General features: G+C 40.5%; 2 protein-coding genes and 1 long non-coding RNA gene across 4 annotated transcripts; all 3 read right to left on the reverse strand.

Annotated features, from left to right (window-relative positions):
- Positions 1 to 152,241: 152,241 nt before the first annotated feature.
- Positions 152,242 to 194,949, reverse strand: UBE2E3 (ubiquitin conjugating enzyme E2 E3). Its single transcript, XM_072121584.1, has 6 exons — positions 194,811 to 194,949; positions 193,426 to 193,651; positions 188,669 to 188,719; positions 157,205 to 157,337; positions 155,430 to 155,577; positions 152,242 to 152,857 (listed from the first exon to the last, which is right to left on the reverse strand). The coding sequence occupies exons 2-6, from the start codon at positions 193,617 to 193,619 to the stop codon at positions 152,760 to 152,762; spliced, it is 624 nt and encodes a 207-aa protein (XP_071977685.1). The 5' UTR covers positions 193,620 to 193,651; positions 194,811 to 194,949; the 3' UTR covers positions 152,242 to 152,759.
- Positions 194,950 to 313,143: 118,194 nt separating this feature from the next.
- Positions 313,144 to 821,512, reverse strand: LOC140074727 (uncharacterized). 2 transcript variants are annotated; one of them, XR_011849259.1, is made up of 4 exons: positions 821,317 to 821,512; positions 352,929 to 353,038; positions 351,425 to 351,548; positions 313,144 to 313,560 (listed from the first exon to the last, which is right to left on the reverse strand). It is a non-coding gene; the product is annotated as an uncharacterized lncRNA (long non-coding RNA). The 2 variants fall into 2 exon arrangements; XR_011849260.1 differs by lacking the exon at positions 351,425 to 351,548.
- Positions 821,513 to 1,006,975: 185,463 nt separating this feature from the next.
- LOC140076157 (uncharacterized) lies at positions 1,006,976 to 1,009,888 on the reverse strand. The gene is made up of 2 exons (XM_072122666.1): positions 1,007,733 to 1,009,888; positions 1,006,976 to 1,007,483 (listed from the first exon to the last, which is right to left on the reverse strand). The coding sequence occupies exons 1-2, from the start codon at positions 1,008,977 to 1,008,979 to the stop codon at positions 1,006,976 to 1,006,978; spliced, it is 1,755 nt and encodes a 584-aa protein (XP_071978767.1). The 5' UTR covers positions 1,008,980 to 1,009,888.
- Positions 1,009,889 to 1,153,433: the final 143,545 nt, after the last annotated feature.

Here is a 1,153,433-nt window from a genome sequence, read left to right on the forward strand (position 1 = left end):
TCTTATTGTCATACAGAGATCAGTTAATGCTAATATATATATTAGTCATAGACTGTTCAGTAAATGCTTTGATATAATGCTCAGTTAATGATGTCCTACAATGTTAAGTAAGTACAAAAGATATTGAACAAAAGATTCAGGGGCTATGATAGTAATGCATATATTATATTCTTTCTTTGAATTAATCGGCCCCTATAATGATTATGCCAAAGAAAGGTTTTTAGTTCTTGGGTTAAATATATCACCTATCTTGCACCAAAATTTGAAACGTGAAACCAAATAACTAAAACATCAATGCTATGTATTAAAACATAAGGAATCTTTATTTATTTGTAATTAGTCAACCAGTTAAAAAGATACCAGCCACCAAAAGTGCAACACAAGGGACTAACCCGGGAACACACAGATACGTAATGGGGCACATTTACTTATCCATCCGGAGTTATTCACCGAGAGTGCATTATCCGATGAGAATGCACTGTGTCGCGATTCTTTAAGATTGTGCGCCCGATATCCTTAATGTGTTCCTTCCCCGCTCAGGTCCACCGGAGTTCATCTTCTTCTTCCTGGTGCGTGTAAGTGCATTGGATTGAATGTTGAATGATTTGAATGTTAAATCCTGCGCTCAGTCCGAATCAGTAGGATTGTCCGACTGACCACCTCCCCTCCGATTTCTGTTGCATGACACAATCCCCTACTAAATACCTGTCACGGCCGTGCAATTCCTGAAAATGTCGGAGAATCCGACTAAATTGCGGCCATGGACCCTTAGTAAATAAGCCCCAATATATTATATATGCACAGGACACAATCATTAGCACTACAGCCTTGCAGTACTGGGGACCTGGGTTCAAGTCCCAGGGTCAACATCTGCAAAGAGTTTGTATGTTCTCTCCATTTCCATGGGCTTCCTTTGGGTTATCAGGTTTCCTCCCACACTCCAAAACATACTGGTAGGTTGATTAGATTGTGAGCCCCATTGGGAACAGGGAGCGATTTGGCAAGCTCTGTGAGCGCTATATAAATAAAGGTATTATTATTATCACATTGTCAGATAAAATGCTAGCCCCAAATTTCTGAGCAAAATAGTTGATATGATGCTGAGTAAGAGCTGTCATACAGTTTTCATTAAATGCTGTAGAATCCTTAGTTAAAAGTTTTCCATTTCAAGCTACATGCGCTTCATCTAGTTGGCTTGATGAAGCGCATGGAGAGCGAAACAGCCTTTTGCCATTATAGGACATCTTCGTGCTATACCTTCGTTGTAACTGTATCGGGCAGAGCACCGCTGCAAACAATGTTTATTTGCATGGGAATTATTACTAACCATCTAAGTTGATATTTAATGGGGAAGAAGGTTAGTGCCGACCAGAGGCTATTGTTAGCCTTTCACTTCTACTACTTGGATACTGTTTACTTAATGCTGCCATACAGTTTCCAGTAAATGCTGGGAAAATATGCAAAGTTTTCCAGGATGGGATAAGGAAAACCACTCCTCTTTAGCTACCTTGTATGGCAGCTCCCTTGACATCAAGCATGACCTTTAGGAAGCCTTATGACATTATGCCGGATTAAAACCAAACCAGTATATCTCTTCCAGAAGGAACAGACTGAGTGTGATGCTTGTGACTAAGGTCGGGAAGCAGTTGGGAGTCTGTTCCTTCTGGAATAGATATAGCTCCCTTTTTTTAAATCGGTCCATGGGCCCCTCACAAGCCTTGGACCCCAGACAGCCACGGCCATTCCCTATTCAATCCTATAAGAGCAATAAAATATCTGAGACTATATACACTACACCTCCATAAAGTTGAATGGAGAGTGTCCATGGATGCGTGTCACTCTCTTCAATCAGCTCGGATGTGGGGATGGTGTCTGTGGACCCTTGTTCCTAGAGATAAGAACAGCATTTATCATCTATACGTGACATATGTTGTAGGAAAACCCCTTTAAGTGTCCTCCAGCTCAGTACTGTACGTATCAATAAAATATTTCTTCCTTTACAAGTTTTCCTTACACAGATGAAGTGTTTTATGATGACTGGTCCTCAGTGTCCCACAGCCACAAATTTCCCATAGGCCTCATAAATGAGGTGTTTGTGCTAGACGCATCCTTTATAGTGTCAGATTGGAGGCAGGAATGCCATGTATACCATAAGACAAGGATTATATCATGCAACAAGTATATTATAACACCGTATGAATAGTAATACAACATATACAAAACAAGAAATACTACAAGGTTCTCTGCCAACATCATGATGTATCAGTCAGTCACATAGGCTCCGGGAGTTTATGAAGGCATTTCGTAGATAATCATTGATGACATTTTTGGTGTCAGTGTCTGTAACAAGGGATATCCTTCTGTACATTACATCTAAGTAATAATAGTTACATGAAAACACACTAAAAGCTGTTTTAGTGTCCTTTGTAGGAGATTTAGAATAACTGTTGACAATCGGGATCATATGGAATCTAGTGAATGACTCAGATCTTTCCTCTGCCCTTCCTTCCTACCCCCTCTTTCCCTTATCCCTCTTTGGGTCTTTGACCTACTGGTTATGTTGTAAACCCTATGTTAGGGTCTAATCTTTTTCTTAAAGGAAATCTACCACTGGACCCAGGGTGAATTGACCTGCGCACACTGCCCTCTGGGCTCTGTACTACCGATGCTGGGACATAGTTTGGTTAGGTACAAAAACCTATAGTTTAGTAAAAAAAAAAAGAATTTTCAAATAAGGCTCGGGCTCTCCACTTACGTCACCGGGCCGATTCTGCGCATCTCTGATATGTAATTATACATGCCTCCTTGTTTTTTCTGTGCCTCCTCCTGTTGCTGAGAGCCTGTGACGTCACTCGGCTCTGGGCACTTCTTGCATAGCCACAGAGTGAAGCCGCAGTGTGGAGCTGCCGACTGCGTGAGATTATGTTAAGGCACATGCATGAGAAGAGCCGAATGACGGCTAATTCTCTCCGCAGCCAAAGGAGGAACAGAAGGAACAAGAAGCATTGCATAATTACATTTCGGAGGACTGCGGAATCGGCCCGGTGACCTAGGTGGAGCGCCAGAGCCTCATTTGAACATATAATAAAATCCTTCTTTTGATTAAACTATAGGTTTTTGTCCCTAACCAAACTATGCCAGCATCAGTAGTACAGAGCCCAGAGGGAGGTGTGCTTGGGTCAATTCATCCTGGGTCCACTCTCAGATTTCCTTAAATTCAATAAATACAGTTTTTTAAAAAAATATATGTTTTACCATCCTTTATGATTGCAGGCAGATCATTCAATTTCCTTGTGTTGCCTACTTGTCCAATCCCCACCAATCCCTGACCATCTTTTCAAAAGTCAACACAGGCAATTATTTTAAAGATATATTATTGTATAGTAGCAGTTTTTTCATGTTGTTACATACATTATGGGTGTTATTAATCATACATCGGCACACAAACGCGATTATGACAGCCCCACCGCTGCTGCTGCAGCGCGGCTAAATATGTCAAGAGGCTCAAGCAGAGGAACAAGACTGCCCCACACACTCCCGCCGGCCACGCCCACCATCTGGCCGGTCGTAAGCCCCCATTGCACCCCTCCACGCCCCCCTGATGTGGAGGTGCTATAAAGGGGGAAATAATTGCAAGTGCTAGCAAAAAGATATAATTTGCGATTAGTTCACTGGCATGGCACATAAATCCCCCCCCCCATGTTTTTACTTTCATGCCACTATGATTTTTGTAGGATGTTTTTTTCCTATATCTATGTGTTTTTAAAGTATCTTTTGGGACCTGATTAGACAAACAATGAGTTAACAAAATGTGTTTTTACCTATGCCACTTGTACCTATGCCACTGATAAACCTTTAATGTTGCCTGAGCAGAGTGTCAATTATCAGGCTTAAATTAATTTTTAAGTTCTTGATCTTTCTTGTATATATGTAATTTTTTTATTTTTTGTTTTTAACTAGATGTATGTTCTATAGTTTTAGAAACTGGTATGATGGCTATTTGGGGTACATGTGATCTATATCCATAATTTTATTATTATTAATTTTGAATCTAGTATAAGTACACCTTAACACACTACACTGGTGTTGCAACTCCTATAATCCTATTTTTCCCTACTTTTTTATATATATATATCCCCTACTATATTATCACTATGATTGTAATCTTTTGTACTTCTAATTGTAATTTGAATTTTACTTAATTATGTTATTTATTATGATTAGCATTTCTTTAGTTTGGTCTGGAGAAGGGTACTATACCCGAAAGGTGTTTTTTTTGTTTATAAATAAATAAATATCGGTTGATCTATTTCACCGCATCAGTCTTCTGTCTAACAAGTTGGTTACTAGCACACCCATTAAGCACCATGTCTTTTACTTTAATAGACATTTGCTTGGGACATAATCCTGTTGATATTGATCTGAGGGCACTGATCTATTTACATCAACAGGGTTTTCTTAATTCATTTTTTGCATGTCTCGGCATGTTAATGTATTATTTTTTTCCATACTTCCATATTATATCTATTTTGGTGACATACTATGAATACTATTACTCCGTACCCCAGTGAGAAGTGTATTATTCTACATCAGAGCTCTAACATTTGGCTAAGAATGATTTAGGAGAGGAAGACTGACACATTGACTCTCGGGAGGGTTAAGCTTTATAGGTTATGAAGCATTTGTCTCTAATAATAACCCTCAAGGCAATGCGGTTTGAAAGAATTGTACATGAACTTTCCTGACCTATCATAACTCTATTAGATTCTCTATGGAGTAGGTGATATTGTCAGCTACAATCTAGAGGAGATGTTCCTATGATGGATGGATACTTATAGTCATGAATGCTCAGGTCGGGCATGAAGTGAAGTCATAGGGCAATGAAATTATAATCCATAGAGAAGTACATAAATGTAGATCTTTTCTTAGTCCATAAATGTCAGGAGATTAAATAAATGGGTATTCGGGGTATTTTTTCTCATAAATTTTCTACACTGTGGTAAAATGTGCCCTGATTCATTCTTCAGGACTTCTGGAGCCAGTATAAGGGGGGCAGAAGGTGTTCTTATCCTCTGGATCCAGTACTTCTAATCATTGGTGCTTGTGGAGGGCCATGAAACCCACCTGAACCGCTTTGGACCACAGGACCTCACCTTGGTCCCAAGAGACGCTGGAGACTTGAAGTACTGGAGCAATGCGATGAGATTTCAATTGACTTCAAATTCAATTGGAAGAAATTATAACATGCATGGCAATGAGAGTTTAAAGGGAACCCGTCACCAGGAGACCCATTTTTAGCACTCCCCCAGTCCCCACAGAGCATAGTACATACACTGCCAAAGTGTTTTTGTATAAAAAAAATAGGTTTTACAGAATAAAAGATATGTTGTATTGTACCTTTCATTAGCATCTGCTGTGTGACTAGGCAGTTGCCAATTGGGAGGGTCTGGAAAGGAGCAGTTCCCCCCCACCCTTGGGAAACATGTGACATTTTCAAATATATGAATAACTCCTCACACTCGGGATTGGCTGTAGAGGAGCAGGGGGCTTTGCTAATCCCAGTGATGGGTGTTTTCATATATTTGAAAAGGACACATGGAGTAGCTGTTCCCCAGCTGTTCCCCAGTCCCTCCCATTAGGCAACTGCCTAGTCACACAGCAGATGCTAATGAAAGGTACAATATAACATATCTTTTATTCTGTAAAACCTATTTTCAATACAAAAAACACTTTGGCAGTGTATGTACTATGCTCTGTGGGGACTGGGGAAGTGCTAAAAATGGGTCTCCTGGTGACGACAGGTTCCCTTTAAGAAAACCTCCTGGGGTCTAGGACGTATGTCATTGGTATAACTATTCCAGGTTCTATGTTTTACAAAGACTAGGGTTCAATCAACATATATCTAGGATATGGCTTAAAGGGGTCTTCCTGATTAACCAGCTAAATTCCCAGATTTCCCTGTGTACACTACCAGTTGAGCTGGAAATATCAATATTTGCATTCAATTTTTGTTACTTTTGGCTACAATATACATAGTAGTAAAAAGTGATGATGGAATTAATCCTCTTATCAGGAAGTGAAATAGATGAGGAAAAATATAAAGTAAATAAATAAATAAATAAATAAACTAATAATATGCCACAAGAATGGATGTTAAACGATGAAACCTATGGCTGTGTTCACATTAAGTTTTTCACATTGTAAGGACACTGTTATACAGTGGGAAAAGTCACTTGATGACTCCTCCTACCCCCTGGATGTGGAGGGGAGGAGTGAACAAGGTACGGGGTATTTCCTCAGTGAAGTCACTGCCCTTAAATGGACAATGACATCACCGTTGTCCTCCCTGCTGCTTAGTATCATATCTGCTCAGCAGAGGCCACCGCTGATTGTATTATGTCGCTCAGCAGGAGGGAACAGGATGAAAAGACATAGCTTTCTACGTCTTTCCATCCTGTCTTTTTCACAGTATGCATTGTATCCTGGTCAGAAGGAGGCAAGAACTATACCTCTGTTTGCCAGTGTTTGTCATTGGGTACACACAGCGTATGCGTCGGGAGCTTTCACATTATTGGCTGGGAGCAAACTACAAGATTAGAGTTTCCATAAGGGCTATTGCACCCTTAAAACGGAGTAACCTGGAGCACAGTGCTCTGGACATGGAAAGCCGTGCTCTCCTTGTTTGGGCTGTTGGTTTAGGTGCAGACAATATACTGGTAGGTAAGCAGTTGAGCCATACTTATTTTTTAACATTCATCCCTGCAATACACTTTGCTACTTTATCCCTACGCTGTCTGATTATTCATTGGTTTTCATGATGCTGTTTGTTCACTAATGTTCTCTAACAAACCTCTGTGGCCTTCACGAAACAGCTTTAGTTATACTAAGATTAAATTGTGAATATATGTAATAATCAGGTGACGACTCACTGAATTTTATATAGGGGTATCAGAGTATAGTTGGCTGAATAAATTTGCACATGATGCTATTCGGCTTTCTGAATTAGCAAAAAATTTGCTAAATCACATATCATATTCTTAACACAAAAATGTGATACCTTTTCTTGTTCTATCACATAAAACAATAAAATACTGTTCAATAAAATACTGTATATTTATATTTGTGACTGTAATGTTTACCCCTTGAGGAAAAGTTCAAGAGGTATAACTACTTTTGAAACCGATTGTACATCAGTAAATAAAATACCCAATTGGGAAATTCAGTAAAGTATAAAATTGAGAAGTAATGTATATGTGGGAAACATGGAACTGGTTTACAAGCAATATATTGTGCCGAGATAAGATAAAGGGAAGAGAGAAATGAAACCTTAACATGTTCTCACTTAGCGAAATTAAGTTACCACAACTATGTGAAATATTTACAGCTTTTAACGTCATAGGGTATAATTGGAACATATAAACATAGAGATTAATAATTCTATTTCAAGAAAAAGAGGAATATAAATTTGCAGGCACACACATCTAAAATTCATAGTGCTAAAAGAGCTGCTTAAAGGCTTAACAGGGTTTTATCAGGTTTGCCTGACAATCCTGGTCTAGAAGTGTAGATGGTCACATACAGTAACTGCTAGGAACATTTTAACCACAGGGTAAAAGCTACAGCTGCAGCAGGCTCTGAGGCACCACCAGGTCACATCATATCTCACATCTCCTATTTGCATGCCTAGAATACTCTGTAGACCTCAATGAGTCAGCTCCTATTGTTACTTAGGACCTTGCTGCAACTGTACATTCTACATTCAGGAGACCATTGGGGGACATATGTATGAAATGTCCTACCTTACCCCGTAATACGACGCCATGTGCCATGTACCTCTATGGAAAGGGATGGAGATGAGCAGGACTCACTCCCTTCTCCTCTCCCGTGTGCCGATGTGTGCTGTAGTGCCGCAGGTACACGTTCGTGTGAATTCGCCCTAAGGGATATCAAAAGATGGTGTTAAAAACTCAGGCAAGATGGCAGCCCCCACATGCATTGACATAGTTGAGTACAGTTGTAATAATAGTACAATCTGTGTATATGTTTTGGGTGTGTCTGTCTCCTCCTACCCTGCATTTGCGGCCACATCGCTGCACTAGTGCTCTTACGAGTTAGTATTTATGGACACAGCACAGTACTTTTCCTCCTATACTCCATATACCACACCACAGGTATCTTCCCCTGCCCTCACCACCCCCTTGTTTTTTTAATGGAAAAAAGGGAAAACCCCTAATTTAATATTCTATTTCTATTCCAAAAACATTATGGAGTTGACTCCCACCCCCTTCCCATGCAGCTAAAAGAATTCCCCTGTTGTGGAAATGCTTTCTATGAGATTCTGGAGCATGTCTGTTGGAATCTTCTTTTTTTTTGTACACTGGCGTGCATTTTCACCCCTCCATCCTTATCCGGAGGAAGTGAGTATCGGTGGTTTATTGATTTTACAGATATATATATATAATTTTTTTTTTTTTTACTCCAACACAAACCCTTTAATATGCGCTGCCATACCGGGCCGGTTTTAGACAAAGTGGGATCCTGGGCAAAAATAAGAGTAGGCCCCCAAAATAAAACTATTTTATGAACAGTCACAGTCAGTAAGAGGCTTCTTTAGCCCTGCACAATAATAACACTTTTGGTTTACATACAGTAGTATAGTAAGACAATCTGAAATATGAGACTGTAGGAGAATTTTATAGGAGATATACAGATGATAGGTAGATTGATGCAGAAATATAAATGACATTGTATATAGAAAGCTAGATAGATGATAGAAGATAGATATGAGATATATAAGATAGATTACTAGAAGGATAGAAAAAAAGCTAGATAGATGAAAGGTTAGACAGATATATAGATAGGAAATAGACAAATTATAAGGCATAGATAACTAGACACAGAGATGATAGATATATAGACACAAGATAGATTATAAGCATCCAACCAATGGGTATTAAAAGAACAATACATCTTCTGCACAAAAAAATCCACATGCAGGGGGCCCCTTTTGGACAGGGGCCCTCGTAAAATGCCCTCTTTGCCTAAAGTTAGGCCCTGCTTTCAAATTCTATTTAAAAATTAGAGACTTTCTCCTGCAAACCCTTCCAAGCAAGCAATACTTACTCAGTCTTATTCTTACTGTCATGAACTGGAACATTTAACATGCTAACTGAGTCCTGTACAGTCTCATTTGTAGATTTTCTTATATTTGCACTTATTTCCTGAAACTTAATCTTTCTTACCTTGAAGTTAATCTTCTGGGACAATGACTCCTGTGAAGATTATTGACTGTCTTGAATGGTCACTTGTAGATAAACCTTTTTACTGTTAAATTCTAAAATGCTGATTTTTTTTTTCCTTAGAATTATGCCCCCACATGCTCTAATGCTGCAGGCCAGTAGAAAGCAAAAAACATCTGCTAAATTTGTCATGTGTTTGTCTGAGTTTTTTTTAATTTATCTGTAAGACCCTCTAAAGACCAGATGTTTGTTATTATGTTCTGTTACACAAAGCCCTAACCAAAACTATATGTATACGTAGCCCTAATTTATTTTACCTTTCAGCCCAAACCACAAGATCAGATTCCAGTCTAGATAAGATAAAAATATTCAGATATCAGATCAAACCCCCATAAATTAGACTCAGAAACAGGTATAATTGCCTGCCATTAATTGCCTTAACCAGAGAACGTATAGGTCTTAGCCTTCCATTGCCAGCACACATGGAGAATACTCCTAACATATATTTATACTGGATTGAATCAAATGAGATGTGAATCTAGCCTAACTCCCAGAAGTTACTGCTCTACATTCTGCTCTCTTTTATAAATTGTCTTTCCTTTAACATCTACATTTTTTCACTTATTTTACAGGCTTTATTCTTGTTCTTTTTTAAACTTTTGAACAAAATACTATCCATCTAACACATGACCACAGGTGTGGAACATATCAAATATGAGTTACAGAGAGTGGACATCATAGAAATCACAGGGTTATCTACAACAAAGAAGACATTTCAGTAAAGAAATTGAATGAACCTTCTCCTTTGGGTCAAGACTAGATAACACATACACACACATCTACAGTCATAATTAGAACTAAGCCGCCTCCAAATCCGAGGCTGTCTGTGCAGAGATCCATAGGTCCCAGACCGGAAAAAAACAATCCGGGATGTCCCTAGCTGCGTAGGCTAGCTAATATACTGGGAGATCAGCATTTATTAATTGAATCCATCGGGCTAGGGTGGGAGTCTTAGGTCGTGTCCTATTGAGCATTGTCGCCTCCCTGCTATAGAACATCAGCAAATGGAAAATAATTTTCTCATATTTAGTTCTAAGGATATAATTCACCAAGCCAAGAAGAGTCTCCTGAGGGGAGCAGATCCCAGGGAGACCCAATTGCTCAATAATCCTGAATGAAAGGACATCCCCAGGTCATGTGAAGAAAGTCCCTTCAGCAAACTGAGTACATACTGTATATCCGATAGGGAGTCTACGCCTCTGGCCTCGTCTCAGGGGGGTAAAATAAACTTGATGGAGCCAACTTGGACAGTTTTGGGCACTTATTAGAGTATGATGCAAATTGTGAATATCTCTCTGCCACACCTTAAAGCTCTTTTCCGAGGAGGGGGTAGGGTGTACCTCAGTCAACTGTTTACAGATGGTGGAGGTGGGTTGAGTGAGATCTCTAGCATACATCGAAGATTCAAGAGGACCATGTCCCAAAGCATGGCACCCTTCCCCAAAATTGCACCGCCAGGGTATGACGGAACTGGAGATATCTCATTTTCTTCACTTTCAATAACCTTCTATTTTGTATCTGAGATTATTGCATAAAAAAGTTATGACTTATACATATCAAATACAAGTCTCAGAGAGTGCACACCATAGATATAACAGGGTTATCTACAACTAAGAAGACAGTTCAGTAAAGGTAATACAAATGAACTGTCACCATCGGGTCAAGACTGCATAACACATACACACACAAATAGCTACAGTCATAGATAGGCCGGGAGCTGGAGGTATCTCATTTTCTTCACTTTCAATAACCTTCTATTTTATATCTGAGATTATAGTACAAAAAGACTTATGCCCAACAATTCCCTCTAATGGATTAGTCAAGCTACATACACATGGAGGCAGCTACTTTTAAATTAGTACATTTCCTTAAAAATAAATATTTTTTTTTCTTTTCATGTCTTTTGAAAGGAAATGTCTGTTCTTGTTTTTTTTTTGTAAGATGAAGGGGTATTTGTAAGCACTTCCTTTTTTAAAAAAGATACATTCTAAAAAAGATGAAAGACCAAACACTAGTGTAAGTGCAAAGAAGGTCTTCTTCTGGAGAGGTAACAACAAAGTATTGGAATCTGAAACCGAACCGAATTTCACAATTTTTTGCCTCTACTTTTGCCTTTATGTTTTCTTCAATGTTTTTGCTTCAATATGTAGCTTCCACTACATCTTTGTACCCTTGACAATGGTGTAGTATCATCAGCCATAACATCACCCATGCTGACCAATGTTACCAAAACAGTTCTTGCTTCAAGGTATAGACTTTACAAAACCCAATTCTGAAGGAGAAGCCTACATGGATCAAACTTTTTAAGCAGCGGATCCTTATTTGATGTTGCACCGAGCACATAGTTTTTCTTTTCCCACCCTGGAAAATGTATTTTCATATTCTTTACCCAGAATTCCAAGAAAAACATGCATGGCCTTTAAAGGGCTAGTGTCATTAATATGTTTATAATATTTATCCACAGGATAGAGAATAAATATATGATTGCATGGGGTTTTCAGCTGTTGAATAGGGGATAAATATTATTAAAGTGGTATACCCACAAAACTACTTATCTTGCTGATCGGTGGGGATCTCAGTGATGAGATCAGGACAATGGGGGGACTGATGTACCCCATCTGACCCCTTGTCTCTCCTCGAGTTAAGCCAAGCAGCCGGTCACGCACGGGCTGCTCCGTTCATCTCTATGGAGCCGACGGAGATTGCCAAGTGTGGATAGAGCCTAACTTGTTTTGTGGGAAAACCTCTTTAATGAAACAATCCCTTTGGGAATCTGGACACCAAGTCAACAACTGTTTTCCAAAAACTATTCCTGAACAATTTGTTGCAATGAAGCATAGCATTTCACTCCTAGAGAAGCCACAGCTATTGGAGAATATTGTTGCCACAATGGGGTATATTAGACCAAGTAAAAATTTTTGTGACATTTGCATTATTGCCAGGACACAAGATTACCCAGGAGAATGCTGCTCAGAGTAATCCTATAGAGCAGTGGTGGCGAACCTATGGCACGGGTGCCAGAAGCGGCACTCAGAGTCCTTACTGTGGGCAACCGGGCCATCGCCCCAGCGCACCAGACAGGACTCAAAGAAACTTCCTGCAGTTCCAAGCAACTTAAAATATGCTGCTTCCAGTAATATTCTAAAGTGATACTTACTTCGCTACTTGGGACTGTAGGAAGAAGGAGAATGAGTAGACAGGGCTGAATTATCTTTGGAGGACCTTCTGCTGGTACCACGATTCTCTGTGTACAGAGGGACACTGGAAAGAAGCTAAAATGATGAACATTTTCCATCTTTCCTTCTACTGTGCTGCTGTCCTCAGGAGGCCAATATGGTTACAAGTTGTTGGATAGGGAGCAATAAGTTACTATTTAGTTTTTGGTTGGCACTTCGCGATAAATAAGGGGGGTTTTGGGTTGCAGTTTGGGCACTCGGCCGTTAAAAGGTTCGCCATCACTGCTATAGAGCATTCCGATTCTGTAGGAGAACTACTGTTAAGAAAAAAAAATGACCTGGGGAAGGAAGAAGTCAAAAGAAAATGTAAAACTACAGGAAAAAAACATTCTTATCTTTAAGAGTAAACAAAAGGCTTCTTTGTTGTGAACAATATGTAAAATTTTCTGTGGAACCACTTTTCACAGTGTCACAAGATATTTTTCAGGAATACATAATTGTGGGACTGAGACCATAGAACAGTTTATACCTTACATTTTCACAAGTAGCATGTAAAGTAATCGATGCAGGAGAAGTGTCATAAACAAAAGTGACATTAATGAATCCCCTCCACTAATATAAATCTCAGCAGAATCCCCTCACTAATTAAATACACAGGAGACTCCCCATCACTAATGAACTTCCCAACAGACTCCCCTCACTAATAGAATGTCCAACAGCCTTCCCTCCAATAATAAAATGCCAAACATCCCCCATCACCAATGAAATGTCCAGCAGCCTCCCCTATCCAATAAAATGCTCAGCAGCCTCTCCTCACTAATGAAAGACCCAGTAGTCTCCCTCCACTAATGAAATGCCCAGCAGCAACCCCTCACTAATGTCATCACCGGAAGACTCCCTTCAATAATAAAACTCCCAACAGCCTCCCCTCCATTAATGAAATGACCAGCAGCATCACCTCAGTAATGAAATGCCCAACAGACTCCCCACCAATGAAATGCCTAGCAGCCTCCCCTCTCTAATGAAATGTCTTGCAACCTCTCATCACTAAATAAATGCCCAGCAGCCTCCTCTGACTAATGAAATGTCCAGCAGCCTCCATCACCAATGAAATGTCCAGCAGCCTTTCCACACTAATGAAATGTCCAGCAGCCTTCCCTCAGTAATAAAATGTCCAGCAGCCTTCCCTCAGTAATGAAATGTCCAGCAGCCTCCTCTTACTACTGAAATGCCCAACAAGGCAACAAGAGTGCTTGTTGCAGCTCCTATTTTCTTTCGGTTTCCTGTGTAACAGTGTAGATAGAGATGGATTCATGCCCTCTGCCTGCACACACACTACAATGTCATCAGTGTGTGCATGGACAGAATGCATGGAGCTGTCTCTACCTGCACTGTTACACAGGAAACCGAGAGGGAAGAGCAGCAGCTGGGAGTGCTGGAAGTAAATATTTCCCACAAAGACAAGTTTCTTCCATGTATTCAGGAAAACAAAATAACACATTCTCTAATTCACTGTTAATAACAAAAATACAGTATTTCACAGATATAAGTCCTGATATAAGTCTTTATCAGTCCTGGTGTACACAATTTCAGTTGCCCCTAGACACGACACTGTAACTTCTAACGTAGGGTCGGGCAGCCATCTTGGATTTTTGTGTGATGGCCATGGAGCTGAGTTTCTCTCTCTCTGCTCCCTGCACTGTAGCCCTGCCCCCCGCACTCTAGCCCTGCCCCCTGCATTTCAGGACCGAGCTCTCTGATAAAGATACAATGGGGCTCAGATACTAAGGGACCGTGGAGCCTTTTTTTGTTGGGTTTCCTGACGATTTCCGTTTTGCGCCGAATTGCCCTGGGATTTTGGTGCACGCGATTGGATTTTGGCACATCGCCACCGGCTTGCATGCAACAAAAATCGGGGGCTGGCCGTCGGACAACCCGATGGATCTGGACAACACGCAGGATTTAACATTTAGAAACGTGTTGCAAGAGACATGCACTTACAAGCACCGGGAAGAAGCAGGTGAACTCGGACACACGATCTTAGTGAATCGCGGCAGACCCGAATCCTCGACGGACAACGCACCGTGGGATCGCAACAGGACCTGGTAAGTAAATCTACCCCAATGAGTTCATACTGGCAGCACCATAGGAGAACTACAAACTACAGACAGATATGTTCTTTATCTGGGGAGGCACAGGGGGAAGGCACAGCTGATCTAGTGTGTTGTGGAATAGGAGATGTTGGAGAGGGTGTGTATTGTGTCATTGTGTGCAATGTGCATTTCATGGATGTCAGTTACTATTACCGTATATACCGGAGTATAAGACGACTTTTGAAGACAGAAAAATCTTCTGTCTTCTCTGGGGTCGTCTTATACGCCGGTAATCGTCTTATACGGCGGGTCCCGGTGCATGGAGAGGGCTCCCGGGCTGAGCCCTCTCAATAGCCGGTAAGTCTTTGCTGCATATTGCAGCAAAGGCTTACCGGTAACACCCGCGATCGGTGCTAGCACCGATCGCGGGTGTTTGCACAGCGATGGCTGCCGGCAGCCTCAAAAAGCTGCCGACAGCCTCAAAAAGACATCGGGGTGCATACTCACCCTCCGTTGGCCCCGATGTCCGCGCGGATCATCTTCCGCGCAGTCTTCTTTCTTCTGCTGGGCGCCGCCATACTTTTCCCCGGGGCTGCGCCTAGTATGACGTCAGCAGCGGCGCGTTATACTAGGCGCCGTCCAGGGGAGAACAATGGCGGCACCCGGCACGAAGTTAGTGAAGACAGAAGACGGGCGCCGAAGCCAGAAGAGGACCCACGCGGACATCGCTGCAGGTCGGGGCCGCCGGAGGGTGAGTATATAAGTTTATTATTTTCTATTAATGCTGGGCTGGCTGGATATTACTGGGGGCAGTGCTGTATACTACTGGGCGCAGGCTGTATACTACTGGGGGCTGTGCTGTATACTACTGGGGGCAGTGCTGTATACTACTGGGCGCAGGCTGTATACTACTGGGGGCTGTGCTGTATACTACTGGGGGCAGTGCTGTATACCACTGGGGGCTGTGCTGTATACTACTGGGGGCTGTGCTGTATACTACTGGGGGCAGTGCTGTATACTACTGGGGGCAGTGCTGTATACTACTGGGGGCAGTGCTGTATACTACTGGGGGCAGTGCTGTATACTACTGGGGGCTGTGCTGTATACTACTGGGGGCTGTGCTGTAATGGTAATGTTGTTGTTGTATGCCTTATGTTTATGAGCGACAGTTTTCCTGCTATATACCTGCATGTCATAAGAATTTACATTAAAAAAAGGACCATGTTAAATTCAAATGTTTTTTTTTTTTATTTTTACCGGTGTTTTGTATGCGTTGGAAAAGGGGTAGTCTTATACGGCGAATATATCTTAAACTCTATATTTTAAACAGGAAAGTAGGGGGGTCGTCTTATACACCAGGTCGTCTTATATGCCGGAATATACGGTACAATGTTCAGAAGATAAATGAAAGTGTATGAAAACCTGAACCCTGATAATCTAACCTGGGGCCATTTAAAAGATATTTAAATGGTTGTACAACTCAAAGTCAATGCTTCTTTGGTGCACCTATGGTGATTAAACAGGACGGAGACAGTGCCCCCTTGTCTTTTGATGTAATTTAACTTGGAACACAATCCCACCATATCTTTTGTATGGGGACTGTTTATAAATTAATCTTGTCCCCTCTTATTTGTCTCTTTTTGAACCTAAATAAATTGAATTATTTTAATCTTTCCTCATAACTGAGACCTCCATACCCCTTATCATTTTTGTGGCTCTTCGTTGAACCCTCTCTAGCTCCATGGCCTCCTTTTTATGGACCGGTGCCCAAAACTGGACAGCATATTCCAGGTGAGGCCAAACCAATGCCTTGTACAGTGGTAATATTGCATCCTTATCCCGAGAGTCCATACCACTTTTGATACATGAGAAGATCCTGGTGGCTTTAGAAGCAGCTGATTGACATTGCATGCTGTTATTCAACTTATGATATGCTAGTACCCCCAGGTCCTTCTTAACAAGGGACTCCCCCAAGGACATATGTTGCATGTGGATTATTTGCCCCCGGGTTCAAAACCTTACATTTATCCATATTGAACCTCATTTGCCAAGTGGATGACCAAACAATAACCAAACTAGTGCAAACTGTACTATGTGGAAGGTTCTGGGTTTTTCACTTGTTTAATTTATCTAAGAGATATATTTGTCATTTAATATATGATATATTGAAATGATATTTGATATATTTGCCATGTCACTGATGTTTTTTTTGCGATAAAAAAACCAAAAAGTTGCACAATAGTTGCACAGTCTTAATTTCATTTTATTGCCTACATCTGCTTTGGACTAAAGTTTTTTTTGTGCTAAAAAAGCAACTTTATACAGAACATGAGCAAAAATGTGGAATTTTTCACACATCTGCATATGGGTTTCAAAGATTTATTAGGTACAACACTGAAAACAGTTATAAATTTTTGTGAGAAAATTCAAATGCGCCCAAAAAAAGGCCCAATTATAAGAGAATAAAAGAGGATAAAACTAAGATAAATTCTATTTAATATTTTATGTTGTTTCAGTGTTTCTTTTATTTTTGTATTATTGTATGAATTACCATAAAAAATACAAAAAACAAACAAACAAATAAACCATAAAGTAATAAGAGTGGCAAAGCTATGGATTGGTGACCATATGTGGCACGTTGTGGGTCTGCTCCGTCCTGTTCTTCTCCATCGGCTCCAGCTGAGTATCATATGCAACAGAGTTAAAAGCAATTTTGAGAACTATCGTCACACTTCTGCTGTTATTCCTAACATGATGTAATCTTCCCATGGGATTATAATCATATGTTGCATTAGTAACGTTTTGCGTAAAGTCTGGTTTTCTGAAAAATATTAGCACTTTATACATCAGATTTTTCATCTTTCTCCATAAAACATGTCGCTCCAGAATTATATGTTTTCTTATGTCGCCCCAATGTTATAATAAATAACAATCAATCTCTATTTATACAGCACCATCATATTCTGCAGTGCCTTACAGATCATGGAGTGCAAATATAGACATAACAACGTGATCACATGGGGGCAGCACGGTGGCTTATTGGTTAGCATTACAGCCCTGCATCGCTGGGGACCTAGGTTCAAGTCCCAGGGTCAACATCATGCAAAGAATTTGTATGCTCTCTCCGTGTTTGCGTGGGTTTCCTCCAGGTCCTCTGCTTTCCTCTGCTCCCACACTTGAAAATATAGTGGCCGGTTGATTAGATTTTGGGCCCCATTGGGGACAGGGAGCGATTTGGCAAGCTCTGTGTGCGCTTTATAAATAAAGGTATTATTATTATCACATGTCAGATGAAATAATAGGAAAAATGTCCCTGCTCACAAGAGCTTACACATTGTGAGGGGGAAGTGGTGACACAGCAGGTGACTGTAGTTGTACAACATTCCATCCATTCTTGCTCTGAATGCACGTGCAGAAATAAATCCCCATCCACATGCATTAAAAATAATTTTCAGTACAATATTGTAACAAAGTGTCTCCCTGCTAGAACCTCCAGCTGTAATATGTGGGAGGATCTGGCAGACAAATGTAATTTTCCTGTAATTTTCACCATCAAACTAAAAGTGTAAACCCTAAGGGCCCCTCCATTGGATTGTGCCCGTCCTCTGACCTGTCTCCTCCTAGTGGCCTCAGGTTGCTATTGCACACAGTGCCAAGCAATGTTATTACTGGCTTTCCATTTACATAGGGTTGTCCCTCTCTGAAATGCCACCTTGTTTCAGAATTATCAAACTATAGATTTGTTTGCTTGTTAACCTTTGGATCACTACTAAAGCCTAGATCAGTGTTGGCGAACCTATGGCACGGGTGCCAGAGGTGGCACTCAGAGCCATTTCTGTGGGCACTCAGGTTCTAACCCCAGGACAGAGTTCACCAGAAAGCAACAAATCCACCAAATCTCCCTGTAGTCCCAGGAAACTTAGGAGATGCTGCTCTCAGCGCTATTTTAAAGCAACACTCCATTGGCTGTTTGGATATGCGGGAAAAGTAAGAAGGTGTGGAAGGGGCTGCATTATCTTTGAAGGTCATCCTGCTGGACCCTTCATTCTTCCTCTGGAGAGAAGCTACAATGAATTTTCCATCCTTCTTTCAATTGTATTGGTGGCCTCAGGGGCTGATACAATTTAAATATGTGGAAGAACAGTCTGCAATAAGTTACTGCTTAAAATTCCACGTTGGCACTTCACAGTAAATAAGTGGATTTTAGTTGTAGTTTGGGCACTCGGTCTCTAAAAGGTTGGCCATCACTGCCCTAGATCATAACTCAACCACTCTACTGCATGTTCCTCTCAGACTCTTCTCTGCACCTGTTTAAGCTTAGCTCAGCTAAACCACATTATTAACCCCTTCCAACTAAACCGTGCTTCTTCTACTCTGCTCTTCTCTGGTCCAAGTTGTGACTACTATACAACATCCACAGGTCATTCCTTTACAGGTAAACTATTTTCACTGAGGTTGTAATTAAGTGACCTGTATCAAATTCCACAATTATTAATAATCTGTTCATTAGAGACAAGTGGATCTACTGGTGGATATGAATCTGCCATTTTGCAGACGCCAAAGCGAATCAGAGTCTTTTCTCCTTCTCTTCTGACGAATCTTTCAAAATAGCGACTAGCTACTGTCATCATTCCCAGAGTTATGGGAGGAGGTACAGGTGAGGGAAAGTGCAAATGTTTATTAGAAAATTAACAAAACGCAATAGGATTATAGGGGGTTAAATATCAATGTCCAAGAGGGGGGTGCCCCTTTCAGTGCAGAATTATGTGTTGCGTCGGATATACACAAATGTGCTGCGGATACTTAATAAATACCTGTGCCAGCAAATTGCACTGAAAAAAAAGTGCTAAGTCAGACAAAATACTGGTGTAAGTGCTTTAATAAATGTGGGCCATATATATATGTATATAGTTACACATACAGTATATACACACCATGTATACACACATACAGCATATAACCACATTCATACCGTACCATACACAAACATATAGCATATACAAACATACAGTATATACACCATACACAATATATATACACACACATACATTACCATATACAGATATACAACATTTTCACAAACACAGTACATACACACCATAAACCATATACACACCAATGCAGCATATATAGACTATAAACACACATAAAGCATATACACATCACAAAGACACACACATATATAGTATATACACATAAACACAGTATCATACACAGACATACAGTATATAGATACACACATACATTATATACACCATATACACAAACATACACATCACATAAACACATATGTACATACTTACTGTCAGGTATACCTATCCTCCCCTCCCCCGCCCTTTTCTTATCTGAGCTGCCAGCTGAGCTGTGTATTGTCCATGATGTGCACTGTAAAATACATATGTTGTAGTATGATATGTATATAATAGAGTGGGTGGTATGTCCCCTTACACTGTGGGTCCATTAGCAGCTGTTATGGCTGTAGTTACACCCCTGGTTCGAGCTAGATAGATTCAGGCCTGGACTGAATCTTTTGAAAAATTCTGTGTAGTTTCTACAAATTGAATCTTTGACGGAATTTTCATAAATGAATAAATCTATAAGACATGATGCTGAGTATGATTCTATCCAACCGGGTCTTCTCAAGTGAAGAGCTTCCCATGACCTATCCAACTAATGGAAACAAAGGCTAAATAGCTAAGTAAGATATATAAACAATCTGAGTTTAGGATGTGCAAGATCCAATGACACACTCGGGGACATAGCTGATAATATTCAGGACTTTGACTTAAAAGCATAAATTTGTGTACAACTTCATACAAATATTCCTCCAATATAGTGATGTAACATAAATGGAAAATGTTATCAGGTTGTAAAGTTTGGGATTAATAAACATCTTACATTTCTAGTTTTTACCCCCTACCAGATCTTGATGTTCACTTAAAAACTGGGCTAGTGGGCATTATCAGCAGCATATATATCTTTTACTGTTTAGCTTGTTGTAGTTTTTAAGCAAAAAAAGTGATCACAATATTTGAGGCTTAGGCAAGATGCACTCAATGCAGTAGCTTTTAATGAAAATGTTATTTTCACTTACCCTGTGACCAATCTGTTAAAAGTAAAGTGTCCTAATTAAAGCGGTTAACAGACTGATGCAAATCGGTTATGAAAAAAAATGGAAGAAATTTTGCTTTTTCATGGCCACGAATCGGCACTCTTGTATGTGCAGGAATCCTTAAAGGGAACCTACCACCACAAATCTACCTATAAAGGTAGATTGGGTGGTAGGTGGATCAATGGGACGTGAGGATAGCCCTTTTAAGGGCTAATCCTCACGTCCCCACACTTTTTTGATAACTTTTATTATCCCTATATTCAAATTTACATATGCGGCTACTGGGGCGTGGAGTAGCCGCATCTGAGGTTACACGAGGCGGCTACTCCACTCCCCGGTAGCCACTTTACCCCTCCTACTCACCCATCTTCGGCGCGTAGCTGCGCGCCCTCGTCCGGCGATCCTGCCGTCTGCGCATGCGCAGAAGAGCAGGCCCGCGCCTGCGCGCTCACTGCTCCGAAACAGGCGCGGGCCTGCTCTTCTGCGCATGCGCAGACGGCAGGATCGCCGGACGAGGACGCGCAGCTACGCGGAGCTGTGCGCCGAAGATGGGTGAGTAGGAGGGGTAAAGTGGCTACCGGGGCGTGGAGTAGCCGCCTCGTGTAACCTCAGATGCGGCTACTCCACGCCCCAGTAGCCGCATAAGTAAATTTTGAATACAGGGATAATAAAAGTTATCAAAAAAGTGTGGGGACGTGAGGATTAGCCCTTAAAAGGGCTATCTTCACGTCCCATTGATCCACCTACCACCCAATCTACCTTTATAGGTAGATTTGTGGTGGTAGGTGCCCTTTAATGTACACACTATAAATATATCATTTACACTGGGTATTTTGTTTTCCTTTTAGTAACTGGAGCCCCTTTAAATCACCAGACTCATCTATTTTCCATTGTTTGGTTCCTATGACAGAGCACGACAGTATTCTCTATAACAGTCAGGAGTGCTGACAGGTCCTCACAGATGTTACACAACCACCACTGATGATAACATCATGGCACCCATTTATCTTTACGCTGGGAGAACAGACACAACTTTGTCTTTATCTTTGCAGAGGATTTTAATGAGAAGGACATTCCACTTATGAGCTGTCCCTTTCTCTCTCTGATACATCCCCCTTACATCCTCACATGGTAAGATAATGATACTATAAAGGTGACTGTATGAGGGGCTATCATAGGAATATGTTATATAGACTTTCATGAACTGTTATATCCATATATTGCATCATTATAAATATATAAAGTGATAATAGAATATTCAGTATAAGGCTACATGCACAATGCCGTACCGTAGCATGGCGGGCACACAGCAGTGCCAGGGTAGTGGAGGAGGGGGAGAGCGCCGCTCACCCTCTCCCCTCTCCATAGGAATATATGGTGCACGGCGCTGTATTCCAGAGAAAGATAGGACGTGTCCTATCTTTCTACGGGGTACAGAGCGGTACGGTGCCGCACATGAGTCCAAAGCGATGTATGGGGGACGTATATCGGCCGTGTATACGTCTGCCGTATATACGTCCCCCATACGTTCCTTTCCTGTGAATATGGCCTAGTACTATATATTCCAAAGCCTAGTCCAAAAGGAATAGACACCCATCTGTGGACAGCACCGTTTCAGAATTACTGCTGACGTTCGTACAGTACAAGGAACTGGTTTGGCCATTTGAGAGGCCATAAACATGGGTAAGGAAGTCAATCATTTTTCTTATGGATACTGCCATTGCGGACCAGCTTTACAGGCCATGCATGCTTTGTTGAGGATTCTGGTTAAGGAATTTGCAAGTAAGTTTTTATGGTGGGAAAAAGATAAAATTGTGCCTCCAGTACTGCATTAAAGGAAAAGGAAACACAAAGCTGATTCATTGATGTATTCCTTGTGCAGGGCCTGAAGGTTCTAGCCATACAATGAAAGTGGGTCAAGCTCCTCCATTCCGGAAAGTTCCTATATACAAGGGAGTTCCCAGTAAGCCAGACTTTTAGGCATTTTTCTGACATAACATGTGGAAAATAGCCAAACCCAGGGCTGGCTCCAGTTTTAAGTATGCCCCTGGACCACAGTGTGCTCCTTTGCCATACCTCCTAACAGAAGAAGAGTGACGATGCAATTGATATTGCTCGCTGCAGACAGTTTTTGGTCTCTAAATCCCACCTTTTTGGATGCTGATAGAGTTGAAGTTACTGGACATACCTCCTTCGTTCCTGAGTGGTTTCACTAGCAGCTGTGTGCCCCAGCACTTACCCACCTGCCCTGACCACAACTATAGACAATGCTGCTTCAGAATTATTGTTCCTTGCTAGTATAGTGTAGGGTATTGATGTAAAGGTTACCTGCTGGTGGATGTTTACCACTCACCTCCCTTTCCCATGCCCATTTCCAGCTATCTTCTTTTGTTATATTTTAGAACGGCCTATTTTCTTCAAAATTTGAGTTATGTTAATAAAATATGCTAATCAGCTCAAGGTGGTCTGCCGCAAATTAAATTATGCACATTTCTGTGCCTCCTTACTCCACCTACAGACCAATACAAGAGCTGGTGACATCACTGACTCTGGAAATGTTGCACTTCTCCTCTGTTGGCAGTGCAAGGAAAGGTATTCTGGCGCATGCGCAAGATTTCTAGAATGACGATACCAGCTCTCATATCGGTCTGATGGTGTATATCCTTTAATGCAGCAATTGATGCATCATTTTTCGTTTTTTTTCCCACCATAGAAAGCTTCCTTCCCGTATATTCCTTACCGAGAAAGCATGTATTGCTCTGTATGGCTCTGGATGCTCATACATGTGGCCTGCAAAGGTAATCTCCATTAAACAAGTCATTAGTTTTTCCTAACCCATAACTATGCAGAGTTTGGATTGTCCTGCTTAATCTTCTGCTGTTTGTATATAGACTTCTGGTTTCTGCTGCACTTTTGACTCTTCCACATCCCTGGAAGCCCCAGGGTTCATATCAAACGTGTAATAACTAATACAATTAAAATTAAGATTAAGATAATGGAAGGAAAAAAGCATTTTCACTGGTAACTTTGAGTCTGATGTGGTCATTTGTGAAATGTTGATGAGATGTATGTATGAATTCATATTCATTAAGACCAGGAGGAAACCAAATTGGGGTGTCCTATCAGGGTGGGAATGTGAGAGTTTTATGTGATCCTATTGGGTTGTTTCAGTTAGTTCTCTTCTCAAGGGGGACCGGTCAGTATATTGGAGAGGAGCCAAATTCAGGAAGTTACGAGCTTGTGAGCAAATTAGAGACACAGGGTTGTTCTCAGGGTATGAGATTGTCCTCCCTGCGTGTAGGATGTTATAAAGTGGGGATGTAAAGTGAGTTCTGTGATATGTACGTTTATATGATTCGGAGCAGGAGTTCTAGAAGTCAAATTGACTTCTAGGGCAAGATTTCTCAATAAATACTGATAGGACTCCACAGAGAGACAGTATGAGTCCTGATTACCCCACCCACACACAGTGATTGACTGTGAGAGTCCTGATCACCCCACCCACACACAGTGATTGACAGTGAGAGTCCTGATTAACCCACCCACACATAGTGAATTACAGTAAGAGTCCTGATCACCCTACCTCCACACAGTGAATGACAGTAAGAGTCCTGATTACCCCACCCGCACACAGTGATTGACAGCCTCTATGTACACACCGATAGAAGGAGAGCTGTCAATCATCCTATGAGGGTGATCAGGACTGTTAATTACTGTGTGTGGGTGCAGTAATTAGAACTTATTCTGTCTCTACTACAAATCCTGTAATGATTTACTGAGAAATCCTACTCAACCATATTACAAAATATACAAGTCTCTCTACTATATAATTCTGCTTATAGATTGAGTGGTCAAATGTTCACTTGAAAGAATAGTTGGGAAAAGACATGGCAAATAAAGAATGAGGAGAGGATGCCAGCATCTACCCATTTGTCTAATATGTGTTGCCTAGTCCACCAGCACACTACTGGTGGACAGAGTAAGTCACCCAATGATTACATGGGGACCCTAAGATAGGTGACATCATGAATACAAAATTTTACCATATCTATCTATCCATCTATCTATCTCATATCTATCTATCTATCTATCTATCTATCTATCTATCTATCTATCTATATATCTCATATCTATCTATCTATCTATCTATCTATCTATCTATCTATCTATCTATCTATCTATCTATCTGTCTCATATCTATCTATCTCATATCTCTCTATTTATCTCATATCTATCTATCTCATATCTATCTCATATCTATCCATCTATCTATCTATCTCATATCTATTTCATATCTATCTATTTCATATCTATCTATCTGATATCTCTCTATTTATCTCATATCTATCTATCTCATATCTATCTCATATCTATCCATCTATCTATCTATCTATCTATCTATCTATCTATCTATCTATCTATCTCCTATCTATCTCCTATCTATCTCATATCTATCTATCTCCTATCTATCTCCTATCTATCTCCTATCTATCTCCTATCTATCTCCTATCTATCTCATATCTATCTATCTATCTATCTATCTATCTATCTATCTATCTATCTATCTATCTGTCTGTCTGTCTGTCTGTCTGTCTGTCTGTCTATCTATCTATCTATCTATCTATCTATCTATCTATCTATCTATCTATCTAATCTATCTATAATCTAACTATCATCTAACCATCACATATCTATCAATCTCTCACCTTACTATCATCTGTCTGTCCATCTATCTATCTATCTATCTATCTATCTATCTATCTATCTATCTATCTATCCATGTATGTAATTTGTATATAAAACAGAGCAAATTAATTGTCATTGTCATGTCAGTGACATACAACATATGCAAAAATCACATGTATTTTGTTGATAAAATAAATCAGTAAAATGTATTAATAAGTAATAAAATGTGGTTTTTAATTTGTAGTTGAGAAAATTAGAATTCGATAAATAAGGAAATTCAGAAGTATTCGGTGAACTAGGTCACAATGAAGAGGGTGGATAATATGATGGATATTAAAGGGATATATTAGAATTTCCCTGCACCCATAATGAACGCACGAATGGTGCGGCGAGGCTTAATTTTACAGTGTGAAACGAAAATGGTTCTCTAAGTCCCGAGAGCAGCGAGCAGTAGCCTGAACCATCCAGTGATCTGACTTGGCACAACATTTATTCATTAGTGACATCTTACACTTTTCTAATTTTCCCAATTTATAATGCATGTATAATTCCTTCATGGCAGTAAATCTATGCTGCTTTGCCAGTAATATATTTTACACCAGAAATCTCAAAACTCCCTGGCATATGTGCTCCATAGTACGTCTCCCTAATTAATTGCTAGTCGAAAATGCTGAAAGCAAAAAAACGAGACCTATTTCTTCCACCAGAAAAGAGAGGGAAGGAGTAACGACAGATGCCAATATGCTGCCTTCCCCCAAGGTTCTCAATAGCTCCCACAGCTGTGATCCTCCAGGCAGAGCCAGCTAAGAAACTTTCCTAGAGTGCCACATACTCCAGCGTCTGCGTTCGCTGAATAAATCCATTTTAAAGATGGGTATTTTCTTTAGTAGCCTGGCAGGAACATCTGTGTGTCACTGCAATGAGGAGTCACCTTGAGAATGCAATGACTGGTCTTTGTAGTTTCTGCCCTGGAATGTGGCGTTGCATTGATTTGTATTGTAATCACAAACAGACGCCCACTCAGGAAGTCAGGCACACGCTGAAACTATTTTTACAGCTGACCCGTGTTTACATCCCCGCTTTATAGAGTCCTTTGTGTCACCCAATGCTTTCCGACCGCACAGGTACAAATGGTGAAGGTCCAGACATCAATCAACCTACAGAAGTAAAATACCCCCCCAAAAAACTGAGTGATGGTTTGTTCGCTAACCTCATTAACTTACGCAATTCTGGAATAAAGCTTTGAAGCTTCATTCCAGTGAGTGTCACCCCGCCACAGCGCGGGGAGGAGTTGTATGCAGTTTCATTCACTTAGTGCAGGAGGAAATGTATTTTACAGTGGAAGTCACTAATTTCCTAATCTCATGTAGGCACAATTTAACCAGTTTTATAGGAAGCCAATTAACCAATTAGGATGCAATTTGTAGTGTGGGAGGAAAGTGGAGTATTCAGAGGATAATCAACTAAGAAAAATTCGTAAATTCATAATGGTTGAATTCAGGAGCCCAGCTGTAGAAGGCAGCGGTGTAACTACCGAGGTAGCACCCATAGCAGCTTCTATGGGGCCCATAGTGTCAGGGGGCTATGACATCTGGGGTATTGGATGTGAATATGCTTTATGGCTCATTAACATAATTATAAGACTTGATTTTTAGAAAGAAGGAGGCCATGGATAACAAATATAAGAAGATTCCCACAGTCACAGTGCCTGGATCTATGAGTAAGTGTTGCTGGTTTATCATGCTTGATTTTGACGTTAGATCCAAACACAATAAAAAATAGGAACTGATAAAAATAATAATTTAAAACGAATGATAGCCAAATGCTGTGCTCAGCTATTTTTGATGCTACCATTCATGTAGCACATGTGTACACGTGTAATAAATGGAGAGCCAATGATTTTTTCCTGATCCCTATCTATTCCCCAATATCTGCAAATGAGGGAGGGTCGGAAGGGTTGTCAAAATGATCCAACTGTTCAATTCCAACTTCTCTGATCCTTAACTCCCTCCATATCTTCCTTCAGGGAGAAGTATGAGGGGGACGGGAGCATCCAGAACTCATCAACTCAAGTTGGTAGAATGGCAACAGTTGCACAAAGACCATGGTTACTGCAGAGGTCTGAGGGCCCCTTTAGTAGTAGTAGAAGTAAACCCTATAGAAGTAATCCCCTATACTGGGAATGTCATCCACGTTGAATGCTGCAATGTAAATAATGGTAAATAACATAGCAACTGGTTCCCTAACACTGCTCCTTACAGGCAGTCCCCGAGTTACGTACAGGATAGGTTCTATAGGTTGATTGTTAAGTTGAAAATTTATGTAAGATGGAACTGGTATATTTATAAGTGTAACTCCAGACAACGATTATTTTTTCGCCTTTAAGTTCTAACTCTCAGGGAAAACACAGCAATTACATCATTCTCCGATGCAGTGCATAACTAATGTGAGAGGAAACAATATTAATATATAACAACGGGAATGGACTAGGCAAGCTCCAAAGAAATAGTAAGGAAAAATGTGATCCAAAAAAATAGTGGTGGAACAAACACACAATACTAATTGGAAAATATACACATGTCGTAATCAAGTGATAGCATAATATTATAAGTGGAAATACCGTTATATATAATAATTCTCAATAGTCCATCTGGGAGATGGGAAGAGGAACCCCACGCATTCCGCCTGGTAAACAGGCTTCCTCAGGGGATACCTTATATATAGCTTTTCATAGCTTTTTATATGATTTTGATGCTTGTATTATCTAATAAAGTTTATTTATCCATATACACATCTTCATTTGTTCTTTTTCTATTTTGATGTAACTTCTCAGATGTGTGGATTGCTTGCCATATATAAACTAAGTCCTTCTTTTGAGTAATGTGAGAGGAAAAGCGCGGAGCCAGGCAAAGGAGTGAGAGAGCTTCATTATCATAATTTTACAATAGTTTTTTTTCAGCAAAACCACTCAGCACAGGGATTAAACAAGATATGTGCCTGCATCAGTGTAGCTACAGCATTCTCAAGGTATGTTTGCTATATAATGCATCAAATCAAATGGTAGATATTCTTTAAGTCAAGAACTTCTAGTATAACTCATTGGCAGGGGCAGATTAAGACTGCCATGGCTCTAGGAATATTATAACCCCTACAAAGTCTGGGAGTCCTCCATAGGGAACTAGAACAAAGCTTTTTGGGCAATGCTGGATGTGTCCCTTCTGCTGCTTTCTATCTGCAGTATCGGGACCTTTGGAAGGTTTTCAGCAGCAGAAGGACTTTCACCCTCATACATCTGAGTATAAAATTTGGTTGCTGGTTTGGGTAACCCAGGGCCCCCTAGAAGACTTTGGCCCTGGATTACTTCCCAAACCGCTTATATTATAATCCACTACTGCTCATTGGACACCATATTTTTGCTGTGCACAGGATGTACGATCTATAAGACTATCCGCCTGTGGCCGTGCATGGAGTCATGGTGTATGAATTAATACGTAATATTAAAGCTTGTCTGCAAACATTTAGCGGCGTAACAAGAGGCTTGTGAATTACTGTGAATAATTAAAGGGAATGTTTACTAACAGGGTAATAAATAATTAATGATCAAAGCATTCAGTGATAACTACCGGATCAAAGTGAACGAGGAAGAGCTTCAATTACCAGTCTGTTCTGCCTTTAAGTTCGGAAATGACTGTGATCTATGGAAATGTGGATAGAAATGACCTCATTTTATGTCTTTAGGCAAATTTATAGTGAACTATTAAATCTGTGACATGTACTCAAATTCGGTACAAACGAACCTATTAGCTGTATGTGACATGCACCCGACAATAGTGATATGACAGAACAATACAGATCAGTGATAACCTGCAGACAGATGAGATACAGTAAATGTTCCAGGAAACATGACAGATACAAGATTGCAGCAAACATGACAGCGAGAGACCGGCACATGGTATACACACACAGGGCATAACCAAGGAAATGCTGGATCTCACAGAGAAGAGCGTAACATTTTACCTGACCATTTTTAGGAAATTACAAGAAATTGTTGCCCTGGAGAAATCAAAGAAAAAAGTGATTGGCTAGAAATATATATGACATTTCTAAAACTCTGTCTGCTCCAATTATTAGTGCTACACCGTTGTATGCTTCTTTTTATATTGTAATATTTTTTTCATGATGAGATGAATGTTTAATGCATATACAATGAAAAACAAAGCAACAATGTAGAAGAGATATTAAAGGGAACCAACCTGTCACCAGCTTTTACCACACTAAACTAAAAGACTACGAAAAATCACTTGCAACGCAACAGCTGAAAAGAGTCATCTTTTTTGCTTGAGATGAGTCATCAACTGCCATTTTATATACAGAGTCAAAGGTTAATGGGACTTCAGAGAACCCTACTAGCTTGCCCTACTATGATCATTGTAAATGATTCCTTACAGGCTGTGACATTAATAATATTAAATAATAATAATTCCTTTATTTATATAGGACACACAGATTACGCAGCGCTGCACAGAGCTTGCCCTGTCCGCAATGGGGTTCACAATGTAACCAACCTAACAGTATGTTTTGGAGTGTGGGAGGAAACCAGAGGACCCGGAGGAAACACACCCAAACACAGAGAGAACATACAAACTCTTTGCAGATGTTGACCCTGGGACTTGAACCCAGGTCCCAATGTAAAGTGCTGTATAAATCTCTTACATATTATGGAGAAAGGGCCACAAGACATTAGGAAACATCCTCCAATGTTTATGAGAAGGGCCAGATGCAGTAGTCACAGCAGCTGCCGGCAGCGATCCGCTTGGTATTCCTAAATTAAACATTTCCCTATTAAAGCAAAGAGTGTTATGACACCCATCACATAAATGGGGCGATGCTGTATTGTCACTGCTAGCTAAGATCAAAGCCACCTGTTTTTCTATGGGAAACAAAAAGCTGAATAATATTAGACAAAATATAGATGAGAATTATTTTTTGCTGCTGTGGGAAAGAGCATGGTTAGCCGAATTTATTGTTGTTACTATTTAGGTTATGTCTGTATGGTCAATAACATAGTTACACAATGTCATACTCTAGCTAAACATTGTAATGTCTGATTCCATATTAGGGATCATGAATTGTCATTCCATTCGTGTTGGAAAACTGCTCGGAAGCGGAGAGTCACCTTACCTCATGCTATGACTGCTGAAGCCAACGATTTGAAGTCTTCAATCTGCTGTTTTCATTGGTTGACAGACATTAAAGCCGTCACTTTCAGATGTTTGACCTTTCCCGTGCTGCATTTCAGTCCACACAAACTACAGTTCTGTTATATATCGGGGAAGAAGTGTAAATATCCAGTGGTGATTAATGTTCTACATAAAAGAAGCAAATCTGGGAACAAAGGCTGAATATGGGAAACGCTATTTTTTGTAGTTCTTTACATACTTATTTAAGACCATTTTTAAACTGTTTCAAAACGAAATGGTGGGGCCGGGGCAGAGGTGGCAAAACAAAAAGAAAGTGTACTTACCCTGCTCCAGCTGGCGGTGTCTGTGCTGCTTCAATTCCTTCTAAACTTGACCCCCGTCCCCCCCCCCCCCCGCCCGCCCGCTGTATCTGCACCCATTCACAAGTTGTGTCAGGTCGTGGGACCCTTTGACCACCACTTGTGATGAGGATGAAGTGGGTTATTTTTCCTATGGATATACTAGAGCCGTGTAGGGATAAGGAGCCGGAATTAAGTAAATAGGGTTTTTTTTGGCACCCCTGTCCCAGCCCCTGGCGGCTTTTCCAGAATTCCTGTCAATGTCCTGCTCCAGAATCTATTTTTGAAAACATTCTTACTTTGCAGAAACTTTAGTACAACTTCCTATAACATTTGAGATATCCATCTATATATATATATATATATATATATATGTGTGTGTATATACAGGCGGTCCCCTACTTAAGAACACCCGACTTACAGTCGACCCCTAGTTACAAACGGACCTCTGGACTTTGGTAATTTACTGTACTTTAGTCTACAACAGCTACAATAAATAGCTAAAACAGTTATCAGTGGTGTCTGCAATTAATATTTATTGTTAATTCTGGTTCTTATAACAGCCCAACATTTTTAAAACTCAATAGTCACAGAGACCAAAAAAATTTTTGCCTGTGGTTACAATTATAAAGTATACAGTTCCCACTTGCATACAAATTCAACTTAAGAACAAGTCTACAGAACCTATGTTATACGTAACCCGGGGACTGCATGTGTATATATATATATATATATATACTCACCGGCCACTTTATTAGGTACACCTGTCCAACTGCTCGTTAACACTTAATTTCTAATCAGCCAATCACATGGCGGCAACTCAGTGCATTTAGGCATGTAGACATGGTCAAGACAATCTCCTGCAGTTCAAACCGAGCATCAGTATGGGGAAGAAAGGGGATTTGAGTGCCTTTGAACGTGGCATGGTTGTTGGTGCCAGAAGGGCTGGTCTGAGTATTTCAGAAACTGCTGATCTACTGGGATTTTCACGCACAACCATCTCTAGGGTTTACAGAGAATGGTCCGAAAAAGAAAAAACATCCAGTGAGCGGCAGTTCTGTGGGTGGAAATGCCTTGTTGGTGCCAGAGGTCAGAGGAGAATGGGCAGACTGGTTCGAGCTGATAGAAAGGCAACAGTGACTCGCCACCCGTTACAACCAAGGTAGGCAGAAGAGCATCTCTGAAAGCACAGTACGTCGAACTTTGAGGCAGATGGGCTACAGCAGCAGTAGACCACACCAGGTGCCACTCCTTTCAGCTAAGAACAGGAAACTGAGGCTACAATTTGCACAAGATCATCGAAATTGTACAGTAGAAGATTGGAAAAACGTTGCCTGGTCTGATGAGTCTCGATTTCTGCTGCGACATTCGGATGGTAGGGTCAGAATTTGGCGTCAACAACATGAAAGCATGGATCCATCCTGCCTTGTATCAACGGTTCAGGCTGGTGGTGGTGGTCATGGTGTGGGGAATATTTTCTTGGCACTCTTTGGGCCCCTTGGTACCAATTGAGCATCGTTGCAACGCCACAGCCTACCTGAGTATTGTTGCTGACCATGTCCATCCCTTTATGAGCACAATGTACCCTGTAACATCTGATGGCTACATTCAGCAGGATAATGCGCCATGTCATAAAGCTGGAATCATCTCAGACTGGTTTCTTGAACATGACAATGAGGTCACTGTACTCAAATGGCCTCCACAGTCACCAGATCTCAATCCAATAGAGCATCTTTGGGATGTGGTGCAACGGGAGATTCGCATCATGGATGTGCAGCCGACAAATCTGCGGCAACTGTGTGATGCCATCATGTCAATATGGACCAAAATCTCTGAGGAATGCTTCCAGCACCTTGTTGTATCTATGCCACGAAGAATTGAGGCAGTTCTGAAGGCAAAAGGGGGTCCAACCCGTTACTAGCATGGTGTACCTAATAAAGTGGCCGGTGAGTGTATATTATACATATATTTTTCAAGAGTTTTATAAGTTTCTCAGAGTATAAATTAAGTCACTATACAGCCACCGGTGCAGAATTTGTATTTGGTTTGAGTTATATTGTTTACAGGCCTCTTTTTATCTTTTTATCTAAATCTTGATTGTTTGTATTTTAGGATACATATGTTTCCCATATGTGTTGGGTAAAGGAATAAATTTCATTCCTATAGGCCTCACAGATGATTTCAGGTCAAATGAGGATATTCTACTTATCTGCACATAATGTTAGCTATAAGGGAGACGTAGACGTTGGGTTAGCACTTCAGGTTTGGTGCTGTTTTGGAATCTAAGTGGATCAAACGTAAGTACCATATATACTCGAGTATAAGCCGACTCGAGTATAAGCCGAGACCCCTAATTTGGGGTGGGAATACAGCAAGCCCCTAGTAGTATAAAGCAAGCCCCTAGTAGTCTACAGCAAGCCCCTAGTAGTCTACAGCAAGCCCCTAGTAGTCTACAGCAGCCCCTAGTAGTATACAGCAAGCCCCTAGTAGTATACAGCAAGCCCCTAGTAGTAAACAGCAAGCCCCTAGTAGTAAACAGCAAGCCCCTAGTAGTAAACAGCAAGCCCCTAGTAGTATACAGCCTGCCCCTAGTAGTAAACAGCAAGCCCCTAGTAGTATACAGCAGCCTGCCCCCACGGCCCTTAAAAAAATAAACTTAAATACTCACCCTCCGATGTCAGTGCGGCTCCCCGATGTCAGCGCGACTTACCGATGTCAGCGCGTCCCGTCTTCTTTCTTCTCCGCGGCTCCTCTTCTTTCTTCCGGCATGGATGCGGCCATGTTTTCTTCCAGCAGGCGCATACTATGACTCGGCCGCTGCTGACGTCATAGTATGCGCAGCCACAAAGAAAACATGGCCGCGTCCATGCCGGAAGAAAGAAGAGGAGCCGCGGAGAAGAAAGAAGACGGGACGCGCTGACATCGGAGGGTGAGTATTTAAGTTTATTTTTTTTAAGCCGGTAATTTTTTTTTGTAATAGACTCGTGTATAAGCCAAGGGGACGTTTTTCAGCACATTTTTTGTGCTGAAAAACTCGGCTTATACATGAGTATATACGGTAAGCAGTATATGTGTTCCCATTTCACAAAATTTATTTTGAAACCATGATTCCTTTTTTTTTTTTTTTCTTAAGGGGGTTTTTCCATGAAGAAAAGTTAGTCTCTATCCACGGCATAGGGCCTAACTTGCTGATCAGTGGGGGTCTCAGTGCTGAGACCCGTGCAGATCGCAAAAATAAGGGGTCCGTCCGACCCCTCATCACTCCGTCAGATTAATGGAGGAGACGGCGCATGACCGCTCTGCTCCATTTATCTCTATGGAGCTGATGGAAATTGGGGGTTGCCGTCTGCTCCATTAATCTGACGGACACCTCGTTTTCACGATTTTTGGGGGTCTCAACTGGGAGACCCCCACTGATCAGCAAGTTAGGCCCTATCCTTTTCTTCGTGGGAAAACCCCTTTAAAGATGCTGTACATGAAATTACATTGAAAGTGTTAATACAAAACCCTAGTGTTAGCTTAATAGGTGGCACATACTTTACTATACTATAGTGTTACTATACTGAATATATTGCACATATGCAGAGGAATGCTGTGTAACATGCTGGGGCCCCAACATTTACAGCTGTCCTCCACATCCATTGTTTCATGCTTCCTCTCTCAGCTCCATTCTCTGCAATAACCTACGTCTGTTCATCATTCATCTGCTCAAAATTATTGAGAAAGGAAACAATTAACTTACACTGTAACAAAACATCTACTGATAGTGTCAGCAATCCTGCTCAGCCACGAAAACACACAGGGAGATTGGATAAAGCTGCAAAAAGAGCTTTGTGGGTGTGATGCGTCTTGGTAAATTGTGCAGAATGGCGCCTTTGAGACCTCACAGGCTTGATATTAATGCTCCATTCTAATGATTTCCATGGGTCCAATCTGTTAGATTCCTAGTGATTAGACATGTATCCATTACCTCCAATGGACTTGTGTTGGACAAAAAAGAAATGCGGTCCTATCCCTTCCTGAGTTTGTGACTCGGGAAATATATGATTATTGTCATCGGTGTGTGAGCCGTTCTCATTTGCCTCTGACACATGAGGCACAAACAAGGGTCCATGGGTCATTTGTTTGCATTTCTGGTTCCTCACTCATTGGGAGGCATTCATTATTGACTTTCGGACTTTTTGGTGTATTTTTTCCTTCTTGCGTCTGCTGTGCCTTATTTATAAAGTGTCGCATATCTCAATATTTGGCCTTTTCCGAAACCCTCACCTTTTTTTTTTTGAGTGCACAATTTGGGCGCAAATGAAATTATGACACTTTTCCTGTTTCCTGTTTTTCTAGTTTCCCAACACTTTTTTGGGTGCAATTTTTGGCACACACTTAGAGCTGTAAAAAGCTTGTCTATGGAGTTCTATTTACCCTTTATGACCACAATCATTAACCCTTTGCATTTGATAAATGCCCCCCATTTTGTGCAGGGGCTCTTGCCAAGTGGAAGTGTGTTTTTAGTTGGAGGATCCTTTTAAGGGACTATGCAATTTTTACATGTAAATCTATGTGCCAAAACTAACCACAGTTTTCTGTGGGCGGCGATGGATCTGCTGGAAACACAGATGATCCTCTGTGGCAAAGAAGATCTCATCTGTAAATAATTCTGGCACATCGATGCAGGTTCAATGTACTAGAAATAACAAGGCACTGGCAGATAATTCAGCTATGACCTGCACCAGTTTTCTAAAGAACTGCACCATCCCTGCCCTCACTAACTTTCATCCCTATCCCCTGTATTGTCATAGTGGCAAATGCCAAAACGGTTCAATATTGTGTGTAAAAATGGCAAACCCCAAAATGTAGAACTTTTCATGTTCTATGAGCCAGAAGACTATAATAAAAGGCATGGTAACTGAGGCAAATTGTATAAGCTACAATATAATGGGGCACATTTATTAAGAGTCAGAACTGTGCACTTTCGTCGGGTTTCCTGAATATTACCGTTTTGCGCCAAATTGCCCCGGGTTTTTGGCGCACGCGATTGGATTGTGGCGCATTGCCGCCGGCTTGCATTAGCAGAAACCGGGGGGCGGGCCATCAGACAACCCGATGGATTTGGAAAAACCGCGGAATTTAAAAAAAGATTTGTGTCGCAAGATCAAGCACTCACATGCACCAGGAAGAAGAAGGTGAACTCCGGCAGACCTTGGGGCAGAAGCAATAGATGCAGGAACTCGGGCGCACTTCATGAATCGTGCCGGACCCGAATCCTCATCGGACAGGACCGTGTAAGTAAATGTGCCCCAATGTGTCAAAAATGCTACAGAATGTAAATAAATATTATATATTATTTTACTAGAAAAAGGCTTAAAGTGAATTTCTAATGTAAAAAAAACTATTGTGTTTTTCTGATAAATATCTGCTTACCCGATAACATATGATATCACACAAATGTTGCAATCAGAAGATACATTATCTGGCCTGCTCATCAGCTATGGCTATGTGTTGGAACTGAGGCCGGAAACTTTCAGGATGTAGGCCAATAAAGCCGCTTCTGTGGTTTGCTTCCACTTCTCTTCTATTATACGGGTGTATTTTTTGTTGACATTGTGTGTCTGTTTCCTGCATCACTTATGTATGCCAAGTCACCATAACTAAGATACATAGGTTGCCTATACAGCCTGATACTCATGTCTTGGTGAGCTTGTATAGTTATGCTGCCATTTGCTACTCATGGCTTGGTGAGCTTGTATAGCCACACTACCATCTGCTACTCACTGCATGGTGAGCTTGTATAGCCACATTGCCATCTGCTACTCACGTCTCAGTGAACTTGTTTATCCACACTGCCATCTGCTACTCACGTCTCGGTGAACTTGTATAGCCACACTGCCAACTGATACTCACGTCTTGGTGAGCTTGTATAGCCACACTGCCATCTGCTACTCACTGCATGGTGAGCTTGTATAGCCATATTGTCATCTATTACACACATCTTGGTGAGTTTGTATGGCCACACTGCCATCTGCTACTCACGTCTTGGTGAGCTTGTATAGCCAAGCTGTCAACTGCTACTCACATCTTGGTGATCTTGTATAGCCACACAACCATCTATTACTCATGTCTTGGTGAGCTTGTATAGCCACACTGCCATCTGCTACTTACAGCTTGATGAGCTTGCGCAGGCGCAGTAAGTAGCAGATAGAGGAGACCACGAGGTGAGAGTACATGGCAGATTTCCTTTAAACCACTGGGCATGGCCATGGCAACAAATCTTTTTCTGGGAATTCGCATTCTAATATTTCCAGAATGTGGACTAACTATTTCTTATCTAGTTTGCTTGTAAATTCCTAAAGTGAAGAATGTTTATTAGATGAAAATATTGTGCATATTTCTTCTCTCTGAACACGCAAATGTTCTGCTGCACCGTTCTATATTTGGATAGATCTCTTTGTGGGATGATAAGGGATTTTAATGTATAGAACATATGTAGTTTCTGTAGAATTTTTTATGAGCAGAAGTGAATTCAAAAAGAAGTCAAAGTGTGATAATAGGCTACATTCACATGACAAGCTTGCAGTGGTACATACGTCCCCCATAGAAGGCAATGGGTGCACGGAGTGATACGGTACTGCACTTGTGCGGCACCATAGACGGGAAAAAGATAGGACATGTCCTATCTTTCCCCATGTTACGGCACCACGTGCCATGCATCCTAACGGAGAGGGGAGGGGTCACCGCTTCTCCTCTTCATCGCGGTAAACGTATCTCCGCCACATACGTTCGTGTGAATATAGCCTAATTCTTCGTCACCTCTTCATCAAAAACTTCCAAAAAAACCTTAACATGAGGTGCACGTGTTTTCCTAGTTTCTAATCTACTTTGACACCATCATTATACAGCAGGACAGAGTTGAAAAACATCAATTGTAGGTGGATAGTTCGACATTGTATCTCATATCTAAACATAGACTGTGCAATACCTAGCCGCCCCTTTTATATTGAGACATATGTACATGCGTAGGAGGTGAAAGAAATCCATAGTGAAAAGATGAAGTCATAGGAATTTGTGATAAGTTTGTCCTGGGGGAACAACTTATAGGATGAGTAACTGTATTACTTCACAGAGCAATCATACAAGTATATCTGCCTTCCCTGTCATCTCCAGGGATCGCTACCTCTGACAGCGAACAGGGAAATCCTTTACAGATGTTTAGTGTAAAACATAATTCGCCTGCCCACAGGAACCGTATGACAGGGCGCAAAAGCCGGGGCTCATAGAGGAGGTGATTTAGGATCTACAGAAAGGATGTCCTAGCTAAGATGTCGAATTTATCAGACATGTGCATGTCATCAGCTGTGAGTTCAGCTCCAAGCTAGCCTATGCCAGAGTTAATAAAACGCACATGAAAAATGAATAACCTTCCCCTAATCCGCACTTCAAACACAGGAAGAAAGCCCTAATGCCAAATCCGTCCATAATCACATTGTTGTGATATTATCTCATATGAATAGCTAAAGGGAATGTCCACTATAAAGTCTATAATTATATATGGATTCGTTTTCTAAAATATCTTTAGTTCTCCTTTACGTTATACTTGGGCTTTTTCATAGGAGGACACCTGTCAGCTGAAAAAAAGTATTAGCTGCACATACTAATAAAGGTCTCTCCTTAGCCATCTACCAATTATCTCATTATGGGCAGCATGGTGGCTCAGTGGTTAGCACTACAGCTTTGCAGCGCTAGGGTCCTTGTTCAAGTCCCATCCAGGTCAACATCTGCAAAGAGTTTGTATGTTCTCTCCGTGTTTGCGTGGGTTCACTCCGGGTTTTCCAGTTTCCTCCCACACTCCAAAATGTACTGGTAGGTTGATTAGATTGTGAGCCACATTGGGGACATCGACTGATTTGGAAAACTCTGTGAAGCACTGAGTAATCTGTGTGCGCTATATAAATGAAGGAATTATTATTACCTCACTGTCAAAATCGAGGCTTTTGCGGAACATACCGAAAAGCTGTGGCACTTTGTGGTCTGATTGTTGGACCTATCTTCCGGCAGTGCATCGTATTCATAGGGGGGCAGTGAATGCAGCAACAAGCCTGACGGACGCTACAGTCACCGCCACGAGAAGCAGAAGAGAGGGGGTGTCTGTACCACCCCTTCATTAATACACTCAACCGCCGGAAGATAGGTCTGTCAATCGGAGCGTTAAGTGCCACAGTGTGGCACAGCATTTCAATGTGTTCTGCTAAAGCTAGGATGTCGACAGTGTGACCGTGCTCAATCCGCTTGTGTACTGGCCAAATTTCATGGACCAATCACACTGCTGGGGGGTAACTCCATGCAACATAGTGATATATAATGGAAAGAGACTCTGCTTGCCTGAAGAATAGCAGAATGATTCAGGGACTCCCTGTGTCACATATCACTATGATGCATAAAGACCCTTCCTCTGCACTGTGGTCAGGCTGTGAAATCCAGCAAGCGCATGGTCCGTTTTCCCAGACAGGGCACAGCCATGTGGTGTTAGACACTGATGTGATGTAAAAGATTAGATTCTTATCTTTAATTTTATACTACAGCATGTTTCTAGGTATTTCATAAGTGAATAGGGAGCTGTCTGAAGTGACACCCCCTAAAAATGACTGCCCCCTCTAAAAGTGAGTCATGTCAGGCAAATATGACTCTACTCAGATCATCTGACTCAAATATATTCAGATCATTTTCATGTGACATTGATGGAAATTTCACATAAAAGAGTGAATGCTACAAAGGACATTGCACACCCCAACTGAGAGGGCTAGTAGTTTAGTGGTGTAAAATCTGGTGATGGTTACCCTTTAAGTGACCTACCTTTTGTGTCTTTTGAAGAAGACCCATGCAAACTTGCCAAATGCAGATTTCTCCTCGGTAAGATTTGAATTTAGGACCCCAATGCTGGAACTGAGCCAACATGCTCCTTCCATGCAAATATTAACTCATTGGGGCTTATTTACTAAGATCCCGCGGCCGCAATTCCGTTTGACTTTCCGACATTTTCAGGGATCACACCGGAGATTGCATCGCTCGCGATCTGATTGTTTCGCAATCACGTCGGCTTTCACGCGACAAGAATCAGGGGGCGGGCCGACGGACGCAACCAATGCACTTACATACACCGGGAGGAAGATGGTGAACTGACCTGATTGGAGAAGCGACACATGCAGGAAATCGGGCGCACGATCTTCATGAATTGGCATTCCGGCGGACAACACACTTCGGGAATCATGCGTGAGGGACCAGGTGAGTAAATCTGCCACATTATATTATAAAAAAAATGTCATATCCTTCTAACATGGAAGAAATCTCAGAAACTATAGAAACTGCAATGGGGATCACCAAATTTATTATTTTTATCGCTTCTTGTCATCGAGTGGGATTTGGGGAGTGGGATTATGTGTGACTAAATACAATTTTTGGACATTTGTATGATGATATTGTTTGTTTATATAAATTGTTTGTTAAAAGAAAATCTTGATTGTTGAAGTGAAACGTTATCCTAACGGGTAAATGGAAGGATCTTAGCGGAAAGATCTTTGTAACCAGGAAGAATGACAATAATTTGACCATGTGAGAAACCTGGAGGCAGATCCAATGCTGATAGTGCAACTGCCCGAGTATCTTGCCAAGCAGCCAGATGTTGTGGTCTAATTTCCTAAGTCTTGACATCTGTGTCTGGCAACGGCAAAATTAGCCCTCAGAACATCCAGAGGCAACGCAGTTAGCACAAATAATTCTTCGGAATTCTGCTTCCATCTTCAAATTAATAACAAAAAGCTCCACAATTTTTTTTTGCATTGTGTTTATTTTCATGAACTTTTGAAACTGACAATCACATGACATTCCCTTGTATCAGAATTCCTATTATTTAAAGAGAATGAATCAAGCCCCTCCCTACAGAATCCTGGTGGGAAAAGTCACAAAATAGGATATGGAAGTTTTTAGTATTTTTGTGCAAAAGGTTTTGCATTTGTTTGCAAAATTATTATCCAGCTTTGTACATAAATGAATTGCCCTTCCAAAGGGTCCCCTCTTTCAACGTAAAGGGATTGTCCTACCAAAAATGGCCCCTCCTTTGAACGTAAATGGATTGTCCTAATTCTTTCCTTTTAATTTATATAGAGCACGTAGATTACACAGCGCTTCACAGAGTTTGCCAAATCAGTCAATGTCCGCAAAAGGGCTCGCAATCTAATCAACCTAGCAGTATGTTTTGGAGTGTGGGAGAAAACCGGAGGACCCGGAGGAAACCCACACAAACATGGAGAGAACACACAAACTCTTTGCAGATGTTGACCCTGGGACATGAACCCAGGTCCCCAGCGCTGCAAGGCTGCAATGCTAACAACTGAGCCACTGTGCTGCACTATTGTCCGACCAAAGACACTTGTATATGAATAGGTAATAAATATGAGAAAATTGGGAGTAAACTATTAACCAACACCCTCAGAGAAATGAACGGAGCGCTGGCCACTATTACTTCCAGGTTGAACACATCCCAGCTAATCACATGCACAGCCCTCAATACTTCGCTCCAATAACTCATTTTGACTCAACAAATGGAACCAAACTGTGGACTCCCCAATTAACATGAAATGACCCATAATTTATCTGTAGCTGGCACCAGACAGTTCTGGCTTAGCTTGACCAACATACACTGTAACCATCTCTAGTCACTGATGCTATAGAGCAGTGGTGGCAAACCTACGGCACGGGTACCAGAGGTGGCACTTTGAGCACTCTTTGTGGGCACCCAGGCAATCACCCCAGCACAGAGTTTCCATACAGGACTCAAAGTAGTCCTGTAGTCCCTGGCTACCCAGGATGTGCTGTGATCAGTGCTATTTTGAAGGCACACATCCTTAGCTGCCTGGGACTACAGGAGGAGCATGGAGGTGCAGAAAAAGCTGCGTTATTATTGAGCTCCTGCTCTGGGCCCCACAATTCTTACTGTTCAGGCGCTCCTGGAAAGAAGCTACAATGATAATCTGAATTTCTCCTCTCTCTTTAAACTGTATTGGTGGACTAAGATGCAAATAAAAGCCGTGAGAAAACAGGTAACAACATGTTTATATTGTCATGTTGGCACTTTGCATTTAAAGTGGGTTTGGTCGTAGTTTAGTCACTCGGTCTATAAATGGTTGGCCATCACTTCTATAGAGGTTTTAATAATTTGCTTGCTGTCGTGTTCAGCTTAACTGCATCTTTGACAGATTGATTTGACTTTGTTTCCATGATAGATTAGTGGTTAATCTAAATGTGTTATCTACCCAATTTCACTTCCGTTTCAGTTATTTAGAAATTCTGAAATATGGACCGGACATGATGACACAAGGTATCACGATCTGCTCAGTCAGTGGCCACGTCTGTTAGCCAAGGTGGGATGGGTAGAATTATCACAAGTACATGCTGAATCTCAGCCATGAAAAACTGATGTTTTCTTCCATTTTTCCCACCCAATTTGCAATCGTCTGGAAAAAGTTGAGTGAATTTTACAAAATGGCCTAACCTCTTTCTGCACTTTATAGGAGAAGTCTTGCATTGAGGTGAACCCTCTAATCACCCTCTTAGGAACCTACATCTCCCTCTGGTCCCAGCTACTAGAGGATTGTATTGTAATTTCACGGGTGTATTCGTCAAATGAAATTTCTCTGTGTTAAATGAGCACATGGCACATCCACAACTATGGTGGTAGACTATGTCTAAATGTTTAAATTTGGAAGATAAACTGGTGCTTCTTAGACGGACAGTAACAGTACTGATTCTGGATGGGGATGTAGCAGAATCTAAAACATAAAGCCTATTTTCTCACACTCCCACAAGTGATGATGCTAAATGCTGTTGCTGAGTTATGTATGGGATACCCAGGGACCCGGAGGAAACCCACGCAAACATGGAGAGAACATACAAACTCTTTGCAGATGTTGACCTGGGTGGGACTTGAACCCAGGACCCCAGTGCTGCAAGCTTGTAGTGCTAACCACTGAACCACCATGCAGCCTTACAATCTGGTCGTTAACACTTGTGATCTCTGTTGGAACCCATTCCGGGTGTTATCCCTTACATACCCCGGGCAAAGACATAATTATGCCTGGATTTGGTTTCTCACCTTGACATAAGGGATAACACTCACGATAGGTGATAGGTGCCAGGGTATTAACAAGCAGACCCATCAGCGTTCTGCCAAATGTCAAACTTCAATACAGACTTCTTTCTGAAGTCCGTGTTCCACTCCAGAAACTCGAACCCGCAATATTCAGCTCAGACCCGAAAATTGTGGTCCGGGTTTGCTTATCACTAATCCAAACCTAATCCAATCCAAACCTCTTAAACTTATACTTGTAATACATTGAAGCCGAAAACATTCACTTAACATGAATATGTACAATATAATTTAAAATGGTATCTGTGCATGTAAGAGCAGGGACGTAACTACAGCGGTAGCAGCCATAGCCGCTGCTATAGGGCATGCAGTGTCAGGGGGCCCCGACATCTGACCTGATACACTAAAGAATAGCGAATATGCATTATATACACATTATGCTTCACATTCTACATTATAATATACATTATAATATGTATATAACAGTGAAATCTTCTACAGTACACACCTTAGTTGGGAACTCAGATGAAAAAAGTCGGGGAGAAGACGGCAGGAATAGGAATGTCTCCTCTTTAGCTTCCTGCCATCTACTTTCCCCCATGTGGTCTGCAGGTACTGGGACAGATATCTGGCCTTAACCCCCCTGGGATAAGAAGACCGCCTGGCTAAACTATGGGGCCAAGCCTCTCCTAGTTACGCCCCTGTGTAAGAGGAACAGTCTGCGATTATTCTGATGTAATCGGGTTGATTTGATTTGCACACTGTAAAGACGTTCGCCACAAACTGGAACAAATCTGGATCCTGACATCTTCATTGGAATTCCGCAGGAGTAATAGCCAATTCTCTACATTGTCAGTTATCCTGCAGCTTGTATTACAATAATTCCTATCCTTTAAGGTTATTACATCCATGGTAATTTATTTGACTGTGATATGTCTTTTATCTTGAGCTTTAGTGAAGCAGAAAAGCTCAGCTGTAATGCAGGCTGGCACCATCCGCTCACCATATACATGCACCATCCTGCCCGTGGTTTAATTGGCATTCAGTGTGTTAATAAATGAATTGGTTTAATTGGACAATATCTCTGACATATGCAGGAGTCTCCTGAGGAATACAATTCATTTTTGCATTTCACGGCGATACCGACACACATATCCACTTTTAACAGCTGTGCCAAAACCCATGAACTGTGCCAAGCGTACAACATGACCGTCACACATAGTAAAAGTGTTATTGCCTGCTCTTTCATTTTAATGCATACAAATTTACAATCTGTTACCATGATTATAGTTTGTCTGATTATTAGTTATTTATTTTCTACATTTAGTTTAATTTACTTTTAAAAATGTATATTTATTAATATTAGTTATTTGGCAAGCTCTGTGCAGCGCTGTGTTATCTGTGTGTGCTATATAAATAATATAATAATATAAATATATAATATAAATATACAATATAATAATATATAATATAAATTTATAATATTTGAAAACAGGCAGAAATAACACTTCCGGTATAACTTATATGTTGTTTGTGATGTTCCTATGTTATTCCTCCGAAAACATAAAAAGTATAAAGTATAAAAAAAATTAGGTATTACCATCCAGATCCTGATGCGGCCATATCTGAATGCAGTAAAACTGTGAAGGTCATACCTTCTCCCTAGAGATGACTGGCCACAGCAAGATATTTGTCCATAACATTTATGCTGCTATTTGTAGCCCCCACAAGTAAGGTATGAAATGTCCTTTCTAGAATTCTCTTTTTTACATTACAACACACCCATTAACGTATTAAAGTCATATGCATTTGAGATGAGAAGAATCACTTGTTGTCTGAGAAAAGTCACTTTTAGAGGCTGGAAGGGAGTGTCACTTCAGATACCCCTCTATGGCATCTAGAACTATGGTTCTGGTGTCATCATGAAGATGAGAATCTCATCTTTAAAAACACATGAAAATCATTGCGGTTCTGTGTGCTATAGAATCAAAGATAAGGGCAATTGAAGACTTAGTCAGGAATCAGATATTTATCTGCAACATTTGCAGCTATGTCTTTAACCACTGTAGGAAACATACCCACGATTCTACTGTGATTTGAAAGATGAGATTCTCATTTTTACAATAAAACACAAGGTTTTTAGCTACTAAACTAGCCGAAATAGAGATTTTCTGATAGATGCTTCCCTGCAGCCTCAAACAGTGACTAATCTCAGGCAAAAAGTGAGTATTTTCAGTTCATTAGCAAATTAATTTGGAGGTTATTTTATATATACATAGATATTATGCAAGTTTTAAGATAGATAAATTAGGGAATACTAGAAAGGATATTTTATAACCTACCGGGGCAGGGAGTGGGTGGTGTCGGACCATACAGAGTGCAAGCGCTGTGCGTTCCTGCCCCGCACAGGCTATGGCTCAATTCTACACCAGGTCAGACCGGTGGCACACTTAGCGCCAGCTTATGATAAATGTGCCCCATAATGGCCATGTGAATCATGTATCTTGCTATGAAAATCTATATTTTGAACACTTTAACTTCGCTTTTACTATAACCCATTACTTTGAATACAAAAAGCATATATGAATATAATATTCAAAAAGAGAAGATAAAATGTCTGCTTTGTATCTCTCCCAGCACAAAAGATATGGTAAGTATCGTGTATTATTGACAGACTCCATTGCTTTTTAAGGTAATCAGTGGCTCCTTGATGTGTCTCTTCTTGGATATGTCAGGAGGTCACACGATGCTGCTGTCAGGACGTCCATCTAACCAGTCTTGAGAAGAAAGCAAAAAACACTTTGTACATGTAAGTTTGTGGCAAGTGTCATAAAAGGTCATTCACTGTGCCTTGAAGTTTAAAGGGGAATGATTTGTGTGAAGCTTAGCAAAACACATCCTAATAATGACACCCTTTTCTGGTGTCTCTTTACAGCAGCGGCAAGATGCGATAGTGCAGGTTTCTTTGTTCACATCTTAATACTCTAGAATTTATAATTGCAAGTTTCAGGGATTAGGACAAGCTTATGTTTACAAGAGAATTAAAGGGAACCTATCAGCATGAAAATGCAATTCATAATTTCGCCATCATGTTATGGAGCAGAAGGAGATGAGCAGCTATATGTATATATAACTTTGTTTATAAAGATTCAATAGAAGTTGTACCTATTCTAATTATAGGTAACATTCCTTGCTTAGCTCTATAACATGCTGCCTACACATAGGAGACTATGTACAGTCTGCTCAGCTCCTCCTGCTCTATAGCATGCTGCCTGCAGATATGATACGCTGTATAATCTGCTCAGCTCCTCCTGCTCTATAACATGTTGCCTGCAGATATGAGACTGTGTACAATCTGCTTAGCTCCTCCTGCTCCATAACATGGTTCATTACCTGCAAATGAGACACTGGGGCACATTTACTTACCCGGTCCGTCGAGTTCACCAAAGTGCCTTGTCGGACGATAATGCACTGCGCAACGATTCACTAAGATCATGCGCCCGATATCCTGCATGTGTCGCTTCCCTGTTCAGGTCCACAGGAGTTCATCTTCTTCTTCCTGGTACATGTAAGTGCATTGTCTTGCAACACAATTTGAAAGTTAAATCCCCCACTCTCTGTCCGAATCAGTCGGATCGTCTGATAGCCCTTCACCCGATTTCTGTTGCATGAAAGCCAATGCAGCTGCGCCAAAATTCTATCACGTGTGACACAATCCCCAGTTAAAAACTTGTCACAGCGGTGCAAATCCCGTAAATGTCGGAAAATCCAACAAAAGTGCGTCCGGGACCCTTAGTAAGACAAGACACTGTGCAATCAGCTTAGTTCCTCTTGCTATATACCATTCTGCCTGCCGATAAAAAACTATTCATGATCTGCTCAGTTTCTCCTTCTTTGTAATGTTCTTCCTGCAGATAGAACACTATATACAATCTGAACAGTTACTTTTGCTCTATAATATGCTGCTTGAAGAAAAGATACCATGTTCAATCTGATCAGCTCTCCCTGCTCTATAACATGCTTTATTATTTGCAGATGTTATGTATCATCTACTCATGTCCTCCTTCTCTATAACATGCTACAAATTGGACATAAAGAAAAATCTGCTTTGTTCATCGTTCTTTATAACATGCTGCCTGCAGTTAGGACACTGTACAATCTATAAAACTCCCCCTGTTCTATAACATGCTGCAGAAAGGACAATGGGCCAGATTTATAAAAACTAGTGCAGTGTGTAGTATGTGCAGTTCACCTGTGGAGTGTGCAGAATGTGCCAGATTCATTAGAACTGCTGCCTGGTCTTCATGAAGTGTGCGCCATTTCTTCATTACTAAATGTGGCGCCAACTCTGACTAATCACTAACAAGCCCCGTTATGTGCTCATTTATTTCTGCCATGTTGGACACTGCGCAGATGATGAGACAAAAAACTGGCGCAGACACTTTATAAATACATTTGCAAGTAATTTGCATGTCAGGGCGTTCTCCTTATGGAGACTTCTAGCAATTGATGCTCCACTAGGGGATTCTGGGAAATAAGCAAATAAGTTTACAAGTTTTCACCTATTTTGCTACCTGGTAAGGCAGTAGGGGAGTAACTTGAGGGGGTGCAGAGGGTTGCAAAAGGCTTAGGTGGCCCATAAGATGTCACTTTCCCACATGACAATACTATTACTATAAACCCTACATTATAGTCGGGGGCCTGGCACATACTTTGCACTGGGGCCCATCAGCTTCAAGTTACGCCACTGTAAGGCAGCTCCCTTACCATCAAGCATGACTTTCAAGAAGCCTAATGACATGATGTGGGGCTGCATTACAAGGAAGCATGCTTTTCCTTGTCCCATACTTTACATGCATTTACTTATGTGCAAATTTTCTAGTATCTTGCAGCAGTGTTGAAAAAAATGAGCGTCTAAAAATGGTGAAAATTCCTTCTTAAGCAAAACTGAAACAAAAATCTGTTTCTAAATAGTTGAGAATTAAATAAAACCATAAAAGACGCAATATACGTCTCTCCCCAATATACAGAAAACACCCGCACTTACATACTCCTATGGGGTTAAACCTGCAAACTGATATTGGCGTGAGTTCATTATTAGCTTAAGTATTTATTTTTCTATATTTTGCATATTTTTATGTGTTCTTGTTTTTGTTGAGTCATTTTTACTTAACTTTTATTATTTTTTCATCCTATGAATTCCACAAAGCTGCAGTAAACCCGGCCAGAGGATATTAACGTGCACATATTATTTTAGTTACACTTTTGTTTATTTCTGAAATGTGTCTTTGCTTATTTTTGCTGTATGTGCTGTTACATCTCTAAGCGACGCTATACTATTGCAGTTAGAGAAAATAATAAATGATGGCATGTACAATGTGGCGCAGGGCTGTTGGGTTAAGGAAATGAAGCATCAATCAGGACTCCAGTTTTCTCAGAGCGAATGCCTTTCAGCTTCCCTTATCACCCCCTCTGGTCATAGAAGCAGTCAGCTAATGAATCAGAAAAAAAGCTGGTTACCAGATGTCCTGGCCTATTAACACACGCTGGATTCTGCATTGGCATTCACGCGGCAATTGATGTGTTGCATATACTGGTAAACATGGATTGTTTTCATCAAGATATGGAAAAAATTCCTTTGTCCTCTCTAATGGAAATGATTTACACAGACTCCAATGTTCCAAAGAAACTTCATTTTGCATTTTATCTAAAGAACATTTCACCTAAGACTTCCCAAGATGTTGTCTGGGATGAAGCCATCTGGGGCAACTTAAAGAGGACCTGTCACCTCTCACCTTTATTTTATTAAGTTATTGTATTCCTCATGAGATAAGAATTCTTTCCCCATAATAGTTTAAGGTTAAATTCACACTAATGTGTGGCCGCCATAACGTAGCATGGCGGGCGCATGGCGGGCGCATGGCGGGCACACGTCGGCACTGGGGAGAGGAGGAAGGGGTGAGCGCCGCTCACCCCCAACCCTCTCCATAGAGAAACATGGGCCATGGTGCCGTATTCCGGGGAAAGATAGGACACGTCTTATCTTTCTCCAGTCTACGGAACTGTACTGTGCCACATGTGTGCAGCACCGTACCATTCCATACGGTGCCGTGTGCCCATTGCCGGGCCTATGGGGGGCATATATTCATCGTATATACGCCGGCCATATATACGTACCCCAACGGCCGTGTAGATGAGGCCTTAGGGTTTGTCAAGGAATAAGGATGGGAAAGTATTTCACTACTAGAGCCTGGTGATGTAACAATAGGAAAATACTTATCTTGGTCCACCGCATCTCCACTAGTCACCACCACCGTCTGTTGGTATACAGACAGGATTGGTTCTGACCCACCTGAGTACCACATAATTATCTGGTAGGCCCAGGATCTAACACTTCATTATGGGCAACAGAAGATAAACCATTCAGAAGTGAATAGAGCAAGAACTTTATGGTCTATTTTTTATGGAATGATTCATAAGCAACAATGAGCGGAACTGAAGAGGTCCATGCTGGTCTTCATTCAGAAACTGTGGTTTGGAATTTGGGCTCAGAACCACCAGTAACGCCTGTAACTGGTACTGGTGCTGGATGTTAACCCTTTAAATGCTGCCATCAAAGCCATTCGTGGTGTGTCCGCAATGCCATTTTCCATAGAACTGTTACACCACAATGAAAATAATAGTAAAGTAATAGGGAAAATAATAAGTAGATAATAGTGAAAAGTTGGGCACACATTTAAAGGGTTAACACCTGCGATCAGTGCCAGCCCTGATTGCAGGTGTTACATACTGATGAGAGGTTACCTGTACCTTCAAATGTCACCAGCATTCGTGTCAACACCAATTATGGGTGTTGCCAACAGGGGTGGATTAAGCCTGCCATGGGGCCTGGGCTGTATGACTATTATAGCCCCTACAATTCTAGAATCCCTTCCTATATATGGTACTAGAATCAGCTTCTCGGACAATGGAGGATGAGCCCCTTCTGTGGTTTCAGGACCTTTAGAACATGTGTATTGAGAGCAGTAACAGATGAACATTTTATGAGTGAAGGCTCCTCTCGGTATAAAATTTGGTGGGTGGTTTGTGTGGGCTTGGCCCCCGTAGAAGGCTTGGGCCCCGGGCTACCGCACAAACTGCCTATATTATAATCCACTACTGGTTACCAGCAGGTGTTCAGGAACCCTAACCAAACTTTTGTTGGAGGTTCAGCAACTGCTACCTTGTGCACTGATCACTGCACAAATGCTGAGGGAGCACAGCGAGGGTGAGACATTGTAACAGTCTGTAAAGCCAAATCACAAAGGGGCTACGGTAGCCTTTCAGGCTCTTTAGCATAATTTAAAAAGTTGATTTAAAAGGAAGGAGGTAATGGATACCAAATATGTGTAGTCACAGTCTATGAGTAAGTGCCCCTGGTTTATCGTGCTTGATTGTGATGGTAGATTTCCTTAAAGGAATAGGTAACTTGTAATTGTAGGTTTTCCTAAGGTCAATCCACATTTTAAGGACAAGGTACAATGTACTATAGAATCAGGCTATCCCTTTATAGGCCATTAGTGCATTTACCGACCTGGAAAATATGTGGGTTATTTTTTTTTAGAGAAGACTTTTTTTTTAGAAAACTTTTTTTTCATTGCTTCAGTACAAGTCGCTTTGAACTCTTGGTGTAGCTGTTTGCTGTGACTCTCTGAGGATTCGTGATATGAAAACCTTCTAAAGTTTTCTATATTTTACACGTCTCAGCCCTTGCCGGATGCACAGAGTGGTCTCCCTTCATGATAAATGACTTCTATTTTTTTTTGCTGTTCATGTTAGGAAGACGGCATTTTGTGGTTTATTACAATGTAGCGAGGAAAGGGGAAAGACATTCGCACATCTCTAGCTGTTACTCTTTGCAGGTGTGTTTTATGTTAATTTCCAAAAGTTGTCAAGTGTTGGCAAATTTCATGAATAAATTACACAGTAAGTAGAAGATACTGCCGGAACAAATTATTATTTCACAGGTGGAAAAAATAATAACTGCAACGGTTAGCCAAGCTCATTATGGACCGATAAGCGATAACCCCAGATCCCTGGTCAACGCTCAGTGGCATCTGTGAAAGTTTTACAATTAATATTTTATTGCTGAATATGGTGTCAGCTGCACAATAACGCACAAGTGCCTGATGATGTTCAGCCTGGCTTCACCGCAGGTTCGATCTAATGTTCACTAGGCAAACACATCCTGACATCTGAAAAGAAAATTCTGTTCTGATTTTTGGTACCATGCTACCATCTTGGTGCAGTGACACATTGATCAAAGAGTTTTGAGTTACGTTCAAAATCTGTCAACTCTTGATGCATCACTGTAAATAATTAGATTCCCCATGATGTAACAATGCTGAGAAATATTTTCTATTATACTGTATTATAAAGTTCCTTTAAATTGATATTAGTAGTTATTATAGTAAATAAGGTGTCAATCAAGTCCAACCTATTAATTCTATAATTTAATTTCTATATAATTCCCTTGTATAGCGCACACAGATAACGCAGCGCTACAGAGAGCTTGCCAAATTAATCAGTTTCCCTATGGGACTAAGAATATAATCAACCTACCAGTATTTTTTGGATTTGGGAGAAAACCAGAGGGCCCGGAGGAAACCCACACAAACACAGAGAACATACATGTAACGGTTCACAGACACAGGAAGGTACCTGGGAGTACCAAGGGAGGAAAGTCTCTGTGGGAAGAGTCCAGAAGAAGGAGTCTGTGGACCAGTGTTCCCTCTAGACCACCACGGGTGACCCGGGACCGGAGTCTACGCCAGAGCCCACCGCAAAGCGGGATGGTCTTGCTGCGGTGGGGTTCCACCAGGTCCTTCCACGGGTGCGACTAGTCCCACGGTGGCGGCCAAGGCAAAATGCAGGATACCGTAGCGTAGGGATGCTGGAGACACCACTGGACAGGAACCCTGGAAGGTTCAGCAGGAAGCACAGAGGCAGACTGAAGACGTGACACAGGATGGCGGGAGCACACAGAGGTACACTGGTAACGCTGGAGACAGGAACACGGAGGAACCCTGGTAACGCTGGAGACAAGAACATGGAGGCGTCTGGGAACACTGGAGACACACAGGGAACCCAGAGGCATGTAGGAACGCTGGAAACACATAGGGAACACAGTGGCATCTGGGAACACTGGAGACAGGAAAACACAGGAGCGTATGGGAATGCTGGATGACTTTCTCTTCCTCAGGAACGGCTTAGGGAAGCCTTGTATGGAAACCATAGGAGATCCTAGGAGAAGATCCGGCGAGGAATAAAGGGAGGTGCACGGTCTGGAAGAAAGGAGGGGTGCGGCCTACACGCTGGGACCCGCGCAGAGCCAGGAGCCTGGAGAGGTGAGTACGGGCCAGGGGGACACCACGCCATGTAGGAGGGCACGGGTGTACCTGTGATCTGTACCGAGTATTTTGGGTACGGCCGTGACAATACAAACTCTTTGCAGATGTTGACCTGGATGAGACTTGACCTCAGGACTCCAGCGCTGCAGGGCTATAGTGCTAACCACTGTGCCACCGTGCTGTCCTTCAATACTATACCATATTGATTCAGAGGAAGTCAAGAAAACCATGAAAGGCTGATGTCAATTGGCCCAAAGCAGGGAGAAATTCCTTTCCAACCCCTAGTATGGCAGTCAGAATAACTCCCTGGATCAATAGAAACTGCTTACAAAAAGTTTTATGCCCATAAAATGTAACATTCTTATTTTATTCTTTAATGTCTAGGAAAGGCGCAACAAGGAACAGGGATTAATGAAACTCATTGATGAAGAATTCTAATTGCTCAATTTTTGTGACTTGTTTGGTTTATTTGCCTAGATAATTAGCAACTTTTTACATTGTTGTGCCACGCTCTATAGTTTTGAACAGTCAGATGAGCAGCCTGGTCATCCAGATGAACACATGACTATTATTGTGGCCACTCCACAATAGAGGTCTAAGGCACTGAATCACAGTGCTGTGAGCACACTGTCTTAGCACAAAGCAACCTGGCTGGGGTGGCAAAGCTACAAAATAAAGAGCAGGTCCCATCTTTTGCTGAATTGCGGCCATGCCTGCTCTGCAGAGGGGAGGGGTGAGGAGCTCTCCCCTTTTCTGCACTTGTTGTATGCATGTAGCCTAGAAGTCAAATTACAGTAACAAAAAAAGTAAAAAAACCCCTGCATAATGAATCGCCCCGTTAAATTTAGGAAAAGGTTACTCAGATGACTTATATCATAGGGAGGACAATAATTTCCAAGGTCAGACATGCCGTTCCCTTTGCCAGTGGAATAATTGTGACATTTTGTAGAGGCAGTTTTTTATAGATTCAGGGTCTGGTCCACATTCATAATACTTTCCCTGACAGCCAACTGTTCATGTCCTTCACATAATTCTATAGATTCTTTTATGCCACATTTTTTCTGGGGAACCTCTCTTGAGTTTCCCTTTTTAGTCTATTCTTCCTGTAAGTACCTGTTGTTCCTGAGGTTATGTTGTACTCATTGGATGTAGTACTCAGTGGCATAACTAGAAGCTGATGGGCCCCAGTGCAAAGTCTGAGCCAGGCCACCGACTATATTGTAGGGTTTATCTCATATGGGAAAGTGACACCATAAGAGCCCCTTAAACCTCTTGGGCCCAGGTGCGGCCGCAACCTCTGCACCCCCTAAAGTTACGCCCCTGGTAGTACTACCAAATGATGCTGATGAAGCTGTGACTCTTGTCTGTATGTCATTTGGAGCAGGAAGGAGCCAGCAATAGTTTTGAGGCACCATATGTATATGTTTATGAGTAAACTCCCAAAGATTAAGGTCTCATGGACGTGACCATGTGTGTTTTGGCTGTGAGCTTGCAGCCAACTCACTCAGTAACCCTCTTCCCCCCACCTGGGTACTAAACTTTTTTCCACTGGTTGTCTTAAGTTATATTTCCACTGTAAGACTGTGGGACTGTAAGCATAGATAGTAAATAGTATAGCATGTTATCGACATATATGTAGTAGGCAATTATAATATTAGTGGTTTTGTTGGTAACCTGGGACCCAAGCCTTCTAGGGGGCCCAAATTTTACTGTACACTGAGAAGGACCTTCACCCTGAAATCCTTGTACACCCGTTCCTGCTCTCTATACACATGTAGACATGAGCCATTTCAGAAGCTTTGAAGGTCCTCCCAAGGTCTGTAAACCACATATTGAAAGCCAACAGGAGGGACATATCCTCCATTCCCCAAGAAGCTGATTCTAGTAACAGATATAGGAAGTGATTCCAGACTTGTAGGGGCTATAATATTCATACAGCCCAGAGCCTGAGGCAGTGTTGATCTGCCCCGGCGTCATAGTGAATGACAAGTTTATAGTTGATACACGTCACTCTTTGTTTTGTTGTCTTGTCCGGGTGCTCAAGTAGGTTACAAAACCATCAATAGATATTTAAGACTTGGCACTCCTATTGGTTGCGTTTGAAAATTAGTGAGTTTTATTTCACAAGTGTATAAGCGTGGCAATCCAAAAACTTTTTATACAACGTTTCGGTCTACATACGGACCTTTGTCAGGCACGGATTGCATGGTAAGCGCTTTCCTCCACAGCGGACCTCTGCTACCTCCTCTCCAGCGCTGCAGCGGCCACAGTGCCGCAAGCCTAGCCTATCTACTTTCTTCCTAAACGTATACCATGCAATCCGTGCCTGACGAAGGTCCGTATGTAGACCGAAACGTTGTATAAAAAGTTTTTGGATTGCCACGCTTATACACTTGTGAAATAAAACTCACTAATTTTCAAACGCAACCAATAGGAGTGCCATAGTGAATGACAAGGACATGTACAGGTTGTGTTTCGTTGAGGTCAAGTAGGATGTACTCTTCAAGGTTGTGCTGAACATTGACTCCATTTTAAGAAAATCGAGTCATATCCATATATGACAATGCCTTGTGCATTGACTGTAGATGTCACGGGCCTATGGACCCTAAAGTGTTAGTGTTGTATTGTATTTTTAAGAATTTCTAAGGATGAGCAATAAGTATAGACTTGCTGACAATATTTGCGGAGTTGTCAGAGGTGATGAACACGTATGAATATTCTCCCATGTAATCGTGGCGTAATATTATGTAGACTATGGGGGTTTAAGCTTTGTTGCCATCAATCTACAAAAATGATGTCTGATTCCAGAAGACTCTTTAATCTGACGAGCATTTTATGATTTATTCAACGATGATGCACAAATCTGCAGAGACATAATTCATCTGAGAGTTCATTAATTATGCAAATGAGTTGCAATTAACAAATGTGCTTGGTGGATGGTATTTGCATGATAATAAACTTCACATTTAATAAGATACCTTATTACATTTTAAAACTAAAAGCTCCTGTAAATAATATGAAGCACATTGTGGGCAATTTGCTTTGACATTAAATTTAATGACTTTGATGTCCCCAATCTGTTATTAAAATAAAATTAGATTAATTTGCAGACACTGTTCTTTTGACACATATTCGCATAGAAAGAAAAAATCAATGACACGTTTGGATATGAAATATGGTTCAGACCCCATGGCGTTATGGATTTGGGGGAGGGGCATGTCTTTTTTTAAAGTTTCACTGATGGCTGATGTCCAGCACATATCAGCCCGTTTCTTTATGCACTAAAAGGAACTGTTTTTAGAAGCGATATGCTTGCAGGAAAATTCCTTTTTACAAAATATGTACATGAGCAGGAGACGCTCAGGTGGAGGTTTCCTGACCACCTCTTGGCATCAACAGATTTTAATTTATTCCGCCCCCACCCCCACTATAATTATACCCACCGCTCGGCCGAGGAGCTAGAAGAGGGCACACACCCCGCTCTCTCCATGGCCCGGCTCTCTGATGTCACCGGCCGACTCCTTGGTCCTTGGAGTACACTGGGGGTGAAGTAAATCAAAATCCAACTATACCTCAGTCAGGGCACCCCCTACTCATTTTAATATTTTTAAGTCATTTTCTTAGCAAACATGTTGTTTCTTTATGCACTTAAAACAGTTCAGATAGAATATGGTATAAAATCTCTGTTTATTTTTATAAAGGTTTACCCATGATGAAAAAGTCAAAATATTTGTGTACCGTATTTTTCGGCCTATAAGGCGCACCAAAAATCCGTTAATTTTCTCAGAAATCAAAGGTGCGCCTTATAGGCCGGTGCGCCTTATATATGAACTTCTACAGAAATGTACTACAGACAAGATGTACTGTACATTTACCAGTGTTTAATAGCTCCATCCCCAGAAATTTCCTGCACCTTCCCACACAGTATACAGGGTCCCTAGCTCCTGAAGTGCCCCCATCCTGCCCTCCCCTAGCACGGAGAGACCGGAGCTGCCATAGTGCCGACCACGAGGCAATCATCATCATCAGTAAACAATCCCCCATACCTGCCAGCCTTGTAACAGGGGAAAGAGAAGGAGCCACAGGGAACCCCACAGGAATAACACCCAGGCTGAGGAGGGAAGGAGAAGGGGCAGCAGGAGACCGCTTAACCCCTGCTGCATCACCCTGCATTAACCCCCAGCAGCCATACCTCTGAGATCGGAGCTCTCTGACATGCTGAAGACAAGTTTCCCGGGAAGTGTAGCTGGCTTGAACTGCACAGGTCTGCCCCTGCTGGTCATTTTTAGGTACTACATTTGATCCTGCACCTTATACTCCAGTGCGCCTTATATATGAACCTAGATGTCTTGGCAGGCATTTATTAGAGGTGCGCCTTATAGTCCGGTGCGCCTTATAGGCCGGAAAATACGGTATGTAACAATTTTGTTTGGAGGAAACAATCATGTAAATGATTATTTTTCCAGTGTTTTTATAATTTTTCATAAAATCAGTTAATGTTATGTGTCATTTATAAAACTGGTATATTTTCATATGGCACAGAAGCTATTGCTCCCCCTCTACCCTGGAAAATAGGTTTTGTCTGCACATAACACTTTCCCTATAGCTATGCCCCTGAATGTGGAGCTTCTTCCACTCAATGTTAAAGCATAACTAAACTTCAGACAAAAAGTTATAAATCAATAGTGAAGATGATAATAGTAAACCTATTTCTTAAATAAAGTATATTACAAAGTTATGTCCTTATTTTTCATCTGCCTTTTTTCCTCATTTAAGCAGTTTGTGTAAATCAGATTTCTGTCCTGTATCCACTGACAGCTGAGAGATAAAGGTGACTGATAAAATGTCTAATGACTTCTTTACAGACAGTCTAATCTCCTCACAGAGCTGAATCAGGAAGGAAAATGTTCTCTAGGTATGGAGAGAGTTAATGATTAGCCTACTTATCTGTCTGAGGTGGAGGGACCTCAGGAGGCGTTCAGATACATCACTCACTACAGGAGCAGAAACAGGGCACAGAAAATTTGTTTTACTTAGTGAAGTGTATTACAAAGTTTACTACATCTTCTCAGGGCCAGCACTGGGCATACCTAGGCAAGTGCCGGGGCCCACTTAAGGCTGTACATAAGGAATTCATGGGGGTGAGGCGGACAGTATCTTATGAATCCATAGGGGGTGAGGCGGGCTTTATATAAAATAACCACTGTTTGGTATGATAAACTAGGGAATATTTTAGGGAAAAGGAGACTGTTTTAGTTTCTGAAGTTTTAATGCTGCCACATGAGTTCACTGCAACAGGGCCCACTGAGGCTCTGTCGCCCAGTGGCCTACTGAAACCTGGAGCTGACCCTGTTGATTCTTATAACTATTATGAAAGGTTTTGTTACTCTTTAATTGTTTAATCCCTGTTGCCTGGTGGTGCTATGTGTTCCTTAGGGCACGTCGATTTATACAGCTCCCCAAGTAAAGGAAGCAGAGGAATTGCAGTTTAATGTGTGCACACTAAAATTAAAGGGGTATTCTAATAATTTCAGGTTGTCTCCTAGAGAATAAGTATAGTATGGGTTTGTCTGCTGGGACTGCCATAATCATGAGAACATGTGTCCTTGTACCTCTGAATGAAGACTTTGTCTGGTTGTACTTCCATGGCCCCTCCATTCTTCCTCTATAGTACTGCCAGTGATAGTCTAGTATAGTGCATAGCTATATCCGGCAAGCCCTTCAAAGTGGATGAAATGGCCATGTATGAGCAACTACATAACAAGTAAGAGTGCAAGCAAACCTATTCTTGTGATAAATGGGTGCGTTGTATATAGGAAATTCCCCAAATACCCCATTAAAACCCATTATAAAGATAAATTACTTATTATCATGCAGGTTTGCTAAAGTGATGGTAGTTTTGATCAGTTCAGGTCAGTTATGTCATCTAAAGGATGACTCTGAATATTATCACTTAATTTCCTTTAGTGTTCCGGACATTTGTTATGTAATAATAGTTTGTGTCTGCCAAATACAAATACCCCTGACTATCCCATATTTATAGCGACCAGTTCCTCTTCCAAGGTATAATTCCCTCACATCCCACCAGTCATTTAACTTCTTTCCATTCATTGTTTCCTGTTAATGAAGTCTGATGCAGAAAGTCAGGGAGATCATTGTCAGGAAGACTCATCAATGAAGTGGTTAAATGAATATAGACTAAAAATGTCCTAAACTATTTTACAAATTATATGTATGGTCCATACAAAGAGGAAGCTTTGTAATATTTATATTGTGCATTGTCTTGTTCTCTGGATTCAGCCAGCAGTGCAAATAATGGATGCATTTAGTTGCTGTGGTTGTGTCCAGGAAAATGTAAAGATATTTATAGTAATTGTGCTCTGGAAAAATCCACCATAATACATTAAGTTTTTATATAGTGTATGTGTATATCTATTTGTACAGTATATGGAAATCAACATACTTTACTGTACATTGCTGGCTGATCATGGAGCTCTCTTATCCAAAAGGTGGCAAAATAGTTAGTTGGCTAATAGGCACAATTTATTACAAGGGGCCCAGTATTACTGTTTATGTTAATTCATAATATTGGCTCTATAAATATGTAAAGTAATTTCGGATACTATCCATATGTATGTATGGACCATGGATTTTTCTCTTTATGGAGCTTAGTTCTGGTGGTCTGGTGTTAGTTTCAGACATAGCTTGGTTCTGGTGATGCATTTATATGCTGAGCTTGGTGCTGTATCTATGTACTAAGCTTGCTTCTGGTACTTTATTTATGTATTGAGCATGTTTATGATACTGTATTTATGTACTGCACTAAAGGAAGTGGGGGGAAGGTAAGGAAAGTGTATGCTCATATATACACTGGACTCAAAGACTAAGTATCAGGTATATTATTTTATAGCTCCAATAAGCCAAACAGCATACGGTAATACCTTTTTACCAAAAAAAGGTAGTTCCACCTATGGTTTGAAAATGTCCATCCGCTTACAGGCATGTAGCTCTGTATGGTATATATTATGGTCCATCCACATCACGGAAAAGAGAACAGAACACATTTCTGAATCGTGATCCTAATTCTATTAGGAAACGCTTTATAAACTGTTTCCAAATTTACTGTAAGGGGAAAACTCACCATGGAAAAAAACTAAGTACAATAAAAGATAGAAAATAAGAGACTGAGCTAAGGTTTTTATTTACATTGCACTTTGATATTTTAATAATTTTTGAGGTTCAGGCAGAGTGGAAAATATTATTTTTATTAAAATCCTCCTTCACTAAATGAAAATATGTGAGCGCATTAGAAGAACTTCGAAAGTTACAAGACCCTGGGCTCTTATGATGAATGGTAATAGATCCACGAGCAATGAACTTGACAGTAAATGTGTCTCCCCCACTGCTAGAAGACATATATCTAAGCGGTAATGTGCGCTTAATCCAAGAGGACTTTAGACATACTTTGAACTTTCCTGATGATTTTTACAACGCACTTTATATGTATGAATGTACATATATTATGAGACAGTGGTTGGGGCTCACTGTATATCTTCAAGATTCCTATCCTATGTATACAAGCCTCTAGGTTTATATCTCATCCCTCTTGTCAGGGGAAGCGCACACTCGGCTCCTTTATAGGCACCACCTTAAAACTCCAGACTTCTCCTATACATGAAGTGTATGGCAGCCATTGTCTATGGGTTAAAGATGACCTGTCACCCATAATTTTGGCACCAGGAGCTGCTTACTAAAGTACTATGTAACACTGCAGCGGAGTACAATGTAAAGGTCGGACTGCTCACAAAGCGGTCCGATGTATTCATGAGGGGGCGGGGTGTTGTTGGGGGCGGGGACTGTCGCATGATGCGCGGCAGTCACCGCCGGCTTATGGAGCGAGCGGGGGGGGGGGGGGGGTCTGGGGAAGAGGCAACGTTTACATTGTACTCCGCCGCAGTGTTAGATAGTGTTACCGGACGTTTCCGGTAACGCTATTCTTCTAACACTGCAGTGTTTGTTTAAGCACTTTAGTAAGCAGCTCCTAGTGCCGGAATTATGGGTGACAGGTCCTATTTAAGTAGGGGGTCCACAGTGATAATGCCATCTATGCAGTACACTTTGAATTTCCACATTTCACATCTAATCCACAGACCTTTCTGAGCACTTGTGATTTCCTTTTCCCTGGATTGAACGCCATGTCTGTGCTATCTCCCTATAATTACATTGGTTTTGCTCAGCAGACATGATGTTCCCTCCTAGAAAACTCTCATTTGCCTTTACAACCTTCTCTCCTTTTTTGCTAAGAGAAAGGAGATTGAGAACACAGAGAAAGGGTTGACACAAGCAGAAATAGTTTGCTATTGGATCTATGTCAGCAGAACAGTCCGTGATGTGAAGCTGTTACACAGACTTAATTGCCAGTAAAATGGTAGAAAACTTTTAGTGACGGCTAAAAAGTAGTAGTATTTATCAATTATAAGGCAAAACAATTAATATTTGGCTATAGCTTATAAAATCAAATTGGACATAATAGGGCACATTTACTTACCCGTTCCTGTCGCGATCCCCGTTGTGCGTTGTCCGATGATGATGCTTTCTGCCGCGATTCACAAAGATCGTGCGTCAGATATCCTGTATGTGTCGCTTGCCCGCTCAGGTCCGTCGGAGTTCACCTTCTTCTTCCCGGTGCATGTAAGTGCATTGTCTTGCGACACAATTTTAAAGTAAAATCCTGCGCTCAGTCCGAATCCATCGGATCATCCGACGGCCCTACCCCTGATTTCTGCTGCATTAAAGTCAGTGCGATTGCACCAAAATCCGATCATGTGCGACACAATCCCCTTCTAAATAACTGTCACAGCGGCACCAATCCCGAAAAAATTTCTAAAAGCTGGCAAAAGTATGATCCCCAGGACCCTTAGTAAATAAACCCCGATATGGATCAGTAATATATATTGAAGTTGACTAAACTCACGTTCAGATATATGTCACCGGTAGTGATGAGTGTAACTGAAGCACAATGTTTGGGTTTGTGCCGGGCATTGCCGGTTTGGGGCTTCAAACCAAAACCTTGGCTAGAAATGCCGGCGGCAAAGCCTCTGGAAACCTTTGATTGCTGACGATACATGCGCAGCTCCTTTTACTCTGGGATCCTTGCGCCAAGATGAGGCCACAGGGAGCAACAATCCTTGGGAAAATGGCAGCACTCGTTTAGATTTAACCGCTTTGCCGCACCGATCAGGGGAGGGAAAGCACTTGGGCTCAGTAAATATGAACTGTTCTGCTCACTCCAAGTCATCTCATTTTTAGAAACTGTACTGACATTTACATATGTAATATAATAAGACATACAGAGAATCATTTTCTTAGCACAATTCTTCACGGTGGTTGGATGTTTCTATGAATAGATGGAAGTATTTTATTTAAATAAAATAAAAGTAATTTCCGCAATGCATCCTGAAATTAGCTAAGAAAAGACTGTCTAAAGAAGTAAGTATAGTTCCAGAACGCTTTAAATATCTTACAAAGTAGTGACTCTCTCTAACTACAGCCTTGGACAATTCACATTCCATCTGAATGATTTGATTTACTTTCATCCCAATTTAAGTCTGGGTTTCAGCTAAGTTCAACAAGACTTAGTGACAGTGAGAATGGCAAGCTGAACTGAAAACTGACAGTGTCATAGGATTCGTAGGAAATGTACAATTTATACCCCCACAGTGCTATAGTACAGAATTTGTCAATTGAGATCATATTTTGGTGCCGCTCTACAATTCTACATTGTGTTTGCAGTCTTCTAAAACGTGAATCATAGATAGTGAGCATTTAAGTTATTAAAAATAAATGAAACTGTAAGGGCGCTGATCTGTAGATGTTCTTGTGCCATCAGCGCCAGGTGTGGACTGTAACATTCCATAACATATATTCTCCTAATCTCGAGCCCCAAAACAATCTACCCCCTACATGGGTGTTGAACAGGACTGGATTGAGATAAGTAGAGGCCCCTGGATGCAAAATCTGGTGAGAGCGTGCAATGAATGTATCCCAAACAGTTTTACACATTAGTATTCTAAAATATTGTTAAAGGGGTTGGCTGACTATTTTAAAAATTTGGCAGCCAGGCCGTGGAGGGCTTATTTTAAAAAAATTAAGCTCCCGATGTCTAGCGCTGTGGGTCCTCATAAGCATACCCAGTTTTTTTTTAAAGTGGCACATAGAATCTTCACTCCAACAACTTCTGGGTGGGCGTACCATGTCGCCCAGATGTTGTCGGAGCAAAGCTTACGTTCCACTGCAAACAAACTCGGGCACCACTTTAAAAACTTTTATAATTTTTATAATAGTCAGGCAATCCTTTTACATGTTAACCTAGCTGCTGGCCTACTGGAACAGTGGCAGTAATACTGACTGCTAATCCTAGTCACCACACCAATCACACCCGCCACAGCTTCCCTGAGAGTTCTCACTCCTCCGAGTGATCTGTGAGGAAGTAAACCTAATACAAATTGGCTAGGACAACCAGTTCAAAAAACCAGTGTTAGGTTGCATGCAGTGCATCTCTTGGAAAGCATACTGCATGCAGAATGTGATGGAGTATGGCTAGCCAGTGGGTTACTGTCACAGTTTGGAGGCAGGTGCGTGCGATGGAGTGGCACTGCCCCTGTGCATCACTCCAGGAGACAGTCATCTTACAGCTGTGACCTGACTGTTGGAAATTCCTGGTGGGGGCCCCGGAGCACACACCTGCAACCCATGGAGCCCTCCTTTTAATCCGGTCCTGGTGCTGATGCATTCTAATCAGTTCTTAATTATTGTTCTCTTATAAGGAAATAGTCTATACATACATTGCAATAAAATTGTATTGCAGTGTATTATATCAGTGGTCAGTTAATCAAATGACAAGTGTATATTATCAATTTTCAAATGTGCACATGGTCAGACAGAATAGTATTTTTACAAACATTTTTAAACCTCAAATAATTCAGAATTGCTGTATATAACTATGTAAAACAATAACAATATATCTTCACATTGATGATCACTGCCTTGAGAAAGGGTCAAAGGCGCGAAACGGCCTGTTGGCTTGACAGCTCTACGTGCCTCCCTGTGTACACTGTGTATGAATAAAGGAAGCTTGTTCACTGAGATTGGTGAGTACCACTTCATTCTTCGTTCTTCTGGATTTACTATGTTTTGCTATAAAATTGTGCACAACACATGTGATCCCTAAAGTCTCCAAAATCCCCCCCCACCTCACCTGCTGCATGACGCTGTTTGACCTGTTTGGCTGACTGCGCCATTCTGTGCCACTCTTCCATTTTTTCCATATATTCACATATATGTTATATACATGCTTTGCTGTACAATGTGCAGCATAATATGTATATAATGGTGCACATCCTCCACTCTTTAGTGTGTCAGGTGGATGCCAGGGCCCCCTGACACTGCGGGCGGCTGCTATGGCTGCTACCACTGTAGTTATGCCCCAGACATATTGTTCTCCTGTCTTGACACTGCACTTAGTTGCTCTCTGCCTCCAGCCCCACCCGAGCTCACACAGAGACTTCCTGCCCGAAACAGTGTGAGGAGAGTAAAGCTACAGGCTACAGACAGATAGGGTTTTATCCAGGGGAGGGGGGAGGCATATAGCAGAGTTATGTGTATATTATGGCTGAAATATCAGGTGTAATATTTTACTCTTATCATCTTATCTCATCATCTCTTGTCTCTGATCTGTCTCATCTCTTTTTCTATGTGTCAGATACTAGTGAATGTTCAGAGGCTAAATGAAAGTGATAATCTAACCACATTGTCAGCTCACAGCATATCATAGCACTGGAGGGATCATGAAGTGTCTGCTTAGAGAGTCTCCACCCACACTCTGGATTTTTACACTGAACATCACAGAGTGATAGGAGCAGGTGGATGATCAGAGTATCAAATTCCTCGATGTATTAGTCCCGGTTTCAGATAATTCACTGGAAACCAAAATGCTAATCAACAGCGACAAATAGCCTTTTGAGGTTTGATAGTTATCATCCAGAAAGCGTAAAAAGAGCCATACCTTCTGGACAATTTGTGAAACTAAAGTGAATCAATACTGATGAATCGACTTTTTTGTCACAGTCTGGTGAATTAAAGGAGAGACTGTATCAGAGAAGTTACCCCCGACTATAAGTGGAACAGGCATTCATAAAGGCCTCAAATAGAAACCGATCAGAATTACTTCAAGGTAGTAAAAAGAATAATAGAATAACAAAAAGATCTTCACCTGATACAACTTTTGCTTTTGACTATAATCCCATGGCAACATATGTTAAAGCAGTTGTTAAAAAAAATTGCATATGCTTAAAGAGGACCCGATCCTAAAAGATATGGTAAAAAAGACTCCTATTATCACATTCAGATGTACTAAATCTATTTTTAAAAAAATTGTATGCTTTGGATGCTTTGGTTCCTCTTTGGGTCCTTTGGCTCCTCTTCCGCTTATTGCCGTAACAATAGAGTACTTCTAGTAAGTCGGACCTGATTAGTCCGACCTCCTATGAGGTCTTTCATCTCCTGAGTTATGGCGCCAACATCCCTGATTTATTACATTTGAGAAAGCCAGGGCCTTTTAGCGGCGCTCGGCAATTTCTGTCAGCTCCATAGAGATCCACAGCCATCTGCTCCATTACTCTGACTCTGAGCAATGAGGGGTCCGACGGAGGTACGTGGGACCCCATCGCACCCCTCATTTTCGTGATCTGTAGGGGTCTCATTACTGTGGATAAGACCTAACGTGTTCGTGGGAAAACCCCTTTAAGGCCATTGCTTGCCCAACTCTGTATGCACCACGTTTAACTTTAAAAACAAGAATTTTTTTGTATGAATTTCGCTCCATGCTCCTGGAACCATTTACAACGCTATATATCACTTTATGTTAGTTAATAATGAATGATATACAATTACTCTGTGGAATGACTTGCAAAAGTACAGAAACATTGCAAGCTAAATTATTAAAAGAAGAAACAAAACATAATTCAGGCTAGTGAGTGTTGTCGGAGCCATTTCACCATGTTATGGACTGGAAAGGAAAGGCATTCCTTCTATAAATAATGAAATGTTACAATCCCGCTTATTGCCTGCTTAATGAAAGGAATGTGTACAGGGGCCAAGATACAAATGCTTTGTTTATAGTGCAAATTACATTGTGGCAAAACATTATTGGAAGATATATATATATACGGAGAGAGAGCGTCATTTACTAACCAAAGGTTGGTTAAAAAAGGAAAGCGAAATAAACAGTGGAAAAATCAGAGCAATCATGCGGTCGATGACAATCTACATGGCCACACTGGCGACAGTTCTAAGGTTTAGTATAGACCAGTGATGGCGAACCTTTTAGAGATCGAATGCCCAAAATGAGACCCAAAACACACTAGCTTTTCCCAAAGTGCCAACACAGCAATTTAGGCAGTAACAAACTTATGGCTACCAGAATTTTGGAGCTCCAATCCGACCCTGTCCGCAACTTTTCACTCTTCGGACAAGACCAATCAGCACAGGATGGGTCACTTTAAAATAGCAGGGCACTACTTGGACTGCCTGACACTGCAGGAAGATGCCATGTCTGCCAAACTCTGTGCCTGGGAGACAGCCCGTGTGCCCACAGAGAGGCCTCTGAGTGCCATTTATGGCACCAGTGCCATAGGTTCGCCACCATTGGTATAGACTATAGGAAAAGCTTTTGGTGTATATACCCCAGTCTTCTGGAGTATAACTGCCCCACATCAGGAGGCCAGAGCCTCTAGATATATCTGGTCTTGTGGGAGTGGGGGGCATTTGGTGTGTCCCTTTTAAGATAACCATCAGGATGCATCAAGAGGTGGTCTTCATGGCATACAACCTCTCTTGTCTGTTGGGCCATGAGTGCAGTGAATAGGAAAAGGGAGTTAAGTGACAGCATAGAGTTATAGGGGCTTATTTATCAGGGTAATAATTATTTTCCCCTACATGCCAGATCCACACAAGTGAAGGGGAGCACGGCCAGCGCGGTAGTGGTCCGGTGCAAGGCATTCCTGTCCCTGAACCAGCAACTTTTCACATGGCCTAGGCCCATTGATGTATAAGTCTGCGCCAGAGGGGCGATAAGACTATCACGTATGATAAAAAATCCCCATAGATCCTAAACTCCTCTTGCTTTCTAATTAGAAAATGTCATCATTTCTATTATAATACGGGAATATGCAATTCAGATTAGTGGCCTTTTAAAGATGAACAGCTAGCCAAAAAACAGTAAAAACACCCCCAGCCACAGTAGGATATATTTTTTTAATGATGTCCATGCATAAAAAGAAAAATGACTGCTTTATCGAAGTATAATTTATAAGTGTTGAAAACATGAAGTTTCGGAACAGAGATTAATAGAACGCTTGCCCTTACCCAAGAAAGCATGAAGCCAAAGCATAAAATAGCACAATGCCTTAAGTGGTGCCAGATAATGGAAAGGTTACATGCATAATTCCTTTTGATTGAACATAATAGGATCCGCTCCTATTTTACCCCTTTGCTAATGTTATGTCCTTATTTCTATATAATAGCCTATTTTGCAGTGTAACGTGTCACTATGTTATTTTTAGATATGTTTTATTTCATGGGATTAGTCATATAAAAATTGAATAAAGGATGTTCTAATATTTCTGGATATCGGAGAACTGAGATTCTCATACTTCATTGTTAATTCTTTACTGATTCATTCCATAAGGGACGACCACAAACAGGAAGTTCTCAGGCTTCACAAAAAGTTCATGTTTGTGTCAGCTGCCACGCTCTTGGTATTATATACATTCTTAGCATAAACCATATACTTTAAATATTGCTTCTTTATGTCAACATACTAAATAATTAGAACTGTATCACATTTTTTGCATAGCATTTTTAAAGTTTACATAGTTTCTTTTGTGTCCCTATAGGTCAGGGTTAAAGCTTGCTCAGATGTTTTTCAATCATTTCATTAGCCAGATATGAGGCATCCTGGAGGCTGGATTTCTCTGCTAGTTATCGGTTTGCCTCATTGTATGTTTATTCTGTCTGATCTAAGTTTCAGTTTCTGCTTTGTTTTCTGGGTATCTCTTTGCCTTTTAGTTTGTACAGTGCTGCCACCTTAGAACTTTGACTTTTCTGTGGACTAAGATTTTGACTGTGATGTATTCTCTCAGTTTGACTCAACTTGCTGATCTTGTTTTTGACTTTTCCCTAACCAAAACATAAATTAATGTTCGGGAGGTCACCCAGTTGGGGGATTTTATCTAGATTGGTTGTTAAGTAGGCAGGGACAGTGAGGGGACTGTCTCACTGCACCCCTCCATAACAGACACCAATATTTTATCATTGAAGGTCTGAAATCAAACTATCCACTGTGCAGCAATTCTAGATGTCTATGCTCATTGAAATCCATGCTTCCAAAAAGAAGAATACTCCCTTATAGTAGTTATGTCAGGGTACTCAATATCAGCTCCAATTCAAGGAAAAATTATGGCTGCTTTATTGTGAATGGTGCATCCCCCTTCCCCCTTGTACATCTCCAGCACTAATTGCCCAGCCTACACTAAGTGGTAGGTGATGACCGGTAAACATTCCCTTCCTGTGCCAAAGTGCAAAAGTGCCAAAGAGACAAAGACTGGACAAAGACTGGACAATACAAACATGGAAGAGTAGTTGACAGATACAGATCAAAACCAAGAGGAAATGCAGTACAGAATGGATAGGCAAAATGGATGGTCAGACAATAAGCAAAAAGTCAATAAATACAGAAGTCAAAATAATTGTGAGATCTCCAAATAATACACAGGGGAAATGGAAGGCAAACCTTATATGAAATGTCAGCGTCCCAAGCCACAAGTTGATTGGATCAGTTCCCTGACATCCAGAGAAGGCAGACCAGCAGGGGAGAAGTGGGAGTGGGGGAAGATTCTGTCCATCTCGGAATCCCACATAATTTGGGTAGATTTCTAATTCCTAATGATGTCCAACAATGTAAAATCAGCAGCCGACTCAATCCATGTAGACATTGGAATAATAAACTTGACCATTCACGTAAATAATTAATCTCTAACTTAAGTATATTGAAGCTTGGTACATCTTACTGAACCCATTGAGTCCTAACATTGATAACAAGACAGCTGTAATGATTTCATTAACTTAAAATGCAGGGCTATTAGACTTTTTTGCAAATCATAAAGTGGCCTATTCACGAACACTGTACGTATTGTGAAATGTCAGTGAAATGAATAATTTATATAACTTATTACTGAGATTTCTTTAGCGCATTGAGACTAGCAAGCTGGCCCTTCTTATGTGAAAAAAACTCAGAAACTACAGAAGAATGCAATGACTATCCATTGATTTAAATTTAAAGCCCCTGAATTGCAAATTTGGTGCGCCCCCCCCACTTTCCCGTCTTGTACTACACAACATCAAATACTTAAATTTAAGACTATCAAGGGCCCTTGGCTGTAAAGAGATTGCGGCCTACCCCCGACGATCTTGAGTTTTTGAATGATTGGCATTGAGTGCATAGAAGCAGTAATAAAAAAATTGTAACATAGAAACTATAACATAGCTAAACAAATTACAAAACCAATATTACTACAATGATACAGCAGCTGAACCATTCTACTATATGGATACAGTACTAGGACCATTCTTAATGCATTAATGGCACACAGTTAGAGACTCTAAAATCTGGTCTACCAAGTTCTGCATCACCTTCATTAATATGGAGTTTATTTAGACCCTTTCCAGTTGTGCGCCAATCCATTAAGCTCTTGTGCCACAATTTAACATCTCAGTGTAAATTAAAGCATGATTTGTGCACCAAAAACATGGATCCTGTGACACTATTAAAGGAAACCTGTTACAACATTTTTCACAAATACACCTAGTGTCTGGTTCCCAGCGCCCTATTAACTGACACCCTTCATTTAGAGAAAAAATGTTTCCCTCAGACCCCCATGTAATCAACTTTATAATTTTAGCTGGTATCCAGGAATATCTATAGGCGACCACCTTCTTTCTGAGTGGATTTGTTATTGCTATTTATGCCTCAATAAAGAATCTTTTTGGACTGAGGATCTTGGCTGGACCGTCAATTGTTTGCTATAGTTCTCTTATACCTCAGCAGAGGGTTGGCCCGTGCCGCGTCCGGTCGCTCAAACGAAGGTGAGCTGGCATTTTTCCGCTATATAATATCTATAGTGTGCCAGGAGGGGGGGGGGGGGGGCGTGGCCTCCTCAGGTTGACACCACCACAGGCCCTTTAGCCTATTAACTGTACCCCATGCACATATCTTATCAATGAAATCACAGCATGTCTGCATGGACTTCTACTTCTCTCCATGCCTCCTTGCAGGCATGCTGTGATTTCACTGACCAGGTATGTACATGTGGTACAGATTGCTAATTTTAAGAGGCTAAGGGACCTGCGATAATGTCATCCTGGTCACATGACATTATTGCTGAATGCTGAGAAAGGCATGAGCTTCTGGATTAAGTTTAAGGGGGCTAAAGGACCTGTGATGTCAGCCCGAGGAGGCCAAGTCCACTTATAATTACTACAGATATCCCTGGATAATAGGTAAAATTAAAAAGTTTATTATTTGGGGATTTGAGGGAAACAATTTTTTACCTAAAAGAAGGGTGTCAGTTAATTACTAGGGCTCTATGGGAACCTGCCACTAGCTGTATTTGTTAAAAATGTGATGACAGGTCCCCTTTAATGAATGCCCCCAATGGGTTAGGAGAACTGATTAGGCTTGGGGTATGGAAATGTTTATTTCATAACAGCAGCCCACTATCTCCTGTATTCTGCTAACCCTAGAAGACGGCAATGGGACATATGCAGTAGATCCAGTTTTTGTTCTGAAGAGTGGGAATACTGTGACTCTGTGGCCGGGCCCGTGACTAGAGTCTGAGTATCCCCCCGTGATGGCAGCTCTGTCTACATGGATACATATCTACACACATTGTAAGAGAAATGCTGATGTGTTACTTAATTCACAGCGGTCTAAAAATCTCTTAGTTCTGTTTTCCTGTTAGGAAAAGAACTACTTATAAAGATATACATAATTTTATTAGCAAAAATGTTTGTTTTAGGTGGAGGCTTTTGTAAAATTTGCCACACAATCAAAAATGTATTTTATAAAAAGCACAAAATAATCCTAAGTATTCCTCAGAGAACTTTGTGTCCCTAATGACCCAAATCATAAATTACTGGCGCAATCTTCATGAAGAACATGCTGAACTTATTTTTCAGTAATGACAATAGAAAATACAGCTCTTACATCTCTACTAAGAAGTATTCATCATCCACATACAGAAATAAGGCAATGATAATAAAATACTTAAAAATACAGTGGTTACTCATAGTTTTCTTTCATCAAAATAATGTTTCTCTGGTGTTTTTTGTGACCATTATGAACAACCAAAGGGTTCACTTAATGTCCTATGCTGGTGGGTCACAGAAACTGTATAAGGGGTTTTACAGGTTTAAATTTTTTGTGACTTATTCATAGGAAAGTTCAATATTAGATGATTGTTACCCAAAACCAGGACAACCCAACAAATAGTTGTCTCAAAATATGGACAGAATTGGAGACAGCTTGTTGTAGGTGCTACTCTGTTGCACTTCTTGCTGCTACACTGCTGAAGGAGCTGTCTGCTCCCTGCTGCTTCTGTTGTATACCAGCACTGCTCCAATCAGGGGTTGTCCTAACTTAGGAAGTTATCTCCAAAACACAACATAGGGTAAAATTTCCTAATCAGTGAAGGTCCAACATCTGGCTCCCCCACCAATCATGAGAATAGACCGCCCAGCAATTAGGGGAATGGGGATCCTGTTATCACTAATGGGTGGATCATCAAGCCAGACATGGGTCATGCAGTCACTGTCATGATTAGTGGGATCCTAACTGTTGGACCCTCACCGAATAGGAAGCTATACCCTGTCCTTGAATTGGGGATAACTTCCTAAGTTGGAACAACCAAAATAGCAACAAAACTTTTATAGGAATGAGACTGATGAGGCTCCTGATGCCTGCATGATAATAATAATTATTCTTTATATAGCGCACACAGATTACGCAGCGCTGCACAGAGCATGCCAAAATCGGTCCCTGTCCACAATGGGGCTCACAATCTAATCAAGCCACCAGTATGTTTTGGAGGAAACTGGAGGACGCAGAGGAAACCCACGCAAACACAGAGAGAACATACAAACTCTTTGCAGGTGTTGACCCCTAGGACTTGAACTCAGGTCCCCAGCGCTGCAAGGCAAGGCAAGTGCTAACCACTAAGCCACCGTGTGATGCTACTTTGAAGCCAGCATAGGAGATCTTGACTACAATGTGCTTAAGTTGAACCTATAGCACGTACGTAGTATAGCAAGGATGTTCCACGTTGGCTTAACTGAATGACTGTGCAGATTCCGAGAGCTCTGGAATGGACTGAGGTAAGTGTGTGTGTATATATATATATATATATATATATATGTATATGCATATTTTTTTATTGTGACCATTGACAGAAAAAATTATGGGCCAGTGGTTCCCTTTAAGACCAGCAATGGCCTTAATCATCTGGGACATAATGGTGTGCGTCAGGTTATTAAGAGGCTCCGGACTAAACTATATAAACATCAGTCAAACTGTGATTCTCCAAATGTTCCAGACTTTGGATTTATCATCCTATCTTCTTCGTGAGAAATTGAAAATCTTCTTAATAATAATTAAATACGGAAGCAGTATTTTCCTGTCTCAGCAAATTATTGAATAATGTGAATAACATCTGCAGTATATGTGAAGCTGTACGAATAAATTAGACATATGGAACATAATGGGGGCTGAGAAGATTCTCCTAACTGTGAATTGTTCCCAGCAAGAGATAAATCCCGATTTCAAGTGCTTCCTGTATAACATGCCGTGCAGACTAGTCACAGAGCAAATATAGGGGCGAGCAATAGAGAGACGAGCTTGGAGTAAATTTTAGAGAAATGCCATAAATTAAGTAGCGAATCGCAGGTAATAATTAAATATTTAACGAGTAGATATGAGCTAGAGATGAGCGAGCACTAAAATGCTCGAGTGCTCGTTATTCGAGACGAACTTTTCCAGATGCTCGAGTGCTCGTCTCGAATAACGAGCCCCATTGAAGTCAATGGGAGACTCGAGCATTTTTCAAAGGGACCATGGTTCGGGAATAAAATGTGTTAACTTATCAGAAGACATTCTTTTTCAATTAATTATCAGATGTATACAAACATCTGCAATCTATTCTTCACTGTTCCGCGCGTATATTATCTCCCGACAAGTTAGCAGATGTGAAGAACAGTGAAGAATAGAATAAAAACAGTGACCACAGGATCATTTAAGTGAAAAACACAGTGAAGAATAGATTGCAGATGTTCGGCACATCTGCTTACTTGTCGGGAGATACGATGTCCCGGGATCCGCTGCTCTTCTTTCACTGAAGTCTCCCCGATCTCTCCGTGCTGCCCCATGTCTCCGTGCTGCCCCATGTCTCCCTGCTGCCCGATGTCTCCCTGCTGCCCGATGTCTCCCTGCTGCCCGATGTCTCCCTGCTGCCCCATGTCTCCGTGCTGCCCCATGTCTCCGTGCTGCCCCATGTCTCCGTGCTGCCGCCCCACGTCTCCGTTCTGCTGCTCCCCTATGTCTCTGTTCTGCTGCTCCCCTATGTCTCTGTTCTGCTGCCCCATGTCTCCGTTCTGCTGCTCCCCTATGTCTCCGTTCTGCTGCTCCCCTATGTCTCCATTCTGCTGCTCCCCGATGTCTCCATGCTGCCGCCCCATGTCTCCGTTCTGCTGCTCCCCTATGTCTCCGTTCTGCTGCTCCCCTATGTCTCCGTTCTGCTGCTCCCCGATGTCTCCGTTCTGCTGCTCCCCTATGTCTCCGTTCTGCTGCTCCCCGATGTCTCCGTGCTGCCACCCCATGTCTCCGTTCTGCTGCTCCCCTATGTCTCCGTTCTGCTGCTCCCCTATGTCTCCGTTCTGCTGCTCCCCTATGTCTCCGTTCTGCTGCTCCCCTATGTCTCCGTTCTGCTGCTCCCCGATGTCTCCGTTCTGCTGCTACCCTATGTCTCCGTTCTGCTGCTCCCCTATGTCTCCGTTCTGCTGCCCCATGTCTCCGTTCTGCTGCTCCCCTATGTCTCCGTTCTGCTGCTCCCCTATGTCTCAGTTCTGCTGCTCCCCTATGTCTCCGTTCTGCTGCTCCCCTATGTCTCCGTTCTGCTGCTCCCCTATGTCTCCGTTCTGCTGCTCCCCTATGTCTCCGTTCTGCTGCTCCCCTATGTCTCCGTTCTGCTGCCCCATGTCTCCGTTCTGCTGCTCCCCTATGTCTCCGTTCTGCTGCTCCCCTATGTCTCCGTTCTGCTGCTCCCCGATGTCTCCATGCTGCCGCCCCATGTCTCCGTTCTGCTGCTCCCCTATGTCTCCGTTCTGCTGCTCCCCGATGTCTCCGTTCTGCCGCCCCATGTCTCCGTTCTGCTGCTCCCCGATGTCTCCGTTCTGCTGCTCCCCGATGTCTCCGTTCTGCTGCTCCCCGATGTCTCCGTTCTGCTGCTCCCCGATGTCTCCGTTCTGCTGCTCCCCGATGTCTCAGTTCTGCTGCTCCCCGATGTCTCAGTTCTGCTGCTCCCCGATGTCTCCGTTCTGCTGCTCCCCGATGTCTCTGTTCTGCTGCTCCCCGATGTCTCCGTTCTGCTGCTCCCTGATGTCTCCGTGCTGCTCACCGTGTTCTTGTGTTCTTCACATGCTATTTTGTTCGCACTGTTCCGCGCGTATCTCCCGACAAGTAAGCAGATGTGCCGCACATCTGTAATCTATTCTTCACTCTGTTTTTCACTGTGTTTTTCACTTAAATGATCCTGTGTTCACTGTGTTCAATGTTTTTATTCTATTCTTCATTGTTCTTCACTGTGTTTTTTTAATTAAATGCTCGATCTCGAGCAGGAGAAATACTCGTCCGAGCAACGAGCCGTTTCGAGTACCTTAATACTCGAACGAGCATCAAGCTCGGACGAGTATACTCGCTCATCTCTAATATGAGCAAATCTATTTGATGAATCAGCATGAATTCGATTTTCCAGCTCTGACTAAAATCCAATTTTTCTGAAGCATTTGTTCAGTTGTCGTGGGAAATGGTATACACCTCGCTGTTAATTCTATCTCGCATTGCTTATTTTCTAGAATTTTTTTTATTGGGGTTCATGCTAACTCTAATGATAAACATCTTAGAAAATAATTGAAACAAATAGGACCTTTTACGAAAAAATAATCAACTTCCATAACAGTTGGAGCAACTTCTATGGACCCAATTTGGACCCAAACCTATAGAAAAATTCGGTCAAGCCTCTGGGAAACGGTCAGTGGCTACCAGATGTTATGGGGGAGATTTATCATCAGGTTTCTGTAGTAAAACTGTTCTAGTTGCCCATGGAAACCAATTACATCTCACCTTTAATTTTATGGGAAAATAAAAGCTGAGCTCTGACTGGAAACATTTCTGCTCTAAGAGATCTATGATAAATCTCCCCGTATGTGTTTTATTGGCTAAATAAAGTTTTATGATTCACATTGGCGTGTCCTCTGAGCGCCAGTTGCGTGTTGTCTCAGTTTTGTCTCCGTTTTGCTTACATATTGTTGCCGAATCCGCAAAGAAAAACTGAAGGTTTAACACTAATTAGAAAACATGACACCCGGCATCCGTTTTTTTTTGCACTTCTATTGCCTTACATTATACAAATCTGTGAAAAAAATAGGACAGGTTTCACAATTTTTTCAATGGACAACAGAAAGCCAATGTGAAAATATCCATTGAAAACAATGGCTCATTGAGACATCCGTGAAAATCACTGAACCACGGATGTGAAAACAATTCCAGTGTGAAAGAGCCCAAAGTCAGCAGAGAAGAGATGAGATGATTTACATCATTTAGTGATTAGGGCTCATTCAGGCAGCCATTTTTGAGGTCCATATTCTATCGTTTTATTTTGCGGATGACATACGGACCCATTAATTTCTATGGGTCTGTTCAAACTTATTAATTTTTTTTTTCACTGATGTGCACAATTTTTTTTCTCACATTTATTCCATGGACTTCCATAGAAGTCAATGGATCTCAAACTTTGCTTAGCAACCAACTAGGCAGGGCATAAAGTGGATTAGAAACCAGTCTGTTTTTTGGTGGATGTGAAAAAATGAAGACTGGTCGTACTAACGTTAATGTACCCAGCTTTCCCACCCGGCTTGAAATAAAGTCACAAACAAGTAAGTTGGGAGAAAAGTGGGGGGTCGGCCACAGCTTTAATCTTTAACAAAGTAAAAACTATGTGGTCCAATGGGGAACCTAAGACCCTACCTACTTTCGCCTTGCAGGCCAGGCCCCGCCTCCGCAGGGGCATGTCCTAGTTGATCCGTCAGGTGAGCTTGTGCTAACTCCAGAGAGGGTCAAGGATTCCGCCATAGGCTAAAGCTGTGACTACCAACAGCATTAATATTATAACAATCAAAAAATGTAGCTAACAATAAATTAATAAAAAAACATAATTAACAAAAAACATAAAAATCGGGGGTACGGGCGGGATCTTTCCTGGAACACGGAACCGTCCTGAAAGAGGACAAGAAGCTCCGCGCCCGGGTATAAATATCCTCGTACACTGCCCCCCCGTGTGGCCAGCGGAAGGCGCTGGCAAAGTAGTATCGGGTGGGAGGGTGTGCCGGGCGGGCCATGCTCCTCTTAAAGCTGTAGAGCACTTCCAGTCCTGCAACTTCCCGGCTTAAACAGCGCGCGGGTTGGGCATGACATCCGGACATGGATACAGTATGGACTGAACACAAACATCACACGTCCTTATTGTTTTGCGGATGTGTTGCTGACACATCCGTCTAAACGAGTTTTTAGTGGATCTATGTCACAGTACAGAACTCTTTTTACAAGAAGATTGTATAGAAATGGAACTATTAATAGTTTATTTTCAGATTTTCATTGTTTATGAGCATCCGCTTCTCATACCATTTATATACATATAGGAAATGAGGCCACAGTATTCCTTAAATCAGCAAAAAACATCATATATATATATATATATATATATATATATACATATATACGGTATATATATATGTATAAATTGCTATGATGCTAATTAACGCAGATTAACAGAGAAGAGCTAATTTTGCGAACTTCCTGCACATACTGTCAGGCGGATAATTAAGGCCAGATCAGAGAGATCTAGTTACACATCCTGTAAGGAGTCATCTCCCTCCATGGGTTACAGATCACAGTAGGCCATCCTGTTCAGCAGAATCTCTCATATAACATTTAATAGAGTCATTATCTCCAGTAAATTCTTTACGTCCTTTATTTTGCAGTTCATTGTTAAAAAAGTTTTTTTTTTAAAAAAGTCTCCGGAGTCTGAAAAAGAGATATTTTTAGCTCAGCTTGTATTGTGACTCTAACAACAATTCTCAGCACCAGCGTGAATTTACATCGCAACTCGGGATATGTTCTGCAGAACATCATGCTGACTCATCAAAGCTGTTTCCCATGGATCGGCTTTTGACTGTGATTTATTAAAATCCACAATTTTCTTCAGACTGTTAACTTTGGGGTATAATTTAGGAGTGAATATGTTAATTCTGTTAAGTAGGTTAAAGCCGTATAGACAGTTAAAGGGAGCAGTAGAACAGTGAAAATTGCATTTATACACTGGGATTGTAGCTGGACTTGGAGTACTGTGATGCACGGATGTTAGAGATCTTTTCACTGTACATCTGCACTTTCCCTCCTCCCTGAGTAACTGCTGTAGTACTCAACATCTGCAAAGCGTTTGTATGTTCTCTCTGTGTTTGCGTGTGTTTCCTCCAGTTCCTCAAGTTTTTTCCCACACTCCAAAACATGGAGGTTAATTAGATTTTGTGCCCCATTCGGGACAGGGATAATACAAGCTCTGTGCAGCGCTGCGTAATCTGTGGGCGCTATATAAATAAAGGAATTATTATCATTAATTTTTAGTATTTAAACAGTGTTCTCGGAAAAAAATATCACGCACAGTAGCGTGCCAGCATCCTCCAAGTACAGCTGCAATCCTGGAATATAAATGTCTTGTCACTGTAGACTTTTCACAGTCTTGGCGCTGTAGGTTAGCCCTCACTGATTGTTACCAAAGAATGTATGTAGCATGATATGGTCAAGACTGCTGACAGATACATTTTAATTTAAAGTAGTTCTAAATAAATAAATTTAGATGAAATATATACAGGCGGTCCCCTACTTCAACTCCAATTGTTACTGGGGTAAAAAAAAATTGTCTGGATCTACAATTACATATACCACAATATACAGTTTCGACTTACATACAAATTCAACCTGAGAACCTATGGAACCTATCATGTATGTAACTGGGGACTGCGTATAATGTGCATGACACCTTCTGAAATGGACACTACATGGTGATCTTTGAATGTTAATCTCTACTTGCATGGAGCAATGTCAATAATGCTGTTTGGCAAACCACTAGTAGATATGCTCTTTCCTAATGTCCAAATTGTAGTTGAAAGCTAGCCACGAATTAACCAGCCACAAAGATTCTAGTTCTGGAAGATGAATAAAGAGAGCTCTCATCTGTCTCATCAATGTCCTGACACTTTGGTTTCTAACCCACTGGAGTCTCGTGACATACAGGAGATGCGACTATGGGGGAGATTTATCAGTGCAAGAATTCGAGATTAAAAAAGCGAATAGCATGTAAGGGGGCTTAGAGGGTCACGGTGGCCGGTGGAGGGGGCACCTTGTACCGGCTTCAGAGCAATGACTGCACAGACGCAGGCCTGCTGTTCTGTGCATGCGAAGACAGCAGGTTTGTTTGACGAGGGTGCGCAGCTACGAGGAGCTGCGCGCCGAAGATTTCGGGTAGGAGGAACAAAGAAGCTACTGGGGCGTGGAGTAGCCGCGCCGTGTAGCCTCAGTTCCGGCTACTCCACACCCCAGTAGCCGCTTTAGAAAATTTACATATTCTGATAATAAAAGTTATCAAAAAGTGCGGGGACGTGAGGATTAGCCCTTAAAAGGGCTATCTTCATGTCCTATAGATCCTATAGATTCCCAGGAAAAACCCTTTAAATGATTCAGAATGCTGACGAAGGCATTTTTAAAATCAGGCTATTGGAACCTATCAGCAGCTAAAAATCACATTCCTGGTGACAGGTTCCCTTTAAGTTCAAATTTGGACTCATTCCAGTAGCAGCTTGGACTTTTGCCTTTTGCAGTGCGGAGAAAGTTGGCGATTGCTTTAAAACTGATTGTAGGAGTTGATATAAATACTAGACTGCTCCGGGCTATTTATTCTGTGGTTTAGAGATTCCCACAGTGAATGTAATTTTATCTTTTCCGCTGCACTGTTTGATATGGTTACAAATATATGTTCATCTCTATAGCAGACATATATTTAATATTTAGGATAAATTTATATTTATCGTTATTTTCACTTAATAATCTGTGACAGCTTATCCATCAGATGCAGCAGAAACAGTGACATCTACAGGTGACAGAGTCAAACACCAGACAGAAAGTCCTTCAGCTTTGTCAGATTGTGGAACTAAGGATTTGTGTTAATGCTATGATATGTGGTGTGCCCATTGAGCGAGGTGAGGGGGACACACCATATACTGGTGGAGGATAAAAAAACTGATGGTAAATGTTTGCAATTAATATATATATATATATATATATATATATATATATATATATATATATATTAATTGCAAACATTTACCATCAGTTTTTTTATCCTCCACCAGTATATGGTGTGTATATATGTGTGTGTGTAAAGTGCATAGGGAAACAGTAACAGATCACTGTAGATGCAACCAATGAGACCCCAGCAAGAAGAAGAAACCGGAAGCCTATAAATGGTGCAATACTCAACTTTCCCCCTTACCCCACAGCAGTCTTCTCCTATCCCAAGGCTATTCAGGTAATAGTGTATAGGATAGTTTTGTTATTAATACAAAGAAGGATGGGTGATAGGCATCAAAGAATGAAAAAAATATAATAGACAAAGTTAATTGCAAGGTGCATCAACCATTTTACCTAAGATGAAGATGCCCAGGTGGCTGACACCGCGGCGCACGTTTTGCCACGCAACTCTCCATCATCCAGTACATGTAACCACCTAAAAAGTGGGTTATACACTGTATATCACTTATTGTACATGCATCCAGTACACAAACATTTGGTCATATCTTTTAGATATAAATTAGAGTACCTTACTCACATCGTGTGTGCCCCTACCCAGAGAATCCTCACATGGCACTCAATAACTCCCCAACTAGAATCTCTCCATTCATCGTATGTACCTCCACCCAAATATCCATTCATAATACCTATATATCATACATGTCTCAATGTATAGGAATGATGTCAACTTTTACATGGCACCTAAATAGCTCAGAAATTTATCAGTATCTCTCTAATCATTGTGTGTACCTCCAGCCAAGAATTTACCCATAAAACCTATGGATCATATATGTCCCATCCTACTGTATAGGAATGACGTGAATTTAAAAAATGTATTTCAATTTTAGACATCTTGCACCCCCACAACATTGTACATCATCAGCACATTTTAATCATAGCGGATATACCACATTCTCTATACCAGTGGTCCCCAAACTACGGCCCGCGGCCCCGTTTTCATCCAGCCCCCGCCGCATCCAACTCTCAGGAAGCTCCTGCCCGTCACTGAATAGTGCTCGATGCGACCGATGTGGCCGCTCGAGCACTATTATTACAGGTGGAGCGATGTGGCCAGACAATCCCGGCGCACATCGCTCCGTGAACCTGGGTGCGCGGCCTCGTGATAACGTCATCACGCGGCCGCGCACCCCTTCCTGGCTGACAGCAGCCCGAAGAAAGACGACACGGGAGCCGCTGCCAGAGGTGAGTATAGGTTTTTTTTTTTTTGTTAACCAGCAGCAAATAGATTTTGGCTGTCGGGGGCCCCAATATAAAAAAATAATTTAATTATGGGGGCATTATATAAAATGATTAATGGTGGAGGGGCCTCAGAAAATAATTAATGTTGGAGGAGCAGTATAGGGAATAATCAATGATGGAGGGGCAGTATGGGAAATAATTAATGATGGAGGGGCAGTATGGGAAATAATTAATGATGGAGGGGCAGTATGGGATATATTTAATGATGGAGGGGCAGCATAGGAAATAATTAATGATGGAGGGGCAGTATGGGAAATAATTAATGATGGAGGGGCAGTATGGGAAATAATTAATGATGGAGGGGCAGCATAGGAAATAATGATGGAGGGGCAGCATAGAAAATAATTAATGATGGAGGGGCAGCATAGGAAATAATTCATGGGGGGAGCAGTATAGAAAATAATTCATGGAGAGGGGTCCCAGTATATTTAATAATTAATAGTTCACAAGGGGGTGCAGTATATTAATTAATTGAGGGGTGTCCCAGTTTATACAGATGCGGTCACATGTACCGTTATTTATTTTTAAACTTTAGTCCGGCCCTCCAATGGTCTGAGATGGACATCCAATTACAATGCCGCAGTCGAACGTGGTAAGCCGTGTACCCCGCACCAACACATCAGCCACACTTCAGGTAAGCCACAATGGTACTGTCCAGCGCTACTCCTGTATACGGCATACTTGTCTTATACGCATATATTGGGAATGTATCAATATATATCAGGAACGTTTCAACATATATTATTCATATGTGTTTGTTTTAGATATTTATTTTAAATGCATATATTTTTTCTTTCTCTCTGACAATTGTCAGGATCAGTGGATCCTCTGGACCACAGCGGGAGGTGGTACTAGCCGACACCTGGGACCGGAGTCTAAGTGGCCCCTGGTTTTCACCAGAGCCCGCCACAAAGCGGGATGGACTTGCTGCGGCAGGATACCACCAGGTCGCTCCACAGGTGTGACTAGCTCTCAGTGGCAGCAGAGGTCGAGGTACCTTAGCGGAAGACAGTCTCGTGGTCAGGTCCAAGTAGAAGGTCAGGGCAGGCGGCAGAGATGCAAGATCACGTCTAAATCCGGAGTCAGCAACAGGAGGTCCAGGCAGGTGGGAATGGGAGGACAGGCATACGGGACACAGGAACTCAGCAACACGGAGGGACTCTGGTTAACGCAGGAACAGACAGGAACACAGGAATATCGCAGGGAAGTGACCAGTGCCAATCATCTGTGCCCTGGCCCTTTAAATCTGGAGGCACTGCCGCACGCGCACCCTCGGGATCGGGGCCGCGTGCAGGACCTAGTCCGGACGGGAGCGGGAGCCAGGAGAGGTGAGTGCAAGGGAGCGGGGCAGCGGAGAGAGGGACGGGTGCACCCGCGATCCGAGGTATGGATCACTGGGGTGCCCGTGCAATTCCCACATATCCATTTACTTGTATTGTTCATTAATTTGGAAACATATGATCTGTTTAACAATATGTGTTTGATCTAATATGAATATATTTTTTATATATTTTTTTTATTTACATATTGTTTCTATTTACCTGGCAACTCCCACATATCAATTTACTTTTATTGGTGACTAACTCAGAAACCTATGAATTCCTCTTAGATTACCACTGCTTTTCAGTCAGCAATATACCTCCTCCAACTAGATCAAGGTAAGGACAAAAACCGACTTAATACAAATAGTAGACATGTACACCACACAAGCAATGTCATATCTGGGGAATTCCATGTATGTGATATGTACACATCAAACGGACAAGTATCAGTTTCCTGCATGTATGCAGCGTGTATAGACACACCCCACCTCATGCATTAGAGTACAGTGATACACAACAAGACATTGACATTTTTACTGCAAGTTTCCTATATATAGGTGTGTCTACATGTGTTTATATGTTCTCTTCAACAATATTGTCTACTTAGTTCCTAGACACACCGCTACCTTATTCCCACTCATTTTTATCAGTTTTTATTGCCATTTTCTTATTATGTATTTGTAGAATATTTAAGAACCTGATAAAGGGAGCGGTCCGCCCCCGAAACGTGTTGTTCAATATTCGATACTTTGTGAATAAAATTGGTTGAGCCTGAAATCGATTTAGCAGCGCACTGAGGAAGCTCCACTTTTTTCCTTTTAATCCACTGCCACATACATAATAAATATGACACACATGTCGCAAACAACAAAAGAACTCCGACAAAAAATGGCATAAAGCCAATAATGAATGCCCCCCCATTGTATTGTTGAATATAGATTTGCAGCATTTGCAACATTCCTGGTCCTTTTGCTACATAAACACCATAAATATAGGAGACCCAGTAGGACTTGGCACATGGCTGTTTTTCCAGGCCACTATAGTGTCTACTCCAAATATCCGCCATCTGTACTTAGGTCTCTTTGGAAAAGTATATTCACAAGGATTTATGTGTGTGTCAGCATGAATGGGGTTAAAGGAAGACTTCTCTGTATTCACGGCCAGATTTATGAAGTTCTTTGTGGATCATTTCAAGAACAATATTGGTGAATGTATTCCAGAGACCCATGATGTCATGTCTGTAACTTGCAGATAAAAAAAATATTTCTAAATCCTTGCAAAAAGTTAAACGTGTACTGTTTTTGTTCCGGATCCCAGGTCCAGCATTGTGTCTTACCCCCTTTGCAGCACTTTTTAAGCATTTTAGACTAATTTTAGACAATTTTTGCAACTAATAAGAACAGGCGGGCAGTTTATTGGGAATTTATGTGCACCAAAAATAACATAAAAAATGTATATAAGGATAAAATCTTATGGGAGATTTTTATGAATTGTACTGTTTTATAAAAAAATAAAACAGCCCCTATGGGTGTGCAAGGTCAAAGAGAGAGAGAGAGAGAGAGAGATATCATGGTACAAGTAGGTTGACAAATGAACAAAGGAAAGGTAGTTGCCATTTGCTGCCTCCCTGGGCAATGATTGGGTAGGGAAATCTATAGGTTCTTTCTGTGTGAGATGGTTGGCATGAATCTCCCCTCCAGAAAGTAACACCAACCCAAATGGCTTCAGGTGTTAAGGTGTTCAACATACCTCTCCTGCCCCTAGGAGGGACCCCTCCCACCTGGGTCCAGTGTTCGTAATGATAGAACCCAAGAGTCAGAAGATCTTAATGGAAGATCATAGAGAAAATGTACTGGTACCATCAGATCTGGTAAGGCCTACAGTTCATTTGGAGACCTAATATCTACCATGTATCCATTGAGAGTTCCATGTATATCCTCATCTGAGGGCTCTAGAAAAGATAAAGAATCAAGAGAGCATTTGTCCCTCTCCCAAGATTCCAGAAATGTACCTGGTATCTGGCTAGGAGACTCCATAACCTCATAACTCCCTTATGAAGTATGTCCCTTTGAAGCTTCGGTGATGTGTGTCTTGTTCCCAGATAGTCTGGCCAAATCTTCACCCTTGCTGTTAAACAGCTTCAAGAGGATAATACTGGAGCAAGTGGTTGCTCTGCATGTGATACACATAAAAACTAACATGTGACCCTCCTTCATTGCCATGCTATATTCTCCACGGATAGAGACTTTGTCATCTTAGCATTTTTCTCATAAGAGTCACTTTTAGAGGCTGAAGAAGGAGCATCACTTCAGATGTCCCTGTCTTGCGTCGGGAAGTAAGAGTTTTCCTTACGCAGACTGCCAACTGAGGCTGCCTTGAAGGCATGTGGTGTCCTGTAGCCATTGATGCTCCACCTGGGGATTCTGGGAAAATATGCAAAGCTTTCCTGGATGGGATAAGGAAAACCACGCCTCTTTTAGCTACCTTGCTTGACATCAAGCATGACCTACAAGAGGCCTTATGACATGATGCACGATTAAAACCAAACCAGTATATCTATTCCAGAAGCAACAGACTCTCAACTGTAGACAGTACTGTTTTGACCTGATTGGGTCTCCTCAGTACAGCTTAGGGAACTGGTTTGGCTGGGTGAGAGGCTTGTGACTAGGGTCAGGAAGTAAGAGTTTTCCTTAAGGAGACTGCCAATTAAGGCCCTATGTAGGCGTGGGTTCTGACTTAATTGCAAACAAGTAGGTATAGGTATAGATGAGTTGAGAATGGTAGAAAGAATATTTAATTCCCAAATTGGGGGTTTGGTAGAAAAAGCCGGTGCAACATCCCCCACCGGGGCCTAGCTTTTTCTTGGGGCCTGGAGGCAGCCAGGGCCCGGAATGCCGGAGTGGCTGGTGGTTGCGGCCTGGGCATGCTTGTGTCACGCTGCTTGGTATGGGGACCAGAGGGCTGTCCTACAGCCTGGCAGGTCTCCAGCAGGTGGTGTTGGCAAGAAATGATATAGAGGGAGAGGCTGTGGTACTGGATCTCCCTGGAGCAGCCCTTAGAGTCTGTAATATGTGTCCCTGGTGGATGGATGGGGCGCTCTTGAGGGTGATACAGCCGTAACAGGGACCAGACGGAGGCAATGTTGTGCATAAAAGTAACTTACAGTTCTTTATTCGAACCAACAGCAGCCAAACGATTCTGTACAAGTGTAGTACTGGAGTGATCTTGGAGAGGAACCTCAGGAGTTGGGTCACCAGCCTGGAAGCAGGGGCAGGCTGGGGTGTAGCTTTGTCCAATGCTGGAAGCTGCAGCTTTGTCCTGTTTGTCCTGTGTCACTCTGTGTGTAGTTATTGAGCTGAGGCCTAGGAGGCATGTGATCAGAGCTTGTGCTCTGAGGTGTCTCTTCTAAGAGAGCTGGATTCCAAGAGAGGTCTCACTAGCAGAGCTGGACCTGAAGACCTCTGTCTTCTCTGAAGTTTCTGGAACTCTCTCCCCCTGTGTGGAGAGCTGGGTCTAAGAACTAACTCCTCCCCTGACTAAGGGTTTAGTTAATCTCTGGTCAGGTGGTCTCCTTCTCCAATCACACTCCAGTTCACAATTAAGTGCATTGAGGCATATTATTGGATGACAACATTAAGAAACATTAACCCTTGCCTATCCAGGCAGTATCTACCGCTGCACAATTACCTATGTATATGTATAGTGTCCTGCAGAGAAGCTGATCAGACTCTCTACTAGGGGAACACACATATTAGGGGCTTATTCGCAACAACTCCTCTGCCCTTGCATTGGAAGGGGTGTTGCACTGGTGACATCTGGAGTCCCTTTCTAAATGTGGTGTGGAGAGTGTGATTGCTGTAGTTTTCTAACAGGCCTCAAAATGATGCATTTTTGTGGGTGTTCCATATTTTGGTGCAGGTGGTGGGAAAAAGGAAAGTGTTTAGCAGCAATTACAAGTAACAAGGATTGTTCTGGTTAGTAGTCCCACTGCCTGACAGTCTGATAAATTAAGGAAAGCTGTTTTTGTTGGCCGGTCATATGTGCTTGTTTTCAGAGTCTACGCATAACATGATTCTGATGGAAGTTAAGAAGTGCACTTCAGATAAGCACCAAAACATTGAATTACAGTTTGCTTAGTCTTGGCAATGACACTAAATCAGAAGCAAAAAAATAAATTGCCAGCAGTAGACATAGGACTGTGTGTCACATACTATATACAGCTAAGATTAGTGGGAGACATTTAAAGGGGTATGAGGGTAACAGAATTTATTCTCCATAAATTGAACATATTTGTTTTTTACATGAAGTTCACTTGGTTGTTAAGATTCAGAAGAAACCTTTTTTGTTTACTCGTGGTGGTAACATTTTGTCAGGCTGATAAATCGTTATGTTACCTAGCAACTGATCCATATACTGTATATCAATGACACACGGGTGACACCTATTTTTAATATTTCCATATTCTTCACATAATCTTCTTGAGCACAACATCAGCATTCTTATACAATACATGGGTCTTTTGATGGATATTTTTTTTTTATAAATCTACCTCTCCTCCCAGTGTTGTAGACTGGGTCTAAAAAGCTAACCATCTCAGATGCATGAAGAAGTTGACGGCTGAAGAGTCTGGAACCGTAGACAGTTTCTTTCTCTCCTGGCAACCTTGGCTGATTATCCAGGTCTCTCTAGATTTCAGAGATTTCCTCAGGTAAGTGGTATGTGAAATGTAGAACATTGCACATGCAACATCTCCCACCGCAGCCTGGCCCTTTCTTGGGGGCCTGGAGGCAACCGAGGCCCAGAATACTGGAGTGGCTGGCTAGTGAGGCCTTGGGCATGCTGTGGTCACGGTGCTTGGTATGGGGACCGGAGGGCTGACCTACAGCCTGGCAGGTCTCCAGCAGGTGGTGTGTGCAAGAAATATGGAGGAAGAGGCTGATGCAGTGGTTTCTCCCTGGGGTACCCCTGAGGTGTCTGTAGGATGAGTCCCTGGGTGATGGATGGGAAGCCTGTGGTGGTAAACATCCGTATTCAGGAATCAGACAGAGGCAACATTGTGCAAATCAACTTACAGTTCTTTATTGAACGGCAGGCAAGGACCAGAACGAAGAACAGCAGATTCTTTATGCTGGAAAGGTCATGGAGAGCTGGTCCATAGGAAAGGTCACACACAGCCTGATAGTAGGTGCAAGCTGGGCTGGTTCAGATGGAACTGTGTCTGGATGGTGGAAGCTGCAGTTCTGGGCTTAAGTCTTTGGCTGTGGCAGCACTGAAGGTGTGCTGCTCACTCTTAGGCTCTGCACAGAGAGCTACGACAGACCATGTGCTTCCGCCCAGCGGGGGTATATATATACTCCCCTGGTCAGGTGGTAGCACCTCTCCAATCACCTTCCAGCTTGTGCTACGGAAACACCATTGGATAATAACATATCACAATGAACTGTTGCCTTGCCAGGAAAAAGCTACAGCTGCAATTACACAATACTCTAGATTCTAGAATCTTCTTAAAGAGGTGATCAGTCTTCCTATGAGCTCCTGGCCTGGAGAGGGCACTATTCGCAACAATCAGCCTTCCTATGCATCGGCAGGGTTGTTGCACATGCCGATTCTCTGGCACACAAGCCCTCAAATAATGGCAATTACTCATAACCTCCAGGAATTATGATTCAGTGCCCACTTGTAAGCAGAAAGGGTGTGTTCCGGTGAGTGGGCTGGTAAGGGATGTTCCCTCCCCATGCCTGAGCACTTTCTATAACCTGTGACCATTCAGGCCTGAAGAGCCGCTAGTAATATTGTACACAGTTGTACACCAATAAGGCCGGCACCTCCAGACTTTTCTGATGCAATGAAGGGGTAGGGCTTACATCATACACTGTCCAACAATGGGGCAGATTTATCAAGCAGTCTGAAAGTCAGAATATTTCCAGATGCCCATGGCAACCAATCACAGCTCAGCTTTCATTTCACCAGTGCTCATGAATATTTTAAAGGGGAGCTGTGATTGGTTGCCATGGGCAACTGGAAATATTCTGACTTTCAGACTGCTTGATAAATCTGCCCCAATGTGTCAGTATATGATGAATGTCACCCATTGTCTCTCCTCTCTGTCTCTCTGCCCCCCACCTTTCTTTATTCCCTGTATTATTTTCCTTCTTCTTATCCTAGAGTAGGTAGCCTGGGGCATTTGCCTCCCTGACTTGTTTAGGTGTAGAAAGTTATTTCTTGTCCTGGATTATTTTAGCTCGTACACTCATGTTTTTCCCCTAACCCTCTTATATCCTTTCTTTTCCCTTACTTAAAATTATTTCAATAAAGACATATTAAACATGGAGGGGCACATTTATCATATGGTGGTGCTAATTGCGCCAGCGTTTAATGCTGGCCCCAGCCCCGATCAAGAGGCTTTTAGCTGCAGCGAAGCAATGCACTGCACTGTCTGAGCTCTTCCCGGCCAGGCCTAACCTGGTGTAGAATAGCGCCAAACCTGTGCCTGAATAGGCGCAGGTTATAGGCAGTGGGCAGTCGCGGGACAGCAGCACCCTATGCCGGCCCACTGCAAGGCACTGCCCTACCACGCCCTCCTGAAGGGGGTAGAGGTCAAAAACCACATCCTGTACAGTGTAGAAGCTGTGATAAATGTGCCCCAGAATGGTCGCAGATCTCAGGTCTGTCCTAAAGATTACTATGTGAGATGGTCTTTGGATGACCAATTTACTCAAAACTCATCTTGATGAATCTCTATCTCTACTTTATTATCAGTAGTGTAAAAGTTCTGCAAGTGTGGCTTTGTGAAGATAAGATTACAAAATTAGGAACCAATTTGGGGAACTGTGGTGAGGAAATGATTAATAGTAGGTTAATATCTTCACTTTTTGAAAAATGAGCTAGAGACTTCAAAAGGAGAAGTATGGCCTCTGAAAATATGTGCACTATGAGATAGACCAGCACTGAAATCTACTGAGATCACCGTTACTTTCTATTGACCCTTTTTGTTGTTTTTCCATTCTCTCCTTCTAAAAGCCGTAAATGTTTCATAAAATTTTCCCTCATCCCTGCAGAATGAGGATTTGTTTTTTGCAGACTTTTATATTTTTTTAAGAGCAGCTTTCAGGGGTACATAGAATTTATTGAAATCATTTATTAACCCTTTTTGAAAGCAATTTGAAGGTCATAAATGCATCTGTCATGGTTTGTTATTTGTAACCTGCGTGTTATCAATGTGTAAAGCCCACTCATGCTCCATGACAGTGGAGAAGGATTGCCGCAAACAGGAATAGGTTCTGTTCCATAATTTGCAGGCCTGTCCGCTCACACTAGGCTTTAGAAACCACAGCCATGTGTACAAGCCCTTTGAAGTTTATGGGGGCAATGTTCTAGCTATTGAAATATCGGCCAGCACATGGCCAAAATGTATGTTCATGTGCATGTAGCCTAATGGACATGTGTTGGGCATTTATTAAGCACCAGATTTGTTTGTCCTTCCAGGAAGCTCATGATTTCAGCATCTGAGTTGGAGTCGGTGGCATAACTGGAAGCGGATTGGCCCAAGTGCAAAGTCTGTGCCAGTGCCCCGACTATAATGTATGGTTAATACTACTAGTCTTCTCATACGAGAGAGTGACACCTTATGGACCCCCTAAGCTTCTTGGGCCTGGTTGCAACCGCACCCTCTGCACCCCCTCAAGTTACGCCCCTGGTTGGAGTTAACTGTCGGTTCTGTTGGCCTACTCGGCTCTCTGCATGTGACTTACAAAGTACTAGCAACGGGTAGGGAGCCAGGTGTGAGAGGATTCCTCCTAGGATTGCCATCCTGGGGAGAATCCTGCATTGCCTTTTCATACCCTGTTTAGTTTATAAACTATTTATATACTAATAGATAGTTGAGAAAATCCCTCTCTGTTGGGGACACAGCGGTCAGTTCTGCTGTAGGACTTCCATAGTAGATATTCTGCTGTAGGCCTAGTTCTGTTGCGGGTTAGAACTATGATTTCATGCTGCTGATTCAACGTTTTAGGCTGGATTCACACCTCGTTTTTACCTTACATTGTAAGGATAAGTGGGATGGATTCTCGACATGTCCTTACAACGTATTCCACTGTATTCTTATACAGTGAAATACAACACTGTGCTCCACAATTCATGAATCTGGCGCCCCCTGCACACTACACAGGCAAACTGCACATAGTACAGACTGCACTGTTTTTAGTAAATGTGCCCTAATATGTTGCATCCGTTCCGCAAAGTCTTCTATTGCCTCCGCTGAGCGGATATATCACTCTGCAGGAGGGAGAGGATGGAAAGAAGTAGCTTGCTAGGTCTTTTTACAGAATACGTCATATACTGGTCAGCTGGAGGCAAAAACGATGTGTTCTTCTGCCAGAAATATGTCAATGGGTGCACTGAGCGTATACGTTGGAAGCTTTCCCGACATATACACTGAACATATACCAAAAACGAGATGTGAACTCAATCTAACCTTTTTATTGTACTGACTATTGATTGATCTCGGCAGACACAGTAAGTCACCTCTCCAGCCTGTAAGTGACCATGGAAACAGCGGGAGGCGAATACTGTATGTATAGTTTTGCTTTTTAGATGTATACTCCTTCTACACAGCTGTTAAAAAACAACTTTATAATGTTTTTAGTGTCACTTCTATGCCTTGTATGAGGAATGTGGACGTTATGGCAGTGTATTAATATTTAATTGCATCATGTTTTTTACAAAGCAATCAGTAAGTAGACGGGATGATACACATGTCTGAGTACATACAGGCAGTGGGAGGACTGGCAAGTAACATTTGGCAAGTGGATGTACTGCTCATAATACAGGGCTGACGAGAGGGTGTCCTCTGCCAAAGGTACTCTCCGCTCTAGTCCAATCTGTCCATCCTTGTGTATTCCAAGCACTTTCCTATTTGGAACATGTTTTTAGTTTAAAAACTGTTTATAGTGGAAAAAAAAAGCATAAACTCAGTGAAGGCAAATGAGAAACACAGAGAACTAAAAACTACAAAGCCAATAAAATGCTAAAATCCAGATCCAGTTTTGGAGAGGCTACAAAGAATTTCTTAGGAAAATGCATAACTAGCTAATTTTAGAGCAATACTTTTAGAATTGTTTCATTGTTTTCTTCAGACATCACATGCAAGGCAGAGTGGACAGATTAATAGTCTACAGTGGATGCAGAAATGATCATATGTTTAAAAAATGATTATTTATTTGATAAACACACAATAAAAAGCTGCATTATTGGTCATGGAGTAGTGGGGTATCATACTTTTGTGTATGTTGTTAGTAGCAGCAGGAATGTGAAATACGTATTAATATTCCTGGATTGTAGCTGGACATATAGAACTCTTGTGCACGTCTTGAATAAGGCATTATTAACCTAACATATGTTTAGACAGGTGTAAGACAGCTGAGGTAGGTTCAGGTCTTGTATAGTCAGGGGACCAAGTATTTTGTGCAAAAAAACATTTTAAAACTATGCTAACAAGCCTCAGCGCTCCTGTGCTCGTGGCTCAGTGCTTGGCTTTTATCCTAATTATGCACGCCCAGAGCGTGCTCGAGTTAGCACTGCCCGCCCTACTGTGCTAGCACATGAAGTGTATTGTGTATCACTGGAGGCTTCCAGGTTGGTTAGTTCGCACTACCACACAGCAAAGCAGTTAACTAGTGCTAGCGTGCATGCTCTGCAGCTCCCGAGAAGGAAAAAAAGATGGCAGGCAGTGCTTACTCAAGCGGTGGGCGTGCATAATTAGGAAAACACCCTGTGCAACAAACACAGGAACGCCGAGGCTCATTCGCATCATTTTAAAATAGTTTTTATGCACAAACTGCTCAGTCCCCAGACTATACAAGACCTGAGCCTGCCTCAGCATTTTTACAGATGTTTAAAGGCATGTTTGGTTAATAAAGGGAAATTACGAGGAGCACCTACTTTTAGGTAACCACTTACAAGACCCAGTGTAGATTGAGAAGCAAAAGCAGTCAAAACTTTTTTCGGAGTAAAAAGGCGCTTCATGTCCTAAAAAGAAACAATCATAGTATCATAGTATATAAGGCTGGAAAAAGACGCAAGTCCATCAAGTCCAACCTTTAAGAATTAAATAAATGTTTTATCCCCATAACCTGTGATATTTTTCCTCTCCAGAAAGGTATCCAGGCCTCTCTTGAACATGTACATAGAGTCTCTCCTGCGGCAGAGAGTTCCACAGTCTCACTGCTCTTACAGTAAAGAACCTTTGTCTATGGTGATGGTAAAATCGCCTCTCCTCTAGGCGTAGAGGATGCCCCCTTGTCCTGGTCACAGGCCTAGGTATAAAAAGATCTTTGGAGAGATCCTTGTACTGTCCGTTCAGGTATTTGTACATTGTAATGAGGTCTCCCCTCAGTCGTCTGAATAATCCCAAATTTTGTAATCTGTCAGTGTATTCTAATCCCTCCATTTCCCTAATAATCCAGGTTGCTCTCCTCTGCACCCATTCCAGCTCTACTATATCCTTTTTATACACTGATGCCCAAAACTGTACACAATATTCCATGTGTGGTCTGACCAGGGATTTGTATAAGGGCAAAACTATGTCTTTATCATGAGAATCTATTCCTCTCTTGATACATCCCATAATTTTATTTGCTTTAGCAGCAGCCTCCTGGCTCTGGTCACTAAAATTAAGTTTACCATCCACCAATACCCCCAAGTCCTTTTCAGCTCCAGTTTTACTAAGTAATTGACCGTTTAGAACATAATTATACTTTTTGTTTCCATGGCCCAAGTGCATAACTTTACATTTATCTACATTAAACCTCATCAACCATTTCTCTGCCCACTCCTCAAGCTTCCACAAATCCCTCTGTAATGTTAAACTATCAACCTCAGTATTTATTACTTTACCCAGCTTAGTATCATCTGCAAATATTGAAACTTGACTGTGTAAACCCACTACAAGGTCATTAATAAAAATATTAAAAAGATGGGGCACATTTACTTACCTGTCCACGTCGCGTTCCCTGATCCGGAATGTCCGACGATCATGCGCCGGATATCCTGCATGTGTCCCGCTCAGGGGCGCCGGAGTTCATCTTCTTATTCCCGGTGCAAGTGCTTGGGCTTGCGACACAATTTAAACGTTAAATCCCGTGCTTAGTCCGAATCAGTCGGATTATCTGACGGCCCCCCCTCCCCCTGATTTCTGTTGCATGAAAGCTGGCGCCAATGCGCCAAATTCCGATCGCATGGGCCAGAAAAACCCTGCTTAATGCGGCGCAAAACGGAATATCCGATGATAGTGCGGTCCGCAGACCCTTAGTAAATAAGCCCCAATATCTTTATTATTAAAAAAAGAACCTGGATCTTCTGCAGGTATAAGACATATCATAGACCCAGTGTTATAATATAAGTGTCTCCAACCCTGAACTCCTTTTACATGTGTTGCTGCGCTCAAAGCAACTGTAAACAATGCAAATGTAAACCGGTCCCAAAGAAACTTGATTCTAGTATACACATGTGTAATTGTCAAACCTTTACAAAAATTTTACTTGAAAGTTCACCCATTTTCATAGTTGTGTTTTTGTACTATAAATAGACTGGTATGAACTTTTACCCTAACTTTTATATAGGTGGGGTAAATGCTGGGAGTGGGCATTAAAATAATCTATGGGAGACAGCACTCCCTACTGATGCACCAGGCTGTAGTAAGTACAAAAATAACGTTCTTCACAAATGTCCTCTAAAGATCAGTTTTTATAGGTAACTTTTCTTTCTATAGATACAACATGTATCTCAAATGTTTATTTCGGAAGCAGAACTTTACCGATATATTTACTTGTGGCCATTTCTGTTGCTTATAAAAGCAGTCCACGCCCTACCGGCAGATAGTTTCATGTCTTATTTCCCAGGGTTAAAGGAACCAACACTTACTGTGATAAACCACATTGTTTTTCCACAATTTCCTCTGCAAACGTGCAAAATACAATAGTGTTAATGACTTTGTTCTACAGTAGAAGATCAACTATAGGACCATAGACATTGTCGGACTGGGGACGTAGGAACCACCAATGAAATTAATTCTGGGAGCCCACCTAATGCCACGTAGAAATATTATATGTATATTTTTATCAAAAACCGTGCATGAGGTGCAGTTTGCCTGTGTAGTGTGCTGGGGGCGCTCATTCATTAAGTGCACCAACTTTTGTCAGACTCTGCATAATAAATGTGGCGCATTGTCCGACTGTGTAATGAAACGCCCCTTTAAGTGCAGATATGTATAGCGCATCTGGACTCAATGCTCCGGGAACGCAGATGGGAATAGACCCAAACGATTGCTTCTGGTAGCATCAAGTGTTTTTTTTTTTTTTTTAACATGGCTTAACAGATATCTCTACTTACTGAACATAAGTGTTTAGGTCTGAACACAAGTGCATTCAGGAAGTTTCAAAACACCAATTGCATATTGTGATCTGGGAGCCCACCTTATGTTGCATGGCAAGAGCTCTTATTAAAAGCAACATGTGCCACCCTATGTCCCCCTCATTGTGGACGCCTTCCTCTCACCCTCATATTTTGGTCCCTTATTTCCCATTGTATTGTGCCTCCCCTCATATTGTGGCCCCCATCTCTCCCTTCATTAGTGTGGGTCCCCTCTCATTTCCCCCTCTTATTTTGAACCCTGCTCATCTCCCCGCTGTTATAGTGGACACCCCCTCATCCAACCCTCTTATTATGGTCCATTTTCATCTTGTGGCTTCTCACAAATCACCCTAAACTTGTCACATATCACCTTCTCATCTACCCCTCATTTGTGGCCCCTCTCTTTTACCCCCCCCCCATTTGTGGATTCCTCTTCTCTCTCCTCTTTTCGATTATGCCCCTCTCACCTCCTCCTCATATTGTGGCCCCTCTAATCTACCCTTGCTTATTGTGGGTCTATTGTATCTAATTTCCTCATAGTGTGGCCCATCTTGCCCCCTCATTTTGGGTGGCCCCCTCATATGTGGCTCCTCCCATCTCCCTTCTCTTGTAGTTGCCCACCCTCCTCATTGCAGTGTAATAAAAAATAATAAACATCTGATACTCACCTCTCCACATTCCCCAGCTCTCCTCTACTTTCTCCGCTGCTGTGTACAACAGGCCGGCAGGCGATGACGTCATCATATTGCGCCTGCTGCCCACAGCATGATGTTATGAGGCACAAGTAAGCAGGGGGGAAACCAGATGTGGTAGGGGCAGAGTCAGCGTTGATAGGGACGGAGTCAATGGTTGTCGGGGTTCAGCGGTGGGCAAATCAGACCCTGACTCTAGAAGTAGAGGAGTTGTATGAAAAGTGATAAAGTGGACACTTCTTAGCAGAAAAATTTCAAATGTATTGCTTGCCAGTTGTCCCTCTGATTAGCCCTTAGAGAATATAGCAGATCAATGGGGAACAAAGTTCTGCGATCTCAACCAGGCAGCGGTTTTTTAATAGACCCTGCTAACAAATAGCCAGAGATGACGACCCCATAAATATCCATATTATACTGTATGACTTTTGCCTGAAGTTCATGAACTGAATGTTGAAACGGATCTTGGGAAATGTTCTCATCGTTTTCTTTAATTGAAGTAACTATTTAATTAGACTTAGTCAAAGGAAATAATTAGTTCTCATCTAGTTTTAATTAAGGCAGTTAATTAATCACTTTTAATTAAGAAGGACCCGCTGAAGTGGAAATTGTACAAAAAGTAGTATTTATTGTATTTTCATATAACAATTCATACATAAATATCAGTATTTTTATGAAAATATTTAGAACTTTAAATCGTATAATAAATGATTGTGCTTTTGTTTTATCCTTAGAATTAGTCTAGGATAATAGTCTAATACAGAAATGTTTTTTTAATGATGTCAAAGAGAGGCACGCAGAACATAGACTTTCTCTAAAGATGTTTTTTCTAGGATTATAATTGAATTAATATTGTTGACTTCCAGTGTATCCAGATGTAAGAATTTGATTCCACTCCCCTTGGTTGTATAGTGCAAGTGACAGAGGGACAGCTGTGATAAAGAACAGCTGATCGGTGGGAGTGGTGGCTGTTGAGCCTCAACTTGGCTTGACCGATTTGCCATTTAGGAGCGGTAAGCATAATTTGAGGTACCACTAATGCAAAAATCTGCTGGAGTCTTTTTTTCACCCGACAGTGGCCTCACAATACAGTTTCAAATAATCACCCTTATCCACAAAAAGCATTGCGTAAGCTGCACCCCCTACTTCTCCTATATTATCTCAGTCTATCGCCCAACCCATGATTCTTCATCTGCCAGTGATCTTAGATTAATTTCTACTTCAATTCTAACCTCTCTCGCACGTCTCCAATACATTTACCAAGCTGCACCTTCACTTTCCTGGACTATCAGACTAATACCCAACCTCCAAAGTTTCAAATGTGCTCTTAAAACCCATCTCTTTATCACACTCAACTAACCAATCCACCAATCCTCCTGTCTGCTAACTGGTAGGCACCAAGCTCCAGGCTTCTCTGCAGTCCCATTGACCTTGAACTCTGTATACAAGATGGTGGCTGATGACTGGTTCAAACAACAGAATCTTTATTTATTAAATTATTTTACTCAGTTCCCCTTATAAAGAATGGCCGGATCATTATACAGCTCTTATACCTCATAGACTGTAAGCGCATGTGTCACCCCTTCATCCTCATAGACTGTAAGCTCTTGTGTCACCCCTTCATCCTCATAGACTGTAAGCTCATGTGTCACCCCCCATCCTCATAGACTGTAAGCTCTTGGGTCACCCCCTTCTTCCTCATAGAATGTAAGCTCTTGTGAGCAGAGTCCTTACTCTCATTGTTCCATATGACTTTTTGTACTGTTTAATTTTATTTGTATACGTCGTTATGATTTGTACAGTATTACAGAATATGATGGTGCTATATAAATTAATATTATTAATTATTATTATAGCATTAAATTGTGTGCTGAGGCTGGTGGTTTAATTGAAAGCAAACATTCAAATCCAAGTCTAGCATCCCCCTGCGTCCTGTGTTAGGTTGATTTCCAAACAAACAGACACTGGTTAACATGGAGGATCCAAAGACAAGAGATTAATATCCACGCAACCACAGTTTTGGAATAACAAATATGGAAATGTAGCCGGCTTGTATGCTTCTTATGCTCTTTGTAAAAGTGGGATCACCATTATTGATGCAAGCTTCAGAAAAGCCATATTTCCCAAGTCTGGAATGTTGGCCCAAGTACAGAAGAAGAAGAAGCTTCAACTTCATTGTCGTTATAAGAAGCATTTGCTCAAGTTTGCAAAATAGTAAGAAAAGTGGACAGTAGAAGAATGGAAATGGGGAATTTGGAGTGATCAGTACATGAGCATCTGACTTTTTGGATCTGGAAGAATAAAGGGAAAAGGGTGGTAACAGATCCAGGAATTGCCAAGTTTGGTGGAGGAAGACAGATAATATGGAGTTGTTTACAGGCAAATCTGTTGGATACTTGACCAAGATGAATTCTTAATGCTGATCTGTATTTGAGCATCCCGCAAGATTAGTTTCTTTGTACACTCTAGTATCATGGGTATGAAAATAATTATATTGTGTTCCAGCAGGACCCAAACCATATGTCAATGAGTTGGTGTATTGGCCCTCAGAATCCCCAGATCACAGTCCCCAGATCTAAATCCAATTCAACACTTGTGGGCACAGTTGTTGAAAAAAAATTGTATTCACACCCATGTGAGTTGAGCAGTATGCACCGGAATGTTTTGAAGCGACCTTGGGTCAGTTTTTTGACGTGCATAAATGCGATTTATAGCATGCCCAGAATGATTCAAGCCACGTTAAAAGCCAAAGGTTGATTTACAAAATAATAACAAAATATTAAATATTAATTTAGATTTTTAGTGGTAAAGGTGTGTGTGTGTGTGTGGGGGGGGGGGGGGGGTAGTTTCATGACTGGTGGTATCCCCCCTGCTGATAGGATTCCAAGTGGTCCTGTCTGGTGTAGCCTGCACCAGGATCTTAAATAGCAATTCTGGCGTAGAAGCCCTCAATTATTCACAATTGCTAGCAAACCACGAGCAATCATTATATGCTCTGCGCCATCTCCACGCCAAGGGGTTGTAGTGGGACGCTGAAGGGGGAGGCGGCTGAAGGTGGAGTGAACAGGCTGTTTCTGCCCCTCGCCTGAACACTCGCTGCAGTCACGATCTTGATCGTTAAACTTTGCATACTGTGCATATTTATACACCAGGGCCCACCAAATACATGCCGCACAGCCACCCTATCAGATACGTCAGGAGTCCTAAGCGGGAATTTCATCATACACCGGTGCACCAGTTCCCCTAATGAGTATCAGGTCAAGCGGCAATTTCAGATTCAATTTTTGACCAAAATGCAACATGTTACAATATAATGTAATACAATAAAGCTTTATTGATCCCTTAGGAAAGTGTGGTGTACATGACTCCAGAAAAACCATAGACATAATCAGGAACACAGATGTAACACAGGAAATAGTGATACAAAATGTCTTGGGGGGGGGGGGACTTTCGTTGGAGCGGTAAGTGGGGGTTATTAAGTTGGTTTGGCTGCTCCTTGAGTCCATTTATTGTAGAAATTGATGGCTTTTGGTATTAACCCAGGGTTAACGCAGGGTTTTTCGGCTTATTTCTCGCTCTCCAACTTCAAAAATCCATAACTTTTTCATTTTTACGTGTACAGACCTGCATGAGGGCTTATTTTGTGCGTAACAAATTTTACTTTCCCGTAATGTTATTTATTTTAACATGCCGTGTACTGCGAAGCTGAAAAAAAATTCCAAATGTGGAAAAATTGAAAAAAAAAACGCACGTCACGTACTTGTGGGCTCAGTTTTTACGACTTTCCCTCTTCGCTCCAAATAACATGCCTACTTTATTCTTTGGTTTGGTGCGATCGCGGTGATACCAAATTTATACAGGTTTTATTGTGTTTTAATACATTTTCAAAAATTAAACGAATGTGTACAAAAAAGAAAAAAAAATGTTGCCATCTTCTGACGCTAATAACTCTTTCATACTTTGGCGCACGGAGATGTGTCATTTTTTGCGAAATGAGGCGACGTTTTCATTGCTACCATTTTGAGGTCTGTGCGACATTTTGATAATTTTTTATTTCATTTTTTATGTTATGTAAAAAGGTGTAAAAGTCGCATTTCGGACATTTGGGTGCCATTTCCCGCCTCGGAGGTCACCGCCGCCCATAACCGTTTTTATATTTTGATAGATCGGGCATTTTGGGACGCGGCGATACCTAATATGTTAGTGATTTTTACTGTTTATTATGTTTTATATTCGTTCTAGGGAAAGGGGGGTGATTTGAACTTTTAATATTTTATTAATTTTTTTTATTTTTTTTTTCACTATTTTTTAGACCATCTAGGGTACATTAACCCTAGATAGTCAGATCGCTCCTACCATATACTGCAATACTTCTGTATTGCAATATATGGCATTTTTGCAGCACATTCATTACAATGAGCCACTGGCTCATTGTAACGAATCTGCAGATGCCAAATAGTCTCGGGTCAATCGAAGACCCGAGGTTACCATGGAAACCGATCGCCGCCCCCCGATGACGTTTGGGGGTGCGGCGATCGTAAAAAAGATGGCAGGGCTCGCGCGCCGCCGTCTTTTAAACGCCGCCGTCGAATTTGCTGGCGGCGTTGAAAGGGTTAATAGCCGCGATTGGTGCAAGCACCGACCGCGGTTATTAGCGGTGAGGGTTTGCTGCAATATGCAACAACCCCCACCTCTGTATGAAGAGGACTCAGCCCGTGAGCCCTCTTCACACATCCCTTATACCTCTGCGCCGTAGAGCTACGGCGCAGAGCGTTAAGGGGTTAAAGAGTTTTGAAACCTTGTTGTTTGGTAGCTGATCTGCCTATACCTATATATATACTTCTCGTGCTCCGTTGTATGAGTTGTACTTGGTGCAATGGCTCTACCTTTGATTAAGATAGGATCATGGGCTGTTTTCTTCCTCCGTAGGTCTATGACCATTTCTTTTTTTTTTCTACATTTAGTAGGAGGTTATTATCACTCCATTCCACAAATTTCTTTATGACTTCCCTATAGGTTGTTGCCTGCATCTGGGAGGGTGACGAAAAAATGACTGAATCATTGGAAAATTTTTGAAGGTGACAGGTGTCAGAGTGATACCGGAAGTCAGAAGTGTATAAAGTAAACAGGAATGGAGATAGTACTGTGCCCTGTGGTGTTCCTCGGTTATTGACCAAAGTTTTTGATTGTTCTTTGCCCATTAGGATGTATTGAGGTCTTTCAGTTAGATAGTCGTATATATCCAGCTAGTGGTAGCCTTGTCAGTGTTCAGATTGGACAGTTTATCCCTCATTAGAACTGGGTCGATGGTGTGAACTCGCTTGAGAAGTCGAAATAGGTTATAGTTACAGTAGTACTACTATTCTCTTGGTATGAGTATGTTTTGTTTAGCAGGAAAAGAATGGCACCATCCGCACTCATCTAGTTGTTGTAAGCAAACTGTAGTGGATCAACACTTTCACTTACAGCCTCCTTCAAGTGAGGTAGAAGGACCTTCATTATGTGTGATGTTAAGGTGATGGGTCTAAAATCATCATAGTTATTTGCTCTTTTGGTTTTTAGTACAGGACATATACATGAGACTTTCGAGATGTTTGGTACAGTTTGACCGTCCAGGCTGAAGTTAAACAGATCAGCAAGTGGATTGCATAACTCTTTAGTATCATAGTATATAAGGCTGGAAGGAGACGCAAGTCCATCAAGTCCAACCTTTAAGAATTAAATAAATGTTTTATCCCCATAACCCATGATATTTTTTCTCTCCAGAAAGGCATCCAGGCCTCTCTTGAACATGTACATAGAGTCCGCCATAACAACCTCCTGCGGCAGAGAGTTCCATAGTCTCACTGCTCTTACAGTAAAGAACCTTTGTCTATGGCAATGGTAGTATCGCCTCTCCTCTAGGCATAGAGGATACCCCCTTGTCCTGGTCACAGGCTGAGGTATAAAAAGATCTTTGGAGAGATCCTTGTACTGTCCGTTCAGGTATTTTTACATTGTAATGAGGTCTCTCTTCAGTCGTCTTTTTTCTAAACTGAATAATCCCAAATTTTTTAATCTGTCATTGTATTCTAGTCCCCCCATTCCCCTAATAATCCTGGTTGCTCTCCTCTGCACCCATTCCAGCTCTACTATATCCTTTTTATACACTGGTGCCCAAAACTGTACACAATATTCCATGTGTGGTCTGACCAGGGATTTGTATAAGGGCAAAACTATGTCTTTATCATGAGAATCTATTCCTCTCTTGATACATCCCATAATTTTATTTGCTTTAGCAGCAGCCGCCTGGCTCTGGTCACTAAAATTAAGTTTACCATCCACCAATACCCCCAAGTCCTTTTCAGCTTCACAAGTGAAGGTTTTAAGTAGCCGTGGGCATATCATCGGGCCCACTAGCTTTGTTAGGGTTCATGGCCACTAATACACCTTCCACTTCATCAGCAGACACCTTCACCCCACTTTTTGTTGGGTTGTTGGTGGTTTCGTGGTTTGTTACATGCTCTGGGGAGTACCCATCCGAGAATCTATTAAAGAACTCCATCTCTGAGTGCTGAAAATTCGGCTTATACTCTGTTATATAAAAAAAAAATAATAATAAACTGAGCACTCACCTTTCCGACACCCTGGGCAGGTCCTCTTCTTATGTCAGTGGTTGACATCATAATTTGTGCACTGGCCGGGCCATGCGCATGGACCTGTCGCTGACATGAAACTGGCACCAGTGCACACAAAGTAAGAAGAGGACCTGCCCGGGGCATCAGAAAGGTGAGTACTCAGTTTATTTTTTATGTGCTGGGCATACTGGGGGTTGGCAGGCTATATACTACATGGGGCTAGCTGGCTAAATACAAAAGAGGGCTGGTTGGCTATATACTAAAGGGAACTGGCAGGCTGTATACTAGAGAGGACTGGCTATATACTAAAGGGTAATGGCTGGCTATATACCAAAGGGGGCTGGTTTGATATATACTAAAGGAGGCTGGTTTGATATATACCAAAGGGGACTGGTTAACTATATACTAAAGGGGGCTGGATATATACTACAGGGGGCTGGCTATATACTACAGGGGACTGGCTATATACTACCGGGGGTTCGCTGGCTATGTACTACTGGGGGCTGACTGGCTGGCTATATATTACTGGGGGCTGACTGGCTAGTTACCACTGAGGGCTTGCTGGCTATTTACTATGGAAGCAGTGACCAATACCTTTCCCACCCTAGGCAGGGGTGTAACTACAGCGGTTGTAGCCATATCAGCTGCTATGGGGCCCGCAGTGTCAGGGGGCTCCAACATCCTACCTGACACACTAAATAATGGAAGATGTGAGAGGATAGGGGGCCCTATTCAAAAGTCTGCTATGGGGCCCTGCTCTACTAGTTACGCCCCTGACCCTAGGCTTATACTTTTCAATACATTTTCCCAGTTTTGTGTCTGAGACAGTTATGTGTCACGGCTGCACTATGTTCGACATGACAGAAAAAATGAGAACCTAAAGGGTCTGTTATGGTTTAATTGGAGTTTGCGCCACATTTATTACTTATGTGTGCCACAATTCACTAACAAAGTGCTCCAAAAAACATGGTGCAGGCTTCCTGAGCTGTGCAGGGGGCACCAGATTCTTGAAGCCCGTGCACCAGTTTTCATGAATCTGGCGCATTCTGCACACTCCACACACCCACCGCACATACTACGGACTGCACTAGTACTGACAAATATTGGCCAATGAGTATCCAAGATTGTGCTCTGTAAAATTGACATAATTTTGTATGCCACGACATTGTCCTTTCATAGCCTTCAGTCGCATACACTTATAACAACATGGTAAGATATGTAAATGCTGGAGAGCGCGGATGAATGTCACATTGTTTACTGACATCAATCGGCTTCAAAGGAGACTTTTTGTTTCTAGTTACAATAACAAGCTGAAGTATGAATGTAAAAATGATGGAAAATATGAAGCGGTGCATGGCCTAGGATGACTGCATCAAGGATGCTGCTTGAAATGGAAATGTTCTGAGCTTTGTTTAATGGGAAAAGCTTGTTCTTCTTCCACATGTCATCATTGGACTCCAGTCAGCACAGCGCTTTGTCGATCTGGGCCCTTTCAGGTTTTTGTCATGTTCCCAACATTCCAGAACAAGGAGATCTTCACACCTCGGCAAAGCCTTGTTGATTTTTCTGTTGAATTAAAGTCTATGCTAATAGTATCATTTTAAAAAAGGTTATATAGCAGTTTGGCTCATTTGCACCTTAAACAAGTCTTTTTATTGCTTCCAATTTTCACCTCTTTTGAAAGCCTCACAGATAATTTGCTAGATGAGCCCTCGTGTTAAATGGAGGTGTTATTAAGTATGAACCTGAGAAAGAAGTTACTATTTTATGCTTCTTTAGAAAAGAACATATGTCATATTTACATTTCTGAAGGTTGGATATTGTTCTGTATTGTTATTATACTTACACCATACGCTCGGTTTTTCTATATGTTTTTCATGCGGATGTGTCTATTTAGTGCTGCATGCAAAAATCTGTAAGAATGCACAAGAAAAGTAAAACTCAAATTTTTTTTATTTTTCACACTGAGCAGCTATTTCCTTGCGAAAAAAAAAACACATTGGGGCACATTTACTAAGGGTCCGAACAGCACATTTTCGTTGGGTTTCCCGGCTTTTTACCGTTTTGCCCTGAATTGCACAGGGTTATTGGCGCACGCGATCGGATTGCATGCGACACAAATTGGGGGACGTGGACGTCGGACAACCCGACTGATTCGGACAAACAGCGAAATTTAAAAACAAAATTGTGTCGCAAGATCAGCACTCACATACACCAGGAAGAAGAAGGTGAACTCCGGCGGACCTCAGCGGGGGAAGTGACGGATACAGGAAATTGGGCGCACAAGCTATATAAATCGTGGAAGATCTGAATCCTCGTCGGACAACACACAGCGGGGATCACAAAGGGACGGGTAAGTAAATGTGCCCCATTGTTTACAAGGCTTTTTCCAAATCACATGCACTTTGATGCTACTGTATTAAGCTACGCACTTTCCTCACCAAAATCCACATGTAAAATCCACACAGAATCCTCAATGTGTGCAAATAGTAAGTAATTCACACCACACCGGACCATAATATACCCTCACATGCAATGCTGATTTTAAGCCCGAGGCCCGTAATTTTACCTCAAATAACTGGAAAAACGTATTGACTCGAGTATAAGCCTGGGGTGGGAAATGCATTAGTTACAACCTCCTCCAGTAATATAATGCCCCATGCAGCAGCCTCCCCAAGTAATGTAATGTCCCAGGCAGCAGCCTCCCCCAGTAATGTAATGCACCAGGCAGCAGCCTCCCCCAGTAATGTAATGCCCCAGGCAGCAGCCTCCCCCAGTAATGTAATGCCCCAGGCAGCAGCCTCCCCCAGTAATGTAATGCACCAGGCAGCAGCCTCCCCCAGTAATGTAATGCCCCAGGAAGCAGCCTCCCCCAGTAATATAATGCCCCAGGCAGCAGCCTCCCCCAGTAATGTAATGTCCCAGGCAGCAGCCCCCCCAGTAAGGAAAGGAACTTCTTTGGCTGCAATGAAACAAAGATTGAAAAATTGAAAGAAATATGAATGCTTTCCGTACCCACTGTAAAGTGTCATCCACCATGTCTTATGCTCCTCTTAGGTATATAGGGGGGTGCAGTCTATACACAGACAATGATATAATCTAAGGGGTTAGGCATTTCTAACTTAGGGCGGCTTCACACTAATAGTCGGTGAACGGAAATGATTCTGCCAGCTTTGCCTTTTATGTAGCGTAGTAATCTCATTAGTAATCTGCAAAACTGCCACTTGACCCTTATCTGCAGCAATGAAAGTCAATACAAATAATCCTTCTGCTGTTATTAACAATTTTCATGGACAAGATGATATAATGAAGCTTCATATCTTAGAGGCTTTATTTGTGGAGGCAGAAAAGGAATAATCTGCTCCACATTCCATTGCACAGGTGAGGATAGGTGTTCACCTTATGATGCTACTCCTGCAATTTTAAAGCACTTAAATTAAGTGATGATTTTGTCACAGACAGGGCTTTTCAATATAGGAGTAATTGGTTGAGCGCTAATCACTACTTTTTGGGCCAATTTTGCTGGCAAGATTTCTTAACACCTTAAGGATTCTGACTTGCGTCTCTTTATATGGTTATAACTTTTGAACACTGTTACTTATCTAAATGATTCTGAGATTGTTTTTCCCCACATGTTTTACTTCATTTTAGTGGTTAATTTTGGCTGATAAGTTTTGTATTTATTTACAAAAAAAGAAAAATGTAGAATTTTTTGAAAAATTTGCCATTTTCGAAATTAGAAATCATTGCGTTTTCAGGCAGATAGATTTACCACCTAAATAAGTTGCTGAATAACATTTCCCATTTGTCTACTTTACATTTTCATCATTTTTGAAATGTCTGGATAATTTATTTGGGGGATTGGGGTGATCGAAAGACCCCCGGAAGGCATGTTAAGTGCCCCAGTCGCGATGACCGTGGCATTTAACGGTCAGAGCCCACATCATGTGTATGCGCATTCACTGGCCTCCCATTTTTCTCCATCATCTTTGAGGCCTGAGACATACATAACATTTCTGTGTGCATTTTTGATTCATATCAATGAACATTGGTTTTGCTTCTTTGATTTTCAAATAGGATTCTTGATTAAGTGTCTTTAGTTGGCATTTTCTCCATTGCTTTTTTTGAATGTCTGCGTTTCAGAGGTGCATTTTCAATTGTGCTTTACAAAGTGGTTGCGTTTTTGTTCTTAAAACGAATGCGATCACAAGCATAAACAGCATTTGGCTGATTTGAGGGCCCCACGTTGCGTTTTAGCTGCGTTTGCAAACGCAGACCAAACTGCACCCACCGGGACGGGCCTCTGTCCGATCGCATTTCTATGGATCGGGAATGAGCCGCCGGTGTTTTGCATTACTTTAAGCCAAAACGCAACATGGCTTAAAGTAATGTGCCCTGAACTTGTTTATCTATGAAGATAAATAGGTCAAAGCAGCCAAATACATGATAAAAACAAAAAAGCGCATCCATTTTTGACCGTTTTTCCCAATTATCTTAATTATATTAGTTTACCGGACTGAAAACGCATGCTTAAAAACGCTAACATAAGCCATCTCCCAGCGTTTAAAAACACATGGGTTTTTGAAAATGCATAATTTTTTTCCCTTTTTGTCAAAAACTAAAAAAAGGATGGGTTTTAAAAAACGGATTCAAAACGCCACATGTTCCGCCGGCCTTTGGGTGATGCCACGCATGGCGTTTTGAACCCGTTTTTGGTACTTTTTTTAACCAGTCCATCCAAAAAATAATTGGTAAAACCTGTCAAAAACGCATGCATTTACGGACTGCTTAAAAACAGTAGGTCCGTTTTAAGCAGTCCGTCCAAAAACGCATGCATTAAAAAGCGCATGCATTTTTGAAAAACGCATCCGTTTTTGACCAGTTTTAATTAAGATAATTGGTAAAACCTGTCAAAAACACATGCGTTTTCAATGGACTGCTTAAAAACGGATTAAAAATGCTTTCAAAACGCCATGTATGGCATCACCCTTAGGGTGGTGACACACATGGCGTTTTTAGGCCGTTTTTGGGCTATTTTTAGTAGTGCATTTTCAGATTGGAAAAAAACGCATGCGTTTTTGACCAATTTGAATTAAGATAATTGGTCAAACATGTCAAAAACGAATGGGTTTTTAAGATCTAAAAATGCACTAACTAAAAAACGGCCCAAAAACGCCACATGTTTCACCACCCTAAGGCCGGTGGCACACGTGGCGTTTTGAACTTGTTTTGGGGCTGTTTTTAAGCAGTTCGTTAAAAAACGCATGCGTTTTTGACCCCTTTTAATTAAGATAATTGGTTAACTCGGTCAAAAACAGATGCGTTTTAAAAAAAATGCATGTGCTTAAAACTGGCCCAGACATGCCGTTTTTCCATAGAAACACCGATGCGATCGGGCCGCGGGCCCGGTGGGTGTGGCTTTGTCTGTGTTTGCGTTTTCAAACTCAGACAAAGCGGTACGTGTGGCACCAGCCTAAGGGTAATGGCACACATGGCGTTTTTGGCCCATTTTTAAGCAGGTTTGACCAATTATCTTAATTGAAACTGATCAAAATTTTTAACGGACTGCTCAAAAACGGCCCACGTGGGTGATGTCACACATGGCGATTTTAACGCGTTTTTGGACTCTTTTTAAGCAGTCCATCAAGAACTGCATGCAGTTTGAATTTAGATAATTGGTCAAATGGATGCGTTTTCAAAAATCGCATGTGTTTTTTGAAGGACTGCTTAAAAATGGGTGGCACACGTAGCGTTTTGAACCCAATTTTGTGCTGTTTTTTATCAGTCCGTTAAAAATGCACGTTGCCGTTTTCCTCACGTTTTTAAAAGCATCCAAAACTAAAGTGGGAGGGGGCTTGGCCAAAACACACATGTGTTTGCAATGCATTTCAGGCAGACCCCCTCCCCCTTGCATTTTGGATGCATTTAAAAACATGACAAAAACGGCACGTGTGAACGTGCCCTCAGGGTGATGCCACACGTTCAGTTTTTCAGATGCAGTCTTTGAATTCAAAAGCAGGTGTGGATGATAAATGGTGAGACAAATATTTGAATGGTGCTGCTCCTCCTCCTACTTTTTCTCCATTCCTGGTTTGGGCATCAAAAACTGCATCTGAAATTCCAAGAAAAAAATATATAAGAGCATGCATTTTAATGCGTTCAAAATCCCAGCAGATACGCTACAAAAACGCAATGTGTGTCCCTGGCTTGAGATATTCCCACTCCTGGAATGGAGTCCACCTGTGGTAAATGCGGTTGATTGAACATGATTTGGAAAGACACACCTCTTCCTTGCTGACAATGCAGATCAGAACAAAAGAAAAAAGGACATGAGGAGGAGAGGACTCACAGACAGGGTCATGTAGAGCCACATATTTTGAAAGATGCAAAAAAAAGTTCCTAAATAAACTGTGGGCTCCATAATTATTACATAGAAGATGCTTGGCACAACTAGGACATTTCCTCGAGTTACGTAAATCTTAGAACATCCTGGAAAAAACAAGTAAGCATATATATGTTTAAACATGTGAGTCACTGACTGACTTAAATGCTCTCGTTACAATAGAGCTGCGTACTATAAGGGTGCTTCACACATGGCGTTTTTAGTTAGTGCGTTTTCAGATTCTAAAAAACGAATGCGTTTTTGTCTGTTTTTAATTTGCCAAATTTGGAAAACCAGACAAAAACGCATGTTTTTTAAAAAAACGGATGCGTTTTTTAACGCATTTTAAAAACGTCCCAAAACAGCCTAAAAACGCCATGTGTGACATGACCCCAAGGGCGTGTTCGCACATTGGTTGCGTTTTCATTGCATTTGAAAACGCATTAGAACAGCTGAGGAGAGGTGATTTGTCTAACTACATTATTGTAAACATTTGCATTTACAAAACGCATTGTAAATGTGATGTTGACACTTTCGTTAACATCACATTAACAAACGTAAACCATAATGTAATTAGGCAAATCGCCTCCTCAGCTGTTGTAATGCATTTTTAAACGCAATGAAAACACAACCAAAACACAATGTGTAAATGTTACATGAGTTACATGTTAATTGTTTATTGCACTTGGAACTCTATCGTATTACGGCCTTCACATCTGTATCATTGCCATCAGTCAATACTCCTAAAGTTAAGGTTCATCTACACTACTCAACTTCAGGTATTATTCATCTTCTATAAATAAGTGCGTTGAGAAAACCACATTTCCCGTTGGTGAGTAACCTGATAAGTTTCCGTTCTGCTTCTCTCTGCACAGAAGTCATGAATGTGACCTGTAAATGGACATTCTAGATGAGTGGTCCCCAACTTGTTTTGGCCAAGACCAAGGACCTGTAGAGTACATGTTGGTGTTGTAAGCGGAGAGATTTGCAGTGCCCTGTACTTTCAGGATGGTAAGTTGATGATTAAAGTTGTGGAGGCTTGGGCTTTACACCTCTCATTGCCCAGAGCGGCAGTGCGGTTGGACATGTTAGGGGCAGAGGAGCAGAGCCCAGGAGCCTCCACACCTTCAGTCAGTGGCGACCTTTTGCCAACATTAGCTGACTCCTGTTGCTTGGGGAACACTGCTTAAGATCATGGATACTCAACTGCCAGTTAGGTAGACCCCCAGCCGCCTGGAACAGGACGGGTGCAGTGTTCTTGTCTAGTTGCATGGACATTATGGTGGTTCAGCACATTCAGCAGTGAGAAAAGATCTCTCAGATATTGCAGCAGCGCCTGATCATGAGGTTCCCTGCTTTCTACTCAAGCCCAGAACAACTTACCTGACAGTATGGAGTTGAATTAGGGAATGATGAGGCCGAGAGCGCTACTGACTGCTAGGGAATGATGGGCTGAGAGCAGTACTGACTGCTAGGGAATGATGGGGGCGCGAGAGAAGGCAAAGAGTTGGAGCTGGTGAAGGTGGTGAGAGGTCTTCTTTAAGCAATAGCTAATTGGTATTTGCATTTATTGTTGTCTTGTGAAACAAAGAGCTCCATTTATCATAATGAGATTTGTGCCGCGGATGCTAAAATATTGCACTTGGCATCATTTTCCTTTGTGCTTTGCTATTTCTTCCGGTACATTTGCATCAGATAATTATAAGGTCTGCACAAAAATAATACAATTCAGGAAAGTTAAAGAGCAAAAAAACCTAAAGGGCAGATGGTTCTTTTCCTATTACACAGCACTTAGCCATCGGCCCTCAGAAATGTATCTACCGGCCCAGATTTTATTAGTAACACTGTGCAGGGATACACATGGTTCTCCTCATGCTTTGGAAACCATGCAGAATTTCTATTTGATTTGTGTTATGATTATTATTATGTTTTTATTTCATTAGATCTGTGATGCTGAACAGGGTCCTGGAGCATCAGTCTATATTTGGATTATGTGGTTCTGTCCATTGCAATCATTTTTCCTAATGCCAAATAACATAAGAGTGTGAAAACAAGTTATGGTACAGTGGAAAATGGGAACTTGAAAAGAAGAGGTTCCTGTTTAACTAAGCGATTTAAAGGTTATCCTTAAAGGAAATCTGCCATCAGAATCCATCATGATAAACCAGGGACACTTACTCATAGATCCAGACACCGAGACCGTGGTTATCTTGTTATTTTTGTTATCCATTGCCTCTTTTGTTCTAAAATCAACCTTTAATATTTATGCTAATGATTCATAAGAGCTATGGGGGGCATTACCAGAGCCCCTTTGTGCTGTAGCTTCACTGTGCAGGAGCACCCACCCATCTCACCATCCCTTCTATTCCTTCGTCACTTCCCCCTCTTCCTGCTGTAAGCTAAATGCAGCTGAGAGTTTCAGCACACAGTAGGAGGGGGGGGGGGAGCTCAAGCACAGTGTAACAGCCTCTAAAGCTGCATCATGGAGGGGCTCTGGTAACACTCCCCATAGCACTTTTATCTCATTAGCATAATTTCTAAAGTAGATTTTAGAAGGAAGGAGGCCATAAATAATATAAGAAGATTGCTACAATCACAGTGCCTGAATCTTTGAGTAAGATTGATTTTGATGGTAGATTTCCTTTAACCATAATCTATAGTGTCCCAAGCAAAATGTGATCTTCTGAATGGAGAATTTATTGGTCCATGCTATACCATTGGAGTCCAGTATCTGCATGAAGAGGATAGTAGGGCTTGCTTATAGACGTTCCTATCCAACTTGCCACTTGTAGGGGTCTTGTTGTTGTGCTTTGAGACAGCTGACAAGGAGGGTCCTTGAAGTTTGTGGCTGATTGCGGGGATCTGGAGGGTGTTACCCCCAGGATGGTTTATATCATAGGACATTCTGCAAGTGGTCTTTGTACCTTGGAGACAGATTTTTGTCTGGTGGGTGAGTTTTGTTTGGACAGAATCTCCATTAGATTTTGTTCCTTCGAGGATGTCACTTCATTATATGTTTTGTCTTTGTGAATAAGTGGAGGTATGAATCCTTGTATTTTGGGATTTTAAAAAGGCAAACCTGTCACCAGCAACATACCCACCCACACACACAGTACTTGTCAAATGTATTTATAACTGTTCCTCTGATGCTTCTAACTAGGGCTGGCTCCAAGTTTCATTAGGCCCCTGGGCGACAGAGCCTCAGTGGGCCCCTTTGCAGAAACTAAAACTGTTCCCTAAAATTCTCTCCCTCAAGGTCATTTTATATACAGCCCCCTTGTGGTTATATTATATACAGCCCCACATTGTTTTATTGTATATAGCTCCCTTATAGTTTAATGACTGTATAAACAACCCCTTCATAGTTTAATTATATACAGCCCCTCCTGGTTTTATTATATACTGAGATTTGGCCGTGTGGACCCCTCGAGCAGCTCTGAGCCCCGGCATCTGCCCAGGTATGCCTGGTTCTAACAATGGGATAAGTGCCACCATTCTTCCTATGGCCATGGCCATGAAATTCGTCCCTCTGAGTGGTCTTTCACAAGAAAATGGGGGGGTGGGGGGTGGGAGGGGGAGGTGGGTTAATGAAGTGCAATGGAATTTGACCAATTTGTGTGGATTCTATTGCAGTTTAGAGAATGTGAACTGGTATTTTTCTGGGTTGGGGGGAAAGGCCTGTATCCAACGGCTGTCGTCCTCTTCCTCTCCGGGGTCCCAAGCCGTTATGTGAAGTATTACATACTTATTAGCATTACATATTATAAGTTAAATAGAGGCAAATTTGGAAGCAGGACGTGTGACGTGAAGCAGGAATAGACGCATCACATACAGCATGAGATGATGATCTTCACATTTTAGTCATTTTTAATTGTTGTCCTCGTTACTTCCATAGCTGTGATGTTCTAGGAGCTGAAAGATAATTGAAATGTGTTGATGTTATTTTATCATCACAGGTAAGAAGGGAATAATGAAGTGCAGTGAATTATAACAATCATATCTTCAATACACGCAAAGCTAATTGAATAAATGAAATGCCTTGTTCTTCCCTCAAACAAGTGTAAGGTAATTAAATCTCACAATCCTGAAAGCTGAAAACAGAACATTACTGCGTGTGAATGGAGCTCATGGTTATTTACCTGTTGGAGATGATGTCTGCCCACATTGCTACCTATAGTCAAGGTGGAGATAATAAACTGGAAATATGTCTTGTATTGTATATTCCTGTATAATTCAAAATCTACACAATCACCGAAAAACTATTATTTGCAATTGAAAGAGTTTTTTGTTAAAGGATTGTGTGACACACGAGTCTGAGAGAGATTGGAGGGGCTTGTGCCTCTAAGTGTGGGGTCACATCACATTTTGTGTCATAAGTTGTAAGGACATGTCAGGAGGATTTAGCCGCTTCCTTGCAACGTATGGCATCCAGTGGGAAAACAGTGGGATACGGGAGTCTCCTCCCTGACTGTGGGGGGGAGGAGTGTACATCGGTAGCAGCCGGCGATTGGTTGCTGACGACAAACGGGGCGTTCCCCAAGTGATGTCACTGTCCTAATATAGACAGTGACGTATGTGCTCTGTGGGGAGAGATGCAATGCGCTGCATCTGCTCCCCATCGCCGTGCATTGCCTCCGCTACGCGCATACATCTCCCAGACAGAGGCTGCAGGATGAAAAGACTTAACGTGGACAGAATGTTTATTGGTGAGAACAACTATGTCTCTGTCTGCCACTATCTGTCAATCTATACTTTAAATGGGGGGAAAAAATATGTAAAATATCTCTCAAGTCAGACCTTATTTCCATAACGTCCCCCATGACGGCCCACTTGGAGGATGACCCTTGACCTCTGTAGGGACAGGAAGCAGAGAGGTTAAAAGCCTCCCCCCCTCATCCTCCCGCCAGTGTCTTCCTGGGGTCAGGTCAAGAGAGGGTCTCTCTCCTCCTAGTGGGGGGGGGACGTTATCTAAAAAAAAATAATAATTTAATTTTAAAAACCTCCCTCCTAATAGCTGTGACTTCAGCTAGGAGGTTAGGTGGTTATATGTGCATTCTTCCCGATAGGATAGTTCTGACTCTAGATCCGAGTTTCGTCCCCAAGGTGGTGTTGGATTTTCACAGGAATCCGGAAATAATCCTTCGATCCTTTTGCGGGAATCCCTCTTCAAGCAAGGAAATGGCGTGGCACTCCTTGGATGTAAGACGCTCGGTTTTAGCTTATTTACAAGCCACAGAGTCCTGGCACAAGGATCACAATCTCTTTGTTCAGTTTCAGGGGAAGAACAAAGGGGTAAAGGCATCTAATACTACGATTGCCAGATGGTTAAAAATGGCCATAGCCAAGTGTTACACTGAGCAAGGTAAAGAGGTTCCTCCTAACCTGAAAGCCCACTCCACCAGAGCCATATCTGCCTCCTGGGCGGAAAGAAGGGGCGCCTCACTCGAGCAAATTTGCAAAGCTGCCACGTGGTCTTCTTCATCCACCTTCGTTAAACACTACCGGCTGGACTTGCCTAACTCACAGGATCTCGCCTTCGGTCGGAAGGTGCTCCAGGCAGTGGTCCCGCCCTGATTCTACTTATTTGGTAGATCTCCAAGTGGGCCGTTATGGGGGACGTTATGGAAATGGTGAATTAGGACTCACCGGTAATTCGGTTTCCATCTAGTCCTCCATGACGGGCTATATACTTTTCCCTCCCAAGGTTTTTTTCTCTAATTTGGTTGATATTCTTTGTATGTGAATACAAAACATGCAGAATAAAATTATGTTGTATCTTCCACCGGTGTAGTTATTTGGTAGACACTGGCGGGAGGATGAGGGGGGGGAGGCTTTTAACCTCTCTGCTTCCTGTCCCTACAGAGGTCAAGGGTCATCCTCCAAGTGGGCCGTCATGGAGGACTAGATGGAAACCGAATTACCGGTGAGTCCTAATTCACCATTTTATTGGAAGGGAACCTGTTATTAGCAACTGGCCTAATAAACCCCTACAAGTATATTGTCAAGCAGCATAACACCTTGTAGTTTTTGGTTTTTCATGGCCCGGTGATAGTGGCATCATCCAAAAAAATCAACTTTGAAGTGAGATGTAAATTGGATGTAAATGTCAAGGAGGCAGAGAGTTTAAAGGGGTATTCCGGGAATATGAACGTCTGACACAAAAACCCATGATGATATAAATAAATGAATACAACAAAACTCAATGTCATTAGTCACAATACGGAGCTTAAATAGTTTGATTTTATGATTTACAAAATTTATGGCCTCTCTAAACTAGGTGGAGTTATCACTAAGATGGCCGCCACTGGAAACTACATGTCCCATGATCCTTTAGTTCTCAGTAACTCCTCCTATCTCTTATGCTCTGCTCCCAGTGATGATGTAACAGACCATGCTGCTCTGTTACCATAGTAATGATGTGTAACTGCCATCACTGGCCATACTGGATGCACTGCAACCAACCGACTACAGCTAAACATAGTAGTGGTGATCACATGACCTTCCCAGGCAGGTGCAGGACATGTGATGTGAACATGTGACCAGCGGCCATCTTCTGTCCTGTGTCTGCTCTGCAACGGACCACGCGTAGGAAATTAACAGACTGATTAAAGGACCAGTAGCATTTTAATTCTTCATTACAGTCAATGTCACCAGCATTTTTCTGCTAAGGGGAGCAAAATTTTAAATAACAACTAATGACAGAAGAAGCCATACAGGGTGAAACCCAGGGTTGGGCGAGAACGTGTAGCTGGCGTCCCATTTTGGAGTTTTACATGCCCATTTTTATCGCTCTTTTGTGAGTATGTTTTTAATCTAAATAAATCCTGAGTGTTGAACTGTACTACGCTATCTGCGGGTAAATTTCTTCCAGCGATCCACCGCAACATATGTTGCAAAATGAGGAGGTCACAGGAGAAACGCAGGAGTGTTGGTATATTCTTATCGGAGGATTCAGGAATTTGTGCTGGAGGAGTGTGAACCACTCTATTTTGTGAGTGACCTATTGGAAGAAGAAGGTTACACGGAAGCAAGAGAATCGGGAGCTCCGGTCAGAACTTATTTTCTATGTTTTACAAGTTGGGTTTACTGGATCAACCCTTGACTGTTTGTAGCTCCACAAGGTAGATGATCAGCATATAGCTGTTATTGCTGTATTTTTTTTGCTAATTACCCATTAGCTTATATTTTGAGTACCCATTTGTATATGAATTATGCTGATTCCTGGAATACCCCTTTAACAAGATGGGGGGCTCGTAACGCCTCCTCCTCTGTGATTGACATCATGCATTGGACTTCAGGAGATCTGGTTAGTGATTTCTTTGGATGCAGCAGGACCATCAATTACAGTGAAGGGGGCTTTCTGAGGAAGAGAGCTTGACTTCAGTGTTAAAATCTCCACCTCCTTTACTTTATAAAACCAATTTTCATCTCACTTAAAAGTTGGTTTCCTGGATGATGCCACCACACTAGGTCATGAAAGAAATATGATTTGGAAGGATTTCAGCTGCTTGGCAACATAATGGTAGTTGTTTATTAGGTCAATTTCTGATGACCGGTTTCTTTAACCAAATGTAGTAGCAAAAATGACAACTCTACAGTTATGATTTCGGATCTGTTTTTACCGTTGAAGCTCAATTTCACTTTATATTGAGTCTTACTATGAGGATAAAGGTATCTGCAAGGAGTGACACGATCAAATGATAAAGGAGGAAAGCGGAAAAAAAAGTTGTGAAAAAACATTTAAATGAGTGCTACTGAACCACAATTTAACCACAATTCTCTTAAACCCTCAATTTATATGGAACCTTGATAGAAGTGTCAGTCTGGGCAAACTCAGCAAAAACGGATTTTCAAGTTTCAAGCCAGGGTTAGAATAAACTCAAACCAACTATAAATGCATAAAAAAATAAACCGAATAAACCGCTAAACTATGTATAGAGCCCAGACCAGATACTCAAAGGCCACACCTAAAAAAACCCCGTCCCCCAGCCCAAAGGTCATTAAGACACGGTATAAATTGAAACACATGCCTCTACAAAATATCTAGCGCCCTCCCCCCAAGAAAAAAAACAAAGCATCGACCCACAGATTTCCATAGATTTTATTGGAACATATAACTGTAAAAACTACCTTCTTCTAGTCCTTTTTACAGGGTTTACCTCATGATTAATCTTTTATCAAACTATCATATATAAGGCTGAAAAAAGTCCAACTAGGTGTAGAGGATGTCCCCTGTCTATGGTGATGGTAGAGCTGCCTCTCCTCTAGGTGTAGAGGATGTCCCCTGTCTATGGTGATGGTAGAGCTGCCTCTCCTCTAGGTGTAGAGGATGTCCCCTGTCTATGGTGATGGTAGAGCTGCCTCTCCTCTAGGTGTAGAGGATGTCCCCTGTCTATGGTGATGGTAGAGCTGCCTCTCCTCTAGGTGTAGAGGATGTCCCCTGTCTATGGTGATGGTAGAGCTGCCTCTCCTCTAGGTGTAGAGGATGTCCCCTGTCTATGGTGATGGTAAAACCGCCTCTCCTGTAGGTGTAGAGGATGTCCCCTGTATATGGTGATGGTAGAACCTCCTCTCCTCTAGGTGTAGAGGATGCCCCCTGTCTATGGTGATGGTAGAGCCTCCTCTCCTCTAGGTGTAGAGGATGCCCCTGTCTATGGTGATGGTAGAACCGCCTCTCCTCTAGGTGTAGAGGATGTCCCCTGTATATGGTGATGGTAGAACCTCCTCTCCTCTAGGTGTAGAGGATGCCCCCTGTCTATGGTGATGGTATTACCTCCTCTCCTCTAGGTGTAGAGGATGCACCCTGTCCATGGTGATGGTAGAACCGCCTCTCCTCTAGGAGTAGAGGATGCACCCTGTCTATGGTGATGGTAGAACCACCTCTCCTCTAGGTGTAGAGGATGCCCCCTGTCTATGGTGATGGTAGAACCTCCTCTCCTCTAGGTGTAGAGGATGCTCCCTGTCTATGGAGATGGTAGATCTACCTCTCCTCTAGGTGTAGAGGATGTCCCCTGTCTATGGGGATGGTAGAACCGCCTCTCCTGTAGGTGTAGAGGATGGCCCCTGTCTATGGGGGTGGTAGAACCTCCTCTCCTCTAGGTGTAGAGGATGACCCCAGTCTATGGTGGTGGTAGAACTGCCTCTCCTCTAGGTGTAGAGGATACCCCTTGTCTATTGGGATAGCAGAACCGCCTCTCCTCTAGGTGTAGAGGATGCCCCCTGTCTATGGTGATGGTATAACTGCCTCTTCTCTAGGTGTAGAGGATGCCCCCTGTCTGTGGTGATGGTATAACCACCTCTCCTCTAGGTGTAAAGGATGCCTTCTGTCTATGGTGATGGTATAACCACCTCTCCTCTAGGTGTAGAGGATGCCCCCTGTCTATGGTGATGGTAGAACCCCTCGCCTCTAGGTGTAGAGGATGCCCCCTTGTCCTGATCACAGGTCTAGGTATGAAAAGATCTTTGGAGAGATCCTTGTACTGCCTGCTCAGGTATTTGTACATTGTAATGAGGTCTCCCCTCATCCGCCCTTTTCTGTAATTTTGTAATCTGTTCTTGCATACTACTCCACCCCCCCCCTTCCCCTAATTATCTTGGTTGCTCCCCTCTGCACCTGTTCCAATTCTACTATGTTCTTTTTATACACTGGTGTCCAAAACTGGACCCAATAAAGCCCAGCAGTGCCCCCCCTTGTTGGCTCCAGGACTAATTGCGACAGGTAATTATTTGTTGTTGACAACAACCTGCTACCTTCTGAAGGACCTGCAGGTTTCTGCCCCCCCCCCATCTATATTGGGGTAGTTAAAATCCCACATGTTATGTACTTCACCATGCTTTGAAGCCGCATCTGTTTGACTTACCAGCATTTCCTCTGCTGCCTCCATTATATTTGGAGCGTTATACCAAACCCCTAGTAATACTTTATTATTCCTTTTCCCTCCCCTTATCTCCATCAATAGGGACTCCACATTTTCATTAGCGTCACCGATGTCATCTCGCAGGACGGGCTTGAGGCAAGAATTCACATATAAACAATATAAACCTTTTTTATTTATACAATAATTTCTAAAAAGACTATAACCATCTATAGTAACAGCCCAGTCGTAGCTACTGTCCAGCCATATCTCGCTGATACCCACTATATCATATTTTTGCTCCAACATCAAGAGTTCCAGTTCCTCCATTTTGTTTGTGAGGCTTCTGGCATTTGTGTACATACACTTTATATGGTTTTCCCTGTCCGTATTCCTTTTGTCCTTATTCCCCAATCTCATTCCAGCCCCCCTTCCTCCCCCATGGACTATGACTCTTCCCAGCTCTCTATGTACACTGTCTATTTGCCCTGCACAAGTGTAGTTGCCCTCCCCCCAGGTCTCTAGTTTAAACACTCCTCCAACCTTCTAGCCATTTTGTCCCCCAACACAGCTGCACCCTGCCCATTGAGGTGCAGCCCATCCCTACTGTAGAGCTTGTAGCCGACAGAAAAGTCAGCCCAGTTCTCCATGAACCCAAAACCCTCCTTCCTACACCAACTTTTGAGCCACTTATTTACCTCCCTAATCTCCTGCCGCCTTTATGCTGTGGTACAGGTAGTATTTCAGAGAAAATAACCTTGGAGGTCCTTGACCTGAGCTGAATTATTTTTAAGAACCTTCCACCTACCTCTTAATCATTGGTGCCAATGTGGACCATGACCGCTGGATCCTCACCAGCCCCTCCCAATAATCGGTCAACCCAACACCCAGCAAACACACTGTTCTGTATGCACGGTCTTTGTGACAGTTTGCCCTGTCTGTTCCCCTAATAATGGAATCACCCACTCTTCCCCCAAACTTCGCTCCATATTGTGAATTGTCTGCAGCCTTGAAGCCAGAATCTGGGCTTCCAGATGACCAATTTTCACACATCCCACACGGCAGTATTCCCCCTCATACAAAATTGTGTATCCAACATAAACAATTCAAGTGTATGTTCACTCATAAAATACCATTTGGCATTTAATAAGAATTCAAATATAGATATCAATTTTTCGAATCTCTATCAGAAAGATGGCAGCTGCTCACTAGGCGCCAGGTCCTCCAATTGATTAAAAAAAGCCTTATGCCACCTTATCCCACCGTTGAGCACTGAATGACTGAATAGTGAATCTACACTTGAATCGTCTATGTTGGATACATGAAGATACCCACCGGATTTCGGTAAATAGGGTCACCAGCGGCTTCCCTGTGGATAATCTAACAAAGCGAAAGTAATTGGTTGTGGCTAACAAAACCGCAGCAGGTGAGCACCCACCTATAACTATCTATTAAATATAATTATAACAATACTACACTTTATCTGCGCTCTACATACATTTTTTTTTCTTCTATGACTCTATCCATGAAAAGAAAATGACGAGAGAAATTGCTGAACATCCGTAACATGAGATCATTATAATGAATAGTTACACACAGCAGATCCAGGAAATGAGGAGCTACTATGGAAATCTGCAATGTGTCACTACCACCATCTAGTGGCCAATGTGCCTTCAACGCTTGCATTGATAGAGATGCAAAGACCTCTGATTTATTGAGCCGCTATAAAGGAAAACACACATGTAGAAATCTTTGTACAAGCAAAATCATGTGCAAACTAAAACCATGCTAATAAAGGTTTATTGAATCACAGTTTTGCCACACATTTAAAATTTTGTATTTTTCAGTTTTAGCTAGTTGTATTACTACATCTTAGTTGTCCTTAAAAGTTGAGGGTTGTGGGGCACTCTGTAGAAGGAGTGTGAATCTTAGAGATATTGATATGATACAGCGATATTGATTAAATATGGACATCTTCCCTAGTATGCGGAAGGAATGAGAGAGAGAGATGTGTGTATATCTCAGTAACCAGGAATAAATACACCTGTAATTGTAAGGTACATAGTAATTGTTTAAACTAACTGCCAGCATCCACCACTTGGGGGAGCTTTTTGCATAGAAATGAATACAGCCATCTAGAACTGAGGAAATGGTAAAACTCTTTCCTATTGGTGATTGCAGAAAAATGTTATGTCAGGAACTAGTGGGTTCCTGGTCAGGCAACATCCGTGGCGGACACATACATTAGAGGGTCCCTACGCTGTGATAGTGTACAGGCCATTTGCTATCTTATATCTCATCATAGAGCATTTCCCTCATGTCTTTCCAACAATCTATTAGAATGCTTTCATCACCTTCTACCCTGGCAATGATGGTTACCCCGGGCCCCCTTGGCAGTGCCCTCCTCGTAGGTGCTGTATTATCTCTGGTTGTAGGATTTTAAGGGTTATAAGGTCTGTACGGTTTTTATTTCCTTACAGTAAGAAGATCTCTTGTGTATCAGGAGAAACAGACAGAATTTTAGTAATGTGCATAATTTTTATACTGCAATGATTAAGTTGTAAGACCCTTTAATAGCACATGAATACAGAGCAGAGGTGACGCTAATGAGTCGCCGTTCCTTTGGTGACATTGCGATGAGCTATAGGCAGCTCGCTGGTAATTGGACTCCTTATAGTATATGACATTACACTGCAGACTGCTTTATTATTCCAAATGGGTACTTAGACACTACAATGGCGAGATCATAATCCCCGAGCTTCTACTCTTACGCTATATGTATCTTTTAAGTAATAATAGAATTAGCCATGCTTACTAAAGCATGAAATGTGAAGTCAAACACAAAAGTGATAAAGGCTAGATGGGAAATTCAGGTAAGCAAATTACCGCACATTTAGAACGCTATAATTTACAGATCATTGGATTATGTTTATATTGTAGCAGTAAGAACATTGCCGGTGTGTGCAGTCACATCGCTGCTCCCCCACCTGTCTCATGAGAGGTGCACTAGACCGCTCCTGCCCTGGAAAGGCTTGTACTATTCTAGCTTTACCATAGAGTAGAGGTAGGAGGGTCACAACGGCCCTTAATACCAGGGGGCTCAATGTCACCCTAGACAAAATGTTTATGGGGGTGGTCTAATTGAATAACGCACTCAGAGGTGAAGGCTAAAATATTTTTTTATTATTATAGAATAATGGGTCTTCGAATCAAAATTGTGATTCGAAGATCATTATTCTATAATAATGAAAATCTTTTAGCCTTCACCTCTGAGTGCGCCATTCAATTAGACCACCCCCATAAACATTACACATATATCCTGTATAGTGTGGCGACCTTGCACAGAAGATTTCTATTTGGAGGCAGCACCTAAAAACATCTATCTGAAGTTCAAAAATAGTGTTGTGCCTATCCTAAGCAAACCAGAGAGCACAACTCTACCTTCACATCTCAATTTACTCTCGAAGATGTCACACTATTAGCGCTTTCTCACTGTCCTCTTGCCACTTTCTACTACCCTAGACAAAATGGGCCACATTTACTTAGGATCCAAACACTGCATTTTGTCGGGTTTGGTGATTTTTTTTTTTAGATTTTTTTCAGATTTTCCCTGAAAAGAATACAGGGGAGTGTAACTGTAGATGCTCATATCTTGGTTTTATAGCACCTAAAACATGATTTTGGTGTCTTATTAAAGATACAAATCTTCTTTTAGTCCATCACCTATATTTGCACTTGGGGAGGTGGGGGGACAATTCAGGGGGGGGGAGGGGCTGCTAGTGCTACAGGGTTATGCATGCATTAAAATAGTAGGCTCCCTGAGGCACTCAAGTGCCGTAGTCTAAACTCCCCAGGCTAATTTGCATAACTTTTATAACTCTATATTTCCGATTCAGATTCAGTGTGGTGCTTGAAAAATGCTCTATTGGTACCAAATCTCTATAGGAGACTAATCAAAATATTAATATTAAGCTATTTCATATCAATTTATTAACCCACAGCAGAGCACAACCACGATGGGCAGGGCCAGGACAAGGCAATTGGGAGCCCTAGGCAAAGAAGAAAAATTGTGCAGCCCCCTCCCCCAATAAAAAAAAAAACAATTCTTAATAGCATCATTCATAAAGAAAAGGTTGAGGAAAGATTGGCAGTAGATTCATTGGGCTGCAGCCATGGTTGTACTGTAATGGGGGTCGGCTTATAACTATGTGCAAGGCAGATGCACACAAACGTATTTGTTATCAGATCCAATGAACCAAGCAAAGTCCACAGGATGGGAATTCCTTGCAGCATACAGTAATAAGTTGTAAGGACAAAGGAGACTGACCTGCTGCAAATCGCAGCAAAAATTCCATGAACGGGGGCGTGACCGGCGGTTTATGCAGTAGGACGCCTGTCTTTCTGCTCCGCAGTAACTGACCCTGACAGCGACACATAGAGACGATCTAATCTGAATGAAATTTCCAGCATATGATTTGCACCCTCCAATTACCTTAAGACACGAATGGGGAAGCCCAAAAAGAAGGCACTGGGCACACTAACAGAATGCTTACCAGACGCCCTCTTTAAATACAGTGAGCATGGGCATTCATGTGTGGGAAATGTTGTCCGATGTCCCCTGTTTGCTATGTATATTTGGGACCTACCTTGTGCATGGTTGCCTTCATTTATGGTAGATTTAGATATGACTAACCCCCTTGACGATATTCCTGACTGAGGCAATTGCAGTGCATTCATGGAACTACGGGAGCGATTTGGGATGCTAATGCATGAATTTTACAAATATTTAAGGATAGGGCATTTTGTCGCATCTAGTCCCAAAACTAATGTTGGTGTGAAATCCCCCTTCAAAATGGATTTCTTTAATCAACTATATAAAAGGCCCGTAGTGACAGGAAACTTACAAAAGAGGTGACCTGTTTGAAACATTGGGAAGAAGATGTAGGATGGTGATAGACGCACACTCATGGGAAATGGTTTTTAGTAGTCACTTAAGCTTGTCTCAAAATGCAGAGCGCTCTTTGATAAGACACAAAATGTATATAGATGGCACCTGCTACCAAGGCACGTTACTGCATGTATTTTGGGAGTGTCCCACACCGAAGGCAATTTAGAAACTAGAAACCCTGTTGAGTAAACTGGTGTCCAGAAACTCAAATTTCACGCCCGGCCTCTCTCTTTTAAATTTTAGGCTTAAATGAGTTCAATATTATATAGTGATCATTTTTCATAGAACCATTATGGCTGTAACTCTCATCGCCTCTCTATGTAAATCTACAAATATTCTGTCATTCATAGAACGGAATAGGAAACTTCATTATTTACTCCTTAGAAAAATCTTTAGCGTAAAATTGAGGCAACCAAATCAAGTTCAATAAGCATTGGAAATTATGGAAATGGCTTTATAGTAAATGGACTGAGTTTAAGAACATCCTATAAAACCCCTAAGGGATAGCCCCAAGAGCAAGGTCCCCTCTTTTGCCTTCTCCCCTTACCTATCAAACCCTGTAATATAGGTGTTTGGAACGTATACCCTGTGTCTTGCCTTATTTTGGGTACAGCACGTATATCGCTATTTGATGTTGGATATCGCTATCACATTAAGTTCTAGGTTTAGGGTCATTACTCAGATATGTATAAGTATAGAGGTGTCTCGGTTACCCTATTGTGATTTATTGTAACCATACTTTGTATCTGGATTATTGTAACTTCATCGGCGCCAATAAAAAATTTTTCAAAAAAACAATACGCCCCCATCTTCAGATGCAGGGTGGTGCTCTAGGCCATCACTTACTCTCACCTACCTCTCGTCCCATCCCTGACGATGGGGGGCATTTAGCTTATAGAAATTTGTGCTTTTGTTTTTTGGGGGAGTAGATATGAGCAGACCGATGTTTCCGTTTTGGGTTCAAGCATACAACGCTTTGCTGTATTGGTATCCAAACAAATTAATGCCCCCAACTACGATTGACCAGGGGGACACCTTACAGATAGCAATGGCTGTGATTTGACAAGGGGGACACCAAGGGATATCACTTTGCTGGATTGGCTGTTCATCTATATTGGTGAGGGTTGGAGCTTGTATGATTTATCTTGGTGGATGATCAATCTGGCATCCTTGGCCTGATGGAAGTTGCCCTTTTTTTTAGGGGTGGGGGGAGATTTGCTTGAATCTCGATTCACTGCTCTGGTAGACAAAGTAGGATAGCAGCTGACCATGTCCCTGTGATTCTGACCCACAAATCCAGATTCAATTGAAGAATTTTTAATGCACCTTTTCATGCATAAAAAAAAAGTTTCTCTATCCATAAATTAAAAATAAACCTCAATAAATAGTCAGAATCTGTATAATACATCCTGCTTAATCGAGGAACAGGTACAGAAAGCTATCGGTGTTTTCCTGTAATGGTATATAGCAGAAGCATAAAATCTTTCCTCCGTGAGTACAATACTGCTGCTTTGGCTGGTTGAGCAGAGAATTGCTGACAAGATAGAAATGAATCAATGATGTCGAGCACATTTTGTTCAAGGGGAGAAAAAAAAAGAGCACTGGATAAAAGCCAAATGTGAGCAAGATTGGTGATGGGCAAAGTAATAAAGGGATAAGATAAAATAAAATGTAGGTCAAATCTGACAAACATCACAGCTAAAAAAGAATAAAAATGTTGACATAAGGAAATTACCTATAGGGGAGCCGGGGGAAGCATAAAGCAGATAAATGATTCCATTCCTTTTAAAGATGCCAAGATAAAAGCCCTTTCTCCAGGTTCCCCTTTGATATATAATATTTTCCTACACCGGGTTTACAAAGCCGGGAATGTCTCTAGTATGAATAGAGCCATAAAGTGTAAAGTAATAGCAGGGCCGGGCAGAGGGCTGTTGTTTCTCATTTTCTTTCCGCGTTACAGTATTAGGTGAATTATTGATGTTTGTCACTTTTCTTTTACTTTACGTTGTATGGGCTTGTTTTATGGAGCTGCTAATGTATTTTTCTGACAGATGTTTTGCACACATCCATTTCTTATGACTTGTTATGGCGGATACATGACATAAAAATGTCTTTTAAATATATCTTCTGTGTGTAACAGTGTAAACTATAGATCTAAGGGGGTGTCTGATTTGGATATTCCCTTTTTGGTAAGTGACCCACTAAAAATAATCCCATTACAACATATGGCACTGCTGGGGCCTATAGTGATCCGGTGTAATTTGTGACTGAGGCTGGTAATAAGGGATTCCATCTCCTGCAGTGCCTCAGGGGGTTAAATGAAGCATTAGGTAGTTGCTATTGAAGGCAAGGATAAAATGGATTATTTGGTATATTGAGAAAATTGCTTAAAAGGCAAGGTTAAAATTCCATACAATGTGCAGGCAGCATGTTATAGAGCAGGAGGAGCTGGTTAGTTTGTGGATTGTGTCCAATCTGCAGGCAGCAGGTTATCGAGCAAAAGGAGCTGAGCAGATTGTACAAATTGTCTTATCTGTATGGAGTATGTTATAGAGAAACTGATTGTAGGCTACCCCCCATACAGCGCGGGCACACTCCCTCCATACAGCGCAGGCACACTCCCCTCATACATCGCAGTCACACTCCCTCCATACAGCGCTGGCACACTCCCCTCCATACAGCGCTGGCACACTCCCCCTCCATACAGTGCTGGCACACTCCCCTCCATACAGTGCTGGCACACTCCCCTCCATACAGTGCTGGCACACTCCCCTCCATACAGCGCTGGCACACTCCCCCCATACAGTGTGGGCACACGCCCCCCATACAGCGCGGGCACACTCCCCCCCATACAGCGTGGGCACACTCCCCCCATACAGCGCGGGCACACTCCCCCCATACAGCGCGGGCACACTCCCCCCATACAGCGCGGGCACACTCCCCTCATACAGCGCGGGCACACTCCCCCCATACAGCGCGGGCACACTCCCTCCATACAGCGCTGGCACACTCCCCTCCATACAGTGCTGGCACACTCCCCTCCATACAGCGCTGGCACACTCCCCCCATACAGTGCGGGCACACGCCCCCCATACAGCGCGGGCACACGCCCCCCATACAGCGCGGGCACACTCCCCCCCCATACAGCGCGGTCACACTCCCCCCATACAGCGCGGGCACACTCCCCCCATACAGCGCGGGCACACTCCCCCCATACAGCGCGGGCACACTCCCCCCATACAGCGCGGGCACACTCCCCCCATACAGCGCGGGCACACTCCCTCCATACAGCGCGGGCACACTCCCCCCATACAGCGCGGGCACACTCCCCCCATACAGCGCGGGCACACTCCCCCCATACAGCGCGGGCACACTCCCCCCATACAGCGCGGGCACACTCCCCCCATACAGCGCGGGCACACTCCCTCCATACAGCGCGGGCACACTCCCTCCATACAGCGCGGGCACACTCCCTCCATACAGCGCGGGACGCTACTGCCATGTTCCTTTCTTCTTCCCAGAGTTTTCTGCCCCATGTAACACGTTGTGCTCACGGCCATTTTTCTAATAAAGGGGGGGATTACAAATTCGTTCCCACGAATCACCATAAACTTCACATTTGTGATGAATCAAAGTTTTCCTGAAATTCTAAATGAATTTAGAATCATTAGAATCGATTTGCCCATCTCTAATTGCGACCCATCTCCCATCCATACGCTATTTACCCTCAGACTGATTTCCATGCCAGTGTTTATACTGTACAAATACAGTGGGAAAACCACCCAAAATTGCCTATAAAATTGTCTTCTAGGACACAATGCATAATTTATGGTTAATACTTGGTAAAACTGAAAAACTGTTCTGGATGTGGATGTGAAGGTGGACTTCCATGCTTTGGTTCTAGTAGATTATCAGTCTAGTGTTCAGGGTAACAGTACATGGACATAGATGTAAGAGCTAGAAAACAATCCTTTATAAATAGTCAAATACAGAAAACTTTCATTAGAAGATAATGAGAATTGGAACTATTTACATTAATAAGCTGTTACCTGAATACAATATCATAGAATCGTGTGTTTCCAATTACTGGTGTATATTGCAGGCAGTCATTAGCAGAAAGACTCATTTATCTCACACCCGGCTAAGGAAGGAAAAAACTTTTTTTATATTCCTATATATGCAAAACATGCAACGACATGTAGCAACACCATAAAGGTAGAAATTGGTGGGAATCCATAATTTAGAGGAAGATGCATGGAAATAGATTGTAATTAATATATGAGATGGTGTGTGGGTGGATAGAAGTGTAGATTATGTTCTCACTGAAAGGAAAAGCTCTTTATAATATTATTGAAAATGCAAAACAAACAGCACACCACTTTAGGAGAAAAAATATCCTTATTCCATGTGTATGAGAAACGTTACGGCTCCAAACAGTGAGCCTTTCTCAAGCTGAATAACCGTGATCAAGTGCAGATACATATACAATGTTAGGAAGGTCACGTGTCCACAGGTGACCAATAGAGACAAAGTGCAATAGTATACATTGGTTACATAATATTATTTGATACAAAACTTCACTAAATTATTCAAAATTAATTTTGTGATGTTTTGTATCAAATAATATTATGTAATCATTGTATACCATTGCACTTTGGGGCACATTACCCGTCCGGAGGAGTTCACAGAAAGCGGATTGCCCGACGATCTGCCGCGATTCACCAAGTTCGTGCGCCCGAGATCCTGCATGTGTCGGCACCCAGCTTAGGTCTTGCGACACAATTTGAAAGTTAAATCCAGCGCTCAGTCCAAATCAGTTGGATCGTCCGAAGTTCCGACCCCACGATTTCTGTTGCATGAAAGCCAGCTGCGCCAAAATCTGATTGTCTGCGACACAATCCCCAGTTAAATATCTGTCACAGCCATGCTAAACCCTGAAAACGTTGGGAAGTCCGATGAGAGTGCTTCTGTGGACCCTTATTAAATAAACCACTTTGTCTATATTGGTCACCTTTTGGACATGTGATCTTCCTAAGGCTGCATTCACACTGCTGTATGGGGGACGTATATACGGCTGACGTATATACAGCCTATATACGTCCCCCATAGACGGCAAGTGCGGCACCGTACCCTTCTGTACCCCGTGAAAAGATCGGATATGTCCTATCTTTTATTGGCATACAGCGCTGTGCGCCATATTCCTTTATGTGACCTCCTCTCCCCAGCTCCGACATGTGCCCGCCATGCTACAGTACAGCGGGCACACTTTAATGTGAATGCAGCCCAACATTGTATATATATCTGCACTTGATCACTGTTATTCAGCATGAGAAAAGCTCACTGTTTGGAGCCAAAACGTTGCTCATAAACATGGAATAAATCTACAAAACTATTCTTACTTCGAAAGTGGTGTGCTGTCTTTCATTTTTGATATTTTTGTTGCCTGGTCTTCGTCAAGTGAGCAGCCTGGTTTCATTCTTTTTTTTTGTTTGTTTGTTCTGCATAGTGAATGCTGCTGAAGATTTTCTATTTGTCTTTATTATATTAGATGGACAATTGATAGAAGACACTGACTGATATCTGATGGATAGGGACATTTATGAAGACTTGTACAGCAGTTTTCTGTATAGATGGATAATAAATGAATGGATAGGTAGATAATAGATTATAGCTATATAGAAGAGAATGCTTGATACATGATGGATATGGGGGACACCTATTAGTATTATGGAATACAAGCCTAGTATTTGCAATTCTTATTGAACCTCCAGGAATTGCAATTATTTTCCCATTAATGCCATGTAAAGGTGGCCATGCCGGGCAGCCGTGTGGGGTGTTTCTGCCAAGCACCTGCTATAAACTGTGCCAGTTCTGGTGAAAGCTGTAGCACAATTAGTCCACTAGCGCAGTCATCCGCACAATACAAACGAGGGCCGAAGCCTCCTGATGTATCCATATGGCGGAGGTGCCGGGTTTACATCATATGATGCGCCAATGTATGATAAATCCACTCCTTTGGATGGATGACAGATGGATTAAAGGTTGGATCCTGACGGTTTACATTATGTCACAAAGCGCTAGCATGAGATGAGACTATACCTATAATCCATACTAGTCATAGCAGTGGGAGCAGTGACCTGGGGCTAAATTACATGGTAGGGTCAACCTGCTGAAATCCTCATTAAGTGTCTTTCTCTAGTCCCAGAGGTGAATTCTATCTGGAAGAAGAAAAGACAGTGACAGTGGAATATTGAGGACATGCTCCTCTGCTGTGGTGTCCATTGCTGCTTCCAAAACCCGGATGAGTAAGATGTGTATCTACGGCATTAGGAATGTGTTGTTTAGGTTGTTGAGTCTTCTTAAAGCTAAAAAAAATGTAATAACACTAATACCTCTACAAGTGCAAATTTGTGTATAATATTTATTAGAGATCTCGCCGACCTTAGAATGACCTGACTAGGGATATCCTCATGTCCACATGCTGCTGCTACAGAACATAGCAATTACTACGAGTAGCTACTTCAGAAGAAATTGCAGAACTCTAACCTTCAAATTATAAAAGGAAATTTTGGTCTGTAACAAATAGGACGCTGTACGTGAATCCTGATTTCAGTATTTTAGACACTGAAGGTCAAGTGGAATTTGTAGAGAACACCGCCATCTGCTGGTGGATCCATTGTAATATCACTTTGTACCAGGCAGCTGCCGGTAATTATATGGATCTCTTTATTACTTCAACATTTCTGAGCAATGTTAAGGACATAAATATCATGTGCAGCAATCACGTGTCATCATGTTGTAAAAATTGTCCACACACCAAAGATATTACGTATCATAATGTAAACCTGTACAAATGGCCCAAATTTATGTGCAGTTTGCCTCACAAATGTGCAGAGTGCGCTAGATTATTGAATACTGGTGCACAGTCTTTATTAATCCCCCTGCACTGCTCCAGAAGAGTGCACCAACTTTTTTTTTTTTTTTTTTGGTGCACCTTCAATCCCTTCCTGTACTATTATGGTGCACGTGGGGTCCCGGTGCATGGAGAGGGCACACTGGTTGAGCCCTCTCCATAGCCAGAAAGTCTTTGCTGCATATTGCAGCAAAGACTTACCGGTAAAACCCACGATCGGTGCTAGCACCAATAGCAGTTGTTATCCCTTTGATCGGCATCGGCAGCTTCAAAATGATGACGTCATCGGGGATTGGTGATCGGTCATCATGACAGACTCGGGTCTTTCGAAAACTCGGCTGTCTCGTTTTAACCTATTAATAAATGAGGTGGACAATCCCCATACACCGTTTTTCACCATTTTGACTTCATTTGGAATTGTTTTCCCACTTCCCAGTACATGGCATGGAATATTAAGTGCAGAATTTTGTGGCGTGGCAGACCTGCCGCAACACAATACTGGTGCAAACATATTATAAATACATGTCCAAGCAGTGTGCACGTTCTTTTCAATACAAATTTAGAAAACTGGCGCAAACACTTTAGTAAATGTGGGCCTTATGTTTCCATTTAGAAAGATGAAGGTGCTGGGAGACCAGACATGTCAAACCCTCGATCTCACATTTTTTCATCCAAATGGGGGGGTTGTAAAGGCATTAAAGGCCAACAAAACAATTATTTACCATGTGCAATCCTACAGGACTCAAATGGATAAGGAGTTTTTAAAGGGAACATGTGAAGTCTATCTCCGGAACGAAACCAGGTCCTTATAGAAACGTGGTTTAGTGTCCCAAATAGACCTCTGTGAGTTCTATTTATAATAACTTTTTTCAGCTCAGCGTCTGCACATTTTGGCAAGTGAAGCTGGTGAAGTGCACCCCGGCTTCACTGTGTAAGGTGACTGCTGCAAAGTGAACCTCAACGGAATCGGCAATTATAGGCAGCATGAAAATTGCAAGATATTATCCTTTTTATTAAATATAGATAAGGACATCCGCATATCTTTAAAATAATTATTTTAAAAAGTATGTTTAACATAAAATTTGAGGGAATTTTTTGTAAAACATTCCCTTCATTACCAAAAGTATAACATTGGTAGTTAAAAACATCTTTAATCTGAGCGGAGTTCAAAAATCCCGCACAAGGACATGAAAGTAGGCAATTCTCTAACGCCACTTGGGAGGATAAATCAAGAATGGGCACTTGGACATCCAGAACCAGTTTACATCAAAAATTTAAATATATCTTTTAAATAAAGTACTCATAGATTTTCATATGGATTCATAACGATTGGATCAATCACCCTCTTCAGCACCATGGACAACACATCACATAGCTGTGCATCAATAGTAATGTTTGCGATTGGCGTTGCAACTTTGTGTTAACTTTTGAACCTCAAGTGATTGGAAATCTAATTGTGATTTCTCAGACAATTTCTTTGGTCTTTTGGCTACATGACCTCATTGGATAAACAGGCCTTTGATCCAATATGGGGTCCATGCTCTGGACATTGCCTTTAATATATGCAACGATGCATAAGATGGGAAGTTGTTGCAAATAGCATGCATTCCATGTTAGCTGCCTAGGTAGACTGATCAACTCGATAGGAGGTCTTCAAAAGTGGGTAACTTTGTAATTTCAGCAGGTATCACTGCCTGGGAGGGAAACAGCTAACATATCTATTGTTTATAACCAATGATATGCTGTGTTCTTATTGTAAAGCAAGCTGGAAGCTGATTGGACAGTGCTACCACCTCACTAGGGGTGTATAAAAACCCCTTGTGGGTTGGAGCACATGGTCTTGATCAGTATATTCCAGATTCAGAGGAGAGTGCAAGCACCTGCCTGTGCCGCAGAAGTCCGCTTTTCACACCAGTAGGCAGAGGTGTCTAAGGCCTGCTGCCTGACACCTTGGGGCAGTCAGGAGAATAAGGCCCAGAGCAGAGGTCCACTGTCTGGACTCGGCTCCATCTTTACCAGCCCAGCCTGAAGTTACTACCAGACTGTGAGCAACCCTTCCTGTGGAGCAGCTATCTCCTGCCAGCTTTCCAGCCTGCTTAACCTGCTGCTGATGTTAGGCTGTTACCTGCTGTTGAAGTTAAAATAAAGAACTGTGAGTTGATTTGCACAACATGTCTCCATGTGATCCCTGGATCAGGCTGTTTACCATCACAGACTTCCCATCATTCATCACATCTCTATATAGACTTCAGGGGTTGCCCCAGGGAGAAAATTCAAGGATTCAATCAGCATCTCCCTCCACTTTTCTTGCACACACCATCTGCTAGATACCTGCCAGGCTGTAGGCCCATCCTCCAGCCCCACTACCAAGCACCATGACCATAGCATGCCCAAGGGCGCACTAGCCAGCCACTCTGGTATTTTGGGCCCCGGCTGTCTACAACCAACAAAGAAAGGCTAGGCCCTGTTGGGGATCTTGCAGATAGTCTGTCCCCCCACACTCAATACTTGCTGGGGTATTCAGATATGTTATCTTCCCTTTTGCTTCTGAAATCAAATCTTGAGATTTTTCACTTATCTGATACATATCTACAAAAATACAGGATAAGACATAACTAAAAATGAGAGGTTCAGACTTGTCTCACAGCCAAAGATTGAGAAGTAAATAATCCGCAGGAACTAGCTGCTCATTTTAGCCTCTTTTTTGGCACATGGCATGAAATGGTGCACAGTAGAGCAGATCAGTAGCATATCTTACTGAGTGATGGACATATGGAGCATGGTTCTGTTTGTATACCTCCGATAAATCACAGAAGCTGGTGAAATTCTAATTCTTATCAATTAGAGTAATATAATTTTTTGGAAACGACAATGTTTGGTAGAACAAGCTGTTGAGCTGAACCTCATCGCCCACAAGCTCAAAATGCGGGTATATGGAGAACAGGATTACACAACAGATGGCTCTAATCCAGTGCATGTCAAATCATATATTTGGAATATGGTTAAAGGAAATTCACCATCAAAATCATGATAAACTTACTCGTAGATCCATCAAAATCATGATAAACTTACTCGTAGATCCAGGCAATTACTGTAATAAACTTATATTCTGTTATCCATGGCCTCCTTCCTTCTAAAAATCAACTTCTAAAATTGTACTAAAGAGCCAGAGAAGCTCTGGGGAACCCCTCAATCCCTGCTTTATCATAGCTCCTCCATGCTTCCGTTTCGCAGGCTGTTACATTGTGTAGGAGCACTTCCAGAAAATCTTATTCCTCATAGCCTGGGAGTCCTTCATGTGTTTTTTTGCAAACTGTATGCGACTTTCATATGTCTTGCACTGAGAGGCTTCCGTCTGCAGACTCTGCCATAAAGCCCTGACTGCTGGAGGGTTGCAGTGATAGCTGACTTTGGCGTAATGCTAAGCAAGCAGATTAAATTATGCAACTGACGACATTTTAAAGAGAACCTGTCAGGAAAATTATCCCCCAAAACTAAATATATTTTCATAAACTGCCGGTAGAAAGCATTTCCCCTATCCCTTCATTCTCTCCTGTAAACTTAAACGGGTACTATAGCTGTATTCAAATGACCTAAGAGAGGTCCAATGAATGTACAGAGATGAATGTAGCTGAAGAAAATGTATGAGGCACACAGAGCCTTTATACTTGTGATCAGTAGAGGTTGGTAGTGATCAATGATCAGGTACCTTCAGATATCTGGAAATTGCACCCAAGGATGAACCAACTTGTGCAAGTTCACAATTCTTCTTTAGACTTCCCCCATGTTACACAAAAAAGTGTTGTGTTTCAGGTGTGCCTTAAATACATCCAGGGGTGTCACTAACTCAGATGTTGCCAATAAACCAGAAAATAAATCAGAAGCTTCCAAAGATATGGCATCATTTTTAGTTGTCCTTTAATTGTTTAAAGGCATAGTAATCTAGGTATGTGTACACTTTTGACTTTGCAGAAAGTAAGTCTCTGTGTGTCTCATATTATTCTGGCATTTGGCAAATACAGATAATTTTGGTAGCCCTAATTGACTACCAATTACATTACTGTCTGATCTCAATAATGAGATCAAAGCTTTCCAGTCTTATTTATAGAAGACAAATTTATATTCGATATGTGTGAAGCTTTGGCACGTAATGTTAATCAATGTCTCCTAAAAATGTCTTTTGTATCCAAGGACCCATTATCTTCCACAGATACAAGTAAATGAGAAGTTTTCTCACAACAATTTAGAGAATGTCTTGAGAGTTTGAGAATTTATGTCCGTTAAACTAAAATAAATATACATAGAAATTGTATCCAATAATAACGGGGAAAACTCCTCCTCTAAATCACATTTTACTGCTGAGTGCCATGTAATGGTTAACTATTTTGTATTTACATTTTGTCTGCAACTTGCTAAGATTTTTAAGGCGGTCATTGGCTGGTCCCCTAGAATCGTAACCACTGACCGAGTCTATAAACATAAGCCCTGCTTGCATTTCTGTGGGTTGTCTTTTACTGGTCTTTTTCTGATTACCTGTCCTGAGACAGGTTAACTTAGTTTGCTCTCCATCTGTTAGGAGACAGATTGGAGGTCCAGTTTTAGGAGCTTGTATGGTGTTCAAACATCTAGATATTGCACCAAATCATGCTGACCATGCAGCCGAGCCAGTCTGGCTCCTCTATAAAATGGACCTTAATTTCTGCTGCAAAGTCCTGGGCAAAGATTTTCTACTACTACAGCTGACAGACCTGCTCTCAAGGACTTTATTGCCAGTGTGTTACTCTGCTGCTTGCAAACTCTCCTTTTTCTTGCTTCCACTTCTAGCCCATGACAGTGGTGGACGAGACCTACCCTAGGTCTTAATGCTGCAGTGACATGTGCTCTAGGCCACAATTAAGCCAACCACTCCAATCCTAGCCTACAAGCTGCCTTCCATCTGCACACATCTCCATACATGATCTGTCAGCTCCTGAGTTGGTTATTTCACACCTAGTATGAAGTTTGAATTAAAGAAGTGGTGAAAGGTTCTCTTTGAGAATTAGAGACATATTTGTTGTAGAAGGAATCAGAGAAAAAATAACTGATGCTGTTTTTACAAGTCTATTTCAAGAACCCCCATATTTGGTCTTACTCTGCTTGCCCCAGGACCTACATGCATGTGTTTTACTCAATAATGACTTTCAGGGTAGGGATGAGGGAAGCCCTACGTTATTTCATACCAATGCGAGTAGCATGAACATAATGGTGTCTACTGCTTTACTGTGTAATAAAGAATCTAGAAATAAAGGTGAATTATGTTCCACTGGAGATTCTCGGTAAGGAATAAGCAAATAAGTACTCCAATGTGAGAAAAGTAAATCTGTGGCACATTTACTAAGACTCTTGTCCCACGTTTCTGTCGCGCCACATTTGTCATATGTGACCCTTTTGTGTATCGGCTGCACTATTCTTCATGCAACACAAATTTCGTCATTGAAATTGGTGATCCAGCGCACAGATGGACATTGCGCCACGTTTATCATGCAAAGTCTGACAAATGTGTGGAACGCCCCATGTTTAAGTTGGTACACTCTGTCAAGGCAGTGCAAGGGGAGGGGGCACAATGCATGAATCTGGCGCCCTCACTTCACTTCACTGACTCTATTAACAAAACGTCCTCCCCCCACCCCCAGTATTGCCGAGCAATTACTGTTTTGGGGAACAGTGACAACACAAGAAGGTATTAGCAGTGTTCACCATCTCTGATCTCTTCTTCTAGTGGTGGCTACAGGGTGAGGTTTTGGCAGCGGCATTAAGATAATGGATTGACGTGTCATTGGTTATCAATTATTTGCTTAGTGACGTGGCATAATAGCCAAATGGTAAGTCTTTCCAAAAAGAATACACTCTATTGTAGACAGCTTGGTTTCAATGTTATTTCATCCCTTCAGTATTGGATAAGAAAATGGGGTGGCTAGTTGAGATGTCCTTATGGAGATTGCCTCTGCAGGACATACTTCTTATCCTGTGCTTTAGATAAATGTAAGTATTTGTGGTGCTCGCAAACCAGAGATTCCGCCATTGCTCATCTAAAATTAGGCCTTAAACCAGTGGATACTAAGAGCTAGCCATATCCTTAAGGGCTTTGTTCTGCTGACTACATATGGTCCATTCTCAGTATTTTGCTTCTTTAACGAGCCCTACACAGTTATGGCAAACATGAGCTTTTCAATCTTCTAAATTTCTTGTCTGATAACATGGAGAACATTTTTAGTAACTATAATCACATTCCTAAATACGTTTCTAGTAATAAAATGTCAGACCTTTTTGATTCCAGCAGATACAAGTGACTTTCTTCTAAAATATTAAGAGACTGTGGAAAGTGGCGAAGATTAGAAAGGTCAATAAGTATTTCATGATTCTCCTCAGAAATCCAACATCCCAAGAGTGATTCTGAAATTACAGGAATTGCAAGAGGTCATTTATTTTCTGTCTCTGTTCCTTGGAGGCCGAGAACATCTGGGGCAGTCGGATATTACAGCAATAAGTGAGACCTGAAAATGATTCTCTGGAGTACTTTTGTGATCATCACTTGTGGTACAGGCTCTGTGAGAATGGATGTTAGGTCAGCTGTCAGTTTTGTTTGCCGTGCTACGTAAATGAGTCTACTGAAGAATAAAAAAATCATTGCATTATGTACCTCTCTCAAATGACTAATTCTACAAGGGCAAGACTACCATCCTTATATTTCAGATGGAACCCATGTTCCCGTGACAACCCCATACTATACATTTGTTTCACCCCTATCTAGCACGTGACATACTAATATAGAAAAGTGGCGGGAAGCAGTTAAGGAGAGGGTTAGAGTTTGCTGAATAATACAGCAAACACCAATGGTAATTTTTTTTTTCCCTAAATATTAAACCTAAAAGTTAAAACCCTGCTAGGGTTTTTTTTTCCATACAAAAGGTTTTATATATTTTTAAATCTATTAAAACATAACAATACCTATATAAACTTGGTCTTCCAGTGATTGTTCCAACCCGGATTAAGATTGGTGGGGGCTTCTGGGCGCAAAATCTGGTGTTGGCCCCCATTGAATGTAGTCTAGACAGGGAACAGAAATTGTTATACACAGGCCCCCATCAATTACTATATACAGCCCCCTATAATAATATACAGTTCCTAGTATTCACTATATACAGCTCACAGTAATTACTATATGCAACCCTCCAGCAATCACTGTATGCAGCCCCCAGTAATCACTATATACAGCCGCAGCAATAAATATATACAGCCCCCAGTAATCGCTGTATAAAGCTCCCGTAGCAATCACTATATATAGCTCCCCAGTAACCACTAATATACAGCTCCCCCAGCAAGAATTATATACAGCCCCCAGCAACCACTGTATACAGACCCCTAACAATAACACTACATAGCCCCCCCAGTATTCAAGGCATACTGCCCCCCAGCAATCAGTATATAAAGCTCCCCCAGTAATCAGTATATACAGCCTCCTAACTATAACATATACAACTTAACATATAAAGTCCCCCTATAACTATATGCACCCCCCAATAATAACTATATACAGTTCTCCTATTATGATTATATACACAACACCTTCTATAATAATTAACTATGAACAGTCAAAGGTACAATAATAAAATTGTACTCGCCTTCCTCCGTCCCCGTCGTCCTCTTCTTCCCTCAGGGTTATGGCGGCACCCTGGTGGCAGGCGGTGCAGTGACGTCACACACACTGCGCCGTCAACAGGGCACCGCCATCTTGGTTAATCACCGACCGTCAAATGTCAGAGCAGGAAACTTATTGTTCCCTGCCTATGCCATAGGCTTAAGTCGGGGCATGACCATGTCTTCCAGTTACAGTCCGGTTTGCCTGGATCCAGGTACACAGTGGGCGAATCGGGGCACTCAAATTGCCCACATTTAGTCCTATAATCCTGTAATCCGGCCCTGTATAAGGCTATCCCTCCCAGCAGTGCTTGTTTTTGAGATGCAAGGAAAATCCAAAGAAGCATGATATACGTACAGCTTGCTGATTTAATTTTGGATTCATTACCAGAGTTTAGAGATATTAGATAATTGTTAATGCAATTTTATCATATGCAAGTATTATACAGTTTACATTATGGTCTACTGGTTGAATACTCTGGAATAATGGCCATTTATTTATAGCCAGGATATAAATATCGGGTTTAGAATCTGTGTATAACCTTAGTACTTGGTGCACATACAACAGGACAATGAAAGAGGAAGTTCTTTGCAGCAGATATGAAAGAGCATATAGACAGATAATAGAAGATTAGATACATCAAGGTTAAATATTCACCGAGGCTTCTGATCTGCTGTAATGAATACAAGCTCGTTTTCTACCTCATTCTTTGTGCTGCACAGAAATGGTATGAAATGGAATATAGTAAATGTTTGAGAAAGTAGCAATGCCCAATTATATCTATCATACTCTTTCGTAGTATTAAATATTATTTAGCATTTTATATAGTTCATGGTATCCATAAATTATACCAAAAATTGGATATTATTTGAATTATGTTTGTTTTTTTAATTACCGTATTTTTTGGACTATAAAGCACACCGGATTATAAGGCGCACCATCAATAAATGCCTGCTTAAATGACTATGTTCATATATAAGGCGCACTGCATTATAAGGCGCATCTGATTATGAGGATGAATGACCAGCAGGTGGCAGACCAGTGCACAGTTCAAGGCAGCTATTGTCTGTAAGTACGGTTCATATTTAAGGCGCACTGGACTATAAGATGCACCTTTGATTTCTGAGAAAATCAAAGGATTTTTTGTGCACCTTTATAGTCCAAAAATATGGTAATAAAAAGAGATCAAGGAAGATAGGAGGAATATATTAAAGTTACAATGAGAAATCATTTTTTATGTTTCTTACATAAATTGTGACTTACTTGCTACTGTTCTGAAGCAGAGGTAAGTTCACCATTTACCTTTGTTGGCACCCCACAACGTAATCACAGGGTCCTGTCTGTATTGCAAGGCAAGAAACAGCCAGTTCTACCAGAAGCTGGGTCCAATAGGCCGTCAATGCCTTCTACTAGCTCTAACGTTTTTATTTTTCGGTCACCATAGCTGTACGGGGTCTCATTGTTTTGGGGGACAAACTGTTTTGAATAGCACAATTTTAGGTTTGTGTTATTGTAGACTTTTATTAATCCTTTGTTTAAAATGCTAATATATAATTGTTTTTTTCTAACATTTTCTGCATTTATTGTGAAACCTAAATAACAAATACTTTTCCTCTGGGTCAATACACATAATCCAAATTTATAGTGGTGTTTTTTTATGACCATGAGAGATGAGATCTTTTTGGATGTAAAAAACCTCTTCCATCATTGCCTTCCAAGTGCCATAGCTTTTAGGTTTTTTTGAAGTGGTGGTGTTTTTTCTTTACATAAACTTTATTACATTACATTATTACTGGATCTCCTTTATAATGCAATTCACTACCTATGTCTACCTTTCTGAAGGATACTGTAGGCAGCCCAGGGACCCTTCAGCAGACCCCTGGGCTGCATGTGATGTCATTTCTGCTACAGCAAAGGTGATGATGGGGGAGAAGGGTGGCAGAAGGTGCCCATTCCCTCTGCACCAGTCCATGTTTGGCCTATGAGTCTAAGGGCACTTATAATCCCAAGTGTTAGTACCGACTAAGGCTTGTTCACAAACAATATCAATTATTTGCTGAAAATGGAAAACCCTTTTAATGTTCTAAAGGCAATGTTTTTATTGTGGGAATAAGTTCTGTGTGTACTGTATCATGAACACCCTAAATTTCATACTCAAACATGTGAGATTCCATATTGGGGTTAATTGTGTTTCATTTATAATAGGAACTCTAACACAGAAGGGAACAGAGGCTTTAAATATGGTTAAAAGCTTATTCTGAAACTTCTAACACTGGTGTATGAAAAGTTCATTACATCTGTAATCGTGTACAGGTCATGACACCGGTCTTCGTAGGGTCACGTTTCTACTGTTTAGCTTTGATTTACATTGAAGAGATTCACAAAATGAACATGCGCCAGCAAGGTACAGTAATAGGGTAATAAAAATTTAAGCAAGCAGATGCCGATCTTGCCAACTGAGTACAATTATCCAAACCTGTTAGATTTTCTATAAATGAATGTTAAAAGACTGAGAAAAGACAAATCTGACAGGTTTTTAATAGAAATTGTTGTTTTACTTATTACTTTGAGTAAAGACAAAGTACTGGAGAGAAAAATACATATTAGATGAGCTCATGAGCTTAATCACAACAGATGATGTTATTATTTTCCTGGTCAAAGTAAGTTTTACTAACCAAGCAATCATAAAAATGTCTAGTAATCAAGAGCCGTGAATAACATAGAGCAGGGGTGCACAACCTTTATAGGTCTGATAGCCGATTTGTCATGTTGCCCTTCCTTAAGAAGCACCCAGGAAGCACTGAACACAATGCCACCCCAGAAATGTTAAATAACACAATAGAGCACTAAGTACCACGTACTGCAGATGAGATAGGGACTCCAGAGCAGTCAAATAATGTTAATGGAGACCCCACAGAATACAATAATACTGGATATGCTTCAGAGCTGACAATAACAATGGAGAGAGCCAAGTGCAGACAATAACAATGGAGCTCCCAAGAACAAACAAAAATGGTGTGAACCAAGAGCAGAAAGTAATAGTGTAGACCACAAAACAGATAATAAATATAGCTCCTTGCACTACACTCCACACTCTTCCTTGCTCTGTGGGATGCTCCAAGTTTTGGTGCTGATGCATACAACCAGCATGAGAGTAGAGTTCGAGGCAGGAGTAAACTAAAGATCAGTGAGTACATCGGACAAGCTCCCAGTGCTGACTGGCTCTGGTTCCTGGCACCCGCACATACTTCCAGCACTAGAACCCACAGCAGAGAAGCAGGTGAAGACCCAGAGATGCAGGCTGCCCCCAACTTTGCTGCTATGGAAATGCTTGAGACAGGATCCTAATCTTAAAAGGTTATTAACCTGGACATCTGCCACAAATAATAATAATCTTTACATGGTGACATCAAATTCCATAGCGCTTTACAGATTATGGGGAACATATACAAATGAAATAGGACTTTAGAGAGTAACACTAGGACTGAGGGCTCTGGTTGCAAGAGCTTACGGTCTAGGAGGATGAAAGGGCGACAAAAGAGGTATAAGAGCTTATATAACGGTCCAGCCATTCTTTATAAGGGAATGGAATAAAAATAATTAAAAAAAAATAAAAATGCTGCTGTTTGAACCAGCCATCAGCCTCCATCTTCTTGTATACAAAGTCAGTGGAACGGCAGAGAATCATTTTCCAAATAACAGACAGAGGGAGTACCCAGAATTGGTTAATAAAAAGTAAAAGTTGCATGCAGTTAGCGAGTGTGATTGGCCTGCCTAAAGAAATTGGTTTTAAGAAAACGCTTGAAGCATTGGGGGTTGGGTATCAGTCTGATAGACCGGGGTAGTGCATTCCAGGGAAATGGTGCAGCTCTGGAGAAGTCTTAGGGACTTGCGTGTGAAGTTCGAATTAAGGAAGAGAATAATCCTAAAATCACTGATCAATCAAAGAGCACAGGTTGGACGATAGAGTGAGATAAGAGAGGAGAGGCAGGGAGTTGCAGCAAATGTGTGACAGATGTTCTTCTGACTTCTTCACCAACATCTAAATATGGGTGTTTGTATGCCCCAATTTTAATGCCGTAAATGGGGGAGGTTTACTCCTATGGGGGTTCTGAAATGAAAAAGATTTACTCCCCAATGTAGAGAGCCACACACCTCAACATTGAAAAGCCTCCGTTACAGCGTAAGTTTGCGTACTGACAGTGATCCCATGCAATCCGTGTTTTAAAAACTACTCATCCCTATGTCCGGTGTGCCATGATGACGCACTGAGGGAGTTTTGATCGTGTGGGTGGCTGATGCTACAGGTTGCATAGCTTATCAGAGGTCAAGCCAATTGCAGAGCACTGTGATTTAGCAGGCTGGCTGCCTATCCACTCACAGACCACCAGTTCAAAAGCAGTGATTTCAATATATACGGTTATATCTAAAATGGACAGTGGTCCCTATCTATATAGCACTTATCCTTAAAGACAACAAACATATGACGTTTCGGATCATAGTTAGTGACCCTAGTGTGACCTCCCGGTATTACTAGACATACATCACAAAAATCGGACATTCCTGCTGTTCATTAAGGTCACCAGGTGCCACAGTGCCCAGCCTGTGGATCCATCTGGCCTCCATTTGTAGCACAGTCTGAAGGGGGGGGTGACGTGTGTGGACATTTTCCTACATATGGTCTCTAGGGAACTGGAAGGCATAACCAGTGTTGACATCCTGTATAACCTCACAAAAAAGGAGATGGCAGTGCTACGTAGTCTAGAACAGGATACAAGCCTGGTAATCAAGCCATCGGATAAAGGGGGGGGGGGGGGGATGTCCATTTGTAGCACAATCCAAAGGGGTAGGTGTCATGTGTGCATCTGCCTTGTGTGCCCCTCTGATGAATCCTGGGATAGGAGGAAACACAGGGGGGATGCAGGATTTAATGTGTAGGGTGTTCAGTACAAGGTACTGCCCTTGTAAGGGTGGGAGTTTATATTATGAGTCGTTAGCGATAGCCAACAGGGAGGTGCTGCCCGGAACTATCTGCCAGCGGATGAGATTGGAATTCTACATTAGTAAAAGATACCCGGTAAGGTGCAATTTTTTTATACATTTGCTGGTATTTTCTTCAAGCTTAAATCTTGGTTCGTGTGCACTAATGTTCTGGTGGTTTGGTACCTTTTTAAAGGAGATCTAATAAAGTTTGGGTTTTTTTTGTTGTTTTTTTACACTTTTTGACTGGTCTCATCATTTCAAGCACCAAAGCACCAAAGAACATGGTGGTGAACCCATAACCTCCAGACAATGGTCATATGATGTACAGTTTATGGTTTTTTATTTTACGTGAATACTAACAACATAACTACAAATCTGCATCTCCTCCATAGTCAGGATTATACTAGGAATGCAGTGTAAGCTGTTTACTAAAAATAAATATATCACATTCTGGATCTGTCATGGAGAATAATAAGAATGCTCCATAGATATTAACATAATGACATGTGATTTATTGCCCTAAGCACTTTTATAGGGAAACATTTTTGGCAGGAGGAATTAGTGTAATTGTAAAAGCCAAGAATGTGAGAAATCATTTTTTAACCAACTTCAATCATGTCGGATAATGATGTGTAGAGAGTATAAAAATCAAATGGAGAGACAATGAGTTAAACGTGTTCTGGCAGAAATTGATTCTAGGCCAATATGATTATTTTGTCTTTCAGGAAGTTGGATTTTTTTTTCTTTTTAATCCGTCGTTAATTAACACTTTTATAGTTTAAAAAGACTCCGAGCAGAAATGATACTTCTTATGCCTGGTGCTGGTCCTAAGTGACAGTGATACATCAGTCTTTTAATATTCATGTGATGAGCACTACATATCATACATGAGGTAGATTTATTAATTAATTATAATAATTACATTCATGTATTTGATGTGGACTGTTTGGGCTGCCAACTGGAATCCTTTGCCATTCTCTAGAAAGACATGAATCCACTTGAGGACCTTACAATGAGGTTACATAACCTCTACTAATGTCCTTATGCCTCAGCAAGAATCCAATAGGACAGGTAGACAGGACTGTCATAGAACATGTGAAATACTTTACCTACCCTGTATACAAGAGCCTCTCCTGCTTCTGTGTCCTGACTCCGAATACTAGGTGCTGGAGCAGAGTAGAGTGGCCCCCAAAGCAGGAGAAGACCCAGAAGCTGTAAGTACTTGTACTTGTCTTACTTTTCCCGGGTTCTCTGCTGCTCTGAGTGCAACTTTACTGTGAATCTTAACACTTGCATATAAAACCAGCATCAGTAGCAAAGCGATGAAGCAGCACTCCAAATTGTAGAAAGAAAGTGATTTATTCTACAATGGTGGAATGACGAGCTATGCCATGGTGGAATAAATCACTCTCTTTCTACAATTTGGAGTGCTTCTTCATCGCTTTGCTATAGGTTTGTGAGGTTCACGTCGGAGCCTATAAGAGGACCTGCACCCGACCCTTTATGTTCTGCGTCCTGGCTATTGATGCTGGTTTTAGAGTCAAAAAGTGGAGAGCAGCACTGTATAAAATAGAATGTAGAAGAATGTTCAGTTTATGTCAAAGAACAGAGGAGCATGGAGAGGTAAAAATGTTATATATATTTTTGTTGTCTGTTCTGCAGTCTCAATTATTATTTGCCTGCTCTAGAGTCTTAATTATTGTCTGGTTTGGGGGCTGTAAAATTGCTAATTGCCTGGATTGGGGTCTGGAATTGTTATTGTCTGAATGCGTTGGTGGCATTTTGTGCTGTGATTGATGGTTTATCCAGGGCCGGCGCTATGGGTAGGCAAAGTGGGCAATTACCCTGAAAGGCGAGAATCTCTTCTTTCAAATGAATCTTGAATTTTGTTTCTAGGTGCCAGGGATCCAGAGATATTCAGGTTTAAAGGGAGAATATCAGGTGCCATTTTTATTTATAAAAATCACTCCCGACGGCAGTTTAACAGTTAGTATCTCCGTTTTCCTGACACTCAGAAAAACATGAAAAATGAATTTAGATTCATATAAAAGAGGAGACTCTCTTCTTTCATAGGAAAAAAGAAGTGATGTTCTATGTGTCACAGAGCCAGAGATACAGCCCCCTGAAGTGTCCACCCTCCAGATTCTTAGCCATCAGGCTACAGGGAGAATTTGCTGCACACAGGAGCTTCTGCACCTCACAGATAATGGAGATATTCACTTTATATGTTACTACATTGTGATAAGGGATGCTAACAACTAATATTTATGTTTTTAACCCTCTCTTATCCAGAACTATCTAAGAACACACTTTCTCTCTTATTGCCTTTTATTTCATGATAGTTTTTTAAATATTTTCTGGCTGTAGTGCTAACCACTGAGCCACTGTGCTGCCCATCAATCTCCTATAAAATTCTACCACATTATCGTTCGTTTTACCATACTAAATGGAGCCTCTTACTGACTGTGACTGGTCATAAAATAGTTTTATTTTATTTTGCCCAGGGCCCCACTTTGTCTAGAACCGGCCTGGGTTTATCTAGAGTCCTGGTAACTAGTGCAGTCTCTTGAAGTTGAGCTTTATGACCATGTGGCCCTGATAAAGGTTGTGCGCCCCTTAAGTATGGTGAAAATGAAAGTTCAGGCTCTAAGGAGTGCAATCATCTTACTGGCCAAGGCTTGTGGTTAACCAATGTTAGGCAACTTTCACACAACCTGGCCGTAGCCCGGGTGAGCACACGGCACTGTGTTGGAGAGGAGGATGGATGAGCGCTGCTCCCCTCTCTCTCCATAGTGATGCACGGTACCCAGCAGTACATACAGGAAAAGATGTAGCCACACGTGTGTGTGGTCACTGTATCTCCGCCAGGCAGTGTTAAAGGGGCCTTAGGCCAAGTTTACATGTTTGTTTAGTCTCACTAAACTTCCACTATTACTGCTCTATTGAAGGAAGTAAAAAGATGTATTAAAATGTCCATTGATTTAAATGGCCTTTTAAAGGCTATTAGTGTCCATTTGCACCACTTCCTTACACTTGTAATTGGATGATTTATGCTGCAGTAAAATGAATTTGTTATCATTTTAGTGATACAAGTTATTAGTGGAGGTCTGACTTGCCCTTATCTTAGATCGGGCAGTATAAAGGTGTGCTAGATTAATTTCAATGGCTGCTTCTGGGTGATACATGCATCATAAGCCACACTGTACCCCTTGTTGAAAGAGGTGCAAAACGCATATCTAAAAGGCATGACGCTCTTAAAATGCAATGGAGAAGTCATACTTTGATCTATAACCCAAGGTGTAACTCCAATTTTGGACTTCGCCTCCTGAACACATGTGCAAATTGTGGGCTGCAAACAATGGGCAGCATGTCAGGCGTATAAGTCAGAATTCCATGCATGCACCATGCACAATAAGTCAACAGGGGCTATGATTGGCTATGTGGTCATATGTAAGAGGCCTTACCATTTAAGGTGGATTCACATTGACTTGTGTCCATTACACATCTGTTATGCATTGTTTCTGTTTTACTTCAATTTTTTTTTTAGTCTGTCTGCAAAAATAAATCTGAAGGTTTAACATTGGTTAGAAAACCTAACACCTGGTTTTCCAGCCTCATCAGCACACTACCGTTGCGATCCGTATCCATAAAAAAATAGGACATCTCAAAATATTTTTCCTGTTCATCGGATCAGTAGAAAAATAAAATGTGAATGGCTTAGTAAGGCATCTATGAAAATCGCTGAACAATGGTTGTGAGAAACACCCCAAGTGTGAAAGAGCTCTTGGGGAGGACCTAGCCTTTTAAATGTGCATTAAAAAAAAATTCAATTTACATATTGTGTAGTAGTTGAGGTGTGTTTTGGATATTAAAGACAATTTTGTATAAAAGCAAAAAAAATCTAGCACATCCCCCCCCCCCCCCCAAGATCTAATGGCTCCCAATACATATATTGTTTCTCTTTGTTTGATATGTACAAAGCAAATGCAGCAGATGTATTTATTGGCCCCAATATCCAATCCACATCTGTTGACCTCTCACTTTAGTTTTCTGAGTGGGTCAATACTTGGGTTTAGCTTTCCTCTTGTTTAACTCTTGTTTATTACTTTTTTATATGTAGACCTCTTTTAGACAAAGCCTCAATTTACAGATTTTTAATTAAAATTGAGTAATTTTTTGTTCAATTCGATAGTTAATACAAAAAAGGAAAAATACCAAGAAAATCAACCTTTTCCATATCCAATGAACTTCTCATCAATCCAGTCTTTTTTGGATCTCTTTGATGTTCCGTTAAACCTTCATAGTTATAATTTTTCTATAATCTTTGCGAAGTCTGGTAGAAAACAGCTGAAGACATATTAGAGAATACATGATATTTTCTTTAACACTAGACATGTTGAAGAGAAGCCTATTTATCGGTCTATTTATCGAAAACCCTCCAGCCATTCTCCACCCTCTGTCAATTCTTTAGACGTGTTCCTGGCATCAATCACTTTTAACCCAATGTAAACGCACAAGCCAATTTGCTATGTTGAATGCTTCATAGCAGACGTCTAGAAGTGAAGTCATGACATCTGTGTTTTGGAATTACTTTAATGATTATTGACCAGGAAAAGTTATGTTAAGATTATTGACTACAGGGACATTACCAAAGGAACCTGTCATGTCACTGCTGGAAGTAAACCAGTCAAACATTCCAACCTAGATGAAGAGGAAACGCTAATCTTATTGTAAAGTGTAAGATAATGATACACAGAGACATGTTACATCTATTCTTTACAACCTTTTGGAGGCGAAAATCAAAAGCTTTACAATAGGAAACCACATTTAAGAAATAGATGGACAGAATAACGCTGGGTGTAAGCTATTGACCTCCTTTCCTATTAGTCAATGTCTAAAGCAAAGTTCTTATGGGAGTTGTCCAACACAAAACAAAAAAGTGGCATATTTTACAACAAATTTTCCCTTTAAATACTACAATATTACAATTTCATACCAATTTCTTTCCAGAATTTCCTAGAGAAGGCCACAAGTGCTTCAGCTCCTCAATACTGGTCGTGATTAATATTTTCAGTCAAAAAATGTATAATTTCTCCATTGCTTCTTTGTGTTATGGTCACAAAAGTATGTTTCTATCCTTGGGATATACTCTACCACACAATACTATCATTGAGCCTGAAACGCTCTCTAAGATCTTCACATTAACTCCTTAAGGACCAGGCCCTTTTTTATTTGTGCATTTCCATTTTTCACTCTCCACCTATTTTTCTAGGTAAAGAGCTGGCTTGTTTTCTTAATAATAAATGATACTACTGAGACGTGGGAAAAAAATTCCAAATGCAGTGAAATTAGTGAAAAAACGCATTTGCGCCATTTCCTTGAGGGCTTGGATTTTAACGTTTTCGTTGTGCACCCCAAATAACAAGTCTCCTTTTATTCTTTAGGTCGGTTCTATCATGGGAATAGTACATTTATATAGGATTTATGTTTTCATACATTTACAAAATTAAAACCTTGTGTACAAAAAAAAAATCTTCATTTTGCCATCTTCTGGCGCTAATAATTTTTTTCATGCTTCAGTGTATGTTGCTGTGTATGGTGTAATTTTTTGCAAAATGAGATTGCGTTTTCAGTGCTACTATTTTGAGGACTGTATGGCCTTTTTGATTACATTTTGCAAAATGGGGAAAAGTGGCATTTTAAACTTTGGGTGCTATTTTCCGTCAGAGGATCCCATGTTGGGGTGCAGCAATGTCTAACATGTTTTAGGATTTTTTTATTTATTTAGCTTATTTTTATATAACTTTTTTAGTGACCTGAAAGGACTACTCCCCAGCAAACTTGTCTGTTTGAATTGACAATACCAGGGTTGGATTCCAAGCTATGCCTTTCCCCAGATTGAGTCCATTAGGCCTCCATGATATTTTTACTTCTCGAGGAATCACTATCCTGAAGTCTAGCTGATCCGGACATTTGTTCCAGGAGTCTAGAACCCATTTCTAAAATACTCTTGTAAGGTTTTGTAACAATTCTTCACATGTGATACTGGACGTTAGGTGACCGAATATCTTCATGGCCTGCCTGATGCCATGATCTCTTCCTCTGAAACTGACAGATGAAAGCGATAAGGAGACGTTTCTTGTCCTGAGGAAAGAAGGTAGTTTGGAGTACAGAATCGAGTTCTATCCCAAATGGGATACCAAATGGATGGATACATGGTAATTTGCGTTCTTCAGATCTCTTTTTTGAACATCTTGTAAATTATCTACTTGTTTAGCCCTCTCAGGTTTATTATCAACTGATGAGAACTGTTTGGCTTTTTCACAAGAAATAACCCCAGGCCCTGAATATTCTTTCACAAGAGCTCATAAAAAAATTTGTATCCCCCTCAGCGGTCTCCAAAAATTTAAGGGAGAGAGAGCCTTGTCGTGCTGCATTATACTGCGGATCCAGGGATTCTGAATAAGGGCCAGTCACTGTTGATGAAATGACAGAAGGTGGGGGTCCACCTTGATATCGCTACTTTTTATTTTGTGGCATTGTATAGGAGGGACCCCCCACCCTATACCTTCTTTGGGGTAGCTGCACCTCCCCGGTTTGCCTCTGAACTTCTCTCTAGAATCTTTGGGATTACAAAAAAAACCCCTAGGTCTCTGGGAGATCTTATTAAAAAAAGGATTCTCTGAGACTCTGCAGCTTTTTCCAGTAAGGTATCAAGCGTCAGCCCAAATTTGAAATCTCCTCAAAACGAAATGCTACATAGTCTTGTCTTCAATCTCACATCACCACCCCACTGTTTGGGCCACAAGGCTCTATGGGAAGAGTTTTCTAGAGCTCCTTCTTTGTTGATGGCCTGACACACTCCTCTGAGGAACCTGCAAGGAAATTGTTTGCCTGTTGAATTGACAAAATAGACTAAAGTTTTAACCCTCTACGTTGTCTTTGAGATCTTCCAATTCATTTAGCAAAGTGGCCGCTATATTAGCCTTCATATTAAACATGGACGTATCCCAGATCTTCCTTAACAGACCATGATTCATGGGGTGACTTAATTGAGGGGAATCTTCAAACAGTAGATCCGTCTTCTTTACCTCTTTAGATATTTGTACATCAACCTTTGGGACCTGAGCCCATAACTGTTTCATTTTCATAAAAACCCTTTTTCCATCATTACAGAATTCTCTGGAGAAATTGACAGTTTTCTGTGGGTCCCGCCATTCCTATCAATCAGTCCCTAAACGATATGATTATAGAGGAATGACCCTTTTGTTTTCAATCCACTGAACAGATCGTACTGGATGGACCTCCTCAATTTTAAGAGTATTGCGTATAGCCCAGAGAAGGTTACCTGGCTTATCTTTAGAAAAAAAGTATCTAGAGGAATGAGGTAACAGAGGTGGAAACTTCATCCAATGAGCCCCTCTTAGAACAGGAGGGAGCCACAGAATCTCTCTCATAGCTTGATAAGGAATCTGTAGGTCTGAATCTCTTCGCAGGAGAAACTCGGTAAACTGAGAGCAAAGTTCCACTGTGAGAGCAGATTTTAACTCTTCAAAAATAGACATTTTTGGACGCCACTTACAGTCTTGGGAACGCATGAGGAGCGTAGCCACTTCTGGACGCTGGGCCGGTGATTGAACCTGCCCTACTCTGGATCCTACAGATATCCTTCGGTGAGGTCCTTGGAGGCCCCCCCCCCAGCTTTGTAAGACCTGCGGGAGGAGGGGCGAGAGCTGCGTGTGGCACTTTGGGTGCTCGGCGTTTCTGCTGACAAGGGAGGATTGTGCTCCGAGCGAGGTAAGGTCAGTACTGTGGGTATGCGGAAAACATGTATCTCCTCCCCCCCCCCTCCTTGGAGTGAGGCTCAGTCTTACAAAACCTGCCACAGGAAGGGACAGACCGACACTAGGGGAAGGAGAGGTGGAGTGGCGCTTATGTGATTTGACAACTTCCCATCCCTGTCTGAGGTCAAGGTACATCCTACCAGTGGGCTGTCATGAAAAAGTATATTCTTAATCTAGGTTTGCATCTCCTGCAATTGATCTGAGTGGGTCTTTTTTGCCTGAAGAGCTTTCTGCACTTGGCAGAGGGTAGGGGCTATGGAGCAGCTTTTTGCAGTGAGTGACTGATGTAAGCAGGCTGCCATATGGAAATTTGTGCCCACGCATATTAGTTTCCTTACTTATTCCACTACACCATATTGCAAAGAAATGTTTAAGACTAATCAAGGGATCTAGGCTTTAAGGGGCTTCAATCACCAGGATGAAGGACTGTATGCAAAATGAGCCTGAAGGGCTCCAAGCTCCATAGGTGTTAATGGAGCCTGGAGCTCCTGAGGCTCATTTGCATACAGTCTTTTTATTCTGGTGGTTGATGGTCCTTTAAAAGTGATGTTTAGTGCATAAAAACGGTAATATGTTGAAATGCAGCATAAAAATTGATTTTTATGCTGTATATGCAGGGATGATGTCTCATTTGCTGCAGAGGAAAAATCCACAGTAATAAGACCTTTCTGGAGCAGATTTTATTTTTCCCCTGTGTGTATGGTATTATCATATATCCCCACACTACACTGCTACTAGGTTTTTGTTGTGGATTTGCTGCATGTAAATGCTTTGTGGAAAAAAACGCTCCTAATACACAACTTGACACATTCCTTTCAGGAAGTTTGCATTCTTTGTGAGGTGAAGTATAAATGTATGACAGTTTATTATATTTGTTTTGTAAAGGTTGTCCTGGTAATATTATAAAATGTATTGTTTATTTTTTTAATATTTTTTTTACTTTAATTGCATTAAATATATACTTTAAAAAATGGGGAAAAAAGGATAACCTACTAATACATAGAGATCCTTAAACGATCCATCTTTATATACCAGGGCATTGAGCTTGTGTGACTCTATAGAAACTCTAGTGAAGATCTTAGATAAAAACCTTCCATTGACAGTAGGTAGAAGTGTATAGGGTAGATCTTTAAGATCAGTGTAATATTGCCTGAAAGTTGAGCTTACAGGTTCAAATCCTGAACAAAAGCAAACTAAATTGTATAACATTAAATATCGCATATACTCGAGTATAAGCCAACCCAAGAATAAGCCGAGGCCCCTAATTTTTAAAGTGGTTTGTCATGTCTAGACTTTGCAAAAGTCTGTCTTAGAGGATGTCTTAGAGAACACACAGCTATCCTTCAGGTGGTATGGTACACTGCAGTTTAGCACTTTACTCCAGGGGACCCAGGCTACAACCAGCCTGTAGGTCGGTCTGGTGGTCTTTTCTAGACACTAGCCATGTTTTGCAAAAAAAAAAAATGGGACAACCCCTTTTAATATGATCACATTTAAGAGCAAAGCACGCTTACAGGTCAGAATAGGCTTTGTGGTCATTGACCTTCTGGCATAGATGCATGTACCTACTATTATCAGACTATTGAAGGAAAGTCCTATATGAGTAACCCAGCTCCAAGCTCAGGCAGTAAATGTTATTTCTACTATAGTCACAATGATAATCAGCACAAGGCATCACTGATCTATAGTACAGCATGTACTTTATCATCACTATAGGTATCAGGGATTTCCTCCACCCCCACCCCATATATGTTAAATACGCCTCAGATGCATTAACACTAAATATTTACGTGCCGTCACCTTGTTTTTTCCCTAGTGATCATGCACGGAGCTTTAGCAGAGCTCTAGAGTTAGTCACTAGTGTGCTGACGAATGGTCATGACCATGAGTGGTCGTAGCAGACTCCTATTTTGATGCATTTGGGGCTTTTTTTTCCTTTTTTTTTTTTTTAACAATCTCTTTAACACATCAGAAAGAAAAATAAGTAACGCTTCTATAAACACAAGTGTAATGAGATAATCAGAAAGTATACTGAAAGATCAATGGCTGGAATATTATAGTAACTCATCACTGGGCCACTCAATAGTCCATGGATTTCCGCATGTGGAAGCAAAGAAACGACACCTTAGGGAACATGTTTATTGTGTTTGGGGGGGTAATACATTGGGTGCTCTCTGAGCTACAAAGGGATAAAGGAAATCCTTTCAGTACAAACTGACAAAGGTAAAACAGTATTCACAACAGCGTGTACCACATAATTGGAAAGATTTCTGGGTTTAATACAAATGACATTTTCTAGTAATCTACAGCTAAACTTTAATAACGTCGTCATACAGATAATGAATTAGGCTAAAATGCACTATAATAATATTTGGTTTGGAACGGTATCCTTAGTACATCACAAAATACATTTTGATATCCCAAAGAAGCAAGACTTGCAAGTAGGCATTTTAACATGACTAATCTACAGCTACAAAGTTCTACTCTGGATAGCATTTACCTTCTGGGGCAGTAATAACCATATAGGATAAAAGCAGAGAGAGTAGAATCGGTTTAACATATACACAGAAGTCCGTATTGTAAAGGCTAGAAAGATTCCTTGCACATTGTACAGATGCCTTGTGCTTCTTCACGCTGTACACTTTATGTAGCGTATCTCTTGGTCCACTGCCTGGCTATCCTGTCATGCTCTGCTCTGTTGGTCAAATACTGAGTGGCTATGCTTCCAACCAGGGGATCAGCTACAGGGAAAGAAAAAGAGGTTATTCCGGCATGAAACAGTTTACAAAAATCCTAGTGCAAACAGAAACCCCCAGAAGGTGGATGCAGCGTCGTAAAACAGAACATAAAATGGATGTACATTTTAGAGGACATAAAATAAACTATAATATATGTGAATTCTTACATCAAATTTTTATTTAATTTAGTTTAAACTACTGCATAAAAATCCACTAAAATTCTTTGAGAGATTCCCATTTATAATGACCCACAGTAAGCACAGAGGATTTATGCTGGGCTAACAACAGGAATCAAGACAACCCCCCTCCCCTTCGCACCCAGCAGACAGTTCACCCTGTACTTCCACGTTACAGCGATATAGATTTATGCGCGCGCTCCATTGTACGACTGAAAAAAAATTATGTTAACAAAAATGCTATTTATTTCTCTCTTAAAAAGTCAGACTAAAGCTACATTCACACGATGTATGCCCACCTTCCATAGTACGGCGGGCATACATCGGCACCGAGGAGAGGAGCAGGGGATGAGCGCACGGCGCCGTATTCCGTAGAAAGAGAGGACATGTCCTCTCTTTCTACGGGCTACGAAACTGTACGGTGCTGCAACGTACTGCTCCCGTAAGGCACCTTGAGGCCATAGAAGTGTATAGGGCCCGTATATATGCCCCCCCCCCCCCCCATACGTTCATGTGAATGTAGCCCAAGAAACTATAAAAATCCATCCCATAACCTGCTGGGGTTGAGTCATGTATAGATATGCCATGAATATTGCTGCAGATGTTATTTCACCCTAAAGCCCATTAGCCACAAGAAAGTTTGGTAGAACAAAGCTGCTCCATGTGCTTATGGCATGTAACGAAACACTGAATCTGCAACTACTGAACTAAACTCAGCAGGTCCGTTCAGTTTAGTGATTCTCGCTCTCCACGAGCGCATGGAGCAAGTTTGTTGGACTAAACCCACTCATAGGTAACAGTTAATTAAATACTTGTGACAACCACTTCACCCCTATCTACAGAATAGTGAGTGAGAAGCTAATTGGGGAGGGTCCAACTGTTGAGATCTCCACCAATCACAAGCAGGACCCCCAGCTCTCCAGAGAACAGGGATTCAGTTCTACTGCAGCTGGGTGTAGCTTGCTTGACCTGCAGCTCCATTCAATTTTATGGGAATGATGAAAAGGCAAGCACTGTGCTCTGCTACATCTTCGACTTTCCCTGGTGCATGCTTGGGGTGCTGCTCCACCCAACAGCAAGGATGCGATCCCATGATCTGATCGGGTCCTGGATTACTATAATAAATACTTAGGACCCCTCTTTAACAGAAGGTGTGCCAGTAAGTAGCTTTCAATCAATCCAAACTGTAAAACACAGTCCAGTCTGTCCATAAAATAACAGACTCCAAAAAAAAGGGTTGAAATAAGTTTTCGCGGGCCAATATCCATCCTTGTGATGTGTGGAGCACCGGGCTCCTGGCTATACATAAATACTAATAATTATTCTACAGAATTTCTCTCCTGAACAAAGGTCATTTTTGATGAAGCAAAGCATTGGAGAAGTTGTCCTCCACGTGCACTTGGCAGCATAATCATTTCAATAGAAACATTACTTTACATTAAACCTTTGCCATCTGTTCTTACATTTGTAATTTCAGGGCAGAACATAATTTACCACAGATGGGACAATATGCAATTCAAATGTGGAAGAGGACACAAAGCAAAGTAGCTGCTACAGAAGCCATCTTGGCTGATACCTTCCTTTCTGATGTAACGTTTTCCAGTACTAATACTCCAGTTATAGATATTATCAATAGTTCAATATTTGTTTCTCAAAGTAAATCTAATGTTTACATGTCAAATCGACAATCAAAAAAAAAAAAAAAAAAAAGCTCATGAGAGTAGTCTCTTGCATAATGCATCTAGTTCCTAGTCTTGGATTTGGCCAATTGCACCGTTTATTGATGGGCCTACGGATGTCCCATTTCTGCTCAGTAACAGTCACTGTATGTGGCAAAACTAGTCACTTACGAATCCCCAAAAGTAAACTCTTATTTATTGATATCCCATGATCTGAGGATAAAGCAAGTTGATTCTTAGGATCTGACACATGGGACCCCATCCAAATTACGAGAACAGAATCCCCTACTTATGTAGGAATGAAGCTACAGACGGTCCCCGACTTAAGAAAAAAAATGACTTACTAATGACCCCTAGTTACAGACCGACATCTCTGCCCCCCTGTGACCTCTGGTGAAGCTCTCTGGATGCTTTACTATAGTGCCAGGCTGCAATGGTCAGCTGTAAAGTGTCTATAATGATGCTTATTGATAATCCTTGTTCCTATGACAGCACACAACATTGAACATCCAATTGCCAGAGGGACAACAACATTTTTTTCTTCTGGAGTTACAATTCTAATACAATACAGTTCCGACTTGCATAAGAATTCAACTTAGGTTCTTTAGGTTTTGTTCTTATGTTGTATGTGACTTGGGACCCCTGTATATGTTTGCCTTAAATTCACCTTCAGAGTAATGCAAGACTAAAGTTATTTGCCCCTGCCCAATATTGACTTACCAGGGTTGCAGTCTGTCAAGAGGGAACAAATAGATAGCAAAACTTTTGATATAGTCAAGGCTGGACTCCAGTTGTCTTTCAGAATATCCAAGCAGATTACTCCTTGGCTGTTGATATTACAGTGATAGATTCTGGTTCTGAAAGTGACCTAAAATCAAGCACAACAAAGATCTGTTAGAGTGCTAGCAACATGGCAAAAGTGTACAGAAGGCAAGAAAACAGCCACAAATCACTATTTGTGTAATCCTCTCTGAACTAGAACGGAGCAGTTATACAAGTTTACTGGCCTCAAAAAGTTACCAAAGAGAGCAGAACCTACTTTTCTACAAGCGAGGGCTGAGAGACGCTTTCCATCAATGGCTCCTTAAAGGGAACCAGTCGTTAGAAATTGAGCTAAAGCTACTAGCAGTATGTTGTCAAGCATCTGTCCAGCCTCTTGATGTTTCTTTCATGGCCTCTTGTGGTGGTATCATCCAGAAAATCAATTTTTTATAGTGGACTGTAAATTGGTTTTATTAAGTCAAGGAGGCGGAGAGTTTAACACTGAAGGCAGCTTTCCCTGCCTTAGAATGTACCCTTCACTGTAATTGATGACCCTGTGTCCAGGGAGATCACTGATCAGATTGCGTTTTTTCTGGATGATGACACCAAGCATGGTCATGAAAAAACATGATCTAGAAGCTGTTCAACTGCTATCAAAACCGATAGTAATTGCAAGTATTTGCCCCTCTATTCCATCTCCACATTATAGCTTGTGAATAATCACAACTGATCTGTCGCAGATTAAAGCGCAATTCAGGTCATAGTGTTGAATTTTATGCCAGAGCAAGCTGCCGCCAGATAGAGCAAGGGGTTAGCACCTCCTGATGTACCCGAAGCGACAGGGAGGTGAGGCCTTCAGCAAAAATCTAGATAGAGACACTTCTATCTAGATAACCGTTATATCCGTATCCACCAAGACAAAAAAAACCCCAAAACCAACGCTTCTCTTACTGAACTGCCGCAAAAATCCTCTGCCAACACATCACAGAAAAATATTCCAGGCAAAATAAACTTTTGGATAAAATGCCAAATTTTTTTATTTAATAAAATATTAACAATACTTTTTAGAATAGAAAACTGGGGATTTGGTCATGTTCACATCAGCTTTCCTAAAACACAAAAGGTAGAATTGAATAGACTGACTGCCCTCTGTTCATCATACCATTTACAGAAGTAATAAAACTTTTCTGTGAATGGCGTTTTATTCCTGGCTGTGCCAGATTTACACCGTCTGCTCGTGTCCTGCAGTTTTATATTAGTCTCCTCTCAGTCAGATTTAGTATTGCTGTCAATGGTCACATTACAGTCTCACGCCTCTCAGTTACTGATCCGAGAGAATGTGCACAAGTCTGTACTATGATAGCTCTGGCCAGTTCTCATAGATACGTAGACTCCAACCAGGACAATGAAGGGATGTGGTATCCAAAACTACGACAGAGCAGGAGTTTCTAGACACAACACGATTTGCGAGAACCTGAGCACAACCTCCATGAATACCAGATCAGGTCTCACCAATCCTCTGCCATCATTTCTCAGGTTAAAGCCTGGAAATCACAGGTCACCAGTGTATAATGTCCCCCCACAGACACCAAGCACCTGGGTGAGAGCTCACATCTTACATGAGATGAGGAGTCCCGCTAAGTGCCAGAAACGCAGCAGAAGGGGATCAGCGAGACAAGTAACAAATTAAGTTTTTGCTCTGATAAGTATTTTTAAATGGAATTTTAATTTACCTTTGGTGGCTTGAATGGATAATCGGATGAAAAAGTGATATCCAAAAAAAATACTCCTCCTTCATATACTGATCCTGGTGGTCCCAGAATAGTCGACCTCCATTCATATATGTTGTCTCCCTTTGGGCCAGCACTAAAAGCAGGAAAAAAAAAAAATTACAAAATAAATACCTTTAACCTTTTTTTTTAAGGGAATTAAAGCAATATACAGCAATATCAACGTATGGACCATAATATCAACAGGTGGAACAGTACAAGTTTAAAGTAGACAAAAACATCGTGAAATAGAGGAAGAACAGGAGATTCAGGAGATTTATCAGGGCAAGTCCTTCAGTTTTCTGGCGTAATATAATTGCGGTTACTAGTGCACTGCCAAGTATTACAACTTATTTTCCTCTTTACACCATCTTCTCACTGAGAAGGGGGCCAGTGAGCAAGCTATAGCCTGAGCGCCTTCATCTGCAGGTTTTAGAGAAATTCTATGACGGCTAATGATAAAATCCCTCCCCTACCAAAACATATTAATTTATCACAGCAGCTGGATAAACATTGTGGTTATAAAGGTATATAAATATCAACATTCCATGCATAACAGTATCCCTAAGGGTGGGTGCAATGGCCTATGGGTTTTTATGGAAACACGTGTGATCGGTAACGGGCTTGTGTTTAAATACATCAGGTGCTTACCGATCACATGTGTTTGCATAAAAACTCATAGGCCATTGCAACCTTGCGCTTTCATTCTGTTTCTAAACGGCGTCAGAGATATATGTGTGACCATACCCTTTGTCCCTAGTCTCCTAACTTGACTAAGAAAATCACCTCAGATGAACCAGACCCCTATCGTAAAGCCTGAAGATAAAGCTAGGGGGTCCTACAAAAATCCTTTACAAAGCAATAAATGAGGTCAGAAAAAGGCTAGTGCATTCCCCAGCCAAGGGCACATCATCGCCCCCCCACCACCACCACGCCGAAACAAATCAAAGAAAAATGCAGCATAATTAAAATTTTGGCAAAGTACTTCAGGTATCTGCTGTTACTGAAACAAAGACAAAGTAATCTCTACTTCCTCCACGTTTGGTCGGTAGGTGTGCAGAACATTATGACAACGTTTCTAGTTTGCCCACAACAAAAGTCATCTTTATACAAAGATTTTGAGGCATAAGAAGTCATAAACAGGGTCTCCAAAGACATTATCACACACCAAACCTTCCTCTCATCATCACAGGCAGCGGGCGAGGAGGGATCCTGCAAGCCTTCTTAGGCGATAGTGCCACTGTAGCAAGACATCAGTCTTTGCAGAGTGGATATTTCGGCTTCCCCAGCCACCAGACTAAAATAGTTATGTTGTGCAGAATAGGCCAATATGTTTTTTCTTATCCCATCCTGGAAAATGTGTCTCTTTTGCTACCTTGTAAGGCAGCTCTCTCAACATCAAGCATGTCTTTTAGGAAGCCTAATGACATACTGGTTTGCCTTTAGTCCCACATATCTATTCTAGAAGGAACAGATTCCCAACTGTTGAGAGCACAGTTTCGGTGTGGATGAATCCCTTCAGTATAGCGTAGGGAACAGGTTTCACTGAAAGGCTTTTGCCTAGTATCAGGGAGCAAGAGCTCTGAGTAAGGAGATTCTGTCAATTAAGGCGCCTAGCAGGCATGTGAAGGCTTCTAGACATTGACGTTATGTTGAGCATTCATGTTTTTATTTTAACAAACTGTTATTTTGCGTTGCATGTTCATGTCTTATAGAAAAGTGTAACAAAAATAAATGAGACTCATTGTTTGTTCACAATGCAGGAAATGTAGAGACTGGTAGATGGTCAGCGATGCTCTTCGGCCGGAAGATAGAGTTCCCAGAATCGTATATATCACTATGATGCAAGGACTTCTGTCCTATGATTGGCCCGTGAGGCCTGGGTAATTCAAAGTCAATTGCTGTAAAAGTTACCCATGTGTACAACTTTGTTTTATATTCTGTATTAAGTCTGCTAGACAGCACTGTCCCCAGCAGCATTTAGTCCATGTGATCCCATCAGCGACTAACGGAACAACCGGGATCGTGACAATACAAAGTTGTAAACATATTTTGTTCCGTTCGGTCAGTGAGATTGGGCCATGGACTGCTGTTCTGGTTCCTATGGTTTTACCCGCACCTATTACACTTGTGTGAATATGTGATAAGAGAGATGGGCATAGTTTCTTCTCCATAGCCAATTGTTTTTTCTATGCATATACGCTACAATATGCCAGCATTTGATGAGGTGACACTTTGTAAGACTATTTTAGATTAGGGGGAAGACCAATTTTACTTCCACTTTCCACACAGATGAGCCGCCAAGTAAAAACTGTGTGTAGAGAGAAGAAGTTTTATTTAGAAAGAGATAAACCATCTATTATCTATTATTTCGGAGCCCTACTGAATCACATTATATATACAAATGATTAAAGTTCCAGCGTATCATATTCACAATCCCTCAGACTCCACACTGAGAATCCGAGGCGCAACGAGAAAAAAAAAAAAAAAAAAAAAAACCAACACACTACAAAAGAACGCGAGTCCTTAAAATCTTTATTTAAATGAAACGTGGAAACCCCTTTTAGTCTAAAGCCGACTGCTTGTACTTGTAATTTTCTTATTTTATGTGCCTCAGCCTACTAAAATGCAATAGAAAGCAGATGGAGTGACCTTAGGAGGTGAACTACCTGCTATGTAAACCTACAACGTGGGCTTACGTTGTATCACAATAATGATTTGAGAAAAACTTTTTAAATTCCAGGACATAGAAGATATGACAAAGGGTTCAAGTACATAAAATAAGTGCAATGAACAGGCTACTAGGCGAATGGTACAGGGCCACATAGGACATGAGTAGGGGAGGCTAGGTTGGGGTGGCACAGGACAAATCACACAGCAATTAGGGAGCCGAGGAGGCCTGGTGTAGATATGTGGGGATGGATTATACAAGGCAATGGGTTTCCAAATAAAGGGACGGTCACTATAAAAAGAAGCAGACAGAGGTAGAAGGGGTTAATACTGGATTTGGCCAGAGACATGGGGTGGGGGGGGGGGATTTACTGAGATTTGCACAGTTCACTTTTTTATCATAGAAGAGTGTATAAAATGCTAAAAGTTATTTAAAGTTTCATAGCTGTTAATTTGAAGTAATGAAGGGATAAAATCTACACTAGATATAAGAGAAAGAATGTGTGTAATATGCAGCTAGTGGCAATAAAATGTTGAGAGGAGGGAGGAATTTATTAATCCACTAGTGACCATCTTCTGGCCGGAGAGGAAAATAGTTTGTGCGCCAAGTAAGACTGAGCGATATTCTGGTGCTACTAAAAGTAGGTCTAAGGGCCAATTCACACGGCCGTGATCTGGTCTCAGGATTTGGGGCCAAATCACAGCCACATGTTCCTCATGGAGGGAGGAGGGGTGAGGAGTGCTCACCCTTCCTCCACCCAGACCGGTTGAGTTTTACTTTGATGGTTCATTCAGACGTCCATGTGCTTATCCAGAACGGATCTCGGTTGAGTACACAGACATCTGAATGAACGCTAAAGTTGAACAGTTTTTTGTTTCAGCAGATTTATCACTGTAATGATAAATTCTGGGGTAGTGCAAGACTAGCGTCTTCTAGCTGTATACTGGCGGACCATAAGACATATTGATAAATCCCCCCCATAGATGTTGGTTACACCACCTCATCAGTAAATCCTGCATTTTTCCCCCCATTTTCTCATGCAGCACAGGACCCGTAATATCTAAGCAGTTTTTTATGGGGCTCCATTTCTACAAAAATTGGCCAAACTGATATAAAAAATAGGGACTATGGTTTCCTTATTATTATTATTTTTTTTTAAATCTTGGTTCTTCTCCCAGGTGTTAAAATACGGCCAATGTGTCTGGTAAATCAGGCGTCAGATGAAGGTTGGATATATCTGCGGTTCTCACCATTAGAGGCCGGAGCAGAGTCCTTCTTATACAGAGAGCACCCATTTACCATCAATGATTCCAGAATCCTTCTGCTGCAATCTAAGGATTGTTGGAACCCGCACAGAGCAACCACAGAAATCATTGTTATCTTCGGATGGTCAAATATAGTAGTAATGTTACAGCCAAGTGTTCCAGGAAATCAAAGAATATCCATCCTCTGCTTCACTGGAGAGTCATTCAGCATTTAACTATTTCTCTGCACTGCACAAGGATGTCTATGGCTACAACACACATGGGTAATGTGCTGCATCCGCTGCTATATGTTTAGCAAACATGAATAAAATACAGCCTCCATACATACAATGGCAGGACGGATCAGCGGGCCAGTCATTGAATATATAACAGGCTGTCACGGTCTTCCTCAATTTACGTAAATCTGCTGCGAATAACCACACATCATTTACAAGATATTATGTCCCGTAATGTGTTTATTTTTACAGCTGGAGCTGCATTATGTCTAATAAATCACAGTAAGGGCTTCCAGTGCACGCTGCACTGATGACATTTACCCAAGCTTAGATTTACAAATGGCTGACACGTGACATTAATCTAACGCAAAGATTGGAAGTCATTTGTAATGCAGTTATAATATCTACGTGAAGGTCGTACTGCAGTGATTACCATGGATTGGATACGGAAACTAACAGATCTGTTGTTGTAAATTATGCTTAAAATACGGAAATGTTAAAAAAATAAAATAAAATGTATCCATATTGACAAACACCAACCTCTATGGATCAATTAAACTTCAAGGGAACCTGCCACCAGATTTACCCATTAATTTACTAAGCCTCTTATGTAGCGTATGAAGTGTGTAAATTGAAGTGTTCCCTCTTTTATGTGAAATCTCACCCATTTACCTACAAAGAATGGCCGCCAAAGTAAATGAAAGAAAATGATCAGTGAACTATATTTTGGCCTAGATGAGTCAAGTTTACAGGCTGCTGGGGGTGGGAGTCAATTCAGATGTCCTCATCTTCAGTTCTATAGGACCTAGAAACATGGTGTCCTCAGATATCATAGTTAAAGACATAGGGGGGAGATTTATCATGCACAGGCGCTTGTGCTTAGGCCTCCTGAAGTGGGTGGCAAATATTTCTACACCAGTCCTAACTGCGCAGCAAGTGCAGGAACGCCGCAAGAACTGACCGCTCCCCCCCCCCCTTCCTGCACGCCCCTTTATGTGGAAATACTGTATTTGGCCAGCAATGCCATTGTTTCAAGGCTTTTACACCAGCTCTGATAAAGATCCAGTTCCCAACTATGTGGGACATTTATCTGCATTGCACATTTCTTACTATGTGTGTTTAACTGCCTGTATCTGCAGTTCTGTAAGTCACAGTACCACAAGCCTGATGTGATATGAATGAGGAGATTTTTATTTTTAAAATTACACCAAAAGTTTCTAGGTACTATAGAACCAGAGTGACACTACCCCTGTAGCCTGTAAACTTGACTCCTCTCTGAAATAATAAGACTTGATGTGAGATTCTAGAAAGGGCATTTCATACCCTAAACTTTATCTTGGACGAAGCTGGACACGGAATCTTTTTTCCTCATTTGCTAAATTGATGCGACCCGTGCAGTAGGGAAGTCCGTGCCTCGTTGGATTTCCTCAAACGGTTTGAGGTGAGCAGGACTTTCTGTTGTTTATCCATTTCATACCCTACCTGGTGGGGGCTGACAGTGCCATGAGGTAAAATCTTGGTCTGGCGTCCCTTTAGATTTCCCATACTCAAGATCTGTTCTTTCCTTGGTCTGACTGGAAAGATTTCAGTACCACATTACAATGAATGCACACGGACCCATGGACTTTTACAGAATTCAGCAATCCAAGCTGTAAGCAGGCGATGAAGACGTAATACAAGGTCTACTATGTGCTACCACGAATACAGACAGAGAACCAATGTATAATCGGTTAGTGTTCTAATGCTTATGAGGGCATATAGCTGGAGTGATTGGGCGATTAAGTCATGTGACAATGCTATGTGACCAATGGGGGCTCCATCAACTGGCAATGCATATTTTATAACGGTTTGTGTACGGTCTCATAGAAGGGACATGCTACATACCGAAAAGAAATAGAGAACATGACAATCCCTTTCAAAACGTACCGCAAGGAATGTAGCCAACATGGATTTATTATCAGAGCCGTAAAGGGATATTTTTATTACAGCTCAGTAAACACTGGTGTTGTTCCAGGAATTAGAGCCACAGCACAAGATCATAGCATAGCATGATTATTCTTCACTGAAGTCAATGTGTAATATAATCACTACAAAAACCGTACACAACACGTACTACAGCATCTAGAAAAAAAGTAAATAAAAAACACACAGACTTATAAGACGGAAAAATTTGGCTATATACACGAATGAGTCAATTCGCGTCCATGAAAACCAGACAGACATTTTCGGAGTAATCTGTGAATAGTTCTGACTAGGGCACACAATACTTTTTGATAAGCTACAGCACAAAGGGGTTCCGTTAATGTCCCCCAAAGCCCTTCTCGCTCATTAGCATAGTTTTAAATTAGCTGTGGTAGGCATCTTTGAAATCACTCTGGAATTCCTCTACGGCCCCATGCACACAACCTTTTTAAATTGGCCCCATGCATTCCAATGGGAAATACAGCCATCCATGCAAGGGGGCCGGATGCAGCCTTTGGGCGTGCCTAATTATGCAGCTGAGCTCCCCTTGTTCCAAACTCAATAGCATCATTTGTAAAACGTATTTTTACACCAAAACGGCTCTCTTCCTGACCTTCACAACACTTGAGATGTAGGCTCAAAGAAAATCTAGCTTGTATGTTCAAGGTCCAAGATCCTTGGATATGGACAGACACCAGAAAAAGGGGGCACTATCAGGAGGAGCTGCAGGAAAGGAGACAGGTTAGACCTGGGGATGCTGGAAATAGAAAAAGGGATATTACAAATGTTCCCTTGTCTTATGCACTGTATTTCTTTTCATCATAGTGAAAAGGCCTGTACCCAAATTTAAGCCAAGGTACCACAAAGAAAATAAAATAAAACACCACCTGAGAGCCCCCTTAAAGATGATAAATAAATACTCAATACATACTTTTGGCTTCTTCTGCCCTACGGCTGTGTGGAGAAGATGGAGGTAAGTGTAGAGTTTATTTAAAGTTTAAACTCTTTTGCCGCGGCCCGAGAACGGGTGTTCCAGAACTCAGCCCTGGGCCACAGTCGGGTGGTTGGGAACCACTACCTCACACTACAAGGTTTCCATATTACGCTGTGCATTTGCAACGCTGCAAGTATAGAGCTAATCTGTAATGTGTGAAGTCACTAGAAAAAAGTATTCCAAAATTTTTAATTGCACAGATAAAATTTGTGATGCTGGATGATAAATCTTGGGTAGCAATGTGATGAAATCTGGTGTAGTCCAAGCCTGTCTAGTCATACACTGAACCTCATATTTCTTATGAGGATGCAATGGATGAACTTGATGCATTATGTGATCCTACCCAAAGACTTTACAAATCTTACTTGAATATGTGTAATATGTAAATGAAGAAAATAGTTTTTGCAGTGGGAATTTACTATTTACTTAGGATTTACATCCACAGCCGTGATTGTAGGCGCCCATAACACACACATTCCTACGTTGCGATGGCGTGATGATGTCTGCCGTTCACCAGGATTCCTATTAATGTGCATCATGTAGAGAGGACCAAAAAAAAAAAAAACACAACACACGAATGAAATCTTGTGGCATGTCAGAGGATATGGGAAAATCCCTATCAATGCTTCGGGCTGATCCTGGCAGCAGGTTTCAGTAATGACATCTCCTTAAAGTGAGCAGAGACAGGAGATAAATCTCATCGCTGTGCAGGAAGGTGATAATCCCGCATTGCACAAAGCAATTTTAAATAGGCGTAGTGTGCGAGTATATTAAAAAAGAAAAATTAAAGCCATGTCGCTAGCAGATGAATCCAGACAAACCTTCAATACAGAGTAAATTATAAATTGTAAAGTGCACGATATTTGCTACCCATTAGTGACCTCGGAGGTCTAACATGTGAAAAAAAAAAAAAAAAAAACACGAACACACACACAAATTTGGAGGAAGAAGTGTTTGGCTGGTTTTCTAATGTTTTTCTTCTGCTGTTCTTAATGTGCAGGGAACCTGTCACCAGGGACATCATTTTCACTAAAGACAGGTTACAGAAGCCCATTACAGCTGCTTTGCAAATCTGCCTTTCTGCTTTCTCTATGCACTTACATTACAATATAAATTGTGTATATTGGGTTGGATGAATTTAAAAAAAGCACCACATCACATGTCTGTGCTGCTCACTCCTTAGCTCTCAGCACAAACAATTCACATGTTTTTTTTTTAAATGCACCCAAACCAAAGCCCAACCACTGGGACTACACAGAGGATTCTGTCAGGGTGCAAGTTATAAACACACAATTATATTGTAATCTAAAGTTCTTAAAAGAAAGCAGAAAGGCAGATTTAATGGGCTTCTGTAACCTGTCTTTAGTGAAAATGAGGTCCCTGGTGACAGGTTCCCTTTAATGTGACATTTGAGTGAGTGCATTCAAACACGTCTAGACTAATAAGTCATCGATATTACTGGGTTTTGCCGTTGATAGGTTGCAATAAAAAACATAATTTTACATTGATAGGCTGTTTAGATTCTGCAGGTTTTGCAGGAACCTTTTGTGGAAAAAGTCACAATTAACACTCGGGATGTAGGACTTTTTAACCACCAATAAAATCAGATGCAAAAGAAGGCCACCAGCTAGGAATAAAGAATGCTCTTGACAAGCCAGGAGTAGTGATAAATTCCCCCCCCCCCTCCAATTATTCTTTGTGGTGAAACGGAAACTCAATATTACTCTTAAGGTAAATAGCGTCTGGAATGGATCCCGAACTGGTGGTTCAAAGTCTGTATTTTTTCTACCTGTGAATTCTTAGCAAAGAAATCCAAAATAAAACAAAAAAAACCCCAAATAATCTGAGACCTGCTCTGAGAAAGACCCTCATCAGCTTTGCTGGACCTTGGAAACTCATTTTTGTGGCTGATCTCTGCCCCACAAATCCCAGATCACTCTCCGTTATGCACAAACTAGGATGTGATTCAGTTAGCGGTAAATCTGGCCAATTTGTAAGACGTTCGGGCAGAGGACTGCTCTCACTACAAACTACAAATCCACATTATATTCATTTTATTGTTGTAGTTAGTAGGTTGTAAAATCTCTTTGCAGCAAGCAACATGCTTTGGCAACCCCTCGGATGCAAAATGTGGTAATGATCTAAAACTAAACTCTTGTTCAAGGACCATATCGGTTTATTACCACAATATAATACAATATCATTCCATCCACAAAGTAACATTTTCCAATGGAGAGAAGAGGTTACATTTCAGCACGTAAGCGACATGAGTTTCCACGACAAATTTGCTTAAAGGTTGAATGAGGTTTAGTATTTATTTCCTCCTCACCACAAACGCAACAAAAACCCCATCACATATCTTCACGGCAGGAGGAGGCTGCATCCGATGGCACAGGCGAGGCGGTATACAGAACTACGAGACAAGAATCTAACTCATTATGCCGGGCTCAAGGACACGGACCCCCATTATAACTCATTGTCAGCAGCGCTAATGATATTCAGATGAATTATGGCTGGAGAGGTCACTAGAGCTATGACAAAAGATGCATTTGAGAGGGTTTGGATTACACTAAACCTTAAAGGGAATGAGAACCATAGCTGTCCTCACAGTCTGCAGGATTTTTATTAGACTGCTTTGCTTTGGTAGCATGCACAAAATGCTGCAGATTTAGAGGGGTTGTCCAGAGGTTTTAAAAACAGCGCCACATTTGACCATGGCTTCAACTCTATAGAGTAGGATGAAGATCAACTACAATTCTGCACACTACCCGCGGTCAAGAGAGCAGACATGTTTTACCCTCCAGAAATCCCTTTTAGCTGCATGATTTGTCCCATCTTGGACTAAAAGCTGGAATGAGGGCACAATACATAACAAAGGAAGCATCTTTTCTTAGTACAGACAAGACAAAATGTTACTGTTCCAACCAATTGACTTGCAGCTGCTCACAGAAGAAGGAGCACAAAGAGAAAAGAGGAGGAGGAGCAAAAATGAGGAAGAAGTGCAAAAGGAAGGCATGGAGAAGAAGCTGTTGAAAGGAAGAACAGGAGGATGGAGGAGGAAAAAGAGAAAGTCCCCTCCAGGACCAGAATACTAGCATGTCCATTCATAATGTAATGATGGTTGTTATGTAATTAAGCTAAAAACTATTAAACGAACCCTGGCATTAAGGTGCAGTCACATGTTGCAGTTACAACTGCATTGCAATCAGTTTTGAGGTGGTTTTAGGTGAAGTTTTGTTATTTTAACAGCTCAAAGACATGAACTGAATGGGTGAATCTGATTTTGAATGGGGAAACCTGTTCAAAAATGTATTTCACTTATTAAATTAAAGCGGTTTTCCCACGAAAGAACATTCTCGCAATTCAATCCCCTAGTGATGTTAACACAATAAAGATCATTTTAACCCCTTCCTTTATAAAGTTACCCAATTTATTGCCATTTTAGCTCCTATCACTTCCTAGGCTGCTCACAGCAAAATACCAGGGTGTGAGCAGACACGTTATGCTCTATTTAGTTCTGTGGGGTGACAATGTGGTTAGATTATCAGGGTACAGGTGTATATACACTTTCATCTGGCTTCTGACATTGTACTGATACATAGAGAGAGATGAGAAAGATCAGAGATGAGAGAAGCATGGTGCCTATTACACAGAGACTGACAGACTTTTACATTGCCAGCACTGCAACATCCCACAGATATCTGCCTGGCTCCACCTTCCCCCGGATCACTTATCTCCTTGTAGGTTAGCTCCCCACATGATGTATTTTTGCTTGCAGGGAGTAAGTATCTATGTCTGGATCTGTGAAATGCTGTTGTTTTTTGTTAACAGTGAATTAGAGAATGTGTTATTTTGTTATCCTAAGTACATACAAGAAACTTGTCTTGGGAATACCCCTTTAACAAAACTCAACCTAAAACCACCTAAAAACTGATTGAGATTCAGTTTTAACTGCAAAATGTGACTGCACCCTCAATGTGTGTAAAATATCTTGTTAACCAAAAATGTTCTCAGCTGAGAAAATAACTTGTTGTAGAAGGGAACTAAATTGGGGCCACTAAACCACCAGCATGCTCTATTGCAGCTGGGGTTTACCCAAACCTGGGAACACCTGTCCTACAGTTTCTAGGTTATATAATATCACTTGATAGGACTGAGGATGCCAGTATAGGAACTATAAACCCCTGCTGCTGGTTCCATTACCACAAGCCTGTAGTTGCACGTCTCTTTGAAGTAATATTCTTGGTTTTATAAAACACAGATTTGATGTGATCCCTGGTGTCCATCACTTTCGATTAATTACGCTTCACTCTTGGATGATGGCAATCTGCCATCTGCATTGCCCACAAAGGGATGCCAAGCCAACATCTGGAGGAAGAATGCTAAGAGCAAACAATGCTGTAACCTACACAGAAGCAATGCTCAGAAGCAAACGCAAACCAATACACTCACAACACCAAAACCCCTTCACATTGCAGTGCCATATGCATTTGAAGACTTCCCATCACAAGTGTAATATGCATCTGTCGACCACTTCTTACCAAAAGTAGAGCAAACAAAATACGCCCCTGGGACAAGAGTGAGTATATTCTATTCCTGCACTGATCACAATGCAGAAGTCGCGGAATCCACGTTAAAGCAGAAAATATAGTCCACTATGGATTTGGTTGCTGGTTGTAACTGGGCTTACCTGCACACGGTAAGTCAATTCTCAGCTGTGGACAGTATTGTTGGTTTTTCACAGCCGGTTTGCATTATTACAGCATCAGTTATTCAAGATCCCTCAAACTATAGTCTATGAGTGATCCGTGAGAAAAAAAAAAAGGGGTTGTAAGTCACTCATTAACGGATCGGTCACACGGTCCATGAATATAACAAAGTATGGACTTAAAATGCAGAAAAGTGCCGTCTATTCCTAAAAAAAAAAAAAAAAAAAACACACACTGCAACACACAAGGTCATGTATGTCGACCCTTTCAGCTCCCTTGGGTTGGGCCACAGACAGATAAAAAAAAAAGTATATATACACTCCTAAAAACATCCAGTTTCCAACATTTTGCCTCATTATGAAGAGCTACATGTCTAGGTTTTGCAGTAGCTGGACTATCTATAATGCTGACCAATGGTTCACCCTGTATGGATCGATAAAGATCTATGACCAGCAAAGAACATACAGGTGCCCTCCAACAAAACTTAATAGTTTTGGAAAGTAATATTTAAATAGCCAGGCATTTTCATAAAATGTGCATCAACAGCCTAGATATATCTCATGCAAATTATTACGTGCTAAAAATGGTAAAATTGGGGAAAAAAAGTAACTTGACTCCTGTAATTTCGCACTTATAAAATTTACTCACTCCATTAAAACTGTGCTTATTGAATTGTCTATTTGCATTTTGTTCCAAAGCGCCGCTTCCCTCTAATTAGACGACGTTCTGTTTCCTATTATTTGATTTTCCAAATCCGAAGAAAGTTGCCATATCACAGCGGGACTTCTCTTGTAATAAAATAATAAAAGGCTCTTAGGGCATCAAACTGCTCGAAGGATTAAAAAGTGTATAGCAAGTATAGAAAATTAGAAGAAAAAAAAATTTCATAAAGTCATCAATTTCCATAGCGGGCGTTTACATTTTACTATTAGTATTCGGTTTAAAAATAATCGGAGATAATACTACCGCTGAGAAAAAATGATTCCTAATGACCTTGACATAGTGCTTCTGTGAAGTGATTAAGTAACTCATTAAGATGAATGATACAGACATTATGGATATTACGGAGCGGCATATTACCATGTAAAATATGGCCTCGTTCCTCCGATGGAATAATCCACAAACCATTCCAGATAAAACAAGTTATTTAAAGCAAGAAAAAGAAACTGTGTATTTCTATTACACTAAAGAAAAAAAAAAAAAATCACAAAGGATTAGCCACGTTAATGCTTCGCTGCCTACTTTAAGCAATTTCTCTAAAATAAAATATATCAATCATTCCCCCGCTATTCACTAAAGAGTTTTATAGCCTCCATATCTGAAACACTCAAAGTTAATCCTCATTATTATGACAAAGCTTCTATCTTGAGAAATCCTCTAATTAAAATTAACCAGGCGGCTGCCTCCAATGATCTGCACTCCTGATGTAATGCGCGTGTTACGGCAAGACACCATCAGAAGGGCTTAGGCCGATGGCCACCAGAAGAAGGGGTTTTGGGGCATTACAAAGTGATGGAAACACCATTAGTTTTATATACAAGATTTGCACAATGAGTTTATTATTGCAAAATTAACTTCAGAAATTTATAGAGCACGTTTGGCATTTAAAAGTTCTGGAAAATATGAAGAAGAGGAAACAGCGGCCAAATATATTTACTGGTAAACCTGCGATTGTGGGAGAAAGTAGACACTAGAGGGTTTCTCCTACAATGTAAAAAACGGCCCTCTTAAAGGCTTCTGTTCCAGTGCAAGTCCGACAAATAGCACAGAGACATTCTTTCCATGGTTCCATGTGTGAGACAACTACACGGGCTGCAAAACTCTGAGCAGATCCTATACTTCCTGTATTTGTGGCTCAGGTAGTCTCTACTTCCACCGGGAACTAAGTGGACCTCAGATGCCGTGGATACACAAGCTATGTTAATGAGGTCTTACAATGTAACCATCACCCTACCACTGCCAGTGAAATGGCTAATGCCAAGTCATATAGAGTCCCAAGAGTGAACAGTACCATTACTTGTTATGGAGATTATACACTATTACAGCCAATATACACTCACCGGCCACTTTATTAGGTACACCATGCTAGTAACGGGTTGGACACCCTTTTGCCTTCAGAACTGCCTCAATTCTTCGTGGCATAGATTCAATAAGGTGCTGGAAGCATTCCTCAGAGATTTTGGTCCATATTGACGTGATGGCATCACACAGTTGCCGCAGATTTGTCGGCTGCACATCCATGATGCGAATCTCCCGTTCCACCATATCCCAAAGATGCTCTATTGGATTGAGATCTGGTGACTGTGGAGGCCATTTGAGTACAGTGAACTCATTGTCATGTTCAAGAAACCAGTCTGAGATGATTCCAGCTTTATGACATGGCGCATTATCCTGCTGAAAGTAGCCATCAGATGTTGGGTACATTGTGCTCATAAAGGGATGGACATGGTCAGCAACAATACTCAGGTAGGCTGTGGCATTGCAACGATGCTCAATTGGTACCAAGGGGCCCAAAGAGTGCCAAGAGAATATTCTCCACACCATGACACCACCACCAGCCGGAACCATTGATACAAGGCAGGATGGATCCATGCTTTCCTGTTGTTGACGCCAAATTCTAACCCTACCATCCGAATGTCGCAGCAGAAATTGAGACTCATCAGACCAGGCAACGTTCTTCCAATCTTCTACTGTCCAATTTCGATGAGCTTGTGCACATTGTAGCCTCAGTTTCCTGTTCTTAGCTGAAAGGAGTGGCACCCGGTGTGGTCTTCTGCTGCTGTAGCCCATCTGCCTCAAAGTTCAACGTACTGTGCATTTAGAGATGCTCTTCTGTCTACCTTGGTTGTAACGGGTGGCGATTTGAGTCACTGTTGCATTTCTATCAGCTCGAACCAGTCTGCCCATTCTCCTCTGACCTCTGGCATCAACAAGGCATTTCCGCCCACAGACTGCCGCTCACTGGATGTTTTTTCTTTTTTGGACCATTCTCTGTAAACCCTAGAGATGGTTGTGCGTGAAAATCCCAGTAGATCAGCAGTTTCTGAAATACTCAGACCAGCCCTTCTGGCACCAACAACCATGCCACATTCAAAGGCACTCAAATCACCTTTCTTCCCCATACTGATGCTCGGTTTGAACTGCAGGAGATTGTCTTAACCATGTCTACATGCCTAAATGCACTGAGTTGCCGCCATGTAATTGGCTGATTAGAAATTAAGTGTTAACGAGCAGTTGGACAGGTGTACCTAATAAAGTGGCCGGTGAGTGTATGTGAAGAGCAGAAGATGATAGGTAGGTCCAGAATGACACATCATATATATAACTATTATAGATGCCTGACACAATATCTGCCCTAGTGTCTTCCTCATGACATATGTACATGTAACATCCCCTTACGCAGACTTCAGAAAGATTATCCAATGTTGAAATGGTTTGGCCATTCCTGATGTACAGCTCACAGCATGTATAGATCTGATCCTGGTTGTGCATGAAAATTGCCCACATCCTAGTGCAGTCAGAGTTCCAGGAGGCTTGTTATTCCTTGTGCAGAAGAAGCCGCGAGGGTATGAAAAACAACTACATGTGCTCTGGTTGAGGCCCCCTTGAGCACTTGCAAGTAGATTTTCAGTACCACCACAGATTTAGATTATATAGTTCAATATACATAGACTAATTACCATATATACTCAAGTATAAGCTTTTTCAGCAAAATTGTGCTGAAAAAGTCCCATTAGGCTTATACTAGAGTATATAAAAACAAATGAAACATTGTACTCTGTGGTGCAGACAACCAGCATCCTCTTCTCCCTGCAGCACCTCTTTGGGTTCTCGGCCGCGCCAGCAGATGCATGCGTCATCTGAAACTGACGCAGCAGTGCCGCAGCCTACTGAAGTCATAGGTTCTGTGCCAGCAGATTGCATTAGACATGCATCTGCTGATGTGGCCGGGAACCCAAAGAGGTGCTGCAGGGAGGAAGAGGATGCGGAAGTCAGCCCCGGAGAGTGATTACCAAGTTTTTTTTTTAAGAGGGCACTCTGCTGGACAATCTTCTTATGGGGGCACTCTGCTGGACATTTTATTAATTAGAGACTACTGGATATTTTATTAGACAGCAGCAGCTTTGTTTTCCACCCTCGGCTTATATTCCAGTCATATTCCAGTTTCCCCATTTCCCAGTTTTTTTGTGGTAAAATTCAGGTACCTCGGCTTATACACGAGTATATACAGATCCATATATCCCCATGTCACCTGCATAATACAATTCACTGAGTATCATCACTGAGTATGCAGGACCCCAGCAGTAGTGTAAAGCATATGAGACACATTTATTAGACTCGCCCTTAGGTATTAAGACTAGTAATACTCTTGTGTTTTAATTATTTCATCTCTCTTAGAAAAATGGCTGCATGTTGTTAGTCCCTTCTGTAAACTCTTCCCTTCCTTCGGTGTGAGTGACATGCAGAAAACACTACTTCAATTAAAGAGCTGGTAAAGTGCCAGGGGGTGCGGGGGGGAGACAGGTCTTCCATGTCGCACCGCTAGACGCTATACACAGCTATTTTGGCAGCCAAGTCTGAGGCCGATAATGGAGTGATGTTAATTTAAAGAGAACCTGGCGTATATAATATCTGATTCACAATGTAATAAAGCTTTAGCCTTTAACATACAAAAGGCAAAAGATTAAAAGCTGTCAAATTATATTGACAAGTTACTTATCAAAACACATTACGGAGATGGCGGGTGTCTATTTCTCCGCTTTTCCACTAGCAGTCAGACAAGGAGAGCACAACGCAGGGTTATCAGCACATGTGTGTAGAGCAAGGGGACCAGATCACACCATTTTACTGTACGGAAAAGCTAAAGACTCTGGAGACAAGCCTGCCACTCACCCCAGACAGAAGATATCTCATTACCTAGTATGTATACAGCAATGATATAACACAGGGATCCCTGGTGGCTGCACAATTATCTGACATCCCAGAGTCAGACATGTATGTACATAGACTTCAATCTGACAGGACAAAGATACAAGAGGCAGACTACAGCGCCTCCATGCCTTATGTGTAGTCAAGTGTACTGTGTATTCTCATCCGGGACTCCAGGAATCAGCTGCTGCCTGTACGGTCATATATTGGATGGATATTTTACATAGAAACAGTCGCGGTTACAAGCAGTCTGTCCACATCTGGATCCAGAGTCAGTGAGGATTAACCTCCAGCACTTCCATAGACTGCCCCTCCACAAGGGAGAGACATAGACTCTGCTCACAATCATTTTAAATTCTATTAATCTCCATAATTTAGAATGTTTCTTTAGAATCCTACATTGTTCTTACTGCTCCTAGAAACGCATGAATAAACTTCTGAAATAGAGTTGGTTAGCTACCATTTTTTCAACACCAGGCGCTATATTATACCTTGTCCATAATTTTACAATCTCTGGCCTCATGCACACGAATCTAGTGGGGGCCGCGATTCGGCCATACAATTTGTGGCCGGAACGCTGTCCCCATACACATCTATGGTACCCGGTCACACCGCACCATGACCATGCCCCGTTGGATGCTCGCGATAAGGCCTGGGCAAGCATCCATTCTTATACATGAGGCCTTAGAAATTGGGAGAGATTTATCAATCTGTCTCCACCTGAATTCTGAAGTAATTTATACCTGAAATGCTGTATGCGGAATTTGAGGGCTTTAGGCAATTTTTAGGTAGAGTTTGAAACTTGGCACTGCCTAGGCCGGGCACTGGAAATTTAAGGCAAACCAGACCAACTAATAGCTATAATATGAATAGCATGAATATGACCATTTATTCTAACTCTGTACTGGTCTATCCACTGGCAATCAAATATCTCCCAATAATAATTAAATATCCCCAATAAGACTTGGTATATAAAGGAAGTGGTTACTTCCCAAGAAAACTTTATTCACACAGCGAGGACCAATTCGTCAGGTATAAAATCCCTATATAATTATGAGACCCTTACCATTCTGGGTATGAGGGAGCTGTGGTATGGATTTAAACCCTCAGAAAAATGTTTTACATATTGAAAAACAAAGCAAAACCGATGATATTTTAGAGCCATTTTATATATGTATAATATCTAACAGCAAAATGGGGAAATGAACAATGATATTGATTGTTCAGTATCTGCCTGAGGGAAGGAAGGAAGGAAGGAAGCAGGAAATAACAAATGTGGCCCTGACCAGAAGAGGTTTACTATGAAAAATGGAGGAGCCGGCGTCTGCTGGTGCCGCTGCTATATGAAATCATATTTCTCAGATGTCGGATAAAAAAAGGTCTTGTGTTAAGCAGAAGGATTTTTTTGTGCGGTCTTGAAATTTATACGATTTTTAAATTCTAAGTTCAACAGAAATAAATAAGCCGAAAACGTAATTAACAAAAAAAGTCCCCCTCCCCCCCAAAGGCCAATGCTATATAAAACCGATGGGCGCACACAAAGTCATGTAGGGATGTTGTGTTCCAGACGGAAATCACAGGATAGCGGTCAATATCAATACATATTATGCCATTACATCAGAGACTTTTGTATAATTTAATAAGTATATGCACAATTACACATCATACTAGCCATAGTAGTACTGTCCCACAAAGCATTACTGCCAAATCTTGTAGCCTTACTCAACGTTATCTGATAAACTTGTGTAATCTTTACAAAATAAACAGCAGACGACGGGGCCAAAATTGGAGTTAAATCATATTAAAAGTGTGCTTTTATTGCAATAAAATATATGGCTATAACCAAGACCCTAAAAAAATCCTAAGAAATGTATTTGACTTGCAACAACAGCAATAAAAATATTTGTTGCATGTCCTCTGTTCCAGTCATGGAGGTGGGAGTTCTAGTAGTCAAGCTACCCCACCTCCTCACTGCTCTTACGGGAAGGGGTCAGGAACAAGAATCGTGGTCGCACACAACCACTGTCTGTCTCATTCAATGTTCCAGCCAGGCATTGTGTAGCATTTCCTACCACTGATAATAAGAAAACAGAGCTGTAATACTATACAAAGGGTGAACCATGCACAACCATAAAGGCAAGGTATAAGTCAGCACACAAAACAAGCAATGGAATATTTGAAAAGAAGAAGGAGTGTGCCAAAAGACAAATATATAAAATGCAATAAAATCTTTATTTGAACACTATTAAAGAAACTAAATCAAGACATGAAGTTAAAAACAATTAAAAAACATGTATTAATCAAGTGTTTGACGCAACCAGGTATGGTTCACCAAACAAACACCTCCTCCATGAAATATAACCTAGCCCTTAGTAATATGTAAGTACAGTACAGAAATAAAGCCCAATCTAGCACCCCAAAGGGATGACGAATAATCTGCCAAGACAATGAAGGCAAGACTATGAAGTGGATAGATAAATATACATTACAAAAGGTGGTCAAAAGGCAGAGTTACACAGGTCGGCGTCGGTACAATAAATCGTCAGGGCGGTTTGGTAATAGTGGAGGACGTGGAGAACTCCCCACGCGTTCCGTCTCCAAATGGAGACTTCCTCAGGGGTAAGTGTGCCATGCTCCCTTAAATACACCTGTTGATAGGTACGATGGGGGGTATCAATCAGTATGCTCGGCGCGAGAGACGGATGTGACGTTCATGCCGGATGTGACGTTCATGCCGGATGTGACGTTCATGCCGGATGTGACGTCAGACTCTACTAATAAAGATCGTGATATTAGGTTGCTAGGTATCAGATAAACAGAACGTTTCTGGTTTGGACTACTCGGGAGAAAGATACACGACAGAAACTCTGTTACTCAAAAAGAAAACAGAGCTGTATATTTCTGTAGGTGAATATTGGCAGATGGTCCCTAAGTAATAGTACCATATCAGTAGCATGCCCGAGCAGTGAGACCTATCAATTACGAACATAGATAAAGGGATGATGAATATGCAGGACTCTCTTAGTAGGATTGGATTCACGTCAGCAATGGCTGCATATAAGTTTACAAAAGGAATTTTTTACTTTGCAGACATAGAAAGGAACCATTTGGGGACATGGGCAATATTTTTAGAAATAGTTTTTTATGAAGTATTTATTCTGTGTGGGTTCATTTGAATGACAAGCTCCCTTTAAATTGGATATGTAGAACCTGTCCATTTCCATTAACTAGCCTTTGCTGTATCCTCTTTTTTGGAGTGGTCAAAGCAGCCCACTCAAAAAGAAAAGTTCACATTTTTGCGGTGGGCTCCCATTGTTTTGCTCCATTTTGAGAGCAGAACAGGTCGCCTTTGTGTATGTTAATAGACAACAATGGGGTCCTTCTCGGCTATTGATGGAGCATCCATATTTTACTAAACAAAATCTAAAACACGAAAGTGAAGTTAGACTAAACTGCAGTGAAAAAAAAAATGGCCGCAGGTCAATAGCAATCTGCTTTTCCTTTACAAGTCCTATCTTTTGATTTTGTCAGAGCAAAAAGTCACATTTTTTCCAGATGTCGTCTTTCTTCACATTACAGGAAAAAAAAAAAATTAAAACCAGAACCGTATGCACAGAAGATCTATAAACTAGAGCAGGAAGCTCAACACAGAAAATGTGTTCCCAGAGATGTCCAGACTATAAATGGTATTAGCATTGTTTACATGCGAGCAAATGATGCAATTCCTAATGGGATTCAGTCTGTGAGGAGCTCCACTCAATGACAACAATGTGTTTTCCATGTAACACTTACATATCAGCCATTAAGCCCTTCTCACTCATTCATGCATCATGTGCTGCCAATATACAGCTACTGGTACAAGGTCTGGGAAAGGTAGACTCCTGGGTAAGGGACAGCGGAGGGTGGACATCTTTTATACTAGGAGTCTACATAGATAACATGAGATATACCGTATATATAAATCACATCATAAAGATGGTCATAGACAGGAGGACTTCTTTTTATTATCTCCATAGGGTGGTTTGGGTGGCCACAGCCAGACTAGCAGCCTCTGGTTTTTGAAGCAGTTTTAAAGCTGAAACCAGGTAAGGTTTACAAAACGAGAAAAAAGTAAGAAGGTCCATGATCCAACTCAATTCAAAATAGTACGAGGCACGTCCCTGGGGGCAGCAATCAGTCTACAAAGCATGGACAGCACACGGTCCAGAAGGTTGTATCAGGTTCGATTGTTATCCTCTAGCCCAGTGATGGCGAACCTTTTAGAGGCCGAGTGCCCAAACTACAACAAAGACCCGATAATTTATCACAAAGTGCCAACACAGAAATGTAATTTGTGATTTATACTCCTTTCTCTGTCACAGTTTTCATTGATACCAGCACCCTGAGGACAGCTGTCACTTTAAAATAGCTCTGTGCACAGCAAGTCCTGGGCTGTCTGGGACTGCAGGCAGATACCGGGAGTCATCTCTGGTGATGACCTGAGTGCCCACAGAAAGGGCTCTAAGTGCCACCTCTGGCACCATAGGTTAGCCATCACTGCTCTAGCCACATGGTTCCCAATACGATCAATGGTGGGGCGACTGCTGGAACCCCAACTATAAAACACTGTTCTGTGACTGCTAGGACCCCAACGTATCATGGAAGATGGGGGTTTTGATCTCACTTACCGAATAAAGCAGCAGCTAAAGCACGCCTCCATTCATAATATGCAAGTATTAGAAAACATGTAGCACAGTGCTCTATTCCCTCTAAAACCCCATAGATATTAAATATTATTCCCGTGATTGTTGGGCTTCTGTGATTGGCGAGTACCAGTAGTCGGATGCCCATGGATTAGATTACTACCCATCAACAGGATATAAGGTAATAAACTCAAAACTGGCACACAGCCACGTCCATCCCCCCCTTCACTCCAGTATTCTATTTAGCCAACAGCAATACTCTGTCACCACCAATATGTAAATAAAGGAATGAGGAGCCTACAGGTCCCCCACCAATTTGATTCCGGTGGCTAAGCCATTAAAATTGTTAAAAAAGTACCATCTACAAAGATGGATTTCTAACCTTCAAATTTAAAGCAATAATAATAATAATAATAAATATTTCTAATGCTGCTAATATTTCTACACACATCAACATAATACCTGTCAAAAAGCTGCAAAAATGTAAAATCTGTGCAAACGTATCCCTAGTATAACGCTTTTAAATAAATAATATTTCACAAATAGTAATCGAAATTATCAAAATAGAAAACCTATAATAAGCGAAATATAATCGGCCGTACAATTGAGATTAATGGACATTTTATGTCAATTTAGTCATTTATTTCAAGTTAACCAACAGTCAGTCATTGTTAGTGAGAAGACGGCTCAGTAATATCCATCATCAGTGACAATGACAAAGGATGAAAGGACTCGGTGAGAGCGATCACTGAGGTTAACAGTCAAATGTGCTCCGTTATCGCCGGCCTGTCATTAGTTCATTAACTACTGGCTACGCAGAAAGTCTATTGTCCATTCTCTCTATTGGCAGCAGAAATTTCACTTTACCCAATAAGCAATTCTAGACAAATGTCTCTGAATGTTAGGAGTCAGGGCCAAAGTCTAAAAGCCAACTGGAAATTCTAGAACGTGTCTATGAGCTGTAGGAACATTGTACAGATGGAGCTTCCTCACGTTAAACTTCCAGCCAAAAAGTCTAATACACAATGCTTTACCATCCCAGGGCGTTCATGGAGGGCGTGCTGATGGGATGCTACAGCAGCAGGGCCCTAACAATGGCTCTCACCATGGTATCTAATACTTTAAGACAAGTTACTGCTGTGCATCAAAAACTCTGCAGTACATATTTGCCAAGTTTGATGGTACTGATGAATTCTACTAGTTGTAGAGGGGACTGGAAAGAAAACAAAAAAAAAAAATGCAACATTAAAAAGGGGTTTTCCAGAAATTCTGGGAAAACCTTTGCTCCGGCTCTAGCTCCCAACCATAAGGCAAATCTGTAGTCTCCTGGGACTAAGAGAAAGTGATGTCCTGTGGTCTGAGGAGACAACTAATTAGTTGAAGAGAGTCCCGTGGAACCCCCTACCCAAGAAGTTTTCCAATCAAGGCAGGTTAGGCCCTATCCACGTTATAGGGCCTAACTTGCTGATCAGTAGGGGTCTCAGTTCGAGGGATCCGACTGACCCCTCGAAGCACCAGCACAACACATATACCTCTGCAGAGCAAATATGGTTATTTTTTTTTTCTTTTTACACAGGTACACCCCTATAAAATTCCTATAAAATCCCTATGAAACATAATCCTTTTTACCTGCATACATATACAAATATGTATCCATATGTGAGTGGCTAAGGAGTCTGTACTTAAGTGAATGAGTTCCCCTATAGCAGTGGTGGCGAACCTATAGTGCGGGTGCCAGAGGTGGCACTCAGAGCCCTTTTTGTGGGCACCCGGGCCATCGCCCCAACACATCAGACAGGACTCAAAGAATCTTCCTGCAGTTCCAAGCAACTTCAAAGATGCTGCTTTTCAGTCATATATTAAAGTGATACTTACTTGGCTACTTGGGACTGTAGGAAGAGGGAGAATGAGTAGACAGGGCTGAATTATCTTTGGAGGACCTCCTGCTGGCCCAACAATGCTCTGTGTACAGAGGGACACTGGAAAGAAGCTAAAACGTAGCAAATTTTCCATCTTGTCCTGAGGAGGCCAATATAATTGAACGTTGTTGAGGAACAGGGAGCAATACGTTACTGCTCTAATTTTTGGTTGGCACCTCGCAATAAATAAGGGGTGCTTTGTGTTGCAGTTTGGGCATTCGGCTGCTAAAAGGTTCGCCATCACTGCCCTATAGTTATAGCTTTCCACAATCTCACACAGAGTCGGGCAGAGTCTGCAGAGAATGAGAAATGATGGCTTTATGATAATAACCACTATCCCCATTAAAAGTGTTTGACGCTTAATGACTTGTTTTATAAAAACTCAAACACACCAGCGGAGCAGCGAGCGCTTGTGAACAATCATCTAAACCTGCTGCAGCACAATGGTGGTGGGAAGAGACGCCAGCATCTGGGAATTCAGGGCTTTTCAGTACAAAATCTAGTCTCTTAACATCCTGCATTGTGTATAACCAAGTGCCTGCCGCTCTATGATCAATCATGTAATAAGAGGAATTAATTGATTTATAAGAGCAGTTTAGAAACAGGATCATAAAAACTACCAAAAGTGTCACACAAAGGCGCATCTCCTCATCCATCCGTCTATCGAGATAAATGCATAAAGTTCCGGTGGTTAAACTCCTGGAAATAAAATATATGCTACAGAAAAACTGTCCCGCTGATGTGGCATTTACATACAGCCTAGATCCAGAGGTAGCGCCATCTTCCTACAGCTTACCATTATAAATAGAAAGGTCTCTCCCATAATATAAAAAGTAAAAAATCAAATATTAAAATCCCGCCATGATGGGATTTGGAAAAAGATACTTATGTACAATATGGTTCCAGGTCCAGGTAGGGGCATGCAGGGTGCTAGAAGTTTTGCTTCATTGTAGTCAACGCTGTACAAGAATTTGGAGGTAATTGGAAACAGACATCCAGTCTCCTCAGTGGTTCAGGTTTTTGTTATATCCTGCTTCCATGCTTTACACGGTGTCCCCAATATGTTGTGAAGAAGATATCCCGTAAAGCAAGTATAGATCATGTCAGATTGGAAGCGACAGGTTACACTAGAAAAATAGCTTATAAGGGCATTTACAAAATTGCAGAAAATATCCTTAAAAATTAAGAAAACAGGGCTCTGCAGGTTTTCTCCATTAAAAAGGTTGTTGCCAAGGGAAAAGAAGATCTCCATAAAGGGGTGGGGCAGGGTCCACGCCACACGGTACGAGTCCTTACAACTCTTCTTTCGTTGATGAAATCAGATATCATTTGTTTTAAAAGAAAAAAAACAATAGTGAAACAAAGTAAACAAAGCCCTGGTCATGGCAACTGGGTGCAATATATGCGGCATAAACATGTGACCAATCATGAGGACAATACCAAAAGACCATAATATTCTACAACATTTTCTCTCTTCTCAAGGTATAAGGACTTGCACTCTTTGTAGCGCATCTACAAGTGCTCCTCAAAAAGTCTTTGTTTTTCAGTAATTCAATTATAAAAGTGAAACTCATATCACAACAGAGTGAACGTTTTCAAGTGTTTATGTTAATGATTATGGCTTACAGCCAAGGAAAACCCATAAGTCATTATCTTAGAAAATTAGATTTACCCAAAACACCTGCAAAGGCTTCCTAAAAGGTCCCCTAGTCTGGTTCAGTAGGTGACAAAATCATGGGGGAAAAAACTGCTGACTTGACAGATGTCCAAAAGGCAGTCATTGACACACTCCACAAGGAGGACAAGCCACAAAAGGTCATTGCCAAAGAAGATGCTGTTCAGGAGCGCAGTATAAAAAATTATATTAAATCTAAAGTTGAGTGGAAGGAAAAAGTGTGGTAGATAAAGGTGGACAAGAAATCAGGATAACTGCAGCCTTGATAGGATTGTTAAGAAAGGACCATTAAAAAATTTGGGGGAGATTCACAAGGTGCAGGACACTGCTGTGTTCAGAGGTTCAAGAGCCACCAAACACAGACGTACCCAGGACATGGCTACAAGTGTCACAAACCAAGTGTCAAGTCCTTCCAGACCAATAGATGCCAGAAGCGTCTTACCTGCTGGGCCAAGGAGAAAAAAAAAAACTGGACTGTACAGTGTCACGAAGCATTGTTTTCAGATTTAGTTTAGAAATCAATGTCCTAAGGTCTGGAGGAAGAGTGGAGAGGCCAAATCCAAGTTGCCTGAGGTCTAGTGTGACGTTTCCACAATCAGTGATGGTTTGGGGAGCCATGTCACCTGCTGGAGTAGGGCCACTGGGTTTTATCAACACCAAATCCAGAGCAGCCGTCTACAGGGAAATTTTAGATCACTTCGGTGCTTCTCATTTGCATAATTTTTAAAACGTTTTTTGTAAAAACAAGGGCATAAAAAGTAAAAAAGCTGAATCTGCCAGAGGGGGCACATAGCAGTATGTCAGTGTCCTCCATCCTGATGGCAGATGTCCTTTTACAGAAATAAACAATTGCAAAGGTTTGCTCTGTTTAAAAAAACCTTTTTACTGATAGTCTAAATTTATTAAAAGAAGCATGTGTATTGTTATAGCTGTCTGAGGGTAAAACAGACTACACTACAACAATCATAACTTCTGCCAGATGGAGAGGGAGGAAAAAAAAAGTCATCTTATCAGAAGCGGTTAATGAGAAACCGCGGAAATAAACACTGCAATCACAAAGCTGCTGAATCTATTCCAGAATTAAAACCTGAGCCTAGTTGTATTATTCCCCCACCCCATTTTGAACCAGCTTTATTATGAAAATACAACAGAAACCTTAAATTGTCCCCTAAAGTGTTCCAAAACATGTCATACACCAGAAAAAATTAAACAAAGGCATTAAAAAAAAATTGACAAGTGAATGCTTGCAGTTGCTAACAAATCAAGTGATTGAAATCGTTCATTTTTGGTCAGCAAAAGAACATCCGATTTCAATCAGACTTCATCCTTAGTGCTATCCAACCATCCAAATTTGTTGTCTCAGGGGCACATGTACCATTGTTTTGGCTTTTTCTATTATGGCGCTCAAGACAGCACCTATGGGTGAGTTTTCTGCAGGGTTCTTTGAGTCATCACCCAATGTGGAAGTTGTAAATTTGTTGCAAATCCATACCTCCTCTTGGCAAGTGTCGGAAAAACAGAGTGGAGAACGACTTTTTTTGTTCAAAATGTTGCAAATTCACTAAAGACCTAAACTCGGATAAATTGAAAAAAGAAAAACTCCTAAAACACATCTGACCAGCAGAAAAAAAAAAATGCTAGCAGCACAAAGGTACATGTCCCCTTAGCGTCATCTGAATTAGGTCAGATTTTTACATTGATTTTTCCAGCTTTGGCCTACAACCTTGAGACCGAACACAATATGATATAATCTAAATGCATCCTATCCTTTTCACACACCAATTTATCAGAAGTGTCTGATGTAAAACGGTTGCATATGGAAACCTGCTTTAATTTTATAAATAGCTGTGGGAAAATGAATCCTGAGCTCTGATTGGCTGCCATGGGTAACTAGAATAGTTCTGCTCTCAGACACTTCTGATAAATCTCCCCCATTGACTTCAATGACAGACCTGATCACCACCCAATGGCTGGTGTACAGTTATGTAATAAAGTTAGACTAGTCTAGTTAACCTGCCCAGATGTGACAATAAAACATTTTTTTGGTTACAAAGTTCTTTTCACACAGCCTGGCAAGCCCCAAGACACGTAGGCAGGTGCCAACCCCACCCGTCATACTACACCCTCCATGTTTGCACAACACTTAAGATAAAAAAAAATTATAAATGGGAAAAAAAAAAACCTAACGAATTCTGCAGCAACATTTAGGTGGCGACATCCCTGCCTGCACAGAAGCAGAGCTACTAGGGGTTTCTTGGTTGTAGTTCATGGATAGAAGGTCCGAAGTAGAGACCCTTCCTTCATTCTGTGTATATGCCCTGTATAAGAGACTGGTTTTAAAAAACACTTCTAAATCCAAAATTCTTAATGAGAACCTGTCACTAGTTTTTACCCCACTAAACTACTACCGAACTACTAATCTTTTAGTTTCATTCTTTCAGGTTTACCTATATAAAAAAAAAACTCCCCCAAAGTCAGGCAAATATGACTTTTCTGACCTTATTTTCACAAAGGAAGATTCAAGTTGTTAGTAGCAGGGGTAGTGTCACTTCAGAAGCCCCAACCTTCCGCTCGACAGTACAGAAACATACATTTTGTGTCATGTTAAAAAGAGAAGGATCTTTCCAATCACATCAGGCTCATGTCTTTGTGGCCTAAGGAACTGAAGATAGACAGCTAAACGCTAAGTTGGAAATTTAAGCTACAGATATAGATCCAATTCCCACCAATTTTTAACTGCTTGTATGTCCAGTCGTGTAGCTCACAGAACCACAAGCCTGATGGGATCTGAAAGATGAAAGTCTTATCTTTAATATGACACAAAAAGCTTGTTTAAGGTATTATATAAGATAGGGGCTTCTGTAGAGACCACTAAATTTGACTTGGGTAAAGATTATTATTCGTCAACCAATTTTCTCATTTTTTAATAGGGAAAGGTGAGATTTCACAGAAAAGAGGGAATTCTAGAAAGGACATGTCACACCTCTACCTGAGGGGACCAGACGTTTACTGGTGTAATACCTTGTGACAGGTTCCCTTAGAAGATATGTATACTAGAACTTAAACACCAAAACTGGTTATTTACCATTAAGAAATGGTAGTACAAACATCCTTCACAACCACGTATGGGGTGGGCATACGCGTTAGAGAGGAGGAGGGATGACCACTCCCCTCTCCATAGAAAAATGCTGTATGGCCGGAGATAGAGCTTTCTGTATCCTTTTTGTGGCCATGGTTCAGAACAACGAGTTCTCACCATACCAAACCTAGGCACCATAGAGGCCAATGGGGGAGAAAAGGGGATGTATATTTGTAAGAGGTATATACAAAGACCAGCTCACCTCCCGTTATGGCATGCCGATCGAGGCACGGGCCTCCCCTCTGCTGGGGTAGAGTATCCAAAATAATGCATTAATGTTGCACGAATAAAGGATTTCAAATGCATTGCCTGGAGCTTGGCTGAGCCGTCTTTTCGTCTATTTTGGATGTATATTTGTAGCCGGTTATACGTTGCCCTAACGGTTGCGGGAATGAACCATAAGGATGGATTTTGTGAGTCACACGTTTTGATAAGCTTACACGTATTATACACTTTCTAAGGCTAAAACCTCATATCACACACCTATTGAGTGCAAACACACGATGACAACATACAAGCAGCAGGACGGTGAGACTACAGCACGAGCTTCCGAAAAGAGCTAAATGTGCCTGTAAAGCCGCTGACAAAATCAATTCACAAAATATTGCATCCAGCCAAGAGCATGATTCATGGGATATAATGCCTTTAATACAGCGTGCAGCCATTATGGTAAAACATACGGCCACACAGTAATAAAGAGCACAAGTTCAGCGCTCAACGATATAAATCCATGTTGCATTAAAACAAAAATAGAAGAAAAAAAAAAAAAAAAAAAAAAAAGGGAAGAATTTAACTTTTTGGAATAATAATAATAAAACAAACAGCAAACACAAAGCATGTAATGTAGATAGACAAAAAAAAAACATTTTTTTTTTATATACGCCAACTCTCCCCCCTGCTTTACCTTCCATCAATCACTCCCTTAAGCATTACAGTGCTATATAATAAAATCAGCAGCACAACACATGCACACACTAGAAGACGCCATATAGTATACACAGTCCGAGACGTCCTTTTAAAGTTTAACAACCGCTAGTAAGAATTCAATTAACAATAAAGACATACAAATAAAACAAGTCACATCCAGCTGGATTGCAATAAAGCTAAATGCAAGAAAGTGAAAAGACAAACTCCTCAGAAAAGAGATCTTACCAAATAACCTGTGGCCATTCCACAGGAAAAACTACTATCAACGTGCCAGTAACTGGCAGGGCATGCTGGGAGTTGTAGTTACAGCTGCAGCTGGAAAGTTACAGTTCGGAAACCCGTAAATAACTACAATATAATTTGGGTTCTGGAGTATTTAAAGCTTTTTATTTAAACAAAATGTTATAAATGAATAGAGCAGATGATAATATTAAACTATGTAATATACTTTATTAAATGTGTCTATGTGTCCTTTTACCTCGGCCTTTCTTCCGTTAAGCAGTTTGTGCAAAGCTTTCTGTCCGGCATCCACTGACAGCTGAGAGTTAAAGAAACCAATGACTTAAAGGGTTTGGGGGCGGCTATAAAAACAAACACTTTATACTTACCTCCTCCTCACATTCTTGTGCAGTAGCACCCTTACTGCTGCCCCCGACCACTTCCACACAGCTGCTATAGCATTCATTTCAGTGTGCAGCAGGCACATGGCATTAGTCAGGAGTGCTGCCCTCTGTAGACAAACGGAAGCGACGGGCACCCCCGGACAACACCTTTAAGCCTTGGATATTGTAATCTCCTCAGAGAGCTGAATTATCAAGAGAAATATTTTCTGGGTATGGAAAGAGTTAATCATTAACCTGATTTTCTATCTGAGGTGGACCAACCTCAGAAGACCTTCAGATCCACTGCTCACTACAGGAGGAAGAGCAGGAAAAAAAAAAAAAAAAAAGGCCAGTGTGGCTGTTTAACAAGTACATTACTAATATCACCTGCTTTATTCATTTCTGAAATGCTTCACGACTCACTTTTCACCTATAGAACTTTGTCTTGCTGCATAGTGTATTTCCCCTTCTATGTTTTAGGAGATTTTCTTTTATTAATTCAGGGATCCAAATAAATTTTCAGTCCAAGGCAGTACCATTAAAAAATAAAAACATCAAAACCAAGAAGTCACGTCACCTATGCGTGTAATAATCTGTAACTCGTACTAAAAGGGGTTGTCCACTGGGTTCTCTTTTTTTTTTTTAACAAAGGGCTCAGAGTGGAGTTATACTCCTAAAAATCCCATAGATCTCTCATTCGAGTCCTGGATCTCTCCATTATCTCATTTTAGTGAACACTCAACACACAGGTCACTTGATTACTGGCCAGAGTAGTGATATGCCACTGTCAGTGCTTGTATAAGTGGGTAGTGTGTGGAAAAGGAAGGGGGGGTTGTAAGGACTAGCAGAGACCCCAGCAAACTCTGAACAAGAGTCTATGGTAGGGAAGGAAATCTGCAAGGACTGCTTCATCTGTTCTCATTTTTAACCCACTTCCATCCTTTTTACTTTGTAATGGATTTAATGAAAAAATCATCAGCTTTTATGCTGCAATTATAAAAAAATAAAATATATAATACAAATTCATCCTGAGCTCTTTGAAATAAAATGTTCCCTACTGGAAAATCTTCCTCCCCCCCCCCAATTAATTTATTTAAGAAGTTATTTTGAAAAACGAATTTGATATAAAATTTCAGTGAGATATAATAATACTTTTTGTATTGAATGGGCAGGTGAACGACCCAGCTCCTATTGTCTTACACATCATATCCACAAAGAAACCCGGCATCACAATATTTACATGTTCCTATTACATTGTAACCATTTTATTACGTTACTTCTGTAAACATGACGTAACCACAGCAAACCAAAGCTACGCATAATAAAACTATACATTCACATAATCACAGTGCAGCCATGGAAGACAAATACATTACATTACAAGGATTTCAGAACTTTTTAAAGTACTGAAATTCTCTTTGCAGGTGGGACGGAACATGACCTTGCAAAGTGACTGCAAAAAAAGGTAAACAAGTGCAAGCGTTCTGCCGAAAATGACCAAATTAAAATGCTCTAATTCCCTCCAAATTCACAAAATAAGAGACAACTTTAGGGAGTTGGAAGATAAAGCGTGCACTGTGTGATTCATTGCTGTACCTTTTTCTTCTTAAATGATTCCCCTGCACATCAAAGCGGTTTTTAGAGCCCAAACATCTCCTTTTACTGCTCAGCTAAGAGCCCATTAGATTGCTAATTTCTTGTGGAAACAAAGCAATTACAGAACGTGAATGGTTACATACCTGCAGTTTGGTGGAGGATCGAGGGTTATTTCGGCTAACTCCTTCTGAATCCTGGAAGTGAAATGAGAAGCGTTTCAGACACCGTGCAGAATGAATCCGGGAATTACACTGCCCTCTACCATCATGTTGTTAAATGCAACATTGGCTTTGCCTTCAGTAACGCTAACATGGCTGCTTCCTCTTTGTTCTCAGAGGCATAACCCAAATCCTACAACGCAGGAACTTAGCAGCTCAATTCCAGGGGCATCTGAGCAGAAATATAGCATGCAGACCCTGGAGGAGGAAAGAAGACCCCTCTGTGTCCTCAGAAAAGTGAAAAGGTTTCTGTGCCAAGCACTTTTAACTGGGGAGAATTCCTTTTCTAGCTAATATGCAAATGAGGCAGAGAGGGAGGGGGGCGAACTCCAGCGTTTTGACAATGACTTTAAACCCCAGGTCTGACCGAGCCACTATTAACACTGTAACGCAGGCTGCAGCGAGCAGTCATTTTACACAGCATTCAGACATAAACATGAAAAAACAAGAAAACTTCCAGCTCCGACAGCTCAGAGCAGCAGGTACAGGTCTGCCGAAAAGTTCCTGAACTATTTATAGAGCCTCTGACATAGAAACTTAGTGGCAGCTTTTGCTATACACATATTCGGTATAGTTTACTATAGGGAGATCATAAACATAAACTCTGCTACCCTGGAGATAATATTATGTTCCGGAGAGCAGAAGTACAAATAAATGTCAACAAGGCACATAAATTCAAGGGAAATTAATTGGACACACATTTTCAGCAGAATTCACTCTACTCTTCAAATTTGAGCTGTAACGTAAATGGTGGATTTCATGTCCGTTCCCCGGGTCAATTTTCAATCTAGTTGAAAAGATCAGCAGCTTATAGGGGAGATTTGGTAAAATGACATCCACTTTGCAGCTACAGTGGATCTTGTGCCCATGCTATTGCATGTAGCCACCCTATCCGGACATACAGTTACAGGATAAGAAAAAACAAAACTGATCCTTTCCAGAAAAAAATAGCACCACTTCTGTCTCCAGGTTGTGTCTGGTATTGCAGCACAGTTCTAATGAAGCAAACAAGGCAGAACTGTAATACCAGGCACAACCTGTGGGCATGTGTGGTGCTGTTTTTAGACAAAATTAGGCCAACGGCACACGTGGTGCTTTGAACCCGTTTTTGGGCAGTTTTTAAGCAGTCCGTTAAAAACCGCATTCATTTTCGACCCGTTTTAATTAAGATAATTGGTAAAACCGGTCAAAAATTGATGCTTTTTCAAAAACCGCATTTGTTTTTTAACGCATGCGTTTAACGGACTGCTTACAAACAGACCAAAATTGGGTTCAAAACGCCACGTGTGCCGCTAGCCTTAGAAAGTTTTCTAATTCTCCTTGAATCAAATCAATCAGAAGATTAATCTTTATTTAAGGGGGCAGAATCCTCACACTGGACAGGGGGACCATAAAAGATTTACTAGGACCAACAAATCTGCACCTCCATAATCCAGAGCTCTGTAGACCCCCCACCCCCATGAGTCCATGCAAACCCTGACAATGCAGAGGTGACTGCGGGAACATCATTATTCAGGATCCAAGCTCTAAACACGTCCCTAGTTCACACGTCTAAACTCCACAAATCATTACTGCATTCACAGCAGCGACGTGCAGACCATAATGAATCTCACTCCAAGCATCATGGAGTACTCGCTCCTAACCTCAGATGACATCCTCCTGACCGGGCTCCTGGAAAATGCAGCTCAAGCCTCCAATACGGGGGATATTGTATCTTCTCAAGGAAGGTGTAGAATATTCTTCATGGACCCATTTCATCAAATCAAAAACAGGGGCAAGTGTTGGAGAGAAAAACATAAAACCACCCACACTACACAGATGTAGAGAAATATTATCTGCTGGCATTGGATATCATTGGAATCACACATGGATTATTATTGCGCACCACTGACATGGATACGGGAGCAACGTAGTTTATCACCTGCCGGCACAACGTCATTGCTGGAGGCCCGACTATAGAGACATGTAAGGGAGCCTAGAAGTGATTGTGAATCAGTGTTATTCTACAGCAACATTCAGCAGAAATCTATCATTATAAACCAGGGACACTTACTCATAGGCACCATGACTGTGGTAATCTTCTTATACATGATATCCATGGCCTCCTTCCTTGTAATTGCAACTTTTAAAAGCATGCTAATGAGATAGAAGGGCTCCCCAGGGGGATGTTAAGAGAGACCCTCTTATGTAGCTTCATTGGCTGCTACACTGTGTAAGAACACTCAGAGCAACATCCTGTGAATCTACAGCATGCAGGGGCTCTGGTAACACCCACAGGAGCCCATTAGAGCCTCTGAGCGCTGTAGATTCACAGGATGTTGCTCTGAGTGTTCTTGCACAGTGTAGCAGCCTATGAAGCTACATAACAGAGGGGCTCTCGTAACATCCCCTGGGGAGCTTTTAAAAGTTAATTTTACAAGGAAGAAGGACATGTATAACAAATATAAGAAACTGCTTTCATTGCCTACTCTGGCTTCAGACCACACATGGTGATTTATTTTTCTTTTTAAACTTTTTCCCTAGCAACAAAAATTACTTTGGTATTTATTCAGTCAATCGAACCAGCCAAAAGCCAACATAAATATAGTCATAGAAAATGATGCAGTCCAGACATGTGCGAGGCCGGCACATGATCCAAGGAAGTATACTCGTGTGCTCAGCGACATGCACCGGCCCCATGTGCTCTGAGGCTGATGAAGGAGACATCAGCAAATCTCTGCAACAGTATCTTAAGTATCAGCCAATTCTAGAAAATTCTGATATTTCATAATTCCTCCACCTTCTAAAGCAACGCCTGGATTTAAAGACAAACTATAGTCAAGGCCTTAAGCAAATGACTATCATTGGTGGAATTTTTATCATTTTTATATCCTTCCAAGACACAAAGGGTTCCTACCCATGTGACATTACTTTAAGGACAGCAGAACACATGTGACCCGGTGGATGATACAACCACAATACAACAAAAAGAGGAAAAAGCCCCTAACTTTCCCAAAAGTCATCTGCCTCATAGCATGTCAGTAAGGCAACTGACTGTGTGCAAACAAGAGCCCCACAGTGACTTATATTGCTTATTATTACAATCCATATCCCTGGGCTCATCAATAGGGGAAGGAAGGCTTCCCACTGGATGCACCCACATGGATTGCTTTGTAAATACTTATTGGGGGGAGGGGGAATTCACCAAAATTATGTATCACATCACTCTAGCATTCATCAGAAGAAATTTTTTAGAAAATAGAAGCCGCCACCAACTGTACACTATAAAGCTAAACCTGTTTTGTCAGTAATGAGGAAAAGTTAGTGAATCATACAGGAAGCTACTCATCTGCATGTGTGATACAACCACAATTATACTGGGGGAGTAAGAAGGATGTCTAGGATTAGGAAAACTGGTCTTCCTCCCCTCCCCATCGATACTGCCATTTCCATCAATTGTGGATGAAATGGAAAACAATCCTAGAGAACCCCCTTTTAGAAGAGATCCTGCCAAATCTACAGCCAGCGTGTTACATGAGATCAGAGCAGATTGATCTATGGTCTTGATGGATAAGGCTTAATAATACAAGTCTCTACTTATATTATTACTTACTGGATTTATGGGTTCAGTGTGTGACGCTACTAAGTGATTGATAGTTATCTCTGAAACCACACTATTTCACAAAAGGCTGATAGTTTCTGAACATTCACCAGACTCCCAAGGAAGAGTCAGAGATTTATAAATATAAAATATGTGAAAGAGCGCTACTAACTCTACCATCAATCTCCTCAGCTCCTCCTGCTCTATGACATGCTGCCTGCAGACAGGACACCATGTACATTCTGCTAAGCTCATGCTGCTCTATAACATGCCAACTGCAGAAAAGATACTATCTACGACCCACACTGCTACTCTTGTTCCAGAACACGCGGTCTGCAGAATGGATACTACGTATAATCTGTATACCTTATACTGCTCTATAACATGCTGCCTACAGATAGGACACTATATACATTCTGCTCAATTCTCCTGCTCTATAACATGCCAACTGCAGAGTAAACACTATGTATAATCCATTCACTTCCTCCTGCTCTATAAAATGCTGCCTACAGATAGGACACTATGTGCATTCTTCTCAGCTCTTTCTGCTCTATAACATGCCAACTGCAGAAATGAAACTCTGTATAACGCACTCTGCTCCTCTTGCTCCGTCACATGCTGCCTGCAGAAAGGATTCTATGTGCAGTATGCTCAGCTCCTGCTCTTTAACAGAGAGGATATTATGTATAATCCACTGCTCTATAACATGCTGCCTGCAGAAAGGACACTATGTACACACTGCTCTGCCCCTCATGCCTTGTAACATGCTGAGTTTATACATCATTAGTCTTATTTGCTGCAAGGTCCTGGCAGTTCTATATGATTTATTATCTTGGTAGATATTTAGAGGTATTGCATAAGAAAGTTGGCTGACTTCAATCTCCAATCATTCAGCAATTAGAGAACACGTGTGTGACCACCGTTCCCATAATCAATGGCGGTCCCAGTTATTCCCAGTCCGGTAGATATGCATTTCCTTAACAAGCAGCCAGGACTGGTAAATACGTAATAACATTAGAGCAGTCCCAGATGGAGAGGTGCCATTTTGTAATTGAGGAGTCGGGCCCTCCCCCAGCGCTCCCCTGAGATTTGGTAGGATTACCTTTTCGCACTAGTAGATAGCTTTGCAGTGGTTTTACTGGATAATTTGGTATTTTTCTTCTGTTGTACAGCTGATGGTTTCCTCTCCTCTTGCTCCTCGGGTTCAGGGGCCGGTGGGTCCCTTTGATCAGCATCTGAACTTCCACTGCTGGTACTAGGACTTTCATCATCTGACCTCTGCCGATCACTGGACATCTTTGTAGGTTTCCTTATTCCTTATTGATAACCTAAGAATATAGATGGGAGAGGAATTTAGATTAAACATTTGTAGATATTCAGTGTACAGCACTAATATATATAACCTTGCATTATGACCACAAAACGTGACGGATGCAGGGGATAGAAAAATTCAGCATTTTTGGTAGTAGGTTAAATTTATACCCACAGATAGAACTTAAATAAATCATAATTTACAGACAAATCATGAACATTTTTGGATCACACGTTACTGGTTAACCAATGCCTAGGGGTAAGTTTCACGTGGGGTAAAATAGACCAAGTCTTGTACCTAACAAACATCAGATATATTCTGGCGCTACATGGTGACTGCAGAGTAGTGCTAAATACATAAGTTGCCACAATTGTAAATAAATTGATAAATTTTTGGCAGTCACGTTGTGATAATATAATAAGATATTTCTTGTCCAATCTTGATCTGACACAAGAATCCACATAGGACGTAAAAAATACGAACAGATAGAGAGTGGGTACCGTGACGTCTCATACAGGTCCTGAAACCGACCATTTTACCCCCCAAAACTATTCCGGATGCACCCCGTAAGACGGATAATACCGAAAACTAGGAAAATCCGGCGCCATGTGCTATGTAAAGGTATGGGGGAACTCCGGCCCCCCGATGAATAACTTTTGACATGTCGTGTAAATAAGACAAGTCGCTGACGCTCTGTAAATATTTACACACCAGCGCGCGCTCCTCCTCGGCCGCATTCATTGGAATGTATTAGGGTTTAACCCCTGCAGGGGTGCCATGATCTGGGGGGGGGGGTCTCTATATATACACAGAGGATTGGGATAGGGTTATTGACATTGCTGGGGGCCACAATGATGTATCTGGCCGGAGGGGGGTGAGACATGGAGGCTCCAGGAGACTGGACACAGGCTGAGTGTGACCAGCAGGGATTCCCCTGTGTGCAGGAGGAGGGTGGGGGGCTGCTGAGGACAGGGGGGGGGCTGCTGCTGTGAGGACAGGCTTGGGGTGAACCATAATGACTGGCGGGGGGGCACTGCTCCGTCTATGTACCAAGTGATGCGTGAAGTCCGTCCTGGCCCCCCCTGCCCCCCCACCACCTCGTCGCTTTCTCCGGGGCTAAAAACAAGAACAAAGCTCCGGCTCTGCCCCGGATCCCTCCCCCGCTCCTCGTTTACCTCAGCAGCTCTGCCCTTCCCTGCTCTCACGCCCGCTGGATGCCGTGCCGGGGAAGGGGGGATCCTGGAGACACCGAGCCCGGGGGGGGAAAACGAGCAGGCTCCGGCCGGCTGCCGAACATTGAGAGTCGGAAGAAAGAAGAAGGAGGAGGAGGGGGAGGAGGGAATGGGGAGCTGCCTGTAGTACGCCTCGACGCTCTGCTGGTGGCGCTGGCGAGTCTCAAAGTAGGCGGGGAAAAAAGGCGGGAGGGGAGATTGCTATGAAGGGAGCCAGAGCTATAAACCACGCCCACTCTCGTTTACCCCTCTCCGAGTCCCCGCCCTTTCTACTTTTCTCCCGGTGACCAAAACCCCGCCCCCCCCCCCCTCTACACCGCAAGACGGTGAAGTCAGCGAGTCCCGGCGCGTGCACGGCGCGCGCGCCCTGTCTGAGTGTGATCGGCGCATTAACCCCCTCACAGAGAGAGAGTGAATATAGATATATATATATTAATACACACCAGCCATAGTCTGCGCGGTTTTTTAAGCCCCTCAATAATTGATGAGCCGCAGTCTAGTTGGTCCCTGACACAATGACCGGACTGACTGAACTGTTACATTGTTCCGAAAATATGCTGGGAAAGAACATAACCCCTATATCAGCTGTACAATACCCTAGGGCTATGTTCACACATGGTAGAAATGTCCACGACTGTCGCCCTCTTCCCTGTGCTCACGGATGGAAGTGATTATCACATGGGAAAATATTTGCGACCAATCTGCCTCGTGTGAATTCTCCCTGATATGGACATGTTCACACTGCAGACAAATCTGTGTACCTGCACTTGTGACCTGGCAGAGGTTGGCACCATGGCTGACCCTGGTCACTGGAGCTGATGGATGTGCAGAGGTATCTGCTGCGGTTTTGGCGTTGAAACACAATCCGTTTTTTTTTCTGTGCTTGATGCTGTATACACTATAGAAGTTTTTTTTGAGAATGTGACCTGTTTAGTTAGTGTCAGACAGAAAAAACGTATCCAGCAAATTACTGGGACATTAGGGATTTATTCAGACAAATATTCAGTTCATAAAATACGTATTTCATGGAGCGAACGCGGCCTGAGCATTATAGTTATAGATGATGCAAGGAGTCCCTGCATCCCTACAGGATGACGGCTCCTGATGTAATAAGGTTTTCATCATGGAGACTCGTCACATCCTAGATAACGGCAAGGTGTGGAAGCACATGACATTGAAAATCGACCACTTTCCGTCCGCTCTTAGAACAGCACGCGGCTGCGCTAAAGTGAATACTTTAAATGGGTCAGTGCCCACACCCGTTATATTTACAGACTGTGCCACCAGTCCATTAAAAAGCTGCACTTGTCTAAGTCCGAAGTGTTTTTCACGGATCACCCATAGACTATAGTTTATGAGGAGCTGTGAAAATGGCGGACTGACGCAAATCTACAAATCCGATTCAGCTTGTTTGTGTGCTGAATTTGTGTGCCGGAGTTCAGCTCTCCCCTTACCTCCCTGCTATACAGACCCTATACAATAGTCCCTTTAAAAATAAAATTAAAAAAACAAACTTTCCTGCAATTGATCTCACACCACTGCCCAATTGTCACATAGTGAGGCCAGACGTGGAAGGTTTTTCTGCTGTGCCGGTCTCACCAATCAATGGCTTCTGTGTCTTAAAAACACAGATACCATTGATTCTCTTTGTTGCCATTAGCTTTTGGAGGTCCATACTGTTTGCTGGGTCATTATCTATAGTAGTCATTGGAGGCACAGCACTGTGTTCGCATGGATAAGATTAAGTTCACACTTGCGTTCAGAAGGTTCCATTACACATTCTGTTACTAAAAGTGGAAAAAATTGGCCAGCAGCCTGCATCTTTTTTCCACTATTAGTAACAGATGTTTAATGGAAGATAACAGAAAGTCAATTAAAGTATATGAAGAATGAAAGATGAACAGAAGACCTTTCCGCTTACCTTCTTAGAGGAAATCTACTATAAAAATCCATCATGATAAACCACGGACACCTATACTTATAGATCCAGGCTCTTCCTTTTACAACTATGCCAATGAACCAGAAGGGCTCTGTGGGTGTTACCAGAGCCTCTCTGTTCTGTAGCTACACAGGCTGTGACACTACCCCCCTTCCCCCCCCAGGCACTTCCCACTCCCTCTGCCTGATGTAATCTTGTACCGTGATAGGGGAAGTACTCCTTACACACTGTAACAGCATGTGAAGCTGCAGCACGGAGGAGCTCTGGTAAAGGGCCCCCCAGAGCCTTCTGGCTCTTTAGCATAAATTTTAAAGTTGGTTTTAGAAGCAAGGAAGCCATGGATAACCAATATAAGAGGGTTTCAACAGTCACAGTGCCTGGATCTATCATACTTCATTTTGATGATAAATGCGAACTGCACCTTAGCTCTAAGAGTTTGGACCTTCAGTGATAAAGAGATTTGGAGCTCACATTTATGGACTGTTGCTGTGCATGTCTTGCCAGTGTCCCATCCATTTCTATTGGATTTCAAGGATGGCCATCTCATAGAAGGAGGGCACCAGTAAATTCCTTCTTATGGAGCACTAGGGGACGCTAAGCAATCAGACACTTATGCCTTATACACAGGATAGGAGATAAGTGATAAAATTCCTTTAAATGGGACTGCTTGGTTACAGATATTTTATATTATCTTCGTTTTTGTGCTTATCACATGTTCATGACATACAGGATGTATTAGTCACACACTCTAATGAGTCACTCATCTCTGCAGCATTCAGGTAAACAGTGTTATAAAGTAAGTTGAACTACTTGTGAAGAGTCCTGTGGGCGGTCTCAGTCTCCTCAGAGTCACCCAGACCCAGTTGTATCTTAAATGAGATGCGTTACCGGCAGCAGCATCTGCACATTGTGGACACTGGATCCTGTTGGAGCTGCCTTTTCATGATGAATCCGGAACTGCATATGACTCCTTAAGAAACTGGGACCACCCACAGGACTCTTTACAAGTTGGTTGTACAAGTAGATACTCAATAACTTCAATCCGTTTTGTTGCAAAGAACATTTCTGGAAATGAGCGCCGGCGTATGATAATTCCCCTCTTGCATGTGTGATGAAGGTTCCCTTTAAATCATAGAGTCATTCTCACTCAGGCTTGTTACAAGGAAATTGCTCTTTGATTTCTTCTTAGCAACTGAATACAAACTTCTGAATGGGATAGTTTGCCGTTCGTTGCTAAGAACGATATGATTTGACAAATTTCAGCAAGACTGATCCTGAACTTTATCAACAATTCCCCAGGAAAATCTCGCTAGTGAAATGTCATTACTATGAATGTTGTAATAGAAATGTATCAGTGCAGGATAAATATCGGATCAGCCAGCAGCCTGCCCTTCAGTCTACAGCTGCTTCTACTGGTGTAAGTGTTATCTCACTTCTCTGTTCATATCTGGCTTATCTATCACTCAAGGAGTTTTCAAGGATGTCCCTGACCTCTGACCTCATTGATCCTTTAAGTGCGGTACCCCAGGCAAAAATATTTTCTAACAAAAGGTGACAATGTTGCTTTATTATCAGGTTCATTCTGAAAATTAAAATACAGCAGCTGATAAGTTATCTTAACCCTGATACATTAACCCCTTAAGGACGGAGGGTTTTCCGGCTCATTTCTCGCTCTCCAACTTCAAAAATCCATAACTTTTTCATTTTTCCGTGTACAGACCTGTGTGAGGGCTTATTTTGTGCGTAACAAATTTTACTTTCCCGTAATGTTATTTATTTTAACATGCCGTGTACTGCGAAGCTGAAAAAAAATTCCAAATGTGGAAAAATTGAAAAAAAACCGCACGTGCGTCACGTTCTTGTGGGCTCAGTTTTTACGACTTTCACTCTTCGCTCCAAATAACACGCCTACTTTATTCTTTGGTTCGGTGCGATCGCGGTGATACCAAATTTATATAGGTTTTATTGTGTTTTAATACATTTTCAAAAATTAAACGAATGTGTACAAAAAAGAAAAAAAATTTTTTGCCATCTTCTGACGCTAATAACTTTTTCATACTTTGGCGCACGGAAATGTGTGAGGGGTCATTTTTTGCAAAATGAGGCGACGTTTTCATTGCTACCATTTTGAGGTCTGTGCGACATTTTGATCATTTTTTATTTCATTTTTTATGTTATGTAAAAAGGTGTAAAAGTCGCATTTCGGACATTTGGGCGCCATTTCCCGCCTCGGAGGTCACCGCCGGCCGTAACCGTTTTTATATTTTGATAGATCGGGCATTTTGGGACGCGGCGATACCTAATATGTCTGTGATTTTTACTGTTTGTTATGTTTTATATCCGTTCTAGGGAAAGGGGGGTGATTTGAACTTTTAATATTTTATTAATTTTTTTTATTTTTTAAACTTTTTTTTTCTTTTTTTTTTCACTATTTTTTAGACCATCTAGGGTACAATAACCCTAGATGATCAGATCGCTCCTACCATATACTGCAATACTACAGTATTGCAATATATGGCGTTTTTGCAGGTCTTACATTACAATGAGCCACTGGCTCATTGTAACGAACCTGCATAAACCATGTAGCCTCGTGTCAAGAGAAGACCCGAGGCTACCATGGTAACCGATCGCCGCCCCCCGATGACGTTCGGGGGCGTGGCGATCGAAAAAAAGATGGCGGCGCCCGCGCGCCGCCGTCTTTTAAACGCCGCCCGCGACTTTGCGGGCGGCGTTTAGAGGGTTAATAGCCGCGATCGGTGCAAGCACCGACCGCGGTTATTAGCGGTGGGGGTTTTGTGCAAAATGCAAAAACCCCCACCTCTGTATGAAGAGGACTCAGCCCGTGAGCCCTCTTCATACTTCCCTTATACCTCTGCGCCGTAGAGCTACGGCGCAGAGCGTTAAGGGGTTAAACACTGTGACATATCTGCAGGCAGTGTGTTATAGATCAGGAACAACCGACCAGATTATTATATAGTTTGGTTCTATGTGAAAAAAGTGTCAATCACTGAAGTTATAGGAACGAAAGAGCAGAATCTAATATATACATATGTGTATCTGTGATACTAATGGAATCAACTTGTCCTGGAGGTCTTATGTAATACTGGACAGATTACAGGAATTTGTGGTCTGACAGGGGGTTCTTCCAGTTTGATTTTAAATTCCTCTTCACAGGATGAGGATAACAATCTGATTGTGGGGGTCCAACTTTTGGGGGGTCCCATTCTCACTGATTTCTGAAGCAGCAGGTAGAAGATACACCCTGCCGCTCTATTCAATATTATTGGAGCATCAGAAATCGCTCAGCTATCTCCAGCACTCTCAAGGACAGTGAAAAGGAGTGCTGAAGATAACCCAGCGCTGTTCTCAGCAATATCAGATACTCCAATAGAATTGAATAGAGTGGCAGGATGCATCCTCCACCTGCCTCTTCATCAAGCAGTGAGTTCAGCATCCCTGTTCTTGTGATTAGTGAAGGTCCTAGAAGTCAGACTCCAAAAGATCAGATTATTGTTTCCTAGCCTGTGTATAGCAATGAAACTTTATACAGCCCCTATTAGAATCTAATTTTAATTTTCATACTCTATGGCACTTGTGGTTCCCAGTTTTGAAGTTTGAGGGGTCTCAGCCATCTGACCATCACCCTTGATCAGACATGAATCCACTATCCTGTGCATAGGGAATAAGTGTTTGATAATTAAAGGGATTTTATTTTGATAAAACGCCTGACTGTTACCAAAGCCAAATATTTATATCCATTTGCCAAGAGTCTAATAATATTTCTATTAGTGATGCCTATAACTTCATGTCTTACTTATTCCCAAAGCTGAGAGACTGGTTGTCGCCCCCACCCCTGCCCCCCCGCCTCCTCACACACAGACACAGCCCAGTGCCTGGGGCAGCCTAACATGTGTTTACTTTACTTCCTGAGAAATACTGTCTGCATGCCCCGCTGGCAGCCAATGGCCTTCATCTCCATAACCTCACAGTAATAAATGTACAACACAATTTTCAGCAAGGACAGGAGTCATAGACGGTAATACCTGAGCTTATAGAAGGTCAATACAACATCAGTCACATGGCAGCCTGTATAACACCAGGTTCACACAGGGACAAGTGCGTCGAATAGCTAGGAAGTTGCTTGTAGAAAGTTTTTATCCCTATAGAAACACATGATGGGTAGGATGTGCTCTGATTTAAAATATGATACAAAAAGATACAAAGCTACACAGCTCGCAGATACATTGTATAAATGTCAATCTGTAATCCATTGTTTACACAATAGAAGAGTGCAAATGTGCAAGAGATCTACAACGTTCCAGTAGGCACATGAATCCTAACCAGGGGCATAACCACAGCGGTAGAAGCCATTGCAGTTACTATGGTGCCCGCAGTGTCATGGGGAGGTACCAGGATAAAGGGTGTGTATATGCAGTAAGTTGAGTGCTGTGTATGTACTATATGTGAGTGTATATGCTGGATGTCTGTATATGGTATTGTATGTATGTGTGTATACACACATGGGGTAGAAATGGCAAATTTTAGGGGGAAAATGACCTCCTGCATATGTGTATGTATATGTAATGTGTATATGCTCTATATGTGTGTGCATATGTGATGTGTATATGCTTTATGTCTGTGTATAAGATGTATGGATGGTACTGTATGTATGTATATACGGTATGTTGTGTTTATACTGGAGCTCATTCACTAAGGGTCGTGCGCTGCACTTTCGTAAAAATTTTTTCAGTTTTTCAAGGATTGCATGGCTCAGACAGGTATTTAACAGGTGTCTGCACTGGGATTGTGTCACACAGTTTTTGGCGCAGCTGCGCTGGCTTCCATGCAACGCCAATCCGACTGATTCGGACTGAGCGCGGGATTTAACTTTCAAATTGTGTTGCGAGCCCTAGCACTTACATGCACCACTTAAAAGAAGGTGAACTCCATCAGACCTGAGAGGGGAAGGGACACATGCAGGATCTTAGTGAATCGTTGCACAGTGCATTGTCATCGGACAATTCACTTTCAGTGAACTCTGTTGGACAGGTAAGTTAAATGTGCCCATGTGTATTTAATTCTGTATTAATTGAGTATACAAATATTTTTTTTTTTCAGGGGAAAGGGGCCCCATTCAGAAGTTTGCTTTGGGGCCCTGTCTCTCCTAGTTACGCCCCTGATCATAACCATGTCAGATGATGGGGGTCTGACTGGAGGCACTCCGGTGGGGAGTGTGCATGTGCATTCCCTCTCTATTGTGGTCTATGGAATTGCTGGAGATGGCATTCTGCTTCTCTTCAAATAGTCCCATGCAGAGGAACCAAGGAGAGAAGAAAGTATTAGGCTATCAGCAAACATCTGATCTGTGAATCCTGGACCGTGTGCTGACTGGATTTCACAGACCAACATTCATAGACTTTGTGCATCATAGTGATATATCATACAATGATATATAATGCTAGCCTTCTGTTTTTCAGCATCTATAAAATTGTCACTTGCATCTTGCAAAACTGCTTGCATACAAATTGTCCTCAATATGTCCAGACTTCTCCTCTTCCTGTAGTAGAGCCTATAAAGACAAGCGTCCACGTCTTCCTATAGTATAGAATTGCTGCACAGCAGGTTCCTCACAGCCTCTGGACATCAATTCCTACAGTATTCAGCCTCCACAACTCTTTGTTCCATGACACCTACAAACTATCAGTAACCAGTAATGTGTTAATAGTAAATTAAATAATTATATTTCAAGGGGTTTTCCAGGAATCCTGGTGACGTAGAACAGCCTACTCCTGGAAAATCCCTTAAAGTTTTTTTTTTTTAATAGCAAATAGCTGATATTATTTGTGTAATGAAAACTTATACAATTTTCCAATATCCTTTCTATATCAATTCCTGACACTTTTATAGATTTCTGCCTTTTTCATTCAATAGGAAGCTTCATAGTTTACTTCCTGGATAAATACCAGACCCTGGTCATGTGATGTCACACAGGTGCATGGCTTTTATATCATAGAGTAATCATAGAGCATTGGCTGCTGTTTTGTGCATTTCCTCTATAAACTATTTAACCCCTTTAAGCTATTACAGAGCGTTTCCTTCGTTACCGATGTGGCTTAAACTATTATGGTAAGTGCTAGCATGCAGTAACACTCATGCCACTGTGCCGAAAAACAAGAAAGGAAGCTTGTCAGCAGTCAAAGAGCCTCATTTCTACTTCAGCTGGCATTTAATAGGCTGTTTTAAGGTTGCACCCTGCAGGGTCCTACAGATCCAAACTTGGAACACTATAGAATCCTGCCGTGATCTAAGTTAGGCTTATTAGAATGGACAGGATGGATATTGCCGCTATAAAACAAGCTGGAGAAAGCTAATTTTGCACTCTTAAAAAAATTGTCTGGATATGTCTGCTCCAGTCTACTTTACATCTTTTCTCTAACAGATATTATTCTTTGTCGAGACTTTTAGATCTCTCGCTGCTCAGAGGAATCTTTCTGTAGATTTTTATGGGAATACAGCTGTATATATTCTTTTCATGCCATTAATAAAATGGAACAGAAAACAGTGGGTAATATTTACAAACTTTGGTTTAGACATTGCTTATGAATTGATGTCAAGAAGAAAAAAGTCCCATATTTATAATGTTTCCATCATTTTTTCTTCTCATTTCTGACAGTTTTCAGGTTTTGGATGAAGCCCAAAAAATATAGAAAATATGTGGCTTATTTATTCAATATTTCTATTTCTAGTTTGAAGGCCTGCTTTAAGAGAATGTATAAAGGAAATAATTACCGATACCTATTGTGTAAATACAGTTTGTGTTAAAGAAATGTTGGCAATGTTTTTGTTAATTAATTTTAATATCTACATTAAAAACAATTATAAATCCTGCAGTTCTAGCTAGGCCAATAAGCCTAAAAATTTTGAAGATGGGCCATAGCACTGGCGGAACCACGTTCATTGCAGCTATAATGGCTGCTTTGGGATCGATGCAGTGAGGGCCCAGCCTGGCCTCTCAAGGACAGCCAATTGTTTACTCAGCCTCAGGACACAGATATTATTGGTTTTAATCAGTGGCGTAACTAGAAGCTGATGGGCCTCAATACAAAGTCTGTGCCAGGCCCCCGACTATAATGTACGGTTTATAGTATTAGTCTTCTCATATGGGGAAGTGACACCATAAGCGCCCCCTAAACCTCTTGGGCCCAGGTGCGATCACAACCTCTGCACCCCCTAAAGTTACGTCCCTGGTTTTAATGGTGGAGAAAGATGCCACTGTCTCCATCATTGAGTCACTGTCGCTGCAGTATGATGTGATGACATCATCATCCATTCCGGCATCGGAGCTGTATACAGTCATGGAAGAACAGGAAGCAAACGGCTGCAGGGAACAAGGAGATGTGAGTATTATCTTATTACATAAAGCAAGAAGTGGTGGGTGGAGGAGCTTAGGGAGTACAGGAAAGTGAGGGAGCTACCTAAATGGGTATATAAGGTGGGAGGCCACCTAAAGGGGGGGGCGACATAATGTAGGTGGTATAGAAAGGAGGTTATTGAGAGAGGGATATAAATTCGGGAGCAGGGCTACAAAAAGAACACCATAAGTTTGGGGAAAGGGGTTCCAGAAAGATGAACATAAATTGCGGGAAATGCAGTAAAGGCAGCATAAGCTGGGTGGTTGAAAAGAGATCATAGGTTTGGGGAGATAAAAAAAAAGAAGAAAGTTTGGAGATACAGAAAAAGAGCATAAGTTGGGAGGCTACAGAAAATATGTCATAAGTTTAGGCCTACAGAAAGGGGGCATTGTAAGTGGGTGTCGAACAGAGAGAGGGCATTTTTAGTGAGAAGGGCTTCATCACTTTTCTGTGATAAGTTTTATTACAATCTTTTTATAATGACTTTTATTGATTTATATATGTTTGAAAAACTTCAAGTAATAATAATTAGTAACTGCTGATCAGAATATATTACTTTCTCCTAGAGGTCTACATTCATTTTCTACAATAGATGTCGGAATTCACACACAGGAGAAACACTGTTGTTTTTATGTTAGCTTTTCATGCAGTTTTTTAAAACTTTTTGAGCCTGAAGTTGAAACAGAACGAATAAGAACTATAACGAAAGGACTTCACTTTCCAGCTGGATCCACTTTTGGCTTTTGCTCAAAAACAGCTTCAAAAGTGCAGTGGAGTGAAACCACCATAGAGGAAAAGCAACACAACCACATCTAGTAAAATCTAGTATTTCCCTCCTTTTGTGACTGGTGGTGGTGTACCATTATTTAGAACATTTATCACAGTCCCATAGGTCCCAATACCAGTCACGGACACTTTAAATTAAAGGGGTTTTCCACTTTAAGGAAATAATTGATGTTGTTTGTGTAATGCAAAGCTGTTTTCCAATTACTTCAATTCTTCACAGTTTTTTTTACATCTCTGCTTGCTGTCACTCAACTGAAAGCTTCTATATTTACTTCCTGTGGATGGCAAACTGTCCTATGTCATGTGGTATCACACAGGTGTGCGGCTCGCTAGAATCAGAGAGAGTAATCAGAGCCGTGTGATATAACGAGCCGTGCACCTGTGTGACATCACATGACCAGGGACTGGAAGTAAACAATTAAGCTTCCTATAGAATGACAGCAAGCAGAGATGTAGACCACCTTGAGGAATTGATACAGAAAGTATTTTGAATAATTGGATACGTTTTAATTACACAAACAAAGGGGTTGTCTTCTTTCAGTAAATAATTGATATTAAGATTTGAAGGGACACTATTGAGTTATTCCTAATTTTGTGAACGTGAGCCAGTCTGCCGTGCCATCTAGTTTAAGCAAGTCTATAATTATCAGAGCATTTTAATTTGGTAGCCAAGCACTCAGAAGCACAGAAGTACACTGTAATAATACTCCTGCGTCACAGTGTTAAAGCATTACCTGATTTTACAACATCTAAATAAATTAATGGCATGTGATTGCTTTGCAATTCTACGGAAGCTACAATTATAATCAGGCTTGGTCTTTTTATTTTCTTTCTATGAATCACACAGCTATAAACTCATTGATTAATTAGAGAGAGCAAATACCATTAAGTGAAGGCATTTTATTGTGCTATATTCTAATTCTTATTCTCTGTATTAAAACAACAAAGAGAAAAGTCAACACATTGGGTGGCATTGTACATTTTGGAGTCTAGTTTTGCCTTAATATGTCAAAAAACGTAAACTTTTTTTGTTTTTCACAAATCAATAGCTCTTGGGATGTAGAAAAACTTTGACTATTATATTTTTTTACCTACATCCAGCAGTTTCTTTGCTATGCCTCCAGATTAGCTCAGTGCTGCAGTAGCTCCTTCCTCTGCCTGTGCTGAGAAGCCCTGGAGTCCGTCTGATAAACAAATCTATGGTCTCACATTAACCCCTTCACGCTCCGCGGCGGATATATCCGCCACGGAGCGCAGTGACTTAGCGCTCAGTGGCGGATATATCCGCCACGGCGCCTATGCCGGCTCGGCTCTGGATCAGAGCCGAACCGGCATCGGGAAACACGGGGTGCCGGCTGTAACTAATAGCCGGCACCCCAGTGTAACACCCGCGATCGGAGTTGTCTCCGATCGCGGGTGCTTAACCCTTTAGATGCCGCGGTCAGCGCGACCGCGGCATCTAACAAGCATCTGGGGTGTCTTTCCCCCACGATCGGCCCCCCCGAACCGTTTTCGGGGGGCGCCGATCGTTGCTATAGTAACTCTGGGGTCCGATCTGGACCCCAGAGTTACTAGCAAGAATTGCCAGTAAGATGGCGTCTGTGACGTCATCTTACTGGCACAGTGCCAGCCTATGCAAGTGTATAGGCTGACACTGATAATACTCTGCAATACATCAGTATTGCAGAATATTATCATGAACAAGCAATCAGAGGATTGCTTGTTCATATCCCATGGTATAAAAGTAAAAAAGTAAAAAAAAAAGTTATTCAATAAAAAAATAAAGTCATAAATCACTAAAAATGCCCAAAACCCCCAAAACATATAAAGAGACATATAACTCAAAAAAAAAGTCTAAATCATAACACAAACCCCACATATATAGTATCACCGCGTCCGTAACAACCCGTAGAATAAAAGTAAATCATTATTGAACCCCCACGATAAACGCCGTAAAAAAAAACTGTTATAAACCCTCCAAAAATTATGATTTTTACCTTTTCAATCCCACAAAAAATGCTATAAAATGCGACCAAAAAACCATATGTACTTAGACATGATACTGGTGCAAAGTACAACATGTCCCGCAAAAAACAAGCCATCAACCAGCTCCGTAGCCAAAAACGTAACAAAGTTATGCCACTTGGAAGATGGCAATACAAAAATTATAGATTTTTCCCCACATTAGGGTTTTGTTTGACAAATTTAGTAAAACGTAAGAAAATATATTCATGTCTGGTATCCCCGTAATCGTATCAACCCATAGAATAAAGATAACAGGATTATTAGTCTATACGGTGAACACCAAAAAAAAAAAAGTCAAAAATCCAGTACAGAATTGATGCTTTTCTACTCCTGCCCTCAAAAAAAGTTCCTAAATTTTCAACAATAGGTGATACCAACCCCAAAATGGTAACAATGGAAAAAGCATCTCATCCCGCAAAAAAAATGCCGTCACATGGCCCCAATAACGGAAAAGCGAAAATTTTATAGCCTTCAAAAGGGGCCAATGAGGAAACTAAAATCCTGGCAGCTGCAGGGCGCTCCTTCCCTTCTGCGTCTCGCTGTGCGCCCATAAAACAAGTCACAGCCACATGTGGGGGGTCTTTGTACTCAGGAGAAATTGCAGAACAAATTGTATGGTGGGTTTTCTCTTTTTATATTTTGGAAATGTGTAAATTTTAGTGCTAAATGAACGTATAAGGGAACAGTATGACCATTCTAAATTTCACCTCCATTTTGATTCAATTACTATGAAGATCTCAAGGGGTTAACAATCTTCGTAAAAGCTGTTTCTGATAGTTTGAGGGGTGCAGATTTGAAAATGGGTAGATTATATAGGGGGTTTTGATGCTAAATATGTAAAATTTCATTCAAAACTGTATTTATCCCCAAAATAGTCAATTCTGAAAATCCGGAAAAGCGATATTCTATTTGTAAGCCGCGTGACATCAAAATAAATTATCCAAACATTTCAGAAATTATGAAAATGTAAAGTAGACAAATGGGAAATGTTATTCAGCAACTTATTTAGGTGGTAAATCTATCTGCCTGAAAACGCAATGATTTAGAATTTCGAAAATGGCAAATTTTTCAAAAAATTTATCATATTTTCTTTTTTTTGTAAATAAACGCAAAACTTATCTGCCAAAATTTACCACTAAAATGAAGTACAACATGTGGGGAAAAAACAATCTCAGAATCGTTTTGATAAGTAACAGTGTTCAAAAGTTATAACCATATAAAGCGAAGCAAGTCAGAATCCAAAAAATTGGGCTGAGCCTTAAGCTGTAAAATGGCTGCGTCCTTAAGGGGTTAAGGAAGGGGCTGCTGCTCCCTGCTCACAGAAGAGGAGGCCATGTGACTGTGTCGGCAAACTGGGCATTTGTCCCAGGGCCCCTATCCTAAAGGGGCACCTTTATCTATCTAGATTATTGTCTATCTAATATATAAAACTGAATGTATGTGCGTATGCATGTCTGCTAAAGGAATCTGTACCATCACGTTTACAATCACAAAATTTTGCACAGTTGTTGCCTGAGACTCAGGGAACATCATAGACCAGGTTTTAAGCCTAAATTTTCTCCCCACGCTTTCCAAAATCCACTTATTAACCACGATATACAGAAGCCATGGTCTCCTGCTGCTGTGGCAGTTGGATGCTGAGCCGTAATTGGCTGCTGCTCTGCCACAGGTCATTAATATGAGCTATGAACTGTGATTGGTTACTATAGGCAATGAGTAGAAGACACTTATGTATGTGGTAAGAAGGACAGAGATACAGAGATAGGGGGTGATTTATCAGAAATGTCTGAGGTAAAACTGTTCCAGTTGCCCATGGAAACCAATCAGAGATCAGCTGTCATTTTATAAACAGCTGTGCAAAAATGAAACTTGGGCTCACTGAAAGAGACTGCCGGTGACAGACAGTCATTGAAAGAGACTGCCAGCGACAAGCAGACAGTCACTGAAAGAGACTGCCAGCAGCAGGTAGATAGTCACTGAAAGAGACTGACAGCGACAGACAGTCATTGAAAGAAACTGCCGCCGACGGGCAAACAGTCACTGAAAGAAACAGTCTGAGACAGTCTATAGATACATATAAAAAATAATTTCGGATATCCCATTCTATTTTGTTGTAGCTAAGAGCAGTTATTTACTACCCCCTTTTTTCTGAATCTATAAATCTATATAATTTTTCATCTTTATCTTCTTTCATCAATCTACCTATCATCTGTCTGTCTCCTTTCCATACTTACATACTACAAAGGGTTATTATTGTGCAGGGCTAAAGGGGCTTCTTACTAAATGTGACTGTTCATGAAGTAGTTTTATTTTGGGGCCCCACTTTGTCTACAACCGGCCCTGGGTCCAGCCAATCTTTTTGCAGCTCGCTGACTATTAATAGGATCTTTGTTCACTTCTTTCCGTAGAAACAAGTGGCCTCTCAATTTTAGACTCAGATCAATGTTGTAAATGAATAGTATATATCCTATTGAACAGTGTCTGAAAGTTAGCATGCTGTATACAATCAATGACAATTAAAATATTTATATTGCAAATATATTTTTTCCAAAATAGTAATATGTGTAACCATCCTTTGGATTAAAAACCTTTTTGTACAATTCTGCCCATTTAGACCTGTATTTCACCATCAAAGTCACCCACATTAGGCATAAATAAAACATTACTATTTAGTGTGAATGAAAGATCAAGCTAAATCAATAAATCTATCACTTTCCACCAACTAATGGCACATTAACCGATTCTACTGTCCATCATATTTGGCTAAAAGGAAAATTACAAAGTGTGAAGGTTTCACATTCTCAATAGATCTAAGATCTCTCATCTACTTGGTTAAACCTCGATTGAACTGTCTACACACAACAAATCTGGATCCAGGGACATACAATATAGAATTTTCTCAGAAAAATACATATATATTTAACAGGTAATTTGTAAAAACAAGATTTTCTATGTAATCTGGAATGTGTGTAGTTTTATGTTTTTTTATGTTTTTTTTTTTTTAGTAAAGTATGAATAAAGTAATTTATTACATTTTATAATTTCTAGGACATAATCGGTATTTAGTAACGTATGCCAAATAAATAAGAGTAGAAACAGAGATGATAAAATGACATTTCTAACACATATCTCTCTATAGGGGAGATTTATTAGAGGAGTCTGAGAGCGGAACTGTTGCCCATTGCAACCAATCAGAGCTCAGAATTCATTTTCTCACAGCTGTTAATAAAATGAAAGCTGGGCTCTGATTGGTTAAGGGCAACTGGAACAGTTCTGCCTCCCTGGAGGTAAATATAAGGGAATATATGGATCGGACGGGTTACATATTTAATACACACAAAATAAGGAAAGGACACAGCATCCGATGCAGTTTAAAGTACGCCTTCTTTCACATAGGCATGAAAAAAGCAGCAACGTTTCGATTCACCATGAATCTTTGGCAAGTGCAACACCCCTGCCGTTGGGGGATGTTGCACAAGCATCTTTGTCAAGCAATCATTGTGCATTGAAACGTTGCTGCTTTTTTCATGCCCATGTGAATAAAGTTGTACAGCCCGGATGCTGTGGTCTTTCCTTATTTTGTGAGTATTTGGATCCCATGCACCAGGATCTACAGCTGCGTGCATCATCCACATCAGAGTCCAGAAGCTATTTCGGTTCTCTTCGGTTCTTTTTTCTAATATTTAATACACATGCACTTATGAAGGAGACAATCAGGCATGTGCATCAGAAAGGCTGGACAAACATTGAGTCATCGGTTACCGGTATGTCAAATGCATGTGAGGGTTAAAGTGGTTGTGCCAAGTTGTTGTTAACCTCTATCCGTAGGTAAGAGTATAACAATCATCATGGCATTTCTGGGATCCACACTGATCACATTGTTATCTCTTATCCTAACCTAGAACAAGTTGTCCCCTTAGCATCCCGTTTTAGGAAATGGTAAAGACCTTGACGAAAGAGCTATTGGGCTCCATAGTCCAGTCAGAACCTTTAGTATATCTCCTTAATGCTCCTACAATGAATATCCGAAAACATGTAACCAAACTGTTTTTGAGCCTCTGTGTGGCAGGTAAGTGTCTGAGATACCAAGAGCCTGGAAACCGACAGCTCTCCCATCCTAATTGGACGTTTTCACTCAAATGAAAGAAATTTGCTCCTTGGATAATATGACCTCCTCCCTCAATAATACATTGGATGCTTTTGGTAAAGATTGGGAGCCATGGGACTCTTTTTGTACCCAAAGTGGTGTGTAGTTGCCTGATGTTTCTTGACATATAGATGTGACCTCCCAGGACTGTTTGAGCTTGTTGCCTCTAGCTATGTGGATCTACTGTAGTCCAAAGACATATCCCTGATCTCCTATTACCCCAATGTGTCCTGTATATTGTTAGTCTGGCCTTGTATAGGGTTTTGTGTTAATTTCATTTGACTTTTATCTGTTACTGACCGGTAGGTCTTTTTTCAGCAGCTCATTGTTTTCTGCAATAGGTATCACTGCCTCACTGTTACTAAGTAATATGTGAGACATGACCGATCGCCATTTCCTAGCAGCTCACTATCCTTGTCTATGCTTTGAGTCCATCTAATCCATTTCCTCATGGCAGTTTTACAGTAATATTTTGTTCTCTGGTTTTAGGGTGTACTTTCATCTTAATCTTTTAAAAGTTATAAATTTGTACTGCGAGAAAAATAAAATGCTTTCTACATTGCCTTTGAATCTTTTTGTTTGTTTACTCAGTTTATTCAGACACAGTTTATGAAATGTATACAGAATAAATTATGGTATTTTACTAATTCCCTTCAGTTTTAGGTATTCTATACTTAGAAACTCTATTCAATATTTGCAGTTTGCTCATTGCCTGTTACATATACTCAATGGACAAACATACATGCACTACAGAATATTGTAGAATAAAAGATGAAAATTGTGGTTATCTAAATTAGACAGAAGTGAAATAGAAATCCAATTGAAAAATTCGACATCAGGTCCAGCTTGATGTTAAATCATGAAAATGTGATTTTTAAATTAATAAATTTGCTAATTGTTTTATTTGATCAAATTGACTTAAAATGATGAAACTGAACTGATCACAAATCTGCTGTGGATTTCGGCTTGCTCGAATAATTTTTGCCTCTTCTTGTAATCCCTGACAGACTCATTACGGGGAATTCATTACGACTAGCGTTAAGAATGCCAGTCTTAGAATTCCCGTTCCGTTGGCGATCATATTCACTAAGAGGCTCCGGCAAATATGGCTGCAAACTCCACCAGTTCCAACTTGTAGACCAGATTGGAACTGTCAGAGTTTTTGCTTTAGTCTCTGCCGCACAGTCTATAGTAAATGTGCCCGACCCGCTCTCCGCCCAGATACACCACACCCATAGTGGCGTGTGGGTTGGAAATGGCATAAACTGCGGGATACGGGGAAATTGAAGCCATAACTAATCATTTCCATTAATTCTTAGATCACGGCACTGTGGGAGCCATAGTATAACATGACAGGGGCTATATGTTCAGTTCAGGGTTCCACTTCTTTTGCAAAAAATATTTAACACTTCCATGTACACTATTTTTTGTTTTATGCAGCGTCTTTTCCACACTTGCAAAGGATTCTGTACAGTTCCATGTATAAAATAAGCACTACAAGCTTCAGATGAAAACTCTGGGGCACATTTACTAAGAACAGGGCAAACTGCACTAAATGCAGTTTGTGTGTAGTGCAGGGTGCACCAGATTCAGGATTTCTGGCGCCCGTTCTTCATGAATTTGAGGCCCCCTGCACTGCCTCGACAGAGGAACGTGTCAACATTTGACATAAACAACGTTTAACATGGAACGTGCGACACATTTCTGTTGGACTTTGCACAATAAATCTGGCGCTCAGCCCGACTGAGCACTGGAATGCCCCATAATTTGTGTCGCAAGATACCTAGTCCAGCTGTGCCACAAAAGGGTCGCGTGTGACACATATATGGCGCAGACACTTCTTAAATACCTGTGCAAGCAGTTTGCACCTAAAAGAATGTACAAAGTTCGACAGAGAACTGGCACAAAGCCCTTAGTAAATGTGCCCCTGTGTGTACTGCTTTATTCACAGGTGAACGTCACAACGATGTTGAGGGATTTTATCCACATTCTTGGCCTTAGACCTGAGTACCTCCTTAGCACTGTGCTACGTTTTCCTCTTGTATATATTTGCTTGTTTTTTTGGACTTCATATGACTATTAAATGATTTTCCATGTGTGAACAATACTGTATTCCTCGAGAATAATTTCCTTTATAAGCTACAATCTTATCCTTTCTGAATGTTTTATGTGAATAGGAATGGAGAGAAAACAGATGTTAATACCTCTTAAAATGCTTTAATATTATGTCCTGAATGTTAGATATTGGCTACTGTAGTGTTCGCATAGTGAGCCAATGGGCAAACCTTTGGTATAAACTGTCTCTGATAGGAAAAACTAGACTGACACAAAATATACATAAAAACATGTGTCTACGCCATTCTGTCGAATAATGTACCATACTGTTATCTGAAAGTACAATTCCAATTTGTCATCATATCACTGCTTTAGAGAAGTGGATGCAATAGCCAATAATATTACAGCACTCAATTACTTTGAGGAGAAAACCAAGAAACTGCTGTAAGATTTGGCTGAGGAATCAAATATTGCACATTGGAAAACTGGAAACACATGATGTCTGGTCGATTCTGCTTCTCACTGTGAAAGAAAATGTGAGTCCAGTCATCCATCATGAGATGTGCCAGGCTTATTCTCTGATCATGTTGGCATGAAGTGTGTGCTTATTTATTGAGAATTATCTGTTTATTAGTAACAAAAGTGTCTGTAAAGTTCTTTCATGCAAACATTCATGCTCTGTACTCGACTTTAAAATCATAAAATTCTAAACCATGTTCTTCTCTCCTCCAGTGTAAAGCTTGTCATACCTTTATAATACATGTTATTGATATGGTTGTTCAATAAACACCTATCATTTCTGACCACTTATGCTAATGCACTCTTTATTCGGAAGAGGGAGCGGATTCGTTCCTTACAAGCTTTGCAATCATTAGTTATCCTGGCATTTGTCAGAGGAGAGTCAGGACACCACCCTTACACTCATTAGAGACAATGGGGCTCATTTACTAAGGGTCGCGGCGCGCTCTTTCGTCTCAGTGTGCGCCTTTTTTGGGGATTGCACGGCTTGGACAGGTATTTAACAAGTGTCTGCGCTGGGATTTTGCCGCGCGCAATCGTTTTTTGGCGTAGCTGAGCTGGCTTCCATGCAACACTAATTGGGGGGAGTGCCGTTGGATGTAGCATTCAAATTTTGTCGCAAGCCCAAGCACTTACAAGCACCACTAAAAAGATGGTGAACTCTGTCGGACCTGAGCGGGAAAGGGACACATTCACGATATCAGGCGCACAATCTTAGTGAATTGCGGCAGAGTGCATTATCGTCGGACAATGCACTTTCGGTGAACTCCAGCGGACGGCTAAGTAAATGTGCCCCAATGACACTCACATATGGATTGCTGGTATCCTCATAATAGAGAGCTAGTATGGGGTCCACCTACCATTTATTTTTGTTTCCCTAACCAATGAAATACTGGCTTTGCAGGACCTCTTTGAAAGAGTAGGCTTAAAATGAACCTGTCACCAGCCTTATGGCTGGTAAACCCAGAAACATGCCTTATAGGGGCTATTCATTGTTGTCCAGGCATGTCCTTATAATGCTTCAAAGCTGGCTCTATGCTGAAATATATATAGGTATCCCAGGCCACTGCATCATGAAAACTCCACCTCTTTCCCTCCGTTGAGTGGATACGTGCCTTGCCTACTGTATCTTCCATGCATCCCCGTCCACTGGTGAAATCTTGTGCAAGCGCAGTGCGCATTTCTCCCTCCGTGTATGCCCAGGGCCGAAGAGGAGATAAGAATCGCACTAATCATGTGTGACATTTCAAATGAGAGTGCCGAAGGACGGAGAGGCACCGGAGATACAGGAGGTGGGGCAGGTATCGGCTTGACGGAGGGAAGGAGGTGGGATTTGTATGACGCAGCGGCCTGGAGGGTGAGTGAGCACTTTACTCCTCTATCCCATACCCCACCCCCTTGACTGGTACCTGTCCGTGAATATAAGTTTATATTTCAGAGTAAAGCCAGCTTTGAAGTATTATAAGGATATGCCTGGACAACACTTAATAGTCCCTATGAGGTATGTTTCTTGGTTTACCATATGTGTGTCTGGTGACAGGTTCCCTTTAAAGGGGTTGTACCAGTTTATGTTGTTATCTCTTATTCAAAGAATAGGGGATAAGAACCTGATTGAAGAGGTTGCAACCGCTGGGAGCACCACCATTGATGATATTGGTGGACCTGACTTTTGAATGGAGCAGCAGGACACATGCTAAACCTGCAACTTCATCAATAAGTTGAGAGAATTAGAGAATGGGAACGCTTTTCTCGCGATCGGTTGAAAGTGATCAGCAAAGAATATAGATACAGCTCTCCCCATTTTAATATTTCATATATACAGTGTAATTTAATTTATATATAATCAGTGTGCCCCCCTTAATGAATTTACATCAGCACAGGGACCAATCCCTAACCTCTATATGGAATTTGCATACATACAATTACCTCTCGGTAAAATAATATCCTCCTCCTGTCTGACCCCTGCTGTGGAGGTAATCACTGTAAAAGTAATAGAGGGAGGTTTGTAAAGGTCCTGTGCAGCACTTTCATGATCATTAATACACACATCTTAAATACACATACACTGTTGATTCAAGTACAAGGACAATACTTTGCATCTAGAGCTCTAGCAATATCTAGTGTTAGCAAGGTGGTTCAGTAGTGTGGAAAAGTGCTCCCGAACTGCAATGTTTGTACGGGTCTGCGCTGAACTTCAGATAAAAGTCAGGGTTCAGTATTCCAGTTAACCCTCCCAACAGTAACACCATTGATTGGTGCCAGCACTGATTACGGGCTTTAACCCTTTATTTGCCACCGGTGTCTCCTTATTGGCGTTTTCCCTAGAATCTTCACTCCAGATGAGGTCATAGGGAGAAACGATTGTAGGGAAAATAGCATTGAAGTACCAGCAGCGTGTATTACCCCCTAGGATTGTTGCTCCCGCTGGGATTTTCCCGAGGATTGTAGAAGATGATAGGGAATATGGCAGTTCTCACATCAAGACTATGGGGCACGTTTACTTACCTGTCCCATTGCGACCCCCAAGGTGCGTTGTCTGACGAGGATTTGGAGCTGCCGCGATTCACTAAGATCGCGTGTCCAATTTCCTGCATGTGTCGCTTCCCTGCTCAGGTCCGCCGGAGTTCACCTTCTTCTTCCTGGTGCATGTAAGTGCATGGCTTGAGACACAATTTTGAATGTTAAATCCTGCGTTTAGTCCAAATCCGTCGGGTTGTCCGACGGCCACGTCCCCCGATTTGTGTTGCATGAATGCGATTGTGTGCACCAAAAACCAAAAACAAACGGAAAAAGTTGGGAAACCCAATGAAAATGCGGTCCGCGGAGCCTTAGTAAATGTGCCCCATTGTGGCTGTTGCTGGTGGGGATGTGCAACACTTTAAGGTCAGGTTCAGCCCAACTCGCTGAGCCAGAACCTGAACAGGTCCACTCATCCCTACACAGTAGTTATCATTGTTGCCTTGCAGCTCTGGAGAACTCCCTATAGGTTTATCAGATTTTTCCCACATTTTGGGGCACATTTACTTACCCGGCCCATTCGCGATCCAGCGGCGCGTTCTCTGCACAGGATTCGGGTCCGGCTGGGATTTAAGATGGTAGTTCCTCCGCCGTCCACCAGGTGGCGCTGCAGCGCCGAAAATAATCTTAACGCCCCGGAATGCACCATCCCATAGAAGGTGAAGGTGAGCGCTCCCCAAGCGACACTTTTTCGGTTTTTAAATGCGGCGGTTTTTCCGAATACGTCGGGTTTTCGTTCGGCCACGCCCCCCGATTTCTGTCGCCCGCATGCCGGCCCCGATGCGCCACAATCCGATCGCGTGCGCCAAAAACCCGGGGCAATTCATGTACAAGCGGCGCAAATCGGAAATATTCGGGTAACACGTCGGGAAAACGCGAATCGGGCCCTTAGTAAATGACCCCCTTTGTGTTAAAAAGGAAATTATTTTGTGACTCTCATGGGACAAGAAGTGAAGTGAATGAATCTTCTGTATTTTTTTATACTGCAGAATATCCTGGTACTATAGAAACAACAGCAAAAAGGGATGAAGAGAAAGGTTACAAAGGCCAAGAGAAGAGTTTGCAATTGTGGTTATAGCGCTGTATTATTTAGGTATGATAACAAAAGATTTCATTTCAGAACAAATATGCTATGTCCTTTTTCAGACAGCTGTGTCATGTAATGATGTGATTGTTGCAAATCATTTATATGCAGTGAAAGCTCTGGCTGTATGACAACCTTGAGTTATACAAATAGCCACAAGCAATATATTGTAGTGCCACCTGGCCTCAGATGCTCAGATGGCGCCCACTTCAGGCCACAGGCCCTCTATCGCTGTCTACTATATTGCTTTTGCTGGCCATGGGTGCTCCATTTCATCCCATGCATCTATGATTTTCTGTACCTTTAAGAGACTTTAAGCCCTGCAATCTATTGGACTATTTTCACCAAGAAAAGTGGCTGAGCAAAAAGGTTCCCAGCTTGTGAAGATGTTTTTTTTTCATCTGTCTTTTTGTATTTTTTGTTTTTCTGCTTATCCTACCTTCACCAAACACATCAAGGCCCACTGCACACGAACGTGCTCGATCTATGAAAAGGGACCCATGTGCTGGTCAGATCCCAGTGCTCGAGCACAGTGTAGAGGATGTGAGTTCTTGCATCATAGGGAATTATGATGCAAGGAGTCAGTGTCTGCTGAACAGCAGCGCTGCCAAAGTGACAGTTGTAACAGCAGATACTCCTTGCATCATATTTCTATATGATGTGAATATTCCAATCCACTGCAATGTGCTTGGTCTGTTGGATCTGACTAGCACAATGGTCTGTTTCCATGGACCAGACACGCTAGTGTGCAGACAGGGCTGGATTAAAGGAGGGGCTCCTGGGGCTCTAGACCCAGGGCCCCCACCACTTTCACTTTTTAAGGGGCCCCCACCAGTTTCCGACAGTCAGCGACACAGTGTCTCTGACAGTCTCTGTGTGCGATGCGCAGCGGCCTGCCCACATCGCACATAGGGGTCTAGGATGTCAGATGTGTCAGTGAGACACAGCTGCCATTGCTGGGGGAGTTGCAGTGCATCTGCAATCTCCCCCAGCGATGGCAGCTGTGTCTTCAGTGGCCGGTGGCTGCCTGAAGAGCTAGGAAGAGCCTGCAGTTTTGTGGGATCACTGGAAGGGAAGGTGAGGTAAGTATGAAGTTTATTATTTTGTGGCCATTTTCTACAGGGGACTGGCGGCTAAATTCACACCGAGCTGGGGGCTGGCAGGCTACATACTACAGGGGGCTGGCAGGCTATATACTACAGGGGGCTGGCAGGCTATATACTACAGGGGGCTGGCACGCTATATACTACAGGGGGCTGGCAGGCTATATACTTCCAAAAACATTGTTGGAAGGGCCTCCACCAGTTTGCGCCCAGGGGCCCCCACCACCCTTTATCCGGCCCTGTGTGCAGAGGTCCTAACTCTGACTTCCCTAACCTCGGATTGTCCACTGACTATTTTAGTATCTTTTGCCCTTCCTGGGTCAGCCGTCGCCGACACCATGACTATTTCTAGAGCTAATGACCTGGTGACATTTCTGCAGTGACATCCAGATCCTTGTACTGGGGTTAAAGGATAAAAAACACTAAACTGATTACAAATATAAGAGGTCCCGCTGAGCTTGAAAGTGGAAAAAACTAATTTAAATCTACCATCAAAATGCATCATGATAAACTAGGGACACTTACTCGTAGATATGGGCACTGTGACTGTGATAATCTTCTTATATTTGTTATCCATGGCCTCCTTCCTTCTAAAATCAACTTATGGTAATGAGCCAGAAGAGCTATGGGAGGTGTTATTAGAGCCCCTCTGTGCTGTAGCTTCACAGACTGTTACATTGGGGCTTATTTACTAAGGGTTTGCGGCTGTGATTTCAATGGCTTTTACGCCATTTTTGGGATTTGCGCCACTGGGACAGGTGTTTAACTGTGAATTTTGGCGCATGCGACTGGATTGTGGCGCGACTGTACTGTATTTCATGCAACAAAAATCAGAGGGAGGGCCATCGGATGATCTGACTCAGCGCAGGATTTAGCTTTCAAATTGTGTCGCAAGACAATGCACTTACATACACCAGGAAGAAGAAGGTGAACTCCAGCGAACCTGAGCGGGGAAGCGACACATGTAGGATATCGGGCGCACAATCTTAGGGTACATTCACACAGCGGTATGCCCGCCGTGTGCTGGAGAGGAGGAGGAGGCAGCCCCTCCTCCCTCCATAAAGAATAGCGGCGCACGGCCGCACACACGCCAAAAGATAGAGCATGCTCTATCTTTTTGCGGTGTGCGGGCCGGATTGGTGCCACACATGTGTGGCACCGCATCTGCGCCGCGCCGCTATTGCCGTCTATGGGGACGTACATGCGGCTGCAAATTTGCGGCCGCATGTACGTCCCCGCAGACGGCCATGTGAATGTGCCCTTAGTGAATCGCGGCACAGTGCATGATTGTTGGACAATACAGTTTCTTGAAATCCGCAGGACCGGGTAAGTAAATGTGCCCCATTATCTCCCCATCCGCCCTGCTCTCCAGCACTCACCATCCCTCCTCCTTCTGTAATCTTGGCAGCAGAGGAAGTTTCAGCACACAGTGGGAGGGAGCAATGCTCCTGAACAGTGTAATGGAGAGATGGAGGGGCTGTGGAAGAGCGCTTTTGGCTCATTAATATAATTTTAAAAGTTGCTTTTAGAAGGAAGAATCTAAATCTGTGCATAAGTATCCCTGATTTATCATGCTTGATTTTGATGATAGATTTCTTTAAATGCAAAATTATGCTGAATGTTGAGCATTTTGCTAAGCCTAACACTGAAAACATGGTGTTTTTTTCAATAGTCAGTGTTCACGAATGTTCCCTTTACTGTATTGCGGTAGTGGCAGGGATGTTACAAGATTTAAATACCTTGGCCCCTGCTAATGGCACATTTATAGAAAAGTATTAACATTTATCCATAGGACACGGCTTAAGCCTCAGAGTGCTGCTATGATGTAAACCAGACAGACTGTGAAATAAAACTGCAACAGATCAATGTGGGAGCCGACGTGTGAGTCTCACAAGAGCAGACGAGTCGCAGAATGAGCCGGGGAAGCCAAGGAAGTGATTCCAGCCTCCTAAAATGATGAGTAATCTGCTTCCACAAAGACATATTTTTCTTTTAATGCTGATCTATTAGACAGCGCTGCTTGTCGTGGAAACAAACATTGACTGGAAATTAATGACAAGCCCCGTTCATAGAGAGGGACTTGTAAGGAACCAAGTGCATGGATTTGATACTGTAGAACTATCTTTAGTTATAAACTTACTACAAATAAAATACTTGGAGCATCTTCACCTTATGTGACCCAAGACACAAACAAGGAATCAACGATCAGAGGAATACTTTCCAAAAAAAATCAATATAACAGCTCTCTGCAGTCAGTCTCCAGCCAAAAACCAAAACATCACGTCACATTCCCCTAAATCTTTCACTAAAGTTACTTAAAGGGACTTTTCCACTAGAGAAAATCCTCAAATCTCAATCCCCTAGTGAGGTTTACACAATAAAGATCATTTAACCCCCTTACTTTACAAGTTTTATTGCTGTTTTAGCACCTATCACACCCTAGGCTGGTCAGTGTAAGAAACCAGGGTGTGGGCGGGGACTCTCTAAGCAGACATATTATGATCCATCAAGTTCTGTGTGCTGACAGTGTGGTTAAATTATCTGAGTACAATGTTTATATACACTTTCATCTGACTTCTGAACATTGTACTAGTAACTGACACATATAAAGAAAGATGCGACAGATCGGAGAGGAGATGATATTCGTGAGATGCCTATTACACACTGTCAGCCCTGCTACATATCTGCTCTTACGTCTTACGTGTGGGGTCCTACTTATTGGTATGGTATTGGTCTCTGGTTTGCTCACTTTGCATTTTTGTACAGCAGCATTTAGCTGCATATTTGTTGTTTACATTGTTTGCACCTTATTTGACCATATAACCTGCCGGAAGCCCATAAGGGCGTTACCTGGTGACCTACATGTTTTTTATTCCTCTGTGTGGTCTATACATTTCACCAATTGTTAAATATGTTTGTCTTTACACTGTTTTATTCATCTTTTTAATGTTGTTGTGAAATAAAATTGATATTTTGCGATAGCCACGCATCATCTTTCTTGGCCTTCTCAAATATTTTGTGTCATTGACTTTGACGGATGGCGAGCTGGCCTACGCTTATTTGTCATACTTTCTTTTTTGGTAATTTGACACATATAAAGAAAGATGCGACAGATAGGAGAGGAGATGATATTCGTGAGATGCCTATTACACACTGTCAGCCCTGCTACATATCTGCTCTTACACATATGTGTCTACCTCTCCTTTCCTCCAGATAACTTATCTGCCTATAGCTTGCAGCTTCTCTCTCCTCACAATGTGTTGTTTGCTGGCAGGATGTTCGTCCTGGATTGCAGAGGGGGCATGGATAAAGTACAGGGGGCATAGCTAGAGTGCAGGGGGACATAGCTACAGTGCAGAGAGGGAGAATCTTAGCTCACACAAAAACCCAAGATGGCTTCCCTGACCCTAAGTCAGAAGTTACAGGGTTGTGTCTTGGGGCAAATGAAATTGTGTACCGCAGGAGTGATGGAGACAGGATGGACTTATATCTGTGAAATGCTGTATTTTTTTTAATAACGTTGAATAAGAGAATTTGTTATTTTGTACATTTAAGAAACTTGTCTTTGTGGGAATACCCCTTTAAGATTAAAGGAGTAAAAGTTTCAGTTGAAGAAAGAGGAACATATTGTAAAGGATTGCACAAAAGTATTTGACAGGTGTGTGAATTTGCTACAAAGTAAAGATGCTTTTAAAAACAAGTGTTCTATGAGTGTTAATAGAAGTTGTAAAGTGTATTCAGCAGCAGAACAAGGATGTCAGACATAAAGCTAATGCCTGTAATATCTATATTTGGCATAAAGCAGAACAAGAAGTCCTAGAAGTAATAACATGGCCCCATCTAGTCTGTCTGTCTACAAGAAGATACTGAAGAATTCGAGCAAGCCAACATCCACAGAAGTCCTTGGGTTGTTTTTTATACAAATTTTGCTAATTCCTCCCTGTCTACATCCTTCACAAACTTTTTACAAGTGTACCTAGAAGAAGTGATGCTAGTTTAAAGCAAAGGAATTTGGATTTCTCACTTTTTTTAAGGGAACCTGTCATCATAAAGGGCATTTTTCAGTGATGACAGGTTTTAAAATGGCATGTAATGCTCAATATGAATCATGTTTTGGTTAGTCCTAAATCATTTTACTTTTTTACTAGTTTATCTCACCTGGTTCCCTGTCAGACTCCTGTGATGAGTCCTGTGGGTGGGTTATTTCATATCTGAAAGTGAAGATGTCTGTAGGGAGAGGAAAGAGTATATAAAGTATCTGGGGCTGGTTTGAGGAAGAGTTACACTGAAGGAAGGAGAGTTGCAATTGAGCAGATGACCATTTAGAGTTGAAAATTCCCCCTTTCCCAGCACAAGATTCTGGCAGGGAGACAGATAAGATAACCTAAAGGACTGTAAAGTAAAACAATTCAAGGACTAACCAAACAATGATTTATATTGATCATTATATACCCTTTTGAAAACGGTCATCACTGACATTTAGAATGACAGGTTCACTTTAACACACCTGCATTAAATGTTTCACCATTTTAGTATATATTCTTTGCCACATTTTCAGTAAATAACAGTATAAACTCAGTAGTAACGGCATGCATAAATTTTGGTTCCACCATTCATCCGGGGACCCTGTGACACGTGGGTCCTGTAGCAGCCGCTACAGGTGTTGTTATGCCCCTGCCTATATATTTGTGCAGCCTAGCTTTAAAGTTGTGTCACAGGTGGCCTTATCCAGGTGAGCAGTATTTCATCCACACCTGTCAAGGCAAGTGATGGGATGCAAGAAGATGGAGAGGCTGCAATGTAGTGGAATGGTTCCCCCTGGTGTACACTCCTGGTGTACATGTAGGATCCCCAGGTAGATTATGAAAGGGAGGCCCGTGATGTTAGCTGCAGCAGCCAGGCATCACTCATGGAGATTGGGATGATTAACAAATAACAAATTAACAATGCAGCAATGGGTAACAGCCTGAGGTAGGAGGTCCTTCCTGCAGGGTTCCACAAGGCAGCTGTTGGTTGGGTTTGCAGTATAGGTATCGATCATAGCCCTGGTCCTATGGCTTGAGGCTGGAAAATAGCTTACGCTGCTCAGTCAGTGATTTGGTGCAGGTTCTGTTGAGGGGAGCTGGTCTGGCCTTTGATTTAGATTTGCGATAGTAGGTTTCTTTAACCCCTTGCCACTCTGTGTCCGATATATGACGTCAAAATAAATTATCCAGACATTTCAAAAATGATGAAAATGTAAAGTAGACATATGGGAAATGTTATTCAGCAACTTATTTAGGTGGTAAATCTATCTGCCTGAAAATGCAATGATTTTGAATTTCGAAAATGGCAAATTTTTCAAAAAATTCATCATTTTTTTCTTTTTTTTTTGTAGATAAACGCAAAACTTATCAGCCAAAATTTACCACTAAAATGAAGTACAACATGTGGGGAAAAACAATTTCAGAATCGCTTTGATAAGTAACAGTGTTCAAAAGTTATAACCATATAAAGCGACGCCTGTCAGAATAAAAAAAAAAAATCGGGCTGAGCCTTAAACTACAATGGCTGCGTCCTTAAGCCGTTAAGGTACGATTACATAGTCATGGTGCAGTCCTGATGAGGTCATGGTGTGGTCAAGACATTGACAATTAAAGTATTTCAGTAATTCTTAACAAAACAAAATGTTTATCATTAATAAATGTTGTGCAAAAATTACCTTTTTTTGTATATCCCAAGTTAAAAATGAATGGAATATTGTGGTAATTGTCAATTTTTGCCTGCATCATAGCCACATTTAAACCGCATAGTGTAATCACATTTGCTTATTGGAGCGAATTCTATTAATTGCTTTGGATAGGAGTTAGAAAAAAAGCTTTCCACAGAAAAATCAGTGGAGTGACACCTATTAAAGGATGCAAAGAGTTGCAGTTGATGGCGCTGGCACAAGGTCCTCTTTCATGATTTCAATAATTTTTCTGAAAGGTCCTCTTTAATGTTTCTATGGAAGATTTATAATGGATATGTGCAGATAATACAAGTATAATACAGTGTTAAACACAGGAGATCATTGTACATTCTATCTTATTCAGATTATTACTGATTACATGATTTTTTACTGTAACTCTGGAGAATGTGGAATAGCTGCGAACCCATCTGTACTCCCAGAGGCTTCTTTGATAAAATAATCAAAGTCAGGAAGTCCATGAAGAAGATAAAGCAGGGATTTCTAAAACTTTAACATGTTTGAAGTATCTTATATTCTTCATTGTCCTAAGGGAAAATATCTGTGCCTCTTAAAGGGATACTGCAGTCAGAAAGCTAAAAACAGAGAGATAATTAATTGCAGAAATTTGGCAGTCAGAGATCTTTCACCTCTGCTTTTCTCCATGTTTGACTAGACACTTAGGGGGGCCACAGTGTAGTTAAATGTTAGGAAACTCTTCGCTGTTTGGCTGCCATTGCATACAAAACAGGTTTGGAAAGATTTAGCTAAAAGAAGCTTCTGCGGAGTCACATACAAAGTGTATACCACAATAAATAGAAAATGTACCAGGGAGACAATTTTGGAAGAAGGGGGCTGTCTCATGGAATTATCAATCTGTCATACTGTTGTGGAAAGATAATGGCACAGTGCAGACTGGTGGAGGATGTATGTAATACCAATTCACCAACTTGGCACCAAGACAATATTTTATTGTTTTCCAAATGAAATGCATATGTGTAGCCAGCTTTGTGGTCAGGTTCACGTCTAAACTTCCTACATTGAAAACAACACAAGGAGAAACTGCCAAAAAGAAACCGTCACACTACATCATCATATAAATGTGTATATAAAACAATCAAAACACAAAATAGGAAAGCAAGGCATAAACAATTCACAGGGATAATACACACAGTAATGTCACAGTACAGGGATAATACACACAGTAATGTCACAGTACAGTGATAATATACACAGTGATGTCACAGTACAAGGATAATACACACTGTGATGTCACAGTACAGGGATAATACACACAGTGATGTCACAGTACAGGGATAAAACACACAGTGATAATATACACAGTGATGTCACAGTACAAGGATAATACACACAGTGATGTCACAGTACAGGGATAATACACACAGTGATGTCACAGTACAGGGATAATACACACAGTGATGTCACAGTACAGGGATAATACACACAGTGATGTCACAGTACAGGGATAATACACACAGTGATGTCACAGTACAGGGATAATACACACAGTGATGTCACAGTACAGGGATAATTCACACAGTGATCTCACCGTGCAGGGATAATACACACAGTGATGTCACAGTACAGGGATAATACACACAGTGATGTCACAGTACAGGGATAATACACACAGTAATGTCACAGTACAAGATAATATGCACACTGATGTCACAGTACAAGGATAATACACACAGTGATGTCACAGTTTAGAGATAATACGCACAGTGATGTCACAGTACAGGGGAAATACACACAGTGATGTCACAGTACAGGGACAATACACATTTATCACACACATGTGTCATGCACTGTCTTACAGAAGTGTGTCAGACGTTCAAATCCAAGGATAAGACGGCACTCGCTGATACGATCCACAAACTTTATTTAGCATACAGGCAAGCAGACATGTGAGGACGCCGAGGTCCAAAATGTAACAGGCTGTTTCACGCTACTAGCTCTTTGTCAAACCTCACCGTGTTTCTTTTTCGAGGGTTAACCAGCGAGAAGCAGCGGGGGTTGTGCCTGTTCTACCACGATTCTCGCGATTTTCTCCCTTGCTGGAAGTGTGTCAGACGTCCCATGTTAAAGGTGCACCAACAAAAGTTGGTGCACCCTGTCAGAGCACAATTCATGAATCTGGCGCCCTCTGCACACTACACAGGCAAACTGCACATAGTGCAGTTTGAACAGTTTTTATTAAATGTGCCCCACAGTTATGTCACAGTAATAATAATAATAATAAACAATAATTCTTTATTTATATAGTGTACACAGATTTCACAGAGCTGCACAGAGTTTGCCAAATCTGTCCCTGTCCCCATGGGGCTCACAATCTAATCAACCTACCAGTATGTTTTGGAGTGTGGCAGGAAACCGGTGGACCTGGAGGAAACCCACGCAAACACGGAGAGAACATACAAACCCTTTGCAAATGTTGACCCTGGCGCTGCAAAGCTATAATGTTAACCGCTAAGCCACCTTGGTGCCCATAATAGTATAGGGATAATACACACAGTGATGTCACAGTACAGGAATAATACACACAGGGATATCACAGTACAGGAATAATACACACAGTGATATCACAGTACAGGAATAATACAAACAGTGATGTCACAGTACAGGGATAATACACACAGTGATGTCACAGTACAGGAATAATACACACAGTGATGTCACAGTACAGGAATAATACACACAGTGATATCACAGTACAGGAATAATACACACAGTGATATCACAGTACAGGAATAATACACACAGTGATGTCACAGTACAGGAATAATACACACAGTGATATCACAGTACAGGAATAATACACACAGTAATGTCACAGTACAGAGAAAGTAAACAGAGTTTACTACATAGAAGAAGAATAGTGCACTCAAATATGTCTTAGTACAAAGATTATAAATGGTAAGATTACAGTACAGTAATAATACACACAGTGATACCATACAAAATGTCATAGTACAGGGATAATGGATGGTGCAGTAAGGGGATAATTGGTACACACTGCTCTGTGGAGCTAAGTAAACCTTCACCTGCATCTTTATCAAGAACTGCTCCCTATGTCTGAGTTGATATGGGCCCCTTGGTTGGCGGGCTCCGTACTGGCTGCCTGCTACGCTTATTACACCCATGCTCCTTGTAATTTACTGTGGAATGATGAGCATTTAGCTGTCTCCATGTTCTTCTATTTGCAGTTTCAGTCATTTTCTAATCTATTATGGCTTAGTTTATTCACATTGTGTCAGTGGCTGTAAAAAAATTCTAAAAATCTTAGCACATGGTGTCATTGATCTGTGGTGTATCATACATTACTGTGAAATTATCTAGACGCTGGAGATATAGTTTTACATTTTGCAGCGAGGCACCGGAGTGTGAATGTACCTTTCTCAGATAAAACGTGTAAGCAAGTGAAAAATCAATTAGGCTTAGTAACTAATCTATTAGTAGGCTGGAGTGTTATCCTTACAATCAGAGAAGGTCAACTTGTCAAACAAATAGGCAGATCTGTGATATTCTATAGTCATTTAATTGTTAAAGAAACACGAAACAAGTTGAGAATATTTTTTCCTTCTGATCAGAAATAGTAGTGTCATTTAAATATGTGTTTTACAGCCCAAATGCCTTAAGATAACATAGAAAAATGTATTTACCTTATTCGTTTCTGGGGATTCAGCAATGCAGCTGATCCCCAATGATCTGTGCCCACAGGAATGGTGGTTTCCATTTTTGAAGCATTTTGCCAGTAGTATAATAATCTATATATTATTTAAAGGGATCCTTTACAAAACTGTATAAAAAGTTTGGTATTAACCCTGGAGATCTGTGTAAACATGTGTTCTTAGTAGCAGCAGGACTGGAAAGAATGCTTTTATATTCCAGGATTGTAGCTGAACTTGGAGCACTGCAGGAGTTTTCTCACACTGGGGCAGATTTACTTACCCGGCCCATTCGCGATCCAGCGGCGCGTTCTCTGCACAGGATTCGGGTCCGGACGGGATTTATGAAGGTAGTTCCTCCGCCGTCCACCAGGTGGCGCTGCTGCGCTGAAAAGCATCTGAACGCGCCGGAATACACCAGCTCGGACCAAGTGAAGGTAAGCGCTTCCCAAGCGACACATTTTCGTTTTTTAAATGCGGCGTTTTTTCCGAATACGTCGGGTTTTCGTTCGGCCACACCCCCCCGATTACAGGGAATCCAGGGAAAATAGGCGCATAGCGGAAATATTCGGGTAACACGTCGGGAAAACGCGAATCGGGCCCTTAGTAAATGACTCCCACTGTGTCTGTTCTGTCATCTCTGCATTCAAACTGCTTTCCAGCCCATCCCTTGTGCTGTAATATCTAACCAAAAGCGATCACCTGCTCTCACTGTGAGCAGAGAGGAAGGGCTGTGTTGTGTTCAGTAACAATTCTGGAATATAACTACATTTCTTCCAGTCCTGGTTCTACTAACAACACGCAAAAAAGTTTTTTTAAACAGATCTCTAAGGCAAATACCTAACATGGTCTGTAGTTTTTTTGTAATGCAGTGAGGGAATGGCTAGGATGGACTGAAGGGACTGGTAGAGACAGTAATTTCTAAGGCTAAATCCCCTTCCTAGCTGCCACTACCTAATTACCCAGTCTAGTCTAATTGGTAGGTGACAACTGCAGGACACTTCCTTCCTGCACCAAAGTGCAAACACTGAGACAAAGTGTGGACAGTTCAAACATAGAAGAGTAGTCAACAGACTCAGGCTAGAACCAAGAGGACAATGCAGTACCAAATATACAAAAAAAGAACCTCATAATACACACCTCAGCTGCTGCGGAATCTCATAATACACACCTTAGGTGCTGCGGAACCTCATAATACACATCACTGCTGCTGCGGAACCTCATAATACACACCTCAGCTGCTGCAGAACCTTATAATACACACCTCAGCTGCTGCAGAACCTCATAATACATACCTGTACTGCTGCAGAACCTCATAATACATACATCAGCTGCTCCGGAACCTCATAATACACACCTGAGCTGCTGCGGAACCTCATAATACACATCTGAGCTGCTGCGAAACCTCATAATACACATCACTGCTGCTGAACCTCATAATGCACAACTTTGCTGCTGCAGAACCTCATAATGCACACATGAGCTGCTGCTGAACCTCATAATGCACAACTTTGCTGCTGCAGAACCTCATAATGCACAACTTTGCTGCTGCAGAACCTCATAATACACACCTCATCTGCTGTGTAACCTCATAATACACATCACTGTTGACACAGAACCCTCTCTGCTTCTCATGTACATTTGAGATGATTAATATCATTCACACATCCACACATGCAGCAAGACATATATACAGGCAGACACACATGCAGCAAGACATATATACAGGCAGACACACATGCAGCAAGACATATATGCAGGCAGACAGCTACAGATACATGCATAAAGACAGACAAGCATGGAGGCAAACACACACATGCAAACAGATACACATGAAGGCAAACACATCATCACACATACCATATACTCACTATATGGAGCAGTAATACATCCATACGTGTCACACACCATCACACACCCTGTGGTGTCTGCAGCAGCCCTGGCATCACACAGAGCAGTCTTCAGGCTTCTCCTCCTCCACCTCTTCGTCCCTATTTCTGAGCTGCCAGATTTCTGCTTTACTGCAGCTCCGTGTGAAGAGGAGGTGGGTGTATGGGTGTGTGTGTGTGGGTGTGTGTGGGGGTGTTGTAATGTGCTGTATCAAACAGGCAGCTCTGTAGCCTCTGCCTGTGCTGTGCCGAGTGGGGAGGAACAGTGCAGGACACAGCTCGTCATCACAGGAAGTAAAGATTGAAGATGTGCACAGCATGTGTGGGCCCCCAGCAGCTCTCTGGGCCCCAGCACTTGCCAAGGTACTGGAGCCGGCCCTGGTGGGGATCTAGGTAGTAAAGGAACAGGGAAGCTAGCAGTTAGTATAGTAGTGATGAGGTCTCAGGCAACCAGACGCATGCACATTGTATACTGGTGGTGTCTAGATGCGCTGGAGTTTATAAAGAGAAAAAAAAAATAAAGAAAAAATGTGCTGAAATCACCCAATACTCTCACTCCATTAGCTAGGAGATGCTTCTTTCCTATCTGCAGTTATAAATATAGATAGGGCTTCTAAAAGTAACACCCAAACAGAAGTAGGCAGTTCTATTACCTCCATATCTTTTGACTCTGCAAGCTCGAAGTCTTTTTTAGAGTTTCCATCCAATCTCAAGGAACCCCCTTTACTCTTGACAGATATCCTGATCCCATTACTACCAGACCCGAAAACTAACATAGTAATTTTCACAAAAACAAGACCAAAAAGAAATGAAGGATCAGAGGAAACAGGGGGGGAACTAACACAAGCAAAAATCATAAAAATAAAGTCCTGATTGTGAACGATACAAATATAAACAATAAAGTCAAATCTTTCCAAACACGCTTTGCCTTTTGCCCCACTACAAAATCATGAGAGTTTAATCTTTTTCTTGACCTTAACCATTTTGTCCGAAAATTTACCTCAAAGAGGTTCACCCACGAAATTCTCAAATTTCAATCCCCTAGTGATGCTAAAACAACAAAGATCATGTTTAACAATTACAATTTTACTCAGTTTTATTGCCGTTTTAGTTTCTATCACTCCATAGACAGGTCAGTGCAAAATTCCAGAGTGTGGGCAGGGAATCTGTAAGCAGACATATCATGATTCCTCTAGTGCTATGAGATGCTGTGTTCTGGAAATGTGGTTAGATTATCAGGGTAAAAGGTTTATATAAACTTTCATTTATCTTCTGAACACTGTACTAGTATCTGACACATAGAAATAGAGATGAGACAGATCAGAGATGAGATCCAGGAGATGCATATTACATGCTTAGCTCTGCTACTTCTTTGCTCTGCCACAACATACAGTCCAATCTGCTCTGGCTCCCTCCCTGGATAAAAAAAAATATATCTTTTTGTAGTTTGCAGATTTTCTCTCATTATGATGTGACGTGTTGTTTGCTAGCAGGAAGTCAGTAATTCATTCTCACCAATCCAAGAACAACCTTCTTCTATTACTTGCCCCAAATACCTAAGAACACAGTTAAACCACCAGGTCGACCAATCATACCGGACATAAATTCAGTTGCCAGTAATTTATCAGAATAAGTTGACACATGTGGACTCCACCCAACTTATAGAGGAATAATCCAATCCATCCAGTGGCAACTCCAGTTCCTTTTAATAACAATGGTCTCTATACACGAAAATTTCCGATGATCTGGGTATGGACGCAGTCTCACAAACTCTCCTGTCAGTCCAACACTACCCCCACAACAGATAAAATTTGTCTTAAAAGCAATGAGGTTCAATTTAGAACATAATACCTTTATGTTTCAAACAACTGTATACCAGCAACAAAAAGGCACAGCTATGGGGACCTGCTTTGCCCCAAGCTATGGCAACAATTTTATGGGGGCACTCAAATAGAAACATATCTCAAATAATCCCAATCACCAATATAGACTGAAGCTATTCAAACGATACATAGATGATTTATTCATCATTTGGGAAGGCACAGAGGAACAAGCCCATGAATACATTGAAAAGATTAACAACAATTAATGGGGCTATACATTAGCTATCAAAAAATCAGCCATACAGATCGAATTCCTGGATCTCTTTATCCATGTTAATTCCTAATAGACAAGTCTGGCCTCCAAGACATACTTCAAACAAGTAGATGGGAATAGTTTCCCTGAATTTAGCTGTTCCCATTACAAGAAATGGCTCTTCAATATTCTGTACAGTCAGTACATATGCATACACATAATGCATACAGAGCACCATATATTCAAAACCCAATCCAAGATTGTTCAAGAGCGCTTTATCCAGAAAGGTTATCCCCTAAGACTACTAAAAGATGCATTTCAAAAATCCGACAGGCTGATGCGGAACGAGTGCCTTGTGCCCACCCAGTCCTCACATCAGGAAATTAATAAAAGAGAGCTCAACCAGTGATCATAGAATCATCAGGCAGATTCTGGCGACCCCATGGAACATCTTTCTAAAGGATCCACATATAGCAAGGACCCTCCTGCCAAGACCCCAACAAATGTTCAGAAGGGTCCCTACTCTGAAAAAACGTACTAGCCCCCCTCGAAACTCCACAATAAAAGAAGTCACAAGCCCAAACTTTCCCTGCTTCCTAAATTCAATGGGGAGCATGTAGGTTTTATGGAAATAAATGTAAAACTTGTAAAATACTGCAACACAGGACGAAGGAATTTACAGTGAACACTAAGGGCGAGAAATTTCAGATGACCTCATTCATCAACTGCAACTCTGATTTTTTTCATCTACCTTTTAGAGCGCCCCTGCTCTCTACAATACATAGACTCTCAGGGAAAAAATGAATAGGCATAAAAGTAAAATCGAGGTGGACTCTTAGTTACACAGCGTATGCAGACATTGGTCATTAATGGCACATTCTCAGATTGGGTCAAGGTTTCCAGTGGAGTGCCACAGGGGTCAGTATTGGGACCACTTCTTTTTAATATTTTTATTAATGACCTTGTAGTGGATTTACACAGTCAAGTTTCAATATTTGCAGATGATACTAAGCTGTGTAAAGTAATAAATACTGAGGTCGATAGTTTAGCATTACAGAGGGATTTGTGGAAGCTTGAGGAGTGGGCAGAGAAATGGTTGATGAGGTTTAATGTAGATAAATGTAAAGTTATGCACTTGGGCCATTGAAACAAAAAGTATAATTATGTTCTAAACGGTCAATTACTTGGTAAAACTGGAGCTGAAAAGGACTTGGGGGTGTTGGTGGATGGTAAACTTAATTTTAGTGACCAGAGACAGACGGCTGCTGCTAAAGCAAATAAAATTATGGGATGTATCAAGAGAGGAATAGATTCTCATGATAAAGACATAGTTTTGCCTTTATACAAATCCCTGGTCAGACCACACATGGAATATTGTGTACAGTTTTGGACACCAGTGTATAAAAAGGATATAGTAGAGCAACCAGGATTATCAAGGGAATGGAGGGATTAGAATACAATGACAGATTACAAAATTTGGGATTATTCAGTTTAGAAAATAGACGACTGAGGGGAGACCTCTTTACAATGTACAAATACCTGAACGGACAGTACAAGGATCTCTCCAAAGATCTTTTTATCCTGTGACCAGGACAAGGGGGCATCCTCTACGCCTAGAGCAGAGGCGATTTTACCATCAACATAGACAAAGGTTCTTTACTGTGAGAGCAGTGAGACTATGAAACGCTCTGCCGCAGGAGGTTGTTATGGCGGACTCTATGTACATGTTCAAGAGAGGCCTGGATGCCTTTCTGGAGAGAAAAAATATCACGGGTTATGGGGATAAAACATTTATTTAATTCTTAAAGGTTGGACTTGATGGACTTTTTCCAGCCTTATAAACTATGATGATAGTATGATGATCTCATTACAACTGAGATATGATCTACCACACAGTGATCCCCATTGAACATATCCCGCCATCCCACCCGGGCCGTTTGATCCAGCTAATCCGCAGAGAGACCTTTTGGCTCTTTAAATTAAATACCCTTTGTCCAAACAGTCTAAATGAATCGCTGGAAAAAGTTTGAAGATATTCCCAATTAAATTGTTGGAACGAGCCCAAAAGAGATGTTCCCAAATACTTTTTTCCTTTGTATTTATGCATCAGTTATATAAGGCTTATAATCGTATGTGTATATAGATCCACATGCCCATTTTAGGTGTACAGTTTACTATCTATTTATTTATTTTTTACCTGCTTCAGTGTTATTTTAAATGAAGTATTTTTTAGATATAGATCTATGTTTAGACATGTACACTTGTTTATTTACCTCTATTGATGTTCCCTCATCTCTCCTATCTGCATCATATTGGACCCATCACTCTGCCCATCACACCAAGACCCCCCCTTTTTTTTTAATAAAGTCCAGAGCATCTAGACACCGCCAGTTTACACCGTGTGTGTGTCTGGTTACCCAAGACTATAAGAAGCCCTGGCTTCCCTGTTCCCTTACAGGGGTAAATTCCCCCAGTGGGCATAACTCCTGGTACTATGGCAGGGGCCTCCTTTCGGATTCTTGGGAGGCCCCTGCCAGTGGCTGCAATAGTACTTGATGCGGCCGGAAAGACCTCTCGAGTACTATCACTGCAGCCAGAGATATTAGTGTGACGGCTGAGTGCTTTCAAGCGCACATTGCACTGTTGACATCATCACGCGGCCGCGCATCTCTCCGTCCCACAGCACCAGCGGTAGCAACAGGATGCGATGAGGTGAGTACATTTTTTTTTGTATTAGAAAAAGAGGGTTGGGGGGAGGTGATAATGTGTATGGAGGGGCTAACTAGAATATGAGGGGGGGGGGTAATGTGTATGGGGGGCCCAAATAGAATATGAAGGGGGGGGCCTAACTGGAATATGAAGGGAGGGGGGTATGTTAGGGGTGCCCAATTAGAATATGAAAGGGGGAATGTGTATGGGGGGACTAACTAGAATATGAAGGGGGGGATGTGTATGAGGTGGGCCTAACTAGAATATGCATAGGGGGGTGGGAGAATGTGTTTGGGGGGCGTAACTAGAATATGAAGGGGGGGTGTTTGAGGGGGCTAACTAGAATATGAAGCGGGGGATTTGTATGGGGGGGGCGTAACTAGAATATGAAGGTATGGGGGGGGGGATTTGTATGGGGGGGCCTAACTAGCCTAACTAGAATATGAAGGTATGGGGGGGGATTTGTATGGGGGGGCCTAACTAGCCTAACTAGAATATGAAGGGGGGGGGAGATGTGTATGATATATGCTGGGGGCACAGAGGGGTTTCTTATGTAGATTCTTTGGAAGTACAGTGTGGGACATTATTTTATCCAGTTGACATTATACTGTAAGTAATTGTGGCATTTTTAGGGGCGCAATGAAGGGGATCTGTTTCCCAGAGCTGAACACATCTGCTAGAAAATTATGCGAAGATTCTGGGCGTGAAGGAGAAGACATGTCACCTGTGAAGTACTAGATCCTACTTCTTCCTGAGTCAGATCAGTATTGAAGTCACTGACTTACCTTCTAGTGTGACACAGCTTTTTACTGTTATATCTATAGGGTCAGAGAGACAGGTGTGACTTGTCTATGTGGTGGGGGACGCCAGAGAAGGGTTATTGTCATCAGTTCTTGTAAAGGTTTTCAGCGTTTCCTTATTGGAAGGTTGGTGAACAGTGCAAACACTTACATCCCTAATCACAGCCCAGCCAGAGGCAGAAAACCCCGGAAACCAGGGGTAACTCTTATACTATCCCTAACCAGAGCCTAGCCAGCAGCAGAAGCCCGGGAAACCAGGGGTAACTCTTATACTATCCCTAACCACAGCCCAGCCAGCAGCAGAAAGCCCGGGAAACCAGGGGTAACTCTTATACTATCCCTAACCAGAGCCTAGCCAGCAGCAGAAGCCCGGGAAACCAGGGGTAACTCTTATACTATCCCTAACCACAGCCCAGCCAGCAGCAGAAAGCCCGGGAAACCAGGGGTAACTCTTATACTATCCCTAACATTAATGCCATAATATAACGTCACCACTACAGCCCCTGTACACAAACCAAGAGCCGAGCACTAACAGAGAGGGAGGGAGAGAGGGATTAGCGTATCCTTTATTTCATTGGCCCCGCTAGTGCTTAGAAATTCCCTTATCCCAGAATATTTCTATGTAGTAGTAGGTGGACCCCCAAAATCAATTTCACTGGTGGGCCCCAGGTACCACAGTCCAACCCTGAGTAAAGCTTCTAGAGAGCTTCACCAGAGGTCACAATGGGCAGAGGGGTCCGTCTGTAACTAGGGGTCGTCTATAAGTTGCGTGTCCTTAAGTAGGGGACCGGCTGTATTTGTTTTATAATTGATCAGCCAGCAGACACTCAGTTCTTTTTGGGCCAAAGTAACCATTCAACACTGTGTTGTATATTATGACCTCTTAATCCATTGAGTATTAAGACTATCCTCAATCTAAAAAATCTTTTTTAAACCATTAATTCTGACTGTATAGTATTTTATTATGTTGTTCCAGAGTATTTTTGTTATGCATCTGAGGAAGGGGCTAATCTGCCCCCCCCCCCGAAACGCGTAGTCCTATTGTTACCAATTCACTAAACAAATGTAATATTATTTACCAATACCTCCCCTCCTGTCTATACGGAGCAGCGCGTTTAAGATAAAACTGCAGTTTTTTAGAAAAACAAATACCCCATTCTCTTTTATACTGCACCAGCCAATGTCAGCCCACGCAATTTTATTCAAGTACTAACACTTCCAAGCAGGGGCGCCATACGTGTATCCATACACCCACAGGAATGAAATAAAGGATTGTTTAAATTAGGGACAGAATGTAACCTAAGAATAAAATCCCACTCATCAGTGCATCCTCGGCTCTACTTTACGGACAGAGGATGGCTTTGAAAACCGAATAGAAACTTGTGGTGAGGAAGAAATTGACACCCCGGAGGACTTCTGACAGACAGCTAGCTGCATTTTATTACTTTGCCGTTTACAATGCCTCTAATGACAGATCAATTAACTCCTTCATGCTTCAGGATATCACCGTTGATAAAGTGGAGCTCTGGAAAGCAGTGAATTGCGTACGGTCCTGAAATCAATGAGGTCTAATTTCTGCTTTGATATCCATTCTTTCCTAATCCGTCACATTCTGAATGTTTTGTGAACTCCATTTTTTTTTTAACATTTAGGTTAGTTCTACATAATCAGACATGTATTCTCGTTCACATTATGCTTGTTCGCGAAAAAAAGCAGTTTTCACAATTTGCAAAGGGACAATCTTTTTCTTGTTTAAGGCAGAAATAACAGGTAAAATCATTATTTTATGGTGAATGTCAGTGACATTTACAAAAAGAATATTGGTAACCATGGAGTACGGTTTTAATGTGGATAATATATGCTAGAAAATGTGAATATATTTAGCGCTCTAAAAGTTCAGAAGTAAAAGACTTGGCTCATATTGAAATAGAGTTTAATGAATTTGAATGGTGACATTACATATTTGCAAAGACTTTCAGAAATGTTGATGTTTATTCACTATTGTTGCTAAAAAACCTATGGGGGGGGGGTTTGTTATCAGGGCTTGTACGACAGTCTTCTAGTGTACAAGTCCTTAAATAGTCACAATTTCTGGCATACATTCAGGAATTGCAACTTATTTCCCCCATAAGCCACCTCTATGACAAGTGGGTGTGGATGGACATGAGCCCAGTGGTGGAGTAGTGCAGGAACTGGTACAAGCATCGCACCATTTCAGACCTGGCAAAGATGTGCCAACCATGCCCACATGTGTCTCCAACATTATCCTTATATCTTCACTAACTTTCTAGCTCACTAATACCTTATTATCAATTTCTTTTAGTTCTTTGTTTACATCCCATAAACCAAGTTTTTGTATGTAAAAATAAAGTCCATTAAAGGAAACCTACCACTGCTGATGGTAGGTATTAGATGTAGGGTGAGCTGGTATTAGATGCAGGGTGAGCTGGTGCTGGAGCTTACCTTTTCTAGTGTTTTAAACCGCTATATTGCGGTTTAAACACATTTTGATGAACAGCCTCGAGGTAGTTTCGGCGCTGCGCGGACCAGGGGGCGGAACAATAGCAACACCCAGAGCACGTCACGTGGTCCGGATGATGCGGTGACCGACCTACCCAGAAGCGCTGGCGCCCAGAGGTCATCGGGCATGCGCACACTCGTCCAACACTTCGGAACGCCATATTGGATAAGGTAACAATCAAATACAAAGGTAACATGCCAGTAAATGAAGAATGGACATGGTGAAGTGTAAATAAACTGAAATTAGACGTGAGGAGTGGGGAACTGAGTCTGTGCATAGAGGTGTGTGTGAGTGACACAAGTGTATGAGTACTGCAAAGGAAAAATACTTGAAGTGGGTGAATGGGTGGAAATGGGAAATATGAGGTGACTGAATAGTGTAATGTGATATATGGGGAATGAAGCCAGTGGTGGCTGGACAAGTGAAGAAATATCACAAATGACAAGTGCAGTATATGAACGGGGTGCTACGTGGATATGGGATGCAGCGTGAGCATGTGTAATCGAGTGCTGGGATAAGCGACAAACAGGACAATAGAAGATAAACACTGCAAAAACAAAAAAATGTCAAAAAAGTGAAAAACTGTAAAAGTGTCAAAGGAGACTGAGGGGAATGTGAAAGGCGTAAAGGTGATGGTCCAGTTGCGTGAGAAGACATCAGATGAGAGCACAATCTGCAGAAGAAAGGCACGGTCAGGCTATCCAACAGCTACCAGCTGACAAAGAACAAAAAGACAGAATATTAAAATAGATAGCAGATATTAAAAACAACAAAAAGGCACCACGGGGCGGCCAAAGAGATCGGCAGAAAGAACCACTGTTGACACAATTTACAAAAAGGCTGAAAACCCGAAATTTTCATTGAGGCCCTGGGGGGACACTGTCTGTAGTGTCCAGATCCATTTGGACTCTAGTTGGAGCAACCTACTTCTTAAAGCACCCCCCCGGAGGTCCAGATTTACATGGTCAATGCCAATTACCTGAAGTCCAGTTGGGTCAGATTGATGGAACTGTCTGAAGTGTCGAGATATAGGCTTCAGCTTGAAGATATCCTCCGCTAGGGACACAGATGCAGCAGCCAGGATTCCTGTGACATGTTCACAGACACTTAGTTTCAGCTCTCTGGTTGTCATGCCTACATAGATCTACTTGCAGGGGCATATGGCGTAGTAGATCACGCCCTTTGTGATGCAATTAATAGGCCAGGTAATCTTAAATTGTTGTGACCCATCAGAAGAGAGGAAATATTGTGATTTTTCTATATTTGGGCAAGCAATGCATTTCCCGCAAGGGGTACTCCCCCACCTTCGTGGTGGTGCCCCAAAGATTCTTTTCGGCGGATCAGGGACTAAATACCTGTGTACAAGAGTGTCCCTTAAGTTGCGTGCTCTCCGGGAGACCAATGAGGGATAAGGAGTTAATACCTTTTCCAGAACAGGATCAGAAGTAAGTAGCAGCCAATATTTATGGAAGATACTTTGCATGTCCTTCCAGTTGTTGTGATAAGTGGTTATAAACCGTGGAGGTTGGATTGTGTGTGTGGCCTTCTTGGGGTACAATAAAGAGGTACGGTCGGTAATGCAGGCACGTTTGTATGCCTTTGAGATGCATCTCTTACTATATCCTCGTTCAAGGAATCTCTCAGATAGGTCAGCCGCTTGTTTTTCAAACTCTTCAGAGGAAGAACAGATACGTTTCATTCGTAGGAATTGTCCTACTGGGACTGCATTGATAGTTTGAATTGGATGAGCAGATGTAGCATGTAATAAGGTGTTTGTTGATGTCGATTTTCGAAAAACGTCTGTTTGCAGGTAACCCAACGAATCCTTGGAGACACGAATGTCAAGAAAATCTATAAAGTTGGAATTGGAAGACCAAGTCAGCTTGATGTTATATTGGTTATCATTTAGCTGTTCAAAAAAGGTTTTGAGCTGACTGTCATCTTGCCAGACGATGAAGATGTCATCGATGTACCGCGCCCAAAATAGGACGCGGCACATCGCATCTGCATCGTCTGACAGAAACAGGTCCCTTTCCCACAGCCCCAGGAACAAATTGGCATACGAGGGGGCACAAGCCGCCCCCATAGCAGTGCCCTGGAGCTGCAGGAAAACGGACCCGTTACAAGTAAAAAAGTTGTGTGTGAGTGCAAACTCAAGAAGAGACAGAATAAAAAAGATTTCTGATTCATCATATTGGGAGAGATGCAAAAAATGTGATACTGCCCTTAATCTGTCTGCATGTTTGATGGAGGTATATAGTGACTCCACGTCACATGTCACAAGAAGCTGGCCGGGATCAAGATGGATCCCCTCCAATTTTTGTACTTTTACTATAATTCTTGCTCATTCTTTTCTTTTTGGTACTATAGGTATTAAACAGTGGTCTGCGCTGGGATTGTGTTGTACACGATTGTCTTTTGGTGCAGCTGTGCTGGTTTCCTTGCGACAGAAACCGGAGGCGTGCTGTCGGACGGTCCGAATAATTTGGACTGAGCTCGGGATTTAACTTTAAAATTGTGCCGCAAGACAATGCACTTACATGCACCAGGAAGAAGAAGGTGAACTCCAGCGGACCTGAGTGGGGAAGCGACAAGATATCAGGTGCACGATCTTTTTGTATAGCGGCACAGTGCATTATCGTCGGACAATGCACTTTCTGGGAACTCCTCAGACCAGGTAGGAAAATGTGGGTGACAGGTTATAAGTTGTGTTCTATGTAAATAGTAAATATTGGGATAAAAGTAAAACTGGCCATAAACATGTGAGGATGCGTTTACATAAAGGGACTTTATATGGTCGTATATGTGTTTCAAGAGAAACACATGCAATCGGTAATGAGCACCCAGTATTTTTATGGTTTACAGTCAATCAAAACAACACATGTTGGGTAAGAGAAGAGAATCAATCTCTTTAGTGGATCCAAGGATATCCATTTCAACACTGTTGCTACTTAGCGGTACTGAAGCAGAAGCTGTGCAGGTTACTAAAGCCCTTTCAAAAAATGTAATACCCTGAGGCTGAAGGAGAAGCATAAGGAAATACTTATACACATTCACCAGTAGATGTATAATGTGGAAAGCACACAATGAACAGATTTATGACACAGTCTCTACAAATACAGTGATTAAAGGGAACCTGTTACCACAACCCCCATTTTTTACCATGCACGTGTTCAAAAAATCCCATAACATGTCAATTGCGTAGCTGCTTTTGTCATGTCTGTGACATGGTTCTTAGCTGATGCTCATCTATGACATCAGAGGGAGGGTCTGGAGTGAGTGGGCTGAGGAAAGATCCAGGAGCAGACGTCCTTTTGATTTTTAATTTCTCCCCCCCTGAACTCGGGGTGGGAGATTGGCAGGGGGCCGCTGGTAAAGGGTACTCCCTATGTCATATGAAATTAGGTGTAAGTGAAGAATAATTACAGCTGTTTTTCTTATATGCAAATTTGCATACTTGACTCTTTTATTCTAACTACGACGCTTATTCTCTCAGTGTCTATCAGTGTCTCTTCAAAACTTGTGCACTGCCCTGCTTCCTAGACAGGTCTCACTGCTAGGACATGCAGCTGTATGCACAGGGTACTTAGGAAACCTCTGCTAATATTCACCTACAGATATATAAAGCATTATTTACTTATAGGAAATATTGTGTACATTTTTTAACATGGTGCTTTGTATTACAATCATGTCATGTGACCAGGGTGATGTCCCCTAAGATGTCACCCTTTAGATTTGCAAAAGGTTCTGCAATGTTATCACATGAATAACTGTTATAATATAATGATAGACAAGACAATTTGGGACGCGACGATACCCAACATGTTCATGATTGTTGTTTATTTATTTTTATGGGGTAATGGGGATGATTTAAACCCTATTTTAACACAAGGTTGTCTTATTGATTCTACCATATACTGCCATACTACAGATGAGGTCACGGGGAGCGACTATCAAAACAAAGATGGTGGGCCCACGCGTTGACATATTTAAAATGCTGCTGGTAGCTTTGCTGGCAGCAATCAAATGGTTAACACCCAAGATTAGTCCCAGCACCAATCATGGGTGTTAGCGGTGGGTGTTTGCTGTAATATGCAGCAAACCCTTGTATCTTTGAAGACAGATCAAAGAGTGAGCTCCATGATACTCATATATGTCAAGGAGCATTAAGAGGTTATATGTATATTAATAAAGGAGTTTCAAAATATGCAGCAAACTCATAAAATGGATTAGATGGTCTATGAGTTAAGACTTTTGTCTTATGAGTTAGAAACTTTTTGTTGTCATTTAGCTTATCTGCACAAAAAAATTACTACACCAGGGTCAAGGCTCCAGTTCACACCGTGCATCAAAATCGGCCTATAATTGATCTGGATGGGAGGTTGGCCCTTTTTTTTTTTTGGCCCGTCTGGCAGGGTGGAGTGCTGCTCTCTCCCTCCATCTCCATAGGCTGCTAGCAGCGCTGCAACTTGTTCAGGAACAGGACCTACTTTGGCCTCATTGCACAGTGACCGTGCAGAATATAAGTCAATGGCGGAAATTACGGAAAATTCCCAGCAGCTATATATGGGTGTGTGCATGAAACCTTAGGGTGATGCGACACGTGGCGTTTTTAGTCCGATTTTAAGCATGCATTTTCGTCCCGTTTTTCCCAATTATCTTAATTTAGACAATTGGGGAAAAAAGGACAAAAACGAATGTGTTTTTAAAAAAATGGACTAAAAATGGAATCAAAACTCTGACGAGTGGCATCATCTTTAGACTGGCGGCACACGTCAGGGTTTTGGTTCAGTTTCGTAACTGAATCAAAGCGCACATAGAAACGCATATGCGATCGGCTGCGAGCCGCCCCAGTGCGATTTGAATCAGTTTTGTGTGACCTCACCCTGAGGCTGGTGCCACATGTAACACTTTGCCTGCGTTTGCAAACGCAGACAATGCCGCACCCACCGGGGCGGGCCGCTGCCCGATCGCATCGGCATTTCTATGGAAACGCCTGCAATCGGGAACGAGACGCCGGTGTTTTGCGTTAACTTAATGCAATGATGCATCTATGATGCATCTCCCAGGTACATTACTGTGACATCACTATGGTATATCTCAGGTATATTACTGTGACATCACTATGGGGCATCTCCCAGGTACATTACTGTGACATCACTATGGTGCATCTCCCAGGTACATTACTGTGACATCACTATGGGGCATCTCCCAGGTACATTACTGTGACATCACTATGGTATATCTCAGGTATATTACTGTGACATCACTATGGAGCATCTCCCAGGGACATAACTGTGACATCACTATGGTGCATCTCTCAGGTACTTTACTGTGACATCACTATGGGGCATCTCCCAGGTACATTACTGTGACATCACTATGGTGCATCTCTCAGGTACATTACTGTGTCATTACTATGGTGCATCTCCCAGGTACATTACTGTGACATCACTATGCTGCATCTCTCAGGTACATAACTGTGACATCACTATGGTGCATCTCCCAGGTACATTACTGTGACATCACTATGGTGTATCTCTCAGGTACATTACTGTGACATCACTATGGTGCATCTCCCAGGTACATTACTGTGACATCACTATGGTGTATCTCTCAGGTACATTACTGTGACATCACTATGGTGCATCTCTCAGGTACATTACTGTGACATCACTATGGTGCATCTCTCAGGTAAATTACTGTGACATCAATATGGTGCATCAACCAGGTACATTACTGTGACATCACTATGGTATATCTCAGGTACATTACTGTGACATAACTATGGTGCATCTCCCAGGTACATTACTGTGACATCACTATGGTGCATCTCCCAGGCTTATTACTGTGACATCTCAGTGATGCATCTCCCAGGTACATTAAAGTGACATCACTATGGAGCATCTCTCAGGTACATTACTGTGACATCACTGTATTCTATCTCCCAGGGACACTACTGTGACATCACTATGGTGCATCTCCCAGGTACATTACTGTGACATCACTATGGTGCATCTCCCAGGCACATTACTGTGACATCTCTGTGATGGATCTCTCAGGTACATTACTGTGACATCACTATGGTGTATATCTCAGGTACATTACTGTGACATCACTGTATTCTATCTCCCAGGGACAGTACTGTGACATCACTATGGTGCATCGCTCAGGTACATTACTGTGACATCACTAGGGTGTATCGGTCAGGTACATTACTGTGACATCACTATGGTGCATCTCCCAGGTACATTACTGTGACATCACTATGGTGCATCGCTCAGGTACATTACTGTGACATCACTATGTTGCATCGCTCAGGTACATTACTGTGATATCACTATGGTGCATCTCCCAGGTACATTACTGTGACATCACTATGGAGAATCTCTCAGGTACATTACTGTGACATCACTATGGAGCATCTTTCAGGATCATTACTGTGACATCTTTATGGTGCATTGCTCAGGCACATTACTGTGACATCACTATGGTGCATCTCCCAGGTACATTACTGTGACATCACTATGGTATATCTCAGGTATATTACTTTGACATCACTATGGAGCATCTCCCAGGGACATTACTGTGACATCACTATGGTGCATCTCTCAGGTACTTTACTGTGACATCACTATGGGGCATCTCCCAGGTACATTACTGTGACATCACTATGGTGCATCTCTCAGGTACATTACTGTGTTATTACTATGGTGCATATCCCAGGTACATTACTGTGACATCACTATGCTGCATCTCTCAGGTACATTACTGTGACATCACTATGGTGCATCTCCCAGGTACATTACTGTGACATCACTATGGTGTATCTCTCAGGTACATTACTGTGACATCACTATGGTGCATCTCTCAGGTACTTTACTGTGACATCACTATGGTGCATCTCTCAGGTACATTACTGTGACATCAATATGGTGCATTTCCCAGGTACATTACTGTGACATCACTATGGTATATCTCAGGTACATTACTGTGACATCACTATGGTGCATCTCTGAGGTACATTACTGTGACATCACTATGGTGCATCTCCCAGGTACATTACTGTGACATCACTATGGTGCATCTCTCAGGTACATTACTGTGACATCACTATGGTGCATCTCCCAGGTACATTACTGTGACATAACTATGGTGCATCTCCCAGGTACATTACTGTGACATAACGATGATGCCTCTCCCAGGTACATTACTGTGACATCACTATGCTGCATCTCCCAGGCTTATTACTGTGACATCTCTATGATGCATCTCCCAGGTACATTAAAGTGACATCACTATGGAGCATCTCTCAGGTACATTACTGTGACATCACTGTATTCTATCTCCCAGGGACAGTACTGTGACATAACTATGGTGCATCTCCCAGGTACATTACTGTGACATCACTATGGTGCATCTCCCAGGCACATTACTGTGACATCTCTGTGATGCATCTCTCAGGTACATTACTGTGACATCACTATGGTGTATATCTCAGGTACATTACTGTGACATCACTATGGAGCATCTCTCAGGTACATTACTGTGACATCACTGTATTCTATCTCCCAGGGACAGTACTGTGACATCACTATGGTGCATCGCTCAGGTACATTACTGTGACATCACTAGGGTGTATCGGTCAGGTACATTACTGTGACATCACTATGGTGCATCTCCCAGGTACATTACTGTGACATCACTATGGTGCATCGCTCAGGTACATTACTGTGACATCACTATGTTGCATCGCTCAGGTACATTACTGTGATATCACTATGGTGCATCTCCCAGGTACATTACTGTGACATCACTATGATGCATCTCCCAGGTACATTACTGTGACATCACTATGGTATACCTCAGGTATATTACTGTGACATCACTATGGAGCATCTCTCAGGTACTTTACTGTGACATTACTATGGTGCATCTCTCAGGTACTTTACTGTGACATCACTATGGGGCATCTCCCAGGTACATTACTGTGACATCACTATGGTGCATCTCTCAGGTACATTACTGTGTCATTACTATGGTGCATCTCCCAGGTACATTACTGTGACATCACTATGCTGCATCTCTCAGGTACATTACTGTGACATCACTATGGTGCATCTCCCAGGTACATTACTGTGACATCACTATGGTGCATCTCTTTTAGGTACATTACTGTGACATCACTATGGTGCATCTCTCAGGTACATTACTGTGACATCACTATGGTGCATCTCTCAGGTACATTACTGTGACATCACTATGGTGCATCTCTCAGGTAAATTACTGTGACATCACTATGGTGCATCTCCCAGGTACATTACTGTGACATCACTATGGTATATCTCAGGTACATTACTGTGACATCACTATGGTGCATCTCTCAGGTACATTACTGTTACATCACTATGGTGCATCTCCCAGGTACATTACTGTGACATCACTATGGTGCATCTCCCAGGTACATTACTGTGACATAACTATGGTGCATCTCCCAGGTACATTACTGTGACATCTCTATGATGCATCTCCCAGGTACATTAAAGTGACATCACTATGGAGCATCTCTCAGGTACATTACTGTGACATAACTGTATTCTATCTCCCAGGGACAGTACTGTGACATCACTATGGTGCATCTCCCAGGTACATTACTGTGACATCACTATGAGGTATCTCCCAGGCACATTACTGTGACATCACTATGGTGCCTTTCTCAGGTACATTACTGTGACATCACTATGGTGCAACTCTCAGGTACATTACTGTGACATCACTGTATTCTAGCTCCCAGGGACAGTACTGTGACATCACTATGGTGCATCGCTCAGGTACATTACTGTGACATCACTAGAGTGTATTGGTCAGGTACATTACTGTGACATCACTATGGTGCATCTCCCAGGTACATTACTGTGACATCACTATGGTGCATCGCTCAGGTACATTACTGTGACATCACTATGTTGCATCGCTCAGGTACATTACTGTGATATCACTATGGTGAATCTCCCAGGTACATTACTGTGACATCACTATGGAGCATCTTTCAGGAACATTACTGTGACATCACTATGGTGCATCTCTCAGGTACATTAAAGTGACATCACTATGGAGCATCTCTCAGGTACATTACTGTGACATCACTGTATTCTATCTCCCAGGGACAGTACTGTGACATCACTATGGTGCATCTCCCAGGTACATTACTGTGACATCACTATGGTGCATCTCCCAGTCACATTACTGTGACATCTCTGTGATGCATCTCTCAGGTACATTACTGTGACATCACTATTGTGTATATCTCAGGTACATTACTGTGACATCACTATGGAGCATCTCTCAGGTACATTACTGTGACATCACTGTATTCTATCTCCCAGGGACAGTACTGTGACATCACTATGGTGCATCGCTCAGGTACATTACTGTGACATCACTAGGGTGTATCGGTCAGGTACATTACTGTGACATCACTATGGTGCATCTCCCAGGTACATTACTGTGACATCACTATGGTGCATCGCTCAGGTACATTACTGTGACATCACTATGTTGCATCGCTCAGGTACCTTACTGTGATATCACTATGGTGCATCTCCCAGGTACATTACTGTGACATCACTATGGTGCATCTTTCAGGAACATTACTGTGACATCACTATGGAGCATCTTTCAGGAACATTACTATGACATCACTATGGTGCATCTCTCAGGTACATTACTGTGACATCACTATGGGGCATCTCCCAGGTACATTACTGTGACATCACTATGGTGCATCTCTCAGGTACATTACTGTGTCATTACTATGGGGCATCTCCCAGGTACATTACTGTGACATCACTATGGTGCATCTCTCAGGTACATTACTGTGTCATTACTATGGTGCATCTCCCAGGTACATTACTGTGACATCACTATGCTGCATCTCTCAGGTACATAACTGTGACATCACTATGGTGCATCTCCCAGGTACATTACTGTGACATCACTATGGTGTATCTCTCAGGTACATTACTGTGACATCACTATGGTGCATCTCCCAGGTACATTACTGTGACATCACTATGGTGTATCTCTCAGGTACATTACTGTGACATCACTATGGTGCATCTCTCAGGTACATTACTGTGACATCACTATGGTGCATCTCTCAGGTAAATTACTGTGACATCAATATGGTGCATCAACCAGGTACATTACTGTGACATCACTATGGTATATCTCAGGTACATTACTGTGACATAACTATGGTGCATCTCCCAGGTACATTACTGTGACATCACTATGGTGCATCTCCCAGGCTTATTACTGTGACATCTCAGTGATGCATCTCCCAGGTACATTAAAGTGACATCACTATGGAGCATCTCTCAGGTACATTACTGTGACATCACTGTATTCTATCTCCCAGGGACACTACTGTGACATCACTATGGTGCATCTCCCAGGTACATTACTGTGACATCACTATGGTGCATCTCCCAGGCACATTACTGTGACATCTCTGTGATGGATCTCTCAGGTACATTACTGTGACATCACTATGGTGTATATCTCAGGTACATTACTGTGACATCACTGTATTCTATCTCCCAGGGACAGTACTGTGACATCACTATGGTGCATCGCTCAGGTACATTACTGTGACATCACTAGGGTGTATCGGTCAGGTACATTACTGTGACATCACTATGGTGCATCTCCCAGGTACATTACTGTGACATCACTATGGTGCATCGCTCAGGTACATTACTGTGACATCACTATGTTGCATCGTTCAGGTACATTACTGTGATATCACTATGGTGCATCTCCCAGGTACATTACTGTGACATCACTATGGAGAATCTCTCAGGTACATTACTGTGACATCACTATGGAGCATCTTTCAGGATCATTACTGTGACATCTTTATGGTGCATTGCTCAGGCACATTACTGTGACATCACTATGGTGCATCTCCCAGGTACATTACTGTGACATCACTATGGTATATCTCAGGTATATTACTTTGACATCACTATGGAGCATCTCCCAGGGACATTACTGTGACATCACTATGGTGCATCTCTCAGGTACTTTACTGTGACATCACTATGGGGCATCTCCCAGGTACATTACTGTGACATCACTATGGTGCATCTCTCAGGTACATTACTGTGTTATTACTATGGTGCATATCCCAGGTACATTACTGTGACATCACTATGCTGCATCTCTCAGGTACATTACTGTGACATCACTATGGTGCATCTCCCAGGTACATTACTGTGACATCACTATGGTGTATCTCTCAGGTACATTACTGTGACATCACTATGGTGCATCTCTCAGGTACTTTACTGTGACATCACTATGGTGCATCTCTCAGGTACATTACTGTGACATCAATATGGTGCATTTCCCAGGTACATTACTGTGACATCACTATGGTATATCTCAGGTACATTACTGTGACATCACTATGGTGCATCTCTGAGGTACATTACTGTGACATCACTATGGTGCATCTCCCAGGTACATTACTGTGACATCACTATGGTGCATCTCTCAGGTACATTACTGTGACATCACTATGGTGCATCTCCCAGGTACATTACTGTGACATAACTATGGTGCATCTCCCAGGTACATTACTGTGACATAACGATGATGCCTCTCCCAGGTACATTACTGTGACATCACTATGGTGCATCTCCCAGGCTTATTACTGTGACATCTCTATGATGCATCTCCCAGGTACATTAAAGTGACATCACTATGGAGCATCTCTCAGGTACATTACTGTGACATCACTGTATTCTATCTCCCAGGGACAGTACTGTGACATAACTATGGTGCATCTCCCAGGTACATTACTGTGACATCACTATGGTGCATCTCCCAGGCACATTACTGTGACATCTCTGTGATGCATCTCTCAGGTACATTACTGTGACATCACTATGGTGTATATCTCAGGTACATTACTGTGACATCACTATGGAGCATCTCTCAGGTACATTACTGTGACATCACTGTATTCTATCTCCCAGGGACAGTACTGTGACATCACTATGGTGCATCGCTCAGGTACATTACTGTGACATCACTAGGGTGTATCGGTCAGGTACATTACTGTGACATCACTATGGTGCATCTCCCTGGTACATTACTGTGACATCACTATGGTGCATCGCTCAGGTACATTACTGTGACATCACTATGTTGCATCGCTCAGGTACATTACTGTGACATCACTATGATGCATCTCCCAGGTACATTACTGTGACATCACTATGATGCATCTCCCAGGTACATTACTGTGACATCACTATGGTATACCTCAGGTATATTACTGTGACATCACTATGGAGCATCTCTCAGGTACTTTACTGTGACATCACTATGGTGCATCTCTCAGGTACTTTACTGTGACATCACTATGGGGCATCTCCCAGGTACATTACTGTGACATCACTATGGTGCATCTCTCAGGTACATTACTGTGTCATTACTATGGTGCATCTCCCAGGTACATTACTGTGACATCACTATGCTGCATCTCTCAGGTACATTACTGTGACATCACTATGGTGCATCTCCCAGGTACATTACTGTGACATCACTATGGTGCATCTCTTTTAGGTACATTACTGTGACATCACTATGGTGCATCTCTCAGGTACATTACTGTGACATCACTATGGTGCATCTCTCAGGTACATTACTGTGACATCACTATGGTGCATCTCTCAGGTAAATTACTGTGACATCACTATGGTGCATCTCCCAGGTACATTACTGTGACATCACTATGGTATATCTCAGGTACATTACTGTGACATCACTATGGTGCATCTCTCAGGTACATTACTGTGACATCACTATGGTGCATCTCCCAGGTACATTACTGTGACATCACTATGGTGCATCTCCCAGGTACATTACTGTGACATAACTATGGTGCATCTCCCAGGTACATTACTGTGACATCTCTATGATGCATCTCCCAGGTACATTAAAGTGACATCACTATGGAGCATCTCTCAGGTACATTACTGTGACATAACTGTATTCTATCTCCCAGGGACAGTACTGTGACATCACTATGGTGCATCTCCCAGGTACATTACTGTGACATCACTATGAGGTATCTCCCAGGCACATTACTGTGACATCACTATGGTGCCTTTCTCAGGTACATTACTGTGACATCACTATGGTGCAACTCTCAGGTACATTACTGTGACATCACTGTATTCTATCTCCCAGGGACAGTACTGTGACATCACTATGGTGCATCGCTCAGGTACATTACTGTGACATCACTAGAGTGTATTGGTCAGGTACATTACTGTGACATCACTATGGTGCATCTCCCAGGTACATTACTGTGACATCACTATGGTGCATCGCTCAGGTACATTACTGTGACATCACTATGTTGCATCGCTCAGGTACATTACTGTGATATCACTATGGTGAATCTCCCAGGTACATTACTGTGACATCACTATGGTGCATCTCTCAGGTACATTAAAGTGACATCACTATGGAGCATCTCTCAGGTACATTACTGTGACATCACTGTATTCTATCTCCCAGGGACAGTACTGTGACATCACTATGGTGCATCTCCCAGGTACATTACTGTGACATCACTATGGTGCATCTCCCAGGCACATTACTGTGACATCTCTGTGATGCATCTCTCAGGTACATTACTGTGACATCACTATTGTGTATATCTCAGGTACATTACTGTGACATCACTATGGAGCATCTCTCAGGTACATTACTGTGACATCACTGTATTCTATCTCCCAGGGACAGTACTGTGACATCACTATGGTGCATAGCTCAGGTACATTACTGTGACATCACTAGGGTGTATCGGTCAGGTACATTACTGTGACATCACTATGGTGCATCTCCCAGGTACATTACTGTGACATCACTATGGTGCATCGCTCAGGTACATTACTGTGACATCACTATGTTGCATCGCTCAGGTACCTTACTGTGATATCACTATGGTGCATCTCCCAGGTACATTACTGTGACATCACTATGGTGCATCTTTCAGGAACATTACTGTGACATCACTATGGAGCATCTTTCAGGAACATTACTATGACATCACTATGGTGCATCTCTCAGGTACATTACTGTGACATCACTATGGGGCATCTCCCAGGTACATTACTGTGACATCACTATGGTGCATCTCTCAGGTACATTACTGTGTCATTACTATGGTGCATCTCCCAGGTACATTACTGTGACATCACTATGGTGCATCTCTCAGGTACATTACTGTGACATCACTATGGTGCATCTCTCAGGTACATTACTGTGACATCACTATGGTGCATCTCTCAGGTAAATTACTGTGACATCACTATGGTGCATCTCCCAGGTACATTACTGTGACATCACTATGGTATATCTCAGGTACATTACTGTGACATCACTATGGTGCATCTCTCAGCTACATTACTGTGACATCACTATGGTGCATCTCCCAGGTACATTACTGTGACATCACTATGGTGCATCTCTCAGGTACATTACTGTGACATCACTATGGTGCATCTCCCAGGTACATTACTGTGACATAACTATGGTGCATCTCCCAGGTACATTACTGTGACATCACTATGGTGCATCTCCCAGGTACATTACTGTGACATCTCTATGATGCATCTCCCAGGTACATTAAAGTGACATCACTATGGAGCATCTCTCAGGTACATTACTGTGACATAACTGTATTCTATCTCCCAGGGACAGTACTGTGACATCACTATGGTGCATCTCCCAGGTACATTACTGTGACATCACTATGAGGTATCTCCCAGGCACATTACTGTGACATCACTATGGTGCCTTTCTCAGGTACATTACTGTGACATCACTATGGTGCATCTCTCAGGTACATTACTGTGACATCACTGTATTCTATCTCCCAGGGACAGTACTGTGACATCACTATGGTGCATCGCTCAGGTACATTACTGTGACATCACTAGAGTGTATCGGTCAGGTACATTACTGTGACATCACTATGGTGCATCTCCCAGGTACATTACTGTGACATCACTATGGTGCATCGCTCAGGTACATTACTGTGACATCACTATGTTGCATCGCTCAGGTACATTACTGTGATATCACTATGGTGAATCTCCCAGGTACATTACTGTGACATCACTATGGAGCATCTTTCAGGAACATTACTGTGACATCACTATGGTGCATCTCTCAGGTACATTAAAGTGACATCACTATGGAGCATCTCTCAGGTACATTACTGTGACATCACTGTATTCTATCTCCCAGGGACAGTACTGTGACATCACTATGGTGCATCTCCCAGGCACATTACTGTGACATCTCTGTGATGCATCTCTCAGGTACATTACTGTGACATCACTACTGTGTATATCTCAGGTACATTACTGTGACATCACTATGGAGCATCTCTCAGGTACATTACTGTGACATCACTGTATTCTATCTCCCAGGGACAGTACTGTGACATCACTAGGGTGTATCGGTCAGGTACATTACTGTGACATCACTATGGTGCATCTCCCAGGTACATTACTGTGACATCACTATGGTGCATCGCTCAGGTACATTACTGTGACATCACTATGTTGCATCGCTCAGGTACCTTACTGTGATATTACTATGGTGCATCTCCCAGGTACATTACTGTGACATCACTATGGTGCATCTTTCAGGAACATTACTGTGACATCACTATGGAGCATCTTTCAGGAACATTACTATGACATCACTATGGTGCATCTCTCAGGTACATTACTGTGACATCACTATGGTGCATCTCTCAGGTACATTACTGTGACATCACTATGGTGCATCTCCCAGGTACATTACTGTGACATCACTATGGAGCATCTCTCAGGTACATTACTGTGACATCACTATGGTGCATCTCCCAGGTACATTACTGTGACATCACTATGGAGCAGCTCTCAGGTACATTACTGTGACATCTCTATGGTGCATCTCCCAGGTACATTACTGTGACATCAGTATGCGGCATCTCTCAGGTACATTAATGTAACATCACTATAGTATATCTCAGGTACATTACTGTGATATCACTATGGTGCATCTCTCAGGTACATTACTGTGATATCACTATGGTGCATCTCCCTGGTACATTACTGTGACATCACTATGGTGCATCTCCCAGGTACATTACTGTGACATCACTATGGAGCATCTTTCAGGAACATTACTGTGACATCACTATGGTGCATCGCTCAGGTACATTACTGTGACATCACTATGGAGCATCTCTCAGGTACATTACTGTGACATCACTATGGTATATCTCAGGCACATTACTGTGACATCACTATGGAGTATCTCTCATGTACATTACTGTGACATCACTATGGTGCATCTCCAAGGGACATTACTGTGACATCACTATGGTGCCTCTCCCAGGTACATTACTGTGACATCACTATGGAGCATTTCTCATGTACATTACTGTGACATTACTATGTTCTATCTCTCATGTACATTGTTGTGACATTACTATGGTGTATCTCTCAGGTACATTACTGTGACACCACTATGGTGCATTGCTCAGGTACATTACTGTGACATCACTATGGTGCATCTCCCAGGTACATTACTGTGACATTACTATGTTCTATCTCTCAGGTACATTTCTATGACATCACTATGTTCTATCTCTCATGTACTTTGTTTTGACATTACTATGGTGTATCTCTCAGGTAAATTACTGTGACATCACTATAAGGTATCTCCCAGGTACATTACTGTGACATCACTATGGTGCCTTTCTCAGGTACATTACTGTGACATCACTATGGTGCATCTCTCAGGTACATTACTGTGACATCACTATGGTGTATATCTCAGGTACATTACTGTGACATCACTATGGAGCATCTCTCAGGTACATTACTGTGACATCACTGTATTCTATCTCCCAGGGACAGTACTGTGACATCACTATGGTGCATCGCTCAGGTACATTACTGTGACATCACTAGGGTGCATCGGTCAGGTACATTATTGTGACATCACTATGGTGCATCTCCCAGGTACATTACTGTGACATCACTATGGTGCATCGCTCAGGTACATTACTGTGACATCACTATGTTGCATCGCTCAGGTACATTACTGTGATATCACTATGGTGCATCTCCCAGGTACATTACTGTGACATCACTATGATGCATCTCCCAGGTACATTACTGTGTGACATCACTATGGTATACCTCAGGTATATTACTGTGACATCACTATGGTGCATCTCTCAGGTACATTACTGTGTTATTACTATGGTGCATCTCCCAGGTACATTACTGTGACATCACTATGCTGCATCTCTCAGGTACATTACTGTGACATCACTATGGTGTATCTCTCAGGTACATTACTGTGACATCACTATGGTGCATCTCTCAGGTACATTACTGTGACATCACTATGGCGCATCTCTCAGGTACATTACTGTGACATCAATATGGTGCATTTCCCAGGTACATTACTGTGACATCACTATGGTATATCTCAGGTACATTACTGTGACATCACTATGGTGCATCTCTGAGGTACATTACTGTGACATCACTATGGTGCATCTACCAGGTACATTACTGTGACATCACTATGGTGCATCTCTCAGGTACATTACTGTGACATCACTATGGTGCATCTCTCAGGTACATTACTGTGACATCACTATGGTGCATCTCCCAGGTACATTACTGTGACATAACTATGGTGCATCTCCCAGGTACATTACTGTGACATAACTATGATGCCTCTCCCAGGTACATTACTGTGACATCACTATGGTGCATCTCCCAGGCTTATTACTGTGACATCTCTATGATGCATCTCCCAGGTACATTAAAGTGACATCACTATGGAGCATCTCTCAGGTACATTACTGTGACATCACTGTATTCTATCTCCCAGGGACAGTACTGTGACATCACTATGGTGCATCTCCCAGGTACATTACTGTGACATCACTATGGTGCATCTCCCAGGCACATTACTGTGACATCTCTGTGATGCATCTCTCAGGTACATTACTGTGACATCACTATGGTGTATATCTCAGGTACATTACTGTGACATCACTATGGAGCATCTCTCAGGTACATTACTGTGACATCACTGTATTCTATCTGCCAGGGACAGTACTGTGACATCACTATGGTGCATCGCTCAGGTACATTACTGTGACATCACTAGGGTGTATCGCTCAGGTACATTACTGTGACATCACTATGGTGCATCTCCCAGGTACATTACTGTGACATCACTATGGTGCATCGCTCAGGTACATTACTGTGACATCACTATGTTGCATCGCTCAGGTACATTACTGTGATATCACTATGGTGCATCTCCCAGGTACATTACTGTGACATCACTATGATGCATCTCCCAGGTACATTACTGTGACATCACTATGGTATACCTCAGGTATATTACTGTGACATCACTATGGAGCATCTCCCAGGGACATTACTGTGACATCACTATGGTGCATCTCTCAGGTACTTTACTGTGACATCACTATGGGGCATCTCCCAGGTACATTACTGTGACATCACTATGGTGCATCTCTCAGGTACATTACTGTGTCATTACTATGGTGCATCTCTCAGGTACATTACTGTGACATCACTATGCTGCATCTCTCAGGTACATTACTGTGACATCACTATGGTGCATCTCCCAGGTACATTACTGTGACATCACTATGGTGCATCTCTCAGGCACATTACTGTGACATCACTATGGTGCATCTCTCAGGTACATTACTGTGACATCACTATGGTGCATCTCTCAGGTACATTACTGTGACATCACTATGGTGCATCTCCCAGGTACATTACTGTGACATCACTATGGTATATCTCAGGTACATTACTGTGACATCACTATGGTGCATCTCTCAGGTACATTACTGTGACATCACTATGGTGCATCTCCCAGGTACATTACTGTGACATCACTATGGTGCATCTCCCAGGTACATTACTGTGACATAACTATGGTGCATCTCCCAGGTACATTACTGTGACATCACTATGGTGCATCTCCCAGGTACATTACTGTGACATCTCTATGATGCATCTCCCAGGTACATTAAAGTGACATCACTATGGAGCATCTCTCAGGTACATTACTGTGACATAACTGTATTCTATCTCTCAGGTACATTACTGTGACATCACTATGGTGCATCTCCCAGGTACATTACTGTGACATCACTATGGTATATCTCAGGTACATTACTGTGACATCACTATGGTGCATCTCTCAGGTACATTACTGTGACATCACTATGGTGCATCTCCCAGGTACATTACTGTGACATCACTATGGTGCATCTCCCAGGTACATTACTGTGACATAACTATGGTGCATCTCCCAGGTACATTACTGTGACATCACTATGGTGCATCTCCCAGGTACATTACTGTGACATCTCTATGATGCATCTCCCAGGTACATTAAAGTGACATCACTATGGTGCATCTCTCAGGTACATTACTGTGACATCACTATGGTGCATCTCTCAGGTACATTACTGTGACATCACTATGGTGCATCTCCCAGGTACATTACTGTGACATCACTATGGTATATCTCAGGTACATTACTGTGACATCACTATGGTGCATCTCTCAGGTACATTACTGTGACATCACTATGGTGCATCTCTCAGGTACATTACTGTGACATCACTATGGTGCATCTCCCAGGTACATTACTGTGACATAACTATGGTGCATCTCCCAGGTACATTACTGTGACATCACTATGGTGCATCTCCCAGGTACATTACTGTGACATCTCTATGATGCATCTCCCAGGTACATTAAAGTGACATCACTATGGAGCATCTCTCAGGTACATTACTGTGACATAACTGTATTCTATCTCCCAGGGACAGTACTGTGACATCACTATGGTGCATCTCCCAGGTACATTACTGTGACATCACTATGAGGTATCTCCCAGGCACATTACTGTGACATCACTATGGTGCCTTTCTCAGGTACATTACTGTGACATCACTATGGTGCAACTCTCAGGTACATTACTGTGACATCACTGTATTCTATCTCCCAGGGACAGTACTGTGACATCACTATGGTGCATCGCTCAGGTACATTACTGTGACATCACTAGAGTGTATCGGTCAGGTACAATACTGTGACATCACTATGGTGCATCTCCCAGGTACATTACTGTGACATCACTATGGTGCATCGCTCAGGTACATTACTGTGACATCACTATGTTGCATCGCTCAGGTACATTACTGTGATATCACTATGGTGAATCTCCCAGGTACATTACTGTGACATCACTATGGAGCATCTTTCAGGAACATTACTGTGACATCACTATGGTGCATCTCTCAGGTACATTAAAGTGACATCACTATGGAGCATCTCTCAGGTACATTACTGTGACATCACTGTATTCTATCTCCCAGGGACAGTACTGTGACATCACTATGGTGCATCTCCCAGGTACATTACTGTGACATCACTATGGTGCATCTCCCAGGCACATTACTGTGACATCTCTGTGATGCATCTCTCAGGTACATTACTGTGACATCTCTATTGTGTATATCTCAGGTACATTACTGTGACATCACTATGGAGCATCTCTCAGGTACATTACTGTGACATCACTGTATTCTATCTCCCAGGGACAGTACTGTGACATCACTATGGTGCATCGCTCAGGTACATTACTGTGACATCACTAGGGTGTATCGGTCAGGTACAATTACTGTGACATCACTATGGTGCATCTCCCAGGTACATTACTGTGACATCACTATGGTGCATCGCTCAGGTACATTACTGTGACATCACTATGTTGCATCGCTCAGGTACCTTACTGTGATATCACTATGGTGCATCTCCCAGGTACATTACTGTGACATCACTATGGTGCATCTTTCAGGAACATTACTGTGACATCACTATGGAGCATCTTTCAGGAACATTACTATGACATCACTATGGTGCATCTCTCAGGTACATTACTGTGACATCACTATGGGGCATCTCCCAGGTACATTACTGTGACATCACTATGGTGCATCTCTCAGGTACATTACTGTGTCATTACTATGGTGCATCTCCCAGGTACATTACTGTGACATCACTATGCTGCATCTCTCAGGTACATTACTGTGACATCACTATGGTGCATCTCCCAGGTACATTACTGTGACATCACTATGGTGCATCTCTCAGGTACATTACTGTGACATCACTATGGTGCATCTCTCAGGTACATTACTGTGACATCACTATGGTGCATCTCTCAGGTAAATTACTGTGACATCACTATGGTGCATCTCCCAGGTACATTACTGTGACATCACTATGGTATATCTCAGGTACATTACTGTGACATCACTATGGTGCATCTCTCAGCTACATTACTGTGACATCACTATGGTGCATCTCCCAGGTACATTACTGTGACATCACTATGGTGCATCTCTCAGGTACATTACTGTGACATCACTATGGTGCATCTCCCAGGTACATTACTGTGACATAACTATGGTGCATCTCCCAGGTACATTACTGTGACATCACTATGGTGCATCTCCCAGGTACATTACTGTGACATCTCTATGATGCATCTCCCAGGTACATTAAAGTGACATCACTATGGAGCATCTCTCAGGTACATTACTGTGACATAACTGTATTCTATCTCCCAGGGACAGTCCTGTGACATCACTATGGTGCATCTCCCAGGTACATTACTGTGACATCACTATGAGGTATCTCCCAGGCACATTACTGTGACATCACTATGGTGCCTTTCTCAGGTACATTACTGTGACATCACTATGGTGCATCTCTCAGGTACATTACTGTGACATCACTGTATTCTATCTCCCAGGGACAGTACTGTGACATCACTATGGTGCATCGCTCAGGTACATTACTGTGACATCACTAGAGTGTATCGGTCAGGTTCATTACTGTGACATCACTATGGTGCATCTCCCAAGTACATTACTGTGACATCACTATGGTGCATTGCACAGGTACATTACTGTGACATCACTATGTTGCATCGCTCAGGTACATTACTGCGATATCACTATGGTGAATCTCCCAGGTACATTACTGTGACATCACTATGGAGCATCTTTCAGGAACATTACTGTGACATCACTATGGTGCATCTCTCAGGTACATTACTGTGATATCACTATGGTGAATCTCCCAGGTACATTACTGTGACATCACTATGGTGCATCTCCCAGGTACATTACTGTGACATCACTATGGTGCATCTCCCAGGCACATTACTGTGACATCTCTGTGATGCATCTCTCAGGTACATTACTGTGACATCACTATTGTGTATATCTCAGGTACATTACTGTGACATCACTATGGAGCATCTCTCAGGTACATTACTGTGACATCACTGTATTCTATCTCCCAGGGACAGTACTGTGACATCACTAGGGTGTATCGGTCAGGTACATAACTGTGACATCCCTATGGTGCATCTCCCAGGTACATTACTGTGACATCACTATGGTGCATCGTTCAGGTACATTACTGTGACATCACTATGTTGCATCGCTCAGGTACCTTACTGTGATATTACTATGGTGCATCTCCGAGGTACATTACTGTGACATCACTATGGTGCATCTCTGAGGTACATTACTGTGATATCACTGTGGTGCATCTCCCTGGTACATTACTGTGACATCACTATGGTGCATCTCCCAGGTACATTACTGTGACATCACTATGGAGCATCTTTCAGGAACATTACTGTGACATCTTTATGGTGCATTGCTCAGGCACATTACTGTGACATCACTATGGTGCATCTCCCAGGTACATTACTGTGACATCACTATGGAGCATCTTTCAGGAACATTACTGTGACATCACTATGGTGCACTGCTCAGGTACATTACTGTGACATCACCATGGAGCATCTCTCAGGTACATTACTGTGACATCACTATGGTATATCTCAGGCACATTACTGTGACATCACTATGGAGCATCTCTCATGTACATTACTGTGACATCACTATGGTGCATCTCCCAGGTACATTACTGTGACATCACTATGGTGCATCTCCCAGGCACATTACTGTGACATCTCTGTGATGCATCTCTCAGGTACATTACTGTGACATCACTATTGTGTATATCTCAGGTACATTACTGTGACATCACTATGGAGCATCTCTCAGGTACATTACTGTGACATCACTGTATTCTATCTCCCAGGGACAGTACTGTGACATCACTAGGGTGTATCGGTCAGGTACATTACTGTGACATCACTATGGTGCATCTCCCAGGTACATTACTGTGACATCTCTATGATGCATCTCCCAGGTACATTAAAGTGACATCACTATGGAGCATCTCTCAGGTACATTACTGTGACATAACTGTATTCTATCTCCCAGGGACAGTACTGTGACATCACTATGGTGCATCTCCCAGGTACATTACTGTGACATCACTATGAGGTATCTCCCAGGCACATTACTGTGACATCACTATGGTGCCTTTCTCAGGTACATTACTGTGACATCACTATGGTGCAACTCTCAGGTACATTACTGTGACATCACTGTATTCTATCTCCCAGGGACAGTACTGTGACATCACTATGGTGCATCGCTCAGGTACATTACTGTGACATCACTAGAGTGTATCGGTCAGGTACATTACTGTGACATCACTATGGTGCATCTCCCAGGTACATTACTGTGACATCACTATGGTGCATCGCTCAGGTACATTACTGTGACATCACTATGTTGCATCGCTCAGGTACATTACTGTGATATCACTATGGTGAATCTCCCAGGTACATTACTGTGACATCACTATGGAGCATCTTTCAGGAACATTACTGTGACATCACTATGGTGCATCTCTCAGGTACATTAAAGTGACATCACTATGGAGCATCTCTCAGGTACATTACTGTGACATCACTGTATTCTATCTCCCAGGGACAGTACTGTGACATCACTATGGTGCATCTCCCAGGTACATTACTGTGACATCACTATGGTGCATCTCTCAGGTACATTAAAGTGACATCACTATGGAGCATCTCTCAGGTACATTACTGTGACATCACTGTATTCTATCTCCCAGGGACAGTACTGTGACATCACTATGGTGCATCTCCCAGGTACATTACTGTGACATCACTATGGTGCATCTCCCAGGCACATTACTGTGACATCTCTGTGATGCATCTCTCAGGTACATTACTGTGACATCTCTATTGTGTATATCTCAGGTACATTACTGTGGCATCACTATGGAGCATCTCTCAGGTACATTACTGTGACATCACTGTATTCTATCTCCCAGGGACAGTACTGTGACATCACTATGGTGCATCGCTCAGGTACATTACTGTGACATCACTAGGGTGTATCGGTCAGGTACATTACTGTGACATCACTATGGTGCATCTCCCAGGTACATTACTGTGACATCACTATGGTGCATCGCTCAGGTACATTACTGTGACATCACTATGTTGCATCGCTCAGGTACCTTACTGTGATATCACTATGGTGCATCTCCCAGGTACATTACTGTGACATCACTATGGTGCATCTTTCAGGAACATTACTGTGACATCACTATGGAGCATCTTTCAGGAACATTACTATGACATCACTATGGTGCATCTCTCAGGTACATTACTGTGACATCACTATGGGGCATCTCCCAGGTACATTACTGTGACATCACTATGGTGCATCTCTCAGGTACATTACTGTGTCATTACTATGGTGCATCTCCCAGGTACATTACTGTGACATCACTATGCTGCATCTCTCAGGTACATTACTGTGACATCACTATGGTGCATCTCCCAGGTACATTACTGTGACATCACTATGGTGCATCTCTCAGGTACATTACTGTGACATCACTATGGTGCATCTCTCAGGTACATTACTGTGACATCACTATGGTGCATCTCTCAGGTAAATTACTGTGACATCACTATGGTGCATCTCCCAGGTACATTACTGTGACATCACTATGGTATATCTCAGGTACATTACTGTGACATCACTATGGTGCATCTCTCAGCTACATTACTGTGACATCACTATGGTGCATCTCCCAGGTACATTACTGTGACATCACTATGGTGCATCTCTCAGGTACATTACTGTGACATCACTATGGTGCATCTCCCAGGTACATTACTGTGACATAACTATGGTGCATCTCCCAGGTACATTACTGTGACATCACTATGGTGCATCTCCCAGGTACATTACTGTGACATCTCTATGATGCATCTCCCAGGTACATTAAAGTGACATCACTATGGAGCATCTCTCAGGTACATTACTGTGACATAACTGTATTCTATCTCCCAGGGACAGTCCTGTGACATCACTATGGTGCATCTCCCAGGTACATTACTGTGACATCACTATGAGGTATCTCCCAGGCACATTACTGTGACATCACTATGGTGCCTTTCTCAGGTACATTACTGTGACATCACTATGGTGCATCTCTCAGGTACATTACTGTGACATCACTGTATTCTATCTCCCAGGGACAGTACTGTGACATCACTATGGTGCATCGCTCAGGTACATTACTGTGACATCACTAGAGTGTATCGGTCAGGTTCATTACTGTGACATCACTATGGTGCATCTCCCAAGTACATTACTGTGACATCACTATGGTGCATCGCTCAGGTACATTACTGTGACATCACTATGTTGCATCGCTCAGGTACATTACTGCGATATCACTATGGTGAATCTCCCAGGTACATTACTGTGACATCACTATGGAGCATCTTTCAGGAACATTACTGTGACATCACTATGGTGCATCTCTCAGGTACATTACTGTGATATCACTATGGTGAATCTCCCAGGTACATTACTGTGACATCACTATGGTGCATCTCCCAGGTACATTACTGTGACATCACTATGGTGCATCTCCCAGGCACATTACTGTGACATCACTATGGTGCCTTTCTCAGGTACATTACTGTGACATCACTATGGTGCATCTCTCAGGTACATTACTGTGACATCACTGTATTCTATCTCCCAGGGACAGTACTGTGACATCACTATGGTGCATCTCCCAGGTACATTACTGTGACATCACTATGGTGCATCTCCCAGTCACATTACTGTGACATCTCTGTGATGCATCTCTCAGGTACATTACTGTGACATCACTATTGTGTATATCTCAGGTACATTACTGTGACATCACTATGGAGCATCTCTCAGGTACATTACTGTGACATCACTGTATTCTATCTCCCAGGGACAGTACTGTGACATCACTAGGGTGTATCGGTCAGGTACATTACTGTGACATCACTATGGTGCATCTCCCAGGTACATTACTGTGACATCACTATGGTGCATCGTCCAGGTACATTACTGTGACATCACTATGTTGCATCGCTCAGGTACCTTACTGTGATATTACTATGGTGCATCTCCGAGGTACATTACTGTGACATCACTATGGTGCATCTTTCAGGAACATTACTGTGACATCACTATGGAGCATCTTTCAGGAACATTACTATGACATCACTATGGTGCATCTCTCAGGTACATTACTGTGACATCACTATGGTGCATCTCTCAGGTACATTACTGTGACATCACTATGGTGCATCTCCCAGGTACATTACTGTGACATCACTATGGAGCATCTCTCAGGTACATTACTGTGACATCACTATGGTGCATCTCCCAGGTACATTACTGTGACATCACTATGGAGCAGCTCTCAGGTACATTACTGTGACATCTCTATGGTGCATCTCCCAGGTACATTACTGTGACATCAGTATGGGGCATCTCTCAGGTACATTAATGTAACATCACTATGGTATATCTCAGGTACATTACTGTGATATCACTATGGTGCATCTCTCAGGTACATTACTGTGACATCACTATGGTGCATCTCTCAGGTACATTACTGTGATATCACTGTGGTGCATCTCCCTGGTACATTACTGTGACATCACTATGGTGCATCTCCCAGGTACATTACTGTGACATCACTATGGAGCATCTTTCAGGAACATTACTGTGACATCTTTATGGTGCATTGCTCAGGCACATTACTGTGACATCACTATGGTGCATCTCCCAGGTACATTACTGTGACATCACTATGGAGCATCTTTCAGGAACATTACTGTGACATCACTATGGTGCACTGCTCAGGTACATTACTGTGACATCACCATGGAGCATCTCTCAGGTACATTACTGTGACATCACTATGGTATATCTCAGGCACATTACTGTGACATCACTATGGAGCATCTCTCATGTACATTACGGTGACATCACTATGGTGCATCTCCCAGGTACATTACTGTGACATCACTATGGTGCATCTCCCAGGCACATTACTGTGACATCTCTGTGATGCATCTCTCAGGTACATTACTGTGACATCACTATTGTGTATATCTCAGGTACATTACTGTGACATCACTATGGAGCATCTCTCAGGTACATTACTGTGACATCACTGTATTCTATCTCCCAGGGAAAGTACTGTGACATCACTAGGGTGTATCGGTCAGGTACATTACTGTGACATCACTATGGTGCATCTCCCAGGTACATTACTGTGACATCACTATGGTGCATCGCTCAGGTACATTACTGTGACATCACTATGTTGCATCGCTCAGGTACCTTACTGTGATATTACTATGGTGCATCTCCCAGGTATTACTGTGACATCTCTATGGTGCATCTTTCAGGAACATTACTGTGACATCACTATGGAGCATCTTTCAGGAACATTACTATGACATCACTATGGTGCATCTCTCAGGTACATTACTGTGACATCACTATGGTGCATCTCTCAGGTACATTACTGTGACATCTCTATGGTGCATCTCCCAGGTACATTACTGTGACATCACTATGGAGCATCTCTCAGGTACATTACTGTGACATCACTATGGTGCATCTCCCAGGTACATTACTGTGACATCACTATGGAGCAGCTCTCAGGTACATTACTGTGACATCTCTATGGTGCATCTCCCAGGTACATTACTGTGACATCAGTATGGGGCATCTCTCAGGTACATTAATGTAACATCACTATGGTATATCTCAGGTACATTACTGTGATATCACTATGGTGCATCTCTCAGGTACATTACTGTGACATCACTATGGTGCATCTCTCAGTTACATTACTGTGATATCACTATGGTGCATCTCCCTGGTACATTACTGTGACATCACTATGGAGCATCTTTCAGGAACATTACTGTGACATCTTTATGGTGCATTGCTCAGGCACATTACCGTGACATCACTATGGTGCATCTCCCAGGTACATTACTGTGACAACACTATGGTGCATCTCCCAGGTACATTACTGTGACATCACTATGGAGCATCTTTCAGGAACATTACTGTGACATCACTATGGTGCATCGCTCAGGTACATTACTGTGACATCACTATGGTATATCTCAGGCACATTACTGTGACATCACTATGGAGCATCTCGCATGTACATTACTGTGACATCACTATGGTGCATCTCCAAGGGACATTACTGTGACATCACTATGGTGCCTCTCCCAGGTACATTACTGTGACATCACTATGGAGCATTTCTCATGTACATTACTGTGACATTACTATGTTCTATCTCTCATGTACATTGTTGTGACATTACTATGGTGTATCTCTCAGGTAAATTACTGTGACATCACTATGGTGTATCTCTCAGGTACATTACTGTGACACCACTATGGTGCATTGCTCAGGTACATTACTGTGACATTACTATGGTGCATCTCCCAGGTACATTACTGTGACATTACTATGTTCTATCTCTCAGGTACATTACTGTGACATCACTATGTTCTATCTCTCATGTACATTGTTTTAACATTACTATGGTGTATCTCTCAGGTAAATTACTGTGACATCACTATAAGGTATCTCCCAGGTACATTACTGTGACATCACTATGGTGCCTTTCTCAGGTACATTACTGTGACATCACTATGGTGCATCTCTCAGGTACATTACTGTGACATCACTATGGTGCATCTCCCAGGTACATTACTGTGACATCACTATGGTGCATCTCTCAGGTACATTACTGTGACATCACTATGGTGCATCTCCCAGGTACATTACTGTGACATCACTATGGAGCATCTCTCAGGTACATTACTGTGACGTCTCTATGGAGAATCTCCCAGGGACATTACTGTGACATCACTATGGGGCATCTCTCAGGTACATTAATGTAACATCACTATGGTGCATCTCTCAGGTACATTACTGTGACATCACTATGGTGCATCTCCCAGGTACATTACTGTGACATCACTATGGTGCATCTCCCAGGTACATTACTGTGACATCACTATGGAGCATCTTTCAGGAACATTACTATGACATCTTTATGGTGCATTGCTCAGGCACATTACTGTGACATCACTATGGTGCATCTCCCAGGTACATTACTGTGACATCACTATGGAGAATCTCCCAGGGACATTACCGTGACATCACTATGGAGCAGCTCTCAGGTACATTACTGTGACATCACTATGGTGCATCTCCCAGGTACATTACTGTGACATCACTATGGAGCATCTCTCAGGTACATTACTGTGACATCTCTATGGAGAATCTCCCAGGGACATTACTGTGACATCACTATGGTGCATCTCTCAGGTACATTAATGTAACATCACTATGGTATATCTCAGGTACATTACTGTGACATAACTATGGTGCATCTCCCAGGTACATTAAAGTGACATCACTATGGAGCATCTCTCAGGTACATTACTGTGACATCACTATGGAGCATCTTTCGGGATCATTACTGTGACATCTTTATGGTGCATTGCTCAGGCACATTACTGTGACATCACTATGGTGCATCTCCCAGGTACATTACTGTGACATCACTATGGTATATCTCAGGTACATTACTGTGATATCACTATGGTGCATCTCTCAGGTACATTACTGTGACATCACTATGGTATATCTCAGGTACATTACTGTGATATCACTATGGTGCATCTCTCAGGTACATTACTGTGACATCACTATGGAGCATCTCCCAGGGACATTACCGTGACATCACTATGGAGCATCTCTCAGGTACATTACTGTGACATCACTATGGTGCATCTCCCAGGTACATTACTGTGACATCACTATGGTGCATCTCCCAGGTACATTAAAGTGACATCACTATGGTGCATCTCCCAGATACATTACTGTGACATCACTATGGAGCATCTTTCAGGAACATTACTGTGACATCTTTATGGTGCATTGCTCACGCACATTACTGTGACATCACTATGGTGCATCTCTCAGGTACATTACTGTGACATCACTATGGAGCAGCTCTCAGGTACATTACTGTGACATCACTATGGTGCATCTCCCAGGTACATTACTGTGACATCACTATGGAGCAGCTCTCAGGTACATTACTGTGACGTCTCTATGGAGAATCTCCCAGGGACATTACTGTGACATCAGTATGGGGCATCTCTCAGGTACATTAATGTAACATCACTATGGTATATCTCAGGTACATTACTGTGACATCACTATGGTCCATCTCCCAGGCTCATTACTGTGACATCTCTATAATGCATCTCCCAGGTACATTAAAGTGACATCACTATGGAGCATCTCTCAGGTACATTACTGTGACATCACTATGGAGCATCTTTCAGGATCATTACTGTGAAATCTTTATGGTGCATTGCTCAGGAACATTACTGTGACATCACTATGGAGCATCTTTCAGGATCATTACTGTGACATCTTTATGGTGCATTGCTCAGGCACATTACTGTGACATCACTATGGTGCATCTCCCAGGTACATTACTGTGACATCACTATGGTATATCTCAGGTATATTACTGTGACATCACTATGGAGCATCTCCCAGGGACATTACTGTGACATCACTATGGTGCATCTCAGGTACTTTACTGTGACATCACTATGGGGCATCTCCCAGGTACATTACTGTGACATCACTATGCTGCATCTCTCAGGTACATTACTGTGACATCACTATGGTACATCTCCCAGGTACATTACTGTGACATCACTATGGTGTATCTCTCAGGTACATTACTGTGACATCACTATGGTGCATCTCTCAGGTACATTACTGTGACATCACTATGGTGCATCTCTCAGGTACATTACTGTGACATCAATATGGTGCATTTCCCAAGTACATTACTGTGACATCACTATGGTATATCTCAGGTACATTACTGTGACATCACTATGGTGCATCTCTCAGGTACATTACTGTGACATCACTATGGTGCATCTCCCAGGTACATTAATGTGACATCACTATGGTGCATCTCTCAGGTACATTACTGTGACATCACTATGGTGCATCTCCCAGGTACATTACTGTGACATAACTATGGTGCATCTCCCAGGTACATTACTGTGACATAACTATGGTGCCTCTCCCAGGTACATTACTGTGACATCACTATGGTGCATCTCCCAGGCTTAATACTGTGACATCTCTATGATGCATCTCCCAGGTACATTAAAGTGACATCACTATGGAGCATCTCCCAGGTACATTACTGTGACATCACAGTATTCTATCTCCCAGGGACAGTACTGTGACATCACTATGGTGCATCTCCCAGGTACATTACTGTGACATCACTATGGTGCATCTCCCAGGCACATTACTGTGACATCTCTGTGATGCATCTCTCAGGTACATTACTGTGACATTACTATGGTGTATATCTCAGGTACATTACTGTGACATCACTATGGAGCATCTCTCAGGTACATTACTGTGACATAACTGTGTTCTATCTCCCAGGGACAGTACTGTGACATCACTATGGTGCATCGCTCAGGTACATTACTGTGACATCACTAGGGTGTATCGGTCAGGTACATTACTGTGACATCACTATGGTGTATCTCCCAGGTACATTACTGTGACATCACTATGGTGCATCGCTCAGGTACATTACTGTGACATCACTATGGTATATCTCAGGTATATTACTGTGACATCACTATGGTATATCTCCCAGGGACATTACTGTGACATCACTTTGGTGCATCTCTCAGGTACTTTACTGTGACATCACTATGGGGCATCTCTCAGGTACATTACTGTATCATTACTATGGTGCATCTCCCAGGTACATTACTGTGACATCACTATGCTGCATCTCTCAGGCACATTACTGTGACATCACTATGGTGCATCTCCCAGGTACATTACTGTGACATCACTATGTTGCATCGCTCAGGTACATTACTGTGACATCACTATGTTGCATCGCTCAGATACATGACTGTGATATCACTATGGTGCATCTCCCAGGTACATTACTGTGACATCACTATGGTGCATCTCCCAGGTACATTACTGTGACATCACTATGGAGCATCTTTCAGGAACATTACTGTGACATCACTATGGTGCATCTCTCAGGTACATTAAAGTGACATCACTATGGAGCATCTCTCAGGTACATTACTGTGACATCACTATGGTGCATCTCCCAGGTACATTACTGTGACATCACTATGGTGCATCTCCCAGGCACATTACTGTGACATCTCTGTGATGCATCTCTCAGGTACATTACTGTGACATTACTATGGTGTATATCTCAGGTACATTACTGTGACATCACTATGGAGCATCTCTCAGGTACATTACTGTGACATAACTGTGTTCTATCTCCCAGGGACAGTACTGTGACATCACTATGGTGCATCGCTCAGGTACATTACTGTGACATCACTAGGGTGTATCGGTCAGGTACATTACTGTGACATCACTATGGTGTATCTCCCAGGTACATTACTGTGACATCACTATGGTGCATCGCTCAGGTACATTACTGTGACATCACTATGGTATATCTCAGGTATATTACTGTGACATCACTATGGAGCATCTCCCAGGGACATTACTGTGACATCACTTTGGTGCATCTCTCAGGTACTTTACTGTGACATCACTATGGGGCATCTCTCAGGTACATTACTGTATCATTACTATGGTGCATCTCCCAGGTACATTACTGTGACATCACTATGCTGCATCTCTCAGGCACATTACTGTGACATCACTATGGTGCATCTCCCAGGTACATTACTGTGACATCACTATGTTGCATCGCTCAGGTACATTACTGTGACATCACTATGTTGCATCGCTCAGATACATGACTGTGATATCACTATGGTGCATCTCCCAGGTACATTACTGTGACATCACTATGGTGCATCTCCCAGGTACATTACTGTGACATCACTATGGAGCATCTTTCAGGAACATTACTGTGACATCACTATGGTGCATCTCTCAGGTACATTAAAGTGACATCACTATGGAGCATCTCTCAGGTACATTACTGTGACATCACTGTATTCTATCTCCCAGGGACAGTACTGTGACATCTCTGTGATGCATCTCTCAGGTACATTACTGTGACATCACTATGGTGTATATCTCAGGTACATTACTGTGACATCACTATGGAGCATCTCTCAGGTACATTACTGTGACATCACTATGGTGCATCGCTCAGGTACATTACTGTGACATCACTAGGGTGTATCGGTCAGGTACATTACTGTGACATCACTATGGTGCATCTCCCAGGTACATTACTGTGACATCACTATGGTGCATTGCTCAGGTACATTACTGTGATATCACTATGGTGCATCTCCCAGGTACATTACTGTGACATCTCTATGGTGCATCTCCCAGGCTCATTACTGTGACATCTCTATGATGCATCTCCCAGGTACATTAAAGTGACATCACTATGGAGCATCTCTCATGTACATTACTGTGACATCACTATGGAGCATCTTTCAGGATCATTACTGTGACATCTTTATGGTGCATTGCTCAGGCACATTACTGTGACATCACTATGTTGCATCGCTCAGGTATATTACTGTGATATCACTATGGTGCATCTCCCAGGTACATTACTGTGACATCACTATGGTGCATCTTTCAGGAACATTACTGTGACATCACTATGGGGCATCTCTCAGGTACATTACTGTGACATCACTATGGAGCATCTTTCAGGAACATTACTATGACATCACTATGGTGGATCTCTCAGGTCCATTACTGTGACATCACTATGGTGCATCTCCCAGATACATTACTGTGACATCACTATGGAGCATCTCTCAGGTACATTACTGTGACATCACTATGGTGCATCTCCCAGGTACATTACTGTGACATCACTATGGAGCAGCTCTCAGGTACATTACTGTGACATCTCTATGGAGAATCTCCCAGGTACATTACTGTGACATCAGTATGGGGCATCTCTCAGGTACATTAATGTAACATCACTATGGTATATCTCAGGTACATTACTGTGATATCACTATGGTGCATCTCTCAGGTACATTACTGTGACATCACTATGGTGCATCTCTCAGGTACATTACTGTGACACCACTATGGTGCATCTCCCAGGTACATTACTGTGACATCACTATGGTGCATCTCCCAGGTACATTACTGTGACATCACTATGGAGCATCTTTCAGGAACATTACTGTGACATCTTTATGGTGCATTGCTCAGGCACATTACTGTGACATCACTATGGTGCATCTCCCAGGTACATTACTGTGACATCACTATGGAGCATCTTTCAGGAACATTACTGTGACATCACTATGGTGCATCGCTCAGGTACATTACTGTGACATCACTATGGAGCATCTCTCAGGTACATTACTGTGACATCACTATGGTATATCTCAGGCACATTACTGTGACATCACTATGGAGCATCTCTCATGTACATTACTGTGACATCACTATGGTGCATCTCCAAGGGACATTACTGTGACATCACTATGGTGCCTCTCCCAGGTACATTAATGTGACATCACTATGGAGCATTTCTCATGTACATTACTGTGATATTACTATGTTCCATCTCTCATGTACATTGTTGTGACATTATTATGGTGTATCTCTCAGGTACATTACTGTGACATCACTATGGTGTATCTCTCAGGTACATTACTGTGACACCACTATGGTGCATTGCTCAGGTACATTACTGTGACATCACTATGGTGCATCTCCCAGGTACATTACTGTGACATTACTATGTTCTATCTCTCAGGTACATTTCTATGACATCACTATGTTCTATCTCTCATGTACATTGTTGTGACATTACTATGGTGTATCTCTCAGGTAAATTACTGTGACATCACTTTGAGGTATCTCCCAGGTACATTACTGTGACATCACTATGGTGCCATTCTCAGGTACATTACTGTGACATCACTATGGTGCATCTCTCAGGTACATTACTGTGACATCACTATGGTGCATCTCCCAGGTACATTACTGTGACATCACTATGGTGCATCTCTCAGGTACATTACTGTGACATCACTATGGTGCATCTCCCAGGTACATTACTGTGACATCACTATGGAGCATCTCTCAGAAACATTACTGTGACATCACTATGGAGCATCTCTCAGGTACATTACTGTGACATCACTATGGTGCATCTCTCAGGTACATTACTGTGACATCACTATGGTGCCTTTCTCAGGTACATTACTGTGACATCACTATGGTGCATCTCTCAGGTACATTACTGTGACATCACTATGGTGCATCTCCCAGGTACATTACTGTGACATCACTATGGTGCATCTCTCAGGTACATTACTGTGACATCACTATGGAGCATCTTTCAGGATCATTACTGTGACATCACTATGGTGCATCTCTCAGGTACATTACTGTGACATCACTATGGTGCATCTCCCAGGTACATTACTGTGACATCACTATGGTGTATCTCTCAGGTACATTACTGTGACACCACTATGGTGCATTGCTCAGGTACATTACTGTGACATCACTATGGTGCATCTCCCAGGTACATTACTGTGACATTACTATGTTCTATCTCTCAGGTACATTTCTATGACATCACTATGTTCTATCTCTCATGTACATTGTTGTGACATTACTATGGTGTATCTCTCAAGTAAATTACTGTGACATCACTATGAGGTATCTCCCAGGTACATTACTGTGACATCACTATGGTGCCTTTCTCAGGTACATTACTGTGACATCACTATGGTGCATCTCTCAGGTACATTACTGTGACATCACTATGGTGCATCTCCCAGGTACATTACTGTGACATCACTATGGTGCATCTCTCAGGTACAGTACTGTGACATCACTATGGTGCATCTCCTAGGTACATTACTGTGACATCACTATGGAGCATCTTTCAGGAACATTACTATGACATCACTATGGAGCATCTCTCAGGTACATTACTGTGACACCACTATGGTGCATCTCTCAGGTACATTACTGTGACATCACTATGGTGCCTTTCTCAGGTACATTACTGTGACATCACTATGGTGCATCTCTCAGGTACATTACTGTGACATCACTATGGTGCATCTCCCAGGTACATTACTGTGACATCACTATGGTGCATCTCTCAGGTACATTACTGTGACATCACTATGGTGCATCTCCCAGGTACATTACTGTGACATCACTATGGGGCATCTCTCAGGTACATTAATGTAACATCACTATGGTATATCTCAGGTACATTACTGTGACATCACTATGGTGCATCTCTCAGGTACATTACTGTGACATCACTATGGTGCATCTCCCAGGTACATTACTGTGACATCACTATGGTGCATTTCCCAGGTACATTACTGTGACATCACTATGGTATATCTCAGGTAGATTACTGTGACATCACTATGGTGCATCTCTGAGGTACATTACTGTGACATCACTATGGAGCATCTTTCAGGTACATTACTGTGACATCACTATGGTGCATCTCTCAGGTACATTACTGTGACATCACTATGGTGCATCTCCCAGGTACATTACTGTGACATAACTATGGTGCATCTCCCAGGTACATTACTGTGACATAACTATGGTGCCTCTCCCAGGTACATTACTGTGACATCACTATGGTGCCTCTCCCAGGTACATTACTGTGACATCACTATGGTGCATCTCCCAGGCTTATTACTGTGACATCTCTATGATGCATCTCCCAGGTACATTAAAGTGACATCACTGTATTCTATCTCCCAGGGACAGTACTGTGACATCACTATGGTGCATCTCCCAGGTACATTACTGTGACATCACTATGGTGCATCTCCCAGGCACATTAATGTGACATCTCTGTGATGCATCTCTCAGGTACATTACTGTGACATCACTATGGTGTATATCTCAGGTACATCACTGTGACATCACTATGGAGCATCTCTCAGGTACATTACTGGGACATCACTGTATTCTATCTCCCAGGGACAGTACTGTGACATCACTATGGTGCATCGCTCAGGTACATTACTGTGACATCAGTAGGGTGTATCGGTCAGGTACATTACTGTGACATCACTATGGTGCATCTCCCAGGTACATTACTGTGACATCACTATGGTGCATCGCTCAGGTATATTACTGTGACATCACTATGTTGCATCGCTCAGGTACATTACTGTGATATCACTACGGTGCATTTTCCAGGTACATTACTGTGACATCACTATGGTGCATCTTTCAGGAACATTACTGTGACATCACTATGGGGCATCTCTCAGGTACATTACTGTGACATCACTATGGAGCATCTTTCAGGAACATTACTATGACATCACTATGGTGCATCTCTCAGGTACATTACTGTGACATCACTATGGTGCATCTCCCAGGTACATTACTGTGACATCACTATGGAGCATCTCTCAGGTACATTACTGTGACATCACTATGGAGCAGCTCTCAGGTACATTACTGTGACATCTCTATGGAGAATCTCCCAGGTACATTACTGTGACATCAGTATGGGGCATCTCTCAGGTACATTAATGTAACATCACTATGGTATATCTCAGGTACATTACTGTGATATCACTATGGTGCATCTCTCAGGTACATTAATGTGACATCACTATGGTGCATCTCCCAGGTACATTACTGTGACATCACTATGGAGCATCTTTCAGGAACATTACTGTGACATCTTTATGGTGCATTGCTCAGGCACATTACTGTGACATCACTATGGTGCATCTCCCAGGTACATTACTGTGACATCACTATGGAGCATCTTTCAGGAACATTACTGTGACATCTTTATGGTGCATTGCTCAGGCACATTACTGTGACATCACTATGGTGCATCTCCCAGGTACATTACTGTGACATCACTATGGAGCATCTTTCAGGAACATTACTGTGACATCACTATGGTGCATTGCTCAGGCACATTACTGTGACATCACTATGGTGCATCTCCCAGGTACATTACTGTGACATCACTATGGAGCATCTTTCAGGAACATTACTGTGACATCACTATGGTATATCTCAGGCACATTACTGTGACATCACTATGGAGCATCTCTCATGTACATTACTGTGACATCACTATGGTGCATCTCCAAGGGACATTACTGTGACATCACTATGGAGCATCTCTCATGTACATTACTGTGACATCACTATGGTGCATCTCCAAGGGACATTACTGTGACATCACTATGGTGCCTCTCCCAGGTACATTACTGTGACATCACTATGGAGCATTTCTCATGTACATTACTGTGACATTACTATGTTCTATCTCTCATGTACATTGTTGTGACATTACTATGGTGTATCTCTCAGGTAAATTACTGTGACATCACTATGGTGTATCTCTCAGGTACATTACTGTGACACCACTATGGTGCATTGCTCAGGTACATTACTGTGACATCACTATGGTGCATCTCCCAGGTACATTACTGTGACATTACTATGTTCTATCTCTCAGGTACATTACTATGACATCACTATGTTCTATCTCTCATGTACATTGTTGTGACATTACTATGGTGTATCTCTCAGGTAAATTACTGTGACATCACTATGAGGTATCTCCCAGGTACATTACTGTGGCATCACTATGGTGCCTTTCTCAGGTACATTACTGTGACATCACTATGGTGCATCTCTCAGGTACATTACTGTGACATCACTATGGTGCATCTCCCAGGTTCATTACTGTGACATCACTATGGAGCATCTCTCAGGTACATTACTGTGACATCACTATGGTATATCTCAGGCACATTACTGTGACATCACTATGGAGCATCTCTCATGTACATTACTGTGACATCACTATGGTGCATCTCCAAGGGACATTACTGTGACATCACTATGGTGCCTCTCCCAGGTACATTACTGTGACATCACTATGGAGCATTTCTCATGTACATTACTGTGACATTACTATGTTCTATCTCTCATGTACATTGTTGTGACATTACTATGGTGTATCTCTCAGGTAAATTACTGTGACATCACTATGGTGTATCTCTCAGGTACATTACTGTGACACCACTATGGTGCATTGCTCAGGTACATTACTGTGACATCACTATGGTGCATCTCCCAGGTACATTACTGTGACATTACTATGTTCTATCTCTCAGGTACATTACTGTGACATCACTATGTTCTATCTCTCATGTACATTGTTGTGACATTACTATGGTGTATCTCTCAAGTAAATTACTGTGACATCACTATGAGGTATGTCCCAGGTACATTACTGTGACATCACTATGGTGCCTTTCTCAGGTACATTACTGTGACATCACTATGGTGCATCTCTCAGGTACATTACTGTGACATCACTATGGTGCATCTCCCAGGTACATTACTGTGACATCACTATGGTGCATCTCTCAGGTACATTACTGTGACATCACTATGGAGCAGCTCTCAGGTACATTACTGTGACATCACTATGGTGCATCTCCCAGGTACATTACTGTGACATCACTATGGAGCAGCTCTCAGGTACATTACTGTGACGTCTCTATGGAGAATCTCCCAGGGACATTACTGTGACATCAGTATGGGGCATCTCTCAGGAACATTAATGTAACATCACTATGGTATATCTCAGGTACATTACTGTGATATCACTATGGTGCATCTCTCAGGTACATTACTGTGACATCACTATGGAGCATCTTTCAGGATCATTACTGTGACATCTTTATGGTGCATTGCTCAGGCACATTACTGTGACATCACTATGGTGCATCTCCCAGGTACATTACTGTGACATCACTATGGTATATCTCAGGTATATTACTGTGACATCACTATGGAGCATCTACCAGGGACATTACTGTGACATCACTATGGTGCATCTCTCAGGTACTTTACTGTGACATCACTATGGGGCATCTCCCAGGTACATTACTGTGACATCACTATGGTGTATCTCTCAGGTACATTACTGTGACATCACTATGGTGCATCTCTCAGGTACATTACTGTGACATCAATATGGTGCATTTCCCAGGTACATTACTGTGACATCACTATGGTATATCTCAGGTAGATTACTGTGACATCACTATGGTGCATCTCTGAGGTACATTACTGTGACATCACTATGGAGCATCTTTCAGGTACATTACTGTGACATCACTATGGTGCATCTCTCAGGTACATTACTGTGACATCACTATGGTGCATCTCCCAGGTACATTACTGTGACATCACTATGGTGCATCTCCCAGGTACATTACTGTGACATAACTATGGTGCCTCTCCCAGGTACATTACTGTGACATCACTATGGTGCATCTCCCAGGCTTATTACTGTGACATCTCTATGATGCATCTCCCAGGTACATTAAAGTGACATCACTATGGAGCATCTCTCAGGTAAATTACTGTGACATCACTGTATTCTATCTCCCAAGGACAGTACTGTGACATCACTATGGTGCATCTCCCAGGTACATTACTGTGACATCACTATGGTGCATCTCCCAGGCACATTACTGTGACATCTCTGTGATGCATCTCTCAGGTAAATTACTGTGACATCACTATGGAGCATCTCCCAGGTACATTACTGGGACATCACTGTATTCTATCTCCCAGGGACAGTACTGTGACATCACTATGGTGCATCGCTCAGGTACATTACTGTGACATCACTAGGGTGTATCGGTCAGGTACATTACTGTGACATCACTATGGTGCATCTCCCAGGTACATTACTGTGACATCACTATGGTGCATCGCTCAGGTATATTACTGTGACATCACTATGTTGCATCGCTCAGGTACATTACTGTGATATCACTACGGTGCATCTTCCAGGTACATTACTGTGACATCACTATGGTGCATCTTTTAGGAACATTACTGTGACATCACTATGGGGCATCTCTCAGGTACATTACTGTGACATCACTATGGAGCATCTTTCAGGAACATTACTATGACATCACTATGGTGCATCTCTCAGGTACATTACTGTGACATCACTATGGTGCATCTCCCAGGTACATTACTGTGACATCACTATGGAGCATCTCTCAGGTACATTACTGTGACATCACTATGGAGCAGCTCTCAGGTACATTACTGTGACATCTCTATGGAGAATCTCCCAGGTACATTACTGTGACATCAGTATGGGGCATCTCTCAGGTACATTAATGTAACATCACTATGGTATATCTCAGGTACATTACTGTGATATCACTATGGTGCATCTCTCAGGTACATTACTGTGACATCACTATGGTGCATCTCTCAGGTACATTAATGTGACATCACTATGGTGCATCTCCCAGGTACATTACTGTGACATCACTATGGAGCATCTTTCAGGAACATTACTGTGACATCTTTATGGTGCATTGCTCAGGCACATTACTGTGACATCACTATGGTGCATCTCCCAGGTACATTACTGTGACATCACTATGGAGCATCTTTCAGGAACATTACTGTGACATCACTATGGTATATCTCAGGCACATTACTGTGACATCACTATGGAGCATCTCTCATGTACATTACTGTGACATCACTATGGTGCATCTCCAAGGGACATTACTGTGACATCACTATGGAGCATCTCTCATGTACATTACTGTGACATCACTATGGTGCATCTCCAAGGGACATTACTGTGACATCACTATGGAGCATCTCTCATGTACATTACTGTGACATCACTATGGTGCATCTCTCAGGTACATTAATGTGACATCACTATGGTGCATCTCCCAGGTACATTACTGTGACATCACTATGGAGCATCTTTCAGGAACATTACTGTGACATCTTTATGGTGCATTGCTCAGGCACATTACTGTGACATCACTATGGTGCATCTCCCAGGTACATTACTGTGACATCACTATAGAGCATCTTTCAGGAACATTACTGTGACATCACTATGGTATATCTCAGGCACATTACTGTGACATCACTATGGAGCATCTCTCATGTACATTACTGTGACATCACTATGGTGCATCTCCAAGGGACATTACTGTGACATCACTATGGAGCATCTCTCATGTACATTACTGTGACATCACTATGGTGCATCTCCAAGGGACATTACTGTGACATCACTATGGTGCCTCTCCCACGTACATTACTGTGACATCACTATGGAGCATTTCTCATGTACATTACTGTGACATTACTATGTTCTATCTCTCATGTACATTGTTGTGACATTACTATGGTGTATCTCTCAGGTAAATTACTGTGACATCACTATGGTGTATCTCTCAGGTACATTACTGTGACACCACTATGGTGGATTGCTCAGGTACATTACTGTGACATCACTATGGTGCATCTCCCAGGTACATTACTGTGACATTACTATGTTCTATCTCTCAGGTACATTACTATGACATCACTATGTTCTATCTCTCATGTACATTGTTGTGACATTACTATGGTGTATCTCTCAGGTAAATTACTGTGACATCACTATGAGGTATCTCCCAGGTACATTACTGTGGCATCACTATGGTGCCTTTCTCAGGTACATTACTGTGACATCACTATGGTGCATCTCTCAGGTACATTACTGTGACATCACTATGGTGCATCTCCCAGGTACATTACTGTGACATCACTATGGAGCATCTCTCAGGTACATTACTGTGACATCACTATGGTATATCTCAGGCACATTACTGTGACATCACTATGGAGCATCTCTCATGTACATTACTGTGACATCACTATGGTGCATCTCCAAGGGACATTACTGTGACATCACTATGGTGCCTCTCCCAGGTACATTACTGTGACATCACTATGGAGCATTTCTCATGTACATTACTGTGACATTACTATGTTCTATCTCTCATGTACATTGTTGTGACATTACTATGGTGTATCTCTCAGGTAAATTACTGTGACTTCACTATGGTGTATCTCTCAGGTACATTACTGTGACACCACTATGGTGCATTGCTCAGGTACATTACTGTGACATCACTATGGTGCATCTCCCAGGTACATTACTGTGACATTACTATGTTCTATCTCTCAGGTACATTACTATGACATCACTATGTTCTATCTCTCATGTACATTGTTGTGACATTACTATGGTGTATCTCTCAAGTAAATTACTGTGACATCACTATGAGGTATCTCCCAGGTACATTACTGTGACATTACTATGGTGCCTTTCTCAGGTACATTACTGTGACATCACTATGGTGCATCTCTCAGGTACATTACTGTGACATCACTATGGTGCATCTCCCAGGTACATTACTGTGACATCACTATGGTGCATCTCTCAGGTACATTACTGTGACATCACTATGGTGCATCTCCCAGGTACATTACTGTGACATCACTATGGAGCACCTCTCAGGTACATTACTGTGACGTCTCTATGGAGAAACTCCCAGGGACATTACTGTGACATCACTATGGGGCATCTCTCAGGTACATTAATGTAACATCACTATGGTATATCTCAGGTACATTACTGTGACATCACTATGGTGCATCTCTCAGGTACATTACTGTGACATCACTATGGTGCATCTCCCAGGTACATTACTGTGACATCACTATGGTGCATCTCCCAGGTACATTACTGTGACATCACTATGGAGCATCTTTCAGGAACATTACTGTGACATCTTTATGGTGCATTGTTTAGGCACATTACTGTGACATCACTATGGTACATCTCCCAGGTACATTACTGTGACATCACTATGGAGCATCTCCCAGGGACATTACCGTGACATCACTATGGAGCAGCTCTCAGGTACATTACTGTGACATCACTATGGTGCATCTCCCAGGTACATTACTGTGACATCACTATGGTGCATCTCCCAGGTACATTACTGTGACATCACTATGGAGCATCTCTCAGGTACATTACTGTGACGTCTCTATGGAGAATCTCCCAGGGACATTACTGTGACATCAGTATGGGGCATCTCTCAGGTACATTAATGTAACATCACTATGGTATATTTCAGGTACATTACTGTGACATAACTATGGTGCATCTCCCAGGTACATTAAAGTGACATCACTATGGAGCATCTCTCAGGTACATTACTGTGACATCACTATGGAGCATCTTTCGGGATCATTACTGTGACATCTTTATGGTGCATTGCTCAGGCACATTACTGTGACATCACTATGGTATATCTCAGGTACATTACTGTGATATCACTATGGTGCATCTCTCAGGTACATTACTGTGACATCACTATGGTATATCTCAGGTACATTACTGTGATATCACTATGGTGCATCTCTCAGGTACATTACTGTGACATCACTATGGAGCATCTCCCAGGGACATTACCGTGACATCACTATGGAGCAGCTCTCAGGTACATTACTGTGACATCACTATGGTGCATCTCTCAGGTACATTACTGTGACATCACTATGGTGCATCTCTCAGGTACATTACTGTGACATCACTATGGTGCATCTCCCAGCCTCATTACTGTGACATCACTATGGTGCATCTCCCAGGTACATTACTGTGACATTACTATGGAGCATCTCTCAGGTACATTACTGTGACGTCTCTATGGAGAATCTCCCAGGGACATTACTGTGACAACAGTATGGGGCATCTCTCAGGTACATTAATGTAACATCACTATGGTATATCTCAGGTATATTACTGTGATATCACTGTGGTGCATCTCCCAGGTACATTACTGTGACATCACTATGGTGCATCTCCCAGGTACATTACTGTGACATCACTATGGTGCATCTCCCAGGTACATTAAAGTGACATCACTATGGTGCATCTCCCAGGTATATTACTGTGACATCACTATGGAGCATCTTTCAGGAACATTACTGTGACATCTTTATGGTGCATTGCTCACGCACATTACTGTGACATCACTATGGTGCATCTCTCAGGTACATTACTATGACATCACTATGGAGCATCTCTCAGGTACATTACTGTGACATCACTATGGTGCATCTCCCAGGTACATTACTGTGACATCACTATGGTGCATCTCTCAGGTACATTAATGTAACATCACTATGGTATATCTCAGGTACATTACTGTGACATAAATATGGTGCATCTCCCAGGTACATTACTGTGACATCACTAAGGTGCATCTCCCAGGTACATTACTGTGACATCACTATGGTATATCTCAGGTACATTACTGTGACATCACTATGGTGCATCTCCCATGCTCATCACTGTGACATCTCTATTATGCATCTCCCAGGTACATTAAACTGACATCACTATGGAGCATCTTTCAGGATCATTACTGTGACATCTTTATGGTGCATTGCTCAGGCACATTACTGTGACATCACTATGGTGCTTCTCCCAGGTACATTACTGTGACATCACTATGGAGCATCTCCCAGGGACATTACCGTGACATCACTATGGAGCAGCTCTCAGGTACATTACTGTGACATCACTATGGTGCCTCTCTCAGGTACATTACTGTTACATCACTATGGGGCATCTCTCAGGTACATTAATGTAACATCACTATGGTGCATCTCTCAGGTACATTACTGTGACATCACTATGATGCATCTCCCAGGTACATTACTGTTACATCACTATGGTGCATCTCCCAGGTACATTACTGTGACATCACTATGGTATATCTCAGGTACATTACTGTGACATCACTATGGTGCATCTCCCAGGTACATTACTGTGACATTACTATGGAGCATCTCTCAGGTACATTACTGTGACGTCTCTATGGAGAATCTCCCAGGGACATTACTGTGACAACAGTATGGTGCATCTCTCAGGTACATTAATGTAACATCACTATGGTATATCTCAGGTACATTACTGTGATATCACTATGGTGCATCTCCCAGGTACATTACTGTGACATCACTATGGAGCATCTCCCAGGGACATTACTGTGACATCACTATGGTGCATCTCTCAGGTACATTACTGTGATATCACTATGGTGCATCTCTCAGGTACATTACTGTGACATCACTATGGTGCATCTCCCAGGTACATTACTGTGACATCACTATGGTGCATCTCCCAGGAACATTACTGTGACATCACTATGGAGCAGCTCTCAGGTACATTAATGTAACATCACTATGGTGTATCTCTCAGGTATATTACTGTGACATCACTATGGTGCATCTCTCAGGTACATTACTGTGATATCACTATGGTGCATCTCCCAGGTACATTACTGTGACATTACTATGGAGCATCTTTCAGGAACATTACTGTGACATCTTTGTGGTGCATTGCTCAGGCACATTACTGTGACATCACTATGGAGCAGCTCTCAGGTACATTACTGTGACATCACTATGGTGCATTGCTCAGGCACATTACTGTGACATCACTATGGAGCATCTCCCAGGGACATTACCGTGACATCACTATGGAGCAGCTCTCAGGTACCATACTGTGACATAACTATGGTGCATCTCCCAGGTACATTACTGTGACATCACTATGGTGCATCTCCCAGGCTCATTACTGTGACATCTCTATGATGCATCTCCCAGGTACATTAAAGTGACATCACTATGGAGCATCTCTCAGGTACATTACTGTGACATCCTATGGAGCATCTTTCAGGATCATTACTGTGACATCTTTATGGTGCATCTCTCAGGTACATTACTGTGACATCACTATGGTGCATCGCTCAGGCACATTACTGTGACATCACTATGGTGCATCTCCCAGGTACATTACTGTGACATCACTAGGGTGTATCGGTCAGGTACATTACTGTGACATCACTATGGTGCATCTCCCAGGTACATTACTGTGACATCACTATGGAGCATCTCCCAGGGACATTACCGTGACATCACTATGGAGCAGCTCTCAGGTACATTACTGTGACATCACTATGGTGCATCTCTCAGGTACATTACTGTGACATCACTATGGTGCATCTCCCAGGTACATTTCTGTGACATCACTATGGTGCATCTCCCAGATACATTACTGTGACATTACTATGGTGCATCTCTCAGGTACATTACTGTGACGTCTCTATGGAGAATCTCCCAGGGACATTACTGTGACAACAGTATGGGGCATCTCTCAGGTACATTAATGTAACATCAATATGGTATATCTCAGGTACATTACTGTGACATCACTATGGTGCATCTCCCAGGTACATTACTGTGACATCACTAGGGTGTATCGGTCAGGTACATTACTATGACATTACTATGGTGCATCTCTCAGGTACATTACTGTGATATCACTATGGTGCATCTCTCAGGTACATTACTGTGACATCACTATGGTGCATCTCTCAGGTACATTACTGTGACATCACTATGGAGCATCTCCCAGGGACATTACTGTGACATCACTATGGTGCATCTCCCAGGTACATTACTGTGACATCACTATGGAGCATCTCTCAGGTACATTACTGTGACATCACTATGGTGCATCTCCTAGGTACATTACTGTGACATCACTATGGTGCATCTCTCACCATTATTGTGACATCACTATGGAGCATCTCTCAGGTACATTACTGTGGAAGTAAGTGGAACACAAAAAAGTCAAAAACACAGGTCGGTAAGTGCGAGCAGCCCCTATATCTAAAATGGAGAGGTAGACCCCAAGGTAGACCCCCATATGAAAGTTATTATATTACTTTCAAAAACGGATGATGCTTTTTAAGGATACAATCCTAACACTGCATCTAGGTAAGCCTTCATAGCAACCTATGATCCATTGACCCATATCATCCTACTATCATACTTTGATTTATCATACAAAACCCACATAGATTCTGGTGTTATAAGGCCTAAAATAAAATACTATATATGGTATAAAATGAGGGGAGATATAAAACATCAGGGGAGGAGAAGTAACAAGTAGACTATTACAAAAAGAATCACGCTGGATCTACGAACTACAATCGATGAAACCACAAGGCCTGAACGAGGAACTTTTATTCACGGGATTTTACTACTATTTTAATGATTCACATCACCACTAACCCACAATTTCACCACAATGGTAGAACCACTCTATTGCACGACAGGTATTCACCTCTTAATTCAAAATTCACTCTGCATGTTGCACAGCACCGCACTCACATGTAAAATTTCACTGGCACTTAATTTGTCTCCAGGACACAACCCACTTTTTATCTCTTCACTGTTCACTCTACGCACCACAATCTGGCATTTACTTCCCTAGTTTTACTTACAAGGCCCGCAGATTTGCATATAATGTACATGTACTTACATTATTGCCGTCTCCCCCTTCAGAGAACCATTCGATGTTTGATATATGGATACCACTTGATGCATAGCACAGGGGGCGGAGCCTGATCTCGCCAACCACTAGATGGAAAAAGAGAGAGAGGGGAAAAAAAAAAAAGAACATGCTTTCTACATGCCTTCTACGTATAGTCGACTATAAACCAACTGATGCCAAAATTGCTCCAAGGACATTGAAATACTTCAAAACTACAACACTGTGGAGATCCAACCAGGATTCAGCATAATGTGCAAGCATATTAGAGACATAAAAGGTTACCCAATTGTAATTAAGTGTATCTCCATGGAGATCCGGAGGCGCCGACGTCTCCCCGCACATGCGCAGTGCTCACACAAGGAGGAAGGAGGAGTGGGGCACAGCACGTGCGCGGCGATGACGTGATGCCTGGGATCTCGCGATATTTCGCACACCAATGGTAGGGAATATCCGACATAACCAGTTGGTATTTAACCCCGCTAATTGATATGCCATTTACCCCTGACGAAACCATAGCGAGGTGGCGATACGCGTGGGGCAGTGCCCCCCCCCCTTCCCCTGATCTGACAACACTTGGTAAAGTTACATGGCTTTATTTCTGTACTTAATGTTACCCATGCATTTTTGACTTATTGACTGTGGGTCATCCTAGTTGTCTTTATCTGGACTGCAGGGGGGTGAGAATACCAGCTAGCCTGTATTGGAGGTGTCTGGTCGCTTCCATCTTTGTGATGGGCGTTTGTTGTTTTTTAATTGTTTTTAACGCATATCAATAAAATACTCATTTTATACCATATATAGTATTTTATTTTAGGCCCTATAACGCCAGAATCTATATGGGTTTTGTATGGTTATTCACTCTGTTCTACTGGTGTGGGGGCCGCATAAATTAGGGCAGATACGCAACTGATACAGTTACAATCGTATATACTTTGATTTATCCATACAAATACAAATGTACATACATCTTCAGCATTACCTTTACTTTTAATATTGTTATTTTTATAGAATAACAATGGTAAAATATACTGATATATTCATATTGATGTTTTTAATATGTACTTTTGGCCTGAGTAACTGGAATTCTCCATAACACTTTTTTCACAAGAACAAAGTCACAGGGGATTAAATAATAGCAAAGTAAAGTTAGTTTTTTTTATATCAGTAAAGTATCATGAATAGTAGTAGTATATCAGGGCGTCATGACCAAAAGCACTGACGATGATTAAAAACGCCATGCTACATCTGAAATGCGTACACTGAATATCCCGGCTGGTGGGATGACTTGAAATCATTATGGAATAAAAGCTTGAAGTATTTCTGGTGCTAACTGGTACTGTATTATCTTGGCATCATGGGGAGCACTCTCCTCCCAAAAAGGGTGACACACAACTGGTACATTAGACCTGCATCGATTTAACACCCGCCAGCTGGGGATGTGGTTCGGATCTCCCTGGGTACTGAACCCAGACTTTGGATCAGCCAAACCCAAACTAGAATGAGAACTCTCAACACTAGTCATTAGTGGTAAAGGATCCTGGAAGAGAGGATGGCGGTTGTAATCCACTAGTTTAATGAAAAAGTTGCTCCAAAATTATTAAAATACAAGTAAACTGCTCCAAAATCATTAAAATATAAGTAAATACTAAACAAGTAAATAGCAAAATAGATATTTCAGGGTTTGAGTTATTCATTAGTGAGGCCCATTGTCTTTTAATGGAAACCTATCATCTCGGATCTACCTATCTACCTATTCATCAACTGAATGAATGAATGACATAGGAGCCCTTTTTAGGGCTAATCCTTGAGTGGCCTGTAACTTTATAAATCTTTTATCACCTAATATGCAAATATCTGAAAGAGATTACTGGGGCGTGGAGTAGCCAGAGCTGTAGCTACACGGCGGGGCTACTCCACACCCTCGTAGCCTCTTTGGATCCTCCTATTCCGAGATCTTCAGCGTGCAGCTCCTGGTAGCTGTGCGCACTCGTCCGCGCTCTGCATAGACTATCTATGCAGAGCTGGTGGCTGCGTGTACTTGGCTGCGAAGCCGGAGTTACTGCGCATGAATCTTATATCTGCGCATGCTTAATAGCTCTTCAGAGCCAAGTATATGCAGCCGCAGAGCGCGAATGAGTGTGCACAACTACCAGGAGCTGTGCGCTGAAGATCTGAGGATCCAAAGAGGCTACGAGGGTGTGGAGTAGCCACGTTGTGTAGCTTCAGCTCCGGCTACTCCATGTCCCCAGTAGCCTCTTTCAGATATTTGCGTATTAGGTGATAAAAGATTTATAAAGTTACAGGCCACTCAGGGATTAGCCCTAAAAAGGGCACCCATGTCATTCATTAGTTGAACCTACCACTGGATCTACCTTAATAGGTAGATCTGAGATGGTAGGTTTCCTTATATACAGTAGTTTGAGCTCTTTTTCTATTTGCCATATGTTCGGAGGTGAAGATATCAATATACATTACAACTCTGGCATCCACAGAAATCAGTGAATAACTAATGATTCTATCTAATAATGGAGATCAATTCCTAATTTTTTATGTATGCAAGATTTTGGGAACATGGCTAGTTACACAGCACCCCTCTATTTTTTGTAATAAAAACAAACTATATATAGCTGGTAATAAACCATGTATAACAGATTTTAAATCAAGATGGAAATTGGAGGAATTCTAAGATCAATAACTGGATTCTAGGAAGCATTTTATCAAGGTCTTACCTACATGTGAGTTACTGCACTATAGCCAGGATAGTGCTGCGTATGACTGTGTGCACAGAGTATTTAATTGATCCTCTCCTCCATTATTCATACTAGGAAAACAGTATGGATGATCACAGCGGAAGGGGAAGAGAAAAGCCAATTAACCCAAATGTGCAGAAAGCCAACAGAGCAATTTATGTGCAATGTGCATTATTTTCCTCTAGTGAACCTTTCATTGGTAAAACGTTTTCCTGTGTTTAATGCAACAATTAGCAATTACAAAAAAACATCCCACTTTTGTTGTCACCAAAATATTCATAGTGTATTAGAGGTCTGAAACCTAAATAAACCAGACCTGCTCTCTTCTGATCTGAATTACAGGCGATTATCATAAGAAAAAAAATCATGGAAAAAAGGAAGATTGAAAAGGAAATAGGGAAAAAAAGCAAAATTATTATTTCCTTAACTGAAATTTAACTGAAAAGAATAGGAATCACCTATTCTCTACAACATGTAAGGATTAGAGATGAGCGAACATGCTCGTCCGAGCTTGATGCTCGTTTGAGCATTAGGGTACTCGAAACTGCTCGTTACTCGGACGAATACTTCGCCCGCTCGAGAAAATGGCAGCTCCCGCCGTTTTGCTTTTTGGCGGCCAGAAACAGAGCCAATCACAAGCCAGGAGACTCTGCACTCCACCCAGCATGACGTGGTACCCTTACACGTCGATAGCAGTGGTTGGCTGGCCAGATCAGGTGACCCTGGGATAGACTAGCCGCTGGCCGCGCTGCTCGGATCATTCTGTCTCTGGATGCCGCTAGGGAGAGAGCTGCTGCTGGTCAGGGAAAGCGTTAGGGTGTTCTATTAGCTTACTGTTAGGCAGGAGTGATTCTCAAAGAACCCAACAGCCCTTCTTAGGGCTACAATAACGTTCTACTTTTTTTATTTTAATTTGCATCTTTTACCATTTTGTGAGGAATTAGCAGGGGGACTTGCTACCGTTGTGTTTAGCTCTTAGTGGCACACATATCCATAGCAAAGACCGGAGTGGGAAAATTCAGTAGGGGTTGGATTTCTATTAGGCAATAACTCAGTGTCATCTCATCTGGCATAGTAGTGTGCTTCCTTTGATACTTGGCTAGAAAATAGCCATAGGAGAATACAAACAGCTTCTTGAAGCCTACAGTAGCGTTCTATATATTTGATTTCTGGTTGATCTGCTGGTGGCTGTAGTTTCTGCAGTGCATGTACTTGCCAATTCTGAGCAATTTGTAGTGAGACTTGCGACCGCTGTGTTCTGCGCTTAGTGGCGCACATATCCATAGCAAAGGCTGAAGTGGCAAAATTCAGTAGGGGTTGGATTTCTATTAGGCAATAACTCAGTGTCATCTCATCTGGCATAGTACTGTGCTTCCTTTGATACTTGGCTAGAAAATAGCCATAGGAGAATACAAACAGCTTCTTGAAGCCTACAGTAGCGTTCTATATATTTGATTTCTGGTTGATCTGCTGGTGGCTGTAGTTTCTGCAGTGCATGTACTTGCCAATTCTGAGCAATTTGTAGTGAGACTTGCGACCGCTGTGTTCTGCGCTTAGTGGCGCACATATCCATAGCAAAGGCTGAAGTGGCAAAATTAAGTAGGGGTTGGATTTCTATTAGGCAATAACTCAGTGTCATCTCATCTGGCATAGTACTGTGCTTCCTTTGATACTTGGCTAGAAAATAGCCATAGGAGAATACAAACAGCTTCTTGAAGCCTACAGTAGCGTTCTATATATTTGATTTCTGGTTGATCTGCTGGTGGCTGTAGTTTCTGCAGTGCATGTACTTGCCAATTCTGAGCAATTTGTAGTGAGACTTGCGACCGCTGTGTTCTGCGCTTAGTGGCGCACATATCCATAGCAAAGGCCGAAGTGGCAAAATTCAGTAGGGGTTGGATTTCTATTAGGCAATAACTCAGTGTCATCTCATCTGGCATAGTACTGTGCTTCCTTTGATACTTGGCTAGAAAATAGCCATAGGAGAATACAAACAGCTTCTTGAAGCCTACAGTAGCGTTCTATATATTTGATTTCTGGTTGATCTGCTGGTGGCTGTAGTTTCTGCAGTGCATGTACTTGCCAATTCTGAGCAATTTGTAGTGAGACTTGCGACCGCTGTGTTCTGCGCTTAGTGGCGCACATATCCATAGCAAAGGCTGAAGTGGCAAAATTAAGTAGGGGTTGGATTTCTATTAGGCAATAACTCAGTGTCATCTCATCTGGCATAGTACTGTGCTTCCTTTGATACTTGGCTAGAAAATAGCCATAGGAGAATACAAACAGCTTCTTGAAGCCTACAGTAGCGTTCTATATATTTGATTTCTGGTTGATCTGCTGGTGGCTGTAGTTTCTGCAGTGCATGTACTTGCCAATTCTGAGCAATTTGTAGTGAGACTTGCGACCGCTGTGTTCTGCGCTTAGTGGCGCACATATCCATAGCAAAGGCCGAAGTGGCAAAATTCAGTAGGGGTTGGATTTCTATTAGGCAATAACTCAGTGTCATCTCATCTGGCATAGTACTGTGCTTCCTTTGATACTTGGCTAGAAAATAGCCATAGGAGAATACAAACAGCTTCTTGAAGCCTACAGTAGCGTTCTATATATTTGATTTCTGGTTGATCTGCTGGTGGCTGTAGTTTCTGCAGTGCATGTACTTGCCAATTCTGAGCAATTTGTAGTGAGACTTGCGACCGCTGTGTTCTGCGCTTAGTGGCGCACATATCCATAGCAAAGGCTGAAGTGGCAAAATTAAGTAGGGGTTGGATTTCTATTAGGCAATAACTCAGTGTCATCTCATCTGGCATAGTACTGTGCTTCCTTTGATACTTGGCTAGAAAATAGCCATAGGAGAATACAAACAGCTTCTTGAAGCCTACAGTAGCGTTCTATATATTTGATTTCTGGTTGATCTGCTGGTGGCTGTAGTTTCTGCAGTGCATGTACTTGCCAATTCTGAGCAATTTGTAGTGAGACTTGCGACCGCTGTGTTCTGCGCTTAGTGGCGCACATATCCATAGCAAAGGCCGAAGTGGCAAAATTCAGTAGGGGTTGGATTTCTATTAGGCAATAACTCAGTGTCATCTCATCTGGCATAGTACTGTGCTTCCTTTGATACTTGGCTAGAAAATAGCCATAGGAGAATACAAACAGCTTCTTGAAGCCTACAGTAGCGTTCTATATATTTGATTTCTGGTTGATCTGCTGGTGGCTGTAGTTTCTGCAGTGCATGTACTTGCCAATTCTGAGCAATTTGTAGTGAGACTTGCGACCGCTGTGTTCTGCGCTTAGTGGCGCACATATCCATAGCAAAGGCTGAAGTGGCAAAATTAAGTAGGGGTTGGATTTCTATTAGGCAATAACTCAGTGTCATCTCATCTGGCATAGTACTGTGCTTCCTTTGATACTTGGCTAGAAAATAGCCATAGGAGAATACAAACAGCTTCTTGAAGCCTACAGTAGCGTTCTATATATTTGATTTCTGGTTGATCTGCTGGTGGCTGTAGTTTCTGCAGTGCATGTACTTGCCAATTCTGAGCAATTTGTAGTGAGACTTGCGACCGCTGTGTTCTGCGCTTAGTGGCGCACATATCCATAGCAAAGGCCGAAGTGGCAAAATTCAGTAGGGGTTGGATTTCTATTAGGCAATAACTCAGTGTCATCTCATCCGGCATAGTACTGTGCTTCCTTTGATACTTGGCTAGAAAATAGCCATAGGAGAATACAAACAGCTTCTTGATCTTGAAGCCTACAGTAGCGTTCTATATATTTGATTTCTGGTTGATCTGCTGGTGGCTGTAGTTTCTGCAGTGCATGTACTTGCCAATTCTGAGCAATTTGTAGTGGGACTTGCGACCGCTGTGTTCTGCGCTTAGTGGCGCACATATCCATAGCAAAGGCCGAAGTGGCAAAATTCAGTAGGGGTTGGATTTCTATTAGGCAATAACTCAGTGTCATCTCATCTGGCATAGTACTGTGCTTCCTTTGATACTTGGCTAGAAAATAGCCATAGCAATAGGATAGCATTGTTTGGTTTTAAAAACTCAAAAAAAAACAAAAAACACAAAAAAAAAAAAAAAAACACAAAAAAAAACAAAAAAAAGTAAAAAAAAAAATAAAGTTATAACTCTCATTTTAAAAATGTTTAACCCGAGGGCTAGGGGTAGAGGACGAGGGCGGGGACGTGGGCGTCCAACTACTGCAGGGGTCAGAGGCCGTGGTCCTGGGCGGGGTGAGACACCACCTGCTGATGAGGGAGCAGGGGAACGCCGCAGAGCTACACTCCCTAGGTTCATGTCTGAAGTTACTGGGACTCGTGGTAGAGCACTGTTGAGGCCAGAACAGTGCGAACAGGTGATGTCGTGGATTGCTGACAATGCTTCGAGCAATTTGTCCACCACCAGTCAGTCTTCCACGCAGTCCACCCATGTCACCGAAATCGCCACTCCTCCAGCTCCTGCACCTCAGCCTCCTCCCCCCCAGTCTGCCCCCTCCCAGGAAAATTTGGCATTTGAACCGGCATACTCTGAGGAACTGTTTTCTGGACCCTTCCCACAGTCACAAACCACTTGTCCGGTTGCTGCTGAGCAATTTTCCGATGCCCAGGTTTTCCACCAGTCACAGTCTGTGGGTGATGATGACCTTCTTGACGTAGTGGAAGTGTGTAAAGAGGTGTCCGACGATGAGGAGACACGGTTGTCAGACAGTGGGGAAGTTGTTGTCAGGGCAGGAAGTCCGAGGGGGGAGCAGACTGAGGGATCGGAGGATGATGAGGTGACAGACCCAAGCTGGGTTGAGAGGCCGGGTGAACACAGTGCTTCTGAGACGGAGGAGAGTCCTCGACCTGAACAGGTTGGAAGAGGCAGTGGTGGGGCCAGACGGAGAGGCAGGGCCAGAGCTGGTGCATCAGCGCCACTGTCAACTAGTGAAGCTCCCGTGGTGAGGGCTCTTGCGGCGAGGGCTAGATCTTCAGAAGTGTGGAGGTTCTTTAAGGAAACACCGGATGACCGACGGACTGTGGTGTGCAACATTTGCCAAACCAGGCTCAGCAGGGGTTCCACCACTACTAGCTTAACTACCACCAGTATGCGCAGGCATATGAATGCTAAGCACCCCACTCAGTGGCAACAAGCCCGTTCACCTCCGGCCGTGCACACCACTGCTCCTTCCCCTGTGTCAGCTGCTAGTCAGCCCCCTGCCCAGGACCCTGCCACAAAAACCCCATCGTCGCCTCCACGATCCTCCACAGCATCCACCAGCGTTCAGCTCTCCATACCCCAGACGCTGGAGCGGAAACGCAAATATAGTGCAACCCACCCGCACGCCCAAGCCCTTAATGTGCACATCTCCAGATTGCTTAGCCTGGAGATGCTGCCCTATAGGCTAGTAGAGACCGAGGCCTTTCGCAACCTCATGGCGGCGGCCGCCCCTCGGTATTCGGTCCCCAGCCGCCACTACTTTTCCCGATGTGCCGTCCCAGCCCTGCACCAGCACGTGTCAGACAACATCATCCGTGCCCTGACCAACGCCGTTTCTGACAAGGTCCACCTGACCACGGACACGTGGACGAGTGCTGCCGGGCAGGGCCACTATATATCGCTGACGGCACATTGGGTTAACTTGGTGGAGGCTGGGACCGAGTCTGACCCTGGGGCTGCTCATATACTGCCGACGCCGAGGATTGCGGGGCCTACCTCGGTCCAGGTGTTTCAGGCCTACTATGCCTCCTCCTCCTCCCACCCCTCCTCCACCTCCTCCTCCGAACTACCATCCGTGGGCACGGCGCCATCAGTCGGTAGCTCTAGGCACAGCAGCAGTGCCGTCGCTAAGCGACAGCAGGCGGTGCTCAAACTGCTGAGCCTAGGCGACAAAAGGCACACCGCCCAAGAGCTATTACAGGGCATCACGGCGCAGACTGATCTGTGGCTGGCACCGCTGAACCTCAAGCCGGGAATGGTTGTGTGTGACAACGGCCGTAACCTGGTGGCGGCTCTGCAACTCGGCAGACTGACACATGTGCCATGCCTGGCCCATGTGTTACAAGAGACGGGGGAAGAATATTCCCTTGTTGATAGCCAAAGCACCCTGAGGTCTGTTTCTCAGCGCATATCGGAGGAGGTGGAGGTGGAGGAGGATGAGGAGGAAGAGGAGGAGAATGTTGGCGAGACACAAGAGGGGACCATTGTTGAGTCCTTCACTGTTCAGCGTGTATGGGCAAAAGAAGAGGATTTGGAGGAGTTGGAGGAGGAGGAAATGGACAGTCAGGCCAGTGAGGGGAGTGAATTCTTACGCGTTGGTACTCTGGCGCATATGGAAGATTTCATGCTAGGCTGCCTATCCCGTGACCCTCGCGTTCAAAGAATTTATTCCAGCACCGATTACTGGGTGTTCACTCTCCTGGACCCACGGTACAAGCAAAATCTTCCCACTCTCATCCCTGGAGAGGAAAGGAGTGTGAGAATGCATGAATACCAGCAGGCCCTGGTGCACAAGCTGAAACAGTATTTCCCTTCTGACAGCGCTAGCGGCAGAGTGCGTAGTTCTGCGGGACAAGTAGCGAGGGAGAGTAGGCGAGCAGGCAGCTTGTCCAGCACTGGCAAGGGTACGCTTTACAAGGCTTTTGCCAGCTTTATGTCACCCCAGCAAGACACTGTCACCTGTCCCCAGTCTCGGCAGAGTAGGGCTGATCTTTACAGAAAGATGGTGAGGGAGTACGTAGCTGACCATACCATCGTCCTAAATGATCACACAGCTCCCTACAACTACTGGGTTTCAAAGCTGGACATGTGGCACGAACTGGCGCTGTACGCCTTGGAGGTTCTTGCCTGCCCTGCCGCTAGCGTCTTGTCCGAGCGGGTTTTCAGTGCAGCTGGTGGCATCATCACCGATAAGCGTACACGCCTGTCGACTGACAGCGCTGACAGGCTGACGCTTATTAAAATGAATAAAGGCTGGATTTCTCAGAATTTCCAATCTCCACCAGGTGAAGGAAGCTCAACCTGAATAATTGATCCACTCCTCCTCCTCCTCCTCATTTTCCTCCTTCTCCTCCTCTTTGTACAGTAAAGCAGAGGAAACTGGCTATTTTTTGACAGGGCCCACTGGCTCTTGCTATAGTACTTCATGCATTTAATTTTTCTGGAGGGCCACCTACCCGGTCCTCTGTTTGAAACAATTTTTGTGAGTGCCACATACAGGCACTCAATCTATTCCATTTTACTGCAGGGCCACCTACCTGCTCCTCTGGTTTGAACAATTTTTGGGACTGCCACATACAGGCACTCAATCTATTCCATTTTACTGGAGGGCCACCTACCTGCTCCTCTGGTTTGAAACATTTTTGGGACTGCCACATACAGGCACTCAATCTATCCCATTTTACTGGAGGGCCACCTACCTGCTCCTCTGGTTTGAAACATTTTTGGGATTGCCACATACAGGCACTCAATCTATTCCATTTTACTGCAGGGCCACCTACCTGCACCTCTGGTTTGAACAATTTTTGGGACTGCCACATACAGGCACTCAATCTATTCCATTTTACTGCAGGGCCACCTACCTGCTCCTCTGGTTTGAACAATTTTTGGGACTGCCACATACAGGCACTCAATCTATTCCATTTTACTGGAGGGCCACCTACCTGCTCCTCTGGTTTGAAACATTTTTGGGACTGCCACATACAGGCACTCAATCTATCCCATTTTACTGGAGGGCCACCTACCTGCTCCTCTGGTTTGAAAAATGTTTGGGACTGCCACATACAGGCACTATCCAAATTAAATTGTCTCCATAGCAGCCTCCACACGTTGTCTCCATTGCTACCTCCAAAAGTCGTCCATATAGCTGCCTCCATACATCGTCCCTTTATCAAACGAGGTGTGTCAGGCAGAAATTTGGGTTGTTTTCATGGATTCCACATCAAAGTTGTTAACTTTGTCGCCACCCTGCTGTGTTATCCACAAAATATACTGGCAAACTTTTACCATTTAGGGATATTATTTCAGCGCTTCTTGCGCATCTGTTTACATTCCCCTCACCCGGCATATCCTAAACTTATAAGAACGCTACTACACTTGATCTTATACAAAAGGTTCTTAGAAGTGCTGTTTGGGGAGTAGCCTAGAGACAGGGGCTTGGATTGGCGAAAGCTCGCCTGGCAGCGGAACGCCAGCTCCATGCGCATCATGCGCTTCTTGCGCATCTGTTTACATTCCCCTCACCCGCCATATCCCAAACTTATGAGAACGCTACTACACTTAACTTGGTGCAGGCTGGGACCGAGTCTGACCCTGGGGCTGGTCATATACTGCCGACGCAGAGAATTGCGGGGCCTACCTCGGTCCAGGTCTCAAAGGCCTACTATACCTCCTCCCACCCCTCCTCCACCTCCTCCTCCTCCGAATTACCATCCGTGGGCATGGCGCCATCAGTCGGTAGCTCTAGGCACAGCAGCAGTGCCGTCGCTAAGCGACAGCAGGCGGTGCTGAAACTGCTGAGCCTAGGCGATAAAAGGCACACCGCCCAAGAGCTATTACAGGGCATTCCACATCAAAGTTGTTAACTTTGTCGCCACCCTGCTGTGTAATCCCCAAAATATACTTGCAAACTTTTACCATTTAGGGATATTATTTCAGCGCTTCTTGCGCATCTGTTTACATTCCCCTCACCCGGCATATCCTAAACTTATAAGAACGCTACTACACTTGATCTTATACAAAAGGTTCTTAGAAGTGCTGTTTGGGGAGTAGCCTAGAGACAGGGGCTTGGATTGGCGAAAGCTCGCCTGGCAGCGGAACGCCAGCTCCATGCGCATCATGCGCTTCTTGCGCATCTGTTTACATTCCCCTCACCCGCCATATCCCAAACTTATAAGAACGCTACTACACTTAACTTGGTGCAGGCTGGGACCGAGTCTGACCCTGGGGCTGGTCATATACTGCCGACGCAGAGAATTGCGGGGCCTACCTCGGTCCAGGTCTCAAAGGCCTACTATACCTCCTCCCACCCCTCCTCCACCTCCTCCTCCTCCGAATTACCATCCGTGGGCATGGCGCCATCAGTCGGTAGCTCTAGGCACAGCAGCAGTGCCGTCGCTAAGCGACAGCAGGCGGTGCTGAAACTGCTGAGCCTAGGCGATAAAAGGCACACCGCCCAAGAGCTATTACAGGGCATTCCACATCAAAGTTGTTAACTTTGTCGCCACCCTGCTGTGTAATCCCCAAAATATACTTGCAAACTTTTACCATTTAGGGATATTATTTCAGCGCTTCTTGCGCATCTGTTTACATTCCCCTCACCCGGCATATCCTAAACTTATAAGAACGCTACTACACTTGATCTTATACAAAAGGTTCTTAGAAGTGCTGTTTGGGGAGTAGCCTAGAGACAGGGGCTTGGATTGGCGAAAGCTCGCCTGGCAGCGGAGCGCCAGCTCCATGCCAAGATCCAACTAACATAGTTTTAACTGCAGCACCTTTAATCTACTACTAGTTCACTGCCTCCATACATCGTCCCCTTATCAAACGAGCTGTGTCAGGCAGAATTTTGGGTTGTTTTCATGGCTTCCATGTTAACTTTGTCGCCACCCTGCTGTGTAATCCACAAAATATACTGGCAAACTTTTATCATGTACCGATATTATTTGAGCGCTTCTTGCTCACCTCCTTTGGTTCCTCTCTGCCACCCATTGGTTTGAAGCCTGAGTCCATTTAGGGTATGTCGCCATGACACTCTCTAGCCTGCTGCCGCTGCCTCTGCATGCCGTCCCCTATAGTGTCAGGGTCAATTATTGGATGTTTTAGATGCTATCTAGCTTCATTCTGTCACTCTGTCATGGCCATGCTGTTGCCCATAATTTTGGCATAATGGTGCGATTATGCAGCCTCAGAGGCATCCATGCATGCTGCCCCTGCTGTTTCCTGTCCATTTCCGTGGTGTTTCCATCCTTTTCTGAGGTTCCCAGGTGTTTGGCCAAGCTTCCCTGTGCAGAGCCTTGGTCCCCTTGAAAAATGCTCGAGTCTCCCATTGACTTCAATGGGGTTCGTTATTCGAGACGAGCACTCGAGCATCGGGAAAAGTTCGTCTCGAATAACGAGTACCCGAGCATTTTAGTGTTCGCTCATCTCTAGTAAGGATCAATCATGATGATTCAGGCACCGTGACTGAGGTAATCTTCTTATATTCATGGCCTCCTTTCTTCTAAAAATCAACTCTTACACTTACGCTAATGGACCTAGGGAGCTACCCTATATGATCTGGCTTTACAGGCTGTTACACTGTCTCACTTTGTTCCGTGCTCACTTCACAAGTGCTGAGGAAGCGGGGGGGGGGGGGGGGGGGATGAAACATTGTCTAACAACCTGTAAAGCCATATCACAGAGGCATTAGCATAATTAGAATAATTTTAAAAGTTGATTTTAGAAGGAAGGATGCTATGGATAACAAATATAAGAAGATTACCATAGTCACAGTACCTGGATCTATGAATAAATGTCCCTGGTTTATTCTGCTGAATTCTGATGGTAGATTTCCTTTAAAGCCCTGCATCAGAGTTTACCTTATGCTCTTCCATTTTGAAAGTATAAAGTATTCTGTAGCTTCTGTCATGCCCCTATTATTTAAAGCCGAAAAAGTGATAAGGGCTGCAGTGCTGTTTTTCATATTTCTGGCTTCCTTTGTCTGGCTAAGATATTAAAGAGGTATTCCAGGAATCAGCAGAATTCAAATACAAATGGGTACTTAAAATATAAGCTAATATGTAATTAGTTGTTATTTAAAAATCCCCCCCCCCAGGCAGAAAATGCTGATACATAGAATGTAATGAAGAATTAAAACGCTACTTGCCCTTTAATCAGTCCTGTGATTTCCTCCGCATGGAGACAGACCAGGACAAAAGATGGCCACTGGTCACATGTCCTGCATCTGCCTGTGCAGGTCATGTGATCAGCACTATGTCTGGCTGTAGGCAGTTGGTTGCAGTGCACCCAGTATGGCCAGTGTTGTGGTGACACCCATCTCAGTGAGGTAATACACAGTAAAGATATACTCAGAAATAAATAAACCTAACCAACTGCAAAAGAAGATTTACAGGATCCAATACAAGAGAAAACAAAAAGCTGAAGAGACGGCGCTGGGGAAAAAAAATGGAGAAAGACCAAAAACACCACAGTCAAAATACAAACAAAAGTTTTTTCACCGTATCAACGTCTTTTCAAACTATACTTAAGAAACGCAACAAAGTGTAGCGGAAAATTCTTCCCGATCACTCAAATACCTCTCTCCTTATGTTTTACAGCATGCAGGTGAGGGTAAAAAGACTCCTTGTCTGCTTGTCCACTTGTCTTCCCAGGTCAGCGTTTTTCAATTGCGGCGTGGAAGAAGGCTGACCTGGGAAGACCAGTGGACAAGCAGACAAGGAGTCTTTTTACCCTCACCTGCATGCTGTAAAACATAAGGAGAGAGGTATTTGAGTGATCAGGTAACGCACAGTGATGGCAGTTACATATCACTACTATGGTAACAGAGCAGGACAGTCTGTTATATCAGGGGTTAGTGAGAACTAAAGGATCATTTAAAATAACATTTTCATAAGGATTTAGGCCCCTGAACCACCATCATCCTGTTATACAGGACAGTGATTGAATCTCAATGATGTCCTTCTATATTTTGATAAACTATATGACTTTTGAGGATTCACAGGATTGGAGGAGAGCCTTCATCAGCTTTAAAATATCAAAACCAGCATCATCCCAAACAGCCCAAACAAGTAGTTTTACTATTTATTAAACAGACAAAAGAATATATGAAAACACAATGCTTCTGTGGACCTTTCTTGCCTAAACATCAGTGATATTAGTTACTGGGGTCATTGTTACTATTGGCTACTATTTGGGTTCTGTGACTTTTGGCTAATCAGGGCACTGTTACTATTGGATTTTTATAGGGGTCCAGTTAATATTGACTACTGGGGGACACTGTTATTGTTGGCTACTATGGGGTCTTGTGACCATTTGCTACTTGAGTCACTGTTGTTATTGGCTTCTATTGGCATTGTTTCGGTAGTAGTTACCTACTGTGGGTGCACTGTTACTATATTTGATACACTAGGTGTGAACTTTCTACTATATTAGATAAAATGGGGACACTTACTATGCTGGCTACTGTAGGGGCTCTGTAAGTATTTTGGCTACTCTGTCTGCATTGTTGCTATATTGGCTACAGTAGGTGGGCACTGCTACTATATTGACTGTTTTAGGTGCTCTGTTACTGTATTGACTAATTTGGGGCACTGTTAGTGTATCACCTACAGTAAAAGGGCACTATTGTTCTATTATATTGGTATATTGGTTATATTATGGTAGCATCCTTACCATATTGGCTATTGTAGGCACACCATTAAATTGCCTACTGTGTTGGCTCTGTGACCATATTGGCTACAGTGGGGGGCACTGTTACTTTATTGGCTACTGCAGTGGCATAATGGTGATTTTAAGGAGAGCAATATAACAGTATTATATTTGTGATAAGAAGTTATAGAAGATTAAGACAAAGTGAGGAACCTTTTATTTTTGTGTTGCTAAGTCTGCAGAAACAATTCGTGGCTGGAAGAAGCTGACATGTCAACCAGTTAGAAGAAGAAAATTAATTCCTCCGAACAAAGACATCACCAGATTTACAGTAAGTGCTGGGATCACACATTAACTCAAAATTCTGTATCGTCTCCTTTTAGAGTCATCAGCTTTATCGTCCAGCCTCAGGTAAATTGGATAAGTCTGAAATAAGGCTTTATGACTGACTCTGCTTGGTCCTTGCTTAAATTTGTTTTGGTAAATTATTTATGCACTAATCTTGGTTTCAGACCTGCATCTGCATAGTAATCTTGGTTATGGTGTTGTTTTTATGTAGTAGACTTGTTTCTGGTAATTTATCTATGTAGTATTCTTGTTTTTTTTGTTTTTTTGCTGTATCTATGTAGTAAGATTTTGTTGTAGTTTCTATGTAATAAGATTTGTTAATACTGTATCTATGCAGTAAATGTCAGGTCATTTAAATATTATAGACCATTGGGGTGGCTACAATTTTCTTGCAGTGCAAGACCCATCATAGTCTTATGTCTGTGATGTGACTTGCCAGTCAGGGACCCCCGAAATGCCTAGTGGCTGCTATGTTCTTGTTCAAGACACTCAAACTTTAGTTTTGAGCCATAAAGTGACTGTTTCATGTTCTAAATTACAAAGCGACTTAATAGATTTGCTGACTCTTCAGAGACTCCAGCTTGACTCTTTTTCACTCCCTACGACTACTATCTCAATACAACATTCAAAGTTATCTCACAGAATATAGAAGGACATTATTTGGAACATATCACTGTCCTTGATAACTGGTTGTTAATAGCTGTGTATTTGGACGTTAATATAATGTTGATCAAGTTGTATTTGTATTTCTATATTACAGAGTAGTAAGTAGTAGTAAGTTTGTACCGTTTGTCATACCAATATATAGGTGTGAGTTCTGCATCTCTCCGAGACACTGCTTAGCTATCGAGAATTTGCTTCCAGCACAGCAGGTGAGGCAATAACAGGTATGGATGTTGAATATGCTGATACAGCAAATGTGTCATTACCTAAGGTTATAGTAGAAGTCAGGCCAGACAACATTCACTATAAGTGGTGCACAGGAACAGCAGGAACTCTGCAACAGTAGAACAGTAATTTAAGGACAGCAACATCTGTATTTGACAAAGTGTAGACCTTGCTGCTCCCTACTGGGGGAAAGTGCTGTTCTTTCAGCTAACTGTTAAGGTAATGCCATAGCTAACCAAAGTACGCAAACTACACTTATTTCATAAACCTTGCGCTGCTGCAAACCTTTAACCCCTTAAGGACGCAGCCATTTTGCAGGTTAAGGCTCAGCCCGATTTTTTGGATTCTGACCTGCGTCGCTTTATATGGTTATAACTTTTGAACACTGTTACTTATCAAAACGATTCTGAGATTGTTTTTTCCCCACATGTTGTACTTCATTTTAGTGGCAAATTTTGGCTGATAAGTTTTGCGTTTATTTACAAAAAAAAAGAAAATATGATAAATTTTTTGAAAAATTTGCCATTTTCGAAATTCAAAATCATTGCGTTTCCAGGCAGATAGATTTACCACCTAAATAAGTTGCTGAATAACATTTCCCATTTGTCTACTTTACATTTTCATAATTTTTGATATGTCTGGATAATTTATTTTGATGTCACGCGGCTTACAAAAAGAATATCGCTTTTCCGGATTTTCAGAATTGACTATTTTGGGGATAAATACAGTTTTGAATGAAATTTTACATATTTAGCATCAAAACCCCTATATAACCAACCCATTTTCAAATCTGCACCCCTCAAGCTATCAGAAACCGCTTTTACGAAGATTGTTAACCCCTTGAGATCTTCATAGTAATTGAATCAAAATGGAGGTGAAATTTAGAATGGTCAAATTGTTCCCTTATACGTTCATTTAGCACTAAAATTTACACATTTCCAAAATATAAAAAGAGAAAACTCACCATACAATTTGTTCTGCAATTTCTCCTGAGTACAAAGACCCCCCACATGTGGCCGTTACTTGTTTTATGGGCGCACAGCGAGACGCAGAAGGGAAGGAGCACCCTGCAGCTGCCAGGATTTTAGTTTCCTCATTGGCCCCTTTTGAAGGCTATAAAATTTTCGCTTTTGCGTTATTGGGGCCATGTGATGCCATTTTTTTTGCGCAATGAGATGCTTTTTCCATTGTTACCATTTTGGGGTTGGTATCACCTATTGTTGAAAATTTAGGAACTTTTTTTGAGGGCAGGAGTAGAAAAGCATCAATTCTGTACTGGATTTTTTACTCTTTTTTTTTTTGGTGTTCACCGTATAGACTAATAATCATGTTATCTTTATTCTATGGGTCGATACGATTACGGGGATACCAGACTTGAATATATTTTCTTACGTTTTACTAAATTTGTCAAACAAAACCCTAATGTGGGGAAAAATCTATCATTTATGTATTGCCGTCTTCCAAGTGGCATAACATTGTTACTTTTTTGGCTACGGAGCTGGTTGATGGCTTATTTTTTGCGGGACATGTTGTGCTTTGCACCAGTATCATGTCGGAGTACACATGGTTTTTTGATCGCATTTTATAGCATTTTTTGTGGGATTGAATAGCTAAAAATCATAATTTTTGGAAGGTTTATAGCAGTTTTTTTTTACGGCGTTTATCGTGGGGGTTCAATAATGATTTACTTTTATTCTACGGGTTGTTACGGACGCGGTGATACTATATATGTGGGGTTTGTGTTATGATTTAGACTTTTTTTTTAGTTATATGTCTCTTTATATGTTTTGGGGGTTTTGGGCATTTTTAGTGATTTATTACTTTATTTTTTTATTGAATAACATTTTTTTTTTTACTTTTTCACTTTTATACCATGGGACATGAACAAGCAATATTCTGATTGCTTCTTCATGATAATATTCTGCAATACTGATGTATTGCAGAGTATTATCAGTGTCAGCCTATACACTTGCATAGGCTGGCACTGTGCCAGTAAGATGACGTCACAGACGCCATCTTACCGGCAATTCTTGCAGGTAACTCTGGGGTCCAGATCGGACCCCAGAGTTGCTATAGCAACGATCGGCGCCCCCCGAAAACGGTTCGGGGGGGCCGATCGTGGGGGAAAGACCCCCCAGAGGCATGTTAGATGCCGCGGTCGCGCTGACCGCGGCATTTAACGGGTTAAGCACCCGCGATCGGAGTCAACTCTGATCGCGGGTGTTACACTGGGGTGCCGGCTATCAGTCACAGCCGGCACCCCGTGTTTCCCGATGCCGTTTCGGCTCAGATCTTGAGCTGAACCGGCATGGGCTCAGCGTCCGATATATTGGACGCTGAGCGCTAAGTCATTGAGCTCAGCGTCCGATATATCGGACGCTGAGCGTTAACGGGTTAATAGTAATAAAAAATAATTTTGTGATAATATATCAAAGTTAAAGGGGTATTCTCATTTCAGCCAATTATTTTTATTATGATGAAAAATTATACATTTTTCCAATGTACTTTCTGTATCAATTCCTTGCGGTTTCCTAGATGTCTAGATTGCTGTGATTCTATAGAAAGCTTCTATGTTTACTTCCAGTGGACAGAAATCTGACCGTGGTCACACAGGTGCACGGCTCGTTAGTATTATAGAGAGTAATCAGAGCTGTGTGTTATAACGAGCCGTGCACCTGTGTGACCATGGTCAGATTTCTGTCCACTAAAAATAAAGAACAAAGCTTCCTATAGAATGACAGCAAGCAGAGATCTAGAAAACCGTGAGGAATTGATAGAGAAAGTATATTGGAAAATTGTATAACTTTGCATTATACAAACAATAACATTTATTTGCTGAAGCAGGAATACCCCTTTAAGGTAGTTTAGGTCTACAGGCAGGAATGTGAATGCAACAACAATAGAGTAATAAATATAAATTTATTGACATTTATAAAGTGGAGGTAAAAACGTTGCTGGAGGTTCAAAAAGAAGTCTTGTGCGTGCCTTTTATTATTACACATTTTATTTAACACATGTAAGTGAGACAACCAGTGAAAATTACAATCTACAGCCGAGAAGAAAAAAATCTGGATTGTTATTTTTGGTTGCTTGTAGGAGTATTTCTGTATGACTTAACAGATTGCAACATTGCTAATTATCCATGGCTGCTGTAAACAAGTGTGGTAATGCAGAATGTTTTTGCGCTGTACCATGTAGATGGATTTTACATCACTGAATATAAAAAGACTGGGAAGTAAGGAGGACGTGGGCTACTACTCATTTAAGGATCTACTTCAGACACTTACATTAAAGGGGTTGGCCACTTTACATCATGTTTTTTGTAATGTGTGTAACTGTGGGGGGCAGGATATTAGGTAGTTTACCCATATACATCTATTAATTGTTCTGCTCTGCTTTCTTGATATGTAAAGAGAAGCCTCCTGTCTTTTACCTCATCAGCCAGACATTACTGTCCATAAAATGGCTGCAGATGGAGGGTCATTTGATCACTGTCTATGAACAATCACCCTGTGAGAGACTGTCTATAAACAATCACCCTGCCATTAATACTATCATCAGTTAGGATCACATGACCCTTCATCTGCAGCCATTTAATGGACAGGACTGATGAGGTAAAAGACAGGTGCAATGTCCACCCACTGGGGAGCAGCTAGATTTCCGGTTACCTGAATGGCTGACTTGTAGTTTGGCCTAGCTCCAGGTCACTGGTGGGTTGATCCAGGAGAACAGGCCTCATCCACAGCCATCAGAGCCAGCAGGGGGATGCAAGAAGAAGGGAGGTCACAGTCTAGTGAAGTGTTCCCCTTGGAGTATGGTGTATGCGTGCTAGTAGATCTTCTGACCTATGGTGAACGGGAGGCCCATGGTGTTAGCAGCAGCAAGCCAGGGATTACACAAAGACACAGGGATCTTGAACAAAAACGCAGTCTTTAATGGCACACAGTCCAACGAAGCAGCAGGTAACAGGCTGTAAAGGTTCCTCTGCTGTAGTGTACCCAAGGCCGGGGATTGGTTGGTTGTGTATCATGAGTTTGGAGTGTACTTCAGCCATGGTCCAGTGGTTAGGGGCTGGCTAGTAGTAGCCAAGAAGGACTTTGCAGCTCGGGAAACAATCTGGATGCAGTCTCTACAGTAGCGTTACACAGAGCTGCTGGTGTCCCTCAGAAGGAAGTCCGGAACAAGTTGTGTGACTGCCTCAGAAGACTGGCTAATACTCCACACCGAGCCGAGCCTTGCAATGAGCTTCCTTTTATAAACTCCAGCATGAGCTCACCGCAATGTAGTCTGGGTTTACATTTAGTATCAACATAAAACACCTAGAATTAGCATACAGAGCTGACCACACTCTGTCAACTAGCAAGGAGGCGCACGGGAACCAGCTTTTCATAAAGACCCCTCCAGTGGGCTATTACACAGGAGACTTCACTTTACATATCAAGACAGTGGTGCAGCACTTTTTATAGGTGAATATTGATACGTGACCTAAAATCCTGCACCCCACAGTCACTTATAAAACACATGAAGTAAAGTTACAAACCTCTTTAAGTGGTATTGTCTATTGTAGTGGCTGAACTTCATACCTGTGTGCAGCTGTCATTCCAGTTCTTTAATGTATTTACTCCAGGAGGCTTAATACATATGCATGCCTCATGATAATGGCGCAATCCAACCAGAATCGCTTGGCCTGTGTAAACAATATAAAACATGCCAGGGCAGGCTGGAAGGATAGCTGGCAGGATAGTTGGTGCTCCAGGGCAGGCTGGCAGCAGGGCCGATTTTAGACAAAGTGGGGCCCTGGGCAAAACTAAAAGTGGGGCCCCAAAATAAAACTTTTATGAACAGTCACATTAGTACAGTATATCAGGAGGGGCCCTGGACAGGACAGGGGGCCCTGGGCAAATGCCCAGTTTGCCGCCCCTTAGCGCCGGCCCTGGCTGGCAGGACAGCTGGCGTTGCAGGGCAGGCTGGCAGAATGTTAAGTTCCAGCATCACTGGAAGGAAGGCAGGCTTACGGGTTCCAAGTTCGCTGGCAAAATACTCAGAATTCCAGTCCAGTACAGTCCTGTCCAGTCCAGCAACAGGTACAAGCCCAAAACAAGAATAGTCAATAATTATCAGCCCCAGGTCACGTCCAAAGCATCTGAAATCTCATCAAATCAGCAGCAACCAAGCCAGTAGATGGAAAGCTGGGTGTTCACAATCCTGCCACCAGGAGAGTGGTTCTATCCACTCAGCAGCAAATAAATGTATGGCACCTTACATGATGGAGCTACAGTATAAGATGCACAATCTACTTCTATTTTGTGCTGTTATAAAATTCTATGTGCACTTTTGTCTTTTATGCTTGTTCTGAGATTGTACATTATGTAATTTGTCAATTTAGAAGAACATGACTCAAAAGCTGAGATTTCATGTCTATTTTGGCACAGTGGATATATTTGAAAATTGGAACTGAAAGCAAACACATCGCCTTCTATACAAATGGGCAGCATAAATGTGCCAAGAAATAGGCTGGGAGTAAGATGTTCTCAGTTCATGTTTAATGGTCAATTAAATGGTCAAAAATGTTTCATAATTAATCATTAACAATTAAGTGTTTAGGAGTGCTTGAGATCTGTCCTCAACACTTCTGTCATCAACACTTATAGAGGACCTGTCACCTTTCCTTACATGTCTATTTTGTTAATTACTTGTAATCCCCAGGAATTCTAAATCATCATTTCTAAGAACTGCTTGTTGTGTTGGCTAAATTCACAACTAGGTTTTTTTCTCAATGTCTGCACACCCACAAACAAAAAACAGAGTTTTCCCACAGACAAAAGTTAGGCCCTATCCACGGGATAGGGCCTAACTGGCTGATCAGTGGGGGTCTCAGTGCTGAGACCCCTACATATCACAAAAACAAGAGGTCCATCGGACCCCTCATCGCTCTGCAGACTAATGGAGAAGACAGCTGTGTATGACCGTTCTGCTCCATTAATCACTATGGAGCTGATGGAGATAGGTGAGCGCTGCTTTTGGCAATTTCCGTCAGCTCCATAGAGATTAATGGAGCAAAGCGGTCATGCGTGGCCTTCTAAGCCATTTGTCTGTCGGGGCATGGGTACGTGGGACCCCATGGGACCCCTCGTTTTTGTGATCTGTGGGGGTCTCAGCACTGAGACCCCCACTGATCAGCCAGTTAGGCCCTATCCCGTGGGACTAGCTTTTGTTCATAGGAAAAGCCCTTTAAATATATGTTATTGATGATTCATGAGAGTAACACAAAGAAATTTTAAGAAAAAACGTTTGCATGTAAAAAAAACGGTAAAGTACCGTGTGCATATGGGTCACTGCTGGGAATACCTTTAGATGGCAGCTGTAAGCCTACCCTCACATGGCCGTTGTTTTTTTACTGCCCATAATTTCATAAATCTCTTTTATATGGGCCATTTTTTTGTGTGTGTCATCTTTTTTTGTGGATCTGCAGAAAAAAATAGGCTACTAAATAATTGTGTTACCTAGCAACTTATCCACAAATACGGATGGCACACAATGACACCAATGTTGCATTAGCATTTTTACAGCCCTATATACTTCTATAGAAGGGCAGAGCTGCAAATACGCCTTAGAATAGGACCTGCTTTTTTTTTTTTCTCAAGGGCACTAGACACGGACATGGGTGTTTGAAAAATACTCAATTGTGTGTGTGAGCCCATAAAAAGCCATGAGGACGTGAGCAAGGCGCAAAAACTACAGCTACAACACATATGTTAAATATATTTGTGACTCCAGTCCTTTAAAGTATGGACTCTAGGGGTATAAAGAGGACCTGTTAAGTCGATTTGAAGTCTTAAACCAACTACAGGTCCACATAGACCTGTGGTTTAGGGTCCCAAATCGACCTGTATATATATCAACTTTGCATTGCCTTAATTAAAAAAAAAAATTATACTTACCTGGATGTGAGTCCGATGAGGTGCATTGGATTGGTTGTGGGAAGTAAAGCTAGGACAATATCCAGTCTGCCATGACAGCCAGGAGTTTGTGGTAAACTCCCAGGTCTGTCATTAGGCAGCATCTGCAATGGTCTGTGAGTAAAATGACACCTTACACAGCTCTGTTCGCTAAGGTAAGAAAAAGTTATTAGGGTCAGAATACAGGAAAAAAATCAAGATTTTATTTTCTATAAAAGGTTTTAATTTTTTTTAAATCTATTAAAACATAATAAAACCTATATAAATGTGGTATCTCTGTGATCATACTGGTAAAAAAAAAATCAATATGAGGTGTTTTTTGGAGCGCACAGTGAAAGTCGGACAAACAGAGCCCACAAGACAATGATACAAGTGTGTTTTTTCACCAATTTCACCACATTTGGAATTTTTTTCCAGCTTCCCAGTACAAGAGGTATTAAATACTGTCACTAAGAAGGACAATTTGCTGAAAAAAAGAAAGCCTTCATACCGCTTTGTACACAGAAAAAATTAAAAAAGTAATGGATTTTTGAGGATGGGGAGCAAAAAATGGAAACAGAAAAATGATAAAGGGCAGTGGTGCTATGGGATTAAACTAATCACCTTCATCCACAAATCTCTGCACAGTGCAGGACATCCCCAATTCTCTTTCCACATCTCCGTCAACCTGTGCTCTTCGATCTGCCAATGATATTAGATTTTCTTCATCAATCCATATCTCCCATGTACAACCCCAAGTCTTCTCCCAAGCTGCACAATTCTCAGGAATACCCTGACCCGTACTATCAAACTAAGGCTCATGCTCCCCACATTTATGGTGGTTGTGACAAGGACGCAAAATTTGTGGCCAGATCACGTCCCCCATAGAGGTCTATGGTACCTGACCACGGTGTGGTAAGCTTACTGTGTCTCACCATACTGTGATCTGGCTGCTTGGCTTTCAGTGGAGAGGGGAGGGTTGAGGAGCGCTCAGCACCGAGACCCCAACTGATCAGCACTGACCACGGGATAGGGCCTAACTTTATTTTGTTAGAAAACCCCATTAAATTAAAATAGCGCCCAAATGTCCAAAACGCTACTTTTACAACATTTTACATCACATAAAAAATGTAATAAAAAGTGATCAAAAGGTGGCACTTGGGTGTAATGAAAACAACAGCTCAGCTGGCAAATAATGACACCTGACACAGCTCTGTACACGAAGTATGAAAAACGTATTAGCGTCAGAAGATGGCAAAACAATTTTATTTTCGTACACATTGGGGCTTATTTAATAAGGGTCCGCGGATTGCATTCCCGATGGACTTCCTGACATTTTCGGGATTTGCACTGCTGTGATAGCTATTTAGCAGGTGATTTTTCTTTTTTTAAAGATATTTATTGGGTAGAAGAAATGCTATACAGTCAAAATTGGAAATACAACGTTCAGTAAGCACATATTTTACATATCGAGCAGATATATTGTGGTGAGATATTACTTCTTTCTACCCGGTATAATCCTGTGACTTCTATATTACATATCAATAGACAACAGAGACACAATGTGCGTCTCTTAGGAACTTTCAAATGGCCTCTAGCAGGTGATTGTGTCGCACGCGATCGGATCTTGGCGCAGCGGCGCCAGCTTTCATGCGACAGAAATCGGGGGTGGGACATCAGATGATCCGACTGTTTCGGACTGAGCGCAGGATGTAACATTCAATTTGTGTCACAAGACAATGCACTTAAATACACCAGGAAGAAGAAGGTGAACTCCGGCTGACATCATGGTGCCTGCGAGGGACACTGCGGGGACATGGAGCCGAAGCCGGAGCATTGCTGTATAGAAGAGGACCTGCCAGGGTGGCGTTGGAAGGGGAGTACACTGTATGTTTTTTCCTATAGGCATTATATTGGGGCAGGGGCTGCAGGCTAGATACCACAGGGGGCTGGCAGGCTAGATACCACAGGGGGCTGGCAGGCTAGATACCACAGGGGGCTGGCAGGCTAGATACTACTGGGGGTTTGCTGGCTATATACTGGGAGGCTGTGACCAATGTGTTTCCCACCCTCGGCTCATACAGTCAACAGATTTTACCAGTTTTTTGTTAGGGGTCTAAGCTTATACTCAGGTCGGCTTATATATGGTAATTATTCTGATTTCTTATAAATTGAATGTCTGGCCCAGTGTTAAAGCACTTATAGCTCTTGTCTTACTCCTTCTTTCTCGTAGATTGTAAGCTCTTGTGAATAGCACCCTTACTCCTATTGTCTCATATGACCATGTTATTACTCTGTAATGTCTTATTTTTTTTGTATACTGAATGTACCCCATGATCTGTAAAGCGCTGCAGAATAAGATGGTGCTATATAAATAGAGCTTTATCACTATTATTATTATAATTACTATTCCTCTAAGCTTAGGTTTGTGAACATACACCGTTGGAATAGGGTAGAGATTAAGGGAATATCTCGGTAAGGCAAACATCAAAGTGCATTACTATCACTCGCAAAGAGAAATGATCTGATAGCTTTTTGTTTAACCTAATTCAGATAAAAGTATAGATTAGTCAGAATATACACTGCTCTATGAAACGATGAGCAAAGCTGTAGAATTTATAGTACGGCTCATGGATGCAGGATTAGGATGTAAGAGGCGATCACTCCTGTAATTTCAGGTGTGAATCCATGCCACTCTTTACAGGCCACACCCATTTTGTTCTACTAAAGTCGTTAAAGTATCTGAAAACTGTCTAAAACCCTTGATAGATGCGGTGCACAAAGATTTGGTGCAAATTATGACAGATTAAAAATGTGCCCCGTTATTTCAGAATCAATGTACTTTCTGACCCCATGACTGTTTCTCCATTGTACATTTGTAATAAATTTTGTAGAAATATGGCTCTTTGTACTCTTTCTTGTCTTAGGCCATTTCCATTGACCATACTTGCCACTTTCACTATTCAGGTAATGGTGCATGAATCATGTTAAGGAATTGTATGGGGCCACTATGCCCATTGTGTTTAAACAATGACCCATTGTGCCCCACTCCACAAGCTGGTGACACCACTCTTTTGGCTACATGACAGGCACAAATATCCTTGCAGAAAGCATCAGCAAATTCAGAGGAAGTTTGCTATAATTTTAATACTGTATGTTTGTTAGTATTGTAATTACACATGTTAACCACAAAATTAAGTTAGACCTCCAGAGTAATATATCATCACTTTACTTGGCATCTAACAGTAGAAAGGAAATTCTATGTAATGCCTGTTTAGCCAAGAACTGGCCACAGTGGTGCCCTACCGCACACAATCACACGTAAATATATACCAGCAATAAATGTACTGCACACCTGGGCTGCCATAAGATGGGCACATACATCACTTCCTGTTGCAGCTGTTTCCTTGTTCTTCTGTGCTGGCCTCGTCTGTCCTAGTCTTCGTCTACTCTTTATTGGCAGTCCTTCTCCATCAGGTGTAGAACGTCATGACAGCTTCTCCTCCCATGCCTTTGTTCACTGCAGAATTTGTTGCCTGCTGACTTTGGCCTCTGGAGAATATCTCCACACTGCATCCCTAAAAAATTTCAGTCAACATAATATTTTTGAAAAAGACCACCATCTATGTTATTTAATCTATGATTTAGTGCAGCCAGGTCCTTCTCACCAAAAGATTCCCCCCTAGGACAAATGTTGCAAGTGGATTATTAGACCCCAGGTGCATGACCTTACATTTGGATGCCCAAACACTCAGTGTGGGTCATTTATCTTTAGTCAGAAGAAAAATGAAGAAATCAGGCGATACCTTTTTGAGGCTGAGTACCATATATTTGATGGTGAGCTTTCAAGAATACTAGTTCTCTACGTCAGACATGATGTTATGTATGAAACATAAAATTCACAGTATTCAATACACTCTATGCAGTGATCATCAAAGGATATAAAAAAAAAACCCTGATTGATAAATAAATCTTATTATGACAAGATGGCAATAAAAAAAACTTAAAAAATTGTGATAAATCACAAGAGAGCCCTGGCTCTTATCTGCTTGTGGCCTCCAGGTTAGAGATAGCGGGTCATGAAGCTGGCATGAAAGTTAAGACCCCTTTCTAACTTATGCTTGGCGGTGAGGCAATGGGAATATATTATACCTTAATGGTTTCCCATGTAGTATAATGCTCCCTTCTTGTGGCCAACCCCCCTATGGACACATATAACACCCCTCTTCATTTTATCCCCTATTTATTTGGCCTCACACACTTTTAGTGCCCTAACTTCTGGACTCCTAGCCCCCCCCCCTTTACATTGTCCTCCATCCCCCTCATATTGTGGATCCTGTACTCAATCTCCCTCATATTGATGCTGCAGTCCTCCATAACCCTCATATTGTGGCCCCCTGGCCCCCATCCTCCTCATATCATTGCCTTCTTCCTGCATCCAACTAATATTGTGGCTCCCGACATCCATCCCTCTCATATTGCGGCCCTCTGTCCTCCATCCTCCTCTTATTGTAGCCCCTGTCATCCTACTGTAACTGTATTAAAATGGGACTTTCCCACCAAATCCAGAACAGTTGAGAGCCATGTCATGGCATGCATGTTCAAGCACTGCTTTGGTTTGAGAAACATTAAGGGGTATTCCTACGGAGACAAGATTCTTAAATATACTCAGGACAACAAAATAATATACTTCCCTGATAATATTATACTTTCACAGATAAAATTCCAGCCTGTCTTTCAGTCCTGGAGTATACACTTTTGGTTGATCTGGTATCCGTAAATCTTTTAGATATGGTCGGGCAGGGCAGATTGTTCTCATGAATGGCTTCTCTTGTCTTCACACTGCAGTGCTCTTTGCCTCCTGCTCTTCCCCCTTGCATTACAAGGCAAGCTCAGGCACAGACACTTCCTGCTGGAAACCAGTTTGCAAAGGCTGACTCTACAAGCTACAGGTAAGATAAGATCTTTATAACTGAAGCAGCGGTTTGGTAGAGCTGATAATGGGTGTTACAGCTGAGATATAGCAGGCTGAAGTGTGTCATGTTGTATATCTATCTAATGGATCTCATCCATCATCTCTCGTCTTTTATTTGTCTCATCTCTCTTTTTCTGTGTGCCAGATACTAGCAAATATTCAAAAGCTAAATGAAAGTGTAGATTAACCTGTACCCTAATAATCTAAGCACATTGTCAGCACACAGCATCTCACAGCACAGAGGGATCATAAGTCCCCGCCCACATTCTGAAATATTGTACTGACCATCACTGAGTGATAGGAGCTAAAACAGCAATAAAACTGAGTAAAATTTTTAAGTAAGGGGTTAAAAATGATCTTTATTGTGTAAACATCACTAGGGCATTAAAATTTGAGAACTTTCTTTCATGGACAACCCCCTTTAACCTCCTGTCCTGTGGATCTGTGTGTCCCAGCGCTAAGACTATGAACAATCAGCCATTTTGCACATATCCTTTGAAAGAAAACGACTACTATTTTCCTACCAGTGCTCTTTGTACTTCTGACTTGAGTTTGATTTGTCAGCAGTCTTGTCGCATATTCCCTGCTGCTCAGTTACCATTTTTTCGGATCTTTTTCTCAAACTGTGTGACTGTTTCCATTTGTAGATCACTATATCTCCCTGTGTCCTAGGTAGTAAAATCATACAGCAGGCTCTTGTGGCTGGTGTGCATTATGCGTGTGGTATTCAGTTATGTGCAGCCAAGCATGCACTGACATCTACAAATAAAGATGAACAAGACTGAATTATGTATTATTTATAGCTTTGAATTTCATGTATTTCCAGCCCTTCAGTTCTTACTTGTATAGAAAAATCTGCTTATATTCTCTCCAGTGTTTACATATTCAAAGCACTTGGCTTGTGAAATGAAATAAGCCAAGCGTTAGGGAGCAGTGGGAAGAACCCTGATGCCGGTGTACACGAGCAGCAAATCAGGAGCAGAAAATACCCTGTGTATTCATGAAGGTGTCACCAAGTGAATCAGATGAAATCATCAGCTCTGATGTAACATACATGAAGGTCATCTGTCAACAATATACAAGCAAAATAGAAGACAAAATAAAGTCATACACATTAGATTGATGTAGGCAGCACCCAGGGGCGTAACTAGGAGACACGGGGCCCCAAAGCAGACTTTTGAATGGGTGCAAAGACATGGAAACAGTGCTTTCTACATTTGGGAATCTGTTTCTAATGGAATAGATATACTGGTTTTGCTTTTATCATGCATCATGACTAGAGATGGGTGAATTAGTGAAAATTCGATTCAACCCGGTTCAAATCGGATCGAAACGAATCACGGCATGTGACTTAATGGTACGTCACATGCCGTGTGCAGATGCATGGAGAGTGCTCACGGGCTGATCCCTCTCCATAGCCGGTAAGTCTTTTGTAGCACCAATCGCCAAAAAGATGGTGGCGCATTGGCAATCCGTCACCATTACAGCCTCGGGTCTTCCAAAGACAGTTTAACCCCTTCATTACAATGTGTGATGAGCATATTGTAACGAATGAGGGAAATCCCCATATACTGCCATATTGTAGTATGGCAGTATATGATATAATAATAATAATAATAATAATAATAATAATAATAATAATAATAATAATAATAATTCTTTTATTTATATAGCGCACACATATTACACAGCGCTGCACAAAGCATGTCAAATTGGTCCCTGTCCCCATAGGGCTCACAATCTAAACAGCCTACCAGTATGTTTTGGAGTCGATCAGACAACCTAAGGTTAAAGTACCCTAGGGAGTCTGATAAATAGTAAAAATAAAAAAGTTTAAATTTAAAAAAAAAAAAACCCTAAAAATTTAAATCCCTAGAACTGATATAAAAATAAATAAACAGTAAAAATCATAAACATATTAGCTATTGCCACGTCCTAAAATGCCCGATCTATAAAAATATAATAACGGTTTTTCACTGTGTTTAACTCCCTAGGTCGAAAATGGCACTTTTTTGTCATTTCGAAAAATATACAAAATTCAATAAAAAGTGATCAAAAGGCCGAACAGTCTTTAAAATGATAGCAATGAAAACGTCATCAAAAGTCACAAAAAATGACACCTCCCACAGCTCTGTAGACCAAAGTATAAAATAGTTATTAGCACCAGAAGATGGCAAAAAAAAAAATTTGTACAGGTTTTAATTTTTGTAAATGTATGAAAACATTATAAAACCTATACAAATTTGGTATCCACCATACAGTGAGGATCACTACCGCCATACAGTGAGACATACTACCGTCATATAGTGAGGGACACTACTGCCATACAGTGCGGAACACTACACCCATACAGTGAGGAACACTACCCCCATACAGTGAGGAACACTACCGTCATACAGTGAGAAACACTACCCCCATACAGTGAGGAACACTACCCCCATACAGTGAGGAACACTACCCCCATACAGTGAGGAACACTACCGTCATACAGTGAGAAACACTACCCCCATACAGTGAGGAACAATACCGCCATAGAGTGAGGGACACTACCGCCACACAGTGAGGAACACTACCACCATACAGTGAGGAACACTACTGCCATACAGTGAGGAACACTACCGCCATACAGTGAGCAACATTACCCCCATACAGTGAGGACTACAGCCATGCAGTGAGGAACACTACCCCCACACAGTGAGGGACACTACCCCCATACAGTGAGGAATATTACCACCATACAGTGAGGGACGCTACCACCATACAGTGAGGGACACTACCCCCATACAGAGAGGGACACTACCCCCATACAGAGAGGGACACTACCCTCATACAGTGAGGGACACTACCGCCACACAGTGAGGAACACTACCCCATACAGTAAGGAACACTACCACCATACAGTGAGGAACACTACCCCCATACAGTGAGGATCACTACCGCCATACAGTGAGACATACTACCGTCATATAGTGAGGGACACTACTGCCATACAGTGCGGAACACTACCGCCATACAGTGAGGAACACTACCGTCATACAGTGAGGAACACTACCCTGATACAGTGAGGAACGCTACCCCCATACAGTGAGGAACACTACCCCCAGACAGTGAGGAACACTACCCCCATACAGTGAGGTATACAGCCATACAGTGAGGGACGCTACTGCCATACAGGGAGGAATGCTACTCCCATACAGTGAGGAACACTACCGCCATACAGTGAGGGACACTACCCCCATACAGTGAGGACTACAGCCATGCAGTGAGGAACACTACCCCCACACAGTGAGGGACACTACCCCCATACAGTGAGGAATATTACCACCATACAGTGAGGAACACTACCCCCATACAGAGAGGGACACTACCCCCATACAGTGAGGGACACTACCCCCATACAGTGAGGGACACTACCCCCATACAGTGAGGGACACTACCCCCATACAGAGAGGGACACTACCCCCATACAGAGAGGGACACTACCCCCATACAGAGAGGGACACTACCCTCATACAGTGAGGGACACTACCGCCACACAGTGAGGAACACTACCCCCATACAGTGAGGAACATTACCCCCATACAGTGAGGAATACAGCCATACAGTGAGGGACGCTACCGCCATACAGTGTGGGACACTACTGCCATACAGTGAGGAACGCTACCCCCATACAGTGAGGAACACTACCCCCATACAGTGAGGAACACTACCCCCATACAGTGAGGAACACTACCTCCATACAGTGAGGACTACAGCCATGCAGTGAGGAACACTACCCCCCACACAGTGAGGAATACTACCCCCCATACAGTGAGGAATATTACCACCATACAGAGAGGGACCCTACCCTGATACAGTGAGGGACACTACCGCCACACAGTGAGGAACACTACCGCCACACAGTGAGGAATACAGCCATACAGTGAGGAACACTACCGCCATACTGTGTGGGACACTACTGCCATACAGTGAGGAACGCTACCCCCATACAATGAGCAACACTACCCCCATACAGTGAGGAACACTACCCCCATACAGTGAGGAACACTACCCCCATACAGTGAGGAACACTACCCCCATACAGTGAGGAACACTACCCCCATACAGTGAGGAACACTACCGCCATACAGTGAGGAACACCACCCCCATACAGTGAGGACTACAGCCATGCAGTGAGGAACACTACCCCCATACAGTGAGGAACACTACCCCCATACAGTGAGGAATATTAACCCCATACAGTGAGGAATATTAACCCCATACAGTTAGGGACGCTACCGCCATACAGTGAGGAACATTACCCCCATACAGTGAGGAACACTACTGCCACGCAGTGAAGAACACTAACGCCATACAGTGAGGAATATTACCCCCATACAGTGAGAAACACTCTCACTGTATGGAGGTAGTGTTTCTCACTGTATGGCGGTAGTGTTTCTCACTGGATGGGGGTAGTGTTCCTCACTGTATGGGGGTAGTATTCCTCACTGAATGGCGGTAGTGTTCCTCACTGCGTGGCAGTAGTGTTCCTCATTGTATAGGGGTAGTGTTCCTCACTGTGTGGAGGTAGTGTTCCTCATTGTATGGGGGTAGTGTTCCTCACTGTGTGGAGGTAGTGTTTCTCACTGTATGGCGGTAAACACTACAGTGAGGAACAGTACCACCATGTTCCTTTCTTCTTCCCAGAGTTCCCTGCCCCATATAACAAATTGTGCTCGTGGCCATTTTGCTAATATATGGAGTAAAAAAAATATATATATATTTTTTTAAAATTCAAAATTCGTTCCCTCGAATCACTGTAAACTTCGGATTCGTGACGAATCAAAGTTTTCCTGAAATTCTAAACGAATTTAGAATTCGCCCATCTCTAATCATGACGTTAGACTTCATGAATATCATACTTGATGTTGAGGGGGCTGCCTTATAACGTAACTAAGAGGCAATGGTTTCCTTATGCTGGAAAACATATTTGCATGTACGAATAAAAACTTTCTGCGTAAATATATAGATAGGTGGTATAGAAAATGTATTGCGGATAACCACTGTGGTTTGTTTTCCTCCTGCTTCAAGTCCCAGTTCTACATTTCAGATCCTTCTAGTATAAATCATAAGCAGTTTCTTGATTAATGCGAGTGTAATTAGTACAACGATACATGATGATGTCGAATTGAGATTCTCTATCCCCAAAATGTTGATTGAAGCATGCAAAGCGTGCTGAGCTGTGCGAGCCCAGGGGATCCAGGCATAAAAGGGAAAAGTCCAAATTCAATTTCTTCATTTAAATAATAGTGTCTCTGTTTGTTCCCATTCTCCTGGATGAGTATTTATTATAGATGCTATGTAAAATGTTCCAAATTCATAATGCATGATTTGTATTATAAGAGGATCAAAGCTTTGAAGCATCTATTTGTTCTGTCACAATAAGTGCATCTTGAAGAAACGCGTTTCCCACAACACAACATTTTATATGACAGCTTTCATAACTGTGTTGTAAATATCATGCAAAGCAAAGATGCTGCTGGCATTACCCAGGGCCCTGGGATATTAGAACAAAGTCACACAGGATTTCATCTAAATACAAACAGTAAAGCAAATAATGCGCCAAATATTTCATCATGGCAAATAAACATTTACACTGTCATTTTTTAGGATTATATTTGTACATTTCTTTGAGGATTGTTTGAAACAAGAAATCATTAGATAATGGGAAAGTGAACTGTCCTTGTTTTTCATGAGTGCTTTTAAACATATATTTAAAGGGAACCTGTAGTCTGATCTGAGGACAGCATGTTATAGAGCAGGAATAGATGAACATATTGTACACAGTGTCCTATCTGCAGGCAGCATGTTATAGACCAGGAGGAGATGAACATATTGTACGTAGTGTCCTATCTGCAGACAGTATGTTATAGAGCAGGAGGAGCAGAGCAGATTGTCCACAGTGTCCTATGTGCAGGCATTATGTTACAGTGCAGGAGGAGATGTGCAGATTGTACGTATTGGGGCACATTTATTTACCCATCCCGTCGTGATCCCCAAGTTGCGTTGTCCGGCGAAGATTCGGAGCTGCGGTAATTCACTAAGATCGTGCGTCAAATTTCCTGCATGTGTCGATTCCCCCGCTTAGGTCCGCCGGAGTTCATCTTCTTCTTCTTGGTGCATGTAAGTGCTTTGCTTGCAACACAATTTTGAATGTTCAATCCCAAACGGAAGAGCCTGATACAGAGACGGAGTAACAGAGCACACTGTACATAGTGTAGCATATTACAGAGCAGGATTAGCTGAGCAGATCAGCATAATGCATGTTATAGAGAAAGAGGAGCAAAGCAGATGAACATGTTCCTGGCAGATAGAAAACAGATATGCACATAGAGGAAGCACTGAGCAGATTGCAGATAATGGGGCTTATTTACTAAGGGTCGGTGAATCGCATTTCCATCAGACTTCCCAACATTTTCGGGGATTGCACGGCTGTGACAGCTATTTAGCAGGGGATTTTGTCACACACAATCAGATTTGGTTGGTTGCCATGGGCAACTAGAAATATTCTGACTTTCAGACAGCTTGATGAATCTGGCCCGATGTGTCCATATGGCTTGAACAAAGCCTTAGAAAGACCCTAAGTCGTGCCCTCATAATATCCCTTCAGGATGCAGGTTTACCCCCCTTATACACAAAGATATTTAGACATTCTAGTCCCTTTAGTACTTATGCTATAGGCATAAACGCTTCCCATTCAACTTATAGTATATTCATTCTACAACTAATTTTTGCAAGTCACAAATCAAATTTATATATCGTCCCAATTTATCATTGAGACTTTATTCATCTTATAACCATCAATTTACCCACATCCCTATTGTTGGATTATACTACCTTCAATCTGCTATGTTTGATTACTTACTTCAATATTCACTAATTTTTACCTTACCCCTTTTAAGCCAAATAACTTTCTATACTTCCCTTTACAGTCCCTGGCAATGTACCTAGGTTTAGTCAAACTTCCCATTCCCATACCTCTCCTCGCTCCAGTGCGAACCCCCGATACCACACGCCGATGTGCACATGACCGCATCTATTGTCTTTCTGATACCATTTAAAACCCTGGTGACCGGGTAAGATGATATATACAGCGCTTCTATCATCACCCGTGGGATTACTTAAATGGTAAATGTCACCACCCCATAGAATTAATAGGAACAAGTATTTATATACCCACCTCCATTAAAGAACCTGTTAAACCTTCGGGCTGCTTAAACCCGGGGGTTGCAGGACTGGCCGTGCTCTATTGCTTGAGCATGGCCCCCTCTCGATCCCTCCCACCCGGCAGCTCTGCTGGCCACATGGGGGTGCAGGTCCAGGATATTTATTCCCTGGTGTGGAGCATCCCGTCCTCTTTCAGGACAGCTCCGCACCTGGAAAGATATCCCGGACCTGCAAGTATGGCAGACCCCGCTCTCATGGCCTTGTTGGAGGAGAAGCTGCGGAGGGAGGGCTCCGGCTGGCTGGCTCCTCCGCTGCTGGCCAGCCCCGTGCCCGCTCCCCCCCTCCGGCATCGGACCCCCCCACTGCCTGTCCTGCACGGCGCGGTAGAGCGCCGTGCAGACTTAGCCCATCCCCTATTAAAACAAGGAGCCGTGCTCGGGCTCCCCCGACAGCAGGGCGCGCCTCGCGCACTGCTCCTGCTTCCCGCCGCACCTCTTCTGCAGCACGCGGGAGGTTAGCGGCGGGATCAGTTCCGGCCACGCGCGGGGAGGAAGGGGGGAGCCTGATCGCTCCCTCACTTCCTCCCGCGGACAACCTGGCTGCGCGATCGGATGCAGCGCAGGTTGCGAAGGCCAGCCCAATAATGCCCCTTCCAAAACAGCCGGGCCGGCTGGCCAGGTGGTTCGGGCTGGGAGCTTGCGCTAGTGCTGCGCCAGCCCCAGTGTCACTTCTCCCCCACCTCCTTCAACCCAAGTGTCAATGGCTGCTCAGCAGCCTGTAGTTGCACCCAACAGCACACATTCTACACTTCAGCCCCTGCTTCCCCAGGCGGGGATAGGGATTCCTCCGATAGTGATGAGCCCGCGAATTGGCGGCACGCTGATTCAGTGGCCGTCGATTTGCGGGACCGCAGTTACCGGGGTCACAGCAGGTCCAGTGTGGCCTGCAGCTGCGTGGATATTCCGCGCTACAGGCACCACTCGAGCGCCCGGTCTGCGAGGTCTAGTCCCCCAGAGGAAGGCTTGACGGCTGTCAAGCGCGTGGTTCTGTCCATAGGTAAGGAAATGTATACCAACTAAAAAATTTATATCATATCCCAGGTACATGTGGGTATTGATTCCAGCACCCACAAAAATGTGTAACTTGATGGACATCTGTCCGGATCCTTTCATGTATATATAGTATTTTATGAATGTTTGTTCACTTGACAGACATATAGTAATTATTTGTATCTTAACCCACGCCGCTTCTAGCCAGGAATACTGTCCCCTAGCAGATGTCTAATTGTAATATGGTATATATTTTATGATGTATTTACAATAAAATTGATTCTTTTTAACCTCTATATGACTAATGTGTAGTGGAATCTCTGTCTTTTGGTGTAATCCAGTGGGGAGGTGTAGACACCGATCCCGTTCTGCCCGATCCCCTTCCCGTTCCACATATTGCGGACGTAGGCGGTCACGGTCTCCCGGTCGGGACAGTAGGGGTTCTGTTAGATCCAGCTGGGGCCGGACATATTCCCGGCGCTCTTCATCATCATCCAGTGGTGGACACGGCCACCGCAGTGAGAGTCGGTCGAGAAGACGGCATTGAGCTTCTTCGCAATGTGGTGTTAACGAAGCAAGGGTGCCCCCGACAGATCCTCCTGCGGTAACCCCCAGTGCACCTCAAGCCCCTGCAACGCCAGCAGTGACGCTTCCAGCGGCGACATCTGTTGGTGAGTTATCTTGTGAAAATGGAAAAAAAATGCTGTACAAGGTGATGATGTAGTTGGTGCCTTGAGGGCGGTGTTAGCGAAGATGGAGGCTGTTGCCTCGGTGGTAGCTCCAGGGGCGTCAGCATTGCTGCCTGTGCAGGTTTCAGGTTCAGCAGGGATGTTATTCAGAGATACACATTTTTGTGGCGTTGCCCCTTTGGGTATGCGTTTAGCAGCTGACCTGAAGGAAAAGATAATAAGGTTTGAATTTGTTGATATTTGGGCGTTGTTGCCACTGGACCAATTAACAGTGGATAAAGAAAAGCGCTTTGAAAAAGGGGAAGAGAAGAAGCCGAAGGTGGCAAAGACCTTTGGTAACTGGTTGCAGGCGTTTGCCATTTTGTCAAGCGTTATTGTGCAGCAGAAGCCAGATTGTGCTCAGGATTTGTTTGTTTATTTAGACACTATCTATACCGCGCATAAGTTACACGGTGGTTCGGCATGGTGGCGGTATGATGAGGAGTTCAGGCGCCGCCTAGCGGTGACTCCTAAGGTTGGTTGGGCGTTTAAGGCGACAGATGTTTGGATACAGTTCATGATGTCACAGAAACCGCAGGCTCCCTTTCTTTCAGGAGCCGCCTCGGGTTCAGCTAACGGGGCGGCCTCCAAGAGACCTGGGTCCTGTTGGCTGTTCAATGAAGGCCACTGCCGTTTTTTTGCCTCCTGTAGATTCAAGCATGAATGCTCCATCTGCGGCGGGGCCCATTCTGCCCTCCGCTGCTTTAAGAGGCAAAAACCCATGTCCAGATCTGCTGCTAGTGGCAGGGGAGAGGACGCCGGTGCAGGTACAAAAGATGTGCCGGTGGCTTGGCAGCTACCATCTGACACAGGAGGCAAAAATGCTGCTTGATGGTTTTACTTCAGGTTTTTGTATCCCATTTGTCCCACAGTCTGGTTTGGTTTTATCTGAAAACTTAAAGTCAGTGAGGGATAATCCTGAGATCGTAGCTGAGAAGCTGTTGAAGGAAGTTGAGCTGGGCACGATGACGGGCCCCTTTTGTTGAACCATCCTTCGAAAATTTACGAGTGTCTCCGTTGGGTTTAGTGCCAAAGAAGGAATCGGGCAAGTTTAGGTTGATTCATCATCTGTCTTTCCCACCAGGGGACTCAGTTAATGATGGCATCCCTCGGGAGCAAGTGGCTGTCTCCTACACGTCCTTTGACAAGGCGATACTGCTGGTGAACAGGGCCGGTCCTGGTGCTCTTATGGCAAAATCGGACATTGAGTCGGCCTTCCGCTTGCTCCCGGTGCATCCATCTTGTTTTCACCTGTTGGGTTGTAAACTTGGTGATTCTTCCTTTGTCGATATGTGCATGCCGATGGGTTGTTCAATTTCGTGTAGATATTTCGAGATGTTTTTGGAATGGGTCGTCAGCTTGGAGTCTGGTTCCAACTGGGTGATCCATTACCTGGACGATTTTTTGTTTGTTGGTAAAAGGGAGTCAGGAGAATGTGAGAGGTTGTTAAATGTTTTTCGCTATTTTGCTAGTTATTTTGGGATTCCTTTGTCTGCTGGGCCCGGCCCAGCGCCTGTCGTTCCTGGGTATTTTCATTGACTCAGCCAGTATGACCTTCAGCCTTCCAGCGGACAAATTGTCTCGCCTAATCGACGATAATGACCTTTGCCTGTTGTCGGAAAAAGTGACTTTACAGCGCTTACAGTCGTTTTTGGGTCAGCTGACCTTTGCATGCCGAATATTCCCCATGGGTAGGGTGTTTTCTAGGAGGTTATCCCTTGCTACGGCTGGCACATCTAAGCCGTATCATCATATTCGTCTGACAGCAGTGCTGAAGGAGGATTTGAAGGTGCGGAGGTCCTTCTTGACAGATTACAGTGGGGTTACGGCTTTCCTGGAGACTGAAATTGATAATTCTGACTTGCAGTTGTACACCGACGCGGCTGGGTCGGTGGGTTATGGTGCCATATTTGGCAAACAGTGGTCAGCGGAACACTGGCCATCGGGTTGGATGTTAGACGGGCTGAATAAAAACTTGACTTTGCTGGAGTTATTCCCCATTGTGGTTGTCGTTGAGCTGTGGGGTCCTTCCATGCAGAATAAGAGGATACGTATTTGGTCAGACAATGAGAGCACGGTTCATGCCCTGAATAGCCTTACATCCAGTTCTTTACAGGTATTGGCGTTGCTTGCAGCTCAACATAGTTTTCAGGGCCAGGCACGTGCCGGGTGAACTTAACTCTGTGGCTGATGTGTTGTCTCGTTTTCAGCTCCAGTGTTTAAGGGATTTCCACCCCCTGGTGGACCCGGAGGGGTGCCCTTGCCCCCCCCTTCCTGTGGGACCTGGTGACATGCAGCTAGCACCATTGATGCAGTTTTCATTGGCCGCAACCACGTGGAGCAGTCATGGTAAGGCGTGGTGCGAGTGGTATAGCTTGCTGGTGCCGGATCGTGGGGACAAAATAATGACGGCGAAAGATACCACGCTACGGTACCTTGCTCTATTGCGCGCGCAGGGCATTTCGTTAGCTGCAGCAAAAAAGCAGCTGTCGGTGGTGGCCTTCGTTTTGAAGTTATAGGGGTTTCAGGATGTGACAAAAGATTTTCATATTTGGTTATTGTTAAGGGGTTGGGGCAAAGAGCGAATGGTCAGAGACACCCGGCTGCCAGTGTCTTTTTCGTTATTGCAGCGTCTGTGCATGGCGTCGGTCGACGTTTGCTCTTCTCCTTTCGAGGCACTTCTGCTTCAGTGTAGCTTCGCGCTGGCTTTCTTTTGCGCTTGCGTACAAGCCCCCTCCTTTTTGTGCCAAATCGATGGGTCGCCTTTTACGAGGTTTCAGTTAGTTTCATTGTATAAACGGGCTTTGGCCTCGGTGGAGGTTCCACCATCGGATTTTGGTACCCATTCTTTCTGTATCGGTGCAGCCACAGCAGCGGATGCCGCGGGACTCTCGGACTCCGACATCATTGTTTACTTTTGTTAATGTTGTTGGTTTTGTAAGTGTTTGTTAATATGTTTTGTTTTCTTTCATTGTTTATTATGTATTGGAAGTCACAGCTTGGCCTCTGGTGGAATCCTTGACCCTCTTGGGAATGAGATCAATCACCTGACGAATCAATGAGGACATGCCCACACGGAGGCGGGGCCTGGCATGCGAGGTGGTAAGAGGAGGGTCTCGGGTTCCCCATTTTGACCAACAGTTAATTTGTTTAAAGATTAAAGCTGTGGCCGACCCACCCATTTTTTATCCCAATTACGAGTCTGTGTTTTTGTCCGCTTGCCGGGTGGAAAGTTGGGGTACAGTGACGTTAGTACGGCCAGTCTTGATTCCCTCCATAACCCATTTTTTTCCCTTGCAGCTTGTTGATACAAACTTCCTTCCAAGCTTTTTGAGATTAGGACCCACGGTGAATGTCTATTTTATGTAACTTTTTTAAAATATGTCTAGGAAGTACCCACTTTGTTTTATACACATTCATTGTTTGATAGGATATGCTTTATAGAATGTTCCCTATGAGCTTTTGACTGATAGATAAAATGATGGATTAGATTAGAATTGGTTCATATACCTATATGTATTTATTTATGCTATATGTATATACCAAAAAGTATTGTTTATTTATTATTACCTACAGTGTACCCACTTTTTAATCTACACTTGGACCTGATGACAGGAGCAGTGGGCTCCCAAAATCCGTAGTCCACAGCCCACAAAATAAAGAATTTGACACCAAGTCACCTGTGACTGTATCTATTAGAGGCAGCGCATCAACACACCTGGTTTTTACCCTCCACTTCCACAATCAGTATTTTAAGACACTTAGAGAATTTCTTTGTCATCACCATTTATTTTATGAAATAGCTGGTTGTCTCTTCTTTTGTATTCCAAAAATAATAGGTTTAAACCCCATAGTAGTATGAATGTAGACAATGTTGTATAAGTACTATGCAAATTATTTACTTGTTTTAGGTATATGTCTATTTTGTATTTTCTATAAAAAAAAAAAATGATATAGTTCTATATTAAATAATAGACATATTATGCATGATAACTTTTAAATATTAATTGTATTAAATGTATTTATTATTTTTTAATATATATGAATCATTGAGTGTATAAGAATATATGTATGAAAGACCATTAGAAAATACTTTATAATAATTTGCTTAGTTTTGGATCACCGCCAAGGTCACCTTGGCACCCTTTAAAACTAGAAGACGTGCGCCTGTTTCTAACTACGATAAGAATTTTCTTGTAGGTATAATTATGACTCTTAGGAATGTACTCCCACTGGAGTTGATATTGGCAGAGTCTGTGGATAAATGTAGGAAAAAGTTGGGTATTTTCCAATGCAAACATAATATAAACCATAATATGCAGAGCTACCAGTAATAAGAGAATATTACAGGAGATTCAGAGATATTTTCAAAATGTTCTACTGTTTTTCTGACTCTAGACAAAGTTATTTTAACAGAAAATATACAATATAGTATATAGGGAGATCTCCCTTTAAATATATGTCAGAACTGTCTTTGTGACCCACAGCAACCAATTACAGGGCAGGTTTAATTTTTAATAGTGCATTTGTAAAATAAAAGCCTATTTGTTTTTGGTTGCTATGAGCAATAATTTGACTTTGTAGTAATTATGTAATAGACTTGTGTTGTACAAGCAGCCAATCTGAGCAGCAGGGCCGGAGTAGCAGCTTCAACCAATGATGAGGCAGGAGAAGTCCGGGAACTCAAAACCCAAACAGTTCCGACTACGGTTAACTACGATGGGCTGCCATTTTTTTTAGGATCGTTGCACATGCCATTGGCATTTAAATTACTTCGCCAGCAGCATTCAAAGGGTTAACATCGATGATCAGTGCCAGCATCAATCATGGGCGTTACTGGTTGGGGTTGAGACCGAACGCCAAACTTCTTGCTGAAGTCCAAAATATAATCACTTATGGAAAGTTGGTTACAGAGGTGTCATGGAGCAACATATGTGAGCATCTCAAAAAGGTGCAAGAAGAAATTTGTATCTCAAAGCAGTGGGGGGGGGGGAGCGGTTTAAAGGAAGGAATCATAGTTCTCATTTTGAATTGATATCTGCTAAGATCTTTTACAAAGTCTCCTGTATTCAGTACTAATCTCTCAACTATTAATTAGACAGAGCATTGTCTCTACTATTATTGGGGAAATGTTCTCTTTAACCCCTTAATGACCACCGTAAAAAGTTGTTATGGTGGTTATTAAGGGGTAAAGTTCCTCCATTAATAGAGAAAGTGCTCCCAGAAGTGATAAATTAGTACCCCAGTGATAGTGCACCCCTATAATAGTCAAATAAGGGCTACTCAGTTAATATTATAAGTTGTGGAGCCCCACATTCATATTAAAAACATAGCCCCAATATTTTGTGTTCCCCGTTGTGGCCGGGAATAATAAAATTAAATAAAATCACTTGCACTGGCGTTTCCACGGCCACCTCATCCTTCCTTTGGTGCAAACTCCAATAAGGCTACACGACTGCGTTTCAGCCACATGGCACAAAGACTTTAGGTCCCTTCGCTCCTCTCTGCTACACAGGCCTCAGCGCAATGACGTCATCATTATGTGGAGAGTAATACCCGGACACAAAAGCAGCTGTGCTTCGCTGTGTCTGTTTATTGATTAATTTTACTGGTAGAATTGATTATTGGTGAGACAGGCGGCCCCCAGATCAGGCGTCCCATCAGGAACCTTCTTGGTCGGTTACATGGTTAGTTCTCCCCTGGTTGTGGAAGAGAATGAACAAAAGAGAAAAAACTGCAAAGCTGTTACATCGTATTGGTTCAAACTATATATGGCATCTCCTTCAACGGGAAGCTAAAAGAGCATGGGTGGGGATCAGGGTGGGCTGCAGGCAGGCAGCGGCGTGAATGCTGGTCCCGCCACATTTGCTATAATCTCTGTTAGAAAACAGGCTGAGACTATAAATGAAATCTTGCCCGGTCTTGCCATTGGAGATTGTGTCCAGGTCTACTAAGAGACCGGAGCCTCTTAATAGGTTTGGTTGGTGGCGCACTGGAGAAATTTTAAGACTGGTATTCAAAATGGCAGTCTTATTAAACCCCCCTCAATTTACCTTATATAATTAGTTTTAAATTAAAGAGGGAATGATAAAGGAATTGTTATAAATACAATTTCTTGGTTTTAGTTTAATCCATACCAATGTTTTTAATAAGCATGTAAGTCATTACATTTTCAGTAGATAAAGATCATCTCAACTAAAGAAATTGTATTTTAATGTCAGACATTGCAAAATTTCATCGATAAATGAGCGCCTCAAACTACACATGGAGACGACCATTAGTTTCAGGAATCTCATCATTATCTGGTATGTACCTGAATATGATACATTCTTGTAAATTATACGTGAAAGACATGTCATTGTGTCACAGGTGTTCTGGAGATAATAAGGATTATCCTACAAGAGTGCAATTTGCAAACACGGTAAGTATGTGATCATATCTTATGTGGATTGTCCTCATCGTAGTTCAAGAAGTGGAAGTTACAACATTCATTGTGAAGGATCATTTACCTTTTAGAAGATATCTGGTTATTAAAAGACATAGAGGATCATCAGATCAAAACATAACCTTTAATAAATAAATCTAATGGAAAGCACAAACTCCATTAGATGTAATCTGTGACTACCTACCGGATGTATTATCATTTATTTTCCTAGTTCGTCCACTGCTTAGATATGACTATTTACATATTATGTCAAATATAATGGAAACAAAGTATCATTATAATTTAATAATTCCCTTGCAAAATAGATAGACATAGGAGAGATGAACAGAAAGAGAGAATGATAACTTGTTCAATTATATTCTGGCTGCCAACCCTGCTTATTCAACACTTTCGAGTTAACATTCTTCATATATTGACTCATTAAGGACATACAACTTACAATTTATACATTAGAAATTTCTGAAAAGGAGTACTGTGTACCTTTTTCATTCATGACCACAATAGGTTGGGCCAATGAAAATAATGGTCTTCAAGCATAACAATATCCTTTATTGTCTGCACTTCCCAATATAGAAAATATTTAAGGTTATGTTTTATCTGTGAAAAATACGCTTGTTGAACGTACTTAATAGTTGAGATATGAGGATGCAGTGGACAAAAGCTGGCCACTGTGTGTCAAAAGGTTCAAAGTCTTTGAAAAGTCTATGAAACTGTAGCACTCAAACACAATACTGATCTGCTGCTCCCGGAGAGATCACTGTTATGCCCCCACAGTAGCCAGTATAATAACCATACCCCAACAGTAGCCAATACAGTAACAGTTCCCACCTACTGCAACCAATATATTTACAGTACTCCCACAGTAGCCAATATAGTTACAGTGCCCCCACAGTATCCAAAATAGTCACATAGCCTCCACAGTACACATTTTATTCAAAAGGACCTCACAATATCCTATACAATAACAGTGCTTCACAGTGGCCATTAAAGTTACATGGCCACTCTAGGACTCCTGTCCAGTTGGGAGCTATCAGTTAGGGGGCTTTCCAACGTTTACCCCCCATGTTACAAGACAACATGTATCCAATAATTTCTACAAATAATGGCTACTCTTTACTCATCAGAACTTCTATTTAGCTTATGTGATGTATTGAAAAATGTATATATTCATTAAAGGGATTGTCTCATTTCAGGAAATTATTGTTATTGTTTGCAAGATAAAGAATGATACATTTTGTCAATATACTTTCTGTATCAATTCCTCATAGTTTTCTAGATCTCTGCTTGCTGTCCTGCTGTAGAAAACTTCTGTGCTTACTTCCAGTGGACAGAAATCTGACCATGGTCACACAGGTGCATGGCTCGTTAGTATCATAGAGAGTAATCAGAGCTGTGGGCTATAACGAGCCGTGCACCTGTGTGACCGTGGTCAGATTTCTATCCACTGGAAATAAACAATGAAACTTTCTATAGAATGACAGCAAGCAGAGATCAAGAAAACCATGAGGTATTGATTCACAGGGTGTATTGCAAAAATGTATAACTTTTTATTGTACAAACAATAACATTTATTTGCTAAAATGGGAATATCACTTTAAGAATGCTCAGGTGTACCTACAATAAAACACTACTTTCCATAAATGAATATTGCAGGTAGATATAAGAAATTTTGTAGCAGAACTAAAATAAAAGATATTTTCTTTGTTATATCACACTATACACTTATGCAAAGTATAAAGTTATGCAAATTTGTCACTAATACATCAGCAGGATAATCAGACACAGGTTATAAATTATTGCTGGCTGGAAGTAGCCTTCTCGCCTTCCCCCTCCCCATTATAAAGACTTCCTTGTCTGATGCTGGATACAGGCACAAATGCTTGTAGAGATAAGAAGTTGTGTGAAAGGAGAGAGGAGAGAAGTCTGAGAAGTGGACGAAGCATAGTTCTTCAATAAAAAATTATGACAAGGTTTTCTACATTGATTTAAAGAGAATCACAAGAGGACACTAAAGAGAATCACAAGAGGACACTACGAGATGCAACACAACGAAGAACTGCAATGGGAATCAGTCATGGATTGTCGGTGGTGGTTGTAGAAGCTCAAGCATAAGTGCAAGTTTAGCAAGATTTTTGCTAAGAAAAAATGTAAATTATGCTATTGCCTAGTTTGCACCAAATAAAGATCCAACAAAGTTGCTTTAGACTTGTGGGTGTCTAAACTGGCCCCCATGTTAGCCTGGACGTATAGCATTATCCACAGCTTTCACTGTTCAATAATTAAGATAAAATATATATTTTTTAATGATATTCACAGTTTTCTATGAATTTGTGCATTCATGTATTTTATGTAGTTAAATGCTGACATAGTTGAAAATGAGCTCTGGACTACAAAAGGGCATGCTTTAACTACAAACTGATGTTACTTATCTCTCTCTATTTTCGGATTCATTTCCTAGATACAAAACAGATATTCGGAGTCTGCTTTTCTTAGCTGTACATAAAGCTTGGACTTCTGCCACATTTTTTTGCTTAAATCTTAAACTCAAACAGCTGTAATCTATGGATTACCGAAAATACACAGAAGTATTCTAAATCCTCCCCACAGACCGATTGTGGTTGGTAAAAAATTATATTTCTCAACCTGGACTTGACTATCATTTACAGCCAATTGTAAACAATTTCCCGGCTTACGGTTTATGCAACATCAAATTCTCTCGTATGCTGCAAGAGTCAGGAAGAGCTGGATAGATTATTTAGTATATTAACATTGAACTTAACCCATGCAATGATTACTGCTGGTTATTTGTTTTTCTATTTACTTTTTGTATTACTATATTATATTATTATGTAAAAATATTTCCAATGTCACACCCATTACAGTTCTATCAATGTAGGGGTATACACTCAGGTCCTGTGGATAAAATGTTATCATGCATTTAGTAAAACAAGAAATTAGTTAGTTAACAAGAAATGGATTTGGCACCCACTTATATAAATAAAGTCCATGTCTTGTGGGTGTTAAAGATGTCTAGTTTAAAATAACCACAAACATCACAGTGCTAACGAAAGAAGAGGTACAGGATGTCTCATCCCCTTACATTTCCCCCCTGCTAGTCTGGTTTGTCTTGGTGTCAGGGGACTGATGCAATAACCTTTTGGAACGGGACTTATCTCATAAGAGAATTGTCTGCCCACTCCCCAGTGCTTGTTATAAGTCTCCTTTAGAGATTGCTGGCATTTTCTGAACTTCTCTAGTCTTTGATCTCTTGAACCTTGTACGTCTTCTGACTATCCATTTGTCACTTGATTCTGTACAGACAGTCCCCGGGTTACGTTCTGTAAGTTTGTTCTTAAGTTCAATTTGTATGCATGTCGGAACTGTAGCTTTAAGCTTCACTGCAGACACCTTTGATAACTGTTACAGTTGATCATTGTAGCCTAGGGCTAAAGTACAGTAAATTACCAACATCCATAGGTCTGTTTGCAACTAGGGGTCGTATGTAAGGGGGTGTTCATGAAATTCAGCCAAATTTTAAATTTTAGCTAACATCAGTTAGTAGATGGTGTAAAAACAAGAAGTTCAGATTTTGAAAGAGTTAGGTCCCTTGCACCACACTCGCAGCATGTGCTGGCTGGAACCTCTGGCCCCAACACTGTAGACCAGAACTGAACTCCAACATGTCAGTTCAGTTCTTGAGTCTTTGGGATGGAGGTTCTATCAATCACATGCTGCAAGTGTGATGCGAGTTCGACGTATTACACTGATAAGTAACGGGCCTACGTTTTAGTGACCAAGCTATCAGTTTTAAAGGCAGTCCCAGACTGTACAATTACAGACGGTCCCCGACTTAAGGACACCGGACTTACGGACGACTCCTAGTTACTCCTAGAGTGAAGCTCTCTGGATGTTACTATAGTCCCAGGCTGCAATGATCAGCTGTAAGGTGTCTGTAATGAAGCTTTATTGATAATACTTGTTCCCATTACAGAACTAAATTTTGAAAATCTAATTGTCACAGGGACACAAAAAAAACCTTGTCTGGAGTTGCAATTATAAAATTTACGTGTTTTGACTTACATACAAATTCAACTTAAGTAAAAACCTAAAGAACTTACCATGTATATAACCCGGGGACTTCCTGTATTGGAAACATTACAACAGTTAAGTCACTGTAATAAATATGGTGGAATGTTTTTATTATTAAACAGAATTAAATCTGATCCAGTATAAACTGGTATATAGATACTTTTCTTTTAAACAACTGGCTATTATCTGCCCCACTCTCATGATTGAATGTCATAGAAAGCGCAATCTCTGCATGAAACTCAATAGAACAAACCTGAAACATTTCATATACTGTATATCCAAAATATAATATTTGTGTACACCTCATAGTATACTATTGTTTTTTTTCAGTTATTCTCTAGATGGCTATTTTGTCTAGTTTTTTACGTTGTGAAGAAACACTAATAGCTGTAACATTGAACCATGGATGTAATAATTTAGTATGTGATGCTGTGATATGAAAACATTACTTCCAAATACCCCATGGAATTATATTTGTCAGGTTTGTGATAATGTGCTATACTGATATTTGACATGAAAATATCGCAGCCAATGCATAGTTATAAAGGTAAAACAAAGATGTGAATGACAAATAAAAGGTGTAATTGTCATTAATATAATGTGTAACACGGTGAGGTAAATGGAGCGTATAAGTGAGAGGTTAGTTGTGGTTAATAGACTGAAAAAGCCATGTTGGTGACCTCTTCTTAAACGAAATCTACCAATCTTTTTTATGAAAAGAAAAAAGATTTTTCTCAGCTCACCCTTTAGCCACGAGTTGTAGGCGCCGGTGCACGGATATACTGAGCCGGATCAGGAATGGATGCAGCAAGGAGGGAACAATTGAATCCAGCAACCAGGCAGGCAAAAGTTTAGGCATAAGTAGAATAAAACTTCACGTTTATTTCATCTTGATAAAAATTTAAAAAAGGTACCAGAATAGGAAAAACTGACGCGTTTCGAGCTATAACATGCTCTTAATCATAGTCTAAATTTCAAAATGACAATGGAAAGCATATAAAGAAAATGGAAGCGGGAGGTTTACACGTCATAGATTACATCCGATCGTAATTGGTCAAAGGGAGGAAAGCACAAACACGATAAGGACTGAGTATATCAAATAAATAATGTTAATACAAGTACATTAAATCATTTTTCAGATTCAAACCATGGGGACTTCTGGTTTTCATTGTAAGTATCCAGTAAGCCTCCCTGTTGCGGAGGGCTTTAACCCAATCACTGCCTCTTTTGGGGCGGATAACTCTCTCCACAGGTGTAACTATTAAGCACGAAGTGTCACCGTTGTGAATATCCTTACAATGTCTTGAGACGGAGGATATATTACGTGTATAAAACATGTTTTGCGAGGATACAGGTGTTTTGTGTGCTCCTGATATGTGTTCCGCAATCCTGTGTTTAAGAGCACGTTTGGTGCTACCTATGTATTGTAATGAGCAACTAGTGCATACGATAGAATATACCACATAGGTAGTATTGCAGTTAATGAATGACTTTATTTTATAATCAGTGTGGGTGGATACAGAAGAAACTGTATTTGTTTTTGTATATATTTGCATATAGTGCACCATGCAGAAGCACATTTGTAACTGCCCTTACTAGTAAGCCAGGTATGAGGTGTCTGCGCTGAGGTGAACAAGTTTGGGGAGAGCATGTCACCTAAAGTAGCTGAGTTTCTAGCAGAGAAACGACAGCCAGTTCTCAATATGTCAAACAGGATTGGATCCTGAAATAAAATAGGAAGATGTTTTTTTATAATTTGTGTTACTTGATTATATTGGCATGTAAAGTCTGTGGTGAAGGTGACTTGGCTAGTGGTTTTGTCAATTTGATTATTTTTAGTAATGGTGGTGGAGGAGCGATCTTTATATAATAAATGGGCTCTGGTTTTTTGTTGTATTTGATTACTGGTACGCTTTATGTGAGTTTTGTTATAACCTCTGTCAGCCAGGCGTTGCGATATTGAAGCAGATGTGAGTTTGTATTGGTCATCTTGTGTACAGATGCATTTGGCTCGAATGAATTCCCCTTTAGGTAAGTTCCTAAGTACATGAGGGGGGTGACAACTTGTGGCATATAAAAGGGTATTCCCTGAGGTTGGTTTACGGTATAAATCGCAACTGACTTTGTGTTTCTGCATGTCAGCTGTTAAATATAAATCCAGAAAAGAAATGGTGGTGGAGGAGACAGTATGAGTGAAATGTATGTTATATTGGTTTGTGTTCAGATATTCCATAAAGGAAGATATGTTGTTTCTTTCACCTGACCAATTTATAAGGCAGTCGTCTATAAAACGGCCATAATATTCAATTGAATGGGCAAATGGATTATTGTCTGTAAACACAAAAATTTCTTCAAACCATGACATAAATAAATTGGCTAAAGATGGAGAAAACCTTGAGCCCATAGGGCAGCCTTGTTTCTGTAAGATAAATTGTTGATTAAAGGAAAAATAATTATTTGTTAACAGAAATGACAATACATCTAGAATATAACCAATTTGGGATGCTGGAAACAAACTATATTTAACCAGGTGGTACTGTATGGCTTGGATGGCTAAATGATGGGGTATACAGGTATATAGTGAAACTACATCGCAGGTTAGCCAATAATAATTTTTGTTCCAGGTAATGGAGTCCATTATTTTAAGGACTTCAAAGGAGTCCTTAACAAAAGCTGGTGTCCTGGTCACAAAAGGTTGAAGTATAGTGTCCAGCCATGTGGAAGTCGATTCTAGAAGAGAGCCTAGAAGTGAGCCGTGCTTCTGCACGGTGCACCATATGCAAATATATACAAAAAACAAATACAGTTTCTTCTGTATCCACCCACACTGATTATAAAATAAAGTCATTCATTAACTGCAATACTACCTATGTGGTATATTCTATCGTATGCACTAGTTGCTCATTACAATACATAGGTAGCACCAAACGTGCTCTTAAACACAGGATTGCGGAACACATATCAGGAGCGCGCAAAACACCTGTATCCCCTCAAAACATGTTTTATACACGTAATATATCCTCCGTCTCAAGACATTGTAAGGATATTCACAACGGTGACACTTCGTGCTTAATAGTTACACCTGTGGAGAGAGTTACCCTCCCCAAAAGAGGCGGTGATTGGGTTAAAGCCCTCCGCAACAGGGAGGCTTACTGGATACTTACAATGAAAACCAGAAGTCCCCATGGTTTGAATCTGAAAAATGATTTAATGTACTTGTATTAACATTATTTATGTGATATACTCAGTCCTTATCGTGTTTGTGCTTTTCCTCCCTTTGACCAATTACGATCGGATGTAATCTATGACGTGTAAACCTCCCACTTCCGTTTTCTTTATATGCTTTCCATTGTCATTTTGAAATTTAGACTATGATTAAGAGCATGTTATAGCTCGAAACGCGTCAGTTTTTCCTATTCTGGTACCTTTTTTAAATTTTTATCAAGATGAAATAAACGTGAAGTTTTATTCTACTTATGCCTAAACTTTTGCCTGGCTGGTTGCTGGATTCAATTGTTCCCTCCTTGCTGCAATCTTTTTTATGCTTTATAAAACAAACATACCTTGAGAATGATGTTGCAACACTGATGCAGAAACATATCTTGTTTAACCCCTTAGAGACCAAACCCCAAGATTACCAAGTCCGATTTTTCAAAACCAGCATACTTATGTCACTTTATCTGGTTATAACTTTAGAAGGCTTTCATTTACCCAATTCTTTTTGAGTTTGTTTTTCTGTGACATTTTGTACTTCAAGTTAGTGGGAAATTTTGGTTCATATATTTTGAATTTATTTATGAAAAAAGTGACATGCATAACCATGTATTGCAGTGCATTAGAAGTGTCAGCCTATACATCTGCATAGGCTAACAGGCAGCTACACTGGATGGAGTAGGCACAAGCCGATGATAGCATACCCGGCATACAGAGCTGCGTGGCTGAGAAGAAGGCACTCCACAATCGCATTTCAGGTTGCCAGGAGGAGAGGGAGCCCCTTCCCTCTGAAGGTACGTAGATCCTGTGATCGATGTTGTGGCTGTTAATCCAACAGGTTAATAGTTCCGATCCAGACTGTTAGAGCATAAGACAGCCGTGGCACTGCTCTTCCCTGCAGCCCTAAAGTTAGACCGACAGAGAAACCCATCGGCTGAGCCTAAGGCCCCTTAGTGACCAACGGAGAAATCCGTATGTTCGGTCAATAAGGGTTTAACACATGAACTGAGTGGTTTTGCTGAAAAAACATAGAATGCTATTTTCAGGCGTTGTCCCTGACAGGCAGAAGTAATCAGTTGTTGCACCATCCCCCACCTGCTGTGTATGAGTCATCCAGCTCTGGTTGATTAGTCTTGTCTGGACAGTTTAGGAAGCTCTGTGTAATGTGTTTATGTAGGCCGCCTGCATGCAAACCAGCTTTCCCAAGGTCCTGAATTTTATAATTGGTTTTTGAGAAAAACCACTCGGATCAGGGATTAAACAAGATATGTTTCTGCATCGGTGTAGCTACAGCATTCTCAAGGTATGTTTGATTCACAATGCATAAAAACTAATGGCAGATTTCCTTTAAAAGGGATCAACTCTGATTATAATTCATGTGTGCCTAGAGGTTAAACCCTTATTTGTGGTTGAAATCAAGATCAGATGAAATCGATATAGTGGATCACTAGATTAAAGAATCACTACAGTACTTATTTGATTTTCATGGATTGCTGCTATAAAGGGGTTTTCCCACGAAAGAAAATTCTCAAATCTCAATCCCCTAGTGATGTTTACACAATAAAGATAATTTTAACCCCTTACTTTACAATTTTACTTACTTTTTCGCTGTTTTAGCTCCTATCACTCTCTAAGCAGACACATTATGGTCCATATAGTTCTGTGGGATCACGATGTGGCTAGATTATCAGGGTACAGTGGTATACACACTTTTATCTGGCTTCAGACATTGTACTAACACACTGACACATAGAAGGAGAGAGATGAGACAGATCAGAGATGCATGAGATTCCTATTACACAGAGGTTGACAGACTTTTATACTGTTAGTTCTGCTACATCTCTGTTCTCACAGATATGTGCCTGCTTCCCCCTTCACCAGGATCACTTACTTCCTTGTAGTTTGCAGCTTCTCTCTGCTCACGATGTGGTGGCAGGAAGAAGTGTTGTGTTGTTTGCGCAAGAGCCGGATCTTGTTCATGAATGACGTAAGCTGGCTCCCCTCAGTGAGCTGATGACTCACTCAACCCCGACCCTAACTGGCTCACCACGCTCCTTTAACCAGATACAATCGGATTACAAGAGGTGGGGAATGGAGTGAATGACTGGCCTGAGGCTCCCTATTATATATTTAATAGGGAGCCGTTCAGAAGCCAGAAGAGCCAGCTCTTCTTAGTGAGAGGAACCTAATGAGCCAGCTCACTTAGTAGAGCCTTAATTCCCATCACTACCAGGAAGTGAGTGTCTATGAACTCCGTGCTAGGACTGCAGGGGGTGGAGCTACAGGCACAGAGCAGAAAGAGATGGCCGCTCATCCCAATTTATAAGTAAGTTTTCGAACTATTTCAAGCCCATTATTCTACAGTGAGAAAGATTATTAACTAGCAGAAATGTGAGACCGTAAAGAAAGTATACAGCAATGGACAACCCAGAAAACTGACAGACCTTGAAATGCTCAGAAAAACTGCAGATAAAAATTAAGAAGCTAAAGAGCCTCAAGAAACTTTATATTCAATGCAGGGTTATACAAGACTGTTTTAGGAACTTGCTGAAGACCAAAGTGAGACTTTCATTGTAATAAAGACCCTCTGGATAAAATGGTCCCATATGGATCATTCTAACACAAAGTCCTATGTAGTAGGGAAGCTAATATCCAGATTTAGAATATGAGAATATATTTTTCTTTCTACCCCTAATGTTGATATATTACTAAATCTTTATTACTAAATCTATTTTAAAGGAGCTACTATATAAGAATGAGCTCTGACTTTTAATCATATACTTTATTCAGTTAAGAGAAGTTTTATATTTTAACAGATTGTATTTGATATCTCACTTCAAGTGTTCCGCATCTATAACTTTTATCTGCATTTTTACATGCTGTTTATTTCTGTACTTGCCCGCCTCAAGACATACTGAATCAGTTTGCACTGAATTTTATTGCAGCATATGACTCAGATGGCAAAGCAGTCAGCTTAAAATGACACATTAGTTCTGTAGGATTTACAGATAAAGTTATTCTAATCTTCTGCAGATTAACTAAACGTCTGAAAAATAACATCCCAATCTGTAGTTGTAATTAGTACAATCTTACAATAAATGTGTGGAAATGTGTGAAACGCTGAGATAATTTGCTGTTTGACGCCCACAGTATAAGACCACAACATATCATATCAGAAATTGCTAATTTTATCACATTCTGTTTAAGCATTTTAAAGGTCTTGTTAATGCCAAATAGTCAGTAGCTCCAGTTTAGACAATCCCTCTCTATGAGAAAGCTGTATTGACCTTTTGTTTATCAAAAAATGTCCCGACACAGGGACCCCTAGCCATCATCTGTAATTTGTAGGGAGTACAGCCAGCATGGCGTAAATTTTCTTGCAGGGTATGTGGAACATTACTCTTTGTCTATTTCAGTAGTGGAGGAACAGTGGTTCTGGTATCCGAAGTGGCACTTCGAGTCTTCTCAGTGGGCATGTGGACCACCACTGCAGCAGAGAGTTCACCAGTCAGTACTCAAGGGATCCACCTGGACATCTCAGGACATATAGCTCAGTCCTATTATAAAGCAGTTCATTTTGAGCTTCCTGAGACAGCAAGAAGAGTGAGAAGGTGCAGAGAGGATTGGATTATCATTGGAGCTTCTAATAGGGGCCCCAGGATTCTTTAGTTCAGGGGGTTACGGAGAGAAGTTAAAATGAGAAGGTGAATGTCTCCACCTTATTTCAATGTGACTTGTGACTTGAGGATAAAGATATCATTGAAAGCCACGGTCGGTGGTTTTCCTCCACTGGTCTTTGTAATACAGGACATTACACCAGTTAGGACCTGGTGAAGAAATGGCACCTGTCATGGGCAGCTAGAACAGTCCTGCTTTTTAAGACTCTTCTGATAAATCCCCCCCCCCCAATGTTTAAATATAGAGATATACTAATTAGAGATGAGCGAGCACTAAAATGCTCGGGTACTCGTTATTCGAGACGAACTTTTCCCGATGCTCGAGTGCTCGTTTCGAGTAACGAGCCCCATTGAAGTCAATGGGAGACTCGAGCATTTTTCAAGGGGACCAAGGCTCTGCACAGGGAAGCTTGGCCAAACACCTGGGAACCTCAGAAAAGGATGGAAACACCACGGAAATGGACAGGAAACAGCAGGGGCAGCATGCATGGATGCCTCTGAGGCTGCTTAATCGCACCATTATGCCAAAATTATGGGCAACAGCATGGCCATGACAGAGTGACCGAATGAGGCTAGATAGCATCTAAAACATCCAATAATTGACCCTGACACTATAGGGGATGGCATGCAGAGGCAGCGGCAGCAGCGGCAGGCTAGAGAGTGTCATGGCAACATACCCTAAATGGACTCAGGCTTCAAACCAATGGGTGGCAGAGAGGAACCAAAGGAGGTGAGCAAGAAGCGCTCAAATAATATCGGTACATGATAAAAGTTTGCCAGTATATTTTGTGGATTACACAGCAGGGTGGCGACAAAGTTAACATGGAAGCCATGAAAACAACCCAAAATTCTGCCTGACACAGCTCGTTTGATAAGGGGACCGTGTATGGAGGCAGTGAACTAGTAGTAGATTAAAGGTGCTGCAGTTAAAACTATGTTAGTTGGACCTTGGCATGGAGCTGGCGCTCCGCTGCCAGGCAAGCTTTCGCCAATCCAAGCCCCTGTCTCTAGGCTACTCCCCAAACAGCACTTCTAAGAACCTTTTGTATAAGATCAAGTGTAGTAGCGTTCTTATAAGTTTGGGATATGGCGGGTGAGGGGAATGTAAACAGATGCGCAAGAAGCGCTGAAATAATATCGGTAAATGATAAAAGTTTGCCAGTATATTTTGTGGATTACACAGCAGGGTGGCGACAAAGTTTGATGTGGAATGCCCTGTAATAGCTCTTGGGCGGTGTGCCTTTTATCGCCTAGGCTCAGCAGTTTGAGCACCGCCTGCTGTCGCTTAGCGACGGCACTGCTGCTGTGCCTAGAGCTACCGACTGATGGCGCCATGCCCACGGATGGTAATTCGGAGGAGGAGGAGGAGGTGGAGGAGGGGTGGGAGGAGGAAGAGGTATAGTAGGCCTTTTTTAGACCTGGACCGAGGTAGGCCCCGCAATCCTCTGCGTCGGCAGTATATGACCAGCCCCAGGGTCAGACTCGGTCCCAGCCTGCACCAAGTTAAGTGTAGTAGCGTTCTTATAAGTTTGGGATATGGCGGGTGAAGGGAATGTAAACAGATGCGCAAGAAGCGCATGATGCGCATGGAGCTGGCGCTCCGCTGCCAGGCGAGCTTTCGCCAATCCAAGCCCCTGTCTCTAGGCTACTCCCCAAACAGCACTTCTAAGAACCTTTTGTATAAGATCAAGTGTAGTAGCGTTCTTATAAGTTTGGGATATGGCGGGTGAGGGGAATGTAAACAGATGCGCAAGAAGCGCATGATGCGCATGGAGCTGGCGCTCCGCTGCCAGGCGAGCTTTCGCCAATCCAAGCCCCTGTCTCTAGGCCACTCCCCAAACAGCACTTCTAAGAACCTTTTGTATAAGATCAAGTGTAGTAGCGTTCTTATAAGTTTGGGATATGGCGGGTGAGGGGAATGTAAACAGATGCGCAAGAAGCGCATGATGCGCATGGAGCTGGCGCTCCGCTGCCAGGCGAGCTTTCGCCAATCCAAGCCCCTGTCTCTAGGCTACTCCCCAAACAGCACTTCTAAGAACCTTTTGTATAAGATCAAGTGTAGTAGCGTTCTTATAAGTTTAGGATATGGCGGGTGAGGGGAATGTAAACAGATGCGCAAGAAGCGCATGATGCGCATGGAGCTGGCGCTCCGCTGCCAGGCGAGCTTTCGCCAATCCAAGCCCCTGTCTCTAGGCTACTCCCCAAACAGCACTTCTAAGAACCTTTTGTATAAGATCAAGTGTAGTAGCGTTCTTATAAGTTTAGGATATGGCGGGTGAGGGGAATGTAAACAGATGCGCAAGAAGCGCTGAAATAATATCCGTAAATGGTAAAAGTTTGCCAGTGTATTTTGTGGATAACACAGCAGGGTGGCGACAAGGTTAACAACTTTGATGTGGAATCCATGAAAACAACCCAAATTTCGGCCTGACACACCTCGTTTGATAAAGGGACGATGTATGGAGGCAGCTATATAAACGACTTTTGGAGGTAGCAATGGAGACAACGTGTGGAGGCTGCTATGGAGACAATTCAATTTGGATAGTGCCTGTATGTGGCAGTCCAAAAAAGTTTTCAAACCAGAGGAGCAGGTAGGTGGCCCTCCAGAAAAATGGAATAGATTGAGTGCCTGTATGTGGCAGTCCAAAAAAGTTTTCAAACCAGAGGAGCAGGTAGGTGGCCCTCCAGAAAAATGGAATAGATTGAGTGCCTGTATGTGGCAGTCCAAAAAAGTTTTCAAACCAGAGGAGCAGGTAGGTGGCCCTCCAGAAAAATGGAATAGATTGAGTGCCTGTATGTGGCAGTCCAAAAAAGTTTTCAAACCAGAGGAGCAGGTAGGTGGCCCTCCAGAAAAATGGAATAGATTGAGTGCCTGTATGTGGCAGTCCAAAAAATTGTTTAAAACAGAGGACCGGGTCGGTGGCCCTCCAGAAAAATTAAATGCATAAAGTACTATAGGTAGAGCCAGTGGGCCCTGTCAAAAAATAGCCAGTTTCCTCTGCTTTACTGTACAAAGAGCAGGAGAAGGAGGAAAATGAGGAGGAGGAGGAGGAGTGGATAAATTATTCAGGTTGAGCTTCCTTCACCTGCTGGAGATTGGAAATTAGGAGAAATCCATGCTTTATTCATCTTGATAAGCGTCAGCCTGTCAGCGCTGTCAGTCGACAGGCGTGTACGCTTATCGGTGATGATGCCACCAGCTGCACTGAAAACCCGCTCGGACAAGACGCTAGCGGCAGGGCAGGCAAGAACCTCCAAGGCGTACAGCGCCAGTTCGTGCCACATGTCCAGCTTTGAAACCCAGTAGTTGTAGGGAGCTGTGTGATCATTTAGGACGATGGTATGGTCAGCTACGTACTCCCTCACCATCTTTCTGTAAAGATCAGCCCTACTCTGCCGAGACTGGGGACAGGTGACAGTGTCTTGCTGGGGTGACATAAAGCTGGCAAAAGCCTTGTAAAGCGTACCCTTGCCAGTGCTGGACAAGCTGCCTGCTCGCCTACTCTCCCTCGCTACTTGTCCCGCAGCACTACGCACTCTGCCGCTAGCGCTGTCAGAAGGGAAATACTGTTTCCGCTTGTGCACCAGGGCCTGCTGGTATTCATGCATTCTCACACTCCTTTCCTCTCCAGGGATGAGAGTGGAAAGATTTTGCTTGTACCGTGGGTCCAGGAGAGTGAACACCCAGTAATCGGTGCTGGAATAAATTCTTTGAACGCGAGGGTCACGGGATAGGCAGCCTAACATGAAATCTGCCATATGCGCCAGAGTACCAACGCGTAAGAATTCGCTCCCCTCACTGGCCTGACTGTCCATTTCCTCCAACTCCTCCAATTCCTCTTCTTCTGCCCATACACGCTCAACAGTGAAGGACTCAACAATGGTCCCCTCTTGTGTCTCGCCAACATTCTCCTCCTCTTCCTCCTCCACCTCCACCTCCTCCGATATGCGCTGAGAAACAGACCTAAGGGTGCTTTGGCTATCAACAAGGGAATCTTCTTCCCCCGTCTCTTGTGAGGAGCGCAAAGCTTCCGACTTCATGCTGACCAGAGAGTTTTTCAACAGGCCAAGCAGCGGGATGGTGAGGCTGATGATGGCGGCATCGCCACTGACCATCTGTGTTGACTCCTCAAAGTTACTCAGCACCTGACAGATATCAGACATCCACATCCACTCCTCATTGTAGACTTGAGAAAGCTGACTGACCTGACTACCAGTGGTGGAAGTTGACATCTGGCAGTCTACAATCGCTCGGCGCTGCTGGTAAACTCTGGATAACATGGTCAGTGTTGAATTCCACCTCGTGGGCACGTCGCACAACAGTCGGTGAGCGGGCAGTTGGAGGCGGCGCTGCGCTGCCCTGAGAGTGGCAGCATCTGTGCTGGACTTCCTGAAATGCGCACAGATGCGGCGCACCTTCGTGAGCAAATCAGACAGATTGGGGTATGTCTTGAGGAAACGCTGAACTATCAGATTTAACACATGGGCCAGGCATGGCACATGTGTCAGTCTGCCGAGTTGCAGAGCCGCCACCAGGTTACGGCCGTTGTCACACACAACCATGCCTGGCTTCAGGTTCAGCGGTGCCAGCCACAGATCAGTCTGCGCCGTGATGCCCTGTAATAGTTCTTGGGCGGTGTGCCTTTTATCGCCTAGGCTCAGCAGTTTGAGCACCGCCTGCTGTCGCTTAGCGACGGCACTGCTGCTGTGCCTAGAGCTACCGACTGATGGCGCCAATCCCACGGATGGTCGTTCGGAGGAGGAAGTGGAGGAGGGGTGGGAGGAGGAGGAGGCATAGTAGGCCTCAAACACCTGGACCGAGGTAGGCCCCGCAATCCTCGGCGTCGGCAGTATATGACCAGCCGCAGGGTCACACTCGGTCCCAGCCTCCACCAAGTTAACCCAATGTGCCGTCAGAGATATATAGTGGCCCTGCCCGGCAGCACTCGTCCACGTGTCCGTGGTCAGGTGGACCTTGTCAGAAACGGCGTTGGTCAGGGCACGGATTATGTTGTCTGACACGTGCTGGTGCAGGGCTGGGACGGCACATCGGGAAAAGTAGTGGCGGCTGGGGACCGAATACCGAGGGGCGGCCGCCGCCATGAGGCTGCGAAAGGCCTCGGTCTCTACTAGCCTATAGGGCAGCATCTCCAGGCTTAGCAATCTGGAGATGTGCACATTAAGGGCTTGGGCGTGCGGGTGGGTTGCACTATATTTGCGTTTCCGCTCCAGCGTCTGGGGTATGGAGAGCTGAACGCTGGTGGATGCTGTGGATGATCGTGGAGGCGACGATGGGGTTTTTGTGGCAGGGTCCTGGGCAGGGGGCTGACTATCAGCTGACACAGGGGAAGGAGCAGTGGTGTGCACGGCCGGAGGTGAACGCGCTTGTTGCCACTGAGTGGGGTGTTTAGCATTCATATGCCTGCGCATACTGGTGGTAGTTAAGCTAGTAGTGGTGGAACCCCTGCTGATCCTGGTTTGGCAAATGTGGCACACCACAGTCCGTCGGTCATCCGGTGTTTCCTTAAAGAACCTCCAGACTTCTGAAAATCTAGCCCTCGCCGCAGGAGCCCTTGCCACGGGAGCTTCACTAGTTGACACATTTGGCGCTGATGCACCAGCTCTGGCCCTGCCTCTCAGTCTGGCCCCACCACTGCCTATTCCAACCTGTTCTGGTCGAGGACTCTCCTCCGTCTCAGAAGCACTGTGTTCACCCGGCCTCTCAACCCAGCTCGGGTCTGTCACCTCATCATCCTCCGATCCCTCAGTCTGCTCCCCCCTCGGACTTCCTGCCCTGACAACAACTTCCCCACTGTCTGACAACCGTGTCTCCTCATCGTCGGACACCTCTTTACACACTTCTTCCAGTATGTCAACAAGGTCATCATCACCCACAGACTGCGACTGGTGGAAAACCTGGGCATCGGAAAATTGCTCAGCAGCAACCGGACAAGTGGTTTGTGACTGTGGGAATGGTCCAGAAAACAGTTCCTCAGAGTATGCCGGTTCAAATGGCAAATTTTGCTGGGAGGGGGCAGACTGGGGGGGAGGAGGCTGAGGTGCAGGAGCTGGAGGAGTGCCGATTTCGGTGACATGGGTGGACTGCGTGGAAGACTGACTGGTGGACAAATTGCTCGAAGCATTGTCGGCAATCCACGACATCACCTGTTCGCACTGTTCTGGCCTCAACAGTGCTCTACCACGATTCCCAGTAACTTCAGACATGAACCTAGGGAGTGTAGCTCTGCGGCGTTCCCCTGCTCCCTCATAAGCAGGTGGTGTCTCACCCCGCCCAGGACCACGGCCTCTGACCCCTGCAGTAGTTGGACGCCCACGTCCCCGCCCTCGTCCTCTACCCCTAGTCCTCGGGTTAAACATTTTGAAAATGAGAGTTATAACTTGAATTTTTTTTTTTACTTTTTTTTTTTGTTTGTTTTTTTTTGTGTTTTTTAGTTTTTAAAACCAAACGATGCTATCCTATTGCTATGGCTATTTTATAGCCAAGTATGAAAGCACACTGCTATGCCAGATGAGATGACGCTGAGTTATGAAAAAAATAAACGTAAAATAAAAAAGGAAATGGCAGACTGTGCCTAATTGAAATACAACCCCGGGCCCTAATAAATTTTCCCACTTCGGTCTTTGCGATGGATATGTGCGTCACTAAAACACAGTGGTCGCAAGTCTGACTCCAAATTGCTCACAATTTACTAGTAGATGCACTGCAACAACTACAGCCACCAGCAGATCAACCAGAAATCAAATATATATAACGCTACTGTAGGCGTAATTAAGCCGTTTGTATTCTCCTATGGCTATTTTCTAGCCAAGTATTACAGCACACTACTATGCCAGATGAGATGACGCTGAGTTATGAAAAAAATAAACGTAAAATAAAAAAGGAAATGGCAGACTGTGCCTAATTGAAATACAACCCCGGGCCCTAATAAATTTTCCCACTTCGGTCTTTGCGATGGATATGTGCGTCACTAAAACACAGTGGTCGCAAGTCTGACTCCAAATTGCTCACAATTTACTAGTAGATGCACTGCAACAACTACAGCCACCAGCAGATCAACCAGAAATCAAATATATATAACGCTACTGTAGGCGTAATTAAGCCGTTTGTATTCTCCTATGGCTATTTTCTAGCCAAGTATTACAGCACACTACTATGCCAGATGAGATGACGCTGAGTTATGAAAAAAATAAACGTAAAATAAAAAAGGAAATGGCAGACTGTGCCTAATTGAAATACAACCCCGGGCCCTAATAAATTTTCCCACTTCGGTCTTTGCGATGGATATGTGCGTCACTAAAACACAGTGGTCGCAAGTCTGACTCCAAATTGCTCACAATTTACTAGTAGATGCACTGCAACAACTACAGCCACCAGCAGATCAACCAGAAATCAAATATATATAACGCTACTGTAGGCGTAATTAAGCCGTTTGTATTCTCCTATGGCTATTTTCTAGCCAAGTATTACAGCACACTACTATGCCAGATGAGATGACGCTGAGTTATGAAAAAAATAAACGTAAAATAAAAAAGGAAATGGCAGACTGTGCCTAATTGAAATACAACCCCGGGCCCTAATAAATTTTCCCACTTCGGTCTTTGCGATGGATATGTGCGTCACTAAAACACAGTGGTCGCAAGTCTGACTCCAAATTGCTCACAATTTACTAGTAGATGCACTGCAACAACTACAGCCACCAGCAGATCAACCAGAAAACAAATATATATAACGCTACTGTAGGCGTAATTAAGCCGTTTGTATTTTCCTATGGCTATTTTCTAGCCAAGTATTACAGCACACTACTATGCCAGATGAGATGACACTGAGTTATTAAAACAATAAACGTAAAATAAAAAGAAACTGGCAGACTGTGCCTAATTCTACTCAAACCCCTAATAAATTTTCCCACTTTGGTGTTTGAGGTGGATATGTGTGTCACTAAGAGCTAAACACAACGGTAGCAAGTCCCCCTGCTAATTCCTCACAATATGGTACTAGCTGCAAATAAAAAAAAAAAAAAATTATAACGTTATTGTAGCCCTAAGAAGGGCTGTTGGGTTCTTTTAGAATCACTCCTGCCTAACAGTAAGCTAATAGAACACCCTAACGCTTTCCCTGACCAGCAGCAGCTCTCTCCCTAGCGGCATCCAGACAGAGAATGATCCGAGCAGCGCGGGCAGCGGCTAGTCTATCCCAGGGTCACCTGATCTGGCCAGCCAACCACTGCTATCTACGTGTAAGGGTACCACGTCATGCTGGGTGGAGTGCAGAGTCTCCTGGCTTATGATTGGCTCTGTTTCTGGCCGCCAAAAAGCAAAACGGCGGGAGCTGCCATTTTCTCGAGCGGGCGAAATACTCGTCCGAGCAACGAGCAGTTACGAGTACACTAATGCTCGATCGAGCATCAAGCTCGGACGAGTATGTTCGCTCATCTCTAATACTAATTCAACACCCATCACTAAATTTATAACAGATGAACAAAGAATTTATTATCCACCATCTCTAGTGTAAGGTTTGAGTTGTGAGTTTCAGACACAAAATATCGACGTAGTCTCTGTCCCTTAACTCCTTACCGACATGTCAGAAAAAAGCACTGATAAATTTACCTGGTCAGAAGCAATGTCTCCTCTGGTTCACTCGACTTACAAACGTAACTACCAGCATAGCCATAAACATAAAAACATTATATTATTTTTAGATATGCCTTAAAATAATAAATGTATAAAACCATCAATCCAAAATCTTGATGCTAACTCTATAACCAATACCATAACCAATAATGGCTGTGGCAACAACAGTGGGGATAAGCACGTATCCTCTGGCCACCCCAGCAACAAGCACCAGGCCCAATGCTGTACAGCTGCAAAAAGACAGAGTACTCTTACCACTTCTGTCATGCGATACTGGTTGACCAATGGTGCCCGTCTGTCAGCTGGGCTGCCTTGATGCCGGATACGTAAAAGGACGGAAGCACGTATGGTGACGGGAGAGATGTACCTGCATACGGTGATAAAGAATGTGAAGACTCACTAAAACCTAATGCTGACCCTATCACCCACGATGAATGTAGCTCCCGCCCTTACAAGGGCAGTACCAGATGTTTGCCCTATTTCAAGAAAACACCCTGCATCCCCTCCCTGATGCATTTTCTCCTCCTAAGGATTCTTCAGAGGAATCGCGGTGGAAATGCTCTAAAGTAAAAGATGGGACCTCCCAACCCTGGATGCCCTGTACAGACACTGATCCCTATCAGGTCAAGTAGGGATAATTGCCCCAGTCAGTTGCCGGATTAAATGCGCTTAATGATAATTTATATATTTTTTATTTTAAGGCATATCTAATAAAATATGATTTTTATGTTCACGGCTATGCTGGTAGTTACCTTACCAACATGTAATAGTAATAGTACGTCACATGCTGGATGCGGGTGGATGGAGAGGTCTCGCGGGCTGAGCCCTCTCCATAGGAAAATCCCCATATCCTGCCATACTGTAGTATAGCAGTATAAGATAGGATTGATCAGACAACCTAATGTTAAAGTTAAAAAAAAAAACAGTCAAAATAAAAAAAAGTTTAAAAAAATTATAATAAAAAAAAATTAAAAACTAAAATCACTCCCCTTTCCCTAGAACTGATATAAATATAAATAAACAATAAAAATCATAAACACATTAGGTATCGTCACCTCCAAAAATGCCTGATCTATTAAAATATAATAACAGTTTTTACTTGTATGTAACCCCGTAACAGAAAATAGCGCCCAAAGTTGCAAATGGCACTTTTTTGCCATTTTAAAAAATCTAAAAAATTCTATAAAAAGTGATCAGAAGGTCGTGCTGTCCTAAAAATGTTATCATTGAAAAAGTCATCAAAACTCACAAAAAATGACACCACCCACAGCTCCGTACAGCAAAGTATGAAAAAGTTATTAGCACCAGAACATGGCAAAATTTTTTTTAAAAATGTGTACAATTTTTGTAAATGTATGAAAACATTATAAAACTTATACAAATTTGGCATCCTCATAATCGTACTCACCCAAAAAATGAAGTAAACATGTCACTTGGGGTGTACAGTGAAATCCAGAAAATCCAATCCCACAAGAAAACGTCGCAAATGCGTTTCTTCACCAATTTCACTGCATTTGGAATTTTTTTTCCAGCTTCCCAGTACACGTCATGGAATATTAAATACCACAATTTAGGAGTGCAGTTTGTTACGCAGAAAACAAGCCATCTTACAGCTATTTACATGGAAAAATAAAAAAGTTAGGGAGTGAAAAATTAAAATGAAAAAGGGTTGCACCGGAAAGAGGTTAAAACCATCCTTGTAGTACAGCTATGAGCCTGTAAATATGAGTTCCTGTCAGAGCCTCATGTGTGGATTTGTCATGACGTCATCCATTAAAAAGAGCCCGGCTACACCCATTGACGGAAAACAATTTGTGGTTGTCTGAATTTCTTGATTAGAGCAGTAATCGCTTGACATCTCCGAAGGCCACCATATGCTAAGCATAGGATGCAAATGTGAATGTTGATATCCAGGTTGTACAGTTAAGAAAAGTTTTGTCTCACTCCAACTGTTGTTAGTATATGTGGAAGCCTCCCCTGGTAGCTAGCCCCACCAAATATAAATTTAGGGAAGTGGCAGCTATAAGCTTGTATATCCTTGGAACTTAGATACATGGACAACATGTGTAGAAGGTACAGAAATACCCAAGAAGAAGAGGGTAAAACTAATTAATGCTGTCCGACATTGAATTATACAATAATTTCCTGCGGGGGGGTACAAGGGCATCCTGGAGGCACAAGAAAAAAAAGCTGTATATCATCTGCAAGGGCTGTTTTTTTTTTTACTAAGCTCAAGATAATGCAAGAAGTGTCATAAGGACATATTGAGAAGTGGCCAGGAAGGTAGAAGAACATGAGGATGGAAAAGCCTGAACAATGTACTTGAGCCATCGCTACTATTATGGTGCGCACTGCCTTGGTAGAGTAACAGCCTATAAGTAACACCAGCTGCCTTCCTGCAAATAAAATTAGGACAAAACGTCATCATGTGTCAAGACCCATCTGATTTTTATAGGGGAGGCATGCCGGGTTTATAAAAATATTTCTGGGCCAAGTTCTTATTGTAATATACAGGCAGTCCCCGGGTTAAGTACAAGATAGGTTTCATAAGTTTGTTCTTAAGTTGAATTTGTATGTAATGTCGACACTGTATATTTTATAACTAACTACAGACAAATTTTTTTTTCCCAGTGACAATTGTAGTTTCAAAATTTTTTGCTGTAATGAGACATTATTGATAAAGCTTCATTACAGACACGTTACAGCTGATTATTACAGTCTGGGACTAAAGTAAAGCATCCAGAGACCCTAACCAGAGGTCCCAGTGGGCAGAGGGGTCAGTCTGTAACTTTGGGTTGTCTGTAAGTTGGTTGTCCTTAAGTAGGGGACTGCCTGTAGTTCTTTGATTAGCATAAGAGATGGAGATGATAAGTCTCTTCTCTAAATGAGTAATGACAACCACTGGGACGTACCATGAGAGAGCTGGTCCGCAGGACCCTTTCTTCGAGTATAACTTGTAGACAAGCCTCAGGAGGGCAGCAGCACCAAGTAAATTTGATTTCAAAACTCATCGTCGAGAATACTATGAAAAAGAACAAAATCATCATTAAAACAAACTAGACTTCATTAAGTCTGCAAATGTGGATTTTTCAACACCATATGGTATAAAGGACACCCAAAAAAAAATCATTATTTTAATATATGCAAATATAATGATGTTCAGTCTCAGCTCGAGTTATCTAATCTTTCGGAGTTCTTTTCCTGCTTATATTATTCACAAAATATAACTTGTGTTTTAAGTTACATGAAAAGCAAACGTTCAAAGGAAAAGGTACACGGCTACTTAGGGGGTCCTAATCTGTATTCATTAGAAGGCACATTCATTTAGAGTACATACAAGCAGTACCTGTCAGGCAGTCGGATTTATCAGACTAAAATACTGTCATATATTGAAAAGATCACTTTTTTATGGCTTTGCTTTATGGTTAGATTGAAGCACATTGCATATGATTTTAATAAAAGATTCCCAGCTGATTTTAATCTACTTATGACAATAACTTTAAGCTGTTCTTGATAATCATCCAAAGTAATAATAATGGTGGAACTGCTGCTTGCTCCGGAACGCCTGCCAAAGTCAGCAACAACATCAGCAGCAACAAAATAACAGGGACCTTTTCCAAGGTATAATCATTACATCAGCATAGCTCTCCGTCTGATGAATAACAAGTTGTTGCTTTATCTTTATCTTTTTGTAAAAGGAGACTGAGATTCTCTGAATGTAAAGTAATTTAGATGTATACAACAGATTATAAGGATTTACTAATTGTTACTTTGTATCTACAGTAAATACCCACTATCTACATTCACACAGGGCGCAGACCCAGCACAGACGCTTTGGCGTAGCTTGAATATCAAAATATCTGATGATAAATCTGGCAGAGAACAATATTGTCTAGTCTAATTTTGCACCTCCTCGCAGTCTTATTTTAGTCTGTATTCTGGAGAAAGAGAAGAAATGTCCTATCTTTCTAACGACTATGGGATGGTATGGTGCCGCACGTGTGCGGCACTGTACCGCTCTCATACTGCACCATGTACCCATTGCCGTCTATTGGGGGACGTATATATGGCGTATTTCCATTGGCTGTGTATACGTTCCCCATACGGTCCTGTGAATATTGCCATCTAGATCCATCTAGCTCTGTGAGCTGACAATGTGGTTAGATTATCAGGGTACAGGTTTTTATACACTTTCATTTACCTTCTGAACATTGTACTAGTATCTGACACATAGAAATATGAGACAGATCAGAGATGAGAGATGATGAGATCCATATTACACAAAATGGCACTCTCCAGCTCTGCTGCACCTTAGCTACACACACACTATTAGATCTGATGTGCCTGTCTTCCCCTTTCAGTATCTGTGAGACCTCCATCCTGGAATACATGAGGAAGCTGCCGCTGCAGAGAAAGCAGAGGGAGGTAGAGACAAGCTCTGTGAAGATTCAGGAAAGATGGCTGTCGACCCTAAAGTCAGAAGATCCAGGGGCAACTGAAATTGTGTACACCAGGACTGATAGAGACGGGTTGGGGTTATATCTGTGAAATGCTGCATTTTTGTTAATAACAGTGAATTAGAGAATGTGTTATTTTGTTATCCTGAGTACATTTAAGAAACTTGTCTTCATGGGAATATCCCTTAACTCTGACAAACGCGAAAGCAATATATTTTTCGGTGATCAATTTCTATAGGAAACATAGACCAGCTTCATCTTTAAAAAAATGCATTAATAACTCATTAAAAAAACCTGCATTAAACTGCAGGAAAGGCAGTGTAAATAGACAGGCTACAGACAAGTGGGGCAAGAGACAGGAGGTTTTATAATGCCCCATTTTCATTTTCAATGCATTTATAATGCCCTCCTTATAAGGATGGGCCACAAAAAAAGGGGCATTATAAGGCGGCAGCTGTAGGAAAAACAGCTCCACCCATTGTAAGAGGGCAGAGCTGCAAAAAAGGGGGAATTCACAAAAGGAGTGAATGCAAAAGAGATATAAAATATAAAGGAAAGATGTTATGCCTCTTTATTCTGAACACAATCTAGCATTAAATTGATTGAAATCTGATGGAAAATAGTCAGTTTTTCACTGATCAAACTCTAAAAAAGCTTTTGTCAAACAATATAGTGAACAATATCATGACGTCACTAAAATTATTAACAGATACTTACCTAGATTGAGTTGTGACAATACGCTCAATCTTACAAATATTACAACATGGCATTTCTTTTGTGTCTACTCATTCTTTCCCTTTGGCCCATTGTTTAGTGAATACATTGGAAGACAATGTAACATCCCACCCAGTGAACCTTAGGTAGTAGGGCCCACTAATCCGGTAATCTGTATAGGTTCCATAGGACAACACCTTTAAGAAAGAGTATTTCTTCTCTTAAAGGACATCTACCAATAGAATCAAGAATTGGAAACCAAGCACACAAACATACTGATTTGTGTAGGCAGCAGGGAACAAAAGGCTTTACAAATTATGCAAATTATGCAAATGAGCCTGATGGGCTCCAGTCTCCATTAATACCTATGTAACCTGGAGCCCCTCAGGCCTATAATTTTAAAAACCTTTAAAAAAAAAACAGGGCATAAGACGTAAGTGTTCTTCATTTTCAATCCTTCATCCTGGTGGTAGACTTCCTATAATGTGGTATGTCCTTCACTTAGCAACACCTCCATCTAATGACCCTATTTGGTACTGCAGCTGCTCAATATCTGCAGGTGAAGGAATGTTACTGAAGATGACCAATCAGATGCAATGTTATGATTGTAATGCAAGGAGAGAGCTGGTTGGACAACAAGCTTGCCACCTCACAAAGTGAGTTGATAAAACCCCTTGTGGCTGGAAAGTTCCAGACTTGGAAAGTCCTTCCAGAGGGAGAGAGTTCTAGAGGCAGAGTTTCAAGAAAGCACAGATGCTGCCCTGATACATTTGGCCTGTGTGGAGGCCAGGCCCAAGCAGGCTCCATCCTTAGGAGTCAGTCTTACACTACTGCTGAAGCAGTCATCAATTGTCTCCAGTATGAAGCTACCTGTACAAGGCAGAGAGCATCCAGCCAACTCTATCCAGTTGAACTTTCTTCTGTTGTGGCCGTTGCCAAGTTCCAGTAAAAGGACTACGATTCCACCTATCAGAGACCTGCCAGGCTGTGGACGAGGCCTTTGTTTCCTGTTACCAAGTACCATGACCACCAACGAGCGCTAAGCCACACTCAGCCAGCCACTCAGGTACCTAGGGCTTTGGCTCCTCCCAAGCCACCAAAAAGGCTAGGCCCCTGTGGGGAATGTTGCATCAATACTCCATCAGCAAAGTAGTTTCTGCTCTAGAGGGTCCCTGTGTAACATATGCCACTATGTGTATAAGAATACTAGCTTTGGATTCCAAGTTACTAAACAGAGTTTTAGCATCAAGACGCATATGAATTGTAAGTCCTACTTGGTATTTAATACAATGCAAGCTGCAATACATGGGCTATACTACCCGTAGGCTAAAAACAAGAATTGCAGAACATATTACTAGGGTAAGTTCCCATTCCCTATACAGTGGTAATACACCTCTGATGTCTCTAAACATTTTAGAGATAACCATTTGGGATCAGTACAATTTATGTCACAGCTATTGAATAGAGACGCAAGGCTTTGCTTACTTGCAAAGCTGACTGGATCTTAATTCTTGAAACTAGATTTTCAAAGGGACTAAATTACAAATATGATTTAATGTACTTTTATTAATTATTTACCTTTGTCAAAATTGGTGTTTATATATCACTTCTATGCGTGTTCTCCCTGGATTTTTACACTTTGTCTCATGCCATTCGATCCCTGTAGATAATTTCTTCAGGGATGGAGTGCAATGTTTTTTTGTGGTGACGTATCATGGGGTTTCCCCATGAGGCATGACGTGTTGCAGTTTCTAGTTTACACCCACTGAGGCATCTACATGATATATTTTTTTTGTAACCGTCATTGTCTTTTAAGTATGACCATTAGTGGATTATAATATAGGTGGTTCGGGTGGTAGCCCGGGGCTCATGCCTTCTAGGGGTCTCTAGTCACCCAAACCACCCACCAAATGGGTCCTTGAAAGCAGGCAGAAGCAGGAATGCATTCAAGAAGCTTGATTCAAGTGAGAAGTGAATTCCAGACTTGTAGGGGCTATAATATTCATACAGCTGAGGGCACATGGCAGTCTTAATCCTCCTCTGGGTATGACTAAGGACTTACTGACATACTCAGAAATGCCTCCCATTTTTCCCCTTTGTTTCTTGGGAAGTATTTCACAAGCATCAGAAACTACAAGCCACATTCACCTTATTTCTGATACATATGCTGGTGACTCTGTTGCGACCGGGGCACAGTGCACCGTCTTATCAATCTGTTCAGAGAAAAGAAAAAAATAATGTAGCAAAGTTTTCCTGTGGCTGTACCCCCAAGCTAGTTTCACAGGCATTGTTTACCTGTTTTTTTGGAGTATTTTTTGCAGCCTTCATGAAAGTGGAGCTGGATGTTACATAAAAGGTCAATTTTTCCAGACTTCTCATGTACTTTGCGTCAGAAAATGCTTTCTGCCAAATTTATCAAGGCTTTAAGACCTCTTTTCAACATCTTTCTGTATTGTCAGATTAACCCGTTAACGCTCAGCGTCCGAAATATCGGACGCTGAGCTCAATGACTTAGCGCTCAGCGTCCGATATATCGGACGCTGAGCCCATGCCGATTCAGCTCAAGATCTGAGCCGAACCGGCATCGGGAAACACGGGGTGCCGGCTGTGACTGATAGCCGGCACCCCAGTGTAACACCCGCGACCGCGGCATCTAACATGCATATGGGGTGTCTTTCCCCCACGATCGGCCCCCCAGAACCGTTTTCGGGGGGCGCCGATCGTTGCTATGGCAACTCTGGGGTCCGATCTGGACCCCAGAGTTACCTGCAAGAATTGCCGGTAACTCTGGGGTCCGATCTGGACCCCAGAGTTACCTGCAAGAATTGCCGGTAAGATGGCGTCTGTGACGTCATCTTACTGGCACAGTGCCAGCCTATGCAAGTCCATAGGCTGACACTGATAATACTCTGCAATACATGAGTATTGCAGAATATTATCATGAAGAAGCAATCAGAAGATTGCTTCTTCATGTCCCATGGTATAAAAGTGAAAAAGTAAAAAAAAAAATGTTATTCAATAAAAAAATAAAGTAATAAATCACTAAAAATGCCCAAAACTCCGAAAACATATAAAGAGACATATAACTAAAAAAAAAGTCTAAATCATAACACAAACCCCACATATATAGTATCACCGCGTCCGTAACAACCCGTAGAATAAAAGTAAATCATTATTGAACCCCCACGATAAACGCTGTAAAAAAAAACTGCTATAAACCTTCCAAAAATTATGATTTTTAGCTATTCAATCCCACAAAAAATGCTATAAAATGCGATCAAAAAACCATGTGTACTCCGACATGATAGTGGTGCAAAGCACAACATGTCCCGCAAAAAACAAGCCATCAACCAGCTCCGTAGCCAAAAAAGTAACAATGTTATGCCACTTGGAAGACGGCAATACATAAATGATAGATTTTTCCCCACATTAGGGTTTTGTTTGACAAATTTAGTAAAACGTAAGAAAATATATTCAAGTCTGGTATCCCCGTAATCGTATCGACCCATAGAATAAAGATAACAGGATTATTAGGCTATACGGTGAACACCAAAAAAAAAAAAGAGTAAAAAATCCAGTACAGAATTGATGCTTTTCTACTCCTGCCCTCAAAAAAAGTTCCTAAATTTTCAACAATAGGTGATACCAACCCCAAAATGGTAACAATGGAAAAAGCATCTCATCGCGCAAAAAAAATGGCATCACATGGCCCCAATAACGCAAAAGCGAAAATTTTATAGCCTTCAAAAGGGGCCAATGAGGAAACTAAAATCCTGGCAGCTGCAGCGCCCTCCTTCCCTTCTGCGCCTCGCTGTGCCCCCATAAAACAAGTAACGGCCACATGTGGGGGGTCTCTGTACTCAGGAGAAATTGCAGAACAAATTGTATGGTGGGTTTTCTCTTTTTATATTTTGGAAATGTGTAAATTTTAGGGCTAAATGAACGTATAAGGGAACAATTTGACCATTCTAAATTTCACCTCCATTTTGATTCAATTACTATGAAGATCTCAAGGGGTTAACAATCTTCGTAAAAGCGGTTTCTGATAGCTTGAGGGGTGCAGATTTGAAAATGGGTTGGTTATATAGGGGTTTTGATGCTAAATATGTAAAATTTCATTCAAAACTGTATTTATCCCCAAAATAGTCAATTCTGAAAATCCGGAAAAGCGATATTCTTTTTGTAAGCCGCGTGACATCAAAATAAATTATCCAGACATATCAAAAATTATGAAAATGTAAAGTAGACAAATGGGAAATGTTATTCAGCAACTTATTTAGGTGGTAAATCTATCTGCCTGGAAACGCAATGATTTTGAATTTCGAAAATGGCAAATTTTTCAAAAAATTTATCATATTTTCTTTTTTTTTGTAAATAAACGCAAAACTTATCAGCCAAAATTTACCACTAAAATGAAGTACAACATGTGGGGAAAAAACTATCTCAGAATCGTTTTGATAAGTAACAGTGTTCAAAAGTTAGAACCATATAAAGCGACGCAGGTCAGAATCCAAAAAATTGGGCTGAGCCTTAACCTGCAAAATGGCTGCGTCCTTAAGGGGTTAAAGGCGCATGGTCTATGAAAAGGTGGTGGGTTCTCTGGAAAAGGGGCATTACTGGGTGGAACATAAACTGTGTGCCAAATAAATTTAGACTTTGTGCCATTCAGACTTTGTGACAATGCCATTGTTTGAGGGTTGTGTGTATCTCTTTTATTGATGAAAGTGTTACAAGCTTTTGAATATATGTGTAATTAGGAATTAATAAAATTGTCAATTTCTATGTGTCCACTGTGTCTGTTATTGTATGTAAGGCCCCTTAATGCTAATGTGTCTAAATATGGTATTTTGGGAAATTATAAGGCATACAGTTAATAATGGAGATGAAAAAACCATATCTGCACAGCGATCTTCGCTTTCATCAAGCCTACGTTACAATCATTTATAATTGTCCTTTCAGTGCGTGGTAAGTTCTGTGAAGTCTTTTTGTAAAAAGAAAAATTTGCAGTTCTCGTTAAAATTCACGGGAAAGGAAACTTTCTCTTTTTGTAAGTCACCAAAGTGTTACTTTTGTCTTGAGGATTTATAAATCCAAATACGAAAGGAGGATAAGCTTAACGAGATTAATCTTATGATGATAAAAAGAAGATTCTGAAAAAAAGAGCTCCAGGAGAATAGGCCACGTAAAGAACTGCAGGCGGCATGTCTTACATTCTTATAGGGAAACAAAGGCTACACGGAGATGATAGGGTAACTGGTGATAAGGTGATGACAGTGACTGAACAGTAATTACATATATTCACAGTGTTTCTGTAGCAAAGGGAGAGAGAAAGCGGAAAAGCTGCCATCCCATCAATTCTCCTGCAGTACATCCCGACAGCCACAATCAGTGAGATTATCTCCTCCGACATTAGGGCTGGAAAATGAAACGGAAGACGAATGTATCTAAGATGACAAGAATAAAGTGCCTGATTATATAAAGGTGGCAACAAGCAAAATGCAGTAATTGAGTTGGTACAATAATGGTTACATGTTCCGAAATAACAGACAACGTAAAGGTGTCAATAAACATTCCCGACAAATGATACCCAGAAAAATGATACTTTCATGTTGTAGCATAGCGAGAAAATAATATAGATAGCTGAAATGTTACAGTTGTTTGTTTTCCAGGTCAAAAAGGCTTATACTACATCCACACCAAATGAGCCGGCTGAAATATTAGATCTCAAGAAACCCGGAGTGCATAGGTCTGTCCGGGGTAATTTATGTATGTGTTACAAAACACAGTTCTTGAGAAAGTAATTCCAGCTACACAGAACATCTCTGTAATGTATCAGCTGTTTTGTGCAGTAAATGGCTAAATGAGGACAGCCTCAGCCTGGATTCACTGCCGTTCTGGAGCAAGAACACAAATATATGGGAATGAATAAAATAACAGATGGTTCCTGAAGGGATCGTAGCAAAAATAACTGGATCATAACGTGAATAATTTTTTGTCACTTGTTCAAAATAGACGGAGGGATAATGATATCATTCCGGGCACATTTAAGGCTCGATGTATGCGCTTGGTGATATTCAGAGAGATTCTTTATATCATGCATTAAATATGGGAAGGAAAATTTATGTTACTGGGATTGTGGCCTGAAAGAAATTGTTGACACATTTACAGTAGCAATTATACACTAGAGGTTGGGAAGTGATATATATGAGAAGTACATTTTAGTGTAGAATGTAGTTGACAGAGTGTGCACGGCAAATATTTATGGAGCTGTTCAAATTCATGTTATCAGATTTTTAATGGATAATGTGGAATATATGAGTGGAGCGCTGTGGAAATAAAATGAACTGAAAAAGGGAAGAGGAAATAGAAATGAAAATTTAATTTTGGCTTTTTATTCATGGGCTCTGTCTATTAGACAAATTAAAGGGAACCTGCCATTTAAACTAACCTACCCAAAAGAAATATTTAATTAAAAAAAAACTATGAATAAAAGCATTGCTCTGATCCCTAAATGGTTCCTTTCAATTGCTGCAATGTTAGCAAATCAGTTTGTAAACTCATATGCAACTCGCTTGACGTGAGTCAAATGATATTAATGGAGTCCTGCATATTAAATTCTACTTGCATTGCCCTGCCTCCTTGTTCCAGATTGACATGTCTCACTACTAGGACTTGCTGCTGTATGGAACTAATACTGAGGGACTGTCTGCCAATATTCAACTCCAGACATAAATCTATATTTACTTATTAGGGGTAGAAAAAGTTGTTTCAAATGTTGTACATGGTGCCTTGCTTGAGAGAGAGCTCTGTTACCTCATGTCATGTGACCAGGGTAATATAATCTATGGTCCTTTACCCAGCAACATTTGCTTTACCCAGTAATATTAACATTTACCTCAAGTATGTATCTGATCACATGAAATCACAGCATGTCTTTATAGAGGTATGGGGAGGAGTAGCATGCCATGGAGGCATACTGTGATTTCATGTATGGGCGGCATGGTGGATGAGTGGGTAGCACTTCTGCCTTGCAGCACTGGTGTCCTGGGTTCAAATCCCACCCAGTTCAACATCTGCAAAGAGTTTGTATGTTCTCTCCGTGTCTGCATGGGTTTCCTCCAGGTCCTCGGGTTTCCTCCCACACTCTCAAACATACTGTTAGGTTGTTAGATTATGAGCCCAATTGGTGTAATTTGTAGGCGCTATATAAATAAAGAATGCATGAAGAAGCCAGGAATGGCTGACCATGTCTCATTCATTACAGGGAACCTGTCACCAGAGACATCATTTTCACTAGACAGTCGCAAAAGCCCATTACAACTGCATTGCAAATATACCTTTTGCTCTCTCTAAGCTTTTTTATAACTTACCTTGCACCCTGACAGAATCCTCTGTGTAGTCACAGGGGTTGGGCTTTGGTTTGGATGCATTTCAAAAAACAACACATGACTTGTCTGTGCTGCTCAGCTCTTGTTTGTGCTCCTGAACAGCTCCTCCTTCTCCCACTGATGTCAGTTGTGGCTGTATTATGCTATGAGAGGTATTTTCAAACATAAAGCTAAAAGTGAATAGGTTAATCCTCTCTTCGTAGAGCTTTTGAACCAAACATAGGGAGATTAGACGTGAGGTAATACAGCCTCCATAGACATACATTGTACTTTACAGGCTGAAATACAGATTTCTAAGGGAGGGAGAATCTTTTTCATTTTATTTTTTACTAACTAAGAATTTGTTTATGAAGAATATTCAAAAAATGTTCAAACAATATAAAAATTGATCTTAAACTGACAAGTTACTTATTTGCTGCAAATGAAAAATCTGCATTGTCAACAATCCCATATACTGTACTTTATTGCACGACAAATCCACAATTTATACATTGGTTTCCAGATACCTTTAAGCAGTGGCCTTCTTACTATAGTCCCATACTGCGTTGTTTTTGTGAAAGCTTAGGCAAAATAGGAGCCCAGTTCAAAATGGAACAATATATTGCAGTCACTACAAGTAGCGGACAGTTGAAATCAAAGTTTTAGAACAGATGATATAGTTGAAATACAAGTCTGCGCAGTGTAAATGCTCCTCAGAAGGATGGGGAACATCCACAGCTCCTGGCTTAGAGTCCTTTCTGCATTTTGTGTATTAACTTTTGGAAGGCCCAAGGTTCCAAACATTCAAAGGAGGTGAATTCTAATGAAGCTGTGGCAACGTTTTGCTGTCAATCACCTTTCTCAAGCTATATATGTGAAAGGTTATAAAGATCATGGTTGCATTGGGTGTTGGACCAACCATGATTGAGCCCAAAACAGTATTGTAAGGTTTTATCCAGTGCACATCTGACAGAACAAGATCACCTTGCATCCCTCTTGCATTCAGAAGTAGGCAGTGCTGTTGTGTACAGCGAGTTTGGGATAAGGGCGATGCTTCATTTCTTCATAAAAATGGTGAACGGTTGGGGAAAAGAAGTCCTCCAATCCAAACTTCAGCACCATGCATAGAGGCATCTGTATGGGCAGCTGTATGGGTCTTCTGGCTGTTTCAGTGAGAACTACATCATATGAGTTGGGTGCTGGCTAACTGAATTTTGCAGGAATGGAGCACAAATAAGTGGGGCTTTGTTAGAAAGCATGCCTTCTCTAGGTCTCCTGAATGTATGCTGCCGGAATGGGAGAGGTGAAAGTTCAAAGTTTGCTCTGGGACCCAACAAACACGAGGTGCACCACGGTGAAGATATTCTTTGATGTTTTTATCTAGGGGGTGGATGCAACTCCTTGAAAAAAAGCCATATTTTCAGGTTTATAGAGACTTTTAGGCAATTGCTACATGGAGATTTCTAAGGATATTTTTGCAGGTTATTACATATTAATTCAGATTTAGGGTTAATACACGAATGGAAGCTTTCGCAGGTTTTAGCCCTGGTGAGCACAACCCTTCCATCCCCAACCCTTCCCTCTCCATAGAAAGACTAGCAGCTGGTGCCATAATACGCCAAAATATTGGACATGTTCTATATTTTTTGTGCTTGTCATGTTTTGCGAGAGAGCGTATGCGCACTGCACCATGTCCAGATGTCATAGACGTCTATGGGAGCTGTGACCCAGCTGCACAATTTGCGCCCCCCCCCCCCCTAACATGTGCATGAGGCCTTAGTGCAATATTCCTGAATCAGCCAACCAATATTTATGGAGAGTGGATTTTAACATTTACCTAATTCTATTACTGCTTTATAACTTTGTAAATAATTAGTGAATGTGTCTGGGCTTACGCTAGGATGTATCAATCTTACTTTTCTATGTGGTCCTATGATTTCTGAGCTTTTATTCAGGCTTCAGTTGATCTCCAATTTTAGTAGATGCTGGCAGTGAGAATATTCCAATTATTCCTGTGTGATCTATGACCTACAACTAGGAATTTGTCCAGTTTTTTCCTGATAGACGAGTGTTTAATTATGAATTCAGAATGATCTTGTAATCTGTCTGCACTATCCTAAAGCATTTAGCAAAATGTTTCATCCTCTTTTCTTTCAAGCACTTATGAAATATTTTTTTCTTTTTTTTTCTACAATTAGCAGTTGAATATTGGATAAGGAAAGCCGGCAGACGATCCATCTTATTCGAAAAAATGATACCAGTGATATTATAACTTCCACTATTTTATTTTGCACATTAACATTTATTGCAAATCTTGAATTTTCAACATTCTTGTATGCACCACAGTTCTATCTCCAGTACAACAGCGTCGCCTTTTGATTGTACCATTATGCTCCTCACTATTTATGTTCATGGTTAAAATCCGAACCATAAAACAAATGGATTCGAAAAACATTGTGTGGTAATTGCAAATTTTTTTTTTACCCTGAGGAAAAGATAAAAAGCAATTTAGAACAATGACTGAGCATTATACCAAACAAAATTACATGCTTAAATCTCGCTCTTCTTACTTCCTGCACTGGGCTTGAGCCTGAAGTATATCTGTGTTAAGCCGTTCTTGATATATTGTTGTGTTCTAAACCATGAATGAAAGGGCAGGCTATGTGCCTACATTGATAAATGAATTGTATTCTATTATTCCTTATGGTCCTGCCTGAGAAAATAGCAGTGGGAAAACCTGAGATTTATCTGGTTCATAAAAGCAATTTAACTAAAAACTGGATTATTAATAACAAAACTAATAAAAAAAGATATTGTGAATAGTTAATATTGACCTTTTCTATAACCTATTACTGTGGTCAGCCAGGGGCAAAGAGGGCGGGGTGGCTGCAGAAGGATCATCTGCCGAATACCCTTAAAGGGGTTTTCTCACAAATTCAACTTGCTGATCGGTGGGGGTCTCAGTGATGAGACCTCCATAGGTCACAAAAATAAGGGTTCCGATGGGGTCCCATGTACTTCAATCGGACCCCTCCCCTCGTCACTCCATGAAAGTAATGGAGCAGATGGCGCTTGGCAGCAGTTTCCGTCGGCTCAATTGAGATATATGGAGCATAACGGTCATGCACGGACATCTTCATAGTTTTCATAGTTTCTACGGTTGAAAAAAGACACTTGTCCATCAAGTTCAACCAAGGAAGGGAAGGGATTGGATGAGGAAGGGATTTAGGGGAAACAATTCTATATAACATAACCATCAATGTTATTTAGGTGTAAAAAGGCATCTAGACCCTTCTTGAAGCTCTCTGCTGTCCCTGCTGTGACCAGCGCCTTAGGCAGGCTATTCCACAGAGTGACAGTTCTCACAGTAAAAAAGCCCTGTCGCCTCCGGTGATTAAACCTTGATTTCTCCAAACGGAGACAGTGCCCCCTCGTCTTTTGATTTGATCTAATCTGAAACAACTTACCACCATATTTTTTGTATGGACCATTCATATATTTAAATAAATTAATCATGTCCCCTCGTAGTCGTCTCTTTTCCAGACTAAATAAATCTAGTTGTTTTAATCTTTCCTCATAACTGAGACCCTCCATACCCCTTATCATTTTTGTGGCTCTACGTTGAACCCTCTCCAGCTCCAGGGCATCCTTTTTATGGACCGGTGCCCAGAACTGGACAGCATATTCCAGGTGTGGCCGAACCAGTGCCTTGTATAGTGGTAATATTACATCCCTATCACGAGAGTCCATACCACTTTTGATACATGACAAGATCCTACTGGCTTTAGAGGCAGCTGATTGACATTGCATGCTGTTATTCAATTTATGATCTACTAGTACCCCCAGGTCCTTCTCAACAAGGGACTCTCCCAGATTTACTCCCCCAAGGACATATTTTGCCTTTGGATTATTGGCCCCCAGGTGCATAACCTTACATTTATCCACATTAAACCTCATTTGCCAAGTGGATGACCAAACATTCAGTTTGTCCAAGTCACCCTGCAGCCTATGAACATCCTCCATAGACTGTATTACACTACACAGTTTGGTGTCATCTGCAAAAATAGACACAGTGCTATTAATTCCTACCTCTATATCATTAATAAATATATTAAATAGTAGTGGGCCAAGCACAGAACCCTGAGGTACACCACTCATAACTGGTGACCATTCAGAGTATGAATCATTGACCACAACTCTCTGGATACGATCCTTCAGCCAGTTTTCAATCCAATTGCAAATGATTTCTGCCAAACCAATAGCCCTAATTTTACCCATCAGGCGTCTATGAGGGACAGTGTCAAATGCCTTTGCAAAGTCCAAGAACACAATATCCACAGCTGCTCCTCCATCCAGGCATCTGCTCACCTCTTCATAAAAGCAGATAAGGTTAGTTTGACAACTTCTATTCTTAGTAAACCCATGCTGGCTGTCACTTATTATACTATTTGATGTCACATACTCCAGTATGTAGTCTTTTACAAACCCTTCCAATACTTTCCCCACAATGGAAGTTAAGCTTACAGGCCTGTAATTGCCAGGCGAAGTTCTAGAGCCCTTTTTATATATTGGCACCACATTTGCCTTGCGCCAGTCACTTGGCACCACACCAGACATTACGGAATCCCTAAAGATTTTAGACAGCGGTACAGCAATAACAGAACTGAGTTCTTTAAGAACTCTGGGGTGTAACCCATCTGGTCCAGGAGCTTTGTACACATTGGTTTTATTGAGCTTAGATTGGATAATGTCTACATTTAGCCAGTCTAGTATATTACAGGGTGCATGACCCGCACTGGCACCACCCAAGTCAGAAGTTCTCTCTTCTATTGTATAAACGGAGCTAAAAAACCTATTAAGTAACTCCGCCTTCTCTTGGTCTCCAGTCACCGATGCCCCATTTTCAGAATAAAGGGGTCCAACCTGTTCTGACCCATTTTTTTTGCATTGATATACCTAAAAAATTTCTTGGGATTTGTTTTGCTAATTTGATTTCTTTTTTACAGATTTTGGTAAGTTTTTTGTAAGTATTGAAAGCCTCAGGTGACCCGTCAGATTTATATTTTTTAAATGCCCTCTTTTTCTCATTAATTGCCCTTTTAACTGTAGCTGTAAGCCACGCGGGGTGTAATCTAGCCCGTCTATACTTGTTACCTATTGGAATAAATTTAGAAGTATAAAAACCCAGGATAGATTTGAATTTCTCCCATTTAACATTAGTATCACCATGTGACAGTATCTGATCCCAGTCTATATCCTGTATTGCAGCCCTGAATTTTTGGAAATTAGCCCTCTTAAAATTCAAAGTTTTCGATTTTCCCACCTGTTTCTGCTTTTTAAAGTTTAAGAGGAAAATAATTATATTATGATCGCTGTTCCCAAGGGGTTCCCTGATACTGACATTTTGGACAATCTCCTCATTGTTAGAAATCACAAGGTCCAACAATGCGTCACCTCTTGTGGGATCTTCTACAATCTGCACCATAAAATTATCTGCTTCATTAGTTTCCGGGAGAGAAAAGGGGTCTGACTGTGGTACCTGGGACCCCACTTTCCATTCCCCATTGAGGGAGGGGGAGGAGAGTTGTGAGAGCAGAGAGGAGATAATGATCATGATACAGGGTCTCAGAAACCCCAAACCCTTGACAGTTTGCTGGTTGGCAGGTATATTTTTATCTACTTTTAAAAGGGAGTAGAACCATTAAAGTAATTATAAAAGCAGATTGGGAATCAGAATTAAAAAGGCTATAAGAACCTGTCATCAGTTGAAAATGGGAAATCCCGATGACAGGCTCCCTTTAATTGTCAATGTTCAAACACTAATCTTCATAGTTGCTATAGAGATACTGCCTGTTATTCCATACACAGTACAAAAGGTATGGAAAGGGAGGTGCTGCTTTTTTTATTTCTGTAGCACACCCTTATGATCAGCAGGAGGATATTACACAGCATTCCTGAGAAGTTTAGCTGTGAATCCAGCATCGGGATGCGACACCAGAACCCTTCCTGAAACTATCAACCAATCACTCTCAGGTAGCATGTGGTTGCTCTTCCGCTGCAGATAGCACCTGCTTCTCTCTCTGGTGATATAGCTAGTTCTAACCAATCAGTACTGAGCAATTTGGACATGTGACAAAAACACACTGCTGGTATTAATGGCTCTAAATGATATAGTAGAAAAGCGCCTCCACCATTCCTTGGGTGGAAATTGTAATGAGTTATTAAGCGAATCTTTGGCTTATTGATGTGGCTCACGATCCTTAATACTATTCTGATCAACCTGACCTACTGTATACGCTAATATGTCTAGGCCTTAGGCTCTCCACCAACAGTGCATTAAATATATGGGGCACACGCCGCATTGGTGAGAAATCTCTCTGATGTATATTATAGAACACAGTGTTTGATGACAGTGTTTGATGCGCCAGCACTGGGCATACTTGGGCAAGTAGGGGCTGCTGGGGGGGCCCACATAAGGCTGTACATAAGGAAACCATGGACTGATTGGGGCTGTATCTAATAAATCAATGGGGTTGTGGAGAGTTTTATTTAAAATAACACTAAGGGGGCTGTTTGATATGCTAAACTATATTTTAGGGAACATGTGACAATTTTAGTTTCTGAATTTTTAATGCTGCCATGTGAGTTCACTGCAAAGGGGCCCACTGAGGCTCTGTCACCCAGGGGCCTGCTGAAACCTGGAGCCGAACCTGGACTTTGGGATACTCTGATATAAGAAGGTAGTCATAGAGGAATTCCTATAAGTAGATATTAATAATATATAACCTTCTGTATCATATCGTGGTGGGGCCAAGATATAATATTTCATTTGCATCCAATGAAACATGAAAATGGAAAAGAAAGAAGGGGGATACATATAGGTGAAGTCAACAAAATAAATCTTTTATTGTAAGATATATACATAGACACAATTAAAAACCATTAAAAAAAGCCCTAAGACGGACATGTTCAATAGATCAATCAGACAATGGTAAAGGTTTTATATATAAGGGTGTAAAAATACACATGTGCACACAATATAATATGTAGCTATATATGTAAGGAGGCCAAAGGCAATATTTGTAATAAGGTCCCTATAGGGGTAGCAGGTAATCAATATGAATATAAATCTATTACATTGGTCTCCATAAGGTTTATAAGACAAACCATAGAAATGCTAGTTAGTGAGCATATTAGACATAATTTGTGCACATAGTAAGTACATAAAAGAGTTTCCCAAACCCAACCTGTGTCTGAGAAGGAGGACCTGACGCGTGTCGCCTATCAGGTAGGCTTCATCAGGAGTCACATCACTCCTGATGAAGCCTACCTGATAGGCGACACGCGTCGGGTCCTCCGCCTCAGACACAGGTTGGGTTTGGGAAACTCTTTTATGTACTTACTATGTGCACAAATTATGTCTAATATGCTCACTAACTAGCATTTCTATGGTTTGTCTTATAAACCTTATGGAGACCAATGTAATAGATTTATATTCATATTGATTACCTGCTACCCCTATTGGGACCTTATTACAAACATTGCCTTTGGCCTCCTTACATATATAGCTACATATTATATTGTGTGCACATGTGTATTTTTACACCCTTATATATAAACCCTTTACCATTGTCTGATTGATCTATTGAACATGTCCGTCTTAGGACTTTTTTTTATGGTTTTTAATTGTGTCTATGTATATGTCTTACAATAAAAGATTTATTTTGTTGACTTCACCTATATGCATCCCCCTTCTTTCTTTTCCATTTTCAATATATAACCTTCTGCAATTCCTAAATGTAGCAAAAGGCAAAAATGTACTGGTGCTTCCTCTTTCTTAGCTTAAACCCCTGCAGATCCACAGGTGTTTCTGCAATTCCTAAACACTTTAAAAACAAGGGGAACTGAACAATGTATATTGATTAAAAGAAATTGTATCTACTTGTTGGTTTAAAGGGTTTGGCCACATTATCTCATGTTTTTTGTAATGTGTAAAAGTGTGTGTGTGGGGTGGGGGCAAGATATTAGGTAATTTACCAATATACACCTATTAATATATTACCTAATATACTTTGCTTTACACTTACACATGCATTACAAAAACATGAGGAAAAGAAACCAACCCCTTTAAAAATTTGCTGATTTCCTTTTGGCTGGACTTTTGACATTATATTGGCATATGTCTCCTGTATGCTCTTTCTAGTTCACCACAGCTGACACCTCAGATTCATATGATGGATTGCCTAGTTCTACAAGAACAGAAATGTTTGCTAAATCTTGGCTTTAGGAAAATTAGTTTTTTACCTATAAATTACGGAGTAATACATTTACTGTTGCAGCAGGTGACAAACTATTCATTTGAGATTTCTTGCTTGGATGTTCCTAGCATTCAGCTTTTATCTGCGGTTTATGTGTAAATGTGGATATATGTTCTGAGAATAATCTATATTCAAACATTACAGAAAGAATGAAAAGCTTGAATAAGTTGAGATTACTCAAAGGTTGCAGTTGATCTCTGGTGACTAGAGATGAGCGAGCACTAAAATGCTCGGGTACTCGTTATTCGAGACGAACTTTTCCCGATGCTCGAGTGCTCGTCTCGAATAACGAGCCCCATTGAAGTCAATGGGAGACTCGAGCATTTTTCAAGGGGACCAAGGCTCTGCACAGGGAAGCTTGGCCAAACACCTGGGAACCTCAGAAAAGGATGGAAACACCACGGAAATGGACAGGAAACAGCAGGGGCAGCATGCATGGATGCCTCTGAGGCTGCTTAATCGCACCATTATGCCAAAATTATGGGCAACAGCATGGCCATGACAGAGTGACAGAATGAAGCTAGATAGCATGTAAAACATCCAATAATTGACCCTGACACTAACGGGGACGGCATGCAGAGGCAGCAGCAGCAGCGGCAGGCTAGAGAGTGGCATGGCGACATACCCTAAATGGACTCAGGCTTCAAACCAATGGGTGGCAGAGAGGAACCAAAGGAGGTGAGCAAGAAGCGCTCAAATAATATCGGTACATGATAAAAGTTTGCCAGTATATTTTGTGGATTACACAGCAGGGTGGCGACAAAGTTAACATGGAAGCCATGAAAACAACCTAAAATTCTGCCTGACACAGCTCGTTTGATAAGGGGACCATGTATGGAGGCAGTGAACTAGTAGTAGATTAAAGGTGCTGCAGTTAAAACTATGTTAGTTGGATCTTGGCATGGAGCTGACGCTCCGCTGCCAGGCGAGCTTTCGCCAATCCAAGCCCCTGTCTCTAGGCTACTCCCCAAACAGCACTTCTAAGAACCTTTTGTATAAGATCAAGTGTAGTAGCGTTCTTATAAGTTTAGGATATGGCGGGTGAGGGGAATGTAAACAGATGCACAAGAAGCGCTGAAATAATATTGGTAAATGATAAAAGTTTGCCAGTATATTTTGTGGATAACACAGCAGGGTGGCGACAAAGTTAACAACTTTGATGTGGAATCCATGAAAACAACCCAAATTTCTGCCTGACACACCTCGTTTGATAAGGGGACGATGTATGGAGGCAGCTATATGGACGACTTTTGGAGGTAGCAGTGGAGACAACGTGTGGAGGCTGCTATGGAGACAATTTAATTTGGATAGTGCCTGTATGTGGCAGTCCAAAAAAGTTTTCAAACCAGAGGAGCAGGTAGGTGGCCCTCCAGAAAAATGAAATAGATTGAGTGCCTGTATGTGGCAGTCCAAAAAAGTTTTCAAACCAGAGGAGCAGGTAGGTGGCCCTCCAGAAAAATGAAATAGATTGAGTGCCTGTATGTGGCAGTCCAAAAAAGTTTTCAAACCAGAGGAGCAGGTAGGTGGCCCTCCAGAAAAATGAAATAGATTGAGTGCCTGTATGTGGCAGTCCAAAAAAGTTTTCAAACCAGAGGAGCAGGTAGGTGGCCCTCCAGAAAAATTGAATAGATTGAGTGCCTGTATGTGGCACTCCCAAAATTTGTTTAAAACAGAGGACCGGGTAGGTGGCCCTCCAGAAAAATTAAATGCATAAAGTACTATAGCTAGAGCCAGTGGGCCCTGTCAAAAAATAGCCAGTTTCCTCTGCTTTAGTGTACAAAGAGGAGGAGAAGGAGGAAAATGAGGAGGAGGAGGAGTGCATAAATTATTCAGGTTGAGCTTCCTTCACCTGGTGGAGATTGGAAATTATGAGAAATCCAGGCTTTATTCATCTTAATAAGCGTCAGCCTGTCAGCGCTGTCAGTCGACAGGCGTGTACGCTTATCGGTGATGATGCCACCAGCTGCACTGAAAACCTGCTCGGACAACACGCTAGCGGCAGGGCAGGCAAGAACCTCCAAGGCGTACAGCGCCAGTTCGTGCCACATGTCCAGCTTTGAAACCCAGTAGTTGTAGGGAGCTGTGTGATCATTTAGTACGATGGTATGGTCAGCTACGTACTCCCTCACCATCTTTCTGTAAAGATCAGCCCTACTCTGCCGAGACTGGGGACAGGTGACAGTGTCTTGCTGGGGTGACATAAAGCTGGCAAAAGCCTTGTAAAGCGTACCCTTGCCAGTGCTGGACAAGCTGCCTGCTCGCCTACTCTCCCTCGCTACTTGTCCCGCAGAACTACGCACTCTGCCGCTAGCGCTGTCAGAAGGGAAATAGTGTTTCAGCTTGTGCACCAGGGCCTGCTGGTATTCATGCATTCTCACACTCCTTTCCTCTCCAGGGATGAGAGCGGAAAGATTTTGCTTGTACCGTGGGTCCAGGAGAGTGAATACCCAGTAATCGGTGCTGGAATAAATTCTTTGAACGCGAGGGTCACGGGATAGGCAGCCTAGCATGAAATCTGCCATATGCGCCAGAGTACCAACGCGTAAGAATTCACTCCCCTCACTGGCCTGACTGTCCATTTCCTCCTCCTCCAACTCCTCTTCTTCTGCCCATACACGCTGAACAGTGAAGGACTCAAAAATGGTCCCCTCTTGTGTCTCGCCAACATTCTCCTCCTCTTCCTCCTCACCCTCCTCCACCTCCACCTCCTCCGATATGCGCTGAGAAACAGACCTAAGGGTGCTTTTGCTATCAACAAGGGAATCTTCTTCCCCCATCTCTTGTGACGAGCGCAAAGCTTCCGACTTCATGCTGATCAGAGAGTTTTTCAACAGGCCAAGCAGCGGGATGGTGAGGCTGATGATGGCGGCATCGCCACTGACCATCTGTGTTGACTCCTCAAAGTTACTCAGCACCTGACAGATATCAGACATCCACGTCCACGTCCACTCCTCATTGTAGACTTGAGGAAGCTGACTGACCTGACTACCAGTTCTGGTGGAAGTTGACATCTGGCAGTCTACAATCGCTCTGCGCTGCTGGTAAACTCTGGATAACATGGTTAATGTTGAATTCCACCTCGTGGGCACGTCGCACAACAGTCGGTGAGCGGGCAGTTGGAGGCGGCGCTGCGCTGCCCTGAGAGTGGCAGCATCTGTGCTGGACTTCCTGAAATGCGCACAGATGCGGCGCACCTTCGTGAGCAAATCAGACAGATTGGGGTATGTCTTGAGGAAACGCTGAACTATCAGATTTAACACATGGGCCAGGCATGGCACATGTGTCAGTCTGCCGAGTTGCAGAGCCGCCACCAGGTTACGGCCATTGTCACACACAACCATGCCTGGCTTCAGGTTCAGCGGTGCCAGCCACAGATCAGTCTGCGCCGTGATGCCCTGTAATAGTTCTTGGGCGGTGTGCCTTTTATCGCCTAGGCTCAGCAGTTTGAGCACCGCCTGCTGTCGCTTAGCGACGGCACTGCTGCTGTGCCTAGAGCTAGCGACTGATGGCGCCATGCCCACGGATGGTAGTTCGGAGGAGGAGGTGGAGGAGGGGTGGGAGGAGGAGGCATAGTAGGCCTGAAAGACCTGGACCGAGGTAGGCCCCGCAATCCTCGGCGTAGGCAGTATATGACCAGCCGCAGGGTCAGACTCGGTCCCAGCCTCCACCAAGTTAACCCAATGTGCCGTCAGCGATATATAGTGGCCCTGCCCGGCAGCACTCGTCCCCGTGTCCGTGGTCAGGTGGACCTTGTCAGAAACGGCGTTGGTCAGGGCACGGATGATGTTGTCTGACACGTGCTGGTGCAGGGCTGGGACGGCACATCGGGAAAAGTAGTGGCGGCTGGGGACCGAATACCGAGGGGCGGCCGCCGCCATGAGGTTGCGAAAGGCCTTGGTCTCTACTAGCCTATAGGGCAGCATCTCCAGGCTAAGCAATCTGGAGATGTGGACATTAAGGGCTTGGGCGTGCGGGTGGGTTGCACTATATTTCCGTTTCCGCTCCAGCGTCTGGGGTATGGAGAGCTGAACGCTGGTGGATGCTGTGGAGGATCGTGGAGGCGACGATGGGATTTTTGTGCCAGGGTCCTGGGCAGGGGGCTGACTATCAGCTGACACAGGGGAAGGAGCAGTGGTGTGCACGGCTGGAGGTGAACGGGCTTGGTGCCACTGAGTGGGGTGTTTAGCATTCATATGCCTGCGCATACTGGTGGTAGTTAAGCTAGTAGTGGTGGAACCCCTGCTGATCCTGGTTTGGCAAAGGTTGCACACCACAGTCCGTCGGTCATCCGGTGTTTCCTTAAAGAACCTCCAGACTTCTGAAAATCTAGCCCTCGCCGCGGGAGCCCTCGCCACGGGAGCTTCACTACGTGACACATTTGGCGCTGATGCACCTGCTCTGGCCCTGCCTCTCTGTCTGGCCCCACCACTGCCTCTTCCAACCTGTTCTGGTCGAGGACTCTCCTCCGTCTCAGAAGCACTGTGTTCACCCGGCCTCTCAACCCAGCTTGGGTCTGTCACCTCATCATCCTCCGATCCTTCAGTCTGCTCCCCCCTCGGACTTCCTGCCCTGACAACAACTTCACCACTGTCTGACAACCGTGTCTCCTCATCGTCGGACACCTCTTTACACACTTCTTCCACTACGTCAAGAAGGTCATCATCACCCACAGACTGCGACTGGTGGAAAACCTGGGCATCGGAAAATTGCTCAGCAGCAACCGGACAAGTGGTTTGTGACTGTGGGAAGGGTCCAGAAAACAGTTCCTCAGAGTATGCCGGTTCAAATGCCAAATTTTCATGGGAGGGGGCAGACTGGGGGGGAGGAGGCTGAGGTGCAGGAGCTGGAGGAGTGCCGATTTCGGTGACATGGGTGGACTGCGTGGAAGACTGACTGGTGGACAAATTGCTCGAAGCATTGTGGGCAATCCACGACATCGCCTGTTCGCACTGTTCTGGCCTCAACAGTGCTCTACCACGAGTCCCAGTAACTTCAGACATGAACCTAGGGAGTGTAGCTCTGCGGCGTTCCCCTGCTCCCTCATCAGCAGGTGGTGTCTCACCCCGCCCAGGACCACGGCCTCTGACCCCTGCAGTAGTTGGACGCCCACGTCCCCGCCCTCGTCCTCTACCCCTAGCCCTCGGGTTAAACATTTTGAAAATGAGAGTTATAACTTTAATTTTTTTTTTACTTTTTTTTGTGTTTTTTTGTGTTTTTTTGTTTTTTTTTTGTGTTTTTTAGTTTTTAAAACCAAACGATGCTATCCTATTGCTATGGCTATTTTCTAGCCAAGTATGAAAGCACACTGCTATGCCAGATGAGATGACGCTGAGTTATGAAAAAATAAACGTAAAATAAAAAGGAAATGGCAGACTGTGCCTAATTGAAATCCAACCCCTAATAAATTTTCCCACTTCGGTCTTTGCGATGGATATGTGCGTCACTAAGCGCTAAACACAGCGGTCGCAAGTCTCACTCCAAATTCCTCACAATTGGCTAGTAGATGCACTGCAGCAAGGACAGCCACCAGCAGATCAACCAGAAATAAAATATATATAACGCTATTGTAGGCGTAAGTAAGCCGTTTGGATTCTCCTATGGCTATTTTCTAGCCAAGTATGAAAGCACACTGCTATGCCAGATGAGATGACGCTAAGTTATGAAAAAATAAACGTAAAATAAAAAGTTAATGGCAGACTGTGCCTAATTGAAATCAAACCCCTAATAAATTTTCCCACTTTGGTGTTTGAGGTGGATATGTGTGTCACTAAGAGCTAAACACAACGGTAGCAAGTCCCCCTGCAAATTCCTCACAATATGGTACTAGCTGCACTACTAGTGCCAGCAAGCCCAGCCACAAGCAAACAAAAAAAAAAAAAGTATAGCGTTATTGTAGCCCTAAGAAGGGCTGTTGGGTTCTTGTTGAATCACTCCTGCCTAACACTATTCTAATAGAACACCCTAACGCTTTCCCTAACCAGCAGCAGCTCTCTCCCTAGCGGCATCCAGACACAGAATGATCCGAGCAGCGCGGGCAGCGGCTAGTCTATCCCAGGGTCACCTGATCTGGCCAGCCAACCACTGCTATCGACGTGTAAGGGTACCACGTCATGCTGGGTAGAGTGCAGAGTCTCCTGGCTTGTGATTGGCTCTGTTTCTGGCCGCCAAAAAGCAAAACGGCGGGAGCTGCCATTTTCTCGAGCGGGCGAAGTATTCGTCCGAGCAACGAGCAGTTTCGAGTACGCTAATGCTCGAACGAGCATCAAGCTCGGACGAGTATGTTCGCTCATCTCTACTGGTGACCTAACAGTGTCAGAAGATCTTTTGGATACAGAGTTTGCCCAAAGCAGGCACCATTATTATTGTAAACATATACAAAACATACATTTTGTAGGGAGTTTTGAGATTTTATTTCTTCATGTAACTATCTATATTTGGTCATTTTCACTCTGACTTCAAAGCCTATAAAAGCCCCCATAAACATGGACAGAAAATGTCATGAAATAATCACAAAACCATCACAAAATGCCTTTCTGTTTCAATGCTTCACATCCACTAAGATCCACTGAAAATCAATATCTTAAGCTCAATTTAAGAAAATTTACCACCAAAATCCACCAAGATAAACAAAGAACACTTCCTCATAGATCCAGGCACAGTGACTGTGGTAATATTCACATATTTGTTCTCCATGGCCTCATTCCTTCCAGAATCACCTTTTATAATTATGCTAATGAGCCTAACAGCTATTGGGGGCATTTCCAGAGACCCTCTGTGCTGCAGCTCCACAGGCGATTATAGTGTCTGACCCTCCCCTTCTGCTCCCTCAGCACTCCCCCATCTCTCTGCCTGATGTAATCTAATACAGAAGAGAAAGTTTCAGCACAAAGTGGTAGGGGTTAATTATTCCTGCACACTGGAACAGCATGTGAATCTGAAGCATGGAAAGGCTGTGGTAACACCCCAGGAGCCCTTCAGTTTCTTTACCATAATTTTATAAGTTGATTTTAAAAGGAAGGAGACCATGAAGAAGAAGTTTACCACAGTCACAGTGCCTGGGTCTATGAATAAATGTCCCTGGTTTGTCATGATGGATTTTGATGGATTTTCTTTATGTTCGGATGAACCTAATAAGACCTAATCACAATATCATTCGACCATATGATAATGATGTTCATTTTCCTCCAATAATATTATCACACATAATATACTGCATATATACTTGCCTGGGGAATTACCACAGGACCTGCATAATCAAGTGCTATTACTTCTCATACAGCCTATACCCACATTGCCATTCCGATTCACAAAGCCTGCCCCATGTCCAGCTCAGACCAGCTACCGGCTATATGCTTGTCTCAAAGATTAAGCCAATTATGTCCAATTATAAACTACATGTTACGGCAAATGTGTATGGCTTATTAAGTCAGTTATGGTCTTTCCACCTTCTTGCACATCCTACACCCACATGTCCCCTTATTCATGTTCCTCTACTTTTCACATCGCCAGCACCCCAATGGTCTTTGCTTTTAACACAGCCTGCAGTCAGCATCTCCAATATCTGCTCCTGTTCATACATCTCATCCTCAACCACCATCCCACATCCATATTTTTTACCCTCTTCCTTTACAGTCTGCATCCCCTTGCTTCTCTCATTTTCAGGAAGACTCCATTGTTTCCTCCTTCTCATACAGCTTTACCTCATGTCTCCTATTTCTTACACAGCATCCATCCTCATGTCCTCTACCTTCTTATAATATAGTCCACATCCCAATGTCTGTCTCCTTTGTACATAGCATGCTTAGGTGCACCCCACCTTTTTCACACAGCTTGTATCCCTATCCCCGCCCCCTTTACATAGTTTGTGGCTCCATTTTTCCTCTCTCACATAGCCTGCACCCTTTCCCTCCCTGCTCAATTGGCCTGCATCTCCTTTCTCTTCCAGCAGCTTTCACCCCTCCATCCCCATTCTTCCCATACATCTTACATTCTTCTTTCCTCTAATGGTTTATGAAGCCTGCATCTCCCCTGTTTCCTTGGGAAACAATCAGCAGTTCCAGATTCTGGATCCTTCTAACAAAGCTTGTCCTCCCATTTATCCTTCCTCACAAATTCTGTACCCGTCAGCTTCTTTATCACACAGCTACCATCCCCATAGCTACACCTTTAACTCATAAAACCTGCACCCTTGAAGCGGTTTTTATCACAAAGCAAGTTAAGCCCTATCTAGCCCTCATTGCACCCCAAGACGACCAGAGCAATCTTTCTCTATACAAAAAGACTTGGATCCGGGACAACAGAAAAGATCATCCACGAGTGTTCTTTGTCAAAAACGAACTTCCGGTATTTCATGAAAGACATCTTAAAACATGAGGAGACAGTCTGGTTTACGCCTTTCAACGCAATAGCGTCTTAATCATAACCTCTATAGAGCTGACAGAGTTTGACAAGTACGACATTCTACAATCTCCATCAGCTCCATAGAGATAGTCATCTCAGGGCGTGACAAGAAGTGTGACAGGGGTACATCGGACATCACTGAGACTCTGTGTATTTATAGTCTTATATTTTTTTATAATTTGGAAATACTAATGACCATACTATAGAAAAATTTGCACTGCCAAACTTTCCCCAGAGGATTAAGTAATCAGACTTTGATTTCTCTCAGCGATTTCCGAGATAATTTGAGCATTTCCTGTGCTCTTCTACTGTACGAAATGGCATAGTACAATTTCACACATTATTAAATCGCATAAGAATCCTTATTCTTTCATTTATTTTCCAGATTTGTGGTTTTTTTTAATTGTTTTAACTGCTTTTTATAGTGTGGTAAATTAAAGGAAAACCGAAGCAAAAACAAAAGGTACATTAAAGCTGAATCTTGTGCATTTTTGTAAAAGTACGGTATATACTCGTGCATAAGCTGAGTTTTTCAGCACAAAAAAATGTGCAGAAAAATCCCACCTCGGCTTATACACGAGTCAATAAAAACAGTAAACTTACATACTCACCTTCCGGTGCCCCCGATGTTCGCCTTGCGTCCTCTTCTGTCTTCTTTCAGCTGAAACAGCCGGCGTAGCCATGCGATCTCCCAGCCGGCGCATTTTATGATGTGGCCGCTGGTGACGTCATAGTATGCGCTGGTTGGCATATCGCATGTACGCATCTCTGTCGTCTGTTAAAGCAGAAAGAAGACAGAAGAGGACATGTGACAAGTATCCGGGACACAGAAGGTGAGTATGTAAGTTTATTTTTTTATGCGGGCTGGCTATATAGTGAAGGGGGCTGGCTGGCTGTAGAGTAAAGGGGGCTGGCTGGCTATACACTTAAGGGGGCTCACTGGCTATATACTACTAGGGGCTGGCTGGCTATATACTACAGGGTCTGGCAGGCTATATACTACTGGGGGCTGGAAGGCTATATACTACAGGGGACTTGCTGGCTATATACTGGGAAGCTTGACCAATGCATTTCCAAACCCTCGGCTTATACTCGAGTCAATAGAGGGGGTGGAAGAGAGTGGCCCACAATATGTGGGGTAGATGAGAGGGGGTCCGCAAGATGAGGGGAAGATGAGAGGGGAGGACACTAGTTTAAAGAGAGATGGGGGACATGAATCAAGGGGGAGAATAGGGGGAGCCACAAAATGAAAGGGGAGCAGAAGGGTGTCACAAAAAAGTGATTGCTTCTTATCGAATGCTAGTGCTTAGGTCAGGGTCTAAAAACTCCAGATGCACTTGATATGTGTTTCAAAATGTAATTCAGTTGTATCTTGCCCTCATACAATATAAAGACATATTGGGAAAACGCAACTCAAAACACATATGCGTTTTTAACATAATCAAAATTGAGGCATTTTGGAATGTGTTCACATTTCATTTCAAAATATAATGCAAACAAATTGTGTAAACATGGACTAAAAATGTAGCTGCAAAATGATATAGCAGTAGGTGGGCCCTCAGAATAAATTTCATTGTTGGGCTCAAGGCCCCCTATTTTAAAACTGCTGGATTTCATAGAAAAAGCGTAGTGCAGAGAACAGGACTTGTGCATTGTAGTGAGATATAATGCAAGGAGTCTGTTTGTTACTCATAATAGCAGAGCAGAAGTGTTTAGTATGATTATAATTCAGCGGTACAGTTCTTCAGGAATGTAGGGACTCCTTGCATCATATTTCATTATGATGCATTATGTGTCCTGTAACTAAATATGAGTACCGTTCACCTTTCTCCTACAACAATTTCACCCTTTGTTCTCATATCTTGTTTTATCCCCACAACACATACACAAAAGCTCAATCTTTTCTATGAAAACAGCTTGAATTTACTGTATTTAGGGAAATAATTCATTTGTAGACAATGCACATGAATGTCAAACATGTTGGAGGCATAAACGCAATTACACCAATAAAGAGGTGAGGCATTTTGCTGTCAAATCTTCTAAAGTTGCAGTCCCTGGACGCAAACTGGTGGGGACCCCCTCACGATTTTTTGTAAATGTTGCTAGTAATGTATGCAACCCCGTAATGAATGTATACAGCTCTCCAGTATACAGCGCCACCCCCAGTAACACATATACCAGTATACACAGCACCACACCCCTTAATACACAGACACATTATATTTCGCCAAGTAAAATACATACAGCATGCCAACATAGAGTATATAATACATACAGTGTGCTGCCATAGAGTATATAATATATGCAGCGCGCTGTCATAGAGTATATAATATATACAGCGTGCTGTTATAGAGTATATAATACATACAGCGTATGTATATAATACATACCGGGGCACATTTACTAAGAATGGTACAAACTGCACTCAGTGTGGCTGCTTGTGTATAATGCAGATGGCGCTAAATTAATGATGTCTGGCACACGTTTTTCATGAATCTGGCGCTCCCTGAAATGGCCTGACAGACTGCACCAACTCTCTTTCTGGTCCATCTTTAATATAGGGCTTCGAACTTGCATGTTTAATCCGGCAAACATTCCAACTGAGCACCAGAACGCCCCCTAATTTGTGTCGCAAACATATTTGTGGTTGACACTTCTTAAATACCTGTGCAAGCAGTTTACACTAGAAAGAACATGCAAGTCTACCAAGAAACTGGTGCAAAGCCCTTAGTAAATGTGCCCCACAGCGCAAACGCCATATAGCTTATAATACATACAGCGTGGCGCCATATGGTATATAATACATAGAGCATGCCACAATATAGTATATAATACAGCGTGACGCCATATAGTATATAATACAGCGTAATGCCATATAGTATATAATGCATACAGCGTAATGCCATATAGTATATAATGCATACAGCGTGCTGCCATATAGTATATAATGCATACAGCATGTCGCCATATAGTATATAATACATACAGCGTGCCGCCATATAGTATATAATACATACAGCATGCCGCCATATAGTTTATAACACATACAGCGTGCCGCCATATACTATATAACACATACAGAGTGCCGCCATATAGTAAATAACACATACAGCGTGCCGCTATATAGCATATAACACACACAGCGTGCCGCTATATAGTATATAATACATACAGCGTGCTGCCATATAGTATATAATACATACAGCGTGCCGCGATATAGTTTATGGCGTAAGCAAGCCGTATAAAAATATAGAGCATGATGTGGAATTAAGCCAAACCTTGATATCTATTCCAGTAGGAACAGACTTTCAACTTTAGACAGTGCTGGTTGGGTCTACTTAGCACAGTGTAGGGAAACGTGTGAATGCATCTTAAGGCTACATTCACATGGTGTATGGCGGCCAAACATCGGCGTTGAGGAGAGGAGCAGGGGATGAGCGCTGCTTACTCCCGCCCCTCTCCATAGAGTAACATAGGGCCCGGCGCCTTGTTCCGTCAAAAGATAGGACATGTCCTATCTTTCTACGGGCTACGGTGCGGTATGGTGCCACACGTGTGCTGCACCGTATGGCTCCCGTACAGTGTGTGAGGCCATTGAAGTGTATGGGGGACATATATACGCCATATATACGCCGTATATATACGTCCCCCATACGTTCGTATGAATGTAGCCTAAGGCTACACGATGTTTTTCATCCGTATGCAGCACGTATTTAACTCCTATTTATACGTCCCCATAGACTTCTAAGGGCATACGGAACGGAAATATGGGAGAAAATAGGACATGATCTATATTTTTAAATGTACAAATATTACATTTAGCGGGCGATACACCAGGGGCACCTCTCAAGTCAGCATTAGGAACATTTTTGTCATTACATCTGTATTTTTCTATGTATTGCTATATTTTTATATGGCTAATATACCGTATGGTATAGTACAGTGTTAATAGCAGCAATATAAATGGTTGGATCTATTGCAACCCGTAAAAAAATTCATACGGTTGTATGAAAGCAGCAATAGATTAACTAAACATGGCTCGCAAGAAATACCTCAAAATGGCAGATAATGATGGAACGTGAGATTGTCAAATTCTGGAGTACAAGAATTTTATCCTGTAATTTTGCATTAAATGAATTTGAAGGGAACCGGTCACTGCATTTCCATATATGCAGCCAGTGACAGTTTCCTATAGAGCTTCCTAACTGACTGACCCCCTTCTTTACGCTAAAAATTGTTTCGCTAACATCCACATAAATCACTTTTTATCATATGCTACCTGGAATCAAAGGGGGCGTGTCCTGCTCATCCGGCCTCTCCATCTAATACTCCGCATCCCTTATGCCTCTTTACTGGTCACAGTTCATGTCATGGGACCAGTGTGACATCATCTCAGATCCCTTAGCCTCTTAATAATAGCAAACTGTACCACATACATGTAGCTGTCCACATAAAGTCACTGCAGCGTCCATGGATTTTTACTCCTCTCCATCTTCCATGGAGGCTGCTGTGATTTCATGTAATCACATACAAGGTGTACAGTTTGCTATTATTAGAAGGCTAAAGGACCTGCAATGATATCACCATGCTCACATGTCATGAATGTAACACAAGGCACTGTGTAAAACAATGTACAAAATATTTCCCATCTGTACATAGAGCTTTATATGTCTGTAGTTGAATATTAGCAGACAGTCCCAAAGTACAAGGAGGCAGGGCAGTAATTTGAAGAGACACAGAGCTGTTAGTCACAATAATGGGGCATTGTTCACTCCCAACCTGAAAGAGAGAAGAGTTACAGATACCAGGCATGAGTTACTAAAGTTAATTTCATATCAGACGTCTGTAGTTAAGGTACAGTGCCCCACTGGCAGCTAATTCTAGATGATATGGGGAGAACTTGTAACCCTTTATCAGCAAGCATTGTTAGTCAGGGTAATTAAAATCTGGTGAAAGTTGCTCTTTTAATTGTCAAATTCCACAGTACCTAAATTCAAACTTGAATTAGGCAAATAATGCAGTAGCTGTATTTTAACCACAGTGAGAGGAAGGGTTTGTGGTTTTCCCATTGATTCTTTAATGCTCTATGTAAATACCTCGGTCTCAACACCCAGAGTGCCTTTAACTACTATGACATTACCAGTATTTTATTATTAATGTGTTTAGTATTATTTCTTTGTGTTGTAATTTATTTATATTATGTTATTATTTTAAGTACTTGCCCTAGCCTTGTACAGGACTATAACTACTATAATACTGCCCCCTATGTACAAGAATATAACTACTATAATACTGCCCCCTATGTACAAGAATATAACTACTATAATACTGCTCCTATGTACAAAAATATAACTACTATAATACTGCTCCCTATGTACAAGAATATAATTACTATAATACTGCCCCTTATGTACAAGAATATAACTATCTATAATACTGCCCTTATGTACAAAAATATAACTACTATAATACAGCCTCTTATGTACAAGAATATAACTACTATAATACTGCCCTTATGTACAAAAAGATAACTACTACAATACTGCTCCCTATGTATAAGAATATAATTACTGTAATACTGCCCCCTATGTACAAGAGTATAACTACTATAATACTACCCCCTATTACAAGAATATAACTACTTTAATACTGACCCCTATGTACAAGAATGTAATTACTATAATACTGCCCCCAATATACAAGAATACAACCACTATAATACTGCTCCCTATGTACAGGAATATAACTACTATAATACTGCCCCTATGTACAAAAATATAACTATTATAATGCTGCTCTCTATGTACAAGAATATAACTACTATAATACTGCTCCCTATGTACAAGAATATAACTACTATAATGTCCTGCAACGGGCAGGCAATTTTTTAGAAGATGGATCAATAAAGAAGTTTTTTTTACCTTTTACCAATCATATCTGAGTTTGGGAGGAAATTCATGCATCAGTACTACATGTTCTGCATTATTTTATATGGAAAATATGCAGGGCTAGTTCCTGATCAGTAGTAACTCCTTTCTAGTGCTTTTAAATTGAATTGCGTTTTAATATGCAAACTGCCCAATAATACCAAAATAAATAATTAGAAAATATGCAGCAGTCCTATGTTAGTAATAAATAAAAAAAATAGATAAATACATACATAGGGAGCACTGGGATTGCTGCCTGTTCCATAAGTATATATTGAGGCTCTGAATTTTCCATTTCTCTACATACATAAGGAGCCACTGGGTTTAACAGTCCAATGTTAAGTTTACACAGAACTGCTAGGAAACCATACCGTATATATTACACAGGACTGCTGCAGTCTGCCTGCTTTCTTTCTTTTCATAGGACTGCTACTTTTTTCAACATGTCAAGCAGTCTTATGTAACGAAAGAAAGCGGTCTAGCAACAGAAGTCCTGTGTAACTTATGGAGCAATAAGATGCAGCAGTCATACTCCAGTATTTTACACAGGACTGCTACAGCCTATTGTTCCATAGTTTACTTAGGACTGCTGAATTTCCCTCAATGTGACACAAACAGTACAGTGTAAAATGTTTTTAGATTTTTTACAAGACTGCCTGAGGGAGGGTGAGGCAGCAGTCCTATGTATGTAACTTACAAAGGACTGCTGCATTTCCCTCCATGTCAAGGAGACAGTCCCGTGTAAGTACAATAGTGCAGTTCTATACACAGGAGTGTCTGATAGAGATTGGGATCCTGCAGTCCTATGTACAGTGAGTGAATAAGTATCAGGGCTGTTTGTGGGATCAGGTGACACAGGAAGCTAAATGTAAGTGGAATGAGCAGAACTGAGAGCTCACCCAGCTGCCATCACCCATTACCCAGCATCCATCATCCAGCCAGGACTCCTGTGCTGCATCTTTATCTCCTCTTCAGTTCTTTCTGATGACAGATGGGAAGAAAGCAGGGGGATAGACAGGAGAAGCAGTGTGAGTGTCCAGCATCAGTGACTCCGCCCACATGCAACCTTTGACCTCTGGCCGGCTCTGTGGTGCTGCCTGCTGAAGCATGTGTAAGCTGTGAGCAAACAGCAGCACTGGCACACAGGAAACTCCATAGATACCTGACACCTTCACAGCTGGAACATCGACTCAGCAGGGTCAGTTTCAGTAAGCCTGAGGCAGTGGTTCAGGCATTGTGCGCGCACCCACAGAGAGGGCTCTGCCTGTCCTCTCTGGCACGTGTGCCATAGGTCGCCACCACTGCCCTAGGGGCATGATCACAGTTTTGGATCTGCTAAATATTGGGAAAGCAGGAACTCATATACATTACATCAATATAATACACAGAGTTCTGTTGCCAGCAATGTGGTCAGCCCGAAACACAGAACTTCCCATGATCCATAATCACAGTTTAAGGACTAAAATCCACTGGCTGTGATCATTCTCATCATCTTAGACTGCTGGTTTGTCAAAACCTCAGTGGACATGCGATTTTCGCCAATTTCCCCACATTTGGAATTTTTTTCCTAGTATACGGCATGGAATAATACATTTGTGAAAATATGCAGAAAATATGCTTTAAATTCAGTAAAAAAAAAAAACTATTAAAATTAAGTAAAAGATAGAAAAAATGAAAATATTAGATGAGAAACTAATGAATACTCTTAAACCTTTTGCTTTCACACCATAATTTAATCAAGAATAAAGTACTATCATTCTACATGTCCATATAGACCAATCAAGCAATGTCTTTGGTTCTAAACAAAGGAGGAGCTACACACAATCTGCATTTGACCAGTAAAGAAAGGGAGGGGGTGTGTCATCTACCATATAAGAGCCCACCATACACTTGTCTTCTTACTACTCTCATCTTACATCTTATCATATCTTACATGGAAATGGTGATGGCATAGACTTCAGAAATATTTTCTTGTGCCCTGCCTGTTGGAGTAAAATCAGTACTATATTGACCAGATGGAGATCCTGCAGCGATCAATTTCAGTGCTACTTTGTTCCGAAGAAAAATGGTTTGGGGGGGGGGGGGGCAAACAAAATATGTCTCCCTCCAGCAACTCATGTTTTTGAAAGATATTATGGAGCCTGTCACTTATGCAAAGTTTTTTCCTTGAAACACTCTTTTATAACTTTGTTAATGGTAATGCTTGCCACATTTTGAATTTTGATTTCCCTTTACAGCACTACAGATAACTTAACGGACTTGTTGGTCCATCTTCCGATGCTGTGCTAAGTCCTGTTCAAGAAGACACTCACTCCTCTTGAACAAACTTCCCAACTTCAAGAGACCGCACTAGAGTTTCTGCAGCTGCAAAATACCACCAGGGTCTAGTCTTTTTGGGCTTGGAGGCCCCTGGATTCCCTTTGGAACCTGAGTGGCTGTCTGAGTGCAGTATGGTGCTTGTCGGGGTCATGGTAACTGGGTAGATTTGCAAATAAAGATAATGATGTTGTGGATGGACAATAGTTCTCCCAGGGAAAAAGTGTAAGGATCCCTAGGTGATGGTAAATGGGTTGTCCTTGATGTCAACCGCAACTTACAGTTCCTTTATTCCAGAACAATGCAACAGCCACAACTGCAGATAACAGTTCAACTGGCTCAAGGTAGCTTGTTGAATGATGTCCGGCAAAGGTTGCTCACATTCTGGGTTAGGTAGCTTTAGGCTGGAGATAAGTGACTGTTTTTGCAGCAGGGTTTTAGGCAGGCTCTTAAAGGCAGAGACCTACAGGCCTGGTATTTCTGCAGGTCATGTTTCTGGGCAGCAGGCCTTAGACACATTTTCTTCATCTGAAACTCAGGAGAACTTTCAGGCCACATGGGGTTTTAAAAACTCACCTTGTGAGGTGACAAGCTCATCCAACCAGAACCTTTCTAACAGAGTTGATTAACAATACACTTAATTTGTCAGAATAAATAACAGGCAGATATTAACTAGCTGCATTACTGTTTATAGACACTAGATGGCTCGCTGAGGAAATCAGTTTCAATGATTCCCATTATATCTATTAGGAGTTGTATTTCACAACTTACTGCATTGACAGGGGTGTTGCATACCTCCTTGGTAATTGAATGAGCTTCCCACAGCTCAGCTATGGACCTGTTGGGAGTTAAAGTGGGGCTGGAAAACAGAGGCACAGCCTCAACGAGGTCAAGGAATGCAACAAACCTGGAAGGGTAAAATAAAGTGCACTTTTGTAAAGTGACTAGGCAATAAACTTGGTATAGTATACCCAAGTGTGAAAGACAAATCGCCAACGGTCCAGGTTATTTGCACCAGGGAAGTATCGGACTAGGTACAGTACATATAGCACAAGTACAGTTGGAAGCTACTTTCCATTAAACCAACAGTTTTTTCGGGTAAGGTGTGGTGTAATTTCCTGAAATCCACTCCGTGCACCAAAGCCTGAAAATTAGTTTTAAGACACTTCACCTAGGTGACAATCATATACACATGAAATACACATCTGTCACCTGTCATCGTGTGGTGTTACCCTAGCATGCAACATTTAAGTGTCACTGCTTAGACACCCTAGTCCCCTACATGAATGCTGAGCTCAGGATTGCTATATATTTTCCATACATTAGAGACAGAGACAGTCCAATACAGTCCATTCCACAAAGCTGAAAAGCCTGGTAAAAAGGTGAGTGCAATATGTAGTAAAGTAAACTTTACTATATGTGCAAAACACCTATTAGCATTAAATGGCACAATGAGTACATGGCTTTTGTAAGACATTGTTTAATGTTACATAGCAATATTACTTTTGACAGTAATGATAATTAGAGTCATTTTTCTGGAAAAGAAAGGCAAATACTCATAATGGCAATAATTATACCAATATTTTGAGTCATTTTTCCATAGAGAAGTAATGACTATAATTCTTTTAGAGTGCTCTGATACATTAGAGTCCATTCACTGGTAGTTAGTTACGCTCTGCTTTCAGCCAAGAGGGGTGCTTTAAAGCACAACGCGGGAGGAGTCCAGCAATGTCTCTGGCTTTCAGTACAAAATATAAGAGTCTCAGGACAGTTTCGGGCTTTGGATACAATTAGGGAATTATGGGCTCAACCCAACCTGGAAGAAAGCAATGTCATAGTTACACAGTAATAAAGTACATGATAAGGCCTCATCAGCATCTGGTGCTTGAAATGGAAGCTGCAGGCATAGGAGCAGGAACTGCAGCATGGACATCATCAGCCCGGGTGCAGACAGCAGTGGCTGGATCTGTCCTCTGTTCACCCGGTCACAGCTAGTGGTATAAACTCAAACAGCAGCAATAGGTGCAAGAGCAGCCAGGATGTCATCTGACATAGCTGTGGCTGTAGCAGGACCTCAGATGGTGGGAACATATACTATAGGGGTATGATGCTGGAACACATACTGATACAGCTGGAGGGTAAACCTGTGAAACAAGCTCTCACTGCCTGAAGTGTCATTTGCTGGAATCATCTCAGCAGGAACATCAAAAACACTGGTGGGCTTTGGAACTGCTGACAAGGGACTTCCAAAAGCTGGAGTTGGAAGAGCGGTAAGGTTATCTGCGACAGTAGGCAGCTCAGCGAAAAAGGGAGGCAGGCTCTTTTGTGACCGAACTTCGGTAGCTGGGGGCACTGTAGAGCACATGATAGTAGCTTTAGATTCTTCTCCATTGCTGACAGAAGGAGGAGGGTTATTCCCGGACTAACCTGCAGCTGTTGGGTGCGCTGTGGAGTTTGCAGTGGTGACCTGTTTAGCTAGCAGGCCATTCACACCCATCAGCACCGGCTTCTTGGCAGGTGTTCCTGGGTACTTTTCAGACTGGTCAGGGTCTGCCAAGGGAGTTTTGAGCTTTTTTATTGCAGCTCCACTGGTGGATAGATCCAGGGAGTAGAAGGGTCCTCCGGCTCCTGAGTCCCTGAAGCAGAAACAGAAGAACTCCAGGGCAAATGGAGGGAGGAGCCCCATTGAAGAAGAGGCTCTGTAAGGAGGGGGAATAGCAGTCTCAATTGAAGCAGATGGCTGTTGCTGGAAATTCGTCATTTTAGGTTTAATGCAGGAAATGGTGGCAAGAGGTGCACCAGACAGAGGGGCCTGATGCTACTGGGCAGGCCATGTGACACATGGTCCCTGACTCTGGCCGATGTTCGTCTAACTGGTAGTGCAGGAGACAGCATGTGGAGGAATCCAAGATGGACAATACACCCTTTTCCTTGCCGGATAGCTACAGCGCTTATCTTCTCCTCTGAGGCACTTCATGCCAGTAGGGCGGGGCCGGTGTATTTCCCGGCAGGAGCTTTGGAGGGCTGAATTTTCTTTTCTCTCCCACCAGTAACTTTTGGCAGGATAAGCATGTACAGACTGGTTTTCCTGCCAGTAACTTTTGTAGGACTACAACTTGTTGCATTGCTTTGCAAGGATTTACACGTTCAGTGCCGGAGCAGCATTTAACGGAACAACAGAGTTACACAGACTGATAGCAAAGTTCAAATCACAATAGTGGCCTTAACCCATTGTATTAGCAGGTAGATTTGAAAGAAAAGAGGGAGATGCTGCAGATGGCTGATAGTTCTCCCTGGGGCATTCTCAAAGACAGGGGTAAGGATCCCTGGGTGATGGTAAATTTGGTGCCCCTGATATTATCAGCTTGCAGCAGGGATATCACAGAGATAGGAGATGTCAATAATAAACTTATAGTTCCTTATTCCAGAAAACGGCAACGGCCACAACAGCAGATAACCAATTGGTTCAAGATAGCTGATTGGATGGTGTCTGGCAACTGGTGTCCGTTTACTCACAGCCTGGAGATGAGTGACTACTTCCAAGAGCCTGCCTTAAATCCTGCTGCTGAAGCAAACCTACAAGTAGAGATGGGTGAATTTTTCAAAAATTTGATTCGCCGAGTTTGATTAATTTTCTGACAGAATTCGATTTGACGTGAATTAAATAATGGCAAATCACATTAAAAAACAGGTATTTCCTGGTTGCAGAGAGCCTGTAGGGTGTTGTAGAATGTTGTACCATGCTCAAATATGCATAGGGAGCATGGTTTGGTCTTCACAAAATGCTGTGTTTTAGTATGACACGCACATGACAGCTGCCGCTCTTAGAATCGCTTCACTCTTCAATTTCATGGGCACTTACAGGGGCCTACTTGACCAAATAAGTGAAGTGGGAACACAGCCTGACAAGGTAACGTCTGTGCCAGCTCGACAGGAATGAGTTGAGGGCCAAGATCCCACTATAACATCAAAGAGTGCACTCTTTTTACACGGAAATCAGATGATTCCATAGATAACAAGAGAACCTGTTCTGTTAAATGCTGATACATGTAGAAACCCCCCTAAAGAGTGGAGAGGGTGTCGGCAGTAATTTTTCATTGACGTCACTGATCATTTTGCCCTTCTTTTCATCCGTCAGTGTCCGCTTTCAATCGGTCAATAATCCATCAGCATTGCTAAAAGCCAAAAACAAACAGGAGTTGATCCAAAACAGAGATGACCAGTAAATGGGATATTTGCATGTCATCTGTGTTCTATATCCACTCCTACTTTTTGCTATCAATCCTAAAGCTTTTCATTCCTTCTGACAGATGAAATGCAGGGGAAAACCAAACACAGTTGCAACGTCATAGAGTTGTGGAGGCTGGAAACAGCATTATGGAAATCACAGGGTGTTCCAGGGAGACAGCGGTCAGTTGGCAGCAGCATGAGTAGGCCGCAGAGTGGCACAGTGACAAATTATAGAGGTGGCAGCAACATCGTAGGCCACAGAGTGGCAGAATGACAGTGTGGAAGTGGCGGCAGCAGCAGAAAGAATTGAAATTTGGGGAATACAGAACCCCAAAATCTGACACCCTGGACTTTGAGAAAAAAATCACTCCACCAACTATGTGGATTTGACACTGATTTATTGATATCTACTTTAGCAACAAAAACAAATTGAAATTTGGGGAATACAGAACCCCAAAAACTGACACTCTGGACTTTGAGCAAATATCACTCTATCAGCTACTGAGTACAAGCAGCTAGATGCTTGAGACAGCACATGCAGTGTGAAATTGGGATTGCAATTGGCCGTCTGTTTTTATAGGGCTGTGACATCACAGAAGCCTGCCGGTCGCTGATTGGCTTACATGTCTGCACAGGTGATCGAGGGTGTTCCTTTCTCCTTCCCAGAGTTATCTGCCCCATGTAACACGTTGCTCTCACTGCCATTTTGCTAATTAAAACACCTTGCCGACCGAGGACGAACTATATCGTCCTCGCGCGGCAAGGGGTGTATGGAGAGAGCTCACGAGCTGAGCTCTCTTCATACCCAGCGGGTAACGGCTGTATAATACAGCCAACACCCTCCTGTCACTGCCACGGTTGGTGCTGGCACCGATCCCGGCAGTTAACCTGTTAAGTGCCACGGTCGAACCCGACCGCGGCACCTAACTTACAGTTAAATGGCTGCCGCCATTTGGATTCCCGATCGCCGCCCCCTGGAACGTCATCGGAGGGCGGCGATCGGTTGCTATGGCAGCCTAGAGTCTCATTGAGACTTGTAGGCTTGCCAGGTGCAATGATTTCTAATAGCCACCAGAGGGCAGGCTATTAAAAATCATTGCAAAATAGCTATATACTGCAATACAGTAGTATTGCAGTATATAGTATTAGCAATCGGACCCTGCAGGGTTAAATTACCCTGGAGGATCTAAAATAATGGTAAAAATTTTTTAAAAAATTGTAAAAAAAAATATGAAAAAATAGCAAAAAAAGGAAAAGTTTAAATCACCCCCTTTTCCCTAGAACTGATATAAATATAAATAAACAGTAAAAATAATAAACACATTAGGTATCATTGCGTCCCAAAATGTCCGATCCATCAAAATATATTAGCGATTTTTCCCAGCGTTTAACCCCGTAACAGAAATTGGCGCCCAAAGTCAAAAATGCCACTTTTTTCAATTTTGAAAAATATTAAAAATTTGATAAAAAGTCCTAAAAACCTAAAAATGAAAGCGTTAAAAACATCATCAAAAGTAGCCAAAAATGACACCACCCACAGCTCCGTACACTGAAGTCTGAAAAAGTTATTAGTGCCAGAACATGGCAAAATGAAGAATTTTTTTTTTTGTACAGAAGGCTTTAATTTTTTTAAATGTATGAAAACATTATAAAACCTGTACAAATTTGGTATCCTTGTGATCATACCAAACCAAAGAATAAAATAGACATGTGATTTGGGGTGCTCAGTGAAAGCTATAAAATCCAAGCCTACAAGAAAACTGCGCAAATGCGTTTCTTCATCATTTTCACTGCATTCTGAATTTTTTTCCCGCTTCCCAGTATACGGCATGGAATAATAAATACCATCACTATGAAGTTCAATTTGTTACGCAGAAAATAAGCCCAAACAGAGCTCTTTACATGGAAACATAAAAAAGTTACAGATTTTTGAAGGTGAGGAGTGAAAAATTAAAATGCAAAAACAAAAAAGGGCCATGTCCCTAAGGGGTTAAGGGGGGGGGATTTGTCCCCACGAATCACCAGTAACTTTGGATTTGTGCCAAAATGAAGTTTTCCTGAAATTCTAAATGAATTCCACTTCGTTAGAATCGACACATGTGCTTCAGACACATGTGTTTCATTTAAAGCTCAGGAAAGAACTGAGAAGAAAAGCCACAAATGGCCAAATGTTCTACATGGAAACCAAGTCAGCAAAACTCAACCTATTTACAATCAATTAGAATGCACTCCCAAAACAGTAACTGAACAACCATTTGCTCTCTCCTGGAATCATAGTGGCTATAGACATGTTCTCTTTACACTCTAAGCACTTATTTACCATATTATTTAGCACTTATAAATCTAATTGTCTAGTACTTTAATTATATTCAATGGGTAAATTTTCCAGTAGACCAAGTGGAGTAACTACACATTGTAAAGCCTGAGCCATAATTAGTAGATTAGTCAAATATTCTATCTGAATTTCCATACAAGCTCTGGCTACTTGTGACTCTTAAACAAAATATGGTTTATCGGCGCAAAAGACCTTAAAAAATAGAGTGTGAGTACCTTCGCCAGTTTCTCTAGAGGAGTAACCCACTTAATTCCCCCCAAAACTGTATAAAACACATGTATAAAGAAGATCAAAACCAGCGGTGGAAAAGGGCAAATAAAAGCAGTAAATAGCTTTCTCAAAATAAAGGTTGTGAATAATAATCTACCTGTACGATGTAGCCGAGATGGAGTTTGAAGGTGAAATGAAGGTGTACAGGAGTCTTTAATTGTGGAGTTCTCCAGTACTTCTGTATCACTTAGTTTCTCTAGTTTCTCACTGATTTTTTAAGATGTCCAAGGTCTCAGAATACCAGATAATAAACAAAAAACAATAGGAAGATAATCCAAATTTAAAATCCACATGAACTTCCACAAAGAACTTGCTCTGAAAGTGTCACGCACGAGGGATTGCCCCGGCCAGTGGCTAATCATTGCTTACAGTTCTGGAAGAGTGATGTCACTCGTTTTAAATTTTCAAAGAAAGCAAAAAATAATATTGATAATGACTTAATACTATTAAGCCATGACCTTATTAAAACACTTGAAAAATATTTAAACATTGAAATGAAAATCTTATGGGAAATTTCATCTCTGTAAAAGTACCTAGAATATGATATTATTCCAAAAGGTCTTGTGCACATGATATGGGGGAGTAAATGGTCATTTGAGAATGGGACTATTTGTGCCATAATTTCTCCAAACAAACAGTGCTATTTACTATTGATAATGGTTTTATAAACAGCTATTTAAAGTGAATGAACAAATTCTACACTTGTTTGAAATAATAATACCATATAAAGAACATCCTGAAATTGTACATCTGGCAAAAAAAAAATTATTGAGGCAAAAAAAAAGTTCTAAATTCCAACGAGACTTAGTCCCACATGAACGTTCCAATATTTTGAGCCATAATGAATTAATGTCCAATTGTTCCAATACTTTTAGCACTACATGTACCTCTAAATCCCCAAATTTCAATTGTCACAAACCACTAGAAAGATATCTCTATACTAATAGAAAATAGGTGTGATGCATTGGTAAAACAAAAGTTATAAAAAGTACCGATATTGAGAATCATGACAAAGAAGACGGGGACAGTGTTCATGAAATCCGAAGAGAGTCAAATGAAGATAATAATACGATTAGGAGTAATCCCAACACGAATAAGAATGAGCAACAAAAATTAAAAAAAAATCTGAATGCTACTAAAATTAATAACAATAGAACAAACAAAAAAGGCAATCAAGAATACAAATACAAGAAAATTAAGAATTTTTTCCTGCAACCGAAAGAAGGGGAAACGGGGATGTAGAGGAGAGAAACTAACCCAAAAGAAGAAGAAACACTAGTTAAATAAAAACCATGAATAAAATGTATCAACAGAACAGAAAATTTATGATCCGAGTCGTTATTTTTTAACCGCAGAAGAAGAATGCTTCTTACAAAAAGGCTTGAAATTTGCCCCTACAAATACTTTCAATAAATTCAATGCATCTATTTGTTTAAAACAATTCATGGGAAAATGAACCATTAAAAAATATTAAAAAAAAACAAAACAAATCAAGTAACAAACAAATACACAACCATCAGCCAATACCGTTAAGCATACATCGTTGAGTCGGAAGTCATCCCCTTAACAAATATTCAGAAGCTATTAACACATTCCAATTTCTTAAACAGTAGGAAAGTTACCAGTCCAAACAGACCTAAGGAGAAAATCTCACTAGGAAAGAAAAGAATGCTATTTATCTTTAGAGAAAAATAAAGTAATTATTATCCATTCAGCAGCGAAGGGTGGAGTATTGCAGTCCTAAATTATAAAAATAGAAAATTGAAAAAGGATTCCACCATGATATTTAAAAAAGATCTAGATTTGTTGGTAAAAAGGGAAAATAATTGGAATATTAAATAAGGAAGAATCTCTTTATATTAATTGTCAATCACTGAGAATTTCAGTTACATATTATAAGATTAATAATTCTTGTACATAACCCCGGGTAGTGATTATTTTGGGGATTGGATACCAAACCTTTCTGAATACCGTATATTCCGGCGTATAAGACGACCTGGTGTATAAGACGACCCCCCTACTTTCCTCTTTAAAATATAGAGTTTAAAGGGCACCTACCACCACAAATCTACCTATAAAGTAGATCGGGTGGTAGGTGAATCAATGGGACGTGAGGATAGCCCTTTTAAGGGCATGCGCAGACGGCAGGATCGGCGGACGAGGGCGCGCAGCTACGAGCAGCTGCGCGCCGAACATGGTGAGTAGGAGGGGTAATGTGGCTACCGGGGCGTGGAGTAGCTGCCTCGTGTAACCTCAGATGCGGCTACTCCACGCCCCGGTAGCCGCATAAGTAAATTAACATATATAAGTAATAAAAGTTTATAAAACAGTGCGGGGACGTGAGGATTAGCCCTTAAAAGGGCTATCCTCACGTCCCATTGATTCACCTACCACCCGATCTACCTTTATAGGTAGATTTGTGGTGGTAGGTTTCCTTTAAGATATATTCGCCGTATAAGACTACCCCTTTTCCAACGCATACAAAACACCGGTAAAAATAAAAAAAAAAACAGATTTGAATTTAACATGGTCCTTTTTTTAATGTAAATTCTTATGACATGCAGGTATATAGCAGGAAAACTGTCGCTCATAAACATAAGGCATACAACAACAACATTACCATTACAGCACAGCCCCCAGTAGTATACAGCACAGCCCCCAGTAGTATACAGCACAGCCCCCAGTAGTATACAGCACTGCCCCCAGTAGTATACAGCACTGCCCCCAGTAGTATACAGCACAGCCCCCACTGGTATACAGCACAGCCCCCACTAGTATACAGCACAGCCCCCACTAGTATACAGCCAGCCCAGCATTAATAGAAAATAATAAACTTATATACTCACCCTCCGGTGGCCCCGACCTGCAGCGCTGCTCCCCCAATGTCCGCGTGTGTCCTCTTCTGGCTTCGTGCCGGGCGCCGCCATTGTTCTCCCCTGGACAGCGCCTAGTATGACGCGCCGCTGCTGACGTCATACTAGGCGCCGCCCCGGGGTAAGGAATGGCGGCGCCCAGCAGAAGAAAGAAGACTGCGCGGAAGACGATCCGCGCAGACATCGGGGCCAACGGAGGGTGAGTATGCTAGCACCGATCGCGGGTGTTACCGGTAAGCCTTTGCTGCAATATGCAGCAAAGACTTACCGGCTATGGAGAGGGCTCAGCCCGTGAGCCCTCTTCATGTACCGGGACCCGCCGTATAAGACGATTACCGGCGTATAAGACGACCTCAGAGAAGACAGAAGATTTTTCTGTCTTCAAAAGTCGTCTTATACGCCGGTATATACGGTATTTAGATCATCAATTGCAGAAGTATGTGCAAATTCTCCCTGCTTACTTATGTGATGCTAAACACATTCTACAGATTCTTAACGAGTTGAAATGGAAAAGACATTGTATGATAGGACATTAGACACAACTTCACTTTATGTTGTTATAGAGCATAATAAAGGTTGTCAATAAGTTCAATATTTTTTTTAGAAAAGAGTTGTGACTTCCATGATATGCAGGTATATTATGTTTTTTGGAATGTATACAGTTCACACTTGAACAATTATTTTTTTTACGCAGAAAATCAGCCGTCACACAGCTCTGTACACGGAAAAATCAAAAAGAGCAAAAAAACCTTGCGTCCTTAAAAGGGGTTAAAAGGATAGTTCAGAAACACTGGAACATATTGACACAGGATAAATGGATATGATAATTAATACCAAAACATCATAGATTTATATTTAGAAATGCAGGAAATTTGGGAAGTAGTTGCCCCCACTACACAAAAAAGACAAATAAAAAGAGAACCTATGGAAAACAACAATAATATTTTTTGCATAAACAAGGGTTCTATCCTTGTAAGCATTGTTTAATGTAAGATTAATATAAGTTCAAAAACCACAATATTGCCATACAAGAGGTATTATTTATTGCATTCAATGCCCTTGCTGGAAGTTATATATAGGGAGGACTAAATGCTCTTTAGAGAGAGGATGGCCAGCAAAACTATTTTTAATGTTCTGCATATGTTTCTTTACTCTTGTTGTTAAACATTTCAAGAATAAACACATTGTATTTGGCATATAAAAAATACGACAAAATTGGAGGTTAGGGGACTAAATCCAACAGAGGTCCAGGATGTAAAGTCAATGGATATTTGATTAAGATACATTAGCCCCTAATGGTCTCAATCAGGAAATTGAACTATTTGATTTTCAATAATAATATTTTTATAGCTTTTTATAACTTAAAATATTTATTTTAAGCGGTTAAGGACCGGGCCCTTTCCTGTTTTTTCATTTCCATTTTTCACTCCCCACATTCAAAAATCTATAACTTTTTTATTTTTACACGTAAAGAGCTGTTTGATGGCTTGTAAGAAATTGCACTTCATAGTGATGGTATTGAATATTCCATGGCGTGTACTGGGAAGCGGGAAAAAAATTCCAAATGCAGTAAAAATGGTGAAAAAACACCATTTGCGCCATTTTCTTGTGGGCTTGGATATTAAAGCTTTCACTGAGCACCCCAAATGAAATGTCTACTTTATTCTTTGGGTTGGTATGATTACGTGGATACCAAATTTGTATAGGTTTTATAATGTTTTCATGCATTTACAAAAATTAAAACCTCCTGTACAATTTTTTTTTTATTTTGCCATCTTCTGGGGCTGGCGGTGGTGTCATTTTCTGTGACATTTGAAAATATTTTCAATTATATCATTTTTAGGACTGTACGACCTTTTGATCACTTTTTACAGATTTTTTTTATATTTTTCAAAATGGCAAAAAAAATGCCATTTTCGACATTGGGCGCTATGCGCCGCTATCTTTTTGAGGCTGCTGGCAGCCATTGCTGTGATAACACCCACGATCGGTGCTAGCAATATGCAGCAAAGACTTACCGGCTATGGAGAGGGCTCAGCCCGGCGGGCGGTCGCGAACCAGTTAACAAGGAGTTATGATTTTTCCTCTTTTATGAATACATATACACTCACCGGCCACTTTATTAGGTACACCATGCTAGTAACGGGTTGGACCCCCTTTTGCCTTCAGAACTGCCTCAATTCTTCGTGGCATAGATTCAACAAGGTGCTGGAAGCATTCCTCAGAGATTTTGGTCCATATTGACATGATGGCATCACACAGTTGCTGCAGATTTGTCGGCTGCACATCCATGATGCGAATCTCCCGTTCCACTACATCCCAAAGATGCTCTATTGGATCTGGTGACTGTGGAGGCCATTTGAGTACAGTGAACTCATTGTCATGTTCAAGAAACCAGTCTGAGATGATTCCAGCTTTATGACATGGCGCATTATCCTGCTGAAAGTAGCCATCAGATGTTGGGTACATTGTGGTCATAAAGGGATGGACATGGTCAGCAACAATACTCAGGTAGGCTGTGGCATTGCAACGATGCTCAATTGGTACCAAGGGGCCCAAAGAGTGCCAAGAAAGTATTCCCCACACCATGACACCACCACCACCAGCCTGAACCATTGATACAAGGCAGGATGGATCCATGCTTTCATGTTGTTGACGTCAAATTCTGACCCTACCATCCGAATGTCGCAGCAGAAATCGAGACTCATCAGACCAGGCAACGTTTTTCCAATCTTCTACTGTCCAATTTCGATGAGCTTGTGCAAATTGTAGCCTCAGTTTCCTGTTCTTAGCTGAAAGGAGTGGCACCCGGTGTGGTCTTCTGCTGCTGTAGCCCATCAGCCTCAAAGTTCGATGTACTGTGCATTCAGAGATGCTCTTCTGCCTACCTCGGTTGTAACGGGTGGCAATTTGAGTCACTGTTGCCTTTCTATCAGCTCGAACCAGTCTGCCCATTCTCCTCTGACCTCTGGCATCAACAAGGCATTTCCGCCCACAGAACTGCCGCTCACTGGATGTTTTTTCTTTTTCGGACCATTCTCTGTAAACCCTAGAGATGGTTGTGCGTGAAAATCCCAGTAGATCAGCAGTTTCTGAAATACTCAGACCAGCCCTTCTGGCACCAACAACCATGCCACGTTCAAAGGCACTCAAATCACCTTTCTTCCCATGCTGATGCTCGGTCACTGATCACTGCAGGAGATTGTCTTGACCATGTCTACATGCCTAAATGCACTGAGTTGCCGACATGTGATTGGCTGATTAGAAATTAAGTGTTAACGAGCAGTTGGACAGGTGTACCTAATAAAGTGGCCGGTGAGTGTATATTTGTATATTAAATAGAAAATAAAATTAAAATGTAGTTGTTTTTAAAATATAAAATATATCACTATGAATTTTTATGAAAACGAGAGCTAAATTCTAAACCCTGATACAAATTAAACTAATATTACATGGAGTTAAGTATAGATGATGTAAAACTAGTGAAATGATAGTAAGGCAAGTAGAACTATAGCTCACAGCAATGTTAGCAGTTGCAATGAACCTCTAAATAAGGAAGTACTTGTGATTCCATCAACCTTATATTTTCTGACAAAGAAAGAAGTGTTCTTTTGAAATGCGTTGAGATAAGAAGAATCTTCTTGGACGGCCCATAGTATGTGTGACATGACTCTTCTGGTGACTCGCCATTCGGAAGTCCTGCGTGTGGGAGAAATTCAGAGCAAGTTCCTTGTGGAAGTTAATGTGGATTTTAAACCTTTGGATTATCTACCTATGTTTTTTTTCTGGTATTCTGAGATCTTGGACATCTTGAAAAAATCAGTCAAATGGAAACGGAAGTACTGGAGAATTCCACAAATAGAGAGTCCTGTGCACCTTTATTTTCACCTTGAAGCTCCATATCAGCTTCATTATACAGATAGCTTTCTCCAAACAAAGGTTGTGAATAATAATCTACCTACTGCTTGTGACTTTTGCTCATTTTGAGTCAATTCCAATGTACGGTCTTAGAAATGTGATTCCAATACTATTACAGAATTTGAAATCATATTTCTAGAAGTTGATTAAGACTTTTTTTAACTTACCGTATTTTTCGGCCTATAAGGCGCACCTCTAATAAATGCCTGCTAAGCCATCTAGGTTCATATATAAGGAGCACTGGAGTATAAGGCGCAGGATTAAATGCAGTACCTAAAAATGACCAGCAGGTGGCAGACCTGTGCACAGTTCAAGCCAGCTACACTTTCCGGGAAACTTGTCTTCAGCGTGTCAGAGAGCTCCGATCTCAGAGGTATGGGCTGCTGGGGGTTAATGCAGGGTGATGCAGCAGGGGTTAAGCGGTCTCCCTCTGCCCCTCCTCAGCCAGGGTGTTATTCCTGTGGGGTTCCCTGTGGCTCCTTCTCTTTCCCCTGTTACAGGGCTGGCAGGTATGGGGGATTGTTTACTGATGATGATTGCCTCGTGGTCGGCACTATGGCGGCTCCGGTCTCTCCCTGCTAGGGGAGGCAGGATGGGGGCACTTCAGGAGCTAGGGACCCTGTATACTGTGTGGGAAGGTGCAGGAAATTTCTGGGGTTGGAGCTTTTAAACACTGGTAAATGTACAGTACATCTTGTCTGTAGTACATTTCTGTATAAGTTCATATATATATAAGGTGCACTGGCCTATGAGGTGCACCTTTGATTTCAGAGAAAATTAAAGGAAACCTACCACTTGAAGTGGCAGGTTTAAGATGGAAATACCGAGCACCAGCTCAGGGTGAGCTGGTGCCGGAGCTTATTTTTGTTAGTGTTTTAAACGACGGTATCGCGGTTTAAAACACTTTTTAAACTTTATAGCCGGCGCAGGGAGGTACGCGCTCGGCGCTTACCATGCGCGCGGCTACATAGGAACTGAAGGAGAGCCGCGCATAAGCGCCGAGCGCGTACCTTCCTGCATCGGCTATAAAGTTTAAAAAGTGTTTTAAACCGCGATACCGCGGTTTAAAACACTAACAAAAATAAGCTCTGGCACCAGCTCACCCTGAGCTGGTGCTCGGTATTTCCATCTGAAACCTGCCACTTCAAGTGGTAGGTTTCCTTTAAAGGATTTTTGGTGCGCCTTATAGGCCGAAAAATACGGTAATTGCCTTTTTACCAAGATAACCTATGGTGTTTAAATCTGATTGCAATGAATTAATGTTCATTGTTTTAATCAAAGATCCAAAAGTTTCTATTCCTCCTTAAATATCCTGTGTTATTCCTCTCTTAGTTCTTGATTTGGTTGCAATACTTTTCCTAAACCACCGTTCTAAACCTTCTTCCATGTTGACAAGATGTTTTCCACACTCAGGATACAAAGAGGATATTTTCCCATCCGAAATATTATATTTCCACATTATTGTGGGAAATTATCATCACTTAAAGGAGGCCAAGACTTATGGTGGTTAATCTGGAAAAGATTAGATGGTTTCAATTTAACCCTGTACAAGCCCTATTTGTAGATGACCACACAGTGACTTTAACAGATTCACATTGCATGTAATAGTTCATAATTAATATGCAACACTGATATATCCTTAAATCATGAGGAGATGGTTGATCTTAATAAAAAAAAAAATTATGAAGCCATTTAATATTCCCAACAAGACCTTTTTGGATCACATATTGGACTGTTAGAGAAACTACCCAAAATTATGTTTCCTTTAGTACAAGTTCAAATTGATTCAGAAGGTATTTACAACCTTGTGTTGCATTTTAAAAATAGTATATCAGTTTTTTTCCTGCATATTAACCACTCTAAGGACAATTAATATAGTCCATTATAAAATGTTCCCATGTACCTGTACTATTGTTATTTATAAATGTTCCCTGCAATTGTGTAAACACTATTTTGGGACCTGCTTGTGCATTTAATTCTACGCGTGTGTCATGTACAAAATGTATTTCAGTACAAAATTTTGTCCCATAGCCCATACAAAGACTTCCTGAAACGTCTCCAGACTGTATCCTCTTCTTTCTCTTGTAATAATTGAAGTGTTTTGATTGCAATCAACAATACTGTTCTTGAAAAGTTCCGTAGGGACAATAACCAAAACCATCAACAAAAGCAATGCTCCAATTCCAAAACAACTCATTTCCGAACCCATCTTATGTTGTTGCAGATCTTTGGTTCCTTGAAGAGTTTTATTTCCTTGCAAAAACAAGCAGTATCACTATTTTGGTACATACAATTTACATTGATCAACATCTACTCACAATTTCTGCTGCCTGGGAGCTCTTTGTACAAGAATTATTACATGTCCCAAAGTGTCAATAATTTCAAAGGGACCTTAACAATTGCTTTCCCAAAGTCCACTCTCCCTGAAGTTCTAATCATTAGTGAGTGATGTGGCACCATGCGTTGCATTTTGTATGTGGAAGAATTGTGTTTAAATTGTCCAACAATAACGGTAATCACTTGGACCTGGAATTGCATTCTTTTGAAGAGTTGACAAGAATAGTTCATTTGGAAAAATTAATGTCATATATCTCCCAGTCATTAATTGAAATAGGGTGTATTGGGTTGTTGAGGAAATAGATCCTCTTATACTCATCAAAACAAAGGGTACTCCATCAAACCAAGTATTCCCATACTTTCCACAATTCCGGGGGATTTATAGATGATAGAGTAAATGAAGCTGATGTTGTACCTCTAGAATAGAACAAACGATTTGAAAAATCTTCTTCTGTAAAATGATTTCCCCTGTCCGAAGTAATGTTTTTTGGGATCCCAACTAGAGATGAGCGAGCACTAAAATGTTCGGGTGCTCGGTACTCGAGCCGAACATTTCCCGATGCTCGAGTGCTCGTTTCGAGTAACGAGCCCCATTGAAATCAATGGGAGACCCGAGCATTTTTCAGTAAAATTACAAACTGAACGAGCACAGTGAAAGAACACAGTGCAGAACAGATTGCAGATGTTTGGGAACATCTGCGATCTGTTCCGAAGACACGCGTGCAGAACAGTGTTCTCCACAATAGTATTTGAAGAACAATATGTGTTAAGAACAACTTGCAGATGTTTGGAAACATCTGCAAGTTGTTCTTCACACATATTGTTCTTCAAATACTATTGCGGAGAACACCGTTCTGCACGCGTGTCTCCGGAACAGATCGCAGATGTTCCCGAACATCTGCAATCTATTCTGCACTGTGTTCTTTCACTGTTTTCTTCAATTAAATGATTAAATTAAATGTTTTAATTGTATTTTTTTACTGTTCTTCACTTCTTTTTTTTTAATTAAATGCTCGTTATCGAGCAGGGCAAATACTCGTCCGAGCAACGAGCCGGTCCGAGTATGGTAATACTCGACCGAGCATCAAGCTCGGACGAGTATACTCGCTCATCACTAATCCCAACACATCTTTCGTTAGAAGCAAAATCTACACCCATTTGGTGGTAGTAGATATATTTATCAATACATATGTTAATCCATGTCCATATTAGCACAATATCTTGGACAGTCTTTTCCATTTTCTACCAGTAAAATTTCTCTTTCAGAATGTCCAACAACTTTTGAACCCAAATTGCCTAAACTTTTATGATTGTATTTGGAGAAATCCCTTTGTTAGTAGTTTGTTACAACAGGAAGCAAATCCCCAATAGAGCAATGTCAAAATCCCCATTTTGACAAACAAAGGAAGGTTTTAACTCAACCTGAGAAGCAGCAAGGAATAAATTCTATACATGTTCTTCTGAAAAAGAAAGCTGTATCTGTTTTCCTCATTTGTAATGCCTGCAAAGATTCAGTGCCTTCTAGCAATTCACCTGTTGTAGCTACTTCTTTAGCTAGCTCATCTGCTTTGTTGTTTCCTATGGTTAACTAATGTGGGCCACATTTGTAAGAAGTCTGAGAGATCTCACAACACATGAGATGTCACTATAAATGGCCAAAGTGCTTTTGTTTTCTTTCTCATAAATTATCGGAACAGTCTAAACAGCTTCGAGCTCGGCCCTCTGAGCTTAGTAATGTCATGGTAATCTATGCTAAACTGCATATCCCTATTTATCCCTCTATACATATTTGAAAGGGCATCATAAACAACTAAGCTTAAATGAGGCGACAAATCATTGAAACGTAGGCCAAAACAAGTGACAAACCAACCATTTAATGTAACACATATACTGCTTCTAGCTCCATGCTATATAGTTGGAATCTATAAAGTGGTTTTTATTGTGCATGTGGTTGCATGTACGTCTTATTGTTTTTGCCTTCTGTTGTACTGTGTATTTTGCAGATGTGACACTAAGTTCCCTTTGGGATAATAAAGTTATTATTATTATTATTATAAGAACTTTTAACCCCTTGTAGGGGATCAACTCAAATGGCAACTTCAGTAACAGTCCAGGTAGCTGTTTTATTTCTTTCCAAAACAGTTTAACGAAACAGAATAGCTTGCTTCAGCATATAACAGAAAATACAGTCCATATAAACAGGCTTGACTCACAGTCCTTTGTAGGTTGTGTCTCCATCCAGCAGCATAACCAAACAATGTCACTATTGCTGATCCTTGGCTGTGTAACACCTCCAGCTCTGCATGCAGTATAGCACACATCCCCCCAGCTCACCTGAGCTTCCTGGCTTTATCTCTCAGCCAAAACCTGGCCTGGATATGTGGGAGTAGTCCCCCACCCTGCTCTTGACTACTCCAATGAAAGCCGGCCCGGATCAACTGCATTAAGCAGCTTTGCTACATTAATATTGTCAGAAACCTAAGGTTCCTGACCAAACATTAACCGGCTCACTTCACTGAGGCCAGGCACCTCGGTGACACATATCTGCCATCAATAATGGCCCCTTGTACCTTCTCACATACCCCCCTCCTCTGACAAAAGCCGGGGGTTTTGGCACCTTTAGCCACCAGACTATGCACCCTTGACAGGGCGTCTGCATTTCCTTGCATTTTTCCTGGCCTGTGCTCCACTGTGAAAGAAAAATCTTGTAGGGCCAGGAACCAGCGGGTGACCCGGGCATTTTTTCCCTTCTTCTCCCGCATCCATCTTAGTGGGGCATGGTCTGACACTAGTTTGAACCTCCTTCCCAATAAGTAGTACCTGAGGGAGTCTAGTGCCCACTTTATGGCCAGACATTCTTTCTCAATGATGGCATAATTTTTCTCCGCTGGGGACAGTTTCCTGCTAAGATAAATTACTGGGTGCTCTTCCCCATTGACTACTTGAGACATAACTGCACCCAGACCTACATCAGACGCATCTGTCTGGACCACAAACTCGCGGGAGAAGTCAGGAGCTATCAACACTGGTTGACTACACAAGGCTTCCTTTAACTCTTTAAAAGCCCCCTCTGCTTCTGGAGACCACTGCACCATTGCCGACTTTGTACCCTTTGTGAGGTCAGTCAAAGGAACTGCTATCTCTGCAAACCTGGGGACAAATCGCCTGTAGTATCCCACAATTCCTAGAAATGCCCGGACCTGTTTCTTGTTAAGTGGGCGGGGCCAATTCTGAATAGCTTCCACTTTATTCAGTTGGGGTTTAATTTCTCCTCTTCCCACTATGTAACCCAGGTACCTGGTTTCATCCATTCCTAGGGCACATTTATTTGGATTAATCGTAAATCCAGCCCTTCTTAGAGAATTCAGGACAGCCTGAAGCTTAATGAGGTGACTTTCCCAGTCATGACTGAAAATGACAATATCATCCAAGTACGCTGCTGCATACTTCCTGTGAGGACGTAGAACCTGGTCCATGGCTCTCTGGAAAGTGGCAGGGGCCCCCTGCAACCCAAATGGCATTCGAACGTACTGGAAACTCCCCTCAGGTGTGGAAAAAGCTGTTTTTTCCTTAGCCTCTTTAGACAATGGAATCTGCCAATTTCCCTTAGTAAGGTCTAGGGTGCTGATGTACCTGGCTGGCCCTAATTGCTCTATTAGCTCATCCACCCTGGGCATGGGGTAAGCATCCACTGTGGATACCTCATTGAGTCTGCGGTAGTCATTGCAGAATCTCCATTCACCATTTGGCTTTGGCACTAACACTATGGGGCTGGACCACCCACTTTTGGACCTCTCAATCACTCCCAGTTCTAACATCCTGTGGACTTCTTTGGAGATGACCTCCCTATGGGCCTCAGGGATCCTGTATGGCTTTAAATTTACCCTGACATGAGGCTCTGTGAGGATTTCATGTTCTATCACATTAGTACAACCAGGGCTTTCTGTGAAGAGATCCTTGTTCCTCTGCAGCATTTCCCTACAATGTTGTTTTTGGGAAGGGGATAAGGTCTCTGAAATTTTTATGGCTTCGATGGCTGACTCCGATTGAGTCACTAGGCAAGAAGCCTCAGGGGGGTCTCTCTCTTTCCAGGGTTTGATCAGATTGACATGATAGATCTGGAAGGGCTTCCGCTTCCCTGGCTGATGGACCCTATAGTTGACCTCCCCAACCTTTTCCACTATCTCATAGGGCCCTTGCCATTTTGCTAGGAACTTGCTCTCCACAGTAGGGACTAACACCAGTATGCGATCTCCTGGATGGAACTGTCTCACACGAGCAGATCTATCATAGACCCTGGCCTGTGACTCTTGGGCCTGGAGAAGATGCTCCTTTACAATTGGCATCACCCTGGACATCCTTTCCTGCATCTGAGCTACATGCTCAACCACACTTTTATATGGTGTAACCTCACTTTCCCAAGTTTGTTTTGCCACATCTAAGAGACCTCTGGGGTGCCTGCCATAAAGTAATTCAAAGGGTGAAAACCCAGTGGAGGATTGGGGCACTTCTCTAATTGAAAACAAAAGATATGGTAAAAGACAGTCCCAGTCTCGCCCATCCTTCTCTACCACCTTTTTCAGCATGGCTTTCAGGGTCTTATTAAATCGCTCCACGAGACCATCTGTCTGGGGGTGGTACACTGATGTGCGCAACTGGGTGACTTTTAACACCTTACAAAGTTCCCTCATCACCTTTGACATGAACGGGGTTCCCTGGTCCGTTAAGATCTCCTTGGGAATCCCTGTACGGGAAAAAACATAGAACAACTCCCTGGCAAAATTTCTGGAGGAGGGGTTCCTTAGGGGGACAGCCTCGGGGTAACGTGTTGCATAATCCACAATGACCAGGATGTACTGATGCCCCCGAGCTGACTTCACTAAGGGTCCTACCAGGTCCATTGCTATTCTTTCAAATGGGACCAGAGGGCTGCGGAAATGTGCCACTGGGGATGTGATCTGGCAGATAGGGCAGGATTGACAGTAATCTCTGATTTCCCGGTAACAACCTGGCCAATAGAATCGTTGTAGTACCCTCTCAAGTGTTTTGTCCACCCCTAGGTGACCTCCCAACACATGTGAATGGGCCATATCCATAACCATACGTCTATATGGCCCTGGGACTAGTAGCTGCTCCACTATCTCATCCCTTATTTTAGTCACCCGATATAAAAGGTCCTGATTCAGGGCAAAATGTGGGTACCGGTTGTCTGCCCCAGGTTCTTGAGCAGCCCCATTTAACACTGTAACATTCTCTAGCGCCCCTTTTAAGGTCATGTCCCGGAGTTGGGCTGTACCAAAATTTTCCTTGGATACATTTAAGTCAGTTACAGCTGCCTCCTCTGAAGTTGAATCTTCCTCATAGGACATTCAGAGGGAACCCTGGTGTTTCCTCAGGATTTCCATCAACAGAGTTGACTGGGTTCTCTGGGGAACTTTGCAAAGCTGCCTTGGCCCATAGGTCCCAGAACAGAGGGCAATCACGTCCAACAATTACCTCATACATCAGTTGTTTAACAACCCCCACATTGTGCAACACAGTACCCTGGTCTGTCCCAAGCATAACCTGAGCCACTGGGTAAACTTTGGTGTCCCCATGGATGCATGTGACACCCAGAGTTTTCCCAGGGGCCATAATGTGAGGGAGAGTGGCCGAGATGAGAGTGACCAAACTCCCTGAGTCCAACAGTCCTGAAACAAGAGTCCCATTAACCATCAGGGTACACATCTGTGGTCCCTCCCCCTTGGCTGGTATGGCACTACATGCAGGCTGGGCAAAAAGGGAACTGCGGCGACCCACATAGCAATCCATGGGCTCTGTGGTGAGGGGACACTGGGCCGCCATATGACCCGCAGCATGACATCTCCAACAAATTACCTCCCGGGGTATCCCTTTGGTCACTGGTTTGTACCTCCCTTTGTCCTTGGTGCGACCATAATGAGAGGTTTTAGGCCCCAGTCTCTGACGGTTCCAATTTATTTGGGGCTCCCAGTATACAGATTTCATATCCCCTGGCCCTCCCAGGGATTTCTCCATAGTGTGGAACCTCTCCACCAGTCCCACTAGATCATCTGCATTCTGGGGGTCACCCTGTGCAACCCAGCACTGTATGGCACGGGGAAGCGAGTGCATAAATCGGTCTACAACCACTCGTTCGACAATCTGGGCTGGAGAGCAGGTGTCTGGTTGCAACCACTTCTGGACTAGATGCAAAAGGTCAAACAGCTGTGATCTTGGCGGCTTGTCCAGGCTATAGGCCCAGTGGTGCACCCTCTGTGCTCGGACTGCTAAGGTGGCACCAAGCCGTGCCAGTATTTCCGCTTTTAATTTGGGATACTCCTTGGCATCCTGCAGGGCCAGGTCATATTATGCCTTTTGGGGCTCGCCAGTTAAATATGGAGCCAGTACTTCAGCCCACTGACCTGGCGGCAGCTTCTCCCGGTCAGCCACTCGCTCAAATACTGTGAGGAACGCCTCAACGTCATCCTCCGGGGTCATCTTCTGCAATGCTTCCCTTACAGTCTTTCTGACAAGGTGACCATCATCTTGGTTTGGCAGAGCTGGTCTCTCCTGCATGCGGACGGCGTCTGTCAGTACTGCCATCTGCTGGACAAGGAGCTTGTTGGTCTCCTGTTGGGCTTGCAAAGCTTCAGCATGTGCTCTCTGTTGCTGCAAGTTTGACTGCACAAGGTGCTTGATCACCTCCTCCATGGCAGCTGCTGTGTGCTGGCTCTGAGCTGAAACCTTTGCTCTAAACAAACAATATATCCAGGGGATTATGCCCACATCCAAAGCACCAATTGTAGGGGATCAACTCAAATGGCAACTTCAGTAACAGTCCAGGTAGCTGTTTTATTTCTTTCCAAAACAGTTTAACGAAACAGAATACCTTGCTTCAGCATATAACAGAAAATACAGTCCATATAAACAGGCTTGACTCACAGTCCTTTGTAGGTTGTGTCTCCATCCAGCAGCATAACCAAACAATGTCACTATTGCTGATCCTTGGCTGTGTAACACCTCCAGCTCTGCATGCAGTATAGCAGAGACTTCCAGACTGCAAACACACATCCCCCCAGCTCACCTGAGCTTCCTAGCTTTATCTCTCAGCCAAAACCTGGCCTGGATATGTGGGAGTAGTCCCCCACCCTACTCCAATGAAAGCCGGCCCGGATCAACTGCATTAAGCAGCTTTGCTACATTAATATTGTCAGAAACCTAAGGTTCCTGACCAAACATTAACCGGCTCACTTCACTGAGGCCAGGCACCTCGGTGACACATATCTGCCATCAATAATGGCCCCTTGTACCTTCTCACACCCTTCATGGAGGGTTGAAGGGTGTATGAAGAGGGCTCACAGGGTGTTGTTTGCCGCCGGCAAAGTCGGGCAAGGGCCCGGCATCTTACCTCCGATTGTTGCTCCCCCGAATGATATCGGGGGACAGCGATCGGTTGCCATGGTAGCCTCGGGTCTTCGTGAGACCCGAGGCTGAATGTCTTCTGAGGATTCATTACGATGAGCCAACAGCTCATTGTAATGAATCGTGTGCAAAGATGCCATATACTGCAATACAGTAGTATTGCAGTATATAGTAGGAACAATCGGACCATCTAGGGTTAATGTACCAAAGTTCAAATCACACACCTTTCCCTAGAACTGATATAAAACATAATAAACAGTAAAAATCACAGACACATTAGGTATCACTGCATCCCAAAATGCTAGATCTATCAAAATATAAAAACGGTTACGGGCGGCGGTGACCTCCAGAACGGCAAATGGCACCCAAATGTCCGAAACACGACATTTACACCATTTTACATGACATAAAAAATGTAATAAAAATGATTAAAATGTCACACTGTCCTCAAAATGGTAGCAATGAAAACATCAGCTCATTTAGCAAAAAATTACATATCAAACAGCTCTGTGTGCCAAAGTATGAAAAAGTTATTAGCGTCAGAATATGGCAAAAAAAAATTTTTCTTTTTTGTACACATTCGTTTAATTTTTGAAAATGTACCGTATATACTCGAGTATAAGCCGACCCGAGTATAAGCCGAGACCCCTAATTTTAGCACCAAAAACTGGGAAAACCTATTGACTCGAGTATAAGCCGAGGGTGGGAAATGGATTGGTCACAGACCCCCCCCCACCAGTATATAGCAAGCCAGCCCCCTATAGTATACAGCCTGCCCCCAGTAGTATACAGCCATCCCAGCCTGCCCCCAGTAGTATACAGCCACCCCAGCCAGCCCCCAGTAGTATACAGCACTGCCCAGCTTGCCCCCAGTAGTATACAGCACTGCCCAGCCTGCCCCCAGTAGTATAATTTTCTCAGGCGGCCTGCAGAATATTAGCACCTGCCGCTGGATGATGCAAACGATATACCACTGTCTCCTCTTGTCCTCTTATAAAAATTATTAAGAGGACGTGACATTGGATTACAGGAGGACTGTTCAAACTAAGGGGACCTACTCCTGTATTACTGTCCCAGGCTTACAGTATATAGCCACAGTGACATTGATTAAGTGTGGTTTGCATTACCACACTGGAACCTCATGGTGTATGTAGACGCACACGAGTCTTGGTTATTTTAATACAAGAACAAATAAAAGTTACATTTTAAAGTGATACACTCACAACTTTTCCCTCTTCTCCAAAAACCCCCCTTCATATATACTTGAAAATGTATTAAAACGCAATAAAAACTGTATAAATTTAGTATCACTGCGATCATACCGAACCAAAGAATAAAGTAGAGGTAAAAGTGAAAGTCGTAAAAAACTGAGTCCACAAGAACATGATGCACAAGCGTTTTTTTTTTCCACATATTTTCCAGCTTCCCACTACATGGCAGGGAATAATAAATAACATCAGGGGAAAGCAAAATTTATCATCACACACAAAATAAGCCCTCACACAGCTCTGTACATGGAAAAATGAAAAAGTTCTGGATTTTTGAAGATGGAGAGCGAGAAATGAGCGAAAATACACCGCGACCTTAAGGGGTTAAACAATTAGCTTTTAGACCCATGAGCCAATGTCAGATAGATTACTTGCGATCAGATGAACAATCCATTACAATTACAGATTTTTTTTTTAAAAAAACATACATAAAGAGGGTCATTTAGTAAGGGGCCGGTTCGCGTTTTTTGCGACGGGTTAACCAAATTTTTCCGTTTTGCGACGATTTTCCCTGTATTGCCCTAGGATTTCAGTGCACGTGATCGGATTGTTGCGCATCGACGCGATGGAAATTGGGGGGCGTGGCCGTAAAAAAAAAACGACGGATTCGGGAAACCCGCTGCATTTAAAAAAAAATAAAGTGGGTTCAGGACATGTGTTTACATAATGTTTACACATGTGTTAACATTATGTTTACACACTGTGGCTAGACGGCTTGCGGGGGACTATCGATTGGCTACACTGTTTTTTGTACACTTGACACTGTGTTATGATCATATGATGTAATAATATCATATGATATATACCTTTTATATATGTGTTTTGAGCATGATGTAACAACTCATTATCACACCACCTGTTTTTTGTAATCATGATGTCACATCCTGCAGGGGATTTAAACCCGCCCTGTATCACTGTTTCACTATGCTTGAGAATGGCTGCATAGAGTCACCCGAAACGTAGCACTTACCACTGGTGGAATAAACATTCACTACTTATCTTGGAGTGCTGCTTCCTTCCTTGGAGTTTGTATGCATATGGGATCTTGAGTCAGTTCCTTGAAGCCTGCACCCACATTGGATTTAATCCGGTTATCCACAGTGCTGCTCCTTCTACCTATCTATCAGACACAGTGGACTGCGGAGCCGTGCACGTGAGTGAAGATTTATATGTTTTACGGACTGAATCACCCCCACCCATGGTCTTTTCCTACACTGTTGATGATGTGAATTGTATACTTGGGGGACCTCTGGGAAATAGATCTTTTCTAAGTATGCCGTCTAAGGTTGATATTAAAAGAATGTATGAAGCCGGTTCCAGGAGATTAATCACATTGCAATTGCATCTCTCATTACTGGGCGAATACTATAGAAATAAGATGATCCCTCGTGGTCTGTGCCCACACCTGAGACCAAACCCTTTTCCCAATAATGGAGATTTTTGTTGTATTTTTGAAGGACTCTCCAACAAGTATGCACTTGATATCATTCAATTAAATATTGACGTTTTACAAAAAGAAGTTATCACTATCACCAATAAAGTAACCACACATGAGACACAGCTGCAACAGTTGATGGAACCAGCGGAATTTACATCATATAAAGAAAAATCATCACAGATTCTCCTGAAATTCAAACACGAGCAGGAGGAGACTAAAAGACATAAATGGCACAGGGATTCAGAGGACTACAAGACAGGCAAGATTTATAACTGGCAAATGGATGAGAAACTGGAATCAAGAACACAGAGCCAGAGAAACCGTGGAAAAGGAGGCAAGACACAAGCAGCCCAGCAAAGTCAACAAAAATGCGCTACCAGACAGGGTCCCTCTTCCACTTCCTCTTCTTTTTTAGAGACTGGCGAAGCTCGCCTGAAAGGAGGAGGAGAAATACCCGGCGTGGCGGTAAACGTCATAGAAAACAGCCCCATGACGAGGAGTGTAAAGGCATCGAAAACAGCGACATTGAAGAAATGAGCACAATGCACAGCGACTTAGTGGTAAATATCTCTTCTTACACACTATCTGATACACAAATGGAACTGTTAAATAAGGGACTGTCATTTTGCCCTACCAGTGATACTGATTAGCTGAGATTTGAGGCGGATTTAGCCCGTTTTTTCAGATCAATCAAGCTTAAAATTTGGTTTGCACAACAGGTTCCAACTGATATCAGGAGGCAGGCAAGCCCAGATTTATGTTTGAAGGACCTGGGTCTCTACAACAAAAGTGATTTTTCCATTACGTCCCCCATGACGGCCCACTTGGAGGATGACCCTTGACCTCTGTAGGGACAGGAAGCAGAGCGGTTAAAAGCCTCCCCCCCCCCTCATCCTCCCGCCAGTGTCTTCCTGTCCCTACAGGGGTCAGCTCAAGAGAGGGTCTCTCTCCTCCTAGTGGGGGGGGGGACGTTATCTAAAAAAAAAAAAAAAAAAATGATACATGTCTTACCTGGGGTTACGCTGACTGCGGTCTAAGTTCCCCTCCGGACGGTCCTCGGTTGGCTCGGCGGTGCGGGCCCTCCCTGGATTTGGCATCGGTCCGGTCTTCGTCCTCTCCGGTGGCCTGGCATGTCGGGGCCCTCGCGCGGACGCGAAGAACTACATTTCCCATAATCCCTCGTGGCCGATGACTACTTCCGGTCGCGACCGGAAGTCACCGCGCGTCGTTCCGGATACACTTGGACAGTGCGGATCATGGAGGAGGCCACCTGCAAGGGGGATGGGCTCCCCATAAAGGTATTTAAATCCTCTAAAGCGGGTAGTCAGTTGATCAGAGGTCTATGACATCGATTCGAGGTGTTGGCCGTCCCAGACATAAAATGGCTGATGAGGCAGACTTGGGCCTACTCCACCCCCCGGTTTACGTGAGTGGTGCTGTACGGCAGATTATATCTTTTTTATGTTTGATAAAGAACACCAAGTCATTTTTTCCTTTGCCTTCCTCCCCTAGGAGCAAGGGTCTAAGGGGAAAGGCAAAGAAGATAAATCGGTCAAATCCGAGAAATCTAGTAGAGAGAAGCCTGAGAAAAGTAAAATCCCTGTTAAAAAATGTAATATGTGCCTCCACACTCTATCTGAAGGTTATAAGAAACCTATTTGCAGAACCTGTATTGAGGACTTCATGCGGGAAGAAAAAACGTCCTTTATGGATGAACTAAAAACCTTTATAGAAGAGAAAGTGGGTTCTTCGGTTGCAGCTGCCACTCAGGGAGCCCCCCTGCAAAAAAGGGCAAGACCCGTATCAGTCTCCTCATCCGAGGAGGAAGAGGGTTGCATCTCAGATTCTCCATCCTGCTCTATGGTTGAAGATCAGGAACACCAGGATCACGAACAGGCAACAAGTTCCCGTTACTTATTTCAGAACGACGATCTGGACGATCTCTTAAAAGCCATGCGTGATACACTGAACCTTGAAGACGAGGTACCTCCCTTATCTCGTGAGGATGAACTATTCGGTGGGCTTAAAGCTAAGAAACATCGTGTCTTCCCACTTAACGATACGCTGAGAGGATTAATCAGTGAAGAATGGAAAGATCCTGAGAGAAAGATCGCAGTTTCCAAGAACTTCAGGAAACGTTTAGTCTTTGATCAAGAAGAGTCAAAAGATTGGGACTCATTTCCTAAAGTAGACGTGCAAGTATCCAAATTCTCAAAGAAAATGGATCTTCCCTTCGAAGATTCTGCACAACTCAGGGACCCAATGGATAGAAAATCAGAAGCCCTGCTGAAGAAGGCGAGGAAACCTCTATGTTAAGTCTAACAATTTAGCTGCCACCTCAGTGGCAAGAACACTCTTTTTTTGGCTGGGGAAATTGGAATCCCATATGCGGGAGGGCACTCCCAGAGACGCCTTACTAGAGAGTATACCACTATTAAGATCCGCTACAGCCTTTCTGGCAGATGCATCAGCAGAAGGGATACGCTTCGCTGCTAAAGAGGGAGCCCTGACCAATGCCACTAGAAGGGCCCTGTGGCTAAAGCAATGGAGTGGAGACATACGTTCAAAATCAAAGTTGTGCAGTATTCCTTTCTTAGGTGCCTTTGTCTTTGGGCCTGAACTGGACACCATATTAAAGAAAGCGTCGGACAGGAAAAGGGGATTTCCGGAGAGTAAAACAATCCCCAAAAAGACTCCTTTTCGTCCTTTTAGAGACACCAGAGAGGCTTACCGTGGGAAAGGTAAGCAGGGGCGATGGAGTTACCCTAAAGGAGGAAGGGGAAGGGGTTTCCTGTTCTCCAACCCCCCCGGATGGCTCAGGAAACAAGAAGCAATGACGCCAAGGTGGGGGGGCGTCTTATGGGGTTCTTATCCCAATGGGCAAAGATTACTACGAATCCTTGGGTGCTGACCATTATGGAATCTGGTTACAGGATAGAATTTATGTTACCCCCTCCTCAAGATTCATCCCTCCTTTACCCTCTGTTTCTCTCTCTACACATTCCTTCATTTGGCAGGAAGTATCTCACCTCGTCCACATGGGAGTTGTGGTACCAGTTCCTCGGGAGCAAGAAAGACGAGGATTCTACTCCCCGTTGTTCCTTGTAAAAAAGCCGAACAGGTCAAACCGCCTGATCATCAATCTAAAGGAGTTAAACCGCTTCATTGTTTACAGAAGATTTCGCATGGAGTCGGTAAGAACTGCTACCCAGCTTATTCACGGAAACTCCCACATGTGCACATTAGATCTACAAGATGCATACTACCATGTACCTATTCACCCTGCATCTCAGAAATTTCTCAGGTTCTCAGTCCTCTCTCCTGAGGGTTCTGTCTTACATTTTCAATTCCGTGCACTCCCATTCGGTATCTCATCTGCCCCGAGGGTTTTCACCAAGATTATGGTGGAGGTGGTAGCCTTCTTAAGGCTACAAAACATATCTATTATACCCTACCTAGACGACTTGCTAATAATAGGGAAAGACAAACAAAGCCTGTTAGCGGCAAGAGAGTCTTCCCTAAAAATTTTATCAGAGTTGGGATGGTTAATGAATCTGAAAAAATCGAGTTTAACACCTTCCACTCAAAAGACTTTTTTGGGAGTTATATTAAATTCAACTCACCAGATGTCTATTCTTCCCCAGGAAAAGATAATCAACATAAAGGACCAAATTCATTCTTTCAGAAGGAAGGACTCTCTATCAGTCAGACAGACGATGAAGACCCTGGGGCTCCTTACAGCATGTCTACCTGCAGTCGCATGGAGTCAGAGTCATACTCGGATCCTTCAGAACTGGATCTTAAGCTTCTGGAACAGGAGATGCTCGGGACTAGACAAAAAGATCCGGATCCCATCTTTTGTAAAGAGGGACCTACTGTGGTGGACAGAATCGACAAACCTGAAAAAAGGGGTTCATTGGCACCTCCTCCCAAACATTACCATTGTAACAGATGCAAGCAGCTCGGGTTGGGGAGCAGTCTTTCCTTCCCACTACGAGCAGGGGTCTTGGATCCCATCCCAGGCAAGAAAGAGCTTAAACTACAGGGAGCTAAGAGCAGTGTGGGAAGCCTTAAAGTCAAACACAGCCTGCCTGAGAAACCATCATATACACATACTCTCGGACAATGTCACGACAGCATACTACCTAAGGAGACAAGGGGGTACAAGATCCCCGGTACTATCAAGCCTGGCTCACACCATCTTCTTATGGGCGGAAGAAAACACCCTTTCCATCTCGGCCACTCATCTGAAAGGGACCCTAAACAGAGAGGCGGATTATCTCAGCAGGAGGGAAATCCGACCCAACGAATGGTGTCTCAACCAAGAAGTTTTTCAACATCTAACCAGCATCTGGGGTATTCCCCAAATCGACTTGTTCGCCACAAGGGGAAATACAAAGTGCCAGCAATTCTATTCTCTGGAGGTCAGCGAGTCCAGGGATTACATGGATGCGTTCAGCCATCGCTGGAACGGAAGTCTCGTGTATGCCTTTCCCCCTATTCCCTTAGTCGCAAAAGTCCTGAGGAAGATCTTGCTCGACAGGGCGAGGGTGATCTTGATCTGCCCAAATTGGCCAAAAAGAAGCTGGTACCCGTTGCTGAGATCTCTATCCATCCAACAACCTCTAATCCTACCGGTTCGGAAAGACCTCCTGAACCAAGGCCCGATACTTCATCCAGATCCGGGAAGACTCCAACTGGCAGCTTGGATCCTGAGTCTGAGTTCTTAAGATCCCAAGGTCTCTCCCGAGCTGTGATAGCCACATTGAAGGCAAGTAGGAAGAAGGTTACCTTCGCCATATACTATAAAATATGGAAAAAGTTTGTAACCTTTTGTGGGGCTAATCCCCGCGTTCTAGCTAACCCAAATATTTTGCAGGTCCTAGACTTCCTACAAAGGGGCCTAGAAATCGGTCTTTCTACAAGCACCTTGAAAGTCCAGATCTCGACTCTCAGCGCATTCTTCGACCATCCTTTGTCAGATCACAGGTGGGTCAAAAGAGGTTAGGTGAACTCCAAGCCATTTCCATTAGAGAGCCTTATATGTGCATTCTTCTCGACAGGATAGTTCGGGAATCCTTCTTCAAGCAAGGAAATGGCGTGGCACTCCTTGGATGTAAGACGCTCGGTTTTAGCTTACTTACAAGCCACAGAGTCCTGGCGCAAGGATTACAATCTCTTTGTTCAGTTTCAGGGGAAGAACAAAGGGGTAAAGGCATCTAAGACTACGATTGCCAGATGGTTAAAAATGGCCATAGCCAAGTGTTACACTGAGCAAGGTAAAGAGGTTCCTCCTAACCTGAAAGCCCACTCCACCAGAGCTATATCTGCCTCCTGGGCGGAAAGAAGGGGCGCCTCACTCGAGCAAATTTGCAAAGCTGCCACGTGGTCTTCTTCATCCACCTTCGTTAAACACTACCGGCTGGACTTGCCTAACTCACAGGATCTCTCCTTCGGTCGGAAGGTGCTCCAGGCAGTGGTCCCGCCCTGATTCTACTTATTTGGTAGATCTCCAAGTGGGCTGTCATGGGGGACGTTATGGAAATAGTGAATTAGGACTCACCGGTAATTCGGTTTCCATCTAGTCCTCCATGACGGCCTATATTTTTTCCCTCCCAAGGTTTTTTCTCTAATTTGTTGATATTCTTTGTATGTGCATACAAAACAAGCAGAATAAAATTATGTTGTATCTTCCACCGGTGTAGTTATTTGGTAGACACTGGCGGGAGGATGAGGGGGGGAGGCTTTTAACCTTTCTGCTTCCTGTCCCTACAGAGGTCAAGGGTCATCCTCCAAGTGGGCCGTCATGGAGGACTAGATGGAAACCGAATTACCGGTGAGTCCTAATTCACTATTTTTCACCGTTTGTGAATTCATGTGCTGTGAAAACATTTATCTCATTAGTGAAAAAAGATGTCTTGTTATTACGTCAACAATGGGGCCAGTCATTATTACCAAAAATATGCAACAACCTTTCCGGTTCTGCTAGAGTGGCGCTCTCCAATCTCATCCATGATGACAGGTTGACCATAAAACCGGCCGACAAAGGTGGTGTAATTGTTATCATGGATCGAGATAGTTACCTGAAGGAAGTAATGCGCCAATTGTCTGACACAGAGGTAATAGCCTTTGTAAATTATCTGAGAATCCTCTCCCATGGATCTCTAAAAGGCTCAGATTACTTATTGATAATGCATATGCAAACAATGTTATTGACAAAGCTACGCATTCATTCTTGATCCCTGTAAAACCAGTCACTCCGGTATTATATTGTCTACCTAAAATCCACAAACGGTTAGTGGATCCACCTGGCAGACCTATCGTATCCGGGAGAAACTCGGTATTATCCCCTGCAGCCATTTTTGTAGAGAAGATGTTACATGAGTATGCCACGACAGCTAAGTCATATATTCGGGATACCTCAGATTTTCTCATTAGAATACAGGATATAGAGGTTCCCCCACAGGCCATCTTAGCTTCTCTTGATGTTTGCAGTTTATATACCAGCATTAACCCCTCAAGGACGCAGCCATTTTACAGCTTAAATGACACCTGTCATCAGGTCTCTGTCACTAGTCCTGTCACCACTACCTGTTGGAGCAGCTCACAAGGATCCCATCACAGCCTTTATCTAGTTATTTCATACATTATTCATTGTAAAATCATCTATTCTTTATCATGTAAATGGTCATATGGTCAGAGGCAGTGATGTCACCCCTGTTACCCCTCCCCTCTCCTCCCCATGCTCATGTCTGTGTGTAATGTATAGTAAAGCATGGCTAGTGTGTGTGCTGCATCTGCTGACATGCTGCATCCTCCTAATATACAGGTGAGAGACACAGACATCAGCTACACATGAATCTGACATGTTCTGCTATAACATGGCTGCCTGGAGCTGCTGTATCTCTCCTATACACACACACACATGCACACACAGGCTACAGGGGTTGTGGCCACCAGCACCAGGAAGCACATCATTATACAGCCTCACTCCATTATACAGGCTGAAAGTCATGCACTGGGGGTGTGGCAGCTTGAATATGCTAATGCTTCATTGGACATTTCACAGGTCATTTGCATACAGCTTTAGTACCTCATTGCTTAGGTTTACAGGCATGTAGAGGGACAATGAAGGGATAGAAGCAATGCTCTCTAATGGCAGTTTATGAAAATATATTTAGATTAGGGGGGTTATTTTGCATGACGGGTTCTCTTTAAGGCTCAGTCCCAATTTTTGGATTCTGACCTGCGTCTCTTTATATGGTTATAACTTTTGAACACTGTTACTTATCAAAGCGATTCTAAGATTATTTTTTCCCCACATGTTGTACTTCATTTTAGTGGTAAATTTTGGCTGATAAGTTTTGCGTTTATTTACAAAAAAAAAGAAAAAAAATGATGAATTTTAAGAAAAAATCACCGCATTTTCAGGCAGATAGATTTACCACCTAAATAACTTGCCGAATAACATTTCCCATTTGTCTACTTTACATTTTCATAATTTTTGAAATGTTTGGATAATTTATTTTGACGTCACGCGGCCTACAAATCGAATAGCGATTTTCCGTATTTTCGGAATTGACTATTTTGGGGATAAATACTGTTTGAAATCAAATTTTATATATTTAGCAACAAAACCCCCTATATAACCAACCCATTTTCAAATCTGCACCCCTCAAACTATCAGAAACAGCATTTACAAAGATTGTTGACCCCTTGAGATCTTCATAGTAATTGAATCAAAATGGCGGTGAAATTTAGAATGGTCAAATTTTGTCGGTTATACGTTCATTTAGCCCTAAAATTTACACATTTCCAAAGATAAAAAGAGAAAACTCACCATAAAATTTGTTCTACAATTTCTCCTGAGTGCAGCGACCCCCCCCACATGTGGACATTACTTGTGTTATGGGGGCACAGCGAGGCGCAGAAGGGAAGGAGCACCCTGCAGCTGCCAGGATTTTAGTTTTCTCGTTGCCCCCTTTTGAAGGCTATAAAACTTTCGCTTTTCCGTTATTTGGGCCATGTGATGGCATTTTTTTTGCGTGATGAGATGCTTTTTCCAGTGTTACCATTTTGGGGATGGTATCACCTATTGTTGAAAATTTAGGAACTTTTTTTGAGGTCATGTGTAGAAAAGCATCAATTCTGTACTGGATTTTTTACTTTTTTTTTTTTTTTTCGTGTTCACCGTATATCCTAATAATCCTGTTATCTTTATTCTATGGGTCGATACGATTACGGGGATACCGGACATGAATATTTTTTCTTATGTTTTACTAAATTTGCCAAATAAAACCCTAATGTGGGAAAAATCTATCATTTTTGCATTGCCGCCTTCCAAGCGGCATAACCATTGTTACGTTTTTGGCTACAGAGCTGGTTGATGGCTTGTTTTTTGCAGGACATGTTGTTCTTTGCAACAGTATCATTCTGGAGTACATATGTTTTGTAGATCACTTTTTATTGCATTTTTAGTGGGATATAATAAGTAAAAATCATAATTTTTGGCGGGTTTTTAACGTTCATCATATGGGTTCAATAGTTATTTAGTTTTATTCTATGGATTGTTACGGACGCGGTGATACTATATATGTGGGGTTTGTGTTATGATTTAGACTTTTTTGAGCGTTATATGTCTCTTTATATGTTTTGGGGCTTATGGGCATTTTTAGTAATTTGTAAAGTAATTTTTTATTGAAAACATTTTTTTTTTACATTTTTTTTTTTTTTTTACTTGATCCACCATGGGATATGAACAAACAATCATCTGATTGCTTGTTCATGATAATACTCTGCAATACTGATGTATTGCAGGGTATTAGCAGTGCCAGCCTATGCAGATGCATAGGCTGACACTTTACCTTTAAGATGACGTCACAGATGCCATCTTAAAGGCACTGCCTACAGGCTTTTCTGGGGTCCCGATCGGACCCCAGAGGTGCCAAAACAGCGATCGCCCCCCTTCCCCGAAAACGGTGCGGGGGGGGGGGGCGATCGTGGGGTAAAGACCCCTGGAAGGCATGTTAAATTCCGCGGTCGCGTTGACCGCGGCATTTAATGGGTTAAACGCCTGCGATCGGAGCCCACTCCGACTGCGGCTGTTAGCCGGGGATGTCATTGGTAAATTACCGCTGAAATCCCGCGGCTAACGATGCCAGTTCGGCTGCTGTGCAGCGCTGAACCGGCATCGTCTCTGCGCAGTACAGCTACGGCGCAGAGTGGTAAGGGGTTAATCATGAACGGGGTATGTCTTGTGTGAGAAATTTTGTCCACTTCAACTCATTCAAAGGAATGTCAGGGTTTTGTTCCAGATCTTTTGGACATTATTTTATCATGCAACAATTTTTTTGTTTGGTGACAGTTACTTCTTGCAATTACGTGGGACGGCGATGGGGGCCAATATGGCCCCCACTTACGCCAATATTTTCATGGCGGACTTGGAGGAGGCGTCGATATACACGTCACCACTCTTTACACACGTTTTGGGGTGGTGGCGGTATATCGACGATGTCTTGGACATGATCTGGACAGGTGACGCTGAGACTTTTTTGACTTTGTGAATTCGGTGGATCCAGATATTAAATTCACCAAATCTGTTTCTTAATCACAAATTCAATTTTTGGACACCAATGTATACATTGAGGGGAAAAAGCTGAAGACTGATCTTTTTGTCAAAGAGACTGACCGAAATAATTTACTGAGATATAACAGCGCACATCCTAGATGCACAGTGAATTCTCTCCCACTCAGCCAGCTTATGAGGGTTCAGAGAATTGTGGATGACCCTAACCGGGTGGACACTAGACTTAATGAAATGTCAAAAAAATTTCTAGCTAGAGGCTACCCTACTCAGCTGATTAATAGACACAAGGAAAGGGTAAGGAGACTTGTTAAAACTGACCTGTTGACACCAAACACGAGGGACACTAAAGCACCAGATAGGATACCTTTCGTGTCCACTTTTGGCCCCCATAGCCAGCTTGCATCAAATATGATTCACAAACATTGGACAACCCTTTCCTGTTACCATAGTGACATTAAAGAATTCCAGGTACCTCCAATTTTCTCTTACAGAAGACCCAGAAATCTAAGGGACAATCTTGTGAAAGGTGACTTTGGCCCTATCGACAGAAAAGAGAACCTGGCCTCTAGTCTTAAGCCGGGATCCTATCCATGCATGTGCTGTGAGAACTGCAGTCACATGATTAAGGGAGATTCATTCACTGACCCACTTACTGGTAAAAAATATAGGATCCTCCAGCATTTGACATGCAGGTCAGATCATGTAATTTATGTCTTGGTTTGCCCCTGCCCCAAATTGTATGTTGGTGAGACCACCACTGAATGTAGATTGAGACTACATAACCACAGGTCATCTATCAACACATCTAAGCACGACTTACCTGTACCTCGACATTTTTTCAGATCATGGACATAGTGTTCAGCAGCTCAGATTTTGCATTGTAGACCACAAACCACCGCCTAGGAGAGGGGGTGATCGTCAGAAACTATTGCTAAAATGAGAGATCGAATGGATTCACAAGCTTAATTCTTTACAACCACGCGGTTTGAATGTTGATTTTAATGGACAAATTCTGGATTAGATTTACCGTTTATACCTCATTTAACGATCACACAATGAATGTTGTAAGGAAGTACAAAAAAATCCTTTTTTTACTGACATATGTTTTTTGCATTAAATAATACTACTTTTCTTCTGTTTTTGATCTAGATCACTATTCACATGATGCCTATTGATAATCAACCCAGAGCGCCAACCGTCAGCCACTATCTTTTATTTATATTTTTTTTCTCTTCTCCTCTCATGGGATCTCCCGTGTCCGCCTGACAGTACGCGGTTAAGGAGTCCCACATTGTGTATTCTATCAACATTAACATCATGCATCTGACCTGACAGCTTCCTCCAGGGTGCTGCCTGACCACATGATGTTGGGCTGAATTCGCCTAGAATCACAACTTTTTGTTCATGATACCCTTGGGAATACACCTAAAGTTATTACTTACCTGTCGTAGCGCAGTCATAGCATAGTTTGTGTGACGGCTCTATTGCTCATTAGCTAAGTGTGGGCTTGCCCACTTGAAAGAGGTCTGCCGTCCCATCTGGTAGTTCTCGCAATAGCGGGTCCGATCCCTGAGAGTTTGACAAAGCCATGTGACATGGTGGATCACAGCTGAGCAGGTCACAGCCCTGCGTAGCGATCACACCGCCTTGGCCTGTCACCTCAGGATCTCCTCCACCTTGGTAAGGGTGAGCCTCCGTTTGTTGTTGGCGCAGTAAGTCGTACTCCGGCACTGAGCACGCTTCTCTTTATTTACTTTTTTAAATTGTATTCGCTGTGCGTGTTGCTTAGTAACGGGTTCAGGACATGCGTTAACATGATGTTTACACACTGTGGCTAGACGGCGTGCGGGGGACTATCGATTGGCTACACTGTTTTTTGTACACTTGACACGGTGTTATGATCATATGATGTAATAATATTGCACATTGATATGCTGTATATACCTTTTATATATGTGTTTTGAGCATGATGTAACAACTCATTATCACACCACCTGTTTATCCCCAGTTACATGTCCGGTAATATGTTTTTGTGAATAAATTAAAATTGCAGGTCTTACAGATAGTATTTCTACTGATAAGCCAACATGAATGTTATACAAAATATCCATTCCATATTGCACTTTGAAATACACCTCTTGTGAATGAAGCCATTAAGGGGGTTGTCTAGCTATTCCAATTTAAGTAAGGGATCTGAACTATACTTACAATTTTCTCATCCAAATGCTCTTTTCTTTTTCCAGATTGCATGCAGTGGGCCACAATACCCATTAATTTTGCCGACTGATCCAAACCATTTAACGGACCGTAATGTGACTGAGGAGGCGGCTGATGGGGAGCGGAGAAGTTCTGGACAACCTTCAGACCCACAAAGAGAAGGCAGGTGGATCTGTACAACTGACCTTCTTCGAGTGGGAGCAGGGAGGAGAAGGCCAAGACTTCTGCCACCTCATATCAGGATGTACGTATTTATTACCAAAGGTCTGGACATTCCGATGCACCCCAAAAAGAGATTCCTCCACCGTTATCTGAAGCAGACATGATTCTCTATAGATTTTTCAATGTAAATATATGTATTTTTATGTATTATTGTATAGTTTTTTTATGGTATTTTTTTGCATTAAAATGGATTGAAAAACATAGCTTTTCTTGTGTTACTGGTTTTAAGTTAATTTAAAGACTTTCTAACCTTGCCAACAGCATTGCATACATCAATATAATACAGTGTGTGTCATCTAGCTAAGGGAGGAGTCATGAGCTGTGGTGCTTGGTTTGGGTGATACTCTAGACAAATTTCAAAGAGTATCATAAAAAAGGAAGCTTAAGTGAGCCAACAAATCAAGGAATCGTTGGCCATGACAAGTGACAAACCAACCATTTAATGTAACACATATACTGCTTCTAGCTCCATGCTATATGGATTAAACCTATAAAGTAGGTAATAAAGCCCATAAAATGATAATGTTCACAATGCAAGTACTTCTAAACCGTTGGCTTTTAGACCCAAGAGCCGACGCCAGCTAGATTGCCCGCGATCAGGTGAAAGATCCAGTAAAAATACAGATTTTAAAAGAAGGAAAAGAAAGTAAACATGCATAATGTGTGGAAAATCCAAACATAAAGCTCATGAGGGGTGGGATTTATAAACAAATATACCATTTCATTTAAACTATACCGAATAAAATTGACCAATTTATCAAAAGTTATCTGAAAAAAATGAATTGCTGTTCCTGTCACCTAATTATTTTCATGGTCCTGATTCAAGTGTACCTTTAAGTTAATATAGGAAAAAAGGAACAAAAAACCCCAGATAAATGTTTCTATTATCTTTTCCCTTATACATAAATGGTTGCCATGTTTAAATTTACTTTAAATTATAAAAATCAAAATCACAGATAGTTTCATCCCTCAAAAGATTGCAGAATTACAGTTAGTTGACTGCAGTTTCTCTTCTCTTTAGTTATTGGGATGCTAATAGGCAAATTAACTAATCAATAAAAGTTGACACTGCTCCAGACATCCTATTTGTTTTTCTAGAAGATGAACAATACCGTGAAGTCCAGATTAAAATAGGTTTCTCTGCCAGTATGTTAACTTGGGGGTCTGTAAAGAAAAGTTCCCACCAGGTGGCCTTTTCCAGGCGACACCCTAAACAATACAATCAACATCTTTCCCAGGTGATTTGTAGTGAATTCCAAATGTGACCCAAGCACATTTCAAAGAATAAGCCAACTACCTATTTGACCGGAGTGTAGACAGTTTTTTTATGATTACAATCTTGTCTATTTGCTTATACAGAGGCAAAGATTTGCCAATCAGGTACAGATTGGTGCTCACAATGGGTCCCTCTGGGTGATGGATGAAACTACATGGTGTCTGCTAGAGGCATTTATTTCATATAAATAAATGTATTTTAGAAAATAGGTAAAACCCCATTGAAAACTTGCATTGTGTCTTATAGGGGGAACGGGGAATTCTTGGTAGCCCCAAAAAGATAGTCATATAGTTCCTCTAAATCAACTGGCAACAATGTTCCATATCCATTACACATTTAACATATTTATAATTCATGATATTTATTGTTGACCCTTTCGTAATAGTGGCCACTGTTTTTGAAGCACTTATTAAATGTAGCCATTCATTGCAATATTTTACTACTCTTGAAGCTTTTCTATCCCCTATCCACAGGAAAGCAGAAAGGGTCTGAGATTTGGTAGACCTCAGTTACCACGGTAACAATAAGAAAGTGAGGGGGTCCTGGGTTTAAATTGGGGTAGAGGAGGGGGGCACTGACCTTGATTACCTATACCATAAGTTGATATATGAAATCAAGTCCAGAGTCCCCAACCCCCCTCCCAGTTCTACATAAGTAAATGAATTGGCAGTGTATATGTAATATGTAAATGGAAAGATTGGCATAAACCACTGATCACAGTCATTTAATCCCTTAGCTTCAAATATGGATGAAATTATCATGAATATTGATTTAAGTTTTTCAACACTTTAGCTCTTCTTCAACACGATTTGTGCTATTATTAATACTGGTGAAAAAGTCATGCACATCATTTAAAAAATATATAAATATTTCTTTTTGTAAATGACTGAGATAACTTCAAAGAAAAATATTGTGTTTGCTCCTTACAATTTCTTGTATATAGATTACTTACAGCTCTCTCTTTTTAAAAGCTGCTTTCTATTTTACATCTATCTATTCCACAGGGAAAAAAAAAATCTAAAGCACTGTACATTTTCAAATATGTAAAACATTCAATAAGTTACTAGAATGTTTTCAAGACAGTTTGCACCAATCTAGACAAAAATCACTCTGATAAGTTATTTAAAATGTATGTTCAAAAAAACTCAAATTCTACAAATCTAGCAGAAGACACAAAATATTTTATTTAAAAAAAAACTTAGCAGACAGATAGAAAAAATGAAAAATGTTAGATGAGAAACTAATGGATACTCTTTAACCTTTTGCTTTCCTGGGTTTAAATTGTTGTAGGGGAGTCGGGGCACTGACCTAGATTACCTATATCATAAATTCATATATGAAATCATGGCCAGTGTCCCCTACCCCCCCCTCCAAGTTCTACATAAGTAAATGAATTGGCAGTGTATGTATGATCTAAATGGAAAGAAAGGCATAAGCCAGCAATCACATTTATTTAATCCATTAAATCACTAACCACCATAGTCTCAACAATATTTGAAATTTTGTTTTTCAACACTTCAGCGCCCCTTCAACATGATTTTAGCTATTATTAATGCTGGTGAAAAGTCATGCATGTAAAAAAAAATGTAAAAAATGTCTTTTTGTAAATGACTGGGATAACTAGAAAGAAAAATATTGTGTTTGCTCCTCACAATTTTTTCTACATAGACTACTAACCGTTTTCTCATTTTATAACCTGCTTCCTATTTTACATTTATCAATTCCACGTGGAAAAAATCTAAGCACTGTAAATTTTCAAATATGTAAAACATTCAATGAGTTAATAGAATATTTTCAAGACCGTTTGCACCAATCTAGACAAAAATCACTGTGATAAGTTATTTAAAAATCTGATGTTTAAAAAAAAACTCAAATTCTACAAATCTAGCATGATAAACTTTAAATTTTGTAAAAACAAAACCTAGCAGAAAGATAGAAAAAATTAAAATGTTAGATGAGAAACTAATGGATACTGTTAAACTTTTTGCTTTCACACCATAATTTAATCAAGAATAAAGTACAATCACTCTACATGTCTATTCAGACCAATCAAGCAATGTCTTTGGTTCTAAACAAAGGAGGAGCTACACACAATCTGCATTTGACTGGTAAAGAAAGGGAGGGGTTGTGCCATCTGCAATATAAGAGCCCACCATACACTTGTCTTCTTACTACTCTGTCACATTTTGTTCTTACATGGCAATGGTGATGGCATCTACTTCACAAACAACCATGGATCAGGTAAGTGAAAACATTCACTTTATTGTTACTCATTACATGTTTTACTCTGCTTCTTTCCTCCCAAGCCTAGATAGATTTGGGTGGATTTCAAATAGTTTGAAGTTTTGCACTAATTTTAGCTGTTGTATTCTAATGTATACTACTATAGCCATTTCCATTCCTTACAGTCCCTTTTTTTTACTCCTTAGTATTGTTTTTTTTAAATTCTTCAAATTACAGCTAAATTGTGATTTTAAAAAATGAATATGTCTAGTTTTTCCCCAGTTACATGTCCAGTAATATGTTTTTGTGAATAAATTAAAATGGCCTAATCAGGTCTTACAGATAGTATTTCTACAGATAAGCCAACATGAATGTTATACAAAATATCCATTTCCATATTGCACTTTGAAATACACCTCTTGTGAATAAAGCCATTAAGGGGGTTGTCTAGCTATTCCAATTTAAGTAAGGGATCTGAACTATACGTACAATTTTCTCATCCAAATGCGCTTTTCTTTTTCCAGATTGCATGCAATGGGCCACAGTACCCATTAATTCTGCCAACTGATCCAAACCACTTAACGGACCGTAACATGACTGAGGAGGTGGCTGACGGGGAGAGGAGAAGTTCTAGGCAACCTTCAGACCCACAAAGAGAAGGGCGGTGGATCTGCACAACTGACCTTCTTCGAATGGGAGCAGGAAGGAGAAGGCCAAGACTTCTACCACCTAATATCAAGATGTACCTATTTATAACAGAAGATCTGGACATTCCAATGCACCCCAAAAAGCAATTCCTTCGCCGTTTCCTGAAGCAGACATAATTGTGTATTTTTTAAAATGTAAATATATGTATTTTAACGTGTTGGTATAAAGTTTATTATGATATATTTTTGTATTAAAATGGATTGTAAAACCTATCTTTTCTTGTGTTACTGGTTTTCAGTTAATTTAAAGTATTTCTAACCTTGCCAACAGCATTGCATACATCAATATAATAATATGGTGTGTGTCATCTAGCTATGGGAGGAGTGATGAGCTGTGGTGCTTTGTTTGGGTGATACTCTACGCAAATTTAAAATGGCATCATAAAAAAAAACTAAGCTTAAGTGAGCCGACAAATCAGAGAAACGTTGGCCGTGACAAACCACCCATTTAATATAACACATGCTCCATGCTACATAGATTTCAAGTAATAAAGCCCATAAAATGATAGTGTTCACAATTCAAGTATTTTTAAACAGTTGGCTTTTAGACCCAAGAGCCAATGCCTGCTATATTAGCAGTGCAAGATCCAAACATAAAGCTCACGAGGGGTATGATTTATAAACAAATATATCATTTTATTTAAAATATATATAATAATATTGACTAATTTATCAAAAGCTATCTTAAAAAAAATGAATTACAGTCCCTGTCACCTAATTATTTTCATGGTCCTGATTCAAGCGTACCTTTAAGTTAATATATGAAAAAAAGAACAAGAAAAAATACCAGGTGAATGTTTCTATTATCTTCTGCTTTATATAAAAAGGGTTGCCATGTTTAAATTTATTTAAATCATAAAAATCTAAATACAGATAGTTTCATCCCTCAAAAGATTGCAGAGTCAGAGTTAGTTGACTGCAGTTTCTCTTCTCCTTAGTCATTGAGATGCTAATAGGTGAATTAACGTATCAATAAAAGTTGACACTACTCCAGACATCCTGTTTGTTTTTCTAGAAGATGAACAATACAGTGAAGTCCAGATTAAAATTTGTTCCCCTGTCAGTATGTAAAGTTGGGGGTCTGTAAAGAAAATTTCTCCCCAGGTGGCCTTTCCCAGGCGACACCCTAAACAATACAATCAACATCTTTCCATGGTGCTTTGTAGTGAATTTCAAATAATAAGACAACTACCTATTCCATTGTCATGTAGACCGGTTTCTATGATTAACCCCTTAGCGCTCTGCGCCGTAGCTGTACTGCTCTGAGTCCCGCGATTAGCGCTCAGAGCAGTACAGCTACTGCGCAGAGCTGATGCCAGTTCAGCGCTGCATAGCAGCCGAACCGGCATCATTAGCCGCGGGATTTCAGCGTTAATTTACCGCTGACATCCCCGGCTAACACCCGCGGTCGGAGTGGGCTCCGATTGCGGGTGTTTAACATGCCTTCTGGGGGTCTTTACCCCACGATCGCCCCCCCCCCCCCGCACCGTTTTCGGGGGGGACGATCGCTGTTTTGGCTCCTCTGGGGTCCGATCGGGACCCCAGAGAAGCCTGGAGGGTTTACCTTTAAGATGGCGTCTGTGACGTCATCTTAAAGGCAAAGTGTCAGCCTATGCATCTGCATAGGCTGGCACTGATAATACCCTGCAATACATTATTATTGCAGAGTATTATCAAGAACAAGCAATCACATGATTGCTTGTTCATATCCCATGGTGGATCATATAAAAAAAATGTAAAAAAAAATGTTTTTTCAATAAAAAATTACTTTATAAATCACTAAAAATGCCCATAAGCCCCAAAACATATAAAGAGACATATAACGCTCAAAAAAGTCTAAATCATAACACAAACCCCACATATATAGTATCACCGCGTCCGTAACAATCCATAGAATAAAACTAAATAACTATTGAACCCATATGATGAACGCCGTAAAAAAAAACGTCAAAAACCCGCCAAAAATTATGATTTTTACCTATTATATCCCACTAAAAATGCAATAAAAAGTGATCAACAAAACATATGTACTCCAGAATGATATTGTTGCAAAGAAAAACATGTCCCGCAAAAAACAAGCCATCAAACAGCTCTGTAGCCAAAAACATAACAATGTTATGCCACTTGGAAGACAGCAATGCAAAAATGATAGATTTTTCCCCACATTAGGGTTTTATTTGGCAAATTTAGTAAAACATAAGAAAAAATATTCATGTCTGGTATCCTTTTAATCGTATCGACCCATAGAATAAAGATAACATGATTATTAGTCTATACGGTGAACATGAAAAAAAAAAAAAGGTAAAAAATCCAGTACAGAATTGATGCTTTTCTACTCATGACCTCAAAAAAAGTTCCAAAATTTTCAACAATAGGTGATACCAACCCCAAAATGGTAACACTGGAAAAAGCATCTCGTCCCGAAAAAAAAATGCCGTCACATGGCCCAAATAACGGAAAAGCGAAAATTTTATAGCCTTCAAAAGGGGGCAACCAGAAAACTAAAATCCTGGCAGCTGCAGGGTGCTCCTTCCCTTCTGCGCCTCGCTGTGCCCCCATAACACAAGTAATGTCCACATGTGGGGGGTCGCTGCACTCAGGAGAAATTGTAGAACAAATTTTATGGTGAGTTTTCTCTTTTTATCTTTTGGAAATGTGTAAATTTTAGGGCTAAATGAACGTATAACCGACAAAATTTGACCATTCTAAATTTCACCGCCATTTTGATTCAATTACTATGAAGATCTCAAGGGGTCAACAATCTTTGTAAATGCTGTTTCTGATAGTTTGAGGGGTGCAGATTTGAAAATGGGTTGGTTATATAGGGGGTTTTGTTGCTAAATATATAAAATTTGATTTCAAACAGTATTTATCCCCAAAATAGTCAATTCCGAAAATACGGAAAATCGCTATTCGATTTGTAGGCCGCGTGACGTCAAAATAAATTATCCAAACATTTCAAAAATTATGAAAATGTAAAGTAGACAAATGGGAAATGTTATTCTGCAAGTTATTTAGGTGGTAAATCTATCTGCCTGAAAACGCGGTGATTTTGAATTTCGAAAATGGCAATTTTTTCTTAAAATTCATCATTTTTTTCTTTTTTTTGTAAATAAACGCAAAACTTATCAGCCAAAATTTACCACTAAAATGAAGTACAACATGTTGGGAAAAAACAATCTCAGAATCGCTTTGATAAGTAACAGTGTTCAAAAGTTATTACCACAGGAAGAGACACTGGTCAAATTTCAAAAAAAAGTTGCGAGCCTTAACCTGCAAACAGGCTGCGTCCTTAAGGGGTTAAAATCATGTCTATTTGCTTATAAAGAGGCAAAGATTTGAAAATCAGGCACAGATTAGTGCTTACAATGGGTTCCTCTAGGTGATGGATGAAACTTCATGTTGTCTGCTAGAGGCATCTATTTCACATAAATATGTCATAAAAGAAAGTTTAAAACCCCACTGAAAACTTGTATTGTGTCTTATAGGGGGGGGGGGATTCTTGGTAGCCCCAAAAATATAGTCAAAGTTCCTCTGAATCAAGTGGCAACAACGTTCCATATCCATTACAAACATAACATATTCATAATTCATTATATTTATTATCAAACCTATCATAAAAGTGGCCACTGTTTTTACAACACCTATAAAATTTATTCATTCATTGCAATATTTTACTACTCTTGATGATTTTCTATCCCCTATCCACAGAATTGCAGAAAGGGTATGAGATTTGGCAGACCTCTGGTACCACAGTAATATCAAGAAAGGGTGGGGGTCCTGGGTTTAAATTGGTGTAGGGGAGGGGGGGCACTGACCTAGATTACCTATACCATAAATTCATATATGAAATCATGGCCAGTGTCCCCTACCCCCCCTCCAAGTTCTACATAAGTAAATGAATTGGCAGTGTGTGTTATGATCTAAATGGAAAGAAAGGCATAAGCCAGCAATCACATTTATTTAATCTATTAACCCCTTCCTGACATTTGATGTAATAGTACTGCATGGCGGGAGGTGAGTTCCCGCAAAATGCAGTACTATTACGTCATGGCTTGTAATGATCACTGTGTCTACAGACACAGTGATCAAGGGGAGATTGTTGCTGTCCCTGACAGCAGGGCATCTCCCCTCAAGGACTAGAGGGGTCACTCCCCCCCCCCCCCCCATGCCCACGATCGCTGCAATCAGCTGGTCAATTCAGACCAGCCGATTGCAGCAATGTAATAGTTAAAAGACGCTGTGTCAGCGTCTTCACAGCAAAGAAGGAGGGGATCGATGCTGTTTGTGGAAGCTCCGATCCCCTCCTTCTGTCAGGCGGCATAGGTGGCATCGTGCCATCCCCCAGAGCGATCCGATCTGTCTGTTTGTTAAGACCGACATGTCGGATCGCGATCGCTGCCGCCGAGGTGCAGTACTGGGAAGATGGCGACATCACACCATCTTCCCTGAGTCTTCCGGGGGTGGTGCCGAGTGGTGCCACCTCCAACTCCGCCCCCCCACCAGCCGCATGTCGGAAGGGACAGGCAGCATGGAGAGACAGGAAGTGTGGAGGGACAGGTAGCGAGGGACAGTATGTGGAATGGTGGTGATCGGTGCTGTGCTACACAGCACCCGATCACCACCTTGTGTCACAGAATAGAGGTGGCATCCTGCTGACAGCCATCTTACCTCGTGGGTACCCCCCCCCCCTTCTTCATCCTCCTCCCCCCACTTCTTCTTCCCCCCCCCCCCCACTTCTTCTTCCACCCCCCCCCCTCATCCCCCTCCCCTTCTTGATGACGAGGTGGCATGATGCCACCTTCCTGATTGATTTGATTGGTTAGTCTGTACTGACCAACCAATCAGATCTGTGGGGGGAGATTCAAAGTACTGCACACTGATCTGCACGTTGCATTCTAGTCCTGAACAGCGTACAGATCAGTGTGTGATACCCGTCTGTGCTTTGTCTTGCTAGATATTGCTCCAGTTGGCACATTTGGTGGCATCTGTCACATTTCCGAGTGTTGCGAGTAATTGCTGAGCTATTGTCGCTGCTGCTGTTTGTCTTTTTTTTGCATACAGCAGTCGCAGCGTCCTGATCCCTGTCCCTATCCCTGTTCCAGACCCTTCCCTCACCTCCCTTTGTGTGTGTGGTGACTTTGAGCCTCTGTGCTCTTTTTTTTGTCGCTTTTTTTCTTTTTTTGTCACTTTTGTAGCAGTTGCACCCCCTGTGTGCGTTCTGCAAACCGCCAGCCGCTGATCAGTGCCAAAGTTGACTGGTCAGTGCCTGTGCTCTTTTTTTTTTGGTGTGTGGATCCTGTGACCGCTGAGCAGTTGATTGTATCTCTGTTCATTTTTTGGTACAGGCGCAGTTTTTTTAAAAATTCTTTTGTCAGTTTTGTAGCAGTCGCATACCACTGTGTGCGTTCTGCAAACCATCAGCCGCTGATCAGTGCCAAAGTTAACTGGTCAGTGCCTGTGCTCTTTTTGTTGCGCAGTTTTTTTTTTGGTGTGTGGATCCTGTGACCGCTGAGCAGTTGATTGTATCTCTGTTCATTTTTTGGTACAGGCGCAGTTTTTTTTTTAATTCTTTTGTCAGTTTTGTAGCAGTCGCATACCCCTGTGTGTGTTCTGCATCAGTGCCGAATAGTCTGTGCTCTTTTTTTGTGCAGATTTTTTTTCTTTTGTGTGCTGTGACAACTGAGCGCTGATCAGTGACATTTTGCTGATCAGCTTTGTGCTCATTTTTTTGTCATAGTATCTTTTTGTCTTTTTGGCATTGGAGGATAAAAGTTACTTTTTACTGTAGTAACTTTTTCTACTACAGTTGTTTTGAAAATACACAGGTCGTCTTTCTTTTTTTTTCTTTTTTTTTATACTAGTGTTATTGGTTCCCATACACGTGTTGAATCACAACATACACACCCCCTTGAATAAAGTATTTACACGTGTTGAAGCACTACATTTACACACCCCCTCCCAATAAAAAATTTCCATTCATCCCAAAGAACTTTTTCAGCAGATGAGACATATGCCTTTCTTGCCTCCGATACTGATTCAGAAGGGGAGGATGTCACAATCCTCTATTTTTCATCCTCCTCTTCCTCCTCATCCGGTGATGAGGGGCCCTCCAGAAGCCGCCCCAGGGCATCGGTTGAAGTTGTTCCCCAGCCCCCAAGTGACCCTGAATGGATCCCACCCCCTGATAATTATGAGCCTCAAATTCGTGAATTTGTGGGAAGTTCAGGAATTAATTTTGAGACAGAAGGCTTCACAGAAATTGACTTTTTCAAAGTCTTTTTCTCTGAGGATCTTGTGGATTTGATGGTGGTACAAACAAATTTGTATGCCCAACAGTTTTTGGCACAAAACCCAACTTCATCATTTTCTAGGTGGACCCCTGTAGATGCAGTAGAAATGATGAAGTTTTGGGGTCTTGTGCTACATATGTGCATTGTCAAGAAACCAGAGATATGGCAGTATTGGAGTACTGATATTTTCTACAGTACTCCTATTTATCGCTCAGTAATGAATCGCACACGCTTTGAGGCAATTCTAAAATTTTTACATTACAATGACAATTCGCAGTGCCCACCTCAAAGCGACCCGTCATTTGACCGTCTATACAAAATTAGGCCAATCCTTGATCACTTTAACACCAAGTTTTTTGAGGCCTACACCCCTGAAAAATTCATTTGTGTAGACGAGTCACTTGTACATTTTAAAGGAAGACTACGGATACGCCAGTACCTGCCCAGCAAGAGGGCAAGGTATGGAATTAAAATGTACAAGCTGTGCGAGAGTACCACAGGGTACACCCACAGATTTAGGGTTTATGAGGGAAAAGATAAACAAATTATCCCCCCAGAATGCCCCCCTGTCCTAGGAGTTACTGGAAAGCTTGTCTGGGATCTGATACACCCGCTGCTGGATAAGGGTTACCACCTGTATGTGGATAACTTTTATACCAGCATTCCACTCTTCAAGTCCCTCATTTCCAGGGGTACTGTAGCATGCGGCACTGTACGAAGAAACCAGAGAGGCCTCCCTAGGACCCTGATAACTCAACCATTAAGAAAGGGAGACATCAAGGCCCTCTGTTGTGAGAACTTGCTGTTGGTCAAATATAAGGACAAGAGGGATGTCCTTATTTTGACCACAATTCACAAAGACACCAGCACCCCCACTCATGTACGAGGTACCACTACCACTGCCCCCAAGCCAGACTGCATCCTGGCTTATAATAAGTACATGGGTGGGGTAGATCTTTCAGATCAGGTGCTGAAGCCGTACAGTGCTCTACGGAAAACAAAGATCTGGTACAAAAAGCTGGCCGTGCACATTGTACAGATGGCACTGTATAATTCCTATGTGCTATACGAATGTGCAGGTCATGTTGGATCATTTATTTGCTTTCAAGAGGCAGTGATCAAGGCCCTCTTATTTGGTCATCAAGAAGGACCCAGTACTTCTGATGTCCCCCGTATTGTACCAGGGCAACATTTCCCTGGCGAGGTACCCAAAACTGGAGGACGAGGAAGGACACAAAAAAGATGCAAAGTATGTTAAAAAATGGGGAAAAGAAAGGACACAATTTATCAATGTGACACCTGTCCTGAAAAACCTGGCCTCTGCATGAAAGAATGCTTTAGAATCTACCATTCACCTGCATTTCAGTTATAATTTCTTTACCCTGGTTAACACCTTCTTATACCCATCTGCCCTGGTACCTTCCACCACCAAAAACCCATCCTCACACTGTTTGTTCCCTTCCACGTCCTGCTGCGAGTCCCTACAGAAGTTTATATCCACATGTGGGGCATTTCCTTGTTCAAGAAAAATTTTTAAACAATTTCTGAGGAGCAATTTCTCTTTCTGCCCCTTGTGGATGTCAAAATTTTAAGGAAAAAGTGAAATTTTAATGGAAAAATATTCATTTTTTCATGTTTCAGCCCAAATTTTTGAACTCCTGTGGGGTCCAAATACTCATTATACACCTTGATAAAATCTCTGAAGGGTGTAGTTTCCAAATAGGGGTCTTTTAAGAGGGGTTTTTCACTGTAATAGTACTTCAAGAGTCACTGAAAACTATTTTGGTCCAAATTGCCTTCTAACAGTCAAACGGCGCTTCTTCCCTTCCACGTCCTGCTGTGTGTCCCTACAGAAGTTTATATCCACATATGGGGTATTTCCGTGTTCAGGAGAGATTGTTGAACAATTTCTGTGAAGCAATTTCTCATTTTGCCCCTTGTGGATGCCAAAAAACTGGGATAAAAATGAATTTTTGATGGAAAAATATTCATTTTTTCATATTTCAGCCCAAATTTTTGAGCTCCTGTGGGGTCCAAATACTCATTACACACCTTGATAAAATCTCTGAAGGGTGTAGTTTCCAAATAGGGGTCTTTTAGGAGGGGTTTTTCACTGTAATAGTACTTCAGGAGTCACTGAAAAGTATTTTGGACCAAATTGCCTTCAAAAAGCCACAGGGTGCTTCTTCCCTTCCACGTCCTGCAGTGTGTCCCTACAGAAGTTTATATCCACATGTGGGGTATTTCTGTGTTCAGGAGAAATTGTTGAACAATTTATATGGAGCAATTTTTCCTTTTGCCCCTTGTGGATGCCAAAAAATTGGGGAAAAAAGTGAAATTTTGATGGAAAAATATTCATTTTTTCATGTTTCAGCCCAAATTTTTAAACTCCTGTGGGGTCCAAATACTCATTATACACCTTAATAAAATCTCTGAAGGGTGTAGTTTTCAAAATGGGGTTCTTTGGGGTGATTTTCACTGTTATGGTACTTCAGGGGCTCTCTAAATGCATCATTGCCACTGAAAACTATTTTGGTCCAAACTGCCTTCAAAAAGCCACAGGGTGCTTCTTCCCTTCCACGTCCTGCTGTGTGTCCCTACAGAAGTTTATATTCACATGTGGGGTATTTCTGTGTTCAGGAGAAATTGTTGAACAATTTATGTGGAGCAATATCTCCTTTTGCCCCTTGTGGATGCCAAAAAATTGGGGAAAAAGTGAAATTTTGATGGAAAAATATTCATTTTTTTATGTTTCAGCCCAAATGTTTGAACTCCTGTGGGGTCCAAATACTCATTATACACCTTAATAAAATCTCTGAAGGGTGTAGTTTCCAAAATGGGGTAATTTTGGGGGGATTTTCACTGTAATGGTACTTCAGGGGCTCTCCAAATGTATCATGGTAACATAAAAGTATTCCAGCTAAATCTACTATGCAAAAAACCTGGTCGTGCTCCTTCCTTTCTATGCCCTGCTGTGTGCCAGTACAACAGTATACCACCACATATTGGGTGTAGGCATATTCAGAAGAAATTGGGTATTAATTTCTGTGGAGCATTTTGGTATTTTAACCACTGAGGATGTGTAGATTTTTTGAAAAATACATTCATTTAGCTATAAAAAAATAAAATTTGAAAATTGTACCTGATTTTGTTTTAACTCCTGTGAAACCATTAAAGGGTTAACAACTTTCATAAAAGTTGTTTTACATTCTTTGAGGGGTACAGTTTCTAAAATGGGGTCATTAAAGGGGGTTTTCTCTCATTTAGGCCTCTCATCGTCACATCAAACTTATCTAGTCCTGTAAAACATAGATTTTGTCGATTTTCACAAAAATCTGAAAAATCACTTGTATAGTTATAAGCCTCCTATCTTCCAAAAAAAAGTATAATATGCTTAAAAAATCGAGCTAACGTAAAGAAGACTTTAGGTTAATGCTAGTTAGTAAGTTATTTGGGGGATATGACAATCTGCTTGAAAAGTAAAAATTTCCAAAGTTTGAAAATAGCATTTTTTTCAAAATTTTCACCAAATTTCCCTTTTTTTCATAACCAAACGCAAAAGTTAGCACCCAAATTTTTCAACTAACATAAAGTACAATGTGTCACGAAAAAACAGTCTCAAAATCAGCGGGTTATGTTAAAGCGTTCCGAAGTTATAGCCATTTATAATGACACAGGGCAGATTTGAAAAAAATGGGCCATGTCAGGAAGGTGAAAAGTGGCTTCAGCGTTAAGGGGTTAAACCACTAACCACCATAGTCGCAACAATATTTGAAATTTTGTTTTTCAACACTTCAGCGCCCCTTCAACATGATTTTAGCTATTATTAATGCTGGTGAAAAGTCATGCATGTAAAAAAAAAATGTACAAAAAATGTCTTTTTGTAAATGACTGGGATAACTAGAAAGAAAAATATTGTGTTTGCTCCTCACAATTTTTTCTACATAGACTACTAACAGTTTTCTCATTTTAAAACCTGCTTCCTATTTTATATTTATCAATTCCACGTGGAAAAAATCTAAGCACTGTACATTTTCAAATATGTAAAACATTCAATGAGTTAATAGAATATTTTCAAGACAGTTTGCACAAATCTAGACAAAAATCACTGTGATAAGTTATTTAAAAATCTGATGTTTAAAAAAAACCTCAAATTCTACAAATCTAGCATGATAAACTTAAAATTTTGTAAAAACAAAACCTAGCAGAAAGATAGAAAAAAATAAAATGTTAGATGAGAAACTAATGGATACTGTTAAACTTTTTGTTTCACACCATAATTTAATCAAGAATAAAGTACAATCACTCTACATGTCTATTCAGACCAATCAAGCAATGTGTTTGGTTCTAAACAAAGGAGGAGCTACACACAATCTGCATTTGACCAGTAAAGAAAGGGAGGGGTTGTGCCATCTGCAATATAAGAGCCCACCATACACTTGTCTTCTTACTACTCTGTCACATTTTGTTCTTACATGGCAATGGTGATGGCATCTACTTCACAAACAACCATGGATCAGGTAAGTGAAAACATTCACTTTATTGTTACTCATTACATGTTTTACTCTGCTTCTTTCCTCCCAAGCCTAGATACATTTGGGTGGATTTCAAATAGTTTGCAGTTTTGCACTAATTTTAGCTGTTGTATTCTAATGTATACTACTATAGCCATTTCCATTTCTTACAGTCCCTTTTTTTAACTCCATAGTATTGTTTTTTTTTCAATTCTTCAAATTACAGCTAAATTGTGATTTTAAAAAATGAATACGTCTAGTTTTTCCCCAGTTACATGTCCAGTAATATGTTTTTGTGAATAAATTTAAATGGCCTAATCAGGTCTTACAGATAGTATTTCTACTGATAAGCCAACATGAATGTTATACAAAATATCCATTCCATATTGCACTTTGAAATACACCTCTTGTGAATGAAGCCATTAAGGGTGTTGTTTGGCTATTCCAATTTAAGTAAGGGATCTGAACTATACTTACAATTTTCTCATCCAAATGCTCTTTTCTTTTTCCAGATTGCATGCAATGGGCCACAGTACCCATTAATTCTGCCAACTGATCCAAACCACTTAACGGACCGTAACATGACTGAGGAGGTGGCTGACGGGGAGAGGAGAAGTTCTAGGCAACCTTCAGACCCACAAAGAGAAGGGCGGTGGATCTGCACAACTGACCTTCTTCGAATGGGAGCAGGAAGGAGAAGGCCAAGACTTCTACCACCTAATATCAAGATGTACCTATTTATAACAGAAGATCTGGACATTCCAATGCACCCCAAAAAGCAATTCCTTCGCCGTTTCCTGAAGCAGACATAATTGTGTATTTTTTAAAATGTAAATATATGTATTTTACCGTGTTTATATAAAGTTTATTATGATATATTTTTGTATTAAAATGGATTGTAAAACCTATCTTTTCTTGTGTTACTGGTTTTCAGTTAATTTAAAGTCTTTCTAACCTTGCCAATAGCATTGCATACATCAATATAATAATATGGTGTGTGTCATCTAGCTATGGGAGGAGTGATGAGCTGTGGTGCTTTGTTTGGGTGATACTCTACGCAAATTTAAAATGGCATCATAAAAAAAAATGAAGCTTAAGTGAGCCGACAAATCAGAGAAACGTTGGCCGTGACAAACCACCCATTTAATATGACACATGCTCCATGCTACATAGATTTTAAGTAATAAAGCCTATAAAATGATAGTGTTCACAATTCAAGTATTTTTAAACAGTTGGCTTTTAGACTCAAGAGCCATTGCCTGCTATATTAGCAGTGCAAGATCCAAACATAAAGCTCACGAGGGGTATGATTTATAAACAAATATATCATTTTATTTAAAATATATACAATAATATTGACTAATTTATCAAAAGCTATCTTAAAAAAAATAAATTACAGTCCCTGTCACCTAATTATTTTCATGGTCCTGATTCAAGCGTACCTTTAAGTTAATATATGAAAAAAAGAACAAGAAGAAATTCCAGGTGAATGTTTCTATTATCTTCTGCTTTATATAAAAAGGGCTATCATGTTTAAATTTATTTAACTCATAAAAATCTAAATACAGATAGTTTCATCCCTCAAAAGATTGCAGAGTCAGAGTTAGTTGACTGCAGTTTCTCTTCTCCTTAGTCATTGAGATGCTTATAGGTGAATTAACGTATCAATAAAAGTTGACACTACTCCAGACATCCTGTTTGTTTTTCTAGAAGATGAACAATACAGTGAAGTCCAGATTAAAATGTGTTCCCCTGTCAGTACGTAAAGTTGGGGGTCTGTAAAGAAAATTTCTCCCCAGGTGGCCTTTCCCAGGCGACACCCTAAACAATACAATCAACATCTTTCCATGGTGCTTTGTAGTGAATTTCAAATAATAAGACAACTACCTATTCCATTGTCATGTAGACCGGTTTCTATGATTAAAATCATGTCTATTTGCGTATAAAGAGGCAAAGATTTGAAAATCAGGCACAGATTAGTGCTTACAATGGGTTCCTCTGGGTGATGGATGAAACTTCATGTTGTCTGCTAGAGGCATCAATTTCACATAAATATATCATAAAAGAAAGTTTAAAACCCCACTGAAAACTTGTATTGTGTCTTATAGGGGGGGGGGGGATTCTTAGTAGCCCCAAAAATATAGTCAAAGTTCCTCTGAATCAAGTGGCAACAACGTTCCATATCCATTACAAACATAACATATTCATAATTCATTATATTTATTATCAAACCTATCATAAAAGTGGCCACTGTTTTTACAACACCTATAAAATTTATTCATTCATTGCAATATTTTACTACTCTTGATGATTTTCTATTCCCTATCCACAGAATTGCAGAAAGGGTATGAGATTTGGCAGACCTCTGATACCACAGTAATATCAAGAAAGGGTGGGGGTCCTGGGTTTAAATTGGTGCAGGGGAGGGGGGGGGCACTGACCTAGATTACCTATACCATAAATTCATATATGAAATCATGGCCAGTGTCCCCTACCCCCCCTCCAAGTTCTACATAAGTAAATGAATTGGCAGTGTGTGTTATGATCTAAATGGAAAGAAAGGCATAAGCCAGCAATCACATTTATTTAATCTATTAAATCACTAAGCACCATAGTCGCAACAATATTTGAAATTTTGTTTTTCAACACTTCAGTGCCCCTTCAACATGATTTTAGCTATTATTAATGCTGGTGAAAAGTCATGCATGTAAAAAAAAAATGTAAAAAATGTCTTTTTGTAAACGACTGGGATAACTAGAAAGAAAAAAATTGTGTTTGCTCCTCACAATTTTTTCTACATAGACTACTAACAGTTTTCTCATTTTAAAACCTGCTTCCTATTTTTCATTTATCAATTCCACGTGGAAAAAATCTAAGCACTGTAAATTTTCAAATATGTAAAACATTCAATGAGTTAATAGAATATTTTCAAGACCGTTTGCACCAATCTAGACAAAAATCACTGTGATAAATTATTTAAAAATCTGATGTTTAAAAAAACCCTCAAATTCTACAAATCTAGCATGATAAACTTTAAATTTTGTAAAAACAAAACCTAGCAGAAAGATAGAAAAAATTAAAATGTTAGATGAGAAACTAATGGATACTGTTAAACTTTTTGCTTTCACACCATAATTTAATCAAGAATAAAGTACAATCACTCTACATGTCTATTCAGACCAATCAAGCAATGTCTTTGGTTCTAAACAAAGGAGGAGCTACACACAATCTGCATTTGACTGGTAAAGAAAGGGAGGGGTTGTGCCATCTGCAATATAAGAGCCCACCATACACTTGTCTTCCTACTACTCTGTCACATTTTGTTCTTACATGACAATGGTGATGGCATCTACTTCACAAACAACCATGGATCAGGTAAGTGAAAACATTCACTTTATTGTTACTCATTACATGTTTTACTCTGCTTCTTTCCTCCCAAGCCTAGATACATTTGTGTGGATTTCAAATAGTTTGAAGTTTTGCACTAATTTTAGCTGTTGTATTCTAATGTATACTACTATAGCCATTTCCATTCCTTACAGTCCCTTTTTTTTTTACTCCTTAGTATTGTTTTTTTTCAATTCTTCAAATTACAGCTAAATTGTGATTTTAAAAAATGAATACGTCTAGTTTTTCCCCAGTTACATGTCCAGTAATATGTTTTTGTGAATAAATTAAAATGGCCTAATCAGGTCTTACAGATAGTATTTCTACTGATAAGCCAACATGAATGTTATACAAAATATCCATTCCATATTGCACTTTGAAATACACCTCTTGTGAATGAAGCCATTAAGGGGGTTGTCTAGCTATTCCAATTTAAGTAAGGGATCTGAACTATACTTACAATTTTCTCATCCAAATGCTCTTTTCTTTTTCCAGATTGCATGCAATGGGCCACAGTACCCATTAATTCTGCCAACTGATCCAAACCACTTAACGGACCGTAACATGACTGAGGAGGTGGCTGACGGGGGGAGGAGAAGTTCTAGGCAACCTTCAGACCCACAAAGAGAAGGGCGGTGGATCTGCACAACTGACCTTCTTCGAATGGGAGCAGGAAGGAGAAGGCCAAGACTTCTACCACCTAATATCAAGATGTACCTATTTATAACAGAAGATCTGGACATTCCAATGCACCCCAAAAAGCAATTCCTTCGCCGTTTCCTGAAGCAGACATAATTGTGTATTTTTTAAAATGTAAAATATGTATTTTAACGTGTTGGTATAAAGTTTATTATGATATATTTTTGTATTAAAATGGATTGTAAAACCTATCTTTTCTTGTGTTACTGGTTTTCAGTTAATTTAAAGTCTTTCTAACCTTGCCAACAGCATTGCATACATCAATATAATAATATGGTATGTGTCATCTAGCTATGGGAGGAGTGATGAGCTGTGGTGCTTTGTTTGGGTGATACTCTACGCAAATTTAAAATGGCATCATTAAAAAAAACTAAGCTTAAGTGAGCCGACAAATCAGAGAAACGTTGGCCGTGACAAACCACCCATTTAATATAACACATGCTCCATGCTACATAGATTTCAAGTAATAAAGCCCATAAAATGATAGTGTTCACAATTCAAGTATTTTTAAACAGTTGGCTTTTAGACCCAAGAGCCAATGCCTGCTATATTAGCAGTGCAAGATCCAAACATAAAGCTCACGAGGGGTATGATTTATAAACAAATATATCATTTTATTTAAAATATATATAATAATATTGACTAATTTATCAAAAGCTATCTTAAAAAAAATGAATTACAGTCCCTGTCACCTAATTATTTTCATGGTCCTGATTCAAGCGTACCTTTAAGTTAATATATGAAAAAAAGAACAAGAAAAAATACCAGGTGAATGTTTCTATTATCTTCTGCTTTATATAAAAAGGGCTGTCATATTTAAATTTATTTAAATCATAAAAATCTAAATACAGATAGTTTCATCCCTCAAAAGATTGCAGAGTCAAAGTTAGTTGACTGCAGTTTCTCTTCTCCTTAGTCATTGAGAAGCTAATAGGTGAATTAACGTATCAATAAAAGTTGACACTGCTCCAGACATCCTGTTTGTTTTTCTAGAAGATGAACAATACAGTGAAGTCCAGATTAAAATGTGTTCCCCTGTCAGTACGTAAAGTTGGGGGTCTGTAAAGAAAATTTCTCCCCAGGTGGCCTTTCCCAGGCGACACTCTAAACAATACAATCAACATCTTTCCATGGTGCTTTGTAGTGAATTTCAAATAAAAAGACAACTACCTATTCCATTGTCATGTAGACCGGTTTCTATGATTAAAATCATGTCTCTTTGCTTATAAAGAGGCAAAGATTTGAAAATCAGGCACAGATTAGTGCTTACAAAGGGTTCCTCTTGGTGATGGATGAAACTTCATGTTGTCTGCTAGAGGCATCTATTTCACATAAATATATCATAAAAGAAAGTTTTAAACCCCACTGAAAACTTGTATTGTGTCTTATAGGGGGGGAAATTCTTGGTAGCCCCAAAAATATAGTCAAAGTTCCTCTGAATCAAGTGGCAACAACATTCCATATCCATTACAAACATAACATATTCATAATTCATTATATTTATCATCAAACCTATCATAAAAGTGGCCACTGTTTTTACAACACCTATAAAATGTATTCATTCATTGGAATATTTTACTACTCTTGATGATTTTCTATCCCCTATCCACAGAATTGCAGAAAGGGTATGAGATTTGGCAGACCTCTGGTACCACAGTAATATCAAGAAAGGGTGGGGGTCCTGGGTTTAAATTGGTGTAGGGGAGGGGGGGCACTGACCTAGATTACCTATACCATAAATTCATATATGAAATCATGGCCAGTGTCCCCTACCCCCCCCTCCAAGTTCTACATAAGTAAATGAATTGGCAGTGTGTGTTATGATCTAAATGGAAAGAAAGGCATAAGCCAGCAATCACATTTATTTAATCTATTAAATCACTAACCACCATAGTCGCAACAATATTTGAAATTTTTTTTTTTCAACACTTCAGAGCCCCTTCAACATGATTTTAGCTATTATTAATGCTGGTGAAAAGTCATGCATGTAAAAAAAAAAATGTAAAAAATGTCTTTTTGTAAATGACTGGGATAACTAGAAAGAAAAATATTGCGTTTGCTCCTCACAATTTTTTCTACACACAAAAAGCGAGAACCCACACCAATCTCACAGGACCGGAAAAAATAGCCCTTAAAGATCTAGACAAAAATGCCAATATCATCATCAGAGCGGCAGGGGGGATGGTAATCCAGAATTGGGCTGATTACCACAAAGAAGCACTAAACATCCTATCAGACCCAGATTATTATGAAATAATCACAACAGATCCCTTTCCCACTATCAACAAAGACTTTACTAATCTAATAAAAACCGCATACCAAAAGGGTTTTTTGAATAAGAAAGAAAAGAAATATGTTTCCATTGCACAACCAAATAGACCATACTTCTACCACCTTCCGAAAATACACAAGAACCCTACTGTACCCCCCGGTCGCCCCATAGTGTCCAATGTCCAAAGCCTCACAAGTAATCTATCACACTATATAGATTTATTTCTCCAACCTTCCGTAATCAACCTGCCCAGCTTTATTAAAGACTCAGGGGATCTTATTCAAAAACTACAGAAATTAACATGGCATAATAATTACTGGTTTGTCACCATGGATGTCACAGCCTTATATAGTAATATTGATCATTTTATTGGATTGACATGTGTAGAATTAACCCTGGAAAAGGACACATGCATAAAAGAAGAACAGAGAAGATTCCTATTAGAATGTCTACAGTTCATACTTCAAAATAATTATTTTGAATATGGTGACTCAGTCTACCATCAGACCAAAGGTACTGCTATGGCCCCCTCATATGCAAATATCTTTATGGGGATCTTCGAGGAACTCTACATCACCCCTGAAGAGCTCCACAAAGGACATTTGGTCACCTACTACAGATTCATAGACGATTTGTTTATGATCTGGAAAGGAGACAAAAGAACCCTAGAAAACTACTTCGATGAAATTAACAAAAATGAATGGGGTATAAAACTTACCCTCAATGTCCAAAAAGAGGAAATTGAATTTCTAGACTTGATCATTAAACATAACGAAAACAAACTCATCACTGAAACTTATTTTAAAACGGTAGACACTAATAGCTACCTTAATTTTAAAAGCAATCACCACAAGAAATGGTTAAATAATATACCTTATAGCCAATTTCTAAGAATAAGGAAAAATTGCTCTAAGGATACCACTTTTAAGAAACAGGCAGAAATTATAAAAATGAGATTCATCGAAAAAGGTTATCCGAAAGAACTAATAAAGGACGCCCTAAACCGAGCCAGTCAATATTCACAAGCAGAATGCCTAAAACCTCTTGGAAAAGACAAAAAGAATGAAAACAGTAAGAAGAAAAATAGTGACTCAGCGATCCGTTTTATCACAACATATACTAAAAATCACAAAGAGATAGAAGCAGTTTTTAAAAAACATTGGCATATTTTACACAATGATCCATATCTACAAAAGAGTATCTCGGAGAAACCAATATTTACATACAGGAGAGCCATAACATTAAAGCAAAAACTGGCTCCCAGTATACCAAAACAATTGAAAAAACAAACCTCTACGGACGATACAGTGAAAAAAGTCATGAAATGCAATAGTAAGAACTGCCAATGTTGTAAGGTCATTAATCACGGCACTTCCACGTTCGGCTCCAGCAATTCTGAAGAAAAATTCCACATCAAAACTAGTATGACTTGCCAATCCCGCTATGTAATTTACTTAATTGAGTGCCAGTGTGGATTACAGTATGTGGGAAGAACCATTCAACCCCTTCATTGCCATCTTAATCAACACAGGTTTAATATCCAACACAAAAATAATAAGCATAGCCTATCTAGACATATGGAAATCCAACATAAAGATGACATTAAATACAACATCACCCCAATTGATCACATCAATAAAGAAACTTCAAATAGATTTGAAGTTCTGAAACGCAAGGAAATCTACTGGATATTTAAACTAAAGACACTAAAGCCACTAGGCTTAAATGAGGTTTCCGAAACTATCTTGACATAAAAACACCCATACATCCACTAAAGCAAAGGTTATACTTACCTGCTAAATTAAGTAACTCATTCATAAGCTCCGAATAAAAATTCCACCTCCAAATCATGGGGCTGACATCAATACTCACTGATCCGCTGCACACAACAGTATTTTGGCCACTTTAGGCTTCCGTAGATGTAGTTCCAAGATCATTCAGCGTCCATTTTAGTAGTTTTTCAACATCAGCCATCGGAGTACAAACGAAACATTTTGACACATTTCCAAAAACCTCTACGCTAGCAGCATAATCTCTATAATATAGTAGAAGGTATTCAATTTTAATTATTTTACTTCATTATACTTGATTATTTTATTATTGTGTGTGTATACATATTCAGGATTAACTATCTTGTATTGCTCATTTTAATTGTCTCATTTGTTTACATATTGATTAGATCTGTCTGATCAATTTTCGAGTAGATCTGTCATCCACTAACTATCCTGCATGACGCTTCCCGGTCTCGTTACCGGGAACGCGCCAAAAAAGTTATGTATATATAGAACTCCCGACATGTACATATCCAATGCAACTGAAGAAGGGTCCAATCCGGACCCGAAACGCGTCTTGCTTTTTAATATAACTGAGATATTTTAAGTTTTATACTGGATAAAATAAAATCTCCTTTTATTGGAACGATCTTGCGCCGGGGTTTTTCCTCCAAGACTGACCAGGAGTCAAAAGGGCCTCGAACAAGAGAGACCATCCCGCACTATTTCTACGATCGGCATCCTGACCGAAGTGACTCCTGCATCCAGTTCCATATCTACATCCAAAACGTGACATATGAGTTGTGCCATTAGAGCAACACTAAAAGGTGAGTGCACATCTAGCATTTACACCTACTTACGAATAATCGAGAAATCCTACACATCGAGCGCCCCCGCTCTCTCTCTCTTTCTTTTGTGTCCTTAAAAAATATATAAATATTTCTTTTTGTAAATGACTGAGATAACTTCAAAGAAAAATATTGTGTTTGCTCCTTACAATTTCTTGTATATAGATTACTTACAGCTCTCTCTTTTTAAAAGCTGCTTTCTATTTTACATCTATCTATTCCACAGGAAAAAAAAAATCTAAAGCACTGTACATTTTCAAATATGTAAAACATTCAATAAGTTGCTAGAATGTTTTCAAGACAGTTTGCACCAATCTAGACAAAAATCACTTTGATAAGTTATTTAAAATGTATGTTCAAAAAAACTCAAATTCTACAAATCTAGCAGAAGACACAAAATATTTTATTAAAAAAACAAAACAAAACTTAGCAGAAAGATAGAAAAAATTAAAAATGTTAGATGAGAAACTAATGGATACTCTTAAACCTTTTGCTTTCACACCATAATTTAATCAAGAAAAAGTACTATCATTCTACATGTCCATATAGACCAATCAAGCAATGTCTTTGGTTCCAAACAAAGGAGGAGCTACCCACAATCTGCATTTCACCAGTAAAGAAAGGGAGGGGGTGTGTCATCTACCATATAAGAGCCCACAATATCTTTGTCTTCTTACTACTCTATCACATCTTACATCTTACATGGAAATGGTGATGGCATCTTCTTCAGAAACTACTATGGATCAGGTAAGTGAAAAGATTCACTTTATTGCTACTCATTACATGTTTTACTCTGCTTCTTTCCTCACAAGCCTGGATACATTTGGGTATATTTCAAATAGTTTGAAGTTTTGCATTTTGGCTGTTATATTCCAATGTATACCACTATAGCCATTTCCATTCCTTACAGTCCTTTTATCACTCCTTAGTATTGTTTTTTTTTCAATTCCTCAAATTACAGCTAAATTGTGATTAAAAAAAAAAAAATGAATGAGTCTAGTTTAACCCCAGTTACATGTCCAGTAATAGGTTTTTATTTGTGAATAAATTAAAATTGCCTAATAAGGTCTTACAGATACTATTTCTACTGATAAACCAATATGAATGTTATCCAAAATATCCATTCCATATTGCACTTTGAAATACACCTCTTGTGAATGAAGCCATCAACAGGGTTGTCTAACTATTAAAATGAAAGTAAGGGATCTGAACTATACGTACAATTTTCTCATCCAAATGTGCTTTTCTTTTTCCAGATTGCATGCAGTGGGCCACAATACCCATTAATTTTGCCGACTGATCCAAACCATTTAACGGACCGTAATGTGACTGAGGAGGCGGCTGATGGGGAGCGGAGAAGTTCTGGACAACCTTCAGACCCACAAAGAGAAGGCAGGTGGATCTGTACAACTGACCTTCTTCGAGTGGGAGCAGGGAGGAGAAGGCCAAGACTTCTGCCACCTCATATCAGGATGTACGTATTTATTACCAAAGATCTGGACATTCCGATGCACCCCAAAAAGAGATTCCTCCACCGTTATCTGAAGCAGACATGATTCTCTATAGATTTTTCAATGTAAATATATGTATTTTTATGTATTATTGTATAGTTTTTTTATGGTATTTTTTTGCATTAAAATGGATTGAAAAACATAGCTTTTCTTGTGTTACTGGTTTTAAGTTAATTTAAAGTCTTTCTAACCTTGCCAACAGCATTGCATACATCAATATAATACAGTGTGTGTCATCTAGCTAAGGGAGGAGTCATGAGCTGTGGTGCTTGGTTTGGGTGATACTCTAGACAAATTTCAAAGAGTATCATAAAAAAGGAAGCTTAAGTGAGCCAACAAATCAAGGAATCGTTGGCCATGACAAGTGACAAACCAACCATTTAATGTAACACATATACTGCTTTTAGCTCCATGCTATATGGATTAAACCTATAAAGTAAGTAATAAAGCCCATAAAATGATAATGTTCACAATGCAAGTACTTCTAAACCGTTGGCTTTTAGACCCAAGAGCCGACGCCAGCTAGATTGCCTGCGATCAGGTGAAAGATCCAGTAAAAATAGAGATTTTAAAAGAAGGAAAAGAAAGTAAACATACATAATGTGTGGAAAATGCAAACATAAAGCTCATGAGGGGTGGGATTTATAAACAAATATACCATTTCATTTAAACTATACCGAATAAAATTGACCAATTTATCAAAAGTTATCTGAAAAAAATGAATTGCTGTTCCTGTCACCTAATTATTTTCATGGTCCTGATTCAAGTGTACCTTTAAGTTAATATAGGAAAAAAGGAACAAAAAACCCCAGATAAATGTTTCTATTATCTTTTCCCTTATACATAAATGGTTGCCATTAGAGATGAGCGAACACTAAAATGCTCGGGTACTCGTTATTCGAGACGAACTTTTCCCGATGCTCGAGTGCTCGTCTCGAATAACGAACCCCATTGAAGTCAATGGGAGACTCGAGCATTTTTCAAGGGGACCAAGGCTCTGCACAGGGAAGCTTGGCCAAACACCTGGGAACCTCAGAAAAGGATGGAAACACCACGGAAATGGACAGGAAACAGCAGGGGCAGCATGCATGGATGCCTCTGAGGCTGCATAATCGCACCATTATGCCAAAATTATGGGCAACAGCATGGCCATGACAGAGTGACAGAATGAAGCTAGATAGCATCTAAAACATCCAATAATTGACCCTGACACTATAGGGGACGGCATGCAGAGGCAGCGGCAGCAGGCTAGAGAGTGTCATGGCGACATACCCTAAATGGACTCAGGCTTCAAACCAATGGGTGGCAGAGAGGAACCAAAGGAGGTGAGCAAGAAGCGCTCAAATAATATCGGTACATGATAAAAGTTTGCCAGTATATTTTGTGGATTACACAGCAGGGTGGCGACAAAGTTAACATGGAAGCCATGAAAACAACCCAAAATTCTGCCTGACACAGCTCGTTTGATAAGGGGACGATGTATGGAGGCAGTGAACTAGTAGTAGATTAAAGGTGCTGCAGTTAAAACTATGTTAGTTGGATCTTGGCATGGAGCTGGCGCTCCGCTGCCAGGCGAGCTTTCGCCAATCCAAGCCCCTGTCTCTAGGCTACTCCCCAAACAGCACTTCTAAGAACCTTTTGTATAAGATCAAGTGTAGTAGCGTTCTTATAAGTTTAGGATATGCCGGATGAGGGGAATGTAAACAGATGCGCAAGAAGCGCTGAAATAATATCCCTAAATGGTAAAAGTTTGCAAGTATATTTTGGGGATTACACAGCAGGGTGGCGACAAAGTTAACAACTTTGATGTGGAATGCCCTGTAATAGCTCTTGGGCGGTGTGCCTTTTATCGCCTAGGCTCAGCAGTTTCAGCACCGCCTGCTGTCGCTTAGCGACGGCACTGCTGCTGTGCCTAGAGCTACCGACTGATGGCGCCATGCCCACGGATGGTAATTCGGAGGAGGAGGAGGTGGAGGAGGGGTGGGAGGAGGTATAGTAGGCCTTTGAGACCTGGACCGAGGTAGGCCCCGCAATTCTCTGCGTCGGCAGTATATGACCAGCCCCAGGGTCAGACTCGGTCCCAGCCTGCACCAAGTTAAGTGTAGTAGCGTTCTTATAAGTTTGGGATATGGCGGGTGAGGGGAATGTAAACAGATGCGCAAGAAGCGCATGATGCGCATGGAGCTGGCGTTCCGCTGCCAGGCGAGCTTTCGCCAATCCAAGCCCCTGTCTCTAGGCTACTCCCCAAACAGCACTTCTAAGAACCTTTTGTATAAGATCAAGTGTAGTAGCGTTCTTATAAGTTTAGGATATGCCGGGTGAGGGGAATGTAAACAGATGCGCAAGAAGCGCTGAAATAATATCCCTAAATGGTAAAAGTTTGCAAGTATATTTTGGGGATTACACAGCAGGGTGGCGACAAAGTTAACAACTTTGATGTGGAATGCCCTGTAATAGCTCTTGGGCGGTGTGCCTTTTATCGCCTAGGCTCAGCAGTTTCAGCACCGCCTGCTGTCGCTTAGCGACGGCACTGCTGCTGTGCCTAGAGCTACCGACTGATGGCGCCATGCCCACGGATGGTAATTCGGAGGAGGAGGAGGTGGAGGAGGGGTGGGAGGAGGTATAGTAGGCCTTTGAGACCTGGACCGAGGTAGGCCCCGCAATTCTCTGCGTCGGCAGTATATGACCAGCCCCAGGGTCAGACTCGGTCCCAGCCTGCACCAAGTTAAGTGTAGTAGCGTTCTTATAAGTTTGGGATATGGCGGGTGAGGGGAATGTAAACAGATGCGCAAGAAGCGCATGATGCGCATGGAGCTGGCGTTCCGCTGCCAGGCGAGCTTTCGCCAATCCAAGCCCCTGTCTCTAGGCTACTCCCCAAACAGCACTTCTAAGAACCTTTTGTATAAGATCAAGTGTAGTAGCGTTCTTATAAGTTTAGGATATGCCGGGTGAGGGGAATGTAAACAGATGCGCAAGAAGCGCTGAAATAATATCCCTAAATGGTAAAAGTTTGCAAGTATATTTTGGGGATTACACAGCAGGGTGGCGACAAAGTTAACAACTTTGATGTGGAATGCCCTGTAATAGCTCTTGGGCGGTGTGCCTTTTATCGCCTAGGCTCAGCAGTTTCAGCACCGCCTGCTGTCGCTTAGCGACGGCACTGCTGCTGTGCCTAGAGCTACCGACTGATGGCGCCATGCCCACGGATGGTAATTCGGAGGAGGAGGAGGTGGAGGAGGGGTGGGAGGAGGTATAGTAGGCCTTTGAGACCTGGACCGAGGTAGGCCCCGCAATTCTCTGCTTCGGCAGTATATGACCAGCCCCAGGGTCAGACTCGGTCCCAGCCTGCACCAAGTTAAGTGTAGTAGCGTTCTCATAAGTTTGGGATATGGCGGGTGAGGGGAATGTAAACAGATGCGCAAGAAGCGCATGATGCGCATGGAGCTGGCGTTCCGCTGCCAGGCGAGCTTTCGCCAATCCAAGCCCCTGTCTCTAGGCTACTCCCCAAACAGCACTTCTAAGAACCTTTTGTATAAGATCAAGTGTAGTAGCGTTCTTATAAGTTTAGGATATGCCGGGTGAGGGGAATGTAAACAGATGCGCAAGAAGCGCTGAAATAATATCCCTAAATGGTAAAAGTTTGCCAGTATATTTTGTGGATAACACAGCAGGGTGGCGACAAAGTTAACAACTTTGATGTGGAATCCATGAAAACAACCCAAATTTCTGCCTGACACACCTCGTTTGATAAAGGGACGATGTATGGAGGCAGCTATATGGACGACTTTTGGAGGTAGCAATGGAGACAACGTGTGGAGGCTGCTATGGAGACAATTTAATTTGGATAGTGCCTGTATGTGGCAGTCCCAAACATTTTTCAAACCAGAGGAGCAGGTAGGTGGCCCTCCAGTAAAATGGGATAGATTGAGTGCCTGTATGTGGCAGTCCCAAAAATGTTTCAAACCAGAGGAGCAGGTAGGTGGCCCTCCAGTAAAATGGAATAGATTGAGTGCCTGTATGTGGCAGTCCCAAAAATTGTTCAAACCAGAGGAGCAGGTAGGTGGCCCTGCAGTAAAATGGAATAGATTGAGTGCCTGTATGTGGCAGTCCCAAAAATTGTTCAAACCAGAGGTGCAGGTAGGTGGCCCTCCAGTAAAATGGAATAGATTGAGTGCCTGTATGTGGCAGTCCCAAAAATTGTTCAAACCAGAGGAGCAGGTAGGTGGCCCTGCAGTAAAATGGAATAGATTGAGTGCCTGTATGTGGCAGTCCCAAAAATTTTTTAAAACAGAGGACCGGGTAGGTGGCCCTCCAGAAAAATGGAATAGATTGAGTGCCTGTATGTGGCACTCACAAAAATTGTTTCAAACAGAGGACCGGGTAGGTGGCCCTCCAGAAAAATTAAATGCATGAAGTACTATAGCAAGAGCCAGTGGGCCCTGTCAAAAAATAGCCAGTTTCCTCTGCTTTACTGTACAAAGAGGAGGAGAAGGAGGAAAATGAGGAGGAGGAGGAGGAGTGGATCAATTATTCAGGTTGAGCTTCCTTCACCTGGTGGAGATTGGAAATTCTGAGAAATCCAGCCTTTATTCATTTTAATAAGCGTCAGCCTGTCAGCGCTGTCAGTCGACAGGCGTGTACGCTTATCGGTGATGATGCCACCAGCTGCACTGAAAACCCGCTCGGACAAGACGCTAGCGGCAGGGCAGGCAAGAACCTCCAAGGCGTACAGCGCCAGTTCGTGCCACATGTCCAGCTTTGAAACCCAGTAGTTGTAGGGAGCTGTGTGATCATTTAGGACGATGGTATGGTCAGCTACGTACTCCCTCACCATCTTTCTGTAAAGATCAGCCCTACTCTGCCGAGACTGGGGACAGGTGACAGTGTCTTGCTGGGGTGACATAAAGCTGGCAAAAGCCTTGTAAAGCGTACCCTTGCCAGTGCTGGACAAGCTGCCTGCTCGCCTACTCTCCCTCGCTACTTGTCCCGCAGAACTACGCACTCTGCCGCTAGCGCTGTCAGAAGGGAAATACTGTTTCAGCTTGTGCACCAGGGCCTGCTGGTATTCATGCATTCTCACACTCCTTTCCTCTCCAGGGATGAGAGTGGGAAGATTTTGCTTGTACCGTGGGTCCAGGAGAGTGAACACCCAGTAATCGGTGCTGGAATAAATTCTTTGAACGCGAGGGTCACGGGATAGGCAGCCTAGCATGAAATCTGCCATATGCGCCAGAGTACCAACGCGTAAGAATTCACTCCCCTCACTGGCCTGACTGTCCATTTCCTCCTCCTCCAACTCCTCCAACTCCTCTTCTTCTGCCCATACACGCTGAACAGTGAAGGACTCAACAATGGTCCCCTCTTGTGTCTCGCCAACATTCTCCTCCTCTTCCTCCTCATCCTCCTCCACCTCCACCTCCTCCGATATGCGCTGAGAAACAGACCTCAGGGTGCTTTGGCTATCAACAAGGGAATATTCTTCCCCCGTCTCTTGTGACGAGCGCAAAGCTTCCGACTTCATGCTGACCAGAGAGTTTTTCAACAGGCCAAGCAGCGGGATGGTGAGGCTGATGATGGCGGCATCGCCACTGACCATCTGTGTTGACTCCTCAAAGTTACTCAGCACCTGACAGATATCAGACATCCACGTCCACTCCTCATTGTAGACTTGAGGAAGCTGACTGACCTGACTACCAGTTCTGGTGGAAGTTGACATCTGGCAGTCTACAATCGCTCTGCGCTGCTGGTAAACTCTGGATAACATGGTCAGTGTTGAATTCCACCTCGTGGGCACGTCGCACAACAGTCGGTGAGCGGGCAGTTGGAGGCGGCGCTGCGCTGCCCTGAGAGTGGCAGCATCTGGGCTGGACTTCCTGAAATGCGCACAGATGCGGCGCACCTTCGTGAGCAAATCAGACAGATTGGGGTATGTCTTGAGGAAACGCTGCACTATCAGATTTAACACATGGGCCAGGCATGGCACATGTGTCAGTCTGCCGAGTTGCAGAGCCGCCACCAGGTTACGGCCGTTGTCACACACAACCATTCCCGGCTTGAGGTTCAGCGGTGCCAGCCACAGATCAGTCTGCGCCGTGATGCCCTGTAATAGCTCTTGGGCGGTGTGCCTTTTGTCGCCTAGGCTCAGCAGTTTGAGCACCGCCTGCTGTCGCTTAGCGACGGCACTGCTGCTGTGCCTAGAGCTACCGACTGATGGCGCCGTGCCCACGGATGGTAGTTCGGAGGAGGAGGTGGAGGAGGGGTGGGAGGAGGAGGAGGCATAGTAGGCCTGAAACACCTGGACCGAGGTAGGCCCCGCAATCCTCGGCGTCGGCAGTATATGAGCAGCCCCAGGGTCAGACTCGGTCCCAGCCTCCACCAAGTTAACCCAATGTGCCGTCAGCGATATATAGTGGCCCTGCCCGGCAGCACTCGTCCACGTGTCCGTGGTCAGGTGGACCTTGTCAGAAACGGCGTTGGTCAGGGCACGGATGATGTTGTCTGACACGTGCTGGTGCAGGGCTGGGACGGCACATCGGGAAAAGTAGTGGCGGCTGGGGACCGAATACCGAGGGGCGGCCGCCGCCATGAGGTTGCGAAAGGCCTCGGTCTCTACTAGCCTATAGGGCAGCATCTCCAGGCTAAGCAATCTGGAGATGTGCACATTAAGGGCTTGGGCGTGCGGGTGGGTTGCACTATATTTGCGTTTCCGCTCCAGCGTCTGGGGTATGGAGAGCTGAACGCTGGTGGATGCTGTGGAGGATCGTGGAGGCGACGATGGGGTTTTTGTGGCAGGGTCCTGGGCAGGGGGCTGACTAGCAGCTGACACAGGGGAAGGAGCAGTGGTGTGCACGGCCGGAGGTGAACGGGCTTGTTGCCACTGAGTGGGGTGCTTAGCATTCATATGCCTGCGCATACTGGTGGTAGTTAAGCTAGTAGTGGTGGAACCCCTGCTGAGCCTGGTTTGGCAAATGTTGCACACCACAGTCCGTCGGTCATCCGGTGTTTCCTTAAAGAACCTCCACACTTCTGAAGATCTAGCCCTCGCCGCAAGAGCCCTCACCACGGGAGCTTCACTAGTTGACAGTGGCGCTGATGCACCAGCTCTGGCCCTGCCTCTCCGTCTGGCCCCACCACTGCCTCTTCCAACCTGTTCAGGTCGAGGACTCTCCTCCGTCTCAGAAGCACTGTGTTCACCCGGCCTCTCAACCCAGCTTGGGTCTGTCACCTCATCATCCTCCGATCCCTCAGTCTGCTCCCCCCTCGGACTTCCTGCCCTGACAACAACTTCCCCACTGTCTGACAACCGTGTCTCCTCATCGTCGGACACCTCTTTACACACTTCCACTACGTCAAGAAGGTCATCATCACCCACAGACTGTGACTGGTGGAAAACCTGGGCATCGGAAAATTGCTCAGCAGCAACCGGACAAGTGGTTTGTGACTGTGGGAAGGGTCCAGAAAACAGTTCCTCAGAGTATGCCGGTTCAAATGCCAAATTTTCCTGGGAGGGGGCAGACTGGGGGGGAGGAGGCTGAGGTGCAGGAGCTGGAGGAGTGGCGATTTCGGTGACATGGGTGGACTGCGTGGAAGACTGACTGGTGGTGGACAAATTGCTCGAAGCATTGTCAGCAATCCACGACATCACCTGTTCGCACTGTTCTGGCCTCAACAGTGCTCTACCACGAGTCCCAGTAACTTCAGACATGAACCTAGGGAGTGTAGCTCTGCGGCGTTCCCCTGCTCCCTCATCAGCAGGTGGTGTCTCACCCCGCCCAGGACCACGGCCTCTGACCCCTGCAGTAGTTGGACGCCCACGTCCCCGCCCTCGTCCTCTACCCCTAGCCCTCGGGTTATACATTTTTAAAATGAGAGTTATAACTTTATTTTTTTTTTTGTGTTTTTTTTTTTTTTTGTGTTTTTTTTTTTTTTTTGTGTTTTTTGTTTTTTTTTGAGTTTTTAAAACCAAACAATGCTATCCTATTGCTATGGCTATTTTCTAGCCAAGTATCAAAGGAAGCACAGTACTATGCCAGATGAGATGACACTGAGTTATTGCCTAATAGAAATCCAACCCCTACTGAATTTTGCCACTTCGGCCTTTGCTATGGATATGTGCGCCACTAAGCGCAGAACACAGCGGTCGCAAGTCCCACTACAAATTGCTCAGAATTGGCAAGTACATGCACTGCAGAAACTACAGCCACCAGCAGATCAACCAGAAATCAAATATATAGAACGCTACTGTAGGCTTCAAGATCAAGAAGCTGTTTGTATTCTCCTATGGCTATTTTCTAGCCAAGTATCAAAGGAAGCACAGTACTATGCCGGATGAGATGACACTGAGTTATTGCCTAATAGAAATCCAACCCCTACTGAATTTTGCCACTTCGGCCTTTGCTATGGATATGTGCGCCACTAAGCGCAGAACACAGCGGTCGCAAGTCCCACTACAAATTGCTCAGAATTGGCAAGTACATGCACTGCAGAAACTACAGCCACCAGCAGATCAACCAGAAATCAAATATATAGAACGCTACTGTAGGCTTCAAGATCAAGAAGCTGTTTGTATTCTCCTATGGCTATTTTCTAGCCAAGTATCAAAGGAAGCACAGTACTATGCCGGATGAGATGACACTGAGTTATTGCCTAATAGAAATCCAACCCCTACTGAATTTTGCCACTTCGGCCTTTGCTATGGATATGTGCGCCACTAAGCGCAGAACACAGCGGTCGCAAGTCCCACTACAAATTGCTCAGAATTGGCAAGTACATGCACTGCAGAAACTACAGCCACCAGCAGATCAACCAGAAATCAAATATATAGAACGCTACTGTAGGCTTCAAGATCAAGAAGCTGTTTGTATTCTCCTATGGCTATTTTCTAGCCAAGTATCAAAGGAAGCACAGTACTATGCCGGATGAGATGACACTGAGTTATTGCCTAATAGAAATCCAACCCCTACTGAATTTTGCCACTTCGGCCTTTGCTATGGATATGTGCGCCACTAAGCGCAGAACACAGCGGTCGCAAGTCTCACTACAAATTGCTCAGAATTGGCAAGTACATGCACTGCAGAAACTACAGCCACCAGCAGATCAACCAGAAATCAAATATATAGAACGCTACTGTAGGCTTCAAGATCAAGAAGCTGTTTGTATTCTCCTATGGCTATTTTCTAGCCAAGTATCAAAGGAAGCACAGTACTATGCCGGATGAGATGACACTGAGTTATTGCCTAATAGAAATCCAACCCCTACTGAATTTTGCCACTTCGGCCTTTGCTATGGATATGTGCGCCACTAAGCGCAGAACACAGCGGTCGCAAGTCCCACTACAAATTGCTCAGAATTGGCAAGTACATGCACTGCAGAAACTACAGCCACCAGCAGATCAACCAGAAATCAAATATATAGAACGCTACTGTAGGCTTCAAGATCAAGAAGCTGTTTGTATTCTCCTATGGCTATTTTCTAGCCAAGTATCAAAGGAAGCACAGTACTATGCCGGATGAGATGACACTGAGTTATTGCCTAATAGAAATCCAACCCCTACTGAATTTTGCCACTTCGGCCTTTGCTATGGATATGTGCGCCACTAAGCGCAGAACACAGCGGTCGCAAGTCTCACTACAAATTGCTCAGAATTGGCAAGTACATGCACTGCAGAAACTACAGCCACCAGCAGATCAACCAGAAATCAAATATATAGAACGCTACTGTAGGCTTCAAGATCAAGAAGCTGTTTGTATTCTCCTATGGCTATTTTCTAGCCAAGTATCAAAGGAAGCACAGTACTATGCCGGATGAGATGACACTGAGTTATTGCCTAATAGAAATCCAACCCCTACTGAATTTTGCCACTTCGGCCTTTGCTATGGATATGTGCGCCACTAAGCGCAGAACACAGCGGTCGCAAGTCCCACTACAAATTGCTCAGAATTGGCAATTACATGCACTGCAGAAACTACAGCCACCAGCAGATCAACCAGAAATCAAATATATAGAACGCTACTGTAGGCTTCAAGAAGCTGTTTGTATTCTCCTATGGCTATTTTCTAGCCAAGTATCAAAGGAAGCACAGTACTATGCCAGATGAGATGACACTGAGTTATTGCCTAATAGAAATCCAACCCCTACTGAATTTTGCCACTTCGGCCTTTGCTATGGATATGTGCGCCACTAAGCGCAGAACACAGCGGTCGCAAGTCTCACTACAAATTGCTCAGAATTGGCAAGTACATGCACTGCAGAAACTACAGCCACCAGCAGATCAACCAGAAATCAAATATATAGAACGCTACTGTAGGCTTCAAGAAGCTGTTTGTATTCTCCTATGGCTATTTTCTAGCCAAGTATCAAAGGAAGCACAGTACTATGCCAGATGAGATGACACTGAGTTATTGCCTAATAGAAATCCAACCCCTACTTAATTTTGCCACTTCAGCCTTTGCTATGGATATGTGCGCCACTAAGCGCAGAACACAGCGGTCGCAAGTCTCACTACAAATTGCTCAGAATTGGCAAGTACATGCACTGCAGAAACTACAGCCACCAGCAGATCAACCAGAAATCAAATATATAGAACGCTACTGTAGGCTTCAAGAAGCTGTTTGTATTCTCCTATGGCTATTTTCTAGCCAAGTATCAAAGGAAGCACAGTACTATGCCAGATGAGATGACACTGAGTTATTGCCTAATAGAAATCCAACCCCTACTGAATTTTGCCACTTCAGCCTTTGCTATGGATATGTGCGCCACTAAGCGCAGAACACAGCGGTCGCAAGTCTCACTACAAATTGCTCAGAATTGGCAAGTACATGCACTGCAGAAACTACAGCCACCAGCAGATCAACCAGAAATCAAATATATAGAACGCTACTGTAGGCTTCAAGAAGCTGTTTGTATTCTCCTATGGCTATTTTCTAGCCAAGTATCAAAGGAAGCACACTACTATGCCAGATGAGATGACACTGAGTTATTGCCTAATAGAAATCCAACCCCTACTGAATTTTCCCACTTCGGTCTTTGCTATGGATATGTGTGCCACTAAGAGCTAAACACAACGGTAGCAAGTCCCCCTGCTAATTCCTCACAAAATGGTAAAAGATGCAAATTAAAATAAAAAAAGTAGAACGTTATTGTAGCCCTAAGAAGGGCTGTTGGGTTCTTTGAGAATCACTCCTGCCTAACAGTAAGCTAATAGAACACCCTAACGCTTTCCCTGAGCAGCAGCAGCTCTCTCCCTAGCGGCATCCAGAGACAGAATGATCCGAGCAGCGCGGCCAGCGGCTAGTCTATCCCAGGGTCACCTGATCTGGCCAGCCAACCACTGCTATCGACGTGTAAGGGTACCACGTCATGCTGGGTGGAGTGCAGAGTCTCCTGGCTTGTGATTGGCTCTGTTTCTGGCCGCCAAAAAGCAAAACGGCGGGAGCTGCCATTTTCTCGAGCGGCCGAAGTATTCGTCCGAGTAACGAGCAGTTTCGAGTACCCTAATGCTCGACCGAGCATCAAGCTCGGACGAGCATGTTCGCTCATCTCTAGTTGCCATGTTTAAATTTACTTTAAATTATAAAAATCTAAATCACAGATAGTTTCATCCCTCAAAAGATTGCAGAATTACAGTTAGTTGACTGCAGTTTCTCTTCTCTTTAGTTATTGGGATGCTAATAGGCAAATTAACTAATCAATAAAAGTTGACACTGCTCCAGACATCCTGTTTGTTTTTCTAGAAGATGAACAATACCGTGAAGTCCAGATTAAAATAGGTTTCTCTGCCAGTATGTTAACTTGGGGGTCTGTAAAGAAAAGTTCCCACCAGGTGGCCTTTTCCAGGCGACACCCTAAACAATACAATCAACATCTTTCCCAGGTGATTTGTAGTGAATTCCAAATGTGACCCAAGCACATTTCAAAGAATAAGCCAACTACCTATTTGACCGGAGTGTAGACAGTTTTTATATGATTACAATCTTGTCTATTTGCTTATACAGAGGCAAAGATTTGCCAATCAGGTACAGATTGGTGCTCACAATGGGTCCCTCTGGGTGATGGATGAAACTACATGGTGTCTGCTAGAGGCATTTATTTCATATAAATAAATGTATTTTAGAAAATAGGTAAAACCCCATTGAAAACTTGCATTGTGTCTTATAGGGGGAACGGGGAATTCTTGGTAGCCCCAAAAAGATAGTCATATAGTTCCTCTAAATCAACTGGCAACAATGTTCCATATCCATTACACATTTAACATATTTATAATTCATGATATTTATTGTTGACCCTTTCATAATAGTGGCCACTGTTTTTAAAGCACTTATTAAATGTAGCCATTCATTGCAATATTTTACTACTCTTGAAGCTTTTCTATCCCCTATCCACAGGAAAGCAGAAAGGGTCTGAGATTTGGTAGACCTCAGTTACCACAGTAACAATAAGAAAGTGAGGGGGTCCTGGGTTTAAATTGGGGTAGAGGAGGGGGGCACTGACCTTGATTACCTATACCATAAGTTGATATATGAAATCAAGTCCAGAGTCCCCAACCCCCCTCCCAGTTCTACATAAGTAAATGAATTGGCAGTGTATATGTAATATGTAAGTGGAAAGATTGGCATAAACCACTGATCACAGTCATTTAACCCCTTAGCTTCAAATGTGGATGAAATTATCATGAATATTGATTTAAGTTTTTCAACACTTTAGCTCTTCTTCAACACGATTTGTGCTATTATTAATACTGGTGAAAAAGTCATGCACATCATTTAAAAAATATATAAATATTTCTTTTTGTAAATGACTGAGATAACTTCAAAGAAAAATATTGTGTTTGCTCCTTACAATTTCTTGTATATAGATTACTTACAGCTCTCTCTTTTTAAAAGCTGCTTTCTATTTTACATCTATCTATTCCACAGGAAAAAAAAATCTAAAGCACTGTACATTTTCAAATATGTAAAACATTCAATAAGTTGCTAGAATGTTTTCAAGACAGTTTGCACCAATCTAGACAAAAATCACTTTGATAAGTTATTTAAAATGTATGTTCAAAAAAACTCAAATTCTACAAATCTAGCAGAAGACACAAAATATTTTATTAAAAAAACAAAACTTAGCAGAAAGATAGAAAAAATTAAAAATGTTAGATGAGAAACTAATGGATACTCTTAAACCTTTTGCTTTCCTACCATAATTTAATCAAGAAAAAGTACTATCATTCTACATGTCCATATAGACCAATCAAGCAATGTCTTTGGTTCCAAACAAAGGAGGAGCTATACACAATCTGCATTTGACCAGTAAAGAAAGGGAGGGGGTATGTCATCTACCATATAAGAGCCCACAATATCTTTGTCTTCTTACTACTCTATCACATCTTACATGGAAATGCTGATGGCATCTTCTTCAGAAACTACTATGGATCAGGTAAGTGAAAAGATTCACTTTATTGCTACTCATTACATGTTTTACTCTGCTTCTTTCCTCACAAGTCTGGATACATTTGGGTATATTACAAATAGTTTGAAGTTTTGCATTTTGGCTGTTATATTCCAATGTATACCACTATAGCCATTTCCATTCCTTACAGTCCTTTTATCACTCCTTAGTATTGTTTTTTTTTTCAATTCCTCAAATTACAGCTAAATTGTGATAAAAAAAAAAAAAATGAATGAGTCTAGTTTAACCCCAGTTACATGTCCAGTATTAGGTTTTTATTTGTGAATAAATTAAAATTGCCTAATAAGGTCTTACAGATACTATTTCTACTGATAAACCAATATGAATGTTATCCAAAATATCCATTCCATATTGCACTTTGAAATACACCTCTTGTGAATGAAGCCATCAAGAGGGTTGTCTAACTATTAAAATGAAAGTAAGGGATCTGAACTATACGTACAATTTTCTCATCCAAATGCGCTTTTCTTTTTCCAGATTGCATGCAGTGGGCCACAATACCCATTAATTTTGCCGACTGATCCAAACCATTTAACGGACCGTAATGTGACTGAGGAGGCGGCTGATGGGGAGCGGAGAAGTTCTGGACAACCTTCAGACCCACAAAGAGAAGGCAGGTGGATCTGTACAACTGACCTTCTTCGAGTGGGAGCAGGGAGGAGAAGGCCAAGACTTCTGCCACCTCATATCAGGATGTACGTATTTATTACCAAAGATCTGGACATTCCGATGCACCCCAAAAAGAGATTCCTCCACCGTTATCTGAAGCAGACATGATTCTCTATAGATTTTTCAATGTAAATATATGTATTTTTATGTATTATTGTATAGTTTTTTTATGGTATTTTTTTGCATTAAAATGGATTGAAAAACATAGCTTTTCTTGTGTTACTGGTTTTAAGTTAATTTAAAGTCTTTCTAACCTTGCCAACAGCATTGCATACATCAATATAATACAGTGTGTGTCATCTAGCTAAGGGAGGAGTCATGAGCTGTGGTGCTTGGTTTGGGTGATACTCTAGACAAATTTCAAAGAGTATCATAAAAAAGGAAGCTTAAGTGAGCCAACAAATCAAGGAATCGTTGGCCATGACAAGTGACAAACCAACCATTTAATGTAACACATATACTGCTTCTAGCTCCATGCTATATGGATTAAACCTATAAAGTAAGTAATAAAGCCCATAAAATGATAATGTTCACAATGCAAGTACTTCTAAACCGTTGGCTTTTAGACCCAAGAGCCGACGCCAGCTAGATTGCCTGCGATCAGGTGAAAGATCCAGTAAAAATAGAGATTTTAAAAGAAGGAAAAGAAAGTAAACATACATAATGTGTGGAAAATGCAAACATAAAGCTCATGAGGGGTGGGATTTATAAACAAATATACCATTTCATTTAAACTATACCGAATAAAATTGACCAATTTATCAAAAGTTATCTTAAAAAAATGAATTGCTGTTCCTGTCACCTAATTATTTTCATGGTCCTGATTCAAGTGTACCTTTAAGTTAATATAGGAAAAAAGGAACAAAAAACCCCAGATAAATGTTTCTATTATCTTTTCCCTTATACATAAATGGTTGCCATGTTTAAATTTACTTTAAATTATAAAAATCAAAATCACAGATAGTTTCATCCCTCAAAAGATTGCAGAATTACAGTTAGTTGACTGCAGTTTCTCTTCTCTTTAGTTATTGGGATGCTAATAGGCAAATTAACTAATCAATAAAAGTTGACACTGCTCCAGACATCCTGTTTGTTTTTCTAGAAGATGAACAATACCGTGAAGTCCAGATTAAAATAGGTTTCTCTGCCAGTATGTTAACTTGGGGGTCTGTAAAGAAAAGTTCCCACCAGGTGGCCTTTTCCAGGCGACACCCTAAACAATACAATCAACATCTTTCCCAGGTGATTTGTAGTGAATTCCAAATGTGACCCAAGCACATTTCAAAGAATAAGCCAACTACCTATTTGACCGGAGTGTAGACAGTTTTTTTATGATTACAATCTTGTCTATTTGCTTATACAGAGGCAAAGATTTGCCAATCAGGTACAGATTGGTGCTCACAATGGGTCCCTCTGGGTGATGGATGAAACTACATGGTGTCTGCTAGAGGCATTTATTTCATATAAATAAATGTATTTTAGAAAATAGGTAAAACCCCATTGAAAACTTGCATTGTGTCTTATAGGGGGAACGGGGAATTCTTGGTAGCCCCAAAAAGATAGTCATATAGTTCCTCTAAATCAACTGGCAACAATGTTCCATATCCATTACACATTTAACATATTTATAATTCATTATATTTATTGTTGACCCTTTCATAATAGTGGCCACTGTTTTTAACCCCTTAACGCTGAAGCCACTTTTCACCTTCCTGACACGGACCATTTTTTAAAATCTGACATGTGTCTATTTAAGTGGTTATAACTTTGGAACGCTTTAACATATCCAGTTGATTTTGAGATAGTTTTTTCGTGACACATTGTACATCATGTTGGTCGAGAAATTTAATCAATATGTTTAGTATTTATTTATGAAATAAATGGAAATTTGCCAAAAATTTTGAAAAAAACAATGTTTTCAAAATTCAAAATTTTCTACTTTTTGGAAAGTTAGTCATATCACTAAAATAACTTGATAACTAACATTTTCCATATGTCTGCTTTAACTTGGCAACATTTTTCAAACATCTTTTCGTTTTTTTAGGATGCTAGGAGGCTTATAACTTTAGGTGCAATTTTTCAGATTTTCACGAAAATCATCAAAACCTGCTTTTGGAGGGTCAGTTTAGTTAGAAGTGACTTTATAAGGCCTACATGATAGAAAACCCCCACAAATGACACCATTTTAGAAACTACACCCCTCAAAATATTCAAAATAACCTTTGGGAATTTTGTTAACCCTTTGAGCGTTTCATGAGGGTGAAAGATAAATGAAAGTGAAATTACAGAAATGTAATTTTATCTTACAATAGATTCATTGAACACTAAAATTTGCAACTTCACAATGGGTTAAAAAGGAAAATGCATTTTACCATGTTTAGGGTAATTCCTCCTGAGCATGCCAATACCCATTTTGTCACTGTACCCTGCTGTACGGGCACAGGGGGGCACTTGGAATGGAAAGAGCGTTGTTTCGTTTTTGCAGGGCAAATATGGCTGAAAAAGTTTTCATGTGTCAGGATGCATTTGGAGAGCCATAATGGTACCAAAACAGATGAAAGCCCCAACAAGAGACACCATTTTAGAAAGTACACCCCTTGGAGAGTTTAGCAAGGTGTAATTTGTGTATTTGCCCAAACAGGTGTTTGATTCAATTAGGCCCCAAAAGGGAAAAAAGGTGAAAATATTCTCAAAAAAGTCACTTTTACCCCAAATTTTTGTAAGCCACAAGGGATAAAAGATGAAACAACCCCCATAAATGTGTAAAACTATTTCTCCTAAGCACAGAACTGCACCACTTTTGCATATAAAGTGTTGTATGGGTACACAGTAGGGCTCAGAAGGGAAGGAGGGGCTTTGGCCTTTTAGAAGCCAGATTTGACAATCATCCTTTACATGTGTCAGGATGCATTTGGAGAGCCCTAGTGGTACCAAAACAGAGGGGAACCCCAACAAATGTCACCATGATGGTAAGTGCACCCTTTGGAGAATTTAGCAAGGTGTAATATGTGTATTTTCCCCCACAGGTGTTTGCTTCAATTAGGTCCCTAAAAGGAAAAAGATGAACATTTTCGCAAAAAAGTCACTTTTACGGCTAATTTTTGTATCCCATAAGGCATTAAAGATGAAACAACCCCAAAAAATGTGTACTAGCATTTCTCCCGAGTATAAAATTGCCCCACACATGCAAATAAAATGTTGTATGAGTACGCAGTGAAGCTCAGAAGGGAAAGAGGGGCGTTGGCCTTTTAGAAGCCAAATTTGACAAACATCCTTTACATGTGTCAGGATGCATTTAGAGAGCCGTAGTGGTACCAAAACAGAGGGGAACCCCAACAAGTGTCACCATTTTGGAAAGCACACCCCTTAGAGAATTTAGTAAGGTGTAATATGAGTATTTGTCCATGTAGGTGTTTGATTTAATTAGGGCTTAAATAGGACAAAGGTGAACATTTTCTTATAAAGGTCATTTTACTCCTAATTTTTTATAGCCACAAGGGATAAAAAAAATGTAATAACCCCCCAAAATGTGTAAACCTATTTCTCTTGAGTGTAGAAGTACCCCACATGTGTATATAAAATGTTGTATGGGCGCACAGTAAAAGGAAAGGGGGATGTTTGCCTTTTAGAAGCCAAATTTGACAGAAATGTTTGACATGCATTTGGAGAACCCTAGTGGTATAAAACAGATAAGAATCCAAAAAGTGACCCTAATTTTTGAACGCACACCCCTTAGAGAATTTTGCAATGTGTAATATATGTATTTGCCCCTACAGGTGAATGATCCAATTAGGCCCTAAACATTAAAAAGGTGAAAATTTTCCTATAAATGTCACTTTACTCCTAATTTTTGTAAGCCACAAGGGATAATATATTAAATAACCCCGTAAAAGGTGTAAAACTATTTCTCCTGAGTGTAGAAGTACCCCACATGTGCATATAAAATTTTTTATGGGCGCACAGTAGAGGAAAAGAGGGATGTTTGTCTTTTAGAGGCCAAATTTGTAAGAAATCCTTCACATGTGTCAGGATACATTTGGAGAGCCGTAGTGGTACCAAAGCGCAGGAAAACCCGAAAAGTGACCCTAATTGTTGAATGTACACCCCTTGGGGAATATAGCAAGTGTATTATGTGGTGTAGTGTAATACACGTGGTGAAATGATCATTTTGAACATATAGGTGGTTTCCAAATACGATGTGCAACGGAGTCCAAGATGGAAATTGCAATTATTTCTGGAACGTTCAGTGCCCGTTATGTGGCGCCCCTTATGAAATAATGGAGGGGTATAGGTAGCAATGTGACCTACCAGTTGTTACAATTATTCATTTTACTGAATTCACAACAGGTTGGGTGTGAATTGTGAATGCGTTGCGTATAAGGAGGTAGAATAGACCAGGGAACCAACTAAACTTTTGTCACACTTGGAGTTGTCGCAGGTCTCTTAGTAGTATATAGGGTCCATCCTTAGTATATAGTGTCCATCCTAACTCCTCTTTTGGAACGGACTCTTTAGTGAGTCCTACCTTTAGAAGCAGCAGAATTTACCGGGAAAATGCTGCCCTGACAAAATACAGGAACATCTAAACCAGAGATACTGGGGCCCCGTCCTTCTTGTCCCAATATTAGTTTCCTAATATCTTCCTCTTGAAAACGGAGAAATGATACGGCAGGACCTGCACATTGGAACAGCCCGTAAGAGTTGTACAGCGTAATCTGTACAATGTGCACGGCCAGCACTTTTGTACCAAATCTTCGTTTTAGTAGGGAAATTATCGCCAAGTGTTGCTCTTATTCACCCTAGCGATGCCCATTGTGACGAATATTGCTGCTTTTGGCTGGACCAAATCGACCAGCCAATAGCGGCAAACATGGACAGAGGGGGGCAAAACAAAACCCCTCTGAACCACAAGGCACAATTGGTGGCTGTCAGGAACAGCCGCCACTCTGCCCCGATCACCGTGTCTACAGACATAGTGACCGGTATTACTGACGTCATAAGTAAATTCGCTGCTATTGGCTCGTCTGAATTGATGAGCCAATAGCAGCGATAATAAACTGGGGGTGTGTGTGGGGGGGATGTAACCCTTCTGGTCCATGGGGCAGGATGGATGGCTGTCAGAATCAGCTGCCATCATGCCCCGATCACTGTGTCTGAACAGTGTTGGCAAGTCACTACCCGCCGCACCGTTCTATTACAACGCGCGTTGGGAATAGGCTATACAATCTTTATTTTTTAAGCAATTTAGACAAATAAGGGCTTATTTTTTTTTGCGAGACGAGATGCACTGTAAAAAAACCTTTATTTTAGAGGGTGTTTAGCTTATTGAAGCAATTTTATTAACTTTTTTCGTGTGGAGGAAAATAAAATCATCAATTCTTGTTTTGGATTTTTAGCATTTTTTTGGGGGGGGTGTTCACTGTAGCATAACAATAATATATTATCTTTATTCTACGGATCACTACGATTACGGTGATACCTCATTTATATAGTTTTATTTATATTTGTCCAATTTTATTGAAGGAAAACTAGAATAGAAAAAATTGCATTTGTTTTAGTATTGCCATCTTTATAGCAGCATAACTATAGTATTTTTTGGTTGACGGAGCTGGTTGTGAGCTTATTTTTTGCGTGATAAGTTGTTCTTTTCAGTGGTATCATTTTGGCGCTTGTAACTTTTTCGGATCACTTTTTAGAACATTTTTTGCAAAGCAATTTGATAAAAAGTTTTAATTTTTGGCAAGTTTTTGGGTTTTTTTTTTTTACCACGTTCACCTAGAGGGTCCAATTATGATTCGGATTTATTGTACAGATTGTTACGGATGCGGCGATACCAAATAAGTGGGTTTTTTTTGTGATTTAGTGTATTTTATACTTTGTTACTTGTGTACAGGGAAATGTGGTGTTTGGGGGGACTTTCACTTTCTTTTATTATTTATTTTTATTTTAAAAAACCTTTATTTATTGTTTTAACTTTTTTTTACAGTTAATGAAATCTAAGCTTGAACAAGTGATCTTCTGATCACTTGTTCAAGCTATTTTACAGGTTACACAGTGCAATACAGATGTGTTGCACTGTGTAATGTAAGACACTGAGCATGCTGCGCATGCCCAGTGTCTTACAGCCGGGTCCTGCCAGAAGGCACGGACCCGGCTTCCGGATGAAGATCGCACAGCCCCGGGCACCGGCAGTCCCGGGGCTGCGATCGGAGCAGCGGACCCCCCCGGTAAGCGCCGCGGGGGGGTCCGATTCCCTTCAGGTTAGATTTAAATGCCTCTGACACGCCGCGGTCAGCGCGACCGCGGCGTGTTAGGGGTTAACACCCGCGATCGGAGAAATCTCCGATCGCGGGTGTTAGAGGCAGGTGTCGGCTATAATATATAGCTGACACCTGCAGCTTCTGGCGCCGGCTCCGTTCAGGAGCCGGCGCCAGAAGCTTGACGTAATAATACTGCATTTTGCGGGAACGCACCTCCCGCGATGCAGTACTATTACGTCAAATGTCGGGAAGGGGTTAAAGCACTTATTAAATGTAGCCATTCATTGCAATATGTTACTACTCTTGAAGCTTTTCTATCCCCTATCCACAGGAAAGCAGAAAGGGTCTGAGATTTGGTAGACCTCAGTTACCACGGTAACAATAAGAAAGTGAGGGGGTCCTGGGTTTAAATTGGGGTAAAGGAGGGGGGCACTGACCTTGATTACCTATACCATAAGTTGATATATGAAATCAAGTCCAGAGTCCCCAACCCCCCTCCCAGTTCTACATAAGTAAATGAATTGGCAGTGTATATGTAATATGTAAGTGGAAAGATTGGCATAAACCACTGATCACAGTCATTTAACCCCTTAGCTTCAAATATGGATGAAATTATCATGAATATTGATTTAAGTTTTTCAACACTTTAGCTCTTCTTCAACACGATTTGTGCTATTATTAATACTGGTGAAAAAGTCATGCACATCATTTAAAAAATATATAAATATTTCTTTTTGTAAATGACTGAGATAACTTCAAAGAAAAATATTGTGTTTGCTCCTTACAATTTCTTGTATATAGATTACTTACAGCTCTCTCTTTTTAAAAGCTGCTTTCTATTTTACATCTATCTATTCCACAGGAAAAAAAAAAATCTAAAGCACTGTACATTTTCAAATATGTAAAACATTCAATAAGTTGCTAGAATGTTTTCAAGACAGTTTGCACCAATCTAGACAGAAATCACTTTGATAAGTTATTTAAAATGTATGTTCAAAAAAACTCAAATTCTACAAATCTAGCAGAAGACACAAAATATTTTATTAAAAAAACAAAACAAAACTTAGCAGAAAGATAGAAAAAATTAAAAATGTTAGATGAGAAACTAATGGAAACTCTTAAACCTTTTGCTTTCACACCATAATTTAATCAAGAAAAAGTACTATCATTCTACATGTCCATATAGACCAATCAAGCAATGTCTTTGGTTCCAAACAAAGGAGGAGCTACACACAATCTGCATTTGACCAGTAAAGAAAGGGAGGGGGTGTGTCATCTACCATATAAGAGCCCACAATATCTTTGTCTTCTTACTACTCTATCACATCTTACATGGAAATGGTGATGGCATCTTCTTCAGAAACTACTATGGATCAGGTAAGTGAAAAGATTCACTTTATTGCTACTCATTACATGTTTTACTCTGCTTCTTTCCTCACAAGCCTGGATACATTTGGGTATATTTCAAATAGTTTGAAGTTTTGCATTTTGGCTGTTATATTCCAATGTATACCACTATAGCCATTTCCATTCCTTACAGTCCTTTTATCACTCCTTAGTATTGTTTTTTTTTCAATTCCTCAAATTACAGCTAAATTGTGATTAAAAAAAAAAAAAATGAATAAGTCTAGTTTAACCCCAGTTACATGTCCAGTAATAGGTTTTTATTTGTGAATAAATTAAAATTGCCTAATAAGGTCTTACAGATACTATTTCTACTGATAAACCAATATGAATGTTATCCAAAATATCCATTCCATATTGCACTTTGAAATACACCTCTTGTGAATGAAGCCATCAACAGGGTTGTCTAACTATTAAAATGAAAGTAAGGGATCTGAACTATACGTACAATTTTCTCATCCAAATGCGCTTTTCTTTTTCCAGATTGCATGCAGTGGGCCACAATACCCATTAATTTTGCCGACTGATCCAAACCATTTAACGGACCGTAATGTGACTGAGGAGGCGGCTGATGGGGAGCGGAGAAGTTCTGGACAACCTTCAGACCCACAAAGAGAAGGCAGGTGGATCTGTACAACTGACCTTCTTCGAGTGGGAGCAGGGAGGAGAAGGCCAAGACTTCTGCCACCTCATATCAGGATGTACGTATTTATTACCAAAGATCTGGACATTCCGATGCACCCCAAAAAGAGATTCCTCCACCGTTATCTGAAGCAGACATGATTCTCTATAGATTTTTCAATGTAAATATATGTATTTTTATGTATTATTGTATAGTTTTTTTATGGTATTTTTTTGCATTAAAATGGATTGAAAAACATAGCTTTTCTTGTGTTACTGGTTTTAAGTTAATTTAAAGTCTTTCTAACCTTGCCAACAGCATTGCATACATCAATATAATACAGTGTGTGTCATCTAGCTAAGGGAGGAGTCATGAGCTGTGGTGCTTGGTTTGGGTGATACTCTAGACAAATTTCAAAGAGTATCATAAAAAAGGAAGCTTAAGTGAGCCAACAAATCAAGGAATCGTTGGCCATGACAAGTGACAAACCAACCATTTAATGTAACACATATACTGCTTCTAGCTCCATGCTATATGGATTAAACCTATAAAGTAAGTAATAAAGCCCATAAAATGATAATGTTCACAATGCAAGTACTTCTAAACCGTTGGCTTTTAGACCCAAGAGCCGACGCCAGCTAGATTGCCTGCGATCAGGTGAAAGATCCAGTAAAAATAGAGATTTTAAAAGAAGGAAAAGAAAGTAAACATACATAATGTGTGGAAAATGCAAACATAAAGCTCATGAGGGGTGGGATTTATAAACAAATATACCATTTCATTTAAACTATACCGAATAAAATTGACCAATTTATCAAAAGTTATCTTAAAAAAATGAATTGCTGTTCCTGTCACCTAATTATTTTCATGGTCCTGATTCAAGTGTACCTTTAAGTTAATATAGGAAAAAAGGAACAAAAAACCTCAGATAAATGTTTCTATTATCTTTTCCCTTATACATAAATGGTTGCCATGTTTAAATTTACTTTAAATTATAAAAATCAAAATCACAGATAGTTTCATCCCTCAAAAGATTGCAGAATTACAGTTCGTTGACTGCAGTTTCTCTTCTCTTTAGTTATTGGGATGCTAATAGGCAAATTAACTAATCAATAAAAGTTGACACTGCTCCAGACATCCTGTTTGTTTTTCTAGAAGATGAACAATACCGTGAAGTCCAGATTAAAATAGGTTTCTCTGCCAGTATGTTAACTTGGGGGTCTGTAAAGAAAAGTTCCCACCAGGTGGCCTTTTCCAGGCGACACCCTAAACAATACAATCAACATCTTTCCCAGGTGATTTGTAGTGAATTCCAAATGTGACCCAAGCACATTTCAAAGAATAAGCCAACTACCTATTTGACCGGAGTGTAGACAGTTTTTTTATGATTACAATCTTGTCTATTTGCTTATACAGAGGCAAAGATTTGCCAATCAGGTACAGATTGGTGCTCACAATGGGTCCCTCTGGGTGATGGATGAAACTACATGGTGTCTGCTAGAGGCATTTATTTCATATAAATAAATGTATTTTAGAAAATAGGTAAAACCCCATTGAAAACTTGCATTGTGTCTTATAGGGGGAACGGGGAATTCTTGGTAGCCCCAAAAAGATAGTCATATAGTTCCTCTAAATCAACTGGCAACAATGTTCCATATCCATTACACATTTAACATATTTATAATTCATTATATTTATTGTTGACCCTTTCATAATAGTGGCCACTATTTTTAAAGCACTTATTAAATGTAGCCATTCATTGCAATATTTTACTACTCTTGAAGCTTTTCTATTCCCTATCCACAGGAAAGCAGAAAGGGTCTGAGATTTGGTAGACCTCAGTTACCACGGTAACAATAAGAAAGTGAGGGGGTCCTGGGTTTAAATTGGGGTAAAGGAGGGGGGCACTGACCTTGATTACCTATACCATAAGTTGATATATGAAATCAAGTCCAGAGTCCCCAACCCCCCTCCCAGTTCTACATAAGTAAATGAATTGGCAGTGTATATGTAATATGTAAGTGGAAAGATTGGCATAAACCACTGATCACAGTCATTTAACCCCTTAGCTTCAAATATGGATGAAATTATCATGAATATTGATTTAAGTTTTTCAACACTTTAGCTCTTCTTCAACACGATTTGTGCTATTATTAATACTGGTGAAAAAGTCATGCACATCATTTAAAAAATATATAAATATTTCTTTTTGTAAATGACTGAGATAACTTCAAAGAAAAATATTGTGTTTGCTCCTTACAATTTCTTGTATATAGATTACTTACAGCTCTCTCTTTTTAAAAGCTGCTTTCTACTTTACATCTATCTATTCCACAGGAAAAAAAAAATCTAAAGCACTGTACATTTTCAAATATGTAAAACATTCAATAAGTTGCTAGAATGTTTTCAAGACAGTTTGCACCAATCTAGACAAAAATCACTTTGATAAGTTATTTAAAATGTATGTTCAAAAAAACTCAAATTCTACAAATCTAGCAGAAGACACAAAATATTTTATTAAAAAAACAAAACAAAACTTAGCAGAAAGATAGAAAAAATTAAAAATGTTAGATGAGAAACTAATGGATACTCTTAAACCTTTTGCTTTCACACCATAATTTAATCAAGAAAAAGTACTATCATTCTACATGTCCATATAGACCAATCAAGCAATGTCTTTGGTTCCAAACAAAGGAGGAGCTACACACAATCTGCATTTGACCAGTAAAGAAAGGGAGGGGGTGTGTCATCTACCATATAAGAGCCCACAATATCTTTGTCTTCTTACTACTCTATCACATCTTACATGGAAATGGTGATGGCATCTTCTTCAGAAACTACTATGGATCAGGTAAGTGAAAAGATTCACTTTATTGCTACTCATTACATGTTTTACTCTGCTTCTTTCCTCACAAGCCTGGATACATTTGGGTATATTTCAAATAGTTTGAAGTTTTGCATTTTGGCTGTTATATTCCAATGTATACCACTATAGCCATTTCCATTCCTTACAGTCCTTTTATCACTCCTTAGTATTGTTTTTTTATCAATTCCTCAAATTACAGCTAAATTGTGATTAAAAAAAAAAAAAATGAATGAGTCTAGTTTAACCCCAGTTACATGTCCAGTAATAGGTTTTTATTTGTGAATAAATTAAAATTGCCTAATAAGGTCTTACAGATACTATTTCTACTGATAAACCAATATGAATGTTATCCAAAATATCCATTCCATATTGCACTTTGAAATACACCTCTTGTGAATGAAGCCATCAACAGGGTTGTCTAACTATTAAAATGAAAGTAAGGGATCTGAACTATACGTACAATTTTCTCATCCAAATGCGCTTTTCTTTTTCCAGATTGCATGCAGTGGGCCACAATACTCATTAATTTTGCCGACTGATCCAAACCATTTAACGGACCGTAATGTGACTGAGGAGGCGGCTGATGGGGAGCGGAGAAGTTCTGGACAACCTTCAGACCCACAAAGAGAAGGCAGGTGGATCTGTACAACTGACCTTCTTCGAGTGGGAGCAGGGAGGAGAAGGCCAAGACTTCTGCCACCTCATATCAGGATGTACGTATTTATTACCAAAGATCTGGACATTCCGATGCACCCCAAAAAGAGATTCCTCCACCATTATCTGAAGCAGACATGATTCTCTATAGATTTTTCAATGTAAATATATGTATTTTTATGTATTATTGTATAGTTTTTTTATGGTATTTTTTTGCATTAAAATGGATTGAAAAACATAGCTTTTCTTGTGTTACTGGTTTTAAGTTAATTTAAAGTCTTTCTAACCTTGCCAACAGCATTGCATACATCAATATAATACAGTGTGTGTCATCTAGCTAAGGGAGGAGTCATGAGCTGTGGTGCTTGGTTTGGGTGATACTCTAGACAAATTTCAAAGAGTATCATAAAAAAGGAAGCTTAAGTGAGCCAACAAATCAAGGAATCGTTGGCCATGACAAGTGACAAACCAACCATTTAATGTAACACATATACTGCTTCTAGCTCCATGCTATATGGATTAAACCTATAAAGTAAGTAATAAAGCCCATAAAATGATAATGTTCACAATGCAAGTACTTCTAAACCGTTGGCTTTTAGACCCAAGAGCCGACGCCAGCTAGATTGCCTGCGATCAGGTGAAAGATCCAGTAAAAATAGAGATTTTAAAAGAAGGAAAAGAAAGTAAACATACATAATGTGTGGAAAATGCAAACATAAAGCTCATGAGGGGTGGGATTTATAAACAAATATACCATTTCATTTAAACTATACCGAATAAAATTGACCAATTTATCAAAAGTTATCTTAAAAAAATGAATTGCTGTTCCTGTCACCTAATTATTTTCATGGTCCTGATTCAAGTGTACCTTTAAGTTAATATAGGAAAAAAGGAACAAAAAACCCCAGATAAATGTTTCTATTATCTTTTCCCTTATACATAAATGGTTGCCATGTTTAAATTTACTTTAAATTATAAAAATCTAAATCACAGATAGTTTCATCCCTCAAAAGATTGCAGAATTATAGTTAGTTGACTGCAGTTTCTCTTCTCTTTAGTTATTGGGATGCTAATAGGCAAATTAACTAATCAATAAAAGTTGACACTGCTCCAGACATCCTGTTTGTTTTTCTAGAAGATGAACAATACCGTGAAGTCCAGATTAAAATAGGTTTCTCTGCCAGTATGTTAACTTGGGGGTCTGTAAAGAAAAGTTCCCACCAGGTGGCCTTTTCCAGGCGACACCCTAAACAATACAATCAACATCTTTCCCAGGTGATTTGTAGTGAATTCCAAATGTGACCCAAGCACATTTCAAAGAATAAGCCAACTACCTATTTGACCGGAGTGTAGACAGTTTTTTTATGATTACAATCTTGTCTATTTGCTTATACAGAGGCAAAGATTTGCCAATCAGGTACAGATTGGTGCTCACAATGGGTCCCTCTGGGTGATGGATGAAACTACATGGTGTCTGCTAGAGGCATTTATTTCATATAAATAAATGTATTTTAGAAAATAGGTAAAACCCCATTGAAAACTTGCATTGTGTCTTATAGGGGGAACGGGGAATTCTTGGTAGCCCCAAAAAGATAGTCATATAGTTCCTCTAAATCAACTGGCAACAATGTTCCATATCCATTACACATTTAACATATTTATAATTCATGATATTTATTGTTGACCCTTTTGTAATAGTGGCCACTGTTTTTAAAGCACTTATTAAATGTAGCCATTCATTGCAATATTTTACTACTCTTGAAGCTTTTCTATCCCCTATCCACAGGAAAGCAGAAAGGGTCTGAGATTTGGTAGACCTCAGTTACCACGGTAACAATAAGAAAGTGAGGGGGTCCTGGGTTTAAATTGGGGTAGAGAAGGGGGGCACTGACCTTGATTACCTATACCATAAGTTGATATATGAAATCAAGTCCAGAGTCCCCAACCCCCCTCCCAGTTCTACATAAGTAAATGAATTGGCAGTGTATATGTAATATGTAAGTGGAAAGATTGGCATAAACCACTGATCACAGTCATTTAACCCCTTAGCTTCAAATATGGATGAAATTATCATGAATATTGATTTAAGTTTTTCAACACTTTAGCTCTTCTTCAACACGATTTGTGCTATTATTAATACTGGTGAAAAAGTCATGCACATCATTTAAAAAATATATAAATATTTCTTTTTGTAAATGACTGAGATAACTTCAAAGAAAAATATTGTGTTTGCTCCTTACAATTTCTTGTATATAGATTACTTACAGCTCTCTCTTTTTAAAAGCTGCTTTCTATTTTACATCTATCTATTCCACAGGAAAAAAAAAAATCTAAAGCACTGTACATTTTCAAATATGTAAAACATTCAATAAGTTGCTAGAATGTTTTCAAGACAGTTTGCACCAATCTAGACAGAAATCACTTTGATAAGTTATTTAAAATGTATGTTCAAAAAAACTCAAATTCTACAAATCTAGCAGAAGACACAAAATATTTTATTAAAAAAACAAAACAAAACTTAGCAGAAAGATAGAAAAAATTAAAAATGTTAGATGAGAAACTAATGGATACTCTTAAACCTTTTGCTTTCACACCATAATTTAATCAAGAAAAAGTACTATCATTCTACATGTCCATATAGACCAATCAAGCAATGTCTTTGGTTCCAAACAAAGGAGGAGCTACACACAATCTGCATTTGACCAGTAAAGAAAGGGAGGGGGTGTGTCATCTACCATATAAGAGCCCACAATATCTTTGTCTTCTTACTACTCTATCACATCTTACATCTTACATGGAAATGGTGATGGCATCTTCTTCAGAAACTACTATGGATCAGGTAAGTGAAAAGATTCACTTTATTGCTACTCATTACATGTTTTACTCTGCTTCTTTCCTCACAAGCCTGGATACATTTGGGTATATTTCAAATAGTTTGAAGTTTTGCATTTTGGCTGTTATATTCCAATGTATACCACTATAGCCATTTCCATTCCTTACAGTCCTTTTATCACTCCTTAGTATTGTTTTTTTTTCAATTCCTCAAATTACAGCTAAATTGTGATTAAAAAAAAAAAATGAATGAGTCTAGTTTAACCCCAGTTACATGTCCAGTAATAGGTTTTTATTTGTGAATAAATTAAAATTGCCTAATAAGGTCTTACAGATACTATTTCTACTGATAAACCAATATGAATGTTATCCAAAATATCCATTCCATATTGCACTTTGAAATACACCTCTTGTGAATGAAGCCATCAACAGGGTTGTCTAACTATTAAAATGAAAGTAAGGGATCTGAACTATACGTACAATTTTCTCATCCAAATGCGCTTTTCTTTTTCCAGATTGCATGCAGTGGGCCACAATACCCATTAATTTTGCCGACTGATCCAAACCATTTAACGGACCGTAATGTGACTGAGGAGGCGGCTGATGGGGAGCGGAGAAGTTCTGGACAACCTTCAGACCCACAAAGAGAAGGCAGGTGGATCTGTACAACTGACCTTCTTCGAGTGGGAGCAGGGAGGTGAAGGCCAAGACTTCTGCCACCTCATATCAGGATGTACGTATTTATTACCAAAGATCTGGACATTCCGATGCACCCCAAAAAGAGATTCCTCCACCGTTATCTGAAGCAGACATGATTCTCTATAGATTTTTCAATGTAAATATATGTATTTTTATGTATTATTGTATAGTTTTTTTATGGTATTTTTTTGGATTGAAAAACATAGCTTTTCTTGTGTTACTGGTTTTAAGTTAATTTAAAGTCTTTCTAACCTTGCCAACAGCATTGCATACATCAATATAATACAGTGTGTGTCATCTAGCTAAGGGAGGAGTCATGAGCTGTGGTGCTTGGTTTGGGTGATACTCTAGACAAATTTCAAAGAGTATCATAAAAAAGGAAGCTTAAGTGAGCCAACAAATCAAGGAATCGTTGGCCATGACAAGTGACAAACCAACTATTTAATGTAACACATATACTGCTTCTAGCTCCATGCTATATGGATTAAACCTATAAAGTAAGTAATAAAGCCCATAAAATGATAATGTTCACAATGCAAGTACTTCTAAACCGTTGGCTTTTAGACCCAAGAGCCGACGCCAGCTAGATTGCCTGCGATCAGGTGAAAGATCCAGTAAAAATAGAGATTTTAAAAGAAGGAAAAGAAAGTAAACATACATAATGTGTGGAAAATGCAAACATAAAGCTCATGAGGGGTGGGATTTATAAACAAATATACCATTTCATTTAAACTATACCGAATAAAATTGACCAATTTATCAAAAGTTATCTTAAAAAAATGAATTGCTGTTCCTGTCACCTAATTATTTCCATGGTCCTGATTCAAGTGTACCTTTAAGTTAATATAGGAAAAAAGGAACAAAAAACCCCAGATAAATGTTTCTATTATCTTTTCCCTTATACATATATGGTTGCCATGTTTAAATTTACTTTAAATTATAAAAATCAAAATCACAGATAGTTTCATCCCTCAAAAGATTGCAGAATTACAGTTAGTTGACTGCAGTTTCTCTTCTCTTTAGTTATTGGGATGCTAATAGGCAAATTAACTAATCAATAAAAGTTGACACTGCTCTAGACATCCTGTTTGTTTTTCTAGAAGATGAACAATACCGTGAAGTCCAGATTAAAATAGGTTTCTCTGCCAGTATGTTAACTTGGGGGTCTGTAAAGAAAAGTTCCCACCAGGTGGCCTTTTCCAGGCGACACCCTAAACAATACAATCAACATCTTTCCCAGGTGATTTGTAGTGAATTCCAAATGTGACCCAAGCACATTTCAAAGAATAAGCCAACTACCTATTTGACCGGAGTGTAGACAGTTTTTTTATGATTACAATCTTGTCTATTTGCTTATACAGAGGCAAAGATTTGCCAATCAGGTACAGATTGGTGCTCACAATGGGTTCCTCTGGGTGATGGATGAAACTACATGGTGTCTGCTAGAGGCATTTATTTCATATAAATAAATGTATTTTAGAAAATAGGTAAAACCCCATTGAAAACTTGCATTGTGTCTTATAGGGGGAACGGGGAATTCTTGGTAGCCCCAAAAAGATAGTCATATAGTTCCTCTAAATCAACTGGCAACAATGTTCCATATCCATTACACATTTAACATATTTATAATTCATTATATTTATTGTTGACCCTTTCATAATAGTGGCCACTGTTTTTAAAGAACTTATTAAATGTAGCCATTCATTGCAATATTTTACTACTCTTGAAGCTTTTCTATCCCCTATCCACAGGAAAGCAGAAAGGGTCTGAGATTTGGTAGACCTCAGTTACCACAGTAACAATAAGAAAGTGAGGGGGTCCTGGGTTTAAATTGGGGTAGAGGAGGGGGGCACTGACCTTGATTACCTATACCATAAGTTGATATATGAAATCAAGTCCAGAGTCCCCAACCCCCCTCCCAGTTCTACATAAGTAAATGAATTGGCAGTGTATATGTAATATGTAAGTGGAAAGATTGGCATAAACCACTGATCACAGTCATTTAACCCCTTAGCTTCAAATATGGATGAAATTATCATGAATATTGATTTAAGTTTTTCAACACTTTAGCTCTTCTTCAACACGATTTGTGCTATTATTAATACTGGTGAAAAAGTCATGCACATCATTTAAAAAATATATAAATATTTCTTTTTGTAAATGACTAAGATAACTTCAAAGAAAAATATTGTGTTTGCTCCTTACAATTTCTTGTATATAGATTACTTACAGCTCTCTCTTTTTAAAAGCTGCTTTCTATTTTACATCTATCTATTCCACAGGAAAAAAAAAATCTAAAGCACTGTACATTTTCAAATATGTAAAACATTCAATAAGTTGCTAGAATGTTTTCAAGACAGTTTACACCAATCTAGACAGAAATCACTTTGATAAGTTATTTAAAATGTATGTTCAAAAAAACTCAAATTCTACAAATCTAGCAGAAGACAAAATATTTTATTAAAAAAACAAAACAAAACTTAGCAGAAAGATAGAAAAAATTAAAAATGTTAGATGAGAAACTAATGGATACTCTTAAACCTTTTGCTTTCACACCATAATTTAATCAAGAAAAAGTACTATCATTCTACATGTCCATATAGACCAATCAAGCAATGTCTTTGGTTCCAAACAAAGGAGGAGCTACACACAATCTGCATTTGACCAGTAAAGAATGGGAGGGGGTGTGTCATCTACCATATAAGAGCCCACAATATCTTTGTCTTCTTACTACTCTATCACATCTTACATCTTACATGGAAATGGTGATGGCATCTTCTTCAGAAACTACTATGGATCAGGTAAGTGAAAAGATTCACTTTATTGCTACTCATTACATGTTTTACTCTGCTTCTTTCCTCACAAGCCTGGATACATTTGGGTATATTTCAAATAGTTTGAAGTTTTGCATTTTGGCTGTTATATTCCAATGTATACCACTATAGCCATTTCCATTCCTTACAGTCCTTTTATCACTCCTTAGTATTGTTTTTTTTCAATTCCTCAAATTACAGCTAAATTGTGATTAAAAAAAAAATGAATGAGTCTAGTTTAACCCCAGTTACATGTCCAGTAATAGGTTTTTATTTGTGAATAAATTAAAATTGCCTAATAAGGTCTTACAGATACTATTTCTACTGATAAACCAATATGAATGTTATCCAAAATATCCATTCCATATTGCACTTTGAAATACACCTCTTGTGAATGAAGCCATCAACAGGGTTGTCTAACTATTAAAATGAAAGTAAGGGATCTGAACTATACGTACAATTTTCTCATCCAAATGCGCTTTTCTTTTTCCAGATTGCATGCAGTGGGCCACAATACCCATTAATTTTGCCGACTGATCCAAACCATTTAACGGACCGTAATGTGACTGAGGAGGCGGCTGATGGGGAGCGGAGAAGTTCTGGACAACCTTCAGACCCACAAAGAGAAGGCAGGTGGATCTGTACAACTGACCTTCTTCGAGTGGGAGCAGGGAGGAGAAGGCCAAGACTTCTGCCACCTCATATCAGGATGTACGTATTTATTACCAAAGATCTGGACATTCCGATGCACCCCAAAAAGAGATTCCTCCACCGTTATCTGAAGCAGACATGATTCTCTATAGATTTTTCAATGTAAATATATGTATTTTTATGTATTATTGTATAGTTTTTTTATGGTATTTTTTTGCATTAAAATGGATTGAAAAACATAGCTTTTCTTGTGTTACTGGTTTTAAGTTAATTTAAAGTCTTTTTAACCTTGCCAACAGCATTGCATACATCAATATAATACAGTGTGTGTCATCTAGCTAAGGGAGGAGTCATGAGCTGTGGTGCTTGGTTTGGGTGATACTCTAGACAAATTTCAAAGAGTATCATAAAAAAGGAAGCTTAAGTGAGCCAACAAATCAAGGAATCGTTGGCCATGACAAGTGACAAACCAACCATTTAATGTAACACATATACTGCTTCTAGCTCCATGCTATATGGATTAAACCTATAAAGTAAGTAATAAAGCCCATAAAATGATAATGTTCACAATGCAAGTTCTTCTAAACCGTTGGCTTTTAGACCCAAGAGCCGACGCCAGCTAGATTGCCTGCGATCAGGTGAAAGATCCAGTAAAAATAGAGATTTTAAAAGAAGGAAAAGAAAGTAAACATACATAATGTGTGGAAAATGCAAACATAAAGCTCATGAGGGGTGGGATTTATAAACAAATATACCATTTCATTTAAACTATACCGAATAAAATTGACCAATTTATCAAAAGTTATCTTAAAAAAATGAATTGCTGTTCCTGTCACCTAATTATTTTCATGGTCCTGATTCAAGTGTACCTTTAAGTTAATATAGGAAAAAAGGAACAAAAAACCCCAGATAAATGTTTCTATTATCTTTTCCCTTATACATAAATGGTTGCCATGTTTAAATTTACTTTAAATTATAAAAATCAAAATCACAGATAGTTTCATCCCTCAAAAGATTGCAGAATTACAGTTAGTTGACTGCAGTTTCTCTTCTCTTTAGTTATTGGGATGCTAATAGGCAAATTAACTAATCAATAAAAGTTGACACTGCTCCAGACATCCTGTTTGTTTTTCTAGAAGATGAACAATACCGTGAAGTCCAGATTAAAATAGGTTTCTCTGCCAGTATGTTAACTTGGGGGTCTGTAAAGAAAAGTTCCCACCAGGTGGCCTTTTCCAGGCGACACCCTAAACAATACAATCAACATCTTTCCCAGGTGATTTGTAGTGAATTCCAAATGTGACCCAAGCACATTTCAAAGAATAAGCCAACTACCTATTTGACCGGAGTGTAGACAGTTTTTTTATGATTACAATCTTGTCTATTTGCTTATACAGAGGCAAAGATTTGCCAATCAGGTACAGATTGGTGCTCACAATGGGTCCCTCTGGGTGATGGATGAAACTACATGGTGTCTGCTAGAGGCATTTATTTCATATAAATAAATGTATTTTAGAAAATAGGTAAAACCCCATTGAAAACTTGCATTGTGTCTTATAGGGGGAACGGGGAATTCTTGGTAGCCCCAAAAAGATAGTCATATAGTTCCTCTAAATCAACTGGCAACAATGTTCCATATCCATTACACATTTAACATATTTATAATTCATTATATTTATTGTTGACCCTTTCATAATAGTGGCCACTGTTTTTAAAGCACTTATTAAATGTAGCCATTCATTGCAATATTTTACTACTCTTGAAGCTTTTCTATCCCCTATCCACAGGAAAGCAGAAAGGGTCTGAGATTTGGTAGACCTCAGTTACCACAGTAACAATAAGAAAGTGAGGGGGTCCTGGGTTTAAATTGGGGTAGAGGAGGGGGGCACTGACCTTGATTACCTATACCATAAGTTGATATATGAAATCAAGTCCAGAGTCCCCAACCCCCCTCCCAGTTCTACATAAGTAAATGAATTGGCAGTGTATATGTAATATGTAAGTGGAAAGATTGGCATAAACCACTGATCACAGTCATTTAACCCCTTAGCTTCAAATATGGATGAAATTATCATGAATATTGATTTAAGTTTTTCAACACTTTAGCTCTTCTTCAACACGATTTGTGCTATTATTAATACTGGTGAAAAAGTCATGCACATCATTTAAAAAATATATAAATATTTCTTTTTGTAAATGACTGAGATAACTTCAAAGAAAAATATTGTGTTTGCTCCTTACAATTTCTTGTATATAGATTACTTACAGCTCTCTCTTTTTAAAAGCTGCTTTCTATTTTACATCTATCTATTCCACAGGAAAAAAAAAAATCTAAAGCACTGTACATTTTCAAATATGTAAAACATTCAATAAGTTGCTAGAATGTTTTCAAGACAGTTTGCACCAATCTAGACAGAAATCACTTTGATAAGTTATTTAAAATGTATGTTCAAAAAAACTCAAATTCTACAAATCTAGCAGAAGACACAAAATATTTTATTAAAAAAACAAAACAAAACTTAGCAGAAAGATAGAAAAAATTAAAAATGTTAGATGAGAAACTAATGGATACTCTTAAACCTTTTGCTTTCACACCATAATTTAATCAAGAAAAAGTACTATCATTCTACATGTCCATATAGACCAATCAAGCAATGTCTTTGGTTCCAAACAAAGGAGGAGCTACACACAATCTGCATTTGACCAGTAAAGAAAGGGAGGGGGGGTGTCATCTACCATATAAGAGCCAACAATATCTTTGTCTTCTTACTACTCTATCACATCTTACATCTTACATGGAAATGGTGATGGCATCTTCTTCAGAAACTACTATGGATCAGGTAAGTGAAAAGATTCACTTTATTGCTACTCATTACATGTTTTACTCTGCTTCTTTCCTCACAAGCCTGGATACATTTGGGTATATTTCAAATAGTTTGAAGTTTTGCATTTTGGCTGTTATATTCCAATGTATACCACTATAGCCATTTCCATTCCTTACAGTCCTTTTATCACTCCTTAGTATTGTTTTTTTTCAATTCCTCAAATTACAGCTAAATTGTGATAAAAAAAAAATGAATGAGTCTAGTTTAACCCCAGTTACATGTCCAGTAATAGGTTTTTATTTGTGAATAAATTAAAATTGCCTAATAAGGTCTTACAGATACTATTTCTACTGATAAACCAATATGAATGTTATCCAAAATATCCATTCCATATTGCACTTTGAAATACACCTCTTGTGAATGAAGCCATCAACAGGGTTGTCTAACTATTAAAATGAAAGTAAGGGATCTGAACTATACGTACAATTTTCTCATCCAAATGCGCTTTTCTTTTTCCAGATTGCATGCAGTGGGCCACAATACCCATTAATTTTGCCGACTGATCCAAACCATTTAACGGACCGTAATGTGACTGAGGAGGCGGCTGATGGGGAGCGGAGAAGTTCTGGACAACCTTCAGACCCACAAAGAGAAGGCAGGTGGATCTGTACAACTGACCTTCTTCGAGTGGGAGCAGGGAGGAGAAGGCCAAGACTTCTGCCACCTCATATCAGGATGTACGTATTTAGTACCAAAGATCTGGACATTCCGATGCACCCCAAAAAGAGATTCCTCCACCGTTATCTGAAGCAGACATGATTCTCTATAGATTTTTCAATGTAAATATATGTATTTTTATGTATTATTGTATAGTTTTTTTATGGTATTTTTTTGCATTAAAATGGATTGAAAAACATAGCTTTTCTTGTGTTACTGGTTTTAAGTTAATTTAAAGTCTTTCTAACCTTGCCAACAGCATTGCATACATCAATATAATACAGTGTGTGTCATCTAGCTAAGGGAGGAGTCATGAGCTGTGGTGCTTGGTTTGGGTGATACTCTAGACAAATTTCAAAGAGTATCATAAAAAAGGAAGCTTAAGTGAGCCAACAAATCAAGGAATCGTTGGCCATGACAAGTGACAAACCAACCATTTAATGTAACACATATACTGCTTCTAGCTCCATGCTATATGGATTAAACCTATAAAGTAAGTAATAAAGCCCATAAAATGATAATGTTCACAATGCAAGTACTTCTAAACCGTTGGCTTTTAGACCCAAGAGCCGACGCCAGCTAGATTGCCTGCGATCAGGTGAAAGATCCAGTAAAAATAGAGATTTTAAAAGAAGGAAAAGAAAGTAAACATACATAATGTGTGGAAAATGCAAACATAAAGCTCATGAGGGGTGGGATTTATAAACAAATATACCATTTCATTTAAACTATACCGAATAAAATTGACCAATTTATCAAAAGTTATCTTAAAAAAATGAATTGCTGTTCCTGTCACCTAATTATTTTCATGGTCCTGATTCAAGTGTACCTTTAAGTTAATATAGGAAAAAAGGAACAAAAAACCCCAGATAAATGTTTCTATTATCTTTTCCCTTATACATAAATGGTTGCCATGTTTAAATTTACTTTAAATTATAAAAATCAAAATCACAGATAGTTTCATCCCTCAAAAGATTGCAGAATTACAGTTAGTTGACTGCAGTTTCTCTTCTCTTTAGTTATTGGGATGCTAATAGGCAAATTAACTAATCAATAAAAGTTGACACTGCTCCAGACATCCTGTTTGTTTTTCTAGAAGATGAACAATACCGTGAAGTCCAGATTAAAATAGGTTTCTCTGCCAGTATGTTAACTTGGGGGTCTGTAAAGAAAAGTTCCCACCAGGTGGCCTTTTCCAGGCGACACCCTAAACAATAAAATCAACATCTTTCCCAGGTGATTTGTAGTGAATTCCAAATGTGACCCAAGCACATTTCAAAGAATAAGCCAACTACCTATTTGACCGGAGTGTAGACAGTTTTTTTATGATTACAATCTTGTCTATTTGCTTATACAGAGGCAAAGATTTGCCAATCAGGTACAGATTGGTGCTCACAATGGGTCCCTCTGGGTGATGGATGAAACTGCATGGTGTCTGCTAGAGGCATTTATTTCATATAAATAAATGTATTTTAGAAAATAGGTAAAACCCCATTGAAAACTTGCATTGTGTCTTATAGGGGGAACGGGGAATTCTTGGTAGCCCCAAAAAGCCCCATATAGTTCCTCTAAATTAACTGGTAACAATGTTCCATATCCATTACACATTTAACATATTTATAATTCATTATATTTATTGTTGACCCTTTCATAATAGTGGCCACTGTTTTTAAAGCACTTATTAAATGTAGCCATTCATTGCAATATTTTACTACTCTTGAAGCTTTTCTATCCCCTATCCACAGGAAAGCAGAAAGGGTCTGAGATTTGGTAGACCTCAGTTACCACAGTAACAATAAGAAAGTGAGGGGGTCCTGGGTTTAAATTGGGGTAGAGGAGGGGGGCACTGACCTTGATTACCTATACCATAAGTTGATATATGAAATCAAGTCCAGAGTCCCCAACCCCCCTCCCAGTTCTACATAAGTAAATGAATTGGCAGTGTATATGTAATATGTAAGTGGAAAGATTGGCATAAACCACTGATCACAGTCATTTAACCCCTTAGCTTCAAATATGGATGAAATTATCATGAATATTGATTTAGGTTTTTCAACACTTTAGCTCTTCTTCAACACGATTTGTGCTATTATTAATACTGGTGAAAAAGTCATGCACATCATTTAAAAAATATATAAATATTTCTTTTTGTAAATGACTGAGATAACTTCAAAGAAAAATATTGTGTTTGCTCCTTACAATTTCTTGTATATAGATTACTTACAGCTCTCTCTTTTTAAAAGCTGCTTTCTATTTTACATCTATCTATTCCACAGGAAAAAAAAAATCTAAAGCACTGTACATTTTCAAATATGTAAAACATTCAATAAGTTGCTAGAATGTTTTCAAGACAGTTTGCACCAATCTAGACAGAAATCACTTTGATAAGTTATTTAAAATGTATGTTCAAAAAAACTCAAATTCTACAAATCTAGCAGAAGACACAAAATATTTTATTAAAAAAACAAAACAAAACTTAGCAGAAAGATAGAAAAAATTAAAAATGTTAGATGAGAAACTAATGGATACTCTTAAACCTTTTGCTTTCACACCATAATTTAATCAAGAAAAAGTACTATCATTCTACATGTCCATATAGACCAATCAAGCAATGTCTTTGGTTCCAAACAAAGGAGGAGCTACACACAATCTGCATTTGACCAGTAAAGAATGGGAGGGGGTGTGTCATCTACCATATAAGAGCCCACAATATCTTTGTCTTCTTACTACTCTATCACATCTTACATCTTACATGGAAATGGTGATGGCATCTTCTTCAGAAACTACTATGGATCAGGTAAGTGAAAAGATTCACTTTATTGCTACTCATTACATGTTTTACTCTGCTTCTTTCCTCACAAGCCTGGATACATTTGGGTATATTTCAAATAGTTTGAAGTTTTGCATTTTGGCTGTTATATTCCAATGTATACCACTATAGCCATTTCCATTCCTTACAGTCCTTTTATCACTCCTTAGTATGGTTTTTTTTCAATTCCTCAAATTACAGCTAAATTGTGATTAAAAAAAAAAATGAATGAGTCTAGTTTAACCCCAGTTACATGTCCAGTAATAGGTTTTTATTTGTGAATAAATTAAAATTGCCTAATTAGGTCTTACAGATACTATTTCTACTGATAAACCAATATGAATGTTATCCAAAATATCCATTCCATATTGCACTTTGAAATACACCTCTTGTGAATGAAGCCATCAACAGGGTTGTCTAACTATTAAAATGAAAGTAAGGGATCTGAACTATACGTACAATTTTCTCATCCAAATGCGCTTTTCTTTTTCCAGATTGCATGCAGTGGGCCACAATACCCATTAATTTTGCCGACTGATCCAAACCATTTAACGGACCGTAATGTGACTGAGGAGGCGGCTGATGGGGAGCGGAGAAGTTCTGGACAACCTTCAGACCCACAAAGAGAAGGCAGGTGGATCTGTACAACTGACCTTCTTCGAGTGGGAGCAGGGAGGAGAAGGCCAAGACTTCTGCCACCTCATATCAGGATGTACGTATTTATTACCAAAGATCTGGACATTCCGATGCACCCCAAAAAGAGATTCCTCCACCGTTATCTGAAGCAGACATGATTCTCTATAGATTTTTCAATGTAAATATATGTATTTTTATGTATTATTGTATAGTTTTTTTATGGTATTTTTTTGCATTAAAATGGATTGAAAAACATAGCTTTTCTTGTGTTACTGGTTTTAAGTTAATTTAAAGTCTTTCTAACCTTGCCAACAGCATTGCATACATCAATATAATACAGTGTGTGTCATCTAGCTAAGGGAGGAGTCATGAGCTGTGGTGCTTGGTTTGGGTGATACTCTAGACAAATTTCAAAGAGTATCATAAAAAAGGAAGCTTAAGTGAGCCAACAAATCAAGGAATCGTTGGCCATGACAAGTGACAAACCAACCATTTAATGTAACACATATACTGCTTCTAGCTCCATGCTATATGGATTAAACCTATAAAGTAAGTAATAAAGCCCATAAAATGATAATGTTCACAATGCAAGTACTTCTAAACCGTTGGCTTTTAGACCCAAGAGCCGACGCCAGCTAGATTGCCTGCGATCAGGTGAAAGATCCAGTAAAAATAGAGATTTTAAAAGAAGGAAAAGAAAGTAAACATACATAATGTGTGGAAAATGCAAACATAAAGCTCATGAGGGGTGGGATTTATAAACAAATATACCATTTCATTTAAACTATACCGAATAAAATTGACCAATTTATCAAAAGTTATCTTAAAAAAATGAATTGCTGTTCCTGTCACCTAATTATTTTCATGGTCCTGATTCAAGTGTACCTTTAAGTTAATATAGGAAAAAAGGAACAAAAAACCCCAGATAAATGTTTCTATTATCTTTTCCCTTATACATAAATGGTTGCCATGTTTAAATTTACTTTAAATTATAAAAATCAAAATCACAGATAGTTTCATCCCTCAAAAGATTGCAGAATTACAGTTAGTTGACTGCAGTTTCTCTTCTCTTTAGTTATTGGGATGCTAATAGGCAAATTAACTAATCAATAAAAGTTGACACTGCTCCAGACATCCTGTTTGTTTTTCTAGAAGATGAACAATACCGTGAAGTCCAGATTAAAATAGGTTTCTCTGCCAGTATGTTAACTTGGGGGTCTGTAAAGAAAAGTTCCCACCAGGTGGCCTTTTCCAGGCGACACCCTAAACAATACAATCAACATCTTTCCCAGGTGATTTGTAGTGAATTCCAAATGTGACCCAAGCACATTTCAAAGAATAAGCCAACTACCTATTTGACCGGAGTGTAGACAGTTTTTTTATGATTTCAATCTTGTCTATTTGCTTATACAGAGGCAAAGATTTGCCAATCAGGTACAGATTGGTGCTCACAATGGGTCCCTCTGGGTGATGGATGAAACTACAGGGTGTCTGCTACAGGCATTTATTTCATATAAATAAATGTATTTTAGAAAATAGGTAAAACCCCATTGAAAACTTGCATTGTGTCTTATAGGGGGAACGGGGAATTCTTGGTAGCCCCAAAAAGATAGTCATATAGTTCCTCTAAATCAACTGGCAACAATGTTCCATATCCATTACACATTTAACATATTTATAATTCATTATATTTATTGTTGACCCTTTCATAATAGTGGCCACTGTTTTTAAAGCATTTATTAAATGTAGCCATTCATTGCAATATTTTACTACTCTTGAAGCTTTTCTATCCCCTATCCACAGGAAAGCAGAAAGGGTCTGAGATTTGGTAGACCTCAGTTACCACGGTAACAATAAGAAAGTGAAAGGGTCCTGGGTTTAAATTGGGGTAGAGGAGGGGGGCACTGACCTTGATTACCTATACCATAAGTTGATATATGAAATCAAGTCCAGAGTCCCCAACCCCCCTCCCAGTTCTACATAAGTAAATGAATTGGCAGTGTATATGTAATATGTAAGTGGAAAGATTGGCATAAACCACTGATCATAGTCATTTAACCCCTTAGCTTCAAATATGGATGAAATTATCATGAATATTGATTTAGGTTTTTCAACACTTTAGCTCTTCTTCAACACGATTTGTGCTATTATTAATACTGGTGAAAAAGTCATGCACATCATTTAAAAAATATATAAATATTTCTTTTTGTAAATGACTGAGATAACTTCAAAGAAAAATATTGTGTTTGCTCCTTACAATTTCTTGTATATAGATTACTTACAGCTCTCTCTTTTTAAAAGCTGCTTTCTATTTTACATCTATCTATTCCACAGGGAAAAAAAAATCTAAAGCACTGTACATTTTCAAATATGTAAAACATTCAATAAGTTGCTAGAATGTTTTCAAGACAGTTTGCACCAATCTAGACAGAAATCACTTTGATAAGTTATTTAAAATGTATGTTCAAAAAAACTCAAATTCTACAAATCTAGCAGAAGACACAAAATATTTTATTAAAAAAACAAAACAAAACTTAGCAGAAAGATAGAAAAAATTAAAAATGTTAGATGAGAAACTAATGGATACTCTTAAACCTTTTGCTTTCACACCATAATTTAATCAAGAAACCGGTAATTACTCACCGGTAATTGTGTTTCCTTGAACCACGACAGCACCCAACCAGAGAGAGGGATCCGCCTCCAGGGACAGGAAACCCAGACTTCAAATTCTGCGGTACGCCCCACCTCCTTCAGTGGATTACAGAGACTGTATGGGACTTAATGTTCTCGATTAATTCTGACCACCGTGTCATTCAGTATCACTTTCAATGAGAGAATCTCACACCTCTGTGACACACACATAACACTGAACACCCAAGTGTGAAAAAGAATTTACAAGGGAGGGAATACCCAGGGTGCTGTCGTGGTTCAAGGAAACACAATTACCGGTGAGTAATTACCGGTTTCCCCCTCTCACCACGACAGCACCCAACCAGAGAGAATAACATAGATGAAATCCTTAGGGAGGGATAACCGAAGAAAGAACCCTTCGCCCAAAGGAAAGTTCCTGTGCACCTGCTACATTTAGCCTATAGTGCCTATAGAAAGTATGTGGAGAAGACCAGGTGGCAGCCTGACAAATCTGATTAACCGACACCTCTCTAAATTCTGCCCATGAGGAAGAAACTGCTCTAGTGGAATGGGCTTTTAGACCTTCTGGTATCGGCTGACCGGCTGCTACATAAGCGGAGCTAATGGCTTGCCTAATCCATCTAGCTATAACTACCGCTGAGGCCTTCTGCCCCCTATTCTTGCCACCAAACAGAACAAAAAGACTATCAGATTTTCTCCAATCTTTAGTCCTATCCAAATATAGCTCAATGGCCCTTTTAACATCTAATTTGTTAAACTCCCTTTCCCTATCCGTAGAAGGGTTGCTACAGAAGGATGGGAGCCTGATCTCCTGGGATCTATGGAATCTAGAGACTACCTTTGGTAAAAAGGCCGGGTCCCTCACCAGAACTACCCTGTCATCCAAGATCTTGAGAAAAGGCGCTCTACATGATAGAGAAGATATCTCTCCAACCCTACGGGCTGAAGTGATTGCTACCAAAAATACAACTTTAATGGTCAACCACTTTAGTGAACAAGACTCCAGGGGCTCAAAGGGATCTCTTATCAGATAATTTAATACCAGAGTGAGGTCCCAGGGGGGCACCGTACATCTCCTAAAGGGGGTCATACGAGATGCCGCCTTTATGAACCGAGATATCCAGGGATGAGAGGCTAAAGGGGACTCAAACAGGGAGCTAAGGGCAGAGATCTGAACTTTAAGGGTGGCAGGTTTTAGGCCCTTATCTAATCCTGCTTGCAGGAAATCTAATATCTTAGCTATATTTGGATGAGCTAAGTCTATCTTATCTGGAGAACAAAAATCTGAGAATACTCTCCAGACCCTAAAATAGATCCTAGAGGTAACTACCTTTCTGCTCTTCTGCAGGGTTGTAATTACCTTGTCCGAGAGGCCTTTTTCCCTCAAGATACGCCTCTCAAATTCCAGGCCGTCAGATGGAGGTTCGCAATCTGCGGGTGGAATACTGGGCCCTGGGAGAGGAGATCGTGACTCTCTGGGAGGATCCAAGGGTCTGATATCGATAGATCTCTCAGTACCGAGAACCATGCCCTCCTGGGCCAGAAGGGGGCTATAAGAATAACTCTGGCCTGGTCTTGTCGTATCTTCTTCAGAACCCTCGGGAGAATAGACAGGGGTGGAAATGCATAGGCTAGGCTGAAGTTCCACTTGATTGAGAAGGCATCCAAACTTAAGGATTGGTCTCTCGGGTCTAGGGAGCAGAAGAGCCTGACCTGTCTGTTCTTTCTTGTGGCGAATAAATCCACCTCTGGTTGACCCCAGAGTCTGGTTATCTTGGAGAACACCCTCCGATTCAGGGACCACTCTCCCTGACGTAAGAGATGACGGCTTAGGAAGTCTGCCTGCAGATTGTCCTTGCCCCTTATGTGTACCGCCGATATTGATCTTAGATTGGCTTCCGCCAGGTCCAGAATTTGATGCGAGAGGTTCATTAAGGACCCGCTTCGGGTACCCCCCTGGCGATTCACGAACGCCACTGCTGTGACATTGTCCGAGGCAACCTTCAGGTCTGACCCCCGAATCATCGGCAGAGCCCGTCTGATTGCCTGCAGGATGGCTTCTAGTTCTCTGTAATTTGAGGACTTTTTTCTGGATTCCTCGTTCCATGCGCCCTGTAACAAGAGTCCCTTGACCTGAGCTCCCCAACCCGTAGAGCTCGCATCCGTAATCATGGATAGGGGATTCTCCTCTCTCCAAGGCCTGCCTGCCTGGAGGTTCTCTTCTCTTAGCCACCACCTCAGGGAATCCAGGATCTGTTGGGGAAGTGTAATCCTCTGGTCCAAGGAGGACTGGTCCCCCCTCCAGTTTTCCAACATGAAGAGCTGCAAGGGCCTTGCGTGATACATCGCCCAGAGCACCGCTGGAATTGCCGCTGTAAAGAGACCTAGAGTCCTCATAATGTCCCTTATGGTAGGGGATGGCTGTCTGTACAGCTTTTCCACTGAGGCTACAATCTTCACCACCTTGTCCTGAGGAAGGAAAGATTTCTGCTGAGTGGAATCTAATGTGATGCCGAGAAATATCTTTGATCTGGCCGGAGTAAGGGAGGACTTCTTCAAATTTATCATCCAGCCCAGGCGATGTAGGATCCTCATCACCATCCTTATGAAGGTCTGCAACTTCTCTGCTGAACCTGCGATCAACAGGAAGTCGTCTAGATATGGCACAAAGGTGCCCTGATATCTTCGTATGTAGGCTCCCACTTCTGATATTAGTTTTGTGAAAACTCTCGGTGCTATCGCCACTCCAAAGGGTAGAGCCCTGAATTGGAGGTGCTCTATCTTGCCCTCCATCATCACCGCCACTCTCAGGAATCTCTGACTGTCCGGATGAATAGGGACGTGGTAATATGCATCCGCTAAGTCTATGGAAGCCATAAAACAATCCTGAAAGAGCAGGTTTACGGTTGACTTTATCGATTCCATCTTGAATTTTTCCACCTGTAGGTAGCAGTTTAGTGGTCTTAAATTTATAATGGTCCGGAATGTGCCATCCGGTTTCTTTATAAGGAACAGGGTTGAATAAAATCCTGTCCCTCGATCCTGCAGTGGCACCCGCCGTAGCACCTCCTTTCTCAGTAAGGATCTTACTTCGGTCTCCAGAGCCTGTCTTTCTGCTCTTCCGGCCACTGAGGTTATCTTGAAACGCTGTGGGGGAGGGGATAGAAAAGGTAATTTTAGGCCATCTTGTATGATCCCCAAAATCCACTTGCTCCCTGAAATCTTGCTCCACTCCTCCTTGAACAGGGAGAGCCTTCCCCCCACAGGACCCCTGGCGTCATTGCTGACCGGGACGTTTACTGGAATCCTGAGGCCGGGAAAACATGAATCCCTTAGACCTCCTAGAGGGTCGCCACCCCTCTTTCTTGTCCCCGGATCTCTGAGGAGATCTAAATCGCCTTGAGGGGCGAAAAAACTTCCTCTCTTGAGGCCTTGTACTAGGAAAACCTCTCTTCCTGTCAGCTGCCTTTTCCAAGATGTTGTCTAGTGCAGACCCGAACAAGAATTCCCCCTCACAGGGAATACTACACAGATGACTTTTAGATGGAAGGTCACCTGTCCAGTTTTTCAGCCATAAGGCCCTTCTGGCAGAATTAGATAAGGCTACCGATCTTGCTGATAACCTTAAGGCGTCCACCGAGGCATCGGCTAAGAAGGCAGAGGCTTTTTGTGCAGTGGTAACCTCCGAGATAAGATGTGACCTGGATGCACCAGCCTTAATCTTCTCCTCCAGCTGGGAAAGCCAAACAAAAAGAGACCTAGACACACATGTAGCCGCGACGTTGGGTTTGAATGCGCCTGCTGCTGCCTCCCAGGAACGCCTTAAGAAGCCATCCGCCTTTTTATCCATAGGGTCTTTAAGCACACCTGAATCCTCAACTGGAAGCGCACTCTTTCTAGACACTTTAGAAACGGCAACATCTACCTTCGGCGCCTTGTCCCAAATCTCTGTCTCCTTCTCAGGAAAGGGGTACTTCCGCTTCATAGCTCTGGGGATAAAAACCTTTTTGTCCGCCTTGCGCCATTCCGCCTGGATAAGGGAGGAAATATTCTCATGGATAGGAAAAACCTTTCTCTTCTTTTCTCCTAGACCCTGGAACATAACGTCTGTTACAGAGCGTTCTTCCTTTTCATCTTCTAACTCCATAGTTGATCTTACCAATTTCACCAGATGATCAATATCCTCTTTAGGAAACAGGGGTCTGCCTGACCTGTCCTCCTCTTCTGACTCAGATGATTCTCCCGAACTAGGGCCAGAATCTTCAAGCTGCCTGGAAGTGCCTGGGGAATTCTCTGACCTGAGGGATCTCCTTATTTCTTGCACAGAACTACGTACTTCCTGCTGGATTAGCATACGCATGGATTCAAACAAGGTCGACTGCTCTTGTGCTAACAGGCGCTGAACACACTGGTCACAGTTAGGTTTTAAATAAGAGTCAGGCAGATTATCTCCACAGATTCTACATGCATGATGCTTAGACTTTACAGTGGCTTTCCCCTTACGAGATTCTTCCCTCTAAAATAAGAATCACATAAGACATCATCAGAACCAGTTTAAAGGCATGGTAAGGCCACACTCACCAATCAGCGGACTATCCCCCTACTCAAACTTTACCGTAGCGGTGTCCACCGACTCTCTACCACCTTCATTAGAACTCATCTTATTCAGTGGTGAGGATACAGCTCCTGTTTCATCCACGACTGGAGCAACTCCTGTGGCTGGCTGTGGGTGCTAGAAACAACACACAGGACTCCTGTGTGGGATCTCCTTTTTAAAATTCCCGCCTCTGACGTCATCTCCCATGTGGCGCTGGGCGGCGCGTCACTTCCGGTCACCACCGGAAGTGGAGTCGGCGCCATTTTGGAGAAGACCACCGCGGGGAGGAAGTAGCAAGCGCTCAGCCGCCCTTCCACACACACGCCTCCACTCCGGATCGGAGGCGTGCCGGAGTCCGCCCGCACCCACAGACTGCGCTGCACCTCGCAGCATTCACCTCTCCACCACCGCCGAGTGACCACCCTCCGGTAAGCCTCGGCGGGGCACCTGTGCAGCCACCTGGGGGTACCTGGGACTCCCATTCCCCCCTTTCACCGCGACTCCTGAGCCTCACCGAGACTCACTGGATCCCCCGTCAGGGACAGGAAACCACTGAAGGAGGTGGGGCGTACCGCAGAATTTGAAGTCTGGGTTTCCTGTCCCTGGAGGCGGATCCCTCTCTCTGGTTGGGTGCTGTCGTGGTGAGAGGGGGAAAAAGTACTATCATTCTACATGTCCATATAGACCAATCAAGCAATGTCTTTGGTTCCAAACAAAGGAGGAGCTACACACAATCTGCATTTGACCAGTAAAGAAAGGGAGGGGGTGTGTCATCTACCATATAAGAGCCCACAATATCTTTGTCTTCTTACTACTCTATCACATCTTACATCTTACATGGAAATGGTGATGGCATCTTCTTCAGAAACTACTATGGATCAGGTAAGTGAAAAGATTCACTTTATTGCTACTCATTACATGTTTTACTCTGCTTCTTTCCTCACAAGCCTGGATACAATTTGGCTATATTTCAAATAGTTTGAAGTTTTGCATTTTGGCTGTTATATTCCAATGTATACCACTATAGCCATTTCCATTCCTTACAGTCCTTTTATCACTCCTTAGTATTGTTTTTTTTCAATTCCTCAAATTACAGCTAAATTGTGATTAAAAAAAAAAAAAATGAATGAGTCTAGTTTAACCCCAGTTACATGTCCAGTAATAGGTTTTTATTTGTGAATAAATTAAAATTGCCTAATAAGGTCTTACAGATACTATTTCTACTGATAAACCAATATGAATGTTATCCAAAATATCCATTCCATATTGCACTTTGAAATACACCTCTTGTGAATGAAGCCATCAACAGGATTGTCTAACTATTAAAATGAAAGTAAGGGATCTGAACTATACGTACAATTTTCTCATCCAAATGCGCTTTTCTTTTTCCAGATTGCATGCAGTGGGCCACAATACCCATTAATTTTGCCGACTGATCCAAACCATTTAACGGACCGTAATGTGACTGAGGAGGCGGCTGATGGGGAGCGGAGAAGTTCTGGACAACCTTCAGACCCACAAAGAGAAGGCAGGTGGATCTGTACAACTGACCTTCTTCGAGTGGGAGCAGGGAGGAGAAGGCCAAGACTTCTGCCACCTCATATCAGGATGTACGTATTTATTACCAAAGATCTGGACATTCCGATACACCCCAAAAAGAGATTCCTCCACCGTTATCTGAAGCAGACATGATTCTCTATAGATTTTTCAATGTAAATATATGTATTTTTATGTATTATTGTATAGTTTTTTTATGGTATTTTTTTGCATTAAAATGGATTGAAAAACATAGCTTTTCTTGTGTTACTGGTTTTAAGTTAATTTAAAGTCTTTCTAACCTTGCCAACAGCTTTGCATACATCAATATAATACAGTGTGTGTCATCTAGCTAAGGGAGGAGTCATGAGCTGTGGTGCTTGGTTTGGGTGATACTCTAGACAAATTTCAAAGAGTATCATAAAAAAGGAAGCTTAAGTGAGCCAACAAATCAAGGAATCGTTGGCCATGACAAGTGACAAACCAACCATTTAATGTAACACATATACTGCTTCTAGCTCCATGCTATATGGATTAAACCTATAAAGTAAGTAATAAAGCCCATAAAATGATAATGTTCACAATGCAAGTACTTCTAAACCGTTGGCTTTTAGACCCAAGAGCCGACGCCAGCTAGATTGCCTGCGATCAGGTGAAAGATCCAGTAAAAATAGAGATTTTAAAAGAAGGAAAAGAAAGTAAACATACATAATGTGTGGAAAATGCAAACATAAAGCTCATGAGGGGTGGGATTTATAAACAAATATACCATTTCATTTAAACTATACCGAATAAAATTGACCAATTTATCAAAAGTTATCTTAAAAAAATGAATTGCTGTTCCTGTCACCTAATTATTTTCATGGTCCTGATTCAAGTGTACCTTTAAGTTAATATAGGAAAAAAGGAACAAAAAACCCCAGATAAATGTTTCTATTATCTTTTCCCTTATATATAAATGGTTGCCATGTTTAAATTTACTTTAAATTATAAAAATCAAAATCACAGATAGTTTCATCCCTCAAAAGATTGCAGAATTACAGTTAGTTGACTGCAGTTTCTCTTCTCTTTAGTTATTGGGATGCTAATAGGCAAATTAACTAATCAATAAAAGTTGACACTGCTCCAGACATCCTGTTTGTTTTTCTAGAAGATGAACAATACCGTGAAGTCCAGATTAAAATAGGTTTCTCTGCCAGTATGTTAACTTGGGGGTCTGTAAAGAAAAGTTCCCACCAGGTGGCCTTTTCCAGGCGACACCCTAAACAATACAATCAACATCTTTCCAAGGTGATTTGTAGTGAATTCCAAATGTGACCCAAGCACATTTCAAAGAATAAGCCAACTACCTATTTGACCGGAGTGTAGACAGTTTTTTTATGATTTCAATCTTGTCTATTTGCTTATACAGAGGCAAAGATTTGCCAATCAGGTACAGATTGGTGCTCACAATGGGTCCCTCTGGGTGATGGATGAAACTACAGGGTGTCTGCTACAGGCATTTATTTCATATAAATAAATGTATTTTAGAAAATAGGTAAAACCCCATTGAAAACTTGCATTGTGTCTTATAGGGGGAACGGGGAATTCTTGGTAGCCCCAAAAAGATAGTCATATAGTTCCTCTAAATCAACTGGCAACAATGTTCCATATCCATTACACATTTAACATATTTATAATTCATTATATTTATTGTTGACCCTTTCATAATAGTGGCCACTGTTTTTAAAGCACTTATTAAATGTAGCCATTCATTGCAATATTTTACTACTCTTGAAGCTTTTCTATCCCCTATCCACAGGAAAGCAGAAAGGGTCTGAGATTTGGTAGACCTCAGTTACCACGGTAACAATAAGAAAGTGAAAGGGTCCTGGGTTTAAATTGGGGTAGAGGAGGGGGGCACTGACCTTGATTACCTATACCATAAGTTGATATATGAAATCAAGTCCAGAGTCCCCAACCCCCCTCCCAGTTCTACATAAGTAAATGAATTGGCAGTGTATATGTAATATGTAAGTGGAAAGATTGGCATAAACCACTGATCATAGTCATATAACCCCTTAGCTTCAAATATGGATGAAATTATCATGAATATTGATTTAGGTTTTTCAACACTTTAGCTCTTCTTCAACACGATTTGTGCTATTATTAATACTGGTGAAAAAGTCATGCACATCATTTAAAAAATATATAAATATTTCTTTTTGTAAATGACTGAGATAACTTCAAAGAAAAATATTGTGTTTGCTCCTTACAATTTCTTGTATATAGATTACTTACAGCTCTCTCTTTTTAAAAGCTGCTTTCTATTTTACATCTATCTATTCCACAGGGGAAAAAAATCTAAAGCACTGTACATTTTCAAATATGTAAAACATTCAATAAGTTGCTAGAATGTTTTCAAGACAGTTTGCACCAATCTAGACAGAAATCACTTTGATAAGTTATTTAAAATGTATGTTCAAAAAAACTCAAATTCTACAAATCTAGCAGAAGACACAAAATATTTTATTAAAAAAACAAAACAAAACTTAGCAGAAAGATAGAAAAAATTAAAAATGTTAGATGAGAAACTAATGGATACTCTTAAACCTTTTGCTTTCACACCATAATTTAATCAAGAAAAAGTACTATCATTCTACATGTCCATATAGACCAATCAAGCAATGTCTTTGGTTCCAAACAAAGGAGGAGCTACACACAATCTGCATTTGACCAGTAAAGAAAGGGAGGGGGTGTGTCATCTACCATATAAGAGCCCACAATATCTTTGTCTTCTTACTACTCTATCACATCTTACATCTTACATGGAAATGGTGATGGCATCTTCTTCAGAAACTACTATGGATCAGGTAAGTGAAAAGATTCACTTTATTGCTACTCATTACATGTTTTACTCTGCTTCTTTCCTCACAAGCCTGGATACAATTTGGGTATATTTCAAATAGTTTGAAGTTTTGCATTTTGGCTGTTATATTCCAATGTATACCACTATAGCCATTTCCATTCCTTACAGTCCTTTTATCACTCCTTAGTATTGTTTTTTTTCAATTCCTCAAATTACAGCTAAATTGTGATTAAAAAAAAAAAATGAATGAGTCTAGTTTAACCCCAGTTACATGTCCAGTAATAGGTTTTTATTTGTGAATAAATTAAAATTGCCTAATAAGGTCTTACAGATACTATTTCTACTGATAAACCAATATGAATGTTATCCAAAATATCCATTCCATATTGCACTTTGAAATACACCTCTTGTGAATGAAGCCATCAACAGGGTTGTCTAACTATTAAAATGAAAGTAAGGGATCTGAACTATACGTACAATTTTCTCATCCAAATGCGCTTTTCTTTTTCCAGATTGCATGCAGTGGGCCACAATACCCATTAATTTTGCCGACTGATCCAAACCATTTAACGGACCGTAATGTGACTGAGGAGGCGGCTGATGGGGAGCGGAGAAGTTCTGGACAACCTTCAGACCCACAAAGAGAAGGCAGGTGGATCTGTACAACTGACCTTCTTCGAGTGGGAGCAGGGAGGAGAAGGCCAAGACTTCTGCCACCTCATATCAGGATGTACGTATTTATTACCAAAGATCTGGACATTCCGATGCACCCCAAAAAGAGATTCCTCCACCGTTATCTGAAGCAGACATGATTCTCTATAGATTTTTCAATGTAAATATATGTATTTTTATGTATTATTGTATAGTTTTTTTATGGTATTTTTTTGCATTAAAATGGATTGAAAAACATAGCTTTTCTTGTGTTACTGGTTTTAAGTTAATTTAAAGTCTTTCTAACCTTGCCAACAGCATTGCATACATCAATATAATACAGTGTGTGTCATCTAGCTAAGGGAGGAGTCATGAGCTGTGGTGCTTGGTTTGGGTGATACTCTAGACAAATTTCAAAGAGTATCATAAAAAAGGAAGCTTAAGTGAGCCAACAAATCAAGGAATCGTTGGCCATGACAAGTGACAAACCAACCATTTAATGTAACACATATACTGCTTCTAGCTCCATGCTATATGGATTAAACCTATAAAGTAAGTAATAAAGCCCATAAAATGATAATGTTCACAATGCAAGTACTTCTAAACCGTTGGCTTTTAGACCCAAGAGCCGACGCCAGCTAGATTGCCTGCGATCAGGTGAAAGATCCAGTAAAAATAGAGATTTTAAAAGAAGGAAAAGAAAGTAAACATACATAATGTGTGGAAAATGCAAACATAAAGCTCATGAGGGGTGGGATTTATAAACAAATATGCCATTTCATTTAAACTATACCGAATAAAATTGACCAATTTATCAAAAGTTATCTTAAAAAAATGAATTGCTGTTCCTGTCACCTAATTATTTTCATGGTCCTGATTCAAGTGTACCTTTAAGTTAATATAGGAAAAAAGGAACAAAAAACCCCAGATAAATGTTTCTATTATCTTTTCCCTTATACATAAATGGTTGCCATGTTTAAATTTACTTTAAATTATAAAAATCAAAATCACAGATAGTTTCATCCCTCAAAAGATTGCAGAATTACAGTTAGTTGACTGCAGTTTCTCTTCTCTTTAGTTATTGGGATGCTAATAGGCAAATTAACTAATCAATAAAAGTTGACACTGCTCCAGACATCCTGTTTGTTTTTCTAGAAGATGAACAATACCGTGAAGTCCAGATTAAAATAGGTTTCTCTGCCAGTATGTTAACTTGGGGGTCTGTAAAGAAAAGTTCCCACCAGGTGGCCTTTTCCAGGCGACACCCTAAACAATACAATCAACATCTTTCCCAGGTGATTTGTAGTGAATTCCAAATGTGACCCAAGCACATTTCAAAGAATAAGCCAACTACCTATTTGACCGGAGTGTAGACAGTTTTTTTATGATTTCAATCTTGTCTATTTGCTTATACAGAGGCAAAGATTTGCCAATCAGGTACAGATTGGTGCTCACAATGGGTCCCTCTGGGTGATGGATGAAACTACAGGGTGTCTGCTACAGGCATTTATTTCATATAAATAAATGTATTTTAGAAAATAGGTAAAACCCCATTGAAAACTTGCATTGTGTCTTATAGGGGGAACGGGGAATTCTTGGTAGCCCCAAAAAGATAGTCATATAGTTCCTCTAAATCAACTGGCAACAATGTTCCATATCCATTACACATTTAACATATTTATAATTCATTATATTTATTGTTGACCCTTTCATAATAGTGGCCACTGTTTTTAAAGCACTTATTAAATGTAGCCATTCATTGCAATATTTTACTACTCTTGAAGCTTTTCTATCCCCTATCCACAGGAAAGCAGAAAGGGTCTGAGATTTGGTAGACCTCAGTTACCACAGTAACAATAAGAAAGTGAGGGGGTCCTGGGTTTAAATTGGGGTAGAGGAGGGGGGCACTGACCTTGATTACCTATACCATAAGTTGATATATGAAATCAAGTCCAGAGTCCCCAACCCCCCTCCCAGTTCTACATAAGTAAATGAATTGGCAGTGTATATGTAATATGTAAGTGGAAAGATTGGCATAAACCACTGATCACAGTCATTTAACCCCTTAGCTTCAAAAATGGATGAAATTATCATGAATATTGATTTAAGTTTTTCAACACTTTAGCTCTTCTTCAACACGATTTGTGCTATCATTAATACTGGTGAAAAAGTCATGCACATCATTTAAAAAATATATAAATATTTCTTTTTGTAAATGACTGAGATAACTTCAAAGAAAAATATTGTGTTTGCTCCTTACAATTTCTTGTATATAGATTACTTACAGCTCTCTCTTTTTAAAAGCTGCTTTCTATTTTACATCTATCTATTCCACAGGAAAAAAAAAATCTAAAGCACTGTACATTTTCAAATATGTAAAACATTCAATAAGTTGCTAGAATGTTTTCAAGACAGTTTGCACCAATCTAGACAGAAATCACTTTGATAAGTTATTTAAAATGTATGTTCAAAAAAACTCAAATTCTACAAATCTAGCAGAAGACACAAAATATTTTATTAAAAAAACAAAACAAAACTTAGCAGAAAGATAGAAAAAATTAAAAATGTTAGATGAGAAACTAATGGATACTCTTAAACCTTTTGCTTTCACACCATAATTTAATCAAGAAAAAGTACTATCATTCTACATGTCCATATAGACCAATCAAGCAATGTCTTTGGTTCCAAACAAAGGAGGAGCTACACACAATCTGCATTTGACCAGTAAAGAAAGGGAGGGGGTGTGTCATCTACCATATAAGAGCCCACAATATCTTTGTCTTCTTACTACTCTATCACATCTTACATCTTACATGGAAATGGTGATGGCATCTTCTTCAGAAACTACTATGGATCAGGTAAGTGAAAAGATTCACTTTATTGCTACTCATTACATGTTTTACTCTGCTTCTTTCCTCACAAGCCTGGATACAATTTGGCTATATTTCAAATAGTTTGAAGTTTTGCATTTTGGCTGTTATATTCCAATGTATACCACTATAGCCATTTCCATTCCTTACAGTCCTTTTATCACTCCTTAGAATTGTTTTTTTTCAATTCCTCAAATTACAGCTAAATTGTGATTAAAAAAAAAAAATGAATGAGTCTAGTTTAACCCCAGTTACATGTCCAGTAATAGGTTTTTATTTGTGAATAAATTAAAATTGCCTAATAAGGTCTTACAGATACTATTTCTACTGATAAACCAATATGAATGTTATCCAAAATATCCATTCCATATTGCACTTTGAAATACACCTCTTGTGAATGAAGCCATCAACAGGGTTGTCTAACTATTAAAATGAAAGTAAGGGATCTGAACTATACGTACAATTTTCTCATCCAAATGCGCTTTTCTTTTTCCAGATTGCATGCAGTGGGCCACAATACCCATTAATTTTGCCGACTGATCCAAACCATTTAACGGACCGTAATGTGACTGAGGAGGCGGCTGATGGGGAGCGGAGAAGTTCTGGACAACCTTCAGACCCACAAAGAGAAGGCAGGTGGATCTGTACAACTGACCTTCTTCGAGTGGGAGCAGGGAGGAGAAGGCCAAGACTTCTGCCACCTCATATCAGGATGTACGTATTTATTACCAAAGATCTGGACATTCCGATGCACCCCAAAAAGAGATTCCTCCACCGTTATCTGAAGCAGATATGATTCTCTATAGATTTTTCAATGTAAATATATGTATTTTTATGTATTATTGTATAGTTTTTTTATGGTATTTTTTTGCATTAAAATGGATTGAAAAACATAGCTTTTCTTGTGTTACTGGTTTTAAGTTAATTTAAAGTCTTTCTAACCTTGCCAACAGCATTGCATACATCAATATAATACAGTGTGTGTCATCTAGCTAAGGGAGGAGTCATGAGCTGTGGTGCTTGGTTTGGGTGATACTCTAGACAAATTTCAAAGAGTATCATAAAAAAGGAAGCTTAAGTGAGCCAACAAATCAAGGAATCGTTGGCCATGACAAGTGACAAACCAACCATTTAATGTAACACATATACTGCTTCTAGCTCCATGCTATATGGATTAAACCTATAAAGTAAGTAATAAAGCCCATAAAATGATAATGTTCACAATGCAAGTACTTCTAAACCGTTGGCTTTTAGACCCAAGAGCCGACGCCAGCTAGATTGCCTGCGATCAGGTGAAAGATCCAGTAAAAATAGAGATTTTAAAATAAGGAAAAGAAAGTAAACATACATAATGTGTGGAAAATGCAAACATAAAGCTCATGAGGGGTGGGATTTATAAACAAATATACCATTTCATTTAAACTATACCGAATAAAATTGACCAATTTATCAAAAGTTATCTTAAAAAAATGAATTGCTGTTCCTGTCACCTAATTATTTCCATGGTCCTGATTCAAGTGTACCTTTAAGTTAATATAGGAAAAAAGGAACAAAAAACCCCAGATAAATGTTTCTATTATCTTTTCGCTTATACATATATGGTTGCCATGTTTAAATTTACTTTAAATTATAAAAATCAAAATCACAGATAGTTTCATCCCTCAAAAGATTGCAGAATTACAGTTAGTTGACTGCAGTTTCTCTTCTCTTTAGTTATTGGGATGCTAATAGGCAAATTAACTAATCAATAAAAGTTGACACTGCTCCAGACATCCTGTTTGTTTTTCTAGAAGATGAACAATACCGTGAAGTCCAGATTAAAATAGGTTTCTCTGCCAGTATGTTAACTTGGGGGTCTGTAAAGAAAAGTTCCCACCAGGTGGCCTTTTCCAGGCGACACCCTAAACAATACAATCAACATCTTTCCCAGGTGATTTGTAGTGAATTCCAAATGTGACCCAAGCACATTTCAAAGAATAAGCCAACTACCTATTTGACCGGAGTGTAGACAGTTTTTTTATGATTACAATCTTGTCTATTTGCTTATACAGAGGCAAAGATTTGCCAATCAGGTACAGATTGGTGCTCACAATGGGTTCCTCTGTGTGATGGATGAAACTACAGGGTGTCTGCTACAGGCATTTATTTCATATAAATAAATGTATTTTAGAAAATAGGTAAAACCCCATTGAAAACTTGCATTGTGTCTTATAGGGGGAATGGGGAATTCTTGGTAGCCCCAAAAAGATAGTCATATAGTTCCTCTAAATCAACTGGCAACAATGTTCCATATCCATTACACATTTAACATATTTATAATTCATGATATTTATTGTTGACCCTTTCGTAATAGTGGCCACTGTTTTTAAAGCACTTATTAAATGTAGCCATTCATTGCAATATTTTACTACTCTTGAAGCTTTTCTATCCCCTATCCACAGGAAAGCAGAAAGGGTCTGAGATTTGGTAGACCTCAGTTACCACGGTAACAATAAGAAAGTGAGGGGGTCCTGGGTTTAAATTGGGGTAGAGGAGGGGGGCACTGACCTTGATTACCTATACCATAAGTTGATATATGAAATCAAGTCCAGAGTCCCCAACCCCCCTCCCAGTTCTACATAAGTAAATGAATTGGCAGTGTATATGTAATATGTAAGTGGAAAGATTGGCATAAACCACTGATCACAGTCATTTAACCCCCTTAGCTTCAAATATGGATGAAATTATCATGTATATTGATTTAAGTTTTTCAACACTTTAGCTCTTCTTCAACACGATTTGTGCTATTATTAATACTGGTGAAAAAGTCATGCACATCATTTAAAAAATATATAAATATTTCTTTTTGTAAATGACTGAGATAACTTCAAAGAAAAATATTGTGTTTGCTCCTTACAATTTCTTGTATATAGATTACTTACAGCTCTCTCTTTTTAAAAGCTGCTTTCTATTTTACATCTATCTATTCCACAGGAAAAAAAAAAATCTAAAGCACTGTACATTTTCAAATATGTAAAACATTCAATAAGTTGCTAGAATGTTTTCAAGACAGTTTGCACCAATCTAGACAGAAATCACTTTGATAAGTTATTTAAAATGTATGTTCAAAAAAACTCAAATTCTACAAATCTAGCAGAAGACACAAAATATTTTATTAAAAAAACAAAACAAAACTTAGCAGAAAGATAGAAAAAATTAAAAATGTTAGATGAGAAACTAATGGATACTCTTAAACCTTTTGCTTTCACACCATAATTTAATCAAGAAAAAGTACTATCATTCTACATGTCCATATAGACCAATCAAGCAATGTCTTTGGTTCCAAACAAAGGAGGAGCTACACACAATCTGCATTTGACCAGTAAAGAAAGGGAGGGGGTGTGTCATCTACCATATAAGAGCCAACAATATCTTTGTCTTCTTACTACTCTATCACATCTTACATGGAAATGGTGATGGCATCTTCTTCAGAAACTACTATGGATCAGGTAAGTGAAAAGATTCACTTTATTGCTACTCATTACATATTTTACTCTGCTTCTTTCCTCAGAAGCCTGGATACATTTGGGTATATTTCAAATAGTTTGAAGTTTTGCATTTTGTTTGTTATATTCCAATGTATACCACTATAGCCATTTCCATTCCTTACAGTCCTTTTATCACTCCTTAGTATTGTTTTTTTTCAATTCCTCAAATTACAGCTAAATTGTGATTAAAAAAAAAAAATAGGAATGAGTCTAGTTTAACCCCAGTTACATGTCCAGTAATAGGTTTTTATTTGTGAATAAATTAAAATTGCCTAATAAGGTCTTACAGATACTATTTCTACTGATAAACCAATATGAATGTTATACAAAATATCCATTTCCATATTGCACTTTGAAATACACCTCTTGTGAATGAAGCCATTAAGGGGGTTGTCTAGCTATTCCAATTTAAGTAAGGGATCTGAACTATACTTACAATTTTCTCATCCAAATGCTGTTTTCTTTTTCCAGATTGCATGCAATGGGCCACAGTACCCATTAATTCTGCCAACTGATCCAAACCACTTAACGGACCGTAACATGACTGAGGAGGTGGCTGACAGGGAGAGGAGAAGTTCTAGGCAACCTTCAGACCCACAAAGAGAAGGGCGGTGGATCTGCACAACTGACCTTCTTCGAATGGGAGCAGGAAGGAGAAGGCCAAGACTTCTACCACCTAATATCAAGATGTACCTATTTATAACAGAAGATCTGGACATTCCAATGCACCCCAAAAAGCAATTCCTTCGCCGTTTCCTGAAGCAGACATAATTGTGTATTTTTTAAAATGTAAATATATGTATTTTAACGTGTTGGTATAAAGTTTATTATGATATATTTTTGTATTAAAATGGATTGTAAAACCTATCTTTTCTTGTGTTACTGGTTTTCAGTTAATTTAAAGTCTTTCTAACCTTGCCAACAGCATTGCATACATCAATATAATAATATGGTGTGTGTCATCTAGCTATGGGAGGAGTGATGAGCTGTGGTGCTTTGTTTGGGTGATACTCTACGCAAATTTAAAATGGCATCATAAAAAAAAACTAAGCTTAAGTGAGCCGACAAATCAGAGAAACGTTGGCCGTGACAAACCACCCATTTAATATAACACATGCTCCATGCTACATAGATTTCAAGTAATAAAGCCCATAAAATGATAGTGTTCACAATTCAAGTATTTTTAAACAGTTGGCTTTTAGACCCAAGAGCCAATGCCTGCTATATTAGCAGTGCAAGATCCAAACATAAAGCTCACGAGGGGTATGATTTATAAACAAATATATCATTTTATTTCAAATATATATAATAATATTGACTAATTTATCAAAAGCTATCTTAAAAAAAATGAATTACAGTCCCTGTCACCTAATTATTTTCATGGTCCTTATTCAAGCGTACCTTTAAGTTAATATATGAAAAAAAGAACAAGAAAAAATACCAGGTGAATGTTTCTATTATCTTCTGCTTTATATAAAAAGGGCTGTCATGTTTAAATTTATTTAAATCATAAAAATCTAAATACAGATAGTTTCATCCCTCAAAAGATTGCAGAGTCAGAGTTAGTTGACTGCAGTTTCTCTTCTCCTTAGTCATTGAGATGCTAATAGGTGAATTAACGTATCAATAAAAGTTGACACTACTCCAGACATCCTGTTTGTTTTTCTAGAAGATGAACAATACAGTGAAGTCCAGATTAAAATTTGTTCCCCTGTCAGTACGTAAAGTTGGGGGTCTGTAAAGAAAATTTCTCCCCAGGTGGCCTTTCCCAGGCGACACCCTAAACAATACAATCAACATCTTTCCATGGTGCTTTGTAGTGAATTTCAAATAATAAGACAACTACCTATTCCATTGTCATGTAGACCGGTTTCTATGATTAAAATCATGTCTATTTGCTTATAAAGAGGCAAAGATTTGAAAATCAGGCACAGATTAGTGCTTACAATGGGTTCCTCTGGGTGATGGATGAAACTTCATGTTGTCTGCTAGAGGCATCTATTTCACATAAATATATCATAAAAGAAAGTTAAAACCCCACTGAAAACTTGTATTGTGTCTTATAGGGGGGGAAATTCTTGGTAGCCCCAAAAATATAGTCAAAGTTCCTCTGAATCAAGTGGCAACAACGTTCCATATCCATTACAAACATAACATATTCATAATTCATTATATTTATTATCAAACCTATCATAAAAGTGACCACTGTTTTTACAACACCTATAAAATTTATTCATTCATTGCAATATTTTACTACTCTTGATGATTTTCTATCCCCTATCCACAGAATTGCAGAAAGGGTATGAGATTTGGCAGACCTCTGGTACCACAGTAATATCAAGAAAGGGTGGGGGTCCTGGATTTAAATTGGTGTAGGGGAGGGGGGGCACTGACCTAGATTACCTATACCATAAATTCATATATGAAATCATGGCCAGTGTCCCCTACCCCCCCTCCAAGTTCTACATAAGTAAATGAATTGGCAGTGTGTGTTATGATCTAAATGGAAAGAAAGGCATAAGCCAGCAATCACATTTATTTAATCCATTAAATCACTAACCACCATAGTCGCAACAATATTTGAAATTTTGTTTTTCAACACTTCAGCGCCCCTTCAACATGATTTTAGCTATTATTAATGCTGGTGAAAAGTCATGCATGTAAAAAAAAAATGTACAAAAAATGTCTTTTTGTAAATGACTGGGATAACTAGAAAGAAAAATATTGTGTTTGCTCCTCACAATTTTTTCTACATAGACTACTAACAGTTTTCTCATTTTAAAACCTGCTTCCTATTTTATATTTATCAATTCCACGTGGAAAAAATCTAAGCACTGTACATTTTCAAATATGTAAAACATTCAATGAGTTAATAGAATATTTTCAAGACAGTTTGCACCAATCTAGACAAAAATCACTGTGATAAGTTATTTAAAAATCTGATGTTTAAAAAAAACCTCAAATTCTACAAATCTAGCATGATAAACTTTAAATTTTGTAAAAACAAAACCTAGCAGAAAGATAGAAAAAATTAAAATGTTAGATGAGAAACTAATGGATACTGTTAAACTTTTTGCTTTCACACCATAATTTAATCAAGAATAAAGTACAATCACTCTACATGTCTATTCAGACCAATCAAGCAATGTCTTTGGTTCTAAACAAAGGAGGAGCTACACACAATCTGCATTTGACTGGTAAAGAAAGGGAGGGGTTGTGCCATCTGCAATATAAGAGCCCACCATACACTTGTCTTCTTACTACTCTGTCACATTTTGTTCTTACATGGCAATGGTGATGGCATCTACTTCACAAACAACCATGGATCAGGTAAGTGAAAACATTCACTTTATTGTTACTCATTACATGTTTTACTCTGCTTCTTTCCTCCCAAGCCTAGATACATTTGGGTGGATTTCAAATAGTTTGAAGTTTTGCACTAATTTTAGCTGTTGTATTCTAATGTATACTACTATAGCCATTTCCATTTCTTACAGTCCCTTTTTTTTTACTCCTTAGTATTGTTTTTTTTTCAATTCTTCAAATTACAGCTAAATTGTGATTTTAAAAAATGAATACGTCTAGTTTTTCCCCAGTTACATGTCCAGTAATATGTTTTTGTGAATAAATTAAAATGGCCTAATCAGGTCTTACAGATAGTATTTCTACTGATAAGCCAACATGAATGTTATACAAAATATCCATTCCATATTGCACTTTGAAATACACCTCTTGTGAATGAAGCCATTAAGGGGGTTGTCTAGCTATTCCAATTTAAGTAAGGGATCTGAACTATACTTACAATTTTCTCATCCAAATGCTGTTTTCTTTTTCCAGATTGCATGCAATGGGCCACAGTACCCATTAATTCTGCCAACTGATCCAAACCACTTAACGGACCGTAACATGACTGAGGAGGTGGCTGACAGGGAGAGAAGAAGTTCTAGGCAACCTTCAGACCCACAAAGAGAAGGGCGGTGGATCTGCACAACTGACCTTCTTCGAATGGGAGCAGGAAGGAGAAGGCCAAGACTTCTACCACCTAATATCAAGATGTACCTATTTATAACAGAAGATCTGGACATTCCAATGCACCCCAAAAAGCAATTCCTTCGCCGTTTCCTGAAGCAGACATAATTGTGTATTTTTTAAAATGTAAATATATGTATTTTAACGTGTTGGTATAAAGTTTATTATGATATATTTTTGTATTAAAATGGATTGTAAAACCTATCTTTTCTTGTGTTACTGGTTTTCAGTTAATTTAAAGTCTTTCTAACCTTGCCAACAGCATTGCATACATCAATATAATAATATGGTGTGTGTCATCTAGCTATGGGAGGAGTGATGAGCTGTGGTGCTTTGTTTGGGTGATACTCTACGCAAATTTAAAATGGCATCATAAAAAAAAACTAAGCTTAAGTGAGCCGACAAATCAGAGAAACGTTGGCCGTGACAAACCACCCATTTAATATAACACATGCTCCATGCTACATAGATTTCAAGTAATAAAGCCCATAAAATGATAGTGTTCACAATTCAAGTATTTTTAAACAGTTGGCTTTTAGACCCAAGAGCCAATGCCTGCTATATTAGCAGTGCAAGATCCAAACATAAAGCTCACGAGGGGTATGATTTATAAACAAATATATCATTTTATTTCAAATATATATAATAATATTGACTAATTTATCAAAAGCTATCTTAAAAAAAATGAATTACAGTCCCTGTCACCTAATTATTTTCATGGTCCTGATTCAAGCGTACCTTTAAGTTAATATATGAAAAAAAGAACAAGAAAAAATACCAGGTGAATGTTTCTATTATCTTCTGCTTTATATAAAAAGGGCTGTCATGTTTAAATTTATTTAAATCATAAAAATCTAAATACAGATAGTTTCATCCCTCAAAAGATTGCAGAGTCAGAGTTAGTTGACTGCAGTTTCTCTTCTCCTTAGTCATTGAGATGCTAATAGGTGAATTAACGTATCAATAAAAGTTGACACTACTCCAGACATCCTGTTTGTTTTTCTAGAAGATGAACAATACAGTGAAGTCCAGATTAAAATTTGTTCCCCTGTCAGTACGTAAAGTTGGGGGTCTGTAAAGAAAATTTCTCCCCAGGTGGCCTTTCCCAGGCGACACCCTAAACAATACAATCAACATCTTTCCATGGTGCTTTGTAGTGAATTTCAAATAATAAGACAACTACCTATTCCATTGTCATGTAGACCGGTTTCTATGATTAAAATCATGTCTATTTGCTTATAAAGAGGCAAAGATTTGAAAATCAGGCACAGATTAGTGCTTACAATGGGTACCTCTGGGTGATGGATGAAACTTCATGTTGTCTGCTAGAGGCATCTATTTCACATAAATATATCATAAAGGAAAGTTTAAAACCCCACTGAAAACTTGTATTGTGTCTTATAGGGGGGGAAATTCTTGGTAGCCCCAAAAATATAGTCAAAGTTCCTCTGAATCAAGTGGCAACAACGTTCCATATTCATTACAAACATAACATATTCATAATTCATTATATTTATTATCAAACCTATCATAAAAGTGGCCACTGTTTTTACAACACCTATAAAATTTATTCATTCATTGCAATATTTTACTACTCTTGATGATTTTCTATCCCCTATCCACAGAATTGCAGAAAGGGTATGAGATTTGGCAGACCTCTGGTACCACAGTAATATCAAGAAAGGGTGGGGGTCCTGGGTTTAAATTGGTGTAGGGGAGGGGGGCACTGACCTAGATTACCTATACCATAAATTCATATATGAAATCATGGCCAGTGTCCCCTACCCCCCCTCCAAGTTCTACATAAGTAAATGAATTGGCAGTGTGTGTTATGATCTAAATGGAAAGAAAGGCATAAGCCAGCAATCACATTTATTTAATCCATTAAATCACTAACCACCATAGTCGCAACAATATTTGAAATTTTGTTTTTCAACACTTCAGCGCCCCTTCAACATGATTTTAGCTATTATTAATGCTGGTGAAAAGTCATGCATGTAAAAAAAAAATGTACAAAAAAATGTCTTTTTGTAAATGACTGGGATAACTAGAAAGAAAAATATTGTGTTTGCTCCTCACAATTTTTTCTACATAGACTACTAACAGTTTTCTCATTTTAAAACCTGCTTCCTATTTTATATTTATCAATTCCACGTGGAAAAAATCTAAGCACTGTACATTTTCAAATATGTAAAACATTCAATGAGTTAATAGAATATTTTCAAGACAGTTTGCACCAATCTAGACAAAAATCACTGTGATAAGTTATTTAAAAATCTGATGTTTAAAAAAAACCTCAAATTCTACAAATCTAGCATGATAAACTTTAAATTTTGTAAAAACAAAACCTAGCAGAAAGATAGAAAAAATTAAAATGTTAGATGAGAAACTAATGGATACTGTTAAACTTTTTGCTTTCACACCATAATTTAATCAAGAATAAAGTACAATCACTCTACATGTCTATTCAGACCAATCAAGCAATGTCTTTGGTTCTAAACAAAGGAGGAGCTACACACAATCTGCATTTGACTGGTAAAGAAAGGGAGGGGTTGTGCCATCTGCAATATAAGAGCCCACCATACACTTGTCTTCTTACTACTCTGTCACATTTTGTTCTTACATGGCAATGGTGATGGCATCTACTTCACAAACAACCATGGATCAGGTAAGTGAAAACATTCACTTTATTGTTACTCATTACATGTTTTACTCTGCTTCTTTCCTCCCAAGCCTAGATACATTTGGGTGGATTTCAAATAGTTTGAAGTTTTGCACTAATTTTAGCTGTTGTATTCTAATGTATACTACTATAGCCATTTCCATTTCTTACAGTCCCTTTTTTTTTACTCCTTAGTATTGTTTTTTTTTCAATTCTTCAAATTACAGCTAAATTGTGATTTTAAAAAATGAATACGTCTAGTTTTTCCCCAGTTACATGTCCAGTAATATGTTTTTGTGAATAAATTAAAATGGCCTAATCAGGTCTTACAGATAGTATTTCTACTGATAAGCCAACATGAATGTTATACAAAATATCCATTCCATATTGCACTTTGAAATACACCTCTTGTGAATGAAGCCATTAAGGGGGTTGTCTAGCTATTCCAATTTAAGTAAGGGATCTGAACTATACTTACAATTTTCTCATCCAAATGCTGTTTTCTTTTTCCAGATTGCATGCAATGGGCCACAGTACCCATTAATTCTGCCAACTGATCCAAACCACTTAACGGACCGTAACATGACTGAGGAGGTGGCTGACAGGGAGAGAAGAAGTTCTAGGCAACCTTCAGACCCACAAAGAGAAGGGCGGTGGATCTGCACAACTGACCTTCTTCGAATGGGAGCAGGAAGGAGAAGGCCAAGACTTCTACCACCTAATATCAAGATGTACCTATTTATAACAGAAGATCTGGACATTCCAATGCACCCCAAAAAGCAATTCCTTCGCCGTTTCCTGAAGCAGACATAATTGTGTATTTTTTAAAATGTAAATATATGTATTTTAACGTGTTGGTATAAAGTTTATTATGATATATTTTTGTATTAAAATGGATTGTAAAACCTATCTTTTCTTGTGTTACTGGTTTTCAGTTAATTTAAAGTCTTTCTAACCTTGCCAACAGCATTGCATACATCAATATAATAATATGGTGTGTGTCATCTAGCTATGGGAGGAGTGATGAGCTGTGGTGCTTTGTTTGGGTGATACTCTACGCAAATTTAAAATGGCATCATAAAAAAAAACTAAGCTTAAGTGAGCCGACAAATCAGAGAAACGTTGGCCGTGACAAACCATCCATTTAATATAACACATGCTCCATGCTACATAGATTTCAAGTAATAAAGCCCATAAAATGATAGTGTTCACAATTCAAGTATTTTTAAACAGTTGGCTTTTAGACCCAAGAGCCAATGCCTGCTATATTAGCAGTGCAAGATCCAAACATAAAGCTCACGAGGGGTATGATTTATAAACAAATATATCATTTTATTTCAAATATATATAATAATATTGACTAATTTATCAAAAGCTATCTTAAAAAAAATGAATTACAGTCCCTGTCACCTAATTATTTTCATGGTCCTGATTCAAGCGTACCTTTAAGTTAATATATGAAAAAAAGAACAAGAAAAAATACCAGGTGAATGTTTCTATTATCTTCTGCTTTATATAAAAAGGGCTGTCATGTTTAAATTTATTTAAATCATAAAAATCTAAATACAGATAGTTTCATCCCTCAAAAGATTGCAGAGTCAGAGTTAGTTGACTGCAGTTTCTCTTCTCCTTAGTCATTGAGATGCTAATAGGTGAATTAACGTATCAATAAAAGTTGACACTACTCCAGACATCCTGTTTGTTTTTCTAGAAGATGAACAATACAGTGAAGTCCAGATTAAAATTTGTTCCCCTGTCAGTACGTAAAGTTGGGGGTCTGTAAAGAAAATTTCTCCCCAGGTGGCCTTTCCCAGGCGACACCCTAAACAATACAATCAACATCTTTCCATGGTGCTTTGTAGTGAATTTCAAATAATAAGACAACTACCTATTCCATTGTCATGTAGACCGGTTTCTATGATTAAAATCATGTCTATTTGCTTATAAAGAGGCAAAGATTTGAAAATCAGGCACAGATTAGTGCTTACAATGGGTACCTCTGGGTGATGGATGAAACTTCATGTTGTCTGCTAGAGGCATCTATTTCACATAAATATATCATAAAGGAAAGTTTAAAACCCCACTGAAAACTTGTATTGTGTCTTATAGGGGGGGAAATTCTTGGTAGCCCCAAAAATATAGTCAAAGTTCCTCTGAATCAAGTGGCAACAACGTTCCATATTCATTACAAACATAACATATTCATAATTCATTATATTTATTATCAAACCTATCATAAAAGTGGCCACTGTTTTTACAACACCTATAAAATTTATTCATTCATTGCAATATTTTACTACTCTTGATGATTTTCTATCCCCTATCCACAGAATTGCAGAAAGGGTATGAGATTTGGCAGACCTCTGGTACCACAGTAATATCAAGAAAGGGTGGGGGTCCTGGGTTTAAATTGGTGTAGGGGAGGGGGGCACTGACCTAGATTACCTATACCATAAATTCATATATGAAATCATGGCCAGTGTCCCCTACCCCCCCTCCAAGTTCTACATAAGTAAATGAATTGGCAGTGTGTGTTATGATCTAAATGGAAAGAAAGGCATAAGCCAGCAATCACATTTATTTAATCCATTAAATCACTAACCACCATAGTCGCAACAATATTTGAAATTTTGTTTTTCAACACTTCAGCGCCCCTTCAACATGATTTTAGCTATTATTAATGCTGGTGAAAAGTCATGCATGTAAAAAAAAAATGTACAAAAAATGTCTTTTTGTAAATGACTGGGATAACTAGAAAGAAAAATATTGTGTTTGCTCCTCACAATTTTTTCTACATAGACTACTAACAGTTTTCTCATTTTAAAACCTGCTTCCTATTTTATATTTATCAATTCCACGTGGAAAAAATCTAAGCACTGTACATTTTCAAATATGTAAAACATTCAATGAGTTAATAGAATATTTTCAAGACAGTTTGCACCAATCTAGACAAAAATCACTGTGATAAGTTATTTAAAAATCTGATGTTTAAAAAAAACCTCAAATTCTACAAATCTAGCATGATAAACTTTAAATTTTGTAAAAACAAAACCTAGCAGAAAGATAGAAAAAATTAAAATGTTAGATGAGAAACTAATGGATACTGTTAAACTTTTTGCTTTCACACCATAATTTAATCAAGAATAAAGTACAATCACTCTACATGTCTATTCAGACCAATCAAGCAATGTCTTTGGCTCTAAACAAAGGAGGAGCTACACACAATCTGCATTTGACTGGTAAAGAAAGGGAGGGGTTGTGCCATCTGCAATATAAGAGCCCACCATACACTTGTCTTCTTACTACTCTGTCACATTTTGTTCTTACATGGCAATGGTGATGGCATCTACTTCACAAACAACCATGGATCAGGTAAGTGAAAACATTCACTTTATTGTTACTCATTACATGTTTTACTCTGCTTCTTTCCTCCCAAGCCTAGATACATTTGGGTGGATTTCAAATAGTTTGAAGTTTTGCACTAATTTTAGCTGTTGTATTCTAATGTATACTACTATAGCCATTTCCATTTCTTACAGTCCCTTTTTTTTTACTCCTTAGTATTGTTTTTTTTTCAATTCTTCAAATTACAGCTAAATTGTGATTTTAAAAAATGAATACGTCTAGTTTTTCCCCAGTTACATGTCCAGTAATATGTTTTTGTGAATAAATTAAAATGGCCTAATCAGGTCTTACAGATAGTATTTCTACTGATAAGCCAACATGAATGTTATACAAAATATCCATTCCATATTGCACTTTGAAATACACCTCTTGTGAATGAAGCCATTAAGGGGGTTGTCTAGCTATTCCAATTTAAGTAAGGGATCTGAACTATACTTACAATTTTCTCATCCAAATGCTGTTTTCTTTTTCCAGATTGCATGCAATGGGCCACAGTACCCATTAATTCTGCCAACTGATCCAAACCACTTAACGGACCGTAACATGACTGAGGAGGTGGCTGACAGGGAGAGGAGAAGTTCTAGGCAACCTTCAGACCCACAAAGAGAAGGGCGGTGGATCTGCACAACTGACCTTCTTCGAATGGGAGCAGGAAGGAGAAGGCCAAGACTTCTACCACCTAATATCAAGATGTACCTATTTATAACAGAAGATCTGGACATTCCAATGCACCCCAAAAAGCAATTCCTTCGCCGTTTCCTGAAGCAGACATAATTGTGTATTTTTTAAAATGTAAATATATGTATTTTAACGTGTTGGTATAAAGTTTATTATGATATATTTTTGTATTAAAATGGATTGTAAAACCTATCTTTTCTTTTGTTACTGGTTTTCAGTTAATTTAAAGTCTTTCTAACCTTGCCAACAGCATTGCATACATCAATATAATAATATGGTGTGTGTCATCTAGCTATGGGAGGAGTGATGAGCTGTGGGGCTTTGTTTGGGTGATACTCTACGCAAATTTAAAATGGCATTATAAAAAAAAACTAAGCTTAAGTGAGCCGACAAATCAGAGAAACGTTGGCCGTGACAAACCACCCATTTAATATAACACATGCTCCATGCTACATAGATTTCAAGTAATAAAGCCCATAAAATGATAGTGTTCACAATTCAAGTATTTTTAAACAGTTGGCTTTTAGACCCAAGAGCCAATGCCTGCTATATTAGCAGTGCAAGATCCAAACATAAAGCTCACGAGGGGTATGATTTATAAAGAAATATATCTTTTTATTTCAAATATATATAATAATATTGACTAATTTATCAAAAGCTATCTTAAAAAAAATGAATTACAGTCCCTGTCACCTAATTATTTTCATGGTCCTTATTCAAGCGTACCTTTAAGTTAATATATGAAAAAAAGAACAAGAAAAAATACCAGGTGAATGTTTCTATTATCTTCTGCTTTATATAAAAAGGGCTGTCATGTTTAAATTTATTTAAATCATAAAAATCTAAATACAGATAGTTTCATCCCTCAAAAGATTGCAGAGTCACAGTTAGTTGACTGCAGTTTCTCTTCTCCTTAGTCATTGAGATGCTAATAGGTGAATTAACGTATCAATAAAAGTTGACACTACTCCAGACATCCTGTTTGTTTTTCTAGAAGATGAACAATACAGTGAAGTCCAGATTAAAATTTGTTCCCCTGTCAGTACGTAAAGTTGGGGGTCTGTAAAGAAAATTTCTCCCCAGGTGGCCTTTCCCAGGCGACACCCTAAACAATACAATCAACATCTTTCCATGGTGCTTTGTAGTGAATTTCAAATAATAAGACAACTACCTATTCCATTGTCATGTAGACCGGTTTCTATGATTAAAATCATATCTATTTGCTTATAAAGAGGCAAAGATTTGAAAATCAGGCACAGATTAGTGCTTACAATGGGTTCCTCTGGGTGATGGATGAAACTTCATGTTGTCTGCTAGAGGCATCTATTTCACATAAATATATCATAAAAGAAAGTTTAAAACCCCACTGAAAACTTGTATTGTGTCTTATAGGGGGGGAAATTCTTGGTAGCCCCAAAAATATAGTCAAAGTTCCTCTGAATCAAGTGGCAACAACGTTCCATATCCATTACAAACATAACATATTCATAATTCATTATATTTATTATCAAACCTATCATAAAAGTGGCCACTGTTTTTACAACACCTATAAAATTTATTCATTCATTGCAATATTTTACTACTCTTGATGATTTTCTATCCCCTTTCCACAGAATTGCAGAAAGGGTATGAGATTTGGCAGACATCTGGTACCACAGTAATATCAAGAAAGGGTGGGGGTCCTGGGTTTAAATTGGTGTAGGGGAGGGGGGCACTGACCTAGATTACCTATACCATAAATTCATATATGAAATCATGGCCAGTGTCCCCTACCCCCCCTCCAAGTTCTACATAAGTAAATGAATTGGCAGTGTGTGTTATGATCTAAATGGAAAGAAAGGCATAAGCCAGCAATCACATTTATTTAATCCATTAAATCACTAACCACCATAGTCGCAACAATATTTGAAATTTTGTTTTTCAACACTTCAGCGCCCCTTCAACATGATTTTAGCTATTATTAATGCTGGTGAAAAGTCATGCATGTAAAAAAAAAATGTACAAAAAATGTCTTTTTGTAAATGACTGGGATAACTAGAAAGAAAAATATTGTGTTTGCTCCTCACAATTTTTTCTACATAGACTACTAACAGTTTTCTCATTTTAAAACCTGCTTCCTATTTTATATTTATCAATTCCACGTGGAAAAAATCTAAGCACTGTACATTTTCAAATATGTAAAACATTCAATGAGTTAATAGAATATTTTCAAGACAGTTTGCACCAATCTAGACAAAAATCACTGTGATAAGTTATTTAAAAATCTGATGTTTAAAAAAAACCTCAAATTCTACAAATCTAGCATGATAAACTTTAAATTTTGTAAAAACAAAACCTAGCAGAAAGATAGAAAAAATTAAAATGTTAGATGAGAAACTAATGGATACTGTTAAACTTTTTGCTTTCACACCATAATTTAATCAAGAATAAAGTACAATCACTCTACATGTCTATTCAGACCAATCAAGCAATGTCTTTGGCTCTAAACAAAGGAGGAGCTACACACAATCTGCATTTGACTGGTAAAGAAAGGGAGGGGTTGTGCCATCTGCAATATAAGAGCCCACCATACACTTGTCTTCTTACTACTCTGTCACATTTTGTTCTTACATGGCAATGGTGATGGCATCTACTTCACAAACAACCATGGATCAGGTAAGTGAAAACATTCACTTTATTGTTACTCATTACATGTTTTACTCTGCTTCTTTCCTCCCAAGCCTAGATACATTTGGGTGGATTTCAAATAGTTTGAAGTTTTGCACTAATTTTAGCTGTTGTATTCTAATGTATACTACTATAGCCATTTCCATTTCTTACAGTCCCTTTTTTTTTACTCCTTAGTATTGTTTTTTTTTCAATTCTTCAAATTACAGCTAAATTGTGATTTTAAAAAATGAATACGTCTAGTTTTTCCCCAGTTACATGTCCAGTAATATGTTTTTGTGAATAAATTAAAATGGCCTAATCAGGTCTTACAGATAGTATTTCTACTGATAAGCCAACATGAATGTTATACAAAATATCCATTCCATATTGCACTTTGAAATACACCTCTTGTGAATGAAGCCATTAAGGGGGTTGTCTAGCTATTCCAATTTAAGTAAGGGATCTGAACTATACTTACAATTTTCTCATCCAAATGCTGTTTTCTTTTTCCAGATTGCATGCAATGGGCCACAGTACCCATTAATTCTGCCAACTGATCCAAACCACTTAACGGACCGTAACATGACTGAGGAGGTGGCTGACAGGGAGAGGAGAAGTTCTAGGCAACCTTCAGACCCACAAAGAGAAGGGCGGTGGATCTGCACAACTGACCTTCTTCGAATGGGAGCAGGAAGGAGAAGGCCAAGACTTCTACCACCTAATATCAAGATGTACCTATTTATAACAGAAGATCTGGACATTCCAATGCACCCCAAAAAGCAATTCCTTCGCCGTTTCCTGAAGCAGACATAATTGTGTATTTTTTAAAATGTAAATATATGTATTTTAACGTGTTGGTATAAAGTTTATTATGATATATTTTTGTATTAAAATGGATTGTAAAACCTATCTTTTCTTTTGTTACTGGTTTTCAGTTAATTTAAAGTCTTTCTAACCTTGCCAACAGCATTGCATACATCAATATAATAATATGGTGTGTGTCATCTAGCTATGGGAGGAGTGATGAGCTGTGGGGCTTTGTTTGGGTGATACTCTACGCAAATTTAAAATGGCATTATAAAAAAAAACTAAGCTTAAGTGAGCCGACAAATCAGAGAAACGTTGGCCGTGACAAACCACCCATTTAATATAACACATGCTCCATGCTACATAGATTTCAAGTAATAAAGCCCATAAAATGATAGTGTTCACAATTCAAGTATTTTTAAACAGTTGGCTTTTAGACCCAAGAGCCAATGCCTGCTATATTAGCAGTGCAAGATCCAAACATAAAGCTCACGAGGGGTATGATTTATAAAGAAATATATCTTTTTATTTCAAATATATATAATAATATTGACTAATTTATCAAAAGCTATCTTAAAAAAAATGAATTACAGTCCCTGTCACCTAATTATTTTCATGGTCCTTATTCAAGCGTACCTTTAAGTTAATATATGAAAAAAAGAACAAGAAAAAATACCAGGTGAATGTTTCTATTATCTTCTGCTTTATATAAAAAGGGCTGTCATGTTTAAATTTATTTAAATCATAAAAATCTAAATACAGATAGTTTCATCCCTCAAAAGATTGCAGAGTCACAGTTAGTTGACTGCAGTTTCTCTTCTCCTTAGTCATTGAGATGCTAATAGGTGAATTAACGTATCAATAAAAGTTGACACTACTCCAGACATCCTGTTTGTTTTTCTAGAAGATGAACAATACAGTGAAGTCCAGATTAAAATTTGTTCCCCTGTCAGTACGTAAAGTTGGGGGTCTGTAAAGAAAATTTCTCCCCAGGTGGCCTTTCCCAGGCGACACCCTAAACAATACAATCAACATCTTTCCATGGTGCTTTGTAGTGAATTTCAAATAATAAGACAACTACCTATTCCATTGTCATGTAGACCGGTTTCTATGATTAAAATCATATCTATTTGCTTATAAAGAGGCAAAGATTTGAAAATCAGGCACAGATTAGTGCTTACAATGGGTTCCTCTGGGTGATGGATGAAACTTCATGTTGTCTGCTAGAGGCATCTATTTCACATAAATATATCATAAAAGAAAGTTTAAAACCCCACTGAAAACTTGTATTGTGTCTTATAGGGGGGGAAATTCTTGGTAGCCCCAAAAATATAGTCAAAGTTCCTCTGAATCAAGTGGCAACAACGTTCCATATCCATTACAAACATAACATATTCATAATTCATTATATTTATTATCAAACCTATCATAAAAGTGGCCACTGTTTTTACAACACCTATAAAATTTATTCATTCATTGCAATATTTTACTACTCTTGATGATTTTCTATCCCCTTTCCACAGAATTGCAGAAAGGGTATGAGATTTGGCAGACATCTGGTACCACAGTAATATCAAGAAAGGGTGGGGGTCCTGGGTTTAAATTGGTGTAGGGGAGGGGGGCACTGACCTAGATTACCTATACCATAAATTCATATATGAAATCATGGCCAGTGTCCCCTACCCCCCCTCCAAGTTCTACATAAGTAAATGAATTGGCAGTGTGTGTTATGATCTAAATGGAAAGAAAGGCATAAGCCAGCAATCACATTTATTTAATCCATTAAATCACTAACCACCATAGTCGCAACAATATTTGAAATTTTGTTTTTCAACACTTCAGCGCCCCTTCAACATGATTTTAGCTATTATTAATGCTGGTGAAAAGTCATGCATGTAAAAAAAAAATGTACAAAAAATGTCTTTTTGTAAATGACTGGGATAACTAGAAAGAAAAATATTGTGTTTGCTCCTCACAATTTTTTCTACATAGACTACTAACAGTTTTCTCATTTTAAAACCTGCTTCCTATTTTATATTTATCAATTCCACGTGGAAAAAATCTAAGCACTGTACATTTTCAAATATGTAAAACATTCAATGAGTTAATAGAATATTTTCAAGACAGTTTGCACCAATCTAGACAAAAATCACTGTGATAAGTTATTTAAAAATCTGATGTTTAAAAAAAACCTCAAATTCTACAAATCTAGCATGATAAACTTTAAATTTTGTAAAAACAAAACCTAGCAGAAAGATAGAAAAAATTAAAATGTTAGATGAGAAACTAATGGATACTGTTAAACTTTTTGCTTTCACACCATAATTTAATCAAGAATAAAGTACAATCACTCTACATGTCTATTCAGACCAATCAAGCAATGTCTTTGGCTCTAAACAAAGGAGGAGCTACACACAATCTGCATTTGACTGGTAAAGAAAGGGAGGGGTTGTGCCATCTGCAATATAAGAGCCCACCATACACTTGTCTTCTTACTACTCTGTCACATTTTGTTCTTACATGGCAATGGTGATGGCATCTACTTCACAAACAACCATGGATCAGGTAAGTGAAAACATTCACTTTATTGTTACTCATTACATGTTTTACTCTGCTTCTTTCCTCCCAAGCCTAGATACATTTGGGTGGATTTCAAATAGTTTGAAGTTTTGCACTAATTTTAGCTGTTGTATTCTAATGTATACTACTATAGCCATTTCCATTTCTTACAGTCCCTTTTTTTTTACTCCTTAGTATTGTTTTTTTTTCAATTCTTCAAATTACAGCTAAATTGTGATTTTAAAAAATGAATACGTCTAGTTTTTCCCCAGTTACATGTCCAGTAATATGTTTTTGTGAATAAATTAAAATGGCCTAATCAGGTCTTACAGATAGTATTTCTACTGATAAGCCAACATGAATGTTATACAAAATATCCATTCCATATTGCACTTTGAAATACACCTCTTGTGAATGAAGCCATTAAGGGGGTTGTCTAGCTATTCCAATTTAAGTAAGGGATCTGAACTATACTTACAATTTTCTCATCCAAATGCTGTTTTCTTTTTCCAGATTGCATGCAATGGGCCACAGTACCCATTAATTCTGCCAACTGATCCAAACCACTTAACGGACCGTAACATGACTGAGGAGGTGGCTGACAGGGAGAGGAGAAGTTCTAGGCAACCTTCAGACCCACAAAGAGAAGGGCGGTGGATCTGCACAACTGACCTTCTTCGAATGGGAGCAGGAAGGAGAAGGCCAAGACTTCTACCACCTAATATCAAGATGTACCTATTTATAACAGAAGATCTGGACATTCCAATGCACCCCAAAAAGCAATTCCTTCGCCGTTTCCTGAAGCAGACATAATTGTGTATTTTTTAAAATGTAAATATATGTATTTTAACGTGTTGGTATAAAGTTTATTATGATATATTTTTGTATTAAAATGGATTGTAAAACCTATCTTTTCTTTTGTTACTGGTTTTCAGTTAATTTAAAGTCTTTCTAACCTTGCCAACAGCATTGCATACATCAATATAATAATATGGTGTGTGTCATCTAGCTATGGGAGGAGTGATGAGCTGTGGGGCTTTGTTTGGGTGATACTCTACGCAAATTTAAAATGGCATCATAAAAAAAAACTAAGCTTAAGTGAGCCGACAAATCAGAGAAACGTTGGCCGTGACAAACCACCCATTTAATATAACACATGCTCCATGCTACATAGATTTCAAGTAATAAAGCCCATAAAATGATAGTGTTCACAATTCAAGTATTTTTAAACAGTTGGCTTTTAGACCCAAGAGCCAATGCCTGCTATATTAGCAGTGCAAGATCCAAACATAAAGCTCACGAGGGGTATGATTTATAAACAAATATATCTTTTTATTTCAAATATATATAATAATATTGACTAATTTATCAAAAGCTATCTTAAAAAAAATGAATTACAGTCCCTGTCACCTAATTATTTTCATGGTCCTTATTCAAGCGTACCTTTAAGTTAATATATGAAAAAAAGAACAAGAAAAAATACCAGGTGAATGTTTCTATTATCTTCTGCTTTATATAAAAAGGGCTGTCATGTTTAAATTTATTTAAATCATAAAAATCTAAATACAGATAGTTTCATCCCTCAAAAGATTGCAGAGTCACAGTTAGTTGACTGCAGTTTCTCTTCTCCTTAGTCATTGAGATGCTAATAGGTGAATTAACGTATCAATAAAAGTTGACACTACTCCAGACATCCTGTTTGTTTTTCTAGAAGATGAACAATACAGTGAAGTCCAGATTAAAATTTGTTCCCCTGTCAGTACGTAAAGTTGGGGGTCTGTAAAGAAAATTTCTCCCCAGGTGGCCTTTCCCAGGCGACACCCTAAACAATACAATCAACATCTTTCCATGGTGCTTTGTAGTGAATTTCAAATAATAAGACAACTACCTATTCCATTGTCATGTAGACCGGTTTCTATGATTAAAATGATGTCTATTTGCTTATAAAGAGGCAAAGATTTGAAAATCAGGCACAGATTAGTGCTTACAATGGGTTCCTCTGGGTGATGGATGAAACTTCATGTTGTCTGCTAGAGGCATCTATTTCACATAAATATATCATAAAAGAAAGTTTAAAACCCCACTGAAAACTTGTATTGTGTCTTATAGGGGGGGAAATTCTTGGTAGCCCCAAAAATATAGTCAAAGTTCCTCTGAATCAAGTGGCAACAACGTTCCATATCCATTACAAACATAACATATTCATAATTCATTATATTTATTATCAAACCTATCATAAAAGTGGCCACTGTTTTTACAACACCTATAAAATTTATTCATTCATTGCAATATTTTACTACTCTTGATGATTTTCTATCCCCTATCCACAGAATTGCAGAAAGGGTATGAGATTTGGCAGACCTCTGGTACCACAGTAATATCAAGAAAGGGTGGGGGTCCTGGGTTTAAATTGGTGTAGGGGAGGGGGGGCACTGACCTAGATTACCTATACCATAAATTCATATATGAAATCATGGCCAGTGTCCCCTACCCCCCCTCCAAGTTCTACATAAGTAAATGAATTGGCAGTGTGTGTTATGATCTAAATGGAAAGAAAGGCATAAGCCAGCAATCACATTTATTTAATCCATTAAATCACTAACCACCATAGTCGCAACAATATTTGAAATTTTGTTTTTCAACACTTCAGCGCCCCTTCAACATGATTTTAGCTATTATTAATGCTGGTGAAAAGTCATGCATGTAAAAAAAAAATGTACAAAAAATGTCTTTTTGTAAATGACTGGGATAACTAGAAAGAAAAATATTGTGTTTGCTCCTCACAATTTTTTCTACATAGACTACTAACAGTTTTCTCATTTTAAAACCTGCTTCCTATTTTATATTTATCAATTCCACGTGGAAAAAATCTAAGCACTGTACATTTTCAAATATGTAAAACATTCAATGAGTTAATAGAATATTTTCAAGACAGTTTGCACCAATCTAGACAAAAATCACTGTGGTAAGTTATTTAAAAATCTGATGTTTAAAAAAAACCTCAAATTCTACAAATCTAGCATGATAAACTTTAAATTTTGTAAAAACAAAACCTAGCAGAAAGATAGAAAAAATTAAAATGTTAGATGAGAAACTAATGGATACTGTTAAACTTTTTGCTTTCACACCATAATTTAATCAAGAATAAAGTACAATCACTCTACATGTCTATTCAGACCAATCAAGCAATGTCTTTGGTTCTAAACAAAGGAGGAGCTACACACAATCTGCATTTGACTGGTAAAGAAAGGGAGGGGTTGTGCCATCTGCAATATAAGAGCCCACCATACACTTGTCTTCTTACTACTCTGTCACATTTTGTTCTTACATGGCAATGGTGATGGCATCTACTTCACAAACAACCATGGATCAGGTAAGTGAAAACATTCACTTTATTGTTACTCATTACATGTTTTACTCTGCTTCTTTCCTCCCAAGCCTAGATACATTTGGGTGGATTTCAAATAGTTTGAAGTTTTGCACTAATTTTAGCTGTTGTATTCTAATGTATACTACTATAGCCATTTCCATTTCTTACAGTCCCTTTTTTTTTACTCCTTAGTATTGTTTTTTTTTCAATTCTTCAAATTACAGCTAAATTGTGATTTTAAAAAATGAATACGTCTAGTTTTTCCCCAGTTACATGTCCAGTAATATGTTTTTGTGAATAAATTAAAATGGCCTAATCAGGTCTTACAGATAGTATTTTTACTGATAAGCCAACATGAATGTTATACAAAATATCCATTCCATATTGCACTTTGAAATACACCTCTTGTGAATGAAGCCATTAAGGGGGTTGTCTAGCTATTCCAATTTAAGTAAGGGATCTGAACTATACTTACAATTTTCTCATCCAAATGCTGTTTTCTTTTTCCAGATTGCATGCAATGGGCCACAGTACCCATTAATTCTGCCAACTGATCCAAACCACTTAACGGACCGTAACATGACTGAGGAGGTGGCTGACAGGGAGAGAAGAAGTTCTAGGCAACCTTCAGACCCACAAAGAGAAGGGCGGTGGATCTGCACAACTGACCTTCTTCGAATGGGAGCAGGAAGGAGAAGGCCAAGACTTCTACCACCTAATATCAAGATGTACCTATTTATAACAGAAGATCTGGACATTCCAATGCACCCCAAAAAGCAATTCCTTCGCCGTTTCCTGAAGCAGACATAATTGTGTATTTTTTAAAATGTAAATATATGTATTTTAACGTGTTGGTATAAAGTTTATTATGATATATTTTTGTATTAAAATGGATTGTAAAACCTATCTTTTCTTTTGTTACTGGTTTTCAGTTAATTTAAAGTCTTTCTAACCTTGCCAACAGCATTGCATACATCAATATAATAATATGGTGTGTGTCATCTAGCTATGGGAGGAGTGATGAGCTGTGGTGCTTTGTTTGGGTGATACTCTACACAAAATTAAAATGGCATCATAAAAAAAACTAAGCTTAAGTGAGCCGACAAATCAGAGAAACGTTGGCCGTGACAAACCACCCATTTAATATAACACATGCTCCATGCTACATAGATTTCAAGTAATAAAGCCCATAAAATGATAGTGTTCACAATTCAAGTATTTTTAAACAGTTGGCTTTTAGACCCAAGAGCCAATGCCTGCTATATTAGCAGTGCAAGATCCAAACATAAAGCTCACGAGGGGTATGATTTATAAACAAATATATCATTTTATTTCAAATATATATAATAATATTGACTAATTTATCAAAAGCTATCTTAAAAAAAATGAATTACAGTCCCTGTCACCTAATTATTTTCATGGTCCTTATTCAAGCGTACCTTTAAGTTAATATATGAAAAAAAGAACAAGAAAAAATACCAGGTGAATGTTTCTATTATCTTCTGCTTTATATAAAAAGGGCTGTCATGTTTAAATTTATTTAAATCATAAAAATCTAAATACAGATAGTTTCATCCCTCAAAAGATTGCAGAGTCAGAGTTAGTTGACTGCAGTTTCTCTTCTCCTTAGTCATTGAGATGCTAATAGGTGAATTAACGTATCAATAAAAGTTGACACTACTCCAGACATCCTGTTTGTTTTTCTAGAAGATGAACAATACAGTGAAGTCCAGATTAAAATTTGTTCCCCTGTCAGTACGTAAAGTTGGGGGTCTGTAAAGAAAATTTCTCCCCAGGTGGCCTTTCCCAGGCGACACCCTAAACAATACAATCAACATCTTTCCATGGTGCTTTGTAGTGAATTTCAAATAATAAGACAACTACCTATTCCATTGTCATGTAGACCGGTTTCTATGATTAAAATCATGTCTATTTGCTTATAAAGAGGCAAAGATTTGAAAATCAGGCACAGATTAGTGCTTACAATGGGTTCCTCTGGGTGATGGATGAAACTTCATGTTGTCTGCTAGAGGCATCTATTTCACATAAATATATCATAAAAGAAAGTTTAAAACCCCACTGAAAACTTGTATTGTGTCTTATAGGGGGGGAAATTCTTGGTAGCCCCAAAAATATAGTCAAAGTTCCTCTGAATCAAGTGGCAACAACGTTCCATATCCATTACAAACATAACATATTCATAATTCATTATATTTATTATCAAACCTATCATAAAAGTGGCCACTGTTTTTACAACACCTATAAAATTTATTCATTCATTGCAATATTTTACTACTCTTGATGATTTTCTATCCCCTATCCACAGAATTGCAGAAAGGGTATGAGATTTGGCAGACCTCTGGTACCACAGTAATATCAAGAAAGGGTGGGGGTCCTGGGTTTAAATTGGTGTAGGGGAGGGGGGGCACTGACCTAGATTACCTATACCATAAATTCATATATGAAATCATGGCCAGTGTCCCCTACCCCCCCTCCAAGTTCTACATAAGTAAATGAATTGGCAGTGTGTGTTATGATCTAAATGGAAAGAAAGGCATAAGCCAGCAATCACATTTATTTAATCCATTAAATCACTAACCACCATAGTCGCAACAATATTTGAAATTTTGTTTTTCAACACTTCAGCGCCCCTTCAACATGATTTTAGCTATTATTAATGCTGGTGAAAAGTCATGCATGTAAAAAAAAAATGTACAAAAAATGTCTTTTTGTAAATGACTGGGATAACTAGAAAGAAAAATATTGTGTTTGCTCCTCACAATTTTTTCTACATAGACTACTAACAGTTTTCTCATTTTAAAACCTGCTTCCTATTTTATATTTATCAATTCCACGTGGAAAAAATCTAAGCACTGTACATTTTCAAATATGTAAAACATTCAATGAGTTAATAGAATATTTTCAAGACAGTTTGCACCAATCTAGACAAAAATCACTGTGATAAGTTATTTAAAAATCTGATGTTTAAAAAAAACCTCAAATTCTACAAATCTAGCATGATAAACTTTAAATTTTGTAAAAACAAAACCTAGCAGAAAGATAGAAAAAATTAAAATGTTAGATGAGAAACTAATGGATACTGTTAAACTTTTTGCTTTCACACCATAATTTAATCAAGAATAAAGTACAATCACTCTACATGTCTATTCAGACCAATCAAGCAATGTCTTTGGCTCTAAACAAAGGAGGAGCTACACACAATCTGCATTTGACTGGTAAAGAAAGGGAGGGGTTGTGCCATCTGCAATATAAGAGCCCACCATACACTTGTCTTCTTACTACTCTGTCACATTTTGTTCTTACATGGCAATGGTGATGGCATCTACTTCACAAACAACCATGGATCAGGTAAGTGAAAACATTCACTTTATTGTTACTCATTACATGTTTTACTCTGCTTCTTTCCTCCCAAGCCTAGATACATTTGGGTGGATTTCAAATAGTTTGAAGTTTTGCACTAATTTTAGCTGTTGTATTCTAATGTATACTACTATAGCCATTTCCATTTCTTACAGTCCCTTTTTTTTTACTCCTTAGTATTGTTTTTTTTTCAATTCTTCAAATTACAGCTAAATTGTGATTTTAAAAAATGAATACGTCTAGTTTTTCCCCAGTTACATGTCCAGTAATATGTTTTTGTGAATAAATTAAAATGGCCTAATCAGGTCTTACAGATAGTATTTCTACTGATAAGCCAACATGAATGTTATACAAAATATCCATTCCATATTGCACTTTGAAATACACCTCTTGTGAATGAAGCCATTAAGGGGGTTGTCTAGCTATTCCAATTTAAGTAAGGGATCTGAACTATACTTACAATTTTCTCATCCAAATGCTGTTTTCTTTTTCCAGATTGCATGCAATGGGCCACAGTACCCATTAATTCTGCCAACTGATCCAAACCACTTAACGGACCGTAACATGACTGAGGAGGTGGCTGACAGGGAGAGGAGAAGTTCTAGGCAACCTTCAGACCCACAAAGAGAAGGGCGGTGGATCTGCACAACTGACCTTCTTCGAATGGGAGCAGGAAGGAGAAGGCCAAGACTTCTACCACCTAATATCAAGATGTACCTATTTATAACAGAAGATCTGGACATTCCAATGCACCCCAAAAAGCAATTCCTTCGCCGTTTCCTGAAGCAGACATAATTGTGTATTTTTTAAAATGTAAATATATGTATTTTAACGTGTTGGTATAAAGTTTATTATGATATATTTTTGTATTAAAATGGATTGTAAAACCTATCTTTTCTTTTGTTACTGGTTTTCAGTTAATTTAAAGTCTTTCTAACCTTGCCAACAGCATTGCATACATCAATATAATAATATGGTGTGTGTCATCTAGCTATGGGAGGAGTGATGAGCTGTGGTGCTTTGTTTGGGTGATACTCTACACAAAATTAAAATGGCATCATAAAAAAAACTAAGCTTAAGTGAGCCGACAAATCAGAGAAACGTTGGCCGTGACAAACCACCCATTTAATATAACACATGCTCCATGCTACATAGATTTCAAGTAATAAAGCCCATAAAATGATAGTGTTCACAATTCAAGTATTTTTAAACAGTTGGCTTTTAGACCCAAGAGCCAATGCCTGCTATATTAGCAGTGCAAGATCCAAACATAAAGCTCACGAGGGGTATGATTTATAAACAAATATATCATTTTATTTCAAATATATATAATAATATTGACTAATTTATCAAAAGCTATCTTAAAAAAAATGAATTACAGTCCCTGTCACCTAATTATTTTCATGGTCCTTATTCAAGCGTACCTTTAAGTTAATATATGAAAAAAAGAACAAGAAAAAATACCAGGTGAATGTTTCTATTATCTTCTGCTTTATATAAAAAGGGCTGTCATGTTTAAATTTATTTAAATCATAAAAATCTAAATACAGATAGTTTCATCCCTCAAAAGATTGCAGAGTCAGAGTTAGTTGACTGCAGTTTCTCTTCTCCTTAGTCATTGAGATGCTAATAGGTGAATTAACGTATCAATAAAAGTTGACACTACTCCAGACATCCTGTTTGTTTTTCTAGAAGATGAACAATACAGTGAAGTCCAGATTAAAATTTGTTCCCCTGTCAGTACGTAAAGTTGGGGGTCTGTAAAGAAAATTTCTCCCCAGGTGGCCTTTCCCAGGCGACACCCTAAACAATACAATCAACATCTTTCCATGGTGCTTTGTAGTGAATTTCAAATAATAAGACAACTACCTATTCCATTGTCATGTAGACCGGTTTCTATGATTAAAATCATGTCTATTTGCTTATAAAGAGGCAAAGATTTGAAAATCAGGCACAGATTAGTGCTTACAATGGGTTCCTCTGGGTGATGGATGAAACTTCATGTTGTCTGCTAGAGGCATCTATTTCACATAAATATATCATAAAAGAAAGTTTAAAACCCCACTGAAAACTTGTATTGTGTTTTATAGGGGGGGAAATTCTTGGTAGCCCCAAAAATATAGTCAAAGTTCCTCTGAATCAAGTGGCAACAACGTTCCATATCCATTACAAACATAACATATTCATAATTCATTATATTTATTATCAAACCTATCATAAAAGTGGCCACTGTTTTTACAACACCTATAAAATTTATTCATTCATTGCAATATTTTACTACTCTTGATGATTTTCTATCCCCTATCCACAGAATTGCAGAAAGGGTATGAGATTTGGCAGACCTCTGGTACCACAGTAATATCAAGAAAGGGTGGGGGTCCTGGGTTTAAATTGGTGTAGGGGAGGGGGGGCACTGACCTAGATTACCTATACCATAAATTCATATATGAAATCATGGCCAGTGTCCCCTACCCCCCCTCCAAGTTCTACATAAGTAAATGAATTGGCAGTGTGTGTTATGATCTAAATGGAAAGAAAGGCATAAGCCAGCAATCACATTTATTTAATCCATTAAATCACTAACCACCATAGTCGCAACAATATTTGAAATTTTGTTTTTCAACACTTCAGCGCCCCTTCAACATGATTTTAGCTATTATTAATGCTGGTGAAAAGTCATGCATGTAAAAAAAAAATGTACAAAAAATGTCTTTTTGTAAATGACTGGGATAACTAGAAAGAAAAATATTGTGTTTGCTCCTCACAATTTTTTCTACATAGACTACTAACAGTTTTCTCATTTTAAAACCTGCTTCCTATTTTATATTTATCAATTCCACGTGGAAAAAATCTAAGCACTGTACATTTTCAAATATGTAAAACATTCAATGAGTTAATAGAATATTTTCAAGACAGTTTGCACCAATCTAGACAAAAATCACTGTGGTAAGTTATTTAAAAATCTGATGTTTAAAAAAAACCTCAAATTCTACAAATCTAGCATGATAAACTTTAAATTTTGTAAAAACAAAACCTAGCAGAAAGATAGAAAAAATTAAAATGTTAGATGAGAAACTAATGGATACTGTTAAACTTTTTGCTTTCACACCATAATTTAATCAAGAATAAAGTACAATCACTCTACATGTCTATTCAGACCAATCAAGCAATGTCTTTGGTTCTAAACAAAGGAGGAGCTACACACAATCTGCATTTGACTGGTAAAGAAAGGGAGGGGTTGTGCCATCTGCAATATAAGAGCCCACCATACACTTGTCTTCTTACTACTCTGTCACATTTTGTTCTTACATGGCAATGGTGATGGCATCTACTTCACAAACAACCATGGATCAGGTAAGTGAAAACATTCACTTTATTGTTACTCATTACATGTTTTACTCTGCTTCTTTCCTCCCAAGCCTAGATACATTTGGGTGGATTTCAAATAGTTTGAAGTTTTGCACTAATTTTAGCTGTTGTATTCTAATGTATACTACTATAGCCATTTCCATTTCTTACAGTCCCTTTTTTTTTACTCCTTAGTATTGTTTTTTTTTCAATTCTTCAAATTACAGCTAAATTGTGATTTTAAAAAATGAATACGTCTAGTTTTTCCCCAGTTACATGTCCAGTAATATGTTTTTGTGAATAAATTTAAATGGCCTAATCAGGTCTTACAGATAGTATTTCTACTGATAAGCCAACATGAATGTTATACAAAATATCCATTCCATATTGCACTTTGAAATACACCTCTTGTGAATGAAGCCATTAAGGGGGTTGTCTAGCTATTCCAATTTAAGTAAGGGATCTGAACTATACTTACAATTTTCTCATCCAAATGCTGTTTTCTTTTTCCAGATTGCATGCAATGGGCCACAGTACCCATTAATTCTGCCAACTGATCCAAACCACTTAACGGACCGTAACATGACTGAGGAGGTGGCTGACAGGGAGAGGAGAAGTTCTAGGCAACCTTCAGACCCACAAAGAGAAGGGCGGTGGATCTGCACAACTGACCTTCTTCGAATGGGAGCAGGAAGGAGAAGGCCAAGACTTCTACCACCTAATATCAAGATGTACCTATTTATAACAGAAGATCTGGACATTCCAATGCACCCCAAAAAGCAATTCCTTCGCCGTTTCCTGAAGCAGACATAATTGTGTATTTTTTAAAATGTAAATATATGTATTTTAACGTGTTGGTATAAAGTTTATTATGATATATTTTTGTATTAAAATGGATTGTAAAACCTATCTTTTCTTGTGTTACTGGTTTTCAGTTAATTTAAAGTCTTTCTAACCTTGCCAACAGCATTGCATACATCAATATAATAATATGGTGTGTGTCATCTAGCTATGGGAGGAGTGATGAGCTGTGGTGCTTTGTTTGGGTGATACTCTACGCAAATTTAAAATGGCATCATAAAAAAAAACTAAGCTTAAGTGAGCCGACAAATCAGAGAAACGTTGGCCGTGACAAACCACCCATTTAATATAACACATGCTCCATGCTACATAGATTTCAAGTAATAAAGCCCATAAAATGATAGTGTTCACAATTCAAGTATTTTTAAACAGTTGGCTTTTAGACCCAAGAGCCAATGCCTGCTATATTAGCAGTGCAAGATCCAAACATAAAGCTCACGAGGGGTATGATTTATAAACAAATATATCATTTTATTTCAAATATATATAATAATATTGACTAATTTATCAAAAGCTATCTTAAAAAAAATGAATTACAGTCCCTGTCACCTAATTATTTTCATGGTCCTGATTCAAGCGTACCTTTAAGTTAATATATGAAAAAAAGAACAAGAAAAAATACCAGGTGAATGTTTCTATTATCTTCTGCTTTATATAAAAAGGGCTGTCATGTTTAAATTTATTTAAATCATAAAAATCTAAATACAGATAGTTTCATCCCTCAAAAGATTGCAGAGTCAGAGTTAGTTGACTGCAGTTTCTCTTCTCCTTAGTCATTGAGATGCTAATAGGTGAATTAACGTATCAATAAAAGTTGACACTACTCCAGACATCCTGTTTGTTTTTCTAGAAGATGAACAATACAGTGAAGTCCAGATTAAAATTTGTTCCCCTGTCAGTACGTAAAGTTGGGGGTCTGTAAAGAAAATTTCTCCCCAGGTGGCCTTTCCCAGGCGACACCCTAAACAATAAAATCAACATCTTTCCATGGTGCTTTGTAGTGAATTTCAAATAATAAGACAACTACCTATTCCATTGTCATGTAGACCGGTTTCTATGATTAAAATCATGTCTCTTTGATTATAAAGAGGCAAAGATTTGAAAATCAGGCACAGATTAGTGCTTACAATGGGTTCCTCTGGGTGATGGATGAAACTTCATGTTGTCTGCTAGAGGCATCTATTTCACATAAATATATCATAAAAGAAAGTTTAAAACCCCACTGAAAACTTGTATTGTGTCTTATAGGGGGGGAAATTCTTGGTAGCCCCAAAAATATAGTCAAAGTTCCTCTGAATCAAGTGGCAACAACGTTCCATATCCATTACAAACATAACATATTCATAATTCATTATATTTATTATCAAACCTATCATAAAAGTGGCCACTGTTTTTACAACACCTATAAAATTTATTCATTCATTGCAATATTTTACTACTCTTGATGATTTTCTATCCCCTATCCACAGAATTGCAGAAAGGGTATGAGATTTGGCAGACCTCTGGTACCACAGTAATATCAAGAAAGGGTGGGGGTCCTGGGTTTAAATTGGTGTAGGGGAGGGGGGGCACTGACCTAGATTACCTATACCATAAATTCATATATGAAATCATGGCCAGTGTCCCCTACCCCCCCTCCAAGTTCTACATAAGTAAATGAATTGGCAGTGTGTGTTATGATCTAAATGGAAAGAAAGGCATAAGCCAGCAATCACATTTATTTAATCCATTAAATCACTAACCACCATAGTCGCAACAATATTTGAAATTTTGTTTTTCAACACTTCAGCGCCCCTTCAACATGATTTTAGCTATTATTAATGCTGGTGAAAAGTCATGCATGTAAAAAAAAAATGTACAAAAAATGTCTTTTTGTAAATGACTGGGATAACTAGAAAGAAAAATATTGTGTTTGCTCCTCACAATTTTTTCTACATAGACTACTAACAGTTTTCTCATTTTAAAACCTGCTTCCTATTTTATATTTATCAATTCCACGTGGAAAAAATCTAAGCACTGTACATTTTCAAATATGTAAAACATTCAATGAGTTAATAGAATATTTTCAAGACAGTTTGCACCAATCTAGACAAAAATCACTGTGATAAGTTATTTAAAAATCTGATGTTTAAAAAAACCCTCAAATTCTACAAATCTAGCATGATAAACTTTAAATTTTGTAAAAACAAAACCTAGCAGAAAGATAGAAAAAATTAAAATGTTAGATGAGAAACTAATGGATACTGTTAAACATTTTGCTTTCACACCATAATTTAATCAAGAATAAAGTACAATCACTCTACATGTCTATTCAGACCAATCAAGCAATGTCTTTGGTTCTAAACAAAGGAGGAGCTACACACAATCTGCATTTGACTGGTAAAGAAAGGGAGGGGTTGTGCCATCTGCAATATAAGAGCCCACCATACACTTGTCTTCTTACTACTCTGTCACATTTTGTTCTTACATGGCAATGGTGATGGCATCTACTTCACAAACAACCATGGATCAGGTAAGTGAAAACATTCACTTTATTGTTACTCATTACATGTTTTACTCTGCTTCTTTCCTCCCAAGCCTAGATACATTTGGGTGGATTTCAAATAGTTTGAAGTTTTGCACTAATTTTAGCTGTTGTATTCTAATGTATACTACTATAGCCATTTCCATTTCTTACAGTCCCTTTTTTTTACTCCTTAGTATTGTTTTTTTTTCAATTCTTCAAATTACAGCTAAATTGTGATTTTAAAAAATGAATACGTCTAGTTTTTCCCCAGTTACATGTCCAGTAATATGTTTTTGTGAATAAATTTAAACGGCCTAATCAGGTCTTACAGATAGTATTTCTACTGATAAGCCAACATGAATGTTATACAAAATATCCATTCCATATTGCACTTTGAAATACACCTCTTGTGAATGAAGCCATTAAGGGGGTTGTCTAGCTATTCCAATTTAAGTAAGGGATCTGAACTATACTTACAATTTTCTCATCCAAATGCTCTTTTCTTTTTCCAGATTGCATGCAATGGGCCACAGTACCCATTAATTCTGCCAACTGATCCAAACCACTTAACGGACCGTAACATGACTGAGGAGGTGGCTGACAGGGAGAGGAGAAGTTCTAGGCAACCTTCAGACCCACAAAGAGAAGGGCGGTGGATCTGCACAACTGACCTTCTTCGAATGGGAGCAGGAAGGAGAAGGCCAAGACTTCTACCACCTAATATCAAGATGTACCTATTTATAACAGAAGATCTGGACATTCCAATGCACCCCAAAAAGCAATTCCTTCGCCGTTTCCTGAAGCAGACATAATTGTGTATTTTTAAAAATGTAAATATATGTATTTTAACGTATTGGTATGAAGTTTATTATGATATATTTTTGTATTAAAATGGATTGTAAAACCTATCTTTTCTTGTGTTACTGGTTTTCAGTTAATTTAAAGTCTTTCTAACCTTGCCAACAGCATTGCATACATCAATATAATAATATGGTGTGTGTCATCTAGCTATGGGAGGAGTGATGAGCTGTGGTGCTTTGTTTGGGTGATACTCTACGCAAATTTAAAATGGCATCATAAAAAAAAACTAAGCTTAAGTGAGCCGACAAATCAGAGAAACGTTGGCCGTGACAAACCACCCATTTAATATAACACATGCTCCATGCTACATAGATTTCAAGTAATAAAGCCCATAAAATGATAGTGTTCACAATTCAAGTATTTTTAAACAGTTGGCTTTTAGACCCAAGAGCCAATGCCTGCTATATTAGCAGTGCAAGATCCAAACATAAAGCTCACGAGGGGTATGATTTATAAACAAATATATCATTTTATTTCAAATATATATAATAATATTGACTAATTTATCAAAAGCTATCTTAAAAAAAATGAATTACAGTCCCTGTCACCTAATTATTTTCATGGTCCTGATTCAAGCGTACCTTTAAGTTAATATATGAAAAAAAGAACAAGAAAAAATACCAGGTGAATGTTTCTATTATCTTCTGCTTTATATAAAAAGGGCTGTCATGTTTAAATTTATTTATATCATAAAAATCTAAATACAGATAGTTTCATCCCTCAAAAGATTGCAGAGTTAGAGTTAGTTGACTGCAGTTTCTCTTCTCCTTAGTCATTGAGATGCTAATAGGTGAATTAACGTATTAATAAAAGTTGACACTACTCCAGACATCCTGTTTGTTTTTCTAGAAGATGAACAATACAGTGAAGTCCAGATTAAAATTTGTTCCCCTGTCAGTACGTAAAGTTGGGGGTCTGTAAAGAAAATTTCTCCCCAGGTGGCCTTTCCCAGGCGACACCCTAAACAATACAATCAACATCTTTCCATGGTGCTTTGTAGTGAATTTCAAATAATAAGACAACTACCTATTCCATTGTCATGTAGACCGGTTTCTATGATTAAAATCATGTCTATTTGCTTATAAAGAGGCAAAGATTTGAAAATCAGGCACAGATTAGTGCTTACAATGGGTTCCTCTGGGTGAGGGATGAAACTTCATGTTGTCTGCTAGAGGCATCTATTTCACATAAATATATCATAAAAGAAAGTTTAAAACCCCACTGAAAACTTGTATTGTGTCTTATAGGGGGGGAAATTCTTGGTAGCCCCAAAAATATAGTCAAAGTTCCTCTGAATCAAGTGGCAACAACGTTCCATATCCATTACAAACATAACATATTCATAATTCATTATATTTATTATCAAACCTATCATAAAAGTGGCCACTGTTTTTACAACACCTATAAAATTTATTCATTCATTGCAATATTTTACTACTCTTGATGATTTTCTATCCCCTATCCACAGAATTGCAGAAAGGGTATGAGATTTGGCAGACCTCTGGTACCACAGTAATATCAAGAAAGGGTGGGGGTCCTGGGTTTAAATTGGTGTAGGGGAGGGGGGGCACTGACCTAGATTACCTATACCATAAATTCATATATGAAATCATGGCCAGTGTCCCCTACCCCCCCTCCAAGTTCTACATAAGTAAATGAATTGGCAGTGTGTGTTATGATCTAAATGGAAAGAAAGGCATAAGCCAGCAATCACATTTATTTAATCCATTAAATCACTAACCACCATAGTCGCAACAATATTTGAAATTTAGTTTTTCAACACTTCAGCGCCCCTTCAACATGATTTTAGCTATTATTAATGCTGGTGAAAAGTCATGCATGTAAAAAAAAAATGTACAAAAAATGTCTTTTTGTAAATGACTGGGATAACTAGAAAGAAAAATATTGTGTTTGCTCCTCACAATTTTTTCTACATAGACTACTAACAGTTTTCTCATTTTAAAACCTGCTTCCTATTTTATATTTATCAATTCCACGTGGAAAAAATCTAAGCACTGTACATTTTCAAATATGTAAAACATTCAATAAGTTGCTAGAATGTTTTCAAGACAGTTTGCACGAATCTAGACAAAAATCACTTTGATAAGTTATTTAAAATGTATGTTCAAAAAAACTCAAATTCTACAAATCTAGCAGAAGACACAAAATATTTTATTAAAAAAACAAAACAAAACTTAGCAGAGAGATAGAAAAAATTAAAAATGTTAGATGAGAAACTAATGGATACTCTTAAACCTTTTGCTTTCACACCATAATTTAATCAAGAAAAAGCACTATCATTCTACATGTCCATATAGACCAATCAAGCAATGTCTTTGGTTCCAAACAAAGGAGGAGCTACACACAATCTGCATTTGACCAGTAAAGAAAGGGAGGGGGTGTGTCATCTACCATATAAGAGCCCACAATATCTTTGTCTTCTTACTACTCTATCACATCTTACATCTTACATCTTACATGGAAATGGTGATGGCATCTTCTTCAGAAACTACTATGGATCAGGTAAGTGAAAAGATTCACTTTATTGTTACTCATTACATGTTTTACTCTGCTTCTTTCCTCCCAAGCCTAGATACATTTGGGTATATTTCAAATAGTTTGAAGTTTTGCATTTTGGCTGTTATATTCCAATGTATACCACTATAGCCATTTCCATTCCTTGCAGTCCTTTTATCACTCCTTAGTATTGTTTTTATTCAATTCCTCAAATTACAGCTAAATTGTGATTAAAAAAAAAAATGAATGAGTCTAGTTTAACCCCAGTTACATGTCCAGTAATAGGTTTTTATTTGTGAATGAATTAAAATTGCCTAATAAGGTCTTACAGATACTATTTGTACTGATAAACCAATATGAATGTTATCCAAAATATCCATTCCATATTGCACTTTGAAATACACCTCTTGTGAATGAAGCCATCAACAGGGTTGTCTAACTATTAAAATGAAAGTAAGGGATCTGAACTATACGTACAATTTTCTCATCCAAATGCGCTTTTCTTTTTCCAGATTGCATGCAGTGGGCCACAATACCCATTAATTTTGCCGACTGATCCAAACCACTTAACGGACCGTAATGTGACTGAGGAGGCGGCTGATGGGGAGCGGAGAAGTTCTGGACAACCTTCAGACCCACAAAGAGAAGGCAGGTGGATCTGTACAACTGACCTTCTTCGAGTGGGAGCAGGGAGGAGAAGGCCAAGACTTCTGCCACCTCATATCAGGATGTACGTATTTATTACCAAAGATCTGGACATTCCGATGCACCCCAAAAAGACATTTCTCCACCGTTATCTGAAGCAGACATGATTCTCTATAGATTTTTCAATGTAAATATATGTATTTTTATGTATTATTGTATAGTTTTTTTATGGTATTTTTTTGCATTAAAATGGATTGAAAAACATAGCTTTTCTTGTGTTACTGGTTTTAAGTTAATTTAAAGTCTTTCTAACCTTGCCAACAGCATTGCATACATAAATATAATACAGTGTGTGTCATCTAGCTAAGGGAGGAGTCATGAGCTGTGGTGCTTGGTTTGGGTGATACTCTAGACAAATTTCAAAGAGTATCATAAAAAAGGAAGCTTAAGTGAGCCAACAAATTAAGGAATCGTTGGCCATGACAAGTGACAAACCAACCATTTAATGTAACACATATACTGCTTCTAGCTCCATGCTATATGGATTAAACCTATAAAGTAAGTAATAAAGCCCATAAAATGATAATGTTCACAATGCAAGTACTTCTAAACCGTTGGCTTTTAGACCCAAGAGCCGACGCCAGCTAGATTGCCTGCGATCAGGTGAAAGATCCAGTAAAAATAGAGATTTTAAAAGAAGGAAAAGAAAGTAAACATACATAATGTGTGGAAAATGCAAATATAAAGCTCATGAGGGGTGGGATTTATAAACAAATATACCATTTCATTTAAACTATACCGAATAAAATTGACCAATTTATCAAAAGTTATCTTAAAAAAATGAATTGCTGTTCCTGTCACCTAATTATTTTCATGGTCCTGATTCAAGTGTACCTTTAAGTTAATATAGGAAAAAAGGAATAAAAAACCCCAGATAAATGTTTCTATTATCTTTTCCCTTATACATAAATGGTTGCCATGTTTAAATGTACTTTAAATTATAAAAATCTAAATCACAGATAGTTTCATCCCTCAAAAGATTGCAGAATTACAGTTAGTTGACTGCAGTTTCTCTTCTCTTTAGTTATTGGGATGCTAATAGGCAAATTAACTAATCAATAAAAGTTGACACTGCTCCAGACATCCTGTTTGTTTTTCTAGAAGATGAACAATACCGTGAAGTCCAGATTAAAATAGGTTTCTCTGCCAGTATGTTAACTTGGGGGTCTGTAAAGAAAAGTTCCCACCAGGTGGCCTTTTCCAGGCGACACCCTAAACAATACAATCAACATCTTTCCCAGGTGATTTGTAGTGAATTCCAAATGTGACCCAAGCACATTTCAAAGAATAAGCCAACTACCTATTTGACCGGAGTGTAGACAGTTTTTTGATGATTACAATCTTGTCTATTTGCTTATACAGAGGCAAAGATTTGCCAATCAGGTACAGATTGGTGCTCACAATGGGTCCCTCTGGGTGATGGATGAAACTACATGGTGTCTGCTAGAGGCATTTATTTCATATAAATAAATGTATTTTAGAAAATAGGTAAAACCCCATTGAAAACTTGCATTGTGTCTTATAGGGGGAACGGGGAATTCTTGGTAGCCCCAAAAAGATAGTCATATAGTTCCTCTAAATCAACTGGCAACAATGTTCCATATCCATTACACATTTAACATATTTATAATTCATTATATTTATTGTTGACCCTTTCATAATAGTGGCCACTATTTTTAAAGCACTTATTAAATGTAGCCATTCATTGCAATATTTTACTACTCTTGAAGCTTTTCTATTCCCTATCCACAGGAAAGCAGAAAGGGTCTGAGATTTGGTAGACCTCAGTTACCACGGTAACAATAAGAAAGTGAGGGGGTCCTGGGTTTAAATTGGGGTAAAGGAGGGGGGCACTGACCTTGATTACCTATACCATAAGTTGATATATGAAATCAAGTCCAGAGTCCCCAACCCCCCTCCCAGTTCTACATAAGTAAATGAATTGGCAGTGTATATGTAATATGTAAGTGGAAAGATTGGCATAAACCACTGATCACAGTCATTTAACCCCTTAGCTTCAAATATGGATGAAATTATCATGAATATTGATTTAAGTTTTTCAACACTTTAGCTCTTCTTCAACACGATTTGTGCTATTATTAATACTGGTGAAAAAGTCATGCACATCATTTAAAAAATATATAAATATTTCTTTTTGTAAATGACTGAGATAACTTCAAAGAAAAATATTGTGTTTGCTCCTTACAATTTCTTGTATATAGATTACTTACAGCTCTCTCTTTTTAAAAGCTGCTTTCTACTTTACATCTATCTATTCCACAGGAAAAAAAAAAATCTAAAGCACTGTACATTTTCAAATATGTAAAACATTCAATAAGTTGCTAGAATGTTTTCAAGACAGTTTGCACCAATCTAGACAAAAATCACTTTGATAAGTTATTTAAAATGTATGTTCAAAAAAACTCAAATTCTACAAATCTAGCAGAAGACACAAAATATTTTATTAAAAAAACAAAACAAAACTTAGCAGAAAGATAGAAAAAATTAAAAATGTTAGATGAGAAACTAATGGATACTCTTAAACCTTTTGCTTTCACACCATAATTTAATCAAGAAAAAGTACTATCATTCTACATGTCCATATAGACCAATCAAGCAATGTCTTTGGTTCCAAACAAAGGAGGAGCTACACACAATCTGCATTTGACCAGTAAAGAAAGGGAGGGGGTGTGTCATCTACCATATAAGAGCCCACAATATCTTTGTCTTCTTACTACTCTATCACATCTTACATGGAAATGGTGATGGCATCTTCTTCAGAAACTACTATGGATCAGGTAAGTGAAAAGATTCACTTTATTGCTACTCATTACATGTTTTACTCTGCTTCTTTCCTCACAAGCCTGGATACATTTGGGTATATTTCAAATAGTTTGAAGTTTTGCATTTTGGCTGTTATATTCCAATGTATACCACTATAGCCATTTCCATTCCTTACAGTCCTTTTATCACTCCTTAGTATTGTTTTTTTTTCAATTCCTCAAATTACAGCTAAATTGTGATTAAAAAAAAAAATGAATGAGTCTAGTTTAACCCCAGTTACATGTCCAGTAATAGGTTTTTATTTGTGAATAAATTAAAATTGCCTAATAAGGTCTTACAGATACTATTTCTACTGATAAACCAATATGAATGTTATCCAAAATATCCATTCCATATTGCACTTTGAAATACACCTCTTGTGAATGAAGCCATCAACAGGGTTGTCTAACTATTAAAATGAAAGTAAGGGATCTGAACTATACGTACAATTTTCTCATCCAAATGCGCTTTTCTTTTTCCAGATTGCATGCAGTGGGCCACAATACCCATTAATTTTGCCGACTGATCCAAACCATTTAACGGACCGTAATGTGACTGAGGAGGCGGCTGATGGGGAGCGGAGAAGTTCTGGACAACCTTCAGACCCACAAAGAGAAGGCAGGTGGATCTGTACAACTGACCTTCTTCGAGTGGGAGCAGGGAGGTGAAGGCCAAGACTTCTGCCACCTCATATCAGGATGTACGTATTTATTACCAAAGATCTGGACATTCCGATGCACCCCAAAAAGAGATTCCTCCACCGTTATCTGAAGCAGACATGATTCTCTATAGATTTTTCAATGTAAATATATGTATTTTTATGTATTATTGTATAGTTTTTTTATGGTATTTTTTTGCATTAAAATGGATTGAAAAACATAGCTTTTCTTGTGTTACTGGTTTTAAGTTAATTTAAAGTCTTTCTAACCTTGCCAACAGCATTGCATACATCAATATAATACAGTGTGTGTCATCTAGCTAAGGGAGGAGTCATGAGCTGTGGTGCTTGGTTTGGGTGATACTCTAGACAAATTTCAAAGAGTATCATAAAAAAGGAAGCTTAAGTGAGCCAACAAATCAAGGAATCGTTGGCCATGACAAGTGACAAACCAACCATTTAATGTAACACATATACTGCTTCTAGCTCCATGCTATATGGATTAAACCTATAAAGTAAGTAATAAAGCCCATAAAATGATAATGTTCACAATGCAAGTACTTCTAAACCGTTGGCTTTTAGACCCAAGAGCCGACGCCAGCTAGATTGCCTGCGATCAGGTGAAAGATCCAGTAAAAATAGAGATTTTAAAAGAAGGAAAAGAAAGTAAACATACATAATGTGTGGAAAATGCAAACATAAAGCTCATGAGGGGTGGGATTTATAAACAAATATACCATTTCATTTAAACTATACCGAATAAAATTGACCAATTTATCAAAAGTTATCTTAAAAAATGAATTGCTGTTCCTGTCACCTAATTATTTTCATGGTCCTGATTCAAGTGTACCTTTAAGTTAATATAGGAAAAAAGGAACAAAAACCCCCAGATAAATGTTTCTATTATCTTTCCCTTATACATAAATGGTTGCCATGTTTAAATTTACTTTAAATTATAAAAATCAAAATCACAGATAGTTTCATCCCTCAAAAGATTGCAGAATTACAGTTAGTTGACTGCATTTTCTATTCTCTTTAGTTATTGGGATGCTAATAGGCAAATTAACTAATCAATAAAAGTTGACACTGCTCCAGACATCCTGTTTGTTTTTCTAGAAGATGAACAATACCGTGAAGTCCAGATTAAAATAGGTTTCTCTGCCAGTATGTTAACTTGGGGGTCTGTAAAGAAAAGTTCCCACCAGGTGGCCTTTTCCAGGCGACACCCTAAACAATACAATCAACATCTTTCCCAGGTGATTTGTAGTGAATTCCAAATGTGACCCAAGCACATTTCAAAGAATAAGCCAACTACCTATTTGACCGGAGTGTAGACAATTTTTTTATGATTACAATCTTGTCTATTTGCTTATACAGAGGCAAAGATTTGCCAATCAGGTACAGATTGGTGCTCACAATGGGTCCCTCTGGGTGATGGATGAAACTACATGGTGTCTGCTAGAGGCATTTATTTCATATAAATAAATGTATTTTAGAAAATAGGTAAAACCCCTTTAAAAACTTGCATTGTGTCTTATAGGGGGAACGGGGAATTCTTGGTAGCCCCAAAAAGATAGTCATATAGTTCCTCTAAATCAACTGGCAACAATGTTCCATATCCATTACACATTTAACATATTTATAATTCATGATATTTATTGTTGACCCTTTCATAATAGTGGCCACTGTTTTTAAAGCACTTATTAAATGTAGCCATTCATTGCAATATTTTACTACTCTTGAAGCTTTTCTATCCCCTATCCACAGGAAAGCAGAAAGGGTCTGAGATTTGGTAGACCTCAGTTACCACGGTAACAATAAGAAAGTGAGGGGGTCCTGGGTTTAAATTGGGGTAGAGGAGTGGGGCACTGACCTTGATTACCTATACCATAAGTTGATATATGAAATCAAGTCCAGAGTCCCCAACCCCCCTCCCAGTTCTACATAAGTAAATGAATTGGCAGTGTATATGTAATATGTAAGTGGAAAGATTGGCATAAACCACTGATCACAGTCATTTAACCCCTTAGCTTCAAATATGGATGAAATTATCATGAATATTAATTTAAGTTTTTCAACACTTTAGCTCTTCTTCAACACGATTTGTGCTATTATTAATACTGGTGAAAAAGTCATGCACATCATTTAAAAAATATATAAATATTTCTTTTTGTAAATGACTGAGATAACTTCAAAGAAAAATATTGTGTTTGCTCCTTACAATTTCTTGTATATAGATTACTTACAGCTCTCTCTTTTTAAAAGCTGCTTTCTACTTTACATCTATCTATTCCACAGGAAAAAAAAAAAATCTAAAGCACTGTACATTTTCAAATATGTAAAACATTCAATAAGTTGCTAGAATGTTTTCAAGACAGTTTGCACCAATCTAGACAGAAATCACTTTGATAAGTTATTTAAAATGTATGTTCAAAAAAACTCAAATTCTACAAATCTAGCAGAAGACACAAAATATTTTATTAAAAAAACAAAACAAAACTTAGCAGAAAGATAGAAAAAATTAAAAATGTTAGATGAGAAACTAATGGATACTCTTAAACCTTTTGCTTTCACACCATAATTTAATCAAGAAAAAGTACTATCATTCTACATGTCCATATAGACCAATCAAGCAATGTCTTTGGTTCCAAACAAAGGAGGAGCTACACACAATCTGCATTTGACCAGTAAAGAATGGGAGGGGGTGTGTCATCTACCATATAAGAGCCCACAATATCTTTGTCTTCTTACTACTCTATCACATCTTACATCTTACATGGAAATGGTGATGGCATCTTCTTCAGAAACTACTATGGATCAGGTAAGTGAAAAGATTCACTTTATTGCTACTCATTACATGTTTTACTCTGCTTCTTTCCTCACAAGCCTGGATACATTTGGGTATATTTCAAATAGTTTGAAGTTTTGCATTTTGGCTGTTATATTCCAATGTATACCACTATAGCCATTTCCATTCCTTACAGTCCTTTTATCACTCCTTAGTATTGTTTTTTTTCAATTCCTCAAATTACAGCTAAATTGTGATTAAAAAAAAAATGAATGAGTCTAGTTTAACCCCAGTTACATGTCCAGTAATAGGCTTTTATTTGTGAATAAATTAAAATTGCCTAATAAGGTCTTACAGATACTATTTCTACTGATAAACCAATATGAATGTTATCCAAAATATCCATTCCATATTGCACTTTGAAATACACCTCTTGTGAATGAAGCCATCAACAGGGTTGTCTAACTATTAAAATGAAAGTAAGGGATCTGAACTATACGTACAATTTTCTCATCCAAATGCGCTTTTCTTTTTCCAGATTGCATGCAGTGGGCCACAATACCCATTAATTTTGCCGACTGATCCAAACCATTTAACGGACCGTAATGTGACTGAGGAGGCGGCTGATGGGGAGCGGAGAAGTTCTGGACAACCTTCAGACCCACAAAGAGAAGGCAGGTGGATCTGTACAACTGACCTTCTTCGAGTGGGAGCAGGGAGGAGAAGGCCAAGACTTCTGCCACCTCATATCAGGATGTACGTATTTAGTACCAAAGATCTGGACATTCCGATGCACCCCAAAAAGAGATTCCTCCACCGTTATCTGAAGCAGACATGATTCTCTATAGATTTTTCAATGTAAATATATGTATTTTTATGTATTATTGTATAGTTTTTTTATGGTATTTTTTTGCATTAAAATGGATTGAAAAACATAGCTTTTCTTGTGTTACTGGTTTTAAGTTAATTTAAAGTCTTTCTAACCTTGCCAACAGCATTGCATACATCAATATAATACAGTGTGTGTCATCTAGCTAAGGGAGGAGTCATGAGCTGTGGTGCTTGGTTTGGGTGATACTCTAGACAAATTTCAAAGAGTATCATAAAAAAGGAAGCTTAAGTGAGCCAACAAATCAAGGAATCGTTGGCCATGACAAGTGACAAACCAACCATTTAATGTAACACATATACTGCTTCTAGCTCCATGCTATATGGATTAAACCTATAAAGTAAGTAATAAAGCCCATAAAATGATAATGTTCACAATGCAAGTACTTCTAAACCGTTGGCTTTTAGACCCAAGAGCCGACGCCAGCTAGATTGCCTGCGATCAGGTGAAAGATCCAGTAAAAATAGAGATTTTAAAAGAAGGAAAAGAAAGTAAACATACATAATGTGTGGAAAATGCAAACATAAAGCTCATGAGGGGTGGGATTTATAAACAAATATACCATTTCATTTAAACTATACCGAATAAAATTGACCAATTTATCAAAAGTTATCTTAAAAAAATGAATTGCTGTTCCTGTCACCTAATTATTTTCATGGTCCTGATTCAAGTGTACCTTTAAGTTAATATAGGAAAAAAGGAACAAAAAACCCCAGATAAATGTTTCTATTATCTTTTCCCTTATACATAAATGGTTGCCATGTTTAAATTTACTTTAAATTATAAAAATCAAAATCACAGATAGTTTCATCCCTCAAAAGATTGCAGAATTACAGTTAGTTGACTGCAGTTTCTCTTCTCTTTAGTTATTGGGATGCTAATAGGCAAATTAACTAATCAATAAAAGTTGACACTGCTCCAGACATTCTGTTTGTTTTTCTAGAAGATGAACAATACCGTGAAGTCCAGATTAAAATAGGTTTCTCTGCCAGTATGTTAACTTGGGGGTCTGTAAAGAAAAGTTCCCACCAGGTGGCCTTTTCCAGGCGACACCCTAAACAATACAATCAACATCTTTCCCAGGTGATTTGTAGTGAATTCCAAATGTGACCCAAGCACATTTCAAAGAATAAGCCAACTACCTATTTGACCGGAGTGTAGACAGTTTTTTTATGATTACAATCTTGTCTATTTGCTTATACAGAGGCAAAGATTTGCCAATCAGGTACAGATTGGTGCTCACAATGGGTCCCTCTGGGTGATGGATGAAACTACATGGTGTCTGCTAGAGGCATTTATTTCATATAAATAAATGTATTTTAGAAAATAGGTAAAACCCCATTGAAAACTTGCATTGTGTCTTATAGGGGGAACGGGGAATTCTTGGTAGCCCCAAAAAGATAGTCATATAGTTCCTCTAAATCAACTGGCAACAATGTTCCATATCCATTACACATTTAACATATTTATAATTCATTATATTTATTGTTGACCCTTTCATAATAGTGGCCACTGTTTTTAAAGCACTTATTAAATGTAGCCATTCATTGCAATATTTTACTACTCTTGAAGCTTTTCTATCCCCTATCCACAGGAAAGCAGAAAGGGTCTGAGATTTGGTAGACCTCAGTTACCACAGTAACAATAAGAAAGTGAGGGGGTCCTGGGTTTAAATTGGGGTAGAGGAGGGGGGCACTGACCTTGATTACCTATACCATAAGTTGATATATGAAATCAAGTCCAGAGTCCCCAACCCCCCTCCCAGTTCTACATAAGTAAATGAATTGGCAGTGTATATGTAATATGTAAGTGGAAAGATTGGCATAAACCACTGATCACAGTCATTTAACCCCTTAGCTTCAAATATGGATGAAATTATCATGAATATTGATTTAAGTTTTTCAACACTTTAGCTCTTCTTCAACACGATTTGTGCTATTATTAATACTGGTGAAAAAGTCATGCACATCATTTAAAAAATATATAAATATTTCTTTTTGTAAATGACTGAGATAACTTCAAAGAAAAATATTGTGTTTGCTCCTTACAATTTCTTGTATATAGATTACTTACAGCTCTCTCTTTTTAAAAGCTGCTTTCTATTTTACATCTATCTATTCCACAGGAAAAAAAAAAATCTAAAGCACTGTACATTTTCAAATATGTAAAACATTCAATAAGTTGCTAGAATGTTTTCAAGACAGTTTGCACCAATCTAGACAGAAATCACTTTGATAAGTTATTTAAAATGTATGTTCAAAAAAACTCAAATTCTACAAATCTAGCAGAAGACACAAAATATTTTATTAAAAAAACAAAACAAAACTTAGCAGAAAGATAGAAAAAATTAAAAATGTTAGATGAGAAACTAATGGATACTCTTAAACCTTTTGCTTTCACACCATAATTTAATCAAGAAAAAGTACTATCATTCTACATGTCCATATAGACCAATCAAGCAATGTCTTTGGTTCCAAACAAAGGAGGAGCTACACACAATCTGCATTTGACCAGTAAAGAAAGGGAGGGGGGGTGTCATCTACCATATAAGAGCCAACAATATCTTTGTCTTCTTACTACTCTATCACATCTTACATCTTACATGGAAATGGTGATGGCATCTTCTTCAGAAACTACTATGGATCAGGTAAGTGAAAAGATTCACTTTATTGCTACTCATTACATGTTTTACTCTGCTTCTTTCCTCACAAGCCTGGATACATTTGGGTATATTTCAAATAGTTTGAAGTTTTGCATTTTGGCTGTTATATTCCAATGTATACCACTATAGCCATTTCCATTCCTTACAGTCCTTTTATCACTCCTTAGTATTGTTTTTTTTCAATTCCTCAAATTACAGCTAAATTGTGATAAAAAAAAAAATGAATGAGTCTAGTTTAACCCCAGTTACATGTCCAGTAATAGGTTTTTATTTGTGAATAAATTAAAATTGCCTAATAAGGTCTTACAGATACTATTTCTACTGATAAACCAATATGAATGTTATCCAAAATATCCATTCCATATTGCACTTTGAAATACACCTCTTGTGAATGAAGCCATCAACAGGGTTGTCTAACTATTAAAATGAAAGTAAGGGATCTGAACTATACGTACAATTTTCTCATCCAAATGCGCTTTTCTTTTTCCAGATTGCATGCAGTGGGCCACAATACCCATTAATTTTGCCGACTGATCCAAACCATTTAACGGACCGTAATGTGACTGAGGAGGCAGCTGATGGGGAGCGGAGAAGTTCTGGACAACCTTCAGACCCACAAAGAGAAGGCAGGTGGATCTGTACAACTGACCTTCTTCGAGTGGGAGCAGGGAGGAGAAGGCCAAGACTTCTGCCACCTCATATCAGGATGTACGTATTTATTACCAAAGATCTGGACATTCCGATGCACCCCAAAAAGAGATTCCTCCACCGTTATCTGAAGCAGACATGATTCTCTATAGATTTTTCAATGTAAATATATGTATTTTTATGTATTATTGTATAGTTTTTTTATGGTATTTTTTTGGATTGAAAAACATAGCTTTTCTTGTGTTACTGGTTTTAAGTTAATTTAAAGTCTTTCTAACCTTGCCAACAGCATTGCATACATCAATATAATACAGTGTGTGTCATCTAGCTAAGGGAGGAGTCATGAGCTGTGGTGCTTGGTTTGGGTGATACTCTAGACAAATTTCAAAGAGTATCATAAAAAAGGAAGCTTAAGTGAGCCAACAAATCAAGGAATCGTTGGCCATGACAAGTGACAAACCAACCATTTAATGTAACACATATACTGCTTCTAGCTCCATGCTATATGGATTAAACCTATAAAGTAAGTAATAAAGCCCATAAAATGATAATGTTCACAATGCAAGTACTTCTAAACCGTTGGCTTTTAGACCCAAGAGCCGACGCCAGCTAGATTGCCTGCGATCAGGTGAAAGATCCAGTAAAAATAGAAATTTTAAAAGAAGGAAAAGAAAGTAAACATACATAATGTGTGGAAAATGCAAACATAAAGCTCATGAGGGGTGGGATTTATAAACAAATATACCATTTCATTTAAACTATACCGAATAAAATTGACCAATTTATCAAAAGTTATCTTAAAAAAATGAATTGCTGTTCCTGTCACCTAATTATTTTCATGGTCCTGATTCAAGTGTACCTTTAAGTTAATATAGGAAAAAAGGAACAAAAAACCCCAGATAAATGTTTCTATTATCTTTTCCCTTATACATAAATGGTTGCCATGTTTAAATTTACTTTAAATTATAAAAATCAAAATCACAGATAGTTTCATCCCTCAAAAGATTGCAGAATTACAGTTAGTTGACTGCAGTTTCTCTTCTCTTTAGTTATTGGGATGCTAATAGGCAAATTAATCAATAAAAGTTGACACTGCTCCAGACATCCTGTTTGTTTTTCTAGAAGATGAACAATACCGTGAAGTCCAGATTAAAATAGGTTTCTCTGCCAGTATGTTAACTTGGGGGTCTGTAAAGAAAAGTTCCCACCAGGTGGCCTTTTCCAGGCGACACCCTAAACAATACAATCAACATCTTTCCCAGGTGATTTGTAGTGAATTCCAAATGTGACCCAAGCACATTTCAAAGAATAAGCCAACTACCTATTTGACCGGAGTGTAGACAGTTTTTTTATGATTTCAATCTTGTCTATTTGCTTATACAGAGGCAAAGATTTGCCAATCAGGTACAGATTGGTGCTCACAATGGGTCCCTCTGGGTGATGGATGAAACTACAGGGTGTCTGCTACAGGCATTTATTTCATATAAATAAATGTATTTTAGAAAATAGGTAAAACCCCATTGAAAACTTGCATTGTGTCTTATAGGGGGAACGGGGAATTCTTGGTAGCCCCAAAAAGATAGTCATATAGTTCCTCTAAATCAACTGGCAACAATGTTCCATATCCATTACACATTTAAAATATTTATAATTCATTATATTTATTGTTGACCCTTTCATAATAGTGGCCACTGTTTTTAAAGCACTTATTAAATGTAGCCATTCATTGCAATATTTTACTACTCTTGAAGCTTTTCTATCCCCTATCCACAGGAAAGCAGAAAGGGTCTGAGATTTGGTAGACCTCAGTTACCACGGTAACAATAAGAAAGTGAAAGGGTCCTGGGTTTAAATTGGGGTAGAGGAGGGGGGCACTGACCTTGATTACCTATACCATAAGTTGATATATGAAATCAAGTCCAGAGTCCCCAACCCCCCTCCCAGTTCTACATAAGTAAATGAATTGGCAGTGTATATGTAATATGTAAGTGGAAAGATTGGCATAAACCACTGATCATAGTCATTTAACCCCTTAGCTTCAAATATGGATGAAATTATCATAAATATTGATTTAGGTTTTTCAACACTTTAGCTCTTCTTCAACACGATTTGTGCTATTATTAATACTGGTGAAAAAGTCATGCACATCATTTAAAAAATATATAAATATTTCTTTTTGTAATTGACTGAGATAACTTCAAAGAAAAATATTGTGTTTGCTCCTTACAATTTCTTGTATATAGATTACTTACAGCTCTCTCTTTTTAAAAGCTGCTTTCTATTTTACATCTATCTATTCCACAGGAAAAAAAAAAAATCTAAAGCACTGTACATTTTCAAATATGTAAAACATTCAATAAGTTGCTAGAATGTTTTCAAGACAGTTTGCACCAATCTAGACAGAAATCACTTTGATAAGTTATTTAAAATGTATGTTCAAAAAAACTCAAATTCTACAAATCTAGCAGAAGACACAAAATATTTTATTAAAAAAACAAAACAAAACTTAGCAGAAAGATAGAAAAAATTAAAAATGTTAGATGAGAAACTAATGGATACTCTTAAACCTTTTGCTTTCACACCATAATTTAATCAAGAAAAAGTACTATCATTCTACATGTCCATATAGACCAATCAAGCAATGTCTTTGGTTCCAAACAAAGGAGGAGCTACACACAATCTGCATTTGACCAGTAAATAAAGGGAGGGGGTGTGTCATCTACCATATAAGAGCCCACAATATCTTTGTCTTCTTACTACTCTATCACATCTTACATCTTACATGAAATGGTGATGGCATCTTCTTCAGAAACTACTATGGATCAGGTAAGTGAAAAGATTCACTTTATTGCTACTCATTACATGTTTTACTCTGCTTCTTTCCTCACAAGCCTGGATACATTTGGGTATATTTCAAATAGTTTGAAGTTTTGCATTTTGGCTGTTATATTCCAATGTATACCACTATAGCCATTTCCATTCCTTACAGTCCTTTTATCACTCCTTAGTATTGTTTTTTTTCAATTCCTCAAATTACAGCTAAATTGTGATAAAAAAAAAAAATGAATGAGTCTAGTTTAACCCCAGTTACATGTCCAGTAATAGGTTTTTATTTGTGAATAAATTAAAATTGCCTAATAAGGTCTTACAGATACTATTTCTACTGATAAACCAATATGAATGTTATCCAAAATATCCATTCCATATTGCACTTTGAAATACACCTCTTGTGAATGAAGCCATCAACAGGGTTGTCTCACTATTAAAATGAAAGTAAGGGATCTGAACTATACGTACAATTTTCTCATCCAAATGCGCTTTTCTTTTTCCAGATTGCATGCAGTGGGCCACAATACCCATTAATTTTGCCGACTGATCCAAACCATTTAACGGACCGTAATGTGACTGAGGAGGCGGCTGATGGGGAGCGGAGAAGTTCTGGACAACCTTCAGACCCACAAAGAGAAGGCAGGTGGATCTGTACAACTGACCTTCTTCGAGTGGGAGCAGGGAGGAGAAGGCCAAGACTTCTGCCACCTCATATCAGGATGTACGTATTTATTACCAAAGATCTGGACATTCCGATGCACCCCAAAAAGAGATTCCTCCACCGTTATCTGAAGCAGACATGATTCTCTATAGATTTTTCAATGTAAATATATGTATTTTTATGTATTATTGTATAGTTTTTTTATGGTATTTTTTTGCATTAAAATGGATTGAAAAACATAGCTTTTCTTGTGTTACTGGTTTTAAGTTAATTTAAAGTCTTTCTAACCTTGCCAACAGCATTGCATACATCAATATAATACAGTGTGTGTCATCTAGCTAAGGGAGGAGTCATGAGCTGTGGTGCTTGGTTTGGGTGATACTCTAGACAAATTTCAAAGAGTATCATAAAAAAGGAAGCTTAAGTGAGCCAACAAATCAAGGAATCGTTGGCCATGACAAGTGACAAACCAACCATTTAATGTAACACATATACTGCTTCTAGCTCCATGCTATATGGATTAAACCTATAAAGTAAGTAATAAAGCCCATAAAATGATAATGTTCACAATGCAAGTACTTCTAAACCGTTGGCTTTTAGACCCAAGAGCCGACGCCAGCTAGATTGCCTGCGATCAGGTGAAAGATCCAGTAAAAATAGAGATTTTAAAAGAAGGAAAAGAAAGTAAACATACATAATGTGTGGAAAATGCAAACATAAAGCTCATGAGGGGTGGGATTTATAAACAAATATACCATTTCATTTAAACTATACCGAATAAAATTGACCAATTTATCAAAAGTTATCTTAAAAAAATGAATTGCTGTTCCTGTCACCTAATTATTTTCATGGTCCTGATTCAAGTGTACCTTTAAGTTAATATAGAAAAAAAGGAACAAAAAACCCCAGATAAATGTTTCTATTATCTTTTCCCTTATACATAAATGGTTGCCATGTTTAAATTTACTTTAAATTATAAAAATCAAAATCACAGATAGTTTCATCCCTCAAAAGATTGCAGAATTACAGTTAGTTGACTGCAGTTTCTCTTCTCTTTAGTTATTGGGATGCTAATAGGCAAATTAACTAATCAATAAAAGTTGACACTGCTCCAGACATTCTGTTTGTTTTTCTAGAAGATGAACAATACCGTGAAGTCCAGATTAAAATAGGTTTCTCTGCCAGTATGTTAACTTGGGGGTCTGTAAAGAAAAGTTCCCACCAGGTGGCCTTTTCCAGGCGACACCCTAAACAATACAATCAACATCTTTCCCAGGTGATTTGTAGTGAATTCCAAATGTGACCCAAGCACATTTCAAAGAATAAGCCAACTACCTATTTGACCGGAGTGTAGACAGTTTTTTTATGATTACAATCTTGTCTATTTGCTTATACAGAGGCAAAGATTTGCCAATCAGGTACAGATTGGTGCTCACAATGGGTCCCTCTGGGTGATGGATGAAACTACATGGTGTCTGCTAGAGGCATTTATTTCATATAAATAAATGTATTTTAGAAAATAGGTAAAACCCCATTGAAAACTTGCATTGTGTCTTATAGGGGGAACGGGGAATTCTTGGTAGCCCCAAAAAGATAGTCATATAGTTCCTCTAAATCAACTGGCAACAATGTTCCATATCCATTACACATTTAACATATTTATAATTCATTATATTTATTGTTGACCCTTTCATAATAGTGGCCACTGTTTTTAAAGCACTTATTAAATGTAGCCATTCATTGCAATATTTTACTACTCTTGAAGCTTTTCTATCCCCTATCCACAGGAAAGCAGAAAGGGTCTGAGATTTGGTAGACCTCAGTTACCACAGTAACAATAAGAAAGTGAGGGGGTCCTGGGTTTAAATTGGGGTAGAGGAGGGGGGCACTGACCTTGATTACCTATACCATAAGTTGATATATGAAATCAAGTCCAGAGTCCCCAACCCCCCTCCCAGTTCTACATAAGTAAATGAATTGGCAGTGTATATGTAATATGTAAGTGGAAAGATTGGCATAAACCACTGATCACAGTCATTTAACCCCTTAGCTTCAAATATGGATGAAATTATCATGAATATTGATTTAAGTTTTTCAACACTTTAGCTCTTCTTCAACACGATTTGTGCTATTATTAATACTGGTGAAAAAGTCATGCACATCATTTAAAAAATATATAAATATTTCTTTTTGTAAATGACTGAGATAACTTCAAAGAAAAATATTGTGTTTGCTCCTTACAATTTCTTGTATATAGATTACTTACAGCTCTCTCTTTTTAAAAGCTGCTTTCTATTTTACATCTATCTATTCCACAGGAAAAAAAAAAATCTAAAGCACTGTACATTTTCAAATATGTAAAACATTCAATAAGTTGCTAGAATGTTTTCAAGACAGTTTGCACCAATCTAGACAGAAATCACTTTGATAAGTTATTTAAAATGTATGTTCAAAAAAACTCAAATTCTACAAATCTAGCAGAAGACACAAAATATTTTATTAAAAAAACAAAACAAAACTTAGCAGAAAGATAGAAAAAATAAAAAATGTTAGATGAGAAACTAATGGATACTCTTAAACCTTTTGCTTTCACACCATAATTTAATCAAGAAAAAGTACTATCATTCTACATGTCCATATAGACCAATCAAGCAATGTCTTTGGTTCCAAACAAAGGAGGAGCTACACACAATCTGCATTTGACCAGTAAAGAATGGGAGGGGGTGTGTCATCTACCATATAAGAGCCCACAATATCTTTGTCTTCTTACTACTCTATCACATCTTACATCTTACATGGAAATGGTGATGGCATCTTCTTCAGAAACTACTATGCATCAGGTAAGTGAAAAGATTCACTTTATTGCTACTCATTACATGTTTTACTCTGCTTCTTTCCTCACAAGCCTGGACACATTTGGGTATATTTCAAATAGTTTGAAGTTTTGCATTTTGGCTGTTATATTCCAATGTATACCACTATAGCCATTTCCATTCCTTACAGTCCTTTTATCACTCCTTAGTATTGTTTTTTTTCAATTCCTCAAATTACAGCTAAATTGTGATAAAAAAAAAAAAATGAATGAGTCTAGTTTAACCCCAGTTACATGTCCAGTAATAGGTTTTTATTTGTGAATAAATTAAAATTGCCTAATAAGGTCTTACAGATACTATTTCTACTGATAAACCAATATGAATGTTATCCAAAATATCCATTCCATATTGCACTTTGAAATACACCTCTTGTGAATGAAGCCATCAACAGGGTTGTCTAACTATTAAAATGAAAGTAAGGGATCTGAACTATACGTACAATTTTCTCATCCAAATGCGCTTTTCTTTTTCCAGATTGCATGCAGTGGGCCACAATACCCATTAATTTTGCCGACTGATCCAAACCATTTAACGGACCGTAATGTGACTGAGGAGGCGGCTGATGGGGAGCGGAGAAGTTCTGGATAACCTTCAGACCCACAAAGAGAAGGCAGGTGGATCTGTACAACTGACCTTCTTCGAGTGGGAGCAGGGAGGAGAAGGCCAAGACTTCTGCCACCTCATATCAGGATGTACGTATTTATTACCAAAGATCTGGACATTCCGATGCACCCCAAAAAGAGATTCCTCCACCGTTATCTGAAGCAGACATGATTCTCTATAGATTTTTCAATGTAAATATATGTATTTTTATGTATTATTGTATAGTTTTTTTATGGTATTTTTTTGCATTAAAATGGATTGAAAAACATAGCTTTTCTTGTGTTACTGGTTTTAAGTTAATTTAAAGTCTTTCTAACCTTGCCAACAGCATTGCATACATCAATATAATACAGTGTGTGTCATCTAGCTAAGGGAGGAGTCATGAGCTGTGGTGCTTGGTTTGGGTGATACTCTAGACAAATTTCAAAGAGTATCATAAAAAAGGAAGCTTAAGTGAGCCAACAAATCAAGGAATCGTTGGCCATGACAAGTGACAAACCAACCATTTAATGTAACACATATACTGCTTCTAGCTCCATGCTATATGGATTAAACCTATAAAGTAAGTAATAAAGCCCATAAAATGATAATGTTCACAATGCAAGTACTTCTAAACCGTTGGCTTTTAGACCCAAGAGCCGACGCCAGCTAGATTGCCTGCGATCAGGTGAAAGATCCAGTAAAAATAGAGATTTTAAAAGAAGGAAAAGAAAGTAAACATACATAATGTGTGGAAAATGCAAATATAAAGCTCATGAGGGGTGGGATTTATAAACAAATATACCATTTCATTTAAACTATACCGAATAAAATTGACCAATTTATCAAAAGTTATCTTAAAAAAATGAATTGCTGTTCCTGTCACCGAATTATTTTCATGGTCCTGATTCAAGTGTACCTTTAAGTTAATATAGAAAAAAAGGAACAAAAAACCCCAGATAAATGTTTCTATTATCTTTTCCCTTATACATAAATGGTTGCCATGTTTAAATTTACTTTAAATTATAAAAATCAAAATCACAGATAGTTTCATCCCTCAAAAGATTGCAGAATTACAGTTAGTTGACTGCAGTTTCTCTTCTCTTTAGTTATTGGGATGCTAATAGGCAAATTAACTAATCAATAAAAGTTGACACTGCTCCAGACATCCTGTTTGTTTTTCTAGAAGATGAACAATACCGTGAAGTCCAGATTAAAATAGGTTTCTCTGCCAGTATGTTAACTTGGGGGTCTGTAAAGAAAAGTTCCCACCAGGTGGCCTTTTCCAGGCGACACCCTAAACAATACAATCAACATCTTTCCCAGGTGATTTGTAGTGAAATCCAAATGTGACCCAAGCACATTTCAAAGAATAAGCCAACTACCTATTTGACCGGAGTGTAGACAGTTTTTTTATGATTACAATCTTGTCTATTTGCTTATACAGAGGCAAAGATTTGCCAATCAGGTACAGATTGGTGCTCACAATGGGTCCCTCTGGGTGATGGATGAAACTACATAGTGTCTGCTAGAGGCATTTATTTCATATAAATAAATGTATTTTAGAAAATAGGTAAAACCCCATTGAAAACTTGCATTGTGTCTTATAGGGGGAACGGGGAATTCTTGGTAGCCCCAAAAAGATAGTCATATAGTTCCTCTAAATCAACTGGCAACAATGTTCCATATCCATTACACATTTAACATATTTATAATTCATGATATTTATTGTTGACCCTTTCATAATAGTGGCCACTATTTTTAAAGCACTTATTAAATGTAGCCATTCATTGCAATATGTTACTACTCTTGAAGCTTTTCTATCCCCTATCCACAGGAAAGCAGAAAGGGTCTGAGATTTGGTAGACCTCAGTTACCACGGTAACAATAAGAAAGTGAGGGGGTCCTGGTTTTAAATTGGGGTAGAGGAGGGGGGCACTGACCTTGATTACCTATACCATAAGTTGATATATGAAATCAAGTCCAGAGTCCCCAACCCCCCTCCCAGTTCTACATAAGTAAATGAATTGGCAGTGTATATGTAATATGTAAGTGGAAAGATTGGCATAAACCACTGATCACAGTCATTTAACCCCTTAGCTTCAAATATGGATGAAATTATCATGAATATTGATTTAAGTTTTTCAACACTTTAGCTCTTCTTCAACACGATTTGTGCTATTATTAATACTGGTGAAAAAGTCATGCACATCATTTAAAAAATATATAAATATTTCTTTTTGTAAATGACTGAGATAACTTCAAAGAAAAATATTGTGTTTGCTCCTTACAATTTCTTGTATATAGATTACTTACAGCTCTCTCTTTTTAAAAGCTGCTTTCTATTTTACATCTATCTATTCCACAGGAAAAAAAAAAATCTAAAGCACTGTACATTTTCAAATATGTAAAACATTCAATAAGTTGCTAGAATGTTTTCAAGACAGTTTGCACCAATCTAGACAGAAATCACTTTGATAAGTTATTTAAAATGTATGTTCAAAAAAACTCAAATTCTACAAATCTAGCAGAAGACACAAAATATTTTATTAAAAAAACAAAACAAAACTTAGCAGAAAGATAGAAAAAATTAAAAATGTTAGATGAGAAACTAATGGATACTCTTAAACCTTTTGCTTTCACACCATAATTTAATCAAGAAAAAGTACTATCATTCTACATGTCCATATAGACCAATCAAGCAATGTCTTTGGTTCCAAACAAAGGAGGAGCTACACACAATCTGCATTTGACCAGTAAAGAAAGGGAGGGGGTGTGTCATCTACCATATAAGAGCCCACAATATCTTTGTCTTCTTACTACTCTATCACATCTTACATCTTACATGGAAATGGTGATGGCATCTTCTTCAGAAACTACTATGGATCAGGTAAGTGAAAAGATTCACTTTATTGTTACTCATTACATGTTTTACTCTGCTTCTTTCCTCACAAGCCTGGATACATTTGGGTATATTTCAAATAGTTTGAAGTTTTGCATTTTGGTTGTTATATTCCAATGTATACCACTATAGCCATTTCCATTCCTTACAGTCCTTTTATCACTCCTTAGTATTGTTTTTTTTCAATTCCTCAAATTACAGCTAAATTGTGATTAAAAAAAAAAAATATGAATGAGTCTAGTTTAACCCCAGTTACATGTCCAGTAATAGGTTTTTATTTGTGAATAAATTAAAATTGCCTAATAAGGTCTTACAGATACTATTTCTACTGATAAACCAATATGAATGTTATCCAAAATATCCATTCCATATTGCACTTTGAAATACACCTCTTGTGAATGAAGCCATTAAGGGGGTTGTCTAGCTATTCCAATTTAAGTAAGGGATCTGAACTATACTTACAATTTTTTCATCCAAATGCTGTTTTCTTTTTCCAGATTGCATGCAATGGGCCACAGTACCCATTAATTCTGCCAACTGATCCAAACCACTTAACGGACCGTAACATGACTGAGGAGGTGGCTGACAGGGAGAGGAGAAGTTCTAGGCAACCTTCAGACCCACAAAGAGAAGGGCGGTGGATCTGCACAACTGACCTTCTTCGAATGGGAGCAGGAAGGAGAAGGCCAAGACTTCTACCACCTAATATCAAGATGTACCTATTTATAACAGAAGATCTGGACATTCCAATGCACCCCAAAAAGCAATTCCTTCGCCGTTTCCTGAAGCAGACATAATTGTGTATTTTTTAAAATGTAAATATATGTATTTTAACGTGTTGGTATAAAGTTTATTATGATATATTTTTGTATTAAAATGGATTGTAAAACCTATCTTTTCTTGTGTTACTGGTTTTCAGTTAATTTAAAGTCTTTCTAACCTTGCCAACAGCATTGCATACATCAATATAATAATATGGTGTGTGTCATCTAGCTATGGGAGGAGTGATGAGCTGTGGTGCTTTGTTTGGGTGATACTCTACGCAAATTTAAAATGGCATCATAAAAAAAAACTAAGCTTAAGTGAGCCGACAAATCAGAGAAACGTTGGCCGTGACAAACCACCCATTTAATATAACACATGCTCCATGCTACATAGATTTCAAGTAATAAAGCCCATAAAATGATAGTGTTCACAATTCAAGTATTTTTAAACAGTTGGCTTTTAGACCCAAGAGCCAATGCCTGCTATATTAGCAGTGCAAGATCCAAACATAAAGCTCACGAGGGGTATGATTTATAAACAAATATATCATTTTATTTCAAATATATATAATAATATTGACTAATTTATCAAAAGCTATCTTAAAAAAAATGAATTACAGTCCCTGTCACCTAATTATTTTCATGGTCCTGATTCAAGCGTACCTTTAAGTTAATATATGAAAAAAAGAACAAGAAAAAATACCAGGTGAATGTTTCTATTATCTTCTGCTTTATATAAAAAGGGCTGTCATGTTTAAATTTATTTAAATCATAAAAATCTAAATACAGATAGTTTCATCCCTCAAAAGATTGCAGAGTCAGAGTTAGTTGACTGCAGTTTCTCTTCTCCTTAGTCATTGAGATGCTAATAGGTGAATTAACGTATCAATAAAAGTTGACACTACTCCAGACATCCTGTTTGTTTTTCTAGAAGATGAACAATACAGTGAAGTCCAGATTAAAATTTGTTCCCCTGTCAGTACGTAAAGTTGGGGGTCTGTAAAGAAAATTTCTCCCCAGGTGGCCTTTCCCAGGCGACACCCTAAACAATACAATCAACATCTTTCCATGGTGCTTTGTAGTGAATTTCAAATAATAAGACAACTACCTATTCCATTGTCATGTAGACCGGTTTCTATGATTAAAATCATGTCTCTTTGCTTATAAAGAGGCAAAGATTTGAAAATCAGGCACAGATTAGTGCTTACAATGGGTTCCTCTGAGTGATGGATGAAACTTCATGTTGTCTGCTAGAGGCATCTATTTCACATAAATATATCATAAAAGAAAGTTTAAAACCCCACTGAAAACTTGTATTGTGTCTTATAGGGGGGGAAATTCTTGGTAGCCCCAAAAATATAGTCAAAGTTCCTCTGAATCAAGTGGCAACAACGTTCCATATCCATTACAAACATAACAAATTCATAATTCATTATATTTATTATCAAACCTATCATAAAAGTGGCCACTGTTTTTACAACACCTATAAAATTTATTCATTCATTGCAATATTTTACTACTCTTGATGATTTTCTATCCCCTATCCACAGAATTGCAGAAAGGGTATGAGATTTGGCAGACCTCTGGTACCACAGTAATATCAAGAAAGGGTGGGGGTCCTGGGTTTAAATTGGTGTAGGGGAGGGGGGGCACTGACCTAGATTACCTATACCATAAATTCATATATGAAATCATGGCCAGTGTCCCCTACCCCCCCTCCAAGTTCTACATAAGTAAATGAATTGGCAGTGTGTGTTATGATCTAAATGGAAAGAAAGGCATAAGCCAGCAATCACATTTATTTAATCCATTAAATCACTAACCACCATAGTCGCAACCATATTTGAAATTTTGTTTTTCAACACTTCAGCGCCCCTTCAACATGATTTTAGCTATTATTAATGCTGGTGAAAAGTCATGCATGTAAACAAAAATGTAAAAAATGTCTTTTTGTAAATGACTGGGATAACTAGAAAGAAAAATATTGTGTTTGCTCCTCACAATTTTTTCTACATAGACTACTAACAGTTTTCTCATTTTAAAACCTGCTTCATATTTTATATTTATCAATTCCACGTGGAAAAAATCTAAGCACTGTACATTTTCAAATATGTAAAACATTCAATGAGTTAATAGAATATTTTCAAGACCGTTTGCACCAATCTAGACAAAAATCACTGTGATAAGTTATTTAAAAATCTGATGTTTAAAAAAAACCTCAAATTCTACAAATCTAGCATGATAAACTTTAAATTTTGTAAAAACAAAACATAGCAGAAAGATAGAAAAAATTAAAATGTTAGATGAGAAACTAATGGATACTGTTAAACTTTTTGCTTTCACACCATAATTTAATCAAGAATAAAGTACAATCACTCTACATGTCTATTCAGACCAATCAAGCAATGTCTTTGGTTCTAAACAAAGGAGGAGCTACACACAATCTGCATTTGACTGGTAAAGAAAGGGAGGGGTTGTGCCATCTGCAATATAAGAGCCCACCATACACTTGTCTTCTTACTACTCTGTCACATTTTGTTCTTACATGGCAATGGTGATGGCATCTACTTCACAAACAACCATGGATCAGGTAAGTGAAAACATTCACTTTATTGTTACTCATTACATGTTTTACTCTGCTTCTTTCCTCCCAAGCCTAGATACATTTGGGTGGATTTCAAATAGTTTGAAGTTTTGCACTAATTTTAGCTGTTGTATTCTAATGTATACTACTATAGCCATTTCCATTCCTTACAGTCCCTTTTTTTTACTCCTTAGTATTGTTTTTTTTTCAATTCTTCAAATTACAGCTAAATTGTGATTTTAAAAAATGAATATGCCTAGTTTTTCCCCAGTTACATGTCCAGTAATATGTTTTTGTGAATAAATTAAAATGGCCTAATCAGGTCTTACAGATAGTATTTCTACTGATAAGCCAACATGAATGTTATACAAAATATCCATTCCATATTGCACTTTGAAATACACCTCTTGTGAATGAAGCCATTAAGGGGGTTGTCTAACTATTAAAATGAAAGTAAGGGATCTGAACTATACGTACAATTTTCTCATCCAAATGCGCTTTTCTTTTTCCAGATTGCATGCAGTGGGCCACAATACCCATTAATTTTGCCGACTGATCCAAACCATTTAACGGACCGTAATGTGACTGAGGAGGCGGCTGATGGGGAGCGGAGAAGTTCTGGACAACCTTCAGACCCACAAATAGAAGGCAGGTGGATGTGTACAACTGACCTTTTTCGAGTGGGAGCAGGGAGGAGAAGGCCAAGACTTCTGCCACCTCATATCAGGATGTACGTATTTATTACCAAAGATCTGGACATTCCGATGCACCCCAAAAAGAGATTCCTCCACCGTTATCTGAAGCAGACATGATTCTCTATAGATTTTTCAATGTAAATATATGTATTTTTATGTATTATTGTATAGTTTTTTTATGGTATTTTTTTGCATTAAAATGGATTGAAAAACATAGCTTTTCTTGTGTTACTGGTTTTAAGTTAATTTAAAGTCTTTCTAACCTTGCCAACAGCATTGCATACATCAATATAATACAGTGTGTGTCATCTAGCTAAGGGAGGAGTCATGAGCTGTGGTGCTTGGTTTGGGTGATACTCTAGACAAATCTCAAAGGGTATCATAAAAAAGGAAGCTTAAGTGAGTCAACAAATCAAGGAATCGTTGGCCATGACAAGTGACAAACCAACCATTTAATGTAACACATATACTGCTTCTAGCTCCATTGCTATATGGATTAAACCTATAAAGTAAGTAATAAAGCCCATAAAATGATAATGTTCACAATGCAAGTACTTCTAAACAGTTGGCTTTTAGACCCAAGAGCCGACGCCAGCTAGATTGCCTGCGATCAGGTGAAAGATCCAGTAAAAATACAGATTTTAAAAGAAGGAAAAGAAAGTAAACATACATAATGTGTGGAAAATCCAAACATAAAGCTCATGAGGGGTGGGATTTATAAAGAAATATACCATTTCATTTAAACTATACCTAATAAAATTGACCAATTTATCAAAAGTTATCTTAAAAAAATGAATTGCTGTTCCTGTCACCTAATTATTTTCATGGTCCTGATTCAAGTGTACCTTTAAGTTAATATAGAAAAAAAGGAACAAAAAACCCCAGATAAATGTTTCTATTATCTTTTCCCTTATACATAAATGGTTGCCATGTTTAAATTTACTTTAAATTATAACAATCAAAATCACAGATAGTTTCATCCCTCAAAAGATTGCAGAATTACAGTTAGTTGACTGCAGTTTCTCTTCTCTTTAGTTATTGGGATGCTAATAGGCAAATTAACTAATCAATAAAAGTTGACACTGCTCCAGACATCCTGTTTGTTTTTCTAGAAGATGAACAATACCGTGAAGTCCAGATTAAAATAGGTTTCTCTGCCAGTATGTTAACTTGGGGGTCTGTAAAGAAAAGTTCCCACCAGGTGGCCTTTTCCAGGCGACACCCTAAACAATACAATCAACATCTTTCCCAGGTGATTTGTAGTGAATTCCAAATGTGACCCAAGCACATTTCAAAGAATAAGCCAACTACCTATTTGACCGGAGTGTAGACAGTTTTTTTATGATTACAATCTTGTCTATTTGCTTATACAGAGGCGAAGATTTGCCAATCAGTTACAGATATATAAATCATATAAATAAATGTGTTTTAGAAAATAGGTAAAACCCCATTGAAAACTTGCATTGTGTCTTATAGGGGGAACGGGGAATTCTTGGTAGCCCCAAAAAGATAGTCATATAGTTCCTCTAAATCAACTGGCAACAATGTTCCATATCCATTACACATTTAACATATTTATGATTCATGATATTTATTGTTGACCCTTTCATAATAGTGGCCACTGTTTTTAAAGCACTTTTTAAATGTAGCCATTCATTGCAATATTTTACTACTCTTGAAGCTTTTCTATCCCCTATCCACAGGAAAGCAGAAAGGGTCTGAGATTTGGTAGACCTCAGTTACCACGGTAACAATAAGAAAGTGAGGGGGTCCTGGGTTTAAATTGGGGTAGAGGAGGGGGGCACTGACCTTGATTACCTATACCATAAGTTGATATATGAAATCAAGTCCAGAGTCCCCAACCCCCCTCCCAGTTCTACATAAGTAAATGAATTGGCAGTGTATATGTAATATGTAAATGGAAAGATTGGCATAAACCACTGATCACAGTCATTTAACCCCTTAGCTTCAAATATCGATGAAATTATCATGAATATTGATTTAAGTTTTTCAACACTTTAGCTCTTCTTCAACACGATTTGTGCTATTATTAATACTGGTGAAAAAGTCATGCACATCATTTAAAAAATATATAAATATTTCTTTTTGTAAATGACTGAGATAACTTCAAAGAAAAATATTGTGTTTGCTCCTTACAATTTCTTGTATATAGATTACTTACAGCTCTCTATTTTTAAAAGCTGCTTTCTATTTTACATCTATCTATTGCACATGAAAAAAAAATATGTAAAACATTCAATAAGTTACTAGAATGTTTTCAAGACAGTTTGCACCAATCTAGACAAAAATCACTCTGATAAGTTATTTAAAATGTATGTTCAAAAAAACTCAAATTCTACAAATCTAGCAGAAGACACAAAATATTTTATTTAAAAAAAAAAAACTTAGCAGAAAGATAGAAAAAATGAAAAATGTTAGATGAGAAACTAATGGATACTCTTAAACCTTTTGCTTTCACACCATAATTTAATCAAGAAAAAGTACTATCATTCTACATGTCCATATAGACCAATCAAGCAATGTCTTTGGTTCCAAACAAAGGAGGAGCTACACACAATCTGCATTTGACCAGTAAAGAAAGGGAGGGGGTGTGTCATCTACCATATAAGAGCCCACAATATCTTTGTCTTCTTACTACTCTATCACATCTTACATCTTACATGGAAATGGTGATGGCATCTTCTTCAGAAACTACTATGGATCAGGTAAGTGAAAAGATTCACTTTATTGTTACTCATTACATGTTTTACTCTGCTTCTTTCCTCACAAGCCTAGATACATTTGGGTATATTTCAAATAGTTTGAAGTTTTGCATTTTGGCTGTTATATTCCAATGTATACCAGTATAGCCATTTCCATTTCTTACAGTCCTTTTATCACTCCTTAGTAGAGATGAGCGAACATACTCGTCCGAGCTTGATGCTCGTTCGAGCATTAGCGTACTCGAAACTGCTCGTTGCTCGGACGAATACTTCGCCCGCTCGAGAAAATGGCAGCTCCCGCCGTTTTGCTTTTTGGCGGCCAGAAACAGAGCCAATCACAAGCCAGGAGACTCTGCACTCTACCCAGCATGACGTGGTACCCTTACACGTCGATAGCAGTGGTTGGCTGGACAGATCAGGTGACCCTGGGATAGACTAGCCGCTGCCCGCGCTGCTCGGATCATTCTGTGTCTGGATGCCGCTAGGGAGAGAGCTGCTGCTGGTCAGGGAAAGCGTTAGGGTGTTCTATTAGAATAGTGTTAGGCAGGAGTGATTCAACAAGAACCCAACACCCCTTCTTAGGGCTACAATAACGTTATACTTTTTTTTTTTTTGTTTGCTTGTGGCTGGGCTTGCTGGCACTAGTAGTGCAGCTAGTACCATATTGTGAGGAATTTGCACGGGGACTTGCTACCGTTGTGTTTAGCTCTTAGTGACACACATATCCACCTCAAACACCAAAGTGGGAAAATTTACTAGGGGTTTGATTTCAATTAGGCACAGTCTGGCAGTTTCTTTTTATTTTACATTTATTTTTTCATAACTCAGCGTCATCTCATCAGTGTGCTTTCATACTTGGCTAGAAAATAGCCAAAGGAGAATCCAAACGGCTTACTTACGCCTACAATAGCGTTATATATATTTTATTTCTGGTTGATCTGCTGGTGGCTGTCCTTGCTGCAGTGCATATACTAGCCAATTGTGAGGAATTTGGAGTGAGACTTGCGACCGCTGTGTTTAGCGCTTAGTGACGCACATATCCATCGCAAAGACCGAAGTGGGAAAATTTATTAGGGGTTGGATTTCAATTAGGCACAGTCTGCCATTTCCTTTTTATTTTACGTTTATTTTTTCATAACTCAGCGTCATCTCATCTGGCATAGCAGTGTGCTTTCATACTTGGCTAGAAAATAGCCATAGCAATAGGATAGCATTGTTTGGTTTTAAAAACTAAAAAACACAAAAAAACACAAAAAAAAGTAAAAAAAAAATTAAAGTTATAACTTTCATTTTCAAAATGTTTAACCCGAGGGCTAGGGGTAGAGGACGAGGACGAGGGCGGGGACGTCCAACTACTGCAGGGGTCAGAGGCCGTGGTCCTGGGTGGGGTGAGACACCACCTGCTGATGAGGGAGCAGGGGAACGCCGCAGAGCTACACTCCCTAGGTTCATGTCTGAAGTTACTGGGACTCGTGGTAGAGCACTGTTGAGGCCAGAACAGTGCGAACAGGTGATGTAGTGGATTGCCGACAATGCTTCGAGCAATTTGTCCACCAGTCAGTCTTCCACGCAGTCCACCCATGTCACCGAAATCGGCACTCCTCCAGCTCCTGCACCTCAGCCTCCTCCCCCCCAGTCTGCCCCCTCCCAGCAAAATTTGCCATTTGAACCGGCATACTCTGAGGAACTGTATTCTGGACCCTTCCCACAGTCACAAACCACTTGTCCGGTTGCTGCTGAGCAATTTTCCGATGCCCAGGTTTTCCACCAGTCGCAGTCTGTGGGTGATGATGACCTTCTTGACGTAGTGGAAGAAGTGTGTAAAGAGGTGTCCGACGATGAGGAGACACGGTTGTCAGACAGTGGTGAAGTTGTTGTCAGGGCAGGAAGTCCGAGGGGGGAGCAGACTGAGGGATCGGAGGATGATGAGGTGACAGACCCAAGCTGGGTTGAGAGGCCGGGTGAACACAGTGCTTCTGAGACGGAGGAGAGTCCTCGACCAGAACAGGTTGGAAGAGGCAGTGGTGGGGCCAGACGGAGAGGCAGGGCCAGAGCAGGTGAATCAGCGCCAAATGTGTCACGTAGTGAAGCTCCCGTGGCGAGGGCTCCTGCGGCGAGGGCCAGATTTTCAGAAGTCTGGAGGTTCTTTAAGGAAACACCGGATGACCGACGGACTGTGGTGTGCAACCTTTGCCAAACCAGGATCAGCAGGGGTTCCACCACTACTAGCTTAACTACCACCAGTATGCGCAGGCATATGAATGCTAAACACCCCACTCAGTGGCACCAAGCCCGTTCACCTCCGGCCGTGCACAACACTGCTCCTTCCCCTGTGTCAGCTGATAGTCAGCCCCCTGCCCAGGACCCTGGCACAAAAACCCCATCGTCGCCTCCACGATCCTCCACAGCATCCACCAGCGTTCAGCTTTCCATACCCCAGACGCTGGAGCGGAAACGCAAATATAGTGCAACCCACCCGCACGCCCAAGCCCTTAATGTCCACATCTCCAGATTGCTTAGCCTGGAGATGCTGCCCTATAGGCTAGTAGAGACCGAGGCCTTTCGCAACCTCATGGCGGCGGCCGCCCCTCGGTATTCGGTCCCCAGCCGCCACTACTTTTCCCGATGTGCCGTCCCAGCCCTGCACCAGCACGTGTCAGACAACATCATCCGTGCCCTGACCAACGCCGTTTCTGACAAGGTCCACCTGACCACGGACACGTGGACGAGTGCTGCCGGGCAGGGCCACTATATGTCGCTGACGGCACATTGGGTTAACTTGGTGGAGGCTGGGACCGAGTCTGACCCTGCGGTTGGTCATATACTGCCGACGCCGAGGATTGCGGGGCCTACCTCGGTCCAGGTCTTTCAGGCCTACTATGCCTCCTCCACCTCCTCCTCCGAACTACCATCCGTGGGCATAGCGCCATCAGTCGGTAGCTCTAGGCACAGCAGCAGTGCCGTCGCTAAGCGACAGTAGGCGGTGCTTAAACTGCTGAGCCTAGGCGATAAAAGGCACACCGCCCAAGAGCTATTACAGGGCATCACGGCGCAGACTGATCTGTGGCTGGCACCCCTGAACCTGAAGCCAGGCATGGTTGTGTGTGACAACGGCCGTAACCTGGTGGCGGCTCTGCAACTCGGCAGACTGACACATGTGCCATGCCTGGCCCATGTGTTAAATCTGATAGTTCAGCGTTTCCTCAAGACATACCCCAATCTGTCTGATTTGCTCACGAAGGTGCGCCGCATCTGTGCGCATTTCAGGAAGTCCAGCACAGATGCTGCCACTCTCAGGGCAGCGCAGCGCCGCCTCCAACTGCACGCTCACCGACTGTTGTGCGACGTGCCCACGAGGTGGAATTCAACACTGACCATGTTATCCAGAGTTTACCAGCAGCGCCGAGCGATTGTAGACTGCCAGATGTCAACTTCCACCAGAACTGGTAGTCAGGTCAGTCAGCTTCCTCAAGTCTACAATGAGGAGTGGACGTGGATGTCTGATATCTGTCAGGTGCTGAGTAACTTTGAGGAGTCAACACAGATGGTCAGTGGCGATGTCGCCATCATCAGCCTCACCATCCCGCTGCTTGGCCTGTAGAAAAACTCTCTGATCAGCATGAAGTCGGAAGCTTTGCGCTCGTCACAAGAGACGGGGGAAGAAGATTCCCTTGTTGATAGCCAAAGCACCCTTAGGTCTGTTTCTCAGCGCATATCGGAGGAGGTGGAGGTGGAGGAGGATGAGGAGGAAGAGGAGGAGAATGTTGGCGAGACACAAGAGGGGACCATTGTTGAGTCCTTCACTGTTCAGCGTGTATGGGCAGAAGAAGAGGAGTTGGAGGAGGAGGAAATGGACAGTCAGGCCAGTGAGGGGAGTGAATTCTTACGCGTTGGTACTCTGGCGCATATGGCAGATTTCATGCTAGCCTGCCTATCCCGTGACCCTCGCGTTCAAAGAATTTATTCCAGCACCGATTACTGGGTATTCACTCTCCTGGACCCACGGTACAAGCAAAATCTTTCCACTCTCATCCCTGGAGAGGAAAGGAGTGTGAGAATGCATGAATACCAGCAGGCCCTGGTGCACAAGCTGAAACACTATTTCCCTTCTGACAGCGCTAGCGGCAGAGTGCGTAGTTCTGCGGGACAAGTAGCGAGGGAGAGTAGGCGAGCAGGCAGCTTGTCCAGCACTGGCAAGGGTACGCTTCACAAGGCTTTTGCCAGCTTTATGTCAGCCCAGCAAGACACTGTCACCTGTCCCCAGTCTCGGCAGAGTAGGGCTGATCTTTACAGAAAGATGGTGAGGGAGTACGTAGCTGACCATACCATCGTCCTAAATGATCACACAGCTCCCTACAACTACTGGGTTTCAAAGCTGGACATGTGGCACGAACTGGCGCTGTACGCCTTGGAGGTTCTTGCCTGCCCTGCCGCTAGCGTGTTGTCCGAGCGGGTTTTCAGTGCAGCTGGTGGCATCATCACCGATAAGCGTACACGCCTGTCGACTGACAGCGCTGACAGGCTGACGCTTATTAAGATGAATAAAGCCTGGATTTCTCATAATTTCCAATCTCCACCAGGTGAAGGAAGCTCAACCTGAATAATTTATCCACTCCTCCTCCTCCTCTTTGTACACTAAAGCAGAGGAAACTGGCTATTTTTTGACAGGGCCCACTGGCTCTAGCTATAGTACTTTATGCATTTAATTTTTCTGGAGGGCCACCTACCCGGTCCTCTGTTTTAAACAATTTTTGGGAGTGCCACATACAGGCACTCAATCTATTCAATTTTTCTTGAGGGCCACCTACCTGCTCCTCTGGTTTGAAAACTTTTTTGGACTGCCACATACAGGCACTCAATCTATTAAATTTTTCTGGAGGGCCACCTACCTGCTCCTCTGGTTTGAAAACTTTTTTGGACTGCCACATACAGGCACTCAATCTATTTCATTTTTCTGGAGGGCCACCTACCTGCTCCTCTGGTTTGAAAACTTTTTTGGACTGCCACATACAGGCACTCAATCTATTTCATTTTTCTGGAGGGCCACCTACCTGCTCCTCTGGTTTGAAAACTTTTTTGGACTGCCACATACAGGCACTCAATCTATTTCATTTTTCTGGAGGGCCACCTACCTGCTCCTCTGGTTTGAAAACTTTTTTGGACTGCCACATACAGGCACTATCCAAATTAAATTGTCTCCATAGCAGCCTCCACACGTTGTCTCCATTGCTACCTCCAAAAGTCGTCCATATAGCTGCCTCCATACATCGTCCCCTTATCAAACGAGGTGTGTCAGGCAGAAATTTGGGTTGTTTTCATGGATTCCACATCAAAGTTGTTAACTTTGTCGCCACCCTGCTGTGTTATCCACAAAATATACTGGCAAACTTTTACCATTTACGGATATTATTTCAGCGCTTCTTGCGCATCTGTTTACATTGCCCTCACCCGCCATATCCCAAACTTATAAGAACGCTACTACACTTAACTTGGTGCAGGCTGGGACCGAGTCTGACCCTGGGGCTGGTCATATACTGCCGACGCAGAGGATTGCGGGGCCTACCTCGGTCCAGGTCTCAAAGGCCTACTATACCTCCTCCTCCTCCCACCCCTCCTCCACCTCCTCCTCCTCCGAATTACCATCCGTGGCCATGGCGCCATGAGTCGTAAGCTCTAGGCACAGCAGCAGTGCCATCGCTAAGCGACAGCAGGCGGTGCTCAAACTGCTGAGCCTAGGCGATAAAAGGCACACCGCCCAAGAGCTATTACAGGCCATTCCACATCAAACTTGTTAACTTTGTCGCCACCCTGCTGTGTAATCCACAAAATATACTGGCAAACTTTTATCATTTACCGATATTATTTCAGCGCTTCTTGCGCATCTGTTTACATTCCCCTCAAACGCCATATCCCAAACTTATAAGAACGCTACTACACTTGATCTTATACAAAAGGTTCTTAGAAGTGCTGTTTGGGGAGTAGCCTAGAGACAGGGGCTTGGATTGGTGAAAGCTCGCCTGGAAGCGGAGCGCCAGCTCCATGCCAAGATCCAACTAACATAGTTTTAACTGCAGCACCTTTAATCTACTACTAGTTCACTGCCTCCATACATGGTCCCCTTATCAAACGAGCTGTGTCAGGCAGAATTTTGGGTTGTTTTCATGGCTTCCACAACAAACTTGTTAACTTTGTCGCCACCCTGCTGTGTAATCCACAAAATATACTGGCAAACTTTTATCATTTACCAATATTATTTCAGCGCTTCTTGCGCATCTGTTTACATTCCCCTCACCCGCCATATCCTAAACTTATAAGAACGCTACTACACTTGATCTTATACAAAAGGTTCTTAGAAGTGCTGTTTGGGGAGTAGCATAGAGACAGGGGCTTGGATTGGCGGAAGCTCGCCTGGAAGCGGAGCGCCAGCTCCATGCCAAGATCCAACTAACATAGTTTTAACTGCAGCACCTTTAATCTACTACTAGTTCACTGCCTCCATACATGGTCCCCTTATCAAACGAGCTGTGTCAGGCAGAATTTTGGTTTGTTTTCATGGCTTCCATGTTAACTTTGTCGCCACCCTGCTGTGTAATCCACAAAATATACTGGCAAACTTTTATCATGTACCGATATTATTTGAGCGCTTCTTGCTCACCTCCTTTGGTTCCTCTCTGCCACCCATTGGTTTGAAGCCTGAGTCCATTTAGGGTATGTCGCCATGCCACTCTCTAGCCTGCCGCTGCTGCCGCTGCCTCTGCATGCCGTCCCCTATAGTGTCAGGGTCAATTATTGGATGTTTTAGATGCTATCTAGCTTCATTCTGTCACTCTGTCATGGCCATGCTGTTGCCCATAATTTTGGCATAATGGTGCATTTAAGCAGCCTCAGAGGCATCCATGCATGCTGCCCCTGCTGTTTACTGTCCATTTCCGTGGTGTTTCCATCCTTTTCTGAGGTTCCCAGGTGTTTGGCCAAGCTTCCCTGTGCAGAGCCTTGGTCCCCTTGAAAAATGCTCGAGACTCCCATTGACTTCAATGGGGCTCGTTATTCGAGACGAGCACTCGAGCATCGGGAAAAGTTTGTCTCGAATAACGAGTACCCGAGCATTTTAGTGCTCGCTCATCTCTACTCCTTAGTATTGTTTTTTTTCAATTCCTCAAATTACAGCTAAATTGTGATTTAAAAAAAAAAAATTAATGAGTCTAGTTTAACCCCAGTTACATGTCCAGTAATAGGTTTTTATTTGTGAATAAATTAAAATTGCCTAATAAGGTCTTACAGATACTATTTCTACTGATAAACCAATATGAATGTTATCCAAAATATACATTCCATATTGCACTTTGAAATACACCTCTTGTGAATGAAGCCATTAAGGGGGGTTGTCTAACTATTAAAATGAAAGTAAGGGATCTGAACTATACGTACAATTTTCTCATCCAAATGCGCTTTTCTTTTTCCAGATTGCATGCAGTGGGCCACAATACCCATTAATTTTGCCGACTGATCCAAACCATTTAACGGACCGTAATGTGACTGAGGAGGCGGCTGATGGGGAGCGGAGAAGTTCTGGACAACCTTCAGACCCACAAAGAGAAGGCAGGTGGATCTGTACAACTGACCTTCTTCGAGTGGGAGCAGGGAGGAGAAGGCCAAGACTTCTGCCACCTCATATCAGGATGTACGTATTTATTACCAAAGATCTGGACATTCCGATGCACCCCAAAAAGATTCCTCCACCAGTATCTGAAGCAGACATGATTCTCTATAGATTTTTCAATGTAAATATATGTATTTTTATGTATTATTGTATAGTTTTTTTATGGTATTTTTTTGCATTAAAATGGATTGAAAAACATAGCTTTTCTTATGTTACTGGTTTTAAGTTAATTTAAAGTCTTTTTAACCTTGCCAACAGCATTGCATACATCAATATATTATAGTGTGTGTCATCTAGCTAAGGGAGGAGTCATGAGCTGTGGTGCTTGGTTTGGGTGATACTCTAGACAAATTTCAAAGGGTATCATAAAAAAGGAAGCTTAAGTGATCCAACAAATCAAGGAATCGTTGGCCATGACAAGTGACAAACCAACCATTTAATGTAACACATATACTGCTTCTAGCTCCATGCTATATGGATTAAACCTACAAAGTAAGTAATAAAGCCCATAAAATGATAATGTTCACAATGCAAGTACTTCTAAACCGTTGGCTTTTAGACCCAAGAGCCGACGCCAGCTAGATTGCCTGCGATCAGGTGAAAGATCCAGTAAAAATACAGATTTTAAAAGAAAGAAAAGAAAGTAAACATACATAATGTGTGGAAAATCCAAACATAAAGCTCATGAGGGGTGGGATTTATAAACAAATATACCATTTCATTTAAACTATACTAGAGATAAGCGAGCACTAAAATGCTCGGGTGCTCGTTACTCGAGACGAACTTTTCCAGATGCTCGAGTGCTCGTCTCGAATAACGAGCCCCATTGAAGTCAATGGGAGACTCGAGCATTTTTCAAAGGGACCATGGTTCGGGAATAAAATGTGTTAATTAACTGAAAAAGAATGTCTTCTGATAAGTTATCAGCGGTATACAAACATCTGCAATCTCTTCTTCACTGTTCCGCGTGTATATTATCTCCCGACAAGTTAGCAGATGTGAAGAACAGTGAATAATAGAATAAAAACAGTGACCACAGGATCATTTAAGTGAAAAACACAGTGAAGAATAGATTACAGATGTTTGGCACATCTGCTTACTTGTCGGGAGATACGCTGTCCCGGGATCCGCTGCTCTTCTTCCACTGAAGTCTCCCCGATCTCTCCGTGCTGCCACTGCCCCATGTCTCCGTGACTCCGCTGCCCCATGTCCCCGTGCCGCCGCTGCCACATGTCCCCGTGCCACCGCTGCCCCATGTCACCGTGACTCCGCTGCCAAATGTCTCCGTGCCTTTGCTGCCCCATGTCTCCGTGCCGCTGCTACTCCATGTCTCCGTGCCTTTGCTGCCCCATGTCTCTGTGCCGCTGTTACCCCATGTCTCCGTGCCTTTGCTGCCCCATGTCACCGTGACTCCGCTGCCCCATGTCTCCGTGCCTCCGCTGCCCCATGTCCACGTGCCGCCGCTACCACATGTCTCTGTGCCGCCGCTACCACATGTCTCCGTGCCGCCGCTAACCCATGTCTCCGTGCCTTTGCTGCCCCATGTCACCGTGACTCCGCTGCCCCATGTCCCCGTGCCGCCGCTGCCACATGTCTCCATGCCGCCGCTGCCACATGTCCCCGTGCCACCGCTGCCCCATGTCACCGTGACTCCGCTGCCAAATGTCTCCGTGCCTTTGCTGCCCCATGTCTCCATGCCGCCGCTGCCCCATGTCTCCGTGCCGCTGCTACCCCATGTCTCCGTGCCTTTGCTGCCCCATGTCCCCGTGCCGCCGCTGCCACATGTCTCCGTGCCGCCGCTACCCCATGTCTCCGTGCCTTTGCTGCCCCATGTCTCCGTGCCACTGCTAGCCCATGTCTCCGTGGCGCCGCTGCCCCATGTCTCCGTGGCGCCGCTGCCCCATGTCTCCGTGGCGCCGCTGCCCCATGTCTCCGTGCTGCCGCTGCCCCATGTCTCCGTGCTGCTCCCCGGTGTCTCTGTGCTGCTCCCCGGTGTCTCTGTGCTGCTCCCTGTGTTCTTCAATGTGTTCTTCACACATATATATTGTTCTTCACATACTATTTTGTCCGCACCGTTCCGCGCGTATCTTCCGACAAGTAAGCAGATGTGCCGAACATCTGTAATCTATTCTTCACTGTGTTTTTCACTGTGTTTTTCACTTAAATGATCCTGTGCTCAATGTGTTCACTGTTTTTATTCTATTCTTCATTGTTCTTCACTGTGTTTTTTTAATTAAATGATCGATCTCGAGCAGGGGAAATACTCGTCCGAGCAACGAGCCGTTTCGAGTACCTTAATACTCGAACGAGCATCAAGCTCGGACGAGTATACTCGCTCATCTCTAAACTATACCTAATAAAATTGACCAATTTATCAAAAGTTATCTTAAAAAAATGAATTGCTGTTCCTGTCACCTAATTATTTTCATGGTCCTGATTCAAGTGTACCTTTAAGTTAATATAGGAAAGAAGGAACAAAAAACCCCAGATAAATGTTTCTATTATCTTTTTCCTTATACATAAATGGTTGCCATGTTTAAATTTACTTTAAATTATAAAAATCAAAATCACAGATAGTTTCATCCCTCAAAAGATTGCAGAATTACAGTTAGTTGACTGCAGTTTCTCTTCTCTTTAGTTATTGGGATGCTAATATGCAAATTAACTAATCAATAAAAGTTGACACTGCTCCAGACATCCTGTTTGTTTTTCTAGAAGATGAACAATACCGTGAAGTCCAGATTAAAATAGGTTTCTCTGCCAGTATGTTAACTTGGGGGTCTGTAAAGAAAAGTTCCCACCAGGTGGCCTTTTCCAGGCGACACCCTAAACAATACAATCAACATCTTTCCCAGGTGATTTGTAGTGAATTCCAAATGTGACCCAAGCACATTTCAAAGAATAAGCCAACTACCTATTTGACCGGAGTGTAGACAGTTTTTTTATGATTACAATCTTGTCTATTTGCTTATACAGAGGCAAAGATTTGTCAATCAGGTACAGATTGGTGCTCACAATGGGTCCCTCTGGGTGATGGATGAAACTACATGGTGTCTGCTAGAGGCATTTATTTCATATAAATAAATGTATTTTAGAAAATAGATAAAACCCCATTGAAAACTTGCATTGTGTCTTATAGGGGGAACGGGGAATTCTTGGTAGCCCCAAAAAGATAGTCATATAGTTCCTCTAAATCAACTGGCAACAATGTTCCATATCCATTACACATTTAACATATTTATAATTCATGATATTTATTGTTGACCCTTTCATAATAGTGGCCACTGTTTTTAAAGCACTTATTAAATGTAGCCATTCATTGCAATATTTTACTACTCTTGAAGCTTTTCTATCCCCTATCCACAGGAAAGCAGAAAGGGTCTGAGATTTGGTAGACCTCAGTTACCACGGTAACAATAAGAAAGTGAGGGGGGCCTGGGTTTAAATTGGGGTAGAGGAGGGGGGCACTGACCTTGATTACCTATACCATAAGTTGATATATGAAATCAAGTCCAGAGTCCCCAACCCCCCTCCCAGTTCTACATAAGTAAATGAATTGGCAGTGTATATGTAATATGTAAATGGAAAGATTGGCATAAACCACTGATCACAGTCATTTAACCCCTTAGCTTCAAATATCGATGAAATTATCATGAATATTGATTTAAGTTTTTCAACACTTTAGCTCTTCTTCAACACGATTTGTGCTATTATTAATACTGGTGAAAAAGTCATGCACATCATTTAAAAAATATATAAATATTTCTTTTTGTAAATGACTGAGATAACTTCAAAGAAAAATATTGTGTTTGCTCCTTACAATTTCTTGTATATAGATTACTTACAGCTCTCTCTTTTTAAAAGCTGCTTTCTATTTTACATCATCTATTCCACATGAAAAAAAAAAATCCAAAGCACTGTACATTTTCAAATATGTAAAACATTCAATAAGTTACTAGAATGTTTTCAAGACAGTTTGCACCAATCTAGACAAAAATCACTCTGATAAGTTATTTAAAATGTATGTTCAAAAAAACTCATATTCTACAAATCTAGCAGAAGACACAAAATATTTTATTTAAAAAACAAAACAAAACTTAGCAGAAAGATAGAAATAAAGAAAAATGTAAGGTGAGAAACTAATGGATACTCTTAAACCTTTTGCTTTCACACCGTAATTTAATCAAGAAAAAGTACTATCATTCTACATGTCCATATAGACCAATCAAGCAATGTCTTTGGTTCCAAACAAAGGAGGAGCTACACACAATCTGCATTTGACCAGTAAAGAAAGGGAGGGTGTGTGTCATCTACCATATAAGAGCCCACAATATCTTTGTCTTCTTACTACTCTATCACATCTTACATCTTACATGGAAATGGTGATGGCATCTTCTTCAGAAACTACTATGGATCAGGTAAGTGAAAAGATTCACTTTATTGTTACTCATTACATGTTTTACTGCACCAACTCTCTTTCTGGTCCATCTTTAATATAGGGCTTCGAACTTGCATGTTTAATCCGGCAAACATTCCAACTGAGCACCAGAACGCCCCCTAATTTGTGTCGCAAACATATTTGTGGTTGACACTTCTTAAATACCTGTGCAAGCAGTTTACACTAGAAAGAACATGCAAGTCTACCAAAAAACTGGTGCAAAGCCCTTAGTAAATGTGCCCCACAGCGTAACGCCATATAGTTTATAATACATACAGCGTGGCGCCATATGGTATATAATACATACAGCATGCCACAATATAGTATATAATACATACAGCGTGCCACCATATAGTATATAATACATACAGCGTGCCGCCATATAATATATAATACATACAGCGTAACGCCATATAGTATATAATACATACAGCGTAACGCCATATAGTACATAATGCATACAGCGTGCTGCCATATAGTATATAATGCATACAGCGTGTCGCCATATAGTATATAATACATACAGCATAACGCCATATAGTATATAATACATACAGCATGCCGCGATATAGTTTATAACACATACAGCGTGCCGCCATATACTATATAACACATACAGCGTGCCGCCATATAGTATATAACACATACAGCGTGCTGCCATATAGTATATAACACATACAGCGTGCCGCGATATAGTTTATGGCGTAAGCGAGAAGTATAAAAATATAGAGCATGTCCTATTTTCCACCGTATTTCCATTCTGTACGGCCCATAGAAGTCAATGGGAACATATAAAATGTAAACTATATGGCGACACGCTGTAGGTATTATATTTTATATGGCGGCACGCTGTAGGTGTTATACACTCACCGGCCACTTTATTAGGTACACCATGCTAGTAACGGGTTGGACCCCCTTTTGCCTTCAGAAGTGCCTCAATTCTTCGTGGCATAGATTCAACACGGTGCTGGAAGCATTCCTCAGAGATTTTGGTCCATATTGACATGATGGCATCACACAGTTGCCGCAGATTTGTCGGCTGCACATCCATGATGTGAATCTCCCGTTCCACCACATCTCAAAGATGCTCTATTGGATTGAGATCTGGGGACTGTGGAGGCCATCTGAGTACAGTGACCTCATTGTCATGTTCAAGAAACCAGTCTGAGATGATTCCAGCTTTATGACATGGCGCATTATCCTGCTGAAAGTAGCCATCAGGTGTTGGGTACATTGTGGTCATTGTGGGATGGACATGGTCAGCAACAATACTCAGGTAGGCTATGGCTTTGCAACGGTGCTCAATTGGTACCAAGGGGCCCAAAGAGTGCCAAGAAAATATTCCCCACACCATGACACCACCACCACCAGCCTTAACCGTTGATACAAGGCAGGATGGATCCATGCTTTCATGTTGTTGACGCCAAATTCTGACCCTACCATCCGAATGTCGCAGCAGAAATCGAGACTCATCAGACCAGGCAACGTTTTTCCAAACTTCTACTATCCAATTTCGATGAGCTTGTGCAAATTGTAGCCTCAGTTTCCTGTGCTTAGCTGAAAGGAGTGTCACCCGGTGTGGTCTTCTGCTGCTGTAGCCCATCTTCCTCAAAGTTTGACGTACTGTGCGTTCAGAGATGCTCTTCTGCCTACCTTGGTTGTAACGGGTGGTGATTTGAGTCACTGTTGCCTTTCTATCAGCTCGAACCAGTCTACCCATTCTCCTTTGACCTCTGGCATCAACAAGGCATTTCCCCCCACAGAACTGCCGCTCACTGGATGTTTTTTCTTTTTCGGACCATTCTCTGTAAACCCTAGAGATGGTTGTGCATGAAAATCCCAGTAGATCAGCAGTTTCTGAAATACTCAGACCAGCCCTTCTGGCACCAACAACCATGCCACGTTCAAAGGCACTCAAATCACCATTCTTCCCCATACTGATGCTCGGTTTGAACTGCAGGAGATTGTCTTGACCATGTCTACATGCCTAAATGCACTGAGTTGCCGCCATGTGATTGGCTGATTAGAAATTAAGTGTTAACGAGCAGTTGGACAGGTGTACCTAATAAAGTGGCCGGTGAGTGTATTTTATATGGCGGCACGCTGTATGTGTTATATAGTATGTAATACATACAGCGTGCCGCCATATAGTATATGATACATATAGCGTGCTGCGATATAGTTTATAATACATACAGCGTGCCACTATATAAAATATAATAAATACAGCGTGTCGCCATGTAGTTTATACATTAAAGACAGAGACAGTCTATTCCACAAAGCTGAAAAGCCTGGTAAAAAGGTGAGTGCAATATGTAGTATAGTAAACTTTACTATATGTGCAAAACACCCATTAGCATTAGATGGCACAATGAGTACATGGCTTTTGTAAGACATTGTTTAATGTTACTTAGCAATATTACTTTTGACAGTAATGATAATAAGAGTAATTTTTCTGGAAAAGAAAGGCAAATACTCATAATGGCAATATATTCATCATTATACCAATATTTGGAGTCATTTTTCCATAGAGAAGTAATGAATATAATTCTTTTAGAGTGCTCTGATACATTAGAGTCCATCCACTGGTCAAAATCCTTGAGGGGAAAAGGTTGCCACCTGGATTCACAGCATAGGGAAAAAGGGGCGAAGAATCTCCTTTGTGATGAGGATCACAGTCCTTACTAGAAGATGTAGTTAGTTACGCTCTGCTTTCAGCCGAGAGGGGTGCTTTAAAGCACAACGGGGGAGGAGTCCAGCAATGTCTCTGGCTTTCAGTACAAAATATAAGAGTCTCAGGACAGTTTCGGGCTTTGGATACAATTAGGGAATTATGGGTTCAACCTAACCCGGAAGAAAGCAATGTCATAGTTACACAGTAATAAAGTACATGATAAGGCCTCATCAGCATCTGGTGCTGAAATGGAAGCTGCAGGCATAGGAGCAGGAACTGCAGCATGGACATCATCAGCCCGGGTGCAGACAGCAGTGGCTGGATATGTCATCTGTTCAAGCTCTCACTGCCTGAAGGTCATTTGCTGGAATCATCTCAGCAGGAACATCAAAAACACTGGTGGGCTTTGAAACTGCTGACAAGGGGCTTCCAAAAGCTGGAGTTGGAAGAGCGGGAAGGTTATCTGCGGCAGCTCAGCGAAAAAGGGAGGCAGGCTCTTTTGTGACCGACCTTCGGTAGCTGGGGGCACTGTAGAGCACAAGATAGTAGCTTTAGATTCTTCTCCATTGCTGACAGAAGGAGGAGGGTTATTCCCGGACTAACCTGCAGCTGTTGGGTGCGCTGTGGAGTTTGCAGTGGTGACCTGTTTAGCTAGCAAAACCACGGTATCGCGGTCTAAAACACTTTTTAAACTTTATAGCCGGCGCAGGGAGGTACGCGCTCGGCGCTTACCATGCGCGCGGCTACATAGGAACTGAAGGAGAGCCGCGCGTAAGCGCCAAGCGCGTACCTTCCTGCGTCGGCTATAAAGTTTAAAAAGTGTTTTAAACCGCGATACCATGGTTTAAAACACTAACAAAAATAAGCTTTGGCACTAGCTCACCCTGAGCTGGTGCTCGGTATTTCCATCTGAAACCTGCCACTTCAAGTGGTAGGTTTCCTTTAAAGGATTTTTGGTGCGCCTTATAGGCCGAATAATACGGTAATTGCCTTTTTACCAAGATAACCTATGGTGTTTAAATCTGATTGCAATGAATTAATGTTCATTGTTTTAATCAAAGATCCAAAAGTTTCTATTCTTCCTTAAATATCCTGTGTTATTCCTCTCTTAGTTCTTGATTTGGTTGCAATACTTTTCCTAAACCACCGTTCTAAACCTTCTTCCATGTTGACAAGATGTTTTCCACACTCAGGATACAAAGAGGATATTTTCCCATCCGAAATATTATATTTCCACATTATTGTGGGAAATTATCATCACTTAAAGGAGGCCAAGACTTATGGTGGTTAATCTGGAAAAGATTAGATGGTTTCAATTTAACCCTGTACAAGCCCTATTTGTAGATGACCACACAGTGACTTTAACAGATTCACATTGCATGTAATAGTTCATAATTAATATGCAACACTGATATATCCTTAAATCATTAGGAGATGGTTGATCTTAATAAAAAAAAAATTATGAAGCCATTTAATATTCCCAATAAGACCTTTTTGGATCACATATTGGACTGTTAGAGAAACTACCCAAAATTATGTTTCCTTTAGTACAAGTTCAAATTGATTGAGAAGGTATTTACAACCTTGTGTTGCATTTTAAAAATAGTGTATCAATTTTTTCCTGCATATTAACAACTCTAAGGACATTCCCCCTTATAAATATACTCCTGCCTGGGAGCTCTTTGTACAAGAATTATTACATGTCCCAAAGTGTCAATAATTTTAAAGGGACCTTACCAATTGCTTTCCCAAAGTCCACTCTCCCTGAAGTTCTAATCATTAGTGAGTGATGTGGCACCATGCGTTGCATTTTGTATGTGGAAGAATTGTGTTTAAATTGTCCAACAATAACGGTAATCACTTGGACCTGGAATTGCATTTTTTTGAAGAGTTGACAAGAATAGTTCATTTGGAAAAATTAATGTCATATCTCCCAGTCATTAATTGAAATAGGGTGTATTGGGTTGTTGAGCAAATAGATCCTCTTATACTCATCAAAACAAAGGGTACTCCATCAAACCAAGTATTCCCATACTTTCCACAATTCTGGGGATTTTATAGATGATAGAGTAAATGAAGCTGATGTTGTACCCCTAGAATAGAACAAACGATTTGAAAAATCTTCTTCTGTAAAATGATTTCCCCTGTCCGAAGTAATGTTTTTTGGGATCCCAACTAGAGATTCGAGTAACGAGCCCCATTGAAATCAATTGGAGACCCAAGCATTTTTCAGTAAAATTACAAACTGAACGAGCACAGTGAAAGAACACAGTGCAGAACAGATTGCAGATGTTCGGGAACATCTGCGATCTGTTCCGGAGACACGCGCGCAGAACGGTGTTCTCCGCAATAGTATTTGAAGAACAATATGTGTAGAGAACAACTTGCAGATGTTGCCAAACATCTGCAATGTGTTCTTCACACATATTGTTCTTCAAATACTATTGAGGAGAACACCGTTCTGCACGCGTGTCTCCGGAACAGATCGCAGATGTTCCCGAACATCTGCAATCTATTCTGCACTGTGTTCTTTCACTGTTTTCTTCAATTAAATGATTAAATTAAATGTTTTAATTGTATTTTTTTACTGTTCTTCACTTCTTTTTTTCTAATTAAATGCTCGTTATGGAGCAGGGCAAATACTCGTCTGAGCAACGAGCCGGTCCGAGTATGCTAATACTCGACCGAGCATCAAGCTCGGACGAGTATACTCGCTCATCACTAATCCCAACACATCTTTCGTTAGAAGCAAAATCTACACCCATTTGGTGGTAGTAGATATATTTATCAATACATATGTTAATCCATGTCCATATTAGCACAACATCTTGGACAGTCTTTTCCATTTTCTACCAGTAAAATTTCTCTTTCAGAATGTCCAGCAACTTTTGAACCCAAATTGCCTAAACTTTTATGATTGTATTTGGAGAAATCCCTTTGTTAGTAGTTTGTTACAACAGGAAGCAAATCCCCAATAGAGCAATGTCAAAATCCCCATTTTGACAAACAAAGGAAGGTTTTAACTCAACCTGAGAAGCAGCAAGGAATAAATTCTATACATGTTCTTCTGAAAAAGAAAGCTGTATCTGTTTTCCTCATTTGTAATGCCTGCAAAGATTCAGTGCCTTCTACCCTGTTTCCCCCGAAAATAAGACAGTGTCTTATATTAATTTTTGCTCCTAAACAGGCACTAGGTCTTATTTTCAGGGGATGTCTTATATTTCCATGAAAAATAATTCACATTTATTGTTGGACAAAAAAAACTTCTCTAACATCCTTATAACTCTCCAAACTCATTTCATGTAGAATTTCTTGTGACTCCATTTCTAATGGAATGATTGCCCCCAATATCTCACATTTAGCAATAGCACTTTCCTTAAATGATACCCTTCTTGTCCGGGTAGCTGCTTGTATCACATTTGCAGCGCAACAGTCAGAGATTTTATCTCATGATTTCTTCCCACATGTCACAACCTCTTGTGGTATCTAAATGATCTACTAATAGCAATGTATGGCATGGGGGGAGCTGTAGCAATGGCTGCCACTAGGTCTTATTTTCAGGGGAGGCCTTATATTTCTAAGTTTGAACTAAATTCTACTAGGTCTTATTTTCGGAGGATGTCCTATTTTAGGGGAAACAGGGTAGCAATTCACCTGTTGTAGCTACTTCTTTAGCTAGCTCATCTGCTTTGTTGTTTCCTATGGTTAACTAATGTGGGCCACATTTGTAAGAAGTCTGAGAGATCTCACAACATATCAGATGTCACTATAAATGGCCAAAGTGCTTTTGTTTTCTTTCTCATAAATTATCGGAACAGTCTAAACAGCTTCGAGCTCGGCCCTCTGAGCTTAGTAATGTCATGGTAATCTATGCTAAACTGCATATTCCTATTTATCCCTTTATACATATTTGAAAGGGCATCATAAACAACTAAGCTTAAGTGAGGCGACAAATCATTGAAACGTAGGCCAAAACAAGTGACAAACCAACCATTTAATGTAACACATATACTGCTTCTAGCTCCATGCTATATAGTTGGAATCTATAAAGTGGTTTTTATTGTGCATGTGGTTGTATGTACGTCTTATTGTTTTTGCCTTCTGTTGTACTGTGTATTTTGCGGATGTGACACTAAGTTCCCTTTGGGATAATAAAGAACTTTTAACCCCTTCATGGAGGGTTGAAGGGTGTATGAAGAGGGCTCACAGGGTGTTGTTTGCCGCCGGCAAAGTTGGGCAAGGGCCCGCCATCTTACCTCCGATTGTTGCTCCCCTGAATGATATCGGGGGACAGCGATCGGTTGCCATGAATGTCTTCTGAGCCAACAGCTCATTGTAATGAATCGTGTGCAAAGATGCCATATACTGCAATACAGTAGTATTGCAGTATATAGTAGGAACAATCGGACCATCTAGGGTTAATGTACCAAAGTTCAAATCACACACCTTTCCCTAGAACTGATATAAAACATAATAAACAGTAAAAATCACAGACACATTAGGTATCACTGCATCCCAAAATGCTAGATCTATCAAAATATAAAAACGGTTATGGGCGGCGGTGACCTCCAGAACGGCAAATGGCACCCAAATGTCCGAAACACTACATTTACACCATTTTACATGACATAAAAAATGTAATAAAAATGATCAAAATGTCACACTGTCCTCAAAATGGTAGCAATGAAAACATCAGCTCATTTAGCAAAAAATTACATATCAAACAGCTCTGTGTGCCAAAGTATGAAAAAGTTATTAGCGTCAGAATATGGCAAAATTTTTTTTTTCTTTTTTGTACACATTCGTAATTTTTGAAAATGTACCGTATATACTTGAGTATAAGCCGACCCGAGTATAAGCCGAGACCCCTAATTTTACCACCAAAAACTGGGAAAACCTATTGACTCGAGTATAAGCTGAGGGTGGGAAATGGATTGGTCACAGACCCCCCCCCCCCACCAGTATATAGCAAGCCAGCCCCCTATAGTATACAGCCTGCCCCCAGTAGTATACAGCCATCCCAGCCTGCCCCCAGTAGTATACAGCCACCCCAGCCTGCCCCCAGTAGTATACAGCACTGCCCAGCTTGCCCCCAGTAGTATACAGCACTGCCCAGCCTGCCCCCAGTAGTATAATTTTCTCAGGCGGCCTGCAGAATATTAGCACCTGCCGCTGGATGATGCAAACGATATACCACTGTCTCCTCTTGTCCTCTTATAAAAATTATTAAGAGGACGTGACATTGGATTACAGGAGGACTGTTCAAACTAAGGGGACCTACTCCTGTATTACTGTCCCAGGCTTACAGTATATAGCCACAGTGACATTGATTAAGTGTGGTTTGCATTACCACACTGGAACCTCATGGTGTATGTAGACGCACACGAGTCTTGGTTATTTTAATACAAGAACAAATAAAAGTTACATTTTAAAGTGATACACTCACAACTTTTCCCTCTTCTCCAAAAACCCCCCTTCATATATACTTGAAAATGTATTAAAACGCAATAAAAACTGTATAAATTTAGTATCACTGCGATCATACCGAACCAAAGAATAAAGTAGAGGTAAAAGTGAAAGTCTTAAAAAACTGAGCCCACAAGAACATGATGCACAAGCGTTTTTTTTTTTTTTTTCCACATATTTTCCAGCTTCCCACTACATGGCAGGGAATAATAAATAACATCAGGGGAAAGCAAAATTTATCATCACACACAAAATAAGCCCTCACACAGCTCTGTACATGGAAAAATGAAAAAGTTCTGGATTTTTGAAGATGGAGAGCGAGAAATGAGTGAAAATACACTGCGACCTTAAGGGGTTAAACAATTAGCTTTTAGACCCATGAGCCAATGCCAGATAGATTACTTGCGATCAGATGAACAATCCATTACAATTACAGATTTTTTTTAAAAAAAACATACATAAAGAGGGTCATTTACTAAGGGGCCGGTTCGCGTTTTTTGCGACGGGTTAACCAAATTTTTCCGTTTTGCGACGATTTTCCCTGTATTGCCCTAGGATTTCAGCGCACGGATCGGATTGTTGCGCATCAACGCCGCATGCACGCGATGGAAATCGGGGGGCGTGGCCGTAAAAAAAAACGACGGATTCGGGAAACCCGCTGCATTTAAAAAAAAATAAAGTGGGTTCAGGACATGTGTTAACATAATGTTTACACATGTGTTGACATTATGTTTACACACTGTGGCTAGACGGCTTGCGGGGGACTATCGATTGGCTACACTGTTTTTTGTACACTTGACACTGTGTTATGATCATATGATGTAATAATATCATATGATATATACCTTTTATATATGTGTTTTGAGCATGATGTAACAACTCATTATCACACCACCTGTTTTTTGTAATCATGATGTCACATCCTGCAGGGGATTTAAACCCGCCCTGTATCACTGTTTCACTATGCTTGAGAATGGCTGCATAGAGTCAGCCGAAACGTAGCACTTACCACTGGTGGAATAAACATTCACTACTTATCTTGGAGTGCTGCTTCCTTCCTTGGAGTTTGTCTGCACATGGGATCTTGAGTCAGTTCCTTGAAGCCTGCACCCACATTGGATTTAATCCGGTTATCCACAGTGCTGCTCCTTCTACCTATCTATCTGACACAATGGACTGCGGAGCCGTGCACGTGAGTGAAGATTTATATGTTTTACAGACTGAATCACCCCCACCCATGGTCTTTTCCTACACTGTTGATGATGTGAATTGTATACTTGGGGGACCTCTGGGAGATACATCTTTTCTAAGTATGCCGTCTAAGGTTGATATTAAAAGAATGTATGAAGCCGGTTCCAGGAGATTAATCACATTGCAATTGCATCTCTCATTACTGGGGGAATACTAAAGAAATAAGATGATCCCTTGTGGTCTGTGCCCACACCTGAGACCAAACCCTTTTCCCAATAATGGAGATTTTTGTCGTATTTTTGAAGGACTCTCCAACAAGTATGCACTTGATATCATTCAATTAAATATTGACGTTTTACAAAAAGAAGTTATCACTATCACCAATAAAGTAACCACACATGAGACACAGCTGCAACAGTTGATGGAACCAGTGGAATTTACATCATATAAAGAAAAATCATCACAGATTCTCCTGAAATTCAAACACGAGCAGGAGGAGACTAAAAGACATAAATGGCACAGGGATTCAGAGGACTACAAGACAGGCAAGATTTATAACTGGCAAATGGATGAGAAACTGGAATCAAGAACACAGAGCCAGAGAAACCGTGGAAAAGGAGGCAAGACACAAGCAGCCCAGCAAAGTCAACAAAAATGCGCTACCAGACAGGGTCCCTCTTCCACTTCCTCTTCTTTTTTAGAGACTGGCGAAGCTCGTCTGAAAGGAGGAGGAGAAATACCCGGCGTGGCGGTAAACGTCATAGAAAACAGCCCCATGACGAGGAGTGTAAAGGCATCGAAAACAGCGACATTGAAGAAATGAGCACAATGCACAGCGACTTAGTGGTAAATATCTCTTCTTACACACTGAAACACAAATGGAACTGTTAAATAAGGGACTGTCATTTTGCCCTACCAGTGACACTGATTAGCTGAGATTTGAGGCAGATTTAGCCCATTTTTTCAGATCAAACAAGCTTAAAATTTGGTTTGCACAACAGGTTCCAACTGATATCAGGAGGCAGGCAAGCCCAGAGTTATGTTTGAAGGACCTGGGTCTCTACAACAAAAGTGATTTTTCCATAACGTCCCCCATGACGGCCCACTTGGAGGATGACCCTTGACCTCTGTAGGGACAGGAAGCAGAGCGGTTAAAAGCCTCCCCCCCCTCATCCTCCCGCCAGTGTCTTCCTGTCCCTACAGGGGTCAGTTCAAGAGAGGGTCTCCCTCCTCCTAGTGGGGGGGGGGACGTTATCTAAAAAAAAAAAAAAAAAATGATACATTTCTTACCTGGGGTTACGCTGACTGCGGTCTAAGTTCCCCTCCGGACGGTCCTCGGTTGGCTCGGCGGTGCGGGCCCTCCCTGGATTCGGCATCGGTCCGGTCTTCGTCCTCTCCGGTGGCCTGGCATGTCGGGGCCCTCGCGTGGACGCGAGGAACTACATTTCCCATAATCCCTCGTGGCCGATGACGACTTCCGGTCGCGACCGGAAGTCACCGCGCGTCGTTCCGGATACACTCGGACAGTGCGGATCATGGAGGAGGCCACCTGCAAGGGGGATGGGCTCCCCATAAAGGTATTTAAATCCTCTAAAGCGGGTAGTCAGTTGATCGGAGGTCTATGACATCGATTCGAGGTGTTGGCCGTCCCAGACATAAAATGGCTGACGAGGCAGATTTGGGCCTACTCCACCCCCCGGTTTACATGAGTGGTGCTGTACGGCAGATTATATCTTTTTTATGTTTGATAAAGAACACCAAGTCATTTTTTCCTTTGCCTTCCTCCCCTAGGAGCAAGGGTCTAAGGGGAAAGGCAAAGAAGATAAATCGGTCAAATCCGAGAAATCTAGTAGAGAGAAGCCTGAGAAAAGTAAAATCCCTGTTAAAAAATGTAATATGTGCCTCCACACTCTATCTGAAGGTTATAATAAACCTATTTGCAGAACCTGTATTGAGGACTTCATGCGGGAAGAAAAAACATCCTTTATGGATGAACTAAAAACCTTTATAGAAGAGAAAGTGGGTTCTTCAGTTGCAGCTGCCACTCAGGGAGCCCCCCACCCCCCGCAAAAAAGGGCAAGACCCGTATCAGTCTCCTCATCCGAGGAGGAAGAGGGTTGCATCTCAGATTCTCCATCCTGCTCTATGGTTGAAGATCAGGAACACCAGGATCACGAACAGGCAACAAGTTCCCGTTACTTATTTCAGAACGACGATCTGGACGATCTCTTAAAAGCCATGCGTGATACACTGAACCTTGAAGACGAGGTACCTCCCTTATCTCGTGAGGATGAACTATTCGGTGGGCTTAAAGCTAAGAAACATCGTGTCTTCCAACTTAACGATACGCTGAGATGATTAATCAGTGAAGAATGGAAAGATCCTGAGAGACAGATCGCAGTTTCCAAGAACTTCAGGAAACGTTTAGTCTTTGATCAAGAAGAGTCAAAAGATTGGGACTCATTACCTAAAGTAGACGTGCAAGTATCCAAAGTCTCAAAGAAAATGGATCTTCCCTTCGAAGATTCTGCACAACTCAGGGACCCAATGGATAGAAAATCAGAAGCCCTGCTGAAGAAGGCGAGGAAACCTCTATGTTAAGTCTCAAGTCGAATTTAGCTGCCACCTCAGTGGCAAGAACACTCTTTTTTTGGCTGGGGAAATTGGAATCCCATATGCGGGAGGGCACTCCCAGAGACGCCTTACTAGAGAGTATACCACTATTAAGATCCGCTACAGCCTTTCTGGCAGATGCATCAGCAGAAGGGATACGCTTCGCTGCTAAAGAGGGAGCCCTGACCAATGCCACTAGAAGGGCCCTGTGGCTAAAGCAATGGAGTGGAGACATACGTTCAAAATCAAAGTTGTGCAGTATTCCTTTCTTAGGTGCCTTTGTCTTTGGGCCTGAACTGGACACCATATTAGAGAAAGCGTCGGACAGGAAAAGGGGATTTCCGAAGAGTAAAACAATCCCCAAAAAGACTCCTTTTCGTCCTTTTAGAGACACCAGAGAGGCTTACCGTGGGAAAGGTAAGCAGGGGCGATGGAGTTACCTTAAAGGAGGAAGGGGAAGGGGTTTCCTGTTCTCCAACCCCCCCCCGGATGGCTCAGGAAACAAGAAGCAATGACGCCAAGGTGGGGGGGCGTCTTATGGGGTTCTTATCCCAATGGACAAAGATTACTACGAATCCTTGGGTGCTGACCATTATGGAATCTGGTTACAGGATAGAATTTATGTTACCCCCCCCCCCCCTCCTCAAGATTCATCCCTCCTTTACCCTCTGTTTCTCTCTCTACACATTCCTTCATTTGGCAGGAAGTATCTCACCTCTTCCACATGGGAGTTGTGGTACCAGTTCCTCGGGAGCAAGAAAGACGAGGATTCTACTCCCCGTTGTTCCTTGTAAAAAAAAGCCGAACGGGTCAAACCGCCTGATCATCAATCTAAAGGAGTTAAACCGCTTCATTGTTTACAGAAGATTTCGCATGGAGTCGGTAAGAACTGCTACCCAGCTTATTCACGTAAACTCCCACATGTGCACATTAGATCTACAAGATGCATACTACCATATACCTATTCACCCTGCATCTCAGAAATTTCTCAGGTTCTCAGTCCTCTCTCCCGAGGGTTCTGTCTTACATTTTCAATTTCGTGCACTCCCATTCGGTATCTCATCTGCCCCGAGGGTTTTCACCAAGATTATGGTGGAGGTGGTAGCCTTCTTAAGGCTACAAAACATATCTATTATACCCTACCTAGACGACTTGCTAATAATAGGGAAAGACAAACAAAGCCTGTTAGCAGCAAGAGAGTCTTCCCTAAAAATTTTATCAGAGTTGGGATGGTTAATCAATCTGAAAAAATCGAGTTTAACACCTTCCACTCAAAAGACTTTTTTGGGGGTTATATTAAATTCAACTCACCAGATGTCTTTTCTTCCCCAGGAAAAGATAATCAACATAAAGGACCAAATTCATTCTTTCAGAAGGAAGGACTCTGTATCAGTCAGACAGACGATGAAGACCCTGGGGCTCCTTACAGCATGTCTACCTGCAGTCGCATGGAGTCAGAGTCATACTCGGATCCTTCAGAACTGGATCTTAAGCTTCTGGAACAGGAGATCCTCGGGACTAGACAAAAAGATCTGGATCCCATCTTTTGTAAAGAGGGACCTACTGTGGTGGACAGAATCGACAAACCTGAAAAAAGGGGTTCATTGGCACCTCCTCCCAAACATTACCATTGTAACAGATGCAAGCAGCTTGGGTTGGGGAGCAGTCTTTCCTTCCCACTACGAGCAGGGGTCTTGGACCCCATCCCAGGCAAGAAAGAGCTTAAACTACAGGGAGCTAAGAGCAGTGTGGGAAGCCTTAAAGTCAAACACAGCCTGCCTGAGAAACCATCATATACACATACTCTCGGACAATGTCACGACAGTATCCTACCTAAGGAGACAAGGGGGTACAAGATCCCCGGTACTATCAAGCCTGGCTCACACCATCTTCTTATGGGCGGAAGAAAACACCCTTTCCATCTCGGCCACTCATCTGAAAGGGACCCTAAACAGAGAGGTGGATTATCTCAGTAGGAGGGAAATCCGACCCAACGAATGGTGTCTCAACCAAGAAGTTTTTCAACATCTAACCAGCATCTGGGGTATTCCCCAAATCGACTTGTTCGCCACAAGGGGAAATACAAAGTGCCAGCAATTCTATTCTCTGGAGGTCAGCGAGTCCAGGGATTACATGGATGCGTTCAGCCATCGCTGGAACGGAAGTCTCGTGTATGCCTTTCCCCCTATTCCCTTAGTCGCAAAAGTCCTGAGGAAGATCTTGCTCGACAGGGCGAGGGTGATCTTGATCTGCCCAAATTGGCCAAAAAGAAGCTGGTACCCGTTGCTGAGATCTCTATCCATCCAACAACCTCTAATCCTACCGGTTCGGAAAGACCTCCTGAACCAAGGCCCGATACTTCATCCAGATCCGGGAAGACTCCAACTGGCAGCTTGGATCCTGAGTCCGAGTTCTTAAGATCCCAAGGTCTCTCCCGGGCTGTGATAGCCACATTGAAGGCAAGTAGGAAGAAGGTTACCTTCGCCATATACTATAAAATATGGAAAAAGTTTGTAACCTTTTGTGGGGCTAATCCCCCCGTTCTAGCTAACCCAAATATTTTGCAGGTCCTAGACTTCCTACAAAGGGGCCTAGAAATCGGTCTTTCTACAAGCACCTTGAAAGTCCAGATCTCGGCTCTCAGCGCATTCTTCGACCATCCTTTGGCAGATCACAGGTGGGTCAAAAGAGGTTAGGTGAACTCCAAGCCATTTCCATTAGAGAGCCTTATATGTGCATTCTTCCCGACAGGATAGTTCGGGAATCCTTCTTCAAGCAAGGAAATGGCGTGGCACTCCTTGGATGTAAGACGCTCGGTTTTAGCTTACTTACAAGCCACAGAGTCCTGGCGCAAGGATTACAATCTCTTTGTTCAGTTTCAGGGGAAGAACAAAGGGGTAAAGGCATCTAAGACTACGATTGCCAGATGGTTAAAAATGGCCATAGCCAAGTGTTACACTGAGCAAGGTAAAGAGGTTCCTCCTAACCTGAAAGCCCACTCCACCAGAGCCATATCTGCCTCCTGGGCGGAAAGAAGGGGCGCCTCACTCGAGCAAATTTGCAAAGCTGCCACGTGGTCTTCTTCATCCACCTTTGTTAAACACTACAGGCTGGACTTGCCTAACTCACAGGATCTCGCCTTCGGTCGGAAGGTGCTCCAGGCAGTGGTCCCGCCCTGATTCTACTTATTTGGTAGATCTCCAAGTGGGCCGTCATGGGGGACGTTATGGAAATAGTGAATTAGGACTCACCGGTAATTCGGTTTCCATCTAGTCCTCCATGACGGCCTATATTTTTTTCCCTCCCAAGTTTTTCTCTAATTTGTTGATATTCTTTGTATGTGCATACAAAACAAGCAGAATAAAATTATGTTGTATCTTCCACCGGTGTAGTTATTTGGTAGACACTGGCGGGAGGATGAGGGGGGGAGGCTTTTAACCTTTCTGCTTCCTGTCCCTACAGAGGTCAAGGGTCATCCTCCAAGTGGGCCGTCATGGAGGACTAGATGGAAACCGAATTACCGGTGAGTCCTAATTCACTATTTTTCACCCTTTGTGAATTCATGTGCTGTGAAAACATTTATCTCATTAGTGAAAAAAGATGTCTTGTTATTACGTCAACAATGGGGCCAGTCATTATTACCAAAAATACGCAACAACCTTTCCGGTTCTGCTAGAGTGGCGCTCTCCAATTTCATCCATGATGACAGGTTGACCATAAAACCGGCCGACAAAGGTGGTGTAATTGTTATCATGGATCGAGATAGTTACCTGAAGGAAGTAATGCGCCAATTGTCTGACACAGAGGTGTATTGTAAATTGTCTGAGAATCCTCTCCCATGGATCTCTAAAAGGCTCAGATTACTTATTGATAATGCATATGCAAACAATGTTATTGACAAAGCTACGCATTCATTCTTGATCCCTGTAAAACCAGTCACTCCGGTATTATATTGTCTACCTAAAATCCACAAACGGTTAGTGGATCCACCTGGCAGACCTATCGTATCCGGGAAAAACTCGGTATTATCCCCTGCAGCCATTTTTGTAGAGAAGATGTTACATGAGTATGCCACGACAGCTAAGTCATATATTCGGGATACCTCAGATTTTCTCATTAGAATACAGGATATAGAGGTTCCCCCACAGGCCATCTTAGCTTCTCTTGATGTTTGCAGTTTATATACCAGCATTAACCCCTTAAGGACGCAGCCATTTTACAGCTTAAAGGACACCTGTCATCAGGTCTCTGTCACTAGTCCTGTCACCACTACCTGTTGGAGCAGCTCACAAGGATCCCATCACAGCCTTTATCTAGTTATTTCATACATTATTCATTGTAAAATCATCTATTCTTTATCATGTAAATGAGGCTGGTCACATGGTCAGAAGCAGTGATGTCACCCCTGTTACCCCTCCCCTCTCCTCCCCATGCTCATGTCTGTGTGTAATGTATAGTAAAGCATGGCTAGTGTGTGTGATGCATCTGCTGACATGAGGCATCCTCCTAATATACAGGTGAGAGACACAGACATCAGCTACACATGAATCTGACATGTTCTGCTATAACATGGCTGCCTGGAGCTGCTGTATCTCTCCTATACACACACACATGCACACACAGGCTACAGGGGTTGTGGCCACCAGCACCAGGAAGCACATCATTATAGAGCCTCACTCCATTATACAGGCTGTAAGTCATGCACTGGGGGTGTGGCTGTGCCTCCCACTCATGAATAGAGTGGACAGCTTGAATATGCTAATGCTTCATTGGAAATTTCACAGGTCATTTGCATACAGCTTTAGTACCTCATTGCTTAGGTTTACAGGCATGTAGAGGGACAATGAAGGGATAGAAGCAATGCTCTCTAATGGCAGTTTATGAAAATATATTTAGATTAGGGGGGTTATTTTGCATGACGGGTTCTCTTTAAGGCTCAGTCCCAATTTTTGGATTCTGACCTGCGTCTCTTTATATGTGTCACAATCTCAGGGGAATAGTCCCTTAGGACTAAGTGAGTGGACTCCCTGGACCACCGCGGGAGATAACAACCTTAGCCGCACCCTGGAGCGGAGTCTAAGTGAACTCCTGGTCTTCGCCAGAGCCCGCCGCAAAGCGGGATGGTCTTGCTGCGGCGGGGAGTCACCAGGTCGCTCCGCGGGTGCGACTAGGCCCACGGTGGCAGCCAAGGTAGGGACACGGGGACCACGGGAAGGCAGGCAGGACCACGGGAAGGCAGGCAGGACCACGGGAAGGCAGGCAGGCAGGCAGGACCATGGGAAGGCAGGCAGGCAGGACCACGGGAAGGCAGGCAGGCAGGACCACGGGAAGGCAGGCAGGCAGGCAGGACCACGGGAAGGCAGGCAGGCAGGCAGGACCACGGGAAGGCAGGCAGGCAGGCAGGACCACGGGAAGGCAGGCAGGACCACGGGAAGGCAGGCAGGCAGGCAGGACCACGGGAAGGCAGGCAGGCAGGACCACGGGAAGGCAGGCAGGCAGGACCACGGGAAGGCAGGCAGGACCGCCACAGGAACCACAGAACAGAGGAACAACACGTAACACTGCAAACCGGGAACACTGAAACTCAGAGGCGTCTGGAAACGCTCAAGAAGGCTTTCTCCTCAGAAGAGTGAACTGAAGATCCGGCAGGGGATACTGGAAGTCGCCAGGCTATATAGCCGAGCCTGGAATGCCACAGCCAATAAGGAGGACGCTGACCCTTTAAGGCTGGGAGAAGTCCGCGCGCGCTCCCTCTAGTGGCAGGAGCACACGACTGCATGGAAGCAGCATGCGGCCTACACGCTGGGAGCAAGAGTGCAGGCCGGAGCCTGGAGAGGTAAGTGAGAGCTGGGGGAGCGGGGACCGCGGCAGCAGGCACGGGTACACCCTCAATCCGTACCGAGGATCGCGGGTGTAACCGTGACAATATGGTTATAGCTTTTGAACACTGTTACTTATCAAAGCGATTCTGAGATTATTTTTTCCCCACGTGTTGTACTTCATTTTAGTGGTAAATTTTGGCTGATAAGTTTTGCGTTTATTTACAAAAAAAAAGAAAAAAAATGATGAATTTTAAGAAAAATTTGCCATTTTCGAAATTCAAAATCACCGCCTTTTCAGGCAGATAGAATTACCACCTAAATAACTTGCCGAATAACATTTCCCATTTGTCTACTTTACATTTTCATAATTTTTGAAATGTTTGGATAATTTATTTTGACGTCACGTGGCCTACAAATCGAATAGCGATTTTCCGTGTTTTCAGAATTGACTATTTTGGGGATAAATACTGTTTGAAATTAAATTTTACATATTTAGCATCAAAAACCCCCTATATAACCAACCCATTTTCAAATCTGCACCCCTCAAACTATCAGAAACAGCATTTACAAAGATTGTTAACCCCTTGAGATCTTCATAGTAATTGAATCAAAATGGCGGTGAAATTTAAAATGGTCAAATTTTGTCGGTTATACGTTCATTTAGCCCTAAAATTTACACATTTCCAAAAGATAAAAAGAGAAAACTCACCATAAAATTTGTTCGACAATTTCTCCTGAGTGCAGAGACCCCCCACATGTGGACATTACTTGTGTTATGGGGGCACAGCGAGGCGCAGAAGGGAAGGAGCACCCTGCAGCTGCCAGGATTTTAGTTTTCTCGTTGCCCCCTTTTGAAGGCTATAAAATTTTCGCTTTTCCGTTATTTGGGCCATGTGATGGCATTTTTTTTGCGTGATGAGATGCTTTTTCCAGTGTTACCATTTTGGGGATGGTATCACCTATTGTTGAAAATTTAGGAACCTTTTTTGAGGTCCTGTGTAGAAAAGCATCAATTCTGTACTGAATTTTTTACTTTTTTTTTTTTATTTTTTTCGTGTTCACCGTATATCCTAATAATCCTGTTATCTTTATTCTATGGGTCGATACGATTATGGGGATACTGGACATGAATATTTTTTCTTATGTTTTACTAAATATGCCAAATAAAACCCTAAGGTGGGAAAAATCTATCATTTTTGCATTGCCGTCTTCCAAGCGGCATAACCATTGTTACGTTTTTGGCTACAGAGCTGGTTGATGGCTTGTTTTTTGCAGGACATGTTGTTCTTTGCAACAGTATCATTCTGGAGTACATATGTTTTGTAGATCACTTTTTATTGCATTTTTAGTGGGATATAATAGGTAAAAATCATAATTTTTGTCGGGTTTTTAACGTTCATCATATGGGTTCAATAGTTATTTAGTTTTATTCTATGGATTGTTACGGACGCGGTGATACTATATATGTGGGGTTTGTGTTATGATTTAGACTTTTTTGAGCGTTATATGTCTCTTTATATGTTTTGGGGCTTATGGGCATTTTTAGTAATTTGTAAAGTAATTTTTTATTGAAAACATTTTTTTTTTTTACATTTTTTTTTTTTTTTTTACTTGATCCTCCATGGGATATGAACAAGCAATCATCTGATTGCTTGTTCATGATAATACTCTGCAATGCTGATGTATTGCAGGGTATTAGCAGTGCCAGCCTATGCAGATGCATAGGCTGACACTTTACCTTTAAGATGACGTCACAGACGCCATCTTAAAGGCACTGCCTTCAGGCTTCTCTGGGGTCCCGATCGGACCCCAGAGGTTCCAAAACAGCGATCGCCCCCCCCGAAAACGGTGCGGGGGGGGGGGGGGGGCGATTGTGGGGTAAAGACCCCTGGAAGGCATGTTAAATTCCGCGGTCGCGTTGACCGCTGCATTTAACGGGTTAAACGCCTGCGATCGGAGCCCACTCCGACTGCGGCTGTTAGCCGGGGATGTCAGCGGTAAATTACCACTGAAATCCCGCGGCTAACGATGCCAGTTCGGCTGCTGTGCAGCGCTGAACCGGCATAGTCTCTGCGCAGTAGCTGTACTGCGCTGAGCGCTGTTTGCGGGACTCAGCGCAGTACAGCTACGGCGCAGAGCAGTAAGGGGTTAATCATGAACGGGGTATGTCTTGTGTGAAAATTTTTTTGTCCACTTCAACTCATTCAAAGGAATGTCAGGGTTTTGTTCCAGATCTTTTGGACATTATTTTATCATGCAACTATTTTTTGTTTGGTGACAGTTACTTCTTGCAATTACGTGGGACGGCGATGGGGGCCAATATGGCCCCCACTTACGCCAATATTTTCATGGCGAACTTGGAGGAGGCGTCGATATACACGTCACCACTCTTTACACACGTTTTGGGGTGGTGGCGGTATATCGACGATGTCTTGGACATGATCTGGACAGGTGACGCTGAGACTTTTTTGACTTTGTGAATTCGGTGGATCCAGATATTAAATTCACCAAATCTGTTTCTCAATCACAAATTCAATTTTTGGACACCAATGTATACATTGAGGGGAAAAAGCTGAAGACTGATCTTTGTGTCAAAGAGACTGACCGAAATAATTTACTGAGATATAACAGCGCACATCCTAGATGCACAGTGAATTCTCTCCCACTCAGCCAGCTTATGAGGGTTCGGAGAATTGTGGATGACCCTAACCGGGTGGACACTAGACTTAATGAAATGTCAAAAAAATTTCTAGCTAGAGGTTACCCTACTCAGCTGACTAATAGACACAAGGAAAGGGTAAGGAGACTTGTTAAAACTGACCTGTTGACACCAAACACGAGGGACACTAAAGCACCAGATAGGATACCTTTCGTGTCCACTTTTGGCCCCCATAGCCAGCTTGCATCAAATTTGATTCACAAACATTGGACAACCCTTTCCTGTTACCATAGTGACATTAAAGAATTCCAGGTACCTCCAATTTTCTCTTACAGAAGACCCAGAAATCTAAGGGACAATCTTGTTAAAGGTGACTTTGGCCCTATCGACAGAAAAGAGAACCTGGCCTCTAGTCTTAAGCCGGGATCCTATCCATGCATGTGCTGTGAGAACTGCAGTCACATGATTAAGGGAGATTCATTCACTGACCCACTTACTGGTAAAAAAATATAGGATCCTCCAGCATTTGACATGCAGGTCAGATCATGTAATTTATGTCTTGGTTTGCCCCTGCCCCAAATTGTATGTTGGTGAGACCACCACTGAGTGTAGATTGAGACTACATAACCACAGGTCATCTATCAACACATCTAAGCACGACTTACCTGTACCTCGACATTTTTCAGATCATGGACATAGTGTTCAGCAGCTCAGATTTTGCATTGTAGACCACAAACCACCGCCTAGGAGAGGGGGTGATCGTCAGAAACTATTGCTAAAAAGAGAGATCGAATGGATTCACAAGCTTAATTCTTTACAACCAAGCGGTTTGAATGTTGATTTTAAGGGACAAATTCTGGATTAGATTTACCAGTTTATACCTCATTTAACGATCACACAATGAATGTTGTAAGGAAGTACAAAAAAATCCTTTTTTACTGACATGTGTTTTTTGCATTAAATAATACTACTTTTCTTATGTTTTTGATCTAGATCACTATTAACATGATGCCTGTTGATAATCAACCCAGAGCGCCGACCGTCAGCCACTATCTTTATTTATATATTTTTTTCTCTTCTCCTCTCATGGGATCTCCCGTGTCCGCCTGACAGTACGCGGTTAAGGAGTCCCACATTGTGTATTCTATCAACATTAACATCATGCATCTGACCTGACAGCTTCCTCCAGGGTGCTGCCTGACCACATGATGTTGGGCTGAATTCGCCTGGAATCACAACTTTTTGTTCATGATACCCTTGGGAATACACCTAAAGTTATTACTTACCTGTCGTAGCGCAGTCATAGCATAGTTTGTGTGACGGCTCTATTGCTCATTAGCTAAATGTGGGCTTGCCCACTTGAAAGATGTCTGCCGTCCCATCTGGTAGTTCTCGCAATAGCGGGTCCGATCCCTGAGAGTTTGACAAAGCCATGTGACATGGTGGATCACAGCTGAGCTGATCACAGCCCTGCGTAGCGATCACACCGCCTTGGCCTGTCACCTCAGGATCTCCTCCACCTTGGTAAGGGTGAGCCTCCGTTTGTTGTTGGCGCAGTAAGTCGTACTCCGGCACTGAGCACGCTTCTCTTTATTTACTTTTTTAAATTGTATTCGCTGTGCAGTGTCATATTGCTTAGCAACGGGTTCAGGACATGGGTTAACATGATGTTTACACACTGTGGCTAGACGGCATGCGGGGGACTATCGATTGGCTACACTGTTTTTTGTACACTTGACACGGTGTTATGATCATATGATGTAATAATATTGCACATTGATATGCTGTATATACCTTTTATATATGTGTTTTGAGCATGATGTAACAACTCATTATCACACCACCTGTTTATCGCCAGTTACATGTCCGGTAATATGTTTTTGTGAATAAATTAAAATTGCAGGTCCTACAGATAGTATTTCTACTGATAAGCCACCATGAATGTTATACAAAATATCCATTCCATATTGCACTTTGAAATACACCTCTTGTGAATGAAGCCATTAAGGGGGTTGTCTAGCTATTCCAATTTAAGTAAGGGATCTGAACTATACTTACAATTTTCTCATCCAAATGCTCTTTTCTTTTTCCAGATTGCATGCAGTGGGCCACAATACCCATTAATTTTGCCGACTGATCCAAAATATTTAACGGACCGTAATGTGACTGAGGAGGCGGCTGATGGGGAGCGGAGAAGTTCTGGACAACCTTCAGACCCACAAAGAGAAGGCAGGTGGATCTGTACAACTGACCTTCTTCGAGTGGGAGCAGGGAGGAGAAGGCCAAGACTTCTGCCACCTCATATCAGGATGTACGTATTTATTACCAAAGGTCTGGACATTCCGATGCACCCCCAAAAAGAGATTCCTCCACCGTTATCTGAAGCAGACATGATTCTCTATAGATTTTTCAATGTAAATATATGTATTTTTATGTATTATTGTATAGTTTTTTTATGGTATTTTTTTGCATTAAAATGGATTGAAAAACATAGCTTTTCTTGTGTTACTGGTTTTAAGTTAATTTAAAGTCTTTCTAACCTTGCCAACAGCATTGCATACATCAATATAATACAGTGTGTGTCATCTAGCTAACCATTTAATGTAACACATATACTGCTTCTAGCTCCATGCTATATGGATTAAACCTATAAAGTAAGTAATAAAGCCCATAAAATGATAATGTTCACAATGCAAGTACTTCTAAACAGTTGGCTTTTAGACCCAAGAGCCGACGCCAGCTAGATTGCCCGCGATCAGGTGAAAGATCCAGTAAAAATACAGATTTTAAAAGAAGGTAAAGAAAGTAAACATACATAATGTGTGGAAAATCCAAACATAAAGCTCATGAGGGGTGGGATTTATAAACAAATATACCATTTCATTTAAACTATACCGAATAAAATTGACCAATTTATCAAAAGTTATCTTAAAAAAATGAATTGCTGTTCCTGTCACCTAATTATTTTCATGGTCCTGATTCAAGTGTACCTTTAAGTTAATATAGGAAAAAAGGAACAAAAAACAACAGATAAATGTTTCTATTATCTTTTCCCTTATACATAAATGGTTGCCATGTTTAAATTTACTTTAAATTCTAAAAAATCAAAATCACAGATAGTTTCATCCCTCAAAAGATTGCAGAATTACAGTTAGTTGACTGCAGTTTCTCTTCTCTTTAGTTATTGGGATGCTAATAGGCAAATTAACTAATCAATAAAAGTTGACACTGCTCCAGACATCCTGTTTGTTTTTCTAGAAGATGAACAATACCGTGAAGTCCAGATTAAAATAGGTTTCTCTGCCAGTATGTTAACTTGGGGAACTGTAAAGAAAAGTTCCCACCAGGTGGCCTTTTCCAGGCGACACCCTAAACAATACAATCAACATCTTTCCCAGGTGATTTGTAGTGAATTCCAAATGTGACCCAAGCACATTTCAAAGAATAAGCCAACTACCTATTTGACCGGAGTGTAGACAGTTTTTTTATGATTACAATCTTGTCTATTTGCTTATACAGAGGCAAAGATTTGCCAATCAGGTACAGATTGGTGCTCACAATGGGTCCCTCTGGGTGATGGATGAAACTACATGGTGTCTGCTAGAGGCATTTATTTCATATAAATAAATGTATTTTAGAAAATAGGTAAAACCCCATTGAAAACTTGCATTGTGTCTTATAGGGGGAACGGGGAATTCTTGGTAGCCACAAAAAGATAGTCATATAGTTCCTCTAAATCAACTGGCAACAATGTTCCATATCCAGTACACATTTAACATATTTATAATTCATTATATTTATTGTTGACCCTTTCATAATAGTGGCCACTGTTTTTAAAGCACTTATTAAATGTAGCCATTCATTGCAATATTTTACTACTCTTGAAGCTTTTCTATCCCCTATCCACAGGAAAGCAGAAAGGGTCTGAGATTTGGTAGACCTCAGTTACCACGGTAACAATAAGAAAGTGAGGGGGTCCTGGGTTTAAATTGGGGTAGAGGAGGGGGGCACTGACCTTGATTACCTATACCATAAGTTGATATATGAAATCAAGTCCAGAGTCCCCAACCCCCCTCCCAGTTCTACATAAGTAAATGAATTGGCAGTGTATATGTAATATGTAAGTGGAAAGATTGGCATAAACCACTGATCACAGTCATTTAACCCCTTAGCTTCAAATATGGATGAAATTATCATGAATATTGATTTAAGTTTTTCAACACTTTAGCTCTTCTTCAACACGATTTGTGCTATTATTAATACTGGTGAAAAAGTCATGCACATCATTTAAAAAATATATAAATATTTCTTTTTGTAAATGACTGAGATAACTTCAAAGAAAAATATTGTGTTTGCTCCTTACAATTTCTTGTATATAGATTACTTACAGCTCTCTCTTTTTAAAAGCTGCTTTCTATTTTACATCTATCTATTCCACAGGAAAAAAAAATCTAAAGCACTGTACATTTTCAAATATGTAAAACATTCAATAAGTTACTAGAATGTTTTCAAGACAGTTTGCACCAATCTAGACAAAAATCACTCTGATAAGTTATTTAAAATGTATGTTCAAAAAAACTCAAATTCTACAAATCTAGCAGAAGACACAAAATATTTTATTTAAAAAAAAACTTAGCAGAAAGATAGAAAAAATGAAAAATGTTAGATGAGAAACTAATGGATACTCTTTAACCTTTTGCTTTCCTGGGTTTAAATTGTTGTAGGGGAGTCGGGGCACTGACCTAGATTACCTATATCATAAATTCATATATGAAATCATGGCCAGTGCCCCCCCCCCCTCCAAGTTCTACATAAGTAAATGAATTGGCAGTGTGTATGTATGATCTAAATGGAAAGAAAGGCATAAGCTAGCAATCACATTTATTTATTCCATTAAATCACTAACCACCATAGTCTCAACAATATTTGAAATTTTGTTTTTCAACACTTCAGCGCCCCTTCAATATGATTTTAGCTATCATTAATGCTGGTGAAAAGTCATGCATGTAAAAAAAAATGTAAAAAATCTACTACCAGTTTTCTCATTTTAAAACCTGCTTCCTATTTTACATTTATCAATTCCACGTGGAAAAAATCTAAGCACTGTAAATTTTCAAATATGTAAAACATTCAATGAGTTAATAGAATATTTTCAAGACCGTTTGCACCAATCTAGACAAAAATCACTTTGATTAGTTATAAACTCAAATTCTACAAATCTAGCATGATAAACTTTAAATTTTGTAAAGACAAAACCTAGCAGAAAGATAGAAAAAATTAAAATGTTAGTTGAGAAACTAATGGATACTGTTAAACTTTTTGCTTTCACACCATAATTTAATCAAGAATAAAGTACAATCACTCTACATGTCTATTCAGACCAATCAAGCAATGTCTTTGGTTCTAAACAAAGGAGGAGCTACACACAATCTGCATTTGACTGGTAAAGAAAGGGAGGGGTTGTGCCATCTGCAATATAAGAGCCCACCATACACTTGTCTTCTTACTACTCTGTCACATTTTGTTCTTACATGGCAATGGTGATGGCATCTACTTCACAAACAACCATGGATCAGGTAAGTGAAAACATTCACTTTATTGTTACTCATTACATGTTTTACTCTGCTTCTTTCCTCCCAAGCCTAGATACATTTGGGTGGATTTCAAATAGTTTGAAGTTTTGCACTAATTTTAGCTGTTGTATTCTAATGTATACTACTATAGCCATTTCCATTCCTTACAGTCCCTTTTTTCAATTCTTCAAATAACAGCTAAATTGTGATTTTAAAAAATGAATACGTCTAGTTTTTCCCCAGTTACATGTCCAGTAATATGTTTTTGTGAATAAATGAAAATGGCCTAATCAGGTCTTACAGATAGTATTTCTACTGATAAGCCAACATGAATGTTATACAAAATATCCATTCCATATTGCACTTTGAAATACACCTCTTGTGAATGAAGCCATTAAGGGGGTTGTCTAGCTATTCCAATTTAAGTAAGGGATCTGTACTATACGTACAATTTTCTCATCCAAATGCTCTTTTCTTTTTCCAGATTGCATGCAATGGGCCACAGTACCCATTAATTCTGCCAACTGATCCAAACCACTTAACGGACCGTAACATGACTGAGGAGGTGGCTGACAGGGAGAGAAGAAGTTCTAGGCAACCTTCAGACCCACAAAGAGAAGGGCGGTGGATCTGCACAACTGACCTTCTTCGAATGGGAGCAGGAAGGAGAAGGCCAAGACTTCTACCACCTAATATCAAGATGTACCTATTTATAACAGAAGATCTAGACATTCCAATGCACCCCAAAAAGCAATTCCTTCGCCGTTTCCTGAAGCAGACATAATTGTGTATTTTTTAAAATGTAAATATATGTATTTTAACGTGTTGGTATAAAGTTTATTATGATATATTTTTGTATTAAAATGGATTGTAAAACCTATCTTTTCTTGTGTTACTGGTTTTCAGTTAATTTAAAGTCTTTCTAACCTTGCCAACAGCATTGCATACATCAATATAATAATATGGTGTGTGTCATCTAGCTATGGGAGGAGCAATGAGCTGTGGTGCTTTGTTTGGGTGATACTCTACGCAAATTTAAAATGGCATCATAAAAAAAACTAAGCTTAAGTGAGCCGACAAATCAGAGAAACGTTGGCCGTGACAAACCACCCATTTAATATAACACATGCTCCATGCTACATAGATTTCAAGTAATAAAGCCCATAAAATGATAGTGTTCACAATTCAAGTATTTTTAAACAGTTGGCTTTTAGACCCAAGAGCCAATGCCTGCTATATTAGCAGTGCAAGATCCAGACATAAAGCTCACGAGGGGTATGATTTATAAACAAATATATCATTTTATTTCAAATATATATAATAATATTGACTAATTTATCAAAAGCTATCTTAAAAAAAATGAATTACAGTCCCTGTCACCTAATTATTTTCATGGTCCTGATTCAAGCGTACCTTTAAGTTAATATATGAAAAAAAGAACAAGAAAAAATACCAGGTGAATGTTTCTATTATCTTCTGCTTTATATAAAAAGGGCTGTCATGTTTAAATTTATTTAAATCATAAAAATCTAAATACAGATAGTTTCATCCCTCAAAAGATTGCAGAGTCAGAGTTAGTTGACTGCAGTTTCTCTTCTCCTTAGTCATTGAGATGCTAATAGGTGAATTAACGTATCAATAAAAGTTGACACTACTCCAGACATCCTGTTTGTTTTTCTAGAAGATGAACAATACAGTGAAGTCCAGATTAAAATTTGTTCCCCTGTCAGTACGTAAAGTTGGGGGTCTGTAAAGAAAATTTCTCCCCAGGTGGCCTTTCCCAGGCGACACCCTAAACAATACAATCAACATCTTTCCATGGTGCTTTGTAGTGAATTTCAAATAATAAGACAACTACCTATTCCATTGTCATGTAGACCGGTTTCTATGATTAACCCCTTAGCGCTCTGCGCCGTAGCTGTACTGCTCTGAGTCCCGCGATTAGCGCTCAGCGCAGTACAGCTACTGCGCAGAGCTGATGCCAGTTCAGCGCTGCATAGCAGCCGAACCGGCATCATTAGCCGCGGGATTTCAGCGGTATTTTACCGCTGACATACCCGGCTAACACCCGCGGTCGGAGTGGGCTCCGATCGCGCGTGTTTAACATGCCTTCTGGGGGTCTTTAACCCACGATCGCCCCCCCCCCCCGCACCGTTTTCGGGGGGGACGATCGCTGTTTTGGCTCCTCTGGGGTCCGATCGGGACCCCAGAGAAGCCTGGAGAATTTACCTTTAAGATGGCGTCTGTGACGTCATCTTAAAGGCAAAGTGTCAGCCTATGCATCTGCATAGGCTGGCACTGATAATACCCTGCAATACATTAGTATTGCAGAGTATTATCAAGAACAAGCAATCACATGATTGCTTGTTCATATCCCATGGTGGATCATATAAAAAAATTTAAAAAAAAATGTTTTTCAATAAAAAATTACTTTATAAATCACTAAAAATGCCCATAAGCCCCAAAACATATAAAGAGACATATAACGCTCAAAAAAGTCTAAATCATAACACAAACCCCACATATATAGTATCACCGCGTCCGTAACAATCCATAGAATAAAACTAAATAACTATTGAACCCATATGATGAACGCCGTAAAAAAAACGTCAAAAACCCGACAAAAATTATGATTTTTACCTATTATATCCCACTAAAAATGCAATAAAAAGTGATCAACAAAACATATGTACTCCAGAATGATATTGTTGCAAAGAACAACATGTCCTGCAAAAAACAAGCCATCAATCATCTCTGTAGCCAAAAACGTAACAATGTTATGCTACTTGGAAAACAGCGTTGCAAAAATGATAGATTTTTCCCCACATTAGGGTTTTATTTGGCAAATTTAGTAAAACATAAGAAAAAATATTCATGTCTGGTATCCCCGTAATCGTATCGACCCATAGAATAAAGATAACATGATTATTAGTCTATACGGTGAACATGAAAAAAAAAAAAAGGTAAAAAGTCCAGTACAGAATTGATGCTTTTCTACTCATGACCTCAAAAAAAGTTCCAAAATTTTCAACAATAGGTGATACCAACCCCAAAATGGTAACACTGGAAAAAGCATCTCATCCCGAAAAAAAAATGCCGTCACATGGCCCAAATAACGGAAAATCGAAAATTTTATAGCCTTCAAAAGGGGGCAACCAGAAAACTAAAATCCTGGCAGCTGCAGGGTGCTCCTTCCCTTCTGCGCCTCGCTGTGCCCCCATAACACAAGTAATGTCCACATGTGGGGGGTCGCTGCACTCAGGAGAAATTGTCGAACAAATTTTATGGTGAGTTTTCTCTTTTTATCTTTTGGAAATGTGTAAATTTTAGGGCTAAATGAACGTATAACCGACAAAATTTGACCATTCTAAATTTCACCGCCATTTTGATTCAATTACTATGAAGATCTCAAGGGGTTAACAATCTTTGTAAATGCTGTTTCTGATAGTTTGAGGGGTGCAGATTTGAAAATGGGTTGGTTATATAGGGGGTTTTTGTTGCTAAATATATAAAATTTGATTTCAAACAGTATTTATCCCCAAAATAGTAAATTCCGAAAATACGGAAAATCGCTATTCGATTTGTAGGCCGCGTGACGACAAAATAAATTATCCAAACATTTCAAAAATTATGAAAATGTAAAGTAGACAAATGGGAAATGTTATTCTGCAAGTTATTTAGGTGGTAAATCTATCTGCCTGAAAACGCGGTGATTTTGAATTTCGAAAATGGCAATTTTTTCTTAAAATTCATCATTTTTTTCTTTTTTTTGTAAATAAACGCAAAACTTATCAGCCAAAATTTACGACTAAAATGAAGTACAACATGTTGGGAAAAAACAATCTCAGAATCGCTTTGATAAGTGACAGTGTTCAAAAGTTATTACCACAGGAAGAGACACTGGTCAAATTTCAAAAAAAAGTTGCGAGCCTTAACCTGCAAACAGGCTGCGTCCTTAAGGGGTTAAAATCATGTCTATTTGCTTATAAAGAGGCAAAGATTTGAAAATCAGGCACAGATTAGTGCTTACAATGGGTTCCTCTAGGTGATGGATGAAACTTCATGTTGTCTGCTAGAGGCATCTATTTCACATAAATATGTCATAAAAGAAAGTTTAAAACCCCACTGAAAACTTGTATTGTGTCTTATAGGGGGGGAAATTCTTGGTAGCCCCAAAAATATAGTCAAAGTTCCTCTGAATCAAGTGGCAACAACATTCCATATACATTACAAACATAACATATTCATAATTCATTATATTTATTATCAAACCTATCATAAAAGTGGCCACTGTTTTTACAACACCTATAAAATTTATTCATTCATTGCAATATTTTACTACTCTTGATGATTTTCTATCCCCTATCCACAGAATTGCAGAAAGGGTATGAGATTTGGCAGACCTCTGGTACCACAGTAATATCAAGAAAGGGTGGGGGTCCTGGGTTTAAATTGGTGTAGGGGAGGGGGGGCACTGACCTAGATTACCTATACCATAAATTCATAGATGAAATCATGGCCAGTGTCCCCTACCCCCCCTCCAAGTTCTACATAAGTAAATGAATTGGCAGTGTGTGTTATGATCTAAATGGAAAGAAAGGCATAAGCCAGCAATCACATTTATTTAATCTATTAACCCCTTCCTGACATTTGATGTAATAGTACTGCATGGCGGGAGGTGAGTTCCCGCAAAATGCAGTACTATTACGTCATGGCTTGTAATGATCACTGTGTCTACAGACACAGTGATCAAGGGGAGATCGTTGCTGTCCCTGACAGCAGGGCATCTCCCCTCAAGGACTAGAGGGGTCACTCCCCCCCCCCCCCCATGCCCACGATCGCTGCAATCAGCTGGTCAATTCAGACCAGCCGATTGCAGCAATATAATAGTTAAAAGACGCTGTGTCAGCGTCTTCACAGCAAAGAAGGAGGGGATCGATGCTGTTTGTGGAAGCTCCGATCCCCTCCTTCTGTCAGGCGGCATAGGTGGCATCGTGCCATCCCCCAGAGCGATCCGATCTGTCTGTTTGTAAAGACCGACATGTCGGATCGCGATCGCTGCCGCCGAGGTGCAGTACTGGGAAGATGGCGACATCACACCATCTTCCCTGAGTCTTCCGGGGGTGGTGCCGAGTGGTGCCACCTCCAACCCCGCCCCCCCACCAGCCGCATGTCGGAAGGGACAGGCAGCATGGAGAGACAGGAAGTGTGGAGGGACAGGTAGCGAGGGACAGTATGTGGAATGGTGGTGATCGGTGCTGTGCTACACAGCACCCGATCACCACCTTGTGTCACAGAATAGAGGTGGCATCCTGCCACCTCTCAGATCGATCCGATCAGTCGGTCAGTAGTGACCGACCGATCGGATCAATATAAAGTTTTAAATGTGTAAAGATGGCTGACAGCCATCTTACCTCGTGGGTACCCCCCCCCCTTCTTCATCCTCCTCCCCCCACTTCTTCTTCCCCCCCCCCCCACTTCTTCTTCCACCCCCCCCTCATCCCCCTCCCCTTCTTGATGACGAGGTGGCATGATGCCACCTTCCTGATTGATTTGATTGGTTAGTCTGTACTGACCAACCAATCAGATCTGTGGGGGAGATTCAAAGTACTGCACACTGATCTGCACGTTGCATTCTAGTCCTGAACAGCGTACAGATCAGTGTGTGATACCCGTCTGTGCTTTGTCTTGCTAGATATTGCTCCAGTTGGCACATTTGGTGGCATCTGTCACATTTCCGAGTGTTGCGAGTAATTGCTGAGCTATTGTCGCTGCTGCTGTTTGTCTTTTTTTTGCATACAGCAGTCGCAGCGTCCTGATCCCTGTCCCTATCCCTGTTCCAGACCCTTCCCTCACCTCCCTTTGTGTGTGTGGTGACTTTGAGCCTCTGTGCTCTTTTTTTGTCGCTTTTTTTCTTTTTTTGTCACTTTTGTAGCAGTTGCACCCCCTGTGTGCGTTCTGCAAACCGCCAGCCGCTGATCAGTGCCAAAGTTGACTGGTCAGTGCCTGTGCTCTTTTTTTTTTGGTGTGTGGATCCTGTGACCGCTGAGCAGTTGATTGTATCTCTGTTCATTTTTTGGTACAGGCGCAGTTTTTTTTTAAATTCTTTTGTCAGTTTTGTAGCAGTCGCATACCACTGTGTGCGTTCTGCAAACCATCAGCCGCTGATCAGTGCCAAAGTTAACTGGTCAGTGCCTGTGCTCTTTTTGTTGCGCAGTTTTTTTTTTGGTGTGTGGATCCTGTGACCGCTGAGCAGTTGATTGTATCTCTGTTCATTTTTTGGTACAGGCGCAGTTTTTTTTTAATTCTTTTGTCAGTTTTGTAGCAGTCGCATACCCCTGTGTGTGTTCTGCATCAGTGCCGAATAGTCTGTGCTCTTTTTTTGTGCAGATTTTTTTTCTTTTGTGTGCTGTGACAACTGAGCGCTGATCAGTGACATTTTGCTGATCAGCTTTGTGCTCATTTTTTTGTCATAGTATCTTTTTGTCTTTTTGGCATTGGAGGATAAAAGTTACTTTTTACTGTAGTAACTTTTTCTACTACAGTTGTTTTGAAAATACACAGGTCGTCTTTCTTTTTTTTTCTTTTTTTTTTTTTTATACTAGTGTTATTGGTTCCCATACACGTGTTGAATCACAACATACACACCCCCTTGAATAAAGTATTTACACGTGTTGAAGCACTACATTTACACACCCCCTCCCAATAAAAAATTTCCATTCATCCCAAAGAACTTTTTCAGCAGATGAGACATATGCCTTTCTTGCCTCCGATACTGATTCAGAAGGGGAGGATGTCACAATCCTCTATTTTTCATCCTCCTCTTCCTCCTCATCCGGTGATGAGGGGCCCTCCAGAAGCCGCCCCAGGGCATCGGTTGAAGTTGTTCCCCAGCCCCCAAGTGACCCTGAATGGATCCCACCCCCTGATAATTATGAGCCTCAAATTCGTGAATTTGTGGGAAGTTCAGGAATTAATTTTGAGACAGAAGGCTTCACAGAAATTGACTTTTTCAAAGTCTTTTTCTCTGAGGATCTTGTGGATTTGATGGTGGTACAAACAAATTTGTATGCCCAACAGTTTTTGGCACAAAACCCAACTTCATCATTTTCTAGGTGGACCCCTGTAGATGCAGTAGAAATGATGAAGTTTTGGGGTCTTGTGCTACATATGTGCATTGTCAAGAAACCAGAGATATGGCAGTATTGGAGTACTGATATTTTCTACAGTACTCCTATTTATCGCTCAGTAATGAATCGCACACGCTTTGAGGCAATTCTAAAATTTTTACATTACAATGACAATTCGCAGTGCCCACCTCAAAGCGACCCGTCATTTGACCGTCTATACAAAATTAGGCCAATCCTTGATCACTTTAACACCAAGTTTTTTGAGGCCTACACCCCTGAAAAATTCATTTGTGTAGACGAGTCACTTGTACATTTTAAAGGAAGACTACGGATACGCCAGTACCTGCCCAGCAAGAGGGCAAGGTATGGAATTAAAATGTACAAGCTGTGCGAGAGTACCACAGGGTACACCCACAGATTTAGGGTTTATGAGGGAAAAGATAAACAAATTATCCCCCCAGAATGCCCCCCTGTCCTAGGAGTTACTGGAAAGCTTGTCTGGGATCTGATACACCAGCTGCTGGATAAGGGTTACCACCTGTATGTGGATAACTTTTATACCAGCATTCCACTCTTCAAGTCCCTCATTTCCAGGGGTACTGTAGCATGCGGCACTGTACGAAGAAACCAGAGAGGCCTCCCTAGGACCCTGATAACCCAACCATTAAGAAAGGGAGACATCATGGCCCTCTGTTGTGAGAACTTGCTGTTGGTCAAATATAAGGACAAGAGGGATGTCCTTATTTTGACCACAATTCACAAAGACACCAGCACCCCCACTCATGTACGAGGTACCACTACCACTGCCCCCAAGCCAGACTGCATCCTGGCTTATAATAAGTACATGGGTGGGGTAGATCTTTCAGATCAGGTGCTGAAGCCGTACAGTGCTCTACGGAAAACAAAGATCTGGTACAAAAAGCTGGCCGTGCACATTGTACAGATGGCACTGTATAATTCCTATGTGCTATACGAATGTGCAGGTCATGTTGGATCATTTATTTGCTTTCAAGAGGCAGTGATCAAGGCCCTCTTATTTGGTCATCAAGAAGGACCCAGTACTTCTGATGTCCCCCGTATTGTACCAGGGCAACATTTCCCTGGCGAGGTACCCAAAACTGGAGGACGAGGAAGGACACAAAAAAGATGCAAAGTATGTTAAAAAATGGGGAAAAGAAAGGACACAATTTATCAATGTGACACCTGTCCTGAAAAACCTGGCCTCTGCATGAAAGAATGCTTTAGAATCTACCATTCACCTGCATTTCAGTTATAATTTCTTTACCCTGGTTAACACCTTCTTATACCCATCTGCCCTGGTACCTTCCACCACCAAAAACCCATCCTCACACTGTTTGTTCCCTTCCACGTCCTGCTGTGAGTCCCTACAGAAGTTTATATCCACATGTGGGGCATTTCCTTGTTCAAGAAAAATTGTTAAACAATTTCTGAGGAGCAATTTCTCTTTCTGCCCCTTGTGGATGTCAAAATTTTAAGGAAAAAGTGAAATTTTAATGGAAAAATATTCATTTTTTCATGTTTCAGCCCAAATTTTTGAACTCCTGTGGGGTCCAAATACTCATTATACACCTTGATAAAATCTCTGAAGGGTGTAGTTTCCAAATAGGGGTCTTTTAAGAGGGGTTTTTCACTGTAATAGTACTTCAAGAGTCACTGAAAACTATTTTGGTCCAAATTGCCTTCTAACAGTCAAACGGCGCTTCTTCCCTTCCACGTCCTGCTGTGTGTCCCTACAGAAGTTTATATCCACATATGGGGTATTTCCGTGTTCAGGAGAGATTGTTGAACAATTTCTGTGAAGCAATTTCTCATTTTGCCCCTTGTGGATGCCAAAAAACTGGGATAAAAATGAATTTTTGATGGAAAAATATTCATTTTTTCATATTTCAGCCCAAATTTTTGAGCTCCTGTGGGGTCCAAATACTCATTACACACCTTGATAAAATCTCTGAAGGGTGTAGTTTCCAAATAGGGGTCTTTTAGGAGGGGTTTTTCACTGTAATAGTACTTCAGGAGTCACTGAAAAGTATTTTGGACCAAACTGCCTTCAAAAAGCCACAGGGTGCTTCTTCCCTTCCACGTCCTGCAGTGTGTCCCTACAGAAGTTTATATCCACATGTGGGGTATTTCTGTGTTCAGGAGAAATTGTTGAACAATTTATGTGGAGCAATTTTTCCTTTTGCCCCTTGTGGATGCCAAAAAATTGGGGGAAAAAGTGAAATTTTGATGGAAAAATATTCATTTTTTCATGTTTCAGCCCAAATTTTTGAACTCCTGTGGGGTCCAAATACTCATTGTACACCTTAATAAAATCTCTGAAGGGTGTAGTTTTCAAAATGGGGTTCTTTGGGGTGATTTTCACTGTTATGGTACTTCAGGGGCTCTCTAAATGCATCATTGCCACTGAAAACTATTTTGGTCCAAACTGCCTTCAAAAAGCCACAGGGTGCTTCTTCCCTTCCACGTCCTGCTGTGTGTCCCTACAGAAGTTTATATCCACATGTGGGGTATTTCTGTGTTCAGGAGAAATTGTTGAACAATTTATGTGGAGCAATATCTCCTTTTGCCCCTTGTGGATGCCAAAAAATTGGGGAAAAAGTGAAATTTTGATGGAAAAATATTCATTTTTTCATGTTTCAGCCCAAATGTTTGAACTCCTGTGGGGTCCAAATACTCATTATACACCTTAATAAAATCTCTGAAGGGTGTAGTTTCCAAAATGGGGTAATTTTGGGGGGATTTGCACTGTAATGGTACTTCAGGGGCTCTCCAAATGTATCATGGTAACATAAAAGTATTCCAGCTAAATCTACTATGCAAAAAACCTGGTCGTGCTCCTTCCTTTCTATGCCCTGCTGTGTGCCAGTACAACAGTATACCACCACATATTGGGTGTAGGCATATTCAGAAGAAATTGGGTATTAATTTCTGTGGAGCATTTTGGTATTTTAACCACTGAGGATGTGTAGATTTTTTGAAAAATACATTCATTTAGCTATAAAAAAATAAAATTTGAAAATTGTACCTGATTTTGTTTTAACTCCTGTGAAACCATTAAAGGGTTAACAACTTTCATAAAAAATGTTTTACATTCTTTGAGGGGTACAGTTTCTAAAATGGGGTCATTAAAGGGGGTTTTCTCTCATTTAGGCCTCTCATCGTCACATCAAACTTATCTAGTCCTGTAAAACATAGATTTTGTCGATTTTCACAAAAATCTGAAAAATCACTTGTATAGTTATAAGCCTCCTATCTTCCAAAAAAAAGTATAATATGCTTAAAAAATCGAGCTAACGTAAAGAAGACTTTAGGTTAATGCTAGTTAGTAAGTTATTTGGGGGATATGACAATCTGCTTGAAAAGTAAAAATTTCCAAAGTTTGAAAATAGCATTTTTTTCAAAATTTTCACCAAATTTCCCTTTTTTTCATAACCAAACGCAAAAGTTAGCACCCAAATTTTTCAACTAACATAAAGTACAATGTGTCACGAAAAAACAGTCTCAAAATCAGCGGGTTATGTTAAAGCGTTCCGAAGTTATAGCCATTTATAATGACACAGGGCAGATTTGAAAAAAATGGGCCATGTCAGGAAGGTGAAAAGTGGCTTCAGCGTTAAGGGGTTAAACCACTAACCACCATAGTCGCAACAATATTTGAAATTTTGTTTTTCAACACTTCAGCGCCCCTTCAACATGATTTTAGCTATTATTAATGCTGGTGAAAAGTCATGCATGTAAAAAAAAAATGTAAAAAATGTCTTTTTGTAAATGACTGGGATAACTAGAAAGAAAAATATTGTGTTTGCTCCTCACAATTTTTTCTACATAGACTACTAACAGTTTTCTCATTTTAAAACCTGCTTCCTATTTTACATTTATCAATTCCACGTGGAAAAAATCTAAGCACTATAAATTTTCAAATATGTAAAACATTCAATGAGTTAATAGAATATTTTCAAGCCAGTTTGCACAAATCTAGACAAAAATCACTGTGATAAGTTATTTAAAAATCTGATGTTTAAAAAAAACCTCAAATTCTACAAATCTAGCATGATAAACTTAAAATTTTGTAAAAACAAAACCTAGCAGAAAGATAGAAAAAAATAAAATGTTAGATGAGAAACTAATGGTTACTGTTAAACTTTTTGTTTCACACCATAATTTAATCAAGAATAAAGTACAATCACTCTACATGTCTATTCAGACCAATCAAGCAATGTGTTTGGTTCTAAACAAAGGAGGAGCTACACACAATCTGCATTTGACCAGTAAAGAAAGGGAGGGGTTGTGCCATCTGCAATATAAGAGCCCACCATACACTTGTCTTCTTACTACTCTGTCACATTTTGTTCTTACATGGCAATGGTGATGGCATCTACTTCACAAACAACCATGGATCAGGTAAGTGAAAACATTCACTTTATTGTTACTCATTACATGTTTTACTCTGCTTCTTTCCTCCCAAGCCTAGATACATTTGGGTGGATTTCAAATAGTTTGAAGTTTTGCACTAATTTTAGCTGTTGTATTCTAATGTATACTACTATAGCCATTTCCATTCCTTACAGTCCCTTTTTTTAACTCCTTAGTATTGTTTTTTTTTCAATTCTTCAAATTACAGCTAAATTGTGATTTTAAAAAATGAATACGTCTAGTTTTTCCCCAGTTACATGTCCAGTAATATGTTTTTGTGAATAAATTTAAATGGCCTAATCAGGTCTTACAAATAGTATTTCTACTGATAAGCCAACATGAATGTTATACAAAATATCCATTCCATATTGCACTTTGAAATACACCTCTTGTGAATGAAGCCATTAAGGGTGTTGTTTGGCTATTCCAATTTAAGTAAGGGATCTGGACTATACTTACAATTTTCTCATCCAAATGCTCTTTTCTTTTTCCAGATTGCATGCAATGGGCCACAGTACCCATTAATTCTGCCAACTGATCCAAACCACTTCACGGACCGTAACATGACTGGGGAGGTGGCTGACGGGGAGAGGAGAAGTTCTAGGCAACCTTCAGACCCACAAAGAGAAGGGCGGTGGATCTGCACAACTGACCTTCTTCGAATGGGAGCAGGAAGGAGAAGGCCAAGACTTCTACCACCTAATATCAAGATGTACCTATTTATAACAGAAGATCTGGACATTCCAATGCACCCCAAAAAGCAATTCCTTCGCCGTTTCCTGAAGCAGACATAATTGTGTATTTTTTAAAATGTAAATATATGTATTTTACCGTGTTTGTATAAAGTTTATTATGATATATTTTTGTATTAAAATGGATTGTAAAACCTATCTTTTCTTGTGTTACTGGTTTTCAGTTAATTTAAAGTCTTTCTAACCTTGCCAATAGCATTGCATACATCAATATAATAATATGGTGTGTGTCATCTAGCTTTGGGAGGAGTGATGAGCTGTGGTGCTTTGTTTGGGTGATACTCTACGCAAATTTAAAATGGCATCATAAAAAAAAACTAAGCTTAAGTGAGCCGACAAATCAGAGAAACGTTGGCCGTGACAAACCACCCATTTAATATAACACATGCTCCATGCTACATAGATTTTAAGTAATAAAGCCCATAAAATGATAGTGTTCACAATTCAAGTATTTTTAAACAGTTGGCTTTTAGACTCAAGAGCCATTGCCTGCTATATTAGCAGTGCAAGATCCAAACATAAAGCTCACGAGGGGTATGATTTATAAACAAATATATCATTTTATTTAAAATATATACAATAATTTTGACTAATTTATCAAAAGCTATCTTAAAAAAAATAAATTACAGTCCCTGTCACCTAATTATTTTCATGGTCCTGATTCAAGCGTACCTTTAAGTTAATATATGAAAAAAAGAACAAGAAGAAATTCCAGGTGAATGTTTCTATTATCTTCTGCTTTATATAAAAAGGGCTATCATGTTTAAATTTATTTAACTCATAAAAATCTAAATACAGATAGTTTCATCCCTCAAAAGATTGCAGAGTCAGAGTTAGTTGACTGCAGTTTCTCTTCTCCTTAGTCATTGAGATGCTTATAGGTGAATTAACGTATCAATAAAAGTTGACACTACTCCAGACATCCTGTTTGTTTTTCTAGAAGATGAACAATACAGTGAAGTCCAGATTAAAATTTGTTCCCCTGTCAGTACGTAAAGTTGGGGGTCTGTAAAGAAAATTTCTCCCCAGGTGGCCTTTCCCAGGCGACACCCTAAACAATACAATCAACATCTTTCCATGGTGCTTTGTAGTGAATTTCAAATAATAATACAACTACCTATTCCATTGTCATGTAGACCGGTTTCTATGATTAAAATCATGTCTATTTGCGTATAAAGAGGCAAAGATTTGAAAATCAGGCACAGATTAGTGCTTACAATGGGTTCCTCTGGGTGATGGATGAAACTTCATGTTGTCTGCTAGAGGCATCTATTTCACATAAATATATCATAAAAGAAAGTTTAAAACCCCACTGAAAACTTGTATTGTGTCTTATAGGGGGGGAAATTCTTGGTAGCCCCAAAAATATAGTCAAAGTTCCTCTGAATCAAGTGGCAACAACATTCCATATCCATTACAAACATAACATATTCATAATTCATTATATTTATCATCAAACCTATCATAAAAGTGGCCACTGTTTTTACAACACCTATAAAATGTATTCATTCATTGGAATATTTTACTACTCTTGATGATTTTCTATCCCCTATCCACAGAATTGCAGAAAGGGTATGAGATTTGGCAGACCTCTGGTACCACAGTAATATCAAGAAAGGGTGGGGGTCCTGGGTTTAAATTGGTGTAGGGGAGGGGGGGCACTGACCTAGATTACCTATACCATAAATTCATATATGAAATCATGGCCAGTGTCCCCTACCCCCCCTCCAAGTTCTACATAAGTAAATGAATTGGCAGTGTGTGTTATGATCTAAATGGAAAGAAAGGCATAAGCCAGCAATCACATTTATTTAATCTATTAAATCACTAACCACCATAGTCGCAACAATATTTGAAATTTTTTTTTTCAACACTTCAGAGCCCCTTCAACATGATTTTAGCTATTATTAATGCTGGTGAAAAGTCATGCATGTAAAAAAAAAAAATGTAAAAAATGTCTTTTTGTAAATGACTGGGATAACTAGAAAGAAAAATATTGCGTTTGCTCCTCACAATTTTTTCTACACACAAAAAGCGAGAACCCACACCAATCTCACAGGACCGGAAAAAATAGCCCTTAAAGATCTAGACAAAAATGCCAATATCATCATCAGAGCGGCAGGGGGGATGGTAATCCAGAATTGGGCTGATTACCACAAAGAAGCACTAAACATCCTATCAGACCCAGATTATTATGAAATAATCACAACAGATCCCTTTCCCACTATCAACAAAGACTTTACTAATCTAATAAAAACCGCATACCAAAAGGGTTTTTTGAATAAGAAAGAAAAGAAATATGTTTCCATTGCACAACCAAATAGACCATGCTTCTACCACCTTCCGAAAATACACAAGAACCCTACTGTACCCCCCGGTCGCCCCATAGTGTCCAATGTCCAAAGCCTCACAAGTTATCTATCACACTATATAGATTTATTTCTCCAACCTTCCGTAATCAACCTGCCCAGCTTTATTAAAGACTCAGGGGATCTTATTCAAAAACTACAGAAATTAACATGGCATAATAATTACTGGTTTGTCACCATGGATGTCACAGCCTTATATAGTAATATTGATCATTTTATTGGATTGACATGTGTAGAATTAACCCTGGAAAAGGACACATGCATAAAAGAAGAACAGAGAAGATTCCTATTAGAATGTCTACAGTTCATACTTCAAAATAATTATTTTGAATATGGTGACTCAGTCTACCATCAGACCAAAGGTACTGCTATGGGGACCAGAGTGGCCCCCTCATATGCAAATATCTTTATAAAGGAGACAAAAGAACCCTGGAAAACTACTTCGATGAAATTAACAAAAATGAATGGGGTATAAAACTTACCCTCAATGTCCAAAAAGAGGAAATTGAATTTCTAGACTTGATCATTAAACATAACGAAAACAAACTCATCACTGAAACTTATTTTAAAACGGTAGACACTAATAGCTACCTTAATTTTAAAAGCAATCACCACAAGAAATGGTTAAATAATATACCTTATAGCCAATTTCTAAGAATAAGGAAAAATTGCTCTAAGGATACCACTTTTAAGAAACAGGCAGAAATTATAAAAATGAGATTCATCGAAAAAGGTTATCCGAAAGAACTAATAAAGGACGCCCTAAACCGAGCCAGTCAATATTCACAAGCAGAATGCCTAAAACCTCTTGGAAAAGACAAAAAGAATGAAAACAGTAAGAAGAAAAATAGTGACTCAGCGATCCGTTTTATCACAACATATACTAAAAATCACAAAGAGATAGAAGCAGTTTTTAAAAAACATTGGCATATTTTACACAATGATCCATATCTACAAAAGAGTATCTCGGAGAAACCAATATTTACATACAGGAGAGCCATAACATTAAAGCAAAAACTGGCTCCCAGTATACCAAAACAATTGAAAAAACAAACCTCTACGGACGATACAGTGAAAAAAGTCATGAAATGCAATAGTAAGAACTGCCAATGTTGTAAGGTCATTAATCACGGCACTTCCACGTTCGGCTCCAGCAATTCTGAAGAAAAATTCCACATCAAAACTAGTATGACTTGCCAATCCCGCTATGTAATTTACTTAATTGAGTGCCAGTGTGGATTACAGTATGTGGGAAGAACCATTCAACCCCTTCATTGCCATCTTAATCAACACAGGTTTAATATCCAACACAAAAATAATAAGCATAGCCTATCTAGACATATGGAAATCCAACATAAAGATGACATTAAATACAACATCACCCCAATTGATCACATCAATAAAGAAACTTCAAATAGATTTGAAGTTCTGAAACGCAAGGAAATCTACTGGATATTTAAACTAAAGACACTAAAGCCACTAGGCTTAAATGAGGTTTCCGAAACTATCTTGACATAAAAACACCCATACATCCACTAAAGCAAAGGTTATACTTACCTGCTAAATTAAGTAACTCATTCATAAGCTCCGAATAAAAATTCCACCTCCAAATCATGGGGCTGACATCAATACTCACTGATCCGCTGCACACAACAGTATTTTGGCCACTTTAGGCTTCCGTAGATGTAGTTCCAAGATCATTCAGCGTCCATTTTAGTAGTTTTTCAACATCAGCCATCGGAGTACAAACGAAACATTTTGACACATTTCCAAAAACCTCTACGCTAGCAGCATAATCTCTATAATATAGTAGAAGGTATTCAATTTTACTTATTTTACTTCATTATACTTGATTATTTTATTATTGTGTGTGTATACATATTCAGGATTAACTATCTTGTATTGCTCATTTTAATTGTCTCATTTGTTTACATATTGATTAGATCTGTCTGATCAATTTTCGAGTAGATCTGTCATCCACTAACTATCCTGCATGACGCTTCCCGGTCTCGTTACCGGGAACGCGCCAAAAAAGTTATGTATATATAGAACTCCCGACATGTACATATCCAATGCAACTGAAGAAGGGTCCAATCCGGACCCGAAACGCGTCTTGCTTTTTAATATAACTGAGATATTTTAAGTTTTATACTGGATAAAATAAAATCTCCTTTTATTGGAACGATCTTGCGCCGGGGTTTTTCCTCCAAGACTGACCAGGAGTCAAAAGGGCCTCGAACAAGAGAGACCATCCCGCACTATTTCTACGATCGGCATCCTGACCGAAGTGACTCCTGCATCCAGTTCCATATCTACATCCAAAACGTGACATATGAGTTGTGCCATTAGAGCAACACTAAAAGGTGAGTGCACATCTAGCATTTACACCTACTTACGAATAATCGAGAAATCCTACACATCGAGCGCCCCCGCTCTCTCTCTCTTTCTTTTGTGTCCTTAAAAAATATATAAATATTTCTTTTTGTAAATGACTGAGATAACTTCAAAGAAAAATATTGTGTTTGCTCCTTACAATTTCTTGTATATAGATTACTTACAGCTCTCTCTTTTTAAAAGCTGCTTTCTATTTTACATCTATCTATTCCACAGGAAAAAAAAAAATCTAAAGCACTGTACATTTTCAAATATGTAAAACATTCAATAAGTTGCTAGAATGTTTTCAAGACAGTTTGCACCAATCTAGACAAAAATCACTTTGATAAGTTATTTAAAATGTATGTTCAAAAAAACTCAAATTCTACAAATCTAGCAGAAGACACAAAATATTTTATTAAAAAAACAAAACAAAACTTAGCAGAAAGATAGAAAAAATTAAAAATGTTAGATGAGAAACTAATGGATACTCTTAAACCTTTTGCTTTCACACCATAATTTAATCAAGAAAAAGTACTATCATTCTACATGTCCATATAGACCAATCAAGCAATGTCTTTGGTTCCAAACAAAGGAGGAGCTACACACAATCTGCATTTGACCAGTAAAGAAAGGGAGGGGGTGTGTCATCTACCATATAAGAGCCCACAATATCTTTGTCTTCTTACTACTCTATCACATCTTACATCTTACATGGAAATGGTGATGGCATCTTCTTCAGAAACTACTATGGATCAGGTAAGTGAAAAGATTCACTTTATTGCTACTCATTACATGTTTTACTCTGCTTCTTTCCTCACAAGCCTGGATACATTTGGGTATATTTCAAATAGTTTGAAGTTTTGCATTTTGGCTGTTATATTCCAATGTATACCACTATAGCCATTTCCATTCCTTACAGTCCTTTTATCACTCCTTAGTATTGTTTTTTTTCAAGTCCTCAAATTACAGCTAAATTGTGATTAAAAAAAAAAAAATATGAATGAGTCTAGTTTAACCCCAGTTACATGTCCAGTAATAGGTTTTTATTTGTGAATAAATTAAAATTGCCTAATAAGGTCTTACAGATACTATTTCTACTGATAAACCAATATGAATGTTATCCAAAATATCCATTCCATATTGCACTTTGAAATACACCTCTTGTGAATGAAGCCATCAACAGGGTTGTCTAACTATTAAAATGAAAGTAAGGGATCTGAACTATACGTACAATTTTCTCATCCAAATGTGCTTTTCTTTTTCCAGATTGCATGCAGTGGGCCACAATACCCATTAATTTTGCCGACTGATCCAAACCATTTAACGGACCGTAATGTGACTGAGGAGGCGGCTGATGGGGAGCGGAGAAGTTCTGGACAACCTTCAGACCCACAAAGAGAAGGCAGGTGGATCTGTACAACTGACCTTCTTCGAGTGGGAGCAGGGAGGAGAAGGCCAAGACTTCTGCCACCTCATATCAGGATGTACGTATTTATTACCAAAGATCTGGACATTCCGATGCACCCCAAAAAGAGATTCCTCCACCGTTATCTGAAGCAGACATGATTCTCTATAGATTTTTCAATGTAAATATATGTATTTTTATGTATTATTGTATAGTTTTTTTATGGTATTTTTTTGCATTAAAATGGATTGAAAAACATAGCTTTTCTTGTGTTACTGGTTTTAAGTTAATTTAAAGTCTTTCTAACCTTGCCAACAGCATTGCATACATCAATATAATACAGTGTGTGTCATCTAGCTAAGGGAGGAGTCATGAGCTGTGGTGCTTGGTTTGGGTGATACTCTAGACAAATTTCAAAGAGTATCATAAAAAAGGAAGCTTAAGTGAGCCAACAAATCAAGGAATCGTTCGCCATGACAAGTGACAAACCAACCATTTAATGTAACACATATACTGCTTCTAGCTCCATGCTATATGGATTAAACCTATAAAGTAAGTAATAAAGCCCATAAAATGATAATGTTCACAATGCAAGTACTTCTAAACCGTTGGCTTTTAGACCCAAGAGCCGACGCCAGCTAGATTGCCTGCGATCAGGTGAAAGATCCAGTAAAAATAGAGATTTTAAAAGAAGGAAAAGAAAGTAAACATACATAATGTGTGGAAAATGCAAACATAAAGCTCATGAGGGGTGGGATTTATAAACAAATATACCATTTCATTTAAACTATACCGAATAAAATTGACCAATTTATCAAAAGTTATCTTAAAAAAATGAATTGCTGTTCCTGTCACCTAATTATTTCCATGGTCCTGATTCAAGTGTACCTTTAAGTTAATATAGGAAAAAAGGAACAAAAAACCCCAGATAAATGTTTCTATTATCTTTTCCCTTATACATAAATGGTTGCCATGTTTAAATTTACTTTAAATTATAAAAATCAAAATCACAGATAGTTTCATCCCTCAAAAGATTGCAGAATTACAGTTAGTTGACTGCAGTTTCTCTTCTCTTTAGTTATTGGGATGCTAATAGGCAAATTAACTAATCAATAAAAGTTGACACTGCTCCAGACATCCTGTTTGTTTTTCTAGAAGATGAACAATACCGTGAAGTCCAGATTAAAATAGGTTTCTCTGCCAGTATGTTAACTTGGGGGTCTGTAATGAAAAGTTCCCACCAGGTGGCCTTTTCCAGGCGACACCCTAAACAATACAATCAACATCTTTCCCAGGTGATTTGTAGTGAATTCCAAATGTGACCCAAGCACATTTCAAAGAATAAGCCAACTACCTATTTGACCGGAGTGTAGACAGTTTTTTTATGATTACAATCTTGTCTATTTGCTTATACAGAGGCAAAGATTTGCCAATCAGGTACAGATTGGTGCTCACAATGGGTCCCTCTGGGTGATGGATGAAACTACATGGTGTCTGCTAGAGGCATTTATTTCATATAAATAAATGTATTTTAGAAAATAGGTAAAACCCCATTGAAAACTTGCATTGTGTCTTATAGGGGGAACGGGGAATTCTTGGTAGCCCCAAAAAGATAGTCATATAGTTCCTCTAAATCAACTGGCAACAATGTTCCATATCCATTACACATTTAACATATTTATAATTCATTATATTTATTGTTGACCCTTTCATAATAGTGGCCACTGTTTTTAAAGCACTTATTAAATGTAGCCATTCATTGCAATATTTTACTACTCTTGAAGCTTTTCTATCCCCTATCCACAGGAAAGCAGAAAGGGTCTGAGATTTGGTAGACCTCAGTTACCACGGTAACAATAAGAAAGTGAGGGGGTCCTGGGTTTAAATTGGGGTAGAGGAGGGGGGCACTGACCTTGATTACCTATACCATAAGTTGATATATGAAATCAAGTCCAGAGTCCCCAACCCCCCTCCCAGTTCTACATAAGTAAATGAATTGGCAGTGTATATGTAATATGTAAGTGGAAAGATTGGCATAAACCACTGATCACAGTCATTTAACCCCTTAGCTTCAAATATGGATGAAATTATCATGAATATTGATTTAAGTTTTTCAACACTTTAGCTCTTCTTCAACACGATTTGTGCTATTATTAATACTGGTGAAAAAGTCATGCACATCATTTAAAAAATATATAAATATTTCTTTTTGTAAATGACTGAGATAACTTCAAAGAAAAATATTGTGTTTGCTCCTTACAATTTCTTGTATATAGATTACTTACAGCTCTCTCTCTTTTTAAAAGCTGCTTTCTATTTTACATCTATCTATTCCACAGGAAAAAAAAAATCTAAAGCACTGTACATTTTCAAATATGTAAAACATTCAATAAGTTGCTAGAATGTTTTCAAGACAGTTTGCACCAATCTAGACAAAAATCACTTTGATAAGTTATTTAAAATGTATGTTCAAAAAAACTCAAATTCTACAAATCTAGCAGAAGACACAAAATATTTTATTAAAAAAACAAAACAAAACTTAGCAGAAAGATAGAAAAAATTAAAAATGTTAGATGAGAAACTAATGGATACTCTTAAACCTTTTGCTTTCACACCATAATTTAATCAAGAAAAAGTACTATCATTCTACATGTCCATATAGACCAATCAAGCAATGTCTTTGGTTCCAAACAAAGGAGGAGCTACACACAATCTGCATTTGACCAGTAAAGAAAGGGAGGGGGTGTGTCATCTACCATATAAGAGCCCACAATATCTTTGTCTTCTTACTACTCTATCACATCTTACATCTTACATGGAAATGGTGATGGCATCTTCTTCAGAAACTACTATGGATCAGGTAAGTGAAAAGATTCACTTTATTGCTACTCATTACATGTTTTACTCTGCTTCTTTCCTCACAAGCCTGGATACATTTGGGTATATTTCAAATAGTTTGAAGTTTTGCATTTTGGCTGTTATATTCCAATGTATACCACTATAGCCATTTCCATTCCTTACAGTCCTTTTATCACTCCTTAGTATTGTTTTTTTTCAAGTCCTCAAATTACAGCTAAATTGTGATTAAAAAAAAAAAAATATGAATGAGTCTAGTTTAACCCCAGTTACATGTCCAGTAATAGGTTTTTATTTGTGAATAAATTAAAATTGCCTAATAAGGTCTTACAGATACTATTTCTACTGATAAACCAATATGAATGTTATCCAAAATATCCATTCCATATTGCACTTTGAAATACACCTCTTGTGAATGAAGCCATCAACAGGGTTGTCTAACTATTAAAATGAAAGTAAGGGATCTGAACTATACGTACAATTTTCTCATCCAAATGTGCTTTTCTTTTTCCAGATTGCATGCAGTGGGCCACAATACCCATTAATTTTGCCGACTGATCCAAACCATTTAACGGACCGTAATGTGACTGAGGAGGCGGCTGATGGGGAGCGGAGAAGTTCTGGACAACCTTCAGACCCACAAAGAGAAGGCAGGTGGATCTGTACAACTGACCTTCTTCGAGTGGGAGCAGGGAGGAGAAGGCCAAGACTTCTGCCACCTCATATCAGGATGTACGTATTTATTACCAAAGATCTGGACATTCCGATGCACCCCAAAAAGAGATTCCTCCACCGTTATCTGAAGCAGACATGATTCTCTATAGATTTTTCAATGTAAATATATGTATTTTTATGTATTATTGTATAGTTTTTTTATGGTATTTTTTTGCATTAAAATGGATTGAAAAACATAGCTTTTCTTGTGTTACTGGTTTTAAGTTAATTTAAAGTCTTTCTAACCTTGCCAACAGCATTGCATACATCAATATAATACAGTGTGTGTCATCTAGCTAAGGGAGGAGTCATGAGCTGTGGTGCTTGGTTTGGGTGATACTCTAGACAAATTTCAAAGAGTATCATAAAAAAGGAAGCTTAAGTGAGCCAACAAATCAAGGAATCGTTCGCCATGACAAGTGACAAACCAACCATTTAATGTAACACATATACTGCTTCTAGCTCCATGCTATATGGATTAAACCTATAAAGTAAGTAATAAAGCCCATAAAATGATAATGTTCACAATGCAAGTACTTCTAAACCGTTGGCTTTTAGACCCAAGAGCCGACGCCAGCTAGATTGCCTGCGATCAGGTGAAAGATCCAGTAAAAATAGAGATTTTAAAAGAAGGAAAAGAAAGTAAACATACATAATGTGTGGAAAATGCAAACATAAAGCTCATGAGGGGTGGGATTTATAAACAAATATACCATTTCATTTAAACTATACCGAATAAAATTGACCAATTTATCAAAAGTTATCTTAAAAAAATGAATTGCTGTTCCTGTCACCTAATTATTTCCATGGTCCTGATTCAAGTGTACCTTTAAGTTAATATAGGAAAAAAGGAACAAAAAACCCCAGATAAATGTTTCTATTATCTTTTCCCTTATACATAAATGGTTGCCATGTTTAAATTTACTTTAAATTATAAAAATCAAAATCACAGATAGTTTCATCCCTCAAAAGATTGCAGAATTACAGTTAGTTGACTGCAGTTTCTCTTCTCTTTAGTTATTGGGATGCTAATAGGCAAATTAACTAATCAATAAAAGTTGACACTGCTCCAGACATCCTGTTTGTTTTTCTAGAAGATGAACAATACCGTGAAGTCCAGATTAAAATAGGTTTCTCTGCCAGTATGTTAACTTGGGGGTCTGTAATGAAAAGTTCCCACCAGGTGGCCTTTTCCAGGCGACACCCTAAACAATACAATCAACATCTTTCCCAGGTGATTTGTAGTGAATTCCAAATGTGACCCAAGCACATTTCAAAGAATAAGCCAACTACCTATTTGACCGGAGTGTAGACAGTTTTTTTATGATTACAATCTTGTCTATTTGCTTATACAGAGGCAAAGATTTGCCAATCAGGTACAGATTGGTGCTCACAATGGGTCCCTCTGGGTGATGGATGAAACTACATGGTGTCTGCTAGAGGCATTTATTTCATATAAATAAATGTATTTTAGAAAATAGGTAAAACCCCATTGAAAACTTGCATTGTGTCTTATAGGGGGAACGGGGAATTCTTGGTAGCCCCAAAAAGATAGTCATATAGTTCCTCTAAATCAACTGGCAACAATGTTCCATATCCATTACACATTTAACATATTTATAATTCATTATATTTATTGTTGACCCTTTCATAATAGTGGCCACTGTTTTTAAAGCACTTATTAAATGTAGCCATTCATTGCAATATTTTACTACTCTTGAAGCTTTTCTATCCCCTATCCACAGGAAAGCAGAAAGGGTCTGAGATTTGGTAGACCTCAGTTACCACGGTAACAATAAGAAAGTGAGGGGGTCCTGGGTTTAAATTGGGGTAGAGGAGGGGGGCACTGACCTTGATTACCTATACCATAAGTTGATATATGAAATCAAGTCCAGAGTCCCCAACCCCCCTCCCAGTTCTACATAAGTAAATGAATTGGCAGTGTATATGTAATATGTAAGTGGAAAGATTGGCATAAACCACTGATCACAGTCATTTAACCCCTTAGCTTCAAATATGGATGAAATTATCATGAATATTGATTTAAGTTTTTCAACACTTTAGCTCTTCTTCAACACGATTTGTGCTATTATTAATACTGGTGAAAAAGTCATGCACATCATTTAAAAAATATATAAATATTTCTTTTTGTAAATGACTGAGATAACTTCAAAGAAAAATATTGTGTTTGCTCCTTACAATTTCTTGTATATAGATTACTTACAGCTCTCTCTCTTTTTAAAAGCTGCTTTCTATTTTACATCTATCTATTCCACAGGAAAAAAAAAATCTAAAGCACTGTACATTTTCAAATATGTAAAACATTCAATAAGTTGCTAGAATGTTTTCAAGACAGTTTGCACCAATCTAGACAAAAATCACTTTGATAAGTTATTTAAAATGTATGTTCAAAAAAACTCAAATTCTACAAATCTAGCAGAAGACACAAAATATTTTATTAAAAAAACAAAACAAAACTTAGCAGAAAGATAGAAAAAATTAAAAATGTTAGATGAGAAACTAATGGATACTCTTAAACCTTTTGCTTTCACACCATAATTTAATCAAGAAAAAGTACTATCATTCTACATGTCCATATAGACCAATCAAGCAATGTCTTTGGTTCCAAACAAAGGAGGAGCTACACACAATCTGCATTTGACCAGTAAAGAAAGGGAGGGGGTGTGTCATCTACCATATAAGAGCCCACAATATCTTTGTCTTCTTACTACTCTATCACATCTTACATCTTACATGGAAATGGTGATGGCATCTTCTTCAGAAACTACTATGGATCAGGTAAGTGAAAAGATTCACTTTATTGCTACTCATTACATGTTTTACTCTGCTTCTTTCCTCACAAGCCTGGATACATTTGGGTATATTTCAAATAGTTTGAAGTTTTGCATTTTGGCTGTTATATTCCAATGTATACCACTATAGCCATTTCCATTCCTTACAGTCCTTTTATCACTCCTTAGTATTGTTTTTTTTAAATTCCTCAAATTAGAGCTAAATTGTGATTAAAAAAAAAAAATATGAATGAGTCTAGTTTAACCCCAGTTACATGTCCAGTAATAGGTTTTTATTTGTGAATAAATTAAAATTGCCTAATAAGGTCTTACAGATACTATTTCTACTGATAAACCAATATGAATGTTATCCAAAATATCCATTCCATATTGCACTTTGAAATACACCTCTTGTGAATGAAGCCATCAACAGGGTTGTCTAACTATTAAAATGAAAGTAAGGGATCTGAACTATACGTACAATTTTCTCATCCAAATGCGCTTTTCTTTTTCCAGATTGCATGCAGTGGGCCACAATACCCATTAATTTTGCCGACTGATCCAAACCATTTAACGGACCGTAATGTGACTGAGGAGGCGGCTGATGGGGAGCGGAGAAGTTCTGGACAACCTTCAGACCCACAAAGAGAAGGCAGGTGGATCTGTACAACTGACCTTCTTCGAGTGGGAGCAGGGAGGAGAAGGCCAAGACTTCTGCCACCTCATATCAGGATGTACGTATTTATTACCAAAGATCTGGACATTCCGATGCACCCCAAAAAGAGATTCCTCCACCGTTATCTGAAGCAGACATGATTCTCTATAGATTTTTCAATGTAAATATATGTATTTTTATGTATTATTGTATAGTTTTTTTATGGTATTTTTTTGCATTAAAATGGATTGAAAAACATAGCTTTTCTTGTGTTACTGGTTTTAAGTTAATTTAAAGTCTTTCTAACCTTGCCAACAGCATTGCATACATCAATATAATACAGTGTGTGTCATCTAGCTAAGGGAGGAGTCATGAGCTGTGGTGCTTGGTTTGGGTGATACTCTAGACAAATTTCAAAGAGTATCATAAAAAAGGAAGCTTAAGTGAGCCAACAAATCAAGGAATCGTTGGCCATGACAAGTGACAAACCAACCATTTAATGTAACACATATACTGCTTCTAGCTCCATGCTATATGGATTAAACCTATAAAGTAAGTAATAAAGCCCATAAAATGATAATGTTCACAATGCAAGTACTTCTAAACCGTTGGCTTTTAGACCCAAGAGCCGACGCCAGCTAGATTGCCTGCGATCAGGTGAAAGATCCAGTAAAAATAGAGATTTTAAAAGAAGGAAAAGAAAGTAAACATACATAATGTGTGGAAAATGCAAACATAAAGCTCATGAGGGGTGGGATTTATAAACAAATATACCATTTCATTTAAACTATACCGAATAAAATTGACCAATTTATCAAAAGTTATCTTAAAAAAATGAATTGCTGTTCCTGTCACCTAATTATTTTCATGGTCCTGATTCAAGTGTACCTTTAAGTTAATATAGGAAAAAAGGAACAAAAAACCCCAGATAAATGTTTCTATTATCTTTTCCCTTATACATAAATGGTTGCCATGTTTAAATTTACTTTAAATTATAAAAATCAAAATCACAGATAGTTTCATCCCTCAAAAGATTGCAGAATTACAGTTAGTTGACTGCAGTTTCTCTTCTCTTTAGTTATTGGGATGCTAATAGGCAAATTAACTAATCAATAAAAGTTGACACTGCTCCAGACATCCTGTTTGTTTTTCTAGAAGATGAACAATACCGTGAAGTCCAGATTAAAATAGGTTTCTCTGGCAGTATGTTAACTTGGGGGTCTGTAAAGAAAAGTTCCCACCAGGTGGCCTTTTCCAGGCGACACCCTAAACAATACAATCAACATCTTTCCCAGGTGATTTGTAGTGAATTCCAAATGTGACCCAAGCACATTTCAAAGAATAAGCCAACTACCTATTTGACCGGAGTGTAGACAGTTTTTTTATGATTACAATCTTGTCTATTTGCTTATACAGAGGCAAAGATTTGCCAATCAGGTACAGATTGGTGCTCACAATGGGTCCCTCTGGGTGATGGATGAAACTACATGGTGTCTGCTAGAGGCATTTATTTCATATAAATAAATGTATTTTAGAAAATAGGTAAAACCCCATTGAAAACTTGCATTGTGTCTTATAGGGGGAACGGGGAATTCTTGGTAGCCCCAAAAAGATAGTCATATAGTTCCTCTAAATCAACTGGCAACAATGTTCCATATCCATTACACATTTAACATATTTATAATTCATTATATTTATTGTTGACCCTTTCATAATAGTGGCCACTGTTTTTAAAGCACTTATTAAATGTAGCCATTCATTGCAATATTTTACTACTCTTGAAGCTTTTCTATCCCCTATCCACAGGAAAGCAGAAAGGGTCTGAGATTTGGTAGACCTCAGTTACCACGGTAACAATAAGAAAGTGAGGGGGTCCTGGGTTTAAATTGGGGTAGAGGAGGGGGGCACTGACCTTGATTACCTATACCATAAGTTGATATATGAAATCAAGTCCAGAGTCCCCAACCCCCCTCCCAGTTCTACATAAGTAAATGAATTGGCAGTGTATATGTAATATGTAAGTGGAAAGATTGGCATAAACCACTGATCACAGTCATTTAACCCCTTAGCTTCAAATATGGATGAAATTATCATGAATATTGATTTAAGTTTTTCAACACTTTAGCTCTTCTTCAACACGATTTGTGCTATTATTAATACTGGTTAAAAAGTCATGCACATCATTTAAAAAATATATAAATATTTCTTTTTGTAAATGACTGAGATAACTTCAAAGAAAAATATTGTGTTTGCTCCTTACAATTTCTTGTATATAGATTACTTACAGCTCTCTCTCTTTTTAAAAGCTGCTTTCTATTTTACATCTATCTATTCCACAGGAAAAAAAAAAATCTAAAGCACTGTACATTTTCAAATATGTAAAACATTCAATAAGTTGCTAGAATGTTTTCAAGACAGTTTGCACCAATCTAGACAAAAATCACTTTGATAAGTTATTTAAAATGTATGTTCAAAAAAACTCAAATTCTACAAATCTAGCAGAAGACACAAAATATTTTATTAAAAAAACAAAACAAAACTTAGCAGAAAGATAGAAAAAATTAAAAATGTTAGATGAGAAACTAATGGATACTCTTAAACCTTTTGCTTTCACACCATAATTTAATCAAGAAAAAGTACTATCATTCTACATGTCCATATAGACCAATCAAGCAATGTCTTTGGTTCCAAACAAAGGAGGAGCTACACACAATCTGCATTTGACCAGTAAAGAAAGGGAGGGGGTGTGTCATCTACCATATAAGAGCCCACAATATCTTTGTCTTCTTACTACTCTATCACATCTTACATCTTACATGGAAATGGTGATGGCATCTTCTTCAGAAACTACTATGGATCAGGTAAGTGAAAAGATTCACTTTATTGCTACTCATTACATGTTTTACTCTGCTTCTTTCCTCACAAGCCTGGATACATTTGGGTATATTTCAAATAGTTTGAAGTTTTGCATTTTGGCTGTTATATTCCAATGTATACCACTATAGCCATTTCCATTCCTTACAGTCCTTTTATCACTCCTTAGTATTGTTTTTTTTCAATTCCTCAAATTACAGCTAAATTGTGATTAAAAAAAAAATGAATGAGTCTAGTTTAACCCCAGTTACATGTCCAGTAATAGGTTTTTATTTGTGAATAAATTAAAATTGCCTAATAAGGTCTTATAGATACTATTTCTACTGATAAACCAACATGAATGTTATCCAAAATATCCATTCCATATTGCACTTTGAAATACACCTCTTGTGAATGAAGCCATCAACAGGGTTGTCTAACTATTAAAATGAAAGTAAGGGATCTGAACTATACGTACAATTTTCTCATCCAAATGCGCTTTTCTTTTTCCAGATTGCATGCAATGGGCCACAGTACCCATTAATTCTGCCAACTGATCCAAACCACTTAACAGACCGTAACATGACTGAGGAGGTGGCTGACGGGGAGAGGAGAAGTTCTAGGCAACCTTCAGACCCACAAAGAGAAGGGCGGTGGATCTGCACAACTGACCTTCTTCGAATGGGAGCAGGAAGGAGAAGGCCAAGACTTCTACCACCTAATATCAAGATGTACCTATTTATAACAGAAGATCTGGACATTCCAATGCACCCCAAAAAGCAATTCCTTCGCCGTTTCCTGAAGCAGACATAATTGTGTATTTTTTAAAATGTAAATATATGTATTTTAACGTGTTGGTATAAAGTTTATTATGATATATTTTTGTATTAAAATGGATTGTAAAACCTATCTTTTCTTGTGTTACTGGTTTTCAGTTAATTTAAAGTCTTTCTAACCTTGCCAACAGCATTGCATACATCAATATAATAATATGGTGTGTGCAGGGCCAGACTAAGGGTCCCAGTGGTATGGAGCACCTCATTTAGGATGGGGCCCCCCAGCTCGTTAGCCAATGCGGGGCCCCCTCCCACAACAATATAAGTAAAAAGATATCACATAGTTACAGTTCCAAAGCTCTAGAGATATTAGAAACAATGGTATCTTTAGTTTTAGATAAATTCCTACCTTTACTAAACCATTTCCAATTTTGGTCCATGACAAACTAAAAAATATGCCCGCCATATTATTACCGAATAATGATACCACAATACTGTTACCAAATAAAAGTACCATAAGACCAAAATTCCAAACAATAGCGCTACTATTTGCAAAGGATACCTCGAAACTGACCCACAGGATTACCACAACATGACCGGTATTACCAATAATTTACCAACTATAAACTCCATTTACTGATGATCTTTACCGCCATATTGTTATAATACAAACACCACCGAGCACAGGGCAATAACACTAGTGACACCTCTGTACAAGCCCAAATAATAACATCACATCCTGATTATCACCACTACATAATGACTGGATAATACTGCAATACTACATAATAACCTACACACGCAGACCAGTATCTACCAGCATATAGTAGTAGTATCCCTCACACCACAACTGACCACACTGTGCCCCCACATATATCATATATATCCCTCACACCACAACTGACCACACTGTGCCCCCACATATATCATATATATCCCTCACACCACAACTGACCACACTGTGCCCCCACATATATCATATATATCCCTCACACCACAACTGACCACACTGTGCCCCCACATATATCATATATACCCCTCACACCACAACTGACCACACTGCGCCCCCACATATATCATATATAACCCTCACACCACAACTGACCACACTGTGCCCCCACATATATCATATATACCACTCACACCACAACTGACCACACTGTGCCCCCACATATATCATATGTACCCCTCACACCACAACTGACCACACTGTGCCCCACATATACCATATATACCCCTCACACCACAACTGACCACACTGTGCCCCACATATATCATATATACCCCTCACACCACAACTGTCCACACTGTACCCCCACATATGTCATATATACCCCTCACATCACAACTGACCACACTGTGCCCCCACATATATCATATATACCCTCACACCACAACTGACTACACTGTACCCCCACATATATCATATATATTCCTCACACCACAATTGACCACACTGTACCCCCACATATGTCATATATACCGCTCACACCACAACTGATCACACTGTGCCCCCACATATATCATATATACCCCTCACACCATAACTGACCACACTGTGCCCCCACATATATCATATATACTCCTCACACCACAACTGTCCACACTGTACCCCCACATATATCATATATATTCCTCACACCACAATTGACCACACTGTAAGCCCACATATGTCATATATACCGCTCACACCACAACTGATCACACTGTGCCCCCACATATATCATATATACCCCTCACACCATAACTGACCACACTGTGCCCCCACATATATCATATATACTCCTCACACCACAACTGTCCACACTGTACCCCCACATATATCATATATATTCCTCACACCACAATTGACCACACTGTACCCCCACATATGTCATATATACCGCTCACACCACAACTGATCACACTGTGCCCCCACATATATCATATATACCCCTCACACCATAACTGACCACACTGTGCCCCCACATATATCATATATACCACTCACACCACAATTGACCACACTGTGCCCCCACATATATCATATGTACCCCTCACACCACAACTGACCACACTGTGCCCCCACATATGTCATATATACCCCTCACATCACAACTGACCACACTGTGCCCCCACATATATCATATATACCCCTCATACCACAACTGACCACACTGTGCCCCCACATATATCATATATACCCCTCACACCACAACTGTCCACACTGTACCCCCACATATATCATATATATTCCTCACACCACAATTGACCACACTGTACCCCCACATATGTCATATATACCGCTCACACCACAACTGATCACACTGTGCCCCCACATATATCATATATACCCCTCACACCATAACTGACCACACTGTGCCCCCACATATATCATATATACTCCTCACACCACAACTGTCCACACTGTACCCCCACATATATCATATATATTCCTCACACCACAATTGACCACACTGTACCCCCACATATGTCATATATACCGCTCACACCACAACTGATCACACTGTGCCCCCACATATATCATATATACCCCTCACACCATAACTGACCACACTGTGCCCCCACATATATCATATATACCACTCACACCACAACTGACCACACTGTGCCCCCACATATATCATATGTACCCCTCACACCACAACTGACCACACTGTGCCCCCACATATGTCATATATACCCCTCACATCACAACTGACCACACTGTGCCCCCACATATATCATATATACCCCTCATACCACAACTGACCACACTGTGCCCCCACATATATCATATATACCCCTCACACCACAACTGTCCACACTGTACCCCCACATATATCATATATATTCCTCACACCACAATTGACCACACTGTGCCCCCACATATATCATATATACCCCTCACATCCACTCCAAAATATCCAATGTAAGGTGAAACAAGTAGTCTTCTTTATTCCATGTTTAAGCAAGAGTACAATAAAGTAGAGCGATGTTTTGGCTCACAGGGAGCCTTTATCAAGCTTGATAAATAAGAAAACGCTGAAAACCATAACAATAACTGATGACAATAACCCCACACCACAATGCTGGCTCACTATAGACACTAGGAATATAACAGGACATGTACAGTACAAGCTCAGAGATGTCTCACACTAGAAGGTTAGTCAGTTAATACATTACCGGCACTGCAGAAGTGGCGTCTAGTACCTCACAGGTGACTTCTACTTCAGGGCCAGAATCGACGTAACCTATGGCTGAAGAATCTTCCACCAGATGTCTTTTGCTCCTGGCAGCGCATACCCCACACTGTTCACCTAAAAATACCACAGTTACTCACAGTATAATGTCACCTGGATAACAGAAATATGCCCCCCCCAAATATATCCCACAATAAAACCTCTGTGTTCCCTGCATATATTACTATACTACAGACCCTGAGTAATACTGTACCCCTAATTATATGTCACCCCCCAATTACACAATATATGGTTCCCCCATGACTTCATTTATATATTGCCCCCTTTAATGAATTAATTTACCGATTTATGGCCCTTTCTAATATACTGGGGTGCCACATGAATTTTAGAGACTGGACCTTCTCATTTAATTATTTAATATACTGCCCCCCTATTTAGTTATTTAATATACTGCCCCCTCACCCCACCCTGTGAACTATTTTACATACTGGGCCTCACCCCCAATAAATTTCATACACTGGCTTCCTCTAAACTATTTTATATTCTGCCCCCTCCAATAAATATGCAGTATACTGGGCCCCCAAATGAATTTTGTACACTTTACTCTTTGGTTCAGTAAGATCACAGGGAAACTACATTTATACAGGTTTTATTGAGTTTTAATACATCTTAAAAAATTAAAACCTCATCACGAGTATAAGCCAAGTTTTTCAGCACAAAAAATGTGCTAAAACCTCAAACCTCAAACTCAGCTTATACTCAAGTCAATAAAAAAAAAAGAAAGTCAAAACCCACCTTTCCTGCGGCAGGTCCGTAGACGCTGCTGACGGAACACGAGAAGCACAGGAAAGGTGCGTTTTGACTTTCTTTTTTTGAGTGCTACAAGGGGCAGGAGCTGGCTATATTCGGGGGCAGGAGCTGGCTATATTCGGGGGCAGGAGGAAGGCTATATACGGGGGCGGGAGGAAGGATATATACAGGGGCAGGAGGAAGGCTATATACGGGGGCAGGAGGAAGGCTATATACGGGGGCAGGAGGAAGGCTATATACGGGGGCAGGAGGAAGGCTATATACGGGGGCAGGAGGAAGGCTATATACGGGGGCAGGAGGAAGGCTATATAGGGGGGCAGGAGGAAGGCTATATACGGGGCCAGGAGCCGGCTATATGCGGGGGCAGGAGCTGGCTATATACGGGGGGCAGGAGGAAGGCTATATACGGGGGCAGGAGCTGGCTATATTCGGGGGCAGGAGCTGGCTATATACGGGGGGGCAGGAGGAAGGCTATATACGGGGGCAGGAGCTGGCTATATACGGGGGCAGGAGGAAGGCTATATAGGGGGGCAGGAGGAAGGCTATATACGGGGCCAGGAGCTGGCTATATACGGGGGGGCAGGAGGAAGGCTATATACGGGGGCAGGAGCTGGCTATATTCGGGGGCAGGAGGAAGGCTATATAGGGGCAGGAGCTGGCTATATACGGGGGCAGGAGGAAGGCTATATACGGGGCCAGGAGCTGGCTATATACGGGGGCAGGAGCTGGCTATATACGGGGAGGCAGGAGGAAGGCTATATACGGGGGCAGGAGCTGGCTATATTCGGGGGCAGGAGGAAGGCTATATAGGGGCAGGAGCTGGCTATATACGGGGGCAGGAGGAAGGCTATATAGGGTCAGGAGCAGGCTATATACGGGGCAGGAGCAGGCTATATACGGGGCAGGAGCTGGCTATATACTGGGGCAGGAGCAAGGCTTTATAGGGGCAGGAGGAAGGCTAAACGGGGGAAGGATCTGGTTATATGTACAGGCAGGAGGAAGGCTATACAAGGGCAGGATCTGGTTATATATACGGGGCAGGAGGAAGGCTATACAATGGCAGGAGCTGGCTATATACGGAGGCAGGGGCAGGCTATATCGGGGGCAGGTGCTGGGTATATATGGGGGCTGGCTGGCTGTATACGGGGCAGGAGGAAGGCTATATCAGGTTCAGTTGCTGGCTATATAAGGGTTGGCTTATACTTGAGTGTATAAGGTACTGAGATGTGTGAGGAGTCATGAGCTGACGTTTTCATTGCTACCATTTTGAGGGCTGTGCGACATTTTGATCAGTTTTTATTACATTTTTTATGTGATGTAAAATTGTGTAAAAGTTGCGTTTCGGATATTTGGGCGCTATTTTCAGTAATGTGGTTCAACACCAGCAATAAACGTTTTTAACCCCTTCCCGACATTTGACGTAATAGTACTGCATGGCGGGAGGTGCGTTCCCGCAAAATGCAGTACTATTACGTCAAGCTTCTGGCCCCGGCTCCTGAACGGAGCTGGGGCCAGAAGCTGCGGGTGTCGGCTATATATTATAGCTGACACCCGCCTCTAACACCCGTGATCAGAGATTTCTCCGATCGCGGGTGTTAACCCCTAACACGCCGCGGTCAGCAAGGGGCATTTCAGAAGAATCAGACACACCCCCCCCCCCCCCGCGGCGCTTACCGGGGGGGGTCCGCTGCTCCGATCGCAGCCCCGGGACTTATTTTTTATACTTTTTTTTTTACTACTTTTTAGAGTACTTTAACCCTAGATGGTGTTATCATTCCTACCATATACTACAATACTACTGTATATATATTGCAGTTTATGGCATTTTTATAAAGTATTCATTACAATGAGCCACTGGTACATTGTAACGAAACTGCAGATGCCATGCAGCCTTGGGTCTGATGAAGACCCAAGGCTATTATGGCAACCGATGATAGGAATAAAGATGGTGGCGCCGCACCTCTGTGCCATACATGTAAACCTCAGAGCATGAGGGAGTTAATATTCTAACCCCCCCCACACACACACACACACACACACACAATTAACTATTTAATATGCTGCCCCTCCCAGAATTAACTACTTAATGCCCCCATAATAAACTATTTAATATGCTGCCCCCATAATAAAATATTTAATATGCTGCCCCCCATAATAAAATATTTTATATGCTGGCCCCCCCACAATTAACTATTTTATATGCTGCCCCCCCCCACAATTAACTATTTTATATGCTGCCCCCCCCCACAATTAACTATTTTATATGCTGTCCCCCCCACAATTAACTATTTTATATGCTGCCCCCCACCATTAATTATTTAATATGCTGCCCCCCACCATTAACTATTTAATATGCAGCCCCCCACCATTAACTATTTAATATGCTGCCCCCCCATAATAAACTATTTAATATGCTGCTGCCCCCACACACATAATTAACTATTTAATGTGCTGCCCACGACAAATTAATTATTTTAGATATTTCTGCCCCCACCATCTTTTAATACTATTTTATAAAAAATAAAAAAAATTTTTACTCACCTCAGGTCCCTTGTCCGGGAAGGAAGGGGTGCACGGCCGCGTGGTGACGTCATCACGCGGCCGCGCATCCCAGTTCATGGAGCGATATGCGCCGGGGTTGTCTTCCGGCCACATCGCTCCAGTAATAGTGCTCGAGCGGCCGGAAATGGCCGCATCGAGCACTACATAGTGACGGGCAGGAGCTTCCGGTCCGGACGGAGGCCCCTGCCCGACTGCCGATGGTCGAGGCCTGCCGGGGGCCACAGCAGGAGCCGGATCATTGGAGCGCCAGCCCGGGGGCCCCCAATCAATAAATTTGCATCCGGGGGCCCGGCGCTGGCGCTCCAAGAGCGCCAATGATGATCCGGTTCTGGGTGTGTGTCATCTAGCTATGGGAGGAGTGATGAGCTGTGGCGCTTTGTTTGGGTGATACTCTACTCAAATTTAAAATGGCATCATAAAAAAAAACTAAGCTTAAGTGAGCCAACAAATCAGAGAAACGTTGGCCGTGACAAACCACCCATTTAATATAACACATGCTCCATGCTACATAGATTTCAAGTAATAAAGCCCATAAAATGATAGTGTTCACAATTCAAGTATTTTTAAACAGTTGGCTTTTAGACCCAAGAGCCAATGCCTGCTATATTAGCAGTGCAAGATCCAAACATAAAGCTCACGAGGGGTATGATTTATAAACAAATATATCATTTTATTTCAAATATATATAATAATATTGACTAATTTATCAAAAGCTATCTTAAAAAAGATGAATTACAGTCCCTGTCACTTAATTATTTTCATGGTCCTGATTCAAGCGTACCTTTAAGTTAATATATGAAAAAAAGAACAAGAAAAAATACCAGGTGAATGTTTCTATTATCTTCTGCTTTATATAAAAAGGGCTGTCATGTTTAAATTTATTTAAATCATAAAAATCTAAATACAGATAGTTTCATCCCTCAAAAGATTGCAGAGTCAGAGTTAGTTGACTGCAGTTTCTCTTCTCCTTAGTCATTGAGATGCTAATAGGTGAATTAACGTATCAATAAAAGTTGACACTACTCCAGACATCCTGTTTGTTTTTCTAGAAGATGAACAATACAGTGAAGTCCAGATTAAAATTTGTTCCCCTGTCAGTACGTAAAGTTGGGGGTCTGTAAAGAAAATTTCTCCCCAGGTGGCCTTTCCCAGGCGACACCCTAAACAATACAATCAACATCTTTCCATGGTGCTTTGTAGTGAATTTCAAATAATAAGACAACTACCTATTCCATTGTCATGTAGACCGGTTTCTATGATTAAAATCATGTCTCTTTGCTTATAAAGAGGCATAGATTTGAAAATCAGGCACAGATTAGTGCTTACAATGGGTTCCTCTGGGTGATGGATGAAACTTCATGTTGTCTGCTAGAGGCATCTATTTCACATAAATATATCATAAAAGAAAGTTTAAAACCCCACTGAAAACTTGTATTGTGTCTTATAGGGGGGGAAATTCTTGGTAGCCCCAAAAATATAGTCAAAGTTCCTCTGAATCAAGTGGCAACAACGTTCCATATCCATTACAAACATAACATATTCATAATTCATTATATTTATTATCAAACCTATCATAAAAGTGGCCACTGTTTTAACAACACCTATAAAATTTATTCATTCATTGCAATATTTTACTACTCTTGATGATTTTCTATCCCCTATCCACAGAATTGCAGAAAGGGTATGAGATTTGGCAGACCTCTGGTACCACAGTAATATCAAGAAAGGGTGGGGGTCCTGGGTTTAAATTGGTGTAGGGGAGGGGGGGCACTGACCTAGATTACCTATACCATAAATTCATATATGAAATCATGGCCAGTGTCCCCTACCCCCCCTCCAAGTTCTACATAAGTAAATGAATTGGCAGTGTGTGTTATGATCTAAATGGAAAGAAAGGCATAAGCCAGCAATCACATTTATTTAATCCATTAAATCACTAACCACCATAGTCGCAACAATATTTGAAATTTTGTTTTTCAACACTTCAGCGCCCCTTCAACATGATTTTAGCTATTATTAATGCTGGTGAAAAGTCATGCATGTAAAAAAAAAATGTACAAAAAATGTCTTTTTGTAAATGACTGGGATAACTAGAAAGAAAAATATTGTGTTTGCTCCTCACAATTTTTTCTACATAGACTACTAACAGTTTTCTCATTTTAAAACCTGCTTCCTATTTTATATTTATCAATTCCACGTGGAAAAAATCTAAGCACTGTACATTTTCAAATATGTAAAACATTCAATGAGTTAATAGAATATTTTCAAGACAGTTTGCACCAATCTAGACAAAAATCACTGTGATAAGTTATTTAAAAATCTGATGTTTAAAAAAAACCTCAAATTCTACAAATCTAGCATGATAAACTTTAAATTTTGTAAAAACAAAACCTAGCAGAAAGATAGAAAAAATTAAAATGTTAGATGAGAAACTAATGGATACTGTTAAACTTTTTGCTTTCACACCATAATTTAATCAAGAATAAAGTACAATCACTCTACATGTCTATTCAGACCAATCAAGCAATGTCTTTGGTTCTAAACAAAGGAGGAGCTACACACAATCTGCATTTGACTGGTAAAGAAAGGGAGGGGTTGTGCCATCTGCAATATAAGAGCCCACCATACACTTGTCTTCTTACTACTCTGTCACATTTTGTTCTTACATGGCAATGGTGATGGCATCTACTTCACAAACAACCATGGATCAGGTAAGTGAAAACATTCACTTTATTGTTACTCATTACATGTTTTACTCTGCTTCTTTCCTCCCAAGCCTAGATACATTTGGGTGGATTTCAAATAGTTTGAAGTTTTGCACTAATTTTAGCTGTTGTATTCTAATGTATACTACTATAGCCATTTCCATTTCTTACAGTCCCTTTTTTTTTACTCCTTAGTATTGTTTTTTTTTCAATTCTTCAAATTACAGCTAAATTGTGATTTTAAAAAATGAATACGTCTAGTTTTTCCCCAGTTACATGTCCAGTAATATGTTTTTGTGAATAAATTTAAATGGCCTAATCAGGTCTTACAGATAGTATTTCTACTGATAAGCCAACATGAATGTTATACAAAATATCCATTCCATATTGCACTTTGAAATACACCTCTTGTGAATGAAGCCATTAAGGGGGTTGTCTAGCTATTCCAATTTAAGTAAGGGATCTGAACTATACTTACAATTTTCTCATCCAAATGCTGTTTTCTTTTTCCAGATTGCATGCAATGGGCCACAGTACCCATTAATTCTGCCAACTGATCCAAACCACTTAACGGACCGTAACATGACTGAGGAGGTGGCTGACAGGGAGAGGAGAAGTTCTAGGCAACCTTCAGACCCACAATGAGAAGGGCGGTGGATCTGCACAACTGACCTTCTTCGAATGGGAGCAGGAAGGAGAAGGCCAAGACATCTACCACCTAATATCAAGATGTACCTATTTATAACAGAAGATCTGGACATTCCAATGCACCCCAAAAAGCAATTCCTTCGCCGTTTCCTGAAGCAGACATAATTGTGTATTTTTTAAAATGTAAATATATGTATTTTAACGTGTTGGTATAAAGTTTATTATGATATATTTTTGTATTAAAATGGATTGTAAAACCTATCTTTTCTTGTGTTACTGGTTTTCAGTTAATTTAAAGTCTTTCTAACCTTGCCAACAGCATTGCATACATCAATATAATAATATGGTGTGTGTCATCTAGCTATGGGAGGAGTGATGAGCTGTGGTGCTTTGTTTGGGTGATACTCTACGCAAATTTAAAATGGCATCATAAAAAAAAACTAAGCTTAAGTGAGCCGACAAATCAGAGAAACGTTGGCCGTGACAAACCACCCATTTAATATAACACATGCTCCATGCTACATAGATTTCAAGTAATAAAGCCCATAAAATGATAGTGTTCACAATTCAAGTATTTTTAAACAGTTGGCTTTTAGACCCAAGAGCCAATGCCTGCTATATTAGCAGTGCAAGATCCAAACATAAAGCTCACGAGGGGTATGATTTATAAACAAATATATCATTGTATTTAAAATATATATAATAATATTGACTAATTTATCAAAAGCTATCTTAAAAAAAATGAATTACAGTCCCTGTCACCTAATTATTTTCATGGTCCTGATTCAAGCGTACCTTTAAGTTAATATATGAAAAAAAGAACAAGAAAAAATACCAGGTGAAAGTTTCTATTATCTTCTGCTTTATATAAAAAGGGCTGTCATGTTTAAATTTATTTAAATCATAAAAATCTAAATACAGATAGTTTCATCCCTCAAAAGATTGCAGAGTCAGAGTTAGTTGACTGCAGTTTCTCTTCTCCTTAGTCATTGAGATGCTAATAGGTGAATTAACGTATCAATAAAAGTTGACACTACTCCAGACATCCTGTTTGTTTTTCTAGAAGATGAACAATACAGTGAAGTCCAGATTAAAATTTGTTCCCCTGTCAGTACGTAAAGTTGGGGGTCTGTAAAGAAAATTTCTCCCCAGGTGGCCTTTCCCAGGCGACACCCTAAACAATACAATCAACATCTTTCCATGGTGCTTTGTAGTGAATTTCAAATAATAAGACAACTACCTATTCCATTGTCATGTAGACCGGTTTCTATGATTAAAATCATGTCTATTTGCTTATAAAGAGGCAAAGATTTGAAAATCAGGCACAGATTAGTGCTTACAATGGGTTCCTCTGGGTGAGGGATGAAACTTCATGTTGTCTGCTAGAGGCATCTATTTCACATAAATATATCATAAAAGAAAGTTTAAAACCCCACTGAAAACTTGTATTGTGTCTTATAGGGGGGAGGAATTCTTGGTAGCCCCAAAAATATAGTCAAAGTTCCTCTGAATCAAGTGGCAACAACGTTCCATATCCATTACAAACATAACATATTCATAATTCATTATATTTATTATCAAACCTATCATAAAAGTGGCCACTGTTTTTACAACACCTATAAAATTTATTCATTCATTGCAATATTTTACTACTCTTGATGATTTTCTATCCCCTATCCACAGAATTGCAGAAAGGGTATGAGATTTGGCAGACCTCTGGTACCACAGTAATATCAAGAAAGGGTGGGGGTCCTGGGTTTAAATTGGTGTAGGGGAGGGGGGGCACTGACCTAGATTACCTATACCATAAATTCATATATGAAATCATGGCCAGTGTCCCCTACCCGCCCTCCAAGTTCTACATAAGTAAATGAATTGGCAGTGTGTGTTATGATCTAAATGGAAAGAAAGGCATAAGCCAGCAATCACATTTATTTAATCCATTTAATCACTAACCACCATAGTCGCAACAATATTTGAAATTTTGTTTTTCAACACTTCAGCGCCCCTTCAACATGATTTTAGCTATTATTAATGCTGGTGAAAAGTCATGCATGTAAAAAAAAAATGTACAAAAAATGTCTTTTTGTAAATGACTGGGATAACTAGAAAGAAAAATATTGTGTTTGCTCCTCACAATTTTTTCTACATAGACTACTAACAGTTTTCTCATTTTAAAACCTGCTTCCTATTTTATATTTATCAATTCCACGTGGAAAAAATCTAAGCACTGTACATTTTCAAATATGTAAAACATTCAATGAGTTAATAGAATATTTTCAAGACAGTTTGCACCAATCTAGACAAAAATCACTGTGATAAGTTATTTAAAAATCTGATGTTTAAAAAAAACCTCAAATTCTACAAATCTAGCATGATAAACTTTAAATTTTGTAAAAACAAAACCTAGCAGAAAGATAGAAAAAATTAAAATGTTAGATGAGAAACTAATGGATACTGTTAAACTTTTTGCTTTCACACCATAATTTAATCAAGAATAAAGTACAATCACTCTACATGTCTATTCAGACCAATCAAGCAATGTCTTTGGTTCTAAACAAAGGAGGAGCTACACACAATCTGCATTTGACTGGTAAAGAAAGGGAGGGGTTGTGCCATCTGCAATATAAGAGCCCACCATACACTTGTCTTCTTACTACTCTGTCACATTTTGTTCTTACATGGCAATGGTGATGGCATCTACTTCACAAACAACCATGGATCAGGTAAGTGAAAACATTCACTTTATTGTTACTCATTACATGTTTTACTCTGCTTCTTTCCTCCCAAGCCTAGATACATTTGGGTGGATTTCAAATAGTTTGAAGTTTTGCACTAATTTTAGCTGTTGTTTTCTAATGTATACTACTATAGCCATTTCCATTTCTTACAGTCCCTTTTTTTTTTACTCCTTAGTATTGTTTTTTTTTCAATTCTTCAAATTACAGCTAAATTGTGATTTTAAAAAATGAATACGTCTAGTTTTTCCCCAGTTACATGTCCAGTAATATGTTTTTGTGAATAAATTTAAATGGCCTAATCAGGTCTTACAGATAGTATTTCTACTGATAAGCCAACATGAATGTTATACAAAATATCCATTCCATATTGCACTTTGAAATACACCTCTTGTGAATGAAGCCATTAAGGGGGTTGTCTAGCTATTCCAATTTAAGTAAGGGATCTGAACTATACTTACAATTTTCTCATCCAAATGCTGTTTTCTTTTTCCAGATTGCATGCAATGGGCCACAGTACCCATTAATTCTGCCAACTGATCCAAACCACTTAACGGACCGTAACATGACTGAGGAGGTGGCTGACAGGGAGAGGAGAAGTTCTAGGCAACCTTCAGACCCACAAAGAGAAGGGCGGTGGATCTGCACAACTGACCTTCTTCGAATGGGAGCAGGAAGGAGAAGGCCAAAACTTCTACCACCTAATATCAAGATGTACCTATTTATAACAGAAGATCTGGACATTCCAATGCACCCCAAAAAGCAATTCCTTCGCCGTTTCCTGAAGCAGACATAATTGTGTATTTTTTAAAATGTAAATATATGTATTTTAACGTGTTGGTATAAAGTTTATTATGATATATTTTTGTATTAAAATGGATATTAAAACCTATCTTTTCTTGTGTTACTGGTTTTCAGTTAATTTAAAGTCTTTCTAACCTTGCCAACAGCATTGCATACATCAATATAATAATATGGTGTGTGTCATCTAGCTATGGGAGGAGTGATGAGCTGTGGTGCTTTGTTTGGGTGATACTCTACGCAAATTTAAAATGGCATCATAAAAAAAAACTAAGCTTAAGTGAGCCGACAAATCAGAGAAACGTTGGCCGTGACAAACCACCCATTTAATATAACACATGCTCCATGCTACATAGATTTCAAGTAATAAAGCCCATAAAATGATAGTGTTCACAATTCAAGTATTTTTAAACAGTTGGCTTTTAGACCCAAGAGCCAATGCCTGCTATATTAGCAGTGCAAGATCCAAACATAAAGCTCACGAGGGGTATGATTTATAAACAAATATATCATTTTATTTCAAATATATATAATAATATTGACTAATTTATCAAAAGCTATCTTAAAAAAATGAATTACAGTCCCTGTCACCTAATTATTTTCATGGTCCTGATTCAAGCGTACCTTTAAGTTAATATATGAAAAAAAGAACAAGAAAAAATACCAGGTGAATGTTTCTATTATCTTCTGCTTTATATAAAAAGGGCTGTCATGTTTAAATTTATTTAAATCATAAAAATCTAAATACAGATAGTTTCATCCCTCAAAAGATTGCAGAGTCAGAGTTAGTTGACTGCAGTTTCTCTTCTCCTTAGTCATTGAGATGCTAATAGGTGAATTAACGTATCAATAAAAGTTGACACTACTCCAGACATCCTGTTTGTTTTTCTAGAAGATGAACAATACAGTGAAGTCCAGATTAAAATTTGTTCCCCTGTCAGTACGTAAAGTTGGGGGTCTGTAAAGAAAATTTCTCCCAAGGTGGCCTTTCCCAGGCGACACCCTAAACAATACAATCAACATCTTTCCATGGTGCTTTGTAGTGAATTTCAAATAATAAGACAACTACCTATTCCATTGTCATGTAGACCGGTTTCTATGATTAAAATCATGTCTATTTGCTTATAAAGAGGCAAAGATTTGAAAATCAGGCACATATTAGTGCTTACAATGGGTTCCTCTGGGTGATGGATGAAACTTCATGTTGTCTGCTAGAGGCATCTATTTCACATAAATATATCATAAAAGAAAGTTTAAAACCCCACTGAAAACTTGTATTGTGTCTTATAGGGGGGGGGGAATTCTTGGTACCCCAAAAATATAGTCAAAGTTCCTCTGAATCAAGTGGCAACAGCGTTCCATATCCATTACAAACATAACATATTCATAATTCATTATATTTATTATCAAACCTATCATAAAAGTGGCCACTGTTTTTACAACACCTATAAAATTTATTCATTCATTGCAATATTTTACTACTCTTGATGATTTTCTATCCCCTATCCACAGAATTGCAGAAAGGGTATGAGATTTGGCAGACCTCTGGTACCACAGTAATATCAAGAAAGGGTGGGGGTCCTGGGTTTAAATTGGTGTAGGGGAGGGGGGGCACTGACCTAGATTACCTATACCATAAATTCATATATGAAATCATGGCCAGTGTCCCCTACCCCCCCTCCAAGTTCTACATAAGTAAATGAATTGGCAGTGTGTGTTATGATCTAAATGGAAAGAAAGGCATAAGCCAGCAATCACATTTATTTAATCCATTAAATCACTAACCACCATAGTCGCAACAATATTTGAAATTTTGTTTTTCAACACTTCAGCGCCCCTTCAACATGATTTTAGCTATTATTAATGCTGGTGAAAAGTCATGCATGTAAAAAAAAAATGTACAAAAAATGTCTTTTTGTAAATGACTGGGATAACTAGAAAGAAAAATATTGTGTTTGTTCCTCACAATTTTTTCTACATAGACTACTAACAGTTTTCTCATTTTAAAACCTGCTTCCTATTTTATATTTATCAATTCCACGTGGAAAAAATCTAAGCACTGTACATTTTCAAATATGTAAAACATTCAATGAGTTAATAGAATATTTTCAAGACAGTTTGCACCAATCTAGACAAAAATCACTGTGATAAGTTATTTAAAAATCTGATGTTTAAAAAAAACCTCAAATTCTACAAATCTAGCATGATAAACTTTAAATTTTGTAAAAACAAAACCTAGCAGAAAGATAGAAAAAATTAAAATGTTAGATGAGAAACTAATGGATACTGTTAAACTTTTTGCTTTCACACCATAATTTAATCAAGAATAAAGTACAATCACTCTACATGTCTATTCAGACCAATCAAGCAATGTCTTTGGTTCTAAGCAAAGGAGGAGCTACACACAATCTGCATTTGACTGGTAAAGAAAGGGAGGGGTTGTGCCATCTGCAATATAAGAGCCCACCATACACTTGTCTTCTTACTACTCTGTCACACTTTGTTCTTACATGGCAATGGTGATGGCATCTACTTCACAAACAACCATGGATCAGGTAAGTGAAAACATTCACTTTATTGTTACTCATTACATGTTTTACTCTGCTTCTTTCCTCCCAAGCCTAGATACATTTGGGTGGATTTCAAATAGTTTGAAGTTTTGCACTAATTTTAGCTGTTGTATTCTAATGTATACTACTATAGCCATTTCCATTTCTTACAGTCCCTTTTTTTTTACTCCTTAGTATTGTTTTTTTTTCAATTCTTCAAATTACAGCTAAATTGTGATTTTAAAAAATGAATACGTCTAGTTTTTCCCCAGTTACATGTCCAGTAATATGTTTTTGTGAATAAATTTAAATGGCCTAATCAGGTCTTACAGATAGTATTTCTACTGATAAGCCAACATGAATGTTATACAAAATATCCATTCCATATTGCACTTTGAAATACACCTCTTGTGAATGAAGCCATTAAGGGGGTTGTCTAGCTATTCCAATTTAAGTAAGGGATCTGAACTATACTTACAATTTTCTCATCCAAATGCTGTTTTCTTTTTCCAGATTGCATGCAATGGGCCACAGTACCCATTAATTCTGCCAACTGATCCAAACCACTTAACGGACCGTAACATGACTGAGGAGGTGGCTGACAGGGAGAGAAGAAGTTCTAGGCAACCTTCAGACCCACAAAGAGAAGGGCGGTGGATCTGCACAACTGACCTTCTTCGAATGGGAGCAGGAAGGAGAAGGCCAAGACTTCTACCACCTAATATCAAGATGTACCTATTTATAACAGAAGATCTGGACATTCCAATGCACCCCAAAAAGCAATTCCTTCGCCGTTTCCTGAAGCAGACATAATTGTGTATTTTTTAAAATGTAAATATATGTATTTTAACGTGTTGGTATAAAGTTTATTATGATATATTTTTGTATTAAAATGGATTGTAAAACCTATCTTTTCTTGTGTTACTGGTTTTCAGTTAATTTAAAGTCTTTCTAACCTTGCCAACAGCATTGCATACATCAATATAATAATATGGTGTGTGTCATCTAGCTATGGGAGGAGTGATGAGCTGTGGTGCTTTGTTTGGGTGATACTCTACGCAAATTTAAAATGGCATCATAAAAAAAAACTAAGCTTAAGTGAGCCGACAAATCAGAGAAACGTTGGCCGTGACAAACCACCCATTTAATATAACACATGCTCCATGCTACATAGATTTCAAGTAATAAAGCCCATAAAATGATAGTGTTCACAATTCAAGTATTTTTAAACAGTTGGCTTTTAGACCCAAGAGCCAATGCCTGCTATATTAGCAGTGCAAGATCCAAACATAAAGCTCACGAGGGGTATGATTTATAAACAAATATATCATTTTATTTCAAATATATATAATAATATTGACTAATTTATCAAAAGCTATCTTAAAAAAAATGAATTACAGTCCCTGTCACCTAATTATTTTCATGGTCCTGATTCAAGCGTACCTTTAAGTTAATATATGAAAAAAAGAACAAGAAAAAATACCAGGTGAATGTTTCTATTATCTTCTGCTTTATATAAAAAGGGCTGTCATGTTTAAATTTATTTAAATCATAAAAATCTAAATACAGATAGTTTCATCCCTCAAAAGATTGCAGAGTCAGAGTTAGTTGACTGCAGTTTCTCTTCTCCTTAGTCATTGAGATGCTAATAGGTGAATTAACGTATCAATAAAAGTTGACACTACTCCAGACATCCTGTTTGTTTTTCTAGAAGATGAACAATACAGTGAAGTCCAGATTAAAATTTGTTCCCCTGTCAGTACGTAAAGTTGGGGGTCTGTAAAGAAAATTTCTCCCCAGGTGGCCTTTCCCAGGCGACACCCTAAACAATACAATCAACATCTTTCCATGGTGCTTTGTAGTGAATTTCAAATAATAAGACAACTACCTATTCCATTGTCATGTAGACCGGTTTCTATGATTAAAATCATGTCTATTTGCTTATAAAGAGGCAAAGATTTGAAAATCAGGCACAGATTAGTGCTTACAATGGGTTCCTCTGGGTGATGGATGAAACTTCATGTTGTCTGCTAGAGGCATCTATTTCACATAAATATATCATAAAGGAAAGTTTAAAACCCCACTGAAAACTTGTATTGTGTCTTATAGGGGGGGAAATTCTTGGTAGCCCCAAAAATATAGTCAAAGTTCCTCTGAATCAAGTGGCAACAACGTTCCATATCCATTACAAACATAACATATTCATAATTCATTATATTTATTATCAAACCTATCATAAAAGTGGCCACTGTTTTTACAACACCTATAAAATTTATTCATTCATTGCAATATTTTACTACTCTTGATGATTTTCTATCCCCTATCCACAGAATTGCAGAAAGGGTATGAGATTTGGCAGACCTCTGGTACCACAGTAATATCAAGAAAGGGTGGGGGTCCTGGGTTTAAATTGGTGTAGGGGAGGGGGGGCACTGACCTAGATTACCTATACCATAAATTCATATATGAAATCATGGCCAGTGTCCCCTACCCCCCCTCCAAGTTCTACATAAGTAAATGAATTGGCAGTGTGTGTTATGATCTAAATGGAAAGAAAGGCATAAGCCAGCAATCACATTTATTTAATCCATTAAATCACTAACCACCATAGTCGCAACAATATTTGAAATTTTGTTTTTCAACACTTCAGCGCCCCTTCAACATGATTTTAGCTATTATTAATGCTGGTGAAAAGTCATGCATGTAAAAAAAAAATGTACAAAAAATGTCTTTTTGTAAATGACTGGGATAACTAGAAAGATAAATATTGTGTTTGCTCCTCACAATTTTTTCTACATAGACTACTAACAGTTTTCTCATTTTAAAACCTGCTTCCTATTTTATATTTATCAATTCCACGTGGAAAAAATCTAAGCACTGTACATTTTCAAATATGTAAAACATTCAATGAGTTAATAGAATATTTTCAAGACAGTTTGCACCAATCTAGACAAAAATCACTGTGATAAGTTATTTAAAAATCTGATGTTTAAAAAAACCCTCAAATTCTACAAATCTAGCATGATAAACTTTAAATTTTGTAAAAACAAAACCTAGCAGAAAGATAGAAAAAATTAAAATGTTAGATGAGAAACTAATGGATACTGTTAAACTTTTTGCTTTCACACCATAATTTAATCAAGAATAAAGTACAATCACTCTACATGTCTATTCAGACCAATCAAGCAATGTCTTTGGCTCTAAACAAAGGAGGAGCTACACACAATCTGCATTTGACTGGTAAAGAAAGGGAGGGGTTGTGCCATCTGCAATATAAGAGCCCACCATACACTTGTCTTCTTACTACTCTGTCACATTTTGTTCTTACATGGCAATGGTGATGGCATCTACTTCACAAACAACCATGGATCAGGTAAGTGAAAACATTCACTTTATTGTTACTCATTACATGTTTTACTCTGCTTCTTTCCTCCCAAGCCTAGATACATTTGGGTGGATTTCAAATAGTTTGAAGTTTTGCACTAATTTTAGCTGTTGTATTCTAATGTATACTACTATAGCCATTTCCATTTCTTACAGTCCCTTTTTTTTTACTCCTTAGTATTGTTTTTTTTTCAATTCTTCAAATTACAGCTAAATTGTGATTTTAAAAAATGAATACGTCTAGTTTTTCCCCAGTTACATGTCCAGTAATATGTTTTTGTGAATAAATTAAAATGGCCTAATCAGGTCTTACAGATAGTATTTCTACTGATAAGCCAACATGAATGTTATACAAAATATCCATTCCATATTGCACTTTGAAATACACCTCTTGTGAATGAAGCCATTAAGGGGGTTGTCTAGCTATTCCAATTTAAGTAAGGGATCTGAACTATACTTACAATTTTCTCATCCAAATGCTGTTTTCTTTTTCCAGATTGCATGCAATGGGCCACAGTACCCATTAATTCTGCCAACTGATCCAAACCACTTAACGGACCGTAACATGACTGAGGAGGTGGCTGACAGGGAGAGAAGAAGTTCTAGGCAACCTTCAGACCCACAAAGAGAAGGGCGGTGGATCTGCACAACTGACCTTCTTCGAATGGGAGCAGGAAGGAGAAGGCCAAGACTTCTACCACCTAATATCAAGATGTACCTATTTATAACAGAAGATCTGGACATTCCAATGCACCCCAAAAAGCAATTCCTTCGCCGTTTCCTGAAGCAGACATAATTGTGTATTTTTTAAAATGTAAATATATGTATTTTAACGTGTTGGTATAAAGTTTATTATGATATATTTTTGTATTAAAATGGATTGTAAAACCTATCTTTTCTTGTGTTACTGGTTTTCAGTTAATTTAAAGTCTTTCTAACCTTGCCAACAGCATTGCATACATCAATATAATAATATGGTGTGTGTCATCTAGCTATGGGAGGAGTGATGAGCTGTGGTGCTTTGTTTGGGTGATACTCTACGCAAATTTAAAATGGCATCATAAAAAAAAACTAAGCTTAAGTGAGCCGACAAATCAGAGAAACGTTGGCCGTGACAAACCACCCATTTAATATAACACATGCTCCATGCTACATAGATTTCAAGTAATAAAGCCCATAAAATGATAGTGTTCACAATTCAAGTATTTTTAAACAGTTGGCTTTTAGACCCAAGAGCCAATGCCTGCTATATAAGAAGTGCAAGATCCAAACATAAAGCTCACGAGGGGTATGATTTATAAACAAATATATCATTTTATTTCAAATATATATAATAATATTGACTAATTTATCAAAAGCTATCTTAAAAAAAATGAATTACAGTCCCTGTCACCTAATTATTTTCATGGTCCTTATTCAAGCGTACCTTTAAGTTAATATATGAAAAAAAGAACAAGAAAAAATACCAGGTGAATGTTTCTATTATCTTCTGCTTTATATAAAAAGGGCTGTCATGTTTAAATTTATTTAAATCATAAAAATCTAAATACAGATAGTTTCATCCCTCAAAAGATTGCAGAGTCAGAGTTAGTTGACTGCAGTTTCTCTTCTCCTTAGTCATTGAGATGCTAATAGGTGAATTAACGTATCAATAAAAGTTGACACTACTCCAGACATCCTGTTTGTTTTTCTAGAAGATGAACAATACAGTGAAGTCCAGATTAAAATTTGTTCCCCTGTCAGTACGTAAAGTTGGGGGTCTGTAAAGAAAATTTCTCCCCAGGTGGCCTTTCCCAGGCGACACCCTAAACAATACAATCAACATCTTTCCATGGTGCTTTGTAGTGAATTTCAAATAATAAGACAACTACCTATTCCATTGTCATGTAGACCGGTTTCTATGATTAAAATCATGTCTATTTGCTTATAAAGAGGCAAAGATTTGAAAATCAGGCACAGATTAGTGCTTACAATGGGTTCCTCTGGGTGATGGATGAAACTTCATGTTGTCTGCTAGAGGCATCTATTTCACATAAATATATCATAAAAGAAAGTTAAAACCCCACTGAAAACTTGTATTGTGTCTTATAGGGGGGGAAATTCTTGGTAGCCCCAAAAATATAGTCAAAGTTCCTCTGAATCAAGTGGCAACAACGTTCCATATCCATTACAAACATAACATATTCATAATTCATTATATTTATTATCAAACCTATCATAAAAGTGACCACTGTTTTTACAACACCTATAAAATTTATTCATTCATTGCAATATTTTACTACTCTTGATGATTTTCTATCCCCTATCCACAGAATTGCAGAAAGGGTATGAGATTTGGCAGACCTCTGGTACCACAGTAATATCAAGAAAGGGTGGGGGTCCTGGATTTAAATTGGTGTAGGGGAGGGGGGGCACTGACCTAGATTACCTATACCATAAATTCATATATGAAATCATGGCCAGTGTCCCCTACCCCCCCTCCAAGTTCTACATAAGTAAATGAATTGGCAGTGTGTGTTATGATCTAAATGGAAAGAAAGGCATAAGCCAGCAATCACATTTATTTAATCCATTAAATCACTAACCACCATAGTCGCAACAATATTTGAAATTTTGTTTTTCAACACTTCAGCGCCCCTTCAACATGATTTTAGCTATTATTAATGCTGGTGAAAAGTCATGCATGTAAAAAAAAAATGTACAAAAAATGTCTTTTTGTAAATGACTGGGATAACTAGAAAGAAAAATATTGTGTTTGCTCCTCACAATTTTTTCTACATAGACTACTAACAGTTTTCTCATTTTAAAACCTGGTTCCTATTTTATATTTATCAATTCCACGTGGAAAAAATCTAAGCACTGTACATTTTCAAATATGTAAAACATTCAATGAGTTAATAGAATATTTTCAAGACAGTTTGCACCAATCTAGACAAAAATCACTGTGATAAGTTATTTAAAAATCTGATGTTTAAAAAAAACCTCAAATTCTACAAATCTAGCATGATAAACTTTAAATTTTGTAAAAACAAAACCTAGCAGAAAGATAGAAAAAATTAAAATGTTAGATGAGAAACTAATGGATACTGTTAAACTTTTTGCTTTCACACCATAATTTAATCAAGAATAAAGTACAATCACTCTACATGTCTATTCAGACCAATCAAGCAATGTCTTTGGTTCTAAACAAAGGAGGAGCTACACACAATCTGCATTTGACTGGTAAAGAAAGGGAGGGGTTGTGCCATCTGCAATATAAGAGCCCACCATACACTTGTCTTCTTACTACTCTGTCACATTTTGTTCTTACATGGCAATGGTGATGGCATCTACTTCACAAACAACCATGGATCAGGTAAGTGAAAACATTCACTTTATTGTTACTCATTACATGTTTTACTCTGCTTCTTTCCTCCCAAGCCTAGATACATTTGGGTGGATTTCAAATAGTTTGAAGTTTTGCACTAATTTTAGCTGTTGTATTCTAATGTATACTACTATAGCCATTTCCATTTCTTACAGTCCCTTTTTTTTTACTCCTTAGTATTGTTTTTTTTTCAATTCTTCAAATTACAGCTAAATTGTGATTTTAAAAAATGAATACGTCTAGTTTTTCCCCAGTTACATGTCCAGTAATATGTTTTTGTGAATAAATTAAAATGGCCTAATCAGGTCTTACAGATAGTATTTCTACTGATAAGCCAACATGAATGTTATACAAAATATCCATTCCATATTGCACTTTGAAATACACCTCTTGTGAATGAAGCCATTAAGGGGGTTGTCTAGCTATTCCAATTTAAGTAAGGGATCTGAACTATACTTACAATTTTCTCATCCAAATGCTATTTTCTTTTTCCAGATTGCATGCAATGGGCCACAGTACCCATTAATTCTGCCAACTGATCCAAACCACTTAACGGACCGTAACATGACTGAGGAGGTGGCTGACAGGGAGAGAAGAAGTTCTAGGCAACCTTCAGACCCACAAAGAGAAGGGCGGTGGATCTGCACAACTGACCTTCTTCGAATGGGAGCAGGAAGGAGAAGGCCAAGACTTCTACCACCTAATATCAAGATGTACCTATTTATAACAGAAGATCTGGACATTCCAATGCACCCCAAAAAGCAATTCCTTCGCCGTTTCCTGAAGCAGACATAATTGTGTATTTTTTAAAATGTAAATATATGTATTTTAACGTGTTGGTATAAAGTTTATTATGATATATTTTTGTATTAAAATGGATTGTAAAACCTATCTTTTCTTGTGTTACTGGTTTTCAGTTAATTTAAAGTCTTTCTAACCTTGCCAACAGCATTGCATACATCAATATAATAATATGGTGTGTGTCATCTAGCTATGGGAGGAGTGATGAGCTGTGGTGCTTTGTTTGGGTGATACTCTACGCAAATTTAAAATGGCATCATAAAAAAAAACTAAGCTTAAGTGAGCCGACAAATCAGAGAAACGTTGGCCGTGACAAACCACCCATTTAATATAACACATGCTCCATGCTACATAGATTTCAAGTAATAAAGCCCATAAAATGATAGTGTTCACAATTCAAGTATTTTTAAACAGTTGGCTTTTAGACCCAAGAGCCAATGCCTGCTATATTAGCAGTGCAAGATCCAAACATAAAGCTCACGAGGGGTATGATTTATAAACAAATATATCATTTTATTTCAAATATATATAATAATATTGACTAATTTATCAAAAGCTATCTTAAAAAAAATGAATTACAGTCCCTGTCACCTAATTATTTTCATGGTCCTGATTCAAGCGTACCTTTAAGTTAATATATGAAAAAAAGAACAAGAAAAAATACCAGGTGAATGTTTCTATTATCTTCTGCTTTATATAAAAAGGGCTGTCATGTTTAAATTTATTTAAATCATAAAAATCTAAATACAGATAGTTTCATCCCTCAAAAGATTGCAGAGTCAGAGTTAGTTGACTGCAGTTTCTCTTCTCCTTAGTCATTGAGATGCTAATAGGTGAATTAACGTATCAATAAAAGTTGACACTACTCCAGACATCCTGTTTGTTTTTCTAGAAGATGAACAATACAATGAAGTCCAGATTAAAATTTGTTCCCCTGTCAGTACGTAAAGTTGGGGGTCTGTAAAGAAAATTTCTCCCCAGGTGGCCTTTCCCAGGCGACACCCTAAACAATAAAATCAACATCTTTCCATGGTGCTTTGTAGTGAATTTCAAATAATAAGACAACTACCTATTCCATTGTCATGTAGACCGGTTTCTATGATTAAAATCATGTCTATTTGCTTATAAAGAGGCAAAGATTTGAAAATCAGGCACAGATTAGTGCTTACAATGGGTTCCTCTGGGTGATGGATGAAACTTCATGTTGTCTGCTAGAGGCATCTATTTCACATAAATATATCATAAAAGAAAGTTTAAAACCCCACTGAAAACTTGTATTGTGTCTTATAGGGGGGGAAATTCTTGGTAGCCCCAAAAATATAGTCAAAGTTCCTCTGAATCAAGTGGCAACAACGTTCCATATCCATTACAAACATAACATATTCATAATTCATTATATTTATTATCAAACCTATCATAAAAGTGGCCACTGTTTTTACAACACCTATAAAATTTATTCATTCATTGCAATATTTTACTACTCTTGATGATTTTCTATCCCCTTTCCACAGAATTGCAGAAAGGGTATGAGATTTGGCAGACATCTGGTACCACAGTAATATCAAGAAAGGGTGGGGGTCCTGGGTTTAAATTGGTGTAGGGGAGGGGGGCACTGACCTAGATTACCTATACCATAAATTCATATATGAAATCATGGCCAGTGTCCCCTACCCCCCCTCCAAGTTCTACATAAGTAAATGAATTGGCAGTGTGTGTTATGATCTAAATGGAAAGAAAGGCATAAGCCAGCAATCACATTTATTTAATCCATTAAATCACTAACCACCATAGTCGCAACAATATTTGAAATTTTGTTTTTCAACACTTCAGCGCCCCTTCAACATGATTTTAGCTATTATTAATGCTGGTGAAAAGTCATGCATGTAAAAAAAAAATGTACAAAAAATGTCTTTTTGTAAATGACTGGGATAACTAGAAAGAAAAATATTGTGTTTGCTCCTCACAATTTTTTCTACATAGACTACTAACAGTTTTCTCATTTTAAAACCTGCTTCCTATTTTATATTTATCAATTCCACGTGGAAAAAATCTAAGCACTGTACATTTTCAAATATGTAAAACATTCAATGAGTTAATAGAATATTTTCAAGACAGTTTGCACCAATCTAGACAAAAATCACTGTGATAAGTTATTTAAAAATCTGATGTTTAAAAAAAACCTCAAATTCTACAAATCTAGCATGATAAACTTTAAATTTTGTAAAAACAAAACCTAGCAGAAAGATAGAAAAAATTAAAATGTTAGATGAGAAACTAATGGATACTGTTAAACTTTTTGCTTTCACACCATAATTTAATCAAGAATAAAGTACAATCACTCTACATGTCTATTCAGACCAATCAAGCAATGTCTTTGGTTCTAAACAAAGGAGGAGCTACACACAATCTGCATTTGACTGGTAAAGAAAGGGAGGGGTTGTGCCATCTGCAATATAAGAGCCCACCATACACTTGTCTTCTTACTACTCTGTCACATTTTGTTCTTACATGGCAATGGTGATGGCATCTACTTCACAAACAACCATGGATCAGGTAAGTGAAAACATTCACTTTATTGTTACTCATTACATGTTTTACTCTGCTTCTTTCCTCCCAAGCCTAGATACATTTGGGTGGATTTCAAATAGTTTGAAGTTTTGCACTAATTTTAGCTGTTGTATTCTAATGTATACTACTATAGCCATTTCCATTTCTTACAGTCCCTTTTTTTTACTCCTTAGTATTGTTTTTTTTTCAATTCTTCAAATTACAGCTAAATTGTGATTTTAAAAAATGAATACGTCTAGTTTTTCCCCAGTTACATGTCCAGTAATATGTTTTTGTGAATAAATTTAAATGGCCTAATCAGGTCTTACAGATAGTATTTCTACTGATAAGCCAACATGAATGTTATACAAAATATCCATTCCATATTGCACTTTGAAATACACCTCTTGTGAATGAAGCCATTAAGGGGGTTGTCTAGCTATTCCAATTTAAGTAAGGGATCTGAACTATACTTACAATTTTCTCATCCAAATGCTGTTTTCTTTTTCCAGATTGCATGCAATGGGCCACAGTACCCATTAATTCTGCCAACTGATCCAAACCACTTAACGGACCGTAACATGACTGAGGAGGTGGCTGACAGGGAGAGGAGAAGTTCTAGGCAACCTTCAGACCCACAAAGAGAAGGGCGGTGGATCTGCACAACTGACCTTCTTCGAATGGGAGCAGGAAGGAGAAGGCCAAGACTTCTACCACCTAATATCAAGATGTACCTATTTATAACAGAAGATCTGGACATTCCAATGCACCCCAAAAAGCAATTCCTTCGCCGTTTCCTGAAGCAGACATAATTGTGTATTTTTTAAAATGTAAATATATGTATTTTAACGTGTTGGTATAAAGTTTATTATGATATATTTTTGTATTAAAATGGATTGTAAAACCTATCTTTTCTTTTGTTACTGGTTTTCAGTTAATTTAAAGTCTTTCTAACCTTGCCAACAGCATTGCATACATCAATATAATAATATGGTGTGTGTCATCTAGCTATGGGAGGAGTGATGAGCTGTGGTGCTTTGTTTGGGTGATACTCTACACAAATTTAAAATGGCATCATAAAAAAAAACTAAGCTTAAGTGAGCCGACAAATCAGAGAAACGTTGGCCGTGACAAACCACCCATTTAATATAACACATGCTCCATGCTACATAGATTTCAAGTAATAAAGCCCATAAAATGATAGTGTTCACAATTCAAGTATTTTTAAACAGTTGGCTTTTAGACCCAAGAGCCAATGCCTGCTATATTAGCAGTGCAAGATCCAAACATAAAGCTCACGAGGGGTATGATTTATAAACAAATATATCATTTTATTTCAAATATATATAATAATATTGACTAATTTATCAAAAGCTATCTTAAAAAAAATGAATTACAGTCCCTGTCACCTAATTATTTTCATGGTCCTTATTCAAGCGTACCTTTAAGTTAATATATGAAAAAAAGAACAAGAAAAAATACCAGGTGAATGTTTCTATTATCTTCTGCTTTATATAAAAAGGGCTGTCATGTTTAAATTTATTTAAATCATAAAAATCTAAATACAGATAGTTTCATCCCTCAAAAGATTGCAGAGTCAGAGTTAGTTGACTGCAGTTTCTCTTCTCCTTAGTCATTGAGATGCTAATAGGTGAATTAACGTATCAATAAAAGTTGACACTACTCCAGACATCCTGTTTGTTTTTCTAGAAGATGAACAATACAGTGAAGTCCAGATTAAAATTTGTTCCCCTGTCAGTACGTAAAGTTGGGGGTCTGTAAAGAAAATTTCTCCCCAGGTGGCCTTTCCCAGGCGACACCCTAAACAATACAATCAACATCTTTCCATGGTGCTTTGTAGTGAATTTCAAATAATAAGACAACTACCTATTCCATTGTCATGTAGACCGGTTTCTATGATTAAAATCATGTCTATTTGCTTATAAAGAGGCAAAGATTTGAAAATCAGGCACAGATTAGTGCTTACAATGGGTTCCTCTGGGTGATGGATGAAACTTCATGTTGTCTGCTAGAGGCATCTATTTCACATAAATATATCATAAAAGAAAGTTTAAAACCCCACTGAAAACTTGTATTGTGTCTTATAGGGGGGGAAATTCTTGGTAGCCCCAAAAATATAGTCAAAGTTCCTCTGAATCAAGTGGCAACAACGTTCCATATCCATTACAAACATAACATATTCATAATTCATTATATTTATTATCAAACCTATCATAAAAGTGGCCACTGTTTTTACAACACCTATAAAATTTATTCATTCATTGCAATATTTTACTACTCTTGATGATTTTCTATCCCCTATCCACAGAATTGCAGAAAGGGTATGAGATTTGGCAGACCTCTGGTACCACAGTAATATCAAGAAAGGGTGGGGGTCCTGGGTTTAAATTGGTGTAGGGGAGGGGGGGCACTGACCTAGATTACCTATACCATAAATTCATATATGAAATCATGGCCAGTGTCCCCTACCCCCCCTCCAAGTTCTACATAAGTAAATGAATTGGCAGTGTGTGTTATGATCTAAATGGAAAGAAAGGCATAAGCCAGCAATCACATTTATTTAATCCATTAAATCACTATTAAATCACTAACCACCATAGTCGCAACAATATTTGAAATTTTGTTTTTCAACACTTCAGCGCCCCTTCAACATGATTTTAGCTATTATTAATGCTGGTGAAAAGTCATGCATGTAAAAAAAAAATGTACAAAAAATGTCTTTTTGTAAATGACTGGGATAACTAGAAAGAAAAATATTGTGTTTGCTCCTCACAATTTTTTCTACATAGACTACTAACAGTTTTCTCATTTTAAAACCTGCTTCCTATTTTATATTTATCAATTCCACGTGGAAAAAATCTAAGCACTGTACATTTTCAAATATGTAAAACATTCAATGAGTTAATAGAATATTTTCAAGACAGTTTGCACCAATCTAGACAAAAATCACTGTGATAAGTTATTTAAAAATCTGATGTTTAAAAAAACCCTCAAATTCTACAAATCTAGCATGATAAACTTTAAATTTTGTAAAAACAAAACCTAGCAGAAAGATAGAAAAAATTAAAATGTTAGATGAGAAACTAATGGATACTGTTAAACTTTTTGCTTTCACACCATAATTTAATCAAGAATAAAGTACAATCACTCTACATGTCTACATGTCTATTCAGACCAATCAAGCAATGTCTTTGGTTCTAAACAAAGGAGGAGCTACACACAATCTGCATTTGACTGGTAAAGAAAGGGAGGGGTTGTGCCATCTGCAATATAAGAGCCCACCAAACACTTGTCTTCTTACTACTCTGTCACATTTTGTTCTTACATGGCAATGGTGATGGCATCTACTTCACAAACAACCATGGATCAGGTAAGTGAAAACATTCACTTTATTGTTACTCATTACATGTTTTACTCTGCTTCTTTCCTCCCAAGCCTAGATACATTTGGGTGGATTTCAAATAGTTTGAAGTTTTGCACTAATTTTAGCTGTTGTATTCTAATGTATACTACTATAGCCATTTCCATTTCTTACAGTCCCTTTTTTTTTACTCCTTAGTATTGTTTTTTTTTCAATTCTTCAAATTACAGCTAAATTGTGATTTTAAAAAATGAATACGTCTAGTTTTTCCCCAGTTACATGTCCAGTAATATGTTTTTGTGAATAAATTTAAATGGCCTAATCAGGTCTTACAGATAGTATTTCTACTGATAAGCCAACATGAATGTTATACAAAATATCCATTCCATATTGCACTTTGAAATACACCTCTTGTGAATGAAGCCATTAAGGGGGTTGTCTAGCTATTCCAATTTAAGTAAGGGATCTGAACTATACTTACAATTTTCTCATCCAAATGCTGTTTTCTTTTTCCAGATTGCATGCAATGGGCCACAGTACCCATTAATTCTGCCAACTGATCCAAACCACTTAACGGACCGTAACATGACTGAGGAGGTGGCTGACAGGGAGAGGAGAAGTTCTAGGCAACCTTCAGACCCACAAAGAGAAGGGCGGTGGATCTGCACAACTGACCTTCTTCGAATGGGAGCAGGAAGGAGAAGGCCAAGACTTCTACCACCTAATATCAAGATGTACCTATTTATAACAGAAGATCTGGACATTCCAATGCACCCCAAAAAGCAATTCCTTCGCCGTTTCCTGAAGCAGACATAATTGTGTATTTTTTAAAATGTAAATATATGTATTTTAACGTGTTGGTATAAAGTTTATTATGATATATTTTTGTATTAAAATGGATTGTAAAACCTATCTTTTCTTGTGTTACTGGTTTTCAGTTAATTTAAAGTCTTTCTAACCTTGCCAACAGCATTGCATACATCAATATAATAATATGGTGTGTGTCATCTAGCTATGGGAGGAGTGATGAGCTGTGGTGCTTTGTTTGGGTGATACTCTACGCAAATTTAAAATGGCATCATAAAAAAAAACTAAGCTTAAGTGAGCCGACAAATCAGAGAAACGTTGGCCGTGACAAACCACCCATTTAATATAACACATGCTCCATGCTACATAGATTTCAAGTAATAAAGCCCATAAAATGATAGTGTTCACAATTCAAGTATTTTTAAACAGTTGGCTTTTAGACCCAAGAGCCAATGCCTGCTATATTAGCAGTGCAAGATCCAAACATAAAGCTCACGAGGGGTATGATTTATAAACAAATATATCATTTTATTTCAAATATATATAATAATATTGACTAATTTATCAAAAGCTATCTTAAAAAAAATGAATTACAGTCCCTGTCACCTAATTATTTTCATGGTCCTGATTCAAGCGTACCTTTAAGTTAATATATGAAAAAAAGAACAAGAAAAAATACCAGGTGAATGTTTCTATTATCTTCTGCTTTATATAAAAAGGGCTGTCATGTTTAAATTTATTTAAATCATAAAAATCTAAATACAGATAGTTTCATCCCTCAAAAGATTGCAGAGTCAGAGTTAGTTGACTGCAGTTTCTCTTCTCCTTAGTCATTGAGATGCTAATAGGTGAATTAACGTATCAATAAAAGTTGACACTACTCCAGACATCCTGTTTGTTTTTCTAGAAGATGAACAATACAGTGAAGTCCAGATTAAAATTTGTTCCCCTGTCAGTACGTAAAGTTGGGGGTCTGTAAAGAAAATTTCTCCCCAGGTGGCCTTTCCCAGGCGACACCCTAAACAATAAAATCAACATCTTTCCATGGTGCTTTGTAGTGAATTTCAAATAATAAGACAACTACCTATTCCATTGTCATGTAGACCGGTTTCTATGATTAAAATCATGTCTCTTTGATTATAAAGAGGCAAAGATTTGAAAATCAGGCACAGATTAGTGCTTACAATGGGTTCCTCTGGGTGATGGATGAAACTTCATGTTGTCTGCTAGAGGCATCTATTTCACATAAATATATCATAAAAGAAAGTTTAAAACCCCACTGAAAACTTGTATTGTGTCTTATAGGGGGGGAAATTCTTGGTAGCCCCAAAAATATAGTCAAAGTTCCTCTGAATCAAGTGGCAACAACGTTCCATATCCATTACAAACATAACATATTCATAATTCATTATATTTATTATCAAACCTATCATAAAAGTGGCCACTGTTTTTACAACACCTATAAAATTTATTCATTCATTGCAATATTTTACTACTCTTGATGATTTTCTATCCCCTATCCACAGAATTGCAGAAAGGGTATGAGATTTGGCAGACCTCTGGTACCACAGTAATATCAAGAAAGGGTGGGGGTCCTGGGTTTAAATTGGTGTAGGGGAGGGGGGGCACTGACCTAGATTACCTATACCATAAATTCATATATGAAATCATGGCCAGTGTCCCCTACCCCCCCTCCAAGTTCTACATAAGTAAATGAATTGGCAGTGTGTGTTATGATCTAAATGGAAAGAAAGGCATAAGCCAGCAATCACATTTATTTAATCCATTAAATCACTAACCACCATAGTCGCAACAATATTTGAAATTTTGTTTTTCAACACTTCAGCGCCCCTTCAACATGATTTTAGCTATTATTAATGCTGGTGAAAAGTCATGCATGTAAAAAAAAATGTACAAAAAATGTCTTTTTGTAAATGACTGGGATAACTAGAAAGAAAAATATTGTGTTTGCTCCTCACAATTTTTTCTACATAGACTACTAACAGTTTTCTCATTTTAAAACCTGCTTCCTATTTTATATTTATCAATTCCACGTGGAAAAAATCTAAGCACTGTACATTTTCAAATCTATAAAACATTCAATAAGTTGCTAGAATGTTTTCAAGACAGTTTGCACGAATCTAGACAAAAATCACTTTGATAAGTTATTTAAAATGTATGTTCAAAAAAACTCAAATTCTACAAATCTAGCAGAAGACACAAAATATTTTATTAAAAAAACAAAACAAAACTTAGCAGAGAGATAGAAAAAATTAAAAATGTTAGATGAGAAACTAATGGATACTCTTAAACCTTTTGCTTTCACACCATAATTTAATCAAGAAAAAGCACTATCATTCTACATGTCCATATAGACCAATCAAGCAATGTCTTTGGTTCCAAACAAAGGAGGAGCTACACACAATCTGCATTTGACCAGTAAAGAAAGGGAGGGGGTGTGTCATCTACCATATAAGAGCCCACAATATCTTTGTCTTCTTACTACTCTATCACATCTTACATCTTACATCTTACATGGAAATGGTGATGGCATCTTCTTCAGAAACTACTATGGATCAGGTAAGTGAAAAGATTCACTTTATTGTTACTCATTACATGTTTTACTCTGCTTCTTTCCTCCCAAGCCTAGATACATTTGGGTATATTTCAAATAGTTTGAAGTTTTGCATTTTGGCTGTTATATTCCAATGTATACCACTATAGCCATTTCCATTCCTTGCAGTCCTTTTATCACTCCTTAGTATTGTTTTTATTCAATTCCTCAAATTACAGCTAAATTGTGATTAAAAAAAAAAAATGAATGAGTCTAGTTTAACCCCAGTTACATGTCCAGTAATAGGTTTTTATTTGTGAATGAATTAAAATTGCCTAATAAGGTCTTACAGATACTATTTCTACTGATAAACCAATATGAATGTTATCCAAAATATCCATTCCATATTGCACTTTGAAATACACCTCTTGTGAATGAAGCCATCAACAGGGTTGTCTAACTATTAAAATGAAAGTAAGGGATCTGAACTATACGTACAATTTTCTCATCCAAATGCGCTTTTCTTTTTCCAGATTGCATGCAGTGGGCCACAATACCCATTAATTTTGCCGACTGATCCAAACCACTTAACGGACCGTAATGTGACTGAGGAGGCGGCTGATGGGGAGCGGAGAAGTTCTGGACAACCTTCAGACCCACAAAGAGAAGGCAGGTGGATCTGTACAACTGACCTTCTTCGAGTGGGAGCAGGGAGGAGAAGGCCAAGACTTCTGCCACCTCATATCAGGATGTACGTATTTATTACCAAAGATCTGGACATTCCGATGCACCCCAAAAAGACATTTCTCCACCGTTATCTGAAGCAGACATGATTCTCTATAGATTTTTCAATGTAAATATATGTATTTTTATGTATTATTGTATAGTTTTTTTATGGTATTTTTTTGCATTAAAATGGATTGAAAAACATAGCTTTTCTTGTGTTACTGGTTTTAAGTTAATTTAAAGTCTTTCTAACCTTGCCAACAGCATTGCATACATAAATATAATACAGTGTGTGTCATCTAGCTAAGGGAGGAGTCATGAGCTGTGGTGCTTGGTTTGGGTGATACTCTAGACAAATTTCAAAGAGTATCATAAAAAAGGAAGCTTAAGTGAGCCAACAAATTAAGGAATCGTTGGCCATGACAAGTGACAAACCAACCATTTAATGTAACACATATACTGCTTCTAGCTCCATGCTATATGGATTAAACCTATAAAGTAAGTAATAAAGCCCATAAAATGATAATGTTCACAATGCAAGTACTTCTAAACCGTTGGCTTTTAGACCCAAGAGCCGACGCCAGCTAGATTGCCTGCGATCAGGTGAAAGATCCAGTAAAAATAGAGATTTTAAAAGAAGGAAAAGAAAGTAAACATACATAATGTGTGGAAAATGCAAATATAAAGCTCATGAGGGGTGGGATTTATAAACAAATATACCATTTCATTTAAACTATACCGAATAAAATTGACCAATTTATCAAAAGTTATCTTAAAAAAATGAATTGCTGTTCCTGTCACCTAATTATTTTCATGGTCCTGATTCAAGTGTACCTTTAAGTTAATATAGGAAAAAAGGAATAAAAAACCCCAGATAAATGTTTCTATTATCTTTTCCCTTATACATAAATGGTTGCCATGTTTAAATGTACTTTAAATTATAAAAATCTAAATCACAGATAGTTTCATCCCTCAAAAGATTGCAGAATTACAGTTAGTTGACTGCAGTTTCTCTTCTCTTTAGTTATTGGGATGCTAATAGGCAAATTAACTAATCAATAAAAGTTGACACTGCTCCAGACATCCTGTTTGTTTTTCTAGAAGATGAACAATACCGTGAAGTCCAGATTAAAATAGGTTTCTCTGCCAGTATGTTAACTTGGGGGTCTGTAAAGAAAAGTTCCCACCAGGTGGCCTTTTCCAGGCGACACCCTAAACAATACAATCAACATCTTTCCCAGGTGATTTGTAGTGAATTCCAAATGTGACCCAAGCACATTTCAAAGAATAAGCCAACTACCTATTTGACCAGAGTGTAGACAGTTTTTTTATGATTACAATCTTGTCTATTTGCTTATACAGAGGCAAAGATTTGCCAATCAGGTACAGATTGGTGCTCACAATGGGTCCCTCTGGGTGATGGATGAAACTACATGGTGTCTGCTAGAGGCATTTATTTCATATAAATAAATGTATTTTAGAAAATAGGTAAAACCCCATTGAAAACTTGCATTGTGTCTTATAGGGGGAACGGGGAATTCTTGGTAGCCCAAAAAAGATAGTCATATAGTTCCTCTAAATCAACTGGCAACAATGTTCCATATCCATTACACATTTAATATATTTATAATTCATGATATTTATTGTTGACCCTTTCGTAATAGTGGCCACTGTTTTTAAAGCACTTATTAAATGTAGCCATTCATTGCAATATTTTACTACTCTTGAAGCTTTTCTATCCCCTATCCACAAGAAAGCAGAAAGGGTCTGAGATTTGGTAGACCTCAGTTACCACGGTAACAATAAGAAAGTGAGGGGGTCCTGGGTTTAAATTGGGGTAGAGGAGGGGGGCACTGACCTTGATTACCTATACCATAAGTTGATATATGAAATCAAGTCCAGAGTCCCCAACCCCCCTCCCAGTTCTACATAAGTAAATGAATTGGCAGTGTATATGTAATATGTAAGTGGAAAGATTGGCATAAACCACTGATCACAGTCATTTAACCCCTTAGCTTCAAATATGGATGAAATTATCATGAATATTGATTTAAGTTTTTCAACACTTTAGCTCTTCTTCAACACGATTTGTGCTATTATTAATACTGGTGAAAAAGTCATGCACATCATTTAAAAAATATATAAATATTTCTTTTTGTAAATGACTGAGATAACTTCAAAGAAAAATATTGTGTTTGCTCCTTACAATTTCTTGTATATAGATTACTTACAGCTCTCTCTTTTTAAAAGCTGCTTTCTACTTTACATCTATCTATTCCACAGGAAAAAAAAAAATCTAAAGCACTGTACATTTTCAAATATGTAAAACATTCAATAAGTTGCTAGAATGTTTTCAAGACAGTTTGCACCAATCTAGACAAAAATCACTTTGATAAGTTATTTAAAATGTATGTTCAAAAAAACTCAAATTCTACAAATCTAGCAGAAGACACAAAATATTTTATTAAAAAAACAAAACAAAACTTAGCAGAAAGATAGAAAAAATTAAAAATGTTAGATGAGAAACTAATGGATACTCTTAAACCTTTTGCTTTCACACCATAATTTAATCAAGAAAAAGTACTATCATTCTACATGTCCATATAGACCAATCAAGCAATGTCTTTGGTTCCAAACAAAGGAGGAGCTACACGCAATCTGCATTTGACCAGTAAAGAAAGGGAGGGGGGGTGTCATCTACCATATAAGAGCCCACAATATCTTTGTCTTCTTACTACTCTATCACATCTTACATGGAAATGGTGATGGCATCTTCTTCAGAAACTACTATGGATCAGGTAAGTGAAAAGATTCACTTTATTGCTACTCATTACATGTTTTACTCTGCTTCTTTCCTCACAAGCCTGGATACATTTGGGTATATTTCAAATAGTTTGAAGTTTTGCATTTTGGCTGTTATATTCCAATGTATACCACTATAGCCATTTCCATTCCTTACAGTCCTTTTATCACTCCTTAGTATTGTTTTTTTTTCAATTCCTCAAATTACAGCTAAATTGTGATTAAAAAAAAAAAAATGAATGAGTCTAGTTTAACCCCAGTTACATGTCCAGTAATAGGTTTTTATTTGTGAATAAATTAAAATTGCCTAATAACGTCTTACAGATACTATTTCTACTGATAAACCAATATGAATGTTATCCAAAATATCCATTCCATATTGCACTTTGAAATACACCTCTTGTGAATGAAGCCATCAACAGGGTTGTCTAACTATTAAAATGAAAGTAAGGGATCTGAACTATACGTACAATTTTCTCATCCAAATGCGCTTTTCTTTTTCCAGATTGCATGCAGTGGGCCACAATACCCATTCATTTTGCCGACTGATCCAAACCATTTAACGGACCGTAATGTGACTGAGGAGGCGGCTGATGGGGAGCGGAGAAGTTCTGGACAACCTTCAGACCCACAAAGATAAGGCAGGTGGATCTGTACAACTGACCTTCTTCGAGTGGGAGCAGGGAGGAGAAGGCCAAGACTTCTGCCACCTCATATCAGGATGTATGTATTTATTACCAAAGATCTGGACATTCCGATGCACCCCAAAAAGAGATTCCTCCACCGTTATCTGAAGCAGACATGATTCTCTATAGATTTTTCAATGTAAATATATGTATTTTTATGTATTATTGTATAGTTTTTTATGGTATTTTTTTGCATTAAAATGGATTGAAAAACATAGCTTTTCTTGTGTTACTGGTTTTAGGTTAATTTAAAGTCTTTCTAACCTTGCCAACAGCATTGCATACATCAATATAATACAGTGTGTGTCATCTAGCTAAGGGAGGAGTCATGAGCTGTGGTGCTTGGTTTGGGTGATACTCTAGACAAATTTCAAAGAGTATCATAAAAAAGGAAGCTTAAGTGAGCCAACAAATCAAGGAATCGTTGGCCATGACAAGTGACAAACCAACCATTTAATGTAACACATATACTGCTTCTAGCTCCATGCTATATGGATTAAACCTATAAAGTAAGTAATAAAGCCCATAAAATGATAATGTTCACAATGCAAGTACTTCTAAACCGTTGGCTTTTAGACCCAAGAGCCGACGCCAGCTAGATTGCCTGCGATCAGGTGAAAGATCCAGTAAAAATAGAGATTTTAAAAGAAGGAAAAGAAAGTAAACATACATAATGTGTGGAAAATGCAAACATAAAGCTCATGAGGGGTGGGATTTATAAACAAATATACCATTTCATTTAAACTATACCGAATAAAATTGACCAATTTATCAAAAGTTATCTTAAAAAAATGAATTGCTGTTCCTGTCACCTAATTATTTTCATGGTCCTGATTCAAGTGTACCTTTAAGTTAATATAGGAAAAAAGGAACAAAAACTCCCAGATAAATGTTTCTATTATCTTTTCCCTTATACATAAATGGTTGCCATGTTTAAATTTACTTTAAATTATAACAATCAAAATCACAGATAGTTTCATCCCTCAAAAGATTGCAGAATTATAGTTAGTTGACTGCAGTTTCTCTTCTCTTTAGTTATTGGGATGCTAATAGGCAAATTAACTAATCAATAAAAGTTGACACTGCTCCAGACATCCTGTTTGTTTTTCTAGAAGATGAACAATACCGTGAAGTCCAGATTAAAATAGGTTTCTCTGCCAGTATGTTAACTTGGGGGTCTGTAAAGAAAAGTTCCCACCAGGTGGCCTTTTCCAGGCGACACCCTAAACAATACAATCAACATCTTTCCCAGGTGATTTGTAGTGAATTCCAAATGTGACCCAAGCACATTTCAAAGAATAAGCCAACTACCTATTTGACCGGAGTGTAGACAGTTTTTTGATGATTACAATCTTGTCTATTTGCTTATACAGAGGCAAAGATTTGCCAATCAGGTACAGATTGGTGCTCACAATGGGTCCCTCTGGGTGATGGATGAAACTACATGGTGTCTGCTAGAGGCATTTATTTCATATAAATAAATGTATTTTAGAAAATAGGTAAAACCCCATTGAAAACTTGCATTGTGTCTTATAGGGGGAACGGGGAATTCTTGGTAGCCCCAAAAAGATAGTCATATAGTTCCTCTAAATCAACTGGCAACAATGTTCCATATCCATTACACATTTAACATATTTATAATTCATTATATTTATTGTTGACCCTTTCATAATAGTGGCCACTATTTTTAAAGCACTTATTAAATGTAGCCATTCATTGCAATATTTTACTACTCTTGAAGCTTTTCTATTCCCTATCCACAGGAAAGCAGAAAGGGTCTGAGATTTGGTAGACCTCAGTTACCACGGTAACAATAAGAAAGTGAGGGGGTCCTGGGTTTAAATTGGGGTAAAGGAGGGGGGCACTGACCTTGATTACCTATACCATAAGTTGATATATGAAATCAAGTCCAGAGTCCCCAACCCCCCTCCCAGTTCTACATAAGTAAATGAATTGGCAGTGTATATGTAATATGTAAGTGGAAAGATTGGCATAAACCACTGATCACAGTCATTTAACCCCTTAGCTTCAAATATGGATGAAATTATCATGAATATTGATTTAAGTTTTTCAACACTTTAGCTCTTCTTCAACACGATTTGTGCTATTATTAATACTGGTGAAAAAGTCATGCACATCATTTAAAAAATTTATAAATATTTCTTTTTGTAAATGACTGAGATAACTTCAAAGAAAAATATTGTGTTTGCTCCTTACAATTTCTTGTATATAGATTACTTACAGCTCTCTCTTTTTAAAAGCTGCTTTCTACTTTACATCTATCTATTCCACAGGAAAAAAAAAATCTAAAGCACTGTACATTTTCAAATATGTAAAACATTCAATAAGTTGCTAGAATGTTTTCAAGACAGTTTGCACCAATCTAGACAAAAATCACTTTGATAAGTTATTTAAAATGTATGTTCAAAAAAACTCAAATTCTACAAATCTAGCAGAAGACACAAAATATTTTATTAAAAAAACAAAACAAAACTTAGCAGAAAGATAGAAAAAATTAAAAATGTTAGATGAGAAACTAATGGATACTCTTAAACCTTTTGCTTTCACACCATAATTTAATCAAGAAAAAGTACTATCATTCTACATGTCCATATAGACCAATCAAGCAATGTCTTTGGTTCCAAACAAAGGAGGAGCTACACACAATCTGCATTTGACCAGTAAAGAAAGGGAGGGGGTGTGTCATCTACCATATAAGAGCCCACAATATCTTTGTCTTCTTACTACTCTATCACATCTTACATCTTACATGGAAATGGTGATGGCATCTTCTTCAGAAACTACTATGGATCAGGTAAGTGAAAAGATTCACTTTATTGCTACTCATTACATGTTTTACTCTGCTTCTTTCCTCACAAGCCTGGATACATTTGGGTATATTTCAAATAGTTTGAAGTTTTGCATTTTGGCTGTTATATTCCAATGTATACCACTATAGCCATTTCCATTCCTTACAGTCCTTTTATCACTCCTTAGTATTGTTTTTTTTATCAATTCCTCAAATTACAGCTAAATTGTGATTAAAAAAAAAAAAAATGAATGAGTCTAGTTTAACCCCAGTTACATGTCCAGTAATAGGTTTTTATTTGTGAATAAATTAAAATTGCCTAATAAGGTCTTACAGATACTATTTCTACTGATAAACCAATATGAATGTTATCCAAAATATCCATTCCATATTGCACTTTGAAATACACCTCTTGTGAATGAAGCCATCAACAGGGTTGTCTAACTATTAAAATGAAAGTAAGGGATCTGAACTATACGTACAATTTTCTCATCCAAATGCGCTTTTCTTTTTCCAGATTGCATGCAGTGGGCCACAATACCCATTAATTTTGCCGACTGATCCAAACCATTTAACGGACCGTAATGTGACTGAGGAGGCGGCTGATGGGGAGCGGAGAAGTTCTGGACAACCTTCAGACCCACAAAGAGAAGGCAGGTGGATCTGTACAACTGACCTTCTTCGAGTGGGAGCAGGGAGGAGAAGGCCAAGACTTCTGCCACCTCATATCAGGATGTACGTATTTATTACCAAAGATCTGGACATTCCGATGCACCCCAAAAAGAGATTCCTCCACCGTTATCTGAAGCAGACATGATTCTCTATAGATTTTTCAATGTAAATATATGTATTTTTATGTATTATTGTATAGTTTTTTTATGGTATTTTTTTGCATTAAAATGGATTGAAAAACATAGCTTTTCTTGTGTTACTGGTTTTAAGTTAATTTAAAGTCTTTCTAACCTTGCCAACAGCATTGCATACATCAATATAATACAGTGTGTGTCATCTAGCTAAGGGAGGAGTCATGAGCTGTGGTGCTTGGTTTGGGTGATACTCTAGACAAATTTCAAAGAGTATCATAAAAAAGGAAGCTTAAGTGAGCCAACAAATCAAGGAATCGTTGGCCATGACAAGTGACAAACCAACCATTTAATGTAACACATATACTGCTTCTAGCTCCATGCTATATGGATTAAACCTATAAAGTAAGTAATAAAGCCCATAAAATGATAATGTTCACAATGCAAGTACTTCTAAACCGTTGGCTTTTAGACCCAAGAGCCGACGCCAGCTAGATTGCCTGCGATCAGGTGAAAGATCCAGTAAAAATAGAGATTTTAAAAGAAGGAAAAGAAAGTAAACATACATAATGTGTGGAAAATGCAAACATAAAGCTCATGAGGGGTGGGATTTATAAACAAATATACCATTTCATTTAAACTATACCGAATAAAATTGACCAATTTATCAAAAGTTATCTTAAAAAAATGAATTGCTGTTCCTGTCACCTAATTATTTTCATGGTCCTGATTCAAGTGTACCTTTAAGTTAATATAGGAAAAAAGGAACAAAAACTCCCAGATAAATGTTTCTATTATCTTTTCCCTTATACATAAATGGTTGCCATGTTTAAATTTACTTTAAATTATAACAATCAAAATCACAGATAGTTTCATCCCTCAAAAGATTGCAGAATTACAGTTAGTTGACTGCAGTTTCTCTTCTCTTTAGTTATTGGGATGCTAATAGGCAAATTAACTAATCAATAAAAGTTGACACTGCTCCAGACATCCTGTTTGTTTTTCTAGAAGATGAACAATACCGTGAAGTCCAGATTAAAATAGGTTTCTCTGCCAGTATGTTAACTTGGGGGTCTGTAAAGAAAAGTTCCCACCAGGTGGCCTTTTCCAGGCGACACCCTAAACAATACAATCAACATCTTTCTCAGGTGATTTGTAGTGAATTCCAAATGTGACCCAAGCACATTTCAAAGAATAAGCCAACTACCTATTTGACCGGAGTGTAGACAGTTTTTTTATGATTACAATCTTGTCTATTTGCTTATACAGAGGCAAAGATTTGCCAATCAGGTACAGATTGGTGCTCACAATGGGTCCCTCTGGGTGATGGATGAAACTACATGGTGTCTGCTAGAGGCATTTATTTCATATAAATAAATGTATTTTAGAAAATAGGTAAAACCCCATTGAAAACTTGCATTGTGTCTTATAGGGGGAACGGGGAATTCTTGGTAGCCCCAAAAAGATAGTCATATAGTTCCTCTAAATCAACTGGCAACAATGTTCCATATCCATTACACATTTAACATATTTATAATTCATTATATTTATTGTTGACCCTTTCATAATAGTGGCCACTATTTTTAAAGCACTTATTAAATGTAGCCATTCATTGCAATATTTTACTACTCTTGAAGCTTTTCTATTCCCTATCCACAGGAAAGCAGAAAGGGTCTGAGATTTGGTAGACCTCAGTTACCACGGTAACAATAAGAAAGTGAGGGGGTCCTGGGTTTAAATTGGGGTAAAGGAGGGGGGCACTGACCTTGATTACCTATACCATAAGTTGATATATGAAATCAAGTCCAGAGTCCCCAACCCCCCTCCCAGTTCTACATAAGTAAATGAATTGGCAGTGTATATGTAATATGTAAGTGGAAAGATTGGCATAAACCACTGATCACAGTCATTTAACCCCTTAGCTTCAAATATGGATGAAATTATCATGAATATTGATTTAAGTTTTTCAACACTTTAGCTCTTCTTCAACACGATTTGTGCTATTATTAATACTGGTGAAAAAGTCATGCACATCATTTAAAAAATATATAAATATTTCTTTTTGTAAATGACTGAGATAACTTCAAAGAAAAATATTGTGTTTGCTCCTTACAATTTCTTGTATATAGATTACTTACAGCTCTCTCTTTTTAAAAGCTGCTTTCTACTTTACATCTATCTATTCCACAGGAAAAAAAAAATCTAAAGCACTGTACATTTTCAAATATGTAAAACATTCAATAAGTTGCTAGAATGTTTTCAAGACAGTTTGCACCAATCTAGACAAAAATCACTTTGATAAGTTATTTAAAATGTATGTTCAAAAAAACTCAAATTCTACAAATCTAGCAGAAGACACAAAATATTTTATTAAAAAAACAAAACAAAACTTAGCAGAAAGATAGAAAAAATTAAAAATGTTAGATGAGAAACTAATGGATACTCTTAAACCTTTTGCTTTCACACCATAATTTAATCAAGAAAAAGTACTATCATTCTACATGTCCATATAGACCAATCAAGCAATGTCTTTGGTTCCAAACAAAGGAGGAGCTACACACAATCTGCATTTGACCAGTAAAGAAAGGGAGGGGGTGTGTCATCTACCATATAAGAGCCCACAATATCTTTGTCTTCTTACTACTCTATCACATCTTACATCTTACATGGAAATGGTGATGGCATCTTCTTCAGAAACTACTATGGATCAGGTAAGTGAAAAGATTCACTTTATTGCTACTCATTACATGTTTTACTCTGCTTCTTTCCTCACAAGCCTGGATACATTTGGGTATATTTCAAATAGTTTGAAGTTTTGCATTTTGGCTGTTATATTCCAATGTATACCACTATAGCCATTTCCATTCCTTACAGTCCTTTTATCACTCCTTAGTATTGTTTTTTTTATCAATTCCTCAAATTACAGCTAAATTGTGATTAAAAAAAAAAAAAATGAATGAGTCTAGTTTAACCCCAGTTACATGTCCAGTAATAGGTTTTTATTTGTGAATAAATTAAAATTGCCTAATAAGGTCTTACAGATACTATTTCTACTGATAAACCAATATGAATGTTATCCAAAATATCCATTCCATATTGCACTTTGAAATACACCTCTTGTGAATGAAGCCATCAACAGGGTTGTCTAACTATTAAAATGAAAGTAAGGGATCTGAACTATACGTACAATTTTCTCATCCAAATGCGCTTTTCTTTTTCCAGATTGCATGCAGTGGGCCACAATACCCATTAATTTTGCCGACTGATCCAAACCATTTAACGGACCGTAATGTGACTGAGGAGGCGGCTGATGGGGAGCGGAGAAGTTCTGGACAACCTTCAGACCCACAAAGAGAAGGCAGGTGGATCTGTACAACTGACCTTCTTCGAGTGGGAGCAGGGAGGAGAAGGCCAAGACTTCTGCCACCTCATATCAGGATGTACGTATTTATTACCAAAGATCTGGACATTCCGATGCACCCCAAAAAGAGATTCCTCCACCGTTATCTGAAGCAGACATGATTCTCTATAGATTTTTCAATGTAAATATATGTATTTTTATGTATTATTGTATAGTTTTTTTATGGTATTTTTTTGCATTAAAATGGATTGAAAAACATAGCTTTTCTTGTGTTACTGGTTTTAAGTTAATTTAAAGTCTTTCTAACCTTGCCAACAGCATTGCATACATCAATATAATACAGTGTGTGTCATCTAGCTAAGGGAGGAGTCATGAGCTGTGGTGCTTGGTTTGGGTGATACTCTAGACAAATTTCAAAGAGTATCATAAAAAAGGAAGCTTAAGTGAGCCAACAAATCAAGGAATCGTTGGCCATGACAAGTGACAAACCAACCATTTAATGTAACACATATACTGCTTCTAGCTCCATGCTATATGGATTAAACCTATAAAGTAAGTAATAAAGCCCATAAAATGATAATGTTCACAATGCAAGTACTTCTAAACCGTTGGCTTTTAGACCCAAGAGCCGACGCCAGCTAGATTGCCTGCGATCAGGTGAAAGATCCAGTAAAAATAGAGATTTTAAAAGAAGGAAAAGAAAGTAAACATACATAATGTGTGGAAAATGCAAACATAAAGCTCATGAGGGGTGGGATTTATAAACAAATATACCATTTCATTTAAACTATACCGAATAAAATTGACCAATTTATCAAAAGTTATCTTAAAAAAATGAATTGCTGTTCCTGTCACCTAATTATTTTCATGGTCCTGATTCAAGTGTACCTTTAAGTTAATATAGGAAAAAAGGAACAAAAAACCCCAGATAAATGTTTCTATTATCTTTTCCCTTATACATAAATGGTTGCCATGTTTAAATTTACTTTAAATTATAAAAATCTAAATCACAGATAGTTTCATCCCTCAAAAGATTGCAGAATTATAGTTAGTTGACTGCAGTTTCTCTTCTCTTTAGTTATTGGGATGCTAATAGGCAAATTAACTAATCAATAAAAGTTGACACTGCTCCAGACATCCTGTTTGTTTTTCTAGAAGATGAACAATACCGTGAAGTCCAGATTAAAATAGGTTTCTCTGCCAGTATGTTAACTTGGGGGTCTGTAAAGAAAAGTTCCCACCAGGTGGCCTTTTCCAGGCGACACCCTAAACAATACAATCAACATCTTTCCCAGGTGATTTGTAGTGAATTCCAAATGTGACCCAAGCACATTTCAAAGAGTAAGCCAACTACCTATTTGACCGGAGTGTAGACAGTTTTTTTATGATTACAATCTTGTCTATTTGCTTATACAGAGGCAAAGATTTGCCAATCAGGTACAGATTGGTGCTCACAATGGGTCCCTCTGGGTGATGGATGAAACTACATGGTGTCTGCTAGAGGCATTTATTTCATATAAATAAATGTATTTTAGAAAATAGGTAAAACCCCATTAAAAACTTGCATTGTGTCTTATAGGGGGAACGGGGAATTCTTGGTAGCCCCAAAAAGATAGTCATATAGTTCCTCTAAATCAACTGGCAACAATGTTCCATATCCATTACACATTTAACATATTTATAATTCATGATATTTATTGTTGACCCTTTTGTAATAGTGGCCACTGTTTTTAAAGCACTTATTAAATGTAGCCATTCATTGCAATATTTTACTACTCTTGAAGCTTTTCTATCCCCTATCCACAGGAAAGCAGAAAGGGTCTGAGATTTGGTAGACCTCAGTTACCACGGTAACAATAAGAAAGTGAGGGGGTCCTGGGTTTAAATTGGGGTAGAGGAGGGGGGCACTGACCTTGATTACCTATACCATAAGTTGATATATGAAATCAAGTCCAGAGTCCCCAACCCCCCTCCCAGTTCTACATAAGTAAATGAATTGGCAGTGTATATGTAATATGTAAGTGGAAAGATTGGCATAAACCACTGATCACAGTCATTTAACCCCTTAGCTTCAAATATGGATGAAATTATCATGAATATTGATTTAAGTTTTTCAACACTTTAGCTCTTCTTCAACACGATTTGTGCTATTATTAATACTGGTGAAAAAGTCATGCACATCATTTAAAAAATATATAAATATTTCTTTTTGTAAATGACTGAGATAACTTCAAAGAAAAATATTGTGTTTGCTCCTTACAATTTCTTGTATATAGATTACTTACAGCTCTCTCTTTTTAAAAGCTGCTTTCTACTTTACATCTATCTATTCCACAGGAAAAAAAAAAATCTAAAGCACTGTACATTTTCAAATATGTAAAACATTCAATAAGTTGCTAGAATGTTTTCAAGACAGTTTGCACCAATCTAGACAAAAATCACTTTGATAAGTTATTTAAAATGTATGTTCAAAAAAACTCAAATTCTACAAATCTAGCAGAAGACACAAAATATTTTATTAAAAAAACAAAACAAAACTTAGCAGAAAGATAGAAAAAATTAAAAATGTTAGATGAGAAACTAATGGATACTCTTAAACCTTTTGCTTTCACACCATAATTTAATCAAGAAAAAGTACTATCATTCTACATGTCCATATAGACCAATCAAGCAATGTCTTTGGTTCCAAACAAAGGAGGAGCTACACACAATCTGCATTTGACCAGTAAAGAAAGGGAGGGGGTGTGTCATCTACCATATAAGAGCCCACAATATCTTTGTCTTCTTACTACTCTATCACATCTTACATCTTACATGGAAATGGTGATGGCATCTTCTTCAGAAACTACTATGGATCAGGTAAGTGAAAAGATTCACTTTATTGCTACTCATTACATGTTTTACTCTGCTTCTTTCCTCACAAGCCTGGATACATTTGGGTATATTTCAAATAGTTTGAAGTTTTGCATTTTGGCTGTTATATTCCAATGTATACCACTATAGCCATTTCCATTCCTTACAGTCCTTTTATCACTCCTTAGTATTGTTTTTTTTTCAATTCCTCAAATTACAGCTAAATTGTGATTAAAAAAAAAAAATGAATGAGTCTAGTTTAACCCCAGTTACATGTCCAGTAATAGGTTTTTATTTGTGAATAAATTAAAATTGCCTAATAAGGTCTTACAGATACTATTTCTACTGATAAACCAATATGAATGTTATCCAAAATATCCATTCCATATTGCACTTTGAAATACACCTCTTGTGAATGAAGCCATCAACAGGGTTGTCTAACTATTAAAATGAAAGTAAGGGATCTGAACTATACGTACAATTTTCTCATCCAAATGCGCTTTTCTTTTTCCAGATTGCATGCAGTGGGCCACAATACCCATTAATTTTGCCGACTGATCCAAACCATTTAACGGACCGTAATGTGACTGAGGAGGCGGCTGATGGGGAGCGGAGAAGTTCTGGACAACCTTCAGACCCACAAAGAGAAGGCAGGTGATTCTGTACAACTGACCTTCTTCGAGTGGGAGCAGGGAGGAGAAGGCCAAGACTTCTGCCACCTCATATCAGGATGTACGTATTTATTACCAAAGATCTGGACATTCCGATGCACCCCAAAAAGAGATTCCTCCACCGTTATCTGAAGCAGACATGATTCTCTATAGATTTTTCAATGTAAATATATGTATTTTTATGTATTATTGTATAGTTTTTTTATGGTATTTTTTTGTAATTAAAATGGATTGAAATACATAGCTTTTCTTGTGTTACTGGTTTTAAGTTAATTTAAAGTCTTTCTAACCTTGCCAACAGCATTGCATACATCAATATAATACAGTGTGTGTCATCTAGCTAAGGGAGGAGTCATGAGCTGTGGTGCTTGGTTTGGGTGATACTCTAGACAAATTTCAAAGAGTATCATAAAAAAGGAAGCTTAAGTGAGCCAACAAATCAAGGAATCGTTGGCCATGACAAGTGACAAACCAACCATTTAATGTAACACATATACTGCTTCTAGCTCCATGCTATATGGATTAAACCTATAAAGTAAGTAATAAAGCCCATAAAATGATAATGTTCACAATGCAAGTACTTCTAAACCGTTGGCTTTTAGACCCAAGAGCCGACGCCAGCTAGATTGCCTGCGATCAGGTGAAAGATCCAGTAAAAATAGAGATTTTAAAAGAAGGAAAAGAAAGTAAACATACATAATGTGTGGAAAATGCAAACATAAAGCTCATGAGGGGTGGGATTTATAAACAAATATACCATTTCATTTAAACTATACCGAATAAAATTGACCAATTTATCAAAAGTTATCTTAAAAAAATGAATTGCTGTTCCTGTCACCTAATTATTTTCATGGTCCTGATTCAAGTGTACCTTTAAGTTAATATAGGAAAAAAGGAACAAAAAACCCCAGATAAATGTTTCTATTATCTTTTCCCTTATACATAAATGGTTGCCATGTTTAAATTTACTTTAAATTATAAAAATCTAAATCACAGATAGTTTCATCCCTCAAAAGATTGCAGAATTACAGTTAGTTGACTGCAGTTTCTCTTCTCTTTAGTTATTGGGATGCTAATAGGCAAATTAACTAATCAATAAAAGTTGACACTGCTCCAGACATCCTGTTTGTTTTTCTAGAAGATGAACAATACCGTGAAGTCCAGATTAAAATAGGTTTCTCTGCCAGTATGTTAACTTGGGGGTCTGTAAAGAAAAGTTCCCACCAGGTGGCCTTTTCCAGGCGACACCCTAAACAATACAATCAACATCTTTCCCAGGTGATTTGTAGTGAATTCCAAATGTGACCCAAGCACATTTCAAAGAATAAGCCAACTACCTATTTGACCGGAGTGTAGACAGTTTTTTTATGATTACAATCTTGTCTATTTGCTTATACAGAGGCAAAGATTTGCCAATCAGGTACAGATTGGTGCTCACAATGGGTCCCTCTGGGTGATGGATGAAACTACATGGTGTCTGCTAGAGGCATTTATTTCATATAAATAAATGTATTTTAGAAAATAGGTAAAACCCCATTGAAAACTTGCATTGTGTCTTATAGGGGGAACGGGGAATTCTTGGTAGCCCCAAAAAGATAGTCATATAGTTCCTCTAAATCAACTGGCAACAATGTTCCATATCCATTACACATTTAACATATTTATAATTCATTATATTTATTGTTGACCCTTTCATAATAGTGGCCACTGTTTTTAAAGCACTTATTAAATGTAGCCATTCATTGCAATATTTTACTACTCTTGAAGCTTTTCTATCCCCTATCCACAGGAAAGCAGAAAGGGTCTGAGATTTGGTAGACCTCAGTTACCACAGTAACAATAAGAAAGTGAGGGGGTCCTGGGTTTAAATTGGGGTAGAGGAGGGGGGCACTGACCTTGATTACCTATACCATAAGTTGATATATGAAATCAAGTCCAGAGTCCCCAACCCCCCTCCCAGTTCTACATAAGTAAATGAATTGGCAGTGTATATGTAATATGTAAGTGGAAAGATTGGCATAAACCACTGATCACAGTCATTTAACCCCTTAGCTTCAAATATGGATGAAATTATCATGAATATTGATTTAAGTTTTTCAACACTTTAGCTCTTCTTCAACACGATTTGTGCTATTATTAATACTGGTGAAAAAGTCATGCACATCATTTAAAAAATATATAAATATTTCTTTTTGTAAATGACTGAGATAACTTCAAAGAAAAATATTGTGTTTGCTCCTTACAATTTCTTGTATATAGATTACTTACAGCTCTCTCTTTTTAAAAGCTGCTTTCTATTTTACATCTATCTATTCCACAGGAAAAAAAAAATCTAAAGCACTGTACATTTTCAAATATGTAAAACATTCAATAAGTTGCTAGAATGTTTTCAAGACAGTTTGCACCAATCTAGACAGAAATCACTTTGATAAGTTATTTAAAATGTATGTTCAAAAAAACTCAAATTCTACAAATCTAGCAGAAGACACAAAATATTTTATTAAAAAAACAAAACAAAACTTAGCAGAAAGATAGAAAAAATTAAAAATGTTAGATGAGAAACTAATGGATACTCTTAAACCTTTTGCTTTCACACCATAATTTAATCAAGAAAAAGTACTATCATTCTACATGTCCATATAGACCAATCAAGCAATGTCTTTGGTTCCAAACAAAGGAGGAGCTACACACAATCTGCATTTGACCAGTAAAGAATGGGAGGGGGTGTGTCATCTACCATATAAGAGCCCACAATATCTTTGTCTTCTTACTACTCTATCACATCTTACATCTTACATGGAAATGGTGATGGCATCTTCTTCAGAAACTACTATGGATCAGGTAAGTGAAAAGATTCACTTTATTGCTACTCATTACATGTTTTACTCTGCTTCTTTCCTCACAAGCCTGGATACATTTGGGTATATTTCAAATAGTTTGAAGTTTTGCATTTTGGCTGTTATATTCCAATGTATACCACTATAGCCATTTCCATTCCTTACAGTCCTTTTATCACTCCTTAGTATTGTTTTTTTTCAATTCCTCAAATTACAGCTAAATTGTGATTAAAAAAAAAATGAATGAGTCTAGTTTAACCCCAGTTACATGTCCAGTAATAGGTTTTTATTTGTGAATAAATTAAAATTGCCTAATAAGGTCTTACAGATACTATTTCTACTGATAAACCAATATGAATGTTATCCAAAATATCCATTCCATATTGCACTTTGAAATACACCTCTTGTGAATGAAGCCATCAACAGGGTTGTCTAACTATTAAAATGAAAGTAAGGGATCTGAACTATACGTACAATTTTCTCATCCAAATGCGCTTTTCTTTTTCCAGATTGCATGCAGTGGGCCACAATACCCATTAATTTTGCCGACTGATCCAAACCATTTAACGGACCGTAATGTGACTGAGGAGGCGGCTGATGGGGAGCGGAGAAGTTCTGGACAACCTTCAGACCCACAAAGAGAAGGCAGGTGGATCTGTACAACTGACCTTCTTCGAGTGGGAGCAGGGAGGAGAAGGCCAAGACTTCTGCCACCTCATATCAGGATGTACGTATTTATTACCAAAGATCTGGACATTCCGATGCACCCCAAAAAGAGATTCCTCCACCGTTATCTGAAGCAGACATGATTCTCTATAGATTTTTCAATGTAAATATATGTATTTTTATGTATTATTGTATAGTTTTTTTATGGTATTTTTTTGCATTAAAATGGATTGAAAAACATAGCTTTTCTTGTGTTACTGGTTTTAAGTTAATTTAAAGTCTTTTTAACCTTGCCAACAGCATTGCATACATCAATATAATACAGTGTGTGTCATCTAGCTAAGGGAGGAGTCATGAGCTGTGGTGCTTGGTTTGGGTGATACTCTAGACAAATTTCAAAGAGTATCATAAAAAAGGAAGCTTAAGTGAGCCAACAAATCAAGGAATCGTTGGCCATGACAAGTGACAAACCAACCATTTAATGTAACACATATACTGCTTCTAGCTCCATGCTATATGGATTAAACCTATAAAGTAAGTAATAAAGCCCATAAAATGATAATGTTCACAATGCAAGTACTTCTAAACCGTTGGCTTTTAGACCCAAGAGCCGACGCCAGCTAGATTGCCTGCGATCAGGTGAAAGATCCAGTAAAAATAGAGATTTTAAAAGAAGGAAAAGAAAGTAAACATACATAATGTGTGGAAAATGCAAACATAAAGCTCATGAGGGGTGGGATTTATAAACAAATATACCATTTCATTTAAACTATACCGAATAAAATTGACCAATTTATCAAAAGTTATCTTAAAAAAATGAATTGCTGTTCCTGTCACCTAATTATTTCCATGGTCCTGATTCAAGTGTACCTTTAAGTTAATATAGGAAAAAAGGAACAAAAAACCCCAGATAAATGTTTCTATTATCTTTTCCCTTATACATAAATGGTTGCCATGTTTAAATTTACTTTAAATTATAAAAATCAAAATCACAGATAGTTTCATCCCTCAAAAGATTGCAGAATTACAGTTAGTTGACTGCAGTTTCTCTTCTCTTTAGTTATTGGGATGCTAATAGGCAAATTAACTAATCAATAAAAGTTGACACTGCTCCAGACATCCTGTTTGTTTTTCTAGAAGATGAACAATACCGTGAAGTCCAGATTAAAATAGGTTTCTCTGCCAGTATGTTAACTTGGGGGTCTGTAAAGAAAAGTTCCCACCAGGTGGCCTTTTCCAGGCGACACCCTAAACAATAAAATCAACATCTTTCCCAGGTGATTTGTAGTGAATTCCAAATGTGACCCAAGCACATTTCAAAGAATAAGCCAACTACCTATTTGACCGGAGTGTAGACAGTTTTTTTATGATTACAATCTTGTCTATTTGCTTATACAGAGGCAAAGATTTGCCAATCAGGTACAGATTGGTGCTCACAATGGGTCCCTCTGGGTGATGGATGAAACTACATGGTGTCTGCTAGAGGCATTTATTTCATATAAATAAATGTATTTTAGAAAATAGGTAAAACCCCATTGAAAACTTGCATTGTGTCTTATAGGGGGAACGGGGAATTCTTGGTAGCCCCAAAAAGCCCCATATAGTTCCTCTAAATCAACTGGCAACAATGTTCCATATCCATTACACATTTAACATATTTATAATTCATTATATTTATTGTTGACCCTTTCATAATAGTGGCCACTGTTTTTAAAGCACTTATTAAATGTAGCCATTCATTGCAATATTTTACTACTCTTGAAGCTTTTCTATCCCCTATCCACAGGAAAGCAGAAAGGGTCTGAGATTTGGTAGACCTCAGTTACCACAGTAACAATAAGAAAGTGAGGGGGTCCTGGGTTTAAATTGGGGTAGAGGAGGGGGGCACTGACCTTGATTACCTATACCATAAGTTGATATATGAAATCAAGTCCAGAGTCCCCAACCCCCCTCCCAGTTCTACATAAGTAAATGAATTGGCAGTGTATATGTAATATGTAAGTGGAAAGATTGGCATAAACCACTGATCACAGTCATTTAACCCCTTAGCTTCAAATATGGATGAAATTATCATGAATATTGATTTAGGTTTTTCAACACTTTAGCTCTTCTTCAACACGATTTGTGCTATTATTAATACTGGTGAAAAAGTCATGCACATCATTTAAAAAATATATAAATATTTCTTTTTGTAAATGACTGAGATAACTTCAAAGAAAAATATTGTGTTTGCTCCTTACAATTTCTTGTATATAGATTACTTACAGCTCTCTCTTTTTAAAAGCTGCTTTCTATTTTACATCTATCTATTCCACAGGAAAAAAAAATCTAAAGCACTGTACATTTTCAAATATGTAAAACATTCAATAAGTTGCTAGAATGTTTTCAAGACAGTTTGCACCAATCTAGACAGAAATCACTTTGATAAGTTATTTAAAATGTATGTTCAAAAAAACTCAAATTCTACAAATCTAGCAGAAGACACAAAATATTTTATTAAAAAAACAAAACAAAACTTAGCAGAAAGATAGAAAAAATTAAAAATGTTAGATGAGAAACTAATGGATACTCTTAAACCTTTTGCTTTCACACCATAATTTAATCAAGAAAAAGTACTATCATTCTACATGTCCATATAGACCAATCAAGCAATGTCTTTGGTTCCAAACAAAGGAGGAGCTACACACAATCTGCATTTGACCAGTAAAGAATGGGAGGGGGTGTGTCATCTACCATATAAGAGCCCACAATATCTTTGTCTTCTTACTACTCTATCACATCTTACATCTTACATGGAAATGGTGATGGCATCTTCTTCAGAAACTACTATGGATCAGGTAAGTGAAAAGATTCACTTTATTGCTACTCATTACATGTTTTACTCTGCTTCTTTCCTCACAAGCCTGGATACATTTGGGTGTATTTCAAATAGTTTGAAGTTTTGCATTTTGGCTGTTATATTCCAATGTATACCACTATAGCCATTTCCATTCCTTACAGTCCTTTTATCACTCCTTAGTATTGTTTTTTTTCAATTCCTCAAATTACAGCTAAATTGTGATTAAAAAAAAAAATGAATGAGTCTAGTTTAACCCCAGTTACATGTCCAGTAATAGGTTTTTATTTGTGAATAAATTAAAATTGCCTAATAAGGTCTTACAGATACTATTTCTACTGATAAACCAATATGAATGTTATCCAAAATATCCATTCCATATTGCACTTTGAAATACACCTCTTGTGAATGAAGCCATCAACAGGGTTGTCTAACTATTAAAATGAAAGTAAGGGATCTGAACTATACGTACAATTTTCTCATCCAAATGCGCTTTTCTTTTTCCAGATTGCATGCAGTGGGCCACAATACCCATTAATTTTGCCGACTGATCCAAACCATTTAACGGACCGTAATGTGACTGAGGAGGCGGCTGATGGGGAGCGGAGAAGTTCTGGACAACCTTCAGACCCACAAAGAGAAGGCAGGTGGATCTGTACAACTGACCTTCTTCGAGTGGGAGCAGGGAGGAGAAGGCCAAGACTTCTGCCACCTCATATCAGGATGTACGTATTTATTACCAAAGATCTGGACATTCCGATGCACCCCAAAAAGAGATTCCTCCACCGTTATCTGAAGCAGACATGATTCTCTATAGATTTTTCAATGTAAATATATGTATTTTTATGTATTATTGTATAGTTTTTTTATGGTATTTTTTTGCATTAAAATGGATTGAAAAACATAGCTTTTCTTGTGTTACTGGTTTTAAGTTAATTTAAAGTCTTTCTAACCTTGCCAACAGCATTGCATACATCAATATAATACAGTGTGTGTCATCTAGCTAAGGGAGGAGTCATGAGCTGTGGTGCTTGGTTTGGGTGATACTCTAGACAAATTTCAAAGAGTATCATAAAAAAGGAAGCTTAAGTGAGCCAACAAATCAAGGAATCGTTGGCCATGACAAGTGACAAACCAACCATTTAATGTAACACATATACTGCTTCTAGCTCCATGCTATATGGATTAAACCTATAAAGTAAGTAATAAAGCCCATAAAATGATAATGTTCACAATGCAAGTACTTCTAAACCGTTGGCTTTTAGACCCAAGAGCCGACGCCAGCTAGATTGCCTGCGATCAGGTGAAAGATCCAGTAAAAATAGAGATTTTAAAAGAAGGAAAAGAAAGTAAACATACATAATGTGTGGAAAATGCAAACATAAAGCTCATGAGGGGTGGGATTTATAAACAAATATACCATTTCATTTAAACTATACCGAATAAAATTGACCAATTTATCAAAAGTTATCTTAAAAAAATGAATTGCTGTTCCTGTCACCTAATTATTTTCATGGTCCTGATTCAAGTGTACCTTTAAGTTAATATAGGAAAAAAGGAACAAAAAACCCCAGATAAATGTTTCTATTATCTTTTCCCTTATACATAAATGGTTGCCATGTTTAAATTTACTTTAAATTATAAAAATCAAAATCACAGATAGTTTCATCCCTCAAAAGATTGCAGAATTACAGTTAGTTGACTGCAGTTTCTCTTCTCTTTAGTTATTGGGATGCTAATAGGCAAATTAATCAATAAAAGTTGACACTGCTCCAGACATCCTGTTTGTTTTTCTAGAAGATGAACAATACCGTGAAGTCCAGATTAAAATAGGTTTCTCTGCCAGTATGTTAACTTGGGGGTCTGTAAAGAAAAGTTCCCACCAGGTGGCCTTTTCCAGGCGACACCCTAAACAATACAATCAACATCTTTCCCAGGTGATTTGTAGTGAATTCCAAATGTGACCCAAGCACATTTCAAAGAATAAGCCAACTACCTATTTGACCGGAGTGTAGACAGTTTTTTTATGATTTCAATCTTGTCTATTTGCTTATACAGAGGCAAAGATTTGCCAATCAGGTACAGATTGGTGCTCACAATGGGTCCCTCTGGGTGATGGATGAAACTACAGGGTGTCTGCTACAGGCATTTATTTCATATAAATAAATGTATTTTAGAAAATAGGTAAAACCCCATTGAAAACTTGCATTGTGTCTTATAGGGGGAACGGGGAATTCTTGGTAGCCCCAAAAAGATAGTCATATAGTTCCTCTAAATCAACTGGCAACAATGTTCCATATCCATTACACATTTAACATATTTATAATTCATTATATTTATTGTTGACCCTTTCATAATAGTGGCCACTGTTTTTAAAGCACTTATTAAATGTAGCCATTCATTGCAATATTTTACTACTCTTGAAGCTTTTCTATCCCCTATCCACAGGAAAGCAGAAAGGGTCTGAGATTTGGTAGACCTCAGTTACCACGGTAACAATAAGAAAGTGAAAGGGTCCTGGGTTTAAATTGGGGTAGAGGAGGGGGGCACTGACCTTGATTACCTATACCATAAGTTGATATATGAAATCAAGTCCAGAGTCCCCAACCCCCCTCCCAGTTCTACATAAGTAAATGAATTGGCAGTGTATATGTAATATGTAAGTGGAAAGATTGGCATAAACCACTGATCATAGTCATTTAACCCCTTAGCTTCAAATATGGATGAAATTATCATAAATATTGATTTAGGTTTTTCAACACTTTAGCTCTTCTTCAACACGATTTGTGCTATTATTAATACTGGTGAAAAAGTCATGCACATCATTTAAAAAATATATAAATATTTCTTTTTGTAAATGACTGAGATAACTTCAAAGAAAAATATTGTGTTTGCTCCTTACAATTTCTTGTATATAGATTACTTACAGCTCTCTCTTTTTAAAAGCTGCTTTCTATTTTACATCTATCTATTCCACAGGGAAAAAAAAATCTAAAGCACTGTACATTTTCAAATATGTAAAACATTCAATAAGTTGCTAGAATGTTTTCAAGACAGTTTGCACCAATCTAGACAGAAATCACTTTGATAAGTTATTTAAAATGTATGTTCAAAAAAACTCAAATTCTACAAATCTAGCAGAAGACACAAAATATTTTATTAAAAAAACAAAACAAAACTTAGCAGAAAGATAGAAAAAATTAAAAATGTTAGATGAGAAACTAATGGATACTCTTAAACCTTTTGCTTTCACACCATAATTTAATCAAGAAAAAGTACTATCATTCTACATGTCCATATAGACCAATCAAGCAATGTCTTTGGTTCCAAACAAAGGAGGAGCTACACACAATCTGCATTTGACCAGTAAAGAAAGGGAGGGGGTGTGTCATCTACCATATAAGAGCCCACAATATCTTTGTCTTCTTACTACTCTATCACATCTTACATCTTACATGGAAATGGTGATGGCATCTTCTTCAGAAACTACTATGGATCAGGTAAGTGAAAAGATTCCCTTTATTGCTACTCATTACATGTTTTACTCTGCTTCTTTCCTCACAAGCCTGGATACAATTTGGCTATATTTCAAATAGTTTGAAGTTTTGCATTTTGGCTGTTATATTCCAATGTATACCACTATAGCCATTTCCATTCCTTACAGTCCTTTTATCACTCCTTAGTATTGTTTTTTTTCAATTCCTCAAATTACAGCTAAATTGTGATTAAAAAAAAAAAAATGAATGAGTCTAGTTTAACCCCAGTTACATGTCCAGTAATAGGTTTTTATTTGTGAATAAATTAAAATTGCCTAATAAGGTCTTACAGATACTATTTCTACTGATAAACCAATATGAATGTTATCCAAAATATCCATTCCATATTGCACTTTGAAATACACCTCTTGTGAATGAAGCCATCAACAGGGTTGTCTAACTATTAAAATGAAAGTAAGGGATCTGAACTATACGTACAATTTTCTCATCCAAATGCGCTTTTCTTTTTCCAGATTGCATGCAGTGGGCCACAATACCCATTAATTTTGCCGACTGATCCAAACCATTTAACGGACCGTAATGTGACTGAGGAGGCGGCTGATGGGGAGCGGAGAAGTTCTGGACAACCTTCAGACCCACAAAGAGAAGGCAGGTGGATCTGTACAACTGACCTTCTTCGAGTGGGAGCAGGGAGGAGAAGGCCAAGACTTCTGCCACCTCATATCAGGATGTACGTATTTATTACCAAAGATCTGGACATTCCGATGCACCCCAAAAAGAGATTCCTCCACCGTTATCTGAAGCAGACATGATTCTCTATAGATTTTTCAATGTAAATATATGTATTTTTATGTATTATTGTATAGTTTTTTTATGGTATTTTTTTGCATTAAAATGGATTGAAAAACATAGCTTTTCTTGTGTTACTGGTTTTAAGTTAATTTAAAGTCTTTCTAACCTTGCCAACAGCATTGCATACATCAATATAATACAGTGTGTGTCATCTAGCTAAGGGAGGAGTCATGAGCTGTGGTGCTTGGTTTGGGTGATACTCTAGACAAATTTCAAAGAGTATCATAAAAAAGGAAGCTTAAGTGAGCCAACAAATCAAGGAATCGTTGGCCATGACAAGTGACAAACCAACCATTTAATGTAACACATATACTGCTTCTAGCTCCATGCTATATGGATTAAACCTATAAAGTAAGTAATAAAGCCCATAAAATGATAATGTTCACAATGCAAGTACTTCTAAACCGTTGGCTTTTAGACCCAAGAGCCGACGCCAGCTAGATTGCCTGCGATCAGGTGAAAGATCCAGTAAAAATAGAGATTTTAAAAGAAGGAAAAGAAAGTAAACATACATAATGTGTGGAAAATGCAAACATAAAGCTCATGAGGGGTGGGATTTATAAACAAATATACCATTTCATTTAAACTATACCGAATAAAATTGACCAATTTATCAAAAGTTATCTTAAAAAAATGAATTGCTGTTCCTGTCACCTAATTATTTTCATGGTCCTGATTCAAGTGTACCTTTAAGTTAATATAGGAAAAAAGGAACAAAAAACCCCAGATAAATGTTTCTATTATCTTTTCCCTTATACATAAATGGTTGCCATGTTTAAATTTACTTTAAATTATAAAAATCAAAATCACAGATAGTTTCATCCCTCAAAAGATTGCAGAATTACAGTTAGTTGACTGCAGTTTCTCTTCTCTTTAGTTATTGGGATGCTAATAGGCAAATTAACTAATCAATAAAAGTTGACACTGCTCCAGACATCCTGTTTGTTTTTCTAGAAGATGAACAATACCGTGAAGTCCAGATTAAAATAGGTTTCTCTGCCAGTATGTTAACTTGGGGGTCTGTAAAGAAAAGTTCCCACCAGGTGGCCTTTTCCAGGCGACACCCTAAACAATACAATCAACATCTTTCCCAGGTGATTTGTAGTGAATTCCAAATGTGACCCAAGCACATTTCAAAGAATAAGCCAACTACCTATTTGACCGGAGTGTAGACAGTTTTTTTATGATTACAATCTTGTCTATTTGCTTATACAGAGGCAAAGATTTGCCAATCAGGTACAGATTGGTGCTCACAATGGGTCCCTCTGGGTGATGGATGAAACTACATGGTGTCTGCTAGAGGCATTTATTTCATATAAATAAATGTATTTTAGAAAATAGGTAAAACCCCATTGAAAACTTGCATTGTGTCTTATAGGGGGAACGGGGAATTCTTGGTAGCCCCAAAAAGATAGTCATATAGTTCCTCTAAATCAACTGGCAACAATGTTCCATATCCATTACACATTTAACATATTTATAATTCATTATATTTATTGTTGACCCTTTCATAATAGTGGCCACTGTTTTTAAAGCACTTATTAAATGTAGCCATTCATTGCAATATTTTACTACTCTTGAAGCTTTTCTATCCCCTATCCACAGGAAAGCAGAAAGGGTCTGAGATTTGGTCGACCTCAGTTACCACGGTAACAATAAGAGAGTGAGGGGGTCCTGGGTTAAAATTGGAGTAGAGGAGGGGGGCACTGACCTTGATTACCTATACCATAAGTTGATATATGAAATCAAGTCCAGAGTCCCCAACCCCCCTCCCAGTTCTACATAAGTAAATGAATTGGCAGTGTATATGTAATATGTAAGTGGAAAGATTGGCATAAACCACTGATCACAGTCATTTAACCCCTTAGCTTCAAATATGGATGAAATTATCATGAATATTGATTTAAGTTTTTCAACACTTTAGCTCTTCTTCAACACGATTTGTGCTATTATTAATACTGGTGAAAAAGTCATGCACATCATTTAAAAAATATATAAATGTTTCTTTTTGTAAATGACTGAGATAACTTCAAAGAAAAATATTGTGTTTGCTCCTTACAATTTCTTGTATATAGATTACTTACAGCTCTCTCTTTTTAAAAGCTGCTTTCTATTTTACATCTATCTATTCCACAGGAAAAAAAAAAATCTAAAGCACTGTACATTTTCAAATATGTAAAACATTCAATAAGTTGCTAGAATGTTTTCAAGACAGTTTGCACCAATCTAGACAGAAATCACTTTGATAAGTTATTTAAAATGTATGTTCAAAAAAACTCAAATTCTACAAATCTAGCAGAAGACACAAAATATTTTATTAAAAAAACAAAACAAAACTTAGCAGAAAGATAGAAAAAATTAAAAATGTTAGATGAGAAACTAATGGATACTCTTAAACCTTTTGCTTTCACACCATAATTTAATCAAGAAAAAGTACTATCATTCTACATGTCCATATAGACCAATCAAGCAATGTCTTTGGTTCCAAACAAAGGAGGAGCTACACACAATCTGCATTTGACCAGTAAAGAAAGGGAGGGGGTGTGTCATCTACCATATAAGAGCCCACAATATCTTTGTCTTCTTACTACTCTATCACATCTTACATCTTACATGGAAATGGTGATGGCATCTTCTTCAGAAACTACTATGGATCAGGTAAGTGAAAAGATTCACTTTATTGCTACTCATTACATGTTTTACTCTGCTTCTTTCCTCACAAGCCTGGATACATTTGGGTATATTTCAAATAGTTTGAAGTTTTGCATTTTGGCTGTTATATTCCAATGTATACCACTATAGCCATTTCCATTCCTTACAGTCCTTTTATCACTCCTTAGTATTGTTTTTTTTCAATTCCTCAAATTACAGCTAAATTGTGATAAAAAAAAAAAATGAATGAGTCTAGTTTAACCCCAGTTACATGTCCAGTAATAGGTTTTTATTTGTGAATAAATTAAAATTGCCTAATAAGGTCTTACAGATACTATTTCTACTGATAAACCAATATGAATGTTATCCAAAATATCCATTCCATATTGCACTTTGAAATACAGCTCTTGTGAATGAAGCCATCAACAGGGTTGTCTAACTATTAAAATGAAAGTAAGGGATCTGAACTATACGTACAATTTTCTCATCCAAATTCGCTTTTCTTTTTCCAGATTGCATGCAGTGGGCCACAATACCCATTAATTTTGCCGACTGATCCAAACCATTTAACGGACCGTAATGTGACTGAGGAGGCGGCTGATGGGGAGCGGAGAAGTTCTGGACAACCTTCAGACCCACAAAGAGAAGGCAGGTGGATCTGTACAACTGACCTTCTTCGAGTGGGAGCAGGGAGGAGAAGGCCAAGACTTCTGCCACCTCATATCAGGATGTACGTATTTATTACCAAAGATCTGGACATTCCGATGCACCCCAAAAAGAGATTTCTCCACCGTTATCTGAAGCAGACATGATTCTCTATAGATTTTTCAATGTAAATATATGTATTTTTATGTATTATTGTATAGTTTTTTTATGGTATTTCTTTGCATTAAAATGGATTGAAAAACATAGCTTTTCTTGTGTTACTGGTTTTAAGTTAATTTAAAGTCTTTCTAACCTTGCCAACAGCATTGCATACATCAATATAATACAGTGTGTGTCATCTAGCTAAGGGAGGAGTCATGAGCTGTGGTGCTTGGTTTGGGTGATACTCTAGACAAATTTCAAAGAGTATCATAAAAAAGGAAGCTTAAGTGAGCCAACAAATCAAGGAATCGTTGGCCATGACAAGTGACAAACCAACCATTTAATGTAACACATATACTGCTTCTAGCTCCATGCTATATGGATTAAACCTATAAAGTAAGTAATAAAGCCCATAAAATGATAATGTTCACAATGCAAGTACTTCTAAACCGTTGGCTTTTAGACCCAAGAGCCGACGCCAGCTAGATTGCCTGCGATCAGGTGAAAGATCCAGTAAAAATAGAGATTTTAAAAGAAGGAAAAGAAAGTAAACATACATAATGTGTGGAAAATGCAAACATAAAGCTCATGAGGGGTGGGATTTATAAACAAATATATCATTTCATTTAAACTATACCGAATAAAATTGACCAATTTATCAAAAGTTATCTTAAAAAAATGAATTGCTGTTCCTGTCACCTAATTATTTTCATGGTCCTGATTCAAGTGTACCTTTAAGTTAATATAGGAAAAAAGGAACAAAAAACCCCAGATAAATGTTTCTATTATCTTTTCCCTTATACATAATTGGTTGCCATGTTTAAATTTACTTTAAATTATAAAAATCAAAATCACAGATAGTTTCATCCCTCAAAAGATTGCAGAATTACAGTTAGTTGACTGCAGTTTCTCTTCTCTTTAGTTATTGGGATGCTAATAGGCAAATTAACTAATCAATAAAAGTTGACACTGCTCCAGACATCCTGTTTGTTTTTCTAGAAGATGAACAATACCGTGAAGTCCAGATTAAAATAGGTTTCTCTGCCAGTATGTTAACTTGGGGGTCTGTAAAGAAAAGTTCCCACCAGGTGGCCTTTTCCAGGCGACACCCTAAACAATACAATCAACATCTTTCCCAGGTGATTTGTAGTGAATTCCAAATGTGACCCAAGCACATTTCAAAGAATAAGCCAACTACCTATTTGACCGGAGTGTAGACAGTTTTTTTATGATTACAATCTTGTCTATTTGCTTATACAGAGGCAAAGATTTGCCAATCAGGTACAGATTGGTGCTCACAATGGGTCCCTCTGGGTGATGGATGAAACTACATGGTGTCTGCTAGAGGCATTTATTTCATATAAATAAATGTATTTTAGAAAATAGGTAAAACCCCATTGAAAACTTGCATTGTGTCTTATAGGGGGAACGGGGAATTCTTGGTAGCCCCAAAAAGATAGTCATATAGTTCCTCTAAATCAACTGGCAACAATGTTCCATATCCATTACACATTTAACATATTTATAATTCATGATATTTATTGTTGACCCTTTCGTAATAGTGGCCACTGTTTTTAAAGCACTTATTAAATGTAGCCATTCATTGCAATATTTTACTACTCTTGAAGCTTTTCTATCCCCTATCCACAGGAAAGCAGAAAGGGTCTGAGATTTGGTAGACCTCAGTTACCACGGTAACAATAAGAAAGTGAGGGGGTCCTGGGTTTAAATTGGGGTAGAGGAGGGGGGCACTGACCTTGATTACCTATACCATAAGTTGATATATGAAATCAAGTCCAGAGTCCCCAACCCCCCTCCCAGTTCTACATAAGTAAATGAATTGGCAGTGTATATGTAATATGTAAGTGGAAAGATTGGCATAAACCACTGATCACAGTCATTTAACCCCTTAGCTTCAAATATGGATGAAATTATCATGAATATTGATTTAAGTTTTTCAACACTTTAGCTCTTCTTCAACACGATTTGTGCTATTATTAATACTGGTGAAAAAGTCATGCACATCATTTAAAAAATATATAAATATTTCTTTTTGTAAATGACTGAGATAACTTCAAAGAAAAATATTGTGTTTGCTCCTTACAATTTCTTGTATATAGATTACTTACAGCTCTCTCTTTTTAAAAGCTGCTTTCTATTTTACATCTATCTATTCCACAGGAAAAAAAAAAATCTAAAGCACTGTACATTTTCAAATATGTAAAACATTCAATAAGTTGCTAGAATGTTTTCAAGACAGTTTGCACCAATCTAGACAGAAATCACTTTGATAAGTTATTTAAAATGTATGTTCAAAAAAACTCAAATTCTACAAATCTAGCAGAAGACACAAAATATTTTATTAAAAAAACAAAACAAAACTTAGCAGAAAGATAGAAAAAATTAAAAATGTTAGATGAGAAACTAATGGATACTCTTAAACCTTTTGCTTTCACACCATAATTTAATCAAGAAAAAGTACTATCATTCTACATGTCCATATAGACCAATCAAGCAATGTCTTTGGTTCCAAACAAAGGAGGAGCTACACACAATCTGCATTTGACCAGTAAAGAAAGGGAGGGGGTGTGTCATCTACCATATAAGAGCCCACAATATCTTTGTCTTCTTACTACTCTATCACATCTTACATCTTACATGGAAATGGTGATGGCATCTTCTTCAGAAACTACTATGGATCAGGTAAGTGAAAAGATTCACTTTATTGCTACTCATTACATGTTTTACTCTGCTTCTTTCCTCACAAGCCTGGATACATTTGGGTATATTTCAAATAGTTTGAAGTTTTGCATTTTGGTTGTTATATTCCAATGTATACCACTATAGCCATTTCCATTCCTTACAGTCCTTTTATCACTCCTTAGTATTGTTTTTTTTCAATTCCTCAAATTACAGCTAAATTGTGATTAAAAAAAAAAAATAGGAATGAGTCTAGTTTAACCCCAGTTACATGTCCAGTAATAGGTTTTTATTTGTGAATAAATTAAAATTGCCTAATAAGGTCTTACAGATACTATTTCTACTGATAAACCAATATGAATGTTATCCAAAATATCCATTCCATATTGCACTTTGAAATACACCTCTTGTGAATGAAGCAATTAAGGGGGTTGTCTAGCTATTCCAATTTAAGTAAGGGATCTGAACTATACTTACAATTTTCTCATCCAAATGCTGTTTTCTTTTTCCAGATTGCATGCAATGGGCCACAGTACCCATTAATTCTGCCAACTGATCCAAACCACTTAACGGACCGTAACATGACTGAGGAGGTGGCTGACAGGGAGAGGAGAAGTTCTAGGCAACCTTCAGACCCACAAAGAGAAGGGCGGTGGATCTGCACAACTGACCTTCTTCGAATGGGAGCAGGAAGGAGAAGGCCAAGACTTCTACCACCTAATATCAAGATGTACCTATTTATAACAGAAGATCTGGACATTCCAATGCACCCCAAAAAGCAATTCCTTCGCCGTTTCCTGAAGCAGACATAATTGTGTATTTTTTAAAATGTAAATATATGTATTTTAACGTGTTGGTATAAAGTTTATTATGATATATTTTTGTATTAAAATGGATTGTAAAACCTATCTTTTCTTGTGTTACTGGTTTTCAGTTAATTTAAAGTCTTTCTAACCTTGCCAACAGCATTGCATACATCAATATAATAATATGGTGTGTGTCATCTAGCTATGGGAGGAGTGATGAGCTGTGGTGCTTTGTTTGGGTGATACTCTACGCAAATTTAAAATGGCATCATAAAAAAAAACTAAGCTTAAGTGAGCCGACAAATCAGAGAAACGTTGGCCGTGACAAACCACCCATTTAATATAACACATGCTCCATGCTACATAGATTTCAAGTAATAAAGCCCATAAAATGATAGTGTTCACAATTCAAGTATTTTTAAACAGTTGGCTTTTAGACCCAAGAGCCAATGCCTGCTATATTAGCAGTGCAAGATCCAAACATAAAGCTCACGAGGGGTATGATTTATAAACAAATATATCATTTTATTTCAAATATATATAATAATATTGACTAATTTATCAAAAGCTATCTTAAAAAAAATGAATTACAGTCCCTGTCACCTAATTATTTTCATGGTCCTGATTCAAGCGTACCTTTAAGTTAATATATGAAAAAAAGAACAAGAAAAAATACCAGGTGAATGTTTCTATTATCTTCTGCTTTATATAAAAAGGGCTGTCATGTTTAAATTTATTTAAATCATAAAAATCTAAATACAGATAGTTTCATCCCTCAAAAGATTGCAGAGTCAGAGTTAGTTGACTGCAGTTTCTCTTCTCCTTAGTCATTGAGATGCTAATAGGTGAATTAACGTATCACTAAAAGTTGACACTACTCCAGACATCCTGTTTGTTTTTCTAGAAGATGAACAATACAGTGAAGTCCAGATTAAAATTTGTTCCCCTGTCAGTACGTAAAGTTGGGGGTCTGTAAAGAAAATTTCTCCCCAGGTGGCCTTTCCCAGGCGACACCCTAAACAATACAATCAACATCTTTCCATGGTGCTTTGTAGTGAATTTCAAATAATAAGACAACTACCTATTCCATTGTCATGTAGACCGGTTTCTATGATTAAAATCATGTCTATTTGCTTATAAAGAGGCAAAGATTTGAAAATCAGGCACAGATTAGTGCTTACAATGGGTTCCTCTGGGTGATGGATGAAACTTCATGTTGTCTGCTAGAGGCATCTATTTCACATAAATATATCATAAAAGAAAGTTTAAAACCCCACTGAAAACTTGTATTGTGTCTTATAGGGGGGGAAATTCTTGGTAGCCCCAAAAATATAGTCAAAGTTCCTCTGAATCAAGTGGCAACAACGTTCCATATCCATTACAAACATAACATATTCATAATTCATTATATTTATTATCAAACCTATCATAAAAGTGGCCACTGTTTTTACAACACCTATAAAATTTATTCATTCATTGCAATATTTTACTACTCTTGATGATTTTCTATCCCCTATCCACAGGAAAGCAGAAAGGGTCTGAGATTTGGTAGACCTCAGTTACCACGGTAACAATAAGAAAGTGAGGGGGTCCTGGTTTTAAATTGGGGTAGAGGAGGGGGGCACTGACCTTGATTACCTATACCATAAGTTGATATATGAAATCAAGTCCAGAGTCCCCAACCCCCCTCCCAGTTCTACATAAGTAAATGAATTGGCAGTGTATATGTAATATGTAAGTGGAAAGATTGGCATAAACCACTGATCACAGTCATTTAACCCCTTAGCTTCAAATATGGATGAAATTATCATGAATATTGATTTAAGTTTTTCAACACTTTAGCTCTTCTTCAACACGATTTGTGCTATTATTAATACTGGTGAAAAAGTCATGCACATCATTTAAAAAATATATAAATATTTCTTTTTGTAAATGACTGAGATAACTTCGAAGAAAAATATTGTGTTTGCTCCTTACAATTTCTTGTATATAGATTACTTACAGCTCTCTCTTTTTAAAAGCTGCTTTCTATTTTACATCTATCTATTCCACAGGAAAAAAAAAAATCTAAAGCACTGTACATTTTCAAATATGTAAAACATTCAATAAGTTGCTAGAATGTTTTCAAGACAGTTTGCACCAATCTAGACAGAAATCACTTTGATAAGTTATTTAAAATGTATGTTCAAAAAAACTCAAATTCTACAAATCTAGCAGAAGACACAAAATATTTTATTAAAAAAACAAAACAAAACTTAGCAGAAAGATAGAAAAAATTAAAAATGTTAGATGAGAAACTAATGGATACTCTTAAACCTTTTGCTTTCACACCATAATTTAATCAAGAAAAAGTACTATCATTCTACATGTCCATATAGACCAATCAAGCAATGTCTTTGGTTCCAAACAAAGGAGGAGCTACACACAATCTGCATTTGACCAGTAAAGAAAGGGAGGGGGTGTGTCATCTACCATATAAGAGCCCACAATATCTTTGTCTTCTTACTACTCTATTACATCTTACAACTTACATGGAAATGGTGATGGCATCTTCTTCAGAAACTACTATGCATCAGGTAAGTGAAAAGATTCACTTTATTGCTACTCATTACATGTTTTACTCTGCTTCTTTCCTCACAAGCCTGGATACATTTGGGTATATTTCAAATAGTTTGAAGTTTTGCATTTTGGCTGTTATATTCCAATGTATACCACTATAGCCATTTCCATTCCTTACAGTCCTTTTATCACTCCTTAGTATTGTTTTTTTTTCAATTCCTCAAATTACAGCTAAATTGTAATTAAAAAAAAAAAATGAATGAGTCTAGTTTAACCCCAGTTACATGTCCAGTAATAGGTTTTTATTTGTGAATAAATTAAAATTGCCTAATAAGGTCTTACAGATACTATTTCTACTGATAAACCAATATGAATGTTATCCAAAATATCCATTCCATATTGCACTTTGAAATACAGCTCTTGTGAATGAAGCCATCAACAGGGTTGTCTAACTATTAAAATGAAAGTAAGGGATCTGAACTATACTTACAATTTTCTCATCCAAATGCTCTTTTCTTTTTCCAGATTGCATGCAATGGGCCACAGTACCCATTAATTCTGCCAACTGATCCAAACCACTTAACGGACCGTAACATGACTGAGGAGGTGGCTGACAGGGAGAGGAGAAGTTCTAGGCAACCTTCAGACCCACAAAGAGAAGGGCGGTGGATCTGCACAACTGACCTTCTTCGAATGGGAGCAGGAAGGAGAAGGCCAAGACTTCTACCACCTAATATCAAGATGTACCTATTTATAACAGAAGATCTGGACATTCCAATGCACCCCAAAAAGCAATTCCTTCGCCGTTTCCTGAAGCAGACATAATTGTGTATTTTTTAAAATGTAAATATATGTATTTTAACGTGTTGGTATAAAGTTTATTATGATATATTTTTGTATTAAAATGGATTGTAAAACCTATCTTTTCTTGTGTTACTGGTTTTCAGTTAATTTAAAGTCTTTCTAACCTTGCCAACAGCATTGCATACATCAATATAATAATATGGTGTGTGTCATCTAGCTATGGGAGGAGTGATGAGCTGTGGTGCTTTGTTTGGGTGATACTCTACGCAAATTTAAAATGGCATCATAAAAAAAAACTAAGCTTAAGTGAGCTGACAAATCAGAGAAACGTTGGCCGTGACAAACCACCCATTTAATATAACACATGCTCCATGCTACATAGATTTCAAGTAATAAAGCCCATAAAATGATAGTGTTCACAATTCAAGTATTTTTAAACAGTTGGCTTTTAGACCCAAGAGCCAATGCCTGCTATATTAGCAGTGCAAGATCCAAACATAAAGCTCACGAGGGGTATGATTTATAAACAAATATATCATTTTATTTCAAATATATATAATAATATTGACTAATTTATCAAAAGCTATCTTAAAAAAAATGAATTACAGTCCCTGTCACCTAATTATTTTCATGGTCCTGATTCAAGCGTACCTTTAAGTTAACCCCTTCCCGCACCCTGACGTGATTCTACGTCATAGGATGCGGGTAGTTCCCGCACCTTGACGTAGAATCACGTCATGGCGATCGCCCGAGCTCAGAAGCTGAGCCCTTGCGATCGCCGCGGGATCCCAGCGGTACGCGGTAGCTGGGATCCCGCAGTAACAGCCGGGATCGCGACTATCGCGATCCCGACTGTTTAACCCTATAGACGCCACGGTCATAGTGACCGCGGCATCTATGGTGTATTGGCGCGACGATCGGCACCCTCCGTGCAGAGCACGGAGGTGCCGATCGTTGCCATGGCAACCTAGAGGCACGATCAGGTCCCCTGGGCTGCCTATGGCAGCTGCCTGCTAGGATCGTGCACTGTGCACGATCTAACAGTGCAGCTGTCAGCCTATGCAGAATGCATAGGCTGACTATGTCATATGCTGCAATACATTAGTATTGCAGCATATTACAATGAACAAGTGATCAAATGATCACTTGTTCATGTCCCACCCTGGGACAAAATAAAACAGTAAAAAAATTGTTTTAAAAAAAGGTGCAACTAAAAAAAAATTATTTAAAAAGAATAAAAGTCCCCTTAAGTCCCATCCCATGCAGTAATCATATAAAACATAAAAAAAGTGAAAATCACCAAAAAAACCACAACATATTGGGTATCACAATGTCCGTAACAACCCGTCAAATAAAATAAAATGGTCACTGAACCCGTACGGTGAACGCCGTAAAAAAAAAACACAAAAAAACCTCACAAAAATTATTAAATTTTCACATCTGACCGCATAAAAAGTGCATAAAAAGTGATCAAAAAGTAAAATGTACCCCAACATGATACCAAGAATAAGTACAGCTTGTCCCGCAAAAAATAAGCTCTAAACCAGCGCTGTAAACAAAAAAATATAAATGTTCTGCCCATTGTTACATGGCAATACAAAAACAAGTAAATGTCTCACAAAATGAGTTCTATATTCTGCAAAACAAATTCACCATAAAAAAGCCATGTAAATGGGGTATCGCCGTAATCGTGATGACCCATAGAATAAAGATAACACATTATTTTTATGGTATTGTGAACGTCCGGCGAAAAAAATGCTAAAAACCATAAACAAGAATTAATGATTTTTTTAACCATCACCAAGAAAGAGTTAATAAAATCTGATTATTGGCTATTGAGCCCCCTGTAAATAATGTACCTGAAAAGTGGATCTCATCCACAAAAAAATAATCCCCCATATGTCCAAATTACAAAAAAATAAACATTTTATAGCCTGTAAGATGTGACGTTGCAGATCTGCTCTGAATGGCGCCTCCTTCCGTTCTATGCCCGGCCGTGCGCCCATACAGCAGTCACCACCACATATGGGGCATCCTCTGACTCGGGAGACGTTGGGTATCAAACTTTGTGGAGTTTTTTGTAATTTAATACATTGTGACGGTTTAATTTTTGGCCAAAATTAATATATTGTCTAAAAAAAATGACAGCTTGTAAATTAGACCTCCATTTTGTTTTAATCACTGTGAAGCATCTAAAGGGTTATCATACTTCTTAAAGTTGATTTTTTACACATTGAGGGGTGTAGTTTCTAAAATGGCATGATTTATGGGGGTTTACTGCTGTTTAGGCCTCTCAGAGTCAGTTAAAACTGAGCAGGTGCCTCTAAATAAGGGTTTTGGCATTTTTCATAAAAATGAGAAAAATTGCTCCCAAAATTCTGAACCTCCTAACAACCTAGAAAAGAGAGAAGATGCATAAAACCCTATGCCGATATAAAGCAGACATTCGGGAAATGTTAGTTATAAAGTTACTTGGGTGCTATGACTATCTGCCTGAAAAGCAGAACATTTTGAACTATGAAAATGAAGAATTTTTAGAAATTTTTGCCAAATTTAAGTTTTTTTCATAACTTAACACAAAAGATATCATCAAAATTTGAATATTACTTTGAAGTACAATGTGTGACGGTAAAACAATCTCAAAATCCCCTGGATATGTTAAAGTGTCAAAAAGTTATAACCTCCTATAATGACACAGGGCAAATTTTAAAAATCAGGCCTGGTCCTAAAGGTCTAAAATGGCATAGACACGAAGGGGTTAATATATGAAAAAAAGAACAAGAAAAAATACCAGGTGAATGTTTCTATTATCTTCTGCTTTATATAAAAAGGGCTGTCATGTTTAAATTTATTTAAATCATAAAAATCTAAATACAGATAGTTTCATCCCTCAAAAGATTGCAGAGTCAGAGTTAGTTGACTGCAGTTTCTCTTCTCCTTAGTCATTGAGATGCTAATAGGTGAATTAACGTATCACTAAAAGTTGACACTACTCCAGACATCCTGTTTGTTTTTCTAGAAGATGAACAATACAGTGAAGTCCAGATTAAAATTTGTTCCCCTGTCAGTACGTAAAGTTGGGGGTCTGTAAAGAAAATTTCTCCCCAGGTGGCCTTTCCCAGGCGACACCCTAAACAATACAATCAACATCTTTCCATGGTGCTTTGTAGTGAATTTCAAATAATAAGACAACTACCTATTCCATTGTCATGTAGACCGGTTTCTATGATTAAAATCATGTCTCTTTGCTTATAAAGAGGCAAAGATTTGAAAATCAGGCACAGATTAGTGCTTACAATGGGTTCCTCTGGGTGATGGATGAAACTTCATGTTGTCTGCTAGAGGCATCTATTTCACATAAATATATCATAAAAGAAAGTTTAAAACCCCACTGAAAACTTGTATTGTGTCTTATAGGGGGGGAAATTCTTGGTAGCCCCAAAAATATAGTCAAAGTTCCTCTGAATCAAGTGGCAACAACGTTCCATATCCATTACAAACATAACATATTCATAATTCATTATATTTATTATCAAACCTATCATAAAAGTGGCCACTGTTTTTACAACACCTATAAAATTTATTCATTCATTGCAATATTTTACTACTCTTGATGATTTTCTATCCCCTATCCACAGAATTGCAGAAAGGGTATGAGATTTGGCAGACCTCTGGTACCACAGTAATATCAAGAAAGGGTGGGGGTCCTGGGTTTAAATTGGTGTAGGGGAGGGGGGGCACTGACCTAGATTACCTATACCATAAATTCATATATGAAATCATGGCCAGTGTCCCCTACCCCCCCTCCAAGCTCTACATAAGTAAATGAATTGGCAGTGTGTGTTATGATCTAAATGGAAAGAAAGGCATAAGCCAGCAATCACATTTATTTAATCCATTAAATCACTAACCACCATAGTCGCAACAATATTTGAAATTTTGTTTTTCAACACTTCAGCGCCCCTTCAACATGATTTTAGCTATTATTAATTCTGGTGAAAAGTCATGCATGTAAAAAAAAATGTACAAAAAATGTCTTTTTGTAAATGACTGGGATAACTAGAAAGAAAAATATTGTGTTTGCTCCTCACAATTTTTTCTACATAGACTACTAACAGTTTTCTCATTTTAAAACCTGCTTCCTATTTTATATTTATCAATTCCACGTGGAAAAAATCTAAGCACTGTACATTTTCAAATATGTAAAACATTCAATGAGTTAATAGAATATTTTCAAGACAGTTTGCACCAATCTAGACAAAAATCACTGTGATAAGTTATTTAAAAATCTGATGTTTAAAAAAAACCTCAAATTCTACAAATCTAGCATGATAAACTTTAAATTTTGTAAAAACAAAACCTAGCAGAAAGATAGAAAAAATTAAAATGTTAGATGAGAAACTAATGGATACTGTTAAACTTTTTGCTTTCACACCATAATTTAATCAAGAATAAAGTACAATCACTCTACATGTCTATTCAGACCAATCAAGCAATGTCTTTGGTTCTAAACAAAGGAGGAGCTACACACAATCTGCATTTGACTGGTAAAGAAAGGGAGGGGTTGTGCCATCTGCAATATAAGAGCCCACCATACACTTCTTACTACTCTGTCACATTTTGTTCTTACATGGCAATGGTGATGGCATCTACTTCACAAACAACCATGGATCAGGTAAGTGAAAACATTCACTTTATTGTTACTCATTACATGTTTTACTCTGCTTCTTTCCTCCCAAGCCTAGATACATTTGGGTGGATTTCAAATAGTTTGAAGTTTTGCACTAATTTTAGCTGTTGTATTCTAATGTATACTACTATAGCCATTTCCATTTCTTACAGTCCCTTTTTTTTTACTCCTTAGTATTGTTTTTTTTTCAATTCTTCAAATTACAGCTAAATTGTGATTTTAAAAAATGAATACGTCTAGTTTTTCCCCAGTTACATGTCCAGTAATATGTTTTTGTGAATAAATTTAAATGGCCTAATCAGGTCTTACAGATAGTATTTCTACTGATAAGCCAACATGAATGTTATACAAAATATCCATTCCATATTGCACTTTGAAATACACCTCTTGTGAATGAAGCCATTAAGGGGGTTGTCTAGCTATTCCAATTTAAGTAAGGGATCTGAACTATACTTACAATTTTCTCATCCAAATGCTGTTTTCTTTTTCCAGATTGCATGCAATGGGCCACAGTACCCATTAATTCTGCCAACTGATCCAAACCACTTAACGGACCGTAACATGACTGAGGAGGTGGCTGACAGGGAGAGGAGAAGTTCTAGGCAACCTTCAGACCCACAAAGAGAAGGGCGGTGGATCTGCACAACTGACCTTCTTCGAATGGGTGCAGGAAGGAGAAGGCCAAGACTTCTACCACCTAATATCAAGATGTACCTATTTATAACAGAAGATCTGGACATTCCAATGCACCCCAAAAAGCAATTCCTTCGCCGTTTCCTGAAGCAGACATAATTGTGTATTTTTTAAAATGTAAATATATGTATTTTAACGTGTTGGTATAAAGTTTATTATGATATATTTTTGTATTAAAATGGATTGTAAAACCTATCTTTTCTTGTGTTACTGGTTTTCAGTTAATTTAAAGTCTTTCTAACCTTGCCAACAGCATTGCATACATCAATATAATAATATGGTGTGTGTCATCTAGCTATGGGAGGAGTGATGAGCTGTGGTGCTTTGTTTGGGTGATACTCTACGCAAATTTAAAATGGCATCATAAAAAAAAACTAAGCTTAAGTGAGCCGACAAATCAGAGAAACGTTGGCCGTGACAAACCACCCATTTAATATAACACATGCTCCATGCTACATAGATTTCAAGTAATAAAGCCCATAAAATGATAGTGTTCACAATTCAAGTATTTTTAAACAGTTGGCTTTTAGACCCAAGAGCCAATGCCTGCTATATTAGCAGTGCAAGATCCAAACATAAAGCTCACGAGGGGTATGATTTATAAACAAATATATCATTTTATTTCAAATATATATAATAATATTGACTAATTTATCAAAAGCTATCTTAAAAAAAATGAATTACAGTCCCTGTCACCTAATTATTTTCATGGTCCTGATTCAAGCGTACCTTTAAGTTAATATATGAAAAAAAGAACAAGAAAAAATACCAGGTGAATGTTTCTATTATCTTCTGCTTTATATAAAAAGGGCTGTCATGTTTAAATTTATTTAAATCATAAAAATCTAAATACAGATAGTTTCATCCCTCAAAAGATTGCAGAGTCAGAGTTAGTTGACTGCAGTTTCTCTTCTCCTTAGTCATTGAGATGCTAATAGGTGAATTAACGTATCACTAAAAGTTGACACTACTCCAGACATCCTGTTTGTTTTTCTAGAAGATGAACAATACAGTGAAGTCCAGATTAAAATTTGTTCCCCTGTCAGTACGTAAAGTTGGGGGTCTGTAAAGAAAATTTCTCCCCAGGTGGCCTTTCCCAGGCGACACCCTAAACAATACAATCAACATCTTTCCATGGTGCTTTGTAGTGAATTTCAAATAATAAGACAACTACCTATTCCATTGTCATGTAGACCGGTTTCTATGATTAAAATCATGTCTCTTTGCTTATAAAGAGGCAAAGATTTGAAAATCAGGCACAGATTAGTGCTTACAATGGGTTCCTCTGGGTGATGGATGAAACTTCATGTTGTCTGCTAGAGGCATCTATTTCACATAAATATATCATAAAAGAAAGTTTAAAACCCCACTGAAAACTTGTATTGTGTCTTATAGGGGGGGAAATTCTTGGTAGCCCCAAAAATATAGTCAAAGTTCCTCTGAATCAAGTGGCAACAACGTTCCATATCCATTACAAACATAACATATTCATAATTCATTATATTTATTATCAAACTTATCATAAAAGTGGCCACTGTTTTTACAACACCTATAAAATTTATTCATTCATTGCAATATTTTACTACTCTTGATGATTTTCTATCCCCTATCCACAGAATTGCAGAAAGGGTATGAGATTTGGCAGACCTCTGGTACCACAGTAATATCAAGAAAGGGTGGGGGTCCTGGGTTTAAATTGGTGTAGGGGAGGGGGGGCACTGACCTAGATTACCTATACCATAAATTCATATATGAAATCATGGCCAGTGTCCCCTACCCCCCCTCCAAGCTCTACATAAGTAAATGAATTGGCAGTGTGTGTTATGATCTAAATGGAAAGAAAGGCATAAGCCAGCAATCACATTTATTTAATCCATTAAATCACTAACCACCATAGTCGCAACAATATTTGAAATTTTGTTTTTCAACACTTCAGCGCCCCTTCAACATGATTTTAGCTATTATTAATTCTGGTGAAAAGTCATGCATGTAAAAAAAAATGTACAAAAAATGTCTTTTTGTAAATGACTGGGATAACTAGAAAGAAAAATATTGTGTTTGCTCCTCACAATTTTTTCTACATAGACTACTAACAGTTTTCTCATTTTAAAACCTGCTTCCTATTTTATATTTATCAATTCCACGTGGAAAAAATCTAAGCACTGTACATTTTCAAATATGTAAAACATTCAATGAGTTAATAGAATATTTTCAAGACAGTTTGCACCAATCTAGACAAAAATCACTGTGATAAGTTATTTAAAAATCTGATGTTTAAAAAAAACCTCAAATTCTACAAATCTAGCATGATAAACTTTAAATTTTGTAAAAACAAAACCTAGCAGAAAGATAGAAAAAATTAAAATGTTAGATGAGAAACTAATGGATACTGTTAAACTTTTTGCTTTCACACCATAATTTAATCAAGAATAAAGTACAATCACTCTACATGTCTATTCAGACCAATCAAGCAATGTCTTTGGTTCTAAACAAAGGAGGAGCTACACACAATCTGCATTTGACTGGTAAAGAAAGGGAGGGGTTGTGCCATCTGCAATATAAGAGCCCACCATACACTTCTTACTACTCTGTCACATTTTGTTCTTACATGGCAATGGTGATGGCATCTACTTCACAAACAACCATGGATCAGGTAAGTGAAAACATTCACTTTATTGTTACTCATTACATGTTTTACTCTGCTTCTTTCCTCCCAAGCCTAGATACATTTGGGTGGATTTCAAATAGTTTGAAGTTTTGCACTAATTTTAGCTGTTGTATTCTAATGTATACTACTATAGCCATTTCCATTTCTTACAGTCCCTTTTTTTTTACTCCTTAGTATTGTTTTTTTTTCAATTCTTCAAATTACAGCTAAATTGTGATTTTAAAAAATGAATACGTCTAGTTTTTCCCCAGTTACATGTCCAGTAATATGTTTTTGTGAATAAATTTAAATGGCCTAATCAGGTCTTACAGATAGTATTTCTACTGATAAGCCAACATGAATGTTATACAAAATATCCATTCCATATTGCACTTTGAAATACACCTCTTGTGAATGAAGCCATTAAGGGGGTTGTCTAGCTATTCCAATTTAAGTAAGGGATCTGAACTATACTTACAATTTTCTCATCCAAATGCTGTTTTCTTTTTCCAGATTGCATGCAATGGGCCACAGTACCCATTAATTCTGCCAACTGATCCAAACCACTTAACGGACCGTAACATGACTGAGGAGGTGGCTGACAGGGAGAGGAGAAGTTCTAGGCAACCTTCAGACCCACAAAGAGAAGGGCGGTGGATCTGCACAACTGACCTTCTTCGAATGGGTGCAGGAAGGAGAAGGCCAAGACTTCTACCACCTAATATCAAGATGTACCTATTTATAACAGAAGATCTGGACATTCCAATGCACCCCAAAAAGCAATTCCTTCGCCGTTTCCTGAAGCAGACATAATTGTGTATTTTTTAAAATGTAAATATATGTATTTTAACGTGTTGGTATAAAGTTTATTATGATATATTTTTGTATTAAAATGGATTGTAAAACCTATCTTTTCTTGTGTTACTGGTTTTCAGTTAATTTAAAGTCTTTCTAACCTTGCCAACAGCATTGCATACATCAATATAATAATATGGTGTGTGTCATCTAGCTATGGGAGGAGTGATGAGCTGTGGTGCTTTGTTTGGGTGATACTCTACGCAAATTTAAAATGGCATCATAAAAAAAAACTAAGCTTAAGTGAGCCGACAAATCAGAGAAACGTTGGCCGTGACAAACCACCCATTTAATATAACACATGCTCCATGCTACATAGATTTCAAGTAATAAAGCCCATAAAATGATAGTGTTCACAATTCAAGTATTTTTAAACAGTTGGCTTTTAGACCCAAGAGCCAATGCCTGCTATATTAGCAGTGCAAGATCCAAACATAAAGCTCACGAGGGGTATGATTTATAAACAAATATATCATTTTATTTCAAATATATATAATAATATTGACTAATTTATCAAAAGCTATCTTAAAAAAAATGAATTACAGTCCCTGTCACCTAATTATTTTCATGGTCCTGATTCAAGCGTACCTTTAAGTTAATATATGAAAAAAAGAACAAGAAAAAATACCAGGTGAATGTTTCTATTATCTTCTGCTTTATATAAAAAGGGCTGTCATGTTTAAATTTATTTAAATCATAAAAATCTAAATACAGATAGTTTCATCCCTCAAAAGATTGCAGAGTCAGAGTTAGTTGACTGCAGTTTCTCTTCTCCTTAGTCATTGAGATGCTAATAGGTGAATTAACGTATCAATAAAAGTTGACACTACTCCAGACATCCTGTTTGTTTTTCTAGAAGATGAACAATACAGTGAAGTCCAGATTAAAATTTGTTCCCCTGTCAGTACGTAAAGTTGGGGGTCTGTAAAGAAAATTTCTCCCCAGGTGGCCTTTCCTAGGCGACACCCTAAACAATACAATCAACATCTTTCCATGGTGCTTTGTAGTGAATTTCAAATAATAAGACAACTACCTATTCCATTGTCATGTAGACCGGTTTCTATGATTAAAATCATGTCTCTTTGCTTATAAAGAGGCAAAGATTTGAAAATCAGGCACAGATTAGTGCTTACAATGGGTTCCTCTGGGTGATGGATGAAACTTCATGTTGTCTGCTAGAGGCATCTATTTCACATAAATATATCATAAAAGAAAGTTTAAAACCCCACTGAAAACTTGTATTGTGTCTTATAGGGGGGGAAATTCTTGGTAGCCCCAAAAATATAGTCAAAGTTCCTCTGAATCAAGTGGCAACAACGTTCCATATCCATTACAAACATAACATATTCATAATTCATTATATTTATTATCAAACCTATCATAAAAGTGGCCACTGTTTTTACAACACCTATAAAATGTATTCATTCATTGCAATATTTTACTACTCTTGATGATTTTCTATCCCCTATCCACAGAATTGCAGAAAGGGTATGAGATTTGGCAGACCTCTGGTACCACAGTAATATCAAGAAAGGGTGGGGGTCCTGGGTTTAAATTGGTGTAGGGGAGGGGGGGCACTGACCTAGATTACCTATACCATAAATTCATATATGAAATCATGGCCAGTGTCCCCTACCCCCCCTCCAAGTTCTACATAAGTAAATGAATTGGCAGTGTGTGTTATGATCTAAATGGAAAGAAAGGCATAAGCCAGCAATCACATTTATTTAATCCATTAAATCACTAACCACCATAGTCGCAACAATATTTGAAATTTTGTTTTTCAACACTTCAGCGCCCCTTCAACATGATTTTAGCTATTATTAATGCTGGTGAAAAGTCATGCATGTAAAAAAAAAATGTACAAAAAATGTCTTTTTGTAAATGACTGGGATAACTAGAAAGAAAAATATTGTGTTTGCTCCTCACAATTTTTTCTACATAGACTACTAACAGTTTTCTCATTTTAAAACCTGCTTCCTATTTTATATTTATCAATTCCACGTGGAAAAAATCTAAGCACTGTACATTTTCAAATATGTAAAACATTCAATGAGTTAATAGAATATTTTCAAGACAGTTTGCACCAATCTAAACAAAAATCACTGTGATAAGTTATTTAAAAATCTGATGTTTAAAAAAAACCTCAAATTCTACAAATCTAGCATGATAAACTTTAAATTTTGTAAAAACAAAACCTAGCAGAAAGATAGAAAAAATTACAATGTTAGATGAGAAACTAATGGATACTGTTAAACTTTTTGCTTTCACACCATAATTTAATCAAGAATAAAGTACAATCACTCTACATGTCTATTCAGACCAATCAAGCAATGTCTTTGGTTCTAAACAAAGGAGGAGCTACACACAATCTGCATTTGACTGGTAAAGAAAGGGAGGGGTTGTGCCATCTGCAATATAAGAGCCCACCATACACTTGTCTTCTTACTACTCTGTCACATTTTGTTCTTACATGGCAATGGTGATGGCATCTACTTCACAAACAACCATGGATCAGGTAAGTGAAAACATTCACTTTATTGTTACTCATTACATGTTTTACTCTGCTTCTTTCCTCCCAAGCCTAGATACATTTGGGTGGATTTCAAATAGTTTGAAGTTTTGCACTAATTTTAGCTGTTGTATTCTAATGTATACTACTATAGCCATTTCCATTTCTTACAGTCCCTTTTTTTTTACTCCTTAGTATTGTTTTTTTTTCAATTCTTCAAATTACAGCTAAATTGTGATTTTAAAAAATGAATACGTCTAGTTTTTCCCCAGTTACATGTCCAGTAATATGTTTTTGTGAATAAATTAAAATGGCCTAATCAGGTCTTACAGATAGTATTTCTACTGATAAGCCAACATGAATGTTATACAAAATATCCATTCCATATTGCACTTTGAAATACACCTCTTGTGAATGAAGCCATTAAGGGGGTTGTCTAGCTATTCCAATTTAAGTAAGGGATCTGAACTATACTTACAATTTTCTCATCCAAATGCTGTTTTCTTTTTCCAGATTGCATGCAATGGGCCACAGTACCCATTAATTCTGCCAACTGATCCAAACCACTTAACGGACCGTAACATGACTGAGGAGGTGGCTGACAGGGAGAGGAGAAGTTCTAGGCAACCTTCAGACCCACAAAGAGAAGGGCGGTGGATCTGCACAACTGACCTTCTTCGAATGGGAGCAGGAAGGAGAAGGCCAAGACTTCTACCACCTAATATCAAGATGTACCTATTTATAACAGAAGATCTGGACATTCCAATGCACCCCAAAAAGCAATTCCTTCGCCGTTTCCTGAAGCAGACATAATTGTGTATTTTTTAAAATGTAAATATATGTATTTTAACGTGTTGGTATAAAGTTTATTATGATATATTTTTGTATTAAAATGGATTGTAAAACCTATCTTTTCTTGTGTTACTGGTTTTCAGTTAATTTAAAGTCTTTCTAACCTTGCCAACAGCATTGCATACATCAATATAATAATATGGTGTGTGTCATCTAGCTATGGGAGGAGTGATGAGCTGTGGTGCTTTGTTTGGGTGATACTCTACACAAATTTAAAATGGCATCATAAAAAAAAACTAAGCTTAAGTGAGCCGACAAATCAGAGAAACGTTGGCCGTGACAAACCACCCATTTAATATAACACATGCTCCATGCTACATAGATTTCAAGTAATAAAGCCCATAAAATGATAGTGTTCACAATTCAAGTATTTTTAAACAGTTGGCTTTTAGACCCAAGAGCCAATGCCTGCTATATTAGCAGTGCAAGATACAAACATAAAGCTCACGAGGGGTATGATTTATAAACAAATATATCATTTTATTTCAAATATATATAATAATATTGACTAATTTATCAAAAGCTATCTTAAAAAAAATGAATTACAGTCCCTGTCACCTAATTATTTTCATGGTCCTGATTCAAGCGTACCTTTAAGTTAATATATGAAAAAAAGAACAAGAAAAAATACCAGGTGAATGTTTCTATTATCTTCTGCTTTATATAAAAAGGGCTGTCATGTTTAAATTTATTTAAATCATAAAAATCTAAATACAGATAGTTTCATCCCTCAAAAGATTGCAGAGTCAGAGTTAGTTGACTGCAGTTTCTCTTCTCCTTAGTCATTGAGATGCTAATAGGTGAATTAACGTATCAATAAAAGTTGACACTACTCCAGACACCCTGTTTGTTTTTCTAGAAGATGAACAATACAGTGAAGTCCAGATTAAAATTTGTTCCCCTGTCAGTATGTAAAGTTGGGGGTCTGTAAAGAAAATTTCTCCCCAGGTGGCCTTTCCCAGGCGACACCCTAAACAATACAATCAACATCTTTCCATGGTGCTTTGTAGTGAATTTCAAATAATAAGACAACTACCTATTCCATTGTCATGTAGACCGGTTTCTATGATTAAAATCATGTCTATTTGCTTATAAAGAGGCAAAGATTTGAAAATCAGGCACAGATTAGTACTTACAATGGGTTCCTCTGGGTGATGGATGAAACTTCATGTTGTCTGCTAGAGGCATCTATTTCACATAAATATATCATAAAAGAAAGTTTAAAACCCCACTGAAAACTTGTATTGTGTCTTATAGGGGGGGAAATTCTTGGTAGCCCCAAAAATATAGTCAAAGTTCCTCTGAATCAAGTGGCAACAACGTTCCATATCCATTACAAACATAACATATTCATAATTCATTATATTTATTATCAAACCTATCATAAAAGTGGCCACTGTTTTTACAACACCTATAAAATTTATTCATTCATTGCAATATTTTACTACTCTTGATGATTTTCTATCCCCTATCCACAGAATTGCAGAAAGGGTATGAGATTTGGCAGACCTCTGGTACCACAGTAATATCAAGAAAGGGTGGGGGTCCTGGGTTTAAATTGGTGTAGGGGAGGGGGGGCACTGACCTAGATTACCTATACCATAAATTCATATATGAAATCATGGCCAGTGTCCCCTACCCCCCCTCCAAGTTCTACATAAGTAAATGAATTGGCAGTGTGTGTTATGATCTAAATGGAAAGAAAGGCATAAGCCAGCAATCACATTTATTTAATCCATTAAATCACTAACCACCATAGTCGCAACAATATTTGAAATTTTGTTTTTCAACACTTCAGCGCCCCTTCAACATGATTTTAGCTATTAATAATGCTGGTGAAAAGTCATGCATGTAAAAAAAAAAATGTACAAAAAATGTCTTTTTGTAAATGACTGGAATAACTAGAAAGAAAAATATTGTGTTTGCTCCTCACAATTTTTTCTACATAGACTACTAACAGTTTTCTCATTTTAAAACCTGCTTCCTATTTTATATTTATCAATTCCACATGGAAAAAATCTAAGCACTGTACATTTTCAAATATGTAAAACATTCAATGAGTTAATAGAATATTTTCAAGACAGTTTGCACCAATCTAGACAAAAATCACTGTGATAAGTTATTTAAAAATCTGATGTTTAAAAAAAACCTCAAATTCTACAAATCTAGTATGATAAACTTTAAATTTTGTAAAAACAAAACCTAGCAGAAAGATAGAAAAAATTAAAATGTTAGATGAGAAACTAATGGATACTGTTAAACTTTTTGCTTTCACACCATAATTTAATCAAGAATAAAGTACAATCACTCTACATGTCTATTCAGACCAATCAAGCAATGTCTTTGGTTCTAAACAAAGGAGGAGCTACACACAATCTGCATTTGACTGGTAAAGAAAGGGAGGGGTTGTGCCATCTGCAATATAAGAGCCCACTATACACTTGTCTTCTTACTACTCTGTCACATTTTGTTCTTACATGGCAATGGTGATGGCATCTACTTCACAAACAACCATGGATCAGGTAAGTGAAAACATTCACTTTATTGTTACTCATTACATGTTTTACTCTGCTTCTTTCCTCCCAAGCCTAGATACATTTGGGTGGATTTCAAATAGTTTGAAGTTTTGCACTAATTTTAGCTGTTGTATTCTAATGTATACTACTATAGCCATTTCCATTTCTTACAGTCCCTTTTTTTTTACTCCTTAGTATTGTTTTTGTTTTCAATTCTTCAAATTACAGCTAAATTGTGATTTTAAAAAATGAATACGTCTAGTTTTTCCCCAGTTACATGTCCAGTAATATGTTTTTGTGAATAAATTTAAATGGCCTAATCAGGTCTTACAGATAGTATTTCTACTGATAGGCCAACATGAATGTTATACAAAATATCCATTCCATATTGCACTTTGAAATACACCTCTTGTGAATGAAGCCATTAAGGGGGTTGTCTAGCTATTCCAATTTAAGTAAGGGATCTGAACTATACTTACAATTTTCTCATCCAAATGCTCTTTTCTTTTTCCAGATTGCATGCAATGGGCCACAGTACCCATTAATTCTGCCAACTGATCCAAACCACTTAACGGACCGTAACATGACTGAGGAGGTGGCTGACAGGGAGAGGAGAAGTTCTAGGCAACCTTCAGACCCACAAAGAGAAGGGCGGTGGATCTGCACAACTGACCTACTTCGAATGGGAGCAGGAAGGAGAAGGCCAAGACTTCTACCACCTAATATCAAGATGTACCTATTTATAACAGAAGATCTGGACATTCCAATGCACCCCAAAAAGCAATTCCTTCGCCGTTTCCTGAAGCAGACATAATTGTGTATTTTTTAAAATGTAAATATATGTATTTTAACGTGTTGGTATAAAGTTTATTATGATATATTTTTGTATTAAAATGGATTGTAAAACCTATCTTTTCTTGTGTTACTGGTTTTCAGTTAATTTAAAGTCTTTCTAACCTTGCCAACACCATTGCATACATCAATATAATAATATGGTGTGTGTCATCTAGCTATGGGAGGAGTGATGAGCTGTGGTGCTTTGTTTGGGTGATACTCTACGCAAATTTAAAATGGCATCATAAAAAAAAACTAAACTTAAGTGAGCCGACAAATCAGAGAAACGTTGGCCGTGACAAACCACCCATTTAATATAACACATGCTCCATGCTACATAGATTTCAAGTAATAAAGCCCATAAAATGATAGTGTTCACAATTCAAGTATTTTTAAACAGTTGGCTTTTAGACCCAAGAGCCAATGCCTGCTATATTAGCAGTGCAAGATCCAAACATAAAGCTCACGAGGGGTATGATTTATAAACAAATATATCATTTTATTTCAAATATATATAATAATATTGACTAATTTATCAAAAGCTATCTTAAAAAAATGAATTACAGTCCCTGTCACCTAATTATTTTCATGGTCCTGATTCAAGCGTACCTTTAAGTTAATATATGAAAAAAAGAACAAGAAAAAATACCAGGTGAATGTTTCTATTATCTTCTGCTTTATATAAAAAGGGCTGTCATGTTTAAATTTATTTAAATCATAAAAATCTAAATACAGATAGTTTCATCCCTCAAAAGATTGCAGAGTCAGAGTTAGTTGACTGCAGTTTCTCTTCTCCTTAGTCATTGAGATGCTAGATGATCCAAGGGGAAGAAGATTGGGATTCCACTCTCTCCAGACCGTTGGATGTAGAAAAAAACGGACTTTCTTCTGGCGCAACCCAATTTAGGTTTAAAGCATCTGTGATGCCGTTTATTATACAAAAGGTCGATGTTTAAAACATTAGAATAAAAAGGGGATAAAAGACAACGCGTTTCGCGTCCTCACTGGACGCTTCTTCAGGTCTAAATGATGTTTTAAGGGTTATGAGTTCTTATAAGTATGTCTAAGAGGAAGTGATGTCATAGGACTAAATGACATAACCAATCAATTGATGCGTCTCTCAACAGTAAACCATGTCAATAAATGCATATTTAAAAACAATAATTCATCATATAATACAAGTAAATAAACAAATAACACATCGTATGCATACAACCACAATATTATGTATCTTAAATGTATCGAATTTGCGAGTGTATCAAGTGGAGACAGAGATATAGGTGGACCCGGAAGTGCCGGATCATGAAAGGAGAAGATGGGTGGAATGCAAAATACCGGGATATAATGAGCACAGTGACACGCAAGGTAGCGATCAAAGATTTGCGTTCTTCAATTATGAGAGATTCGATGGCCGTAATAGAATAGGAAGATTCTGTTTAGATGGGACGTCCCGTAGATAGTGGGGGACCTCAATTATAGGACGATCATGTTAAAGGGAAAGATGTTTTTATATAACAGCCTCATTCATTTCATTGAGGCCATCTGGACTTAGGGTATGCATTTTGTATATCCAGTAAATTTCTCTTCTACAGAGAGTCTGATATCGATTATGAATATTGTCTGGAACAAAATCAATGGGACTGATTTTCATTAATTTCTCATTTTTTTGATGTTTACATAAAAAATGTTTTGATAGGCCATGTTTAAGAAAACCTTTTTTAATATTACCTCGATGCCCAGTTATACGATCATGAAGTTTTTGTGTTGTCCTGCCTATATATTGTAAACCACAAGGGCATTCAATCATATAGATTACATAACTTGTTTGACATGTCATATCTGTTTTAACCTGAAAAATCTCTTGGGTGGTATTGGATATAAAATAGGTAGCACCATGATTGATATTTGGGCAGCATAGACATAGTTTTCATCAAATAGGGACCTAGTATTCCGCCCTGCGGACAAAGGGGGCGGTCTAGTAATCCTCTCATATTCATATAATGAGGAAGAATCTCTTCATATCTTATCGGGCCAGGACTATTATACAATAATGAGAGGCGATCCGATTCCCCCACTTAAGAAAAATATAAAAACGATATTAGATCACGCCGAAAAATCCGGCATCATTTCTAAAAACGAAGCAAACTTTCTTTTTATACCATTTCCATCTATGTCTCATTTTTATTTTCTCCCCAAGATCCATAAAAATGAGAAAAAACCACCCGGACGCCCAATTATATCGGGGATTGGGTCCATCACCAGTAATATTTCCCATTTTGTCGACCTCTATCTCCAGCCGTATGTAACCCAACTCCCGAGCTTCCTTAACCCCTTAACGCTGAAGCCACTTTTCACCTTCCTGACACGGCCCATTTTTTCAAATCTGCCCTGTGTCACTATAAGTGGTTATAACTTCGGAAAGCTTTAACATATCCAAGTGATTTTAAAATTGTTTTCTCGTGACACATCGTACTTCAGGTTATTTGAAAAATTTTGGTGGTATGTTTTGCATTTATTTATGAGAAAATCAGATATTTGGTGGAAATTTGGAAAAATTTTTGATTTTTGAACTTCAAAATGTTCTACTTTTTCCATACATAGTCATAACCGCAAAAAAACGTAATAACTAACATTCACTAAATGTCTACTTTATGTGGACATGGTTTTTTATGCATACTCTTATTTTTGTAGGATGTTATGGGCCTTTGAACGTTAGGTGCGATTTTTCACATTTTCATAAAAAAACGCAAAATCCTGCTATTGAGGGACCTGCTCAGGTTTCAAATCACTTTGAGAGGCCTAAATAAAAGTAAAACCCCATAAATTACCCCATTATAGAAACTACGCCCCTCAACGTACGTGAAACAACTTTTATGAAGTTTGTTAACCCTTTAATTGTTTTACAGGGGTTAAAACAAAATCGGATGCAATTTTGAAAGTAAAATTTTTTTGGCTAAATTAATATGTTTTTCAAAAAATGTACAAATTCTCAGTGGATAAAATACCAAAACGCTCCACAAAATTTGATACCCAATCTCTTCCGTATATAATAATACCCCATATGTGGTGGTAACCTGCTGTATGGGCACATGCCAGGGCATCGAAGGGAGCTGCGCCATTCAGAGCAGATTATGCATTGTCACTTTTTATTGGCTATACAATCTTTATTTTTTTGACAATTTGGACAGATAAGGGCTTATTTTCTGCGACATGAGATGCAATTTACAAATACTTCATTTTAGTGGGTCATTGGCTTATTGATGAGATTTTATTAACTCTTGAATGTATGGGTGAAAAGAAAATTGTCAATTTTTGTTTACTTTCTTTTCATATTTTTTGGGGGTTGTACACCGTACACTAAAAATATTATATTATCTTCATTCTATAGGTCACTACGATTACGGTGATACCTCATTTATATAGTTTTTCATTTATTTTTACAATTTTACTGGATAAAAACTAATATAGAGGAAATCTCATTTGTTTTTGCATCGCCATCTTTTCGGAGACGTAACTTTAATATTTTTTTGGTTGACAGAGCTAGTTTAGGGCTTATTTTTTACGTGTTGAGTTGTTCTTTTCAGTGGTACCATTTTTGCGCACATAACTTTTTTTGATCACTTTTTAGAACATTTTTGTGTAGAGATTTTATGAAAAATGTACATTTTTGGCGTGTTTTTCGGGTTTTGTTTTTACGGCGTTCACCGAGCGGGTCCAATAATGTTTCCGAGTTATTGTACGGATTGTTACGGACGCGGCGATACCAAATACGTGGGGTTTTTGGCGATTTTGTGTTTTTTTCACTTTATTGCATGTGTATAGGGAATATTTGTGTTTAGGGGACTCTAACTTTATTTAATTAATTATGTTTATTAAAAAATTATTTTATGTAGTGTTTTTAACATTTTTATTAACTTTTACAGGTTAGCTTGAACAAGTGATCCACTGATCACTTGTTCAAGCTCTTCTTCACATTACACAGTGTAATACAGATGTATTACACTGTGTAATGTAACACACTGAGCATGCTGCGCATGCTCAGTGTGTTACAGCCGGGTCCTGTCAGAAGGCAGGACCCGGCTACAGGAAGGAGGATCGCGCAGCCCCGGGCACCGGCAGTCCCTGGGCTGCGATCGGAGCAGCGGACCCCCCCGGTAAGCGCCGCGGGGGGGTCCGATTCTTCTGCAATGCCCCTTGCACGCCGCGGTCAGCGCGACCGCGGCGTGTCAGGGGTTAACACCCGCGATCGGAGAAATCTCCGATCGCGGGTGTTAGAGGCAGGTGTCGGCTATAATATATAGCTGACACCTGCAGCTTCTGGCGCCGGCTCCGTTCAGGAGCCGGTGCCAGAAGCATGACGTAATAGTACTGCATTTTGCGGGAACGCACCTCCCGCGATGCAGTACTATTACGTCAAATGTCGGGAAGGGGTTAAAGACTCCGATCAGCTCATAAATGAGATAAGCAAACTACATCTGCCAAATAGTTTTTCTTTTGTCACATTAGATGTGACTTCACTGTATTCGAATATACAACACGAGAAAGGGATTCATAGTGTAAAACATTTTTTAAATAACGATAAATCCCTCCCAGAGGATTTTAGAAATTTTCTTATCTTATTGCTATCATTAGTGCTAGAAAACAATTACTTTATGTATAACACCACCCTGTACCATCAGAAGTGCGGAACCGCAATGGGGACGAAACTAGCACCTGCATATGCCAATTTATTTATGGGCAATTTTGAAACCCAATATCTTCGGATCACCCCTTCAAACAGTATATTTATTATTACCGGCGTTACATTGACGATCTGTTTATAATTTGGACAGGTACTTCAGATGATGTAAAATCATTCACTGAATATCTTAATTCTAACAGTTGGGGAATATCTTTCTCCGCAGAACATCAAGAAACCTCGATTACCTTTTTGGACCTCACACTACATAACAAGAATAATTCGATTTCCACCTCCACTTTCTTTAAAAAGGTAGATACAAATAGCTATCTGAATTATGAAAGTGCCCACTATGAGAAGTGGAAAAATAATATTCCTTATAATCAGTATAAGAGAATCAGAAAAAATTGCACAGATCCTGATGTTTTCAGAGAGCAAGCCGCTATCTTGCAAAAAAGATTTATAGAGAAAGGCTACCCACTAAGAATTTTAAAACAAGCTTACCAGAGAACAAGTGGGCTAACCCAACAAGAATGCTTATCAAAAAATCCCTTAGCTGCGACAGTGCCTACCCCTAATGCCAAAAAGGACAGTAGGAAAAAGGAATACTCATTAAATTTCATAACCAGATACAATGACAATTTCAGAGAAATATCTAATATATTGAAGAAACATTGGCATATCCTACAAAAAGACCAGATTCTTAGAACCATTATTCCCACCCAGCCAATAATGACATACCGACGAGCCTCCACTCTAAAAAACATTTTGGCCCCCAGCCAGATCAAACAACACAAAAATAAAAAGTTAAAAAACACCACAAGCACTGTGCCGGTGATAAGAAGATGCGGCCACAAACTATGTCTATGCTGCCCAAATATCAATCATGGTGCTACCTATTTTATATCCAATACCACCCAAGAGATTTTTCAGGTTAAAACAGATATGACATGTCAAACAAGTTATGTAATCTATATGATTGAATGCCCTTGTGGTTTACAATATATAGGCAGGACAACACAAAAACTTCATGATCGTATAACTGGGCATCGAGGTAATATTAAAAAAGGTTTTCTTAAACATGGCCTATCAAAACATTTTTTATGTAAACATCAAAAAAATGAGAAATTAATGAAAATCAGTCCCATTGATTTTGTTCCAGACAATATTCATAATCGATATCAGACTCTCTGTAGAAGAGAAATTTACTGGATATACAAAATGCATACCCTAAGTCCAGATGGCCTCAATGAAATGAATGAGGCTGTTATATAAAAACATCTTTCCCTTTAACATGATCGTCCTATAATTGAGGTCCCCCACTATCTACGGGACGTCCCATCTAAACAGAATCTTCCTATTCTATTACGGCCATCGAATCTCTCATAATTGAAGAACGCAAATCTTTGATCGCTACCTTGCGTGTCACTGTGCTCATTATATCCCGGTATTTTGCGTTCCACCCATCTTCTCCTTTCATGATCCGGCACTTCCGGGTCCACCTATATCTCTGTCTCCACTTGATACACTCGCAAATTCGATACATTTAAGATACATAATATTGTGGTTGTATGCATACGATGTGTTATTTGTTTATTTACTTGTATTATATGATGAATTATTGTTTTTAAATATGCATTTATTGACATGGTTTACTGTTGAGAGACGCATCAATTGATTGGTTATGTCATTTAGTCCTATGACATCACTTCCTCTTAGACATACTTATAAGAACTCATAACCCTTACAACATCATTTAGACCTGAAGAAGCGTCCAGTGAGGACGCGAAACGCGTTGTCTTTTATCCCCTTTTTATTCTAATGTTTTAAACATCGACCTTTTGTATAATAAACGGCATCACAGATGCTTTAAACCTAAATTGGGTTGCGCCAGAAGAAAGTCCGTTTTTTTCTACATCCAACGGTCTGGAGAGAGTGGAATCCCAATCTTCTTCCCCTTGGATCATCTATATCTTTCAAAGTACCGGAGACCCTTACTGCCGGTGAGGACTAGGCAGCACCCTATATACTCTGACACAGTGTTGTGCCTGCACGCACAACCCATCAAGGTGAGCACACTACTGTATTTAAAAGGAACATCTCCTTAAGTTTTACCTGCACCAGGAAGCGCCTGTTTTTTTCTCTTCTTCTACATCATTGAGATGCTAATAGGTGAATTAACGTATCAATAAAAGTTGACACTACTCCAGACATCCTGTTTGTTTTTCTAGAAGATGAACAATACAGTGAAGTCCAGATTAAAATTTGTTCCCCTGTCAGTACGTAAAGTTGGGGGTCTGTAAAGAAAATTTCTCCCCAGGTGGCCTTTCCCAGGCGACACCCTAAACAATACAATCAACATCTTTCCATGGTGCTTTGTAGTGAATTTCAAATAATAAGACAACTACCTATTCCATTGTCATGTAGACCGGTTTCTATGATTAAAATCATGTCTATTTGCTTATAAAGAGGCAAAGATTTGAAAATCAGGCACAGATTAGGGCTTACAATGGGTTCCTCTGGGTGATGGATGAAACTTCATGTTGTCTGCTAGAGGCATCTATTTCACATAAATATATCATAAAAGAAAGTTTAAAACCCCACTGAAAACTTGTATTGTGTCTTATAGGGGGGGAAATTCTTGGTAGCCCCAAAAATATAGTCAAAGTTCCTCTGAATCAAGTGGCAACAACGTTCCATATCCATTACAAACATAACATATTCATAATTCATTATATTTATTATCAAACCTATCATAAAAGTGGCCACTGTTTTTACAACACCTATAAAATGTATTCATTCATTGCAATATTTTACTACTCTTGATGATTTTCTATCCCCTATCCACAGAATTGCAGAAAGGGTATGAGATTTGGCAGACCTCTGGTACCACAGTAATATCAAGAAAGGGTGGGGGTCCTGGGTTTAAATTGGTGTAGGGGAGGGGGGGCACTGACCTAGATTACCTATACCATAAATTCATATATGAAATCATGGCCAGTGTCCCCTACCCCCCCTCCAAGTTCTACATAAGTAAATGAATTGGCAGTGTGTGTTATGATCTAAATGGAAAGAAAGGCATAAGCCAGCAATCACATTTATTTAATCCATTAAATCACTAACCACCATAGTCGCAACCATATTTGAAATTTTGTTTTTCAACACTTCAGCGCCCCTTCAACATGATTTTAGCTATTATTAATGCTGGTGAAAAGTCATGCATGTAAACAAAAATGTAAAAAATGTCTTTTTGTAAATGACTGGGATAACTAGAAAGAAAAATATTGTGTTTGCTCCTCACAATTTTTTCTACATAGACTACTAACAGTTTTCTCATTTTAAAACCTGCTTCATATTTTATATTTATCAATTCCACGTGGAAAAAATCTAAGCACTGTACATTTTCAAATATGTAAAACATTCAATGAGTTAATAGAATATTTTCAAGACCGTTTGCACCAATCTAGACAAAAATCACTGTGATAAGTTATTTAAAAATCTGATGTTTAAAAAAAACCTCAAATTCTACAAATCTAGCATGATAAACTTTAAATTTTGTAAAAACAAAACATAGCAGAAAGATAGAAAAAATTAAAATGTTAGATGAGAAACTAATGGATACTGTTAAACTTTTTGCTTTCACACCATAATTTAATCAAGAATAAAGTACAATCACTCTACATGTCTATTCAGACCAATCAAGCAATGTCTTTGGTTCTAAACAAAGGAGGAGCTACACACAATCTGCATTTGACTGGTAAAGAAAGGGAGGGGTTGTGCCATCTGCAATATAAGAGCCCACCATACACTTGTCTTCTTACTACTCTGTCACATTTTGTTCTTACATGGCAATGGTGATGGCATCTACTTCACAAACAACCATGGATCAGGTAAGTGAAAACATTCACTTTATTGTTACTCATTACATGTTTTACTCTGCTTCTTTCCTCCCAAGCCTAGATACATTTGGGTGGATTTCAAATAGTTTGAAGTTTTGCACTAATTTTAGCTGTTGTATTCTAATGTATACTACTATAGCCATTTCCATTCCTTACAGTCCCTTTTTTTTACTCCTTAGTATTGTTTTTTTTTCAATTCTTCAAATTACAGCTAAATTGTGATTTTAAAAAATGAATATGCCTAGTTTTTCCCCAGTTACATGTCCAGTAATATGTTTTTGTGAATAAATTAAAATGGCCTAATCAGGTCTTACAGATAGTATTTCTACTGATAAGCCAACATGAATGTTATACAAAATATCCATTCCATATTGCACTTTGAAATACACCTCTTGTGAATGAAGCCATTAAGGGGGTTGTCTAACTATTAAAATGAAAGTAAGGGATCTGAACTATACGTACAATTTTCTCATCCAAATGCGCTTTTCTTTTTCCAGATTGCATGCAGTGGGCCACAATACTCATTAATTTTGCCGACTGATCCAAACCATTTAACGGACCGTAATGTGACTGAGGAGGCGGCTGATGGGGAGCGGAGAAGTTCTGGACAACCTTCAGACCCACAAATAGAAGGCAGGTGGATGTGTACAACTGACCTTTTTCGAGTGGGAGCAGGGAGGAGAAGGCCAAGACTTCTGCCACCTCATATCAGGATGTACGTATTTATTACCAAAGATCTGGACATTCCGATGCACCCCAAAAAGAGATTCCTCCACCGTTATCTGAAGCAGACATGATTCTCTATAGATTTTTCAATGTAAATATATGTATTTTTATGTATTATTGTATAGTTTTTTTATGGTATTTTTTTGCATTAAAATGGATTGAAAAACATAGCTTTTCTTGTGTTACTGGTTTTAAGTTAATTTAAAGTCTTTTTAACCTTGCCAACAGCATTGCATACATCAATATAATACAGTGTGTGTCATCTAGCTAAGGGAGGAGTCATGAGCTGTGGTGCTTGGTTTGGGTGATACTCTAGACAAATCTCAAAGGGTATCATAAAAAAGGAAGCTTAAGTGAGTCAACAAATCAAGGAATCGTTGGCCATGACAAGTGACAAACCAACCATTTAATGTAACACATATACTGCTTCTAGCTCCATTGCTATATGGATTAAACCTATAAAGTAAGTAATAAAGCCCATAAAATGATAATGTTCACAATGCAAGTACTTCTAAACAGTTGGCTTTTAGACCCAAGAGCCGACGCCAGCTAGATTGCCTGCGATCAGGTGAAAGATCCAGTAAAAATACAGATTTTAAAAGAAGGAAAAGAAAGTAAACATACATAATGTGTGGAAAATCCAAACATAAAGCTCATGAGGGGTGGGATTTATAAAGAAATATACCATTTCATTTAAACTATACCTAATAAAATTGACCAATTTATCAAAAGTTATCTTAAAAAAATGAATTGCTGTTCCTGTCACCTAATTATTTTCATGGTCCTGATTCAAGTGTACCTTTAAGTTAATATAGGAAAAAAGGAACAAAAAACCCCAGATAAATGTTTCTATTATCTTTTCCCTTATACATAAATGGTTGCCATGTTTAAATTTACTTTAAATTATAAAAATCAAAATCACAGATAGTTTCATCCCTCAAAAGATTGCAGAATTACAGTTAGTTGACTGCAGTTTCTCTTCTCTTTAGTTATTGGGATGCTAATAGGCAAATTAACTAATCAATAAAAGTTGACACTGCTCCAGACATCCTGTTTGTTTTTCTAGAAGATGAACAATACCGTGAAGTCCAGATTAAAATAGGTTTCTCTGCCAGTATGTTAACTTGGGGGTCTGTAAAGAAAAGTTCCCACCAGGTGGCCTTTTCCAGGCGACACCCTAAACAATACAATCAACATCTTTCCCAGGTGATTTGTAGTGAATTCCAAATGTGACCCAAGCACATTTCAAAGAATAAGCCAACTACCTATTTGACCGGAGTGTAGACAGTTTTTTTATGATTACAATCTTGTCTATTTGCTTATACAGAGGCGAAGATTTGCCAATCAGTTACAGATATATAAATCATATAAATAAATGTGTTTTAGAAAATAGGTAAAACCCCATTGAAAACTTGCATTGTGTCTTATAGGGGGAACGGGGAATTCTTGGTAGCCCCAAAAAGATAGTCATATAGTTCCTCTAAATCAACTGGCAACAATGTTCCATATCCATTACACATTTAACATATTTATGATTCATGATATTTATTGTTGACCCTTTCATAATAGTGGCCACTGTTTTTAAAGCACTTTTTAAATGTAGCCATTCATTGCAATATTTTACTACTCTTGAAGCTTTTCTATCCCCTATCCACAGGAAAGCAGAAAGGGTCTGAGATTTGGTAGACCTCAGTTACCACGGTAACAATAAGAAAGTGAGGGGGTCCTGGGTTTAAATTGGGGTAGAGGAGGGGGGCACTGACCTTGATTACCTATACCATAAGTTGATATATGAAATCAAGTCCAGAGTCCCCAACCCCCCTCCCAGTTCTACATAAGTAAATGAATTGGCAGTGTATATGTAATATGTAAATGGAAAGATTGGCATAAACCACTGATCACAGTCATTTAACCCCTTAGCTTCAAATATCGATGAAATTATCATGAATATTGATTTAAGTTTTTCAACACTTTAGCTCTTCTTCAACACGATTTGTGCTATTATTAATACTGGTGAAAAAGTCATGCACATCATTTAAAAAATATATAAATATTTCTTTTTGTAAATGACTGAGATAACTTCAAAGAAAAATATTGTGTTTGCTCCTTACAATTTCTTGTATATAGATTACTTACAGCTCTCTATTTTTAAAAGCTGCTTTCTATTTTACATCTATCTATTGCACATGAAAAAAAAATATGTAAAACATTCAATAAGTTACTAGAATGTTTTCAAGACAGTTTGCACCAATCTAGACAAAAATCACTCTGATAAGTTATTTAAAATGTATGTTCAAAAAAACTCAAATTCTACAAATCTAGCAGAAGACACAAAATATTTTATTTAAAAAAAAAAAACTTAGCAGAAAGATAGAAAAAATGAAAAATGTTAGATGAGAAACTAATGGATACTCTTAAACCTTTTGCTTTCACACCATAATTTAATCAAGAAAAAGTACTATCATTCTACATGTCCATATAGACCAATCAAGCAATGTCTTTGGTTCCAAACAAAGGAGGAGCTACACACAATCTGCATTTGACCAGTAAAGAAAGGGAGGGGGTGTGTCATCTACCATATAAGAGCCCACAATATCTTTGTCTTCTTACTACTCTATCACATCTTACATCTTACATGGAAATGGTGATGGCATCTTCTTCAGAAACTACTATGGATCAGGTAAGTGAAAAGATTCACTTTATTGTTACTCATTACATGTTTTACTCTGCTTCTTTCCTCACAAGCCTAGATACATTTGGGTATATTTCAAATAGTTTGAAGTTTTGCATTTTGGCTGTTATATTCCAATGTATACCAGTATAGCCATTTCCATTTCTTACAGTCCTTTTATCACTCCTTAGTAGAGATGAGCGAACATACTCGTCCGAGCTTGATGCTCGTTCGAGCATTAGCGTACTCGAAACTGCTCGTTGCTCGGACGAATACTTCGCCCGCTCGAGAAAATGGCAGCTCCCGCCGTTTTGCTTTTTGGCGGCCAGAAACAGAGCCAATCACAAGCCAGGAGACTCTGCACTCTACCCAGCATGACGTGGTACCCTTACACGTCGATAGCAGTGGTTGGCTGGACAGATCAGGTGACCCTGGGATAGACTAGCCGCTGCCCGCGCTGCTCGGATCATTCTGTGTCTGGATGCCGCTAGGGAGAGAGCTGCTGCTGGTCAGGGAAAGCGTTAGGGTGTTCTATTAGAATAGTGTTAGGCAGGAGTGATTCAACAAGAACCCAACACCCCTTCTTAGGGCTACAATAACGTTATACTTTTTTTTTTTTTGTTTGCTTGTGGCTGGGCTTGCTGGCACTAGTAGTGCAGCTAGTACCATATTGTGAGGAATTTGCACGGGGACTTGCTACCGTTGTGTTTAGCTCTTAGTGACACACATATCCACCTCAAACACCAAAGTGGGAAAATTTACTAGGGGTTTGATTTCAATTAGGCACAGTCTGGCAGTTTCTTTTTATTTTACATTTATTTTTTCATAACTCAGCGTCATCTCATCAGTGTGCTTTCATACTTGGCTAGAAAATAGCCAAAGGAGAATCCAAACGGCTTACTTACGCCTACAATAGCGTTATATATATTTTATTTCTGGTTGATCTGCTGGTGGCTGTCCTTGCTGCAGTGCATATACTAGCCAATTGTGAGGAATTTGGAGTGAGACTTGCGACCGCTGTGTTTAGCGCTTAGTGACGCACATATCCATCGCAAAGACCGAAGTGGGAAAATTTATTAGGGGTTGGATTTCAATTAGGCACAGTCTGCCATTTCCTTTTTATTTTACGTTTATTTTTATCTCATCTGGCATAGCAGTGTGCTTTCATACTTGGCTAGAAAATAGCCATAGCAATAGGATAGCATTGTTTGGTTTTAAAAACTAAAAAACACAAAAAAACACAAAAAAAAGTAAAAAAAAAATTAAAGTTATAACTTTCATTTTCAAAATGTTTAACCCGAGGGCTAGGGGTAGAGGACGAGGACGAGGGCGGGGACGTGGGCGTCCAACTACTGCAGGGGTCAGAGGCCGTGGTCCTGGGTGGGGTGAGACACCACCTGCTGATGAGGGAGCAGGGGAACGCCGCAGAGCTACACTCCCTAGGTTCATGTCTGAAGTTACTGGGACTCGTGGTAGAGCACTGTTGAGGCCAGAACAGTGCGAACAGGTGATGTAGTGGATTGCCGACAATGCTTCGAGCAATTTGTCCACCAGTCAGTCTTCCACGCAGTCCACCCATGTCACCGAAATCGGCACTCCTCCAGCTCCTGCACCTCAGCCTCCTCCCCCCCAGTCTGCCCCCTCCCAGCAAAATTTGCCATTTGAACCGGCATACTCTGAGGAACTGTATTCTGGACCCTTCCCACAGTCACAAACCACTTGTCCGGTTGCTGCTGAGCAATTTTCCGATGCCCAGGTTTTCCACCAGTCGCAGTCTGTGGGTGATGATGACCTTCTTGACGTAGTGGAAGAAGTGTGTAAAGAGGTGTCCGACGATGAGGAGACACGGTTGTCAGACAGTGGTGAAGTTGTTGTCAGGGCAGGAAGTCCGAGGGGGGAGCAGACTGAGGGATCGGAGGATGATGAGGTGACAGACCCAAGCTGGGTTGAGAGGCCGGGTGAACACAGTGCTTCTGAGACGGAGGAGAGTCCTCGACCAGAACAGGTTGGAAGAGGCAGTGGTGGGGCCAGACGGAGAGGCAGGGCCAGAGCAGGTGCATCAGCGCCAAATGTGTCACGTAGTGAAGCTCCCGTGGCGAGGGCTCCTGCGGCGAGGGCCAGATTTTCAGAAGTCTGGAGGTTCTTTAAGGAAACACCGGATGACCGACGGACTGTGGTGTGCAACCTTTGCCAAACCAGGATCAGCAGGGGTTCCACCACTACTAGCTTAACTACCACCAGTATGCGCAGGCATATGAATGCTAAACACCCCACTCAGTGGCACCAAGCCCGTTCACCTCCGGCCGTGCACAACACTGCTCCTTCCCCTGTGTCAGCTGATAGTCAGCCCCCTGCCCAGGACCCTGGCACAAAAACCCCATCGTCGCCTCCACGATCCTCCACAGCATCCACCAGCGTTCAGCTTTCCATACCCCAGACGCTGGAGCGGAAACGCAAATATAGTGCAACCCACCCGCACGCCCAAGCCCTTAATGTCCACATCTCCAGATTGCTTAGCCTGGAGATGCTGCCCTATAGGCTAGTAGAGACCGAGGCCTTTCGCAACCTCATGGCGGCGGCCGCCCCTCGGTATTCGGTCCCCAGCCGCCACTACTTTTCCCGATGTGCCGTCCCAGCCCTGCACCAGCACGTGTCAGACAACATCATCCGTGCCCTGACCAACGCCGTTTCTGACAAGGTCCACCTGACCACGGACACGTGGACGAGTGCTGCCGGGCAGGGCCACTATATGTCGCTGACGGCACATTGGGTTAACTTGGTGGAGGCTGGGACCGAGTCTGACCCTGCGGTTGGTCATATACTGCCGACGCCGAGGATTGCGGGGCCTACCTCGGTCCAGGTCTTTCAGGCCTACTATGCCTCCTCCACCTCCTCCTCCGAACTACCATCCGTGGGCATGGCGCCATCAGTCGGTAGCTCTAGGCACAGCAGCAGTGCCGTCGCTAAGCGACAGTAGGCGGTGCTTAAACTGCTGAGCCTAGGCGATAAAAGGCACACCGCCCAAGAGCTATTACAGGGCATCACGGCGCAGACTGATCTGTGGCTGGCACCCCTGAACCTGAAGCCAGGCATGGTTGTGTGTGACAACGGCCGTAACCTGGTGGCGGCTCTGCAACTCGGCAGACTGACACATGTGCCATGCCTGGCCCATGTGTTAAATCTGATAGTTCAGCGTTTCCTCAAGACATACCCCAATCTGTCTGATTTGCTCACGAAGGTGCGCCGCATCTGTGCGCATTTCAGGAAGTCCAGCACAGATGCTGCCACTCTCAGGGCAGCGCAGCGCCGCCTCCAACTGCACGCTCACCGACTGTTGTGCGACGTGCCCACGAGGTGGAATTCAACACTGACCATGTTATCCAGAGTTTACCAGCAGCGCCGAGCGATTGTAGACTGCCAGATGTCAACTTCCACCAGAACTGGTAGTCAGGTCAGTCAGCTTCCTCAAGTCTACAATGAGGAGTGGACGTGGATGTCTGATATCTGTCAGGTGCTGAGTAACTTTGAGGAGTCAACACAGATGGTCAGTGGCGATGTCGCCATCATCAGCCTCACCATCCCGCTGCTTGGCCTGTAGAAAAACTCTCTGATCAGCATGAAGTCGGAAGCTTTGCGCTCGTCACAAGAGACGGGGGAAGAAGATTCCCTTGTTGATAGCCAAAGCACCCTTAGGTCTGTTTCTCAGCGCATATCGGAGGAGGTGGAGGTGGAGGAGGATGAGGAGGAAGAGGAGGAGAATGTTGGCGAGACACAAGAGGGGACCATTGTTGAGTCCTTCACTGTTCAGCGTGTATGGGCAGAAGAAGAGGAGTTGGAGGAGGAGGAAATGGACAGTCAGGCCAGTGAGGGGAGTGAATTCTTACGCGTTGGTACTCTGGCGCATATGGCAGATTTCATGCTAGCCTGCCTATCCCGTGACCCTCGCGTTCAAAGAATTTATTCCAGCACCGATTACTGGGTATTCACTCTCCTGGACCCACGGTACAAGCAAAATCTTTCCACTCTCATCCCTGGAGAGGAAAGGAGTGTGAGAATGCATGAATACCAGCAGGCCCTGGTGCACAAGCTGAAACACTATTTCCCTTCTGACAGCGCTAGCGGCAGAGTGCGTAGTTCTGCGGGACAAGTAGCGAGGGAGAGTAGGCGAGCAGGCAGCTTGTCCAGCACTGGCAAGGGTACGCTTCACAAGGCTTTTGCCAGCTTTATGTCAGCCCAGCAAGACACTGTCACCTGTCCCCAGTCTCGGCAGAGTAGGGCTGATCTTTACAGAAAGATGGTGAGGGAGTACGTAGCTGACCATACCATCGTCCTAAATGATCACACAGCTCCCTACAACTACTGGGTTTCAAAGCTGGACATGTGGCACGAACTGGCGCTGTACGCCTTGGAGGTTCTTGCCTGCCCTGCCGCTAGCGTGTTGTCCGAGCGGGTTTTCAGTGCAGCTGGTGGCATCATCACCGATAAGCGTACACGCCTGTCGACTGACAGCGCTGACAGGCTGACGCTTATTAAGATGAATAAAGCCTGGATTTCTCATAATTTCCAATCTCCACCAGGTGAAGGAAGCTCAACCTGAATAATTTATCCACTCCTCCTCCTCCTCATTTTCCTCCTTCTCCTCCTCTTTGTACACTAAAGCAGAGGAAACTGGCTATTTTTTGACAGGGCCCACTGGCTCTAGCTATAGTACTTTATGCATTTAATTTTTCTGGAGGGCCACCTACCCGGTCCTCTGTTTTAAACAATTTTTGGGAGTGCCACATACAGGCACTCAATCTATTCAATTTTTCTTGAGGGCCACCTACCTGCTCCTCTGGTTTGAAAACTTTTTTGGACTGCCACATACAGGCACTCAATCTATTAAATTTTTCTGGAGGGCCACCTACCTGCTCCTCTGGTTTGAAAACTTTTTTGGACTGCCACATACAGGCACTCAATCTATTTCATTTTTCTGGAGGGCCACCTACCTGCTCCTCTGGTTTGAAAACTTTTTTGGACTGCCACATACAGGCACTCAATCTATTTCATTTTTCTGGAGGGCCACCTACCTGCTCCTCTGGTTTGAAAACTTTTTTGGACTGCCACATACAGGCACTCAATCTATTTCATTTTTCTGGAGGGCCACCTACCTGCTCCTCTGGTTTGAAAACTTTTTTGGACTGCCACATACAGGCACTATCCAAATTAAATTGTCTCCATAGCAGCCTCCACACGTTGTCTCCATTGCTACCTCCAAAAGTCGTCCATATAGCTGCCTCCATACATCGTCCCCTTATCAAACGAGGTGTGTCAGGCAGAAATTTGGGTTGTTTTCATGGATTCCACATCAAAGTTGTTAACTTTGTCGCCACCCTGCTGTGTTATCCACAAAATATACTGGCAAACTTTTACCATTTACGGATATTATTTCAGCGCTTCTTGCGCATCTGTTTACATTGCCCTCACCCGCCATATCCCAAACTTATAAGAACGCTACTACACTTAACTTGGTGCAGGCTGGGACCGAGTCTGACCCTGGGGCTGGTCATATACTGCCGACGCAGAGGATTGCGGGGCCTACCTCGGTCCAGGTCTCAAAGGCCTACTATACCTCCTCCTCCTCCCACCCCTCCTCCACCTCCTCCTCCTCCGAATTACCATCCGTGGCCATGGCGCCATGAGTCGTAAGCTCTAGGCACAGCAGCAGTGCCATCGCTAAGCGACAGCAGGCGGTGCTCAAACTGCTGAGCCTAGGCGATAAAAGGCACACCGCCCAAGAGCTATTACAGGCCATTCCACATCAAACTTGTTAACTTTGTCGCCACCCTGCTGTGTAATCCACAAAATATACTGGCAAACTTTTATCATTTACCGATATTATTTCAGCGCTTCTTGCGCATCTGTTTACATTCCCCTCAAACGCCATATCCCAAACTTATAAGAACGCTACTACACTTGATCTTATACAAAAGGTTCTTAGAAGTGCTGTTTGGGGAGTAGCCTAGAGACAGGGGCTTGGATTGGCGAAAGCTCGCCTGGAAGCGGAGCGCCAGCTCCATGCCAAGATCCAACTAACATAGTTTTAACTGCAGCACCTTTAATCTACTACTAGTTCACTGCCTCCATACATGGTCCCCTTATCAAACGAGCTGTGTCAGGCAGAATTTTGGGTTGTTTTCATGGCTTCCACAACAAACTTGTTAACTTTGTCGCCACCCTGCTGTGTAATCCACAAAATATACTGGCAAACTTTTATCATTTACCAATATTATTTCAGCGCTTCTTGCGCATCTGTTTACATTCCCCTCACCCGCCATATCCTAAACTTATAAGAACACTACTACACTTGATCTTATACAAAAGGTTCTTAGAAGTGCTGTTTGGGGAGTAGCATAGAGACAGGGGCTTGGATTGGCGGAAGCTCGCCTGGAAGCGGAGCGCCAGCTCCATGCCAAGATCCAACTAACATAGTTTTAACTGCAGCACCTTTAATCTACTACTAGTTCACTGCCTCCATACATGGTCCCCTTATCAAACGAGCTGTGTCAGGCAGAATTTTGGTTTGTTTTCATGGCTTCCATGTTAACTTTGTCGCCACCCTGCTGTGTAATCCACAAAATATACTGGCAAACTTTTATCATGTACCGATATTATTTGAGCGCTTCTTGCTCACCTCCTTTGGTTCCTCTCTGCCACCCATTGGTTTGAAGCCTGAGTCCATTTAGGGTATGTCGCCATGCCACTCTCTAGCCTGCCGCTGCTGCCGCTGCCTCTGCATGCCGTCCCCTATAGTGTCAGGGTCAATTATTGGATGTTTTAGATGCTATCTAGCTTCATTCTGTCACTCTGTCATGGCCATGCTGTTGCCCATAATTTTGGCATAATGGTGCATTTAAGCAGCCTCAGAGGCATCCATGCATGCTGCCTCTGCTGTTTACTGTCCATTTCCGTGGTGTTTCCATCCTTTTCTGAGGTTCCCAGGTGTTTGGCCAAGCTTCCCTGTGCAGAGCCTTGGTCCCCTTGAAAAATGCTCGAGTCTCCCATTGACTTCAATGGGGCTCGTTATTCGAGACGAGCACTCGAGCATCGGGAAAAGTTTGTCTCGAATAACGAGTACCCGAGCATTTTAGTGCTCGCTCATCTCTACTCCTTAGTATTGTTTTTTTTCAATTCCTCAAATTACAGCTAAATTGTGATTTAAAAAAAAAAAAATTAATGAGTCTAGTTTAACCCCAGTTACATGTCCAGTAATAGGTTTTTATTTGTGAATAAATTAAAATTGCCTAATAAGGTCTTACAGATACTATTTCTACTGATAAACCAATATGAATGTTATCCAAAATATACATTCCATATTGCACTTTCAAATACACCTCTTGTGAATGAAGCCATTAAGGGGGGTTGTCTAACTATTAAAATGAAAGTAAGGGATCTGAATAGAGATGAGCGAACATGCTCGTCCGAGCTTGATGCTCGGTCGAGCATTAGGGTACTCGAAACTGCTCGTTACTCGGACGAATACTTCGCCCGCTCGAGAAAATGGCAGCTCCCGCCGTTTTGCTTTTTGGCGGCCAGAAACAGAGCCAATCACAAGCCAGGAGACTCTGCACTCCACCCAGCATGACGTGGTACCCTTACACGTCGATAGCAGTGGTTGGCTGGCCAGATCAGGTGACCCTGGGATAGACTAGCCGCTGGCCGCGCTGCTCGGATCATTCTGTCTCTGGATGCCGCTAGGGAGAGAGCTGCTGCTGCTCAGGGAAAGCGTTAGGGTGTTCTATTAGCTTACTGTTAGGCAGGAGTGATTCTCAAAGAACCCAACAGCCCTTCTTAGGGCTACAATAACGTTCTACTTTTTTTATTTTAATTTGCATCTTTTACCATTTTGTGAGGAATTAGCAGGGGGACTTGCTACCGTTGTGTTTAGCTCTTAGTGGCACACATATCCATAGCAAAGACCGAAGTGGGAAAATTCAGTAGGGGTTGGATTTCTATTAGGCAATAACTCAGTGTCATCTCATCTGGCATAGTAGTGTGCTTCCTTTGATACTTGGCTAGAAAATAGCCATAGGAGAATACAAACAGCTTCTTGAAGCCTACAGTAGCGTTCTATATATTTGATTTCTGGTTGATCTGCTGGTGGCTGTAGTTTCTGCAGTGCATGTACTTGCCAATTCTGAGCAATTTGTAGTGAGACTTGCGACCGCTGTGTTCTGCGCTTAGTGGCGCACATATCCATAGCAAAGGCTGAAGTGGCAAAATTCAGTAGGGGTTGGATTTCTATTAGGCAATAACTCAGTGTCATCTCATCTGGCATAGTACTGTGCTTCCTTTGATACTTGGCTAGAAAATAGCCATAGGAGAATACAAACAGCTTCTTGAAGCCTACAGTAGCGTTCTATATATTTGATTTCTGGTTGATCTGCTGGTGGCTGTAGTTTCTGCAGTGCATGTACTTGCCAATTCTGAGCAATTTGTAGTGGGACTTGCGACCGCTGTGTTCTGCGCTTAGTGGCGCACATATCCATAGCAAAGGCCGAAGTGGCAAAATTCAGTAGGGGTTGGATTTCTATTAGGCAATAACTCAGTGTCATCTCATCTGGCATAGTACTGTGCTTCCTTTGATACTTGGCTAGAAAATAGCCATAGCAATAGGATAGCATTGTTTGGTTTTAAAAACTCAAAAAAAAACAAAAAACACACAAAAAAAAAAAAAACACAAAAAAAAACAAAAAAAGTAAAAAAAAAAATAAAGTTATAACTCTCATTTTAAAAATGTTTAACCCGAGGGCTAGGGGTAGAGGACGAGGGCGGGGACGTGGGCGTCCAACTACTGCAGGGGTCAGAGGCCGTGGTCCTGGGCGGGGTGAGACACCACCTGCTGATGAGGGAGCAGGGGAACGCCGCAGAGCTACACTCCCTAGGTTCATGTCTGAAGTTACTGGGACTCGTGGTAGAGCACTGTTGAGGCCAGAACAGTGCGAACAGGTGATGTCGTGGATTGCTGACAATGCTTCGAGCAATTTGTCCACCACCAGTCAGTCTTCCACGCAGTCCACCCATGTCACCGAAATCGCCACTCCTCCAGCTCCTGCACCTCAGCCTCCTCCCCCCCAGTCTGCCCCCTCCCAGGAAAATTTGGCATTTGAACCGGCATACTCTGAGGAACTGTTTTCTGGACCCTTCCCACAGTCACAAACCACTTGTCCGGTTGCTGCTGAGCAATTTTCCGATGCCCAGGTTTTCCACCAGTCACAGTCTGTGGGTGATGATGACCTTCTTGACGTAGTGGAAGTGTGTAAAGAGGTGTCCGACGATGAGGAGACACGGTTGTCAGACAGTGGGGAAGTTGTTGTCAGGGCAGGAAGTCCGAGGGGGGAGCAGACTGAGGGATCGGAGGATGATGAGGTGACAGACCCAAGCTGGGTTGAGAGGCCGGGTGAACACAGTGCTTCTGAGACGGAGGAGAGTCCTCGACCTGAACAGGTTGGAAGAGGCAGTGGTGGGGCCAGACGGAGAGGCAGGGCCAGAGCTGGTGCATCAGCGCCACTGTCAACTAGTGAAGCTCCCGTGGTGAGGGCTCTTGCGGCGAGGGCTAGATCTTCAGAAGTGTGGAGGTTCTTTAAGGAAACACCGGATGACCGACGGACTGTGGTGTGCAACATTTGCCAAACCAGGCTCAGCAGGGGTTCCACCACTACTAGCTTAACTACCACCAGTATGCGCAGGCATATGAATGCTAAGCACCCCACTCAGTGGCAACAAGCCCGTTCACCTCCGGCCGTGCACACCACTGCTCCTTCCCCTGTGTCAGCTGCTAGTCAGCCCCCTGCCCAGGACCCTGCCACAAAAACCCCATCGTCGCCTCCACGATCCTCCACAGCATCCACCAGCGTTCAGCTCTCCATACCCCAGACGCTGGAGCGGAAACGCAAATATAGTGCAACCCACCCGCACGCCCAAGCCCTTAATGTGCACATCTCCAGATTGCTTAGCCTGGAGATGCTGCCCTATAGGCTAGTAGAGACCGAGGCCTTTCGCAACCTCATGGCGGCGGCCGCCCCTCGGTATTCGGTCCCCAGCCGCCACTACTTTTCCCGATGTGCCGTCCCAGCCCTGCACCAGCACGTGTCAGACAACATCATCCGTGCCCTGACCAACGCCGTTTCTGACAAGGTCCACCTGACCACGGACACGTGGACGAGTGCTGCCGGGCAGGGCCACTATATATCGCTGACGGCACATTGGGTTAACTTGGTGGAGGCTGGGACCGAGTCTGACCCTGGGGCTGCTCATATACTGCCGACGCCGAGGATTGCGGGGCCTACCTCGGTCCAGGTGTTTCAGGCCTACTATGCCTCCTCCTCCTCCCACCCCTCCTCCACCTCCTCCTCCGAACTACCATCCGTGGGCACGGCGCCATCAGTCGGTAGCTCTAGGCACAGCAGCAGTGCCGTCGCTAAGCGACAGCAGGCGGTGCTCAAACTGCTGAGCCTAGGCGACAAAAGGCACACCGCCCAAGAGCTATTACAGGGCATCACGGCGCAGACTGATCTGTGGCTGGCACCGCTGAACCTCAAGCCGGGAATGGTTGTGTGTGACAACGGCCGTAACCTGGTGGCGGCTCTGCAACTCGGCAGACTGACACATGTGCCATGCCTGGCCCATGTGTTAAATCTGATAGTGCAGCGTTTCCTCAAGACATACCCCAATCTGTCTGATTTGCTCACGAAGGTGCGCCGCATCTGTGCGCATTTCAGGAAGTCCAGCCCAGATGCTGCCACTCTCAGGGCAGCGCAGCGCCGCCTCCAACTGCCCGCTCACCGACTGTTGTGCGACGTGCCCACGAGGTGGAATTCAACACTGACCATGTTATCCAGAGTTTACCAGCAGCGCAGAGCGATTGTAGACTGCCAGATGTCAACTTCCACCAGAACTGGTAGTCAGGTCAGTCAGCTTCCTCAAGTCTACAATGAGGAGTGGACGTGGATGTCTGATATCTGTCAGGTGCTGAGTAACTTTGAGGAGTCAACACAGATGGTCAGTGGCGATGCCGCCATCATCAGCCTCACCATCCCACTGCTTGGCCTGTTGAAAAACTCTCTGGTCAGCATGAAGTCGGAAGCTTTGCGCTCGTCACAAGAGACGGGGGAAGAATATTCCCTTGTTGATAGCCAAAGCACCCTGAGGTCTGTTTCTCAGCGCATATCGGAGGAGGTGGAGGTGGAGGAGGATGAGGAGGAAGAGGAGGAGAATGTTGGCGAGACACAAGAGGGGACCATTGTTGAGTCCTTCACTGTTCAGCGTGTATGGGCAGAAGAAGAGGAGTTGGAGGAGTTGGAGGAGGAGGAAATGGACAGTCAGGCCAGTGAGGGGAGTGAATTCTTACGCGTTGGTACTCTGGCGCATATGGCAGATTTCATGCTAGGCTGCCTATCCCGTGACCCTCGCGTTCAAAGAATTTATTCCAGCACCGATTACTGGGTGTTCACTCTCCTGGACCCACGGTACAAGCAAAATCTTCCCACTCTCATCCCTGGAGAGGAAAGGAGTGTGAGAATGCATGAATACCAGCAGGCCCTGGTGCACAAGCTGAAACAGTATTTCCCTTCTGACAGCGCTAGCGGCAGAGTGCGTAGTTCTGCGGGACAAGTAGCGAGGGAGAGTAGGCGAGCAGGCAGCTTGTCCAGCACTGGCAAGGGTACGCTTTACAAGGCTTTTGCCAGCTTTATGTCACCCCAGCAAGACACTGTCACCTGTCCCCAGTCTCGGCAGAGTAGGGCTGATCTTTACAGAAAGATGGTGAGGGAGTACGTAGCTGACCATACCATCGTCCTAAATGATCACACAGCTCCCTACAACTACTGGGTTTCAAAGCTGGACATGTGGCACGAACTGGCGCTGTACGCCTTGGAGGTTCTTGCCTGCCCTGCCGCTAGCGTCTTGTCCGAGCGGGTTTTCAGTGCAGCTGGTGGCATCATCACCGATAAGCGTACACGCCTGTCGACTGACAGCGCTGACAGGCTGACGCTTATTAAAATGAATAAAGGCTGGATTTCTCAGAATTTCCAATCTCCACCAGGTGAAGGAAGCTCAACCTGAATAATTGATCCACTCCTCCTCCTCCTCCTCATTTTCCTCCTTCTCCTCCTCTTTGTACAGTAAAGCAGAGGAAACTGGCTATTTTTTGACAGGGCCCACTGGCTCTTGCTATAGTACTTCATGCATTTAATTTTTCTGGAGGGCCACCTACCCGGTCCTCTGTTTGAAACAATTTTTGTGAGTGCCACATACAGGCACTCAATCTATTCCATTTTACTGCAGGGCCACCTACCTGCTCCTCTGGTTTGAACAATTTTTGGGACTGCCACATACAGGCACTCAATCTATTCCATTTTACTGGAGGGCCACCTACCTGCTCCTCTGGTTTGAAACATTTTTGGGACTGCCACATACAGGCACTCAATCTATTCCATTTTACTGCAGGGCCACCTACCTGCTCCTCTGGTTTGAACAATTTTTGGGACTGCCACATACAGGCACTCAATCTATTCCATTTTACTGCAGGGCCACCTACCTGCTCCTCTGGTTTGAAACATTTTTGGGACTGCCACATACAGGCACTCAATCTATTCCATTTTACTGCAGGGCCACCTACCTGCTCCTCTGGTTTGAACAATTTTTGGGACTGCCACATACAGGCACTCAATCTATTCCATTTTACTGCAGGGCCACCTACCTGCTCCTCTGGTTTGAACAATTTTTGGGACTGCCACATACAGGCACTCAATCTATTCCATTTTACTGGAGGGCCACCTACCTGCTCCTCTGGTTTGAAACATTTTTGGGACTGCCACATACAGGCACTCAATCTATCCCATTTTACTGGAGGGCCACCTACCTGCTCCTCTGGTTTGAAAAATGTTTGGGACTGCCACATACAGGCACTATCCAAATTAAATTGTCTCCATAGCAGCCTCCACACGTTGTCTCCATTGCTACCTCCAAAAGTCGTCCATATAGCTGCCTCCATACATCGTCCCTTTATCAAACGAGGTGTGTCAGGCAGAAATTTGGGTTGTTTTCATGGATTCCACATCAAAGTTGTTAACTTTGTCGCCACCCTGCTGTGTTATCCACAAAATATACTGGCAAACTTTTACCATTTAGGGATATTATTTCAGCGCTTCTTGCGCATCTGTTTACATTCCCCTCACCCGGCATATCCTAAACTTATAAGAACGCTACTACACTTGATCTTATACAAAAGGTTCTTAGAAGTGCTGTTTGGGGAGTAGCCTAGAGACAGGGGCTTGGATTGGCGAAAGCTCGCCTGGCAGCGGAACGCCAGCTCCATGCGCATCATGCGCTTCTTGCGCATCTGTTTACATTCCCCTCACCCGCCATATCCCAAACTTATGAGAACGCTACTACACTTAACTTGGTGCAGGCTGGGACCGAGTCTGACCCTGGGGCTGGTCATATACTGCCGACGCAGAGAATTGCGGGGCCTACCTCGGTCCAGGTCTCAAAGGCCTACTATACCTCCTCCCACCCCTCCTCCACCTCCTCCTCCTCCGAATTACCATCCGTGGGCATGGCGCCATCAGTCGGTAGCTCTAGGCACAGCAGCAGTGCCGTCGCTAAGCGACAGCAGGCGGTGCTGAAACTGCTGAGCCTAGGCGATAAAAGGCACACCGCCCAAGAGCTATTACAGGGCATTCCACATCAAAGTTGTTAACTTTGTCGCCACCCTGCTGTGTAATCCCCAAAATATACTTGCAAACTTTTACCATTTAGGGATATTATTTCAGCGCTTCTTGCGCATCTGTTTACATTCCCCTCACCCGGCATATCCTAAACTTATAAGAACGCTACTACACTTGATCTTATACAAAAGGTTCTTAGAAGTGCTGTTTGGGGAGTAGCCTAGAGACAGGGGCTTGGATTGGCGAAAGCTCGCCTGGCAGCGGAGCGCCAGCTCCATGCCAAGATCCAACTAACATAGTTTTAACTGCAGCACCTTTAATCTACTACTAGTTCACTGCCTCCATACATGGTCCCCTTATCAAACGAGCTGTGTCAGGCAGAATTTTGGGTTGTTTTCATGGCTTCCATGTTAACTTTGTCGCCACCCTGCTGTGTAATCCACAAAATATACTGGCAAACTTTTATCATGTACCGATATTATTTGAGCGCTTCTTGCTCACCTCCTTTGGTTCCTCTCTGCCACCCATTGGTTTGAAGCCTGAGTCCATTTAGGGTATGTCGCCATGACACTCTCTAGCCTGCTGCCGCTGCCTCTGCATGCCGTCCCCTATAGTGTCAGGGTCAATTATTGGATGTTTTAGATGCTATCTAGCTTCATTCTGTCACTCTGTCATGGCCATGCTGTTGCCCATAATTTTGGCATAATGGTGCGATTAGGCAGCCTCAGAGGCATCCATGCATGCTGCCCCTGCTGTTTCCTGTCCATTTCCGTGGTGTTTCCATCCTTTTCTGAGGTTCCCAGGTGTTTGGCCAAGCTTCCCTGTGCAGAGCCTTGGTCCCCTTGAAAAATGCTCGAGTCTCCCATTGACTTCAATGGGGTTCGTTATTCGAGACGAGCACTCGAGCATCGGGAAAAGTTCGTCTCGAATAACGAGTACCCGAGCATTTTAGTGTTCGCTCATCTCTAGATCTGAACTATACGTACAATTTTCTCATCCAAATGCGCTTTTCTTTTTCCAGATTGCATGCAGTGGGCCACAATACCCATTAATTTTGCCGACTGATCCAAACCATTTAACGGACCGTAATGTGACTGAGAAGGCGGCTGATGGGGAGCGGAGAAGTTCTGGACAACCTTCAGACCCACAAAGAGAAGGCAGGTGGATCTGTACAACTGACCTTCTTCGAGTGGGAGCAGGGAGGAGAAGGCCAAGACTTCTGCCACCTCATATCAGGATGTACGTATTTATTACCAAAGATCTGGACATTCCGATGCACCCCAAAAAGATTCCTCCACCAGTATCTGAAGCAGACATGATTCTCTATAGATTTTTCAATGTAAATATATGTATTTTTATGTATTATTGTATAGTTTTTTTATGGTATTTTTTTGCATTAAAATGGATTGAAAAACATAGCTTTTCTTATGTTACTGGTTTTAAGTTAATTTAAAGTCTTTTTAACCTTGCCAACAGCATTGCATACATCAATATATTATAGTGTGTGTCATCTAGCTAAGGGAGGAGTCATGAGCTGTGGTGCTTGGTTTGGGTGATACTCTAGACAAATTTCAAAGGGTATCATAAAAAAGGAAGCTTAAGTGATCCAACAAATCAAGGAATCGTTGGCCATGACAAGTGACAAACCAACCATTTAATGTAACACATATACTGCTTCTAGCTCCATGCTATATGGATTAAACCTATAAAGTAAGTAATAAAGCCCATAAAATGATAATGTTCACAATGCAAGTACTTCTAAACCGTTGGCTTTTAGACCCAAGAGCCGACGCCAGCTAGATTGCCTGCGATCAGGTGAAAGATCCAGTAAAAATACAGATTTTAAAAGAAAGAAAAGAAAGTAAACATACATAATGTGTGGAAAATCCAAACATAAAGCTCATGAGGGGTGGGATTTATAAACAAATATACCATTTCATTTAAACTATACTAGAGATAAGCGAGCACTAAAATGCTCGGGTGCTCGTTACTCGAGACGAACTTTTCCAGATGCTCGAGTGCTCGTCTCGAATAACGAGCCCCATTGAAGTCAATGGGAGACTCGAGCATTTTTCAAAGGGACCATGGTTCGGGAATAAAATGTGTTAATTAACTGAAAAAGAATGTCTTCTGATAAGTTATCAGCGGTATACAAACATCTGCAATCTATTCTTCACTGTTCCGTGTGTATATTATCTCCCGACAAGTTAGCAGATGTGAAGAACAGTGAATAATAGAATAAAAACAGTGACCACAGGATCATTTAAGTGAAAAACACAGTGAAGAATAGATTACAGATGTTTGGCACATCTGCTTACTTGTCGGGAGATACGCTGTCCCGGGATCCGCTGCTCTTCTTCCACTGAAGTCTCCCCGATCTCTCCGTGCTGCCACTGCCCCATGTCTCCGTGACTCCGCTGCCCCATGTCCCCGTGCCGCCGCTGCCACATGTCCCCGTGCCACCGCTGCCCCATGTCACCGTGACTCCGCTGCCAAATGTCTCCGTGCCTTTGCTGCCCCATGTCTCCGTGCCGCTGCTACTCCATGTCTCCGTGCCTTTGCTGCCCCATGTCTCTGTGCCGCTGTTACCCCATGTCTCCGTGCCTTTGCTGCCCCATGTCACCGTGACTCCGCTGCCCCATGTCTCCGTGCCTCCGCTGCCCCATGTCCACGTGCCGCCGCTACCACATGTCTCTGTGCCGCCGCTACCACATGTCTCCGTGCCGCCGCTAACCCATGTCTCCGTGCCTTTGCTGCCCCATGTCACCGTGACTCCGCTGCCCCATGTCCCCGTGCCGCCGCTGCCACATGTCTCCATGCCGCCGCTGCCACATGTCCCCGTGCCACCGCTGCCCCATGTCACCGTGACTCCGCTACCCCATGTCTCCGTGCCTTTGCTGCCCCATGTCTCCGTGCCACTGCTAGCCCATGTCTCCGTGGCGCCGCTGCCCCATGTCTCCGTGGCGCCGCTGCCCCATGTCTCCGTGCTGCCGCTGCCCCATGTCTCCGTGCTGCTCCCCGGTGTCTCTGTGCTGCTCCCCGGTGTCTCTGTGCTGCTCCCTGTGTTCTTCAATGTGTTCTTCACACATATATATTGTTCTTCACATACTATTTTGTCCGCACCGTTCCGCGCGTATCTTCCGACAAGTAAGCAGATGTGCCGAACATCTGTAATCTATTCTTCACTGTGTTTTTCACTGTGTTTTTCACTTAAATGATCCTGTGCTCAATGTGTTCACTGTTTTTATTCTATTCTTCATTGTTCTTCACTGTGTTTTTTTAATTAAATGATCGATCTCGAGCAGGGGAAATACTCGTCCGAGCAACGAGCCGTTTCGAGTACCTTAATACTCGAACGAGCATCAAGCTCGGACGAGTATACTCGCTCATCTCTAAACTATACCTAATAAAATTGACCAATTTATCAAAAGTTATCTTAAAAAAATGAATTGCTGTTCCTGTCACCTAATTATTTTCATGGTCCTGATTCAAGTGTACCTTTAAGTTAATATAGGAAAGAAGGAACAAAAAACCCCAGATAAATGTTTCTATTATCTTTTTCCTTATACATAAATGGTTGCCATGTTTAAATGTACTTTAAATTATAAAAATCAAAATCACAGATAGTTTCATCCCTCAAAAGATTGCAGAATTACAGTTAGTTGACTGCAGTTTCTCTTCTCTTTAGTTATTGGGATGCTAATATGCAAATTAACTAATCAATAAAAGTTGACACTGCTCCAGACATCCTGTTTGTTTTTCTAGAAGATGAACAATACCGTGAAGTCCAGATTAAAATAGGTTTCTCTGCCAGTATGTTAACTTGGGGGTCTGTAAAGAAAAGTTCCCACCAGGTGGCCTTTTCCAGGCGACACCCTAAACAATACAATCAACATCTTTCCCAGGTGATTTGTAGTGAATTCCAAATGTGACCCAAGCACATTTCAAAGAATAAGCCAACTACCTATTTGACCGGAGTGTAGACAGTTTTTTTATGATTACAATCTTGTCTATTTGCTTATACAGAGGCAAAGATTTGCCAATCAGGTACAGATTGGTGCTCACAATGGGTCCCTCTGGGTGATGGATGAAACTACATGGTGTCTGCTAGAGGCATTTATTTCATATAAATAAATGTATTTTAGAAAATAGAAAAAACCCCATTGAAAACTTGCATTGTGTCTTATAGGGGGAACGGGGAATTCTTGGTAGCCCCAAAAAGATAGTCATATAGTTCCTCTAAATCAACTGGCAACAATGTTCCATATCCATTACACATTTAACATATTTATAATTCATGATATTTATTGTTGACCCTTTCATAATAGTGGCCACTGTTTTTAAAGCACTTATTAAATGTAGCCATTCATTGCAATATTTTACTACTCTTGAAGCTTTTCTATCCCCTATCCACAGGAAAGCAGAAAGGGTCTGAGATTTGGTAGACCTCAGTTACCACGGTAACAATAAGAAAGTGAGGGGGTCCTGGGTTTAAATTGGGGTAGAGGAGGGGGGCACTGACCTTGATTACCTATACCATAAGTTGATATATGAAATCAAGTCCAGAGTCCCCAACCCCCCTCCCAGTTCTACATAAGTAAATGAATTGGCAGTGTATATGTAATATGTAAATGGAAAGATTGGCATAAACCACTGATCACAGTCATTTAACCCCTTAGCTTCAAATATCGATGAAATTATCATGAATATTGATTTAAGTTTTTCAACACTTTAGCTCTTCTTCAACACGATTTGTGCTATTATTAATACTGGTGAAAAAGTCATGCACATCATTTAAAAAATATATAAATATTTCTTTTTGTAAATGACTGAGATAACTTCAAAGAAAAATATTGTGTTTGCTCCTTACAATTTCTTGTATATAGATTACTTACAGCTCTCTCTTTTTAAAAGCTGCTTTCTATTTTACATCATCTATTCCACATGAAAAAAAAAAATCCAAAGCACTGTACATTTTCAAATATGTAAAACATTCAATAAGTTACTAGAATGTTTTCAAGACAGTTTGCACCAATCTAGACAAAAATCACTCTGATAAGTTATTTAAAATGTATGTTCAAAAAAACTCATATTCTACAAATCTAGCAGAAGACACAAAATATTTTATTTAAAAAACAAAACAAAACTTAGCAGAAAGATAGAAATAAAGAAAAATGTAAGGTGAGAAACTAATGGATACTCTTAAACCTTTTGCTTTCACACCATAATTTAATCAAGAAAAAGTACTATCATTCTACATGTCCATATAGACCAATCAAGCAATGTCTTTGGTTCCAAACAAAGGAGGAGCTACACACAATCTGCATTTGACCAGTAAAGAAAGGGAGGGTGTGTGTCATCTACCATATAAGAGCCCACAATATCTTTGTCTTCTTACTACTCTATCACATCTTACATCTTACATGGAAATGGTGATGGCATCTTCTTCAGAAACTACTATGGATCAGGTAAGTGAAAAGATTCACTTTATTGTTACTCATTACATGTTTTACTGCACCAACTCTCTTTCTGGTCCATCTTTAATATAGGGCTTCGAACTTGCATGTTTAATCCGGCAAACATTCCAACTGAGCACCAGAACGCCCCCTAATTTGTGTCGCAAACATATTTGTGGTTGACACTTCTTAAATACCTGTGCAAGCAGTTTACACTAGAAAGAACATGCAAGTCTACCAAAAAACTGGTGCAAAGCCCTTAGTAAATGTGCCCCACAGCGTAACGCCATATAGTTTATAATACATACAGCGTGGCGCCATATGGTATATAATACATACAGCATGCCACAATATAGTATATAATACATACAGCGTGCCACCATATAGTATATAATACATACAGCGTGCCGCCATATAATATATAATACATACAGCGTAACGCCATATAGTATATAATACATACAGCGTAACGCCATATAGTACATAATGCATACAGCGTGCTGCCATATAGTATATAATGCATACAGCGTGTCGCCATATAGTATATAATACATACAGCATAACGCCATATAGTATATAATACATACAGCATGCCGCGATATAGTTTATAACACATACAGCGTGCCGCCATATACTATATAACACATACAGCGTGCCGCCATATAGTATATAACACATACAGCGTGCTGCCATATAGTATATAACACATACAGCGTGCCGCGATATAGTTTATGGCGTAAGCGAGAAGTATAAAAATATAGAGCATGTCCTATTTTCCACCGTATTTCCATTCTGTACGGCCCATAGAAGTCAATGGGAACATATAAAATGTAAACTATATGGCGACACGCTGTAGGTATTATATTTTATATGGCGGCACGCTGTAGGTGTTATATTTTATATGGCGGCACGCTGTATGTGTTATATAGTATGTAATACATACAGCGTGCCGCCATATAGTATATGATACATATAGCGTGCTGCGATATAGTTTATAATACATACAGCGTGCCACTATATAAAATATAATAAATACAGCGTGTCGCCATGTAGTTTATACATTAAAGACAGAGACAGTCTATTCCACAAAGCTGAAAAGCCTGGTAAAAAGGTGAGTGCAATATGTAGTATAGTAAACTTTACTATATGTGCAAAACACCCATTAGCATTAGATGGCACAATGAGTACATGGCTTTTGTAAGACATTGTTTAATGTTACTTAGCAATATTACTTTTGACAGTAATGATAATAAGAGTAATTTTTCTGGAAAAGAAAGGCAAATACTCATAATGGCAATATATTCATCATTATACCAATATTTGGAGTCATTTTTCCATAGAGAAGTAATGAATATAATTCTTTTAGAGTGCTCTGATACATTAGAGTCCATCCACTGGTCAAAATCCTTGAGGGGAAAAGGTTGCCACCTGGATTCACAGCATAGGGAAAAAGGGGCGAAGAATCTCCTTTGTGATGAGGATCACAGTCCTTACTAGAAGATGTAGTTAGTTACGCTCTGCTTTCAGCCGAGAGGGGTGCTTTAAAGCACAACGGGGGAGGAGTCCAGCAATGTCTCTGGCTTTCAGTACAAAATATAAGAGTCTCAGGACAGTTTCGGGCTTTGGATACAATTAGGGAATTATGGGTTCAACCTAACCCGGAAGAAAGCAATGTCATAGTTACACAGTAATAAAGTACATGATAAGGCCTCATCAGCATCTGGTGCTGAAATGGAAGCTGCAGGCATAGGAGCAGGAACTGCAGCATGGACATCATCAGCCCGGGTGCAGACAGCAGTGGCTGGATATGTCATCTGTTCAAGCTCTCACTGCCTGAAGGTCATTTGCTGGAATCATCTCAGCAGGAACATCAAAAACACTGGTGGGCTTTGAAACTGCTGACAAGGGGCTTCCAAAAGCTGGAGTTGGAAGAGCGGGAAGGTTATCTGCGGCAGCTCAGCGAAAAAGGGAGGCAGGCTCTTTTGTGACCGACCTTCGGTAGCTGGGGGCACTGTAGAGCACAAGATAGTAGCTTTAGATTCTTCTCCATTGCTGACAGAAGGAGGAGGGTTATTCCCGGACTAACCTGCAGCTGTTGGGTGCGCTGTGGAGTTTGCAGTGGTGACCTGTTTAGCTAGCAAAACCACGGTATCGCGGTTTAAAACACTTTTTAAACTTTATAGCCGGCGCAGGGAGGTACGCGCTCGGCGCTTACCATGCGCGCGGCTACATAGGAACTGAAGGAGAGCCGCGCGTAAGCGCCAAGCGCGTACCTTCCTGCGTCGGCTATAAAGTTTAAAAAGTGTTTTAAACCGCGATACCATGGTTTAAAACACTAACAAAAATAAGCTTTGGCACTAGCTCACCCTGAGCTGGTGCTCGGTATTTCCATCTGAAACCTGCCACTTCAAGTGGTAGGTTTCCTTTAAAGGATTTTTGGTGCGCCTTATAGGCCGAATAATACGGTAATTGCCTTTTTACCAAGATAACCTATGGTGTTTAAATCTGATTGCAATGAATTAATGTTCATTGTTTTAATCAAAGATCCAAAAGTTTCTATTCTTCCTTAAATATCCTGTGTTATTCCTCTCTTAGTTCTTGATTTGGTTGCAATACTTTTCCTAAACCACCGTTCTAAACCTTCTTCCATGTTGACAAGATGTTTTCCACACTCAGGATACAAAGAGGATATTTTCCCATCCGAAATATTATATTTCCACATTATTGTGGGAAATTATCATCACTTAAAGGAGGCCAAGACTTATGGTGGTTAATCTGGAAAAGATTAGATGGTTTCAATTTAACCCTGTACAAGCCCTATTTGTAGATGACCACACAGTGACTTTAACAGATTCACATTGCATGTAATAGTTCATAATTAATATGCAACACTGATATATCCTTAAATCATTAGGAGATGGTTGATCTTAATAAAAAAAAAAATTATGAAGCCATTTAATATTCCCAATAAGACCTTTTTGGATCACATATTGGACTGTTAGAGAAACTACCCAAAATTATGTTTCCTTTAGTACAAGTTCAAATTGATTGAGAAGGTATTTACAACCTTGTGTTGCATTTTAAAAATAGTGTATCAATTTTTTCCTGCATATTAACAACTCTAAGGACATTCCCCCTTATAAATATACTCCTGCCTGGGAGCTCTTTGTACAAGAATTATTACATGTCCCAAAGTGTCAATAATTTTAAAGGGACCTTACCAATTGCTTTCCCAAAGTCCACTCTCCCTGAAGTTCTAATCATTAGTGAGTGATGTGGCACCATGCGTTGCATTTTGTATGTGGAAGAATTGTGTTTAAATTGTCCAACAATAACGGTAATCACTTGGACCTGGAATTGCATTTTTTTGAAGAGTTGACAAGAATAGTTCATTTGGAAAAATTAATGTCATATCTCCCAGTCATTAATTGAAATAGGGTGTATTGGGTTGTTGAGCAAATAGATCCTCTTATACTCATCAAAACAAAGGGTACTCCATCAAACCAAGTATTCCCATACTTTCCACAATTCTGGGGATTTTATAGATGATAGAGTAAATGAAGCTGATGTTGTACCCCTAGAATAGAACAAACGATTTGAAAAATCTTCTTCTGTAAAATGATTTCCCCTGTCCGAAGTAATGTTTTTTGGGATCCCAACTAGAGATTCGAGTAACGAGCCCCATTGAAATCAATTGGAGACCCAAGCATTTTTCAGTAAAATTACAAACTGAACGAGCACAGTGAAAGAACACAGTGCAGAACAGATTGCAGATGTTCGGGAACATCTGCGATCTGTTCCGGAGACACGCGCGCAGAACGGTGTTCTCCGCAATAGTATTTGAAGAACAATATGTGTAGAGAACAACTTGCAGATGTTGCCAAACATCTGCAATGTGTTCTTCACACATATTGTTCTTCAAATACTATTGAGGAGAACACCGTTCTGCACGCGTGTCTCCGGAACAGATCGCAGATGTTCCCGAACATCTGCAATCTATTCTGCACTGTGTTCTTTCACTGTTTTCTTCAATTAAATGATTAAATTAAATGTTTTAATTGTATTTTTTTTACTGTTCTTCACTTCTTTTTTTCTAATTAAATGCTCGTTATGGAGCAGGGCAAATACTCGTCTGAGCAACGAGCCGGTCCGAGTATGCTAATACTCGACCGAGCATCAAGCTCGGACGAGTATACTCGCTCATCACTAATCCCAACACATCTTTCGTTAGAAGCAAAATCTACACCCATTTGGTGGTAGTAGATATATTTATCAATACATATGTTAATCCATGTCCATATTAGCACAACATCTTGGACAGTCTTTTCCATTTTCTACCAGTAAAATTTCTCTTTCAGAATGTCCAGCAACTTTTGAACCCAAATTGCCTAAACTTTTATGATTGTATTTGGAGAAATCCCTTTGTTAGTAGTTTGTTACAACAGGAAGCAAATCCCCAATAGAGCAATGTCAAAATCCCCATTTTGACAAACAAAGGAAGGTTTTAACTCAACCTGAGAAGCAGCAAGGAATAAATTCTATACATGTTCTTCTGAAAAAGAAAGCTGTATCTGTTTTCCTCATTTGTAATGCCTGCAAAGATTCAGTGCCTTCTACCCTGTTTCCCCCGAAAATAAGACAGTGTCTTATATTAATTTTTGCTCCTAAACAGGCACTAGGTCTTATTTTCAGGGGATGTCTTATATTTCCATGAAAAATAATTCACATTTATTGTTGGACAAAAAAAACTTCTCTAACATCCTTATAACTCTCCAAACTCATTTCATGTAGAATTTCTTGTGACTCCATTTCTAATGGAATGATTGCCCCCAATATCTCACATTTAGCAATAGCACTTTCCTTAAATGATACCCTTCTTGTCCGGGTAGCTGCTTGTATCACATTTGCAGCGCAACAGTCAGAGATTTTATCTCATGATTTCTTCCCACATGTCACAACCTCTTGTGGTATCTAAATGATCTACTAATAGCAATGTATGGCATGGGGGGAGCTGTAGCAATGGCTGCCACTAGGTCTTATTTTCAGGGGAGGCCTTATATTTCTAAGTTTGAACTAAATTCTACTAGGTCTTATTTTCGGAGGATGTCCTATTTTAGGGGAAACAGGGTAGCAATTCACCTGTTGTAGCTACTTCTTTAGCTAGCTCATCTGCTTTGTTGTTTCCTATGGTTAACTAATGTGGGCCACATTTGTAAGAAGTCTGAGAGATCTCACAACATATCAGATGTCACTATAAATGGCCAAAGTGCTTTTGTTTTCTTTCTCATAAATTATCGGAACAGTCTAAACAGCTTCGAGCTCGGCCCTCTGAGCTTAGTAATGTCATGGTAATCTATGCTAAACTGCATATTCCTATTTATCCCTTTATACATATTTGAAAGGGCATCATAAACAACTAAGCTTAAGTGAGGCGACAAATCATTGAAACGTAGGCCAAAACAAGTGACAAACCAACCATTTAATGTAACACATATACTGCTTCTAGCTCCATGCTATATAGTTGGAATCTATAAAGTGGTTTTTATTGTGCATGTGGTTGTATGTACGTCTTATTGTTTTTGCCTTCTGTTGTACTGTGTATTTTGCGGATGTGACACTAAGTTCCCTTTGGGATAATAAAGAACTTTTAACCCCTTCATGGAGGGTTGAAGGGTGTATGAAGAGGGCTCACAGGGTGTTGTTTGCCGCCGGCAAAGTTGGGCAAGGGCCCGCCATCTTACCTCCGATTGTTGCTCCCCTGAATGATATCGGGGGACAGCGATCGGTTGCCATGAATGTCTTCTGAGCCAACAGCTCATTGTAATGAATCGTGTGCAAAGATGTATATAATACAGTAGTATTGCAGTATATAGTAGGAACAATCGGACCATCTAGGGTTAATGTACCAAAGTTCAAATCACACACCTTTCCCTAGAACTGATTTAAAACATAATAAACAGTAAAAATCACAGACACATTAGGTATCACTGCATCCCAAAATGCTAGATCTATCAAAATATAAAAACGGTTACGGGCGGCGGTGACCTCCAGAACGGCAAATGGCACCCAAATGTCCGAAACACGACATTTACACCATTTTACATGACATAAAAAATGTAATAAAAATGATCAAAATGTCACACTGTCCTCAAAATGGTAGCAATGAAAACATCAGCTCATTTAGCAAAAAATTACATATCAAACAGCTCTGTGTGCCAAAGTATGAAAAAGTTATTAGCGTCAGAATATGGCAAAAATTTTTTTTTCTTTTTTGTACACATTCGTAATTTTTGAAAATGTACCGTATATACTCGAGTATAAGCCGACCCGAGTATAAGCCGAGACCCCTAATTTTACCACCAAAAACTGGGAAAACCTATTGACTCGAGTATAAGCTGAGGGTGGGAAATGGATTGGTCACAGACCCCCCCCCCCCACCAGTATATAGCAAGCCAGCCCCCTATAGTATACAGCCTGCCCCCAGTAGTATACAGCCACCCCAGCCTGCCCCCAGTAGTATACAGCCACCCCAGCCTGCCCCCAGTAGTATACAGCACTGCCCAGCTTGCCCCCAGTAGTATACAGCACTGCCCAGCTTGCCCCCAGTAGTATACAGCACTGCCCAGCCTGCCCCCAGTAGTATAATTTTCTCAGGCGGCCTGCAGAATATTAGCACCTGCCGCTGGATGATGCAAACGATATACCACTGTCTCCTCTTGTCCTCTTATAAAAATTATTAAGAGGACGTGACATTGGATTACAGGAGGACTGTTCAAACTAAGGGGACCTACTCCTGTATTACTGTCCCAGGCTTACAGTATATAGCCACAGTGACATTGATTAAGTGTGGTTTGCATTACCACACTGGAACCTCATGGTGTATGTAGACGCACACGAGTCTTGGTTATTTTAATACAAGAACAAAAAAAATTTACATTTTAAAGTGATACACTCACAACTTTTCCCTCTTCTCCAAAAACCCCCCTTCATATATACTTGAAAATGTATTAAAACACAATAAAAACTGTATAAATTTAGTATCACTGCGATCATACCGAACCAAAGAATAAAGTAGAGGTAAAAGTGAAAGTCTTAAAAAACTGAGCCCACAAGAACATGATGCACAAGCGTTTTTTTTTTTTTTTTTTCCACATATTTTCCAGCTTCCCACTACATGGCAGGGAATAATAAATAACATCACGGGAAAGCAAAATTTATCATCACACACAAAATAAGCCCTCACACAGCTCTGTACATGGAAAAATGAAAAAGTTCTGGATTTTTGAAGATGGAGAGCGAGAAATGAGCGAAAATACACTGCGACCTTAAGGGGTTAAACAATTAGCTTTTAGACCCATGAGCCAATGCCAGATAGATTACTTGCGATCAGATGAACAATCCATTACAATTACAGATTTTTTTTAAAAAAAACATACATAAAGAGGGTCATTTACTAAGGGGCCGGTTCGCGTTTTTTGCGACGGGTTAACCAAATTTTTCCATTTTGCGATGATTTTCCCTGTATTGCCCTAGGATTTCAGCGCACGGCGATCAGATTGTTGCGCATCAACGCCGCATGCACGCGATGGAAATCGGGGGGCGTGGCCGTAAAAAAAAAAAAAAGACGGATTCGGGAAACCCGCTGCATTAAAAAAAAAATAAAGTGGGTTCAGGACATGTGTTAACATTATGTTTACACACTGTGGCTAGACGGCTTGCGGGGGACTATCGATTGGCTACACTGTTTTTTGTACACTTGACACTGTGTTATGATCATATGATGTAATAATATCATATGATATATGATATATACCTTTTATATATGTGTTTTGAGCATGATGTAACAACTCATTATCACACCACCTGTTTTTTGTAATCATGATGTCACATCCTGCAGGGGATTTAAACCCGCCCTGTATCACTGTTTCACTATGCTTGAGAATGGCTGCATAGAGTCAGCCGAAACGTAGCACTTACCACTGGTGGAATAAACATTCACTACTTATCTTGGAGTGCTGCTTCCTTCCTTGGAGTTTGTATGCATATGGGATCTTGAGTCAGTTCCTTGAAGCCTGCACCCACATTGGATTTAATCCGGTTATCCACAGTGCTGCTCCTTCTACCTATCTATCTGACACAATGGACTGCGGAGCCGTCCACGTGAGTGAAGATTTATATGTTTTACGGACTGAATCACCCCCACCCATGGTCTTTTCCTATACTGTTGATGATGTGAATTGTATACTTGGGGGACCTCTGGGAGATACATCTTTTCTAAGTATGCCGTCTAAGGTTGATATTAAAAGAATGTATGAAGCCGGTTCCAGGAGATTAATCACATTGCAATTGCATCTCTCATTACTGGGCGAATACTAAAGAAATAAGATGATCCCTCGTGGTCTGTGCCCACACCTGAGACCAAACCCTTTTCCCAATAATGGAGATTTTTGTCGTATTTTTGAAGGACTCTCCAACAAGTATGCACTTGATATCATTCAATTAAATATTGATGTTTTACAAAAAGAAGTTATCACTATCACCAATTAAGTAACCACACATGAGACACAGCTGCAACAGTTGATGGAACCAGCGGAATTTACATCATATAAAGAAAAATCATCACAGATTCTCCTGAAATTCAAACACGAGCAGGAGGAGACTAAAAGACATAAATGGCACAGGGATTCAGAGGACTACAAGACAGGCAAGATTTATAACTGGCAAATGGATGAGAAACTGGAATCAAGAACACAGAGCCAGAGAAACCGTGGAAAAGGAGGCAAGACACAAGCAGCCCAGCAAAGTCAACAAAAATGCGCTACCAGACAGGGTCCCTCTTCCACTTCCTCTTCTTTTTTAGAGACTGGCGAAGCTCGCCTGAAAAGGAGGAGGAGAAATACCCGGCGTGGCGGTAAACGTCATAGAAAACAGCCCCATGACGAGGAGTGTAAAGGCATCGAAAACAGCGACATTGAAGAAATGAGCACAATGCACAGCGACTTAGTGGTAAATATCTCTTCTTACACACTATCTGATACACAAATGGAACTGTTAAATAAGGGACTGTCATTTTGCCCTACCAGTGACACTAATTAGCTGAGATTTGAGGCGGATTTAGCCCGTTTTTTCAGATCAATCAAGCTTAAAATTTGGTTTGCACAACAGGTTCCAAATGATATCAGGAGGCAGGCAAGCCCAGAGTTATGTTTGAAGGACCTGGGTCTCTACAACAAAAGTGATTTTTCCATAACGTCCCCCATGACAGCCCACTTGGAGGATGACCCTTGACCTCTGTAGGGACAGGAAGCAGAGCGGTTAAAAGACTCCCCCCCCCCCCTCATCCTCCCGCCAGTGTTATCTAAAAAAAAAAAAATGATACATTTCTTACCTGGGGTTATGCTGACTGCGGTCTAAGTTCCCCTCCGGACGGTCCTCGGTTGGCTCGGCGGTGCGGGCCCTCACTGGATTCGGCATCGGTCCGGTCTTCGTCCTCTCCGGTGGCCTGGCATGTCGGGGCCCTCGCGCGGACGCGAGGAACTACATTTCCCATAATCCCTCGGAAGTCACCGCACGTCGTTCCGGATACACTCGGACAGTGCGGATCATGGAGGAGGCCACCTGCAAGGGGGATGGGCTCCCCATAAAGGTATTTAAATCCTCTAAAGCGGGTAGTCAGTTGATCAGAGGTCTATGACATCGATTCGAGGTGTTGGCCGTCCCAGACATAAAATGGCTGTTGAGGCAGACTTGGGCCTACTCCACCCCCCGGTTTACGTGAGTGGTGCTGTACGGCAGATTATATCTTTTTTATGTTTGATAAAGAACACCAAGTCATTTTTTCCTTTGCCTTCCTCCCCTAGGAGCAAGGGTCTAAGGGGAAAGGCAAAGAAGATAAATTGGTCAAATCCAAGAAATCTAGTAGAGAGAAGCCTGAGAAAAGTAAAATCCCTGTTAAAAAATGTAATATGTGCCTCCACACTCTATCTGAAGGTTATAAGAAACCTATTTGCAGAACCTGTATTGAGGACTTCATGCGGGAAGAAAAAACGTCCTTTATGGATGAACTAAAAACCTTTATAGAAGAGAAAGTGGGTTCTTCAGTTGCAGCTGCCACTCGGGGAGCCCCCCCGCAAAAAAGGGCAAGACCCGTATCAGTCTCCTCATCCGAGGAGGAAGAGGGTTGCATCTCAGATTCTCCATCCTGCTCTATGGTTGAAGATCAGGAACACCAGGATCATGAACAGGCAACAAGTTCCCGTTACTTATTTCAGAACGACGATCTGAACGATCTCTTAAAAGCCATGCGTGATACACTGAACCTTGAAGACGAGGTACCTCCCTTATCTCGTGAGGATGAACTATTCGGTGGGCTTAAAGCTAAGAAACATCGTGTCTTCCCACTTAACGATACGCTGAGAGGATTAATCAGTGAAGAATGGAAAGATCCTGAGAGAAAGATCGCAGTTTCCAAGAACTTCAGGAAACGTTTAGTCTTTGATCAAGAAGAGTCAAAAGATTGGGACTCATTTCCTAAAGTAGACGTGCAAGTATCCAAAATCTCAAAGAAAATGGATCTTCCCTTCGAAGATTCTGCAAAACTCAGGGACCCAATGGATAGAAAATCAGAAGCCCTGCTGAAGAAGGCGAGGAAACCTCTATGTTAAGTCTCAAGTCGAATTTAGCTGCCACCTCAGTGGCAAGAACACTCTTTTTTTGGCTGGGGAAATTGGAATCCCATATGCGGGAGGGCACTCCCAGAGACGCCTTACTAGAGAGTTTACCACTATTAAGATCCGCTACAGCCTTTCTGGCAGATGCATCAGCAGAAGGGATACGCTTCGCTGCTAAAGAGGGAGCCCTGACCAATGCCACTAGAAGGGCCCTGTGGCTAAAGCAATGGAGTGGAGACATACGTTCAAAATCAAAGTTGTGCAGTATTCCTTTCTTAGGTGCCTTTGTCTTTGGGCCTGAACTGGACACCATATTAGAGAAAGCGTCGGACAGGAAAAGGGGATTTCGGAAGAGTAAAACAATCCCCAAAAAGACTCCTTTTTCGTCCTTTTAGAGACACCAGAGAGGCTTACCATGGGAAAGGTAAGCAGGGGCGATGGAGTTACCCTAAAGGAGGAAGGGGAAGGGGTTTCCTGTTCTCCAACCCCCCGGATGGCTCAGGAAACAAGAAGCAATGACGCCAAGGTGGAGGGGCGTCTTTTGGGGTTCTTATCCCAATGGACAAAGATTACTATGAATCCTTGGGTGCTGACCATTATGGAATCTGGAAAGGAGTTAAACCGCTTCATTGTTTACAGAAGATTTCGCATGGAGTCGGTAAGAACTGCTACCCAGCTTATTCACGGAAACTCCCACATGTGCACATTAGATCTACAAGATGCATACTACCATGTACCTATTCACCCTGCATCTCAGAAATTTCTCAGGTTCTCAGTCCTCTCTCCCGAGGGTTCTGTCTTACATTTTCAATTTCGAGCACTCCCATTTGGTATCTCATCTGCCCCGGGGGTTTTCACCAAGATTATGGTGGAGGTGGTAGCCTTCTTAAGGCTACAAAACATATCTATTATACCCTACCTAGACGACTTGCTAATAATAGGGAAAGACAAACAAAGCCTGTTAGCGGCAAGAGAGTCTTCCCTAAAAATTTTATCAGAGTTGGGATGGTTAATCAATCTGAAAAAATCGAGTTTAACACCTTCCACTCAAAAGACTTTTTTGGGGGTTATATTAAATTCAACTCACCAGATGTCTTTTCTTCCCCAGGAATATACAATAGAAGAGAGAACTTCTGACGTGGGTGGTGCCAGTGCAGGTCATGCACCCTGTAATATACTAGACTGGCTAAATGTAGACATTATCCACTCTAAGCTCAATAAAATCAATGTGTACAAAGCTCCTGGACCAGATGGGTTACACCCCAGAGTTCTTAAAGAACTCAGTTCTGTTATTGCTGTACCACTGTCTAAAATCTTCAGGGACTCCATAATGTCTGGTGTGGTGCCAAGTGACTGGCGCAAGGCAAATGTGGTGCCAATATATAAAAAGGGCTCTAGAACTTCGCCTGGCAATTACAGGCCTGTAAGCTTAACTTCCATTGTGGGGAAAGTATTGGAAGGGTTAGTAAAAGTTTATATACTGGAGTATGTGACATCAAATAGAATAATAAGTTATAGCCAGCATGGGTTTACTAAGAATAGAAGTTGTCAAACTAACCTTATCTGCTTCTATGAAGAGGTGAGCAGGTGCCTGGATGGAGGAGCAGCTGTGGATATTGTGTTCTTGGACTTTGCAAAGGCATTTGACACTGTCCCTCATAGACGTCTGATGGGTAAAATTAGGGCTATTGGTTTGGCAGAAATCATTTGCAATTGGATTGAAAACTGGCTGAAGGATCGTATCCAGAGAGTTGTGGTCAATGATTCATACTCGGAATGGTCACCAGTTATGAGTGGTGTACCCCAGGGTTCTGTGCTTGGCCCACTACTATTTAATATATTTATTAATGATATAGAGGTAGGAATTAATAGCACTGTGTCTATTTTTGCAGATGACACCAAACTGTGTAGTGTAATACAGTCTATGGAGGATGTTCATAGGCTGCAGGGTGACTTGGACAAACTGAATGTTTGGTCATCCACTTGGCAAATGAGGTTTAATGTGGATAAATGTAAGGTTATGCACCTGGGGGCCAATAATCCAAAGGCAAAATATGTCCTTGGGGGAGTAAATCTGGGAGAGTCCCTTGTTGAGAAGGACCTGGGGGTACTAGTAGATCATAAATTGAATAACAGCATGCAATGTCAATCAGCTGCCTCTAAAGCTAGTAGGATCTTGTCATGTATCAAAAGTGGTATGGACTCTCGTGATAGGGATGTAATATTACCACTATACAAGGCATTGGTTCGGCCTCATCTGGAATATGCTGTCCAGTTCTGGGCACCGGTCCATAAAAAGGATGCCCTGGAGCTGGAGAGGGTTCAACGTAGAGCCACAAAAATGATAAGGGGTATGGAGGGTCTTGGTTATGAGGAAAGATTAAAACAACTAGATTTATTTAGTCTGGAAAAGAGACGACTACGAGGAGACATGATTAATTTATATAAATATATGAATGGTCCATACAAAAAATATGGTGGTAAGTTGTTTCAGATTAGATCAAATCAAAAGACGAGGGGGCACTGTCTCCGTTTGGAGAAATCAAGGTTTAATCACCGGAGGCGACAGGGCTTTTTTACTATGAGAACGGTCAATCTGTGGAATAGCCTGCCTCAGGCGCTGGTCACAGCAGGGACAGCAGAGAGCTTTAAGAAGGGTCTAGATGCCTTTTTACACCTAAATACCATTGATGGTTATGTTATATAGAATTGTTTCCCCTAAATCCCTTCCTCATCCAATCCCTACCCTTCCTTGGTTGAACTTGATGGACAAGTGTCTTTTTTCAACCGTATAAACTATGAAAAGATAATCAACATAAAGGACCAAATTCATTCTTTCAGGAGGAAGGACTCTGTATCAGTCAGACAGACGATGAAGACCCTGGGGCTCCTTACAGCATGTCTACCTGCAGTCGCATGGAGTCAGAGTCATACTCGGATCCTTCAGAACTGGATCTTAAGCTTCTGGAACAGGAGATCCTCGGGACTAGACAAAAAGATACGGATCCCATCTTTTGTAAAGAGGGACCTACTGTGGTGGACAGAATCGACAAACCTGAAAAAAGGGGTTCATTGGCACCTCCTCCCAAACATTACCATTGTAACAGATGCAAGCAGCTTGGGTTGGGGAGCAGTCTTTCCTTCCCACTACGAGCAGGGGTCTTGGATCCCATCCCAGGCAAGAAAGAGCTTAAACTACAGGGAGCTAAGAGCAGTGTGGGAAGCCTTAAAGTCAAACACAGCCTGCCTGAGAAACCATCATATACACATACTCTCGGACAATGTCACGACAGCATACTACCTAAGGAGACAAAGGGGTACAAGATCCCCGGTACTATCAAGCCTGGCTCACACCATCTTCTTATGGGCGGAAGAAAACACCCTTTCCATCTCGGCCACTCATCTGAAAGGGACCCTAAACAGAGAGGCGGATTATCTCAGCAGGAGGGAAATCCGACCCAACGAATGGTGTCTCAACCAAGAAGTTTTTCAACATCTAACCAGCATCTGGGGTATTCCCCAAATCGACTTGTTCGCCACAAGGGGAAATACAAAGTGCCAGCAATTCTATTCTCTGGAGGTCAGCGAGTCCAGGGATTACATGGATGTGTTCAGCCATCGCTGGAACGGAAGTCTCGTGTATGCCTTTCCCCCTATTCCCTTAGTCGGAAAAGTCCTGAGGAAGATCTTGCTCGACAGGGCGAGGGTGATCTTGATCTGCCCAAATTGGCCAAAAAGAAGCTGGTACCCGTTGCTGAGATCTCTATCCATCCAACAACCTCTAATCCTACCGGTTCGGAAAGACCTCCTGAACCAAGGCCCGATACTTCATCCAGATCTAGGAAGACTCCAACTGGCAGCTTGGATCCTGAGTCCGAGTTCTTAAGATCCCAAGGTCTCTCCCGAGCTGTGATAGCTACATTGAAGGCAAATAGGAAGAAGGTTACCTTCGCCATATACTATAAAATATGGAAAAAGTTTGTAACCTTTTGTGGGGCTAATCCCCCCGTTCTAGCTAACCCAAATATTTTGCAGGTCCTAGACTTCCTACAAAGGGGCCTAGAAATCGGTCTTTCTACAAGCACCTTGAAAGTCCAGATCTCGGCTCTCAGCGCATTCTTCGACCATCCTTTGGCAGATCACAGGTGGGTCAAAAGAGGTTAGGTGAACTCCAAGCCATTTCCATTATAGAGCCTTATATGTGCATTCTTCCCGACAGGATAGTTCAGGAATCCTTCTTCAAGCAAGGAAATGGCGTGGCACTCCTTGGATGTAAGACGCTCGGTTTTAGCTTACTTACAAGCCACAGAGTCCTGGCGCAAGGATTACAATCTCTTTGTTCAGTTTCAGGGGAAGAACAAAGGGGTAAAGGCATCTAAGACTACGATTGCCAGATGGTTAAAAATGGCCATAGCCAAGTGTTACACTGAGCAAGGTAAAGAGGTTCCTCCTAACCTGAAAGCCCACTCCACCAGAGCCATATCTGCCTCCTGGGCGGAAAGAAGGGACGCCTCACTCGAGCAAATTTGCAAAGCTGCCACGTGGTCTTCTTCATCCACCTTCGTTAAACACTACCAGCTGGACTTGCCTAACTCACAGGATCTCGCCTTCGGTCGGAAGGTGCTCCAGGCAGTGGTCCCGCCCTGATTCTACTTATTTGGTAGATCTCCAAGTGGGCCGTCATGGGGGACGTTACGGAAATAGTGAATTAGGACTCACCGGTAATTCGGTTTCCATCTAGTCCTCCATGACGGCCTATATTTTTTCCCTCCCAAGTTTTTCTGTAATTTGTTGATATTCTTTGTATGTGCATACAAAACAAGCAGAATAAAATTATGTTGTATCTTCCACCGGTGTAGTTATTTGGTAGACACTGGCGTGAGATGAGGGGGGGAGGCTTTTAACCTTTCTGCTTCCTGTCCCTACAGAGGTCAAGGGTCATCCTCCAAGTGGGCCGTCATGGAGGACTAGATGGAAACCGAATTACCGGTGAGTCCTAATTCACTATTTTTCACCCTTTGTGAATTCATGTGCTGTGAAAACATTTATCTCATTAGTGAAAAAAGATGTCTTGTTATTACGTCAACAATGGGGCCAGTCATTATTACCAAAAATACGCAACAACCTTTCCGGTTCTGCTAGAGTGGCGCTCTCCAATCTCATCCATGATGACAGGTTGACCATAAAACCGGCCGACAAAGGTGGTGTAATTGTTATCATGGATCGAGATAGTTACCTGAAGGAAGTAATGCGCCAATTGTCTGACACAGAGGTAATAGCCTTTGTAAATTATCTGAGAATCCTCTCCCATGGATCTCTAAAAGGCTCAGATTACTTATTGATAATGCATATGCAAACAATGTTATTGACAAAGCTACGCATTCATTCTTGATCCCTGTAAAACCAGTCACTCCGGTATTATATTGTCTACCTAAAATCCACAAACGGTTAGTGGATCCACCTGGCAGACCTATCGTATCCGGGAGAAACTCGGTATTATCCCCTGCAGCCATTTTTGTAGAGAAGATGTTACATGAGTATGCCACGACAGCTAAGTCATATATTCGGGATACCTCAGATTTTCTCATTAGAATACAGGATATAGAGGTTCCCCCACAGGCCATCTTAGCTTCTCTTGATGTTTGCAGTTTATATACCAGCATTAACCCCTCAAGGACGCAGCCATTTTACAGCTTAGAGGACACCTGTCATCAGGTCTCTGTCACTAGTCCTGTCACCACTACCTGTTGGAGCAGCTCACAAGGATCCCATCACAGCCTTTATCTAGTTATTTCATACATTATTCATTGTAAAATCATCTATTCTTTATCATGTAAATGAGGCTGGTCACATGGTCAGAGGCAGTGATGTCACCCCTGTTACCCCTCCCCTCTCCTCCCCATGCTCATGTCTGTGTGTAATGTATAGTAAAGCATGGCTAGTGTGTGTGCTGCATCTGCTGACATGCTGAATCCTCCTAATATACAGGTGAGAGACACAGACATCAGCTACACATGAATCTGACATTTTCTGCTATAACATGGCTGCCTGGAGCTGCTGTATCTCTCCTATACACACACACATGCACACACAGGCTACAGGGGTTGTGGCCACCAGCACCAGGAAGCACATCATTATACAGCCTCACTCCATTATACAGGCTGTAAGTCATGCACTGGGGGTGTGGCTGTGCCTCCCACTCATGAATAGAGTGGACAGCTTGAATATGCTAATGCTTCATTGGACATTTCACAGGTCATTTGCATACAGCTTTAGTACCTCATTGCTTAGGTTTACAGGCATGTAGAGGGACAATGAAGGGATAGAAGCAATGCTCTCTAATGGCAGTTTATGAAAATATATTTAGATTAGGGGGGTTATTTTGCATGACGGGTTCTCTTTAAGGCTCAGTCCCAATTTTTGGATTCTGACCTGCGTCTCTTTATATGGTTATAACTTTTGAACACTGTTACTTATCAAAGCGATTCTGAGATTATTTTTTCCCCACATGTTGTACTTCATTTTAGTGGTAAATTTTGGCTGATAAGTTTTGCGTTTATTTACAAAAAAAAAGAAAAAAAATGATGAATTTTAAGAAAAAATCACCGCATTTTCAGGCAGATAGATTTACCACCTAAATAACTTGCCGAATAACATTTCCCATTTGTCTACTTTACATTTTCATAATTTTTGAAATGTTTGGATAATTTATTTTGACGTCACGTGGCCTACAAATCGAATAGCGATTTTCCGAATTGACTATTTTGGGGATAAATACTGTTTGAAATTAAATTTTACATATTTAGCATCAAAAACCCCCTATATAACCAACCCATTTTCAAATCTGCACCCCTCAAACTATCAGAAACAGCATTTACAAAGATTGTTAACCTCTTGAGATCTTCATAGTAATTGAATCAAAATTGCAGTGAAATTTAGAATGGTCAAATTTTGTCGGTTATATGTTCATTTAACCCTAAAATTTACACATTTCCAAAAGATAAAAAGAGAAAACCCACCATAAAATTTGTTCTACAATTTCTCCTGAGTGCAGAGACCCCCCACATGTGGACATTACTTGTGTTATGGGGGCACAGCGAGGCGCAGAAGGGAAGGAGCACCCTGCAGCTGCCAGGATTTTAGTTTTCTCGTTGCCCCCTTTTGAAGGCTATAAAATTTTCGCTTTTCCGTTATTTGGGCCATGTGATGGCATTTTTTTTGCGTGATGAGATGCTTTTTCCAGTGTTACCATTTTGGGGATGGTATCACCTATTGCTGAAAATTTAGGAACCTTTTTTGAGGTCATGTGTAGAAAAGCATCAATTCTGTACTGGATTTTTTACTTTTTTTTTTTTTTTCGTGTTCACCGTATATCCTAATAATCCTGTTATCTTTATTCTATGGGTCGATACGATTACGGGGATACCGGACATGAATATTTTTTCTTATGTTTTACTAAATTTGCCAAATAAAACCCTAATGTGGGAAAAATCTATCATTTTTGCATTGCCGTCTTCCAAGCGGCATAACCATTGTTACGTTTTTGGCTACAGAGCTGGTTGATGGCTTGTTTTTTGCAGGACATGTTGTTCTTTGCAACAGTATCATTCTGGAGTACATATGTTTTGTAGATCACTTTTTATTGCATTTTTAGTGGAATATAATAGGTAAAAATCATAATTTTTGGCGGGTTTTTAACGTTCATCATATGGGTTCAATAGTTATTTAGTTTTATTCTATGGATTGTTACGGACGCGGTGATACTATATATGTGGGGTTTGTGTTATGATTTAGACTTTTTTGAGCGTTATATGTCTCTTTATATGTTTTGGGGCTTATGGGCATTTTTAGTAATTTGTAAAGTAATTTTTTATTGAAAACATTTTTTTTTTTTTACTTGATCCACCATGGGATATGAACAAGCAATCATCTGATTGCTTGTTCATGATAATACTCTGCAATACTGATGTATTGCAGGGTATTAGCAGTGCCAGCCTATGCAGATGCATAGGCTGACATTTTACCTTTAAGATGACGTCACAGACGCTATCTTAAAGGCTTCTCTGGGGTCCCGATCAGACCCCAGAGGTTCCAAAACAGCGATCGCCCCCCGAAAACGGTGCGGGGGGGCGATCGTGGGGTAAAGACCCCTGGAAGGCATGTTAAATTCCGCGGTCGCGTTGACCGCGGCATTTAACGGGTTAAACGCCTGCGATCGGAGCCCACTCCGACTGCGGCTGTTAGCCGGGGATGTCAGCGGTAAATTACCGCTGAAATCCCGCGGCTAACGATGCCAGTTCGGCTGCTGTGCAGCGCTGAACCGGCATCGTCTCTGCGCAGTAGCTGTACTGCGCTGAGCGCTGTTTGCGGGACTCAGCGCAGTACAGCTACGGCGCAGAGCAGTAAGGGGTTAATCATGAACGGGGTATGTCTTGTGTGAAAAATTTTTTGTCCACTTCAACTCATTCAAAGGAATGTCAGGGTTTTGTTCCAGATCTTTTGGACATTATTTTATCATGCAACTATTTTTTGTTTGGTGACAGTTACTTCTTGCAATTACGTGGGACGGCGATGGGGGCCAATATGGCCCCCACTTACGCCAATATTTTCATGGCGGACTTGGAGGAGGCGTCGATATACACGTCACCACTCTTTACACACGTTTTGGGGTGGTGGTGATGTCTTGGACATGATCTGGACAGGTGACGCTGAGACTTTTTTGACTTTGTGAATTCGGTGGATCCAGATATTAAATTCACCAAATCTGTTTCTCAATCACAAATTCAATTTTTGGACACCAATGTATACATTGAGGGGAAAAAGCTGAAGACTGATCTTTTTGTCAAAGTGACTGACCGAAATAATTTACTGAGATATAACAGCGCACATCCTAGATGCACAGTGAATTCTCTCCCACTCAGCCAGCTTATGAGGGTTCGGAGAATTGTGGATGACCCTAACCGGGTGGACACTAGACTTAATGAAATGTGAAAAAAATTTCTAGCTAGAGGTTACCCTACTCAGCTGATTAATAGACACAAGGACACTTGTTAAAACTGACCTGTTGACACCAAACACGAGGGACACTAAAGCACCAGATAGGATACCTTTCGTGTCCACTTTTGGCCCCCATAGCCAGCTTGCATCAAATTTGATTCACAAACATTGGACAACCCTTTCCTGTTACCATAGTGACATTAAAGAATTCCAGGTACCTCCAATTTTCTCTTACAGAAGACCCAGAAATCTAAGGGACAATCTTGTGAAAGGTGACTTTGGCCCTATCGACAGAAAAGAGAACCTGGCCTCTAGTCTTAAGCCGGGATCCTATCCATGCATGTGCTGTGAGAACTGCAGTCACATGATTAAGGGAGATTCATTCACTGACCCACTTACTGGTAAAAAATATAGGATCCTCCAGCATTTGACATGCAGGTCAGATCATGTAATTTATGTCTTGGTTTGCCCCTGCCCCAAATTGTATGTTGGTGAGACCACCACTGAATGTAGATTGAGACTACATAACCACAGGTCATCTATCAACACATCTAAGCACGACTTACCTGTACCTCGACATTTTTCAGATCATGGACATAGTGTTTAGCAGCTCAGATTTTGCATTGTGGACCACAAACCACCGCCTAGGAGAGGGGGTGATCGTCAGAAACTATTGCTAAAAAGAGAGATCAAATGGATTCACAAGCTTAATTCTTTACAACCACGCGGTTTGAATGTTGATTTTAATGGACAAATTCTGGATTAGATTTACCAGTTTATACCTCATTTAACGATCACACAATGAATGTTGTAAGAAAGTACAAAAAAATCCTTTTTTTACTGACATATGTTTTTTGCATTAAATAATACTACTTTTCTTCTGTTTTTGATCTAGATCACTATTCACATAATGCCTGTTGATAATCAACCCAGAGCGCCGACCGTCAGCCACTATCTTTATTTATATTTTTTTTTCTCTTCTCCTCTCATGGGATCTCCCGTGTTCGCCTGACAGTACGCGGTTAAGGAGTCCCACATTGTGTATTCTATCAACATTAACATCATGCATCTGACCTGACAGCTTCCTCCAGGGTGCTGCCTGACCACATGATGTTGGGCTGAATTCGCCTGGAATCACAACTTTTTGTTCATGATACCCTTGGGAATACACCTAAAGTTATTACTTACCTGTCGTAGCGCAGTCATAGCATAGTTTGTGTGACAGCTCTATTGCTCATTAGCTAAATGTGGGCTTGCCCACTTGAAAGATGTCTGCCGTCCCATCTGGTAGTTCTCGCAATAGCGGGTCCGATCCCTGAGAGTTTGACAAAGCCATGTGACATGGTGGATCACAGCTGAGCAGGTCACAGCCCTGCGTAGCGATCACACCGCCTTGGCCTGTCACCTCAGGATCTCCTCCACCTTGGTAAGGGTGAGCCTCCGTTTGTTGTTGGCGCAGTAAGTCATACTCCGGCACTGAGCACGCTTCTCTTTATTTACTTTTTAAAATTGTATTCGCTGTGCAGTGTCATGTTGCTTAGCAACGGGTTCAGGACATGCGTTAACATGATGTTTACACACTGTGGCTAGACGGCATGCGGGGGACTATCGATTGGCTACACTGTTTTTTGTACACTTGACACGGTGTTATGATCATATGATGTAATAATATTGCACATTGATATGCTGTATATACCTTTTATATATGTGTTTTGAGCATGATGTAACAACTCATTATCACACCACCTGTTTATCCCCAGTTACATGTCCGGTAATATGTTTTTGTGAATAAATTAAAATTGCAGGTCCTACAGATAGTATTTCTACTGATAAGCCAACATGAATGTTATACAAAATATCCATTCCATATTGCACTTTGAAATACACCTCTTGTGAATGAAGCCATTAAGGGGGTTGTCTAGCTATTCCAATTTAAGTAAGGGATCTGAACTATACTTACAATTTTCTCATCCAAATGCTCTTTTCTTTTTCCAGATTGCATGCAATGGGCCACAGTACCCATTAATTCTGCCAACTGATCCAAACCACTTAACGGACCGTAACATGACTGAGGAGGTGGCTGACAGGGAGAGGAGAAGTTCTAGGCAACCTTCAGACCCACAAAGAGAAGGCAAGTGGATCTGTACAACTGACCTTCTTCTAGTGGGAGCAGGGAGGAGAAGGCCAAGACTTCTACCACCTCATATCAGGATGTACGTATTTATTACCAAAGATCTGGACATTCCAATGCACCCCAAAAAGAGATTCCTCCACTGTTATCTGAAGCAGACATGATTCTCTATAGATTTTTCAATGTAAATATATGTATTTTTCTGTATTATTGTATAGTATTTTTATGGTATTTTTTGCATTAAAATGGATTGAAAAACATAGCTTTTCTTGTGTTACTGGTTTTAAGTTAATTTAAAGACTTTCTAACCTTGCCAACAGCATTGCATACATCAATATAATATAGTGTGTGTCATCTAGCTAAGGGAGGAGTCATGAGCTGTGGTGCTTGGTTTGGGTGATACTCCAGACAAATCTCAAAGGATATCATAAAAAAGGAAGCTTAAGTGAGCCAACAAATCAAGGAATCGTTGGCCATGACAAGTGACAAACCAACCATTTAATGTAACACATATACTGCTTCTAGCTCCATGCTATATGGATTAAACCTATAAAGTAAGTAATAAAGCCCATAAAATGATAATGTTCACAATGCAAGTACTTCTAAACCGTTGGCTTTTAGACCCAAGAGCCGACGCCAGCTAGATTGCCTGCGATCAGGTGAAAGATCCAGTAAAAATACAGATTTTAAAAGAAGGAAAAGAAAGTAAATAGAGATGAGCGAGCACTAAAATGCTCGAATGCTCGTCTCGAATAACGAGCCCCATTGAAGTCAATGGGAGACTCGAGCATTTTTCAAAGGGACCATGGTTCGGGAATAAAATGTGTTAATTAATTGAAAAAGAATGTCTTCTGATAAGTTAGCAGATGTATACAAACATCTGCAATCTATTCTTCACTGTTCCGCGTGTATATTATCTCCCGACAAGTTAGCAGATGTGAAGAACAGTGAAGAATAGAATAAAAACAGTGAACACAGTGAACACAGGATCATTTAAGTGAAAAACACAGTGAAGAATAGATTGCAGATGTTCGGCACATCTGCTTACTTGTCGGGAGATACGCTGTCCCGGGATCCGCTGCTCTTCTTCCACTGAAGTCTCCCCGATGTCTCCGTGCCCCTATGTCTCCGTGCCGCTCCGTGCCGCTGCCCGATGTCTACGTGCCCCAATGTCTCCGTGCCCCTATGTCTCCGTGCCCCTATGTCTCCGTGCCCCTATGTCTCCGTGCCGCTCCGTGCCGCTGCCCGATGTCTCCGTGCCGCTGCCCGATGTCTCCGTGCCGCTCCCCGGTGTCTCCGTGCCGCTCCCCGGTGTCTCTGTGCCGCTCCCCGGTGTCTCTGTGCTGCTCCCCGGTGTCTCTGTGCTGCTCCCCGGTGTCTCTGTCCTGCTCACCGTGTTCTTCAATGTGTTCTTCACACATATATATTGTTCTTCACATACTATTTTGTTCGCACCGTTCCGCGCGTATCTACCGACAAGTTAGCAGATGTGCCGAACAGTGAAGAATAGAATAAAAACAGTGAACACCGTGAACACAGGATCATTTAAGTGAAAAACACAATAAAGAACACAATGAAGAATAGATTACAGATGTTCAGCACATCTGCTTACTTGTCGGGAGATACGCGCGGAACGGTGCGTACAAAATAGCATGTGAAGAACAATATATATGTGTGAAGACATTGCAGATGTATGTAAACATCTGCAATGTGTTCTTTACACACATATATATTGTTCTTCACATACTATTTTGTTCGCAGCGTTCCGCGCGTATCTCCCGACAAGTAAGCAGATGTGCCGAACATCTGTAATCTATTCTGCACTGTGTTCTGCACTGTGTTTTTCACTTAAATGATCCTGTGTTCACTGTTTTTATTCTATTCTTCATTGTTCTTCACTGTGTTTTTTTAATTAAATGCTCGATCTTGAGCAGGGGAAATACTCGTCCGAGCAACGAGCCGTTTCGAGTACCTTAATACTCGAACGAGCATCAAGCTCGGACGAGTATACTCGCTCATCTCTAAAAGTAAACATACATAATGTGTGGAAAATCCAAACATAAAGCTCATGAGGGGTGGGATTTATAAACAAATACACCATTTCATTTAAACTATACCGAATAAAATTGACCAATTTATCAAAAGTTATCTTAAAAAAATGAATTGCTGTTCCTGTCACCTAATTATTTTCATGGTCCTGATTCAAGTGTACCTTTAAGTTAATATAGGAAAAAATGAACAAAAAACCCCAGATAAATGTTTCTATTATCTTTTCCCTTATACATAAATGGTTGCCATGTTTAAATTCACTTTAAATTATAAAAATCAAAATCACAGATAGTTTCATCCCTCAAAAGATTGCAGAATTAGAGTTAGTTGACTGCAGTTTCTCTTCTCTTTAGTTATTGAGATGCTAATAGGCAAATTAACTAATCAATAAAAGTTGACACTGCTCCAGACATCCTGTTTGTTTTTCTAGAAGATGAACAATACCGTGAAGTCCAGATTAAAATAGGTTTCTCTGCCAGTATGTTAACTTGGGGGTCTGTAAAGAAAAGTTCCCACCAGGTGGCCTTTTCCAGGCGACACCCTAAACAATACAATCAACATCTTTCCCAGGTGATTTGTAGTGAATTCCAAATGTGACCCAAGCACATTTCAAAGAATAAGCCAACTACCTATTTGACCGGAGTGTAGACAGTTTTTTTATGATTATAATCTTGTCTATTTGCTTATACAGAGGCAAAGATTTGCCAATCAGGTACAGATTGGTGCTCACAATGGGTCCCTCTGGGTGATGGATGAAACTACATGGTGTCTGCTAGAGGCATTTATTTCATATAAATAAATGTATTTTAGAAAATAGGTAAAACCCCTTTGAAAACTTGAATTGTGTCTTATAGGGGGAACGGGGAATTCTTGGTAGCCCCAAAAAGATAGTCATATAGTTCCTCTAAATCAACTGGCAACAATGTTCCATATCCATTACACATTTAACATATTTAGAATTCATGATATTTATTGTTGACCCTTTCATAATAGTGGCCACTGTTTTTAAAGCACTTATTAAATGTAGCCATTCATTGCAATATTTTACTACTCTTGAAGCTTTTCTATCCCCTATCCACAGGAAAGCAGAAAGGGTCTGAGATTTGGTAGACCTCAGTTACCACGGTAACAATAAGAAAGTGAGGGGGTCCTGGGTTTAAATTGGGGTAGAGGAGGGGGGCACTGACCTTGATTACCTATACCATAAGTTGATATATGAAATCAAGTCCAGAGTCCCCAACCCCCCTCCCAGTTCTACATAAGTAAATGAATTGGCAGTGTATATGTAATATGTAAGTGGAAAGATTGGCATAAACCACTGATCACAGTCATTTAACCCCTTAGCTTCAAATATGGATGAAATTATCATGAATATTGATTTAAGTTTTTCAACACTTTAGCTCTTCTTCAACACGATTTGTGCTATTATTAATACTGGTGAAAAAGTCATGCACATCATTTAAAAAATATATAAATATTTCTTTTTGTAAATGACTGAGATAACTTCAAAGAAAAATATTGTGTTTGCTCCTTACAATTTCTTGTATATAGATTACTTACAGCTCTCTCTTTTTAAAAGCTGCTTTCTATTTTACATCTATCTATTCCACAGGAAAAAAAAAAATCTAAAGCACTGTACATTTTCAAATATGTAAAACATTCAATAAGTTGCTAGAATGTTTTCAAGACAGTTTGCACCAATCTAGACAAAAATCACTTTGATAAGTTATTTAAAATGTATGTTCAAAAAAAATCAAATTCTACAAATCTAGCAGAAGACACAAAATATTTTATTAAAAAAACAAAACAAAACTTAGCAGAAAGATAGAAAAAATTAAAAATGTTAGATGAGAAACTAATGGATACTCTTAAACCTTTTGCTTTCACACCATAATTTAATCAAGAAAAAGTACTATCATTCTACATGTCCATATTGACCAATCAAGCAATGTCTTTGGTTCCAAACAAAGGAGGAGCTACACACAATCTGCATTTGACCAGTAAAGAAAGGGAGGGGGTGTGTCATCTACTATATAAGAGCCCACAATATCTTTGTCTTCTTACTACTCTGTCACATCTTACATGGAAATGGTGATGGCATCTTCTTCAGAAACTACTATGGATCAGGTAAGTGAAAAGATTCACTTTATTGCTACTCATTACATGTTTTACTCTGCTTCTTTCCTCACAAGCCTGGATACATTTGGGTATATTTCAAATAGTTTGAAGTTTTGCATTTTGGCTGTTATATTCCAATGTATACCACTATAGCCATTTCCATTCCTTACAGTCCTTTTATCACTCCTTAGTATTGTTTTTTTTCAATTCCTCAAATTACAGCTAAATTGTGATTAAAAAAAAAAAAAATGAATGAGTCTAGTTTAACCCCAGTTACATGTCCAGTAATAGGTTTTTATTTGTGAATAAATTAAAATTGCCTAATAAGGTCTTACAGATACTATTTCTACTGATAAACCAATATGAATGTTATCCAAAATATCCATTCCATATTGCACTTTGAAATACACCTCTTGTGAATGAAGCCATCAACAGGGTTGTCTAACTATTAAAATGAAAGTAAGGGATCTGAACTATACGTACAATTTTCTCATCCAAATGCGCTTTTCTTTTTCCAGATTGCATGCAGTGGGCCACAATACCCATTAATTTTGCCGACTGATCCAAACCATTTAACGGACCGTAATGTGACTGAGGAGGCGGCTGATGGGGAGCGGAGAAGTTCTGGACAACCTTCAGACCCACAAAGAGAAGGCAGGTGGATCTGTACAACTGACCTTCTTCGAGTGGGAGCAGGGAGGAGAAGGCCAAGACTTCTGCCACCTCATATCAGGATGTACGTATTTATTACCAAAGATCTGGACATTCCGATGCACCCCAAAAAGAGATTCCTCCACCGTTATCTGAAGCAGACATGATTCTCTATAGATTTTTCAATGTAAATATATGTATTTTTATGTATTATTGTATAGTTTTTTTATGGTATTTTTTTGCATTAAAATGGATTGAAAAACATAGCTTTTCTTGTGTTACTGGTTTTAAGTTAATTTAAAGTCTTTCTAACCTTGCCAACAGCATTGCATACATCAATATAATACAGTGTGTGTCATCTAGCTAAGGGAGGAGTCATGAGCTGTGGTGCTTGGTTTGGGTGATACTCTAGACAAATTTCAAAGAGTATCATAAAAAAGGAAGCTTAAGTGAGCCAACAAATCAAGGAATCGTTGGCCATGACAAGTGACAAACCAACCATTTAATGTAACACATATACTGCTTCTAGCTCCATGCTATATGGATTAAACCTATAAAGTAAGTAATAAAGCCCATAAAATGATAATGTTCACAATGCAAGTACTTCTAAACCGTTGGCTTTTAGACCCAAGAGCCGACGCCAGCTAGATTGCCTGCGATCAGGTGAAAGATCCAGTAAAAATAGAGATTTTAAAAGAAGGAAAAGAAAGTAAACATACATAATGTGTGGAAAATGCAAATATAAAGCTCATGAGGGGTGGGATTTATAAACAAATATACCATTTCATTTAAACTATACCGAATAAAATTGACCAATTTATCAAAAGTTATCTTAAAAAAATGAATTGCTGTTCCTGTCACCTAATTATTTTCATGGTCCTGATTCAAGTGTACCTTTAAGTTAATATAGGAAAAAAGGAACAAAAAACCCCAGATAAATGTTTCTATTATCTTTTCCCTTATACATAAATGGTTGCCATGTTTAAATTTACTTTAAATTATAAAAATCAAAATCACAGATAGTTTCATCCCTCAAAAGATTGCAGAATTACAGTTAGTTGACTGCAGTTTCTCTTCTCTTTAGTTATTGGGATGCTAATAGGCAAATTAACTAATCAATAAAAGTTGACACTGCTCCAGACATCCTGTTTGTTTTTCTAGAAGATGAACAATACCGTGAAGTCCAGATTAAAATAGGTTTCTCTGCCAGTATGTTAACTTGGGGGTCTGTAAAGAAAAGTTCCCACCAGGTGGCCTTTTCCAGGCGACACCCTAAACAATACAATCAACATCTTTCCCAGGTGATTTGTAGTGAATTCCAAATGTGACCCAAGCACATTTCAAAGAATAAGCCAACTACCTATTTGACCGGAGTGTAGACAGTTTTTTTATGATTATAATCTTGTCTATTTGCTTATACAGAGGCAAAGATTTGCCAATCAGGTACAGATTGGTGCTCACAATGGGTCCCTCTGGGTGATGGATGAAACTACATGGTGTCTGCTAGAGGCATTTATTTCATATAAATAAATGTATTTTAGAAAATAGGTAAAACCCCTTTGAAAACTTGAATTGTGTCTTATAGGGGGAACGGGGAATTCTTGGTAGCCCCAAAAAGATAGTCATATAGTTCCTCTAAATCAACTGGCAACAATGTTCCATATCCATTACACATTTAACATATTTAGAATTCATGATATTTATTGTTGACCCTTTCATAATAGTGGCCACTGTTTTTAAAGCACTTATTAAATGTAGCCATTCATTGCAATATTTTACTACTCTTGAAGCTTTTCTATCCCCTATCCACAGGAAAGCAGAAAGGGTCTGAGATTTGGTAGACCTCAGTTACCACGGTAACAATAAGAAAGTGAGGGGGTCCTGGGTTTAAATTGGGGTAGAGGAGGGGGGCACTGACCTTGATTACCTATACCATAAGTTGATATATGAAATCAAGTCCAGAGTCCCCAACCCCCCTCCCAGTTCTACATAAGTAAATGAATTGGCAGTGTATATGTAATATGTAAGTGGAAAGATTGGCATAAACCACTGATCACAGTCATTTAACCCCTTAGCTTCAAATATGGATGAAATTATCATGAATATTGATTTAAGTTTTTCAACACTTTAGCTCTTCTTCAACACGATTTGTGCTATTATTAATACTGGTGAAAAAGTCATGCACATCATTTAAAAAATATATAAATATTTCTTTTTGTAAATGACTGAGATAACTTCAAAGAAAAATATTGTGTTTGCTCCTTACAATTTCTTGTATATAGATTACTTACAGCTCTCTCTTTTTAAAAGCTGCTTTCTATTTTACATCTATCTATTCCACAGGAAAAAAAAAAATCTAAAGCACTGTACATTTTCAAATATGTAAAACATTCAATAAGTTGCTAGAATGTTTTCAAGACAGTTTGCACCAATCTAGACAAAAATCACTTTGATAAGTTATTTAAAATGTATGTTCAAAAAAAATCAAATTCTACAAATCTAGCAGAAGACACAAAATATTTTATTAAAAAAACAAAACAAAACTTAGCAGAAAGATAGAAAAAATTAAAAATGTTAGATGAGAAACTAATGGATACTCTTAAACCTTTTGCTTTCACACCATAATTTAATCAAGAAAAAGTACTATCATTCTACATGTCCATATTGACCAATCAAGCAATGTCTTTGGTTCCAAACAAAGGAGGAGCTACACACAATCTGCATTTGACCAGTAAAGAAAGGGAGGGGGTGTGTCATCTACTATATAAGAGCCCACAATATCTTTGTCTTCTTACTACTCTGTCACATCTTACATGGAAATGGTGATGGCATCTTCTTCAGAAACTACTATGGATCAGGTAAGTGAAAAGATTCACTTTATTGCTACTCATTACATGTTTTACTCTGCTTCTTTCCTCACAAGCCTGGATACATTTGGGTATATTTCAAATAGTTTGAAGTTTTGCATTTTGGCTGTTATATTCCAATGTATACCACTATAGCCATTTCCATTCCTTACAGTCCTTTTATCACTCCTTAGTATTGTTTTTTTTCAATTCCTCAAATTACAGCTAAATTGTGATTAAAAAAAAAAAAATGAATGAGTCTAGTTTAACCCCAGTTACATGTCCAGTAATAGGTTTTTATTTGTGAATAAATTAAAATTGCCTAATAAGGTCTTACAGATACTATTTCTACTGATAAACCAATATGAATGTTATCCAAAATATCCATTCCATATTGCACTTTGAAATACACCTCTTGTGAATGAAGCCATCAACAGGGTTGTCTAACTATTAAAATGAAAGTAAGGGATCTGAACTATACGTACAATTTTCTCATCCAAATGCGCTTTTCTTTTTCCAGATTGCATGCAGTGGGCCACAATACCCATTAATTTTGCCGACTGATCCAAACCATTTAACGGACCGTAATGTGACTGAGGAGGCGGCTGATGGGGAGCGGAGAAGTTCTGGACAACCTTCAGACCCACAAAGAGAAGGCAGGTGGATCTGTACAACTGACCTTCTTCGAGTGGGAGCAGGGAGGAGAAGGCCAAGACTTCTGCCACCTCATATCAGGATGTACGTATTTATTACCAAAGATCTGGACATTCCGATGCACCCCAAAAAGAGATTCCTCCACCGTTATCTGAAGCAGACATGATTCTCTATAGATTTTTCAATGTAAATATATGTATTTTTATGTATTATTGTATAGTTTTTTTATGGTATTTTTTTGCATTAAAATGGATTGAAAAACATAGCTTTTCTTGTGTTACTGGTTTTAAGTTAATTTAAAGTCTTTCTAACCTTGCCAACAGCATTGCATACATCAATATAATACAGTGTGTGTCATCTAGCTAAGGGAGGAGTCATGAGCTGTGGTGCTTGGTTTGGGTGATACTCTAGACAAATTTCAAAGAGTATCATAAAAAAGGAAGCTTAAGTGAGCCAACAAATCAAGGAATCGTTGGCCATGACAAGTGACAAACCAACCATTTAATGTAACACATATACTGCTTCTAGCTCCATGCTATATGGATTAAACCTATAAAGTAAGTAATAAAGCCCATAAAATGATAATGTTCACAATGCAAGTACTTCTAAACCGTTGGCTTTTAGACCCAAGAGCCGACGCCAGCTAGATTGCCTGCGATCAGGTGAAAGATCCAGTAAAAATAGAGATTTTAAAAGAAGGAAAAGAAAGTAAACATGCATAATGTGTGGAAAATGCAAACATAAAGCTCATGAGGGGTGGGATTTATAAACAAATATACCATTTCATTTAAACTATACCGAATAAAATTGACCAATTTATCAAAAGTTATCTTAAAAAAATGAATTGCTGTTCCTGTCACCTAATTATTTTCATGGTCCTGATTCAAGTGTACCTTTAAGTTAATATAGGAAAAAAGGAACAAAAACCCCCAGATAAATGTTTCTATTATCCTTTCCCTTATACATAAATGGTTGCCATGTTTAAATTTACTTTAAATTATAAAAATCAAAATCACAGATAGTTTCATCCCTCAAAAGATTGCAGAATTACAGTTAGTTGACTGCAGTTTCTCTTCTCTTTAGTTATTGGGATGCTAATAGGCAAATTAACTAATCAATAAAAGTTGACACTGCTCCAGACATCCTGTTTGTTTTTCTAGAAGATGAACAATACCGTGAAGTCCAGATTAAAATAGGTTTCTCTGCCAGTATGTTAACTTGGGGGTCTGTAAAGAAAAGTTCCCACCAGGTGGCCTTTTCCAGGCGACACCCTAAACAATACAATCAACATCTTTCCCAGGTGATTTGTAGTGAATTCCAAATGTGACCCAAGCACATTTCAAAGAATAAGCCAACTACCTATTTGACCGGAGTGTAGACAGTTTTTTTATGATTATAATCTTGTCTATTTGCTTATACAGAGGCAAAGATTTGCCAATCAGGTACAGATTGGTGCTCACAATGGGTCCCTCTGGGTGATGGATGAAACTACATGGTGTCTGCTAGAGGCATTTATTTCATATAAATAAATGTATTTTAGAAAATAGGTAAAACCCCTTTGAAAACTTGAATTGTGTCTTATAGGGGGAACGGGGAATTCTTGGTAGCCCCAAAAAGATAGTCATATAGTTCCTCTAAATCAACTGGCAACAATGTTCCATATCCATTACACATTTAACATATTTATAATTCATGATATTTATTGTTGACCCTTTCATAATAGTGGCCACTGTTTTTAAAGCACTTATTAAATGTAGCCATTCATTGCAATATTTTACTACTCTTGAAGCTTTTCTATCCCCTATCCACAGGAAAGCAGAAAGGGTCTGAGATTTGGTAGACCTCAGTTACCACGGTAACAATAAGAAAGTGAGGGGGTCCTGGGTTTAAATTGGGGTAGAGGAGGGGGGCACTGACCTTGATTACCTATACCATAAGTTGATATATGAAATCAAGTCCAGAGTCCCCAACCCCCCTCCCAGTTCTACATAAGTAAATGAATTGGCAGTGTATATGTAATATGTAAGTGGAAAGATTGGCATAAACCACTGATCACAGTCATTTAACCCCTTAGCTTCAAATATGGATGAAATTATCATGAATATTGATTTAAGTTTTTCAACACTTTAGCTCTTCTTCAACACGATTTGTGCTATTATTAATACTGGTGAAAAAGTCATGCACATCATTTAAAAAATATATAAATATTTCTTTTTGTAAATGACTGAGATAACTTCAAAGAAAAATATTGTGTTTGCTCCTTACAATTTCTTGTATATAGATTACTTACAGCTCTCTCTTTTTAAAAGCTGCTTTCTATTTTACATCTATCTATTCCACAGGAAAAAAAAAAATTTAAAGCACTGTACATTTTCAAATATGTAAAACATTCAATAAGTTGCTAGAATGTTTTCAAGACAGTTTGCACCAATCTAAACAAAAATCACTCTGATAAGTTATTTAAAAATCTGATGTTTAAAAAAAACCTCAAATTCTACAAATCTAGCATGATAAACTTTAAATTTTCTAAAAACAAAACCTAGCAGAAAGATAGAAAAAATTAAAATGTTAGATGAGAAACTAATGGATACTGTTAAACTTTTTGCTTTCACACCATAATTTAATCAAGAATAAAGTACAATCACTCTACATGTCTATTCAGACCAATCAAGCAATGTCTTTGGTTCTAAACAAAGGAGGAGCTACACACAATCTGCATTTGACTGGTAAAGAAAGGGAGGGGTTGTGCCATCTGCAATATAAGAGCCCACCATACACTTGTCTTCTTACTACTCTGTCACATTTTGTTCTTACATGGCAATGGTGATGGCATCTACTTCACAAACAACCATGGATCAGGTAAGTGAAAACATTCACTTTATTGTTACTCATTACATGTTTTACTCTGCTTCTTTCCTCCCAAGCCTAGATACATTTGGGTGGATTTCAAATAGTTTGAAGTTTTGCACTAATTTTAGCTGTTGTATTCTAATGTATACTACTATAGCCATTTCCATTCCTTACAGTCCCTTTTTTTTACTCCTTATTATTGTTTTTTTTTCAATTCTTCAAATTACAGCTAAATTGTGATTTTAAAAAATGAATACGTCTAGTTTTTCCCCAGTTACATGTCCAGTAATATGTTTTTGTGAATAAATTTAAATGGCCTAATCAGGTCTTACAGATAGTATTTCTACTGATAAGCCAACATGAATGTTATACAAAATATCCATTCCATATTGCACTTTGAAATACACCTCTTGTGAATGAAGCCATTAAGGGGGTTGTCTATCTTTTCCAATTTAAGTAAGGGATCTGAACTATACTTACAATTTTCTCATCCAAATGCTCTTTTCTTTTTCCAGATTGCATGCAATGGGCCACAGTACCCATTAATTCTGCCAACTGATCCAAACCACTTAACGGACCGTAACATGACTGAGGAGGTGGCTGAAGGGGAGAGGAGAAGTTCTAGGCAACCTTCAGACCCACAAAGAGAAGGGCGGTGGATCTGCACAACTGACCTTCTTCGAATGGGAGCAGGGAGGAGAAGGCCAAGACTTCTACCACCTAATATCAAGATGTACCTATTTATAACAGAAGATCTGGACATTCCAATGCACCCCAATAAGCCATTCCTTCGCCGTTTCCTGAAGCAGACATAATTGTGTATTTTTTAAAATGTAAATGTACGTATTTTAATGTATTTTTTTGTATTAAAATGGATTGTAAAACATATCTTTTCTTGTGTTAGTGGTTTTCAGTTAATTTAAAGTCATTCTAACCTTGCCAACAGCATTGCATACATCAATATAATAGTATGGTGTGTCTCATCTAGCTATGGGAGGAGTGATGAGCTGTGGTGCTTAGTTTGGGTGATACTCTACACAAATTTAAAATGGCATCACAAAAAAACTAAGCTTAAGTGAGCCGAAAAATCAGAGAAACGTTGGCCGTTACAAACCACCATTTACTATAACAAATGCGCCATGCTACATAGATTTCAAGTACCGTATATACTCGAGTATAAGCTGACCCAAGTATAAGCCGAGGCCCCTAATTTTACCACAAAACCTGGTAAAACCTATATTTTGTTTACTCAAGTATAAGCCGAGTTTGGGTTTTCAGCACATATTTTTGTGCTGAAAAACTAGGCTTATACTCGAGTATATAAGGTAATAAAGCCCATAAAATCATAGTGTTCACAATTCAAGTATTTTTAAACAGTTGGCTTTTAGACCCAAGAGCCGATATGCCTGCTATATTAGCAGTGCAAGATCCAAACATAAAGCTCACGAGGGGTATGATTTATAAACAAATATATCATTTCTTTTAAAATATATATAATAAAATTGACAAATTTATCAAAAGTCATCTTAAAAAAATGAATTACAGTCCTTGTCACCTAATTATTTTCATGGTCCTGATTCAAGCGTACCTTTAAGTTAATATATAAAAAAAAAACAATAAAAAATACCAGGTGAATGTTTCTATTATCTTCTGCTTTATGTAAAAAGGGCTGTCATGTTTAAATTTATTTAAATCATAAAAATCTAAATACAGATAGTTTCATCCCTCAAAAGACTGCAGAGTCAGAATTAGTTGACTGCAGTTTCTCTTCTCCTTAGTTATTGAGATGCTAATAGGTAAATTAAATATTTTTCAATAAAAATTGACACTACTCCAGACATCCTGCTTGTTTTTCTAGAAGATGAACAATACAGCGAATTGAAATACTTGAAAATATTACTAAGTACTTTAATTAGGTTCACACACTTTTTTAGAACTTTATTATTCACTATTTTAGAGTTAGTAGCATCCCTTGTTTAAAATTTTTCGAATATCTTGCAAAAATTTGGTTGTTGACAAATATGTTAACAAATGTGTTAACAAATGACTGTAAAGTTTACAAATAGGACTGTTAGAAATTTCATCTGTTAAAATAAGACTTTGTCATTGATACGAACATTATTGAAAGAATTGCATGAAAACAGTTTATTTTATTTAGAGAAAAAAATTGTGAGAAATGTTTTGCATATGAATTGAATTTGCATATAAAAGACACGTAGCTCAACACGTTGGTAAGCCCCGGAAGAAGCCATATCAGGCGAAACTCTGAGTCGGGCGGTATACCGAGCGTGTTTGTTTTATCCATAAGGCCTTTTTAATCTTTACTCTTGTGAGTATTTCCATTAAAACAATTTTTACGATCAAAAAAGTACTGCACCATCGCTTTTTTCCTTTCTTTTCCCAAATCTAATAGTTATTAGAAGAAGGAACGAAGAAAGTGAAATGAGTAGTGGAGGAACAAGTTCCCGGGTGGGAACAATTAGGAGTAGCACAGAAGCTACGAGCTACCTTGAGAATCCCCAGGAGAGACGCCGTGCCGAGCTACCTTACCCTGTATGAGGATTTTTCATGCCCTAGGCATGCAACACTGAGGACATTGGGTATGGACTAAGGACTGTCCCCGTGAGTACCAAAAATCTCTGGTTGGAAATGTACTGCACCTTTTTTCCTAAATGTGGAGTGGATGAACGTAGAGGCGGAGGATTAATCAATTTTGTACTAACATTTACTGGTTATTTTTTTGGATCTTTTTTAACCTGTATCCTCCTTGCGCCGTTTTTTTTCCATTCTTTTTTGCGAGTAAGGGTAAACTGAATGTCATTCTTCTACAGATTAAAATTTGTTCCTTTGTCAGTACGTAAATTTGGGGGTCTGTAAAGAAAAATTCTCCCCAGGTTCTCACCAGATTAACATTTGTCCATGGTGCAATGTAGTGAATTTCAAATAATAAGACAACTACTAGAGATGAGCGAACACACTCGTCCGAGCTTGATGCTCGTTCAAGCATTAGCGTACTCGAAACTGCTCTTTGCTCGGACGAATATTTTGCCAGCTCGAGAAAATGGCATTTCCCGCCGTTGAGATTTTTGGCGGCCAGAAACAGAGCCAATCACAAGCCAGGAGACTCTTCACTCCACCCAGCATCACGTGGTACACTTACACGTCGATAGCAGTGGTTGGCTGGCCTGATCAGGTGACCCTGATCATTCTCTATCTGGATGCCGTTAGGGAGAGAGCTGCTGCTGCAGAGGTAGCGTTAGGGTGTTTTATTAGCTTACTGTTAGGAAGGAGTGAGTCTACCAGAACCCAACAGCCCTTGTTAGAGCTAGAATATTTTTTTTTTCTTTGCTTGTGGCTGGGCTTGCTGGCACCAGTAGTGCAGCTAGTACCATATTGTGACGAATTTGCCGGCAGACTTGCGAACGTTCCATTTAGCTCTTAGTGACACACATATCCATCTCAAACACCTAAGTGGGACTATGTATTATGGGTTTGATTGAATTAGGCACAGTCTGCTGTTTTTTTTTTTACTTTTTTTTTCAAAACTAAAAGTCATCACAGGCACAGCACAAAATCCAGTTGTGTGCTGTCAGTGTAGGTTAGAAACTAGCCATACAAGAACCCAACAGGCCTTCTTAGGGCTACAATAGCGTTATATATATTTTTTTTTATTTGCTTGTGGCTGGCCTTGCTGGCACTAGTAGTGCAGCTAGTACCATAATGTGACGAATTTGCAGGGAGACTTGCGAACGTTCTATTTGGATATGTGTGTCACTAAGAGCTATCTTAAACGCTTAAGTGGGACAATTTATTAGGATTATATTAAATAATTTCTTGAGGTGACCAGCATCTAAAATGCATGGGGCACCCCAGTATATTAGAGAGGGCTATAAATAGGTACATTAATTCATTAAAGGGGGCCATATAAATTAAGTCATTAATTGGGGGGGCAACATATATAATTAGTGGTACAGTATTATTTATTCAAGGGCTGTAGTATAGTAATATATTGGGGGTCGCAATGTGTTCTTTGATATATGCAGAGTGGCTTTATTATGGGGTATATTTGGGGGGGGGCATTATTCTGTTATCCAGGTGACATTATACTGTGAGTAACTGTGGTATTTTTAGGTGCACAGTGTGGGGCAGGTGCTGCCGGGAGCTGAAGACATCTGCTGCAAAATTCTTCAGCCAAAAGTTACGTCGATTCTGGACCTGGCGGAGACAAGTCACCTGTGAGGTACTAGAAGCCACTTCTGCAGTATTGTACTCACTGATTAACCTTCTAGTGTTAGACAGCTCTCAGCTTGTACTGTACATGTACTGTTCTATACATAGTGTCCATAGAGAGCCAGCAATGGGGTGTGGGGTTATTATCAGTAATTGTTATGCATTCTCTTATTGATAACGTTGGTGCTGTGAACTCACTTTGTGTATTTGCCCCCTGTGCTTTGACATCACTGTGTGTGTATTAACCCTGTGCCTAATAAATTCCTAAGGGGGGCTTACCTAATGATTTATTAAAGGAGAGCCCTGCCTAATAAATTTCTAAGGGAGAGACCTACCTAATGAAGCTCTATGGGGAACCCTTTGTCTAGCCTTATAGGTGCACAGTGTGGTCAGTTGTGGTGTGAGCAGTATATATGTAAGGGGTACAGTGTGGACAGTTGTGGTGTGAGGGGTATATAGGTGAGGGCACAGTGTGGTCAGTTGTGGTGTGAGCAGTATATATGTGGGGAGTACAGTGTGGACAGTTGTGGTGTGAGGGGTATATATGATATGTGGATGGCACAGTGTGGTCAGTTGTGGTGTGTGGGGTATGTATGATATATGTGGGTGCATAGTGTGGTCAGTTGTGGTATGAGCGGTATATATAATATATGTGGGGGCACAGTGTGGTCAGTTGTGTGAGAGTTGTATATGACATATGTGGACGGCACATAGTGGTCAGTTGTGGTGTGTGGGGTGTATATGATATATGTGGGGATACAGTATGGTCAGTTGTGGTGTGAGGGGTATATATGATATATGTGGGGGTACAGTATGATCAGTTGTGGTGTGAGGGGTATATATGATATATGTGGGGGCCCATAGTGGTCAGTTGTGTTGTGAGGGCTATGTATAATATATGTGAGGGCACAGTGTGGTCAGTTCTGGTGTGAGGGGTATATATGATAAATGTAGGGGCACAGTGTGGTCAGTTGTGGTATGAGGGGTATATATGATAAATGTGGGGGCACAATGTGGTCAGTTGTGATATGAGGGGTATATATGATAAATGTGGGGGCACAATGTGGTCAGTTGTGGTGTGAGGGTCAGATGTGAGGAGTATATAGGATGATGTCAACCATGTTTGTTTTATAAACCTGCACAGATGAGTGATGGATGGAATAAGTCTCCAGGAAGATCAGAAAGAAGGGAAGAGACAGCATCAGGGACGTCAACTGTAAGTCATTGGATGACACTGCTGCCTCTGTGCAGGACTGGTATATACTACTATATGGTCACTATATGGTGGTACATACTGGTCTGTGTGTAGGTTATTATATATTATTGCAGTATTATTCAGTCATTATGTAGTGGTAATAATCATGATGTAGTGTTATTATTTGGGCCTTGTACACAGGTGCTATTAATGATCTTGCCCTTTGCTGGGTGGTGTTTGTATAATAACAATATGGCGGTAAAGATCATCCAAGTAAATGGAGTTTATATGTGGTAAATTATTGGTAATACTGGTCTGTGTATAGAGTCTTGTGCTCAGTATCAGGATGTTGGTATTATCTTTATTTTGTGGTGATGCTGCATTTTGGAGGGATCATTTATAAATAGTTGCGCTATTGTTTGGAATATTGGTCTTAAGGTAGTTTTAAATTGGTAACAGTATTGTGGTATCATTTTAAAATAGTATGGCGGGAGTATTTTCTGGTTTCTACTATCTCTAGAGCTTTTAAACAGTATAACTATGAGGAACCTTTTTACTTATATTGTTGTGGGAGGGGGCCCCGCATTGGCGGCAGAGCTGGGGGGGGCCCCATCCTAAAGGAGGTGCTCCACACCACTGGGACCCTTAATCTGGCCCTGGCCGTCACTGTAGGTGAGATACTAGCAATAGCAATCATCATCATCTTCTGTGGTTACTGTGTGATTTCTTCTGATCGTTTTGTTAAAAAAAAAAACACACACACAAAAGAACAAAAAAAAATGGAAAAAAAAAAATTACAGTTTACACTTTAAGTTTGAAAATGTTGAACCCAAGGGCTAGGGGTAGAGGACGAGGGCGTGGGGGTCCAACTACTGCAGGGGTCAGAGGCCGTGGTCCTGGGCGGGGTGAGACACCACCTGCTAATGAGGGAGCAGGGGAACGCCGCAGAGCTACACTCTCTGGGTTTATGTCTCAAGTTACTGGGACTCGTGGTAGAGCCCTGTTGAGGCCAGAACGGTGCAAACAGGTGATGTCGTGGATTGCGGACAATGCTTCTAGCCATTTGTCCACCAGTCAGTCTTCCATGCAGTCCAACCATGTCACCGAATTCAGCACTCCTCCAGCTCCTCCACCTCAGCCTCATTCCCCCAAGTCTGCCCCCTCCCAGAAAAATTTGCCATTTGAACCGGCATACTCTGAGGAACTGTTTTCTGGACCCTTCCCAGAGTCACAAACCACTTGTCCGGTTGCTGCTGAGCTCTTTCCCGATGCACAGGTTTTCCACCGGTCGCAGTCTGATGACATTGTTGATGACATTGTTGACATAGTGGAAGAAGTGTATAAAGAGGTGACCATGAGGAGACACGGTTTTCAGACAGTGGTGAAGTTGTTGTCAGGGCAGGATGTCCGAGGGGGGAGCAGACTGAGGGATAGGAGGATGATGAGGTGACAGACCCAAGCTGGGTTGATAGGCCGGGTGAACACAGTGCTTCTGAGACGGAGGCGAGTCCTATAGCAGAACAGGTTGGAAGAGGCAGTGGTGGGGCCAGACGGAGAGGCAGGGCCAGAGCTGGTGCATCAGCGCCAAATGTTTCCACCACTACCAGCTTAACCACCACCAGTATGCGCAGGCATATGAATGCTAAACACCCCACTCAATGGAACCAAGGCCGTTCACCTCCGGCCGGGCACACCACTGCTCCTTCCCCTGTGTCATCTGCTGCCTCTGCTAGTCAGCCCCCTGCCCAGGACCCCGGCCCAAACATCTCACGTGCAAAAACTACACCTTCACCTCCACGATCCTCCACAGCATCCACCAATGTCTCCTTGCGCAACTTTCAACTGTCTATACCCCAGACGCTGGAGCGCGAGAGGAAATACAACACATCATTCCCTTATCAAATGAGCTGGGTCAGGAAGAATTTTCAGGTGTTTTACCATATACATAATGGAACTCGGCGCATCGGTCGCCGTCATGCTGGAGACCTGAATCATAGCAGCGAAATATGGATGCCCCATACTGTCTCTCTTCATCATGGAACCATTTCCGAAAAAACTATTAAAAATAGAACCGCTATGCTATTCCATTATTCCTAGATGAAATATTCAAACGACCCCGCCTTCTTTAAAAATTATAATTTTTTCAAAGTAAACGCTTCTTGCCCCCAGGCCCATTTTGGGTGGGGAGGAGCCGAGAGACAGGGGCTTGGACAGGTGAAAGCTCGCCTGGCAGTGGGCCGCCAGCTCCATTCCATGGTTAGGCAGCCTCAGAGGCATCCATGCATACCTGCCCCTCCTTTTTCCTGTCCATTCAACCTCCACGATCCTTTACAATGTCCACCCATGTCTCCATGCGCAACTTTCAACTGTCTATACCCCAGACGCTGGAGCGCGAGAGGAAATACGGCACATCATCCCCTTATCAAACAAGCTGTGTCAGGCAGAATTTTCAGGTGTTTCACCGGATACATAATGGAACTCGGCGCATCTGTCGCCGCCATGCTGGAGACCTGAAGTTTCAATCATAGCAGCGCAACATGAATGCCCCATACTGTCGCTCTTAATCATGGAAGTCATCTCCATGGCTGCCTCCTCATGTCGTCCCTTTATCAAAAGAGCTGTGTCAGGCTCATTTTTCGGGTGTTTCACCATATACGTTATGGAACTTGGTCACTATGTCACCACCATGTTGTGTTATCGACTAAATATACCGTCAACCTTTTGTTCACATAGGAAATCATTTCAGCGCTTCTTGCTCACCTCCTTTGGTTCCTCTCTGCCGCCTTAACCAGGCAAAATAATGATACATACAGTGCTACACGTTATCCTCGCCAAAAGGAATTTTTTTAATTGGTTTGAAGCCTGAGTCCATTTGGGGTATGTCGCCATGCCACTCTCTAGCCTGCCGCTGCCTCTGCATGCCGTCTTCTATAGTGTCAGGGTCAATTATTGGATGTTTCAGATGCTATCTAGCCTCATTCGGTCACTCTGTCATGGCCATGCTGTTGCCCATAATTTTGGCATAATGGTGCAATTAAGCAGCCTCAGAGGCATCCATGCATGCTGCCCCTGCTGTTTCTTGTCCATTTCAGTGGTGTTTCCATCATTTTCTGAGGTTTCCAGGTGTTTGGCCAAGCTTCCCTGTGCAGAGCGTTGCTCCCCTTGAAAAATGCTCGAGTCTCCCATTGACTTCAATGGGCCTCGTTATTCGGGACGAGCACTCGAGCATCAGGAAAAGTTTGTCTCGGATAACGAGCACCCGAGCATTTTAGTGCTCGCTCATCTCTAACAACTACCTATTCGATTGTCATGTAGACAGTTTCTTATGATTGCAATTTTGTCTATTTGCTTATGTTAAAAATCACCATAAGGGTCTTTGGATACACGAGGCTTTAACACTCCCTGTCAGTGTTCTAAGGGGATTTTCTAATTATAGTCTGTTTCTTGTGCTGGAATGGATTGAGTAAGGCCCTTTCCACACTTGCGAGTGTGATGCGATGAACTCGCATCACACTCGCAACGCATGCTGCCGGGAACGCACGGCCCGAACGCTGCACCGCGGGAGTTAACTGACATGCTGAGTTTACTCCCGCGGTGCAGCATTCGGGCCGTGCGTTCCCGGCAGCATGCGTTGCGAGTGTGATTAGAGTTCATCGCATCACACTCGCAAGTGTGGAACGGGCCTAACACAGAAAAGACACACTATTGTTACCAAAGTTTAGCTCAAGACTATTTATTTGAGGTACTCAAACACTTATGTAGAAAATCATAAGTCATTTTGCATAGGGTGTGCAAGTGCACAAGCGGGCAATACTATTGGGTGGTTTGACCCTGATAATGCAACACTATTGGATGCAAGCACACAATGGAATGTAGAACCATTGGCTGTCTTCACACAAATAAAATGCACAGGTTCTCCACCTTCCCCTGGGTGATGCTAGCGAGCTACGTCTTTTTGTTTTCTATTTATCTTTGCTCGAATAGAAAATCCACCCAAACGTTAGTTTTCACTAAACAAGTTAGGTGAAATGAATGCTGAGTCTTTAAAATGGCTAACAGTACGCAACATGGCATCTGAGACCAGTGCAATATCCTTAACATTTCCCCCTTTTGAGTCCTGCATGGCCTATAACTCTGTCCTTAGTGACCTTCTCAAACTCCAGATACCTTCAGGTAGGCTAGCCCCTTTGCCTGCTGGACTTGTTAACTCTTCACCAGATTCTCTGGAGGCCAGTCACTCAGGGGTTACAGGTCTGCATACTCAAATCACATAACTGAGTTTCCATAGTTCACAGGTTTATTAACATGCTGGTTCTTCAACAAGGCGGAATCCTCCACTTCGGGCACTTCTCCTGTCATGGTTTTTACCACCCAGACGGCCATCTGGGACATGGTGGAGTTGATGAGGAGGACTACACAGCGTGCAATAAATGACAGGATTAAAATCACAATCCTTAATATCACCCCTACTCAAGAAACCCTTCCAATCCCCCAACTACGAAGTGAAGGAAGAATTGTCCACTTTAGAGTTTCTCTTGAGTTCACTGGACAGTCCTTCAATCTTTTCAAGGGCGTAGGTAATGGATCCATAGGGGGTTGTGTCATTCACGATGTATATGCAACAAGCTGCTCCCACTATCTTACAGACTCCTTCCTTTTAATAAAAGGATCGTGTCCAAAGCCATGCGGTTCTGGAACGCCATGATAGAGGTTGCTTTAAGCCACTTAGCGACACCTCCAAAAGCATCTTGGATATAATTCACAAATCTCTGTTGGTTACAATAAACACAGTTAACCCAATTAACATTTTATTTCATAGTTATCTGGGAAATCATGGACTCTAGAACTGCCGATATCTGATTGTCAGCCTTGAACTCAACTGGGACCCCCACTTGGTACTCTCAATGTATCTAGAACGCTGTCATCCAGGTGCTTCTCTCTATCCCCACAAATCAAGTACATATCATAAACAGCTAATACATGTTTACCTTTGCTTTCAATTTTACAGAAGGTCATTGTCTTGTTTCACCAACTGTAGTTAAAGTCTCCTACCATGGGGACATTTTGATCACCCCTATAGATACATAGATGTTCATGATTGCAGTGTCCCTGAGCATACAGTCAATCAGAAGAGGCCAGCTAGCAAGAAGAGTAAGTAATTTTGCAATAGAAAGCGTGGCAGCATTCTGGCTTCCAGACTCGCTCTCTGGTTTGTTTCTTTACCTCCCAGTCTCCAGGCTTCAGGATATGTGTCCTGAGGTCTCTGTCTGGATCTGAAAAGGAATCAGAAACACTTTTGTGCCTTTTCCAAGGCCTGGCTCAACTGTATGACATCTTCCACCTAGTTTCCTGCCATCAGTTATAGGGTCTGTGGGAAGTTAAACACCCCCCCCCCTTCTGAATTCTGAAAAATTGGCAACAGAATGACAGGATTAAGAGATGTGTACCTTGTGAGTTTGAGGTTCTGGGGCATCAGGAGTGCACACTGGAGTCTGAGCTGTCTGGTTATTGCTCGGATGATTGGGCTGTACTTGGGTGAGGACACTCTGCATGCCATGTGGGGTTTGCACAGTAATTGAGTGATCTAGGATCAACTAACTGACCTTGCTGAGAAGATGCTGGCTGCAGCTACTGACACATGAGGGGCTCCCCTCATGATTCAGTCTTACTGGGCTTAATATTGGGCCACTGGGGATGCCACCATGTTCCTTGGCTAGGACATCTGTGGGATGGCCTTGATACAAAACCAACAGTTTGGTGCAGAGGGGTGTGCCAGCTGTGCTACATGATTTGCCAGCTTAAGGCTGTGGAATTCATCAATTGCATTGGGGAAGGGCAAATGGGAAAGAGGCAATGCAGTCATAAAGGGGCAGCATCATTCTGGAGGCAGCAGACCTTATCCCCGGCCTACAGGAGCTGGCCAGTTCTAGAAACATGTGAAGAGGCTCAGTGCCTCAGGACAAGGGCATATTCTGGACTGCCAGCTTTCCTCTGTCAGGTATCTGCCTGTGGCTAAAAATCAGTGGTCTAGGAAGAACACCTTCTCCTGGCAGTGCTGGAGTTTTTCTCTGGAGACTTTGCAACCCTTCTGGAACAGAAAACACATATTGTCAATAGATGCATCCTGGCAAACCTGCAAAATGGAGGCACAATACAGTGGGTCATCCACATACTATAAAAGGACAACATCCAGTAAGGGGCAAGTCTGCCAGTCTACTCCCTGTGGGGCCAAGTAGTACTGGCTGGGTAAGTTTTACCCCCTTGTGGGAGTCTGCACCACGCATACTGGAAGACTAAGGTGGTAGAGGCAAATAGGTATTGGCAGTCTTTATGGAGGTATACAGAGAAGAAAACATTTGACAAATCAATAAAAGCGAATTCTCTGGGACTGCTACCAGTGAGGTGTGTTGGTTAGGGACCACTGAGTACACCACTCAGTACACGCATTGACTGCTTGGAAGTCATGGACCATCCTACATTTATCCAGCTGTCCTTTCTGGGTCTTTTTCTTGACCCAGAAAAGGTTAATTATCACTGGGCTAAAAAAAGGAGTTCCACATCAGTTCTACAACAAAAGGAGCTAACTCTGTCTTGGGGAGGGTGTGCCTGCCAACATCCTCATCCGTTAACACCCCCTTGTTGTGGGCGTCTCCACTTCCTAGAGTGTGGACAGTAACATGTCTCTCCTCCCTGCAAGTTGAAACACGCCCCCTTGAGCAGGGCTCTCATGGGACCAGAACTTCCCTCAGTCTCACTTTGGCAGTGGTCTGTAAAACTGCCCAACCTGGTCTCGGTTCCCCCTGGCTTTCTGTAACAGTCTCATTGGTTCCTCTGTATGCCAGTCTGGCAGAGAAGTCTCAAGTTAACAAAACAGCTGGGAAAGTGAGGTTAACACATTCTACTCAAAATCTCAAAGTCTTGCCAGGTACACTTAGACAAAGTGTTGGTGTTTGTCAAAAAGGAGAAAAAAGTCAAAGGCTCTGTCATAGGGCTGGGGGCTTGTCCTTGCTTAGTCTGTTCATGGAGTATACAGAGAAATCTGAATCTCAAGCAGAATTTTTTCCAAGGTCACACACTGCCTGTGCTCTGAGCATAACACAGACACAGGATTCCAATCGAAAGCAGCCCAGATTTGTAGCCCCCGCGATCTCCATTTTCCACGTATAGGACAGTGGTGGCGAACCTATGGCACCGGTGCCAGAGCTGGCACTCAGAGCCCTTTCTGTGGGCACCCGGGCCATCACCCCAGCGCACCAGACAGGACTCAAAGAATCTTCCTGCAGTTCCAAGCAACTTAAAAGATACTGCTGTCAGTCATATTTTGATACTGACTTTGCTACTTGGGACTGTAGGAGGAGGGAGAATTAGACAGGGTTGAATTATTTTTGGAGGATCTCTTACTGGCCCCACAATTCTCTGTGTACAGAGGGAAATTGGAAAGAAGCTGAAATGATGAAAATTTTCCATCTTTCTACTGTGTTGCTGTCCTCAGGAGGCCAATATGATTGAAAGTTGTTGAACAGGGAGCAATAAGTTACTGCTTTAATTTTTGGTTGGCACCTCGCGATAAATAAGCAGGGTTTTGCGTTGCAGTTTGGGCACTCGGCCTCTAAAAGGTTCGCCATCACTGGTATAGGAGATGCTGTAAAAATCACTTCTAAGCCACAGGATCTTTTGTAATCATCAGAATTGAATAAGCTTTAACTGGACCTTAAGCAAAAGAAACAAACTTTCCAACTCCAAGAATTCTGTCAACAGAAATCTGGAATCAGTGAAAATATTCACCTTTCCCAGCTTTTATTCCAGACATCTATCAAGAATTTTCAAGGCGTTCAACTACTACAAAAACCAGTTGTTTTCTACAACTATTATCCTCAACCAGCCTTTATGGCTGCCAATAGAGTATAGTCTTAGGCAATTAACTTCAGGGACTTGAGAAAATAAACTGTTCTTAGATGGCTGCTGCTAAAGATGTCCCATATCGCCTGTCTCTTTCTTCAGCGGCCACTCTGAAGGATTCCTATTACTCAGTCCTGGTCCATCCGTCAAAGCCAGAGACAAAGTCTCCAGTAATCAACCCCATCCACTTTCCTTTCTGTCATAGTATACTTTCTTATCCAACTTGAACACAACTTTCACAACCAACTGTCTATGTGCATCAAGCCAACCTACTGTCTGGGTGTGTCACTTCTTGTCTTTGAGCCAACCACTATTTTTATCAAGTGCTGTCTCTCACCTGTGCACACTCAGGGGATCATCTAACATACCCAAAACCTTCAATACCTCATGACTTCCTTTTACCCACTCTTTATCTTTCTTGTGTGACACGATGTGAGTTGCTTTTTTAGGTCTGCAATGCCCAGCTACCGTCTTCCTTTGCTCACTACCCATATTGGGACCTGTGAAATACTTGTTTTGTTCAAGGACTATAGAAATCCTCCATAAATACAGCTCCAGGCTACCCCGCTTCCTATCAGTAAGGACAAATTAGAGACCTTCACACAATTTTTCAGAAATCAAGGAGTTAACGCTCAACTGTAAAATCTCTGGTGGGGGGGCCGAGCTTGACCGCGAGGTGTGATGGTCGCATAGATCTGCACTCCTCACCACAACTCATCTGGGACCTTTACTAGCAGCAGAGAGACACGTAAATGGGCAAATCTATCAAAGAAAAGCACAGAGAAACACCCGGGACCGCTAAGGGCGGAAAGAACCAAGCTGATTTGGAGAGATTCCTGCAGAAAAAGATGTGCGACTCTCCCGCGCGGCTCTCCAAGATGACGCCTGCAGCGTTAACAGGCACAGAAGAGGAGTCAGAAGTTGAAAGCATGGGAGACCTCTCAGACGCAGGCGGGGGAACATATGGGGCAAGTGCTGACCCAGCATCATAGTATCATAGTATATAAGGCTGGAAGGAGAAGCAAGTCACTCAAGTGCAACCTTCAAGAATTAAATAAATATTTTTTCTCTCCAGAAAGTCATCCAGGCCTCTCTTGAACATGTACATAGAGTCCGCCATAACAACCTCCTGCGGCAGAGAGTTCCACAGTCTCACTGCTCTTACAGTAAAGAACCTTTGTCTATGGTGATGGTAAAATCGCCTCTCCTCTAGGCGTAGAGGATGACCCCTTGTCCTGGTCACAGGCCGAGGTATAAAAAGATCTTTGGAGAGATCCTTGTACTGTCCGTTCAGGTATTTGTACATTGTAATGAGGTCTCCCCTCAGTCCAGAGGCTTCATACGGCGCACGCTGCTACAAGCTCTGAGCCCGCTGGCCAAAGATCTTACGGCCACCGCATTGAGCAGGCAGAGTCAATCCAATTTGACATCCTATCCTTTGACACCAAGGTTAAAGACTCTCTGCAGATCCACTATAATCTAATCAATGAGGCACTATCGAGAGCTGAAAATTTAGAGAACCAGAGCATTAGGCAAAATGTGCACATCTGGGGGGTCCCAGAGTCTTATGCTCATGAGGCCTTACGTACTATAGTTAAAGAACTTTTTACCAGCCTCCTAGGTCAAGAAAGTTAGATGAGTCTAACTAGAGATAGAGGATATGCCTTGGTGACCACAGAATATGCATTGGTGACCACGAGAATCACACACACTTATGAACGGATGTAATTTTATTTCATACAACGTGCGTGGTATGGGTACTCTGCAGAAGCGTAGCCAGGTACTGCGTATAGCCACTGGCCTTAAAGCTGATGTTTTGATGTTACAGGAAACCCACTTTAAGAAAAACAAAATTCCTACCCTATCTAACAAGACATTCTATTGGTGGTACCATAGTCCATACTCTAAAGCCTCAAGGGGAGTAAGCCTAGCTATCAACAAAAATGTACCTTTTATATTCCTGTCAGAATTGGCAAACCCATAAGGCAGGTACCTATTTATTAAAGGGTCCATTGGAGGTTCTGTATTAAATATGGCTAATCTTTATGCGCCCAACTCTGGCCAGGCTAAGTGGATTACCAAGACCATATCTAAACTATAAGTTTTTGCAGAAGGGATTATCATCCTGGGAGGGGACCTAAACATAACCTTGCAACCCTCACTGGACTCCACAAGCACTCAACCACCACCAAATAGGAAAATAGCAACAATTCAAAGGGCTTTGGGAGAATTAGGGCTGGTCGACGTGTGGAGACTCCTCAATCCTACAGTTAAGAACTACACCTTTTACTCTTCCTCACACACTACCTATCACAGACAGGACTATTTAATTGTTTACAGAAGACAGCTAATACAGGTCAAGTCTGCGGAAATAGGTGTGCTACACATATCAGATCACGCTCCTATTGGGCTTATGATCTGTCTAGGTGACTCTCAAAAGGGAGAATGGAGCTGGAGGCTGAACAAATCTATACTAGCTGACCCACCACACAAGGAGAGAATAGAGACACTCATTATCAAATGCTTTCTAGAAAATAGAGACAATGGCTTACCTCTCCCGGTCCTGTGGGATGCCCACAAGATGCAGATTAGAGGTGAAATGATCTCAATAGGCTCTTATGTTAAGAAAACACATAACAAGAAACTCAATGACCTATTCTCCCGTATACCAGCCCTAGAGTCCTCACACAAAAAAGGCGGCAGCCCTGAAGCCTTAAAGTACCTAACAAAGTTATGTAATGAGGTCAAAAACTTACTAAACGCAGCAGCGCTTAAAGCCTTACTATCCATGAGATTTAAGCAATATGCCCATGGTGACAAGGGCAATAAGATGATGTCCGTCCTAGTCCATAAGCAAAGGGAAAAATCGAGAATCAAAGCTATTAAGAAAGACACAGGGGAAATGGTCACTGACACAGGAGCAGTAGCAGATGCTTTCCATGACTTCTACGAGAAACTATATAATATCCCTGACCCAGCACAGATGTTTTCGGAGACAGAATGGCAAAATAAACTAAAGGGGTTTCTGGGCTCGTGTGGCCTGCCTAGACTAAAGAGAGAACAAGCACTTAACCAGACAGTTCATAGAGGACGAACTACGCAAAGTATTTAACTCTATCACTTTGGGTAAAAGCCCTGGCCCGGATGGGCTACCTATTTCTGATTAGAAAATGTTCCAAACTATTCTCCAACCGCGCTTTACTCGACTATGCAATGCTCTTATGGAATGGGCGCATCTAACTAGACAAGCACAAGAAGCCCATATCACAATTATACACAAAGAGGGGAAAGGCCCCAAACAATGTGACAGTTACCGCCCTATCTCGCTTCTCAACACTGATTTGAAGTGGTGGGCCAAAGCAATGGCAGAGCGACTAAAAACCATCCTACCAGAGCTTATAGACCAAGACCAAACTGGCTTTGTAGCAGGGAGACAAGGAAGGGACAATACCTGTAGGGGGATATGCATCATAGAACTAGCCACCCTGTCCTCTTTTGGTATACCAGACCAATTCAGTCAGGCAATAATGTCACTTTATAAAGCACCCTCAGCCCGTATAAAAGTTAATGGCACCTTGTCTCACCGATTCAGCATCAAAAACGGGACCAGACAGGGATGTCCCCTTACCCCTTCAGTATTTATCCTAGTAATGAAGACACTGATTAGGAAAATAAAATCTACATCCTTAATTAAAGGATTCCAAATAGGAGAATTCTCACACAAGACAGCTGCCTTCGCAGACGATCTGCTAATAATAACAACAAACCCTACCACCTCCCTCCCTATCATTACTGATTAATTTACTGAATTTGGGGAAGTTTCCAACTTCAAAATCAACTTCTAAAAATCAGAGATCTTGAACATCACTCTCCCCGAACGGGAAGCCCTAGTCCTACAAAGCAATTCTCCATATAAATGGCAAAAACATACTATTAAATACCTGGGAGTCCAGATCTCCCCGGAAGTGGGCAGGTTACGCGAACTCAATTACACACCCATACTCTCCCACATAGAGGAACAACTAGCCCAACTAAAAGTCCCATATATGTCGTAGTGGGGCAGAAAAAATTAAAGACATACATTCTACCTAAACTTTTGTACTTATATCAGACAATACCCATCAAACTCCCAAGATCCTTTTTTACAAAAATGATGAGAATTTTCAAAAACTTTCTCTGGCAGGGCAAGAGAGCCAGGCTCCCTCTAAAACTCCTATAGCAATGAGCTAGGTTTGGAGGAATAGGATATCCAGACATGCTCAGATATTACCAGGCTACGCAAATAGCCAGAGTGATCTCCATTACACAATCACTAGACTCGACACTATACAACTCACTTGAAACCCACACAATGACGGAAGGAGAAAAAGTTAGGCTTTGGGGATTCGCACCAGCAAATTGCCACAGTCACCTGTTGAGCCCCCTTCATGTAGTTATGTTCCAAACCATGCGTGACATAAGAGATAAGCTACCCAGGAGGACCGATACCATACGAAATATTGCCCATGAGCTTGCTCCCCTTTGTGGTATACCCAGAAAGAGGACATACAGACTCTTTCTGGAAACACTTACACCAATACACAATATCCTCCTCCTTCCTGCAGGGAGAAAAAGTAGATGAACATTATCTATTTAGGAAAACAGGGTTACTCCTCAAAAACTTCATACATATACAGTACATAGTTTTTTTAGAAAATTTCAGAATATGCCTCAAAAGACAGAGCAAGCGGCTGAATGGTTAGTTGCACTAACAAATAAGAGACCCATATACAAACAACTTTTATCAAGCTGCTATGAGGCAGTTTTGAAGCTGAATACACCTGGAACACCTTCATATATACGACAATGGGAAAGGGAGCTTCAGACTACATTCTCCACGGATTAGATAGATGCTCTAATGGTGAATTCCAATGGATTCTCTAGGTGTACAAGAATCAAAGAGAATCACTATAAAGTCGCAACGAGATGGTATAAAACGCCTTCGTGGTTGCATAGAATTTACCCGGACATCCCAAGCAATTGTTGGAGATGTGGCTTAGACACTGGAAATACGACACACATTTGGTGGTCCTGCCCAGTTATAACTGATTTCTGGGATGCAGTCCTAGAAGCTACCGGGAAAATATGTAAAATGGTAGTCCCTAAATCACTAAAAACAATCCTCCTAGGCATACCTGATCAAAACTTTATAATTAAAGATGAGCGAAAACACTCGTCCGAGCTTGATGCTCGTTCGAGCTTTAACGTACTCGAAACTGCTCGTTGCTCGGACGAGTATTTCGCCAGCTCGAGAAAATGGGATCTCCCGCCGTTGTGATTTTTGGAGGCCAGAAACAGAACCAAGCACAAGCCAGGAGACTCTGCACTCCACCCAGCATGGCATGGTACCCTTACACGTCGATAGCAGTGGTTGGCTGGCCAGATCAGGTGACCCTGGAATAGACTAGCCCCTGCCCGCGCTGCTCGTATCATTCTCTGTCTGGATGCCGTTAGGGAGAGAGCTGCTGCTGGTCAGGGAAAGCGTTAGGGTGTTCTATTAGAATAGTGTTAGGCAGGAGTGATTCTACAAGAACCCAACAGCCCTTCTTAGGGCTACAATAACGTTATATATTTACTTTTTTTTGGTTTGCTTGTGGCTGGGCTTGCTGCCACTAGTAGTGCAGTTAGTACCATATTGTGAGGAATTTGCAGGGAGACTTGCCACTGTTGTGTTTAGCTCTTAGTGACACACATATCCACCTCAAACACTGAAGTGGGACAATTTATTAGGGGTTTGATTTGAATTAGGTACAGTCTGCTGATTTTTTTTTTTTTTACGTTTATTTACTTTTATAACTCAAAGTCATTAGACACAGCAAAAAATCCAGTTGTGTGCTGTCAGTGTAGGTTAGAAACTAGCCATAGCAATAGGATATAGCATCATTTTGTTTAAAAAAACAAAAAAAACAAAACACACACAAAAAAAAAAATTTTAAGTTTACACTAATTTTGAAAATGTTTAACCCGAGGGCTAGGGGTAGAGGACGAGGGCATGGACATGGGCGTCCAACTACTGCAGGGGTCAGAGGCCGTGGTCCTGGGCGGGGTGAGACACCACCTGCTGATGAGGGAGCAGGGGAACGCCGCAGAGCTACACTCCCTAGGTTCATGTCTGAAGTTACTGGGACTCATGGTAGAGCACTGTTGAGGGCAGGACAGTGCGAACAGGTGATGTCGTGGATTGCGGACAATGCTTCTAGCCATTTGTCCACCAGTCAGTCTTCCACGCAGTCCACCCATGTCACCGAAATCAGCACTCCTCCACCTCAGCTTCCTTCCCCCCAGTCTGCCCCCTCCCAGGAAAATTTGGCATTTGAACCGGCATACTCTGAGGAACTGTTTTCTGGACCCTTCCCACAGTCACAAACCACTTGTCCGGTTGCTGCTGAGCTATTTTCCGATGCCCAGGTTTTCCACCGGTCGCAGTCTGTGGGTGATGATGACATTATTGACGTAGTGGAAGAAGTGTGTAAAGAGGTGTCGGACGATGAGGAGACACAATTGTCAGACAGTGGTGAAGTTGCTGTCAGGGCAGGAAGTCCGAGGGGGGAGCAGACTGAGGGATTGGAGGATGATGAGGTGACAGACCGAATCTGGGTTGATAGGCCCGAGTGAACACAGTGCTTCTGAGATGGAGGCAAGTCCTATACCAGAACAGGTAGGAAGAGGCAGCGATGGGGCCCGACGGAGAGGCAGAGCCAGAGCTGGTGCATCAAATGTAATACAAACCAAATGTTTCACGTAGTTAAGCTCCCGTGGCGAGGAATAGATTTTCAGAAGTCTGGAGGTTCTTTAAAGAAACACTGGATGACCGACGGACTGTGGTGTGCAACCTGTGCCAAACCAGGATGAGCAGGGGTTCCACCACTACTAGCTTAACTACCACCAGTATGCGCAGGCATATGAATGCTAAGCACCCCACTCAATGGCACCAAGCCCGTTAACCTCCGGCCGGGCACACCACTGCTCCTTCCCCTGTGTCATCTGCTAGTCAGCCCCCTGCCCAGGACCCCGGCCCAAACATCTCCCGTGTGAAAACCCCATCTTCGCCTCCACGATCCTCCACAGCATCCACCAGCATTCAGCTCTCCATACCCCAGACGCTGGAGCGCAAAAGGAAGTATAGTGCAACCCACCCACACGCCCAAGCCCTCAACGTCCACATCTCCAAACTGCTTAGCCTGGAGATGCTGCCCCATAGGCTGGTAGAGACTGAGGCCTTTCGAAACCTCATGACGGCGGCCGCCCCTCGGTATTCGGTCCCCAGCCGCCACTACTTTTCCCGATGTGCCGTCCCAGCCCTGCACAAGCACGTGTCAGACAACATCATCCGTGCCCTGAACAACGCCGTTTCTGACAAGGTCCCCTTGACCACGGACAAGTGGACGAGTGCTGCCAGGCAGGGCCACTATATATCGCTGACGGCACATTGGGTTAACTTGGTGGAGGCTGGGACCGAGTCTGACCCTGGTGCTGGTCATATACTGCCGATGCCGAAAATTGCGGGGCCTACCTCGGTCCAGGTCTCAAAGGCCTACTATGCCTCCTCCTCCTCCCACCCCTCCTCCGAATTACCATCCGTGGGCATGGCACCATCAGTCGGTAGCTCTAGGCACACCAGTAGTGCCATCGCTAAGTGACAGCAGGCGGTGTTCAAACTGCTGAGCCTAGGCAATAAAAGGCACACCGCCCAAGAGCTAAATCAGGGCATCATGGCGCAGACTGATCTGTGGCTGGCACCGCTGAACCTGAAGCCAGGCATGGTTGTGTGTGACAACGGCCGTAACCTGGTGGCGGCTCTGCAACTCGGCAGACTGACACATGTGCCATGCCTGGCCCATGTGTTAAATCTCATAGATTAGCTTTTCCTCAAGACATACCCCAATCTGTCTGATTTGCTTACGAAGGCGCGCCGCATCTGTGCACCTTTCCGGAAGTCCAGCACAGATGCTGCCACTCTCAGGGCAGCGTAGCGCCGCCTCCAACTGCCCGCTCACCGACTGTTTTGCGACGTGCCCACAAGGTGGAATTTAACTTTAACCATGTTATCCAGAGTTTACCAGCAGCGCAGAGCGATTGTAGACTGCCAGATGTCAACTTCCACCAGAACTGGTAGTCAGGTCAGTCAGCTTCCTCAAGTCTACAATGAGGAGTGGACGTGGATGTCTGATATCTATCAGGTGCTGAGTAACTTTGAGGAGTCAAAACAGATGGTCAGCGGCGATGCCGCCATCATCAGCCTCACCATCCCGCTGCTTGGCCTGTAGAAAAACTCTCTGGTCAGCATGAATTCGGAAGCTTTGCGCTCGTCACAAGAGACGGGGGAAGAAGATTCCCTTGTTGATAGTCAAAGCACCCTCAGGTCTGTTTCTCAGCGCATATCAGAGGAGGTGGAGGAGGAGAATGTTGGCGAGACAGAAGAGGGGACCATTGTTCAGTCCTTCACTGTTCAGCGTGTATGGGCAGAAGAAGAGGAGTTGGAGGAGGAAATCTAGAGTCAGGCCAGTGAGGGGAGTGAATTCTTGCGCGTTGGTACTCTGGCGCATATGGCAGATTTCATGCTAGGCTGCCTATCCCGTGACCCTCGCGTTCAAAGAATTTATTCCAGCACCGATTACTGGGTATTCACTCTACAAGCAAAATCTTTCCACTCTCATCCCTGGAGAGGAAAGGAGTGTGAGAATGCATGAATACCAGCAGGCCCTGGTGCACAAGCTGAAATAGTATTTCCCTTCTGACAGCGCTAGCGGCAGAGGGCCTACTTGTGCAGGACAAGTAGTGAGGGAGAGTAGGTGAGCAGGCAGCTTGTCCAGCACTGGCAGGGGTACGCTTTACAAGGCCTTTGCCAGTTTTATGTCACCCCAGCAAGACACTGTCACCTGTCCCCAGTCTCGGCAGATTAGGGCTGATCTTTACAGAAAGATGGTGAGGGAGTACGTAGCTGACCATACCATCGTCCTAAATTATCACACAGCTCCCTACAACTACTGGGTTTCAAAGCTGGACATGTGGCACGAACTGGCGCTGTACGCCTTGGAGGTTCTTGCCTGCCCTGCCGCTAGCGTGTTGTCCGAGTGGTTTCTCAGTACAGCTGGTGGCATCATCACCGATAAGCGTACACACCTGTCGACTGACAGCGCTGACAGGCTGACGCTTTTCAAGATGAATAAAGCCTGGATTTCTAAGGATTTCTATTCTCCACCAGGTGAAAGAAGCTCAACCTGAATAATGTATGCATTCCTCCTCCTCATTGTCCTCCTTCTCCTCCTCTTTGTACACTAAACAGAGGAAACTGGCTAATTTTGCCAGGGCCAACTGGCTCTAGCTATAGTACTCTATGTATTTAATTTTGCTGGAGGGCCACCTACCCGGTCCTCTGTTTTAAAAAATTTTTGGGAGTGCCACATACAGGCACTCAATCTATTTAATTTTTCTGGAGGACCACCTACCTGCTCCTCTGGTTTGAAAACTTTTTTTGGACTGCCACATACAGGCACTATCCAAATTAAATTGTCTCCATAGCAGCCTCCACACGTCGTCTTTTTAGCTGCCTCCACATGTCGTCTCCATTGCTACCCCCACACGTCATCACCATAGCTGCCTCCAAAAGTCGTCCATATAGCTGCCTCCATACATCGTCCCCTTAGCAAACGAGCTGTGTCAGGCAGAATTTTGGGTTGTTTTCATTGCTTCCACATCAAACTGCTGTGTTATCCACAAAATATACTGGCAAACTTTTATCATTTACTGATATTATTTCAGCGCTTCTTGCGCATCTGTTTACATTCCCCTCACCCGCCATAACCCAAACTTATAAGAACACTACTACACTTGATCTTATACAAAAGGTTCTTAGAAGTGCTGTTTGGGGAGTAGCCGAGAGACAGGGGCTTGGATAGGCGAAAACTCGCCTGGCAGCGGAGCGCCAGCTCCATCCCAAGATCCAACTAACATAGTTTTAACTGCAGCACCTTTAATCTACTACTACATCACTGCCTCCTTATCAAACGAGCTGTGTCAGGCAGAATCAGGTGTTTCACCAGATACATAGTGGAACTCGGCCCATCTGTTGCCACCATGCTGGAGACCTGAAGTTGCAATCATAGCAGCGCCATATGGATGCCCCATACTGTCCCTCTTAATCATGGCTGCCTCCACATGTAGTCCCCTTATCACAAGAGCTGTGTCAGGCTCATTTTTTGGGTGTTTTACCAGATACGTTATGGAACTTGGTCACTATGTCGCCACCATGCTGTGTTATCGACTAAATATACCGTCAACCTTTTGTTCACATAGGAAATCATTTCATCGCTTCTTTCTCACCTCCTTTGGTGAAGCCTGAGTCCATTTAGGGTATGTCGCCATGACACTCTCTAGCCTGCCGCTGCCTCTGCAGCCTATAGTGTTAGGGTCAATTATTGCATGTTTTAGATGTCTAGCCTCATTCGGTCACTCTGTCATGGCCATGCTGTTGCCCATAATTTTGGCATAATGGTACGATTAAGCAGCCTCAGAGGCATCCATGCATGCTGCCCTTGCTGTTTCCTGTCCATTTCAGTGGTGTTTCCATCCTTTTCTGAGGTTCCCAGGTGTTTGGCCAAGCTTCCCTGTGCAGAGCCTTGGTCCCCTCGAAAAATGCTCGAGTCTCCCATTGACTTCAATGGTGCTCGTTATTCGAGACAAGCACTCGAGCATCGGGAAAAGTTCGTCTCGAATAACGAGCACCCGAGCATTTTAGTACTCGCTCATCTCTAATTGTGAATATTATTAAAATACCTTTTTAATTTTTTTATTCAATAAAAAGTGAATTTTATGAAATCATTCTCCAAGCCTGGATGCTGGAGTTGCTATTAGACTTTTTTTTCCTTTGGCGTATACATGTGCCACAGGTACCCTGCAGCCATATGCCACACTTCAATTTCCTGCAAGCCACAAAAGTGAATTAAAGGGGTTTTCCTGAGGTTGAAAAATACAGCTGCTTTCTTTCGAAAACAGCCCAACACCTGACCATGGCACTGTTTTTGGAAGAAAGCAGCCGGGAGAACCACTTTATGACAACTATAGGTCCTGGGCTATATAAAAGTTGTTGGTCCCCATGAGACACCGGCCACATTAACATAACCATAAATGGCTGCATAAACAGCAGCTAGTGCACAGCCACTGTAAAGGTGTACTATACATGCTCAAGGTGAAGACAACATTGCATCGTGCCCCAACCGTGTGTTGGTGCACCATAAACTATAATGCAAGACCTCTTTCTGCCTATTTCTGATCCTATTACTGCCTACAGCTGCTCAGGCGCCTACCCATATCGCCCTAATTAAGATCCACCATTGTGCAGCAGTCATGTCCCTTGCAGCCATTTGCAGCACCCATGTACCTCATTCTTTTCATAGTCAAACCCATCTCTAAAAGATGGGTCTCCGTGCAAGATCAATGTAAAAGAGAGAAAAGTGAGAAAGAAACGCACGAAAGTGGCAAAAATCAGAAAAGGCAAGACTTATATTTGAAATATCTTCAATTTCTAGACCCTATGGGGGAACGCAAGTATTGTGATTAATAATTTTTTCTAGCATATCTGTATATACATTGAATACCCCTTCTGCAAGGTACAAGTGAATGCCTTTCAACCTTGCAGAATACCATTCATGCATGCACAACATGAATGACCTTTTGTAAAGGGAAAGGGAGTTCCTTTCTACCTTGCAGAATGCCATCCCTGTATGGCTTGTGTATTCTTTTCAAAAGGTAGGGAGTAATTCTATCCCAGGTCAGACCTTGGGTACTAAGCCCCTGAGGGACAGTGTGTCATTGCGCTGTGCTACCAGCCACCAGGATATATTAGGAGGCTACAGACTTCAAATAGATGAAGAAGGTGCCAAGAAATGGACAGAATATCATATTCTGGTGAAATTAGCACCTGTGAGTGAAAAATGTCCCACATGGTATGTTACTAGACAAAATGGTGGGAATTAAGACAGACTTTCTAAATGCCAGTATTAAAATTCCCCCTGCTGGCCATCCAGCACCTGTTGTTTCACTAACAGGCTCCGTCCTCTTAGAGAATATGGCTGCAAACTCTGCAAGTGCCAACGTTTTGCATTCCCCGCTCTCTGCCTCCACTTGCCCATAGTGGCAAGAGGGTGTGAGGGTGGCCAAAAATTAATGGGAGAAGGAGATTCATGTGATTTTTCAGAAAACTGGCAGGGAAGCCATAATGAGTCTCCCCCTAAATGCAGTAAAATGTGCAACTAAACAACACCCCCATAGTTTACCCCCCCCCCCCCAAAAAAAAAAAATCATTCATTCATTTTATTTATTTGGGGAAAATAACCCACAATCCAAATATGGGTCAAAAAAGTGTTACGCTCGCAACCCATGGGGCCTCATCTCTTGGGAGCCCCTACACTAATTAGCCAAAATAACAATTTCAAAAATAAAAAACTAAAACAGCAAGTCCAAAGCCTTAACCTCTCATAACAGCATCCATCTGCTGGGGAATTACACCCTCTGAAGACACTAAATAGGAGGCAAACTGTTCACGCACAAACAGTCCTGTTGTTCCCGGTTATCCCTGGAGAGTGTTGTCTAGGGGGATAGACACTGTTGGATGTTGTCCCTCGAGGTCATCATCTGAAGCAACATTGTAGATCCAAAGGAAGTTTTGAAGAATAATGCAGGTTTGAATTACAACCTTCATGTTGTCTGGGTCCTTCTAAATCAAGTTAAGGAGCACCTGCTACTTGCTGCTCAGAATCCCAAAGACAAAGTCCACATACCGTCTTGCATTGGAGGACAGGCACTTGAAAACGTGCCCCAGTTCATCCAAACTATGCCAAGGAAATGGTCACAAAATATGACAGGAAAGTCCAAAGCCTTCATCAGTGATAACTAGAGATGAGCGAACATACTCGTCCGAGCTTGATGCTCGTTCGAGCATTAGCGTACTCGAAACTGCTCGTTGCTCGGACGAATACTTCGCCCGCTCGAGAAAATGGCAGCTCCCGCCGTTTTGCTTTTTGGCGGCCAGAAACAGAGCCAATCACAAGCCAGGAGACTCTGCACTCCACCCAGCATGACGTGGTACCCTTACACGTCGATAGCAGTGGTTGGCTGGCCAGATCAGGTGACCCTGGAAAAGACTAGCCCCTGCCTGCGCTGCTCGGATCATTCTGTGTCTGGATGCCGCTAGGGAGAGAGCTGCTGCTGGTCAGGGAAAGCGTTAGGGTGTTCTATTAGAATAGTGTTAGGCAGGAGTGATTCAACAAGAACCCAACAGCCCTTCTTAGGGCTACAATAACGTTATACTTTTTTTTTTTTGTTTGCTTGTGGCTGGGCTTGCTGGCACTAGTAGTGCAGCTAGTACCATATTGTGAGGAATTTGCAGGGGGACTTGCTACCGTTGTGTTTAGCTCTTAGTGACACACATATCCACCTCAAACACCAAAGTGGGAAAATTTATTAGGGGTTTGATTTCAATTAGGCACAGTCTGCCATTTACTTTTTATTTTATGTTTATTTTTTCATAACTCAGCGTCATCTCATCAGTGTGCTTTCATACTTGGCTAGAAAATAGCCATAGGAGAATCCAAACGGCTTACTTACGCCTACAGTAGCGTTATATATATTTGATTTCTGGTTGATCTGCTGGTGGCTGTCCTTGCTGCAGTGCATCTACTAGCAAATTGTGAGCAATTTGTAGTGAGAGTTGCGACCGCTGTGTTTTGCGCTTAGTGACGCACATATCCATCGCAAAGACCGAAGTGGGAAAATTTATTAGGGGTTGGATTTCAATTAGGCACAGTCTGCCATTTACTTTTTATTTTACGTTTATTTTTTCATAACTCAGCGTCATCTCATCTGGCATAGCAGTGTGCTTTCATACTTGGCCAGAAAATAGCCATAGCAATAGGATAGCATTGTTTGGTTTTAAAAACTAAAAAACAAAAAAAAAACTAAAAAACACAAAAAAACACAAAAAAAAGTAAAAAAAAAATTAAAGTTATAACTTTCATTTTCAAAATGTTTAACCCGAGGGCTAGGGGTAGAGGACGAGGGCGGGGACGTGGGCGTCCAACTACTGCAGGAATCAGAGGCCGTGGTCCTGGGCGGGGTGAGACACCACCTGCTGATGAGGGAGCAGGGGAACGCCGCAGAGCTACACTCCCTAGGTTCATGTCTGAAGTTACTGGGACTCGTGGTAGAGCACTGTTGAGGCCAAAACAGTGCGAACAGGTGATGTCGTGGATTGCCGACAATGCTTCGAGCAATTTGTCCACCAGTCAGTCTTCCACGCAGTCCACCCATGTCACCGAAATCGGCACTCCTCCAGCTCCTGCACCTCAGCCTCCTCCCCCCCAGTCTGCCCCCTCCCAGCAAAATTTGCCATTTGAACCGGCATACTCAGAGGAACTGTTTTCTGGACCCTTCCCACAGTCACAAACCACTTGTCCGGTTCAGGTGTTTCAGGCATACTATGCCTCCTCCTCCTCCCACCCCTCCTCCTCCGAACTACCATCCGTGGGCATGGCGCCATCAGTCGGTAGCTCTAGGCACAGCAGCAGTGCCGTCGCTAAGCGACAGCAGGCGGTGCTCAAACTGCTGAGCCTAGGCGATAAAAGGCACACCGCCCAAGAACTATTACAGGGCATCACCGCGCAGACTGATCTGTGGCTGGCACCGCTGAACCTGAAGCCAGGCATGGTTGTGTGTGACAACGGCCGTAACCTGGTGGCGGCTCTGCAACTCGGCAGACTGACACATGTGCCATGCCTGGCCCATGTGTTAAATCTGATAGTTCAGCGTTTCCTCAAGACATACCCCAATCTGTCTGATTTGCTCACGAAGGTGCGCCGCATCTGTGCGCATTTCAGGAAGTCCAGCACAGATGCTGCCACTCTCAGGGCAGCGCAGCGCCGCCTCCAACTGCCCGCTCACCGACTGTTGTGCGACGTGCCCACGAGGTGGAATTCAACACTGACCATGTTATCCAGAGTTTACCAGCAGCGCAGAGCGATTGTAGACTGCCAGATGTCAACTTCCACCAGAACTGGTAGTCAGGTCAGTCAGCTTCCTCAAGTCTACAATGAGGAGTGGACGTGGATGTCTGATATCTGTCAGGTGCTGAGTAACTTTGAGGAGTCAACACAGATGGTCAGTGGCGATGCCGCCATCATCAGCCTCACCATCCCGCTGCTTGGCCTGTTGAAAAAATCTCTGATCAGCATGAAGTCGGAAGCTTTGCGCTCGTCACAAGAGACGGGGGAAGAAGATTCCCTTGTTGATAGCCAAAGCACCCTTAGGTCTGTTTCTCAGCGCATATCGGAGGAGGTGGAGGAGGATGAGGAGGAAGAGGAGGAGAATGTTGGCGAGACACAAGAGGGGACCATTGTTGAGTCCTTCACTGTTCAGCGTGTATGGGCAGAAGAAGAGGAGTTGGAGGAGTTGGAGGAGGAGGAAATGGACAGTCAGGCCAGTGAGGGGAGTGAATTCTTACGCATATGGCAGATTTCATGCTAGGCTGCCTATCCCGTGACCCTCGCGTTCAAAGAATTTATTCCAGCACCGATTACTGGGTGTTCACTCTCCTGGACCCACGGTACAAGCAAAATCTTTCCACTCTCATCCCTGGAGAGGAAAGGAGTGTGAGAATGCATGAATACCAGCAGGCCCTGGTGCACAAGCTGAAACAGTATTTCCCTTCTGACAGCGCTAGCGGCAGAGTGCGTAGTTCTGCGGGACAAGTAGCGAGGGAGAGTAGGCGAGCAGGCAGCTTGTCCAGCACTGGCAAGGGTACGCTTTACAAGGCTTTTGCCAGCTTTATGTCACCCCAGCAAGACACTGTCACCTGTCCCCAGTCTCGGCAGAGTAGGGCTGATCTTTACAGAAAGATGGTGAGGGAGTACGTAGCTGACCATACCATCGTCCTAAATGATCACACAGCTCCCTACAACTACTGGGTTTCAAAGCTGGACATGTGGCACGAACTGGCGCTCTACGCCTTGGAGGTTCTTGCCTGCCCTGCCGCTAGCGTCTTGTCCGAGCGGGTTTTCAGTGCAGCTGGTGGCATCATCACCGATAAGCGTACACGCCTGTCGACTGACAGTGCTGACAGGCTGACGCTTATTAAGATGAATAAAGCCTGGATTTCTCATAATTTCCAATCTCCACCAGAAGCTCAACCTGAATAATTTATCCACTCCTCCTCCTCCTCATTTTCCTCCTTCTCCTCCTCTTTGTACAGTAAAGCAGAGGAAACTGGCTATTTTTTGACAGGGCCCACTGGCTCTAGCTATAGTACTTTATGCATTTAATTTTTCTGGAGGGCCACCGACCCGGTCCTCTGTTTTAAACAATTTTTGTGAGTGCCACATACAGGCACTCAATCTATTCCATTTTTCTGGAGGGCCACCTACCTGCTCCTTTGGTTTGAAAACTTTTTGGGACTGCCACATACAGGCACTCAATCTATTCCATTTTTCTGGAGGGCCACCTACCTGCTCCTCTGGTTTGAAAACTTTTTTGGACTGCCACATACAGGCACTCAATCTATTCCATTTTTCTGGAGGGCCACCTACCTGCTCCTCTGGTTTGAAAACTTTTTTGGACTGCCACATACAGGCACTCAATCTATTCCATTTTTCTGGAGGGCCACCTACCTGCTCCTCTGGTTTGAAAACTTTTTTGGACTGCCACATACAGGCACTATCCAAATTAAATTGTCTCCATAGCAGCCTCCACACGTTGTCTCCATTGCTACCTCCAAAAGTCGTCCATATAGCTGCCTCCATACATCGTCCCTTTATCAAACGAGGTGTGTCAGGCAGAAATTTGGGTTGTTTTCATGGATTCCACATCAAAGTTGTTAACTTTGTCGCCACCCAGCTGTGTTATCCAAAAAATATACTGGCAAACTTTTATCATTTACCAATATTATTTCAGCGCTACTGTTTACATTCCCCTCACCCGCCATATCCTAAACTTATAAGAACGCTACTACACTTGATCTTATACAAAAGGTTCTTAGAAGTGCTGTTTGGGGAGTAGCCTAGAGACACAGGCTTGGATTGGCGAAAGCTCGCCTGGCAGCGGAGCGCCAGCTCCATGCCAAGATCCAACTAACATAGTTTTAACTGCAGCACCTTTAATCTACTACTAGTTCACTGCCTCCATACATGGTCCCCTTATCAAACGAGCTGAGTCAGGCAGAATTTTGGGTTGTTTTCATGGCTTCCATGTTAACTTTGTCGCCACCCTGCTGTGTAATCCACAAAATATACTGGCAAACTTTTATCATGTACCGATATTATTTGAGCGCTTCTTGCTCACCTCCTTTGGTTCCTCTCTGCCACCCATTGGTTTGAAGCCTGAGTCCATTTAGGGTATGTCGCCATGCCACTCTCTAGCCTGCCGCTGCTGCCGCTGCCTCTGCATGCCGTCCCCTATAGTGTCAGGGTCAATTATTGGATGTTTTAGATGCTATCTAGCTTCATTCTGTCACTCTGTCATGGCCATGCTGTTGCCCATAATTTTGGCATAATGGTGCGATTAAGCAGCCTCAGAGGCATCCATGCATGCTGCCCCTGCTGTTTCCTGTCCATTTTCGTGGTGTTTCCATCCTTTTCTGAGGTTCCCAGGTGTTTGGCCAAGCTTCCCTGTGCAGAGCCTTGGTCCCCTTGAAAAATGCTCGAGTCTCCCATTGACTTCAATGGGGCTCGTTATTCGAGACGAGCACTCGAGCATCGGGAAAAGTTCGTCTCGAATAACGAGTACCCGAGCATTTTAGTGCTCGCTCATCTCTAGTGATAACATATGGTGCAGGAGGTCCAGTAAATCCGGCAAACATTTTGGCTCTGGCACGGCGAGCTGGTTGGAGAAAAGCCAGCCACCCATTCTGGAAGCCTTGAAGACTGCTTCTTCAGCAGAGCACCCATAGGCCCCAATTTCCACAATTACAAACTTGAATTCACTGTCAGCCAAAGCAAATAAGACCACTGAAAAGTACTGCTGATAATTGAAAAATTGGGACCCAGTTTGAGCCAGCTTCTTCACATGAATGTGTTTCCCTTCCAGCACCCCAGTGTCATAGAGAAATCGTGTTGGCTTCTGTAAACCATCAGACTTCCAGATCTAGTCATTACCAGTCTTTGCCGGCTCAGACATCACTGCAGTTCTCAGTCGCTCCAAATTCACTTCACAGGTTGCTCCCACAATCAGCAGAATGGTGGAAACACGCAGAAGGAACAGCGGTGCAGTGAAAAAAATGATTTCCCCATGGCAAGAAACCTAGAAAATGATAAAGATAATCATTAATGATTAAAAAGATTAAAAAATAAATATATATATATATATATATATATAAAACTTACCCCAGTGCCCTGATGAGGCTCTCCTCATTAGTGATGAATTGTCTAATGTTGGTATAGTAGACAGTCAAAAGATGGACTGGACATCCAAACGTAGTTATGAAACTTGTCCAGATGCTTCCATCAGTCAACATATATATATGGATTCATACAGCAAGTAAATACAGGACTGACTAAATCATACGTTTGTGTGAAAGCAGCCTAACTTCACAGCAAATTTAGTTTTTGGATTTAGTCATACAAGTGAATAATTCTGAAACATTCCTTACTACTGGCACATACTTTAAGAGTGTGGTTGTTAGTTTTCTCAAATAAACTAGTGCCTACTCCAAAACGTAGAATCTCCCATCCTCCCATACATAACATATACAGCTACTGACAGTTTTCCATAGGACCCTATTAACTGACTCCCTCTTAGCTAAAAATTGATTCCCTTACATCCACATAAACCAACTTTATGTATTATATTCCCTGGCATCAGAAAAGGGTTATCCTGCTTGGCCAATCCCTTCCATCTACTCCTCCCCATGTCCCATTGTCTATTCTCAACATGCTGTGTGACCAGTGTGACATCAAACTGTACACTATGAATATATCGGATCACATGAAATAACAACAGCCTCAATGGACTTATACACCTCCCCACCGTGATTTCATGTGATCAGATATGTGGTAGACATTTGAAACCAACAAGAAGGAACAGGGCACAAGGGGAGGAAAAGGGGAGAAGACAGCAAATAACATCCATATCATGCTAGATCCCCAACTTTATGCCTAAGTGACACCCCTCACATGACATACGCATCCAGTCTGATACCTCAGAAAGTTAATGAAACCAATGGTATCCCCCAACAATTGGTAGAAAGAGAGGAAAGACTAATTTGTAGTGAATGTATAAAAAGTTGAAGCTTTATTTATACAGCATAAAAAACATATAGTACAACAAACACATAACAAAGAGTCACAGAAGAATTACAGTCAAGAACCGGGACAGTAAGGGAACATAATAGTATAGAATTCTTACAAAAGACTGGATCAGTATATATAAAAGAGAGAACCTCTTAGATAAATGCTGATAAGTCAATGTATACACTTTGATGCTTATTAATTTTTTAATGTTTTGTTTAGACCCTATATATAGGTATATATACTTGTATATATTTTATGTTTTATTAGTATCATGCACAAATGTATTTTTACACCAATATAAATTTTTGTCAATAATGTTATATATTAACAATGAGGTTTATTCGGGTCAGATCGTGCAAAATAACCATATATGGGCGGACGACAATGTGCTATCTATATTAATTATTCCTGTGCACCATGCACTTTAATTTTTGTATATAGGAGGTATACTATTGCAGAGGTATTTTATATTCCAACTAATTAAATTAAGAAAAGCCTATGGTACCCCTCAAAAAGAGGGGAAAAGATATGAGGCAAAAAAGGGTACTGGCATGGTTAAAAAAGACAAAATTTTATTAGATGTATAGTTAAAATACATAGCCATATTTAAACATATTAGGTAGAGAAGTTACAAGATAACAGGGTTATAAGGTGACAATACAGCAGAAAAAGCAGTCATACCCGGACACAGCACTTAAACCAAAGGTAAGCCAAATTGAATGGAATCATGTTTAGAGACTGAGGGTAAGCAAAATGAAAAAGATGCAAGTGCATTGGTAATGGCATAGCAACGCTAATGCCTTGTATAGACTACGTAGAGTGGAACAGCAACATCAGTCCTTACCGTGTGGGTAATTGGTAGTGCGAAGTGTCCGGGGATGACCGCCGCGGAGGGGGCGGAGGTCATCCCCGGACACTTCGCACTACCAATTACCCACACAGGGGCCTACCATTGCAATAGCAATCTATGCCTAACATTGCACATATCCGTTAGTTAGTTTTATTAATTGTGCCTTGGACCTCATGAATTCCCATGCACCCTCCAATAGGTGGGACACACATGCCAAACACGTAAGGAACGTATAAATACCCACATCATGGCAGGATATTGACCAGTATAGTGTTTTCAAATCTCATCATGACTGTAATTCCAACGTTCTCACACTCATTCCTATTGAAAAGATACCCTAATCGCATCCCAATCATCTAAACCAATAAATATGCAGGGGAAATTTTGGCCATATACTTAGGCCCCTTTCACACTTTCCTTGTGGGAACGTAGAACTGTTGTTTTGTTAACATTGCATTAACAAAACAACAGCTGTGGAGAGACGATTTGCTCAATTACAATGCTGTTAAGATTAGTATTTTCAAAACACAACCATTAACGAGATGTTAACATTTCATTAACAAAATTTGTTAACACAATTCTAATGCAATCATAAGCAACCCATTTACATTGCATTTTGTAAAAGCAAATGTTAATTTAACATCAATTAAATTCGGAAATTCTTCTCTCCTCACCTGTTTCATCGTGGTTCAAAATTCAATGTAAACACTGCACTTGAACATGCCCTTAAAGAGGGCTTTTATTTCACATCAGTGATTTTTCTCCAATTTTGTCAGTTTACAAAAATGTAAGTAAAACGCTTTGAGGTAAAGCGGCTAACCCTTTCAAGCTATAACTTTCTAAGGGATTCTGTTTTATGGATAGATAGATAGATAGATAGATAGATAGATAGATAGATAGATAGATAGATATTACACATACATTCACATGTCATGGTGTCATATTACAGAAAAATACACACGGATATATATTTTTCTGCACCATTATATAGCACTGTTGATACAATCAGCAATGGAAGCACATAAAGTATGATCAAACTTGCACAAATAACAGTATTCCATGTACAAACATATAATAAACGTCTATGTATACCTTTTTGAATATAGACTTATTAAGACACTCATATATTATTGAGAACAACCAAATGTGTACTATCATTCACACAGAAAACTCGAAACACACTCCTACATGCATAAACACTATCCTACCTGAAGCAAGTTGTCAGTCTTCTCCATAGCATGACAGTATGTGATGGGCACAGTCACTATAAGCACCTGACAGCTTGAAAATCTGCACCCAGGAGCGGGAAGTAGTGAACATACAGGAATGTAAAAGACGTTTCCTCTTTCAATGACCTTTGACTTTCTGTGTTGAAACCCCTATACTCACTTGCTCGACGGCATCCTTTGCTGAAAAATCAAAAAAAGATAGAGCTCAGCAAAACCTGTGCTTGGAAGTAGTCACTCAAAACATACCCGCTTGTCCATGCAGGATGCAATGCAAATAATATAATGGGGCATGCAGACCAACTGCACCTTCAACCAGGACCTGACACACAAGCTCTGTCTAGTTCCTTTGTGCTATGGTCTGCAGAGCCATGGGACCTAAATGAAAACTAGGTCAACAAACTTACAGCAAGAGGACAAGCAGGCAGAGCTTACCGGCTGGTGTCTGCTATTCCCTGTGCTTCAAAGTCGGGGGCGGAGCCTAAGTTGTAGAAAAAACCTTGCAGTGTTCTCAACTACAGGAAGTGGCTCCATCCCAGTTCCAAGGCTTAGGCCGCGGTCACACGATCCGCTAGGCGTCCGTTCATAATGCGACGCTAGCGCACAGGGGGCGTTCCTCGGCCCCGACCGCACATGCGTTAACAGCGAAACACATGCGATTGATAAGCCGATCGCATGCGTTTCCCTGTTAACGCATGTGCGTTCGGGCCGAGGACCGCCCCCTGTGCACTAGCGTCGCGTTATGAACGGACGCCTAGCGGATCGTGTGACCGCGCCTTAGATTTGCATCCCTGAATTGGGGAGAACAGTAGGGTCACCTCCCTGGCTGCAATCATATCTATTTTAAGATTGGTTAAGATTTTAACAATTTCCATCATGAACCTGGAATCTGCCGCCTGGCAGATCCTGGTACACTCCTCTTCTGGGCCTGGCAGTTAGGCCGCGGTCACACGTACCGCTAGGCGTCCGTCATAACGCGACGCTAGCACACAGGGGGAGGTCCTCGGCCTGAACGCACATGCGTTTCCAGGGAAACGCATGCGATTGTTAAGCCGATCGCATGCGTTTCTCTGGAAACGCATGTGCGTTTGGGCCGAGGACCTCCCCCTGTGCGCTAGTGTCGCGCTATGAACGGACGTCTAACGGTACGTGTGACCGCGGCCTTACATTCCTGCGTTTACACAATGCATTGTGATGCTTTTTTGGTGTGGTTTTGACAAATTCCAAAGTCTTCAGACTTGATCACATGCTAAAGTTACATTGCTTTCCACTGCATTTGCTAAATTGCAATGTAACCTTAGCATGTGATCACGATTCAAGCCATTGAAATGCGCCTAAAACGCAGCAAAACACATGATGCAGTGCATTGTGTGAACATGGCCTACGGGCCCACTCATACGGTGCGATAGCATTACATTTACAAACAACACTAGTGTCTATGGGTGGCCTGATCGAATAAGCATTTACATGGAAAAGCATGCCAGTTGTAACCAGCACCCATTGCATCGCATTACATTGGGTTCTGATTACTGATGGCATGCATTTACATCAAAACATAAATGCGATTAGGCCGTTGCCCTCCCCTGCCGCACTGCTTAAACTCAACACTAGCGCAACATATGAATGCCCTTGAAGGCCTTGTCTCGTGGGAAGGAAAGGTGTTAAAAATCACTTTTTCCATTTAGGAATTGAATATTCTTTTCAGATTTGACATTCAAAACACTTTAAAGACAATGGTTAGAACCAGTTCTATATACACAATATCTGTTCACTTCTAAAATATTTTGTGCCATAGCATAGTACCATCGTCTGCTTCAACCATATTTTAATGTTTTCAACTTTGCCAGGAAAAATCATGTGTTATGATTCCTTGCTTTGACTCGGGCAATTCATCATAGGCCGGCAATTCTTTACATCGCAATTCATCATGCAGGCTGGCATTTCTGTTGAAGTAGTCGCACATACAGATGTCTCTTCATCACACTTCTCAGAGGTAGCAGTGACCACAGGGAAATTGCTCATGTGCCGACACATGATAAAGGTCATGCCCACTTCCGTCCCGGCAAATAAATCAAGAGGACACTAGGGTGCGCACAGGGGGTGGTTTCCAGGCAAAATGCATGGGATTGATAAACCAATTGCATGTGTATCCCTGGAAACGCATGTGCGTTCGGGCCAAGGGACGACCTGTGTGTGCTAGCGTGGTGTTATGAACGGACGCCTTGCAGAACGTGTGACCGCTGCCTAAGGGTGCGATCGGGGTGCGGTTTGGTCTGCATTTGCAAATGCAGCCAGAAAATCCCATGTGATAGCGCCCTAACGGCACATTCACATTTTCAGCTAGTGTTGCATTCATAATGCGATGCTAGCGCACAGGGGGTGGGGCTCGGGACGATTGCATATGCGTTTCCCGGGTAATGCATGCGATTGGCAACATCTGAATGCGCTTTAGGCCGCGGTCACACATACCGCTAGGCGTCCATTCATAACGCGACGCTAGCACACAGGTGGAGGTCCTCGGCCCGAACGCACATGTGTTTCCAGAGAAACGCAAGCGATCGGCTTAACAATCGCATGCGTTTCCCTGGAAATGCATGTGCGTTCGGGCCGAGGACCTCCCCCTGTGCGCTTGCGTCGCGTTATGACGGACGCCTAGCGGTACGTGTGACCGTGGCCTTAGGAATAACACAGGCATGAAGAGATATATGCTCATATCTAGTTCCTTTCATTTTTTCGAAGCAAAAACAGCTGACTACTGGCATCTTTCAGGGCTGTTTTTAGGTTGTAACTAAAAAGTTATTAAAAAGATTACTAAAAGCCATTTTTTGGCTTTCCTAAAGGGCACAGTGACATGGTACCTTTTGGCCTGTGTTTTCATTTCATTTTGATTGTGTTTTCAACGCATTTTGAAGTGCATTAGAACAGCTGAGGAGAGGTGATTTGCTTTATTACATTACTGTCAACATATAGGCCGCGGTCACATGTACCGCTAGACGTCCGTTCATAACGCAACGCTAGCGCACAGGGGGAGGTCCTCGGGCCTAACGCACATGCGTTTCCAGAGAAACGCATGCGATTGGATTAACAATCGCATGCGTTTCCCTGGAAACGCATGTGCCTTCGGGCCGAGGACCTACCCCTGTGTGCTAGAGTCGTGTTATGACAGACGCTTAGCGGTACGTGTGACCGCGGCCATACATTTACAAAACACAATGTAAATGCATGGTTAACACATGTGTTAACAATGCATTTATGTTAGCGATTTGTTAAAATATTGTTAACATATGTGTAAGCTATGCATTTTGTAACAGCAAATGTTAACAATAATGTAATTAGGCAAATGACCACTCGTCAACTGTAATGCGTTTAAAAATGCAATTAAAATGCAACCAAAATGCACTGTGTGACTGCCCCCTTGGCCAATGCCACACGCACTGATTTGTCTGTGTTTGAAAACGCAAACACAGACAAAGTCGCGCCTAACAGGGCGGGCCGCAGCCCAATCGCATCAGCGTTTCTGAAATTAACGCAAAACATCGGCGGCTCGTTCCTGATCACAGGCGTTTCCATAGAAACGCCGATGTGATCGGGCCGCGGCCCACCCCAGTAGGCGCGGCTTTGTCTGCATTTGCATTTTTTAACGCAGACAAAGCGGTGCGTGTGAAAAACATGACGCAATACATTGTGTGAACATGCCTTTAACCTTTTGTTTTCACACCATTATTGAGGGCGCTGTCTCACGTAGCGTTTTGACTGCGTTTGCAAACACAGACCAAACCGCACCCACCGGGGCTAGCCACGGCCTGATCGCATCAGCGTTTCTATAGAAACGACTGCGATCGGGTACAAGCTGCCGGTGTTTTGCATTAAAGTAACGTGGCGCGGCTTGGTCTGCATTTGCAAACGCAGCCAAAACACAATGTGGGACAGCCCCCTGAATCAAGAATTAAGTACAATCATTCTACATGTCTATTCAGACCAATCAAGCAATGCCTTTGGTTCTAAACAAAGGAGGAGCTACACACAATCGGCATTTGACTGGTAAAGAAAGGGAGGGGCTGTGTCATCTGCAATATAAGAGCCCACCATACACTTGTCTTCCTACTATTACCTCTTGTTCTTCCATTGCAATGGTGATGGCATCTACTTCAGAAACAGCCGTGGATCAGGTAAGTGAAAAGATTCACTTTATTGTTACTCATTACATGTTTTACTCTGCTTCTTTCCTCCCAAGCCTAGATACATTTGGGTGGATTTCAAATAGTTTGAAGTTTTGCACTAATTTTGGTTGTTATATTCTAATGTATACCACTATAGCCATTTCCATTCCTTACAGTTCCTTTTTCAATCCTATGGGTGCTTTCACATGTTCCGCTGGGGAAACGCATATGCGAGCGGGCCCCTGTACTCTAGCGTCGTTATGAATGCGACGCAAGCGGAACATGTGACCGCGGTCTATGGGTCCACAAAAAAAACAGATAAAACAATTTCTCTTTACTAATGAGGCTGAAAAAACTAGGGGTGATCTTTTCAATTGTAAACAAAGAGAATGTCCAGCAGAGTTGTTTCATTAAGAAATGTAGGCTTCTTTATTTAGTCCACATAAGGAAGAGCAGTTTAAGCGCAGAAATCAAAACAAAGTTGGAGATATTCAAGGCCGTGGTCACACGTTGCATTTTTATTACTTTTGAAACAAGCGGCGCAAATCGGAAATATTCGGGTAACACGTCGGGAAAACGCGAATCGGGCCCTTAGTAAATGACCCCCATTGTGTCCAAAAGCTTTAAGAGGAGACTTGTATTTGAGCCAGAGGAGTCCAAGGTGTGGGACACTTGCCCAAAAATGGATGTGCAAGTCACAAAGATCGTAAAGAAGACTGATCTTCCGTTTGAGGACGCGGCACAATTAAAGGACCCGATGGATAGGAAGTCGGACTCTCTTTAAAGGAAGGCCTGGGAGACATCCATGCTCAATCTGAAGAGAAATCTAGCTTCTACTTCAGTAGCAAGGAACTTGCTGTACTGGTTAAACGAACTGGAATCCCACATCAAGGAGGGAACTCCAAGGTCAACAATCTTGGAGGACTTTCCTTTGCTGAAATCAGCAACAGCTTTCCTAGCAGATTCCGCGGCTGAGGGAATCCGTTTTGCCTCCAAGGAGGGGGCACTGTGGATGAAACAGTAAAGCGAAGTTGTGCAGCCTCCCCTTCTCAGTGGAATTCATATTTGGGCCAGAACTGGATGCTATACTCGAGAGAGCATCAGATAAGAAGGGCTTTCCTGAGAGATCGATACCCAAGAAACAGCCCTTTCGGGACTTCAAAAAGGATTCATACAAGGATAAAGGGTAAAAAGGGACGCTGGAGCTACCCGAAAGGAGGTAAAGGGAGAGGGTTTCTGTTCTCCACCCCCAACAGACCCTAATAGAAACAAAAAACATTAATGCCATGGTAGGGGGAAGATTGCTAAGGTTCAGAGGAGAATGGACAAAGATCACTTTAAATCCCTGGGTCTTAGATATATTACTGCACGGTTACAATATCGAATTCTACAAACTTCCCCATAAAAAATACATGCCACCTTCGTCATCTGTCACTTACATCCCACAACTTAATATGGCAAGAAGTAGCTTCCATTTTGTCTTCTGGAGTTGTTGTACCTGTCCCACAAGATCAGGAAAAATCTGGGTTTTACTCTTCTCTTTTTTTTGGTGAAGAAACCGAATGGCACAAACCGGCTGATTATCAACCTGAGAGGTCTCAACGAATTTATTGTCTACTGAAAATTCAGGATGGAATCGGTAAGATCAGCCACACACATTATTCACAGAGATGCATTATTGTGCACTATAGACTTAAAAGATGCATACTATCACATCCCTATACACCCTTTCTCAGAGATTTCTAAGGTTTTCTGTCCTGTCTCCAGAGGGTACTACACTTTCAATTTTGTGCACTTCCCTTTGGAATATCATCTGCACCAAGAACCTTTACAAAGGTGATGGCAGAGGTGGTGGCGTCCCTCAGACTACAGGATGTACTGATTGTCCCGTACCTAGATGACCTGCTTATTATTGGCCAAGACAGAGAGAGTTTACTCTTTTCAAGAGATCTCACCCTAAAAACCTTAGAGAAACTGGGATGGATAGTAAATTATCAGAAATCCGAACTTTCTCCAGCTACTGTGAGAAAATTCTTGGGAGTAAACTTGAACTCAGTTTACCAAATGTCGTTCCTTCCACAGGACAAGGGAGACCACATCAAGGATCAGATAACGAAGTTCAGGAAAAAATCGGTGATCTCCATCAGAGGCAATGAAGATCCTGGGTTCTCTAACAGCCTGCATGTCCTCGGTAGCCTGGTGCCAGGCTCACTCCAGAACTCTCCAGGGATGGATCTTAAGATCCTGGAACAGAAGACAGAAGGACCTGGACAGGAAAATTCCAATTCCTCCTGCTGTCAAGGAAGACCTGTTATGGTGGTTGGAAGACGGAAATCTGAGGAAGGGAATATTTTGGTCAAACAGCCCTTACATTCCGATTCAAACAGACGCGAGTCAGACGGGCTGGGGGGCAGTGATGCCTCAGCATTTTTCTCAGGGTACCTGGACAGAGGAAATTACAAGAAGGTCCTCAAATTTACGGGAGCTGCAAGCAGTATGGGAAACCCTCAGCGCAAACACTCCTCTTCTTGCTCACCACCACCTTCTCATCTTGTCGGACAATACGACTACGGTCTCCTATATAAAAAGGCAAGGGGGAACCAGGTCTCTTCTCCTGAGTGCCCTAGCTCAAAACATTTTCATGGGCAGAACGCACCCTGTCAATATCTGCCACCCATCTAAAGGGCACAGAGAACTCAAGGGCAGACTTTCTAAGCAGAAGGAAAATCCTCCCAAACGAATGGAGTCTCAAGGAAGAGATCTTCCAGGAGCTAACATCCTTGTGGGGCCATCCTCTAGTGGACTTGTTCGCAACAAGGGAGAATACCAAATGCCCTTGTTACTTTTCTCTAGAAAAAGGGGAGAACAGGGAACAGCTGGACGCTTTCTCTCACTCCTGGGACATTCCACTAGCCTACGCCTACGCCAGGTGGGTCAAGAGGTATATTAAAGCAGCTTCTAGGTTAAAGCCCCAGACTGTTAAAAAGTCGTCAGCATGGGACTTAACTCTAGTCTTGAATGCCTTAATGAAGGAACCATTTGAACCTATTGACTCCTGCAGTATAAAGAACTTAAGACGGTTTTCCTGATAGCCATCACTTCTGCTAGAAGGTTAGGTGAACATCAGGCTATATCGATTAGGGAACCCTACATGAAAATTCTAGATGATAGAATTGTACTGATGTTGGATCCAAATTTTGTTCCCAAGGTGGTTTCTGATTTCCACAGGAATCAGGAGATTATCCTGCCTTCCTTCTTCAGCAAGAGAACAAGAATGGAATTCTTGGGATGTAAGACGTTCTGTCATAAAATACTTACAGATCACTGAAACCTGGTGTATTGACTCTAATCTTTTCATCCAATTTCAGGGGAAAAACAAGGGGAGGAAGGCGTCGAAGGCGACTATCGCAAGATGGCTGAGACTGGCGAATGCTTCATGCTACGATCTACAGAAAATACCAATACCATCAGGAATCCGAGCTCATTCGACCAGGGCCATGTCCACATCCTGGGTGGAAAGAAGAGGAGCGTCACTGGATCAGATTTGAAGGGCCGCAACCTGGTCTTCATCCACTACGTTCTCTAAGCTTTAGAGACTGGACTTGCACTTATCAAAAGACTTATCATTTAGACGCAAGATGTTACAGGCAGTAATCCCTCCCTAAAGCTTACTAATTTTGTAAGTCTCCAGGTTGGGCCGTCATGGGGGACGAAGCAGAAATTGTGAATTAGACTACTCACCGGTAATTCTATTTCCGTTAGTCCACCATGACGGCCTATATATTTTCCCTCCCAGTTGGAAATTCCTTATTTCTGTATTTTTGCTTTTCAGATGAGTTTTGTATGTGGAGCAAACCTACTAATAAATCTGGTTGCATCTTCCTCAGCATGGTTATTTTGTAATCACTGGCGGGAGGATGCGGGGGGGGGGAGCATTTAACCTCTCTTCTTCCTGTCCCTGCCGAGGTCAAGGGGTATCCTCCAGGTTTGGTGGACTAACGGAAATAGAATTACCGGTGAGTAATCTAATTCACAATTTTATAATTGTAGATCCAGGCAGCGGCGCCTAAGGGAGGGCGGAGGTGCTCCGTGCGCCTTAAATCGATCCCGGTGTGTCGCGCGGAGGCATATGGCGACTTCCGGCGCGATCGGAAGTAACGCTCCGATGCCGGGTCTCGGAGCATGAACGCCGGCTGCAGCCTTCAACAGGGGGATGGGCTCCCCTAGAAGGTATTAAGTCATTTTATTGCGGGTACACATTGATCTGAGGTCTAAGTTCAAAGTTTTTTCTGGACTCTCGTGCAGCCGTGTGTTTTTGTCTCCCTGCCATCACAGCCATGTCTGAAGAGGCAGATGCAGGCTCTCTCCACCCGCTGGTACCCGTAAGTGCCCTGGAGGAGTCCTCCACATGGTATATGTGTTTATTAAGGTCTCTTGCAATGAATCCTCCTCCTTCCCTTCCAGGAGGAATCTGGGGGAAAGGCAAGGAGGAGAAGCAGGAGAAAGGGGGCAAAGTGGCGAGATCAAAATCATCTGATGTTCAGAGCAGAAGATGTAATATGTGCATTAGCAAGTTACCCGATACGCATAAGAAGCCGATATGTAAATCTTGCATAGATTGAGACGAAAAAACCTCCTTTATGGATGAGATTAAGGAGTTTATTGAAGAAAAATTTGTATCCCTTGCTTCAACCTCTCAGGTTCTTCAGGGTCCCTTCCCTTAAAAGAGGCCGAATGGATCTAGATTTAGCCACTCCTCCATCAGATTCAGATGTCTCAGAATCTCCATCCTGTTCTTCTAAAGATTCAGAAGTAACGCATTCTGATTTACGAGACTCTGAAGCCAGGTATTCGTTCCCTATTGAGGAAATGGAAAGGCTGCTCAAAGGAGTAAGGCATACACTAAATATCGAAGACATAATCCCTCCTAGATCAGTCGAAGAGGATCTTTTTGGAGGATTGAGGAATAAAAAGCGAAGTGTCCTACCCGTCAATGATGCCTTAAAACATCATCTGATTACGGCAGAATGGCAAGAATCTGAAAAGAAGATAAGGGTCTTTCAGGAAGCGACTTCTGTTCGAGCCTAACGATTCAAAAATTTGGGACGCCTGTCCTAAAGTGGACGTACAAGTCTCCAAGGTATCTAAAAAGATGGATTTACCATTTGAAGATGGAGGACAGTTTTGGGATCCTATGGATTGGAAATCCGAAGCACTACTCAAGAAAGGCATGGGATACATCTATGCTAAATCTTAAGACTAACCTGACGGCTACCTCTGTAGCCAGGACACTACTCTTCTGGCTGAAGGAGCTGGAAAATCACAATAAGGACCATACTCCCAGAGAAGTTATCCTAGAGAATATTCCTCTCCTTAAATTAGTGGCAGCCTTTTTAGCTGATGCCTCAGCAGAGTCCATCAGATTTTCCGCTAAAGAAGGGGCCCTATCCAACGCATCCAGGAGAGTGCTTTGGCTAAAGAAATGGAGGAGACATCCGTTCCATAACAAAATTGTGTGGAGTCCCCTTTTCCGGCGAGTTCGTCTTCGGCCCGGACCTCAATGCCATTCTTGAGAAAGCCGCCGACAAGAAGATGGGATTTCCGGAAAATCGACCCGACAACAAAAGGAAATTTTTTTTTTTTTTGTGGCCCCAAGGACCAAAGGGAGAGCTACAGAGGAAAGGGAAAAACAAGGCCGCTGGAGCTATCCCAAGGGAGGCAGAGGTCGTGGCTTCTTGTTCTCCTCAAATAGTGACCCATCAAAAAGTAAGAAGCAGTGATGCCAGGGTTGGGGGAAGACTCACATTTTATACTTCTCAGTGGGAGAAGATAACATCAAATCTCTGGGCAAGAGACATTGTAAAAAATGGTTACAGAATAGAATTCTCCCATCTCCGCCCCCCCCCCCCCTCCCAAAGATACTTCTATCCATCTTCGACATCTCCTTTTACACAGGTCACCATCTGGCAGGAGGTCCAGAACCTGCTACAACTGGGGGCCATCCTGAGAGTTCCGCTCAATCAAGAGGAACAAGGGTTCTACTCCCCTCTCTTCACAGTGAAAAAACCCAACGGATCGAACCGCCTCATAATAAATTTGAGCGGATTAAATCGCTTCATAATATACAGACGCTTCAAGATGGAGTCGGTAAGATCTGATATACCCCCTCATCCACCAAAACTCCTTTATGTGCACCATAGACCTAAAGGACGATTATTATCATGTTTTTATCCACCCTTCCCCTCAGAAATATTTAAGATTCTCTGTTCTTTCCTTGGAAGGGGTAACTCACAACTTTCAATTTTGTGCACTACCTTTCGGAATCTCTTCCGCTCCCAAGGTATTTTCCAAACTGATGATAGAGGTGGTTGCTTTCTTAAGAAATCAGACTCCTTATAGCCAATACCAGATTAGACCTAGTCATGTCTCAGGATTTCACTATTTCTGCACTCAAGTCTGGGGTGGATGGTCAACTTTCAAAAGTCAAATCTTTCCCCTCCTTACCCAGATAAAATTCTTGGGGGGTAATCTTGGATTCATGTTTTCAAATCTCTTTTCTTCCGCAGTACAATATCAGACACCTCATAGTATAATTCAGGAAGAAGCCAAGAGTCTCAATCCGGACGGCTATGAAGCTCTTAGGACAGATGACAGCCAGTATCCCAGCGGTATCATGGTGCCAAAACCATTCCAGGTCACTCCAGAGCTGGATCCTTTCATCCTGGGACAGGTCACCAAGAGGTTTAGAGAAAAAGGTCCAGATCCCGCTGAGTGTGAAACGAGATCTTTTGTGGTGGCTAAGTACAAATAACCTAGGAAGGGGCATCCCATGGATCCAACAGCCCTTGATTACCATCCAGACGGATGCAAGTCAGGTTGGCGCGCTTATTTCCAGGATCAGCTGGTACAGGGTCAATGGACTCAGGAAATCAGTGCCAGATCCTCCAACTTCAGAGTTATATGCGGTTTGGGAGACTCTGAGATCCAACAGGTCTCACCTAAGGAATTCACACCTCCTAATATTATCCGACAACATCACCACTGTATCATATCTGAGGAGTCAAGGAGGAACCAGGTCTCCAGATTTACTGGCCCTATCGCAGAAGATCTTCAAATGGGCAGAAGCCAATTGCCTATATCTGAGCAGAAAAACACTCTCACTGAACGAATGGTGCCTAAAGCAGGAGATTTACGACCAACTGATCACCCTATGGGGGCAGCCACTCATGGATCTGTTTTCCTCAAGAGAGAATACAAAGTGCAACCATTTTAGTTCTCTTGTGTCTAGAGAATAATTCTCTATTCTGGACGCATTCAGCCATACTTGGGACCAGCCACTAGCATATGCCTTTCCCCCAATTCCCCTGATTTCAAAGGTGCTAAGCAAGATCTACCTGGACAGGGCCAGGGTAATACTAATCTGCCCGAATCGGAAGAAGAAGAGTTGGTACCCTCTTCTGAGATCCATGGCTCTTCAGGAACCCATCCTACTTCCTCCGGAGAACGACCTTCTATTTCAGGGCCCAGTCCTTCATCCAAGACTGAGCTATTTCGACCTATCGGCATGGATCCTGAAAGGGAACTCCTGTTAAGGAAAGGTCTTTCCTCTAAGGTGGTGAACACTCTACAGGCGAGTAGAAAACCAATGACATTTGCCATATATCATAAAATATGGAAAAAATTTGTATCCTTTTGTGTGGATAAACCTCCATCACAAGATAACCCTAATGTCTTTCAGGTGTTGGAGTTCCTGCAAGCTGGACTAGAAAAGGATCTATCCACAAGCACTTTAAAAGTGCAGGTGCCTGCCCTGGGTGCCTTTCATGACTGCTACCTTATGGACAATAGGTGGGTAAAAAGATTCATAACCGCCTCTTCTAGGATCCGTCCTTACTAAAATCCCTACCTGGGATCTTACTTTGGTTCTCAATGCCTTAACTAAAGGTCCACTCGAAACAATAGAAAGTTCTGATATCAGAAACCTGACTTTAAAAACCGTTTTTCTGATAGCTATAACCTCAGGCCGAAGACTAGGATAACTCCAAGCCTTTTCTATACAAGAGTCTTACTTAAAAATTTTAGATGACAGAATTATAATAACTATTGACTCTGCTTTTGTTCCTAACGTCTTGGATTTCCACAGAAATCAGGAAATTATCCTGCCCTCATTTTGCAATAATCTGACATCCTCCAAGGAGGCCGAATGGCATACGCTTGATGTAAGGCGCATGATATTAAAATACCTTCAATCCACCGAGGAATGGCAAGTAGATAATAACCTCTTCATTCAATTCCAGGGGCCCAACAAGGGAAAAAAGGCATCTAAGGTCACTATCGCTAGATGGCTCAAGATGGCAATTTCAAAGTGTTACAGCCTACAGAACAAGCCAGTACCATCGAACATAAGGGCTCACTCCACGAGAGCCATGTCTACATCGTGGGCAGAAAGAAGGGGAGCTACGCTAGACCAGATCTGCAGGGCAGCAACTTGGGCTTCCCAAAATACATTCCTAAAACACTACAGATTGGACATGCCAAAGAATCCCAACCCAACTTATCTCATTTGATAAGTCTCCAGGTGGCCGTCATGGGGGACGTGGTGGAAATTAAGATTTAGAATCTACCGTTAAATCAGTTTCTACTAGTCCACCATGACGGCCTATTTATTCCCTCCCTAATATTGATTGTTTTGTTGTATTCTTGTGTGTGACTTAACATACTAAATAAATACATTTGCATCCATTCCAGGTATATATTATAGCCGACACCCTCCTCTAACCCTGACCGCGGTGTGCTAGGGGCATTTAACTGGATTCGGACCCCCCGCGGCGCTTACCGGGGGGTCCCGCTGCTCTGATCGCAGCCCCGGGACTGCCGGTGACCGGGGCTGCGCGATCTTCTTCCGGGTGCCGGGTCCGTGCCTTCTGGCAGGACCCGGCTGTGACACACTGAGTGTCACAGCTGAGTGCCATGCTCAGTGTGTCACATAATACAGTGTTATATATCTGTATTACACTGTATTAGGTGAAGAATAGCTTGAACAAGTGATCAGTGGATCACTTGTTCAAGCTAACCTGTAAAAGTAAAGTTAAAAACACTGAATAAACACAATTTTTAATAAAAATAATTAATTAGAGTTAAAGTCCCCTAAACACAAACATTCCCTATACACATCTAATAAAGTAAAAATACCTGAAAATCACCAAAACCCCCCACATATTTGGTATCGCCGCATCCGTAACAATCTGTACAATAAGTCAGAAACATTATTGGACCCGTACGATGAACGCTGTAAAAACAAAACCCGAAACTCGCCAAAAATATACATTTTCATAAAATCCCTTCACAAAAAATGTTCTAAAAAGTGATCAAAAAAAGTTGTGCCCCAAAATGGTACCAATTGAAAGAACAACTCAACACCTTAAAAAATAAGCCCTAAACTAGCTCTGTCAACCAAAAAATATTAAGGTCAAGTTCCCGAAAAGATGGCGATGCAGAAACAAATGAGATTTACTCTATATTAGTTTTTCTCCAGTAAAATTGTAAAAATAAATGAAAAACTATATAAATGAGGTATCACCGTAATCGTAGTGACCTATAGAATGAAAATATTATAGTATTTTTAGTGTATGGTGTACGACCCCCAAAATATACAAAAAAACCCAAATTGACAATTTTCTTTTCCTCCATACATTAAAGATTTATTAAAATCTCATCAATAAGCTAATGACCCACTTAAATGAAGTATTTGTAAAGTGCATCTCATGTCGCAAAAAATAAGCCCTTATGTCCAAATTGCCAAAAAAATTAAGATTGTATAGCCAATAAAAAGTGACAATGCATAATCTGCTCTGAATGGCGCAGCTTCCCTTCGATGCCCTGGCGTGTGCCTATACAGCAGGTTACCACCACATATGGGGTATTATTATACGCGGGAGAGATTGGGGATCAAATTTTGAGGAGCGTTTTAGAATTTTATCCACTGACAATTTGTACATTTTATGAAAAACATTCATTTAGCCAAATAAAATGTAATTTCAAAATTGCATCCGATTTTGTTTTAACCCCTGTAAACCAATTAAAGGGTTAACGAACTTCATAAAAGTTGTTTTACGTACGTTGAGGGGTGTAGTTTCTATAATGGAGTAATTTATGGGGTTTTACTTTATTTAGGCCTCTCAAAGTGACTTGAAACCTGAGCAGGTCCCCCAATAGCAGGATTTTGCTTTTTTTATGAAAATGTGAAAAATTGCACGTGACGTTCAAAGCCCCATAACATCCTACAAAAATAAGAGTATGCATAAAAAACCACGGAGGTATAAAGTAGACATTCGGTGAATGTTAGTTATTACGTTTTTTTGGTGTTATGACTCATGTGTAGAAAAAGTAGAACATTTCAAAAATTGCAAATTTTTCCAAATTTTCACCAAATATCTGATTTTCTCATAAATAAATGCAAAACATACCACCAAAATTTTTTAACGAACATCAAGTACAAAGTGTCACGAGAAAACAATTTTCAAAATCACTTGGATATGTTAAAGCGTTCCAAAGTTATAACCAATTATAGTGTCAGAGGGCAGATTTGAAAAAATGGGCCGTGTCAGGAAGGTGAAAAGTGGCTTCAGTGTTAAGGGGTTAATAAAACCATATGTAAGAGGTTTCTCATCTTCAGACTTCTTCATACTTTGCTTTATGGAGCTATGTAAGGTGTTTTTTTTTGTGAAATGGGAATAATCGTATATATACTGGACATTGTTGGTATGAAGGGATAGCAAAGATTTTTATGATTTTACTGGTTTTATTTATTACAACATGCTGGAACAGAAAGGTACAGCTTTGGGTCAACAATTAAGACAATGAAGGTGGTTGTGTGTGTTTTCAGATGCAAGTCTGCCCTTATATGTGCATTTTGCTAATCCAAATGGTCTTTTCTTTTTCCAGATTGCATCCAGTGAGCCGCTATACCCAGCTATTCTGCAGGCTGACCAAACCTATTAAATGGACTGTAAATTTACTGAAAAGATGACTCCTAGGGACTATAGAAGCTCTAGCCAACTTTCAGAGCAACAAAGAAAAGGGCAATGGATCTGCACAACTGACCTTAAGAGGACTAAGATTTCTGCCAAATAACATAAAAATATACCTGTTTATTACAGAGGATCTGGACGTTACAATACACCCCAAACAGAGATTCCTCCACCATTTTCTAAAGCTGACTTTATTCAGTAATTTTTTTTTATGTAATTTTATGTATTAATATACAGTTTATTGTGGTATATTCTTGTATTCAATTGGATTGAAAAGCAGCTTTCCTTGGTTTCTTTAGCACAATTTTTAAAAGTTGCATTTTAATGACCCAAAAGGGGTTCTGGAGATGTTAAGAGAGCCCTCCATGCTATAGCCTCAGGCTGTTACACTATGGAGGAGAATGTTTCCCCCACCACCCAAAGCCCTTCTGGCTTATTAGCATAATTTCAAAAGTTGATTAGATCTATAAATTGGCTTCCCTGGTTTATCTATGCTTAATTTTCGTCCACAGTAATTAAGCTTATTTAATTCTTTCTAACCTGTTATTGCAAATTTTAACAAGCCTGGGATTTTTTATTACATCATAATAAACTTCATATTCTGTCTAAAACGTAAAAAATGTTGCAGTCATTTGAAAAACTAATTAACTATCAAATCTTAAGCATTTTATTCTAAACTATAAATGTATCAAACAGAATTTCAGTCTATACTTAATTATAAGACTATTTCCCCAGCACCACGACGGCACCAACCAGAGATAGATCCGCCCCCAGGGACTGGAAACCTGAGCATAAAAAAACCCTGCCTGAGTGTGTAGAGGTTACTACCTGGTGCTTGTCAATCGGCAGGTACTAGGGTTTTGAACCCAGCAAGTGAGCTGGAGGTCATCCAGATCTGGAGTGATCCAAAGCAGCACAGGCGATGTGCTGGGGGTCCTGGCAAAATGTCAGCAATGATAATTGCCATTGTGTATGACCTAGCCCCAGAAGCAGCATGATGTGGGGACTAGAATTCACCTGTTCTGGGTTCCTGCTGCACGCTGCTGACCCCAGAGTGGGAGCAGGTATGCAGGGAGATGGGTCCAGTGTCTCTAGAAACAGGATTAAGAGTTGCATGGTGTGACTCCTCTTCTCCAGACACACCTCACGTGGTGAATGGTGCTAACAGGATGGGACTTCTGGCATCCCGTACAGAACACACCTCCAGTCGGATTGGTTTGTGTCTGTTGGATTATCCCTTTGAGGGGGATAACGGAACCTAACAAGGAGGTCACCGTATCCCCCGCAGTCCCGGCAAAACCTCTGTACCTATATGAGAGTTCTGGGTGGTAAGTTTAACTATTCTTTTATTACTCATGATATGTAGTGTAATATGGATTCAGGTTAACCTATGGAAAAGCTACCCACCATTCTAAACTAAACATGCTCGCTCTTGTCAGAAGGCTGCATCTATGCAGCATTAAATCTGCAAGTCCCAGAATGGGAATATGGTCTGTAATCCTGGTCAGTAGCTCAAGTCACAGCTTTTGTTTAATTACCCTTGCAGGTTCAGTTAATTATCTGATGACTTGCAGGTTAGCCTCTCCTCCCAGTGTGTAGAGATGTTCAGGACTGAGACACCTCACATAGCACATGGTTACTCTTCAGTTATCTTGGAAGGTCTGATGAACCACATGCTGCTTTTATAAAGCATTGCTTGGACCAAAAGTGAGTTCCCATCAACGTTGATGATTTGGAAACTCAAAATTACAAGATATAGTAAAACACTCATTATATGGGTTATGCCTACAAAATTGTTAGGTTTTAAAGGAACTCAGGGTTGGCATATTGCAGTGTTGGTAACTGAGATGTGCAGTTTCCTAACTAAATTCAAACTGCTCTCTCCAACCTTGTACATCTACATACAAAATGATATAAAAGGTTTATTCATATAAAACATTGTGGTTGCAGGGCCATTTGACACATTAACATTTGACTATGCAGTAGCTGAGAAATTGGACTTTGACTTTCTGCGAGGAGCTTTTCCACAGGTAAGCAAGTAATGTGAATGATGCCAGAGTCCTTGCTGGAAGCAGCTGTTCCACAGGTATCAGAATCCTTGCTCTGAGCGGTTGCTCTACAGGGGAGCAAGATATGATGAATTGGGGTAGGATATGCTCCTTGCATTGGGTGTTTTGTGGAGAGCACGAAGAATAAGAATACTAAAACCCTATCAAAGTGACAAAGTGTGGGCACAAGAAATGCCTTTGCTGTAAGATCATCCACCTCAAAACTACATCATTTCGCTCCAACAAAACAGGAGAAGTCTTCAGGATAAAACAAACCCTGTCCTGCGCATCGGATTATGTTATTTACCTGGTGGACTGTGGCCTTCAATACGTTGGAAGGACTATCCAAACCCTAAAGGTACGTATGAATGGCCACAGGCATAAGACAAAAATAGGGTTCCTGAAACAAAGCCTCTCTAAACATCTACATCTGGAATATGAGAGGGACTTTGGAGCCATCAAGTCACAAGAAAATAGAAATAGAGTCAAAACACTAAATCGTAGGGATTCCTACTGGATATTTAAGTTGGATACCCTTCATCCACATAGTCTAAATGAAGCAATTGAATCTGTGTAACCCAACTCACCATTTAGATAGGGTCAAAATTTTCCGTATGTACACTTCGTACCCCCGGCACAGCTCATGTGCATTGTATTCTCGCTACCACATCGCCAAAAATCCATCTCGTTACGTACACCTGTTATCTCCACATGAACGTTAGGCACCTTGCTCCACTGCGGCTCCCGTAGAGCATCCTAGTCGCTTGGCAACGGCATCAACCTTATACCCTCTTTATTACAACAGGGCTTAGTAGTAAATAGTTTTTGTCCCTCTGCGGCTTCCGTAGAACATCCAGCCGCCTAGCAACGGTACACACGCCATGCGCCTCATACGGTAACTCACAGACATAACAAACTAGTCTGTCACCTCCGCAAAATATATTTGTATAATGAAGTGTAAATATTGTCCTGTATATTTTAGAATAACCCAAATGTATTTCTGTAAGATTTTTAATGTGTATTATGGATCTCCACAAGCCGCCCTGTGAACTGTGAACCTATCCCCGGTGCCCCGTTTTCATACCTTTTATCTATATAAACAACTTTGTTTGTAATGAATTTTATGCCTGACGAAGGTCCGGGTACCGGACCGAAACGCATAGCATTTAAACCAGCATTGAACCAGCAACACTGTCCTTGGATATTGATTCCACGTTGAATGCCACTTCATCCTGCTCCAGTGCTTGGGGCTCAGAATCTACTGCTGAATTCATACCACTACCGATTTACTCTACGTGCACATGTGTTCGTGCTACAAGGTGAGCACTTTTAAACTGCTCTTTTAGACCTTTTGCAAGCAGCTTTTACAATATCACACGAGGAGAGCGCTCCTGTCTTTTTTTGTCTCCCTTCCCCCAACTGGAGATCTGGGGTTGGTATATCTACTGATCACCTAATCTCCGGTCCCCCTCTCAGGTATCATTTGCATCTTAAATAAATAGAAGACTGGCAGAGCTTTTGTTCGTCATGCAAATCTCAAATTGATTTGGAACATTCTAACATTCTCTAGTATCATATTTTTTCTCTGGGCGGAAAAATAAAAAAAAAACCCTTCAGCTTTCTAATTAGTAAGTTGACAGGAAATCCAGAGGCAATTAGGTCATAAAGTCTCCACATTAGGTCCCACAGTAGGATGTCCCTACTCGCAAAGGATTGGCCTAATCTTGTGGTTTCTGTAGTATTTTTGATCTGGCCTCCACTATCTTTCATTGGTCATACAGAATATTTCTTATGTTCCTTATGCACCAATTCAAAATCTGAAGGGGAAGAATGTTTTCATAACCTAGAGGCCAGGCGTTCGCTTATAATATATCCTAAGAGTGTGTATTGCGTAAAGGCAAATAATCAGTTTTACTCAGTGGTCTAGACCTTTATAAAGAGTAGAATTTGACCTATATAGTAGCTGAGGAGTCTGCCCCAAAAATTATCTGTGCATTTTCTACCCGAGCACTTGCCACATCTTGGGCATAATTTAGACATGCATCCTTAGACTAGATCTGTCAGGCTGCATGCGGGTTTACGCCCCACACCCACACTTTCTTTAAACACCATCAGTTAAATGTGGTGGGTACTCTTGAGAGAAAAGTGCTCTCCCCTATTATCCTTCCCTAAATATTTCTCTCTGAAAATCTCTCTGGTTGGTGCCGTCGTGGTGCTGGGGAAAACAGTATTACTTACCGGTAATGATGTTTCCTCGAACCACGACGGCACCTGGTATATTCCCACCCTGGGGATTTTTCCTACCTTTTTATTGGTGGTAGTTCATGGGTATCACGGAAAAAATAATATAATTAAAAATAAATAAATAATAATTTTGAGCGTCAGAATTATGCTTACATGGAAATGTTTTTTCTGATGTACTAATAAGGTTCTTCCAAGTCTCTGTAACCATTGAGGCAAGATAGGAAGAGCATGTTTTTTATGCTCAGGTTTCCTGTCCCTGGGGGCGGATCCCTCTCTCTCTCTGGTTGGTGCCGTCGTGGTTCGAGGAAACATCAATACCAGTAAGTAACTACTGTTTTTTGTGCTGAAAAATCCCATTCGGCTTATAATCGGGTATATAAAAACAATAAAGTTGGTACTCTCCCTCTGCTGACACCTGGCATCTTCTTCTCCCTGCACCACCTTTTTGAGTTCCTAGCCGGGCTGGCAGATGCACATCTGCATGATCTGCCGGCACACAAAATATGACTTAACAGTGTTGCCACCGGCTGATATATTGTTTGTCGGCAAATCAGACATGCAGATGCCAGCCCGGTCTGACATTTTATTGATGAGGGTAGTCTACTGGACATTTTGTAAGAGTAACATCTGTATTTCCTACCCTAGGCTTGTACTCAATTGAATACATTTTTTCACTTTTACCCAATCAGCTTATACTCGGGTATTTTACATTTCTATTCAGACCAAACAATGGTAAACCCAAGGAGGAGCTAAAACAATATCTGCCTTTGACAGATAAGTAAAGAGACAGGCTTGTTATATGGTTTTTACACACCTCATGAGTTGTTCCCTGGGAAGACTTTGGGGATCACTTGTATACATGGGGATACCAAAGTGTACCCAGTGACCCAGGTAACCTTAAAGACAGATGGTGGTGCAATATACCAACAAGTGGGAATCATGCACGGACTGATGCATGACCTAATTGTTGGTCGGGACAGTCCTTTTGTTTAGGGTATTACAGGAAAGACGGGTATTTGAGGTAGTACAGGAAAGACTCCCAGAGGATAAGAACAGACACTGAGGTAGTACCTGAATTTCCTTTTTTCTGTCATGTTGGGGAACAAGGAGGAAGAGTCAACTGTTGAGGATACTGTCTCAGACCTGAGTTGTCTAGGGATGGCCCAACTTCAAGATTAAGTCTAAAAAGATGCTTTTACTAATATAGTGTTAAGTAGAGATGGGCAAATTAGTTAACATTCATTTTTTTTCCCCAAAAAAAATTTGAATCGAATCACATTAAAAACAGGTATTTGCTGGCTGCAGAGAGCATGTAGGGGTTTGTAGAACGTTGTGCCATGCTTTAATATGCCTAGGGAACATGGTTTGGTCTTCAAACAATGCTGTGTTTTAGTATGAAACGCACATGACATCCGTCACTCTTAGAATAACTTCATTTCCATGTGCACTTACATAGGCCAACTAATGATGATGGGAATGTGTATAACGGGACTTGTGTACAGCGGGCGTATTGGGAAACTGTATGTGGTATGTAGCAAGGTATGGGATGATGTGTAGGAAAATAGTATGTGAGGTATGTGAAGATTTCTTTCTATGTGGGATCATGATAAAAGATGATGGATCTAAAGTGTGGATGAATGTGAGATAGCGATTATTGATATAAGGGATCACTATAACTGAGTCAAAGAAAGAAAAAGGGGAGAGGGAGATAAGAAAATATTTCCATTGCAATGCTGGCTTCATATTCACGTGATCTGGAAAAAATAAACATAGTACATTGAAATCTTTTTCCACATAATTAAGACATATTTTGTATATCATACTTTAAGATGGGCGAATTTGTTAAAACTTGGTCCGAATTGAATCATGAAGAATCGCCTTAAAATAATAGGTATTTCCTGGCTGCAGATAGCCTGTAGGATGTTGTAGAACATTGTGCCATGCTTAACTATGCATAGGGAGCATGGTTTGGTCTTCAAACAATGCTGAGTTTTAGTATGACTTGCATAAGACAGCCGCCGCTCTTAGAATCACTTCACTCTTCACTTCCATGTGCACTTAATTCATCAGCATTGCTAAAGCCAAAAACAAACACGAGTTGATCCAGAATAGAGATGAGCAGCAAATGGGGTTCCTGCTATCAATCCTGAATCTTTTCATCCTTCTGACAGATGAAATGAAGGGGAAACCCAAACACTGGCAACGTCATAGAGTGGTGGAGGGTGAAAACAGCATTATGGAAATCACAGGGTGTTCCAGGGAGACATTGGTCAGTTGACAGCAGCACGAGCAGGCTGCAGAGTGGCACAATGACAATTTATGGAGGTGGGGGAAACATGGTAGGCCAAAAAGTGGCACAATGATAAGAGTGTGGAGGTGACAGCAGGAGCCCACATGGGGCAGCAACAAGGAAAGCCACAGAGTGGCACAATGATATACTGTGGAGATGGCATCAGCAGCAGCAGAAGCCCACAAAACCCACAGCAGAGTAGGCCACGTTGTTGCACAACAATGAAGTTTGAAATGAATTGGAATTCGAAGTATTCAATGTAAATTTTAATTAGTAGAATCGAGACATCACATCCATATTACATTACAGTTTTCCTGAAAATATCAGGTCTTTGACAAAAAAAGCTCCAAAGGTGGCAGCAGCAGCATGAGGTCAGAGGTGTGGAGGTGGTGGCAACATGGTAGGCCACAGATTGGCAAAATGATATAGTGTGGAGGTGGCATCAGTAGCAGCAGAAGCCCACAGAGTGGCACAATGATATAGTGTGTTGGTGGCATCCGCAGCAGCAGGAGCTTGCAGAGTGGCACCATGAAATAGTGGGGAGGTGGCGAACAATTCCAGTCCCTGGTAAAGATGGTAGGAGGCAGATGGTGCAACTGGCAGCAGATGTGTGGCACCAGGCGGGCGGCAGCATTAGAATAGTGGCTGAGGCAGGTAGTTAGAACCCCGACTCATTTCTCAACATTTGAAGGAGGCGTCATAGTTAATCTAATCTGATGCATTAGGCATTGGTGAGTTGAAATCCTGGCCAATCCAAGCTTGATAGAAAGGTCAGTCTCTCCACATTACGGGTGGACAAGCGGGTTCTCCTTGGGGTAACGATGGCCCCCGCCGTACTGAACACCCGCTCTGATGCCACACTACTGGTCGGGCAGAACAGCTTCTCTACTGCAAACCCCGCAAGTTGCAGCCACGCATCAAGTTTGGCTGCCCAGTAGTCGATGGGATCCTCTACCTCAGGTGGTAAAGTGCTGTCCAAGTAGGCCACCACCTGCTGGTGCAGGATCTGCTCCATATCCTGCTGCTGGTGGCGGCTACCCTCCTCACTAGGCGGGTGAAGGAAGTTGCTCAATAAGGAATCCAAACTTAAGCTTTTGCTGATGGAGCTGCTACTGCTCCTACCAACCCCCCCCCCCCCCCCCCAGCCCAGCAGTAGTACGTGAGCGATGACTGCCAGGAATCCCCTGGTCAGACCTGACAGAGGATGGACAATGGCGCACATAGGCAGTGGCCAACTGTGTTCACAGTATTTCTCTATAGTATGCCGGTTGTTTCTCTCTCTGAGCAGCTGGAAAGTCAAACATTTTTGACCGGCATTGAGGGTCCAAGAGGGTGCAGAGCCAAAAGTCATCCCTATGGTGGATGTTGACTATTTGGCTGTCACTAGCTAGGCAAAACAACATCTGCGCAAGTGACTCTGAGGGACTCCCGGCCTCCATCTCCGCAGTATACTACCACGGTTCTTCTGGGTTATCTGCTTCGTCTTCTATCTCCTCCAGATGCTCCTGCTCCTCCCCTCCTGTAATCTGAGTAGAAAAACCACAAATTTCACCAGACTCTGTTGTGCTCCAATGTCCTCCTCCTTATTCTTCTCCAGTTCAGCCTCCACTGGACTCTGTGGCCATGAGATGTAGTCTCTACATCTCCAGTGCCCTGACCAGACAGATTTTGCAGCATGAGTTCCAGGACATGAAGCAGTGGAATGACGTTATTCATCCCATAACATATAGAGGCTGGAATTTCAACGGGTGGAAACATCGCATATCAGACTATGTTGGGGTAGGCCGTTCTGACGCTGCAACTTGAGGAGGGTTTGCTTGGCTTTGTAAGAATGGCGCGCACAGTGTCCGGGCAATTTTTAGAATGTCTTGCAGATGGGTGTAAGACTTTAGGAACTTGTTGACTACCAGATTGAACATGTTCGCCATGCTGGGCGCATGGAGCATCCATCCTTGGTGCAGCGCGGACACCATGTTCCTCCCATTGTTTGTCACCATGGTTCCGATTTTTAGTTGTCTTGGAGAAAGCCACACATTGATTTGTTGTTGACGTGGAGCAGTTCCTCCCCTGTGTCACTTCGTTCGCCCAGGCAAACCAGTGTAGAACTGCCTGACACTGCTGTACCCTGCAGATGTGGTATGATGGAGCAGCACTTGTGGAGGCTGAGGTGTTGGTGGAGAAGGAGGAGGACACTGGCGCAGGAGAAGCAGTTTGACAACGTGGAGGAGAAAGCGTTGTCTCTTATGGAAGTTGTTGGTGTGGCTGGGTGGGAAGCACATTCACCCAGTGGGCTGTAAAAGACATTGTACTGGCTCTGACCATAGGTACAGCTCCACAAGTCCGCGCTGCCGTGCACCTTGGAAGAAACTGATAAGCTCAAGGACTGGCCCACCTTCTGTTGTACATATTGGTGAAGGGCTGGCAGAGCTTTTTTGGAAAAAAAATGCTGCTTGGAACTCTCCACATCGGTTCGGCACAAGCCATTAGTTCTGTGAAGGGTGCAGAGTCCACGACTTGGAAAGGGAGAGACTGCAGTACCAACAACTTGGACAAGAGTATGGTCAGCTTCTGCACCTTAGGATGGCTGGACACATAGAGTTGTCTCTTTGTAGTCGCTTTGCTCAACGACTGCTGGCACCATTCATAGCGAGGAGCAGGAGTATCTGGACCAGGAGATTATGTCAAAGACAAACAGTTCCCTTCGGCAGAGGTGCTGGAGCCTTGACTTGCTGAAACAGCATGTGTGCCAGTAGGTGTTGCTGCTGCTGTTGCTGCACCTGCAGGATGGACCACATCTGACACCCGTTTCTCCCAGGCCATTGGATGGTGATGCTGTATGTGTTGGCGCAGGGCCGTGGTGTCAAGGTTAGCTCCCTGGCCACGCTTCACTTGCTGCCCGCAGATATGACATATACCCACTCTCGGCTCCTTTGGTGTCTTTATAAAGAACTGCCACATTGCTGAGGTGGTAATTTTACCGCCAACACAGTGATTACTACCACCGCTGCATCGCTGAACCCCTGTGCCACTGCTTACTTGGACCTGTGAAACGGGATTTGTACCCCGCGAACATTTGGTTCCAGTCCTCACACTGCTGCCACCCTGCTGACTCAAGGCCACAGTAGCAACTTGCTGCTTGCTCCGCTGCCTGACGCGAAAGCTGACACTCTCTTTGCCCGACGATGATGAATCCCCTGCTACACCCAGCTCCGAAGTGAGATCAGCTATATCATCGTCAATTTGCATTTCCCAGTCACTGCTACTCTCCTCACCAGTGTCAGTTTGCACAGCCTGCCTACTGCAGGAAGCAGCGGAAGTCTTCCCCACCTCTTCACTGCCAAGCAGCTGCTGACTGTCCTCAAACACTTTGTCCTTGCTGAATAGTGGTGCTTAGCCCAGACCAACTAGTTGCTCTCTGGCTGTGGGAAAGGAACAGGACAAAGGCTGTTTGAGGACAGGTGAGGGCCGTTGACCTGCTCCTGGGCCATGCCAACTAATTGTTGTATCTGAGGAACCCACGGACTCTTGGCTGGGGTTGTCAGATGTTATATTTGAGGAATTTGGTAGACCTAGTCAACCATTCAACAACCTTTGGGTTGTTGATCAACACACTGCCGCTAGATGACAATGGCAGTTCTGGCCACAGAGTCAACCCTGCTGCGAGTTCCCCTTACTGTGCTGCCACCTCTGGCTGTAAACTATAGCCCCAAAAAGGTATGTGTCACGGGTTCCCCCTGTGCACTCCCTGGTTTGGAGTTGTGGTGCGGGTGCCCCACGTGATTCATGTTGCGGATCGCGGGTGCACCCGTGTTCCGCTGTCTGCTGCTGCCGCTGCCCCGTTCCCCCTAGGTCAGTACTTAGCTGTCCCAGCTCCTGATGGCTCCATCGCCGTCCCGTCTAGGCCGCGCGCTCCCACTGCTAGGGCGCCCGCGCCTACTCTCTAAGAATTTAAATGGCCAGCGCCCTCCTTATTGGTGCTGGCATTCCCGGCTCTGCTATATAGCCTGGTGACTCCCAGCATTCCCTGCCAAATCTTCAGGTCATTCTTCTGAAGAAAAATCCTCCTTAGCGTTTCCAGACGCCTTCTAGTTTCCTGAGTGTTTCCAGACGCCTCCGTGTTCCTCTGGTGTTCCCGTGTGGTCCTGTAATCCTGTGGCGGTCCTGTAATCCTGTGGCGGTCCAGTATCCTAGTGGTCTTCCGAGGTCCTGCCCGCCGTCCCTTCCGAGGTCCTGCCCGCCGTCCCTTCCGAGGTCCTGCCCGCCGTCCCTTCCGAGGTCCTGCCCGCCGTCCATTCCGGGGTCCTGCCCGCCGTCCATTCCGGGGTCCTGCCCGCCGTCCATTCCGGGGTCCTGCCCGCCGTCCATTCCGAGGTCCTGCCTGCCCCGTGTCCCACCGCAGGCCTAGTCGCACCTGTGGAGCGACCTGGTGGCTCCCCTCTGGCGAAGGCCAGGAGTCCACTTAGACTCCGCTCCCGGGTTGCGGTTAGCATCTTTATCCTCCGTGGTGGTCCAGGGAATCCACCGACTTTAATCCCAAGGGACTATTCCCATAGACTGTGACAGTAAGATCCGGCCATGGACTCCGCTAAGCTCTTGTATCCTACAAAAGCCATGGACAGTCCCAAGGATCTGTACCTGCTACTGGGTCACCTCCCTAACCCTATTGCCCAGCAGTCCCAAGAGTTTGCTGTCCAAAAGGAACTCTTTGACAAACTCGCTGCTACTCTTCAGATGTTTGCCTCCCAGCAGCAGGCTCCCGCGACTCCTCCTGTTGCTTCAGTCACCCCGCTATGTTTTCCAGCAGTAGAGACTGGACTCGAAAATTTTTTGCCAGACAAATTTGCAGGAGGTTCATTTCCCAGTGCTCGCAGCACCTTGAACTGTTGTCCTCCCACCGAGCGCTCTAAGGTGGCGTTCATCTACTGTTTGCTCTCTGGAGAGGCCCTGGCCTGGGCTACCCCTCTATGGGATAGTGGTGACCTGGACATGGTTTCCCATACCAAGTTCCTGGCAAAATTCGGTCCAAATTTGAACCACCTCAAGTTCGGCTTCCTCGCCTGTCCTGCTTGGTTCCTGTGTCCCCAGTGTCTCCACAACTTCCCAGAGCTGCTGCAGTGGTGCCTCTGCAGCTTCCCAGAGCTGCTCCAGCGGCGCCTCAGGCTCCCCAGCTTCCCAGAGCTGCTCCAGCGGTGCCTCAGCCTTTGCAGCTTTCCAGAGCTGTTCCAGCCGCGCCTCGACCTCTGCAGCTTCCCAGAGCTGCTCCAGTGTCTCCTCAGCTTCCCAGAGCTGCTCCGGTGACTCTGCAGCTTCCCAGAGCTGCTCCGGTGACTCTGCAGCTTCCCAGAGCTGCTCCGGTGACTCTGCAGCTTCCCAGAGCTGCTCTGGTGACTCTGCAGCTTCCCAGAGCTGCTCCAGTGACTCTGCAGCTTCCCAGAGCTGCTCCAGTGACACTGCAGCTTCCCAGAGCTGCTCCAGGGACTCTGCAGCTTCCCAGAGCTGCTCCAGGGACTCTGCAGCTTCCCAGAGCTGCTCCAGTGACTCTGCAGCTTCCCAGAGCTGCTCCAGTGACTCTGCAGCTTCCCAGAGCTGCTCCAGTGACTCTGCAGCATCCCAGAGCTGCTCCAGTGACTCTGCAGCTTGCCAGTGCTGTTCCCCTGGCGCCCCAGACTCAGCAGCTTGCCAGTGCTGCTCCAGTGACTCTACAGCTTCCCACAGCTGCTCCAGTGACTCCGCAGCTTGCCAGAGCTGTTCCAGTGACAACCCAGCCTCCGCAGCTTGCCAGTGCTGCTCCTGTGGCGCTCCAGCCTCCGCAGCTTGCCAGTGTTGCTCCTGTGGCGCTCCAGCCTCCGCAGCTTGCCAGTGCTGCTCCGGTGGCACCTCAGCCTACGCAGCTTGCCTGTGCTGCTCCCGTGGCGCCCCTGCCTCCGCAGCTTGCCTGAGCTGCTCCGGTATTTCAAGAAGCCGCTCCGGTGACTCCGCAGCTTCCCACGGCTGCTCCAGTGACTCTGCAGCTCAGGTGTCTCATCACCAAGAAGAATTGTTGTATTTTGATTAATTCTCAACCTATATGTCATGAAAATGTAATGGGGGAACCACAACAAAAACAGCTTGGTGGCACCAAAACATCCTGCTATAGGTGTTAGAAGTGTCTTGGTGTCTACCCCATATCACAGCAGTCAAAGGAATATATAGATCTACATCTCTGGAATTCTATTCTAAAATGTCAGAAACACTGGTGTAACCCACAGATTATCTGTTGTCTGCAGGGGCATTCACATTTATCTGAGGGTATTTACATCCGAAATCATAATGTAGATCTCATGTCACATACTATGGAGTCATTTGGAAATCTTCAGCTGTCTCCTTGAACAGGTGTGAAGTAACAATAGTTTTAGTAACATCATTCCTGATAGTTGGATGGTAAAGAAAGAAGAACAGCGGGCTGAAGAAAAAGAGAAGAAGGGCCCTTAGGAGGGGGGTACTGTCACAGGTGACCCCGCGATTCATGTCTCGGAGCGTGGGTGCACCCGTGCTCCGCTGTCTGCTGCTGCTGCTGCCCTGCTCCCCCCATGTCAGTACTTACCTGTCACAGCTCCTGATGGCTCCATCGATGTCCCGTCCAGGCCGCACGCTCCCTCTGCTAGGGCGCGCGCACCTATGCTCTAAGAATTTAAAGGGCCAGTGTCTTCCTTATTGGCGCTGGCATTCCCGGCTCTGCTATATAACCTGGCGACTCCCAACATCCCCTGCCGGATCTTCAGGCCATTCTTCTGAAGAGAAAGCCTCCTGAGCATTTCCAGATGCCTCCGAGTTCCTCTGGTGTTCTCGTGTTCCCGGACTCCTGTGGCGGTCAGGTATACTAGTGGTCTTCCGAGGTCCTGCCAGCTGTCCTTCCAAGGTCCTGACAGCCGTCCATCCCGTGGTCCTGCCTACCCGTGGTCCTGCCTTTCCGTCGCAGCAAGACCATCCCGCTTTGCGATGGGCTCTGGAGAAGACCAAGAGTCAACTTAGACTCTGCTCCCGGGTTACTGCTAGCATCTTTATCCCCCACGGTGGCCCAGGGAGTCCACAGACTTTAGTCCCAAGGGACTATTCCCATGGACTGTGACAGTATAGCAATGTGCATTACACAGATACCCCACAAATCACACTGCAATGAAGTGTGAAGTGCCGAGATTGAAAATGGCTGTGTTTTATAGTGCTGTGTGACATCACATAAGCCTGCCAGTCGCTTATTGGCTTACAGGTCTGCAGATGTCACTGGGGGTGTTCCTTTTTCCTTCCCAGAGTTCTCTGCCCCATGTAACACGTTGCTATCACGCCCATTTAGCTGAAAAAAAGAGGGGGAAAAAAAACAACGTCGTTACCAAGAATCAGCATAAACTTCGGCTTTGTGACAAATCAAATTTTTCCCTAAATTCTAACCGAAGTTAGATTCTTTAGAATCGATTCGCCCATCTTTAGTGGTAAATAATGGGGTTCCTCAGGAGCTAGGGGCAGACAAAAGATTTCCTCATTTTGCCATGAATGAGAATTTGCAGTACAGAGTGACTAAAATTGGTGAAGACCTAGTAGAAAAGCTCCCCAAACAGTATAGGCGCCTGGTCATGGACCTGGCACATAACCATTTGTTAGGAGGCCATCTGGCGGCAGATGCGACAATATAGGGGATTCTACTCGCCAGGATGTTAATGGGAGTTCAAATTATTGTTAGTCATGTCCTACCTGCCAAGAAACTTCCCCAGTGGCAAACTTCCACAGCCACCTAATAACATTGCCGATTATCAAAGCACCCTTTTGAGATGGTAACCATGGATTTGGTAGGGCCTCTGGCCTAATCAGCTAGGGGTCACCAGTATATACTAGTGGATTATGCCACCAGGTATCCATAGGCCATTCCCTTGAGAAAAGGCTGGTTTCAAGGTTATTGCTAGAGAATTGTTTCAGATATTTTCTAAAACAGGGCTGCCTAAGGAGATTCTGTAAGGTACTGATGGTTACTCAACTACGAACCACAGACAGATGGGCTTGTGGAATGTTTTAACAAGACTTTGAAGGTTCTGTTGAAGAAGATAGTTGAGAAAGAGGGTAAAGACTTGGGTTACCTGCTTTCCATTGGGGAGGTACCACAAGCATCCACAGGGTTCTCTCCATTTGAGCTGTTGTATGGCAGACACCCACAATGTCTGTTAGACCCAGCAAAGGAAACATGGGAGAGTGACGTTACACCCTACAAAAGTGTCATTAAACGTGTTGCCTTATTACAAGAATAGATAGCTTTGGAGAGTCATCTTGGTTAAATCCAAGCAGTCCTGAATGCACTTGGAAAGGCTGGTTTTACTATAAATCCAAGTAAGTGTGCTACTGGGATGGAAGAACCCAGATACTTGGTCTATATCATAGGGAGAAGTGAGATTAAGCCCCATAAACATAAGGTAGAAGCCATCCAGGACTGGCCCCGTCCACTTAGGAATAAACAAGTGAGAGCATTTCTCGGTATTGTGGGATATTTATAGGAGAATTATGTCCAACTTTGCTGAAATAGCAGTACCCCTTACCGACCTAACAAAGGGAAAAAAAACGGCCATGATCAAGAGGTCCCCAGAGGCTAAGGGGGTTTCCAGAAGCTTAAGGTTACTTTCTGTAGACAGCCAGTATTGATAGCCCCTGATTTTTATTGTGAGTTTGGTGCAAACAGATGCATCAGAGGTAGGCCTAGGAGCTTTAATGTCACAGGTGGTAAATGGGGAGAGACATCCGGTGTGCTGTAGAAAACTGTCCCCAGTGGAACGCAACTATTCAATAATCGATAAAGAATGCTTGGGCATCAAGTGGGTTCTAGATTCGTTCCAGTACTAACTCCTGGTTGGAAAGTTCAGGTTTGTATCAGGCCATGCTCCTCTGAAATGGCTCAGTGAGAAAAAGGGTAACAATGTCCATGTGACTCGCTGGCTCTTGGCTTTGTAAGACTTTAATATTATAGTGGAGCATAGGCCTGGAAATTACAAGTTAATGCAGATGGGCTGTATAGGGTTTATGGCATGCGTATCACCGTGGTGCCTGGCCTTGGTGATGTAAAAAACAGTATTGCTGGTGTAAGCGGTGTGTGGCCACTGACACACTTTTGTATCAGTCGCAGTGCTGGGTGGGATGGCTGCTCCCACATTCCAGGCCAGGGCCTACAACCCTATGTAAAGCCACCTGTGTCATGTGAAGGGGTGGGTTGTTCCCTTCCTGTGTGTGTAGCTCAGTGGATTGTCAGAACCAGAGCTGGGCCTTGCTGTGTGGGGAAGTCAGAGGACTAAAAAGGTGCTCCTAACCCAGGAGAGTGTGGTACGGTACTGTGCTTAATGACATGGAATGAGATTTATCATATGGACTATGCGTTTTGTTTTGACGGCTAGAGCAAGCCCTTTTTCCTGTTATTTTTATGTTCAAAATAAAGACACCTGTTTTGTTCACCTGTAAGACTGCTGCCTGGCGCTACTCCAAAGGCTACTATTTGAGTTGAAACCCTACAATATATGCAAGTATTAACCATATGTGTGCCATGCTTCCATTATGACCAATGTTTTTTTTTTAAATGCACTTATATAACCTTGACTGACGTTGATTTATAAAAACTTTTGAACAGTAATTTTTATACCACAAAAACAATTGTTTTAGTTTATCTACTTGATAGTTCCTTACCAGGACATGTCTACTTCTGGCCATGTGCAAATAGTGCAGTAATAGTTTCTTTTACTACATGGTAAGGTCTCTCTAAATGTCTTCGAACAAGACCTCTACTACCAGAATCAAGAATTATAAACCAAGCAAACTTGCATATAGGTGTGCGCCTCTTGCAGGATCTGCTTCTTTATCTTCTAAAGCCCTTCTTTTACAACTAAAAGCTCCAATGAAAAATATTGGCTCCATACATGTTCATTCAGCCTGGAGCCTCTAAGGCTAATGAGTAACATTTTAACATTTTAACATTTTAAAATAAGAGTGGATACTGGCAGAGGTGCCATTACATCAGTGTGCTTGGTTTACAATCCTTCATTTTTGTGATCAATGTCCTAACAGTGCTAAGTAACTGAAGCTGTGGGGGCTTAGAGTGAGGCAAAGATAAGATAAGTCTATTCCCTATCCCCCCCCCCCCCCCCCGCACCTCCAAATGGCAGAACCATTCCCCCGGTACCCACCACCACCAGGGGAAGAGCTAGGTGCAATCCATTGCCCCACCATCTACAAATGACACATCAGTAATGTAATGTTGTATTGTATCTGGCTGGTGAAGATGATTAAAGGGGGACGCCATGTCAATTTTTTTTTTTTTTAATGTCCCCCCTAAAATGTCACAAAATTTTAATTAAATAATGGTTCTGTCATTTGAGGGGCTAAGGGAAAAGACTTATCATCTTATCCAAAATATAATCCCCCACAGCTTTAGTCATGTGCACCGTATATTAGATAACACCATGATAAAGGCCAATCATAATTAGAAGAGAAAAAGGAACATTTTTAAAAAATCTTTTATTTCAAATAACCACTCCCCAAAACACACCCTGGTTAACCATTTAAAAGTGAATATTCCTCATAATCAGCACAGTCAATGCATGCATCATATATTTCTCAAAATTAAAATTCTACGCAGGACAGTGGTTACAGACAATAAAATGTTTTTGATTGCTCTGTTTGTTGCTGCTCTATGTGGCTGCATCCACATGTTACTGTAAACTTACATCACTGTGATTGTTGCATAGTGCTGCTGAAACATGTTATTACAGCTACAGATCAAGAGCAATATAAAATCTACAGTGGAGGTGTGGATATTGTATCTGTCACAGCCACTGTGTAATTAAGCAGCACAGTTAGGTGGTTGTTCTTGCGCCACAGACGTAATTCAATTCAGGCTATTTTATTCTGCTTGTTAGACTGGCTGAAGGTCACATCTAAGATCTCAGCTGTCTACAACTTTGCTAGCTGCTGCTGTCACTTCACAAATAACACTTCAGGACCCTACGCATTTCTTTATTGCCAAAAATTCATCAGGGGTCTTTAAGATTAACCAAAATTATTGTAAGGTAAAATCAACATGCGTCCGTGCTGTGTTTCACGCATAATGTTAGCCTGGCGTGCACCGATACAGCCCTGTTTAAATCCCTGATCCTAGGCTCATCACCACCGATGAACCCTTCCTTCCTATCCAATCAGCAGGTAGAACGTCACAAGTGACATGTCAAAATGCAGCTGCCAATCACAACATTGTGGGAGGTACCACAGTATCCTGGCTCCTCCCTCCACTTATGCGATTACTGTATCGATGTACGTAGTACTGTAAGTATCCATGCCACATTCCTATGACCCCCTGACTTTGCCATCAGCGCTTGGGACTCAAGACAGATGGCTCTACTACAGCCGCATCACTGTTGCGCCGCAAGTGCTAATGTCTGTTCTCAGACACTCAGTTACCCTGCACCGAATATCCCGTGACAGGCATCCATAGGACATCCTAAATGTACCTATATTGTAATGGAATTGGTTGCTGTGATCCAAGTGCTGCTGCATCATGATAGGATGATACTTGGTGATTTACTAGATCCTGGGAATATTAGTTAAGATCTGTCTGGAACAGCACTGCTTCCAGTGCTTTCATTGCAGAGGATATGGCAATCTTATTTGGGGGCACATGATCTGTTTGTCTCTGACAGTCTCTGAGTGACGGCCAGGGACAGTCACTGAAAGAGACGGCCAGGGAGAGTCACTGAAAGAGAGACTCTTTCAATGACAGTTACTGACCATCTCTGTGCATCTTTTTCAGAGACTGTCACTTTGTCTGTGGGGAGATTTAACGGAAGTGTCTGAGAGCAGAACTGTTCTAGTTGCCTATGGCAACCAATCAGAGCGCAAGTTTTATTTTTGCACAACTGTTTATAAAATTACAGCTGATCTTCGATTGGTTTCCATGGGTAACTGGAACAGTTTTACCTCAGACATTTCTGATAAATCTCCCCCTATATCTGTATCCCTATCACTTCACACATAAGCGTCTTCTACTCATTGCCTATAGTAACCAATTAAAGTTCAGAGATTATATTAATGACCTGTAGCAGAACAGCAACCAATCACGGCTCATCATCTTCTAACTGCCACAGAAGCAGAAGACAATGGGGGTCATTTACTAAGGGCCCGATTCGCGTTTTCCCGACGTGTTACCCGAATATTTCCGATTTGCGCCGATTTCCCCTGAATTGCCCCAGGATTTTGGCGCACATGATCGCATTGTGGCGCATCGGCGCTGGCATGCACAAGACAAAAATGGGGGGGGCGTGGCCAAACGAAAACCCGACGGATTTGGAAAAACCGCTGCATTTAAAACAAAAAATCTGTTGCGGAGCTTGCACTTACCTTCACTCAGCCCGAGCCGGTGAACTCCAGCACGTTCCGATGCTTTTCAGCGCAGCAGCGCCACCTGGTGGACGGCGGAGAAACTACCTTAATAAATCCCGTCCAGACCCGAATCCAGCGCAGAGAACGCGCCACTGGATCGCGAATGGACCGGGTAAGTAAATCTGCCCCATTGACTCCTGTAAATGGTGGTTAATAAGTATATTTTGGAAAGAGCAGGGTGAAAATTTCGGCTCAAAACCTGATCTAACGGTCCCCGAGTCACACAGAGCAGCTGTGCAAAATATGGTGATTGTAAATGCGATGGTGCAGATTCCTTTAGCGGACATCCATACACACACACACACACACACTCGGCTCTATATATTAGATGTATTCTGTTTTCAGAAATGCACATTGTATGTTAAATAAAGATTATGTGAAGATAAAATAAATGAAAGTTCCTAGCTCATCACTTGACATAACACCAAGCTGAGACTTCTAATAACTTCTAAGTAAGAACAACTTTTTTGAGGTATTGTTCCTCCACCTTCAACCACTTCAAAACCATAGCAAGCAAGAGAGTTTATTACATTTATTTGATAAAGCATATACTGGTCACGGTTCCCGCTAATCTGATTAATTTTCTTGTTTAATTACCATATATACTTGAGTATAAGCCTAGTTTTTCAGCACAAAAAAATGTGCTGAAAACCCAAACTCTGCTTATACTTAAGTAAAAAAAAATATCAAAACTCACCTTTCTGGCTTCCCCCGCTGCTGGCTATATACTGGGGCAGGGGGCTGACTATATACTGGGGCAGGGGGCTAGCTATATACTGGGGATATGGGCTGGAAGGCTATATACTGGGGGCAGGTGCTGGTTATATAATGTGTGGCAGGGTCTGGCAGGCTATAAACTGGGGAGGCTGTGACCAATTCATTCCCCACCCTCTGCTTCTACTCGAGTCAATAGGTTTTCTCAGGTTTTGTGGTAAAATTAGGGGCCTCGGCTTTTACTTGGGTCTGCTTATACTCGAGTATATACGGTAGTTAATTTTTTAAATTCAGTGTCCTGTTCTTGATAATGTATTAGGTAATTTTGCTGTCGTTTCTGTCAGCAGCGTTCAGAAAAAAGCTTTACTGCAGCAACTTGGACCATAGGAACCTGTAGGCTTGAGTTCACTTCCTGTACAACAAAGTGTTCAGGACATTCTTGGGGAACTTTGCTGAAAACATGATTGTCTGTAGGAGGAGGATGTGATTCATGACCATCTCCTACTGCAATGATGAATCCTATGGATATTATCTATACAAAAGCTATATCTGTCATTGTAACCCTGCCTATGGGGAAAGATGACTGGCTATTGTCAGATTCAGTGGGAGAAATAAAACCCTGAGAAATATTTCACAAAAAATATATTCATAGTATCATTTTATCTTCGTATATAAGGCTGGAAAAAGACGCAAGTCCATCAAGTCCAACCTTCAAGAATTAAATAAATTATATTTTTTCTCTCCAGAAAGGCATCCAGGCCTCTCTTGAACATGTACATAGAGTCCGCCATAACAACCTCCTGCGGCAGAGCGCAATATAGTCTCACTGCTCTTACCGTAAAGAACCTTTGTCTATGTTGATGGTAAAATCGCCTCTCCTCTAGGCGTAGAGGATGCCCCCTTGTCCTGGTCACAGGCCTAGGTATAAAAAGATCTTTGGAGAGATCCATGTACTGTCCGTTCAAGTATTAGTATACTGTAATGAGGTCTCCCCTCAGTCGTCTTTTTTCTAAACTGAATAATCCCAAATTTTGTAATCTGTCATTGTATTCTAATCCCCCCATTCCCCTAATAATCCTGGTTGCTCTCCTCTGCACCCGTTCCAGCTCTACTATATCCTCTTTATACACTGGTGCACAAAACTGTACACAATATTCCATGTGTGGTCTGACCAGGGATTTGTATAAGGGCAAAACTATGTATTTATCATGAGAATCTATTCCTCTCTTGATACATCCCAAAATTTTATTTGCTTTAGCAGCCGCCTGGCTCTGGTCACTAAAATTTAAGTTTACCATCCACCAGTACCCCCAAGTCCTTTTCAGCTCCAGTTTTACCAAGTAATTGACCGTTTAGAACATAATTATACTTTTTGTTTCCATGGCCCAAGTGCATAACTTTACATTTATCTACATTAAACCTCATCAACCATTTCTCTGCCCACTCCTCAAGCTTCCACAAATCCCTCTGTAATGCTAAATTATCGACCTCAGTATTTATTACTTTACACAGTTTAGTATCATCTGCAAATATTGAAACTTGACTGTGTAAACCCACTACAAGGTCATTAATAAAAATATTAAAAAGAAGTGGCCCCAATACTGACCCCTGTGGCACTCCACTGGTAACGTCAACCCAATCTCAGAATGTGCCATTAATGATGACCCACTGTTTTCTATTACTAAGCCAATTACTTACCCAAATACACAGATTTTCTCCTATTCCCAGCAGTCTCATTTTATATACCAACCTTTTATGTGGCACGGTGTCAAATGCCTTTGAAAAGTCCAGATATACAACATCCACAGCATCCCCCAGATCCAGTCTTGAACTTACCTCCTCGTAGAAACCAATCAGATTAGTCTGACAGGACCGATCTCTCATAAACCCATGCTGACGCTGGGTTATAAGGTTGTGGACAGTGAGATACTCGAGGACAGCATCTCTAACAAACCCCTCAAATATTTTCCCCACCACAGCAGTTAGACTCACAGGTCTGTAGTTTCCAGGATCGCTATTTGATCCTTTTTTGTATATTGGTACCACATTTGCTATGCGCCAGTCCTGTGGAACATAACCAGTCCTCAGTGAATCTTCAAATATTAAAAATAAAGGTCTGTCTATCACAGTACATAGTTCATGCAGAACCCGGGGGTGTATGCCATCTGGTCCCGGTGATTTATCTATCTTAGTGGTTGCGAGGCGGCGCCTTACCTCTTCCTGGGTTAAACTGTTGACATTCCAAAAAGAATTTACATTATTCCTCATTGTGTCTTCCACCAGGGGATTTTCTTGGGTAAAGAGACAGTTGAGAAGGCGACATTCAGTAGATTGGCCCTTTCCTCATCTCCTTCCACCATGACCCCCATGTTATTTCTAAGGGGACCCACACTCTCTGTTTTTAGTTTCTTATGATTTATATACTTGAAAAATAATTTGGGATTATCTTTGCTCTCCCTGGCAATTTTTCTCTCAGTCTCTATTTTTGCAGCCTGTATCTGCTTTTTACAGGATTTATTTTTCTCTCTATAATCCTGTAATGCCTCATCGCTACCTTCACGTTTTAGCACCTTAAACGCCTTACCTTTCTCGCTTATTGCTTTCCTTACAAGACTAGTTAGCCACATTTGCTGTCTCTTGTTCCTCTTATGCTTTTTCCCATAAGGTATGTACAACTTTATATTTGAGTTGCATAGTAGATTCCTTACTGGTGACACAATCATTTTAAATAAATGTTTAAAATGTGTTCATAGTTTTAGACTACAAAGGGAGAATTATTGGATGCAGACAATGAAATAAAGTTTGCTCAATATACAGCATGAAATTTACTAGAGATTTAAGTTCTGCTCAGTTTGCACCCATACATATAACATGGCATCATTATCTCTACCACCTTCAGGCAAGCTTTTTGCTTTATTCCTGCTTTATTCCTCTAGCAAAAACATCTTCTTAGAATGAAGATGTATCCCTATTCTAGAGAAGGGATTTCTTCTGTCTGTACCTGCTGTTCACTAATATAAAGCACATTTGTAGACTCCTGCACAATGATATTATCTATTCCCTGAGGTATTACTATGCAAGCAAACTCTTATATGCTGCTTTATCTCACTGTCAGGATTTTCTATTCTATTTATGTAATTTATAGGAAAAATAATGGATTGAAAATCCTAGATATTTCCTTAGAATTTTTGATCAATCTAATAAATGTATCATCTGAATGTAATATATTGAATGGTTTTCTACATAGATATGCTTCCCTCAATGACCCCAAAGCTGCTGCCATAGCTGCTCTGCTAGTTACTGCTGCCTTTAAAGGAAATCTACCATTTGATTTCATGTGTTATGGACCAAACATACCTTGAGAATGCTGTAGCTACACTGATGCAGAAACATATCTTGTTTAATCCCTGAACTGAGTGGTTTTGCTGAAAAAAAAACAATTATAAAATTGTAATGAGGCTGTTGCTCCTGTGGCTGCTTTGGTGCTCTCCTCTTACCCTAATTATGCAATGCTCCAAGCCTTATCCTGCCCAGCGTAAGTTGAGAAGACACTATCACTATGTTGTCCCTGACAGGCCCTATTTTAATATTAATATTTGTATGCATGTAATTTTTTAAAACGTTCAAAACCAATGGCCGCTTATCTACTGAAATATCTGCTTCAATGTCACAAAAAGAACCAGATGTGCTGCATGTTGGTTCTGGTTCCTATGATAATGAGCCAAGTATACATGAAACATCAGATCCAGTTTTGCAGAATGAAGTAAGATCTGGAAAGCCATCCAATCCACCAGTTGAAATAAATAACCAGCGTGACTCTTCAACAAAAAGGAAGGGTGGTGACACACATGGCGTTTTTAGGCTGATTTTGGGCCGTTTTTAGTTGGTATAATTGGTCAAACCTGTCAAAAACGCATGTGTAAGGCAAGACTTATGGATAGAGACACCTACTGGATATTTATTCTGAAGAGCAGGCAACCCATGGGGTTAAACCTCAGTTGGGATTTGATACCTTGTTACTAAAGTCATATATAATATATATATATATTACACATACATATGCATATCCGGGTCTTATACATCGCAATAGAAAGAAGCTAGCAAGTAATATTCTTTTTTTCTTACAGCGTTCATGTAGAATAATGTACTAATGTAGTAAAAAAGAAATATACATGCATTTATGCATTAACGCATGTAGGTTTCTTTGTATGAGATATCTTTGTAATGTTCATTGAACTTTTATATATATATATATATATATATATATATATATATATATATATATATATGTATGTGGTTTTTATTTATGAGTTTGTGCACAAGGGTTAATAGCAACCATTTATGGGTTAAATGGGCTGGAAACCTTGGAAAGTGGGCCAGTCATGTGATAATTTATTCCTGCCCACTTCCAGGTGGGAGAAAGAGTTGTTCCATTTAAATGTTTGGAGCACATACAACTAACATGACCATGGATAAGTCCATTTAGGATGAAACATGTTGGTCTGTTTACACTATGTTCAGTCTGATAATTTATCTGTTTGCCGTGGATTATGTTTTATAAGAAGAAATAAATGAAGAAATTTTTTTTTAAAGCATTCCTGTGGACATTCTGAAGTAATTACTTATTTGTGGATTACTGCAGTGGACTTCTGAATCATATCTCTGTGCACGAAAGGAGTCAAGCGCCTGAAGAGGTGAGCTGGATTTTGTTGTTCTATAGACAATGTAGCCTGATAGTTTTAATGCACTTGTGTGGGGCTATATATGTGTAAGCTACGAAAGGGTGTATGAAGAGGGCTCATGGGCTGAACCCTCTTCATACAGAGATGGGCTTTGTTGCATATTGCAGCAAAGACTCATCGCTAGCACCTGCTTTCGGTGCTTGAACCGATCATGGTGTTAACCTCTTGTAAGCCACTGGCAAAGTCGCCACCGGCACTTAAAACATGGGGGTGCATGGGCTGCACCATCTTTCTTGAGATTGTCGCTCCCCCGAAAGTCATAGGGGGATTGCGATCAGTTGCCATTACAGCCTCAGGTCTTCGTTAGATCCGAGGCTGCATGGTTTCTGAAGATTCGTTACAATGAGTCAGTGGCTCATTGTAATGAATCCTATGCAAAAATGTCATATACTGCAGTAAAGTAGTATTGCAGTATATTGTAGGAAAAATCAGAACATATGTTAGGGTAGGATTCAAGACATCCTCTTTTAGTGTGCATTGGCTGCGTGTTTCTAATCAATAAGCATGCGTGCACATCATAAGAAATTAATTCAGACACATTTGCTGATTTAAATCTCACTCATGCGATCATGGCCATGGCACATCTGCACTGCTAGAACTTTATTTGGTTTCATAAAACTATATAGAAATTATGAAGGAAGCAGAAGGTGGCAGAGAATTCCCAGCTCATGTGGTCTCTTGATTGGAGAACTCCCTTTGACGTCAGGATTGAAGTCTTGTTGACATTCTTTAGCCTTAATTGTTTTCATTATGATCACGATGCTGGCGCCATCTTATAATGAAGTCTCTGTTACAATGCTTTTAGGAAAATAGAACAAGTAGAAATGACAGGATTTGATCTATCATCTAGGTTAACCTTAACAGTCCCCCCTAAATCCTGGAATTTCTCTCCGCTACTCTTAGTCTAGAAGGACCTACAGTTCTGCCCATATGTGCTTCTTTCTCCTCTTCACCAGTTAGATGACCGCAGACCCCTGTTGGGTGCGCTCCCATTTAGTGGACTTTCACATATGGAAATCAAATCTCTACTCTACCTCTCCCTACTCCAGGAGGCTGCTTGATATGTTTCAGGGGTGGTTGATCTTAGAGGGATATCTTCATTATGCAAATTTAGGTAACTTGAGTAAGGGGGTCTTTGGCTTGTCTAACTACTGATACCCATGATACTTGGTGGACTTGATAAATGACAAGCAAAATCACAATCCCCAATATCACCCCCACTTAAAGGAAACCCTTCCAATCCCCCAACCACAAAGTGAAGGATATAGCATCCACTTCTGAGTTTCTCTTGGGTTCCCTGGACAGCCCTTCAATCTATTCAAGTGAATGGGTAATCGATCCATAGGGGGCGATGTCATTCGGGATGTAACAAGCCACTCCCACCATCTTACAGACTCCTCCCTTCTCAGCAAGGATCATGTCCAAAGTCATGCGGTTCTGGGAAGCATCTCCGATATAATTCACAAATCTCTGTTGATTACAATAAAAACAGTTAACCCAATCCAATCAACATCTTTGCTCATAGCTATCTGGGGAATAATGGACTCTAAACCTGCCCATATCTGATTATGGGCCTTGAACTCATCTGGGACCCCCCTTGGTGCTCCCACTGTATCCATATAAACGTTGTCATCTAGGTGCTTCTCTCTTCCAGAACCCTTTGGGATTCTCTACCTTTCCTTTATGTGTCTGATCAACCTCATTCTTGGGGATCACGAGGAAGGAATGCACAATTTTTATCACCGTACACTCACCTTCCCTACCTCTAGGCCTGACCTGACTCTCCTATCCCCACAAATCCAGTTCACATCAGACACTGCTAATACAGGGCTACCTGTGCTGTCAATGTTAAAGAAGGTCATTATCTTGTTGCACCGACTGTAGGTAAAGTCTCCTACCTTGGGGGCATCCTGGTCACCCCTATAGTTACAGTGATAGTCATGGTTGGGGTGTCCCTGAGCATACAATCAGTCAAGAGACCAGCTAGCAAGAAGAATAAGTAAGCATGGAATAGAAAGCGTGGAAGCATGCTGACTTCCCTCTAGCTTCACAGACGTGGCACTGGTCAGCAGGACTTGGAAAGGACCGTCGTAGCGATGCTCCAGACTCTCTCTGGTGTCTCTCTTTACCACCACGTAGTCTCCAAGCTTCAGGTTATGCATCCTGAGCTCTCTGTCTGGATCTGAAAAAGGAATCAGAAACACTTTTGCCGACCTTTTCAAAGGCCTGGCTCAACTGTGGCATATTCCACCTTGTTTCCTGCCATCAGCTATAGGGTCTGTGGAAAGTAGAGGCCTAGCCTGGGTGCACAGCCAAAAAGTACTTCAAAGGGGAACAATCCCATCTTTCTGTTGGGGGTGGTCCTAACTGAATAGAGGGCAGCAGGCAAGCACTCGTGCCATGGTTTCCCTGTTTCTACCATGGCCTTCCGGATCTCTAACTTAAGAGTGCCATTTAAAGTATCTCAAACACACCACCAACTTGGGAAGGGCAAGGGGTGTGCAGGGCCTGTTCTACACCCAGGAAGGACAAGGTTTCAGTCTTTACCTGTCCAGTGAAGTGGGTTCTGCGACCGGACTCTATGGTTTCTGGAAGTCCAAACCTGCAGAAAAATCTCACTCACCAACTTCTTGGCTGCAGCTCTGGCAGTAGCCTTGGTCATGGGAAAAGCTTCTGGCCACCCTGGAAAGAGATCAATGTACACAAGCACATATTCCTACGTACCACTTTTTGGTAGCTGGATAAAATCCATCTGCAGTCTCTGGAAGGGATACAGCAGCTTGGGTGTCACCTTCTGTGGGGTCTTTACCACCTTACCCGGGTTGTGGAGGGCACAGACTATACAGGCTTTCACTAGTCTAGTGACAGGGGTAGTAATGCCCGGGGCAAACCACTTGCGGTTTATGAGCACTAGCATGGCCATTTTGGATATGTGTGTGTGTGTCCGTGGGCTACTTGACTTACTGTCGGGTGCAGGGATCCGGGCAGGCACACCCTCTCTCCCAGCATCCAGGTCCCATCGGCATCTGGGCTCCAGCTTTCCTCCACTTCTGATGACTCTCGGGCCACCAGGGACTGGAACACCTGTGGATCAAACTTTTAGCTCAGAACTCACCGCTGAGACTTCAGGACAGTCTCTGGGCTCCATCTGTGCAGCTGCCTTGGACATCCTCTCAGCCACATACTTGCCCTTGGCTTGTGGAGTTACCAAATTGTATGTGCTTTTACTTTTACTATCCCCACCTCTTGTGGAAGTAAGAGAGCATCCATGAGCTCTTTAATCAGTGTGCCATGCTTAAAGGGGGTCCCTGCAAAGGTGAGGAAACTTCTAGCCTCCCATATGGGTTCATAGTCGTGTTTAGACCCCAGAACTATACCTTGAGTATAGATATTTGCCCTTTTACCTTCCACCAGCTGTAGCGCTTCCCTGAGTGCCGTCACTCAACCTCCTGCGCTGACCTGTGTGGAGGGAGTGGTTCTGCTTGTACTACCTCGTGTGCGCCACTGACCACTGCATATCCAGTGTAGAACCGTCTGTCTTCTCCTCGAGACCTGGAGCCATCTGTGAGAAAAAAACTCAACATCTGGGTTAATCACCCTTCTCCCCCCCCCCCTCTCTGAATCCTGGAAGACTGGTGATAGAATGAAGGATTCAGAGCTGTGCACCTTCTCAGTGTCTCCTGGGGCATCAGGAGTGCACACTGGAGTCTGAGCTGTCTGGCCTTTGCTCAGATGCTTGGGCTGTACTTGGGTGAGGACACTGTGCAAGGTATGTGGGGTTTGCATGGTAACTGAGTGATCTAGGGTCTCTAGGATCAACTCACTGGCCTTGCTGAGCAGATTGCTGGCTGCAGCTACTGACACATGAGGAGCTCCCCTCAAGACTGAGCCTAACTGGGCCTAATAGTGGGCCACTGGGGAGGCCACCACGTTCCTGGGCTAAGACACCTGTGGCCTAGATACTCCGTGCAAAATAAAATAAAAGGTCTGATTCAATAGGATGTGCCTAGGGCCGGGGCAGACAGGATTTCTCAGCTTAAGGATATGGAATGCATCAATTGCCTCCTGACTAAGGGCAAATGGGGAAGAGGCAATTCAGTCAGAAAGGGGCAGCATTGGGCTGGAGGCAGCAGACCTTATCCCAGGCCTGCAGGAGCTGGCCGGTCCTAGAAACATGTGAAGAGGCTTAGGGCCTCAGGACAGGGGCACATTCTGGACAGCCAGCTTTCTTTCCTCTGTCAGGTATCTGCCTGTGGCTGAGAAGCAGTGGCCTAGGAAGACCACCTTCTCCTGGCAGCACTGGAGTTTGTCTTTGTAAACTTTGCAACCCTTCTGGAACAGAAAACACATAAGGTCAATAAATGCATCCTGCAAACAAAAACAGTAGGTCCTCCGCATACTGAAAAGGAGAACATCCAGTAAGGGGCTAGTCTGCCAGTCTACTCCCTGTAGGGCCGTGGGGTATTGGCTGGGTGAGTTTTACCCCCCCTTGTGGGAATCTACATCAGCTATACTGGAATACTGAACTGGTAAAGGCAAATAGGTACTGGCAATCTTCATGTAGGGGCACAGAGAGGAAAACATTTGCCAAATCAATAACAATGAATAATATGTCACTCTCAGGGATTGCTGCCAGTTTGGGCTAGGGACCACTGGGCTTCAGTACACTCATTGGCAGCTTAAAGTTCATGGACCATCCTACATGCGTCCGGCTGTTCTTTCTGGGTCTTTTCTTAACCGGGAATGGGCTAAAATCATCGGGCTAGCAGGGGAGAGTCGCACATCAGTTCTACAATGAAAGGCACTAACTCTGTTTGGGGGGGGGGCACTCAGAAGAGGGACTGTTCTCGCTATCATCCTTGTCCGTAAACCCCCCCCCCCTTGTCCTGCCCTGTGGGGGCCGTTTCCGCCACTCACTACAGTAATGTCGCCTCCCCGCAACGCCCACTCGGGTTGGTCAGTTGAGACTTCCGGAAATGTCGTTAGTCTCACTTTGGCGTGGTCTGTGAAACATCCTCTATTCCCTCTGAACGTCAATGTGTCAGAGTCCCTCCACCACATCTCCAGCCCAGTGTTCTGTGCTTCCTATAAAGTTCTGGCCAGACTCCAACGTCTTAATAAAATCTAGGTACACTTATGTTGGTTTTTAATCAAAAAGGAACAAAAGTCAGTCATAGGCTCTGTAATACAGTTGGGGGGCTCGTTCTTGCTTAGTCTGTTCGTGGGTTACACAGGAGGACATCACATCATACTGTATTCCTGTTCCACAACCAAATAACTTCCTTCAAGTCTTTTTTAGATTGTCAGGGAGAACTCTAAATGCAGCGATCTGCCCCTCCCCTCCCTTTTTGAAAAACAATTTACTAGCCTGTGAAAGACAAGATAACAGAACACAGATCCCAAGCAACTCAATATAGAGAAATTCAGTTTTCTGTGAACATCAAGGTCACTGTCTCTCTCATAGATAAGACAGACACAGAATTCTAATCCAAACCACGCAGAATTCTGCCCCCATGGTCTGCCTAGTTAACACCTTAAATGCCAGAAAGCAGGTGCCGAACAAATTGCAACACTTTTTATAGTAATTTTTCTCTAATAACTTTTAATAATACTCAAACACTCAAACAAACAACATCCCACACTCCAGGACCCCTAGCAGACACCCAAAACGGTGAAATATCACCAGCCGGCGTGGTCAGCTGCTATCCTACAAAGCGCCACAACCAGTTAATCATAGGCGATTAACTTTCAGGGACTTGAAGGGAATATAACTTAAGATGGCCGCCACTGAAAAATAAACTGTCTTAAGATGGCCGCCACTGAAGAATGGTAGGGCGTGTCATCTTCTCTAACCACCAGATACAGGGGTGGAGTCTGGATTACAGGGGCCATTTTTCACTCCAAGGAAAATATAATTGAATCTCTTTTTCTCAAATTCTTTCCACATCAAAAACTTTAAAATGTCCCTTATCACCTGTCTCTTAATTCAACGGACACTCAGAAGGATCCCTGTCACTCTGTCCTGGTCTGTCCATTAAAGTCATAGGCTCTAAGTGTCTGATCAAGTTTTCTCACTTGTACAATCATCAGATTCTCTAACACATCCCAAAACTCTCAAACCTTCACTATTACTTTTCTTTCCAGCACATGCTACCAGCCCTTCTGTCACATTATATCAACTTTGCACTTTTCCATCAGTCCTACTTAACTCCACCACCTTCTGTCTACTTACATCAAGCCAATCTTCTGTCTGTGCATCTTTCCCTTCCCTGCACTGAACTATCGCACCAGTGGTTCCCTCTGGGAGGACGTCCTTTCTCTTCCGAGACCACAGAATTTATCCCGAGACCCTTACCGTGCCGCTGCTCACGGCTTAAGGGCTGACCTTCAAGCTCCCCGATCACCAGTTACCGAGACTTAGCTCACTGCGTGTCAGAGGTTTATCAGAAGTTCCCCACTTAACGATCTCTCCTGTCCGAATTCCTTGTCAATTTTCCCTGACCAAAATCAAATCCCTGACAACTGGGCCTATTAACCACTATCCTGGCGTCTGTATCAGAACCCCAGACATTTATCCCTTGTCTGCTTTTTTCAAAGTCCCAGGCACTTGTCCCGTGCCTGCTTTTCCCTGCGGTCTCTCTTTCTCCATTTCTCTCATCATATCTTTTGTGACCTTGGAACGTCCTCCCCCTCCCTTTCTGTTCTCGCTCAGCAAAGCGCATACACAGCAGCCAAGACACTTCTCACACAGAACTATATAACAATTCAGACCCCGATGCAGGACACCAGGTGGCTATACATATTTACCCTCCAATCCCAGCTGTCTACAGTCACAGGTATCACCATTCCCGAGTCACAGGCAAGTCACAGGTTAACATATGTAATCTGAAACTTACCATGATCGTGGGCTGATCAGACCCAGTCGGGAAACGGTGACCCCAAGACTGGAAACGGTGCTGGAACAAGGGGGCGTCCTGGTTGTCCTGATCGCGATATCTCAGCAGTGCCTCCAATGTTAGGGTAGGATTCAAGACATCCTCTTTTAGTGTGCATTGGCTGCGTGTTTCTAATCAATAAGCATGCGTGCACATCATAAGAAATTAATTCAGACACATTTGCTGATTTAAATCTCACTCATGCGATCATGGCCATGGCACATCTGCACTGCTAGAACTTTATTTGGTTTCATAAAACTATATAGAAATTATGAAGGAAGCAGAAGGGGGCAGAGAATTCCCAGCTCATGTGGTCTCTTGATTGGAGAACTCCCTTTGACGTCAGGATTGAGGTCTTGTTGACATTCTTTAGCCTTAATTGTTTTCATTATGATCACGATGCTGGCGCCATCTTATAATGAAGTCTCTGTTACAATGCTTTTAGGAAAATAGAACAAGTAGAAATGACAGGATTTGATCTATCATCTAGGTTTACCTTAACACATATAGGGTTAAAGTACCCTAGATGGTCTAAGAAATAGTGAGAAAAAAAGTTTAAAAAATGTATAAAATATTGAAAATTCAAATCATCCCCCTTTCCCCAGAACTGATATAAAACATAATAATCACACATACAAAAATCGCACACATTAGGTATCATGACATGGTAAAATGCCCGATCTATCAAAATACGAAACTGGTTATTGCTGCTGGTGACCTCCATAATGGAAAATGGTGCCCAAATGTCCAAAACGCGACTTTTACACCATTTTACTTAACATTCAAAAAATTTATAAAAAGTGATCAAAACGTCGGTGTCCTCAAAATGAGAGGAATAAAAACGTCAGTTCATTTTACAAAAAATAACACATCACACAGCTCCATACACCAGAGTATGAAAAAGTTATTAGCATCAGAAGATGGCAAATGTTTTTTTCCTTTTTCATACACATTCGTTTAAGTTTTGAAAATGTATGAAACCGCAATAAAACCTACCATATTTTTTTGGACTGTAAAGCGCACAAAAAATTCTATCATTTCCTCAGAAATCAAAGGTGCGCCTTATAGTCCTGTACACCTTATATATGAACCATACTTACAGACAACAGCGGCCTTGAACTGTGCACAGGTCTGCCACCTTCTGGTCATTCATCCTTATAATCCAGTACACCTTACATATGAACCTAGACGTTTTAGCAGGTATTTATTTATGGTGCGCTTTATAGTCCGAAAAATACTGTATATAAATTTTGTATCACCGTGATCGTACGGAACCAAGGAATAAAGCAGACATGTTATTTGGAGTGCACAGTGAAAGTTAAAAAAACTAAGCCCCCAAGAGCGTGATGTACATGCGTTTTTATGTTTTTTTTTTATTTCAATTTTTCCACATTTGGAATTTTTTTTACAGCTTCCCAGTACACGGCATGGAATAATAAAAAACATCACGGAAAAATGAAAAGGTTATGGATTTTTTTTAAGATGGGAAGAGAGAGAAATAGAGAGAAAAATAGAGAGAAAAACTGCGTCCTTAAGGGGTTAAACACAAAATATATATTGCACTGTGTATCACATAGCACGGAGATATATGTATACCATCTTGCATATATTTGTACTTATATGATTTTTTTTTTTTTTTTACATTTGTAATTAAAGGGGTGGTCAGAGAGCTGGCCAGGAGTGGGTTTATGTGCTGTTTACAGAGGTATGGAAGCTGCACTGAGAACAGCTATCGGCCGGCCACACCCACCAGCCCCCATATCTCAGCACAATAGCGCCAATGTGAAAACCATATAGTGTATAGACAAAGTCAAGAAGAAAGTTGGCAGTGAAAAAAAAAAGTGGCTAGAAAAGCATTGATTGTGTTCTATAAGCATGCGCAATAGAGCGGAGGTTTACAAACATTTATTTAAGCTTTACAAAATAAAAAATATTTGGTTCACAGTTTGCCCTTTGGATAATATGTAATATGTTGGCACTTGACGAGATGCTCTACTCCACTCCCCCTTCCTTTTTTCCTATTTTGTTTGAGTGTCCGGTCCTGTGAGTCTGTATGGATGTGCGTGTTGGATTCCTTAGAGGGTTTGTACGCACCCTCTTGCTATAGAGCAGTGGTGGCTAACCTATGGCACTGGTGCCAGAGGTGGCACTAAGAGCCCTTTCTGTGGGCACCCAAGCCATCACCAGAGATAACTACAGGTATCTTCCTGCAGTCCCAGACAGCCCAGGACTTGCTGAGCACAGAGCTGTTTTAAAGCGACAGCGCTACCTGGGACTACTGGAGGAGTGAGAAGGTGTGGACAGAATTGGACTGGATTATCATTGTAGCTTCTGCTCCGGCCCTGACAATTCTTCCTGTTTATGGGATCCTGGAGGGAAGCTACAATGATCCTCCAAATTTCTTCTATTTTCTGCTTTATTGGTGTCCTCAGGGTGCTGGTATCAATGGAAGCTGTGACAGAGAAGGGAGTATAAATCACAAATGAAATTTTTGTGTTGGCACTTTGCGATAAATAAGTGGGTCTTTGTTGTAGTTTGGGCACTCGGTCTCTAAAAGGTTCGACATCACTGCTGTAGAGGGTTTGCCCGCACTTGCTATACACACGGCAGGCATCGCCCCATGGTGTGTACCTCATATATTCTTTGTGCTCGGAAGATATGTGTAATCCTTGATTGTTGATGCTTTTCTGTGCAATTGTCACTCAATTTGTGTGATTTCAATGTGCTGTAAGCATGCACACCCAATGTTAAAAACTTGTTACAATAAAGCTTTTATTGAACATAAAGAATATTTAGTTATCCAGACATTGCTAATCTAGTCAACAATCAGAAATGATTTATCATCTACATTAACAATATTAGTAGTTTGTTGTTGGTCAGTAGTAAGTATAGGCATATTAGTCATATCAAATAAAATTTTATAGAAATTCCGATGCAAGTGCTTCTTTTCCATTAAGACTCAAGTGATTTTTATTATCCAATTATATTTATTTACACACAGTTAGATAATTAGTGATAATCTGGTTGACTTTAATTTAAAGCCATAATTACTTTGTGTAAATATATGGTTCACATGCCTTATTGTCTTTTTTCTTTTGGCAGATTGGATTCAGTGGACTGAAATACCCAACAATCTTATAGACGATAATTCAGCTATTTCATGAACAGTGAGTTTACTGAAGAGTTTACTTAATCAGGAGCAGAGAAATTCTAAGAGGCGAAAAGATAAGCAAAATGAAGGGGAATAGACCTGTACAACGAACCTTCTCCAAATGGGAGCAGTTAAGAAAAGGTCAAAACTTTTGCCACCTTATTTCAAAATGTTACTTTTTATTCCAAATGATAGCAAAAGAAACCATGAAAGAAACATAGATACAGAAGTCTAAACTGAGTAACATAAAAAATCAAACTACAGAGAAAGCATAAACTCAAGCACCACTACAAAGAGAGAAACATTTCTAAATGTGAAGAAAACATTGCAATTTTATTGCACTTATTTCATTTGTGGGAACACATTTTTTTTCCTTTTTTTTTTTTTTCTTTTTAGCTGAATGGGCGCGAGCACAACATTTTGCATGGGGCAGAAAACTATGGGAAGGAGAAAGGAACACCCTCAATGACATCTGAAGTCCTGTAAGCCAATCAGCGCCCGGCAGGCTTATGTTATGTCAGCCATTTGCAATCTCGGCATTTCACACTGAATGTGCTAGCTGTAGCATATAGCTGCTTTTACTGTACTGTGCTGTAGAGATTTCTGCTCCAATCCCAGGGTGTGTGTTTAGGGGGATCTGTATACCACAAAAAACAGTTCTTTTGTTACTGAAGCAACTAGGAAGAAATATGTTTCATGTCCACACAACATGACTAGGTCATGCAATTCCTCAAATATACATACAAGAGTTTGTGGGTTCGTCAGATACAACAATTAGTTGCCAAGGCCCAGGAGCAGGTCAGCGGCCCTCACCTGTCCTCAACCAGCCCCTGGCTGAGGGAAATGAACGGGACAGAAAGCTACTAGGTCGTCTAGGCTCAGTGCCACTATACAGCAAGGACAAAGTCTTTGAGGACAGTCAGCAGCTTCTTGGCAGTGAAGAGATTGGGCAGACATCCGCTGCTTTGTGCAGTAGGCAGGCTGTGCATACTGACACCATTGAGGAGAATAATAGTGACAGGGAAGTGCAAATTGACGATAATGTAGCCGATCGCACTTGGATGCCGGGTGTAGCAAGGAATTCATCATCGTCGGGCAAAGAGTGTCAGCTTGCATGTCAGGCAGCAAGTCCCTACTGTGGCCGTGAGTCAGCAGGATGGCAGCCTGGGGCCTAACTTTTGTTTGTGAGAAAACCCCTTTAAACTAAATCCCACTAAAGCCCAATTGATGAATAACTTGGTTTTATTTTTAGGAGTGATAGTTTCAAAAAAGGTAGGGGGGATTTCTGATCCAAACAAATGTGAAACTATCTATAGCCTTTCGAGGCCTAATACAAAAACAGAATTGAAACAGTTTTTGGGATTGATTTGATTTTGCAGAGACTTCATATAGGGTTTTGCTGAGAAGGCAAAAACCTCTCTATGAACTCTTAAAATGTGACAGGTGGGTAGCAGACCTACTTGAATGGATGGAAGAGCATGAAGGGGCCTTTATCAGACTAAAAATTAGCCTCCCTTAGGCAGCTGCCTATAGGTTTTGATGATTGTGTCAAAAATCTTTTGGCAGTACACTGGGCAGTGCTACCTACAGAACATGTAAACATTCTCTAAAAACATTCCAAGAACATTCTCTAAAATCATCTTACAGACACATACTCCATTCAAAATGCTTTTGGATTGAATACTCAGAAACCACGCAGTGGCTCTTATGCACTGACTCATGAGTAGAACATGACTGTGGAGAAGTCCACAGAACAAAAACACAGGAAGTGTTTAGATTAGTGGCAGGAAATACGGATCTGAAGATTTGAGTTGATCAATTAAGGTGATGGGAAGATGGTCACTTTCACACAGGATATGCCCTGTGGTGTCCCCAGACAAATGAAAAAGTGCTGATAAAATTCCAAAAATATTTTTCAGCACAAGGAGCAGAATTGTAGGTAGTAAGAGAAGCAATTTTACACTATAGGCCAATCACCATCTTCTCTGATGTGCATATGTCACCAGTTACTCTGACTGAATATATGCCCTAATGGCACACAAGATTGAATTCAATGATGCATGAGGGAAATGACTCATGTACAGTTCAGTGTTAAGGTACACTGGCCTTTTCCCAAATGTATTTTCACTATTGCCACCCTTTGTGGCTGTAAAGGCACATCAGAAAGGTACTGATGGAATTACCATAGGTAACAACAAAGATGGATGGATTAGCCACAGGGCAGCAGTCATAGGAGTTAAAGGATTCCGTATGACACAGATGCGGTGCAAGCATAAAAAGAGCAGGATCAGGAGGACAAGGATGAGGAAAAGGTAGAACTTGAATTCCTATTGGTGATTAAAATGCCAACACCTTGTTTAGCAGCAGAGCAAGAGAAATATTCAGCATTGCGCCAAATCCAAAAAAAATAATTAGGAAGAATGCAGTTGATACCCCAAACAGTTAAATTCTACAAGATGACCTCCTGTTGAGAGAAACTCCAGAAGGCTGTAAATTTGTAGTACCTAGGCAGTTTAAGAAAGGCATCACTAAGGAGAACCACTGGCTGACAGCAGATCCTATGGGAACTGTGGGTACTTTAAAATTCATTCAGGCCAAATATTGGTGGGAGAATAGGAAAGAAACCATTGTGGGCATTGTAAGGGAATACTTAATCTGTGCCCAAATGAATACCAGACCAAAAGGACAAAAATTAAGATTTAGAACCTACCGGTAAATCAGTTTCCACTAGTCCACCATAACGGCCACCTGGAGGATACCCTTTGACCTCTGTGGGAACAGGAAGGAGAGAGGTTAAAAGTCCCCTCCCAGCATCCTCCCACCAGTGTCTACCAAATAACCACACCTGGAATGAATGCAAATGTATTTATTTAGTATGTTAAGTCACACACAAGAATACAACAAAACAATCAATATTAGGGAGGAAATAAATAGGCCATCATGGTGGACTAGTGGAAACTGATTTACCGGTAGATTGTAAATCTTAATTTCCACCACGTCCCCCCTGACGGCCATCTGGAGACTTATCAAATGAGATGATAAGTTAGGGTGGGATAACCGATTGGAGCACCTTCCGTCCGAAGGCCAGATCTTTATTCTTTGGAATGTCCAATCTGTAGTGTTTTAGGAATGTATTTTGGGAAGCCCAAGTTGCTGCCCTGCAGATCTGATCTAGCGTAGCTCCCCTTCATTCTGCCCACGATGTAGACATGGCTCTCGTGGAGTGAGCCCTTATGTTCGATGGTACTGGCTTGTTCTGTAGGCTGTAACACTTTGAAATTGCCATCTTGAGCCATCTAGCGATAGTGACCTTAGATGCCTTTTTTCCCTTGTTGGGCCCCTGGAATTGAATGAAGAGGTTATTATCTACTTGCCATTCCTCGGTGGATTGAAGGTATTTTAATACAATGCGCCTTACGTCAAGCGTATGCCATTCAGCCTCCTTGGAGGATGTCGGATTATTGCAAAATGATGGCAGAATAATTTCCCGATTTCTGTGGAAATCTGAGACCACCTTAGGAAGAAAAGCAGAGTCGAGAGATATAACAATTCTGTCATCTAAAATTTTTAAGTAAGGTTCTTGTATAGAAAAGGCTTGGAGTTCTCCTAGTCTTTGGGCTGAGGTTATAGCTATCAGAAAAACTGTTTTTAAAGTCTGGTTTCTGATATCAGAAATTTCTATTGGTTCGAGTGGACCTATAGTTAAGGCATTGAGAACCAAAGTAAGATCCCAGGATTAGATTTTAGTAAGGACCTGAGGACGGACTCAAGAAGAGGCAATTATGAATCTTTTTACCCACCTATTGTCCATAAGGTAGCAGTCATGAAAGGAACCCAGGGCAGACACCTGCACTTTTAAAGTGCTTGTGGATAGACTCTTTTCTAGTCCAGCTTGCAGGAACTCCAACACCTGAAAGACATTAGGGTTATCTTGTGATGGAGGTTTATCCACACAAAAGGATACAAATTTTTTCCATATTTTATGATATATGGCAAATGTCACTGGTTTTCTACTCGCCTGTAGAGTGTTCACCACCTTTGAGGAAAGACCTTTCCTTAACAGGAGTTCCCTTTCAGGATTCATGCCGATAGGTCGAAATAGCTCAGTCTTGGATGAAGGACTGGGCCCTGAAATAGAAGGTCGTTCTCCGGAGGAAGTAGGATGGGTTCCTGAAGAGCCATGGATCTCAGAAGAGGGTACCAACTCTTCTTCTTCCGATTCGGGCAGATTAGTATTACCCTGGCCCTGTCCAGGTAGATCTTGCTTAGCACCTTTGAAATCAGGGGAATTGGGGGAAAGGCATATGCTAGTGGCTGGTTCCAAGTATGGCTGAATGCGTCCAGAATCGAGAGTGATTCTCTTGCATCTAGAGAATAAAAATGGTTGCACTTTGTGTTCTCCCTTGAGGCAAACAAATCTATGAGTGGTTGCCCCAATAAGGTGATCAGTTGGTCGTAAATCTCTTGCTTTAGGCACCATTCGTTCGGTGAGAGCGTTTTTCTGCTCAGGAAGTCGGCTGTTAGATTTTCTCTTCCATGAAGATGAGTCGCAGAAAGAGATAGGCAATTGTCTTCTGCCCATTTGAAGATCTTTTGCGATAGGGCCAGTTAATCTGGAGACCTGGTTCCTGCTTGTCTCCTCAGATATGAAACAGTGGTGATGTTGTCGGATAGTATTAGGAGGTGTGAATTCCTTAGGTGAGACCTGTTGGATTTCAATGTCTCCCAAACCGCACGTAACTCTTTGAAGTTGGAGGATCTGGCACTGATTTCCATTGAAGTCCCTTGACCCTGTACCAGCTGATCCTGGAAACAAGCACCCCAACCTGACTTGCTTGCATCCGTCTGGATGGTAATCAAGGGCTGTTGGATCCATGGTACTCCCCTTCCTAGGTTCTTTGCGCTTAGCCACCACAAAAGATCTTGTTTCACACTTAGCGGGGCCTGGACTTTTTTCTCTAAACCTCTTGGTGACCTGTCCCAGGATGAAAGGATCCAGCTCTGGAGTGACCTGGAATGGTTTTGGCACCATGATACCGCTGGGATACTGGCTGTCATCTGTCCTAAGAGCTTCATAGCCGTCCGGATTGAGACTCTTGGCTTCTTCCTGAATTATACTATGAGGTGTCTGATATTTTACTGCGGAAGAGAAGAGATTTGACGACATGAATCTAAGATTACCCCCAAGAATTTTATCTGGGTAAGGGGGGAAAGATTTGACTTTTGAAAGTTGACTATCCACCCCAGACTTGTGAGTGTAGAAATAGTGAAATCCCGAGACCTGGCAAGGTCTAAGCTGGTACTGGCTATTATCAGGAAGTCCTATAAGTAGTGAACAGACACGTTCTGATTTCTTAAGAAAGAAACCACCTCTATCATTAGTTTGGAAAATACCCTGGGAGCAGAAGAGATTCCGAAGGGTAGTGCACAAAATTTAAAGTGGTGAGTTACCCCTTCCAAGGAAAGAACAGAGAAACTTAAATATTTCTGAGAGGAAGGGTGGATAGAAACATGATAATAATCGTCCTTTAGGTCTATGGTGCACATAAAGGAGTTTTGGTGGATGAGGGGTATAGCAGATCTTACAGACTCCATCTTGAAGCGTCTGTATATTATAAAGCGGTTTAATCCTCTCAAATTTATTTTGAGGCGGTTCGATCCGTTGGGTTTTCTCACTGTAAACAGAGGGGAGTAGAACCCTTGTTCCTCTTGATTGACCGGAACTCTCAGGATGGCACCTAGTTGCAGCAGGTTCTGGACCTCCTGCCAGATGGTGACCTGTGTAGAAGGAGATGACGGTAATGGACTGAAGTATCTTTGGGGGGGAAGACGGGAGAATTCTATTTTGTATCCATTTTTTTTACAATGTCTCTTGCCCAGAGATTCTCCCACTGAGAAGCAAAAAATGTGAGGCTTTCCCCAACCCTGGCATCACTGCTTCTTACTTTTTGATGGGTCACTATTTGAGGAGAACAAGAAGCCACGATCTCTGCCTCCCTTCGGATAGCTCCAGCGGCCTTGTTTGCCCTTTGGTCCCTGGGGCCACGAAAAAATTTCTTTTTGGTGTCTGGTCGACTTTCCGGAAATCCCATCTTCTTGTCAGCGGCTTTCTCGAGAATGGCATTGAGGTCCGGGCCGAAAACGAACTCGCCGTAAAAGGGGACTCCACACAATTTTGTTTTGGAACGGATGTCTACTCCCCATTTCTTTAGCCAAAGCACTCTCCTGGATGCGTTGGATAGGGCACCTTCTTTAGCGGAAAATCTGATGGACTCTGCTGAGGTATCAGTTAAAAATCGCTGCCGCTAATTTAAGGAGAGGAATATTCTCTAGGATAACTTCTCTGGGAGTATGGTCCTTATTGTGATTTTCCAGCTCCTTCAGCCAGAAGAGTAGTGTCCTGGCTACAGAGGTAGCCGTCAGGTTAGTCTTAAGATTTAGCATAGATGTATCCCATGCCTTTCTTGAGTAGTGCTTCGGATTTCCAATCCATAGGATCCCGAAGCTGTCCTGCATCTTCAAACGGTAAATCCATCTTTTTAGATACCTTGGAGACTTGTACGTCCACTTTAGGACAGGCGTCCTAAATTTTCGAATCGTTAGGCTCGAACAGAAGTTGCTTCCTGAAATTTTTGGAGACCGTTATCTTTTCAGGTTCTTGCCATTCTGCCGTAATCAGATCTTTCAAAGCATCATTGACAGGAAAGACCCTTCGCTTTTTGTTTCTCAGTCCTCCAAAGAGATCCTCTTCGACTGATCTAGGAGGGATTATATCCTCGATATTTAGTGTATCCCTTACTGCTTTGAGCAGCCTTTCCATTTCCTCAATAGGGAAGAGATACCTGGCTTCAGAGTCTCGTAAATCAGAATGCGTTACTTCTGAATCTTTATAAGAACAGGACGGAGATTCTGAGACATCTGAATCTGATGCAGGAGTGGCTAAATCTAAATCTATACGGGCTCTTTTAGGGGAGGGACCCTGAAAGATTGAAGCAAGGGATACAAATTTTTCTTCAATAAACTCCTTAATCTCTTGTCTCTCAATTTATCTATGCAAGATCTACATATCGGCTTTTTATGCATATTGGGTAACTTGCTAATGTACATATTACATCTTCTGCTCTGAACATCAGATGATTTTGATTTGGATCTCGCCACTTTGCCCCCTTTCTCCTGCTTCTCCTCCTTGCCTTTCCCCTTTCCACCAGATTCCTCCTGGAAGGGAAGGAGGAGAAATTGTTGCAGGAGACTGTAATAAACATAATAAATATATATATATACCATGTGGAGGACTCCTCGAGCGCACTTGCTGGCTCTCTCCACCCACTGGTACCTGTATCTGCCTCTTCATACATGGCTGCGACAGCAGGGAGACAAAAACACATGGCTGCACGAGTGTCCAGAAAAAACTTTGAACTTAGACCTCAGATCAACGTGTACACGCAATAAACTGACTTAAATACCTTCTAGGGGAGCCCATCCCCCTGTCGAAGGCTTCAACCGGCATTCATGCTCCGAGACCCGGCATCGGAGAGTCACTTCCGGTCGCACCGTAAGTCGTCATCTGCCTCCGCGCGACACACCAGGATTGATTTAAGGTGCACAGAGCGCCACCGCTCTCCCTTAGGCGCAGCTGCCAGCGGGACGAGTGGTGCAGGGAGGGCTGGAGCCGCCCGTGGACCTGACCTGCGTGGCTTGGTCGAGGACTGCGCGACTGTGAGTGTTGCCGTCCCCCCTTACACCTGGATGATGCAAGAAGAGACCTTCTCTCCATCCTGACCTGTGGGAACAGGAAGAACACTGGTAGGAGGATGCTGGGAGGGGACTTTTAACCTCTCTCCTTCCTGTTCCCACAGAGGTCAAAGGGCATCCTCCAGGTGGCCGTCATGGGGGACGTGGTGGAACTAATACTTTCCAGGATACCACTAGCTGAAGGGCCATGGCAGAGATTGCAGATTGATTTTGTTGGCCATTTATCAAGTGCTCCTGGGGGATATACAGATATGAAGTTTGATTAATGGTTGGAAGCTTTGCCCATGATTCTATACACAGTTTCTAAAGGGGAATTGGTATTTGGAATGAAAGAAGATGCATAACACACCTCAAAATTCCAGATTCTTGAGATGGAGATTATAATCTTATTGGCAATCATAATTATCAATGGTAATAGTGTGAATAGCTTTGACCATTGAGGAGATGACAATATGGATATGTCTCTAGAAAGGGAATATGCTGAAGAAATTCACACAACAAGAGATTTAATGGCTGAGGAAACCACAGAGGATGGTAGTTAGCAAGGAAATAGGAGTAGGAAACAGACTTAGAACAAAAGAGAATGATACAGTTAAAGTGTATTTTCAGGGTCTTGACTGCCAATACCAGTACAGTGATACCTTTTCTTTTGGTAGGATTAACCATCATAGTTCAAATGCAAGAGAAATTTCACCCACCCATGGTATGCAGAGCATATTATCATAAGCACTACAACTACGTGAATGCTACTAGTTATTGGTTGGGGATGAGTCAGAATTGCATTATAAAAGGAAAACAAAAAGATCTAAGAATTAGAGATGTTAATGATAATTTAAAAGAAGACTACATGCTTATCTGTGGCATTTATTGGCATAGCGGTATGCACCCATTTGTGTTTTTATGCCAAAAAGTATAGCCCTTAAATTCAGACAGAAACCATAGAAATCAACCTGTCAGTTCAACAAGGGAAAATATTATTGGTACAATGTCTAAATCATAAATACTACAGAGAAATGGTTGGTCATTGGACATGAGTTACTCCTGAAATAGACATTGGGGAAATGCACATTATTGATGCCACACCTGATTATATAAAGCCGTATGCAAACAAATAATCAGTCTGAGAAAATACAGCATTCTACATATTTGGAGGAAAGACCACCTTGATTCAGCTCAATCAATAGCTAATGATGTTCAATATGCATTTGTCACCTGACCTATGAATATTTCTCTATGGTTGGTAAAAACGTACTTCCCAATTTGTGCAGGCTACACTTTAAATCAAGTCAATTTCCTTTATCAATGGCTAACACCAAATACTCTGAGGGTCCACATGAAGTTCCATAATACAATGAGCAGACGGGGACAAAGGGACACACTATGCACAATATCGGGTGGCAGAGGAACAGTAATGGATGTTATAAATGAGGCAGCTATCAGTGTACTGAGGTTTAAACTTGCAGCCATAGCCTCCAACAGTAAAAAAAAAAGTGAATGATATCAATAATTTACAACAGAGACAAATAAACACTGATGTTAGGTTAGCAAACAACTTAATTCAACATTTCAATGGAATTTTGGATAACATGCAAACAAATAGTTCTACCTGCCCTTGTGCACAAACCAAAGCCCAGGATGAGTTTTTACTATCTACCAACTTCAAATTGGCAATTCAATCATTATAAAATGATCAATAGCCACTTGACCTAATAACTGATCACATATACACATTCAAAGCGGCGGGCGAGTGCATAGCTTGGATGTATCAATCAAAATTTTGAGATGTGTTATGCATCTTCTTTCATTCCATGTACCAATTCCCCTTTAGAAAATGTGTATAGAATCAAATCAATTGGAATTTTAATGTGAGAATCTACACTTCTACATCCAAGGCTAAACCATCCTCATGTTATCAAAAAGGATGGACAATGGAGACAAGTTGATATTTCCCTTTGCCAGCAAAGGGATCATGACATCTTGTGTACACCAGGCCAGTATAGGTTTGTTGAGGATAAATGTTGGAACAATGCATCTGTTTGTGTGCTGGATGGGGAATTAAGGAGTATAAAACACCAGTCTTGTATCTAGGACACCAGAGCATATGTTTCTATCTCCTTAGAGCCACTAATGTGTCTCTGGTTATACAACAATGTTCCATAACATTGCCTATAGCTATGGGTGCATGGTATACTATACTACAGGGAACGTCCCAGAAATCCAAACACCAGACTGCGAATATGTGATTCCCACTGTGGCACTGTGGAGTTCAAATATAAAAATCCAGTAAAACTGAAGACTAAATATGGGAAAGGAACTACAGGATTGGCTAAACAAACTTAATAGTGAAGAGTTATTAATAAAGAAGATTCAGCAAGAAGGAAAGGGTTCCACAATTCGTATACGCTATGACCAAAATAAGCTAAAAGGAGGTCACTCATCAATTGGAAAATAATGCCAAAGGTTAGTGTGGGAGGTTCATTTTGGACATTCTAGCACAGTTAATGGTATCTTGAATTATTTGATATACCAGATTGTAATACTTCTTTCTGTTACTGTAATATTATCCCTAATATAGATGTATGTGCTGTATGACATTGTACTTGCATAAAAAGATTCAACTCCTTTCGAGGACAATCAAACCGTGAAATTTTGATTCTCTTATGGCTCCAATATTATGACCTCTGTTAAGATAAGTGACAATCTAATGGAATGTGAGAATTGTAAAAAGAGAGGGCACAATAAGAATGTTTCTCAAAGGAAACATAAGATCTGATAAAAGGAATGTACTTTTTTTTTCTTCTGTTTTTTAGATTATAATTTTGGTTTGGTTACAGTAGAATGATCATGTATGTTTTTGTGTTTTTTAACCCCTTAAGGGTTTTTTCGCTCATTTCTCGCTTTCCACCTTCAAAAATCGATAACTTTTTCCGTGTACAGAGATGTGTGAGGGCTTATTTTGTGCATAACAAACTTTACTCTTGGGTGATGTTAATTATTATTCCATGCCATGTACTGGGAAGCTGGAAAAAAAATTCCAAATGTGGAAAAAAAAACAAAAAAAAAACGCATGTGCGTCACGTTCTTGTGGGCTTAGTTTTTACAACTTTCACGGTGTGCTCCATATAACACCTCTGCTTTATTCTTTGGTTTGGTACAATCACGGTGATACCAAATTTATACAGGTTTTATTGCGTTTTTAAAACCTTTTCAAAAATTAAACAAATGTGTACAAAAAAGAAAAAATGTTGCCGTCTTCTGACGCTAATAACTTTTTTTTATACTATGGTGTATGGAGTTTTATGTGTCATTTTTTGCAAAATGAGCCGGCGTTTATATTGCTATCATGTTGAGGTCTGTGCGACATTTTGATTCCATTTTTTTTTATTCCATATATTTTTTTTATGTGATGTACAATGGTGTAAAAATCCCGTCTTGGACATTTGGAGGCCACCGCTGGCAATAACAACAGGTTTTTTATTTTCATTGGGCATTTTGGGACACGGCAATACCTAATGTGTTTGTGATTTTTACTGTTTATTATGTTTTATATCAGTTCTAGGGAAAGGGGGTGATTTGAATTATTAATATTTTATTTTATTTTTACATTTTTTTAACTTTTTTTTTTCCCCTATTTCTTAGACCATCTTGGGTACTTTAACCCTAGATGGTCTGATCATTCCTACCATATACTGCAATACTACGGTATTGCAGTAGATGGCGTTTTTGCATACTGGCTCATTCTAACGAATCTTCAGAAACCATGCAGCCTCGGGTCCAACGAAGACCTGAGGCTGTCATGGCAACTGATCACCACCCCCCTATGATGTTTGGGGGAGTGACAATCTCAATAAAGATGGCGGTGCCCATGCGCTGTCGTCTTTTAAATGATAAAAGACATTGAGGAGGCATATTATTTTGTATATTATCCTTTTTCCTTGCTTTATCATCTATTCAACCTTTTAATTAAATAAGTCTTTCTTCAAGTTTTACATTTTAAAGAAACAAATTCCTAGATAGAACAGTTACAAGAAACAACCCACTTATTACACTTGGCGTACTGGTCTTAAGACCCAAGGCTCTATAGTTTCTGATCAATTGTTATTATATGCCTGTGGCACATTGTAATAGATGATCAGTAAAATCACCAAATACTGCAATGCTATAGAATGGTAGTATATGGTTGGATCAGACCACCAAGGGTTAAAAAAAAACACCCCCTTTCCCTAGAACCAATATAAAAATTAACAGTAAAAATAGTAAATGTTAAGTAAAGCCATAACCCAAAATGGCAGATTTCTCAAAATGTAATAAAAAAATTTAGGAAAATGTTATCAAATGGCTGTATGATCCTCAAAATACAGACCTAAAGAATGAAAGTGACATGTCATTTGGGCACTCAGTGAAAGCCATAAAAACCAAGCCCATAAGAAAATTGTGCAAATGCCCATTTCCAAGCATTTGCAATTTTTTTCCTATTTCCCAGTACACGGCATGGAATATTAAATACAGTCAGTATGAAGTACAATTTATTACACAAATAACAAGCCTCATATAGCAATTTACAGGTAAAAATAAAAAAATAGATATTTGAAGGTGGAGAAATAAAATTGTAAATGTTAAAGGGCGTGGTCATTAAGGGATTAATAAAAAGTATATTTTTTTTCATAGAGAACTACTTCTTAAAACTGAATTTTGTAGTGCCAATACGTTTTAGTCTTTTATTGCCAGATTTCTTTGTTTTTATCCAAGTATTAAATTTTGGGACCATTTAGGCATTTTCACATAGAATATTTCTGACGAAATTTCTTATTACAGGAAATGCATTTTACAGACATAAGACTGGCATAACCGAACATGCATCTAGATGACATAGCCCTTTGAACCTTTACTTGATCCCAGGCTGTATTACAGTAATTAGAGAAAATAAATATTTGTTACTCACCAATCCTTACAAAATGGTATCCACAAGAGAGAAATAATGATCGCAGGTTTTCACAACCTTTAGACTAGGATACAGTCAGTGGAATAATGCAGAGCATTTGGTGGCGCTCTGCTACATGTAGTGACAGTACGCAATGACAGTGGTTTGAAGAAAAAGAAAGGAGCTACAGAAAAAGCCGACCGGTGCGAAGCAGCTGCTGCTAGTGCGATCCACAAACCCCCCTGCTCCAATCCCCTTTGGCTTTGGCGTTGTGACTTTTAGAAGATTCCTATTAAAAGTGAAATTTTATGGTGAGTGCCACTTTTTTTTTAAACCACAATCCTTACAAAACATTTTATTTCCTCTATAAAATCAGCAAAAAAGCACCGGATAGAAAAGTAGAGCAGGAGCATGCACCAACTGCTGTCCCATTTTACCCTAATCCAGAGCTTATTTCTGCTTAAAATTGGCTTTCTTTCTCCCTGTGTTTGCCGATTTTATGGACATCTTTGTAAAGAAACAGTCTACTTTTAGCAAACATTGTTTGTTTTAATACAATGAACAATAAAGCCACATCCAGTTTAATACCTGATAACCTATAAATATATAAAGCTTGTGGCCTAAAAGGAAAGGGTTTTCATCAGGGGGCCTTTATAATCTGTTTTTATTTTTGAGGACTGATAGACATTTATTGACTTCCTCGGGTGTTCCGAATACCCGAGGCTACTTCGTTTTAACCCCTTCATGTGCAATGTGTAATGAATGAGGAGTAAAATCCTCATATTCTGCCATACTGTAGTATGGCAGTATATGGTAGGATCGATCAGACAACCTAGGGTTAAAGTACCCTAGGGAGTCTGAAAAATAGTAAAAATAGAAAAAGTTTAAAAAAAAAAATTATAATAAAAAAACCTAAAAATTCAAATCACCCCCCTTTCCCTAAAACTGATAAAAATCTAAATAAACAGTAAAAATTATAAACACATTGGATATCGCTGCGTCTGAAAATGCCTGATCAAAAATATACTAACGGTTTTTCACTGTGTTTAACCCCGTAACGGAAAATTGCGCCCAAAGTAAAAAATGGCACTATTTTGCCATTTAAAAAAACATAAAATTCTATAAAAAGTGATCAAAAGTCTTAAAAATAATTTTTATTGAAAACATCATCAAAAGTCGCAAAAAATGACACCACCCACAGCTCCGTACACCAAAGCGCAAATGCGTTTTTTTCACCATTTTCACTGCATTTGGAATTTGTTTTCCTGCTTTCCAGTACTCGGCAGGGAACATTCAATGCCACCCTTATGAAGTGCAATTTGTTGCACAGAAAACAAGCCATCACACAGCTCTTTACGTGTAAAAATAAAAAAAGTTATAGATTTTTGAAGGTGGGGAGTGAAAAATGGAAATGAAAAAAACAGGAAAGGGCCCGAACCGGTTAAACTTACCTTGGCATAATTTCCATTTTTTAGGGGAACCTCCCAAGCATGGCCCCGTCTCCGAGCCCCTTCCGATCAGGATTAGAGATCTGCGAGTGTGGGGGAAGGAGAGAAACTAATTCTTTAATATGCAAATGATATTCTGTTGCAGGTAAGAAATTCTCATCAATTCATTCCAAATATAATGCAATTTATTAAAAGGTTCACTAAAGTGTCTGACCTGTTAATTAACCGGAAGTAGTCAATCATTAGCAAATGAGATGAAAGATTAGTACAGATGCCTCCGATTTTTTTGTTCTCAATTTAGCCCCTCTTGTTTTGAGAGGTTGGAAGAAAAAATAAAAATTTGGGCAAAACTTTCATAGTGAAAAAGTATTGCCAGAAGTTCTGTATGTGTATAGCAAAAGTCAATAGTGGGTTATAGATAAATAATAACTGTGATCCCTGATCAATTAACTCATTTGCAGTTGGGATTGAAAATGACTAAGGTGCTCTCTCACATTGATCTTTTTTTCACAGAGGTCTCACTGAGCCAACAATTTTTATGGGTGTTTTAAATTGCCTTTTATTTTCACTGATCTGTTGTACATGGACAAAATGTTGACATCTATCTGTTGAATTTCACTGATCTGGACCATGGAAGAATATAAAAGTCTATGGGTCCGCAAAAAAAAAAAAAAAAAAAGACCATTTTTTTTTTCACTGATAAGGCTAAAAAACTAGGTGTTAATTTTTCAAAGCAATGTTAAACCCTTCATTTTTTGTGGACATGGAGACAAAACAGAAGCATCACGGAGACAAACTGGAGATAAATGTGGATGTGGAGGATTTAAGGAATTGTCTATACCTGTTTTTGTATGGTATGGTACGAAGATAATTAATAATGTCTTATTGTTTTGAATATGACAAAACATGATGTAACAAGTGTTTTCTATTTTGTGGTTTAGCAATAATAAAAAAATTACTTATGTTAAATGTGACCAAAGCATGGGTTAAAGTATATTTTACACCATTCTCGCCAGCATTTAGAGGGTTTAATACCACTAGAAGCTTACCGTTGTGATTTTTTAAAAAAAACATAGATTTGAGCTGTGGGCATTATGGGTTACAATGGGACACTTTGGTTGCTGAAAACCACCATCTATGGGAGGCATCTATTTAACATTTTTAATACAGCATATATGTATTTAAGGGATGTATGAAGAGGACTTGCGGGTTGAGTCCTCTTCATACAGAGGTGGGGGTTGCTGCATATTGCAGCAAACCCCCACCGCTAATAACCGCAGTCGGTGCTTGCACCGATCGCGGCTATTAACCCTTTCAACGCCGCCGGCAAAGTCGCCGGCGGCGTTTAAAAGACAGCGGCGCGCGATCGGGTGCCATGGTAGCCTCGGGTCTTCGTTTGACCCGAGACTATCTGGCATCTGCAGGTTCGGTACAATGAGCCAGTGGCTCATTGTAATGAATGTGCTGCAAAAATGCCATATATTGCAATACAGAAGTATTGCAGTATATGGTAGGAGCGATCTGACTATCTAGGGTTAATGTACCCTAGATGGTCTAAAAAATAGTGAAAAAAAAAAAGGAAAAAAAAAAGTTTAAAAAATAAAAAAAATTAATAAAACATTAAAAATTCAAATCACCTCCCTTTCCCTAGAACGGATATAAAACATAATAAACAGTAAAAATCACAAACATATTAGAAATCGCTGCGTCCCAAAATGCCCGATCTATCAAAATATAAAAACGGTATTGGGCAGCGGTGACTTCCGAGGCGGGAAATGGCGCCCAAATGTCCGAAATGCGACTTTTACACCTTTTTACATAACATAAAAAATGAAATAACAAATGATCAAAATGTCGCACAGACCTCAAAATGGCAGCAATGAAAACGTCGCCTCATTTCGCAAAAAATGACCCCTCACACATCTCCGTGCGCCAAAGTATGAAAAAGTTATTTGCATCAGAAGATGGCAAAAAATTTTTTTTTCTGTTTTGTACACATTAGTTTAATTTTTGAAAATGTATTAAAACACAATAAAACCTATATAAATTTGGTATCACCGCGATCGCACCAAACCAAAGAATAAAGTAGGTGTGTTATTTGGAGCAAAGAGTGAAAGTCGTAAAAACTGAGCCCACAAGAACGTGCGGTTTTTTTTTTTCAATTTTTCCACATTTGGAATTTTTTTTTCAGCTTCGCAGTACACGGCATGTTAAAATAAATAATATTACGGGAAATTAAAATTAGTTACGCACAAAATAAGCCCTCACACAGGTCTGTACACGTAAAAATGAAAAAGTTATGGATTTTTGAAGTTGGAGAGCGAGAAATGAGCCGAAAAAACCCTGCGTCCTTAAGGGGTTAACCTCCAACAAAAACACAATATTGATAATTATCAAAACAATGCTCTTTTGATCTATTTCCTACCAGTTGATCTTGCTCATCAGGAGAGGAAAAGGTCTGAAGTACTAACAGACCCACAAAGAGCAGGGTCTGATTTCATTTTTCATGTTGCTCGCATTTGAAAGGATAAGACTTTATACAAAAACATTTTGACATAATTTTGCAATTGAATTTCAACAAAAAGACCAGCCGCTTAAGGTTATGATTAGAGATGAGCAAAAACACTCGTCCGAGCTTGATGCTCGTTCGAGCATTAGCGTACTCGAAACTGCTCATTGCTCAGACGAGTATTTCGCCAGCTCGAGAAAATGTCATCTCCGCCGTTTTGATTTTTGGCGGCCAGAAACAGAGCCAATCACAAGCCAGGAGACTCTGCACTCCACCCAGCATGACGTGGTACCCTTACACGTCGATAGCAGTGGTTGGCTGGCCAGATCAGGTGACCCTGGAATAGACTAGCCCCTGCCTGCGCTGCTCGGATCATTCTCTGTCTGGATGCCGTTAGGGGGATAGCTGCTGCTGGTCAGGGAAAGCGTTAGGGTGTTCTATTAGAATAGTGTTAGGCAGGAGTGATTCTACAAGAACCCAACAGCCCTTCTTAGGGCTACAATAACGTTATATTTTTTTTTTTGTTTGCTTGTGGCTGGGCTTGCTGGCACTAGTGTAGCTAGTACCATATTGTGAGGAATTTGCAGGGAGATTTGCGACCGTTGTGTTTAGCTCTTAGTGACACACTTATCCACCTTAAACACCTAAGTGGGACAATTTTATTAGGGGTTTCATTTGAATTGGGCACAGTCTGCTGATGGGTCAGAGGCCGTGGTCCGGGGCGGGGGAGACACCACCTGCTTATGAGGGAGCAGGGGAACGCCGCAGAGCTACACTCCCTAGGTTCATGTCTCAAGTTACTGGGACTCGTGGTAGAGCACTGTTGAGGCCAGAACAGTGCGAACAGGTGATGTCGTGGATTGCGGACAATGCTTCTAGCCATTTGTCCACCAGTCAGTCTTCCACGCAGTCCACCCATGTCACCGAAATCAGCACTCCTCCACCTCAGCCTCCTTCCCCCCAGTCTGCCCCCTCCCAGGATTTGGCATTTGAACCGGCATACTCTGGGGAACTGTTTTCTGGACCCTTCCCAGAGTCACAAACCACTTGTCCGGTTGCTGCTGAGCTATTTTCCGATGCCCAGGTTTACCACCAGTCGCAGTCTGTGGGTGATGATGACATTATTGACGTAGTGGAAGAAGTGTGTAAAGAGGTGTCGGACGATGAGGAGACACGATTGTCAGACAGTGGTGAAGTTGTCAGGGCAGGAAGTCCGAGGGGGGAGCAGACTGAGGGATTGGAGGATGATGAGGTGACAGACCCAAGCTGGGTTGATAGGCCGGGTGAACACAGTGCTTCTGAGACGGAGACGAGTCCTATAGCAGAACAGGTTGGAAGAGGCAGTGGTGGGGCCAGACGGAGAGGCAGGGCCAGAGCTGGTGCATCAGCGCCAAATGTTTCAAGTAGTCAAGCTCCCGTGGCGAGGGCTAGATTTTCAGAAGTCTGGAGGTTCTTTAAAGAAACACCAGATGACCGACTGACTGGTGTGAAACCTGTGCCAAACCAGGATCAGCAGGGGTACCACCACTACTAGCTTAAATACCACTAGTATGCGCAGGCATATGAATGCTAAACACCCCACTCAATGGCACCAAGCCCGTTCACCTCTGGCTGGGCACACCACTGCTCCTTCCCCTGTGTCATCTGCTAGTCAGCCCCCTGCCCAGGATCCCGGCCCAAACACCTCCCGTGCAAAAACCCCATCTTCGCCTCCACGATCCTCCACAGCATCCACCAGCGTTCAGCTCTCCATACCACAGACGCTGGAGCGCAAAAGTAAGTATAGTGCAACCCACCCACACGCCCAAGCCCTAAACGTCCACATCTCCAAACTGCTTAGCCTGGAGATGCTGCCTTATAGGCTGGTAGAGACCGAGGCCTTTCGAAACCTCATGGCGGCGGCCGCCCCTCGGTATTCGGTCCCCAGCCGCCACTACTTTTCCCCATGTGCTGTCCCAGCCCTGCACAAGCACGTGTCAGACAACATCATCCGTGCCCTGACCAACGCCGTTTCTGACAAGGTCCACCTGACCACGGACACGTGGACGAGTGCTGCCGGGCAGGGCCACTATATATCGCTGGTTGCACATTGGGTTAACTTGGTGGAGGCTGGAACCGAGTCTGACCCTGGGGCTGGTCATATACTGCCGACGCCGAGGATTGCGGGCCCACCTCGGTCCAGGTCTCTCAGGCCTACTATGCCTCCTCCTCCTCCGAATTACCATCTGTGGGCATGGCGCCATCAGTCGGTAGCTCTAGGCACAGCAGCAGTGCCGTCGCCAAGCGACATCAGGCGGTGCTCAAACTGCTGAGCCTAGGTGATAAAAGGCACACCGCCCAAGAGCTATTACAGGGCATCATGGCGCAGACTGATCTGTGGCTGGCACCGCTGAGCCTGAAGTCAGGCATGGTTGTGTGTGACAACGGCCGTAACCTGGTGGCGGCTCTGCAACTCGGCAGATTGACACATGTGCCATGCCTGACCCATGTGTTAAATCTCATTGTTCAGCGTTTCCTCAAGACATACCCCAATCTGTCTGATTTGCTTACGAAGGTGCGCCGCATCTGTGCGCATTTCAGGAAGTCCAGCACAGATGCTACCACTCTCAGGGCAGCGCTGCGCCGCCTCCAACTGCCCGCTCACCAACTGTTGTGAGACGTGCCCACGAGGTGGAATTCAACATTAACCATGTTATCCAGAGTTTACCAGCAGCGCAGAGCGATTGTAGACTGCCAGATGTCAACTTCCACCAGAACTGGTAGTCAGGTCAGTCAGCTTCCTCAAGTCTACAATGAGTAGTGGACGTGGATGTCTGATATCTGTCAGGTGCTGAGTAACTTTGAGGAGTCCACACAGATGGTCAGTGGCGATGCCGCCATCATCAGCCTCGCCATCCTGCTGCTTGGCCCGTTGAAAAACTCTCTGGTCAGCATGAAGTCGGAAGCTTTGCGCTTGTCACAAGAGACGGGGGAAGAAGATTCCCTTGTTGATAGCCAAAGCACCCTCAGGTCTGTTTATCAGCGCATATCGGAGGAGGTGGAGGAGGAGAATGTTGGCGAGACAAAAGAGGGGACCATTGTTCAGTCCTTCACTGTTCAGCATGTATGGGCAGAAGAAGAGGAGTTGGAGGAAATGGAGAGTCAGGCCAGTGAGGGGAGTGAATTCTTGCGCGTTGGTACTCTGGCGCATATGGCAGATTTCATGCTAGGCTGCCTATCCCGTGACCCTCGCGTTCAAAGAATTTATTCCAGCACTGATTACTGGGTATTCACTCTCCTGGACCTACAGTACAAGCAAAATCTTTCCACTCTCAGGAAAGGAGTGTGAGAATGCATGAATACCAGCAGGCCCTGTTGCACAAGCTAAAACAGTATTTCTCTTCTGACAGCGCTAGCGGCAGAGGGCATACTTCTGCGGGACAAGTAGTGAGGGAGAGTAGGCGAGCAGGCAGCTTGTCCAGCACTGGCAGGGGTACGCTTTACAAGGCCTTTGCTAGTTTTATGTCACCCCAGCAAGACACTGTCACCTGTCCCCAGTCTCGGCAGAGTAGGGCTGATCTTTACAGAAAGATGGTGAGGGAGTACGTAGCTGACCATACCATCGTCCTAAATGATCACACAGCTCCCTACAACTACTGGGTTTCAAAGCTGGACATGTGGCACAAACTGGCGCTGTACGCCTTGGAGGTTCTTGCCTGCCCTGCCACTAGCGTGTTGTCCGAGCGGGTTTTCAGTGCAGCCGGTGGCATCATCACCGATAGGCGTACACGCCTGTCGACTGACAGGCTGACGCTTATCAAGATGAATAAAGCCTGGATTTCTCAGGATTTCCATTCTCCACCAGGTGAAGGAAGCTCAACCTGAATAATTTATGTCCTCCTCCTCGTCCTCCTCCTCGTCCTCCTCCAGTACTCTATGTATTTAATTTTTCTGGAGGACCACCTACCTGCTCCTCCTCCTCCTCCTCCTCCTCCTCCTCCTCCTCCTCCTCCAGTACTCTATGTATTTAATTTTTCTGGAGGACCACCTACCTGCTCCTCCTCCTCCTCCTCCTCCAGTACTCTATGTATTTAATTTTTCTGGAGGACCACCTACCTGCTCCTCCTCCTCCAGTACTCTATGTATTTAATTTTTCTGGAGGACCACCTAACTGCTCCTCCTCCTCCAGTACTCTATGTATTTAATTTTTCTGGAGGACCACCTACCTGCTCCTCTGGTTTGAAAACTTTTTTGGACTGCCACATACAGGCACTATCCAAATTTAATTGTCTCCATAGCAGCCTCTTTTTAGCTGCCTCTACATGTTGTCCATATAGCTGCCTCCATACATCGTCCCCTTATCAAACGAGCTGTGTCAGGCAGATTTTTGGGTTGTTTTCATGGCTTCCACATCAAACTTGCTAACTTTGTCGCTACCCTGCTGTGTTATCCGCAAAATATACTGGCAATATACTGGCAAACTTTTATCATTTACTGATATTATTTCAGCGCTTCTTGCGCATCTGTTTACATTCCCCTCACCCGCCATAACCCAAACTTATAAAAACACTGCTACGATTGATCTTATACAAAAGGTTCTTAGAAGTGCTGTTTGGGCAGGAGCCGAGAGACAGGGGCTTGGACAGGTGAAAGCTCGCCTGGCAGCAGAGCACCAGCTCCATCCCAAGATCCAACTAACATAGTTTTAACTTCAGCACCTTTAATCTACTACTACTTCACTGCCTCCATACATCGTCCCCTTATCAAATGAGCTGTGTCAGGCAGAATTTTCAGGTGTTTCACCAGATACATAGTGGAACTCGGCCCATATGTTGCCGCCATGCTGGAGACCTGAAGTTGCAATCATAGCAGTGCAATATGAATGCCCCATACTGTCGCTCTTAATCATGGAAGTCGTCTCCATGGCTGCCTCCACATGTCGTCCCTTTATCAAAAGAGCTGTGTCGGGCTCATTTTTCGGGTGTTTCACCAGATACGTTATGGAACTTGGTCACTATGTCGCCACCATGCTGTGTTATCGACTAAATATACCGTCAACCTTTTGTTGACATAGGAAATCATTTCAGCGCTTCTTGCTCACCTCCTTTGGTGAAGCCTGAGTCCATTTAGGGTATGTTGCCATGACACTCTCTAGCCTGCCGCTGCCTCAGCATCTAAAACATGCAATAATTGACCCTGACACTATAGGGGACGGCATGCAATCTAGCCTCATTCGGTCACTCTGTCATGGCCATGCTGTTGCCCATAATTTTGGCATAATGGTGTGATTAAGCAGCCTCAGAGGCATCCATGCATGCTGCCCCTGCTGTTTCCTGTCCATTTCCGTGGTGTTTTCATCCTTTTCTGAGGTTCCCAGGTGTTTGCCCAAGCTTCCCTGTGCAGAGCCTTGGTCCCCTTGAAAAAATGCTTGAGTCTCCCATTGACTTCAATGGGGCTTGTTATTCGAGACGAGCACTCGAGCATCGGGAAAAGTTCGTCTCGAGTAACGAGCACCCGAGCATTTTAGTGCTCGCTCATCTCTAGTACATACTTCTCTAGTTATGATCAATTCACAGTGGAAAAAAAGTTTGCATATTGCAACACAAAACTAGTAACATGAAGATGTACAAACATTCAAGACAATCTGCCTCCCTTGCATTAGTCCTGTGTATTACCCCCACCCCAAAAAAAAAATTCTCTATACGAGCCATTATATGTTTGGAAAACCAAATCAAATGTAAATGAGCTCCAACTGATTGCATTTAAAAAACCAATTGCATGCATTGAATGCTCAATTGGGCGTTTCTAAACATAAATCAAGAATAGACTTAGAAAAAGAAAATATCCAAATTGGATGTTGGATAGGGCAGAAACCATTGTCTCGGGCAGAAAACGCACAGATATGCTTGTCAGACAAAAGGTCCAAAACACAACATGACATCAACAATATTCCTTGTCTGACACTCCAATTTTCAAAAATGTTCAATGGTATCAAAAGAATCATCTTAAATTATTTACCAGTTTTACAGGCACATTTCATTGAGGGCGCGTTCACACGTTGCGTTTTGACCTGCGTTTTCATTGCGTTTGAAACGCATATACAACAGCTGAGGAGAGGTGATTTGCCTAATTACATCACTGTTAACATTTCCATTTACAAAACGCATCGCAAACGCGATGTTAACGCACACGTTAAAAGTGTTAACATATTTGTTTTGTTAAGACATGTGTTAACATTGTTTACAAACGTAAACGGTAATGTAATTAGGCAAATTACCTCTCATCAGCTGTTGTATATGGGTTTCAAACGCAATGAGAACGCAACCAAAACGCAACGTGTGAACGCGCCCTCAATGTCACCAAGGGAGAATTGCCTCTCTGGAGACTTTTGTCATTGAACAGGTGCACCTCCCAAAATGTGGGAGTGACAGATATAAACTATTATTATACCGAGAGGCATACTGGATTTTTATCTTAAATACTAGATTCCCCCATGGAATGAATTTTAGAAGGGAGTTTCTATATCATTATTTATTTATTTTTGGTTTTCTGCCCATATCGCACCACATTAATTCCTTTTATTGGTTTTCTTCAAAATACTCACCGGTGCCGTCATTACACTCAGCATATCCGAGAGACTATAGCACTCTATTTATTGGCTTTCTTTAAAATACTTATGTGCATAGCTATTACATCTGGGAGATTCCAACATTTACTTAACTTTTCCTTCCCTCCCCTTCTAGTTTATCTTTCTCTGCTACTGTTTCTGTGCATTTTGTGATCTCACAGGTGTAGACAGGGTTCTAAAAGCATAGAAGATGTTAGCTTCTTTTGATCTGTCAGCTGAGAACTGCTAGACAGATGCATCACTAATTAGAACACTCAGAACTCTCAGTCCAGAGCAAGCTCCTGGACACACTTTTTATACCACTATAGTCTTGCGATTAGACAGTGTATCAGTGTTTTCCCTCATTGTATATGCTAGTAAGCAATAGAAATAATGTTTTTTGTCCGATACTAAATGTAAAGGTTTTTGTAATGGTTATATTTTCCATTGGTGTTTTTACTAAGATTTTAGGATTAGGCCCCACCTCTTACCTCACACATGTTGGATGGATTACTGAAAGTGGAGAGACGGCGGAGCTATATATCCATGTCACATTCATATACAGACTAGCCATGAGTAAGGGCGTTTTGTACACCTGAAACGCGTAGGTTATCATTACATTACAACTATCCCGTGATTACCAGGCTGCATGGCTGCAGACAACGTATGTTAAGAAAAATAATTTTCCCTTTGGATTTTAATGTAAGAAGATGACAAATTAAACTTTCGATTTTTTTTTTTTTTTAACCTTCATTTGGTGCGGTGTACAAATCCTTCTTTTCCTGCATTACCTTTGTTCCCGTGGTCCCGGAACAGTCACCTGCACATTTGGCGGACTTCATATCGGTGAGCGCAAAAACATGTTTCCAGTCGGCCCTTATGAGTGATGGATTGAACTAGATTGCTTTTATTACAGCCAACTATTTAATAAATGTATAACACATTATTAGTTAAACTTCATTGGAAAGTTTCAGTCTGCCTCACTGGGGAAAGGTCCGTGCTAACCCCCAAATAATTATCATTTAAAATACTAATATTAAAAAAAAACTATTTTGGTGCAGGGCTATTTTAGTACAGTTGTGAAAAAGAATCAACTGGTTATAAAATCATAGATCAGGTGATTTGTAAGCATGAAAATATTGCATTAGACATTAGATACAGGCCGATGCGAACTTTGCAACTATATTTAAGCTTTATAAAATTAAAAACATTTGGTTATCCAGACACTACAAATGAAGTCAACAGTCAGAAATGATCATTTTACATTTTTATTTTTCACAACAGTCTTCCAATGTTTTTGTTTTAAACAAAGGCGGAGTTAAGCACAATCTACATTTGACTGGTAAAGAAGAGGCAGGTGATTTGCTAGCTTAAAGGGGTATTCTCATCTGGGCACTCACAATCTGTTTCATTAATCTCCCATATGTAAACATTTCTTCAATTGGATGTTATTTAAAAAAATGTTCCTGTATGAAGATGATTTCTCATAAATGTAGCCATGTTGTCCCTTAGAAATGAGATAGCTTCCTCGGATACGGCCACTTCTGATAGATTGAGTGCACAAAGAAACAAAAGGTTATTGTATATAAAATGTCCGGGAGTTACTACATGTCGCACAGCCACCCTGTGGTAATGATCTCTGAAACCTGGTGGTTTGGCAGGACTCTATAGCGCAAGTCTGGCCACCGCTGACAGATTGTGACGTGGTCGTATCCGAGGAAGCTATCTGGTTTCTAAGGGACAGAATAACTACATTTATGAGAAATTATCTTCACACAGGAACATTTTTTTTAATAACATCCAACTGAAGAAATGTTTACATATGGCAAATGAATTTAATTAAATGTAAATGCCGAGATGGGAATACCCCTTTAAGTATAAAGGCCCAAGATAGACTTCTCTTTCCACTTGTTTCTAACTAGAAGTGATAATGGCTACTGACTCAGGGGACACCCAGAAAAAGGTAAGTTATTCTATATACTTCATTATTATTTAATTCTGTTTTGTACAAATGTTTCTATTTTACTAGTTTAATTAAATATTAATTTACATTTGTTGCTGAATAAAATACCTTACTGATTTGAGTTTCTTGTGATAGGCAAACATGAATGTTATACAAAATGTTAATTCTTTACCATACTATAAAATACAACACTTGTGAAGGGGGTATTGAAAAATTACTACATTTTAAAAAAAGCCAACACAGTTCTGCTAATCATATAAATTTCTTATCCAACTAATCTAAATGTTATGAATTCTTGGTCCCTCTTGCCACTCGGGCAATGGCTGCTCATCCAGGGAAATCAGAGGGAACAAGAGGTAGGTACCAGCCAATATCAGGAATGCATTTGAAATGGAATAGCAGAGATACTGGGAATTGAGCACCACTTTTATTTACTATCTTTAATGCTATTCTGGTTCTTAAAAGTAATTTAATAGTTTTCTTTTTAATACTACTTAATCAGGTAAAATGTGTAATATTTGAAAATATTCATAACTGCTTCTGGATGAAAGGACTTGTCCACTGTCTAAACATTTATCACCTTTATTAACAATGTAAAGAGTGAGTAACTTGTGCTCCTTTTTACTAAGACTCAAGTGATCTAACAATCCCATTGTGATATTTATGTAGTTACAATATTGGTTATAATCTGGTTGATATCAATTTAAACCTAACCTACAATCTGTACATATATGGTTCTTATGCCTTATTGTCTTTTCTTTTGGCAGATTGGATTCAGTGGAGTAAAATACCCAACAATCCTGGCGACAAATTCCAGCTATTTAATGGACAGTGAGTTTATTAAAGGGTCGACTCATCAGGAGCAGAGGAATCCTAAGCTTGTAAAAGAGCCTCAATATGAAGGGGAATGGATTTGTACAACAGACCTTCTCCAAATGGGTGGTGTTAAGAAAAGGCCAAGACTTTTGCCACCTGAAATCAAAATGTTCATATTTGTTCCAAATGATAGCAAAGAAACCATGAAGGAAACAGATACAAAACTCTCGACTAAGAGACACAAAAGATTAAACTCCGAAAAGAACATGGCAGCTCTAAGACAAAAATATTAAATTTCAGATAGAGACTTCAACATTCTATTTCATATTTAGTAATGTCTTTATTTTGTATATATTGATTTTTGAAAATGAATTGAAAAGCTTTCATAGTGTTACTTTATTAAGTATAATGAAATATGTTTTAATAAAAGATTATTTTCATAGAAAACATACTTTTTTTTTTTTAGTATTTATTCGTGGGACAATTTGGGCATTTTCTAAATAGCATTTTTGGTGCAGAGTTTTTGTAAGGAATATTCTGTTATCTGTAATAACATTCAAGTGACCTTTGCTTGTTACAGAAATGACTAAAGTGATATAAACAGCTATGACACAAATGAGAGGTATTACCTAACATAATTCAAACTAACTTGACCTACCACAGTCTTGGTTCTTCCAATACTTACGGTTGAGACATGCCCTATAGACACAAGCTCAATCGGGTTCCCTGGAAATGGGATCTATTGGAGTGTTAGAGGGGGTGGTTAAGGCGCAGGGTACTAAGTGGATAATCTCCCTGCCTTATGGTTCTCTTCTTGCAAAGGTACTGGGGGACACTATGGCTGAGACTAAAAGTAGATGGGAAGAGGAAGTTGGGTAAATATCGGAGGAGGAGTGGACAAAGGCGATGAATTCTCCTAGTACTCTATCAATGAAGGTTGCACAGAGAAGGTCCCAATGGTTCTTAATTCACAGAGTGTATAGTACACCACATGTACTATGGAAAAGGGGATTGTGGGAGGATGTGAGGTGTCCAGAAGAGAGAGCAGACAGATGGCATATGTTTTGGTCCTGTGCAATATTAGAAAGCTTGTAGAAGGAGGCGGAGGACTTAATAAATAGATAGTGTATAACATAAAGCTATTTATCTCATGATCCTAAGATTGGGTTATTGAGTTGTATGGATGGACAGCAGGGGACCCAAAATGAATGATTGGCTGTGGCAAAATTTCTCTATCAGGTCAGAAAAAGTATAGCTAGGCATTGGTTGGATGCAGAACCCCCAGGGCTGGGAGATGTGATATCTATGACCAATAAAACTATATGGATGGAGATGAAAGTTTATCAGAAAAGGGGTAATCTCAATACAGTGGTCCGAATGGGTGGAGTTTCCAGGGTTGGCAACTGAAGAACTGCAGAGTAGTTGGTCTTTGCTGAACCTAGGGAGGGCATTAGGGCAGTAAGGGATACTCTATTATATGAGACTGTAATCGATGTGTGACAATACGGTAGATTGAGGGAGAGGGGACATACAAAAGGGTTATGCGAATGGGGGGGTGTTGGACCTGGGGAATGTTATGTGTTTTTACTAGCATACATTTGTATTAAGATGTACTGAATGGTGGATCTTTGTAAAGTGTATTTCTGTGTTATCAGCAAAAGAAATAAAAGTTTCTAATTAAAAAAAAAAGCCACCGCCTCTTCGCACAAAATATAATATGGAAGTTTATTTATATGGCATACACCCTGTTTCACATTTGGGCTCGGTGCAAAAGAAACTGAAGGTTTAAAGTTGCTTCAAAAACATCACACCTAGCTTTTCAGTGTAATCAGATAAAAAACAGGATGTTTTAGGGTTTTTTTTTTTTTTTTTTTTGCGGACCCAAAGACTATTGCCTTCCATGATCCACATCCATGAAAAAAATAGGACACGTTCCATTGTTTTTTCAACGCACATGGATCAGTGAAAATATGAGCCAATGTGAACACACCCATAGAAATCTATGGCTTTGTGAGGCATCTGTGGAAATCACTGAAAGTTTAAAAAAAAAAAAAAAAAAAGCCAATGTGAAATTGCCTTTTTGATGAGATGATTTTAATTTAGAACCACATCTATAACTTAGACCAACTGATAATACCAATTTTATAAAATGCAAAAATATAGATACAGTACATGAATACCACAATAACACTAATACTACATGATGGTAACAAATAACTGTAGCTTTATTAATCTTCAGTAAAGTGACAGATTGTGATCTATGTTGCTCTTTTAACCAGTTAAGGACCGGGCCCTTTCCTGTTTTTTCATTTCCATTTTTCACTCCCCACCTTAAAAAATCTATAACTTTTTTATTTTTACATGTAAAGAGCTGTGTGGCAGCTTTTTTTCTGCGTAACAAATTGCACTTCATAGTGATGATATTGAATATTCCATGCCATGTACTGGGAAGCAGGAAAAAAATACCAAATGCAGTGAAAACCGTGAAAAACGCATTTGCGCCATTTTCTTGTGGGCTTGGATATTACGGCTTTCACCGAGCGCTCCAAATTACATGTCTACTTTATTCTTTGGATTGGTACGATTAGGGGAATACCAAATTTGTATAGGTTTTTTAATGTTTTCATGCATTTACAAAAATTAAAACCTCCTGTACAAATTTTCTTGGGGGGGATTTTGCCCATCTTCTGGCGCTAAAAAAGTGCCATTTTCGACTTTGGGCGCTATTTTCCATTACAGGGTTAAACGCTGTGAGAAACCGTTAATATATTTTGATAGATCTGGCAATTCTGGACGCGTGGATACCTAATGTGTTTATAATTTTTACTGTTTATTTATATTTATGTCAGTTCTAGGGAAAGGGGAGTGATTTGAATTTTTAGGTTTTTTATTACAATTTTTTTTTTATTTTTCTTTTTACTATTTTTCAGACTCCCTAGGGTACTTTAACCCTAGGTTGTCTGATCGATCCTATCATATACTGCACATTTTAACTGAGTACGTCACATAGTACGTCACATGTCCGGTCCCAGTACATGGAGAGGGCTCGCGGGCCGAGCCCTCTCCATAGCCAGTAAGTCTTCGCTGCATATTGCAGCAAAGGCTCACCGGTAACACCCGCGATCGGTGCCGGCACCGATTGCAAGTGTTTTACCACTAATCGCCGCTCCCCATGACGTCATCGAGGAGCGGCGATCCGTCGCCATGGTAGCTTTGGGTCTCACGAAGACCCGAAGCTACTTCGGGTTAACCCATTCATTACAATGTGCTGTCAGCACATTGTAATGTATGAGTAGTAAAATCCTCATATGCTGCCATACTGTAGTATGGCAGTATATGATAGGATCGTACAGACACCCTAGGGTTAAAGTACCCTAGGGAGTCTGAAAAATATTAAAAATAAAAATAAAAAAAAAGTTCAAAAAAAATAAAATAAAAAAAACTAAAAATTATAATCACCCCCCTTTCCCTAGAATTGATATATAAATAAACAATAAAAATCATAAACACATTGGGCATTGCCGTGTCCGAAAATGCCCGATCTATTAAAATATAACGGTTTTTCACTGCGTTTAACCTCATAACGAAAAAATGATAACATTGTAAACGTCATCAAAATCCCAAAAAAACGACACCACCCACAGCTCCGTACACCAAAGTATGAAAAAGTTATTAGCGCCAGAAGATGGCAAAATCCCCCCAAAAATTTTTGTACAGGAGGTTTTAATTTTAAATGTATGAAAACATTATAAAACCTATACAAATTTGGTATCCCGTAATCGTACCGACCCAAAGAATAAAGTAGACATGTCATTTGGGGTGCACAGTGAAATCCGTAAAATCCAAGCCCACAAGAATACGGCACAAATGCGTTTTTTTACCAATTTCACTGCATTTGGAATTTTTTTCCCGGTACATGGCATGGAATATTAAATATGACCATTTTGAAGTGTAATTTGTTACACAGAAAATAAGCCATCACACAGCTCTGTACATGGAAAAATAAAAAAGTTACAGATTTTTGAATGTGGAGAGTGAAAAATGAAAACGCAAAATCAAAAAAGGCCCGCGGCGGGAAGGGGTTAAAATGAAATAGCCTCGGGTCTTCGGAAGACCCGAGGCTACCATGGAGATGGATTGCCGCTCCCCGATGACGTCACGGGGAGCGACGATCCTAGGCAAGATGGCGGCGCCCGTGCGCCGCTATCTTTTTGAGGCTGCCGGCAGCCATCGATGTGATAACACCCGCGATCAGTGCTAGCATCGATAGGGGGTGTTACCGGTTTGTCTTTGCTGTAATATGCATCAAAGAATTACCGGCTATGGAGAGGGCACAGCCCGTGAGCCCTCTCCATGCAGCGGGACCCGACCGCTGCTGTGAATACACGGCGGGCAGTCGCGAACCAGTTAAATTAATATTGTAATAGCCAGGCTCGGATATTTATAAGATCTGATGCTCTCTAAAAAATATGCCTGGACCCAGGCTTCTTATACTTGTTAGTGATAATTTCAATAACATCTATGGAGAGAGTTTGTCTATAATTGTATATAATGTACTTTGTGTAAATGTCTTTGTGTAGACAGGGCATTGCAATGTGCTGAATATTGCAATGCACAATACATTGTCAGACTGGGCAAACACCCATTGGTTCAAGGGAACCCTATTTCTGGTGACTAAGGTCAGGTTAGTTATGCTCTCACCTGGTATTTATGCTCAGTGTACCTACAGGTTCCTCCTGGAAGGACCATATTGCAAATGGCAGTGGATTAAAGGGAAAAAGTGGAGCTTCCTCAGTGTGCTGCTACATCTATTCCAGGCTCAAGCTATGTTTGATAAATTTATATAGTTAGACATTTCAAGGAGCTTTTCCTTGTGCTGATGCAAGACTTTATCCAATTTGTCAAAATTCTAATTATAGCCATCATTATTAATACATGTTATATACAAACACTTGTAAATAGAATCAGCAAAAAATTTGCAAATCAGAATATACCCATATATACTCATGTATAAGCCATGTTTTTCAGCACAAAAAAGCTCAGCTTATACACGAGTCAATAAGAATTAAAAAAAACACTTAATACTCATCCTCCGTTGCCCGTATCCTTGGTGTGGTTCCTGGCGGCTCCTCTTCTTTCTTCTCTAGCAGGCAGAGTCGTGTCCATGCGATCTCCCGGCCAGCGCACACTATGATGCGGCGGTGTCGCTGCTGATGACATCTTGAGGCCGTGTCACAATATTCTATGATCAGTCAGCTCCATATTGGGGAAATAAGAACTCCATGCATAATATATCAATATAATACATGGAGCTCTATCCTTGGCACGGGACTGATCACGGAATAAAATGAAATGGTTTAGGAATGGGCTTTTTTATGCCATTATTTTTTCCTTTGATCTACTGTTGTCAGTGAACAGAATAAAAATTGGTTCTAAATGAAATTAAAGTGGAAAATGACTGAAACCAGAAAGAAATAAAAACGCTGGCCATAATTCAAAATGGGTTCAGTTAAAAATCATTTATGTTAAAAAATGCCAATGTGAGCTCCGCATAACATTTTGTATTTAGCCCAATTTATCAAGCAATTTTGGTACAGAGTTTTTGTCAGGAAGATTCTGTTATCTGCAATAACATTCAAGTGACCTTAAAAAAATGTTGAGAAATCTCCCCCAATGTTTTCCATAGTGTAAGTTGTTGCATTTTAGTTAGATTTCCAAGAAAATATTTCTAAAGAATTTTCTGAACTCATTTTGTAGTTTTTTCCCCTCTTTTTGCTTAGTTTCCTGTCATAAATAATTGTGTTTAGTTTAGTGTAGAATCAAATAGTTTCACTTAACCCATTATTGTTTAATCTCTCTATCACGGACATCCTGTTTCTTTAAATAAATAAAGTCATTACCAAATGAAAATTTGTATACAAAGTATAAAAAAGTCTGAGTCTAGAGAGAAATGTTCTCCCCAGGAGGCAATTTCAATCAGGTTTCTATGCAACACCCAAAACAATACAATCCACAGTATCACTTTTGAATGTTAAATAAGACAAAAGCATGGGTTGACCCATATAATTTTCACTAATCTCACCATAAATGTATATGGTTTGACATTTTTAGGAGTTTGTCCTTGTGCTGATGCAAGATTTTATTCAATAGGTCAAAAAAGTATAACCATCAATAATACATGTTATATGCAAACACTTGTAGATAGATTTAGCAAAGAATTATCAAATCAGAATATACCATATATACTCATGTATAAGCCAAGTTTTTCAGCACAAAAAGTGTGTTGAAAAACCTCACCTTTGCTTATACAAATAAAAAACGTAACACTCACACTGCAGCGCCTAGATCCCTGGCGTGGTTCCCGGTGGCTCCTCTTCTCTCTTCTCTAGCCGGCAGAGTCGCGTCCATGCGATCTCCTGGCCAGCGCTGCGGTGTCACTGCTGATGGCGTTTTAAGGCCATTTCACATTATTCCATGATCAGTTAGCTCCATGTTGGGGAAATAAGAACTCCATGCATAATATATCAATATAATGCATGGAGCTCCATCCCTGGCATGGGACTGATCATGGAATAATATGAAATGGTTTAGGAATGGGCTTTTTCACACCATTATTTTTACCTTTGATCCAACGTTGTCAGTGAACAGAATAAAAATAGGATCTAAATTAAAGTGGAAAATGACTGAAACCAGAAAGAAATAAAAAAGCAGGCCATAAGTCAAAATGGGTTGAGTTTAAAATCATTGATGTTTAAAAATGCAAATGTGAGCCCCACATAACATTTAGTATTTAGCCCAAATTATCAAGGACACATCCAAAAAGACACAATACTTGTGTAGTGCACCAATAACCATGTGACATGTCACTCCCGCAAACTTTGTTTTTTCTTTCCTGAGACTGCATTCACACTTTCATTTGCATTGTGTTTAGCAAAGCAATTAGTTTGGAGGTGGTTTTAGGAGCGGTTTTGTCAATTTCACAGGTGAAAGACATGAACTGAATGGGTGAATGAGATTTGTGGAGTAGGTTTCCCCTTCAAAATCAAATTCACCCGTTCGGTTCATGTCTTTCACCTGTTAAATTTAGAAAACTGCACCTAAAACCACCACAAAGCTGATTGCGATGCAGTTTTAACTTCAACGTGTGATCGCACCCTGAAAGATTCTCTTAATGCACTTAATGTAGTGCAATGTAGGGAAATATATGTGTAATGTCATCTAGTTAGAATAGTCTGGCACAGAGTCATTTAATTTAGAAGTACTCTGGTTGTACAATCATATCATTGTTTTTGAGTTAATAGAGAATTGAAATCTTAAAAAGAAATGCTTTCATTAAGGGGCTATAATAAATTGAATAATTATTACTGCCAACTATTTAATAAATGTATTACACATTATTAGTTAAACTCCCTTGGAAAGTTTCAGTCTGCCTCACTGGGGAAAGGTCCATGCTAGCCCCATAATGATAAGCAGTTTCTCTGAATCAACTGATCAAATTATTAATCCTTTAAAATTCTAATATTTTAAAAATAACTATTTTTGGTGCAGGGCTATTTTAGCAGACGGGTAAAACCGGTTATAAAATCATAGATCTGGTGACTTCTAAGCATCAAAAGATTGCAATAGAAATTAGATACAGGTCGATGTGAACTTTGCAATTATATATTAAGCTTTACAAAATAAAGAATATTTGGTTATCCAGACACCACTAATGTAGTCAACAATCAGAAATTATCACTTTACATTTTTATTCACAACAGTCTTCCAATGTTTTTGTTTTAAACAAAGGCGGAGCTAAACACAATCTACATTTGACTGGTAAAGAAGAGGCCGGGGATTTGCTAGCTTAAGTATAAAAGACCAAGTTAGACTTCTCTTTCCACTGGTTTCTAACTAGCAGTGATAATGGCTACTGACTCAAGAGAAACCCAGAAAAAGGTAAGTTATGCTATATACTTAATTATTATTTATTTCTGTTTTGTACAAATGTTTCTATCTTGCTAGTTTAATTAAATAATAATTTACATTTGTTGCTGAATAAAATTACCTTACCGATTGTGTTTCTTGTGATAGGCAAACATGAATGTTATAAAAAATTTTAATCCTTTACCATACTGTAAGATACAACACTTGTGAAGGGGGTATTGTAAAATTACTATATTTTTAAAAAGCCATCACAGTTCTGCTAATCATAATTTATTATCCAACCACACTAAATGTTATTAATTCTTGCTCCCTCTTGCCACTCGGGCAATGACTGCTAATCCATTTTAAGGGAAATCAGAGGTGACAAGAGGTAGGTATCAGCCAGTATCAGGAATGCATTTGAAATGGAATAGCAGAGATACTGGGAAGTGAACATCACTTTTATTTACCATCTTTAATGCTATTCTGGTTCTAATTTCTTTTTAATACTACTTTAATCGGGTAAAATGTGTAATATTTGAAAATATTTATAAATGCTTCTAGATGAAAAGAATTGTCCACTATCTAAGCATGTATCACCTATATTAACAATGTAAAGAGTATAAGCACATACAATTTTATAAAAATTGCACTGAATTACTGAAGACTAAAGTTATCTAATAATCCCATTGGGATTTTTATGTAGTTACACTATTGGTGCTAATCTGGTTGATTTCAATTTAAACGTATCCTATCTGTACATATATGGTTCTTATGCCTTATGCTCTTTTCTTTTGGCAGATTGGATTCAGTGGCGTAAAATACCCAACAATCCTGGCGACAAATTCCAGCTATTTAATGGACAGTGAAAGGTCGACTCATCAGGAGCAGAGGAATCCTAAGCGTCTAAAAGACCCTCAAATTGAAGGGGAATGGATTTGTACAACAGACCTTCTCCAAATGGGTGGTGTTAAGAAAAGGCCAAGACTTTTGCCACCTGAAATCAAAATGTTCATATTTGTTCCAAAAGATAGCAAAGAAACCATGAAGGAAACAGATATGCAAGTCTAGACTGAGAGACACAAAAAATTAAACTCAAAAGAACATGGCAGCTCTAAGACAAATATATTAAAAATTCACATTAAGAGTAGTGTTACTTTATTACGTACAATGAAATATGTTTTAATAAAGGTTTATTTTTTTATAGAAAACATTCTGTTTTTGAGTATTTATTTGTGGGACAATTTGTACCAAAATTGCCAATTTGAAAATGCCCAGAGTTTTTGTTAGGAATATTATGTTATCTGCAATAACGTTCAAGTGACCATTGCTGGTTACAGAAACACCTCAAGTGCTATAAACAGCTATGACACATATGAGAGGTTCTACCTAACATGATTCAAACTAACATGACAGACCTTTGAACCTTCACTTGTTCCTAGGCTATATCAAAGTATTTAGAGAAAAAAAAGGTGTCACTCACAAATCCTTGAATACATTTCCTGTAGTAATGTTGCCAATTTAACTATGGTTCAAAATACCATAGTTATGTCAAGATTACAATAAAATTTATCAGCCACCATTTCTTCACACAAAATAAAATATGGAAGTTTATTTCCAATGGACAAAACATAAAAAGACAATTTTGAACAGTGGGACACTTCATAACCTGAAGATCTTTTCTAATATTTACACCCCAAAATAGATTTAGCTAAATATACCCTTTTTTATCAAAAAGCATCTCTCTCTCAATGGGGGGTGGTGGGGGGATTAAGCAGAAGTCACATATCAGAACTGTTGCAGTTTCCCATGGCAACCAACCAGAGTTCAACTTTCATTTTCCCACAGCTGTTTATAAAAGCTCTGATTGCTTTCCATGGACAACTAGGATAGTTTTACCTTAAAAAAATGTTGAGAAATCTCCCCCAATGTTTTCCATAGTGTAAGTTGTTGCATTTTAGTTAGATTTCCAAGAAAATATTTCTAAAGAATTTTCTGAACTCATTTTGTAGTTTTTTCCCTCTCTTTTTGCTTAGTTTCCTGTCATAAATAATTGTGTTTAGTTTAGTGTAGAATCAAATAGTTTCACTTAACCCATTATTGTTTAATCTCTCTATCACGGACATCCTGTTTCTTTAAATAAATAAAGTCATTACCAAATGAAAATTTGTATACAAAGTATAGAAAGTCTGAGTCTAGAGAGAAATGTTCTCCCCAGTAGGCCATTTCAATCAGGTTTCTATGCAACACCCAAAACAATACAATCCACAGTATCTCTTTTGAATGTTAAATAAGACAAAAGCATGGGTTGACCCATATAATTTTCACTAATCTCACCATAAATGTATATGGTTTGACATTTTTAGGAGTTTGTCCTTGTGCTGATGCAAGATTTTATTCAATAGGTCAAAAAAGTATAACCATCAATAATACATGTTATATGCAAACACTTGTAGATAGATTTAGCAAAGAATTATCAAATCAGAATATACCATATATACTCATGTATAAGCCAAGTTTTTCAGCACAAAAAGTGTGTTGAAAAACCTCACCTTCGCTTATACAAATAAAAAACGTAACACTCACACTGCAGCGCCTAGATCCCTGGCGTGGTTCCCGGTGGCTCCTCTTCTCTCTTCTCTAGCCGGCAGAGTCGCGTCCATGCGATCTCCTGGCCAGCGCACACTATGATGCTGCGGTGTCACTGCTGATGGCGTTTTAAGGCCATTTCACATTATTCCATGATCAGTTAGCTCCATGTTGGGGAAATAAGAACTCCATGCATAATATATCAATATAATGCATGGAGCTCCATCCCTGGCATGGGACTGATCATGGAATAATATGAAATGGTTTAGGAATGGGCTTTTTCACACCATTATTTTTACCTTTGATCCAATGTTGTCAGTGAACAGAATAAAAATAGGATCTAAATTAAAGTGGAAAATGACTGAAACCAGAAAGAAATAAAAAAGCTGTCTATAAGTCAAAATGGGTTGAGTTTAAAATCATTGATGTTTAAAAATGCAAATGTGAGCCCCACATAACATTTAGTATTTAGCCCAAATTATCAAGGACACATCCAAAAAGACACAATACTTGCGTGGTTCACCAATAACCATGTGACATGTCCCTCCCGCAAACTTTGTTTTTTCTTTCCTGAGACTGCATTCACACTTTCATTTGCATTGTGTTTAGAAAAGCAATTCAAAAGCAAATGAGGGAGGTTCCACCTGATTGCATAAAAATCAATTGCATGCAGTGCGTTTTTAAACTCAATGCAAATGCATTGTGTGAATGCAGCCCGAGGGTGGTGCCACACATGGCGTTATTGGTCCATTCTTAAACATCCGTTTTCAGTCCGTTTTTGGCTGTTTACCATGCATTTGGCTGCTTACAACCTGTTTATCTATAAAGATAATTGGGAAAAACTGACTAAAAGGGATGCGGTCACAAGTTGGTGGTTTTAGGAGCGGTTTTGTCAATTTCACAGGTGAAAGACATGAACTGAATGGGTGAATAAGATTTGTGGAGTAGGTTTCCCCTTCAAAATCAAATTCACCCGTTCGGTTCATGTCTTTCACCTGTTAAATTTAGAAAACTGCACCTAAAACCACCACAAAGCTGATTGCGATGCAGTTTTAACTTCAACGTGTGATCACACCCTGATAGTTTCTCTTAATGCACTTGTGTAGGGAAATATACGTGTTATGTCATCTAGTCAATTAATTTAGAAGTACTCTGGTTGTACAATCATATCATTGTTTTTGAGATAATAGAGAATTGAAATCTTAAAAGGAAATGCTTTCATTAAGGGGCTATAATAAATTAAATAATTATTACTGCCAACTATTTAATAAATGTATTACACATTATTAGTTAAACTCCCTTGGAAAGTTTCAGTCTGCCTCACTGGGAAAAGTCCATGCTAGCCCCATAATGATAAGCAGTTTCTCTGAATCAACTGATCAACTGATCAAATTATTAATCCTTTAAAATTCTAATATTTTAAAAATAACTATTTTTGGTGCAGGGCTATTTTAGCAGACGGGTAAAACCGGTTATAAAATCATAGATCTGGTGACTTGTAAGCATCAAAAGATTGCAATAGAAATTAGATACAGGTCGATGTGAACTTTGCAATTATATATTAAGCTTTACAAAATAAAGAATATTTGGTTATCCAGATACCACTAATGTAGTCGACAATCAGAAATTATCACTTTACATTTTTATTCACAACAGTCTTCCAATGTTTTTGTTTTAAACAAAGGCGGAGCTAAACACAATCTACATTTGACTGGTAAAGAAGAGGCCGGGAAAGTATAAAAGACCAAGTTAGACTTCTCTTTCCACTTGTTTCTAACTAGCAGTGATAATGGCTACTGACTCAGGAGAAACCCAGAAAAAGGTAAGTTATGCTATATACATAATTATTATTTATTTCTGTTTTGTACAAATGTTTCTATCTTGCTAGTTTAATTAAATAATCATTTACATTTGTTGCTGAATAAAATACCTTACCGATTGTGTTTCTTGTGATAGGCAAACATGAATGTTATAAAAATTTTTAATCCTTTACCATACTGTAAGATACAACACTTGTGAAGGGGGTATTGTAAAATTACTATATTTTAAAAAAAGCCACCACAGTTCTGCTAATCATAATTTATTATCCAACTACACTAAATGTTATTAATTCTTGGTCCCTCTTGCCACTCGGGCAATGACTGCTAATCCATTTTAAGGGAAATCAGAGGGGACAAGAGGTAGGTATCAGCAAGTATCAGGAATGTATTTGAAATGAAATAGCAGAGATACTGGGAATTGAGCATCACTTTTATTTACTATCTTTAATGCTATTCTGGTTCTAATTTCTTTTTAATACTACTTTATCGGGTAAAATGTGTAATATTTGAAAATATTTATAAATGCTTCTAGATGAAAAGAATTGTCCACTATCTAAGCATGTATCACCTATATTAACAATGTAAAGAGTATAAGCAACTATAGGCCCAGCACATACAATTTTATAATAATTGCACTGAATTACTGAAGACTAAAGTTATCTAATAATCCCATTGGGATATTTATGTAGTTACACTATTGACTCTAATCTGGTTGATTTCAATTTAAACCTAACCTATCTGTACATATATGGTTCTTATGCCTTATGGTCTTTTCTTTTGGCAGATTGGATTCAGTGGCGTAAAATACCCAACAATCCTGGCGACAAATTCCAGCTATTTAATGGACAGCGAGTTTACTGAAAGGTCGACTCATCAGGAGCAGAGGAATCCTAAGCGTCTAAAACACCCTCAAATTGAAGGGGAATGGATTTGTACAACAGACCTTCTCCAAATGGGTGGTGTTAAGAAAAGGCCAAGACTTTTGCCACCTGAAATCAAAATGTTCATATTTGTTCCAAAAGATAGCAAAGAAACCATGAAGGAATAGATATGCAAGTCTAGACTGAGAGACACAAAAGATTAAACTCAAAAGAACATGGCAGCTCTAAGACAAATATATTAAAAATTCACATTAAGAGAGACTTCAACATTCTATTTCATTTTTGGTAATGTCTATATTTTGTATATATTGATTTTTGTAAATGAATTGAAAAGCTTTTAGTAGTGTTACTTTATTACGTACAATGAAATATGTTTTAATAAAGGTTTATTTTTTATAGAAAACATTCTGTTTTTGAGTATTTATTTGTGGGACAATTTGTACCAAAATTGCCAATTTGAAAATGCCCAGAGTTTTTGTTAGGAATATTATGTTATCTGCAATAACGTTCAAGTGACCATTGCTGGTTACAGAAACAACTCAAGTGCTATAAACAGCTATGACACATATGAGAGGTTCTACCTAACATGATTCAAACTAACATGACAGATCTTTGAACCTTCACTTGTTCCTAGGCTATATCAAAGTAATTAGAGAAAAAAAAGTTGTCACTTCAATAAATTTCCTGTACTAATGTTGCCAATTTAACTATGGTCCAAAATATGCTAATATGTCAAGATTATAATAAAATTTATCAGCGAGTTTATTGATATGGCATACACCCTCTTTCACATTGGCGTTTGTGCTCAGCTTCAATTGCACATCCGTTGTCTCATTTTTTTTCCATTTGGTATCATTGTAAAAGAAACTGAAGGTTTAAAGTTGCTTCAAAAACATCACACCTAGCTTTTCAGTGGAATCCGTGGAACAAAAACCGGACGTTTTAGGTTTTTGCTTTGTTTTTTTTTGCGGACCAAAAGACTATTGCCTTCTATGAAACAAATCCATGAAAAAGTAGGACACGTTTTATTGTTTTTTCAACGCACATGGATCTGTGAAAATATGAGCCAATGTGAATACACCCATAGAAATCAATGGCTTTGTGAGGCATCTGTGGAAATCACTGACACGTATTTAAGGACCGGTTAAGGACCGGGCCCTTTCCTGTTTTTTCATGTCCATTTTTCACTCCCCACCTTCAAAAATCTATAACTTTTTTATTTTTACACGTAAAGAGCTGTGTGATGGCTTGTTTTCTGCGTAACAAATTGCACTTCATAGTGATGGTATTAAATATTCCATGCCATGTACTCGGAAGCGGGAAAAAAATTCCAAATGCAGTGAAAATGGTGAAAAAACGCATTTGCGCCATTTTCTTGTGGGCTTGGATATTACGTCTTTCACTGAGCGCCCCAAATGACAAGTCTACTTTATTCTTTGAGTCGGTACGATTAAGGGGATACCAAACTTATATAGGTCTTAGAATGTTTTCATACATTTACAAAAATTAAAACCTCCTGTACAAAAATTATTTTTTTGATTTTGCCAACTTCTGGCGCTAATAACTTTTTTATACTTTGGTGCACAGAGCTAAGTGTGGTGTCATATTTTGCGAAATTTGATAATATTTTCAATGATATCATCTTTAGGACTGTATGGCCTTTTGATCACTTTTTATAGATTTTTTTATATTTTTCAAAATGGCAAAAAAGTGCCATTTTCGACTTTGGGCGCTATTTTCCATTTCGGGCCTAAACGCATTGAAAAACCGTTATCATGTTTTGATAGATCGGGCATTTTTGGACGCGTTGATATCTAATGTGTTTATGATTTTTACTGTTTATTTATATTTATGTCAGTTCTAGGGAAAGGGGGGTGATTTTAAATTTTAGGTTTTTTTATTATAATTTTTTTTTTTACTTTTTTTATTTTTATTTTTACTATTTTTCAGACTCCCTAGGGTACTTTAACCCTAGGTTGCCTGATAGATCCTATCATATACTGCCATACTACAGTATGACAGTATATGGGGATTTTCCTCATTCATTACAATGTGCTATCAGCACATTGTAAAGAAGGGGTTAAAACTAAATATCCTCGGGTCTTCGGAAGACCAAAGGCTACCATGGAGATGGATTGCCGCCCCCGATGACGTCACGGGGAGCAGCTATCCCAGGTAAGATGGTGGCGCCCATGCGTCGCTATCTTTTTGAGGCTGCCGGCAGCTTTGCCGGTAGCCATCGCTGTGAAAACACCTGCGATCGGTGCTAACATGCAGCAAAGACTTACCGGCTATGGAGAGGGCTCAGCCCGTGAGTCCTCTCCATGCAGCGCGACCCGACCGCCACCGTGAATACACGGCGGGCGGTCGTGAAGTGGTTAAAAATCAAAGCCAATGTGAAATAACCCTTTGGATGAGGTGATTTAAATTAGAATCCCACATCTATAACTTAGACCAACTGATAATATCAATTTTATAAACTGCAAAAATATATATAGATGAATACCACAAGAACACTAATACTACAATATAGTAACAAATAACTGTCGCTTTATTAATCTTCAGTAAAGTGACAGATTGTGTTCTTTGTTGTTATTTTCAATTAATATTGTAATAGCCAGGCTAGAATGTTCATAAGATCTGATGCTCTATAAAAATATGCCTGGAACCAGGCTTTTTATACTTGTTAGTGATCACTACAATAACATCCGCGGAGAGAGCTTTGGTCTATAATTGTATATAATGTACTATGTGTAAATGTCTTTTTGTAGACAGGACATTGCATTGTGCTGAATATTGCAAAACACAAGATGTTAGACTGGGCAAATACCCGATGATTCAAGGGAATCCTATTTCTAGTGACTAAGGTCAGGTTAGTTATGTTGTCACCTGGGGTAGTTATGCTCAGTGTATAGTTACTCAGAGTGTGTCAAGAGATGAAGTAGCACTGCAGTGCTCCCACCAGTTCATCTTGGAAGGACCGTATTGCAAATAGCAGTGGATTAAAGGGAAAAAGTGGATCTTCCTTAGTGCGCTGCTACATTGATTTCAGGCTCAACCTATGTTTGATCACAAATTCATTTTTTTCACAAAGTATTGAATAATGAACTTTCAGTACTCGATACTTTGTGAATAAAATGAATGTGCAATCAAACATTGGTAGAGCCTGAAATCGATGTAGCAGTGCACTGAGGAAGCTCCACTTTTTCCCTTTAATATACTGCCAATACACAAGATGTTAAAATAAATCCTTTCCCAATTCCCATTCCCAATCCAAACCCTTAATCAGTAGGTTACTATAATCAAAGTACAGGCAGTCCTCGGGTTACATACAGAATAGGTTCTGCAGGTTTGTTCTTAAGTTGATTTTGTATTTAAGTCAGAACTGTATACTTTATTAATGTAACCCCTGCCAAATTTTTTTGTCCTCTGTGACAACTGGATTTTAACCTCTTCACGCTCAGCGTCCGATATATCGGACGCTGAGCTCAATGATTTAGCGCTCAGCGTCCGATATATCTGAGCTGATGCCGGTTCAGCTCAAGATCTGAGCCGAACCGGCATCGGGAAAGACGGGGTGCCGGCTGTGACTGATAGCCGGCACCCCAGTGTAACACCCGCGATCGGAGTTGTCTCCGATCGCGGGTGCTTAACCCGTTAAATGCTGCGGTCAGCGCGACCGCGGCATCTAACATGTATCTGGGGGGTCTTTCCCCCACGATCGCCCCCCCCGAACCGTTTTCGGGGTGCGCCGATCGTTGCTATAGTAACTCTGGGGTCCGATCTGGACCCCAGAGTTACCTGCAAGAATTGCCAGTAAGATGGCGTCTGTGAGGTCATCTTACTGGCACAGTGCCAGCCTATGCAAGTGTATAGGCTGACACTGATAATACTCTGCAATACATCAGTATTGCAGAATATTATCATGAAGAAGCAATCAGATGATTGCTTCTTCATGTCCCATGGTATAAAAGTGAAAAAGTAAAAAAAAAAGTTATTCAATAAAAAAATAAAGTCATAAATCACTAAAAATGCCCCAAACCCCCAAAACATATAAAGAGACATATAACTCAAAAAAAGGTCTAAATCATAAGACAAACCCCACATATATAGTATCACCGCGTCCGTAACAACCCGTAGAATAAAAGTAAATCATTATTGAACCCGCACGATAAACGCCGTAAAAAAAAACTGTTATAAACCCTCCAAAAATTATGATTTTTACCTTTTCAATCCCACAAAAAATGCTATAAAATGTGATCAAAAAACCATATGTACTGCGACATGATACTGGTGCAAAGTACAACATGTCCCGCAAAAAACAAGACATCAACCAGCTCCGTAGCCAAAAAAGTAACAATGTTATGCCACTTGGAAGACGGCAATACATAAATGATAGATTTTTCCCCACATTAGGGTTTTGTTTGACAAATTTAGTAAAACGTAAGAAAATATATTCATGTCTGGTATCCCCGTAATCGTATCAACCCATAGAATAAAGATAACATGATTATTAGTCTATACGGTGAACACCAAAAAAAAAAGAAGTAAAAAATCCAGTACAGAATTGATGCTTTTCTACTCCTGTCCTCAAAAAAAGTTCCTAAATTTTCAACAATAGGTGATACAAACCCCAAAATGGTAACACTGGAAAAAGCATCTCATCCCGCAAAAAAAATGGCATCACATGGCCCCAATAACGAAAAAGCGAAAATTTTATAGCCTTCAAAAGGGGCCAATGAGGAAACTAAAATCCTGGCAGCTGCAGCGCCCTCCTTCCCTTCTGCACCTCGCTGTGCCCCCATAACACAAGTCACAGCCACATGTGGGGGGTCTCTGTACTCGGGAGAAATTGCAGAACAAATTGTATGGTGGGTTTTCTCTTTTTATCTCTTGGAAATGTGTAAATTTTAGGGCTAAATGAACGTATAAGGGAACAATATGACCATTCTAAATTTCACCTCCATTTTGATTCAATTACTATGAAGATCTCAAGGGGTTAACAATCTTTGTAAATGCTGTTTCTGATAGTTTGAGGGGTGCAGATTTGAAAATGGGTTGGTTATATAGGGGGTTTGGATGCTAAATATGTAAAATTTCATTCAAAACTGTATTTATCCCCAAAATAGTCAATTCTGAAAATCCGGAAAATCGCTATTCTATTTGCAAGCCGCGTGACATCAAAATAAATTATGCAAACATTTCAGAAATTATGAAAATGTAAAGTAGACAAATGGGAAATGTTATTCAGCAACTTATTTAGGTGGTAAATCGATCTGCCTGAAAACGCAATGATTTTGAATTTCGAAAATGGCAAATTTTTCCAAAAATTTATCATATTTTCTTTTTTTTTGTAAATAAATGCAAAACTTATCTGCCAAAATTTACCACTAAAATGAAGTACAACATGTGGGGAAAAAACAATCTCAGAATCGCTTTGATAAGTAACAGTGTTCAAAAGTTATAACCGTATAAAGAGACGCAAGTCAGAATCCAAAAAATCGGGCTGAGCCTTAAGCTACAAAATGGCTGCGTCCTTAAGGGGTTAAATATGTTGGATTGTCATAAGAACCAGGATAAACAATAAATCTTAATTACAGACACTTTTGATAACTGTTATAGCTGTTTCTTGTAGCTTAGGGCTAAAGTACAGTAAATTGCCGATATCCAGGTTGTCTGTAAGTCGGGTGTTCATAAATAGGGGACCACCTGTATTGCTATCCTGCATTCATTTACATTATTTCTGATATCACATACGCAGTCATTTTTCTCCATGAGACAAAATTAGTTTAATGAAGGGTCAACTCATCAGGAGAAGAGATGTTCTAAGCAGCAAAAAGACTCACAAAATGAAAAAGTGAAACACCTCTAAGATAAGAATAGAGAGTTTCTGTAAGAAACATTTTATTACAGAAAATTCAGTTTACAGACAAACGACTGGCATACACTAACAACCAAGACTTTTTGAGCACCAGACATCTGCTACCAGATGTAAAAATTTGTATTTCTATCAAAAAAGATTTATAAAGTTGTAGTCTTCCCTTTCTGGAATGATAAATCATTTCCAATAGACAAAACATAAAAAAAACAATTTTGAACAGTGGGACACTTCATAACCTGAAGATCTTTCCTAACATTTACACCCCAAAATAGATTTAGCTAAATATACCCTTTTTTAATAAAAAAGCATCTCTCTCTCTCAATGGGGGGTGGGTGGGGGGTATTAAGCAGAAGTTCAACTTTCATTTTCCCACAGCTGTTTATAAAAGCTCTGATTGCTTTCCATGGACAACTAGGATAGTTTTACCTTAAAAAAATGTTGAGAAATCTCCCCCAATGTTTTCCATAGTGTAAGTTGTTGCATTTTAGTTAGATTTCCAAGAAAATATTTCTAAAGAATTTTCTGAACTCATTTTGTAGTTTTTTCCCCTCTCTTTTTGCTTAGTTTCCTGTCATAAATAATTGTGTTTAGTTTAGTGTAGAATCAAATAGTTTCACTTAACCCATTATTGTTTAATCTCTCTATCACGGACATCCTGTTTCTTTAAATAAAGTCATTACCAAATGAAAATTTGTATACAAAGTATAGAAAGTCTGAGTCTAGAGAGAAATGTTCTCCCCAGGAGGCAATTTCAATCAGGTTTCTATGCAACACCCAAAACAATACAATCCACAGTATCACTTTTGAATGTTAAATAAGACAAAAGCATGGGTTGACCCATATAATTTTCACTAATCTCACCATAAATGTATATGGTTTGACATTTCAAGGAGCTTGTCCTTGTGCTGATGCAAGATTTTATTCAATAGGTCAAAAAAAGTATAACCATCATTAATACATGTTATATGCAAACACTTGTAGATAGATTTAGCAAAGAATTATCAAATCAGAATATACCATATATACTCATGTATAAGACAAGTTTTTCAGCACAAAAAATGTATTGAAAAACCTCACCTTTGCTTATACAAATAAAAAAACGTAACACTCACACTGCAGCGCCCGGATCCCTGGCGTGGTTCCCGGCGGCTCCTTTTCTCTCTTCTCTAGCCGGCAGTGTCGCGTCCATGCAATCTCCCGGCCAGCACACACTATGATGCTGCGGTGTCACTGCTGATGACATTTTAAGGCCATTTCACATTATTCCATGATCAGTTGGCTCCATGTTGGGGAAATAAAAACTCCATGCATAATATATCAATATAATGCATGGAGCTCCATCCCTGGCATGGGACTGATCATGGAATAATATGAAATGGTTTAGGAATGGGCTTTTTCACGCCATTATTTTTACCTTTGATCCAATGTTGTCAGTGAACAGAATAAAAATAGGTTCTAAATTAAAGTGGAAAATGACTGAAACCAGAAAGAAATAAAAAAGCAGGCCATAAGTCAAAATGGGTTGAGTTTAAAATCATTGATGTTTAAAAATGCAAATGTGAGCCCCACATAACATTTAGTATTTAGCCCAAATTATCAAGGACACATCCAGAAAGACAATACTTGTGTAGTGCACCAATAACCATGTGACATGTCACTCCCGCAAACTTTGTTTTTTCTTTCCTGCGACTGCATTCACACTTTCATTTGCATTGTGTTTAGCAAAGCAATTAGTTTGGAGGTGGTTTTAGGAGCGGTTTTGTCAATTTCACAGGTGAAAGACATGAACTGAATGGGTGAATGAGATTTGTGGAGTAGGTTTCCCCTTCAAAATCAAATTCATGTCTTTCACCTGTTAAATTTAGAAAACTGCACCTAAAACCACCACAAAGCTGATTGCGATGCAGTTTTAACTTCAACGTGTGATCGCACCCTGAAAGATTCACTTAATGTAGTGCAATGTAGGGAAATATATGTGTAATGTCATCTAGTTAGAATAGTCTGGCACAGAGTCATTTAATTTAGAAGTACTCTGGTTGTACAATCATATCATTGTTTTTGAGTTAATAGAGAATTGAAATCTTAAAAAGAAATGCTTTCATTAAGGGGCTATAATAAATTGAATAATTATTACTGCCAACTATTTAATAAATGTATTACACATTATTAGTTAAACTCCCTTGGAAAGTTTCAGTCTGCCTCACTGGGGAAAGGTCCATGCTAGCCCCATAATGATAAGCAGTTTCTCTGAATCAACTGATCAACTGATCAAATTATTAATCCTTTAAAATTCTAATATTTTAAAAATAACTATTTTTGGTGCAGGGCTATTTTAGCAGACGGGTAAAACCGGTTATAAAATCATAGATCTGGTGACTTTTAAGCATCAAAAGATTGCAATAGAAATTAGATACAGGTCGATGTGAACTTTGCAATTATATATTAAGCTTTACAAAATAAAGAATATTTGGTTATCCAGACACCACTAATGTAGTCAACAATCAGAAATTATCACTTTACATTTTTATTCACAACAGTCTTCCAATGTTTTTGTTTTAAACAAAGGCGGAGCTAAACACAATCTACATTTGACTGGTAAAGAAGAGGCCGGGGATTTGCTAGCTTAAGTATAAAAGACCAAGTTAGACTTCTCTTTCCACTGGTTTCTAACTAGCAGTGATAAAGGCTACTGACTCAGGAGAAACCCAGAAAAAGGTAAGTTATGCTATATACTTAATTATTATTTATTTCTGTTTTGTACAAATGTTTCTATCTTGCTAGTTTAATTAAATAATAATTTACATTTGTTGCTGAATAAAATTACCTTACCGATTGTGTTTCTTGTGATAGGCAAACATGAATGTTATAAAAAATTTTAATCCTTTACCATACTGTAAGATACAACACTTGTGAAGGGGGTATTGTAAAATTACTATATTTTTAAAAAGCCATCACAGTTCTGCTAATCATAATTTATTATCCAACCACACTAAATGTTATTAATTCTTGCTCCCTCTTGCCACTCGGGCAATGACTGCTAATCCATTTTAAGGGAAATCAGAGGTGACAAGAGGTAGGTATCAGCCAGTATCAGGAATGCATTTGAAATGGAATAGCAGAGATACTGGGAAGTGAACATCACTTTTATTTACTATCTTTAATGCTATTCTGGTTCTAATTTCTTTTTAATACTACTTTAATCGGGTAAAATGTGTAATATTTGAAAATATTTATAAATGCTTCTAGATGAAAAGAATTGTCCACTATCTAAGCATGTATCGCCTATATTAACAATGTAAAGAGTATAAGCACATACAATTTTATAAAAATTGCACTGAATTACTGAAGACTAAAGTTATCTAATAATCCCATTGGGATATTTATGTAGTTACACTATTGGTGCTAATCTGGTTGATTTCAATTTAAACCTATCCTATCTGTACATATATGGTTCTTATGCCTTATGCTCTTTTCTTTTGGCAGATTGGATTCAGTGGCGTAAAATACCCAACAATCCTGGCGACAAATTCCAGCTATTTAATGGACAGTGAAAGGTCGACTCATCAGGAGCAGAGGAATCCTAAGCGTCTAAAAGACCCTCAAATTGAAGGGGAATGGATTTGTACAACAGACCTTCTCCAAATGGGTGGTGTTAAGAAAAGGCCAAGACTTTTGCCACCTGAAATCAAAATGTTCATATTTGTTCCAAAAGATAGCAAAGAAACCATGAAGGAAACAGATATGCAAGTCTAGACTGAGAGACACAAAAAATTAAACTCAAAAGAACATGGCAGCTCTAAGACAAATATATTAAAAATTCACATTAAGAGTAGTGTTACTTTATTACGTACAATGAAATATGTTTTAATAAAGGTTTATTTTTTATAGAAAACATTCTGTTTTTGAGTATTTATTTGTGGGACAATTTGTACCAAAATTGCCAATTTGAAAATGCCCAGAGTTTTTGTTAGGAATATTATGTTATCTGCAATAACGTTCAAGTGACCATTGCTGGTTACAGAAACACCTCAAGTGCTATAAACAGCTATGACACATATGAGAGGTTCTACCTAACATGATTCAAACTAACATGACAGACCTTTGAACCTTCACTTGTTCCTAGGCTATATCAAAGTATTTAGAGAAAAAAAAGGTGTCACTCACAAATCCTTGAATACATTTCCTGTAGTAATGTTGCCAATTTAACTATGGTTCAAAATACCATAGTTATGTCAAGATTACAATAAAATTTATCAGCCACCATTTCTTCACACAAAATAAAATATGGAAGTTTATTTCCAATGGACAAAACATAAAAAGACAATTTTGAACAGTGGGACACTTCATAACCTGAAGATCTTTTCTAATATTTACACCCCAAAATAGATTTAGCTAAATATACCCTTTTTTATCAAAAAGCATCTCTCTCTCAATGGGGGGTGGTGGGGGGATTAAGCAGAAGTCACATATCAGAACTGTTGCAGTTTCCCATGGCAACCAACCAGAGTTCAACTTTCATTTTCCCACAGCTGTTTATAAAAGCTCTGATTGCTTTCCATGGACAACTAGGATAGTTTTACCTTAAAAAAATGTTGAGAAATCTCCCCCAATGTTTTCCATAGTGTAAGTTGTTGCATTTTAGTTAGATTTCCAAGAAAATATTTCTAAAGAATTTTCTGAACTCATTTTGTAGTTTTTTCCCCTCTTTTTGCTTAGTTTCCTGTCATAAATAATTGTGTTTAGTTTAGTGTAGAATCAAATAGTTTCACTTAACCCATTATTGTTTAATCTCTCTATCACGGACATCCTGTTTCTTTAAATAAATAAAGTCATTACCAAATGAAAATTTGTATACAAAGTATAGAAAGTCTGAGTCTAGAGAGAAATGTTCTCCCCAGTAGGCCATTTCAATCAGGTTTCTATGCAACACCCAAAACAATACAATCCACAGTATCTCTTTTGAATGTTAAATAAGACAAAAGCATGGGTTGACCCATATAATTTTCACTAATCTCACCATAAATGTATATGGTTTGACATTTTTAGGAGTTTGTCCTTGTGCTGATGCAAGATTTTATTCAATAGGTCAAAAAAGTATAACCATCAATAATACATGTTATATGCAAACACTTGTAGATAGATTTAGCAAAGAATTATCAAATCAGAATATACCATATATACTCATGTATAAGCCAAGTTTTTCAGCACAAAAAGTGTGTTGAAAAACCTCACCTTTGCTTATACAAATAAAAAACGTAACACTCACACTGCAGCGCCTAGATCCCTGGCGTGGTTCCCGGTGGCTCCTCTTCTCTCTTCTCTAGCCGGCAGAGTCGCGTCCATGCGATCTCCTGGCCAGCGCACACTATGATGCTGCGGTGTCACTGCTGATGGCGTTTTAAGGCCATTTCACATTATTCCATGATCAGTTAGCTCCATGTTGGGGAAATAAGAACTCCATGCATAATATATCAATATAATGCATGGAGCTCCATCCCTGGCATGGGACTGATCATGGAATAATATGAAATGGTTTAGGAATGGGCTTTTTCACACCATTATTTTTACCTTTGATCCAATGTTGTCAGTGAACAGAATAAAAATAGGATCTAAATTAAAGTGGAAAATGACTGAAACCAGAAAGAAATAAAAAAGCTGTCTATAAGTCAAAATGGGTTGAGTTTAAAATCATTGATGTTTAAAAATGCAAATGTGAGCCCCACATAACATTTAGTATTTAGCCCAAATTATCAAGGACACATCCAAAAAGACACAATACTTGCGTGGTTCACCAATAACCATGTGACATGTCCCTCCCGCAAACTTTGTTTTTTCTTTCCTGAGACTGCATTCACACTTTCATTTGCATTGTGTTTAGAAAAGCAATTCAAAAGCAAATGAGGGAGGTTCCACCTGATTGCATAAAAATCAATTGCATGCAGTGCGTTTTTAAACTCAATGCAAATGCATTGTGTGAATGCAGCCCGAGGGTGGTGCCACACATGGCGTTATTGGTCCATTCTTAAACATCCGTTTTCAGTCCGTTTTTGGCTGTTTACCATGCATTTGGCTGCTTACAACCTGTTTATCTATAAAGATAATTGGGAAAAACTGACTAAAAGGGATGCGGTCACAAGTTGGTGGTTTTAGGAGCGGTTTTGTCAATTTCACAGGTGAAAGACATGAACTGAATGGGTGAATAAGATTTGTGGAGTAGGTTTCCCCTTCAAAATCAAATTCACCCGTTCGGTTCATGTCTTTCACCTGTTAAATTTAGAAAACTGCACCTAAAACCACCACAAAGCTGATTGCGATGCAGTTTTAACTTCAACGTGTGATCACACCCTGATAGTTTCTCTTAATGCACTTGTGTAGGGAAATATACGTGTTATGTCATCTAGTCAATTAATTTAGAAGTACTCTGGTTGTACAATCATATCATTGTTTTTGAGATAATAGAGAATTGAAATCTTAAAAGGAAATGCTTTCATTAAGGGGCTATAATAAATTAAATAATTATTACTGCCAACTATTTAATAAATGTATTACACATTATTAGTTAAACTCCCTTGGAAAGTTTCAGTCTGCCTCACTGGGAAAAGTCCATGCTAGCCCCATAATGATAAGCAGTTTCTCTGAATCAACTGATCAACTGATCAAATTATTAATCCTTTAAAATTCTAATATTTTAAAAATAACTATTTTTGGTGCAGGGCTATTTTAGCAGACGGGTAAAACCGGTTATAAAATCATAGATCTGGTGACTTGTAAGCATCAAAAGATTGCAATAGAAATTAGATACAGGTCGATGTGAACTTTGCAATTATATATTAAGCTTTACAAAATAAAGAATATTTGGTTATCCAGATACCACTAATGTAGTCAACAATCAGAAATTATCACTTTACATTTTTATTCACAACAGTCTTCCAATGTTTTTGTTTTAAACAAAGGCGGAGCTAAACACAATCTACATTTGACTGGTAAAGAAGAGGCCGGGAATTTGCTAACTTAAGTATAAAAGACCAAGTTAGACTTCTCTTTCCACTTGTTTCTAACTAGCAGTGATAATGGCTACTGACTCAGGAGAAACCCAGAAAAAGGTAAGTTATGCTATATACATAATTATTATTTATTTCTGTTTTGTACAAATGTTTCTATCTTGCTAGTTTAATTAAATAATCATTTACATTTGTTGCTGAATAAAATACCTTACCGATTGTGTTTCTTGTGATAGGCAAACATGAATGTTATAAAAATTTTTAATCCTTTACCATACTGTAAGATACAACACTTGTGAAGGGGGTATTGTAAAATTACTATATTTTAAAAAAAGCCACCACAGTTCTGCTAATCATAATTTATTATCCAACTACACTAAATGTTATTAATTCTTGGTCCCTCTTGCCACTCGGGCAATGACTGCTAATCCATTTTAAGGGAAATCAGAGGGGACAAGAGGTAGGTATCAGCAAGTATCAGGAATGTATTTGAAATGAAATAGCAGAGATACTGGGAATTGAGCATCACTTTTATTTACTATCTTTAATTCTGGTTCTAATTTCTTTTTAATACTACTTTATCGGGTAAAATGTGTAATATTTGAAAATATTTATAAATGCTTCTAGATGAAAAGAATTGTCCACTATCTAAGCATGTATCACCTATATTAACAATGTAAAGAGTATAAGCAACTATAGGCCCAGCACATACAATTTTATAATAATTGCACTGAATTACTGAAGACTAAAGTTATCTAATAATCCCATTGGGATATTTATGTAGTTACACTATTGACTCTAATCTGGTTGATTTCAATTTAAACCTAACCTATCTGTACATATATGGTTCTTATGCCTTATGGTCTTTTCTTTTGGCAGATTGGATTCAGTGGCGTAAAATACCCAACAATCCTGGCGACAAATTCCAGCTATTTAATGGACAGCGAGTTTACTGAAAGGTCGACTCATCAGGAGCAGAGGAATCCTAAGCGTCTAAAACACCCTCAAATTGAAGGGGAATGGATTTGTACAACAGACCTTCTCCAAATGGGTGGTGTTAAGAAAAGGCCAAGACTTTTGCCACCTGAAATCAAAATGTTCATATTTGTTCCAAAAGATAGCAAAGAAACCATGAAGGAATAGATATGCAAGTCTAGACTGAGAGACACAAAAGATTAAACTCAAAAGAACATGGCAGCTCTAAGACAAATATATTAAAAATTCACATTAAGAGAGACTTCAACATTCTATTTCATTTTTGGTAATGTCTATATTTTGTATATATTGATTTTTGTAAATGAATTGAAAAGCTTTTAGTAGTGTTACTTTATTACGTACAATGAAATATGTTTTAATAAAGGTTTATTTTTTATAGAAAACATTCTGTTTTTGAGTATTTATTTGTGGGACAATTTGTACCAAAATTGCCAATTTGAAAATGCCCAGAGTTTTTGTTAGGAATATTATGTTATCTGCAATAACGTTCAAGTGACCATTGCTGGTTACAGAAACAACTCAAGTGCTATAAACAGCTATGACACATATGAGAGGTTCTACCTAACATGATTCAAACTAACATGACAGATCTTTGAACCTTCACTTGTTCCTAGGCTATATCAAAGTAATTAGAGAAAAAAAAGTTGTCACTTCAATAAATTTCCTGTACTAATGTTGCCAATTTAACTATGGTCCAAAATATGCTAATATGTCAAGATTATAATAAAATTTATCAGCGAGTTTATTGATATGGCATACACCCTCTTTCACATTGGCGTTTGTGCTCAGCTTCAATTGCACATCCGTTGTCTCATTTTTTTTCCATTTGGTATCATTGTAAAAGAAACTGAAGGTTTAAAGTTGCTTCAAAAACATCACACCTAGCTTTTCAGTGGAATCCGTGGAACAAAAACCGGACGTTTTAGGTTTTTGCTTTGTTTTTTTTTGCGGACCAAAAGACTATTGCCTTCTATGAAACAAATCCATGAAAAAGTAGGACACGTTTTATTGTTTTTTCAACGCACATGGATCTGTGAAAATATGAGCCAATGTGAATACACCCATAGAAATCAATGGCTTTGTGAGGCATCTGTGGAAATCACTGACACGTATTTAAAGACCGGTTAAGGACCGGGCCCTTTCCTGTTTTTTCATGTCCATTTTTCACTCCCCACCTTCAAAAATCTATAACTTTTTTATTTTTACACGTAAAGAGCTGTGTGATGGCTTGTTTTCTGCGTAACAAATTGCACTTCATAGTGATGGTATTAAATATTCCATGCCATGTACTCGGAAGCGGGAAAAAAATTCCAAATGCAGTGAAAATGGTGAAAAAACGCATTTGCGCCATTTTCTTGTGGGCTTGGATATTACGTCTTTCACTGAGCGCCCCAAATGACAAGTCTACTTTATTCTTTGAGTCGGTACGATTAAGGGGATACCAAACTTATATAGGTCTTAGAATGTTTTCATACATTTACAAAAATTAAAACCTCCTGTACAAAAATTATTTTTTTGATTTTGCCAACTTCTGGCGCTAATAACTTTTTTATACTTTGGTGCACAGAGCTAAGTGTGGTGTCATATTTTGCGAAATTTGATAATATTTTCAATGATATCATCTTTAGGACTGTATGGCCTTTTGATCACTTTTTATAGATTTTTTTATATTTTTCAAAATGGCAAAAAAGTGCCATTTTCGACTTTGGGCGCTATTTTCCATTTCGGGCCTAAACGCATTGAAAAACCGTTATCATGTTTTGATAGATCGGGCATTTTTGGACGCGTCGATATCTAATGTGTTTATGATTTTTACTGTTTATTTATATTTATGTCAGTTCTAGGGAAAGGGGGGTGATTTTAAATTTTAGGTTTTTTATTATAATTTTTTTTTTTACTTTTTTTTATTTTTATTTTTACTATTTTTCAGACTCCCTAGGGTACTTTAACCCTAGGTTGCCTGATAGATCCTATCATATACTGCCATACTACAGTATGACAGTATATGGGGATTTTCCTCATTCATTACAATGTGCTATCAGCACATTGTAAAGAAGGGGTTAAAACTAAATATCCTCGGGTCTTCGGAAGACCAAAGGCTACCATGGAGATGGATTGCCGCCCCCGATGACGTCACGGGGAGCAGCTATCCCAGGTAAGATGGTGGCGCCCATGCGTCGCTATCTTTTTGAGGCTGCCGGCAGCTTTGCCGGTAGCCATCGCTGTGAAAACACCTGCGATCGGTGCTAACATGCAGCAAAGACTTACCGGCTATGGAGAGGGCTCAGCCCGTGAGTCCTCTCCATGCAGCGCGACCCGACCGCCGCCGTGAATACACGGCGGGCGGTCGTGAAGTGGTTAAAAATCAAAGCCAATGTGAAATAACCCTTTGGATGAGGTGATTTAAATTAGAATCCCACATCTATAACTTAGACCAACTGATAATATCAATTTTATAAACTGCAAAAATATATATAGATGAATACCACAAGAACACTAATACTACAATATAGTAACAAATAACTGTCGCTTTATTAATCTTCAGTAAAGTGACAGATTGTGTTCTTTGTTGTTATTTTCAATTAATATTGTAATAGCCAGGCTAGAATGTTCATAAGATCTGATGCTCTATAAAAATATGCCTGGAACCAGGCTTCTTATACTTGTTAGTGATCACTACAATAACATCCGCGGAGAGAGCTTTGGTCTATAATTGTATATAATGTACTATGTGTAAATGTCTTTTTGTAGACAGGACATTGCATTGTGCTGAATATTGCAAAACACAAGATGTTAGACTGGGCAAATACCCGATGATTCAAGGGAATCCTATTTCTAGTGACTAAGGTCAGGTTAGTTATGTTGTCACCTGGGGTAGTTATGCTCAGTGTATAGTTACTCAGAGTGTGTCAAGAGATGAAGTAGCACTGCAGTGCTCCCACCAGTTCATCCTGGAAGGACCGTATTGCAAATAGCAGTGGATTAAAGGGAAAAAGTGGATCTTCCTCAGTGCGCTGCTACATTGATTTCAGGCTCAACCTATGTTTGATCACAAATTCATTTTTTTCACAAAGTATTGAATAATGAACTTTCAGTACTCGATACTTTGTGAATAAAATGAATGTGCAATCAAACATTGGTAGAGCCTGAAATCGATGTAGCAGCGCACTGAGGAAGCTCCACTTTTTCCCTTTAATATACTGCCAATACACAAGATGTTAAAATAAATCCTTTCCCAATTCCCATTCCCAATCCAAACCTCAATCAGTAGGTTACTATAATCAAAGTACAGGCAGTCCTCGGGTTACATACAGAATAGGTTCTGCAGGTTTGTTCTTAAGTTGATTTTGTATTTAAGTCAGAACTGTATACTTTATTAATGTAACCCCTGCCAAATTTTTTTGTCCTCTGTGACAACTGGATTTTAAATATGTTGGATTGTCATAAGAACCAGGATAAACAATAAATCTTAATTACAGACACTTTTGATAACTGTTATAGCTGTTTCTTGTAGCTTAGGGCTAAAGTACAGTAAATTGCCGATATCCAGGTTGTCTGTAAGTCGGGTGTTCATAAATAGGGGACCACCTGTATTGCTATCCTGCATTCATTTACATTATTTCTGATATCACATACGCAGTCATTTTTCTCCATGAGACAAAATTAGTTTAATGAAGGGTCAACTCATCAGGAGAAGAGATGTTCTAAGCAGCAAAAAGACTCACAAAATGAAAAAGTGAAACACCTCTAAGATAAGAATAGAGAGTTTCTGTAAGAAACATTTTATTACAGAAAATTCAGTTTACAGACAAACGACTGGCATACACTAACAACCAAGACATTTTGAGCACCAGACATCTGCTACCAGATGTAAAAATTTGTATTTCTATCAAAAAAGATTTATAAAGTTGTAGTCTTCCCTTTCTGGAATGATAAATCATTTCCAATAGACAAAACATAAAAAAAACAATTTTGAACAGTGGGACACTTCATAACCTGAAGATCTTTCCTAACATTTACACCCCAAAATAGATTTAGCTAAATATACCCTTTTTTAATAAAAAAGCATCTCTCTCTCTCAATGGGGGTGGGTGGGGGGTATTAAGCAGAAGTTCAACTTTCATTTTCCCACAGCTGTTTATAAAAGCTCTGATTGCTTTCCATGGACAACTAGGATAGTTTTACCTTAAAAAAATGTTGAGAAATCTCCCCCAATGTTTTCCATAGTGTAAGTTGTTGCATTTTAGTTAGATTTCCAAGAAAATATTTCTAAAGAATTTTCTGAACTCATTTTGTAGTTTTTTCCCCTCTTTTTGCTTAGTTTCCTGTCATAAATAATTGTGTTTAGTTTAGTGTAGAATCAAATAGTTTCACTTAACCCATTATTGTTTAATCTCTCTATCACGGACATCCTGTTTCTTTAAATAAAGTCATTACCAAATGAAAATTTGTATACAAAGTATAGAGAGTCTAGAGAGAAATGTTCTCCCCAGGAGGCAATTTCAATCAGGTTTCTATGCAACACCCAAAACAATACAATCCACAGTATCACTTTTGAATGTTAAATAAGACAAAAGCATGGGTTGACCCATATAATTTTCACTAATCTCACCATAAATGTATATGGTTTGACATTTCAAGGAGCTTGTCCTTGTGCTGATGCAAGATTTTATTCAATAGGTCAAAAAAAGTATAACCATCATTAATACATGTTATATGCAAACACTTGTAGATAGATTTAGCAAAGAATTATCAAATCAGAATATACCATATATACTCATGTATAAGACAAGTTTTTCAGCACAAAAAATGTATTGAAAAACCTCACCTTTGCTTATACAAATAAAAAAACGTAACACTCACACTGCAGCGCCCGGATCCCTGGCGTGGTTCCCGGCGGCTCCTTTTCTCTCTTCTCTAGCCGGCAGTGTCGCGTCCATGCAATCTCCCGGCCAGCACACACTATGATGCTGCGGTGTCACTGCTGATGACATTTTAAGGCCATTTCACATTATTCCATGATCAGTTGGCTCCATGTTGGGGAAATAAAAACTCCATGCATAATATATCAATATAATGCATGGAGCTCCATCCCTGGCATGGGACTGATCATGGAATAATATGAAATGGTTTAGGAATGGGCTTTTTCACGCCATTATTTCTACCTTTGATCCAATGTTGTCAGTGAACAGAATAAAAATAGGTTCTAAATTAAAGTGGAAAATGACTGAAACCAGAAAGAAATAAAAAAGCAGGCCATAAGTCAAAATGGGTTGAGTTTAAAATCATTGATGTTTAAAAATGCAAATGTGAGCCCCACATAACATTTAGTATTTAGCCCAAATTATCAAGGACACATCCAAAAAGACACAATACTTGTGTAGTGCACCAATAACCATGTGACATGTCACTCCCGCAAACTTTGTTTTTTCTTTCCTGAGACTGCATTCACACTTTCATTTGCATTGTGTTTAGCAAAGCAATTAGTTTGGAGGTGGTTTTAGGAGCGGTTTTGTCAATTTCACAGGTGAAAGACATGAACTGAATGGGTGAATGAGATTTGTGGAGTAGGTTTCCCCTTCAAAATCAAATTCACCCGTTCGGTTCATGTCTTTCACCTGTTAAATTTAGAAAACTGCACCTAAAACCACCACAAAGCTGATTGCGATGCAGTTTTAACTTCAACGTGTGATCGCACCCTGAAAGATTCTCTTAATGCACTTAATGTAGTGCAATGTAGGGAAATATATGTGTAATGTCATCTAGTTAGAATAGTCTGGCACAGAGTCATTTAATTTAGAAGTACTCTGGTTGTACAATCATATCATTGTTTTTGAGTTAATAGAGAATTGAAATCTTAAAAAGAAATGCTTTCATTAAGGGGCTATAATAAATTGAATAATTATTACTGCCAACTATTTAATAAATGTATTACACATTATTAGTTAAACTCCCTTGGAAAGTTTCAGTCTGCCTCACTGGGGAAAGGTCCATGCTAGCCCCATAATGATAAGCAGTTTCTCTGAATCAACTGATCAACTGATCAAATTATTAATCCTTTAAAATTCTAATATTTTAAAAATAACTATTTTTGGTGCAGGGCTATTTTAGCAGACGGGTAAAACCGGTTATAAAATCATAGATCTGGTGACTTGTAAGCATCAAAAGATTGCAATAGAAATTAGATACAGGTCGATGTGAACTTTGCAATTATATATTAAGCTTTACAAAATAAAGAATATTTGGTTATCCAGACACCACTAATGTAGTCAACAATCAGAAATTATCACTTTACATTTTTATTCACAACAGTCTTCCAATGTTTTTGTTTTAAACAAAGGCGGAGCTAAACACAATCTACATTTGACTGGTAAAGAAGAGGCCGGGGATTTGCTAGCTTAAGTATAAAAGACCAAGTTAGACTTCTCTTTCCACTGGTTTCTAACTAGCAGTGATAATGGCTACTGACTCAGGAGAAACCCAGAAAAAGGTAAGTTATGCTATATACTTAATTATTATTTATTTCTGTTTTGTACAAATGTTTCTATCTTGCTAGTTTAATTAAATAATAATTTACATTTGTTGCTGAATAAAATTACCTTACCGATTGTGTTTCTTGTGATAGGCAAACATGAATGTTATAAAAAATTTTAATCCTTTACCATACTGTAAGATACAACACTTGTGAAGGGGGTATTGTAAAATTACTATATTTTTAAAAAGCCATCACAGTTCTGCTAATCATAATTTATTATCCAACTACACTAAATGTTATTAATTCTTGCTCCCTCTTGCCACTCGGGCAATGACTGCTAATCCATTTTAAGGGAAATCAGAGGTGACAAGAGGTAGGTATCAGCCAGTATCAGGAATGCATTTGAAATGGAATAGCAGAGATACTGGGAAGTGAACATCACTTTTATTTACTATCTTTAATGCTATTCTGGTTCTAATTTCTTTTTAATACTACTTTAATCGGGTAAAATGTGTAATATTTGAAAATATTTATAAATGCTTCTAGATGAAAAGAATTGTCCACTATCTAAGCATGTATCGCCTATATTAACAATGTAAAGAGTATAAGCACATACAATTTTATAAAAATTGCACTGAATTACTGAAGACTAAAGTTATCTAATAATCCCATTGGGATATTTATGTAGTTACACTATTGGTGCTAATCTGGTTGATTTCAATTTAAACCTATCCTATCTGTACATATATGGTTCTTATGCCTTATGCTCTTTTCTTTTGGCAGATTGGATTCAGTGGCGTAAAATACCCAACAATCCTGGCGACAAATTCCAGCTATTTAATGGACAGTGAAAGGTCGACTCATCAGGAGCAGAGGAATCCTAAGCGTCTAAAAGACCCTCAAATTGAAGGGGAATGGATTTGTACAACAGACCTTCTCCAAATGGGTGGTGTTAAGAAAAGGCCAAGACTTTTGCCACCTGAAATCAAAATGTTCATATTTGTTCCAAAAGATAGCAAAGAAACCATGAAGGAAACAGATATGCAAGTCTAGACTGAGAGACACAAAAAATTAAACTCAAAAGAACATGGCAGCTCTAAGACAAATATATTAAAAATTCACATTAAGAGAGACTTCAACATTCTATTTCAATTTTGGTAATGTCTTTATTTTGTATATATTGATTTTTGTAAATGAAACGAAAAGCTTTTAATAGTGTTACTTTATTAAGTACAATGAAATATGTTTTAATAAAGGTTTATTTTTTATAGAAAACATGCTGTTTTTGAGTATTTATTTGTGGGACAATTTGTACCAAAATTGCCAATTTGAAAATGCCCAGAGTTTTTGTTAGGAATATTATGTTATCTGCAATAACATTTAAGTGACCATTGCTGGTTACAGAAACACCTCAAGTGCTATAAACAGCTATGACACATATGAGAGGTTCTAACTAACATGATTCAAACTAACATGACAGACCTTTGAACCTTCACTTGTTCCTAGGCTATATCAAAGTAATCAGAGAAAAAAAAGTTGCCACTTCAATAAATTTCCTGTACTTAATGTTGCCAATTTAACTATGGTCCAAAATATGCTAATATGTCAAGATTACAATAAAATTTATCAGCCACCGTCTCTTCAAACAAAATAAAATATGGAAGTTTATTGATATGGCATACACCCTATTTCACATTGGCGTTTGTGCTCTGCTTCAATTGCGCATCCGTTGCGTTGTCTCATTTATTTTCCATTTGGTCTCATTGTAAAAGAAACTGAAGGTTTAAAGTTGCTTCAAAAACATCACACCTAGCTTTTCAGTTTAATCAGTGGAAAAAAACCCGGACGTTTTAGGTTTTTGTTTTGTTTGTTTTTTTGCGGACCCAAAGACTATTGCCTTCCATGATCCACATCCATGAAAAAAGGACACATTCTATTGTTTTTTCAACGCACATGGATCTGTGAAAATATGAGCCAATGTGAATACATCCATAGAAATCAATGGCTTTGTGAGGCATCTGTGGAAATCACTGAAACAGGTATTTCAAAAACAAAGCCAATGTGAAATAGACCTTTAAATGAGGTGATTCAATTTAGAATCCCACATCTATACCTTAGACCAACTGATAATACCAATTTTATAAAATGCAAAAATATAGATACATGAATACCACAATAATACTAATACTACAATATGGTAACAAATAACTGTAGCTTTATTAATCTTCAGTAAAGTGACAGATTGTGTTCTATGTTGTTATTTTCAATTGATATTATAATAGCCAGACTTGGATGTTTATAAGATCTGATGCTCTATATAAATATGCCTGCACCAAAGCTTCTTATACTTTTTTATTGATCATTTCAATAACATCTTCGGAGAGAGTTTTTGGTACTTTGTGTAAATGTGTTTGTGTAGACAGGACATTGCAATGTGCTGAATATTGCAATACACAAGAAGACTGGGCAAACACCCTATTTCTGGTGACTAAGGTCAGGTTACTTATGCTTTCACCTGGGGTAGTTATGCTCAGTGTATAACTACTCAGAATGAGTCAAGAGATGAAATAGCGCTGCAGTGCTCCTACCGGTTCCTCCTGGAAGGACCATATTGCAAATGGCAGTGGATTAAAGAGAAAAAGGTGAGCTTTCTCAGGGCGCTGCTACATTGATTTAAGGCTCAACCTATGTTTGATCGCAAATTCATTTTATTCACAAAGAACTCGATACTTTGAGATACGTTGAGCCTGAAATCGATGTAGCAGCGCACTGAAGATGCTCCACTTTTCACTTTAATCCACTGCCAATACACAAGATGTTAAAATAAATTCTTTCCCAATCCCCATTCCCAATCCAAACCTCAATCAGTAGGCTACTATAATCAAAGTACAGGCAGTCCCCGCGTACGTACAGGACAGGTTCTACAGGTTTGTTCTTAAGTTGATTTTGTATTTAAGTCGGAACCGTATACTTTATTATTCGAACCCCAACCAAATTTTTTTTGTCCTCTGTGACAATTGGATTTTAAAAATGTAGGATTGTCAGAAGATCCAGGATAAACAATAAATCTTAATTACAGACACCTTTGATAACTGTTATAGCTGTTTCTTGTAGCCTAGGGCTAAAGTACAGTAAATTGCAGTCATTTTTCTCCATGAGACAAAATTAGTTTACTGAAAGGTCAACTCATCAGGAACAGAGATGTTCTAAGCAGCAAAAAGACTCAGAAAATGTAAAACTGAAAAACCTCTAAGATAAGAATAGAGAGAGTTTCTGTAAGAAACATTGTATTACAGAAAATTCAGTTTACAGACAAATGACTGGCATAAACTAGCATGCAAGACTTTTTGAGCACCAAACTTCTGCCACCAGATGTAAACATTTCGATTTCTGTCAAAAAAGTTTTGTAAAGTTGTAGACTGCCCAAATATACCCTTTTTTTTTTATCAAAAAGCACCTCTCTCTCAATGGGGGGGGGGGGGGATTAAGCAGAAGTCTTAAGTCAGAATTGTTTCAGTTTCCCATGGCAACCAGTAGGAGTTCAACTTTCATTTTCCCACAGCTGTTTATAAATTCTCTGATTGCTTTCCATGGACAACAAGAACAGTTTTACCTTTAAAAAATTATGAGAAATCTCCCCCAATGTTTTCCATAGTGTAAGTTGTTGCATTTTAGTTAGATTTCCGAGAAAATATTTCTAAAGTATTTTCTGGGACTGATTTTGTAGTTTTTTTCCCTCTTGTTTTGCTTAGTTTCCTGTCATAAATAATTGTGTTTAGTTTAGTGTAGAATCAAATAGTTTCACTTAACCCATTATTGTTTTATCCCTCTATCACAGACAACCTGTTTCTTTAAATAAATAAAGTCATTACCAAATAAAAATATGTATATAAAGTATAGAAAGTCTAAAGTCTATAGTCTAAGTCTCCCCAGGAGGCCATTTAAATGATGTTTCTATGCAACACCCAAAACATGTTAAATAAGACAAATAAGACAAAAGCATGGGTTAACCCATATAATTTTCACTAATCTCACCATAAATTTATATGGTTTGACATTTCAAGGAGCTTGTCCTTGTGCTGATGCAAGATTTTATCCAATAGGACAAAACAAATTATAGCCATCATTAACCCCTTCCCGCTCTGCGGCGGATATATCCGCCACTGAGCGCAATGACTTAACGCTCATCGGCGGATATATCCACCGCTGAGATGATGCTGGCTAAGCTCTGGATCAGAGCCGAACCGGCATCAGCAAACATGGGGTGCTGGCTGTAACATATAGCCGGCTCCCCAGTGTAACACCTGCAGTCGCAGTGAGCTCCGATCACGGGTATGTAATCTTTTAAATGCCGCGGTCCGTGTGACCGCGGCATCTAACATGCCTTTGGGGGGGGTCTTTCCCCCACGATCAGAGCCCTCGCCCCGTTTTAGGGGGGCGCCGATCACTGATATGGCAATCATGGGATCTGATCAGGACCCCAGAGGTGTCTGCTGGCAGTGCCTGAAAAATGGCGTCTGTGACGACACTGCTAATACTCTGCAATACATGATTATTGCAGAGTATTATCATGAACAAGCAATCAGAAGATTGCTTGTTCATGTCACATGGTGTAAAAAGTGAAAAATTTAAAAAAAAATGTTTTTTGATAAAAAATAAAATAATAAATCAATAAAAATGCCCATAAGCCCCATAACATTTTAAAAATGTTGGATTGTCATCACAACCAGGGTTAACAATTAAGCTTAATTACAGACTCCTGTTATAACTGTTGTAGCTGTTAATTGTAGCCCAAGGCTAAAGTACAGTAAATTATCAATATCCATAGGTCCGTTTGTAACTAGGGGTCGTCTGTAAGTTGGGTGTTCTTAAGTAGGGAACCGTCTGTATTCCATGATCAGTTGGCTCCATATTGGGGAAATAAGAACTCCATCCATAATATATCAATATAATGCATGGAGCTCCATCCCTGGCATGGTACTGATCACAGAATATTATGAAATGGTTTAGGAATGGGCTTTTTCACACCATTATTTTTTCCTTTGATCCAATGTTGTCAGTGAACAGAATAAAAATTGGTTCTAAATTAAAGTGGAAAATGACAAACCAGAAAGAAATAAAAGAGCTGGCCATAATTCAAAATGGGTTCAGTTAAAAATCACCGACGTTAAAAAATGCAAATGTGAGCCCCACATAACATTTAGTATTTAGCCCTAATTATCAAGGACACATCCAAAAAGACACAATACTTGGGCGGTGCACCAATAACCATGTGACAATGTCACTCCAGCAAACTTTGTTTTTTCTTTCCTGAGGCCGCATTTACACTGAGGCTGCATTTGCATTGTTTTTAGAAAAGCTATTCAAATACAAATCAGGGAGGTTTCACCTGATTGCATACAAATCAATGCAATGCGTTTCTAAACACAATTCAAATGCATTGTGTGATTGCAGCCTGAGGGTTAAAACTGCATAACAATTAGTTTTGGGTTGGTTTTAGGTGGTATTACTTATTTTAACAAATGAAAGACATCAAATCAACACGTGAATGACAAAAATTTGTGGAACAGCTTTCTCCTTCAAAATCAAATTCACCCATTCAGTTAATGTCTTTCACCTGTGAAATTGACAAAACAGCACCTAAAACCACCTCAAAACTAATTGCGATGCAGTTTTAACTGCAACGTGTGAACGCACCCTAATAGCTTCTCTTAATGCACTCCTGTAGGGAAATATACGTGTAATGTCATCTAGTGAGAATAGTCTGGCACAGAGTCAATTAATTTAGAAGTACTCTGGGTGTACAATCTTATCATTGTTTTTGAGTTAATAGAGAGTTGAAATCTTAAAAAGAAATGCTTACATTAAGGGGCAGTAATAAATCGAGTATGAGGACACTCCAAACACAATACAATCCACATGTCTGTATCTATTGAATTCCATATTTAACTAAAATATGGGTTTCATTTCAAAAATCTGACCAGAATGTTTATAAAAAAAAAAAAAAAGTCTGCCATTTCTGTACAATGAGGAATCTTGGCACAAATTAATGTTACCAGTCGGCGCTTATGAGTGATGGATTAAACTAGATGGCTTCTATTACAGCCAACTATTTAATAAATGTATTACACATTATTAGTTAAACTCCCTTGGAAAGTTTCAGTCTGCCTCACTAGGGAAAGGTCCATGCTAACCCCATAATGATAATCAGTTTCTCTGAATCAACTGATCAAATTATTAATACAAATTTAAAAATATTTTAAAATACTAATATTTAAAAAATATATATTTTTGGTGTAGGGCTATTTTAGTAGAGCGGTGAAAAAGAATCAACTAGTTATAAAATCATAGATCAGGTGATTTGTAAGCATGAAAATATTGCAATAGTCATCAGATACAGGTGAATGTGAACTTTGCAATTATATATTTAAGCTTTACAAAATAAAGAATATTTGGCTATCCAGACAACACTAATGTAGTCAACAATCAGAAATGATCATTTTACATTTTTATTCACAACAGTCTTCCAATGTTTTTGTTTTAAACAAAGGCGGAGCTAAGCACAATCTACATTTGACTGGTAAAGAAGAGGCCGGGGATTTGCTAGCTTAAGTATAAAAGCCCAAGATAGACTTCTCTTTCCACTTGTTTCTAACTAGCAGTGATAATGGCTACTGACTCAGGGGAAACACAGAAAAGGTAAGTAATGCTATATACTTAATTATTATTTATTTTTGATTTGTACAAATATTTCTATTTTACTAGTTTAGTTAAATATTATTTTATTCCGCAAAAAGTGTAAATTAACTTACTGGTTGAGTTTCTTGTGATAGGCAAACATGAATGTTATACAAAATTTTAATCATTTACCATATTATGAAATACAGCACTTGTGAAGGGGGTATTGTAAAATTACTAAATTTTAAAAAAACCACCACAGTTCTGCTAATCATATACATTTCCTATCCAACTACTCTAAATGTTATTAATTCTTGGTCCCTTTTTCCACTCGGGCAATGACTGATCATCCATTTTAAGGGAAATCAAAGGGAACAAGAGTTAGGTATCAGTATCAGGAATGCATTTGAAATGGAATAGCAGAAATACTGGGAATTGAGCAACACTTTTGTTTACTATCTTTAATGCTATTCTGGTTAAAAAGTATTTTTTTTAATACTCCTCAATCAGGTAAAATGTGTTATATTCAAAAAAAATCATAAATGCTTCTAGATGAAAGGAATTGTGCACTGTCTAAACATTTATCACCTACATTAACAATATAAAGAGTATTAGTAACTATAGGCCTATCACATACACTTTTATAAAAATCACACTGGATTAGTGCTCCTTTTTACTAAGACTCAAGTGATCTAACAATTCCATTGTGATATTTATGTAGTTACGCTATTGGTTATAATCTTGTTGATTTCAAATTAAACTTAACCTACTGTTTGTACATATATGGTTCTTGTGATAATAATATTACCACTCTACAGTTTGTTTGTTTTATTGGAAGGCAGCCAATAGCAGAACAACTCTGCTTTTAGGCTAAGACACCCAGTGTTTGGTATGTGGTTGATGGGAATAACGTACCCGTTTGGTTGGAAGCTATGGCACAATTGTACCATCTTCCAATCAAAACTTATGGGGTTTTGATAAAAACCCAGACCCAAAAAGTACCTCACTGATGGGAGGGGGATAGAAAAACTCCCCCCTCACAGTGACATCACTGCCAGGGGTGGGGGTCAAAATACCCCTGGGTTTAAATTAGTGAAGCAGCCACATAGTGTTCAGTTCTGAGGACTCTATAACACTAGAAGACTGGATCGATGTTTATACCCTGTCGTCAGGCCAAAGAATTTCTTCCTATTTCACTAGCAAGGGTTTTTTGTTTCCTTCTTCCCTAAATGTTTGTAAGTATCGTATATGTATTGTTTTTAATCTTTTTCATTTTATCTGACAATTTTATTCTTTGAGTGTACTGCATTTTTTAAATGTAAATTAAAGTGTTAACTTTAATAAGCCTCTGCTTGTAGCGTTAAAGAATCTGAGTCTCTGAAGGAATTACGTTACCAGAGGTAATTTTTAGCATAGTCCATGTAGTAAGCGATTGCATGTTCTGTGTGAATTCATCAGTAGTAAATGCATGTGCTGTGTAATCATCAGGGTGCATTGTCTGTGTGGTTGAGATGCCTACTGCCTTCTTTGTGTAATTAACACGTGGGTGGTGGCAGTGGATTGACGGGGTGCTGAGATTGCGTGGAGTACATCTAGCGCTAGGACGCCATTTTGTGAAGTTGGAAGAACTTAAGGGCTAAATTCTGGGACTCCATAGAGTAGGTATCCCCGTGTGTGAACTCTGGTGAGTTGGGTTCGTGACAGTGCCTTATGGTCTTTTCTTTTGACAGATTTTATTCAGTGGAGTAAAAATACAGTCCTGGCGACAAATTCCAGCTATTTAATGGACAGTGAGTTTACTGAAAGGTCGACTCATCAGGAGAAGAGGAATCCTAAGCGTCTAAAAGACCCTCAAATTGAAGGGGAATGGATTTGTACAACAGACCTTCTCCAAATGGGTGGTGTTAAGAAAAGGCCAAGACTTTTGCCACCTGAAATCAAAATGTTCATTTTTGTTCCAAAAGATACCATGAAGAAAACAGATACAAAACTCTAGACTGAGAGACACAAAAGATTAAACTCACAAAAGAACATGGCAGCTCTAAGACAAATATATTAAAAATTCACATTCTACTTCATATTTAGTAATGTTTTTTATTTTGTATATTTTGATTTTTGAAAATGAATTGAAAAGCTTTCATAGTGTTACTTTATTAAGTATAATGAAATAGGTTTTAAAAAATGTTTATTTTCATAGAAAACATTCTCTGTTTTATTGAGTATTTATTTGTGGGACAATTTGGGCATTTTATAATTGGCAATTTTGGTACGGAGTTTTTGTTAGGAATAATCTGTTAGGTGACCTTTGCTGGTTACAGAAACAACTCAAGTGCTATAAACTGCTATGACACATATGAGAGGCATTACCTAACATGGTTCAAACTAGCATGACAGACCTTTGAACTATCACTTGTTCCTTGGCTGTATCAAATTAATTAGAGAGAAAAAAAAAGTTATCCCTCACAAATCCTTGAATAAATTTCCTGTACTGTTCCTGTAACTGTGGTCCAAAATATACTAATATGTGAAGATTATAATAAAATTTATCAGCAACGGTCTCTTCAAACACACTCAAATATGGAAGTTTATTGATATGGCATATGTCCTCTTTAACATTGCCGTTTGTGTGCAGCTTAAGTTGCGCATCCATTGCGTTGTCTCTTTTTTTTCCCATTTGGTCTCATTGTAAAAGAAACTGAATGTTTAACCCCTTAGCCGAACCGGCATCGGGAAACACGGGGTGCCGGCTGTACCTAACAGCTGGCATCCCAGTATAACACCCGCGATCGAATTGGGCTCCACTCGCGGGTGTGTAACCCGTTAAATTCCGCAGTCAGCGCGACCGCAGAGTCTAACATGCTTCTGGGGGTTCTTTCCCCAACGATCAGCCCCCCGAACCGTTTTCGGGAGGCGCCGATCGCTACTATGGCATCTCTGGGGTCTGATCGGTACCCCAGAGATGCCTGCGAGAAATGCTAGTAAGATGGCGTCTATGACGTCATCTTACTGGCACAGTGCCAACCTATGCATATGCATCAGTATTGCAGAGTATTATCATGAACAAGCAATCAGAAATTGTTATTCAATAAAAAAAATAAATCAATAAATCAATAAAAATGCCCATAAGCCCCATAACATATAAAGAGACATATAACCCCAAAAAAAGTCTAAAACATAACAAAACCCCCACATATACAGTAACACCACGTCCATAACAACCCGTAGAATAAAAGTAAATCATTATTGAACCCATATGATGAACGCGGTAAAAAAAAAAACGTTGAAAACCCACCAAAAATTATCATTTTTACCTACTCAATCTTACAAAAAAAATGCAATAAAAAGTGATAAAAAAAAACATATCTACTCCTGAATGATACTGGTGCAAAGTACATGTCCTGCAAAAAACAATCTATGAACCAGCTCCGTAGCCAAAAAAGTAAAAATGTTATGTCACTTGGAAGACGGCAATGCAAAAATGATCAATTTTTCCCCACATTATGGTTTTATTTGACAAATTTAGTAGAATGTAAGAAAATATATTCAAGTCTGGTATCCCCGTATTCTTATCAACTCATAGATTCAAGTTAACATGATTATTAGGCTAAACGGTGAACACAAAAAAGTAAAAAATCTACTCCTGCCCTTAAAAACGAGTTCCTAAATTTTCAACAATAGGAAATGTTTTTCAGCAACTTATTTAGGTGGTAAATCTATCTACTTGAAAATGTAATGATTTCGAATTTCAAAAAGTGACATTTTTCAAAAAATTCATCATTTTTTCTTTTTTTGGAAAATAAACGTAAAACTTATCAGTCAACATTTACCACTAAAATGAAGTACAACATGTGGGGAAAAACAATCTCAGAATCACTTTGATAAGTAAAAGTGTTCAAAAGTTATAACCATATAAAGCGACGGAAGTCATAATCCAAAAAATGGGGCTGAGTCTTAAGCTGTAAAATGGCTGCGTCCTTAAGGGGTTAAAGTTGCTTTGAAAACATCACACCTAGCTTTTCAGTGTAATCATACTGTACGTTTTAGGTTTTTTTTTTTTTTTTTGCAGAGCCAAAGACTTCTATTGCCTTCCATGTTCCACATCCTTGGAAACAAAATAGGGCACATTCCATTGTTTTTCAACGCACATGGGATCAGTGAAAATATGAGCCAATGATATGAGGCAAATATGAGCCTATGTAATTGTTTAATAAACTAAAAGATCAATGTACATGTCTATAAGAAGTGAATAAAAAAGACCAATCAGTTGATGCAGTTTTTTAACGAGAAACAAAAATAGTGATTTTAACATAAAATAAGTGCAGTTTTTTAACCGCATAATTATTTTATACTTATTTATTTAATCACAATCTATGTAAATATCTACATTTCTGACACAAACAGAAGTATAACTTATACATTGCTTAAATAGACCCCGCAAAGATATTTGCAAATAAATAAATATCAACCAACATCCAGATAAATGTTTCACTTACCTCACTTAGAAGATTGAAGGTAGAACAAGCGGGCGGAGTTCTATTGGAAGTTGATAAATTACGGCAGTGGCAGAGAAGGTTGAACTCTACCCTGAGGAAGAGAGCCGTAGCTCTTGAAAAAGCGTTCGGTGCGTGTTGACCTATGTCCCACCGCTCCATCTGTAACTTAGAGTGACATCACTATTCACTTCCAACTCATCGTGTGGTCGAGCCACCGGCCGGGGCTCCCACACTGAATCGCTCTGCTCTTGGACTGACTTCAAACTTAGCTCACAGAAAAAGGCATCTACTACATTGGGTACCTACTATCCTTGTGGGACTATTCACACTGCAGAGAATCTTCCTGATCATCACTACCTCCTCAATTGAAGACTGTTTTAATCAGGTCAGTTACCCACTCAGCCAATACATCTCTTCACTTCATATATGACTGTTTGCATCAGTAGTCACAGTCAGCGCAGGTATATTGTTATTTTGTCTTCTATTGTATTGTACGCTTTTATGAGCTCAGGCGGCTCATATTATACCAGCAGCAACACCTATGCCATACCATTTATTCACATAGACCTCCAACTTTCCGCCAACGTCCCCCCTCTGTTCATTATTTTTTATCCCTCTATCACAGACATCCAGTTTCTTTAAATAACTAAAGTCATTACTAGAGATGGGCGAATCAATTCTAAAAATTCTAACTTTGGTTAGAATTTCAGGAAAAATTTGATTCGTCACGAAGCTGAAGTTTATGCTGATTCGTGGGAATGAAGTTGTTTTCTTTTCCCTCTTTTTTCAGCTAAATGGGCGCAAGAACAATGTGCTACATTGGACAGAGAACTCCCCGATGACATCTGCAGACCTGTAAGCCAATCAGCGACCAGCAGGCTTACGTGATGTTACACAGCCCAATAAAACCCAGCCATTTTCAATCTCGGCACTTCACACTTCATGTAGCATCTAGCTGCTGCTACTGCACTGTGCAGTTACGATTCTTGCTGAAATCCCTGGTTGTTCTTTAAGGGGGATCTGAATACCCCAAATTGCAGTTCTATTTAGTGACAATCGAATAGGAACAAATCTGCTTGACTTTCATGCATCTGCAGTAGTGATTTCTTTATGCAGCTGCTGTAGTGATTTGTGGACCTCTCACTGGGTGTCAGTTGTAGGGTATCTGTATAACGCACATTGCCATACCTTTTTGGGGCTATAGTTTACAGCCAGATTTACGTGTCAAATCCACGTAGTTTAGAAACCATTATGTCAGACAGAAAAGTGGCAGGTGGAGCAGGCAGAGATTGCAGCACAGTAAAGGGATAGCGCAGCAGGGGTGACTAGGTCATCCAATTTCTCAAATATAACATCTGACAACCCCAGCCAAGAGTCTGTGGGTTCCTCAGATACAACAATTAGTTGGCATGGCCCAGGAGCAGGTCAGAGGACCTCACCTGTCCTCAACCAGCCTCTGCCCTGTTCCTTTCCTGCAGCTGGAGAGCTACTAGGTGGTCTGGGCTCAGCGCCACTATGCAGCGAGGACGAAGTTTTGGAGGACAGTCAGCAGCTGCTTGGCAGTGAAGAGGTGGAGCAGACTTCTTCTGCTTCCTGCAGTAGGCAGGCTGTGCATACTGACACTGGTGAAGAGAGTAGCAGTGACCGGGAGATGCAAATTGACGATGATGTAGCTGATCGCACTTGGGAGCTGGGTGTAGCAGGGGATTCATCATAGTCAAGCGAAGAGAGTGTCAGCTTGTGCATCATGCAGCAAGTTGCTACTGTGGCCGTGAGTCAGCAGGGTGGCAGCAGTGTGAGAACTGGAGCCAAACAATTCTGCAGGCAAAGCAACAGCACCTAGTGGCACACATGCTGTTTCAGCAAGTCTCCAGGTCCAGATGCTCCTGCTCCTTGTTACGCATGGTGCTAGGAATCATTAAGCGAGGCAATTCCAAAAAGACAACTCTATGCTTTCAGCCATCCTAAGGTACAGAAGCTGACCGTGCTCTTGTCAAAGTTGTTGGTCACGGACTCTGCACCCTTCAGAGAAATAATGGCTTGTGCCGAATTGAGGTGGAGAATTCCAAGCCGCAATTTTTTTTCCAAAAAGGCACTGCCAGCCCTTCATCATTATGTACAACAGAAGGTGGGACAGTCCTTGAGCTTATCAGTTTCTGCCAAGGTGCACTGCAGCGCAGACGCGTGGAGCTGTAACTATGGTCATGTCCATGTCAGTACATGTCCTTTACAGCCCAGTGGGTGAATGTACTTCCCTCCCAGCCACACCAACAACTTCCACAAGAGACGGTGCTTTCTCCTCCACATTGTGAAACTGTTGCTCCCACACAGGGGAGGAACTGCTCCGTGTCATGCAACAAGAAATCAATGTGTGGCTTTCTCCGCAACAACTAAATATTGGAAGCATGGTGACAGAATATGGAAGAAATATGGTGTCCGCACTGCACCAAGGAGGAATGGTCCATGCGCCCTGCATGGCGCACATGTTCAATCTGGTAGTCAACAAGTTCCTGAAGTCTTCCACCCATCTGCCAGGCATTCTAAAAATGGCCAGAACACTGCACGCACTTCAGCCATTCTTACAAAGCCAAGTACACCCTCCTCGAGTTGCAGCGTCAGAGCGGCCTACCCCAACACAGTCTGATATGCGATGTTTCCATGCATTGGAATTCAAGCCTCCATATGTTAGACTGCCTGTATGAACGTAGAAAAGCCATTCATGATTTTTTGATGGTGCAAGCGGACCGTAGTACTCCCCTGTGTAACTTTGATGGCAGCTCATGCTTGACATCTGCAGTTTGCTCAGGCTCTTTGAGGAGGCCACGTTAAGTAGCTTAAGTCTGGATTCCTTATTGAGCAACTTCCTTCACCCGCCTAGTGAGGAGGATAGCCGCCACCAGCAACAGGACATGTAGCAGATCCTGCAGCAGCAGGTGGTGACCTACTTGGACAGTGGGTGAGCTGGTGTTCAGTGCGGCGGGTGCCATCGTTACCCAAAGGAGAACCCGCTTGTCCACCCGTACTGTGGAGAGACTGACCATTGAATCAAGCTTGGATTGGCCAGGATTTCAACTCGCCAATGCCTAATGCATCAGATTAGATCAGCCATGACGCCTCCTCCAAAAGTTGAGAAATGAGACATCTGCTGCCAGTTGCTCCATCTGCTCCCTATAATCTTTACCAGGGACTGGAATTGTCCACCACCTCCACACTATATCATGGTGCCACTCTGCGGGCTCCTGCTGCTGCTGCTACTGATGCCATCTTCACACTATATCATGGTGCCACTCTGCAGGCTCCTGCTGCTGCTGCTACTGATGCCACCTTCACACTATATCATTGTGCCACTCTGCGGGCTCCTGCTGCTGCTGCTACTGATGCCACCTTCACACTATATCATTGTGCCACTCTGCGGGCTCCTGCTGCTACTGATGACACCATGACACTATCATTGTGCCACTCTGCGGGCTCCTACTTCTGCTGCTACTGATGCCACCAACACACAATATCATTGTGCCACTCTGCAGGCTCCTGCTGCTGCTACTGAGGCCACCTTCACACTATATCATTGTGCCACTCTGTGGGCTCCTGCTGCTAGTGATGCCACCATCACACTATATTGTGCCACTCTGCAGGCTCCAGCTGCTGCTGCTACTGATGCCACCTTCACACTATATCATTGTGCCACTCTGCGGGCTCCTGCTGCTACTGATGACACCATGACACTATCATTGTGCCACTCTGCGGGCTCCTACTTCTGCTGCTACTGATGCCACCAACACACAATATCATTGTGCCACTCTGCAGGCTCCTGCTGCTGCTGCTGATGCCGCCTCCACACTATATAATTGTGCCACTCTGTGGCCTACCATGTTGCCGCCACTTCCACACCTCTGACCTCAAGCTGCTGCTGCCACCTTTGGAGTTATTTTTTGTCAAATGCCTGATTTTTTCAAGAAAACTGTAATGTATAATGGATAGGCGTCTCCAATCTGCTGCTACTGATGCCACTACCACTATATCATTGTGCCACTCTGTGGCCTACCATGTTGCCGCCACCTCTGACCTCATGCTGCTGCTGGTGCCACCTCCACACTCTGTCATTGGACCACTCTGTGGTTTTCCATGTTGCTGCCACCTGTGGGCTCATGTTGATGCCACCTTCACTTTATATCATTGTGCCACTCTGTGGTTTTCCATGTTGCTGCCATCTGTGGGCTCCTGCTGTTACCGCCACCTCCACACTCTTATCATTGTGCCACTTTGTGGCCTACCATGTTTCCGCCACCTCCATAATTTGTCATTGTGCCATTCTGTAGCCTACTTATGCTGTTGTCAACTGAGCAATTTCTCCGTGGAACACCCTGTGATTTCCATAATGCTATTTTCACCGTCCACCACTCTATGATGTTGCCAGTGTTTGGTTTTCACCTTCATTTGATCTGCCAGAAGGATGAAAAGCTTCAGGATTGATAGCCAAAAGCAGGAGTGGATACAGAAATGCATGTATCCCATTTGCTGCTCATCTCTGGATCATATTCTAGATCAATTCCTGTTGTTTTTTTAATGATGGATTATTGACCGATTGAAAGAGGACACTGACGCATGAAAAGAAGGGCAAAATGATCAGTGACGTCAATACAAAATTAATGCCGAGACCCTCTCCACTCTTTAGGGTGGTTTCTACATGTATTCGTGTTTAACGGAACAGATTCTGTAGTAATCTATAGAATCATCTGATGTCCGTGTAAAAAGAGTGCACTCTTTGATGTTACAGTGGGATATTGGCCCTCAGCTCGGTCCTTTCGAGCTGGCACAGACGTTACCTTGTCAGGCTGCGTTCCCGCTTCGCTTATTTGGTGAAGTTGGTCTAGGTAAGTGCACATGGAATTGAAGAGGAAGCGATTCTAAGAGTGGCGGCTGTCACGTGTGTGTCATACTAAAACACAGAATTGTTTGAAGACCAAACCATGCTCCCTATGCATATTTAAGCATGGCACAACATTCTACAACACCCTACAGGCTCTCTGCAGCCAGGAAATACCTGTTCTTTAAAGTGATTCGATTTGGACCGAATAAAATTCTTTCTAAAAATTTGGCGAATCGGGACGAACCGAATTTTAACAGATTCGCCCATCTCTAGTCATTACCAAATGAAAACGTGTATACAAAGTATAGAAATTCTGAGCCTACAAAGATATGTTCTCCCCAGGAGGCCATTTCAATCATGTTTCTATGCAACACCCAAAACAATACAATCCACAATATTTCTTTTGAATGTTAAATAAGACAAAAGCATGGGCTGACCCATATAATTTTCACTAATCTCACTATAAATTTATATGATTTGACATTTCAAGGAGCTTGTCCTTGTGCTGATGCAAGAATTTATCCAAATTATAGCCATTATTAATACAAGTTATATGCAAACACTTGTAGATAGAATCATCAAAAAATTAACAAATCAGAATAAACCGTATATACTCATGTATAAGCCAAGTTCAGCGAAAAATGTGCTGAAAAACCTCGCCTTGGGTTATACACGAGTCAATAATAATAAAAAATAAATACTCACCCTCCGGCGCCCAGATCCATGGAGCGGTTCCCGGCGGCTCCTCTTCTCTAGCCGGCAGAGTTGCGCCCCTGCCATCTCGGTGCACACTATGATGCGGTGGTGTCGCCGCTGATGATGTCTTAAGGCCGTTTCACATTATTCCATTATCAAAAATTATAAAAGCACAGTGCAGCGCACTTCCATACCACAGGAGCTAACACCACAGTCCGAGACCGATCCAACAAGTCCCACTTTAAACAATAAAAAAAAAAAGAAGTATAAAAAACCCTGACCGGAGCTCCCAATGATTCCAATACGGCTGTTGTTCAAAATTCCTTCAAAGATCTTCAATTATATTCTACCGATGAGGAAAGTTTTGCAACAAGATGTAGGTCACTATTCAGAACGTCCTTAAGGTGCAGTTTTCTCCTTAAACTCACTCAACAGTGTGGTAGCAAAAACTAAAAGAGAAAGTAGGCACCAAATCGCATAGTACGTTCTTAAAACCTTGGATTTTATTCTTAAAAGTTATACTCACAAGATTATGTTTAAAATGCGCATAAAACAGTATACAAAACGGGACGCCAGCTCCACTCGCTCGCCCGACCCTGGGTTTCGCCGTTCTCAGCTTCTTCCGGTGTGTCCCGTAATGATACACATTATGATAATCAGTTTCTCTGAATAAACTAATATAATTATTAATAATTTTAAATACTAATATTTAAAAAAAATATATATTTTTGGTGTAGGGTTATTTAATAGTGAAAAAGAATCAACTGGTTATAAAATCATAGATCAGGTGATTTGTAAGCATGAAAATATTGCATTATACATTAAATACATGTCGATGCAAACTTTGCAACTATATATTTAAGCTTTAGAAAATAAAGAATATTTGGTTATCCAGACACCACTAATGTAGTCAACAATCAGAAATGATAATTTTACATTTTTATTCACAACAGTCTTCCAATGTTTTTGTTTTAAACAAAGGCGGAGCTAAGCACAATCTACATTTGACTGGTAAAGAAGAGGCAGGGGATTTGCTAGCTTAAGTATAAAAGCCCAAGATAGACTTCTCTTTCCACTTGTTTCTAACTAGCAGTGATGATGGCTACTGACTCAGGGGAAACCCAGAAAAAGGTAAGTAATGCTGTATACTTAATTATTATGCATTTCTGTTTTGTACAAATATTTCTATTTTACTTGTTTGGTTAATTATTAATTTACATTTGCTGCTGAATAAAATACCTTACTGGTTGAGTTTCTTGTGATAGGCAAACATGAATGTTATACAAAATTTTAATCCTTTACCATACTATGAAATACAACACTTGTGAAGGGGGTATTGTACAATTACTAAATTGAAAAAAAACTCACCACAGTTCTGCTAATCATATAAATTTCTTATCCAACTACTCTAAATGTTATTAATTCTTGGTCCCTCTTGCCACTCGGGCAATGACTGATCATCCATTTTAAGGGGAATCAGACGGAACAAGAGGTAGGTACCAGCTAGTATCAGGAATGCACTTGAAATGGAATAGCAGAGATACTGGGAATTGAGCATCACTTTTGTTTACTATCTTTAATGCTATTCTGGTTCTTAAAAGTAATTTAACAGTTTTCTTTTTAATACTACTTGATCAGGTAAAATGTATAATATTTGAAAATATTCATAAATGCTTCTAGATGAAAGGAATTGTGCACTGTCTAAACATTTATCACCTACATTAGCAATGTAAAGAGTATTAGTAACTATAGGCCTAACACATACAATTTTATAAAAATCCTACTGCAGTCCTTTACTAAGACTCAAGTGATCTAACAATCACATTGTGATATTTATATAGTTATACTATTGGTTATAATCTGGTTGATTTCAATTGAAAGCTAACCTATCTGTACATATATGGTTCTTATGCCTTATGGTCTTTTCTTTTGGCAGATTGGATTCAGTGGAGTAAAATACCCAACAATCCTGGCGAAAAATTCCAGCTATTTAATGGACAGTGAGTTTACTGAAAGGTCGACTCATCAGGAGAAGAGGAATCCTAAGCGTCTAAAAGACCCTCAAATTGAAGGGGAATGGATTTGTACAACAGACCTTCTCCAAATGGGTGGTGTTAAGAAAAGGCCAAGACTTTTGCCACCTGAAATCAAAATGTTCATATTTGTTCCAAATGATAGCAAAGAAACCATGAAGGAAACAGATACAAAACTCTAGACTGAGAGACACAAAAGATTAAACTCAGAAAAGAACATGGCAGCTCTAAGACAAAAATATTAAAATTTCAGAGACTTCAACATTCTATTTCATATTTAGTAATGTTTTTATTTTGTATATATTTTTTTGAAAATTAATTGAAAAGCTTTCATAGTGTTACTTTATTAAGTATAATGAAATATGTTTTAATAAAAGATTATTTTCATAGAAAACATTGTTTTTTTTTAGTATTTATTCGTGGGACAATTTGGGCATTTTCTAATTAGCAATTTTGGTACAGAGTTTTTGTAAGGAATCTTCTGTTATCTGTAATAACATTCAAGTGACCTTTGCTTGTTACAGAAATGACTAAAGTGATATACACAGCTATGACACAAATGAGAGGTATTACCTAACATGATTCAAACTAACTTGACCTACCACAGTCTTGGTTCATCCAATACTTAAGGTTGACACATGCTCTATAGACACAAACTGTTAGGATCAGTGGATCCTCTGGACCACCGCGGGAGATGTAACTAGCCAGCACCCGGAACCGGAGCCTGGCAGCACCTGGTATTCACCAGAGCCCGCCGCAAAGCGGGTTGGACTTGCTGCGGCAGGATACCACTATGTCGTTCCCAGGTGTGACTAGCCCACGGTGGCAGCCGAGGTCGAGGTACCTTAGCGGATGGCAATCTCGTAGACAGGTCCAGGCACAGGGTCAGGGCAGGCGGCAGAGATGCAACGTCAGGGGTCAGCAACGGGAGGTCCAGGCAGGTGGGAATGGGAATACACGCTTGGAAGCTTTCTCTAAGGCTATGAGGCACAAAGATCCGGCAAGGAACACAGGAAGAGGCAGGATTCTTAAAGGTGAGGTGTTCAGCCAGTGCACCAATTAGCGGTGCGCTGGCCCTTTAAATTTTCGGCCGGAGCCGCGCGCGCACCCTAGGAGGCGGGGACGCGCGCGCACGGCAGTCCGAGGAAGTGCAGGAGCCGGGAGAGGTAAGAGACACCGGGCAGCAGTGGGGGCACATGAAGGAGCACGGATGCGCCCGCGATCCGTGACAGGGATCGCGGGAGCACCCGTGACACAAGCTCAATCGTGTTCCCTGGAAATGGGATCTATTGGAGTGTTAGAGGGGGTGGTTAAGGCGCAGGGGACTAAGTGGATAATCTCCCTGCCTTATGGTTCTCTTCTTGCAAAGGTACTGGGGGACACTATGGCTGAGACTAAAAGTAGATGGGAAGAGGAAGTTGGGTAAATATCGGAGGAGGAGTGGACAAAGGCGATGAGATCTCCTAGTACTCTATCAATGAATGTTGCACAGAGAAGGTCCCAATGGTTCTTAATTCACAGAGTGTATAGTACACCACATGTACTATGGAAAAGGGGATTGTGGGAGGATGTGAGGTGTCCAGAAGAGAGAGCAGACAGATGGCATATGTTTTGGTCCTGTGTAGAGACTAAAATGCTCGGGTACTCGTTATTCGAGACGAACTTTTCCCGATGCTCGAGTGCTCGTCTCGAATAACGAGCCCCATTGAAGTCAATGGGAGACTCGAGCATTTTTCAAGGGGACCAAGGCTCTGCACAGGAAAGCTTGGCCAAACACCTGGGAACCTCAGAAAAGGATGGAAACACCATGGAAATGGACAGGAAACAGAAGGGGCAGCATGCATGGATGCCTCTGAGGCTGCTTAATCGCACCATTATGCCAAAATTATGGGCAACAGCATGGCCATGACAGAGTGACCGAATGAGGCTAGATAGCATCTAAAACATGCAATAATTGACCCTGACACTATAGGGGACGGCATGCAGAGGCAGCGGCAGCAGTGGCAGGCTAGAGAGTCTCATGGCGACATACCCTAAATGGACTCAGGTTTCACCAAAGGAGGTGAAATGATTTCCTATGTGAACAAAAGGTTGAAGGTATATTTAGTCGATAACACAGCATGGTGGCGACATAGTGACCAAGTTCCATAACGTATCTGGTGAAATACCCGAAAAATGAGCCTGACACAGCTCTTTTGATAAGGGGACGACATGTGGAGGCAGCCATGGAGACAACTTCCATGATTAAGAGCGACAGTATGGGGCATTCATATTGCGCTGCTATGATTGCAACTTCAGGTCTCCAGCGTGGCGGCGACAGATGGGCCGAGTTCCACTATGTATCTGGTGAAACACCTGAAAATTCTGCCTGACACAGCTCGTTTGATAAGGGGATGATGTGCTGCATATGCTCTCGTGCTCCAGAGTCTGGGGTATAGAGAGTTGAAATGAGACATTGGTGGACGCTGTGGAGGATCGTGGAGGCAAAATGGACAGGAAACAGCAGGGGCAGCATGCATGGATGCCTCTGAGGCTGCCTAATCTTGGGATGGAGCTGGCGGTCCACCGCCAGGCGAGCTTTCGCCTGTCCAAGCCCCTGTCTCTCGGCTCCTCCCCACCCAAAATGGGCCTGGGGGCCAGAAGCGTTTACTTTGAAAAAATTATAATTTTCAAAGCAGGCCGGGTCGTTTGAATATTTCACCTAGGAATAATGGAATAGCATAGTGGTTCTATTTTTAATTGTTTTTACGGAAATGGTTCCATGATTAAGAGCGACAGTATGGGGCATCCATATTGCGCTGCTATGATTGCAACTTCAGGTCTCCAGCATGGCGGCGACAGATGGGCCGCAGTCCACTATGTATCTGGTGAAACACCTGAAAATTCTGCCTGACACAGCTCGTTTGATAAGGGGACGATGTATGGAGGCAGTGAACTAGTAGTAGATTAAAGGTGCTGCAGTTAAAACTATGTTAGTTGGATCTTGAGATGGAGCTGGCGCTCCGCAGCCAGGCGAGCTTTCGCCAATCCAAGCCCCTGTCTCTAGGCTACTCCCCAAACAGCACTTCTAAGAACCTTTTGTATAAGATCAAGTGTAGTAGCGTTCTTATAAGTTTAGGATATGGCGGGTGAGGGGAATGTAAACAGATGCGCAAGAAGCGCTGAAATAATATTGGTAAATGATAAAAGTTTGCCAGTATATTTTGTGGATTACACAGCAGGGTGGCGACAAAGTTAACAAGTTTGTTGTGGAAGCCATGAAAACAACCCAAAATTCTGCCTGACACAGCTCGTTTGATAAGGGGACCATGTATGCCTACAGTTCATGCCAGTCGCTGCACTGGCTGCCAGTCTCCTTTCGAATACAGTTTAAAATAATAACCCTCATCCATAAAGCTCTGTATAATGCTGCACCCCCCTACCTCTCCTCTCTTATCTCAGTCTATCGCCCAACCCGTGCTCTTAGATCCGCCAGTGATCTTAGATTAACCTCTACCCTAGTGCGGACCTCCCACTCGCTTCTCCAAGACTTCTCTAGAGCTGCACCAATTCTATGGAATGCTCTGCCCCGGACTATCAGACTAATACCTAACCTCCAAAGTTTCAAACGTGTTCTTAAAACCCATTTCTTTAGGCAAGCCTATAACACTCATTGACTGCATGAAGTTTTAACTCTTCTACTAACCCGTCCTGTGTCGTCCTCCCATCTGTTATCCAGCAACCAACAGGCACCAGACTTCTCTGCAGTCCCATTCACCCTGGACCTGGTATATAAGATGACGGCTGAGTGGTTCAAGCGACAGCAATTCCATTTATTATATTTTGTTCTATTCCCTAAGAAGAATGGCTTGACCATTAAATATTCTTTTACCTCGTGTTACCCCATCATCTTCATAAACCGTAAGCTCTGGCGAGCAGGGACCTAACTCCTGTTGTTCCATACAAATGTTGTGCTCTGTTACATTACATTTGTATTTGTTTCCTATGATTTGTAAAGCGCTACGGAATATGATGGCGCTATATAAATAAAGATTATTATTATTATTATTATTATTATTATTATTATTATGGAGGCAGTGAACTAGTAGTAGATTAAAGGTGCTGCAGTTAAAACTATGTTAGTTGGATCTTGGGATGGAGCTGGCGCTCCGCTTCCAGGCGAGCTTTCGCCAATCCAAGCCCCTGTCTCTAAGCTACTCCCCAAACAGCACTTCTAAGAACCTTTTGTATAAGATCAAGTGTAGTAGCGTTCTCATAAGTTTGGGATATGGCGGGTGAGGGGAATGTAAACAGATGCGCAAGAAGCGCTGAAATAATATTGGTAAATGATAAAAGTTTGCCAGTATATTTTGTGGATTACACAGCAGGGTGGCGACAAAGTTAACAAGTTTGATGTGGAATGCCCTGTAATAGCTCTTGGGCGGTGTGCCTTTTATCGCCTAGGCTCAGCAGTTTGAGCCCCGCCTGCTGTCGCTTAGCGACGGCACTGCTGCTGTGCCTAGAGCTACCGACTGATGGCGCCATGCCCACGGATGGTAATTCGGAGGCGGTGGAGGAGGGGTGGGAGGAGGAGGAGGTATAGTAGGCCTTTGAGACCTGGACTGAGGTAGGCCCCGCAATCCTCAGCGTCGGCAGTATATGACCAGCCCCAGGGTCAGACTCGGTCCCAGCCTGCGCCAAGTTAAGTGTAGTAGCATTCTTATAAGTTTGGGATATGGCGGGTGAGGGGAATGTAAACAGATGCGCAAGAAGCGCTGAAATAATATCCGTAAATGGTAAAAGTTTGGCAGTATATTTTGTGGATAACACAGCAGGGTGGCGACAAAGTTAACAACTTTGATGTGGAATCCATGAAAACAACCCAAATTTCTGCCTGACACACCTCGTTTGATAAGGGGACGATGTATGGAGGCAGCTATATGGACGACTTTTGGAGGTAGCAATGGAGACAACGTGTGGAGGCTGCTATGGAGACAATTTAATTTGGATAGTGCCTGTATGTGGCAGTCCAAAAAAGTTTTCAAACCAGAGGAGCAGGTAGGTGGCCCTCCAGAAAAATTAAATGCATAAAGTACTATAGCTAGAGCCAGTGGGCCCTGTCAAAAAATAGCCAGTTTCCTCTGCTTTAGTGTACAAAGAGGAGGAGAAGGAGGAAAATGAGGAGAAGGAGTGCATAAATTATTCAGGTTGAGCTTCCTTCACCTGGTGGAGATTGAAAATTATGAGAAATCCAGGCTTTATTCATCTTAATAAGCGTCAGCCTGTCAGCGCTGTCAGTCGACAGGCGTGTACGCTTATCGGTGATGATGCCACCAGCTGCACTGAAAACCCGCTCGGACAACACGCTAGCGGCAGGGCAGGCAAGAACCTCCAGGGCGTACAGCGCCAGTTCGTGCCACATGTCCAGCTTTGAAACCCAGTAGTTGTAGGGAGCTGTGTGATCATTTAGGACGATGGTATGGTCAGCTACGTACTCCCTCACCATCTTTCTGTAAAGATCAGCCCTACTCTGCCGAGACTGGGGACAGGTGACAGTGTCTTGCTGGGGTGACATAAAGCTGGCAAAAGCCTTGTAAAGCGTACCCTTGCCAGTGCTGGACAAGCTGCCAGCTCGCCTACTCTCCCTCGCTACTTGTCCCGCAGAACTACGCACTCTGCCGCTAGCGCTGTCAGAAGGGAAATACTGTTTCAGCTTGTGCACCAGGGCCTGCTGGTATTCATGCATTCTCACACTCCTTTCCTCTCCAGGGATGAGAGTGGAAAGATTTTGCTTGTACCGTGGGTCCAGGAGAGTGAATACCCAGTAATCGGTGCTGGAATAAATTCTTTGAACGCGAGGGTCACGGGATAGGCAGCCTAGCATGAAATCTGCCATATGCGCCAGAGTCCCAACTCGCAAGAATTCACTCCCCTCACTGGCCTGATTGTCCATCTCCTCCTCCTCCAACTCCTCTTCTTCTGCCCATACACGCTGAACAGTGGAGGACTCAACAATGGTCCCCTCTTGTGTCTCGCCAACATTCTCCTCCTCTTCCTCCTCATCCACCTCCACCTCCTCCGATATGCGCTGAGAAACAGACCTAAGGGTGCTTTGGCTATCAACAAGGGAATCTTCTTCCCCCGTCTCTTGTGACGAGCGCAAAGCTTCCGACTTCATGCTGATCAGAGAGTTTTTCAACAGGCCAAGCAGCGGGATGGTGAGGCTGATGATGGCGGCATCGCCACTGACCATCTGTGTTGACTCCTCGAAGTTACTCAGCACCTGACAGATATCAGACATCCACGTCCACTCCTCATTGTAGACTTGAGGAAGCTGACTGACCTGACTACCAGTTCTGGTGGAAGTTGACATCTGGCAGCCTTTTATAGCCTAGGCTCAGCAGTTTGAGCACCGCCTGCTGTCGCTTAGCGACGGCACTGCTGCTGTGCCTAGAGCTAGCGACTGATGGCAACATGCCCACGGATGGTAGTTCGGAGGAGGAGGTGGGAGGAGGAGGAGGCATAGTAGGCCTGAAAGACCTGGACCGAGGTAGGCCCCGCAATCCTCGGCGTCGGCAGTATATGACGAGCCGGAGGGTCAGACTCGGTCCCAGCCTAAACCAAGTTAACCCAATGTGCCGTCAGCGATATATAGTGTCCCTGCCCGGCAGCACTCGTCCACGTGTCCGTGGTCAGGTGGACCTTGTCAGAAACGGCGTTGGTCAGGGCACGGATGATGTTGTCTGACACGTGCTGGTGCAGGGCTGGGACGGCACATCGGGAAAAGTAGTGGCGGCTGGGGAACGAATACCGAGGGGCGGCCGCCGCCATGGGGTTTTTGTGGCAGGGTCCTGGGCAGGGGGCTGACTATCAGCTGACACAGGGGAAGGAGCAGTGGTGTGCACGGCCGGAGGTGAACGGGCTTGGTGCCACTGAGTGGGGTGTTTAGCATTCATATGCCTGCGCATACTGGTGGTAGTTAAGTGGTGGAACCCCTGCTGATCCTGGTTTGGCAAAGGTTGCACACCACAGTCCGTCGGTCATCCGGTGTTTCCTTAAAGAACCTCCAGACTTCTGAAAATCTAGCCCTCGCGCGGGAGCCCTTGCCGCGGGAGCTTCACTACGTGACACATTTGGCGCTGATGCACCTGCTCTGGCCCTGCCTCTCTGTCTGGCCTCACCACTGTTCTGGTCGAGGACTCTCCTCCGTCTCAGAAGCACTGTGTTCACCCGGCCTCTCAACCCAGCTTGGGTCTGTCACCTCATCATCCTCCGATCCCTTAGTCTGCTCCCCCCTCGGACTTCCTGCCCTGACAACAACTTCCCCACTGTCTGACAACCGTGTCTCCTCATCGTCGGACACCTCTTTACACACTTCTTCCACTACGTCAAGAAGGTCATCATCACCCACAGACTGCGACTGGTGGAAAACCTGGGCATCGGAAAATTGCTCAGCAGCAACCGGACAAGTGGTTTGTGACTGTGGGAAGGGTCCAGAAAACAGTTCCTCAGAGTATGCCTGTTCAAATGCCAAATTTTCCTGGGAGGGGGCAGACTGGGGGGGAGGAGGCTGAGGTGCAGGAGCTGGAGGAGTGCCGATTTCGGTGACATGGGTGGACTGCGTGGAAGACTGACTGGTGGACAAATTGCTCGAAGCATTGTCGGCAATCCACGACATCACCTGTTCGCACTCTTCTGGCCTCAACAGTGCTCTACCACGAGTCCCAGTAACTTCAGACATGATGAACCTAGGGAGTGTAGCTCTGCGGCGTTCCCCTGCTCCCTCATCAGCAGGTGGTGTCTCACCCCGCCCAGGACCACGGCCTCTGACCCCTGCAGTAGTTGGACGCCCATGTCCCCGCCCTCGTCCTCTACCCCTAGCCCTCGGGTTAAACATTTTGAAAATGAAAGTTATAACTTTAATTTTTTTTTTACTTTTTTTTGTGTTTTTTTTTTGTTTTTTTGTTTGTTTTTTTTTAGTTTTTAAAACCAAACGATGCTATCCTATTGCTATGGCTATTTTCTAGCCAAGTATGAAAGCACACTGCTATGCCAGATGAGATGACGCTGAGTTATGAAAAAATAAACGTAAAATAAAAAGGAAATGGCAGACTGTGCGTAATTGAAATCCAACCCCTAATAAATTTTCCCACTTCGGTCTTTGCGATGGATATGTGCGTCACTAAGCGCTAAACAAAGCGGTTGCAAGTCTCACTACAAATTCCTCACAATTTGCTTGTAGATGCACTGCAGCAAGGACAGCCACCAGCAGATCAACCAGAAATAAAATATATATAACGCTATTGTAGGCGTAAGTAAGCCGTTTGGATTCTCCTTTGGCTATTTTCTAGCCAAGTATGAAAGCACACTGATGAGATGACGCTGAGTTATGAAAAAATAAACGTAAAATAAAAAGAAACTGGCAGACTGTGCCTAATTGAAATCCAACCCCTAATAAATTTTCCCACTTCGGTCTTTGCGATGGATATGTGCGTCACTAAGCGCTAAACACAAAGGTCGCAAGTCTCACTACAAATTCCTCACAATTTGCTAGTAGATGCACTGCAGCAAGGACAGCCACCAGCAGATCAACCAGAAATAAAATATATATAACGCTATTGTAGGCGTAAGTAAGCCGTTTGGATTCTCCTATGGCTATTTTCTAGCCAAGTATGAAAGCACACTGCTATGCCAGATGAGATGACGCTGAGTTATGAAAAAATAAACGTAAAATAAAAAGTAAATGGCAGACTGTGCCTAATTGAAATCAAACCCCTAATAAATTTTCCCACTTTGGTGTTTGAGGTGGATATGTGTGTCACTAAGAGCTAAACACAATGGTAGCAAGTCCCCCTGCAAATTCCTCACAATATGGTACTAGCTGCAAATAAAAAAAAAAAAAAAGTATAACGTTATTGTAGCCCTAAGAAGGGCTGTTGGGTTCTTGTAGAATCACTCCTGCCTAACAGTAAGCTAATAGAACACCCTAACGCTTTCCCTGACCAGCAGCAGCTCTCTCCCTAGCGGCATCCAGACACAGAATGATCCGAGCAGAGCGGGCAGCGGCTAGTCTATCCCAGGGTCACCTGATCTGGCCAGCCAACCACTGCTATCGACGTGTAAGGGTACCACGTCATGCTAGGTGGAGTGCAGAGTCTCCTGGCTTGTGATTGGCTCTGTTTCTGGCCGCCAAAAAAGCAGAACGGCGGGAGCTGCCATTTTCTCGAGCGGGCGAAGTATTCATCCGAGCAACGAGCAGTTTCGAGTACGCTAATGCTCGAACGAGCATCAAGCTCGGACGAGTATGTTTGCTCATCTCTAGTCATAATGGCATTATTGCCACAAGTTCTGGGTATCCTCAGCAATAGGTTATAGAAAGATAATAATAACTGTAAGATCCCTGATCAATTAACTCATTTGCAGTTGGGATTGAGAATGACTAAGGTGATCTTTTTTTTCCCACAGATGCCTCACTGAGCCATTGATTTCTATTGGTGTTTTCACATTGGCTTTTATTTTCACTGATCTGTTGTACATGGACAAAATGTTGACATCTATCCATTGCTTTTCACTTATCTGGATCATGAAAGACAATACAAGTCTATGGGTCTGCAAAAAAAAGACAGGTCAGTTTTTTTTTCACTTAAGCTTAAAAACGATGTGTTAAGCAATGTTAAACCTTCATTTTTTTATGGACATGGAGACAAAACTGATAAAAAGTATAATTGACGCGCAACGGATTCTCATTTCATATAGATTATCATTTTCTTATCCTTTCTCTTGCCTGCATTGCAGGTAAAGGAGTGGATGTGGAGGATTTAGGGAATTGTCTATACTTTTTTTTATGTGGTATGGTACTAAGATAATTAATAATGTCTTTTTGTTTTGAATATGACAAAACATGATGTAACAAGTGTTTTCTATTTTGTGGTTTAGCAATAATAAAAAAAATTACTTATGTTAAATGTGACCAAAGCATGGGTTAAACAGTATATTTTTAACCATTCTCACCAGCATTTATAGGGTTTGACAACACTAGAAGCTTACCTTTTGTGATTTTAAAAAAATACATAGATTTGTACTTTAGGCATTGTAGGTTACAATGGGACACTTTGGGTGCTGAAAAACCACGATCTGTGGGAGGCATAGATTTAACATTTTTAATACAGCATGTATGAACCTAACAAAAACACAATATTGATAATTATCAAAAATGTTCAAATTCTAGGATAAAGTGAGACTTACATAGGTGATAATTCTGTTGGTGAAAGGCGTCTTGTTACAAACCAAGATTTATTGGTTAATGCTGGTCTTCCCAAGAAACATATGTGTTTCCTATCAACGTTCTTTTCTTTTTTTAGACCGTGGAGAAGCCATTATAACTCTCAATCTTACCCGTTTATTTTACTCATCAGGAGAGGAAAAGGTCTGAAGTACTAACAGACCCACAAAGAGCAGGGTATGCACAACGGATGACATTTTTCTTATTGCTCTCTTTTGATAGGATAAGACTTCATACAAAAACATTTTGACATGAGTTTGCAATTGAATTTCAACAAAAAGAAAGACCTACCGCTTTAAAGTTACGAACAATTCCTCACATTAGTCCTGTGTATCCCACCACAAAAAAAAAATCTCCTCTTCTATACCAACCAATGTATGATGTATATTTGGCTTTTCTTAGTTTTTTTTATTACCGCTTCAAATATATTTATTTTTGCCACCACATGGCTGCTAGCCTAATAGTGCTCCCTCAAGGAAGATGGCTTTAGTTCTATTATACTTGCATGGTGCACTAATGAACGCGTGACATTGTCACTTCCGCAAACTTTGTTTTTTCTTTCCTGAGACTGCGTTCACACTTTTCATTTGCATTGTGTTTAGAAAAGCAACTCAAATGCAAATGGGCGAGGCTCCATCTGATTGCATATACAAAACCAATTGCATGCATTGAATGCTCGATTGGGCGTTTCTAAACACAATGCAAATGCAGCCTGATAGTTTCTCTTAATGCACTTGTGTAGGGAGATAAATGTGTAATGTCATCTAGGTAGGATCGTCTGGCACAGAGTCAATTAATTTAGAAGTACTCTGGTTGTACAATCATATCATGGTTTTTGAGTTAATAGAGTTGAAATCTTAAAAAAGAAATGCTCTAATCAAGGGACTGTAATAACTTGATTGCGAGGACACTCCAAACACAATACAATCCACGTCCCTACCTATTGACTTCCAAATTTGACTAAATCATGGGTTTCATTTTAAAAATCTGACCAGAATGTTTATTAAAAAAAAGTCTGCTATTTCTGTATAATGAGGAATCTTGGCACAAATTAATGTTTCCAGTGGGCCCTTATGCGTGATGGATTAAACTAGATTGCTAATATTACAGCCAACTATTTAATAAATGTATTACACATTATTAGTTAAAATCCCTTGGAAAGTTTCAGTCTGCCTCACTGGGAAAAAGTCTGTGCTAACCCCATAATGATAAGCAGTTTCTCTGAATTAACTGATATAATTATAAATCATTTGAAATACTAATATTAAAAAAAAACTTTTTGGTGAAGGGCTATTTTAGTACAGAGGTGAAAAAGAATCAACTGGTTATAAAATCAGATCACGTGATTTGTAAGCATGAAAATATTGCATTAGACATTAGATACAGGTTGGTGGGAACTTTGCAACTATATATTTAAGCTTTACAAAATAAAGAATATTTGGTTATCCAGACACCACTAATGTAGTCAACAATCAGAAATGATCATTTTACATTTTTATTCACAACAGTCTTCCAATGTTTTTGTTTTAAACAAAGGCGGAGCTAAGCACAATCTACATTTGACTGGTAAAGAAGAGGCCGGGGATTTGCTAGCTTAAGTATAAAAGCCCAAGATAGACTTCTCTTTCCACTTGTTTCTAACTAGCAGTGATAATTGCTACTGACTCAGGAGAAACCCAGAAAAAGGTAAGTTATGCTATATAATTCATTATTAATTATTTCTGTTTTGTACAAATGTTTCTATTTTACTAGTTTAGTTAAATATTAGTTTACATTTGTTGCTGAATAAAATACCTTACTGATTGTTTTTCTTATGAATGTTAGCAACCTGAATGTTATACAAAATTTCAATCCTTTACCATACTATAAAATGCAACACTTGTAAAGGGGGTATTATAAAATTGCTAAATTAAAAAAAAAAAAAAAAAAAAAAATCACAGTTCTGCTAATCATATAAATTTCTTATCCAACTACTCTAAATGTTATAAATTCTTGGTCCCTCTTGCCACTTGGGCAATGACTGCTAATCCATTTTAAGGGAAATCAGACGGAACAAGAGGTAGGTACCAGCCAGTATCAGGAATGCATTTGAAATGGAATAGCAGAGATACTGGGAATTGAGTATCACTTTTAATTACGATCTTTAATGCTATTCTTGTTCTTAAGAGTAATTTTATAACTATTTTCTTTTTAATACTACTTGATCAGGTAAAATGTGTAGTATTTAAAAATATTCATAAATGCTTCTGGATGAAAGGAATTGTGCACTTTCTAAACATTTATCACCTACATTAACAATGTAAAGAGTATTAGTAACTATAGGCCTATCACAATTTTATATAAATCATACTGAGGTAGTGCTCCTTTTTACTAAGACCGAAAAAATCTAACAATCCGATTGTGATATTTATGTAGTTACATTGGTTATAATCTGGTTGATTTCATTTTAAACCTAGCCTTCTATCTGTATAAATATGGTTCTTATGCCTTATGGTCTTTTCTTTTGGCAGATTGGATTCAGTGGCGTAAAATACCCAACAATCCTGGCAACAAATTCCAGCTATTTAATGGACAGTGAGTTTACTGAAGGGTCGACTCATCAGAAGAGGAATCTTAAGCGTGTAAAACAACCTCAAATTGAAGGGGAATGGATTTGTACAACAGACCTTCTCCAAATGGGTGGCGTTAAGAAAAGGCCAAGACTTTTGCCACCTGAAATCAAAATGTTCATATTTGTTCCAAAAGATGGCAAAGAAACCATGAAGGAAACAGATACAAAACACTAGACTGAGAGAGACAAAAGATAAAACTCAGAGCTGCCATGTTCTTTTCTAAGACAAAAAAAATTCACATTGAGAGACTTGAGCATTCTATTTCATATTTAGTAATGTTTTTATTTTATTGTATATATTGATTTTTGAAAATGAATTAAAAACCTTTCATAGTGTTACTTTATTACGTATAATGAAATATGTTTTAATAAAAGTTTATTTTCATAGAAAACATTCTCGGTTTGTTTTAGTATTTATTTGTGGGACAATTTGGGCATTTTCTAATTAGCAATTTTGGTACAGAGTTTTTGTCAGGAAGATTCTGTTATCTGCAATAACATTCAAGTGACCTTTGCTGGTTACAGAAACAACTCAAAGTCTATAAACAGCTTTGACACCTATGAGAAGTTCTAACTAACATGATTCAAACTAACATGACAGACCTTTATACCTTCACTTGTTCCTAGGCTATATCAAAGTATTTAGAGAAAAAAAAGGTGTCACTCACAAATCCTTGAATACATTTCCTGTAGTAATGTTGCCAATTTAACTATGGTTCAAAATACCATAGTTATGTCAAGATTACAATAAAATTTATCAGCCACCATTTCTTCACACAAAATAAAAGAAGTTTATTGATATGGAATACACCCTCTTTCACATTGGCATTTGTGCTCAACTTCTGAACCGTATACTTTATTAATGTAACCCCTGTCCACATTTTTTTGTCCTCTGACAACTGGATTTTAAATATGTTGGATTTTCATAAGAACCAGGATAAACAATAAATCTTAATTACAGACACCTTTGATAACTGTTATAGCTGTTTCTTGTAGCCTAGGGCTAAAGTACAGTAAATTGCCAATATCCAGAGGTCCATTTGTAACTAGGGGTTGTCTGTAAGTTGGGTGTTCATAAATAGGGGATTGCTTTCCTGCATTCAGTTACATTTTTTCTGATATCACATACGCAGTCAGGAGCAGAGATGTTCTAAGCAGCAAAAATACTCACAAAATGAAAAACTGAAGCACCTCTAAGATAAAAACAGAGAGAGTTTTTGTAAGAAACATTTTATTACAGAAAATTCAGACAAACGACTGGCACACACTAGCAACCAAGAATTTTTGAGCACCAGACATCTGCCACCAGATGTAAAAATTTGTATTTCTATCAAAAAGATTTATAAAGTTGCAGTCTTCCCTTTCTGGAATGATAAATCATTTCCAATGGACAAAACATAAAAAGACAATTTTGAACAGTGGGACACTTCATAACCTGAAGATCTTTTCTAATATTTACACCCCAAAATAGATTTAGCTAAATATACCCTTTTTTTATCAAAAAGCATCTCTCTCTCAATGGGGGGTGGGTGGGGGGATTAAGCAGAAGTCTCATCAGAACTGTTGCAGTTTCCCATGGCAACCAGAGTTCAACTTTTATTTTCCACAGCTGTTTATAAAAGCTCTGATTGCTTTCCATGGACAACTAGGATAGTTTTACCTTAAAAAAATGTTGAGAAATCTCCCCCAATGTTTTCCATAGTGTAAGTTGTTGCATTTTAGTTAGATTTCCAAGAAAATATTTCTAAAGAATTTTCTGAACTGATTTTGTAGTTTTTTCCCCTCTCTTTTTGCTTAGTTTCCTGTCATAAATAATTGTGTTTAGTTTAGTGTAGAATCAAATAGTTTCACTTAACCCATTATTGTTTAATCTCTCTATCACGGACATCCTGTTTCTTTAAATAAATAAAGTCATTACCAAATGAAAATTTGTATACAAAGTATAGAAAGTCTGAGTCTAGAGAGAAATGTTCTCCCCAGTAGGCCATTTCAATCAGGTTTCTATGCAACACCCAAAACAATACAATCCACAGTATCTCTTTTGAATGTTAAATAAGACAAAAGCATGGGTTGACCCATATAATTTTCACTAATCTCACCATAAATGTATATGGTTTGACATTTTAAGGAGTTTGTCCTTGTGCTGATGCAAGATTTTATTCAATATGTCAAAAAAAAGTATAACCATCAATAATACATGTTATATGCAAACACTTGTGGATAGATTTAGCAAAGAATTATCAAATCAGAATATACCATATATACTCATGTATAAACCAAGTTTTTCAGCACAAAAAATGTGTTGAAAAACCTCACCTTTGCTTATACAAATAAAAAACCATAATACTCACACTGCAGCGCCTAGATCCCTGGCGTGGTTCCCGGTGGCTCCTCCTCTCTCTTCTCTAGCCGGCAGAGTCGCGTCCATGCGATCTCTCGGCCAGCGCACACTATGATGCTGCGGTGTCACTGCTGATGGCGTCTTAAGGCCATTTCACATTATTCCATGATCAGTTGGCTCCATATTGGAGAAATAAGAACTCCATGCATAATATATCAATATAATGCATGGAGCTCCATCCCTGGCATGGGACTGATCATGGAATAATATGAAATGGTTTAGGAATGGGCTTTTTCACGCCATTATTTTTACCTTTGATCCAATGTTGTCAGTGAACAGAATAAAAATAGGATCTAAATTAAAGTGGAAAATGACTGAAACCACAAAGAAATAAAAAAGCTGGCCATAAGTCAAAATGGGTTGAGTTTAAAATCATTGATGTTAAAAAATGCAAATGTGAGCCCCACATAACATTTAGTATTTAGCCCAAATTATCAAGGACACATCCAAAAAGACACAATACTTGCGTGGTGCACCAATAACCATGTGACATGTCCCTCCCGCAAACTTTGTTTTTTCTTTCCTGAGACTGCGTTCACACTTTGCATTTGCATTGTGTTTAGAAAAGCAATTCAAAAGCAAATGAGGGAGGTTCCACCTGATTGCATAAAAATCAATTGCATGCAGTGCGTTTTTAAACTCAATGCAAATGCATTGTGTGAATGCAGCCCGAGGGTGGTGCCACACATGGCGTTTCTGGTCCATTTTTAAACATCCGTTTTCAGTCCGTTTTTGGCTGTTTACCATGCATTTGGCTGCTTACAACCTGTTTATCTATAAAGATAATTGGGAAAAACTGACTAAAAGGGATGCGGTCACACGTTGCAGTGAAAACTGCATTGCAATTAGTTTGGAGGTGGTTTTAGGAGCGGTTTTGTCAATTTCACAGGTGAAAGACATGAACTGAATGGGTGAATGAGATTTGTGGAGTAGGTTTCCCCTTCAAAATCAAATTCACCCGTTCGGTTCATGTCTTTCACCTGTTAAATTGAGAAAACTGCACCTAAAACCACCACAAAGCTGATTGCGATGCAGTTTTAACTTCAACGTGTGATCGCACCCTGAAAGATTCTCTTAATGCACTTAATGTAGTGCAATGTAGGGAAATATATGTGTAATGTCATCTAGTTAGAATAGTCTGGCACAGAGTCAATTAATTTAGAAGTACTCTGGTTGTACAATCATATCATTGTTTTTGAGTTAATAGAGAATTGAAATCTTAAAAAGAAATGCTTTCATTAAGGGGCTATAATAAATTGAATAATTATTACAGTCAACTATTTAATAAATGTATTACACATTATTAGTTAAACTCCCTTGGAAAGTTTCAGTCTGCCTCACTGGGGAAAGGTCCATGCTAGCCCCATAATGATAAGCAGTTTCTCTGAATCAACTGATCAAAATATTAATCCTTTAAAATACTAATATTTTAAAGATAACTATTTTTGGTGCAGGGCTATTTTAGTAGACGGGTAAAACCGGTTATAAAATCATAGATCAGGTGACTTGTAAGCATCAAAGGATTGGAATAGAAATTAGATACAGGTCGATGTGAACTTTGCAATTATATATTAAGCTTTGCAAAATAAAGAATATTTGGTTATCCAGATACCACTAATGTAGTCAACAATCAGAAATTATCACTTTACATTTTTATTCACAACAGTCTTCCAATGTTTTTGTTTTAAACAAAGGCGGAGCTAAACACAATCTACATTTGACTGGTAAAGAAGAGGCCGGGGATTTGCTAGCTTAAGTATAAAAGACCAAGTTAGACTTCTCTTTCCACTTGTTTCTAACTAGCAGTGATAATGGCTACTGACTCAGGGGAAACCCAGAAAAAGGTAAGTTATGCTATATACTTCATTATTATGCATTTCTGTTTTGTACAAATGTTTCTATCTTACTAGTTTACCAGTATCAGGAATGCATTTGAAATGGAATAGCAGAGATACTGGGAAGTGAACATCACTTTTATTTACTATCTTTAATGCTATTCTGGTTCTAATTTCTTTTTAATACTACTTTATCGGGTAAAATGTGTAATATTTGAAAATATTTATAAATGCTTCTAGATGAAAAGAATTGTCCACTGTCTAAGCATGTATCACCTATATCAACAATGTAAAGAGTATAAGCAACTATAGGCCCAGCACATACAATTTTATAAAAATTGCACTGAATTACTGAAGACTAAAGTTATCTAATAATCCCATTGTGATATTTATGTAGTTACACTATTGGCTCTAATCTGGTTGATATCAATTTAAACCTAACCTATCTGTACATATATGGTTCTTATGCCTTATGGTCTTTTCTTTTGGCAGATTGGATTCAGTGGCGTAAAATACCCAACAATCCTGGCGACAAATTCCAGCTATTTAATGGACAGCGAGTTTACTGAAAGGTCGACTCATCAGGAGCAGAGGAATCCTAAGCGTCTAAAAGACCCTCAAATTGAAGGGGGATGGATTTGTACAACAGACCTTCTCCAAATGGGTGGTGTTAAGAAAAGGCCAAGACTTTTGCCATCTGAAATCAAAATGTTCATATTTGTTCCAAAAGATAGCAAAGAAACCATGAAGGAATAGATATGCAAGTCTAGACTAAGAGACACAAAAGATTAAACTCAAAAGAACATGGCAGCTCTAAGACAAATATATTAAAAATTCACATTAAGAGAGACTTCAACATTCTATTTCCTTTTTGGTAATGTCTTTATTTTGTATATATTGATTTTTGTAAATGAATTGAAAAGCTTTGAGTAGTGTTACTTTATTACGTACAATGAAATATGTTTTAACCGGTTCGCGACCGCCCGCCGTGTATTCACGGCGGCGGTCGCGTCGCGCTGTATGGAGAGGGCTCACGGGCTGAGCCCTCTCCATAGCCGGTAAGTCTTTGCTGCATATTGCAGCAAAGGCTTACCGGTAACATCCGCGATCGGTGCTAGCACCGATCGCGGGTGTTTTTTTACAGCGTGGGCTGCCGGCAAAGCTGCCGGCAGCCTCAAACAGATAGCGGCGCATGGGCGCCGCCATCTTACCTGGGATCGCCGCTCCCCGTGACGTCATCGGGGGGGGCGGCGATCCGTCTCCATGGTAGCCTCGGGTCTTCCGAAGACCCGAGGCTATTTCGTTTTAACCCCTTCATTACAATGTGCTGATAGCACATTGTAATGAATGAGGAAGAAAATCCCCATATACTGCCATACTGTAGTATGGCAGTATATGATAGGATCGATCAGGCAACCTAGGGTTAAAGTACCCTAGGGAGTCTGAAAAATAGTAAAAATAAAAAAAAAAAGTAAAAAAAAAAATTATAATAAAAAAACCTAAAATTTCAAATCACCCCCCTTTCCCTAGAACTGACATAAATAGAAATAAACAGTAAAAATCATAAACACATCAGGTATCGACGCGTCCGAAAATGCCCGATCTATCAAATTATGATAATGGTTTTTCAATGCATTTAACCCCGTAACGGAAAATAGCGCCCAAAGTCGAAAATGGCACTTTTTTGCCATTTTGAAAAATCTAAAAAAATCTTTAAAAAGTGATCAAAAGGTCGTACAGTCCTAAAAATGATATCATTGAAAATATTATCAAATTTCGCAAAAAATGACACCACCCACTGCTCCGTACACCAAATTATAAAAAAGTTATTAGCGCCAGAAGTTGGCAAAATCAAAAAAAAATATTTTTGTACAGGAGGTTTTAATTTTTGTAAATGTATGAAAACATTATAAAACCTATACAAATTTGGTATCCTCTTAATCGTACCGACCCAAAAAATAAAGTAGACATGTCATTTGGGGCGCTCAGTGAAAGACGTAATATCCAAGCCCACAAGAAAATGGCGCAAATGCGTTTTTTCACCATTTTCATTGCATTTGGAATTTTTTTCCCACTTCCGAGTACATGGCATGGAATATTTAATACCATCATTATGAAGTGCAATTTGTTACGCAGAAAACAAGCCGTCACACAGCTCTTTACGTGTAAAAATAAAAAAGTTATAGATTTTTGAAGGTGGGGAGTGAAAAATGGACATGAAAAAACAGGAAAGGGCCCGGTCCTTAACCGGTTAATAAAGGTTTATTTTTTATAGAAAACATTCTGTTTTTGAGTATTTATTTGTGGGACAATTTGTACCAAAATTGTCAATTTGAAAATGCCCAGAGTTTTTGTTAGGAATATTATGTTATCTGCAATAACATTTAAGTGACCATTGCTGGTTACAGAAACAACTCAAGTGCTATAAACCGCTATGACACATATGAGAGGTTCTACCTAACATGATTCAAACTAACATGACAGACCTTTGAACCTTCACTTGTTCCTAGGCTATATCAAAGTAATTAGAGAAAAAAAAATTTGTCACTTCAATAAATTTCCTGTACCAATGTTGCCAATTTAACTATGGTCCAAAATATGCTAATATGTCAAGATTATAATAAAATTTATCAGCAAGTTTATGGATATGGCATACACCCTCTTTCACATTGGCGTTTGTGCTCAGCTTCAATTGCACATCCGTTGTCTCATTTTTTTTTCCATTTGGTATCATTGTAAAAGAAACTGAAGGTTTAAAGTTGCTTCAAAAACATCACACCTAGCTTTTCAGTGGAATCAGTGGAACAAAAACCGGACGTTTTAGTTTTTTTTTTTTTTTGCGGACCCAAAGACTATTGCCTTCCATGAAACAAATCCACGAAAAAGTAGCACACGTTCTATTGTTTTTTCAACGCACTGTGAAAATATGAGTTAATGTGAATACACCCATAGAAATCAATGGCTTTGTGAGGCATCTGTGGAAATCACTGAAACACGTATTTAAGGACCGGTTAAGGCCCTTTCCTGTTTTTTCATGTCCATTTTTCACTCCCCACCTTCAAAAATCTATAACTTTTTTATTTTTACACGTAAAGAGCTGTGTGACGGCTTGTTTTCTGCGTAACAAATTGCACTTCATAGTGATGGTATTAAATATTCCATGCCATGTACTCGGAAGCGGGAAAAATATTCCAAATGCATTGAAAATGGTGAAAAAACGCATTTGCGCCATTTTCTTGTGGGCTTGGATATTACATCTTTCACTGAGCGCCCCAAATGACATGTCTACTTTATTCTTTGGGTCAGTACGATTAAGGTGATACCAAATTTGTATAGGTTTTAGAATGGTTTCATACATTTACAAAAATTAAAACCTCCTGTACAAAAATTATTTTTTTGATTTTGCCAACTTCTGGCGCTAATAACTTTTTTATACTTTGGTGCACAGAGCTAAGTTTGGTGTCATTTTTTGCGAAATTTGATAATATTTTCAATGATATCATCTTTAGGACTGTATGACCTTTTGATCACTTTTTAAAGATTTTTTAATTTTTTTCAAAATGGCAAAAAAGTGTCATTTTCGACTTTGGGCGCTATTTTCCATTACGGGGCTAAACGCATTGAAAAACCGTTATCATATTTTGATAGATCGGGAATTTTCGGACGCATTGATATCTAATGTGTTTATGATTTTTACTGTTTATTTATATTTATGTCAGTTCTAGGGAAAGGGGGGTGATTTGAAATTTTAGGTTTTTTTATTATAATTTTTTTTTTTTTACTTTTTTTATTTTTATTTTTACTATTTTTCAGACTCCCTAGGGTACTTTAACCCTAAGTTGCCTGATCGATCCTATCATATACTGCCATACTACAGTATGGCAGTATATGGGGATTTTCCTCATTCATTACAATGTGCTATCAGCACATGTAATGAAGGAGTTAAAACGAAATATCCTCGGGTCTTCGGAAGACCCAAGGCTACCATGGAGACGGATCGCCTCCCCCAATGACGTCACGGGGAGCAGCTATCCCAGGTAAGATTGCGGCGCCCATGTGCCGCTATCTTTTTGAGGCTGCCGGCAGCCATCGCTGTGAAAACACCTGCGATCGGTGCTAGCAAAGTAACATGCAGCAAAGACTTACCGGCTATGGAGAGGGCTCAGCCCGTGAGTCCTCTCCATGCAGCGCGACCCGAATCAAAGCCAATCAAAGCCAATGTGAAATAGCCCTTTGGATGAGGTGATTTAAATTAGAATCCCACATCTATAACTTAGACCAACTGATAATATCAATTTTATAAACTGCAAAAATATATATAGATGAATACCACAATAACACGAATACTACAATATAGTAACAAATAACTGTAGCTTTATTAATCTTCAGTAAAGTGACAGATTGTGTTCTTTGTTGTTATTTTCAATTAATATTGTAATAGCCATGCTAGAATGTTCATAAGATCTGATGCTCTATAAAAATATGCCTGGACCCAGGCTTCTTATACTTGTTCGTGATCATTACAATAACATCCGCGGAGAGAGCTTTTGTCTATAATTGTATATAATGTACTTTGTGTAAATGCCTTTTTGTAGACAGGACATTGCATTGTGCTGAATATTGCAAAACACAAGATGTTAGACTGGGCAAATAGCCGATGATTCAAGGGAATCCTATTTCTAGTGACTAAGGTCAGGTTAGTTATGCTGTCACCTGGGGTTGTTATGCTCAGTGTATAGTTACTCAGAGTATGTCAAGAGATGAAGTAGCACTGCAGTGCTCCCACCAGTTCCTCCTGGAAGGACCGTATTGCAAATAGCAGTGGATTAAAGGGAAAAAGTGGATCTTCCTCAGTGCGCTGCTACATCAATTTCAGGCTCAACCTATGTTTGATCACAAATTAATTTTATTCACAAAGTATTGAATAATGAACTTTCAGTACTCGATACTTTGTGAATAAAATGAATGTGCGATCAAACATTGGTAGAGCCTGAAATCGGTGTAGCAGCGCACTGAGGAAGCTCCACTTTTTCCCTTTAATATACTGCCAATACACAAGATGTTAAAATAAATCCTTTCCCAATTCCCATTCCCAATCCAAACCTCAATCAGTAGGTTACTATAATCAAAGTACAGGCAGTCCTCGGGTTACATACAGAATAGGTTCTGCAGGTTTGTTCTTAAAGGGGTTATCCGGGTTTTAAAAATTAACTAGGGCCGGGCTGGGGAGGGATATTTAAACATAATAAACATGTACTTACCTCGTCCGGCGCTGCTGATGTCCTGTGCCGCTGTCCCTTCGATCCGTGCCCCTGTTTGTTTACAGGGGCACGGAAGCCGCGCACAGGGAGCTTCCGGTCCGCGATGTGGCCGGCTCCTCCCATCCGTCCCTATCTCTCAGCGTTTTAAGCGCTGGGAGAAGGTGTCGCATGGGAGCATCCGGCTGGAAGCTCTCTGTGCGCACTTGTAATGAAACCGGCGCACAGAGAAGACCGGCCGCAGCGTGGGACATCGGCAGCACCGGAGGAGGTAAGTACATGTTTATTGTGTTTAAATAGCCCTCCCCAGCCCGGCCATAAAAAATTTTTTAAACCCGGATACCCCTTTAAGTTGATTTTGTATTCAAGTCAGAACCGTATACTTTATTAATGTAACCCCTGTCCAAATTTTTTTGTCCTCTGTGACAACTGGATTTTAAATATGTTGGATTGTCATAAGAACCAGGATAAACAATAAATCTTAATTACAGACACCTTTGATAACTGTTATAGCTGTTTCTTGTAGGCTAGGGCTAAAGTACAGTAAATTGACGATATACAGATATCCAGGTTGTCTGTAAGTCGATGTTCATAAATAGGGGACCACTTGTATTGCTATCCTGCATTTATTTACATTTTTTCTGATATCACATACGCAGTCATTTTTCTCCATGAGACAAAATTAGTTTACTGAAAGGTCAACTCATCAGGAGCAGAGATGTTATAAACAGCAAAAAGACTCACAAAATGAAAAACTGAAGCACCTCTAAGATAAGAATAGAGAGAGTTTCTGTAAGAAACATTTTATTACAGAAAATTCAGTTTACAGACAAACGACTGGCATACACTAGCAACCAAGACTTTTTGAGCACCAGACATCTGCCACCAGATGTAAAAATTTGTATTTCTATCAAAAAAGATTTATAAAGTTGAAGTCTTCCCTTTCTGGAATGATAAATCATTTCCAATGGACAAAACATAAAAAGACAATTTTGAACAGTGGGACACTTCATAACCTGAAGATCTTTCCTAATATTTACGCCCCAAAAAAGATTTAGCTAAATATACCCTTTTATCAAAAAGCATCTCTCTCTCAATGGGGGGTGGGTGGGGGTATTAAGCAGAAGTCTCATATCAGAACTGTTGCAGTTTCCCATGGCAACCAATCAGAGTTCAAATTTAATTTTGAATGTTAAATAAGACAAAAGCATGGGTTGACCCACATAATTTTCACTAATCTCACCATAAATGTATATGGTTTGACATTTCAAGGAGCTTGTCCTTGTGCTGATGCAAGATTTTATTCAATAGGTCAAAAAAAGTATAACCATCATTAATACATGTTATATGCAAACACTTGTAGATAGATTTAGCAAAGAATTATCAAATCAGAATATACCGTAACACAAAAAATGTGTTGAAAAACCTCACCTTTGCTTATACAAATAAAAAAACGTAACACTCACACTGCAGCGCCTGGATCCCTGGCGTGGTTCCCGGAGGCTCCTCTTCTCTCTTCTCTAGCCGGCAGTGTCGCATCCATGCGATCTCCCGGCCAGCACACACTATGATGCGGCGGTGTCACTGCTGATGACGTTTTAAGGCCATTTCACATTATTCCATGATCAGTTGGCTCCATGTTGGGGAAATAAGAACTCCATGCATAATATATCAATATAATGCATGGAGCTCCATCCCTGGCATGGGACTGATCATTGAATAATATGAAATGGTTTAGGAATGGGCTTTTTCACGCCATTATTTTTACCTTTGATCCAATGTTGTCAGTGAACAGAATAAAAATAGGTTCTAAATTAAAGTGGAAAATGACTGAAACCACAAAGAAATAAAAAAGCTGGCCATAAGTCAAAATGGGTTGAGTTTAAAATCATTGATGTTAGAAAATGCAAATGTGAGCCCCACATAACATTTAGTATTTAGCCCAAATTATCAAGGACACATCCAAAAAGACACAATACTTGTGTGGTGCACCAATAACCATGTGACATGTCACTCCCGCAAACTTTGTTTTTTCTTTCCTGAGACTGCATTCACACTTTCATTTGCATTGTGTTTAGAAAAGCAATTCAAAAACAAGTGAGGGAGGTTCCACCTGATTGCATAAAAATCAATTGCATGCAGTGCGTTTTTAAACTCAATGCAAATGCATCGTGTGAATGCAGCCTGAGGGTGGTGCCACACATGGCGTTTTTGGTCCGTTTTTAAACATCCGTTTTCAGTCCGTTTTTGGCCGTTTACCATGCATTTGGCTGCTTACAACCTGTTTATCTATTAAGATAATTGGGAAAAACTAACTAAAAGGGAAGCGGTCACACGTTGCAGTGAAAACTGCATTGCAATTAGTTTGGAGGTGGTTTTAGGAGCGGTTTTGTCAATTTCACAGGTGAAAGACATGAACTGAATGGGTGAATGAGATTTGTGGAGTAGGTTTCCCCTTCAAAATCAAATTCACCCGTTCGGTTCATGTCTTTCACCTGTTAAATTGAGAAAACTGCACCTAAAACCACCACAAAGCTGATTGCGATGCAGTTTTAACTTCAACGTGTGATCGCACCCTGATAGTTTCTCTTAATGCACTTGTGTAGGGAATGTCATCTAGTTAGAATAATCAACTGATCAAAATATTAATCCTTTTAAAATACTAATATTTTAAAAATAACTATTTTTGGTGCAGAGCTATTTTAGTAGACGGGTAAAACCGGTTATAAAATCATAGATCAGGTGACTTGTAAGCATCAAAGATACAGGTGAATGTGAACTTTGCAATTATATATTAAGCTTTACAAAATAAAGAATATTTGGTTATCCAGATACCACTAATGTAGTCAACAATCAGAAATTATCACTTTACATTTTTATTCACAACAGTCTTCCAATGTTTTTGTTTTAAACAAAGGCGGAGCTAAACACAATCTACATTTGACTGGTAAAGAAGAGGCCGGGGATTTGCTAGCTTAAGTATAAAAGACCAAGATAGACTTCTCTTTCCACTTGTTTCTAACTAGCAGTGATAATGGCTACTGACTCAGGAGAAACCCAGAAAAAGGTAAGTTATGCTATATACTTAATTATTATTTATTTTTGATTTGTACAAATGTTTCTATCTTACTAGTTTAATTAAATAATAGTTTACATGTGTTGCTGAATAAAATACCTTACTGATTGTGTCTCTTGTGATAGGCAAACATGAATGTTATACAAAATTTTAATCCTTTACCATACTGTAAGATACAACACTTGTGAAGGGGGTATTGTAAAATTACTACATTTTAAAAAAAGCCATCACAGTTCTGCTAATCATAATTTATTACACTAAATGTTATTAATTCTTGGTCCCTCTTGCCACTCGGGCAATGACTGCTAATTAGAGATGAGCGAACATGCTCGTCCGAGCTTGATGCTCGGTCGAGCATTAGGGTACTCGAAACTGCTCGTTGCTCGGACGAATACTTTGCCCGCTCGAGAAAATGGCAGCTCCCGCCGTTTTGCTTTTTGGCGGCCAGAAACAGAGCCAATCACAAGCCAGGAGACTCTGCACTCCACCCAGCATGACGTGGTACCCTTACACGTCGATAGCAGTGGTTGGCTGGCCAGATCAGGTGACCCTGGGATAGACTAGCCGCTGGCCGCGCTGCTCGGATCATTCTGTCTCTGGATGCCGCTAGGGAGAGAGCTGCTGCTGGTCAGGGAAAGCGTTAGGGTGTTCTATTAGCTTACTGTTAGGCAGGAGTGATTCTCAAAGAACCCAACAGCCCTTCTTAGGGCTACAATAACGTTCTACTTTTTTTATTTTAATTTGCATCTTTTACCATTTTGTGAGGAATTAGCAGGGGGACTTGCTACCGTTGTGTTTAGCTCTTAGTGGCACACATATCCATAGCAAAGGCTGAAGTGGCAAAATTCAGTAGGGGTTGGATTTCTATTAGGCAATAACTCAGTGTCATCTCATCTGGCATAGTAGTGTGCTTCCTTTGATACTTGGCTAGAAAATAGCCATAGGAGAATACAAATAGCTTCTTGAAGCCTACAGTAGCGTTCTATATATTTGATTTCTGGTTGATCTGCTGGTGGCTGTAGTTTCTGCAGTGCATGTACTTGCCAATTCTGAGCAATTTGTAGTGAGACTTGCGACCGCTGTGTTCTGCGCTTAGTGGCGCACATATCCATAGCAAAGGCTGAAGTGGCAAAATTCAGTAGGGGTTGGATTTCTATTAGGCAATAACTCAGTGTCATCTCATCTGGCATAGTAGTGTGCTTCCTTTGATACTTGGCTAGAAAATAGCCATAGGAGAATACAAATAGCTTCTTGAAGCCTACAGTAGCGTTCTATATATTTGATTTCTGGTTGATCTGCTGGTGGCTGTAGTTTCTGCAGTGCATGTACTTGCCAATTCTGAGCAATTTGTAGTGAGACTTGCGACCGCTGTGTTCTGCGCTTAGTGGCGCACATATCCATAGCAAAGGCTGAAGTGGCAAAATTCAGTAGGGGTTGGATTTCTATTAGGCAATAACTCAGTGTCATCTCATCTGGCATAGTAGTGTGCTTCCTTTGATACTTGGCTAGAAAATAGCCATAGGAGAATACAAATAGCTTCTTGAAGCCTACAGTAGCGTTCTATATATTTGATTTCTGGTTGATCTGCTGGTGGCTGTAGTTTCTGCAGTGCATGTACTTGCCAATTCTGAGCAATTTGTAGTGAGACTTGCGACCGCTGTGTTCTGCGCTTAGTGGCGCACATATCCATAGCAAAGGCTGAAGTGGGAAAATTCAGTAGGGGTTGGATTTCTATTAGGCAATAACTCAGTGTCATCTCATCTGGCATAGTAGTGTGCTTCCTTTGATACTTGGCTAGAAAATAGCCATAGGAGAATACAAATAGCTTCTTGAAGCCTACAGTAGCGTTCTATATATTTGATTTCTGGTTGATCTGCTGGTGGCTGTAGTTTCTGCAGTGCATGTACTTGCCAATTCTGAGCAATTTGTAGTGAGACTTGCGACCGCTGTGTTCTGCGCTTAGTGGCGCACATATCCATAGCAAAGGCTGAAGTGGCAAAATTCAGTAGGGGTTGGATTTCTATTAGGCAATAACTCAGTGTCATCTCATCTGGCATAGTAGTGTGCTTCCTTTGATACTTGGCTAGAAAATAGCCATAGCAATAGGATAGGATTGTTTGGTTCTAAAAACTCAAAAAAAAACAAAAAACACAAAAAAAAACAAAAAACACAAAAAAACACACAAAAAAAAAAAAAAAAAGTAAAAAAAAAAAAAAAGTTATAACTCTCATTTTAAAAATGTTTAACCCCAGGGCTAGGGGTAGAGGACGAGGGCGGGGACGTGGGCGTCCAACTACTGCAGGGGTCAGAGGCCGTGGTCCTGGGCGGGGTGAGACACCACCTGCTGATGAGGGAGCAGGGGAACGCCGCAGAGCTACACTCCCTAGGTTCATGTCTGAAGTTACTGGGACTCGTGGTAGAGCACTGTTGAGGCCAGAACAGTGCGAACAGGTGATGTCGTGGATTGCTGACAATGCTTCGAGCAATTTGTCCACCACCAGTCAGTCTTCCACGCAGTCCACCCATGTCACCGAAATCCCCACTCCTCCAGCTCCTGCACCTCAGCCTCCTCCCCCCCAGTCTGCCCCCTCCCAGGAAAATTTGCCATTTGAACCGGCATACTCTGAGGAACTGTTTTCTGGACCCTTCCCACAGTCACAAACCACTTGTCCGGTTGCTGCTGAGCAATTTTCCGATGCCCAGGTTTTCCACCAGTCACAGTCTGTGGGTGATGATGACCTTCTTGACGTAGTGGAAGTGTGTAAAGAGGTGTCCGACGATGAGGAGACACGGTTGTCAGACAGTGGGGAAGTTGTTGTCAGGGCAGGAAGTCCGAGGGGGGAGCAGACTGAGGGATCGGAGGATGATGAGGTGACAGACCCAAGCTGGGTTGAGAGGCCGGGTGAACACAGTGCTTCTGAGACGGAGGAGAGTCCTCGACCTGAACAGGTTGGAAGAGGCAGTGGTGGGGCCAGACGGAGAGGCAGGGCCAGAGCTGGTGCATCAGCGCCACTGTCAACTAGTGAAGCTCCCGTGGTGAGGGCTCTTGCGGCGAGGGCTAGATCTTCAGAAGTGTGGAGGTTCTTTAAGGAAACACCGGATGACCGACGGACTGTGGTGTGCAACATTTGCCAAACCAGGCTCAGCAGGGGTTCCACCACTACTAGCTTAACTACCACCAGTATGCGCAGGCATATGAATGCTAAGCACCCCACTCAGTGGCAACAAGCCCGTTCACCTCCGGCCGTGCACACCACTGCTCCTTCCCCTGTGTCAGCTGCTAGTCAGCCCCCTGCCCAGGACCCTGGCCCAAAAACCCCATCGTCGCCTCCACGATCCTCCACAGCATCCACCAGCGTTCAGCTCTCCATACCCCAGACGCTGGAGCGGAAACGCAAATATAGTGCAACCCACCCGCACGCCCAAGCCCTTAATGTGCACATCTCCAGATTGCTTAGCCTGGAGATGCTGCCCTATAGGCTAGTAGAGACCGAGGCCTTTCGCAACCTCATGGCGGCGGCCGCCCCTCGGTATTCGGTCCCCAGCCGCCACTACTTTTCCCGATGTGCCGTCCCAGCCCTGCACCAGCACGTGTCAGACAACATCATCCGTGCCCTGACCAACGCCGTTTCTGACAAGGTCCACCTGACCACGGACACGTGGACGAGTGCTGCCGGGCAGGGCCACTATATATCGCTGACGGCACATTGGGTTAACTTGGTGGAGGCTGGGACCGAGACTGACCCTGGGGCTGCTCATATACTGCCGACGCCGAGGATTGCGGGGCCTACCTCGGTCCAGGTGTTTCAGGCCTACTATGCCTCCTCCTCCTCCCACCCCTCCTCCACCTCCTCCTCCGAACTACCATCCGTGGGCACGGCGCCATCAGTCGGTAGCTCTAGGCACAGCAGCAGTGCCGTCGCTAAGCGACAGCAGGCGGTGCTCAAACTGCTGAGCCTAGGCGACAAAAGGCACACCGCCCAAGAGCTATTACAGGGCATCACGGCGCAGACTGATCTGTGGCTGGCACCGCTGAACCTCAAGCCGGGAATGGTTGTGTGTGACAACGGCCGTAACCTGGTGGCGGCTCTGCAACTCGGCAGACTGACACATGTGCCATGCCTGGCCCATGTGTTAAATCTGATAGTGCAGCGTTTCCTCAAGACATACCCCAATCTGTCTGATTTGCTCACGAAGGTGCGCCGCATCTGTGCGCATTTCAGGAAGTCCAGCCCAGATGCTGCCACTCTCAGGGCAGCGCAGCGCCGCCTCCAACTGCCCGCTCACCGACTGTTGTGCGACGTGCCCACGAGGTGGAATTCAACACTGACCATGTTATCCAGAGTTTACCAGCAGCGCAGAGCGATTGTAGACTGCCAGATGTCAACTTCCACCAGAACTGGTAGTCAGGTCAGTCAGCTTCCTCAAGTCTACAATGAGGAGTGGACGTGGATGTCTGATATCTGTCAGGTGCTGAGTAACTTTGAGGAGTCAACACAGATGGTCAGTGGCGATGCCGCCATCATCAGCCTCACCATCCCGCTGCTTGGCCTGTTGAAAAACTCTCTGGTCAGCATGAAGTCGGAAGCTTTGCGCTCGTCACAAGAGACGGGGGAAGAATATTCCCTTGTTGATAGCCAAAGCACCCTGAGGTCTGTTTCTCAGCGCATATCGGAGGAGGTGGAGGTGGAGGAGGATGAGGAGGAAGAGGAGGAGAATGTTGGCGAGACACAAGAGGGGACCATTGTTGAGTCCTTCACTGTTCAGCGTGTATGGGCAGAAGAAGAGGAGTTGGAGGAGTTGGAGGAGGAGGAAATGGACAGTCAGGCCAGTGAGGGGAGTGAATTCTTACGCGTTGGTACTCTGGCGCATATGGCAGATTTCATGCTAGGCTGCCTATCCCGTGACCCTCGCGTTCAAAGAATTTATTCCAGCACCGATTACTGGGTGTTCACTCTCCTGGACCCACGGTACAAGCAAAATCTTGCCACTCTCATCCCTGCAGAGGAAAGGAGTGTGAGAATGCATGAATACCAGCAGGCCCTGGTGCACAAGCTGAAACAGTATTTCCCTTCTGACAGCGCTAGCGGCAGAGTGCGTAGTTCTGCGGGACAAGTAGCGAGGGAGAGTAGGCGAGCAGGCAGCTTGTCCAGCACTGGCAAGGGTACGCTTTACAAGGCTTTTGCCAGCTTTATGTCACCCCAGCAAGACACTGTCACCTGTCCCCAGTCTCGGCAGAGTAGGGCTGATCTTTACAGAAAGATGGTGAGGGAGTACGTAGCTGACCATACCATCGTCCTAAATGATCACACAGCTCCCTACAACTACTGGGTTTCAAAGCTGGACATGTGGCACGAACTGGCGCTGTACGCCTTGGAGGTTCTTGCCTGCCCTGCCGCTAGCGTCTTGTCCGAGCGGGTTTTCAGTGCAGCTGGTGGCATCATCACCGATAAGCGTACACGCCTGTCGACTGACAGCGCTGACAGGCTGACGCTTATTAAAATGAATAAAGGCTGGATTTCTCAGAATTTCCAATCTCCACCAGGTGAAGGAAGCTCAACCTGAATAATTGATCCACTCCTCCTCCTCCTCCTCATTTTCCTCCTTCTCCTCCTCTTTGTACAGTAAAGCAGAGGAAAATGGCTATTTTTTGACAGGGCCCACTGGCTCTTGCTATACTTCATGCATTTAATTTTTCTGGAGGGCCACCTACCCGGTCCTCTGTTTGAAACAATTTTTGTGAGTGCCACATACAGGCACTCAATCTATTCCATTTTTCTGGAGGGCCACCTACCCGGTCCTCTGGTTTGAACAATTTTTGGGACTGCCACATACAGGCACTCAATCTATTCCATTTTACTGGAGGGCCACCTACCTGCTCCTCTGGTTTGAAGAATTTTTGGGACTGCCACATACAGGCACTCAATCTATTCCATTTTACTGGAGGGCCACCTACCTGCTCCTCTGGTTTGAAACATTTTTGGGACTGCCACATACAGGCACTCAATCTATTCCATTTTACTGCAGGGCCACCTACCTGCTCCTCTGGTTTGAAGAATTTTTGGGACTGCCACATACAGGCACTCAATCTATTCCATTTTACTGGAGGGCCACCTACCTGCTCCTCTGGTTTGAAGAATTTTTGGGACTGCCACATACAGGCACTCAATCTATTCCATTTTACTGCAGGGCCACCTACCTGCTCCTCTGGTTTGAACAATTTTTGGGACTGCCACATACAGGCACTCAATCTATTCCATTTTACTGGAGGGCCACCTACCTGCTCCTCTGGTTTGAAGAATTTTTGGGACTGCCACATACAGGCACTCAATCTATTCCATTTTACTGCAGGGCCACCTACCTGCTCCTCTGGTTTGAACAATTTTTGGGACTGCCACATACAGGCACTCAATCTATTCCATTTTACTGGAGGGCCACCTACCTGCTCCTCTGGTTTGAAACATTTTTGGGACTGCCACATACAGGCACTCAATCTATCCCATTTTACTGGAGGGCCACCTACCTGCTCCTCTGGTTTGAAACATTTTTGGGACTGCCACATACAGGCACTCAATCTATTCCATTTTACTGCAGGGCCACCTACCTGCTCCTCTGGTTTGAACAATTTTTGGGACTGCCACATACAGGCACTCAATCTATTCCATTTTACTGGAGGGCCACCTACCTGCTCCTCTGGTTTGAACAATTTTTGGGACTGCCACATACAGGCACTCAATCTATCCCATTTTACTGGAGGGCCACCTACCTGCTCCTCTGGTTTGAAAAATGTTTGGGACTGCCACATACAGGCACTATCCAAATTAAATTGTCTCCATAGCAGCCTCCACACGTTGTCTCCATTGCTACCTCCAAAAGTCGTCCATATAGCTGCCTCCATACATCGTCCCTTTATCAAACGAGGTGTGTCAGGCAGAAATTTGGGTTGTTTTCATGGATTCCACATCAAAGTTGTTAACTTTGTCGCCACCCTGCTGTGTAATCCACAAAATATACTTGCAAACTTTTACCATTTAGGGATATTATTTCAGCGCTTCTTGCGCATCTGTTTACATTCCCCTCACCCGCCATATCCTAAACTTATAAGAACGCTACTACACTTGATCTTATACAAAAGTGCTGTTTGGGGAGTAGCCTAGAGACAGGAGCTTGGATTTGCGAAAGCTCGCCTGGCAGCGGAGCGCCAGCTCCATGCGCATCATGCGCTTCTTGCGCATCTGTTTACATTCCCCTCACCCGGCATATCCTAAACTTATAAGAACGCTACTACACTTGATCTTATACAAAAGTGCTGTTTGGGGAGTAGCCTAGAGACAGGGGCTTGGATTTGCGAAAGCTCGCCTGGCAGCGGAGCGCCAGCTCCATGCGCATCATGCGCTTCTTGCGCATCTGTTTACATTCCCCTCACCCGGCATATCCTAAACTTATAAGAACGCTACTACACTTGATCTTATACAAAAGTGCTGTTTGGGGAGTAGCCTAGAGACAGGGGCTTGGATTGGCGAAAGCTCGCCTGGCAGCGGAGCGCCAGCTCCATGCGCATCATGCGCTTCTTGCGTATCTGTTTACATTCCCCTCACCCGGCATATCCTAAACTTATAAGAACGCTACTACACTTGATCTTATACAAAAGTGCTGTTTGGGGAGTAGCCTAGAGACAGGGGCTTGGATTGGCGAAAGCTCGCCTGGCAGCGGAGCGCCAGCTCCATGCCAAGATCCAACTAACATAGTTTTAACTGCAGCACCTTTAATCTACTACTAGTTCACTGCCTCCATACATGGTCCCCTTATCAAACGAGCTGTGTCAGGCAGAATTTTGGGTTGTTTTCATGGCTTCCATGTTAACTTTGTCGCCACCCTGCTGTGTAATCCACAAAATATACTGGCAAACTTTTATCATGTACCGATATTATTTGAGCACTTCTTGCTCACCTCCTTTGGTTCCTCTCTGCCACCCATTGGTTTGAAGCCTGAGTCCATTTAGGGTATGTCGCCATGACACTCTCTAGCCTGCTGCCGCTGCCTCTGCATGCCGTCCCCTATAGTGTCAGGGTCAATTATTGCATGTTTTAGATGCTATCTAGCTTCATTCTGTCACTCTGTCATGGCCATGCTGTTGCCCATAATTTTGGCATAATGGTGCGTTTAAGCAGCCTCAGAGGCATCCATGCATGCTGCCCCTGCTGTTTCCTGTCCATTTCCGTGGTGTTTCCATCCTTTTCTGAGGTTCCCAGGTGTTTGGCCAAGCTTCCCTGTGCAGAGCCTTGGTCCCCTTGAAAAATGCTCGAGTCTCCCATTGACTTCAATGGGGTTCGTTATTCGAGACGAGCACTCGAGCATCGGGAAAAGTTCGTCTCGAATAACGAGTACCCGAGCATTTTAGTGTTCGCTCATCTCTACTGCTAATCCATTTTAAGGGAAATCAGAGGGGACAAGAGGTAGGTATCAGGAATGCATTTGAAATGAAATAGCATAGATACTGGGAATTGGGCATCACTTTTATTTACTATCTTTAATGCTATTCTGGTTCTTAAAAGTAATGTAATAGTTTTCTTTTTAATACTACTTGATCGGGTAAAATGTGTAATATTTGAAAATATTTATAAAATGCTTCTAGATTAAAAGAATTGTCCACTGTCTAAACATGTATCACCTATATTAACAATGTAAAGAGTATTACTAACTATAGGCCTGTCACATACAATTTTATAAAAATTGCATTGAATTACTGAAGACTAAAGTTATCTATTAATCCCATTGGGATATTTATGTAGTTACACTATTGGTGCTAATCTGGTTGATTTCAATTTAAACCTATCCTATCTGTACATATATGGTTCTTATGCCTTATGGTCTTTTCTTTTGGCAGATTGGATTCAGTGGAGTAAAATACCCAACAATCCTGGCGACAAATTCCAGCTATTTAATGGACAGTGAGTTTACTGAAAGGTCGACTCATCAGGAGCATAGGAATCCTAAGCGTCTAAAAGACCCTCAAATTGAAGGGGAATGGATTTGTACAACAGACCTTCTCCAAATGGGTGGTGTTAAGAAAAGGCCAAGACTTTTGCCACCTGAAATCAAAATGTTCATATTTGTTCCAAATGATAGCAAAGAAACCATGAAGGAAACAGATACAAAACTCTAGACTGAGAGACACAAAAGATTAAACTCAGAAAAGAACATGGCAGCTCCAAGACAAAAAAAATTCACATTGAGAGACTTGAGCATTCTATTTCATATTTAGTAATGTTTTTATTTTTTTGTATATATTGATTTTTGAAAATAAATTAAAAACCTTTCATAGTATTACTTTATTAAGTATAATGAAATATGTTTTAATAAAAGTTTATTTTCATAGAAAAAAATTTCTGTTTGTTTTAGTATTTATTTGTGGGACAATTTGGGCATTTTCTAATTAGCAATTTTGGTACACAGTTTGTGTCAGGAAGATTCTGTTATCTGCAATAACATTCAAGTGACCATTGCTGGTTACAGAAATGACTCAATTGCTATAAAAAGCTATGGCACCTATGAGAGGCATTACCTAACATGATTCAAACCAACATGACAGACCTTTGAACCTTCACTTGTTCCTAGGCTATATCAAAGCAATTAGAGAAAAAAAAGTTGTCACTCACAAATCCTTGAATAAATTTCCTGTAGTAATGTTGCTAATTTAACTGTGGCCCAAAATATGCTAATATGTCAATATTATAATAAAATGTATCAGCCACCGTTTCTTCACACAAAATAAAATATGGAAGTTTATGGATATGGAATACACCCTCTTTCACATAGGCATTTGTGCACAGCTTCAGTTGCACATCCGTTTTATTGTCTTATTTTTTTTTTTTTTTGATCTTGGAGCAAAATAAACTGAAGGTTTAAAGTTGCTTCGAAAACATCACACCTATGTTTTCAGTCTAATCAGTGGAACAAAGGCTTTTGCCTTCAATGATCCACATCCATGAAAAAATAGAACACGTTCCATTGTTTTTTCAACGCACATGGAATCAGTGAAAATATGAGCCAATGTGAACACACCCATAGAAATCAATGGCTTTGTGAGGCATCTGTGGAAATCACTGAAACACGCATTTAAAAAAAACAAAGCCAATGTGAAATAGCCCTTTTTGATTACGTGATTTAATTTAGAATCCCACATCTATACCTTAGACCAACTGATAATATCAATTTTATAAACTGCAAAAATATAGATACATGAATACCACAATAACACTAATTCTACAATATGATAACAAATAACTGTAGCTTTATTAATCTTCAGTAAAGTGACAGATTGTGTTCTTTGTTGTTATTTTCAATTAATATTGTAATAGCCAGGCTAGAATGTTCATAAGATCTGATGCTCTATAAAAATATGCCTGGACCCAGGCTTCTTATACTTGTTAGTGATCACTACAATAACATCCGCGGAGAGAGTTTTTTTTCTATAATTGTATATAATGTACTTTGTGTAAATGTCTTTTTGTAGACAGGACATTGCATTGTGCTCAATATTGCAAAACACAAGATGTTAGACTGGGCAAATAGCCGATTATTCAAGGGAATCCTATTTATAGTGACTAAGGTCAGGTTAGTAATGCTGTCACCTGGGGTAGGTATGCTCAGTGTATAGTTACTCAGAGTGTGTCAAGAGATGAAGTAGCACTGCAGTGCTCCCACCAGTTCGTCCTGGAAGGACCGTATTGCAAATAGCAGTGGATTAAAGGGAAAAAGTGGATCTTCCTCAGTGCGCTGCTACAGCAATTTCAGGCTCAACCTGTGTTTGATCACAAATTCATTTTTTTCACAAAGTATTGAATAATGAACTTTCAGTACTCGATACTTTGTGAATAAAATGAATGTGCGATCAAACATTGGTAGAGCCTGAAATCGATGTAGCAGCGCACAAAGGTTAGATCCACTTTTTCCCTTTAATATATTGCCAATACACAAGATGTTAAAATAAATCCTTTCCCAATTCCCATTCCCAATCCAAACCTCAATCAATAGGTTACTATAACCAAAGTACAGGCAGTCTTCGGGTTACATACAGAATAGGTTCTGCAGGTTTGTTCTTAAGTTGATTCTGTATTTAAGTCAGAACCGTATACTTTATTAATGTAACCCCTGCCAAATTTTTTTGTCCTCTGTGACAACTGGATTTTAAATGTGTTGGATTGTCATAAGAACCAGGATAAACAATAAATCTTAATTACAGACACTTTTGATAACTGTTATAGCTGTTTCTTGTAGCCTAGGGCAGTAAATTGCCGATATCCAGGTTGTCTAAGTCGGGTGTTCATAAATAGGGGACCACCTGTATTGCTATCCTGCATTCATTTACATTTTTTCCGATATCAAATACGCAGTCATTTTTCTCCATGAGACAAAATTAGTTTACTGAAGGGTCAACTCATCAGGAGAAAAGATGTTCTAAGCAGCAAAAAGACTCACAAAATGAAAAAGTGAAGCACCTCTAAGATAAAAATAGAGAGCGTTTCTGTAAGAAACATTTTATTACAGAAAATTCAGCTTACAGACAAAACGACTGGCATACACTAGCAACCAAGACTTTTTGAGCACCAGACATCTGCCACAGGATGTAAAAATCTGTATTTCTATCAAAAAAGATTTATAAAGTTGTAGTCTTCCCTTTCTGGAATGATAAATCATTTCCAATGGACAAAACATAAAAAGACAATTCTGAACAGTGGGACACTTCATAACCTTAAGATCTTTCCTAATATTTACGCTCCAAAATAGATTTAGCTAAATATAACCTTTTTTAATCAAAAAGCATGTCTCTCTCAATGGGGGGTGGGTGGGGGTATTAAGCAGAAGTCTCATATCAGAACTGTTGCAGTTTCCCATGGCAACCAACCAGAGTTCAACTTTAATTTTCCCACAGCTGTTTATAAAAGCTCTGATTGCTTTCCTTGGACAACTAGGATAGTTTTACCTTAAAAAAAATGTTGAGAAATCTCCCCAATGTTTTCCATAGTGTAAGTTGTTGCATTTTAGTTAGATTTCCAAGAAAATATTTCTAAAAAATTTTCTGAACTGATTTTGTAGTTTTTTCCCCTCTCTTTTTGCTTAGTTTCCTGTCATAAATAATTGTGTTTAGTTTAGTGTAGAATCAAATAGTTTCACTTAACCCATTATTTTTTAATCTCTCTATCACGGACATCCTGTTTCTTTAAATAAATAAAGTCATTACTAGAGATGAGCGAGCACTAAAATGCTCGGGTGCTCGTTATTCGAGACGAACTTTTCCAGATGCTCGAGTGCTCGTCTCGAATAACGAGCCCCATTGAAGTCAATGGGAGACTCGAGCATTTTTCAAAGGGACCATGGTTCGGGAATAAAATGTGTTATTTAATTGAAAAAGAATGTCTTCTGATAAGTTATCAGATGTATGCAAACATCTGCAATCTATTCTTCACTGTTCCGCGCGTATATTATCTCCCGACAAGTTATCAGATGTGAAGAACAGTGAAGAATAGAATAAAAACAGTGAACACAGGATCATTTAAGTGAAAAACACAGTGAAGAATAGATTACAGATGTTCGGCACATCTGCTTACTTGTCGGGAGAGGAGATACGCTGTCCCGGGATCCGCTCCTCTTCTTCCACTGAAGTCTCCCCGATGTCTGCCTGCTGCCCGATGTCTCCCTGGTGCCCGCGATGTCTCCCTGGTGCCCGCGATGTCTCCCTGCTGCGCGCGATGTCTCCCTGCTGCGCGCGATGTGTCTCTGCTGCGCCAGATGTGTCTCTGCTGCGCCAGATGTGTCTCTGCTGCGCCAGATGTCTCCCTGCTGTGCGATGTCTCCCTGCTGCCGTTCCGCGTGTATCTTCCGACAAGTAAGCAGATGTGCCGAACATCTGTAATCTATTCTTCACTGTGTTCTTCACTTAAATGATCCTGTGTTCACTGTGTTCACTGTTTTTATTCTATTCTTCATTGTTCTTCACTGTGTTTGTTTAATTAAATGCTCGATCTCGAGCAGGGGAAATACTCGTCCGAGCAACGAGCCGTTTCGAGTACCTTAATACTCGAACGAGCATCAAGCTCGGACGAGTATACTCGCTCTTCTCTAGTCATTACCAAATGAAAATTTGTATACAAAGTATAGAAAGTCTGAGTCTAGAGAGAAATGTTCTCCCCAGGCCATTTCAATCAGGTTTCTATGCAACACCCAAAACAATACAATCCACAGTATCTCTTTTGAATGTTAAATAAGACAAAAGCATGGGTTGACCCATATAATTTTCACTAATCTCACCATAAATGTATATGGTTTGACATTTCAAGGAGCTTGTCCTTGCGCTGATGCAAGATTTTATTCAATAGGTCAAAAAAGTATAACCATCATTAATACATGTTATATGCAAACACTTGTAGATGGATTTAGCAAAGTATTATCAAATCAGAATATACCGTATATACTCATGTATAAGCAAAGTTTTTCAGCACAAAAAATGTGTTGAAAAACCTCACCTTTGCTTATACAAATAAAAAAACGTAACACTCACACTGCAGCGCCCGGATCCCTGGCGTGGTTCCTGGCGGCTCCTCTTCTCTTTTCTCTAGCCGGCAGAGTCGCGTCCATGCGATCTCCCGGCCAGCACACACTATGATGCGGCGTTGTCACTGCTGATGACGTTTTAAGGCCATTTCACATTATTCCATGATCAGTTGGCTCCATATTGGGGAAATAAGAACTCCATGCATAATATATCAATATAATGCATGGAGCTCCATCCCTGGCATGGGACTGATCATGGAATAATATGAAATGGTTTAGGAATGGGCTTTTTCACGCCATTATTTTTACCTTTGATCCAATGTTGTCAGTGAACAGAATAAAAACAGGTTCTAAATTAAAGTGGAAAATGACTGAAACCAGAAAGAAATAAAAAAGCTGGCCATAAGTCAAAATGGGTTGAGTTTAAAATCATTGATGTTAGAAAATGCAAAGGTGAGCCACACATAACATTTAGTATTTAGCCCAAATTATCAAGGACACATCCAAAAAGACACAATACTTGTGTGGTGCACCAATAACCATGTGACATGTCACTCCCGCAAACTTTGTTTTTTCTTTCCTGAGACTGCATTCACACTTTCATTTGCATTGTGTTTAGAAAAGCAATTCAAAAGCAAATGAGGGAGGTTCCACCCGATTGCATAAAAATCAATTGCATGCAGTGAGTTTTTAAACTCAATGCAAATGCATCGTGTGAATGCAGCCTGAGGGTGGTGCCACACATGGTGTTTTTGGTCCGTTTTTAAATATCCGTTTTCAGTCCGTTTTTGGCTGTTTACCATGCATTTGGCTGCTTACAACCTGTTTATCTATTAAGATAATTGGGAAAAACTGACTAAAAGGGATGCGGTCACACGTTGCAGTGAAAACTGCATTGCAATTAGTTTGGAGGTGGTTTTAGGAGCGGTTTTGTCAATTTCACAGGTGAAAGACATGAACTGAATGGGTGAATGAGATTTGTGGAGTAGGTTTCCCCTTCAAAATCAAATTCACCCGTTCGGTTCATGTCTTTCACCTGTTAAATTGAGAAAACTGCACCTAAAACCACCACAAAGCTGATTGCGATGCAGTTTTAACTTTAACGTGTGATCGCACCCTGATAGTTTCTCTTAATGCACTTGTGTAGGGAAATATACATGTAATGTCATCTAGTTAGAATAGTCTGGCACAGAGTCAATTAATTTAGAAGTACTCTGGTTGTACAATCATATCATTGTTTTTGAGTTAATAGAGAATTGAAATCTTAAAAAGAAATGCTTTCATTAAGGGGCTATAATAAATTGAATAATTATTACAGCCAACTATTTAATAAATGTATTACACATTATTAGTTAAACTCCCTTGGAAAGTTTCAGTCTGCCTCACTGGGGAAAGGTCCATGCTAGCCCCATAATGATAAGCAGTTTCTCTGAATCAACTGATCAAATTATTAATCCTTTAAAATACTAATATTTTAAAGATAACTATTTTTGGTGCAGGGCTATTTTAGCAGATGGGTAAAACCGGTTATAAAAAAATAAAAGATTGCAATAGAAATTAGATACAGGTAAATGTGAACTTTGCAATTATATATTAAGCTTTACAAAATAAAGAATATTTGGTTATCCAGACACCACTAATGTAGTCAACAACCAGAAATGATCATTTTACATTTTTATTCACAACAGTCTTCCAATGTTTTTGTTTTAAACAAAGGAGAAGCTAAACACAATCTACATTTGACTGGTAAAAAAGAGGCCGGGGATTTGCTAGCTTAAGTATAAAAGCCCAAGATAGACTTCTCTTTCCACTTGTTTCTAACTAGCAGTGATAATGGCTAATGACTCAGGAGAAACCCAGAAAAAAGTAAGTTATGCTTTATACTTAATTATTATTTATTTTTGATTTGTACAAATGTTTCTATCTTACGAGTTTAATTAAATAATAGTTTACATTTGTTGCTGAATAAAATACCTTACCGATTGTGTTTCTTGTGACATGAATGTTATACAAAATTTTAATCCTTTACCATACTGTAAGATACAACTCTTGTGAAGGGGGTATTGTAAAATTACTACATTTTAAAAAAAGCCATCACAGTTCTGCTAATCATAAATTATTATCCAACTACACTAAATGTTATTAATTCTTGGTCCCTCTTACCACTCGGGCAATGTATCACCTATATTAAGAATGTAAAGAGTAACTATAGGCCTATCACATACAATTTTATAAAAATTGCACTGAATTACTGAAGACTAAAGTTATCTAATAATCCCATTGTGATATTTATGTAGTTACACTATTGGTTCTAATCTGGTTGATTTCAATTGAAAGCTAACCTATCTGTACATATATGGTTCTTATGCCTTATGGTCTTTTTTTTTGGCAGATTGGATTCAGTGGAGTAAAATACCCAACAATCCTGGCGACAAATTCCAGCTATTTAATGGACAGTGAGTTTACTGAAAGGTCGACTCACCAGGAGCAGAGGAATCCTAAGCGCCTAAAAGACCCACAAATTGAAGGGGAATGGATTTGTACAACAGACCTTCTCCAAATGGGTGGTGTTAAGAAAAGGCCAAGACTTTTGCCACCTGAAATCAAAATGTTCATATTTGTTCCAAAAGATAGCAAAGAAACCATGAAGGAATAGATATGCAAGTCTAGACTGAGAGACACAAAAGATTAAACTCAAAAGAACATGGCAGCTCTAAGACAAATATATTAAAAATTCACATTAAGAGAGACTTCAGCATTCTGTTTCATTTTTGGTAATGTCTTTATTTTGTATATATTGATTTTTGTAAATGAATTGAAAAGCTTTTAGTAGTGTTACTTTATTAAGTACAATGAAATATGTTTTAATAAAGGTTTATTTTTTATAGAAAACATTCTGTTTTTGAGTATTTATTTGTGGGACAATTTGTACCAAAATTGCCAATTTGAAAATGCCCAGAGTTTTTGTTAGGAATATTATGTTATCTGCAATAACGTTCAAGTGACCATTGCTGGTTACAGAAACAACTCAAGTGCTATAAACAGCTATGACGCATATGAGAGGTTCTACCTAACATGATTCAAACTAACATGACACACCTTTGAACCTTCACTTGTTCCTAGGCTATATCAAAGTAATTAGACAAAAAAAAGTTGTCACTTCAATAAATTTCCTGTACTAATGTTGCCAATTTAACTATGGTCCAAAATATGCTAATATGTCAAGATTATAATAAAATTTATTAGCCACCGTCTCTTCAAACAAAATAAAATATGGAAGTTTATTGATATGGCATACACCCTCTTTCACATTGGCGTTTCTGCTCAGCTTCAATTGCGCATCCGTTGTCTCATTTTTTTTCCCATTTGGTCTCATTGTAAAAGAAACTGAAGGTTTAAAGTTGCTTCAAAAACATCACACCTAGCTTTTCAGTGGAACAAAAACCGGACGTTTTAGGTTTTTGCTTTGTTTTTTTTTTGCGGACCCAAAGACTATTGCCTTCCATGATCCACATCCATGAAAAAGAAGGACACGTTCTATAGTTTTTTCAACGCACATGGATCTGTGAAAATATGAGCCAATGTGAATACATCCATAGAAATCAATGGCTTTGTGAGGCATCTGTGGAAATAACTGAAACACGTATTTAACCGGTTAAGGACCATGCCCTTTCCTGTTTTTTCATGTGCATTTTTCACTCCCCACCTTCAAAAATCTATAACTTTTTTATTTTTACACGTAAAGAGCTGTGTTACGGCTTGTTTTCTGCGTAACAAATTACACTTCATAGTGATGGTATTAAATATTCCATGCCATGTACTCGGAAGCAGGAAAAAAATTCCAAATGCAGTGAAAATGGGGAAAAAACGCATTTGCGCCATTTTCTTGTGGGCTTGGATATTAAATCTTTCACTGAGCACCCCAAATGACATGTCTACTTTATTCTTTGCGTCAGTACGATTAAGGGGATACCAAATTTGTATAGGTTTTGGAATGTTTTCATACATTTGCAAAAATTAAAACCTCCTGTACAAAAATAATTTTTTAGATTTTGCCAACTTCTGGCGCTAATAACTTTTTTATACTTTGGTGTACGGAGCTGTGGGTGGTGTCATTTTTTGCGAAATTTGATAATATTTTCAATGATATTATTTTTAGGACTGTATGTCCTTTTGATCACTTTTTATAGATTTTTTATATTTTTCAAAATGGCAAAAAAGTGCCATTTTCGACTTTGGGCGCTATTTTCCATTACGGGGTTAAACGCATTGAAAAACCGTTATCATATTTTGATAGATCGGGCATTTTCAGGCGTGTCGATATCTAATGTGTTTATGATTTTTACTGTTTATTTATAATTATGTCAGTTCTAGGGAAAGGGGGGTGATTTTAAATTTTAGATTTTTTTATTATAATTTTTTTTTTAAAACTTTTTTTTATTTTTATTTTTACTATTTTTTAGACTCCCTAGGGTACTTTAACCCTAGGTTGTCTGATCGATCCTATCATATACTGCCATACTACAGGATTTTCCTCCTCATTCATTACAATGTGCTATCAGCACATTGTAATGAAGGGGTTAAAACGAAATAGCCTCGGGTCTTCGGAAGACCCGAGGCTACCATGGAGACGGTTGGCCCCCCCGGATGCCGTCACGGGGAGCGGCTATCCCAGGTAAGATTTTGAGGCTGCCGGCAGCTTTACCGGCAGCCATCGCTGTGAAAACAGCCGCGATCGGTGCTAGCAACATGCAGCAAAGACTTACCGGCTATGGAGAGGGCTCAGCCCGTGAGCCCTCTCCAGGCAGCGCGACTCGACTGCGGCGGGCGGGCGCGAAGTGGTTTAAAATCAAAGCCAATGTGAAATAGCCCTTTTGATGAAGTGATTTAAATTAGAATCCCACATCTATAACTTAGACCAACTGATAATATCAATTTTATAAACTGCAAAAATATATATAGATGAATACCACAATAACACTAATATTACAATATAGTAACAAATAACTGTAGCTTTATTAATCTTCAGTAAGGTGACAGATTGTGTTCTTTGGTGTTATTTTCAATTAATATTGTAATAGCCGAGGATTTAAAGAGACTTCCGGGTCGGCGCCCGATGGCGGCACGCAGGTGAGCGTGCAGGTGAGACCTCCAGCGAGACAGAGGAGGGTGATGGACGCGAGGTGAGAGAGGGAGATGCCTGCAGGGCCACGAACCATCTCATCTCATCACATGACTGGACCCGATCACGTGACACGCCGAGCTTCGGAGCTCTGTAGCTGCCGGCAGCTATCATCAGAGCAGAGCAGAGCTGAATGCTTAAATACTGCTGGGGCATTGGGAAGGAAAGTGGAGTGAATGCACAGCTCATGAGTGCACAGCCCAGCACACAGCCCAGAGTATTTCCTTTGGTGCCACAGCCAGGAGCAAAGAAAGGAGCCGTAGGAGCAAAGCATTTCAGCAGGAGCACAGACGTCTGAGATGTAACAGGGGACATCAGCACCACCTGGTGGCGAGTGGGAGGATAAGTAGTTTCCTTTTTTCTGCACTTTATGCCCATAGCCAAAGCCAAATGTGCTGTAGAACATGTAAAACAAAATGTTCCTTATAATTGATTGTGCTTTGTGAAGACTGGCAGGTGCTGTTAAAGGCAGCAGCAAGCGCTGGGAAGATCAGGACTCTGGGACTCTCTCCCAATCCTCTTTAACACGCTTATTTAACTATGCAAGTGGACTGAGCATTTCTCCAGTCTAGAGGGTCATAGAGGACTGAGATTTATGATTGGAAAAGCTGACTATGTCTGTATAGAAGATTAACCTCTGCTCTGCATGAATGAACCATCCCTAGTCAGTGCTCTGCTACAGAAAGTATAGTACTATCGAATTCTGAGTGAAATATATGACCAAACGATTATAAAAAGAACGTGTTATAGACTTTGTACTGGGAGGATCGGTGGTTGTCGTTTATAGCTGTGCAAGCAGCAAGAGCTGGGGCGATCAGGACTCTGGGACTCTGATGTGCTTTTATATTCCATTTCTCTCTAATATGCTATATTGAAACATAAAGTCGGACTGGGACTTTTTAAGTTGGATGGCCATAGAGATATGGGACTTGTAACTGTGATTTATAACTGTGATTGGATAATGTCTGTATAGAAGATCAACCTCTGTTCTGTATTTATAAATCGCACATAGTCAGCTTTCTGCGAAAGAAAGTAAAGTATTACCTACCCTAAAGGGAAACATATGACTTAGGGGTTACAAACAGGTATCGCCACAGTTTAAAGGACTGCAATCACCACTCATGGGGGTGAGACCTGTATAAAGACTGTAACCACTGGTCTGGGGTTACAATATAGTGAGTAAAGAGAGATACAAGTGGTTACAGACATCAAAGCATTTTGGGGGACACTTTAACATAAAGGTCAGAAGGAGACTAACCGATAGCCAATAAGAGTATTTTTTTTTTTTTTGGCTCTTTCCCTTTTTTTTTTTTTTTCCCCTTCTCTCTCCCTTCCCCTGACCTAGAACATCAATAATAAAGTGCAGTCCTAGCCTAATCAGTTAAACCATAAAAATCGAGTTTGGAGAGTTAATCAAAGAAAAAGAGAAAAAAAAGAAGAGAAGCTCAGAGCGTTATAAAGGAACAGAGAGAACGTTTGAGGGGCGTAAAGTATTTTTTTTAGTGTGGTTTCTCTGGTCTCCCCCCTCGGTCTCCTTGTGGACAAACCCCTCCCCCCCCCCCCCTGTTTTTTTTTTTTTTTCTCTCTCTCTGCCTTACTTCAGCCGCCAATTTCAGCGGCCAATCCGTCCTCTCTCCAAGATGCCTGGAAGAGGCGGGAACACATTGGCAAAGAAGAATGATAAATCTAGGAGAGAATCCATGAAAATTTCTCCAGAAAAAAAAGAGGCAACAAAGAAAACCGGGGCAGAAGTTGGACCTGGACAGGAAGATAACCCCCATGCAAGTATAAATGTTAAAGAACTGGCAGAGGCTGTAGTAAAGGAAATACTGCCAACTTTAAACAGTGCAATTGATAGTGCTGTAACAAAGACCATGCAAAAAGTTAATATAGAACTAGAACAGCACAGAGATAAAATAGAATATCTGGAACAGAAGCTAATGACAATGGAGGATGAAGTAGAAAATCTCCACTCAAGTACAGGAACTACGTAAGGAGAAAGAAAAGATGAGGGATAAATTAACCGACTTGGAGAATAGATCGAGACAAAACAATGTGAGAATAATTGGACTCCCAGAGTCGGTACCTACAGAAGAACTTAAAAGTATTATATCAAAAGATATCCCGAACATCTTGGGCCTGGGTAGAGAGATACGAGTGGAAAGGGCCCATAGTTTGGGACCAAAAAATATGGGTGAATCAGAAAGAACCAGACCAAGAGTAGTGATCGCAAAAATACTGGATTTTCAAGATAAATTTGATCTGTTGAGACTGTACAGAGAGAAAAGAGAGGTGAGCTGGAAAAATCAGAAGCTTCTAATATTTCCTGACTATGCGGTGGAGACAAGCCTGAAAAGGAAACAATTCGGCCCTCTATGTTCAAAACTCTATAAAAAAGGAGTAAAGTTTCGCTTACAGGCCCCTGCAATTCTAAAGATATTTGGAGAAGACGGAGTGACAATTACATTCTCACAGTTCAAGGAAGCAGAAGAATTCTGCAGGAAGCATCTGAAGATGGAAGAATAAACATCGTGAAGAATGAGGCGGAGGAGGCAGAGAGGGAAGAAAACTTTTTTCTTTTCCTTTTTTTTTTTCTCTCTTTTTGTGTTTCGGGGGAAGCTGGAGGGAAAAGAGAGAGGGATTGATAGGAAGATGGAGGAGCCATTAGGGAAAAAAGGAGGTCAGGATGAAGGGCTTATGGGAGGGGGGGAGTGGGGTGGGATGAGGGAAGGGGAGGGGAGATTTGCAACTGGCTTCTATAGACACAGAAAGAAGGGAAAAGGTTAGGGACCGGATGGATGTAATTAAAATCACATCGTGGAATGTAAGAGGAATAACATCTCCAGCTAAAAGGGGGAAGATCCTCTCCCATCTTCAGAGGTTGGGTACAGATATAGCCCTACTACAAGAGACATTCTTGACAGAGAAGGAAATTGGGAAACTCGAAAGAGGATGGATAGGCAGAGCAGTGGGTCAAGGGGTAAAATCAAGGAAACTAGGGGTCATAATAGTGATAAATAAGAGACTTAAAGCTGAGGTCTGTTCTGTGGAATACGGTGAAGAAGGACGTGCAATGAGGGTGTTGTTAAAAGTAGGTGATAGTCAACTAAGGATATACAACATTTATGCACCGAATGATAGGAGGAGTAATGAGGAATTTCTTAGGAAAATGGCAAGATGGATAGCGAAGGATAAAGTAGAGTATAAAATTGTGGGTGGTGACTTTAATAGAGTAATTGATGAGAGTATAGATAGGTCCGGCGCTAAAAAGAGCAGTAAGAAAAGGGGAGAGGATACAGTAATGTTTAACCTAGCACAGACAGGCCTACTGTTTGACCCGTGGAGAGTACAGAATAGAAAAGAAAGGGACTATACTTATTTTTCAGGACAGCATGATAAGTGGTCTAGACTCGATTATATATTGATCTCAACTGCAATGGCAAGGAAGGTCAGATCCACCAACATCACTGATATTGTAATAGCCGACCATGCCCCAATACAAATTGAGCTACAGATTGGAGAGAAGAAAAATGGAGTAAATCTATGGCGTTTCCCAGACCGAATGTGTAGAGAAAAAGAATTTAAAAATATGGTTTGGGAGAAGTGGGAGATATATGAGAAAGAAAACAGTAAATTACTAGAAGAAAATCCAATTCTGTTCTGGGAAACGAGTAAGTTGTTCATGAGGAGAGAAATAATGTCTTACGTAGCCGGCAAGAACAAAAGAAAGAAACTCAAATATGAGGAACTAGAGAAGAAATATAGAGAGGCAACACAGATTTATAGATCAGAACCTAGTGTTGAAAATAAGGGGAAGATGATAGAGAACAGGCAAACGTTCGAGTATTATGTGGATAAGATACAGCGAGAGAGTATGAAAAGGGGGGAGAAAAACCTATATTGTTTTGGTAATAAGACAGGGAAAATGATGTCAAGCATGATAAAGAAAGAGAGAGGGGAAGGGAGAATAGAGGGGTTACGGAATCAAGAAGGGGAGATGGTGAGAGATAGGAAGGGGATAAATGAGATTCTGGCAAACTATTATAAAAAGCTGTATGAAGGGAGAAAGGAAAAAGAAGAAGAAATGGATACATTTTTGGCAGAGTTAGAAATCCCATCCCTATCGGGAGAGCAACAATTATCTTTATCATCCCCAATAAAAAAGGAGGAGATAATGGAAATCATCAAAAAAATGGCAAAAGAGAAAGCGCCCGGACCTGATGGGTTCACATCAGACTACTATAAATTAATTGCCCCCCAAAGTGTTAAAATATTAACACAGGTGTATAACTATATGTTTTTGGAAGGGAAGACTCTTATGACATGAAACTTGGCATTCATTAAAGTAATATCAAAGGGAAAAGGGGAAAAAACAGACCAGGCGGGTCTTAGACCCATTTCACTGATAAATGTGGATACAAAAATTTTTTCACGGATATTAGCAAACAGACTGGCGGAAGTCATGCCCGATTTGATACATGCCTCACAGAATGGGTTTGTTAAAAGAAGAAGTGGGGTAAAAAATGTACGCTCTGTAATCGCTGTTCTGGACTGGGCCAGGGCAAGGCCACAGGCTAGGAAGCATGCGGCAATAATATCAGTCGACGCAGAAAAAGCTTTTGATAGCGTGGCCTTGCCCTGGCTCAAGAAAGTAATGAATAGGGTGGGGTTGAATGGGTTGTTTTATAAAGCAATAGACACAATGTATAGGGACCCACAGGCACAAGTTGTGACACAAGGGGAAATATCACAAAGGTTTAAATTATATAGAGGCACACGCCAGGGGTGCCCACTTTCACCCTTATTGTTTAATCTCACTATAGAACCTTTAGCAAGGAAAATTCATCAGGGTAATATTTTTCAGGGGATAAGGTTGGGGAAAGGGCACATTAGAATGAGTTTATTTGCAGACGACTTGGTGCTATTTTTGAATAATATAGGAAAAGACATACAAGGGGTATTAGATTTTTTAAAAAAATATGAAAGTATATCGGGGTATAGAGTTAACACTCATAAAACACAGGTTCTGTTATTAGAAAAAAATGGAAGCACAGAATGGAACAATAAGTGGGGTTTGAATATAGTGAAGGACAAACTAAAATATTTGGGGATTTGGTTAGGTAGAGAGAGCACAGGATTATATGTGTTAAACTATGCCCCCCTGATTGAAAAAATTTCTAGGGACATCAACAAGTGGATGGAACTCCCCCTATCACTATTTGGAAGAAAAAATTTGATAAAAATGGTGATATTCCCTAAACTGATGTACACCATGCAATATCTCCCCCTTTTGCTGAAACACGATGATATAAGGAAAATAAATAGCCTATTCCAGAAGTTTCTATGGAGAAGGAAGAAAGTAAGGGTCTCATTGTCTTATATGCAGAAACCACGAGTGATGGGGGGCCTCTCCTTCCCTAATTTGAGAGAATACAATATCGCATGTATAGCCAGGTTCGTAGCCCAATGGGTAAACGGACAAGAAACATTGGTGGACCGGAAAGTAGAACAAAGCCTAGTAGAGCCTATGTCCTTGAACCAATATTTACACGAGAAAACAGTAAAATCAAGTGGGGAGGGAAAGATCTCAATACTACTGAGAGATACAAGGGTGGTGTGGAAGATATTAAGGAGAAGATTTGGTTTGCCAGTAGAGAAATCTGAGTTTTTAAGTATCCGGGAAGTATTAGAAATGGAAAAATGGGAAGGACCCAAAGCATGGATCAGGGAATGGGAGAAGAAGGGAATATTGAAAGTAGCAGATATAGTAGATAGGGAGGAGAGAAGATTAAAAACATTCGATCAGCTAAGAGGAGAGTTTGGCTTAGGAGAATCTCAGTTTCTGAGCTATCATCAGTTAGTACATGTAATTGGAAAGAAAGAAGATATGTGGTGGCTAGGGAGAATGAATCAGATACACTTTGTGGCCTTTATAAAGGAAAGGGAGGGGAATCCATCAATAGCCAGTATTAGAAAAGCTATCACACAGAGAGGAGCAGATGTTTTTGAAAGAAGATCAGCAAGAAAGTGGAAGGAAGAGATAAGAACTGAGTTAACAGAGCAAGAAGTAGGCATGAGACTCCTGAAGGGGTGGAGAAAAACACAGAAAGTTACCACATCTGAAAACTTGAGAGAGATACAGTGGAAGATGCTGTTAAGAGCCTATTGGGCATTTGATAAGCCATTTCAAAATACATTCCTAGATTATAGAGAAGAATGCCCGAAGTGTGGGAAACCAAAAGCGAACCTTATACACTGCCTATGGTACTGCCAGGCAGTAAAGAACTTATGGAGGTCAACACACCAGCTTATTGAGTATGTTTTGGGGGAAGAAGTGGAGATGAATGTGTGGAGATGTATTTTTCAATACCACGAGGGAAGACCAAACAGGCAGAAAGAAGAACTGGTAGACTTGCTGATATTGGCGGTAAAAAAAATATTACTGGCAGAATGGATATCCACACACCTACCAACAATGCTACAAGTGAAAAGGAAATGGAAAGAATTTATGTACTTCCAATGGGTTGAAAAGAATAGTGAATATACAAAGAACAACAGGGTGAAGTGGTTGCTAGTCTGGGGCCCCATAGTTAACAGGATCTTCTCAAGAGAGGAAATAAGTGCATTATATGGTGAACATTAATTAGTAAATGAACTATATGGAAGCCAGTTTCATCTCAGGGGGGGTGAAGAATGCTGTAACGATGAAATGATAAAACGAACAATGTTAATAAAAGTAGGTTTGTAAAATATGCTTATATGTTAAGAACGAAAATGATACCCCTAAAGGGGGCGTTTAAGGTTTTCTAAAAAATGGTAAAAAATCAAATAAAGATGATTTAAAAAAAAACAAATATTGTAATAGCCAGGCTAGAATGTTCATAAGATCTGATGCTCTATAAAAATATGCCTGGACCCAGGCTTCTTATACTTGTTAGTGATCATTACAATAACATCCGCGGAGAGAGCTTTTGTCTATAATTGTATATAATGTACAAGATGTTAGACTGGTCAAATAGCCGATGATTCAAGGGAATCCTATTTCTAGTGACTAAGGTCAGGTTAGTTTTGCTGTCACCTGGGGTTGTTATGCTCAGTGTATAGTTACTCAGAGTGTGTCAAGAGATGAAGTAGCACTGCAGTGCTCCCACCAGTTCCTCCTGGAAGGACCGTATTGCAAATAGCAGTGGATTTAAGGGAAAAAGTGGATCTTCCTCAGTGCGCTGCTACATCAATTTCAGGCTCAACCTATGTTTGATCACAAATTCATTTTATTCACAAAGTATTGAATAATGAACTTTCAGTACTCGATACTTTGTGAATAAAATGAATGTGCGATCAAACATTGGTAAAGCCTGAAATCGATGTAGCAGCGCACTGAGGAAGCTCCACTTTTTCCCTTTAATATACTGCCAATACACAAGATTTTAAAATAAATCCTTTCCCAATTCCCATTCCCAATCCAAACCTCAATCAGTAGGTTACTATAACCAAAGTACAGGCAGTCCTCGGGTTACATACAGAATAGGTTCTGCAGGTTTGTTCTGAAAGGGGTTATCCGGGTTTTAAAAATTACCTAGGGCCGGGCTGGGGAGGGATATTTAAACATAATAAACATGTACTTACCTCGTCCTGCGCTGCTGATGTCCCGCGCCGCGGTCCCTTCGATCCGTGCCCCTGTTTGTTTACAGGGGCATGGAAGCCGCGCACAGGGAGCTTCCGGTCCGCGATGTGGCCGGCTCCTCCCATCCGTCCCTATCTCTCAGCATTGTAAGCGCCGGGAAATGGTGTCACATGGGAGCATCCAGCCGGCCGGAAGCTCTCTGTGCGCACTTGTAATGCAACCGGCGCACAGAGAAGACCGGCCGCGGCGCGGGACATCGGCAGCACCAGAGGAGGTAAGTACATGTTTATTGTGTTTAAATAGCCCTCCCCAGCCCGGCCATAAGAAATTTTTAAAACCCGGATAACCCCTTTCAGTTGATTTTGTATTCAAGTCAGAACCGTATACTTTATTAATGTAACCCCTGTCCAAATTTTTTTTTCCTCTGTGACAACTGGATTTTAAATATGTTGGATTGTCATAAGAACCAGGATAAACAATAAATCTTAATTACAGACACCTTTGATAACTGCTATAGCTGTTTCTTGTAGCCTAGGGCTAAAGTACAGTAAATTGACGATATCCAGATATCCAGGTTGTCTGTAAGTTGGGTGTTCATAAATAGGGGACCACCTGTATTGCTATCCTGCATTCATTTACATTTTTTCTGATATCACATACGCAGTCATTTTTCTCCATGAGACAAAATTAGTTTACTGAAGGGTCAACTCATCAGGAGTAGAGATGTTATAAGCAGCAAAAAGACTCACAAAATGAAAACTGAAGCACCTCTAAGATAAGAATAGAGAGAGTTTCTGTAAGAAACATTTTATTACAGAAAATTCAGCTTACAGACAAATTACTGGCATACACTAGCAACCAAGTCTTTTTGAGCACCAGACATCTGCCTCCAGATGTAAAAATTTGTATTTCTATCAAAAAAGATTTATGAAGTTGCAGTCTTCCCTTTCTGGAATGAAAAATAATTTCCAATAGACAAAACATAAAAAGACAATTTTGAACAGTGGGACACTTCATAACCTGAAGATCTTTCCTAATATTTACGCCCCAAAATAGATTTAGCTAAATATACCCTTTTTTTTGATCAAAAGGCATCTCTCTCTCAATAGGGGGTGGGTGGGGGTATTAAGCAGAAGTCTCATATCAGAACTGTTGCAGTTTCCCATGGCAACCAATCAGAGTTCAACTTTCATTTTCCCACAGCTGTTTATAAAAGCTCTGATTGCTTTCCATGGACAACTAGGATAGTTTTACCTTAAAAAAAAATGTTGAGAAATCTCCCCCAATGTTTTCCATAGCGTAAGTTGTTGCATTTTAGTTAGATTTCCAAGAAAATATTTCTAAAGAATTTTCTGAACTGATTTTGTAGTTTTTTCCCTCTCTTTTTGCTTAGTTTCCTGTCATAAATAATTGTGTTTAGATTAGTGTAGAATCAAATAGTTTCACTTAACCCATTATTGTTTAATCTCTCTATCACGGACATCCTGTTTCTTTAAATAAATAAAGTCATCACCAAATGAAAATTTGTATACAAAGTATGGAAAGTCTGAGTCTAGAGAGAAATGTTCTCCCCAGTAGGCCATTTCAATCAGGTTTCTATGCAACACCCAAAACAATACAATCCACAGTATCTCTTTTGAATGTTAAATAAGACAAAAGCATGGGTTGACCTATATCATTTTCACTAATCTCACCATAAATGTCGCGTCCATGCGATCTCCCGGCCAGCACACACTATGATGCGGCGGTGTCATTGCTGATGACGTTTTAAGGCCATTTCACATTATTCCATGATCAGTTGGCTCAATGTTGGGGAAATAAGAACTCCATGCAAAATATATCAATATAATGCATGGAGCTCCATCCCTGGCATGGGACTGATCATGGAATAATATGAAATGGTTTAGGAATGGGTTTTTTCACGCCATTCTTTTTACCTTTGATCCAATGTTGTCAGTGAACAGAATAAAAATAGGTTCTAAATTAAAGTGGAAAATGACTGAAACCAGAAAGAAATAAAAAAGCTGGCCATAAGTCAAAATGGGTTGAGTTTAAAATCATTGATGTTAGAAAATGCAAAGGTGAGCCCCATATAACATTTAGTATTTAGCCCAAATTATCAAGGACACATCCAAAAAGACACAATACTTGTGTGGTGCACCAATAACCATGTGACATGTCACTCCCGCAAACTTTGTTTTTTCTTTCCTGAGACTGCATTCACACTTTCATTTGCATTGTGTTTAGAAAAGCAATTCAAAAGCAAATGAGGGAGGTTCCACCTGATTGCATAAAAATCAATTGCATGCAGTGCGTTTTTAAACTCAATGCAAATGCATCGTGTGAATGCAGCCTGAGGGTGGTGCCACACATGGCGTTTTTGGTCCGTTTTTAAACATCCGTTTTCAGTCCGTTTTTGGCTGTTTACCATGCATTTGGCTGCTTACAACCTGTTTATCTATTAAGATAATTGGGAAAAACTGACTAAAAGGGATGCGGTCACACGTTGCAGTGAAAACTGCATTGCAATTAGTTTGGATTTGGTTTTAGGAGCGGTTTTGTCAATTTCACAGGTGAAAGACATGAACTGAATGGGTGAATGAGATTTGTGGAGTAGGTTTCCCCTTCAAAATCAAATTCATGTCTTTCACCTGTTAAATTGAGAAAACTGCACCTAAAACCCCCACAAAGCTGATTGCGATGCAGTTTTAACTTCAACGTGTGATCGCACCCTGATAGTTTCAATTAATGCACTTGTGTAGGGAATGTCATCTAGTTAGAATAATCAACTGATCAACTGATCAAAATATTAATCCTTTAAAATACTAATATTTTAAAAATAACTATTTTTGGTGCAGAGCTATTTTAGTAGACGGGTAAAACCGGTCATAAAATCATAGATCAGGTGACTTGTAAGCATCAAAAGATTGCAATAGAAATTAGATACAGGTCGATGTGAACTTTGCAATTATATATTAAGATTTATAAAATAAAGAATATTTGGTTATCCAGACACCACTAATGTAGTCAACAATCAGAAATTATCACTTTACATTTTTATTCACCACAGTCTTCCAATGTTTTTGTTTTAAACAAAGGCGGAGCTAAACACAATCTACATTTGACTGGTAAAGAAGAGGCCGGGGATTTGCTAGCTTAAGTATAAAAGACCAAGTTAGACTTCTCTTTCCACTTGTTTCTAACTAGCAGTGATAATGGCTACTGACTCAGGAGAAACCCAGAAAAAGGTAAGTTATGCTATATACTTAATTTTTTTTTTTTTTGATTTGTACAAATGTTTCTATCTTACTAGTTTAATTAAATAATAGTTTACATGTGCTGCTGAATAAAATACCTTACCGATTGTGTTTCTTGTGATAGGCAAACATGAATGTTATACAAAATGTTAATCCTTTACCATACTGTAAGATACAACACTTGTGAAGGGGGTATTGTAAAATTACTACATTTTAAAAAAAGCCATCACAGTTCTGCTAATCATAATTTATTACACTAAAAATGTTATTAATTCTTGGTCCCTCTTGCCACTCGGGCAATGACTGCTAATCCATTTTAAGGGAAATCAGAGGGGACAAGAGGTAGGTATCAGCCAGTATCAGGAATGCATTTGAAATGAAATAGCAGAGATACTGGGAATTGAGCATCACTTTTATTTACTATCTTTAATGCTATGCTGGTTCTTAAAAGTAATGTAATAGTTTTCTTTTTAATACTACTTGATCAGGTAAAATGTGTAATATTTGAAAATATTTATAAATGCTTCTAGATTAAAAGAATTGTCCACTGTCTAAACATGTATCACCTATATTAACAATGTAAAGAGTATTACTAACTATAGGCCTATCACATACAATTTTATAAAAAATTGCATTGAATTACTGAAGACTAAAGTTATCTAATAATCCCATTGGGATATTTATGTAGTTACACTATTGGTGCTAATCTGGTTGATTTCAATTTAAACCTATCCTATCTGTACATATATGGTTCTTATGCCTTATGCTCTTTTCTTTTGGCAGATTGGATTCAGTGGCGTAAAATACCCAACAATCCTGGCGACAAATTCCAGCTATTTAATGGACAGTGAGTTTACTGAAGGGTCGACACATCAGGAGCAGAGGAATCCTAAGCGTCTAAAAGACCCTCAAATTGAAGGGGAATGGATTTGTACAACAGACCTTCTCCAAATGGGTGGTGTTAAGAAAAGGCCAAGACTTTTGCCACCTGAAATCAAAATGTTCATATTTGTTCCAAAAGATAGCAAAGAAACCATGAAGGAATAGATATGCAAGTCTAGACTGAGAGACACAAAAAATTAAACTCAAAAGAACATGGCAGCTCTAAGACAAATATATTAAAAATTCACATTAAGAGAGACTTCAACATTCTATTTCAATTTTGGTAATGTTTTTATTTTGTATATATTGATTTTTGTAAATGAAACGAAAAGCTTTTAATAGTGTTACTTTATTAAGTACAATGAAATATGTTTTAATAAAGGTTTATTTTTTATAGAAAACATGCTGTTTTTGAGTATTTATTTATGGGACAATTTGTACCAAAATTGCCAATTTGAAAATGCCCAGAGTTTTTGTTAGGAATATTATGTTATCTGCAATAACATTTAAGTGACCATTGCTGGTTACAGAAACACCTCAAGTACTATAAACAGCTATAACACATATGAGAGGTTCTAACTAACATGATTCAAACTAACATGACACACCTTTGAACCTTCACTTGTTCCTAGGCTATATCAAAGTAATCAGAGAAAAAAAAGTTGTCACTTCAATAAATTTCCTGTACTTAATGTTGCCAATTTAACTATGGTCCAAAATATGCTAATATGTCAAGATTACAATAAAATTTATCAGCCACCGTCTCTTCAAACAAAATAAAATATGGAAGTTTATTGATATGGCATACACCCTATTTCACATTGGCGTTTGTGCTCTGCTTCAATTGCGCATCCGTTGCGTTGTCTCATTTATTTTCCATTTGGTCTCATTGTAAAAGAAACTGAAGGTTTAAAGTTGCTTCAAAAACATCACACCTAGCTTTTCAGTTTAATCAGTGGAAAAAAACCCGGACGTTTTAGGTTTTTGTTTTGTTTGTTTTTTTGCGGACCCAAAGACTATTGCCTTCCATGATCCACATCCATGAAAAAAAGGACACATTCTATTGTTTTTTCAACGCACATGGATCTGTGAAAATATGAGCCAATGTGAATACATCCATAGAAATCAATGGCTTTGTGAGGCATCTGTGGAAATCACTGAAACACGTATTTCAAACAAAGCCAATGTGAAATAGACCTTTAAATGAGGTGATTCAATTTAGAATCCCACATCTATACCTTAGACCAACTGATAATACCAATTTTATAAAATGCAAAATTGGGAATTAGACTCACCGGTAATTCGGTTTCCATCTAGTCCTCCATGACGGCCCACTAGGAGGATGACCCTTGACCTCTGTAGGGACAGGAAGCAGAGAGGTTAAAAGGCTCCCCCCCTCATCCTCCCGCCAGTGTCTACCAAATAACTACACCGGTGGAAGATACAACGTAATTTTATTCTGCATGTTTTATCGTCACATACAGAAATTAACAACAGAGTGGAAGAAAAACATGGGAGGGAAAATATATAGGCCGTCATGGAGGACTAGATGGAAACCGAATTACCGGTGAGTCTAATTCCCAATTTCCATAACGTCCCCCATGACGGCCCACTAGGAGATCTACAAAATTAGTAGAGTTAGGGTGGGACCACAGCCTGGAGAACCTTCTGACTGAAGGCGAGATCCTGTGAGTTAGGCAAGTCCAACCGATAGTGTTTTGCAAAGGTGGATGAAGAAGCCCAGGTGGCAGCTCTGCAGATTTGTTCAAGAGAAGCGCCCCTCTTCTCTGCCCAGGAGGCGGATATGGCTCTGGTGGAATGGGCTTTAAGATTAGGAGGAACTTCCTTCCCTTGTTCTGTGTAACAAGAGGCTATGGCAGTCTTTAACCATCTAGCGATCGTGGTTTTGGATGCCTTTACCCCTTTGTTCTTCCCCTGAAACTGAACAAAGAGATTGTGATCTTTGCGCCAGGATTTTGTAACCTTCAAGTACTCTAAGACCGAGCGCCTTACATCCAGGGAATGCCACTCCAATTCCTTGCTTGAAGAAGGATTCCCGTAGAATGATGGAAGGATTATTTCTTGAATCTTGTGAAACCTAGACGCCACTTTTGGAACAAAGCTTGGGTCCAGAGTCAGAGTTATCCTGTCAGGGAGAATACACATATATGGTTCTCTAATAGAAATGGCTTGGAGTTCCCCCAGCCTTCTAGCCGAAGTCACGGCTACTAATAAGGAAGTCTTTAAAGTTAAGTTTTTTATACTAGCGTCCTTTAAAGGCTCAAAGGGAGGTCTGGAGAGAGCATCCAGAACCAGGGAGAGATCCCAGGAGGGAACCCGCTTCAGAATCTGAGGCCTAATTCTATTTGCAGCTGCAATAAATCTTTTGACCCACCTGTGGTCCGCCAGGGGATGGTCGAAAAATGCGCTCAAAGCCGAAATTTGGACTTTCAGAGTGCTGGTAGAGAGTCCAATTTCTAGTCCTTTTTGCAGGAAGTCTAGTACCTGTAAAATATTTGGGTTAGACTGAGAGGGGGGATTAGCCCCACAGAAGGTCACAAACTTTTTCCATATCTTATGATATATGGCGAAAGTAACCTTTTTTCTACTTGCCTTCAAAGTAGTTATTACAGCCCGAGAGAGACCTTGGGACCTTAGGAACTCGAACTCAGGATCCAAGCCGCCAGACGGAGTCTTCCTGGATCGGGATGGAAAATCGGTCCTTGAAATAGAAGGTCCTTCTGAACCGGTAGAATAAAAGGTTGCTGGACAGATAGGGACTTCAACAGTGGGTACCAGTTTCTTTTTGGCCAGTTTGGGCAGATCAGGATCACCCTTGACCGGTCGAGCAAAATTTTTCTGAGTACTCTCGCGATTAGGGGAATTGGGGGAAAGGCATACATGAGATTTCCGCTCCAACGATGGCTGAACGCGTCCAAGTGGTCTCTGGACTCGCCGGCCTCCAGAGAAAAGTATTGTTGGCATTTTGAATTCTCCCTCGTGGCGAATAGGTCTATTTGGGGCATGCCCCAGACGCTGGTTAGGTGTAGGAAGATTTCCTGGTTGAGACACCATTCGTTCGGTAGGATCTCCCTCCTGCTGAGATAATCCGCTTCTCTGTTTAGGGATCCCTTCAAATGAGTGGCTGAGATGGAAAAGATATTTTCTTCTGCCCACTGGAAGATGGTACGAGCCAGACTCGATAATACTGGGGATCTTGTACCCCCTTGTCTCCTTAAATAGGACACTGTCGAGACGTTGTCCGAGAGAATGTGGATATGATGATTCCTCAGATAGGCTGTGTTCGATCTTAGCGCTTCCCAGACCGCTCTTAACTCCCTGTAGTTTGAGCTGTTTCCTGCTTGGGCTAGAGTCCAGGACCCCTGCTCGTAGTGGGAAGGAAAGATTGCTCCCCAGCCTGAGCTGCTTGCGTCCGTCACTATGGTGATGGTTGGGAGGTGGTGCCAACATACCCCTTTCTCTAGGTTCCTTAATTCTGTCCACCACAGTAGGTCCCTCTTTACAAAGGAAGGAATCCGGATCTTCTTGTCTAGACCTGAGGACTTCCTGTTCCAGAAAGTTAGGATCCAATTCTGAAGGATCCGAGTATGGCTCTGACTCCAGGCGACCGCAGGTAGGCATGCTGTGAGGAGCCCCAGGATCTTCATCGCCTGTTTGACTGATACAGAGTCCTTCCGTCTGAATGAACGAATCTGATGCATTATGTTGGATATTTTCTCCTGAGGAAGAAAAGACATTTGGTGAGTTGAGTCTAGAATGATCCCTAAAAAGGTTTTCCGAGTGGAGGGTACTAAACTTGATTTTTTCAGGTTGATTAACCACCCCAACTCTGTTAAGATTCTTAGGGAAGACTCTCTTGCCAAAATTAGGTTTTGTTTGTCTTTCCCTATAATTAGCAAGTCGTCTAGGTAAGGGATGATTGATATGCCTTGTAATCTTAAAAAGGCTACCACCTCCACCATAATCTTGGTAAAGACTCTTGGAGCTGAAGAGATACCGAATGGAAGTGCACGGAACTGAAAGTGTAAGACAGAACCCTCGGGAGAGAGAACCGAGAATCTTAGGAATCTCTGAGATGAGGGGTGGATAGGTACATGATAGTATGCATCCCTTAGATCTAGTGTGCACATGTAGGAGTCTGTGTGAATAAGATGGGTAGCTGTTCTTACCGACTCCATGCGAAATCTTCTGTAAACGATGAAGCGGTTCAGCTCTTTCAAGTTGATAATTAGGCGATTTGATCCATCTGGTTTTTTGACGAGGAACAACGGGGAGTAGAATCCCAATTTTTCTTGTTCTTGAGGGACTGGCACCACCACTCCCATGTGGATTAGATGGAATACTTCCTGCCAAATGAAGGAATGTGTAGAATGAGAGAGAGATGGTAAGGGAGCAACAAACCTTGGAGAAGGAGGGGTTGAAGAGAATTCTATCCTGTAGCCCGATTCCAAGATAGACAGTACCCAGGGATTCGAGGTGACTTTTGTCCACTGGGATAGGAATCCCAGAAGACGCCCCCCCACTCTGGCGTCATTGTTTCTTGTTTCCTGGACCCTCTGGGAGGTTAGAGAAAAGGAACCCCCTTCCCCTACCTCCTTTGGGATAACTCCATCGTCCTTGCTTACCTTTGCCACGGTAAGTCTCTCCGGTGTTCCTAAAAGGACGAAAGGAAGGTTTCTTGTGAATTGTTTTGGACTCTGGAAATCCCCTTTTTTTGTCGGACGCCTTTTCGAGAATAGCGTCCAATTCAGGTCCGAACACGAAGTCCCCGGAGAAAGGAATGCTGCACAATTTGGATTTAGAGCGGATGTCCCCGCTCCACTGCTTTAGCCATAAGGCCCTCCTGGTGGCATTGGTAAGAGCTCCTTCTTTTGCAGCAAACCTTATTCCTTCGGCAGATGCGTCAGCAAGGAAGGCAGTAGCTGATCTTAACAATGGTATGCTTTCCAGTAAGTCTTCTCTGGGAGTACCCTCCCGGATATGGGACTCTAATTTCCCCAGCCAGAAATATAATGTTCTCGCCACCGAGGTGGCTCCTAAGTTTGACTTTAGACTTAGCATGGAGGTTTCCCATGCTTTCTTTAAAAGGGCTTCAGATTTCCTGTCCATCGGGTCTCTTAACTGAGCCGAATCTTCGAAGGGCAGGTCCATCTTCCTAGAGACCTTGGAAACCTGTACATCAACTTTGGGAAACGAGTCCCAATCCTTTGACTCTTCAGGGTTGAAGACTAAGCGTTTCCTGAAATTCTTAGAGACCGCGATTTTCCTCTCAGGGTCTCTCCATTCCTGACTGATTAGTCCCCTAAGGGTATCGTTAAGGGGAAAAACACGCTGTTTCCTGGCTTTAAGTCCCCCGAATAATTCATCTTCACGAGAAAGAGGGGGCTCCTCGTCCTCCAGGTTCAATGTATCCCGCATAGCTTTCAGAAGATCATCCAGGTCATCATTTTGGAACAAGTAGCGGGAGCTTGTTGCCTGCTCATGATCCTGGTGATCCTGGTCTCCTGCCAGAGAGCAGGAAGGAGAGTCTGAAATGCACCCCTCTTCTTCCTCTGAGGAGGATGCCGATACTATCCGAGCTTTCTTACGTGGTGGGGCTCCCTGCGTTGCCGCCGCCACCGAAGAACCCACTTTCTCGTCTATAAAGGACTTAAGTTCGTCCATAAAAGACGTCTTCTCCTCCCGCATGAATTCTTCGATGCAGGCTTTGCAGATCGGCTTCTTATAGCCTTCTAGTAGGGTACGGAAGCACATACTGCATTTTTTAACAGGAATCCTGCTTTTTTCAGGTTTTTCTCTACTCTTTTCAGACTTCCCTGATTTCTCTTCCTTGCCTTTCCCCTTAGAAACTTGCTCCTAGGGAAGGAAGGCAAGGGGATAATGACTTGGAGATTACAACGAAAAACAATTGTATATGTTGCCATACAGCACCACTCACGTGCACCGGGGGGTGGAGTAGGCCCAAGTCTGCCTCATCAGCCATTATGATGTCTGGGACGGCCAGCCAAGAAGAACGAGTCATAGACCTCAGACCAACTGACTACCCGCTTTTGAGGATTTAAATACCTTCATGGGGAGCCCAACCCCCTGCCGGTGGCCTCCTCCGCGTTCCGCGCGTGGCGCCGCGGTCACTTCCGGTCGCGACCGGAAGTCGTCATCGGTCAGGAGGAATTCTGGGAAAAGTAGTTCCCTGCGTCCGCGCGAGAGTCTGGCGGACCAGCCCGCCGGAGAGGACGCCAGCCGGACGATGTTTTCCGTCCAGGGAGAGCCCGCAGCCGCCGGGCTAACCGAGGATCTGTCCGGAGGGGAACTTGGACCGCAGTCGGCGTAACCCCAGGTAAGGAAGTAAGTAAGTAAGGAGATCCTTCTCCGTTTGTTTTTTTTTTTTTTTTTTTTTAAAACGTCCCCCCCCCCTAGGAGGAGAGAGACCCTCCCTTGACCTGATCCCTGTAGGGACAGGAAGACACTGGCGGGAGGATGAGGGGGGGAGCCTTTTAACCTCTCTGCTTCCTGTCCCTACAGAGGTCAAGGGTCATCCTCCTAGTGGGCCGTCATGGGGGACGTTATGGAAAATATAGATACATGAATACCACAATAATACTAATACTACAATATGGTAACAAATAACTGTAGCTTTATTAATCTTCAGTAAAGTGACAGATTGTGTTCTATGTTGTTATTTTCAATTGATATTATAATAGCCAGACTAGGATGTTTATAAGATCTGATGCTCTATATAAATATGCCTGCACCAAAGCTTCTTATACTTTTTTATTGATCATTTCAATAACATCTTCGGAGAGAGTTTTTGGTACTTTGTGTAAATGTGTTTGTGTAGACAGGACATTGCAATGTGCTGAATATTGCAATACACAAGAAGACTGGGCAAACACCCTATTTCTGGTGACTAAGGTCAGGTTACTTATGCTTTCACCTGGGGTAGTTATGCTCAGTGTATAACTACTCAGAATGAGTCAAGAGATGAAATAGCGCTGCAGTGCTCCTACCGGTTCCTCCTGGAAGGACCATATTGCAAATGGCAGTGGATTAAAGAGAAAAAGGTGAGCTTTCTCAGGGCGCTGCTACATTGATTTAAGGCTCAACCTATGTTTGATCGCAAATTCATTTTATTCACAAAGAACTCGATACTTTGAGATACGTTGAGCCTGAAATCGATGTAGCAGCGCACTGAAGATGCTCCACTTTTCACTTTAATCCACTGCCAATACACAAGATGTTAAAATAAATTCTTTCCCAATCCCCATTCCCAATCCAAACCTCAATCAGTAGGCTACTATAATCAAAGTACAGGCAGTCCCCGCGTACGTACAGGACAGGTTCTACAGGTTTGTTCTTAAGTTGATTTTGTATTTAAGTCGGAACCGTACACTTTATTATTCGAACCCCAACCAAATTTTTTTTGTCCTCTGTGACAATTGGATTTTAAAAATGTAGGATTGTCAGAAGATCCAGGATAAACAATAAATCTTAATTACAGACACCTTTGATAACTGTTATAGCTGTTTCTTGTAGCCTAGGGCTAAAGTACAGTAAATTGCAGTCATTTTTCTCCATGAGACAAAATTAGTTTACTGAAAGGTCAACTCATCAGGAACAGAGATGTTCTAAGCAGCAAAAAGACTCACAAAATGTAAAACTGAAAAACCTCTAAGATAAGAATAGAGAGAGTTTCTGTAAGAAACATTGTATTACAGAAAATTCAGTTTACAGACAAATGACTGGCATAAACTAGCATGCAAGACTTTTTGAGCACCAAACTTCTGCCACCAGATGTAAACATTTCGATTTCTGTCAAAAAAGTTTTGTAAAGTTGTAGACTGCCCAAATATACCCTTTTTTTTTTTATCAAAAAGCACCTCTCTCTCAATGGGGGGGGGGGGGGATTAAGCAGAAGTCTTAAGTCAGAATTGTTTCAGTTTCCCATGGCAACCAGTAGGAGTTCAACTTTCATTTTCCCACAGCTGTTTATAAATTCTCTGATTGCTTTCCATGGACAACTAGAACAGTTTTACCTTTAAAAAATTATGAGAAATCTCCCCCAATGTTTTCCATAGTGTAAGTTGTTGCATTTTAGTTAGATTTCCGAGAAAATATTTCTAAAGTATTTTCTGGGACTGATTTTGTAGTTTTTTTCCCTCTTGTTTTGCTTAGTTTCCTGTCATAAATAATTGTGTTTAGTTTAGTGTAGAATCAAATAGTTTCACTTAACCCATTATTGTTTTATCCCTCTATCACAGACAACCTGTTTCTTTAAATAAATAAAGTCATTACCAAATAAAAATATGTATATAAAGTATAGAAAGTCTAAAGTCTATAGTCTAAGTCTCCCCAGGAGGCCATTTAAATGATGTTTCTATGCAACACCAAAAACATGTTAAATAAGACAAATAAGACAAAAGCATGGGTTAACCCATATAATTTTCACTAATCTCACCATAAATTTATATGGTTTGACATTTCAAGAAGCTTGTCCTTGTGCTGATGCAAGATTTTATCCAATAGGACAAAACAAATTATAGCCATCATTAACCCCTTCCCGCTCTGCGGCGGATATATCCGCCACTGAGCGCAATGACTTAACGCTCATCGGCGGATATATCCACCGCTGAGATGATGCTGGCTAAGCTCTGGATCAGAGCCGAACCGGCATCAGCAAACATGGGGTGCTGGCTGTAACATATAGCCGGCTCCCCAGTGTAACACCTGCAGTCGCAGTGAGCTCCGATCACGGGTATGTAATCTTTTAAATGCCGCGGTCCGTGTGACCGCGGCATCTAACATGCCTTTGGGGGGGTCTTTCCCCCACGATCAGAGCCCTCGCCCCGTTTTAGGGGGGCGCCGATCACTGATATGGCAATCATGGGATCTGATCAGGACCCCAGAGGTGTCTGCTGGCAGTGCCTGAAAAATGGCGTCTGTGACGACACTGCTAATACTCTGCAATACATGATTATTGCAGAGTATTATCATGAACAAGCAATCAGAAGATTGCTTGTTCATGTCACATGGTGTAAAAAGTGAAAAATTTAAAAAAAAATGTTTTTTGATAAAAAATAAAATAATAAATCAATAAAAATGCCCATAAGCCCCATAACATTTTAAAAATGTTGGATTGTCATCACAACCAGGGTTAACAATTAAGCTTAATTACAGACTCCTGTTATAACTGTTGTAGCTGTTAATTGTAGCCCAAGGCTAAAGTACAGTAAATTATCAATATCCATAGGTCCGTTTGTAACTAGGGGTCGTCTGTAAGTTGGGTGTTCTTAAGTAGGGAACCGTCTGTATTCCATGATCAGTTGGCTCCATATTGGGGAAATAAGAACTCCATCCATAATATATCAATATAATGCATGGAGCTCCATCCCTGGCATGGTACTGATCACAGAATATTATTAAATGGTTTAGGAATGGGCTTTTTCACACCATTATTTTTTCCTTTGATCCAATGTTGTCAGTGAACAGAATAAAAATTGGTTCTAAATTAAAGTGGAAAATGACAAACCAGAAAGAAATAAAAGAGCTGGCCATAATTCAAAATGGGTTCAGTTAAAAATCACCGACGTTAAAAAATGCAAATGTGAGCCCCACATAACATTTAGTATTTAGCCCTAATTATCAAGGACACATCCAAAAAGACACAATACTTGGGCGGTGCACCAATAACCATGTGACAATGTCACTCCAGCAAACTTTGTTTTTTCTTTCCTGAGGCCGCATTTACACTGAGGCTGCATTTGCATTGTTTTTAGAAAAGCTATTCAAATACAAATCAGGGAGGTTTCACCTGATTGCATACAAATCAATGCAATGCGTTTCTAAACACAATTCAAATGCATCGTGTGATTGCAGCCTGAGGGTGCGTTCACACGTTGCAGTTAAAACTGCATAACAATTAGTTTTGGGTTGGTTTTAGGTGGTATTACTTATTTTAACAAATGAAAGACATCAAATCAACTCGTGAATGACAAAAATTTGTGGAACAGCTTTCTCCTTCAAAATCAAATTCACCCATTCAGTTAATGTCTTTCACCTGTGAAATTGACAAAACAGCACCTAAAACCACCTCAAAACTAATTGCGATGCAGTTTTAACTGCAACGTGTGAACGCACCCTAATAGCTTCTCTTAATGCACTCCTGTAGGGAAATATACGTGTAATGTCATCTAGTGAGAATAGTCTGGCACAGAGTCAATTAATTTAGAAGTACTCTGGGTGTACAATCTTATCATTGTTTTTGAGTTAATAGAGAGTTGAAATCTTAAAAAATAAATGCTTACATTAAGGGGCAGTAATAAATCGAGTATGAGGACACTCCAAACACAATACAATCCACATGTCTGTATCTATTGAATTCCATATTTAACTAAAATATGGGTTTCATTTCAAAAATCTGACCAGAATGTTTATAAAAAAAAAAAAAAGTCTGCCATTTCTGTACAATGAGGAATCTTGGCACAAATTAATGTTACCAGTCGGCGCTTATGAGTGATGGATTAAACTAGATGGCTTCTATTACAGCCAACTATTTAATAAATGTATTACACATTATTAGTTAAACTCCCTTGGAAAGTTTCAGTCTGCCTCACTAGGGAAAGGTCCATGCTAACCCCATAATGATAATCAGTTTCTCTGAATCAACTGATCAAATTATTAATACAAATTTAAAAATATTTTAAAATACTAATATTTAAAAAATATATATTTTTGGTGTAGGGCTATTTTAGTAGAGCGGTGAAAAAGAATCAACTAGTTATAAAATCATAGATCAGGTGATTTGTAAGCATGAAAATATTGCAATAGTCATCAGATACAGGTGAATGTGAACTTTGCAATTATATATTTAAGCTTTACAAAATAAAGAATATTTGGCTATCCAGACAACACTAATGTAGTCAACAATCAGAAATGATCATTTTACATTTTTATTCACAACAGTCTTCCAATGTTTTTGTTTTAAACAAAGGCGGAGCTAAGCACAATCTACATTTGACTGGTAAAGAAGAGGCCGGGGATTTGCTAGCTTAAGTATAAAAGCCCAAGATAGACTTCTCTTTCCACTTGTTTCTAACTAGCAGTGATAATGGCTACTGACTCAGGGGAAACACAGAAAAGGTAAGTAATGCTATATACTTAATTATTATTTATTTTTGATTTGTACAAATATTTCTATTTTACTAGTTTAGTTAAATATTATTTTATTCCGCAAAAAGTGTAAATTAACTTACTGGTTGAGTTTCTTGTGATAGGCAAACATGAATGTTATACAAAATTTTAATCATTTACCATATTATGAAATACAGCACTTGTGAAGGGGGTATTGTAAAATTACTAAATTTTAAAAAAACCACCACAGTTCTGCTAATCATATACATTTCCTATCCAACTACTCTAAATGTTATTAATTCTTGGTCCCTTTTTCCACTCGGGCAATGACTGATCATCCATTTTAAGGGAAATCAAAGGGAACAAGAGTTAGGTATCAGTATCAGGAATGCATTTGAAATGGAATAGCAGAAATACTGGGAATTGAGCAACACTTTTGTTTACTATCTTTAATGCTATTCTGGTTAAAAAGTATTTTTTTTAATACTCCTCAATCAGGTAAAATGTGTAATATTCAAAAAAAATCATAAATGCTTCTAGATGAAAGGAATTGTGCACTGTCTAAACATTTATCACCTACATTAACAATATAAAGAGTATTAGTAACTATAGGCCTATCACATACACTTTTATAAAAATCACACTGGATTAGTGCTCCTTTTTACTAAGACTCAAGTGATCTAACAATCCCATTGTGATATTTATGTAGTTACGCTATTGGTTATAATCTTGTTGATTTCAAATTAAACTTAACCTACTGTTTGTACATATATGGTTCTTGTGATAATAATATTACCACTCTACAGTTTGTTTGTTTTATTGGAAGGCAGCCAATAGCAGAACAACTCTGCTTTTAGGCTAAGACACCCAGTGTTTGGTATGTGGTTGATGGGAATAACGTACCCGTTTGGTTGGAAGCTATGGCACAATTGTACCATCTTCCAATCAAAACTTATGGGGTTTTGATAAAAACCCAGACCCAAAAAGTACCTCACTGATGGGAGGGGGATAGAAAAACTCCCCCCTCACAGTGACATCACTGCCAGGGGTGGGGGTCAAAATACCCCTGGGTTTAAATTAGTGAAGCAGCCACATAGTGTTCAGTTCTGAGGACTCTATAACACTAGAAGACTGGATCGATGTTTATACCCTGTCGTCAGGCCAAAGAATTTCTTCCTATTTCACTAGCAAGGGTTTTTTGTTTCCTTCTTCCCTAAATGTTTGTAAGTATCGTATATGTATTGTTTTTAATCTTTTTCATTTTATCTGACAATTTTATTCTTTGAGTGTACTGCATTTTTTAAATGTAAATTAAAGTGTTAACTTTAATAAGCCTCTGCTTGTAGCGTTAAAGAATCTGAGTCTCTGAAGGAATTACGTTACCAGAGGTAATTTTTAGCATAGTCCATGTAGTAAGCGATTGCATGTTCTGTGTGAATTCATCAGTAGTAAATGCATGTGCTGTGTAATCATCAGGGTGCATTGTCTGTGTGGTTGAGATGCCTACTGCCTTCTTTGTGTAATTAACACGTGGGTGGTGGCAGTGGATTGACGGGGTGCTGAGATTGCGTGGAGTACATCTAGCGCTAGGACGCCATTTTGTGAAGTTGGAAGAACTTAAGGGCTAAATTCTGGGACTCCATAGAGTAGGTATCCCCGTGTGTGAACTCTGGTGAGTTGGGTTCGTGACAGTGCCTTATGGTCTTTTCTTTTGACAGATTTTATTCAGTGGAGTAAAAATACAGTCCTGGCGACAAATTCCAGCTATTTAATGGACAGTGAGTTTACTGAAAGGTCGACTCATCAGGAGAAGAGGAATCCTAAGCGTCTAAAAGACCCTCAAATTGAAGGGGAATGGATTTGTACAACAGACCTTCTCCAAATGGGTGGTGTTAAGAAAAGGCCAAGACTTTTGCCACCTGAAATCAAAATGTTCATTTTTGTTCCAAAAGATACCATGAAGGAAACAGATACAAAACTCTAGACTGAGAGACACAAAAGATTAAACTCACAAAAGAACATGGCAGCTCTAAGACAAATATATTAAAAATTCACATTCTACTTCATATTTAGTAATGTTTTTTATTTTGTATATTTTGATTTTTGAAAATGAATTGAAAAGCTTTCATAGTGTTACTTTATTAAGTATAATGAAATAGGTTTTAAAAAATGTTTATTTTCATAGAAAACATTCTCTGTTTTATTGAGTATTTATTTGTGGGACAATTTGGGCATTTTATAATTGGCAATTTTGGTACGGAGTTTTTGTTAGGAATAATCTGTTAGGTGACCTTTGCTGGTTACAGAAACAACTCAAGTGCTATAAACTGCTATGACACATATGAGAGGCATTACCTAACATGGTTCAAACTAGCATGACAGACCTTTGAACTATCACTTGTTCCTTGGCTGTATCAAATTAATTAGAGAGAAAAAAAAAGTTATCCCTCACAAATCCTTGAATAAATTTCCTGTACTGTTCCTGTAACTGTGGTCCAAAATATACTAATATGTGAAGATTATAATAAAATTTATCAGCAACGGTCTCTTCAAACACACTCAAATATGGAAGTTTATTGATATGGCATATGTCCTCTTTAACATTGCCGTTTGTGTGCAGCTTAAGTTGCGCATCCATTGCGTTGTCTCTTTTTTTTCCCATTTGGTCTCATTGTAAAAGAAACTGAATGTTTAACCCCTTAGCCGAACCGGCATCGGGAAACACGGGGTGCCGGCTGTACCTAACAGCTGGCATCCCAGTATAACACCCGCGATCGAATTGGGCTCCACTCGCGGGTGTGTAACCCGTTAAATTCCGCAGTCAGCGCGACCGCAGAGTCTAACATGCTTCTGGGGGTTCTTTCCCCAACGATCAGCCCCCCGAACCGTTTTCGGGAGGCGCCGATCGCTACTATGGCATCTCTGGGGTCTGATCGGTACCCCAGAGATGCCTGCGAGAAATGCTAGTAAGATGGCGTCTATGACGTCATCTTACTGGCACAGTGCCAACCTATGCATATGCATCAGTATTGCAGAGTATTATCATGAACAAGCAATCAGAAATTGTTATTCAATAAAAAAAATAAAGAAATAAATCAATAAAAATGCCCATAAGCCCCATAACATATAAAGAGACATATAACCCCCAAAAAAGTCTAAAACATAACAAAACCCCCACATATACAGTAACACCACGTCCATAACAACCCGTAGAATAAAAGTAAATCATTATTGAACCCATATGATGAACGCGGTAAAAAAAAAAACGTTGAAAACCCACCAAAAATTATCATTTTTACCTACTCAATCTTACAAAAAAAATGCAATAAAAAGTGATAAAAAAAACATATCTACTCCTGAATGATACTGGTGCAAAGTACATGTCCTGCAAAAAACAATCTATGAACCAGCTCCGTAGCCAAAAAAGTAAAAATGTTATGTCACTTGGAAGACGGCAATGCAAAAATGATCAATTTTTCCCCACATTATGGTTTTATTTGACAAATTTAGTAGAATGTAAGAAAATATATTCAAGTCCCGTATTCTTATCAACTCATAGATTCAAGTTAACATGATTATTAGGCTAAACAGTGAACACAAAAAAGTAAAAAATCTACTCCTGCCCTTAAAAACGAGTTCCTAAATTTTCAACAATAGGAAATGTTTTTCAGCAACTTATTTAGGTGGTAAATCTATCTACTTGAAAATGTAATGATTTCGAATTTCAAAAAGTGACATTTTTCAAAAAATTCATCATTTTTTCTTTTTTTGGAAAATAAACGCAAAACTTATCAGTCAACATTTACCACTAAAATGAAGTACAACATGTGGGGAAAAACAATCTCAGAATCACTTTGATAAGTAAAAGTGTTCAAAAGTTATAACCATATAAAGCGACGGAAGTCATAATCCAAAAAATGGGGCTGAGTCTTAAGCTGTAAAATGGCTGCGTCCTTAAGGGGTTAAAGTTGCTTTGAAAACATCACACCTAGCTTTTCAGTGTAATCATACTGTACGTTTTAGTTTTTTTTTTTTTTTTTGCAGAGCCAAAGACTTCTATTGCCTTCCATGTTCCACATCCTTGGAAACAAAATAGGACACATTCCATTGTTTTTCAACGCACATGGGATCAGTGAAAATATGAGCCAATGATATGAGCCAAATATGAGCCTATGTAATTGTTTAATAAACTAAAAGATCAATGTACATGTCTATAAGAAGTGAATAAAAAAGACCAATCAGTCGATGCAGTTTTTTAACGAGAAACAAAAATAGTGATTTTAACATAAAATAAGTGCAGTTTTTTAACCGCATAATTATTTTATACTTATTTATTTAATCACAATCTATGTAAATATCTACATTTCTGACACAAACAGAAGTATAACTTATACATTGCTTAAATAGACCCCGCAAAGATATTTGCAAATAAATAAATATCAACCAACATCCAGATAAATGTTTCACTTACCGCACTTAGAAGATTGAAGGTAGAACAAGCGGGCGGAGTTCTATTGGAAGTTGATAAATTACGGCAGTGGCAGAGAAGGTTGAACTCTACCCTGAGGAAGAGAGCCGTAGCTCTTGAAAAAGCGTTCGGTGCGTGTTGACCTATGTCCCACCGCTCCATCTGTAACTTAGAGTGACATCACTATTCACTTCCAACTCATCGTGTGGTCGAGCCACCGGCCGGGGCTCCCACACTGAATCGCTCTGCTCTTGGACTGACTTCAAACTTAGCTCACAGAAAAAGGCATCTACTACATTGGGTACCTACTATCCTTGTGGGACTATTCACACTGCAGAGAATCTTCCTGATCATCACTACCTCCTCAATTGAAGACTGTTTTAATCAGGTCAGTTACCCACTCAGCCAATACATCTCTTCACTTCATATATGACTGTTTGCATCAGTAGTCACAGTCAGCGCAGGTATATTGTTATTTTGTCTTCTATTGTATTGTACGCTTTTATGAGCTCAGGCGGCTCATATTATACCAGCAGCAACACCTATGCCATACCATTTATTCACATAGACCTCCAACTTTCCGCCAACGTCCCCCCTCTGTTCATTATTTTTTATCCCTCTATCACAGACATCCAGTTTCTTTAAATAACTAAAGTCATTACTAGAGATGGGCGAATCAATTCTAAAAATTCTAACTTTGGTTAGAATTTCAGGAAAAATTTGATTCGTCACGAAGCTGAAGTTTATGCTGATTCGTGGGAATGAAGTTGTTTTCTTTTCCCTCTTTTTTCAGCTAAATGGGCGCAAGAACAATGTGCTACATTGGACAGAGAACTCCCCGATGACATCTGCAGACCTGTAAGCCAATCAGCGACCAGCAGGCTTACGTGATGTTACACAGCCCAATAAAACCCAGCCATTTTCAATCTCGGCACTTCACACTTCATGTAGCATCTAGCTGCTGCTACTGCACTGTGCAGTTACGATTCTTGCTGAAATCCCTGGTTGTTCTTTAAGGGGGATCTGAATACCCCAAATTGCAGTTCTATTTAGTGACAATCGAATAGGAACAAATCTGCTTGACTTTCATGCATCTGCAGTAGTGATTTCTTTATGCAGCTGCTGTAGTGATTTGTGGACCTCTCACTGGGTGTCAGTTGTAGGGTATCTGTATAACGCACATTGCCATACCTTTTTGGGGCTATAGTTTACAGCCAGATTTACGTGTCAAATCCACGTAGTTTAGAAACCATTATGTCAGACAGAAAAGTGGCAGGTGGAGCAGGCAGAGATTGCAGCACAGTAAAGGGATAGCGCAGCAGGGGTGACTAGGTCATCCAATTTCTCAAATATAACATCTGACAACCCCAGCCAAGAGTCTGTGGGTTCCTCAGATACAACAATTAGTTGGCATGGCCCAGGAGCAGGTCAGAGGCCCTCACCTGTCCTCAACCAGCCTCTGCCCTGTTCCTTTCCTGCAGCTGGAGAGCTACTAGGTGGTCTGGGCTCAGCGCCACTATGCAGCGAGGACGAAGTTTTGGAGGACAGTCAGCAGCTGCTTGGCAGTGAAGAGGTGGAGCAGACTTCTTCTGCTTCCTGCAGTAGGCAGGCTGTGCATACTGACACTGGTGAAGAGAGTAGCAGTGACCGGGAGATGCAAATTGACGATGATGTAGCTGATCGCACTTGGGAGCTGGGTGTAGCAGGGGATTCATCATAGTCAAGCGAAGAGAGTGTCAGCTTGTGCATCATGCAGCAAGTTGCTACTGTGGCCGTGAGTCAGCAGGGTGGCAGCAGTGTGAGAACTGGAGCCAAACAATTCTGCAGGCAAAGCAACAGCACCTAGTGGCACACATGCTGTTTCAGCAAGTCTCCAGGTCCAGATGCTCCTGCTCCTTGTTACGCATGGTGCTAGGAATCATTAAGCGAGGCAATTCCAAAAAGACAACTCTATGCTTTCAGCCATCCTAAGGTACAGAAGCTGACCGTGCTCTTGTCAAAGTTGTTGGTCACGGACTCTGCACCCTTCAGAGAAATAATGGCTTGTGCCGAATTGAGGTGGAGAATTCCAAGCCGCAATTTTTTTTCCAAAAAGGCACTGCCAGCCCTTCATCATTATGTACAACAGAAGGTGGGACAGTCCTTGAGCTTATCAGTTTCTGCCAAGGTGCACTGCAGCGCAGACGCGTGGAGCTGTAACTATGGTCATGTCCATGTCAGTACATGTCCTTTACAGCCCAGTGGGTGAATGTACTTCCCTCCCAGCCACACCAACAACTTCCACAAGAGACGGTGCTTTCTCCTCCACATTGTGAAACTGTTGCTCCCACACAGGGGAGGAACTGCTCCGTGTCATGCAACAAGAAATCAATGTGTGGCTTTCTCCGCAACAACTAAATATTGGAAGCATGGTGACAGAATATGGAAGAAATATGGTGTCCGCACTGCACCAAGGAGGAATGGTCCATGCGCCCTGCATGGCGCACATGTTCAATCTGGTAGTCAACAAGTTCCTGAAGTCTTCCACCCATCTGCCAGGCATTCTAAAAATGGCCAGAACACTGCACGCACTTCAGCCATTCTTACAAAGCCAAGTACACCCTCCTCGAGTTGCAGCGTCAGATCGGCCTACCCCAACACAGTCTGATATGCGATGTTTCCATGCATTGGAATTCAAGCCTCCATATGTTAGACTGCCTGTATGAACGTAGAAAAGCCATTCATGATTTTTTGATGGTGCAAGCGGACCGTAGTACTCCCCTGTGTAACTTCGATGGCAGCTCATGCTTGACATCTGCAGTTTGCTCAGGCTCTTTGAGGAGGCCACGTTAAGTAGCTTAAGTCTGGATTCCTTATTGAGCAACTTCCTTCACCCGCCTAGTGAGGAGGATAGCCGCCACCAGCAACAGGACATGTAGCAGATCCTGCAGCAGCAGGTGGTGACCTACTTGGACAGTGGGTGAGCTGGTGTTCAGTGCGGCGGGTGCCATCGTTACCCAAAGGAGAACCCGCTTGTCCACCCGTACTGTGGAGAGACTGACCATTGAATCAAGCTTGGATTGGCCAGGATTTCAACTCGCCAATGCCTAATGCATCAGATTAGATCAGCCATGACGCCTCCTCCAAAAGTTGAGAAATGAGACATCTGCTGCCAGTTGCTCCATCTGCTCCCTATAATCTTTACCAGGGACTGGAATTGTCCACCACCTCCACACTATATCATGGTGCCACTCTGCGGGCTCCTGCTGCTGCTGCTACTGATGCCATCTTCACACTATATCATGGTGCCACTCTGCAGGCTCCTGCTGCTGCTGCTACTGATGCCACCTTCACACTATATCATTGTGCCACTCTGCGGGCTCCTGCTGCTGCTGCTACTGATGCCACCTTCACACTATATCATTGTGCCACTCTGCGGGCTCCTGCTGCTACTGATGACACCATGACACTATCATTGTGCCACTCTGCGGGCTCCTACTTCTGCTGCTACTGATGCCACCAACACACAATATCATTGTGCCACTCTGCAGGCTCCTGCTGCTGCTACTGAGGCCACCTTCACACTATATCATTGTGCCACTCTGTGGGCTCCTGCTACTAGTGATGCCACCATCACACTATATTGTGCCACTCTGCAGGCTCCAGCTGCTGCTGCTACTGATGCCACCTTCACACTATATCATTGTGCCACTCTGCGGGCTCCTGCTGCTACTGATGACACCATGACACTATCATTGTGCCACTCTGCGGGCTCCTACTTCTGCTGCTACTGATGCCACCAACACACAATATCATTGTGCCACTCTGCAGGCTCCTGCTGCTGCTGCTGATGCCGCCTCCACACTATATAATTGTGCCACTCTGTGGCCTACCATGTTGCCGCCACTTCCACACCTCTGACCTCAAGCTGATGCTGCCACCTTTGGAGTTATTTTTTGTCAAATGCCTGATTTTTTCAAGAAAACTGTAATGTATAATGGATAGGCGTCTCCAATCTGCTGCTACTGATGCCACTACCACTATATCATTGTGCCACTCTGTGGCCTACCATGTTGCCGCCACCTCTGACCTCATGCTGCTGCTGGTGCCACCTCCACACTCTGTCATTGGACCACTCTGTGGTTTTCCATGTTGCTGCCACCTGTGGGCTCATGTTGATGCCACCTTCACTTTATATCATTGTGCCACTCTGTGGTTTTCCATGTTGCTGCCATCTGTGGGCTCCTGCTGTTACCGCCACCTCCACACTCTTATCATTGTGCCACTTTGTGGCCTACCATGTTTCCGCCACCTCCATAATTTGTCATTGTGCCATTCTGTAGCCTACTTATGCTGTTGTCAACTGAGCAATTTCTCCGTGGAACACCCTGTGATTTCCATAATGCTATTTTCACCATCCACCACTCTATGATGTTGCCAGTGTTTGGTTTTCACCTTCATTTGATCTGCCAGAAGGATGAAAAGCTTCAGGATTGATAGCCAAAAGCAGGAGTGGATACAGAAATGCATGTATCCCATTTGCTGCTCATCTCTGGATCATATTCTAGATCAATTCCTGTTGTTTTTTTAATGATGGATTATTGACCGATTGAAAGAGGACACTGACGCATGAAAAGAAGGGCAAAATGATCAGTGACGTCAATACAAAATTAATGCCGACACCCTCTCCACTCTTTAGGGTGGTTTCTACATGTATTCGTGTTTAACGGAACAGATTCTGTAGTAATCTATAGAATCATCTGATGTCCGTGTAAAAAGAGTGCACTCTTTGATGTTACAGTGGGATATTGGCCCTCAGCTCGGTCCTTTCGAGCTGGCACAGACGTTACCTTGTCAGGCTGAGTTCCCGCTTCGCTTATTTGGTGAAGTTGGTCTAGGTAAGTGCACATGGAATTGAAGAGGAAGCGATTCTAAGAGTGGCGGCTGTCACGTGTGTGTCATACTAAAACACAGAATTGTTTGAAGACCAAACCATGCTCCCTATGCATATTTAAGCATGGCACAACATTCTACAACACCCTACAGGCTCTCTGCAGCCAGGAAATACCTGTTCTTTAAAGTGATTCGATTTGGACCGAATAAAATTCTTTCTAAAAATTTGGCGAATCGGGACGAACCGAATTTTAACAGATTCGCCCATCTCTAGTCATTACCAAATGAAAACGTGTATACAAAGTATAGAAATTCTGAGCCTACAAAGATATGTTCTCCCCAGGAGGCCATTTCAATCATGTTTCTATGCAACACCCAAAACAATACAATCCACAATATTTCTTTTGAATGTTAAATAAGACAAAAGCATGGGCTGACCCATATAATTTTCACTAATCTCACTATAAATTTATATGATTTGACATTTCAAGGAGCTTGTCCTTGTGCTGATGCAAGAATTTATCCAAATTCTAGCCATTATTAATACAAGTTATATGCAAACACTTGTAGATAGAATCATCAAAAAATTAACAAATCAGAATAAACCGTATATACTCATGTATAAGCCAAGTTCAGCGAAAAATGTGCTGAAAAACCTCGCCTTGGGTTATACACGAGTCAATAATAATAAAAAATAAATACTCACCCTCCGGCGCCCAGATCCATGGAGCGGTTCCCGGCGGCTCCTCTTCTCTAGCCGGCAGAGTTGCGCCCCTGCCATCTCGGTGCACACTATGATGCGGTGGTGTCGCCGCTGATGATGTCTTAAGGCCGTTTCACATTATTCCATTATCAAAAATTATAAAAGCACAGTGCAGCGCACTTCCATACCACAGGAGCTAACACCAAAGTCCGAGACCGATCCAACAAGTCCCACTTTAAACAATAAAAAAAAAAGAAGCATAAAAAACCCTGACCGGAGCTCCCAATGATTCCAATACGGCTGTTGTTCAAAATTCCTTCAAAGATCTTCAATTATATTCTACCGATGAGGAAAGTTTTGCAACAAGATGTAGGTCACTATTCAGAACGTCCTTAAGGTGCAGTTTTCTCCTTAAACTCACTCAACAGTGTGGTAGCAAAAACTAAAAGAGAAAGTAGGCACCAAATCGCATAGTACGTTCTTAAAACCTTGGATTTTATTCTTAAAAGTTATACTCACAAGATTATGTTTAAAATGCGCATAAAACAGTATACAAAACGGGACGCCAGCTCCACTCGCTCGCCCGACCCTGGGTTTCGCCGTTCTCACCTTCTTCCGGTGTGTCCCGTAATGATACACATTATGATAATCAGTTTCTCTGAATAAACTAATATAATTATTAATAATTTTAAATACTAATATTTAAAAAAAATATATATTTTTGGTGTAGGGTTATTTAATAGTGAAAAAGAATCAACTGGTTATAAAATCATAGATCAGGTGATTTGTAAGCATGAAAATATTGCATTATACATTAAATACATGTCGATGCAAACTTTGCAACTATATATTTAAGCTTTAGAAAATAAAGAATATTTGGTTATCCAGACACCACTAATGTAGTCAACAATCAGAAATGATAATTTTACATTTTTATTCACAACAGTCTTCCAATGTTTTTGTTTTAAACAAAGGCGGAGCTAAGCACAATCTACATTTGACTGGTAAAGAAGAGGCAGGGGATTTGCTAGCTTAAGTATAAAAGCCCAAGATAGACTTCTCTTTCCACTTGTTTCTAACTAGCAGTGATGATGGCTACGGACTCAGGGGAAACCCAGAAAAAGGTAAGTAATGCTGTATACTTAATTATTATGCATTTCTGTTTTGTACAAATATTTCTATTTTACTTGTTTGGTTAATTATTAATTTACATTTGCTGCTGAATAAAATACCTTACTGGTTGAGTTTCTTGTGATAGGCAAACATGAATGTTATACAAAATTTTAATCCTTTACCATACTATGAAATACAACACTTGTGAAGGGGGTATTGTACAATTACTAAATTGAAAAAAAACTCACCACAGTTCTGCTAATCATATAAATTTCTTATCCAACTACTCTAAATGTTATTAATTCTTGGTCCCTCTTGCCACTCGGGCAATGACTGATCATCCATTTTAAGGGAAATCAGACGGAACAAGAGGTAGGTACCAGCTAGTATCAGGAATGCACTTGAAATGGAATAGCAGAGATACTGGGAATTGAGCATCACTTTTGTTTACTATCTTTAATGCTATTCTGGTTCTTAAAAGTAATTTAACAGTTTTCTTTTTAATACTACTTGATCAGGTAAAATGTATAATATTTGAAAATATTCATAAATGCTTCTAGATGAAAGGAATTGTGCACTGTCTAAACATTTATCACCTACATTAGCAATGTAAAGAGTATTAGTAACTATAGGCCTAACACATACAATTTTATAAAAATCCTACTGCAGTCCTTTACTAAGACTCAAGTGATCTAACAATCACATTGTGATATTTATATAGTTATACTATTGGTTATAATCTGGTTGATTTCAATTGAAAGCTAACCTATCTGTACATATATGGTTCTTATGCCTTATGGTCTTTTCTTTTGGCAGATTGGATTCAGTGGAGTAAAATACCCAACAATCCTGGCGACAAATTCCAGCTATTTAATGGACAGTGAGTTTACTGAAAGGTCGACTCATCAGGAGAAGAGGAATCCTAAGCGTCTAAAAGACCCTCAAATTGAAGGGGAATGGATTTGTACAACAGACCTTCTCCAAATGGGTGGTGTTAAGAAAAGGCCAAGACTTTTGCCACCTGAAATCAAAATGTTCATATTTGTTCCAAATGATAGCAAAGAAACCATGAAGGAAACAGATACAAAACTCTAGACTGAGAGACACAAAAGATTAAACTCAGAAAAGAACATGGCAGCTCTAAGACAAAAATATTAAAATTTCAGAGACTTCAACATTCTATTTCATATTTAGTAATGTTTTTATTTTGTATATATTTTTTTGAAAATTATTTTCATAGAAAACATTGTTTTTTTTTTAGTATTTATTCGTGGGACAATTTGGGCATTTTCTAATTAGCAATTTTGGTACAGAGTTTTTGTAAGGAATCTTCTGTTATCTGTAATAACATTCAAGTGACCTTTGCTTGTTACAGAAATGACTAAAGTGATATAAACAGCTATGACACAAATGAGAGGTATTACCTAACATGATTCAAACTAACTTGACCTACCACAGTCTTGGTTCATCCAATACTTAAGGTTGACACATGCTCTATAGACACAAACTGTTAGGATCAGTGGATCCTCTGGACCACCGCGGGAGATGTAACTAGCCAGCACCCGGAACCGGAGCCTGGCAGCACCTGGTATTCACCAGAGCCCGCCGCAAAGCGGGTTGGACTTGCTGCGGCAGGATACCACTATGTCGTTCCCAGGTGTGACTAGCCCACGGTGGCAGCCGAGGTCGAGGTACCTTAGCGGATGACAATCTCGTAGACAGGTCCAGGCACAGGGTCAGGGCAGGCGGCAGAGATGCAACGTCAGGGGTCAGCAACGGGAGGTCCAGGCAGGTGGGAATGGGAATACACGCTTGGAAGCTTTCTCTAAGGCTATGAGGCACAAAGATCCGGCAAGGAACACAGGAAGAGGCAGGATTCTTAAAGGTGAGGTGTTCAGCCAGTGCACCAATTAGCGGTGCGCTGGCCCTTTAAATTTTCGGCCGGAGCCGCGCGCGCACCCTAGGAGGCGGGGACGCGCGCGCACGGCAGTCCGAGGAAGTGCAGGAGCCGGGAGAGGTAAGAGACACCGGGCAGCAGTGGGGGCACATGAAGGAGCACGGATGCGCCCGCGATCCGTGACAGGGATCGCGGGAGCAACCGTGACACAAGCTCAATCGTGTTCCCTGGAAATGGGATCTATTGGAGTGTTAGAGGGGGTGGTTAAGGCGCAGGGGACTAAGTGGATAATCTCCCTGCCTTATGGTTCTCTTCTTGCAAAGGTACTGGGGGACACTATGGCTGAGACTAAAAGTAGATGGGAAGAGGAAGTTGGGTAAATATCGGAGGAGGAGTGGACAAAGGCGATGAGATCTCCTAGTACTCTATCAATGAATGTTGCACAGAGAAGGTCCCAATGGTTCTTAATTCACAGAGTGTATAGTACACCACATGTACTATGGAAAAGGGGATTGTGGGAGGATGTGAGGTGTCCAGAAGAGAGAGCAGACAGATGGCATATGTTTTGGTCCTGTGTAGAGACTATAATGCTCGGGTACTCGTTATTCGAGACAAACTTTTCCCGATGCTCGAGTGCTCGTCTCGAATAACGAGCCCCATTGAAGTCAATGGGAGACTCGAGCATTTTTCAAGGGGACCAAGGCTCTGCACAGGAAAGCTTGGCCAAACACCTGGGAACCTCAGAAAAGGATGGAAACACCATGGAAATGGACAGGAAACAGAAGGGGCAGCATGCATGGATGCCTCTGAGGCTGCTTAATCGCACCATTATGCCAAAATTATGGGCAACAGCATGGCCATGACAGAGTGACCGAATGAGGCTAGATAGCATCTAAAACATGCAATAATTGACCCTGACACTATAGGGGACGGCATGCAGAGGCAGCGGCAGCAGTGGCAGGCTAGAGAGTCTCATGGCGACATACCCTAAATGGACTCAGGTTTCACCAAAGGAGGTGAAATGATTTCCTATGTGAACAAAAGGTTGAAGGTATATTTAGTCAATAACACAGCATGGTGGCGACATAGTGACCAAGTTCCATAACGTATCTGGTGAAACACCCGAAAAATGAGCCTGACACAGCTCTTTTGATAAGGGGACGACATGTGGAGGCAGCCATGGAGACAACTTCCATGATTAAGAGCGACAGTATGGGGCATTCATATTGCGCTGCTATGATTGCAACTTCAGGTCTCCAGCATGGCGGCGACAGATGGGCCGAGTTCCACTATGTATCTGGTGAAACACCTGAAAATTCTGCCTGACACAGCTCGTTTGATAAGGGGATGATGTGCTGCATATGCTCTCGTGCTCCAGAGTCTGGGGTATAGAGAGTTGAAATGAGACATTGGTGGACGCTGTGGAGGATCGTGGAGGCAAAATGGACAGGAAACAGCAGGGGCAGCATGCATGGATGCCTCTGAGGCTGCCTAATCTTGGGATGGAGCTGGCGGTCCACCGCCAGGCGAGCTTTCGCCTGTCCAAGCCCCTGTCTCTCGGCTCCTCCCCACCCAAAATGGGCCTGGGGGCCAGAAGCGTTTACTTTGAAAAAATTATAATTTTCAAAGCAGGCCGGGTCGTTTGAATATTTCACCTAGGAATAATGGAATAGCATAGTGGTTCTATTTTTAATTGTTTTTACGGAAATGGTTCCATGATTAAGAGCGACAGTATGGGGCATCCATATTGCGCTGCTATGATTGCAACTTCAGGTCTCCAGCATGGCGGCGACAGATGGGCCGCAGTCCACTATGTATCTGGTGAAACACCTGAAAATTCTGCCTGACACAGCTCGTTTGATAAGGGGACGATGTATGGAGGCAGTGAACTAGTAGTAGATTAAAGGTGCTGCAGTTAAAACTATGTTAGTTGGATCTTGAGATGGAGCTGGCGCTCCGCAGCCAGGCGAGCTTTCGCCAATCCAAGCCCCTGTCTCTAGGCTACTCCCCAAACAGCACTTCTAAGAACCTTTTGTATAAGATCAAGTGTAGTAGCGTTCTTATAAGTTTAGGATATGGCGGGTGAGGGGAATGTAAACAGATGCGCAAGAAGCGCTGAAATAATATTGGTAAATGATAAAAGTTTGCCAGTATATTTTGTGGATTACACAGCAGGGTGGCGACAAAGTTAACAAGTTTGTTGTGGAAGCCATGAAAACAACCCAAAATTCTGCCTGACACAGCTCGTTTGATAAGGGGACCATGTATGCCTACAGTTCATGCCAGTCGCTGCACTGGCTGCCAGTCTCCTTTCGAATACAGTTTAAAATAATAACCCTCATCCATAAAGCTCTGTATAATGCTGCACCCCCCTACCTCTCCTCTCTTATCTCAGTCTATCGCCCAACCCGTGCTCTTAGATCCGCCAGTGATCTTAGATTAACCTCTACCCTAGTGCGGACCTCCCACTCGCTTCTCCAAGACTTCTCTAGAGCTGCACCAATTCTATGGAATGCTCTGCCCCGGACTATCAGACTAATACCTAACCTCCAAAGTTTCAAACGTGTTCTTAAAACCCATTTCTTTAGGCAAGCCTATAACACTCATTAACTGCATGAAGTTTTAACTCTTCTACTAACCCGTCCTGTGTCGTCCTCCCATCTGTTATCCAGCAACCAACAGGCACCAGACTTCTCTGCAGTCCCATTCACCCTGGACCTGGTATATAAGATGACGGCTGAGTGGTTCAAGCGACAGCAATTCCATTTATTATATTTTGTTCTATTCCCTAAGAAGAATGGCTTGACCATTAAATATTCTTTTACCTCGTGTTACCCCATCATCTTCATAAACCGTAAGCTCTGGCGAGCAGGGACCTAACTCCTGTTGTTCCATACAAATGTTGTGCTCTGTTACATTACATTTGTATTTGTTTCCTATGATTTGTAAAGCGCTACGGAATATGATGGCGCTATATAAATAAAGATTATTATTATTATTATTATTATTATGGAGGCAGTGAACTAGTAGTAGATTAAAGGTGCTGCAGTTAAAACTATGTTAGTTGGATCTTGGGATGGAGCTGGCGCTCCGCTTCCAGGCGAGCTTTCGCCAATCCAAGCCCCTGTCTCTAAGCTACTCCCCAAACAGCACTTCTAAGAACCTTTTGTATAAGATCAAGTGTAGTAGCGTTCTCATAAGTTTGGGATATGGCGGGTGAGGGGAATGTAAACAGATGCGCAAGAAGCGCTGAAATAATATTGGTAAATGATAAAAGTTTGCCAGTATATTTTGTGGATTACACAGCAGGGTGGCGACAAAGTTAACAAGTTTGATGTGGAATGCCCTGTAATAGCTCTTGGGCGGTGTGCCTTTTATCGCCTAGGCTCAGCAGTTTGAGCCCCGCCTGCTGTCGCTTAGCGACGGCACTGCTGCTGTGCCTAGAGCTACCGACTGATGGCGCCATGCCCACGGATGGTAATTCGGAGGCGGTGGAGGAGGGGTGGGAGGAGGAGGAGGTATAGTAGGCCTTTGAGACCTGGACTGAGGTAGGCCCCGCAATCCTCAGCGTCGGCAGTATATGACCAGCCCCAGGGTCAGACTCGGTCCCAGCCTGCGCCAAGTTAAGTGTAGTAGCATTCTTATAAGTTTGGGATATGGCGGGTGAGGGGAATGTAAACAGATGCGCAAGAAGCGCTGAAATAATATCCGTAAATGGTAAAAGTTTGGCAGTATATTTTGTGGATAACACAGCAGGGTGGCGACAAAGTTAACAACTTTGATGTGGAATCCATGAAAACAACCCAAATTTCTGCCTGACACACCTCGTTTGATAAGGGGACGATGTATGGAGGCAGCTATATGGACGACTTTTGGAGGTAGCAATGGAGACAACGTGTGGAGGCTGCTATGGAGACAATTTAATTTGGATAGTGCCTGTATGTGGCAGTCCAAAAAAGTTTTCAAACCAGAGGAGCAGGTAGGTGGCCCTCCAGAAAAATTAAATGCATAAAGTACTATAGCTAGAGCCAGTGGGCCCTGTCAAAAAATAGCCAGTTTCCTCTGCTTTAGTGTACAAAGAGGAGGAGAAGGAGGAAAATGAGGAGAAGGAGTGCATAAATTATTCAGGTTGAGCTTCCTTCACCTGGTGGAGATTGAAAATTATGAGAAATCCAGGCTTTATTCATCTTAATAAGCGTCAGCCTGTCAGCGCTGTCAGTCGACAGGCGTGTACGCTTATCGGTGATGATGCCACCAGCTGCACTGAAAACCCGCTCGGACAACACGCTAGCGGCAGGGCAGGCAAGAACCTCCAGGGCGTACAGCGCCAGTTCGTGCCACATGTCCAGCTTTGAAACCCAGTAGTTGTAGGGAGCTGTGTGATCATTTAGGACGATGGTATGGTCAGCTACGTACTCCCTCACCATCTTTCTGTAAAGATCAGCCCTACTCTGCCGAGACTGGGGACAGGTGACAGTGTCTTGCTGGGGTGACATAAAGCTGGCAAAAGCCTTGTAAAGCGTACCCTTGCCAGTGCTGGACAAGCTGCCAGCTCGCCTACTCTCCCTCGCTACTTGTCCCGCAGAACTACGCACTCTGCCGCTAGCGCTGTCAGAAGGGAAATACTGTTTCAGCTTGTGCACCAGGGCCTGCTGGTATTCATGCATTCTCACACTCCTTTCCTCTCCAGGGATGAGAGTGGAAAGATTTTGCTTGTACCGTGGGTCCAGGAGAGTGAATACCCAGTAATCGTTGGTGGAATAAATTCTTTGAACGCGAGGGTCACGGGATAGGCAGCCTAGCATGAAATCTGCCATATGCGCCAGAGTCCCAACTCGCAAGAATTCACTCCCCTCACTGGCCTGATTGTCCATCTCCTCCTCCTCCTCCAACTCCTCTTCTTCTGCCCATACACGCTGAACAGTGGAGGACTCAACAATGGTCCCCTCTTGTGTCTCGCCAACATTCTCCTCCTCTTCCTCCTCATCCACCTCCACCTCCTCCGATATGCGCTGAGAAACAGACCTAAGGGTGCTTTGGCTATCAACAAGGGAATCTTCTTCCCCCGTCTCTTGTGATGAGCGCAAAGCTTCCGACTTCATGCTGATCAGAGAGTTTTTCAACAGGCCAAGCAGCGGGATGGTGAGGCTGATGATGGCGGCATCGCCACTGACCATCTGTGTTGACTCCTCGAAGTTACTCAGCACCTGACAGATATCAGACATCCACGTCCACTCCTCATTGTAGACTTGAGGAAGCTGACTGACCTGACTACCAGTTCTGGTGGAAGTTGACATCTGGCAGCCTTTTATAGCCTAGGCTCAGCAGTTTGAGCACCGCCTGCTGTCGCTTAGCGACGGCACTGCTGCTGTCCCTAGAGCTAGCGACTGATGGCAACATGCCCACGGATGGTAGTTCGGAGGAGGAGGTGGAGGAGGGGTGGGAGGAGGAGGAGGCATAGTAGGCCTGAAAGACCTGGACCGAGGTAGGCCCCGCAATCCTCGGCGTCGGCAGTATATGACGAGCCGGAGGGTCAGACTCGGTCCCAGCCTAAACCAAGTTAACCCAATGTGCCGTCAGCGATATATAGTGTCCCTGCCCGGCAGCACTCGTCCACGTGTCCGTGGTCAGGTGGACCTTGTCAGAAACGGCGTTGGTCAGGGCACGGATGATGTTGTCTGACACGTGCTGGTGCAGGGCTGGGACGGCACATCGGGAAAAGTAGTGGCGGCTGGGGAACGAATACCGAGGGGCGGCCGCCGCCATGGGGTTTTTGTGGCAGGGTCCTGGGCAGGGGGCTGACTATCAGCTGACACAGGGGAAGGAGCAGTGGTGTGCACGGCCGGAGGTGAACGGGCTTGGTGCCACTGAGTGGGGTGTTTAGCATTCATATGCCTGCGCATACTGGTGGTAGTTAAGTGGTGGAACCCCTGCTGATCCTGGTTTGGCAAAGGTTGCACACCACAGTCCGTCGGTCATCCGGTGTTTCCTTAAAGAACCTCCAGACTTCTGAAAATCTAGCCCTCGCCGCGGGAGCCCTTGCCGCGGGAGCTTCACTACGTGACACATTTGGCGCTGATGCACCTGCTCTGGCCCTGCCTCTCTGTCTGGCCCCACCACTGCCTCTTCCAACCTGTTCTGGTCGAGGACTCTCCTCCGTCTCAGAAGCACTGTGTTCACCCGGCCTCTCAACCCAGCTTGGGTCTGTCACCTCATCATCCTCCGATCCCTTAGTCTGCTCCCCCCTCGGACTTCCTGCCCTGACAACAACTTCCCCACTGTCTGACAACCGTGTCTCCTCATCGTCTTTACACACTTCTTCCACTACGTCAAGAAGGTCATCATCACCCACAGACTGCGACTGGTGGAAAACCTGGGCATCGGAAAATTGCTCAGCAGCAACCGGACAAGTGGTTTGTGACTGTGGGAAGGGTCCAGAAAACAGTTCCTCAGAGTATGCCTGTTCAAATGCCAAATTTTCCTGGGAGGGGGCAGACTGGGGGGGAGGAGGCTGAGGTGCAGGAGCTGGAGGAGTGCCGATTTCGGTGACATGGGTGGACTGCGTGGAAGACTGACTGGTGGACAAATTGCTCGAAGCATTGTCGGCAATCCACGACATCACCTGTTCGCACTCTTCTGGCCTCAACAGTGCTCTACCACGAGTCCCAGTAACTTCAGACATGATGAACCTAGGGAGTGTAGCTCTGCGGCGTTCCCCTGCTCCCTCATCAGCAGGTGGTGTCTCACCCCGCCCAGGACCACGGCCTCTGACCCCTGCAGTAGTTGGACGCCCATGTCCCCGCCCTCGTCCTCTACCCCTAGCCCTCGGGTTAAACATTTTGAAAATGAAAGTTATAACTTTACTTTTTTTTGTGGTTTTTTTTTGTTTTTTTTTTGTTTTTTTTTAGTTTTTAAAACCAAACGATGCTATCCTATTGCTATGGCTATTTTCTAGCCAAGTATGAAAGCACACTGCTATGCCAGATGAGATGACGCTGAGTTATGAAAAAATAAACGTAAAATAAAAAGGAAATGGCAGACTGTGCGTAATTGAAATCCAACCCCTAATAAATTTTCCCACTTCGGTCTTTGCGATGGATATGTGCGTCACTAAGCGCTAAACAAAGCGGTCGCAAGTCTCACTACAAATTCCTCACAATTTGCTAGTAGATGCACTGCAGCAAGGACAGCCACCAGCAGATCAACCAGAAATAAAATATATATAACGCTATTGTAGGCGTAAGTAAGCCGTTTGGATTCTCCTTTGGCTATTTTCTAGCCAAGTATGAAAGCACACTGATGAGATGACGCTGAGTTATGAAAAAATAAACGTAAAATAAAAAGAAACTGGCAGACTGTGCCTAATTGAAATCCAACCCCTAATAAATTTTCCCACTTCGGTCTTTGCGATGGATATGTGCGTCACTAAGCGCTAAACACAAAGGTCGCAAGTCTCACTACAAATTCCTCACAATTTGCTAGTAGATGCACTGCAGCAAGGACAGCCACCAGCAGATCAACCAGAAATAAAATATATATAACGCTATTGTAGGCGTAAGTAAGCCGTTTGGATTCTCCTATGGCTATTTTCTAGCCAAGTATGAAAGCACACTGCTATGCCAGATGAGATGACGCTGAGTTATGAAAAAATAAACGTAAAATAAAAAGTAAATGGCAGACTGTGCCTAATTGAAATCAAACCCCTAATAAATTTTCCCACTTTGGTGTTTGAGGTGGATATGTGTGTCACTAAGAGCTAAACACAATGGTAGCAAGTCCCCCTGCAAATTCCTCACAATATGGTACTAGCTGCAAATAAAAAAAAAAAAAAAGTATAACGTTATTGTAGCCCTAAGAAGGGCTGTTGGGTTCTTGTAGAATCCAGCAGCAGCAGCTCTCTCCCTAGCGGCATCCAGACACAGAATGATCCGAGCAGAGCGGGCAGCGGCTAGTCTATCCCAGGGTCACCTGATCTGGCCAGCCAACCACTGCTATCGACGTGTAAGGGTACCACGTCATGCTAGGTGGAGTGCAGAGTCTCCTGGCTTGTGATTGGCTCTGTTTCTGGCCGCCAAAAAGCAGAACGGCGGGAGCTGCCATTTTCTCGAGCGGGCGAAGTATTCGTCCGAGCAACGAGCAGTTTCGAGTACGCTAATGCTCGAACGAGCATCAAGCTCGGACGAGTATGTTTGCTCATCTCTAGTCATAATGGCATTATTGCCACAAGTTCTGGGTATCCTCAGCAATAGGTTATAGAAAGATAATAATAACTGTAAGATCCCTGATCAATTAACTCATTTGCAGTTGGGATTGAGAATGACTAAGGTGATCTTTTTTTTCCCACAGATGCCTCACTGAGCCATTGATTTCTATTGGTGTTTTCACATTGGCTTTTATTTTCACTGATCTGTTGTACATGGACAAAATGTTGACATCTATCCATTGCTTTTCACTTATCTGGATCATGAAAGACAATACAAGTCTATGGGTCTGCAAAAAAAAAGACAGGTCAGTTTTTTTTTCACTTAAGCTTAAAAACGATGTGTTAAGCAATGTTAACCGGTTCGCGACCGCCCGCCGTGTATTCACGGCGGCGGTCGCGTCGCGCTGCATGGAGAGGGCTCACGGGCTGAGCCCTCTCCATAGCCGGTAAGTCTTTGCTGCATATTGCAGCAAAGGCTTACCGGTAACATCCGCGATCGGTGCTAGCACCGATCGCGGGTGTTTTTACAGCGTGGGCTGCCGGCAAAGCTGCCGGCAGCCTCAAACAGATAGCGGCGCATGGGCGCCGCCATCTTACCTGGGATCGCCGCTCCCCGTGACGTCAACGGGGGGCGGCGATCCGTCTCCATGGTAGCCTCGGGTCTTCCGAAGACCCGAGGCTATTTCGTTTTAACCCCTTCATTACAATGTGCTGATAGCACATTGTAATGAATGAGTTAGAAAATCCCCATATACTGCTATACTGTAGTATGGCAGTATATGATAGGATCGATCAGACAACCTAGGGTTAAATTACCCTAGGGAGTCTGAAAAATAGTGTAAATAAAAATAAAAAAAAGTTTAAAAAAAAAAATTATAATAAAAAAACCTAAAATTTCAAATCACCCCCCTTTCCCTAGAACTGACATAAATATAAATAAACAGTAAAAATCATAAACACATCAGGTATCGACGCGTCCGAAAATGCCCGATCTATCAAAATATGATAACGGTTTTTCAATGCGTTTAACCCCGTAACGGAAAATAGCGCCCAAAGTCGAAAATGGCACTTTTTTGCCATGTTGAAAAATCTAAAAAAATCTATAAAAAGTGATCAAAAGGTCGTACAGTCCTAAAAATGATATCATTGAAAATATTATCAAATTTCGCAAAAAATGACACCACCCACAGCTCCGTACACCAAAGTATAAAAAAGTTATTAGCACCAGAAGTTGGCAAAATCAAAAAAATTATTTTTGTACAGGAGGTTTTAATTTTTGTAAATGTATGAAAACATTATAAAACCTATACAAATTTGGTATCCCCTTAATCGTACCGACCCAAAGAATAAAGTAGACATGTCATTTGGGGCACTCAGTGAAAGAAGTAATATCCAAGCCCACAAGAAAATGGCGCAAATGCGTTTTTTCACCATTTTCATTGCATTTGGAATTTTTTTCCCGCTTCCGAGTACATGGCATGGAATATTTAATACCATCATTATGAAGTGCAATTTGTTACGCAGAAAACAAGCCATCACACAGCTCTTTACGTGTAAAAATAAAAAAGTTATAGATTTTTGAAGGTGGGGAGTGAAAAATGGACATGAAAAAACAGGAAAGGGCCCGGTCCTTAACCGGTTAAACCTTCATTTTTTTATGGACATGGAGACAAAACTGATAAAAAGTATAATTGATGCGCAACGGATTCTCATTTCATATAGATTATCATTTTCTTATCCTTTCTCTTGCCTGCATTGCAGGTAAAGGAGTGGATGTGGAGGATTTAGGGAATTGTCTATACTTTTTTTATGTGGTATGGTACTAAGATAATTAATAATGTCTTTTTGTTTTGAATATGACAAAACATGATGTAACAAGTGTTTTCTATTTTGTGGTTTAGCAATAATAAAAAAATTACTTATGTTAAATGTGACCAAAGCATGGGTTAAACAGTATATTTTTAACCATTCTCACCAGCATTTATAGGGTTTGACAACACTAGAAGCTTACCTTTTGTGATTTTAAAAAAATACATAGATTTGTACTTTAGGCATTGTGGGTTACAATGGGACACTTTGGGTGCTGAAAAACCACGATCTGTGGGAGGCATAGATTTAACATTTTTAATACAGCATGTATGAACCTAACAAAAACACAATATTGATAATTATCAAAAATGTTCAAATTCTAGGATAAAGTGAGACTTACATAGGTGATAATTCTGTTGGTGAAAGGCGTCTTGTTACAAACCAAGATTTATTGGTTAATGCTGGTCTTCCCAAGAAACATATGTGTTTCCTATCAACGTTCTTTTCTTTTTTTAGACCGTGGAGAAGCCATTATAACTCTCAATCTTACCCGTTTATTTTACTCATCAGGAGAGGAAAAGGTCTGAAGTACTAACAGACCCACAAAGAGCAGGGTATGCACAACGGATGACATTTTTCTTATTGCTCTCTTTTGATAGGATAAGACTTCATACAAAAACATTTTGACATGAGTTTGCAATTGAATTTCAACAAAAAGAAAGACCTACCGCTTTAAAGTTACGAACAATTCCTCACATTAGTCCTGTGTATCCCACCACAAAAAAAAAATCTCCTCTTCTATACCAACCAATGTATGATGTATATTTGGCTTTTCTTAGTTTTTTTTATTACCGCTTCAAATATATTTATTTTTGCCACCACATGGCTGCTAGCCTAATAGTGCTCCCTCAAGGAAGATGGCTTTAGTTCTATTATACTTGCATGGTGCACTAATGAACGCGTGACATTGTCACTTCCGCAAACTTTGTTTTTTCTTTCCTGAGACTGCGTTCACACTTTTCATTTGCATTGTGTTTAGAAAAGCAACTCAAATGCAAATGGGCGAGGCTCCATCTGATTGCATATACAAAACCAATTGCATGCATTGAATGCTCGATTGGGCGTTTCTAAACACAATGCAAATGCAGCCTGATAGTTTCTCTTAATGCACTTGTGTAGGGAGATAAATGTGTAATGTCATCTAGGTAGGATCGTCTGGCACAGAGTCAATTAATTTAGAAGTACTCTGGTTGTACAATCATATCATGGTTTTTGAGTTAATAGAGTTGAAATCTTAAAAAAGAAATGCTCTAATCAAGGGACTGTAATAACTTGATTGCGAGGACACTCCAAACACAATACAATCCACGTCTCTACCTATTGACTTCCAAATTTGACTAAATCATGGGTTTCATTTTAAAAATCTGACCAGAATGTTTATTAAAAAAAAGTCTGCTATTTCTGTATAATGAGGAATCTTGGCACAAATTAATGTTTCCAGTGGGCCCTTATGCGTGATGGATTAAACTAGATTGCTAATATTACAGCCAACTATTTAATAAATGTATTACACATTATTAGTTAAAATCCCTTGGAAAGTTTCAGTCTGCCTCACTGGGAAAAAGTCTGTGCTAACCCCATAATGATAAGCAGTTTCTCTGAATTAACTGATATAATTATAAATCATTTGAAATACTAATATTAAAAAAAAACTTTTTGGTGAAGGGCTATTTTAGTACAGAGGTGAAAAAGAATCAACTGGTTATAAAATCAGATCACGTGATTTGTAAGCATAAAAATATTGCATTAGACATTAGATACAGGTTGGTGGGAACTTTGCAACTATATATTTAAGCTTTACAAAATAAAGAATATTTGGTTATCCAGACACCACTAATGTAGTCAACAATCAGAAATGATCATTTTACATTTTTATTCACAACAGTCTTCCAATGTTTTTGTTTTAAACAAAGGCGGAGCTAAGCACAATCTACATTTGACTGGTAAAGAAGAGGCTGGGGATTTGCTAGCTTAAGTATAAAAGCCCAAGATAGACTTCTCTTTCCACTTGTTTCTAACTAGCAGTGATAATTGCTACTGACTCAGGAGAAACCCAGAAAAAGGTAAGTTATGCTATATAATTCATTATTAATTATTTCTGTTTTGTACAAATGTTTCTATTTTACTAGTTTAGTTAAATATTAGTTTACATTTGTTGCTGAATAAAATACCTTACTGATTGTTTTTCTTATGAATGTTAGCAACCTGAATGTTATACAAAATTTCAATCCTTTACCATACTATAAAATGCAACACTTGTAAAGGGGGTATTATAAAATTGCTAAATTAAAAAAAAAAAAAAAAAATCACAGTTCTGCTAATCATATAAATTTCTTATCCAACTACTCTAAATGTTATAAATTCTTGGTCCCTCTTGCCACTTGGGCAATGACTGCTAATCCATTTTAAGGGAAATCAGAGGGAACAAGAGGTAGGTACCAGCCAGTATCAGGAATGCATTTGAAATGGAATAGCAGAGATACTGGGAATTGAGTATCACTTTTAATTACGATCTTTAATGCTATTCTTGTTCTTAAGAGTAATTTTATAACTATTTTCTTTTTAATACTACTTGATCAGGTAAAATGTGTAGTATTTAAAAATATTCATAAATGCTTCTGGATGAAAGGAATTGTGCACTTTCTAAACATTTATCACCTACATTAACAATGTAAAGAGTATTAGTAACTATAGGCCTATCACAATTTTATATAAATCATACTGAGGTAGTGCTCCTTTTTACTAAGACCGAAAAAATCTAACAATCCGATTGTGATATTTATGTAGTTACATTGGTTATAATCTGGTTGATTTCATTTTAAACCTAGCCTTTTATCTGTATAAATATGGTTCTTATGCCTTATGGTCTTTTCTTTTGGCAGATTGGATTCAGTGGCGTAAAATACCCAACAATCCTGGCAACAAATTCCAGCTATTTAATGGACAGTGAGTTTACTGAAGGGTCGACTCATCAGAAGAGGAATCTTAAGCGTGTAAAACAACCTCAAATTGAAGGGGAATGGATTTGTACAACAGACCTTCTCCAAATGGGTGGCGTTAAGAAAAGGCCAAGACTTTTGCCACCTGAAATCAAAATGTTCATATTTGTTCCAAAAGATGGCAAAGAAACCATGAAGGAAACAGATACAAAACACTAGACTGAGAGACACAAAAGATAAAACTCAGAGCTGCCATGTTCTTTTCTAAGACAAAAAAAATTCACATTGAGAGACTTGAGCATTCTATTTCATATTTAGTAATGTTTTTATTTTATTGTATATATTGATTTTTGAAAATGAATTAAAAACCTTTCATAGTGTTACTTTATTACGTATAATGAAATATGTTTTAATAAAAGTTTATTTTCATAGAAAACATTCTCGGTTTGTTTTAGTATTTATTTGTGGGACAATTTGGGCATTTTCTAATTAGCAATTTTGGTACAGAGTTTTTGTCAGGAAGATTCTGTTATCTGCAATAACATTCAAGTGACCTTTGCTGGTTACAGAAACAACTCAAAGTCTATAAACAGCTTTGACACCTATGAGAAGTTCTAACTAACATGATTCAAACTAACATGACAGACCTTTATACCTTCACTTGTTCCTAGGCTATATCAAAGTATTTAGAGAAAAAAAAGGTGTCACTCACAAATCCTTGAATACATTTCCTGTAGTAATGTTGCCAATTTAACTATGGTTCAAAATACCATAGTTATGTCAAGATTACAATAAAATTTATCAGCCACCATTTCTTCACACAAAATAAAAGAAGTTTATTGATATGGAATACACCCTCTTTCACATTGGCATTTGTGCTCAACTTCTGAACCGTATACTTTATTAATGTAACCCCTGTCCACATTTTTTTGTCCTCTGACAACTGGATTTTAAATATGTTGGATTTTCATAAGAACCAGGATAAACAATAAATCTTAATTACAGACACCTTTGATAACTGTTATAGCTGTTTCTTGTAGCCTAGGGCTAAAGTACAGTAAATTGCCAATATCCAGAGGTCCATTTGTAACTAGGGGTTGTCTGTAAGTTGGGTGTTCATAAATAGGGGATTGCTTTCCTGCATTCAGTTACATTTTTTCTGATATCACATACGCAGTCAGGAGCAGAGATGTTCTAAGCAGCAAAAATACTCACAAAATGAAAAACTGAAGCACCTCTAAGATAAAAACAGAGAGAGTTTTTGTAAGAAACATTTTATTACAGAAAATTCAGACAAACGACTGGCACACACTAGCAACCAAGAATTTTTGAGCACCAGACATCTGCCACCAGATGTAAAAATTTGTATTTCTATCAAAAAGATTTATAAAGTTGCAGTCTTCCCTTTCTGGAATGATAAATCATTTCCAATGGACAAAACATAAAAAGACAATTTTGAACAGTGGGACACTTCATAACCTGAAGATCTTTTCTAATATTTACACCCCAAAATAGATTTAGCTAAATATACCCTTTTTTTATCAAAAAGCATCTCTCTCTCAATGGGGGGTGGGTGGGGGGATTAAGCAGAAGTCTCATCAGAACTGTTGCAGTTTCCCATGGCAACCAGAGTTCAACTTTTATTTTCCACAGCTGTTTATAAAAGCTCTGATTGCTTTCCATGGACAACTAGGATAGTTTTACCTTAAAAAAATGTTGAGAAATCTCCCCCAATGTTTTCCATAGTGTAAGTTGTTGCATTTTAGTTAGATTTCCAAGAAAATATTTCTAAAGAATTTTCTGAACTGATTTTGTAGTTTTTTCCCCTCTCTTTTTGCTTAGTTTCCTGTCATAAATAATTGTGTTTAGTTTAGTGTAGAATCAAATAGTTTCACTTAACCCATTATTGTTTAATCTCTCTATCACGGACATCCTGTTTCTTTAAATAAATAAAGTCATTACCAAATGAAAATTTGTATACAAAGTATAGAAAGTCTGAGTCTAGAGAGAAATGTTCTCCCCAGTAGGCCATTTCAATCAGGTTTCTATGCAACACCCAAAACAATACAATCCACAGTATCTCTTTTGAATGTTAAATAAGACAAAAGCATGGGTTGACCCATATAATTTTCACTAATCTCACCATAAATGTATATGGTTTGACATTTTAAGGAGTTTGTCCTTGTGCTGATGCAAGATTTTATTCAATATGTCAAAAAAAAGTATAACCATCAATAATACATGTTATATGCAAACACTTGTGGATAGATTTAGCAAAGAATTATCAAATCAGAATATACCATATATACTCATGTATAAACCAAGTTTTTCAGCACAAAAAATGTGTTGAAAAACCTCACCTTTGCTTATACAAATAAAAAACCATAATACTCACACTGCAGCGCCTAGATCCCTGGCGTGGTTCCCGGTGGCTCCTCCTCTCTCTTCTCTAGCCGGCAGAGTCGCGTCCATGCGATCTCCCGGCCAGCGCACACTATGATGCTGCGGTGTCACTGCTGATGGCGTCTTAAGGCCATTTCACATTATTCCATGATCAGTTGGCTCCATATTGGAGAAATAAGAACTCCATGCATAATATATCAATATAATGCATGGAGCTCCATCCCTGGCATGGGACTGATCATGGAATAATATGAAATGGTTTAGGAATGGGCTTTTTCACGCCATTATTTTTACCTTTGATCCAATGTTGTCAGTGAACAGAATAAAAATAGGATCTAAATTAAAGTGGAAAATGACTGAAACCACAAAGAAATAAAAAAGCTGGCCATAAGTCAAAATGGGTTGAGTTTAAAATCATTGATGTTAAAAAATGCAAATGTGAGCCCCACATAACATTTAGTATTTAGCCCAAATTATCAAGGACACATCCAAAAAGACACAATACTTGCGTGGTGCACCAATAACCATGTGACATGTCCCTCCCGCAACTTTGTTTTTTCTTTCCTGAGACTGCATTCACACTTTCATTTGCATTGTGTTTAGAAAAGCAATTCAAAAGCAAATGAGGGAGGTTCCACCTGATTGCATAAAAATCAATTGCATGCAGTGCGTTTTTAAACTCAATGCAAATGCATTGTGTGAATGCAGCCCGAGGGTGGTGCCACACATGGCGTTTCTGGTCCATTTTTAAACATCCGTTTTCAGTCCGTTTTTGGCTGTTTACCATGCATTTGGCTGCTTACAACCTGTTTATCTATAAAGATAATTGGGAAAAACTGACTAAAAGGGATGCGGTCACACGTTGCAGTGAAAACTGCATTGCAATTAGTTTGGAGGTGGTTTTAGGAGCGGTTTTGTCAATTTCACAGGTGAAAGACATGAACTGAATGGGTGAATGAGATTTGTGGAGTAGGTTTCCCCTTCAAAATCAAATTCACCCGTTCGGTTCATGTCTTTCACCTGTTAAATTGAGAAAACTGCACCTAAAACCACCACAAAGCTGATTGCGATGCAGTTTTAACTTCAACGTGTGATCGCACCCTGAAAGATTCTATTAATGCACTTAATGTAGTGCAATGTAGGGAAATATATGTGTAATGTCATCTAGTTAGAATAGTCTGGCACAGAGTCAATTAATTTAGAAGTACTCTGGTTGTACAATCTTATCATTGTTTTTGAGTTAATAGAGAATTGAAATCTTAAAAAGAAATGCTTTCATTAAGGGGCTATAATAAATTGAATAATTATTACAGTCAACTATTTAATAAATGTATTACACATTATTAGTTAAACTCCCTTGGAAAGTTTCAGTCTGCCTCACTGGGGAAAGGTCCATGCTAGCCCCATAATGATAAGCAGTTTCTCTGAATCAACTGATCAAAATATTAATCCTTTAAAATACTAATATTTTAAAGATAACTATTTTTGGTGCAGGGCTATTTTAGTAGACGGGTAAAACCGGTTATAAAATCATAGATCAGGTGACTTGTAAGCATCAAAGGATTGGAATAGAAATTAGATACAGGTCGATGTGAACTTTGCAATTATATATTAAGCTTTGCAAAATAAAGAATATTTGGTTATCCAGATACCACTAATGTAGTCAACAATCAGAAATTATCACTTTACATTTTTATTCACAACAGTCTTCCAATGTTTTTGTTTTAAACAAAGGCGGAGCTAAGCACAATCTACATTTGACTGGTAAAGAAGAGGCCGGGGATTTGCTAGCTTAAGTATAAAAGACCAAGTTAGACTTCTCTTTCCACTTGTTTCTAACTAGCAGTGATAATGGCTACTGACTCAGGGGAAACCCAGAAAAAGGTAAGTTATGCTATATACTTCATTATTATGCATTTCTGTTTTGTACAAATGTTTCTATCTTACTAGTTTACCAGTATCAGGAATGCATTTGAAATGGAATAGCAGAGATACTGGGAAGTGAACATCACTTTTATTTACTATCTTTAATGCTATTCTGGTTCTAATTTCTTTTTAATACTACTTTATCGGGTAAAATGTGTAATATTTGAAAATATTTATAAATGCTTCTAGATGAAAAGAATTGTCCACTGTCTAAGCATGTATCACCTATATCAACAATGTAAAGAGTATAAGCAACTATAGGCCCAGCACATACAATTTTATAAAAATTGCACTGAATTACTGAAGACTAAAGTTATCTAATAATCCCATTGTGATATTTATGTAGTTACACTATTGGCTCTAATCTGGTTGATATCAATTTAAACCTAACCTATCTGTACATATATGGTTCTTATGCCTTATGGTCTTTTCTTTTGGCAGATTGGATTCAGTGGCGTAAAATACCCAACAATCCTGGCGACAAATTCCAGCTATTTAATGGACAGCGAGTTTACTGAAAGGTCGACTCATCAGGAGCAGAGGAATCCTAAGCGTCTAAAAGACCCTCAAATTGAAGGGGAATGGATTTGTACAACAGACCTTCTCCAAATGGGTGGTGTTAAGAAAAGGCCAAGACTTTTGCCATCTGAAATCAAAATGTTCATATTTGTTCCAAAAGATAGCAAAGAAACCATGAAGGAATAGATATGCAAGTCTAGACTAAGAGACACAAAAGATTAAACTCAAAAGAACATGGCAGCTCTAAGACAAATATATTAAAAATTCACATTAAGAGAGACTTCAACATTCTATTTCCTTTTTGGTAATGTCTTTATTTTGTATATATTGATTTTTGTAAATGAATTGAAAAGCTTTGAGTAGTGTTACTTTATTACGTACAATGAAATATGTTTTAACCGGTTCGCGACCGCCCGCCGTGTGTTCACGGCGGCGGTCGCGTCGCGCTGTATGGAGAGGGCTCACGGGCTGAGCCCTCTCCATAGCCGGTAAGTCTTTGCTGCATATTGCAGCAAAGGCTTACCGGTAACATCCGCGATCGGTGCTAGCACCGATCGCGGGTGTTTTTTTACAGCGTGGGCTGCCGTCTTCATGGTCTTCATGGTAGCCTCGGGTCTTCCGAAGACCCGAGGCTATTTCGTTTTAACCCCTTCATTACAATGTGCTGATAGCACATTGTAATGAATGAGGAAGAAAATCCCCATATACTGCCATACTGTAGTATGGCAGTATATGATAGGATCGATCAGGCAACCTAGGGTTAAAGTACCCTAGGGAGTCTGAAAAATAGTAAAAATAAAAATAAAAAAAAGTAAAAAAAAAAATTATAATAAAAAAACCTAAAATTTCAAATCACCCCCCTTTCCCTAGAACTGACATAAATATAAATAAACAGTAAAAATCATAAACACATCAGGTATCGACGCGTCCGAAAATGCCCGATCTATCAAATTATGATAATGGTTTTTCAATGCATTTAACCCCGTAACGGAAAATAGCGCCCAAAGTCGAAAATGGCACTTTTTTGCCATTTTGAAAAATCTAAAAAAATCTTTAAAAAGTGATCAAAAGGTCGTACAGTCCTAAAAATGATATCATTGAAAATATTATCAAATTTCGCAAAAAATGACACCACTCACTGCTCCGTACACCAAATTATAAAAAAGTTATTAGCGCCAGAAGTTGGCAAAATCAAAAAAAAATATTTTTGTACAGGAGGTTTTAATTTTTGTAAATGTATGAAAACATTATAAAACCTATACAAATTTGGTATCCTCTTAATCGTACTGACCCAAAAAATAAAGTAGACATGTCATTTGGGGCGCTCAGTGAAAGACGTAATATCCAAGCCCACAAGAAAATGGCGCAAATGCGTTTTTTCACCATTTTCATTGCATTTGGAATTTTTTTCCCACTTCCGAGTACATGGCATGGAATATTTAATACCATCACTATGAAGTGCAATTTGTTACGCAGAAAACAAGCCGTCACACAGCTCTTTACGTGTAAAAATAAAAAAGTTATAGATTTTTGAAGGTGGGGAGTGAAAAATGGACATGAAAAAACAGGAAAGGGCCCGGTCCTTAACCGGTTAATAAAGGTTTATTTTTTATAGAAAACATTCTGTTTTTGAGTATTTATTTGTGGGACAATTTGTACCAAAATTGTCAATTTGAAAATGCCCAGAGTTTTTGTTAGGAATATTATGTTATCTGCAATAACATTTAAGTGACCATTGCTGGTTACAGAAACAACTCAAGTGCTATAAACCGCTATGACACATATGAGAGGTTCTACCTAACATGATTCAAACTAACATGACAGACCTTTGAACCTTCACTTGTTCCTAGGCTATATCAAAGTAATTAGAGAAAAAAAAATTTGTCACTTCAATAAATTTCCTGTACCAATGTTGCCAATTTAACTATGGTCCAAAATATGCTAATATGTCAAGATTATAATAAAATTTATCAGCAAGTTTATGGATATGGCATACACCCTCTTTCACATTGGCGTTTGTGCTCAGCTTCAATTGCACATCCGTTGTCTCATTTTTTTTTCCATTTGGTATCATTGTAAAAGAAACTGAAGGTTTAAAGTTGCTTCAAAAACATCACACCTAGCTTTTCAGTGGAATCAGTGGAACAAAAACCGGACGTTTTAGTTTTTTTTTTTTTTTGCGGACCCAAAGACTATTGCCTTCCATGAAACAAATCCACGAAAAAGTAGCACACGTTCTATTGTTTTTTCAACGCACTGTGAAAATATGAGTTAATGTGAATACACCCATAGAAATCAATGGCTTTGTGAGGCATCTGTGGAAATCACTGAAACACGTATTTAAGGACCGGTTAAGGCCCTTTCCTGTTTTTTCATGTCCATTTTTCACTCCCCACCTTCAAAAATCTATAACTTTTTTATTTTTACACGTAAAGAGCTGTGTGACGGCTTGTTTTCTGCGTAACAAATTGCACTTCATAGTGATGGTATTAAATATTCCATGCCATGTACTCGGAAGCGGGAAAAATATTCCAAATGCATTGAAAATGGTGAAAAAACGCATTTGCACCATTTTCTTGTGGGCTTGGATATTACATCTTTCACTGAGCGCCCCAAATGACATGTCTACTTTATTCTTTGGGTCAGTACGATTAAGGTGATACCAAATTTGTATAGGTTTTAGAATGGTTTCATACATTTACAAAAATTAAAACCTCCTGTACAAAAATTATTTTTTTGATTTTGCCAACTTCTGGCGCTAATAACTTTTTTATACTTTGGTGCACAGAGCTAAGTTTGGTGTCATTTTTTGCGAAATTTGATAATATTTTCAAAGATATCATCTTTAGGACTGTATGACCTTTTGATCACTTTTTAAAGATTTTTTAATTTTTTTCAAAATGGCAAAAAAGTGTCATTTTCGACTTTGGGCGCTATTTTCCATTACGGGGCTAAACGCATTGAAAAACCGTTATCATATTTTGATAGATCGGGAATTTTCGGACGCATTGATATCTAATGTGTTTATGATTTTTACTGTTTATTTATATTTATGTCAGTTCTAGGGAAAGGGGGGTGATTTGAAATTTTAGGTTTTTTTATTATAATTTTTTTTTTTTACTTTTTTTATTTTTATTTTTACTATTTTTCAGACTCCCTAGGGTACTTTAACCCTAAGTTGCCTGATCGATCCTATCATATACTGCCATACTACAGTATGGCAGTATATGGGGATTTTCCTCATTCATTACAATGTGCTATCAGCACATGTAATGAAGGAGTTAAAACGAAATATCCTCGGGTCTTCGGAAGACCCAAGGCTACCATGGAGATGGATCGCCTCCCCCAATGACGTCACGGGGAGCAGCTATCCCAGGTAAGATTGCGGCGCCCATGTGCCGCTATCTTTTTGAGGCTGCCGGCAGCCATCGCTGTGAAAACACCTGCGATCGGTGCTAGCAAAGTAACATGCAGCAAAGACTTACCGGCTATGGAGAGGGCTCAGCCCGTGAGTCCTCTCCATGCAGCGCGACCCGAATCAAAGCCAATCAAAGCCAATGTGAAATAGCCCTTTGGATGAGGTGATTTAAATTAGAATCCCACATCTATAACTTAGACCAACTGATAATATCAATTTTATAAACTGCAAAAATATATATAGATGAATACCACAATAACACGAATACTACAATATAGTAACAAATAACTGTAGCTTTATTAATCTTCAGTAAAGTGACAGATTGTGTTCTTTGTTGTTATTTTCAATTAATATTGTAATAGCCATGCTAGAATGTTCATAAGATCTGATGCTCTATAAAAATATGCCTGGACCCAGGCTTCTTATACTTGTTCGTGATCATTACAATAACATCCGCGGAGAGAGCTTTTGTCTATAATTGTATATAATGTACTTTGTGTAAATGCCTTTTTGTAGACAGGACATTGCATTGTGCTGAATATTGCAAAACACAAGATGTTAGACTGGGCAAATAGCCGATGATTCAAGGGAATCCTATTTCTAGTGACTAAGGTCAGGTTAGTTATGCTGTCACCTGGGGTTGTTATGCTCAGTGTATAGTTACTCAGAGTATGTCAAGAGATGAAGTAGCACTGCAGTGCTCCCACCAGTTCCTCCTGGAAGGACCGTATTGCAAATAGCAGTGGATTAAAGGGAAAAAGTGGATCTTCCTCAGTGCGCTGCTACATCAATTTCAGGCTCAACCTATGTTTGATCACAAATTAATTTTATTCACAAAGTATTGAATAATGAACTTTCAGTACTCGATACTTTGTGAATAAAATGAATGTGCGATCAAACATTGGTAGAGCCTGAAATCGGTGTAGCAGCGCACTGAGGAAGCTCCACTTTTTCCCTTTAATATACTGCCAATACACAAGATGTTAAAATAAATCCTTTCCCAATTCCCATTCCCAATCCAAACCTCAATCAGTAGGTTACTATAATCAAAGTACAGGCAGTCCTCGGGTTACATACAGAATAGGTTCTGCAGGTTTGTTCTTAAAGGGGTTATCCGGGTTTTAAAAATTAACTAGGGCCGGGCTGGGGAGGGATATTTAAACATAATAAACATGTACTTACCTCGTCCGGCGCTGCTGATGTCCTGTGCCGCTGTCCCTTCAATCCGTGCCCCTGTTTGTTTACAGGGGCACGGAAGCCGCGCACAGGGAGCTTCCGGTCCGCGATGTGGCCGGCTCCTCCCATCCGTCCCTATCTCTCAGCGTTTTAAGCGCTGGGAGAAGGTGTCGCATGGGAGCATCCGGCTGGAAGCTCTCTGTGCGCACTTGTAATGAAACCGGCGCACAGAGAAGACCGGCCGCAGCGTGGGACATCGGCAGCACCGGAGGAGGTAAGTACATGTTTATTGTGTTTAAATAGCCCTCCCCAGCCCGGCCATAAAAAATTTTTTAAACCCGGATACCCCTTTAAGTTGATTTTGTATTCAAGTCAGAACCGTATACTTTATTAATGTAACCCCTGTCCAAATTTTTTTGTCCTCTGTGACAACTGGATTTTAAATATGTTGGATTGTCATAAGAACCAGGATAAACAATAAATCTTAATTACAGACACCTTTGATAACTGTTATAGCTGTTTCTTGTAGGCTAGGGCTAAAGTACAGTAAATTGACGATATACAGATATCCAGGTTGTCTGTAAGTCGATGTTCATAAATAGGGGACCACTTGTATTGCTATCCTGCATTTATTTACATTTTTTCTGATATCACATACGCAGTCATTTTTCTCCATGAGACAAAATTAGTTTACTGAAAGGTCAACTCATCAGGAGCAGAGATGTTATAAACAGCAAAAAGACTCACAAAATGAAAAACTGAAGCACCTCTAAGATAAGAATAGAGAGAGTTTCTGTAAGAAACATTTTATTACAGAAAATTCAGTTTACAGACAAACGACTGGCATACACTAGCAACCAAGACTTTTTGAGCACCAGACATCTGCCACCAGATGTAAAAATTTGTATTTCTATCAAAAAAGATTTATAAAGTTGAAGTCTTCCCTTTCTGGAATGATAAATCATTTCCAATGGACAAAACATAAAAAGACAATTTTGAACAGTGGGACACTTCATAACCTGAAGATCTTTCCTAATATTTACGCCCCAAAAAAGATTTAGCTAAATATACCCTTTTATCAAAAAGCATCTCTCTCTCAATGGGGGGTGGGTGGGGGTATTAAGCAGAAGTCTCATATCAGAACTGTTGCAGTTTCCCATGGCAACCAATCAGAGTTCAAATTTAATTTTGAATGTTAAATAAGACAAAAGCATGGGTTGACCCACATAATTTTCACTAATCTCACCATAAATGTATATGGTTTGACATTTCAAGGAGCTTGTCCTTGTGCTGATGCAAGATTTTATTCAATAGGTCAAAAAAAGTATAACCATCATTAATACATGTTATATGCAAACACTTGTAGATAGATTTAGCAAAGAATTATCAAATCAGAATATACCGTAACACAAAAAATGTGTTGAAAAACCTCACCTTTGCTTATACAAATAAAAAAACGTAACACTCACACTGCAGCGCCTGGATCCCTGGCGTGGTTTCCGGAGGCTCCTCTTCTCTCTTCTCTAGCCGGCAGTGTCGCATCCATGCGATCTCCCGGCCAGCACACACTATGATGCGGCGGTGTCACTGCTGATGACGTTTTAAGGCCATTTCACATTATTCCATGATCAGTTGGCTCCATGTTGGGGAAATAAGAACTCCATGCATAATATATCAATATAATGCATGGAGCTCCATCCCTGGCATGGGACTGATCATTGAATAATATGAAATGGTTTAGGAATGGGCTTTTTCACGCCATTATTTTTACCTTTGATCCAATGTTGTCAGTGAACAGAATAAAAATAGGTTCTAAATTAAAGTGGAAAATGACTGAAACCACAAAGAAATAAAAAAGCTGGCCATAAGTCAAAATGGGTTGAGTTTAAAATCATTGATGTTAGAAAATGCAAATGTGAGCCCCACATAACATTTAGTATTTAGCCCAAATTATCAAGGACACATCCAAAAAGACACAATACTTGTGTGGTGCACCAATAACCATGTGACATGTCACTCCCGCAAACTTTGTTTTTTCTTTCCTGAGACTGCATTCACACTTTCATTTGCATTGTGTTTAGAAAAGCAATTCAAAAACAAGTGAGGGAGGTTCCACCTGATTGCATAAAAATCAATTGCATGCAGTGCGTTTTTATACTCAATGCAAATGCATCGTGTGAATGCAGCCTGAGGGTGGTGCCACACATGGCGTTTTTGGTCCGTTTTTAGACATCCGTTTTCAGTCCGTTTTTGGCCGTTTACCATGCATTTGGCTGCTTACAACCTGTTTATCTATTAAGATAATTGGGAAAAACTAACTAAAAGGGAAGCGGTCACACGTTGCAGTGAAAACTGCATTGCAATTAGTTTGGAGGTGGTTTTAGGAGCGGTTTTGTCAATTTCACAGGTGAAAGACATGAACTGAATGGGTGAATGAGATTTGTGGAGTAGGTTTCCCCTTCAAAATCAAATTCACCCGTTCGGTTCATGTCTTTCACCTGTTAAATTGAGAAAACTGCACCTAAAACCACCACAAAGCTGATTGCGATGCAGTTTTAACTTCAACGTGTGATCGCACCCTGATAGTTTCTCTTAATGCACTTGTGTAGGGAATGTCATCTAGTTAGAATAATCAACTGATCAAAATATTAATCCTTTTAAAATACTAATATTTTAAAAATAACTATTTTTGGTGCAGAGCTATTTTAGTAGACGGGTAAAACCGGTTATAAAATCATAGATCAGGTGACTTGTAAGCATCAAAGATACAGGTGAATGTGAACTTTGCAATTATATATTAAGCTTTACAAAATAAAGAATATTTGGTTATCCAGATACCACTAATGTAGTCAACAATCAGAAATTATCACTTTACATTTTTATTCACAACAGTCTTCCAATGTTTTTGTTTTAAACAAAGGCGGAGCTAAACACAATCTACATTTGACTGGTAAAGAAGAGGCCGGGGATTTGCTAGCTTAAGTATAAAAGACCAAGATAGACTTCTCTTTCCACTTGTTTCTAACTAGCAGTGATAATGGCTACTGACTCAGGAGAAACCCAGAAAAAGGTAAGTTATGCTATATACTTCATTATTATTTATTTTTGATTTGTACAAATGTTTCTATCTTACTAGTTTAATTAAATAATAGTTTACATGTGTTGCTGAATAAAATACCTTACTGATTGTGTCTCTTGTGATAGGCAAACATGAATGTTATACAAAATTTTAATCCTTTACCATACTGTAAGATACAACACTTGTGAAGGGGGGATTGTAAAATTACTACATTTTAAAAAAAGCCATCACAGTTCTGCTAATCATAATTTATTACACTAAATGTTATTAATTCTTGGTCCCTCTTGCCACTCGGGCAATGACTGCTAATCCATTTTAAGGGAAATCAGAGGGGACAAGAGGTAGGTATCAGGAATGCATTTGAAATGAAATAGCATAGATACTGGGAATTGGGCATCACTTTTATTTACTATCTTTAATGCTATTCTGGTTCTTAAAAGTAATGTAATAGTTTTCTTTTTAATACTACTTGATCGGGTAAAATGTGTAATATTTGAAAATATTTATAAAATGCTTCTAGATTAAAAGAATTGTCCACTGTCTAAACATGTATCACCTATATTAACAATGTAAAGAGTATTACTAACTATAGGCCTATCACATACAATTTTATAAAAATTGCATTGAATTACTGAAGACTAAAGTTATCTATTAATCCCATTGGGATATTTATGTAGTTACACTATTGGTGCTAATCTGGTTGATTTCAATTTAAACCTATCCTATCTGTACATATATGGTTCTTATGCCTTATGGTCTTTTCTTTTGGCAGATTGGATTCAGTGGAGTAAAATACCCAACAATCCTGGCGACAAATTCCAGCTATTTAATGGACAGTGAGTTTACTGAAAGGTCGACTCATCAGGAGCATAGGAATCCTAAGCGTCTAAAAGACCCTCAAATTGAAGGGGAATGGATTTGTACAACAGACCTTCTCCAAATGGGTGGTGTTAAGAAAAGGCCAAGACTTTTGCCACCTGAAATCAAAATGTTCATATTTGTTCCAAATGATAGCAAAGAAACCATGAAGGAAACAGATACAAAACTCTAGACTGAGAGACACAAAAGATTAAACTCAGAAAAGAACATGGCAGCTCCAAGACAAAAAAAATTCACATTGAGAGACTTGAGCATTCTATTTCATATTTAGTAATGTTTTTATTTTTTTGTATATATTGATTTTTGAAAATAAATTAAAAACCTTTCATAGTATTACTTTATTAAGTATAATGAAATATGTTTTAATAAAAGTTTATTTTCATAGAAAAAAATTTCTGTTTGTTTTAGTATTTATTTGTGGGACAATTTGGGCATTTTCTAATTAGCAATTTTGGTACACAGTTTGTGTCAGGAAGATTCTGTTATCTGCAATAACATTCAAGTGACCATTGCTGGTTACAGAAATGACTCAATTGCTATAAAAAGCTATGGCACCTATGAGAGGCATTACCTAACATGATTCAAACCAACATGACAGACCTTTGAACCTTCACTTGTTCCTAGGCTATATCAAAGCAATTAGAGAAAAAAAAGTTGTCACTCACAAATCCTTGAATAAATTTCCTGTAGTAATGTTGCTAATTTAACTGTGGCCCAAAATATGCTAATATGTCAATATTATAATAAAATGTATCAGCCACCGTTTCTTCACACAAAATAAAATATGGAAGTTTATGGATATGGAATACACCCTCTTTCACATAGGCATTTGTGCACAGCTTCAGTTGCACATCCGTTTTATTGTCTTATTTTTTTTTTTTTTTGATCTTGGAGCAAAATAAACTGAAGGTTTAAAGTTGCTTCGAAAACATCACACCTATGTTTTCAGTCTAATCAGTGGAACAAAGGCTTTTGCCTTCAATGATCCACATCCATGAAAAAATAGAACACGTTCCATTGTTTTTTCAACGCACATGGAATCAGTGAAAATATGAGCCAATGTGAACACACCCATAGAAATCAATGGCTTTGTGAGGCATCTGTGGAAATCACTGAAACACGCATTTAAAAAAAACAAAGCCAATGTGAAATAGCCCTTTTTGATTACGTGATTTAATTTAGAATCCCACATCTATAGCTTAGACCAACTGATAATATCAATTTTATAAACTGCAAAAATATATATAGATGAATACCACAATAACACTAATTCTACAATATGATAACAAATAACTGTAGCTTTATTAATCTTCAGTAAAGTGACAGATTGTGTTCTTTGTTGTTATTTTCAATTAATATTGTAATAGCCAGGCTAGAATGTTCATAAGATCTGATGCTCTATAAAAATATGCCTGGACCCAGGCTTCTTATACTTGTTAGTGATCACTACAATAACATCCGCGGAGAGAGTTTTTTTTCTATAATTGTATATAATGTACTTTGTGTAAATGTCTTTTTGTAGACAGGACATTGCATTGTGCTCAATATTGCAAAACACAAGATGTTAGACTGGGCAAATAGCCGATTATTCAAGGGAATCCTATTTATAGTGACTAAGGTCAGGTTAGTAATGCTGTCACCTGGGGTAGGTATGCTCAGTGTATAGTTACTCAGAGTGTGTCAAGAGATGAAGTAGCGCTGCAGTGCTCCCACCAGTTCGTCCTGGAAGGACCGTATTGCAAATAGCAGTGGATTAAAGGGAAAAAGTGGATCTTCCTCAGTGCGCTGCTACAGCAATTTCAGGCTCAACCTGTGTTTGATCACAAATTCATTTTTTTCACAAAGTATTGAATAATGAACTTTCAGTACTCGATACTTTGTGAATAAAATGAATGTGCGATCAAACATTGGTAGAGCCTGAAATCGATGTAGCAGCGCACAAAGGTTAGATCCACTTTTTCCCTTTAATATATTGCCAATACACAAGATGTTAAAATAAATCCTTTCCCAATTCCCATTCCCAATCCAAACCTCAATCAATAGGTTACTATAACCAAAGTACAGGCAGTCTTCGGGTTACATACAGAATAGGTTCTGCAGGTTTGTTCTTAAGTTGATTTTGTATTTAAGTCAGAACCGTATACTTTATTAATGTAACCCCTGCCAAATTTTTTTGTCCTCTGTGACAACTGGATTTTAAATGTGTTGGATTGTCATAAGAACCAGGATAAACAATAAATCTTAATTAGAGACACTTTTGATAACTGTTATAGCTGTTTCTTGTAGCCTAGGGCAGTAAATTGCCGATATCCAGGTTGTCTAAGTCGGGTGTTCATAAATAGGGGACCACCTGTATTGCTATCCTGCATTCATTTACATTTTTTCCGATATCAAATACGCAGTCATTTTTCTCCATGAGACAAAATTAGTTTACTGAAGGGTCAACTCATCAGGAGAAAAGATGTTCTAAGCAGCAAAAAGACTCACAAAATGAAAAAGTGAAGCACCTCTAAGATAAAAATAGAGAGAGTTTCTGTAAGAAACATTTTATTACAGAAAATTCAGCTTACAGACAAAACGACTGGCATACACTAGCAACCAAGACTTTTTGAGCACCAGACATCTGCCACAGGATGTAAAAATCTGTATTTCTATCAAAAAAGATTTATAAAGTTGTAGTCTTCCCTTTCTGGAATGATAAATCATTTCCAATGGACAAAACATAAAAAGACAATTCTGAACAGTGGGACACTTCATAACCTTAAGATCTTTCCTAATATTTACGCTCCAAAATAGATTTAGCTAAATATAACCTTTTTTAATCAAAACGCATGTCTCTCTCAATGGGGGGTGGGTGGGGGTATTAAGCAGAAGTCTCATATCAGAACTGTTGCAGTTTCCCATGGCAACCAACCAGAGTTCAACTTTAATTTTCCCACAGCTGTTTATAAAAGCTCTGATTGCTTTCCTTGGACAACTAGGATAGTTTTACCTTAAAAAAAATGTTGAGAAATCTCCCCAATGTTTTCCATAGTGTAAGTTGTTGCATTTTAGTTAGATTTCCAAGAAAATATTTCTAAAAAATTTTCTGAACTGATTTTGTAGTTTTTTCCCCTCTCTTTTTGCTTAGTTTCCTGTCATAAATAATTGTGTTTAGTTTAGTGTAGAATCAAATAGTTTCACTTAACCCATTATTGTTTAATCTCTCTATCACGGACATCCTGTTTCTTTAAATAAATAAAGTCATTACTAGAGATGAGCGAGCACTAAAATGCTCGGGTGCTCGTTATTCGAGACGAACTTTTCCAGATGCTCGAGTGCTCGTCTCGAATAACGAGCCCCATTGAAGTCAATGGGAGACTCGAGCATTTTTCAAAGGGACCATGGTTCGGGAATAAAATGTGTTATTTAATTGAAAAAGAATGTCTTCTGATAAGTTATCAGATGTATGCAAACATCTGCAATCTATTCTTCACTGTTCCGCGCGTATATTATCTCCCGACAAGTTATCAGATGTGAAGAACAGTGAAGAATAGAATAAAAACAGTGAACACAGGATCATTTAAGTGAAAAACACAGTGAAGAATAGATTACAGATGTTCGGCACATCTGCTTACTTGTCGGGAGAGGAGATACGCTGTCCCGGGATCCGCTCCTCTTCTTCCACTGAAGTCTCCCCGATGTCTGCCTGCTGCCCGATGTCTCCCTGCTGCGCGCGATGTCTCCCTGCTGCGCGCGATGTCTCCCTGCTGCGCGCGATGTCTCCCTGCTGCGCGCGATGTGTCTCTGCTGCGCCAGATGTGTCTCTGCTGCGCCAGATGTCTCCCTGCTGTGCGATGTCTCCCTGCTGCCGTTCCGCGTGTATCTTCCGACAAGTAAGCAGATGTGCCGAACATCTGTAATCTATTCTTCACTGTGTTCTTCACTTAAATGATCCTGTGTTCACTGTGTTCACTGTTTTTATTCTATTCTTCATTGTTCTTCACTGTGTTTGTTTAATTAAATGCTCGATCTCGAGCAGGGGAAATACTCGTCCGAGCAACGAGCCGTTTCGAGTACCTTAATACTCGAACGAGCATCAAGCTCGGACGAGTATACTCGCTCATCTCTAGTCATTACCAAATGAAAATTTGTATACAAAGTATAGAAAGTCTGAGTCTAGAGAGAAATGTTCTCCCCAGGCCATTTCAATCAGGTTTCTATGCAACACCCAAAACAATACAATCCACAGTATCTCTTTTGAATGTTAAATAAGACAAAAGCATGGGTTGACCCATATAATTTTCACTAATCTCACCATAAATGTATATGGTTTGACATTTCAAGGAGCTTGTCCTTGTGCTGATGCAAGATTTTATTCAATAGGTCAAAAAAGTATAACCATCATTAATACATGTTATATGCAAACACTTGTAGATGGATTTAGCAAAGTATTATCAAATCAGAATATACCGTATATACTCATGTATAAGCAAAGTTTTTCAGCACAAAAAATGTGTTGAAAAACCTCACCTTTGCTTATACAAATAAAAAAACGTAACACTCACACTGCAGCGCCCGGATCCCTGGCGTGGTTCCTGGCGGCTCCTCTTCTCTTTTCTCTAGCCGGCAGAGTCGCGTCCATGCGATCTCCCGGCCAGCACACACTATGATGCGGCGGTGTCACTGCTGATGACGTTTTAAGGCCATTTCACATTATTCCATGATCAGTTGGCTCCATATTGGGGAAATAAGAACTCCATGCATAATATATCAATATAATGCATGGAGCTCCATCCCTGGCATGGGACTGATCATGGAATAATATGAAATGGTTTAGGAATGGGCTTTTTCACGCCATTATTTTTACCTTTGATCCAATGTTGTCAGTGAACAGAATAAAAACAGGTTCTAAATTAAAGTGGAAAATGACTGAAACCAGAAAGAAATAAAAAAGCTGGCCATAAGTCAAAATGGGTTGAGTTTAAAATCATTGATGTTAGAAAATGCAAAGGTGAGCCACACATAACATTTAGTATTTAGCCCAAATTATCAAGGACACATCCAAAAAGACACAATACTTGTGTGGTGCACCAATAACCATGTGACATGTCACTCCCGCAAACTTTGTTTTTTCTTTCCTGAGACTGCATTCACACTTTCATTTGCATTGTGTTTAGAAAAGCAATTCAAAAGCAAATGAGGGAGGTTCCACCCGATTGCATAAAAATCAATTGCATGCAGTGAGTTTTTAAACTCAATGCAAATGCATCGTGTGAATGCAGCCTGAGGGTGGTGCCACACATGGTGTTTTTGGTCCGTTTTTAAATATCCGTTTTCAGTCCGTTTTTGGCTGTTTACCATGCATTTGGCTGCTTACAACCTGTTTATCTATTAAGATAATTGGGAAAAACTGACTAAAAGGGATGCGGTCACACGTTGCAGTGAAAACTGCATTGCAATTAGTTTGGAGGTGGTTTTAGGAGCGGTTTTGTCAATTTCACAGGTGAAAGACATGAACTGAATGGGTGAATGAGATTTGTGGAGTAGGTTTCCCCTTCAAAATCAAATTCACCCGTTCGGTTCATGTCTTTCACCTGTTAAATTGAGAAAACTGCACCTAAAACCACCACAAAGCTGATTGCGATGCAGTTTTAACTTTAACGTGTGATCGCACCCTGATAGTTTCTCTTAATGCACTTGTGTAGGGAAATATACATGTAATGTCATCTAGTTAGAATAGTCTGGCACAGAGTCAATTAATTTAGAAGTACTCTGGTTGTACAATCATATCATTGTTTTTGAGTTAATAGAGAATTGAAATCTTAAAAAGAAATGCTTTCATTAAGGGGCTATAATAAATTGAATAATTATTACAGCCAACTATTTAATAAATGTATTACACATTATTAGTTAAACTCCCTTGGAAAGTTTCAGTCTGCCTCACTGGGGAAAGGTCCATGCTAGCCCCATAATGATAAGCAGTTTCTCTGAATCAACTGATCAAATTATTAATCCTTTAAAATACTAATATTTTAAAGATAACTATTTTTGGTGCAGGGCTATTTTAGCAGATGGGTAAAACCGGTTATAAAAAAATAAAAGATTGCAATAGAAATTAGATACAGGTAAATGTGAACTTTGCAATTATATATTAAGCTTTACAAAATAAAGAATATTTGGTTATCCAGACACCACTAATGTAGTCAACAACCAGAAATGATCATTTTACATTTTTATTCACAACAGTCTTCCAATGTTTTTGTTTTAAACAAAGGAGAAGCTAAACACAATCTACATTTGACTGGTAAAAAAGAGGCCGGGGATTTGCTAGCTTAAGTATAAAAGCCCAAGATAGACTTCTCTTTCCACTTGTTTCTAACTAGCAGTGATAATGGCTAATGACTCAGGAGAAACCCAGAAAAAAGTAAGTTATGCTTTATACTTAATTATTATTTATTTTTGATTTGTACAAATGTTTCTATCTTACGAGTTTAATTAAATAATAGTTTACATTTGTTGCTGAATAAAATACCTTACCGATTGTGTTTCTTGTGACATGAATGTTATACAAAATTTTAATCCTTTACCATACTGTAAGATACAACTCTTGTGAAGGGGGTATTGTAAAATTACTACATTTTAAAAAAAGCCATCACAGTTCTGCTAATCATAAATTATTATCCAACTACACTAAATGTTATTAATTCTTGGTCCCTCTTACCACTCGGGCAATGTATCACCTATATTAAGAATGTAAAGAGTAACTATAGGCCTATCACATACAATTTTATAAAAATTGCACTGAATTACTGAAGACTAAAGTTATCTAATAATCCCATTGTGATATTTATGTAGTTACACTATTGGTTCTAATCTGGTTGATTTCAATTGAAAGCTAACCTATCTGTACATATATGGTTCTTATGCCTTATGGTCTTTTTTTTTGGCAGATTGGATTCAGTGGAGTAAAATACCCAACAATCCTGGCGACAAATTCCAGCTATTTAATGGACAGTCAGTTTACTGAAAGGTCGACTCACCAGGAGCAGAGGAATCCTAAGCGCCTAAAAGACCCACAAATTGAAGGGGAATGGATTTGTACAACAGACCTTCTCCAAATGGGTGGTGTTAAGAAAAGGCCAAGACTTTTGCCACCTGAAATCAAAATGTTCATATTTGTTCCAAAAGATAGCAAAGAAACCATGAAGGAATAGATATGCAAGTCTAGACTGAGAGACACAAAAGATTAAACTCAAAAGAACATGGCAGCTCTAAGACAAATATATTAAAAATTCACATTAAGAGAGACTTCAGCATTCTGTTTCATTTTTGGTAATGTCTTTATTTTGTATATATTGATTTTTGTAAATGAATTGAAAAGCTTTTAGTAGTGTTACTTTATTAAGTACAATGAAATATGTTTTAATAAAGGTTTATTTTTTATAGAAAACATTCTGTTTTTGAGTATTTATTTGTGGGACAATTTGTACCAAAATTGCCAATTTGAAAATGCCCAGAGTTTTTGTTAGGAATATTGGGGGTCATTTATTAAGGGCCCGATTCGCGTTTTCCCGACGTGTTACCCGAATATTTCCGTTTTGCGCCGCTTGTACTTAAATTGCCCCGGGATTTTGGCGCACGCGATCGGATTGTGGCGCATCGGCGCTGGCATGCGCGCGACGGAAATCGGGGGGCGTGGCCGAACGAAAACCCGACGTATTCGGAAAAACCGCCGCATTTAAAAACCGAAAATGTGTCGCATAAGGACCGCTTACCTTCACCTGGTCCAGCTCGGTGCATTCCGGCGCGATGAGTTTACTTTCAGCGCAGCAGCGCCACCTGGTGGACGGCGGAAGAACTACCTTATTAAATCCCGGCCGGACCCGAATCCAGAGCGGAGAAGCCGCCGCTGGAACGCGAATGGACCGGGTAAGTAAATTTGCCCCATTATGTTATCTGCAATAACGTTCAAGTGACCATTGCTGGTTACAGAAACAACTCAAGTGCTATAAACAGCTATGACGCATATGAGAGGTTCTACCTAACATGATTCAAACTAACATGACACACCTTTGAACCTTCACTTGTTCCTAGGCTATATCAAAGTAATTAGACAAAAAAAAGTTGTCACTTCAATAAATTTCCTGTACTAATGTTGCCAATTTAACTATGGTCCAAAATATGCTAATATGTCAAGATTATAATAAAATTTATTAGCCACCGTCTCTTCAAACAAAATAAAATATGGAAGTTTATTGATATGGCATACACCCTCTTTCACATTGGCGTTTCTGCTCAGCTTCAATTGCGCATCCGTTGTCTCATTTTTTTTCCCATTTGGTCTCATTGTAAAAGAAACTGAAGGTTTAAAGTTGCTTCAAAAACATCACACCTAGCTTTTCAGTGGAACAAAAACCGGACGTTTTAGGTTTTTGCTTTGTTTTTTTTTTGCGGACCCAAAGACTATTGCCTTCCATGATCCACATCCATGAAAAAGAAGGACACGTTCTATAGTTTTTTCAACGCACATGGATCTGTGAAAATATGAGCCAATGTGAATACATCCATAGAAATCAATGGCTTTGTGAGGCATCTGTGGAAATAACTGAAACACGTATTTAACCGGTTAAGGACCATGCCCTTTCCTGTTTTTTCATGTCCATTTTTCACTCCCCACCTTCAAAAATCTATAACTTTTTTATTTTTACACGTAAAGAGCTGTGTTACGGCTTGTTTTCTGCGTAACAAATTACACTTCATAGTGATGGTATTAAATATTCCATGCCATGTACTCGGAAGCAGGAAAAAAATTCCAAATGCAGTGAAAATGGGGAAAAAACGCATTTGCGCCATTTTCTTGTGGGCTTGGATATTAAATCTTTCACTGAGCACCCCAAATGACATGTCTACTTTATTCTTTGCGTCAGTACGATTAAGGGGATACCAAATTTGTATAGGTTTTGGAATGTTTTCATACATTTGCAAAAATTAAAACCTCCTGTACAAAAATAATTTTTTAGATTTTGCCAACTTCTGGCGCTAATAACTTTTTTATACTTTGGTGTACGGAGCTGTGGGTGGTGTCATTTTTTGCGAAATTTGATAATATTTTCAATGATATTATTTTTAGGACTGTATGTCCTTTTGATCACTTTTTATAGATTTTTTATATTTTTCAAAATGGCAAAAAAGTGCCATTTTCGACTTTGGGCGCTATTTTCCATTACGGGGTTAAACGCATTGAAAAACCGTTATCATATTTTGATAGATCGGGCATTTTCAGGCGTGTCGATATCTAATGTGTTTATGATTTTTACTGTTTATTTATAATTATGTCAGTTCTAGGGAAAGGGGGGTGATTTTAAATTTTAGATTTTTTTATTATAATTTTTTTTTTAAAACTTTTTTTTATTTTTATTTTTACTATTTTTTAGACTCCCTAGGGTACTTTAACCCTAGGTTGTCTGATCGATCCTATCATATACTGCCATACTACAGGATTTTCCTCCTCATTCATTACAATGTGCTATCAGCACATTGTAATGAAGGGGTTAAAACGAAATAGCCTCGGGTCTTCGGAAGACCCGAGGCTACCATGGAGACGGTTGGCCCCCCCCCGGATGCCGTCACGGGGAGCGGCTATCCCAGGTAAGATTTTGAGGCTGCCGGCAGCTTTACCGGCAGCCATCGCTGTGAAAACAGCCGCGATCGGTGCTAGCAACATGCAGCAAAGACTTACCGGCTATGGAGAGGGCTCAGCCCGTGAGCCCTCTCCAGGCAGCGCGACTCGACTGCGGCGGGTGGGCGCGAAGTGGTTAAAAATCAAAGCCAATGTGAAATAGCCCTTTTGATGAAGTGATTTAAATTAGAATCCCACATCTATAACTTAGACCAACTGATAATATCAATTTTATAAACTGCAAAAATATATATAGATGCAGGCTCGGACTGGCCCGCCGGAGCACCGGTGAATCCTCCGGTGGGCCCCCGATACCTCTGCTATGGCAGGGTCCTCCATCCCCATGTGAGGGCCCTACCAGCCGGGTTGCACTGGCCCACAGTGGGCCCCCGGTAACTCCGCTACGGCAGGGGCCTCCAACCCGATCTGAGGCCCCTGCCAGTGAGTGACAGCACAGGTACTCGATGCGGCCGTAAGCGGCCACATCGAGTACTATATCTAATAATTGTGCTGCCATATCAGATAATAGTGCGTGCGACGCGGCCGGTTTTATTTGCCGGCACGCGTCGCACTGTGTTACCCTGATGCGCGGCAGCGTGATGATGTACTCACGCTGCCGCGCGGCTTCTTCTTTTCAGTTCCACTGTCGCAGGGTCCGGGAGAAGAGACGCGGTGGACGCGGGAGCGCTGCTAAAGGTGAGTGAATTTTATTATTTTTAACTAGCAGACTATATATATATATTATAGGGGGCACAGTAGTAGGGGACCCCATTAAAGTAATAAATATAATTAATGGCCACTAGAAGATAAATACAATATATTATAAGGGGGCACCATATGTAATAAGGTGGTGGTGGTGGTGGGGGGGGCATTGCACATATATACAGGAAAGGAGTAGTAATGTGTTGTGTCCATACATACAGGATAGGATTAGTAGTACTGTGCTGTTTTCATATATACAGGATAGGAGTAGTAGTACTGTGCTGTTTTCATATATACAGGATAGGAGTAGTAGTACTGTGCTAATATATACAGGATAGGAGTAGTAGTACTGTGCTGTTTTCATATATACAGGATATGAGTAGTAGTACTGTGCTAATATATACAGGATAGGAGTAGTAGTGTGCTGTGTCCATATATACATGATAGGAGTGGTAGTACTGTGCTAATATATACAGGAAAGGAGTAGTAGTACTGTGCTAATATATACAGTAGTAGTACTGTGCTGTGTCCATATATACAGGATAGGAGTAGTAGTACTGTGCTGTGTCCTTATATACAGGATAGGAATAGTAGTACTGTGCTGTACCCATATATACAGGATAGGAGTAGTAATAATGTGCTGTACCCATATATACAGGATAGGAGTAGTAGTACTGTGCTGTGTCCATATATACATGATAGGAGTAGTAGTACTGTGCTGTGCCCATATATACAGGATAGGAGTGGTAGTACTGTGCTGTGCCCATATATACAGGATAGGAGTAGTAGTACTGTGCTGTGCCCATATATACAGGATAGGAGTAGTAGTACTGTGCTGTGCCCATAGATACAGGATAGGAGTAGTAGTACTGTGCTCATATATACAGGATAGGAGTAGTAGTACTGTGCATTGTAAATGTATACAGGATAGGAGTAGTAGTACTGTGCTGTGCCCATATATACAGGATAGGAGTAGTAGTGCTGTGATGTGCCCATATATACAGGATAGGAGTAGTAGTACTGTGCTGTACCCAAATATACAGGATCGGAGTAGTAGTACAGTACTGTGTCCATATATACAGGATAGGAGTAGTAGTACTGTTCCCATATATACAGGATATGAGTAGTAGTACTGTGCCCATATATACAGGATAGGAGTAGTAGTACTGTGCTGTATCCATATATACAGGATAGGAGTAGTAGTACTGTGTCCATATATGCAGGATAGGAGTAGTAGTACTGTGTCCATATATACAGGATAGGAGTAGTAGTACTGTGCTGTGCCTATACATACAGGATAGGAGTAGTAGTACTGTGCCCATATATACAGGATAGGAGTAGTAGTACTGTGCCCATATATATATACTGAATCCCGCTTTTGAGTCTGATAACTGTAATTACTGACTAACTATCTAGACCAGGGATGGCGAACATTTTAGAGATCGAGTGCCCAAACTACAACCAAAATCCACTTATTTACCGTGAAGTGCCAACATGGCATTTTAAGCAGTAACTTACTGTTACCTGTTCCACTTCTTTCAATTGTATTGGCCGCCTGAGGACACCAATACAGTTGAAAGAAGGTGAGCAAATTCAGACTATTATTGTAGCTTCTCTCCAGGGAAGAATGGTGGAAGAATGGTGGCTGTAGCAGGAAGACCTTCAAAGATAATGCAGTTCTATCAACACCTTCTCACTTTTCAAGCAGTTCCAAACAGTCAATGGAGTGTCAATGTAAAATAATGCTAAGAGCAGCATCTCTTAAGTTGCCTAGGACTGCAGGAAGACTTGATATATTTGGACCTGTTTGGTGAACTCTGTGCTGGGGTGATGTCCTGAGTGCCCACAGAAAGGGCTCCGAGTGCCACCTCTGGCACCCGTGCCATAGGTTCGCCACCACTGATCTAGACTATTCCTATAATATCAGTGCCCTGTCTTTTTTATGTGCTGCAGAGAACATATGAAAGAGTTGGAGTGTTATTGGAAAGTTAGTGCTAAGCAAACTGCAGCCGCCGTGAACTCCTGTGAAATAACAAATATTTCTAGGCAGCGGTATGGTGGGCCCCCAGAATCAATTTCTCTGGTGGGCCCCAGGCACCCCAGTCCGACCCTGTATAGATGAATACCACAATAACACTAATATTACAATATAGTAACAAATAACTGTAGCTTTATTAATCTTCAGTAAGGTGACAGATTGTGTTCTTTGGTGTTATTTTCAATTAATATTGTAATAGCCGAGGATTTAAAGAGACTTCCGGGTCGGCGCCCGATGGCGGCACGCAGGTGAGCGTGCAGGTGAGACCTCCAGCGAGACAGAGGAGGGTGATGGACGCGAGGTGAGAGAGGGAGATGCCTGCAGGGCCACGAACCATCTCATCTCATCACATGACTGGACCCGATCACGTGACACGCCGAGCTTCGGAGCTCTGTAGCTGCCGGCAGCTATCATCAGAGCAGAGCAGAGCTGAATGCTTAAATACTGCTGGGGCATTGGGAAGGAAAGTGGAGTGAATGCACAGCTCATGAGTGCACAGCCCAGCACACAGCCCAGAGTATTTCCTTTGGTGCCACAGCCAGGAGCAAAGAAAGGAGCCGTAGGAGCAAAGCATTTCAGCAGGAGCACAGACGTCTGAGATGTAACAGGGGACATCAGCACCACCTGGTGGCGAGTGGGAGGATAAGTAGTTTCCTTTTTTCTGCACTTTATGCCCATAGCCAAAGCCAAATGTGCTGTAGAACATGTAAAACAAAATGTTCCTTATAATTGATTGTGCTTTGTGAAGACTGGCAGGTGCTGTTAAAGGCAGCAGCAAGCGCTGGGAAGATCAGGACTCTGGGACTCTCTCCCAATCCTCTTTAACACGCTTATTTAACTATGCAAGTGGACTGAGCATTTCTCCAGTCTAGAGGGTCATAGAGGACTGAGATTTATGATTGGAAAAGCTGACTATGTCTGTATAGAAGATTAACCTCTGCTCTGCATGAATGAACCATCCCTAGTCAGTGCTCTGCTACAGAAAGTATAGTACTATCGAATTCTGAGTGAAATATATGACCAAACGATTATAAAAAGAACGTGTTATAGACTTTGTACTGGGAGGATCGGTGGTTGTCGTTTATAGCTGTGCAAGCAGCAAGAGCTGGGGCGATCAGGACTCTGGGACTCTGATGTGCTTTTATATTCCATTTCTCTCTAATATGCTATATTGAAACATAAAGTCGGACTGGGACTTTTTAAGTTGGATGGCCATAGAGATATGGGACTTGTAACTGTGATTTATAACTGTGATTGGATAATGTCTGTATAGAAGATCAACCTCTGTTCTGTATTTATAAATCGCACATAGTCAGCTTTCTGCGAAAGAAAGTAAAGTATTACCTACCCTAAAGGGAAACATATGACTTAGGGGTTACAAACAGGTATCGCCACAGTTTAAAGGACTGCAATCACCACTCATGGGGGTGAGACCTGTATAAAGACTGTAACCACTGGTCTGGGGTTACAATATAGTGAGTAAAGAGAGATACAAGTGGTTACAGACATCAAAGCATTTTGGGGGACACTTTAACATAAAGGTCAGAAGGAGACTAACCGATAGCCAATAAGAGTATTTTTTTTTTTTTGGCTCTTTCCCTTTTTTTTTTTTTTTCCCCTTCTCTCTCCCTTCCCCTGACCTAGAACATCAATAATAAAGTGCAGTCCTAGCCTAATCAGTTAAACCATAAAAATCGAGTTTGGAGAGTTAATCAAAGAAAAAGAGAAAAAAAAGAAGAGAAGCTCAGAGCGTTATAAAGGAACAGAGAGAACGTTTGAGGGGCGTAAAGTATTTTTTTTAGTGTGGTTTCTCTGGTCTCCCCCCTCGGTCTCCTTGTGGACAAACCCCTCCCCCCCCCCCCCTGTTTTTTTTTTTTTTCTCTCTCTCTGCCTTACTTCAGCCGCCAATTTCAGCGGCCAATCCGTCCTCTCTCCAAGATGCCTGGAAGAGGCGGGAACACATTGGCAAAGAAGAATGATAAATCTAGGAGAGAATCCATGAAAATTTCTCCAGAAAAAAAAGAGGCAACAAAGAAAACCGGGGCAGAAGTTGGACCTGGACAGGAAGATAACCCCCATGCAAGTATAAATGTTAAAGAACTGGCAGAGGCTGTAGTAAAGGAAATACTGCCAACTTTAAACAGTGCAATTGATAGTGCTGTAACAAAGACCATGCAAAAAGTTAATATAGAACTAGAACAGCACAGAGATAAAATAGAATATCTGGAACAGAAGCTAATGACAATGGAGGATGAAGTAGAAAATCTCCACTCAAGTACAGGAACTACGTAAGGAGAAAGAAAAGATGAGGGATAAATTAACCGACTTGGAGAATAGATCGAGACAAAACAATGTGAGAATAATTGGACTCCCAGAGTCGGTACCTACAGAAGAACTTAAAAGTATTATATCAAAAGATATCCCGAACATCTTGGGCCTGGGTAGAGAGATACGAGTGGAAAGGGCCCATAGTTTGGGACCAAAAAATATGGGTGAATCAGAAAGAACCAGACCAAGAGTAGTGATCGCAAAAATACTGGATTTTCAAGATAAATTTGATCTGTTGAGACTGTACAGAGAGAAAAGAGAGGTGAGCTGGAAAAATCAGAAGCTTCTAATATTTCCTGACTATGCGGTGGAGACAAGCCTGAAAAGGAAACAATTCGGCCCTCTATGTTCAAAACTCTATAAAAAAGGAGTAAAGTTTCGCTTACAGGCCCCTGCAATTCTAAAGATATTTGGAGAAGACGGAGTGACAATTACATTCTCACAGTTCAAGGAAGCAGAAGAATTCTGCAGGAAGCATCTGAAGATGGAAGAATAAACATCGTGAAGAATGAGGCGGAGGAGGCAGAGAGGGAAGAAAACTTTTTTCTTTTCCTTTTTTTTTTTCTCTCTTTTTGTGTTTCGGGGGAAGCTGGAGGGAAAAGAGAGAGGGATTGATAGGAAGATGGAGGAGCCATTAGGGAAAAAAGGAGGTCAGGATGAAGGGCTTATGGGAGGGGGGGAGTGGGGTGGGATGAGGGAAGGGGAGGGGAGATTTGCAACTGGCTTCTATAGACACAGAAAGAAGGGAAAAGGTTAGGGACCGGATGGATGTAATTAAAATCACATCGTGGAATGTAAGAGGAATAACATCTCCAGCTAAAAGGGGGAAGATCCTCTCCCATCTTCAGAGGTTGGGTACAGATATAGCCCTACTACAAGAGACATTCTTGACAGAGAAGGAAATTGGGAAACTCGAAAGAGGATGGATAGGCAGAGCAGTGGGTCAAGGGGTAAAATCAAGGAAACTAGGGGTCATAATAGTGATAAATAAGAGACTTAAAGCTGAGGTCTGTTCTGTGGAATACGGTGAAGAAGGACGTGCAATGAGGGTGTTGTTAAAAGTAGGTGATAGTCAACTAAGGATATACAACATTTATGCACCGAATGATAGGAGGAGTAATGAGGAATTTCTTAGGAAAATGGCAAGATGGATAGCGAAGGATAAAGTAGAGTATAAAATTGTGGGTGGTGACTTTAATAGAGTAATTGATGAGAGTATAGATAGGTCCGGCGCTAAAAAGAGCAGTAAGAAAAGGGGAGAGGATACAGTAATGTTTAACCTAGCACAGACAGGCCTACTGTTTGACCCGTGGAGAGTACAGAATAGAAAAGAAAGGGACTATACTTATTTTTCAGGACAGCATGATAAGTGGTCTAGACTCGATTATATATTGATCTCAACTGCAATGGCAAGGAAGGTCAGATCCACCAACATCACTGATATTGTAATAGCCGACCATGCCCCAATACAAATTGAGCTACAGATTGGAGAGAAGAAAAATGGAGTAAATCTATGGCGTTTCCCAGACCGAATGTGTAGAGAAAAAGAATTTAAAAATATGGTTTGGGAGAAGTGGGAGATATATGAGAAAGAAAACAGTAAATTACTAGAAGAAAATCCAATTCTGTTCTGGGAAACGAGTAAGTTGTTCATGAGGAGAGAAATAATGTCTTACGTAGCCGGCAAGAACAAAAGAAAGAAACTCAAATATGAGGAACTAGAGAAGAAATATAGAGAGGCAACACAGATTTATAGATCAGAACCTAGTGTTGAAAATAAGGGGAAGATGATAGAGAACAGGCAAACGTTCGAGTATTATGTGGATAAGATACAGCGAGAGAGTATGAAAAGGGGGGAGAAAAACCTATATTGTTTTGGTAATAAGACAGGGAAAATGATGTCAAGCATGATAAAGAAAGAGAGAGGGGAAGGGAGAATAGAGGGGTTACGGAATCAAGAAGGGGAGATGGTGAGAGATAGGAAGGGGATAAATGAGATTCTGGCAAACTATTATAAAAAGCTGTATGAAGGGAGAAAGGAAAAAGAAGAAGAAATGGATACATTTTTGGCAGAGTTAGAAATCCCATCCCTATCGGGAGAGCAACAATTATCTTTATCATCCCCAATAAAAAAGGAGGAGATAATGGAAATCATCAAAAAAATGGCAAAAGAGAAAGCGCCCGGACCTGATGGGTTCACATCAGACTACTATAAATTAATTGCCCCCCAAAGTGTTAAAATATTAACACAGGTGTATAACTATATGTTTTTGGAAGGGAAGACTCTTATGACATGAAACTTGGCATTCATTAAAGTAATATCAAAGGGAAAAGGGGAAAGGGGAAAAAACAGACCAGGCGGGTCTTAGACCCATTTCACTGATAAATGTGGATACAAAAATTTTTTCACGGATATTAGCAAACAGACTGGCGGAAGTCATGCCCGATTTGATACATGCCTCACAGAATGGGTTTGTTAAAAGAAGAAGTGGGGTAAAAAATGTACGCTCTGTAATCGCTGTTCTGGACTGGGCCAGGGCAAGGCCACAGGCTAGGAAGCATGCGGCAATAATATCAGTCGACGCAGAAAAAGCTTTTGATAGCGTGGCCTTGCCCTGGCTCAAGAAAGTAATGAATAGGGTGGGGTTGAATGGGTTGTTTTATAAAGCAATAGACACAATGTATAGGGACCCACAGGCACAAGTTGTGACACAAGGGGAAATATCACAAAGGTTTAAATTATATAGAGGCACACGCCAGGGGTGCCCACTTTCACCCTTATTGTTTAATCTCACTATAGAACCTTTAGCAAGGAAAATTCATCAGGGTAATATTTTTCAGGGGATAAGGTTGGGGAAAGGGCACATTAGAATGAGTTTATTTGCAGACGACTTGGTGCTATTTTTGAATAATATAGGAAAAGACAAACAAGGGGTATTAGATTTTTTAAAAAAATATGAAAGTATATCGGGGTATAGAGTTAACACTCATAAAACACAGGTTCTGTTATTAGAAAAAAATGGAAGCACAGAATGGAACAATAAGTGGGGTTTGAATATAGTGAAGGACAAACTAAAATATTTGGGGATTTGGTTAGGTAGAGAGAGCACAGGATTATATGTGTTAAACTATGCCCCCCTGATTGAAAAAATTTCTAGGGACATCAACAAGTGGATGGAACTCCCCCTATCACTATTTGGAAGAAAAAATTTGATAAAAATGGTGATATTCCCTAAACTGATGTACACCATGCAATATCTCCCCCTTTTGCTGAAACACGATGATATAAGGAAAATAAATAGCCTATTCCAGAAGTTTCTATGGAGAAGGAAGAAAGTAAGGGTCTCATTGTCTTATATGCAGAAACCACGAGTGATGGGGGGCCTCTCCTTCCCTAATTTGAGAGAATACAATATCGCATGTATAGCCAGGTTCGTAGCCCAATGGGTAAACGGACAAGAAACATTGGTGGACCGGAAAGTAGAACAAAGCCTAGTAGAGCCTATGTCCTTGAACCAATATTTACACGAGAAAACAGTAAAATCAAGTGGGGAGGGAAAGATCTCAATACATACTGAGAGATACAAGGGTGGTGTGGAAGATATTAAGGAGAAGATTTGGTTTGCCAGTAGAGAAATCTGAGTTTTTAAGTATCCGGGAAGTATTAGAAATGGAAAAATGGGAAGGACCCAAAGCATGGATCAGGGAATGGGAGAAGAAGGGAATATTGAAAGTAGCAGATATAGTAGATAGGGAGGAGAGAAGATTAAAAACATTCGATCAGCTAAGAGGAGAGTTTGGCTTAGGAGAATCTCAGTTTCTGAGCTATCATCAGTTAGTACATGTAATTGGAAAGAAAGAAGATATGTGGTGGCTAGGGAGAATGAATCAGATACACTTTGTGGCCTTTATAAAGGAAAGGGAGGGGAATCCATCAATAGCCAGTATTAGAAAAGCTATCACACAGAGAGGAGCAGATGTTTTTGAAAGAAGATCAGCAAGAAAGTGGAAGGAAGAGATAAGAACTGAGTTAACAGAGCAAGAAGTAGGCATGAGACTCCTGAAGGGGTGGAGAAAAACACAGAAAGTTACCACATCTGAAAACTTGAGAGAGATACAGTGGAAGATGCTGTTAAGAGCCTATTGGGCATTTGATAAGCCATTTCAAAATACATTCCTAGATTATAGAGAAGAATGCCCGAAGTGTGGGAAACCAAAAGCGAACCTTATACACTGCCTATGGTACTGCCAGGCAGTAAAGAACTTATGGAGGTCAACACACCAGCTTATTGAGTATGTTTTGGGGGAAGAAGTGGAGATGAATGTGTGGAGATGTATTTTTCAATACCACGAGGGAAGACCAAACAGGCAGAAAGAAGAACTGGTAGACTTGCTGATATTGGCGGTAAAAAAAATATTACTGGCAGAATGGATATCCACACACCTACCAACAATGCTACAAGTGAAAAGGAAATGGAAAGAATTTATGTACTTCCAACGGGTTGAAAAGAATAGTGAATATAAAAAGAACAACAGGGTGAAGTGGTTGCTAGTCTGGGGCCCCATAGTTAACAGGATCTTCTCAAGAGAGGAAATAAGTGCATTATATGGTGAACATTAATTAGTAAATGAACTATATGGAAGCCAGTTTCATCTCAGGGGGGGTGAAGAATGCTGTAACGATGAAATGATAAAACGAACAATGTTAATAAAAGTAGGTTTGTAAAATATGCTTATATGTTAAGAACGAAAATGATACCCCTAAAGGGGGCGTTTAAAGGTTTTCTAAAAAATGGTAAAAAATCAAATAAAGATGATTTAAAAAAAAAAAAATATTGTAATAGCCAGGCTAGAATGTTCATAAGATCTGATGCTCTATAAAAATATGCCTGGACCCAGGCTTCTTATACTTGTTAGTGATCATTACAATAACATCCGCGGAGAGAGCTTTTGTCTATAATTGTATATAATGTACAAGATGTTAGACTGGGCAAATAGCCGATGATTCAAGGGAATCCTATTTCTAGTGACTAAGGTCAGGTTAGTTTTGCTGTCACCTGGGGTTGTTATGCTCAGTGTATAGTTACTCAGAGTGTGTCAAGAGATGAAGTAGCACTGCAGTGCTCCCACCAGTTCCTCCTGGAAGGACCGTATTGCAAATAGCAGTGGATTTAAGGGAAAAAGTGGATCTTCCTCAGTGCGCTGCTACATCAATTTCAGGCTCAACCTATGTTTGATCACAAATTCATTTTATTCACAAAGTATTGAATAATGAACTTTCAGTACTCGATACTTTGTGAATAAAATGAATGTGCGATCAAACATTGGTAAAGCCTGAAATCGATGTAGCAGCGCACTGAGGAAGCTCCACTTTTTCCCTTTAATATACTGCCAATACACAAGATTTTACAATAAATCCTTTCCCAATTCCCATTCCCAATCCAAACCTCAATCAGTAGGTTACTATAACCAAAGTACAGGCAGTCCTCGGGTTACATACAGAATAGGTTCTGCAGGTTTGTTCTGAAAGGGGTTATCCGGGTATTAAAAATTACCTAGGGCCGGGCTGGGGAGGGATATTTAAACATAATAAACATGTACTTACCTCGTCCTGCGCTGCTGATGTCCCGCGCCGCGGTCCCTTCGATCCGTGCCCCTGTTTGTTTACAGGGGCATGGAAGCCGCGCACAGGGAGCTTCCGGTCCGCGATGTGGCCGGCTCCTCCCATCCGTCCCTATCTCTCAGCATTGTAAGCGCCGGGAAATGGTGTCACATGGGAGCATCCAGCCGGCCGGAAGCTCTCTGTGCGCACTTGTAATGCAACCGGCGCACAGAGAAGACCGGCCGCGGCGCGGGACATCGGCAGCACCAGAGGAGGTAAGTACATGTTTATTGTGTTTAAATAGCCCTCCCCAGCCCGGCCATAAGAAATTTTTAAAACCCGGATAACCCCTTTCAGTTGATTTTGTATTCAAGTCAGAACCGTATACTTTATTAATGTAACCCCTGTCCAAATTTTTTTTTCCTCTGTGACAACTGGATTTTAAATATGTTGGATTGTCATAAGAACCAGGATAAACAATAAATCTTAATTACAGACACCTTTGATAACTGCTATAGCTGTTTCTTGTAGCCTAGGGCTAAAGTACAGTAAATTGACGATATCCAGATATCCAGGTTGTCTGTAAGTTGGGTGTTCATAAATAGGGGACCACCTGTATTGCTATCCTGCATTCATTTACATTTTTTCTGATATCACATACGCAGTCATTTTTCTCCATGAGACAAAATTAGTTTACTGAAGGGTCAACTCATCAGGAGTAGAGATGTTATAAGCAGCAAAAAGACTCACAAAATGAAAACTGAAGCACCTCTAAGATAAGAATAGAGAGAGTTTCTGTAAGAAACATTTTATTACAGAAAATTCAGCTTACAGACAAATTACTGGCATACACTAGCAACCAAGTCTTTTTGAGCACCAGACATCTGCCTCCAGATGTAAAAATTTGTATTTCTATCAAAAAAGATTTATGAAGTTGCAGTCTTCCCTTTCTGGAATGAAAAATAATTTCCAATAGACAAAACATAAAAAGACAATTTTGAACAGTGGGACACTTCATAACCTGAAGATCTTTCCTAATATTTACGCCCCAAAATAGATTTAGCTAAATATACCCTTTTTTTTTGATCAAAAGGCATCTCTCTCTCAATAGGGGGTGGGTGGGGGTATTAAGCAGAAGTCTCATATCAGAACTGTTGCAGTTTCCCATGGCAACCAATCAGAGTTCAACTTTCATTTTCCCACAGCTGTTTATAAAAGCTCTGATTGCTTTCCATGGACAACTAGGATAGTTTTACCTTAAAAAAAATGTTGAGAAATCTCCCCCAATGTTTTCCATAGCGTAAGTTGTTGCATTTTAGTTAGATTTCCAAGAAAATATTTCTAAAGAATTTTCTGAACTGATTTTGTAGTTTTTTCCCTCTCTTTTTGCTTAGTTTCCTGTCATAAATAATTGTGTTTAGATTAGTGTAGAATCAAATAGTTTCACTTAACCCATTATTGTTTAATCTCTCTATCACGGACATCCTGTTTCTTTAAATAAATAAAGTCATCACCAAATGAAAATTTGTATACAAAGTATGGAAAGTCTGAGTCTAGAGAGAAATGTTCTCCCCAGTAGGCCATTTCAATCAGGTTTCTATGCAACACCCAAAACAATACAATCCACAGTATCTCTTTTGAATGTTAAATAAGACAAAAGCATGGGTTGACCTATATCATTTTCACTAATCTCACCATAAATGTCGCGTCCATGCGATCTCCCGGCCAGCACACACTATGATGCGGCGGTGTCATTGCTGATGACGTTTTAAGGCCATTTCACATTATTCCATGATCAGTTGGCTCAATGTTGGGGAAATAAGAACTCCATGCAAAATATATCAATATAATGCATGGAGCTCCATCCCTGGCATGGGACTGATCATGGAATAATATGAAATGGTTTAGGAATGGGTTTTTTCACGCCATTCTTTTTACCTTTGATCCAATGTTGTCAGTGAACAGAATAAAAATAGGTTCTAAATAGAGATGAGCGAACACTAAAATGCTCGGGTACTCGTTATTCGAGACGAACTTTTCCCGATGCTCGAGTGCTCGTCTCGAATAACGAACCCCATTGAAGTCAATGGGAGACTCGAGCATTTTTCAAGGGGACCAAGGCTCTGCACAGGGAAGCTTGGCCAAACACCTGGGAACCTCAGAAAAGGATGGAAACACCACGGAAATGGACAGGAAACAGCAGGGGCAGCATGCATGGATGCCTCTGAGGCTGCTTAAACGCACCATTATGCCAAAATTATGGGCAACAGCATGGCCATGACAGAGTGACAGAATGAAGCTAGATAGTATCTAAAACATGCAATAATTGACCCTGACACTATAGGGGACGGCATGCAGAGGCAGCGGCAGCAGGCTAGAGAGTGTCATGGCGACATACCCTAAATGGACTCAGGCTTCAAACCAATGGGTGGCAGAGAGGAACCAAAGGAGGTGAGCAAGAAGTGCTCAAATAATATCGGTACATGATAAAAGTTTGCCAGTATATTTTGTGGATTACACAGCAGGGTGGCGACAAAGTTAACATGGAAGCCATGAAAACAACCCAAAATTCTGCCTGACACAGCTCGTTTGATAAGGGGACCATGTATGGAGGCAGTGAACTAGTAGTAGATTAAAGGTGCTGCAGTTAAAACTATGTTAGTTGGATCTTGGCATGGAGCTGGCGCTCCGCTGCCAGACGAGCTTTCGCCAATCCAAGCCCCTGTCTCTAGGCTACTCCCCAAACAGCACTTTTGTATAAGATCAAGTGTAGTAGCGTTCTTATAAGTTTAGGATATGCCGGGTGAGGGGAATGTAAACAGATGCGCAAGAAGCGCATGATGCGCATGGAGCTGGCGCTCCGCTGCCAGGCGAGCTTTCGCAAATCCAAGCCCCTGTCTCTAGGCTACTCCCCAAACAGCACTTTTGTATAAGATCAAGTGTAGTAGCGTTCTTATAAGTTTAGGATATGGCGGGTGAGGGGAATGTAAACAGATGCGCAAGAAGCGCTGAAATAATATCCCTAAATGGTAAAAGTTTGCAAGTATATTTTGTGGATTACACAGCAGGGTGGCGACAAAGTTAACAACTTTGATGTGGAATGCCCTGTAATAGCTCTTGGGCGGTGTGCCTTTTATCGCCTAGGCTCAGCAGTTTCAGCACCGCCTGCTGTCGCTTAGCGACGGCACTGCTGCTGTGCCTAGAGCTACCGACTGATGGCGCCATGCACACGGATGGTAATTCGGAGGAGGAGGAGGTGGAGGAGGGGTGGGAGGAGGTATAGTAGGCCTTTGAGACCTGGACCGAGGTAGGCCCCGCAATTCTCTGCGTCGGCAGTATATGACCAGCCCCAGGGTCAGACTCGGTCCCAGCCTGCACCAAGTTAAGTGTAGTAGCGTTCTTATAAGTTTGGGATATGGCGGGTTAGGGGAATGTAAACAGATGCGCAAGAAGCGCATGATGCGCATGGAGCTGGCGTTCCGCTGCCAGGCGAGCTTTCGCCAATCCAAGCCCCTGTCTCTAGGCTACTCCCCAAACAGCACTTCTAAGAACCTTTTGTATAAGATCAAGTGTAGTAGCGTTCTTATAAGTTTAGGATATGCCGGGTGAGGGGAATGTAAACAGATGCGCAAGAAGCGCTGAAATAATATCCCTAAATGGTAAAAGTTTGCCAGTATATTTTGTGGATAACACAGCAGGGTGGCGACAAAGTTAACAACTTTGATGTGGAATCCATGAAAACAACCCAAATTTCTGCCTGACACACCTCGTTTGATAAAGGGACGATGTATGGAGGCAGCTATATGGACGACTTTTGGAGGTAGCAATGGAGACAACGTGTGGAGGCTGCTATGGAGACAATTTAATTTGGATAGTGCCTGTATGTGGCAGTCCCAAACATTTTTCAAACCAGAGGAGCAGGTAGGTGGCCCTCCAGTAAAATGGAATAGATTGAGTGCCTGTATGTGGCAGTCCCAAAAATTCTTCAAACCAGAGGAGCAGGTAGGTGGCCCTCCAGTAAAATGGAATAGATTGAGTGCCTGTATGTGGCAGTCCCAAAAATTGTTCAAACCAGAGGAGCAGGTAGGTGGCCCTCCAGTAAAATGGAATAGATTGAGTGCCTGTATGTGGCAGTCCCAAAAATTCTTCAAACCAGAGGAGCAGGTAGGTGGCCCTCCAGTAAAATGGAATAGATTGAGTGCCTGTATGTGGCAGTCCCAAAAATTCTTCAAACCAGAGGAGCAGGTAGGTGGCCCTCCAGTAAAATGGAATAGATTGAGTGCCTGTATGTGGCAGTCCCAAAAATTGTTCAAACCAGAGGACCGGGTAGGTGGCCCTCCAGAAAAATGGAATAGATTGAGTGCCTGTATGTGGCACTCACAAAAATTGTTTCAAACAGAGGACCGGGTAGGTGGCCCTCCAGAAAAATTAAATGCATGAAGTATAGCAAGAGCCAGTGGGCCCTGTCAAAAAATAGCCATTTTCCTCTGCTTTACTGTACAAAGAGGAGGAGAAGGAGGAAAATGAGGAGGAGGAGGAGGAGTGGATCAATTATTCAGGTTGAGCTTCCTTCACCTGGTGGAGATTGGAAATTCTGAGAAATCCAGCCTTTATTCATTTTAATAAGCGTCAGCCTGTCAGCGCTGTCAGTCGACAGGCGTGTACGCTTATCGGTGATGATGCCACCAGCTGCACTGAAAACCCGCTCGGACAAGACGCTAGCGGCAGGGCAGGCAAGAACCTCCAAGGCGTACAGCGCCAGTTCGTGCCACATGTCCAGCTTTGAAACCCAGTAGTTGTAGGGAGCTGTGTGATCATTTAGGACGATGGTATGGTCAGCTACGTACTCCCTCACCATCTTTCTGTAAAGATCAGCCCTACTCTGCCGAGACTGGGGACAGGTGACAGTGTCTTGCTGGGGTGACATAAAGCTGGCAAAAGCCTTGTAAAGCGTACCCTTGCCAGTGCTGGACAAGCTGCCTGCTCGCCTACTCTCCCTCGCTACTTGTCCCGCAGAACTACGCACTCTGCCGCTAGCGCTGTCAGAAGGGAAATACTGTTTCAGCTTGTGCACCAGGGCCTGCTGGTATTCATGCATTCTCACACTCCTTTCCTCTGCAGGGATGAGAGTGGCAAGATTTTGCTTGTACCGTGGGTCCAGGAGAGTGAACACCCAGTAATCGGTGCTGGAATAAATTCTTTGAACGCGAGGGTCACGGGATAGGCAGCCTAGCATGAAATCTGCCATATGCGCCAGAGTACCAACGCGTAAGAATTCACTCCCCTCACTGGCCTGACTGTCCATTTCCTCCTCCTCCAACTCCTCCAACTCCTCTTCTTCTGCCCATACACGCTGAACAGTGAAGGACTCAACAATGGTCCCCTCTTGTGTCTCGCCAACATTCTCCTCCTCTTCCTCCTCATCCTCCTCCACCTCCACCTCCTCCGATATGCGCTGAGAAACAGACCTCAGGGTGCTTTGGCTATCAACAAGGGAATATTCTTCCCCCGTCTCTTGTGACGAGCGCAAAGCTTCCGACTTCATGCTGACCAGAGAGTTTTTCAACAGGCCAAGCAGCGGGATGGTGAGGCTGATGATGGCGGCATCGCCACTGACCATCTGTGTTGACTCCTCAAAGTTACTCAGCACCTGACAGATATCAGACATCCACGTCCACTCCTCATTGTAGACTTGAGGAAGCTGACTGACCTGACTACCAGTTCTGGTGGAAGTTGACATCTGGCAGTCTACAATCGCTCTGCGCTGCTGGTAAACTCTGGATAACATGGTCAGTGTTGAATTCCACCTCGTGGGCACGTCGCACAACAGTCGGTGAGCGGGCAGTTGGAGGCGGCGCTGCGCTGCCCTGAGAGTGGCAGCATCTGGGCTGGACTTCCTGAAATGCGCACAGATGCGGCGCACCTTCGTGAGCAAATCAGACAGATTGGGGTATGTCTTGAGGAAACGCTGCACTATCAGATTTAACACATGGGCCAGGCATGGCACATGTGTCAGTCTGCCGAGTTGCAGAGCCGCCACCAGGTTACGGCCGTTGTCACACACAACCATTCCCGGCTTGAGGTTCAGCGGTGCCAGCCACAGATCAGTCTGCGCCGTGATGCCCTGTAATAGCTCTTGGGCGGTGTGCCTTTTGTCGCCTAGGCTCAGCAGTTTGAGCACCGCCTGCTGTCGCTTAGCGACGGCACTGCTGCTGTGCCTAGAGCTACCGACTGATGGCGCCGTGCCCACGGATGGTAGTTCGGAGGAGGAGGTGGAGGAGGGGTGGGAGGAGGAGGAGGCATAGTAGGCCTGAAACACCTGGACCGAGGTAGGCCCCGCAATCCTCGGCGTCGGCAGTATATGAGCAGCCCCAGGGTCAGTCTCGGTCCCAGCCTCCACCAAGTTAACCCAATGTGCCGTCAGCGATATATAGTGGCCCTGCCCGGCAGCACTCGTCCACGTGTCCGTGGTCAGGTGGACCTTGTCAGAAACGGCGTTGGTCAGGGCACGGATGATGTTGTCTGACACGTGCTGGTGCAGGGCTGGGACGGCACATCGGGAAAAGTAGTGGCGGCTGGGGACCGAATACCGAGGGGCGGCCGCCACCATGAGGTTGCGAAAGGCCTCGGTCTCTACTAGCCTATAGGGCAGCATCTCCAGGCTAAGCAATCTGGAGATGTGCACATTAAGGGCTTGGGCGTGCGGGTGGGTTGCACTATATTTGCGTTTCCGCTCCAGCGTCTGGGGTATGGAGAGCTTAACGCTGGTGGATGCTGTGGAGGATCGTGGAGGCGACGATGGGGTTTTTGGGCCAGGGTCCTGGGCAGGGGGCTGACTAGCAGCTGACACAGGGGAAGGAGCAGTGGTGTGCACGGCCGGAGGTGAACGGGCTTGTTGCCACTGAGTGGGGTGCTTAGCATTCATATGCCTGCGCATACTGGTGGTAGTTAAGCTAGTAGTGGTGGAACCCCTGCTGAGCCTGGTTTGGCAAATGTTGCACACCACAGTCCGTCGGTCATCCGGTGTTTCCTTAAAGAACCTCCACACTTCTGAAGATCTAGCCCTCGCCGCAAGAGCCCTCACCACGGGAGCTTCACTAGTTGACAGTGGCGCTGATGCACCAGCTCTGGCCCTGCCTCTCCGTCTGGCCCCACCACTGCCTCTTCCAACCTGTTCAGGTCGAGGACTCTCCTCCGTCTCAGAAGCACTGTGTTCACCCGGCCTCTCAACCCAGCTTGGGTCTGTCACCTCATCATCCTCCGATCCCTCAGTCTGCTCCCCCCTCGGACTTCCTGCCCTGACAACAACTTCCCCACTGTCTGACAACCGTGTCTCCTCATCGTCGGACACCTCTTTACACACTTCCACTACGTCAAGAAGGTCATCATCACCCACAGACTGTGACTGGTGGAAAACCTGGGCATCGGAAAATTGCTCAGCAGCAACCGGACAAGTGGTTTGTGACTGTGGGAAGGGTCCAGAAAACAGTTCCTCAGAGTATGCCGGTTCAAATGGCAAATTTTCCTGGGAGGGGGCAGACTGGGGGGGAGGAGGCTGAGGTGCAGGAGCTGGAGGAGTGGGGATTTCGGTGACATGGGTGGACTGCGTGGAAGACTGACTGGTGGTGGACAAATTGCTCGAAGCATTGTCAGCAATCCACGACATCACCTGTTCGCACTGTTCTGGCCTCAACAGTGCTCTACCACGAGTCCCAGTAACTTCAGACATGAACCTAGGGAGTGTAGCTCTGCGGCGTTCCCCTGCTCCCTCATCAGCAGGTGGTGTCTCACCCCGCCCAGGACCACGGCCTCTGACCCCTGCAGTAGTTGGACGCCCACGTCCCCGCCCTCGTCCTCTACCCCTAGCCCTGGGGTTAAACATTTTTAAAATGAGAGTTATAACTTTTTTTTTTTTTTTACTTTTTTTTTTTTTTTTTGTGTGTTTTTTTGTGTTTTTTGTTTTTTTTTGTGTTTTTTGTTTTTTTTTGAGTTTTTAGAACCAAACAATCCTATCCTATTGCTATGGCTATTTTCTAGCCAAGTATCAAAGGAAGCACACTACTATGCCAGATGAGATGACACTGAGTTAGTGCCTAATAGAAATCCAACCCCTACTGAATTTTCCCACTTCAGCCTTTGCTATGGATATGTGCGCCACTAAGCGCAGAACACAGCGGTCGCAAGTCTCACTACAAATTGCTCAGAATTGGCAAGTACATGCACTGCAGAAACTACAGCCACCAGCAGATCAACCAGAAATCAAATATATAGAACGCTACTGTAGGCTTCAAGAAGCTATTTGTATTCTCCTATGGCTATTTTCTAGCCAAGTATCAAAGGAAGCACACTACTATGCCAGATGAGATGACACTGAGTTAGTGCCTAATAGAAATCCAACCCCTACTGAATTTTCCCACTTCAGCCTTTGCTATGGATATGTGCGCCACTAAGCGCAGAACACAGCGGTCGCAAGTCTCACTACAAATTGCTCAGAATTGGCAAGTACATGCACTGCAGAAACTAAAGCCACCAGCAGATCAACCAGAAATCAAATATATAGAACGCTACTGTAGGCTTCAAGAAGCTGTTTGTATTCTCCTATGGCTATTTTCTAGCCAAGTATCAAAGGAAGCACACTACTATGCCAGATGAGATGACACTGAGTTAGTGCCTAATAGAAATCCAACCCCTACTGAATTTTGCCACTTCAGCCTTTGCTATGGATATGTGCGCCACTAAGCGCAGAACACAGCGGTCGCAAGTCTCACTACAAATTGCTCAGAATTGGCAAGTACATGCACTGCAGAAACTAAAGCCACCAGCAGATCAACCAGAAATCAAATATATAGAACGCTACTGTAGGCTTCAAGAAGCTGTTTGTATTCTCCTATGGCTATTTTCTAGCCAAGTATCAAAGGAAGCACACTACTATGCCAGATGAGATGACACTGAGTTATTGCCTAATAGAAATCCAACCCCTACTGAATTTTGCCACTTCAGCCTTTGCTATGGATATGTGCGCCACTAAGCGCAGAACACAGCGGTCGCAAGTCTCACTACAAATTGCTCAGAATTGGCAAGTACATGCACTGCAGAAACTAAAGCCACCAGCAGATCAACCAGAAATCAAATATATAGAACGCTACTGTAGGCTTCAAGAAGCTGTTTGTATTCTCCTATGGCTATTTTCTAGCCAAGTATCAAAGGAAGCACACTACTATGCCAGATGAGATGACACTGAGTTAGTGCCTAATAGAAATCCAACCCCTACTGAATTTTGCCACTTCAGCCTTTGCTATGGATATGTGCGCCACTAAGCGCAGAACACAGCGGTCGCAAGTCTCACTACAAATTGCTCAGAATTGGCAAGTACATGCACTGCAGAAACTAAAGCCACCAGCAGATCAACCAGAAATCAAATATATAGAACGCTACTGTAGGCTTCAAGAAGCTGTTTGTTTTCTCCTATGGCTATTTTCTAGCCAAGTATCAAAGGAAGCACACTACTATGCCAGATGAGATGACACTGAGTTAGTGCCTAATAGAAATCCAACCCCTACTGAATTTTCCCACTTCAGCCTTTGCTATGGATACGTGCGCCACTAAGCGCAGAACACAGCGGTCGCAAGTCTCACTACAAATTGCTCAGAATTGGCAAGTACATGCACTGCAGAAACTAAAGCCACCAGCAGATCAACCAGAAATCAAATATATAGAACGCTACTGTAGGCTTCAAGAAGCTGTTTGTATTCTCCTATGGCTATTTTCTAGCCAAGTATCAAAGGAAGCACACTACTATGCCAGATGAGATGACACTGAGTTATTGCCTAATAGAAATCCAACCCCTACTGAATTTTACCACTTCGGTCTTTGCTATGGATATGTGTGCCACTAAGAGCTAAACACAACGGTAGCAAGTCCCCCTGCTAATTCCTCACAAAATGGTAAAAGATGCAAATTAAAATAAAAAAAGTAGAACGTTATTGTAGCCCTAAGAAGGGCTGTTGGGTTCTTTGAGAATCACTCCTGCCTAACAGTAAGCTAATAGAACACCCTAACGCTTTCCCTGACCAGCAGCAGCTCTCTCCCTAGCGGCATCCAGAGACAGAATGATCCGAGCAGCGCGGCCAGCGGCTAGTCTATCCCAGGGTCACCTGATCTGGCCAGCCAACCACTGCTATCGACGTGTAAGGGTACCACGTCATGCTGGGTGGAGTGCAGAGTCTCCTGGCTTGTGATTGGCTCTGTTTCTGGCCGCCAAAAAGCAAAACGGCGGGAGCTGCCATTTTCTCGAGCGGGCGAAGTATTCGTCCGAGTAACGAGCAGTTTCGAGTACCCTAATGCTCGACCGAGCATCAAGCTCGGACGAGCATGTTCGCTCATCTCTAGTTCTAAATTAAAGTGGAAAATGACTGAAACCAGAAAGAAATAAAAAAGCTGGCCATAAGTCAAAATGGGTTGAGTTTAAAATCATTGATGTTAGAAAATGCAAAGGTGAGCCCCATATAACATTTAGTATTTAGCCCAAATTATCAAGGACACATCCAAAAAGACACAATACTTGCGTGGTGCACCAATAACCATGTGACATGTCACTCCCGCAAACTTTGTTTTTTCTTTCCTGAGACTGCATTCACACTTTCATTTGCATTGTGTTTAGAAAAGCAATTCAAAAGCAAATGAGGGAGGTTCCACCTGATTGCATAAAAATCAATTGCATGCAGTGCGTTTTTAAACTCAATGCAAATGCATCGTGTGAATGCAGCCTGAGGGTGGTGCCACACATGGCGTTTTTGGTCCGTTTTTAAACATCCGTTTTCAGTCCGTTTTTGGCTGTTTACCATGCATTTGGCTGCTTACAACCTGTTTATCTATTAAGATAATTGGGAAAAACTGACTAAAAGGGATGCGGTCACACGTTGCAGTGAAAACTGCATTGCAATTAGTTTGGAGGTGGTTTTAGGAGCGGTTTTGTCAATTTCACAGGTGAAAGACATGAACTGAATGGGTGAATGAGATTTGTGGAGTAGGTTTCCCCTTCAAAATCAAATTCACCCGTTCGGTTCATGTCTTTCACCTGTTAAATTGAGAAAACTGCACCTAAAACCACCACAAAGCTGATTGCGATGCAGTTTTAACTTCAACGTGTGATCGCACCCTGATAGTTTCTCTTAATGCACTTGTGTAGGGAATGTCATCTAGTTAGAATAATCAACTGATCAAAATATTAATCCTTTAACATACTAATATTTTAAAAATAACTATTTTTGGTGCAGAGCTATTTTAGTAGACGGGTAAAACTGGTTATAAAATCATAGATCAGGTGACTTGTAATCATCAAAAGATTGCAATAGAAATTAGATACAGGTCGATGTGAACTTTGCAATTATATATTAAGCTTTACAAAATAAAGAATATTTGGTTATCCAGATACCACTAATGTAGTCAACAATCAGAAATTATCACTTTACATTTTTATTCACAACAGTCTTCCAATGTTTTTGTTTTAAACAAAGGCGGAGCTAAACACAATCTACATTTGACTGGTAAAGAAGAGGCCGAGGATTTGCTAGCGTAAGTATAAAAGCCCAAGATAGACTTCTCTTTCCACTTGTTTCTAACTAGCAGTGATAATGGCTACTGACTCAGGAGAAACCCAGAAAAAGGTAAGTTATGCTATATACTTAATTATTATTTATTTTTGATTTGTACAAATGTTTCTATCTTACTAGTTTAATTAAATAATAGTTTACATGTGTTGCTGAATAAAATACCTTACCGATTGTGTTTCTTGTGATAGGCAAACATGAATGTTACACAAAATGTTAATCCTTTACCATACTGTAAGATACAACACTTGTGAAGGGGGTATTGTAAAATTACTACATTTTAAAAAAAGCCATCACAGTTCTGCTAATCATAATTTATTACACTAAATGTTATTAATTCTTGGTCCCTCTTGCCACTCGGGCAATGACTGCTAATCCATTTTAAGGGAAATCAGAGGGGACAAGAGGTAGGTATCAGCCAGTATCAGGAATGCATTTGAAATGGAATAGCAGAGATACTGGGAATTGAGCATCACTTTTATTTACTATTTTTAATGCTATTCTGGTTCTTAAAAGTAATGTAATAGTTTTCTTTTTAATACTACTTGATCAGGTAAAATGTATAACATTTGAAAATATTTATAAATGCTTCTAGATTAAAAGAATTGTCCACTGTCTAAACATGTATCACCTATATTAACAATGTAAAGAGTATTACTAACTATAGGCCTATCACATACAATTTTATAAAAAATTGCACTGAATTACTGAAGACTAAAGTTATCTAATAATCCCATTGGGATATTTATATAGTTATACTATTGGTGCTAATCTGGTTGATTTCAATTTAAACCTATCCTATCTGTACATATATGGTTCTTATGCCTTATGGTCTTTTCTTTTGGCAGATTGGATTCAGTGGAGTAAAATACCCAACAATCCTGGCGACAAATTCCAGCTATTTAATGGACAGTGAGTTTACTGAAAGGTCGACTCATCAGGAGCAGAGGACTCCTAAGCGCCTTAAAGACCCTCACATTGAAGGGGAATGGATTTGTACAACAGACCTTCTCCAAATGGGTGGTGTTAAGAAAAGGCCAAGACTTTTGCCACCTGAAATCAAAATGTTCATATTTGTTCCAAATGATAGCAAAGAAACCATGAAGGAAACAGATACAAAACTCTAGACTGAGAGACACAAAAGATTAAACTCAGAAAAGAACATGGCAGCTCTAAGACAAAAAAAATTCACATTGAGAGACTTGAGCATTCTATTTCATATTTAGTAATGTTTTTATTTTTTTTTATATATTGATTTTTGAAAATAAATTAAAAACCTTTTATAGTGTTACTTTATTAAGTATAATGAAATATGTTTTAATAAAATTTATTTTCATAGAAAAAATTCTGTTTGTTTTAGTATTTATTTGTGGGACAATTTGGGCATTTTCTAATTAGCAATTTTGGTACACAGTTTGTGTCAGGAAGATTCTGTTATCTGCAATAACATTCAAGTGACCTTTGCTGGTTACAGAAACGACTCAATTGCTATAAAACAGCTTTGACACCTATGAGAGGTACTACCTAACATGATTCAAACTAACATGACAGACCTTTGAACCTTCACTTGTTCCTAGGCTATATCATATTTAGAGAAAAAAAAAATGTGTCGCTCACAAATCCTTAAATAAATTTCCTGTACTAATGTTGCAAATTTAACTATGGTTCAAAATATGCTAACATGTCAAGATTACAATAAAATTTATCAGCCACCGTTTCTTCACACAAAATAAAATATGGAAGTTTATTGATATGGAATACACCCTCTCCCACATTGGCATGTATGCTCAACTTCAGTTGCGCATCCGTTGTGTTGTGTCATTTTTCTTTTAATTTGATCTCGGTGCAAAAGAAACTGAAGGTTTAAAGTTGGTTCAAAAACATCACACCTATGTTTTTTGTCTAATCAGTGGAACAAAGGCTTTTGCCTTCAATGATCCACATCCATTGTTTTTTCAACGCACATGGGATCAGTGAAAATATGAGCCAATGTGAACACACCCATAGAAATCAATGGCTTTGTGAGGCATCTGTGGAAATCACTGTAACACGTATTTAAAAAACAAAGCCAATGTGAAATAGCCCTTTTTGATGAGGTGATTTAAATTAGAATCCCACATCTATAGCTTAGACCAACTGATAATATCAATTTTATAAACTGCAAAAATATAGATACATGAATACCACAATAATACTAATACTACATACTACATACTACAATATGGTAACAAATAGCTGTAGCTTTATTAATCTTCAGTAAAGTGACAGATTGTGTTCTTTGTTGTTATTTTCAATTAATATTGTAATAGCCAGACTGTCCATAAGATCCGATGCTCTACAAAAAAAATGCCTGGACCCAGGCTTCTTATACTTGTTAGTGATCACTACAATAACATCCGCGGAGAGAGCTTTTGTCTATAATTGTATATAATGTACTTTGTGTAAATGTCTTTTTGTAGACAGGACATTGCATTGTGCTGAATATTGCAAAACACAAGATGTTAGACTGGGCAAATACCCGATGATTCAAGGGAATCCTATTTCTAGTGACTAAGGTCAGGTTAGTTATGCTGTCACCTGGGGTAGTTATGCTCAGTGTATAGTTACTCAGAGTGTGTCAAGAGATGAAGTAGCACTGCAGTGCTCCCACCAGTTCGTCCTGGAAGGACCGTATTGCAAATAGCAGTGGATTAAAGGGAAAAAGTGGATCTTCCTTAGTGCGCTGCTACATCGATTTCAGGCTCAACGTATGTTTGATCACAAATTCATTTTTTTCACAAAGTATTGAATAATGAACTTTCAGTACTCGATACTTTGTGAATAAAATGAATGTGCAATCAAACATTGGTAGAGCCTGAAATCGATGTAGCAGCGCACTGAGGAAGCTCCACTTTTTCCCTTTAATATACTGCCAATACACAAGATGTTAAAATAAATCCTTTCCCAATTCCCATTCCCAATCCAAACCTCAATCAGTAGGTTACTATAACCAAAGTACAGGCAGTCCTCGGGTTACATACAGAATAGATTCTGCAGGTTTGTTCTTAAGTTGATTTTGTATTTAAGTCAGAACCGTATACTTTATTAATGTAACCCCTGCCAAATTTTTTTGTCCTCTGTGACAACTGGATTTTAAATGTGTTGGATTGTCATAAGAACCAGGATAAACAATAAATCTTAATTACAGACACTTTTGATAACTGTTATAGCTGTTTCTTGTAGCTTAGGGCTAAAGTACAGTAAATTGCCGATATCCAGGTTGTCTGTAAGTCGGGTGTTCATAAATAGGGGACCACCTGTATTGCTATCCTGCATTCATTTACATTATTTCTGATATCACATACGCAGTCATTTTTCTCCATGAGACAAAATTAGTTTACTGAAGGGTCAACTCATCAGGAGAAGAGATGTTATAAGCAGCAAAAAGACTCACAAAATGAAAAAGTGAAACACCTCTAAGATAAGAATAGAGAGTTTCTGTAAGAAACATTTTATTACAGAAAATTCAGTTTACAGACAAATGACTGGCATACACTAGCAACCAAGACTTTTTGAGCACCAGACATCTGCTACCGGATGTAAAAATTTGTATTTCTATCAAAAAAGATTTATAAAGTTGTAGTCTTCCCTTTCTGGAATGATAAATCATTTCCAATAGACAAAACATAAAAAAAACAATTTTGAACAGTGGGACACTTCATAACCTGAAGATCTTTCCTAACATTTACGCCCCAAAATAGATTTAGCTAAATATACCCTTTTTTAATAAAAAAGCATCTCTCTCTCTCAATGGGGGGTGGGTGGGGGGTATTAAGCAGAAGTCTCATATCAGAACTGTTGCAGTTTCCCATGGCAACCAACCAGAGTTCAACTTTAATTTTCCCACAGCTGTTTATAAAAGCTCTGATTGCTTTCCACGGACAACTAGGATAGTTTTACCTTAAAAAAATGTTGAGAAATCTCCCCCAATGTTTTCCATAGTGTAAGTTGTTGCATTTTAGTTAGATTTCCAAGAAAATATTTCTAAAGAATTTTCTGAACTGATTTTGTAGTTTTTTCCCCTCTCTTTTTGCTTAGTTTCCTGTCATAAATAATTGTGTTTAGTTTAGTGTAGAATCAAATAGTTTCACTTAACCCATTATTGTTTAATCTCTCTATCACGGACATCCTGTTTCTTTAAATAAATAAAGTCATTACCAAATGAAAATTTGTATACAAAGTATAGAAAGTCTGAGTCTAGAGAGAAATGTTCTCCCCAGGAGGCAATTTCAATCAGGTTTCTATGCAACACCCAAAACAATACAATCCACAGTATCTCTTTTGAATGTTAAATAAGACAAAAGCATGGGTTGACCCATATAATTTTCACTAATCTCACCATAAATGTATATGGTTTGACATTTCAAGGAGCTTGTCCTTGTGCTGATGCAAGATTTTATTCAATAGGTCAAAAAAAGTATAACCATCATTAATACATGTTATATGCAAACACTTGTGGATAGATTTAGCAAAGAATTATCAAATCAGAATATACCGTATATACTCATGTATAAGCCAAGTTTTTCAGCACAAAAAATGTATTGAAAAACCTCACCTTTGCTTATACAAATAAAAAAACATAACACTCACACTGCAGCGCCCGGATCCCTGGCGTGGTTCCCGGCGGCTCCTCTTCTCTCTTCTCTAGCCGGCAGTGTCGCGTCCATGCAATCTCCCGGCCAGCACACACTATGATGCGGCGGTGTCACTGCTGATGACATTTTAAGGCCATTTCACATTATTCCATGATCAGTTGGCTCCATGTTGGGGAAATAAAAACTCCATGCATAATATATCAATATAATGCATGGAGCTCCATCCCTGGCATGGGACTGATCATGGAATAATATGAAATGGTTTAGGAATGGGCTTTTTCACGCCATTATTTCTACCTTTGATCCAATGTTGTCAGTGAACAGAATAAAAATAGGTTCTAAATTAAAGTGGAAAATGACTGAAACCAGAAAGAAATAAAAAAGCTGTCCATAAGTCAAAATGGGTTGAGTTTAAAATCATTGATGTTTAAAAATGCAAATGTGAGCCCCACATAACATTTAGTATTTAGCCCAAATTATCAAGGACACATCCAAAAAGACACAATACTTGTGTGGTGCACCAATAACCATGTGACATGTCACTCCCGCAAACTGTTTTTTCTTTCCTGAGACTGCATTCACACTTTCATTTGCATTGTGTTTAGCAAAGCAATTAGTTTGGAGGTGGTTTTAGGAGCGGTTTTGTCAATTTCACAGGTGAAAGACATGAACTGAATGGGTGAATGAGATTTGTGGAGTAGGTTTCCCCTTCAAAATCAAATTCACCCGTTCGGTTCATGTCTTTCACCTGTTAACCCCTTAAGGACGGAGGGTTTTTCGCCTCATTTCTCGCTCTCCAACTTCAAAAATCCATAACTTTTTCATTTTTCCGTGTACAGACCTGTGTGAGGGCTTATTTTGTGCGTAACAAATTTTACTTTCCCGTAATGTTATTTATTTTAACATGCCGTGTACTGCGAAGCTGAAAAAAAAATCCAAATGTGGAAAAATTGAACGTTCACGTTCTTGTGGGCTCAGTTTTTACGACTTTCACTCTTCGCTCCAAATAACACACCTACTTTATTCTTTGGTTCGGTGCGATCGCGTTGATACCAAATTTAGACTGGTTTTATTGTGTTTTAATACATTTTCAAAAATTAAACGAATGTGTACAAAAAAGAAAAAAAATTTTTTGCCATCTTCTGACGCTAATAACTTTTTCATACTTTGGCGCACGGAGATGTGTGAGGGGTCATTTTTTGCGAAATGAGGCAACGTTTTCATTGCTACCGTTTTGAGGTCTGTGCAACATTTTGATCATTTTTTATTTCATTTTTTATGTTATGTAAAAAGGTGTAAAAGTCGCATTTCGGACATTTGGGCGCCATTTCCCGCCTCGGAGGTCACCGCCGGCCGTAACCGTTTTTATATTTTGATAGATCGGGCATTTTGGGACGCGGCGAAACCTAATATGTCTGTGATTTTTACTGTTTTTTATGTTTTGTATCCGTTCTAGGGAAAGGGGGGTGATTTGAACTTTTAATATTTTATAAATTTTTTTTATTTTTTAAACTTTTTTTTTTATTTTTTTTTTCACTATCTTTTAGACCATCTAGGGTACATTAACCCTAGATGGTCAGATCGCTGCTACCATATACTGCAATACTTCTGTATTGCAATATATGGCATTTTTGCAGCACATTCATTACAATGAGCCACTGGCTCATTGTAACGAATATGCAGCTGCCAGATAGCCTCGTGTCAAAAGAAGACACGAGGCTACCATGGCAACTGATCGCCGCCCCCCGATGACGTTCGGGGGCGTGGCGATCGAAAAAAAGATGGCGGCGCCCACGCGCCGCCGTCTTTTAAACGCCGCCGGCGACTTTGCCGGCGGCGTTTAGGGGGTTAATAGCCGCGATCGGTGCAAGCACCGACCGCGGTTATTAGCGGTGGGGGTTTTGTGCAAAATGCAAAAACCCCCACCTCTGTATGAAGAGGACTCAGCCCGTGAGCCCTCTTCATACATCCCTTATACCTCTGCGCCGTAGAGCTACGGCGCAGAGCGTTAAGGGGTTAAATTGAGAAAACTGCACCTAAAACCACCACAAAGCTGATTGCGATGCAGTTTTAACTTCAACGTGTGATCGCACCCTGAAAGATTCTTTTAATGCACTTAATGTAGTGCAATGTAGGGAAATATATGTGTAATGTCATCTAGTTAGAATAGTCTGGCACAGAGTCATTTAATTTAGAAGTACTCTGGTTATACAATCATATCATTGTTTTTGAGTTAATAGAGAATTGAAATCTTAAAAAGAAATGCTTTCATTAAGGGGCTATAATAAATTGAATAATTATTACTGCTAACTATTTAATAAATGTATTACACATTATTAGTTAAACTCCCTTGGAATGTTTCAGTCTGCCTCACTGGGGAAAGGTCCATGCTAGCCCCATAAGGATAAGCAGTTTCTCTGAATCAACTGATCAAAATATTAATCCTTTAAAATACTAATATTTTAAAAATAACTATTTTTGGTGCAGAGCTATTTTAGTAGACGGGTAAAACTGGTTATAAAATCATAGATCAGGTGACTTGTAAGCATCAAAAGATTGGAATAGAAATTAGATACAGGTCGATGTGAACTTTGCAATTATATATTAAGCTTTACAAAATAAAGAATATTTGGTTATCCAGACACCACTAATGTAGTCAACAATCAGAAATTATCACTTTACATTTTTATTCACAACAGTCTTCCAATGTTTTTGTTTTAAACAAAGGCGGAGCTAAACACAATCTACATTTGACTGGTAAAGAAGAGGCCGGGGATTTGCTAGCTAAAGTATAAAAGCCCAAGATAGACTTCTCTTTCCACTTGTTTCTAACTAGCAGTGATAATGGCTACTGACTCAGGAGAAACCCAGAAAAAGGTAAGTTATGCTTTATACTTAATTATTATTTATTTTTGATTTGTACAAATGTTTCTATCTTACTAGTTTAATTAAATAATAGTTTACATTTGTGGCTGAATAAAATACCTTACCAATTGTGTTTCTTGTGACATGAATGTTATACAAAATTTTAATCCTTTAGCATACTGTAAGGTACAACTCTTGTGAAGGGGGTATTGTAAAATTACTACATTTAAAAAAAAGCCATCACAGTTCTGCTAATCATAAATTATTATCCAACTACACTAAATGTTATTAATTCTTGGTCCCTCTTGCCACTCGGGCAATGACTGCTAATCAATTTTAAGGGAAATCAGAGGGGACAAGAGGTAGGTATCAGCCAGTATCAGAAATGCATTTGAAATGGAATAGCAGAGATACTGGGAAGTGAACATCACTTTTATTTACTATCTTTAATGCTATTCTGGTTCTAATTTCTTTTTACTACTACTTTATCGGGTAAAATATAATATTTGAAAATATTTATAAATGCTTCTAGATGAAAAGATTTGTCCACTGTCTAAGCATGTATCACCTATATTAAGAATGTAAAGAGTATTAGCAACTATAGGCCCAGCACATACAATTTTATAAAAATTTCACTGAATTACTGAAGACTAAAGTTATCTAATAATCCCATTGTGATATTTATGTAGTTACACTATTGGCTCTAATCTGGTTGATTTCAATTTAAACCTAACCTATCTGTACATATATGGTTCTTATATCTTAAAGCAAGGTGGGTAAAAACTAACTTTTATTCAATTTATTCTAAAAACTTATTTTTATAACATATTAGAAATTTACATAATTTGCCAGAAACAACAATATGTTGCTAAACATCGACCTAGCAATCACGCATATGATGAATAACAGTACAACGTGATTCCTACCAAATATGAAATGTAAGTTTGTACTTATCAGGAGGATAGCAATGTGTAAAGTAGTCCAAAAACGCTATCCTATATCACATGGAGACCCATCAGGACCTTGTGTGGTATCCAGACATATGTACGGAACGAGCTGGAGCTATATAGTTATGTAATAAACACCCGTCATATGAGCACAATATGAATCCAGTATTGATGTACATACATATAATCAGCACTATATATATATGGTATGTTCTTACCAACTGCCACTCCAAGCAAGGAAGATTAGAGACAAAGTAAAGGGTAGTCTTACCAGTCCTGCAGATCTCGGGTCATCAGGTACTTCCCTTCGTATAGAGACCCTAAGTAACCCTTAACTCACCAATCTCCTATAAGCGCCCAGACTCCCGTCCTCACAAGGACGGTCCACAGCTGTCCCTGTTGGATACCTTGCCCTCTCTCAAATGGTCTCCAGATAATAAAAAATCTTTAAATCCCAACGCGTTTCCTCTGTAATGATGCAGATTCATCAGGGGACAAACAATCCAGTTGGACTAATCCTCTACTGAAAAAAGAAAAAAGATGTGAAGCTCATTCTAAAAACAACAGAGCAGTGGCCCCATTGAATATGCAACCCGGCATAGTGAGTACCGGATGCGTGGCTGGCGTGTGCAGGACTTCTCTGCGCGTGTCCGGCTGTTTATACAGCTCGTGGCGCGCTCAGTCTGCTTGTTTCCGCCTATCTACACGTGACCTGGTCACATGATCGGTCACCTGATTGAGTGAGGCGGGTCCCTGGGATCGTGACGCGAGGCCCGGAATCGTAAGTACACGCCCCGCTTCTACCCCGCTGTCACCAGCCCCAGCGATAAGACCAAAACCATCCAGAAACATATAAGTCCTTATAAAAGTTACGATAATTCAGTTAATGATAGTTCTGGTAACACTTACAAGTACATAATATGATATTTCCGGCAGTAATATCGCCTCGGTTAATTAAACCACTATTGGAGGCGTATATATTAGTAACTTAAACGGTCAAAACAATACATCAGCTAGACTAAGGCAATAGGGAAAAAGTTCGGTCAGGAATAAGATGTTACTAACATAAAAGATTCCAATTCAAGCAAAGAGTATCATTAATAATTAGTTACAAGGTCAAATATAAAATACATAATAGCCATATTAGAACATTTCATGCAAGGTAAGGGGGGGACATCCTATGTATCTATAAATGCAGCAAAGCTCAATGTTTCGTTGAGCCCTGCTGGTGCTACAGTTCCCAGTCTGAAAATCCACCTCGTTTCCATCTGAAGGATTTTTTTGTCCCAATTTCCTCCTCTTACGTTGCGTGGTATATGAATAATACCATGAAATCTTAGTACATTCATGTCACCCTGATGACAGTCACGGACATGTTTTGCAATGGAGGTATCTCTCGAATGTCTAATATCGGCAAGATGTTCACCGATTCTCCTCCTCAACTCACGAAAAGTTTTACCAATATATTCCAACCCACATTTACATATCACTCTATATATCACACCTTTCGTTTTTGGACTACTTTACACATTGCTATCCTCCTGATAAGTACAAACTTACATTTCATATTTGGTAGGAATCACGTTGTACTGTTATTCATCATATGCGTGATTGCTAGGTCGATGTTTAGCAACATATTGTTGTTTCTGGCAAATTATGTAAATTTCTAATATGTTATAAAAATAAGTTTTTAGAATAAATTGAATAAAAGTTAGTTTTTACCCACCTTGCTTTAAGATATATTCCCCCTTAGGTGGTAGGTACAGCCGACTGCTCGGACTAACTTACACGGTGACTGTGGCAATTGGTTTATTTGGTATAATTACTGTTTACTTGATATGGCAGGCTTTCTGACAACAGGATTAAATACACAGACTTGGCTAGATGAGGCAAGGGAAGTGTTCTCAGATAGGGAATACACACAACAAAGATACACTCCAACCTTCAATGCAGCATTCAAAGAGCTAACGAAACTTTACAAAGACAAAATAACATCCTGGTGGGAACTCTCATCTCTTGAGAACTATATCAAAAACTCAATCGTTCCAAGAGGATTGAGAATCCCGCTAGTACCTGCAGGCAGATGCAGAACCCCAAATCTCATGAAGAGATGGGAAAAGGAGGCTACTAATAGCTCCTTGAGATTAATGCAGATCTTATTAGAAGAAGAGAAAAGGATTCTCCAGAGTCTTGAGAACAGATTGAATGAACAGATTAAGATTACAAAAAAATTTGAATCAGAACCAGAGTTCAAAACAAAGGAAAATCAACTCCAACTGGTGATTGAAAAATATCAATACCACTTGAAGGAACGTAAACATAATCAATTTTTACGTGATCTCCAGGACTTCAGAGATAACAAGGCATACTCATTGATATATAATCGTAAGCATATTGAGACAGACATCTCCTCTTCAGAAACAGATAATTCTGATATAGAGTCCTCTGGAAGACAATCTAGACCAAGAAGGGGTAGAGGAAGAGGAAGAGGCACACAAAGAGGAAGGGGAACAAGGACTGATTTTTTAGACCAACCTTACCAGACCAGAGCAAGGAGCAAACCACCTGTAAATCAGACAGTGATTCCCAAGTCCTAAATTTGTCTGAGAGGACTCTCTCCACAATAGAAACACAACTTTTAGTGAAGGGTTTGAATTTTGTCCCCTCCAGTAAAGCAGATATTTTTGAGACAGTGAAAGACTTACACCTCTTTACGAGGAAACTCAAGTGGAGGAAAGAATTTACAAGGAGAGAGAAGAAAATGTGTAGGGAACTAGATATCCCCAGCGATCTCCTACAAGATGTCAGACTGCTATATGGCTTGGAGGAGTCTAGCCCCCAAATAGAGGGGAAGGGTCCATTCACTGATTTACATAGAAAAAGTGCAAGATTCCCTCCCTTTACAGAGGTCTCCCCCATTGATGTTTTTCTAAGGGATGTGACAAATGACTTAAAAGATATGGAAATGCCTTTTGTACCCTTTAATTGCACCAAATTAGAAATGCAAGCCCTTGAACAATTGGAAAGAGATAAAAGTATAATAATAAAATCATCGGACAAGGGCGGCAATATTGTGGTTATGGACTCCGAAAAATATAAGAAGATGTGTCTCAATCTATTGTCTGACAAGTCAGCGTATGAGGTGTTGAGAACTAACCCGACAGTTAAATATAAAGAGGAACTGATGTGTATTCTCAATGATGCATTGAGTCAATGCCTTATTGACCAAAAAGAATTTCATTTTATGGAACCTGTCACCCCAATGGTGGCAACGTTTTATAGTTTACCAAAAGTGCATAAAGGGCTTGATCCCTTAAAAGGGAGGCCAATTGTCTCTGGGATCAATAATATCACCCAAAATATAGGGATCTATCTAGACAGAATATTGAGACCCTATGTGGAGTCTCTTCAATCTTATACTCGAGATTCACTAGACCTGTTGAGAAGACTTGATGGGGTCTCGGTAGAGGAGGATTGGCTTCTTGCGTCAATTGACGTGGAAGCCCTCTATTCCTCAATTCCCCACGAGAAAGGGCTGTCTGCAGTCTCCTACTTTCTTAGATCAAGAGGGACGCAATTCAGACAGCATGATGACTTCGTGCTAAGATCTTTGTTGTTCTGTCTTACTCACAATTATTTTTTGTTTGACGGTAAATTCTACCACCAGCTCAGGGGCACGGCTATGGGTTGGCCTTGTGCGCCAACCTATGCCAACTTGCTCCTGGGCTGGTGGGAGGATACCGTCATTTTTGCACAAGAGAACTTGTTTTTTCAATATATTGAAATTTGGTTAAGATATATCGACGACGTCCTGGTGATTTGGAAGGGACCCAAATCTCTTTTCATAGAGTTTGTAGAAAGTCTTAATGTTAATGACATTGGTTTGAAATTTACATTTGACTTGAGTCATGACAAATTGCCATTTCTAGACGTGCTACTTACCAAAAATTATGACGGCACTGTACATACGGAGGTATTCAGAAAAGCGACTGCTACTAATTCTCTCTTGAGGTGGGAAAGTAGCCATCCTGTACCCCTCAAGAGAGGAATACCACGAGGACAATACCTCAGATTACGTAGAAACTGTTCAGATATGAACACGTTTCTAAAACAAGCAGATGACCTGAGAATAAGGTTCCTTCAAAAAGGGTAACCAGATAGGATCCTGAGGAATGCCTTCCAAAACGCTCTGAAGAGCGACCGGGAAGTTCTGCTAGCTTCAACCACCAAAGATGACTCCGATGGTATTACCAGATTCATTACCACATTCAGCAACGGGTCTGAGAAAATAAGGGAGATAATCTCCAAGCACTGGGATACCCTTCGGATGGACCCAGATATCTCAGATGCCATTGGTGAATCACCGTCTATCACCTATAGAAAAGGCCGTTCCCTTAAAGACAGGCTAGTTCATAGCCATTTTACTAGCACAAATAGGGTGACGTGGCTCGATGAGGCAAGACCGAGGGGCTCCCACAGATGTAGTGGATGTGTAGCATGTCCCTTTATTTTAGTGACCAAAGAGTTCAAGGCAAACGTGACTGGAGAACGGATCTTTATCAAAACCTTCATTAACTGCAAAACGAAAGGTGTGATATATAGAGTGATATGTAAATGTGGGCTGGAATATATTGGTAAAACTTTTCGTGAGTTGAGGAGGAGAATCGGTGAACATCTTGCCGATATTAGACATTCGAGAGATACCTCCATTGCAAAACATGTCCGTGACTGTCATCAGGGTGACATGAATGTACTAAGATTTCATGGTATTATTCATATACCACGCAACGTAAGAGGAGGAAATTGGGACAAAAAAATCCTTCAGATGGAAATGAGGTGGATTTTCAGACTGGGAACTGTAGCACCAGCAGGGCTCAACGAAACATTGAGCTTTGCTGCATTTATAGATACATAGGATGTCCCCCCCTTACCTTGCATGAAATGTTCCAATATGGCTATTATGTATTTTATATTTGACCTTGTAACTAATTATTAATGATACTCTTTGCTTGAATTGGAATCTTTTATGTTAGTAACATCTTATTCCTGACCGAACTTTTTCCCTATTGCCTTAGTCTAGCTGATGTATTGTTTTGACCGTTTAAGTTACTAATATATACGCCTCCAATAGTGGTTTAATTAACCGAGGCGATATTACTGCCGGAAATATCATATTATGTACTTGTAAGTGTTACCAGAACTATCATTAACTGAATTATCGTAACTTTTATAAGGACTTATATGTTTCTGGATGGTTTTGGTCTTATCGCTGGGGCTGGTGACAGCGGGGTAGAAGCGGGGCGTGTACTTACGATTCCGGGCCTCGCGTCACGATCCCAGGGACCCGCCTCACTCAATCAGGTGACCGATCATGTGACCAGGTCACGTGTAGATAGGCGGAAACAAGCAGACTGAGCGCGCCACGAGCTGTATAAACAGCCGGACACGCGCAGAGAAGTCCTGCACACGCCAGCCACGCATCCGGTACTCACTATGCCGGGTTGCATATTCAATGGGGCCACTGCTCTGTTGTTTTTAGAATGAGCTTCACATCTTTTTTCTTTTTTCAGTAGAGGATTAGTCCAACTGGATTGTTTGTCCCCTGATGAATCTGCATCATTACAGAGGAAACGCGTTGGGATTTAAAGATTTTTTATTATCTGGAGACCATTTGAGAGAGGGCAAGGTATCCAACAGGGACAGCTGTGGACCGTCCTTGTGAGGACGGGAGTCTGGGCGCTTATAGGAGATTGGTGAGTTAAGGGTTACTTAGGGTCTCTATACGAAGGGAAGTACCTGATGACCCGAGATCTGCAGGACTGGTAAGACTACCCTTTACTTTGTCTCTAATCTTCCTTGCTTGGAGTGGCAGTTGGTAAGAACATACCATATATATATAGTGCTGATTATATGTATGTACATCAATACTGGATTCATATTGTGCTCATATGACGGGTGTTTATTACATAACTATATAGCTCCAGCTCGTTCCGTACATATGTCTGGATACCACACAAGGTCCTGATGGGTCTCCATGTGATATAGGATAGCGTTTTTGGACTACTTTACACATTGCTATCCTCCTGATAAGTACAAACTTACATTTCATATTTGGTAGGAATCACGTTGTACTGTTATTCATCATATGCGTGATTGCTAGGTCGATGTTTAGCAACATATTGTTGTTTCTGGCAAATTATGTAAATTTCTAATATGTTATAAAAATAAGTTTTTAGAATAAATTGAATAAAAGTTAGTTTTTACCCACCTTGCTTTAAGATATATTCCCCCTTAGGTGGTAGGTACAGCCGACTGCTCGGACTAACTTACACGGTGACTGTGGCAATTGGTTTATTTGGTATAATATATGGTTCTTATGCCTTATGGTCTTTTCTTTTGGCAGATTGGATTCAGTGGAGTAAAATACCCAACAATCCTGGCGACAAATTCCAGCTATTTAATGGACAGCGAGTTTACTGAAAGGTCGACTCATCAGGAGCAGAGGAATCCTAAGCGCCTAAAAGACCCTCAAATTGAAGGGGAATGGATTTGTACAACAGACCTTCTCCAAATGGGTGGTGTTAAGAAAAGGCCAAGACTTTTGCCACCTGAAATCAAAATGTTCATATTTGTTCCAAAAGATAGCAAAGAAACCATGAAGGAATAGATATGCAAGTCTAGACTGAGAGACACAAAAGATTAAACTCAAAAGAACATGGCAGCTCTAAGACAAATATATTAAAAATTCACATTAAGAGAGACTTCAACATTCTATTTCATTTTTGGTAATGTCTTTATTTTGTATATATTGACTTTTGTAAATGAAATGAAAAGCTTTTAATAGTGTTACTTTATTAAAACATATTTCATTGTACTTAATAAAGGTTTATTTTTTATAGAAAACATTCTGTTTTTGAGTATTTATTTGTGGGACAATTTGTACCAAAATTGCCAATTTGAAAATGCCCATAGTTTTTGTTAGCAATATTATGTTATCTGCAATAACGTTTAAGTGACCATTGCTGGTTACAGAAACAACTCAAGTGCTATAAACAGCTATGACACATATGAGAGGTTCTACCTAACATGATTCAAACTAACATGACAGACCTTTGAACCTTCACTTGTTCCTAGGCTATATCAAAGTAATCAGAGAAAAAAAAGTTGTCACTTCAATAAATTTCCTGTACTAATGTTGCCAATTTAACTATGGTCCAAAATATGCTAATATGTCAAGATTATAATAAAATTTATCAGCCACCGTCTCTTCAAACAAAATAAAATATGGAAGTTTATTGATACGGCATACACCCTCTTTCACATTGGCGTTTGTGCTCAGCTTCAATTGCGCATCCGTTGCATTGTCTCATTTGGTCTCATTGTAAAAGAAACTAAAGGTTTAAAGTTGCTTCAAAAACATCACACCTAGCTTTTCAGTTTAATCAGTGGAACAAAAACCGGACGTTTTAGGTTTTTGTTTTGTTTTGTTTTTTTGCGGACCCAAAAGACTATTGCCTTCCATGATCCACATCCATGAAAAAAAGGACACATTCTATTGTTTTTTCAACGCACATGGGATCAGTGAAAATATGAGCCAATGTGAACACACCCATAGAAATCAATGGCTTTGTGAGGCATCTGTGGAAATCACTGAAACACGTATTTCAAAAACAAAGCCAATGTGAAATAGACCTTTTAATGAGGTGATTCAATTTAGAATCCCACATCTATACCTTAGACCAACTGATAATACCAATTTTATAAAATGCAAAAATATAGATACATGAATACCACAATAATACTAATACTACAATATGGTAACAAATAACTGTAGCTTTATTAATCTTCAGTAAAATGACAGATTGTGTTCTGTGTTGTTATTTTCAATTAATATTATAATAGCCAGACTAGAATGTTTATAAGCTTCTTATACTTTTTTATTGATCATTTCAATAACATCTTCGGAGAGAGTTTTTGGTACTTTGTGTAAATGGGTTTGTGTAGACAGGACATTGCAATGTGCTGAATATTGCAATACACAAGATGTTAGACTGGGCAAACACCCTATTTCTGGTGACTAAGGTCAGGTTACTTATGCTTTCACCTGGGGTAGTTATGCTCAGTGTATAACTACTCAGAATGAGTCAAGAGATGAAGTAGCGCTGCAATGCTCCTACCGGTTCCTCCTGGAAGGACCATTGCAAATGGCAGTGGATTAAAGAGAAAAAGGTGAGCTTTCTCAGTGCACTGCTACATTGATTTAAGGCTCAACCTATGTTTGATCGCAAATTCATTTTATTCACAAAGAACTCGATACTTTGAGATTCGTTGAGCCTGAAATCGATGTAGCAGCGCACTGAAGATGCTCCACTTTTCACTTTAATCCACTGCCTATACACAAGATGTTAAAATAAATTCTTTCCCAATCCCCATTCCCAATCCAAACCTCAATCAGTAGGCTACTATAATCAAAGTACAGGCAGTCCCCGCGTACGTACAGGACAGGTTCTACAGGTTTGATCTTAAGTTGATTTTGTATTTAAGTCGGAACCGTACACTTTATTATTCGAACCCCAACCAAATTTTTTTGTCCTCTGTGACAATTGGATTTTAAAAATGTAGGATTGTCAGAAGAACTAGGATAAACAATAAATCTTAATCACAGACACCTTTGATAACTGTTATAGCTGTTTCTTGTAGCCTAGGGCTAAAGTACAGTAAATTACCAATATACAGAGGTCTGTTTGTACCTAGAGGTTGTCTGTAAGTCGAGTGTTTTTAACTAGGGGACCACCTGTATTGCTATCCTGCATTCATTTACATTTTTTCTGATATTACATATGCAGTCATTTTTCTCCATGAGACAAAATTAGTTTACTGAAAGGTCAACTCATCAGGAACAGAGATGTTCTAAGCAGCAAAAAGACTCACAAAATGAAAAACAGAAGCACCTGTAAGATAAGAATAGAGAGAGATTCTGTAAGAAACATTGTATTACAGAAAATTTAGTTTACAAACAAATGACTGGCATAAACTAGCATGCAAGACTTTTTGAGCACCAAACTTCTGCCACCAGATGTAAACATTTCGATTTCTGTCAAAAAAGATTTATAAAGTTGTAGTCTTCCCTTCCTGGAATGATAAATCATTTCCAATGGACAAAACATAAACAGATAATTTTGAACAGTGGTTCACTTCATAACCTGAAGAGCTTTCCTAATATTTATGCCCAAATATACCCTTTTTTTTAAATCAAAAAGCACCTCTCTCTCAACGGGGGGGGGGGGGGGGGGAGAGGGAGGATTAAGCAGAAGTCTCATATCAGAATTGTTTCAGTTTCCCATGGCAACCAGTAGGAGTTCAACTTTAATTTTCCTGCAGCTGTTTATAAATTCTCTGATTGCTTTCCTTGGACAACTAGAACAGTTTTACCTTTAAAAAATTATAGTGTAAGTTGTAATTTTAGTTAGATTTCCAAGAAAATATTTCTAAAGTATTTTCTGGGACTGATTTTGTAGTTTTTTTCCCTTTGATTTTGCTTAGTTTCCTGTCATAAATAATTGTGTTTAGTTTAGTGTAGAATTAAATAGTTTCATGTAACCCATTATTGTTTTATCCCTCTATCACAGACAACCTGTTTCTTTAAATAAATAAAGTCATTACCAAATAAAAATATGTATGCAAAGTATAGAAAGTCTAAGTCTATAAAGAAATGTTCTCCCCAGGAGGCCATTTCAATGATGTTTCTATGCAACACCCAAAACATGTTAAATAACACAAATAAGACAAAAGCATGGGTTGACCCATATAATTTTCACTAATCTCACCATAAATGTATATGGTTTGACATTTGAAGGAGCTTGTCCTTGTGCTGATGCAAGGTTTTATCCAATAGGACAAAACAAATTATAGCCATCATTAACCCCTTCCTGCTCTGCGGCGGATATATCCACCGCTGAGACGATGCTGGCTAAGCTCTGGATCAGAGCCGAACCAGCATCAGCAAACATGGAGTGCTGGCTGTAACATATAGCCGACTCCCCAGTGTAACACCTGCGGTCGGAGTGGGCTCCGATCACGGGTGTGTAACCTTTTAAATGCCACGGTCAGTGCGACCGCGACATCTAACATGCCTTTGGGGGGGGGTCTTTCCTCCACGATCAGAACCCCCGTCCCGTTTTAGGGGGGCGCCGATCACTGCTATGGCAATCATGGGATCCAATCAGGACCCCAAAGGTGTGCCTGAAAGATCAATTGGATTTTAAAAATGTTGGACTGTCATCACAACCAGGATTAACAATTAAGCTTAATTACAGACACCTGTTATAACTGTTGTAGCTGTTAATTGTAGCCCAAGGCTAAAGTACAGTAAATTATCAATATCCATAGGTCCGTTTGTAACTAGGGTTCGTCTGTAAGTTGGGTGTTCTTAAGTAGGGAACCGTCTGTATTCCATGATCAGTTGGCTCCATATTGGAGAAATAAGAACTCCATGCATATATCAATATAATGCATGGAGCTCCATCCCTGGCATGGGACTGATCATGGAATAATATGAAATGGTTTAGGAATGGGCTTTTTCACGCCATTATTTCTACCTTTGATCCAATGTTGTCAGTGAACAGAATAAAAATAGGTTCTAAATTAAAGTGGAAAATGACTGAAACCAGAAAGAAATAAAAGAGCTGGCCATAATTCAAAATGGGTTCAGTTAAAAATCACTGATGTTAAAAAATGCAAATGTGAGCCCCCCATTTAGTATTTAGCCCGAATTATCAAGGACACATCCAAAAAGACACAATACTTGGGCGGTGCACCAATAACCATGTGACATGTCACTCCCGCAAACTTTGTTTTTTTCTTTCTTGAGGCCGCATTTTTAGAAAAGCTATTCAAATACAAATCAGGGAGGTTCCACCTGATTGCATACAAATCAATGCAATGCGTTTCTAAACACAATTCAAAAGCATCGTGTGATTGCAGCCTGAGGGTGCGTTCACACGTTGCAGTTAACACTGCATCACATTGGGTTGGTTTTAGGTGGTATTACTTATTTTAACAAGTGAAAGACATCAAATCAACACGTGAATGACATTTGTGGAACAGCTTTCTCCTTCAAAATCAAATTCACCCATTCAGTTCATGTCTTTCACCTGTGAAATTGACAAAACTGCACCTAAAACCACCTTAAAACTTATTGCGATGCAGTTTTAACTGCAACGTGTGAACGCACCCTAATAGCTTCTCTTAATGCACTCGTGTAGGGAAATATATGTGTAATGTCATCTAGTGAGAAAAGTCTGGCACAGAGTCAATTAATTTAGAAGTACTCTGGTTGTACAATCATATCATTGTTTTTGAGTTAGAGAATTGAAATCTTAAAAAGAAATGCTTTCATTAAGGGGCTATAATAAATTGAGTGCGAGGACACTCCAAACATAATACAATCCACATGTCTGTATCTATTGAATTCCAAATTTAACTAAATTATGGGTTTCATTTCAAAAATCTGACCAGAATGTTAATAAAAAAAAAAAGTCTGCCATTTCTGTACAATGAGGAATCTTGGCACAAATTAACGTTACCAGTCGACGCTTATGAGTGATGGATTGAGATAGATTGCTTCTATTACAGCCAACTATTTCATAAATGTATTACACATTATTAGTTAAACTCCCTTGGAAAGTTTCAGTCTGCCTCACTGGGGAAAGGTCCATGCTAGCCCCATAATGATAATCAGTTTCTCTGAATCAACTGATATAATTATTAATAAAAATTTAAAAATATTTTAAAATACTAATATTTAAAAAATATATATTTTTGGTGCAGGGCTATTTTAGTAGAGCGGTGAAAAAGAATCAACTGGTTATAAAATCATAGATCAGGTGATTTGTAAGCATGAAAATATTGCATTAGACATTAGATACAGGTCGGTGTGAACTTTGCAATTATATATTTAAGCTTTACAAAATAAAGAATATTTGGTTATCCAGACACCACTAATGTAGTCAACAATCAGAAATGATCATTTTACATTTTTATTCACAACAGTCTTCCAATGTTTTTGTTTTAAACAAAGGCGGAGCTAAGCACAATCTACATTTGACTGGTAAAGAAGAGGCCGGGGATTTGCTAGCTTAAGTATAAAAGCCCAAGATAGACTTCTCTTTCCACTTTTTTATAACTAGCAGTGATAATGGCTACTGCCTCAGGGGAAACCCAGAAAAAGATAAGTTATGCTATATACTTCATTATTATTTATTTTTGATTTGTACAAATATTTCTATTTTACTAGTTTAGTTAAATATTATTTTATTCTGCAAAAAATGTAAATTAAAGGAAACCTACCACTTGAAGTGGCAGGTTTCAGAAGAAAACGCTGAGCTGGTGCCAGTGCTTATTTTTGTTAGTGTTTTAAACCGCGGTATAAAACACTTTTTAAACTGTATAGCCGGCGCAGGGAGGTACGCGCTCGGCGCTTACCATGCGCGCGGCTCTCCTTCACTTCCTATGTAGCCGCGCGCACATAGTAAGCGCCGAGCGCATACCTCCCTGCACCGGCTATACAGTTTAAAAAGTGTTTTAAACCGCGATACTGCGGTTTAAAACACTAACAAAAATAAGCACCGGCACCAGCTCAGCCTGAGCTGGTGCTCGGTGTTTTCTTCTGAAACCTGCCACTTCAAGTGGTAGGTTTCCTTTAACTTACTGGTTGAGTTTCTTGTGATAGGCAAACATGAATGTTATACAAAATTTTAATCATTTACCATACTATGAAATACAGCACTTGTGAAGGGGGTATTGTAAAATTACTAAAATTTAAAAAACCCACCACAGTTCTGCTAATCATATACATTTCTTATCCAACTACTCTAAATGTTATTAATTCTTGATCCCTTTTTCCACTCGGGCAATGACTGATCATCCATTTTAAGGGAAATCAGAGGGAACAAGAGGTAGGTATCAGTATCAGGAATGCATTTGAAATGGAATAGCAGAAATACTGGGAATTGAGCATCACTTTTGTTTACTATCTTTAATTATCTGGTTAAAAAGTATTTTTTTTAATACTCCTCAATCAGGTAAAATGTGTAATATTCGAAAAAATTCATAAATGCTTCTAGATGAAAGGAATTGTGCACTGTCTAAACATTTATCACCTACATTAACAATATAAAGAGTATTAGTAACTATAGGCCTATCACATACACTTTTATAAAAATCACACTGGATTAGTGCTCCTTTTTACTAAGACTCAAGTGATCTAACAATCCCATTGTGATATTTATGTAGTTACGCTATTGGTTATAATCTTGTTGATTTCAAATTAAACTTAACCTACTGTTTGTACATATATGGTTCTTGTGATAATATTACCACTCTACAGTTTGTTTGTTTTATTGGAAGGCAGCCAATAGCAGAACAACTCTGCTTTTAGGCTAAGACACCCAGTGTTTGGTATGTGGTTGATGGGAATAACGTACCCGTTTGGTTGGAAGCTATGGCACAATTGTACCATCTTCCAATCAAAAGTTATGGGGTTTTGATAAAAACCCAGACCCAAAAAGTACCTCACTGATGGGAGGGGGATAGAAAAACTACCCCCTCACAGTGACATCACTGCCAGGGGTGGGGGTCAAAATACTCCTGGGTTTAAATTAGTTAAGCAGCCACATAGTGTTCAGTTCTGAGGACTCTATAGCACTAGAAGCATGGATCGATGTTTATACCCTGTCGTCAGGCCAAAGAATTTCTTCCTATTTCACTAACAAGGGTTTTTTGTTTCCTTCTTCCCTAAATGTTTGTAAGTATCGTATATGTATTGTTTTTAATCTTTTTCATTTTATCTGACAATTTTATTCTTTGAGTGTACTGCATTTTTTAAATGTAAATTAAAGTGTTAACTTTAATAAGCCTCTGCTTGTAGCGTTAAAGAATCTGAGTCTCTGAAGGAATTACGTTACCAGAGGTAATTTTTAGTATAGTCCATGTAGTAAGCGATTGCATGTTCTGTGTGAATTCATCATTGTAAAATCATATAAGTAGTAAATGCATGTGCTGTGTAATCATCAGGGTGCATTGTCTGTGTGGTTGAGGTGCCTACTGCCTTCTTTGTGTAATTAACACGTGGGTGGTGGCAGTGGATTGACGGGGTGCTGAGATTGCGTGTTGTACATCTAGCGCTAGGACGCCATTTTGTGAAGTGGGCGGAACTTAAGGGCTAAATTCTGGGACTCCATAGAGTAGGTATCCCCGTGTGTGAACTCCGGTGAGTCGGGTTCGTAACAGTTTTTATGCCTTATGGTCTTTTCTTTTGACAGATTTTATTCAGTGGAGTAAAAATACAGTCCTGGCGACAAATTCCAGCTATTTAATGAACAGTGAGTTTACTGATGAGTCGACTCATCAGTAGCAAAGGAATCCTAAGCTTGTAAAAGACCCTCAAATTGAAGGGGAATGGATTTGTACAACAGACCTTCTCCAAATGGGTGGTGTTAAGAAAAGGCCAAGACTTTTGCCACCTGAAATCAAAATGTTCATTTTTGTTCCAAATGATAGCAAAGAAACCATGAAGGAAACAGATACAAAACACTAGACTGAGAGACCCAAAAGATTAAACTCACAAAAGAACATGGCAGCTCTAAGACAAATATATTAAAAATTCACATTGAGAGACTTCAACATTCTACTTCATATTTAGTAATGTTTTTTATTTTGTATATTTTGATTTTTGAAAATGAATTGAAAAGCTTTCATAGTGTTACTTTATTAAGTATAATGAAATAGGTTTTAAAAAATGTTTATTTTCATAGAAAACATTCTCTGTTTTATTGAGTATTTATTTGTGGGACAATTTGGGCATTTTATAATTGGCAATTTTGGTACAGAATTTTTGTTAGGAATATTCTGTTAGGTGACCTTTGCTGGTTACAGAAACAACTCAAGTGCTATAAACAGCTATGACACATATGAGAGGTATTACCTAACATGATTCAAACTAGCATGACAGACCTTTGAACTATCACTTGTTCCTTGGCTGTATCAAATTAATTAGAGAAAAAAAAAAAGTTATCCCTCACAAATCCTTGAATAAATTTCCTGTACTGTTCCTGTAACTGTGGTCCAAAATATACTAATATGTGAAGATTATAATAAAATTTATCAGCAACGGTCTCTTCAAACACACTCAAATATGGAAGTTTATTGATATGGCATACGCCCTCTTTAACATTGGCGTTTGTGTGCAGCTTAAGTTGCGCATCCATTGCGTTGTCTAATTTTTTTCCCATTTGGTCTCATTGTAAAAGAAACTGAAGGTTTAACCCCTTAGCCGAACTAGCATCGGGAAACACGGGGTGTCGGCTGTACCTAACAGCTGGCATCCCAGAAGAACACCCGCGATCGGAATGGGCTCCACTCGCGGGTGTGTAACCCGTTAAATTCCGCAGTCAGCGCGACCACAGAGTCTAACATGCTTCTGGGGGTTCTTTCCCCAACGATCGCCCCCCCGAACCGTTTTCGGGAGGCGCCGATCGCTACTATGGCATCTCTGGGGTCTGATCGGTACCCCAGAGATGCCTGCGAGAAATGCTAGTAAGATGGCGTCTATGACGTCATCTTACTGGCACAGTGTCAACCTATGCATATGCATCAGTATTGCAGAGTATTATCATGAACAAGCAATCAGAAATTGTTATTCAATAAAAAAAATAAAGAAATAAATCAATAAAAATGTCCATAAGCCCCATAACATATAAAGAGACATATAACCCCCAAAAAGTCTGAAACATAACAAAACCCCCACATATACAGTAACACCACGTCCGTAACAACCCGTAGAACAAAAGTAAATCATTATTGAACCCATATGATGAACGCCGTAAAAAAAAAAAAAAAGTTGAAAACCCACCAAAAATTATCATTTTTACCTATTCAATCTTACAAAAAAAATGCAATAAAAAGTGATAAAAAAAACATATGTACTCCTGAATGATACTGGTGCAAAGTACAACATGTCCTGCAAAAAACAAGCTATGAACCAGCTCCGTAGCCAAAAAAGTAAAAATGTTATGTCACTTTGAAGACGGCAATGCAAAAATGATAAATTTTTCCCCACATTACTGTTTTATTTGACAAATTTAGTAGAATGTAAGAAAATATATTCAAGTCTGGTATCCCTGTATTCTTATCAACCCATAGATTCAAGTTAACATGATTATTAGGCTAAACGGTGAACACAAAAAAGTAAAAAATCTACTCCTGCCCTTAAAAACGAGTTCCTAAATTTTCAACAATAGGAAATGTTATTCAGCAACTTATTTAGGTGGTAAATCTATCTACTTGAAAATGTAATGATTTCGAATTTCAAAAAGTGACATTTTTCAAAAAATTCATCATTTTTTCTTTTTTGGAAAATAAACGCAAAACTTATCAGTCAACATTTACCACTAAAATGAAGTACAACATGTGGGGAAAAACAATCTCAGAATCACTTTGATAAGTGAGCCTGCAGATATATTGTGCCTCTCTGCAGGCTCCAGCTGCTGCTGCTAATGATGCCACCTTCACACTATATCATTGTGCCACCCTGCGGGCTCCTGCTGCTGATGCCACTTCCACACTATATAATTGTGCCACTCTGTGGCCTACCATGTTGCCGCCACTTCCACACCTCTGACCTCAAGCTGCTGCTGCTGGTGCCACCTCCATACTCTCATTGGTCATTGGACCACTCTGTGGTTTTCCATGTTGCTGCCACCTGTGGGCTCATGTTGATGCCACCTTCACTTTATATCATTGTGCCACTCTGTGGTTTTCCATGTTGCTGCCATCTGTGGGCTCCTGCTGCTACCGCCACCTCCACACTCTTATCATTGTGCCACTTTGTGGCCTACCATGTTTCCGCCACCTCCGTAATTTGTCATTGTGCCACTCTGTAGCCAACTTATGCTGCTGCCAATTGACCAATTTCTCCGTGGAACACCCTGTGATTTCCATAATGCTGTTTTCACCCTCCACCACTCTATGACGTTGCCAGTGTTTGGTTTTCACCTTCATTTGATCTGCCATAAGGATGAAAAGCTTCAGGATTGATAGCCAAAAGCAGGAGTGGATACAGAAATCACAGGACATGCATGTATCCCATTTGCTGCTCATCTCTGGATCATATTCTAGATCAACTCCTGTTGTTTTTTTAATGATGGATTATTGACCGATTGAAAGAGGACACTGACGCATGAAAAGAAGGGCAAAATGATCAGTGACGTCAATACAAAATTACAGCAGACACCCTCTCCACTCTTTAGGGTGGTTTCTACATGTATCCGCGTTTAACGGAACAGGTTCTGTAGTAATCTATGGAATCATCTGATGTCAGTGTAAAAAAAGAGTGCACTCTTTGATGTTACAGTGGGATATTGGCCCTCAGTTTGGTCCTTTCGAGCTGGCACAGACGTTACCTTGTCAGGCTGCGTTCCCGCTTCGTTTATTTGGTGAAGTTGGTCTATGTAAGTGCACATGGAATTGAAGAGTGAAGCGATTCTAAGAGTGGCGGCTGTCATGTGTGTGTCATACTAAAACACAGAATTGTTTGAAGACCAAACCATGCTCCCTATGCATATTTAAGCATAGCACAACATTCTACAACACCCTACAGGCTCTCTGCAGCCAGGAAATACCTGTTCTTTAAAGTGATTCGATTTGGACCGAATAAAATTATTTTTTCTAAAAATTCGGCGAATCGGGACAAACCGCATTTTAACAGATTCGCCCATCTCTAGTCATTACCAAATGAAAACGTGTATACAAAGTATAGAAAGTCTGAGCCTACAAAGATATGTTCTCCCCAGGAGGCCATTTCAATCAGGTTTCTATGCAACACCCAAAACAATACAATCCACAATATTTCTTTTGAATGTTAAATAAGACAAAAGCATGGGCTGACCCATATAATTTTCACTAATCTCACTATAAATTTATATGATTTGACATTTCAAGGAGCTTGTCCTTGTGCTGATACAAGAATTTATCCAAATTATAGCCATTATTAATACAAGTTATATGCAAACACTTGTAGATAGAATCATCAATAAATTAACAAATCAGAATAAACCGTATATACTCATGTATAAGCCAAGTTCAGCGAAAAATGTGCTGAAAAACCTCGCCTTGGGTTATACACGAGTCAATAATAATAAAAAAAAAATAAATACTCACCCTCCGGCGCCCAGATCCATGGAGCGGTTCCCGGCGGCTCCTCTTCTCTAGCCGGCAGAGTTGCGCCCCTGCCATCTCGGTGCACACTATGATGCGGTGGTGTCACCGCTGATGATGTCTTAAGGCCGTTTCACATTATTCCATTATCAGTTGGCTCCATGTTGGGGAAATAAGAACTCATGGCATTATATATAATGCATGGAGCTCCATCTCTGGCACGGAACAGATAACAGAATTATATAAAATGGTTTAGGAATGGGCTTTTTCATGCCATTATTATTTCCTTTGATCCAATGTTGTCAGTGAACAGAATAAAAATAGATTCTAAATGAAAGTGGAAAATGACAAACAAGAAAGAAATAAAAAAGCTGTCCATAATTCAAAATGGGTTGAGTTAAAAATCACAGATGTTAAAAAAAATGCAAATGTGAGCCCCACAGAACATTTAGTATTTAGCCCAAATTATCAAGGACACATCCAAAAAGACAGAATACTTGCGTGGTGCACCAATAACCATGTGACATTCTCACTCCAACAAAACTTTGTTTTTTCTTTCCTGGGGCCGCATTTACACTTTGCACTTGCATTGTGTTTAGAAAAGCAATTCGAATGCAAATGAATTTCCACCTGATTGCATACAAATCAATGCAATGCGTTTCTAAACACAATTCAAATGCATCCTGTGATTGCAGCCAAATCGCTTCTCTTAATGCACTCGTGTAGGGAAATAAATGGGTAATGTCATCTAGTAAGCATACTCTGGCACAGAGTCAATTAATTTAGAAGTACTCTAGTTGTACAATCTTATCATGGTTTTTGAGTTAATAGAGAGTTGAAATCTTAAAAAGAAATGCTTTCATTAAGGGGCAGTAATAAATCGAGTATGAGGACACTCCAAACACAATACAATCCACATGTCTGTATCTATTGAATTCCAAATTTGACTAAATCATGGGTTTCATTTCAAAAATCTGACCAGAATATTTATAAAAGAAAAGTCTGCCATTTCTGTATAATGAGGAATCTTGGCACAAATTAATGTTTCCAGTCGGCCCTTATGAGTGATGGATTAAACTAGATTGCTTCTATTACAGCCAATTATTTAATAAATGTAATATATTTTACTAGTTAACCTCCCTTGGAAAGTTTCACTCTGCCTCACTAGGGAAAGGTCAATGGTAACCACATAATGATAATCAGTTTCTCTGAATCAACTGATATAATTATTAATAATTTAAAATACTAATATTTAAAATATATATATATATTTTTGGTGTAGGGGTATTTAGTAGTGAAAAAGAATCAACTGGTTATAAAATCATAGATCAGGTGATTTGTAAGCATGAAAATATTGCATTAGACATTAGATACAGGTCGGTGGGAACTTTGCAATTATATATTAAGCTTTACAAAATAAAGAATATTTGGTTATCCAGACACCACTAATGTAGTCAACAATCAGAAATGATCATTTTACATTTTTATTCACCACAGTCTTCCAATGTTTTTGTTTTAAACAAAGGCGGAGCTAAACACAATCTACATTTGACTGGTAAAGAAGAGGCCGGGGATTTGCTAGCTTAAGTATAAAAGCCCAAGATAGACTTCTCTTTCCACTTGTTTCTAACTAGCAGTGATGATGGCTACTGACTCAGGGGAAACCCAGAAAAATGTAAGTAATGCTATATACTTCATTATTATGCATTTCTGTTTTGTACAAATATTTCTATTTTACTTGTTTGGTTAATTATTAATTTACATTTGCTGCGGAATAAAATACCTTACTGGTTGAGTTTCTTGTGACAGGCAAACATGAATGTTATACAAAATTTTAATCATTTACCATACTATGAAATACAGCACTTGTGAAGGGGGTATTGTAAAATTACTAAAATTTAAAAAACTCACCACAGTTCTGTTAATCATATAAATTTCTTATCTTATCCAACTACTCTAAATGTTATAAATTCTTGGTCCCTTTTTCCACTCGGGCAATGACTGATCATCCATTTTAAGGGAAATCAGAGGGAACAAGAGGTAGGTACCAGCCAGTATCAGGAATGCATTTGAAATGGAATAGCAGAGATACTGGGAATTGAGCATCACAGTTTTCTTTTTAATACTACTTGATCAGGTAAAATGTGTAATATTTGAAAATATTCATAAATACTTCTAGATGAAAGGAATTGTGCACTGTCTAAACATTTATCACCTACATTAGCAATGTAAAGAGTATTAGTAACTATAGGCCTAACATACAATTTTATAAAAATCCTACTGAAGTCCTTTACTAAGACTCAAGTGATCTAACAATCCCATTTTGATATTTATATAGTTATTGTTAAGATTGGTACACAAAAAACAGGGGATAGTGTGCCCTGAGCTTGCCCCAACCTCTGTCCCTTCCTATAGCCCCCCCACGCTAAACCGTGGGGCGACTACTTGAAGACTCGAGATACGCTGGATAAAAGTGAGGGAAGGGAAACACAAACAAACTGACAAACATAAAACACGAAAAAATCGTAAACAAGCCGGAGTCACAACGAGAGGGTACGTCAATAGCAAAATCAGTAAGCAAAGAGTCAAAGTCAAAAACTAGCCGAGGTAACAACAATACAGATACTGAGCAATACACCCTAGCAGCAGCGAGTGGAGAAAGGGATTTTCAAACACTGGCACAGGTGACTAGTGAAGCTGCAATTTATGCAGCCAGAACTCCACCTCCAGAACCTGATAGGAGCTGGACAGCATCTGGGAATTAACCCCTCATGGTGCAGAACAACCAGGCACCAAGCAGAGGTTCAAAGTCCCAGCCACTCCTAGACAGCGCGAGATCTTAGCAGCCGCTGCCCAGGACGAGAGGTGGAGTTTGCGCGGATACGCGCCGGGGTTCGGAGAACGGTGCTGCTACCACCAGAAGAACCAGAAGTCCCAGCAATCTCCCTAGTGAACCTGACAGTTATACTATTGGTTATAATCTGGTTGATTTCAATTGAAAGCTAACCTATCTGTACATATATAGTTCTTATGCCTTATGGTCTTTTCTTTTGGCAGATTGGATTCAGTGGAGTGAAATACCCAACAATCCTGGCGACAAATTCCAGCTATTTAATGGACAGTGAGTTTACTGAAAGGTCGACTCATCAGGAGCAGAGGAATCCTAAGCGCCTAAAAGACCCTCAAATTGAAGGGGAATGGATTTGTACAACAGACCTTCTCCAAATGGGTGGTGTTAAGAAAAGGCCAAGACTTTTGCCACCTGAAATCAAAATGTTCATATTTGTTCCAAAAGATAGCAAAGAAACCATGAAGGAAACAGATATGCAAGTCTAGACTGAGAGACACAAAAGATTAAACTCAGAAACGAACAAGACAAATATAGTAAAAATTCACATTAAGAGAGACTTCAACATTCTATTTCATATTCAGTAATGTTTTTATTTTATTGTATATATTGATTTTTGAAAATGAATTGAGTGTATGAATTTAAGTAAAATGAAATATGTTTTAATAAAAGTTTATTTTCATAGAAAATATTCTCTGATTTTTTGAGTATTATTTGTGGGACATTTTGGGCATTTTCTAATTGGCAATTTTGGTACAGAGTTTTTGTTAGGAATATTCTGTTATCTGCAATAACATTCAAGTGACCTTTTCTTGTTACAGAACCAACTCAAGTGCTATAAACAGCTATGACACATATTAGAGGGCACTGCCTAACATGATTCAAATTAAAATAACAGACCTTTGAACCTTCAATTGTTCTTAGGCTGTATCAAAGTAATTAGAGGGAAAAAAAGTTGTCACTCACAAATCCTTGAATACATTTCCTGTACTAATGTTGCCAATTTAACTGTGGTCCAAAATATGCTAATATGTCAAGATTATAATAAAATGTATCAGCCACCGTCTCCTCAAACAAAATAAAATATGACTGTTCATTCATATGGCATACACCCTCTTTCATATTGGCTTTTGTGCTCAGCTTCAGTTACACATCCGTTATGTTGTCTAATTTTCCATTTGGTCTCGTGGCAAAGAAACTGAAGGTTTAAATTTGCTTCAAAAACATCACACCTGGCTTTTCAGTCTAATCAGTGGAACAACTGACATTTTAGGTTTTTTTTTTTTTTTTTTTGCAGACCCAAAGACTTCTATTGTCTTCCATGTTTCACATCCTTGAAAAAAATTAAAAAAAAATGGAATGTGTCCTAACACACATGGGATCAGTGAAAATATGAGCCAATGTGAATACACCCATAGAAATCAATGGCTTTGTGAGGCATCTGTGGAAATCGCTGAAAGACGTATTTAAAAAGCCAATGTGAAATAGCCCTTTCGATGAGGTGATTCAATTTAGAATCCCACATCTATACCTTAGACCAACTGATAATAAAAAAATTTATAAAATACAAAAATATAGATACATGAATACCACAATAACACTAATACTACAATATGGTAACAAATAACTGTAGCTTTATTGATCTTCAGTAAAGTGAAAACTATACTGAAAAACAGGGATGCCCATAATATATCACAAGCCATGAAATTTTATTATTGATAAGTATCAAAACACACACATTTAAAAACATTTAAAGCACTAATAGTGCTAATACAAGCCAATAGACCCAGTGCCTAAAAAAATAGTACATAGTAGCTATAATCAAGTAAAGGGCAGCAGCAGTAGAACAATATATAACAGGGTAAATATCAAATGCACAAGTGTGGTACAAGTAAAACTACTGTGCAACAAATTAGTCCATAATTACCTGTATAGCATATGTGTTAAATCTTACCTTAAAAAATGTTGAGAAATCTCCCCCAATGTTTTCCGTAGTGTAAATTGTTGCATTTTATTTGATTTCCAAGAAAATATTTCTAAAGTATTTTCTGGGACTAGTTTTTTTCCCTCTCTTTATAGTTAGTTTCCTGACATAAATAATTGTGTTTAGTTTAGTGTACAATCAAATAGTTTAACTTAACCCATTATTGTTTTATCCCTCTATCACAGACATCCTGTTTCTTTAAATAAAGTCATTACCAAATGAAAACGTGTATAAAAAGTATAGAAAGTCTGAGTCTACAAAGAAATGTTCTCCCCAGGAGGCCATTTCAATCAGGTTTCTATGCAACACCCAAAACAATCCACAGTATTTCTTTTGAATGTTAAATAAGACAAAAGCATGGGCTGACCCATATAATGTTCACTAATCTCACCATAAATTTATATGGTTTGACATTTCAAGGAGCTTGTCCTTGTGCTGATGCAAAATTTTATCTAATAGGTCAAAACAAATTATAACCTTTATTAATACATGTTATATGCAAACACTTGTAGATAGAATCAGCAAAAATGTTTTAAATCAGAATATACTGTATACTCGTGTAATTTACCACATAACATTGACATACACTTAAAAGAATATGTCACTGGCCTCATATTTAGGAGACTCCAGTAGTCTACATCAACCTTATACTCAAATATTCTGCACCTCAAAAGTAATATCAAACATAGATCAGCATCTGAAACAGGATACAAGTATAACCCCTTAAACTGGAAAAATATATCTCCAATAACAAAAAATGGATAAATAACATCATTCTCTACTAAAGGTATATAGATGATCTCCTTCTCAAATGGAATGATACTGAAGAAAAAAAAAAAAAAACAAGATTTTGTCTCATGCAATCAATCATAAAGATCGGGGTCTTTCACTCAGACTCAAAAACTGAAATATAATTTTTGCATTTGCATCTTCAAACAGAAAACATCATTAAAACAAAAACTTTTTTTAAAAAAGTTGACAACAATAGCTGTCAACATTTCAAAAGCTGCCAGCACCACAAATGGAAAAGGAATATTCCCTTTATCCAATTTATATGTATCAGGAAACTAATAATATCCGAGAACAGACATGTCATTCACGCCATGTAATAAAGAACCTTCCAGTAGGAGAATTGATACGTACTAAACACAATTGTTCAGACTTTGATAAATTTTTAATGGAATCAAAAAGGGCGTTTGACAAACTTATAAAACAAAAGTATCCCAAATGGATGTTAAAAAGAGCCATAAGTGACAATATTCCTAAGAACAACTTATTGAGGATGCAGGACAAAACTCCCACAAGGAATAAACTAACTAAGACCGACAGAGTCACTTTTGTTACTACATATAGCAAACAATATAATGAGATAAGAGCTATCATAAAAAATACTTACCCTTATTGTTATGTGATAACAATCTTTCCAAAGTTATTGGTGGGAATGTGAATTTTGTAACTAAAAAATCTCCTACTTTGGGTCAAATACTTTCTCCTAGTCCATTCTCTTCTGCCCCTCAAAAGTCACCACACTGGCTACATATCAAAGGGTTTTTTTTAAATGTACTTGCTGCAATTATTTATAATCCACTAATGCTGTTGTATCTACAGTTACTCAACAATCTTTCAATATTCAGAGTTACATAAATTGCAACACTGCATACGTTGTGTACTGTATCACATGCAACATGTGTAAGGTACAGTATATTGGCTGTACTACTGGTGCCCTTAAAGGATTAGGCAGCATCTGTTCGATGCTAAGAACAAGCAGGAACTTAATATTTCTATGCCATCTAACTACTTTCAGTCTGTGCATAATGGAAATTGTTCTCAATTCTCTGTCACTGCCATGGAAAGAGTAACCAAACCAATAGGAGGGGGTGACCACAGAAGTAAATTGCTTAATAGAGAAAGCTTTTGGATTTTTTCCATGAATACTAAATTCCCGTTAGGTCTGAACAGGAGGCAAGACATGATATACCAAACAATGTAAATGCTGTTTCTTTGTATTCGAATGTACTATCCAGCGAACATTTGTTATACCGCAACTGTAATTATGTTTTTTTCTTACTTTATGTGAAGCTTTTAAACATACTTTTAGTCCCTAGAGTGTGGTCATGTGATTTGTAACACAGGCAATTTAAAAAACACCTTTGCACTTTCCGCACAAGGTCATGATTAAGGAAATCTTCCGAAACACGTAGACTGTGGTTTGTAGCCGCGCGTTTCCCTCTGTCTTTTTGCATCAATGCTTTTTAAAATGTTGAGAAATAAAGTATTCATTGCTTTTATCTACAAAGTTTCAAGTTCCATGAGCCAGAGTTCTTTTGCTATCTCTATATATTTTCGACTTGGAATTGAGAAGGTCTGTCCTTGGAACCACAGAATCTTATTAACATGCCGTGCTTAAGGTGAGCTGACTTTACCTTTTTCTATCAGAGAACAGTGTTACAAACCAATTGCCTTGCTTCCCCCATAATCCAATGTTAAATCACACATCCAGTCATGGACAAAAGAAATGTAACTAACTACATCACCCCTCAATGATAAACATCATCTTATTAGATAAATCCAAGAAAAATATTGGCTTGTCCTGCTGAACGGATCCTTCTCTGAACACACCATTCCCTCCAAAAAAAAACACTATAATGTATAGAAGATCCCAAATACTGGAAAACCTATTAGCACCCTTCAAACCCCATAACTCCAAGAGGAGGAAACCATCTGGTAGTACTATCCTCCCCAAGGTATTTGGTTAAATATTTTACAAGCAACACAACTGTAAAGGAAAGTGTCTGTTTATGCACACAGGTATTTGACTGTAAATGTGTATGTATGTATGTATATGTTAATATATGCGTACATTCCGTTTCCCTAGCCTTTTTTCAACTCGCCAGGGTCAGTTATTAGGAGACACTTTCTCCTATTCTCTATGTCTTTATGGGAATCCAGGTCCTTTTGTACTAAAGTCGTTCAACTCCCCAGGGTCGGTTCCCACCTGAGGAGGGCTGGGTTACCAAATTGGATGTAAACATCTGTGGTCCACCATTTTAGGGGGGGGAGGGAGGAGAGATTTATAAGCGGATGGATGTGGAGCATAGGAGGAAGGAATCTGGATATCAGCTAGGAAGGGAGAAAGAATCTGCCCTCATTACGAGCTAGGAGGATCATCACCAGGAGGCACCATACCACCTTCCCAGAGTTGGTAGTACCTGTATCCCTTCCCATCTCCCAGTTGATCTATGCTCCTGTTAACCTCCCCTAACCTATCTCTGTTCCCCTCTATTCTCTGTAATACTAGGGATAGTTAGGTGTAAGGATTATTATGTGTGTATGCGTGTGTGTTTGCATGCATTGTTGTGGGTTGGATTCTGTGGGTTTTGTGGGTGTTGTGTTTAACAATATTTTAACAATATCTATTAACACACTATTAGTGTGTTAATAAATATTTTTAGTATTAACCCTGAGTGTGGTAAATTATAGTGTACAACACAGAGCCTAGAAACAGAAGATACAAAATATTGTAAACAGTGCAAGGTAGGTAGTGATAGTAACATTTATATGGCATAATAATTGATAGAACTACTTGTACCTTTACATTGGTGAGCCAGGCCCGACTGTTTTAATCTGTTCTTGTGTCTTTATTAAGTTTATACTGTGAACTAAGATAGGTGAAGGGACACATGACATTGGTACATGGTGTAGTGTCGTGGTATACTGTGTGTCTAGGCCTTGAAGTTCGGACAGGTAACATAGCTGTGCTTGGGAGGACAAGGAAGAAATAATAACAGAGAACCTATTTAATTTTTTTTGTGTACTGTTGAAAGATTACTAATAATTTTCTGTTTCCTTTACAATAAACTATTTGTGCACTGGAACATTGCTGGAAGAGTCACATGGTGATTTGGACTATTCATCGCAGATCCTGCAGCATCAATGTCAGTGTTCATCAGGAAAAGTTCAGCTGGTCGGTGAAAGGCATCCAGTAAAAGAAAGACCTTTTTCAAGCAGCAGAATGACAAGACGAACAAGAGCAACCAAGATGACCACAGAATGGGTAGGCATGGATTTTACTACACTGAAAGATTTTTGTAAAAATAGTACATTCACTCCAGTACTACCCAATTCATATAAGTCAGGAGAAATTTTATGGTCTGCTTTGTTAGATCAGGCACATGCACACGCCAAGGCATATATAAGTAAACGCAGCGTTTTTAATAAAACATCCAAGCGGCTTCAAATGTTGAGAGAATTGGTTTACTCTTATGAGGATATCATTTGGAAGCCGGAACATGCTGAGATTATTGCAAAACACAAGAAAGACAGATGAAGCAGTCCCGGAGGGCAACTTCCACTGAGGTGGTGGGTCAGGCCCTTGAATGTCCACCTGAACACCAACTATTCTCCCACAGTCATTTTTGCTTTGAAGCCATAGTTCTGGGAGTTCATACACAATAGCTTCAAGGTCTTTATTATGTGAAAATCTGGCCATTATGTGTGCCAACTTATTTTTGGAGTTGTCAATGGCTGGCAGGGGTGGACATAGACTCTGGCGTTGTGTAACACACACCTTTGATTGTCTTGGTCCCCTCCATACAATACAGTTTGCCAAATCAATGATCCATCCATGCTGTGTCATTACATCAATGCCAATGATATTGTTAGAACCAGGATAATACCACATTGGGACTTTCAAGACCATGTGCCTGGCAAGTTGAATCACAGCTTCATCTACCCTGTGGGCACTCACCCCCTGTTGTTGGTGATCAAAACCATCATCACCACACACTGAGGGCTGTTGAGGTGTAAATCATGTTTGATATTGGTAATAGAAATTTCTGCACCAGTGTCAAGCATGATCATGGTCAATACAGATTGCCACCAGAAGCAACACAATCTATTCTGGAAACAGTCAAAGACTTAGAAGCAAGTCATGTGGTCATAGAGTGTAATTCTAAGTGCAACAGTCCCCTGTGGCCAGTGAAAAAGAAGGGTTCAGAAAATGCATGGAGGCTTACAATAGACGCTACTGGCACAGACTCCCGACATAATGGTGAGAATAAGCTGCAAAAGTTGGATATTCTCAACCATTGATGTTGCCAATAGTTTTTTATCCATTGCGTTGTCACAGAATTGCAGGTACAAGTTTGCATTCACCTTAGTAAACAAACAGTACATGTTCTGTGTACTGCCTCAGGGACTCCACAGTAGTCCTGCATATTTTCACCAGGCTTTGGCAGCAATACTGAGTGTATGGCCAGAATGCCTAGTACAATATGTGGATGACTTACTTCTTCACACAGAGACCATGGAAGAACATTTGTCTCTATTGGAAGGAACTGTTGAGACTTTTGGCCAGAGCTGGGTTTAAGTTGAGCCCGCACAAGGCGAATTTGGCAAGAGTAGAAGACACTTTCCTTGCTGTTTAGATCTCCTATGGAACCAAGGGTATCATGGCTGCACGGGTAGAAGCCATGGTAAAGTTACCCAGACCAGCCACTCTACAGGATTTATGTAAATTCCTAGGTGTAGCCAACTTCATGAGAGAGTTCATGGAGGATTTTGCTGCCAAAGCAAAGCCACTCTACGAACTCTTAAGAGGGAAAGAGCCGTCCCTCAAAGATTGGTCAGATATACAAGAGGAAGCCTTTTCAATTTTGAAAAGAGATCTTTCTTCTGCTCCAGCACTAGCCACCCCTCACTCTGAAGGGGATTTGGCCATACAAGCTGTCCTGCTACAAAAGATAGGATATGATCATAGAGCTCTTGAATATTTCTCCAAGCTCCTTTCACCAGTTGAAAAAGGGTTTTATGAATGTGCCAAACAACTGGCAGCCATACACTATGCAGTAAAAGCAACAGAGCATATTGTAGGCTTCAGGTCCCTCAGTGTACAGACCCCACAATCTCCATTAGCCCTATTACTACGAGATACACTCCCCAGAGTCTCTCAATAAAGATTTGAGAGGTGAATCATGGACCCAAGTGGTCGGAATCTCACAGTCAATGACAAAGCCAAATATGTTCTCAGTTGTTAACATGATTGTGGAATACCAACACAAGGCACGATCCCACCACTGTTCAGATCAACCACAGATCCAGATGACAGAGTCATTTTTGTTGTTGGCTCTCGGTTCTGTTTATATGGTACCTATATGACAGGGTTTGCAGTACTAAACTGGAGGCTGCAGGAGAAGCCCTTCTTCTGCCTCTTGAGAACCGTACTATATATAGTGACAGTTCATATGTAGTCCGGTCACTCACCCTACACCTGGATACTTGGAAAAGACGAGGATTTGTGAACAGCCAGAACAAACCTTTGGCTCATGTCTCTGTCCTGAAGGAGTTGTAGGAATGGGGCATGACATATCCTGGAAAGGCCGCCATCATAAAAATCCCAGCACACCAGAAGCGGAATGAACCATTGGTTTTGGGCAACAACAAAGCAGATGAATCTGCCAAACTGGCTGCAGTTTCTGGGGTCCTACTGGAACCAGAGGTGGAAGAACTACCCTCATGCCAAATTGCAGTAAGGAATACCCACCTCAAAGATAGTCCAGTGTCATTTGAGGAGGAACAAGTTAAGGATCCTCTATTATTGGTACATTTTACCCACTGGAACTGGCTCACTCCCTCTACCAGTTATCACACAACATCTTCAAGCAGAGTTGACACGACTAAACCACCTGTTAATGGGCCATCTGGGTAGAGATAAACTTTTGTCTTCAAAGACAAATTATACTGGCCAGGCATGTCAAAGACAGTAGAAGATATCATCCAACAATGTCTAGTGTGTGCACAGGTAAACGCAAGGGCACCAGCCCTGAAACCAGTATTTCAGCAACCCCGCCCCCCCCCCCCAGCAGAGGGACCCTGGTCTGCAATACAAATTGACTACATAGGACCATTACCGTCAGGTAGCCAATATTCGGATGAACCAAACCTTCAAAACACGGCTTTCCAAAGTACAGGGTTGCTCTTGGGTAACCTGTCTTCCAGCTGTGTTAATAGGTATAGGTCCTTGAAAACATGGGAGACACCGTGCTCTAAGTACAAAGGCCGATTACAAAAAAAAAAAAAAAAAAAAAACACGTTCAAAATAGGCATCAAGAAGCTTTTTGGATCCACATCCACGGGAAGGCTTTGGTAGCTTTAGCAACTCCATAATGAATTAACATATATAATTGGGAGAGGGAGGGGGGTTGAAGGTGTATCATAATCATTTATTATCAATATATAACATTACAATACCAAGTGAAGCAAGTTATGTTAAATATCTTTTTCTTTAGCAGGTCAAAGAATGGAAAAGTCCATCAGGAATCAGGAAGTATAAGGGTCATGTGGAAAGGGCTAACCTCCAGTTTGTAATAATTGTGGTAAGCATGATGTTGGTGGATTCAGCCTTCATGGGGGATAATTTTCAACTGACTTCTGATCCACATGTGACATCACTTGGATTACCAAGTCTCTTCACAGTAGAATGTCTAGAAGGAAAAATCCTAAAACCATACAGCAATTTCACATTTATGTCCTGGTACAGTGGTATCTGTATGGTTTCCAGAAGGAAGGTTTTACCAATGGAATAGTTCAGCATTATGCTCCAGTGGAGAATGTATCTGCCATAGAACATGATTTACATGTTCTCTGCCTAAAAGAATATAGACATTTCTGGGACTCAGACCTGACACCTATTAAATCTAGAGATGAGCGAACATGCTCGTCCGAGCTTGATGCTCGTTCGAGCATTAAGGTACTCGAGACGGCTCGTTGCTCGGACGAGTATTTCTCCTGCTCGAGATCGAGCATTTAATTAAAAAAACACAGTGAAGAACAATGAAGAATAGAATAAAAACAGTGAACACAGTGAACACAGGATCATTTAAGTGAAAAACACAGTGAAGAACACAGTGAAGAATAGATTACAGATGTTCGGCACATCTGCTTACTTGTCGGGAGATACGCGCGGAACGGCGCGAACAAAATAGTATGTGAAGAACAATATATATGTGTGAAGAAGACATTGCAGAACACGGTGAGCAGCACAGAGACACAAGGGAGCAGCACAGAGACACAAGGGAGCGGCACAGAGACACCGGGGAGCGGCACGGAGACATCGGGGAGCGGCACGGAGACATCGGGGCGCGGAGACATCGGGGCGCGGAGACATCGGGGCGCGGAGACATCGGGGCGCGGAGACATCGGGGCGCGGAGACATCGGGGCGCGGAGACATCGGGGCACGGAGACATAGGGGCACGGAGACATAGGGGCACGGAGACATAGGGGCACGGAGACATATGGGCACGGAGACATATGGGCACGGAGACATATGGGCACGGAGACATATGGGCACGGAGACATCGGGGCACGGAGACATATGGGCACGGAGACATAGGGGCACGGAGACATAGGGGCACGGAGACATAGGGGCACGGAGACATATGGGCACGGAGACATAGGGGCACGGAGACATATGGGCACGGAGACATATGGGCACGGAGACATATGGGCACGGAGACATCGGGGCACGGAGACATCGGGGCACGGAGACATCGGGGAGACTTCAGTGGAAGAAGAGCAGCGGATCCCGGGACAGCGTATCTCCCGACAAGTAAGCAGATGTGCAGAACATCTGCAATCTATTCTTCACTGTGTTTTTCACTTAAATGATCATGTGGTCACTGTTTTTATTCTATTCTTCACTGTTCTTCACATCTGTTAACTTGTCGGGAGATAATATACGCGCGGAACAGTGAAGAATAGATTGCAGATGTTTGCATACATCTGATAACTTATCAGAAGACATTCTTTTTCAATTAATTAACACATTTTATTCCCGAACCATGGTCCCTTTGAAAAATGCTCGAGTCTCCCATTGACTTCAATGGGGCTCGTTATTCGAGACGAGCACTCGAGCATCTGGAAAAGTTCGTCTCGAATAACGAGCACTCGAGCATTTTAGTGCTCGCTCATCTCTAATTAAATCTCTTAGATGGGTGTCAAGAAATCCCTACTTAAATCCTTACAAGTCAGTAGTGGGAAATACAACCAAAGTCTTGTGCACCAAAGAAGGAATTCTGAGTCCTGAAGAGGTCACTGGGGAAGAGTATAGTGGATGGTATATCCTTGAAGCTATTTTTCTAAAACATAGGGTTCAGGATTAGAGATGAGCGAACATGCTCGTCCGAGCTTGATGCTCGGTCGAGCATTAGGGTACTCGAAACTGCTCGTTGCTCGGACGAATACTTTGCCCGCTCGAGAAAATGGCAGCTCCCGCCGTTTTGCTTTTTGGCGGCCAGAAACAGAGCCAATCACAAGCCAGGAGACTCTGCACTCCACCCAGCATGACGTGGTACCCTTACACGTCGATAGCAGTGGTTGGCTGGCCAGATCAGGTGACCCTGGGATAGACTAGCCGCTGGCCGCGCTGCTCGGATCATTCTGTCTCTGGATGCCGCTAGGGAGAGAGCTGCTGCTGGTCAGGGAAAGCGTTAGGGTGTTCTATTAGCTTACTGTTAGGCAGGAGTGATTCTCAAAGAACCCAACAGCCCTTCTTAGGGCTACAATAACGTTCTACTTTTTTTATTTTAATTTGCATCTTTTACCATTTTGTGAGGAATTAGCAGGGGGACTTGCTACCGTTGTGTTTAGCTCTTAGTGGCACACATATCCATAGCAAAGGCTGAAGTGGCAAAATTCAGTAGGGGTTGGATTTCTATTAGGCAATAACTCAGTGTCATCTCATCTGGCATAGTAGTGTGCTTCCTTTGATACTTGGCTAGAAAATAGCCATAGGAGAATACAAATAGCTTCTTGAAGCCTACAGTAGCGTTCTATATATTTGATTTCTGGTTGATCTGCTGGTGGCTGTAGTTTCTGCAGTGCATGTACTTGCCAATTCTGAGCAATTTGTAGTGAGACTTGCGACCGCTGTGTTCTGCGCTTAGTGGCGCACATATCCATAGCAAAGGCTGAAGTGGCAAAATTCAGTAGGGGTTGGATTTCTATTAGGCAATAACTCAGTGTCATCTCATCTGGCATAGTAGTGTGCTTCCTTTGATACTTGGCTAGAAAATAGCCATAGGAGAATACAAATAGCTTCTTGAAGCCTACAGTAGCGTTCTATATATTTGATTTCTGGTTGATCTGCTGGTGGCTGTAGTTTCTGCAGTGCATGTACTTGCCAATTCTGAGCAATTTGTAGTGAGACTTGCGACCGCTGTGTTCTGCGCTTAGTGGCGCACATATCCATAGCAAAGGCTGAAGTGGCAAAATTCAGTAGGGGTTGGATTTCTATTAGGCAATAACTCAGTGTCATCTCATCTGGCATAGTAGTGTGCTTCCTTTGATACTTGGCTAGAAAATAGCCATAGGAGAATACAAATAGCTTCTTGAAGCCTACAGTAGCGTTCTATATATTTGATTTCTGGTTGATCTGCTGGTGGCTGTAGTTTCTGCAGTGCATGTACTTGCCAATTCTGAGCAATTTGTAGTGAGACTTGCGACCGCTGTGTTCTGCGCTTAGTGGCGCACATATCCATAGCAAAGGCTGAAGTGGCAAAATTCAGTAGGGGTTGGATTTCTATTAGGCAATAACTCAGTGTCATCTCATCTGGCATAGTAGTGTGCTTCCTTTGATACTTGGCTAGAAAATAGCCATAGGAGAATACAAATAGCTTCTTGAAGCCTACAGTAGCGTTCTATATATTTGATTTCTGGTTGATCTGCTGGTGGCTGTAGTTTCTGCAGTGCATGTACTTGCCAATTCTGAGCAATTTGTAGTGAGATTTGCGACCGCTGTGTTCTGCGCTTAGTGGCGCACATATCCATAGCAAAGGCTGAAGTGGCAAAATTCAGTAGGGGTTGGATTTCTATTAGGCAATAACTCAGTGTCATCTCATCTGGCATAGTAGTGTGCTTCCTTTGATACTTGGCTAGAAAATAGCCATAGGAGAATACAAATAGCTTCTTGAAGCCTACAGTAGCGTTCTATATATTTGATTTCTGGTTGATCTGCTGGTGGCTGTAGTTTCTGCAGTGCATGTACTTGCCAATTCTGAGCAATTTGTAGTGAGACTTGCGACCGCTGTGTTCTGCGCTTAGTGGCGCACATATCCATAGCAAAGGCTGAAGTGGCAAAATTCAGTAGGGGTTGGATTTCTATTAGGCAATAACTCAGTGTCATCTCATCTGGCATAGTAGTGTGCTTCCTTTGATACTTGGCTAGAAAATAGCCATAGGAGAATACAAATAGCTTCTTGAAGCCTACAGTAGCGTTCTATATATTTGATTTCTGGTTGATCTGCTGGTGGCTGTAGTTTCTGCAGTGCATGTACTTGCCAATTCTGAGCAATTTGTAGTGAGACTTGCGACCGCTGTGTTCTGCGCTTAGTGGCGCACATATCCATAGCAAAGGCTGAAGTGGCAAAATTCAGTAGGGGTTGGATTTCTATTAGGCAATAACTCAGTGTCATCTCATCTGGCATAGTAGTGTGCTTCCTTTGATACTTGGCTAGAAAATAGCCATAGCAATAGGATAGGATTGTTTGGTTCTAAAAACTCAAAAAAAAACAAAAAACACAAAAAAAAACAAAAAACACAAAAAAACACAAAAAAAAAAAAAAAAAAAAGTAAAAAAAAAAAAAAAGTTATAACTCTCATTTTAAAAATGTTTAACCCCAGGGCTAGGGGTAGAGGACGAGGGCGGGGACGTGGGCGTCCAACTACTGCAGGGGTCAGAGGCCGTGGTCCTGGGCGGGGTGAGACACCACCTGCTGATGAGGGAGCAGGGGAACGCCGCAGAGCTACACTCCCTAGGTTCATGTCTGAAGTTACTGGGACTCGTGGTAGAGCACTGTTGAGGCCAGAACAGTGCGAACAGGTGATGTCGTGGATTGCTGACAATGCTTCGAGCAATTTGTCCACCACCAGTCAGTCTTCCACGCAGTCCACCCATGTCACCGAAATCCCCACTCCTCCAGCTCCTGCACCTCAGCCTCCTCCCCCCCAGTCTGCCCCCTCCCAGGAAAATTTGCCATTTGAACCGGCATACTCTGAGGAACTGTTTTCTGGACCCTTCCCACAGTCACAAACCACTTGTCCGGTTGCTGCTGAGCAATTTTCCGATGCCCAGGTTTTCCACCAGTCACAGTCTGTGGGTGATGATGACCTTCTTGACGTAGTGGAAGTGTGTAAAGAGGTGTCCGACGATGAGGAGACACGGTTGTCAGACAGTGGGGAAGTTGTTGTCAGGGCAGGAAGTCCGAGGGGGGAGCAGACTGAGGGATCGGAGGATGATGAGGTGACAGACCCAAGCTGGGTTGAGAGGCCGGGTGAACACAGTGCTTCTGAGACGGAGGAGAGTCCTCGACCTGAACAGGTTGGAAGAGGCAGTGGTGGGGCCAGACGGAGAGGCAGGGCCAGAGCTGGTGCATCAGCGCCACTGTCAACTAGTGAAGCTCCCGTGGTGAGGGCTCTTGCGGCGAGGGCTAGATCTTCAGAAGTGTGGAGGTTCTTTAAGGAAACACCGGATGACCGACGGACTGTGGTGTGCAACATTTGCCAAACCAGGCTCAGCAGGGGTTCCACCACTACTAGCTTAACTACCACCAGTATGCGCAGGCATATGAATGCTAAGCACCCCACTCAGTGGCAACAAGCCCGTTCACCTCCGGCCGTGCACACCACTGCTCCTTCCCCTGTGTCAGCTGCTAGTCAGCCCCCTGCCCAGGACCCTGGCCCAAAAACCCCATCGTCGCCTCCACGATCCTCCACAGCATCCACCAGCGTTAAGCTCTCCATACCCCAGACGCTGGAGCGGAAACGCAAATATAGTGCAACCCACCCGCACGCCCAAGCCCTTAATGTGCACATCTCCAGATTGCTTAGCCTGGAGATGCTGCCCTATAGGCTAGTAGAGACCGAGGCCTTTCGCAACCTCATGGCGGCGGCCGCCCCTCGGTATTCGGTCCCCAGCCGCCACTACTTTTCCCGATGTGCCGTCCCAGCCCTGCACCAGCACGTGTCAGACAACATCATCCGTGCCCTGACCAACGCCGTTTCTGACAAGGTCCACCTGACCACGGACACGTGGACGAGTGCTGCCGGGCAGGGCCACTATATATCGCTGACGGCACATTGGGTTAACTTGGTGGAGGCTGGGACCGAGACTGACCCTGGGGCTGCTCATATACTGCCGACGCCGAGGATTGCGGGGCCTACCTCGGTCCAGGTGTTTCAGGCCTACTATGCCTCCTCCTCCTCCCACCCCTCCTCCACCTCCTCCTCCGAACTACCATCCGTGGGCACGGCGCCATCAGTCGGTAGCTCTAGGCACAGCAGCAGTGCCGTCGCTAAGCGACAGCAGGCGGTGCTCAAACTGCTGAGCCTAGGCGACAAAAGGCACACCGCCCAAGAGCTATTACAGGGCATCACGGCGCAGACTGATCTGTGGCTGGCACCGCTGAACCTCAAGCCGGGAATGGTTGTGTGTGACAACGGCCGTAACCTGGTGGCGGCTCTGCAACTCGGCAGACTGACACATGTGCCATGCCTGGCCCATGTGTTAAATCTGATAGTGCAGCGTTTCCTCAAGACATACCCCAATCTGTCTGATTTGCTCACGAAGGTGCGCCGCATCTGTGCGCATTTCAGGAAGTCCAGCCCAGATGCTGCCACTCTCAGGGCAGCGCAGCGCCGCCTCCAACTGCCCGCTCACCGACTGTTGTGCGACGTGCCCACGAGGTGGAATTCAACACTGACCATGTTATCCAGAGTTTACCAGCAGCGCAGAGCGATTGTAGACTGCCAGATGTCAACTTCCACCAGAACTGGTAGTCAGGTCAGTCAGCTTCCTCAAGTCTACAATGAGGAGTGGACGTGGATGTCTGATATCTGTCAGGTGCTGAGTAACTTTGAGGAGTCAACACAGATGGTCAGTGGCGATGCCGCCATCATCAGCCTCACCATCCCGCTGCTTGGCCTGTTGAAAAACTCTCTGGTCAGCATGAAGTCGGAAGCTTTGCGCTCGTCACAAGAGACGGGGGAAGAATATTCCCTTGTTGATAGCCAAAGCACCCTGAGGTCTGTTTCTCAGCGCATATCGGAGGAGGTGGAGGTGGAGGAGGATGAGGAGGAAGAGGAGGAGAATGTTGGCGAGACACAAGAGGGGACCATTGTTGAGTCCTTCACTGTTCAGCGTGTATGGGCAGAAGAAGAGGAGTTGGAGGAGTTGGAGGAGGAGGAAATGGACAGTCAGGCCAGTGAGGGGAGTGAATTCTTACGCGTTGGTACTCTGGCGCATATGGCAGATTTCATGCTAGGCTGCCTATCCCGTGACCCTCGCGTTCAAAGAATTTATTCCAGCACCGATTACTGGGTGTTCACTCTCCTGGACCCACGGTACAAGCAAAATCTTGCCACTCTCATCCCTGCAGAGGAAAGGAGTGTGAGAATGCATGAATACCAGCAGGCCCTGGTGCACAAGCTGAAACAGTATTTCCCTTCTGACAGCGCTAGCGGCAGAGTGCGTAGTTCTGCGGGACAAGTAGCGAGGGAGAGTAGGCGAGCAGGCAGCTTGTCCAGCACTGGCAAGGGTACGCTTTACAAGGCTTTTGCCAGCTTTATGTCACCCCAGCAAGACACTGTCACCTGTCCCCAGTCTCGGCAGAGTAGGGCTGATCTTTACAGAAAGATGGTGAGGGAGTACGTAGCTGACCATACCATCGTCCTAAATGATCACACAGCTCCCTACAACTACTGGGTTTCAAAGCTGGACATGTGGCACGAACTGGCGCTGTACGCCTTGGAGGTTCTTGCCTGCCCTGCCGCTAGCGTCTTGTCCGAGCGGGTTTTCAGTGCAGCTGGTGGCATCATCACCGATAAGCGTACACGCCTGTCGACTGACAGCGCTGACAGGCTGACGCTTATTAAAATGAATAAAGGCTGGATTTCTCAGAATTTCCAATCTCCACCAGGTGAAGGAAGCTCAACCTGAATAATTGATCCACTCCTCCTCCTCCTCCTCATTTTCCTCCTTCTCCTCCTCTTTGTACAGTAAAGCAGAGGAAAATGGCTATTTTTTGACAGGGCCCACTGGCTCTTGCTATACTTCATGCATTTAATTTTTCTGGAGGGCCACCTACCCGGTCCTCTGTTTGAAACAATTTTTGTGAGTGCCACATACAGGCACTCAATCTATTCCATTTTTCTGGAGGGCCACCTACCCGGTCCTCTGGTTTGAACAATTTTTGGGACTGCCACATACAGGCACTCAATCTATTCCATTTTACTGGAGGGCCACCTACCTGCTCCTCTGGTTTGAAGAATTTTTGGGACTGCCACATACAGGCACTCAATCTATTCCATTTTACTGGAGGGCCACCTACCTGCTCCTCTGGTTTGAAACATTTTTGGGACTGCCACATACAGGCACTCAATCTATTCCATTTTACTGCAGGGCCACCTACCTGCTCCTCTGGTTTGAAGAATTTTTGGGACTGCCACATACAGGCACTCAATCTATTCCATTTTACTGGAGGGCCACCTACCTGCTCCTCTGGTTTGAAGAATTTTTGGGACTGCCACATACAGGCACTCAATCTATTCCATTTTACTGCAGGGCCACCTACCTGCTCCTCTGGTTTGAAGAATTTTTGGGACTGCCACATACAGGCACTCAATCTATTCCATTTTACTGGAGGGCCACCTACCTGCTCCTCTGGTTTGAAGAATTTTTGGGACTGCCACATACAGGCACTCAATCTATTCCATTTTACTGCAGGGCCACCTACCTGCTCCTCTGGTTTGAACAATTTTTGGGACTGCCACATACAGGCACTCAATCTATTCCATTTTACTGGAGGGCCACCTACCTGCTCCTCTGGTTTGAAACATTTTTGGGACTGCCACATACAGGCACTCAATCTATCCCATTTTACTGGAGGGCCACCTACCTGCTCCTCTGGTTTGAAACATTTTTGGGACTGCCACATACAGGCACTCAATCTATTCCATTTTACTGCAGGGCCACCTACCTGCTCCTCTGGTTTGAACAATTTTTGGGACTGCCACATACAGGCACTCAATCTATTCCATTTTACTGCAGGGCCACCTACCTGCTCCTCTGGTTTGAACAATTTTTGGGACTGCCACATACAGGCACTCAATCTATTCCATTTTACTGGAGGGCCACCTACCTGCTCCTCTGGTTTGAACAATTTTTGGGACTGCCACATACAGGCACTCAATCTATCCCATTTTACTGGAGGGCCACCTACCTGCTCCTCTGGTTTGAAAAATGTTTGGGACTGCCACATACAGGCACTATCCAAATTAAATTGTCTCCATAGCAGCCTCCACACGTTGTCTCCATTGCTACCTCCAAAAGTCGTCCATATAGCTGCCTCCATACATCGTCCCTTTATCAAACGAGGTGTGTCAGGCAGAAATTTGGGTTGTTTTCATGGATTCCACATCAAAGTTGTTAACTTTGTCGCCACCCTGCTGTGTAATCCACAAAATATACTTGCAAACTTTTACCATTTAGGGATATTATTTCAGCGCTTCTTGCGCATCTGTTTACATTCCCCTCACCCGCCATATCCTAAACTTATAAGAACGCTACTACACTTGATCTTATACAAAAGTGCTGTTTGGGGAGTAGCCTAGAGACAGGGGCTTGGATTGGCGAAAGCTCGCCTGGCAGCGGAGCGCCAGCTCCATGCCAAGATCCAACTAACATAGTTTTAACTGCAGCACCTTTAATCTACTACTAGTTCACTGCCTCCATACATGGTCCCCTTATCAAACGAGCTGTGTCAGGCAGAATTTTGGGTTGTTTTCATGGCTTCCATGTTAACTTTGTCGCCACCCTGCTGTGTAATCCACAAAATATACTGGCAAACTTTTATCATGTACCGATATTATTTGAGCACTTCTTGCTCACCTCCTTTGGTTCCTCTCTGCCACCCATTGGTTTGAAGCCTGAGTCCATTTAGGGTATGTCGCCATGACACTCTCTAGCCTGCTGCCGCTGCCTCTGCATGCCGTCCCCTATAGTGTCAGGGTCAATTATTGCATGTTTTAGATGCTATCTAGCTTCATTCTGTCACTCTGTCATGGCCATGCTGTTGCCCATAATTTTGGCATAATGGTGCGTTTAAGCAGCCTCAGAGGCATCCATGCATGCTGCCCCTGCTGTTTCCTGTCCATTTCCGTGGTGTTTCCATCCTTTTCTGAGGTTCCCAGGTGTTTGGCCAAGCTTCCCTGTGCAGAGCCTTGGTCCCCTTGAAAAATGCTCGAGTCTCCCATTGACTTCAATGGGGTTCGTTATTCGAGACGAGCACTCGAGCATCGGGAAAAGTTCGTCTCGAATAACGAGTACCCGAGCATTTTAGTGTTCGCTCATCTCTATTCAGGATGGCTTGAGTGTAAGGACTTATTTTGATAGACTTATCCCTGTAAAAGGCACTCTGAAGGCGTATTGTATGTTAAGGGATTCCTATATGTTTCTTACTAGACAATCCATATATGTCCACTGACTATTTACGGACCAGTATAATGATGTTAAAGTTATTCTGCAGTCAATCAGGACAAGTTCTATGGAATGATCAACGTTACCTATGCACACTGGGAGCCAGATACTCAGATGGTATTTTGAGATACTAACCCATGGAGATGGGATATATTATGCAATGGAGTGGATTCTCCAATAATTAATGTATGAATGGATGGAACACCCATGTCTGAGGAATATCAGGGTAAATATGTATCTTCTGATTGCAAAGATCCTAGGGGCAGAGATATTAACATTGATATCAATATAGATGGTTCGTTCAAATGGCCATTTTGTGAGGCTGTCGATGAAGGGTGATGGACATTTACTCAATGGGTTTACCTTGCCAAGAGTAAACCTGTTCGGAACCTAGTATTACAGGCTGGAGACCAGAGGTATCAATGCAAAGGAAGAGGAAAAATATGTGTAACGGTGGTAAGGATTCCTTATGAAACTGAAGGTCTCAAGCCAATAAAACCCCATCTTGTAACGTCCCTACATATCAATTGGCAGATCCCATAACACCTCAGCTATCATCCCCCTGGAAAATCATCACAGAAACCAAGTTTGTCTTATACACTTGGAGGATATCAGTAGATGATTTCAGGGTGGACCATTGGGATCATAGATGTGAGGAGTTTGTGAGAAACCAAATTGATATGATTAGAGGATGGGTAGAATCAGGACAAGAGGTAAGAAAAGATTATCTCAGACAAAGGAAGTACAGGGGGAAAAGGGATTTGATTGCAATGGGTCTGGGAGGAGGTGCAATGGGAATAGGGACACTAAGCACTATGGATCTAGGAGTATTAAGAAATAAACTTGGAGCTCTGGCACAACATGCTGGGGAAGGTTTTAGGACCTAGCTTGATGTAAATCAGGTTCTGGAGGGTCTACAACACTCACACATAAATGCAACTACTTCTCTATCTTCTGCACTAAGAGAAAAGTTTAGACAGCTAGTTGTAGGTCTCCTAGAAGAGCAGGATAGAACACAACAAGGGTATTGGTGCTGGTATCAAACATATACCACTTATTCAACTAGTTGCGCCGAAAGACGAGAACTCCTCCCAGGAGCATATTGTATTTCTTATCCAGTTTTAGGTATTGATATAGCAGGTGAAAGGGAAGAACACTGATTACCCCCGAAACGAGGCTGGATATCCATCCAAATATTCCCCTAAGACTTCAGAAAATCCCTCTTGGATTTGGCAACAAACATAAACATCTTTTATTAGACTTCAGTCAAGAGGAAGGGAAAATTATGAGACTCAAAGATTCTGAAGATCAAGCCACCATTCTTCTAAAACATAATCGGATGAAGATTACAGGGATTGTCCTTGCCCTGGAAAAAGATTCTACGGTGTCCTAGTGGGAAGGTCTGTTTGTATATAGCCTCAAAGCAATTTGGCAATATGCTAATTCACCCAGTGATAGTTCTCCTCGTCCTGGTCACTATTATGTATATTGGACTATTTTTTATATTTAAGAAAGTGATAGGTCTGGTCAACCAAATACAATTGGGCCAGGCAGAACATCATTAACTAATTTGATGGCAGGGATTAAGGACTTGATTATAACAATCTTTTCTATAAATAATTTGTGTATTTTGATTTTTAGGGTGATGGGAATTTGTGTGTTCTGTGAAAGTTGTATGCCTGTGTTACTAATATGTGTAGAGACCTTAGGGACAGGTAAGGTATCCCTATACTATGGTGAGTAATTGCCTTTTAACCTTATATATGATATGATTAATAACAAGATTGATTGAATGTCAGGTATTGGGGACATGGGAAGCAATGCCCCTCCCCACAATTTGACCTTAGGTTCTGAGACATCTCCTCCCATTCTAGTCTGCCGTTTTGCCTTGGTAAAGATCCAGGTTTTCTGTCCATGTATACAACTTCAAATCAAGGTTCTTCATTGTTCTTCGTTTAAGACCTCTGATGAAAAAGTTGCTGCCACTGTGACAGATTGGATGATGTCTCTACATGACCATAACACCAGATCAAGGGTGGTGCTGCATGTGCTCAAGCAAAAGTTAATGGCCTTTCTCTCAAACCTGCCTGTGGGAAGTATTAAAGCAGTTCTACTTTGCTCAGGATGACAATTGAGATTGGCTACAGAAGGAGACTGGCAACACAGACTAGGTAAACCAAAGAGACTTACACCATAGGAAAGGACTGTGATTCAGAGAGGAAAAGACGTTCTCTGTGGGCAGAGAATACTGGGTTACAGTCACTGGCAGGAAGGTGACTCTAAGTGAAAGTGATGTCTTGGTACGTAAATCCAAAATTATACTTCATTCCATCCTGAATCATTATCAGGGATAAATATGGTTGAATAGCAAATAAAGTTCAACAAAACACTTCCCTCAAATTTTAATTGTCACGTTCCAAACAACAGGGGGATTGTAAAGGGAAGTGTCTGTTTATGTACATAGGTAATTGTCTTTCTATGTATATGTATATATATGAGTACATTCCTTTTCACTGGAAATGGGCTCACCTGTTTTCAACTCCCCAGGGTCAGTTATTACGAGACATTTCATATCTCTATATCTCTATGGGAATCCAGGTCCTTTTGTACTAAAGTCGTTCAACTCCCCAGGGTCAGTTCCCACCTGAGGAGGGCTGAATGGGTGACCAAATTGGATGTACAAAATAGGAAGGGTAAACATCTGCGGTCCACCATTTTAGGGGGGGGGCAAAGGAGAGATTTATAAGGGGATGGGTGTGGAGCATAGGAGGAAGGAATCTTTCCTGGATACCATCTAGGAAGGGAGAAAGAATCTGCCCTCATTACCAGAAAGGAGGATCACCACAGCACCTTCCATAGCACCTTCCCAGAGTTGGCCGAGTACCTGTTCTCCTGTTAACCTCCCCTAACCTATCTCTAATCTCCCTGTTCCCCTCCATTCTCTGTTAATCTAGGGATAGTTAGGTGTAAGTATTATTATATGTGTATGCGTGTGTGTTTGCATGCATTGTTGTGGGTTGGATTCTGTGGGTTTTGTGGGTATTGTGTTTAACATTGCATACTATTAGTGTGTTAATAAATATTTGTAGTATTAACCCAGAGTGTGGTAAAATATAGTGTACAACACAGCCTAGAAACAGAAGATATAAAATATTGTAAAAAGTACAAGAAAGGTGGCGATACAGCAAAATAATTGACAGAACTACCCGTCTCTTTAAAACAGCTAATGAATCCTTAATCAACTGCACATCCACATATGTAATATACTTAATGGAATGACCTTACAAATTACACTTTGTTTGTTGGACTACTCTACGACTTAGCCCTAGGATAAGCATACACCAGAGTTTTGTGAAACATAGCGTGTCAAGACATAGACACAGCCATGAAAAAATAAAAATTTGACAAACAAATCCATGAAGGCAATTATTATTTCAATAACATTATGCCAAAAAGAAATGTACTGACTTTCAGCCAACGGAATTAATGAAATTCTTAAAAATAATTTGTTTCCCATTTCCCCCTCCTATATACAATCTCATATTTGTATATACATCTGCAGAAATTCAATTATATAAATTCAATTAGATTGGTACCGCTCTCCCAGAAGAATTGCTAATTTTCACTACTTATGATAATTCTAGTTGGAGGCAATGTGGCTCTGTAGCAGAACAATTCCATATTTGGTGGGAGTGTCCACTTAAGGAATTTTGGGATTATGTTTATTCTAATCAATAATAACATAGCCCCAAGCCGAGAATTAGCTCTGCTAAATATAGGTATGGAGAATATACCTGTTAGGATTGGGGAACACAAAGGACAGGGGATAGTGTGCCCTGAGCTTGCCCCAACCCCTGTCCCTTCCTATAGCCCCCCCACGCTAAACCGTGGGGCGACTACTTGAAGACTCGAAATACACTGGATAAGTGTGGGAAGGGAAACACAAACAGACTGACAAACATAAAACACAAAAGAATAGTAAACTAGCCGGAGTCACAATGAGAGGGTACGTCAATAGCAAAATCAGTAAGCAAATGTCAATGTCAAAAACTAGCCGAGGTCACAACGATACAGATACAGAGCAAGTCAAACCTAATGCTGAGAGCGAGTGGAGAAGGGATTTCAAACACTGGCACAGGTGACTAGTGAAGCTGCAATTTATGCAGCCAGAACTCCACCTCCAGAACCTGATAGGAGCTGGACAGCTTCTGGGAATTAACCCCTTATGGTGCAGAACAACCGAGCACCATGCAGAGGTACCACAAGTCCCAGCAGTTCCGAACACAACTCCTAGACAGTGCGAGATCTTAGCAGCCGCTGCCCGGGACGAGAGGTGGAGTTTGCGCGGATACGCGCCAGGGTTTGGAGAACGCTGCTGGCACCACCAGAAGAACCAGAAGTCCCAGCATTCTCCCTAGCGAACCTGACAGTACCCCCCCCCTGACGGGGGGCCTTCGGACCCCTAGATCTCAAAGATGGCTTCTGAGGATAGGCCTGATGAAATAACCTGAGTAACCGTGGAGCATGAACATCTCTATCCGGAACCCAAGACCTATCCTCAGAACCAAAACCTTTTCAATAGACCAGGTACTGTAGGGAGTTACCTACCCATCTGGAATTCATAACTTTTTCCACCTCAAATTCCAGATTCCCCTCCACAATAGATGGAGAAGGAGGGTCAGGAAGAGGCAAAACAGGCTCAACATAGCGCTTCAGAAGACTCTTATGGAAGGTGTTATGAACCCGCCACCCTGTGTAATCTTGAAGGAAACCGGGTTAACAATTTGAGTAACAGCAAACGGACCTACAAACCTGGGCGCAAACTTCAAAGAGGCGACCTTCAATTTAAGTTTTTTTGTGGATAACCACACTTTATCCCCCACCACAAACGTATCGGAGTTAGTGCGCCTTCTTTCAGTCTGTTGGACCATAGAATTTTGTGCCCTCTGAAAATTCTCCCGAACTTGTGACCAGAGCGTGCGCAATTTGGATGTAATATCTTCCGCCCGAGGAATATTAGAGACAGGCACAGATGAAAAGGAGAAACGAGGATGAAAACCATAATTGCAGAAAAACTGAGAAACCTGAGTGGACGAACTACAGTGATTATTAATAGCAAATTCTGCCAACGGAAGGAATTTCACCCACTGGTCCTGACTGTCCGAGACAAAGAGTCGCAGATATTGAATCATCTCCTGATTCATTCTCTCGGACTGACCATTAGACTCAGGGTGAAACGCCGACGAGAATGACAAATTAACTTCCAGTCTAGAACAAAATGCTCGCCAAAATTTGGAAACAAATTGTACGCCCCTATCTGACACAATATCATCTGGTATACTATGGAGGCGTACAATATTCTGTATAAACAATTCAGCCAATTCTTCAGCTGAAGGTAACTTTTTTAATGGAACAAAGTGTCCCATTTTAGAGAAACGGTCCACTACCACCCAAATCACTGTATGGCCTTGAGATGCTGGCAGATCAGTGACAAAATCCATAGACACTTTAGACCATGGCCTGGTGGGAACTGGAAGCGGAAGAAGAGGCCCCTCAGGATATCTCCTGGGAGTCTTTCCTCGCGCACAGACCTAACAGGCTCGGACAAATGCGTGCACATCATTAGCCATGTGAGGCCACCAGTAACTTCTCTTTAAGAGATCCAAGGTAATCCGCATTCCCGGATGACCTGCCAACACCAAGCAATGCGTCTCCTCCAACACTCAAACGACAAGAAAGAGGAACAAATAATTTGCCTTCCGGAAAGTCTTTAAGTGTAGATCTTTGTCCTGCTAAAATTTGAGAGGAGAGGTGGGAGGAGACAGCTGCCAGCACAACACCTGGAGACAAAATATTACAGTAGCCTTTGGAAGCTCAGGAGTCCCGAAGCTACGGGACAAGGCATCAGCCTTCACATTTTTTGACCCAGGTCGGTAGGTGACCACAAAATTGAAGCGAGAGAAAAACAAGGCCCACCTAGCCTGACGTGAGTTCAAGCGCTTCGCAGTATCCAAATATTCTAAGTTCTTATGATCCGTGAGCACAGTTATCGGATGAAGAGCTCCCTCCAAAAAATTTCGCCAGACTTCAAATGCCCACTTAATGGCAAGGAGCTCTCGATTAACAATATCATAGTTCCTCTCACAAGAAGAAAACTTTCTAGAGAAATATGCACAGGGCCTAAGTCTGGTGACTTAGTCACCTACTCCAACCTCGGAGGCATCAACTTCCACAACAAACGGTAGAGAGGGGTCAGGTTGAACCAAAACTGGGGCTGATGAGAATGCCGCTTTTAAAGTTTCAAACGCAGAGCAAGCGGCAGGGGACCAATTGTTCAGATCAGCACCCTTATGGGTTAGATCCGTGAGGGGTTTGGCGATCACGGAAAAGTTCTTAATAAAGTTCCGATAATAGTTAGCGAAACCTAAAAACGTTGTAGGGCCTTAAGATTGGTAGGCCGAACCCAGTCCGTGAGCGCCTGAACCATACTCGGATCCATCTGTACATCAGAGGGAGTAACAACATAACCTAAGAAGGAAACCTTCTGGACGCAAAGAACACACTTTTCCAGCTTAGCGAAGAGGTGGTTTTTGCGCAACCTGGTAAGTACTTGGCGGAGATGTTGCTGGTGAGAAACCATATCAGGAGAGAAAATCAAAATATCGTCTAGATACACCACCATAAACACACCGATGTAATCATGAAAGATGGAGTTCATAAACCCTTGAAAAACCGCTGGGGCATTACTCAAACCAAAGGGCATAATCAGGTATTCAAAGTGTCCCAAAGGTGTATTAAATGCGGTCTTCCACTCATCCCCTTCTCGGATCCGAATCAGGTTATAAGAACCTCTGAGATTTAATTTAGAGAAAACTTGGGCCCCAGAAACCTGATTTAAGAGATCCGGGATCAAGGGGAGAGGACCTGAGTTTTTTACCGTTATCTTATTTAATTCTCGATAATCAATGCACGGCCGTAAACCACCATCTTTTTTCTCAACAAAAAAGAACCCGGCCCCAGTGGGCGACTCAGAGGGACGGATATGTCCGATTGCCAAACTCTCATCAATATAACTCTTCAGTGCCTCCCGTTCTGGTACTGACAGGTTATATATACGACCCTTTGGCAATCTAGCATCAGGAAGAAGGTCAATTTTACAATCAAACTCCCTGTGAGGAGGAAGGACTTGGGACAAGGGTTTTGAAAACACATCTGAGTAATCACAGAGAAAACCTGGAAGGCTCTGATCTTCCGCCACCACTGTACATAATGAAACTCTGGTCAGGTGACCCTTACCGTGAGGACCCCAATGAACCAGCTCCAGAGTTTCCCAATTAATTACCGGATTATGGATCCGGAGCCAGGGTAGACCAAGAATGACATTTTCAGACAGGTTTTCCATAACAAGGAAAGAACACCATTCTTCATGCATAGCTCCTACCATAAGCTTTATCTGCGGGGTTCGGAATTTAATCAACACTGCCTGTAGAGGGGTCAAATCAGCACCTGACATCTGGATAGGAGTGGACAATGGAATCAATGACATACAAAACTGAGAGACAAAATTATAATCAATTAAATTAGTTGCAGCACCTGAATCCAAGAAGGCGCGACCAATACAGGAAACAGATTGAAACTTAACCGTACAAGGTAAATACATTCTAGACACAACTGGGAGTACCTGAGCTCCTAAGCAGTCCCCTCGATTACTGCTTAGGAGCGGAAGTTTTTCCTGCATCTGCCTCTTGGAACAGGTGTGTATCTGATGATCAGGACTTCCACAGCAGAAACAAAGATGGCATCTTATTCGATGTTGCTTTCGCTGTGCAGGAGAGATGCTATCCAGCTCCATGGATTCCAATTCTTGACGGCCTGGAGACAGACTGACCTTTGGCTGACGGTCAAGGAACACCCGAGGTGATTGCCTGGATCTTAGGCGATGATCAACTCGGACGACCAGAGTCATAGCTTCATCTAATGTCTGAGGCTCGGCATAAGTTAAGACTAAGTCCTGTACTCGGTCTGACAGTCCGGACATAAATTGGTCTTTTAAGGCACAGTCGTTCCATTGCGAGTCAGTCACATACTGTCTGAATTGGGCACAATAATCTTCCGCCGTCAGTTTTCCCTGACACAGATCTAAGGTGGGAAACTGCCAGTGCTCGGCGGTCAGGTTCGTCATAAATCTGGCCTAAAGCAGAAAACAAAGCGTCAAGAGAAGAGCGGGATGGAGAGTCAGGTGGGAGAGAAGGCCCAGTTTTGCGGATCACCACGCAAAAGAGAAATGACCACGCCCACCCTTTGTGTCTCAGTGCCCGATGAGTGAGGGCGTAAAGAAAAATAAAGTTTACATCCCTCCCTAAATGAAAAAAATTTCTTACGGTCACCAAAAAACAAGTCAGGGAGAGGTACCTTAGGTTCTGGTGCAGGTGGCGGTGGGGCCTGCAGTGTTGTCTGCCCCGAAACCTGCATTTGAAGACGGGCTGACAGACTCTGAACATGCTGAGTTAAGGTCTGGACCTGAGCAACCACAGCTGACAAGGGCTCCATGAGAGGAGAGAATGTAGCAGGTCGGATACAGGATGCAGACCTATGTATTGGCCAGTGTTTCTGTTAGGATTGGGGAACACAAAAGACAGGGGATAGTGTGCCCTGAGCTTGCCCCAACCCCTGTCCCTTCCTATAGCCCCCCCACCGTGGGGCGACTACTTGAAGACTCGAAATACACTGGATAAGTGTGGGAAGGGAAACACAAACAGACTGACAAACATAAAACACAAAAGAATAGTAAACTAGCCGGAGTCACAACGAGAGGGTGCGTCAATAGCAAAATCAGTAAGCAAATGTCAATAACTAGCCGAGGTCACAACGATACAGATACAGAGCAAGTCAAACCTAATGCTGAGAGCAAGTGGAGAAGGGATTTCAAACACTAGCACAGGTGACTAGTGAAGCTGCAATTTATGCAGCCAGAACTCCACCTCCAGAACCTGATAGGAGCTGGACAGCTTCTGGGAATTAACCCCTCATGGTGCAGAACAACCAAGCACCATGCAGAGGTACCACAAGTCCCAGCAGTTCCGAACACAACTCCTAGACAGCGTGAGATCTTAGCAGCCGCTGCCCGGGACGAGAGGTGGAGTTTGCGCAGATACGCGCCGGGGTTTGGAGAACGCTGCTGGCACCACCAGAAGAACCAGAAGTCCCAGAATTCTCCCTAGCGAACCTGACAATACCGCTAAAATTGAGATGGTCAATACACAAATTACTGGCAGCAACTAGAGCTGAGATTGTTAGAAAAATGGAAAAGTACCCACCCACCTCAAAAAGAAGCAGTCCTTACACGGCTTAGTATATACTGTTTGTACAAATTATTCCTGGGAAATAATAATCTTCAGAACTTTGATCTAAGGGGGAAATGGGATTATTTAAATGATTTGTTGGAGTAAACAATATAACTAAGAGAGCTGTGGAATAGGGAGGTAAGGAGTTCTATAAACTTTTTTTTTTTCAATAATTTGAAAAACAAAAGCCCATGAAACAAAAAACGGACAATATACTGGTTATTATAAACATAATTTTATTAAATCACTTTAACCGGTTCAGGCTAAGTTATTTAGGTGGTAAAACTATCTGCCTGAAAACATGAGGATTTAGAATCTTTTCTTTTTTCTTAAATGAACACAAAACTTATCAGTCCAAATTTTCCACTAATATTAATTACAACATGTGAGCAGAAAAAAAAAATTGCTATTACAAGTAACAGTGTTCAAAATTTATAACCATATAAAGCGACGCACATCAGAATACAAAAAAATGGAGCTTAGCCTTAAAGGGGTTTTCCCACAAAGACAAGTTAGGCCCTATCCACAGGGCCCTATCCATTGGACCCCTCGTTTTCACGATCTGCGGGGATGTCAGGACTGAAACCCCCACTGATCAGCAAATTAGGCCCTATCCAGAGGAGCTTGTTTTTGTGGGAAAACCCCTGGCTACATAAACTGGCTACATACTTAACCCCTTAAGGACACAGGGTTTTATCGCTCATTTCTCACTCTCCACCTTCAAAAATCCATAACTTTTTCATTTTTCCGTGTACAGAGTTATGTGAGGGCTTATTTTATGCCAGTACATGTGCCATGCCATGTACTGGGAAGCAGGAAAAAAATTCCAAATGTGGAAAAAATTTTAAAAATGCATGTGCATTGTTCTTGTGGGCTCCGTTTTTCTGACTTTCACTCTGCGCTCCAAATGACACCTCTACTTTCTTCTTCGGTTCGGTGCAATCACGGTGATACCAAATTTAGACAGGTTTTATTGCGTTTTAATACAACTTCAATAATTAAATGAATGTGTACGAAAAAGAAAAAAACATTTTTGTCATTTTCTGACGCTAAAAACTTTTTCATACTTTGGTGTATGGTGCTGGGGGAGGTATCATTTTTTATGTCATGTAAAAAGGTGTAAAAGTAGCATTTTGGACAATTAGGTGCCATTTTCTGTTTAGGAGGTCACCGTCTGCAATAACTGTTTTTATATTCTGATAGATTGGGCATTTTGGGATGCGATGATACCGAATATGTCTGTGATTTTTACTGTTTATTATGTTTTATATCAGTTATAGGGAAAGGGGGGTGATTTGCATTTTTAAAATTTTATTAATTTTTCACACTTTCTAAACTGTTTTTTCACCAGTTCTTAGACCCTCTAGGGTACATTAACCCTAGATCGTCAGATCTTTGCTACGATATAGCATATAGCAAAGTATAGGGCGTTTTTGCATATGATTCATTACAATGAGCCACTGGCTCATGGTAACGAATCTCCTGAAACCATGCAGCCTCATGTCTGATGATGAGCACTCTTCATACACCCTTCATAGCTCTTTGGCGGATATATCTGTGATATATCTGTGAATGGGTTGAGGGGTTAAAAGCCACATATATACATTACAGAAAAAATATTTAGAGTGTGTCTCCAATATATTTGTTGCATGGCTAATTACATCTACTGCATGATCCAAATACAATGAACATTAGGGCGCGGCAGTTTTAAAATCACAAACTTTTATCAACAGTAGGGGATATAGTAAAATATTCTCCTTCAAAACAATCTATGTGTATTCAGTGTCCATATCCTGACTCACAAATCCTCACCACTGTCATCACATATCTTTTAAATTGAAAAAATTGCACACATACCCATGAAAGGTCCCGTCTGGAAAAGAAGCAAAAGTCGTATAAATAACCTGTATGCACATATAAGAAATATACAGCCACTTACTCCAATCACCATCAATACACCTCCTGGATGCCGAATACCTAATTTCTGGCTCACATCATATGTAGCACTTCTATAGGTTGCCCCATTTCGGGCACCAAGTCTGAGCTGCTTCTGTTCAGAATGTTCTGCCCCACTTCTGGTCACTGACTTCATCCTTTGCAACACATGGTTGCAGTGTGTATGTGTGCAATCCCAGTCATCGGGATCATATGCCATGCACTCCACCCCCAAAGGTACTAAAGAAGGAACAATTGGGGTGATTTAACAATGTGTTTCAGGTTCCAACAGTTTGTAGCTGGAAAACATTAGTCTTTTGCTGCTCCAGATTTATCACGGTCATGATGAATTCTGGTGCAGTATAGGGCTGTCGGTTCCTACTTTAGACCTACTTTTAGTTGGTCTAAACTGTGTGCCAGAATTGTAGGCACACAGACTATTTTCCATAACCCACGCCCTTTCTTGGGAAGTTACGCCCCTTATTGGGACAAGTCGGAAAGCTGCCAAAAAATGGTCTAAAAGCCTTGATAACTGTGGTGCAAGGCATTTTAGACAGTATTTTTGTGCAAAACCACCAGAATTGTGGCGCAAGTGCGTTAATAAATCCCCCCCAAATGTATCAGACAGGACATCTCCTAATCGGTACATACAGTATATCTCATCCTATATGCCATAAGCTTTAACAAAATACATTAACATTGGAACATTCCTATCTATAATTGGTACCCCCTCACCCATAGTTCATAGATAATAAAGGGCAAAAAAGTGCTAGTATAATATTTTAATATGAAATTATCAGTAAAGTGCGGGCGTGGGTCATGATAAAGACACGGGGGGACATTTACTATGGCGTTTCCGCCAGTTTTGTGGCGCTCTCACCACATGTTCTGCTCTCCAACCTATTTATTAGCTGTCGGGGACAGAAAAAATGCCTTTTTCCGTCTGCTCCGACTCTTCTCCGAAAAGGGGCGTGGCTTTGGCGGAGTGGAAACTCAGACACAATTACTATGTGTCGCAGCCCTTTTTGGGCGGTGTAAACTGACGGAAAGTAGACCAAAAGAAAACTGGTCTAGCAGGGACTGTTGGACACATTTCTGGTGCTCGGGACAGATTTTGTCCCAGGGACAGAAAATAGTCTCGGCGCCAGAAATGTCTCTGCACAGCTCCACAATATTAAATGTGTGTCTTCTTACCGAGAGCAGGTCGGTAACAAAGCCAATGCAGACACCGACACTGTAAGTAAATGTCCCCCACTGAATCCATACAGTTTGTTTTGAAGGAGGAGATTTTAATGTATTCCCCACTGTTGATTCAAGTATGAGATTTTGTAACTGCCTCACCCTATTGTTCATTGTATTTGAATCATGCAGTAGATGTAATTAGCAACAAATCTATTGGAGTCACACTATCTAAATATCTATTATGTAATGTATATAAGTGGTTTTTAAAGTGATTTAATAAAATTATGTTTATAAGGACTTGTGGATCCTCCGTTTTTTGTTTCTTGGGATTTGCATTAGGATGGTGCCACGGGTTCTCTTTTTGATTCGTTTTTATGCATAGAATTTTCAAATGTTTGCTTGAGTTTGCATTTTTAAAAGTACAATGCTTGATGTGCGTTAATTGCATACAGCTGTGCCTATTGGAATTTGTAAAAACTCACGGATCTTCTCTCTGCTGTTTGTGCATTTATTAAACAGGTGTTTTAAAACGCAGAACACGCATGATTTTTTAAAAACACAACCGTTTTGAAAAACGCGATGAAATCAAACCTCAAAAAACACAGAAAAAAAACACGGGAGAAAACGCCAAGTTAACACATCTTAACCAATAACCCATTGAAAAAGCCAAATGCATATATGATGTGTTTTTCAAGGATGCAAAAATGAAACAGAAACGCCACGTAAGCCTCCAGCCTTAACTTTTTAATCAAAGACCCAATTTTTAGGAGTTTTTAAAGGGTGCAGGAGACAATTGGTTTAATCTGGTTAGAATTAAAAAACATATTTGCAAACTGGTCTTTTGCTGCTTCAAAAACGCAACAAAATATGCAACGCAAGAACGCGCCTTCAAATAAACTCAACAGTGACAAAGATTTGTAGTAATAACCAAATGAAAGGTAGAAATAAAATAAATACAATTAGAAATGTATCAATCCTTGGCTTGGCCTTTATACCATAAATTAGTGAACAATGAAGTAGAATCATTTTACAATTCTGTAGAAATGTTCCAACCAGTGTCCTTTTGGTTGTAAACAGAAATAGGGCTAAACACAACCTACACTTCATTAATAACAACACGCAGGGGTGTTCAGTTTTTCAAATGCAGTTATTGATGTCCAAACCAGGAGTGGAGTAAAAAAAAAAAAAAAGAGGAGCGAGGCCCCTTCCACACTTGCGTTTTTCATGCGCGTGTTCTGCACGTGTGGTTTTGACGCGCAGAACTTGCATTGCACTCTGACCCATTGTAATCAATGGGCTTTTTCACACTTGCATTTTTTTAACGCATGTTTAAATCTCGACGTGCTCTACTTTTGCAAGTCACACGAGTGAAAAATGCACCATACAAGTCTATAGAGACGCATCAAAAACGCATCGCACTCTGAGACACACGCAAGTGCAATGCGTTTTTCATGCTTCAATTGCCATAGAAAAGATATACCTCAGCCCCGAGTCCCATTATCTGACCGTGAAAAACGCATTGAAATTGCATTGAAAATGCATTGAAACATGCGTGAAAAACTGAGACACTGAACAAACTGAGGGCGCGTTCACACGTTCCGCTATCGCACAGTGGGCGGGGCTCGGGACGATCGCATATGCGTTTCCCGGGAAACGTATGCAATTAATAACCCGATCGCATGCGTTTCTCTGGAAACGCATATGCGATCGCCCCAAACTCCGCCCCCTGAGGGCGCGTTCACACGTTGCGCTTTGGTTGTGTTTTCCTTGCGTTTTAAAACGCATTACAACAGCTGAAGAGAGGTGATTTGCTGAATTACATTACAGTTAACATTTGCGTTTACAAAACGCATGTGTTAACATCGTGTCAACACATGCATTTTGTTAACGCATGTGTTAACATCGCGTTAACAAATGTAAATAGTAATGTAATTAGGCAAATCAACCTCTCCTCAGCTGTTGTAATGCGTTTTAAACGCAATGAAAACGCAACGTGTGAACGCGCCCTGACTGAAAACTGATTGAACAGAAATGTCTCTCGCATATGCGTTTTGACCTGCGTTTTGACCTGCGTTTTCATTGCGTTTGAAACGCATATACAACAGCTGAGGAGGGGTGATTTGCCTAATTACATCACTGTTAACATTTCCGTTTACAAAACGCATCATAAACGCGATGTTAACGCGTGCGTTAACATTGCGTTTACAAACAAACGGTAATGTAATTAGGCAAATCACCTCTCATCAGCTGTTGTATATGTGTTTCAAACGCAATGAAAACGCGACCAAAACGCAACGTGTGAACGCGCCCTAACAATTAAGAATCATCATTTTACATCTCTATAGAGAAATGACAACCAATGTGATTTTAGTTTTAAACAAAGGCGGGGCTGAACACTTGCACATGACTGGTAATGAAGGGGAGGGGTTTTGCTAACTTAAGTATAAAAGCACAAGAAAAGTTTGTCATACGACTACACCATCACTGCATGGTAATAAATGATGGCTTCTAATGCAGAAAGAACCATGGATAAGGTAAGTGACACCATTCAGTTCATCCATAATTATCTCTCCTCATTTCTGACGTGTCAATGGATACACTTTCGGTAGAAATAAGAAGCTTAATTATTTATATTATTTAGGTCCCTTCTATTTTCAAAAATTATTTTCTGATTTATTGTTTTATTTTATTCATTGCATAAGCTTGTGGTATTTTCAAGGTATTGCTAAAATAGCCAATGTTATAAGTTAAAACATTAATTCTCAGCATTGGAATTTCTGATAAGCTAAAATAAATGCTATAGAAAATTGAATAACATAATACAGCTTACTAAGTTAACAAATTAGATTGAGCAAAAGGCTAATCTTAATGGTCATGATCATGCAGTAAATAAATCCCTTTTGTAAATTATAGTTTAACCCCTTAACGACCTGGCCCTTTTTAGTTTTTTCACTTCCATTTTTAACTCGCCACCTTCAAAAATCTATAACTGTTTTATTTTTTCACAAAGAGCTGTGTGATGGCGTATTTTCTGCAGTACAATTGGTACCTTCATGGTGACTGTATTAAATATTCTGCGCCATGTACCGGGGAAGAAAATTCCAAATGCAGTGATAATGTTGAAAAAACGCATTTGCGCCGTTTTCTTGTGGGCTTGGATTTTACAGCTTTCACTGTGCACCACAAAATGACATGTCTACTTTATTCTTTGGTTACGGGGATACCAAATTTGTATAGGTTTTATAATGTTTTCATATATTATACCGAAATTAAAACCTCCTGTCCAAAAAATATTTTTGCTATCTTCTGGTGCCAATAACTTTTTCATACTTAGGTGCACGGAGCTGTGGGTGGTGTAATTTTTTTGCGACTTTTGATGGCGTTTTTATTGCTATCATTTTTAGGACTGATTTTTTTTTTTTTTCAAAATGGCAAAAAAGTGCCATTTTCAACTTTGTGCGCTACTTTCCGTTACAGGGTTTAATGCAGTTTACCGCGATTTTGCCCGAATACAGGTTTTCTGATGGCCACGCCCCCCCGATTGCCATTGCATGCATGCCGGTGACAATGCGACACAGTCCGATTGCGTGTGTCAAAAACCTGGGGCAATTCAGCGCAAACTGGTAATTTTCGGGAAAACCTGATGGAGAAAGAGCGATTTGGGTCCTTAGCAAATATGTCCTTAGCAATGTGTCCAAGAGACATCTAAATGCAGATGATCTGGATGGATTAACACTAAGAAACTACCCACATATATTTATGGCACCAGCAATAGGGAAGAAGTGGGGGGGATTTGCATAGCTATAAAAATTATTTTGCATTTTAGCTCACTAAATCCATAATTGATATTCAAGATATGTATGTTATTTTAGCATGTTCAGTAAATAACATTGTCTATACTTTAGCATCTAATTATGCCCCTAACACTCAACAGGTGAAATTTTATAGGAAACTTTTAGCAGTGGTTAATTCATGTAAACAAGGTGCAGTCTTAATCACAGGATCACTTCAACTCCACCATGTGGCCTTCTGTGGATACAACCATTCTCAATAAAAGATGCTCC

The sequence above is a fragment of the Engystomops pustulosus genome, chromosome 8 (assembly GCF_040894005.1).
Source record: "Engystomops pustulosus chromosome 8, aEngPut4.maternal, whole genome shotgun sequence".
Lineage (NCBI taxonomy): Eukaryota > Metazoa > Chordata > Amphibia > Anura > Leptodactylidae > Engystomops > Engystomops pustulosus.

Bases quoted from the DNA above. Each gene is read 5' to 3' on its own strand.
- LOC140076157 (XM_072122666.1), bottom strand. From the start codon at position 1,008,979: ATGCCTACCTGCGGTCGCCTGGAGTCAGAGCCATACTCGGATCCTTCA. The intron at 1,007,484-1,007,732 runs GTGGGTCAAAAG...TCTCCCTGACAG, and splicing joins CATCCCCTGGCGGACCACAG to GATAACTCTGACTCTGGACC.
- UBE2E3 (XM_072121584.1), bottom strand. From the start codon at position 193,619: ATGTCCAGTGATCGGCAGAGGTCAGATGATGAAAGTCCTAGTACCAGC. The intron at 188,720-193,425 runs GTAATCCTACCA...TTTCACTTCCAG, and splicing joins CTATCTACTAGTGCGAAAAG to GATTCAGAAGGAGTTAGCCG. The intron at 152,858-155,429 runs GTAAGTCAATAT...CTTTCCCTGTAG, and splicing joins CTTGACAGACTGCAACCCTG to CTGATCCCCTGGTTGGAAGC.